Source organism: Triturus cristatus, chromosome 6, assembly GCF_964204655.1.
Source record: "Triturus cristatus chromosome 6, aTriCri1.1, whole genome shotgun sequence".
Taxonomy (NCBI): Eukaryota; Metazoa; Chordata; class Amphibia; order Caudata; family Salamandridae; genus Triturus; species Triturus cristatus.
The window spans coordinates 1,211,760,426-1,212,913,858 of NC_140589.1; the positions used below are offsets into that span (position 1 = coordinate 1,211,760,426).

A 1,153,433-nucleotide genomic window follows, 5' to 3' on the forward strand; every position below is an offset into this window, starting at 1 on the left:
CCTCCTCTCAGGCTGCATTCACTTTGTCCAAGATGGCCTGCCATGTACAATGTTTTGTTGCCAATGGGGCTTGTGGGGTTGTCTGCTGGCTCGGGTTGCCTCCATTGTGCGTGGCTGTTGTTTTCTGTTTGGTTTGTCTTTCTTTCAGGGAGTGGTGAGTCACCTCCTTCGAAGAAATTTGGGATTTGGAGGCCTTGTTGGACGTTTCAAGTAGTCTTGCATGCCCCTGAAACACCCCAAGCACTCACAGACATAGAGCCTGACTGGGGGTACTGGAAGGCTGGTTAGAGGACTAGATGTTTATGGAGACCCACAAGGGGTATCTCTCCAGATAAGTCTCTTCATCATCTAAAAGGCCAAACTGATTGATGTCTAGGATGTCCACAACATTAAATATGTGTATACAGATGACCCCCAGATCTACATCAAGAGGGATCTTGAGATGAAATGGCAGCCTGACGGAGAGAGGCCATGTCTGAGTAGTGAAAGACCCAGCTGTGTTTCAATTACAGAACACAGATATGCTCATGCGCTCAAGGCATGTTCAACCCTCCTATACTCCTAGCCTGACTTGATAGGAGAACTCCGATTTCATAGAGGATTCTAGACTTCCACACTGACCACGGAAAAGACCAGCCACTATCTGTCACTAGATGTGGTTTAGATTGGGAGAGTAGAAATGCTCTGAGGCCTTGCAATGTCTCCCTCATGAAACCTACATGCAGATTCCAAAGAGGCATTATCTTGCTGGTCTCATCCAAGGATCCAGTCGGCTGAAAACACTTGCTACAGAGTTGAGGGGGTGGGCAGGACTAGGTATATTTATGGGTGATATGCATACGAGCCTACATGGTGATCCCACGGCTCTGCAAAGAGAACCACAACACTAGTATACTTATAATGCTTAGTTCTTGGGGCAGTGTGGCAGGTTTGAGGCATTGTAACATTTTGTCATCAGTGGTGGTACTGGATATGAGACCCAATAGTTTCTTGAGCTGGAGTAGTATGAAGTGGGCCGTCTGGGATCTCATTTACCACAAGGACAAAAGACTGAGTTTTCTGTAAGTAAGTGGCTATTTAATTTAATTAGTACATCATTCCTGCTATTTATCCAACAGGTGGCAAAATAGTACAGAACCTCTACTGTTTAGCCAGCCACAGGCTAAATAGTATAGATGATGTGCAATTTAACCAATGGCCTGCTAAATAGCATGAAGGAGGTCTTTATTTAGCTGACCATGAATAAAAAAAAGAACAACATGTAATAGCAGGGTAGTGGCCATCTCGTAATGGGGAAGTAACGTGTGAGGCATTTAAAAGCAAGTGCATATGCAAATGTACAATAGTTTGTACAAAGGTAAGGGCATAAATTATGCTAAGCTGTTTACAAGTGAAAAAAACAGTAAAATCAATTTTGAATAAAAACATGTATATTACTTTAATATTAAAATAAGAAATGCAGGAATCCAACTTCAATTTCAGGTGCCGTAGGATATGGCACAGATATATATTCTGCACTTCAGTCTAGAAGTATTTCGCTGTCTGTGAAGAAGAATAATTATTGTTTTAAAGAAAGTTACATACATATTTTGGTCACTCATGAGTATACAATGTCTTGTTTTAATGTTCATGATCCTCCTTTTGATGATTTTTGGGGGCTGGGCTGTTTTTGTGCTTCTTATGAAAGGCCTTGTGCTTGATTTAGGCTTTGTTTTAAAGGGTGCAATATTTGTTTAATTTTTAAACCTAGCAACGCAGCAGCAATTGTCAAGCAGCAGCAAACAAGAAATGCAGACGGATAGATGGTATTGGGGCCTCAGAGGGAAGGACATGTACAGTAGGCAATTGGTATTTGGGGTCATAGTGCTTTGGGACACTTGCAGGACGTAAATTGAGCGAGACACGTAAGTGGGGTTTCAGTGGAATGGGGAAGTGAGAGAAGGAGACAGGTAAGTAATTCATTTGGGTGATTCCCAGAAGATGTCACTCCTCTGCCTGTGAATAAACACATATTTTCATACTATTCACCCAGCAGTGTGGTCATCAGGCATAAATTCATTTTGGTCCCAAGTCATGAGTAGCCTCTTTAGCTACACTGATATTTTTGTTACCTGCACAATATATCTTGAGAATGGTAGTTTTGATTTTTAACATGCTAAGTTGTGTTTTAAGTATTCAAGGCCCTGTCTCTACTGATCCCTCACTTGTGTTGTTGACAGTGTTGTCTCAGCAACAAATAAAATCTGGAAGCCAAAAAAAAAACAAATATGAGTGATAGGCTTGGAAGCTGAACCTGTCTAAATCATCGTGGAGGAGGCCTGGGGAAGGAAGGAGTAAGACCAGTAGAGATTGGTGGGAGGCTGATGAAAAGTAGGAGAATAAGGGTCAGGCGACCAGGAGGGCTAGGAGGACCAGATCCATGAGGACCAGGACAAGAAGAACCAGGGCCAAGGAGACTTTATCTAGGAGGACCTGGTTAACAATGCCAGATGGGACCAGGAAAAAATAGATTATGAGGAGCAGGACAAGGAAAACAGGACTAGGGTTATTGGGACCAGGGTGATAAAGATCAGGAAGGCCAGGAGGATGTGAAACGGGGATCTGGAACAAATGGGCAAGGGCCAGAAGGAACAGAAGGACCATTGGAAGAAGGAGCAGAAGTCCCTGGACCTTGATGATGGGGAGGGCTAGGAGGCCCTGACGGTGAAGAGGGCTAGGAAGCACAACCATGGCCAGGAATGTAAGGTAGGTGAGACCAGTGATACAGGCAACAAGACCAGTGGAAGAGTTCTAAGAGGACTAGGGAAAAAGGACTAGGGGGACCAGGAATATCAGGGCAAAGAGGATCATTACCTTGAGTACCAAGACCGGGAGCACCAGGATGAGGGAGAAAAAGAGAATCCGGTTCAGCGAGATCAGAACTGGATGACCACACCCTGGAGTTCCAGATCACAGGGCTAGGAACAAGATTGCCATGAAAGATGAGGAACAGGATGGCCAGGCCCGGAATGATCAGAACAAGGAGGACCATGATCAGTTGGTGTAGTGTAGAAGCACAAGGGCAAAGAGTAGGAGGATCATGACCAGATCCTGGGAGACTAGGAAGATTAGGAGCATGAGGATTATGGCTAATCGGACCAGAGGACCAGACTGAGCAAGGAAGATGAGGGGCACAGTACCAAGGATACCTGTAGGACCAAAGGCAGGAGGATTAGCACCAGAGCAAGAAGGATTACAAGGAGTGGCAATAAGAGAAGCAGTAACAGACCTATGAGTGCTGGGGGAACAAGACCATAGGACCAGGGCCCATAGTACCACGTGGAACAGAAAGACCAGGACTTGGGGCTAGCAGGACCAGGGTGAGAAAGATCAGGAGGACAAGAACAGCCAGTGCCAAGAAAAATAATAGGACTAGACTTGGATGTCCAGGAGAACCAGAATCAAAATACTGAGGCTCAGAAGGATCCATCTAAAGAGAACCTGGACCAAGAGGGCCCATACCATTAGGTGCAGCACCAAAAGGATCATGAAGATAAGCCACAGGGCCAGGAGCACCAGGATGATTCAAACCAGGAAGACGAGGGTTAGGATGGCAAGGCCTAAGTTGGATCGAGGCAACCAGCAGGACCTGGAACCTATATTCTAGGAGTCTCATAAGAAGTTTGAAAAGGATCCGAATGACCAGGTCAAGGGGATCAGGAAGGAAGAGAAAGAGCTAGGTGAAAGTAGCCTGGAAGGACAAGGATGGCCAGGAAGGCCAGAACCAAGAGGGTTAGGCGTACAAAGAACCAAACAAGTATACCAAAAACAGAAGGATCAAATATATTGGGCACAAAACTAGGAAAAGAACACACATTGTGAGGACCGGGAATAGGAAGACCAGTGCTAGGCAAACCAGACTGAGAGTGAGGAAGACTATGGGAATGGGACCTGGAGAATCGGAAGGAGATGGCCAGGCAACCAGAGCCGGAAAGAAAAAAGCAGGGCAAGGTGGACCAGCGGGACCACAAACAAGGGGAAAAGATAGATAACATCACAAAGGCCCAGGAGTATCAGGACAAGGAGGGCCAGGGTGAGGAGGAAAAGGATGACAGGATGACCAAGCCAGGCAGCGAAGAACAGTATGACCTGAACAGGATGACCAGAACAAGACTTAGTGGATAAGTTAGTGCAGAATCTGGATGACAAGGAGCCGGAGAACCAGGTCAAGAGTATTATGACAAGTTGAAGGAGGAGCAAGAGAACTAGTCAGGACAGGGGCAGGTGGATTAGGGCCATTAAGATAAGGGAACTGGTAAGTACTTGCTGAAAAATCAGAGCAGGCAACAAAAATAAAAGCCAAGACTGTTAAACTCTGACCTCTGAGTGATAGCAAATGTTGTCTGGTGCAAGAGAACTAGTAAGGACAGGAACAGGTGGACTAGGGCCATTAAGATAAGGGAACTGGTATGTACCTGCTGAAAAATCAGAGCAGGCAACAAAAATAAAAAGCCAGGACTGTTAAACTCTGATCTATGAGTTATAGCAGAAGCTGTCTGAGGCTGGCACAGTAGGAGTGGTCGAAGTGCCTTAAAAAAACAATGGCAACTGTGATGCTGTGCAGGGTCAAAGCCATGGCTAAAAAACACAATATTCTGTAACTTTTTTCAGTCTTTCACCTTCAAGTAACTACATATAAAATAACACGCAGTCTAAATGAAAAATACATGCATATTAAATTAATCAGTGGGAAATGCACTATCATACATTATTAAACTGCTGTTAATGCACTACTGAGTAAAGTGGGCAAGCTACTGCAAGCTCAAGTCAGGCTCGAGCCTGCAGCCTGGCTCTGTCTCAGATCGCCATCTTCTTGGAACTTCGAGCCCATAATGAGTTAGTCTTTCATGTGGCTTCTAACTGCCTCTCTCCCTCTACCCAAGATGTGACGTTATGGCCATAGCTGTAAACTTTCGAACTGGGGACTATGTTCCAGTCTCTCCATTGGCTCAACTTCTTGTGATTCTGGGCAAATCACTTAACTTCCCCATGCCTATAAAAAATGAATGTGCCCTTGTGTAATGTAACAGGGGCTCGTGTAAAGCACTTCAATGCCTTCGGGTTGAGTTCATGCTATACAAGTACTGCAAACAATTGCACAAAGAGGTAAAAACAAAGCCTTACCATAAGGAAAGACAAATAGATACCCATTTCCCAGCTGTTTTGTAGAAGGTAAAGCCAGAGCTGGATAAATAGCGACTTCACTGCTCAAATAGTTAAGCAGCACACATAAAAGTTACCAATCGTCATTTAAAGATTGTTTATGTGCAGGAAGGAAGACCTTCCTGCACATAAACAATCTTAACCTCAACGCAGACATCCTTGCACTATGCTGCAAGGGTGCCTGCGATGGCACTAGGCTGCTAAGTTTAGCGCCAGCTCAGGGGAAACGCAGGGCTACACCCATATTGTTGGTAATATGATGCAGCCCTGCGTTTCTGAAGTGGCGGAGTGCGGCATTAATCCAGGATGGCTAATGCCACACTTCATCACTTCATTGTAAATATGCCCCTAAGTTTGTTGTTCCTTTGCCCCAAACTACTCTTAATTATGTGAGCGGGCATATTCAGGTATTATTGCTAATTTCACATTACAAGAGTAATGCAGAATTCTCAAAGTTACTCCGAATACTCCAGCCTAATTGAAATTTCGCCCAGGCCTACTGTCAGCACAGTCATTCCTCAGGAACGGTTTGAGGCTCAATGGGGTCCACCTCTCGACAACCTCAACTCTGAATTGCTATAGCTCAGAAGTTAGGGTGATCAAGTGAGGGAAGGAAAGGGATGAGGAATCAGCGAAGAGGAAGATCTGGAATAAAAAGACAACATATAAGATGATTATGTTCCTATTGCCCCAGTTATAAGTGATTTAACATACAGTAAGCAAGGAAAGTACCTGAAAGAAAAATAAAAGGATCCAAATTCCTACGCAGGGAAATGCTCTAATGTTTGTATTTTACCAGTGCATCAATCCTTCTTTTTACCATATTTTGAAATGGCAAAAATCACAATCCTAGTAAGAATAGTTGTTATCCCTTTTCACCACCTGTTCCTTGTGATACATGGATACACACCAATAGCAAATTAATTATCCACCTCACAGGGGAAGAGCAGAAGGCCGCCTCTTGACCCCTGCTAATACAAACAAAAGTACAACATGTAAGATTCCTTGGTTAATTGAGAACGCCAAGCAATTTTGCGATTCAATAGTCATGAGCACTCTGTTTTGGCACCGAGTTTAAAGATGCAAAAAATTAATCTAAATGGGTAACCAAAGGATCACAACTCTGCTAGGAATCACAGATCATCTGTAAAATATATATATATCGATGCAGATCCAGCACTGTATCTGGAGACAGGATGCCTTTCCCAAACAATTGTGCTGAAAGACCTGGCACTCAATAAGCAAACAGGAGAAGCTGCTTCCAAGAAGAGATAACTTAGAAACAATGGAAGACTATGATAAAAGGAAGTGCTTACCAGCATGTTAACCCTAGATGCAGTACTCTGCCCTAATAACCAATGCAAGTACTGAAGAAAAACAAAGTGTGGTTGTTTCAAGTGCACCCTTACCGTTCCTTCCGACAAGAAGGGGAAGGTAACGCCATGAACTGCTGCTCCTACCAGAATAATCAGCAGTGTTTCGATGGAGCCGGGGAGTTCTGTAGGCTCAACTCCCTTCCCTGTACACAGTCTGTTTCCCCTAGACTCATGGAAAACCTAGTCTTCATGTGAAGCTCCACGCCTGTCTTCTGTTCCTGTTTACGGAACAGGGCTTGTTTCGCTTTCTGCCCCTCCCACCACGCCCATAGCTTCATGAATGTCTTTCTGTACTGGGTGAGTACCCTCTGATAATCTATAAATGCCGTACAAATGGTGTTTAAGGTATCGGGCACCTTTGTACCAGTTTTTGCACATGACAGTACATCCCTTCTTTCAACAATCCTAAATGGGTTGAGGTTTCTCATGATTGTGTTTACTGATTTATCAAACAAGGGGCCTTAATGTTAGAAGCTTGCTCCCAAGAATTTTCTATTGAACCTAGGCTACAGGAGAAGGGGACTTGACCTGAGCCGGAAGAGTAGAGAGGTATTTCCAAATCTAAATCCTAAACCGAAAGAGGATCCCACCTTATATATGTGGACACTCGGGTACTATTCTTGGCTAGTGGGGCACCATCTGCTCAAACGCAGTGAAGGAAGGAATTCCTTATTGTTAAATGACCCTCACACACTCTAGTAGTGTCATGCTTCATCATCGGGTTCACCCTGGCTCCTAGAGGTCAGAGTGGGATTGACCATCTTCCAGGGAGCACTTAGGAGAAATAGGCCAGTGGGTTTTAAAGAGTAAAAATCCTCCTCTGACTCCTGGTATCCCTTTATTAGCAGAGTCATAGGGGATATTAAAAATTAGAATGAAAAGGGGTCGTAAGGAGGTAATGGTCCTATGACCCTAACTGCCAACATTTTTCAGCCCTTTTGATAGGCCCAAGCGGGTCCTGGGCTTTCTTCAGGGCAATTAGATTTCCCTCCCTGGTACTGTGAATAGGTACTACCTATATTTCAATGTGCAGAAAGCTGCACTTATTAGGACCGGTAAGTGGTATACTTATCTCTGTTCCGGTAACGTGGATATCCGGTCCGCCTGTGAAAACAACATTGATTGGTATTACCTCATGTGTCCAACTCGCGCCGCGCCTATATCACCCAAGAACTTCAATCGGAATGGGTGCTATAGCATGCGTTCATACACCATGCTTTACATGCTTGGGATTAAACGTGCATCCTGGGGGTATCACTGCTGTTTTTTGAGTGGAGGTGCAATTTATATTTCACCACCCATACTGTGGAATTCAGGTAAACATCGGTGTAGTGCTTCTACATCCATTCATAATAATCCTGCACCTTTACACTCATACTTCCAGGTGTTGATATTACCCATATCTTGTCACCTTACTGTCAGTGTTACTTCCTGCATCACATGTTATTACCCTATTGCGGAGATTCAATATTATCTTAAGAGACTGCGGGTCAAGGGCTAGCCCTGTGGTCAAACTCTGCAGTTTACTACAGAGGCTACCCGTTGACCCGCAGTCTCATGAGATGATATTGAACCTCTGCAATGGGGTAAGAGCATGTGATGCAGGAAATAACACCAACAGTAAGGTGACAAGATACGGGTAATATCAACACCCGGAAGTATGAGTGTAAAGGTGCAGGATGATTATGAATGGATGTAGAAACACTACGCCGATGTTTATCTGAATTCCATAATATGGGTGGTGAAATATAAATTGCATCTCCACTCAAAAAGAGAAGCTGTCTGGGGCAGCGATACCCCCAGGATGCACGTTTAATTCACAAGCATATAAAGCACGTTGGATGAATGCACGCTAAAGCACCCATTCCGGTTGAAGGTTTTGGGTGTTATAGGTGCAGCGTGAGTTGGACATGAGTGGTAATACCAATCAATTTTTTTTCACAGGCGGACAGGATATCCCACGTTACCGGATCAGAGATAAGTATACCACTTACCGGTCCTAATAAGTGCAGCTTTCTGCACATTGAAATATAGGTAGTACCTATTCACAGAACCAGGGAGGGAAATCCAATTGCCCTGAAGAAAGCCCAGGACCCTCTCGTGCCTATCAAAAGGGCTGAAACATGTTGGCATTAGGGTCATAGGACCATTACCTCCTTACGACCCCATTTCATTCTAATTTTTAATATCCCCTACGACTCCGCTGATAAAGGGATACCTGGAGTCAAAGGAGGATTTTTAATCTTTAAAACCCCATGGCCTATTTCTCCTAAGTGCTCCCTGGAAGATGGTTAAACCCACCCTGACCTTTAGGAGTCAGGCTGAACCGGATGAGGAAGCATGACATTACTAGAGTGTGTGAGGGTTATTTAACAAAAAGGAATGCTTCCTTACCTGCGTTTGAGCGGATGATGCCCCACTAGCCGAGAATAATGACTGACTGTCCTCGTATATATCAGGTGGGATACTCTTTCGGTTTAGGTCCTCTGAGTTTTCCTCTGGTCCATAGTTTTTCCAGGATAACAGGTACCATATAGAAGACCCTCTTCTCTTAGAGTCGAGGATGGATTTCAGTTCATATTCAGGTTCATTATCGATCCAGATAGGTGTTGGAGCCTTCTTTACTAGTTTATGAGATCCTTTAACAATGACGTGTGAAACACCGGATGTATCCTCATATTTGATGGTAATGTCAGCTTCATTGCCACAGGATTGATACACGTAATTATTTAGTATGGACCGGTTTGCTTCGGATTGAATACACAATATCTTTTGAAACGGATGTTCTTAGTAGACAGCCATAGTGTATCTCCTTACTTGTACACAGGACTGGATCGTCTGTGTTTGTCTGCTTGTCTCTTGTTTTGCACCTTGGCTTCTTGCAGGTGTTTTTTGTGCCATTTTTAAATTAGTCTATATCTTTTTTTCCTCTCTTGGATATCTGGAATTTTATCAATCAACACAGGATGTAACAGAGTAATAAATAGTGGATGAAAGCTGTCCGCACAAAAAACTGAGCCATTTTGGTTGAACTATGTTTGGCGCTATTATAAGCTACTTTTGCGAGCCAAAGCAGATTAACCCAGTTATTCTTGATGTGATCTACATCACAGATACTGCTTCAATGTTTGGTTCAGACGTTTTGTTTGACCATCAGTTTGAGGGTGGAAGCTTGTAGACTTGTTGGAAGATCTTTGTAGAATGGAACACCACACTATATTGGCTGGTGAATTGTGAGCCTCTGTCCGGACACTAGAACTGTGGGTAAGTTATGTAAACACACTATGTTCAAAAGCAGAAGACGAGCTAACTGACGCGATGTTGGAATCTGTTGACAGGCAATGAAATGTCCAATCTTTGTAAGACTATCTATTTCTACCATGATGGTAGAGCATCCTTCATTTTTAGGTAGTCCTACCATAAGGTCCATTAATGTATTTTCCTAAGGGATCTCTGGAGTAAGTAATGGCTGCAGTAACCCGTGAGGCTTTGTATGTTTTGTCTAAGCTTGAATGCACCTCTCACATCTCTGAAACATGCTTTGCACATCTGAGCATACGGTCGGCCACCAAATAGCTGTAAAACTCTTTCCAGGTATTTATCCATTCCATTATAGCAAGCACATGGAGCTTCATGGCACCACTTTAAGATCTGTTTCTGAAAATCGATATGAGGAATTAGCAGTTATTTCCCTCTTATTGGTAGGCCTTTTGGCATTACCCAGTCAGGGTTCTTTTTTAACCATTGTTTCCATATGGATCTCTTGATGGATTGTGATACTTGTTCCTGGAACTGATCAGTCTGTAACATACATATCACCTTGGTTGGGTTTATGATTGCGTGATTCTTCGGTTTCTCCTATTCAAGCATAGATTCCTATCAAGTTAAAGCACCAGCTTTTTGATTCTTCATCCCAGGTTGATATGTCACTATTACATTGTACTCAGCAAAGAAGAGCATCCAGCTTAGTTTTCATGGTGTGAATAATCTTGCCGCTTTCATAAACTGCAGGTTCCCAAAATCTGTATAAACAGTGATAATGTGATTTGCTCCCATTAGGTTATGTCTCCACTCTCTGAAGGCCTCTTGAATGGCTATGGTGTAATGGCTCTCTGCTTTAATTAGTTTCCTTGACATGTAAACCACCGCATGCAATTGTCCTGTTTCCTTATGTCTTTGTGACAAAATGGGTCCAACTGCCACTTCCGAAGCATCAGCCTCGATGATTTGTGGTCTTTCCGTATCAGGATGTGCCAGTATTGTTGCAGATGTTAACGCCTTTTTCAAATGTTGAAACACAATTTGTGATTCTGGAGACTACTGATATGCCGTGCTCTTTCTTAACAGTTTGGTGATGGGAGCCACTACCGATTTATAAATTGTCAATAGAAATTGGTGAATTCCATTTAACACTGTATATCTCTGGTATTTTTCAGTTCCGGGCAATCCATAACTGCCTGTATCTTTCGTTCTGCCTGTATCTTTCGTTCTGCCATCTTTTGACCTTTTACTGAAAGTATTACTCCCGCAAATGCAAATTTTCCCCCCTGAAACTCACACTTGCTGAGTTCACAAAACAAATGATTCTTCTGTAGAATCTGTAACACTGCCTGAACCTGTGAAGTCTGTTCTTCGATTTTTCGTGTATAAATCAAAATGTCATCAATGTAGACAATCGGAAAGATGTCTAGGTATTTTCTCAAGACATCCTTCAAAAAGAACTGGAATGCTGCAGGGGCGTTGCATAAGCCGAATAGCATGACTCTTTATTCAAACAGGCCATACCTCGTTCTCAAGGCAGATTCCCATTCATCGCCTTTTCTCATCCTTACCAAATTATATGCCTCTTTCAGATCCAGCTTAGTGTAGATCACCGCCTTTCGAACCTGGTCATACAATACAGGTATCAATGGTAAAGGATAACTATTTGTTACCATTACATTAATTTAGTGCCCGAAAGTCTACACAGACTCTCAACTCATTGTTCGCCTTCGGTATAAAAAACAAAGGAGGCACTATCGGAGACTTTGAAGGGTGTGTAAACCTGTTCTTTTGGTATTTTTCCAAGTAACTCCATTCTCAGGTTCTGTAGGCGCGTAAATTCTCCCACAAGGCACCACAGCTCCACGGATTAAATCAATCTGGTCATCGTAGACCCTGTGGGGTGGTAACACTTATGCTTGCTGCTCACTGAATACTTCCATGAAATGATACTGCTTCAGTAAATCCACCTCTTTCCCTTCTGCCGTTGCAATAACAAGTCTTGTGACAGAGCTTTCACTGGATTTTTCTGGGTTTCTTCACAATGCAATGTGGGGAGTTGAAAAGCAATGAGGTTTTACTCCAATCAATGGCAGGATTGTGTTTTCACAATCAAGGAAGGCCTAAAATTAATGCGTATCGAGGAGCTCTGAAGATGTTACACAGAAGAGTTTCAACATGATTTTTCCCACATAACATCTCTCTTTCATCAGTTCGTAATAGAGAGGGCCAGACGCCCAACTCCTTCCATCGACAGCCACCACTGCTTCTGGCACAGATTTCTTAAGAAGCGTACGTTGTAGGTCTTGTGCTAGGGCTTCATCAATAGAAATTCCTGTGGCACCGTAATCCAACATAGCCTTTACTGACTGCCAATTGTCGTCTATGTACAAAAGGATTGTTAAATGAAAAAATTCTTTAGGGTCTTGCTTACATCCATTCAATGAAGGGATCTTTTTTCTGCCCAAGAAACTCCCTTCTTGTTTTTTTTGAGCTAGTAAGTCTTCTTTTCTGCCTTGGTAACTGCTACTTGAATATCCCTTATTTGGTTCTTTGGGTTACTCATACAGTCCTGCACATACTGACCCTTATGTCCATGGTAAAAACACAAACCGTTCTTTCACCTTTGTTCTCTTTCTTCCAAGGTCAAGGAGGCCCTTACTGAACCTATCTCAATTGGCTCTGCCGATGTTTTGGTATTTCCAATGTTGCTCAGGCTCCTCTCAAAGTGAAGAGGGGGACGTTCCATTCGACTTTTACCATTTTTCCGTTTTGACAATCGGTGATCTAATCATAACGTAAGACTAATTAAGTCTGCACAAGTAGCGGATTGTGGATCAATTGGGGCCCACACATTTTTTTTTCTTTCTTCAAACCTTGATAGAACAAGGTAGCTTGTTTAACTTATGGCCTGTCTGTTTCTGCCACCAATCTCTCTGGAATTTGTTCTAATATGTTAACAAATCTCGGTTCCCTTTGTTTCAATTCGAACGGTTTTGTATAAGCAGAAAATACTGCAGCTCTTCGGTTGAAAAGTTTTTCAAATTCAGTGCAAAAGGTGATCCAATCATACAACAAAGGATCATCTTTGTGCACTAACAGTACAGGCCACTTAGCTGCATCTCCTGCCAATGAGAAATAATAAAGGCTACTCTTGATTAATTGGTGGGAAAGGCTTTTGGTTTAAAACTAAAATGAAGAAGTACTTGTGTGAGAAAAACCTAGACTTTACTGGTATCCCTGTGAACTCGTTCTGGTGCTGATAAAGGCACAGGAGTGGGTATATCTACAGTCAATGGTGCTGGCTGCGTAGGTAACGAACCCCCAGGGAACCCTCCTGTGACTACGTCAGAAGGGTTTCGCTGCGTTTGTTCAACCTTGACTCTAAGGCAGGGGTCTTCAAACTGTGGGGCGCAACCCCCAGGGGGGGCGTGGAGCGATGCAAAGGGGGTCGCGCATTCCCAAGCACACTTCTGCTGAGGCCCAAGGGATTCAGCCCCTATCTTCCTCCATCCTGTGTCTCAGCCCGGGCTGCTGCAGTGCAACTCGAGCTGCTGGAGGCTCAGCTGGGCAGTGTCTGGAGTCTTATCTCCGGCACGCCCGTCCGAGTTTTTCACAGGTCTTTAAAGACCATTTGCATATTTGCATGCCTTTGTGAACCGGTTACAAAGGCTTAGTGTCCCCCCCCCCCCCCCCTTCCAGTACCCCCTGGGTCCTCACTCTGCCCATTCCTTACATTTGTATTTTAGATTTACTGCTGTAGTGTGAGAATGCATTTAATAAAAAGGAATATAAAGTAGGGTTGCCAAAAGAAAAATGCGAGCCATGTGTTATTTAAAGAGCCTACAAAGACCTTCTCTTGACACCAAATAGACTTATAAATAAAAAAGTATGTATTCATTCCTTATGTGACTTTTCTGTCTTTGTTCTCTTTAATTATCATTCATGGATCATTGAGGCAGCTCTAGAACACAATTAAAAGTGCTTTCTATTTACATTTGCTGTTCAAAGTATGCACGTGCTTAAAATACTGTTTTCGGTGATTGCTTATTTTTGTACCAACTGGGCCATCAAAATAATCTGCTGGCTACCCTAACCCTAGGACTGGAAGTTTGTTGCAGGATCAGCACATTATTTATTTCCTCCACCCTCGATCCCAGATTGATGCCATAATAGCAATAGTTTAACTTAGATCTTGAACCCTACGATGCCTCCAATAACATGCTGAGTTACTTCAAGTGCCTGGGAATAAACCCTGCATTCAGACAACTCACTCATCATTCTCGCCCTTCTCTTTCACGCTCACCCTGCACTCACAGCATTCACAATGCACTCACACTGATTACCATGCACTCACACCATTGACCTGCTCACCCTGCACTCACAGTGATCACTCTGCACTCACAATGAACTTGCGCTGTTCACCCTATACCTCACCCTGCAGTCACACAAGCGCACTACTCACCCTGCACTCATGAGACACTTCACTCACCTGTCCCCCTCACTGCTCAATATGCAACTCACTCAAACAAGCCCATCAGTAATCATACATTAATTCGTCCCATTCTGAACTTGTATCCACACTCAAATTCATACGGCCACCTCACTCACCCTGCAGTCACTCCTCTCACACTGTTGCATCTCTCACGGTGCACTCACATGGGCACTCTTGTCACCCACACAGTGCAGAGGGTTAATGTGCCTGCTACAAAGAATATGTACCATGCCGATCACAGAAATGAGTGTGACTAAAGTATGAGTAGCGCTATAAAAACATGAAATGTTTGTCAGAAAGGTGCTATAGAGAGATGAAGTGCATTGTTGGTGAGTGGTAGTAAGGGAATTCATGGAGAAGAAGGAAACAGGGGTGGGGCACCAAAAAAGACTGTTGCACAGTGTGTAACCAGTGTTAGGGCCAGCCGTGGCTAGGAGTGTTAGCCCCCACCCCCCGAAGTTCTGGTCTAGTGGCTCCCCTGCTCCTGCCTGTTATTATTATTTACATTTGTAGTGCGCTACTGTTACCAAAAGATGTCCTGGGGCTAACAACCATCTACTGCCTGAAGGCAAATGAGAAACACACAGAAGGGGAAGGAGAACCAGCCAAATGGGGTAACCTACAGAGCATAGAGAAAGGTTTTTATATCTTCCTAAAGGATAATAGAATCTTGGTGGAGCGAAGCAAAGGAGGGTGCAAGTTCCATAACTGCGCGGCCTGCACCAAAACAGCGAGACAGACTGCCTTCCTGAATTAGGGAACAATAAGCAGAGTGGCACAGGCCGAGAGGAGCATTCGGGTCCGACCCGTGTGCTCGGTGAGGAGAGATGAGAGGATGAGAAAGGACAGCAAATGAGCAAGAGAATTTGACTGAAGAGGTCAAGGATGAGGAGAAATGTGAATTGCCGAAGGGAAGTGCGGACACGCAAGAAGTGATTATGAGCCAAAGGTGAGCGCTTCTGTTAGAACAAAGGAGAGATATGAAAGATGAATGGGGGGACTGGAGAGGTGTAAGATACAAATAGACAAAAGTTTGAATGGAGAGACGAGGTGAATGAGAAGTGCAGATGGGCACGGGAGGTGACGGGCCAGAGAGGCCATGAGATAAATGTGAGAGACTGTTAGAGATGAGGGCAGTGAAAAGACAGAATGGCAAGAGGTGATTAAAGGTGACGTGAGAGGTTGAATGGGGAGAGTTCAGAAGTTGTAAAAAGGGGTGAAAGAAAATGGCCTGCAAAGTGAGAGAGGGGTTTGGGAGAGGAGAGAGGGATGGGAGGGAGTGAGTGAGTGAGAGGAAAGATGCATGGGTAAACTGTTTAACTCTGCTCAAAACCGCAAGGGTTTTAAGGGACCCCTGCTTCTCCCGGCCCGGGCCAGGTGAGCTTCTGTGGCAGCACGTAATCCTGCAGAGTGGAAGCCCCTTCACAAAGGTTGACTAGAAGTCTTTCTGATGTTAATTGCTGTATTTTGGTTATAAACAGGTACTGATGGGGTGGAATATTTCCTCTGTGTTACTGTGTATAAAAAATTAATTTCATAATAATGAAGCAATGCTATCCCAAAATACGCTATCACATAACATCATTTACATTTTCTTCCCACACAATTTAGTCAAGCCTGTCGCTGTAATTTGGTCCTCACCTGCGTCATAATTCCAGTAGCCCTGCCTACAGGTTTAGACATTTTTGTCAGGAGGGGGTCCTTACACCTCAAAATGTTGACAGGGGGGTCTCGGCATCCAAAAGTTTGAAGACCTCTGCTCTAAGGGCTTCATGATTAGCTCAAGAGGCTACTAGGTCTTGTTGAATTGAATGCCAAGGCATTCAATACATCCTCCAAGGTGGTCATACTGACCTCAAACCGTTGAGGATTAATATAATATATGGACTGATTATTCTGTTAGCTTATTCACTCCTCGGGAGTGGTTCGAGGCTCAATGAGGTCCACCTCTTGACAACCCCACCTCTGAATTGTTATGATAGCTCAGAAGTTAGGGTGATCAAGCGAGGGAAGAAAAGAGATGGGAATCAGCAGAGAGGGAGATCTAAAATAAGATGATTGTGTTTCTATTTCCCTAAGCATAAGTGATTTAACATATACTAAGCAGAAAAATAAAAGGTTCCAAATTCCTATGAAGGGAAATGCTCTAACTTCTGTGTTTTACCAGTGCATTAATCCTTTGTCGTATTACCATATTCTGAAATAGCAAAAATCACAATCCAAGTAAGAATAGTTGTTTTCCCTTTTCACCACCTGTAAACTGTTTCTTGTGATACATGGATACACACCAATAGCAAATTAATCATCCACCTCACAGGGGAAGAGCAGAAGGCTGCCTCTTAAACCTCCTGCTAATACAAACAAAAGTACAAAACGTAAGAGGCTTTGGTTAATTGAGAACAGCAAGCAATTTCGCAATTCAATAGTCACGAACACTACCTTATGGCACAGAGTTTAAAGATGCAAAAAAAAACAATGAAACCAAGTGGGTAACCAAAGGAGCACAACTCTGTTAGGAATCACAGATCATCTGTAAAATAAATATATCGATGCAGATTCAGCACTGTATCTAGAGACAGGATGCCTTTACCAAACAATTGTGCTGAAAGACCTGGCACTCAATAAGCAAACGGGAGAAGCTGCTTCCAAGAAGAGATAACTTAGAAACAATGGAAGACTATGATACTAGGAAGTCCTTACCAGCATTTTAACCCTAGATGCAGTACTCTGCCCTAATAACCAATGCAAGTACTGAAGAAAAACAAAGTGCAGTGCAAGTGCACCCTTTCCGCTCCTTCTGACAAGAAGGGGAAGGTAACGCCATGAACTGCTGCTCCTACCAGAATAAAAAGCAGCATTTTGATGGTGCCGGGGAGTTCTGTAGGCTCAACTCCCTTCCCTGTACACAGTCTGTTTCCCCTAGACTCATGCGAAACGTATTCTTCATACGGAGCTCCACCCCATGCCTTCTCTTCCTGTTTACGGAACAGGGATTGTTCCGCTTTCTGCTCCTCCCACCGCACCCATAACTTCCTGAAGGTCTCTCTGTACTGGATGAGTATGTATTTTACATTTGTAGAGCGCACTGTAACCCTACGGGTATCCTGGCGCTAAGACACAGCAAAAAATAAAACACAACTGCGAACTAAGCTGGACAGCTGGTTACGCTCTGGGAAATAGACAGGTTTTAATGTAAATGTTGTAGACTTGTAAAGCACACAGCTGCCCCAGCAACGGGGCGTCCCGGCGCTGTAGACCGCTGGGGAACCCGTCCTGGCTATCCCTGTGAGATGGTCCCTTTCTGGGTATCTCCAAGGTGAAACCAGGCATCCCTGGCGTCTGTGGGGGGCCGTTGTAGAGATGAGGCAAGCTTAATGCCCAGAGTTGCCGAGTGTGTTCTTGGTTAGAGTAGGTACCGAGGCGAGAATTATCAAGTCCGTTTTGACCCTGGTCCACGACCCTGCCGCGTCGGGAATTGAACCCTGGTCCCTAGCCGATTCTCTGCTTACAGGTCTGCCGCCTCTAACCAGTGAGCCACACCTCTCCACTTTAACTTGCTTGCGAAACAGCAACACGTCCTGTATCTGTCTCAGCTCTGGTGGAAGCCTGTTCCACAGGCGCGCGGCCGCAACGCTAAATGCTCGTCCCCCCATGGTGGATCTTTTTATCTTTGGGATCCTTGCCAAATTAGCTGCCGAGGAGCGCAGGCTGCGCGTAGGTACATACCAGCTGAATCTACGTTGCAGCGGTCTAGGTCCGAGCCCATGAAGAGCCTTAAAAACAATGCACAAGGACTTAAACAAAATCCTTTGTCTCACCGGGAGCCAGTGCAGCTCCGCTAATGCCTGAGAGGTTGATGCTTTACGTGTTCTCATTAAGACAAGCTTTGCTGCTGCTGCCTGGATGCTCTGGAGCCGCGAAACCAAGTAGCCAGGGGACTCAAGTAGCAAAGCATTGCAGTAGTCCAGGCGGCTGAGAACAACACACCTGATAATCTATAAACACCGTACAACGGGTGTTTAATGTATCGGGCACCTTTGTACTAGTTTTGCGCATGACACCTAAGTATAAGTTAGTGCTTGGATCAACGCGAGTTTTAGCACTAAGGGTCTCATGTTGCAAAATCACAGGGTTTGTGAGCACAGAAATGCGTATTGTTAACCATAACACCCTATTTATGAGTTGAGAAATCCTTTCAATCTCGAAAGACCTTTTGTGATCATGTGTGAACTGCAAATAAAAGGGGTCACGAAAGGGGTTCCCCCATTCCATTTCCAATTCCGAAAGGAATATCTTGATAGTTTATGACTGCAATTTCTGTCAAAAAGCAGAAGCAGTTCACTTAGGAGTCTTTAACCTTTGAGAATCACGTTGGCAACCTCGGGGGGAAGACGTTTTCCAAAACAGAAAAACGTTTTTAACCCCTTCGACGCGCATGACGGAACGGTTCCGTCATGCACGTCGGTTGCGCTGTGCGCATGACGGAACCGTTCCGTCATGGCCCCGCCCACGCACAGAACCTTCAGCGTGGCGCGGAAATCCGCGCCGCGCTGAAGGGGTTAAAGCAGCACAGGTTCCTTTAGGGAACACAGGCTGCTTTAAAAAAAAAAGTTTACCATTTTGGAATCCAGTCATAGGGATATTGATGTGATCTGTCTTGGTAGCTACCATCGTGTGATTGCAGCCATCCACAGATAGTCACAAATTGGCACCTACCTAATGCATATAATTGGGCAGGTCATTCTGCAAACCCCTTCAATTAGGTATTTTGCGAGTTACCTAATAGTTAAGAGGTCGATATGTAAATGATAATTCCATTCGCAAAACATATCCGTGAAATTTGGAACCACATTTTATGAATGATATAATAATACACCTGAACCCTAACTTTCAAAAGGAGATGGATACCAATTAAAGTCACTCCATGATGGCGGTTCTACCTGGTGGTAAGAACCTGCTGAAATCTGCATCATAAGGCATGATAAAATAACATTTAAGCTGGTTCAACACAGGCAGGTAATAAAGTGAAGTTCCTCTGCTATCTGCATGGCTCCTGACCAACTTTTGCATGCTATCTGCTAATTAAAAGTGACCAGGTGAATGATGAAGTTTAAATTCTATTTGAAAAGCCCCCGGCCAAACAGTACATCATTTAGGATATTTACCCAGCAGCAGGGTAAATATTTACTCGTTTTCTATTTGTTAGTCTACCAATAAAATAGTATATGATATTTTTTATTCAACCAGCAGCGAGGAAAATAATAAAGTGTATGTGCTATTTGCATTGCTGCTGCCAAATTGTAAATAACGTCTGTTGTTTTGCCTGCAGCTGGTTATTGAGTGACGCTTATTTTCATTTTAATTGACTGCTGGCCAAATAGTGCATAACCTCTGATAATTAGCCAGGAGCATGGTAAATGGTGAAGATCCCTTGTTATTTTCACAGATGTTGGCCATACAGTGCAGAATATCTTCTATTTAGCCAGTGGTCAGGTACATAGTGAAGCTTTCCAGCTGTTTGCATGCCCGCCGGGGATTATTTAACCAGCAGTCGGGTAAATAGCCAATTAGTAAATAATGTCTACTATTTAGCCAGTGACCAAGTGAATAGCAGCAAAAATTCACTATTTACCCTGTGGCTGGCTACATAGCCGCTATCAAATATCGGTGTTGCTATCTAGCTCAATTTAAGAAGGAGAGGCTGAGTCATTTGTTTTGGCCATCAAGTGGCCTGCAGTGATAATCATATCCTGCGCCACCCACCCACCTTCTCCACAGAGACTGTCAGTCGAAGTATGAAGTAGGAAAGCACGAACAATCTGAAATCTAAACTGATGGGGATCAGAGGTAGACTGTGCTTGCGAAAAATTAGACATGATATGCCGAGACTGCCAGGGATAGCATGAGATGCAAAGAAGTCAGTAGGTGTCCAGAACTACAGTGGACAAACACTGATGGAATCATGCATGCAAACTGCAAGGTATGGGTTGAAACATTATAATTTCCCCCAGTCTCTAATTATCCTAATATGGTAAACAGGGTCTGTTGGATATGAATATATTCTTATCAGCAAAGCCAAGCCCAGCCAGTGTGCTTTGTTTAAATGCTGAGCTTGTGCTTCTTAAAATATAAGCCTAGCCCTGTGGATGGCACAGGACCCCTAGACCTTGTGATCCTCATTGTTGTATGTAACATGTCCTATACACTGATGTACACATGGATGATTCATTGTCCATATATGATGTGTGCGTGATGTAAAGTGCTCTGACACCCTACACTGGTATGAGTAGTGCTATAAAACAAATGAAGTGCACGTGCGAGAGGGGCTAGGGCGAGATGGGGGGCACTGTTGGAGGGTGAAATTGAGGGAATCTGTGAAGAAGCAGGTCATTGGGGTGGGCACCAGCAAAGGTCGTCGCACCAGGGGTTAATACCAACCCTGCCTTCACTGTGCTAAAGTGCTCTACATTAGTCAGCTATGTCATACCCACACGATTAGCAGCAGTATACAATCTCTTTCGCTTCAAACTATGTCCATATCCACCAGAGGGCGCCATTTCCTAATGTATAATGTAGACTAATTTCTGCCGATACCTTTTCCAAACAAATCCATTTGCACTCATGAGTAATCATAGTTCTGTTTTATTTGAAAAAAATGATTAATTTGTCCAAAAACGAATTACTATTATGGAATAAATTGTCACATAACCTTAGTTCCTATTAACTTCTTTTATTAGGATATATTATTATGATACAGGGATTATATTTAGTACTTTGTTGATATCCTTACGATTAATCAAATTTAGCTCGTTTACTATGTTGTCGTTCTTCCACTTCTGGGTGCCGCTTTGCCTCAACCTATATCTCTCCGTGCAGGAGCGTAACGGACACCCCCGCAGCCCCAGTGGAGCTGGGGAGACCCCAATCTTCCCTACAACAAGGCGGGCACTTGGGTCAGCGCTCTGTGTGTCTCGCTAAAGCAGTTGCAGTGCGCAGCCTTCACTGAGCTGCTCTCGCCGACCCAGGACTGAAGTTCTTGTTTGTTTCACTTCAGTCCAAGCCTCCCAGGCACCTTACAAGAGTAGGTGGGGCCTCCAGTGCTAAGAGAAAGGTCATTTACAGGCACTGCTCCTCTTAGAGGTGAAGAGACAGGGTTAAGCCGCCTTTAGCAGAGAAAAATACCGTCATCTGTTCGCTTTTTTAACATTCTGCAAATGCCCTCTCTTAAGTAAACACTGCGGGGCATATTTACAAGCCCCTTTCGCCACCACAGCGTCACTTTTAGTGACGTGATGGCGATAGGGGCCTCGCCTTATTTACAAGGCAGTGTTAAGCCGCTTTCATGCTGTATTGCGGGTGAAAGGGGAGGGCAATGGGTGTTGCCGTGGGCGTTCCACCGCAACATCCGTTGATTTTGATGCTACCTCCTATTTACAAGGGCAGCGTAAATAGGAGGCAGCGCCAAAATTAAGACCAGGGAAAACCTCTTCTTAAACAGGCAAAATGAGGAGAAATGCTTTATTTCGCCTTGTTTTTGCTGTTTCCATGTAGCACACGTAGAAACAGCAAATTGCCTATGATTGTTTATGTGCAGGAAGGTCTCCCTTCCTGCACATAAACAATCATTAAAAGAAAATGCTGTTTTGCAAATTTCTATGTGTGCTGCATTACGCAGCACACATAGAAGTTACAAGACGGCATTTAAAGATTGTTTATGTGCAGGAAGGGAGACCTTCCTGCACATAAACAAACTTACCCTCAACACAGGCACCCCTGCACTATGGTGCAAGGAGGCCTGCATTGGCGCTAGGCAGCTAAAGTTGGCACCAGCGCAGGGGGAAACACCGGGGTGCACCATAATCTAGTAAATATGGAGCAATCCTGCATTTATAAAGTGACAACGCGTGTCGTTAGCCTTCTTGGCTTAACGACACGCTTCTCCACTTTATTGCCAGCCAAGAGCATATTATTAAGCATTTTATTAAGTGGTTTCTTCTTACAGTAACTGTTCAAAGTATACACTGATAAGGAGAAAATAATACCACAGCTTTAGGTGACTTTTTTGTACCTATCGGTCATGGCGGTGTAAAACTGGCCAGGTGGCAATCCTAGGCAGAGAATGTGTGCAACTCAAGTAACAGGGTCAGGAAACTGTTCGGAGACAAGCTGGGTACAAAATATAGCTGGAATGTTGAAAGAGTGGTAAATATATTAATGGTTGATTGGACATGGATGATTGTGGTGGATGAATGAATGAATACAATTAATTAAAACAATACATTACAGCAGATTATAACCACAGTTCAAATACATTTAAAAAAAAAAAAAAATTACAAAGTTTATTTGTGCGAGTGAGAGTGATAAGCTGTCCAGATAAAGCACATAACTAGGAGAACTATTAAAAGATTTGCATTAGTTCTCTTGTGATGGTTCAAAGGATTTGATTAGCCCTAGAGGAGTTGCTGTCAGAGTTCATTCAAATAATGCCTAATACAAGGAAGGGTGTAAGCACCATCACACTTGCTTCTGGTTAGTGACCAGCCCCTGAGTGTTTTTTTGAGGAGCGATAACCTTAAGGAGCACGTTTGGCTGCTTTGTTCCAAAACCTATTTACTCCCGCTTGGTCAGGTGAGCAGTTACCTTCCGCCAACAGTTCATGGAGAAAAACGTGCTTAGGAGTTAGTCCAGTGGAAAAATCAAACCGAAAGTCGGGCCGATAATTGGCGCAAATATACTTTCTTAAAGCCACAAGCTTCAGTGGCGTAGCAAGGTCAGTTGGTATCCGGTGCGGAAAATTTCATCTCACCCCCGGCTAGACAAAATGGCAAAATAATGTGTTTAAAGCACATCATTTTGCTATTTTGTCACCCCCAGTGATGACACACGAGGGGCCTACCTACCGCACCCCCTTCCTACGCCACTGACAAGCTTGCTAGCTCTTTAGTAGTCAGTGCTTAATTTGAGCCGGAGCCTTCCGGTGCTGAGCACCGGCACTTAATTGGTTTCCGTTGCTCTGCACCGGCACCTAATTGTCAACACCACACTTAGGGTAGTCTGCCACAAGGTGGCGCTGCTCATGTCATTTAGAGATGAGCAGTATACCAGTTGTTTAGGAAAACAATATACATTTAAAAATGACTAATACCTGCCTCCCCAGCCCTTCCTTTAGCTTTGGGGACCTGCTATAATCTGAACTGTCGCATTTACATGCGAGAGAGATGGTTAGTAGTTGTTTTGACAGCGATGACAAGGGCGATGAGTGGTGCAAGCTGCAGTGGCCTCCTAATCAGAGCCCTGGCACTTAATATTTTACAAATGAAGCACTGAGTAAAATGAGTTAGCGTGCTAGAAGCTGGTGACGGTGGGAGATGCAATTCAGCCGCTTGCACCCGCTTGTATTGACTGGCAACCATCCCTGCAGCTTTTCGGCAGAGTCTGGTGGGTGAGATGTAAGTAAATGGACCCTCTTCCACAAAAGGATCTCCTCCAACACCTGCCTCTCTTGTTAATGACTAGCACAGTTGTGCCTTTCACGGGGATCTTGTGATTTGTGGTGGTCTTGGGGTGAAGGGACAGTGAGAGCATTTTATAACATAGTTAAATGTTGGCATGGTGTCGTCTGCCAATGCAATAAAGCAAGGCGAGGTTTTCTGTAAGGAAGTGTAATTAGTTTTACTTTTAATTCAGGCAGATTCACTGAAAATTTAACAGCATCTCTTACACTGAATGGGAACCCCTAACAAGTCTTTTCAATTACCATAACCACTGGAATTAGGCGGCAGGGAAAGACCAAATTGACTACATTATGCAACAAGAAAAGGCTGGTTATGCAACATTATGCGACATAATTGGTAATGGAATGACTTAAAAATGTTGTCATTTTTTTACACATGTTAACACTGCCTGGGCAATGGTTGCACCTCATTTGTACAAGTTTAACAAACAAATACAGTATAAAGCAGCAAAAAGATAACCAGTCAACTTTTGCACATGGCCTTCTACTGCACAGCAACACGTGTTATTCAGATTTTAGTAACTTTTGATACATTTTTGCTACAAACAAACACTGTTTTTGCTAAAATCTGTAGATTATACTGCAGATGATCGATTATGTGGCAAATCCATAATAATACTTAAAACACAGCAGAATCATATAATTCCAGTGGCCCTGTTTATTATACAAAACAGCTATTAACCATACCTGCCTCACATACAGCTGCTTTTTTTTAATTATATGCAATGCTTAAAAGGACACAAGGCAGACTATCAGTGGTGTCCCTAGAAGCTAATTCTATGGGGTACACAGTAGGCCACAGACAAACCAGTGGGGCCTGTAATAAACGCTATATCTCTACCTATAAATCTATTCACTGACAAAACCATAGGTTTCAGAGACATTATAGTTAGAAATTAGCATTTAAAAAAACTTTGAAATTCACTGAAAAAACCATAGGTTTCAGAGCAGAGACGTTATAGTTAGAAATTAGCATTTAAAAAACCTTAGAAATTCACAGAAAAAAAAACATAGGTTTCAGGGGTGTTATAGTTAGCTGGCCATTTCACTCGTACAAAACCATAGAAATTCCTCCGTTATAGTTAGTTCTGCTAACTATAACTCGCGCGCCCGCAATGCACTGCTGATGATGTCACATATTGCATCATTCATGACATGATGTGTGACATCACTGATGACATCACTGATGACATCATCCAGTGAATGTGGTTTGGTTTGAAATTTAAATATGTATTATATATATATATATATACTAATCTGTATTGAAGATTGAGTCGGTATATAACTGTCTGGATGGAGGATTTAGTAGCTGTCTGACTGTCTGTTTAAATGAGTAATTAAAAGTGTCTCACTTAATACATGGATTAGTAACTAAACTATGTGAATGTGTGCATCACTGTCTCTGTTGTTGTATAACATGCTGCATCAGTTGGTCACTAACTACATGAGTGTGTATATTAGTTATTGATTAGTTAGGTGAGTATTTGTATGGGACACTGAGTGTGTGTGTGGTTGGATGGGGTGTGGGTAACTCTATGCATAGATGTGTGAATGGTTGATTGACTAGGTGTATAGGTTTAAGAGTGCATGTGGAAACAGTTGTTTGTTTGACTGAGTGTATTTATTTGTGTGTTGGTGAGCGAATATATGTTTTAGTTGTACATCTTCAACAAAGTAAAAAAATAAAAGGCATTGTATGTGAGAGTTGGTGTATATAAATAAGTATGTGTAAGAGTCAGTGATCGTGAGAGTAACTATATGAATGAGTGTATAATTGTAATGGTGATTTTTTAACATATTAACTATGAGTTACTATGTGTTTGAATAAATGAGGTGCTGTTGGATAATTGTGTAAGTGAGTAAATGTAAGTGTGATTAATTTTTTTCATGAGTGAGTAGGATGACTGCATAACCGACTAAGATGACTGCTGATGTGTCAATGTCTATATATGTGTATAAGTGCATTTGATAGTGTTCTATTAATTAGTGACTGCATGTATAAATGATTCTGTTGTTGAATGGGTTGTTGTGTGTGTAGACTTAGGAATCAGTGAGTGGGTATGTAGTAACTGGTATTGGTGTGTCAGTGGTTTCAAATATGGTACTCTGTAATTTACAGTGAGTGATGAAAGGTTATACTAGTGTATGATGAGGGGTATCAGAGTGTCACTTGGATGATGTCATCAGTGATGTCATCAGTGATGTCATTTGAGATGTCATCAGTGACGTCATCAGTTATGTCACTGACTATGTCATGAATGATGCACTATGTGACATCATCAGCAGTGCATTGAGGGCGCGTGAGTTATAGTTAGCAGAACTAACTATAACTGACGAATTTCTATGGTTTTGTACGAGTGAAATGGCCAGCTAACTATAACACCCCTGAAACCTATGGTTTTTTTCTGTGAATTTCAAAGGTTTTTTAAATGCTAATTTCTAACTATAACATCTCTGAAACCTATGGTTGTTTCAGTGAATTTCAAAGGTTTTTTAAATGCTAATTTTTAAGTGTAATAGTAGTTATGCCTATTTTTTATACTGATTTTCTACCGTTTTTTAACTGTTTAATTATAAATATTTTATTCATTAAATAACATTATATATTTTTCTGAAAATTGCAAAAAATAAAATGAAAAAAATGAAAACTGAAATATTGTTTACTTTTTTGTGTTATTTTAATATGTTTATATTTTTTTTTTTTAAATTCCAATTTTTTTTTGGAGTCGCGCACTCAAAGTCTACACATCAAGGTGGGTGCGCGGATTCTAGCCGCCATTTTAGAAAAGTCGTGAAGGATCCGCGTACGGTGTGTGACGGCTGCGTGTTTTTCAGTTACATCATATGCATTTAATATTACGTGATGTGCGCGATTGGTATGCGACCAGTCCACGACTCCTGCTCCCGCGCATTCGTGATACATGCGCATTACGGTACGAGATGCTTGTGCAGTGGCGGGTCCAACATGACATCATATACGTGCTGGGTGCACGACACCTGCAAAAAAAAATTATGTTCCAAAATGATGTGTATGTGTCTTTAATATTCATATTAGGGCAAAAGATTATCTAAGATATTCATAAAAATAATATATTTGTACTTATAATAAACTTATATTATTTTTAAATATAAGTCGGGTGCGTGCATTTTGAGTGCAGAGAACCAGGTCAGCAGAGCTGCTGTAGAGCCAGAGAAACCAGGTCAGCAGAGTCGTTGTAGAGCCAGAGAACCAGGTCAACAGAGCTGCTCTAGAGCCTAAGAAGCAGTTCAGCAGAGCCACTCCAGAACCAGAGACCCAGGTCAGCAGAGCTGCTCTAGAGCCAGAGACCCAGGTCAGCAGAGCTGCTCTAGAGGCCGAGAACCAGGTCAGCAGAGCTGCTGTAGAGCCAGAGAAACCAGGTCAGCAGAGCTGCTTTAGAGGGAAAGAACCAGGTCAGCAGAACTGCTTTAGAGCCAGAGAACCAGGTCAGCAGAGCTGCTCTAGAGCCAGAGAACCAGGTCAGCAGAGCTGCTTTAGAGCCATAAAACCAGGTCAGCAGAGCTGCTTTGGTGCCAGAGAACCAGGTCAGCAGAGCTGCTCTAGAGGCAGAGAACAAGGTCAGCAGAACTGCTTTAGAGCCAGAGAACCAGGTCAGCAGAGCTCTTTGGAGGGAGAAAACCAGGTCAGCAGAGCTGCTTTAGAGGGAGAGAACTAGGTCAGCAGAGCTGCTCTAGAGCCAGAGAACCAGGTCAGCAGAGTTGCTTTAGAGCCATAGATCCAGGTCAGTAGAGCTGCTTTGGTGCCAGAGAACCAGGTCAGCAGAGCTGCTCTAGAGGCAGAGAACCAGGTCAGCAGAGCTGCTTTAGAGGGAGAGAACCAGGTCAGCAGAGCTGCTTTTGAGCCAGACAACCAGGTCAGCAGAACTGCTCTAGAGACAGAGAAACCAGGTCAGCAGAGCTGCTTTAGAGGGAGAGAACCAGGTCAGCAGAGCTGCTTTAGAGCCAGAGAACCAGGTCAGCAGAGCTGCTCTAGAGCCAGAGAACCAGGTCAGCAGAGCTGCTTTAGAGCCATAGAACCAGGTCAGCATTGCTGCTTTAGAGCCAGAGAACCAGGTCAGCAGAACTGCTCTAGAGCCTAAGAACCAGGTCAGCAGAGCTGCTCTAGAGCCAGAGAACCAGGTCAGCAGAACTGCTGTAGAGCCAGAGAAACCAGGTCAGTAGAGCTGCTTTAGAGCGAGAAAACTAGGTCAGCAGAGCTGCTTTAGAGGGAGAGAACCAGGTCAGCAGAGCTGCTTTTGAGCCAGACAACCAGGTCAGCAGATCTGCTCTAGAGCCAGAAAAACCAGGTTAGCAGAGCTGCTTTAGAGGGAGAGAACCAGGTCAGCAGAGCTGCTTTAGAGCCAGAGAACCAGGTCAGCAGAGCTGCTCTAGAGCCAGAGAACCAGGTCAGCAGAGCTGCTTTAGAGCCATAGAACCAGGTCAGCAGAGCTGCTTTAGAGCCAGAGAACCAGGTCAGCAGAGCTGCTCTTGAGCCTAAGAACCAGGTCAAGAGAGCTGCTCTAGAGCCAGAGAACCAGGTCAGCAGAGCTGCTGTAGATCCAGAGAAACCAGGTCAGTAGAGCTGCTTTAGAGCGATAAAACCAGGTCAGCAGAGCTGCTTTAGAGGGAGAGAACCAGGTCAGCAGAGCTGCTTTAGAGCCAAGGGACCAGACCAGCAGAGCTGCTCTAGAGCCAGAGAACCAGGTCAGCAGAACTGCTTTAGAGCCATATAACCGGGTCAGCAGAGCTGCTTTAGAGCCAGAGAACCAGGTCAGCAGAGCTGTTGTAGAGCCAGAGAACCAGGTCAGCAGAGCTGCTCTAGAGCCTAAGAACTAGGTCAGCAGAGCTGCTCTAGAGCCAGAGAACTAGGTCAGCAGAGCTGCTGTAGAGCCAGAGAAACCAGGTCAGCAGAGCTGCTTTAGAGGGAGAGAACCAGGTCAGCAGAGCTGCTTTAGAACCAGAGAACCAGGCCAGCAGAGCTGCTTTAGAGCCAGAGAACCAGGTCAGCAGAGCTGCTTTAGAGCCAGAGAACCAGGTCAGCAGAGCTGCTCTAGAGCCAGAGAACCAGGTCAGCAGAGCTGTTTTAGAGCCATAGAACCAGGTCAGCAGAGCTGCTTTAGAGCCAGAGAACCAGGTCAGCAGAGCTGCCCTAGAGCCTAAGAATCAGGTCAGCAGAGCTGCTCTAGAGCCAGAGAACCAGGTCAGCAGAGCTGCTGTAGAGCCAGAGAAGAAGGTCAGCAGAGCTGCTCTAGAGGGAGAGAACCAGGTCAGCAGAGCTGCTCTAGTGCCAGAGAACCATGTCAGCAGAACTGCTTTAGAGCCATAGAACCGGGGCAGCAGAGCTGCTTTAGAACCAGAGAACCAGGTCAGCAGAGCTGTTGTAGAGCCAGAGAACCAGATCAGCAGAGCTGCTCTGTGGCCTAAGAGCTAAGTCAGCAGAGCTGCTCTAGAGCCAGAGAACCAGGTCAGCAGACCTGCTGTAGAACCAGAGAAACCAGGTCAACAGAGCTGCTTTAGAGCCAGAGAACCAGGTCAGCAGAGCTGCTCTAGCTGACACTGACTGACTGAGACTGACTGACTGACACTGACTGACACTGATTGACTGACACCGATTGACTGACAATGACTGACTGACAATGACTGACACTGACTGACTGACACTGACCGACTGACATTGATTCACTGACTGACACTGACTAACACTGATTGACTGACACTGATTGACTTATACTGACTGACTGACTGACTGACTGACTGACTGACTGACACTGACTGACTACTCTCTACTACTCACTCTCTACTACTCTCTACTACTCACTCTTTACTACTCTCTCTCTCTACTACTCACTCTCTACTGCTCTCTACTATTCACTCTCTACTACTCACTCTCTACTACTCACTCTCTACTACTCACTCTCTACTACTCTCTCTCTACTACTCACTCTCTACTGCTCTCCACTATTCACTCTCTACTACTCACTCTCTACTACTCTCTCTCAACTACTCACTCTCTACTACTCTCTACTACTCACTCCACTACTTTTACCACTCACTCTCTACTACTCTACTACTCACTCTCTACTACTCTCTCTCTACTACTCACTCTACTACTCTCTACTACTCACTCTCTACTACTCTCTCTCTACTACTCACTCTCTACTACTCACTCTCTACTACTCGCTCTCTACTACTCTCTACTGCTCACTCTCCACTACTCACTCTCTACTACTTGCTCTCATCTACTCTTTACTACTCTCTCTACTTCTCACTCTCTACTACTCTCTCTACTACTCACTCTCTACTACTCTCTACTACTCACTCTCTACTATACACTCTCTACTACTTGTTCTATACTACTCGCTCTCTACTACTCACTCTACTACTCACTCTACTACTCACTCTCTACTACTCTCTACTCCTCACTCTCTACTACTCCACTACTCTCTACTATTCACTCTCTACTACTCCACTACTCTCTACTACTCACTCTCTACTACTCACTACTACTCACTCTCTACTACTCTCTACTACTCACTCTCTACTACTCGCTCTCAACTACTCTTTACTCCTCTCTACTACTCACTCTCTACTACTCTACTACTCTCTCTACTTCTCACTCTCTACTACTCTCTACTACTCACTCTCTACTACACACTTTCTACTACTCTCTACTGCTCACTCTACTACTCACTCTCTACTACTCTCTACTACTCACTCTCTACTACACTACTCTCTACTACTCTCTCTCTTCTACTCTCTACGACTCACTCTCTACTACTCACTCTCTACTACTCACTCTGCTGACCCAGGTCAGCAGAGCTGCTCTAGAGCCAGAGAACCAGGTCAGCAGAGCTGCTTTAGAGCCATAAAACCAGGTCAGCAGAGCTGCTTTAGTGCCAGAGAACCAGGTCAGCAGAGCTGCTCTAGAGCCTACGAATCAGGTCAGCAGAGCTGCTCTAGAGCCAGAGAACCAGGTCAGCATAGCTGCTGTAGAGCCAGAGAAGAAGGTCAGCAGAGCTGCTCTAGAGGGAGAGAACCAGGTCAGCAGAGCTGCTCTAGTGCCAGAGAACCATGTCAGCAGAACTGCTTTAGAGCCATAGAACCGGGGCAGCAGAGCTGCTTTCGAACCAGAGAACCAGGTCAGCAGAGCTGTTGTAGAGCCAGAGAACCAGATCAGCAGAGCTGCTCTGTAGCCTAAGAACTAGGTCAGCAGAGCTGCTCTAGAGCCAGAGAACCAGGTCAGCCTGCTGTAGAGCCAGAGAAACCAGGTCAGCAGAGCTGCTTTAGAGCCAGAGAACCAGGTCAGCAGAGCTGCTCTAGCTGACACTGACTGACTGAGACTGACTGACTGACACTGACTGACACTGATTGACTGACACTGACTGACACTGATTGACTGACACTGATTGACTGACACTGATTGACTGACACTGACTGACTGACAATGACTGACACTGACTGACTGACACTGACCGACTGACATTGATTGACTGACTGACACTGACTGACACTGATTGACTGACACTGATTGACTGACACTGATTGACTTATACTGACTGACACTGACTAACACTGACTGACTGACTGACACTGACACTGACACTGACACTGACTGACTGACACTGACTGACACTGACTGACTACTCTCTACTACCCTACTACTCACTCTCTACTACTCACTCTATACTACTCTCTACTACTCACTCTCTACTACTCTCTCTCTACTACTCACTCTCTACTGCTCTCTACTATTCACTCTCTACTACTCACTCTCTACTATTCTACTACTCGCTCTCTACTACTCTCCCTCTACTACTCACTCTCTATTGCTCTCCACTATTCACTCTCTACTATTCACTCTCTACTACTTTCTCTCTACTACTCACTCTCTACTACTCTCTACTACTACTCTCTACTACTCACTCTCTACTACTCTCTACTACTCACTCCATTACTTTTACCACTCACTCTCTACTACTCACTCTCTACTACTCTCTACTACTCTCTCTCTACTACTCTCTCTCTACTATTCACTCTACTACTCTCTACTACTCACTCTCTACTACTCTCTCTCTACTACTCACTCTCTACTACTCTCTACTACTCACTCTCTACTACTCACTCTCTACTACTCGCTCTCATCTACTCTTTACTACTCTCTCTACTTCTCACTCTCTACTACTCTCTCTACTACTCACTCTCTACTACTCTCTACTACTCACTCTCTACTACACACTCTCTACTACTTGTTCTATACTACTCGCTCTCTACTACTCTCTACTACTCACTGTACTACTCACTCTACTACTCACTCTCTACTACTAACTCTCTACTACTCCACTACTCTCTACTATTCACTCTCTACTACTCTACTACTCTCTACTACTCACTCTCTACTACTCACTCTCTACTACTCACTCTCTACTACTCTCTACTACTCACTCTCTACTACTCGCTCTCAACTACTCTTTACTCCTCACTCTACTACTCACTCTCTACTACTCTACTACTCTCTCTACTTCTCACTCTCTACTACTCTCTACTACTCACTCTCTACTACACACTCTCTACTACTTGCTCTCTACTACTCGCTCTCTACTACTCTCTACTGCTCACTCTACTACTCACTCTCTACTACTCTCTACTACTCACTCTCTACTACACTACTCTCTACTACTCTCTTTCTACTACTCACTCTCTAGTACTCTCTCTCTACTACTCTCTACTACTCACTCTCTACTACTCACTCTACTGCTCACTCTCTCCTGCTCACTCTCTACTACTCTCTACTACTCACTCTACCACTCACTCTCTACTCCTCTCTACTTCTCTCTCTCAGCTACTCACTCTCTACTACTCACTCTACAACTCTCTACTACTCTCTACTGCTCACTATCACTGTCTGCTACTCACTCTCTATTACTCATTCTCTACTACTCTCTACTACTCTCTACTACTCACTCTAGTATTCTCTACTACTCACTCTCTGCTACTCTCTCTACTACTCTACTACTCTGTACTACTCACTCTAGTATTCTCTACTACTCACTCTCTGCTACTCTCTCTACCACTCTACTACTCTGTACTACTCCCTCTCTACTCTCTATTACTCACTCTCAACTCTCCACCTCTCTACCTCTCGCTACCTCTCTCTCTACTACTCTCTACCTCTCTACCTCTACCTCTCTACCTCTACCACTCTACCACTCTACCTCTACATCTCTACCTCTACACCTCTACCTCTCTACCTCTCTCTACCTCTCTGTACATGCACACATATGCACATATATATATGCATATGAATTTATATATATGTATGTGTACATTTATATATATACATACATATGTATAATCTACATATCTATATAAATACAAATATAAATGCATGCATACATATAAATATACATATATGCATACATATGCATGTTATGTACATGAAAGTTTGAAAAACACTAATACAAACAAAGCTAAAAAGTCACCTAATTAGAAACAGAATTGCTTTAACTAAAACGAGGGCGAGGCCTATTGCATTTTCAATGCTTGTTTACTTTAGTTCCATCAAGAAGGCATTCTCTCTCTACTACTCTCTACCTCTCTACCTCTACCTCTCTACCTCTACCACTCTACCACTCTACCTCTACATCTCTACCTCTACACCTCTACCTCTCTACCTCTCTCTACCTCTCTGTACATGCACACATATGCACATATATATATGCATATGAATTTATATATATGTATGTGTACATTTATATATATACATACATATGTAAACATATATATAATCTACATATCTATATAAATACAAATATAAATGCATGCATACATATAAATATACATATATGCATACATATGCATGTTATGTACATGAAAGTTTGAAAAACACTAATACAAACAAAGCTAAAAAGTCACCTAATTACAAACAGAATTGCTTTAACTAAAACGAGGGCGAGGCCTATTGCATTTTCAATGCTTGTTTACTTTAGTTCCATCAAGAAGGCATTCAGATGTGTCACACATTTGCCATAAATTCTGAATGGTAGCACTCTAGTTGCTCATTAGATCACTGTAGTAAAGCTACTGCTCACCAGGGAAGTCTGCTGCTGGTATTCAAAGTGCATGTTTCAGTCTGCATGTCAGAATTTTTTTATGAAATAGAAGAGGATTTGAGAAGTCAAAATGTGCCCTAATTTTTCTTTCTGCTGCACTAATCATAATTTCTATGGCAAAATGAACCTTCTCATTTTGTTCCTTTGCAAATTAAATGTTTTAAGTGTTACCACTTTATTCCAATCAAGATGGCTTCAGGTGTGCCATACTTTTGTCATAAGTAAGACTGTTAGCGCTCTAGTTGTTCTTTAGAACACTCTGGGACTTTCTGTCATTGGGCTTTACTTGGGCTACATCTGGGTGATATTTGTGCTACGTTTGGGCTCTTTTGTTTCTGGTGGCCATCTTGGGAGACTTATTTGTTATGAAGTTTCCTAATTTCCTCATTTACTACAGTCTCCTCAGTAGGAAATACTTTCAGTTTTTTACTTTGATTCCATCAAGAAGGCATTCAGATGTGTCACACATTTGCCATAAATTCGGAATGTTAACACTCTAGTTGCTTATTAGATCACTGTAGTAAAGCTTACTGCTCACCAGGGAAGTCTGCTGTTGGTATTGAAAGTGCATGTTTCAGTCTACATGTCAGAATTTTTTAATAAAATAGAAGAGGAATTGAGAAGTCACTCAAAATGTGCCCTATTTTTTTTTCGTTACAACAAACAAATGATGGACGGAATGCTGACAATGCAGACATTCTCCCCCAGTCAAGAGATCTGGGTTAAATCCATCGTTCTTTTGCCCACTACGCCACCCCAGTTCAGACATGGCCATATGCAAATCAGTCTTGACCCTGTGCCTCATGGGAACAGTCCAGCCCGAACTGCCAAGCCATGTCTTCCCTGGACCGGAATCAAGCATCCTAGGACCGGTTTCTGGCTATCAGCCGTCATCAGCCAGGATACCTTGACTCCAGTGGCGTGGTGAGCACGGGTCCCACGTCTCGGAATACCCATCCCACTTAGGGCGAAAAGCATTACAACAAACAAATGATGGACGGAATGCTGACAATGCAGACATTCTCCCCCAGTCAAGAGATCTGGGTTAAATCCATCGTTCTTATGCCCACTACGCCACCCCAGTTCAGACATGGCCATATGCAAATCAGTCTTGACCCTGTGCCTCATGGGAACAGTCCAGCCCGAACTGCCAAGCCATGTCTTCCCTGGACCGGAATCAAGCATCCTAGGACCGGTTTCTGGCTATCAGCCGTCATCAGCCAGGATAGCTTGACTCCAGTGGCGTAGTGAGCACGGGTCCCACGTCTGGGAATACCCATCCCACTTAGGGCGAAAAGCGTTACAACAAACAAATGATGGACGGAATGCTGACAATGCAGACATTCTCCCCCAGTCAAGAGATCTGGGTTAAATCCATCGTTCTTTTGCCCACTACGCCACCCCAGTTCAGACATGGCCATATGCAAATCAGTCTTGACCCTGTGCCTCATGGGAACAGTCCAGCCCGAACTGCCAAGCCATGTCTTCCCTGGACCGGAATCAAGCATCCTAGGACCGGTTTCTGGCTATCAGCCGTCATCAGCCAGGATAGCTTGACTCCAGTGGCGTAGTGAGCACGGGTCCCACGTCTCGGAATACCCATCCCACTTAGGGCGAAAAGCGTTACAACAAACAAATGATGGACGGAATGCTGACAATGCAGACATTCTCCCCCAGTCAAGAGATGTGGGTTAAATCCATCGTTCTTTTGCCCACTACGCCACCCCAGTTCAGACATGGCCATATGCAAATCAGTCTTGACCCTGTGCCTCATGGGAACAGTCCAGCCCGAACTGCCAAGCCATGTCTTCCCTGGACCGGAATCAAGCATCCTAGGACCGGTTTCTGGCTGTCAGCCGTCATCAGCCAGGATAGCTTGACTCCAGTGGCGTAGTGAGCACGGGTCCCACGTCTGGGAATACCCATCCCACTTAGGGCGAAAAGCGTTACAACAAACAAATGATGGACGGAATGCTGACAATGCAGACATTCTCCCCCAGTCAAGAGATCTGGGTTAAATCCATCGTTCTTTTGCCCACTACGCCACCCCAGTTCAGACATGGCCATATGCAAATCAGTCTTGACCCTGTGCCTCATGGGAACAGTCCAGCCCGAACTGCGCAGCCATGTCTTCCCTGGACCGGAATCAAGCATCCTAGGACCGGTTTCTGGCTATCAGCCGTCATCAGCCAGGATAGCTTGACTCCAGTGGCGTAGTGAGCACGGGTCCCACGTCTGGGAATACCCATCCCACTTAGGGCGAAAAGCGTTACAACAAACAAATGATGGAAGGAATGCTGACATGCAGACATTCTCCCCCAGTCAAGAGATCTGGGTTAAATCCATCGTTCTTTTGCCCACTACGCCACCCCAGTTCAGACATGGCCATATGCAAATCAGTCTTGACCCTGTGCCTCATGGGAACAGTCCAGCCCGAACTGCCAAGCCATGTCTTCCCTGGACCGGAATCAAGCATCCTAGGACCGGTTTCTGGCTATCAGCCGTCATCAGCCAGGATAGCTTGACTCCAGTGGCGTAGTGAGCACGGGTCCCACGTCTGGGAATACCCATCCCACTTAGGGCGAAAAGCGTTACAACAAACAAATGATGGACGGAATGCTGACAATGCAGACATTCTCCCCCAGTCAAGAGATCTGGGTTAAATCCATCGTTCTTTTGCCCACTACGCCACCCCAGTTCAGACATGGCCATATGCAAATCAGTCTTGACCCTGTGCCTCATGGGAACAGTCCAGCCCGAACTGCCAAGCCATGTCTTCCCTGGACCGGAATCAAGCATCCTAGGACCGGTTTCTGGCTATCAGCCGTCATCAGCCAGGATAGCTGGACTCCAGTGGCGTAGTGAGCACGGGTCCCACGTCTGGGAATACCCATCCCACTTAGGGCGAAAAGCGTTACAACAAACAAATGATGGACGGAATGCTGACAATGCAGACATTCTCCCCCAGTCAAGAGATCTGGGTTAAATTCATCGTTCTTTTGCCCACTACGCCAGCCCAGTTCAGACATGGCCATATGCAAATCAGTCTTGACCCTGTGCCTCATGGGAACAGTCCAGCCCGAACTGCCAAGCCATGTCTTCCCTGGACCGGAATCAAGCATCCTAGGACCGGTTTCTGGCTATCAGCCGTCATCAGCCAGGATAGCTTGACTCCAGTGGCGTAGTTAGCACGGGTCCCACGTCTGGGAATACCCATCCCACTTAAGGCGAAAAGCGTTATAACAAACAAATGATGGACGGAATGCTTACAATGCAGACATTCTCCCCCAGTCAAGAGATCTGGGTTAAATCCATCGTTCTTTTGCCCACTACGCCACCCCAGTTCAGACATGGCCATATGCAAATCAGTCTTGACCCTGTGCCTCATGGGAACAGTCCAGCCCGAACTGCCAAGCCATGTCTTCCCTGGACCGGAATCAAGCATCCTAGGACCGGTTTCTGGCTATCAGCCGTCATCAGCCAGGATAGCTTGACTCCAGTGGCGTAGTGAGCACGGGTCCCACGTCTGGGAATACCCATCCCACTTAGGGCGAAAACCGTTACAACAAACAAATGATGGACGGAATGCTGACAATGCAGACATTCTCCCCCAGTCAAGAGATCTGGGTTAAATCCATCGTTCTTTTGCCCACTACGTTGTTGTAACGCTTTTCGCCCTAAGTGGGATGGGTATTCCCAGACGTGGGACCCGTGCTCACTACGCCACTGGAGTCAAGCTATCCTGGCTGATGACGGCTGATAGCCAGAAACCGGTCCTAGGATGCTTGATTCCGGTCCAGGGAAGACATGGCTTGGCAGTTCGGGCTGGACTGTTCCCATGAGGCACACGGTCAAGACTGATTTGCATATGGCCATGTCTAAACTGGGGTGGCGTAGTGGGCAAAAGAACGATGGATTTAACCCAGATCTCTTGACTGGGGGAGAATGTCTGCATTGTCAGCATTCCGTCCATCATTTGTTTGTTGTAACGCTTTTCGCCCTAAGTGGGATGGGTATTCCCAGACGTGGGACCCGTGCTCACTACGCCACTGGAGTCAAGCTATCCTGGCTGATGACGGCTGATAGCCAGAAACCGGTCCTAGGATGCTTGATTCCGGTCCAGGGAAGACATGGCTTGGCAGTTCGGGCTGGACTGTTCCCATGAGGCACAGGGTCAAGACTGATTTGCATATGGCCATGTCTAAACTGGGGTGGCGTAGTGGGCAAAAGAACGATGGATTTAACCCAGATCTCTTGACTGGGGGAGAATGTCTGCATTGTCAGCATTCCGTCCATCATTTGTTTGTTGTAACTCTTTTCGCCCTAAGTGGGATGGGTATTCCCAGACGTGGGACCCGTGATCACTACGCCACTGGAGTCAAGCTATCCTGGCTGATGACGGCTGATAGCCAGAAACCGGTCATAGGATGCTTGATTCTGGTCCAGGGAAGACATGGCTTGGCAGTTCGGGCTGGACTGTTCCTATGATGCTTAGGGTCAAGACTGATTTGCATATGGCCATGTCTAAACTGGGGTGGCGTAGTGGGCAAAAGAACGATGGATTTAACCCAGATCTCTTGACTGGGGGAGAATGTCTGCATTGTCAGCATTCCGTCCATCATTTGTTTGTTGTAACGCTTTTCGCCCTAAGTGGGATGGGTATTCCCAGACGTGGGACCCGTGCTCACTACGCCACTGGAGTCAAGCTATCCTGGCTGATGACGGCTGACAGCCAGAAACCGGTCCTAGGATGCTTGATTCCGGTCCAGGGAAGACATGGCTTGGCAGTTCGGGCTGGACTGTTCCCATGAGGCACAGGGTCAAGACTGATTTGCATATGGCCATGTCTGAACTGGGGTGGCGTAGTGGGCAAAAGAACGATGGATTTAACCCAGATCTCTTGACTGGGGGAGAATGTCTGCATTGTCAGCATTCCGTCCATCATTTGTTTGTTGTAACGCTTTTCGCCCTAAGTGGGATGGGTATTCCCAGACGTGGGACCCGTGCTCACTACGCCACTGGAGTCAAGCTATCCTGGCTGATGACGGCTGATAGCCAGAAACCGGTCCTAGGATGCTTGATTCCGGTCCAGGGAAGACATGGCTTGGCAGTTCGGGGTGGACTGTTCCCATGAGGCACAGGGTCAAGACTGATTTGCATATGGCCATGTCTGAACTGGGGTGGCGTAGTGGGCAAAAGAACGATGGATTTAACCCAGATCTCTTGACTGGGGGAGAATGTCTGCATTGTCAGCATTCCGTCCATCATTTGTTTGTTGTAACGCTTTTCGCCCTAAGTGGGATGGGTATTCCGAGACGTGGGACCCGTGCTCACTACGCCACTGGAGTCAAGCTATCCTGGCTGATGACGGCTGATAGCCAGAAACCGGTCCTAGGATGCTTGATTCCGGTCCAGGGAAGACATGGCTTGGCAGTTCGGGCTGGACTGTTCCCATGAGGCACAGGGTCAAGACTGATTTGCATATGGCCATGTCTGAACTGGGGTGGCGTAGTGGGCAAAAGAACGATGGATTTAACCCAGATCTCCTGACTGGGGGAGAATGTCTGCATTGTCAGCATTCCGTCCATCATTTGTTTGTTGTAACGCTTTTCGCCCTAAGTATGATGGGTATTCCCAGACGTGGGACCCGTGCTCACTACGCCACTGGAGTCAAGCTATCCTGGCTGATGACGGCTGATAGCCAGAAACCGGTCCTAGGATGCTTGATTCCGGTCCAGGGAAGACATGGCTTGGCAGTTCGGGCTGGACTGTTCCCATGAGGCACAGGGTCAAGACTGATTTGCATATGGCCATGTCTGAACTGGGGTGGCGCAGTGGGCAAAAGAACGATGAATTTAACCCAGATCTCTTGACTGGGGGAGAATGTCTGCATTGTCAGCATTCCGTCCATCATTTGTTTGTTGTAACGCTTTTCGCCCTAAGTGGGATGGGTATTCCCAGACGTGGGACCCGTGCTCACTACGCCACTGGAGTCCAGCTATCCTGGCTGATGACGGCTGATAGCCAGAAACCGGTCCTAGGATGCTTGATTCCGGTCCAGGGAAGACATGGCTTGGCAGTTCGGGCTGGACTGTTCCCATGAGGCACAGGGACAAGACTGATTTGCATATGGCCATGTCTGAACTGGGGTGGCGTAGTGGGCAAAAGAACGATGGATTTAACCCAGATCTCTTGACTGGGGGAGAATGTCTGCATGTCAGCATTCCTTCCATCATTTGTTTGTTGTAACGCTTTTCGCCCTAAGTGGGATGGGTATTCCCAGACGTGGGACCCGTGCTCACTACGCCACTGGAGTCAAGCTATCCTGGCTGATGACGGCTGATAGCCAGAAACCGGTCCTAGGATGCTTGATTCCGGTCCAGGGAAGACATGGCTGCGCAGTTCGGGCTGGACTGTTCCCATGAGGCACAGGGTCAAGACTGATTTGCATATGGCCATGTCTGAACTGGGGTGGCGTAGTGGGCAAAAGAACGATGGATTTAACCGAGATCTCTTGACTGGGGGAGAATGTCTGCATTGTCAGCATTCCGTCCATCATTTGTTTGTTGTAACGCTTTTCGCCCTAAGTGGGATGGGTATTCCCAGACGTGGGACCCGTGCTCACTACGCCACTGGAGTCAAGCTATTCTGGCTGATGACGGCTGATAGCCAGAAACCGGTCCTAGGATGCTTTATTCCGGTCCAGGGAAGACATGGCTTGGCAGTTCGGGCTGGACTGTTCCCATGAGGCACAGGGTCAAGACTGATTTGCGTATGGCTATGTCTAAACTGGGGTGGCGTAGTGGGCAAAAGAACGATGGATTTAACCCAGATCTCTTGACTGGGGGAGAATGTCTGCATTGTCAGCATTCCGTCCATCATTTGTTTGTTGTAACGCTAATTTTTTTTTCAGCACTAATCATAATTTCTATGGCAAAGTGAACCTCCTCATTGTGTTCCTTTTTAAATTAAATGTTTTAAGAGTTACCACTTTATTCCAATCAAGATGGCTTCAGGTGTGCCATACGTTTGTCATACGTAGGACTGTTAGCGCTCTATTTGTTCTTTAGAACACTCTGGGAAGCTGCAGTAGAACACAAAGGAATCAACTGACAGTCTCTGCCCTTGTGGGATGTACATGTTTTACTGAGAATGTCAGACTTCATTCTCACATGACTGAGAAAGATAATGTGAATTTACAGAAAATATGCTCTCAGTTTAGCTTATAGATCACCTTCCAAACCTCTGTGGGAAAAGCATGAGAAAATAGTTTTCTCTCAAACATGATTCATGATATCCCAGCAGAAGGCTTTTTCACATGGTAAAATCACCTTAGAACACACCACAATTCCTAAAATGAGTATGGTACCATCAACAAATGATTTATAATGTAACTAAAGTCTTAAAACCTTCTATTAACTGCAATGCTTTTTAATGAGGTGCTATCATGTATATTGGTCCCAAGATGGCTGCCAACACTTCTTGGATGAAGTCCTGACAGCCAATCAGATCTCACGATGAGATGTGGGGTTAGGCTCCGCCCAGATATATTTGTGATTTTACTTTTGATTTTCTCAGGAACAACTGAACGGATTTACACCATTTAACCAAAAGGCACGACTCTGAACCAAGGGCTACCTTTTTGCCAAATTTGGTGTAATTCCGTTCAGCAGTTCGGGCTGTAGCTGTGACTAAAGGTCCCTATGGAAAATTGCATGGGGAAAACACGTTTTGGGACCCCCCTTTTTTCTTAGCCCTGCTTGACGAATCACCCCGAGACTTTCAGGATAGGAGCGGACCAGAGCGGGCCACGAGTTTTGAACATTTCGCCAGTATTCGTCAACGGGCGCCAAAGTTATTCCAAATAGAATGTTGCGGATTTCCTATGGATAATAGGTCCTAACTATAACTACCTACTGGCGACCGCCAGTAGGTAATATAGATATACATATTACTGATCCCGATAGTATATATATATATATATATATATATATTATCTACTGGCAGTCGCCAGTAGATAGTTATAGTTAGGACCGTGTTTCCATAGGAAATCCGCAACATTCTATTTGGAATAACTTTGGCGCCGATTGATGAATCCTCGCGAAATTCTCAAAATAGGTGGGGCGCTCCGCTCCGCTCCTACCCTGAAAGTCTCGGGGGGATTCGTCAAGCGAGGGCTGAGAAACAGGGGGGTCCCAAAACGCGTTTTCCCCATGCATTTTTCTATAGGACCTTTAGTCCGAGCTACAGCCCGAACGGCTGAACAGAATTACTTGAAATTTGGCAGAGAGGTAGCCCTCAGGTCAGGGATGTGCCTTTTGAAGATCTTGTGTAAATCTGTTCAGTATTTCCTGAGAAAATAGCATTTAAATCAATATATATATCTATGGGCGCTCCGAGCGCGTACCGTAAGCTTACCGTACGCGCACGCCGCCGTGCACGAGCACGATTCTGATTGGTTGTTAGATCTCAGTAAACATTCGAATCGGTCGAAACCAGGAAGTGTCGGCCGCCATTTTGTCTCTCGCAGTCTGAGGGGGTGAAAAACAAAGGTGGAGAACGTGAAAAGGGGGCAGAGTGGACAGTTCCTGACCCCCTAGCCTTTGTCAGGGGATCCCAGAAGGACCCCCAAGGGCAAAAATTAATTTTATTTTTTTTTCAAAAAATCGCCGAATGCACGTAGCGTACGCGCACGGCGTAAACGGAGAAATTCCGCAAGGAAAAATTCCGCGAACTTCGCGTAACTATTCCGCGATTACGCGTACGGTACGCGCACGGCAAAAAAAAAAATTCAAAAAGGAAAGCTTAAAAAAAAAAAAAAAAATTGTGAGGTAAGGTTGGCTCTTAAAAGAGCCGTTGGGTTAATACAGGGATGGAGGAAAGAAAGAATGGGAATATTATGAGCGTCTACAAACGTGCTGGTCTATCTTATTGTTAATAAGGGAAACACTGGTCTCCCCAAAAACAATAAGACCACAACACGTTGTACACCTCATTGAAACCCTCCAAAATCGAGGGTTAATGTCCAGAGGAGCAGAAAAAGGTGATGCTCCCACCTCAGAGGAAGGGCTCAGCTGAGCTGCCGATGATGTACTCGGCTGAGCTTCTGAGGTTGGGCTCAGGTGACTTACTGAAGAGTTTTCTCCAGTATGTCGAGCAAAGGTCCTGGGATGTTTATCCCTAAGGTGTCTCATCATAGAGTGATTTCCAAAGGAATACTTCTTCCTTGGATCTCCTCTAGATAAAACACGGTCACAAAGTGTGCAAGTGACCAATGGAGCATTGACCTTTTTCTGCCCCTCTGGAAAAGTAAAATACTCCCACACAAAAGAATCCTTTTGTTTCCTCCTTCTCTGTCTGATGATGGTGCTGCTAGACTCACTCTCAGAAGAGGTCTGCTGCTCTGCCATTGTATCTCAATGTCAATTCAGCTCCTTCTCCTAGGGGATCTCAAGCAGTAATGAAGGGAATGGGTGTGGTGTGGGACGTTTCTGGAACTGAAAGTAGTTTCAACCAATGAAAAGTGTTCTTTGTGGATCACATGACCTACCGTGCGCGCTCCGTAAGCTTACGGTACGCGCTCGTAAACAAGTACGCATGCGCAAACGTGACGCTTACGGAGCGCGTACGTAAGACGCACTCGCGCATGCGCATTACACGCCCCTGCGTAACCGCGACGTTGCTTCCGCGCAACGCGCATGCGTGTACGCGTACGTCACGTACGTATCACGTAAGCGCACTGTACTTATGACGTACGGAGCGCGTAGCGTCAGCTTACCGTACGTGCACGGAAAAAAATGCACAAAAAAAAAAATAACCATTCCATAATGCAGGATATAGTACATATAATATTTTATACATAGGTTTACCAAAAATCTCAAAAAAAAATTTGCATTTAAAAAACCGTACAAATTCACTGAAAAAACCATAGGTATCACACACGTTATAGTTAGGAATTAGCATTTAAAAAACCTTGCAAATTCACTGAAAAAAACCATAGGTTTCACACATGTTATAGTTAGCTGGACATTTCACTCGTAAAAAACCAATGAAATTCCCCCGTTATAGTTAGTGCAGGCAACTATAACTCACGCGACCGCAATCCTCTGTTGATGCTAATACTGTATCTTTAGCTATACATATATTACAAATATTTATTTTTCATAAAGACACATATGTCATCAGTGATGTAATATTTGACATCATCAGCAGAGGATTGCGGTCGCGTGAGTTATAGTTGCCTGCACTAACTATAACGGGGGAATTTCATTGGTTTTTTACGAGTGAAATGTCCAGCTAACTATAACATGTGTGAAACCTATGGTTTTTTCAGTGAATATATATATATATATATATATATATATATATATATATATATATATATATATATATATTAATCACAAGGTGCCAAAAGCTAATTTCAAGGGCACACGACATCCGGCGTATTTTCTTCAGACTCGCCCCTCCTCCTGGCACTCACTTCATGCCGACGCGTTTCGAGGCTGACGCCTCTTCTTCCTGGGCAGTGATGACAAGCAGTGACACAAACTCGCTAAATCAGCATTTCCGGTGCTTTTATTCACAATTACTCATGCTAATTTATCACAAGTGTTTCTGGGACATGTAGTCCTGTGGCGAGTTGCGATCTCCCCTAAGTGGGTGTGTAACTCTTGTCCTGGTTACCACAATTATAATCCTTTAGTAGGATACAGGTCCTTGGGGCAAGTTTAATTCGAAACGGCTCACTGTGCTGAAGGTGGGTTTGAAGTAGTTTCTGCCCGCAGCCTCCCATATTCATCTTGGGATGGTGCTCCTCATCGTGGTTCGGCGGCCACGCACATAAATTAATCACAAGGTGCCAAAAGCTAATTTCAAGGGCACACGACAGCTCGCCCACCATCCGGCGTATTTTCTTCAGACTCGTCCCTCCTCCTGGCACTCACTTCATGCCGACGCGTTTCGAGGCTGACGCCTCTTCTTCCTGGGCAGTGATGTGCCCTTGAAATTAGCTTTTGGCACCTTGTGATTAATATATATATATATATGTCTTTTTTGATATACTTGCCTTTTTTTGATGACATCCTATTCCATTATATTGGCACTATATTTTTGTAGTTTACAGGTGCCAAAAGCTAATTTCAAGGGCACACGACATCCGGCGTATTTTCTTCAGACTCGCCCCTCCTCCTGGCACTCACTTCATGCCGACGCGTTTCGAGGCTGACGCCTCTTCTTCCTGGGCAGTGATGACAAGCAGTGACACAAACTCGCTAAATCAGCATTTCCGGTGCTTTTATTCACAATTACTCATGCTAATTTATCACAAGTGTTTCTGGGACATGTAGTCCTGTGGCGAGTTGCGATCTCCCCTAAGTGGGTGTGTAACTCTTGTCCTGGTTACCACAATTATAATCCTTTAGTAGGATACAGGTCCTTGGGGCAAGTTTAATTCGAAACGGCTCACTGTGCTGAAGGTGGGTTTGAAGTAGTTTCTGCCCGCAGCCTCCCATATTCATCTTGGGATGGTGCTCCTCATCGTGGTTCGGCGGCCACGCACATAAATTAATCACAAGGTGCCAAAAGCTAATTTCAAGGGCACACGACAGCTCGTCCACCATCCGGCGTATTTTCTTCAGACTCGCCCCTCCTCCTGGCACTCACTTCATGCCGACGCGTTTCGAGGCTGACGCCTCTTCTTCCTGGGCAGTGATGACAAGCAGTGACACAAACTCGCTAAATCAGCATTTCCGGTGCTTTTATTCACAATTACTCATGCTAATTTATCACAAGTGTTTCTGGGACATGTAGTCCTGTGGCGAGTTGCGATCTCCCCTAAGTGGGTGTGTAACTCTTGCCCTGGTTACCACAATTATAATCCTTTAGTAGGATCCAGGTCCTTGGGGCAAGTTTAATTCGAAACGGCTCGCTGTGCTGAAGGCGGGTTTGAAGTAGTTTCTGCCCGCAGCCTCCCATATTCATCTTGGGATGGTGCTCCTTATCGTGGTTCGGCGGCCACGCACATAAATTAATCACAAGGTGCCAAAAGCTAATTTCAAGGGCACACGACAGCTCGCCCACCATCCGGCGTATTTTCTTCAGACTCGCCCCTCCTCCTGGCACTCACTTCATGCCGACGCGTTTCGAGGCTGACGCCTCTTCTTCCTGGGCAGTGATGACAAGCAGTGACACAAACTCGCTAAATCAGCATTTCCGGTGCTTTTATTCACAATTACTCATGCTAATTTATCACAAGTGTTTCTGGAACATGTAGTCCTGTGGCGAGTTGCGATCTCCCCTAAGTGGGTGTGTAACTCTTGTCCTGGTTACCACAATTATAATCCTTTAGTAGGATCCAGGTCCTTGGGGCAAGTTTAATTCGAAACGGCTCGCTGTGCTGAAGGCGGGTTTGAAGTAGTTTCTGCCTGCAGCCTCCCATATTCATCTTGGGATGGTGCTCCTCATCGTGGTTCGGCGGCCACGCACATAAATTAATCACAAGGTGCCAAAAGCTAATTTCAATGGCACACGACAGCTCGCCCACCCTCCGGCGTATTTTCTTCAGACTCGCCCCTCCTCCTGGCACTCACTTCATGCCGACGCGTTTCGAGGCTGACGCCTCTTCTTCCTGGGCAGTGATGACAAGCAGTGACACAAACTCGCTAAATCAGCATTTTCGGTGCTTTTATTCACAATTACTCATGCTAATTTATCACAAGTGTTTCTGGGACATGTAGTCCTGTGGCGAGTTGCGATCTCCCCTAAGTGGGTGTGTAACTCTTGTCCTGGTTACCACAATTATAATCCTTTAGTAGGATACAGGTCCTTGGGGCAAGTTTAATTCGAAACGGCTCGCTGTGCTGGAGGCGGGTTTGAAGTAGTTTCTGCCCGCAGCCTCCCATATTCATCTTGGGATGGTGCTCCTCATCGTGGTTCGGCGGCCACGCACATAAATTAATCACAAGGTGCCAAAAGCTAATTTCAAGGGCACACGACAGCTCGCCCACCATCCGGCGTATTTTCTTCAGACTCGTCCCTCCTCCTGGCACTCACTTCATGCCGACGCGTTTCGAGGCTGACGCCTCTTCTTCCTGGGCAGTGATGTGCCCTTGAAATTAGCTTTTGGCACCTTGTGATTAATATATATATATATATGTCTTTTTTGATATACTTGCCTTTTTTTGATGACATCCTATTCCATTATATTGGCACTATATTTTTGTAGTTTACAGTATGTAAACTTGTTATTTTTAAAGATGATATTTTCAATACAATATTCTGGTAAGTGGATATAGTTATTGTCAGTATTTTGTCAAACAACCTATAAAAGTGCAGAAGGATTCCAGAAATATGTCAGTTCTTGCTAAGAGGCTTTGATGATGGGGGTAGTGTAGGAAAAAAAGTAAAAACGCTCTAGAGCGATGGACCCTTATGGTTTTTACCAAATGTCCTGTGATCAGTTGCATGGAATGATGCTTTATATTTTCTTGCTTTGGCTTCAGGCTAACAGTGGATGTCTTGGCCTTCGAGATTTTACATGTTACTCCTTGGTGTGTATGGGCAGCCAAACTGCTGTTCATGCCCTGGGTAAAGATGTTATTGACAATCATAGCTCTAGTCATACATAAAAATGCAGACTTGTAAACTGAAGTGGTCGATCCTCCTTCGAAAGGATATGCAACTTGGTCCAGGAACAAACTCCTGCGGTGCATGGCCAAAGGCCTTCGCAGCTCTTGTGGCTACACACATTGTGTCCCGGCGTTCCCCAAAGCCTACCAGCCAATCATTGCTGTGCACGGCTGAAGGCCTGCGCAGCCTGGGTTGGGAATAAAATGCATCATAAAAAATTCCCTAGAAATTCAGTAAAGAACCCACAGCTAACACTTTTATGGTCCTGGCTCAAAAGCCCCAAATCACTGAAATTTGAGTGTTATTGAATGCAACGTATAAAAGGCAGGTCACAACTGGCATTGCCCACCAGGTATAAAACATGCATTTGCAAATGGGCAAGAAAAGAGAAGCCAAGAGATGAAAATGACAGGCAATGTCATTTATGTCATGGGGCTTATTTACAAACCTGGGGTTTTAAGTGGAATGAAAAAACTAGGGTTCTCTCAAAGGCGCATGACCAATGTAATTAGGGGTGTGGCTTAAATATACGCAAGCTAAAAATCTGTGCCTAGCATAGTGTGCCGCCCGACTGGTATTTTGCTGCTTCTGTCATTGCATACAGATATATGATACTGATGCAACAAGTAACATTACACCTACACCAGGCAAAGGCTATTGGCTTTGCCAATAGTTGTTGTTTGTGTTAGCTAAATCAGCAACAACTATGGCTTTGTTGAATGGAATATTGAAAATGCTTCAGTTCTGAAGTGATGAGACTGTGAAAGTACTATAGCAATTCTCTTTGAAGTTACCTCACAAGCAGTGAAGGGTGGAACTGCTGCAGAAGAAAAGTAAAGTAAACTTTATTGTTTCATACAAACAAGCCATAACAATTAAAATTCAATATACAACTAAATTTATCTTCAGAAATTCATCAAATCAGGTGCTACAAAACAGTTAATTAATCTTTTAAAAACTACCATTCAGTAAAATCATCTTAATTTAATTGATATATTAAAAATGTGGCTCCTGTTTCTCGCAAGAATGAAAATATATATACAACTCTTTCCTTGGCTAAAATAAATTTAAAAGACAAACAACCTCTTTGCTAGCGAATCATTTTGTCAATGCACATTCTTTCATCAACAGTACCCTTTGCATAGCTAGCAGACCCTGGCAACCAAACTAATAAATACTTGATGTATAAATAGTATGTGTGGATACTTGCGTGCTGACTAGTCTATGTAACTCTATTAGAAGATTGTCCGACTTGCCTATCAATGTTCAAATTTAAATGTGCATCTGATCTTTGTTTTCATGCTGCGAAGATATAGGATGAAACAGCCATTATGATAACTCTATCATCCGTTCTCATACAGAGAGCCTCCACCTCTTTGCAAGTTCTAGTATGAGATATTAAGAAGATTGGTCGCAAATAATATCTACGAATGTGGTAAGTAAAGTGACACTACAAAAGAAAATGTGTTAACATTTCACGGCCTCCAAGAGAACAAGGGCACTGCTCCATTTCATTGCAAGTTAATTTCAACCATCTTTGAGTCACAGCAGCCACTTCTAGAGTACCTAATCTAAATTTAAGATAAAGGGCGCTTTTTCCTGCCTGATAAATTTCGTCCAGATAATCAATTAAACTCAATTCTTGATTAAAAGAAAAATAGCACTTTGATAAGGCTCCTAGGTGCTCATGTTTATTTGTTGTTTGTAGTGCCAATATTCCTTTATTACCACGTCAAGGCTATCCTTAGTGATCACTTCAGGATGGAGCCAATATTTGTTTAAGTCTATGGTAGACAGAACATCTGACAAATGAGTGAACCACGGTAGTTTGTAATAATCTTGCTGCTTCATAATGTCTTGCAATGTGAGTCTATATGATACCAATTCAGGTTTAGACCATATGCGAACCCAATATCTTAGGGGAGCCAGTGCAATATAGTCCTCAATTCTTTCAGGCCTATGTTGGATTAATTTTTCCCTAAATATGGACGGATAAAGATCAAATTCCAATGATGTTATGTTTATGCCTCAGGTCTTCATTAGCATTTTGTTACTAAGGATATCCTTTGTTATCGTAGGATTTGACCAAGCTGTCTGAGTTGGTTCTCTAAGGCTAAAACTGTTAATTTGATTTTACATGCTGTAATCCTGACAAGCAGTTTACTAGACGCAGAATATTTCTTCTATTAAAGAGATCTTGGCTCCCTCTTAAAATATATTCCAGGGTAAATATTATTGTTGTCTGATCTTTGAGGCTGTTTGGAATGTCAGAATTATCATTGTTTTCAGTGGGCCTGCGAACGGTATTTAACGTATTTTGTGTATAATACACATTTCCCTCTTGTGAGGTTCCAGTCCAAAGCTCTGCATCTGTATTTAATTGATTTTTGTGTAAATATGTAGGCAGATTTGGTCTACTAGTTGGGAAAATTGATTTGATGTATATTATTTTTGTAGTTTGTAAAGATTCCCCTGCTTTGCAGGGCATCTGAACCTGGTTGCTGAATTTGAGGGAATGGATTTGATGAGGACCATAGTTCCGAGGTACCATGAATGGCCTTTCTAAAGTTAAATTTGATTTGTTCTAACACTGAATTGTTTTGCCCACCTAAACTTGAGCTTACTGCAGTATTAATCTGTCCAGTTGGTTTGAATCTGAAGGTTGCTTCAGGTTGATTCGTAGTTTTGCCTCCTTTTATACCAGAATTGATGTATAAGTGCTCAGATTGCAGTTAGAGGATTAGTAAAATTTGCATTGGTTTGATATATTTTGGTATGAACGCTGTGATGAAGTTAGAGCCAGTGATTCCCCTTGCGGATTGGTCAATACTAGATCAATTACAGATTTGAATACCTGCTCCTTATTTCCAAGTTCTTAATTTTACTTAGGAAGAGTTAACCTGGGTCCTATTGGTATACGTTTTATATGAGAAGTGAGTGTACAGTATTTTCCACACAGCAATCCTGGATTCTGATTCACAAATTCACCAACAATGTTTTCTCTAGCAGAGTCAGGATTAGCCACATCTCCTCCTTTTTCTTTCATTTTGTGTTCTACTACCACTTCAGTCCCCACTTGAAGAGAATCTGCTTCTGATATATTTGGTTCCAAAATGGTGTCTTGCTTCAGTTGTTTCAATTTATTTATATTTAATCTTGGTCTCACTCTTGTACTTAAAGTTCTCTTATTATCTGTTAAAAATTTTTATTAACTTAAAATTAGAATTAAACCTCTTGATTTTAGTCTCCCTTTTATTTGCAGGAGGGACATGCGTTGCAGGCTCTTGTGTGTCACTTAATTCCTCTATTGAGTCACCGGTAGTCATAATAGGTTTAGATGGAATCGTGGCCATGTTCTTTCCTGCCCCAAGAACCATCTCTAAATTGGTATCTGAAACTGTGCATTTAGAGGTTATACAGAAATTGACTGGAAGTCGAGTGCCTTTACTAGATGTTCCCTACAATCCACAATCATATTTTTTATGACTGTTGAAACTTCCAATAGTTTCTCTAATAGTGGGACACAGCTTTGGCACACCAAAGGAGATTGAGTAGATTGTTTTAATATTTTTCTTTTACTGCTTCCTCAATTAGCATCATCATATAATCAATATTGATTATTGCTGAAGTAAATTGCCTAGTAAGATCTAGTTGAGTATCACATTTTAGAGATTGTGAAGTAATTGCATTTGCAAAAGAGTCCAGAGTAGTGCACATGACCTTCATAATGCTTAATATTGGTCAATCTAACAGGAACGCATTCTCATCTTGCACCTTAATGCAACAAGAGTTCCCCATTCCTTCGCTTGCGTGAATTTGTTGGTAGTCATCCAAGAGATTTAGATCGATTAAGTTATCCGGAGTATACCTATCTATTTGAAATTCACTCTTACTGCTATCAGAGGTTTTTTTTTAATTGTGCATTCTTTGTTTTTCCAATCCTCATAAGTCGAATTTGATTTTCCACTATATAGCAATCATCATCCCTCGTGACTTCTATTTCTCTTGGATGAATAGGAATGGAAGAGTAAGATAACTGAGAAATTCTTTCATAATTTCTTAGTTGGTACTGCAGATCAGAATCACTCAAGTCTTTTACAACCCTCTGTATAATGGGTGGTGTTATTTGTATTGTGAAAGAGGCGGAAGGAAGCGTCTTTGCATGCAACGTTTCCAAATGTTACCGCACGTTTTGGTCCTGGGGGCTCATCTCTGAACATAGATTTTGAGTAAAGTTTGAGATGTAGTTAGATTTTAGATTTGAACTAATTTCAAAATGCGATGAAGTCGGCTCTATCGATTTAAAATGTAATACTGCAGAAGTAAGATTATTATTTTCACCCTGAGGGCAAAAAGGGAGAGCCTTATAGAGACCCGGTCGGCACCTGCTTTATAGAACTGCTGGTTTTGAGCACCGTCAAGACCTGGCCCACTTAAAGCCCGACCCTTCCGCACGCCGGCATGCCTTTTGGGCATTGTACACCATAACTGGTGAGAGGGCGAAATTAGAAAACAAATGAAAGGAGTGAAAGAATCAATCAGATAAAACAGAGGAAAAGAAAGTAGGATTGTGAAGGACAAGGGGAGAAAGAATAGTAGAGGGATGGAAAGAGGGAGAGTGGGAGAAAGAAAAACAGAAAGAGAGGGGGTGAAACCCCTTGGAGCAGTGGGTAGGGCTGGCGGGATTGTAGAGAGGATGGAAAGATGGGCGGGGGAGCAGAAGAGAGGTAGAGAAGACAGCTAGAGAAGAAGAGGGTGGGATGGAAGAAGAAAGGAGCAGGGGAGGAAGACAAAGTATTTAGGAGAGAGGAGCAGAAGAGGAAGAGTAGGAGGGAGAATAGTCAGAAAGAAGTGAAAAGAGAAAAATTGCTTTTCATGATATCACCTGGGTCACCAGACGAGCTGTCCTTTCCTCCAATCCGTATCCCATAGCACGTAACGTCATTTCCCGTGTTGCTATCCTAGAATCAGTCCATGTGATGTAATTTCCAGTGATGCGATCAATATGCTAATGAACACTTTTACAGCTTGAAAAATCCTCCTTCTTTAAGGTCATGCAAATGTGAAAGGGGCATTATTGTAGCTCAGGTAAGGCACTCTTAACTGATACAATGTATGCTATAGGCTTTGAAAGAGTGTGACAAACCTTCTAAAAAATGCATGTGAAGTAACTCTAGCACTGCAGGGGAGACAGTCACATTTTAGAGGAGATGCACTTGCACAGAGATTAAACTCCAAAGCATTGCAGGTACTAAACAAAACTGATGGATTAAGTGTGGAGTCTAAGGTATTCCATGAGAAATAATGCCAAATATAAATTCGTTTTTTATAGTTCTTTATACCGCAGTTTCTAAGTACTGTAAATAACAGGTGCTCCTATTTCTTAAATGAATGGTACTCAATTCACCAAGTTCGGAAGGATACAATTCTGAGTCGACCATGGCAGGATTTGAACTGGTAACCAACAGAGCTCCATACATGATTGCGGCAAGTGTTTGACTGACTCGCTGATAGATCCTGCTCGCTTATAGAGTTATAACTATTATTGAGAATTAATTTGGGAATATTTCCAAGGTTTTATTCAACCACTCCATAGAAAATGTTGATTCGTAATTTTGCAGGCGCTATCGATGTTTTTGTGACGCATCAACTACATGCTAGTGGTTCGTTGATCAGCACAACCAAAAAAGCGGATTTAAAATGGCTACCTAATTAATCAATTAAAATAGATGCAATGGGCGAATGACTGGCAGGGCAAACGTATGGGGAGGTGGAGCCTAGAGAGTGTGGGATTGGTGAGGAGGCAGACGGAAAGTGGCATGGTCGAACTGGCTGATTGATTGAAACGGTAAGAGAACTATGCACTTAAATCCACTAATGGTTTCTACACCCCAAACAAAGGAGTAATGTCAGCCAAATTGATTGAGATATACACAGTCTAATCTATGGTACAGCGGCTAAGCAGGGTTACTTGTATGTTGTATTGGACTCTTCATTGATTTAACTCAAAAAGGGCTCTTCTTCCTCCAACCCTAAAACAATTAAGTGCGGTGTTCCGCAGGGAGCTTCCCTTAGCCCAACTCTTTGTAATGCCTACGTCTCCCCGATAGGAATTGGGGTTTTAATAACTGGCCCTACGTTGACAATATGCAGTTGTTGATAGCTTTTGAGGAAAACTATGAGACCACTAAGAGTAACTTGAGCAACTGCCTTTCAGAACCCTCAGGCTGGATGTCAGACCACTGCTTGAAGTTAAACACAGAGAAATCTTTGATACTTCTCTTTAGTGGTGCATACCTACTTTGGGACACAACCTGGTGGCCCCAATGGTTAGGCACTGCTCCCGAGCCTAAATGTGTTGTAAAAAACCTGGCATCCCTGGTATGTAATACGGTAAACTTGCAAGATAAGTCCGAGTATTTTGTGGTAAATGTTTTGCCATGCTAAAATTACTAAGGAGACTTTTTATGTGGATCCCTCTGAACTGGAGTAAAACCATCACTCAGACCTCACTGACCAGTAATCTGGATTACGGGAATGCGCTTTATGTTGGCATGGATGACTACTTATTCGCTCGCCTGCAAGTCATTCAGAATGCAGCAGCCATTTTGGTTCATAACAAGAACAAGTATAGTTCTTCCTGCACATAAACAATCATAAATTGGGGTTTGTAACTTCTATGTGTGCTGCTTCTGCAGAACACATAGAAGTTGCAACTCGTCAATTTTAAAATGGTTGTTTATGTGCAGGAAGGTACATCTTCCTGCATATAAACGATCATATGCATATAAACGATCATACATGGCGTTTTGCTGTTTCTATGTGTGCTGCACAATGCAGCACACATAGAAAAAGCAAAAACAAGAAGAAATAAAAAACTTTATCCTCATTTCCCCTGTTTAAGACCATGTTTTCCCTGGTCTTAATTTTGACGTTGGCCCATATTTACGCCACCTCTGTAAATATGGGACAGCATCAAAATCAAGGGGTTTGTGTCACAACGCCCACCCCAACACCCATTGTCCGCCCCTTTCAAGCTAAGTGTAGTGTGAACGGGTGCCTTATTCACTTTAAGTGGCTTATCGCAGCCTTGTGAATAATGGAAAGTCCCTATCGCCACAGGAATGTAGATAAAAGTGGCGTTCCTGTGGCGATAGAGGCTTGTAAATATGCCTCTTAAATTGCTAACTCTAATACTGTAATATTTTTGTAAACAATATTTAGGACATAATATTTACGTCAAGACGATTTTCTGACAATGATATTCAGGTACCATACTTGTCTGGCTATTCTGAAAGTCATATACTTAGTTTTCAACTTGCTGATTACAAAATATTTACTTATGAAATAAAAGGTGGTCTGTTAATCGTGGTTCAGTTACCTTGGGATGCAAACATCTTGGGGGAATTAACACGGGACACCAAACACAATAGGGAAAAAAAATTGTGAAGCACATGTAGGTATAAGGGTTGGATAATTTAATATACATTAAAAGTACAAAACACTAAAAGCAACAAAAAAACAAAAAACAGTTGCATGGGAAATTCCCATTAATTAAATAAGTTCAATTACATTACATATAACAAACATTGACAAAATCCAATTGGTCTGGCCTTGGCTGTCAGTCTTTTGGCTTTGTCAATTTTTTTGTGTGGCTAGGTGAGCTGCTATACCTTTGCCAATATAAAATAAAACCATTATCTGAAAGCTAAAATAGTTTTTTCTTTTCAAAATGCACACATTGCCAAAGTAGCTCTGGCACTAAAGGAAACTACAGAATGCATTTACTCCTGGTCCTTCTGCAAACATGCCACAGAAATCTGGGATACCATCACCACCCTCACCCCCGACATGATCTTCATCACCAAGACCTGGCTCAACCCCTCCTCTATCCCCAACACAGCCACCTCAATTCCATACGGCTACAGAATGATACACCAAGACCGCAGCAACAAACAGGGAGGAGGCATCGCCATCACCCACAAGGAAATTCTCTGATGCACCACCACTGAAAACGACACCACATCCTTCTTGGAACACCTCAACTTCCAACACCAAACCGACACCAGGACGACCATCAGAGGCATTCTTGCCTACAGACTCCCAGGACCACAACCCGGATTCTGTAACACTGTCTCCGAATTCATCACACCTCTAGTTATGGACTCCAAGCACTACATCCTACTCGGCGACCTCAACTTCCAATTCGATGACCCCAATGACTCCAACTCAACTAATCTCAAGGAAAGCATGAGCAACTTCGGCCTCACCCACTTGGTCACAACCACACACACAATGCAGGACACATGCTGGACTGGATCTTCACATCCAGAGACAGAGTCAAGTACAGCCATGTCATCAAACTCACCTGGAGTGCCCACTCCATCATCCACTTAACCACCACCAGGTCCCTGAGCTCCTCCCACCGCAACTTGAACAAAGTGACAGAGACCCAGTATAGAATGGCCCTCAACACCATGCAGCCCAATACCTTATCAAACTTGGAAAAAGTTGTCCAGAACTTCTCTGACTAAATCACCAAATGCGCCGACAGAGTCGCTCCAATGAAGCAAACCAAAACCAGCGGACCCTCAAGGCAAGCCAGCTGGTACACACCAGAGCCATCAAACGCAACTAGAAACAACTAGAAAAATGGTGGTGCACCACCAAAGACCCCACTGGCCAAATTTCCTTCAAATCAGCCCTCAACAAATACCAGCAATGCAGAAGGACACAAAAAGAGAAGCTCTCACAGACTGCATCAAAACAAGGGCCAACCACACCAAGGAACTCTTCAGCATCTTCATAGATTTCTGCCTATCAGCCACTCAGAATATGGAATGCCCTTCTCAAGAACTCTGTGACACCTCATTCAACTACTTCCACAACAAGATAGTCACAATCTACATCAACTTCAGCCCCTAACCCACTGACTTTAACTTCAACAACCTTCCCCCACCTGTGAACACCAGCCGCTCGATCACCACATGGAATCCACTCACCATGCAGATCACCACAGACAACATGCCTTCTTTCCACTCTGGAGCACCCATGGGCCCTTCCCCCACCATTTCTTCAACTTTGGAACCAAAATAATCAGCGCAGAACTCACCAACATCTACAATGCATCAATCACCAACGCTGCCTTCCTCAACAGATGGACACATGCAGGGGTCAGACCCCTCCTGAAGAAATCCTCTGTCAACTCCAGCCAACTCAAAAACTGCCGCCCCATCTTGTTGCTCCCAATCCCAGCCAAAGTCCTCTAGAGGCTATCAACCACCAGTTCATCGAACCTAGGAAAAAAAACACTTAACACCTCCCAATCTGGCTTCCTCAGCGACCACATCACTGACACCACCCTGATCATCACCACCACCAACGACATCCAATCCCTCATCGACCAGGGTGAAACAGCAGCCCTGATCCTCCTCGGCCTCTGAGCAGCATTCAACAATGTATCCCACCACACCCTCATCAGATGACTCAACCACATCGGCGTCCAGGGGGGCATCCTCAAATGGTTTGCATCCTTTCTCACAGGATGAACTCAGAGAATCTACCTACCATCCTACTCCTCAAAACCCAAAAGCATCATCTGCTGCGTACCCCAAAAATCATCCCTCAGCCCCACCTTGTTCAACACCTACATGACACCCCTCGCCGACATCGTCAGGGCCCACGTAGTCAACATCATATCCTAAGCAGACGACAACTAATTCACCCTTTCACTCATTGAAGACTCCTCCACCTTCAGAACGAACTTCCACTATGCCATGACCAGTGTCATCGACTGGATGAGGACCAACTGCCTGATGCTCAACACGGACAAGACAGAAGTGCTGATCTGTGAATTTTTAATTTTATTTTTGGATTTCACAGTTACTTAAAACCATTTGCAATATGACTTACATGCATAAAAATGTGTTTAAAAGAAAAAAAACAGGATTACAATTGTTTAAAAAGTTCATACAAAATGAGGTCACGTGCTGCATTATCTTGTCCAATGAAAGAAAGAATAATATATTATATACATTAAAAAAGGTGAAAGATTACCAGTTAAATCTTGTTGCAAATTTAATATGTCTACTAAAGTTAGCATTTAAAGCAGGCATCTTCACAAACTAATTGCTGGAGGCTGACTTTTTAGCGGACAAAATGGCCTTCTGTATTGCCAGGCCCCTCTTCTTCAAGAAGCCTAAAACGCAGCTCGGCCATGTATCTCCCAAATCTGGCCAAGTCTGACGGTAGGGTACAGGAAAATAAAATCAAAGCTGCTTCTTTCACTGTCCAGACCCCGTTGCGAAGCCATATCTGTTTTAAAAGCTTCTGACGGGGCTGTAGCATACCGAAACAAGAATATATCAAATGTAGCAGAGATTCTGATTTAAAGTTGCAGATTCTACAACTGATTTTAAGTTCAAGAGACTTCCACCCTAGATTTAATTCTTTAATTGGGAGGGGCACTAGTCTGGCCCATAAAATGTTTTTTAGTGCTTCCCTTCCTAGTGCTTGGCTAAGGCAGGGCTGGATTTTACGCCCTGCATATGCTGTGATCAGCCCAAATTGTCCTCTTCCTGTTACGTAGTCTGCTAAATCATTTTTGCGTGACAGTTGGTAGCATTGTTTATTAATTGAGTTTTTAATGGCCAGACAGTTTATCACTCCGTAATCCTAATTTTGAATTGCTAGGCCCAACTTTTCCACTGCTTCCTCCATATAACGTTGCCATGGGTTGGTTGATCCCCTGTAGATCAGTTTCAGCATGCTCTTTAGGCTTCCGGCAGGGGCTGTAAGTACTTGATAGTAGTATTTTGCATGCGTTCCCAAACATTCTTTATTTTGTTTCTTCAGACCAAATTCCAAGCGAATCAGGCTGTTGCGGGTGTATTTTGGCAACTTAAAAATGCGTTCATATGCTTTGCATTGTGCTTTTTCTAACATTGATTCCATTTTACCCGGGAATGCCTGCTGTGCATATCCTGCAATTGCCCTGATTTTAGCTTGTATTACTTTTCTGATGGGGACTGTCGTTAAGACTTTGCATTAGCTTGTGTAATTTGCACAGGGCATAGGTTGGTGACTGTGCTTTGGCCTTCATTTTGTGCAGATGTAGCATTGCTTTACCCGTTTCACTTAGCCAGCACCCAAAGTAGTTGTAGAATTTCGCAGCCAAAATGATCTCTTTGCCCACATGCCATTTCAATAATGCTTTTTTTGGACAATGGCCGGAAATTACTACTTTGGTCTTTTGAGCATTTATTATCAATTAATTTCTTTCGTTGTAATTGTTGAGGGCGTTTAGACCTCTTTGTAACCCAATTTTTGTGTTGTCAATCACCACTAAATCATTTGCGTATTGTAGTATTTGAAGTTTATTGGCTCCGATTTTGGAAGTTACAAGACTGGCATTGTGGTGCTTCTCTTCCAGATTGGCGGTATATAGGTTAAACAATGTAGGGGCAAGTACGCATCCCTGTTTTAATCCACAATTTGTGAAGGACTTCTTTGTTGTGGTGTTATCTACCAGTTTTACTTTGATCCAAGTGTTACTGTACAACGAAATAATGGCATTGTGGAGACATACTGGGATTTGCCAGTTGCGCAGTTTAGCCCAGAGCTTGTATCGAGGTACCCCATCAAAAGTAACCGAGTAATCTACAAAGCACGCAAAAACTATTTTTTTGTTTTTAGCGTTGCTTGCTGGCTTAGGTACGACATGGCCACGATGTTGTAAATTGTAGAGCAGCCTTTACGAAATCCAGTTTGATAGGGGGCGGGGGGAGGATTTAGTCCCCTTCGATCCATCTATTTAATTCTTTCAATAAGGTGCTTGCATAGGCTTTTTCTTCAATGTCCAAGAGGGCAATAAATCTATAATTTTTTGGATCTGTATTATCTCCTCTCTTGAATATTGCATGTAAAAATGACCCAAGCCATGAATCGGGCACCTTAGCTTGTAAACGACATTCGATAAACAGATTGGATAAGATTTTTCCCCAATATGCAGGATCTTCTCTAAAGATTGCTCCTGGAAGACCGTTAGGCCCGGGTGCCCCGTCTTTTCTTATCTTTTTTTATTACTTTTTCAACTGCGGTGCAGTCTTGTTCTTTGCCCATAAATTCCATTGAGACCTCCACGTCTATGTTTGTGCTCACCATGGGGCGTACTCCGGTGCTTCCAAGGACAGTGCAGCCTTCCTTTTCGATGTAAATTCTAGATACTTGTCTCTGTCATGGATCTGCGTGTATGGAGTTGCGCCTGTTTACTTTACCCTTATCCAGGCCGGCTATGTATTGCCAAAGCTGATGTTGTTTGTGAGGCTTTGACAGTTCGTGTATCATTGTCCAATCCTTCTCTATTTTATTTTGTTTGAGAGACCATAGCAGATGTTTGAGCTTTTTGGATACATCTTTACACTTTACCCTCATTTCTTGGGTTCCCGCAATCCTCTGTGCTCTTTTAGCCCTCTTTAGGTTACGTATTATTGTACTTAGATTTGTGTTATTATATCTAAGTTGTGAGGTGTTCTTCTTCATTGCATGAGGGCTAACTTTGTTGTTGTTAAGTGTAGATTTTAGAGCAGAAATCTACGTTGTCCAGTTATCCACACTAGGTTGGTTCACAGGATGCTTATCTTTCTACGCTTGTTTATCTTTCCATGCCTTGAATAGAGTGGCCTGGTGCTTATTCCATTTTAACATTCTACCTAATGTGTCTTCCTCATTCCCTACTGAATGACATACTATGGCCACTTGTTGTAATATTTAATTCAACCTGTAGCAATGTGTGGCCACAAAGTTAACTATTTTCTGAGTAAGCTGGTTGCATAGAAAGATGTAGTCAATTGTGGAACAGTTCTTAAATGTGGCTATTCCTGAACATTTGGGATCCGAACTTTTCCAAATTTCATTGGTGGACTTCAAATTATAATTTTGCAAGAAGGTATTAAAAACAATTTCAGAGCTGGTTTGATACATCCTGTTACTCATATTTGTTCCCAGATGGTGCATATTGAAATCTCCCACAATCACTTTAGCTGGTAGCAGATGAGTGTGTAAGATTTCCTGTATTGAAATTATAATGTTTTTTGTGGCTTCCAATTTTAACGGACCATGTGCATTTAAGTATACGTTTATAACCAGGATTGAAGAACTGTCTTTTCTGTCCCCTTTTCCCTCGATTACGAGTGCCTGTAACATGTCTGACTCGGTTTTTATCTTCTATACTGTCAACTCTATTAGATATTTTACGTAAATAGAGATTCCGCCTGATGGTCTGCCATACCGATTATGTCTGATTGATAGTTTATGAAAGCCAGCGTAGCCTTCAAGGTGTACATGGTCTGTGGCCCAGGTCTCTAGTAGGCATATGATATCTCCTTCCTGCAATATATTTATTGCTGTTGCTTGTTTAAGAGCTTTATGTATGCCTGCCACGTTCCAGGAAATTATTTTAAGATTGGAATATATATTTTGATTAAGGAGGGATGTACTAGACTTTTCCGATACTAGTTTACGGTAGGCAGCACTTGTTAGTTCGGCGAAATGTCGGAAATGCCAACTTGAACATCAGGAATCCAGAGTACTATGTTGTGAATCTCTGCTTATCCTACTGGATTGATCATTCCATTGGATTTTCTGCAGTGCATCATCTTTTACTGTCCTATTTATGGTCGTGTCCTCCTGTGTCCTTACTGATATGGTGACATTCTTGTAGTTTTGATCTAGATGTATTTTCGATGTGCTTCTCAATATCCCCTCTGAGTGCTCTTTAACTTTCATGATATGGTTTGATATGATTGCTGACTCAAGTAAAATTAATAGATACTTTTCTTGTTCTGGTTCTGTTGAAGCGATTTCCCAGTTTAAAAAAAAAATATTTTTCTCTAAGCACTGCTTCAGACATGTGATGGTTTGTCCATGTCATAATAGTATCTTATTCTGGTTCAAATTGAACACTAACTATATCTTCGCTTTTTATATGAGACAATGAAGGTATATGTTGAAGGAGCCTTAGTAGAGTCCCCCTGTTTAGTGTATCGTACCTCCCCTTTGATTTATATTGTGGTTGAAAAATGGTTTTACACGTGTTCCTAGTGTGGGCAGAGATCGGTGTCATGCCCGACACGGGTTGATGGTATGTTGTTCCTTTATGCTGTATCTTTCTGGGTGCGTTGGAAATATAAATGTTCATAGCTTGTTGGTTTTTTGATCCATCACCCGTTATCTCTTTAAGAAATTTGCATTCAATTTTGTCCATAGCAGTTTCAATTGTGGTTTGTAAGACTTTCTTTACTGCCCCTCCGTTTTCAATGGGCATTGATTTTCGAATCGCTGGTGGATTTGATGTAGTGTTTTCTGTTTGAGGACCTTCACCCAAAGGTTTGTTTTGTTTTTGAGTCTTAATAAATATCGGATATAGTTTATTAGACAATTGCCTTTCCTGGTTTTGGGGAGATTTAGTTGCTGACTCTGTCGAGATGTACATAGGCTGCCCCCAGCTCCTTCTGATTTGTGTAGTCTTTTGACGCTTTAATTATTATTATTTTTTTTTCTTCATATGTTGTGACAGGTTTGACTCGGTAGTGCTGATTAGATTTTCGTGATTACCTTCCTTGTCTGGCTTTCTGCTATATACTATCAATTGATTAGTAGTTAGTGGGTCCATATTTATGTTCGTTATTGTATTTGTACGGCCCTTTTTTGGAACTTTTTCTTTGGTGATTTGCTTGGTTGTTGCAGGTATTCTATCACCCCCTATTTGGGCTGCTTGCATTTTTAATTCCTTGATAAGAGTAGAAAGCACTTCCGGGATTGATGCCAGTTTGTCAATTGTTGGACCACAGGTGCAGTCTGTGTTTAATGTAGTTGCGTATGCTTGGGCTCGTGTTATTTTCGTGTTCAGATTGGCCAATTTTTGATCAATCCCTGATATTGTTTTTACCATGATGTTGAGCAAGTCTACTTGGACATCCATCTTATTTGATTGATAGTTCTGTGCTTCTAATGTGAGTTGGGATGTTTTAAAGAAGATATCCAATATTGTTCCTGAGTCGGTTATTACTACTGGGTGATTGCTATCAAGGGTTTGGCTAAGTTTGTCCTTTACCAAGATATTATTGAAGGATTCCCTTTCTGCTATTGGGTGATTTTGTATATTGTCTTTACTGTTAGGGGACCTGCATTCCGGTGTCTGTGCCACCATAATGTGAGATTCGGCTCCCTCACGACCTTGATTTTTTCCTCCCAGTAACTCATTTATTGTGATATTTTGTATTCTAGGCAAGGGTGCTGTACAAGTCAGTGTTTGCATTGTACTTTCAATTTGACTTATTTCCTCATGTTGAATAGGGTTTGAGGGTTGCGTATTGATTTTTACTTGTACCTCAATTGGTTGGTGAGCCCCAGTGTTCTGAAACTGCTCTCGGGATTTTTGTGGCATTTGCTTAAAAGGTGATTCAATAGAATATTTATGCTGTTGTGAGGAGTGATCTCCGTTTGTCAGAAGTTCCAGGTCCATAATAGACCCCCATGATTGATCCATATGTTCTTTAAGTACTTGTTCCGTCTGGGACCCGGTTAGATTTATGGGCCCAGTGTTGGCCCTTTAATTGGTATTGGTTTGACCGTTCTTTGGGTTTGTTTTCCCTATGGGTATAGATGGTGAGATAGGTGATGGCAAATGATCCTGTCCCTCATGGCATAACATTGCACCCGCTGGTTCTTTTAAAAAATCTAATTTGCTTGGTATATTGATGGATTTAGTGAACATTCAATACACTGGTGAGATTAAAGACTGAGCCACTCCCTCTGCTTCTGCTTTATTGTTCTTTGCGGTCAAACCTTGAGTTTTTTACTTCCTTTTTATGGATGGAAAGATCGCTCTCTCTCGCCCTGACCTCATAGTACACTTTATTCAGAATATGTGTTTACTTTGTGTTTTTTCTTAAAATAACCTTTTGATAAAAGTCGATTGTAGTTTAGATGTAGTTATTAACAGCACCACGGTCCCGGTATTAGCCTCCAGTCCTATGCGGCGGTGATTGCAATGATCGTTGCCTCCCTGGTGGTACCAGTTGTTTGTCAAATTATTTATCAAGTTCACCCAATTTTGAAGTTACCTGCTTACTTTGTTTGCCTATTTGCCACCGCTTCAGACTACAACTGAGGTCACTGGACCGGACACCTGTCCGCACTTTGCTCTTTGTACTTTTAGTCTTTGGTCTTTCGACTGTCTCCAATGGTCTGTCCCCAAAAGGCCTGCGTAACCTGTGTAGACTGTGAGTAGCTGCAGTAGCGGGGGCCCTGGCTTCCACCTTGTAGGGCCTCCGCGTGCTACCAGACAGTACACTGATTAGTCCACGGGACCCTCAATGTGCTACCAGCCCAACACACCCCTCGCACCCTGTGCAGTGGACTCTCTGCATACCTGCACACCTCAGGGACCACAGCCAACGTGCACTGTAGGCTGTAGGCTGTGGGCGGTAAACTGTCGCTGCCACCCATAAACTGTCGCTGCCACCCAATGCTGCCTCAATGCCTCCAAGGATAAAAACAGGGGTGGCCGTGAACGCCAAAACTTGCTGCCACACACCGGTCACCGGTCTTCTGTTTTTGCAGGGCCCTCCAAGCGCCCGATAGAAGCGTGTTCTCCGCTGCGCCGGCCCCCTCCTGGGAATCACGACCGCTCTCAATCTCTGCTCTCCGCTCCTCCTCTCCCTCTCCCTGCAGCCCAGTTGGAGATGGAGAAGGAGATGTAGTCAGCTGCAGTCGGCTCCAATCACAGCGAGCCAAGGAGAGTCATGGCCGCAGCCCACCGAGTCTACCCCCGCGGCACGCTCACCAAAGCAGGGGCCACAATATCGATGGGGGCCAAGAGTAGGGAGCAGGGAGCCACGAAGCAGCGATTCAGCGTCTCCGGCGTCTTCCTCACTCAGCGGCGGTGGCGGTCAGCATGACGGTCAGCTGATCCGTGGAAAGAACCCATGCCTGTGGGACAACACCTGGTGGCCCCCGAGCTCCCACACAAACAGACCACACCTGCAATCTTGGCCTCATCCTTGACAGCAAACACACCATGAAGTGCCAAATCAACACAGTTGCTTGCTTCTGCTTCCACACACTCCGCATGCTCCTACAAAATTTCAGATGGATCCCCTTCAACACCAGAAAGACCGCCAAGCAGGCTGATTAGACTACAGCAACACGCTCTACACCGGTATTACTGCCCAACTCCACAAGAGACTTCAGACTATATAGAACGCAGCAGACCGACTCATCCTCAACCTCCCCTAACGGACCTGCATCACCCCCCACCTCAGGAACCTCCATTGGTTTCCTGTCCAGAAGAGATGCCACATCAAGATACTGACACATGCCTACAAGACCCTACATGACCAGGGACCAGCATACATCAACCACCACCTGAACTTCCATCAACCCGCTAGACACCTGCGCTCTGCATACCTAGCCCCCGCATGCACAGCTCAGATTCGCCGAACCCAGATCAAAGGTTTTTCCTTCTACTACCTCCCCGCCAAAGCCTGGAACGACCTACCCCTTCACCAAAAACTTCACCCTCACTGGCGGAATTCAGAAGGGGACTCTAGACCTAACTTTTCGACTAAGACAATTGAGACCTTCAGCGCCTGGCTACCCTCAGGGATGAAGAGCAGCGCTTTATAAATAATGATTGATTGATTGATTCGCTCACAGTGAAGTTAGCCAATGGTTGAAGTGGGCTCACTCAGTGACCCATTCTGTATGCTGTAGTGGGCAGAAGAAAAGTGACTACAACAACAGACCACTGGATAAAGGTGGCTGACTAAAAGCCCCAATGAGTAAGTATTATATATATCTATAAATTTAGCAAACTCAAAAGACCTTGTCTAATGAGAGATCTAAAACAACTATACATTAAACAAGGTGGAGATAGACACACGTGAATGCACATATGCAAGCATATAGATGTGGCAATGCACGAAATACACAAGTTTATCACAGACACAATTGAAGACACACCCACACAATCACTGGCGCATATGCAAATACAATGGATGTAGACTTCGATGCTCAAACATATTCATGTACATTCCCATACGTGCAGGTAGGATGGTGCAAGGAAATTAACTCTTTATTAATCTTGTGCATGCACTTAAACTGATCTGTACTTACATGTGCATACTCATGCGAACATGCATACATAAAATATGCAGTGAATATAAAATAAACATATTTGTGTGCACACAAACAGGATCAGCAGAGAATGTACTCCCTGGACCCTGAGGGACTCGCACTTCTCTGACTACCCACAGACAGTGGCACCATACAATCCGGCACTACAACCTGTACATGGGCTCTCAAACAAACAGGTTCTCACTGACACCTACACACACAAACTCATGCATGCAGGCATTCGCACATTCGGGCTTGTGCGCGCGCACAAGCACACGTACGCACACACACACATGCACACACATACATACATAGTACATATTCGTGTTGGCTCCCTCAGAGAGGTGCCCTGGACATACACTAGGACAAGGGCACTTTCACAGGTTGCAATGCATGCCTGTCAAAAGATAGGGGGTCTTCCATTTAATTGGCAGCTATGGAGCCTACTGCTTAGTTTCTGAACCAAAGCTATTGACAGCATTTGCAATTCTCCTAAATTGTTTGCTGTTTTTGGAAGGCGAAAGGGTTTAGTGTTGCATGATGTGACCCAACTAGAAGCTTCCAAAAGTCAAGCTTGATTAGATGTGTGTCCGCCTTTGAGTAATGCTTGCTAGTATCGGTGTAGTGTGGGCTATTTTATTTTAATCTGTAATGTGTTATACAGCCTTTCAGCGACTAAAGAAAGATATGAAGAAGAGAATGAATCTGTTTTAAAGTGTTTGGCCATCATATCAGCTGCAGACACCCCCAAATGATTCACCAAAAGGTGCTACGAGGCAATGCAAACGAATGATGTGTGCTATCCCCTCCATGCTTCAATGTATCACACAAATCGGAAATATTTAACATGCAGATAGCCTTTTAGGCACTGTGCCACACCAGGAAATCAATCCATTAAATGGTCACTGTAGGAGGGAAATCGATGATCTGTGAAGCAGGCGCTGTCCGAGGTTGCGGCTGTTAGGGGTGAACAAACATTAGTGCAGCCAACGATACCTGGCACTGTCAGGATAGCAAACAACACTGCTGACCATTTTCTCTCGCCAACTCCGGCGCACAGACGAAAAGATAGGAGGCGGCCGGCACCACACATTTTATCAGCGCACAGACGACGCCCTTCAAATGAAGAAACAACAGTGGCGGCTGGTGGCATTTAAAAGTGGCGGCCAGCACCACACATTTTATCAGCGCACAGACGACGCCCTTCAAATGAAGAAACAACAGTGGCGGCTGGTGGCATTTAAAAGTGGCGGCCAGCACCACACATTTTATCAGCGCACAGACGACGCCCTTCAAATGAAGAAACAACAGTGGCGGCTGGTGGCATTTAAAAGTGGCGGCCAGCACCACACATTTTATCAGCGCACAGACGACGCCCTTCAAATGAAGAAACAACAGTGGCGGCTGGTGGCATTTAAAAGTGGTGGGCGTAAAAGGTTGGGGTGAGTGCCCCGTGGCGAGCAAGCTTAGTGAGTGGGCCTGACTGGTAGGAGAGGAGTTCAGGAAGAGGGAACTCCCTCCTCCCGCTCGAGAAAACTTTCAAAAAAGCGTGGGCAAATGGTGCATTTTCAAGCAAATTTCTTCGAACCCCAGCAGTTTTTAATGTATTACTTATACTTCCTTACACTACATTCTATTATCATTCATCTTAGCCTGTGCCTACAATGCCAAATAGCTGTAGTGTCAAAGACCAGGAGCACAGGAAACTTCAAACCCAGGACAACTTAATTATGCCTGAAAACAATGATATATAGTGTAAGATTGTTCTTACACTACACTTTCATGTCAGTCTCTCTCCTATTTACACTGAAAAGGCACAGCAAAATTAATTCTAGTACATTACATGGGGAATCTGGTGTTAGGGGCCTCCCTCCTCGGAGCTGCAGTAAAATAGCTTAAGCAGCTGCCCCGCCCCTGACACAACTGGGCCTCTGAGGCAAGGTGGGCTGAGGAAGACTCAGTAAGTGGCCAGGTTAGGAAGGTTGTTGCCTCTGATAGGAGCACTGTGGTTGAGCATTTTGGTAGTAAGGTTCACACAAAGATGAATCGGAAAGGGCGGTTGCCTAGAGGGCTGGGGCATCATCAGTCATACTGCAAGTTTACGTCTATATGGGGCTTCTCTAGTGCTTAAGATAGGACAATGTGTATGAAAAGATCACTGAGAACAACGAAGGAAAGAGGTTTGCAGGCCAGGTTGTGGCTAATTGAGCCCCAGCCTTCATAACCTTTCAGATGCATAAGCCATTAGATGCATTTACAGTATAGGCACCTAGAAGCGGCCACAGATGTCCAGGAAATAACTGAATCCAATCAGACACACATGTCTCTGCCTTTACAATCTTACATTTGATTCCACCCACTCATGCTTTTCTGCCCTCCTTGCTCATGGTCACGGGTCTCATCAGCCACTTTAGATTCACCAATCCTCACCACACTACCTCCCACTTCCATATCAGCCCCTCTCCTCTTTACACTTAAAATGCAACCCTAGGTCCCCTTGCAACATTATTTGCAGAACTTCATCAGTCTACCCAGCCTTGTCATTCCACTGACTACTTTTGGCCATAGCTGATAGAAAGTTCTAGAAGCTTTTATTACTACCAAAATAAGTGCACGCAGTCGCACTCAATCACGTTATGAGGATATATAACAGGGGGGAGATTCTGTGAGGTGATCAGAGGCCGGAATCTATAAAGTAACTTTTTTTATAATGCAAAGTGCTTCTGACACCATAAATCACAATTTTTACTTTTCTCAGCAAGACTATTTATTGACTGCGAGTTATGATTCAATTATAACAATTAGTGATTATTTGAAACAGAAGGAACACTTCTTCATTGCGACAAGTACATGTCCTTTACATAAAACATTGGAAACATTACATTTTTCACAGTAACTTTGATGACAAATCAACAAACGTAAACAGAATACTTTGAACAAACAAAAAGATTTGTTAAACTACAATACTCAGATATCCTATTTTGTAGAATGTGGGGACTCAAACTTATTCTTGCCTCAACGTTAACTACTTGTTGTGGTCCTGTGCAGGGTCAGAGAGGAGTGTTTCATAGTAGTTATAGAGAGCATTGATTAAATATGTTGTTTTCGCTCTTCTGGGGACGTTATTGTCTGATTTTTATCCCAAACGTGTCTCGTTCTCTGTTAGCCGACGCGTTTCGACCTGTGTTGTGATGGACCTATATTTTGTTCATAAGGTCTTCGTCAGGGCTCACATGTGATTCCAAATGGACATCTTTATCCTGTGGGAGTAATGATATGCCTACTTATAATATTAAAAAACTGGATACTTTTGTTTTAAAAAAAACCTTTTTTTTAATTGGACAAAATTACGTACTAACGGTTGTAGGTTGCTGTCATCTTCTTTACCTATGGCACAAAAGAGAGCGGATCTATAAGATACGGGGTTCCCTGGTGGTCTTGTCATTTGTTGGTGTATTGAAGCCAAGCTGTGTATAATTAGTATTTACATACCCATTGGGTTAATTCATAGCGAAAGGGGACTGACGTGTGATTCTGGTCCAATCCCACTTTGGGTGGCTGGAGTCTCTGTAAATGCAAATGGAAAACACCGCTGTAGTGGAAGGCGAATGGAAACTGCTAATTATCTACTTGTTCAGATAATGCTTCCTTGTAGGTTTTATTTAATGGACTTGTGCCGGTTCTTCAGTCTCGTGAACTAACGGTGTACAAAACATGCGGAGAAAGAGCTTCGTACGTTTTTTTGAAGTGCTTGTTATCATTACGAGTGGCTGTAGTTGTGAAACACCCTTTGGGAGCATCTCAGTATCGTGCGGTGGACACTCTCGTTAAGTGTTAATCTTTCCTATCACAATGCTCGTAGTGTCTAGAAGAATAGACTTGAGCTGCCTCATGTTTTACGTGAATTAGTATTCAGGGGAAAATTGTGGGCAGGCTTTGTGCAATTCAAATCGAGGAATCATAGCGTTACTAGAGTGCTCGTTGTCCGTGGCGGCGTTTGTTAGTATGGAGTGCCCGTGCATGCCACCTCTTTGTCATGCGGAGATAACAGACATAGTCTCAAGGGTTTTTCATACCTTGTTGTTCATAGGGTTTTAGGTGCCGTCTTGTGTCTTATGCGGTGTTTCCTTCGTCTACGTCCTCAGCTCTTGGAAAACGCTCCGTTTCAATTGAGTATGTTGATTGGTTTATTTATGTTTCCGGCGTGGTTACGTCCGGCGTTTTTCCTGTTGCGTTGCTGTGGCGACGTTAGATGTGTTTACAGCTGGTGTATCCTTCGTCCCTTAGAGCTCGACTATCGTATCGCAGGTGATACCTTTCATTTTGGAGATCGGTATGCTCGTTTAAGTCAGTATGTTTCTTTCACTGTGTTACTGCCATGATGTTGTGGTATAGCGATATCATGTGGCATTCATATGTTCTTGTATACTATAGTTGCCGAAAAATAGACAAGTGTTATGGCAGGGATCCCTTCACTCGTTACAATTTATCTAGTGTGTGCTATTGAGCAGGCGTTGGCGGAACTTGTCCTTGTCAATAAAGTTTCTTGAGGTTCATCTTTTTTTTAAGCTTTGACAGACAATAAAGATCCTTATATGCTCAAGTAGACCTCAAACTCTGTGCCTCGAGAGGAAAAGACAAATGGGACCCTTTTTTTTAAACAATGTGTGTTAATTCTGTCATTTCGTTCAGTCCGTTTTCCACATAAATCATGAAGACTTCACAAACTGCAATACCCACAACGTCATATATTGCGTTGTCTGTCCATGTCCACTGGCCTACATTGGGAAAACTACCCAACCCATAAAAAAACGCATTTCCCAACACCGTTCCAGGATTAAATGCAAAACACTCAATGCCCCCATGGTCTCTCACTGCATAGAAAAAAACCATGGTCCAAACGATATCAAATGGACAGTTCTGCGCCACATCCAAGGTAAAAACATCGATGCCTTATTATCAAAATGTGAAGCAAAAACCATAATGTTCTTAGGAACCATAGAAAACGGACTGAACGAAATGACAGAATTAACACACATTGTTTAAAAAAAAAGGTTCCCATTTGTCTTTTCCTCTCAGAGGCACTTTGCATTATAAAAAAACTCAATCACGTTATGCAAATATTTTCCCATTTGTGTTAGAAAAGGTTATATGAACTGAGTTGTGTTAGAAAAGTTTTATATGAACTGAGTTCATAGTAAGTGGTGGTCGTAGAGTGGTGAGGAGTTTTGTGGAGTGGAGCTCTGCAGAGTTTCGTGAAGTGTTGTAGATTAGAGTGGAGTAGAGTGGAGTGGAGAACCAAAGAGTGGTGTGTTGTAGAGTGGAGTAAAGTGTTGAAGAGTGGCGTGGCATAGAATTAAATAGAGTGAAGGAAAGTAGAGCGGAGTAGAGTGGCATAGAACGGAGTGACATAGAGTGGCATACAGTATAGTGACGTTGAGTTGAGTAGTGGAGTAGAGTGTCATAGAGGGGAGGGGCATAGAGGGGTGTAGAGTGATGGGGAGTGGAGTGGCATAGCGTAAAGTGGAGTACAGTCTCATACAGTGGAGTAGCATAGAATGGATTAAAGTGGTGTAGAGTGGATTGGCATAGAGTGGAATAGCGTAGAGTAGAGCAGCATGGAGTTTTGTAGAGTGGAGTAAAGTGTTGTAGAGTGGCATACAGTGGAGTGTTGTAGAGTGGAGTAGAGTGAGGTGCCATAGAGTGATTTAGAGTGCTGTAGAGTAGAGTAGAGTAGAGTAGAGTGGAGTGGAGTGTCACATAGTGGAGTGTCGCAGACTGGAGTGTCGCAGAGTAGAGGGGCATAGAGTGGAGTACATTGTCATAGAGTGGAGTGGCATTGAGTAGAATACAGTGGAAGAGCATGGAGTGGCATACAGGGGAGTAGTGTAGAGTGGAGAAGAATGGAGTAGCATAGAGTGGAGTGGAGTGTCGTAGAGTGGGGAGATCCCCCGGGGGATGATTTGCCTGCGCAATATAAGTGAGTAAATAAATAAATAAACAAAGGTGGCATAGAGGAAGTTGCGTGGATTGGCATAGAGTGGAATAGAGTGTCAGAGTGGCATAACATGGAGTAGAATGCTGTGGAGTAGAGTGGAGTGGAACGTTATAGAGTGGAGTGTTGTGTTGTAAGGTGGAGTGTCGTAGGGCGGAGTATCGTAGAGTGGAGTGGCATAGAGTGGAGTGGCATAGAGTAGAGTGTCGTAGAGTAGAGTGCCATAGGGTGGAGTGGCATTGGGTGGAGTAGAGTAGGGTAGAATGGCGTAGAATGGAGTGGAGTAGCTTAGAGTCGAGTGGGTTAGGGAGGAGTATGCATTGTGTGTTAACACACTGCCATTATAGACAACACATTTTCAATTAAAATGAGCATTACATTTGCACATACATTTTTACTGATAAAACTGTACAGCACACAAACTATAATGTCTGGAAATGGCATTGCCTAGTGTAATGATTTGTATTGATCATATTAAAATATTTGTTTTCACCACACTTCAGAATAACCAAAAAATGTGCTTCAGTTGTGCTTGGCTAATTCTGATATATTCTGAAATATTTGCACAGTTTATCTACAGACATTTATATTTTGTTGTGTGCTAGAAAAAAACTTTCATTTCCCAGTACCCAGCAAGATTGCAAGTAAACACCAAGTTACCTTGGAAGACAGAGCCTGACATTTGACCACTGTTGTTCCAAGTGCAAATGATTTTATTGATTTTACTAAAGTATATGAACATTGAAATGGACAAAACATATCAGTAAGATTTTGAATAACAATAATCTGGTACATGTGATAAGTAACAGTATGATAACAAAGAGGTGAAAACAGCCTAAATTAAACAAAAACTATAAGAACATACCTGGGGATACTAATGTAGTATTAAGTAGCAAAATTAAATAGGAAAACACATTTCATTTAGCAGGTAGAAATATATTCATCCATGGTATTCCATATAAGTGATTTGGCTGGAGATGGTTTTTTGGACTGGCTAAAAGAAAATTCAACTTAATTCCGTAAATATAAGATTCAATCCCACCATACCTGTACCGATAAAAGGTGGGAAGATTTCCAATGCATAGTAATCGATTTAATAGCACATGAGAATAATAAATCAAGTAATTTCATATTCGTATATTATGGAGGAAGAGGTAGGAGGAGGATTTACTTACAACAATTTCAAAGGTTACAAGAATGGTAATATGGAAGATTATAGAAATGCCATCCCAAACATGAGGACAACATTGAAAAATAATTGGACTTTCAAAGAGCATATGCTTCAAAGTACCAAGTTCCAGGGCCAACAATCTGAAGTGTCACATAAATGTGCATCCTATAAGTTGACAGGAGACCAATAGCCGTTATTTAACATAAATGAGTTAGATTGACAAATAGAGGAAGGTAGCCAACCAGAAGTATTACAAAGCGAAATTTACTTCATTTGTAGTGCGGTATCCTTAGTGACAAAAATAGGATTCAAAAATTCACCCACAAATTCATTAGATGAGAAGAGCTATTAAATATCAATTTGTTTACATGTTTATGAAGCAATATGACCAAAAAAGCCATGAATACTAAATAAAAGTTCCATCCCTGAGCAGTGAGGGTGAGGAATAAAGGAGTTATAAGCATTTAGAATTACATTGCATAATATAACATATTTACAGTAATCAGAGGTAGGAATGTGGAATTTAACTTGTATACCTGAGAAGGACAAAAATATATTGTTATGACACGTATCAGAAATGTAAAATATTCCTACATCTATCCATTTATTCCAATTGGATGCTGGTGTATATTTGATTTTAGAATTAAACCATAATTATACTTTTTTAGAGGACACCATCTTATTGTTAACTAGGGTATCCACAGAAGCTAAGGCATGTTTCATTGCATTGCGAATTGGAGAGTGAGACTTTCCTTTTTGAAGGTCCATGGTAAGAATTGCTGGTAAAGGAAATGGTGCAGCAATATTGCTCTCTATAAGAGCCCATTTGAGAATGAGAGATGGTTCTGGGTTTGAAAACCAATGAGCCCCTTGTGCAGTTATAAAGGAGAGGTAATATTTCTGAAAGTTAGGAATACCTAAACCTCCTTCCAATTTAGAGAATTGTAATATTTTATATTGTATCCATTAAGGGCTATTATTCCCAAGGAATTTAGCTAGAATTGTATTAATATTTTTTATAAAAGGTTACTGGAAATGACATGTAACATTGACAGTACATATAATATTTGTGGAGTTATAACCATTTTCATAGCTTCAAGCTTGCCCCACCCATACGATTGTAAAGATGACCATTTGTCTAATTTCTGTGAAATTATGGAAATTAGTTGTTTAAAATTGATATCAACAGTACCCTTTATTTAATTTTGAGAGTACATTTCTAAATACTTGAGCCCATATGAGTTCCATATGATGTTAGTATCACTTAACATGTCAGCTGTACAATAAACATGTATAGGGAAAAATTCAGTCTTATTAATGTTCAAGGTATAACTGGAAACCAAGGCGAACTCTGTAATAAATTTAAGTACAATGGGTATGGAGGTGATGAGGTCACTAATATATACTAGGATATTGTCTGCATAAGCAGAAATTGTAATAGTTATGTTATGAATAGTAAAACCTTTATTCTCTGCCGAGTTACGTAAGTGACATAGTAAAGAGTCAATAGCTAATAAAAATAATAGCAGGGACAAAGGACAACCTTATCTTGTGCCTTTAAATAAAGGACAAGATGTAGAGTTAATATAAATAACATATATAGTTGCTCTGGGAGAGGAATATAATGCTCTAACCATTGAAATAAATGAGAAATGAAGTACCAAAACAGAATGTTTCCATAGTTTTGAACAAAAATTCCCCAATTAAATTTATCAAATACATTCTCGACATCTAATGCCAGTAAACCACTAGGATTTTGAATGTTATGTAGGGAAGCAATAGCGTGACAGACAAGTCTAGTATTGTGAGCTGATAGTCTTCCTTTCGTAAAAAATGTTTGGTCCGATAGAATATTAGTATTTAGTATAGGAGACAATCTAGTTGCAAGAATCTTATCATATATTTACAGTCTTGGTTAATGAGTTGAAATGGGATGGTAGTTTGGAAGTAGATTGTGGTCTTTATCTGGTTTAGGGAGAACAATAATTGTTGCATCTTTAAAAGATCCTTCAACAGAGTCATTGGTAGCAAAATCCCGGAATAAGGATAAAGGCAACAGGGATAACTGACCAGAGAAAGTTTTGTAGAATTGTGCTTTAATGCCATCTGGCCCTGGTGATTTTTGGGGGAATTTAGGGATTTGATTGCAGAGCATACCTCCTTTAAAGTCAAAGAGGTATCAAGGGTAGTTCTGTCGATGTGTGATAGTGGTGGTAAATTGTAATGGTGATTAATTGTTGCATCTTGAGCATCCTGGGGATTGCAATAGAGATTTGAATAAAACTGTTGTAATTCTTTAGCTATCTCTGTGGCCTATATTAACAGTTGCCCCGTAAAGTTACGAATAGCATGGATCTGATTCATGGCTTTTTGAATTTGTAAATAATTACCAAATATATAATCAGCTTTAATAGCATTTAATTTGAAATTGACTTTTCAATCATAGAGATAAAGGCCCACTTGCTTACTAAGAGGAGTATTGTATTCGTAATGCTTTTTTTGTTTTGAATTGCATATTTGAGGAATGTTAGATATTGCAGGAATCACTGGACTATTTAGACGGTATACGTGGTTTTATTGTCTGGATTCTTCTTCGGGAATTTTTCTTCTCCTTAATGTTCTGACTTTTCTCCCCCAGATTCCCGTCGACTCAGGCAGGACAGAAAGACACATGGAAACAAAACAAAAAAACAGAAATCAGCGCGGTGCGACAAGGCTCATATGTGGGAGAAGGAGTGGGGGAGACAATACACCCATTTTCGACATTCGACGAGGTACATGGGAGTGAGAGATCGCCACCGTAGGCAAGAAAAACACACACAAGCCATTACTCTAATGAGCTCATGAGGGGTTTCCCTTCTCGGCACCCCGGGGTGTTACTACAACCCATCTCCCGCTCCCCAGGAACCGTGAATGCACCTGTGCGAGCCACGCTCCTCTGGGAACATGGCTGGGCGACGCGCTGGGTCTATGGCCTCCTGGCACTCCTTCGCGGGGTCACAGCCTGAATCCTGGTTCAACAGGTCGCCCTCACATTTCGTCCCTCCTCTGGGTTGCCGCACAGTTACCCTCACCTCTGACTCAGCGGATCCTCCTCCCCAGGTCAACGCAGACTCTTCCTCCTCCGGCATGGCAAGATCCCTCCTCCAAAGGGCGTGATCTGGTCGTGCCTCAGTTTCAGGGCTTCCTGACTTAAAGGGGCCAAAGCACATGTATTCAGGTTCCTCCTGGGTGTAGTGTACATTATATGGAGAGTCCGGGGATTGGAAAGGAAACACAGGTGTGGGCCAGTGAGGCAGAGTCTCTTTTTCCTCCTTAATTTAAGGATCAACAGGAGTCAGAGCCTGACAAGGAAGTTATAAAATGTTTCATAGCAATGATAATTTGTTTTTCCAATGCTAGTAATTTGGCATTAATATCGGTATTCTCTTGTGACTTTATAGAAATAGTGACACCTCTTATAAATGAATTAAATGCATCCCAACTAAGAAATGTAGTTATTGTTTCAGTGTTATTGTTACATAAATTGTCATTGAGAGCAGATAATATTTGGTGTTGATTTGAATCAAAGAGTGGAACATCGATGTGCATTCTCCATCTGTGTGTTGATTGAGAAATGTCAGCTAAAATTAGAGAAAAGGAAACTAAAGCATGGTCTGATATAGTGATAGGTTCTACTCTAGGGTTAGAGATCATATGAGTTGGATTTTGGGACGATAACAAATAATCTATACTTGTGTTTGTAGAGTGTGCATTGGAAAAGAGGGTAAAATCTTTTTCAGTAGGGTGTGTAAGTCTCCAGTGGTCCACTAAGTTAGTATTTGATGTAAATGCTTTAAATCGAGCCTAAGATTGTGTGGAGCATAAGTCAACAGTGGAAATTCGATCCAAAGTGAATCCAGAATCATATTAAAACCTCCTCCTATTATAATAGGGGCAGTGCCTTTAGCTAGAATATTGGATGACGTTGATTTCCAAAATTGGGGATCAACTTCTGTACAGGCAAAGATATTAACTAAATGAAGAGAATATTTATCAATTTGGATATGAACATGAATATAACGGCCATCTGAATCTTGAATTATGGTTTAAAATGGTAAAATGCAGCTTCTGAGAAAAGAGGATAGCCACCCCATTTTTGCAACCTTTTGTTAGTGAAAAAATGATATTATCCACCAAAGGATTTGGTCATGGAGGCCAAAATGATGTCATCAATATAGGTTTCTTGAATAAAGCATATTTCCAAATTACATTTATATGTTATCTAGGATTTTCAACCTTTTTACTGAATGACGTAAACCTTTAATATTTAGCGAAGCAATGTTTAACTTACGGCTATTAGCCATAATAAAGTATAGTTTTCAGATAAATTACTATAGAATAAGAGAAAAGCAGAGGACAGAAAAACTGAATGAAGATAAAATCGAAAAGTAGGCCATAAATAAAGACAAACAAACATACAGGATGGACAGAACATATATAACTTCTAGAAGAGGAACACATTAAAGAAAATAGTGAAACTGCAAAGGTACAATCCATGAATTAGATGAAAAACCACGTTGCCTGCTGAAGGGAGAAAGAAACAGTAATAATTATTCAGCAAGAAAAATGAAGCATTAGGTACAAAACAATGTGTGTACATTGCCACTGGAGTATGGAGATCAAGATATGCTAGTAGATCTGCATATGACATCAAAAGATTTAGAAACAAAATTTTTCCATATGTGCATGACTTCTGGGTGTGAATAAACCTTATTTGTATCCAGCTTCTTTCAAACTGTGGTATAGTTCTGAGAATTGTTTGTGCATGCCAACTGTTTGATTTGCGAAGTCTTGCTGAATGTAGTTTTATGTTTTCCACCATTAGTGTTGGAATCTCTAGAACAGCCTTCTGGATACATATTTGATGATGGTGGAGTAATACTTTGAAGATCACTAGTCGTGTCTTGGAATGACGTGGATTACGATAAGAAGGTACATGATGAACCTTGTCAATGTCGCATTTTTCAGCTAATTTTATTTTTTGTAGTAAAGTATAAGAGTTTCCAAAAAGGATCTGCAATTCTGACCTTCAATATTTTCTTTCAAGTTTAAAATGCGCAAAGTACATTAATGATTTCTATTTTCGTTTTTTCATAGGTGCTCTGAGTTTAACTTGGGGTGTTAACTGGTCAATTGCAGTCTTATTATCTCTAAAAAAAAAAAAAAAAGAATTCACAAGAAAATGTTTTTGTCAACAGGCAAAATACGCCTGTAAAGGCCTTATACCATAACAGCGAGGTATACATAGTACAAATATTGATGTCGACATTTCGTAACCAGATAGGTAAAAGAGGATGATGTGCAGAACAACTTATTGCAATAACAATTAACTGAAGTGTCATTAATCCAATGAAAATAATCGAGCACGTAGAATCCACCCATGAATGCAGAATCAACATTCTCATAATCTAACTATCCCACCATATAGCAACTGTATTAACATCAATCCGTCGCAGGATCTGGAATAGGTTCCAAATTGATCCCCCTGGAAGTCCACCCATCTCTTCCATACCTTGGGGTGATTAAGAGGACAACCCTGCGCAGCGAATACAGGAATCTCCAGCTCCATACAGAAATCCAAACCCTTCTTCCCAGCCCCAAGACAGGGCGGGGAGGTATCTTTCCAGGTTTTCGCAATGTCTCGCTTTGCAAGTGTGAGGCTCAGTAACAGTAGGAGGCGTTTATAGATGTTTCCCCCAATGTCATCGGTGATATGTAGAAGGGTTAGTCTGAGTGAATGAGGGACTGCCCAACCCAAAACCCGCGACATGCATGTAATAACTCCAGGGCAGAACCACGAAAGTGATGTACATGACCATACTGTGTGGAGAAAGGTTCCCTCGGCCGCTCGGCACCTCAAACAAAGTGGGGATGTGATGAGCCCTGCCCGCCAGAGCCAATATCTCATTATCTCAAATTTTTTGGTATTATCAGATATCTTCATAGTGAGGTCTACCATGCCCCTACAGAATATGCTTAATGTCACAACATATAGCATCAGTATTATTGTGTATGGCATGAATTTCTTCCTATATTTTAGCCATTTTCTCAATATGCGAATCCACCATTTTAGTTTTTGCAGGAGGAGGAGAAGACGCTTGTTTACACTTGTTAGGGAGACTTTGAGGTAATTTAATATCCTTTCTGGGTATAATAGGGGGATTCCTCTTAGTTGGAGACTAGTACATTTAAATGAGCAAGCGTAACATCATATACTTTGAATAATGGAGAGTAAAAGGAGTAAACAACCAGTAAATACCAAATATGATCTGAATAGGGGTTCGTTATGTAATTGCCAGACACCAGAATCAGCAGACCTCACCTTTAAGAAGGTGTGAGAGGATGGCTCAGTATATGTTGTACGCTTATGTAAGTGGACCCCTTGCACTGATCCAGGCAACCCTTATGGTGATTTTAGTGGTCTAAGACAACCTTAGAAACCGCTCTAAGGGGTAGCTGGGGAAAGCAGCCTTCAGGCTTAATGCAGAAGGAGTGTAAAGCAGCTTGTTTTACCAGATCACAATCTTATAGGTATAGCTTATGTGGAAAAGAACCACACAGTGTATTTATAAAATATCTATTTATTATAAGACACTCACTAACACATTAAAATATCTCCTAGCCGGAGATATACACTATACACACAATACTTTTCAAATGAAACAGGTAAGTAGCACAGAATACACAGTGGTCACCGTGGGGGACCAAACCATACACTAAAAAAGTGGTATGCGAACCACGACTCGAATCAAGACAATAGTCAGAGGACGTAGAAGTGCTGGGGACCCAAGGAACCACCCAAGGTGAGTATCTAGGAGCCCAACGGAGGTTGTGTGCAGTGTAGGAATACGACCGCGCTCTCAGTACAAATCAATGTGTAAGTCACGGTTGCAGTTTTAAAAAAGAAGGGCCCTTTCCAGTGGTCCTTGAAGATACCCCGTGTAGGGCAGGAGGTTGGAGAGCCACCCCACCCGTGGATACCTTAGGAATCAGGATACCTGCCCCAGGGGAGCCGGGTGCATAGGTGTGAAGTGGTACCGGAAACCGCTGTCGAATCCAATGGAGGGCTTCAGGAAAGTGTCACTGCTGAAGAAGGTGAAAGTGTTCGGTGGAACCTAAAGGTGGATTAAAGTCAACAAGTACCTGAAAGCAGAGGGGGCACAGTCTATGTCACTTGGAAGTGATCAGGAGGCACGGAAGACGAATGCCCACCGATATTGGGTGCTGTAAAAGAGTTGACTGTGACCTTGGAACTGCAGCTGTGTGGACCAGGTGATGCTGTGGAAGACCAGGAGCCACACATGAGCTGTACCACGTCGGATGTCAGGAGTTGAGGGGTCGTTGTGTGGCGAAAGCACCAACAAGCCTTGGCAACTGCAAACAATGTGGAAGTAGAAGAAGGTGAAATGTCGGTACCAGGAAGATCCAGGAGACTCACCACAAGTAAGGGAGACAGAGCAGGCCCTGAGTAATCAGGGAAGTCCAAAAGAATTCAAAAGTGACCCTTAAGAGGACTCACAGGCCGAAGGCACTGGAGTCGCGGAGGACCTTGAGCAGCTCAACAAACAGGCAGTCCCACGGTGCAAGTGATGCAGTGAAGATGTATATGTTGGTCTCTGGAGATGCTTGAGGTTGGGACTACTTGGAGCCTGAAGATCTTGGTGGAAGGAAGCCAACAAGTCTTTGCAACTGCAAGTCGGCGTGGTGTACAGGGATTCGGTTGCTGCGGCTCTGATGAGGGATTCTTGCCTCAAACTTGGTGAGAGGAGAGTGTGGTAAATATTCTTTTACCTGGACTGAATTTCATACGGAATCTTAAATAAAATAGCTCAGAATAATAAGAGGCAGAATCCGTGGTATAAGAGGTTTCTGAATGGGCTTTATTCCAAAATGGCCGACTCGAGTCGCGGCCTTCAGGTTCCGTCACCACGGGGGTTCAGGAAGTGAAGTACGATATTTTATTGACAGGAAATTGCTTTTATAGAACATACATTACAATGAAACAAATGTAGAAGGCGTAACAATTGATAAGAGAAACGATACTGTAAGTGCGTAACCGAAAATGGGCGTAATAAGGAGTAAAAAGAAACATGATTGGTTATGATGTCATACATAGGTGGATCTATAAGATAATACTTGGCATAGATGCGCGCGCAGCAGCATGACGTGTGATTGACGTGCAACTAGGGGGTGAAGGGGACTTGACATTTAGCTCTACATGTGGAGACGAAAAGTCTGGGGGGTCAAGTCAACCTAATCCCAAATCATATCTAACATCCTATGTTTAAAGAACTATGTTATCCACAAGGAAGGACTCTCGGACAGAATCTATTCTATACTGACTGTGTGTGCGTGTACAAGCGTCTAAGTGTCTATATGAGATGCAAGAGGCAGAAAACTTTCCATGGTAACAGGGCTATGAATTACTTGCATGAAGACAGAGAGGCCGGGCCCCCTGCTCGGTAGCTTGAAGGAAATGTTTACCTAAACTACTAGACAGGAATGCATCGGCTGAGGAGCAAAGTAGATAATTCGAAGGTGAAATACAGCTTCTTGGCAGGCAGGCAAAACTGGCCGAGGCAGGCACCGTTAGTTGCACAGGAAGTAGGACAAAGTTCATGGATACAGATGCGAGCTCAAACTGAAACTGTCAGAGGCAGAGAGCAGGGAAAGGCTTTGAGGACAGAATCGGGCCTACTCGCCTGAACTGTAAAAATGGAGTAACTTAGCTATATAAAGTCGGTGGCCTTTCATACTTAGAAATCGAATATCCAGCCCGTTCATGGCGGATCTGACAGAGGACATGTTGATGGTGGACGCACATTGGTTTGCGTCTTCGAAACTGGAACTGGAGGGAACATACATGTGTTTGTAACATGCACATAGAACCGTTGGGGTCCAAGATAGGGGACATAACTGATCAGGGAAATCCACATTTCCACATTCCCTCCTTGTCCCCTACTTGCCCGTCAAGAAACATCAATCTTCATTAATCCATCGATTTGCTCATGGAGCATCATTTCTTCTTCTTTCTTCTTCCGGGATTTTGAACGAAAACCTTGATGCGGAATACACGATGTGGCACACAGACCACAAATCGCTGGTCCACATTGCAGGCATAAGCAGCAACTGAATAGTATAAGAAGGCCAATACCTAGGAAGGATAGAACTCTCCATCCCCAGGCTGATATCACACTCCAAAACCACCCGGACCACGTCCAAGTGCCTGGATTCTCGTGTATCTGGCTCACAATCTTATGAAGGCGTGTTATAGCTTTATATACAGATGGCGAATTTTCTGGTATGAATACGCAGCAGCTTGATCCGATGACCCTACAAGCTCCGCCCCTATCGGCCAGGATGACGTCAAGGACAAGACGATTTTGAAGAACAACAATTCTCATCACAGATTGCTCCTCTGTCAGATTGCCTAGGGCGGCTATAGTCTCATTCACTACAGCTTCAAGAGTCTTGGTTAGTCTACGTATCAGTTTACTATTTGAAATTGTACCTATATAGGGAAAGATACCTTTATTGAAATCTACATACTTGTCCCATGCCGTCTCAGTATAATCGACAACTGGGAGATCTCTCCGCTCTCTATTGTGTACTAAATGAACATTTCGATAATAATCAGGAGGAGCTAGGAAAACAGGTGGCAAAAGGAATGCTATGTAACAGGTACCATCCCAGTCTGGAGGTAGACGCATATATGCGGTCTGACCACATATGAAATAGGAGTGGCGAGAAGCTCTAAATGAAGATTTGCCTTCATCACTAAATTCTACTGTAGTAGTGCACTTGCTATGGCCCATATGTATGGAACCAACTTTTCTTATACATAATTCACCCTTAACTGGAAATACTGACATGGTGGGCAGAATTAGCTCAACTTCGGATTCGACATTCAGAATCATGAGATTAGGTGTAAAATTACCTAATCTATATACTTCATTTTCTAGAGCAGTTCCTGTTCTACTGGGGTGACCCTCCTTATCAGGGTAACAGACTTTGAATAAAACTAGGTTCAGATTTCCCCATATCCAATGGTGTTGATAAACTGCTGTGTCTGAGTCTATAGAATTGATTAAACTAAACCATGCTCCACAGGAGCCATTATGTGTAAACGGATGTGGAAAGAAAGGCAGAACTCCTTTGTTATTCTGATAGGGAGGGAGTCGGCCACACACCCAACAATTAGTAGCATTACTAGTCTGATGGGAATGATGTAACATACTAATGAAAGTGTTATTACGCAGCGCAAGTCTATAGGACATCTCATGTGGGGGTAGGTCACTAAAAGAATGTTCATCAGTTATATTGAAAACATGTTTAGAAATAGGGTAATATATATGCAACAATATACTTGCAGTAATTATTATAAAACTCAAGAAAAACAAAATTAATAAAGTCACAATACAGTGGCTACGCAGTAATTTACAGTATGCATGTCGTTTCAACATTGTTCTCGATTGTTCATGATTCAGACCTAAGGGATACATGTCGGGGACAGATTCAACCGCTTCACCTTGGAGAGGACTTAAACAATCGAATCGGCCGACGGCCTGGGTCTGAGTTTGAGTTTATAAAGGTCTTTGCTACTGGCCTCAGCCAAAGGTAGCTTTGAGTCAATGGGTGAAGACACACGAGGTGGGCTATTTATATCCGAAGGAAGTCCATGAAATTTCTTGATATGACTTGAATGGACCCAACCCTTTCTTCCCTCGATCTTCACGGCTGTCCTTGTGGTAAGCAGGACTAATTTGGGCGTCTTCCACCTGGGCTCCAGCTGAGTCTTTCGGTCAAAGTTCCTCACAAGCACATAATCGCCCGGGATTACGTCATGGGGTTTCACCTCAGTGTTGTCAGGAAAGGCTGCAGCTACCTGTGAACGACAAGATTGTAGTGCAGACATCAAGGAAGCCAGGTAATCTGTCAGCATATTACAATCAACATCAGTTATTTTACGGGGTATAGGCGTCCCCCACATATTCGGCGGTCTGCCAAAGATCACCTCATAAGGGGATAGCCCTGTTCGAGAGTGTGCTACCATTCTCATGTAAAATAGTGCAACTGGTAAGGCTACTATCCAGTCAACACCTTTCTCCTCACATATTTTAGACAATCTGATTTTCAAAATTTGATTATGTCGTTCCACGAGACCTGCTGCCTCGGGGTGTCGGACACAATGAAACTTCCACTGATATCCCAGCAAAAGTGAAACATGTTTCATCAATTCGGATGAGAAAGGCTGGCCGTTATCTGAATATACAACACGTGGTAAACCGTACCGTGGGAAGAATTCTCGAACTAACTGTTTGGCAGTAGTCGGGGCAGTGTAATCTGATACTGGGTATGCTTCAGTCCATCGGGAAAGAGCGCAGACAACTACGAGAACATATTTGAATCCTCGACATCGTTCCATCTGGATGTAATCCATCTGGAGGACTTCGAAAGGATGATCAGGAGGCTGAAATCCACCCTGCTCTACAGGAACACTTTTTCCTGGGTTAAACTGACAACATATCATACAGGTACGGACTTTTTGTTTAGCTGCTGCTCGTAAATGTTTGTTGAACCAAATGTGTTGAATGCTGTCTAGCATAGCTTTCTCTCCTAGATGCGCCGGACTGTGAATTGTAGCTATAATGGCTTGGACCATAGAATCAGGAAGAAACCATACAGATTTCTCCTTCGTCATCCATCCCTGGTCTGTTTGGATCCCTCCTAGTTCAGTCCATTTCTTTATTTCCTCTGCAGTAGCATGTGTCTGTATGTCAATTATGTCAAGTGCGGGATCCTTAACCATCATACTCTGTGTTGGTGTCGGAACTATTGGCTTTGTCATGTCGGATGTGCGAGTCTGAGCAGTCTGTTTAGCTGTTCTGTCAGCTAAATCATTGCCTTGAGAAATGATATCAGCAACTTTCGTGTGTGCTTTGCATTTCATAATCGATATAGCAGTGGGCAGATGAATTGCGTCTAACAAAGCATGAATGAGGGACCCATGCTGAATATGGGTCCCATGAGAAGTTAAATAACCCCTCTCTCGCCAAAGCACCCCGAAGTCATGTACAACTCCGAATGCATAACGTGAATCAGTATATATGTTAACTTTCTTACTTGTGGCTTGAATACAGGCTTGTGTCAGAGCAATAAGCTCTGCTGCTTGGGCTGACAAAGTATCTATACAGTTTGTTTCAATAACTTCAGTGTCTGTTGTGACTGCATACGCGGCCACTAAATCTCCTGTATTTGTTCTCATGCACGATCCATCTACATACAACGTCAGGTCTGGATCTAACAATGGAACGTCTGTTAAGTCTTGTCTGGGTTTCGTCTTTATTTCAATAACTTCAACACAATCATGAGCTAGTGGGTCTATTCCCATTACAGGTAAGAGTGTAGCAGGATTCAATGTATTACAACGTCTGATTTCTATGTGTGGCTGAAACAATGTCAGTTCATATCCTGTAAGTCTAGCTACGGTCAAGTGTTGTGTTTGCGTTCGGTTCACAAGAACCTCTACTGCATGTGGTACTTGTACTGTCAATGGATGTCCTAACACTATGGCATCGCTTTGTCTGATTGCTAAAGCTGTTGCTGCTACTGATTTCAGGCACGCAGGCAAAGCCTGAGCTACGGGATCTAATGTACTAGAGAAATAAGCACATGGCTTGCGTGATCCTGCTTGTTCCTGAGTGAGTACTGACAAGGCAGTACCTTCGCGTTCTGTAACAAAGAGTGTAAAATGTTTGCTGTAACATGGTGTCGCTAAAACAGGTGCTTGACATAGAGCTTTCTTTAAGCTTTCAAAAGCTTGTGTGTGTTCCTGAGTCCAAGGGAGGACAGTCGATGTGGCTGCCTCCTGTGTTGTCAACTGAATGAGTGGTTTTGCTAGGAATGCATATTGAGGGATCCACTGCCTACAGTATGAAGTGAGGCCTATAAAAGCCCGCACCTCCTTTTGTGTCTTGGGTATTGGCATGTTAGCAATTAACTGGATGCGGTCGGGTGTAAGCTGTCTTCCCTCCTTGGACAGCGAGTGACCAAGATACACAACTCGCTGGACACAGAATTGCAGCTTAGAAGGAGACACCTTGTGCCCCTTTTCGGCTAGAAATTGTAAAACCGTCAGTGATGCTTTTTCACATTCAGGTTCGCTTCGGGCGGTGATCAGCAGATCATCGACGTATTGAAGCAGTGCAGTGTTGACTGGCATGTGTATACTGTCAAGTTCTCGTTTCAGTGCTTGGCTATAGATGCTGGGACTCTCTGTAAATCCTTGAGGAGCGCGTGTGAATTTAAAGCTTCGTCCATTCAAACTAAATCCGAACAGATATTGGCTTTCCGGATCTATGGGGACGCTGAAAAAGGCATTCTTGAGATCAATTACTGTAAAGAACGTTGCTCGTGAATCAATGGCTGTCAATAATGACGAGATATCGGGGACCACAGGAAATTGTGGCACAATGCATTTGTTTAATTCGCGCAAATCAATAACCAATCGATATACTGGCGGGGCCGTTGGATCAGTTCGTTTAAGAATCGGAATTATCGGTGAATTACATACATTGGAGTCGGTTTCCACAACCACTCCTTGGGCAACAAGCTCGTCAATGATTTTCAGTAAAGCCGCTACAGCATCTTGCGGTAACTTGTATTGTCGCATTCGTGGTAGTACCACTCCTGCCTTTAATGTGACTCGATATGGTGTAATATTCATGCAACCAACATCAGTAGGGCCTTGTGCCCATAGATGCGCGGGTAAAGTCTGTAGTCGGGGATCCATGTCTCTGGATACATAATGACCTTTAAAATCACGTAAAAACAATCTTACTCCTTCCGGAGAACAACAGATAATAGCCCCTAGGGCTTTCAATGTCTTTATACCTAACAAGTTTTCTGGGCATGATTTGGTAAGCAATAAATCAGTAGTTCGTGTCAAGGGACCAATCGTAAGTGGAAGTGGCTGTGATACTTCATTAACAATAGGCTTTCCTGAAAAACCAAGGGAAACATTTTGAGAGCCTGAGAGGGGTGCCCCTGGAACTTCACTACGTTTTATTGTTGTTCGACTTGCCCCTGTATCAAGTAAAAATTTTCTGTCTTGACCTAATAATTCACTATGCACATAAGGTCCTCCTTGATCTACTGGGATCTCAATAAGGGGTAAGTCAACTTCCCTCTCTAGGCTGGCTCATGTGTAACGTTGATACTCAGGATATTCATACTGTGCGGTCTGGTACATTTGTCGTGTAGTTGTTTGTGTGGCAGCAACAGGCAACGGTGGTGCAGCTGGCACAAACTGTATAGGCTGTTGTGAGGCTGGCATAGACTGTTGCTGAGCTGGCATGGACTGTGCATGCTGTGAAGCTCCTTGTTCATTCTGATCCTGTCTGAATGGTCGTGGTCTTTCTTTTGCAATACCTATGGCTATATTACGCTTCAGGACTTGACAATCGTGTACATAATGGCCTAGTTGTTTACAGTAATTGCATGTTCCTTTTACAGGAACTGCTGAATCTCCGGGATGTGTCACACCCTTTTTGTGACCATCCGCTGGTACTGTCTGGGAAACTAGCATTTTCATTTTAGTATCCTTCATACGTCTTTGTTCGTGTTCTTGTTCATCTCTAATTCTATTGTGATGATACTGTAACATTTGTAGCATTTGTGACGGTGTGTTACTTTGCCAGGTACTCTCGAATTTCAATATTCTATTCTTCACTGGAGGCAATGCATTTTCCACTAATTTTGTCACAAATAAATGTGGATATGATTCACTGTTTGCTTTTATACCACTATTTATACCAAAACATTTTTCAAATCGGGCATAATAATCACTTGTGTCTTCATCATGCTTTTGTTTACAGGCTGAGATTGCACCCCAATCTTCCTTTTTCGTAGTTAATAAACGTGGCAGTACCTGTACTAGTAAACCTGGTAATGCTTTAACTTTATCCCCGAGCCCTGAACCTGCAGTTCGGGCCTTTTCTTCTGCTTCTAATGCTGTCCAGTCTATCTTTTGGTCTCCCACTTCCCACTCTTTTTCTTTCAGCTTTTCATAAATGCCAGCAGGCATTAACACCTTTAATATCGTCATAATATCAGGATAGGTATACTCTCCCATCAGTAACATGTCTTTAATTTCTCGGTGAAAACCCGCTGGGTCTTTGTCATGACTGGGTACTACTTTCTTCATTTCTAACAATTCGATTTTTGATATGGGTGTGTATACAAATACACGGTGAAAATTATTGTCTTCGCCTTTTACTGGGTGCACTTCTCGTAAGGGATTCTGTCTATCCATGTAGTACGGCATTCTTTCCTTGTTGGGGATCGAAAAAGGATCTGGGCTTACAAAAAGAACGTACTGTTTACGTGACACTAATATTTCTTTAATTAACTTGTTACCAGAACCTCTCCATCTATTCGTGAGTAGTTCAGTTAATATATCAGGTAAGGGACCAGGACCAGCATGTTGGTTCTTATATAATATAAGAAGTTGCTGAATCATATAAATTCCAGCTAAACGTTGTTCATCTGGACTGAGGTTTAAAAACGTGTGTGCTACTGTCTCATCACCGTATTTTCCAGGACTGTCAATCCAATGAACAGCTGACCTGGCTAATTCTTGCTCATCCATAGAATCGAGGAGGTGATAACCCCTTCGTTCTCGTAGTATTTTGTCAGCGGCCTGAAACAAATGTTCAGGAGACTTCAGATTTATTATAGGCGTCGGATACGTTCTGCTATTGTTTGGACATACAGAGTGTATTGGATCAGAAAAACATCTAGTATTATTACAGGATCTTCCTCTACCTACATAGGCTATGGTGTCTGACTGTCTTACGGAATCCCCTGATTCGGACGCTTCGTCTTGCTCGAACTCGTCTGTTTCCAATCTTTCTTCATGTATACGTTCTACTTCTTTCCTAATTTTTCGGCACATGGCTACTATACTTCCTTGTTTATCATGTCTTCCGTCTGATATATTCTGACTCCATTTAGTAAGAGTTTGCATTATTCCCGGGTCTACCCCCGGTCGGTCTTGATTTCTGATCACACAATTTATAAGAAAACGTAACAATTCTCCCTGTATCTCTACTTTCTGATATTCCATAGCTCTGTTAATGCATTCAGGATCTTTCCCTGTTTGGACAAAATGATATATGCTATCTAAATGCATGGCCATTCCTGGTAGCTTCCCTAAAAACGATGCAGCTCGTCTAACACGTAATGATGCTAGAACCATTTCGTCCTCTTTACCGGGCACCGGGTCATATCTACAATCTATCATAAGATCCTTAAGCATACGGGTATTTATAAGTTTGGGCGTACGTGCATGTACTGGTTCTTGAAAAGAAAATTTACTCACTCGGGGTGGCGTGGAATGAATGCTAGTAGCACCTCCAGTAGCCCCCTCTAGGGTACCGGACGTGAAAGGATTCGTTGAACGTGCTACAGCAACTACAGGTGTGGATACAACTGTAGAATCAGTTGCGGAGACAGATGTGGAAACAGATGTGCTTGCCGAAGCTTGTGTCGGGACTTGCTGTTGCACAGGGACAGATACCTGATCTTGGCGTTGAACCCCCCCAGCAGACGGTCTATGTGGTGCGGGGTTAGCATACTCGGGAGCTGCGTCATCTAGATATGAGGAAAGAAAAATATCTTCTGCTGTTCTGGGATGTCCTTTAGGATGTACTTTTATCGGAAACAATGGGGGTGGCAAGTCTTTTGGTATCTCCGTAGTAGCCTTAGGTAATCCTTCGGCCAGAAGGGGATACATACCTGTCCTAAGAGCATTTCTTTGTCTATCAGTTTGTTCTGCTTGTACTCGTGTACCTTCTTCGATCAACAGATTTTCTCGAACCTTATTTGCACTTTCTTTACTTCTCTCTTCCTGTCTTAGCGCTTTTTCGGTGCGCCTATGCGATTCTTTACGCCATAACTCAACAGCGTCTTTCTGTGACTGTCTAGCTTTCCTCTTCCACAACTCTTCTTCTACTTTCATAATACATTCTGCATCCCAGGTCCCAGCGACGGGCCATCTCTGACTTTCTGGTAATTCTTTGGTGTAGTCCACCCATAGATCAAGGAATAATATGGCGTCTAAGCCATGCTTGTGATACATAAAGTGCCCTGGAGTGTCCCTAGGAGGAATAGGAACTGCTTCTTCAAGCACCCCTTTTCTAGTAGTGATCTGTCTTAACTTTGAAAAGAGCGGCATATTGACAACTGATCTGATACTTAATCTTGAACACACTTAATACGGAAAAGCACAACAATGAACAATGAACAATGGACAATCATTCATACCACAATATGCAGGACGTTTTGACACATTAAACATTAAACATTAAACATTTTAACCTTTAAAAATGACCAAAAATGATGATAGTCTGCATAACTAATCACCAAGCAGAATTCTTGACAATAACTAGATACTTCGGAATACTTGATATACTGCTAAACAGCACATATACACTGCTAAAACAGTGCAGACCGGATTTGTGTACCCAAATCCGTCTTGACCGGCACAACCTATGTGCGCGTCAGAACGCCTCCCCAGCGATGGTACTCACCGGGTAGCTCAAAACGAAAGGCCTCGGAGAATGGACTGGACTCGACGACTGCGGACATCGGACCCTCTGGACATCGGGACTTCGAAAACCTGGTGGGCCTCTGTATACCTCGGATCTTGCTCTCTCAGCTAGGCTCTGGTCGGGATACTTCGCACTTCTCACCGCCTCGTCTGGGTTGATCGCAGCCTCAGTCGCCCCCGCTTGACCGGAGGGAGCTACAGGAAATCCTGCTGGTACGCGTTATGGTCCGTCCAGCTGTGGCAGGAGACCGGGCCTGCAACGCACCGCCGGCGCGTGAGATGAGAAAGTGTCCCTGTTCGGGCGCCAATTATGTGGTAAATATTCTTTTACCTGGACTGAATTTCATACGGAATCTTAAATAAAATAGCTCAGAATAATAAGAGGCAGAATCCGTGGTATAAGAGGTTTCTGAATGGGCTTTATTCCAAAATGGCCGACTCGAGTCGCGGCCTTCAGGTTCCGTCACCACGGGGGTTCAGGAAGTGAAGTACGATATTTTATTGACAGGAAATTGCTTTTATAGAACATACATTACAATGAAACAAATGTAGAAGGCGTAACAATTGATAAGAGAAACGATACTGTAAGTGCGTAACCGAAAATGGGCGTAATAAGGAGTAAAAAGAAACATGATTGGTTATGATGTCATACATAGGTGGATCTATAAGATAATACTTGGCATAGATGCGTGCGCAGCAGCATGACGTGTGATTGACGTGCAACTAGGGGGTGAAGGGGACTTGACATTTAGCTCTACATGTGGAGACGAAAAGTCTGGGGGGTCAAGTCAACCTAATCCCAAATCATATCTAACATCCTATGTTTAAAGAACTATGTTATCCACAAGGAAGGACTCTCGGACAGAATCTATTCTATACTGACTGTGTGTGCGTGTACAAGCGTCTAAGTGTCTATATGAGATGCAAGAGGCAGAAAACTTTCCATGGTAACAGGGCTATGAATTACTTGCATGAAGACAGAGAGGCCGGGCCCCCTGCTCGGTAGCTTGAAGGAAATGTTTACCTAAACTACTAGACAGGAATGCATCGGCTGAGGAGCAAAGTAGATAATTCGAAGGTGAAATACAGCTTCTTGGCAGGCAGGCAAAACTGGCCGAGGCAGGCACCGTTAGCTGCACAGGAAGTAGGACAAAGTTCATGGATACAGATGCGAGCTCAAACTGAAACTGTCAGAGGCAGAGAGCAGGGAAAGGCTTTGAGGACAGAATCGGGCCTACTCGCCTGAACTGTAAAAATGGAGTAACTTAGCTATATAAAGTCGGTGGCCTTTCATACTTAGAAATCGAATATCCAGCCCGTTCATGGCGGATCTGACAGAGGACATGTTGATGGTGGACGCACATTGGTTTGCGTCTTCGAAACTGGAACTGGAGGGAACATACATGTGTTTGTAACATGCACATAGAACCGTTGGGGTCCAAGATAGGGGACATAACTGATCAGGGAAATCCACATTTCCACAAGAGGACAGGCCAGGCCTTGTGAGATGTGAAGAACTACCACCTGTGTTGCTGCGCCTTACGGAGTTCGTAGGAGACGAGGATAAGCAGACCGGTCAGCTTGGTTGCGGTGCCTGCAAATGCAGGGAAGTGACTCCTTCACTTCAAGGGAGATTCCTTCAGGTGTCTTGGATGTCCTCAGGCCCTGGACAGGTTCCTGTATGGAGCACACGCACGGACGTTGCAGCAGACAAGCAGGGCGAAGAGATCAGGAGCAGCAGGAGTCTTCCCAGTTGCAGCCTTGATACCCAGAGCGAAGTCCACCGAAGTCCAGAGTGCCCAGACGGTCAACGTTGAAGTGGTGTCTGAATTGTATCATGTCCCACGATGAATCTGGGGACCCACTCTCAGGTAAGCCCTTAAGTACCCTAAGGAAAGGGTTGGGACGATACAGGGGTCCTGCCCTAAGGTGGGGCTGGACAAGGGGGAGGATAATCCCCTGTCCTTTATCTTCAGTTTCGCGCCAGAGCAGAAGCCAACAGGTCCCTGAACTGGTTTGAGGTGGACTATGCATGGAGGGCACCAAATGTGCCCTGCATGCAGACTATGTGGCCCTGGTAAGCGCTCCCACCCTGCCCCAATAGACAAAACCCTGTCTGGTAGGAGGTCACACCTCCCTGTGACAGGATGCCTGTTGTCCTGCCTTCCTCTGCTCGAGCTTGGCTCAGCAGCAGGATGGCAGATTCGTGTCCCTGGTCGGCAGCAGCCATATTTTGCTGTCCGGGTCTAGAAGACTGGTACCAGGAGCACTGAGGACCTAATGGAGGGCCTTTACAGTGCTTGGAATCATACCTCCCACACCGATTATGCTGTGTGGGTTTGATTCCAACATGTTTTTGATACCAAACATGTCAGGGTTTGTTACAGCCTGTTTCTAGATGGTCATCGCATAATGACGCAGTACCCCTCTATATGTTATATGGCTGTCTCACTTACAACCCGGGAGAATGGACTCTGAAGGCTGTAGGGGTGTCCTGCTCATGCAGGGGCACCCTCACACTTAGAACCGAGCATCCTGCCTTCAGGATTGAAAAGGCTTGCTGTAGGGGTGACTTATAGGTTTTAAGTGCAGTGGCCTTAGATATAGGGAAACCTATATCTTTCGTAAGTGGTGCTAGCAACAGCTTACACAGGCTGCAAGAGGTTGTTTGAATGGTCTCCTACAGGTGGCATAATACATGCTTCAGCCTATGGGGGACCTCTGCGGTACCTATGCCCTGGGTGCCTTAGTACCATATACTAGGAACTGATAAGGGTACCCCAGTATCCAATCTGAGATGTACCTAAGTACTTACCATACCAGTTTAGGGGAGAAATATGACAGACTGGGATCCTTATTAGCAGGATCCCAGTCAGACTAGTCAGAAACAGCTAGCATCAGAGAAAAAGTGGGAGTAATCATGCAGAAGGATCTGACCTTCCTACATATCCTCCCCCCCCCCCACCAAATGAAAGGATATATGGCTAACCATGATCAGCTGAGTCTTTATTTCCTAAGTGGCAATATAAGGAAGGTCCTGCACTAGCATGGATACTCGCTACTTATGGTCCACTGAGGGTCTTGGATCCTCTCAAAAGTTTGGGGTGTCTACCTGTCAGCTGTTTGAGCCAAAACAGGGAATGGTGGGGTGTCTGATTAGTCAAATGAGGCCCTAATATGATTGGTCTCAACTTCCTCAGAGCACTGGCCACCATTGAGGTTTTTCTCTCCAAGGCTGACTTGTACCTATTCCTAGGAGTTAACCTCTGGCTGCGTATAGTTTTTGGTTAATCCTGTCTGGTTGGAACAATGGGGGGCCAGTGAAGGTTTGGGACAGCCTTGTCCCAGGTTTTACTTTGCCCAACAGAGTCCATCTGGGGGATGGTACTGGCAAAGTGTTAGAGGGATCCCTCAGATTGCTGAGGATTATCCACCTGGCTAGTACTACTAGGCTGGGGGTCCCTAATCTGTGGATACGGGGATTCTTCCTGGTCGGTTTCCCTGGGGAGTTCTCTGACATCCCTGGCCTCTACAGTTCTAGGCTGACCAAGGCCCGGTAGAGAGGGGCAGGATACCTGCTCCAGACTGGGTACCTCCTTGGAAGGTCCCCTGCCCTCAGTGGTTCTGCCAGGACAGGCATGACCTCCTCTGAGGCAGTTTCTTCAAAAGTAGTAGGATCAGTTCCCTAAGGAGGCTGACCCTCACCTAAAGTATGGGGGAAGAAGACTTCTCTTCCTCCCCTTTTCTCTCTGTTAGAGCAGGGTGGGCCATTCTTTCAGGCCCCACTACTCCTGAATTTCCCTGGGGTTGGACTGGGGCTCTAAGGGTCACACCAACCTTCTCAGGGAGGCATAACATTTCTAGATGGGCCTTTAATTCTACTTCAGCCCAGGCTGAAGTTTCCAAATCATTGCCCACGAGGCAATCCACAGGCAAGTTTTGGGACACTGCAACCCATATAGGGCCAGTGACCCGGCCACAGCTGAGATTGACCATTGCCAAGGGATGATCTGTCCTAACACCATCAGTGTTGGTCACCTGGTACATGTATCCAGGTAAAAGCTGAAGTTGGGACAGTAGTTTTTCTACACTAGCTCCTGTGTCCCTACAGGCTACAGCTTTCTGACCATTGATCAGAGGCTCTGTCTGTATTTGCCCAAGATACTGGGACTGACAGTAAAAGTGGCAAACCCCATGCCACCATCACAGACTAAGGTGGCCTGTGTAAGAGATCTGGCTAGGCTAGTAGCCACCTCAGTACCCCATGAGAACCCAACTAAATGTTTGGATGTGTTACTACCATCTGGGGGACTACTACTGGGGGCACTATGGGGTATGGTAAGTAGTGTAACAAAACTTGAGGGGGCCCTCCTGCAAGATACATGGAGGGGCCGCGCTCTGGATTTAATCTGGTGCTATCAGGCCACAGTAAAGTGCTGGGGGTGCCCCCCCTGCAGCTCGCCCCCCTGCACTGCAGGGGCTGCAGGGGCCTGTGTTATGCTACTGGGTATGGTAGTAGTATTAGTAGTAGCAGTATCCTTATTGCTGGCCTCGGGGCAATTAGAATCATATTTCTTGTGGTCTTCCTGTTTGCAAACAAAGCAATGAGGTTTCTTTTCAGGGGCAGGAGGAGTTTGGAACTCAATTGTCCATGTCCTGATCTTTTTCAATTGTGGTGATAATTCCATCCCACAAGGTTCTTAGGCAAAGATATCCGTATGGAAAGCTATTTGCTTCCAATGTTCGTGAAAAATCACAACCGATCTTCCTGGTCTATTGTCGTGCACACTGTCGCAACCTCAGTATCCACGTTCAAATTTCGGTGCCTCGAGTACGGGACTACTTTCCCAATGTGGCGACGAAACATTTGTTGGCTGACTAAGAACTTGTACGAATAAAAAGGAAAAAAGAAGAAAAGAATAAAAGAAAGGAAGAACCTCATTACTGTGTTTCTTGGAATTGGGTGTACTTTCGCATGTTACTGCTGTTATGTCTTTCAAATAGAAAACGTGTGCTGGGGATTGCAATTTTGTTCATTGTTGTCTAGGCCACAAGCTTTGGGGAGGCCAGTGGTTCTCTTCATCCTACAGCACCGTTGAATCAATACAGCCCTGTACGTAGATATTTTGAGACATCACCCTTGGGGCGCCAGTTTACCTATCACTATACCACCGCCAATTTTATTTTAGGATGAGCAAGGCTTGTTGATAACCCTATAAGTAAATATATTATACATATTTTAGTAAAATCAAAAGGTCTTGGCTAAGGCCAGACCTAAAAAACAGAAAACTATAATTAATAGGAAAAAGGATAAAGGGGCAAGCTAAAGGAAGGCAGGACAAATAAAGTATTATTATACTCCAGGCAGTAATCGTTGAGTAGTAAAAGGCAGGCATAATTGAGGTGAAGTGGGCTTCTTAACCCCTGTAGCCCTGGTACCATTGCACCTATTGCCCCATTGAGGGATCCATACACCAAGGAGAAAACCCTTTGTTAGATCTTCTGAAGGCCCATCAGGCCACACACTGAGCCTATGTCACATTGTATTGTATTGCATTGTATTGTATTGTAATTGATTCAATTTCTTTGTTTGATTAATTAAAATCTTACAATGACATAAAATACATATAATAATCCAATATAAACGGTTAAAGCAGTTAAAGCAACAAGTATAAATAATGCAGTGTTTTTAAACTGAGTCGCATTTGGTAAAATTTGTTCCGTAATGTATTTTAAAATACGATGGTTATAGGTTTTAAATTGTGCTCCTCTAATTTTGTTCCTATTCTCAATAAAAAATTTACAAATGCAGAGTTCATGAGTATATCATCAGAGCACAAACATTATATCAATGCTTGCCTACATGTTCTTACTCTTCGATCATTGAATAATCTCTTGAGTATGGTTTTTCTTTCATTTTCCAATTCTGGACAGAGACACAGTAGGTGCATAATGTTCTCCTCCCCTGATTTACATAGCCTACAAAGTGTATCCTCTTCTGACTTTATCCAAGGTGGTAAATGGCATAATCCCTGCAATGAAGCAAATCATGCTTTTATGAAGATTTGTTTATTTATCAACGACCATGGTGTTTCTAAATATTGTTGCACCTTTTTTTTTGAGAAACCATTTATTATTGCCCATGCATGTTTTCTTTTTGCGACTATGTCTTTATCTCTTATCAGTGATAGGTGTTTGTTATTTTGTTGATAGCTTTTTAAAATGATTCCTGGGTTATTGTAGTTTCCCAGATCGGCATTACATCAAATTCTTCTAACGCTGTATTTAAGTATTTCCAGGCCTGCGATTTCCTGTTTTCACTTATTTCCTGCCATAATAGCTGGGACATTTGGTTATCATGATCATTTCTAATTCTATTCCATACTTTAATAGTTTGTCTTTTTCTCACATACAACTGGTTGTTTAGGCCAAACTCCAGCCTTACTTGAGCTTGGGATGCATTATTAGGCAGGCGAAAAAGGGTTTTAAACGTTTTTGAGACCACATTATTGATGATCACAGCATCTTTCCCATTTTAAGCCTCACTACCGTATGTTAAAGTAGGCAGCAGTTTTGCTGATATCACTTTTAGGAAGGGACGATAAGTCAGATCGCATCTTGATTTCTGTAAGATCCTAAATGCTGCCGTCAAGGCGTTTCCTTTTCTGTAAATATCAAGTTTTTTGGGGAGAAAGTTTCCATTATCATTGAATAAAACACCCAGATATTTGTAAGATTCTACTTGTTCTAATTGGACTTTTTCCAGATACCATTTAGATTTATATTTAAGTCTTGAATTTTTTGTAATCACCATAACTTTAGTCTTTGTTTCGTTTATTACCATCCCATTTTCTTTTGAATACAATGATATTCGATCTATTAGCCATTGTAACCCCACTTTTGTATGGCTTAAGAGTATGAAATCATCTGGGTACAGCAAATTTGATAATTGCTTGTTAGCTAATTTAGGCGGATGTGCATTTATATCATTCAGTGCATCTGTGAGATTGGTGCAGTTCGGGTTCTTCAATTTCCCCCTATTACCACGGACAGAGTGATTTCGCAGTCACACACACACATACACATCATACGCTGGTGGGGCCCATAACACCAACATTCATTCTATCAATCTATCCGCACCTAACTCAGAAGGGAAACATTGGTTCCGAACCACACTGCTTCCTTGATGGGAACTTTATCACTTTCCCTCTGTATCAAATCCTCGCTTCTCTTCCAATCAAGAAATAGGTCAATGAATCATTTAGTTGGGATTAGCTTAATGACTCCTTAATTCTCTAAAATTATTCAATGACACATTTCAATAAAAGAACAACCCGACACATGAATTCAATTAATATTTCTTTATCTAAATCAAATGCAGGTTAAATCCTAGTTAATAAATTTCATCTTTTGTCATATTTACCTATTCTGGCTATTTGTCGTTTTCTAAGTCAGAATCTGGTCCTCAGTCAAATCGTCAAAGTTCTGTTCTACAATGCAGAGTCACCGTCCTCTCCGTCAGCATAACATCAGGATACTGGAAATGACGTTCAAGAAGTGGCGCTCATACCTCTCTAGTCTACCATTATTTATACTAAATTTTAAGAAAGTGGTAGCTGTGGAGAGCAGCCTTCAGGCTAAGTCTTGAAGGAGTGTTAAGCTTACTGTTTTACCATAATAACCTCTTGAATAACCAAATGAAAGAGTAGCCCACACAGGTATATATATAAAATATATGTATTTATTCTAGACAGAATCCCACAGTCGCTTTATGTGACTAGTGGCAAAGTTACACTTCAAACAAGCATTTATAAACACAATAAATAGCACAGAAATCAATGGGCTCCAGGGGGGGACCAAACCATATACTAAAATAGTGGTATAAGAACCACGACAATTCTACAGACAATGCCTAGGGCATTCAGGATCGCTTGCCCCTTCAGAATCCACCCACTGTTAAGAGGAAGGGGACCCACGGGAGACACGTGCAGCACAAGAAGTTGCTATCGGGATCCCAATGTTAGTCTATGGAGAATGTCGCGGTTGAATATTTAAAGATAAAAGACACTTCTAGCAGGAGTACAAAGTTAAGGCTTGAGACTTAAGGCTTTGGAGAGCCCACCACCACGGGAGTACCGAAGTACCACTGTTACCTGCCCCAGGGAAGCCGGGTGCATAGGTCGATTCTGGTGTCGGGTCGCGGGCTGATTTTCAATGGAAAAGTAGTCCAAACTGCTGCTAGCCAAAAGCGTCGATGATGTCGTGAAGATCTAAGATGTAGAAAATGTAGAGAAGAACATGAAAGCAGAGGGGACAGAGTCTGGGTCACGGCACAGTGACCAGGGAGCTCACAGGAAGGAGCTCGTGGATGTCGGGTGCTTCAGGTAGAGATGGGTGCAGCTTGGCTCTGCAGTCACGGGCTCCGGGAGGCTTCAAGGAAGGCCAGCTTCTGGAGGGCAACTGTCCCACGTTGGATGAGGGTCGCTGCGGTGTTAGTGTCCCAATTGGATCCACTAAGCCTTGGCGACCCCAACCCACGCGAGATGAACAAAGCAGCCACGAGGTCTGAGGGTACTCTCCTTTGGAGAGAATGTAGAGCAAACCTGGAGCAACCAGGGGAACTCTTGTTTTCAAAGATAGACCTCCGCTAGGTCCCGCAAGTCGAGAGACAAGGGACCGTGGGAGGCGGCAATTTGGAGTGCGTAAAAGGGCACCCACGGGCCACCGTAGGGGGCTAGGGCACTGGTCTTTGGCACAATTGCTGTAGAGTGGTTGGCTCGTAAACGGGCCAAAGCACAACTTCCCCACTGGTCAGGGTCGTGTGCTATGCAAGTAGAGGCTGGGGTCTCGGGGTATTGGGGATCTCGGCACCCACGCGGTCCACGGTGCCCAAACTCGTTGAGCACACTCACTGGCCTCTAGGATGCGCTGGAAACCCACCTCAAGGGTTCTGGAAGTTGTCGAAGTTCGTGAGAGCAGCGAAGTTCCAACCGGGTCCCTTGCAGTGTTTCAGGTGCCTGCCAAGCGGGGGGATAACTCCTTTATCCCAAGGGAGATTTCTTCAGTCAGCTGGGCAGCAGCTCGTGGAAGGTCGGTTCTGTAAAGTTCCAAAGTAATCTGAGGCTCTGGGGCCACGTTATTCACATATATCCCCAAGATTAGGGGAGTGTCCAGAGTAGTGTCCACCAATGGCTGGTGAGGCGGGAAAGGGTGGCTACACCCTCTCCCCTTTGTGTGTTTCCCGCCTGGGCGAGGGGCAGGATGCCCCTGAACCGGTTCCAAGCGGTGTATGCAGAATTAGGTCTCTGCAGCTGCCTACGTGCAACTCTGAAAGGACATTTGGTGCACCCACCCTGTTCCAATCCACATTATCCTGGCTGGGGAGATGCTAGCACCTCCCTGCCACAGGAGCCCTATTGTCCAGCTGGCGAGGCTGGGGTTTTCCCCAGCAACAGCCAGCCAGGGTCGTGTAGGTGGCGGGCAGTAGCCATTTTGTGTAACTTGTGCACTTTTAAATTGGTGTCTAAATTCTACCGCTTTTCCCATATCGCCCTTATAGCAAGGGGGAATCGTACCCTCATGCCCATGGCTGGACTGGGTGTATGATTCCTACATGTTTGACACCAAACACGATATGGTTCTGTGTAGCCATTCTCAAGTTATCGCGATGACGCAATTTACTTATAATGCGGTTAAGAGTATATGGTATGGCTACACTACAAACAACCCAGTAACGATTTTACGAAGGTTGCAGAGAGGCCCTAATCCTGTAGGGGACCCCCCTCATACATACCTCAGCACCCAGCCCTGTAGGATTACCAGGGCCTGCCATAGGGGTGACCTATGAGAGTATATGTGTTGTAATGGTGTGGGATATAGGGTACCTACATCCCTGTAAGGGGTGCTAGCACCACCTTACCCAGACTAAGTAGTGGCCTGGTGGTGTCAGTTTTTATGGCTGTCCCAGGGTGGCACAATAAGTGCTGCAGCCCTGGTAGGCCTACTGGGGGACCCATGCCCTGGGTACCTAGGGTACCATCTACAAGGGACTGGTAGGGCATGCCCAGCATCCAATTAGGTTTGTACCTAGAGTACTTACAACAGTTTTAGGGAGAAAGCAGATAGTCTGGGGTCCTGGATAGCAGGATCCCAGCCAGACTAGTCAAAAACCACTCAAATATCAGGCAAAAAGTTGGGGGCAGCCATTAGTCAGATTCCACTCTCCTACATGCACCAAGGGAGAAAGATCATGTGTGGGTCTATCGGGATGGAAGACCAGTAATGCCTGATAGCATGATGTCAACCATGGCACGGATGTATCATGGCCAAGGACATCTAGGGAGAGATGCCATGAAAAGGGCCTTTAAGCAGACCTGGTACAATGCAAAATTCAGGTTGATAGCAGAGAGTCTCCGTCAAAAATGCCTGATATGTCAGCAGTACAATCCTGGAAGGAAAACAGTGGTGAGCCTAGGCACAATAGGCCGAGAGGGAGGACCTTTCACCAGAATGCAAATATATTTCATTGAAATGCCCCCTTGTAACAGGTTGAGGTATGTTCTGGTGATAGTCTGTCTGTTCTCCAGGTGGGTGGAGGCATTCCCAACAAGAAGAAATGATGGAATAACAGTGGCTAAGCTATTGTTAAGAGAATTCATCCCAAGGTTCGGGTTCCCAGTGACCATTGAATCAGACAGAGGAGGACACTTTTACAATGAAATCATGAGATTGATTTGTGAAGCATTGAGTGTACAACAAAAACTACATTGTGCCTATCGACCAGAGGCTTCTGGTGTGGTTGAACAAATGAATGGTACGATCAAAAACAGAATAGGGAAAATGTGTTTAGCCACAGGAATGAAATGGCCTGATGTCTTGCCTCTAGTCTTGATGACAATCAGATCTACTCCAGACAGAACTACAGGTTTGAGTCCCCACGAAATTATCATGGGACGGGCCATGAGACACGTGTTTGTTCCAGTCAACAAATTGATGACAATAACTGATGACATGGTTTTGGATTACTGTAAAGGCCTGGCTGACGCAGTCCATTCTGTGTTTCACCAGGTTGGAGCGGATGCCACTACCCTTGAAAGTAAACCTGCCCATGACCTGAGCCCAGGGGACTGGGTGATAATAAAAGTCCACAGAAGAAGGAATTGCTTGGTTCCAAGGTGGGGAAGGTCAAGGCAAGTTGTCCTGACCACAACAACTGCTGTGAAGTGTGCTGGACTGAAAAATTGGATACAAGAGGAGAAATCCTGAGGAAAAGATTGCAGATTTCAGATACAAGTTCAGATTCTGGAGACGAGCAAAACGCCAGTGGCGAACACAACAAGAATTTGCAATGCAATAGGTCTCGCATTCACACGAGTTTAAGCTATTAGAATTGTAATTGAGAATGCCTTTTATTTATGTTTTAAAACCCAAAACATAAATAAAAGTCATTGGGGCATATGCATCAACATTAGCATTTGCGATTCCTTATTAGCGAAAAATAAGGAATCGCTAATAAGGAATAGCAAAAGGCTATGCATGTAGGAATCGCTATTCAAATAGCGATTCCTTAACATTCCTTATTACCGAATCGGTAATACCGAATCGGTAATAAGGAATACCTACCCATTCATTCCTATGGGCTTGGAGGCCCATAGGAATGAATGTAAAGCCATTCTGTATTAGCGATTCGGTATTACCGAATCGCTAATAGCGGGAGCACTTTCAAGGGTGCCAGGGTGTCAAAAGGACACCCTGTTGCACCCCTGAAAATGATATGTGCACATATGTTGCACACACACATGCTCTAAGGGCATGTGTGTGCGCAACATGAAACTTTGAAAAATGCACAAAAGTGCATTTTTCAAAGTTGTTGCAAATTACCATGCAGTTCATCTTCATGGTAATTTGCTCCCCTTATTAGCGAAATCGCTAATTTTTTAACTTTGATGCATTGCATTTAAGGAATCTCACTTTGGGATTCCTTAAATGCAATCGCTATTTAAGGAATCGGTATTTAAGGAATCCCTATTTAAAGAATCGCTATTTAAGGATTCCTTAAATACCGATTTCTGCTTTTGGGTTGATGCATTGGGATTGGGTATTTTTTACTTAATACCGGGAGCTAATAAGGATTCGGTATTTTACCGACTGGATTTTGGCTTGATGCATAAGGGTGATTGTCCTTTACAATGCTAATAGCTTATTTTATTTTTATAGCACGCATTTGCAATGTGATACGTCTTGCATTTGCAAGATTTTAAGCTATTGTCATTGTAAATGACAATGCCTTTCATTTACCCGTTTTAAAAACAACATATAAATAAAAGGCATTGTCATTTACAATGCCAATAGCTCAAACTCTCATAAATGCGAGACCTAATGCATTGTAAATGCTTGTTCTGTTTTTTTTCACCTTCTTGACCCCTTATACTCGCTGAACTGCCGTTGTGCTGTATGTGTTCAGTGGGTGAGGGACGCTTGCACTGTTAGTGACGCATAAAAAAAACACTCTCACTTAAAAAAAAAAGGAAATACTGTTACCTTTGTCAATGCTTGTTTGTTAACCAGCTGACTGCAACTGCGAGGTGCGATGCAATGAAACGTACACATCTTAGTCTGCGCCCGGGGGGCACTCTGTAATTCCCTGACACTGGGTTTGCACCACTCGTCACACACAAGGGGACAGCCTGGCGAGGGTGGGGGGGGGGGGTGGGGGGGTTTGCAGATCAGAAAATACTGTGCAGATTTCCAGACTGATTACCGCCCTCTTCGTTCGAACAAAAATACTTCAGATGTGCAAGGGTGGAAGACAGATATATGCGGACATATATAAATATATCCTCCGACGGTTCCCTGGTAGGAAACCAATTAGCACGCACTCACGGTTTATTTAATTTCAATCCCAGTTCTTTATTCGTCTTAATAGATATCCAGTCTTAAGACAAACCAACGCGTTTCACCATCCACTGATAGCTTGATCACGGTTGTCGTTACACTTTTGAAATTAACCAATAAAAACAATCGGTATCAATCATGTGACTGTTGATGTCATCAATTACAAAGCATAGCATTCTGGACCTCGTAGTTTTTGAAACTTACATCAATACATAATAAACAGTACCATTTCATGCAAGAATTTAATTCCTCAGTTTTATGATCACTTGATTGACTCTTGCATTACAACCCATATTGAATTTATAAAGTGGGAAATTATTTATTTATTTATAGTGACATGTTTTATTTACAAATTTGGTCTGCCAAGTAGCACTTAGTTGTGTGTTATTTGCATAATGATGTTTGTATATATTTTCTTATTATTATTGGGTTTATTTTATTTTATTTGGTTCTGTCCTCCTTTAATTGTTTACGCAAACAATTTACGTAACTCTATTTGTCTATTGCTACGTCTTAATTATGCAGACGTTGGTAATAATTGTCATCCAAGATATAACCCTCAAGTGGGTCGATATCTTGACTAGTTAATTGCCCTCCAGTGGGCTATAATTCCACTTTATTGAATTCGATTCTTCTCAAACAATGGGTTATATCTATATTGTTGAAAATTGATTATTTCGAGGTCTTTTTATGCTTTTTTTTATATATATATAATAGTTTTTTTAAAATATCTATATATGGGAATATAGAGATTTTTGTGATGTTTTGGGTATTTTTTAGTACTTATTTTATATAAAAAAAATTCTAAATTGGACTGCCTATAACAACTCCCTTTTGTCAGTGTACCAACTACAGATGAATGTACAGTTCCTCACTCTGATTAAGGCCCCATGGTGTGAAAGTCCTGAAATTAAGAATTTGCCGTGATTCTCTTTGCCTCAGAGTTTTTTCACGGTCTCCCCCTCTTTCCTGTAGGGGTATTGTTTCCAGAGCGTAAAAAACCAAGGATTTCCAATCTCCTCCATGATTGGTCTCCATATGTTTGGCAACTGCGTTGCTCCTGTCCCTGTTGATTGTTGCTCTGACATGTTCTAATATTCTTTTTTTAAGTTCACATTTTGTACTTCCTATGTATTTCAGTTGGCACGGGCATTGGATCACATATACTACAAATTGACTTTTACATGTAATGAGTTCTTTTATCTGCCATTTTTTGTTGTTGGGTAATTCGACTTCCGTAGTGTTTTTGGCAATTTGGCAGACTTTACAGCTGTGACACTTTTTAAACCCCTTTGTGTTTAGCCACTGTGTACCCTTCTTTTTGGTGGTGTTATCTTGATGGTGGCTGTGTATCAATTTGTCTCTCAAGTTTTTTGCTCGGCGATATGTGATGTTTGGGTGTTTGCCCATAATTTCGCTCACAACCGGATCCAATTGTAGGACCTTCCAGTTTTTTCGAAGGATGTCTGCTATTTGTTTAGATTCCTTTGAATGATCCAAGATCAGTCTGACTGTTGATTCTTCTGATTTAAGTTTTTTCCTGCTTGGAAGGTTCTCATCAAGAATGTCTTGTCTTCTTTTCTCGTTAGCCCGTTTCCAACATTTCTGAATGGTGCCTTTTGGATATCCTCGGTGACTAAACCTTTTTGCCGTTTTTCTACTGTGTTCTTCCCATTCCTTCTGTTCTGAGCAGATTCGACGTAATCTCAGGAATTCACCGTATGGGATGTTGTCTTTAACCGATGATTTATGGAAACTTGTTGCGTGTAAGGTCGCATTTGTTGATGTCTCTTTTCTGTGCAATGTTGTTTCCAATTGGTTGTTAGCAATGTAGATTTCTGTATCCAGGAATATGATTCTTTCTTTACTGATGTTGTATGTGAATCTTATGTTGGCATCAGATGAATTTAAAATTTTGAAATATTCCTCAAATTCCTGTGTTGTACCATCCCATATTATTAAAAGGTCATCGATGTATCTTAACCACTTCATCACCTTGTTCACATATTTGTCATTCTCAGGGTGCCATGCTACTTGTTGTTCCCACCATCCCATGGTGAGGCAGGCATATCCCGGGCTAAAGGAAAACCCCATTGCACAACCCTTTGTTTGTATATAGAGTTCTTCACCAAAGAGAAATACATTCTGTGTCAAGCACATTTGAATCATGTCCATTAACATTTGGTTGTGAAATTTAAATTTGATGTCTCTGTCCTTAAGAAAATAACCGCATGCTGCTAATCCAATGTTGTTTTCGATATTCGTATACAATGATGTGACGTCCATTGTGATTAACATATAGGAAGTTTGCCATGGGAGTGCCTGTAAATGTCGTAACAGATCCGTAGTGTCCTTTAAATATGAGTTTAGATTTAGTACTAGTGGCATCAGGAAAAAGTCGATGTAGTTTGCTACTGGTTCCATAAGTGACCCTTTTGCAGACACGATTGGTCGGCCCGGTGGTTTCGTTGGATTTTTGTGCACTTTTGGCAGGAAATATATTGTTGCCGTTTTAGGATGATCCGTACTCAGGAATTTTCTTTCATCATCGTCAATTAGATCTAAACTTTGCCACCTTTGGATTTCCTTGTCTAGATGTTCCTTAAATATTGACGTCGGATTTTTCTCCAATTTCCTGTAGTATTCTTTATTCCTTAATTGGAGATGTGCTTCTGTTACATAATCCACGGTGTTCATTATGACGATATTTCCGCCTTTATCCGCCATTTTTATCGTTATTGATTTGTCTGTCATTAATTCTTTAAGAGCCATTCTTTCCTCTTGTTTTAAATTATCATGAAACTTTGTTCCTCTTATTTTGTATATTCCCTGTACCACTGCTTCCTGGAAGATGTCAATTTTGTTGCCCGGGGGCAATTGAGGGTAGAATTTTGAGGGGGGTTTTTTTCCACTTAGGCCTGCTCCCATCTGTGGACAAGCTGTCGATTCTTCTATGATTTCTGTTTCTTCCATTATGTCCAAATTGACCAGTGTCAGGAGAGCTGGCATGTCCGTTACTTTCAGAGTTGGTTCTTCTGTGTCACATAACAATTTTTTCCCTTGTGTTTCATTGGTTTTGATAGGGGACAATGACATATCGTTGTTAAAACATGGAATCAATTTCTGCCCAATCCAATCAATGGACTTAGCACAAACACGGATTGATATATACAAATATACACGAAAAATCAAACTTGCAAAAATCTTCAAGGAAAAACAAACATTGGTCAAAGAAGAATCGATAAAGGCGGAAATATCGTCATAATGAACACCGTGGATTATGTAACAGAAGCACATCTCCAATTAAGGAATAAAGAATACTACAGGAAATTGGAGAAAAATCAGACGTCAATATTTAAGGAACATCTAGACAAGGAAATCCAAAGGTGGCAAAGTTTAGATCTAATTGACGATGATGAAAGAAAATTCCTGAGTACGGATCATCCTAAAACGGCAACAATATATTTCCTGCCAAAAGTGCACAAAAATCCAACGAAACCACCGGGCCGACCAATCGTGTCTGCAAAAGGGTCACTTATGGAACCAGTAGCAAACTACATCGACTTTTTCCTGATGCCACTAGTACTAAATCTAAACTCATATTTAAAGGACACTACGGATCTGTTACGACATTTACAGGCACTCCCATGGCAAACTTCCTATATGTTAATCACAATGGACGTCACATCATTGTATACGAATATCGAAAACAACATTGGATTAGCAGCATGCGGTTATTTTCTTAAGGACAGAGACATCAAATTTAAATTTCACAACCAAATGTTAATGGACATGATTCAAATGTGCTTGACACAGAATGTATTTCTCTTTGGTGAAGAACTCTATATACAAACAAAGGGTTGTGCAATGGGGTTTTCCTTTAGCCCGGGATATGCCTGCCTCACCATGGGATGGTGGGAACAACAAGTAGCATGGCACCCTGAGAATGACAAATATGTGAACAAGGTGATGAAGTGGTTAAGATACATCGATGACCTTTTAATAATATGGGATGGTACAACACAGGAATTTGAGGAATATTTCAAAATTTTAAATTCATCTGATGCCAACATAAGATTCACATACAACATCAGTAAAGAAAGAATCATATTCCTGGATACAGAAATCTACATTGCTAACAACCAATTGGAAACAACATTGCACAGAAAAGAGACATCAACAAATGCGACCTTACACGCAACAAGTTTCCATAAATCATCGGTTAAAGACAACATCCCATACGGTGAATTCCTGAGATTACGTCAAATCTGCTCAGAACAGAAGGAATGGGAAGAACACAGTAGAAAAACGGCAAAAAGGTTTAGTCACCGAGGATATCCAAAAGGCACCATTCAGAAATGTTGGAAACGGGCTAACGAGAAAAGAAGACAAGACATTCTTGATGAGAACCTTCCAAGCAGGAAAAAACTTAAATCAGAAGAATCAACAGTCAGACTGATCTTGGATCATTCAAAGGAATCTAAACAAATAGCAGACATCCTTCGAAAAAACTGGAAGATCCTACAATTGGATCCGGTTGTGAGCGAAATTATGGGCAAACACCCAAACATCACATATCGCCGAGCAAAAAACTTGAGAGACAAATTGATACACAGCCACCATCAAGATAACACCACCAAAAAGAAGGGTACACAGTGGCTAAACACAAAGGGGTTTAAAAAGTGTCACAGCTGTAAAGTCTGCCAAATTGCCAAAAACACTACGGAAGTCGAATTACCCAACAACAAAAAATGGCAGATAAAAGAACTCATTACATGTAAAAGTCAATTTGTAGTATATGTGATCCAATGCCCGTGCCAACTGAAATACATAGGAAGTACAAAATGTGAACTTAAAAAAAGAATATTAGAACATGTCAGAGCAACAATCAACAGGGACAGGAGCAACGCAGTTGCCAAACATATGGAGACCAATCATGGAGGAGATTGGAAATCCTTGGTTTTTTACGCTCTGGAAACAATACCCCTACAGAAAAGAGGGGGAGACCGTGAAAAAACTCTGAGGCAAAGAGAATCACGGCAAATTCTTAATTTCAGGACTTTCACACCATGGGGCCTTAATCAGAGTGAGGAACTGTACATTCATCTGTAGTTGGTACACTGACAAAAGGGAGTTGTTATAGGCAGTCCAATTTAGATTTTTTTTTATATAAAATAAGTACTAAAAAATACCCAAAACATCACAAAAATCTCTATATTCCCATATATAGATATTTAAAAAAAACTATTATATATATATAAAAAAAAGCATAAAAAGACCTCGAAATAATCAATTTTCAACAATATAGATATAACCCATTGTTTGAGAAGAATCGAATTCAATAAAGTGGAATTATAGCCCACTGGAGGGCAATTAACTAGTCAAGATATCGACCCACTTGAGGGTTATATCTTGGATGACAATTATTACCAACGTCTGCATAATTAAGACGTAGCAATAGACAAATAGAGTTACGTAAATTGTTTGCGTAAACAATTAAAGGAGGACAGAACCAAATAAAATAAAATAAACCCAATAATAATAAGAAAATATATACAAACATCATTATGCAAATAACACACAACTAAGTGCTACTTGGCAGACCAAATTTGTAAATAAAACATGTCACTATAAATAAATAAATAATTTCCCACTTTATAAATTCAATATGGGTTGTAATGCAAGAGTCAATCAAGTGATCATAAAACTGAGGAATTAAATTCTTGCATGAAATGGTACTGTTTATTATGTATTGATGTAAGTTTCAAAAACTACGAGGTCCAGAATGCTATGCTTTGTAATTGATGACATCAACAGTCACATGATTGATACCGATTGTTTTTATTGGTTAATTTCAAAAGTGTAACGACAACCGTGATCAAGCTATCAGTGGATGGTGAAACGCGTTGGTTTGTCTTAAGACTGGATATCTATTAAGACGAATAAAGAACTGGGATTGAAATTAAATAAACCGTGAGTGCGTGCTAATTGGTTTCCTACCAGGGAACCGTCGGAGGATGTTATGACGGCACAGCTCGGCCGCAGCATTGCACCGGATAGAGAAGCGCCAGGGGCCCCTTGAAACGGAGCGGAAGTGTGGAGATATATAAATATATATGTATAGTTATATGTACACATTCACTTTCTTTCAGCGACTGCTAGTTTCAATTTGCTCTTATATGAAATAGTGGAAATCCCCGTCTTTTTTTCAAAAACATATACAAAATGAATTATTCCACTGCAAAACATTTAATAGTCAGCAGGAGTTTCCCCCTGGGTTCCTGTTAAGCGCCACAGACGGTGTCAACATCGTTTCTATCCTTAATTAAAAGGACTAATCTATCCTGGCCAGTAGCTTCTGTTTGCACAATTTCTCAGTATCTCCCGATCTCCAAGCTGCACAACAATCTTAAAAGCCTTCATGCGAATTAAAAAAGAAATATGTGCCAACGCAAATCAAACAACATAGCTTTCCCGGAAACAACCCGAAGTGTAGTTTTGTTTCTCTCTTGACAAACGCTGTACTGCAATTGCGTCATCTCAATGAAGTCATAAAAAGAGGCTTGAGAAAACTATTCATACCAAACACTGGAGAACTAGAAATCTTTGCAGCACTGCGGCGCTCTGAAATAAAAACCTAGGCGCGCAAGAGGTGATGGGTTAGATGGAATGGACCTAACTACTAATCCGAGTTTGAGAGTGGAGATGAGAGGGACCAGTGATTAACGTTGGGCGAGCTGACCTTTGACCCCAGAAGAGGCTCCGTCCGTGGTGGCGGGCACACGCCCAGTCGCCCACAGTCGTCATTAGCTTACACACAGCAGTTCCCTAATTTCACTCCTCAGTAGTTTAGTTAGGTGTCAATCAAGGCCTCTGTGTGGTTTGGGGTGCCCCTCCATCCTTAAAAGGGGTCACATCTGTTTGCACAGTGGGCATGGAGCATATACGTTGGCCTGAACCCCCTCCATTCTCCGACCAACTTACAGGGCCCGCGTGGGCTTGTGTTTGAAAACCGTTTTGATATTATCGAAGGGACCATCAGGGGGCAGCTGTGACCAGAAAGCGAGGAAGAAAATCCTAGAAAAGGTGCCGAGAAATACTGACGCCAAGGGAACAAACAGCAGCGCATTATGGAGCCGGTATAGCGAAACAGAAGTACACACCCGACTTCACAGGAGAGGAGAAGACGGGAGCCACACGAAGAGCACACATTTCAAAGAAGACCGCAGAGCAACGGCACACAAGGGGAACGGCGATGACAATTAGTATTCATTAATTAAATATGAAAATAAATGAAAGGTCAATGATTAAATAAAAATTTGAAAAAGTAGGACGTAAAGGAAGATTGTTTTTCGTGTGAGGTAAAGTTACAAGCGGTTTGGTAAGCCTACACACGCAATCTTAAAAACAAAAACGCCACAAGCCCCACGCGCCAATAATAGATTAAGGTAAACGTGAACAATAGAAGGGAATGCATCCTACACGCAAGACGCATGCAATAGTAAAAAAAAAAAAAAAAACTGCAGAGGGAAGAGCATATGACAAAGAGAACAAGTACAGGCTATGCCAAGCGCAAGTGATCGCGTTTGCGATCAAACATCAGAGCGGCAAAAGTGAAAGTAATCGAGCAGAGCATCAAAGGGCTGGGTGAGAAGGGAGGGGGGAATGCAATGAGCAGAGGAGCAGCTGTGCACGTGCATGTGATCGTGCACTCAAGGTTTAGGCCAGCCAAAAGACTGTGGGTAGCACTTTGAAAATCCCACATATAAAATGTCTCTTCGAGCCTTTGACTCGCGAGACCTAAAAAGAAGAAGAGAAAAGAAAAGAACATTTCAACAGAAGTGACATTTACACCAGATGAAAGAGTAGGAGAAGTTCCACCTGAGAAAATTCTTGAATGGGAAGAAGGTTGTCTTAAACCTATCATCAATAAGAGTCGAATTGGACTGGTGCAAGGTGTCCCTATAACTAGGAACAGCATATGCCAGGCCAACTTCTCACATTGGTGTGCAGCGGTTGGATTCAAGCTTGCCATTGTTTTACCAGATAACAAATTGAATTTCTAAAGTGAAAGCCACTTGGTACCAAAGGTACATATAAATTCAAGCTAGAATACAATAAGTTCTACTGAACTTAGAGTTGTGTGTAGAGGGTTTAGCACACCTTGGCTACAACTCAAGAGAGGGTTCAGTAGGCCACACTTAGTGTAGGTAGATACACCACTATCACTACACTAGAAAATGTCTGAAGGTTCAGGTGCCCATAAGGCTCTGGAAGGACCCCAAAGGGTCCCAGTAGACAAGTATGATCATGTCTCCTTTGCTGAGCTCAGGGAGATGTGCACCCTTAGGAAACTCAAGACAAACAAAGGTGCCAATACCCAACGTCTCAGGGAAATCCTGCTCATAGCAGACTTTATGCAGACTTTAGGGTCTGGTGGGGTAGACAGGTTGGGTGGGCATCCATCAGAAGAGGACCCTCCAGTAGAGGACTCTGATGAGGACCAGGAAGAGGATGAAAGTCCTGACCTGGAAGAAACAAACCACTCACAACATGGAGGTGATGGCCCAAGAGGCACTCTCTCCATCCCTAAAGGGAGAGTGGTGGATCCAAGAAGGAACAGATCCCCCTCAGTGGGATCCAACCATTCTGGGAGATCCAAAGGGTCCTCTGCCTCTTCTCAGAGAAGAGAATCCTCTCATGAGAGGAAATGCAGACTGATCAAATTTGAGCAGGCTAAGCTACAGCTTAAAAGAGAACAGTTAGCATTGGACAGGGAAGCCCTGGAGCTTCAGAAAGCTTCAAGAAAGTGGGGTCTAGAGACCCCTGGTGGCAGTTATGAAACCCCTAGAGTTAGAGAGAAAGTCCCTGACAATAGGAACCTCCAGAAGATTGTGCCCCCCTATAAGACAGGGGATGATATCCACAAATGGATCTCTGCTCTTGAGAGGGCCTGTAAAGAACAGAGGGTCCCAGTAGAGCAGTGGGCAGCAATCCTGTGGCTCTCCTTTGCAGACAAAGGAAGAGACAAGCTCCTCTCTGTAAGAGAAGAGGATGCTGATGATTACTATATCCTGAGAGATGCTTTAATAGATAGGTTTGGCTTAACCACTGACCAATACAGACTTAAGTTCAGAGACACCCAAAAAGCACAGGATCAGGATTGGGTAGACTTTGTTGATTGTGCAACCAAGGCATTGGAAGGTTGGTTAAATGGCAGTAAAGTTAATGATTATAAAGGATTGTATAATCTCATAATGAGGGAGCAGATTCTTAATAATTGTCATAACCAACTCTTACACCAGCACCTGGTGGACTCTGATCTGACCTCTCCCCAAGAATTGGGAAAGAAGGCAGACAAATGGGTCAGAACCAGGATCAGGCCCAAGAACCAAGGTGGTGACCAGAAGAAAGATTCTACCAAACCCAAAGAGAAAGGTGGGGATAATAAAAGAGAAAAGTCCCCTGAAGAGCCACAAAAACCCAGTGCTGGGGGTGGGTCCCAAAATCCTTCCTCTTCAAAAAAGAAACCATATTGCCATGTGTGTCAGAACTGAAGCCTGGCCACTGGAAAACTGACTCCAGTTGTCCAAAGAATGGCAATAAAGAAAATGTTCCTCCAGTTACAGCTCCAACACCTCCTGTTGCTACTAGTAGTAATCCCCCAGGCGGTGGGAGTGCACCCAAAAACTTAGTTGGGTTTTCTTGGGGAACGCAGGTGGACCCTGGCCTACCCGGATCCCCTGCACAAGCAACTCTAGTCTGTGATGGTGGCATGGGGTTTGCCAACTTTACCATGAGCCCCAGTATCCTGGGCAGGTACAGACAAGAACCCATGATCAATGGTCAGAAGGCTGTGGCCTATAAGGACACAGGGGCCAGTGTCACCATGGTGACCAAGAGACTAGTGCCCCTAGAACAGCTTTTACCTGGGTTTAGCTACCAGGTGACCAATATAGATGGAATCAGGACAGACCATCCCATGGCAGTGGTAAATCTCAGCTGGGGAGGGGTCACTGGCCCAAAGAGAGTGGCAGTGTCCCCAAACTTGCCTGTAGATTGTCTACTGGGGAATGATCTGGAAATCTCAGCCTGGGCTGAGGTTGACCACAAGGCCCATTTGAAAATGGTACGAATCCCTGAGAGAGTGGATGAGACCCTGAGGGCCTCACCTCCACCCCAGGAGAAAGTAGAAAGAGTGAAGCCTGAAACTACGGATCCTTCTACCCAAACAGAGAGCATAGGGGAAGAGGAGCAGTCCTCCCCCCACCAGACTAAAGGTAAGGGTCAAGTTTCTCAGGGAACTGATCCTGCCCCTTGGGAAGTAACTGCCCCAGAAGTGGACAGGCCTGGCCTGCCCACCTCTCTGATGGCAGGGGATCCTTCCAAGGTGGTACCCAGTCTGGAGCAGGTATCCTGCCCCTCTCTACCCTGCCTCAGTCAGCCCAGGGCTGCAGAGGTCAGGGAGGTCAGTGGACCCTTAATGGGCCCCTGTCCAGAGGAACCCCCTCATCAGCAGATTAGGGACACCCAGCAGAGTAGTTTCAGCCAGGTGAATATTCCTCTACAAACTGAGGGATCCCCCTTACCCCTAGGTATAGGCACCCCTCAAATGGATGATGTTGAGCACAGGGAAACCTGGGGCATAGTGGCCCCAAACCTTCCAGTTCCCTCCACTATTCCAGCCAAAGGGATCCGACCCCCAGCTGTAGGCAGCCAGAGGTTGACCCTTAGGGCCAGATATGACACAGTCATGGGCAGAAAGGCTTCCATAGTGGCCAGTGATCTGAGGAGGTTGAGACCAACCCAAGTAGTGCCTCACTTCCAGACTCAGACACCCCACCAGCCCACCTCTGACCCAAAAACCAATACAGGTAATTTCCCTAGACTTTGGAGAAACTCTAGAACCCCTTGGGGTAAGATTTCCCAAGTGGACCATGAGACAGGGAGCAACCATGCTAGTGCAGGTTCTTCCTTATATGGCCACTCAGGAAATAAAGGCTTATCTGGACAAGGTTAGCCTTATCTCCTTTCGTTTGGGGGGGTGGGGGGTTATGTAGGAGAGTGGAATCTGACTAATGGCTGACCCCCACCTTTTTGCCTGATATTTGAGTGGTTTTTGACTAGTCTGGCTGGGATACTGCTATCCAGGACCCCAGCCTATCTGCTTTCTCCCTAAAACTGTTGTAAGTACTCTAGGTACAAACCTAATTGGATGCTGGGCATGCCCCACCAGTCCCTTGTAGATGGTACCCTAGGTACCCAGGGCATGGGTCCCCCAGTAGGCCTGCCAGGGCTGCAGCACTTATTGTGCCACCCTGGGACAGCCATACAAACTGACACCACCAGGCCACTACTGTAGTCTGGGTAAGGTGGTGCTAGCACCCCTTACAGGGATGTAGGTACCCTATATCCCACACCATTACAACACATATACTCTCATAGGTCACCCCTATGGCAGGCCCTGGTAATCCTACAGGGCTGGGTGCTGAGGTATGTGTGAGGGGGGTCCCCTACAGGAGTAGGGCCTCTCTGCAACCTTCGTAAAATCGTTACTGGGTTGTTTGTAGTGTAGCCATACCATATACTCTTAACCGCATTATAAGTAAATCGCGTCATCGCGATAACTTGAGAATGGCTACACAGAACCATATCGTGTTTGGTGTCAAACATGTAGGAATCATACCCCCAGTCCAGCCATGGGCATGAGGGTACGATTCCCCCTTGCTAGAAGGGCGATATGGGAAAAGCGGTAGAATTTAGACACCAAGTTAAAAGTGCACAAGTTACACAAAATGGCTACTGCCCGCCACCTACACGACCCTGGCTGGCTGTTGCTGGGGAAAACCCCAGCCTCGCCAGCTGGACAATAGAGCTCCTGTGGCAGGGAGGTGCTAGTATCTCCCCAGACAGGATAATGTGGATTGGAACAGGGTGGGTGCACCAAATGTCCTTTCAGAGTTGCACGTAGGCAGCTGCAGAGACCTAATTCTGCATACACCGCTTGGAACCGGTTCAGGGGCATCCTGCCCCTCGCCCAGGTGGGAAACACACAAAGGGGAGAGGGTGTAGCCACCCTTTCCCGCCTCACCAGCCATTGGTGGACACTACTCTGGACACTCCCCTAATCTTGGGGATATATGTGAATAATGTGGCCCCAGAGCCTCAGATTACTTTGGAACTTTACAGAACCGACCTTCCACGAGCTGCTGCCCAGCTGACTGAAGAAATCTCCCTTGGGATAAAGGAGTTATCCCCCTGCTTGGCAGGCACCTGAAACACTGCAAGTGACCGGGTTGGAACTTCACTGCTCTCACGAACTTCAACGACTTCCAGAACCCTTGAGGTGGGTTTCCAGCGCATCCCAGAGGCCAGTGAGTGTGCTCAACGAGTTTGGGCACCGTGGACCGTGTGGGTGCCGAGATCCCCAATACCCCGAGACCCCAGCCTCTACTTGCATAGCACACGACCCTGACCAGTGGGGAAGTTGTGCTTTGGCCTGTTTACGAGCCAACCACTCTACAGCAATTGTGCCAAAGACCAGCACCCTAGCCCCCTCCGGTGGCCCGTGGGTGCCCTTTTACGCACTCCAAAATGCCGCCTCCCGCGGTCCCTTGTCTCTTGACTTGTGGGCCCTAGCGGAGGTCTATCTTTGAAAACAAGAGTTCCCCTGGTTGCTCCAGGCCCATTCTACAATCTCTCCAAAGGAGAGCACCCTCAGACCTCGTGGGTCTGCACCAGCAGCTGCTTTGTTCATCTTGCGTGGGTTGCGGTTGCCAAGGCTTAGTGGATCCAATCGGGACACTAACACCGCAGCAACCCTTATCCAATGTGGGACAGTTGCCCTCCAGAAGCTGGCCTTCCTTGAAGCCTCCCGGAGCCCGTGCCTGCAGAGCCAAGCTGCACCCATCTCTACCTGAAGCACCCGACGTCCACGAGCTCCTTCCTGTGAGCTCCCTGGTCACTGTGCCGTGACCCAGACTCTGTCCCCTCTGCTTTCAGGTTCTTCTCTACATTTTCTACATCTTAGATCTTCACGACATCATCGACGCTTTTGGCTAGCAGCAGTTTGGACTACTTTTCCATTGAAAATCAGCCCGCGACCCGACACCAGAATCGACCTATGCACCCGGCTTCCCTGGGGCAGGTAACAGTGGTACTTCGGTACTCCCGTGGTGGTGGGCTCTCCAAAGCCTTAAGTCTCAAGCCTTAACTTTGTACTCCTGCTAGAAGTGTCTTTTATCTTTAAATATTCAACCGCGACATTCTCCATAGACTAACATTGGGATCCCGATAGCAACTTCTTGTGCTGCACGCGTCTCCCGTGGGTCCCCTTCCTCTTAACAGTGGGTGGATTCTGAAGGGGCAAGCGATCCTGAATGCCCTAGGCATTGTCTGTAGAATTGTCGTGGTTCTTTTTTTTTTTTTTTTTTTGAAACCGTTTATTGCATTTTAAAAAAGTTACAGGTATGGGCCTACAACCATCCGGCCGGCCGCTAGAGTGGCAGAAGCATATGATATACATACAGTAAGAGTCTCTTGGCGGTGCAGATTGGTAAATCAGGAGATATCAATAGCGCAGGCCACATAACTCCAAGCCCACAATACGGTTTCCTTTTATCAAAACAGAACAACACAAAAAACCACACCCGCAAGGCAACCCGCCATCCGAAGTAACGGCACGTGCTCCTTAAGTGGGGGATCCCAACCAGTAGCCAAACTCTGAAGAGGGGAATGGGGATAGATCAGGGACTGGGGAACCACATGCCCACGGCTGAGGGAGGGGGTCGGCTAGGGGGACGGAGCTGGTGAGGCAGCCGGTAGCAGTGGCGGCTCACAAATACCCCCGCGATAGGCGTTCCAGGGGCCCCAGATTTTCACCCACGCCCCAGGCTTACCCCTCGCCACATACACTACCTTTTCACGAAACATACACCAATCCATATGTTCTTTCCAGGCCAACACCGCCGGGGGCCTCTGGGATCCCCACAATTGAGCAATGTCACGCTTAGCTATCATGTATCCCAGAGTCACCCACCGCGTCTGCGGGACCGAATAGTCATTTGGTTCCCACACATTCAGCAAGCATCTCCTCGCTTCAGGCAACAGCGCGACACGCGTAACCACACGCAGGACCTCATGCACACCACGCCAGAATCGCTCCACCTTTGGGCACTCCCACAGAATATGCATGAAAGTTGCCAAAGCACCACAGCCACGCTTACACAATCCGTCACCAGCAAAGCCCATACGTAGAAGCCTTGGCCCCGTCACGTAAACCCGGTGGAGGATCTTAAGCTGGACGAAGCGAAGGCGAGCCGGGATGGCCACCTCCTTCGGAGAGGCCACCGCGGAAATCCAGTCCTCGTCGTCCAGTTCCAGCCCGTCGGCAACCCAGGCCTCGCGGAGACTAGTCAGCAGGCACGATCTGTCGTTGATCAGTTTTTTATATATAAGGGAGATCGTGCTGTCTGGGACATGGCCATCCAGCACTCTGTCCTCCAGGGGGGAAGACTCCGGAATGGACGCGACATCCGGGAAGACGGAGCCCAGCGCGTGGCGGACTTGTAAGTACCGGAAGTACTCACTGCCTTGCAGCTGAAACTCCGTCTGCAGCGTCTCAAAAGTTTTAAATCCCCCCCTCGTCCAGAGATCTCCCACTGTGCTGATTCCGATCGTGTCCCACTTCTCGAAGCCCTTCGATGTCCACAGGGAGCCCAACCTCTCAGACGCATATAGCGGTGACGCCCGGGTCAAACGGTCCTTCCACCCCATAGCTGCGTTAGCCGCGTGCCAGACTCGCACCATGACACGCGTCGGTCCCGTCAGACGGGAGTCGGGCGCGCCAGAGTAGAGCGCTCGATTGTAATCGCCACCGGGCAGGAGCATCCTGTCCATTTCAAATGCCGGGTTCAAGGCGGGCCCGTAAAGGCCATGATTAATTGCAGCTAGCTGGGAGGCCCAGTAATACCGTTTAATGTCCGGGAGGGCGACCCCCCCATCGTACCACGGGAGCGTCAATTTAGCCAGAGCAATACGCGGCCTCCCGTCCCAGAACAGGCGCCGCTGCAGGCTCTCCACCTCACGGAAGTAGCGCGCCGGAACCAAGTCCATAGTGTTCTGGAGCGCGTACAGAAAGCGCGGCAAGGACATCATCTTAAACAAGGCCGCTCGGCCAAGCGGCGAAAGCGGAAGACGCCGCCAACGCGCAACGTCCTCCTTCAAGCGCTGGAGGGGGGGTAGCAAGTTCCGCTCGTAGCGGGCCTCCGGGTCTAGAGTAATATATATACCCAGGTACCGGAACCCCCGGGAGGCAATCTGGATCGGGCAGTCCCGTGGTAGGGCCGGAGCCTCCCCGGAAAGCACATATACGCAGGATTTCGCCCAGTTGATGACAAGGCCTGAGTTACGACCGAAGGAGCGCAAAACATCAACCAGGACAATCAGTGATTTACGCGGGGAGGCGAGATACAAAAGGATATCATCGGCGTAGAGGGACATGCGGTCCTCATGCTCGGGGGTCCAGCGGAGACCACGGATAGAAGGGTGCCACCGCAGCCACTCCGCCAAGGGCTCCAAGGCCAGTGCAAACAGGAGCGGCGACAAGGGGCAACCCTGACGCGTGCCTCGCCCCAGCGCGAATGGGGCCGAGACTCGCCCATTCACCACCACCTGCGCCAATGGGCCCGAATACAACAATTTGACCCAGCTAATGAATCCCGGTCCAAATCCAAATTTCGCCAGCATCGCCCAGATGTATGGCCATTCAAGCGTGTCGAACGCCATGGTGGCGTCTAAGGACGCCAAGATGGCCGGCTCCCGCACAAACGGGACACGCGCGAGCACCCCGTGCAAGCGTCGCAGATTAAGAGCCGTGTTGCGATGGGGTATAAAGCCAGATTGGTCTTGGTGGACCAAATCGCCCACCACGCCGACCAGCCGGTTGGCCAACACCTTGGCGAGGATTTTGGGCTCCGCGTTCAAGAGCGAGATAGGCCTATAGGATGTGACCCGCTCACGGGGTCTCCCCTCCTTGTGGATCACCACGATTGTGGCCAGACGCTGGTCCGGCGGGAGGGAACCCTGCGAGTGGGCCGCCAGGAACATCGCGCGCAGGTGGGGCGCCAGTACATCCGGTCGCAGCTTGTAAAGCTCGATGGGGATACCATTGGGGCCCATGGCCTTGCCGGATGCGACCGAGCGAATAGCCAGGGCAATTTCGTCCAAGGTGGGAGGAGCGTCCAGCAAATCCCTGTCCTCCACCGTAAGGGAGGGCAGCGCGATGTCCCGAAGCAGGGCATGGGAATCTTCCTCCAAGCAGGGAGAAACCGGGGAGTACACCTCGCGGACGTAATCCGCGAAGCAGGAGACAATGGCTTCCGGCTCGGTGACACGCACACCATCCATCCTCTCGATCAAAGGAACCACACGACTCGCTCTCTCCCTCTTGTCCAACCACGCAATCAATTTACCCGCCTTATCACCCACATCATACAATCGCCCCTGTTGCTCTCTACTGAGGCCCCTGGCCGCCCCCGTGACGAGGGCCCTATAGGCCGCCTGCTTGAGGTGTAGAACATGCAACTTGGCATCCGTTACCCCGCTCCCCAGGTCACCCTCTAGTTCCGCAATTTCGGCCTCCACCCGGGTTACTTCCTCCCGCTCGCGCCTCCGGGCATGGGAGATAAAGGAGAGAGCCTCCCCTCTGAGAACTACCTTAAAAGCCTCCCACAGGGAGATGGCCGAAGGGACAGACCCCACATTCTCATCAAAATATCGCTGTAAGGATTTGATCAAGTCGGCACGAATGGTGGGGTCGCGCAAGTACCAAGCATTGATTGGAGCCACCCTGCCCTCCCCCCTCGGGAAGACATCGAAACGTAACAGTAATGGGGAGTGATCTGAAATACCCCGCGCCAGATGGCACACCTCTCCCACCCTCCCAGCATGGGCCGCCGGGACAAGGATGTAATCAAGCCGCAAGAGGCTACCATGGGCACCCGAGTGGAAGGTGTATTGCAGCTGCGCGGGATGCTTTAGTCGCCAGCAATCCACAAGGCCCAATGTATCTAAAAGGCCGGACAGCCACGCCTGTGCCCGGGGGAGGTCCCTAGGGGGATGACGATCCATAGACCCAGAAGCTACCGCATTGAAGTCCCCCCCAACCACCAGCAGGCCACCCGGAAGGTCCAGGAGGAGGCGCCCCAGGTCCGCAAATGTAGTAGATTGTAACCCAGGCGGGACGTACACTGATATAAAAACAAACACTCTACCCTCCATTCTACCCACCAGGACAGTGTAGCGTCCCCTCTCATCATGGCGCACCTCATCAATCTCCAACAGGAGCGAGTTCTTGACCATGATACCCACCCCCCGCGAGCCCGAAGTGAAGCCCGAGTGGGCCACCAAACGATAGCCCCGCCGATTCATGGCATGAAAGGAGTTACCTATAAGGTGTGTCTCCTGCAGGAAGACAACATCTGGTGAAATACGTTTCAGGTACTGCAGGACCACACCACGCTTAATCCTGTCCCCCAGGCCGTTAACATTCCATGACAACACAGTCAAATCCCTACCCCCCATCATACGTAGAAGCAATCAGTCGTCCCCCCACAGAGCATCTCGAGAGCAACAATACAGTAAAGGGTTTGCCTTGCGGTGCAAACAAACAACACACCCCCCCCACCCCCCCATCCCAACAGAACTCCCCCCTCCCTGCACCCCTGCATGAGCCCAGACAGCCCCCCCAAAGTGCAGTGTGCCTGTCGCCCCATAGATGAAAAACTAACTAGTCCCCCAGAGGAGGAGGGAAGCCCCCAACAGACCCCGTATGACCTCCATAGGAGGGGAACATACACGATCAGTAAATGGTAAAGGAATGTTGTCCAGAGCAAGGCCTATTATTCACCCCTCAGTTCTGATCCGGCGGGCCCTCCCCGCCAACCGCACCCCCCCCCACCCCCTCGGCCCCGATCTCCAGGCAGAGTGTCCAACCAGTCCCCAGCCGCCTCGGGTCGGTCAAAAAAGTGCGTGCGACCATCCACCTCCACCCTTAACTTAGCTGGAAAAAGCATTGAGTACTTAAGGTTCAGGTCCCGTAGGCGACGTTTAACACCGAGAAAACTCAGTCTCTGCTTTTGGACCGCCGGAGTAAAGTCTGGGTAGAAATGCACATCCATGTTATCAAGCTTGACCGGTCCCTGTTGCCTGGAGGTCTGCAGGATAGCGTCTCTGTCCCGAAAGTTAAAAATCCGGGCAATGAGAGGCCGCGGCGGGGCACCGGCCTTAGGTCTGCCCCCAGGGACCCGGTGAGCACGTTCCACCGCAAAAAGCTTACTCAGCCCCCGGGGCTGGAGATGGGTAAGGATCAATTCTTCCACAAAAAGATCTACCGCCTCCGCCTCTCGTCCCTCCGGCACCCCCACAATACGAACGTTATTCCTCCGGGCCCGACCCTCGGAATCCTCCAGTCGCCGGTCCATCAGGGCGCTCGCCTGGCCAAGCCGGCGCACCTCCTTTTGGAGGGCCACCACATCCGTCGTGAGGCTCGTTGTGGTGTGGGCCAGGGAATCGACCCGGTCGTTTGTTTTGGACAAGTCAGCCCTCACAAGGCTCACATCCACAAGGACCGAGTCTATCTTTTGCGCTAGGGTGTCGAAGCGCTGGTCCACCGAGGCCTTCATCTCTGCGATGGCGCCCATGACGTCCCGGAGGGTCAGATCCACCGGTTGAGCAGACGCCTCCGTCGGGCCCGCCGGGGATGTGCGCGATGCCTCCGGAGATCCCTTCTGGAGAGTGTAGCGGTCCATACTGTTGGATTGATGCGCCGGGCCACGGCGGGTCGTCTTCACCTTCGCCCGGTCGCCATCTTGTTTGGTGGACATGCCTGCTCTCCCACCGTCGTGCCAATCTCCTCGAAAGGGCCGATAAACCAGTTCACGGGTTCCGGGGGGGGAGGGCGACCACTGGACCGCAGGACGACTCACAGCCGGCGGGTCAGCCGGGCACCTGGACAAGGCCACACCAAAGCACCCCGCTCCGCAACCCTACCTCGCTTGAGGGCAAGGAGGGCGCAAAAGCGAAAGTGAAAGCGCGGGGTACGCGAGTCGCCCAGCCCTGCCCGCCGCTGTTGTTCGTTTTGTCCCCGGATCGCCCCACTACTCCAATCCGGGGGGCCGGCGCGGAGAAGGCCGCAACCTTCGATCGGTGCTCCCACCGGTGTCCGGGGTCCGATTCGAAAACGAAAAACGGGTGGCGCCTCAGCTCGGGTTCACCGACACAGTCCCCTCAACAAGGACAGGATATAGCCAGGATTAATTCAGGAGGTCGCGGAGGTCCCCGGGAGCCTCGCACCTACGCGGCCATCTTGGTTGCGCGCTAGGCTCCTCCCCATTGTCGTGGTTCTTATACCACTATTTTAGTATATGGTTTGGTCCCCCCCCTGGGGCCCATTGATTTCTGTGCTATTTATTGTGTTTATAAATGCTTGTTTGAAGTGTAACTTTGCCATTAGTCACATAAAGCGACTGTGGGATTCTGTCTAGAATAAATACATATATTTTATATATATCCCTGTGTGGGCTACTTTTTCATTTGGTTATTCAAGAGGTTATTATGGTAAAACAATAAGCTTAACACTCCTTCAAGACTTAGCCTGAAGGCTGCTCTCCACAGCTACCACTAGGATAGCTTTCTTTAAAGGTTGTCTTAAACCTATCATCAATAAGAGTCGAATTGGACTGGTGCAAGGTGTCCCTATAACTAGGAACAACATATGCCAGGCCAACTTCTCACAGTGCACAACCTGCTTTTACCCACTGTTTCATTTCTTCATCTCCTGCTTCATCCTGTAACTGCCTCACTTCTTCCCATGTTCCCACAACGTTAGTAAACATTAAGGAGCAAGAAGACATTTCCTTTTCCTTGGCCCGATTGATTGAATACTGGTTTCGGGAACAATACTGAGCCATGTAATTTGCATATCGGTTCCCGGTAGTGATGTAATCACTACCTTGACTATGAGCAGCACATTTTACAACCGCCAGTTCTTTGGGCAACTGTATTGCTTCAAGCAATTTTCCAACCACTTCTGCATTCTTTATAGGAGTTCCACTTGAGGTCAGGAAACCTCTCTGCAGCCAAAGTTGGCCAAAGTCATGGACAACTCCAAAGCCATACTGGCTGTCAGTTATCACAGTCACTCTCACATTCTTCCCAATTTTGCATGCCTTTGTCAATGCCACTAGTTCTGCTACTTGAGCGGATTTAACTCCTTTTAAGTGTGATGCTTCTACAACTGCTGCAACTGTGCATATTGCATATGCTGCACTCAACAATCCTTCATCCGTTCTCAAACAAGATCCATCTACAAACATCACGTAATCACTTTCTGGCAATGGTAAATCTCTTATGTCTGGTCTGGGTTTCGTGCAAAAATCAAGCACATCCAAGCAATCGTGATCAACATCATCTCTTACCTCCACTCTCTCTGCATCTGGCAATAGTGTGGCTGGATTCACATTCACACATCTTTCCAGACTCACATTGGTTGCACCTAGAATGACCTTCTCATACTTAGTCAGCCGACTATGTGACATGAACTGTGTTCGGCTCCTTGTTAAAAGTATCGCCACATCATGAGGTACAAACAGTCTTACTGGATATCCCATCACAATTCCTTCACTTTGCTCTAGGCTTCGGCATGTAGCAGCTACTGCTTTCAGACATCCTGGCAAACCTACAGCCACTGGATCTAGCATTGACGAGAAATATGCAACTGGTCTCCTCAATCTTCCATGTTTCTGTATTAACACTGAGAGTGCACATCCGTTTCTCTCACTGCAGTACAACTCAAACTCTTTCTCATAGTATGGCATACCCAGAGCTGGGGCTTCACAAAGGCTGTCCTTTAATTGTCTAAATGCTGCCAATTCTTCTTTGTTCAATTCAAGGGGGTCTTTAACCTCACTTTTTGTCAACTTTACCAATGGGTTGGCAATCAGGGAAAAGTTACTTATCCACTGACGACAGTAGCCAACCATCCCTAGGAACATTCTCACTTCTCTTTGTGTCATTGGGGCGCTCTTTCCTCTGATAATTCTGATTCTGTCTATTGTTACTTTTCTCAGCCCTTTTTCAATGTTATGTCCTAGGTATTGTACTTCCTTTTTGCAGAATTGCAATTTTGTCAGAGATACTTTTAGTCCTCCATCTGCCAAATGATTCAGCAAAGCTATCGTGTCTGTGTCACAAGCTTCACGCGTTTTCGATGCCACCAGTAGGTCATCGATGTACTGGACCAAAACTGAATTTTCAGGCATTGTTAGACTTTCCAGAGATTTCTTCAACAACTGATTGAATATTGAGGGGCTCTTTGTGCACCCCTGTGAGATTCGGCACCAGGCCAAAATACGCTCTCCAAACCGAAATGCAAAAATCGGCTGGCTGTCATGATGCAACGGAATGGAAAAGAAAGCATGACACAAATCAATTACTGTGTACCATTCTGCATCATGGGGAATCTGATACAAAATCACTGATGGATTTGGAACAATGGGACAACATGACACAACACTTTTGTTAATCTTTCTCAAATCCTGCACAATTCTGAACTTTCCATTAGGCTTCTTCAGTCCCATTATAGGTGAGTTACATGGACTGCTCATTATTTCCCTCAAAACTCCTTGTTGAATCATTTTCTCAATTAAATGTGTCACTCCTTCAATTATTTCAGGTGTCAGTCTGTATTGTGGAATGTTTGGATAAACTACTCCTTCTTTTAATGTAATTTTTACTGGATCTATATTTCTCATAAGGCCTACATCTACTCCAGTAAAATCCCAGACTCCTGCTTTCACAGACTGTTTCAATTCTTTGGGTAATTCATCAGGGTTGAATACTGCATAAGTTCCTGTAATTCCATTCTCTTGATTAGTTCTTGTCATTTTATACAGTACATCCTCGTCTGGTGTCTCAAATGCTATTCCATCTGGGGTACAGAATATAGTGCAATTCATCTTGCACAAAAGATCCCTTCCTAGCAAATTCACAGGACTGGTGTCGCACACCACAAATCGGTGCATGTCTGTGAATTTCCCTATTTTAACCTTTACTGGTTCTGTAAGGTATGTCCTAATCTGGGTGTTTGACACACCAACTACTTGGATTGTTTCATCCGAAAGAGGAAGATTCTTTACATCTGCTGATCTGACAGTTGATCGCGTAGCTCCAGTGTCTACTAGAAAAGTAATGTTTTCATCATTAACTTTCCCAACCACAAATGGTCCTGTCTGATCTATTTCTAGAGTTGCACCAAGCACGCACTCTTCTTCCTCCCTTCGGCACCATCAATAATTCTCCTCTGAATCACTCTCGTCATTTCGCAGCCAATATTGTGAAACAGCGCTTGTGCGTTGCGGTTTGTTTACCTGTTCTTCATTGTAGAATCCCACTTCTTTGCTATATTTCTGGGTATTTCTGCTTTGCGGTAATGGCGGTTTTGGCACCTGATTCTGTGGATTAACAGCCTTCTGCTGTTGCTGCAGTTGGCCACTCACCTCACACTGCACCTGTGGATTCAATGATGGATTTTCATTATTAGTACTTGGTGGATATTTACACTCGGATTTCCAATGCCCTAACCTACCGCAATTGTGGCATGGAAACTTCTTTTTAGCTTCTTCTATATTACCTTTCCCCTTTCCTGGGCCAAATCTCGGTTTGATTCCTGGGTTATTGGCTTGTTCGACTAACTGAGCTTCCTGTCTTTCTGCAACTTTCACTTGTGCCCACATTGCCTTTTCCTTTAGTTTTCGCTGCTTTGCCTCAATCTCATCACTAAAGTATTTGGCATGTCTCAGGATTTCGTCAATTTTCTTGCTTTGCCAATCAACTGTGTGCTGCTTTATCATTTCACTAATTTCGGGACGTAAACCATACACAAATCTGTACACAAAATGACTCAGATCCTTTTCACCAAGATTCTCATCTCCACTAAACTGCTTGAAGGCTAGTATTAGTCTTTCATAGTAAGCATGAACTGATTCTTTCACTTCCTGATGTGTTCGATCTATTTTTACCCAATCTGTTTCTTTGGGAGGCACTTTGTTTTTCAAAAATACCATAACTTGTTCATATTTCCTCATTACCTCGGGGTCTGGTGCTCCTGTTTTGGGATCCCTCGGGTATTCTTTAGCTGGCCAATCTATGACTATTTTGCATTCTGCCCATAAATCTGCTGGCACTATTATATCAAATAGGCTATTTAGATCACTCCACAGTACCTTTGACAGCTTAACAAATCTGTCCACCTGTCTGTACCACTCGACGGGCTTTTATCGCAATCGAGGGAAGTCATTTGTAAATGACAAAATGTCCTGTCTTGTCCATGGGACATGCACATATCCCCCTCCTGGAATCTCTCTCATGGGAAACTCTGTCACTACCTTCTCTTTTTCTCTCACAGGAAATGCTGGGAAAGTTCTGTCTGAGGTATCATCTCGCTTTCTATACCACCTACTTTTCCATTTGTCCACATCTCCCCATTTTCTTAACAATGTGATTATGTCCTTAATCTGACCTATTCGTCCTGTAGTGTTCAGGTTTTCAATATCTTTTTCCGTGAAATCCACTCGGTAAGGCTTTTGTAAAGCTTTCACCTTGTCCATGTCAATTCCCATTTCACTTGCTATTTCTTCTAACCTGTCATGTAAATTCTTTGCTCTCCAAGTGACACTCTTGCATAAGAACAACAGCTCCTCATCCTGGTAATTTTTCAGCTTTTCTGTGGGGATTGTCCCTACTATTAATTCTCCTAACACCATGCGTAATTTCGCCACATCAATTGTTTGGGATTCTTTTTCTTTTCCTTGCAAGCCCTTCAGCCATTCGCTCAATTTGTCTGTAGTTATACCTACTGATTTTTCTACATTCCCTTGTTCTGTCACTCTTTGTGGTTCTAATATTGGTCCTCCTATTACTCTGTTTCTTTCTACAGAATCAGGACTATAGAACGGGTTATTTGACACATTTAGTTCACCTTCACTCATTGTGTGTTTCCAAGGATTCTCCCTTGGTCTCATTATGGGTTGTTCCACTTGTCTATTGCTTACATACGGAACTGTTAGACCATGCTCACTTTCTCTCTTCTTTTCAAAAATAGGCATAACTGGACCTATGGTTACAGGGACTGTAACTGCTTCTAGATTTTTGGTCAATTCTCTTATTTTCTCTGTTAGTTCTAACGTGGTTTTTGCTAATTCCCTGGAATTTTCACTTCCAGCCTTATTTTCCATCTCTCTTTCCCTAAGAGAATTTCTTCTCTTCACCTCTGGAGTCATAACCTCTGTTTTGATGATTCGCAGAGTTTCCTTCACTGGAGTACCTGAGGTTAATATCTCTGATTCCTGTCTGTACGGCGGTGGGTTTTTGTAAAACATATCATCTAGGACATCATCCTCTGATTCATTTGCTCCATACCTTCTAGGTTCTACATTATGTCTTTTCTCTATGCATTTCCTTCCTTCATTTTCTCCTGCAGCTCTTACGGGAAACAGTCCTTCAGTCATACTTGCGTCTCGCCACCTTCTCATTCGATCACAATGAGTTTCACGATCATTTGGCCGTCCAAACATATATCTATATCTACTGCCATTTCTCTCTTTTTCTCGCTCATGCATCTCATCTTCCCACTCTGTCAAGGCCTCAAACTGTGTCGGTCTAGGCCGTGGATCTAAGCTCATCATTCTTTCCCTCAAGTTCCTTAAAATTGCCAAATTAAACAAACCATGTTCTGGGAACGCTAAAACTCCGTCTTCCCTTATGTACTTTGCCCAATTGTCTAACCAAATGCAAGTATGGTATCCATATTTCGCAACCATGAAGGATGCGGGTGTTTTCGTCGGAGGAAGTAACTGTCCTTCCTTAGTCACAATCTCTTTGTCTTTCACAAACCATCCTTTTATTTTACTAAACAAGGATTTTTTCTTCTTCTCGGCTGAATGATAATACATTTTCCTTTCTCCCGTGAACCCCTAGTCTTTTCTTCAACTGTACGATCTTTAGTCCAATAGCAGCGCGACTCACACTAATGCACCAATCCTGGAGCGTCTACGTCTCCCTGTACTTCTCCAATCCTAGTGCGGCTTTACACTAACGTACCAATCCAGGGCATTTTACACTTCTGACTAGCTGTCCAATCCCAGCGCGGTCTTTCTGACGTCAGCAGTCATTGCGGCAGCTCCTGCTCCTGACTCCTGTCTCCAGTCTACCCCTCCTTTACAAGACTACTCGGTAGACTTTGTTTCAATTTTACAATACCGTTAGTTACAACATATAAACATCTCCATTGTCTGCTTCGCTAACCACAGAATAGCAATAGACCTTTCTCACGAGAATCCTGTTTTTCCCGAGAGCAGCGCTTACCTCTGCCCTACTACAGAATCTTTACTTCCGTTGATAAAGTAGCACATCCCTCTACTTCACCCTTCTATCAAGCATCAATTAACTGTTTCTCCAGAATTAAGACACATAGTTGGAAACGCAATGCTCCTGAGAAATAAATCCAGAGTTTCACAATTAACCCGAATGCTATTTCATTCACGCACTTTCACACAAGAAAATGTAGTACATTCACACAGAATCCTGTCTTTTCCGAGAACAGCGAACAGTCTGTCCTACTACAGAATTATGACATATGTTAACAAAGCAGCGCTTACCTCTACTTTGTCCTTCTAACAAGCTCAGAGAACACCTGCTACCTTTTCAGTGATAAGCGTTATCGGTATGCCAATTGGTTTCCTGGTACTTAAAGACCAAAATTTCACAGGTACCCTTCGCTATCATACACACTCTTTTCACACAGAAATGTCTCTAACAGCACCATACGACGATGTCACCAAATCGAACCCAAACAATGTGACGCGCAACTTCAATTGCTACACGCTTTTCCCTGTGTATCTACAGGGCCAACAATTCCGTCATTCCCGAGAGCAGCGTTTTCTTTTCTCTGCCCTACTACGGAACTGTTACCGACTTCCTACATCCCAGAAGCCGTACAAACTATATAAAACTCAATACGACTTCAACATATAATGTTAGTACATATATCAATACCAATCAATAATCGATAAGCTATATACAGGCCCAAAAATCATTAAACCAAAACAATAAAAACCATCTCTAGCTACCAGAAAAACTGGTGCAGTTCGGGTTCTTCAATTTCCCCCTATTACCACGGACAGAGTGATTTTGCAGTCACACACACACATACACATCATACGCTGGTGGGGCCCATAACACCAACATTCATTCTATCAATCTATCCGCACCTACTCAGAAGGGAAACATTGGTTCCGAACCACACTGCTTCCTTGATGGAAACTTTATCACTTTCCCTCTGTATCAAACCCTCGCTTCTCTTCCCATCAAGAAATAGGTCAATGAATCATTTAGTTGGGATTAGCTTAATGACTCCTTAATTCTCTAAAATTATTCAATGATACATTTCAATAAAAGAACAACCCGACACATGAATTCAATTAATATTTTTTTATCTAAATCAAATGCAGGTTAAATCCTAGTTAATAAATTTCATCTTTTGTCATATTTACCTATTCTGGCTATTTGTCGTTTTCTAAGTCAGAATCTGGTCCTCAGTCAAATCGTCAAAGTTCTGCTCTATCATGCAGAGTCACCGTCCTCTCCATCAGCATAACATCAGGATACTGGAAATGACGTTCAAGAAGTGGCGCTAATACCTCTCTAGTCTACCATTATTTATACTAAATTTTACATTCCAAATGTTGCAATTGACATTTTCAGAGATTCTCATTGGTTAATTGAAATACATTCTAATGCATCAGGAAACATTTGATGTCGTTCCCACATATTAAAAGTTCCAAAACGAATGTATGGGAATATTAGCAATCCATAGTTCAGGTTGCAACAATTTCTGTTGAAGGGTTGGCCTTTCGCCCAGAGCAGCCTTGATGGGCACAGTGATGACAGTTCACCGGCAGGTCGCAGCTGCTGAAGTTTGCGCAGGCGCATTTCTCCTTTCCCTTCATTGATATTACTTCGTAAATGTCTGATTCAGTCGCCGGCCATTTTTTAGCAGGCCCAAATGGTCAACTTAAGCAAAGAAACACAAAAACGTAATTAATACATTGAAATGGTTAAACAGTGTTATTTCCCTTGCTAATACCCATATGTGTGTGCATTTATCTAGCCATATGCAACGTTCAAAGCCATTAATACTCGTTTATTTAAGCATAATTCACGATAACATCACATAAGCAACGTTTATCCTATTAATATGCATACAAACTTAGTTTACATATTATTTTAGCCATGCAAAGCAGACCCACGTGTATTCTCTCGGTTAATAAGGTTGATTAGTTTCCATACAACAAACTGTTAATTATTATGATTAATTATTAATCGTTTTGATACAAACATACATAAATGGATTGGGTACATAAAAGCAAAACATTTTACCCGCTCCATCAATATCTGCTAAAAACAGGTTAAAAAGTAATAGGGCCAATACGCACCCTTGCTTTAGTCCTTCTGTTGTTGATATTTCGTTCGTTAATGTCAGGCCGTCTCCCCTCCGCACTCTGACCCAGGTATCGGTATGCAGGAGTTGAATCAATTTTAATAATGGTTCGGGAATCACATGCTCTTGTAATTTTTTCCACAGGCGTTGTCTGTTCACACGATCAAAAGCCGATCTAAAATCGACAAAGCACAAATACAAGGGTTCTTTTGTTAAAATTGTTTTATCCATTAGTACCGATAATAATAATGATAATCCACATTTGTAAAGCGCGCACAATCACCCGTAAGGGTCTCTAGGCGCTGAGGGCCGTCGGGAAGATTAAGAAAGCTATTGCCCAGAGTCACATGGTGCTGGGCTAATCTGCCGCTGGCGCCGGGGATCGAACCGTGATCCCCAGATTCCGGCGTCAGTCGCCCTGGCCGCGGCGCCACACCTCTTCCACTGATAGAACTAATATATTTGTAGTAGTTCCTAGACCTTTAATAAATCCTGTTTTGTTAGGCGGGAGTATCTGTTTGTCCTTTACCCAATCAGATAAATTTGACAGTAAAATCCCCGCAAACAATTTGGCATCTGTGTCTTGCAGAGTTATTAGACGATAGTTCTCTGGCTGGGCCCAATTTCCTTTCTTATAGATAGGGTATATTAGCGACCCTCTGCAGGATATTGGTATTGTCCCTGTCCGTACTACTTCTTTAAAAACCTCTGTTAGATATTCTGACCATAAGTCCCATTCTTCTTTATACAGAGCAAATGGGATACTGTTGGGACCTGGTGCCCCATCTTTTTGTTTCATTATTAATTTAGACACTTGAGGCTTAGATATGTTAATTTCCATGAAAGCAACAAAAAGAGATGACTGGGCTGTTCCTTAGGACAGGAAAGAGGAAAAGATCACTAGGGAAAAAGGGTTAGTGCTCAATGGAGGACAACCCCTGGGTATCCAATTAGTTGGATATAATGGCCTCACACACCCTTGCGAGTGTCATGCTTCATCATCGGCAATGCTCCTCGTCGGGCAGGCGGTGCAATGCCCAACGGGCTCACCTCTAAGAGGGGCTCTTTATCGGAGATCTTTTATCCAACTGCCTATGAGTGAAGTGGGGGTGAGGGGCCAGGACAGAGTAGATAGTGTGGTTGAGGATAAAATGTGGCCTAAGGTACCGGAAAGCAATTTTTATTCTGGTGGTCCTCTGCCACAAATAAAATCAAGGATAGCCGGTACTCAGGGGGACTATGGTTTCCCGGAATGGACCAGGGCTAGAGTGCAAATGGTGTGGTCAACATGTTTCTCGCTTCTAGTACAATGACTGCGATTCTTCAGGACCTAGTAAAAAACTACAATCTACCAAACATGACCTAATGATTAGTATCAGTTTAAATACAGCACATAAGTTGTACTACCTGTATGACACTGCTCCTACCTAAAAAGTGAAGATAAAGGAGAACATTACCACAGGTAAGCAACAACATGTGACCCTGTAGTGACCGTGAACACAATGTGAAGAAGTGACATACTCGTGCATATAGTGACTAGTATGTGATTAAGCGGGATGGTCCCCAATGAAATTCTAACGTATGAGCAGGCTGTGCTCAAAGACATTGGGTCTATGAGACCAGGCAAGAAACATCACAACCTCTCTAATTCTGAGAGACAGATGCTAGATTCCTTAGCCAACGATCAGACCATCACCATTAAGCAGGCAGATAAAGGCGGGGCGACAGTTCTAATGAATACCACTGACTATGACACTGAATGTCTTAGACAACTAGGGGATAGGCGATACTACACCCCCATCCCTTCCAACCCCACTGAACGTCTGAAAACAGCTATCACTGGGCTGGTCGAGACTGCTGAATGTCATGAGTGGATCTCCAAGAAGGAGGCTGACTTTCTATCAAAAAAAGAACCCAAGGTCCCCTATTTTTACATCCTTCCGAAAATACATAAGGGGACCACCCCTGTACCAGGACGCCCTATTGTATCAGGCATCGACTCTGTCTTAGAGCCTTTATCAAAGTTCTGTGACCACTTTCTACAGCCGCTGGTCAAACGAATACCTTCATATGTTCAGGACACCACTGATGTCCTACGCCTCTTGGATAATCTACAGGAGGATATCCAGATCGATTTTCTCATCACCCTAGACGTGGAGGCCCTCTATACTAACATCCCCCAGAGGGCCACACTAGGAGTGATCGAGAGAATCCTCAGTGCAGAAGAATGGAGCTCCCCCACGCCGCCTTCCTTTATTATGGAATGTGCTACCCTTGCCCTTACGGAGAACTACTTTGATTTTAAAGGGCAATACTACCACCAGACCCAGGGCACTTCTATGGGCAGTACTTTTGCCCCTTCGGTAGCTTGCCTCTACATGTCAGACTTCGAAGAAAGACACATCAATGGACCAGAGAACCCCTACCATCTGAACATCAAACTATGGAGGAGGTTCATTGATGATATCCTGGTACTCTGGACAGGCACTGAAACCCTATACAAGGAGTTCTTCAGCTGGCTAAACACGCTGAACGAATACCTCCACTTCACCATAACGGCGTCTGCATCCAAAATTGCCTTCTTGGATCTCACCGTTAGACTGGAGGGGGGCAAAATTGATACAGCTATGTATCGCAAACCAACAGACCGCAACAGTTTGCTCTACTTTACCAGCCACCACCCTAAGGCCTTGAGACTGAACCTGCCTTTCGGACAATTTCTGCGGGTCAGGCGCAATTGCTCCCACCTGTCAGATTACAAAACCGAGTCTTCCTTACTATCCAGAAACCTGAGGGATAGAGGGTACCCCACTAGAGAGATTTCTAGGGCACGCAAACGTGCAAAAAATAACCATAGGGGGGCCCTACTTGAATACAAGACCCGGACGACACAGGAGTCAGATCTTCTTACTTGTGTCACCACCTTTTCGCCAGTTTCCAACGAAATCAAAAAGATAATCAAACGACACTGGCAAATTCTGAACACGGGCAATCTCAGTTTTACACCGCCCAGATTTGCCTTCAAAAGGTCAAGGAATAGTAAGGATATTCTGGTGCATACCAGACCGAGGAAGGCAGAGCCACCTAAACAAACCACCCTGTGGCAATTACCGCCTGTACGTGGGCATTATCAGTGCGGCTCCTGCAGTGTGTGCCCCTTCACCAGCACATACAAAACTATCCCCCTGACGGACACTTTCCGCTGGGAACTGCGTGGCCATACCAATTGCAACACTTCTAACTGTATCTACTTGTTGAGATGCCCATGCGGTCTGCAGTACGTAGGCATGACCTCCCGCCCTGTGAAAATCCGCATCTCTGAACATAGAAGCAACTTCCGTTGTAAGAAAACAAACACCAAGATGTGCAGGCACTACCTAGAACAGAACCACATGGCTGACTCATTGTCCTGGTTAGTTCTTGAATCCTCCCAAGACAAATCCAAGCACAGTCTTTTTCTTAAGGAACAGAGGTGGATACATCGCTTATCCACCGACAGCCAGGGATTGAATGAGGATATACCGTGGAGTGCTCTGTGAACACATCTCTTCCAGAACATCCCTGATCCACCCAGCGAACTATGCTAAGTTCAGTATATACCCGCTGTCTTGGTCGTACAACAGTTATCATGGCCATTACACATACCTTGGCGTACCACACTTTATAAGGCTAATCACTACCCACGTATCACTGAGCGACACCGCCATTTTAGTGACATTACCCTGAATGTGTTCACTAATTTTTTATACACTACCCTCCACTCCATCATGGCCGCCCGATTCGCGAGGGAAACCACATGATCTACGGGCGGATCCTACTTCCTGTTTGGGATCAGTGTATACCTGCTGTCTTGGTCGTACAACAGTTATCATGGCCATTACACATACCTTGGCGTACCACACTTTATAAGGCTAATCACTACCCACCTATCACTGAGCGACACCGCCATTTTAGTGACATTACCCTGAATGTGTTCACTAATTTTTTTATACACTACCCTCCACTCCATCATGGCCGCCCGATTCGCGAGGGAAACCACATGCTCTACGGGCGGGTCCTACTTCCTGTTTGGGATCCTGTGGAACACACCCTAGGTGCTATTTAATGAGGAGGAACACGACCGGCTTTCCACTATCCGGACCCGGTGAGGTGGGTAGGCTTGACTGGTCCTGACACGAGCAGTAGAAAGTAAGTGTACCGCCTTCTAAACCAACAGAGATTTCCAACCCTTATGACTAAAACCTCTTTACCGCACTGCAGGGTCCTATTGCCTGACTATTTTCTAACTATTTTCCTGTTATTCTAATAGCGGCCCTGGGAGGAATAAACAGCAGTTTTGCATTGTGCGCTTTTACAGCTACCAGGAATTAATATCCGTTTTTGACCAGTACTCACTGTGACGCTATCTTTGCAATATCTTTATAATACAACTACAATGGGAGCGTCTCCCCATTGTTAGATACCAACCCAGCCCAGTCCACTATCTACCAACTGGTTACCACTGGCTGGATAGAGGATATTTAGATTACTCTCACGTAGTGCCGTGTAGTGCCTCAAACACATACTACTTAGCCAATTTTCCACCATTTGGCTTTATACCCCTAGACAGAACGCCTGCACCGAGGCAGCAGGATACATATGCGCCCTACATTTGAGTTTACCTCTCAATACCATCCCACTTTTGTCCTTTTCTTCCCAGCCTGAAAGGTTATGGCTTCTCCCTTGATGTCAGTTCCACCGGGTACTGTTGACACCCTATAACTCTAACCCTTAGGTGAGTAACAGTATCACCGTTTCCATAGGTGCGTGTAGTAGTTCTAATGGATACTGATGCTACCAGCTTTTTAACTTGGTTTTAATCACATACTAGTCACTATTTGCACTAGTATGTCACTTCTTCACAGTGTGTTCACGGTCACTACAGGGTCACATGTTGTTACTTACCTGTGGTAATGTTCTCCTTTATCTTCACTTTTTAGGTAGGAGCAGTGTCATACAGGTAGTACAACTTATGTGCTGTATTTAAACTGATACTAATCATTAGGTCATGTTTGGTAGATTGTAGTTTTTTACTAGGTCCTGAAGAATCGCAGTCATTGTACTAGAAGCGAGAAACATGTTGACCACACCATTTGCACTCTAGCCCTGGTCCATTCCGGGAAACCATAGTCCCCCTGAGTACCGGCTATCCTTGATTTTATTTGTGGCAGAGGACCACCAGAATAAAAATTGCTTTCCGGTACCTTAGGCCACATTTTATCCTCACCCACACTATCTACTCTGTCCTGGCCCCTCACCCCCACTTCACTCATAGGCAGTTGGATAAAAGATCTCCGATAAAGAGCCCCTCTTAGAGGTGAGCCCGTTGGGCATTGCACCGCCTGCCCGACGAGGAGCATTGCCGATGATGAAGCATGACACTCGCAAGGGTGTGTGAGGCCATTATATCCAACTAATTGGATACCCAGGGGTTGTCCTCCATTGAGCACTAACCCTTTTTCCCTAGTGATCTTTTCCTCTTTCCTGTCCTAAGGAACAGCCCAGTCATCTCTTTTTGTTGCTTTCATATCTAGGGCTACGACTGTGGCCGGACCTTCCATTCTCTTGTGAATGGTAATTAATGCCCTACTGGATCACAATTGATCCTTGTCTTCCCCTACCTTTTGTCATATATTTTAATTTCCATGTCATATTCTAAATTGAATGTATTCATCCTTTTCTGATTGCCATCCTGATAATTTACTTTCCCATTGGTATTTAAGTGTTTTACCAGAAAATTAACCTATTCATTTTCATTTAATACAGATGCTACAACGGATTTATTAGGTCTTACTAGACCATTTATCATTTTCCAAAACTCCCTTGAGTTTGTTTGGTTACTTGCAAAAAAAAATATTTTTGTCCAAAGGTCATGCTTACCTTTGTTTTTTTCATTCCAGATTAATTTCCTAAAATCTTTATTTATGTTTTTTAGTTTAGTTGTTATTTCTTTGTTATTTGGAAGCTTGGTTAACTGTTTCCTGAGTAGGTTACGAGTCCGTCTCATTTTCCTTACAGTATACGGTAAATTAATATTGATTTCCCTTTTTTCCTTTTGTATCACTTGTTTTTTCTCAGCTTTTGCAGAAACATCGTACGGTTTGACTATTTTGCGTGTGAAGTTTACCCATTGCTCAGTTGGGGACTTCGTGATTTTATCTTCAAAACAATCTTTAACCAGTTTTTGTGCCAATTCATTGGTGTCATCTTTATTGTGTGGTTTCCAGATACGTTTTCTATAGTTGGTGGTTCCCGTCTGGCCTTGCGCTGACAGATACAATTGGCGTTTCGTGCTCTGCAAATTTGTAGTGATTATTTGCTGACTATGATCACTATCAGGCACTTTCCTTAGATGATACAAGGTAAAGTTGTTAAAGATGTTCAGTGATACCACCGTATAGTCAATTCGTGACTTCGAATTATGTGAATGAAGAAACGTCCATGCAGGTGGTGAATCCAACGGGAATCTCCTATTTAATATTCGTAGTCCCATTGCTTCTATGTCCTTCACAAAATGTGTTCCTGCTTTACTTTACCTCGACTTTATTGTTGAGTCCAGTATCTGCTCAGGGATTGCCCATTGATGAGCTTGCGACTGTATAATATCGTCTCTTATAAAAGGTACTAATAGATTTAAGTTGAAGTCGCCCGTAAGTATAAAGTCTACGAAAGGATCATCCATCAGTTGCTCCAATAGGAAACTGCTAAGAGTAGCACACATATTCATCCTTGTACTCTGGGTTGGGGAACACATATTTTAATCAGCATTGAGATTTTTGATTTTTCTTGATCGTTTGCTTTATATCGTAACTTTACCGTTATGAAGTTACAATTATTCGTAACCAGCTGCTCATGTTCCACTCTCAGGTCAATAGATATGAATATTGCTAGACCCCCAATAGGGCGACCATATTTATGTTGCTTAAACGCGGGCTCAAAATATCCTTTATATCCCTGTAACATAAAGGGGTCAGTTGCCCATGTTTCCTGTAATAATATGAACTGTTAGGAGTTAGATATTGCATTTAGGTGGGCGTTATTTACCTTTTTACAAATCCCATTTATGTTCCATGAGCACATCCTTATTGTTTCCCTGTCCTTATTTAGTTCTTTTATTGTACCTTTTGGTGTATTCTGTCATTGATCTTTTGTACCATGTAAAGCCATCGATATCTATTTTTCATTTATTCCTGTAGCTTTTTCTACTTTACTTTCAATCAATGAGGTTTCAGTATCTCCAACTGATTTTCCAAGAGGATTTTTTAAAATAGAAAAGACTGGGCCATCATTTTTTCATTTGCCTTTTAGTATTGGACTTTCTTCTTTAATAAGCGGGGTTGGATATACTTTTGGAGCTGGCTTGCTAATTATTATCCCCCAGCTATGAAAGATTTCTTGTTCGTTCATAATTCATTCCGCTATAGAAACAGTGTTTACAGTTATCGAAGTTAATAGCAGGCTACCTTCCGTATTTTGTAGGAACCCGACACATTCAATGTCTTTAGTTGACACGTTTGCTAGTGATGGAATTGATTTTAGGAGGCGGAGAATGTTTCCTCTATTCAACGTGTCTTGATTACCTCAAGAATCATATACTGGTTTGAAAATTATTTGTGCAGTTCCTTTAGCTGGTAATTCTTCTTTCATTTTTTCTTCAAAAACTTGCTGGTCCTTATATATGACTTGTTTGTCCTCACCACGTCTTCCAATCACTAAGTGATCCCATTTCGATATGTACCTGGTATCTTCTGTTTCTTCTATCATATCGTTTTGTTTCACAATTTTGTAATTAGGTTTCTTTATCTGTTGTTCTGAGTTTTGGGTAATTTGGTGGGGCTGACATTGCGTTACAGTCAAACTTGGATTTGGGACTGTATTTTGATCTCCTCAAAGTGACCTCTGAACTTCCGGGCCAATATATATTTGTTCATCCTCTTTAATGGTTTCCGGATTTTTAGTTCTACAAGTAATTAATAGACTCTTTACTTGATCCCTCTTTTCGAGCGGTACACTTTGGATATCTTCAATAGTCTTTTTTATTACACTACCATTTCCTTGCATACCACATTTCTCTTCCCTTGATAGAATTTTTTTCCCCTCCTTTACTGAATCGTTAGGCAATCGTTCAATGTTGTCCGATGTAATAGCTCTATTTGTTTGAGGAACTTTTTGATCGGTCGAATGTTTTCCAATTTTTGTGAATATATAGAAGTATTTCTTATTCTTTATCTTTGTTATTGTGGACTGCTCTCCACATAGTTTGTTTTCTTGTTTACCTGTTATTACCTTCCATCGTTCTTTTCCTTCACTAGCCATATCAGTTGGTGCTTCCTCCTGGGGGTGTATTGGTTCTATAGTTTCCCTCTAGACATTATTTCTTGCTTTGCGCAATTTTTTCATATGTCTTTTTGTCATGTTAAACAATGGCAAGCCTACTTCTTTGTCCTCCCAGCCTTCAATTGACTTTACTGTGAGATGAACCGATGATTTTACTCCTGATTACTTATTTTCCTCCTGTTGCGCGTTCTGAGCTATTGTCGGACTTAATTTATGCTGGGCATCTAAGTCTATTGTGGTACTAGGTTGATCCATATCTCTTTCCACCGCCGTGATAGTTTTGTTTTTCAGTGTTTTACACATATCCTCTTTATGCTTATCCTGTTTCTTTTGGAGGCTCACTTTGACATCTTCTAGTATGGTATTCATGACGTCCGGTATTGTTGCCAATTTATTTATTATTGGTGCACATGCGCAATCAAGATAAGTTGAAGCTGCTTAAGTTTGGGCTCTAATTATCAAACTATTTAACTCAGCTAGTTTATGATCTATTCCAGTGACTGCATTTGCCATCACTCCAAGTAATTCAATTTGAATGTCCATTTTATTCGACTGGTATGTCAATGCTTCAAGAGTTAGTGATGAAGTTTGGTAGAAAATATCCCAAATAGACCCCAAGTCCTGATTGTCTATGGTTTTGGGTTTTTGGTCACATTGTAGTTCGTATTTACTGTTAGTGGAACTTTTAATATCAACCCGAGGGATTTCTTGCCTTTCTGGTAATTTTTTTAAGTTGGCCATGTCAAAAGGTTTGCTACTATTGTTTCCGCTGTATAATATTTTGCAGTTTTTATTACTAATTGCGCTATTATAGTGTGCAATTTCCAGTTTTGTGCCTAAATTTACACTTGTTCCTTGTAACGCCTCTTCATTGATTCCTAATTTTTGATCATTGTTGGTCAGTATTTTTAATTGATTGAGTGGTTCACCTTCCTTTTCTTTATATCTTATTTCCGTATTTGTGACTTCATTAATTCTTATTGGCGTAATTATCCCCAAGGAGGAAATAGTGTTACCATTAGTTCTAAATTGATTTCCCTGGGTGACGTCAACTATGTTATCACTGGTATCTTGATCTACCATCTGGTTATGAAGTATAGAGTCATTAATTGGTTCAATTTTCTTTCTCACTTCAACCTTAACCTCTATAGGTAGCATAGTCGATGTTATAGATTTTTTCTGTGTTATCTCGTCCTGTGGCATCTCATCCCTTGATATTTCTGACACATCTATTTCAGTTAATTCTGCTTGAGTAGGCAATGTTATATTTAGTAATTCAAGGTTGGTTATTTGGTCAGTTATATGACCCTCTGTATCCACAATATGGGGATTCTTATTTAGTTCCTGTTCTTGTCCGGCAGTTTGAGTACTTCCTTCCAAGTTGTTAATTGGCTTAATCAGAGTTTGTAGCTTACTTATTTCTGTTTCTATTTGAATTGTCATCAGTGCTCCAGATGTGTCTTTCATGAAATCGAATTTGTGTGGGACCTTAATGGATTTTTCAAACATCCGTGCTATTGGTGAAATTATCGTTTGATTCACTCCCTTTGTCTGTGCTTTAGCTTTTTTTATTACTTTTGGTGCTTGAACTTTCCGCGCTCGTCTTTTGGGTGGGGGGGGGGGGCCTGAGGCCCTTTTTTTATTTTCCTGAGCGCATGCCTGGTATTTATTCATATTTGAGATCAAATATTTTTTGTTTTTTGTTTTAATCCAAATGCGTCACAAATATATCCCCAGTGTGTCACTGCTGCACCGGTGACAGTGATATGTATCCGTACGGTGCAAGGTTCAATTGGTACTTAGCTTGGCAACCTCTGCACTGGTGCACTGGTTTAATTCTCCATTTGACCCTCCTTTGAGCCCTCCTGCCGTTCCTGCCCCTCCTGCTAGGATAGGACTATTTCCGTACTTTTCTGGTCCTTAAAACAATCTATCTTGGATCTTGGACCTTGGTTTTTCCAACCTGCGGGCAAAAGGAAGTCCATAGAGTACAAAGGTGCAAAATTACAAAAAGTATAAGGGTTTGAGGCAAGTGGGGCACATGAGGAAGAATCGCAAGCTGCACCTGTGCTACCCAGGCCGCTACCGTGAGCCCACCAAGGACCACTCTTGCTGCAGTCACCTACTATACTATAGAGTGGCTGTACTTGCCTGTGGGATCCTTGATCCTTAATTGCCTGCAAGGGCGGTCAAATGAGCCTTGAATATCTCACTGGAGGGGACACAAAGAATCTTTTTTTCTTTTCAGTTAGACGTTGGAATGCCTTGAAATATCTTTAGGAGTTGGTTTTTTTAAGTCTAAAATGATCTTTAAGAGTTCTTGAGAAGCTTACCCAGGCTTATACTGATGAAAAAGGGCATCCGCGCTTGAATTCCTGGCTCCACGACTCAGGTGGTCTGCAGTCTGCGGTCAGCGGTCAACACGGAGAGACACGGAAAGCATGGATTGAACTCACAGTCTCGCTGTGAACCGGCATGAGTCAGAATTCTGTCCGCAGGCACGAGGCGCGAGGCACAACAAGGCTCCTGCAGCTCCTGTGGGTCCTGTAGCAAAGCAAAACAAAGCTTCTCACCCTCGCTGGCGGTGGCACTAGGGGGTGCGTGGCTGCACATCGGCCACAACGGCTCGTAAACGAACGGCAGCCTGTACCATGCCACGCCGCTCCCCACCGCTGGAGCAGTCCGTACCCCACTGCCTCGCGTTTTGCCCACGGGTCGCGGCTCGCGGCCCGTTAGCCACCCGGCTTGATCGTTACCAAACCCCCAGTGTGGGGAGATCAGCGGAGGAACCGGGGCCAGGGGCGAGGAAGTAAGCGGCTTCGGCAGCTTTGGCGTCCCGCTTGTCCCGCTCATCCTGCTCACACCCTGCTCCTCTCCCTATCGCTGCGGCCAAAGCGAAGATGCGGCAACTGGATCCAGTTGCAAAATGACTGTCCAATCACTCTCACAGTCTCCAGCGTGATGCGTATTGTAATTGTGTTTATATAGCGCTTACTACCCCTGACGAGGCGTTGAAGGGCTTTTTCGGCGAGTAACAAGCTACTCCAGGACCCATATAGGGTTAGTCTTGAATTAGTATCGTGAAATATGAAAGTAATTTGAGTGGTGGATATTAGTCAGTTATTTGGAGTGACAAGCATAGCGGAGGGATAGAAGGGGAAAAGAAGTTTGCATTCATATAGCACCTGTTACCCCATCAAAATGCCTACCCTCACTGAACCATTCAGCTCAAGATAGGACAGACCGCAGGACTCTCCTGTCTAGACCCACTGTCACACAGATAGTGCCAAGAACCCGCTATAAATAGATGGTCAGACTAAGTGGTGGGAAAGCCAGCTAGTCCACAGGATCCAGACCGAGTGCCTAGAAGCCAAGGTGCAGAAGACCTTTCTCCTGAGAGGGTTCGTTCATGGGCTGGGCATAATTATAGGCGAACAACACTTCAAGAAACATTTTCCATAGCTTCTTTGTGCAGTTATCAGATAAGGGGAAATCACCAAAAACTGCAACTTAATTGAGCCTCATCACTCTGGCTCCAGAGCCCTTATGTTACCGCACGCAGCAAGTAGCCTAGGAGGGGAAGTAAGAAGAGCAAGTGGAAAATTGAGTCAGAGCACACGAACCCTCAGGCAGTCATGTAAACACTCAGCAAGTGCACAGGAGACCTCCGATTATGCACAGAAAAAAAACTCAATGCACAGGGTCCCCAGGCTGTGAACACTGAAACTGTGCACGGGTTTCTCCAGCAAGTTAACAGGAAACCTCAGTGCACAGGAACCATCAGACCATCCTGTATATATTCACCCAGTGCACATGAACACCCGAACCATGCATAGGGAGCCCTGGGGCTGTGCATGGAGGCACCTAGTGCACAAGAACCTGGTTTGTCAAGGAAGTAGACAGAGAGTGCACAGCAGTACTCAGAACGTGCACGGGAACCCACAGACGCTGCATGGCAACAGTCAAACCATGCGTAGAAATCCTCAGATAGTGCACAGTAAGACTCACACAGTGCACGTGAGTATTCAGTGCACAGAAAACCCATTACACAAGAAACCCTAGGCAGTCATGGAATACTCAGACAGTTCCCAGTAACACGCAGAGAGCACGGGAAAACTCAGTGGACACGAACCCTCAAACAATCACAGAAACACGTATCCGATGCACAGGGGCACTCTGAGAAGGTGCATGGGAAAAATCTGACAGGTCAAAGAAGCACTCACTCTGTGCACAAGAACATCCGGCGCACACGAACCCTCAGGCAGTGCAGGAGAACACTGCCATAATGTGAGGAGATACTCAAACAGAAAATTTCAGTGCACAGGAACCCCCAGGCAGTAAACTGGAAATGTAAGTTCAGAGGCACCCCTAGACAGTCATGGTAATGCTCCTCAGAGCTCAGGAACAATGGGATAATGCATGGGAATAGTGAGAGGGTGCACTGGAACACATGGGGCCTCAGGCAGTGCTCAGAGACACTCACTGCACATGAACCATTAGACATTTCACCGAAAAACTCAGTCAGTGCAGAGGAGGGCTCAGACAGTGCACAAGGACACTTAAGCTATAGAATACTCTGGAAGTGCACAGAAACACCCAGAGAATGCACATGAAAACGAACTGCGCAGGAAGCCTGAGACAGTCACAGGAACCTTTCCCCTGTGCAACTTAGTGCACAGGAACACTCGCCGAGTGCACGGGAAGACTCCAACAGCACACAGTAATCCTTAGATGGTGCATAGGAACCCTAAGAGAGTGCATAGAACAATCCATTGCACAGAAGCTATCAGCCAATGCACATACATAGTCAGTGGACTGGAAAGCTCAAGGCACTGGAACCCTCAGACAGCCACTGAACACTCAGTGAATGCACGATAACATTCAGAGAGTGTGCAGAAAAAAACTCAGTACACAGAATCCATCAACCAGTTCACAGGAGCACTTAGGGGCTTGTTTACAATAATTTCCCATATTAAAAGTGACGCACCTGGTGTGCAAGGGGCTTGTAAATAAGCCACTTAGTGCAGAGCAACCCTCAAACAGTCACGGACTCACGGAACGCTTATCCATTGTAGAGGAACACTCCGGCAGGGAACACTGAGCGAGTCCATTGGAGCAAACAGACAGTACAAAGGAACACTCAATCAGTGCACGTGAACCGTCAAATAGTTATGGTTGCTGGCTGCTGTATTACTCAGTGCACAGGAATCTCCAGACAGTGGTGTGAAAACTCGCAGAGAGCGAGAGGTCACTCAGACAGCGTGAGCATACATGACACTTCAGTGCACAGTAACCCTCTGACAGCCACCGCAACACTGGGCCAGACTCAGAGCACGGGTACCAATGTATGGGAACACCCGGTGTACAAAAACCCTGACAATTCTCTGTAAAACTCCGTGCACAGGAACTCTCTGACCTTGCGCCGGGCTTGCACAGGAGGACTCCGACAGCGCACGTGAGCAATCAGGTGTGGTGCCTGTGAATATTCAATACTCGGTATTAAACTGTTATTGGATTATGGGAACCCCGACGGTGCACGGACACCCTCATATGCTGCAGGTTCATGCTTCGAGTATAGAAACACTGAAGCACTGAGGTTGCATAGAAACACAGTGCACACGCAGGAACATTCAGGTGGTGGTGCGGGGAACATCCGAAAGTGCTCGGAACACTTTCACAGTAGAGTCGGACTCATACAGACGTCACACCACTCAGACACTGCACATAGGCACTAGGAGGACAGTGCATCGAAAGAAAGGGGCACGCCCATGTGGGCATTCCGACGGTGCACAGGTTCACTCAGAAAGTACTGGGAACGCTCAGAAAATGTACAGGAAAACCCAGTACTGAAGAGTACCCATGGGAAACAACCTGTCCCCGACATGAAAGTGAACCTTCTCAGACACTACAGCGAATGCAGGCAGGGTGTTTAGAATGGTACATTCCCAGTCCATAATGGGGAAAGGGGGCAATCTATTCTCTTCATAAGGCGGGGGGGAGTCTTTGGCATGGCCGTGCCTTTCCCAAGAAGGGTGTTGAAGTCTCAATGAGTCGCAGTGAGTGTCACACGCCCAGAGCTGGGACGGGCTTCTCTCAGCTGCGTCCAGCTGAGGGTCTGGGTGGGAGGGGGGGGGGGGGGGCAGCCACTTGAAGCGGCTCACTGCTGAGGTGCTAGAGAGCGGCCGCCGGCGGGAGCTCAGAGCAGCAGCAGAGCCCTCCTCAGACGGAGCAGTGGCATCGAAGGCGCGCGCACACAGCGGCGGCGCGCGCACTGAGTCTTGTGAGCAGCGGGAGACGAACCCCCTGGCACTACTTTCGCGAACAGACTTTGTTTTACACAAACAGGACTTCGCCGGGGCAGGCGAAATGGGGACGACTGAATAAGGAAAGCTCACCAGTGGAAGGAAAGACTTTGCCTGGAAGAAGTTTAGCTGGGAGGAGACCAAGGGAAAGTGCAGCCATGGTGTCCGGCTGGCAGTGCAGCCTGCTCCTGCTCATCTGTGCCGCAGCCGGCCAGGAGTCCCGGACTGCTCAGGTAAGCAGCGCCCCTCGCTGCCTCGGCCGGGTGTGCTGTCAGGGGAGGGGATGCAGTCTAGGGTTTACATTGTGGACCCCGGCTCTCACACTACTACCTTCCCTCTACTAGACCAAACTGTGTGATCGTGGTCAATACTGGTTCTCTCCCTGTGCCGCGTTAACTTTCCTCCCAAATGCGGTGTGTTTAGAAATAGGCAGGTGTTACGCGCCCAGTAAACGAGTAGCCGCTGCCTTATATTTGTTCTGCGCCTGAACTGCAGATGCTCTTGAACACTTACTAATAAAATGCCCCCAAACCCAGATACCAGCAACGTGATGGAGCAGAAACTATTTATAGCCGGTCAACCGGGATTCCAGTATTAGGGGGGAGGGGCTCTATCAGACCTTTTATACGATACAGCTTTGTTTTATAGACTCACATGGAAACGATGCTGTCCTTGTGACACTTCTCCAACGCGGTGGGAACAGTTAGTTTCTGGTTCGATGCTCTGACAATGACTGGGACGCCCAATGATCAATTTCACGTTACTTAGCTTTTCGACCTCAGAAGGTTGAAACCGCGAGTTAGCCCCGCCAGCAGGTTACTGAAACCATAATCTGCATGTCTCAACAGATGTCACCATCGACTGCATATTTTCTTGCACCATAATGTTAATATATATCACTTTAATTGAACTAAATAGAACTTACGGCATTGGCTTCAGAAGGATGAAAGGCTGAATTGGTGATTAGAATGTCATGTGAAGAACACACGCGCGCGCGCACACATGCACAGATTATTATTATTATTTTTTTTAAAAGACAACCTCATTTTCCGCAGTTACGTAGTGCTGCCTTTAGCAGTGTTTTTCTTGTTAATGTATCCGATCTTTTTTGTTGTTGCGGAAATTGTTCTTTTGAGTATTTTTGATGGTACTGGTAGGTGGTGCTGTTATCCTTTAGTATTAACCCTATAGAGACAACATGTTAAACCCGCCTCGGTCAGGTGAGATGAAAGCTACAAACGGATCGCTTCATTTGTAGAGTGTGTCCGTGTGTTGTTTGCAGAGGTTGTGCAAAAGCATGTCGAGAGTGCATGTTGATAAATCACTTGTGCTCGGAAAGCGTGTGTTTGGAGAGTTTGTGTTGTGAGAGTGCATACGCTGAAAGTGTGTCACAGAGTTCGGATGCCACGTGGCACCATGTCCTGTGTGACACTAGTAGCCAGTCCTGGCTTTTGTGCTTTTAATCAAAAATCAATTTGTATGCTGGATTAGGTAAACCCATCTTTGTGATGAGAAAAAACAGGTCCTAGAATGCAGAAGGATTTCGTCTGAAAGGCTAGAAGTGTTGAGGGGCCATACATGGTGTATGCAGGACCAGTGATTTACGCAGAAGGGGAGCACCACATTATGCGGCTGGTTCCTTAAACTATGCGGCAATAAAAGGCAGTTTATGTGGCAAAATCAGGCACATTTTTTAGTAGTAATAATTCATTATTTTATAATTTGTACACATAGTAATGCTGTCTGGAGAAAGATTGTACCTAATTAGTACCAGTTTAAAAAACAAATACACAAAGGAGCATTTGAAGAACCTTCCACTACGTGAGAAAAAGAAGCAACGTTTTTAGCAACTTTTGATCTATTTAAACTAGGGACTTTTTTTGTTATAATCTGCAGGTTATGCAGCGGATGATGAATTATGTGGCAAATGCAACAAATCCATAATTATGCGAAAAAAGCAGTAGGGTCTCCCCTGCTAAGTCGGAGTAGCATTGACTACTGCTTTGCAGCAGTGAAATAAAGGAAAAATAAAATGATAATAGCTCGAGGTTATTATCATTTTATTTTCTCCTGCTGTGGCAGGTCTGTGGGCGGGGTCGAGGCTGCTGTGGTGACAGAGGAGCAGTGGTAGGAGTGATGACACACTGTAAGTGCGCATGACTGTTTGGCCGGCCGTGTGGGGCCGTCCAAACAGTCATGCACACTTTGCATGTTCTCCACCCAGGCTTCATTACAGCCAGGGTGGAGAACATGCGCAAGCTCCTATTCCCTGGCTGAGCACCGAACCCCAGCTCTCAGGCCAATCACAGCGCTGCATTGTAGCTTTGTGAGTGGCTCAGGGGAGCCTGGGGGCTTCCTGTTCCACTCCGGTCTGGAGAGACGATGGAGGGATGACGGAGGATAGATGCAGCGAGGAGGAAAGATTTCAATTTTATTTTTTACATCCCCTTAGCCCCCCACCCCCGATCCATGCCAGCAGCCACTGGAAAAAGGCTGTGGCTGCAGAATCTCATAACTTCTTTGGCCCTGGATATCGGGGCACTTGGCAGGCATGATGTCTGTGTTACAGAGTATGTATTCAAGTCTTGTGTGGGCGCCTGTTATGTGTGTAGTTTGTTGTCCATATGTGTTTTGCATATCACTGTAATACGTCTATGTTTGTAGTATAAGGACGTTTGAGCACCTCACCTCCATGTACTGTAAAAACAGTCAACTATTTTTATTTATCGGCCTACACAGCTCCATGCAATATACACGTTGTAGCAGACAGGAGTGTGTTTTATGAGGAATTGTTGCTTTTGTGAACGTCATAAATGACATACCTGCCAACTTACAAAATAACTTCACTGTGTGAGGAGAGCGCTGGGCCTTGGAGGGGGCGGGCCTGGTACTGAGAGCTATCTAAGAGGCACTCTGCTCCTCCCCAAGCACCCCAACCCCTCCCCAATAAACCCAAAACAAAGTGTAATCGAGGCTGTCACCGTTGTCCTGGGGTATTTTCCCATCGTGTAAGGGATATTGGCTGCTTACTGCCCTTGAAAACTAGATGGAAATCCACTCTTTACAGTGGCTTTCAGCTCCTGTTCACTGCCACCATGTGATTTCAGCTCCTTACCGGGTGACTGTGTGAAGAGAGCTGAATCATGTGACACACGGGGGCACCGTGTGAGTTGGCATGTCTGTAAATGATGAAGCCACTAGTGTGTGCATCAGATGCCATGATCCGCATGCTTTCAACACACAAGAAAGGGCTTGTGGTTTTCCGTTCCAGTACCAGCCATTGCTATGTTCATTCGTGCTTAACCTCGTTTGACGACAGACGTCAACGCAAAGGCTCTACACCCCTGTTGCTGGTCAGCAGCGGGGGGGAACACCGAACAGAGAGTTGGGGCAAGTCCTTGTGGGCTGGGGGTATGGGCCCCAAAAACACGTAGATGGATAGTCTCCAACTGCATTTCCCACTCACAAGGTACTCACCGACATAGAAATGAGGCACTCTCAAATAGAAAGTGAGGCACTAGCAATAAAGTGGGGCTGACAGACTGTTATATCTTAGCCCACCTTTTCCATGTGGTAATGAACCACAACTCTTGATACCACTTTCTCACTTCACTGCGCCCCACTTTCACTGAACTGTGCCCAGCCCCAGGCCTGACTTTAGCGCTGGTGGCGCCCGGTGCGACAATGTTTATTGGTGCCCCCCCCAATGACCTCCTTTTCGATGGATTCTGTCACTACCACCCTTCCATGCTCATGACGAGCTGAGCTCGTCATGGGTCACAGTGGAGCTGTGCTCATGACGAGCTGAGCTCGTCATAACGGCCGCGTCCCGCCCATGCGCGATAAATTTCCCGCCTGTGCTGGAGAATTAATCAGTGGGCGGTGTCGTGACGAGCTCAGCTCGTCATGAGCACAGCTCAACTGTGAGTCATGACGAGCTGAGCTCGTCATGAGCACAGCGGTGCCGCGCCCCCCCCCCCAAACCGTGGGGGAATTACCCCCGCAGGGAAGGGGTTAACAGTGCCCCTCAAGTCTCCATAACCACTCTCTCTCTCATGCATTTCTTTTGTTTTATACCACCACTCATGCCAGTGTAAGGTGTCAGAGCACTTTACATTACATGCACATTACACAGAGACAATGAATCAAAAGTGTGTAAGTCAGTGTTTAGGAAATGTTACATCAGACAGAGGACTACACGGTGTAGGAGTCATAGGTCTTTCCTACTGGTAGACAGTACAGTGAAAGAGTACTTGGTCTGGAGAAGCACAAATTCAAAATTAAAAAGTAATACCATGGTTGGGGGTTGGCTATACTACTAAGGATTAATTTCTACCCAAGTGAACCCTTTTTGCAACATTAGGATAATGTAAGTCTTGGGGGAAAAATCGTAACGCTCTTATCTATATGTTGCAGTTTGCATGCAACTCTTTGATGGTAGTTTATATCTTTCTGTTCTATATTAGGATTTAAACTTATAAACTGCAAATAACAAAAGGGGCTCTCGACAGAAGTAGTAACGCACTGACCTATGTACATTTTATGCACTTTGTGATCTGTATAGTACAGGTGCTTTGCAGCAGGCATTTTAACCTCCTGTACTACTTTATGATGAGTCAAATCTTCCACTACACAAAACTCAGATCTCTCTGCAGCAGGTCCATCAATCACCAGAGTTATCTTGACATTTTTATGGTTGTCTGAAAATTGCTGGAGGCAAGGAACGCTGGAGCAGGTGCTTTTAAAACCATATTCTACTTGAAAACACAGCGCTCCCCCTAAAGTCAGCAGCCAGTTGTTGGCACCAATCGCCCCGCCCTAGAGCCGGCCCAGCCCAGCCCCCCCCTGGGACTGGAAAGTCGGTGCTGCAGATACATGTTTTCCATTTAATGTTGGCAGGCAGTCAACAACCCTGTAGACTGTGGCATCATCCTGACCTTTCACCCGTCAGGACAGCGTCAAGGGGAGTGCAGCGAGGAACGCGTCTCTTAGGTGATGTGCAAAGCAGGGCCGGACTGGGAACCACAACCGGCCCTGGCAAAGTGCTCGGCTGGTCCCCCGGGGGAGGGCCGCCGAGCTCTTTGCCAGGGCCGGTTTTCGTCCGATTTTGTTATAGGGCCGTGTAACAAAAACGGCCCCCAGGGGCTCAAAACCGGCCGCCACCCGTGCGGCGCACCGGGGGATTACCCGGTGCCCGCTACGGCCAGTCCGGCCCTGGTCCAAAGGTGACAGCACACTCCGAGGTGGGAGATGACAGTTTGTAGGGTGAAAGTCACAGGGCACCGGCACACGAAAATGCATGGAGATCACTTATGGAGGTGCAGGGAGGGCCAGGCACAAGCCACTCTGAAGTCATTGTGGAAAGGGAGGAACGCATTGAGCATGTTAGCAGAAGGCGCAATGGGGAGCTTAAAGCGACTAAGTATTCCGAAGGTGTTAATACCCCGAATGGTACAGCCTCCTACCCAGGGGCACCAAGAGGCAGGGCCGGCCTTAGGCATGATCGAGCTGGGCCCAGGCCCGGGGCGCTAATATTCCAAGGGGCGCAGCAGAGAGCTGCCTGACTCAATGCTATACAAACAGCAGCTCGTCCATCCCGCTTGGCCTCAACAGGGTCCCGTTAAAAACTTTGTAATCAGTCCTGAATGCACCTCAGCATAATTGTTAGCACCCCATCAACCCCATGCCCTCCTCCCAAATTGCTCACACCTCCTTCCATCACACAACTACACCCCTCTCTGCACCACCACAACAAACACCACATTTTCTTTCTGCCGAGGGCGCTGTCCTGGTCAATCCGATTCAGTGCCAGCCCTGCCAACGAGAGGTGAACATTAAAAGCAGACTCAGGCACAAGATAAGGTTCCCTGATCTTGATGACTTAATCACAAAATAAAAAAAAGGTAGATGGCGTGCTAGACTCAATAGGCACATAAAGGACTACATCAAGAAGGCCCTAGCTTCTTTCAAGAAACCTTAAAATGCTACTCCTCCGCCCGTGCCTTGCGATCCAGCTCAGCAAAAAAACGTACTGGTCCCCAGAATTAAATAATCCAATTAGGCAGGAAGACATTTTCTTTTTACCTCCAAGTGGTGGAATTCCTTACTGTTTCATCTGAGAAATCAACATAATCTGTTAAAGTTTAGGAAGGATCTTAAAACATGTTTTTTCTCAAATATATAGTATTCCTTTTGGACACCTGTTGAGTTCTGCTCTCTAGGAATACACTTCAGTAACTGCCATGCCATGTTTCATTACACGAGCACCCAGACGCCTTTCGGTATTAGCGGACTCTACAAGCCATACAACATAACATAACTTAACATGGAAGCAGTGGTCAGCAGCTGTCACCGGTGTCCAGCCCCCAGGTAGCCGATGCCCCAGCGTGCATTATAACAAAATAACAGTGTTGCACACATTTGGTAATTGCTTTAAATGAGCAGGTACTCTCCTGTACTGAGAACCTGTACTTTTTTAGTTTGAGAGGGAGAGTACCTACACTTCTCAGCACTGCTCCAATAGATTTTAGCAGATCACAGAACGTCTTAAGAGCAAACAGCACCCGACACTTCTGGATTTCCATTTATAGCACTGCTTTTGGAGCAAAGTTAGCACTGACTTAGTGTGACACTTGCTGACCTGAACCTATTCGTAATGATTGACAGTCGCACATGGTATTTGGTGGTTGGGACATCATCATCGACATTTGACCTGGAAGATCCAAAACTGAGAAACCTGGGCATGCATATACTGCCAAAGGAAGCGGAAGGAGTTAAGGGCTGACTATTCAAGGTGCCAACGTTGCTGAATATCCAGCTTAAACATCAGACATTGCAAGATCACGCCACAATGCCATCAGGCCAATGGTGAGGTGGAGAGATTCACGAGAACCCTCAAGTGGACAGTGCACATTGGCTTAATGCCGCACACATAGAAGTTGCAACATGGAATTTTTTCAAAATGATTGTTTGTGTGCAGGAAGTGGGACCTTCCTGCACATAAACAATCATAGCAATTTGCTGCTTCTATGTGTGCTGCCAAAGGCAGTACACATGGAAACAGCAAGAATGATGAGAAATAAAGCATTTCTCCTCGTTTTGCCTGTTAAAGACTTAATTTTGGAGCTGCAATGGGTGTTGCGGTGGAACGCCCACCGCAACACCCATTGCTCTCCCCTTTCACACTAAATACAGCAAGAAAGGGTGCTTAATTTATAAGGCAGCGTTAATCCTTGTAAATAAGGCAAGTCCCCTACTGCCATCACAATGTCAATTAAAGTGAAAGTTACGTTGTGGTGGCAACGGGGCCTTGTAAATATACCCCTTATTTCCAATTAATCTGCTGACACAACAAACAGTATAACATTTAGGATTTCTTCACATTAAAGCTCAACAAAGGTCATAACATTATCATATGCCTATAGGAACATTTAAAATATAAGTAATTACCCAAGGCATGCAGGTCATTTAGGCGGGTAAAACATTATAAAGTGCAATGTGGAGGGCCATACACTATCAAATCCCAAAGTCTTGTTCCGCCAAGTTCCTTACATGATCAACACCAGCCTATCCAGGGGGTACGAAACTTAATAACTTCACAACACATTATCAAACCTATTAATAACTGTCAGAACGATATTGAGATCCTGGGGCAAGCAAATCGTTTTGTCGAGTAGGGCGCTAAATTCAAAGTGCATGGCCAAACTACATTTGAACCCGGGGTCCCATTCAGTCTACTTTCTGACATGATCGATACCCACCTATTAAAAAGAACAAAACTCAGTAAAAGGTTGCAGTCTAATACCACATACCTATGAAGAGCAGTTGGAAAGGGGAAATATATATTACCCAGGGCAAGCAGCTCATTTAACGAACTAGCGGAATATATAGTGCAGCATACAAACCAACCCCATTTTCACATACCTGTTAGTAGCATTTAGGAAAAAAAATGGCAATTGCCCAGGCATGCATCTCATTTGCCCACTAACATTATGAAGTGCAGAGTGCAGGACACGTAACATAACCCCTGGTCTCCCATTCGATCGGCCTCCTGACGTATTTGAGTTCGGACTAGCTAGTTAAAATAAATCCCTACCAAACCCAGGAGTACCAATCCTACCCTTGGACTGAGTCAACTAACAAGAAAGTGTCTGGCATAGGTTACAATTTTCCGCAAGAATTGACCAGTTGGAATAGCTATATCCTTAAAACTAAGACCACTTATTAGGCTAAGGCCCTCGTCTTGCGTTCAAACTCCCGATTTTATAAAAACAGGATGGAGAATCTTCATCCTCTCCCCAAGTAAGAGTACACAGTCCATCAAAAGATGACTCATTGAGTAGTTATGACCCCGCTGGCAGGGACACTGAACAAGGTTCTCCATGATTTTCAGCTTTAGACCTGGAATTCGAGCTCAATGCCAATCCTTAAACATTACATTTCATGTCTCAAAAACCTATCTGGAGTTTTATACAGGTATGGGAAATGGTCCATACTCTCCTGAGAAATAAGGAAGGGAGTAACAGAGCTCTTATTATTAAGACAATTCAAATCCTCCATTTGGCTAGTTTCCACAGCACATTGCTTAAGGGTGCATTTTATGTGACTGATTTGTAACATTTTACCTTCCTCCCAGCATAAATCAGGGACCCCCAGACACCCTAGCATTACTGATATAGGGTTGCCCTTGCAAAAGAAAAGTTGACAACACCTCAGGAAGGATTTAAGCTGATAGCTTTTCACCTTGAGCCTCGTTTGTGATCAAAATGTAAAAACACAGGGCTCTTGCATCTGCCAGGGCACCCGAGGCAACGATACCTAGCTCCCTCCTTATAGCTTGGATCATAGCACTTTTGGAAAGGTCAAGGAGCAGTTTTCAAAATACACCCTTCTAGGCTCTCCCATTGGACACGCCTATCCATTGCTAACACCTCAGCCCCATAAAGAGCCTGAGGAATAAGTATCCCTGGATCATCTTACTTAATGGCTCAAAAGTATAACGGCCACATCTATGGTCAAACCTTTTCAGGGCCTTCACTTTGGCTGAAATTACAAGTTTCCGAGAGGCCATATGTTTATCCCAGTGCAGATCATCTGCAAAAGTCTTACCCAGATACATATATTCTCTGACCTGCTCCAACCGTACATTCCCTAGAAACCAGGTAAAGGTCCTTTTTGTATGGAACAATGTATTTGTTTTATCAACATTATTAGTTAATTTATTTTCAAGACAGTAGGAGTTCAGAGCATTATGTTTTTTTGGAGCCCATATAGAGGTAAGCTCCATCTTTACGAGATCATCCTTGTACAAGAGGAAGATAATATACTTACCCCTAATCTTTGCTGAAAAACTATGAGTATTACTTAACGTCTGGGGACGGTCCGCAATGAACAGACTGAATAGCAAGGGGGCTAATATGCAACCCTGGCGCAGACCATTCTGTACCAGGACTTTCCTCGACAAACTACGTAACCCATCTAGGCCAACCTGAACCCTGTTATCACTGTGGAGCCTTGTCAGCAGACCTAACAGAGCTCCAGAGATTTTCCACTGAGTTTGCACCAGAGGTCACTTCTGTCCACTCTGTCAAAAACCGCTCGGAAGTTAACGAATCAGCAGCACACCCACCTGCCAGCACCATTGACCTCCTTGCGCCTCCCTACAGGGTGAAACAGTGGTCAATTGTAGAAAACTTTGGTCTAAAAACCGCTTGCTCAATGGGGATTGGCCTAGAGTCAAAAGCCCAAACAGCTAAATGCTCCCACAGAATTTGAGCAAACAATTTAGACGTAATATCTAACAGGCTAATCAAGCGATAATTAGCAGGCTGGTCCAATTAGCATTTTTTGTGAACGGGCTTCACTATGGCTTCTTTCTAAGAATACGGGAGACAGCCTGAGTATGTTAGCCACTTGAAGAACACACTCAAAATTAGACCCCACTTCTTACGATCTTTTAAAAAATATATAAATGACAAACCATCAGGGCCACCTGCCCTAGAGGCCTTCATACTTCTGATTATTGCAGACAGAATAACTGGCATTAGAGTATTAACGATCACCACCACAATGGCTTGGGGACAGGATACGATCGCTACTCAGTTCTGAAGATCACTGCCACTATAAAGTGAGTGAATAAACTTTTACCAGTCTTTCCTCACTGATCTGTGGCTCAAGCGAAGGTGGTGATGAGAGGGTTACCGAATTCACTATCCTCCAAAACTTCGTACTATTTTTGCCCACAATGGGCACCAACATTAATTCCCAAATCGACCTATAACACTCTCTCTTTTTGAGGGCACATAGATTTTGATAGGCAGTTTTTAAGGCCACCATGTCTTCTCGTAGGCTGATGTTGCTTGTATCTCAATTCAAATGCACCACTCTTCTTCCTCCTGACAATCATGATCAAACCAGTTAATCCCCTTCATTCTGGTCCCACAGGATTTGTGAGGGCCCCCAATTGCCAGCTTGAAATGGGTTAGTAGTTTCATTGTTAATCTGCAAAACCAGGCCATCACATCCATACCTGTTTTCAGATCTAAAAGCTTGAAATTGATTGATAACAGGGTTTACAAGGCATCTTCTGTGATCACAACACAAATTCTCCTGTGGTAGACTACCTCCGGGGATAAGGTAAAGTATGTACATAATGGGACTGTGTCTTTGAACTCCACGCTAAGAGCAAGATGGTCGCTTGGCCCTAAATCAAGCACTATTTAAAAAATTTTCACCTGAGAAAACTGAAAAACTGGAACAAAAACATAATCGATTGGCATATTGCTGTTACCATGATTAAAGGTTCTGGCCGCAGAAATGCCGTCATCGCATCGACCATTGACATTGATCAAATTCAGGTGAGCTAGAGAGGTCAAGACATCAACATCCCCTTTCCTTGCACTTGCTTAAAAAGTGCAATTGGAAATATTAAATGTAGCCCTCGTTCTTATATTGACTCATCAAATTCCTCAAATGCTGATTTTCCATTGAAATCACCTCCCACTGCAAACAAAGCATCTGGATAATCATTAACCAAGTTACATAATTCAAATTCTGATGGGGGCGGATTGGGGGAACATATAAATTGAGTCATATCATCTGATTAAACCCGGCATTAATAGAAAACAAGTCAATTAGGCTAGCAAGAGCCCATACACAGGACGTTTGGAGCTTAGTTACCTTCCTCCCAAGATAGATGGAGACCAAAATTAACAAACCACCCACTGCTCTACCTCTTGCCATGGCCTTAGCACTTTGACCTACAGCAGCAAACCCCTCAACTGCTGGGCACTCCAGAAGCCAGGTCTCCTGGAGGAACAACAATGAGTAATTGGACAAAAATGATTTGAACCCATGTAAGTTCCATATCAAGACATGACACGGCTGTGGATGCCCTGTCTCCTACCAATCAATATCCTCCACCACTCCCCTATTCCTGGTTGTGAAATAGCTACCGTACACATAATCAAAGGGGTGGAAGTCAGCTCACATGAGAAAATATCCCAGCCTCACATGACGGACACAACTCCTAAGCTCATCAAAATCAAATGGGTAGATGGCTTTCGGTTTCTCACTTTTTGGGGCTCTATCATTTTGCAACGTGACAGTGACTATTCCTTCATGGGACCCATACCATTCCTACCAACGTATGCCAGACCCTTTTCCCTGAGCTATACCCAGGAACCTGGAAAAAGTATTTGATTGAGTGTTAACCCTCCATGTTCAGGCAAAAAAGCGGTTATCTGATCTCCACGAGGCCTCCCAATTATCCTCTATTACCTCACAAAAGAAAATTCAGGTTGTGATTGAGGGCACTTCACAGGCAAGATGGCGGTCGCATAGGAGGCCGACAGCAGCATTAGCAAGCTATGGAGGGTTGTCTCCGTGATTTGAAACCCCTGTAAAGCATTTGTGTACGAAAAAACCACTCAATTCGTTTTGAGAACCACACCCCCCCCCGTCACCTATGCGATATCCCTACAACAAAGTTTGGACAATTTGGTCCAATGCCGAGCAGCGAGCAATCAGGCGTATTGTGAAGGAATACCTGGAGCGGCTGGTGCATTGGAAGCTGAGAAGCGGTCTGGCGATGGCTCAGAAGATAGCGGTGAATATGGCGGCGGCCGTATTCACCGTTGAGGGGTTTGCTGCTGTATTGCTAAGGCCATGGCAAGAGGTAGAGCAGTGGGTGGTTTGTTAATTTTGGTCTCCATCTATCTTGGGAGGAAGGTAACTAAGCTCCAAACGTCCTGTGTATGGGCTCTTGCTAGCCTAATTGACTTGTTTTCTATTAATGCAGGGTTTAATCAGATGATATGACTCAATTTATATGTTCCCCCAATCCGCCTCCATCAGAATTTGAATTATGTAACTTGGTTAATGATTATCCAGATGCTTTGTTTGCGGTGGGAGGTGATTTCAATGGAAAATCAGCATTTGAGGAATTTGATGAGTCAATATATTGAATAAGGCGGCGGCCGCTCAAAAGCTGCGCGGAAAGACCATGATGGATCCAGGTGCACCGGAGCAGTCCCCGGGCCGCCCGCAGTGGATTCTTTCGCCCGACCCGCCGTTGAGGAGAGGAAGAGGCGGAGCAATTGGCAAGAACCGCCCGGCCGGCCCATCGATAGCGGAGCTTCTCCTGCAAATGAAGGCACTGCAGGTGGGGGCAGCGGTAGCAAGAGGTGAGGTGAGTCTGATTGAGACCCGGGAGGAGACTCAGGGCAGCCCAGATGCAGGGAGCGCAGAGGGCACTACTCCGACTCCGACTCAAGGAAAGGAGGTGGAGGGGGAGGTTCCCCCCGCCTGCTGGTGGATATTGGAGGAAAGGGGAATAGTTCAACAGTAATAACGGAGGAGAACAATGTCTTAGAAGCAGGCAATGTGCCAGTGCCCCCCCCCCCCCCGAACTGTTGGTTGCTGTAGAGGCAGTAGGCATAAACAAAACTGCCAATAATGGCAAGGAGGGCAATGATGGTAAATCAGACAAAGGAGAAACGCCACAAGAAGAGGAGGTTCGAAACAGAGGGCAGCCTTTGAGTTCTATGCCAGAAAGGAATAGAGTGACTATGTCAATAGACCTATTAATGGATAAGAACAGAGTTGAATTAGATAAAGAACCTAGTGACTGTTTCTTTTCAGTCTCAGAGGGAGCAGAGTGGTCGGATGATGCCCTAAGTACATCACTAGGGGCCAGTAGTTTAGAATCGGATCTTGAAAATAGCGATGTAGACCACCCCACGACAGCTAAAAAATCTACCGTTAGAATTGCTACTCAAGGTCGGGGGAGGAAGAACTTTAAATGGGATTATTCATCGGCTACCCCGCTATCAGGCCCACTCTTGAGTAAATCACCGGTGAAAACTAATGTGACCCCCCTACATTGGATATAATACACCAAGCTATCCTCGCGCACAGGGAGGAAACACGAGAAGATAGCCGTAAAGCGCAGGCAGCGATGAGAAAAATGCAGGGGGTTGTCAGGAAGCTTTCTAAAGCCTGTACAAACATAGGGGAGAGGGTGACGAATCTTGAGGAGAGAATTGTGTCAACCGAAACAGAAGTGGCAAGCGCCTCAGCCCTGGTGAAGGCTCAAGCCTCACAAATCAAAGACATCCAGTGGAAGCTGGAAGAATTTGAGAATAGACAAAGGAGGAACAACCTCTGGGTGCTGGGGGTTCAGGAGGGCCTGGAAGGGTCTGACATCAGGGCATATATAGTTGATCTCTTCAAGGCCGCTTTTACTGAACTCTCAGAGTGGGACAGGGCAGCAGAAATACAAAGAGCGCATCGTACCCCTTTTAAATTACGAGCGTCAGCAAAGGAGGGTGAAAAACCGCGGGCTATATTAGTATTTCTCGGCAATTTCCTCCTGCGGCAAACAATTTCAGACAAAGCTAGGCCGGACGCAAAAAGATCAAGCGGAAAGGTCTCGTTCTTTGTACGGTCCGATTTTTGCCATTCAACAGTAGAAAGGCGCTGGAGGCTGAGACAGCTTATTAAACCTTTCCAGGAGAAAAATATCCAGGCCTATCTTATCAACCCGGCACAACTCAAGGGGATCCATCAGGGGCACACGTGGTATTTCTCATCGGAGATAAAGGCAAAAGAATATCTGGTCTCTCTGGACAAATGAAGTTGATATGGTATATTTAAAAGTGGGAAAAGGGAGAGAATTTACTTACTGCAGGACGTAAAGGGATCTAGGAGTAGGAGGAAAGGGGGGTTGTTGGGGAAAAGGGGGATACTGCATATATGAGTGGTTTGAGATTTATGATTTTGGGTAGGAGTAAGGGGGCAATGTAAATTATTCCTGGCTGGGTTTTTGAAGGACCCTGGCTGCTAACGCTGCGTACATCACATGCACAGACTACGGTCTGAGCGCCTTATTGTGGTGGTGGGAGAGCACAAGGCAGAGGAGGGAGGGAGGAGGGGCTTGTGGGGGGAGGGGAGTGGTGGTTGGTTGCACTGCGTGGGGACGGGAGGAAAAGATAAAAAAGGAAAATACCTGGTGCTATTTTTTATTTTTTTTTGGTTTAAGGCTTTCTGTACAAAACAGTTGAATGGGCTGACTCAAAGGAGATGTGATATCCTAGTAGATAAAAATGGGGAAGCTTAAGATTTGTACATCTAATATTGGGGGCCTGAATGACTGGAGCAAGAGACAAAGGCTGGGGCAATTTGTTAGGTCAAATCACATAGATTTGATGTGCTTACAGGAGACCCATCTATCGTGGGCAAAAAAACATTTATTAAGTATAAAAGGCTTTGACTTGCTGGCCTGTTCCTTACAGACTTCCACTGTCAGAGGGTGGCAATACTGGCTAAATCCGCTCTGGGAGGGGCAAAACGCCAACTGGCAGATGCCTTCGGGAGGTGGGCACTGGTGGAACTTGATGTAGGATGTACACTTTGCACAATATATGGCTCCAACCAGGACGATCCCGAGCTATTTGATCAGCTGGAAGTAGAATTAACAAACTGGCCGAGACCTATCATAGTGTGCGGAGATAATGCTGCTTACATAGGCCGCAAGCCTAGGGTGTTTCGAGCACTGAGATCATTAATTAAACCACATGGGCTGATAGATATTTGGGGGAATAAAGAACCTAATAAACCGGGGTTCACGTATTTTACATGCCCTTTTAAGAAATACACTAAGCTGGATTATTTTTTTATCTCTTCGACGGAATTGAAGAAAGTTAGCATTAAAAAATTACCGAAAGTGATTTCGATCATAGCCCATTGATTCTGCAGTATGATATAGACACTCTAAATAAGAGCCATTCAAGATGGACTTTTGAGAGGAAACTATTAGCTGATCCTAAATTTGTAGAGCATTTAAGGAGCTGGGCCCAAAACTATTATGCTATGAATCGTTATAGTGCATCCAGGAATATTGTCTGGGATACATTTAAAGCAGCTTTCAGAGGGGAGACGTTTAGCTTCTCCGCCAGGTTAAAGAAAGAGGCTTGGGAAGAAAATGAGAGATTAGTGGGCCAGCTGGCAGCGGTAGAAGAACAACATATGAGGGATATTGGTCAGGGTAATGAAGCCTCTGGGAGTCAGCAGAAGATTCTTATCATTAAAGCAGAGTTACATAAGTGGATAGCCCAGAAAGCTGCCGATGAATATCAGATTCATAGGGACAAGGTTTATGAGACTGGAGAGCAGGCGGGCAAACTCTTAGCACTTAGGATTAGGCAGGGAAGTAGTAAGAATATAATATCAAATATACGAGAGGGGAGTCAGGATTACACAGAACCAGATGATATCCTTAAAGTTTTTAAGAACTTTTATCAAAAATTATATAAAGATGAGATTAGGTCAGATGTTGCTAATTTGGAGTTGGAAGATATAGGCCCTTAGCTGGATAATCATGATAGAGCAGTGCTTGACAATGATCTGGTAATAGGGGAGGTGGTGGAAGCACTGCAGGATCTATCAGCAGGGAAGGCTGCGGGGCCGGATAGTATCCCGCTTGAAGTGTATAAATGCATACAGAATGTGATAGCCCCTTTATTGCTGGATTTATTTAATGGCATAATCTGTTCCGGGGAAATCCCAGAATCCTGGAAGGAAACTAATATTATTGTGTTTCACAAAAAAGGGAAGCCTAAAGAAAACCCTAGTTCGTAGCGTCCGATATCCCTCATAAATACGGACAGTAAGATCTACGCCAAGGTCCCGGCTAAAAGGCTGGGAGGGGTCATCGGCGGTCTGGTCTCCCCGTGGCAGCATGGGTTTATTCCAGGTCGAGGGACAACAGACCATATGAGGCGGGCCATCACGCTCTTTGATGTGCAGGCCGCCACGGGGGGGACACATGGCCATGATCCTTCTGGACGCAGAAAAGGCCTTTGACCATGTCACGTGGAAGTATTTGTGGGGGATATTGGAATGAAGGGGCTTTGGCCCTAAAATAATGAGAGCTATCAAGGCCATGTATTCCTATCCTAAGGCCAGATTTCAGCTAATGGGAGGCAGCTCAGAAAAAAATCTCTATCTCTAGGGAGACACGACAGGGATGTCCCTGCTCTCTAATTCTTTTTGCCCTGTACATAGATCCACTTGTACGGAGAATACTAGGATGTGAGGATATAAAGCCAGTAGTTTGTAATGGGTTTGAGACCAAGCTGTTGGCCTATGCAGATGACCTGGCCATAACAACCTTGGAACCAGATAGAGCTTTGACAGTTATCACAGGGATAATTTGGACGATGCTCGGGGTACCTCCTGAATGAAAGTAAGACCCAGATAATATGTTCCAACAATATTAGAAGGCATGATGTAAGATATTTGGATTCAGCAATTTATTTAGGGGTTAGAATAAGTTCCGTAACTGATACAATTATAAAAGACAACTTTACCCCGCTGTTAACATCAATTGCGGCAGATTTAAAAAGGATAGACGCTTTACATCTGTCTATAATAGGGAGAGCCAATGTACTCAAAATGACCATGCTCCCTAAAATATTGTATCTCTTTAGCTCTATTCCATATATGATCGATGAGGGCTTGATAAAATCTATAGAGGCAGTATTTATGAACTTTGTCTGGCAGTATGGTAAAATCAGGCGGTCTATAAAAATACTTGTCTCTTCCACAGGAAAAGGCAGGGTTGGCAATTCCCAATATTAGATTTTATCAATGGGCCTGTCTAATAAGCCAGATGGCAATATTATTTGACTCTGCCACAAATCCGTCTGACACCCCCTTTGGCAATCTGAATCCTCCATCCATTTTTGAACTGCTGCTGGGCAGAGAAGCCCTTGGGCTGTTGCTGCATGAAAAAATGATAGACGCTATTATAAGAAAATGCGATATAAGGTTTTAGATAGTGTCTGGGAGGTATGGAAACTAGTACAAAGAACAATGGCAATCCCGAAAATCAACTACTACACACCTCTTTGGAATTCCAGCATTTTTCCGCAATTTAGAAAATGACAGAATGGGAAGATTGTGGGAGCAGCTCGGAGTAAGAAGAATAGGGGATATATTTGAAGGGGACAACTTGATGAGCTTTGATAATATTCAGCAGAAATTTGAAATCCCGGCTAATCAAGGCTTCAAATTTTTACAAATCTACAAAACTCTGATGGGTATTTGACCACGGATACCCCCAGGGGGCAGAATTAATATGATTGAGCATTTCTTAGGTGGCGGAATTAAAATGATGTATAGGTCTTTATTATCAAGGATACAAGATGACCTGGAAAAATTTGAAGCCTCCTGGATGATGAAATTAGAAGATCCGGATGTTGATCTAGATAAAGCATTGCAATTAGCTGGGAAATTGTTCCGCTCTACTAATCTGAGAGCCCAGCATTAGAAAACCCTTTTCAACCAGCCAAATTATATGAATGGGGTAAAAGGGAGGACGACAAATGTCCAAGGTGTCTAGAAGGGCCTGCTAACCTGCTGCATATGTTCCATCAATGTGATAAACTAAGTGCAATTCGTGGGGAGATTGAGAAGTTCTGGGAGGGGCTGCTAGGTGTTAAGGTCAACCTATCCCCTACCCTAATGATAATAGGAACTGATAGCAATCTGGGTCTCAACAAGGAGGAGGGAGCCTTTGTTTTTATATGTGTGGCGGTCCTCCGGATATTGTTAGCGGCAGGCTGGAAAGACACTGTAGTACCTTCCTTCTAGATGTGGTTGGCTAGACTCTTGGGGATTCATAATTTTGAATCGTCCTTATATACTCGGGGAGGCAGGAAGATGAGGGAGGTGGGGCTGAATATCTGGGCCCCTATCAAGGGATGGAGGGACTCCCGCTTATAAATTGGATTATGCTTGAATATCATGGATTGGAATGAACTCAAGAGGCTTTTATTTTTTAGGGGCCCTTAAAGGTTATAGGGTATTTATTTTGTGTTCCCTCAATGTGATATTAATGTAGTAATACTGTGTATAAATGAATTATCTTTTAACTATTATCAGAAAGCCATATTCTAGCCTGTATTTTGTATGATATTACATTTTCTAAAACGGTGTATATTGGTTTTTAACAGATTGTAGTATAAAATGTATTTTTTGCTGATTGTGTCAGGTATTTAAATAAAAAGATTTTTTTTAAAAAGAAGAAGATTCAGGTTGCTGCCAAGGATGATACAGAAATTTCCAATAGGCTTTTAGTTTCCTTGGAAACAAAAAGTACCCAGGTTAGTTCTTTGTCTGCTATAGTGTGAAAACCAACCAGTGCTAAATCTTTTGATGTTAGCAAATGTGCTTAACAACCTTGATCTACAGGGGTCGACTAACTGACTGCTGTGTTTTCCTTTTAGATTGTAACTTTAGGAATAGCTTGGACAGCACTCTTGACTTAGGATCGCCTCTTTCTCGGACTGTTGCGGGCTTTTTCAGACAACTCTCGGTGTCCCTTCTATAAGGGCAACAACTACGCGCTGTTGAGAGAAGGTTTCTCTTTAGTAATTATACGCCCAGAGGCCTCTTTCGTTGTCCTCAAGCAGTATTTAGATTTCCCTGTGGCTAGTGATTCCCTCAGCCTCCCCCTTTTTAGGTCTCGGCTCGAAGGCTGCGCTTGCGCAGTCTTGCTCCGAGATTTAATGTTAGGCGTGGGGCTTTAACCCGCCCCTTTTTTTTACCTCTTCTCTATTGGCTGGCCTCTGAAATACTGGTCAGCCATTGGAGAAGAGCATTGTCTCTCCAAACAAGCCCCGTCTTTTTCGGATTCGGGGGCGTGTTTTTTACTTTCTTTCTCTCCTCTGGAATGTAAACATTCCAGCCAATGGCAAGAGGCGAGAAAGAAAAACACGCCCCCAATCCGAAAAAGACGCGCTGTTTCTCCGAGGCATTTCTGCTTGACCTCGGAGAAACATGGTTACAAAGTCGGCGAGCTACCTTTGCACCACGGGTCACCCACTCTTGCCCTCGCGTGGTTCCAGTGGCCCTGGTTTAAGGGCGTGACAGAGGTGATGTGTGGTCACGGGTGCCCCGGGCCTTCTCTCATTTCCGCAAACTGACGGGCGTGCTCCTCACACGCAGGATGATGGAGTCTTTGAAAATGGCGCTGTGCCTTTACGGGACAAAAATGTGAAATCGGGAAAACCTGTCTGACCACCGACCTCACCTGAGAGAGACACTTGAGGGGGAGGGAGAGATAGACGAGAACTCCGTCAGAGGCAGAAAGTGATACCGGCGGTACTCGGAGAAGAAACTCCGCCTGGGGCGTTGAACAGAGCAGAGAGTGGAGAGCCACTCGGAAGCTAGCGGGGAGAGGTGGTTTCTGGTGCGCTTAGCGCTGCGGCGAGTGGAGGGAGGGCAGTATGAACTACTGAGGCCAGCAGGGCGGGAAAGGCCCTCCGGCAGTTTCAGGTTAGAGGAGGAACCCTTAAGTTTCTTCACACAGCGGGGAGAGGGGTGAGTAACCCCCGCAGGGCTTAGATCAGCACCCGAGGAGGGCGGGCTCAGTTTAGAAAGAGGGAGGCAGGCCGCAGGGTAGTTGGCACACGGCGACTCCCCATCAGGGTGCTGACGGCAGGAGCGCCCCTTTCTTACCGGCCCGAGGAAGGAAGACTCGGAGGTCGCCACTCTCATGGCAGGAACGGTGACATTCAAGTCCGAGGTAAGTCACCCCCGATACACATGTTTGCAATGTCCCATTTCACTTGGGCACCAGCAGTGCAGATACGGTATTCTATTCATTGCTCTGAAGAACATTTTTTGTAAAATGGATGCAATTAAGAGAACCAAGACTACATCTCCCAGCAGGCACTACTTCGGTAAACCAACGCATTGGACAGGACAAGTGATGTCGCGGAAACATGCTTCCTCTAGTCATCTGCTCGCCCCATGTAGAAGTCCGCAGAGAGGGACTTCTTTGAATGAGTGTGTTGATGTCTTCTTTATAGGGATTGGACTAGTTTGAGAGGTCGACGGCGAGTCTACAGAATAGGAAACCTTCAATTAAGGACAGAGCCGTTTTTGGCACTGGTGGCTCCCAGTGCGACAAGCTTTGTTGCCCTCTCTCTCTTCCCCTCCCCCCCACACACAACCAAACCCAAACGCCACTATTGGCCCTCTTCTCTCTATTGCCTCTTTCTCACATGCATGTCATTTGGTTTTATAGCGCTACTCATACCAGTGTAGGGTGTCAGAGCACTTACCATCATACACAGCCAATCAATCGTACGTATGTGAATCGGGCTATGGGAAATGTTACATCAAATGATGAGGTGGTATAGGAGTCACAGGTCACCAAGACTTGAACACTATGGAATACTCCTGTCATTTCAGTTTTTGGACCGCCCTTTGAGCTTAGTTTCTGTTTCTATATACATGCGTTCCTTTTGGATCTGTAAACAGGGACGATCGTTAGGTTTAAGTAAGAACTGGTAAATAAAGCTTTGTTCGCATAGTTGAACAAGTGTGAGTATAACTCTGTTTTTATGACATCAATACATATCAATGTGATGACCAACTATATTTATTAGTAGTTAGCAACTGAAACGGTAATAGTAGTTACGTGGGACAAACTCAATATTTTACCGATTTGCTGCCTCGAGTTGGCAGATCATACTGAGAAAAAACATTTGCACAATGGCCGCCTTCTTTCACTGAAACGACCCCCCGGCCCCTCGCTCAGCCTGCCTGCCTGCCTCTGTAGTCCTTCTTTCCTGTTTCTGGCTCCCGGCCCTGAGGGCGGAGGGACGGGTGACAGCAGAAGAGGGCGGGGCGCGGTGACAGGCCCTCGGCTGCCGCTCCTCAGTCCTCACCCAGCTGAAGTCACTTACCCAAGTCACTGGAGGATACTGCCGAGCACGGTGTCCGTCGCCAAGGACTCTCAGAAGGTGAGGCTTCAGCACAGTCCCACACCGGGGCTGCCACAATGTGCGCCTGAAGGGTGTGTATAGTGTTCCTGTCTTAAGTGGTCCCCAGGATTTGAGAGATGCTGATGTTCTATTGCCCCTCTCCTGCTTCCCCCCTGAGGGGCGAATGCGCCGCCCTGGGCTACCAGAGTTAGGAGTCACCCCTACCTAGCCCGTTACTGCTTTTGCCCCCGTCGACCAGTGTTAAAGAATGCACAATCTAACGGTTTCACTAACAGAAATGCATACAACCCATTTGTATTTTGTGCACTATTTAAAAATAAAATGCACATGATTCACACGAGTCAGAAAGAGTGAGCAGTACGGTATGCACATTTTGTTTTCAACATCCCCAGGCAAGTATAATGATTTGCTTTTGAACACGTGCATGTACCACCGCTTTTACACACCAGCGCCTCGGACTGAACTCAGTCCCCAGTCCTTCCTCTCCTCCAGACAGAGCAGGAACTGCAGGGTGTCCCACCCCACACACATCAGGTGCAGAGCTCATCATGCAAATTCTCCAGCTTCCCTCCCAGGCAGGTACTTCTTTTTAAGGTATAGCCTGGATCTTTCCATTAAAGTCTGGTTCTGTATGTGTGTGTGGCTGTGTGTGTATGTGGCTCTGTGTATGTATGCGTGGCTCTGTGTGTGTGGCTTTGTGTGTGTGGCTCTGTGTGTGTGTGGGTGGCTCTGTGTGTGTGGGGGAGGCTCTATGTGTGTGTGTGTGTGTATGTGTGAGGCTCTGTGTGGGTGGCTTTTTTGTAGGTGGCTCTATGCGTGGGTGGCTCTGTCTGTGTGTGGGTAACTGTGTGTGTAGGTGGCTCTATTTGTGTGTGGGTTGCTCTATGTGAATAGCTCTGTGTAGGTGGCTATGTGTGGGTGGCTCTCTGTGTGTGGGTGGCTTTGTGTGTGTGGCTCTGTGTGTGGGTGCAAATGCAATAGGTCTCGCATTTGAGAGAGATTAAGCTATTGACATTGTAAAAAACAAAAACATAAACAAAAATAATGTCGTGAGCAATGCCAATAGCTCTAACTTTAACATTGCCGAGACCATTGCATTGTAAATGCTTGTTTCCTTACCAAGCCTCCCTCTGGCAGCGGACTTTTTCTTTTCCACTGGGATCGCTGCTGGAATTGGAGGAACAGAAGAATGGCCTAACAGCCCTACTCCATGCTGTTTTGATTGGCCTACACCTATTATGCTTTTCCTTCCATGAGCCCTTTTTCCCTCTCGAGTTTTTGATAAAAGAGTATAACTAAATCTAGATTTTTTCCCCAAAAACATCCCCCCTTTTTATTACTAGGTAAGGATTTCATGAGATATACGTCCCATCATTTACCAAGGAAACAGTAGGGGGTATCACCTCTTTGGAGGTAAAGATTCAATAGAATCCTCTTATGAACCACCCTCCCAAAGTGACATCCTTCAGTTGCGGCCGGCATGACTTGCGGGTGGGAGGGCGGGGGGTCACGCAGGGAGGGGGGGTAATTTAAAAAAGGCAGCCTCCCTCTCCTCTATTAAGCCAATCACAACGCTGCAATGGCAACGTTATGATTGTCTGGGACTCCGACCACACAGGTGTCGATAGGGAGGCTGTTTTCTCCATGCATGCTGCATGCAGCCTACATGGAGAAAACATGAGAGTGCGTATGAGTGGTTTAGTTGGCCCTGGGGCCAACCAAACAGTCAGCGCCCGCAACAGTGGGTAAGCCACTCCTCCCCTGCCTGGAGCAGGACCGCCCCCAACCAAACCCTTCTGTTTTCTCGCAGTGCGAGAAACAGAAACATAAAATGGTATAATACCATTTTATGTTTCTGCTTCTCGCACTGCAAGAATGCTGTAGGGCGATGCTCCTCTGCCCACGTGGAGGAGCCGCCCCTGACATCCTTGACCCCACCCTTGAGGGATTTACTGATATCTTTGAGCAAATGGATTGATTTAACATTTTGGGTATTGTTCAACACAAGGTCCTTTAGCATTCCCTGAAAGGTTGCTTGGTTTAAGGGAGAACAAATTCAACATTGACAGGTCCTGAGCAAAGTCAGAAATGTTCCCCATGGAGATAGTCTCATTAGATGGTTCACGGTTGAGTGGTTCATGCAAATCACCTAAAAGCCCCTTTACTGAGCCAGCAGCCTGACCTTCTGACTCCAAGACCGACTCCCCTCCTAGCTGTTGGCGAAGATGAAGATCCCCTCCCCTTCATTGGACTTGAAACCTCTCAGCCAGGTTCATCAAGCTTGATAGTTCCACCTCCACTTTTCCTGGGCCATTTCTTATACATTCGTCTGCTAGGTGGAAACACTCAACATCAAACTCCTTTTCAACATGGGGGAGAAGCTGGATGGCCCCAGGGCAGAAGCGAGCCAAGCTGGACAATCGATTTTGAGAAACACGCTGGGGGGACTATTGTGAGACATCCACGGGTTGCGACATATTTACTACCGCCTCCTCCCTTCCTTTAATCTCCGGTACAACAATCCCTCCACTTGCCCTGCAATAATCCATTGAGTGGACTCCAGTTCAGCTGATAATCGCTCAGCAGGCGTGGTCAGCCCTAACATCCATAATTTTTTACCCTTACGTCCATCCTTGGATCCATCCTCTATACCTATTGAGGAGTGCAGTATTTGCATGTCCACCAGATTAGTTAAACTCTGGGGCACCAGAGGATGGACTTACTTTAAAATGATTTGTGACAAAGTCTCAGAGAAGAGGCAACCTGACGATAGATCTCATAGATTTGCCAGCCTTATGGCTGTGACTTGCTGCTTGGGACCCTTTTATGTCAGGAGAATGAGCAAAGTGGTCTCAGTAATGCAAGAGAACTAAATGACGGCTTCTATTGAGCTGTCTCTAATAGAGGATCCAGGGAAGCATTCCAAGAGTGAGGGAAACAGTAGCCGAGGGAGGGAAACAGTAGCCGGGAGGGTTACAAGTGGAATTGCAGAGGGAGCTCCGGCGGGTGAACAATAATTTGGGGAGACCACTTTGGCACTCAGATGGTCTTCAGTTACTTCTTCTGACATGGAGTTGAAAGTTGAACTTGAAATAGTATAATCTGCCAGACCCTTCCTTCTACCTTCGATAGCAGGTAAAAAGTGGGGGTGCAGGGCATTGGTTCCCCTGATGTCCCTTGCAACACTCTCATTGTGCCCTCTTTAGAAATCCATTGTGCCAGGGCTCTCCAAGACTAATTCCATAGCTTGACATTGAGCAGAATTCAAATGGGCACCCAACTGGCCAACTGCAGTGTGGGAGGGATGAGGAGCAGGGACCGAGAGAGGACTCTGTGGAGCACCATGCCCAGCTCCGGTTTGCTCTTTGCCTACACCTTTTGATCTCTTGCGATGGACGGGACAATCTAGCCTTGCCTCTCGATCTTAAAGAGTGTTCGGACATTGCAAAGTAGCACAGTAGCAAAGTCGCATAAGGTAGCGAAGCAGTATAAATATAATTCAGACAACAGAGCCACACTCAGCCCTAATTAACCAGAGCTTGACACCTCTGAACTCCTCTTGTCTCCATGCTAAAGGGAGATAATCACTAAAGCCAATTGTGTCAGAGAGCTCAAATGGCACTCAAACGTTACAGACAACAGGCACTACGGGCACTACTGAGCCTTTGAATGATACCAGACTGATACTTAAGGAACATAGGAGAACACAGCAGGAGGACCAGTGCACAAGCCACACCAGCTCACTAGAGTGATTGCCTCCGCTCACTGGGCCAACTGTACTGTCCATGCCTTGCACAACTCCTTGTGCACCAGATTTCTCCCCAACTTTCATAGGCCTCGGCCACACAGCTCACAGTTTCACCACCACCTTCGAAGGCCTTCAAACCTTGAGGCGAGTACAGCCATAATCAATCGAAGATAATGGCGTATTTTCCTCCCACGCACCTCAACATTTCCAATTGCCAGAAAGCCACAACCTCCTAACCCCCAGCTTCCAAGTTTACAAGCACCTCCTCCATGCACTACGATGTGATGAGAAGGTGGCTGCCCAGGGGTATAGGGTTGTATAAGAGGTTGTGGACTGGTGTGTAAGAGGGCAGTGAGAGACAGCAAACGGTGGTAAGAAGGGGGTAAGGCCAGGCAAGACACTGGAGTACTGTACTCCCGCTGGTGGCCCCTGACCTGGGAGCAAACCACACCAGCCACTAAGCTGTCTACTTCAGCCCCCAAGGGCTGGGTCCACCAGGCCTAATGCACCGCAGGTCTAGCTGACACATGATCACCTTGGTGCTACTTTTGGTATGCCCCTGTACTGCTTGCACCACTCCTGATATGCCGCTATGCCACCCATCCCGCGCTGACTGGAACTGAACTGGCGACAGGAGGGGACAAGCACCAGGTTGCTCTCCATAAAACTATAAGGCAAATGGGGGAGAGAGATGATGAAAATCGACTAGGTGTGTGGCAGGCAGGGAAGCAGGTGAAATAGGTGGGTTTGGATCCACAGCCCTCAGCCTCGTTACTTGAGACAACTATAACTGGTAATTTCAAGTGTTTTTTTAGTTAAAATATATTTTTATTCCTTTTGGTGTCCCATTGCTCAACCGGGGCACCTTTATTAGGGAGATAGCGCTCAGCCAAGCTCCCTGGAGTCTTGTGCTCTTTATTAAGGGGAGGGGGCACGTGCCCCCCTTCACTGTGCCACTAATGACCTCAGGGACCCCAACCCAGGGTTTCTTTAATTAACGGAGAGGCGGGCACACAGCCCCCCTCCCTGAGCCACAAGGGGCTCCTGGGACCCTATCACCCGGGGTCTTTAAGCCCCAAGCACATAGTGGCCTCTGGACTCCATGTCCCATGGTCTTGTGTGGGTGTCCGATGCCCAATCGAGGCACCCAGAGCTACTTTGCTGGGGGCGGCGGTGAAAACCCAGGACCCCCGCGGCCTCGCTGGTTCACCGCATGTACCCACTCTAGTGCTGAGGGAGCCAGCTTTGCTCCCGCCCGGCGCGAGCCACTGCTTTTGCATGCTCCTTCTGGATGGGAGCAATCTTGAGTTTCCCTCTCACAAGAGCACAGGCAGGTTAACAAAAGTCTGCTCCTACCCAGCAGGATCATTTTCAAAGCTCCCGCAAGGTGGGAGCAGGCATGTTTCCCTGCCTGCTCTCTTGCAGGCAGGGAAATGGTGTTCCCCGGGTGGGAACTCCAGGACACCACAGTAGCTTTGGTCTCATGAAATGGGGTCTCTGGGGCCTCAAGAGTCTCTGGGAAGGGGGGGTCCTGTGCCTCTCCTCTATAATTAATACGTGGGCCCTGCACATGGGATTCCCGGTGTGTTTACAGACCCAGGGTGGGAGCCCGCGTAACTCCTTCCTTTATTTTTCAATCAGCCCTAGGGGATGGGGTTCCAGAGGTCTCAGTGAGGCTCGGGGAAGGGTTTCATGCCCGTCTCCCTTACATTTTGGCACTGGGAGATGGTGTCCCCAGGCCTCGAAGGGCAGGCAACCAGTAAGAGTGCTCGCTCCCCTGGGAGGTTGACTCTCTAGAGAGCCCTTTGGCCCAAGAGAAAAAAGCCACCAAGGCCAATCAGAATGCTCTATTTTTAAAATTGGGTTCGAGGAACTCTTGCAATAGTCTCTTGAACCAAACCGCCCAGATTTTCAAATATTTTTGATCCTTAATTTCTTAAAAACTTCTTACCGCGCCTGCACCAAATCACAAAAAGCATGCCTTCTGGATCAAGCACCAGCATTCTGCCAAATTTGATGTAATTCAGTTCAGCAGTTTTTGTGGCTGCACTGTTCAAAGAAGTCTATGGCAAATGCATTCAAATATTGCGTTTTGGGGCCCCGCTTTTACTCTGCCCCTGCTTGACAGATTACCCCAAAATATTCCAGGAAGGAACTGTGGTGAATAAACTTCTTTTGGGAAAGTTTTGTGAAGATTCGTCAAACAGCGCTAAAGTTATTAGCACATCAAAAAACTCTCTTCTTATAGAAACATAGACCTAACTATGACAGCCCAGTGGCGTGGTACCTTAAGCACAAGATAAGGCAGGAGGCTATTTATATGTTAACATATCTGCCTTTCCCTGACTTAAAAAAAATAGTGAGAGGGTCAGCACATTAATGAGAGCAATGACATTGATTAACAAAACAAAGTGAACCCTGACTGTCAGCAGGTCTTTAGAGAAACACGTGCGATTCTCCACTCAGTTTGGCTGCGGTCAGAGACACTGTGAAAAGCACCTTTTTAGAAGCCCCGCGTTCATCAGTTATGCATTTGGCGGTGTTTGACTTTCAACACTGTAGGGAGGGGAAAGGGGTTGGGTGCCTGACTCCATTGTGGCTCAATCGTGGAACAGAGCCAGTCATTCAGCTCGAGCCAGGCTCAAGCCTTGCTTGGCTTGCCCACCTCTGCCCATCAAACATCAGCACACCTGCGGCTCGGCTGTCTAGCGCCAGGAAGTAAATGCAGGATTTGTGGCACTCGGGCACCAGTCCATACGAGTATTCCAGGTGCATAACCCTCCGTGTGTGCAAATCCTAAGTGGGCCGAAAGGGATACCTGATGAGGCAGAGTGACCTCACCAACGTCCACTAAAGATGTAAAAGTAATAAAAAGTGGAAAATACCACAATTTTAAAGGGGTATAGTTTCAACAAAAAAACGCAAAATATGACCGACCATCTGCTAAAATCTTTTTTTTTTTTAAAAAATATGAAAACATAAGGGGCCTTATGTAGGTGGGCTTGCATTTACCACTTCATAAATACCGAATCATACCGAATCGGTATTTATGAAGTGGTAAATGCTATGTAGGTAATGAGTCGGTAATTTTTACCGATTCGTTAAAATTCGGTAATTACCGAATCGGTATTTACCGATTCGGTAATGAGGCATACCTTCCCATTGATGGGAAGGTATGCCTCATTACCGAATCGGTAAATACCGATTCGGTAATGGGGGGAACACATGCAAGGGTGGCAGGGTGTCACAATGACACCCTGTTGCACCCCTGAAACGGCCATGTGTGCACATGTGGCACACATACATGCCCTAAGGGCATGTATGTCTGCCACATTGCACACTTCTAAGCGCTATCACATGCGTTTACACGTCCATACATTATTTACCACCAACTATTAGTTGGTGGTAAATACCGACTCAAAACATCACCCACACACTCCCCCTACATCTCATTTCTGTATTCGGAATTTACCGAATCGGTAAAATTACCGATTCGGTAATTTTACCGATTCGGTAAATTCCGAATACAGAAATTGTCCCCCTACATACCAAAAGCCTAAATACCGGTCGGTAACGGTATAATTACCGAAAATCGGCCGTTACCGACCGGTATTTGGCTACCTACATGAGGCCCAAGGTGTCCTACCATCCCTAACATTGGAGTGGACAGCGTTTTAGGCGGATGAGCAAATGTGAAATAACAAAATGTCTCACTCTTATGAAGAGAACCTGTAGGTGAAGTGGGTTGATCCACTGGATAACGTGATTGGCACTTGAACAGACCGATCGATGAAAAGGGCTGACCAAAGCCACTCTATGTATATATACGTATATATTTCACTATCATCTTTGGGGAGATATGAGGCTTGCAAAACAACTAAAGATTTATTTAAGCCAAACTTAAAGAACTGACAGTTGACAACTTTGACTTAGACACTGCTCTGAAAAGATCCCAACAAGGGGACTCTGCAATGCCACCTAGCGGCCGCATGATCCACAGGTGACTTTCCGGCGGGACTCGACCAGCCTTTCCTTTAGTACTGGGAGAAGTTAACGTCGTCGCTACGAGGTATTAAACGTCACCGGTGGAAACCAGCGCTTGTTTTATTGCAAAGACTTCTACTTGTGCACCAATTGTAAACAAACTCTAACTGTACATAAACATGCTTCTTGCACGGAATCATATTTTTTTCAGTACATGGTCCCCACAAATAAATTACCGCTTGTGTTTATGCAGCACTTCAAACCACACTTGAGGCTTTTCTAACTGCTATAAATTAACCTGTTTTACTCTTTAGCCATCCAAGGGTGCTCAATTTACCGAATCTATAAGGCTGGACTCCTCGGTTTGCCATACCAAAACACCAACTCTTGGGGCCCGATTAACAGAACTAACTTAAGACAAAATCCTAAATGTACTACCATTTTGGTATTCACAGAAGGCACTTACTCATTTTGGTATTCCCAGAAGGCACTTACTCATTTCGGTATTCACAGAAGTAAAGAGTCCCAACTTTAGGACTCCTAAATGCCTTCTGTGAATACCGAAAGTCTTAAAGTTAGAATTTTTCTCAGTTTAGGAGTAGTAAAGTTAGGACTCCTAACTTTAGGACTCCTAAACTGAGAAAAATCCTAACTTTAAGACTTTCGGTATTCACAGAAGGCATTTAGGAGTCCTAAAGTTAGGAGTCCTAACTTTACTACTCCTAAACTGAGAAAAATCCTAACTCTAAGACTTTCTGTGAATACCGAAATGAGTAAGTGCCTTCTGTGAATACCAAAATGGTAGTACGTTTAGGATTTTGTCTTAAGTTAGTTTTGTGAATCGGGCACGTTGCCTTCAAATCACTGAAGAGGCAAACACACGTTAACTCGCTGAGCCATCTCTCCCTCGTGGAAGAGTGTGCTGTTCTAACAATTTGAAACTACTAAATGACATTTCTTGGTACAGAAATGTAAGCTTTGTGGGTCGAATATATGTGTTTTAAAGTGTTAGCAAGGATAGTGTTTCGCTTTCATTTAAATATCTGCTGCAAAACACAGTCCTGATATTGTGTGTTCAGTGACAGTGGAGTGACATGGGTTGGCAGTGCAATGAGAGAACCCCTAGCATACAGTTTTTAGCTTTTTAATTCCACTGCCCTGGCATTTATGGCTAACCCATTTGAAATGGAACAGCAATAGAGTTCGGTCTGAAATGCCAAATTGTGGGCATGTCACTGAAGCTGGAGTAAAGGTATATCAGCGGCATGGATGGCGCTCGGAGTACTACTACTACACCCTGCTATTACAGGAAGCACTGTTTCAGTGATGTGGGTGTTTTAGGGTCTCTGGTCCTTGCAGGGCCTACGATGGAGCATGTATTTACTTTAATTACGTGCGTGTTACAGCTTCAGCTGACTGAAAGACGCTATTAATTTCACAGCCTTCCAAACGCTCTAACTTTGCTGCCTGTCGAAAGAAAATGATTTATTGAATAGCAACATTCAAGTGGTGGGGAAAGTCAACTCGGATAATGAACAGGTTTGAGAGGGCAACAGACTGCAAGAATTCATACTTGCCAAGTTTGCTAGTCCGTCAACACTGTGGCAAAACGTCAACATAGAAAATACATCAACTACCCTTGAAAGACCAGCGAAAAGAAACAAGGTTACATTGTCAACATCACAAACTACATCAGTGTTCTCTTGCAGTAAAGGACGATGAATGAATATTGCACCCTAAGAAGGACACATAGCCTGATGGAGCACAGTGAATGCTCAGTTAAATATTGTCATTACGACCAATTTATTATATGCCTTGCAGAATAAGTGGCAGGGCCTGTAACAGTGTTAGCAGACCGATGAGGGACGGTAGCGTCCATGGAGTTACGTGTACCCAGTGTTGTTCTTGCGGATATCTCACATGCTTTCGTATGGATAGGGAATTATTGGGGAAATAGTGTGTCGCGTCCCTAATTCCCCACTGTGTCCAAATTTCTTAGTGGGCCATCAGTTTCTAATTTGTAATCCTCGTTACATCCTCTCCCCCAGCAGTTGCCGATACTTTTGGTACTGGTAACTGTCGGAGAGCAGACTTAGCAGGGCCAAATACGGGCACAAGGAGCCATAACAATCAACTCCCAAAGACTCTGTCGGCCTCATTTCTGAAAAGTGTTGCATCGCTGCGGTAAAACAGCGATGCAACACTTTTCAGTGCACCCTCCGTGCGACACCATGGGTGCGCCGTATTTACTGCATGGCGCTCTATGTCGCAAGGATTTACTGATACGTCAGGAATCCTGACTTATTTGTCTGCGCAAAAATGGCGCATTGCTGGAGTGTGTCTGGAAACAGACACAACTCCAGCAATGTGTCATTTCACATGGGGTAAGCCCCATGTCTAAAGGCCAGCATCACTCCTTACGCCTGCTGTGATTTGACACAGTGAGTCCCCAGAAGTGACGCAGTGAAATCTCATAGATATCACTTCAACACTACTATCAGGCCTTTCTATGTCGGAATGCCAAACCCTGCATACATTATTCCTGTGGCAGGTATAATGTAGTGCAGGGGTTTACAAAGTGACGCATCTCCCTAGATGCCTCACTTTGTAAATATGGCGCAGTGTGATGCATTTTTTACGCTGCCGCAGCATCACATTATGTGACGCAACGGCGGCGCAAGGGCCTCATAAATAAGGCCCTATAATTTTTGTAGTCTGGATTAAAGTCGATGGATGTTGACTAAATGGAACTATTCTAAAATAACTCGGGAATATTTCCTGATTGCCTCCTATGAGTTTAACCAATACCATATGGAGACATTTGAGGACACTACAGTTTACATAAAATCTTATCCACTAGATGCTTCCAGTAGCTCGAATCTTGGAGGAAAGGATGATGTAGATAACCAACCTGGGAAGGATGCGATTAGAAACAAGGCAATTTTGTTGTCATTGAAGAATGATGAACTGCTGCAGTGAAGCCCACTCTCCCTGCATCTACAGAAGCAGAAGTGGAGGAGGCTCCTTCTACCACATCGCAAAAAAGACCTGGAATAGCCTCCCCAATCACCTCCAGACCATCACCTCACTTCTGGAAATCTGAATGGCCCTCAAGACCTGGCTGTTCAAATGAACCTCGGGACCTGCAAGCGCCTGGATGCTCAATCGGATGGTTAGCCGCGCTTTATAAATCCTGATCGATTGATTGATGTAGAGCCGTGGCTTCAGAGCTGCTGTGGTAGTTGACAGGCACCTAAGAACCAGGGGCCTTATGTACCAAAGGGTTTTACCCATTATGTTTCTATAGGGAAATGAGTTAATACATAATGGCCCAGGAGTCTTGTGATATTCAATGTGGTTTTGACTCTCACCGTTTCTGATGTATGAATTTACTGGTGGCCGGAAATCAAGCGAGAGTGGACACCAGGCACCACCGCAGTAAAACTCTTAAAAATATTTTTGCAAACTTTCTTTATAAAAGTGGGTACATGCAGTTGCCACCGCTGCATAAACCTGCATTTGCCTTAATGGACAATAAGATTCCCTTTATTCTTGTGCACATTAGTGGAGCAGACGTGCTGCTATCAGTAAATGCATGTGAGTGGTTGGAGCAAATGATGTTTGTTCGCAGTGTGCAACGGTTTAGATTTTATTGTTCAATATATATCACATTTAATATGGTTTGTTATTCATTTACATTCACCATGGCAGTATATGTGTGTTTGATGGGTACCCTAGTTTTCACCAGGCGCGGCTGATACAGGCGAGAGCGGTGGGGTGGGCTGGGAGTTGGGAAGTCGACAGACAACGGGATAGGGAAAATAAAATAAATAAAACCACTTACTTTGCGCTCGCTGCATCACCGACTCTGCGATGTGGCGAGCCCAAGTGGTATTATTTATTTATTTTATTTTCCCTATCCTGTCATATGTCGACTACCCCCGCTCCACCGCTCTTACCTGTACAGGCCGCACCTGGGTTGCACTGTTACTTTCTGTCCCTAATCGAGGAGGTATGTTTGGAATTTGCACTTTTGTTTTCAAATCATTCTAGTATGACAAGTTTAAGGTCTGGCGTATTGTTTGCAGTATGCATAGAGGGGACTTTTGTTGAACTCCCTTCATGTGTCAGCCACCTTCAACAATTGCTTTGAGACAACATCAATCTTATCTTGGACCAGCACAGTGGAGTATTTTGGTTTCACTATCAAACTAATGCAGTATTGTGCACCATTCCTTCTCCTAGGAGTGCTTCCATCTACATGAGTGACTAGATTACAAAAGAAAAGTACACTTAGTCATCACACTTTGGTTGTTTTCAATTCTTCATCTCATACAAGCACTAGGTCCTGAGAGCGGACCGTTTTTAGGTCAAGCCCGAGCAGCGCTTGTACTGCTCTGCAAGTCATGCTGTATTTGAGTATGGACTTGAAGCCAAGCCCACTCTCCGCCCATATTGTCATTGGCTTGTGTCATCGTCCTTCCTAAATTCTGGCTCTGATTTGTTATGAGGCTTGTTAGTCCCTCCTTAGTACCGCCTTGTCTTCGTTTGTAACCTCCCGTGAGGACTGGGCCTTTTACTTCGGTTCTTCAATGGTACGTCTTATTTAGTCTGTAAGCACCATTTTCTTTAATGGTTTCTCCTACTGCAGGCACAACATGCTTTCCTGCAACAATCAGTGCATTCAGCAGCCGCGGCCCGTGGAGGGAGTTCCGTGGGGCGGTAAGGCGGGGCAGGGGAAGGGCAGGGTGGGGGGTTCTAAAAACCGGAATATGGATAATTGCAGGTAAGTAAACAATTAAATAAATAAAACGAAATCCGTAGCGCGCGCTGCATCGCATTTTGCGATGCAGCGCGCGCTACGAAATTCGTTTTATGCAAGCTATACCTCACTGACGAGATCAAACAAGGCAAAAATCAGTCTGGGATTGTTTGTTTTCCCTTTACCTGGTAGTTTGAAATGGACTGTTGCCATGTAAATGTCCAGTATTTGTAAAGCGCACAGCTACCTCCGAAGTGGTGTCCCGGAGCTGGGGGCCGTCGGGAAGATTAAGTGAGCTATTGCCCAGAGTCACATGGTGCTGGGCTCATCTGCTGCCAGCACCGGGGATCGAACCGTGAGTCCCAGGTTCCGGAGTCAGTTGCCCTGGCCGCTGCGCCACACCTCTTCCCTGAGGAGCAGGGTCAGTTCTGATTTGTATAAGAGGAGCAGGGTCAGTATTAACTCGCACAAGGCAGGCATCTCCCTAGATTGACACAGTGGACAGAAAAGAATGCTCTTGAATGCTACTTAGAGCCTGTGGTTTAGACAACACCTCAGTTTCTTAAAAATAACAGAACAAAAAATAGCAATTCTATTGCATATAAAGTACTAAGGCAATGATTTCCAATCACCAAATCTTTGACATGTCTACTTTAAGCATTCATCTGACAACAACCTGTTAAACTCTCTAATACCCACGCAGACACACAAAGAAAAACAAAACGCTGTCACAGAAACACTACTATGAATCATGACGTGAAGCTTCCCCACCACGTCAAGCAAAGAAACAAGACAAGAACTAGGTTGTGACTACTAATGGACAACGGTCCAAGAAGTTCAATGGACGTCAGGCTCTACCACCTTTGTCTACACACAAACACACACACACTCACACATGCACACACGCACGCACACACACATGCACAAACACGTGCACACACACATGCACACACTGCTTTGTTTCATTTGCTTCAGTTCAACCACTTGAGCTAACAAACCTATTAATTATTTGCTAAAGGAAGCTCCAGGACTGATTCATTAAATGATGGTCTGTGTGTATGGAGCAGTCTGGTAACCCTTTGTAAGACATACATCAATGTTCATGAGATGCAGATAATGAACTTGACCACTGAGGTGCAGCTCTCGTGTCATGGTTCACAGAGCTTAGCAGTGTGATGGATGAAGAAGTGTGAGAGACCGGCACACAGTTTTCAGTAAACTAGCAGTTTTGAGAAGCTCTTTAGGTCCCTTTTTGATATTTCTTATGTTCATAGTCCACTTTGCTGCTTAGTGCACTCCGCTATCCATTCTGAGATATTTTGTTCAAAGTTTATGGTCCTGAGCAGGTATAGGTTGGAGGGAGGAATGATGGGGAGATCTGCTGTGATCAACTTTGTTAATATCATCCCACAGCTGATTGTCATTATCAGATGTCAAGTGGTGGTCGTAATAGCTACCTAGTTGGGGCATGCAATGGTGGACTCAGTTAATCCTCCAGTGGCATGTGGCAGATCTCTTCCGTTAGTCCATGCCTGTTCAGTTGGTGATGGGTGGTATGTTTGCTATGGCCTGGTACATTACTGCGCGATGGACATGACCCTTAGCAGTTTTGTCTTATGTGAGTGTAAGAGTATCAAGTAGTAAAAGGCCATATTTATGCAGCCTTTATGAGCTACAATTGGCTTCACATTCCCTGAGTGTTGTGGTATTAATTTAGTCTTGGTTATACTATTGTTTTGTATTATAATTGCATTTATATAGCATTTACTATTTTTATTATAGGGCTTTGGATTGGTCTTGCGCTCTTAACCCCTTCGCTGCGGCGGGAATTCCGCCGCAACGCTGGGGGGGGCTGGGGGGCAGCGCGGTGGCGCTGTGCTCATGACGGAGCCACTCCGTCATGAGCCACGGTTGAGCTGTGCTCATGACGGAGTGGTTCCGTCATGACTCCGCCCACGGCGCTAATCGCCCGCACAAGCGAGGAATTAGCGCCGCGTGGGCGGAGCGGCCGCCAACGGCCGCGGCATGACGGAACCACTCCGTCATGAGCACACGGCAACCGTGGCTCATGACGGAATGGCTCCGTCATGAGCAGGGGAGGGGTTAAAGAAACCATGCCATGCAATTACTTCATATTGAATAACATGTGGCACGATCAGTTGAATTGCATGGCATAAGGTTATATATGCTGCGGCAGCATTATTTCGCTCTTTTTTCACCTTAACTCAGGTTAGTACTATCTGGGCACAAGTGTGACTTCATTATTACCAGTGTAATATCTCATTGCAGCAATCAGCAGCTGAAAGCTGACAAATAAACCTTTGCAGAGGGCATGCCCTGCTTTGCACCACAAGTGGCACTTTCTCTTTTAGTATCTTCTGTTCTCAAACCTTTTATTATCTTCTTATCCTAAATCGGATACAATGTTTTGTTGGAATCATCTAATTATGCAGCAGGCGATGGATTTTAGGAGAAGTATGGTAAATCCATAAATCTGCTGAATACACTGCATCCACCGAATTGCATAGTACTTTACCTACATGTGATCATTTTCAAAAGAGAAAGGTTCGGGGGGCAAAAAAGACTGTGTTCCATCACACACAGAAATGGACTTTTCCAAGTAAATGCCAAGCAATCATACATGAAGCCTGCGTCAAACTAATACCAGTTACGCACATATATCATCACCTTCTGACCATCTCTTTTGTTTAGATTGTCCATTCTACTGACCATAGGCGGCACCACAGACCATGTTACGGGTCACAAACGACGTTTTCAGATTTTCTGAATTGGTTTTCTATGCCTCTGGCATATAGTTGTACTACAAAAGGAGCTGTGGACGCTTTTGCGGCCTCTTCTGTAATACTGATAGTGCCAGTGCATATATAATGCCAATGCTATCTTAACAAGGTGGTCCATCCTTGGCATATGGCATGGCCCATGATAACAGGAAAACACTTTGTGCCTGCACCCGCATCTTATTATGGACATTGCTATAGAGGCAAAGAGGCCATCAGGAGTGCAATGACTATGATACCAAAAAAGTGGGGCACAGTCAATGATCCTCCCAGAAGGCAGCCCTCTAGAAGGGCTAAAGGAAGTCCCATTGACCCCATAGCCATCCCCTTGAGGGTGGGTGCCATTACTCACTGCAACCACCTGCAGGAGCATCTAAGTTCCCATATGAAGTAAACACTGGTGCTGGCTGCATAGTGAATCTGTTTTAAAACAGCTGCTCTATGAGATAGCAGCTGCCCTGGTGGCAGTGCACTGATGGTAATGAAGCTCACTGCCTCAAATGTAACAGGCACCCCTTTCTAAAGGGGTGCCTGGAACAGACCAGAGTAGTGCAACCTTACCATAAAGTGGACCACTGTCTGCATATTCTGTGAGTGTATATGTTTATATAGATGCCTTTGTGTATATTAGTGTCTATATGTGTATAATTAGGTGTGTGCCTATACATGCATGGTGCAAAATCTGGTCCTAGGCATTGGGAACAATTCATGAAGAGACAATTTGGCACTCGTCACTGGTTTTCCAAAGTTCATGGTTTTAAATGCACCCAATTGGTGTTAGAAGAATATTCCACGTCTCTTGATCTCAAAGGAACAAAATGGTTCTCACAAAGCCAGTGATATTGTGCTGAAGGACCATTAACTATGCAATCCAGGTGAGTGGCCCGTGGCGTGACACTAACAAGGTGATGTGGCCCATTCTGCCTCTTGGTTCAGACTTCTATCCCTAACCCAGGGAAACTCTGCCAATAAGGACAGCAATCAACAGAGGCCACTGACAGCTGTCAGTGTCAAGTGCCAGACCCCTTGCCATCTATTGGCTGGTGGAGACTCCAACCTTGGTCCTTGGGCAGGCCTCACTTCCACCCTTGAAGTCTTCAACATACTCCTGAGGTTTCTTAGGTTTCTCAAAGTGTGGGGCAGCAGCCCTGGGTGATAGGCACTGCACTTCCACCCTCCCTCCTGCCAGCTCAGAGGTTGTGTCCTAAGACGACCCTTTCAGCCTAGGCTGAACCGGTGCCTGGCAAGCCAGGACTTCCAGGGGCAAACCGTGGCCCCCCTCTAGGGTGACACACTCTGTCTGTGTATTGCAGGGGTTTGCCTTGTGCTGGTCTCCTGTCTCTGGACAGCACAGGTAGATCCTCCTCATCAGAAGTGGCCTCGCCAAGGTTAGTCTTGCAGTGCTCTTCTCAGAGCAGGTAACTCCTGATCCACGAGTCCTCCCACTGTGGATTTCCTCCACCTGCTACCCCATAGTCTCTCTCTTGGCCTCCATACTCTCTGTTTGGGAGTAGTACTTCTTGAAGCGTTAGCTTTCAGGGTGCCCTAGGCGGTTGCCTCACCTAGCTCTTCTATCACTAGTGTTTTTTATTTCCCAGGATGCAATTCATTGGCATCTGGTGACTGACAATGATCCTCCTCACGGCCACTTCTCCCTCCATTCCAGGGAGACCATCGTTATAGGGCGAACAACGTCTTGCCTGTGTGTCTGGGTTACCCTGCATTCCTGTCCTAGTAGATACTGATCTGGGGAAACCAGTCTTAGAACAATGATAGGTACCCCATTGACTGTGATCTGGTGGAAGTGATGAGTTCCACCATAAGGTATCACAAGCTTACTCTATAGGTCCACCTACCAGCTAGCAACCAGTAGGACCTGTTCTATCCTCTGCTTCTGGTATTACCTCCTAAAAGGCCGCATTAGCCACCTCTAAAGATTGTCCACCAGTGGGTGGCTACTAGGTATAGACAGGGTCCCTTCTCTGGTGCCTTAACTGGAGACAGTCAAAACACTTTTTGGGAAAAAGGGTGCACTGACCCTCAGCCCACAAGAACCTCCCTCTTTTTCTCAGAAGGGGCATGGGAATCTTTCCACCCCACACTATTTTGGGGCCTTCTTTGGGACTTTGCAGAGTTGCCTTGGATGTCCCCCTCACTCTGCTGAGGAAGACTTGATCCACCCTTCTTGGGGTCACTTCCACATACCTTCTTCTGGGCCCTGGTGCTGAGGCAAAGGTCCACTTCCTTGGAAAATGTACTGGGTACAGTGAGCTTTGGAATCAATTTGGTGTTTTATGTAGTTCTGCAAAACAATTACTGCGCTTTCAGAAAAAGATTGCACAGCTCATCATAATTACTCCTGTTACTGTCCCTCACCGAACCACCTAGTGCCTTCTTGGAGGAGTCCACAAATCTATCCAGGACTGGGTTGACAGCTTCTGGCTGTCTCTGAACTTTAATCTGTATTCTCAAAAGCCAGACCACATTTTATAACACCTGCTTTATGCATGAAGGGAATACTGTATCCTTCTCCCTTTTTCTATTAGCCAACAGAGAATCCATTCCCTCAGTGGGTATATGTCTCCGAGTCTTGCTCTCCAATTCTCCTCACGGACCCTATGCATCTTCAGAGCTGCCTCATAGGCTTAAAACCACTTTTCGATGTTGTCCACACCAACAAGCTAGGGACCAGGTCCATGGTCATTGGAACCCTCTTGTCTCCCTTTGACAATGAACTATCGCTGACACCATTGTTGCTGGACTCTGAGATTGGCTTGGCCTTTAAGTTAAGCTCTTTCTCCTTCATTTCATGAGCCATCAATATGTTCTTCTCCTCTAAGGCTAGCTTTCTTTCTGCCTCAGCCTTTTTCTCTTTATCAGCCAACTTCAGTTTGACCAGCTGCAGCTTCTAATCTCTCTCAGCCTACCTGTCCTCCAAATTTGCTTGGGTCAGGTTGGTCTCATCCCAGCCAAAGATACAGCCGCGGACCGGGCTACCGAGGGCAAGTTTTCCTCCTCTTCTTGCTGTAGCTCTGGGCATGTGGCAAGTCATCTCCCTGATTTTCCTCACCCACCTCTTAATTTTTAGTGTCATCACCATCCTGCTCTTTTGCTGCAGTTTGCATTCCATGGCCCTCCTCAAAGGCATGAAAGGCTATTTGAAAGTCCACCTTTGTGCCCCCCTTCCTAAAGGTTAGCCCTCTCTTTTTACAGAGCTTCCTCAATTATGCTACTTTGAGGCCCACAATGTTACTAAGCCCCATCTCCATATTGGCAAAATCACAGGTGTAAAAAAATGTTAGAAGAATAGAATTTAGGAAAATAAGCTGGAAAATTGCCAATTAAAATGGAGGACAATTTTAAAAAATAGATTGCTATGCCATATTATAAAGTACTGAATCCCACTGCTAAACACCAATGTAAGAAATTGGGCTATATGTTGAAGGGGGTGAAAAGCCATTGCAAGAAACAACTACATTTCTTGTCAGGGTGAACCACAAATGTTATTACATACATACGTATCACGCACTGGTTGCTTGGCACAAAGCAGTCAGGCTTAACTTGGAGGTAAGTATAAAGTATTTATGCAGTACCCAAATGGTAATAAAATGAAAACACAGCACAAGACAACACTCAAATCAATTTAGAAAAATAGGGAACATTTTAGTAAATAAAGGAAAATCTAATCGATAGAACCGGAGTTATGAGCATTTAAATTTTAGGTAAAAATAGCGCCAAAAGGCAAAAAAAGCCAACTGTGGGTATCTGGTCGCACCAGACCAGGACAAAGTCACAAGTTCAGGCTGGCTGCGATAGAGTGCAGGTCAAATACATGACCAGATGTTACCTCCTGGAGGCTTTACTTTCTGGCTTCCATATGAGGTCTGTGCGGCGCTGCTTTGTGGAGATCAGCATCACTCGTCATTGAGTACGGCAAAGCTTTCAACTGCATGACCTGGTGACCTGGCTCTGCAGGGCTCTGCTTTGTTCGGTGTCGGATCCGGTGAAGCTTTCAGTTGAGATCTGTGTGGCATGGCTCTGCGGGGCTCGGCGTCAGATTCGGTGAAGCCCTTGATGAAAAACAGCACAGCTCTGCGTCGGATCTGGTGAAATCTTTAGTTAGGCAGGGAGAAACTCCTTCTGACAGTAGCCAAGAGTCCAGGATCTCAAGGACAGCATGTGATGGTCAGGACTTAATATTACAAAAGCCAGCAGAAGGGACAAGGTCAGGTCCAGTTGGGTCTGGTCAGCTGGAAAGCAGAAAAGGCCTCTAGAAGCTTGTTGCATCCCTGTACCTCAAACAGGAGGTCAGCCAACTGAACCTTGGAGTCACTTCTGGGATTCTGGGTTTAAGGCAATCAGAACAAATCTTCCTTCTTCAAACAGCAGACCAGCCTTTCTTTCTTCTGAATCTTCTCAGCTCCAGGAGTGCTCATAGGAGAGGTTCAGGGTTGCCACTTTATGCCCAGTGCCAGCCTGTGGGTTGGCAAGACACCCCCTTTGTCTACCTCTAAACTGGTTCTGGTCAGTTCTTTTTTTTCTCATTTGTTAGGCTGCCAATTAAAGGGTAGACTTCTTCTGAAATCAGGAAGCGCTAGGTATTGTTGTTAGGGTCCAGCTCCTCCCAGCCACCCTGCCAGGAAGACCCTCATCTCTCCACACCCAGGCCCTTTGGCCCACTGTTTAAAGACCCCCAGGAGGGCCTTTAACAGCCAGGTGACCCTGGACACTGGCAGAAGTGCACATTGGCTTGGGCAGGAAAATGCCAACTTCCTAAAAGTAGCATTTACCCCCCCCCAAAAATTAAAATCGACTTCACCTCAAAGATGATTTTTAATTGCAATTTAAATGGGTGAAATTATTTCTCTAGTTGTTCCCAAACTGAATTTAACACTTATTGAATATAATAAGGTAAACCAGGATTAGTCTATGGGATTCAGTCTTCCCACAGTAAAAAACGGCTTTGGAGTTTTTCACTGCCAGGGCATTACAAAAATTAAGGGCCTTATTACGAGTTTGGTGGTCCAACATCCATAGCACTGCTTCGGCCCCTGCTGGCAGCCCACGGCGCTGGCGGTCCAAAGACCGCCATATTACGAGTTGACCATGAGGCCTGCAGTGTGGAGGTGGAAATCTTGCAGTAATGGGGAGTATTTTTCTCAAATATATTGATGCCTGTGTGTGCATTTCGACTGCATATGTGTTGCATGCACACATATGCATGATATATGTGGAAAAATACCATAAGCCCATTACCGGGATTCAGCCCATGTGTGGGCAGTCCTGGGAATGGATATATGGTACGAAAAAGACTCACCTGTATATCACCGCACACAGGGTCTTAATCCATGGGGTGAAGTTCCTACTGTGAAGGGGAGACCTGGAGAAAGGGAGCCACGTTGGAATCTGCATGGAAGAAGAAGAAAGGGGTGAGTACACACCTCAAATTCGTTGTCAGTGCCACCTTGAAGCAGGCGGTCGGAACGCCGCGGTCTGCTCTAGAACAGGCAATTCGTAATATGGACGGCAGTGCAGCTCTCCTGTACCGCCCTATGGCGGCTGCCTTTCCCCGACTGCGCACCTGGTGGTCTGCTGGCGGTCTCGGCGGTCCAGCGGCAGTCTTTGCATAGCCGATTCGCCCAACTTGTAATAAGGCAGCCAGACCGCTGAGCTCACTGTGATCAGACCGCCGATATGGCTGTCCACGGGACTGCCAAACTCGTAATAAGGTCCTAAATATACATGTCTTACTTTTTAAATACCATGCACCCTGTCATCTGGGCATTTGGGGTCTACCTTAGGGGTGACTGATAAGTATTAAATATGAAAGTTTAGGCCTGGCAAAGGGTTTATTTTGCTAGGACGAAATGGCAGTTTAAAACTGTACATGCAAGTCTGGAAATATGTTGTGCAATGCTACTTCAAAGGTTGCACAATGAGTTCTAAAGCCCACCAGCTGTGTTTAATTTACAGGCCCGTGGTACATGTAGTACCATATACTAGGGACTTACAAGTAGGCCTCCCGGTTTTATGGTACTTTTTTTTTTTTTTACATTCCTGTCTGTATTCATCCATATTTATTTTTTGGCCATCTTATTAGTATTTATCCATATTTATTTTTGTGTTTCGAGGATACATTTAGCTGTAAAATGCTATATTTCCACGTTTATTTACCTCTTGGACGGGCACTCATACATGGATGCCTGTCACGTTTTCTCAAATTAAGCAGCCCTGTATAACAAAACACTATATTCACAGCCACATAATAGCGCTATACTACAAATATGTGTTAACATATGCCTGTATTTAAGGGAATCTCATCCTGTTTTTTAACTCTCCATGCTTTCTATCTGCTCAGCTGTTGCCTAGAATTCATGAAAGATAGCACAGAGTCTCTCATAAGAAGCAGCATTTTCAGTGTTTATGTGCTTTTAAAAATAAATACAGACAGGAAACACATTGTTTTCTGTCTGTATTTACTTGCAAAAAACAGAAAAACTGAAGCCTTACTTATAAATAAATAAAATGTGCTAATGTGGTATACACCAATTGTACCATGTTTAAACGTTACTACTGATTGGCAGGAGTACAGTCCTCAGAGTCCTATGGCCAACAAAAACATGTTCAGCTAATTAAGGCAAAAATCTGGAGTGACCCTGCAGAAATGGCAAATTTTCAAGACTGGACTTGGCACATCCTTCAGGAAGAACAGAGATATTCAGAGATGTACAGAGACCTGTTGTTGGCCAATGCCTTCCATGCAATTCTGGGGTTAAGAAAAAGCATAATGGTATTGATCTAGGGTGGATGTGTTTTCCTCCTGTTGGAGGCATGGGTGCAAAGCCATTGTCAACCACTGCCCAAGCCTCCTTCACCCTTTGAATATCATCCCAATTTGGAAACAGTGCTTCTTACCAGCATTAACTTCCAGTGAAAGGAGGTGAGGGGCTGGCACCAAAGGGTCAATAAATGAGGATTTGCCCAAAGAAAAAGCTGCCCGTCTGTCAGTGACTTCCTGGCATTAGACAGAAAGTTTACTGGGTAGGTGTATTGATTCCAGCTCAAAAAGAGCTCTGTATCTCCTTGGCCAATCAAGCACCTTTGGGTCTTGGAGTCCGAGCCCCAGGCCAGCAGGAGGTGGGGTGATTTGTTCATGAGGAAGAAAAAGACAATCTGATCAGGAGACTCTTTTGTCCTTATACATATATACCCATACATCAGTTTGTGTGCACGAGTGCTTGCTTGTCTTTTGGATGCCTTTATGCGCGCTGATGCATGTGCACAGATATCTGTACACCTGTCTGCGTGAATGTCCATGTGACTGTCTGTACACATGGGTAGTTACTACTTATATGTCATTTCGTCTTTGTGCATTAATGCCTGTGGAACCGATTCACAGAACTAACTTAAGACAAAATCCTAAACTTACTACCATTTTGGTATTCACAGAAGGCACTTGCTCATTTTGGTAGTCACAGAAGCACTTACTCATTTCGGTATTCACAGAAGTTAGGAGTCCTAACTTTAGGACTCCTAAATGCCTTCTGTGAATACCGAAAGTCTTAAAGTTAGGATTTTTCTCAGTTTAGGAGTCCTAAAGTTAGTAGTCCTAACTTTACTACTCCTAAACTGAGAAAAATCCTAACTTTAAGACTTTCGGTATTCACAGAAGGCATTTAGGAGTCCTAAAGTTAGGACTCCTGACTTCTGTGAATACCGAAATGAGTAAGTGCCTTCTGTGAATACCGAAATGAGTAAGTGCCTTCTGTGAATACCAAAATGGTAGTGAGTTTAGAATTTGGTCTTAAGTTAGTTCTGTGAATCGGGCCCTGTATGTGTATGATCTATGTACACTGTGCATAGGTTGGTTGGCATTTATCATCTTATTTGGTACTGGTTTAGAGCAGGCTTCTCCAACGAATAGCTAGTGAGCGACAGGTAACTCTCCTGCTACCTGTAAGTAGCTCTCTTCTGTCCAGCCAAGCCTACTAAATTAGAAGCTTTTGATTGCTTGAATTAATATAGGAATACCAAAATTGAGAGTGTATATTTGAGACAAAACGAACTCATAGGCTGATATTTGGAGACACATGGATGAATTTCCAAAATATATTTGGGATCTGATATTTGAGTAATAAATCATATTGAACTTGGGAGAGTTTTTGCAACATGTTGGTTATGGAGGCATTGCTGCTATGGCTTTTACATATTACCCATGTAAGGGCATTCCATATTAGCAAAGCCCTTTTCATGGCTAGCAACCACATCTGATGCACTGAGGTGATCACTGGTAGTAATCTACATATTAGCCACCAATGTAAACTGTCTTAGGAGTTGGCCTAACGGCTAGGGCGGTCGACCTCGAATCTGGGGAACTGGGTTTAAGTCTCGGCAATGACGCTGAACATCCTGTGATTCTGGGCAAATCACTTAATCTCCCTTTGCCTAACAAAAATGAACGTGTCCTAATGTAACGCAACTGGTGCTATGTAGAGCGCTCAGATACCCGATTCGGATCAAGTTTGCGCTATATAAAACTCTCTAATCAAAATTTTAAAAAACTATTGCAACACTGATAATATTAGTAGCTCTCACTGAGTTTCATTGAACTTAAGTAGCTCTTATTATAGAAAAGGTTGGAGACCCCTGGTTTAGAGCATGTTCACCAAAATGGGAGTCATGGTGTTGAGGAAAGTGTGAAGCCAAACGTTCATTTCAACTCTAGGAATGCTAGGGGTACACAGTCATCAAAGTTTCCTAAATTTCCAGAGCATGGCAGCCGAACTAATATACAATGGAATGGATTTTCAAAGGGTGTGCGTCAACGCGGAAAAACAAGACCTCGACAAATTGAAATTGAGCAACTGAGGCTGCCTCTTACCCCATACAAAGGAGGAGCTGGTATCATCAGGCAACATGTAAAAGCCAGTGGCTCTGGAATAAAAGATGTTGGCCACTGATGCCATGTAAATGTTCAAGAGGTTGGAAAGAGAGCGAGCCCCTCTGAAACTTTGCAAGTCAGAGGCCAACACTGAGAACCGAAGGGTGGCAAGGAAACCATTTTCTCAAGGTCCAACACAAAATAGAGAAACCAGCTCAGGTTGTTTCTTCAATGCCAAACTCTAGTAATTTATTGATAACAATCCTGTGGTCGACAGTGACGACTGCTGCAGAATCGTTGTGAAGGATCAGGATCGACTGTGTTAATGTTATTGATATTTCTAAAGTGCAAACTGTTACCCAAGAGTGTCCTGGCACTGAAACAAAATGTCCTACGGAGGCCTAAGCACGGGGAAGGGAAGGTACTAGTTAGACATAGAAGAGCCACATCTTCAAGCCCTTTCGGAATTGCAGATGATTGGTTATGCACCTAAGATGCAGCGGGAGGTCGTTCCATGCCTTGGCAGCACCCACTACAAATCGTCTGCCTCCCCAGTTGGACTTTTTTACAAAAGGCACTAATACCTGTTTTGCTACTGAAGAGCGCAAAGATCTTCCAGGAACATACCACTGGAAGTGCAGTTTAAGATGAAGGGGTCCATTTCCTTGCAGGGATTTGTGGATCACACACAGGGCTTTAAAACGAACGCGTTTTTTGAAGGGCAGCCAGTGTAACTTTTTTTATCTCAGCTGAAATTGAGGAATGTTTAGGTATGCCAGTCAGTAGTCTGGCCGCTGCGTTCTGCAACAGTTGAAGGCTTCCCATGAGCCCTTCCTGGATATTGAGATAGAGACTGTTGCAATAGTCCAGTTTGGACATCGCTAAGTCAGTAATGACTGTTTTGTTGGCTGTCTTTGGGTAGGAACGGCATAATCTTATTGCAAGATCTCAAAGTGTAAGATGTCGCAGAGACCACCGCGTTCACTTGATCCTTGAAACTAAGCTTATTGTCTATATAGACTCTTAGGTTCTTTACCTTCCTTATAGGGGCCGGCAGAGGGCCCATTGTATCCGGCCACCATGTTGGGGACCATAAATCTGGGTTATTGCCGAAGAGAACCACCTTCGTCTTGCTGGAATTAAGCTTCAGGCAGTTTTGGGCCATCCATATGGCTCTTTCCAAACCCATATGCAAGTCATCTAAGAAGACTGCCTTGGTGCTAATGTGGTGGAAACCCACCTATGCATCGTCCAAGCACCTATAAGATTCTGGTTGATACTCCAGGTACTAAGATGAAGTGTAGCCGAGAAATTGGAAAATATGTAAAAAGAAGATGATTGAAGTCTCTTTTTTGAGAATAGATGAGATTATTAGCATTTCCACTGATATAAATTGATATGATTACTACTTCAGGAAGTAGAAATTTTGCACTGGAGTAAATTGGGTCTTTGTTGCTATATGTGCAAGTATTCCTTTTGGTCTTGGTTAATGGATGCCTTTGTGACTGTTGGGCAGTGTACTTGGTACCACATGCCTGTTAGTCTGTGTGAATGGGCGCCTGTGTGCCTGTTGGTTTGTGTAAATGGTGCATGCATTCTTATAACATACCTGCCAACTTACAAAACAACTTCACTGTGTGAGGAGTGGGCGGGGCTTGGAGGGGGCAGTGTTTGGTATCGAGAGTTATCTAAGGGACACTCTGCCACTCACCCAGCCCCCAACCGCTCCCAAAAAACAACAAAAAAAGGGTCAGCCAGGCTGTTGCCGATGTCCTGGGGTGTTTTCACACATTTTAAGGGGCATTGGCTGCATACTGCCTCTGAAAATAAGCTGGAAATCCACTATTTACAATGGTTTTCAGCTCGTTTTCACTGCCATGTGATTTTGGCTCCTTGACGTGTAACAGTGTGAAGAGAGACAAAATCGTGTGACACACAGTGGCATCATGTGAGTTGGCAGGTCTGCTATAAGCAGGGCTTTAAGTGGGATGAAAAAAAACGTTGGTCTCTCAAAGGGGCATGGACATGTAATCAAGGTTGTGGCTTAAAAACATGCAGGCTAACAATCTGTGCTTAGCATAGTGTGTCGCCCGACTTGTATTTTGCTGTTTTTGTCATAGCATCCAGATATATGATACAACAAGTAACATCATACCAACAACAAGTCTGGACTATTGGCTTTGTCAATGGTTTTTGGTTGCATAAGATAAATAAGCAGCAACTATGGCTTGATGTATATAACATGGGAAAAGTTTCCACTTAAAGCACTGGTGACACCACGGCAATGTTGCTACTCCTGTGTTTCAAAAAGAAAAGGGAAATCCAGCAAGAAAATGACTCTCTTTAAAGGATTTCCCTCCCCCTACAACGCTCACCTGTCATGACGTCATGTCGTAACTTCTCCACTAGTGAGCTGCGTGAGCACGCACACATCGATGTGCCTGCTGTCACTGCAGTCCGGAAAAGAACGGACCGCCTGTGCCAGCTAGGGCACAAAACAGAGCCCGATAACCCGTTTCGAGGACACTTTAAAAAACTGCTGGTGCTCGTCACAGGTGAGACCCGGCCCACTTAAAGCCCTGGCAATAAGAATATTTGAATGGATGTTTGCATGTCTGCTGGTCTATGTACATTGCAACTACAAGCCTGCTAGTCTGTGTGAGTTAATATCTCTATGCTTGTTGGTCTATCCACGTAGTATCTATATGTCTTAGTCTGTGTGAAACAATGCATAAATGTCTGTTTCTACATATTCTCTACATGTCTGTCACTCATGTAAGTGAGTGTCTGTTGGCTGACATACATGGTACCTACTTGTTTCTTATTACGCATGACTGGTCTGCCTTGCTTGGTTCTCAACGTGCGACCTTCATAGAGGTCACTCTTCACATCAGCAGCAGTTGTTGGGTCACTGAGATATCATAATTCATGATTTGCAGTAGGCCTGTTGGGTGGGGTGGGTAGAGTGGCCAGATTTGATGGGTTGGGGGCCCAGTAGACACTGCGGCAACCCCGAAATGTGCCATGATACAAGTGATAATCTTGCAAATGATGAAAGATTCCATATAGGTTACATTGTGGCAAGAAGAAAGACAGGGAGCTAGCAAGTGGGTTTCTTTTTCTGAAATGGGGGTACGGACTTCTTTAGGGTGAGATGTGGTTAGGGTGTGGGTGGTGGCATCAGAACAGCTAAGTACAATTCCTGGCTTCCCCTCTTCATGCATTGTTATCTGGGCCAAATCACTGCAGGACTGATTTGCAAAAGAAATAGCATTTCTCTGTGCGTATACTGCGCACACTAACATACACACATACTGGTGAAATGGTGGGTTTATTTCAATTAAAGTGTTTTCTCTTCTAAATCCTGGCACGCACTGCACCAAATTCTATCACTGAATGATTGCGGTCATTTGAGAACTTTCTCTTCATTGTTTCCTTCCTTTTGACCTGATCGAAACCTAACTCCACACTACTTTTCTCTATGACTAAGAGGATTTGTGGATGATAGGAAGGATATCCAAATGATGACACTGACCACTCTGGTAATTGATGGAAATCCGATTTTTCGGGAGGGTCTCTTCACTTGGCTTATGATTGCTGTGTAGTACTCTTCATGTTATATGTTTGTCTAGTCCTCAGCTCAACTAACAGACCATCGGATTTGTTGTTTCATATAGTATTTTCAGGGGAAGTAATCCGATACAGGTTTATATAAACATCCCTAGGACGCTTCACCACATTATTTGGTTTTTCTGGTTTATTTCATTCACAAAACCCCGAGGAGTAGGTGATTAGTTGTGTGTTTTTCTTGGGGAACAACCTTTACAACGCAACTTTTACACCGCACTACCATTACAACGAAACTTTTACAACGCATGCGATGTTACAACGCATGCTTTTACAACGCAAGTCTTTACATCGACTTGCACTAGATGGCGTGCTAACATTAGAAATAGTGTAGTTTACTATCCAAACACCTTCCCTACTGCAACGTGGACTGGAGTTAGAATAGTAAATTACACATTTCTAATGTCAGCACGCCATCTAGTGTATGTCGATGTAAAGACTTGCGTTGTAAAAGCATGCGTTGTAACATCGCATGCGTTGTAAAACTTTCGTTGTAACAGCATGCGTTGTAAAAGCATGCGTTGTAACGTCATACATCCGTTTTTCTTAATCTAAGCATAGGCCTGTTTTGCCAAATCCTATGATGTCCGTTTGCGTAGTATAAGGGAATTTTTGAAATTTCACTGTACATTGTTTTCTTTCCTTTTTCAAATGGAAAACAGATCTACATGTGAGATCTGTCCATTCTCCAAAAACCAATATAGAATGGGTGCATTCCATTCACTTTTCCACAGTTGCCGCAAAGCTCGAATCACTTAAGTGTAGCTTTAGAAGTGGTGCAGATAGATAAGTGTGGGATATGCATTTCAAAAAATATTTTTGAATCCCCACAAACATTAGCACGGAGCACTCACTCCCTTTGCATGCCCAGGCGTCGTGTGACACACCGTGACGCAAAATATATTGTCAGTTTTACTGCTCGATTTGAAATAGTGTGTGTGGCGGCAATTTCGCTCCTTTTTTATGGGCACATTTTCCCTTTTAAAAGTAGGTGTTATATAGTTTACAAAGCCCTCTGAAAACGTGAAAATCGATGTGCGAACACCAATTTCCAGGTGGATTCGCCATTCCGACAGCAAAAGGGCATCATAGATAGTTCCAGAGAGTGAAGTAGCAAGAATCACTACGGGAAATGCCCCATTACGTGACGCGCCGGGAATTACAGTGCTGTGTTTAGGACTTTTGAGGACTTCCACACTGTGTTAATCAAGACTGGATTTTTTGAGCGGAATGTTACACTTTACGTCGCACACACGTCTGCTTTATGCACAGAGACAGAGGCTGACCCCAGTGACGTAGATTCACCTCTCCAATACTGAACCGCTCGAGGTTGTTTTCTCGTGTGTACATGGAAAATGAAGCCTGCAATTTAAAGCATGTGAGTTTCGTAGCCTAAACGGCCGGTAGGCAGGACCAGAGACGCGCTCGCGCTGCGGTAAAGCTGCTTTCTCCAGAAGCAGCCCCTTCTGTGACAAAACACGCTTTCACTCAGTGACCGCCAAGGGCTGCGCCTCACAGTCAAGTGACCGTTTGTGATTGTACGCGTGGGGGAGGGGGGAACGATAGCCAGCCCAGGTGGATTTCCAGACCCCTTCCTTAAGGCGTGTAACGAATGCAAAATATTTATAGGCATGTGTGGAAGTCCTCTGTATGACACAGAAACCACGAGCCCTGGCGCGCTCACGCAATAAATGAGCCTATGTTTGGAGAGTGAACCAGGTTAGTTTTATTATATAGAGCAATTTATGAACTGAATCGCATTTAGGAAGAATTTAGGGCCATTTTATCAAGGAACAGCGATAAAATTATTGCCGCTTCAGCGGCAGGAAACTGCCGCTAAAGCGGCGATAATGGGCTTGATTATATGCCGCAGAGAATTCCAATAGAAGCCCAGGTTCTGGTGTCAACATGGGTTTCTATGGGAATTCACAAGGGCATAATATCAAGCCCATTATCCCCGCTTTAGCGGCAGTTTCCTGCCGCCAAAGCGGCAATAATGTTATCGCTGTTCCTTGATAATATGCCCCTTAGTGTGTGAACACGAGCACATACCTTCTAGATTGCTTGCGCTGGGGCATGAAGTCCACCACAGCATGGAGAATGCCCCAGTTACTTACCAGTAATCTTCATTACTCCGAGTCCTGGTCTTCCTGGATGCAGTCCTGAGTCCCGCCCTCCCACCTGGGCATGGCGGTTGACTATTTCCTGTTTTCCTTGGATCATTTGGCGTGGTATATTACAGGAAGTGATTAATTTGTTCCTCCCTTTTGTGATGGCTCATGGTTAACGCGGGCCATCTCGGGGGAACTTTTTGCGTTTCAGCTAGGGAATCGGTTCTGCCAGAAGGGAGAAGTATCATGCGTGAGGACTGCACCCAGGAAGACAGATGAGGAGGTAATGTCATTATGCACCCTGCCGGCAGGTCCAGCCTTTAGCATGGGCGAGCTTGGCCGCGCCCGCCAATTTTCTGAGAGGCGCATGGAGCTGTGTGCAGTAACGCTATGCCAACAGCAGCACCCTTCTTAATCTGCTCTAACCTTGTCTTTGTCCCTACCTGTTCGTTTCAGTATGATTTGCCAGTTTAAAGTGGTTTTAGTGCCTCATTTTTCCAACACTCCTTTATCCTCGGCACCCTCTGACCCCTGCTGGCACTGATCAACAAAACCATCATCTGAGTGAGGCAGCTAAACTATGGGTGTTTTAGGTGAGCTGGGGGTGGTCCTGGAATGCTGTTGTTCAGGGCCAAGTCCCTGCTCATCCAGGTAATGACCAGTGAACTGAAAAGGGACCCCCTGCTGCGACTCATGAACACAAAAGGGACCCCCTGCTGCCTCATTTAATGTACTACCATCGGCAAGGGCTCCACATTTCTCTCTATCCAGGGCGCTATCATAGCAAAGGCTGGCTCTTCCTGCCAGTGTGCATCAAGGTCCCTAGGAAAGTGAGAGGGAAGTTCTAACTTAATGATCATCCACTCCATTGCTTCCTTGCTGAGATTGCTTGGAAGATGTCAATATTTTATACAGCGGTCAAAGTGCATTAAAAAAATCATGGAAACCGTGTTCCTGAGCGCGATGGAGGTGAGATTAGTGAGTGTAGGGGGCGGGGTCAAATGTGTGGCTAAAGAGAACAAAATATTCAACAATTATTTTGTTTGTCTTTTACCTTCAGATAACTGCATATAAAATAACACACATATTAAATGAAAAATGAAAGTTAGTTAAACTAATAAGGAGAAGATGCACTATTTTATATCATGAAACCTTGATTGGTTTAATGTGATCACTGCACATTTGTAAATGTAACAGAGAACCACAGAACTGAATTCTGGTTGATGCAGTGGGAAAAGTGACGTGTGTATTTTTTAGTGCTATGAGGTTCCCACCCTTCCTGTGATAAAAAGCACAGTGAATATGCAAGTCATTATTATAATCTTTAATTACACACAGTATAAGGTAGGCAGACACAAAATGTGCAAAAAATTATTTAGCTGTAAGATTGAAAAAAGTGCTTCCAAAAATAGAGCCAACATGTTTTGTAACGATTAAAAGCATACACCTCACAGGTCAGTTGGCAACACACTTGCAATACTGCTCAAAAACAATACATCTCTGTCCTCAGGAAGCTTCAAGTGAACTCCATCAATTCAAGCCAAGATCGACCTTTGTAAGTACACAAAATGGAAAGGAGGGATCGATATCTATAATCTTTTATAATAGGGGACTATCAATTCTCCTAGAATAGGTACATTGTCCTGTAATTCAATATCATGCTTAAAAGAGGCAACGATCACATACCATTGAAAACATGATTACATATTTTAATTATAGTAATCCTGGGAGATTCTTCATCCTGTTTTATCACACTATTTTCAAACATACAATATACACATATATAAACACATATATACAACAGTTATATACAAGAGATAAGGAAAAACAGACAATATTCATACAAATAATACGTAATAAGTAATTCCTTTTCACCGAATAAGTCAAAACAAGAAAGGGGTGTCCACCTATTCCGTACAGGAAGTACACTCTGAGGTAGTCATATAAAACACAATCTGTTCTACTTAGTCCTGAACCTGAATTTCAAGATTGTGTCAGGCAAAATACATTTTGAAATTCATTCTACTAATTTCATCGGACTCCTCTTTTTATAGTGTGCTGACGCGGTCGCGTTTCGGCCTCCAGAACAATCTTGGCCTCCTCAGGACAGGGTGAGTTAAGGACTTAAGCAACACGAATCTGGGTGCCTAACCTCGCTCCAGGACGTTATTGTGTAGAACACTTAAGCGTAACTAATATGCGTAGTAGAACGCACTACTATACAGGTCAAAGGCCACTTCATCCGAAGTCAGGAATATTTCTTAGTCGAGTCGTGAGTAAATAACTCGGCTAAATCTCCAAAACGGGCCAGCCAGCAGCTTTTACATTTACAAATTAACCAATTGCACATTTACATTACTTTCAGACAGCAGGCACTCCGGCAAGAAGGCTGGTCTTGTTCAGCCGTCTGTCACTTCCTCTGCTTCACTACACTTGAAACTCCCTCCCTTCCACTTCAGCTGAAGCGTCTCATTTGGAATGAACTGTTCCGGGACGGCTGCCTTTTAAGAACAAGCATTTGCAAGGCAATAGGTCTCGCATTTGCGAGAGTTTAAGCTAGTGGCATTGTAAATGACAATGCTTTTTATTTATCTGTTTTGATAATTAACACATAAATAAGTGGCATTGTCATTTACAATGCCAATAGCTCAAACTCTTGTAAATACGAGACCTATTTCACTTCAAAGAAGCGGCCACCATTGTCCCCTGCTGCTTGAAAAGTAAAAGTGCATATGGCGTGCTGAATGTTGCAGGAAAGCATGTCGTGCCTGCAGTAGGAGAAACTCTTTAAAGAAAATAGTGCTTGCAGACTAAATAAAACCTACCCTGTAACAACAGAAGTAAAAGGACCAGTCCTCATGGGAGGCTACAAATGAAGACAAGGCGGTACTAAGGAGGGACTAACAAGCCTTGGGTAGCGGATGTAGCCCAACGGCTATGGTGGTCGATTTCAAATCTGGGGAACAGGGTTCGAGTCTCTGCATCCTGTGATTCTGGGCAAATCACTTAATCTCCCCTTGCCTAACAAAATTTAATGTGTTCATCTGTAACGAAACTGGTGCTCATGTAAAGCGCTCCGATACCCAATTCCTTCAGGTCAAGTTCGCGCTATATAAAACTACAAAAAATAAGCCTATAATGAATCAGAAGCCAGCATTTACAAAGGACAATGATACAAACAAATGAAAAATATGGGCGGAGAGTGGGCAGAGCTTCAAATCCAAACTTGAATACAGCATGCCTTGCATAACAGCGCATTCGCTGCCCAAGCTCGAGCTAAAAAGTAGGGAAATTGTTATTGTCAACTTAAAAATGTATGGACATGTCGTGCCCGTTGGATCCTGACCACTTCGACCTCTGGTTTTATACAATGGTATAAAGTCACATATTTATTGCTCATTCCTTCCATAAATTATAATTGGAGATCCACATGTCACTTTGGAAATAATACTGTGAAAAAGGTTTGGAAATGTCAATATAAGGGCATGTAAATATATTCTTTTCAAAAAGGCTTTCAAAGTTGCTGCCATGGAACAAATACAGGTACAACAGAATGCATAGTGAATTCACTTTATCCTTGTTCAGTGATGTGGTCAAATTCTTGTGGTGTACATCCAAGACCAGCCGCAGTCGGTAGTAGGAGTAACTGCAGGGCGGTGACGTGGGGAGGGGGAGGGGCAGGTTGGGGGGTAGTAAACTATGGATTACGGAGGTTTACAGGTAAGTTTACATATAAATTAATAAAACGAGTTTCATTGCATGCACTGCTTCGCATTTGGGGATGCACTGCACGCAACGAAATTCGTTTTATTAATTTATATGTTAATTTACCTGTAAACCTCCGTAATCCATAGTTTAGTACCCCCCACCCTGCCCCTCCCCCTCCCCCTGTCACCGCCCTGCAGTTACTCCTACTACCGACCGCGGCTGTCCAAGACGTATTATGCCACCTAGTGGCTTGCAGGCCTGGGCCTTTTTTATGGTAAGAGTTGGACTATTGTTCAGTTTAGTAAGAAGTTGTTGATCTTGTATATCATGTATGAATATTTTAATAAAGTTAAATCGGGGGTCACATATTTATGGAGTTTAGTCACCTAAAAAGTATGAGTAACACTAGGAACTGCCTGGAGAATCTCTGCGGCCCAGATAGTGAGAATGACAATGCGGTAAGAGCTGAGTTTGGATTACACCAGTGCTTTAAATGGGGAAAAAAAAGTGCAGGTACTCATCAGATCGAGCTGGGGGCGTGGCAAGGAGGCGGGGCTAGAGGCGGGACTAAGGGTGGGTCTAATGAAAAACATTTGAAGGGCTCAAGAATTTTTGAATGATGACAAATTGCTTCCCTCAGCAATTTATTGTTGATGCCCTTGCATGTAATAAGTTGTACTAGTTGACAGACTATTGAAAGGTAACTATCACGTTTTCCTTTTTGTCAGAGGCACCTGTATATTAAACAAAACATTAAAAGGTGCAGAGACTTGTTTTACTGAAAATTAATTAAAGGAAAAAGACTACATCCTAAAATGCAACTCTGACTCGCATCGGGTGAAAGGAAGCCATCAGTTGTCATGCTAGTGATCCTGGGAGAAGAAAGTTATCTGGTTACAGAGCAATAATATTTCACCCTTTCATTCACTTTCAGATACTGTGCCACCCAGCAAAATCTAGTCCAAAATTCTGAGGGGCTAGTAAAGGGATGGAGGCACATATAACCATGTACATATGACCACAGTGTCAGTGCCTGCTGTAGCCACGATTTCTGATATGGGAGGCACCCTGTACCCACATGTGTTTGATGCTCAAAGCTTCCCTTAGGCCTGCTCCTTCACCTCAAGTCCAAGGCTTGGCTTCCTCACTTGGGCGCTTTGGGTTCCCTGGTGCTCCTACTCCTACTACGTTGCTCACTTTTTACATGAATACCAGATACAGCCAGCTGTTGTGTTCAGAAACCCATGAAAACACCTAAACCACTGTAACACTTCCCATCAAGGGCTTGTAGAAGTTGGCCAAATCCACCCACACTGAAGGTATTGTATTTTATTGTAATTGCATTTATATAGCGCTTACTACCCCTGACGAGGCGTCGGAGCGTTTTTTCGGCGAGTAGCGCACTACTCCGGAACCCAAGAGGGATTAGTGTTGAATTAGTATAGTGAAAATCTGAAAGTAATTTGAGTGGTGGGTAGGTTAGTCAGTTATTTGGATTCAGAAGGATAGCAGAGAGATAGAAGAGGGAAAAAGGTTTGCATTTATATAGCGCTTGTTACCCCTGATGGGGTGTTGAAGCGCTTTTGTTTGGAGAGTAGCACTTATCGGGTTTAAACAACAAAGAAATACCAAAAAGTGTGACTGAGCATGTGTATGGCAGCAAAAAAGCGTACTTGACAATCTGGAATAGGCCTCGTTTCTAAGAAATGCTTGATATCAGTCACAAGCATTCTGGAAGCAATTCAAAGTGTGATCTTACATCATAGAAATGAATGAGAAACTTTCACCAAGCCATGGGATGTCATGTCTTAGTCGTGTTTGAATGCTTATATTGTTAGGTACATTCAGTGTTTTCGGGTAAATGCGCATTTTTAACTCCGTGCACATTATTCTTCCCCTTCCAGTGTGCCCTAGTAAGGTCTATACTGTGTTTAAGTATTTTGATAAATCCATTCTTCCTCCAAGTATGCAATCTGAATTCTTATGATTGTTTGTTGAGCCTTTCATTGTTTAACTTTGTTACAAAAAAATGAGTCACATTATGGTAAACTTTATATTAGCTGCTAAAAAAAAAAAACACGACTTAAAAATACCACGGTCCCCTCAAAATTATTTTTCTATTCAGCTGCCGCCCCCGCTGTAGATAACACTCTTTTGGATGACGAGATACTCTCCTACCTCTACCCTCTGATGTCCCTAGCCCGTACTTACTTAGCCCCATGTCCCCTCCGATGCCCCATTTGTCTCTTTAAATTTTCTCTTTTTTCAGGTGGTCACGCCACCTTTCATCTTAAATGTCCCCTTGTTCATCTCATCAAATTCCTTCTCTTGCTTTTCTGGGATACCCCTCCCCCATTTAAAATACCAGTCTCTGCCACTGTAGCAGTCGCTCTGTCCTCACACAACAGGCCCCTTCAATCGACCTGTGTCATTCTCGAAAGCCTTGGCTTTCTTGGGACACCTACCCACCCCCGACTCTCATCAGATGATCCCCATCTCATCCATCAGGTGCTTTATTTTAAACCCACTGCCCAGGGCCGGTGACGCCCTGTGCGACAATGTTTGGTGGCGCCCCCCCCCAATGACCACCTCCACCACGGATTCTCTCACTAGCACCCTTTAACAGTGAAGTCACCATAACCACACTCTCTCAGATGCATTGAATTAGTTATATAGCGCCACTCATACCAGTGTAGGATGTCCGAGCACTTTGCATCACACACACATTACACAGAGACAATCAATCATACGAGTGTAAATCAGTGTATAGGAAATGTTACTTAAGCCAAAGGACTGAAAGTGTAGGAGTCACATGTCACCCATACTGGTAGGCAGTATAGTTTAAGAGTGCTTGGTGTCGAGGTCACACCTGAGGCACAACAAGAGTCAAATTTCATGTGGGGTGGGGGGGCTGATTCTTCAAGCAAAAGGTAGAGTAGAGGTGCAGGGGCTCTAAGGGGTGAAAAACATCAAAGCCTCGTTAACGAGCAAAAGGTCTTTTTAAGACCTGTGAAGTACTCGGGTGCGGCTGTGTTTGTACCCGGGGAAACTGTCTGATCCCAGGCTGCAACTCACGAGGGGGGGGGGTGGGGGAGGGGAGGCGAAGGCCTTTGAGTCCAATGGACGTTGCGCGCCTGGGTCACACGTTGCTCTGCTTTGGCGCCATGGCGTCACTGCTCTCCTTGTGAAATCACCAATATGTGAGCATGCGCCGCAGTGTAGAAATGCGATGCATGCTCACATGACTTTGTGTGACAGTGAGTACCGGTACTCAATTAAATAACAGAGAAGTGCCGGTACTCTTGGAGGGGGAAAAAATAAGTGCCGGTACTCAGTACCGGTGAGTACCGGCCCATTTAAAGCACTGGATTACACCAGAGCTTAATAGATAAAAAGGGGTTTAACTTTAAGCCAAAACTCATGTGTGGGTGAATGGGAGCGCCTATGTACCACTCATGGAACACCCCATAGCCACTGCTTTGTATTACACTTTCTGTTGACTTTCTTGCGCAAAAACAGGCTTTGCGTTGGAAAGTTAATTTTAAATAAAATGTTGCGCTGATTTTCCGAAACTTTTGTAATACAAACCCAACACAAAATGTTAGTAAATACACCCTTCAAAATGTGTTGGCTGCCGCTAGCAACGTTCACAGTGTGGTTTTGTAAACAATTGTTTGAGTGTTTGTCTCATTTGTTTTGAAGCTCCCATACGATGTTCACGTTGTCGATATATGACTGCGCAAAACCGTTACATGCAGAAAAAAAATGTACACTTTCAAACACCCCTTCTATAAAGAGGTTTGTAATCGTTGTATATGCGATGCTTCTGTGCGTCGTGTCCACAAGAGGGCGATCTTGTCCTTGTACGGTGTGGGTCAGCTTGTTTCACAGTGCGGCCCAGAGGACAATGTAAATATTCAGGCCTTTCCCTGCACTGGGAAACATGCGGCCAGACACTGGCAGCACTCAATTGCTTCTCTCAACCGTAAAGGAGGAATGTTGATGACGCGGTCATTTCTGGCATCTTGCAGCCGATGTTATCAGTAAACTAATAATTTTGGTTGTCCTTTCCTTTATTTTTTTTTAAAGGTGAATTTGAAAAACGTTTCTGTAATTGAATCTAAAATCCTGAATACACAAACAGAGCCCTGCCCCCGTTCCGAAGTGACAACCTGGGGTGGGAAAGATCCTAGACTGACTGCTAACACCTGGAGGCCTCGAGATCCGTCAGTGCTTGAGTTCTAAAACGATAAGTCCTGGGCCCAAATGTTTTAGGAGCCTGTTACTAGGACTGCCAAATGCATGGGTTGCTCACTACAAAATCTGCTTATTCTTGAGTCCATCTCATGCATCTTTCTTCCATCACCCTACACTTCATGTTCACTCTGGGCGGTTCCTTTTCATCCCACCTTTCTCCCTTTGTTGCTGTTTTTCTCTCTTTCTTCCTTTTTCTCTACTTTCTGCCTTTCTTTCTGTCTCATGTTTAGACTAATGATAAAAGTTCAGTTCCCACCCTCACAAAACGTGTTCTGGTGCTCACCACCCGCAAACACCAGCGCAAAATAAGCACCAGTGAAACACACCGTGGTAGCACAAGAGAGTGTAATCGGACTCCTGTCCCCAAAAGCAATGTCTACCTTCACCAGCAGCAAGAGTGCCCTGTGCAGAGCACCATGCCACAGCACGGATAGGTGAAATGAGTTACATTTATTAAATAATCAATTTTATTTATTAAATTGGGATGCAGATTTGGGGGTACCTAACATGCATTCACCGGTCTAGCTCAAAGCTCTAAGAATAATCAAGGATCAATGAACACCAGCAGTGGGGCCCTGAGGCAGTGTGCTTCCTATGCTGGTGATGTTTACATGATGTACAAATTATTCACATGAACACTTACAAGTGTAGATAATATTCTCACAGTCATAGCAGGACCAGCATTTAAATTAAATATGAGTAAATCTAGCGCCCTCTTTTCAAATGCCCTTTTTAGGTTTCGCATGCACAGCGCTTATGCTGTGTTAGTGAAATCTTTTGTATTTAATACAGTGGCATAACAAAACATGATTCCCACCTGCAATATATACTGAAGGGACCCTTCCAGTATAAGTGAGCATGGGGGCCCCCCTTCACCAAGCACTTTTTACTCTTTTCTTTTCTGTTCATTTCAGCTCTTTTGAGTTCTAGGTCCTGAGGAGAACCCTACAAAATCTTTTCTTAGGGTTCAAAACGCGTTAACCACAATATGACCACACAAGTGTGTAAAAGTACACTATCAGGCTAACCCTCCTTTGCATTTTGAAAATAATTTTTGGTTAAAGATTGATGAAATTGCTTGGGTACCCTGAATAGTACACTGTTTGGTCACTGCCCAGACCAAGGTTGTTATAAACTGTTTTTCAAATATTTTGCAACAATTTTGGGCTTCTTCTTTTTTCTGTTTCACTTTTGAATTCGTCCTTTATCATGTTCACGTTTTTGAATTTTGGAACTTGAGCTTGTTCATTTTTTAAATGTATAATTTGTTTTCTACGTCATTTTTTGTGTTGTCCAATAAGCGTGATGAATAATATATGCAATATATGTATGTGTTCAAATATGTATGGCTTATGTCAAATTTGTTCAATGTATTTTTGTGTTAACCATTGAGATTCTCAAAAATTGATTTTGCATTTTGAAATTCAATTTTACTGAAATTAAAGAATAAAAAAAGAAATGTTTTCCTGTCACAATGAGTGTCACGTGTGATCTCATGGAATGATGTTTGATTAACTATCAGTATTGGCATGCATGTTGTTGTGAGCTCTGACTTTTAGGTAGAGCATGGGCAGCCAGTGGCGTAGCTAGGGGGGGGCGGTCCGCCCCAGGCGGCACTATATTGGGGGCGGACAAAGGCATTCAGATAAGGCACGGCTTGCTTTCGTGGACGTTCGGGGACGGGCAGAGAAGGAATAGGACTCGGGCAATGTCCTCTTCTTTTTTGTGCTGGCAGCTGTCCCCCCCTCTCTTCCTATTATTCCCTCTCTTCCTGTTTTGCTCCTCACTTACTGAAAACCGTAACTTGAAGGAACGGTTCACAACCTCTTTCCTTCTTTCATTTAGTTGCTTCCCTGTGAAATGGATCCAAAAAAGAAAAACACTCTTGCAGGAAATGCCCTTTTTCTGACATTTTTCTATTCCAAAGTGCAGCGGGATGGAGAGAAATAGAAGGTTTTAAATATGAAAAATAAATACATATCTAAATAAAGCAAGACAGAGTGGTTGTAAAGTGGCCAGATTGGTTTTATTCACATCCAAATACATCAGCCTCACTTTACAGAGTTTGCCAGTGAAGCGCTAGTTTTGTTTTCTCGTCTTTCTTTGAACTGCATTGTTGTTCCCAGGTGGGAAAGCGTACCATTCCTGGAGGGACTGCAATACCTGGTTGATGGGTGGATTGGAAAACAAAACGTGTACCATGGCTCTGTGTTTATGGATGTGGTCTTTTTAAACCATACTGCTTACGTTTTGTAAGGATATAAGCAATGGACATTGAAACGGTTCCCTTCAGGACCCTGTAGTTATGTCCTTAACTTTTCAGGTAAAACCACTCGCTGATTTCTGAATAGTGAGTGACAGATCGTTAAGGTAACCATGTTGTTTCTGCTTACATTTCACAATCTTTACTTAATCTTGCATTCCCTACGAGTGTTTGCTTTTACTTTTTTTTTTTAGGCAGCATATTACTCTTATCAAGTGCATAATTTTAATTGAGCCACATCCAAGTGTTTATAGCGGGCACAATTAGGTTGTAGCTGAAGGCAGTGTGAGTTTCTCTCAGTGGGGCAGTATGGTGTTCAGTGGGGGAGAGGATGTGGCACTACGGCCAGTGCTGTCGAATTTGGAACTGGGGAACTGGGTTCAGCCTTCATGACCAGTCCACCAGACCACTCTACTGAGGGAGCATATTCCCATGCTAGACCTTAGAAGGCCCCACTAGACCTTAGAAGGCTTGATGTTTTAGCACAAGCAGGTGGACCCTAGTGGTGTCAATTGTGGGTTAACCTTGAAGGCCTGTCCACCACAATCCATACTGAAGTTCATCTCCAGTCTTGGGGGCAGGCCTACGAAGCAGCAAACCCTAGAGCAACAGTGATCCAGTCACGGTGACTCTGTCACTGAGGTCACATGAACCTTGAGCAGGTTAGGGCGATGCGAACGGTGGGACCGCACTGGGTACCTATTACGGGTGGGTGCGTAGTGTTTGCAAGTATATTATGGTGTAAAAAAAACTAGCTGCCTCCTTCCTGGCCTCCAGCAATTTTCAGAAACAATAAAAATGTCATGATAACTTCGTTGATTAATGTTCTTCCTAGAGAGAGATCGGAGTTTTGTCTAGTGGAAGGGTGGACTCCTGGAAAGGTAGCACAGAGGCTTAATGTGCCTGCTGCAAAGAACATGTACCATGCAGATCACAAAGTGCACTGCTTTAATGTGGGGGATCATCATGAATGATCATTTAATGTCAGCTGTAGATGATGGATCCCTGAAAAGTGTCATGTATGTGCATGTTTGCATTGTGCTGAGGGGATTAGCAGGTAATTGTTCACGCAGCTCTCTGATGGATGTCATATGCAGTTTTTCTGAGTCCCCAGATAGATCATGCAGTCTGTGTGTTCTCTTTTGTACTGCCAGTCACTGCCAGTCACCGGTGTATTCAACTGTGCAGCCTTGGACCGTGTCATGTATGTGCATGTAACTTGCATGATCGAGGTAACTATTAGCGCCAATACTACGTGTCTCTCGGTCCTCTTTCAAGTGCTTGCCGTCCTTAAACCACCCCCCCCTCCCCCCCTTAGGGGCGGCAATCTGAGGGATAGCCCCGGGCGCCACAAGCTCTAGCTACGCCATGCTCTGCTCTGCATGCTGTATTGAGGTAGAGACTTGAAGTTCCGTCTACTCTCCGCCCACATTTTTCATTGGCTTGTGTCATTGTCCATTGCAAACTGTGGCTGCTCATTGGTCAAAAGGCTTAGTAGTCCCTCCTTAGTTCTGCCATGTCTCATTTTTTAACCTCCCATGGCGTCACCCCCTTTTACGTGTGTTGTTGCTCGGTAGGCTTTAATTACAGCCAACGAGCACTATTTTCTCAAATAGCGTTGTCCTGCCTGCTGTTGCAGGGTGGATACGCTCTCTCCTAACTAACGCTTTGTAAAAATTTTATAGGAAGCATTTGCAAAGCAATAGGTCTCACATTTGCGAGAGTTTAAGCTATTGGCATTGTGAATGACAATGATTTTATTTATCTGTTTTAAAAACAACACATAAATAAAAGGCATTGTCATTTACAATGCTAAAAGCTCAAACTCTCACAAATGCGAGACCTATTGCATTGCAAATGCTTGTTATTACTTAGTTTTGTAAAGCAGATGCTTTAGCCGTAGAGCGTTTGTGGCATTTCCTATTGACACCTCAGTACCTTTCTTTGCACTTTGCAGGCATTATCGATTGTATTCTATTTAACTTAATCTATTTGGTCATTATAATTAAATTCTAAATATTGGAATAATCATCGCACATTAAAAACAAAGTTAATATACTAGAGATATACTATATCTTACTGCTAAACATGTAGTCACAATTGCAATTACCTTGCCCGTTGAAATGGGCTTGATTTAAATGGTGCAGCAGGTGCAGTGCCACCGGGCCCACAGCTTGTCAGAACTCCTCTAAAGATCTAATATTGCTTTATTTTACAACTAAACAGAGAGTCATACGTGCAAGCACTAGGGTCATGATTTTAATAGTACAGCAGGTGCAGTGGCACCAGGATCAAAAGCGGCAGGCACCCCACTAAACACCTAATATTGCTATATTTTATTCTTAAACAGGCAGTCACAATGGCAGCTACCTTGCAGTTAAAAGGGACTTGATTTGAATGGGGCGGTAGGTGCAGTGGCACTGGGCCCATAAGCTCTAGGAACCCCACTAAACCCAGATTATTGCTAAATTGAGCTAATAAACAAGACAGTCACAAGTGAATTTATATAGTAGGCAATAGGGGCATGGTTTGAATGGTGCAGCAGGTAAAGAAGCACCAGGACCAAAAGCTCTAGGCACCCCACAAAACACCTAATATTGCTATATTTTGCTACTTAACAGGCAGTCACACGTGCAATTACCTTGCAGACAGCAGGGTAATTATTTGAACTGTGCAGCAGGTGCAGTGGCACCGGGCCCAACATTTGTTAGAACTCCTCCCTCTAAACATATGATATTGCTAATACATCAATTAATTCTTTATTTCCCTCTTTCATTTCATGTTTCTAAATTGTACTATTACTAACCTGCACTATACCTCTAGAAACAGCACAATATATTGCCTTTTTGTACATAAACAAGTCATAACACTTTAACAGACTTTCTGTAACTTATATTGTACAACTACTCAGCAAGCTACAACTTACAACAAAAAATAGCTGATTAATAATCACATATTCGAAATCTAATGCATTTACCAATGCTTGTTCTGGCTTATCAACCATGCAGGGAAGATATAGAGGTAGCTCATGATTGTCTTAAGAGGTGTTTTGAGGTCCAGTCTTGGTAGACTAAAAGCTCTCATAGGCATTTAAACTTTGATCGCACATATCTACCCCATTACGTTGATTTGTTCGAAGAGCACACCACCATTTTAGAAAACTTCAAGCTCACACAATGAAAGTCACAGACCTACAAACTAGGAGTAGCAAATTTAAGCTAGTCATTTGACTAATACCCGTTAGATCAGGGTTCACACACAGTATGTGTAGTAGGAGACAGACAACTTCCATAGTGTACAATTGTCACATTTATTCTGCAGCAGGCACATGCTTTATATCAGCAGAGAAGCGGAGAAGATTCTCACTGCAGTGTTAACAGCAATATTTAAAGACAGAACTAGTGTCAAAAGCAAGATGTTTCTTGTTCATAGATTTCCACTTTGGAGCTTTTACTAAAGCTTGCACCCTCAACTAAAAAGCCGTGCTTCTTCAATGAATTTCTGTTTTTTAAAATGTCTTAGGAGCCATAGTGCCCATACATTACCTTTAACTACGTTTTTTAATTGATTTTCTGTATGATATACTGCATCCATGATTTAAGGTTCTTTTTGTGTGCAGTGCACACATTCTACTGCATGTGCACCCATGTGCAGATCAGGCTCCGGCGCATAGGCTTGCCTATGGCCAACCCCTGCACCAGCCTTGTATCACAAACCCCAATATGCATGGCCTTTGGCACAGCAGGCTCTGGGCCCATGCTATAAATTGCTGACAGACCCTGTGCCAGTCCCCATTCCACCAAGCCTATTGCTTATGGACTTAGCAACTCTAAGCCTAAGGCAACAAGCATTTACAATGCAACGGTCTCGGCATTGTTAAAGTTAGAGCTATTGGCATTGCTCATGACAATGCAGTTTCTTTAAATGTTTTACAAACAAAAACATAAACAAAAATAATGTCATGAGCAATGCCAATAGCTCTAACTTTACCAATGCCGAGACCATTGCATTGTAAATGCTTACAACTGCCACACGCCACCAGACTCGTGGATTACAAGAGAGGAGCTCCGTCATAGAACCGCGGCCAGTGTTGCCAGATGACCCAGTGAAGCCTTTGCCCTGCTAATGTGCCAGACTTAGCACTTTATACGTAATGTTAGTAGCTCCGTATCTGCCCCGTTGCATGAGCACAAGGCCCCTTTCAAACCAGATAAAAGTATGGGGATGGGGCTTAGAAATGGCGTGCCAGTCTCCCCGTGGCACAATACAGCGAACCCACCACTCTCTGTGATTACAGCAGATTATGGCCGGCGCACAGCAGTCCGTTAGGGCAGTTCACGCCTGTCGCAGCTCAGGGGCGAGAGGAGGGGCTATTTCCTTCCCTTTACGTGATTGGAGTGTGCATTCTGGCATTGCGTAATGTCAGCGGTATGTTTGGCGCTACAAAAACAGTCAATACATTCATACATGAACAGATGTTATCAACAAAAATAAACGAGGATTTGGTTTCTGTAGACTGTAGGGGGGGGGCATGAGGAGACCAGGGGTTGAAAGTGAACACCTTTAACTGCCCCCTCCCCCCACCACTCACAAGCAGGAACAGAGAACCCCTGTCCGAGCGTTCCCTGCGCGCAGCGCTGTAGCCGGGCCCTTACCTCCATGAACAGGGGCCATCGGTGCAGAGCGGGTTGTGCTTCATGGCAGGCGCAAGGAGAGGGGGTGCGTCGGTCTCCGTTGAGGCTGCAGCCCCGGTCTCCGGCCTCATCCACCACCGCTGCCGTCTGCAATGCAGCCACCTCCGCTAGGACTTGGTGCAGCTTGCAGTCTGTCCCCTTCTGGACTGTCCTCTGTTACTCTCTACCATTCACCCCCCATTGCTTTCCGTGGCTGGCAATTTTTCATCTTAAAAGACATCTGTGCTTATGCCCCCTCTCCCACATATCAAGCTCAAACTCCTCGAGGGGGATGGGGTGAGTCAGCGCCCGTCCAACTAAAACGTCCTGTGCGGGATCCCTCCCTGCAGATCCCGGAGAGACCAGCCAGTCCGAGAGGAAATCTGCCTGCAGAGCCGGGAGGAGGAGGCGATTCTCCAAAAGCAGTTAATTGGTGTTTATTCGCTGCTGAAAGCATCGACTCTCCAAGAAGCTGCCTGCATGTTCACCGACGCCATTGTAAATAGGCTGTCACCAATGTGTTTCCTTAGCAGTCCCCTCCCACCCCTCATCCATCATTACCACCAATCATCTCATGCCACCCTGTCCCACTCAGAGACTTACGGGGGGGGGGAGGGGCGCAAAACAGGACAGAGAACGGCAAAAACCAGCATGGCTTATAAACATTCAACGCCACACCCCATCTGGGTAAAACAGGTTTCACATTGAAAATGTGGCATGGGTCGTTTCCTTGTTGTTTTATAGGGCGGTGTTCACGGTATTTTTGTGGTAACCATGGAAACACCACGGGAGCCCAAGCTGCATGAGACACACGGGTGAAACCTGTAATGAGAACATTATAGTCTCTTTCAGGCACTCCGACGTAAAGCAATAATGCATTCAAGAAATAAGCAAAGTGATAAAGGTACAACTTCCCACCTTAAACTCGCCTCCCCTCCCCCTTTACGATACACACGCATTAAATGTGAAACAAGTTCCCCATGTCTAGGTTTGTGCACAAACAGGGGTAAGCTTCTGTCAGTAAACGTCTGCTCGGTCTGACAGCTATCAATGACCCAACGCAACAACAAGTAAAGATCTGTTGAATCGACCACGTTAACAAGACGGAAACTTCTGTTGAAGGATGCTACGTACCTTGTGTCTGCCAGACCTTGACATGTGTATTTTAGAATGTACCACAGACTGAATTGGAGAAAGGCGGCACAGCCACTGAAACTGCAACTACTTTGTGGGAGCTGTACATCAGCCAGCACTGAAACGAAATCCTGACTCCACCCTCAGGGGAGGGCTCAGAAAAAAAAGTGGTCCTCGCCCGGCGTCTCCCCACCACTTCATGTCACTTCCTTCCAAAGCTGTGATTAAGCACTGAAGGGAGGGTGGGTGTAACCGCTGCTGATGTAATGCGTTGCCACTCGTTCACCCCTCCCCAGTAAAGTAAGACGTGGAGGAACTGTAAACCGTTTTTATTTAATTTCTGAAAACTAGAAAGACTGCCTGGAGCCTACGACGCTTTTGTGATTAGTATGTTTTATTGTTGTTGTTTTTTTACTATTTGCCGCCGTCGCCTGGTTCGAGTTCTTCCTGTTCTTGGCAGTAAGAACACACGCTCTCTTATAACCGTGGCGAGATTAAGAGCAGGTCAGAGATGCGGGAGAGGCAAGCACACCACCGCCTTTCTCCGAGGCAGAGCAGAAATGCCTCGGAGAAACGCAGCGTCCTTTTCGGATTCGGGGGCGTGTTTTGCTGTTGTCTCCTCCTTGAGACTTCTCGCAAAAAACACGCCCCCCGATCCGAAAAGGACGGGGCCTAATCGGAGTGACTGACCTCTTCTCCAGTGGCTGGCCAGCATTTACGAGGCCAGCCAATGGAGAACAGGGGAGAAGAGGGGCGGGTTCAAGCCCCTCTTCTCCAAGTCATTAAATCTCCGACTTCCGGTTCTGCCTTTCGGCAGACCGGTAGTCCTCGACCTAAAAAGTGACATTTGGAACAGCACAGCCAGCTACCAAATAACTCTAAGTTCCCAAAAAACAATGTGCTGTTCCTACAAATAGTTTAGGTTAACACCAATCGTGTTACCTAACAAATCTCAGGCCAGAAGGGAAATTGAGAATGTCAGAGCAAGAGCTCCCACTCACCCTAGGGGTGACATGCTTCATCATTGATCTAGCTCTTTATTGGGCAGACACTGCAATGTCCAATGCGATCTTGAAAGGGGCTCTTTGCCAGGGATCATTTCTTGGTTATGCCATCTGAGAATTCTCTCAGAAGCCCAGTACTGACTAGATGAGAAGATTGGTCAACTCAAAAGTCTCAAAATTAACTAGGGTATCCCTTAAAAATACTTTAGTTAAGAGATCCCTATTAAAGGTAAAAAATGTCCTCCTATTTTCCCCTAAAATGTCAACATGTTTCTTGACTTATATGTCTTAGCAGATCAATGACAATTCTTCAGGACCAACTCACACAATCTACAGTTAGAAAGGCCCTGTTCTTAATCTACATATTGTACCCACTTATTACGTCCCCTTCATTAGTGAACTAAAAAGGTATAAAATTATACCTCTTATATATTGTAGGTCCTTCTAAACCTGACTCTGTTCCTTCTTGAATCGGGTCCCTTGGGATTCGTTGGATCTTCAGTCACCCATAGCTATTTGTCTACTGCACATTGCCGATATCTGTGACCTACCCGGTATCCATGATCTCATGATCGTGGGGACTGGGTAGGTCACGCAGGCTGGAATCTGGATAATGGAGGCCGGCCACTTTGTTGCTACTCTTCGAAATGCTGAGGAGTGTCAAGAAGTTCAGTACCAGGTCATTCATCTGGTATCATCAAATCATCTGGGAGAGGATGTTCCCTGGTTTATAACTTGGAGAGTGGTGCAGGTTGTTGGTTGGTGGAGGCTCTGGTGCCAAAGGGAAATGTCCTGTGTTGATAATCCTGGCTCAAAGGGAGGTAAAACTCAGTGGTACATTGAAGTATGCCCCACTGCATTTGTTAAGGCTTTCAAGAGACATGTAAGTATTTAATCTTTTTATGGGTGTTGTTCCCTTAGCACAAAAAATATTAGCATGAAAATTATATGGAATATCTATCTGGCTGCAGAGAGTGCAAATCCCATCCTGGGGCCGTATTACGTATAAGGCGCACTTTCCCTGATTGCACCATGGTGCACCATACAAGAGGTGTGGCAGGGGCAAACAGTGCAGTGCACCCTTTTACAATAAATGCACTGCCTGCCAGTCAGCTGCGAACTCGTGCTGCCCTGGGGCAACGCATTCAGTGAAATACAGAGCCACTCTGGTATTTCTCTATGTTGGCGGCAACCCACCTGCACTTTACAGAAGGGTTAGAGATCCCCTGAAGATGGGTGCAGTGAGTGACTGCTTACACCTGCAGGGGGTGTCCTGGAGGGGAGTCCATGAGAAACCCCTCTCACCCCACAGAAAGGGCTGGCTTGTGGAGATGCACCTTTTTGTGGCGCTCTGAGAAGGCGCTTCCTAAAGGCTGTATGCATGTTTGCCCATGTCTATAATACAGGGCTGTTACAGATGCAAAGAAATTTCCTCACTGGCATGGGGTCACGCCCCCATGCAAATGAGGGCATGGCCTTTCATGATAGCGCTGGCTCATCATGTGCATCAGCGCTTTTAGTTTAATAGACGCTGCTGCACAAGCGTCTGCAGCCTCTTCTGTAATACCCACGCCCGATGCACCCCAGGGGCGCAATGTATAATGCAGCCCCTGGTGACTGTGGCTAATTGTCTTTGTGTCAATTTAATCCACACAGGAGGTTTGGGAGAAACATGTGATTATGGTGAAGTAAGAATGTGGTGGAGAGCCAACCAAGCATCATCTGTGCCCCATCCCATATAAAGATGCAGGCTGACCTCGTGGCAAATGCCTCAAAGTATAGAGAACCCCTGCTCTGTTTCCCACAAAACTACTAGGTGCTTCTATGCCCTTATTTCATAGAAATGAGGTCTGGATTTTGGGAAGCCAGATTCAAACCTTTGTAAACCAGGGAGTCTCTCAGTATCTCACCTCACCAAAGACCACTCTATGGAGGAGCAACAAAAGGCTTTGAGGATGTGGGTGGGCGAGAGGAATAGGGAAGTGGGTGGGAGAGGGGAATAGGGATGTTGGTGGGCGAGGGGAATAGGGATGTGGGTGGGCGAGGGTAATAGGGATGTGGGTGGGCGAGGGGAATAGGGATGTGGGTGGGAGAGGGTAATAGGGATGTGGGTGGGCGAGGGGAATTGTCCGATGCCATCAGGGCTGAGCTGAGAGCATGGACAGATTTTCTTATCCCTACAAAAAGCAGAAATAAAATCACAGGCTGACTGGCCACCTGTCTAAGAAGGCTCAGGAGATCACCAAAGCCACACTTTGCCTAAACCTGCCAAAGGACACTGTCTTAGTGAAGGAGATAGTTAAGCTATTTAGAAACCTAGAGAAAACAAGCAAGATGTGCATCCTATGTGATCTCTATTAACGTATTTCTTTGCCTGCAACTGGTATTTTCGGAATTGTTGTTTCCCAATACCCCCACCAACATTTCATGAGCAGCTGCATTTTTTGTATACCATATTAACATACACAAAGAAGAGTTTTGTAAAGAGGTAGGTCTTCCAAATTTTGAAATGGTTCTCATGGAGACTTGGAGCAATGACAAGGGTGGATCAATCCCTGCAGATAAAATCCCACATGGGTGTGCTAAATACAGCTCATGCTGCTAATATAGAGACTTTGTTTCCTACTTTAATGCTGAGTTCAGATTCGTAACACTGAAGATAGATCATCATATCTCTCTGAAAAAAAAAAGAACATGAATGTCCCTGCTGAGGAGTCGTCGGCGACATCCAGCCAGAGTACATTCAAAATTGATTAACAAAATCAACAGGTAATCTGAGGAAACAAAGGAATCTTTCCCTGAAACACCCTCCACATGTCCAAGAGAGCAGGGTATGTGTGAGAGAGAGTGTCTGTGTGTGCATGCATGTGTGTGTGTGTGTGTTTATAAAATATAATACAATTTTTAATGATCTCTGCTGGGATTTACCATATGCGAGGAAGACACATGACCCATTGAACTATTTCCCAGGATCACAACTTTTGACCTGCTGGTTACACAAGCATCAGTATCAACTACAGGAACCAAAATGAACCATCTTTCTAGGATCGGAACCAGTGATATGCAGGCTGCAGGGAGCCCTGCACAGAAGGCACATTAACATTGGGGAGAAGTTCCCCAAGGACATCTGGGCGCCCTTTACGAATAGGCTTCGCCTTAGGGACAGCTCCCTTATTATTATTAATTCTCTCATCCTCTAACAAATCAAAGAAGATATTTGGAATCACTTTCCAACCCTTACAGAGTGATTTTACATATTACCCCTTCCCAAGCTCTCTGTGATGCACTCAATATCGACTTCATAGATAGAATTAAGACCAACAAAGCCAATAATCCCCACCAGTTCTCTCCCTAATCAGAAAAATCCAGATGACATGAACCCTGGCACTCTATTCTCATTTACCGAGATCAGGAAGGATTGTCTTTAGGACCTACAGACAAAAGTAAAATTGGGTTCCCAAATGATTCTTGCCCCCCTAAAATCTCAAAAGCAGCTTTCTCTGCTATCCCAGATCCGGTCCTGTCCCATCTCAATCAATCCCACACCACAGGAAAAGTAGCTAGTGCATTCAAGGAAGTAGTAGCAGTGCCACTTCAGAAAAAACAAGATAAGGACCCCCTCGCCTTGACAAACTACCACCCTATTTTGCTCTTGCCTTACTTAGCAAAAGCATTAGAGGCGCATGTGGCACGCAACACTTGCACTTCCATAGAGGAGTCTGAATGGATGTATGATGTTACAACGCATGCTTTTACAACGCATGCTGTTACAATGAATTTTTTACAACGCAAATGCTGTGACAACGCAAGTCTTTACAACGCAAGTCTTTACATCGACTTGCAGTAGATGGCGTGCTAACATTAAAAAAGGGTAATTTACTATTCTAACTCCAGTCCACGTTGCAGTAGGGAAGGTGTTTGGATAGTAAACTACACTATTTTTAATGTTAGCACGCCATCTAGTGCAAGTCGATGTAAAGACTTGCGTTGTAATGGCATGCGTTGTCACAGCATTTGCGTTGTAACAGTTTCGTTGTAATGGCAGTGCGTTGTAAAAGTTGCGTTGTAATGGTTGTTCACCAGTCTGAATTCCTGGACCCTTGCAAAGCTAGCTTTCATCCAGCCCATTCCACCGAAGCAGTCATCCTCTCTGTGATGGACGACATGCGAGTAGAAGGCGGCGAAGGCCACACTCAAGCTCTGGAGCTCCTCGAGCTATCTGCGGCCTTTGTCACGGTAGACCACAACCTCCTGGTGGACCGTATCAAGGCCGCAGGGCTGCGTGGACCAGCACTCAAATATATGACTTCTTTTCTAGGAGACCAATCCCAGTTTGTCTGTCTAACTCTGTTCACCTCTTCTCAGGTTCACTTTGACTACGGAGTCCCCCAAGGATCCCCTCTATCTCCCTATCTCTTCAACATATACAGCCGCTTCCTAGTACACACGCTACAAAAAATGATTTGTAAGATTTATAATTACGCTGATGACATGCAGCTACTCTTAATGTTAGACAATTCCCTCAAATATAAAGAGTATTTTCAGTCTACAGTGCTTTTCATCCATGACTAGATGAACAGCAAGCTATTAAATTTAAACGTGGAAAAAACCGAAGTCGTCATCATAAAAAATAAACTCGAATACTGGACTGACTCGTTTTAGCCACCCGAGCTGGGAGACTCCCCTCTTCCAAAAAATGTTGCAAAAAGTCTCAGAATAACTATTGATACTGAATTATCCATGAAGCCACACATCAGCTCAGTAATCTCTCCGTCATTCCTAATGCTCCGCAGAATTAAAACAAATCTTAATTTCTTCTCCCTTCTGAGGCACTTGTCCAGGCTGTCATTGCCCTTGTCCTCTCACAGATTGATTATGGCAACTCTCTTTATGTTGGATTACCTAAAAGCCTCACTAAAAGACTCCAGATTGTCCAGAACCAGGCAGTCTGACTAATCTATAAACAGCCCAAACGTTGCCACATCACTCCCCTGATAATGGACCTCCAATGGCTGCCTGTTGAACAGAGAATGATCTTCAAGGTCGGCTCTATCATTTTTAAATAACTTCACACTAAAAGCCCCCTCTTTATTAACTTTAGAATCCACTGGCGTAACGAAACTTGAGGGGGCCTCCCTGCAAGACACGTGGTGGGGCACCCTCCGGGCTCCATCAGGAGCTCTGCAGCCAGAGTGCTGTGCTGAGTGGGCCCCCTGGAGATTGGGGGCCCCCCGCACCGCAGGGGCTGCGGGGGCCTGTGTTACGCCCCTGTTCGAATCTTGAATTACCTCCCTACACGCCCGCTACGTTCTGCCCACTTGAACTTCTTGCTAGTTCCTAACCTTAAGAAGAATAGACTTGGTGGTATCAGTTTTTCAGTTATCACCCCCAAACTTTGGAACTCCTTTCCTGAGGAGATAGGTTCCACAGCTTAGTAACCAGCATTTAGGAAATTATTAAAAACTTGGTTATTCAGACAAGCATACAACTAAAATACTGCTTATCCATACCTAACCTCTTTGTTCTCATCATAGCGCCATAAAACCAACTGGTGAATGAGCGCTTTATAAACTCAGTGACTTGACATAAAATAACATAACAAAATCACTTAATCTCCTCGTGCCTAAAAAACATGAATGTGTCCTTGAGTAATGTAAGTGGTACTCATGTAAAGGGCTCCAATACCTTTGGTTGAGTTTACGCTATATAAAAACTGGTGAAAAACCATTGCAAATAAACAGCAAGACTATGGAAACAGTTGTACTTAGAGAAATAAGTAGAAATGTGTGTGTAAGCACCATATAGAATTGGTGATATAGACTCTGTAGGTAGGTTTGGTCAGGTCAGGGTTTCAACTCCAAAAACATTTTCTGTTTTAGTAATAGCCTTGGCACGAATTGACGACTCTGCAAGGAACTTTCTAAAACAAAGTGTATTCAGTATGGGTTGGGCATGCCAAGTTTCTTGTTCTATCAAAGAGGTATCAATTAAGGATGGAGAAGGGTAAAAAAGGGAGGCATTTCACATTTTACATCAAACAAAAATCTATGCTGTCCCCTAAAAATGCCTATGCTAGGTTTGGTGTAAATCGGTCCAGTAGTTTTTGAGCAATTAGCAACACAAAAATGTGGAGAGAGGGTATGAAAGGGATAAACATTTGAGATATCTTCACAGATGAAAAGGTGTTTAAAAAAAAAAAGTGTCTATAACCATAGGACTGGACAATGAATTTGCACAAAATCAGGCAGATGCATAGCGTGTTTAGTTCTTTTGATATTTATTAAATGTTTGCAGATTTGTCAAGGAGGTACAATTAAAGGGGGGGGTCGGAAAAGCATTATTTTTGCCAATAACAGTATCATTAATCCAACCTCGCACTGCCTGAAACCCTGCGCATCCACAGAGCCAAAGCAGGCGGAATATCCTTCTCCCACATCGCGGCCAAAACCTGGAACGAGTTTCCGGCAGACATCAGACACACCCCTACCTGAACACCTTCAGGAAGACTCTCAAGACCCGGCTCTTTGGCTAATCGGACCTGCTGACCCCCCCTCCCCTCAGCGCCTTGAGACCCTCACGGGTGTGTAGCGTGCTTACAATACCCTGATTGATTGATTGATTGATTAATCAAACCCAAATAAAATTTGGTAGACAATGAGCCCATTTTCTTATTTTTGGTTGAAAAAAGTGTCCTACAGATCTATCATGAGGGTTTCAAAGTAGGCATAAACGTTTTCATGGGCTGCTGTTTAATTAAGCTGCCTGTAATTTGTAAGGCAGTTAGCAAGTTACACCTAGTGCAGGCAACTCAGGCTTCAGATTAAGCTGACAGGTGGAGTGAAATTTAAGGGGGGGGTTTAAAAACAAAATATTGATTAGATCATTTTAGCGTAGTTTTACGGGTCCGCGCGATATTTGGAAGACATCATGTTGAGCTTACTATCCACTCCGAGTGCAGTCAGAGTGGGTCCAAGGGAATGCCTGAGGGCTGCCCTCGGAAGGACTAGCATACGGTTGTCTGAGGTGTAGCTTTCACTGTTTTAGGTAGTGCTTTTAATCACTTTATGAGGGTCTTTTAAGTCTTTGTCTCAGGCTGGTTGAGGGTCTGTACATTCTGCCTAAGATAATATGAGTAAATGTGTTAATGGGAGTGCCAGCCAAGAGCTTTAGTAAACCAGAAGCTAGCCCGGACTGGGAACAAAAAGCAGCCCTTGCAATTTTGTCGGACCAGCGCCCCGGGTGAGAAAGGGTGCAGGTATGAAGCACTGCTGCTGTTGTTACTGGTGGCTGATATTGCAGCACCGCTGCAAAACCGCCCCCCAGTAACAAAACCGCCCCCAGTAACAAAACCGTCCCCCACCACTGCAAAAACAGCCCCCGCTCTTGCAGCATCCCAGGTAAATGACTGAAGCCCTCTACAACTAGTCCAGCCTAGGCCAGAAGAAGACTTGTGATGGAAAGCTCTTAACACAAGGCTGAGCTGAGGGTGACTAAGTGCAGGCTGGGGGTTCCTAATGGACAGTTTAAAATGTCTAGACGTCTGGGTGGCCTGCAGTGGGGGGAAACTCTTGTGAATGGCAGGAGTTCTGGGTGATGACATAGGCCACTGAAGCTGGCCTGGTCGTAGAACAATACTCCAAGCTGGCCCTGTCCCACATCCCAACCCACCCCGCTGCTTGCACTATTTGGGGCAAGAAGACATCAGAAGAGGCTCTCCTCCCACCCTCTCTCCGATGCCCATTGTCATGGACAGAAGGGCTCAGTAGCAGGTCTGTGTCCCACCATTCAACTGCCCACCTTAAATGTTTGCATACATATTTAACGTAACCAGGCTCTCACAGGAAGCCACTCCTCCAATAAGTGCCTTTAATCAATCAATCAAGTGGCATGTAAAGCGCGACTACTTACCTGTATGGGTCTCAAGGTGCTGGGATGGGGGTTGGAGGGACTGCAGATCTGTCACAAGGCACTGTGGTTCAGCCGAAGAGCCACGTCTTGAGGTCCTTAGTGTTGGTACCATGTGTCCTTTTGTATGCAGAGGGAAAGGAACCCCAAACCTTCGCTTGAGTAGTGAAAGATAAGACATTTTGGCAATTGCTTGCTGGTACCTGTGCTGTGCCATACCAGTGTGTAACTGAGTTATGCTGTAGACACTGTTGGACACACTTTAGATGGAATGTTTGCAGAGGAACATGTTCCAGTGGATGTGTTTGTTGTGAAATCTTGGATTTTAGCCCTATATACCTCTTGACTTCTTTCCAGATATAAAGGCATTATTAAAATCTCACCATTACAGATTTCACCAGTTTAAATTATTTGAGTAGAAGAGAGCCTTTGCTTTCTAATTCTAATCACGGGGAGACTGAATAAATCGTTTGAAGACCGCTTCTCTCGGCATTGGATGACCTGTTTGTAAAACAGCATCTTGCACAATATATACTTTGTAGTGTTGAAATAACCAAACACATACATAAACAAGCAAATGTATTCCTCCCAAAAAAAGAAGAAATGCAGATGAAGCATAAAATTTAGGCAATGTTAGCTCTTCTCTGGCTGCCAGTTTTTTTTTTAAGAGATAGCAGATATTCCCAAGGGAAATGAACAATCAGCATTCAATGAGGGATACCCATGGGAAATTAACGATCAACATTCAATGAGAGGTTCCTAAGGGAAATGAACGATCAATATTCAATGAGAGGTTCCTTTTTTTTAATTTTTATTTTTATTTTTCCCTTTCTGTTTTTTTTTTATTATTTATTTATTTTTAATTTTTTTTGTCATAACAAAGAATATTACAGAGGTATGACGTTCAAGACGCCCGTCCCTCCCCCCCACTCTGTAAAACAGCGAGAACAATGGCACAGAAAAAAGGGTAAACATAAGAGAATAGCGCTGTAAAAATCATAAGAGAAGAGAAAGGATAATGAAAAAAGGGCGGATACAAAAAAAAAAAAAGAAAACAAAGAAAAAAGAATATAACAAGTGAGGAGAAGAAAACAGGCAAGGGAGAGAACACAGGACGGGTTAACCCGGCTGCTCTAACCAAGATGTAAACTTTCCCCACACATCCAAGCCCTTCTTCCGATTTTTGCGCCCTTGCCTGGCGTAGATTGCTTTTTCTAGATGGTAAGTGGCCGCTAGTCTGGCCAGCCACTGAGAGAAAGGTGGGGGATCAGCATCCAACCATGCTGAAGCTACACAGATCCTCCAGACTGCCATTGCGATGAATATTAAGCCCCCAGTTTTGATCCTGGTGGTTTCAGACTGAGTCCTCAGCATAATGACAGTGGGGGTTAGCACAATAGTCTGAGTGGTGACTTCCCTTAAGAATTCTTGTACTTTGAGAAGGATTGGGGCGAGTTTAGGACAAATTGCGAAGATGTGAATTGAGTCGACCCCAAACTCAGAGCACCGGGGGCATAATGTCCCTTTGCCAACTCCCCATTTGGCGATTTTGCTAGGAGTAATGTAGAGAAAAAAAAACAGTTTTAAAATGTTGTGCCTGTAAGACATGGCTTGGCAGTTCGGGCAGGACTGTTCCCATGAGGCACAGGGTCAAGACTGATTTGCATATGGCCATGTCTGAACTGGGGTGGCGTAGTGGGCAAAAGAACGATGGATTTAACCCAGATCTCTTGACTGGGGGAGAATGTCTGCATTGTCAGCATTCCGTCCATCATTTGTTTGTTGTAACGCTTTTCGCCCTAAGTGGGATGGGTATTCCCAGACGTGGGACCCGTGCTCACTACGCCACTGGAGTCAAGCTATCCTGGCTGATGATGGCTGATAGCCAGAAACCGGTCCTAGGATGCTTGATTCCGGTCCAGGGAAGACATGGCTTGGCAGTTCGGGCTGGACTGTTCCCATGAGGCACAGGGTCAAGACTGATTTGCATATGGCCATGTCTGAACTGGGGTGGCGTAGTGGGCAAAAGAACGATGGATTTAACCCAGATCTCTTGACTGGGGGAGAATGTCTGCATTGTCAGCATTCCGTCCATCATTTGTTTGTTGTAACGCTTTTCGCCCTAAGTGGGATGGGTATTCCCAGACGTGGGACCCGTGCTCACTACGCCACTGGAGTCAAGCTATCCTGGCTGATGACGGCTGATAGCCAGAAACCAGTCCTAGGATGCTTGATTCCGGTCCAGGGAAGACATGGCTTGGCAGTTCGGGCTGGACTGTTCCCATGAGGCACAGGGTCAAGACTGATTTGCATATGGCCATGTCTGAACTGGGGTGGCGTAGTGGGCAAAAGAACGATGGATTTAACCCAGATCTCTTGACTGGGGGAGAATGTCTGCATTGTCAGCATTCCGTCCATCATTTGTTTGTTGTAACGCTTTTCGCCCTAAGTGGGATGGGTATTCCCAGACGTGGGACCCGTGCTCACTACGCCACTGGAGTCAAGCTATCCTGGCTGATGACGGCTGATAGCCAGAAACCGGTCCTAGGATGCTTGATTCCGGTCCAGGGAAGACATGGCTTGGCAGTTCGGGCTGGACTGTTCCCATGAGGCACAGGGTCAAGACTGATTTGCATATGGCCATGTCTGAACTGGGGTGGCGTAGTGGGCAAAAGAACGATGGATTTAACCCAGATCTCTTGACTGGGGGAGAATGTCTGCATTGTCAGCATTCCGTCCATCATTTGTTTGTTGTAACGCTTTTCGCCCTAAGTGGGATGGGTATTCCCAGACGTGGGACCTGTGCTCACTACGCCACTGGAGTCAAGCTATCCTGGCTGATGACGGCTGATAGCCAGAAACCGGTCCTAGGATGCTTGATTCCGGTCCAGGGAAGACATGGCTTGGCAGTTCGGGCTGGACTGTTCCCATGAGGCACAGGGTCAAGACTGATTTGCATATGGCCATGTCTGAACTGGGGTGGCGTAGTGGGCAAAAGAACGATGGATTTAACCCAGATCTCTTGACTGGGGGAGAATGTCTGCATTGTCAGCATTCCGTCCATCATTTGTTTGTTGTAACGCTTTTCGCCCTAAGTGGGATGGGTATTCCCAGACGTGGGACCCGTGCTCACTACGCCACTGGAGTCAAGCTATCCTGGCTGATGACGGCTGATAGCCAGAAACCGGTCCTAGGATGCTTGATTCCGGTCCAGGGAAGACATGGCTTGGCAGTTCGGGCTGGACTGTTCCCATGAGGCACAGGGTCAAGACTGATTTGCATATGGCCATGTCTGAACTGGGGTGGCGTAGTGGGCAAAAGAACGATGGATTTAACCCAGATCTCTTGACTGGGGGAGAATGTCTGCATTGTCAGCATTCCGTCCATCATTTGTTTGTTGTAACGCTTTTCGCCCTAAGTGGGATGGGTATTCCCAGACGTGGGACCCGTGCTCACTACGCCACTGGAGTCAAGCTATCCTGGCTGATGACGGCTGATAGCCAGAAACCGGTCCTAGGATGCTTGATTCCGGTCCAGGGAAGACATGGCTTGGCAGTTCGGGCTGGACTGTTCCCATGAGGCACAGGGTCAAGACTGATTTGCATATGGCCATGTCTGAACTGGGGTGGCGTAGTGGGCAAAAGAACGATGGATTTAACCCAGATCTCTTGACTGGGGGAGAATGTCTGCATTGTCAGCATTCCGTCCATCATTTGTTTGTTGTAACGCTTTTCGCCCTAAGTGGGATGGGTATTCCCAGACGTGGGACCCGTGCTCACTACGCCACTGGAGTCAAGCTATCCTGGCTGATGACGGCTGATAGCCAGAAACCGGTCCTAGGATGCTTGATTCCGGTCCAGGGAAGACATGGCTTGGCAGTTCGGGCTGGACTGTTCCCATGAGGCACAGGGTCAAGACTGATTTGCATATGGCCATGTCTGAACTGGGGTGGCGTAGTGGGCAAAAGAACGATGGATTTAACCCAGATCTCTTGACTGGGGGAGAATGTCTGCATTGTCAGCATTCCGTCCATCATTTGTTTGTTGTAACGTAATTTAGCCGACAGCAGAATATTTTGAGACAGTGCTAAGGAGTTGAAGAATGAACTGTGTGAGGATTCAAGTTTAGTGTGCCATTTATCGGCAATCTTTGGTAGATCATTGCTTGCTGGTACCTGTGCTGTGCCATACCAGTGTGTAACTGAGTTATGCTGTAGACACTGTTGGACACACTTTAGATGGAATGTTTGCAGAGGAACATGTTCCAGTGGATGTGTTTGTTGTGAAATCTTGGATTTTAGCCCTATATGCCTCTTGACTTATGTCCAGATATAAAGGCATTATTAAAATCTCACCATTACAGATTTCACCAGTTTAAATTATTTGAGTAGAAGAGAGTCTTTGCTTTCTAATTCTAATCACGGGGAGACTGAATAAATCGTTTGAAGACCACTTCTCTCGGCATTGGATGACCTGTTTGTAAAACAGCATCTTGCACAATATATACTTTGTAGTGTTGAAATAACCAAACACATACATAAACAAGCAAAAGTATTCCTCCCAAAAAAAGAAGAAATGCAGATGAAGCATAAAATTTAGGCAATGTTAGCTCTTCTCTGGCTGCCAGTTTTTTTTTTAAGAGATAGCAGATATTCCCAAGGGAAATGAACAATCAGCATTCAATGAGGGATACTCATGGGAAATGAACGATCAACATTCAATGAGAGGTTCCTAAGGGAAATGAACGATCAATATTCAATGAGAGGATCCTAAGGGAAATGAACGATCAATATTCAATGAGAGGTTCCTAAGGGAAATGAACGATCAATATTCAATGAGAGGTTCCCAAGGGAAATGAACAATCAACATTCAATGAGAGGTTCCTAAGGGAAATGAACGATCAATATTCAATGAGAGGTTCCTAAGGGATATGAAAAATCAACATTCAATGAGAGGTTCCTAAGCGAAATGAACAATCAACATTCAATGAGAGGTTCCCAAGGGAAATAAACAATCAACATTCAATGAGAGGTTCCTAAGGGAAATGAACGATCAATATTCAATGAGAGGTTCCTAAGGGAAATGAACAATCAATATTCAATGAGAGGTTCCCAAGGGAAATGATCAATCAATATTCAATGAGAGATTCCCAAGGGAAATGAACGATCAATATTCAATGAGAGGTTCCTAAGGGAACTGAATGATCAATATTCAATGAGAGGTTCCTAAGGGAAATGAACGATCAACATTCAATGAGAGATTCCCAAGGGAAATGAACGATCAATATTCAATGAGCGGAACAATCAATATTCAATGAGAGGTTCCTAAGGGAAATGAACGATCAATACTCAATGAGAGGTTCCTAAGGGAAATGAACGATCAATACTCAATGAGAGGTTCCTAAGGGAAATGAATGATCAATACTCAATGAGAGGTTCCTAATGGAAATGAACAATCAATATTCAATGAGGAACTATACATCATCACACCTTTGCTCCCTCCTCAGGGTGCCAAAACTCTCATCTTCTATCTTCCAGAATATTCCTTTATTCCTAAAAGTCCCATGTCTTGAGACCAAGCTGTGCATAGCGCCTCCATGAAGCTGTGGACCCAATTATTACTGTAATGTGCCCATGGAGGGGTTCTGTGGTGGAGGTCATTGATACAGACTGCACTGCAGTAGATGGCTCATGCTGCAGCATTAGTGGATAGACCCCACAATCCTCACTACCCTGCCCAGGTTGGGAAACTTAGAGGTCTTTATCCTTGGGATGCAGGAGCCTCAGCACCTCTAATGACCACAAAGATGAGGGCTTACAGTTGAAATTAGCAAATGGTGGTGAAACAATCCATATAGGCCTGTCCCAGTTTAGGCCCCAACCTTTCTGTGAAATATAGACGTTTGCAACTTAGAAAAACACAGTTAAGGTCCACATGGGAGTACCTTATCTTCTAAGCGAGAGCCCTTCAAAAATCATGAGAGTTAATAAGCTGCTCATGGTTATAGCCTTGAAAAAGCCCTAGGCCTGCGAGCCACTTAGAGGGCAAAACACCATGTTGGTTGTTCCAGTGAAATTTTGTACATTGAGGACCATCTGTGTGATACATATTAAAAGAGAGACATTAATTGCTTATGGTTTTGGTATTACATATTTCATCAAAGTAATCAACGTACGAATAGAAGTAACTTATTAGCTTTCACTGTGGCACATGTAGTTCTCATTTCACTAAAGTTGTACTAATAAACACATTCACACATTCGCTACTATGGTGCGAAGGTCATATTGCAGTTTGTTAGCACAGAAGAGCCAACTTTACACAAGAAAAGTTTTACAGCTTTACACATTACACTTTACAATTACTTTACATGAGGAAGCAATTCTAAATGATATGAGGTCTTTTCTGTCTGTCTGTCTGCCTGTCTGTCTGTCTGTCTGTCTATCTATCTATCTATCTATCTATCTATCTATCTATCTATCTATCTATCTATCTATCTATCTATCTATCTATCTATCTATCTATCTATCTATCTATCTATCTATCTATCTATCTATCTATCTATCTATCTATCTATCTATCTATCTATCTATCTATCTATCTATCTATCTATCTATCTATCTATCGAATCAAGGTACACACATGTTTGTAACGACGTAATAACCACACAAGCTTCCAGTTATACGATGAGTAAAAGTCAGAGGTGTATATTAAGGCACCTCACCCCATTCTACATTCCATATTAAATACGCCTTAAACAGGATATCACAATGTGGACTTAAGTAGAGTAAATATTAACCTATGTGTGCTCACCTATCCTTCATTATAGTTTATTATTTGATATCCGGATTAGGTTATTTTTATAGCACAGTGTTTTAAACTCGATATTCCAGTAGTATGCCAATGTTGACTACTACCACATGCCACACTTTATAGCGCTTCTCGGCTTGCAATTGCACTTATTTGTACAAATATTTTGAAATACCTTGATGCAGATCACTAAGTGTTAGAAATGGGGATCTCTAGTTGGCAGTGGCTGGCGCCAATGTCCAAATAGGGACCCTTCTTCCTAAGTCAGAGTAAGGGGGCTACACCCTTTGATAACCCCTGCTCAACCCTGTGGTAACGTAGCACGAGCAGACAGGCCTATCTCGTCGGCAGTGTTTGCAGCATTTATGACCATACACAATAACGCAGTTAAGACACTACAAAGGTACACCACACAAGTAGTTATAGAAAAATGAGTATCTTTATATAGGCTTATAACACAAGGCTCAAAAGCGATCAAGAAGCCACAATGCACGCAAATATAGATTCAGTTGAAAAGCAATAAAAGCAATCAAAAAGCGTGTGAAACGAACTTGGTTCGAGGCCGGGGTCTACGCGGCCCGGTGATGCACAAGGTGCCTGAAGTTTAAAGGGGCACGGCATGCAGCTTCATGAGGAAGCCGCGATGATGACAGGTGGACTCGCAGCGGCCACAGCCCGAGCTGCAGCGGTCCATGGCGTGCACTCATGATGATCCTGAGGCGGTGATTAAAGGCGGGCACTCAGCGGCACAGCTCCTCAGCTGCAGCGGCCCACTGTAGCGATAGCGATGATTCTCGTAGCACAGACAGATGCGGACTCTCAGCGGCAACAGCTCCTCAGCTGCAGCGGCCCACAATAGCGATAACGATGATTCTCGTAGCACAGGCAAATGCGGGCTCTCAGCGGCAACAGCTCCTCAGCGGCGGCGGCCCACAATAGCGATAGCGATGATTCTCATAGTACAGGCAAATGTGGGCTCTCAGCAGCAACAGCTCCTCAGCGGCAGCGGGCCACAATAGCAATAGCGATGATTCTCGTAGCACAGGCAAATGCGGGCTCTCAGCGGCAACAGCTCCTCAGCTGCGGCGGCCCACAATAGCGATGGCGATAATTCTCGTAGCACAGGCAAATGCAGGCTCTCAGCGGCAACAGCTCCTCAGCTGCGGCGGCCCACAATAGCGATGGCGATAATTCTCATAGCATGGACAAATGCGATCTCTCAGCGGCAACAGCTCCTCAGCTGCAGCGGCCCACAATAGCGATAGCGATGGTTCCTAGCCCGCGTTCCCCGCAGTAGACCCAGAGGCTCTGGAATTCTCAACAGAAGCCTCACCTGCGAGTAGAATCCCCATCAATAGGAATTCGGAAGGCTGATGTGTGAAGTCTAATGTGCCTGAGACTTCAGCAGGAGGCAAGCTCAAATCAAGCCCTTGGGTAATTGCTTCAACAAGATGGATAGAAGTTTCAAAGTCCTTTCCCTCTAGTTACAGGGACAGAGGTTCATCTTGAAATCCAGAAGTAACACACTGTGTAGGGGTTTTAGCACAGATATGTATAGCCCAAAAGTCTTTGTTCTCAAAAGTCACAAGTCACTGACCCCAGCCAGAACCAGTTTGGTGTGGTCCTGGAGCACTTTGTTTACAAGGTAGTATCCTGCCTTTCAGGAAGAGGGGGTCTGCTATCAGACGCACAGTGGGAGGTGGAGCCCTGCTCAGATCAAAGGGTCACCCCTCCCCATACTCCAACTGCAGATCTCTCTGTTCAATCCCGGTCAGGCTCAGCCTGCCCTGTCCCTCCAAAACCAGACAGCCAATACACATAACAACACACTGGGAGACTCATGCAAGGAAATACCCACTTTCCAAAAGTGGTATTCTCAAACACAGAATATACAAATAATCCTCACCAACAGATGCACTCTAATATTCTGAGGTCAGGCATACTAAATTCTACTTTCGAAACATGTTCCTTGGGTCAGCTAGAATTATAGGGAACACCAATTCATACAGTCATTTTACAATAGGGAGCATTCGCGCTGTGGCACTGGATGGCAGTGGCACAGCGCCCAGAGCCTTTAACGCCAGCAAACGCAGAGGAGACCCACGCCAATGATGCCAGGTCTAACACTAAGTTAAATAAACCTTTTTTCTGCTATGTCTTCATTTTCCTTCCCATGCCTCTCAAAAAAATTGATTTCTGTAGAAACAGACCATTACAGTAATGTGAAAATGAGATTTTTTTTTTTATCCCTGTTAGTTTAATAATTACAGTTACCACATTCCAGGCCTGTGACTACTCTTTCCTCTTCCTTACTTTTACGACCTGCGAAGAGCCTGGAGTAATTCATTCTGGCAGCATAATAAAGGCAAGGGAAGAAGCAGGGAGATTTATAGCCAAGTAATCCTGTACAACAGCAGCTCAACATCTGCTGACTTGCGATTTGTGCCTAGTAGGATGATCAAATGATTTCTGAAGTGTGGCTGGCCAGGGGAAAAAACTGTGGGTTTTCTCATTTGATGAAAATGTCTCGAGTTTAAGTCCTAATAAACCCGAATCCCTCACATGAAGGGTCCAAAGACGCCCGTGTCTTTGTGCTGACTGTAGCAATCTGCAGTCTTCTGACTTGTAACAAATAACAAGAGTGATATACATCTGGCTGAGATTTGTACAATCAACTTCGGTTAGGCAGAGAAGCAACAAACTAGAAGGTCCTCCTTTTAGGACTAACTCAGTGTTGAAATGAAATTTTTTTGTTGACCGCACTAATTAATTTAATTTTGTACTTTTTAACGATCTATGCATTTATTCATATATTTATTTTAGTAATGTAGTGCTAATATGACATAGGCAATATAGCTTTCTAGCTCTGAACGCTAGACATGGAGGAAGGCAAGAGGGGTGGAAGGACAGTAAAGGTGGTAATGTAAGGAGGAAGCTTTCAAAACACAAAAGGATTCTCGCTCTTCCTATTCATTTCCTTAAACTGTGCAATCATTTTTTGATTTCCTTTCTGAGTGCTTTTTCATGGCATATTCATTCATTTATTTATCTGCTTATCTTTGTATTTTCTGTATATCTATTTATATTACTTTTATAGTGCTGACATGTCATAGACAACAGCTTCGTAGTGAGGAGGGCTAGAGAATGAGCAGAGGAAGGACATTAAAGGAGGCAGAAAAAGAGGAAGGGGAGATGTATGAAGATAGAGGTAAACTCATTTTTATCATTCAAATGCTTACCTCAATAATCATGGGGCAGATTTACAATCCCCTTGCGCCACCAGTGCATCACTTTTCATGATGCACCGGCGCACATTTTACTTCCCCTATATTAAGGACAGGAAAAGCCACCCTGTGTGACTTTTCCTGTACTTGTAAATACAACCCCTTTACACGCAACACTTTGCGTGAAAGGGGCGTCCATGAGTGTTGCTGTGGGTGTTCCCACGCAACACCCATGGAACCTGACACATTTCCAGATTTACGAGGAATCGCAAACCTGGAAATGCGTTAGAATGCTATACCACCCTAGGGGTGGCGTAGCGAGGCGCAACGAGGACTAATGTTTTCATTTCTCCTCGTTATTTCCTCTTTCAATGCATGCTGCATTCTAGAGCACACATTGAAAGAGAAAAATGCCTGTAGTGATTGTTCATGTGCAGGAAGATGCCCCTTCCTGCACAAAAACAATCTCCCCATTACGCAGGCATCCTTGCACCTTGGTACAAGGGTGCCTGCACCGGCACATGGCAACTGTTTTTGCGCCAGCGCAGGGGAGAGCACAGGAATGCAACATATTATAGTAAATATGCTGCATTCCTGTGCTTTGAAAGCGAAAGGGTTTGCGGTGCCACGCTGCGACCCTTTCTTGTAGATCTGCCCCCATATTTTGATTTTCTTTCTGAATGTTTTTTATTCGCCATATTCATGTATTAAAATAACTGCTTGTTATTTTTGTTTTCACTTAAATTAGCGATGTAGTGCTAAGCTGTCGTAGGCAATAGCTTTGTAGTTCTGAGCGAGAGAAAGGACACAAAAGGATGCCAAGAAAAAGAAAGTAGAAAGAGGAAAAGAGATCGAGGGAGACTCAGTATTCTCAATCAAATCCGTGATGGAACAATCTATTTGTGATTTTCTTTCTGAAGCCCCAATGGTTGATGACAGAAGAAATGCATCTAACAGGCTGTTCCAAAGGGTCTCTCATGTGGCACCAAAGAAAGCGTTTTGTACTTCATGTTTTCTACCCGGTTGTACTTTGTGTGGAAACAGTTAAACGCTTGGAGTTGGAGGCCTTCAGTGGTCGGTTTGGAGCTAGATGTCCCCCGATCCAGACATGTGGACCATGCAAAGTGTTGTGAATTTGGCTCTTTCTTTCGAGGGACCAGTATAAACATATTATGGGGGGCATGGGTGGTTGTGTGTGCCAGTAAATGAAAGGGATTCTGGCTCTATGGTTTAGTACCAGTTAGAGTTTTCTCAGTACTTAGGGGCCCATTAGCATGGCGGGCGGATCGCCACCGCCCGACCGGCGGTGGCATTCCGCCCGCCATCACACACCGCCGGATGGCCTTTTACCCCCGCCACATTAGCATCGTGGGGGGTACCGCAGAAGACGGAAAGACCGTCCGCCGCTTTTCCGCTGGTAGGCAATCGTCACGATTGCCTGCCGGGCGGAAAAGGCCTATAATATGATGGCGGTACCTTGCAGGCACCGCAATCCATATTATGATGTGGGCGGTGTTATGCCTTTCCATGGCAGAGACTCCGCCATGGAAAGGCATGCGGGAATTGCTTTGGGGACCCGTTGTGGGCCCCCGGGGCAGTGGGGGGGGTATTGGGCTGCACTTGGGGGGTACCCATGGTACCCCCCTACATTGGCATACACAAGGTGGCAGACCCCGCGCGGTGCCTGTCACGTTGTGCGTGCCAATGCACGACATGCATTTCCTACATTGTGGCGGGTGCTGCTCAGAGCACCGCCTGCCACAATGTTGAATATGCGGGATGCGACCGCCAGGGTGGCGTTCGCATCCTAATTGGCGGTGCGGGACCGCCGCACCACTGGCGGCCTGTCCCAGCACTGCTAGGGTGGCGGGCGGACTGGAGTCTGCCCGCCATCCTAATGGACCCCTTAGATCTGGAGCCCTGTATAGAAGAAGTTGCAGGGGTTCACGGCAGATATCGGTGCAGATTATCAGCTTTTGGGGAAGACATGGACAGATTGTAGTTCATTGAGAAGCTTGAAATATGTAATAGCTGTGGTGAGGATCTAAGTAACTTGTGGGTGGAACAATAAGCCTTCATGCTACCTAAACCTATTATTGCCAGCATTAGAGATGAGGAAGGGGAGGGGCAGGGTACCAAAAGAGTCACCCATCACATTGGAAGAAGTGATTTAATCAATGTCAGCTGGATCTCTGATTTTGGTCTATTGAGAAACAAATACTTGTTGCTCATCCCTGTCTCAAGCCTTCCTGAAAAGAGAATGTTCTGATGTATGAATGGAGGACATAAAGAAAAGCCAGAAAGGGCCGGCCAAACATTCATGCACACTTGAAGTGGGCAAACCACTCCTGCCCCTGCTCCTGTATCATTGGAGCAGTCCTGCCCGCAAACCTGCTGCAGCAGGAAGAAATAGAATGATAATAACCTTGTGTTATTATTTTAAATTTCCCTTCTTTCACTGCTTAAAGCAGTGGGGCGACTCTCCTCCACCTTAGCGGAGGAGCTGCCCCTGGTCAGGACTATGTGACATCTGGAGATACGTTAGAGCCTCTCTGCACTGCTTAAAAGTCAATAACTTTACAGAGAAAAGTTGCAAAAAAACATGAACTGCAGTAACGATTGCTCTGCCATCCCATCACAGGGGCAAGGAGGTAAGGAACTACCCCACATCTTCATCTTCTCAAAAAAGCACATTAGGCGCCACACAGTCTTTGGCGAAATCTGAAGAGAAGAGCGCACTCCCAAAGTGAGATGTGGTGCTAGGTTTCCAGTTGCAAAAGTATTACAATAATTATGAACACTTTGCTTAATAAACTCTACCTGAGTTCTTTGGGAGAAGGTGAACTCTGTGTGTCGGAACTTAACCAGCGTCTTATCAAGTTTATTAATGGTGCCAGGGCCGGTAACATTCCGGGGAGACCAATGTCAGCAAAGGACTTGCAGACATATTTCAACCGAGAATAGAGAGACCCTTGTCCTGGCTGAGGGAGTCAGATATGACAGCTCTCTTAAACCTTGCTGTGTAATCACTCCACACACACTCACCTAAAGCAGGAGGGGATCCAGTTTAATAGTATCTGAGTCATATTCTAAATTAAGTTCAGAATGCAAGATTAAGTCTGGGCTAAAAAGTGGGAGCTTCAAAAACCGCCTATACATTCTGTTTACTTCCTGAATGAGTGTGACATTATGGTAACCCCACAGCCCCATGCCATAAATTGCTGTTGGGGCGCACTAAATCTTTTAAATCTTAAGGTGGAGAGGGATGATTCCCCTTCCATCCTTCTGGGCCAGATTAAATAAAGTTCTGGCTGCTCTTCCTAAGGTCAAGCGCGCTGCATGCACTTTTGGTTGCCAAGAGTTCCAAGAATCAAGCGTAAGACCCAAATACCAGACGTTCCGCACTGTACTCAGATGTTGTTTCTGCAGCTTTAAAATTGGTAATGTTTTCCTATCAGGCCCACAGGCCATAATATTGTAGAGGTGGGCCTTACCAAGGCCTACCGGTGCAGGGGTTCGCCCTTCTTTGCGCACTATTCCTTGGACCAACACATGGAGATTGGCACGGAAGCTGTAATATCAAAACAATAGTTTATTAAAACCTCATGAGTGGAACTACATCTATACAGAACCCTCAGGCAATGTATGAGGTAGTACAAGGAGTACAGAAACCATGGGCCTTTTATACCCACTTTGTAGCTGAGTAAGCATGAGAGCTCAAAAGGAGGCGGTACAAGTATACACAAGAATAGCTATTCACATATATGGAGTAACAGAAAATACTTAGTCAACAAAGTGGGAGGGGTGATGAAGTTGCTGACATCAGTTGAAACAGCCCGACAGTTACACACTAGGACAGGTGCATTCTAGCAGCTACAGGCCTTTCTGAGCATGTGCAGTGCTCGGGCTCAGTGCTGCAGGAGCTAACTATAGATGGTGACTCAGGCAAAGTACAAGGGCAGGCAACAGTGAAGACGGAAGAAGCACATGGTTAACTAAAATGCCTGCCACAAACAAAATGGCTTCAGCTCATGCTAACAGTGATCTCTGCCAACTTCCACAATATGGGATATGACGGGGCGGAGAGGATGGAGGTAGACACTACCTATCTTCATGGACAAACTCTGGCACTCTGGAAAGTTCAATTTCGGAAACAGCCTTCTCTCTTTTAATTGTATTGTATTGAGACAATTGCATTAGGATTTCATTCTAGTCAGGGATGAGGAATGGTAGTCACCCTCATGTTAGCACTAGAGCCCCCAAAAGCAATCACAGTGTCACAGATACTATCCCTCCAAGGGTCATGAGGATTTTGCTGTGACATCTGCTGGGATAGGTAGCCAAGCTGGCCCAACAGGACACTAGACACATTAGGACTTGGCCCTACTATCAAGAATAAATATATCTCAAGTGGCCCTTTAGACTCGGTGTAATAGTTCTTCTGTTAGAGTACAACATGCACCCATTATATGTACTCCCAGCAAAGAAGCATGACACTCATTTTGCTAGAGTCTGGAGTAACAGAGATTAAACTATTCCTGGACTCTACAAATCCATGTGAAAGAACTATGATTTTTGGAATTATGTTTTTACTCCAATAGTGATTTTAGGAGGTCAATGTACGCTCACAATACTCATCCCATTGTTATCTACCTCTTAAGTATAGGGGAGTCACTCCTTTTGTGTAACATAAGTCACATGACTGCTCATCCCAACTGAAAGATTCCTAGACATTTTTAGGAAAGTAAGGAGTATTTATTGCAGTTCTCCACATATAGTTCTGAGCTGTAGTAGAAGTTAACTGAAGCACTTTAAATACAAACATTCTACAGAAGAAATCAGCATACAATTCAATTAAGAACTTTAGGAAGAATACACTACATAACAAAACTTCCTCAATAGCCAATTAGAAGAACAATTACCCCAATAACTTACCTCCTCCCATAATTGACCCGTAGTACCCATCAAACAATAACCAAAAATTATAAATATAACCCACAAGTAGATCTAGACATTTATTTTTGCCTAAATCATCTCCTATCATACCATCCCTTCCAATAGTACCACTATCTGCGTGGCTACTATCTCTACTTGTTTGGATGTTGCTCCTTCTTGACAACCACTCTTATCCATCAGCCGAGTAAGCTTGTTTATATTAACACATTTCTCCTTTATTTTTTATCACATTGCTAGTATCTCCCGTGAATAAAGCTAATCTGCTTGTGTCACACTCTTCCATCACTGATGTTGGCCGTATTAGTAAAAATCCCCTCTATATACTATCTCTTCCTATACTTTCCCAGGTCTTCTAACAAATCTCACAAAGGAAATGTACTCGAAACTTCAATTCAATTCTTCACTCATCATAAGCATCTTCAAACAGATGACATTTCCAAATGCCCATGATACTGAGGGAGTATCATCAATCATGTATCATCCAGTAAGGAGACTTAGATGCCATTGATTTAAAAGATTGTTTTCAGTCTTTATTCTTCATTTCTTCTTATTTCAAAACAGGTAACAGACTAGCAACGCATTTTGGGAAAACCTCATTTCATACGATCATCCTTCAAATTACATTAATTGAAGTAATCAGTTATTATTTGGAGCTCAGTACTATAATCCCATAGCTTTTGCTCATATTTTCCATGTATACATAAATGGGTTCAAGGGTCCTTCAATTACCTACTGGCTCATAGGTTTATGTACCCATAATACCCATATTGACCACATCAACAACTTATAGTCTCTCAGCCCTAGAACCTAAATACCATACCATTACTTCTCACACAACATTATACGTGTTCTTTTATAGCAAATATATTTGACCCATTCCTTCTTAATCTTCCGGGGTGGCAGGCACGGCTTGCAGGTGGGAGGGGTGGGTGCGGAGGGGGGGTTGGTGGCTCGCAGTATGCTTTCAAACATAACAATTTTAAAATAAAACTTACCTTGCCGCCGCCGGGTCACGCTTTTACTCTCCTGATGCTTGTGTTTGACTCCAGGTCGGACCAGGAAGCAGGCAGCCAAGCTCCCACCCCTAAGCCAATCACAACGCGCCAATGGAGCATTGAGATTGGTCTGAGCGCCATGACACGGCACTCAGCCAGGCGCTGTAGGGGTGGGCATGTTCTCCATGCAGGCTGTAATGCAGACTGAATGGAGGACAGGGGAGTGCGATGACTGTTTTGGGCAGTCCGAGAGGACTGACCAAACAGTCATTGCGCACAGGAGTGTCTACCACTCCTCCCCTGCAGCTTCACCCCACCCCCTCACGCACTGCTGCAGCAGGAGGAAAAAATAAATTGATAATAACATTCTGTTACTATCATTTAATTTTTTCCTTTCTTTGTTGCTCCTGGCAGTGGGGCGATGATCCTCCGCCTTAGCAGAGGAGCCGCCACTGCAATCTTCAATATTATAAACAAAAATCCCCAGAACACAAGAAACAGTTATGCAAATTTGCAGTTTCCCCAGGCAAATATGCTCAACCAAAAAAAAAAAATATCTATAACACAAGCTAAAGAAGTTTACTCGTACACCATAAATGTATACCATTAAAACTTTAGCAATGCCCCTGTGGCAGAACAAGTCTCTCCCTGTGGCAGTACATGTTTCTTAACGCGTACTAAATCTTCCTTTCTCAAGATAGTTTCCTTCACCCCTTTCTTCGTATCATAAGAGTTCTTATACTTACTTTGCACTTTCAAAATATTGTCTTTCACCATCTCTGGTGATCATTCAATGGCTTTTGTGTTAGCCCTTAAAACAATTTAAACCTCTTGCCATTTTTAAAAGTAGTCCATGACCACTGTAGCCTTAGCAAAGATCTGGTGTAAGCAAGGAAAATCGACAATTTGACTGCTGTAGGAGTAGTAAAATACAGCAGTCCCCAGGGTTCAGTGGACCCCCAAGGCCTCTAGGCGGTAGTGCCACTGTACCAGCTGCACCAATGGAAGCTTCGCCCTTGCATGGCCAGCCCTACAAAACTTTTCTCTCCACTACTTTCCATAATAAGTCCCCTTACATCCACACCAATGTTTTCCTGAGCTATATTTGGGCAATCTGAGGCCCACTGGGGAGGTTATAATGTAATTTGTGTCTTATCTGGAACTTCACACTATGCAAGTTTGCACTAAATACTCCTTTTCCTTTTCTATAGATGGAGACCACTACATTTCCTTCAATATTCTCCTACTTTTCACAATTTCCAAATGTCCTTCGTGAAAATTGAAGGATGTTTACCTCAACTAGAAGGGAGGGGCAACCCCAGATCCCTTGAATATTTTCTTCTTTCACTGAAGCTCTTGACATACTTCCCAAATACTCTTCACTTTTTTCTCTAAATCACGCTTGAGGACAACCATACCCACATACTTGAACACACCTCCAAACTCGTTATCCAAATTGCTGGCCGCCTCTCTGTGAGAAATTAGGTTTCTGGTTGAGTGGAGTTAAACCCTACTCAAGCAGCAGCCACAATCCTTGTCAGGGTGAGGCACAAGCAAACCCCAAATTAACCCTTGCTCAACCCTCTTTTAGCTTGGCACGGATCAGTCAAGTTTAACTTAGAGGCACTGTGTAAAGTATTTGTGCAACACTTCAAACAGTAATAAAATGAAAACACAGTGCAAAAGGGATCTCGCACCAGATTAGAAAACTGGAGTATTTTTAATAAATAAAACGACCAAAGCAACAAAAATCCAATCAGTGGAACTGGAGCTATGCAATTCTAAAGAATTAGGTGGAAATAGCATCGAAAAGCACAAATTTCTAATTGTGGATATCTGGTTCTGCTGGACTTTGAAAAAGTCACAAGTTCAGGCCAACCGCAATGGAGCACAGGCCGGCTACAGGGACTCAGTCCAGCTGAACAAGAGTACCTTAAGTGCAGGTTGTGGAGTGTTGCAAGGTCCCGTGTTGAGGATGTGCCACGCAGCTGAAGCATTGAATCAGTTCTGAGCGGCATCTAGACTGCAATGTGAGGTTCTGCATCATCGTCAAGAATCCAGTCGATGGGGGCTTGCAATGTGAAGTCTTCCTGATCTGCAGAATCGGCCCGTTTGCGACTGGAAAAATGCATTTTGTTATGTATCAATTCCAAATTGCAAATCAGTGTTACCGAATCACAGTTTGGAATTGCGAATACATAAGGATTCGGTATTAGGAAGGCATGTCTTTAGGGAGTCCCTTCCTAATACCGAATCCAGTGGACTGAAATGCGGTCGTAAAATGTTCACATTTTACCACCTACTTCAAGTAGGTGGTAACCCATTCGTAAATGGGAAGGGGTCGCAATGGGACCCCTTCCCCTTTGAGAATGTAAATAAAAATATTTTTTAAGAGCAAGCAGTGGTCCCATTGCGAAAAGCAAAGTTTCATTTTTTTCTCGTCGGGGGTAGTAAGCGCTATATAAATACAATTACAATACAATACAATACAATTACAATTTTAAATGGGTTGCATTAAAAAATGCTTTATTAAAAAGCAATCACAGACAGGGTGGTCTGTTGGCCTCAGCAGGCCACCATCCCTGCGATGGCTGCGATTCCAAATGGGTCGCAAATTGTGTCCTATCTCATAAATATTCATGAGGTAGGTCTATTTGCGACACACTAGTAATTGCTAATGAAACTCAAAATCTGTATTCCTAATGTTAGTACATCTAGCACTAAATAGCTTTGGCAGGAAATGCCAGCTTTCTAAATGTGAAACAGAACAGATGAAGTCTAGTGTTGCACTCATCTAATAAACTAGTAATCAAGTGTAATCAAAAGTAAACCACTTAAGTGAATTTTGTGTGCACTCTGTGGAGGGGCTTCACCCACGTCCCCGTTTAAAAAATAGAGTACCTAGAACAATTGCTCCAGGCACAGTGTGCACTACAGGTTCCCAAATTTGAGATAAACAATAATACAATGATGAATCAATATATCTAAATCATCTATTAGTATCTTGACCAAACATTCAAAATGATTGTTCATGTGCATGAAATCATATATAATGTAACACATGTAGATGACGTCTTGCATCCGATCATTTTGATGCCAAGGATGTATGCTTTGTCACATAATTTCAGAATAATCAGCTAGTAATGTCATTCTTCATAGACTGGCTGAAAGAAGACTCTCAATGCATTTCGGGCTGTCAAAATGCCGTTCGTCAGGGGTATCTCTGAACAGAAACATATGTAAAGTACTTAATGTTATGCTCAATATAACTCAAAGTGTAAGCAAAGTGGCTAACCCACCTCATATCAAGAGGGACATTTGTCAATATAAAATAATGCCAGCACCCATCAAAGAAAAGAGATGAAGGGATACATGAAAGAAAGTCATGTCATCCTTAGTGTCAGTGTGAGAAAAGTAAAGAAACATGAAAAAAAGTCAGTGAAACTCCATGTGAAGAAGATCGAATCGTGCAAACGCCAGTAAAATAGTAATCCATGTGATGTGAAAAAGTTGAGAATCTGAAAAAAGACTATAGGCCCGTGAGACAGGTGTGATAACAAAGGGGGCTTCAAAACTACCTGAATGTTAGTCGATAACTACTGCTGAGCATAGTCGAGAACCAACGATGACACAAGTTATAATCCAAGTCTGTACCTATGAATAAAGAAAACAATAGATCTTAGTTAAGAAAATCCATGCCCACCAGTGCTGTGCCACCTCATGAACCAATGCATTAAACTTTACAGGAGATCTTCCCAAGCGCAATGCGCACTGTTGAGAATTAAGTCAAGGACCCAAACCTCAACTAGGCGACCATAACAAAAAAAGAAGCAGAATACCACATCATTCTAAGCCCAGAATGTAAAAATCTAGCCATTCAACAATAAATAATTTTAAGCAAGCGCGTCTTACTTGTAAGTCGTCCCGGTCTGCCAGACAGAAAGCCACGAAACAGTGTGCGGCGTGAATCTCAATGTCCCGGAAGCGAGATTATAATACAGCAAAAGTGAAAAGAGACTCGACGGAGAGAGGCGAAAGTGTAAAAGGTCTACGCAGACTTTACCATAAGAGAGGACCTTTCATTACACTTCCAAAAACATCAAGCATTAATGGGTTATCTGGTTTCATTTTGAATTTACAGCATATTACATGTAATTAGGTAACCCCAATGCTATCCTTTGGGAGAGGTAGGCATTGCAGTAGTGAAAAACAAATGTAAGAGTTTTTCACTACCAGGACATGTAAAATTTAAAAGTACTTGGCTGACTTTTTAAATACACTGCACCCTACCCTCTGGGCTGTCCAGGGACTTCCCTGGAGTGACCTATACATTTTAAAAAGGAAGGCTTGGGCCTTGCAAAAGGGTTTTTGCCAGGTCGAAACAGCAGTTTAAAACTGCACACACAGGCTGCAATGGAAGGATGAGACATGTTTGAAAGGGATACTTAAGTGTGTGACGAAACCAATGCTGCAGGCCCATTAGTAGCATTTAATTTACAGGCACAGGCCCTGGGTACACATAGCACCACTTTACTTGGGACTTACCAGTAACTTAAATATGTCAAATGGGTACAAGCCAATTTTACCATGTTTGGAGGAGAGGAAGCACAAGCACTTTAGCACTGGTTAGCAGAGATAAAGTGTGCAAAGTCATAAGCGCAACAAAACCGAAATCAGCAAAACTAGGAGGAGTGAAGGCAAAAGGTTTGGGTTTGACCCTGCAGAAAGGACCAAGTAGATCACTCCCACTCTTCCTTTTTTATCATTTTGCACACTTCACCTCCCAGCCATGCCATGCTATGATGTTGGAATTCTGAGTGTAGCATTAACTAAACCATTAATAGTTTAGACATTGATTAGAGGTTTAGGATGGCATCTAACAGTCACTTGTGAATCCCATATGAATTGTCTAAAATTCTTCAAACCCATGGCGATGGGTTCTTTTTCTATGACAGGAAAACATGCGCCAGAAGGTGTCGGAGCTCTGGAAGCATACACTATTGCAACTTCCTTACAATCTATCACTCTTGTGACAATACAGTGCCAATACTCTTATAACTTGCTTCAGTAGTTACATTTGTGCTTAATGAAGAATAGCCTTAGCATTACTTATATCAGATTTGATGTCCAAGAACTATTGTTGACAAGAACCCACCCAAGCAAATTTGGCCTTATTTTTCAATAATTTTCTCATGGCATATTTCGTTTGGCAAAATCCTTGACAAATTTAGAATAAAACTCAAACTGACCTAAAAAAAGATCTTAATTCTTCCTTATTAGTGGGGAAAGGAGCTTACTTAATAGCCCTTAACAATTCTGTTTTGGGTCTTATGATATCACCGCTCACTTCATGTTTCTGGTATTTAGATTTTTGTACAGCAAACCTGCATTTAGTATATTCAGCCATTAGCTCACACTCTTCCAAAGTACTGAGAACTTCCTTAAGCTGTTTATCGTTTTGTATTTTATTTCCCCCAGAATACTATTCCTGGAAGTACCCTTCTTGAGAACTGAATTTAGTGTGTATTAACTTCTGGAAAACTGCAGTCACTGACGCCAAACCAAATGGCATGCATTCATATTGGCAGCATCCTATGGGTGTCCTGAAAGCTATTAATTCCTTGCTGTCAGGGTGTATGCCGAGGAGAGGTTGATTGACAAAAAAATCACTGCATATCCTTAATCATGATAAGACTCTCATTAATGCTTGCCAATGTAAATATCTCAATGATTAAGGGGGCTATCCACTCCTCAGCATGTATTGGCTCAATGATGCCACCCTTGAAGAGTTGGTATATTACTGAGCTCACTTCTTTTCTTACAATTAAGGGTAAGTTCCTCATCTTGAGTGATTATGTTTTGCTCACTTCTGGAGTATGATCATGTGACTTAACTCCTCCAAAGCTTCAATCTCCCCTGAAATCACACTTTGGAATTCCTTCAACATTCTCTCGCCCAGATAACTTCCTTTTCCAAGAACCAATACCTGCTCTGGACTATTTGGATCTAGCATATCCATTGATCTTTGATCAATCCATCTTAAGAAGGATGGTCCCTCTTCAGCCACATATAATTTACCCATGGCTCTTCTGTGCTTAAAAACAAAGGAGATGATATGATAACCCAACATGGGTATAGGATATCCGTTGACAATCTCTGGTTTAACATCTGAAGGTAGTAGTTGTTATCCTAATAATTTTAGAAATTTCTTATTTAAAATGTCTTTATCGATAATGCTGTAAGGAGAACCAGGATTCCCTACAATACGCATTTTGACCCTCCCTCGATCACTTCACACACTGGTCACACAATTGTTCAGTACTGGATTATTCCTTTTTTATACTACAAACTTAACTCACTAAGATTTTGCATTGGGTTTACAACATTGTGAGGCACAGCCTGCCACAAAAATCTTTTTGGGATATACAAAGCCATGCAGTAACTTAGTAGAAATGGTGCAATTCTGCTCTTTCCCTTTTACACAACACGCAATGTCTCTTACAACCCTGCGTTGCATGAAATTTTTGGAAATATCCCCCTTCTAATACACTCATTGATTTGAGTCACACGAGGTATCTTCATCATGTACAATCTTTATTTCACTCTACATTAGTGAATTATGGCAAAATGTTACCTGATAACAGAAGAGGCACATTTTTGATTTACTGTGGGGCATATGTCTCTAAAAGCTAACTGCTACCGACTTTCACACGGGTAACATTTTCTTTCAAAATGTTCCCTACAAAATGTTGTACCTCTCACTTTTTGCTTTAGGTTATATTTTTACTTATTTGTACTCTTTGTACATATGCAAAGAACCATCCTTATATTTGTATTTATTACTCCCTCCCTTCCGTACAACATCTTTGTGAACATTGTCTCTATCTTCTATATCCTTTAGTGCATTTACTAGGCATTCAGCTTTTATGACTATAGCAACTACTTTAGCTAGGTCTGTATCTCCATGTGCCCATAACGTTTCATGGACAGATTCAATATTTCCATGCATGATGATTTCATCTCTAGTAAGTTCATCATTTAATGATCCAAACTTGGAGGCAAGAGGCTGTTTTTTAAGGAGGATACATAGTTTTCAATTCCCTCATGATGATCTTATTTCCTGTGGAAACAATTATACTTATCTATAAAAATATAAACACACAGTGCAAAATAATCATCTAGTTTTGTAGGACATGTAAAACACATTCCCTTCATTTCAGTTAATGGTCTTGCTTTTTCCATTCAGTTGCACAAATGTTCTTCTTCTTTTCTGGCATAGTTTTGTCATCATCTATTGTTTCTATATAACTATTATAGTTTTCTTTCCATTCTGGCCATTTTGATGGAGGTTCTTCACGTACAGCAATGACAAGCAGAGAAGGAATGAGCAGCACACACTATAGAATGAGCAGCACAAACTATAGATACCTTAAGGGGTATCTAGGATATAGTGTAGATGGAAATAGGTAAGTATGCACACACTATAGATACCTTAAGGGGTATCTAGGATATAGTGTAGTTGGAAATAGGTAGGTATACAGAGATATTCCAGTATACAGCTAGTAGATGCGATGTAGTATGTGGAGAGTAGTTAATGGTTGCATGGAAAATGAGATTGAGATGGTTGTGTTTCTACTGTATGTTAAGGCAGTGGCTTGTGAATTTCCCAAAATAAATCAGTTTCTCTTTAAAGTATAAAAATAATACCTTAAATGAAGCAAATTCACAAAACAAATATTTCCCCATCTCTTCCTAGTGGCAAATAGATGAGGAAACAGTCATGCTAAGCTTCCCAGCCACGTCACATCACCACTTGTTACATTCCAAGATGGCCAAATACTAAGGTCAAGCCATGTGACCTGATGGCGTTGAGTCAAATGCATAGAGGATAAAGTTAGAGCGGTCCGCGTTGTGTTGAAGAGGGTGTAGGGAGAAGGGTTTCCTCTCCATGAACACAATAAAGTTGCGGGGAGGAACCGAAGCAGACAAGATCTTCACTTGCACAGCGTGAAATGTGTTACGCTGACTGTACAGCTTGAGCTCACAGCAATGACATTTCCCCCTAGCCAAAATCACCCGATACTAGTCATTGGCCAGAAAGATCGCCGCAGCCTCAGAATATCAAATGTGTATGCCTGCCTTCACCACAAGGAGCTGACCACCAAATCAAACAAAGAACACTCCTTTGATGATTCAATCCAGATGAGAAAAATAATACCAGCACTCTTTTCCACCTTCACAGAGCAGTTTATTTCGGCAATCCAGGACTGCTAGAACTTGTCGCCAAATTTTGTAAAAGTTCCAAACAACTTCAGATAAGAATGTGGCATTTATTGAAGACTCCTTGCTCCACATTTACTCCTGAGCTGTAGTAGAAGTCAACTGAAGCACTGCAAATACAAACATCCTATACAAGAACGTTAGCATATAATTCCATTAAGAACTTTAAGAGAGAATAAGACTACACAACATAACACCATCCTATTCAATTTGGAAATGTCTCATGTGCCTCAAAGAACTGGGAATGTTGGATGTCAGCATAAGTTCAGTTCTTCTACAGAGTGATTCACAGTCCTAGGTTTTGGGGAGATGAAGTGGATTATTGTGTTGAGAGTGCCAGGTTTGTCATCATTAATGGACTGAACTAACGGCAATTAGCTGTACTTAATATTGTGGAGGATACAATTGATTTTTGTTTTATATTAGTTTTTAGAAGGTTGCAGAATTCTTGAGAACTGAAATGTGGTTCTTGGGCCTAGATCTTTTTTTAGATATTTTGAGGATATAATGTTGTTGAAACCTATGATATTTTATGAATAGTAAGATTTTATATTTAAGTGGATTTTTTTTGCATCCTCTGAAGTTAGCCCAACAGAGAATTTTGTCCTAGGGGATCATGGAGCTTTATCACGCAGTTGCAGTGCAAATCTTGCAGGTCACCTTTCAACAAGGGTTACATTCAGTCGTGGCTGCCATGGCTCACTGGTGGGGGGTGTGCGCGGAGGGCTGGGCACAGGCAAGTGGTGGCACGGGAGGGGCTTAAATAATTATAAAAAATGTACCTTTCCCACATTCCGCATTTTCCAGGCTCTAGCTCCGGCGCCTGCTTTCCTGCCTCCGCAGTAACAGGAAGCAGGCAGCCTCCCTCCCCTCCCATAAGCCAATTGCAACACTGCAATGGCAGCGCTGTGATTGGCTGGGACGTCGACCACACAGGGGTCTATGGGGAGGCCATTTTCTCCATGCAGGCTGCATGCAGCCTACATGGAGAAAATGGAGAGTGCGCATGAGTGGTTTTGTTGGCCCCAGAGGGCCGACCAAACAGTCAGGGCCCGCAACATTGGGCTAACCACTCCTCCCCTGCCGTGTTGCAGGACGGCCCACCCGCCCGTCCCTAACCAAACCCGTCTTCTGCTTTCTCTCAGTTCAAGAAGCAGAAACATAAAATGGTATTTATAATACCATTTTATGTTTCTGCTTCTCGCACTGCATTTGTATTGCCGTCTGTCAATTTCTTTGGTGCTAAATGGGCAATACTGCCCAATGTGTCGTGGAAGTGCAAATCACATTCATCAAATTTACTTATTAGTAATTGTTGAGCAACCCATGTAGGGTTTGGTGTTGAAAACTACCTGTAAATGATCAACTTGTGATCTATTGCATCATACTTTCTTTTTTGGCATGTTATGTTTCTGAAATCCTGAAATTTGTGGAGGGGTAGTAGGGCAAGGTTAAAAGACTGAGGGCATCGTTATGTCCATGTCATGGTTGAAAATTGGTCAGTAGATTAAGTCAGCAAAGTGAGTTGGCTCATTAAACTGATTTTGGAATCTTAAATGCCATCCTGGCAACACCAACACACAAATTAAAATCACCCGGAATTAATACTTTGCTTATGTATGTTTTAAGATATGAGGCATCCAGTTCAGTGTGATGACAGGTAGCGCCCATTAGAGAGTGAAATGTGGCACACTGGTGACAGCACATTATCATGAAAGTCTGAGTCACTCATTAGAGTCTGTCTTCCCTGTTTGTGTGGCCACTGTCTGGTATTAAATTCATGATATATCAATGCACCATCAGGTTACACTATTGTAATTGATAAAATATGTTCTAGAATATAACATTATGTCTCTACTTTGAACCCGATGCTCCAACTCAAAACGCTGTTTTATATGAAAACACTAGTCCCAGCGGGAAAGCACGTGGCCTAGATTAGCAAACACTCGTTTCAGCCTCTCATTTTTTGATACTATCTTCAGTATTCTCAGTTATTACTTTAAGCGAGACTGTTCTAGCGTTCTCTTTTTTTCATTTTATGTCATCGCTGATCTATTTTCAGATTCCCTTGGTCTGTCTCCTTCAGATATTGTCCTATATTGATTTCCCTGTGGTCTAAAAACTCTGGTGCCCAGCAACATTGTTTGCTGATACATTGATTAGCCTCACATACAATTAGAAAGGACCCTTAACATCGCCACGCTTGATGATGACACACGAAAGAGAGACCCCAGCTAACCTGATGTCAATGTATTTTATCATCTGCATGGTCCCTTCAGGGAGTGATACATTAAGTGGCAGGACATCAGTGGCGGTCCGACAACCGACAGTCCTTTGGTCTGACTGCCAAATTACAATTCCAGCAGTCGGCGGGAAGACCGACGCCTCCGCCAGGATCAGCGATCCCGACTGGTCAGCGGTTGGAGTGGTGTACCTGAATGGCAGCGTTGCAGGTTCAGGTTCAGGATTATGATATCCCTTTCTGACAATCTTTTCATAAAGGGAAGACCGCCATGAAAAGGCTGTCGGAAAGGTGGCACCCAAACAGAGCCCCTGTCCATTGTAGCCCATTGTAAAGTGGTCCTGGGGACACATGTAGTGCCCTCACTCACCTCCATGCCCCGTGTGCCATGCATGACATGATGCATGGCACATGGCCCATGGACATGCAGGAGGTGCTCCGTAGCACAGCGGCTTGTGCTTCGGCCCTTTTCCTTGGCCACAGCACAAACCACCATGATACAGAGCAATTTCTGACTGCCAACATGGCAGTCATATCGAAATCCGGCGGTTGGACTGCTGCCTACATGTCGGGTTGTCTCCTGACCGCCACAATAGTGAGCGGCTGTCCAAAAGACCACTATCGAAATCAGGCCCCATGTCATCCAGGGCCCTATGCCTACTTTTTACCGTCCCTCATATACTCACCCTACACAGTCATGCCCAACACTGTCACCATTTTGGTACATAATGATTCAAGGCCCACTTACAAAGCCAAGGTGCACACACTGCACATTAAAGAAGGTAGACTGAGAGAAAGAAGGAGTGCAGGTTGCATAAGAGAGATGGAAAAAATAGTGAAGTTACTCAATTGGTTAATCCCCACATGGAGCAAAGAAATATTCTTCAAATGAGGCACCCATGAATAACAGTGTGACATAGAATTTCGGAAGTGTGTAGGTGGGTCAGGGTATGTAATTCTCTGCCTGTAATAAATAGATGGGAAACATAATTAGTCGTAGGTTACAAAGGGGCACAATGAGTCTGGAAGGATACTCCGTTGAAAAAAACAAAAATGGGGCACAGTCGAAAAAGTGGGTGCGTAACTGATATTAGCAGCAAAGAAATTGAACAGTAGGTGTTTTCATATCGACATTACTGAGATTTACATAATAGGAAAAGAGGGACAGTTTTTAGGCAGGGATTGGCTTGTGTTAGTCATATAGATATTTTGATGGTCTTTGTGCCATACTGCCTTCTAAATTAAGCCCCTAGTCTCTAGAAGAGTCATAGATTTGACAGTACTGTATTATTATGCTGTGTCTGAATCACTATCTTCCTGACGCACATTGGGGTAAGCCTTCTCTACTTGCTTTCACTACTTTGGGAAAGTAAAAAATAAGTGATTTCATTATTGAATTTGAGATAAAATGAAATAATGTTGAACACGAAAACCTGTGATCAATTCCGGCTTCCCCACTTGACCAACTTGTTTGACCTGGGCAATTGTTTTATTTCACTTTGCCTCCTTTTTTTCTTCATTATCACATGTAAGAGCTCCATGAAATCCATGCGTTCGAGATATCCGATGTACAAAATACTCGTCTTGTGTTTGATTTAATAAACTAAAATGTTGTCCATGTATTATAACAAACCAGGCCAAACAGAGAGTGCAACGTGAAAACGACACTATTGGCCTTGTTGTCATGGTGTAGAGGCATGAATGTTTCTACATTCATTTCGAAAACTATCATGTTTCACAAAAAATACTCAATGCACTGATGTAATCTGGTGTACAAAGATGAAATGCTTCTGCATGTTAATGAAATACAATTTTGAAGAGAATTTGGCATTATTTTTACAGTTTTGTTGCAAGATTTCTTAAACAATGAATGTGTTTCTAAAGTAAAGTGGTACAGGATACCTTATTTGTTTCTTTTCTTTACTTCAGTTAGCTTTTAAATAATCACTTGCCCGTTTATTTAACATATTTTTGAATGTTTGAGCTCTCTCATGGAAACAGCAGTCCAATGCAGTTGTTTAACAGGGGAACCCGCGTGTGAAGGTCAGGCAAGCAAGCTGTACTCTAATTATCACTGTTCTAGAGCGTCAGTATATCTACGTTTGACCACTTTACATCACGTGCAGATCTTACTTTGTTTACAACTGTTATGATGGAATGTGAACACTGAGGCGCAAGTTTCTTCCAGCGAATAGTGACATTTATTCGTGTAGTCCTCTCTATGGTTTAATTATATTTTCTTTGAGAATGTGGATAATCTGGACCAATAGAGGGAGCTGTGTTGTCCTTCTCATCACTTATTGACTGCAAAACATGAGAAGAATCAGTGAACTTGTTGGCAGAGACAACCTAACCAGCATTTCACACATCTCTGACCTTGCGTAGAACATATGCATTTATGGTACAAAATGGCAGCTAATTTAAGGAATTTAAAGGGCAACAAACTGTTCCCTCTCATGTAACACGTGGATTCTTTGAGCATGATAGGAAGAGCATTTTGGCAGTTTACAATGAGGACCAAAGAATAATAACAGTATTCTTACACACTGGAGAGCATGAGTGTCTCTGCAAAACATGAATTGGAAATGGCAACATAGAAGGGGGTAACAAACTGCTGAGAGAAACAGAAAGAGCTAAGGCTCTAGGCACATTTTTTAAATGGAAGTTTTTTATTACCTAACTTTGGAGGCCAAGAGTGAAATGGTTTTTAGAGAGTAAAAAGGTGAGTATCAATATATACCAAATTGTAGTAGCAAAAGCAAAATAAACTAATGTTTAAAACATGGTATGTTTCTTTGTAACTGCAGTGATCAATGTCAGCAATCAAAAAATTTAATTTCTTCCTAATGGACAGCACCAAGAGTTCCACTCTGATACCTTGTTGCTTGCTGCAAAATTGTTTTTGATTGGAGGATTGTCACTGCCTGTTTTCCTAGTACTGTCCTCATTCTTCCCCAAAAGAAAACTAATAGAAAATACTTTGACTATCCATACGCTTCAAGACATACATATGAGTGATTTAGATCTATGTGTTGCTAAAACTGACTTGAGCATTTCTAGGTCGGATGTCACAAAATGTAAAAAAAGTAATGTTAAGAACAGGGCCCCTTCCCCTGATAGAGAATTCTGACTAGGCAACAGCTGTAGAATCAGAGACAACCTCCCCTAAGTCAAAGAAGAGATTACTTATCACTAAAAGATCAACTCTCAGGCCACCCCGTCCTGCAGAAGCCCCTTTGCATAAGCAAGCAGACAGAGAGCAGAAACGTGAAAACATTACAAATAGGAGGTAGATAAAATACATAACAAACAACTAAGGGGAGATTACTTTGTCGTGCAGAAACTTTCCGCCCGATTCCTTCTCAGAATCGGTTCTGATCGACTCACAATCGGCAGTTCCGCACAACCAATTATGATGCTTCTGAACGCCGTTCTGTCGTACTCCCATTGACTTCTATGGGAGCCCGTGTTCTGACCTACAACACTAGCTCCTATGGGGAAAAGGTGTGTTTGCGGAAAACCTTGCACCCTGTCGTGGGCACCCCATGGTGCCTGCTACACAGTGCATGGTTTTGAAGGAGAGTCCCTTGCGTACCCCCATGGCCCCCAACCGGAGGCCTCAGGATGAAGGGGGGCCTGCTAGGGGCCCCCAAAGTCAGTTGCCAATACCCTTTTTGTGTCGGACAGTCCGACTCAGAAAGGCTGTTGGAATCCGACATTGTAATCGGTCAGTCAGAGCCGCTGTTCGTAGAGCTGTAGGATTTGGCTCCAACCACCACAGATTCTCATGAGCCGGTCACAACCGATTCGGAATGACCGACCAGTTTCACTTCTGATCGCGAACATCGTAATCGGTCAGGCGGAGGCTTTCTGTACAGCATTCTAATTGGCCCCCTAAGTTGCAAGTAGAGAGAAATTACCTCTACAGAATTTATGAACTCAGTTGTCCTCCATAATGAAACTCTAGGAAAAAAAGCAGCCTCCAAGATTAGCATGTACCCAAACATACTAATTGCATAGTGGTGCCCTTCATAAATTTGGGTCTGAAATATAAACAAATCTTTACTTCAATCATTGTTGCTATATAACTTTTGCTTTAAGAAGCAACATTGGATTTAATGAATTTCTAAAATCACAATTAGTCTTTTTTCATACACACAGGGGAATGTGTGCTTTACATACATTGACTCATTTTGTATAGCAGTGTACAGAATTGTTTTAAAGCATTATGCAAATAACAGAAAATGCAACAAGGGTATGTACTCTGTTAGACCTGGCACCATTGGCCGTCGGTCTCCCCTGTATTGTTGCCTTTGCCTCCTGTGTCTTTGCTGTGGGTTGGACTCTGTTTTGCTGGTCTAGATGCTTTGGGCACTTTGCCACTGCTGTTCAGTGCCAAATTGTTGTTAAGGATTAGTGATTCCATGATTGGCATATCTGATTTACAAGTCAAACCCTAGTACAGTGCACTGTGTGTTCCCGGGGTCTGTAAATCAAATGCTGCTAGTGGGCTACAGCACTGATTGTGCCACCCACAGAAGCAGCCTGTAAATGTAACTCTGGCCTGCCATTGCAGAGCCTGTGTGCAGTCTGGTACTGCCATGTCGACTTGGCAAGTGCACACACTTGCCAGTCCGTAACCTTCCCTTTTCCTACATGTTAGTCACCCCTAAGGAAGGCCCAAGGTACCCCTGTGGGCAGGGTGCATTGTATATGAAAGGTAGGACATGCCTTGATGCGTGTGTCATGTCTTGATAGTGAAATACTGCCAATTTAGTTTTTCACTATTGCAAGGCTACCTGCTCCAATAGGATAGAATGGGAAGTTTGTTTATAACATCTTACAAACATAACTGCCCCTGGGAACAAGGTAGGAAAATAAAGTTTGATATGCCTGAACTCAGAATGTTAAGAGGCATCTTTTAGAGAGGGTGTTCTTTACATTCCGTGTTTGAAAATAAAACTTTTAGAAAGCAGGTATTTTCTTGCCTAGCCATCCAGACTGCCTCTGCTAGGTTTGTGTATTGCTTGTCTGGCTTTGAATGACAGGGGTTGAGGAGGAGCAGTGGCTCCAGAGAGCCTGATGAGACAGGGCTAGGCTGAATAGACCTGGGCTGCATTTTGAGTAGGGGAGGAGATTTCCTTTCACCTGAATGGGCCTTGTCTGCCTTCAACTATGCTGTCTCCACCTCCTGCCAGGAAGCTGCACCAGTGAGGACAGAACTGGGGTTGGCTAGGTACAGACACTCTCTACCTTCAAAGAACAAAGGAATTTTGTGCATAAAAAGAGGGGCCCAGGCCCCAGGCTTTTAGATCATTTCTGGGAATCAAGAGGAACCTTTGCCAGGTAGAAGAGCCAGAGAAGCTGAGGAGGAATACTGCCCCTGTGCTGTTTGCTGTCTGGGGTTGGCCTGCAGTGGCTACTTGATGCCAAGTAAAGGAGAAAAGGACTATGGTGTTTGCTGTGTCCCCTGCTTGAAGAAGATCGCCAAGGGCTTGAAACTGAGCTTGCCTCCTGTTCTGAAGTCTCAGGGACACAACGACTTCACCACCAGCTCCCTTGAACTGCCTTGCTGGGGGTTCTGACCTGCAAAGAGGTGCCTGTTGTTGTTTTGGACCTCTAGAAACTGTTTTCCGCTGGGAGCTGGAAAAATAACACAACTTTGAAGAAGCAAGACGCATCCGTACCTGTTTCCGACGCATCTCCGAAAAAATCGTCGCAGCACCTGCCGCGGCTCGAGAAATCAACGCACGCTGCGTAGAGTGCACTGATGTCTGAAGTCCGAGATCCCCGCATCGATTTCGATACAAAGCCTGCTGTGCGGCTGCAAGAGTTCACGCATCGTTCCGGATTGTCGCATCACATCGAGGCACCAAGTTTGTTGCATCATTGGGGGACGCAGTAAGACACTGATGCATCACCTCCCCACGCAGTAAAAAACCGATGAATCGCCTCCTCTCCGGAAAGGAACCAACGCATCAGGAACCGACTCATCACCTCCCCTGGAGTGTAAGGAACCGACGCATCCCTGCGGCCCATTTTGTTTGTTTGCATGACGCATCCCAGGTACTTTGTGAGAAAAGTGTTGCATCTGCAAATTGCTTTGAACTGAACTATTTCTACCATCTGAATGTCATATTTTTATTACTGTAGCCTAGGTCAGCCCGTGTGCTGGTGGTACCCCAGCGCTTTAGAGCCTTCCTACTGTGTCTGGCTCATGATGTGCCTTTGGTAGGACATTTGAGGCAAGACAAGACCTTTGAAAGGTTTGTCATCCATTTTTACTGTCCCCAAATGCGTAAAAGTTCTGACACTCATTGTAGGTCTTGCCAGACTTGCCAGGTGAGTGGTAAGAGTGGGAGGAAGTGTACGGCTCCTCTCCAACCATTCCCTGTGGTCAGCACCCCCTTTGAGAGGGTGGGTATTGACAATGTGGGGCCTCTGGATCCCAAGACAGCCATGGGCAACAGGTTTATCCTGGACTTGGTGGACAATGCCACCAGTACCCGGAAGCCATCCCTATCAGGACTGTTATGGCCCCCGTGGTGGGTTGTGCGTTGATGTGGATTTTCTCCCATGTGGGTTTCCCAAGAGAGGTGGTGTCCAACCGTGGTGCCAACTTCATATCTACATATATGAAGTCCCTGTGGCAGGAGTGCAGTGTTACCTTCATGTTCACCACTCCTTACAACCCCGAAGGCAATGGGGGTTGAGAGATTCAACTGGACCCTGAAGGGCATTAATATGGGTCTTGGTGAACCCATGAGGTGTAAGTGGGGCGTCCTCTTACCATGCCTTTTTTTTGCTTACAGAGAGGTACCGCAGAAGTCCTTAGTATTCAGTCCCTTTGTGCTCCTCTATGGGCATCCTGTAAGAGGACCTATCAGTCTAGTGAAAGAATGCTGGGAGAAAGCTCCCAGTAAACCTCCCCAGGATGTATATAGCTACATACTGGCCTTCAGAAACCAGACTAAGCGCTTCAGACAACTCGCTCAGGCGAATCTGGAAGCCAGCCAGGAGGAGATGAAACGTTGGACTGATCAGAATGCCACTCTGATCGAGTTTCAGCAAAGTGTGGGTCATGGCACCAGTGTGCTATAGGATAAGTGGACCGGACCATTTGAGGTGGTGGAGCGCAAGAGTAATGTCACCTACTTGGTGGACTTTCAGTCTCCAAGGAACCCTTTGCGGATCCTACCTGTGAACTACCTTAAGCCCCACTTGGAGAGGTCCGAAGTGGGCATGCTCCTAGCAACAGCTGATGGAATGGAGGAGGAGACTGAGCCTCTTCCTGACCTCCTGCCTGCGAAGGAACACAATGGGTCAGTGAACGGCGTAACACTCTCCACCGCCCTGACTCATGAACAGCAGAGTGACTGTCACCAACTATTGGGACAGTTTGCTGCTCTGTTCTCCCTGACCCCTGCTGTCACTCAGTGGTGTGTCCACGATGTTGACACTGGCGACAGTCCTCCTGTGAAACATAACATTTACAGAGTGACTGACAAGGTCTAGGCTTGCATCAAGGAGGAGGTCTCCAAGATGTTCGCGCTAGGGGTGATTGAGCCCTCAAGCAGCCATTGAGCCAGCCCAGTGGTCTTGGTCCCAAAGGCTGCCACACCCATTGCCACACCAGAACTCTGGTTCTGTGTGGACTACCGAGGGCTCAATTAGGTCACCAGGACTGATGCGCACCCCATCCCCAGAGCCAATCAGCTAAAGATCGGTTGTTAGCTGCCCGGTACCTCAGTACGTTTGACTTAACGTCTGAGTACTAGCAGATTGCTTTAATTGATGGGGCAAAGGATAGGCCAATATTCTCAACACCAGAGGGGCACTACCAATGCCGGGTGATGCCTTCTGGGTTGAAGCCCCTGCCAACTTTCAGAGGTTGGTCAATTAGGTGTTGGCTGGGCTGGAGGATTTCAGTGCCGCCTACCTGGATGTCATTGCAGTGTTCAGTGCCACTTGGGAGGAACATCTGCACCATCTCTGGGAAGTGTTGAAGGCTCTGTAGAGGGCAGGTCTCACGATCAAGGTGAGTAAGATCAGGCAGGGTTCTGTGGTGTACTTGGGACACCAGGTGGGGAGCGGCCAGGTGGCACCCCTACAGCCCAAGATTGATACCATTCTGACTTGGGAACCCCAAGCAAGGGTCCCTATTTGAACACAGGTACCCACCTCTGCCAACTAGAGACCCCCATTTCTAACATACTCTATTAAAAATACAAATAATTACCTGGATTTAAGTTGGAGAAAAAATTCTATTTGAATGTGGAATGTTTAATTGAAGAAGGACTGAACACAGGGTGATACGTTTAGAATCAATGATATTAGTTCTCCTAACAATAGCAGGATGACCTTCAATATGCATAACAAAATCACAATAGTTTACAATTCTTAACCTATCCGGGTCTTATATTTTATGAATATCTGATCTGCTTAGCCTATGACAGAAGTGGCAGGAATAAAAAACATTGACATTTTACCTGCTGTGGGTATGTGACTTGATTGATATGTATATATGTATATATATTAATCAACAAGATGCCCAAGCATGCAGGGGCGCACTCACAGCAAGTCGACTCCATCTGGCTCATTTCCCGCCAGCTCCACCGTTCGGCTCACTCCAAGAAAAATACACCATCCGGCATCATTGAGTAGGAAATGAACACGCAAAGCTGCTCCTTAGTTACTTTATTATGACCTGATGCGTCTCGAAGCACTAGCTTCTTTCTCAAAGGTCTCTGTTAAAATGGCAGTCTCAAGGAACTCCGTACAAAAGGTCATTAGTCGACCTCGCTAGCCCCGCCCTCAGTGGGCCGCGCTGCTGAGCGCGTCTTGCACTCTGGAAAATGTAGTCCTTGAACGGAGTGAAATCAAACCTTTAGTAGGTCTTGAGTAACTGTCAATAATAAACATCTTTAGTATGCCCTAAGTGGGCCCAGGAGCAACTTCCATGTTCGCATTTATTCCATCTTGCTGTGCCGCATTTACGGGCTGGAACTTTTCCGACCCACGCCTTCCATCTGGTTGCCAGGATGTTGCTGCCCCCCACGGCAAGACGCCTGCATATCAATTAATCAACAAGATGCCCAAGCATGCAGGGGCGCACTCACAGCAAGTCGACTCCATCTGGCTCATTTCCCGCAAGCTCCACCATTCGGCTCACTCCCAGAAAAATACACCATCCGGCATCATTGAGCAGGAAATGAACACGCAAAGCTGCTCCTTAGTTACTTTATTATGACCTGACGCGTTTCGAAGCACTAGCTTCTTTCTCAAAGGTCTCTGTTAAAATGGCAGTCTCAAGGAACTCCGTACAACAGGTCATTAGTTGACCTCGCAAGCCCCGCCCTTAGTGGGCCGTGCTGCTGAGCGCGTCTTGCACTCTGGAAAATGTAGTCCTTGAACGGAGTGAAATCAAACCTTTAGTAGGTCTTGAGTAACTGTCAATAATAAACATCTTTAGTATGCCCTAAGTGGGCCCAGGAGCAACTTCCATGTTCGCGTTTATTCCATCTTGCTGTGCCGCATTTATGGGCTGGAACTGATCCGACCCACGGCTTCCATCTGGTTGCCAGGATTTTGCTGCCCCCCACGGCAGGACGGCCGTATATCAATTAATCAACAAGATGCCCAAGCATGCAGGGGCGCACTCACAGCAAGTCGACTCCATCTGGCTCATTTCCCGCAAGCTCCACCATCTGGCTCACTCCCAGAAAAATACACCATCCAGCATCATTGAGCAGGAAATGACCAAGCAAAGCTGCTCCTTAGTTACTTTATTATGACCTGACGCGTTTCAAAGCACTAGCTTCTTTCTCAAAGGTCTCTGTTGAAATGGTGGTCTCAAGGAACTCTGTACAACAGGTCATTATTTGACCTCGCAAGCCCCGCCCTCAGTGGGCCGCGCTGCTGAGCGCGTCTTGCACTCTGGAAAATGTAGTCCTTGAACGGAGTGAAATCAAACCTTTAGTAGGTCTTGAGTAACTGTCAATAATAAACATCTTTAGTATGCCCTAAGTGGGCCCAGGAGCAACTTCCATGTTTGCGTTTATTCCATCTTGCTGTGCCGCATTTATGGGCTAGAACTGATCCGACCCACGGCTTCTATTTGGTTGCCAGGATTTTGCTGCCCCCACGGCAGGACGGCCGCATATCAATTAATCAACAAGATGCCCAAGCATGCAGGGGAGCACTCACAGCAAGTCGACTCCATCTGGCTCATTTCCCTCAAGCTCCACCATTCGGCTCACTCCCAGAAAAATACATCTTCCGGCATCATTGAGCAGGAAATGAACACGCAAAGCTGCTCCTTAGTTACTTTAATATGACGTGACGCGTTTCGAAGCGCTAGCTTCTTTCTCAAAGGTCTCTGTTAAAATGGCAGTCTCAAGGAACTCAGTACAACAGGTCATTAGTTGACCTCGCAAGCCCCGCCCTCAGTGGGCCTCGCTGCTGAGCCCGTCTTTCACTCTGCAAAATGTAGTCCTTGAATGGAGTGAAATCAAACCTTTAGTAGGTCTTATGTATATATATATTACCTACTGGCGGTCGCCAGTAGGTAGTTATAGTTAGGACCCCTTTTCCATAGGAAAACCTCAACATTCTATTTTGAATAACTTTGGCGCCGGTCGATGAATCCTCGCGAATTTCTCAAAATAGGTGGGGCGCTACGCTCCGCTCCTACCCTGAAAGTCTCGGGGGGATCCGTCAAGCGGGGGCTGAGATAAAAGGGGGGTCCCAAAACGCGTTTTCCCCATGCATTTTTCCATAGGACCTTTAGAACGAGCTACAGCCCGAACGGCTGAACAGAAATACTCGAAATTTGGCAGAGAGGTAGTCCCTAGGTCAAGGAAGTGCCTTTTGTAGGTTTGGTGTAAATCTGTTCAGTAGATTCTGAGAAAATAGCCTTTAAATCAATATATATATCTGAGCCCGCTTACGGTACGCTTACCGTACGCTTACCGTAAGCGTACGGTGGCGTGCGCGAGCGCGATTCTGATTGGCTCTTAGATCTTAGTAAACATTCGAATCAGCCAAAACCAGGAAGCGGCGGCCGCCATTTTGTGTATTTCACTCAGAAAAAAAAGAGTGAAAACAAGAAAAGGGGGCAATGAGGAGAGTTACAGACCCCCTTACATTTGTGAGGGGGTCAAAGAAGGACTGTAAAGTACAAAGAAAACATTTATTGATTTTAAAAAAAATCACGGGGTACGCGTACGGTAAGCTTACGGTAAGCGTACGGTAGAAAAAAAAAAAAAAAAAAAAATGAAAATCAGATTTAAGTGTTTAGATATTAGGGGGCTCTAAAAAGAGCCGTTGTGTTTATGAAATGATTTTTTAGTGGTACCTACAAGTAAGTACCGATGCAGAGTCTAAGGTTCAAGAGGAAGACTCTGTTCCCTTCATCATTGAAGTGCACACCATCTCCTCTATAAATGTCTTGCATGTCATAACGCAAGTTGTTGTGGTAAATGGCACCCATACCATAGTCACGGAGGAAAGCAGAAACAGATTTGTTGACGTGCTTTCTTGCTTTGTCATCGCACCGCGTGCCCACCGTGCGTGCACGGCACTAACTGCGTAAAGTGGGCGCGCGGTGCGCGAAGCGCACCGCGTGCTCACGGTGCGCGAAGCACACCGTGCGCGCACGGAACGAACTGCGTTAAGTGGGCGCGCACGCCACGAATGGCGTAAAGTAACTTAGCATTTAAAAAACCGTACAAATTCACTGAAAAAACCATAGGTTTCACACACGTTATAGTTAGGAATTAGCATTTAAAAAACCTTGCAAATTCACTGAAAAAACCATAGGTTTCACACATGTTATAGTTAGCGGAAATTTTACTGATAAAAAACCAATGAAATTCCCCCGTTATAGTTAGTGCAGGCAACTATAACTCACGCGACCGCAATCCTCTGCTGATGACATATGTGTCTTTATGAAAAAAAAATATTTGTAATGTATGTATAGCTAAAAATGTATGGAAGAAAACATGGGCAAATAAGTGTCTAAATACAGTATTAGCATCAGCAGAGGATTGCGGTCGCGTGAGTTATAGTTGCCTGCACTAACTATAACGGGGGAATTTCATTGGTTTTTTATCAGTAAAATTTCCGCTAACTATAACATGTGTGAAACCTATGGTTTTTTCAGTGAATTTGCAAGGTTTTTTAAATGCTAATTCCTAACTATAACGTGTGTGAAACCTATGGTTTTTTCAGTGAATATATATATATATATATATATATATATATATATATATATATATATATATATATATATATATATATATATATATATATATATATATATATATATAACTACGCGGCGTTCCACGGCGGGGTGGCGAGTTCCAATTAATCCAAACAACGCTGCTCACACATCACAATAACAGCATGCCACGCACTCCCAATATTGCAAAGCGGTGAATTTTAATGGTATGGAAAAAACTTCTATATATATATATTAAAACTAATACATATACATATTAAAACATATACATATTAACATATGTATACTATATTTACATATGTTAATACAACATATTAATTTGTTGACATATACATATTAAAACATATACACATTAAAAGGAATCGAAAATAAAAGGCACAGCAATGAGGAATATCAGATATGGAAACAACTGACAAAATACATGTTGGAAGTGGAAAAAATACACGTTTGAGCTGCTTGCATACATTGGCTTGAATAGAAAACAAAAATGTCCAAGGGTAACAATAAAACGAGTTTGTTGGGTAACCAAATACTTACTTACTTAGTTATTAAATGCTGTAACAGAGTTACACTGAATTCACTCCACCACCATACAGTATCAGTGGGGTTCCCATAAGCTACAACATTAGAACTAAATCACTTGGATTTTTTAGGAAAGTACAGCAAAGTAATTCTTACAGCTCATCGCCCGTTCAGCTTCCACGCACTTCCAGGCTCAGGCAATAGGCCCAAAGGCAGGAGGCAAAATTCAGCAGACCAGAGACTACAATTCCCATAGGTGTCTCTTTGAACTACTGTCTTCTAATATGACACGTTACAACGGGTACTAATACCAAGCGTGTCTTTACAACGCGGGTATTACTACGTGTTGTCAAGAATATGCCTTTACCCCGCATGCCATTACAACGCAAAGGCATGCGTGGTAAAGGTATGCTCTTGGTAAAAGACTCTAAGGTAAGTTACACTACCCTACCCTAAACCCTAATTTAGTATCCCTGCACAACCCTCCCCCGACCCCCAGTCCTCTCCCTACACTAAAACACTACCCTGCACAAATCCACCAGCACTACCCTAAACCCTAAAACACTATCCACTGCACGACCCTGCCCCGACCCCCAGTCCTCTCCCTACACTAAAACACTACCCTGCACGACCCTACCGACACTATCGTAAACCCTAAAACACTACCCCCTGCATGACCCTGCCCTGACCCCCAGTCCTCTCCCTACACTAAAACACTACCTTGCATGACCCCCAACACTACGCTAAACCCCAAATCACTACCCCCTGCACGACACTCCCCCAACCCCCAGTTCTCTCCGTACATTAAAACACTACCCTGCACGACCCCACCGACACTACCCTAAACCATAAAGCACTACCCCCTGCATGACACTCCCCCATACACCAGCCCTCTCCCTACACTAAAACACTACCCTGCATGACACCACCAACATTACCCTAAACCCTAAAACACTACCCCCTGCCTGCCCCTCCCCTGCCCCCGTTCTCTCCCTACCCTAAAACACGATCCTGCATGATCCCCCTACACTACCTTAAAGCCTAAAGCACTAGCCCCTGCATGACCCTCCCCTGACCCCCAGTACTCTCCCTACACTGAAACACTACCCTGCATGACCCCACCGACACCACCATAAACCCTAAAACACTACGCCCTGCACGAACCTCCCCCGACCCCCAGTCCCCTCCCTACACTAAAACACTACCCTGCATGACCCCACCGACACTACCCTAAACCCTAAAACACTACCCCCTGCATGACCCTCTCCCGACCCCCAGTCTTCTCCCTATCCTAAAACACTGCCCTGCACGACTCCCCGAACCTAGGTGTGTGTGTAGTACAGTACCCTGTACTACACACACACCCCACCTTGACCCCTCTTTTACTCTAAAAAAGGAACCCCCACCCCAGGCCCAATCCCCCTTAGCTCTCTCTCCTCGTGGTTCCTCTCTCTCCTCCTGGTTCCTGCTGCACATGGGGTCTGAGGGGCTGTGCACGTCATTGTGAGGAAACGGAAGAACCTCTGTTTCTCCACAACGAGGTGGATTGGCAATATTTTTTTTACATCGCATGTGCTTTTACTATACATGCCTTACAACGAAAGCCGTTGTAAAAGGCATTCATGGTAAAAGCATATGCGATGTAAAAAAATGCGTAGTAATGACTACACGTTGTTACATCGCTTGCGTGATAACGCTTGCGATGTAACGGTATGCGCGTAAAGAGATACGGTGTAATGGCTGTTTCCCACTGTTTTCACTATACTGTGAAAAATCCTTTCAGGCATAGTATGGCAACGGTCTAGCCTGGAAGCTCTTGTAGATGTCAATGGGATTCAATGAGCTGGCTGAAGGTTCATGAAGGTCAGACAATGGCCCCTTAGAACTGGCTGAGGTAATGTGGGAGCCAGAAGATGCTCTCTTACTGACAAGATGAAGGTCCTTTACAGCACCTGACTGAGGGTGGCTGGGATCAGGCTAAGTGATCCAAGGGTCAGTAAAAGAAGTGAAAGAGCTGTTGGGCTACAGAAAGGCTCTGAGGGGTGCAAGAGGAATTGTGGGGATTGCTGAGTCCCCAAATGTGGGCATGTGCCCCACAATCTCTGAGACACCACGTGTCCCACCCTTTCTTCAGCATGCAATTTTGGTCCTGGAGAATATTTTAACAGATTCTTGCTCATTATTTCCCCGCCTGTGTGCGAGGTAAGCTTGCACTGTTGCTACCCATAATGTGCACGTTCTGTCTGTGGGGTAACCTTGCACGGTTGCTGCCCATGCTGTACATGTTCTGTCTGCAAGCTAAGCTTGCACTGTTGCTGCCCATGCTGTACAAGTTCTGTCTGCGGGATAAGCTTGCACTTTTGCTGCCCATGCTGTACACGTTCTGCTGTGTGGTAAGTTTGCAGTGCTGCTGCCCATGCAGTACAAGTTCTGTCTCTGGGGTTAGCTTGTACTGTTGGTGCCCATGCTGTACAAGCTCTGTCTGCTCGTTAGCTTGCACTGAAGGGAGAGGATGTAGCGCAGTGGCCGGAGCGGCTGATTCAGATTCTGGGGATCGAGGTTTGAGTCTCGGTGTCGGGGCAACATCCTGTGATTCTGGGCAAATCACTTAATTTTCTTGTGCTCATGGACAACACTTGGATACACTCACAGGTGATAAGCTGCACTATATAAATCTACAAACTGACTGTTGCTGCTCATGCTGTACATGTTATGTCTGCGAGCTAAGCTTGCGCGGTTGCTGCCCATGCTGTACATGTTCTGTCTGCGAGCTAAGCTTGCGCGGTTGCTGCCTATTCTGTACATGTTCTGTCTGCGGCGTAAGCTTCCACTGCTGCTGCCCATGCTGTACTCGTTCTGTCTGCGGGGCAAGATTGCACTGCTGCCCAAGCTATACACGTTCTGTCTGCGGGGCAAGCTTGTACTGCTGCCCAAGCTGTACACATTCTGTCTGCGGGGTAACTTTGCACTGTTTCTGCCCATGCTGTACATGTTCTGTCTGCGGCGTAAGCTTCCATTGCTGCTGCCCATGGTGTACACTTTCTGTCTGTGGGGTACGTTTGCACTGCTGCTGCCCATGCGGTACATGTTCTGTCTACGGTGTAAGCTTCCACTGCTGCTGCCCATGCTGTACACGTTCTGTCTTTGGGGTAAGTTTGCACTGTTGCTGGCCATTCTGTACACATTCTGTCTGCGGGGTAAGCTTGCACTGTTGCTCTCCATGCTGTACACATTCCGTCTGCAGGGTAAACTTGCACTGTTGCTGTCCATTCGGTACACGTTCTGTCTGCGGGTGAGCTTGAACTGTTGCTGCCCATGCTGTACATGTTCTGTCTGTGGTGTAAACGTGCATTATGGTTGCCAATGATGTACCTGTTTGCATTTTCAAAGTGACCTGCTTGTGACCTGATATTTCCCCCTTAACATGGCACTAAGGTATGTTTCTGGCATTGCCTGTATTTGAGATAGTGCTTGGACAAAATATCCAGTTTTAAATATAATCGGACATAAATATAAAAAAAAAATAAAGGTAATTGTTATACCAAAATATCGTGAGACAGAGTATCATAGGAAAGAACAACGTGTTTTTAGTATATAATATTGTTTTCAAGAATATTGTTATTTTTAATACAGTTTTCTTCAATATATTTGAAATATAATATAGTGTAGTTCATATATTAATTTTAGGTGTTAGGATTTTTAGCATAACTGTAATTAATTTTTAAAATTTTTGTGTAATTTTAAGTGTTTTCATTATTATTATTTTTTTAAATGTAATTAAGAATTAACAAAGTAGTATTGGGTTGACGGGTTTGAGAATGCAGTGGGAAGTTAATAAAATTATAAATAATTTACATTTAATGGTTATTCGTTTTTATTATAAATGCATTTTTTTAATTCCTTATTAAGTAAGATGATTAACTGTGATCACATTTTCCAGTTTAATTTGTTTAATTTGTTTAATTTTAGTGTATATATCAATTTAATCATTAGTAATAGTAAGTTATTTTCCTCAAAGGGGTGGCCAGTCAGGTCAGTGTGTGGGCATTTTCTGGCTGCCTGCTGGCCTGTTTTATTGTCTGGTGGACTGTTTCTACTTTTGATTTCTGTCACTCACAAAACTTTGATTTGCTAATCAACGTTCAATAATATTTCCCCACCGTAAAAATGATTTGCTGTGGGAACTGGGGGAGTTTATGGTTGTCGATTATGAGGAGTACCATGTTTTAGAAATTATTGTCAGGAGGGGGTCCTTACACCAGACCATTTTGACAGGGGGGTCTCACCATTCAAAAGTTTGAAAACCTCTGTTCTAGATGAAAGATGCAGAGGTGATCAGTGACATAACTCATGTTATCATTGATGAAGTCATATGTAAGGAGGTTATTTATGATGCTACAGGTGACATCATCATCAATGAATTGTGGAAGTGGTAAGAGCTGGAGTCTTCTTAACTGCTGCATTTAATTACTTTTGTGATTTCAGGTGAAATGTTAAATGTCACTGTACTAAAGTTGTCTCAATAAATGTAGTTAGTTTTGTTTATTTAAATAATTTAAGGATTAAAATTGCATAAAAATAACAACATAACATGCATTTATAATACTGCACACTGTGTTCAATGTTGTATTAACAAAATTATTTTGAATAATTCCTATATTTTGTTTCAAAGTCATAACGACAGAGGGCCTCTTCCTTCTCTAGTTTTTAGTGGGCATATATGATCTACCTGTGACTTCAAGAAATGGTGCGACGGAGTATGCTGCAAGTAGCACACAGCATTAGTATGATGATTTGCATGAACCTCTGTCCTCATGAGAACAGCATCCCGCCACTTGTCACAGCTTTATAGAAAAAGTGCATCAAATAAAGCAATTTACATGGGTATTGCGCTTGCTGATTCATGATCGAGCGCCAAACAGAAGTGACATGCTTGCTTCCAGGCATGAGTAGCACCATTCACACAAACAGGGCCATTGTCAGTGCAATGCTATAACATTTGTACACTCATTGTCTGGCCTATGGTCACCACAGTTTATGCCTATTATTGTTGTAGTTGAAAATGGCTGTTTTGTTACCATGGACAGGTACAGTATTAAGTGATAGACATGCCCTGTAGCAGTTGTGTCGTATGTGATTGTAAGGGGGTCAAGCAGTATAATGAATTCCAATGCAGCCTATTTGAACTACAATCTGCTGCACAGCCATTGATAGTTACAGTATTAGTACTGGTGAGGGCCTAGAGGGTTACGTATGAATTTACATTGATATATAGTAATCAAGGTAGACATGGAAACCTGTTAGAGTGTTTGTCAACATAAGGAGGATGTGCTGGTTGGGCTGCTGCATATCTGTGGACTATACATTGTTCTTGAAGATGTGATTATTGTTCCATGTTGTTGGTGTATTTATCTTGGAAACAACAGTGTTTTCACCTTTCTTGTGAACTGTATACACTTCTGGATAGTTTGAATCTTGGCTGGTAGTGAGCCCAGAGCTTGGCAGCTTGTACTGAGAAAGCAGTGCCTCTTATGGATTTCTTACAGTAAGACGGTATGATGAGGGGTAAGCCTGTTGCACAACATCAGCTTGTTTGTATCGCTTGCATATAATTTGTAGGTATAATGCTCCTTTTCCTTGGGGGGGCTCTCTGGGCGATGCAAGGGACCTTGAACATTGGTTGTATAGCTATAGGTAGCCAGTGCAGTGCTTGCAGGATTCTCTGGGATGGAGGTGGAGAAGTCTTGCTGCAGCATTTTGGATTTCTTGCATTTCGTGTATGATGAATGTCTGGGTGCCGAGGTAAAGGCTGTTGGCATAGTCGAGTTTGGAGATTATTAGTGTGAGGATAGATTGTAGCTTTTGTTAGTATTCAAAGTAAGGGAAGATGCATCACAGAGTTTTAATTGAGGAGAAAGTGCTCTTTGCGATGGTGTTAACATCTAGTATCAAGGACAATTCTGAATCCCTAGTTGCCCATAGCCTTCTTACCTCTCTTGATATAGTTGGAGAAACTCCAAGTTCCTTGTCCCATATGGTGGGATACTGGTGTTTCTGCCATTGTCAACAGGTTCTTATCTGTGTTTTGCAGTGTGAGCTTTAGGGGGGTACTCATCAGCCACATATTTAAGGGCTGCAGGCTGTCGTCAATTCTTGACTTATAGACAACTTCTAGGATGTCCATTTTTTTTGTAAACAAATTTTTATTTGTCAAATACACATGTCGCGAAGCTCTGTAGCCCAGAGACTTCCATCGTATCAAGAAACAACATATCAGAGGCTGTCCATTTTTTAATATGATTTGCGTATCACATGCAGAGTTGTAACAGGTAAGACTGAGCGATCTAATCAGGTCTGGTAAGGTGGTTAGGTAAATGTTGAATAAGGGAGGAGGTGTGTTGGTGCCATGAGGGAAGCCCTAATATTGTGTTTGAGGGGTTGATGTGAAAAGTGATAGGTACACCAAGCTTTGTCTGTCTTTGAGGTATGAGGCAGTCCATTTCAAAGCATTTTCATATATTCTGAAATGATGAAGTCTTTGTAAAAGTGTGTGCTGGTGGACAGTGCCACATGCTACTGGTAGATCCAAAAGTAGTAGTGTGGCCCCTCTGTTCTTGCTCCCTTTGATATTGAGGCTCTCATATATAGACGGGGGCTGACTCTGAGCCTCTACTTGGACTCAATCCAGATTGTTCATCTGACATTAAGTCCTTTTCCTCAGTAAACTTGGAAAGCAGAAAAAACAAAAACTGCTGGTTCAAATATTTGACCTAGGAATAGAATATCGATCTGTAGTTTGCTGAGTTGAGTGAATCAATATTCTTCTTGTTGAAGAGTGCAATGCAGAAGGTTTTGAACTCGTGGGAAAGAACCTACGGGCATATTTACATGGGATTGCACCACAGGAATGTCACTTTTACTGGTGTTTCGGTGGCGCAATGCCCTGCTCCATATTTACAAAGTGGCTTTAAGCCACTTTTTGTGGCTTAACTCCACTTTGTAAATATGGTACCCTTTCACGAAGTTGTCTAAGTTAAAGGAGTATTTTCTTGGGGTGTTGCTGTGGGTGTTCCAATACAACACCCATTGCTTTTTTATGCTGCCCCAGATTTACTAGGATATGTAAATCTGAGGCAGCACCAAAAGCTAACGCCATGCAGTAGTAGGCATTAGAATAGCACACCGAGGAGAAGTACTTTTATTTCTCCTCATTCTTGCTTTTTCTATGCGTGCTGCAGAATGCAGCACATGCAGAAAGAACAAAATGCCATTAATTACTGTTTATGTGCAGGAAGGTGTCCAGTCATGCACATAAACAATCATTAAATAATGACAATTTGCTAATGTGCCGCAGAATGTAGGAACGGACACTTTCTTGCACATAAACAATTATTACCTGCAATGCAGGCACCCTTTCACTGTGGTAAGGGTCTCTATGTTGGCTCTAGGCAGCTATATTTAGCACCAGCGCTAGGGAAAACACAGAGGTGCGGCGTATTTTTTTTTTAAATGGCGGAGTGCAGCACTGCAAAATTTGCCACAGCCACGTGCTCCACCATTTCCTTGTAAATATGCCCCTCAGTTCTAGGGAATTTCTGAGTAAGCTTCTATCGACCTCACCAGTGCAGATTGTGTGAAGGATATGTTTAAAGACATTTGGAGGTCCTAAAGGTGATTCCGATGAACTCCCAGCAGTGGTAATCTCGTGGAATTCCTTTTCTGAGAGGCAATTGAAAGCATTAAATTGGTGGAAGATTGGTGTTGTCCCTCTTTGGGGTGCCTGAGTCATGTGTAGGGAGAGCATTAGCTGTGTTCTCCTTAAAGTCAGTTTCTGAGATCAATTCCATCGAGATGTTGTCACAGAGTGCCTGCAATTGTGGTCTTTTTGTGTTTTGGTACTCAAATTGCAGAATTCTGCTTCAATTTAGTGCAGTTCTTCAGATGGACAATCCACTCAAATAAGTTGTGTGGATTAGTGTTGTCTTTTGTGGTTCTTATTTCTGTTTTGTAAAACACTTACCATTAATGGTGATCGACTACAAAATATCCGTGCAAATGCATGCCCCATTTGATGAACATTGCTGTGTTGTCTCTGATCTTGTTGAGATTTTGCACATGCTGTTTGAACAATAATGGTTCATTTTATGTCTGCTTAATATACATATCCTGTCCCCTGGGCTTGTACCAATGTGTGGTTAGTGTGTCTGGACATCCGGGCTTACTTGTTTTCAAGATGACAGTAAATGTTTCTGACAGGGGGGAATCGTGTAATGTGAGGCTGTTACAGGGATGAGGAGAGAGAAAGAGAAGAGTTCTTTAACTGGAAGAAAATGAATGCACTATGAGTGTATTTTATGGAGTTCAGCATCTAAAAGATCTTGGGGCCGATTCACAGAACTAACTTAAGACAAAATCCTAAACTTACTACTTTTGGTACTCACAGAAGTTAGGATTTTGTCTTAAGTTTGTCTTAAGACAAACTTAAGACAGACTTAAGACAGTCTTAAGACAGACTTAAGACAGACTTAAGACAGACTTAAGACAAACTTAAGACAAACTTAAGACAAAATCCTAACTTAAGTCTGTCTTAAGTCTGTCTTAAGTCTGTCTTAAGTCTGTCTTAAGTCTGTCTTAAGTTTGTCTTAAGTCTGTCTTAAGACTGTCTTAAGTCTGTCTTAAGACTGTCTTAAGTTTGTCTTAAGGTTGTCTTAAGACAAACTTAAGACAAAATCCTAACTTCTGTGAATCCCAAAAGTAGTACGTTTAGGATTTTGTCTTAAGTTAGTTCTGTGAATCGGGCCCTTAGAGTCGATTCATAACACTTATTACTATTATCTCATATTTCAAAATGTTTTCATAGTTTTAGTCAGACATATGCATCATTAAATAAGCAGTGCGGGGCACGACATCTTAAGCAGTTTGGGGGCCCTGGGCAAAACATACTGTGGGGGCCCCTGTTAGGAACAGCTTTGAATTTATGATTCAATTTCAACTCTTTCATGCTCTCTTTGGCCAGGTCACCGACAATGCAAGGGCAGACTGGTCCAGTATTTAAACTTGTTTACATCTAATATTCAGGGATAAGGATGTGTGTTTTCAAAATTGTAATATGCAGCAGTGCACTAATAATTTTGCAAATAACATCTTCGAACCACGGCCATTTCTCATATGTGAGGTCATGTTTGATCAAAAAGGAACTATTTTATAACATAAGTATTTGTAAAGTGCACGTTCACACAGAAGGATATTGTGGCGCTGAATCACAGATGTTTATTGTTACAATAGTCAATGGTGCTCATTTTATCGACCTCAGAAGGATGAAGGGGTAAAAGGACCAGCCAGGATTTCAACAGGCAGCCATGAGGTCAAACACAGGCACCTACAGTGGAACTTTAGACCACTAAGCCACCAGACCCAGCGTATGGATGCTGCGTAGTGTTGAAAAACATAAACACAACATTTCTCTGCAAAATGTTTGCAATAGACTCTCACACATCACCCATATTAAAAATAAATTAATGGAACATGGTATTTAAAACAATCTATGTTTCAAAAATCATTCAAGGTCATCAGGGAGGAACTATGTGGGCAGTAGAGCTGGATCATTTCGGGGGCCCCTGAAAGGCTGTGGCCCTGGTTGAGAACCCACTTTGCCCTTGCCTTAAAATGTCTCTAGTGCGGGGTGGAATCATAGAGACCAACCTCTCAAGAGAAAAAGAGCACAGTTCATGGAGTAAATTGTGCTATTCACATCTCAAATTCATAAAATCCTAAACATGGGTTCCTGATCTTTTTGCCGGCCTGCAACGCCAGTCCTTCGCACCCACCTCTCCCGAAGTCTCATTGGAAGAAAACCTCAATGGAAGCTACTGTAGTCGAGCATCTCTTTTTGCGATGGATGTATTGTCTACTTGTGCTCACCTCTATTATAACCTATTGTCCAAAAATGTACACCAACACCTCAAACAGGCACTCAGGGTTTCAATCTCAGAGAGTAATTATTCCCACGGCATGCTTACAGCGACGACTTCAATGAAGTGACTCATTTCTTGAGGTCTGCAAAACTCCGATAAGCTGTGCTGGGAAATCCAGTAAAAGGATAATATCTGTATGTGTTTACCATTAACACCTTAGAAATGGGTGGGAATGGTCAGAGGCTGCAAAAAGCTAGCTTAGATCGTTGGATGGAAACAGGGGACCTCTTGGCCTACAGTGGCAGCTGGCAGGGAACGGGGGTGGTGAACGGGGGTGGTGGGTGGGGGTGGCAGACTGGGAGGGAAACAAAATACACACAAAAAACACTTACCTCCTCATGGCCGCTATTTCTCCACCGTCATCTCTCCACTTCTCTTCCCGGTGAGTCCCGGAAGCAGGAAGCAAACAGGCTCCACTAAGTCAATCACAACGCTGAAATGGAGCATTGTGATCAGACGAGGACTGGAAGCCTGTTCATGTTCTCCACCCAGGTACAAAAGACAGTGGTCCTAAACCTTATTTTTAAAAAAGGGGATCAATCAGTAACCCTTGGTATATCAGTAAATCATTTCTCGAGCATGCGGAAGGATACTAAGTCTGCTCATAATACTTAATAAATTATTATTCAAACAAAGAACAGAGAAAATGCAACAAACCAAATTCTAACTCACCATGTATTTTATTTGTATGGCGAGGCAAGCAAATTGCAATAGACTCTAAGTTACTATTTACGTGTAAGGATTGCTCCAAACGGAACGTGCGGAAAGGAAGAGTGCTCAAGTGTAGAGTGATGAGAAGGTAATGAATTCAAAGTAGTGACATCAGAGAAAACAGTGGTACAAATGAGAAAGGGCAGACTGGTTGTTAATCACCGTCCTTTTTAGGCCTGGCCACGTTTTAGTTAAGCAATTTCTAATTTACAAATTTTTTACAAAGAGATATATTCCCATGTGGCACGTTGGATATGGAGATTAGGGTCCAGGCCTTCTATTATAAAGGCGTCGACGTTTCGACCCGTCCTAGGGCCATGAGGGTAAATTAGACCTTGGCTATGCAGGTCTTCTTCAGGACAGGGTTGGGCAACCCAGGGCAGGGTAATGGGCCTTCGTAGGACCCTAAAAAGTGAATGAGGAGAATGAGGATGTTGCACTATTGTATGGATAGATATGCTAAAAAGCATCGGAGGATATATCAAATAATTGGCTTACCCCCTCTGTAGTTCGTGTTCTCCACCCAGGCTGTGCATTTCAGCCCAGAGGAGAACATGCTAAGTGCGCATGACTGTTTGGCCAGCCCAAGACGGCCGGCCAAACAGTCATGCACTTAAGTGCATGAATCACTCCTCCTCTCTGTGCCACAAGTCACGCCCAGCCCTAACCCAGCCCCGTACCTATGAAAAATAAAATGATACTAAATCATATCATTTTATTTTTCCTTTTTCCAGCTGTGGGGCGAATCTCCTGCGCCTTGGCTTTCTTGATGGCATCTCAGGGGTTAAAGCTGAGTTAGATATTTAACAGCCTTTGTTGAAAAAAGGCATTACACTCTAAGGGGCAGATTTACAAGGAACGGCACATCACTGCATGTTAGCAGGGATGCGCCAGTAAAGCTGTGACACGTAAACCTACCCTTGTGGCATCTTTTGTCGTAACGGCAGCGCATTGCTGGAGTCGTGTCGCAACCGCTTGTAAATCTGCCCCTAAACATCTGCATATATACTATGAATTCTTCCCTACTCTTCTCAGCATATTCATATTCCGCACCCTGCTTCTCTTGTGTGACAGACTGTGAAGCTGTCAAGAAGGCTTGACTTTTGACCCCATTGGAAGAGAGGCGCGTGACCGCGAATGGCACTCGGGGATGAGCTGGAGACGGTTTGATGCATTTGCATCTGCTGACATGCCACAGGAAGCCTCTGGGGGACAGATTATTATCAGCAGTAGATAGAATCCCTGGAACAGAGGTCAGAGTCCTTCCAGAGAGCAATTGAATCCAACATGGATATTTCATTCCAGTTTCATTTACTTAAAATGCTTTTTCAGCAAAAAAAATGGTAATCCATCCTCATCCAAACCCGCTAGACTATTGGCAGCGAGAAAACAGAACTAACAGACTAATATATATTGTATCGCACAAGAGAGGACTGTGCTGCAAAACAATGCCTCTGTAGGGCAAGTAAAGTGCTATGGGGCCAAAAATATTTTCTAGTTATTACATTTTCCCACTTTTCTTGTCTTTGGTTATGAAAGGATAGGTTGCCCTAAGTGTATTTTTTGCTTTGTTTGTGAATGCTTATTTTTAGGTACTAGATCAATGAGCAATTATCTAATTTGACAGCAAATTTTCTGATCCCACATATCTAAGCAATTTACCCAACATTATCAGTGGAGACAAAACATTCTATTTCTGGAAATTGTTTTTTGGCAAGGGAGTTATGATTGCGTTTTCAGGTTGAATATGCGGCTGCAAGGGCCAAGCATCTGTGAGGGATTCAATAGTACAACAAAGTGGATCACACTTTTCCACACATGATTTTTTCCATCGATGTCTTATATGCCAGGCCGGACTGGGAACACAAACTAGCCCCAGAAATTCAGTTTGACCGACCCCGTCGAGAGTGGTGGGTTTGGGGGTGGGGGTGCTTGTGAGAAGCACTGCACCTATTTTTTTCACAGGGGGCCGATATTGCAGCACTGCTGCAAAAGCAGCCCCCAGCAACAAAAACGACCTCCACCACTCCAAAATCGGCCCCCATGCATCCGGCCCACCGGGAAACACCCAGTGCCTGCTTCAGCCAGTCTGGCCCTGCTTATATGGCGAGCCTGCATGCGTATTATTCTTTTGCACTGGTGGCAAAAAAGACTATCAGGGTCATCATATGCAAACTGATGCACTATGCAGAAAGGGACGGTGCCTCTTATTACATTAAACATTGCTGCTCACATTGAAGGCTCACTCTTGTGCCTACACTGGGGATAGTGCAGCATTGGAAGGCAGAGTGACAGTTTGAAATCAATGGCCTGTTTTCTATTTTAGAAGCGCCTCCAGCGCTTGCGGAATGGTCAGTGATGGGTGACCTGTGTGACTGCGCAACCAAATAGGGTGATGCTTGGGAGGTTCCTGGGCACTCGGGACCACCTCTGAAGTGGCAACCTCTTGAGCCTTCCTTTGTGATTCCTCATTTGTTGCAGTCAGTCAGTGCGCCTCTCCAGGGCCTGCCTGCCTATGCACCCAGGTCTGTAATATGGCCGAGGTACAGGGGCAAAGTTGTTTCTTCATTTGCATGCGACTGAGCCTCATGAAAATCAAGTAACATTCTCTTTGGATTGCAGGAGTGCAAATTTTACAGCAGCCCAATGCATATCATATAAGGCACCACAAAGGTTTTCACGCTCTTTCCTAAATACCCTCTGTAATAAGACCTATGAATGAATTTCCTCTTGCTCTAATATTACGTCATTGGGCCTATGTTATATATTTTTTAATTAATTCTGTGAGCAATTGTGTCCAAATAAATTATTTTCCCCAATATTGGCTATTTGGGCACATTAACTATTGGCACATGTTGCAGCAGAAATGGCATTTGCACCATGTAGATCGTTGGTCTAAACTCAAGTACAAGCTGCACTTGAGCGGATGAACCTTTAGTCAAAGGCTACGGTGTAACAACAACAAAATCAACAATATATCATGACAGTGAAGCACCTTAGGACGCGCAAGGATGACAGAGAGTGTTAGAGTTGCAAATCATAAAGGTTTAGTAGCAGTTTAGCAAAGTTACTTCTCAAATCATTCAAAATTAGTCATAAGTCAATGATTATCATTTTCATATAGCGGTCAGTATAAGTTAAAGTAATTGAAAATAGCAAATACAAAGACAACCTATTTGAAGTTGACTTAGACAAACTGTACAAGTTTCAGTTTTTCCTGAGGGAAACTTCCCTTATAATGTAAACTAAAGAAAATCAGGAAATGAACTTTGTAAGAGAAGTCAAGCAGGGGTCACCAAAGCAAGACTCTAAAATGCAGTATCAAAGAATTAATCAATCAAGTATGTGTGAATGGATTTGTTCAGGATTCTAACTCTTTGAGCAGGAGCAAATAAGCCTTGTAGTCTCAAGAGAGTGAAAAGGGGCATCTGAATCTAATTAGTTCAGCAATGCTCAATTAAAACATACAATGCTTGACAAGATGCAACACTCCCCATGGTTGCCAGGGAGAACCAATCAGGATTGAATTGTTTCTGATATCAAGCCTCTTCCCAGCCATCACAAAATGGAAGGGTTCAGCCATGTGGCCTTTAGAAAATATCTGGTTGAAAGATGATACATTGCTGTCAGGCTGTCCTCAGCACAGGTGCAGGACTCATGGTTCAGCTGTCATTGAAACACACATAGATAAACAGTTCTCACAGAAACCAAAAACATTTGTAACAATCTAATTAATTCAAACTACTGCAGCTTGGCTCCTGAAACAAGAGAAAAGAGAGAGAGAAAACACAGCAGTCAAAAGTACATTTTCAATGTTAGCGTGAGTCATTTAAACTGAGGTCTACATTAACTATGGCTAACGTAACGTGAAAATCATACTTACATACGTGTATTTAGTGGTGTACAGATAAGTATATATGTTATGCAAAACAGAAAATTGTGACAGCGCGTCACCACACCTAATGCCCAGCTCCACTGTTGTCACTAGTAGGCATTTTGAGGGTGAAAGTATCACCCTTAGAAAGGTCAGAAAGTCTACATACTGTGTGGTTGCATTAATCACCTTAGAAGCTAGTGGCACTAAATCAGCTGAGATGCTGTTGTGAACCCTAGATGGAATTGAGTCATCACCCGCATCACCACCACAATCTTCAGTAACACCAAAAACTTTGAAGACAAAGGTGGAATGAGAAATACTCCATATTAAGAGAGCACATGACAAACAGAAGACCAAATCATTTGATAAAAGATGTAGAACCTTATGGACGCTACAGTTTTTTGTGAACTTGGGGTGTAAACAGTAAAAGATAGTGGCCTCTTATAAATAATTTGTGGAAGTTGCACTAATATGCTCTTCCATGTTCCTTCTCCACTGGTATAACGCTGGTCAGCAGAAATGCTAATTGGTCTAATATGTTGGTACTTCTTGAAAGCTCAACAAATGCTCATTAAAGAGGGAAAGTACAAGAGTGAGTAACAGCAAAAAATAGAAAATAATAAGAATATAGATTAAAAGAAACTACAGGAAAATAACTTACCTAGCCCTCCTGTACCCTGCACCCGCCCAGTTCTGTTACCTCCTGTCAATTGTTCTTTCTAGCTCTTTACCAAAAATAAATTTCAACAGGAATCAGCATGGTCACTCTGCTTCCAATGGGGCACCTCTACAGACATACAAATGTTCCTTCCGCACCATAAGTGATGGGCAGGCTACACTTAACTGTGCTGTGCAAGAGAAGCTGGAGAAATCCCACAGGGGATCAAATCAGGGCTCACGGATCAGAAGGCAGTGCTGGTGTTTGTGGATACAAGCCTTTAATAATTGTTTTACATGCTGGTGCATCCCAGAAACTAGCATGAAGAAATGGCTAGATTTAGTACTTTGCTAAATGTGACATATTGGATACTGTATATTGAGTTTATCATACTGTAACATGTTGGATGATTGTAGGTACTGGTCTGATGATGCTGCATTAAATACTGGGGCTTTGTAGGTACTGGCCTTGTTTTGTTAATTTACATGATTGGGCATTATGGATACTTGTTTTGGGCTAGTTTATTGTGTATAGCAATACTATAGGAACTGACCGGGGGTGCTTTACATACTGGGCCATTATGGACATTGGCCTGGGGTGGTCATTTAGGAATTATAGAATTTAGGAATAACCAGTGAAATTCAGCAGTTATAGTTACCTGAACTAACTATAACTTAAATCCCGCAATGCACTGTTTATGACTTCACATATGATGTCACTCATGATATGGTCAGTGATATTGTTTGAGATGTCACCAGTGATTTCATCAGCGATGTCACTGACCATGTCATGAGTGATGTAATATGTGAGATCATAAGCAGTGCATTGTGTTGTGTGGGTGTAAGTTAAAGTTAGCTCAGGTAACTATAACTGCTGAATTTCACTGGTTTTGTATGAGTGAAATCTGAGCCTGACTATAACGTCCCTGTAGCCTTTGTTTTTTTCAGTGAATTTCTAAGGTTTTTTAAATTCTATTTCCAAACTATAATGTCTCTGTAACCTTTGGTTTTTAAGTGAATTTCTATGTTTTTAACTAATAATCACATTTGCAGAGTGGTGGAGAAAGGGGGCGGGCTGTGTGGGACCTACCTGACCTACCTAACAGGAGAGTTTCTTGGCCCCCAAGGTCCCTCAGCATCCAACAGAAATGTATCCCCCAACTTGTAGTGCACCAGGAGGTGCATTTGCAGAGTGGTAGAGAAAGGGGGCGTGGCCTTCAAAGACCTCTCAGCACTTCCACTGTGTGGGACTTACTGGACATAACAGGAGGGGTTTAGTTGGCCACCAAAGACCCTCAGCAGCCATGGGGAGTTCATCCCCAACCAGTTGTGCACCAGGAGGTACATTTGCAGAGTGGTGGAGAAAGGGGGCTTGGCCTCTAACAACTTCTCAGCAATCCCTCTGTGTGGGACTTAGTGGCGATAACAGAAGGGGTGCTTGGCCCCCAAGGAACGTCAGCATTCGAGGACTTCAGCCCCAATCAGTAGTGCGCCAGGAGGCATGTTTGTAGAGTGGTGCAGAAAGAGGGTGGGCCTCCGATCACCTCTCAGCAATCCCACTATGTGGAACTTACTGGAGGTAACAGGTGGGGTGATTGGCCTCCAAGAACCCTCTGTAGCCAAGGGGACTTCAGCCCCCAACCAGATGTGTGGCAGGAGGCGCATTTGCAGATTGGTTTTAAAAGGTGGCGGGTCTCCAGCGACTTGCCGTTCCGACTTCAAAAAAACTATACATATATTCGGGGATTTCGGTGTAGGGAACCCCATCCCCCTGGGCCGGGCCTTTTTTATGCCTGTTTTTTTTTTTATTCAAGAGAGGGGGGTCAAGCGGCCCCTCTCCCAGGCCCATTCCGGCCATTGGGACCACATACCCTGGGACCAAGGCCTTTATTTTTTATTTTATATTTTAACATTAAAGGGAGGAGGCTGAGCAGCCACCCTTCTGGGCTGATTTTGACCCCGGGCACTCCATCTCCAGGGCCCAGGCCTTAATGTTTTATTTTATATATTAACATTAAAGGTAGGGGCTGAGCTGCCACCCTCCTGGGCCAATTATGGCCCCAGGGAACACACCCCACAGAGCCCGGCCTTTGCATGTTATTTAAACAACTAAAATAAGAGAAGGGGGGCTGTGCAGCTTTCCACCCTGTCTGGTTTGGGCCCCAGGAACCCCATTAATCGGGCCCAGCCTCACTTCTGGGTGCATTGGTCCCCACCAGGGCACCCAGTTACTTTTGTTGGAGACTGTGGGGGTAGCCTCAAGGCCCCTGCGGTCCCTGTCGGCACTTCGCCTCCTGGGGGATCTGGGATTGCTATTACACACAGGGAGCTGATAAACATGCACTCCGCTTCTAGCATTTTTTATGCTCTTGCATGCTAGAAGCGGAGCACAGTTTGCTATGGCTTGGCAGGAGTGGTAAAGCCAAGACATAGCAAACACCTATGTCCCAGCGGTTCCCAGGCCATCTATGGCACCAGGAGGGGAAGTGCATGGCCTCCCTCCTTGCTTGAATTTTGCCCCAGAGAGGTGGTGGTCCCCGGGGCTTGGGAGGTCCAAGAGGCCGCCATTTAAAAATTAAGGCTCCCACGCATTGTTTAAAGATAAAGCCCGGGGGAGCTGGCGGTTCCCAGTGCTGGGGGGTTTAAGAGACCCCCACATTTAAAAAATAAATAAGCCCCAGGGGAAGTGGTGGTCCCCAGGGCAGCTGGGCAGGCTATACGGGCCTCCCCTGCATAATAATGGAGCCCCTGGGAGGTGTTGGCTCCCGGGACATTAGTAAGCTCCGGGAAGGGGGAGCCCATGCAACCCCCTCCTATAATATGCAAATGCCCCTGGGACCAGGCCCTCCCAGGGGCCAGTTAATAATGAAGTGCAGAACCCATGCTTTGTGTTTTTTTAACGTTTCAGTGGGATCCAAGAAATGCTTTTTTGGCACTGCGGCCCTATGGGACCCCACCATGAGGCCTTGGGGGTCAGGGTGTTTCTGCCCTGCCCCCTTTTCTTTTTTCACGTTTGTTCTGTGACTTGGTTCCCATGGAGTCACAAGGTAGCTGCCAACACTTCCTGGTTTGAAGTGTTGGCAGCCAATCAGATCTCTGCACGAGATTGGGAAGGGTTGTGGATCCTCTGCTTCCCTATTTGAACAACTGGACATTTCTCTAAATAACCCTGCAACTACTGAGCGGAGTTACACAAAATCACAAAAAGGCACTTCCCTGAGCCAAGATCTACATATCTGCCAAAGTTGGTGTAATTCTGTTCAGCAGTTCGGGCTATAGCCTTGTCTAAGTTTCCTATGGAAATTAACATGGGGAAAATGCGTTTTGGGACTCCCCCTTTTTTTTTAATTAAGTGGCACACTAGTTTGGAAAATTTGAAATATATATATATATATATATATATATATATATATATATATATATATATATATATATATATATATATATATATATATATATATATTCACTGAAAAAACCATAGGTTTCACACACGTTATAGTTAGGAATTAGCATTTAAAAAACCTTGCAAATTCACTTAAAAAACCATAGGTTTCACACACGTTATAGTTAGTAGGACATTTCACCTGTGAAAAACCAATGAAATTCCCCCGTTATAATTAGTGCAGGCAACTATAACTCACGCGACCGCAATCCTCTGCTGATGACGTCAGATATTACATCACTGTATTTAGACACTTATTTACCCATGTCTTCTTCCATTAATTTTTAGCTATACATATATTACAAATATTTTTTTTTCAGAAAAACACATATGTCATCAGTGATGTAATATCTGACGTCATCAGCAGAGGATTGCGGTCGCGTGAGTTATAGTTGCCTGCACTAACTATAACGGGAATTTCATTGGTTTTTCACGAGTGAAATGTCCTACTAACTATAACATGTGTGAAACCTATGGTTTTTTAAGTGAATTTGCAAGGTTTTTTAAATGCTAATTCCTAACTATAACGTGTGTGAAACCTATGGTTTTTTCAGTGAATTTGTACGGTTTTTTAAATGCCAAGGTATGTATGTATTTATTTATTTATTTTTTGACGTGCGCGCACGGTACGCGTAGTCGCGGAATCGTTACGCGAAGTTCGCGGAATTTTTCCGTTTACGCCGTGCGCGTACGCTACGCGCATTTGCCGATTTTTCGAAAAAAAACATACAATTAATTTTTGCCCTTGGGGGTCCTTCTGGGACCCCCTGACAAAGGCTAGGGGGTCAGGCACTGTCCACCCTGCCCCCTTTTCACGTTCTCCACCTTTGTTTTTCACCCCCTTAGACTGCGAGAGACAAAATGGCGGCCAACACTTCCTGGTTTCGGCCGATTCGAATGTTTACTAAGATCTAACAACCAATCAGAATCGCGCTCGCGCACGGCGGCGTGCACGTACGGTAAGCTTACGGTACGCGCTCGGAGCGCGCCTATAGATATATATATTGATTTAAATGCTATTTTCTCAGGAAATGCTGAACAGATTTACACGACACCTTCAAAAGGCACATCCCTGACCTGAGGGCTTCCTCTCTGCCAAATTTCAAGTAATTCTGTTCAGCCGTTCGGGCTGTAGCTCGGACTAAAGGTCCTATGGAAAAATGCATGGGGAAAACGCGTTTTGGGACCCCCCCTTTTTCTCAGCCCCCGCTTGACGAATCCCCCCGAGACTTTCAGGGAAGGAGCGGAGCGGAGCGGAGCGCCTCACCTATTTTGAGAATTTCGCAAGGATTCGTCAATCGGCGCCAAAGTTATTCCAAATAGAATGTTGCGGATTTCCTATGGAAACACGGTCCTGACTATAACTATCTACTGGCGAACGCCAGTAGATAATATATATATATATATATATATATATATATATATATATATATATATATATATATATATATATATATATTGGAGGTGAACTCAGCGAAAATACTGGCAATAAAACAACCTTGGGTCCCCAGCTTTCAGCCAATTCAATCCACAGAAACCAAGGTTGATGGTGTAAGGACAGTGCCAGCACCTATCCAAGCAGTCTTGGACCACCATTTGACAGCAGCATCTCGATCCCCTGAAATGTGGGCGGCAGGTCGCAATCATCCGATCCCTCGGTACAAAAGTTGCAGTTGGAGTTGCTCATGTTCATGCGACCTCAAAGCGGAAGGGTCCTCTGTTGCGTACCACGAGCTGTGGGCTGCATATATCACCAGACTTTCTCCTCCCAAAAGAGCAGAGCAGAGGACACAACGGGTGTCGTGTCCACGACCAAGAACGACAGACTCGTAAGGTACTGTTATAAGGAGCTTTATTCTCATGCTTCCAACTCGGTCCCTGTCCCTACTCTATCTCCCTTTCCTGCCGTCTGCTCCTCCTCTTCCTCTCTCCCCCTGACTCCGCCCACTCCAACCACTGCACTACTCATTATCGACACCTTCCCCTTTTTTAACAAAATGAAATAACTGACTTGTTCATAGTTCTTCAATTAGTCGCTTCGGCCTGCGGATGTCCCTTCGCGGTCGGAGTGACATTGTTTCTGATTCCACCTCCAGTTCTCCGTGTGCCTCAGGGCACTGGTCCTCGACAGCCACCGCAGGTTGTTCTCTTCCTCCATTCCTTTGTTGCCCCAACATCTTCTGCAGCGACTCTTTCATCACTGGAGTGCATTTCTGAAAATGTGACACATTTCGGGTAACTCTTCGACTGTCCGACTCTGCAGTCACCATGGTACCCTTTTTCCGAGTGATCGTCAGAGGCTCGGCTCTGAACTTACAGTCCGTTTTCCTTTGCTGTTCCTGTTTGACGAGGATGCCGTCCCCTTCCTGTATGGATGGTGATCTCGCTCTCCTTCGAGCATCTGCATATGATTTCATTTTATCCTTTCCACGACGGTCAGCTGACATGACCTCTTGATGAACACGAGCAGGTGAGACCGCTCTCAGAGCGCCTTCCCAGGTAGGTATCCGGGTCCTGATAGGTCTCCCTAGCATTAAAGTGGCAGGGCATTTTCCGGTAGTGGCATGCGGAGTTGTTCTATAAGCCCTTAGGACTTCATTGAGAGCCACCTGAAGATCCTTTTTCTCAACGGTTACTTGTTGAAACGTCTTCTTTAAAGTGGGCATGAATCTTTCAATGGTCCCATTGGCCTGCGGCCATAGGGGCGTGATTTTCGATCCGTGAAGTTCAGATGTCTCGCAAACTCGCCAAACTCATGTCCATTAAACGGAGGGCCATTGTCCGTCTTAAGTTCTTTAGGAATACCCCATGCCGCAAACACTTCATCCAACACTGCAATGGTGCTTGATGCACTGGTGGACGATACGAACTGGGCTATTGGAAACCTTGAATATTCGTCCATAATTGACAGGACATATTTTCCTGATTGAAGAGGCCCATAAAAGTCCATGGCAAGTTCTTGCCATACGCCACTGGGCAGTTGGGTCATTTGCAGAGGAGCTGGGGAAACTCCTTGACTGACGAGTTGGCATTGTGGGCAGTCTCTGAGGGTGAGTTCCACCATCTGGTCCAACAGTGGGAACCACACCCGCTCTCTAAGTGCTCTCTTAGTTGGGACCACTCCTCGATGACCTTCATGGGCGAGATTAACAATGCCCTGCCGCAGTTGCATCGGAATGCCAATCCTTTGATCCCTCAGTAGAAGACCTTCCGAGGTGGCAGAAAGTTCCTCACTCACATGTCGGAAGGCTTGCAGCTCTTGTCTGATTGTGGGATCCTTCCCTTCCTCCTCACTGTCGTGTCTCCACCTATTTGTCTTCAAACAACGGAGTACTTTCTGCAGAATGACATCCTGCGCAGTGGCCTCACGAATGGCATCCAAGGGAACCACTGGTGGTTGAGCGTGGCCCACGACAAAGTGGATATATTCCTCAGCCATTGACACTCGTGACGCCGTCACTACTTGAGGGTGGCGGGACATATAATCAGCCGGATTTGCTGATTTTCCCGGCTTATGCAGTATCGTGTAAGTATATTCCTGTAGCCGCAATCCCCATCGCTCAATCCTGGGTGGCATCTTCGACCTGGGATTTCCGAATATGGTGACAAGCGCCTGATGATCAGTCACCATTGTAAAATGCTTGCCATAGATGAAAACATGGAAATGTTCGCAGGCCCAAACAACAGCCAGACTCTCTTTCTCGGGTTGAGAATATGCCTTCTCAGTGTCTGACAAACTGCGACTCGCATAGACTACGATATGGCGCTGCTCATCATCATTGTCGTACTGGGCCAAGATTGCACCCAGGCCCACCGGGCTAGCATCTACAGTTATTTCCGTTTTCCTTTTGGGGTTGAAATATGCCAGATTGTCGGCCGACTCAACAGCGCGTTTGATGTCTTGGAAGGCCCGTTCACACTGGGGGGTCCAGTCAAAAGTTTGTCCCTGCTTCGTGAGAGTTCTGAGAGGATGACTAATCGTGGCGGAGTCCTTGATGTATCTGGCGCAATAACTGGCCATACCCAGAAATGAACGAATGTCACTGACGTCTTGGGGACTCTTGGTGTCATTTAGAGCCATCACTTTTTCAGGGTCAGGCTTCATACCCGCCCCGGAGAACACATGCCCAAAGAACTTGAGAGTGGATTGATGGAATTCACACTTTTCTTTGTTTAGTGTTAGATTGGCTTCAAGCAGGGCATGACATTCCCGATCGAGGGCTTTGTCATGTTCTTGTACATTTGACCCGTAGACAAGAATATCGTCACTGTAATTCAGGGTGTTGGGTATGTGTCGTATCGTTTGGCGGATCGCCTCTTGAAAGATCTCCGCAGCCAAAGAAACGCCAAAACTTAATCGCTTGTATCGAAACAGACCCAGGTGAGTGGCAAATGTTGTTATATACCTCGATTTTTCATGCAACTCCAGCTGATGGTATCCCTTGTTTAGATCCAGTTTCGAGAATACCCTGGCACCATTTAGCGCAGAGATCATATCACTCAAGTGAGGCCTGGGATGGCGTTCCCTTTCAATCGCAGTGTTAGGAAGCCGCATGTCAACACATAGCCTCACCTTCCCAGAGGTGCCTTTCTTTGGCACGATGACTACAGGTGACACCCAGGGGGTGGGGCCATCAGTCCGTTCAATAATGTCAGAGGCGAGGAGTTCTTGAAGTTCCTCCTCCACCGCTGGCTGAAGGTGAAAAGGTACTTGCCTGGGGTGTTGTGCAACAGGTCTTATCTGGTCATTAATGTGAAGTCGGATCTGACATTTATTCATCTTTCCCAGCCCGGTGAACAGCTTGGGGAATTTGTGTAGTATGTCCTGGTCACCACTGACCCGGTATAGAATCTCGACCAACCGAAGTCGCTCCACCGTTGGTAAGCTGAGAAGGCAATCAGCTTCCGGGCCGTCAATCACATGTATGAAAGCTGACACAGACTTGTTCTGGTGTCTGAGAGTCGTTAGGAACTTTCCTAAACAGGGAAGTGGTTTCTTTGACATCCAAGTGAATACCCTGACGTACGCCGGGCTCAAAGGTGGTGGTGACTTCATCTTTTTGTATTCCGTTACCGGGATGTAATTTAACGACGCTCCACTGTCCAGAACAAACTGCGTGGCATGATTCCCTACACTTATGTTCAGTCTCGGGTATTTTTTTAGTTGGTCCGGGTCCGCGACCATGCTGGCATATTCAATAGTGTACTCTGATTCACAGGACCCCGAGCGAGAGTCTCGGGACGGCGATCTTCTCACCCATTGCGACCTCCTTGACTCCCTGCTAGAATGTGAAGAGCTAGAAGACGAGTTTGGCCTATCTTGTACCGCTTTCACATGGTGTCGTCTGGTGTCAGAGCGAGTTGTCCTCGTCCCTTCGTTCTTTTTTTCCCTGCGATATTCTCCACACATCGCTTCAAAATGATGTGTCCGTCCGCATTTTCGACATTGCTGACCCATGGCTGGACAGGCTTCTCTGTGCGGGAAGTCATACCCACACTGATAGCATTTCCGTCCACTGTCTTGTCTCTTGTCTTTTCTGCCTGATTCATACCTCCGGTGCTCCGTGCGTCGTTGGCGAGAGGATGGTCGGGATGGGTGCCGTCGCTCCTTCGAAAAACTGCGATTGCGACTGTCCTGCACTCGACATACTTGCTCTCGTCTCTTCGGGCGCCCGGTCTCCATGCTCTTAGCTTGCTCCTCGGCTTGATCATACACTCGGGTCATTTCCTCCATCTCCTCCAGATTGTGACTCTTCCTCAACAGTCTCCTCCTCAGTGTCTCCGACTGACAACCATCAATTATTTGCGATCTGATGGCATCATCCGTTGAGAACGCATCAAATTCACAATATCTGGATAATCGACGCAGTCTCGTTATGAAGGTGCTCATCACTTCCTCTTTCCCTGGACGAGCTTGGTGAAACGCATATCGTTCGTAATCCACATTTCTTTTATGCAAGAACTTCTTATTTAGAGCATCCCGCACGTTATCATATGTTCCTGTGTCCGCTCTGGGCAATTCTTTGATTAGCTTACTAATTTCTTTACCCACCAGGTTGCGCAGCGCGATTACTTTATCTTTATCCTCTGTCACTTTTGATCCTTTGATGTAATCCTCGAAGTCTTCGAGCCATTCCTGCCATCTGGGACCCATGCTCTCTACAGTCGTAAGCGGCAACGGCTCCGGTGGGCGCAGATGCGACACCCCCGTCACAATTGGTCTGACTTCGTTTCTTGTTTGTTTCTTGCTTGCCTTGGCTGGTGCTTGTTTAATTTCTTTGTTTCTTGCTTGCCTTGGCTGGTGCTTGTTTAATTTCTTTGTTTCTCGCTTGCCTTGGCTGGTGCTTGTTTGCTTTCTCTCTTCTTTTTTTTTTGATTTGTCAAATGCTTGTTTGTTTCTTGCCTGACTTTAAAATGGCCGCCCCTTTGATTTCATAGGGATGTCTTACAGGAGACCGCCTGACTCCAAGATGGCCGCTGCACAAGGCCTCTCACTCCCACGAGGTCTTGGCTGTCACTCTCATCAGGCTTGCCACACTGTTCTCAGCACTCCCGCAGTCACAGCACATTCGTAGTGCTTCGCGCACAATTTGGGGTCATTCACCTGACAAGGCGAGCTCGGGGTGGGCTCCCGACGTTACTCTTCGCGTGCGTGCCGTTTCCCACGCATCGGGGGTGAGGTTTCGTTTCAGCACGTAGCAGCGCTCCTTCGGCCACACTTTTTCCCGGTGCAACCGTCAGTCAAACACAGGAGCTGCCAGCAGTTGTCGGGGTGGGCTCCCGCTCTCTCCTTTGCATTCGCACCTCGGTCTACACACCTCAGGGGTGACGCTGGATTCGGCGCGAACCGGCGCTCTAAGTTGAACGCGCTTTCTTTCAGTTGCACCAGGGGACAGGGACTCTTCTTTCAATGGTTCGGGGACACTGAGCTGCAGTATCCCACCCTCGTCGCCAGCTGTCGTGTCCACGACCAAGAACGACAGACACGTAAGGTACTGTTATAAGGAGCTTTATTCTCATGCTTCCAACTCGGTCCCTGTCCCTACTCTATCTCCCTTTCCTGCCGTCCGCTCCTCCTCTTCCTCTCTCCCCCTGACTCCGCCCACTCCAACCACTGCACTACTCATTCTCGACACCGGGGTACGTATGGTTGCTTTATTTAGTAACTGGACGGCATGACCGGTTTCGGCTGTGCGCCTTTTTCACATGCCACAGTTCTGTGCTGAGTCCCCTGACAAAGTCTCCTTAATAAGCTCCAATGGTGGAAGGCTCACCTGCGCCGTTTTAGCCTGCAAGATGTTGCAACAGCCAAATGTTGAGACTGCATGCCCAATAATGCAGCGTGTTGCTTCATACCGCGTTGCAGGAGGTGACCTCAGCGAAAATATAGTTTTCTCACACTCCCTGTCTTTTAGGGCCCATTCAACAGGATTTAAAACTTTGAAAAGTCCTTTGGTTCTTGTAGTCAGAACAGGGACATAGTTTCATAAGGGTGTTTGGGATGTGATACCCCCCATATGAATGCATTCTTGGCTTGGTAGTTTGGTCTGGAGGCCTGGTTTTGTGTCTGATAACCCTGTGTGGGATTTCTCCATGTTTCAAAGTTAAAACAGTGACCTTTGATGTAAACGAGAGAGAGAGAGAGAGAAAGAGAGAGGCAGAGATACCATTGGGTGGCTGAATTTCATAATGTAAAACCAGATGAACTGGAATCAATACCAGCTTCCCTACTTTTCCAAATTGTGTGATCCTAGGCCCATCTATTATTTCACAAAGCCTCCTTTTTCTTTATTATCATATATGAGCTATTTTTATACACTTGAGTTAGTGATGTGAGCTGCTCAGGCACCTCTTATATTACCAATGTCTGTGTCAGTTTTTCTTGCTGTTCTCATTTCACTAAAAGGGCTTAATGTGTTCATGTTTTGGATTGGGATCTTAAATATATATAGTGACGGGTTTACCAAAAACATACTAAATCTACACCCATAGAAGTATGTACTCTTTGAATGGGTGCAAATTTTTTTTTGGGGGGGGAATTTACAAACACTAACAGGAGTAAGCTTAGAAAGCTGCACCAGTCTCAAGACCCCAGGCATACTACTGACAATCAAACACACCAAAGGTGATCGGATAAATGCTTTCAGATAGTCTAAGCAATGGCAATTGCTCGGGAAACATTCCAGTCCATCAGTTTTTTGCCCACTATGGCCCTTTATACAGAGGCCTCCTGATGCAACTCAGTACTGACCCTATTCCTCATGGATACAGTCCATACTGAACCTTGGCCATCCCACCCCTCCACCATGGAACCCACTGCACTTTTAGTTGGGAAATTTGAGACTCACACCCCCCGAATCTCGCTGACTACCTACAACCCAGAGAGAGTGGTTCTTTTGGGTAGCAAATTGACAGTTTATGTATGGTGGTTGAAGGGGCTAGCCTGCCGCTAATATTATTTCCTCTGACTGTCTGGAATGCTTTGCTTTGAAGCTTATTTTTTATTTTTATGGTGAAATCAAAGTACATTTTCTTGATTTTCCTATTCATAAGTATACTTTATAAAAACGAGAGGCAACTGGTACATGTTGAAAATCGCATTTTGCCAGATGTTTTAGTCTCTCTAAGCAGCCCTGGAAAATGATGAGAACCCACATTGCACTGATCGAGCAAGAGAATTGATTGAGCCAACTCTCTGCAGGATGTTTGTATGTGTTCTCTGCCAAGGAATTTGTTTTACAAATGGGACAAATTATTATTTTAATTTTTTCCAATGGTATCTTTGTAAATGTCCTACTAAAGAAATTTGAAAAAGAAAGTCAAATTGTGAATTATAGACTACCAAATATATTAGCTAACAGATCCTAAGTTTTAGAGGGAGCTGTGAAGGGTCACTCATTCAATAATATAATATTCAAGGTCTGCCAACTTTATTTATTATCAACAGCAACGGGGCTGGTCTGGGATCTAAAACCAGCCCTGGTAATTCTGTCCAACCGCCCCCGGGGCGGCGGCTTATGTTGGAGGGGGGGTGTTGGTGTTTACCGGGAACACTGCTTCTGTGCTTTTTTGACAAGGGGCCGATGTTGCAGCACTGCTGTAAAACCGGCCAGCAGTAACAAAAATGGCCCTCACCTGTCCAAAACCGGCCCCCCACCCTTCCAGACCAATGGGAAAATGCCTGGTGCCTGCTGCGGCCAGTCCGTCCCTGAACAGCAAATACACCTATGTGCCAATCAGAAACAAATTCTTGTGCTATGGAATAAATAATTAAATTTTAAGACAGTGTGCAAAAAATACCAATCATAAGTCCTGTATGCGGGGAACCGTCACCAATTTTAGATTCTGCTGTAGTGGGTATAATGCCCATCTCAGGGACTCTGCAGATGAGCAGTTCATCAGCCTATATAGGCTGTCACTAAAATGCAGAGCATTTTTCTAAGAGCTTTAAAGAAGGCTTAACATTAGTGACAAATGCAGAAAGAACAGAAAGATCCTTCTACTCAAGAAAACTGGCCACAAAAACCACTGCGCTTATTGGCCACTTTGGAGACGTGTATTGAATATCAGTTCTCAGCGGGTGCTAGTCCCACATCTTCCCAGCTATTGGAGTGGCCAGTCCAAAGCATGTCTCATTTCCTGAGGGATTAGACGCAAAGATCTTTTCCAACATATGTGAAAAACTTTAAATTGGTTATAAAAGTATGGGTTGGCATGCTATGGCATGGTTAGATTTTTTATATAATGCTACAAACCCTGATGAAGAGCTAAAGCACTTTGCGGAAAGATGCAAGACAATCTGTAGGAACTCCATGTTAGTGACTTAGACGCACATAAGGGTTACTGTTTTTTGTACAGTTTCAAGCAGTGTCATGCATTTTGTAGTATTTTCTCATGCTGATTTTGTGCTAACTCTATGTGTGGAAGTTTTGTTGTCACTTATTTGAGCTTTATGGTCGCTTCACATTATCTTCAACTTAGTCGTGCATGTGACTACTACAGTTAACATGTCCTTTGCAGTCTGTCATGACAAATGTATGACATTACAAAGCAAACATTTACAATGTATGCTTTTACAACACGGTTTTTACATCGCAGCATCCATTAACAATGCATGATTTTACAACGCATGCCATCACAACACATTTTTAGAAAATACACTTACAACACATTCCATTACAATGCATACCATTACAACACATACCATTACAACGCATAATACTTTTAGGGCAATAGTAGGGTAAGTGTTGGATAGTGTTGGGGTAAAAATTACTATTCCCACTCCAGTGAGTGCAACAGTAGGTAAGTGTTGGATAGTGTAGGGGTAAAAAATACTATTCCCACTCCAGTGAGTGCAACAGTAGGGTAAGTGTTGGATAGTGTAGGGGTAACAATTACTAGTCCCATGTACCCCAAAACCCATACCCACCCTAAAACAAAAGAAATCCCCATTACTTACCTTATAATGCATTGAAATGGCATGCGTTGTAGTGACATGCGCTGTAATGGCATGCGTTGTAGTGACATTAGTTGTAATGACTGTGTTGTAGTGCCATGCGATGTAAAGGCTGTTGTGTTGTAAGAGCCGCGTTGTAAAGGTAGTGCGTTGTAGTGACTGCGTTGTAATGGATGTTTCCCGTCACAACATTTGCTAGCAGTACTTCACGTTAATTAGTTGAAGCCAGTTTGAAAATGGAACTTCAGCAAGTTAGGAAAACGACTTATTCATGCTGTTTAGTTGTGGTTCATGCTTTGCCAGGCTCACTCTAGAATGGCATCATCCGTACAGGGTCATGCAGGGTGTAAATTGGTGTAATAGAGATTCAGAATTACAGTTTGCTGCATGCTACTATTCGGAGTAAAACCGGATAATGAACCGCTCTCGAAGGGAACCTATTTTTATTGTCATTTACAAGTTCCTGTAATTTTCCAGTTAGAGCTGATTAAATTCTTTCTGCTAGGGTTGGCCTTGCTTCTGCAATACGTCTCTAGTTGTCTCTTCCATCCTGTGCAGTTGAGTTTGAGTCATATGTTTTAATTTTTTAGTAGTGCTGAGTAGAATTCTGTGGTTTAATTGATTCATTATCTTACCACTGAGATACTAGGATGAGATTGATTAATCCAGATCCATTGGATTCAATTTGGAAACATACAGATATTTTGGTGGTTGCTTGTTGTTCAAGTACTTGCTGGAAGGGAGTGCCACAGTATAGCAGCCTGGATGGGGACAGAGGTGTCACGACAATGTTTGCTTCTTGCAAGGTGGTTATTTGGAGCACAGAGTCCTTTTCTGAGAATATCTCTTAAGCTTCTACTGTGAGAAAACTGGTGCCTTTTCATTAAAATGCCTGTGACTGATGCAGATAATCTTAAAAGTAGATCTGGCTATACAGAGCTCGTGAAGGGTCTTCAGGGCAGCGGGATTTGTAGTCTGGTAGGTTTACTTGTACAATTTGTCTCACCAGAGCATTCTGAATCTTTGAAAGTTCCTCATAACTGAAACTGACACTCTGCTGTACAAGACATTACAATATCCGGCTGTGATATGACAGGGGTGGGTTACCTGGATCCCATGTGGGAAAATACACCATGATTTCCATGGTTGCAAACTGGAATATTGAGGAGGGAATATTGTGATATCTGAATATCATGTGCAAAATATCAGGGGACCAAAATATCGAAAGGTAAGTGAGAGAGGGTGGCCTTATATATGCTATCCACTAGTTCTAGTGGGCACCTTGTATCAGTCCAAACAACCCCTTATGGTGATTGGTTAAAGACAACTTTTATTGAAAGCTATCCTAGTGGTAGCTATGGAGAGCAGCCTTCAGGCTAAGTCTTGAAGGTATGTAAAGCAGCTTGTTTTACCAGTCTATAATCTCTTGAATGATCAAATGAAAGACAACCACACCAGGTATATATTAAAATATGTGTATTTAAGATAGAACACACCCCTCTAGTCTCTTTATGAGACTGGAGTTTGAAGTACTTTTTTTACAAGTTAGCAATTATCAGTAATAGCACAAATACACGTTTTGGCCCTAGGGGCGTACCAAACCATATACCAAAAAAGTGGTATAAGAACCACGACCGGAATAGACACTAGGCCTATAGCCTGTAGAATCGCTGGGACCCCAAGGAACCACCCAAGGTAGTGACACAGGGGATCCACGGGGACTGTATGCAGAGTGTAAACACAACCGCGGGTTCCCGTTATCTTCTATGGGCAATGTCACGGATGGAAATTTAAAGATTAGGGACCCTTTTAATCGAGTCAGGACCAAACCCTTTTGGACTTAAGAAGTTCTAGGGCTAGCACCCACGGGAGCACCGGAATACTCGAGTTACCTCACCCAGGGAAGCCGGGTGCATAGGTGTCTTTTGGTGTCGGGTCGCATCGTCGATTTCAACGGAAGCCTGCAAAGAAATGCTGCTGCCGTGAAGAGGAGAAGTGTCCGTAGAGATCCAAGCCCAGATCTAGGATGGCAGGAACCTGATAGCAGAGGGGACAGAGTCTGGGTCACTTGCCAGTGACAAAGGGCAGGATGGACCAATGCCCACAGATGTTGGGTGCTTCAGGTGAGTTGATGGGTGTCTTGATTCTTCAGCCACGAGGTCCAGGAGGTGTTGACAAAGTCCACGAACCGGATTGGAGCTATCCATCAAAGTCAGTCGAGTGCTGCAGTGTTGGTGACCAGATTGGACCCAACAAGCCTTGGCAACAGCAAGTCACTGGAATTCAGAGAAAGGACTGAGGTGCAGACCAGCAAGGTCTGAGGGACTCACCCAGCAAGGGTAAGTCAGGGCACGTCTAGAGCAACCAAGAAAGCCCAAGCAGAAAAGGAGTTGCCTTCGTGGGGACCTGCTAGCCAATGGGCTAGTGATCGCAAAGGAGGCTCGAGCGGTCGCACTTGAAGCTGGCCCACGGGTCACTCGTGGAGTGGAGGCCAACAATCTTCAGGGCAGGAAGTGCTCAAGGCTGGGGCTACTCAGAGCCCAAAGCACAACTTCGAGGAAGACCAGGAAGATAGTGTTGCTGCAAAAGTTCACGGTGTCCAGGGGTCACGGTTCCACGTCACCCACGATAGCCACGGGCCTCAGCTTTGCTGTGGACTCAGGGTAGCCTTGGGAAAGTCTGGAAATCCACCTCTGGTGATGCAAAGACTTGGGCTTCTGGCGGGAGCTTCAGTCAGTTGCTTTTTTGGTGCCTGCCAAGCAGGGGAGTCACTCCTTGACCCCAAGGGAGATCTCTTCAGTCTTCTAGTCAGGACAGAATGTCGAAGGTCCAGGACGTACATTGCAGAGTTTCGTCCAGGGTAATCTAAAGTCCTAGGGACTGGATTCCTATACTTATAGTAAGTTTAGGGGATGGACTAACTCTAAGGCCCACCTATGGGTGGGCCTGGGAAGAGGGGTGGTTACACCCATTTCCTTTGTCCAGTTTCGCACCAGAGCAGGGACAGGTAGCCCCTGTAACTGGTTTGAACTGGGCTATGTACAGGGACAGAAAACGTGCCCCCAGTGCAGGACTTCAAAGCACCAGAGAGTGCTCCCGCCCAGCCCCAATACACATCTGCCTGTCTGGGGAGGTGGTCACACCTCCCTTCGACAGGAAACCTTTTGTCCAGGCCTCCCCTGCCGGAGTTTCGGTCAGCAGCAGGAGGCCAGACCCGTGTCTGTGGCAGAGGCATCCATTTTGTGATGCCAGGGCTCAGGAAAGTCATTTACCACGAGATTATAATGCACTTAAGAGTATATGGTATGGCTGTATCACAGAACAGCAATAAGGAAGTATTTCCGAAAGCTGCAGCGGGGCTCAGCCATGCTTGGGCACCCTCTCACATAAAACCAAGCACTCTGCCTTCAGGATTGTCAAGGCCTGCCATAGGAGTGGCTTATAGGTTTATATGTGTCTGTATATAGGTGTGGATATAGGTAGCCTATGCCACTGTAAGGGGTGCAAAGCATTACAACAAACAAATGATGGACGGAATGCTGACAATGCAGACATTCTCCCCCAGTCGAGAGATCTGGGTTAAATCCATCGTTCTTTTGCCCACTACGCCACCCCAGTTCAGACATGGCCATATGCAAATCAGTCTTGACCCTGTGCCTCATGGGAACAGTCCAGCCCGAACTGCCAAGCCATGTCTTCCCTGGACCGGAATCAAGCATCCTAGGACCAGTTTCTGGCTATCAGCCGTCATCAGCCAGGATAGCTTGACTCCAGTGGCGTAGTGAGCACGGGTCCCACGTCTGGGAATACCCATCCCACTTAGGGCGAAAAGCGTTACAACAAACAAATGATGGACGGAATGCTGACAATGCAGACATTCTCCCCCAGTCGAGAGATCTGGGTTAAATCCATCGTTCTTTTGCCCACTACGCCACCCCAGTTCAGACATGGCCATATGCAAATCAGTCTTGACCCTGTGCCTCATGGGAACAGTCCAGCCCGAACTGCCAAGCCATGTCTTCCCTGGACTGGAATCAAGCATCCTAGGACCGGTTTCTGGCTATCAGCCGTCATCAGCCAGGATAGCTTGACTCCAGTGGCGTAGTGAGCACGGGTCCCACGTCTGGGAATACCCATCCCACTTAGGGCGAAAAGCGTTACAACAAACAAATGATGGACGGAATGCTGACAATGCAGACATTCTCCCCCAGTCGAGAACGATGGATTTAACCCAGATCTCTTGACTGGGGGAGAATTTCTGCATTGTCAGCATTCCGTCCATCATTTGTTTGTTGTAACGCTTTTCGCCCTAATTGGGATGGGTATGCCCAGACGTGGGTCCCGTGCTCACTACGCCACTGGAGTCAAGCTATCCTGGCTGATGACGGCTGATAGCCAGAAACCGGTCCTAGGATGCTTGATTCCGGTCCAGGGAAGACATGGCTTGGCAGTTCGGGCTGGACTGTTCCCATGAGGCACAGGGTCAAGACTGATTTGCATATGGCCATGTCTGAACTGGGGTGGCGTAGTGGGCAAAGAACGATGGATTTAACCCAGATCTCTTGACTGGGGGAGAATGTCTGCATTGTCAGCATTCCGTCCATCATTTGTTTGTTGTAACGCTTTTCGCCCTAATTGGGATGGGTATGCCCAGACGTGGGTCCCGTGCTCACTACGCCACTGGAGTCAAGCTATCCTGGCTGATGACGGCTGATAGCCAGAAACCGGTCCTAGGATGCTTGATTCCAGTCCAGGGAAGACATGGCTTGGCAGTTCGGGCTGGGCTGTTCCCATGAGGCACAGGGTCAAGACTGATTTGCATATGGCCATGTCTGAACAGGGGTGGCGTAGTGGGCAAAAGAACAATGGATTTAACCCAGATCTATTGACTGGGGGAGAATGTCTGCATTGTCAGCATTCCGTCCATCATTTGTTTGTTGTAACGCTTTTCGCCCTAATTGGGATGGGTATGCCCAGACGTGGGTCCCGTGATCACTACGCCACTGGAGTCAAGCTATCCTGGCTGATGACAGCTGATAGCCAGAAACCGGTCCTAGGATGCTTGATTCCGGTCCAGGGAAGACATGGCTTGGCAGTTCGGGCTGGACTGTTCCCATGAGGCACAGGGTCAAGACTGATTTGCATATGGCCATGTCTGAACTGGGGTGGCGTAGTGGGCAAAAGAACAATGGATTTAACCCAGATCTCTTGACTGGGGGAGAATGTCTGCATTGTCAGCATTCCGTCCATCATTTGTTTGTTGTAACACTGTAAGGGGTGCAAGCACACCCTTACCCAGGCTGCGGTAGCAGACCTGTGGTGCCATTTTGGAGTGCTTCCCAGGGGTGGCATAAGATATGCTGCAGCCCCTGGTAGGCCTCTGAGGTACCTATGCCTTAGGTACATAATATACCATATACTAGGGGCTTATAAGGCACTCCAGAATCCAATTAGATATGTACATAATGTACATGCAAACCATTTTAGAGAGGAAGCAGCTAGGCTGTGGTCCTGAATAGCAGGGTCACAGCCAGACTAAGGTCGAAAAACTGTGAAACACCAGCAAAAAGTGGGGGTACCCATGTGAAGCAGATCCTACTCTCCTACAATAAGTGCAGTAGAGCCCCAAGCAGCCTGCTGAAGCTAGGTCCCATGCTATGGAGGTCTGTGGGAGCCTTACAACTTCTGTAGGTCTTCCTGGGGGTCCACTGCCAAGGAGGAGGCAAGTGCCGGGACATAAGTGTGTGGTTGAAAGCACAGTGTATGCGCATTCTGTCAGGACTGGGAGTTTAGGGTGCAAGGTGGGTTGTTGTCATCACGCTCCTTGCAGAGGCAGTGGACATATCGGGGTGAGTGGGGCATAGAGGAGAATTGGTTTCCACTAAAACATTTGACTTGCCCCAGTTCGAATATTAATCCCAGGTGAAGTAACCCCTTGGAGTCATCTGAAAAGATAATTGTTAGAAACAATACAGTTGATGAAAGTGGAAATACTGACTCACCTTAGTGAGCTTGTTGTGTCTCAGCTTAAAGCCATCCGCAAGAAATTTAAAATCTCTGTGAAAGGCCTCACCAGAAAGGATGAATACCAAAAGGTGCTGAGGGGCTGGTTGGAATCCAGAAATGCCAATGGGCAGGATAATGAGCCTCTGGTGGAGGCAAGGGCAGCAGAAGGGACTGTTGAATCTGCCAGGGGGGAGGGTATCTTCCAGGGATGGCAGCAGTGTTTCTTCAAGAGGTCTGTCTCCAGAGAAGTTGCAAGACAGAGAAAGAAATAGGGTGCATGAGAGGGAGCTTGTAATGCTCAGGCTGGGGAAGGAGAGTGACATGGAGAGTAAGAAATTGGAGTTAGAAAAGCAGAGATTGGCCATGGAGTAAAAGAAGATGCTTTTATAGCATGAGAGAGGTTTGAGGGAGCTGGATCTGAAAGAAAAAAGTTATAGAGTTCAATCCACATGGTGGCAGCACACGCAGTGCCTGGAGAAGGGAAGGTATACATCCCCAAGGAAGTGATTAAGGATTTTTTAAAGAGTGAGGACATTGGTCAGTAGTTTAAGGCATATGAGGTAGCAATGAGGTCACATTGAATCCCTGAGAGGGACTGGGGAGCGAGGTTGTGGAGCTGCTTCACGACAGAGGGGAGGGAAACTTTATTAGCCTTACCAAGCAAGGATCAACAGGCACATGCATCAGCCTTTTTTGCGAGCGCAAACGGTGCGATTCGCAAAAATCGGCCGTTTGCGCCTCCAAAAAGGGCTTTTGCGATGCATCAAGGTTTAAGGAACTCGCAACTTAAGACATCGCAATTTATTGCGATTTCTTAAATTGCGATTGCATTTAAGGAATCGCAATTTGCGATTCCTTAAATGCAGTGCAAGACCCACTTTAAAATTGCGATTTCGCTATTTGGGGCCGCAAATTACCGAGCAATTAAACTGGTCGGTAATTTGCAAAAACTTTGAAAAATGCACTAAAGTGCATTTTTCAAAGTTTCATGTTGCGCACACACATGCGCTTGGGGCATGTTTGTGTGCAACATGGGTGCACATCACAATTTCAGGGGTGCAACAGGGTGTCATTTTGACACCCTTGCACCCTTGAAATTGCTTGCGCAATTTGAGAGTACCTATTGGTACTCGCAAATTGCGCTTGCAATCTCTAATTCATTCATATCGACCTGTAGGCCCAAAGGAATGAATGGGGAGCCACACCTTAATTGCGAATCGCAATTTGCGAGTCGCAATTAAGGATTGTTTAGGAATCGCTATTTTTATAGCGATTCCTACATGCATAGGCTTTTGCGAGTCCTAAATTGTGACTCCTTAATAATCGCAATTAAGGACTCGTAAAATCCTACCTTGATGCATGTGCCCCTAAATGTCTTATACCCACTTGAAGGAAGCCTTGATCAGGAGGTATGGGTTGACCCCAGAACTGTACAGGCAGAAGTTTAGGAACTGTAAGGAGCTGGACTCAAGCACTTGGGTGGAGTATGTGTCCTATTTTCGCAGAGCACTGGATGGTTGCGTGAAGGGTAGCCAGTTAAATGACTTGCAGGGGCTCTATGATTTGGTTGCATGGGAGCACTTGTCTGGTAGTTGTTTTCCAGAGCTATGCCAGCATTTAATTGACAGTAAGCTGACTGATCCCAGGAGGCTTGATGTGGAAGCGGACCGCTGGGTCAGTACCAGGGTCCACAAAGGTGATGTTGGAGACTCTGCCAAAGGTCGGCAGGGTCCCCAGCAGAAGAATGGGGGGGACAAGGGTAAACAAAAAGGAGTTCCAAAAAGGGCCCCAAAGTAATTCCCAAGGGAACCAAGGTAACGGTCCCAGCCCCCAGTGAGAAGAAACCATGGGTGCCGGGAGGTAAGCCTGCCCAGAAGGCTCCCAGGGCATGTTTTGCTTGTGTTCAGGTGGGCCACTTCATAGGGAATCCTAAGTGTGCCAAGAAAGTCACTACTGCACCCACAGGTGCTCCGCCCAATGTGTTGGCTAGTGTAGCCTTGGGGGAGGAGTTGGGTTCCCAGGAGGGGTGGGGGTCTGGGTCTGTAGAGATGACCCTGATCTCTTTAGGAGACAGTGAAATGGTCTCAAGAGCTCATCTGCCTGATAACACTAAAAAATACAGAAAGTGGGTGACCATCAATGGCCATAGTGTTGGAGCTCCGGGCGACACTGGAGCCAGTGTAGCAGCTGTCAGTTGTTGACTAGTGTCTCAGGAGCAGGTGGTCCACAACACTATCTACCCAGACGTTGCAGCTGAAAATTCTGAGTGCCTCTGCAAAGTGGCTCAGGTTCCCTTTGAATCGGGGGGGGGGGTCTCAGGTACCTTGAGAGTAGCTGTGAGGCCAGCCATGCCTGTTGACTGTCTGCCAGGCAATAATTTGGAGAGCTCCCCTTGGGGAAATGTGGAGCGTAAGTCTCATTTGGAGATGTTGGGTCTGTCTGAGTGGGCATGTGTGACCACTCGGTCTATGGCAGCCAGTAAGGGCAATCAAGATAATCTGGAGCCTGAAACAGTGGTCCAGGTGCCTGCCAGAAAGCAAAGAGGCAGGGGGCATGGGAAACCCGTCCCTGAAATTTCCACGGTCCAGGAGTAGGCAAACCTTGAGGAGGATGCCCTGGAGACTACAAGGGAGCAAGTGGCCAAACTGGGAGACCTGCCTGAGATGACCCATTTGCAGTAGGAAGGGGGCCCATCCATGAAGGAATTCTGCCAGAAGCAGCATAAATGATCTTCTCTTGTTGGTTTGCGGCGGCAGGCTGCAAATCAGGCAGCAGGTGATCAGTCTGGATCACATTTGATTTACTGGGGGAACGGTCTCCTGTATAGTGAGTCTAAGGTTGCTGAGCCTAGGTCAGCCCATGTGCTGGTGGTCCCTCAGCGCTTCAGAGCCTTCCTACTGGGTCTGGCTCATGATGTTCCTTTGGCAGGGCATTTGGGGCAAAACACGACCATTGAAAGGCTTGTCACCCACTTTTCCTGGCCCCAAATGACAAGCACTCTGACACGCATTGTAGGTCTATCCAGACTTGCCAGGCAAGTGGCAAGAGTGGGAGTAAGTGTAAGGCTCCTCTCCAACCTTTCCCTGTAGTCAGCACCCCTTTTGAGAGGGTGGAGATTGACATTGTGGGGCCTCTGGATCCCAAGTCAGCAATTGGCAACAGGTTCATCCTGGTCTTGGTGGACCATGCCACCCGGTACCTAGAAGCCATCCCTCTCCAGACTGTAACGGCCCCCATGGTGAGTTGTGCATTGATGGGGATTTTCTCCAGTGTGGGGTTCCTCAGAGAGGTGGTGTCTGACCGGGGTACCAGCTTCATATATAAAGTCCCTATGGCAGCAGTGCGGTGCTACCTACAAGTTCACCACTCCTTACCACCCCCAAGGTAATGGGTTGGTTGAGAGATTCAACCGGAACCTGAAGGGCATGATTGTGGGTCTTGGTGAACCCATGAGGTGTAAGTGGGGCATCCTCTTGCCCATGCCTTTTGTTTGCTTACTTAGAGGTACAGAAGAAGTCCTTAGGGTTTAGTCCCTTTTTTTTTTTAACAAAATTTATTGCCTTTTACATGTCATTCAGTTATTCTGCTAATTGCGGTAGGGTTTAGTCCCTTTGAACTCCTGTATGGGAATCCTGTAAGAGGACCTCTGCGTCTGGTCAAAGAAGCCTGGGAGAAAGCTCCCGGTAAACCTCCCCAGGATGTATATAGCTACATGCTGACCTTTAGGAACCAGACTAAGCGCTTCAGACAACTTGCTCAGGTGAATCTGGAAGCCAGCCATTTAGAGATGAAACAGTGGTATGATCAGAACGCCTCTCTGATCGAGTTTCAGCCTGGTCAGAAAGAGTGGGTCATGACCCCAGAGGAGCCTTGTGCGCTCCAGGATAAGTGGACTGGGCCATTTTAGGTGCTGGAGCGCAAGAGTAAAGTCACCTATCTGGTGGACTTGCAGTCTTCAAAGAACCCTTTGCAAGTCTTGCATGTGAACCGCCTTAAGCTCCACCTCGAGAGGTCCGAAGTGGACATGTTCCTGGCGACAGATGCTGGAATAGAAGAGGAGATTGAGCTTCTTCCAGACCTCCTGTCTGTTAAAAAACATGATGGGTCAGTGGATGGTGTTACCCTCTCCCCCGCCCTGACTCCTGAACAGCAGAGTGACTGGCGCAAACTGTTGGTGCGGTTTGCTGCTCTGTTCTCCCTGACCCCTGGTGTCACTCAGTGTACATGATGTTGACACAGAGTGACTGACAGGGTCAAAGCTTGCATCAAGGAGGAGGTCTCCAAAATGTTAGCCCTAGGAGTGATTGAGCCCTTAAACTGCCTTTGGGCCAGCCCAGTGGTCTTGGTTCTAAAGGCTGCTGCACCCAGTGCTGCGCCAGAGCTTAGGTGCTGTGCGGACTACTGGGGGTTCAAATCAGTCATCTGGACTGATGCTCATCCCATCTCCAGAGCTGATGAGCTCATAGATCAGGTGGGAGCTGCCAAGTACCTCAATACATTTGACTTAACATCTGGGTACTGGCAGATTGCCTTGATTGATGGGGCCAAGGAGAGGTCAGCATTTTCAACCCCAGAGGGGCACTACCAATTCCAGGTGATGCCCTTTGGATTCAAGAATGCCCCTGCCACCTTTCAGAGGTTGGTCAACCAGGTGTTGGCTGGACTGGAGGATTTCAGTGCCGCCTACCTGGATGACATTGCAGTATTCTGTGCCATTTAGGAGGAACATTGGCACCACCTCTGGGAAGTGTTGAAGGCTCTACAGAGGGCAGGCCTCATGAGCAAGGCAAGCAAGTGCCAGATCGGGCAGGGTTACGTGGTGTGCTTGGAACACCAGGTAGGGAGCGGCCACTTGGCGCCCCTACAGCCCAAGATTGAAACCATTCGTCAAGGGCTTTAGCTCCATTGTTGCCCCCTTGACTCCGTCACTGAGTCTGTCACAGACTCCGTGTCCTGAAGGCACTGCAGAGAACACTGCCTCGCCTCGCTTTGCAACGCAACCCTGGTCTCACCGACTTCGTCAACGACCCGCGTCCTGTGGGCACCGCACTCCACACTCCTTTGGTACATGCTGCACAGACATCACCGACTCCGTCGCTGCCTGGCACAACCCTCAAACAGCTCCGTCACTGCACCGTGACCTGCCAGCACCGCCTCACCCTGCAACGCAAGCCTTGGTCTCACCGACTCCGTCAACAAGCCACTGCCTACACCGAGCCGTGAGGACACCACACGCTGCAACGCTTCCATCTCACATCACAACCACGACGATTGCCCCTGATCGGCTCGTACCATGGTGTCGGCCGCAACAAGAAAGATACTGTCTACGAGTCTGTTGACGCTTTAGCTAACCCATACCAACGCGGTTGGCTGGAATTGTTAGACTCTGTTGTGTTCAGTATCGTGGTAGCCCCCAAAGGACCTACCGAGTCGGAGGAACTGTGTTTTCATGTTATTCCTGCAATGTAAATGTTATTTTGCACAGTAACTATCTTTATAGTATTGTATGTTGGATTTTTGGTCTTGTTTTGGTTTAGATAAAGATTACTTATTTTTCTCAACTGGTGTGGTGTTCATTTGTAGTGTTTTCTCTGTGTTCCTGTATGCATGCACAAATGATTTACACACTACTTCTGAGATAAGCCGGTCTGCTCATGCCAAGCTACCAAGGGGGTGAGCAGGTTTTTTTTTTTTAAAGAAGTGTATTATCCGCCTTACCCTGACTAGGAAGAAGGGTCTCTACTTGGACAAAGGTGCAAACCCTTGCCAACTAGAGACCCCCCATTTCTAACAGATCTTATTAGTTGTCTAAGGCTATTTCTGTGATTTTTTTTTACTCTCCCAATTTTATCAAGTGTTGTGCTTGCTGCTGCCCAGTAATGGGTAAAGGGAAAGCCCAGGACAGGGCCCATGGTAATTCCCTTACTAAAAACGTGTCTTCTGGCGTAATTTGTAAAGATGGCATGGACAGGATTGATGTTTGGTTATCCAAATGTCAAATTATTGCTCACAGCCCTCCTCCCCCCCCCCCCATCTATCACTTTTGATGTCCCACTCCCAGAGCCATTAAAGACCTTCCTTACTCCTCCACCTGCCAAGAAAACCACTTAACACGTCCCACAGATGTTAAGCAAATCATGCAGGAGTAAGTACACTCACAATAGTACAAGTACTAGCAGTAGAGGCAGTACAATAGAGTCATTTTCCCGTACCTTAGAGCAGACCTCAAATGCACATGAGGTAGACCTGGTGGATCAGGTCGAATGCTGTAATAGTATGCTGCTCTTTTAGTTGCAGAGAACAGAGTAGAGGGGAGGGACACATCTGATTTGGATGTCACAAGCAATGTAGGCTTGTCTTTGTTCTATAGCTTAAAGGGCATATTCAAGGACTTAAGGAGGAGGTAGCAGCCCTGAGAAAGGTTGGTAACTTGAAGGGGAGGGCGATTAAAGATCAGGCTCTGAATGCAGCAACCCAGGTAAAGGCACTAGTTGCAGACTGTGAGGGGTCCCCATAAACTGATGCCCAGCAAGATGCTCCTTCCCACTGCCCGGTGCTGTGCGATTGTGTAAAAAGTTTGTTGCTAAAAGGCAGTGGACCCACCTTGTTTTCACTTTACCACCTAGCCAACCTTTACCTAACCATACAGAGGCCATAATAGGCCTAGTGATAGATCAGTTGCACATCGAGGTGCTCTACAGGATAAGAGGCGTGGGAAGAGAACTCAATAGGGGTGAGGTGGTGCTAGACAAGGGATTCTCCCATGATACGAGATCCGTCAAACCATATGCAAAGGGGTGGTCAAAAAGGATTTCTATACCAGAAATTGTGCCCAGAGGAAAGAAGTTGCAATTTTTCTTGTACAGGTCCTCAAACTCCCCAGTGTAAGACGAGAAGATCACGACTCACTTAAAAGTAAGGTTATCTATTTGCTAAGGGAAACACACCGTTGCTATTCTATTATAATTGTAATGATATTGAGCACCGAGCAGGCTCTCTGAAGTGATCTGCCTTGAATGCTTGATATGTACAAGAAGCCTCAAGTGTCCCTAGGCCATGTGGAGTGAGTTCAAGGAGGCCTGCTGCCATTCTTAATGTGCGCCTGTAAAGGTGCCAGGCGTTCTTCCCAGTGGTGTGCTATGGGGGGTTTGTGCAACTCTCTTAATTTTTCTGTTTGGAATGAGTGATGCTCAGTGGTTGCCCAATGTACTAATGCACCTTGCCACTAGGCAAGGGAAGGAGGTGCAGCACTCTTCCATGTCATGGTGATATTTCGCCAAACAAGTAGGAGACCCAAATCAACAAAGTGAGCCAGTACCCTGTCTGATTTAGGTCTTCTAAAAGTCCCATCAGTCAAATCTCAGGGAAGTACAGGTTAGCTATTCCCACGCTGTTGGAGAGAGTGTCCGTGGCACTTCCCCAGTAGTGAGGAAGCACAGGGCTAGACCATAGCATAGGACAAAAACAGCTTCTAGGGAAGAACATCTAGAGTAATGAGAGGGGGCTCTCGGAAGATTTTTTACCATCCTTGGCTGGTGTAAACTATGCTCTATGCAGCGTGTAAAATTGATTCAGCTGAAACCTAGAGTTGTTCAATACTGTGTGTCAGTATTGCGGCGCCCTCCCTCCCTCGTTATCATTAAATGTCCTGAAAATATCAGTTTCCCATTTATCCTTGAGGAAGGAGAATTCCGTGGCAGATGGCTGCATTTGAGCCTTCTACAGCCATCGGGGTGAGTTTATGGCCCATTCTGAAAGTGTGCAAAGTATAGAGGAGTTGTGCAAGGGAGGTTCTTGTGATGCAGTTTGGCAAAGAGTGTGCAGCGCAGCTATGATATGGCCATATGTTTTGTATTGCCCCTTATGTGTGTCTTATTGGTCATGGAGTTTTATGGAAGGTCATCAGAGTGCCCTCACTAAAGAGCTTCCTGATCTGGGTAATATTTTTATCAGATCATTGGGATAGAGCCTTAGGGGCAAGTCCCACCGGAGGCAATACTGGTGCATTTGGAAGATGAGGACCACAGCTTAGCGCAACAACTGCGACTGATCATAGCTTCGAACCCTCAAAAGCAGGATGAGAAGAGGGGAATAAGAACGCGTACAGGGTCTGATTCACAAAGTTAAACATACACTTTTAATTTTATTATTTTTTTACAGTTCACAAATGAATTTTACGAGTAGTATCTTTACAGCAGACTATCTTTTTAGGTAGAGCCTAGACAGCACACATGCGCTGTCTGGAAGATCTGATGCAATCAGTATACGGAGCTCAATCCCCCCTGCTGCTTGCCATTGGTTCACTCCTGTGTTGCTCTTCATTCCTGGCTTCTTATTAGTTGGTGCTCCGGATACATCACTTCGGATTTCTGGCTGGTAGTGCTGGCCAACTACAGTTTGCTTACGCTGTAGGCCTCTATGTGATTGGTTTAGGGACTATCTTTAATTTCGTGCTTCCAGGTTGTTTTAAAATCACTTTTATGTGGACGGGCGCCACACTTGTTTTGAGCAGGGTGCCTGCTGTCATGTTTTTTTATCACTTTTATGTGGACGGGAGCTGCGCTTTGAGCACAACGCCCACTTTCATGTTTTTGTTGTCACTTTTATGTGGTCGAGTGCCACGCTTTTAGCACTGCACCCGCGTTCAGTTTTTGTTTTTAAATCAGTTCCCCACAAAGTTATTGCCTAGACAGACGGCTGGCATGTGGAGCGCACCCCAGTTGGGGCAACTGACATTATCTGCGTGCACAAAGGGACTCAGTCTCCACCGCCCCTGTGACCACCTGTCCCCACGCTCACAGGTAACGACGGCAGAAGTCACCTTGCTGTGCCCCGGATATCCCACCCTCTTACAGAGCCACTTAGTTATTTTCGCTTCCGGAAACAGCTTGACCTGTGCTAGCATGGGACAGCAGACTGCACTGTGGCGAAGGCCAAGAACAAAAGCAGCGCTCATCAGCGAGGCATGTCGACCAGAGCCCTGCCCAGTGATCCAATGGACCAGATGCAGTGGCCTGCAGAAGGTCGAGCGTCCTGGTCTCCGAGCTGCAGCGGAGTATCTCCTGCAGTCAATGGGCCATCCTGGTGCGTGTGTGGCTGAAAACCGCCAGCAGTGCAGCCAGCCGACTATCTCGTGCTTGGGGCACACTCAGTGCATGCTAGTGAAGCTGGATCCCCTCAGTACAGCCAGCAGGCCAACTCATGCTTGGAGCACATGTGAGCGTAGTAAGCGCTATATAAATGCAATTACAATAATAGGGAGACGGCTTGCCAAAAGGGGGAGCGAAGAGCTATGATAAACGCTATGATAAACACTATGATAAACGCCAGCAGCAGTCAGCCTGTGTAAAACCAGGCACTACTGGAATTATGGCTGGGACACCGACTAATAATCAGTGTTTTCTAATGACCACCTTTCTCCATCTGACCCTATAAATTCGGCAGTGCCTAATGCCCCTCGCTGCTGCATGGTAACAATTACCATTGTTTAGGAGCAGTTCTCTATAATGTGCAAGCGCGGTGTATGTCAAAGGTAGCTAGTAACGTGCACCCGTCAAACGTCTTGCACATCTGGAAATGGCTCCTGATACATGCATGCTTCTATCGGTTCACTTTTTAATACTTGTGTTTTCAATGACATGTGGTTATGCTTTGTGCTTATTTTATGCCGGTGGTTTCAGTTAGTGGGTTTGGATTCTATTACACTATGAATTCAAGTGATAAAATCATTTTGCAAACAAAATCATTCGTTTGGTATCTTCTACTGGCCTCCTGATTGACTGATAGACTTATTTTTCAACAACCTAGACATCAACATGTCCGTCCACTGATGAAGAGCCTTCATTGGCTTCCAGTTATAAAACGCTGCACCTTCAAACTGGGCTGTACCATCTTTAAAGCCCTAGCTGGCCTTGGCCCAGCTTTTATCTCATCCTTGTTACTCCGCTATACTCCCTCACGCGCTCTTCGTTCCGCTCATTCAAACCTTCTCGTCGTCCCCCCCTTCAAACGGAAAAACACACGGTGGCCTCAGTTTCCTTTTCCTTGCTCCTCAACTTTGGAATTCCCTTCCCAGTGAGCTCAGACTTGAAACCTCTCTTTCTCGATTTAGAACTCTTCTCAAAACCCTCCTATTCCCACAGGTTTATGCGTAAGTCACAGTTTTTACTCTTCTGCTGTTTCTCTCTCACCAGCGCCATGAAACCGTTTGGTGTACGAGCGCTCTATTAATATTTTTAACATAACATAACATAGACTTACAGATGTGACATAGTTTGATGTTCGTGCTGGAATCTTTGATCTCTCATTGCTTTTTGGGAAGAATGTAGTGCCCATTTGGACACATCACTGCACAGCCCCCTGTCCAAGAGGCCTGCCCCATAAACATCTCATTTGCTGCACAAGCCACACCAGCCAGTTGACCCTGCCAATAAATTAATTGGGCGCACATGCCCTCACTGTGTCTTCTAGCTTAACCAGTGCCTATGTGGTCTCCAGATTTAGTGCTGCTCCACAACCCACTGCGCTACAATGGGCATCAGGTCTCATTTTGGGGGTCCCAGGAATACTTTTCATCATCAGACTTTGACCCAGAGCACGAAAGAGCAAGAAAGAAAAGGTAAAAAGGAGAAAGAAGACAAATATAAAAAAATCAAAGACAGGTTTAAAGAAGTGGTAAAAAAGACGACGCAAGAGTGAGAAGAAGATGCAGGAAGTGTAGCGTGGTGGTTATACAAATTAAGTACTGGCTATACTATTCTTAAAAAATGTTTTTGATTACATTTTCTTTTTATTCTTCTCTTTTTTCACAAGTAACTTTGACATTCATAACAATATGTCATAGCACTGCAGATTTCATGTCAGTTCTTTCTTGTATATAGATTTACAGTATCACTGTTAACTTTTCTCTGCCTTAAAAGTCGCTACTTTTGCTCATGTTTCATGCCTACATACAGCCTCTGAACCAAGTGGGACTTTTGGGGTGTGAATGGGGTGGCACTGGGGGCCAGTGCTGTCCAAATCTTCAAATCTGTAGTATGTCATCCTTGCTCCTCACATTTTTTTGAATTTGCGGGTACAGCCCCTATCTTTGTATAGCATTCATTCAGTTGTCATGCCTTGATCCAGACTTCTACACCATCTTGATCTTGGTGGGCATACTTTCTCACTCCCTTGCAATGTCCATGCGTGGTAGACACTGTGTGGTAAAGGCACAGCGTGGTAAAAACGTTGGAAAGGCTGTTTCCGGTCTGGTATGTCATTAACAAGATTTTTTTTTTGTTGTATGCAGCAAAGGTTATACCTCACAACTCTGAATTCTAGAGGACTACCTTTGCTAGATTCAGCCAAAAACTATAGACATGCTTGAGCGTTAAGTATTTATAAGTGGTGGACATACTGTATTCTTTCTGTATTTGTTCAATTGTCTTTAATTCACCCTTCCTTATTGGATCCACCACCTTGAATTAGCAAAATGATATCTCACCATTGAAAGCCTTCCAGCTTCAGCACATCTTTGACAGCTGTGCTGCAAGAGCCTTTCCTTCATGATCATTCCCAGTGAGCCGCTAGGTTTGGGAGTCTCTCCCACACTTGAAACACTTCCCAAATAGATTCAGGTGGATTACCTCCTCCTTGCTCCTATATAAATACTTTACTTACGAGGCCTTTGCCATGGTCTGATGGTCCAGTTACACATGCGGGTCCTCCATTGAGTCGGCCATGCAGTTGTTGATGACCGTGAGCTAGGATGCCCAGTAATTGACCCCACCTTTAGGTATTGTATTACTTTCAGTATATACAGTTCCATCTCTGCAAAAAAAGACATTGGGCATCAGATATGGAGTGTTTTGAAGCAATTTTGGCAACATTATAATTTAAGCATGTCCGTCCTTTCAATTCAATTGAATTCAATATATTTGTTAAGAATTTGTCCCTCATCTCCAATAACGAGATCAGAGGTGTGCACACATCTTACCCAAACCTAGGCGTAAAACAGTTCCTGGTATCCGACCACTTCTATCCCTATATACCTGACCCCTTCCTCCAATACCTCGATGCCTCAAGAGCGAATCTCGCTGTTCTCCCACTACGATTTCTGACAGAAACAGTATAACAATCCTGCATTCCAACTTGGGGTCCTGAATCGGTTCCGTAATTAAAACAGGTGTTTGTTGAGGAATGATTTGGTCCATGGAAGAAACCAAGGGGATGTGCCCGTATTTCCACTTGTTTTTTTGCCAGATAATTAAGATGCTGTAATAGATGTTTAACAAGCATCAGATTCGTAAAATTCATCATAAAAAATCTCTTTTTGATTTCTTACTAGTTTTTCTGATCCATTCGACTCTACGGGTTAAGAGAATGTCATTATACAATTCATCATGATAACCCGCTTTAGTCCTTAACCATTGAGCACTCTTACGTTTTAAAGCCAAGCCATCTTCATTTGAATATTTGTTTCTGGAGGCACATCTTCTAGCACAATCACATAGGGAGTACAATCTGGTGCTAGTTGCAAACTATCTTTACAGGAGGAATTTTTAGGATTTTCCATCCCTAAATTTCAGAGGATTATGCGGGGTCCCTTTTTGTGCAATGCGCCCCTTTGATGGCACACACCAGTTGGTTGCTAAATAAGCCTAGGGGTTTCTGTAAATATTCTATTGTATTTATGCTAGCATTGTGTGTGTCTAGGCCCTTGACTAAAGTTATGGGGTCTATATTTCCCAGTTGTTGGGTTCAACCAGTGTCACTTCTATGTTTATAGTCCGTAGTAGGACCATAATATTGGCGGTTTGTAATGCAAAAGCCTACTATTAGAGATTCTGCTTTCATCAGAAATTAGTTGCAAAGTTTCAAAACACAATTCTGGGTATCAACTTATTTCTATCGTTATTCTCCGTTCCTCCATCTGGTAATTGTTTGCCATGAAAGCTTGGATTTCTTGCGGCCATAACAAGCCGGCATTGTATGGAACTGCCTTTCTGGGTGCTCTGGCTTTAACCTCGCTTCTCTACTTTTTTAAAGGGGGTGGGCTTGCTAGGATTTAGATATTATCCCCAGGTCATCCTCATTTTCCAGTCTGATATCTGAGGTAAAGGGTCTGGGCTCGCTGAGCAATTAAGTCCATAACATTTCCTCCACTATATCACTTTCAGCACTTTTCTGAGAATTCTGATGGTACACCTCACTAGTAAGTACAATAATCTGTGGTTCCAAAGACGGATTGTGGGATTGCCGCTGTGCAGTGTCAATCCTTCCATCCACATTTTCAAGTTCAGAGGATATCATTCCCATTACAGTTGTGAGGTAATTAGAGGTAGAGGTTTTTTTGGGAAGATCTCCTTTTCTCGCTTACACCAAGACCAACATTAAAAGACGAAAGAGAAGCATTCCTCTAAAATGACACCAGGATACAGGTGAGTTGATTGAAGTAGGTTTAATCCATAGAGATCCCATCCATACAGAAGCTGGCACAAACAGCAACTCCACCAGTATACATCCAAATCTCTCCACATAGAATTCTGTGACATCACAGATGACACTACTAACATTCCTGAGCTAACATCCAATTGTAGGATGAAGCATTGTGAGTGTATGCCATACTCATGACATACTACACACCTCCCTTCGTTACACAAAATTAAATACAATTGTATCATATACATATAAATCAGAAGATAAAGGAAATTCTCTAAACATAGTCTAAAAGATAAGATGGTCTTTTACAAACTCTAGATGAAGCACAATTCTTATCACCTTCAGATGTCTTTGGATGAACATTATCATTACATTCATCATGACAACCATCCACTCTTCCTTTTATTACTACTACTCTGTTCAAATTCTAAATTCTATGATCTTGAGTCTTTATAGCATTCTTGAATACCTTAATGACTTTCATGGGTTTCATGAACTTTGCAACAGAATTACCCATCAAGCCAGGACGTTTAACCATCACCAAGTCACCAACCACAACCTTGGTTGTTTTTACAGCTTTTCTTTCATCAAAATAGCACTTTCTTAATTTACCTTTTTCTTCTTCTTTTTTTTTAATCATTTCGTTGTTACACTTCTTTTCTTTACCTTTACCCAACTCTTATCTATTAACCCATGTAGGTTCTACATTGGTATTAGGAACTCTCCCTCGGAATAAAAGAAAAGGTGTTTTACCAGTGGTGGAATGAGGAGACAATCTATACTCTTCAATTTTCCTAAGCACTTCATCTTTCCAATTTAAAGACATAGATTTAGATAATGCAATTGTCTCTTTAATTACTCTGTTAGATCTCTCCACCATTCCATTTGCCTCGGGATGGTAAAGAGAACACTTCTTATGTATAATACCTTTAGATGCTAGAAAACTCTTCATCTCATCTGACACCAATTGCACTCCATTATCCGTTAATATGGATTCGGGGATTCCCTCTTTGGAGAACAAGTTTCTCAAACATTTAATTATGTGAGTTGAGTCAATGATCGATAAAAAGAAAACTTCAGGCCAACGTGAAAACATGTCAATTACCACTAAAACAAAAGTTTGAGACCCATTTGAGTGAATTGGACCCAGAATATCTAAGGCAATATCTTGCCAAGGATTTGACGGACGTCTCCTTAAAACCATAGGCTGGACACGTGTGCTCTTGGACTTATCGCTCAATGTACATGGGATACAATCACAAATTGCACGTTCCACTTCTATATCCATGCCTGGCCACCAATATGACATCCTCAAGCGTTCTTTACACTTTGTAATGCCTGCATGAGAGGAATGAACTAGATCTATGAGTTCCTTCCTAAGACTATAAGGAGGAACTAGTCTCGTTCCCCGAAATAAGAGATCATTCTCTACTGACAATTCGTTACGCACCGCCCAAAACTTTTTAGTATCCACCGATCCTTGCTTGTTACGGTTCCAACCCTTCTTAACCAGATCTATGATTTCATTTAGAACAATATCCATAACCATTTCATCACAACATCTTTTTTCACAAATAATTTTCTGATCAATGACACAAACTAATTCGTCAGAATCTTCCCAATCATCTTCCTCAGATAACTTTATGGGTGTGAGACGTGAAAGGACATCCGCTACATTATTCTCGACACCTGGTATGTATTTTATCACAAAATTATATTCTTGTAACCCTATCACCCATCTGGTAATCCTGCTAGATATTGAATCTAGACCCTTCTTGCTAAATATCTCTACCAAAGGCTTGTGATCTGTTCTCACCTCAAAATTAATGCCCCAAAGAAACTTTTTCAATTTGTTTACAGCCCAATATACCGCAAGTGACTCACGTTCTACAACAGAATATCTAGTTTCAGGATCTTTGAGGCTACGTGACAAGCACATAATAGTCTGGATTCCATCCTCACCTTGCTGTTGCAAGACAGCTCCCAAACCCTTTTCACTTGCATCAGTGATGAGTATTGGTTTGATCATAGGGTTAAAGCTAGCAAGAGAAGGCGCCACCTTGAGTTTACATTTGAGATCCTTGAATTCCTGCTCACAGCATTCAGTCCATTTAAAGTCTACACTCTTCTTTAAAAGTTTTGGGCGGTGCGTATAAATCTAAATGTACCGAATGGCGTTATGAAAGAAGTGTAGTCCCTACACGACTTTTTTGGTGATATGCCGAAGTTAAGTCCATTGTACTAAAGACTTTGGCTCCACCCAGCAGAGACAGCAACTCATTTATGTTTGGCAAAGGATATTTATCAATCACTACACATTTGTCAGGTCCCCATTGGGGTTGCGTGCTGCCACCACTGGGGCCAACCAGTTGATTGAAGTAGGTTTAATCCATAGAGATCCCATCCATACAGAAGCTGGCACAAACAGCAACTCCACCAGTTTACATCCAAATCTCTCCACATAGAATTCCGTGACATCACAGATGACACTACTAACATTACTGAGTTAACATCCAATTGTAGGATGAGGCATTGTAAGTGTATGCCATACTCATGACATACTACAGAAAGGCCTACCTTGAAGTCATGCAGGGGACCAGGGTGGATGTAATTATCAAAGCCAAGAGGGGTGGCCCAGCCCAGCCTCTTCCGGGATCTGATGAGCACAGAGGTGCCAGCTAGTGGCCCGGTCTTCATACGGGCATGTGCCCGGGTGCATAACAAGCAAAGGACTTGTAGGCCTTAAGATATGCTCCCGCTCGGTGCTAGGCTCCACCTCTTGGACCAACAGCAGAAGTCTGGGATGCATAGACCCTGCCCCAGATGTCTCTGTGAGTCTCATGCTGTGGGCTTGTGGGACTCGCTATATGCGCTGCTCGGCGCAAGGCCCTGCCTCCTGGGCCAATAGCAGATGTCTGGGATGCATAGTCACTCCCCCAGATGTCTCTGTGTGTCCCGCGCTGTGTGCTTGTAGGCCTCAAGATATGTGTCTGTCAGCGCTAGGCAGCGCCTCCTTGGCCAACAGCAGAAGTCTGGGATGCATAGTCCCTGCCTTACATGTCTCTATGTTTTCCCACTCTGTGGTCTTGTAGGCCTCAAGATATATGTCTGCTCGGTGCTAGGTCCTGCCTCCTGAACCAACAGCAGAAGGGTGGGATGCATAGTCCCTGCCCCAGATATCTCCGTGTGTCCCGCGCTGCGGGCTTGCAGACCTCCAGCTATGCACCCAGTCGCTGCTAGGCGCCACCTCCTGGGCCAACAGGAGAAGTCTGGGATGTGTAGTCCTAGATGTCTCCGTGTGTCCTGCTCCAGTTCACGGAGTCAAATGCTGTACCTCAACATTGAGGGTAAGGATTGCCAAAGACTCCTTGATGCCTCTCGTTTTGACTTCCCAATTACGTATCAACACGAGATTCAGTCTTGTAGACCTATGAGGCACAAAGCCTGTCTGATATATCTGTGCCAACTGGGTAATGACCATTTGTAGTTCAATATCAAGCAATAATATCGATTGGTAGGACAAGCAGTTATCTTTTGGTTTGCCCCTCTTATAAATGATTGTTATGATTGAAAGTCTGAAATCTGATGGCAATTCCTACTTATTATAAGCCTCTTTATACGTATTTATCAAATGTGGGCTCACCTCGGACGTAATGAACTTCAACAACTTAGCTGATAGGCAGTTCGACCCAGGGACTTTCCAACTTTGCAGGCGCACTATGGCATCAGTCATTTTCTCAAGGGATATGTCCTGTTCAGTGTCACCCTATCCTCTTCTATCAGTTTAGGATGAGTCAAGCTCTCTAAAATGATCACTATTCACCTTCTACCGCACTACTTTGCTCCATATATATCTGTATAGTACTCAATGAAGGTCTGTGAAATACCCTAGTCTGATGGGATACCCAGACTTTTCCTTTAGACTATCTGTCCAATCCATTTTGCCTTCTACACCCTTGTGCTTGACCATACCAGAATTTGACTTGTTTTATCCCCCACCATGTATAGCTTTCTTTGTGTACTTAAGCAGTGCAGATTCACACTGTTGGTCAGCTCATCTCTGTAGGCTCCGTGGGCTAGCTCCATTCTTCTAATTTCTATATCTCTGGGGGATATGCAGCTGCAGTTGAACGGATGCCATGCCTGCTTCCAGTTTTCAAACCCTTCTAAGCATGTTCTCCTCTTATTTCAATTTTAGGCATGTCCCTGAAATCACTTTAACAGCCCCCTCTAGTGTGACGAAACAGATCCCATGCTATCTATGAAGTAGTTTTTGATAGTTGACGGTCTCCCTGTCTTTAAGCTCCCAGGCATTTCACTGTTGTGCTTAAATGTAAATGTAAATGTAAAGGTACTTATAGAGCGCACTGTCACCAGACAGACACCTTGTGGTGTCGCCTTTTGCGGTTTCCTGGCGCTGATACTCATACCGCTGTGGAACCCCTCCTGGCTTTACCTGTGAAGTGTCCACTCCTGGGCACCCCCAGGGTGAAGCCAGGCATCCTTAGTGCTGTTGGGGCCGGTGTGGAGGCTAAGCAAGCAATTGCCCAGAGTTGCAGCGTGGGGCCCGTGATTAGAATAGGCACGAGGCGAGAATAGACAGGTCCGAGGAAATTGAGCCCGAGCCCCGCCGAGGCGGGAATCGAACCCTGGTCCCTGGCCAGAACTCTGCTTCAGGGTCTGCCGCTCTAACCATTGAGCCACACTCCTCCACGGTGGTGTGTGCCAACTGTCAGCCTTAGGGGGAGTGATCAGAAATACCTCTCATGTGATGCTTGACACATTCAGGATGCGAGATTTTGTTTGTCATGACAAATAGGTAATCAATTCTCAAGAACGATCTGAGAGGTGCAGAGAAGCATGTATGGCTTTGCTCTGTGGTGTGGTTTAATCTCCAAATGTCTCTCAACCCCACTGCCCTCATATAAGAATCTATCTGCAAGTGCATACTGGAGTCATCATTATGTTGATATGTCCATCTCTGACATAACATCAATAAAGTCTTCCCATCACATGTAGGGAAGATGGAGCTTCAAGGAGTACAGCACTGCCATTATTGAATGTTTGCTACAACAGTCTTGGGTATGTGCAAATATACAAACATGTGACGTCCTTCCTTCAGGTCTGTCCATGGGAACTTAATTTTAAAGGGAGGTGACTTTTTGGTGACTACTGACACTCCCTGTGAACCTCAGGTGTAACTGGCATGTGCTAGTGTGGTGTATTTCTCTCTCCCATGGAATTTACATTGATTGCCTGGCAGGTGGATTTCCTGTAAAGGGATTAGGTCTGGTTCTTGTCTTTTCAGGTATTGTGCCACCGTTCCCTTTTTCACCTTATCCTACAACGTCTTGACATTCCAGGATAGCAAATGGGCATTTCATCCCTTGACTGTGATAGGTGGTAGCTCTTGCTTGTGTACTTCTTGAAAGTCTGGTTCTGGCCTCCCAGTTGTACTAACAAGAGAATCATAAATTTACCAGAAGCCTAAATAACCATAATGTAAATATGGTAACTCTTTCTCCTGCTTTTCTTCATTGTGGAACACGAGGCAACTCCAACATCAGAAATATCTGTTGCTCCCCTTTTGACCCCCATTTCCTTAACTACTGAAGGGTTCTGATCAACTTCTACCTTTTGCCAAACATTTCCCCCACTAGGTTTTGATACATGCACTTATCATCTTTGGTTGCTTAACTGATAAACCTGCCTATTGGGCGTGTGGGTTATCCTCCCCTTCAGTAGTGGGCCACTACAGCACCTCACTCACTGTGGCTTGTCTTTCTGATGCCCCTTGCGTTGTCAAGCCTGCCTACTCCAACGGGTGGTCTGCAAATCTCCATCTTGGTCAGTATATGAATCGCTTTCATTTTTCCTTTCTTGTCCCTTATCCACATAGGGGCAGATTTACAATAACTGGTGCATCCCTGCATATCAGCAGGGATGCATCAGTTATTTTGCGTCACGGCAGACACCTCTTGCGCCACCATGGATGCGCCGCATTTGCAATGCGGGATACCATGGCGCAAGAATAGACAGATGTGTCACGCATCTGATGTCGTAAAGGTGACGCAGTGCTGAAGTTGTGTCACAAGCGTGACGCAACTCCAGCACTGCTCAGGGCGCCCTATACTAGCTGTGTTGCGTCCCTCCTTACGCCTGCTACAAGCAGGCGCAAGGTTTTGACGCAGCGTGATCGGAAAAGTGACTGAGTGAAATCTTGTAGATTTCACTCAGCCACTTTTCCGAGGCGTTCCTGTGCCGGAACGCCCCCCCTGCGCCTGAACGCCCACATGAAACCTGACGCAGGTTTCATGTGGTGCAGGGCTTTACAACGGGACGCATCTCCCTAGATGCGTCACGGTGTAAATACCCTGCAGCATGGTGCTGGCTTTGCGCTGCCGCTGCGTCACTAAAGTGGCGCAACGGCGGCGCAAAAGTGGCATACGGGGCTTGTAAGCCTACCCCATAGTCCCTACCCTCTGAGCGGGGCAGATGTCTGCTTTGTTTAAGCCTCTTATGTGTCTCTTAGTACCTGACGACAGGGAGCTTTCACTCCCTGGTTTCCTCTAAATTCATACCATTTGTACACCCTCGCCTTGCAGTCGAAGGCCACCTGTGGTATGTTAAAAGGATTTGGAGATGTCAGATGAGCAGAAAAGAAGAGGGTATATTACAAGTTCATTATTATCATCTTTCTGTTGATGTCCTAAAATTATTTCCTCTGATTTTTGCACCAGGTTCTTTTAGTCTGGGAAAAACATGAAGTGTCAAGTCATAGGCAATGTGTATCTTCTCCCTGTCCGTATAGTTGTGGAACTGTGGAAATGTGGATTTTCCTGATCAGTTATGTCCCCTATCTTGGACCCCAACGGTTCTATATGCATGTTACAAGCACATGTATGTTTCCTCCAGTTCCAGTTTCGAAGACGCAAACACATGTGCGTCCATCGTCAACATGTCCTCTGTCAGATCCGCCATTAATGGGCTGGATATTCGATTCCTAAGTATGAAAGGCCACCGACTTTATATGGCTAAGTTACTCCATTTCTACAGTTCAGGCGAAGTAGGCCCGATTCTGCCATTGAATTCTTTCCCTGCTCTCTGCCTCTGACAAGCGTCAGCTTGAGCTCGCATCTGTATCCATGAACTTTGTCCTATTTCCTGTGCAGCTAACGGTGCCTGCCTCGGCCAGTTTTGCCTGCCTGCCAAGAAGCTGTATTTCACCTTCGAATTATCTACTTTGCTCTTCAGCCGATGCATTCCTGTCTAGTAGTTTAGGTAAACATTTCCTTTAGCTTCCGAGCAAGGGGCTCGGCCTCTCTGTCCTCATGCAAGTAATTCATAGCCCAGTTGCCATGGAAAGTTTTCTGTCTCTTGCACCTCATATAGACACTTAGACGCTTGTGCACGCACACACAGTCAGTATAGAATAGATTTTGCCCGAGAGTCCTTCCTTGTGGATAACATAGTTCTTTAAACATAGGATGTTAGATATGATTTGGGATTAGGTTGACTTGACCCCCCAGACTTTTCGTCTCCACATGCAGAGCTAAATGTCAAGTCCCCTTCACCCCCTAGTTGCACGTCAATTACACGTCATGCTGCTGCGTGCGCATCTCTGCCAAGTATTATCTTATAGATCCACCTATGCATGAAATCATAACCAATCATGTTTCCTTTTTTCTCCTAATTACGCCTAGTTTCGGTTACGTATTCACAGTGTCGTTTCTCTTATCAATTGTTACGCCTTCTACATTTGTTTCATTGTAATGTATGTTCTATAAAAGCAATTTCCTGTCAATAAAATATCGTACTTCACTTCCTGAACCTTCATGGTGACGGAACCTGAAGGCCGCCACTCGAGTCGGCCATTTTGGAATAAAGCCCATTCAGAAACCTCTTATACCACGGATTCTGCCTCTTATTATTCTGAGCTATTTTATTTAATATGTCGTATGAAATTCAGTCCCGGTAATATTTTATTTACCACATAATGGCGCCCGAACAGGGACACTTTCTCATCTCACGCGCCGGCGGTGCGTTGCAGGCCCGGTCTCCTGCCACAGCGGGACGGACCATAACGCGTACCAGCAGGATTTCCTGTAGCTCCCTCCGGTCAAGCGGGGGCGACTGAGGCTGCGATCAACCCAGACGAGGCGGTGAGAAGCGCGAAGTATCCCGACCAGAGCCTAGCTGAGAGAGCAAGATCCGAGGTATACAGAGGCCCACCAGGTTTTCGAAGTCCCGATGTCCAGAGGGTCCGATGTCCACAGTCCAATCCATTCTCCGAGGCCTTTCGTTTTGAGCTACTCGGTGAGTACCATCGCCGGGGAGGCGTGTTGACGCGCACATAGGTTGTGCCGGTCAAGACGGATTTGGGTACACAAATCCGGTCTGCACTGTTTAGCAGTGTATATGTACTGTTTAGCAGTATATCAAGTATTCCGAAGTATCTAGTTATTGTCAAGAATTCAGCTTGGTGATTAGTTATGCAGACTGTCATCATAGTTGGTCATTTTTAAAATGTTTAATGTTTAATGTTTAATGTGTTAAAATGTCCTGCATATTGTGGTATGAATGATTGTTCATTGTTCACTGTTTATTATTGTATTTTTCCGTATTAAGTGTGTTCAAGATTAAGTATCAGAATCAGTTGTCAATATGCCGCTCTTTTCGAAATTAAGACAGATCACTACTAGAAAAGGGGTGCTTGAAGAGGCAGTTCCTATTCCTCCTAGGGACACTCCAGGGCACTTTATGTATCACAAGCATGGCTTAGACGCCATATTATTCCTAGATCTATGGGTGGACTACACCAAAGAGTTACCAGAAAGTCAGAGATGGCCCGTCGCTGGGACCTGGGATGCGGAATGTATCATGAAAGTAGAAGAAGAGTTGTGGAAGAGGAAAGCTAGACAGTCACAGAAAGACGCTGTTGAGTTATGGCGTAAAGAATCGCATAGGCGCACCGAAAAAGCGCTAAGACAGGAAGAGAGAAGTAAAGAAAGTGCAAATAAGGTTCGAGAGAATCTGTTGATTGAAGAAGGTACACGAGTACAAGCAGAACAAACAGAGAGACAAAGAAATGCCCTTATAAAAGGAATGTATCCCCTTCTGGCCGAAGGGTTGCCTAAAGCTACTGCGGCCATACCAAAAGACTTGCCACCCCCATTGTTTCCGATAAAAGTACATCCTAAAGGACATCCCAGAACCGCGGAAGATATTTTTCTTTCCTCATATTAAACCTCAGTCCAGATGAACAACGTTTAGCTGGGATCTATATGATCCAGCAACTTCTTATATTATATAAGAGCCAACATGCTGATCCTGGTCCCTTACCTGATATATTAACTGAACTACTTGCGGATAGGTGGAGAGGTTCTAGTAACAAGTTAATCAAAGAAATACTAATGTCACGTAAACAGTATGTTCTTTTTGTAAGCCCAGATCCTTTCTCGATCCCCAACAAAGAAGGAACACCGTACTACATGGATAGACAGAATCCCTTACGAGAAGTGCACCCAATAAAAGGCGAAGACAGTCAGTTTCACCGTGTATTTGTATACACACCCATAACAAAAATCGAATTGTTAGAAATGAAGAAAGTAGTACCCAGTCATGACAAAGACCCAGCGGGTTTTCACCGAGAAATTAAAGACATGTTACTGATGGGAGAGTACACCTATCCTGATATTATGACGATATTAAAGGTGCTAATGCCTGCTGGCATTTATGAAAAACTGAAAGAAAAAGAGTGGGAAGTGGGAGACCAAAAGATAGATTGGACAGCATTAGAAGCAGAAGAGAAAGCCCGAACTGCAGGTTCAGGACTCGGGGACAAAGTTAAAGCATTACCAGGTTTACTAGTACAGGTACTGCCACGTTTATTAACTACGAAAAAGGAAGATTGGGGTGCAATCACAGCCTGTAAACAAAAGCATGATGAAGACACAAGTGATTATTATGCCCGATTTGAAAAATGTTTTGGTATAAACAGTGGTATAAAAGCAAGTAGTGACTCATATCCACATTTATTTGTGACAAAATTAGTAGAAAATGCATTGCCTCCAGTGAAGAATAGAATATTGAAATTCGAGAGTACCTGGCAAAGTAACACTCCGTCACAAATGCTACAAATGTTACAGTATCATCACAATAGAATTAGAGATGAACAAGAACACGAGCAAAGACGTATGAAGGATACTAAAATGAAAATGCTAGTTTCCCAGACAGTACCAACGGATGGTCACAAAAAGGGTGTGACACATTCCGGAGATTCAGCAGTTCCTGTAAAAGGAACCTGCAATTACTGTAAGCAACTAGGCCATTATGTACACGATTGTCAAGTTCTGAAGCGTAATATAGCCATAGGTATTGCAAAAGAAAGACCACGACTAGTCAGACAGGATCAGAATGAACAAGGAGCTACGCAGCATGGACAGGCCATGCCAGCTCAGCAACAGGCTATGCCAGCCTCACAACAGCCCATACAGTTTGTGCCAGCTGCACCGCCGTTGCCTGCTGCTGCCACACAAACAACTTCACGACAATTGTACCAGACCGCACAGTACGAATATCCTGAGTATCAACGTTATACATGAAACAGCCTAGAGAGGGAAGTTGACTTACCCCTTATTGAGATCCCAGTAGATCAAGAAGGACCTTATGTGCATAGTGAATTATTAGGTCAAGACAGAAAATTTTTACTCGATACAGGGGCAAGTCGAACAACCATAAAACGTAGTGAAGTTCCAGGGGCACCCCTCTCAGGCTCTCAAAATGTTTCCCTTGGTTTTTCAGGAAAGCCTATTGTTAATGAAGTATCACAGCCACTTCCACTTACGATTGGTCCCTTGACACGAACTACTGATTTATTGCTTACCAAATCTTGTCCGGAAAACTTGTTAGGTATAAAGACATTGAAAGCCCTAGGGGCTATTATCTGTTGTTCTCCGGAAGGAGTAAGATTGTTTTTACGTGATTTTAAAGGTCATTATGTATCCAGAGACATGGATCCCCGACTACAGAGCTTACCCGCACATCTATGGGCACAAGGCCCTACTGACGTTGGTTGCATGAACATTACACCATATCGAGTAACATTAAAAGCAGGAGTGGTGTTACCACGAATGCGACAATACAAGTTACCGCAAGATGCTGTAGCGGCTTTACTGAAAATCATTGACGAGCTTGTTGCCCAAGGAGTGGTTGTGGAAACCGACTCCAATGTATGTAATTCACCGATCATTCCGATTCTTAAACGAACTGATCCAATGGCCCCGCCAGTATATCGATTAGTTATTGATCTGCGCGAATTAAACAAATGCATTGTGCCACAATTTCCTGTGGTCCCCGATATCTCATCGTTACTGACAGCTATTGATTCTCAAGCTACATTCTTTACTGTAATTGATCTCAAGAATGCCTTTTTCAGCGTCCCAATAGATCCGGAAAGCCAATATCTGTTCGGATTTAGTTTGAATGGACGAAGCTTTAAATTCACCCGCGCTCCTCAAGGATTTACAGAAAGTCCCAGCATCTATAGCCAAGCACTGAAACGAGAACTTGACAGCATACACATGCCAGTTGACACTGCACTGCTTCAATACGTCGATGATCTGCTGATCACCGCCCGAAGCGAACCAGAATGTGAAAAAGCTTCACTGACAGTTTTACATTTTCTAGCCGACAAGGGGCACAAGGTGTCCCCTTCTAAGCTGCAATTCTGTGTCCAGCGAGTTATTTATCTTGGTCACTCGCTGTCCAAAGAGGGGAGGCAGCTTACACCTGATCGCATTCAGTTAATTGCAAACATGCCAATACCCAAGACACAAAAGGAAGTGCGGGCTTTCATAGGCCTCACTTCGTACTGTAGGCAGTGGATCCCTCAATATGCATTCCTAGCAAAACCACTCATTCAGTTGACAACACAGGAGGCAGCCACATCGACTGTCCTCCCTTGGACTCAGGAACACACACTAGCTTTTGAAAGCTTAAAGAAAGCTCTATGTCAAGCACCTGTTTTAGCGACACCATGTTACAGCAAACATTTTACACTCTTTGTTACAGAACGTGAAGGTACTGCCTTGTCAGTGCTCATTCAGGAACAAGCAGGATCACGCAAGCCATGTGCTTATTTTTCCAGTACATTAGATCCCGTAGCTCAGGCTCTGCCTGCGTGTCTAAAATCAGTAGCAGCAACAGCTTTAGCAATCAGACAAAGCGATGCCATAGTGTTAGGGCATCCATTGACAGTACAAGTACCACACGCAGTAGAGGTTCTTGTGAACCGGACGCAAACACAACACTTGACCGTAGCTAGACTTACAGGGTATGAGTTGACATTGTTTCAGCCACACATAGAAATCAGACGTTGTAATACATTGAATCCTGCTACACTCTTGCCCGTAATGGGTACAGACCCACTAGCTCATGATTGTGTTGAAGTTATTGAGATAAAGACAAAACCCAGACAAGACTTAACAGACGTTCCATTGTTAGATCCAGACCTGACGTTGTATGTAGATGGTTCGTGCATGAGAACAAGTACAGGAGATTTAGTGGCCGCGTACGCAGTCACAACAGACACTGAAGTTATTGAAACAAACTGTATAGATACTTTGTCAGCCCAAGCAGCAGAGCTTATTGCTCTAACACAAGCCTGTATTCAAGCCACAAACAAGAAAGTTAATATATACACTGATTCACGTTATGCATTTGGAGTCGTACATGACTTCGGGGTGCTTTGGCGAGAGAGGGGTTATTTGACTTCTCATGGAACCCATATTCAGCACGGGTCCCTCATTCATGCTTTGTTAGACGCAATTCATTTACCGACTGCTATATCAATTATGAAATGTAAAGCACACACGAAGGTTACTGATATCATTTCTCAAGGCAATGATTTAGCTGACAGAACAGCTAAACAGACTGCTCAGGCTCGCACATCCGACATGACAAAGCCAATAGTTCCGACACCAACACAGTGTATGACGATTAAGGATCCCGCACTTGACGTAATTGACATACAGACACATGCCACAGCAGAAGAAATAAAGAAATGGACTGAACTAGGAGGGATCCAAACAGATCAGGGATGGATGACGAAGGAGAAATCTGTATGGTTCCTTCCTGATTCTATGGTCCAAGCGGTTATAGCTACAATTCACAGTCCAGCACATTTAGGAGAGAAAGCTATGCTAGACAGCATTCAGCACATTTGGTTCAACAAACATCTACGAGCAGCAGCCAAACAAAAAGTCCGTACCTGTATGATATGTTGCCAGTTTAACCCAGGAAAGAGTGTTCCCGTAGAGCAGGGTGGATTTCAGCCTCCTGATCATCCTTTTGAAGTCCTCCAGATGGATTATATCCAGATGGAACGATGTCGAGGATTCAAATATGTTCTTGTAGTTGTCTGTGCTCTTTCCCGGTGGACTGAAGCATACCCAGTATCAGATTACACTGCCCCGACTACTGCCAAGCAGCTAGTTCGAGAATTCTTCCCACGGTATGGTTTACCACGTGTTGTATATTCAGATAACGGCCAGCCTTTCTCATCCGAATTGATGAAACATGTTTCACTCTTGCTAGGATATCAGTGGAAATTTCATTGTGTCCGACACCCCGAGGCAGCAGGTCTCGTGGAACGACATAATCAACTTTTGAAAATCAGATTGTCTAAAATATGTCAGGAAAAAGGTGTTGACTGGATAGTAGCCTTACCAGTTGCACTATTTTACATGAGAATGGTAGCACACTCTCGAACAGGGCTATCCCCTTATGAGGTGATCTTTGGCAGACCACCGAATATGTGGGGGACGCCTATACCCCGTAAAATAACTGATGTTGACTGTAATATGCTGACAGATTACCTGGCTTCCTTGATGTCTGCACTACAATCTTATCGTTCACAGGTAGCTGCAGCTTTTCCTGACAACAGTGAGGTGAAACCCCATGACGTAATCCCAGGCGATTTCGTCCTCGTAAGGAATTTCGACCGAAAGACTCAGCTGGAGCCCAGGTGGAAGACTCCTAAGTTAGTCCTGCTGACGACAAGGACAGCTGTGAAGATCGAGGGCAGGAAGGGCTGGGTCCATTCCAGCCACATCAAGAAATTTCATGGACTTCCTTCAGATATAAACAGTCCTCCTCGTGTGTCTCCACCCATTGACTCAAAGCTACCTTTGGCTGAGGCCAGTAGCACCGAACTCTATAAACTGAAACTCAGATCCAGACCCAAGCTGTCGGACGATTTGATTGTTTAAGTCCTCTCCAAGGTGAAGCGGTTGAATCTGTCCCCGACATGTATCCCTTAGGTCTAAATCATGAACAATCCAGAACAATATTGAAACGACACGCTTATTGTAAATTACTGCGTAGCCATTGTATTGTGACTTTATTAATTTTGTTTTTCTTGAGTTTTATAATAATTACTGCAAGTATATTGTTGCATATATATTATCCTGTTTCTAAACATGTTTTCAATATAACTGATGAACATTCTTTTAGTGACCTACCCCCACATGAGTTGTCCTATAGACTTGCGCTGCGTAATAACACTTTCATTAGTATGTTACATCATTCCCATCAGACTAGTAATGCCACTAATTGTTGGGTGTGTGGCCGACTCCCTCCCTATCAGAATAACAAAGGAGTTCTGCCTTTCTTTCCACATCCGTTCACACATAATGGCTCTTGTGGAGCATGGTTCAGTTTAATCAATTCTATAGATTCAGATACAGCAGTTTATCAACACCATTGGATATGGGGAAATCTGAATATAGTGTTATACAAAGTCTGTTACCCTGACAAGGAGGGTCACCCCAGTAGAACAGGAACGGATCTAGAAAACGAAGTATATAGATTAGGTAATTTTACACCTAATCTCATGATTCTGAATGTCGAATCCGAAGTTGAGCTAATTTTGCCCACCATGTCAGTATTTCCAGTTAAGGGTGAATTATGTATAAGAAAAATTGGTTCCATACATATGGGCCATAGCAAATGCACCATTACAGTAGAATTTAGTGATGAAGGCAAATCTTCATTTAGAGCTTTACGCCACTCCTACTTCATATGTGGTCAGACTGCATACATGGGTCTACCACCAGACTGGGATGGTACCTGTTACATAGCATTCCTTTTGCCACCTGTTTTCTTAGCTCCTCCTGATTATTATCGAAATGTTCATTTAGTACACAATAGAGAGCGAAGAGATCTCCCAGTTGTCGATTATACTGAGACAGCATGGGACAAGTATGTAGATTTCAATAAAGGTATCTTTCCCTATATAGGTACAATTTCAAATAGTAAGCTGATACGTAGACTAACCAAGACTCTTGAAGCCGTAGTGAATGAGACTATAGCCGCCCTAGGCAATCTGACAGAGGAACAATCAGTGATGAGAATTGTTGTTCTTCAAAATCGGCTTGTCCTTGACGTCATCTTGGCCGATAGGGGCGGAGCTTGTAGGGTCATCGGATCCAGCTGCTGCGTATTCATACCAGAAAATTCGCCATCTGTATATAAAGCTATAACACGCCTTCATAAGATTGTGAGCCAGATACACGAGAATCCAGGCACTTGGACTTGGTCCGGGTGGTTTTGGAGTGTGATATCAGCCTGGGGATGGAGAGTTCTATCCTTCCTAGGTATTGGCCTTCTTATACTCTTCAGTTGCTGCTTATGCCTGCAATGTGGACCAGCGATTTGTGGTCTGTGTGCCACATCGTGTATTCCACATCAAGGTTTTCGCTCAAGATCACGGAAGAAGAAAGAAGAAGAAATGATGCTCCATGAGCAAATCGATGGATTAATGAAGATTGATGTTTCTTGACGGGCAAGTAGGGGACAAGGAGGGAATGTGGAAATGTGGATTTTCCTGATCAGTTATGTCCCCTATCTTGGACCCCAACGGTTCTATATGCATGTTACAAGCACATGTATGTTTCCTCCAGTTCCAGTTTCGAAGACGCAAACACATGTGCGTCCATCGTCAACATGTCCTCTGTCAGATCCGCCATTAATGGGCTGGATATTCGATTCCTAAGTATGAAAGGCCACCGACTTTATATGGCTAAGTTACTCCATTTCTACAGTTCAGGCGAAGTAGGCCCGATTCTGCCATTGAATTCTTTCCCTGCTCTCTGCCTCTGACAAGCGTCAGCTTGAGCTCGCATCTGTATCCATGAACTTTGTCCTATTTCCTGTGCAGCTAACGGTGCCTGCCTCGGCCAGTTTTGCCTGCCTGCCAAGAAGCTGTATTTCACCTTCGAATTATCTACTTTGCTCTTCAGCCGATGCATTCCTGTCTAGTAGTTTAGGTAAACATTTCCTTTAGCTTCCGAGCAAGGGGCTCGGCCTCTCTGTCCTCATGCAAGTAATTCATAGCCCAGTTGCCATGGAAAGTTTTCTGTCTCTTGCACCTCATATAGACACTTAGACGCTTGTGCACGCACACACAGTCAGTATAGAATAGATTTTGCCCGAGAGTCCTTCCTTGTGGATAACATAGTTCTTTAAACATAGGATGTTAGATATGATTTGGGATTAGGTTGACTTGACCCCCCAGACTTTTCGTCTCCACATGCAGAGCTAAATGTCAAGTCCCCTTCACCCCCTAGTTGCACGTCAATTACACGTCATGCTGCTGCGTGCGCATCTCTGCCAAGTATTATCTTATAGATCCACCTATGCATGAAATCATAACCAATCATGTTTCCTTTTTTCTCCTAATTACGCCTAGTTTCGGTTACGTATTCACAGTGTCGTTTCTCTTATCAATTGTTACGCCTTCTACATTTGTTTCATTGTAATGTATGTTCTATAAAAGCAATTTCCTGTCAATAAAATATCGTACTTCACTTCCTGAACCTTCATGGTGACGGAACCTGAAGGCCGCCACTCGAGTCGGCCATTTTGGAATAAAGCCCATTCAGAAACCTCTTATACCACGGATTCTGCCTCTTATTATTCTGAGCTATTTTATTTAATATGTCGTATGAAATTCAGTCCCGGTAATATTTTATTTACCACAGAACCTCAACATGAAGCTTGCGAGGAGGCACTCTGAAGAGGTATTTGTGCCAGTGAACTGTGGCTTGCTCTATAGCAAAGCATGGCAGCAAATATTCCATTCACATTAACATATCTTATCACTGCTGGGCTCTCTTATACTCTGTTATTGAGCCACCGTTCATTTTTCTTCAGCTGATACTCTGCCCTCCATCTTTATGACATGGTCCACAACATTTCTCAGATCTTGCTGTAGCAGAGCCACATAGCTGGCATCTTCCACATTTTCTTGGGTCAAGCATTGCCCTTTTGTGCCTGATATCTTGCAGTATAGCTTCAATGGGGGGAGGGTGGTGGTCACTGGGGGCCCCTTTATGCCCTCACTGAACAGTGACCCCCTCATACAACAGTCCACGGACAGGCCGCTTGTGCTCCTGGGACTTCTTCTCTTGCATGCCTCACTGGCCGTAGGCCACTTCCCACCACTTTCCTTCAACAAGGCCATGGCTATCGTGCAGGCCTCTCTGGTCTTACTTGCAATGTCATTCTGGACCCAGGCGTTCTGGCGGCAGTTCTGCACACATTAATCCGCTACACCATCAGGATTAAAGTTGTGCTGCAGGATAAATGTTGGATTGTTGAGGAGGGAGGTGGTAGCACTCCTGAGTCACAGCTACTATTTTGACTTTCAGGCTATTGCCTGGCTACTCTTTAATAAACTTTTTGTTTTGCTTGCATTGAATTTGTACTGGGAGACCTGCTCCATGGTCTTGGAATTGAATTTTCTTTCAGGGCTCCTGGTATGAATAAAATGCTAATGTAGTGTAACACTATATTGATCTCCCAGCCGTGACACATGTAGTGACCCATCCTGCCTTCCAAGGAAGACCAGATCTAATCCTTAATGGTTTCTTTATTAATTTAACACAAAACATTCCAGTTTATTTATTGTGGAATAAGTGTGGCTCCCTGCAAGCCCCTAGTGTACTTTACACAACTGCAGAGGAAGACCAGAAGCAATGATCCTTCAGTGCAATTAGTGCTTCCACTAAGTGACACTCACTGACCCCTTCACGACCGCACAATTGTATGTTGTTGCCGTCCCAGATAAGCACTTGCCCTTGGCTAAAGAGGAAAGCTCAAAGCCAGTGTATCCCCAAAAGAGTCACTCACTTATTCCCTGTCTAGTGGTTGCATACTTGATTTTGCAAACTCAGCATAATTCACCCCAGCACTTTGAAACGTCTGCCTCTGTGCGCCTTATGCCTTAGGTTTAACAGACTCTACAACGATTACCAATACATTTATTACTACTTTTAAGAGTTCAAACAATACACCCTACAAATACAATATATAACTGTGAGATTAGAAAGAATTTAAATTGTTGGAATCTTAAATTTAAATTGCATGATACTTCAAGGAAACAACAGTTCTTTGACTGGATTTAATTGCCCCAATAAAGCAGCTCAATAAATCCAGATAAACATTCCTTACAGCTTTCTATCAGAGAAATACAGGCTGGTGGCCTATTTTGCAATCATAATGTCTGTTTTAAGTCAGCTATGGGGCTTATCATTTTTCATATAGAGAATCTTGATGGAAGCAACTGTAATGATATGGTTTAGTGCATTCTGGCTTAGTGTGAGTTTGTGTAGGATGTGTTAATCTAGAGGGAAACAAAAAGCCATTTATTTATGTGTATGAAAAAGACGTGAAAAAGATCTAATGGGTGGCAAAGTGATTTACAAAAAGTGAGACCGTTTCAACTCCACCACCTATCGGCTCATCACCTTACTAGATCTGGAAGAGAAGTTTTACGCGTGAATTCTGGTAGAGGAACTTGAGACATGGGTGAAAGAGAACAACATCTTACAATTTTTGCAATCAGGGTTCCGGACTGCTGCTTCCATCGCTGAAAACATCACAGCACTTGCCTACCTGACACATTAGGGAGAAAACTGTCTCAGTTTTTGCTGCTTCATCGACTATTGTGCTGCTTTTGATAGGGTGGACAGAGAAACGCTGTGGAAGACTCTACTGGCATGGGGGGCTGCAGCTACTCCTAAAAGCATTTAAGTACCTATATCAGGGGACCTGGGTTCGTCTAAAAACTGGAACCTTCACAGCCACCGCTAAAGTTCTAACCAATAGTGGCCTTAAACATGGCAGTATGTTGGCTCCCCTTCTCTTTAATCTTTACAGCAATGACTTGGGCAAAGCTCTTGAAGGCGCCAAACTAATCACACCTAGACTTGGATCATCAAGACTCCCTATCCTGCAGTATTTAGAAGGCTTCGCGATCATGGATCACACAAAGTCCGACCTGCAGAGAGCTCTCAATGCGCTGTATAGGTGGAATAAGGACAATAAACTCCAGGTGAATCAAGGCTAAAAGAAAGTCCTCATCTTCAGCAAGTTCCCACAAAAAGAAAACATACTTACTGGTGGCTTGGGAGCTACAAATAACCACAATAACCAAATATAATTACCTGGGTGTATGATTTTCTGAAGGGGCCAAACCAACGGCAAACTTGAAGCATCTAAGATCAAAGAGTGCCGGTGTTGTCCACGGCCTAAACTGCCTTAATATCCGCCTGCTGTGTCCATTCGCATAACCATGTTAAGAGTACTAAAGGTCATATTGATCCCATCTTTAAAAAACGGTCACCTAGCTTTCCCCGGTGCACTATCAACATTACTGGACAACATCTTAAGCACAGCATATAAAATCCTATACGTGCCTCGAAGCAGCTCAGACTAGATTTAGGATTTCTGAGACAAAATCTGGAATGCCAATATTATATCAGGATCTTGCAGGCACAAGAGGACTCTCTCAAGGCACGACTCAAAGCAGTATTTGAAACAGCTAGCAACTTGTGACATGATTACTTAGCTCAAGCAATTAAAAACCTAAAAATTGAAGCTTGCACTATTCATTGCCCTGACATCCCATATTCAGCCTTGAAAAAGATAGTGAACACTCGGGCAATTAACATCTCGTTAGAACATGATTTGAACAGCCTTTGTCGTTCCTTAAACATGGAGGCACTTGACGCTTCTTACATGGTTGGGAAAGCGCAGCCTTATTTGTACCAAGTATTAGCTGCCTATACCCACAGTTAATTCCTATACATGTGCCTCTTTGTCCTACCAATCATGGACTTCAACCTTTCTTGGGCAAGAGAAGGCGAGGAAAGAGCTGCAGGCAGTGCAACTACCGCAACAAATCTTTGCCTCATCTGCTGTGTTGTTGCCCCAAACGTATCCATGATCGTCATCGCCTAGCTAGTTCTCTTATTACTGGCTCATGGGACGCGCACCTGCAAAGAGGCCATGAACCTGTGCTTCTCTCAGTCTACCCACGCGACCCTAGCAGGTTTGGGAAATTTACAGATGTCATTCACACAGCACTTCATCTTTCATGGGCCGGTTCCAATGGTCAAGTCTCCACCTGACGTCTGTTCTGCACTCCCTGTATGCCAATTGTAAAATAAACCTGTAAAGTCACTTTAACATAACTACCTGCACTTTCTCACCGGTGGATCTTTAAAACTTGAGCACTTTGTACATGTGTAAAGCCATTTTGGATACCTGCAGTCTGCTCAGGAGTTCTAACCACACTCAGCACTTATTTATGTATTTTATCAATTATTTTAAATTGTACGCATCAGAGAGGCTCCCTTTTTATCCCAATCTGCATAAATGGTTTAGCGGTCTGCTTACTGCAACAGAAGTTGGATTTTCCCAGAATGGGCACTAGGCTTATTCCCCTTCTTCTTTAGACAGACAATGCTGTCATCTTAGCTAGAACAGCAAACAGTCTGCAGAAAGCTCTGGAAGCCTTTGTTAAATTTATGTCCTCTTTGGATTTGAAAAGAAATCACCATAAATCCTCCGTAAGGTGTGCGGGCCAAAAAGAACCAAAGTCCAATGCTTTCTACATCCAGGAGAATCTGGCAATTAAGGTCTCTACATTTTGTTATTTGGGTCTTCTTTTTAACTCTTAGCTAAGTTTGGACCCACTGCTAATCTTAAAGGCTCAACAAACCAATAGAGCCATTGAATCAATTTTCCAATTTGCAGTAACATTTGGTCATAGATCTGTAAAAGAAATGATAGAGCTTTTTAAGGTCCAGTGTCTTTCCATTTCGTGATATGTGGGTAGGAGCGTGGGGGTATTTTGGCCGCTCCAGACTTCAAATCTTAGAAAATGGTTTTCTTCGGAGACTATTGATGGTAACTTGGGGAACTTTGACCTTTGTTTGTCATTTGGAGGCGGGCTTACAATTTCTAGAGCATTGTGTGGGTTTGGCTCCGTTACTTCTATGGATAAAGGTGTGGAATACACCAGAATAAATATTGTCTAGGCTCATCCTTCAGAATTGTTTGGCCCTGGAGAACACTAAAATCCCTGGCTTGCATATTTACCCCGCAGTTTTAGGCAGCTGGTGTAGTGGAGGCAGCGTTTTAGATACATACATTGATATGTTAGCATAAGCGCGTTAGATGTTAGAAACGCCATCTTGCCACTTATTGCTGCTTTTGCACACGACACTGCAGAGACATGTTATTATTTGAAAACTGCGTGCTTGCCTTTTCTTCACATTGGAACTGTCTGTTGTTCACATCCCTAGACGTGCACTGCAACCTTGGTCTGAACATTGTGTGCAGAGATGGTCTGAGCCACCAAACAATGTATGTTTTTGAGTTCAGGTTGAGCGGCCCACTCTCTAGCCATAACACGCACACAGCTGCAAATAATTGAGAATCAAGAGCCTTTAATATTGCAGTTTGCATAAATTACACACACATTCTGGGGAAGAACCTTTCCAGGCGCAGAGCAAAGCTGATCCTGTGATGTGATTCACCTAAGCTGATCTTTACGGTATGGGGTTCCCCATTCCAACCTAGAGACCTTCTATTAGTATAATAATACTAGCTCACTAGTGACGGAGGGCGGTTGTATTCCACTGTCATTTGTAATATGATTTCTCCCTTCATTTTCTATGGTCTTGTAACAATGCTGATGGTTTTAATTTTAATCATTTGTCTGCCTATGTTAGCCAAAATACTGCATCTTAGGACACGTAGTTTATAAAATAAACATTTTAAACTTTACCATGTCTCTAATTACTCTTGTTGTGGACTGGTATGAGAATAATAACGAACAGGTATTTCTAATTCCCACCATTCCTGAGAGTAATCTAAGTCGCTTGTTCTCGGTTGTCTATACATTGGGAGCTCCGAGAGAATACGGATAACGAATGGGACACTGATGCTAGTCGGATTGGGGTTCTGGGTACTGAGGTGAGTTTTTGGTACACCGCAATTCACTGAGGTCCTGGTTTCCTGCGCATAGTTCTGTGCATGAGCAGAATCCCTGCAACACTGGGGCTCAGAAGGGTTTTTGAAGAACTAGATCAAATACCACCTGCAGCAAAAACCTTAGTAAAGACTGCCTACTGTAAACAGGCTCAGGACAAGAGCGTATGCAAACTTTCTGCAAATTTGGAACACGTGATTTTTAATGTGAGGTGAAATTCTATATTAGTTTTATAGAAAATACTCAATAGAGATTAAATTTTGTAAAAAGGATACGTTTGGGTACTGTACACTTTTTGTTGCAGTTCCAGTCCAAGGCGGGTGGCAAGATAACCTTCTACCATGCCAGTGTGATGGTGCCTTGAGTTAAATCACCTTGCTCTTTTAGGTTATAGATTTTTATCCAACTTGCCAACCCCAGAAGTTTGCCTAGCTGCTATAAATTTTACTTGAGAAGCACTTTACTTTAGGAAGCGATATGGTCAATAACTCTCTTTGTGATGCTTTTAAGTGTGTGCCCAATCATTGTGTGATTTCAGTTGATGCTGCTGTAATTGACCCTCTGAATGTGTTTTAATGGTGCTTGTTTTATTACTGTACGCCCACATATTGTATGCTGTAATTGGATACTGCCATAATTGAGCCATTGAATGTGTTTATTGATATCTGTATTATTACGGTATTTTTTATGGCTGTTTTTATTGATATCTGTATTATTATATTATCTTTTTATGGGGGTTTAAGCCGAAGAAATATTTATCAAATTAACGAATGAGCATCGGAGAGTTACAAATTCCCACTGATTTCGCAAGAAACTTTGATTTTACACTCCTTCCTTTAGTATGTAATGATTTTACGTAATTGAACATGAATAAAATCACTTCACTTCACAGCTTCACAAAGTGCCTGTAACAAACTATAATAAACAGGAAATAAAATGGATCACATGGGAAAAAAGTAACGATAAAGTTCAGCATTAAGTTTCATTGGTGGTAAGCAAGTGTAATTCTCATTTGAAGGTGTTGTTGAAATAGTAGGGCTTTCACTTTGTTATTTGAAGGTGTCATAGGATGAAATTGTCATAATAGTGCGCAGACTGGAATTTCAAACTCTAGGAGCACATCCAGAGAAAGACCACTTTAAGGCTTTTGTTTCTTAAATCTTGATGTTTCAAGAAGCATGTTGTTTCTGATTCTCATATATAAGATAGTTAAAATTCAAGAATACACACAAGAGTTAATGCTGCACTGTTCAACAATTTGTAGATCAGATGTTTCACACATCTCATTCATGCTGTCACACACCACTTACATCTCCATAACTGTTACCTATAGCTCTGCTTCACGTAATCCTAAATCCGCTCGGCTCGCACACTCAGCGCAGGACCATGCTGATCTATCAGATGGAAAAGGAGTGGATTTCTTGATCCTATTTAAAAAGACCTGGTCACCCTGGAGGTTAGGAGGGAATGCACTTAATAAAACACCCAGGGCCTCATTTATGAAAAGTGTTGCATTGCTGCGGTAAAACAGCAATGCAACACTTTTCACTGCACCCACCTTGCGACACCATGGAGGCGCCATATTTACTGTACGGTGCTGCATGCCGCAAGGACTAACAGATGCGTCTGGAATCATGACATCTCTGTCAGCACTAAACTCACGCATTGCTGGAGTTGTGTCGTAAGCATGACGCAACTCCAGCAATGCATGGGGGAGGGGTATACCTTTTGCACCGCAACACCCTTACTCCAGCTATGATGCAGGCGTAAGGTCTACGAGGCTTTCTTGCGGGGGAACTCCCACCCTGCATACATTATACCTGATGCAGGTATATTATGGGGCAGGGGTTTACAAAGTGGCGCATCTGCCTAGACGTGTCATTATATACATATGGCGCAAAGTGGTGCATTATTTACACTACCGCTGCATCACGAAAAGTGATGCAGCGGCGGCACAAAAGTGTTACAAGGGGCTAATAAATAAGCCCCTCACTGGTGTAGACATCTCAAAAGTCACTTACCCTGAGCAGTTTAAAAAGAGAGTAGATGCATGTTTTTAAGCCTAACATTAGCAAATTACTTGTTTTGAGTTGTGTAAAAACATTGTATGTGTTACCATTGGTTAGTGGTATGAAAGGAAATGGTGCATAGGAACAAATGTAACTTAGTACACCTGACATGCTTTATTTGAGAGAAGATATTCAATTTTTCATTACTTAACTAAACGGAATGAAATACATAGATTTTGAAATTACTGTGGGATGGTGAGTGAATATCTCTAGTAGGTGGTAGAATTATAGTGGCTTTAAAGTAATGCAGTTCTGTCAAGTGACTACGCTGTTTCCCTGACTCTCTTTGTGTGGGGGTTACAACAGCACCTGACTGACAATGATATACAAATACTACACTGCACACTGGGTCATATTTACTGATAGTTAACGAAACGCAGCACAGCATGCCAAGTTGCTGTGCTGCGTTGCATGGACAGGAGGGAGCTGAACAGCACCATTTTACCAAGATAAGGCTCAAGTGAGCTCCCTCTATGCACTGGTACACTTGTGTCTGCATAGATCTAATGCAGGCAGCCTAATGGCTTGGTGCAACAGTGCCTGCATTATGGGCAGGATTGTTTTTGTGTAGGAAGGATTAGCTTTCTTCAGAAGAATAATTCTTTGGTGCAGGAAGGGATACAGTCCAGCACAATAACAATCTTGGGCGGCATATTCCTCTTTCTATGTGTGCTGCAGAATGTAGATATTGAAGATATTTCTCCTGGCAGGTTGACACACAATTTTGGCTCAAACCCAGGTTTACAAGTCTTTGTAAATCTGGGTTTGCAACAAAGTACATGGACTGATGCTGAGAAATGCCCATGCTCCACCAATGTAGCGCCTAGTAAAACAAAGCACCGCTGTGTGCTGCGTTGCTTTATATTACCTAAGCCACTCAACACTAATGCAAAAACTTAGCAAAAATCTGCCCCGTGTTCCTACCCCTGCATATGAATCTAACTAGCTGCAGGGAAGCCTGAGAAACCCTATTATAGATTATGGTTTAGCCACAAGGGACCTTAAAGGAGAAGTAGGCATTACATTCAGGACTTCTGGATCACAAAAGTCACACACTTACACCTAATAGCATAGACCTCATTTTGATGTAAATTTCTGATTCTTTTTACATTTACAGTGAAATCTGAGCGAACTTCTAGAAGGCTACAATTGTTACATATGTCCATGCGTGGCTAGTTTCACATGTCTACATTTTACAGGTGCTTCCACTTTAAAATATTTTGGTTATGAAAGGTCAATATATTTTTCTCCATGGAGAAACCCCTTGCACTACAGTTGCACCACTTTTAGGGTGTTCTCTACCCACACCCATACTGGAACTAGATTTAGGGTCTGATGTATCAAAGGGTTTTACCTATTCTGTCTCTAAAAAATGCTTTGATAGATATGGGCCCTGCTCCTGTCCTTGACAATACTAGATTTTTACTTCAACTAGGGTGGGCATTTGCTTGCCAATTGTTGTAAATACCAAACCCAACAGTAGCGGCAACTCTGCTAAGGCGGAGCGTCGTCCCACTGCTTTTTAAAAGGGAAATAAAGGGAAAATAAAATGATAATAACTTGTGTTGTTATCATTTTATTTTCTCCTACTTCCACAGCTTGACGTGAGGAGGCAGTGGCAGGAGAGGACTGGTAGCACCCTCCTAAGTGTGCAATGACTGCTTGGCCGAACAGTCTTGCGTACTTCGCATGTTCTCCATACAGGCTGCATTACAGCCTGCGTGGAGAACATGCCCAGACTCCCATTCAGCATCTGAGCGCCGAAACACGGTGCTCAGACCAATCACAACGCTGCTACAGCAGTGTTGTGATTAGCTGACTGTGAGCCTGGGTGTGTTTCCTGTTCAGGCCAGCGAGGTAGGACTACGGAGGTGAGAAGCGGTGAGAAGGTAGGTTGTATTTTATTTGTTAACACCTGCCTCCCCAGCGTCCTCCTCCCCCTGCACCCCTATCTCTGCCCCCCTACCTCCGATCGGTGCTGCTCGCCACTAAAACCCAAACAAGTAAGTTACTGGGTGTATGCCTACTTAGGTATAAGCATCCTGCCCTGGATGAACAACAGCACTTGCTGGTGAGTACATAGGCTCACATGGAAAAGTTCACCACACTATTGTAATACTTTATGTCAGATAACACCTTCACAAGTGTTCATTCATATTTTTTCTGTATTACCCGAGCTCACACTCACAAATGAAGGTATTTGTACATCTCACTTCAGCTTAGCTGCACAAATGGCTTTGTGAACCAGACTTAGGGGGTCATGACGATGGCCGGCGGACTCCAGTCAGCCCGCCATCGTGGTGGGGATCAGGACCGCCCGCCATGCATGCGGCTGTCCCGCACTACAAATTACGATGCGCTTGCCATTTAACATTGCGGCGGGTGCTGCTGACTGCAGCACCCGCCGCGATGCCAAAAAGGTAGGTTGTGCATTTCACTGCACTACATGCCAGGCACCACACGTGAAATGTAGGGGGGTACCATGGATAGCCCCCAAGTCCACCCACTCCTCCCCCCAACACAAGGGGGGCCCGCAATGGGCCCCCGAAACAAATCCCCGCCAGCCTTTCCATGGCGGTTTCGCTGCCATGGAAAGGCTGGCTGCAGCCAGCATCCTAATTTGGCGGACGGTGCCTGCTAGGCACCGACACCATTCTAGCGTATCTGGACCGTCCGCCAGGCAATCCTAATGATTGCCTGTGGTGGTGCCCTGGCGGACGGTCTTTGCGTCTGCCACGGTCGCAGTCTTGATCCCCCCGCCATCGTAATGCGGCGGGGGAAATTGTGGTCCGGTGGCAGAAGGACTGCCACCGCACGGCTGGCAGAAGGGCCTTCTGCCATAATAATGACCCCCTTAGATTGCAGCATATTTTGAGCTGTCAGGTGAACCATACAGTTTATCCAACTAGATTTAGAGAGTGCCACTTCCCTTTAGCTCAGTTTGAGTGAGGAGGCATAATGATGCCATCGTAAGTAAACTAAGCAGTGGATACTTCTTGTACCTCACTACTGTGGCTTTCATCATGTGCATTATTATGCTATTGAATGAACTGTCAATGCGGTATTAAAGGGTACTATTTAAACCCCTAGCAGAACCTTTTTTATCACTATAATTGGCCGCCATATACCTTTCGATTGCTGGAACATGGCCTATGAGGAGTGCGACCTTCTCCTCAGTCATTCTCACCACAATCCCCCCATTCTGACTTCCAACATAACAACTGAAATATAAATATAAATGCACATTTTCACTGCTGGTTCCTACTATATTCGGGGATTGCCCACCTTTTCCCCCTGCATAGTTTTGAAAACCAAAGGCACAGATTTCCACACCCCACTCCCAAACATATTTTAACTTGTATATAAAGTAAAAAACGTATGATACCCTTCATAAACATCACAACAGCTCCTGCTACAGCATAAGTGCGATTATGCTTTGACAGGATCCACATTTTTACATGACTGGGGGATTAAGAACAGGACCCCAGCCCTGCTAATTGCGGATTATTCATAGGGAAGTGGGAAGCCGTTCCAGGACATTGCAAGGCTCTGCTCATTAGCTCTCAGTGTCCTCTGAAAGCCCCTGTCCGATATCACGCCATGTCTGGATCATTTCAACCTCGCTTGGCTACTGAACAATACCCCTGTTCACAGCTGAGTCACGCCGCCTGCTGAAATGCGAACACTTGTGAGTCCAACAAAGTTAACGCTATGAGCTTATAGATGAAAGCCCTTGAACTTTTTCTGGCAGGTCAGCAAAAAAAAAATCAGGAAGAATATGATCAAATATATATTTTATGACCTTCAAAATCCATAGCTTATCCGGGCGACGGGACAGATCGTATTTTGTTCTGAAAATAATTTCGAGTTTTGGCGTTTAGATCGAGAAATGTTGTTTTTTTGGTCTGGTGATAGGCAAGACCTTTTGATTTTACTAAAATTATATGTATAATATACTTACATAAAGAGGCTTTCGGCCACCTCGCTTCATCCAGTGGTCTGTTATGTCATTCACCTCCAACTACAGTATACAGCATGGGACAATGGGCCAGCCTACTTCAGCCACTGGCTCACTGCACCCTGAGTGATTCATTTTGCCCTTTCACAAGCAGCACATCTACACAGAAGGTAGCTTCAGTGACAGGGATTATTAGGTTTACAGGATTACAGGGCCGGGGAGTCCACGAGGTCATGGAGCAAGATCAGAGGCTGGGCCAGGGACACTGAGACTGGCAGAGTTGTGCCTAATGCAACACTGACCACCCACCAGAAGGGTTGGACAGTAGGGCAATCACAGAGGATGTGGACTAGATCATAGTGTTCCCTGTCACAGCACCAGCAGTTAGAATGGGGCAGGAATCCCGAATACTGGATTTTTTAAGGGATCCAGCGCCATTCGTGTAGGATTTGGAGAAATAATTTCAGCCGTTCTTCCCTGGTCCAGCAGTGCAGCACCTCCAACAATTCCACCCAATCCTCTGGCTCGTACTTCACCTAAAGGCGGGTCTGCCGTCTTAGGCTGGCCAAACAGACATGCGTACTCAGAATTTCTCCTCCAAGCTGCATTGTACAGCTGCGTGGAGAAATGGCACAGGCTCCCAGTCCCTTTGTGAGCACCTAACCAGGCTGTTTCGACCAATCCAGGAGTTGCCTCACAGCATGAAAGCAGCATCTGGATTGGGAGGGGATCTGGGAGCCAATGCTGGGCCAGGGTCTTCCCAGCATCTCCTCATCCTCCTGGACCTGTCAGTCGCATTCGACACGGTCTGCCACCGCACCCTAAAGACACGCCTCCAAGAAGCCGGAATCCAAGAGAAGGCCCTTGACTGGACCTCGTCCTTCCTCTCCGGCAGAACCCAGAGCGTCCGCCTCCCACCTTTCCGGTCAGAAGCCACCGACATCATCTGCGGCGTCCCCCAGGGCTCATCCCTCAGCCCGACGCTGTTCAACATCTACATGGCCTCCCTCGCACAAGTGGCCCACCACCACAACCTCAACATCATCTCCTACGCCGATGACACCCAGCTCATCCTCTCCCTCACCAAGGACCCTCACACCACCAAAACCAACATTCACGAGGGCATGAAGGCCATCGCCGACTGGATGAGGAGCAACCGTCTGAAACTGAACTCGGACAAGACGGAGGTCCTCATCCTCGGACCCACCCCCTCAGCCTGGGACGACTCCCGGTGGCCGACCGCTCTGGGACAGCACTGACACCAACCGACCACGCAAGCAACCTAGGATTCATCCTCGACTCCTCCCTCTCCATGTCCAAGCAAGTAAACGCCGTCTCCTCCTCCTGCTACAACACCCTACGCATGCTCCGCCGGATCTACAAATGGATCCCGACGAAACAAGAAGAACAGTGACACAGGCCCTCGTCAGCAGCAGACTGGACTACGGCAACGCACTCTATGCAAGAATCCCAGCCAAACACCAACGGCGACTACAACGCATCCAAAACGCCTCTGCCCGACTGATCGTCAACGCCCCCCGCCGCAGCCACATCACCCCCATCAACAAGAGGATCACCTTCAAGCTCCTCACCCACGCACACAAAGCACTCCACAACGCCGGACCACCCTACCTGAACAGCAGGCTCAGCTTCTACACCCCCACCCGCCAGCTCTGCTCCGCCAACCTCGCCCTCGCAGATGTCCCCCGCATCCAACGTACGAACGCCGGCGGCAGATCCTTCTCTTACCTCGCCACCAAAACCTGGAACACCCTCCCAACCCACCTACGACAGACCCAAGACCTACTCGCCTTCAGAAGACTCCTCAAGACCTGGTTCTTCGAGCAGTAGTGGCATCCCCCCCACCCCTCAGCGCCTTGAGACCCTCACGGGTAAGTAGCGTGCTTTACAAATATCCTGATTGATTGATTGATTGATTGAGCACCGAGGCAGTCGGCAGCAGCAACAGGAGAAGCAGGTAACTGTGTTTTTTAAATGATTTCCCACACGCTGCCCCATCACTTTATTTTGGCAGCAGCGGATGCTGGATACAAACTAGGAAAATAGCAAGCTATGTCTGCACAAAACAAGGCCCACATTCTACCAACACTCGGATTAAACACTACCCACTCTGTTTTGTTTGTGTTTTTTGTATTTTAGAATTAGTGACTACGTTCGTTTTTTCATACAAAGCGTGGCAACCCCCGGCCACAGTTTAGATGCATTTTCACCATATGTGACTTTTGGATGTGCACTCTGTGAATTTAATTGTAGTTGTATATCTTCTTTTCAAAATATGCTGTGAATACTTTAACTTTTTAATAATTAGAGAGCTGGGGTAGCCTATTAATTCACTCACTCTTAAGAGGCGAAAAGTAATTTTAATCTCAGTTGCATCTCGAATTGGTTTTATTTTCGATGTCATGGATTATTTTTCATGGGAGTCTGTGATATTAAATTGATATTTGTTTATTAAACTAGTACTTTATTAAACTGTTCTGCCTTTCATATGGGTCTATTCATTTGACATGTTTTTTAAATAAATCAGTACATTTTGCCAAGTTTGTTCTGCCTCTCATATATATATGTCTGCACAAAGTACCCCAGTAGTTGGTTGGCTGGGATTTTAAGTGCCACAGTGGAGCTTTGTAAAGGGTCCACTCATTCAAGTGAAACATAGTTTGCTTATATGTATGTAGGGCACCCAATATTGAGTGATTGTGGTTTTGCCTTCGATGGCGCTTGTGAAATATATTGTATACAACAAAGGGCTTGCAGTTCACCCATTGCTTACCAACCTTTGGCTTTATTGACATTCTTATTTGCTGCCTTATAATTGAGAAGCATGTGCTAGCTTCACTTCCTCTTTTTTCGACTGGAGCATGGACCAAGTACTGATTGATTCAGCTTGATTGCTGACCTTCTGCAGATCATTTTGTGGTTGAGATACTACTTTTATTTATTTTTCTTCCCTGTCGTCCTTGTTGAATCTCTTGCCATTTGTGACTATGTTTTACTATGCCACACGTACCTCAAAGAAGCCCTTTTCTCATTTGAAAGGAATGTTTATTGAGACAACAGATGTTACTCGCTTTTTTGTGACAACATATGTTATCTGCTTCCAAATTTTTCTGCAGTAAGACATGGGCGCAATTGCTTTCTTTATTTGAAAGGATTTGTTGCCAAATGGCATACTTTTTTTCTATTTCATGCATGGGGCGATTAACTAATTTGCTCAGAATCACAGGGGTGTTGTGCGAAGACGTAACAAGCATTGACAAAGCCTACAGGTGTTGCCTTTGAGCCTACTGACACTGCCATTGCTTTTTGTTCCTGCTATAAAGCATTGGCATTGCCGAATTTGCAATGATTTGTAGCCTTGCTGCATAGCAGCGTGGATGCTGTGCAGCATGGCTATAATCAGTAATAAAAAAGAAATATGATGCATCCAGCAGTAATACACTCTTTAAAAAAGCCACAGTGCAAAGTAGCCCTGCTGCTGTACAGCATGGCTACAAAACATTGCCAAAGCCAATAGATCTCGTAGGAAAGACCTATTGACTTTGCCATGCTTGTGAACTTTGTTTTCCATTGTAGATCCAGGGATATTCTAGGCCGTTCACACTCCTCCCTAACCTTTCTTTGCTCCTCTCCTCTTGTGCCCTTCTAAAGGAGTCAGCCACTTGTATTTATGTTTGGCTGGCTGTTCAGAAAAAGCTGCCTCCCATGACTCCCAGTTCTCACAAGTGCTTGGTATATTGAAGAGGGGGGTGGGGGGGGGTAAGGTAACAGGGAACAGTCCTGAATCTTCCTAGCAGACAGCATAACTCTTTTCTGTTATCACTTTATCATCACATGTTTAGTGCCCCAGTGCCATCAGCTTTTTGTAGGAGAGACATAACGAAAAACATCTGTTTATGGGTGTGAGCAGCGAGTCCCACTGCTAAACAACCTGTGCACTAGTAAAATCTAAGTTTATATTGGTCTTCATTTATTTTTTCAAATTTAAAGGAAGGCGCTAAACATATGTTGGAGTTACATGCACCATTGTTGTAACACAGTCAGTGCTCGTTGTATTTACATTTTTGGTACGCATGTATGCCAGTACTAATTGTCTGTGGAATTCGCTGGGTCAGGGTTATTACGCAGCACTGACACTTTCAGTAGTAGTACTTGAAAGGAGAGAAAGACTGCCTCCAAATTTGTTATCCATGTGCCCCTCCTTGGGCTCTGTCTGTAAATAGCCAGGCTTAGCCACATGGACGTCATTTAAGGGTCACCAAGGGTTGCATCTGCGACGCTTAGATTGCCCTTTGCTACCCCTAGCACTACCTTTGAGTACTCTGGCCTCGGAGGTGGCAAATTCAGTGCCAGAAACGCAGCTGGGGCTCCACTCTCTTAATTATCTGCCATTTTTTTAATACACCAATAGTGAATAAATAAAATATATTATTTACAAATAGTGTAATAGAAATGGAGCGTAATAAGCTGGAATATGCCCTTCCATGGCAACTGAGGTATGTAAAAAATGCGTTTAAATGTATGTTGTGCTGGCCTTCGGCTCAATCCTGAGAAGTCGGTCTTGGTTACCCTCCACATATCTAGGGAATGCTTTGATTGGCAATCCACCATACCGTTCCATCGCCAATCCTTTAAGTACCTAGGGATATGGGTGACTTTACTCCCTGAACTCAGCTGGGCCCTTAACGTCACTCCCCTGGTGAAACGGGCTAAGGCGGACCTCTCGAAATGGCAATCACTGCCTCTGAATCCCATGGGAAGAGTCGCTCTATTCAAAATGATGATTCTTCCCAGATTCCTTTACATGCTCCAAAACACCCCCTTAACTTTCCGAGAGCGTGGTTCTGGGAGCTCGACAGCCTGGCCTCCAAATTCCTCTGGGGGAAGGACAGCTCCCGACTGGCCCTAGGCGTTTGTTGGATCCCTTCCTTTGATGGGGGCTTAGGGATGTCACACCTATTTTTGCATTATCTGGCCACACGCCTGCTCTCCCTGCACGACTGGCTCAACGGAGGATGGTCAGACTGGAACTCAGTGAATTGGGCTTGTCCAACCTCCAGTTGATGATGTATGGGGCACCTGTCCCTTCTCGCCTGCCGAAAGTGACGCGTTTGGTGTTCCTGGCCTGGCGTGCCGCGCTGCGCCATACCGGGTGGACCCGCATGCTGAACCAATGCACACCCCTGTGGCAGGGTACCTGGCTCAGAGAAGTCAAGGGCTACAAGGCTTTCGGTCATGGGACCTCATAGGCATTTCACAGCTAGGCGACATTTGGGTGGGTGACCACATGTGCTCCTTCCAGGACCTCCAAGCAAGACATTCCCTGCATCAATCACAGTTTTATAGATACTTGCAGCTCCGCCACGCCCTTCAGGTACACCTCGCGACTGGTACGCAACTCTCGGACCACGGCCCCCCCGAGGCTCAAATCATGCTGGGGGACCTGGGGAGAGGGGGCATCTCCCGCATTTACCGGTCGCTCATTAACAATACCCCAACATCACTTGATTGACTGCGGGCTCAATGGGAGGAATGGGTGGGTTCCTTGGAGGAGGAGGACTGGCGCGACACCCTTATGGCCCCCAGGACAGTCACTGCTTCTGCCAGACTGCGTTTGACACAGCTTTATTTCCTACATGCTGCCTATTTGACGCCGGCGCGCCTATGTCACGCGGGGCTCTGACCGTCCCCCGCCTGTGATAGGTGCGGTCACGAACCAGCTGACTTTTTTCACATGGTATGGACATGCCCACGCTTGATGCGATTCTGGGGAGCCATTGAAGAGCAACTCACTGAGGTGTTGGGGTGGGCGATCCCGCACGACCCACGACATGCACTGCTGGGCATCACAGACGGGTTGGATGGGACAAGGAATGAAAAACTTTTTTACACTACGGCAATGGTAGTGACAAAAGGGACATAGCCTCCGCCTAGAAATGTCCGGATCCTCCCACCGTGAGGAAGTGGCAGGCCGGGGTGGAATGGTGTGCCACGCAAGAGATGACAATGTACATAACACGTGGCTGCCCCAAGAAATATCATAGGGTCTGGGGGAAGTGGTTGGGTCTGATTTGGATGGGGATGCTCCAAAATCCGCCCTTTTGAATTTGTATGTCTTTGGTCCTTGGGTTGTCCAGATTAGTGTAAACAATCCTTTGTTATCATGGTATCTTGGTGATTGGCTGGTACTTTTGTTTTGTGTGTGAAATCAATAAAAATGTGTTTATCAAAAAAAATGTATGTTGTGTGGATGCTTGTGGGTGAGAGTGTGTTTCTGAGAGAGCGTGTGTATGAATTTGTGTGTATTTGTAAGTATGTGTGTGTGCGAGTGAAAGTGGAGCGGAAAGGGTATGTGATGTCATTTCTGCTACGCATTTCCATGAATTGACATGCATGCATAAATGATCTGATAGCTAAAATAATAAAAATTAGCATCTTTAATGATGGAGCTATAAAGGAGCAATAGGGCCTTGCAAATGAATGTTTTGGTATGTTAAAAATATATGGATAACAGATGTCTACTGATGCACACATGTAGAGCCATGTCGACAAGCATCTTACCATATAAAAATTAATTTTGCACTTGCAAAGTCGACTGTAAGAGTCCCTCCGTGTGCTATTGAATTTCCATAGTGCTTGAATGTTTTGTGTCTGTTAGTTAGCCAGGCCTATGATTAAAGGCTGCTGATTCCTATAACTTCAGCAGATCTGGTGTCTTTTGATGTCTTCTTCAGGGCAGCCCATTAGGAGAGGCTGCGTTAGTGATGTTATAAAGAAGACATCATTAAGCAATTTTTTTTTAATTATACTTGGAAAATCTCTAACCGAATTAGAACATTGGAATGTTGAGAGCTCCATTGAAGACAATGGAGTAGTTCGGGGCTTAAAATAGCTGGTATAAGCCTGGAATTCCAGCACCGCAATGTTTTTCTTCATGTTTTTCCCTTATTAATTCAGAACATTCTGCCATTATTGGGTGGAATGTGCTAATAGCTGTAGAGCCCTTCTACCTCTCCCTCGTTATAGGCCTTCGCCTTCGCCTGCAACTTGTGACTATAACTCTGGTTCTGGGCCTTCAACAACAGGTGTAGCCCTCAACAGGGGGCTATAAGGTTATAGTAGACAAATGTTAATTCCCTCTTCATTCAAAAGCTTTGGCACACAGATGTTGTGATTTGCCAGCCACATACCTGGTTTATTATGCTGCTGAATTTGGAATACGTATACTCATTAAAGCCTGAATTTGAATTCCCCAGTTCAGTCGCATGAAGACTTTGTAAATTGTTTTAATTCATGGTTATATCTCCTCTTCTCTTGTTTAAAGAAAAAATGTGTATATTTACTGGACGCGGTGCTGAAGAGGACATCTGGTATCCAAAACCTTGCTTCCCTTTCCAGATGTTTGCTGCAATACTGTAAGGATTATTGCATAGAATGTATAGTTAAATCTGCAAATTACATGTTTTAGTGTTTGGATTCAGTGTTATTGTGGATGGCTGAACAGTTTCCTTTTTGATATAATTTTCTGTTCATTTTCTTAAAATAGATTGACTCATAGAGGAGAATATAGAAAAATGTGCTTTTGTAAATAATATCTTGAAAATAGACAGCTAACCTCCCACCTCAATGCTGATTTTTTTATCTTGGTACAATTTCCATCCAGTCTGTCCATACATTTACAGTGCACGCTGAAAAATCTATATTTGTTTCTTTTTGGGGGCTTTCAAGCAGCCCTCTTCTTCCATTCATCTTTTATTGTGTCATTCAAATTTTTTTCTTTTACCCACTACAGCATAAAGCATAGGGCAGTACGACTGCCCACTGCAGCCATCGTCTAACTATACTGTGCATGACAGAATTCTTTCCTTTTACAAGAAGCGCGTCCACGTGGTCAAAAAATTATGTTCAGTTTCAGCCATTTTTTTTTTAATTAGTCAGGGCCAAGCAGCGTCCTCAACAATAGAAGTTTGCAAACTCAAGGTAAAATCATGTAAAGAAAATGAAGAATTAGCAAAGCCAAAAGGCTAGCAGCCACGTCAGACCCATTGGCTTTGCCAATGCTTGTTTGTTGTTGCTGCAATGATATACGGCAGGGAGAGATCTTGCCTAGGGTGACCAACCGTAAATTTCACAGACCGCCCGTTATTTGGCCTCATGTCCGTTGTCCTTAAGGACTTCTTTCACAGACGCCTTTTGTCCGTAATCCTGCACAGTGCAGCAGGCTGTCCCCCTGCAAGCAGCCTGAGAGTCCTGTACTCTCACTGCAGGGGCCAGCTCGCGCTCCTGCTGTGATCAGTGGACAGCAGCAGCCCCTACCTCACCTGGCACTGGCTGTTATGCTTGATTTTCTACACACAACAATCAGAGTATTAAAAAGGAGTCAATCTCTGACTGTGAGTCAGAGAGTGACCTCTCAAAGTAATGTTCAATAATTACAGACAGTATTTGCCCTGCTTGGCTCTCATTCCTTGAGATGGGACAACCCAGTGCAGTAACCATATAAATAAATTATGATGATATGAAATACCATAAAAATACCTGTACAGTTGCTCAAAGCTGCAAAAAACCCCACGGTCAGCGATTGTCGCAACCTAATATAAACTTATTTTGACTTGTACTTTTAGTCCTGAATTTTGACCTGCTGGCCTTAGTTTTGACCCTATGTCCTGAATTTTCACACACGCCATCCTGAATTTGCACCCATGGCAGTTGGTCAACCTAGTATGGCCGGGTGGAGAAAATAAAACTATTCAATGTTTACTTGTGGAAAGCGGGGAAGAACGTGGAATGTGGAGCGTTTGACATCAAATTCTGTGTGTTTTGCGTTCACCCTGCGTTTTCACTTGGTTGTATTTTGGCTGGTTTCGTCTGGTGGAATTTACCTGGGAAAAATTGCAGGTCGTGTGCTAATGATTGCAAATCCCAGTATTCCATTATGTGTGGAAAGTGAAGTTACCATATGTACGTCAAAACATAACAGCCTACGCGTGATCAGGGACTAAGAGGCATCCAGAGTCTAAGGTGCTCAGTACGAATTATCTAACAAAAGAAAGTGGTAAAAATCACATGCTAATTAAGGATCCTGCGTCCTCAATGTAGACCCTAGAATCATAATTACGTGTTGTTTCCGGTCCTGTGGAATCGAAATTACTAAATGCGAATCCGCAGCCGGTAAATGTGCACTACCTGATATCGCCCACGTGCCAGGTGCAATGACCCACTACAGCCACATGATGCATTCCTGAATGCCAAAAAAGGAGGGTGAGATCTGACACATTATCGACTGGACCCCAGGCAGCCTCTCAGACACAATGAAGAAATCGGTCAACCTCCTGACTTCTGCGGCCTGTAAAATGTGAACAGGACAGTCTATTGCAATCCCTTGGCCAGGACAGCAATATAAAAATTTAAAAAACCTGCCCAATCGCACGCCATGGTCACTGAGTGACTCAGCAAATAAGAGTTTGAGCTGCATGTTCTGGCTGAAGCATTGATGAAGGAGTAAGTGCTCCTCTTGGGGCACAGAATGGTGTGTACACCACCAAAGATGAAGGTGTGTACACCACCAAAGATGAAGGTGTGTACACCACCAAAGATGAAGGTGTGTACAGCACTAAAGGTGATGGTGTGTACACCACCAAAGATGAAGGTGTGTACACCACCAAAGATGAAGGTGTGTACACCACCAAAGATGAAGGTGTGAATAGCACTAAAGATGATGGGGTGTACACCACCAAAGATGATGGTGTGTACACCACCACAGATGAAGAACACGGTAGCAGGTCAGCACCAAAAAGGCATCTGAAGATTGTAAAGAGTTTTAATGACCTGAAAAGGAGGGTTCCAGACCACGAGGCCAAACATCACGAGAGAGCCTGGCTACAGGACTATGGCCAACACCAGTTCTGACAGTTAAGCTATAAGAGGTGACTGTGCAGGGGATCATTGACTTCACCGGCAGAGAGGGCATTGCCAGAGGAACTGAGGTCATGGTATTTCAAATGGGAGGTAAGGAAATGACCTATTAATACCTCTGTCTCCATAACCTGTTGGCTAGATGGAAGATGTAGCACCTCTGACTAGCATCTATCTATACCCCTGCATCTAGTATTGCATTTCTCAATGCCCTGGAAGAGGAAGTAAAATGCAAGCCGTGAAATATTGTGACGTGGCTCACCATTCCATGACTTTGCCTGTATGTACACTGTTTGGCAGGTATAACATGTGAGTGCAACCGTGGGATCAAACAAAGTTGCAGATGCTGTGTTGAGAGGCACCACCATCTACAACCCCTGTATGCAGTGGGAACAGTAAGAGTTTGCAGGTGCTGTGACATGGGGATGGTTACACGGCCAGGTTTGCGCACCTGGGTGCCTTGTGTGCATCAGGCTTAAGGACCATTGAGTCCAATGTTTCTCCAATGCAGTGAGAGGAGGTTTTGTGGTGTGTGCCATGTGAGCCTCTGCACTCTCAGTGCTTTTTCCTCCAGGCCAAATTTTGTCTGGGGATCCACCTCCTGCCAACTAGTACTAAGTGCCACAAACCAGGACCAGGACCACACTATGTAGCATTTTGTGACCCGGTGTGTAAAGCACAACTATAACCAATCAGTATGAATAACAAAAAGGAAACATATGAAATTTGCTTTGCAGGTGATGTGACTTAGGATGAGGAAAACGAGGAAAAACCCTCCACAGGTTGTACTCTGTCACTCACACATGTGGATACAAAACAGAATCCAGCACAGCAACCAACCACCATTGCAGTGACACATGCATCTGCAGTTGATTCCACCACCACCTCCTCCAATTTGCCATCAATTGTAGCCACTAAAACTACTGTGGCCTCCAACTCCAACATATTGTCTCTAACTGAGACAACCACCTCTACTACCACCACCACCATTAGTGCAACTGCTTCTAAAAAAAATCACCACCTTCTGCCTCAGTTACAGCATCTAGTCTGGCCACTATGGGCACTTGATTATTATCATTAGCCTATCTGCATGGTTAGCAGCCAAGTGGCAACTGAGGTATACAACAGGTGTCCCCTTCCTTGGAGGGATCATCATAGCATGAGGATTGAGCCACAGTAGGTAAGGACCTGGACACACAGGAAAGACCAAAATCACCTCCCAGACCTGAGGCAGCGTGGAGGCCGTCTGAACCTGCAGAACAGTCAGGCAACATAAGCCAGACCCCGGAACAGTTTTCATAGAGGGTAGCTGACATAGACACCTCAGGCGTGGCAGTTCCTCTCCAAAACAGTGTGATACCCACCATCCTCATGAAGAAACCTTGGGGCAGATTTATGTTAGACTAGCGCCACTTTTACGCCGCCGTTGCTTCACTTTTGTGATGCAGCGGCGGCGTAAACCATGCGCCATGTTGCGTCTTATTTACAACGTGACGCATCTAGTGAGATGCGTGATGTTGTAAAGCCCTGCGCTACATTAAACCTGCGTCAGGTTTAATGTATGCAGGGTGGGCGTTCCATCGGAAACAGCCTCGGAAAAGTGACGCAGTGAAATCTACAAGATTTCACTCAGTCACTTTTCCGACGCTACTGCGTCAAAACCTTGCGCCTGGTTGAAGCAGGCGTAAGGCATGATGCAGCATGTTAGGTATGGGCAGCCCCTAAACATTGCTGGAGTTGCGTCGTGCTTGCGACACGACTCCAGCAATGTGCCACCCTTACGCCATCAGATGCGTCGCGTATCTGTTTATCCTTGCGCCACGATGCGCTGCATTGTAAATGCGGCGCATCTGTGGTGGCGCAAGGGTAAACTTGCGTGCCGCATCTTTCCTGGCGCATCCCTGCTGATTTGCAGGGATGCGCCAGGAAACATAAATCTGCCCCCTTATCTCTGTAGATCAGGTGTACTACAGCGCCAGTTTAGTGATCCTTAATCCCATACACCAACGTCGGGATTCAAGTGCTCACAAATGTGCCAAGAGCAGGGAATCCAGCCAGACCAACCGCAGTGTGTTGCACAGCGATGTTACCTTCTTGTTCAACTTTGCAGCACAACTTGCAGAGATATAAATGGCCCTGCTCCCGTGCATGTTTCATGTCCTTGATTGTTCTGAAGGACCGACAATGCCCGCTATCCACCTACATGCTATCTCGAGGAACAGCAGTTTCTCCACCCATTCACCATTACCCTACCTCCTCCCCTTCCCAGCAGTTGATGCAGATCCTTGGAGTGAGAGCAAAAAACACAAGACACCAACTGCCCATAAATGGCTGACAGACCTGTGCAGTGAGAGGGTGGGCAGTCAGTGCTCTGAATGAGAGGGGAGGGTCTGTAATAGGCCTCACAGCTCTCTAAAGGAGTGCTGCCAACCAGCGCTCTTACTAACAGCAAGGAAGCATCACCATACAGTATGACAAACATCGTAGGGCTCAATTAAGCCCTGAAATGTCAGTCACGCAGTCAGTGTGTGTGATATCAGCTCTCCAAAGTGGCAGGAATGTGGACCAAGAGCTGTGTCACACGCCTGAGGACGGAGCGGCGACCTCATCCTAGCGCATGAGCTGCAGAGGAACCGAAGGTGACGGCAAGTAAACAAAAAACTCCCCCACGTTCTGTGTGCTTCCCACTGCACCCATGAGGCATTCACACCTCATTATAGTAGGACATGTCGGTCGCTAAGTTTTAATTAAGGGTGTGCTAAATTCGTTTCGTTTGCTTTTGTAAAATTCTGAGATGTATTATTATTATTTTTTTTTTTAAATGATGCGTATCAAGAAACATGCTAATCTGGCATTTGATCTATATTTTAGTGCAAAAATCTATTGCGAAGGCGCATTCTGACCTAAAAAATAGCACAAATACACAAGCGATAAAAACAACAGCTGCTCGCATTCTGGGTGCTGTTCTCGTCACTTTTTGATGCGAATAGCACATTAAGCTATGTGGTCAGTGGCGTTGCAAGAGAGGGTGGGGTGGCAAACTGCCCCAAGTGGCACAAATTTTGGAGGCGATGATTCCCCCCCGCCCCCCCAGCTCTTACCTGCGGCTGTCGTGGGGCACTCCCCTCCCCCCCCCTTTTGCCTGAGGCCCGCGGGGCGGCAAAAGCAGGGACTGCCAGGGCAACCACAGGTCTTGCTATGCCACTGTAGGTGGTGTAATAGCATCATTTTGGAAATTTCGTCTAACATGCACACCTCAAACAGGGGCTTAGCTTGGTCAGTAAAACTGGAGGAGTGTGAGCTTCAGAGTTCCCAACAATCACCCTGGTAAAATACATTTTTTGAATAATCGGACATGAGAGGGTCTTCGGAGTCAGTGGTTAACGATACTTAAAACAAAGGGCCATCTGTATGTGGCCAGTTGCGTCACACTTGCACCACGCAACGTGGTGCATGCGCAACACAAATCAAAAGTGAGATTTATGAAGCAATGAAAGGCCACTTTGGGTGCCTCTGAGTGTCTTTATAAATCTGGAGTAACACAACGCAGCGCAAATCGCTTTGTTGCCTTACTCTGCCCTGGGAAGGTGTTCCTGGGGCATTGCGTGGGTGTTCGCCCATGGATTTTAACATCTCCAAATTTACCAGAACGTGTAAACCTGGGAATGCGCCAAAATGCTATGCCTTGCCTGGGGAGGTATAAAGAGGAGAAATATCGTTATTTCTCCTTGTTACTTCCCCTTTCTGTGTGTGCTGCAGAATATTCCTCAGGAGATTGTTATTTTAAAGGAAGAAGTCCCTTCCTACACAAAAAACAATCATGCATGCAACACAGGCACCCTTGCGTTGGCACTAGGCAGCCATAACGGCATCAGCATAGGAACAAAGGAAGGGATGCGCAGTATTTTTTTAAATATGGCACATTCCTGCCCTTTCCCTGTCGAGCAGCGCAACTCAACAAGGTGACTTGCTGCGCTGCATGTCATTCTCATAAATATGCCCCAAAACGTTTTGTAAAATAACCAACAATTTTTAAGAACTTTAAAACAGAGAGGAGAGATTGAGAGTGTATGTGTGTGTTAGTGTTTTAGTCTGTGTGTACATGTAAAAATTCTAGGTGATATCCAACAGACACCTCACCATACCCAGAATTTGTGTGCATATAGAATGGGCTACATGATTCACAGTCCATGTGTGTGTTCATGGTATGTGCATATGCATTGCCTACACAAGATCAGCTGGTAGACAAAGGCATGCACACAAGATGTGGAAACCCTGACGGGTGATTAGCCGCGCTTTACAAATCCTATCTGATTGATTGAAATCCTGTCTGATTGATGTGTCTGCACATCTTCTAAGGAAGATTTGGTCAGCAGGTACATGTGGGCAAGCATCTGCACAGAATGTATTGACTAACCAATCCTGAGCTTTTCATGGCAGAACCAGAGAATTCATGCGTAAAGGCACACTCATACAACCAGGAAGTGCCACTGGCATTTAGAAGTGTTACAGCATTGACAGAATGTGGTTTCAAATTGTGAGTGCATCTATTATACTAATAACTGGTGTTGCAACAATTACAATGTCAGAAGTGTGGTCTGAAGTGATAAAAATGCTTATTATTGTTTTAATGTGTGTATTTATCAAATTATTATAACTGCTATTCCAACAGAACCCATCTGTAACATATGACCTCTAGGCATTTTTTAGGTAAGTTGTGCTGAATAAAATACACCAAAAGGAAAACGTCACCATATTCTCAAAATTATATTCAGGAACGTGTGCCTGCCATAGCATCGTTCCTGCCAGGATACCAGCCAATAACTACGCCACACATGGAGCTTATTAATACAAGTCTTTATCTGTCTGCATGTAAAAGTAAACTCCACATTCTAAAACAATGTTCACTGTAATATGTTCTATTCATTATGTTATAGCTATACAGAGTTCATCAGGAGCCAAAAGGGTTCCATCATTGTTATCTTGCAACACACTACATCTCCCCCTCTGTTAAACGAAAACTTACTAATTTTCCAAAAGATATACACAAATATACATTCAAGTCTCTTCAAATGATCTCTTTGGCGCAGGCATGGTTTGACTTGACCATGTCGTATGATATTGCGACCTGCCAACACCATGAGCCAAGATCCGCTGGGGTGGTGAAAAGGCAGCAGATGTCACTGATTTTCCAGAATCAGTCTCTTCTTTACAATGGAGGTCTCATGAACTATGAATCAAACGCCAAAAGTGAGAAGGGTCTCTGGAAATAGACTTCCAAGGGCACTGGGCAGTCACCATGTGTCATTTGGTCAACACTACTTCGAAAAGGTTCTGCATCAAAAGGAGCATCAGATTTTCTTTTCCTCAACTGCTGTGCGAGCACTCTGTCTCCTCTCTGGAAGACGATGTTTTTCGCATGTCATCTTCGGTCAGCATATGGTTTCATCTTTCGTTTTTGAACCAATCCCTCGTAAAAGTGGCATTCTCTTTGATTGGTCCACCGGGGTATCTTGGTTGTTATTGTTTTCCTAAACATTAATGTTGCCTGACTTTCACTGGTAGTCAAGTGAAGTGTTGAAAGGTAAGCTTGCAAAATAGAGATTAGCACAGTTTGCAAATTGAGCTTTTCAAGTGTAGCACTCTGCGCTGCTTTCTTTAGTGTACTCATAAATCTCTCAACCAGTCTGTTGGCCTGCAGCCACAGAGGAGTGGTATTATGATTCTTTATCTTCAGATGCTCTGAAAAGTCTTTGAACTTCTGACTATTAAAAGGCAGGCGATTGTCAGATTTTAGTATGGCTAGAACACCCTAGGTCGCAAAGATGCCATCCAGTCTCTCAATGACTCGTTCTTGTGTGGTGGATGAGAGAGCCTCAATAAATGGAAATCGTAAGTATTCATCAACAATCACCGGCAGGGGACGTCCATTGTCGAGTGGACCAAAAAAGTCAATGGCTATTATCTCCCAGGCATGTTTCAGGAGTTCTGACATGTTTAGGGTGTGTTGAGTGACTTTTGTAGATAGGCAGTTGCATAGATGACAGGCCTTTAATTCCTTCTCCAATCCCTCGTCAAAATATGGAAACCAGACTCGATCTCAGAGAGCATGTTTTGTGGCAATGTTTCCCCTATGCCCTTCGTGGGACACTTCAATCATTTTCTGCCACAGGGTCTCCGAAATCAAGATTCTCCACTCTCCCAATAAAACTCCCTCTTGAGTTATGGACAGTTCATCTTTGACATTTCTGTTTTTTTTATATTCGCCATTACTGGTGAGAGGTTGAGTGTGCTGGTCCCACAACTGAGGTGTAATTATATCTTTAAATTTTAGCATGTCACTGTCGTGGCTTGTAACAGTGTTAATCTGGGCTAACAAAATGTCAGCTGGTGTGTTTGAAAGGGAAAAGGCAGAAGGGGAAAGTTAAATGTAGAGAGAGGAAGAGGTGCATCTGCATTACAGAGAGAATGAAAGAGGTGAGGTAGAGAGAGGTAGAAGAATTAAAAGGTAGAGAGAGAGTGAGAGAGAGAGAGAGAGAGTGTTGTGAGGCTAGAGATAAGGTAGAGGGAGTGAGGGGCGTGGCCAGGAAGACCATGATGGCGGACCAAACTAGAGTGGCTCCGACCGTGCCCCTGGCATCCGACATAATCCTGCTGTGAAATAACACAGTGACAGCCCTGTTTCTCTATCCTGGGGAGAGACAACTGTGTGGCGGTCCTCCGAATGCGTGGGGGAGTGGATACGAACAAAGATCGGTTGCGAGTGCTGGCCGTGTCGGACTGGGCCTACCTGTGTCCTCAAGCCTGGATGGCTGCCTTCTTTGATGTGGCACCCCTCTCCAGTGAAGGTGACCCGTGGGCATTCTGTGGAGCTGTGTCAGATCCCTGGCCAGCCTGATGCCTGGTCCGAGGAGCAGAGTGCGTTATCCTGGTATTAACAAATGAGCTGGTGGCCAGAGCTCCCGGGGCCTCGCGGCTCCTCCGAGGAGCATCCTGAACGGGGGCCCCTGATCATGTGAACCCTTTAACAGAGGGAAAAGAAAGTGGGAAGAAAAGGGAAATTAAATATTGGACTGGGGCATCGAACTGAGGAGAGCGAGCTTGGCTTGCCACTGGTGCTTGGTGGAGCTTGCCGCCCTGATGGATCCAAGGTAAGCGGTGAGATTGTTGGCGCCATCGCCGTCATCGTACTGAGCATATCTGGACTGTGTGCCACTAGGTCTGCGAAAAGGGGGACCTCTTAAGCGGCTTATGGTGGGCCTCTAAGGATACCGGAGCTTGAGCCCTTCCCCCCCACGTGCACTGCATCACCAACTGTATGGACTGTAACTGGGAGATGGGAAGGGCCTGATGAGCCCCCATATGGACTGTTGCTGCAATAACGCACAACAGCATAGCTAAGTGGATAGTATAATTTTGCCTCTGTGGTATTCTAGTACGCAGCAGTGTCATCATAGTAAAAGACAAGACCGTCAAGCCACCTCAGTCCAATAAAATCGATAATTATACCCAAGTGATCGTACCCACGGGACAAGCCTTGGAAGTGCATACGAACACAGCTGTGCAGTCACAACATGACAGCCCACCCAAAGAGCCCATACAGGCAGATTTACTAGTGGCAATGCACTCCACACGCTCTGACCTCATCCAAAAAATAGACTCATCAGTCGCCATAGATATAACGCTCCTGCAGGCAGACCTACGTGACTACCACTGAGACGGTAGTGGCAGACTTAAGATCTGAAGTAAAGTTCCTCTGTAAAACTGTAACATCACTACAGAAGTTGACCACTCGTTTGGAAGATAGGGTGGAGGATGTGGAGGGACATTCCAGAAGTAACAACCTCCACTTCATTGGATTTCCTGAAAAATCAGAGGGGCAGTCGTCAGAATTATTTCTTGATGATTGGCTGGGCAAGATCATAAATCCAAAGCCGCTGTCAAAGTTCTTTACAGTAGAAAGGGCGCACAGAGCCATAGCGCCCCCCCACGCCCTGGGGCACCCCTGAGACCCATCATCTCCAGGATGTTCACCCCACAGAGACAGAGAAGCAATTCTACAACATGTAGGTACAAGAGATACACCTAACTTCGAGGGGCACCCCATCTCAATTTTTCTGAACTATACTTGAGGGTTCAGGAGCTGCAGCGAACTTTCCTGGAGGTAAAGGCATGGCTACATGAACGCAATCTGCGCTACAGCCTGATGTACCCAGCCAAACTCAAGGTGCAATATCAGGGAAAAAAACACAGCTCTTTGCTTCGGTGGTGGGGGCTTCGGACTGGATTGACGCCCTACCGAGCCCTCCCACTCTACCAACAGGAACATCGAAAACTGCAGCTGAGTCGATGCATAGACAAAGTTCTTCAAGGCAAAAACGCCAAGCTCTGAAGCACGCAAGTCTAAAGTCCCAATTCGTGCAAGGGCACATAGAGGTTTGTTCAGATGGAACACTCCCTGATGAGACGGCTGCATAGTCACCGACTTTGGCCTCCCACCTTGATAGACGTGGTGGTCCTGAATACTCCTCAGACAGCACGGACGACAGCAAAACCCTTAACTCTACATCATGATGGGCTTATGCAATATCTGTGACCAGATTGAAGATTGCTACATGTTAATGACTTTACTGAATACAAACTCCAAGATGTGAAAAATCTCATACCCAATGACCCGGGCACTTGGGAGAGGGATACTTCAGAATAATATGATGATCGACACTGGAGTCTTTTTCATGATATTGCCGTAGGTTCAACAGAAAGTCGTAAAATTGCCATTGTAGGGGATTGCATGTCGATAACTCCACTGCTTCCTGTTACATATGAACGTTGCAAAACTCACAGCATTTAAACACCTCTATAGAGGTAGCATGACCATGTCTGGATAGCGGGTGGCAGCAGTGCACATTATTGTCTGCTCCCAATTGCCTCCCGTACGGCTATTGGTGAGTTAACCCCTCGCATGGCAGTATAACTAGGGGAACAGCCATTACAACGCGGGTTTGACCACGCGTTGCTATTACATCGCATGCGTTACAACGCATGCAATATTACAACGCGTGGTAAAACTACGCATACCATTACATCGCATGCACTTTTACAACGCATGCGATGTAATGTGGCGGCTATCCAAGTAGTTGTGAGGAAACTGAGGCTGTTTCCTCACAACGGCGTGGACCTCTGACGATGCAGGAAGCAGGAACCGGGAGCAGAGACGGCGACGCTGGACCCACGAGGAAAGAGGTAAGGCTGATTGTGCTTAGGGTGGGGGTAGTGGTTTAGGGTAGGGTAGTGTAGTGTAGTGTAGGGGTGGGAGTAGTGTGGGTAGTGTAGTAGTGTTTTAGGGTTTAGGGTAGTGTAGGGGTGGGAGTAGTGGGGGTAGTGTTGTAGTGTTTTAGGATAGTGTAAGGGTGGGAGTAGTGTGGGTAGTGTTGTAGTGTAGTAGTGTTTTAGGGTTTAGGGTAGTGTAGGGGTGGTAGTAGGTTGGCTAGTGTAGTGTAGGGGTGGGAGTAGTGTGGGTAGTGTAGTAGTGTTTTAGGGTTTAGGGTAGTGTAGGGGTGGGGTGGGGGTAGTGTTATAGTCTAGTAGTGTTTTAGGGTTTAGGGTAGTGTAGGGGTGGGAGTAGTGTTGTAGTGTAGGGGTGGGAGTAGTGTGGTTAGTGTTGTAGTGTAGTATTGGTTTAAGGTAGAGTAGGGGTGGGAGTAGTGTGGGTAGTGTAGTAGTGTTTTAGGGTTAGGGGTAGTGTAGGGGTGGGAGTAGTGTGTTGTGTAGGGGTAGGGTTGTCACTTACCTTGCATACTTTTACCACGAGTATAGCTTTACCACGCATGTCTTTGCGTTGTAATGGCATGCGTGGTAAAGGCATGCTCGTGGTAAAAGTATGCGATGTAATGACATGCGATGTCATTGACATCGCGTAGTAATACCCGCGTTGTAATGGCACGCGTGGTATTAGTATGCGTTGTATCATCATACATCCTCACTTGCTTTATGTAATAGGGTTGTTGTAAGGATTACAAGCGTAGGGTATTGGGTGGGACCGATGACTCCTTCTATCTCATGAAGGGAAATGGGAGGGGTTGGTGGTACTGCCCAGAGGGTGGGGGGAGGTTGGTGTTGCAATGGTTACTAGATTGTCGCACAGTTTAGGTTAGGGACACACAGGTGAATGGGCATGGACTTAGACGGAGAGGTGGAGGCATAGCATATTTAATTCAGAAATGTTACGGGCCCACTACAGTCTAGAACACTCATGGATAATACACTAAAGATAATAACATGGAAAATTAGTGGCCTAGCACGACTGGAAAAGTGCCAGAGAATATACACATACCTTAAAAGATATCATATAGCAATAGCCTTCCTACAAGATTCACATATTTGGGGAGACTGTCTACCTACACTACGGAAACGTTGGAGAGAACAATTATACGCAACTTCATACTCAGGATTTGCCAGGGTTACCCTGATCTGGATAGCCCCGGGAGTCATGTTTTGACATACCAGTCATATGGTAGATCCTGACGGCCAATATGTGGTAACTTCAGGTTCCCTAGATGGCCACAACCTCCCTTTGATCTCAGTTTATGCCCCTAACGTAGACCACTCACAGTTTTTTACTGACCTACTAACGGCTACAACCCCAGTATTGAATACGGACATTATACTGGCAGGTGACTGCAAATGCGTGTTGGATCTGGTCTCAGACCGTTAACACCCTAAGACAAATACAATGTCACATATGGCTGCTTGTTTGCAAGCGCTGCTGTATGAATATGCTCTCAAAGATGTCTGGAGTGAAAGGCACCCAAAGACTAGGACCTTCTCTTGCTACACATCAGCAACGGGCACGCATAGTAGGCTTGATTACATTTTCACAACCCCCAACATTACCACCCTAGTCACTGAAACCTCGTATCAAGCAAGATAACTCTCTGAACACTCTCCTCTCCTAATGGCCAATGCGTGGGGCAGACCACCCCCTGCGATACCACAGTGGCATCTACATGCAGAGGCATTGACAGACCCGCCATTTCTAACCACAATACATGCGACACTCAACAATTACTTTAGTGAGAACTGTGGTTCCTCCACATCTAGGGCTTCTGACAAAGAGGCCATGAAGGTTGTCGTCCGGGGGGAGTGCATCAATATTACATATGGAGTCAAGAAACAGTTAGAACATGACCTTGACTGTGATGAAACTAAATTACTAAAAATAGAGCAGCGGAATGGCACCAACTGAAAACGTCGACATTGGAAGACTGGCGTTGGTTAGAAAAATACACTCATAAGGTACACACACAACACCTGCATGCGGAGCGGGACAAAAGCTAGACTCGCAAAACAGACACAGGTAAGGGACCCGATTATGGCACTGAGAGACACAGGTGGTACTCTGCGTACATCTCAAATACCCATAAATGCATTAATAAAGGAACATCTAAAACAGGTATATGCCCTACATCTACCGACTCTAGACCCCAAGCCACATGACTATTTAGCTGACTTAGAATTACCAATGCTGACAGAGGAGCACAGGAACACACTAGAGTCGGACCTGACTGGGGAGGAGATCCTTGCTTTGCTGAAAAACCGGAAGCCTGCAAAAAAACCCCGAGGGTGGACTGCCCCCGGAGTTTTATCATAAGTCTGCTGCTACACTCACAGCTAGACTACTAGAAATGTATAATGAGGCCCTTGCGATGGGCATCTCCCCGACACAATGTGCGGCACCGGTAGTTATGGTACCCAAGCCAGACAAACCAGTAGATGAGGTGCAGTCTTACAGATCCCTTTCAATGCTTAATGTTGATACAAAAATACTTAGTGGACTGTTGGCAGCCTGACTACTCCCCACTTTCCTATATTGATCCATGAGGACCAATGTGGATTTAAGCCCAAAAGAAGTACAGCATTGAATCTCCAAAGACTTTTTCATGTCCTCCAGGCCCCGGGCACCCGGACGGGTCCATGTGCACTCGACATAAAGCAGGCTTTCAGTGAGGTGGGACTACCTCTGGCAGGTCTAAAACAAGATGGGGTTTAGACCCAAATATATTAGGTGGGTGCAGATACTCTATGCTGCCCAGACTGCCTGTGTGCGAACAGGTGACTTCATCTCAAAGCCCTTTCCTTTGTGGAGGGGCACAAGGCAAGGATGCCCCCTGTCCTCATTGTTATTTGCAATGGCGATGGAACTGCTGGCAGTGCGGCTTCGTAACAGGCTGGGAAACTGGGGCATTCCAACTGGAGGGTCCACCCATGTGGTGTATTTCTATGCAGACAACTGCTTTACCTGCAGAACCCGGATGAGGCAGTTCCGGTGCTACAAACGGTTTTATCTGAATTTGCAGCGGTCTCGGGCCTCTCTGTAAATATACAGAAATCACGGATTATGCCACTGGGGACACTTGCGACTCTCGAGACGAATTGCTCCCGCACGTCTCCTTTACCTGGTGTCGAGAGGGGGTACACTATCTGGGCATTAAGCTGGCCATAGATAAACAGAGATTCCTAGATTTAAACATAGGCAGAGTCCTGGAGGGGCTGCATGCCACAGTCCAGTTCTGTGGGATCCTCCTCTGATACTAATGGGTCGTGTTGCCCTGGTAAAAATGGTGATTCTCCCCCGTTGCCTGTATGTCATGCAGAACTCGTTGTATGAAATTCCCCCAGCACTATTTCCGTGAACTTGACAAACGAATAATAGATTTTCTATGGTCCACAATGCAAAAACGTATCAGCATACAAATGATGCAACAAACATGAGATAGAGGAGGAGTAGAACTGCCCAACCTATAATTTTATTATAGCGCCGCAGTTCTTTAAAATGTGGTCTATTGGTTTGACTAGGGGGATAATTGGGAGAAAAGGCTGGTAGGGGAGTTGGATGGTTGGGACACCTTCCTGCTCAAAAACAATCATTACAGGCATTTTCCTCTTTCAATGCGAGCTGGAAATGCGTCTGGTTCCATGGGTGTTGTGTGGGAACACCCACAGCAACACCCATGGATCGCCCCTTTCACCCAAAATGCTGCGTGTAATGGGGCCGTATTTACAAGGACAGGAAAAGCCACGCAGGGTGGCAGTTCCTGTCCTTGTAAATATGGAGCAGTGTAATGCGCTGCCAGTGAGTCACAAAAAGTGGCGTACTAGCAGCACAAGGGGCTTGTAAATCTGCCCCTGTATGCGCACCTGACTTCTGTTCTTCCCAATTTCTAGAATGAAAGAATAAAACAGTTCTGCATTACGGAATCAGACTTAATATGCAACAGCTTGAAAATTTAGATCAAACCCAATCAAAAACCTAACATTAGCAATGGTGCAGGGGTGAGGCACTGTGTCAGACTGAAATAGGTACTTTTCTCAGTTTGGGTCACAAATCTTATCCTAGTGCAAGGTTCTGACATGAGCTGGAATAACTTCCATATGGCAATTCTCTGATCTACATAAAACAGGTACAGAACATACACTTTGACTATGTACCAGTACATTTACCGATTGAAGATTTTAATTAATCTTTGATTGACCATAATAGCGGTCTTCAACTCCTTCTATGTGAGTTTTCCCTTCTTCATTCTTTGAGTGACGGAAGCTAAATGCATCTGCAGGAGGACAGTGATTGAACATATTAGGACTAGGAGTCCTTTAAAATATTCTTTGTTGTAGCTGGAAAGACATATTTTTCTGTCAGGTTCCTAAGGACAAACTAGATTTTCTTCTGAACTGAACATTGTCTTTTTTCTTCATCCTATTCTAAGTGATAGCTGGTTTTTCTCATTAAGACTCCACCAATTACTATACATTGATTTTCAGCACATCTTGATTTCTAAGGAAACATTCTCAAGCATTCTTACTGTCATTTATGCAGTTTCACCAGCTTCCTCGTTTGTCAGTGTCTGAGAAACCTTTCTATTACTACCACTTAAATCAGAATCCTGATTGTTCATCTGGGATCCTGTGATTAAATATTCAACTTCTCACACATAGCACCTTCTTAATATAAGGGTTGACACTACTAAATCACGTCAATAATTCAAGATCTAGAGTCACTTCCCATGACTAACATGAGAGGGGTCCTGGTAGCTCTCTGTATCAAGCACTATCTTCGGTTTACATGAAAGATGAATTTTGGAAAGGAGCTGTATTGCATTAAAGGCACAGTTCATATCTAGACTTCACCCAGATCTCCAACTCTAACTCTAATAAACTACAATTAGTATTCTAATTAACTCTCCCTTTCTCTCTCACACACACACACTAGCACTCACACACACTGCTGTCAGTTAAAATTAGCCCAAGATTACATGATGACATCACAGATACTCCACATCTCTGGCTGGCTATTGAATGTTCCCTGAGTGATAGCACTCAAAGCATTCCTAAAAATATACAGTAAAATCTTCACCAAAGCACAGTATTCAGGAATCTGATTCGAAACACCTGCTCAGACAAAAGTACAATTAAGGTACAGGCCAGCTATAAATCAGTTCCACTTCTGCCAATCAGTTATCCATTACCAAGATCCTCCCTTGTCCTATTTCCCCTCATCTCAGATACTTTTCTTATCTAAGAGCTCACAGCATCCAACAGGACTGATATTTAAAATATTATACCAAACATTCCTGAACATGCAACAGGTGAAACACCTGCTTAAAACGATCAACTTGCTGTCCATCCTGGATGTTAATTGGACATTTTCTTTGATTTTTTTAATCCAGCCAGGCCTGGAAGCAAAGAGATATTCACTAGTGATGAGACCCTTTTCCTGCTATTGAGAGCCACTCATTCTGCGTCGGCTTAATGGAGAGGATTTCAAAGAAGTGAGGATTAGCAGTCTTCCCTTCCCTTTCTTGTATCTTTTGTTTTTGCTGGCCCCCGCCCCCCCATAAAGTTTGCTCTGTTGTCTTCCACACTGCAATGAGTTAATGTCCTACAGCCTCTCTATGTATGAATGGAAAGCTTAACTTGTCTTTGTGTGCTGCAACATGTTCTTTTATGTGGCAGTCAGACTCACTTTTTCAGCAAAGTGATATGCTTGGATTCAACTGAGTTACTGAGTAGGATACCTGACCTACGGTCAGTGGGCCCCGCCTACAACCACGGCGCACATGTTTTTGGATCAGTACTTATTTTTCTGGTTGTATAACACTATATTGAGAAAAGCAATATTGACATACACAAATATTGGCAAAAAAAATCTAAAACAACAATACTGTGATCCTATACTTAAACAGTAATGACGCACAAATATCGATCACAAAAATATTATGGAAAAAACTAAGTGAAAACTAAAGTCCACTGTAAACTGCCTTAACACGTACAGCACTAAAAATACACTAAAACAACAGCCAATTACAAAGACTAGCCGAACTCTAAACACCTCCTCCCTACCACTAAAGCCATAGAGAATAAGTTTAAAATAGTCTTACCTGACCCAGAAACTAGCAAAGGGAAGCCATAAATGCAAACTCCGTGAACAGATCAAAATGTCGAAGAAAGACTATAACATCAAAGAAACAAGGAAAATAAATTGCAGAAAAATGAAAACCGTGGTGGAGAGGAAACTCGTAATATGCTCGGCTGGGCCGTCGTGGTCCCACCAAGCATTTTGCAGCCTCAAGACCGCCGCGTCACTGCCAGGGATATCTGATCCCTGGCGGTTGTGGCAGTGCAATGGTTGCCTGACCACTCAACTCGTAATAGGGCAGTCGGACTGTCGGTGTGGCGGCGGCTGGACCGCCACTGCCACGACACCATGAGTCTGGGGGTCCTCGGCTGCCAGACTCGTAATCCAGCCCTTGATCTATATCTCACGTGTAATGATTATTCCTAGATAAAATATCATTTTTTGTTGGAAATAAAAACATGTTCTATAAAACCTGTAATTATTGAAAAATGATGAACAGTAAAAATGTTGTAAATGTTATATATTAAAAGAGATATTTAAAAAATGCATATACCAATAAAAATGTTTTTAAAAAACTTTACAAAAACTACATTAATAAACAAACAAAGAATACTATACATTTGTATAACTTTTGAATGTCCACATAAATACAAAAAATTCTAACAGTTTATGGATATCACATTTACAATTCCCAATAGAAACCTACCCTCAGTGAAGTGTAATACTTTGGGAAAAGTCTATGGGGCCTATTACAATGGCGGACGGACATCGTAACCGTGAACTGGGCCGTCCGCCAGAGGTGCGGCGGTCCCGCTGTGGCCATTAGGATGCCACCGCCACGGTGACGGTGGCATCCCCCATTCACAACATTGTGGCGGGCGGTGCTTACAGCACCGCGGCCACAATGCTGTGAATGCACGTTGTGCATTGGCATACACAAGGTGACAGGCACCACGCGGTGCCTGCCACCTTGTCCATGCCAATGTAGGGGTGTACCTATGGTACCATGTGCACCCCCACCCTCCCAACACCCTGGGGGACCGCTAAGGGCCCCCAACAGCAAAGACCGCGAGCCTGGAAAGGCGAGTCACCGCCTGTATGTTAATATGGATGGCGGTGTCTTGCAGACACTGCCACCACATTATGGCTCTTTTCCGACCCGTCAACGAGTCGACCGCCGGAAAAGCGGCGGACGGTCTTCCCATCCGCCGCGGACCCCCAGCCATACTAATATGGCAGGGGGTCAATCATGCAAGGATGGTGGGCGGAGCGCCCCCGCCGGGCCGGGGGCGATCTGCCCACCAGCCTAATAGACCCCTAAGTTACCAATGAAACTTCAAACTTCACTATTAGGGAAAGTGGTCTTAGGGGACAGATTTACTGTTTCAGCTCAAAACTTAAAAAAAAAAAAAATTTGTATTTGTTTTCTGAAACACATAACAAAAGCGGCACAAACAGTTGCCAGCAGAAAACAAAGAAACAGTGCAGAAGGGCATCAGTACATCAGTTATCTCCACTTATCTCAGCAATAACTACTTGAGAGTACTTAAAAAATCAGTTACAATTTGGCAGGCACAAGAGGTCAAATCATATGGGCCATTAGGTCTGAGCCGATACAACCTAATTCCTATTATCCTTGACATCCACCAACCCCCGGTCTTACAGAATTTACATGGGCATCCTCTACTCTTATATGTAACTCTTTCTGCAGTCATATACAGATCCATCCCCTTGTTCCATTCCAGCATTATCTGTGTTTCACAGGCCCCTCAATGCTTATCCACATCCCTCTTCACTACCACCAGGCCCAAATTACAGAATGGTAGTTTTGCTTGTGGGAAATCCACATCAGTGTGTATACCTAGAAGGATATATTTGGGGTTTTCAGGCAGTGTTGTCCCTACTATTTTACCCAGTTCAAAGAGTATCTTTTGCCAATACGATTGTATAGCTAGGAAGATGCAGAGAGTATGAAAGAAGTCTCCCCGTTACCCCTACACCTCAGACAATCCAAGGATATTGCTCTTTCCATTCTTCAACTCTATGCTTAAGCATTCTGGGGAAAGTGTTGGACTTTGATTGGGGTTGGGGCAGATTTATTCTTCTAGCTCTAAACTTAACCGTACTGGGGAAAATGTTTGCCTATCGGAGTTTTCAGTTTCACATTGCGGAAAGTGTTGTACTTTTGGGATTTCGCATTTACAATTCCCACTCCAAACTTGACCACATTCGGGAATGTGTTGGACTTTTGGGGTTGAGCATCAGAAATACTATTCCACTGCCAAATGTAGACAGATTGAGGAAGTGTTAACTTTGGGGAGGTGGGGAAGATCTACTATTCTGTTGTGGTGATTTTTAATTTTTATGCAGAGTAAAATGTTTACAACATACCATCGTCACTCATTGAAGCAGAAAACAAGCATTTACAAAACCACGCAGGATGTAACTGTCTGAAAGAACAGAAGAAAAACATAAATGAAAAAAGGAAAAAGGAGAAAGTCAGCTATAACAATGAGACCGGCTGCCCGACAAGAGTCCCCTCAGTGGATCCCATATCTGCCTAAGCCTAGTTCTCCGCTCGTCATTATCAATAATCAAGATTTTGAGAAGACCAGTATTAATATATTCGTGCCTCCAAAGCATAGGAATAGGATTAGGAGTCTGAGCCAATAGCCAATGACGAGCCATGATTAATCGAGCCAGTAAAATAGCAAAATAATGGATCCCGCCGAGATGACCGGGAATATAAGGTGAGTGACCTAAAACAGTTGGTATGGAGTCACACATCAGATTAAGCTTCCCAAAAACCGTCTGCCAATAGTGAGAAATAATAGGATAAGTGGCAAAAATAAGAACCGCATCCGCCTGATCAGCCGAGCATCTTAAACATTTAGAATCCTGCCTAAAATTCATGATATGTAGGCGGTAAAGGGTATAATAAAAGACTTTAATGAATTTAAACTGGTAGGTTTTCCCCCGCAAAACATTTAAGATGGTATGCGTGAAAACATTTGTGTGCCTTATGTCGTCAGAGGTAACTTCAACACCAAGCTGCTGGTTACACCTATCGGCAGAATGCTGTAAGGGATTGGGCCACCTTCAAAACTCAGCTGACAAGATCATTTTATAACCCAGACTAATCTCATCTTTAGGTGGGCCACGCCACTAATCTTCCAAGAGGTAATAGAAGAGCAATCATCTTCATCCGTTTTCAAACCTGGGTTTGAAGATTTAATCCTTTGACTTTGGCAGGCATATTTACTATTTTGACTTTGAACTTAACTGCTTTGGAAGGTGGGAGACTTGGGGGGGGGGCAGATTTACTATTCCAACTCCAAACTTTACCACATTGAAGAAAGTGTTGAACTTTGTGGAGTTCTGATTTACTATTCCAACCCCAAAGTTAATCACAATGGGGAATGTGTTCGGACCTTTGGGGGTGGGGAGGAGTCAGATATACTATTCCAGCTGCAAGCCTAACCACATAGGGGAAAGAGTTGGACTTGGGGCATTGGGGAAGATTTGCTGTTCCGACTCCAAACTTAACCACATTGGTGTACGTGGTGGACTTTGGGGTGAGGGTCAGATTTACTATTCCAACTCCAAACTTAACCACATTGAGGAAGTGTTGTGCATTTTGAGGAGGTGGGGAAGAATTATTATTCCACTCAGAAAGTAACAAGATTGGGGGAATTGTTGGACTTTGGCACGCATCTTTATCGGTCTGAATCTGAACTTCACTACATCAGAGCAGGTGTTGGACTTTTGGGTAGGGTCAAATTTACTTTTCCAACTCAAAACTTTACAACATTGAATACAGTGTTGGGCTTTGTTGCCTTCTGATTTACTATTCCAATTCCAAACTTAATTACATTGGCGAAAGTATTGGCCTTTGTGGGACGGGGAGGGAAGAATTGCTATTCCCACTCCAAACCTAACCATCTTGGGAAAAGTATTGCGTTTGGGCTGAAGGTGTGGTCAGATTTACTATTCCAACTGCAAATTTACAAAAACTGGGAAAAGTGTTTGATCTGAGGGTATGTAGATTTACTAATCCAACTACAAACTCAACTACATTGAGGAAAGCGTTTGACTTGGGGTTATGGGCATTCAGATTTACTATACCCGCTCCAAATTTAACCACATTGGTGAAAGTGCTGTACTTTTAGGTTACACCCACAAAATTATAATAGACATTACACTAAAATTAATGCATTACAGAAAGCATTTTAAATTATCCCCAGAAATAAGCCACATGACACAAATAAGGTTAATTAGGAATTTACTAAAATTTTTATAAATATATATTTGCTAACATTTACAATGTTTTAACTAAATTAAATACATTTTTAACTCAAAAGAGATACACAAATTACAAAAACACCTGTATTTCAAACCCCCCAAAAAATCTTAAAAGTAATAAAATGTATTTAATTACATTTAAAAATAATTTTAAAAATGTACTATAAATTTCAAGTCACAAATGCATTTTTAGAAAATTGTATACAAAAACTTATTGTTAAAATTCTTCAAAATATAACAATTTTTAAATGAAATGTAATCAATAATAACACATTTTCATATAAAAATTTGATTTTTACATAATTATAAATAACAAATATGAAATATGTAAAGGTATAATTTCATAAAAATATCAATTATTAAAAAATATCTTAAAACCTAAAAGATGACCACAACAACAATTTTAAACATAACAAACTTTGAAAATTAAAACTTTCAATTTACTCCCCATCCAAACCCAACATCCCACTCCTAAAATGATTATAAAACACAAACATTTTCCAAAAACAAATATAATATAGTAATGCACAAAAGATACTTAAAAAACTATCAAAATTCAAATTATATAACACACAATTATATTTTTAACAGAATTACAAAATATTTAACAAACAATAATCTTACCTGCGACATTCAAACCCCCTTTTTTTTGACATTACAATATTTCAGGCAAGATATTTGTGTTGTGTGATATTCTGTCAGAACACCTGTTTATTTATCGTCAGCTTATGACCCAGAACAACAGAGATAAAGGCAGAAAACGGGTAAAGAACGAGGAAGAGAAAGACATGAAAACCATAACCAAGTGAGAAAGCAGGAATGAAAAAGAACCTCTCAGTGGGAGACAAATGGGAGGGAGTGTCTCTTGGTTGATGAAAGCTACAGGAGGTGAAATCAAGGTTAGACAGCCTTGGCATATGGCAACCCTGACATTCATTAGTGACCACTGGTGGCTTCTGAAGAAAACCTTTGGTCCCAACACTTACTCTTATACAAATTAACCACTGGCTACTGGACCATCATCTCATCCACCTTGTCTCCTCCAGTCAGTTTGGTCCTTCTGGCATTGTTTTTCCCAGTACGGCTTACTGACAGCCTGCTCCTTCTTCCTACTCCCCTCACTGCCACCTCCCTTCGTGGCAAAGTCAGATCGAAAAAGGATGTAGGAGAGATGTCTCTCCATTAGGGTTCGAGCACCATTTGTCCTCTATAGGATTTATTTGCTTTACTGTTAGGATTTCCTTTTGATGCAACCATGCAGCCAGTACTTTTACACCCTATGGGTGCTTCTGCCCTTTTGTGGTTCATCTGGGCATTTAACTCTTGGCCTATACGATTGTCCTCAAGCTGCACAGTCTTTTGGTTTCTACCGCCATTCGGTAATCTGCTGTCAGTACTGGTTGAGGAATATCACTCCCTCATGCTTTTGTGCCTCTTGGGGGTGGGGAGCGAAACAAGAGAGCAGATAGTGTGGTTGACCTAGGAAGGAAGCCTTCCTCTGCGAGTCGCAGTGACAGTGACAGAAGTTCCCCTATGGTGGATGCAGGCTCTTGTTGTGGAAATCCATCTCTAAAGTCAGCAGTTTTTAAAACCAACCCAGGCTCATACCAAGGTGCACTGGAGAGCTCAACTCTGCAGTGCTCCCTGAGAAGATCCCATTGCTCCAGGGCACCCACGGCAGATTTCCTAAAGTGTTGCGCAAGAGTGGCTTGTTTGATTTGCAGAATCTCAAAGTCTGCTGAACTGATTCCAGTACAGTTCTCATTGTTGTGTTCTAGTTTGTGGGTCTAAGCCACTACTAGAGACACCCAATAAGGGACTCTGGATCCTAGAATTTGAGGAGGATTCTCCTCAGACTTAATAAACTCCAGCACTGGTGCTGTCTCATCCTGATCAGCCCTAGTGATGATGTAGAAAGTGTGGGAAAAGATCTCCTTCTATCAGGGTTTTCACATGGGGGTTGTATGAAAAAGTGTTAGAGAAAAGTATTGTTATTGGGAGAAAGAAGTGGAATTGAAAATATATCAAGTTTGCTTAACATTAACAAGCATACTTTGGTCAATGCAGAGGACTAGGAAAACAGTACATTAGAATAATTTACACCTGTCACATTATAACTGCTATCATAAATCATGGTCACAAGTCCTTAAGCCATTTCCTCCTAATAGAGACAGCATTCTTCTTTAAAGTTGGCTCTACTTTATTCATGCCATGGTGTCTATAAAGTCCATGCTAACACACACAAAATGATAATGATTGGTGGTTTACGAGCTGTTCAGCCTATTTTGTGGGGAATCCACAGTTTTGTGTCCATTTTCAGGCCAAAAGCAGGGTTGAAGAGGGACAGAAAATATTTTTTACATTTGTAACCCTCCAACTTTGCATCTTTGAGTGTTTTTGTATGAATTGGGTTATTGACTGAGGGAGCCAGAAGCCCCATTCAGGCAACAACCACAATCCTTATCAGAGTGAACCTCAAAAGTCACTAAATTAACCTGAGCTTGACCCTCTGGTAACTGGTAGAAAGCAGTCAGGCATACCTTAGAAGCAATATGTAAAGTATTTATGCAACACACCAACAGTAATAAATGAAAACACAACACAGGAAAACTTCCAAACCAAAAGAGAAAAAAGAGAGTACATTTTAATAAATACAATTATGCAAGAATGTCAAAAATAAAATCAGTATAACCGGAGATATCCAATTATAAAGCTGTGAGTGAGAATAGCACCTAAAAGCACAAAACTCCACTTGCGGTTATCTGGTCGCGCTAGACCAGGGAAAGTCACAAGATCAGGCTGACTGCGATTGAGTGCGTGTCGGCCTACAGGGACCAGGTTAGTTCTGCTGAAATGCTACCTTCTAAGTCCGACACAAAGAGTTCCATTCACGATGGAGGAGGTTGAGAGGAGGAGGTTGAATGTCGTGGACGGTCCTCACTGTAACACGAAGAGCAAATTGGGCTTCGAGGATGATCGTTGCTGTAGCACGAAGAGCTGGTCACACATTGTGGACTGTCGCTGCTGGCTGTCGCTGTTGATGCAAAGAGGAGGTTTTACCGGAGCTTAGTGTTGGCAGTCGTTGTGAGAGGCTGACTTTTGGCACAAACAGGCCCGGTCGCGGGTAGCCCAAAATTCAGGATTTTCACCTTTTCTTCAGGACGAGTAAACTTTGATGCCAACCAATCGTCCAAGACCTGAGGATCAGGAACTCACTCTAGCAGAGGCCAGCAGCATGGCACAGGCAGGCCCTGTTGCAGGTCCTGGTAGGTCCACTTGCAGTAGGTCAGCTGGCCAGTTGCAGGGAGGCCTCTGCAGTTTGTTGTGTCCCTTTAGCTCACACAGGAGGTCAGCCAACTGACTCTTGGAGTCACTCTGGGTAGCCTGGGATGAAGGCAAGCAGTTCCAATATTCCTTCACAGACAGCAAGGCAGTCCGTCAAGCAACAGGGCGGTCCTCTGGCAGCAGGGCAGTACTTCTGTAAATTCCACAGGTCCAGGAGTGTTCTGATGAGTGGCTCTGGAGGTCCAATATTTATATCTACTGCTAGCCTTTTTGTGGGGGAACTCCCTGTCCTACCCCCACATCTGGGGCCAGATGTAGGTAAATCTGAAATACTGATTTCTTAATAGCGAATTTTACTGATTCACTATTAAGAAATCGGTATTTCCTATGTAGGTAAAGATTCGGTAAAAAATACTGAATCCTTAATATTCCTTATTACCGAATCGGTAATTGAGATTCGGTAATAAGGAATACCTACCCATTCATTTCTATGGCCTTGGAGGCCCATAGGAATGAATGTGAAGACATTCACTATTTGCGATTCGGTATTACCGAATCGCTAATAGCGGGAGCACTTTCAAGGGTGCCAGGGTGTCAAAAGGACACCCTGTTGCACCCCTGAAATGTGCATGTGTGCACATGTGGCACATATACATGCCCTAAGGGCATGAATGTGTGCCACATGGCACTTAACAAAAAACAAAAAAGTGATTTTTTAAAGGAAATCGGTAATTACCACCAATTTGAAGTTGGTGGTAATTACTGATTTCTTAAGGCTCAAAAGCACTCTTTAATGGTCTTCCTACATTGCATTTAAGGAATCGGTATTACCGATTCCTTAAAGGAATCAGTATTTACCTATTCCTTATTTACCGATTCCTTACCTACATTAGGAATGGCTAAATACCGGTCAGTAATGCTGAAATGTACCTAATTTCGGTGTTACCGACCGGTATTTAGCTACCTACATCTGGCCCCTGGTTCCTGAAAGTTCTTCCCCATCCCTCGTCAAGGCTCCAAACTGTCTGGGGGTGATAAAAGGCAAGGCAGGCATTTTGCCAGGTTCCTCTGTATGTGTTTGAAGGTGAAGTGTAAGTGAGGTTGGGTCCAGCCCCTCCCCAGTCATCCTGCCAAGATGGCCCATCCTGTCTGGCATCAATACACAACCCCCATAGCAGAGTGATTTACATTCATGTGACCCAGAGAAGAAAATGCCAACCTTTTTAAAGAGCCATTTTCAAAACTGTGACATGTAACCCTACTTTAATATTACAGAGAATTTTAAATTACAATTTATTTGAGTCTCACCTGCATAGCTCTACCGGTTCCTAATATAAAGTAAGCACTTTTTAAATGTTATAAGGTAACCCAGTGTTTGTCAATGGGTGAGAAAGCCCTTACAACATTGACAAATGACTTTAGAAGTTTTTTAAAAGCCAGGAAATGTAATTCTTAAGTACCCATGCCTTACTTATGGAATACAATGCTCCCTGCCCTATGAATCTTCAGGAATGATATATAGGTATTAATAAGGGAGGTTAAGATCAGGCAAACGTTTGCCCGATCTAAATGTTTAAAACTTCACTACAAGCTGTAGTGGCAGGCCTGAGACATATTTTGAAAGTGCTACTTTAGTGGGTGGCATAATGAGTGCTGCAAGCCAACTAGTAGAGTTTAATTTACATCCCCTGGGTTCTAGCAGTATCATTTCCTAGGGACTTAAAAATAAAGTAAAGGTGCCAATTAGGTTTAGTCCAGTTTTACCATGTTTGATGGAGATGGCACAAACACTTTAACACTGGTTATCAGTGGCACTTTAACACTGGCTAGCAGTGGTAAAGGGTACAGAGTGCTAAATCCAACAAAAACAAATTCAGCAAATCAGGAGGGGTGAAGGTAAAAGCTTTTGGGGAATACCACACCAAGGATGTCAGGTCTAATAGTATTTCCAAAATGATCTCTAAATTTCTAAATTACCCTTCTGAAACCTCATCCATCAATTCCATTTCTTATGCACATACTGTCTAAGGGCCCAGAAATCGGTGAGTTCCTTGGAGCAGTAGGGACACATAGGGCTTCCAAGATCTATGGAAATGTTATGTACATGTACACTTTACAGTGAAGCCACTGATTATGGTGGTATGTAACCATAATGAGGTCAGGCATATTAACCTGTACATACATATCAACTGTAAAACATTGACTACCCACATATCGCCAAGGTTAGCATTCACAAAGAAGTGTAGATTTAATATTCTCAACTCGATTTCTACTTGACTTGACGATATTGTTTAGTCAATATTGTGTAGTCATTATAAGAGCAGGTTGATAATTAAACTATTATATTACGGTAGAACACTCTGATGGCTGTATGTCAGAATATCCAGATCATAAATAATGAAATACAGGAATTTTGACTGTTGAATATCGACTACCAATATATTGTAAAGTTAAGTACATATATATATATATATTTTTTGCATAGCTCTTCATTGATTTATAACTTCAGTGCCTGTACTCTGTGTCATCAGTTACCATCATTATATAAATTTAACATGGACTCAGTTTGAATAAACCTTTTTCATCATGCAGCATGAATTGCATGCTGTATTTTCGCATATTGGTTACATGAAAATATTTAACCGTAACTTGATCACCCGGTTCTTGTTTACCCTGTCCAGGATCATGCACTCACACACCATCCATGGTTGGTCCTCCTTACTCTGTCGTTCCAATAATCATGAGGGCTCCCTCATTTTGTTAAGCGCCCTTCTGTATGTCACCATCCATCGTCCTGACGTTTACTTCCACATAGTATGTTGTGTGTGTTTATTCTTCTCGTCGGTCCTACCAGGGGCATAAGCAACCAACCCATTCTGAGGTCATGGGGAACCCACCCCCCTTGAGTGGTAGTTATATAATGGGGTTGGGGAGCGCGCGGTCCCCCTCCCTGAGCTTTGTAGTGGCCCCAGGAACACCATCCCACGGGCCTATAGATTAATTTTGGGAAGGGGCATGGAGCTCCCTCCCCAAGCCTTAACGAGGCCCTGGGGACCCCACTTCTGGAGCCAGTATTATTATAATGGGGAGCGGGGTGTGCCATTCCCCTTCTTAAGCCTCAAAGCAGTCCTGTGGACTCCATCCCTCGACTCAGTGTATTTTTTGGGGGTAGGGACGTGTGTAGGGCCACCATTCCTGAAGATCGACTCCGGGGACCCCATCCCTAAAAGCTTCATTGCAGTGTCTCGGGGACCCCATTCCCTGGGACACTGCCGTCTCCTGCCCAGGAGAGTGCAGGCTGGAATAGGAATATATACCCTGCTTGCATTCTCCAAGGCAGGGAACAAAACTTTGCTCCTGCCCGGCAGGAGTATTGAAGATAACTGCTCCTGGGCGGGGGGCGAGCAAACTATGTTGCTGGCCGGGAGCCAGCTGGGGCTGCAGGGGCTTTGGGGCTCCCCCCTACAGTCCCCAATGAGGGAGATATTGTGGGGGCCCCAGGTGGCCACCAGGACACCCACCAACAGTATAAGTAGCCTGTTCCTGCCAGGCGAGCCGGCAGATGCCGAAGAAGCCCTGGCCCTCCCCCACAAAGCCCAGTGAATACCATATTAAGGGTTCACTGGATGGGTACCTGGGCACCCAGTGCAGAAAAAAAAATGCCGGCTCCCATGTTCAGGCCTGGCTAGGGAGCTGGCACTGCTCACAGGGGTTCTGGGGCTCCTCTCACAGCCCGCAAGGAATACTATGTACTTTGTGTCCTGGGTGGGCACTGAGGAACCAAGTGCTAAAAATAAAGCCAGAAGGGGCTGTGGGGCACTGGGCTTACCCCCTCAGTCCTCCACATAAACATTGTATGGTGCCCCGGTGGGCACCGGGATACCAAAAAACTGAAAAAAATATTAAAAAATGAATAATGAATGAGTGCGGGAGCCATTCACTTATTATTCACTGCTCCGGCAAGGAGCACCCCATAATTTTCTAGGGCTTTTATAAGTTATTTATGTTCTTGCTTGTGGTGCCATTAGAAGGGGCAGGAGCACTACCAAACATCTTTTTAATATTGCGGAGGGCTTCAGGGAGAAAAACAGCCCACTAAAAACATTAAAAAGACACAGTATGTCTCCTTAGTCATTGAATCACACACCCCAGGAGAGCTTACGATATTTTTTAAAGCACTCCGATCTGGAGCTGTATGCTCTTCAGTTGGAGTGCAGGGAACACTAGTGGTTGTATTTATGGGTGCACTTTGTGGGCTGAAAATGTATTAAAAAAACCTCAGACATGTTAACGTTTATATATTTTATAAAAATCCCTATTATTAAACATTGCAATGTGCGAATTTATTAAATATACAGTTGAATATGGTTATTAGTGACTTTTTGACAAAGCCAATAGGTCTGCTATGCATATGTTGAAGTGCAGACCTCATTGTACAGCCAATAGCCCCTGCCACTAATATTTTGGTATTCTGTGTCTTTGACAAAGTCAGTAGGTCTGCCTTACTTAAAATTACACCTTTTACATTGTTACATGGCATGGGGCCCGCTGAGGTACACCCATAGTGTCATATGTAACCTTAGACACTGAAACCCAAAGAAAGGGTGCTCAGACTTGGAAGAGTGATACGCGGAGTCAGCCCCATCAACTGTGGGAAAGATTCAGGATGTTTTCACTTTATGCTAAAAAAAAGTCAACATATATTTACATTATTTTTACTATAGATTTTGCTCATGCTAATATTACAGAAACATGCTTCATCTAAGGTATAAAAGGAGAAAACTGGTTTGGGAAAACTATGTAGCACATGTATTGCTTGTGAACCATGTTAAATGAGAGGGATTTTAACAAATTGAACCAAGTTCGTATGTTTTTGCACTATTTTTCCTATATTTGCATTTCCTAACATCCTTTTCCTGTTAATGGGCTGTTTCATGATTGTGAATGCTGCCACATTCCACGTAGCGCACCTTCTGTTAACTCTTCGGATTGCAATCTTGAGTCCTCAGCTGGGAAACAGCTGCGTTGACCACTTAGCAGTAATGAGCAAAAGGGTCCAGTGGTCAGTGCCATTATTGTATCATAACAGGACCCCTTTCTTTGGGAACGTTTAGTGCAATTACCAGGAACGTCAGAAGTATTTTTCTAGTCAGGCAATGTCACATGACCCTAACCGAGAGACCCCGGTAGTAGTTAGACCAGTGATACTCAAAGTACAGCCCGGGGAAGCATGCGGCCCGTCTGACCTTCAAATGCGGCCCTCTAATCAAGAGCAACAGGGTGCTAATGTTTACACTCTAACATAAAAAGTATGTTAAATAAAGTGGCAAGCGTTTATTTAAAGGTTAATTTAAATTTTAAAAAGGAAGTGACTTTGGTGTCCTAAACCACTTAACTCTTAGGAACACCATCATTTTAAAGACATCTTGCAGTAAAAGTATGAAAGTCGGTTAATAATTCATTAACATGCAGAATCGTTTCACCTTAGTACATCAGATTATCAGTACATTGAGAAGTAAGTGCTAATTTTCAAGCATGAATTGAGAAACATTTATTCTCCCCTACCCCCTGATAACAATGCCAATAGTGTATGAAGAGGCAAGTAAGGTGTGGTGCACTTTTTGAGGACCGGGTTTCTATTATGCATGAACAACAAATAGTTTATTAAATCAAACACTAGAGAAGGCTTTGTACTGCACACATCCTGAAGTCATGTATTTCGAGGTCCTCATATGTGATAATGAAGAAAAAGGAGGGAAAGTGAAATGAAATAATTGCATAGGATCACACAATTTGGTTAAGCGGAGAAGCCGGGATTAATCCCAAGTTTTTCGTTTCACATTGTGCAATTCAGACACTAGATGCATATGCCTAGCGTCCCTTACACCGACCTTACCACAAACCCCTCCCCAAAGTCCAACCGCCACCTTGCAGGTATTAATGCGGCCCTCGGTCACATCACAGACCAAATTTGTGGCCCCTGGTAAAATGTTTGTGAGTACCCTTGAGTTAGAGCGAGGCAGGAAGACAAACGTATCCTTTGCAAAACTTGTAATACCAAAATTGTGGGTGAGTCAATACCTCAATTGGGGTGTTTTGAGGCTGGGAGTTTTCTCCCACACACAAATGTTGAAAAAATGGGTGAAACACAGCACTTTCCTAGAGCTTAATGTGATAAGAAATGCAAAGCATTTTCCCTGTGCGTAATGTGTTCAAAATAAGTTTGGGGAAACAATATTTTCCTCAGGAGACTGCTGCTAAACGCTGGGGGCTCCTGAATATCAAGGCTGCGTCGTCTTTTTTCCACCTCGTGCCTCTTTTTTCCATCATCCAACAGTTCTGTCTCTTTCTGCACTGTTACAGAACAGGCTACTTTGCAACCTGTCTTTCTCCCAGTACAACTGTTTTCTTGCTTTTTCTTCCTCCTTTCACTCTTTCTGCCTTTGTCTGCCTGGATCTGAAATGAAACAGACACCCTGATCCCCAAAATAAGTCCCAGTGCCCACCACCTGCAACCACTGGAAAACATTCAGAACGGATTTTTCCTTCAGATTCTGACACCACACCCAGGAGCATTATTCCTCTGGAAATATCCAGCCCACATTGCAGCAGACTTTGAAGAAGGGCATTTCTCACTGTCCCTGTGCCCTAGCCCTGCTGCAAGTGATGATGCGTTGCATATACTGGACTCCTGGGAATCCTGTCTTCTGATTCTTCTTGACCTCTCTGCAGCCTTTGACACTGTTAATCACAACACCCTCCTCAACACTCTTCAACAGAGAATGGGATTGGATGGCACAGTGCTTAAATGGTTTGCCTCTTTCCTCTCAGACAGATCCCAAATAATTAAGATAGCGAACAGTCTTTCATCTCCATTGGCTGTAGGTCAAGGTGTCCCTCAAGGCTCTATCCTGGCACCCACTCTGTTTAATCTCTACCTGGAACCATTAGGGAACCTCCTAAGCAAATCTGGGATCCATTACCATCTTTATGCGGATGACACTCAAATCTACCTCAAGGTGTCTTCCGCACACGATCTCTCTTTACTCGACTCTACTCTCAACTCCATCCACAACTGGATGTTAGCTCACCAACTCATTCTTAATCCCGCCAAAACTGAATTCCTCCTCCTTTCGACCTCTCTCTCACCTCCTCCTGTTCAATCGTGGATGGATCAGCTGAACCTGCTCAACAACAAACCCATCATTGTCGACAGCGCTAAATCTCTAGGTGTCATTCTTGACAAAAGACTCAACTTAATCTCCCACATCAACTCTATTGCCAAGAACGCACGGTACCAGTTGCACCTTCTATGGGGGATCCGTCGGTTCTTCCCGGAGAATGACTTAAAAACCTTGGTACAATCGCTGGTTCTCTCAAGACTGGATTATTGCAATTCTCTTCTGACGGGCCTACCCAAATCCCACCTCTCCCCTCTCAAATCCATCCTCCATTCAGCAGCTCGCTTCATTTCAGGGTCTAAACGAAGCGACCACATCACTCCTATCTTGTCCTCTCTTCAATGGCTTCTGATTGAGGCAAGATCTATTTACAAAACTGCCTGCATCACACACAAAGCCTTGCACACGTCCTCCCCTCGTTACCTGGCAAATAAATTGAAACTGTCCGGAGGCTCTCGACCCTCTCGGAATGCGGAAAAGCTTCTGCTTGAGCCCCCATCTTCAAAAGGGAAAGATCAATGGCGCAATCCTTCTCAGGCAATGCAGTGAGAATATGGAACTCACTTCCCCCATTGCTCCGTGCCACCTCCTCGTCCCGGATTTTCAAAGCTGAACTCAAAACTCTTCTCTTCCAAAGACACTTTCAGAACTAATACTTTCATACTCTGGCCCCTCTTGGAAGTTCGCTCTTCATTGTAAATTTGTATTTTTTCCTGTGCATTCCTCACCCCTGCGTGCTGTGTTGGATTTTGTGTTTGTGCACCCTTTATTCTCAGGCCCCTCTTGGAAGTTCGCTCTTCGTTGTAAATTTGTATTTTTTCCTGTACATTCCTCACCCCTGTGTGCTGTGTTGGACTTTGTGTTTGTGTACCCTTCATTTTTAGTCTGTGTAATGTTATATTCTGTACCACTTTTCTCTTGTAACGTAACTAGGTCTATTGTACAGCGCTCTGACACCTTTGGGTAATGTCCGCGCTCTATAAAAATGCACTAAATAAAATAAAATAAAATAAAAAATAGTCTAGTCTTGAGAGCAGGAGAAGGTTCATCCAGGCCTGTGTAGTTAGTGCACGGCTTCCTGCTCAATGGCAGCTCATGGAACAGTTTGCTACTAAATATCTTGTGAGATACTTCAATCAGGTTACATCGAGTTTCAGAAGTCAATTATGCACCAAGTGCCTTTAAATATTGTACCAACATGAGAATTCACCACTTGTGCCATGAAGCGTAGTGGTAGTTGAATCACAAAGAAAATATGGATCAGTCATGGTCGCTTTTGTTTCAGACTCTCATCAATTATTTCTGGAGTATAGTTTAAGATAGCGCACTATCACAAATACAACGGTCACTTATTTTAAACGTATATGGTATTATTTAAGAGGCACCTTTTGTTAACAGTGTATAACCTCATTGTCCTTTTCCCTTATGTCTACGCTGTGCATATCGACCCTCTGGGGACTTGTGTGGGGTATTCGACAGGACTGGGATTCCTACATTTGCAGACATTTGAGGTGATCTGACCTATGAAGCATTGGGCTCTGCATAAGTTATTGATGCTGCTGGAATTTTATCAGCAGAGTATCTGAAGAATTACTAGTTCATTCTGTGCATCTTCAGGCTTTCTAATTATGGGCATGCTGGGGCTGCTCTACATAGATGCTAACCTGTAACAAAGATCCAATAAAGAAACTACCAAGATACAACTCGGCTACGTCTGGTAGATCACAACACATTCCTCTTCATTTAATGCTTCCACAATAACCATTTACTGGAGAGCACACTCCATAACTCAACGCAATGATTTACTGCAGTGTTGTTTTCTTATAGACTTGTTCTATGGCTTGGTGCCAAAGTCTTGGAAGTCACAGAACTCACAATTATAAACACAACACCGCAAGAGAACATTGTGCAATCAATGTGCTTACATTTGGAACAAGACAGACCTGGGTTTTTCTCATGATTTCTGCTTAGATCTTCCAGTGAGACTCAAATTCTTGACCTGTGTGCCATGTACGTTGCTCATCATCTAGAAATCATGGGAACCAGCCCATCGCAGACAGGTTACCAGGAACTGAAACCATTCTTGGGTTGCCATTCTCATATTCCTGTGGGGAATAGCCTGGACTCTTTGAAGAAGTCTTGCTGATGTGATGTGGAGAGAAGAGGAGTTGTCACTTTGTGCAAGGAGGGAGCTGGATTGTCATGTGTAGCCCAGAAGCTGTTCTGATCCTACAAATATTTGAACAAGAATAATATGTCTGGAGAAAGCATCAAGAAATGGAGACTGAGCAAGAGTCACAAGACACTTGCAGCTATACTGGCCAGGAGAACCAAAACAAATCCATGTCACCATTGAAGTGGACACCAAGACTCTAAGGGAATCAGGAACTGCACTTTGGAGTTCACTGGCTGCCAACCTTGTTGCCTTGATATCAATTTGTTGAATTCAGGGATGTTTTATTTTCTTGTGACAGAAAACTCAGCAGTCGAGGCTTTGACCAACCGATTTGCCTCTACCAGAGCCACTGAATCAGTGGGACAGATATATTATTGAACCAAGGTTACTACTTTGTATAATTTAGTCTGGCACCATTGTACTACTGAATGAAGCATCAAGGAATGGTTGTTGGTTTTAGTTTCATCTAAATATAAGCCCTTTTCTTGTTTAAAAATGTATCCTGGCTGGCCATTGGGTTCTTTTAATGTTATTTACTGAGTCATGATGTGTTATGTTATGCTATGTTATGTTGATTTGTGTGGCACACTAACCACCCGAGAGGTATCTTGGTGCTTGGGCAGGTATGTGGGTGTGTGGTCCCCAAAGTGTTTATATGAAGAGCCAGGTCTTCAGCTTCTTGCGGAACTCAAAAAGTGAGGAGGAGGCTCTGATGTGTTGAGGTAGCTTGTTTCATATATTGGGGTCATGTAGGAGAATGACTGACCTCCAGTTTAGCCTTTGTGGATGTGGGGAGTGCGTCCGAGTGAGAGTGAGGCGGATCATAGGTGTTGGGTGGGTTAGTGAAAGTGTATGTGGCTGTTCAGGTATTATGGTCCTGTGTTGTGTAGGTGTGATGTGGGTGCAGTGTGGGAGATCAAATATGATTCTTACGGCAGTGTTCTGGATTATTTGGAATCTGTTTAGGAGTTGTTTGGAGAGTCTGGCGTGGAGGGTGTTGCCGTAGTTCACCCTGCTGGCAATGAGTGTTTGCGTGGTGCTCCGTCTGGTGTTCTGGGACAACCATGTGAAGATCTTTTGCAGCATGCGTAGGATGTAGAAGCAGGAGATGCACAAGTCGTTGACATGAGCCATCAAGTTGAGTTTGGCATCAAGAATGATCCCTAAATTTCTTCGTGGTCTGTTGGTGTTGGCCCTAGCTCCGACAGCCACCAGGTAGAGTCCCATTGGGAGGTCCTGTTATCAAATACTAGTGCTTTTGTCTTGCCAGAGTTGAGCTTCAGGCAGTTGGTTTGCATCCAGTGCGCTACCATGGTCATGCAGTTGATGAAGTTGGTTCTGGTGGTGCTTGTCTTGTCTGTCAGGGAGATGATGAGTTGGGTGTCATTGGCATAGGAGATGACGGTGATGTCTTGTAAAAGGATGATGTTGGCGAATGGTGTCATGTATATGTTGAAATGGGTGGAACTAAAGGATGATCCCTGTAGGACTTTGCATATTGGTTTCTTGGTCTCTGATGTAAAGGATGGCTGCCTGACCCTTTAGGTTCTTCCCCTGAGGAAGAAACAGATCCATTTTTAGCAAGGATTCTTGTATGGCAATCTCGTGGAGTCTTATGGTAAAGGTGTTGTGGGAGACAGTGTTGAAGGCCACGGAGGGATTGAGCAGGATGAGGGCCTCTGTTTCTCCTTGGTCCAAAATGATTTGAATGTTGTTGGTGGCCGCAATGAATGCTGCTTCGGTGTTGTGGTTCTTTTTGAATCCTGATTGATTGATGTTTAGAAGATCGTGCAGTTCAAGGTGAGTTGTGAGCTGCTTGTTGATAGCCTTTTGAATCACTTTAGCTGGATGGGGGAGCAGGGGGATGGGTCGGAAGTTGCCCAGTTGATTCAGGTCAACTGTGGACATCTTGAGGAAAGCTTTGATTTCTGCAAGTTACCAGTCTTCAGGGAACATGGCAGACTTAATGGAGGTGTTGATGATGTGGGTCAGGGTGGTCGAGATTGGTTATGTTCCTAGGTTGTAGATGTGGAGAGGACATCGGTCCATTGGGGCCTCTGAGTGGATGGTCCGCATGATTGTAGCTGTTTTGTTTCTGGTGAGGTTTGTGGGTTGGTCAGGTGGCCCTCTTGGCTGGTGGTGCATAGATCAGCAATGAGTTCTGTGGAGTTGGTTTGGTGTGCAAAGTTGCTGTACTGTTCCTATTGGAGCAGGGTCTAGACTGATTTGCATATAGCTGGATCCAAACTGAGGTGGCATGATGTGCAGAAAAACAAAGGATTGCGTTGCTGCCCGAGTGATTACCAGTGGCTGAGATTAATTTAAGCATTCCATTCATTACTGGATTGTATACTTATTGTGTCACCCTAAGTGGGGCGGGTATGCCCAGACCTGGGTCCACTGCACACTGTCTCACTGAAACCAATCTGTATCTAGCTGGTGAGCCATTAAAATGGGCAAAACTGGTCCTGGGCTGCTTGTGTTCTGGTTCATGGAGGACATGGGTTGGCAGTTTGGGCTGGACTGTTTCTATTGAAGCAGTGTCAAGACTGGTTTGCATGTAGCTGGATCCAAACCCATGTGGCATGGTATTCAGAATAACAATGAATTGTGATGCGCCCTCCGGTAAACCCGTGACTGAAATTAATTCAAGTATTCCATCCATCACAGTTTTATAAGCTTAACATAATCATATGGCTGATCGAAGATGCCGTTGAAAATGTCTCAAGCTAACAGATGAAGGGTCTTGGCTCAAAGAAGTCATAGGCTAAAGTTGGAAAATCTGCCACAACTATCTGTTCTACACAAGTAATTCATTTAGTAGCAGGAGGTTGAAAGCCCGAACATTTTCAGGAAATATCTTTGGACCAGATCGCAAAATCTTTCAACCTAGGTAGCGAAAAAGTAGAAATGGTGGTCCACTATTGCAAATCTTTGCTTATAGTGTCAGAATTTGTAGAGTTTTTCAGAGAACAACTTTCATGTTAGCCAGGAAAATATGCTAACATGGCAGAATTCTTTCAGAAACAAGTTTAGAGGTGAAGAGAGAAAGGGGGGCATTCAATGCTCTTCGGACACTCACAACGTCAGCGGTTTTTGGGAATGCGCATACATTTTTCAGGTTATTTTTTCCACCCTGGAAAAACATTTACATCTGGTAGGAGTAAATGTGCTTTCAGTGTGGTAACGAGATGCAGGGCAATGGGTTTATTTACCTGGAAATATATTTTCCAGTCAAGATTAAAAAAAGAAAGAAGAAACTATATTTCCTAATGCATATTTATTCAAAACAATCTCTTGTGCTTTGCAGCCAATTGCCAGTATTAAATATGGATAGGCAAGAAAGTTAATGGAAAATGTAGTCTATCTCTGTGCAGCGCTCTTCCTCCCATTCAGGTATGATGTGTGGTAGAGAATGTAAACTAATAAATAAATGCATTTTGTTTTTGCTTTAAATATGCCGTGGAAATTAAAGTATTGAGAAATAGCAGCAACACTTTATTTGTCAGTAATAATAGCATGTAAAAAATGACATAACAATGCATAAAACAATGATAAGCATGGGGCTTTCTTATAATAGACCAAAACCCCAGTGCCACCCCTGATTTGAAAACAGCACGTGCAGCCGCACATGTTCAGGCTCAATTTGTGTTTCTTAATTTGCCAGAGAATCTGTAATTTCCTTTGATTTTCAATGTAAATTATTGACAGCTGCTCTTAAATGCAGGCATTAGCCTTAAGAATGCAAAGTGTCAACCACAGGAAACTAGTGTTAGTGGCATTTTAATTATCTTCAGAGGGTTGAAGCAATAGCGTGTCATGGTTGGTTGAAAATATTGACTGTTTTTGCACTTACTTGTCAATTTTTTTAATTTAATGGCAGTGCCATTAAACCAATTCTGAAACAAAATTTCCTTAAAAGGTAATGCTTTTTTGCTGTTGTGGAAGGCATGCACCATTATCTCTGCACAAAGCCATGTGTATGTTAATGTCAAAAGTCAGATATATTGTGCTTCTGCTGCATTCACAGAATGAAGCCAAAAGTGTTTTATGAATGAGTAAAATTTCTAATGAACAGGACGGGGCAACTGGTAGTATGCTGCAATGTAGGGCCAAATTACGTGGCAGAGTTGACAAAATTATGTGGAAAGAAAAGGAAAATTATATGACATCAAGTAACACAAACTGTGACAGTATTATTTCGTTATTTTGTCATTTCAACATATACTAATGCTGTGTGGGCACCGTTTAACCTCATTAGCACCAGTTTAGCACCTGAATATAACAATCATCAACTGAAAGCTCAACAGGTAACCTTTGCAGAGGGTCTGCTATTCTGCAGAACCACATTTGGCACTTTGTGAACTAGAAATATTTTTTTTTCTGAAACTCACAAATTATACAGCATATGGTGGATATATATATATATATACACACGCTCCACCTTCAAATTACTATTAGTTGCACATTTTCATTCCTAGTGTTGCCACCTCACTTGCCACACTATATTGGCTACACCACCACATTCTACCATGCACTGTGTTTTCACAAATGATGTTATTTGAGAGTGTTGTTATGAATGCAATGATTTCACATGGTATGAATAATGTAATATAGAAAGGTATAATCAGTGCATGGAAAAAGTGCTGTACAGTGGAGTATCATTGAGAGGAATGTCGTATAGTACACTGGAGAAGAGTGTTGTGCAGTCGAGGAGCTAGCCATATAGTGGAGTGGCATGGGGTGTCATAGATGGGAGTGGAGCGGCGTCTCGTCGAGTGTCATACAGTGTACTAAAGTGCGGTACAGTGGATGGGCATAGAGTGGAGTACTGTGTTATAGAGTGTCATAGAGTGTAGTACAGTCTTTAAGAGTGGAGATACATACACTGGAGTACAGTACAAGACAGTGGAGTGGCGTAGAGTGGAGTATGATACAGTGCTGTAGAGTGGGATAAAGTGTAGTAGAGTGGAGTACAGTAAAGGGGAGAACATTGAAGTGTGGTAACATACAGTAAAGTGTCCTAGAGTGGAGTGGCTTGTCGTATAGTGACATGTAGTGCATTGGAGTGGATTAGCCTAGTATACACTTGAGTGAAGTGTTATAAATTGGAATATTGTCTTATACAGTAAGGTGCAGTGGAGTTTCATACAGTATTGGAAAGTGTTGTAGACTCAGGAGAATAGACTTGCATACAGTGTAGTACAGTTTCCTAGAGTGGAGTGGCATAAAGTACAGTGCAGTGTTGTAGAGTTTGCTTGAGTGGATTGGCGTCCAGCGTTATAGAGCAAAAATGGCATAGAGTTGCATAGAGTGGAGTGGCATACAACGGCATAGTAGAGTAGAGTGGAGCACGGTGTCATAGAGTACAGTGTAGTAATGTAGGGTTCAGTGGCATACAAAAAATGTATGTACAGTGTTGTATAGTGGACTAGAGTATCACAGAGTGCCATAGAGTGGAGTAGAGTATTTTACAGTGACATACAGGGTAGTGCAGCACTGTATAGTAGAGTGTAGGGGTATAGAGTAGAGTGACGTGTTGGAGAGTGCAACACAGTGTAGTAGTGTGTTGTAGAGTGGAGTTGCATAGAGTACAATAGCGTTTCGTAAAGTGGAACTGTGTAAAGCGGATTGTTGTACAGTAACGTCGAGTGAGGTAAAGTTTCATACAGAGGAGAGTGGAGTGGCATAACATTGTGTGGAGTACAGTATAATAGAATGCTTAGGCGTGATGTAGAGTAGAGTGGTGTGGAGTGGACTACAGTGTAGTCGTGTAGCGTTGAGTCAAGCAAACTGTTATAAATGTAAGTGGCGCCTCGAGCAGTAGAGTGGAGTGATGTGTCATAAAGTATTCAAAAGTGTCATATAGTGGAATACTGTGTTGTACAATGGAATGTATACAGATAGAGTGGAGTCTAGAGTTGGACAGTGGAGTGAAGTTGAGTGATGTAGAGTGCCATAAAGTGTATTAGAGTTTTATAGAGTGGAGGATAGTGTCTTATAGTGGCATGGGGTAGAGTGGAATGGCATACACTGTACTAGCATGCAGTAGAGTACTGTACAGTGGAGTAGCGTACAATGGAATAGCGCACAGTGTAACAACTCACAGTGTAATAGCGTGCAGTGAAATATACAAGAGTAGAGTGGCACAGAGAGGAATAGCGTAAACTAAGGTGGCGTACAGTGGAGTGGCATACAGTTGAATAACTTAGAGTGGAGTGGCATACAGTGGAGTGGCAAAGAGTGGTATAGCAGATAGTGGTGAAGAATACAGTGGAGTGGAATATAGTGGACTGGTGCCCAATGGGATACGTAGAATAGAGGGGTTTAGAGATGGGTGGCATACACTAGAGTGGAGTAGAACAGTGTACAGTGTAGTGGCATACAGTGGAATTCAATACAGTGGAGTGGACTACAGTGGAATACCATAGAGTAGAGTGTCGTACAGTGGAGTGGTGTAGAGTGGCATAGCATATAGTCGAGCAGCGTGGAGTGCAGAGGAACAGTGTAGTGGAGTAGAGTGGAACAGTATACAAGGAAGCTTCAAACACTAGAGTGGCATCCAATTGAATACCATGGAATTGGATGGCGTAGAGTGTAGTGGCATACAGTGGATTGGAGTAGCTTACAGTGGAGTGGCATACAGTGGAGTGGTGTAGACTGCAATGGTGTACCGTGGAGTAGGGTAGAGTGAATAGAATACAGTGGAGGAACGTAGTGGAGTGGCATTCAATGGAATACCATAGAGTGTAGTAGGTTAGAGTAGAGTGGCGTACATTGGACTGGCATAGAGTGGAGTAGTATACAGTAGAATAGCATACTGTGGAAAAGTGTACAGTGTACTGTTGTAGAGTGTAGTAGCGGAGAGTGGAGTGTCGTACAGTTGAGTTGCATAGAGTGGAATAGCCTATAGCTCAGTAGCGTACACTGGCATGGCAAACACTGGAGTTGAGTTAGAATATAACACAGTGCAGTGGCACAGAGTGGAGTGTTGTCCAATAGAATAGCATAGAATAGAGCGGCGTACAGAGTAGAGGCATATTCTTGAGTGGACTGGAGTACAATTCAGAGAAGTGGCATACAGTGGAATAGCGAACAGTTTTAAGTGTTGTAGAGTGTAGTGGCAAACACTGGAATAGCGTAGAGTGCAGTGGTGTTCCGTGCAGTGACAGAGTGGAATAGCGTTTAGTGGAGTAGTGTACAGTGGAGTGACGTTCAGTAATTTCATAGAACTCAGTGGCATACAGCGGAGTGGGGTAGAGTGGAATAGCATACAGTGGAGTGGCATGGAGTGGAGTTGTGTACAGTGTGATATTGTAGAGTGGAGTGGTATAGAGTGAAGTGGTTTACAGTGTAATAGCATAGAGTGTAGTACAGAGGAGTGGAGTGGTATACAGTGTAATAGTGTAGAGTGAAGTGGCATACAGTGCACTGATGCAGGCTAGAGTGGGGTACAGTAAAGTAGGGTAGAGTGGAATAGCATACAGTGGAGTGGCTTACAGTAGAATGGCATCCAATGCAATAGCATATAGAGTACAATGGAGTGGCGTAGAGTGGAGTATCATCCACCGCAGTGGCATACACTACAGGGGTGTACAGTGAAACAGCATTCGGTGGATTGTGCTACAGTGGAGTGGCATACAGTAGAATAGCGTGAAGTGAAGTGGCTGTACAGTGGAGTCGCATAGAGAGGAAGAGCGTATGCAGGAGTAGTGTACAGTGATGTGGCACAGACTGGAGAAGTGTACAGTGGAGTGGGGTAGAGTGGGATACTATACTGTGGAGTGGCATAGAGAGCAGCTGCATACTGTGTAATGGCTCAGAAAGGAATGGGATAGAGTTGAGTGGCATACAGTGAAGGGGCGTGGAGTGGAATGGCCTAGAGTGCAGTGCTCTGCAACGGAGTAGTGTACAGTGAATAAGCATAGAGTGGAGTGGCATAGAGTGGAGTGGCATGAAATGGAGTGACATACAGATGTGAACAAAATTAGGTAGAAATGTAGAATATGTCATATAAAGTAACTCAAGACAGTGATTTATGGTGCCTTGTGTTTATCCAGATTTACCAACCAACGCAGGACCATGGTGGCCTTGCATTTCTTTATAAATCTCTTTTAGGTATTGTGTTGGCAATGAGATACCATGCATGATGCAAGGGTAAGGCATTATAATAATAAATCTGTGTGTTAGTGATCCATTGTGCCATGATATACCACACTACTTTTGCGGTGTGCTGTGGTAGATGTTGGTGGGGAGGCAGTATATCATTTTTCACACACTTTGGCTGTATTTTGTGTAAGGGCGTTATATATAGGTAACTAGTAGGTTTTCTTCTTTTTCCCTTCCTATTAGCACTTTATGAATGTATTAATGGGTATATAAAATCATTTTCATTTTTCTATATATTTTTTTAAATGTTGTGGTGCAGTGTGCTTGTTTTTTAACAAATGTACTCTTTTTCTTTAATTTATTTAACTCGCACTGTTTAGCACAATTGGCGTGCCACACTGCAAATGTTTTTATTTTTCTAAATATGTAAAAGGAGAACATACACTACAGTACACTATATTAGTAAAATATAGTGTATTACAGAGTTTTGTTTTAAAACTATGTATTGTGTCCTTTTATTTTGTCCACGGAACTCCAAAGGCAGTACTGCAGTACTCCATAATATATTTGTTTTAAGTATAAAACATTAGAAATATTTTTCCCTATCTATTACACTTTAAGTAAGTGATAATAGGTACGAAAAAATATAAAACCTACTACTTACCTGTCTTTTATTTCCTAACCCAGAACACAGCCAAATTGCACCAAAGACCACATGGCTGCCATTATAAAAAGTTTTTGGAAAATGTATTGGGGACAAAATGCGTTTGGGACCCCCCTTTTTTCTTTGTGCCCCTTCGTGCAATGACCGCAACACTTTCCATTATCCCCCAGTGAAGAAGGAAGAATAGGTCTGGAAAGTTTTGTGGAGATTCATCAAATGTGCTCAAAGTTATTAAGGGCAAAAATCTGAGGAATTCTTATCTCTGGTAAACCTAACTATAACTACAGAGTGGCGCCCACCACTCTGTAATACATACATTTAAACCCTTGTTTATTTATTGAATAGATAGATAGATAGATAGATAGATAGATAGATAGATAGATAGATAGATAGATAGATAGATAGATAGATAGATAGATAGATAGATAGATAGATAAGCTTTATTCGATTTCTATTTGAGAGAATCATAAAAGCACATCAAAACACACAATGCTAATTATATAATCATCATCTCATTATTTCACAAAATTTTGTTAAAAAACTTAAATCACTTGCTTACATCTCGCTATAATAGCTGGACTATTGGCAATTTAGCCATCATAGTATTATCGATTTCCTGCATTTTACAATACTTTTCAAAAACATTAATAAAATCCATACCATTTAATCATTTTCTAAAAACTGCAATACTAAAAATGCAGGGCGACATTGTCTATAACCAAGCTTCTGTAAAAGAGTTAATATCCATTTTTTTCTTTGTGCATTATAACATTCACAGAAGAAAACCGCATGGAGTGTTGTTTGCTCCGAGCTATCATTCCAGGGGCATAATTGCTGCATCACCCTGTTCAATCATTCATGTTTGGGAAACTAATTATTCTGTGTAGTATCCCCAGTCTAAATCTTGTCAGCAGTAGACTATCGTAAGTGCCACGGACTAGAATTAGGTAAGGTTGGATACTGTAGGTGGTTAAGGTCAGTTGGTTAGGCACTACTGTGGGCTTAGATATTTCCTCTGCTAATCTATGTGATTCGAGTAGGGCCATACCTTTAGCTTTCAGTTCTTTTCTTGACATTCTGCTCATTGTGCTTGGTTCACTATAAAACTCTGGATAACCTAGGTCATACAGAAAGTCCTGCACATACTTCAACCATTTCATTCTTAAAACACCATCCATAATTAAAACATCATTTAAAATATCCCGATTGAAATTAGTTTCTGCAGACAACCATATCCTATACCAAAGCATGATTGGTCCCATTTTGATTAAATCTGTAATATATGGAACCCTCAATTTTGAATGGCAAACATGCGATGGGGCGCTACTCGGGAGTGCCAAAATGTATCTTAAAAACTGATTTTAAATAATTTGTAAGAATTGAACGTTGCAATGTCCCCAAACCCCAGCGCCTCAAATGGCCGTCGAGACGCACTTAGCCCTGTAGATTTGCAATAGCACTTGAGGGGGCCTCCTACCCAGTTGTTTTGAGAAATTAACTAGAGCTGCGGTCGTTTTCATAAAGGCAAGTTTTCTTGCTTGCACCGCTTGGGTCCATGTGGCTTTGTGGTCAAATAAAATACCCAAATAGCTAAAACTATTTATAAAATCAATTTTTTGTTCATCAATATACATGTCTCTACATTTATTACTACCCGAGCCACACTTCATGACAAAGGTTTTTTTTGTTTTCACTCTCAGTCCTAGGTCATGCAAAAAGGATGCAAAACAATCTAATAATCTTTGTAGGCCCACTTGGGTGCGACACATCAGGACGGCATCATCCGCATACAATAATGCTGGTATGGCCCGTCCTTTTATCATGGGAAAGTCTTGGCCGGTATTCGTTAATGCTTGGCCTAACTCATTTATATAAAGATTAGAAAGGAATGGGGCCAACACACATCCTTGCTTTACCCCTTTGTTGATTTGGAACGGGGCTGTACATTCTCCGTTTAGACAGTATCGCACTCTGGCCTTAGCGTTCTTATAGATTTGTTTTAGGAAATGTATAATGGTGCGGTCTACCCCTAAATCCTGAAGCACTCTCCAAAGCCTATCATGCCTGACACAGTCAAAGGCTGAGGTGAGGTCAACAAATGCTAGGAACAGCCTACCCTTTTTTAAAAGGATATATTTGCCTACGAAAATACTCATATTTAAGATTTGTTCAATGGTTCCAAATCCCTCGGGAAATCCAAATTGCAAATCTGAGAATATCTTATTCTCCTCGGCCCAATCCTCTAGTCTTTCTAGTGCAACACGTCTGACTATTTTTACCAAGGAGTCTAAGAGGGATATCGGTCGATAACAGGCGGGATCCTGTCTATTGCCTTTTTCATAAATGGGAACTAAAATAGAATCCGACCATGTCTCTATAAGCTTGGAAGAACAACTAGCTGTAATTACCTGTGTAAGGAGTGGGCCCCATAATGCAAAATTATTTTTGAATAGATCAACAGGGATCCCGTCTGGTCCGGGAACCTTCCCACTCCTGCTGGCCATGACCGCCGTGTTTACTTCATCCAAGGTAACCTGGAGGTCAAATGACTTTGCTGGGCATATTAGCGATGTCCTTTCATCGTCAACCTCCAAGTCGGTTTCTGATATATTAGCACAGTCAACATTACTAAATGTTTTCGAGAAATGCTCCACCCATTGCTCTTCCGTTATCGCAATTTCATTGGACAGAGCATCCCCCGACTCCAGAAAGGGGACCTTCACCGCCCTCCAAAAGGCCGCACCATCCTTAGATGCAGAGGTCTCATAAAGGGTTTGCCAGAGCTCATCTCTTAGCTCTTCCTTACGTAGTTTAATCGCATTTTTGTAATCCCTCCTCGCCTCTCATAGTGCAGGCAGGTTTCTAGGTGTTTTATGGGTCAGATCCTTTAAAGTTACATATGCCCGCGTACACTTTGTATCAAACCATCCTTTTTATCTACCTTGATGATTTTGTCTTTTGTATAAATAAAGCCTCTTTTATGATCCTGGTAATATGTCCGAAGGCGTTTAGAACTGTTTAATGTGTTGCGTTTTCATCTAAGATGGCCACCATCGCAGAATTACTATTTGCCACAATCTTCTTTGTGGTTTCTAGTGGGTCCACCATCAACCACTTCAAGGAATAGCCATTAACTTTGTTTATTACCAGTTTTTGTGGGGCGTGGGTAGATTTGGGCCCAAAATTTGTTTGTTGTGTTAATTGTGTGAGGGCAATACTCTGTGGAAAATGGTCACTCAAGGTAATATCATGAGTGTCAAATGACTTTACCCTGGTCACATAGCTATTTGAAATAAAGATATAATCTATTATAGTAGAGCATCCTCTGCCATTGAAAGTACTTTTAAAAGGAGTAGGTTTGATGCTTATCTCATTTGCAAATCCCAGATCATGGCCACACAGTATTTAATTGAGACTCATTTAGCCACATCTATATGTATATTCACGGAAAAAACCATAGGTTTCAGGGATGTTATAGTTAGCTGGACATTTCACTCGTACAAAACCATTGAAATTCCTCAGTTATAGTTAGTTGTACTCACTATAACTCGCGCGCCCGCAATCCACTGCTGTTGATGTCACATATTACATCATTCATGACATGGTCAGTGACATCACTGATGACATCACTGATGACATCTCAAATGACATCACTGATGGCATCACTGATGATATCATCCAGTGAATGTGGTTTGGTTCGTTAGTTAAATATGTATTATATATCTATATACATCTGCATTGAAGAATGAGTGGATATATAAATATAAATATTTGGATAGAGGATTTAGTAGCAGTGTGATTGACTGTTTACTTGACTATTTTATAGTGTTTCACTAAATATATTGGATAGTGACTAAACTGTGTGAATATCTGTATCACTTTGTCAGTTGTTGTATAAACTGCTGTACCACTTGGTTACTAGCTATGTGAAAGTCTATATTAGTTGTTGATTAGTTAACTGAGTATTTGTATGGGAGAGTGAATGTGTGTGTGGTTCGGTGGGGGGTGTGTGACTGCCGAAAGATGTGGGAATAGTTGATTCAGTAGGTATATGAGGTTAAGACTACATATTATAACAGTTGTTTGGGTGATTGAATATATTTATGGGTGTGCTGATGTGCAAATATATCTCTTAATGGTACATGTCCAACAAACTAGAAAAATAAAAGGCAGTGTATGTGACAGTTGTTGTATATAAATAGGTAAACATAAGACTCAGTGATTGTATGAGTGACTGTATGGATAACTGTATACTTGTAATAGTGATTTTATAACACACTAAGTATGAGTTACTATCTATATGAATAAATGAAGTGGTGTTTGTATAAGTGTGTAGCTGAGTAAATGTAAGTAGGATTCGTTGCTTGCATAAATGAGTAGGATGACTGCATAAGTGAATAGGATGTGTGCTGGTGTGTAATGTCGATATAGGTGTATAAGTATATTTGATAGTGTTCTATTGATCATTGACAGCATGTATGAGTGAATCTATAGGTAAGTGATTAGATGTATGTGTAGATCTAGGAATCACTGAGTGGGTTTTTAGAAACTTGTATTGGTGTGTCAATGGATTCAAATATGGTACTCTGTATTTTACAGTGAGTGATGAAAGGTTATACTAGTCTATGATGAGGTGTATCTGATTGTCACGTGGATGATGTCATCAGTGATGTCATCAGTGATGTAATTTGAGATGTCATCAGTGATGTCATTTGAGATGTAATCAGTGATGTCACTGACCATGTCATGAATGATGTAATATGTGACATCATCAGCAGTGGATTGCGGGTGAAACAAGTTATAGTGAGTACAACTAACTATAACGGAGGAATTTCAATGGTTTTTTACAAGTGAAATGTCCAGCTAACTATAAAAGCCCTGAAACCTATGTTTTTTTTCAGTGAATTTCTAAGGCTTTTTAAATGCTAATTCCTAACTGTAACATGTCTGAAACCTATGGTTTTTTCAGTGAATTTCGAAGGTTTTTTAAATGATAGTTTTTAAATGTAATATTAGTTATATGTATTTTTTATACTGATTTTTACAGTTTTTTTAACTGTTTATTTTTACATATTTTATTTTTTAAATTACATTATATATTTTTAATATAAATGGAAATAAAAATGTTTTTTTAAATATTGAAACTGAAATATTGTTTTTTGATGAATGTATAAGTGCAGAACTATAAGTGTGTTGGTTAGTTAGGATACTGCATGCATAGTGGATAGGGGTTTGAGGCAGTCCATGTGCTAATGCCTGGCTCCCTGCATGAGTACTTGGATACTGACTGAATGATTAGAGTACTGCAAGGAGAGTGCCTGGGTGAATTTATAAGTGTTAGAATTACATTTCAGGATTAGTACTGGGCTGAAAGATGCAGCACTGAGGTCTCTCCTGATAACAGGCGAGTAAATCGGAATTTGTAGTGCGGCTGATTTTAGATGAATATTTTAAAGTTCCAAAACTGCACACTTAGAAGAATTTCCAAGTGAAACCAGTCAATGTTAGCCTATGGAAGGAAATTCAAGTCACTGGTAAGTACGGTTAGAATTACTTTTCAGGATCAATACTGGGCTCAAAGATGCAGCACTGAGGTCTCTCCATGTTCACGGGAGTACTATTAAACAGGAACAGGGGTGGGAGCACACCGCTTCAAATCCCAGCAAGGTTCGCCCCTGGTATTGTAGTAAATGCAGTTTCAGTTACTTGCTTGCTTCAAGACTGTTCGAGTGTTTCGCCACAGTTGGCGCAAATAGTGCTGATCTCTAGACACGTGTTTCTGGTTCTTTAACCGTCATCAGTAGAGATTACAGTCTTTCAAATGTGGGGTTTGCTGAGTAGTCTGCCAACATCTTTCTCAGGCCAGGTACCTCTCACAGGCATGCGGGTGCTTCATCCACGATCTTGTCAGATCAATGACTCATGGGAGTACTATTAAGCAGGAACAGAGGTGGAAGCACACCGCTTCACCTCCCAGCAAGGTTCGCCTCTGGCACTGTGGTAAATGCAGTTTCAGTTACTTGCTTGCTTCAAGAGTGTTCGAGTGTTTCGCCACAGTTGGCGCAGATAATGCTGATCTCTAGACATATGTTTCTGGTTCTTTAACCGTCATCAGTAGAGATTACAGTCTTTCAAATATGGGGTTTGCTGAGTAGGCTGCCAGCATCTTTCTCAGGTCAGGTACCTCTCACATGCATGCGGGTGCTTCATCCACGAGCTTTCAGCTCAATGACTCACAGGAGTACTATTAAACAGGAACAGGGGTGGGAGCACACCGCTTCACCTCCCAGCAAGGTTCGCCCCTGGCATTGTGGTAAATGCAGTTTCAGTTAAGTGCTTGCTTGAAGAGAGTTCGAGTGTTTCGCCACAGTTGGTGCAGATAGTGCTGATCTCTAGACACGTGTTTCTGGCTCTTTAACTGTCATCAGTAGAGATTACAGTCTTTCAAATGTGGGGTTCACTGAGTAGGCTGCCAAATATCTTTCTCAGGTCAGATACCTCTCACAGGCATGCGGGTGCTTCCTCCACGATCTTGTCAGCTCAATAACTCACGTAAGTACTATTTAACAGGAACAGCGGTGGGAGGCAATGATATCCTATGGAAGGAAATTCAAGTTACTGGTAAGTGTGGTTAGAATTACTTTTCAAGATCAGTACTGGGCTTAAAGATGCAGCACAGAGGTCTGTCCTGATGACATGTGAGTAAATCGGAATTTCGTAGTTCGGCTGATTTTAGAGGAATATTTGTAAATTCCAAAACTCCACACTTAGAAGAATTTCCAAGTGAAACCAGTCAATGTTAGCCTATGGAAGGAAATTCAAGTTACTGATAAGTACGGTTAGAATTACTTTTCAGGATCAGTACTGGGCTTAAACATGCAGCACTGAGGTCTCTCCTGATAACAGGTGAGTAAATCGGAATTCGTAGTTCGGCTGATTTTAGAGGAATATTTGTAAGTTTCAAAAATCGACACTTTGAAACATTTTCAGCAAAAAGCAGGCAATGATATCCTGTGGAAGGAAATTGAAGTTACTGGTAAGTACGGTTAGAATTACTTTTCAGGATCAGTACTGGGCTCAAACATGCAGCACTGAGGTTTCTCCTGATAACAGGTGAGTAAATCGGAATTCATAGTACGGCTGATTTTACTTCGGTCCAGTATATATAGAGCCACTTTCCTACACCATCCCCTCCCTTCACCACTGTGCAAACACGCCCTGTGGCGCATTTTAAGTTGGGTAAATAATTCCCCTTCAATCCTGAGGGTCCGTAGAGTCCAACTAGCCCACTAGGTACATCCAGTAAGCGCCACAGAGCTGCGTAGCAGAGAGATGTAAAAAGGCACTCGGCCTGCACTACCTCTCTGCAGCGCAGTGGCACTTCCTGGAAGCACCTGGTGGGCTACTTGGCCCCCAGGGTCCCTCAGGATTGAAGAGGAATTTTTTCCCCAACTTAAAACGCGCCACAGGGCGTGTTTGCACAGGTCACCTCAAGCCCCGTCCCCTCCCTTCACCAGTGTGTGAACGCACCCCATGGCACATTTTAAGTTGGGAGATTAAGTCCCATTGAATTCTGAAGGTCCCTGGGGTCCAACTAGCCCACCAGGTACCTCCATTAAGCGCCACAGAGCTGTGTTGCAGTGTAAAAAGGGGCGTGGCCTCAGAACACCTCTCTGCAACACAGCCCCCTGGAGCATACTGGAGGTTCCTGGTGGGCTAGTTGGCCCCCAGGGACCCCCAGTATTGAAGGGGAATTCGTTCCCCCTCTGCAAACATGCCAAGGGGCACATTTGCAGAGTGATGAAAGGAGGGGGCGTGGCCTCCGGCGCGATGCCGTTCTTTTTTTTTTTTTTTAAGAAGGGGCTGTGTAGCCCCCCTTCTTTTTCTATTTTTTTGGCACTGGGGACCCCATCCCCCAGGGCCTGCCCCCAATTTTAATTTATTAAAAAAGAAAATCGGAAAGGGGGCCCCCTGGCATGGCCCTTTTTAAAACATGTTTTATTTTTATGGAGGGGGCTGCGTAGCCCCCCTCCTGTGGCCACTTAAGGCACTGGGGACCCCATCCCCCAGGGCCAGCCATTGTTTTATTTTTTTAATTTATTTTTTAATGGGGAGGGGGGCCGCGTGGCCCCCCTCCCGGGCCACTAATAGCCCTGGGGATCCCATCCCTCAGGGCTGGCATTCTCGTTGGGGACCATGGGGGGTCCCCAATCTCCCCACGGTCCCAGCCAGCTCCCCGCCTCCTGTGGGAGCCGGCATTAATTTTCCACATGGGGAGCAGCTAACATGCTGCTACCCATGTGGAAAAGCAATCTGCTTCGCTTCAATGAAGCAAAGCAGTTTGCAATGGCAGGGTGGGCATCGAGGGCTCCGGGGACCACCTCCCACCTTTGTCAAAGCCCCAGGGGGTGGTGGTCCCCGGGGCTTGGGGGTCCGTAACAGACCCCCTATTTTAAATATTTAGTGCCCCTGGGAGGTGGCGGTCCCCGGGGCATGTGGGGGGCTCGAGCCCCCCACACAGGTAGTTTATGTATTAAACAAGCCCCGGGGGTGGCGGTCCCCGGGGCTGCGGGGGGGGGGCGTGAGCCCCCTGCAAATATGTAAATAAAGCCCAGGGGGTGGCGGTCCCCGGGGCTTGGGGGGGCCTTTGAGCCCCCCACTCATTTTTTTGCATAGCCCCGGGGGGTGGCGGTCCCCAGGGCTGGGGGGGCTGAGAACCCCCCCACATATTTCACAAAAGCCCTGGGGGGTGGTGGTCCCCAGGGCTGGGGGGGCCCCTCTGGGCCCCCCATTACTAAAAAATATTGCCCCCGGGTCTTGGCCCCCCAGGGGCTAATTGTAAACGAAGCGCGGAAGTCCGCGCTTTGTTTTTTTTCCGGCAGCGGGATGCGCAGATCCTAAGCGCATCCCACGATTTTGAATAAAAAAAAGATTTTTTTGGGGCCTTGGGGGTCCTTGTGGGACCCCCTGAGCAGGCCTTGGGGGTCAGGGTGTTTCTACCATGCCCCCTTTTTGCGTTTGTTTTGTGCTTTCTTGTGCCTCGGTTCCACTGAGGCACAAGATGGCGGCCAACACTTCCTGATTCAGAGTGTTGACAGCCAATTAGCATAAAGCTCGTGATCGGGAGGGTGCGCTAATCCTCCGAGGCCATAGATATATATGTACTTTTAACTCTAATTTTCTCAGGAACTACTAAACGGATTTACACCATTTAAGCAAAAGGCACGAGTCTGAACTGAGGACTACCTCTTTGCCAAATTTGGTGTAATTCCGTTAAGCAGTCCGGGCTGTAGCTGCGGCTAAAGGTCCTATGGGAAAATGCATGGGGAAAACGCGTTTTGTGACCCCCCTTTTTTCTCGGCCCCCGCTTGACGAATCACCATGAAACTTTCAGGATAGGAACAAACCGGAGCTGGCCAAAGATTACGCACTCTCAGAGGTCAACTCTTTTATTTTCTCAAAAACCGCGACGCGTTTCGACACGCAATGTGTCTTGCTCACACGATATTTTTTACTTGACAGAAACGTGCATATGTACATTATAGACATAGAAGAAGCACTTTGATTAAACCATTCCTCTACAATCAGTGTTTACATGGCAGCCATCTTAGAACAGACAAAACGATATATGTTTAAATGGTTAAGATACATGAGTAATATCAAAAAGCCACATCAATGTTCATTTCGCGCTTCTTAAATCTTATTGCACATGATGCTACAAATTAATCCGTTTACAAAGTGCCCGGTAATTTAGTTGGCTAAACAGACTAAATCTGATTACTTATAGGCATGTGCCTTTCTTATAGCCGAGACCTGATATTCTTCTACGTACAAACACACATATATGAAGGCACCTAAAATTGATTATTCAAATGCAGATATGGGCGCAAAATTTGCAGATATTGCTGGACTCGTGGCGAACATGAATTTACAAGTGGACTAGTGCCTGTTTGTCATTCTTACCATGTGGGTGTAAAGGAATATCTGTATATGCCCAGTGGCAGAAAAGTAATATTAATTCAAAGGTTTTATCTCCCATGAAAAGTAACACAAAAAGATTTTACTACATCAAATTTCAAATCAAGTGATTACATATTTTTTCTTTTTTCTCTGAATATTTTTAAAATACTACAAAAAGTGAAGAGAAAAAGTGCAGTTCTTATCTTATTGTAAGTGTAGCTGGCAATCCTGATGAAGAAAAGGGTAGGGAACCCGTGCAGTGTCTTGTGAAGTGATGGGTCCCTTCCTATCCTCCTAAACAATAAGAGAAGAAAACAACTTTAAAATCAGAGACGACTCAATAACCAACACAATAATATTGTTGTCAAACACCGAGAGGTCTACATTAATATAACATATTTTCAAAGAGAAACAGCAATTAATCATCATGTAAATGAGTTGCTAGTTCTTCATTAAGGTTGTGTCCCCCCGGAAATCTAGTTTCCAACTCAATTATCCATTTGGATTCTCTTTTCCTTAGGGTTAATTCCCTATTACCCCCTCTCTTGCCTAGATTAATCTGCTCAATGGCAAAGAATCTTAAGAGGGAGTTGTTGGAATGATGTTTATCCTGGAAGTGTCGTGCGATGGGATAATGCAAATCTATATTCGTAATGACTCTCAAGTGTTCCTGAATACGTTTCTTGACCATGCAAGTGGTGCTCCCGACATACCTGAGTTTGCATGGACATTCAAGTACATAGATTACAAAGTTAGTATTGCATGTAAGGAACTGTGTTATGATCTTATTCTGTTTTGACCCCACAACCGCAAATTACTTAACCATCTGGCTAGATTTGCATGCTCTGCAATGTCCGCAGGGATAGAAACCTTTCAGATTATGTAGATTTCTGTTAGGGATTTCAGTGATGTCACCCCTGACCAAAATACCTTTCCTGTATGTAATCAAGGGTCTATCACCTATGCTGCCACCAATGATAGAATCTGATTTTAAGATCTTCCAATTGTCAGCCAGTATCTTATGGACCTGCTTAGATCTATGATTAAATGTCATTACCCTGGTCTGTGTTTCCTCACTGTTGTCATTTTCCGTGTACTCTAGAGCCTTGGATCTACTAATGTCCTTGATTTTAGCTATGGCTTTTTTGAGTACCCATTCCGGGTAACCACGCTCCTTGAATCTGACTAACATTGTTTCTTGCTCTTGCATAAAGGCCTCATCAGTACTGCAATTTCTTCGTGCCCTCAGTAACTCCCCAAATGGAATGCTCCATTTAAGTGTCTCTGAATGAGCACTGAGGGCATGCAGTAAACTGTTACCTGCAGTTTCCTTCCAATGTAAGCTTGATACCATAATGCCATTCTGTACTGTAATAAGGGTATCAAGGAATTCAATTCTGTTTTTGCTCATGTTAGATGTAAGCTGTATGTTGTACCTATTGTTATTAAGTTTGTTGATGAACTCTGTTGCTTCCTTTTGAATAGGTCATCGATGTACCTCATCAATACTTTGACTTTGTTGAAGTCAGAGTCAAGATCTTTATTTTTTCGAAGTTCTTCCTCCCACTTCCCTAAGAAGAGGTTCGCAAAGCTAGGTGCGAAAAAATGTCCCCATTGCGGTGCCGCGCACCTGCTTATGAAGTTCACCATTAAGCATAAAAATATTGTTGGTGAGGCAAATCCTCATCATCTCAGCCAACATACTTGTATGTTCTAGGTAACATATATTTCTTTCCTTAAGAAAGTGTATACAGGCTTCAATGCCCTGGTTCTGATCGATGATGGTGTACAACGAATTCACATCCAGGGTAATCAGAATAAACTCGTCCTCCCATGCGATATCTGCTATTTTGTTAAGAAAATCTTTGGTGTCTCTGATATGTGATGGCAGTCTAACAACATATTCTCTAAGGAAAAATCGACATATTTTGATATGTTTTCATTAACATTCCCTAACGATGAGACTATGGGTCTCCCTGGAGGTTTCTACGAATTAGCAGTCCGGGCTGTAGCTGCGGCTAAAGGTCCTATGGGAAAATGCATTGGGAAAACGTGTTTTGTGACCCCCCTTTTTTCTCGGCCCCCGCTTGACGAATCACCGTGAAACTTTCAGGATAGGAACGAAACGGAGCTGGCCAAAAGTTTTGAAAATTTCGCGAAGATTCGTCAACCGGTGCCAAAGTTATTCCCAATAGAATGTTGCAGATTTCCTATGGAAAATAGGTCCTAACTATAACTATCTACTGGCGACCGCCAGTAGATAATATATATATATAGATATATATATTCACTGAAAAAACCATAGGTTTCACACACGTTATAGTTAGGAATTAGCATTTAAAAAACCTTGCAAATTCACTGAAAAAACCAGAGGTTTCACACACGTTATAGTTAGCTGGACATTTTACTCGCAAAAAACCAATGAAATTCCCCCGTTATAGTTAGTTCAGCTAACTATAACTCGCGCGCCCGCAATCCACTGCTGATGACGTCACATATTACATCACTCATGACATGGTCAGTGACATCACTGATGACATCACTGATGACATCTCAAATGACATCACTGATGACATCACTAATGACATCATCTAGTGAGTATGTGTTTTAGAAAAATTTGAATATGTTTAATATAGGGAAAGGCCTGTTTAAGAATGAGTGGGTGTACAAGTGTGTAAATGGATGATTTTCTGTGGTGCATAACATGATTCTTTAAGTTAGTCATTAAATGTATCTTACTGCAGACTAGTGACTAAACTGTGTAAATGTGTGTATGTGTCTGTATGTTGGTGTATAAGTGGCTGCATGGTTTTGAGAACAGCTATATGAGTGTCTATATGAGTTATTGATTGCTTGTGTGAGTATCTGTATGGGTTCATAAGTGTTTGTGTGGGTAGGGTGTGTGTGACTCTGGATATAGATGTGTGAGTGGGTGATTCTATGGGTGCATGGTTTTAAGAGTGCATCTGTGTTGAACTGTATGGTTGGGTGAGTGTATGTATGGGTGTGTTAGGGATTGCATGTATATCTCAATGGTACATGTGTGACTAACTACATATGTGAAAGGCAGTATATATGCGTGTAAGAGTATATAAGTGGGTATATGTGAGAGTGTGTGATTGTGAGAGTGGCTGTATGGATGAGTGTGTGCTTGCATAAATGATTGTATAAGAGCGTAAGAATGTGATACTATTTTTAAGAGTAAGTGAACTTGAGTGTGTTTCACTGCCTAGGTGAGTAAATGGGAGTGTGATTATTTGCATGATTGAGTAAGTGTGAGAGCACCTCTATGGATGATTTGTACTGTGTGAGTGTCTATTTATGTGTGTGTATAAATTCATATGACACTTTTGTATGAAGTGACTGTAAGTATGAGTGACTGTACAGGTGAGTGTGTGGAGGTGTATGTTGACCTAAGAGTTAATAATTGGGTATGTAGTTATTGGTATTGCAGTATGTATGGTTTTGAGAATGGAACTCTTAAATTTTTTGTCGGTGTTTCAAAGGTTATATTATTGTGTGAGAAGATGTGCTACTCTATCACACGGATGATGTCATCAGTGATGTCATCAGTGATGTCATTTGAGATGTCATCAGTGATGTCATCAGTGATGTCACTGACCATGTCATGAGTGATGTAATATGTGACGTCATCAGCAGTGGATTGCGGGTGCGCGAGTTATAGTTAGCTGAACTAACTATAACGGGGGAATTTCATTGTTTTTTTGCGAGTAAAATGTCCAGCTAACTATAACGTGTGTGAAACCTCTGGTTTTTTCAGTGAATTTGCAAGGTTTTTTAAATGCTAATTCCTAACTATAACGTGTGTGAAACCTATGGTTTTTTCAGTGAATTTCAATGGTTTTTTAAATGCTAATTTTTTTTATTTTTTTTATTTTTTTGAAATATTTCTTTTTAAAAATCTTCCCTATGTATACATTTATATATTATCTGTATCCTTTAATTTGGTGTGACTTTTTTTTAAAAAGTTTTTTTAATTTAAAGTTGAACAGCATAGTTAATATCTTCTATTAAATTATGTCCACTTTTTTTTTTTTTTATATAAATTCTTGGGGTGCGCGCTCAGAGCGCGCACCTAGTACGTTTGCGTACATTTTTCATGAATTCCGGCGTACGTTATTTACGTACGCATACATACATACGCTCGGAGCGCGCACCTAGTACGCATGCGTACGTACGCACGCTTACGTACGTCGTATGTACTCCACGCGGTATACTTCCGTATACACGTAGAGTACGCACGCTGACGTTTACGCATACGCGCGTGCTGCGTATGCGCGTTACGTACGCGCATAGTACATAGGGGCATGCGCGCATACGCGTTCGCGCATGCGTAATTGTACCGTGCGCGCAGGGAGCTTGCTCGGTGCGCGCACATCGGGATATGTGATGAATAAAACAACACTTCTAATTGGTTTTCATTACTTTCAGTTTCAGATTGTTTCAACCCCACACCCAATCCCCTCATGGCAAGTCATGTGATCCAGAAACATCACTTTTTATTGGTTCAAAGTACTTTCAGTTACAGATTCTTCCAAAATCACACCCACCCCCCTCATTGTTAGTTCTGATTCCCTAGGAGAAGGAGCTAATCTGTGTGTTGAGATACAATGGCAGAGCAGCAGCCTCCTTCTGAGAGTGAGCAGGACACTCTTGAGAGACAGAGGCAGAGGAAGCAGAAAAGCTCCTTTATATGGCAGTTTTTCACTTTTCCTGAGGGACAAAAGAAGGTGAATGCACCAAAGGTCACCTGCAAACTGTGTCAGTGCGTCTTGTCACGTGGGAATCCTAACAAGAAGTATTCTTTCAGTATTCATACTATGACAAGACACGTTGAGAAAATGCATCCAGTGACTTTTCGTCGAGCTTCTGGAGCAAACCCTCCACCTGCTCAACCGACGACATCTGCAGCAGCTCAGCCGAGCACATCTTCGGCAGCTCAGGCAAGCACTTCTTCTGCAGTGGTGCCTTCACCTTCTACCACACCTCTGGATATTCGGCCTTGTTTTTTGAGGATGAGTACTCACTGCATGGATTGTGGTCGTCTTATTACTTTGGGTGAGAGCAGTATTGATCTCATTCAAAGAAAATTTGAGGAGCATCCTTGCGAGAGGCCATAATTTTCTTTTTTTTTTTTTTTTTCGTTTTTCTCTTCCTCTGTCCCTACATTAACTCAAGGGCTCTTTTTAGAGCCACCTAAAATCAAAACACCATAACTTGTTTTTTACAATCTATTTCTTTTTTTTTTTAGAGTGCGCGCACCCAGCGCGCACCCAATGGGTTTTTTTTTTTAAAAAAAACATTTTTTTTTCACCTTTACTAAACCATCAGGAACTCCTTGAGAAAGAGAGGGGAGTGGCAAAGTAATTAAAAAAGAGATGGTGTACATTTCACAGATGAACGTAAGACAGTTTTCCTATTAAACTTTAAACTCTGCATCAGTATTTATGTATAGGTACCCACAAAACATAATAGCTCATTTTAGTTTTGCATTTGAATTGGCTGTATTTACAAGGAGAGGAAAAGACACACAGAGAGGCTTATCCTCTCCTTGTAAATATGGAGGAGCACCCTGCGCCACTAGTACGTCAAGAACATTGACGTAGTGGTGGCGCAGGTGGCTTGTAAATGTGCCCCAGAGATGTTAAGGAAATTAAGGGTGAAACAGACAAATCAAGAGTGACAGATACAGACACAGAGAGCAAACAACTGAGAAGGAGTAAGGCAGTTAAAAAGACTAAGACATGTGGATACAGAAAAAGAAACATGGATGACAAATTAGTGATGGAGGTAGTAAAGGTAGGGGAGTAGTATAGAAGGTGTGAGGAAGTTACAAAAGAGTAGTAAAGCAGGATGAGAGAGTGAGAAGAGAAATGAGAAAAAGTAGAGTAAGGACAGGTGAAGAAAAGGAAGCATGAAACGAAACCAGTGACACATACAGATATGTTAAACTTACCTGACCATCAAAATAAATAATTTAGAATTAAATGTTTTTATCTAATTGCAAAGATAACTGAATAACATCTTCTAAATTTTCTTTCTAGTTCTGTAAAAAAGAAAAAAAGTATTAATATTCAACAATACACTTTATTAAACAGTACATGTTTTTTCATATTTAGCAAAGCAAATTTTTGCCCTTTTTTTGCTGTTTTCAGAATGTTTTGATTTTCACTGAAAATAGTGAAATCAATTGTATTCATCATTTAACAGCGGGCAAAAAAAAAAACAATCTGAAAGATTGTTTAACAAAGCCCCAAATGTATCCTCACTAAAACATACCTTAATAGAAATGTTAAAAATACCTTTTAAGAAGAATAACAATTTCTAAAAAATAATGTCTGTAAACCTTGTTGCAAAAGAACATTTTCCAAAATAATATCTGTCAAAGAAGTCAACAATTGTTTGTTTTACCTTTCCTTACGGCCAAATGATAAGTTTAAAATCCCTTTTGAGAGAAATATCCAATTTTAATCCTTTGAAATTTTAATAATGCTTTCTTCCAATGATGATGTTAGTATTTAAAATTTGGGTTTCAGAAAAATTAGGTAACAATTGGGTAAATCATAAGGCAAACGTTGCTTGAAAATTAATTGAGAATCATTACACAGTGTCCATCCTTTTTCACATTTAAGATAAACTGTGTAATGACCAGAAGTTATAGAAGGTCCATCATGAAAAATTATTGCAACTGCAACAAAAGTTTTTCCAGATATTGATAATTGTTGTCCTGTAAACTTCTTTATTAAAGTGTCCAGTTTTGTTCCATCAGCTCTACAACGTTTCATCATTAAAATTACATACTGTCCATATTTCTTTAAAAATAACGTTGATAACATGTCTGATTTACATTGAGAACATTCCATGTTGTGATTAGCATCTTTAACTAATTAACTAAAAGTCACTGTTTTACTCTCTGGTAATGGTAAATATATGAACCTTTCAGAATCAACATTACTACTGCTTGTGTTCATACAGTTATCACAACAATGTTCCCATTTATAAGAGACACCAAATACATTTTCTACTTCTACCCCTTCATCTTCCAGTACCATCAGGATATACATCAAGAATTCCTGTGCATCTTGCTGGACATTTTGTGTAAACTGTGTACGTCCAGAACATACATCTAAAAGATTTCTAACATCAGAAGCACTTTCTATTTTAGTTTTATCATTACTCAGCTTCTCATAGAGGAGACTCAGCAAAGAACAGAATCTTTTTTCTTGATTTAGTATTATCTGCTCTTGCAAACTTTCAAGATAAAATACAACATTCAGCACTACATTTGCGTAGCAGTTGACACCAGAGCTATTTTCAAAATGACAACCAACAACCTCTTCAGCATTCTCCTTTTTCTTTTTGCTTGCAGTCACATCACTATCTTTTTGTTTTCTCTTCTGTACACCCTCATTACAGATATCCTCAAATCTCCTTTTCCGACAAACAACACGTTTTTCAAACACAGGATACTGACCTAAATGAGGAGCATAGCTTCTTCTTAATCTATTATACTCCTTTACACAGTTTGCATCAGCACTTACTTTTGAGTCATCAAAGTCTATCATGAATAAACCAGATAATTTTTTCACGCGTGATAAAGCAACATATGCCATACCTTCTTTAAACACACTAGATCCAATGTTTACAAAAGCACTATCAACAGTTAATCCTTGAGACTTGTGAATAGTTACAGTATATGCTAGAGAAAACGGAAACTGCTTCCTACGCACATATAAGTCTTTCACAAGCAAGAAACGAACTGAACAACGACAAATGTCTTTAACCTCTTGTATCTGATCAAATTTTATTTTTAAACATTCAATTCCAACTTTTTTCTGGTAATTAATAAAACCCACAACTCTTCCCATAGCTCCATTCACTAAACCTTACTCTTCATCCAAATTCCGTCTTAAAATTACTCTACAGTTCATACACACATAAAGATTCTTTTCCAAACCTGCTGTTTTAGAAATGTTTTTCTCCAGAGAATCCAATTTAGTACCCAATTTGCCTGTCAATATAACAGTTATTCGTTCATGTTCTATTTTATCCACAGCTTCCAGTTTTATAATCTCTTCATTTTCCAATTTCAAAAGTTCTTGATTGAATACAGAACATTCATGTAGTGTTGGCATTAAGCAGATTACAGTATTTTTTTCTGCAATTTTCTTGTATATTTTCTCTGGAACTATTTGTTCTGTTGGAAACAAATTACTCAGCAATCGACTCTGTAATGCTTTTCTGCCATGTTCTGTGAGTAGTCCAATTCTTATATCTTTCAGAATACTTGCATAGTCCTCATCATTGGCTTGCCTCATATTGGTAATGAGTTCCTTATACTCAAAATATGTCCAAATATTTACATTGCCTATACTTCCTAATGACTTTTTTGTGTCTTCATGTGTAAGTGTATGGAATACCGGTTGTCCTTTAACTGGAGTAAGTTGCAAAAGATCTCCAAAAACTATGACATGTTTTCCTCCAAATAGGACGTCAAAGTCTGTCTTCAGAATTTGCTGCATTCTTAAATGCACAAAGGCAAGCATTAAGTTTGATACCATGCTTACCTCATCAATAATGAGTACTTTTATTTTCTTCAATACTCTTGAAACTTCCAAGCATACTTCTCCTGCTAGTTTGTGGTACTGTATTTTGTTCTCATGCTCTACTGGTAACATTAGCAAACGATGTAAGGTAACTCCTTTGATGTTATACGCTGCTAACCCAGTTGGAGCAGTAACAACACAAGACAAAATGGAATCCATTTTCTTCTGTAGGTAGCTTCTAATTACATTAATTAAGAAACTTTTTCCAGTTCCTGCTTGTCCACTTACATACATTCTCATTGGTTCAAAAGAAGTGCATGAGCACTCTTTATTTTCATGTAGTAATCCGTGATCAATTTTTTGTCTGACTTCTTCATAAATTTGTTTTTGTTCTTCATTCAGTTGCTCCTCCAAATATGTTAAGTCCACAAAATCTTCCTGAGCTTGATTCATAGCTGTTTCCACTTCGTTCATGGCTATTGCTGCTTCATTTTCGATGATCGGTTGTCCTAGAGGATCTTGACTGAAAGTCCCAGAACTTTGACTGTCTTGAGAACTGTCTCTATCTACTTCAGCTGCAATTGTTGCTTCTTGTTCAATTTCTTCATTTAACATTTGAACATAAGTTGTGAAAGTACTGCATTCAACGTTGTCTTTGTTAGCATTGAAGGAATCTTCATAGCTCTGAAATTCTCCAAGTAGTTCCTCCTCTGTACGCCATGGTTCAAACAGCTGCAAAAGTGCCAAGTAGTAAAATTCCTTTTTGTCAGGAGTGTCGCAACTCAGCTTCCGGTGATTTATCAAACTTCCTTTTGTTTGCTTCACCAAACATCCTTCCTCACCAATGACTTTATATTTTCCATTGTTGATATCTTCTGTGACATTCCGTTTAAAAATAAAGTTCTGCAGCACTTCATAGAGACACATGTTCTCAAGGTGATGACTTCTTTGTGGGTAATATGTGTCCAACATGTTTGTTCTTAAAATGTCTGTACTTTCTGGTTCGAACTCTGCTAAATATTCAATTTCTCGAATAGATTTCAGAACACGATTTCGCATTCCTGCAAGGCCTAAACTTGCCCAAATTATTCTTCTGGATTTTGAGTACAGACTTGCAGATGATAACCTATCTGAGCATTCGTAGGATCCAATTTCTCGATGCGATAACATCTTTAAACTGAAACTGTATAGCTTCTTACTGACAGTCTTCTCGTGAGAAATCTCTTCCCTCATTTCCTTCAATTCCGTTTTCTTAGATTTAGTGATGTAAGATGTGACATAGCGAGCAACAGCAATAGAATTGTCAGCCACATCCTGTATATCCATGTTAGCATTCCACATGGATAAAATGACTGGGTTGTAGTCATTTATATATTTTGACTCTTCTTTTCTTCTTAGGTTGTAGGTATTCTTAGGCGATTTTCTTGTAATGGTATGTCGCACAGCTGACATAAAACTGTTTACTCTTCCTTTTGAAAGAACAGGTCGTGGAAATCCAAATCGACATTTTGTGTAGAATCTATCTTTACTCTTGTACTTCCGTCGACAGTATTTTCCACACCGATGACTTTGGAATCGTAAAACTTGCTCTTTTAAATTTTTCTCTTCTGTGCTTTTAGGTATAGCACATGTTGCATATCCTTCGATGAAACTTAAAACTGCATCATCAGAATCTGTTCCAAATTTTGGAGCATCCTTGATCCACAACAGCATATGAATATGAGGAGCACCTCTGGCTTGGTACTCTTTTCTCCAAAAGAAATCCACAACTTCTCCAAGAGGTGTTTTTTTTTTATTGCAGATGAAGGACATCATAGCCTCAAATCTATGATTGAAATATCTGCAAACATTAACCGGATCCAATGAGCACAATTCTCCTGCTGTCTTGTATTGGATGTTTTCAATATTTGAATTTGCCTCTCGAAGAAAATCCAGAAGATCATCCCAAGCGTACTCAGCACAGCTTAGGGTAAGGAACCATGTAGGAGTTCCTAAATTCCGTAACATACATTTCAATTCTCCATGGCGTCGGTACCAATATTCATTCGTCCCACGCTGACAAGCCATCAAATTGATCAATTGAGATTCCAAATGATCATCTCGCTGTTACACTTTGTTCATAAAATCCTTTGCAGTCACATTACATAGATGTACTCCAGTTTTCAAAATGTGATTTACTGCATAAGATAGTGCTGACAAGTCACTTTCAAATAAAAGATGGAACAAATAAGGAATACTTTGACGAAATCTCGGATCTTCAGCATATAGTCTTGTAGTCCGATACTCAGAAGCAGGAATCTGTACTGGACGTTCATCATATCGTCCTCCTTCTCCTGTAGGAAACAGCTGGGGAAAACAACGAGCTTCCAAGCTCTCTTCCCATACACTCACGGGAGTTCCTTGTGCTTTCTTCATCTGAAACAGATCAATAGCGTTTCCCATAACTTCTTTAGAATGTAGAGGATGTATGCTAAAATGTTCATACATTTCTTCTTCTTTTGACTTATCCACTTTTTCAAGTTGCCCAGTTGGTATTCCTGTGTCTTCTAGTATTTCTTCTTCATCCATATAAATGGCTTCATACCATTTATTATTTTTTTTCAAATACAAATTTGCTCTTTGTACTTTTCGTACATCCACCAGCTCCTGCCAAATTTTCTTATTCTTTGTAGGTACACCATTAACCAGAATAACTAATGGTTCAGTTTCCAAAGTATCTGCATCAATTGTTTCCATATTGTTTTTCAAATCTAATGGCAAATAGACAACTCTTCCTTTTAAACCTCTCTGTAAATCCGAAGGAGGTAATTTACCAGTTTTTGGCTCCATACGCACTATGGTCTGAAACGGATGGACACATTGAATGAGTATAGACTCATATGTATTTAAATCAGAAAGTTCTGGAGGAATATCAACCAATTCTAAATTATTATGTACAGCTCTAGCTGGCATTCTATTTTCTTCTAACTTCTTATAACAGTATTTACAAATACGCTGATCTTCACCCAAATCAAAACAATATTCCAGAAATATATATGTTGCAAAATCTTTCCACTTATAATTATCTTCATTTTCACTTTTTTTATACAGATCAACATTCCTTGTTTGATTTTTGTAATGGCTTCTCCGGCTACATATACAAGTAATATTTGGTCTTTCATTAGAGATGATAGCAAATTTTGTCATTTCATCATCAAAATTTTTACTAACAGTGAGTTCTACATTCTCTTCCACATTTTCATCAATAACTGTATCATGTTCTGCACTTTCTTGTTCTGGACCAAAGTAACAAAACTGAATTTCATCAGTAACCTTCACTACATCTGATACAGATCCACGGAACAGAGCATTATTCAACTCATTTAACTTTAGTGCTGGACTTTTAGCAAAATACAATGTTCTCACAAACTTTCTCATTTCAGTATGATGAACTGCCAGCATCCTAAAATGGTGAAAAACACTTTGACACACTTTCCGAGATAGACAAGCCAGAGAATGTCCTTGCAAACCAGTATTCTCTCTCACTCTGCATGGATCTAGTCTTTGAAGCACCTTAATCTTCTGTTTAACACTCTTTTTACTATATTCTCTTAGAAAGTCACGTAATTTATCAATAGATTCCTGACGCACAGTACAAATACTACTACAATTCCAAGTGTACACTGGGGCTTTAGGACGTCTTCCCATAACCTCATCAGCCATCACTTGTTCCTCATTTCTTGGAACCATTTTCTCCTTTTCCATTACACACCCATCCTTAACTTCATATGCTCTACCATTGGTGTCAACTGCATGCAACAAACTATTACTTTGAAGATAACTCTCTTCATTAAAAAATGGTTCAGTACTTGAACTATGCTTCCATTCTCCTAAGAACATTTTACAAAAGTTTTTTTTTTGACTTATCTTTTCCTTTTGCTTTGTGACTACATTGCATTGACTAATTTATCTAATCTACGCATCCTGTTCAAAATTAAAATGAATAGTTTTTTTTTATTTCTAATGCCTTGGTAACAATATTTTCAATTAATTTCTTTTTCTTAAAAAAGTTTGTTTTTTTCTTATATTTTTTCATATCCTTCAGCAAATTTAACATCACTCTTCTCTGAAACATTTTTCGACGAATGTTTTTAAAATCTATTTTCCGTGTTAAGTCACTCTTCCTAACTTCTGAGTCTATATTAGCATTTTGTTTTTGCTGTCGACTCTGTTGTTGTTTTGTACTTGAAACACTGTTTGTATGTATCTTTCGTTTTTTTTTTTGTTTTTTTGAAGATATTTTTTAAAAAATCTTTAGTTTGCTTACCAGAAGACTTTTTCTGTTTTCCAACACGTGCTTCGCCTCCTATTTTTTTTTATCAGTCGTCTTCAAATATAGTTGTTGTTTCTTTTCTTTTGTTTTTCTTGACTTTATAGGCATCTTTATATTTTTTCACTGTTGCTCACCAATACCTGCAAAAAACTAAAAAAAAATGCCTTTATGTAATTTAAATTCATTAAATTTTTTTTAAAAAAACTTTTCAAATCCTATCACATGAGCTGATCCTTTGCTACGAGTCAAACTCTTACAAAATAGAAGAAACATGAATTAAATCTCTGACAACAATTCCTGTGTCCACACAGACTCATGCTCTCATTCTAGACAGAAAGCGATATTTCCTTTGGCAATTTGAAAGCACATTTACTACTGGGGTAGAGTAAGTGACAATTACTGTAATAGACTGACACATGTTCCTTCTAGTTTAGACAGGCAGAAAGGTGCTCATGTCCTAACAGCTCCTTGAGACCATGACCATGTGTTACAGGGTGACTGATTAGACTAGAGCAAAGGAAATGAGCCTTGGTGATTTTGAATCTGTTTGCGTTACACACTGCTATCTGAAACAGCACACAGAGCTGACTAATACACATGGGAGTGTAGCAGAAGCTGCTGCGTGTGTGCAAAGAGTGTGTTTCTGGAGACTGTGTATTTTCAGCTGCAACAGACATCTGCATGGAGACTCCCACAACTGCATGAAGAGTACAGACATGTGTGTAAGAGTACATGTGTGGTAAGGGTTAATTGGAGTTTTCAACATGTAGGAACCACCTCAGCCATTGCAAGAATTGATGAATAATCTACCATGCTATTTTCAAACGTGTTTGCATTTGCATCACATTTTTGAGATACTGCTTTCTGCTGATTGCTTACCAACACATTGGAATAAAACAAGCTGAGCCTTTCCTGAATGTGCAAGTTTTACAGAACAACAGCAACACAAATTAAAACGCTAACAACAATTCCTGTATGCACACAGACTCATGCTCTCATTCTAGACAGAAAGCGATATTTCCTTTGGCAATTTGAAAGCACATTTACTACTGGGGTAGAGTAAGTGATAATTACTGTAATAGACTGACACATGTTCCTTCTAGTTTAGACAGGCAGAAAGGTGCACATGTCCTAACAGCTCCTTGAGACCATGACCATGTGTTACAGGGTGACTGATTAGACTAGAGCAAAGGAAATGAGCCTTGGTGATTTTGAATCTGTTTGCGTTACACACTGCTATCTGAAACAGCACACAGAGCTGACTAATACACATGTGAGTGTAGCAGATGCTGCTGCGTGTGTGCAAAAAATGTGTTTCTGGAGACTGTGTTTTGTCAGCTGCAACAGACATCTGCATGGAGACTCCCACAACTGCATGACGAGTACAGACATGTGTGTAAGAGTACATGTGTGGTAAGGGTTAATTGGAGTTTTCAACATGTAGGAACCACCTCAGCCATTGCAAGAATTGATGAATAATCTACCATGCTATTTTCAAACGTGTTTGCATTTGCATCACATTTTTGAGATACTGCTTTCTGCTGATTGCTAACCAACACATTGGAATAAAACAAGCTGAGCCTTTCCTGAGTGTGCAAGTTTTACAGAACAACAGCAACACAAATTAAAACGCTAACAACAATTCCTGTATGCACACAGACTCATGCTCTCATTCTAGACAGAAAGCGATATTTCCTTTGGCAATTTGAAAGCACATTTACTACTGGGGTAGAGCAAGTGATAATTACTGTAATAGACTAACACATGTTCCTTCTAGTTTAGACAGGCAGAAAGGAGCACAAGTCCTAACAGCTCCTTGAGACCATGACCATATGTTACAGGGTGACTGATTAGACTAGAGCAAAGGAAATGAGCCTTGGTGATTTTGAATCTGTTTGCGGTACACACTGCTATCTGAAACAGCACACAGAGCTTACTAATACACATGGGAGTGTAGCAGAAGCTGCTGCGTGTGTGCAAAGAGTGTGTTTCTGGAGACTGTGTATTGTCAGCTGCAAGAGACATCTGCATGGAGACTCCCACAACTGCATGAAGAGTACAGACATGTGTGTAAGAGTACATGTGTGGTAAGGGTTAATTGGAATTTTCAACATGTAGGAACCACCTCAGCCATTGCAAGAATTGATGAATAATCTACCATGCTATTTTCAAACGTGTTTGCATTTGCAGCACATTTTTGAGATACTGCTTTCTGCTGATTGCTAACCAACACATTGGAAGAAAACAAGCTGAGCCTTTCCTGAATGTGCAAGTATTTCTGATCAACAGCAACACAAATTAAAACGCTAACAACAATTCCTGTATGCACAAAGACTCATGCTCTCATTCTAGGCAGAAAGCAATATTTCCTTTGGCAATTTGAAAGCACATTTACTACAGGGGTAGAGCAAGTGATAATTACTGTAACAGACTGACACATGTTCCTTCTAGTTTAGACAGGCAGAAAGGAGCACATGTCCTAACAGCTCCTTGAGACCATGACCATGTGTTACAGGGTGACTGATTAGACTAGACCAAAGGAAATGAGCCTTGGTGATTTAGAATCTGTTTGCGTTACACACTGCTATCTGAAACAGCACACAGAGCTGACTAATACACATGGGAGTGTAGCAGAAGCTGCTGTGTGTGTGCAAAGAGTGTGTTTCTGGAGACTGTGTATTGTCAGCTGCAACAGACATCTACATAGAGACTCCCACAACTGCATGAAGAGTACAGACATGTGTGTAAGAGTACATGTGTGGTAAGGGTTAATTGGAGTTTTCAACATGTAGGAACCACCTCAGCCATTGCAAGAACTGATGAATAATCTACCATGCTATTTTCAAACGTGTTTGCATTTGCATCACATTTTTGAGATACTGCTTTCTGCTGATTGCTAACCAACACATTTGAAGAAAACAAGCTGAGCCTTTCCTGAATGTGCAAGTTTTACAGAACAACAGCAACACATTTTAAAACGCTAACAACAATTCCTGTATGCACACAGACTCATGCTCTCATTCTAGACAGAAAGCAATATTTCCTTTGGCAATTTGAAAGCACATTTACTACTGGGGTAGAGCAAGTGATAATTACTGTAACAGACTGACACATGTTCCTTCTAGTTTAGACAGGCAGAAAGGAGCACATGTCCTAACAGCTCCTTGAGACCATGACCATGTGTTACAGGGTGATTGATTAGACTAGAGTGTTACAAAAAAACAAGCTGCCCCTTTCCTGCGAGTGCAAGGGTAATAGAGCAAGACCAACCGGAATGAAAACTCTCTTTACATTTCCTATGTGCTCACTGTCTCATGGTATGATTCTAGGTAGAAAACAGTATTCCTGAGTGATACCAGTACACATTTACTTATAATGAAGTCATACTCCATAATATATAACATGTTCAAGCCACTTAAATATCTTCCTTTACATAAAATGTTAAACACAACTTTTAAAGTGGTAGGAAAATGTACCATACTATTTTCAAATGTGTTTGCATTCGCCTCTCACTGATCAGTAAATTATTTCTGCTGAATGCTAACCATCACACTTTAACATAACAAACTACCCCTTTTCTGCGAGTGCAAGGCTAACAGAACAAAAGCAACACAAATTAAATCTCTGTAAAAAAATCCTGTGTGCAGACAGACTCATGATGTAATTCTAGTCACAAAACAATATTCCTCACTAATACCACTACACCTTAACTTACAGTGAAGACATACTCCATAATATCTTACTAGTTCTAGACAGTTAAATTTCTTAAACTTAAAAACAAGAATGAGAATTCTATTATTTATATCAAAATACACCACATACTTCCCCTCTCAAACTCATAACTCACCTTTAAAATTAATTAGCTGAGAAAGAAATGTGGGACTCAAACAGCAGATTATCAGAGCCAGAATCTCAGAGCTCTACACCTCTCTCCTCTCTGCAGAACCAGTAAATGGCAATTTGTCCCTCTCTTTTTTCCCACATATACATGTTAATGTAAAATCACAGTCCTTCCCACATTTTTTCAAATGGAATCACACATTTCTATTGGTTGCAACTTTCAACCCCTTTGCAAATCATCCCTTCCCCCAACATGACTTCTGCCTGCTACCATAGCAACAGCTCATGGAACACTGGTGTGAGCACAGAGGTCAGAAGTTCAGCAGACATTGTTTCAAATCAAAACAGCAAGAGTGCTTGACTTTTCAAACCTAACAGCAAATCCAAAGTAATGTTCAGTGGGAACACATTTTTCTGTACCAATCCAAAACATGCTTTTAAAAATTTAAACATACAGCCTAGTTTTAACTGTAAAATGGTTTAAATCAGCCAATGAGTTCTTTTTATCAAAATAAAGTATGTATGCCTCCATTTTCCAACTGTGTTTCTTTTCATATTGCCATTCTACTGAAAGACACCTTCTGAGTGCATCCAGATCTCCTTGAAACATGTTCACAGTGTGGATTGTAGGTCATAGCTATGTCTTCTGGAGTGAAAAATTTGCAGAAAAAAGAGGTATGGTGAGAGACCTTGCTTTGCCAAATGTAGACATTAAATGGATTGGTCAGAGAGGGTTAAAGTGGCACAAATTAATGCCTTTGGTGAAAACCTTTCTACATCTCCCACAGCCTAACCTTATTATTGTGCACTGTGGTGGAAATGACCTAGGCACTTTAACTGGGGTAGGTCTGGAAATGCTTATTAAGGACACCTTTGTGCAATTGATGTCGCTTTTTCCTCAATCTGCCTTTGTATATTCTAACATATGCCAAAGGCAAAAGTGGAACTGGTCCAACCAATTTTGTCCACAGATTGACAAAGCAAGAAAGCACGTCAATAAGTCTGTTTCTGCTTTCCTCAGAGACTATGGTATGGGTTCTATATACCACAACAACTTGCGTTACAACATGCAAGACATTTATAGAGGAGATGGTGTACATTTCAATGATGAAGGGAACAGAGTCTTCCTCTTGAACTTTAGACTCTGCATCGGTACTTACTTGTAGGTACCGAAAAACACTCAATGAACACAAGGGCTCTTTTTAGAGCCACCTAATATCGAAACATTTAAAAGTGATTTTTATTACTTTTTTTTTATAATGTTTTTTTTCGGGTGCGCGCTGGGTGCGCGCACCTCGTGATGTTTTTTAGGTTTTTTCGGGTACGCGTAGAGTGCGCGCACCTCGCGATGTTTTTTAAAAAATGTAAATCTTTTTTTTGCCCTTCGTGGTCCTACTGTGCCCCCCTGACAATGACTAGGGGGTCTACAACTCCCTACCCTGCCCCCTCTTCACGGTCTCCACCTTTCCTTTTTAGTGCGGCAGACAAAATGGCGGCCGACACTTCCTGATTTCGACTGATTCGAATGTTTACTGACATCTAACAACCAATCAGAATGACGCTCGCGCACGGCAAGGTGCGCGCACAGGGCTTGCTCAGTGCGCGCACGGTACGCGTGTATAGATATTGATATGCTTTTAAATGCTATTTTCTCAGGAAATACTGAACAGATTTACACCAGACCTGCAAAAGGCACTTCCTTGACCTTATGGCTACCTCTCTGCCAAATTTCAAGTAATTCTGTTCAGCCGTTCGGGCTGTAGCTGTGTCTAAAGGTCCTATGGGAAAATGCATGGGGAAAACGCGTTTTGGGACCCCCCCTTTTTTCTCATCCCCCGCTTGACGATTCACCCCGAGACTTTCAGGGTAGGAGCTGAACGGAGCGCCACATTAGTTTTGAAAATTTCGCGAGGATTCGTCAACCGGCGCCAAAGTTATTCAAAATAGAATTTTGAGATTTCCTATGGAAACATGGTCCTAACTATAACTATCTACTGGCGACCGCCAGTAGATAATATATATATATATATCTATATATCTATATATCTATCTCTATATCTATATCTATATATATATATATATCCAAAGTAGAAGAAAAGCAATCCCAGTGCGCTCTCAGGAGACAAAGCCACAGACACGAAATGCAAAGAAGGGTTGTTTATTCCACAACGCGTTTCAGCTCGGAAGCCTTGATCACGTGGAAGAATGTGTACAGCAGGGTAACTGATAAAGTTGTAATTCATGAACATGGACATGGGACTGAAAGACCAGCCCGAAGGCACATTGAAGGACTATGGCAGACATGTTGGAGTGTGCAACAAAGAATATTTAGTATCTGGATATGCATTCACCGTTCTCATGTAGTGAATAAACAATGTAAATAAATGTTGATACATGAATAAAACACAATAATTCAAATGCATACGCTACAAGGAAATGAAATAGTAGGAAAATGCCTAGAATCAAACGGGTTGTAGCGTTGTTGTGAGTGAATGCATAGTGCATATGAGCTCAAGGACGGTGCTGGTGCCTGACATTAGCTCATCAAAAGACAAATAAATGAATAACCCAACTGGGTTTAAATGAAGGGAGCAAGTATGAGTAAAAATAAATAATAAAATAAAATGAAATAAAATGTAGTGAAATGAAAGTGTGAACCCAAGTGGGTTCGCGTTGCAATATGTAACAACGTCTATGTCAGGCAGATAGGTCAATGTGCATGAAACACAACGTCAGGGTCAAATACCCCAAGGATATAAGTATAGTACATGAGTCCCACAAATGTCCAAAAGTAATGGAATGCCGATAAAATCAGTTACCGTGCTCGAAAAAGTGAAGAAACGGAAGGAAGGGTAGGTGGCCCGTGCGGAGTGAGTGCCAGTGAGAGGGCACCTTCCTTTCTTCCTGTAATGAAAAAAAACACAAAAAAGACATTGTTAAAATTGCCATGGCAAATACTTGTAAAAGTACATACATAGTCAAATGGAAAGAAGAATCTCAGACCTGTAATCAAACAAAAGGAATCTCAGACCTGTGATCAAAAAATGGATATCATGAGGTAAAAGAGAGAACTAAAATTGCCACATCGTTAATGATACAGACATAGAACATGATTATTTCTGATAAATGGTTATTCCTTTAAATGAACGGACAATTCTTCATCAAAATTAAGGCCCCCTGGGTGTTTAGTTTGAAATTGAACTATGTATTTGGATTCACGTTGCCTTAATTTGAGTACCCTGTTGCCTCCTCTAAAATTGATTGTGGTTTGTTCTAATATGAAAAAAGTGAGGAGTTCAGGGTTGGAGAAATGTATTTCTTCAAAATGGCGGGCCACAGGGTATTTCACATCCTTGTGGATTATGGCTCGGTAATGCTCAAGGATAAGTTTTTTGGCAGGAAGGGTGGTGCTGCCAATGTACCAAAGAAGACAGGGACATTCAATAACATAGACAACAAAAGTGGTGCTGCATGTCAGAAATTCTCTGATTTCTTTCGTGATGCCATTATAATTGAGTTTGTTGCGGAACTTGCTGTTCTTACAGGCTTTACAATGGCCACAAGGGTAGAAACCCACGAGGCCATGTTGCTGTCTGGTAGGGTAAATGGTAACATCACTTCTCACTACCATGTCCCTGATGCTCCTGCCTTTGCGATAAGTGATACTTGGTCTGTTAGGTATGGTCTCACAAATTATATTATCGCATTTGAGGATATCCCAATTTTTGGCTATGGTTTTGTGTATACTGTTAGAGTCAGAGTTAAAAGTCATGATCATCCTGGTGGTGTCAGTAGTGTCATCATTAGTCTCAGTGGGTTTGTCTGCAATGGTATTCTCCCTGGGTATGGCATCTGCTCTTGTTTTAGCTCTCTGGAGAACCCAGTTAGGGTATCCCCTGAGCTTGAAACGTGAAATCATCTCCCTGCTGGTAGTTTCATATGTCTCTAGGGTGCTGCAATTCCTCTTTGCCCTCAACAGTTCGCCGTAAGGGATACTCCATTTGAGTGTCTCGGGGTGGCTGCTGAGGGCATGCAGCACACTGTTGCCTGCAGTTGATTTTCTAAAGAGGGTAGTCTGCATGGCATTGTCAACAATTTCTATCTTGACATCTAGGAATTCTGCACTGTTTTTGCTGATATGGCTGGTCAAGACAATGTTGTTATCATTGATGTTAAGTTTGTCAATTAATCTGATGGCTTGTTCTTCATCGCCATTCCAAATGACAAACAAATCATCAATGTAACGCATCCATGTGGTGACTTGGTCGAGATCTCGTTTGTAATCAGGGTTGGTGAATACTTGTTCCTCCCACAATCCCATAAAGAGATTGGCCAGACTTGGGGCAAAACAAGAACCCATAGCGATCCCGACCACCTGTCTGTATAATTCACCATTAAACAAAAAAATATTGTTAGTCAGACAGTAATGGATCATTTCGATAATCATGGCACTGTGGTCTCTGAGACGTAGGGGTCTGGATTTGAGATAATGTTCACATGCCTCTATCCCCTGACGGTGGTCAATAATGGTGTAAAGTGACTGTACGTCCAGAGTGATGAGACAAGAATTGGTTTCCCATGTGATGTTGTTGAGTTTTTTGAGGAAATCTTTCGTGTCCCTGATGTAACTGGGAAGATTACTGACATAGTCTCTCAAAAAGTGATCAATATATTTGGAGACATGTTCAGAAACACTGCCTCTGGAGGATACGATAGGGCGCCCGGGGGGATTTTTTGGATCTTTGTGCAATTTAGGTAGAAGGTACAGTGCAGGAAGGATAGGATGGTCATTCTTTAAATAGGTATATTCCTCCCACTCAAGTAGACCTTTCTCTCTCCACATGATAAGCTTGTCCCACAGAGTGGTGATGCTGGTATTGTATCTGTCAACCCTGATATGTTCGTAATACCGGGTGTCAGAAAGTTGTCTAATGGCTTCAGTGATATATCCGTCCCTGTCTAAGATGACAACATTGCCGCCCTTGTCAGCAGGGCGGATGATGATATTGTTGCCTTCAATCAATGATTTGAGGGATTGTCGTTGTGTGTATGTTAAATTATTGTATTGTTTTCTCTTCTTACTGTGTCTCAGAGTGCACAAAGACTTGGTGACGCAATCATGAAATGTGTCGATTGGATCATAAGGAGATGTGGGAAAGAAAGTGGATTTGGGTTTTAAGCCTGAAGAAGCATGACTGTCAGTGGAGAGGCCGACTATATCAGCAACTTGTGTTATGCTAAGTTGTTCTCCACTGCTGATACCATCCGTTCCTGAGCTACAATTCTGATCAAGAACTATCATATCGCTCAGTATCTCAATATCGCTTAATGTGATGTTGTTCAGTTGGTGCGATGTGTCAGACAGGTTCTTTCTGGGATTGTTCAATCTTTTGAGTTTGTGCCATTTTTTTAATTTGAGTTTTCTTACAAACTTAAAGAGATCAATTCTGGTATCAGTGAAGTTAAAAGGAGCAGAGGGGCAGAAAGAAAGACCTAGGCATAAAGTCATTTTTTCAGTCTCAGTGATGTTTCTTTGAGATAGGTTGACAACTGTTTTGTTTACCGTAATGGAATCCATTAATAGTTCTTTCTTGGGCGAGTTCTTGTTCCCACGGTGCCCCTGGCTCTGCCTCTTCTGCCATCGCTGCTGAAGTCTCTTGGTCCTGTTTCGTCGTTTCCTCGGCCTCTGCCGCGACCTCTTCCCCTCTGTCCCCGTGTTCTGGTTGCCGGAGTGTCCTGCTTCGTCCTCCTGCTCCGGCGCAGATGGCGGTACTCCTCTAAAAAATTCACGGGTCTATTGTTGGTTTCAGTGATTGGGGACGCTTCTGTTGATATATCTGATTCTGTGCCACTGGCGGTAGATGTAGATGCTGTCGAGATAAGGAGGTTCTCACTTGTAGGTACGGTATTGACCACTTTGGTGTTGTATAGATAGTCGAATTTTTTGCTGAACGTGAGGATCCTCCCACTATCATAGTCATTATAATCCCTATTCAGCTTGCGTTCTTTACGCGCTTTAATCTCCTCTTCGTGTTTGGCCAAGCGCTCTTTCATGATGGTAATGGAACTTTCTACAGTTGCAGCGTCAGAATATTTTTTCAAATCTTCTGTTAATTCTTGTATCTGTTTGAGGATGTTGTCTCTATCAATCCACGCATATTTAATTAAGATTTCTAGCATTCTCTTGGAGCTGATGGCTGAATTTTCAGACCATTCAGTCAGCATGTTGGGATTGGGTGTCTCATATGTCGGGGTTATGAATATGCGTAACCCCCTTGGAACCATGTTTTGGTCCACATAGTTCTGGAGTGAAGTCGCCTCCCACCACTTCGAGATCTCCGATCTTTTCAATTTTTCAAGAGTTTTTATTTGTTCATCTATTGAGGAAATGTGGCTCACTGTGGGTTCAGTGGCAATCTTGTCTCTCGATTTCCTCGAAAACATAACTAGGGCAGCTGCCCTTCTTTCTTCTTCCTCATTCATTGTAAACAACCCCTTAGTCTGAAAGTGGTGTCTGTAGTGAGCCTCCCCCTATGTAACTCACAGGTTCCTCCTGCCAAGCATGGTCGTCTCTGATAGACCGTAACGAGTAATAGGTGTGCACTAGGGTGGAAGTGCCAGTATCCTGGTGCAGATGGTGCAGTGTTACAGCCGAGAATACGGCTCACTCTAGAGGCTCCGTAGTGGTAACGGGCACAATGGACGTACATACAGAGGGAATCCAATTCTAAAACTGCTTCTTCCGGACTGCACGCGAACCACTCACCAGGGTAAGTGTATCGCGCACTGGTACGTAAAGGCAGAAAAAGGAAACGGACTCACCTCATTAATGTCGTCGAGTGCTGCAGCGCATTGCACGATACACCATGGATGGCCGGTCAGTTACAGTCCTCCGTATTCAGATAAACACAAAATGCCCCTTCTGACTGTATCGACCCAGATGGGAGGTGGCGCACGCTCCGGCGGAGCGTGCCGGTAATTAAAGTTCCAAAGTAGAAGAAAAGCAATCCCAGTGCGCTCTCAGGAGACAAAGCCACAGACACGAAATGCAAAGAAGGGTTGTTTATTCCACAACGCGTTTCAGCTCGGAAGCCTTGATCACGTGGAAGAATGTGTACAGCAGGGTAACTGATAAAGTTGTAATTCATGAACATGGACATGGGACTGAAAGACCAGCCCAAAGGCACATTGAAGGACCATGGCAGACATGTTGGAGTGTGCAACAAAGAATATTTAGTATCTGGATATGCATTCACCGTTCTCATGTAGTGAATAAACAATGTAAATAAATGTTGATACATGAATAAAACACAATAATTCAAATGCATACGCTACAAGGAAATGAAATAGTAGGAAAATGCCTAGAATCAAATGGGTTGTAGCGTTGTTGTGAGTGAATGCATAGTGCATATGAGCTCAAGGACGGTGCTGGTGCCTGACATTAGCTCATCAAAAGACAAATAAATGAATAACCCAACTGGGTTTAAATGAAGGGAGCAAGTATGAGTAAAAATAAATAATAAAATAAAATGAAATAAAATGTAGTGAAATGAAAGTGTGAACCCAAGTGGGTTCGCGTTGCAATATGTAACAACGTCTATGTCAGGCAGATAGGTCAATGTGCATGAAACACAACGTCAGGGTCAAATACCCCAAGGATATAAGTATAGTACATGAGTCCCACAAATGTCCAAAAGTAATGGAATGCCGATAAAATCAGTTACCGTGCTCGAAAAAGTGAAGAAACGGAAGGAAGGGTAGGTGGCCCGTGCGGAGTGAGTGCCAGTGAGAGGGCACCTTCCTTTCTTCCTGTAATGAAAAAAAACACAAAAAAGACATTGTTAAAATTGCCATGGCAAATACTTGTAAAAGTACATACATAGTCAAATGGAAAGAAGAATCTCAGACCTGTAATCAAACAAAAGGAATCTCAGACCTGTGATCAAAAAATGGATATCATGAGGTAAAAGAGAGAACAAAAATTGCCACATCGTTAATGATACAGACATAGAACATGATTATTTCTGATAAATGGTTATTCCTTTAAATGAACGGACAATTCTTCATCAAAATTAAGGCCCCCTGGGTGTTTAGTTTGAAATTGAACTATGTATTTGGATTCACGTTGCCTTAATTTGAGTACCCTGTTGCCTCCTCTAAAATTGATTGTGGTTTGTTCTAATATGAAAAAAGTGAGGAGTTCAGGGTTGGAGAAATGTATTTCTTCAAAATGGCGGGCCACAGGGTATTTATATATATATATATATATATATATGCCACACAGATCGCTCCTGCTGGATTGCTCGACCCTAGAGAGGTGGCGCAAATGCCGGCGGAGCACGCCGGCTCGTAAATGTCCCCACAAAGTTCAATGCTGCGCTCTCAGTCACCAGTAAATACCAGGATCCAAAATAATATCCAAAGAGGTGTTTATTCCTCACACAACGCGTTTCAACTCTATGCAGAGTCTTGATCACGTAAGGAAAGAAAGTGAGTGAGCAAATGATAAAGTTTTTGGAGGGGTAAACAGTAACAAAGGACAACAGATTTGTGTTACCTAGTTCGTATCATCAACATGGCAGACATCTTGTAATGGCAATTCAAACATAAATCATGTGTGCTGGGAAAATTACCCAACTGCTGTGAACTGTATACAGTATGTACATATATGTCTGATTCAATACAATATGTAAAAAATGTAAAAAAATGTAAAAAACGTGAAAACCGTATAGGCAAGTGCCAGGGAGCCTCAAACCGTAAATATAGGCAAGAGTACACAACCTCGACCAGCAGAGAGACTGGAATACTGATACAGTCAATGCACTTAATGTGCGAACAATTGTCAGGGTACGAGGGGATATTGTAACACACGCCTTGGTCAGGCGAACATATTGTGTGAGAAATTCACAAAATACAAAACAACAGCATGCTGATGTCATTATATGTGTGAGTGTGTCATTTTCGCTCAAATAGCAACTACATAAAGACCGATAAGCCTCCAATGGGAACAGTGCAAGGCAAGTGCTCCTGTGGTCCAGGTTCATATAAAGGTCCATGAGGAACATGATATCTTTGTGTAAATAACAGATCACTATACCCCAACACCAGCAGACTTCATCCATATGCAGTGAGAGAGTGGGGGAAAGGGTAGGAAGCCCGTGATCGTGCTTGTGATAGGTTGAGCTCCTTCCTTCCCTCCTGAAAGTGAAACAGAACAAAACCAGTATTAATATCTTAAAACACAGAAACAGCAAATCATCAAACAATATTGCTATTCATGATCTAATGTGCTAATAACATGTTAATAACATGGAGGAAGTGGTTGGAGATCAGAGCTAAACACAGCTAAACAAGTCTATCCTGCTGTGTATCTTGAGATCGTAGATCAACGGACACACGAGACAGGTACATAGACCAAGTGAAATTAAAATATAATGAATGCATAACAGGAGTCAGAGTATACTCAAATCCAAGGAGATAGACGTAACAGCTAAAGTCAAGTAAACATTCCAGGCATTATTTCAGGTGTACCGCCATCTCCTCATCCTGGTTCAATCCCCCGGGGTGTTTGGTCTGAAAATCTACGATATATTTAGATTCCCTCTGTCTCAGTTTCAGAACTCTGTCTCCACCCCTGGGATTGCTCGGGATCTGTTCTAAAATGAAAAATCTTAGGAGGCCAGGATTGGAGAAATGTCTTTCATTGCAATGGCGTGCCACAGCATATTTTTCATCGGAGTGTGTAATGGCCCGATAGTGCTCAAGCACCCGTTTTTTTGCCATCAAGGTAGTACTCCCTATGTACCATAATTTGCAGGGGCATACAATCACATAAATAACAAAGGTGGAGCTGCAGGTTAGGAATTGTGTAATTTCCTTGTAAATCCCATTACAGTTGACCTTCTTACAGAAATGACTGTTTTTGCAGGCCTTGCAATGGCCGCATGGAAAAAATCCCTGCAGACCGTGTTCTTGTCTCTGTGGATACCTTTTGACATCATTGTGTAGTAGCTGATCCCTGAAGTTCCTCCCCTTTCTGTATGTGACACTGGGTCTGCTGGTAATAAGATCACCAATAATAGTGTCTGTTCTAAGAATATCCCAGTTCTTGTTGAGAATGCCTTGTATCTTCCGAGAATCGGCACTATATGTCAGGATAATCCTGGTCTCAGTGTCGTCTGCATCAGTAATAGGGGCTGTGTTGGAAAGAGTAGTGTCCCTGTCTACCATATCAGCTCTGCCTTTAGCTCTGTTCAGTACCCAATTAGGATAGCCCCTGTTTCTGAAGCGTTCCAACATCCTAGCACTTTCTTGCTGGTAGGAGATCTCAGTGTTACAGTTCCTCTTTGCTCTGAGCAGCTCACCATAGGGAATACTCCACTTGAGAGTATCCGGGTGGCTGCTCAGAGCATGCAGGATACTGTTGCCTGCTGTCGCTTTCCTGTAAAGAGATGTCAGTACGGATGTTCCCTCAATGTTCAGTTTGACATCAAGGTACTCAGCTGAGCTTTTACTGATGGTACTGGTAAGGACAATGTTGTAGTTATTCGTGTTGAGATGGTCAATGAATTCCAGGGCTTCGATTTCTGTGCCCTTCCAGATAAGAAACAAGTCGTCGATATATCTTAACCACATAACTGTCTGTCCTAGATATTTGGCAAAATTGGGGTTCATGAATAGCTCTTCTTCCCACTTGCCCATGAATAGGTTCGCTAGACTAGGCGCAAAGCACGAACCCATCGCGGTACCCGTAGTCTGTTTGTACAGGGTACCGTCAAAAAGAAAAATGTTGTTAGACAGACAGAACCTAATCATGCCTAAAATCATCTTGTTGTGTTCCCTGTAGTGTAAGGGCCTGGTGTTAAGAAAGTGTTCACACGCTGCAAACCATTGTTCATGGTCGATGATCGTGTAAAGGGATTGTACGTCTAAGGTGATCAATAGACATTCGTCATCTAACTGCAAATTATTGATCTTACCCAGAAAATCCTTTGTGTCCCTGACATAACTTGGCAAGTTATTGACAAAACCCCTCAGGAAATGGTCAACATACTTTGACACGTGTTCTGTTACACATCCCCTGGATGAAACGATCGGGCGCCCTGGTGGTTTAGTGGAATTTTTGTGTATCTTGGGTAGTAGGTATAGGACCGGTAGAATAGGGTGATCATTTTTAAGAAAACAATACTCCTCCCATACCAAAATCCCTTTGTCCCACCAGGTGGTAAGCATGTCCCATATGGTGATAATGCTATTGTTGTAAGTAGCAGTGTCTATGGGTATGTAATATCTGCTGTCAGATAGTTGTCTTTGTGCCTCGGCAATATAATCCTCTCTATCCATGATCACCACATTACCCCCTTTGTCAGCTGGACGTATAATGATGTTGGTATCCTCACCTAGTGACTTGAGTAATGCTCTTTGCTGCGATGACAGGTTAGATTTGTAATGCCGATTCTTTTTGTGTCTGAATGTACATAAGGTCTTGCTAACCACGTCGTGGAAAGTGTCAATGTTATCGTGGGGTAACAGAGGTAAAAATGTAGATTTGGGTTTGAAGCCCGAATGTGCTGAGGAGTCAATGACCAGGTCCAAACCCTCTAAGGTTTGAGTAGTGGTGAGGCTGACTTCGGTAGATGTGATGTTACTAAAGTTTTGGTGAGAGGTGTTAGTGTTTGAATTTGTGTCATTTTCATTACCAAGTTCCAACATACAGATAAGAGTATCAATATCACCAACATTCATATTGTTGTTATGCAATGGAATCTCTCTAGTATTCTTATTAGAATTAGAATGGTCCAATCTTTTAAGTCTATGCCACTTCTTCAGTTTAACCTTCCTAGAAAATTTGAAAAGGTCAATCCTGGTACCTGTATAATCAAATTGTTTCGAGGGGCAAAAAGATAGTCCTAAGCAAAGGGTGCGCTTTTCAATTGTGGATAGAGATCTTCTGGAAAGGTTAATAATAGTTTTATTCACCATCTCAAGATTCATTAGTGCATCTTCCTCGGGCGTCTCCTGTTTCCCATTGCGCCCCTTGCCTTGCCTCTTCCTCCATCGTTGGAATACTCTGATTCTTCTGTTCCTGCGTTTGCGTTTCCTCTGCCGCGGCCTCGGCCCTGCCCCCGTCCTCTCTGACGTTGCGTTGTCATTGATGGGGTGGTTTGCATAGTCCTCTGGCTTCGCCGGATGTGCTGATATTCCTCTAAAAAATTGACTTGGCGAGGGATTTGGTTGGTCAGAGTGTTAGTGTCTGCTGAGACATCCGATTCCATGTCGCTGGTCAAGGAAGTGGTTGGTGCTTGTAATCCACAGGAATTATCAGTATTGATAGGAGGCGCTTGGTCCGAGTTGTATAGGTAATCATATTTTCTACTGAACGTTAGGATCCTCCCGCTCTCGTAATCTCCATAATCCCTGTCAAGTTTTCTCTCCTTCCGAGCCTTGATATCATCCTCGTACTTCTTTAGTCGTTCCTTTATATTGTTCATGGTAGAGTCCAATTTGTCTGCATCCATTGTTTTGGTGAGTTCAGACAGGATGTCCTGTATTTCTTTCATGATTGCGTTTCTATCAATCCATGCGTACTTAACCAGGATTTCCAACATCCTTTTGGAACTCAATGCAGAATTGTTGGACCATTCGGCTAGCATCTCAGGGTTCGGGGTTTCATATGTGGGGGTCGTAAATATTCGTAAACCTCTAGGTACCATATTTTGATCTATGTAGTTTTGCAGGGAAATTGCTTCCCACCATTTGGAAATTTCAAGTTTTTTAAGCTTCTCCAGCTTGCGCAATTTGTCATCTGTTGGTAATTTTGTGCCAGTTGACCCTCCAGTGGCATCCTTGGGTTGTCTTTTGGCGAACATGGCCTGCGCGGCCGCTCTCCTTCCATCTTCCTCTTCCATCTCAGTGTCACACCCCTATAGTGATAATTAGTGTCAAAAGGAACTGGATATTACTGGGAACCCCTGCTGGAATAGCAGGTTCCTCTTGCCCCGTGAGTGCTGTCAGAAATCCGTCCAATAAGGCGCTTGGGTGGACTGGCGGATAGGAATAATTGTGACAAGTGTATCGTCCGCTACCGTTCAGCCCGAAAACCCCAACGGACACCCAACCTGGCGTGCGGCAACCCTCAGGCCCCTGCTGCTTCCCAGGGAAGGATTGGAGCCCCCACACAGGGAAACCTACCCTCGCCCCTAAGGGGCAGACAGAACGGGCGGCGGGGCTTACCTTAACCAAAGTTGTCGGTCTCCGTGTATGGCTCCGTATATAGCACTGCAACTCGGGCCGGTCAGCTTGCAATCCTCAATGATTATGCCACACAGATCGCTCCTGCTGGATTGCTCGACACTAGAGAGGTGGCGCAAATGCCGGCGGAGCACGCCGGCTCGTAAATGTCCCCACAAAGTTCAATGCTGCGCTCTCAGTCACCAGTAAATACCAGGATCCAAAATAATATCCAAAGAGGTGTTTATTCCTCACACAACGCGTTTCAACTCTATGCAGAGTCTTGATCACGTAAGGAAAGAAAGTGAGTGAGCAAATGATAAAGTTTTTGGAGGGGTAAACAGTAACAAAGGACAACAGATTTGTGTTACCTAGTTCGTATCATCAACATGGCAGACATCTTGTAATGGCAATTCAAACATAAATCATGTGTGCTGGTAAAATTACCCAACTGCTGTGAACTGTATACAGTATGTACATATATGTCTGATTCAATACAATATGTAAAAAATGTAAAAAACGTGAAAACCGTATATGCCATTACAAGATGTCTGCCATGTTGATGATACAGGGATGGAGGAAAGAAAGAATGGGAATATTATGAGCGTCTACAAACGTGCTGATCTATCTTATTGTTAATAAGGGGAACACTGGTCTCCCCAAAAACAATAAGACCAGAACACGTTATACACCTCATTACAACCCTCCCAAATCGAGGGTTAACGTCCAGAGGAGCAGAAGAAGGTGATGCTCCCACCTCAGAGGAAGGGCTCAGCTGAGCTGCCGATGATGTACTCGGCTGAGCTTCTGAGGTTGGGCTCTGGTGACTTACTGAAGAGTTTTCTCCAGTATGTCGAGCAAAGTTCCTGGGATGTCTATCCCTAAGGTGTCTCATCATAGAGTGATTTCCAAAGGAATACTTCTTCCTTGGATTTCCTCTAGATAAAACACGGTCACAAAGTGTGCAAGTGACCAATGGAGCATTGACCTTTTTCTCCCCCTCTGGAAAAGTAAAATACTCCCATACAAAAGAATTCTTTTGTTTCCTCCTTCTCTGGATGATGGTGGTGCTGCTAGCCTCACTCTCAGAAGAGGTCTGCTGTTCTGCCATTGTATCTCAATGTCAATTCAGCTCCTTCTCCTAGGGGATCTCAAGCAGTAATGAGGGGAATGGGTGTGGTGTGGGAAGTTTCTGGAACTGAAAGCAGTTTCAACCAATGAAAAGTGTTCTTTGTGGATCACATGACCTACCGTGCGCGCTCCGTAAGCTTACGGTACGCGCTCGCAAACAAGTACGCATGCGCAAACGTGACGCTTACGGAGCGCTTACGGAGCGCGTACGTAAGACGCACTCGCGCATGCGCATTACACGCCCCTGCGTAACCGCGACGTTGCTTCCGCATGTACGCATACGTCACGTACGTATCACGTAAGGGCGCTGTACTTATGACGTGCGGTGCGCGTAGCGTCAGCTTACCGTACGCGCACCGTACGTATGACGTACGGAGCGCGTAGTGTCAGCTTACCGTACGCGCACGGAAAAAAAATGCATAAAAAAAAAATTAACCATTCCATAATGCAGGATATAGTACATAAAATATTTTATACATAGGTTTACAAAAAATATCAAAAAAAAATTTGCATTTAAAAAACCGTACAAATTCACTGAAAAAACCATAGGTTTCACACACGTTATAGTTAGGAATTAGCATTTAAAAAACCTTGCAAATTCACTGAAAAAACCATAGGTTTCACACATGTTATAGTTAGCTGGACATTTCACTCGTAAAAAACCAATGAAATTCCCCCGTTATAGTTAGTGCAGGCAACTATAACTCACGCGACCGCAATCCTCTGTTGATGCTAATACTGTATCTTTAGCTATACATATATTACAAATATTTATTTTTCATAAAGACACATATGTCATCAGTGATGTAATATCTGACATCATCAGCAGAGGATTGCGGTCGCGTGAGTTATAGTTGCCTGCACTAACTATAACGGGGGAATTTCATTGTTTTTTTACGAGTGAAATGTCCAGCTAACTATAACGTGTGTGAAACCTATGGTTTTTTCAGTGAATTTGCAAGGTTTTTTAAATGCTAATTCCTAACTATAACGTGTGTGAAACCTATGGTTTTTTCAGTGAATATATATATATATATATATATATATATATATATAGGAAATCCGCAACATTCTATTTGGCGCCGGTTGACGAATCCTCGCAAAATGTTCCCAACTTTTGGCCAGCTCCACTCCGTTCCTACCCTGAAAGTTTTGCGGTGATCCGTCAAGCGGGGGCCGAGAAAAAAGGGGGGTCCCAAAACACGTTTTCCCCATGCAATTTCCCATAGGATCTGTTGTCGCAGCTACAGCCCGAACCACTGAACGGAATGACACCAAATTTGGCAAAGAGGTAGTCCTCAGTTCGGACTCGTGCCTTTTGCATATATGCATATATGGTGTGAATCTGTTCAGTAGTTCCTGAGAAAATTAGGGTAAAAAAGTTAGTGATATCTATGGCCGCGGAGGATCCGCGGACCGTACCCGCACCGTAAGCGCACCCTCCCCGAACCGAGCGCGCACCTTCCCGATCGCGCACTGAATGCTAATTGGCTGTCGAGTGTCTCTCTACATTTGAAACCAGGAACTGTTGGCGGCAATTTTCTGCCTCGGTAGAAGCGAGGCTGAAGATGCAAGGGGAATAAGTGTGTAAAAAATATAAAGGGGGCAGAGTGGAAATACTCTGACCCTCTAGAGGTGCTTAGGGGGTCCCAGAAGGACCCCCTGGGGCCCCCTTTTTAAAAACGAAAAACACGGGGAAATGCACGCACGGTGCGCGCATCCTATTGCGTTGGATGCACGGATTCTCTCGCGGTGGGTGCGCGGATCCACGGCAACGTTTTTTCAAAAACAACAAGAAATCATTGGTTGTATGACAACTTTCTACACTGAAAGGTAGGGTGTATATTTCTGTTTTTTAAAGGTATGATTGTTATTGGTTAACAAAAACAGATTGTAAGGAACATTATATATGATAAGCTGATATGTTGAAAAGTCAAGCACACTTCCTGTCTTGTGTAGGAACATTGTGTGCTGAACTTGTGACCTGTGAGCTCAGTGCAGTGTTCCATGACCTGTTTCTATGGTAACAGGCAGAAGGCAGATTGGGGGAAGGGTTGAAATGTATTTCAGTTGGAAAGGGTTGAAACGTTTAACCAATAGAAATGTGTGTTTGCTTTTGAGTTTATGTGTGAAGGATTGTGATTTGATGTTTACATGTATATGTGTGGAAAATGAAAGGGAAACTTTTTCATTCTTTGCTTTTGCTGAGAGGTGCACAGTGCAGAGATTCTGTAAAAGAAAATATGGTGATTGATTGACATACTTCTTAATCTACAAAAGAACTTGAAAGATGAGTTATTTAATTGTGAGGGGATGTATGTAGACTATTTTGATTTTAATCAGACTAATGTATTTTTCCTGCTAAAGTGTATGGAGCACTTTTTTTCTCTACAATGTGTGTGCATGTAGAAACCATTCTGTGATAAGCATTTGTGTTTTTCATGTGTTTGTAAACAGATAACTGTGCAGTTTTTATATTTTGGTAGAATTAGAAACCAGACATTGTTTATGAATTTGTGAAATGAGTTATGTTATGTTTCTATACTAAAATGTAGTACTACTTCTAGATGAAGAAATGTGTTTTGGTATAGTGCAAGGGATAGTGTTGTTTGTCTAGAATCACACAGTGAGTCTGTGTGCATTTGGGAACCACTGTGAGAGAAGCATTTGGTAACATCGTGTATTTGCTGACAGATAACTGTTTTAAAACATGTCATGTTGTCAAGTTTTAGTAGCATTAGAAGACCGTTATGGCTTATGCTTTCATTATATGAGTCAGGCATTGACAGTAAATTGCAGTTGTGAAATATGTAGATTGTGTGCAGTTTCCCTATATAATAATCCAAGTAAAAACATCAGTACAAAATAGTATCATTAGGCAATGAGACAAAACAATAAAAGCAATTGTATTCTAACAAGATGTAAGAAATGCCTAACGGAAACAGGGGATATACTAAGGGAAAAAGCTTTTTTTTTTTTTGAAAGGTGTAATGTTTAATATGCAAGGGGAGGAAAAAAGGAAAGCAAGGGAGGAGAGGGAAAGGAAGGGAGGGGAAAAATTATTCAATTATGGGGTAAAATATCTTGTAAATAACCTAAGGAATAGTTCTATATAAATGAGGAAATATAAAAAGCTAAATAGCAACTATATTAAGAAAAAAGGATACAAAAGCAAGATAATCAAGGGGCAAATCGAGAAAGAAAGTTAGCTAAAGGCAACCATAACAAATCTTTTTTGATCAAAAGAGGTACAGTGGTAGCAAAAGCACGATCAAGTCTATGGTGATGACACAATAAATTCCACCAGGCATTGTATGAAATCTTTGAAGTGTCTTTCCAGTTCGTGGTAATTATCTGTAGAGAAATAGCTATATACAAATCTATAAATTTGCGTGCATTAGAATGAACATTCCAAATAGGTGAAGCACCACCCAGAAAGATATGGACAATCTCAAAGGAGTGGTCAGTAGCTAATATTTCATTCAATTTTAACCAAATACGCGACCAAAGAGATTTAACTAACGGGCAGTGAAAGAACATGTGAAAAAAATCACTATTGGTATGAGGGCAGGACCAACATTTTTTGGAATCGGACAGTTTGAAATTATGTAAGTCTGATGGAGTGAAAAAAAGTCTATTGTAAAAAAAAGTACAAAGTCTGTGTAGTTCTAGCAGAATGGGAGACAGTGTGAATCTTAGACCATAAGGAGTTCCAAACCTGAAGGGGAAACTCTTGAGCTAGATCTTTTTCCCAGGAAAGTTCAAGTTTGGATTTGATTCTTTCAACAAGGGGGCTGGAGAGTAGTTTGCAACTAGCTGCAGCTCTAAGAGGAATAGAAAAATCTGGTAGTGACAGGGAAGGGCTTGTGTCAGTAAGAGGAAAAGAGGCAACTTGAGAGATAATGAGGTTTAAGGAGTTTTTAAGCAAAATATATTGAGAAGAGTGTGCGTTGGAAAGATGAAAGGAGACACAAATATCCGCGTAATCTTGTAAGGAGTTATTGACAAGAAGATGATTAAAGGTAATAATACCCTTGTCAATCCATTCCTTCCAAAAAAGTGCTCTGTTATTGATCTTTAAGGATTTGTTATACCAGATTGGAGTTGAGGAAAGAAACTCTGACTGCGAAAGAAAGGAGCGAAACACTGAGAGAGCAAGTGCTCTAGAATGCCTAAAGATAGGGGTAAGAAAACGCTGCGGAGGCTGAGATAAGCGAGTAGCCGTATTGAAGGAGAAAGGCGAGAGTTGCGCAAGTTCTATAGAGCTCCAGTCTGTCAAAGGAGTATCAGATGAGTCGGATAAGAAGGGCCAAATTTGTTTTAAAGTAAAGACTGAGTGAAAGCGAGTGAGATTGGGGAAATTGACTCCACCTGAGTCTTTGGGTTGTTGAAGACGGGAAATAGAGATCCTGGCCTTGCGATTATTCCATAAGAATGAGGTAAAGATACGATTTATTGTTTTAAAAAAATAGAGTGGTAGGGAAATCGGAAGAATAGAAAGATAAAAATTTACAATGGGAAGGTGCATCATCTTGATAGTGGCTAGCCTTCCCCACCATCACAAGAAAAGCGGAGACCAATTATCTATAAGGGAGGAAAGCTTTTTAACAATATCTTTCTGATTAAGCTTAATGGTTTCTCTAATAGTGTTAGCGTAGAGAATACCAAGGCATTTAATACTACCAGAGTTCCACTCAAAACCAGAGCCTTGAAACATGTAGGGAAGGCAAAATTTGTTAAGGGGTAGAACCTCAGACTTGTCTATGTTAAGTTTATAACCAGAAACTAGAGAGTACTCATGCAACAGTGAAAAGAGTGAAGGTAAAGAAGGGGTCGGATTAGAGATATAAAGTAAAATATTGTCAGCGTAAGCAGTAAACTTAATATCAATGTTCTGAAATGTGAAACCAGTATATGAAAAGGGTTCTAACGCAAGAATGAAAAGAAGAGGGGAAAGAGGACAACCCTGTCTGGTGCCTCTATGCAGAGAGAAATAATGAGATTGAGAACCATTAACCCAGATAGAAGTAGAGGGGGCAGAGTATAATAATTGAATGTATCGAATAATAGTAGGGCTAAAGCCGTGCCACCTCAATGCACCAAACATGAAATCCCAGCAAACTCTATCAAATGCTTTCTCAGCGTCCAGTGTAATAGCAGCGACTGGGGAGTCCATCTTTGAGGCAAGATGAATGATATTGAGGAAAGTTCTCGAATTATCAGTAATGAATCTGCCCTTGACAAAGCCAGATTGATAAATGTTGGTAAGGTTAGGAATGATCATGTTAATACGAGAGGCTAGAACTTTAGCATAAATTTTACAGTCAGTATTAATTAAAGAAATAGGTCGGTAATTTTTACAAAGGGAGGGATCTTTATCTTTTTTAGGGATCAGACATAACATAGCCTGTAAAAAGGAACCTTTGGATTCCCCTTGGGCAAGAAAATTGGTAAACAAAGAAAGCAGATGTGGCAAAAGGATATCCTTAAAATACATATAAAAACGGACCGTAAACCCATCAGGGCCAGGTGATTTATCTTTCGGGAGAAGAGTAATGGCGTTGAGTACTTCTTTTTCAGAGAGGGGGACATCCAGGGGCTGAAAGATCAGGTAAACTATCTGAGGGCCTGGGAAGAGACTGAAAAAAAGCATCAATTTGATCCTGAGAGGGGACGGATTCTGGAGTATAAAATGAAGAGTAATATTGGACAAAACAGTCAAGGATTTTATCATCGGTGTATTGATGATTCCCGTGTGAATCAACAATGGTTATTATTTTGGATTTTTGTTTTTTGATTTTCAGATAATTAGCAAGAGATTTGCCAGCTTTATTGCGACCCCCGTATATCTTGGCATGGAAATTAAGAAGGTTATTACATGCAGAGTCCCAGGAGTGCTTGTTAAATTGCATTTTAGCTTTAATAAGAGAAGAAAGTACTTCCAAGGAATTTGTGGTGAAGTAAAGATGCTCCAGGTCTTTAATTTGTTTAAGAATTTGAGCAGATGTAGATAGAGCTTTTTTCTTTTTTCGGGATACAAAATCAATAATGAATCTTCTGGAAGTAGCCTTAAAAGCATCCCAGATAAAATGAAACTGAGAAGTAGAGTGAAGATTATTTGTGAAGAAATCCGCTGAAAAGAGCTTAAATTGTTCAGTAAACTGTGAGTCAAGGAGGAGGGAATTGTTGAAGCGCCAGCGCCTAGAGGTATGAGTAGGCAAAGGAAAATCCATGTCAACTATGACAGGGGCGTGGTCGGATATTAGAATGGAACCTATTTCTGAATTAGTCATGAATTGAAGGGTGTGTTGAGTAAGAAAAATATAATCAATACGGGAATGTGAAGCATGAACTGGAGAGAAAAAGGAAAATTCTAAAGTGTCAGGGTGGGAAAGTCTCCATGAATCTATAAGACCTCTGGATGAAATGGCCCTGAAAAAGGACTTTTGCATCTTCTTAGGTACATATCTGGTGAGCGATTTGCGATCTAGAAAAGGGTCCATAAGTTGGTTACAAACACCCCCCACAACTAAATCATCAGTCGCATGAGAAGAAAGAAGCATGGAAAAATCATTCCAAAAGGTTAAATCTACACCATTAGGGCCATAAACATTACAGAAAGAGAGTTTTGTATTATTAACAGTAACATCTATAAACAACCATCTACCACAGTTATCATGAAACTCATTCAATAGCTGAACAGACAACGATTTATGAAATAGAATAATTACACCATTTTTGTTATTTACTGCCGGAGAGCAAAAGGCCTCCCCAACCCATTGCTTACGTAAGGAAGACAAATCCTGTGAGTTAAGATGAGTTTCTTGTAACAACGCAACATGACATTTCAGTCTTGCTAAGTGAGATAAAACACGCTGCTTTTTAACAGGATTACGAATACCTTTAACATTCCAAGAAATAACACGAAGACCGTTCATTTCTGGATGTAAAATAAATATAAGCAGAAGAGGGTAGAGAATTTAAAACAGAGTGAAAAAAGAGAAAAAGAGGGAGAGAAAATGTTGGGAAGATATGACTGTCAGAGAAGAATCAAAAGCGAGGAAGCTAAGATAAGTGCCCACCAGGAAAATGGTGACAGAAATAAAGGAAGAGAACAATGAAGTGCCATAAACAGCAATAAACAAAAAGAAAATATGGAATAGAATAAGTATTGTACATGTTGCCAAAAAAGTAGAGAAGAAAGGGATAAAAAGGAAAGGAAGGGGGGACAAAAGGTAAGGAAGAGGAAAAGAAAGGGAGAGGGAAGGGAAGAAAATAGAAAGGAGAATAAGAGGGAATCGAATCCCCCAAAAAGTATCAGAGAAAAGATGGCAAAAAGCCAAGGGGCTTTAGCCACAAAACACAACCAAACAAAAAACATTAATGTGGGAGAGGAGCAACGAAGAGCAAGACAGCCGAACTAGGAGGGGACAGCAATAAAGAGCAGGCTATCATACGCAAAACAGAAGACAGACTATGAAGTGAAATACATGACAAAAGGAAACCGAATAGAACAAATGAAGGAACTTACCAAAGAACTAGGGAGAAGGGAACAGCAGCAGGGTAAAACGCACATTATCAACAACAGGGCAACACGAATGGTATCTTGATAACAACACCCGAGAGGGGAAGACCTGCAAGACAAAAAAGGAATGAACAAAAGAAATACAAGAACTAAACTATACATATTAAGGTAGGATAAAACAAGACACAGTATTTCAAACATTAACAAAACAAAACAGTTAGGGTTTGCTCAATTCCATGAGTTCTCCTTTGTGTGTATGAATGAACTTCTTCAGGTCTGCAGGGTCTTCAAAGCTGTAGGTTCTATCTTTATAGGTCACCTTGAAAAAACAGGGATGAATCAGACCATAACGTGCATTCATGGATCTCAGCGCAGGTCGAAGGTCCAAAAATTCCTTCTGACGAGAAGCAGTAGGTTTGGAAACATCCTGAGTGAAAAAAACTTTATGGCCAGACCAAATCATTTGCTTACGTTGCTTGGCCGCTTGAAGAATCGACATGAGGTCTGAGTAAAGAAGGAAATAGGCGATGATTCCCCGAGGTTTAGATGTAGAAGAGGTATTCCTTGGCCCCAGACGATGGGCACGTTGTATGTTGAAGTCTGAAGATTTTGGGAGGCCAACAATTTGAAGAACTAGAGTTTTCAAAAAATGGATCATGTCCGCCCCTTCAGAACCCTCCGAAATACCATAAATGTGGAGATTATTGCGCCTGTTGCGATTTTCGAAATCTTCTGTGACTCTCTTGAGCTGGCTGATTTCCTTCCACATCCTGAGCATCACTAATCCTCTGCTCTACATCAGAAATTCTCGTATCTAGACTAGACCATTTGTCATCCAGCCTCTGAAGAGTAGTGACCGTGTCCGTCATAAAAGGACGGATAAGGCACAATTCCTCCATGATGTCCTCAAGAGTAAGAGGTAGCGGAGACTTATTTGGGGAAGGTGGATCTTTCTTGGTCCGCTTGACAGACGAGGAATTAGAATCTTTACGACCCCCTGAGGAACCTACATGAGATTTACTTGAATGCGCGGTATCCATGTTGAGGGTGTCGCAGCAGATGATAACGAAAAATGGCAGACGACAACAGCAGGCAGCACAGCAATAATGATGAAGCCACAATAATAAGGGTAAGTATGGCGCAAAAAAGCCCCAGCACAGCACAAAGATGTACAGCGTAAAACTCCTCAAACGAACAGGCTCAACCGAGTGGGGCTCCTCACAAGACAGCTATTCTACAGTTCTGCCGCGTCGCGCACATACCATACAAAGGGGCTTTGTCGAATCTTCTACTGAGCAGCGCCTCACACGTTCAAAGCCATTTAATTATCACGACCATTCAAGAAGATATCATATTGAATGCACTTCTCGTCAGCAAAAACAAAAAGCCATATAAAGAAGAACGTCGTTCCATATGTTGTTCGGCAAAGAGGTTGCAGGAAAACACAGCCTGTAGTCGCTTGAAATCTCCTCAGGAAGAGCAGCATTTTGCACAGTCAATCAATAAAGAATTAATCCTCTTCAAACCCACTGCTCAATCAAAATCAAATGTTCATTCAGAAAGAAAACCATCAGCTGAATATATTACCTTTCTTATATGAGGCGCCATGACCAGGATGAAAGTGCTTCAGACACTATTAGGCAAAATGCCCTAACCGCCTTCACAGCCTGTACTTGCTAGAAGAGAAGTGTCCAGCTCAACGCACCCGTGTTCCTCGCGCCGCCGCCATCTTAAGCGACGCGCCTGAGGAAACACGAATACGGCTCAAAAATGATGAAAAAGGCACTCTGTGAGCGCCCCAATGCCTCCTCCGTGTCCTTAATGCATTCCGCCACCGATATCCGAAAAAGGAGCCGGCTCACGAAAACTCCGAGCTTCGAAGTCCGAACATCGTCACAGAGGCGCACCGGAGCTCAAAGATATGCGGCCTTCTTGACTGCGTGCAAGCCACGCCCCCCACAGATAACTGTTTTAACTTGTCATGTTGTGAAGTTTTAGTAGCATTAGAAGACAGTTATGGCTTATGATTTGATTAAATGAGTCAGGCTTTGACAGAAAAGTGCAGTCCTGAAATATGTAGATTGTGTGCAGTTCCCTTACCAGTTGCACTGTAGTGAATGAGTTTGGTAAACTCCTAGGGATAGTGGTGCATGTCTAGAATCACAGTGTGAGTTAGTGTGTATTTGGGATCAGTGTGAGAGAACCATTTGGTGATGTCATGTATTTGCTTACAGATAACTTTTTTAAAACCTGTCATGTTGTGAAGTTTTAGTAGCATTAGATTCCAGTCTTTGCTTATGCGTTGATTAAATGAGTCATGCTTTGACACTAGTGTGCTGTACTTAAATATGTAGATTGTGTTTAGTATCATTAACTCCTCCAGACTAGTGAATGAGTTTTGGTAAACTCCTAGGATAGTGTTGATTGTCTAAAATCACACTGTGAGTCTGTGTGCATTTGGGTAAAGATTGTTAGAGAAGCTTTTGGTAACATTGTGTATTTGCTGACAGATAACTGTTTTAAAACCAGTCAGGTTGTCAAGTTTTAGTAGCATTAGAAGAAAGTTATCGCTTATGCTTTCATTAAATGAGTCAGGCATTGACAGTAAATTGCAGTCATGAAATATGTAGATTGTGTGCAGTTCCCTTACCACGTGCACTGTAGTGAATGAGTTTTGGGAAACTCATAGGGATAGTGGTGCTTGTCTAGAATCACACTGTGAGTTAGTGTGTATTTGGGATCAGTGTGAGAGAATCATTTGGGAACATCATGTGTTTGCTGACAGATAACTGTTTTAAAATGTGTCATGTTGTGAAGTTTTAGTAGCATTAGAATCCAGTCTTTGCTTTTATGTTGATTAAATGAGTCATGCTTTGACACTGATGTGCTGTACTTAAATATGTAGATTGTGTGCAGTCCCCTTACCCCTTCCACAGTAGTGAATGAGTTTTTGTAAAGTCCTAGGATAGTGTTGATTGTCTAAAATCACACTGTGAGTCTGCGTGCATTTGGGTAAGGATTGTGAGAGAAGCATTTGGTAACATCGTGTATTTACTGACAGATAACTGTTTTAAAACCTGTCATGTTGTCAAGTTTTAGTAGCATTAGAAGCCAGTCTTTGCTTATGCGTTGATTAAATTAGTCAGGCATTGACATTAAAGTGTGGTCGTGAAATATGTAGATTGTGTGCAGTTCCTTTACCACTTCCACTGTAGTGAATGAGTTTTGGTAAACTCCTAGGGATAGTGTTGTTTGTCTAGAATCACACTGTGAGTCTGTGTGCATTTGGGAACCACTGTGAAAGAAGTGTTTGGTAGCATTGTGTATTTGCTGACAGATAAGTGTTGTAAAACATGTCATGTTGTCAAGTTTTAGTAGCATTAGAAGACCGTTATGGCTTATGCTTTCATTATATGAGTCAGGCATTGACAGTAAATTGCAGTTGTGAAATATGTAGATTGTGTGCAGTTCCCTTACCACTTGCACTGTAGTGAATGAGTTTTGGTAAACTCATAGGGATAGTGGTGCTTGTCTAGAATCACACTGTGAGTTAGTGTGTATTTGGGATCACTGTGAGAGAAGCATTTGGTAACATCATGTATTTACTGACAGATAACTGTTTTAAAACCTGTCATGTTGTGAAGTTTTAGTAGGATTAGAATCCAGTCTTTGCTTATGCGTTGATTAAATGAGTCATGCTTTGACACTGATGTGGTGTACTTAAATATGTAGATTGTGTGCAGTACCATTAACTCTTACAGAGTAGTGAATGAGTTTTGGTAAACTCCTAGGATAGTGTTGCTTGTCTAAAATCACACTGTGAGTCTGTGTGCATTTGGGGAAGGATTGTGAGAGAAGCATTTGGTAACATCGTGTATTTGCTGACATATACCTGTTTTAACCCCTTCGATGCTGCGCAGATTCCGCCGCTGTGCTGGCGGAATCTTGCGCGGGCGGGGTCATGACGGAATGGTTCCGTCATGAGCACAGCTCAACCGTGGGTCATGACGGAACCATTCCGTCATGAGCACCGAAGGGGTTAAAACCAGTCATGTTGTGAAGTTTTAGTAGCATTAGAAGCCAGTCTTTGCTTATGCTTTTATTTATATGAGTCAGGCTTTGACATAAAAGTGCAGTCCTGAAATATGAAGATTGTGTGCAGTTCGCTTACCACTTCCACAGTAGTGAATGATTTTTGGTAAACTCCTAGGTATAGTGGTTGTTGTCTAGAATCACACTGTGAGTCTGTGTGCATTTGAGAACCACTGTGAGAGAAGCATTTGGTAACATCGTGTATTTGCTGACAGATAACTAATTTAAAACCTCTCATGTTGTCAAGTTTTAGTAGCATTAGAAGCTAGTCTTTACTTATGCATTGATAAAATGAGTCAGGGTTTGACACTAAGGTGCAGTACCATGTACTATTCTGTTCACTGCGGCAGAACTGAAAATTTAAAAGTTTTACCTAAGCACTGTCCTAGAAGTAGTCTGATTATTTAGTCAGTTTCTAAGTACCAATAGACTGCTTCAAATGTCTATGCAGTATGCATGTAGTGTTCTAACATACTATACACTTGTCTTTTACACCTTCAATTCCCTAGTCAGTATCCATACACTTCCAGGAAACATCCTGTCACTTCCTTTGCAGTCCTCTAGAGACCCATTCAACAGCATGTACTAATCCATTCACTGTGCCAAAACCCAAACACTTATGAATTCACCAAGACACTCTCTTTCCAGTACTCTAATGATTCAGTCACTGCCTAAGTATTCATGCACTGAGCCAGGTCTTAGCACATGGACTTCTTCAAACCCCTATCCACTATGCATGCAGTCCTCTAAGCACCTACACACTTGTCTTTCACACCTTCAATTCCCCAGTCAGTATCCGTTCACTTCCACCAAACACCCTGTCACTCCATTTGCACTCCTCTAGTGACCCATTCAGCACCATGTACTAATCCATTCACTGCGCCAAACCCTAATAAATTCACCCAGGCACTCTCCTTGCAGTACTCTAATCATTCAGTCAGTACCCAAGTACTCATCCAGTGACTCAGGCCTTAGTATTTGGACTGCTTCAAACCCTTATCCACTATGCATGCAGTCCTCTAACCACCTACACAATTGTCTTTCTCACCTTCAATTCCCTAGTCAGTATCCATACACTTCCAGGAAATACCCTGTCACTCCCTTTGCAGACCTCTAGTGACCCATTCAGCACCATGTACTAATCCATTCAGTGTGCTAAAACCCAAACACTTATAAATTCACCAAGATACTATCTTTGCAGTACTCTAATCATTCAGTCAGTGCCTAAGTATTCATACACTGAGCCAGGCCCTTAGCACATGGACTGCTTCAAACCCCTATGCACTATGCATGCAGTCTTATAACCACCTAGACATTTGTCTTTCACACTTTCAATTTCCTAGTCAGTATCCATACAGTCCAGCACTTGTGACTGCCTTTGCACTCCTCTAGTGACCCATTCAGTACCAAGTACTAATCCATTCCCTGTGCGAAAAGCCTAGCATTTATAAATTCACCTAGGCACTCTCCTTGCTGTACTCTAATCATTCAGTCAGTACCCAAGTAGTCATGCAGTGAGCCAGGCCTTAGCACATGGACTGCTTTAAATGCCTATGCAGTATGAATGCAGTCCTCTAATCACCTACACAGTTGTGTTTCACACCTTCAATTCCCTAGTTAGTATTCATACTCTTCTAGCAAACACCCTGTCACTTACCCAGTGTGTCTCCTTATAGTACTGTAATCATTTAGTCAGTTAGCATGTAGTCTTTTAGTGAGGTAGGCTTTAGGGCATGAACTGCTTCAAAGTAGTATGCACTATGCATGTAGTGTTTTAACGATCGTCACACTTGTGGTTCAGGGCTATAGTTTCTTAGTCAGTTTTTATATAAAATGTGCTTGTACAGTAATGGAATAGTATAAATTTGAAAGTTGTTAATATACATTTATTTGTAATTCTTTTTTACAGATACAGAACAGGAGTGTTTCTCATCTGTTTGCACTCTTCTTGTGCAAGATTGTTTGGATGAAGGGTCCTTAGGTGTTTCATCATACTTGCTGTGCCGCACGAGTATTTTTTGTTAGGATCCCCTCGTAACAGAACTCTTTGGCAAATCTTGCGAATGAAGAAGGTGGCATTGGTCTTTGTTTGCCCCTTGGAAAAAGTTAAAAATTTCTTCACCACTGAAGAAAAACGTTGTGGGCTTGGTGCCTTCTGCAAAAAAAAAGTCCTCAGATTCGGTAAATATTTTAAAGCGGCAACATTTACAGTTTTTGTAAGTTAAACTTATAAAATTTTGTTAGCAGTATACACTTTATATATCTGTGATTTGTTTCTTGTGGTATTTTGTTGAGAATACCATGTTGTTTTTTTTTAACAATCTTTCTGATTTTCCAGGTCTGCCGTCGACATCCGTGGTTCCCACAGGAGTGTTCCGCCTTGTTGTTTTGTATTATTGTTGTTACATTTTGTTTATTAGTTTATTGTTTATATTTATGTTGATAAAAAATAAAGTTTGGAAATAGTTTATCGTTTATATTTTTATTATTATAAAAAATAAAATTTGAAAAAAAATTGAAGTTAAGCATGTTTTTGGTTGTTTTCTTAACTGCTGTGTGACTCTTTCTTGTTCTTATTACTGTTATTTGATGGAGTCCACCATGGTGTTAAATTTTGGGGCACTTATCGCTGGAATACTGGTGATATCTGCAGTTTGCACCAACTTCTGAATAGTGTGTTAGATTTATCTCAACTTTACTTCCGTTAAAGTGCTGATAATGAAATGGAGAGTAGCCGTTCCTGTGCAAAAAGACACGAGGTGCACCTTTGCGATTTATTCTAAATACTAAAATCCTGTATTGTATTGCACTGAGGTATTGGCTGCACTTACAGTGTACACACAAAATCTATTAAGAAATCTCATTGTATTTATATTGATTGGGAATAGTGCGGCAGGTGCTGGATCTTGACGAGATACACTGCTCAGTTCGTAAATTGTTGTGCACACGAAAAAAATCACATCACAACTTTCACACCAATTGCAATGCGAAACAAATTCCGGCGATAAGACACGTTAGCACCAGGGATTTTACACCTGCTTTCTGCTGGTGTTAAGCAGGACAACTACCTGCACCATGAAAGGGAACACAGCCAAGAGCCACACCAGAACACCCACGGGTGCCATAGAGTCAATGAGCATGATACAGGGATACCCATGAGGGCCAGAAGACTCATCTCAACAACTCCAGGACCGCCAATGCCCCCCAAACCCACATCTTAGTAAGTGTGTCCCTGTGGTCATGGTCTTAGCATGATAGGCACGAGCCCTGCAACATCACAGTGTGCTGTCACCTCAGCGTTGGCAATGAGCCTGGATGTGTAGCTACGTACGCATCCTCCTGCATGCACAAATGGCGTGTGCTGGTCTGTTGTGCACAGGTCAGTGCAGGGGTGTGCCTATCCGGCAAGGGGAACGGGGTGTCTCGGACATGTCCATGTACAGGAAGTGTGGTAAGTGTGTCTCTGTGTTCTGGTGTGGCCTGTTACAAGAGCCACAGCAGTCGATGTTGTAAAGTGGCATGCACCACCTCCAAACGGCACTGTGATGTTGTAGTTGGAATGTAGCAGGACATGCGCAAATAGGCATTACAATGGCGTGCCGTACGAGTGCACGAGATACAACAGCTCACCGTACAAAAGTGTGGGGGCTCGTGGGAGGGAGGAGCAGCCGTTTGGCAACATAACACACAGTGAACTCGACCATGTGCCGGTACACAGACATAATATCGAATTCAAAATATCGATAGGACAGAATATCGAATTGTTAATATAGAATGGACAGAATATCGAATTGCCAAAATATAGTGGTGACGAATATCGAAAATCAGGTAAGAAATAAAATATCGATTTAAATAATATAGAAGTAAGTAATATTGACAGTCATAATATAGTTGTTAAAAATATCGATTTTTTTTATAGTGTTTTAAGTGTTAGTATATGTGTTAAAAGTATGTATACATTTTGGAATGTATGTTTGAATATTTTTAAAGTAATGAATTGTATGTTATTTAATTTTTGTGTAATTTAATTCTGTTGTGGGTTTATAAGGGATTATGGTGGGAAGTAATTTAATTATAGTACATTAAAAAATAATTTTTAGGAATTATTGATTATTTTTAATTTAATTTTGCGTTTTACTTCTGTAGCGGGTTGTGGGTTTATAGGGGAATAGGGTGGGAAGTAATTTAATTGTTATTAGGTAATTATTAATTGGTATTGAAAATTAATTGGTTGTTGATTAATTATTAATTGGTAAATAATAAGTATTAATTGGTAATTAATTAGTATTAATTGTTTAATTGATAATTATGTTAATTGTATTAATTTATTATTTGTAGCGGGCTGTGGGTTTATAGGGGAATATGGTGGGAATTAATTTAATTGTAAATAATTAATTATTGAAATAATTTTTGTATATTACTAATTAATTTATTCTTAATTAATTATTAATTGGTAATAATTTTATTTATAAATTTGGTATTGAAAATTAGTTGGTTGTTAATTAATTATTAATAGGTTATTAATTAAAAAAACATTGGTATTTATAATAAATTAATTATTAAATATTGTGTGATTGGTAATTAATTTTAATATTTTTATTTGGTATTAATAATTTATTTATTTTTAATAAAATATTAAAGTATCATTTTCCCTACTATTGCACTCACTGGAGTGGGAATAGTAATTTTTACCCCTACGCTATCCAACGTTTTCTTTCCCTACTATTGCACTCACTGGAGTGGGAATAATAATTTTTACCCCTACGGTATCCAATGCTTACCCTAGAGTTGCACTCAGTGGAGTGGGAATAGTAAATTTTACCCTCCTGCTATCCAACGCTTTCCCTACTGTTGCACTCCCTGGAGTGGGAATAGTGATTTTTACCCCTACGCTATCCAACGCTTTCCCTACTGTTACACTCTTTGGAGTGGGAATAGTAATTTTTACCCCTACGCTATCCAACGCTTTCCCTACTGTTGCACTCTTTGGAGTGGGTATAGTAATTTTTACCCTCCCGCTATCCAACACTTTCCCTACTGTTGCACTCTCTGGAGTGGGAATAGTAATTTTTACCCCTACGCTATCCAACGCTTACCGTACATTTGCACTCACTGGAGTGGGAATAGTAATTTTTACCCCTACGCTATCCAACGCTTTCCCTACTGTTGCACTCTTTGGAGTGGGAATAGTAATTTTTACCCCTACGCTATCCAACGCTTTCCCTACTGTTACACTCTCTGGAGTGGGAATAGTAATTTTTACCCCTATGCCATCTGACGTTTTCCCTACTGTTGCACTCACTGGAGTGGGAATAGTAAATTTTGCTCTCCCGCTATCCAACGTTTTCCCTACTGTTGCACTCTCTGAAGTGGGAATAGTAATTGTTATCCCTACGCTATCCAACGCTTTCCCTACTGTTGCACTCTCTGGAGTGGGAATAGTAATTTTTAGCCCTACTCTATCCAACGCTTTCCCTACTGTTGCACTCTTTGGAGTGGGAATAGTAATTTTTACCCCTACGCTATCCAACGCTTTCCCTACTGTTGAACTCACTGGAGTGGGAATAGTAAATTTTACCCTCCCGCTATCCAACGCTTTCTCTACTGTTGCACTCTCTGGAGTGTGAATATTAATTTTTACCACTACGCTATCCAATGCTTTCCCTATTATTACACTGTCTGGAGTGGGAATACTCATTTTTACCCTCCCGCTATCCAACGCTTTCCCTACTGTTGCACTCTCTGGAGTGGGAATAGTAATTTTTACCCTCCCGCTATCCAACGTTTTCCCTACTATTGCACTTACTGGAGTGGTAATAGTACATTTTACCCGCCCGCTATCCTACGCAAAAAAATTGCATTTTTTTAATAAATATTACGTTAATATATATGATTTTTTTTTTTTTTACTTACATTAATTATTTATTAATTTTAAAGTAATTTAAGAATTTTTAAGTATGTTTCAGTTACTTATATGTTTTATTTAATTAATTTCACATTAATTTTAAGACATTTAAAAAAATTTGATATTGTGACTAACTATAGTTTTTACAACGATATTTAGGATTCTATATTTTTGTACTTACCTGTTTGGAGATAGGGCTACGATATTTTGGCATTCTATATTTTTCCTTCGATATTTTGGCAATTCGATACTCTTCTTCTCGATATTTCGTCAGTGATCCCATGTGCCACATGCTCGGCATCTCATCCATGATGACCACGGTCGCAGACATCCCACAACACCAACGACTGGCCTTTGTACACATCCTGTATGAATGCAGCGTGGTTTTCACTTCTATGCTCATTCAGTGGTGTGATGTTGGCAGGTTGTGTGACTTGTGCTTCTTGTTGGTGTGTTTCATTGTGGTCATTGTTAGTCTATATGTGTGTTGTACTTAATTGTGCATGTGTGCCATTCTGCCCATCTCCCCCCCTCCCCCCCTCCCCCCACTCCCTGCTTCTTCCTCTTCCTAGTGCTGTTGTGTCTATAATTTTGTTGCTGCACACATAAATACATGTAAAGAATAAATTAGAATAGTTCCTTGATTCTTTTAGGTTTCAAAACTTCTCTATTGGTTTCTTTTTAATTTTCCATATGAACCGTTTTTTTAAATATTCAACAACACATAGAAGTCAGAAGTGCAACGTATTCTATCAACACACTTTCTAGAACATTCTACAATACGTGCAGGCTAAAAGTTCATCAATTGTTTAAAACTTTACGATATTTTTTTGTAACATTTTCTTGATCATTTGAGATGTCATCAGTGATGTCATCAGTGATGTCACTGACCATGTCATGAGTGATGTAATATGTGACGTCATCAGCAGTGCATTGCGGGGGCCCGAGTTATAGTTAGCTGAACTAACTATAACAGGGGAATTTCTAGGGTTTTGTACGAGGGAAATGTCCAGCTAACTATAACACCCCTGAAACCTATGTTTTTTTTCAGTGAATATATATATATATATATATATATATATATATATATATATATATATCAATCCAAGTTCCTCCTAAAGTGTCTTCAATCAATAAGGGGTGGCGCAAGACCGGCGGAGAAAAACCGGTAATAAATATAATCCCAGAAACGAAGTTCCACTCGCGCTCTCAGAGTCTCCTGACACAGATAAACCAGGCTTCGTTCAACCAACTTGGGGGTTTATTTCAATCATAAACCCGCCGTGACGCGTTTCGCCGCCGTAGTGGCTTGTTCACACCATGCATATGATAGTCTTGTACGGAGTGACTGTAAGTATGAGTGACTGTACAGGTGAATGAGTGGGGGTGTATGTAGACCTAAGAGTTAATAAGTGGGTATGTAGTTATTGGTATTGGAGTATCTATGGTTTTGAGAATAGACGTCTGAAATTTTGAGTTGGTGTATCAACGGTTAAATTAGGGTGTGAGAAGATGCAGTAATTTATCACATGGATGACGTCATCAGTGATGTCATCAGTGGTGTCACTTGAGATGTCATCAGTGATGTCATCAGTGATGTCACTGACCATGTCATGAGTGATGTAATATGTTACGTCATCAGCAGTGCATTGCAGGGGCGCGAGTTATAGTTAGCTGAACTAACTATAACAGGGGAATTTCTAGGGTTTCGTATGAGGGAAATGTCCAGCTAACTATAACACCCCTGAAACCTATGGTTTTTTCAGTGAATTTCTATTGTTTTTTAAATGCCAATTCCTAACTATAACGCCCCTGAAACGTTTGGTTTTTTCAGTGAATTTCAAAGGTTTTTTAAATGCCAATTCCTAACTATAACGTGCATGAAACCTATGTTTTTTTCAGTGAATATATATATATATATATTACCTACTGGCGGTCGCCAGTAGGTAGTTATAGTCAGGACCTATTATCCATAGGAAATCCACAACATTCTATTTAGAATAACTTTGGTGCTGGTTGACGAATCTTTGCAAAATTTTCAAAACTCGTGGTCCGCTCCTATCCTGAAAGTCTCGGGGTGATTCGTCAAGCGGGGGCCGAGAAAAAAGGGGGGTCACAAAACATGTTTTCCCCATGCAATTTTCCAAAGGGACCTTTAGTCGCAGCTACAGCCTGAACTGCTGAACGAAATTACACCAAATTTGGCAGAAAGGTAGACCTTGGTTTAGTGTCGTGCCTTTTGCTTAAATGGTGTAAATCCGTTCAGTAGTTCCTGAGAAAATCAAAAGTAAAATCACATATATATCTGGGCGGAGCCTAACCACACATCTCATGGTGAGATCTGATTGGCTGTCAGCACTTCATCCAATAAGTGTTGGCAGCCATCTTGGGACCAATATACATGATAGCACCTCATTAAAAAGCATTGCAGTTAATAGAAGGTTTTAAGACTTTACTTACATTATAAATCATTTGTTGATGGTACCATACTCATTTTAGGAATTGTGGTATGTTCTAAGGTGATTTTACCATGTGAAAAAGCCTTCTGCTGGGATATCATGAATCATGTTTGAGAGAAAAATATTTTCTCATGCTTTTCCCACAGAGGTTTGGAAGGTGATCTATAAGCTAAACTGAGAGCCTATTTTCTGTAAATTCACATTATCTTTCTCAGTCATGTGATAATGAAGTCTGACATTCTCAGTAAAACACATACATCCAACAAGGGCAGAGACTGTCAGTTGATTCCTTTGTGTTCTACTGCAGCTTGCCAGAGTGTTCCAAAGAACAACTAGAGTGCTAACAGTCCTACTTATGATAAACGTATGGCACACCTGAAGTCATCTTGATTGGAATAAAGTGGTAACTCTTAAAACATTTAATTTAAAAAGGAACAAAGTGAGGGGGTTCATTTTGCCATAGAAAGTATGATTAGTGCTACAGAAAGAAAAATTAGGGCACATTTTGAGTGACTTCTCAAATCCTCTTCTATTTCATTAAAAAATGCTGACATGCAGACTGAAACATGCACTTTCAATACCAGCAGCAGACTTCTCTGGTGAGCAGTAGCTTTACTACAGTGATCTAATGAGCAACTAGAGTGCTAACATTCTGAATTTATGGCAAATGTGTGACACAACTGAATGCCTTCTTGATGGAATCAAAGTATAAAACTGAAAGTATTCCTACTGAGGAGACTGTAGTAAATGAGGAAATTAGGAAACTTCATAACAAATAGGTCTCCCAAGATGGCCACCAGAGACAAAAGAGCCCAAATGTAGCACAAACATCACCCAGATGTAGCCCAAGTATAGCCCAATGACAGTATGTCCCAGAGTGTTCTAAAGAACAACTAGAGCGCTAACAGTCTTACTTAAGACAAATTTATGGCACACTTGAAGACATCTTGATTGGAAGAAAGTGGTAACACTTAAAACATTTAATTTGCAAAGGAACAAAATGAGGGGGTTCATGTTGCCATAGAAATTATGATTAGTGCTGCAGAAAGAAAAATTAGGGTACATTTTGACTTCTCAACTCCTCTTCTATTTCATTAAAACATTCTGACATGCAGACTGAAACATGCACTTTGAATACCAGCAGCAGAATTCCCTGGTTAGCAGTAGCTTTACTACAGTGATCTAATGAGCAACTAGAGTGCTAACATTCAGAATTTATGGCAAATGTGTGACACATCTGAATGCCTTCTTGATCGAACCAAAGTAAACAAGCATTAGAATGCAATAGGTCTCGCCCTCGTTTAAGTTAAAGCAATTCTGTTTGTAATTAGGTGGCTTTTTACCTTTGCTTTTATTAGTGTTTTTCAAACTTTCATGTACATAACATGCATATGTATGCATATATGAATATGTATATGTATGCATGCATTTATATTTGTATTTATATAGATATGCAGATTATAAATATGTTTATATATATATGTATATATATACACATACATATATATAAATGCATATGCATATATATGCATATATATGTGCATATGTGTGTGTGTAGAGAGAGGTAGAGGTGTAGAGGTAGAGAGGTAGAGGTAGAGATGTAGAGAGGTAGAGAGTAGTAGAGAGAGAGGTAGAGAGAGGTAGAGAGGTAGAGAGTAGAGAGTGAGTAATAGAGAGTGAGTAGTAGAGAGTAGCAGAGAGTGAGTAGTAGAGAGTAGTAGAGTGAGTAGTAGAGAGTGAGTAGTAGCGAGAGAATAGTAGTGAGTGAGTAGTAGAGAGTGAGTAGTAGAGCGTGAGTAGTAGAGAGTAGTACAGAGTGAGTAGTAGAGAGTAGTAGAGAGTGAGTAGCAGAGAGAGAGAGTATTAGAGAGTAGTAGAGAGTGAGTAGTAGAGTGAGTAGTAGAGAGTAGTAGAGAGTAGTAGAGAGTGAGTAGTATAGAGTAGTAGAGAGTGAGTAGTAGAGAGTGAGTAGTAGAGTGAGTAGTAAAGAGTGAGTAGTAGAGAGTGAGTAGTAGAGAGTAGTAGAGAGAGAGCAGTAGAGAGTGAGTAATAGAGAGTAGTAGAGAGTGAGTACTATAGAGTAGTAGAGTGAGTAGTAGAAAGTGAGTAGTAGAGAGTGAGTAGTAGAGAGTAGTAGAGAGTGAGTGAGTAGTAGAGAGTAGTAGAGAGTGAGTAGTAGAGAGTGAGTAGTAGAGAGTAGTAGGGAGTGAGTGAGTAGTAGTAGAGCAGCTCTGCTGACCTGGTTCTCTGTCTCTAAAGCACCTCTGCTGACCTGGTTCTCTGTCTCTAAAGCAGCTCTGCTGACCCGGTTCTATGGCTCTAAAGCAGTTCTACTGACCTGGTTCTCTCCCTCTAAGGCAGCTCTGCTGACCTGGTTCTCTCCCTCTAAAGTAGTTCTGCTGACCTGGTTCTCTCTCTCTAAAGCAGCTCTACTGACCTGGTGTCTCTGGCTCTACAACAGCTATGCTGACCTGATTCTCTGGCTCTAAAGCAGCTCTGCTGACCTGGTTCTCTGGCTCTAGAGCAGCTCTGCTGACCTGGTTCTCTGGCTCTAGAGCAGCTCTGCTGACCTGGTTCTCTGGCTCTAAAGCAGCTCTGCTGACCTGGTTCTCTCCCTCTAAATCAGCTCTACTGACCGGGTTTTCTGCCTCTAGAGTAGCTCTGCTGACCTGGTTCTCTGGCTCTAGAGCTGATCTGCTGACCTGGTTCTCTGGCTCTAGAGCAGCTCTGCTGACCTGGTTCTCTGGCTCTAGAGCAGCTCTGCTGACCTGGTTCTCTCACTCTTAAGCAGCTCTGCTGAACTGGTTCTCTGGCTCTGAAGCAGCTCTGCTGACCTGGTTCTCTCCCGCTAAAGCAGCTCTGCTGACCTGGTTCTCTGCCTCTAGAGCAGCTCTGCTGACCTGGTTCTCTGCCTCTAAAGCAGCTCTGCTGACCTGGTTCTATGGCTCTAAAGCAGCTCTGCTGACCTGGTTCTCTGGCTCTAAAGCAGCTCTGCTGACCTGGTTCTCTGGCTCTAAAGCAGCTATGCTGACCTGGTTCTCTCCCTCTAAAGAGCTCTACTGACCTGGTTCTCTGGTTCTAAAGCAGTTCTGCTGACCTGGTTCTCTGCCTCTAGAGCAGCTCTGCTGACCTGGTTCTATGGCTCTAAAGCAGCTCTGCTGGCCTGGTTCTCTGGCTCTAGAGCAGCTCTGGTGACCTGGTTCTCTGGCTCTACAGCAGCTCTGCTGACCTAGTACCTGGCCTCTAGAGCAGCTCTGCTGACCTGGGTCTCTGGCTCTAGAGCTGCTCAGCTGACCTGGGTCTCTGGTTCTAGAGCAGCTCTGCTGACCTGCTTCTTAGGCTCTAGAGCAGGGGTCTCCAACCTTTTCTGTAGTGAGAGCTACTTCTGGTCAATCAAATTCATCGTGAGCTACTAAAGGCTCAGCAACTCGCGCATTTTTCCAAGAGACCCCCCACACCCAGTTGTAAGGAGACTACACTAGTGTTTGAACTACAGTTGGCTGCGCAACCGCTAAGTGTAGTTTGTGTATTGATGAGGGCAGGAGGTTTATATTTGTACTGACATGAATATAATAATATCCTGCCTAGCCAAGTGACTTAATATCGGTTGTAACACTTTCAGACAGTTCAGGCTTTTAGATAAAGTTTTGCATGGCGACATTTAGCGCCCAAAATTCCAATCCAAAAAGCACATACACAAGGCCCACAATGCAATGTTCTATTGCGCAGAAAGCCAAGATTGGTTGAGAGCTGCATGTGACGTGTCCACTGGCATCTCTGGAAATGGAAGATGGACATTTATTTTTATTAAGACACATTTACACGTTGCTCTTCCAGCCTTTGTATTAGTGTGCTACTTAAATTACATTTGTGATTCAAAACTTTCCTAATTTAAAATAAAGTATCCCTCTTCAAAACTGTTTTGTGCATTATCACACTTGGCCAGCTACCCTCACTGCAGAGAATGGGCACGTTTTTGCATGATGTGCATTGTACACCCCGTCAGCACACACACTTGGTACATAATGGATGCAGAGAGAACACCCACCAGCATCAAGAACACTTGGTACATAATGGATCATGATGCAACTTCCCTCCACGTGATGGACACTTTTTGACGTTCTTACAAGCATTGCATCACCAAATTATCTGCCTTGAGACGGAATGTCAACACGGCAGCAAGCATGCCTAATGTTTTATTTAAGTGAGCCTTAGAAAGTGACACTCATAAGAAACACTGTTTTATAACATTTCAGGTAAACCTGGTAATTTGAGCACGTATCCTCTTTTATGCAATTGAAGTATTTCTCTGCAAATTAAGAATAGTATGTATATGATTTTAATGATTTGCATTTAACATTGTTAAGCTCTTGAAGCGGAAAACAAAACAGTTTTCAGTTTCATTGCAGTGTGCAAACATGAAGCTCAATTCAAACACGAGAAAGATCATAAATAGGATCTATATTACAAGGCAGCGTTTTAATCTGTTTTTTTATGGTTTCATGTGCCCTGGACTGCAAGGAGTATCCAAGGGGGCACGCATCTGCGCCCTTCTGTAGCACTGCTAGATCAGAACATTTCCTTAATCTTTTAACACATTCTTCTTTTCTTTATGCAATCATCCTTAAACAATCCTAAAATGCAAAAACTAATCCCATCTCTCCAGCTTTATCTCACATGTGCTTAAATGAAAAGGAAACCCCAAAACTGTTTTCTCAGCTATTACTGCGTCCCGCTTTCAACCAGCTACTAAATCACTCTTTTGCAGATAAGTCACTTTTCTTGCCTCCTAATCTCTGAACAAATGGATAAACACATAAATCACTTACAAAGCCGCAACCGGCAACCTCATCATCATGTGCACTTCCATTCCCTGCTGCCAGCATTACGTCTTGTTCAAACCACTACCGTGCGTTATTTTAAAGCACGTACACGCCAAAAAACCAGGTGTAATTCTAACCCCGTGACCTGAAGTTTAAACATTTAAGAGACAGCTTTGAAAATTATTTACGTGCACCGCAAACACTTCAAGAAACAACTTCATAATCATTGCATGAAAACGAAAAAGTAATCATCCCCAGTTTTCACCCGTAATTCACATGAGCAATAAGCGCACACTCCTTTCCTCCCAAATCATACCATCCTACAAACGCGACAAACTATGACATTAAATAACAAAATAATGCTGCCTAAATTAAGTAAAATAAAAACTAAAAACTCTAAATTTTAGCGAGCGAGCGCAGTCCAGCCAGGAGGACGCTCGGTGTTCGTTATCTGTGATGCCGGACTCTGGTGCCCACGGGGTGTGGCCAGCCTCACAAAACTGGAAACAAATGCGAAAAAGAGTCATCCGCACCCCAGCCGTCTCAAGTTGATGTGTGGTTGATAGGACTGAGGGAGCAGCAGGAGGGGACTGAGCGGGTGGGTTGGGGGTTCTGCTGAGACTGACAGATGGGCAGGAGTTCCCCTCCAATGCAGTTGGTAATTAGCCCGGTCTGCTTCGGCAGCATCCCAGTTTCCCCCTCCAGGCACCTGCTAGGGAATAGAGCCCCCTCCCCTGTCTGCGATCACAACAGTGAAACACATTTCAGATGCACCAGAGGGCGGGTGGGGGGCAGCATCAGAGACACGACTGATCAGATGGATTGGCAGATTACTATTTACGAGGTTTTGTCTGTGTCTCCCTTTCTGCAGCTGGCCAGGGCACCGCCGTGCTTTACTATCTCAAGTATTTGTATAATATTTATAACACTTCTTTCAATGTAGCGCCACCAGAGCATTGACTTTCTTCTCTGCGCTCCTATGTGCTCTCAGATAACTACAGAGTAAGTTTGACAGGTGCTGGTGGAACTCGCAGGAATCTGTTGCCAAAGGTCACAACGCCAGCACCAGGACAAACAGCGCCAGGACTTGTGTGTAGATTAGAATGTTTCGAACCAACCATGTTGGTTGGTGTTCGAGTTAGATGACCACATCTCGATTCCATGCCACCAAGAACACAATAGCCCAGACCTGCCCTTTGCTCTCACAACCGCTGTAACCCTGTTGTTTTAATAATCTCTATTAATAAGAAAAGAGGATACGGGCAAATCACTTAATCTCCCCGTGCCTGGATGTGTAATGTAAATACGGTGCTATGTAAAGCGTTCCAATACCTTCGGGTCGAGTTCGCGCTCGGCTATATAAATATGCAACAAAAAATAACAGGCCAGGGTAGGGGCTCGCTACGGATGTGGAGCTGATCAGGCCTGCGCAGGGCTCATTAAGCTTACCTGTTGCTCCGGTCGACCTGGTGGCAGGCTGAACAAGGCAGGCGCCACAGGGCCCAGTAGCAGTTTAATACTGCCTGCGCCACCTGCACGCTTTCCAGCACCGGCCGCTCCGCTCTGCCATACCTGCTGCTGTGCACCGGCACTCGACGCGCAGGAAGAAAAACGCGCCTCCAGGGTTTGAAAGGCAGGTGGCGGCTGCGCAGAGACTAATGGAGGAACAACCAATCCTTTTTGGCCCGCCCCTCCCAGCTAAATTCAATTTGAGCAGCTGGTTTGGGTGAGGGCGGGTAATGTCGCCATAAAAAAAGGCCGAAATGTTACAACGATGTAAATAGGCTACTAAATTGTGACGCTACCAGCGCGAGCTACTTACGGGGCCTTGGCGAGCTACCAGTAGCTCGCGATCGACCGGTTGGAGACCCCTGCTCTAGAGCATCTCTGCTGACCTGGTTCTCTGGCTCTAAAGCAGCTCTGCTGACCTGGTCCTCTGCCCTCACAATGCACGCACCCGACTTCGCGAAAATATATTTTAAAATAATATACGTTTATTATAAGTACAAATACATTATTTTTATGAATATCTTAGATAATCTCTTGCCCTAATATGTATATAAAAGACACATACATATCATTTTGGAACATAATTTTTTTTTGCGAGAGTCGCGCACCCAGCGCGCCCCAGCATGTATATGACATCACGCGGGACCCGCAACCGCGCAAGCATTTTGTACCATAATGCGCATGTGTCGCGAATGCGCGGGAGCAGGAGTTGTGGACTGGTTGCATACCAATCGCGCACATCACGTAATATTTAATGTAGATGATGTTACTGAAAAACACGCAGCCGTCACACACCGTACGCGGATCCTTCACGACTTTTCCTAAATGGTGGCTAGAATGCGCGCACCCATCGTGATGTGTAAAGTTTGAGTGCGCGACTCCGAAAACAAATTGGAAAATAATATAAATATATTAAAATAAAAATTGAAAACAAGAAAATTAATCAATATTTCAGTTTGAATTTAAAAAAAAAAAATGTTGTTGCAATTTTCTAAAAAATATATAATGTTATTTAATGAATAAAATATGTTCGAGGCATATGAGCTGCAGATTACACACTTTTGCATAGATCGCCATCTGGTGTTGGGCCCGGATGTTTGCAGTTTGTTTTTCCTCTTGGAAAGTCTTTGGAAGTCACGAGGTCGGTGACTCCTCCCTTGGTTCGTATTGCGCATGGGCTTCGGCTCCATCCTCAGATTGTTTTTTTCCGCCATCGGGCTCGGATGTAATACTTCGCGCTCCGGTTCCGAACATTCCAGTTCGACGATCGAAGCGAAATCCTCGCTCTCTGTGGTATTGTTTAGATACTAATCTCCTCAATCACCTTCTTCTTCGCCTTCGGTTCCAGTCATCGACGGCGGCCTTCGGGCCTCTCCAGGCTCCGGTCCCGGCTGATGGAAAGAACTCCATTCAAGAAGTGCCCTCGATGTGGGTCCAAATTCCCCCACACCGATCTTCATGAGGTGTGCAACCTCTGCCTCTCCCCTGAACACGAGGCTCGAGACTGTCCCGCCTGCAAGTCTTTTAGATCTAAAAAGACTATTCGAAATCGAAGTGCCAGAAATAAAATGGCGCACTTCCTGACCTCCGTTCCAGTCGACATCTTCGGGGACGACGTCGAAGCTCTGGGACACCAGCACACCGAAGAGGACCTCGTCAGTGCTTCCGAAGCCGACGACTCGGATGTGGAGGACATCACCCCGGCGCAGAGGGTCGTGAGTAAAATACCCCCTCCCACACCCGCACCGCCACCCAAAAAGGCTTCGGTCACGCCTTCGCCTTCGTGCCTAGGCAAGACCAAAGACACTGCTTCGAACACCACACCTTCGGGCCCGGTAACGAAGCCAAGTAAGCCTTCCGGTGGCTCGGGCTCGAGCCAGCCTGCCAGCGGTGCCGAAAAACACCCTTCGGCACCGAAGAAAAGATCGGCCTCTACCTCGACACCGAGCTCCACACCAAAGCCCTCGGTGTCGAAACCCCACCTCTCGGTGCCGACCATTTCATAAACATCATAAGGCCCTCGGCACCGACACACCCGCGCCGAAGCCTGTATCGGCACCGAACAAAAAATCGGAGGTTTCTAAAAATCACGGCACAGACAAGCCTAAGAAGCCGTCGGCAACCAGTGTCGCAAGAACTTTTTACACCGGATCCTTTGCAAAAGACACTTACCAAGGATCCAAAAACTGGACATTTGGCACTCTCTTCTAAAAAGAGACATTTGGACAAACCAGCTCCACCTCCACCTCCAAAGAGGAAGGACTGTGCTACCTCCCCTTTCAGAGTGCCTTCCCCGCCTCCTCCACCTCCTCCACCCTCTCCACCTCCACCCCCTCCACCTTCTCCACCCCTGCCTCATTCCTCTCCGACCCCGTCTCCAGACCATGATGATCAGGGGGACCCATACTACGACCCAGCAGATGTGCCACAAGACCCCAACCCTACAGGATCCCCAGACCTCTGGGATGATTATAATAATCCAGACTTTCCAGATGTCCCACAAGATGACCTATATCCATCCAGGCCATCGCCACCAGAAGACTCACTAGGTTTTCACCACCTACTTCAGAGGGCGGCACATTATCACGGGGTAGAGCTACACACTGACCCAGTAGAGGAAGATTTCCTCCTAGACACCTTTGATACAGCACATAGGTCTACTGCTATACTACCTATGCTCAAAGGGGTAATAAAACATGCGCCAGAGGTTTTTAAAGACCCAGTCAGGGCTAGGGTCCTAAACCCACGCATAGAAAAAAAGTATAAAGCTGCCCCTACAGATCCTGCCTACATCAAAGGGCCAGCGCCACTAGATTCTCTAGTGGTATCCACCGCAAGAAAGAGATCAAATTCCCAGATGTCAGGCGAAGCACCACCACCTGACAAGGAATCAAAGCTTCTGGACGCATCAGGAAAACCCACTGCGTCACAGGCAGCTAATATATGGCGTATCGCCAACACTCAAGCGCTATTGGCCAGATACGACAGGGCGCATTATGATGAACTAGAAACCATCATGCACCATCTCCCAGAAAAATATAAAAATAAGGCCAATGAACTAATCCAAGAGGGTAAGACCATAACCAATACCTCTATACGCTGTGCCTTAGATGCAGCAGACACAGCTTCCAGGGCCATTAACACCAGTGTCCTACTCCGTCGACACGCTTGGCTGAGAGTGTCCGGCTTTAAACCCGAGGTACAAGCCTCCATATTAAACCATCCGTTCGATCAGGAACATTTATTCGGCCCAAAGATAGATGAGGCCCTCGAGAAGATGAAAAAAGATACAGATACGGCGAAATCTATGGGAGCCCTACAGTCACACCCTCCTAGACGCTCCTTTCGCCGCTCTTCCTTTCGTGGCACGGGCAGAGGCTACTCCTCAGATAGCGCGTCCACGTCCTACAAATCCCCTCCTCAGTCCACCTTCACAAAAGGTTATCAAAGAGGCGGATATAGAGGAAATAACAATAAAGGCAGAGGCAAAACAAATACTGCCCGCTCTGCCACACCGCCTACCCAATGACTTTCCCCTGCTCCCCCCAGACCATCCCACTCCGGTCGGGGGCAGACTTCAAAATTTCCTTCACGTCTGGGAGTCCATCACATCAGACAAGTGGGTGACCCAAATTATTCGTTCAGGGTACTGCCTAGAACTCACATCTACCCCCCAACATTCCACCCAGGCAACGCCCAATGTCACAAGAACATTCCACGTTACTAAAGCAGGAGGTGATTTCCCTCCTACAAAAACACGCAATAGAACAGGTCCCCCACAATCAGAAAAATGTAGGGGTCTACTCCCTATACTTTCTGATACCAAAAAGATACAAGACTCTACGACCTATCTTAGATTTCTGACCTCAAAACACATACATACATTCGGACCATTTTCACATGGTAACACTTCAGCAGGTACTTCCGCTCCTCTCCCAAGACGACTTTCTCACCACACTGGACTTGAAAGACGCGTACTTTCACATTTCGGTACACCATGCCCACAGAAAGTACCTCAGATTCGTAGTGGACGGGCAACACTACCAGTTCAAGGTGCTCCCATTCGGGGTCACAACAGCACCACGGGTATTTACCAAGTGCCTAGTGGTAGTGGCGGCACACCTCAGAAGACAGCACATCCACGTCTTCCCGTATCTGGACGACTGGCTGATAAAAGCCGCGTCCTACAACCAATGTGTACACCACACCGCCACTACAATCCAGCTACTTCACCAACTAGGCTTCACGGTGAACCACCAAAAGTCCCAGCTAACACCATCCAACATAAAGTAATACCTTGGTGCCACCATAGACACCTCAAAAGCCATTGCCTACCCCAATCCAGCAAGGATCGCAAGCATTCAAGCTTTGCGTCAAAAATTCATACTTCAACACGCCCTCCCAGCAAGAGTGTTTATGCAACTAATAGGGATGATGGCCTCTTGCATTTTTATAGTGCCCTATGCAAGACTCCAGATGCGTCCACTCCAAGAGTGCTTAGCGCGCCAATGGAACCAGGCACAGGGGCAACTGACAGATCTGGTGTTGGTAGACGGTCGCACCCATCGCTCTCTGCAGTGGTGGAACACCACAAATCTTTCCAGAGGTCGACCGTTCCTGGACCCGGTTCCACAAATAATCCTGACAACAGACGCATCGCTCTCCGAGCTCATCTACTACACCTCACAGTGCAGGGCACATGGACGCCGCAAAAAAAGTTACTCCACATCAATCATCTGGAGCTACTGGCAATCTTTCTAGCCCTAAAATCCTTTCACACACAGATTTTAGGCAAGGCAGTCCTTATCCGCACGGACAACATGACCGCCATGTACTACATCCAAAAACAAGGCGGCACACACTCTCCACAGCTCTCTCAACTAGCACAGAACATATGGAGATGGGCAATTCCACACAAAATCTTTCTCCTTGCCCAACATGTCCCAGGAGTCCAGAACACCATGGCAGATCTGCTCAGCAGACAGACGCAGCAGATCCACGAGTGGGAACTTCACCCGCAAGTTCTTCACCCATTCTTTCAAATGTGGGGGCATCCACAAATAGACCTATTCGCCACCCACGAACACAAAAAATGCCCAAGCTTCGCCGCCAGATACCCACACCCATTGTCCAAAGGCAATGCGATATGGATGAACTTGTCAGGCAAATTTGCATACGCCTTTCCACCTCTCCCACTAATTCCATTAGTGGTGTGAAAGCTACAACAGTACTCCCTCACACTCATTCTAGTAGCTCCAACATGGGCCAGACAACCATGGTACACCACATTGCTGGAACTCTCAGTAGTGCTACACCAAAAATTACACCTCTCACCATGCCTCCTAATCCAGAACCATGGAGAGATGAGACACCCGGACCCAGCTCAGCTCAACCTTGCGATCTGGCTCCTGAAATCCTAGCGTTCGGATACCTTAACCTTTCCCCCGACTGTATGAATGTTATCAGAGAAGCTAGACGTCCTACCACTAGAGCCTGCTACGCTGCAAAGTGGAAAAGATTTGCTGTTTACTGCCATAACAACACAATCAACTCTCTAGACGCATCCATACAGCACATCATATGATACTTACTACACCTACAAAGATGTAACCTAGCATATACATCCATTCGGCTACACCTCGCAGCAATTGCTGCTTACTTACAAAACAGACAGCACCTATCGCTTTTCAGAGTGCCTGCCATTAAAGCCTTTATGGAAGGCCTAAAACGAATAATTCCCCCCAGAGTGCCACCCTCACCTGTGTGGAACTTAAATATAGTGCTCACAAGGCTAATGGGACCATCATTTGAACCCTTGCATAAATGCGAACTGCAATTTCTCACATGGAAAACAGCTTTCCTTGTAGCCATCACCTCCCTTAGAAGGGTCAGTGAAATACAAGCACTTACTATACAAGAACCTTTTCTCCAAATGCACCCGAACAAGTTTCTCCTACATACCAACCCAAAATTCCTACCCAAAGTCATCTCACCCTTTCATCTAACCAATCGGTAGAATTACCGGTTTTTTTCCCGCAACCTCAAACTGTTGCAGAAAGGGCTCTACACACACTGGATGTTAAAAGAGCCTTGCTTTACTATATCCAGAGAACACAACCTTTCAGGAAGACAAAGCAATTGTTTGTCTCTTTCTCTCCACCTCATAAAGGCAACCCCATCTCTAAATCAGGGATAGCTAGATGGATTGTGAAACGCATACAGGTTTGCTACCACAAAGCAAAACGCACGTTATCTGTTCCCCCTAAAGCCCAATCTACAAGAAAGATAGGGGCTTCTATGGCTTTTCTAGGGAAAATCCCATTAGATGATATCTGCATGGCAGCTACATGGTCAACACCGCACACTTTCACTAAACATTACTGTGTAGATGTGCAAACCAAGCAACAAGCTAGTGTGGGCCAGGCTGTACTAAAAACCCTATTTCAAACCACTGCAACAGATACCGGTGGACGCCGCTAAGGTTGGGAACTGCTATATAGTCTATGCAAAAGTGTGTAATCTGCAGCTCATATGCCTCGAACGGAATATGCTACTTACCAGTATGCATCTGTTCTTGGCATGTAGAGCTGCAGATCTACACACGCCCACCCGCCTCCCCGGCTACCTGTATCTGTTCCAGTCTATCTTATTTAGATACAACACACATGGGTTTCTTCACTGTTATTACTACGCTCCATCTTTCCCTGTTGGCGAAAAACAATGTGAGGATGGAGCCGAAGCCCATGCGCAATACGGACCAAGGGAGAAGTCACCGACCTCGTGACTTCCAAAGACTTTCCAAGAGGAAAAACAAACTGCAAACATCCGGGCCCAACACCAGATGGCGATCTATGCAAAAGTGTGTAGATCTGCAGCTCTACTTGCCAAGAACAGATGCATATTGGTAAGTAGCATGTTCCTTATACATAAACAGTTAAAAAACTGTAGAAAATCAGTACAAATAAATAGGTATAACTACTATCATGCTTAAAATTAGCATTTAAAAAAGCTTTGAAATTCACTGAAAAAAACATAGGTTTCAGAGACGTTATAGTTAGAAATTAGCATTTAAAAAAGCTTTGAAATTCACTGAAAAAGCCATAGGTTTCAGAGACGTTATAGTTAGAAATTACCTTTTAAAAAACCTTAGAAATTCACAGAAAAAAACCATAGGCTTCAGGGGTGTTATAGTTAGCTGGCCATTTCACTCGTACAAAACCATAGAAATTCCTCCGTTATAGTTAGTTCTCCTAACTATAACTCGTGTGCCCGCAATGCACTGCTGAATATGTCACATATTGCATCATTCATGACATGGTCAGTGACATCACTGATGACATCACTGATGAGATCTCAAATGACATCACTGATGACATCATCCATGTGACAATCTGCTACACCTCATCATACACTAGTATAACCTTTCATCACTCACTGTAAAATACAGAATACCATATTTGAAACCATTAACACAACAATACCAGTTACTACATACCCACTCACTGATTCCTAAGTCTACACACACAACTACCCATTCAACAATAGAATCATTTATACATGCAGTCACTAATTAATAGAACTCTATCAAATGCACTTATACACATATATAGACATTGACACATCAGCAGTCATCTTAGTCGGTTATGCAGTCATCCTACTCACTCATGAAAAAATTAATCACACTTACATTTACTCACTTACACCATTATCCAACAACACCTCATTTATTCAAACACATAGTAACTCATAGTTAATATGTTAAAAAAATCACCATTACAATTATACACTCATTCATATAGTTACTCTCAGAATCACTGACTCTTACACATACTTATTTATATACACCAACTCTCGCATACAATGCCTTTTATTTTTTTACTTTGTTGAAGATGTACAACTAAAACATATATTCGCTCACCAACACACAAATAAATACACTCAGTCACCCAAACAACTGTTTCCACATGCACTTGTAAACCTATACACCTAGTCAATCAACCATTCACACATCTATGGATAGAGTTACACACACCCCATCCAACCACACACAAACTCAGTGTCCCATACAAATACTCACCTAACTAATCAATAACTAATATACACACTCATGTAGTTAGTGACCAACTGATGCAGCATGTTATACAACAACAGAGACAGTGGTGCACACATTCACATAGTTTAGTTACTAATCCATGTATTAAGTGAGACACTTTTAATTACTCACTTACACAGACAGTCAGACAGCTACTAAATCCTCCATCCAGACAGTTATATATCCACTCAATCTTCAATACAGATTGGTGTATATATATAATACATATTTAAATTTCAAACTAAACCACATTCACTGGATGATGTCATCAGTGATGTCATCATTGATGTCACTGACCATGTCATGAATGATGCAATATGTGACATCATCAGCAGTGCATTGCGGGCGCGCGAGTTATAGTTAGCAGAACTAACTATAACGAAAGGAATTTCTATGGTTTGGTACGAGTGAAATGGGCAGCTAACTATAACACTCCTGAAACCTATGGTTTTTTCTGTTAATTTCTAAGGTTTTTTAAATGCTAATTTCTAACTATAACACCTCTGAAACCTATGGTTTTTTCAGTGAATATATATATATATATATATTCACTGAAAGAACCATAGGTTTCATGGGCGTTATAGTTGGCTGGATATTTCCCTCGTACAAAACCCTAGAAATTCCCCCGTTATAGTTAGTTCAGCTAACTATAACTCACGCCCCTGCAATGCACTGCTGATGACGTCACATATTACATCACTCATGACATGGTCAGTGACATCACTGATAACATCACTGATGACATCTGAAATGACATCACTGATGACGTCATCCAGTGAGTGTGTGTTTCTGTAGATTTTAAATATGTTTAATATACATATAGGGAAAAACCTATGGAAGAATGAGTGGGTGTATAAGTGTGTGAATGGATGATTTAGTAGGTGCATGACTGACTCTATAAGTGAGTCATTAAACATATCTTACTGCCGACTAGTGACTAAACTGTGTGAATGTCTGTATCTGTCTGTCGGTTGGTGTATAAGCGGCTGCAGGGTTTTGTGAATAGCTATATGAGTGTCTCTATAGGTTATTGATTGGTTGTCTGAGTATCTGTATGGGTGCCTGAGTGTTTGTGTGTATGGGGTGTGGGCGACTCTGTTCATACATGTGTGAGTGGGTGATTCTATGGGTGCATGGTTTTAAGAGTGCATCTGTGATGGACTGTATGGTTGGGTGAGTGTATGTATGGGTGTGTTAGGGATTGAATGTATATCTCAGTGGTACATGTGTGACTAACTACATATGTGAAAGGCAGTATATATGTGTGTAAGAGTATATAAGTGGGTATATGTGAGAGTGTGTGATTGTGAGAGTGGCTGTATAGATGAGTGTGTGCTTGTATCAGTGATTGAATAAGAGTGTAAGAATGTGGTACTATTTTTATGAGTAAGTGAACTTGTGTGTTTATAACTGCATAGGTGAGTAAATGGGAGTATGATTAATTATTTGCATGACTGACTAGGTGTGAGAGTACCTCTATGGATGATTGGTGGTGTGTGAGTGTCCATGTAGGTGTATAAATGCATATGATAGTCCTGTACTGAGTGACTGTAAGTATGAGTGACTGTACAGGTGAGTGAGTGGATGTGTGTGTAGATCTAAGAGTCAATGAGTGGGTATGTAGTTATTGGTATTGGAGTATCTATGGTTTTGAGAATGGACGTCTGAAATTTTGATTGAGTATATCAAAGGGTGTGAGAAGATGCACTAATTTATCACATGGATGATGTCATCAGTGATGTCATTTCAGATGTTATGAGTGATGTCATCAGTGATGTCACTGACCATGTCATGAGTGATGTAATATGTGACATCATCAGCAGTGCATTGCGGGGGCGTGAGTTATAGTTAGCTGAACTAACTATAACGGGGGATTTTCTAGGGTTTTGTACGAGGGAAATGTCCCGCTAACTATAACGCCCCTGAAACCTATGGTTTTTTCAGTGAATTGCTAAGGTTTTTTAAATGCCAATTCCTAACTATAACGCCCCTGAAACCTTTGGTTTTTTCAGTGAATTTCAAAGGTTTTTTAAATGCCAATTCCTAACTAGAATGTGCATGAAACCTATGTTTTTTTTCAGTGAATTTCAAAGGTTTTTTAAATGCTAATTCCTATCTATAACTTATCTCTAAAGATATCACGTTTAATGATTTTCATTGGATTTCTATATTTTTCAATTTCAGTGTGTCAATTTCATTAATTATGTTTTTTTGAAATTCTTTTTTAACACAATTTTTTTAACCTATTTATTAATTTAAATCTTTTCAAAATTAAAAAATATTATTTGTTTTTATTGGGTTTTTCAAACATATTATTTTATATTTTTTTAAATATTTTTTTAACTATATGTTCAAAACTTTATTTTATATATTTTTTTCCCATGTTTTTTGGATCCGCGCACCCTATGCGCACCGTTCTTGAGCCCTACGCGATAGCATCCGCGCATGGTATGTGTTGGGTACGTGTTTAGTGCGCGATCGCAATGCGACCGGTACGCGACTCCCAGCCTATACGCGACACGTTCGATGTACGTAACGTGACGTTTACGCGCTTCCGCGATGAGTCATGTGCGTCTATGACGCTCAAGGTGCGTGGATCCCGCGAAATATTTAACATATAAAAAAAAACATATATATGTATTTCATGTGAATATTAATTGAAGACAAACTCTAAACTAGTCTTAAAAGTAATATATTTTTACATCTAATCCTATATTTCTTTTTAATTCAATTTTGCGGATGCGCGCTGGGTGCGTGCTGCGTAAGAGCAGGGTGCGCGGATCCTATGTGACCTGCAAAAAAAGAGATTTGATTGGTTCATTACACTTCCTGTTCTAACTATTGAAAGACCCCGCCCAATTCAATAATTTTTCTTTCACCTTCTTTGGAGGAGCATCTCTTTGCAGAGAAGAAGATTTTTTAGACTAAGTTTACACTTAGCTCTAACTTTTTTCTCCTAAAAATGGCTTCAGGGCAGCAGGCATCACCTGCATCTCCTCATACATCTGAGGATGAATTTTTGGAGGAGCCAGCACGCACACCACGTTTTTCTTCAGTGGTGTGGAAATTTTTTACTTTTCCCGAGGGGCAAACAAAGACCAATGCCACCTTGGTCACGTGCAAGATTTGCAAAAGAGTGCTGTCTCGAGGGGATCCTAACAAGAAATACTCGTGCAGGACGGCTAGTATGTATGATGAAGCACCTAAGGACCCTTCATCCTAACAATCTTGCATGAGAAGAATGCTGACGGATGAGAGACACTCCTGCTCCGGTACCTTCCACCTCATCGCAGCCGAGCACTTCAAGAATGCATCCGTCAGCCCAAAACTTGGACATCCGTCCTCAATTTCAATTTTTAAAAGTGCTCCGCACTAAGTGCAATGCGACTTTGTGCTACGGGGAACAGTCGATCGATCTGATCTGCCGCCGGCAAGAAAGTCACCATTGCTAGTTTTTTTTTTTGTTCCCCGAAGTTCATTGTTTTGTTCCTCCTGTTTTGTTTTTTCTTTTTTTTTCCAGAAAAAACTAAAAAATCACAAAATTGTTGTAAAACAAAAAAAAAAATATGAAAGAAGAAAAAAAAAGTTCTTCTAAGAACTAACTTTCCTGGTTTAAAAAAAGAGCTAAATTTCTTTGTTAGTGTGTGAAAGTTTAGATGAATGTATGTGTAGTACGTAATTGACTGAATGAATGCATTAGTAGTGTATGGTGAATGTATAAGTGCAGAACTATGAGGAAGTGCTGCAGCATCACACAGTAACCTCTTTAACTGCAGTGTGCTGTAGTACTTCCGAAGCACAGGGATGCAACATATGTACATAAATATGTTGCAAATCTATGCTTCTCTCTGCACGGCTGCTTAAACTGCAGCCGTGTGGTGACTCCCAAAAATGTCAAATTTTTTTCCTTGGATCCGCGCACCCAACGGGATAGGAACCGCTCTCCCAACCGCTCTCCCAACGCGAAAGAATCCGTGCACCCAATGCGATAGGATGCGGGCACCCTGCGCGCATTTTGCCATTTTTTGTTTTAAAAAGGGGGCCCCAGGGGGTCCTGCTGGGACCCCCTAAGCAGATCAGGAGGGTCAGAGTATTTCCACTCTGCCCCCTTTATATGTTTTACACACTTATTCCCCTTGCTTCTTCAGAAAATGGCCACCAACAGTTCCTGGTTTCGAATGTAGACAGCCAATTAGCATTCAGCGCGTGATCGTCAGGGTGCGCGCTCGGTTCGGTGAGGGTGCGCTTACGGTGCGGGTAGGGTGCGCGGATCCTCCCCGGCCATAGATATCACTAATTTTTTTACCCTAATTTTCTCAGGAACTGCTGAACAAATTCACACCATTTATGCAAAAGGCACGAGTCTGAACTGAGGACTAACTCTTTGCCAAATTTGGTGTAATTCAGTTCAGCAGTTCAGGCTGTAGCTGCGACAACAGATCCTATGGGAAATTGCATGGGGAAAACGCGTTTTTGGACCACTCTTTTTTCTCGGCCCCCGCTTGACGAATCACCACGAAACTTTCAGGGTAGGAGCGGAGCGGAGCTGGCCAAAAGTTTAGAACATTTCGTGAAGATTCGTCGATCGGCGCCAGACTTATTGGGAATAGAATGTTGCGGATTTCCTATGGAAAATAGGTTCTAACTATAACTACTGGCGACCGCCAGTAGACAAAATATATATATATATAAATATATATATTTAAATCTAAGTAGATAGTTATAGCTAGGACCTATTTTCCATAGGAAATACGCAACATTCTATTCCCAATAAGTTTGCCACCGGTTGACGAATCTTCGCAAAATTTTCCAGACTTTTGGCCATCTCCGCTCTGCCCCTACCCTGAAAGTTTCTGAGAAAAAAGGGGGGGTCCCAAAACACGTTTTCCCCATGCAATTTCCCATAGGATCTGTTGTCGCAGCTACAGCCCGAACCGCTGAACGGAATGACACCAAATTTGGCAACGAGGTAGTCCTCAGTTCAGACTCGTGCCTTTTGCATAAATGGTGTGAATCTGTTCAGTAGTTCCTGAGAAAATGAGGGTAAAAAAGTTAGGGATATCTATGGCCGGGGAGGATCCGCGGACCCTACCCGCACCGTAAGCGCACCCTCCTCGAACCGGGCGCGCACCCACCCGATCGCACGCTGAATGGTAATTGGCTGTCGAGTGTCTCTCTACATTCGAAAACAGGAACTGTTGGCGGCCATTTTCTGCCTCGGTAGAAGCGAGGCTGAGGAAGCAGGGGGAATAAGTGTGTAAAACATATAAAGGGGGCAGAGTGGAAATACTCTGACCCTCTAGAGGTGCTTAGGGGGTCCCGGAAGGACCCCCTGAGGCCCCTTTTTTTTTTTTAAACGGCGAAATACCTAACGCATTGGGTGCACGGAGTCTCACGTGTTGGGTGCGCGGATCCACGGCAATGTTTTTTGAAAAAAACAAGAAATCATTGTTGTATGACTACTTTCTACACTGAAAGGTAGGGTGTATATTTCTGTTTTTTAAAGGTATGATTCTTATTGGTTAACAAAAATAGATTGTAAGGAACATTATATATGATAAGCTGATATGTTGAAAAGTCAAGCACACTTCCTGTCTTGTTTAGTAACATTGTGTGCTGAACTTGTGACCAGTGAGATCAGTGCAGTGTACCATGACCTGTTTCTATGGTAGAAGGCAGATTGGGCGAAGGGTTAAAATGTATTTCAGTTGGAAAGGGTTGAAATGTTTAACCAATAGAAATGTGTGTTTGCTTTTTGAGTTTATGTGTGAAGGATTGTGATTTGATGTTTGCATGTATATGTGTGGAAAATGAAAGGAAAACTTTTCCATTCTTTGTTTTTGCTGAGAGGTGCACAGTGCAGAGATTCTGTAAAAGAAAATTAGGTGAGTGATTGATATACTTCTTAATCTACAAAAGAACTTGAAAGATGAGTTATTTAATTGTGAGGGGATGTATGTAGACTATTTTGATTTTAATCAGACTAATGTATTTCTCCTGCTAAAGTGTAGGGAGTACTTTTTTTCTCTACAATGTGTGTGCATGTAGAAACCATTCTGTGATATCCTACCCCTGAAACGTACAAAAAATTTGAGGATTTAAATCAAGAACTAATTGCTGTTTTGGCTAACGTTTTTAATCCTATAGCGCCTAGAGAGAGAAGGAGAGGCAATATACCTTCTTGGTACAACTCCGCTTGTAGGAAGTCAAAAACAGAACTCCTTAAAGCTGTAAAGTCCAACAATAATAAGGTGCTAATTAGATCTAAACAATTGGAACATAAGCATCTAATTCATCACGCTAAGATGGAGTGGGATAGAGCGCTAGGTGGCGCCTGACCGTCATGGACGCCTTTCCGTAAGGCTCCCGACGCCGGTCCCCGCAAATCCTTCTGATTCCCCCCTGGACTGCCCTGGTCGGCCCGCTCTGGGCGCTGGGGTGTGTGAAGCTGCCCTGCTGCCCCACGCCTGCTCCTGGGGCGCTGTGATCATCGGGGGCCTGCCTAGACGACGCGAAGCCCGGCCGGCGGCGGACGGTGGCGGCTGCGGAGCCGCGGCCCGGGCAGGCAGCAAATTTAGCCCGCGGCGCCCACGAGGGGCGCAGGCCTGACCCGGCCGGAGACGAGGACGCGGCGGCCGCGAGGCTGCCGCGGGTGCTGTGGGTACCGGCTGGGTGCTGTCCTGCTTCGCTGATGTAGTCCGGAGCCCCTGGAGTGCTGTGACGGACCCCCCCCGTGCGGAATCTGGTGGCGGATTAGGCGGTGAGTGCGGCGGCGTGGGACCGTTTCACCGGGGTGGCTGCGGGGGTCGGGTGCGGAGGGGAGACCCCCCATCGGGCCGTGCGTCGGCGGCCGGGGGACCCGGACCCCCGCCCCCCCCCCCCTTCTCTCTCCCTTCTCCTCCTGGCTGCGGCGCTGCCCGGCCCCATCGTTCCGAGACTGGCTGCGGATTCCGGGTGTGGGGGGGCCCTCCTTGACTCGGGCCGCACATCGGCGGTCGGGGGGTGTTGGTGCTGTTCCCCCCCCTGCCCCCCCTCATCAATCGGGGCCTCAGCTGAAGATATCCGACAGGCGGCACCGTGCCCCCCCCTGGGGGTTGCGGGGAGACCGCACTGGCGAGGCGTCCCCTTGGAGAGGTGGGCTGTGCTCAGGAGTGGTGGCCTTGGCGACTACCGGCTGCGGTGCTCTTGAGTGACGATCCGCTGGCCTGGGACTGTGAGCTGCGTTGCTGGACCTCGCTTTGCTGGGGGAGGCCTACGGACGCGACTGCGGCCGGGGGCTGGACTAGCTGTCCCGCTGAGGAGCTCATCAGGGATTGACCGCTGGGGCTGGTGGTGCCAGGCCCTTTCCGACCGCGGGTTCCCCCCGCCGTACCCCCTGCTGGTCCCACGTCAGCCCGAGCACCCACTGACACCCTGCTGGGGTATCTCCAGTCCGCTGCCCCGCTCCGCTGACGGCCGCCCCAGAAATGGGTAAGGACAAAGCCACTAAGCCGGCGCCCGGGGCCACCCAAACCAGGATGGACAAATTCCCGACCTCCGACAAGGGGTCCGGCTCCACGGCCGAGCTGGCCCCGGCCCCCGCTACAGACCTTGCTGCCATCCTGCAGGCCATCAACTCATCCCGCGCCTCCCTCGAGGGCATGGTGGGAGAGGTCAAGGTGGACGTTGCTCTTCTCCGGCAGGATCTGCGGAATGCCACCACCCGCATTTCAGAAGCCGAGTCCCGGATATCCACCGCTGAAGATGACATCCGCCACCTACAAGACCAGGTTCAGGAGCTGACCACCCACTCTAAGGAGCTACACCGCCGGGTCGAGGATGCAGAAAACCGCGCTCGGCGCAGCAACCTGCGCCTAGTGGGATTTCCGGAGGGAGTCGAATCGGGCCGGGCGGACGATTTCATGGAGCGCTGGTTCCGGTCCTGGATGCCGCCGGATAGCCTATCTACTTCGTTCGTGGTGGAGAGAGCCCATCGTTCCCTGGCCCCCAGGCCCCCAGGTGCGCCCCCCCCGGCCGTTCATCCTCAAGCTCTTGAACTTCCGCGACCGGGACGCCATTCTCCGCGAGGCCCGCTGCAAGGATACCCTCCACTACCAGAACCACAAAATCATGATGTTCCCGGACTACACTCGCGAAGTCCAAGAGCTGCGCCGCTCCTACACGGAAGTGAAACAAAAGCTGCGCTCCCTGGGACTCCAATACCAGCTCCAGTTCCCGGCCCGCCTCTGGGTCGTCTTCCAGCATAAGACACTGTTCTTCGATACCCCGCGGGCGGCCTGGACCTGGTTGACAGAGGAGCACCCCCTACAGCGCTCTGGACGCGGATCACCTACGGGTATGCGGGGGGGACGGGGGAGGCCCCGGACATCGAAGACCCGTCGGCGGCACCGCACATTACCCCGGGAGCGCACAGCGGGGGAGGCGATCACCACGCGCTCTGGGGGACGGCCACGCCAGGGATCGAGAACCTCCTCTGCCTCCTCGGCCGCACATGCCAGTCCCGTGGCAGATGGGCGGCGGGCCATGTCACCCCGGCTCACAGGCCCTGCAACCCAACCGGCTGAGTTGGTGGACACTTCGGACCTCTCTCGCAGCCCTACCATTTGACTTTCTTTGCTTCTTTTGGGGGGGGTGGGGGGTGCCTGGGCGGGGGGTGGAATGCTCCGCTGTCAGTGTTGCTCTGGGCCAGGGCAGGTAAATCAGGCTTGACTTTAGTTGTATCAGGGGTCCACTAGCGCTCAAGCCCAAGTGTTTTAGCTTGGTGGTTCTTCCATTTGGTTCGGGCGACAGATGCTTCTGTTTTCGAAGTATAGGGTGGGGGGTGGGGGGTTGGGGTTGGTTTGGGGTTGTTTCTTCCTCGTTGGGGAGATTTTGTTGGTGGGGGATGACTCCCTCTTATCTGTTGTGCTAAGGTATCATGTACTCTTTGACCTGCTCTCTCGCCCGATGTCCCGCTGTCCTTCCTCTCTAGGGGCATGCTCAGACGCGCCTCCACTGGCCCCCTCTTCTGTCCTAGACTATGGCTGACCCACCTGTCCCTAGGGCCGCCATGCGCATACTATCCTGGAACGTCAATGGTCTTCTGGACCGTTTTAAACGCATGGCGGTCCTCAAATATGCGCAACGTGCAGAGATTGATGTGCTCCTCCTCCAGGAGACTCACCTGTTGGGTAACAACTGCCCCTTCCTTGGCCGTTACGGTTATGACAGGGTGTGGCATTCAGGTTTTGCACGGGGATCCCGAGGGGTGGCCATTTTGCTTCGCAAGTCCTTCCCCTTTGTCCTGACCCGGGTGCATTTGGACCCCCAGGGTATGGTAGTGGTGGTATGTGGCACTCTGGAGGGGCGACCCCTTACCCTGATGTCCCTCTACGTGGCGCCATCCCTCCTGCCGTCGGCCCTCTCCCACGCAGCGGGTCTCCTCCCGACACTCCCGGCGGGTTCCCTCATTCTCGGCGGGGACTTCAACGCTGTCTACTCGCCCCACCTGGATTCGACGGGTCCGGTCTCCCTGACCCGTGTCGCCCGTGCAAAACAGCTCTCGTCCTGGGCTGAAGCACAGGGCCTCTGCGATGTCTGGAGGATCTGGCACCCGCAGGCGCGCCAATACACCCACACGTCGGCGGCCCATCACTCCCATGCCCGGATCGACCTCCTCTTCGTACCATCCACCGATTGCGCGGGGGTGCGGGATGTACGCATTCTCCCGAGGGGCCTTTCGGACCACTCGCCAGTGCTCCTCGCTCTCGGCCCCCCCCCCCTCTCTGCCCGTCCGATGTGGCATTTGAACGCCTGGTTCCTCCACGACAAGGCTTTTCGGAAGGCGGTCGGGGGCGAGATAGCCGATAATTACTCTCACAATGAAGGCTCTGTCCTCTCCCCTGCCGTCCTGTGGGAGGCCGGCAAGGCGACTGTTCGGGGTGCTGCTAAGGGGCATCTGCAACGCCAACGGCGGGCTCAATCCCAGAAGCTCACGGACTGCGAGGCTCAAGCCTTGGTGCTGGAGCGCAGTCTGGGGGACTTGGATGATGCCGCATGGTCTCGTCGATTGGCCTTCCTGCGGGAAGAGATTGGCCTACACTCCCTGGAGGCAGCGAAGATTCTGTGGCGCTCCTCGGTGGCCCGGGTGTACGGCTGGGGAGACAAAAACGGCACTCTTCTCCACCGACTGGCTACTTACCCCCGGGCGGGCAGGATCATTCCAGCCATCGCGGACCCTGCGGGTGGCATCCACACAGCCTCGGTGGCGATAGCCCAGGCGTTCGCTGACTATTATTCCCAGCTGTACCGTCTCCGGCCGTTCACGCTCTCCCTAGAGGAGTTGCTGGAGACGAACGGGGCGACGCTTGCGCGGCTGCAGCCTGAGGTTTCTGAGACCCTTGATTCGCCGATCGAGCTGCAGGAGATTGAAGAGGCGATCGGTCGCCTGGCGCCTGGGAAGACCCCGGGACCCGACGGGTTCCCCCAGGAGTACTACGCTCACTATCGTGAGACTCTGGCCCCGAGGCTTCGGGACCTCTTTGCGGACGTGGTGGAGACGGGCTCGTTCCGGCCCGAAACGGACACAGCAACCATAGTTGCCCTCCCCAAGACACAGCCTCCCTCGCGGTCCTGCTCCGACTACCGGCCGATATCCCTTATCAACCCGAACTCAAAATCTATGCTACGGTCCTGGCGCAGCGGTTGCGCCCGTCGCTTGCCTCCCTGGTCCACCCGGATCAATGTGGCTTTATGCCGGAGCGGGGGACCAGACACTGCCTGCGGCGCCTGCACCTCGCGATGGCGCACCGCGGCCGCCTTTCCCCCTATCTGGCCCTCCTCTTGGTCGACTTTGAAAAGGCCTTCGACTCCGTGGGATGGGCGTACTTAGGTGACGTCCTGGAGCGTATGGGCTTCGGTCTCCGGTTCCGTGCCATGGTAGCGGTCCTATATGCGAACCCGCGGGCCCGTGTGTTGGTCAATGGGGCTCTATCTCGCCCGTTTCCCATAGGTCGGGGGACGCGCCAGGGATGTCCGCTCTCGCCCCTCCTTTTCGCTCTGGCCATGGAACCCCTGGCGGTGCTGATTCGTTCGGATCCCGTTCTTCGCGGTTGGGAATGGCCAGATGTGGCCCCCGATAAGATTGCCCTTTACGCGGACGACGTCCTCCTCTATCTTTCTGATCCAGCGACCTCAGGGCCCCAGGTCCGCCGGATCCTCCATCGGTTTGGCCAAGCGTCGGGTCTTCATCTGAACCCTAAAAAATCCGTTCTAGTCCCGCTACACCCGTCGCGGGAATGTTTCGACTGGCAATCGGATATTCCCCTCCGGAGACTCTCCTTTAAGTACCTGGGGATCTGGGTCACCCTCCTTCCGGAACTCTGCTGGGCCCTCAATGTGGCTCCAGTAGTCAACAAGACCAGATCAGATATGCTCCGGTGGCAGTCCCTCCCATTGAATCCGCTAGGGAGAGTCGCCTTATACAAGATGATGATCCTCCCCAAGTTTCTCTACATGCTACAAAACACTCCATGCCCCTTTCCGCGCCCGTGGTTTCGGGACCTGGATAAGATGGTGACCAAATTCCTCTGGGGCGGCGGTAGGCCTCGGCTGGCCTTGGATCGCTGCAGGGTCCCCTCCTATGACGGCGGCCTGAGCATGACTAACCTATACCTTTATTATCTGGCCACCCAGCTACTGGTGATCCATGACTGGTTCTCGGGTGGTTGGGGCGACCCGGCTTATCGACTCGAGGTGCAATGCCTCGGGTTCTCCTCCATCCAAAACATGCTCTATGGCCCAACGGTCCCCCTGTCGCTCCCCGACGTCATGCGGGCTCCCTTTCTCGCGTGGCGCGTGGCCTTGTGGCACACCAGATGGTCGGGGACGTCCACGCAACTCACTCCGCTTTGGCACGGGACATGGCTGCGGGAGGTGGTGGGACTAGCGGGCTTTCGGCAGTGGGATCTTCTCGGTATCTCCTGTCTGGGCGATATATGGCGTGGGAGCCACATGTGTTCCTTCCAGGAGCTTCAGACCCGCTTCTCGCTGCAGCCTTCTCAATTCTACCGCTACCTTCAATTGCGCCACGCGGTCCGGGCTCACGTCCCTCTAGACTCCAGACTGCCTTCCCATAGCCCACCTGAGGCTCAGGTGATGTTGGGGTATCTGGGGAAGGGGGGTATATCCCGCATTTATAAATCCCTGATTAACAATACCCCGGTGGACTGGAGCGGGCTAAAACAGCGATGGGAGGCCTGGGTGGGACCCCTGGACGATGCGGACTGGAGGGACGCCCTTATGGCCCCTCGGTTGCTTACCACCTCCGCTAGGCTGCGGCTCATCCAAGTCTATTACCTCCACACTGCTTATCTGACTCCGGACCGCCTGTATCGTGCGGGCCTCCGCGTGGACGCCTCCTGCACTCGCTGTGGGGTAGCTCCGGCGGACTTTTTCCATATGGTGTGGTCTTGTTCCCGTCTGGAGGACTACTGGGCGACGATCGAAGCCGAGCTAGCGGAGGTCCTGGGATGGGAGGTTCCCCACGAGCCTAGAATGGCCCTGCTGGGCATCATGGACGGGATGGACGGGTCCCGTAACGAGAAGTACTTCCTCGCTACTGCCCTTATGGTGGCTAAGAGGGATATAGCGGCAGTGTGGTCACAGCCAGACCCGCCCAGAGGGGCTACCTGGAGTAGAGGGGTGGATTGGTGTGCGGCCCAGGAGCGGTCGCTATACTCTGCACGGGGCTGCCCCAAAAAATTCCGCAAGATATGGGGGAAATGGCTGGGGGGCCTGTTTTGAAGGGTGGGGGCGCAGAGGGTGGGGACAGAGGATGGGGGAGGAAGGGAGGGTCTTTACAATTGTTTGTTGATGCTTCCCTGATTGAAGTTACTGATGCCTTGTTCAATGCACTGATGTATATCATTCTTGATATTGTCCTTTATGCCGCAAAACACAATAAAAATTTGTTTATCAAAAAAAAGATGGAGTGGGATAGCGATAATTGGGACAATTTAACTGCTGCATTGAAAATAAAAGATTCCCGGAAGTTTTGGCAAATTGTTAATATGGGGTCGTCCGAACCATTACCGGCGATTGCACCTAATATCGCTGCTAATGTCTGGGAGGATCATTTTTCCTCCCTATATGGCAGCGATTTTTCTATTAACGATAAGGTCCAGGGGGCAGAACTGACTAAATTTATCGATGAGCAATATGCTGATGACTTTAGGGAACAAGAAGTTTTTGATATACTATCTAATCTTCCAGCCGTTAAAGCACCTGGGCTGGACAAACTTCCTGGTGACCTTTTCAAAAATGAACCAACAGTTTGGGCTCCTTACCTAACGGCTCTATTTAATGCAGTCCAGAAGGGCATGGCGATACCGAGTACTTGGCTGGGAGCAGAGATAGTTCCAATTTTTAAGAAGGGCTCACCTCTGCTACCGGCCAACTACAGGCCTATCAGCCTCATAGATGTACCCCAGAAAATCTTGGCAAGGCTGATTCTAGATCACCTTAGGGACTGGATAGAGGAGTCCTCTATTCTGAGCCCTTACCAGGCAGGCTTTAGGAAGAATGTTTCTACTTTGGACCAAATCTTCCGTCTCACTATGCTATTCTGGAAAACTGTTAGAGTGGAGGGTGGCTCGTTGTATACTGTATTTGTGGACCTTCGTGCGGCGTTTGATCTAGTTCCCAGATCAAAATTGTGGTCCGTTCTTTTAAAACTGGGTATCCCTGCCACCCTATTGAACATGATAATCCGATTGCATAAGGGAAATTTCGCACAAGTCAGGTGTGGAAAAAATGGGACATTAACATCTAGATTTTCCGTTGACAAGGGAGTCAGACAGGGGTGTGTTTTGGCTCCCACCCTGTTCTGCCTCTATGTCAACGGTGCATTTTCACATCTGAATAAGGTTACCAACAGCGATGCCCCCAAGCTTGCTGGTTATCGGGTTCCTGCGATTATGTTCGCAGATGACACTCTACTACTTTCGAAGTCCCCGATGGGTTTACAGCGAGTGTTGGACGGCTTCGAGACATTCTGTCTTGAGCGGGGATTAGAAATAAACACTCTCAAAACCAAATATATGATTTTTAACCCACCTACAATGACACGCCCAAATCCGCGCATAGGGGGAACCAGCCTGGAAAGGGTCCAGACCTTTGAGTATCTGGGGCTTACTCTAAATGAAACAATGACATGGGCTCCACATCAAATCAAGGCACAATTGAAATTAGTCCAAGTAGCCCGGAGGATTATAAAACTTTTAAATAAATCATGTGTAAAACCGATTGGTCCACCCCTTGAAATATATAAACTACAGGCATGGGGAGGCGTAGTCTATGGAGGAGAAATCTGGGGCATTAATTGCCGCCCAGAGATCATAGTTACAGAAAGTAAATTTCTAAGGCAATTGTCGGCCCTTCCTCCCAGTACTCCCCTACTTCCCCTGAGACTCGATATGGGCCTTCGTCCCATAGATCAAGAACTCGGTCTCAAACCTTTAACATTTTGACGGAGGATTTGGGTTACCCCAGAGCTCCAGGACTATAGGAAAGAACTTATGCGGGGAAACATCCTTGGCTCAGGTACGTGAAGGAGGAATTGCGGACAATGGGCCTCTCACAGCTGTGGTCAGATCCGGCGACAGCATGTTTTAGTGTCTCTCGAAAGCACTTGGCTAACTTTTATTATGAATCTAAACTTAATGTTTCTATTAAGAAATCTCAATCTTCCATTTTAACCCAAACCTTTTTAATGTGTAAAGATTTTTATTATTTTGAGGATGCTTTAAGCGAGATCAGACCTTATTTTGCAAGAAAACTTTGTCTGCAGTGGAGATACGGCACCCTACCTATAAGAGCCTTTACGAGTAAATGGTTGCCGCTCTCCCCAAAAAATTGCCCTGGCTGTGATGCAGATCAGGAAACTGATCTCCATATAATATTTTTTTGTCCCGCCTACAAAAAGAGTAGGAAGTGTTGGATTGTCCCCGTTTGTAAGAACCTGGGGTTTACGCACTGTATGCATGCTTATCGAGTCCTCAAAAGAGACCTAACTACTGTAATAGTCTATGCTGTCTCATCATTTCTTGCGGCTATGTGGAGGAAAAGAAGATGTTGCTTAAATCTTGCTTGAAACCCTACGTATCCAGTTTGCATCATAAACACTCTGAGAAGGGTTTCTATAACTACAAAATTCACGGAGATACTCTGCATTGACTATTAACATTGGCATGTATCATTGGCATTGGTTACTTCTGGTCGATGTAATATTTGGTGTACGCATTTTTCTATTAATTTCTATTTATTTTCTATTTTATCCTTGCTCTTGTATACATTTCTATCAATTTTATTGTATTTTCTGCTTGTATGTACTTTTATGACTAACAGTCGAAATAAAGATTGAGAAGAAGAAGAAGATATGCATTTGTGTTTTTCATGTGTTTGTAGACAGATAACTGTGCTGTTTTTATATTTTGGTAGAATTAGAAACCAGTCATTGTTTATGAATTTGTGAAATGAGTTATGTTATGTTTCTATACTAAAATGTAGTACTACTTCTAGATGAAGAAATGTGTTTTGGTATAGTGCAAGGGATAGTGTTGTTTGTCTAGAATCACACAGTGAGTCTGTGTGCATTTGGGAACCACTGTGAGAGAAGCATTTGGTAACATCGTGTATTTGCTGACAGATAACTCTTTTAACTTGTCATGTTGTCAAGTTTTAGTAGCATTAGAAGACAGTTATGGCTTATGCTTTCATTAAATGAGTCTGGCATTGACAGTAAATTGCAGTCGTGAAATATGTAGATTGTGTGCAGTTCCCTTACCACTTGCACTGTAGTGAATGAGTTTTTGTAAACTCCTAGGGATAGTGGTGCTTGTCTAGAATCACACAGTGAGTTAGTGTGTATTTGGGATCAGTGTGAGAGAAGCTTTTGGTAACATCATGTATTTGCTGACAGATAACTGTTTTAAAACCTGTCATGTTGTGAAGTTTTAGTAGCATTAGAATCCAGTCTTTGCTTATGCGTTGATTCAATGAGTCATGCTTTGACACTGATGTGCTGTACTTAAATATGTAGATTGTGTGCAGTACCATTAACTCTTCCAGACTAGTGAATGAGTTTAGGTAAACTTCTAGGATAGTGTTGCTTGTCTAAAATCACACTGTGAGTCTGTGTGCATTTGAGTAAGGATTGTGAGAGAAGCATTTGGTAGCATCATGTATTTGCTGACAGATAACTGTTTTAAAACCTGTCATGTTGTGAAGTTTTAGTAGCATTAGAATCCAGTCTTTGCTTATGCGTTGATTAAATGAGTCATGCTTTGACACAAAAGTGCAGTCCTGAAATATGAAGATTGTGTGCAGTACCATTAACTCTTCCACAGTAGTGAATGATTTTTGGTAAACTCCTAGGTATAGTGGTTGTTGTCTAGAATCACACTGTGAGTCTGTGTGCATTTGGGAACCACTGTGAGAGAAGCATTTGGTAACATTGTGTATTTGCTGACAGATAACTAATTTAAAACCTCTCATGTTGTCAAGTTTTAGTAGCATTAGAAGCTAGTCTTTGCTTATGCATTGATAAAATGAGTCAGGGTTTGACACTAAGGTGCAGTACCATGTACTATTCTGTTCACTGTGGCAGAACTGAAAATTTAAAAGTTTTACCTAAGCACTGTCCTAGAAGTAGTCTGATTATTTAGTCAGTTTCTAAGTACCAAATAGATTGCTTCAAATGTCTATGCTGTATGCATGTAGTGTTCTAACATACTATACACTTTTCTTTTACACCTTCAATTCCCTAGTCAGTATCCATACACTTCCAGGAAACATCCTGTCACTTCCTTTGCAGTCCTCTAGAGACCCATTCAGCATGTACTAATCCATTCACTGTGCCAAAACCCAAACACTTATAAATTCACCAAGACACTCTCTTTCCAGTACTCTAATGATTCAGTCACTGCCTAAGTATTCATGCACTGAGCCAGGTCTTAGCACATGGACTTCTCCAAACCCCTATCCAGTATGCATGCAGTCCTCTAACCATCTACACACTTGTCTTTAAAACCTTCAATTCCCCAGTCAGGGGGGAACATGGCGGCTGGCTGACAGGCAATTGCGCGAGCTCCCGATCTCAGAAGGTGGAGAGAGCGTTTGACTAGAGGAAACAGCCTCGGGGCATGGATTATGGGCGTCCTCATAAGAAATGTAAAAAGTTTTTACTAAGAATTCAGCTTACCTGCACCTTCCTGGGAGTCGTTTTCTTCTTTGTTTATGGCTCGAGACTTGGAGTTACAGGGTCTCTGGTGCTACGCTGCGCGTTCGATCTGCAGGGCTCGAGCAGTCTTCGTGCTCGTTGGTTTCCGGGGCTTGAATGGCAGAGTGAGCACAAGGCATACTCCCTCTACTACGGACCCTGCTGTGTCGGCAGAGAGAGGACTGGAGAACAGAGTGTGTAGTGGCGGTTCTGGAAAAGGACCTATGCTCCATGAATCACAAGCAAATCTGGTCTGGTGCGCTGCGACACGAATTGGGGGAGTTAAAGGGATAAAACCTGCAGTTCAAAGCACCAGGCGAGGAGCTCAACGATCGATGGAAAGTGATCCTCGAGCATCTATATTGCTGCAGGAATCGCGCAAAGAAGTAAGAGGTTCAGATGCAGACTCCCATGATAAGGCGGGTACTGAGAACATAGTGAAATATAGCTTAGGGGGTTCAGTAAAAAATCGCTATCAGCTTCGGTCGCTCCCAGGGGTAAAAGGGAAAGGTAAGGGAGGTAAGGTTGGAAGCAGTGGGGAGTTGTCGACTGGTATTGAGCCCTCCGCAGTTTCTCCAAAAAAGAAGTTACCAAAGAACGGTGGAAAACTTAAACGCTGTGGTCCGAGGGGGAGTGTGTCTGTAAAACCCGCACCCTCCTTGAGGTCCTACTTTAAAATAATGGAGCAGGTTGAATCCACTCATTTTGGAGAATCGATTTACCCCACTGGAAGCATTAACGCAAGACGCAGAGTCACCAGGAGATAGTTTAAGCCCTGAGAGGATTTGCGAGCTTAGTCGCGGCACTAACCTCGACACTATTGTTGAGTCATCTGAGATATCTGAGGGAATAACTATTAGAGGACAGACAGAGAGTCCCAGTCACAGTCCAAGTATTGACAGTGATCCATCTCTTATGGAGAAGATGTTTTTTGCTTTGCGTCAAGACATTTTCTCAAAATTTGAGATATCGGAATCTAATCAGAAAGTGATTCGCGAGAAATGCGAAGTTCTTGAGGAGAAATTAGATGATCTTGCACTACGTACTGGGCTATTGGAAGAAGAAGTCAAAGTCCTCTCTGCAACGGTTACGGATAACTCTAAAGACATCGAGTCCTTAAAAAAGCAGAATAAAATATTGGAAGATGATTTGGAGCGGCTTGAAACCCAATCTCGTCGTAATAACTTAAGATTTTTTAAAATTCCTGAGGGGGCAGAGAAAGGAGATGTTAAGGCCCTCATTTGTGGCCTTATGAGAGAAGTTTTGAGTGATAGGCCCGAGATTGATTGGGAAAAGGAGATCCAGAGGGCTCACAGAGACCCCTTTAGGCTAAGCGCAGACCGGAAGACCCCCAGGAAGGTCTTAGTAAACTTTTTAACTTTTGCGGGTAAAGAGTTGGTGTTGCAACGAGCTTTAAAAGGAGGCCCTTTAAGTCATGATGAGTTCTCTTATCAAATAAGATCGGATCTGGGTAAAAGGACCGCTCAGAGGCAGTGGGAGTTGGGCACCAGAATTACTGAGCTACGGAGTAAGGGAGCACAGGTTCAGCTGAAATTTCCTGCAATGTTAAAGATTATGTGGCAGAACAAAATGTTTAATATTAGTAACCCAGAGGAGGTTCATACTTTCATATCACAGATGGTATGATATGATATTGGATCAAGTATATGTATATGTTAATATCTCAATGCTCGATATTGTGGGTATGGTTGAGATTAGGAAAATAGTATTTTGATTACGAAGTAACTTAGGGATAGAATTTTTTACTTTCTTTCAGTTTGGGTGTTTCATATGCTATATTTTTCTTTTCTTCTTTATCTCTCTCTTCCTAGAGGGATCGGGAGGGCGCAAAGGGTGGATAGCATCGCCTTAGGATGAAGGGGGGGTTTCCCAAGGGTGGGGAGAAGGGGGGGAGCAGTGGGAGCAAAAAAAAAAAATATATCCTCATTCGCGTTTCTTGTCTAGGGGGTGTGTTGAGTGTATATATGTCTGTCGATTTGAATCAGGAAAATTCGGTAAGAATTGAAACTCGGGGTTTAGAGAATGGGTAGTTTCAAAACAGCTAATTTTCTAACTTGGAACGTGAATGGATTAAGATCTAGGAGGAAACTATTTAGAGTTATGGAAGTTCTTAAGGGAAGCACTGCCCAAGTCATACTACTACAGGAAACTCATATGGAAAATTTAGAGTGTAGACAATGTTTCCAAAAGTGTAGATGGGTCCAGGAGGTAATATGTTCGGCTCAGAGGGGGAGTACTCGAGGAGTTGCCATTATTATTAAAAATAACGGCATCAGATTACTTAAATATGAAACGGATTCCTCAGGTAGATGGTTGGTGGCGACCCTGGTAATACAAAATAGGCCCCTGGTATGTGCAGTTTATTATGGTCCGAATATTGACGATCCGGAGGCTTTAATTAAGATGGAGTCTTGTCTACTAGAGACAACAGTACCTATTATATTTGGAGGAGACTTCAATTTAGTTATGGATAAGAGATTGGATAGGACTTCCAAGGTAAACTATATGAACCCACCTAGATCCTTCTCCAGGCTAAAGAACACGATGAAAGATTTCAATTTAGTCGATATTTGGCGTATTAAGAGGGGAGACACACGAGAGTTCACTTTTTATAGCAAAAAGTATAGACACCATTCTCGAATTGACTTTTTTCTGGTAGGTCAAGAGCTGTTAGGAGAGGTATTAGAAATTGTACATATCCCCGCGATAGTGTCGGACCACTCAGCTGTAGCTCTCGCTTTGAAAATCCAGCAAAAGGAAGGGCAGAGAAGATGGATTGTAGATAGAACTCTTTTCTTAAATGAAGGGATAGTTAGAGATTTAAGAGAAAAGTCTGAGTTTTTCTTTTGTGTGAACATAGGATCAGTAGGTTATCAAACAGTCTGGGATACTTATAAGGCTTACCTAAGGGGGGTTGTAAGATCTATAATGATACCTTAGATGCTAACGATCCCTCTCTGAGAGCCAAAGACAGAATTTCCTCTTTCACAGTATATGTCAAAAAATTGACCAGAATCTTCCTGGGCTTCTGCTTAGTCAACTTCCTCTTAAATGGGTCACGATGCACTCGCTGTATCTCCTTCGCAAGATCAACATTGGGGGAATTCTTCAAAACTGTCTCTTTTAATAGAGAAATCACGAACCCCTTTATGTCAGTTCCTTCCAACGCTTCTGGAACATTAATAAGCCTCAGGTTGTTCTCCCTTTCTCCTTCTTAATAAGATCAGACATATCTAACATCACGGCAACTAGGCAGTGGGAATTGGGGAAGAGATTGGAGGAGCTGAATAGCCTGGGGGCCAAGGCTCAACTGAGATTCCCTGCTGTACTGCGAGTAATGTGGAATAATCAGATGTACCAATACCGTACAGTGGAAGAGGTGGATGCCTTTATTGTTAAGATCAAGAGCGGGGGAGACACATAGAAGGGGGGGGGGGGGGTTTCGGGAGGGATCCGGGTCAGCGGAAGTACAGTTTTTTTTTTTTTGTTTTTTTTTTTAAGTTAGTTTTAGCACTTTGTTTTTGTTTTTTTGCTAAGTGCCTGAGCGGGCTGAGGCCAAAAAGGCTTGCCTATTAGTAGGGAGGGTTTCCCATGGGGTGAGGGGTTCACTGGGACTACTGGGTGGGTGGCAGGAAAGTGGGGGGTGGCACAGGGTGGGGAGCAGTGGGTTAAAATAAAAATAAAAAAATATATATATCCTCATTCGCCTGTCAATGTTAGTATTAGATCGTCATCCCTGGGGGTTGGATTTGATGGCAGGTATAAATGGGATGATTAAGGAGGTAAAATTTATCTCATGGAATGTTAATGGTTTAAGGTGCTCTCGCAGACAAAGATTGGTATTAAAATATCTGGAGCTTTCTCCTGCACAGATTTGCCTTATACAGGAAACTCATTTAAGCTATGAAGAATCATGTTGTATATTTGTAAAGTGCCCCTGGGTGAAATATTTCTGCTCCTCCGAACATACAATTCATAGTAAGGGAGTGGCAATATTGATAAAACGGGGGGCAGGTTGTACTATAAAATCAGTCCAGTCTGACAATTCTGGGAGGTGGATAGTGGCTTCGTTAGATTTTGGAGGGCAAGAGGTGACCTGCGCCTCTTTTTACGGTCCTAATATGGACGATCCAACATATATTTGTAGACTCCAATCTAAATTAATGGAAATTTCTAACACATTAATAATCGGAGGAGACTTTAATGTATTATTTGACCCTCAGAAAGATAGGTCTGATCAGAGATACTATATAGGGGCCACGCGTGTGCGTAGAGCCATGAAAAACATGTTGTGCGATTTAGGATTAGTTGATGTATGGAGGGCAAAAAAAGGACATACACAAGGATTTACCTTTTTTAGCAAGAAACATGGTCACTCGTCAAGAATAGATTATGTTTTAATCGATAGGCCCAGTATAGATAACTTGACGGATATATCAGTCATCCCTAGCCATCTATCGGATCACGCCCCTATTTTGTTCTCTTATTCCCAAAAAACACATAATCTACAATATAGGTGGACATTGAAAAGATCAATGTTGGCTGATCCCGAAATAGTGAAGGATATTAAAGCAGCCACATTGGATTATTTTTCCATGAATATCGGGTCGACCTCTTTAAGTTTTGTGTGGGACGCTTTTAAGGCCTATTTGAGGGGGACCTTACATAGTCGTATTTGTTTTAGGAATAAGGTGGATGCACGGGAGATGCAGGATATTGAGGGGAGAATCCGCCAGTTAGAGCAGGAAAGAGATCTGATTAATCAAGGGAATCCTGATAGGTTGATGCAAGTTTTGCGGGACCTCGAGAGTGCCCGGCAGGAGTATAGAGGAAGGCTGGATCAAAAGTGTAGAGCTCAATGGTTGAGTAAAAGCATGCAGAATTTTGAATACGGCGAAAAGGCAGGGGCACTATTGGCCTGGAAAGCAAGAGTAGAACGCTCACAAAATTGTATTAATGAATTAATTATAAATCAGGATGGGAAAAAATCAAGCAATATAGAGGATATACAGGCTTGTCTTCTTTCCTTATTCTCTGAGCTTTATAAAAAGGAAATATCCCCTAGCTCTGAACATCTGCAAGCTTGGCTGAAAAGTAAATCTTTGTCTGGGATGACTGTAGATAGTAGGAGGGTGTTGGATGCCCCAATTACTGAGGAAGAAATTAAAGTACAAATTAACAAATGTAAGAACAATAAGGCGGCGGGCACAGATGCACTTCCAAGCGAGGTTTATAAGATGCTGTTAGACGAGTTGGTCCCGGTATTGTGTGAGTTATTTAACTCAGTATATAGTATAACAGGAAAGGTTCCAGAGACCTGGAAGGAAGCTACTATTGTACTTATTTTAAAACCAGGGAAGGACCCCTTAAAGGCGGACTCGTATCGACCAATATCTCTGCTGAATACCGATTATAAAATCTTTATGGGTATTCTGGCAGGGAGATTGGCTAAATTTGTTCCTAGCCTAATTAATTCTGATCAAAAGGGATTTGTACCTGGAAGGTATATTGAGGAGCTGACGCAGCAACTAATAGGTAATATAGACCTGGCAGTGGCTAGGTCGGATCCATTGGCTATAGTCGCTCTGGACGCAGCCAAGGCTTTCGATAGAGTGTGTTGGACGTATTTGTGGGAAGTTCTTAGGCAGATGGGCTTTGGACCAATCTTTGTCCAGACTATGATAAACTGCTATCAGGGAGCCTCGGCCAAGATCTTGCTGAATGGCTTGTTGACAAAGAGTTTTAAAATCCAAAGAGGAACAAGACAGGGTTGTCCCATTTCACCCCTGCTGTTTGATATCTACATCGAGCCACTGGCACAGGCTATAAGATTGGATAACTTAATTACCCCCTTTAAATCATTACAATATAGTAGCAAACTGGCCCTTTATGCCGATGATCTGTTGTTATACACAGATAACCCCAAAGAGACTATACCAAGAGCTGAAGCATTATTGGCTGAATTCGGCACGTTATCAGGTTATCTTGTTAATACCTCTAAATCGGAGGTAATGTGTTGGAACATTGATGGTTGGGAAGGACAGACAAGTGAAGAACTAAAATATCTAGGTGTCATTATTGTGAAAGACCTGGACAAGATCCCACAGATTAATCTTACTAGGATCTGTAACGAGATAGACCGTATTTTTGCCAGGTGGAGAAATCTACCATTGACAATATATGGCAGGGTCAACCTTGTGAAGATGGTTATCTTGCCCAAGTTGACATACTTCTTTAATACTATTCCTCTGTCCTTCCCTAGCAAAGGTATGGATAGAATTCAAGGCAAAATTGGTAGTTTTATTTGGGCCAATAAGGGTGCTAGACTGTCCTGGAAAAAGTTAAGACGAAGGCTTCTTAGAGGGGGGCTGGCCCTCCCCGATATTAGGTGGTATTCTGTAGCCTTTCAGTTCAAAAATATTAGGATGCTAATTGTTAAGCCGGGGGAATCATCTTGGGGGAGATTATTGGGTGAAATGGTTAGGACAGAGGGTGGGTGTGGTGAGGAGAGTTTCTTGTATAAATTTGGGGCGCCAAGGTTTTTTAAGAAAGTACGTCTGAAGGTACTAAGGGCTGCCTTGGAGGTATGGGTTAAGGTGAGACGTAGATGGGGGATTGGGTATTATTCTGATTTTTCCCCTATTTGGGATTCTCCAGGAACCCCGATCTGCTTGAAGGATAGCCTTGCAGTCCCTATCAGAAGTGCAGGTATTACAATCTGGTCGGACCTGATTTCAGAAGAAGGGATCTACCCTTGGGAGGTATTAAGGTCTCGGATTGGAAGTGATTTCTCCCGGTTTAAATATATGCAATTGAGTTCTTGGTTCAATGCGGAAAAAGGGGATATAAGTGGTGACTGGGAAACAGAACATCTTTTGCAGAACCCTAACCGTAAAAAAAAAGAAATCTCTTTATGGTATGGAAAACTTATGGATTCTGATGATAAAGAACTGCCTCCGCAACATGCAGTTTGGAACCAGTCCCCCCTCGAGGAGATAGCAGTAGACCTTTTTGAACCTTCAATGAAACTTTTGTACAAATATGTTAAACCGGCTAGTTTAAAGAAAAATCACTTTTTTGTGGTAAATAGACTTTATTATACTCCTGCTAAAATCGCCAGGTTTGCTCCCTTATCATCCCCTAAGTGCCCAAGATGCAATGCCCCGAGTGCCAATGACATACATATCTTCTTTGAGTGTCCTGCTCTGAGTAGATATTGGAAAGAAGTGGGGGACGCCCTCTGTGACATTTTTAATACTAGTTTTAGGATAAATATCTCTTTGATAATTTTTGGAGACGTTGGAATATCCGAGAATAATTTATCACAGTCACAGCGGGGTCTCCTGCTAAACCTAGTGTTATTAGCTAGACGTGAGATATGTATGAGGTGGAAAGATCAGGGTCCTCCTAGGGGGGAGGATTGGTATAAGGCGGCATTTGCTATGGCTCGATTAGATCAGGGAAAGGGCAGGGAAAGTGAGTTGAACATATGGCAACCCCTATGGTCCTGGGGCCTGAAATTGAGATTGATTTAAACGCTGCTGGTTGCCCCTGTTGCCCCCGCTCCCCCCTCCATACCCCCCTCCATACAACCTCCTTTTTGTCCTATGATTACACCAAGCCTACATCAACGGGGCCGGTCTGGCTAGACCTAAGCGCAAACAGTGGCCGCAGGGCGTATAGATCAAGATGACGGCCTTTTCTGTTAATGCTTATTGGTGAGATGAGGATAAAAAAAAAATAAATAAAAAAAAAAAAAAAAAAAAAAAAAAAAGATCTATAATGATAGGGAAGAGAAGGACGGAGAAACGAGTTGAGGAATATAAACTGGAGGAGATCAAGATTAAAGAAAGAAAATTACAGAAGGCGTCAATGGATGACTCAGAGAATCTTCCCGCTCTAAGTAAAGAGTTAGAAGGGCTACAGGCAACGTTCCAAGCATATATTGATAAAAGAATATCTGATAGATGGAAGGCGAGTAAACTTAGTCATTTTGCTTATGGTGAAAAATGTAGCTCCCTACTAGCCTGGAAAACTAAGGCGGATAGAGCAAGAAATAATATCCAAGTATTAATTAGCAGGGATTCCGGCGTAATACTTCATACTAATGAGGATATTTGTAAGGAGGCTTGTAGTTCTATGAAGGACTTATATAGGGAGGACATTCATCCTGACCAAGAGGATATCATAAAGTGGTTAGAACAGACGGCTCTCCCTCGGCTTACTAATGAGCAGCAGGAAGCACTGGAAGGAGAGATTACGGAAGGTGAGATCCGAGTTCAGTGTAAGAGAATGGTCAAAGGGAAAGCTGCAGGGCCAGATGGCCTTCCTGTAGAGGTATATCTATCTATCATAGACATAATAATTCCAGTCTTAAAAGTCCTGTTTAATTTAATTTATATTAGTGGGGAAAACGCTCCTGCTTCATGGTCAGAGGCAATAGTGACCTTGATTTTAAAGCCCAATAAAGACCCGAGAACTGCTGACTCATATCGACCGATTTCTTTGCTGAATTCGGATTATAAGATCTTCTCTGGAGTTATAGCGGCTCGGGTAGCTAGGGTTATAAAACAGGTCGTCCACTCTAATCAAAGAAGTTTTATTCCCGGAAGACAACTAAATGAATTAACGTTTCAGCTGGTAGGGGTTATTGATATAGCTGAGACTAGGAGGGAGCCACTTACGATAGTAGCGGTTGATGCAGCTAAGGCCTTCGATCAAGTACACTGGCCTTATATGTGGGAGTCTCTACATAGTTTTGGATTTCCGCGCAACCTGGTCATGGCTGTGAAAAAATTGCATGAGGGTCCAAAGGCCAGGGTTTTGGTAAATGGGGTACTTTCTGATTGGTTTACTATCTCTAGGGGGACAAGGCAAGGTTGTCCCTTGTCCACGCTCCTCTTCAATTTATATATTGAGCCCTTTGCAAACCTGATTAGAGCAGATACCTCTATCCTTCCGTTTAAATCTAAAAGTTATGAGGTTAAATTAGCTTTATATGCCGACGACCTATTGCTCTACACAAGAAATCCGCAGGATGCTATTCCGAATTTAATGAGGAAGGCTGAGTCATTCGGGCAGGTCTCAGGCTATAGAGTAAATACTGATAAAACGGAGATCATGGAGTGGAATCAGGTTTCCCAAAGCTATGGGGTGAAAACCCAAATACGATATCTTGGGATTTTAATTCCACAAAAAATTGAGGATATAACAAAAATTAATTGGAGGAAAACCAGTCAGGAAGCGGCTGGACTCTTGTTAAAATGGGAAAATTTACCCTTAAATATATATGGCCGTGTGAATTTAATAAAAATGATCATTTTACCAAAGATTACTTTTCTTTTCAACTCTATCCCTCTGATCTTTAAGAAAGAAGTCATTGCAAAACTTCAGGGTAAAATAGGCAGTTTTATTTGGCGATCCAAAGGCCCCAGGATTTCCTGGAAGAAGTTGAGGAGGAGGCTGGGGGTCGGTGGGCTAGCACTCCCTGATCTGTTTGCTTATTGTTATGCTTTTCAGTTCAAAAATGTTCGGATGATGGCCAATAAGATAGATAAGTCATCTATCGGCTTACTCTTCTCCGCTATGTTAGAAGATATTCCACAGGGCCAAAGGCATTTTCTTTTCAAATTTGGAGATTCCAAGTTTTTTAAGAAGATAAGGTTAAAGGTACTGAAGGCTGCCCTGAATATATGGATGTATGTTAGGAAGGTTTTTAAAGTCCCCTATTTTTCTAGTAATGCTCCAATATGGGACTCCCCCGGCACACCCGAATGTTTAAGAGATCAACTAAGTCAGCCTTTGAAAATAGGCAGCTTATATTATTGGGCTGATTTTAAGAAGGGCTCTGATTTAATGAGCTGGGGTGACCTGAATTGTCTTTGTAAAGGACAGCTAACAAGATTTAAGTATTATCAACTGAGCTCTTGGTGGGCTGCACAGGTTTGGGAGGAAGAGGATGACGATACAAAATCCAGTCAGGTGACGAGATCTGGCCAGTGGGAAAAAGAGGTGTCTTTTTGGTATTCGGCTTTTCTGGAGATGGATAAGGAATTAGAGATCGAAATCGTGAAGCTTTGGGGCCGGGAATTTGGCGAACAAGATGTAACCCAACTGTGGCGTACATCTTATGACTATCTGCGAACAGTAGTTAAACCAGCATCGCTCAAGAGAAACCATCTGTTTACTACTTATAGAGTGTACTGGTCACCTGCAAAACAAACTAAGATTACTAGTAATGTGTATAACTGTGCTAGATGTATGCTACCATCAGCAGATGACATTCACATGTTTTTGACCTGTCCCAATATATCTCTATACTGGAATTCAGTGTGTGACTTTATTAGGGAAACGATTGAGATCCAGATTACAATTTCTCCTTTGCTATTTTTTTTTGGTCTATATCTGGAAGGGAATGTGCAGATCCCTATGTGTAATGCAAAATGTTTGTTTTATGTGATCCTGTTGGCCAGACGGGAGATATGTAAGCTATGGAAATCAGGAAATGCACCTTTGTTCAGTGATTGTTTGAGGAATATAATTTATACAAGCGAGTTCGATCTGGCATGTGACCCTATGAGCGAGTCAAGAATATGGGCACCTTTAATAAGATGGAGAAATAAAGAAGTGTGAATCCTATGATTATGCCAGTACCTGCTGAAGGTAACACCTCTCCTCGCAGTGGTGGGAATATCGAGCAGAGGAGGAGTGTGCCCGACATAGCGGTATGCTAGAGGGATATAACTCTGTATCTTTTTCCCTTGGTTAACTAGTCGGCACCCTTATGCGTGACCTTGAGAGATCAGAGGGAACCCTAGCAAGAAAGTAGGCGATATGAGGATAAAAAAAAGGGAAAAAAAAAAAAAAATTCCCCAGTCAGTATCTGTTCACTTCCAGCAAACATCCTGTCACTGCCGTTGCACTCTAGTGACCCATTCAGCATCATGTACTAATCTATTCACTGCGCCAAACCCTAATAAATTCACCCAGGCACTCTCCTTGCAGTACTCTAATCATTCAGTCAGTGCCTAAGTATTCATAAACTGAGCCAGGCCTTAGCACATGGACTGCTTCAAACCCCTATGCACTAGACATGCAGTCTTCTAACCACCTAGACACTTGTCGTTCACACTTTCAATTTCCTAGACAGTATCCGTACAGTCCAGCACTTGTCACTGCCTTTGCACTCCTCTAGTGACCCATTCAGTACCAAGTACTAATCCATTCCCTGTGCGAAAAGCCTAGCACTTATAAATTCACCTAGGCACTCTCCTTGCTGTACTCTAATCATTCAGTCAGTACCCAAGTAGTCAAGCAATGAGCCAGGCCTTAGCACATGGACTGCTTTAAATGCCTATGCAGTATGGATGCAGTCCTCTAATCACCTACACAGTTGTGTTTCACACCTTCTATTCCCTAGTTAGTATTCATACTCTTCTAGCAAACACCCTGTCACTCACCCAGTGTGTCTCCTTATAGTACTGTAATCATTTAGTCAGTTATCATGTAGTCTTTTAGTGAGTTAGGCTTTAGGGCATGAACTGCTTCAAAGTAGTGTGCACTATGCATGTAGTGTTTTAACGATTGTCACACTTGTGGTTCAGGGCTATAGTTTCTTAGTCAGTTTTTATATAAAATGTGTTTGTACAGTAATGGAATAGTATACATTTGAAAGTTGTTAATATACATTTATTTGTGATTCTTTTTTACAGATACAGAACAGGAGTGTTTCTCATCTGTTTGCACTCTTCTCGTGCAAGATTGTTTGGATAAAGGGTCCTTAGGTGTTTCATCATACTTGCTGTGCCGCAGAAGTATTTTTTGTTAGGATCCCCTCGTAACAGAACTCTTTGGCAAATCTTGCGAGTGACAAAGGTGGCATTGGTCTTTGTTTGCCCCTTGGGAAAAGTAAAAAATGTCCTCACCACTGAAGAAAAATGTTGTAGGCGTGGTGCTTTCTGCAAAAAAAATTCCTCAGATTCGGTAAATATTTTAAAGCGGCAACATTTACAGTTTTTTTAAGTTAAACTTATACAATTTTGTTAGCTGTATGCATTTTATATATCTGTGATTTGTTTCTTGTGATATTTTGTTGAGAATACCATGTTGTTTTTTTTTAACAATCTTTCTGATTTTCCAGGTCTGTCGTCGACATCCATGGTCCCCACAGGAGTGTTCCGCCTTGTTGTTTTGTATTATTGTTGTTACATTTTGTTTATTAGTTTATTGTTCATATATATGTTAATAAAAAACATAAAGTTTGAAAATAGTTTATCGTTTATATATTTATTATTATAAAAAATAAAGTTTGAAAAAAAAATTGATAACGTTTTTGGTTGTTCTCTTAACTGCTGTGTGACTCTTTCTTGTTCTTATTACTGTTATTTGATGGAGTCCACCATGGTGTTAAATTTTGGGGCACTTATCACTGGAATACTGGTGATATCTGCAGTTTGTACCAACTTCTGTATAGTGTGTTAGATTTATCTCAACTTTACTTCCGTTAAAGTGCTGATAATGAAATGGAGAGTAGCCGTTCCATGCAAAAAGACACGAGGTGCACCTTTCCGATTTATTCTAAATACTAAAATCCTGTATTGAATTGCACTGAGGTATTGGCTGCACTTACAGTGTACACACGAAATCTATTAAGAAATCTCATTGTATTTATATTGATTGGGAATAGTGCGTCAGGTGCTGGATCTTGACGAGATACACTGCTCAGTTCGTATATTGTTCTGCACACGAAAAAAAACACATCACAACTTTCACACCAATTGCAATGCGAAACAAATTCCGGCGATAAGACACGTTAGCACCAGGGATTTTACACCTGCTTTCTGCTGGTGTTAAGCAGGGCAACTACCTGCACCATGAAAGGGAACACAGCCAAGAGCCACACCAGAACACCCACAGGTGCCATAGAGTCATTGAGCATGATACAGGGATACCCATGAGGGCCAGAAGCCTCATCTCAACAACTCCAGGACCGCCAATGCCCCCCAAACCCACATCTTAGTAAGTGTGTCCCAGTGGTCATTGTCTTAGCATGATAGGCACGAGCCCTGCAACATCACAGTGTGCTGTCACCTCAGCGTTGGCAGTGAGCCTGGATGTGTAGCTACGCACGCATCCTCCTGCATGCACAACTGGCATGTGCTGGTCTGGGGTTCACAGGTCAGTGCAGGGGTGTGCCTATCTGGCAAGGGGAACGGGGTGTCTCAGACATGTCCGTGTACAGGAAGTGCGGTAAGTGTATCTCTGTGTTCTGGTGTGGCCTGCTACAAGAGCCGCAGCAGTCGATGTTGTAAAGTGGCATGCACCACCTCCAAACGGCACTGTGAAGTTGTAGTTGGAATGTAGCAGGACATGCGCAAATAGGCATTACAATGGTGTGCCGTACGAGTGCACGAGATACAACAGCGCACTGTACAAAAGTGTGGGGGCTCGTGGGAGGGAGGAGCAGCCATTTGGCAACATAACACACAGTGAACTCTACCATGTGCCACATGCTGGGCATCTCATCCATGATGACCACGGTCGCAGACATCCCACAACACCAACGACTGGCCTTTGTACACATCCTGTATGAATGCAGCGTGGTTTTCACTTCTATGCTCGTTCAGTGATGTGATGTTGGCGGGTTGTGTGACTTGTGCTCCTTGTTGGTGTGTTTCATTTTGTCCATTGTTAGTTTATATGTGTGTTGTACTTAACTGTGCATGTGTGCCATTCTGCCCATCTCCCTCCCTCCCCCCACTCCCTGCTTCTTCCTCTTCCTAGTGCTGTTGTGCCTATAATTTTGTTGCTGAACACATAAATACATGTAAACAATAAATTAGAATAGTTCCTTGATTCTTTTAGGTTTCAAAACTTCTCTATTGGTTTCTTTTTAATTTTCCATATGAACCGTTTTTTTAATATTCAACAACACATAGAAGTCAGAAGTGCAACGTATTGTATGAACAAACTTTCTAGAACATTCTACAACACATGCAGGTTAAAAGTTCATCAATTTTTTAAAACTTAACGATATTTTTTTGTAACATTTTCTTGAACATTTAAAGACACGTGCAGGTTAAAAGTTGACGATTGTTTTAAGTTCGAACAGTGCCTTCCAAATGCAAGTAGCAGGTGTGGTTGAGCTGAGCAAATTTTATCCTATGATATGTACTCCACGTTGAAACTGCTTTTCTTAACCAATCACAAAGATGCTTTTTCACAAAACTAATGTGCACCCTACTTTTAAAAAAGAATGCTTTTCATGATATCTTTAGAGATAAGTTATAGATAGGAATTAGCATTTAAAAAACCTTTGAAATTCACTGAAAAAACCATAGGTTTCATGCACGTTATAGTTAGGAATTGGCATTTAAAAAACCTTTGAAATTCACTGAAAAAACCATAGGTTTCAGGCTCGTTATAGTTAGGAATTAGCATTTAAAAAACCTTAGAAATTCACTGAAAAAAACATAGGTTTCAGGGGCGTTATAGTTAGCTGGACATTTCCCTCGTACAAAAACCTAGAAATTCCCCTGTTATAGTTAGTTCAGCTAACTATAAGTCGCGCCCCGCAATGCACTGCTGATGACGTCACATATTACATCACTCATGACATGGTCAGTGACATCACTGATGATATAACAGGGCAATTTCTAGGGTTTTGTACGAGGGAAATGTCCAGCTAACTATAACGTCCTCAAACCTATGGTTTTTTCAGTGAATTTATATAAATATATATATATACATTTGCCTGCGCTCGAAGTATGTAAAATATGGCCTTCATTAAGCACATTCAAGGAAGCTTTCTTCCATGTCTCTGATCATGTGACACAGGAAGCAATTCACCCAGCATATTTAAAAATGTAATGGCGGAATGGCTCTTGGTGTGTGAACAAGGGCACGGCTGTGCTCGAAACACGTCACAGAGTAGAAGAATAAAATCTACCTGCCATTTCTATCGGGGTCTGTTTCCCTCTGTTCGCCGCTGCTGCTGCTTGTGCGCTGCTGTGGAGGTTCGGGGAGTTCGGTTTGCTGCATATATATATATATATATGTATATATATGTATATATAAAAATGGAAATGTATTTAAATAAATCCAAAACTACTGAATGTATTTACACCTTTCTGGACCAACAGCTATCTGTCTGCCAAATTTGGTGTAATTCCGTTCAGCAGTTCGGGATGTAGCCTTGTTTAAAATTTTCTGTGGAAATTATCATCTGGAAAACGTGTTTTGGGACCCCCCCCCCCTTTTTTCTAGGCCCCCATTTGACAGATCACCCCAAAGTTTTCAAGACAGCATCTGAAGTGGCATCAAACTAGTTTTGAAAATTTTGCGAGAATTTGTCAAACAACGTCAAAATTATTGGCAAATCAAAAAATGCTCTTCCTATGGTAACTACACACTATTTAGAACTATCTATTGGAGACTGTCAGTAGGTAAAATATATATATATCGCAAATATCTCTGCCTAACGAGCAACTCTCCTTATATCTAGGCAGCTTCAAAATGTCATCCTCATAATTAAGTGAATATGGCCCAAAATAAAAATATAATATACTATGTTGTATATTTGTGACAGCAACAAACAAATTCAGTTTTGTATAAGTAAAAGCTGCATGTTTTCCATCTTTCCGACCACTTTTCCCTTGTAATGTTATGTGCAAAATTACTGCATAATGCTGGATGCTGATGAGCAGCTGGTAAATGTACTCGTGCACCAGTGGGTGGGGTTTGATGATAGGGGAAGATAGAGGAAGGGTGTTTTTTCCTGGCAGAGGCAAACATTTAATGCTCCCCCATGTAGTAGTCCACCACATAAAAAGGGACTGTGGCTTGGCTACTACTGCAGCCAAGGTCTTATGCAATTTTTTTGGATGGAATTATCATCTGCAAAATCTAATATAGTTTTCCCACACTCCCAAAAATGCATATGGAAAAACCTACACACTCTGAATCTGGGAGACTGAAATTCCATGAGGTAACTTCGCTCCTTCCGACTCAGAATTAGGCCATAGTGGTGAAAAGCCATCTGGCCATCGTGCCATTTTTGATCCTTGATACTAGTTTCTTTCAACTATTAAATAGGTAGAGAAGGCTTTTAAAAGACATACCACTAGGCTTCCCCCTTGACCATGTTGCAGTGAATTTAAGTTAACCTGTGTCTGCCTACCCTTTACTACTAAGTCGGTAACAACAGCTTTTGTGGGAGTTGCTTGATAGCCAAAATGGCTAAATGTCTTACTTCTGAGATAACAACGTGGCTGGGTTTTGGGTGCAAATTTACCAGAGAACAGACCCTTTCTGACAGACATTTGAAGACAGACAATATGCATCTTTACATTGAAGACTTGATAAATATACAACATTATTCACTTTAATCAATACTCACTTTTGAAATAAGCTTTGGAGAAACCCAATATAAAATCAAGTTATTGGTCGTTCATGTTACTCATTCTCCAATTTAACAGCACATAGACATCCGCTGCCATCGTGGAGCCAAGGTGAAATTTGAATTCTAAAGCATATTTGTAAACCTCCATATTGCTCAACATACTGTAATGAGGACATGGGATTCACTGCAGACATTGCTAAAGTTAGCTTAAGTTAGTAGATGCTTGGCCGCCATTTTGCCACTTTTGCACGCGTCACTACATGGCTCTGGTCTCATAAACACTCTGCTTCCGCTTTTTCACATGAGAACTGCCTGCCTTTCACACATCTAGCTGTACACTGTGCTCCTTGTCTGCACAGCGTGTTCAAGTTCGAAAAACAATGTATGCTGTTGATTCAATTTGGTCAGTCCCGCGCCCATAGACATCACATAGAACACAGCTGCACTACTGAAACTCGGGTGCTTTTAATATGGCATTGTATGCGTGTAGAAGCACTTGGAAAAAATAATTTCAAAGATGTAAATCCTTGCATCTAAACTTGGAGGTACGGGGTCCCCCTGACAAAGCCTAGAGGTCTTCTATAATTATAATAAACTAGCTCTTAGCACGGAGAGGGTGGTAAGGTGCTATAGACCTGTTTCCACTGTCATTATAATATGGTTTCCCCGTTCGTGCTTTATGGAATTGTAACAATGCTGATTATATTGTTCTCATGCATTTTGCTGCTAGTATTGGCTCATGTATTGCATTATAGAGCACGTTAGTTAAAATAAACATTTTAAACTATACAGTGTCTCTGTTTACTCACGTTTTGGACAAGTATGAGTGTTTGAACGAAAAAGTGTTCTTGTTCCCACTAATCCTGAGAGGGTCGGAGTGACATGTGCTAGGATGTCTAATCATTGGTAGCTTCGCTGTAGTATGGAGAATAAATGAGACACTATAGCTAGTCGGATTCGGGTTCTGGGCACTGAGGTGGGTTTTTTGGTACACCACTACACACGAGGTCCTGGTTTCCTGCGCATAATTCTGTTTATGTGCAGAATCCCTGCAACACAGCGCAGTATGGATTTTTAGATCACAGCTAAATACCCCAGTAATTCTACTGTGTCAAGGAAAGGGTAGGATTACTCAAAGCACTCTTTATCGAACGAGGGAATCAAACTCGGAGACAGGCTGTGATTGCATGCTTCGACTCCAAGGATCCACAGCTATATGGGAAGCTAGTAAAATTCCTGTCCCTAGTAGACTCCAAGCAAATCACTTAATCTCCCCTGGGCCGATTAACAGAACTAAACTGAGATAAAATCCTAAACTCACTACTTTTGGTATTCACAGAAGGCATTTAGTAGTAGTAAAGTTAGGACTCCTAACTTTACTACTACTAAATGCCTTCTGTGAATACCAAAAGTAGTACGTTTAGGATTTTATCTCAGTTTAGTAGTATTAAAATTAGGAGTCCTAACTTTTCTACTACTAAATGCCTTCTATGAATACCAAAAGTAGTAAATTTAGGATTTTATCTCAGATTAGTTCTGTGAATCGGCCACTCTGTGCCTACAAAAAAAAAATTAATGTGTCCTTGTGTAAAGTAACTGGTGCTCATTAAAGCGCTCCAATACCTTAGAGTCAAGTTCAAGCTATATAAATCTGCAACAAAAAAAGCACCTTCAGTTAGGAAGGCGTACATAAATCTGGAAGGCATGACTTCTTTGTGCGTAGCTCATCTGGCAAGCACTGACAATGGTAACATTGTTTCCATGTAGTCTCAAGTCATGTGTGACTCCTGCAGCCAATGGTGGCTTTTTAACCAGCATAAATGGCAACATTGAGGTTCAGTAGTGCATATTTATTTATTAATTTAAAAAAATCATAGCACACAGTGCACACAGGAATTGCTGCTAGAAGGAAGAAGTGGGGGAGTGTTGGGAGCCCGAGAGGTTTAGCATAGGTAGGTTTGAGAATGCACTGAGATCATTAGAGGTCTGGACGTGTGTTTTTTTAGAAATGCTGTTCGAGAAGTCTGGTGCTCCCACTGGAAATCGCATATTTTCTCTGGATTTTCATGAAGGCAAGTCTTTAGGGCATAGGGGCCTCAACTGGTTGTATCTTTTTTATTTTGTTCTGTAGGTACATGGGTGATTAGACATCAAGACATTTTAAAGTGAGAAGAAGGATTTTTTTTAAGTGATCCTGTTTTTCACAAGCAGCCAGCAGAGATTTTTTGAGTGATGGGTAATGTGGCTTTTCACAAACCACAAAAGAGGCATGCAGCCATGTTTTGGGTTTCTGTTGACTGGCGCGAGCAAAACTGTAATAGAATGAGTTGCAGTAGAAAACAGAAATTACAGGTCCCCGAATGAAGCGTGCTACTGACAAAATAAAAACGAAATAGCTGAAGGTGTCAATTATGACATAGGGTAAAGTTAGCAGCTATGAAGATCTCCTTGTCAGGATTTAGGACCAGCTGCAAAATTCACTCCTCCATGTAGTATCTAGATCTCTTGACTTTGGTGCCAAGTTTACGCGGGCTCAAATCTATTTTTACTCCTCGCCTTCCATTGCTTGTGTGCCAAGTCTGCAGCTTGACAGATTTTTAAAACAAGAATGTGTCTTTTTGCAGATTTGCAAATTTGTGATTCTTGATTGAGAAATTGTAGACTAGGGCCCTCATTATGAGTGGTCTGGTAATTTCCCAAATAAGCGGCAGCTCCTGTTACCGCACATATCGGAATTATGACTTTTGCATTTTCTGTTGCATCCGATATACTCTGTGGGGGAGGGGGGCATATGTACAAGCCCCTATCGCTCTGGGAACGTCACTTTTTTTGACTTTCCTGTGGCGATAGGAGCTTCACCTTATTTACAAGGCAGCGTTAAGCCACTTAACGTGGCTTAATGCTGCCTTGTAAATAAGACCCCCTTCACGCTATGCTTAGCATGAAAGTGGAGGGCAATGGGTGTTGTGGTGGACGATCCACAGCAACACTTATTGATTCTGACGCTGCCTCCTATTTACAAGGGAGTCGTAAATAGGAGGCAGCGCCACAATTAGGACCAGGGGACAACCTAGTCTTAACCTGGTGAAGCGAGGAGAAATGTTTAATTTCTCCTCGCTTTTGCTGTTTTCATGTGTGCATCATTGTGTCAGCACACATGAAAACAGCAAAAGGCCAATGATTGTTTATGTACAAGACCGTCCCCCTTCCTGCACATAAACAATCATTTAAAAAAAATTGTATTTGCAACTTCTGTGTGTGCTGCATTAAGAAGAACACATAGAAGTTACAAAACGGCATTTAAAAAACATTATTGTTTAACCCCTTCCATGCTCATGACGGAACGGTTCCGTCATGAGCCACGGTTGAGCTGTGCTCATGACGGAACCGTTCCGTCATGGGCCCGCCCGCGCACGAACCCTTCAGCACCGTGGCGGAATTCGCCCAGCGCTGAAGGGGTTAAGAGCAAAAAGGCGGACCTTCCTGTACATAAACAATCTTCCGCTGCTCGCAGACACCCCTGCACTATGGTTCAAGGGTGCCTGTGTTGGCGCTAAGCTGCTAAACTTAGCACCAGCGCAGGGGGAAACGCAGGGCTGCACCATATTCTTGAAAATATGGTGCAGCCCTGCGTTTCAGAAGTGGCAGAGCGTGTTGTTAAGTAAAGGAGGCTAACAACACGCTCCACCACTTCCATTGTACAGATACCCCTAGGTGTGATCAAAAACGCATCCTCTGTTCGTTTTCAGCAAGTCATACCTGCCAGAATATAAAGGGTGCAAAAGGCCTGAAATAAACCCAGACATGCACATTTTGGTGCAGCAATAATGATCACACTCAACAAATTCTAAACACCTCAATTTTATCGATTAGCTAATTTGAATGTACAATTGAGCCACTGGTAAGAGGGCCGCAGTTTCTGCAGCATACAAAGTCTTGCTCAATTTAATGAAAATTATTCAGAATGTTTTCATGACTTTGTCATTTTCTGCTGTTGCTTCTTCTGATGCAATTATACTAGCTTCAGTTTGCTGACTGGGTGGATGCCCGCCCCTTCTCAACATACAAAGCTTATCACATGGTTCTACGCTTTGGATTAAGATGATTTGTGAAACTGGAGAGAGACCAAATACTAGGTCAAATTTATGAGGCATTTTCATGTGAAACTAATTTTCTGCAAATGCATAGTGGATTACAATGGTAGATGCACTGTGCAATCTACCGACACACCCTTGTTACATTGCCAGGTTGAATGGGATTTTGCAGGTGGTACAGCAAGGCAATTTTTTGTGTTTATTTCAAGACACGGCATGTTGGGACAGGGATGTGCCCTGCATGGAGTACAGTTGTGTCTCCCACCCTGAGTGTCCAACTGTGAGTATCTGTTATCATGGTTCTTGGATTTTTTGGCCCTAGCCTCACTCCAGTCTAGGATATGTGCTATTGCCTAGGGCTGTTCTTTGATGTAGCTGCAGTCTTGGACTTGTCCTGCACCTGGAGGGACTCACTCTCCTTGTTGAGAGAGGACGATCATCCCCGTCATGGGTACTAGCATGTAGAATGGTGGTGGCAGCATATTGTTTTTCAGTGATCTTGTAGTCATGACCAGTCTATATCATGGGAGAGGTGGCCAATTGGCTCCCTCATGTAAAGTTGTGATGCTACAAGCTGGACCCAGATCCATGTGCTAACATCCCAGTGCATGTGCGCTTGCATGTATGTTTTTAGCCTGTGTGATACATGTATCATGTGTGTCTGAGTGAATCAGAGTAAACATGGCCTGTGGGTCCCTGTTTGGAGCCCATCACCCTAACTGTAGGAGAAGAACCAGGGCACTGCTCAAGTGTACCCAAAAGAATCATCCTTATGAAACCTGCAAACTGCTATTCTATGGCACATACCCAAAAGGACCCCTGCCGTCGTAGACTATGGGATTGCTCAAAAATGCCTGAGCAGCTGTGCTGCTGAAGAATTGCCAAGCCAATGGCTTTTGCTCAAACGTGCACAAATGGACTTTCAGTACTTAGGGCCATATTATCAAGGAACGGCGATAACATTATCGCCGCTTAAGTGGCAGGAAAATGCCGCTAAAGCAGCGATAATGGGCTTGATATATGCCCTTGAGAATTCCAATAGAAGCCCATGTTGACACCAGAACATGGGCTTCTATGGGAATTCACAAGGGCATATTATCAAGCCCATTATCACCGCTTTAGTGGCAGTTTCCTGCCGCTAAAGCGGCGATAATGTTATCGCCGTTCCTTGATAATATGGCCCTTAGCCCCTGGTACTCACCCAATGGCTGCCCAAGCGGAATATGCTGTGTAATTGAAGCTGCTGCTTCAAACTACTTGTCCACTGTGTGCCCGATTGACTGTGACCCTGCCCAAAGTGCTGACCGGAGTGTACTTGATTGGATGACACCACTGGAGCTGAATTCTGAAGACCTAGAATCAATCCAGCTGTTGCCACTTGGACCCAATACCAGAAGTGAACAGGATCACTACCCTAACCCCCAGTAGGTCAGTCCTCGTCAGCTGCTGATTTACCTATCAGCCCAAATAGAGGACAACCCTATCAAAACCGTGGGTCCCAACTTCCAGCTGACTTACCATTTGCCATAAACAGGGCTGTCATTTCGAAGAGAGCTGCACTCCAGTCTTGGCTGTCTTCGGACTCACCTCACAGTCCTGTGTCTGCCCCAGGGATCGGACCTGAGGGTCAGTGCGCCTGCGGGCAGTGCATCTTTCCTGCACAGGGAGTAGAACACGAACTGGCGTTCACAGAAGACTGTCCGAGGCCTGCCACAGAGACTCACATTTAGTGAGAAACATGACACTGTGAGACTGGGCACACAATTCTACTTGATGGAGTAGTGTACTGGAGCCATGCCTGAGTCCTCCACCAGTCACCCTAATGTTGAGAGAAAGTGAGTGGAGGAAGAGCAGAGGGGATATCTTTTCTTAAAGGGCACTTTCCACATGATGGAGACTCTGAGCAGCTGAGTATTTGTAGTGTGTAATATTAGCTTTTCAAGTGTATTAAAGTACTTCTTTTTTTATAACGATAAGCACTGGACTGAACGTTCAAGTTATTGTGCTGTTGGGTTTTAGTTAACTGTTGAGCCTGTTGTACCCCCATGCTAACCTCCCTGAGAAGTCTGTGTTTGTCAGCCATCGCTACATCTGAGACGCAGATGCAGAAGTGGCTGTACTTGACCCAATCTGCAGAACCATTGTAAGATGGGCCAATGGACATCAAAGGCAAACGGCCCAAGCCCCACATATGAGGCCCAGTAGCCCCTGCTTGCCCTATGGTCCCCCGTGCAGGGTCAGACAGAGCATATTCCCCATAACATAGGCAGAAATAAGTGCAAAACATTTTCAAATTTATTTCACATTTAGATTGGAGATTGGAGTGGGGTTTTCATCATCATTTACTGAATCACTTGGCTTAGGCAGGTAGTCAAAGACAAGCAAGGCTGACATTGTGTTTTTGTCTACTTTTCATTGGAATATCCAAGTTGGTGTAACTTACTTAGTGATCGTCTACATTTTGTATCAACGTGCCTACTTTGTTTGTCCTCAACATGCATGAGGTGCCTTCTGCAAAGAGCAAGTGTCCCTCAGCGGACTGTCAGCCCAGGTATTTTTGTGTTGCAGATATAGAAAGTGCATTTGCACAATCCAGCTCTTTTGGGGGGTTGTATATCTAACAAAGTGACTGAATAAATTAGACCTGGATTTGCAGTGATTTGGCCCCTGATTCAGGAAAAGTGAGATATCCCATACAGTTTGTATCAGCAAGCTCACAACAGCATGATGTCTGAATCAGACTCCTCATGCGTAATCTCAACGGTACACTTTACGCATGACATTACACATACACACACCGCACACAAGCACCACACAAACACACACACATGCACACATGCACACACACACACACACATCAAACAAAGCAGGGTAAGTCATCTAGGCCTCTATTAAGTGGGCTGGAGTTATGGGTGGTACTGTCATACCCAGTATTACTGATACTGGGGGTATTGGTAACACTAAATCCCGATATTACTGTGGAATCACAAGTTGAATCTGTATAGTGCCCTATGGAATGGGGAATAACATACTGGAATCAGTGTTTCTGCAAGGTTTCAAGCAAGCAAACCTCTAAATTCAGTCTTTTTACAGAGGCAATGACCTGGAGGATTTTCAACTGTGGAAAATGTGAGATTACTGCACTTTAGGAATGCCGGGTGCAGAAATCCCTCATTGCTTGTGTTTCCTGATCCAGTTGAAAACTCTCTTTACCAGTCAGACCTGGGATAGCAATGTATGTGTGTGATGCTGATATAGCGCAAACCAAGAAATAAGGCAGCAGAGCGATGTACATGGTCCACGGCAAAGACCCAGTCTTTGCGATTGCAGGGTTAGCTTATTTATTTATTTAGCTGGTTTCTAAGAAAGAAAGTGGACTGTTGTTGCCAATAGAAATGAGGACTTTAATTGGGTATCACAATATTCACAAAAAAAATGCCCTCTAAGAGTTCAATACACCTCTCTACAACAGTGCACCATAACGCAGGAGTTTAAGCACACACGCAACACATCTGGAATATGAATTTGCTGGCCAGGGTTCACCCATACCACCTGAAGAATTATATAAGCAGTTTGGTAATACACCCCAATCTCACCCACCACAATTCACTACTTATTAAAAGTGCACCAGTTTCACAAATCACCACCACTACCACAACACTACATCAAATTTTGGCCTCCAATGGAAAGTAATGGACAGTAATTAATTAAATGTGGATGGATTGCAAGAAGCCACACCGCTAGAGGCAACCCATTCTACTGTATTCAGTTTGGAAGCCGGAACTGACCTTGCCAAGATACAAATTCATGGTGCCTCATTTACAATATTTTTACGCACTGCAGTGCAGCAAGTCTTCCTACTGCGCTGCCATGCGGAAAAAAAAAAGGGCAGGTATCTGCAAGATACAGCGCATTCCTGTCCTTTTTTTCCAGAATGCAGCACACATAGAAAATTGAAAAACGAGGAGAAATAAAGGTATTTCTCCTCGTTGCACCTCCCTTAAGTTTTCCCTAGGAGGCATAGGAATCGAACGCATTCCCAGGTTTACGAAACCTTGTAAATATGGGATTGCATCAGGTTCCATTGATGTTGCGTGGGAACACCCGCAGCAAAACCCACAGAACGCCCTTTGCTAGCAGAGTAATGTGTGAAAGAGAGCCATATTTACAAGTCCATGAAAAGCCACTTAGGCTACAATGGGCAAGCACACTGCGCCACTGGTGCGTCCCAAAACATGACGCACCGGCGGCATAATGGGCTTGCAAATAAGCCCCGTGGTCTGCAGATCACAGTAGATGTCAGCAGTGAGTATTTAACACTCTGACCTTCTGTGCTAGCAACCTGAGACATTTAAACCAAGGTGGTTAAGGCTAGTAAAATATGCTGCCAGATCCAGCAGCTAGTTTGAGATTGCTTTCTGACAATCTCCAATTATACTTCTAGGAATGTAAAAGTTATTAGTCTATGAAATACATTTTCTCTTAAAATGATGTGTGTATGTTGGAGTGAAATATGCATGTAAGCTACACACATTGAAATATTGTTAAAGGGATTCGTTAAGTTTTTGAATAAAGTGCATCTTGGGTGTTCTAATTAGCAAATTGCTTAGGTCTATATTGTTCATCATTCATGATGCATAAAGGCAACCGACTTGTCAAGGATGCTGGCATTGGGATGCAGGATTTGGTCTTGGTCACGGTCCTGCGCAATTTGGCTAAAAATATTCGAAATACATAAGCATGACATATATATAGATGTATGGACAAGTATACCCTTGGTGATCCTAATTTATACTGGTTTGCTTTGTCATATTTTCAGCCATTCGCAGTGGTTTTGGATTCAATGGTCACAACAAAAAAAGGAGTTTTGGACCGAGGGGGAACACTCACCAAGCATTTAGTTGAGACCTTGCGGGACAAACTAAACTTGTAGATTCAATGCAAAATTGCTGTTTAAAAGCAAACGTGAATACATCCATAACGTTGTGAGAATTTTTTTTGTATTTGATTGTGCCTTTGACTAAACAGGTGTGATGTGATTCCTACTGATCTCAGTCCTTTTTAACTCTACTCCAAATGTTAACTTTTTCCGGTGGGATAAGCTAAGAAGAAAGGAGCCTCCCTTTCCCTAGAGAGGATCTACTTTTGCTGAACATTTAAATAATTCTCGAAGTCTTTTTTTGTCTCAAGGCCAACTCCAAGAAAGAAAATTGAGATGAAATCAGGATCAGGCGTCTTGAATTTCAGAAATGTTTGGCAGCACAGGCAGCAGACTCCTAGGGAAAATTTAGGCTCCTGCGCTTACACTTAAAAAAAAAACAAAGAAAAAGTATTGATTTAAGTAACATTGTATGGGGATTACAGGAGAATGAGCACTGGATGAGGAATGTGGCTTGAGGTCTCATGGCTGGAGGTCTCATGAGAAATGAGGGTAGGTGTTGTGGCGAAAAGGTCAGGCATACACGTTACCGTGCTGGATATTGCAAACGACCCTCTCCTCCAGTACCGGCATTCTTTATTTTTTTACTTCCTGTGATGTCACAGGCCAAACCACCCGGTGCACGTCTAACCGGTCAAACAAAAGAGAACACCCTTCTCCGGCGGTTCACAATGGAGGGGTCGACCCCCGAAATAACATTCCTTTACCCAGACATCAAAACACCAAAATGTAAACAGTGGAGGATTACTTGCACAAAATGCACAATGAGAACGAAAGTGCATGGCATTCCAACAAACACGAACACTAGGGTGTGAAAAGTGAAACACAGGAGAGAGAGCGACCGAAAAAAGATTTGTTGTATTCTCATGTTGGCACATCACATCAGTTTATCACAAAGTCCTTCAGACGAGAGGACTTCACTGGATGCAGCCTGAGGTGGTATCTCTCAGTCCCATGCCACCTGGGAGTTTCACTTCCAGCTCCAGACCGTTCACGAGGTTGACAAAACTCAGGATCATAGGGTGGACTTGAGCTGTCTTCTCTTGCCCCATCACTGGACATGGACGGGGTTGCGGCACTGGACAAGGACTGGATTGCGGGCTAAGGATGTGCATCGTTCCCAGGAGAAGATGTCAGCACAGGCGAGGAAACTTGGCTCATTGGACACCTGACTTCTGGGTAATGTTCATCAGGCATTAGGGCACCGTGATTGGGTGATGATGTGGGACCACCGACCCTGGCCACTGGTCGCCAGAAAAGCTTGAAGAAAGACACATTTCATGTGACAGTCTCACATTGCTTCTGAGCAGTTACATGGTTCCTTTCATGGAGGTCACTCTCCATGGGTCAACTTCAAAAGGCAACAAGAACTTGCTCCGGGGATACAGGTTCTTAACGAGCACCACGCCACCAACACGAATGACTCGCCTCTTGGCATGTCGTTTTCAAGAGACTTGGTCGTTCTGTGCCTGGCACTGAGGCATCACTACATCTACCTGGTTGTGTAAAGCTGATTTTTTTTTTTACCTACCAGCGACTCCTCATTAAACACTTTTCCAGTGAAACAGCTAGCTCCAGACGAACCTTGTTGAGAGACGTCAGAGTCATCCTCACTTCCTCAGTACAATGGGAAGTTTTGTGAGTTAGGGTGTGAGTTCCAGAAGTTACCATAGAGATTGCCAATTGAAGGCGGTCATCAGAATCAGTGGCTTTAATGATGTCTGCAAGGGAGATGGGCAGCGGCCTGGACCATTCCAATACCCGTCAAAAGTATTCCTCGACCTCCTCAGCATCTGATTCCTCTTCCACAGTGGTGGGCCTCGCATGCCTTGACCGATAATCAGCAGTAATTTGTGATCCGGGGTGATATATGACAGAGAAGCGATATGATTGAAGTTGAAGAATCCATTTCTCATTTCTGGGAGGTGGTTTAGATGAGGACCCAGTGAAAAGAGGGACCAGTGGCTTCTGGTCTGTTTGAACTATGAATGGCGGGCCATACAATTAGATATGAAAATGGCAGCAGCCTCAGTGCACTGCAATGGCATCTTTTTCCATATGAGAATAGTGCTGCTCTGGGCACGATAGGCGTTCACCACTAGGGCCCATTCACCATTGGATTGTCTCTGTGATAATACAGCCCTCACACCAGTAGGGCTGGCATCGACTGACAACTCTGATTCCCATTTGGGTCAAAATAAACCAACATGGTGTCTGCTGACAGGGTAGATTTGGTGGCCTGAAAAGCTTCCTCCCAGGGGGCTTCCCAAGTCCATGTGGCATTGGCCTTGGTCAACTCTCAAAGCGGGGCAGTGAGGGCTGTCAGATTTTGGATAAAAACACCCACAGTATTTGACCATCCCTAGAAAACTGCACACTCCAGTGACAGTAGTGGGCACCAGTGCTGATTGGATGTCATAAACTTTTGCGGGATTAGGCATGACCCCTTCCTCCGAGAAACGGTACCCAAAGAAAGCTATCTCCTTCTGAAGAAAAACAAAATTTTCTTTGTGTAGTGTGAGACCGTTTTTCTTAATTCTTTAAAAAGTGGCTCTCAGACGGTCGAGATGTACCTCTAGGCGTGGACCAGAATGTCGTCACTGACATTAACAACTCTTGTGAGGCCAGCAAAAACTCCCTTAATCATGCCCTGAAACACCTCTGCCGCACTTGACACGCCAAAATTGAGGCGTTTGTACCTCCGCAGAACTACATGGGTGGAAAATGTGGTGATCGCTCTAGATTCCGGTGCAAGTCTGAGCTTGTGGGATTCCATCTTGGAAAACCACCTGGAGTTGCTGCCTTCAGCTACGATGTCATCGACTGTGGGTGTGAGATGTCTTTCACGGCGAATGGCCAGATTGGGCAGGCGCATGTCAACACAAATAGGGGCTTCCTCCAGCTGCTTAGGTTTCTGTACCGCCACTATTGGGGATACCCAGGGCGTGAGGCTGTCAACCTCCTCAATGACATCTGCTTGCTCCAGTTTCCTCAGTTCAGCTTCCACTTTGGGTGGTAGGTGAAAAGCTGCCCTCCTCATGCCCTCCTCATGCCTCAGACGTGAGTCCCTTGCTCACTTTGCCACTGGATTCAAGCAAGCCTGGCTGAAGACGGCTGAAATGCCAGAAACCGGTCCTAGGAAGCTTGTTTCTGGTCCAGGGAAGGCATGGCTTGGCAGTTCGGGCTGGACTGTTCCCATGAGGCACAGGGTCAGACTGATTTGCATATGGCCATATCTGAACTGGGGTGGCAGAGTGGGCTAAAGAACGGTGATGGATTAAACCCAGATCTGTTGACTGGGTGTGAGTGTTTGATTGGTTCTGATGCTCCGTCCATCACCACCCCCTTTTGTACCGCTTTGTTCGCCATAAGTTGGCAGGGTATGCTCAGACGTGAGTCCCTTGCTCACTTTGCCACTGGATTCAAGCAAGCCTGGCTGAAGACGGCTGAAATGCCAGAAACCGGTCCTAGGAAGCTTGTTTCTGGTCCAGGGAAGGCATGGCTTGGCAGTTCGGGCTGGACTGTTCCCATGAGGCACAGGGTCAGACTGATTTGCATATGGCCATGTCTGAACTGGGGTGGCAGAGTGGGCTAAAGAACGGTGATGGATTAAACCCAGATCTGTTGACTGGGTGTGAGTGTTTGATTGGTTCTGATGCTCCGTCCATCACCACCCCCTTTTGTACCGCTTTGTTCGCCATAAGTTGGCAGGGTATGCTCAGACGTGAGTCCCTTGCTCACTTTGCCACTGGATTCAAGCAAGCCTGGCTGAAGACGGCTGAAATGCCAGAAACCGGTCCTAGGAAGCTTGTTTCTGGTCCAGGGAAGGCATGGCTTGGCAGTTCGGGCTGGACTGTTCCCATGAGGCACAGGGTCAGACTGATTTGCATATGGCCATGTCTGAACTGGGGTGGCAGAGTGGGCTAAAGAACGGTGATGGATTAAACCCAGATCTGTTGACTGGGTGTGAGTGTTTGATTGGTTCTGATGCTCCGTCCATCACCACCCCCTTTTGTACCGCTTTGTTCGCCATAAGTTGGCAGGGTATGCTCAGACGTGAGTCCCTTGCTCACTTTGCCACTGGATTCAAGCAAGCCTGGCTGAAGACGGCTGAAATGCCAGAAACCGGTCCTAGGAAGCTTGTTTCTGGTCCAGGGAAGGCATGGCTTGGCAGTTCGGGCTGGACTGTTCCCATGAGGCACAGGGTCAGACTGATTTGCATATGGCCATGTCTGAACTGGGGTGGCAGAGTGGGCTAAAGAACGGCGATGGATTAAACCCAGCTCTGTTGACTGGGTGTGAGTGTTTGATTGGTTCTGATGCTCCGTCCATCACCACCCCCTTTTGTACCGCTTTGTTCGCCATAAGTTGGCAGGGTATGCTCAGACGTGAGTCCCTTGCTCACTTTGCCACTGGATTCAAGCAAGCCTGGCTGAAGACGGCTGAAATGCCAGAAACCGGTCCTAGGAAGCTTGTTTCTGGTCCAGGGAAGGCATGGCTTGGCAGTTCGGGCTGGACTGTTCCCATGAGGCACAGGGTCAGACTGATTTGCATATGGCCATGTCTGAACTGGGGTGGCAGAGTGGGCTAAAGAACGGTGATGGATTAAACCCAGATCTGTTGACTGGGTGTGAGTGTTTGATTGGTTCTGATGCTCCGTCCATCACCACCCCCTTTTGTACCGCTTTGTTCGCCATAAGTTGGCAGGGTATGCTCAGACGTGAGTCCCTTGCTCACTTTGCCACTGGATTCAAGCAAGCCTGGCTGAAGACGGCTGAAATGCCAGAAACCGGTCCTAGGAAGCTTGTTTCTGGTCCAGGGAAGGCATGGCTTGGCAGTTCGGGCTGGACTGTTCCCATGAGGCACAGGGTCAGACTGATTTGCATATGGCCATGTCTGAACTGGGGTGGCAGAGTGGGCTAAAGAACGGTGATGGATTAAAACCAGATCTGTTGACTGGGTGTGAGTGTTTGATTGGTTCTGATGCTCCGTCCATCACCACCCCCTTTTGTACCGCTTTGTTCGCCACAAGTTGGCAGGGTATGCTCAGACGTGAGTCCCTTGCACACTTTGCCACTGGATTCAAGCAAGCCTGGCTGAAGACGGCTGAAATGCCAGAAACCGGTCCTAGGAAGCTTGTTTCTGGTCCAGGGAAGGCATGGCTTGGCAGTTCGGGCTGGACTGTTCCCATGAGGCACAGGGTCAGACTGATTTGCATATGGCCATGTCTGAACTGGGGTGGCAGAGTGGGCTAAAGAACGGTGATGGATTAAACCCAGATCTGTTGACTGGGTGTGAGTGTTTGATTGGTTCTGATGCTCCGTCCATCACCACCCCCTTTTGTACCGCTTTGTTCGCCATAAGTTGGCAGGGTATGCTCAGACGTGAGTCCCTTGCTCACTTTGCCACTGGATTCAAGCAAGCCTGGCTGAAGACGGCTGAAATGCCAGAAACCGGTCCTAGGAAGCTTGTTTCTGGTCCAGGGAAGGCATGGCTTGGCAGTTCGGGCTGGACTGTTCCCATGAGGCACAGGGTCAGACTGATTTGCAGATGGCCATGTCTGAACTGGGGTGGCAGAGTGGGCTAAAGAACGGTGATGGATCAAACCCAGATCTGTTGACTGGGTGTGAGTGTTTGATTGGTTCTGATGCTCCGTCCATCACCACCCCCTTTTGTACCGCTTTGTTCGCCATAAGTTGGCAGGGTATGCTCAGACGTGAGTCCCTTGCTCACTTTGCCACTGGATTCAAGCAAGCCTGGCTGAAGACGGCTGAAATGCCAGAAACCGGTCCTAGGAAGCTTGTTTCTGGTCCAGGGAAGGCATGGCTTGGCAGTTCGGGCTGGACTGTTCCCATGAGGCACAGGGTCAGACTGATTTGCATATGGCCATGTCTGAACTGGGGTGGCAGAGTGGGCTAAAGAACGGTGATGGATTAAACCCAGATCTGTTGACTGGGTGTGAGTGTTTGATTGGTTCTGATGCTCCGTCCATCACCACCCCCTTTTGTACCGCTCTCCTCATGCCTCAGCACAACTGGTTGAATGGATTCATCATTGTGGAGGTGTATTAGAGGGTCATTGAGGCAACCTATGCCTTCAAAAAGGGATGCAAACTCAGCAACCAGGCCATCCATGTTTCCCAAGTGGATGCTAAAGGCAAATGCAACAAGTTGAAGGCACTCTGCCATCTGGCAGCTTAACAGCATCCCTGAACCATCTTTGGTTACATATACCTTGGCCTTCGTCAAATGAGACTCATGGGCGATTTCCCTCGTGAAGATGCCAGCTAGAGGGAGCGGCATGGATGATCCATATGCAAAAACCTGGGTGAAGGTGGGTTGTAAGACCGGTTGAAAAGTGAGCGTCTTAAGGACATCTTGTGCCAGAATATTGATTGACGATCCTGTGTCGATTAACGCTGGTATCTGATGGCCTGCCAGGAGAATGTTGCATTTGGGAATACGCCTCAGCGGATATCCACCAGGTTGGAGTGTATGGATGACATGAATGGTTCCTTCTGGGTCATCATCATCATCCATGTATTCGTCATATTCTGGCATAGTGGGGGACTGCAATGAGTTGATTATTTTGGGTCTCTGACCATTTTTGGTTGCCGAAGACTGACAGACCTTGGCAAAGTGGTTAGACTTATTGCATGCCCAACATCGTTTTCTATGAGCAGGGCATGGTCCTTGGTGTGGATATGATCCTCCACAGCCATAACACCTCTAAGAGGTTGAGTAAGATTTGGGGTGTAGTTTCCTTTTGTCCGTATCTACTGTGTTAACGTGTTCTGTTTTTACTTGGCGTTGTAGAGCCATTTCCATGTGTGAAGCACGCACTTTAGAGAATTCTTTGGAGTGACCCATAGTAAGTATGTCGGCCATGGACATCCTGGGAACTTGGAGAATGTTCTCTCTGAGCTTGACGAAGGAGCACCCCTCAATGAATTGTGCATCAGCATTGGGCAAAGTGCAGGTGCTGTCCAAATCCCTTAAGCATACGTAAAACATTTCCACAGATTCTTTAGGTAGCTGACGGGCTTGTTGCAACAAACATCTCTCACAGTCTGGACTTGCAGGGGGTTCAAAGTGAGCAGCCAAAGCCTATTTTAACATAGCATAGGTGAATGGAGGGCCAGCCTTGATAATAGATTTTCCCAGTTTGTGAATTGCGTCCCCTCCCAAATGGAGCAGCATAGGGCATTGATAATTCTCCAAACCATCCGTGGCAAAATAGGTCTCCAGCTGCTCAACCAAATCCTTCCATCTCGCCGCTTGAGTGGGTGGGGGGCCATCCATCACAAACGGTTTCAGAGCAGGTATGGAGGCCATAATGATGGTCGGCCCAAGCTGGTATAAATGGTGCAGGGGTCAACAGACTGATCTTGGGTGAATAAAGACCACCGCAAGCAATGGTAGTTGGGGAGAATGAGTCGTGAAGTGGTGTAGAAGCGAAAAGAATGGGCACCAAGCGTAGCCATGGAATGGTCTTATGGTTTTAGGCACATGTCCCAGGGGTGGATTTCAGGCGTGCCTGAAGTGACAATGGGAGGTGCGCTACAAGTGCAGGCAGGACGTGGCTAGCGCACATCGAATGACTCACCAGGCAGTCCGATGAGAGGTAGACAGGCAGGTCAGAAATGTTCCATGCCTGGGTAATCACGACAGAGCCAGGGAGTGGACCAGTGGCATGGTGTGTCTACTGGCCTCCAAAATCCAAGGTAGAATAGAGCTGTAGGGGAGAAGCAGATACCGCTTTCAGGCATCTCTCCCAGGAAAAACAGGACTGTAAAGGAGCCAGACATAGCCTGTGGTGCAAGAAGAGATCCAGATTGAAAACAGGCTCCGTGGGCACCACAGCAGCAGGAGGCCAGGCGAGTGATGTAGGACACGCTGCTCCCCTCTAGGACACTGAAGCATCCACAGGCACAATGAGGGGCAGTGCGTGTGGAGAGCAAATGCAGCAGCACAGGGGGAGTAGGCCACAGCGCGTGCAGCAGAGGATCCGAGGGTGTTTCGCAGTCCCTGGTAGACGGCTTCACAGGAGCAGGCAGTGACACAGGAGCAGGCTCTGACATGGTCTGCAGGGATTGTTCCACCCTACTAGGCGGCCGGATGCAGGTTGCGCGGCCACTGCAGATGCTCCAGGAGACTAGCAGAGACGCAGCAAGAACGATGCCAGGGCAGGAATGTGTGTGGGTGAGTGAAAACCCACTCATCACCAATTTATTGTGGGCAAAAGATCAGGCATACAGGTTACTGTGTTGGGTATTGCTGAGGATCTTCTCCTCCAGTCCCAGCATTCTTTATTATTAGGTCTCGCCTGACCCAGCGCATGCGCTGGTCTGGCGAGACTTTTTGTGAGGGCTAAAAAAATGCTACCATGGCCAGCCTAGAGCTACAGTGCATGTGCGTGGGTGCGCGCTTAGGAACAGTGGCTGGCAAACCTCGTCATGCCCCTTAAGCACCCGCGATCACTTTCACTTTCGCCCACGAACACTTTCGGGGCGCCCCTTTGATGTTCTCGTTCAAAGAACATCAAACATCAAAGAACATGTTGTGTTAATGCTTTGCTGCGCTCATTTGACTTCCCAATGTGCTTTCTCTTTCCACAAACTCGATGTTTGTGTTCCTTTATTTTGAGATGCTTTTAGTATTACTGTTTTGTGACTTACAGAACATTAAGGAAATGTTACTGTGAAACTGGACAACGTTCACAGTGTTTATTTCTGATCGCAGCGGCTGCTTCATGTTCATTGCACCATTCAGGGAGTCCTTTCGTTGGCGCTTTCATGAGAACATGATGAGGAACCTGGAAACTTTTGGCACATTCTCTTTAAAAGCACAGCATGTTGGCGACTGGTTAATCGATTAGACCTATGGTGCGCTTTAGATCTCAAAGCGCTATGGTGGGTGCAGCAATTACAACTCATGAAATATGGGGTGCAACTCACAAGGAGGGGGCAGGTTTGAGTGCACATTGGCTGCAATCGAACTCTTAAGATGATGGGCTGTGTGTATCCATTATCAGCACTCAGTCTTTGCTAAGTGATCTTGTTTGTTTTGTTGTGTTAATGCTTTGGTGCGCCCGTTTGACTTACAACATGCTTTCTCTTTCCACAAACTCGATGTTTGTGTTCCTTTATTTCGAGATGCTTTTAGTATTACTGTCACACACACAACCACAACCACACACACAACCACACACACAACCACAACCACACACACAACCACACACACAACCACACACACACACAATCACACACAACTACACACACACCACACCCACAACCACACACACACAACAACCACACAACCACATACACAACCACAACCACACACACATGTACAACCACACAACCACACCCACAACCACACACACACACCCAACCACACACAACCACAATCACACACACAACCACACAACCACACACACACAACCACACCCACACACAACCACACCCAGCCACAACCACAACCACACACACAACACACACAACCACAACCACACACACAACACAAACAACCACAACCACACACACAACCACACACACACAACAACACACACAGAACCACACCCAACCACAACCATACAACAACAACCACACAACCACACACACACAACCACACCCACACAACCACACACACAACACACACACACAACCACACACATACACAACCACACACACAACCACACACATACACAACCACACACACACACAACCACACACACACACACAAAACCACACACACATACAAAACCACACACACACAAAACCACACACCCACAACCACACACACAACCACACATACACACAACCACACACACAACCACCCACACACAACCACCCACACACAACCACCCACACAACCACCCACACACACAACCACACCCAACTACACATCCACAACCACACACACAACCACACACACAACCACACACACAACACACACACAACCACATACACACACACACACAACCACACCAAGCATTGGCATAGACAATAGGTCTCGCCTTTGCGACCTTATAAGTGTTTAGCCACGCAACAGTTGATGTGGTTGCCCCAAGGATATTGTGCTGCATAACTAAATACTTAGAAGGTCCCAAAAGCGAGCCCTATTGGCTATGCCAATGCTTGTTTTACTTCCTGTGCCGCCACGGGCCAAACCAACCACTGCACGTCTAACGGGTCAAACAAAACACCCTTCTCCCAGGGTTCATAATGGAGGGGTCGATCCTCGACATAACATTAGGCAACATCTACTCTGGTATAGGATCCTTAGCTTTGCGTGCCTTAAGACCCATCGCAACTTGTTTTCTCTGAATATCATAACATAAATATAACTGTCTATTATTGTATCTGGTTATGCTTCTATCTGTCTGGAAGTCCCAATCCACCTCCTCCATCAGTCTTTCTTTGCAGGGTGACTCCCTTGCTATCCCCCTCTTTCATAATTTTCATAATATAACACCCTTGGGCTGTGTTTAGGAGACGAGCGAAATTCCCGATTCCAGAACAGTCAGAACATTGTGCAGTGATTGAAAATCCAAAATTTATAAAAATTATCACCCCCTCCCGATTTTCATTACAGATTTTGCAGATGCACTGTAACAAAATGCATCTGAGGAAAAGGACTATTAAAAAAGGCATAAAATGCAGATAAATAACAAATGTGATTGTTATGCCTCATTTCGAAGGAAAAACGTTGATTAGTATTCATTTCCAACACCCAGAAAATACCTCACCCAGATATTGGTATTTGATGGCTGTAGTAAAGAGAATCTAGGGCATAATTATGGGAAGATGTCAGAGCGCCGAGCTGTACCAAAGTTGGCAGAGCAGTGCTCAGACATTTTCAAATCGCAGGGATACACCATATTCACAAGAATACGGTGCACCCCTGTGTTTTCCCTAGCGCTGAAACTCAATTTAGCTGACTAGCGCCAACGCAGGTATCCTTGAATCCTGGCACCATAGTGAATGGGTGCCTGCGTTGCAGGGAATACTTATTCATATGCAGGAAGGTGACGCTTCCTGCACATAAACAATCCAATCACTGATGATAATTTGTTACTTCTATGTGTGCTGCAGAATAGCACACCTGGAAGTAGCAAATCATCATTATTTAATGATTGTATATGTGCAAAAAGAACACCTTCCTGCACATAAACAACCATTAATGGCATTTTGCTCCTTCCATGTGTGCTGGAGAATGCAGCGCACATAGGAAAAGTAAAAATGCAGAGAAATAAAAGTATTTGTCCTCGTTTCCCCATTCTAACGCCTGCTGTTGCGTGGCGTTAGTTTTTGGCGCTGCCTCAGACTTACACTTCCTTGTAATTCTGGGGCAGCGTCAAAAGTAATGGGTGTTGCGGTGAAACGACCACAGCAACACCCATGACATGCCACTTTCACACTAAGTGATGCGTGTAACTGGGGCTTATTTACAAGGCCGCGTTAAGCCACAAAAATTGGCTTAACGACGCTTTGTAAATATAGAGAAGGGCATATTGCCACCAGAACGTTGCTAGAAGTGTTGTTGTGGTGGCAATATCCCCTTTGTAAATATGCCCCTCTGAATTCTAAAAAGTTCACAATCAGGGCCACAAAAGGAGAACTCGAGGGGTCAGCATGCTCTCTGTTCTGCCCGACGCTTTTCAGAAAAGCAACATTTGAAACAATGTTTGCGTATTGCTAAAGTTTACTGAATTTAGGGAAACAGCAGAAGTCAGCTGAGTGTTAAAACAGCTGTTTTTTCTTTTTGTACACAGAACTGTCTCAACAAACAACAGCTCCTGGCTGCTATCCGCCAAATGCAGCAGTTCTTGAAGGGGCAAGAAACACGGTTTGCAGAAGGAATCCGCATTATGAAGAACAGGCTGGCTACCATACAGAATTCTGTGACCAAGGCAGTCCCTGAACCACCAACAGGTATGCACACTCTTTTTTATTTATTTTTTATTTTTTTATTAGTAGAACAGGAAATATAAAACAATCCCAGTATCATCTAAAAAAGCGTAGGTAAAAAAATAATATTATGGGGAAGTCGGGGCTTTTCAAAATTTGCCTTTCAAAGCTTGAAGCTGTAGAAATCTGTTGACCTGTAGCATAATAGATTGTCTTTTTTGTTCCTAATGCATGCTCTCTTTTTGTTGGTGTGCCAATGGAGGCCACCCATTATCATTTTGCTTTCTGTCCTTGCTCTGCTCCAGCGAATTAACCTAATTTTTAGCCTCCAATTTCAAATTCGTTCACCCTCACAGATTGTTTTGACATGTTTAAGTTTGCTTCTTTATTGATATATACTTTATTAATTTTAGCGTCATTTAATGTTCTAAACAGTCACGGATCCCCCGAGTTGACATTTGGGACTCTGGGGGGCCCGCAGATAACAGGTTAGGAACCCCTGCTCTACAGGGAGTATTTCCTTGCATTAGGCCTACTATGACCTTGCTATTCTGCTGCTCCAAGACCGGAAGAGATGCTGTGAATCTTGTTTTGAACCAGAAGACGTTTTACATATAGATGTGAAAGCTCGACCTCTGATTTGTAATCACTTTGGGGCATATTAACAAGGGCTTTAAAAGCCAAAAAAGCGGAGATAAAACTATTGCCCTATTTACAAGAGGGTGCTAACATGCAAATTCGCATGTTAGCACCCTTTTTCCCGACGCCTCCCTTTGCATCTCTAATGGAATGCAAAGTGGGCGTCAATGGGCAGTACAGCCTTGCAAATATCGCTGATGTGCACATCGCGATATTTACAAGGCTGCCCCAGAATTTTAGCAGATGTTAGTTTGTGGAGAAAACCGCTGTTTTCTCCAAAAACTAAAGTCTGCTAAAATCTTGATTTATCCATCCCTAACATAGGGGGTGGATTATGCTGCTACGACCACAGGGTCGTATTAGCAAGGTTATCGCCCTTTTGCAGGGAACATCGCTGGAAAACCAGCGATGTTCCCTGCAAGACGGCGATTACCCCCGCTATCTCTGGAATTTTTATCACCCTGGAGCAACGCGTTGTTGATATCGCGCTACCAGGGAGATAAATTCCAGAGATAGACGGCGATGAATAACAAAGCGCTAAGCGCGCTTTGCGTTATTCATCGCCGTTCCTTGCTGATATGCCCCTTTATTACATACAGAAGACGCTCCTGACGTGCGTATGTTAGCACCGGTACAACACGCTGTCATCCTCTATGAATAACAAATTCATCACAAGTGCTCATCTGCAACTGACATGGCCACTCAGGCCATTCATTACATTTCTTACATCTGTTAACGGAACATAATGTTCATTCACAAAGTCTATAACGGTCTGACAGATAAATGATTCAAAACATGTAAGCATGTATCAGTTAACAACTACCAAGCCCACAATGCCTCATTATAGGCGTCTGTGGTACTTGGTATAAATGCGGTGAAACAAAAAACGGACTTGTATTATTACCGTGACCAAGAGCTGTGTTCAGCCCGAAACGCGTAGGAGGAGAGAAGCCAAAGTCAATAAAAACGAGTTGACTATTTCCAGAACGAGTGCGGCGTATTCTTCATTAATTGTTTTGAAATACTCAGTGAGGACAAGTCTTTTCCTTGCCGCCTGCACCAGCTGTAAGCTGTTCCCCCCACAAGGACATTTTGCTATTTTTTTTATATATATATATATATATATATTCACAGAAAAAACCATAGGTTTCAGGGGCGATATAGTTAGCTGGACTTTTCACTCGTACAAAACCATAGAAATTCCCCCGTTATAGTTAGTTCAGCTAACTATAACTCGCGCGCCCGCAATGCACTGCTGATGACGTCACATATTACATCACTCATGACATGGTCAGTGACATCACTCATGACATCACTGATGACATCTCAAATGACATCACTGATGACATCATCCAGTGAATGTGTGTTTTTCTGAAAATTATATATGTTTTATATATGTATATCTCAAGGTCGATGGAAGAATAAATGGGTATATAAATGTCTAAATGGATGATTTGTTTTTTGAAAAATTGATTGTATTACTGACTGATTAAGTGTATCTTAGTGAGTAATGTTTAAATATGTAAATATCTGTATCAGTCTCTCACTTTGTGTATAAGTGGCTGCATGGGTTGGTGAGTAGCTACATGAGTGTCTATATAGGTTATTAGTTGATTTTTTGAGTATCAGTATGAGTGTCTGATGTCTGTATGGTTCGGTGGGGGTATTACGTAGTGCATAGGTGCATGAATGAGTGACTCACTGTTTGTATGTGTTGAAGACAGCATGTGTGCAAGACTGTATGGGTGGATGAGTGTGTGCATGGGTGTGTTAGTGAGTGAATGACTGTCTCAATAGTGTCTTTATGAGTAACTACATATGTTTTAAACTAGTATATGTGACTATTGGTGTATATAAGTGAGTATATGTGAGAGTGAGAGATTGAAAGAGTTCCTGTATGTATAAGTATGTGTTTCTATAAGTGATTGTTTAAAATACTAAGTATGTGTAAGTTTCTGTAGAAGTAAGTGTGGTGGTGTGTGTATAACTGAATATGCAGGTAAACGGATGTTTGATTCATTATTAGCATGAGTGACTACGTGTGTGAGTAACTTTATGGATGAGTGGCGTTGTGTAACAGAATGTATAGGTGTATGAATACATATGATGAGTGAGTGCATGTATGAGTGACTGTATAGGACTGTTGGTGAATGAGTGGATGTGTATGTGGATCTTACAATTACTGAATAGGTTGTTGTAACTGGTATTGGTATGTCCATTGTTTTGAAAATTTTAATTTCTATTTTTGAATGTGTGTATGAAAGGTTATATTAGGGGGAGAGGAGGTCTGCCACTCTATCACAAGGATGATGTCATCAGTGATGTCATGAGTGATGTCACTGACCATGTCATGAGTGATGTAATATGTGACGTCATCAGCAGTGCATTGCGGGCGCGCAAGTTATAGTTAGCTGAACTAACTATAACGGGGGAATTTCTATGGTTTTGTACGAGTGAAAAGTCCAGCTAACTATATCGCCCCTGAAACCTATGGTTTTTTCTGTGAATTTCTAAGGTTTTTTAAATGCTAATTCCTAGCTATAACGTGCCTGAAACCTATGGTTTTTTCAGTGAATTTCAAAGGTTTTTGAAATGCTAATTTCTAACTATGCCTACAGAGATAGGACATGTGAAGAAAGAAGGAAAAACGCACAGAAAGAAAAAAAAGAAATGCAGAAAGAAGCAACAGAAGTCCTCAAAGACGAAGAAAAGTGCAGGAAGAAATATAACGTGCAGAAAGAACAAACAGAAGAGCAGAAAGAAGCCTTGTTGCAAAATCATCCTGTACCCTCAACTTTTTCAGACGGATACTGGTGGTAACTGAGTCTGCCTAAGCAGTCCTAGAGCCAGTGCTATGTTAAAAGGCACTCAGAATACAGTGAAAACACCTACATACACTAGGGCACACTATGCGTTGGGGTCCCCCTGTAATTAGCATGACCTCCTCTGTAAGCCCCTAGTATATAATAGGGCAGGGGATTAAAACTACCTCTTAAAACGCACCACAGGGCGTGTTTGAACACGTCACCTCATGCCCCGTCCCCTCCCTTCCCCACTGTGTAAACACACCCTGTAGCCATTTTAAGTTGGGAGATTAAGTCCCCTTGAATCCTGAGGGTCCCTAGGGTCCAACTAGACCACTAGGTACCTCCAGTAAGCGCCACAGAGCTGCGTTGCAGAGAGGTGTAAAAAGTGGCACGGCCTGCACCACCTCTCTGCAACACAGAGCAGTGGTGCTTACTGGAAGCACCTGGTGGGCTAGTTGGACCCCATGGTCGCTCAGGATTGAAAGGGAATTATTTCCCCAACTTAAAAACGTGCCACAGGGCGTGTTTGCACACGTCACCTCAGGCCCCGTCCCCTCCCTTCACCACTGTGTAAACGCGCCCTGTGGCCGTTCTGAGTTGAGAGATTAAGTCCCCTTGAATCCTAAGGGTCCCTAGGGTCAAACTAGCCCACTAGGTACCTCCAGTAAGCGCCACAGAGCTGCGTTGCATGGAGGTGTAAAAAGTGGCGTGGCCTCAGAACACCTGTCTGCAACGCAGCTCCCTGGCGCATACTGGAGATACCTGTTGGGCTAGTTGGCCCTCAGGGACCCTCAGTATTGAAGGGGAATTAATTCCTCAACTTACAACTGGCCAGGGGGCGCGTTTGCAGAGTGCTGCAAGAAGGGGGCATGGCCTCCGGCGCGATGCCGGTCTTTTATTTATTTATTTTTAAGAAGGAGGGCTGTGTGGCTCCCTTTCTTTTTCTAATTTATTAGCCCCGGGGACCCCATCCCCCAGGGCCTGCACCCTAATTTTTTTTGTTGAAAAAAATTAATTTGGCCCTCCCAAGGCCTTAATCGGCCCCAGGGACCCCAACCCCCGGGTCATGGCCTTTTTTTTTTTTTGTTTTTTTATTCTTTAGGAGGGGGGCTGTGTTACTGGACAAACCGTATGTACCTATCACCATGACGATTTGCGTGATATTCATTAAAAGGCGACGATGCATACAATGAATCCACGTAGAATGTATTCACACCGCTAGTGAAGCTCTGACATGTCTGACACCCTACCATGCCTAATCCCGGCGCCCCCGCTGGTGGGTACTCTCCAAGTAGACACCCTTGTCGTTTATTTATATAAACATGGGTAGCTATTGACGGGCACATTTAATACACATGCACACCAAGCCATTCAAAGGGGATTCGACAAAAATTCAACCAAACTATGCAAGAAACCCCCTCACGGTTAATAAAACACACATCCACCGCCGGATGTGTAATACTTTTTATTTTACTCTCTGGAAAGGAGACAAACCTCACTTGAGAGTCACAGCGCGCTCCTGGCTGAGCCCAATGCTGTGTTACACCCACCATTGCCTGCCGAGTGCCACACACCTCTGTGTTGTATTCCACCATCTAGTGCTTATGCTATGACACTCTCTAGCCCATGTGCACTGTAACACCACCCCGTGAATATGTCATGCCACACTTGCCTTCGCACGGGTTATATTGCCCCATCTAACGTGCCTTCCTCGATGCCTATGTTATAAAGCACAGCACTATGCCATACTTATTACAATCTGGGATCCATATCTTTGTCACAGTGCATATGCAATGTTACACTACCCAGCACATATTTTATATTACAACTGTAGAGACTACTTAGGTTACACAACACTGCCCTGTGCATATTACACTCCAAGGCGCATATCACATAGCAAGCGCTAGTGCCTGTGCTATCTCGCGCTCTCCAATGAATCTGTCATTGCGCACAATGTATTGCATATTATATTTCACGCCCCGGTTCATCTTATATCACACTTTTTGGTGCATAGTTTATACCATATACTATATCTAGTTTTCATTTTCAATCGTGCTCTCAGGACTATGTTCTATATAACACTGCGTCCACCTACCCTTTTCACGGGCATTACATTTTGCGATGGGGGGTGGAAGGTCAGGGGATGTTTCTGCCAAGTGAGCCCGGAGTCACAGTCTCAAACGTCCTCTTCTTCCTGAATAAAAGTGAGATTATGCTGCATACTTGTTCATATTTTAAGTAGTTGGCACAGACACACATTTTAAAAACAATAAAGTTCCTAATACCCACCTTCTATGAACAGTTAGCTTGCTGCCCCATCCACCTCCTCCCTATCCTCTGTTGTCCATGGACTAGCCTCCTCCCTCCTGCCATGCATGGTCTGATGCGCTGCCACTGCCCTCCATTTAGCATGATGTACCAGTCCACTCCTCCTGCCCTCCATTGCCCAATTCTATGGGCAATCATTGACCTCCTGCTTAGCCTCTGTGCTAAGCTTGCTGCCCCTATTCTCCTTCCCCCTGCCCTCCGATGTCTTTGTGCATGCCCCTGCTCCATCCTTTTTGACCACCATGTTCCATGGACCTGCCACTCCTATCTACTCTGAGTGTTCTGTTGAGCTGCCACTCCCCTCTCACCTGCCTAGCATTGTCAGATGACTGTAACCTGTCCCTGCCACGTCCACCCTGCCTGTCCACATGCCATGCCCCTATCCCCTTCCTCCTGTCCTTCATGGTCCATTTTACTGCCACACCCTTCTGCCCTCCCTGGTCTGTTGTGCTGCAACTGCTCCTCCTGCCTGCCCCGCGCGGTCTGTTGTGAGGCCCCTTCCCCTGAACTCTCTTGTCTGTGGCCAGGTCCTGACCCTCCCTTCTATCCTCCATGGTCCTTTGTGCATGCCCCTGCACCCTCCTTCTTGCCCATCATAGCCATTGTGCTGCCACTAACCCTCCCGCTTGCCATGCATGGTTTTCTTTGCTGCCATGGCCCCTCCCACCTTCCCTGTGTGGTCAGCTAGCTGCTCCTGACCCCCTCCCACCTTCCCTCCATGGTCTGTGTGTATGCCATCAGTCTCACTGTTGCTCTCCATGGTGTGTTTTGTTTCTAGTGCCCACCTGCCTGACCTCCATGGTCATCTTGCTGCTCCTGCCCTGCCCCCTTGCCCCCAGCCCTCTGTTTCCATGTGCAGACCTCTATTCCCTCTTTCCTGGCTTGTCGGTTCCATTGTAATGCCCCTGATCCGTCCCTCCTGCCCTTTATGGTCTGTTATGCTGCAGCTATCTCTCCTGTCTGTCCATTATGGTCAGCTAGCTACCATTGCCTCTTTCCCCTCTGTTGTCTGTTGTCCATGTGCATGGTCCTGTCCCCTCCCTATTGCTTTCTATGGATTGTTGTGCTGCACTCCCGTCCCGCATGCCCTGTGTGGTGTATTGTGCTGCTGCAAACCCTGATGCCTGCCCTGTAGGGTCAGTTTGGTGCACCTCTCAATGTACCTCCTGTCCTCTGTTATCCGAGTCCATGTCCCTACCCCAATTCCTCCTGCCTACCATGATCCAATGTACCATACTTGCGAACATTTTGAACTTGGTAAGAGGGAGATTTTGAAATCAATCTGGGGTATTGATTTTCCCCTTTGAGTTACATTGAAAAAGAGAAGATTGTAGACAGGAACCAGATCAAGTAAAGCCCATTTGAGCTTAAAAACATTGGACGTTTCCTGGCTGAAACGGGTCTGTTGGCATGTATGGTTGTATGACCACTGCCTCTTCCTTCTGCCCACAATGGTCTATTACATCACCACAGCCTCTCTTGCCAGTCCTGTATTGTTGGTTTGTAGCCCCTGCCCCCCTTTCCACTGCCCTCCATAGTCTGTTGTGCTGCCACTGCCCTTCCTGCCTGCCTAGTGTGGTCAAATTGTTGCCTCTGCACACTCCTACCTGCCTTTAATTTTCAGAGTCCGTGCCCCTGGCCTCTGCCTCTCAACAGTATCCCAATGAACAACTAGATTGCTAACATTCTATATTTATTACAAAAGTGTGGAACGCCTGACGTCATCTTGATGTAATCAAAACTGTAATGCCTAGAGCATTTCCTTTAGAAATTACATATATGAGATGGTCTTATTTGCATCAAAATTATTGTTAGTGCTCTAAAAAACTAAAATGAGGACATATTTTCTGAGTTTTCAAATAGCGACAAAGAACTTTTAAATGATTTGTAATCTTAGTTGACCACTTGATTAAATGTTGCATCCAAGGGGAGAGGGTGTGGTGTTACTTCCAGAGCTGCAGACTTTGCAACTGGGGAACCAGGTTGGAGTTTCTGCTTCAGCACAACATTCTGTGATTCTGGTCAAATCACTTAATCTCCCCATGTCTACAACCAAAATGAATTTGATCTTGTGTGATGTAACCAATGCTCATGTAAAGCACTCCAATACCTGACAAGTCTGCACTATATAAAACTGCAAATACACAAAAAATAAGTGTTTTGCACACTTCTGTCATTGAGCTACATTTGGGCTACATTTGGGTGATATTTGGGCTACATTTGGGCTACATTTGGGCTGTTTTGTCTCTGGTGGCCATGTTAGGAGATTTATTTGTTATGAAGTTTCCTAATTTCCTCATTTACTGCAGTCTCCTCAGTAGGAAATGCTTTCAGTTTTTTACTTTGATTCCATCAAGAAGGTATTCAGATATGTCACACATTTGCCATAAATTCTGAATGTTAGCACTCTAGTTGCTCATTAGATCACTGTAGTAAAGCTACTGCTCACCACGGAAGTCTGCTGCTAGTATTAGAAGTGCATGTTTCAGTCTGCATATCAGAATTTTTTAATGAAATAGAAGAGGATTTGAGAAGTCACTCAAAATATGCCCTAATTTTTCTTTCTTCAGCCCTAATCATATTTTCTATGGCAAAATGAACCCCCTCATTGTGTTCCTTTTTAAATTAAATGTTTTAAGTGTTACCAGTTTATTCCAATCAAGATGGCTTCAGGTATGCCATACTTTTGTCATAAGTAAGACAGTAAGCGCTCTAGTTGATCTTAAGAACACTTTGGGACGTTCTGTCATTGGGCTACATTTGGGCTACATCTGGGTGATATTTGGGCTACATTTGGGCTCTTTTGTCTCTGGTGGCCATCTTGGGAGATTTATTTGTTATGAAGTTTCCTAATTTCCTCATTTACTGCAGTCTCCTCAGTAGGAAATACTTTCAGTTTTTTACTTTGATTCCATCAAGAAGGCATTCAGATGTGTCACACATTTTCCACAAATTCTGAATGTTAGCACTCTAGTTGCTCATTAGATCACTGTAGTAAAGCTACTGCTCACCAGGCAAATCTGCTGCTGGTATTGAAAGTGCATGTTTCAGTCTGCATATCAGAATTTTTTTATGAAATAAAAGAGGATTTCAGAAGTCAAAATGTGTTTTTCTTTCTGCAGCACTAATCATAATTTATATGGCAAAATGAACCCCCTCATTTTGTTCCTTTGTAAATTAAATGTTTTAAGTGTTACCACTTTATTCCAATCAAGATGGCTTCAGGTGTGCCATACTTTTGTCATAAGTAAGACTGTTAGCGCTCTAGTTGTTCTTTAGAACACTCTGGGAAGCTGCAGTAGAACACAAAGGAATCAACTGACAGTCTCTGCCCTTGTTGGATGTACATGTTTTACTGAGAATGTCAGACTTCATTCTCACATGACTGAGAAAGATAATGTGAATTTACAGAAAATATGCTCTCAGTTTAGCTTATAGATAACCTTCCAAACCTCTGTGGGAAAAGCATGAGAAAATAGTTTTCTCTAAAACATGGTTCATGATATCACAGCAGAAGGCTTTTTCACATGGTAAAATCACCTTAGAACACACCACAATTCCTTAAATGAGTATGGTACCATCAACAAATGATTTATAATGTAACTAAAGTCTTAAAACCTTCTATTAACTGCAATGCTTTTTAATGAGGTGCTATCATGTATATTGGTCCCAAGATGGCTGCCAACACTTCTTGGATGAAGTGCTGACAGCCAATCAGATCTCAGGATGACATGTGTGGTTAGGCTCCGCCCAGATATATATATGATTTTACTTTTGATTTTCTCAGGAACTACTGAACAGATTGACTCCATATATGCAAAAGGCACATCCCTGAGCTGAGGACTACCTCTTTGCCAAATTTCAAGTAATTCTGTTCAGCCGTTCGGGCTGTACCTTGGACTAAAGGTCCCTATGGAAAATTGCATGGGGAAAACACGTTTTGGGACCCCCCTTTTTTCTCAGCCCCCGCTTGGCGAATCCCCCCGAGACTTTCAGGGTAGGAGCGGAGCAGAGCGCCCCACCTATTTTGAAAATTTCGCGAGGATTCGTCAACCGGCGCCAAAGTTATTCCAAATAGAATGTTGCGGATTTCCTATGGAAACACGGTCCTAACTATAACTATCTACTGGCGACCGCCAGTAGATAATATATATATATATATTCACAGAAAAAACCATAGGTTTCAGGCACGTTATAGTTAGGAATTAGCATTTAAAAAACCTCAGAAATTCACTGAAAAAACCATAGGTTTCAGGGGTGTTATAGTTAGCTGGACTTTTCACTTGTACAAAACCATTGAAATTCCCCCGTTATAGTTAGTTCAGCTAACTATAACTCGCGCGCCCGCAATGCACTGCTGATGACGTCACATATTACATCACTCATGACATGGTCAGTGACATCACTCATGACATCACTGATGACATCTCAAATGACATCACTGATGACATCACTGATGACATCATCCAGTGAATGTGTGTTTTTCTGAAAATTAAATATGTTTTATATATGTATATCTCAAGGTCGATGGAAGAATAAATGGGTATATAAGTGTCTAAATGGATGATTTGTTTTTGAAAAATTGATTGTGTAACTGACTGATTAAGTGTATCATAGTGAATACATGGCTTAGTGTTTAAATATGTAAATATCTGTATCAGTCTCTCACTTTGTGTATAAGTGGCTGCATGGGTTGGTGAGTAGCTACATGGGTGTCTATATAGGTTATTAGTTGGTTTTTTGAGTATCAGTCTGAGTGTCTGCATGGTTCGGTGGGGGGTATTACGTAGTGCATAGGTGCATGAATGAGTGACTCACTGTTTGTATGTGTTGAACACAGCATGTGTGCAGGACTGTATGGGTGGATGAGTGTGTGTATGGGTGTGTTAGTGAGTGAATGACTGTCTCAATAGTGTCTTTATGAGTAACTACCTATGTTTTAAACTAGTATATGTGACTATTGGTGTATATATGTGAGTATATGTGAGAGTGAGAGATTGAAAGAGTTCCTGTATGAATAAGTATGTGTTTCTATAAGTGATTGTTTAAAAGACTAAGTATGTGTAAGTTTCCGTAGAAGTAAGTATGGTGGTGTGTGTATAACTGTATATGCAAGTAAATGTATGTTTGATTCTTTATTAGCATAAGTGACTATGTGTGTGAGTAACTCTATGGATGAGTGGCATTGTGTAACAGGATGTATAGGTGTATGAGTACATATGATGAGTGAGTACATGTATGAGTGACTGTATATGACTGTTGGTGAATGAGTGGATGTGTATGTGGATCTTAGAATTACTGAAGAGGTTGTTGTAACTGGTATTGGTATGTCCATTGTTTTGAAAATTTTATTCTCTATTTTTGAATGTGTGTATCAAAGGTTATATTAGGGTGAGAGGAGGTCTGCCACTCTATCACAAGGATGATGTCATCAGTGATGTCATCAGTGATGTCATCAGTGATGTCATTTGAGATGTCATCAGTGATGTCATGAGTGATGTCACTGACCATGTCATGAGTGATGTAATATGTGACGTCATCAGCAGTGCATTGCGGGCGCGCGAGTTATAGTTAGCTGAACTAACTATAACGGGGGAATTTCAATGGTTTTGTACAAGTGAAAAGTCCAGCTAACTATAACACCCCTGAAACCTATGGTTTTTTCAGTGAATTTCTGAGGTTTTTTAAATGCTAATTCCTAACTATAACGTGCCTGAAACCTATGGTTTATTCTGTGAATTTCAAAGGTTTTTTAAATGCTAATTTCTAACTATGCCTACAGAGATAGGACATGTGAAGAAAGAAGAAAAAATGCACAGAAAGAAACAAAAGAAGTGCAGAAAGAAGCAACAGAAGTCCTCAAATACGAAGATAAGTGCAGGAAGAAGGATAACGGGCAGAAAGAACAAAAAGAAGAGCAGAAAGAAGCCTTGTTGCAAAATCATCCTGTACCCTCAACTTTTTCAGACGGATACTGGTGGTAACTGAGTCTGACTAACCAGTCCTAGAGCAAGTGCTATGTTAAAAGACACTTAGAATACAGTGAAAACACCTACATACACTAGGGAACATTATGCGTTGGGGTCCCCCTGTGATTAGCATGACCTCCTCTGTAAGCCCCTAGTGTATAATAGGGCATGGGGATTAAAACTACCTCTTAAAACAGGCCACAGGGCGTTTTTGCACACGTTAACTCAGGCCCCGTCCCCTCCCTTCACCACTGTGTAAACACGCCCTGTGTCCATTTTTAGTTGGGAGATTAAGTTCATTTGAATCCTGAGGGTCCCTAGGGTCCAACTAGCCCACTAGGTACCTCCAGTAAGTGCCACAGAGCTGCGTTGCAGAGAGGTGTAAAAAGTGGCACGGCCTGGACCACCTCTCTGCAATGCAGCTCAGTGGCGCTTACTGGAAGCACTTGGTGGGCTAGTTAGCCCCCAGGGGCCCTCAGTATTGAAGGGAAATTATATCCCCAATTTAAAACGTGCCATAGTGCGTGTTTGCACACGTCACCTCAGGCCCCGTCCCCTCCCTTCACCACTGTGTAAACGCGCCCTGTGGCTGTTCTAAGTTGAGAGATTAAGTCCCCCCGAATCCTAAGGGTCCCTAGGGTCAAACTAGACCACTAGGTACCTCCAGTAAGCGCCACAGAGCTGCGTTGCAGAGAGGTGTAAAAAGGGGCTTGGCCTCAGAACACCTGGCTGCAGCGCAGCTCCCTGGCGCATACTGGAGATGCCTGTTGGGGGCGCGTTTGCAGAGTGCTGCATGGAGGGGGCATGGCCTCCGGCACGATGCCAGTCTTTTATTTATTTTAGTTTTTTAAGAAGGGGGGCTGTTTGGTTCCCCTTCTTATTCTAATTTATTGGCCCTGATGACCCCATCCCCCAGGGCCAGTCTCCTAATTATATTTTTTTGACCCCAATCCCCAGGGCCGGCCACTGTTTTTTATTATTTTAAAAAAATATATATTTATAGACACACCTAGGACATGCTGGACAAACCGTACGTACCTATCACCATGACGATTTGCGTGATATTCATTAAAAGGCGACTATGCATGCAATGAATCCACGTGGAATGTATTTACACCACTAGTGAAGCTCTGACATGTCTGATGCCCTACCGTGCCTAATCCTGGTAGACACCCTTGTCGTTTATTTATACAAACATGGGTAGCTATTGACGGGCACATTTAATACACATGCACACCAAGCCATTCAAAGGGGATTCGACAAAAATTCGACCAAAACTATGCAAGAAACCCCCCTCACGGTTAATAAAACACACATCCACTGCCGGATGTGTAATACTTTTTATTTTACTCTCTGGAAAGGGGACGAACATCACTTGAGAGTCACAGCGTGCTCCTGACAGAGCCCAATGCTGTGTTACACCCACCATTGCCTGCCGAGTGCCACACACCTCTGTGTTGTATTCCACTAGCTAGTGCATATGCTATGACACTCTCTAGCCCATGTGCACTGTAACACCACCCCGTGAATATGTCATGCCACACTTGTCTTCGCACGGGTTATATTGCCCCATCTAACGTGCCTTTCTCGATGCCTATGTTATAACGCACAGTGCTATGCCATACATATTACAATCTGGGATCCATATCTTTGTCACAGTGCATATGCAACGTTACACTCCCCAGCACATATTTTATATTACAACTTTAGAGACTAGTTAGGTTACACAACACTGCCCTGTGCATATTACACTCCAAGGCGCATATCGCATAGCACGCGCTAGTGCCTGTGCTATCTCGCGCTCTCCAATGAATCTGTCATTGCGCACAATGTATTGCATATTATATTTCACGCCCGGTTCATCTTATATCACACTTTTTGGTGCATAGTTTATACCATACACTATATCTAGTTTTCATTTTCAATCGTGCTCTCAGGACTATGTTCTATATAACACTGTGTTCACCTACCCTTTTCACGGGCATTACATTTTGCGATAGGGGGTGGAGGGTCAGGGGGTGTTTCTGCCAAGTGAGCCCGGAGTCACAGTCACAAACGTCCTCTTCTTCCTGAATAAAAGTGAGATTATGCTGCATACTTGTTCATATTTTAAGTAGTTCGCACAGACACAATGTTTTAAAAACAATAAAGTTCCTAATACCCGCCTTCTCTGAACAGTTAGCTTGCTGCCCCATCCCCTTCCTCCCTATCCTCTGTTGTGTGAATCCATGGACTAGCCTCCTCCCTCCTGCCATGCATGGTCTGATGTGCTGCCACTGCCCTCAATTTAGTATGATGTACCAGTCCACTCCTCCTGCCCTCCATTGCCCAATTCTATGCCCCATCAATGACCTCCTGCTTAAACTCTGTGCTTAGCTTGCTGCCCCTATTCTCCTTCCCCCTGCCCTCCGATGTCTTTGTGCATGCCCCTGCTCCATCCTTTTTGCCCACCATGTCCCATGGACCTGCCACTCCTATCTACTCTGAGTGTTCTGTTGAGCTGCCACTCCCCTCCCACCTGCCTAGCATTGTCAGATGACTGTAACCTGTCCCTGCCACCTCCACCCTGCCTGTCCACATGCCATGCCCCTATCCTCTTCCTCCTGTCCTACATGGTCCATTGTACTGCCACACCCTTCTGCCCTCCCTGGTCTGTTGTGCTGCAACTGCTCCTCCTGCCTGCCCCGTGTGGTCTGTTGTGAGGTCCCTTCCCCTGAACTTTCTTGTCTGTGCACAGGTCCTGACCCTCCCTTCTATCCTCCATCGTCCTTTGTGCATGCCCCTCCACCCTCCTTCTTGCCCATCATAGCCATTGTGCTGCCACTAACCCTCCCACTTGCCATGCATGGTCTTCTGTGCTGCCATGGCCCCTCCCACCTTCCCTGTGTGGTCAGTTAGCTGCCCCTGACCCCCTCCCACCTTCCCTCCATGGTCTGTGTGTATGCCATCACAGTCTCACTGTTGCTCTTCATGGTGTGTCTTGCTTCTAGTGCCCATCCTGCCTGACCTCCATGGCTATCTTGCTGCTCCTGCCCTGCCCCCTTGCCCCCAGCCCTACTCCCTCCCTCCTGGCTTGTCTGTTCCATTGTAATGCCCCTGATCCGTCCCTCCTGCCCTTTATGGTCTGTTATGCTGCAGCTTTCTCTCCTGTCTGTCCATTATGGTCAGCTAGCTACCATTGCCTCTTGCCCCTCTGTTCTCTGTTGTCCATGTGCATGGTCCTGTCCCCTCCCTCTTGCTTTCTATGGATTGTTGTGCTGCACTCCCGTCCTGCATGCCCTGTGTGGTGTATTGTGCTGCTGCAAACCCTGATGCCTGCCCTGCAGGGTCAGTTTGGTGCACCTCTCCATGTCCCTCCTGTCCTCTGTTATCCAAGTCCATGTCCCTATCCCATTTCCTTCCATGATCCAATGTACCATACTTTCGAACATTTTGAACTTGGTAAGAGGGAGATTTTGAAAAAAAACTGGGGTATTGATTTTCCCCTTTGAGTTACATTGAAAAAGAGGATATTGTAGACAGGAGACAGATCAAATAAAGCCCATTTGAGCTTAAAAACATTGGACGTTTCCTGGCTGAATCGGGTCTGTTGGCATGTATGGTTGTACTACCATTGCCTCTTCCTTCTGCCCACAATGGTCTATTACATTGCCACAGCCTTGAAGGAGGGTAGATTTTGTATCACAGGGGGCCCCTGACCCGTTCTGTCCACACCTGAAGTATGAGACCCTTGTCCTTGCCCTGCCAGCTGCATTTGTAGGCCGTATTAAATTGACCAGCGGGTCCTGTGTTGCTATATAATTATCCTGAGACATCCTTACCACTCAGCCAGCATAAAACCCCTGTGTAGGCCCTTCTGTTCAATATGTAGGCCTCTTTGTTAAATTGACCATAGCTCTGCAATTTTAGTGTATAGCAGTCTGAAGGCAGGTCTGCGAGGCCTTCTGATCCAAACTAGTAGCCCCCACCCTACCCGAGTGCTCCGTGCTCGGTATCAAAGTTCAACATCCCCCTGAAGCTGTCGACATACAGTAGGCTGCATCCTGGACTGGTACTTGCTTCCTGGGCAGGTTTCCCGCTTTTAAGGAAGTGGCAACCGCAGAGCGTCAAGTTAGGAGAACTGAGGAGATTTTAAACATGAATATATTGAATTCCCGTACAATACCCATTATTTTCTGCTTGCTCTATGGAACTTACGATAAGCGATTGGCCTGAGAGACTGACCTTTTCACCCAGTCCATTGTCAGCATTAAGTGGGTAAATGACGAAATGTCTGGTAAAATCTGCAGACGAAGCTTTTGGGTAGCATACGTAGGTAGATGTAGCGTGCAAAGGAGCCCACAAAATGATATAAAAAGGGAGCACCCACAGATATCGACGGACTACCTCGCCGTCTGTATGTAGGTTAACAGGCAGTGCAGGTTTTCCCCAAGAGCTGGGAGCTCTTGTCTTCCTTTGCTTAAAATGTCTTGCTCTGCTTTGCTTGAAGTATCTTATTCTATTTTACCTATATGAAATGTCATGTTATGTTTAACCATTGTTCTCTTTACTTTTGCATTTAAAAGATTTTGTATTGTAATTGCAGGAATGCTTGCTCTAAGAGTAAACGTGAGTGTTCCTAGGTAACATTTTCCTTGGTGTAACTTGTTTCTCATGATGCATTTATAGATGTGTTTTCTCTCTCTCTCTGTCAGTACATTAATTGAGATACAGAGAATATTATGACAGCTGTATGATTATCTGGATTCTGTATTTTGTACTTTATGTCTCTATTCTGCGGTTTCTTTGAAGTTGCATCTTCTCATTAAACTGCCATTGTATTCTGCCTCCAATTCCATGTCTCATATGTCTGTTTTCTTCATTTTTGGAGCAAGCGTTCCTAGGCACCCCGGCTCAAATTAAGGTGCCCCTTTTGTCCCTGACTCACTCTCCTGCTCAGTTCTGTGGTGGCTCCCGGGGATCTGGGGACCGCCCCTAGCTTCCTTGACCCGTAATAGATCTTCCCTCCAACAGCCTCTCTTGCAAGTCCTGTATTGTTGGTTTGTTGCCCCTGCCCCCCTTTCCACTGCCCTCCATAGTCTGTTGTGCTTCCACGGCCCTTCCTGCCTGCTCAGTGTGGTTAAATTGTTGCCTTTGCACCCTCCTACCTGCCTTCAATTTTCAGAGTCCGTGCCCCTGGCCTCTGCCTCTCAACAGTATCCTAATGAACAACTAGATTGCTAACATTCTATATTTATTACAAAAGTGTGGAACGCCTGACATCATCTTGATGTAATCAAAACTGTAATACCTAGAGCATTTCCTTTAGAAATTACATATATGAGAGGGTCTTATTGGCATCAAAATTATGGTTAGTGCTCTAAAAGACTAAAATAAGGACATATTTTCTGAGTTTTCAAATAGCGACAAAGCACTTTTAAATTATTTGTTATCTTTATGTTTTTTTATCCAGTTGACCACTTGATTAAATGTTGCACTTAGGGGAGAGGATGTGGTGTTACTTCCAGAACTGCAGACTTTGCAACTGGGGAACCAGGTTGAAGTTTCTGCTTCAGCTCGACATTCTGTGATTCTGGTCAAATCACTTAGTCTCCCCATGTCTACAACCAAAATGAATTTGTTCTTGTGTGATGTAACCAATGCTCATGTAAAGCACTCCAATACCTGACAAGTCTGCACTATATAACACTGCAAAAACACAAAATAATAAGTGTTTTGCACACTTCTGTCATTGGGCTATATTTGGGCTACATCTGGGTGATTTTGGGCTACATTTGGGCTCTTTTGTCTCCGGTGGCCATCTTGGGAGATTTATTTGTTATGAAGTTTCCTAATTTCCTCATGTACTACAGTCTCCTCAGTAGGAAACGCTTTCAGTTTTTTACTTTGATTCCATCATGAAGGTATTCAGATATGTCACACATTTGCCATAAATTCTGAATGTTAGCACTCTAGTTGCTCATTAGATCACTGTAGTAAAACTACTGCACCATGGAAGTCTGCTCCTGGTATTAAAAGTGCATGTTTCAGTCTGCATGTCAGAATTTTTTAATGAAATAGAAGAGGATTTGAGAAGTCACTCAAAATGTGCCCTCATTTTCTTTCTTCAGCATTAATCATAATTTCTATGGCAAAATGAACCTCCTCATTGTGTTCCTTTTTAAATTAAATGTTTTAAGTGTTACCAGTTTATTCCAATCAAGATGGCTTCAGGTGTGCCATACTTTTGTCATAATGAAGACAGTAAGCGCTCTAGTTGTTTTTAAGAACATTCTGGGACATTCTGTCATTGGGCTATACTTGGGCTACATCTGGGTGATATTTGGGCTACATTTGGGCTCTTTTGTCTCTGGTGGCCATCTTGGGAGACTTATTTGTTATGAAGTTTCTAATTTCCTCATTTACTGCAGTCTCCTCAGTAGGAAATACTTTCAGTTTTTTACTTTGATTCCATCAAGAAGGCATTCAGATGTGTCACACATTTGCCATAAATTCAGAATGTTAGCACTCTTTTTGCTCATTAGATCACTGTAGTAAAGCTACTGCTCACCAGGGAAAACTGCTGCTGGTATTGAAAGTGCATGTTTCAGTCTGCATGTCAGAATTTTTTAATGAAATAGAAGAGGATTTGAGAAGTCACTCAAAATGTGCCCTAATTTTTCTTTCTGCAGCACTAATCATACTTTTTATGGAAAAATGAACCCCCTCATTTTGTTCCTTTTTAAATTAAATGTTTTAAGAGTTACCACTTTAATCCAAGCAAGATGGCTTCAGGTGTGCCATATGTTTATCATAAGTAGGACTGTTAGCGCTCTAGTAGTTCTTTGGAACACTCTGGGAAGCTGCAGTAGAACACAAAGGAATCAACTGACAGTCTCTGCCCTTGTTGGATGTACATGTTTTACTGAGAATGTCAGACTTCATTCTCACATGACTGAGAAAGATAATGTGAATTTACAGAAAATAAGCTCTCAGTTTAGCCTATAGATCACCTTCCAAACCTCTGTGGTAAAAGCATGAGAAAATATTTTTCTCTCAATCATGATATCCCAGCAGAAGGCTTTTTCACATGGTGAAATCACCTTAGAACATACCACAATTCCTAAAATGAGTATGGTACCATCAACAAATGATTTATAATGTAACTAAAGTCTTAAAACCTTCTATTAACTGCAATGCTTTTTAATGAGGTGCTATCATGTATATTGGTCCCAAGATGGCTGCCAACACTTCTTGGATGAAGTGCTGACAGCCAATCAGATCTCAGGATGAGATGTGTGGTTAGGCTCCGCCCACATATATATATGCTTTTAAATGGTATTTTCTCAGGAAATACTGAACAGATTTACACCAGACCTGCAAAAGGCACTTCCTTGACCTTATGGCTACCTCTCTGCCAAATTTCAAGTAATTCTGTTCAGCCATTCGGGCTGTAGCTGTGTCTAAAGGTCCTATGGAAAAATGCATGGGGAAAACGCGTTTTGGGACCCCCCTTTTTTCTCGGCCCCTGCTTGACGAATCCCCCCGAGACTTTCAGGGTAGGAGCGGAGCGTAGCGCCCCACCTATTTTGAAATTTTCGCGAGGATTCGTCGACCGGCGCCAAAGTTATTCCAAATAGAATGTTGCGGATTTCCTATGGAAACAGGGTCCTAACTATAACTACCTACTGGCGACCGCCAGTAGGTAATATATATATATATATATATATATATATATATATATATATATATATATATATATATATATATATATATATATATATATATATATATATATATATATATATATATATATGTATATATATATATATATATATATATATATATATATATATATATATATATATTACCTACTGGCGGTCGCCAGTAGGTAGTTATAGTTAGGACCACGTTTCCATAGGAAATCCGCAACATTCTATTTTGAATAACTTTGGCGCCGGTTGACGAATCCTCGCGAATTTTTCAAAATAGGTGGGGCGCTACGCTCCGCTCCTACCCTGAAAGTCTCGGGGGGATTCGTCAAGCGGGGGCTGAGATAAAAGGGGGGTCCCAAAACACGTTTTTCCCATGCATTTTTCCATAGGACCTTTAGACACAGCTACAGCCCGAACGGCTGAACAGAATTACTTGAAATTTGGCAGAGAGGTAGTCCTCAGGTCAAGGAAGTGCCTTTTGTAGGTTTGGTGTAAATCTGTTCAGTAGATCCTGAGAAAATAGCATTTAAAAGCATATATATATGTGGGCGGAGCCTAACCACACATCTCATCCTGAGATCTGATTGGCTGTCAGCACTTCATCCAAGAAGTGTTGGCAGCCATCTTGGGACCAATATACATGATAGCACCTCATTAAAAAGCATTGCAGTTAATAGAAGGTTTTAAGACTTTAGTTACATTATAAATCATTTGTTGATGGTACCATACTCATTTTAGGAATTGTGGTATGTTCTAAGGTGATTTCACCATGTGAAAAAGCCTTCTGCTGGGATATCATGATTGAGAGAAAAATATTTTCTCATGCTTTTACCACAGAGGTTTGGAAGGTGATCTATAGGCTAAACTGAGAGCTTATTTTCTGTAAATTCACATTATCTTTCTCAGTCATGTGAGAATGAAGTCTGACATTCTCAGTAAAACATGTACATCCAACAAGGGCAGAGACTGTCAGTTGATTCCTTTGTGTTCTACTGCAGCTTCCCAGAGTGTTCCAAAGAACTACTAGAGCGCTAACAGTCCTACTTATGATAAACGTATGGCACACCTGAAGCCATCTTGCTTGGATTAAAGTGGTAACTCTTAAAACATTTAATTTAAAAAGGAACAAAATGAGGGGGTTCATTTTTCAATAAAAAGTATGATTAGTGCTGCAGAAAGAAAAATTAGGGCACATTTTGAGTGACTTCTCAAATCCTCTTCTATTTCATTAAAAAATTCTGACATGCAGACTGAAACATGCACTTTCAATACCAGCAGCAGTTTTCCCTGGTGAGCAGTAGCTTTACTACAGTGATCTAATGAGCAAAAAGAGTGCTAACATTCTGAATTTATGGCAAATGTGTGACACATCTGAATGCCTTCTTGATGGAATCAAAGTAAAAAACTGAAAGTATTTCCTACTGAGGAGACTGCAGTAAATGAGGAAATTAGGAAACTTCATAACAAATAAGTCTCCCAAGATGGCCACCAGAGACAAAAGAGCCCAAATGTAGCCCAAATATCACCCAGATGTAGCCCAAGTATAGCCCAATGACAGAATGTCCCAGAATGTTCTTAAAAACAACTAGAGCGCTTACTGTCTTCATTATGACAAAAGTATGGCACACCTGAAGCCATCTTGATTGGAATAAACTGGTAACACTTAAAACATTTAATTTAAAAAGGAACACAATGAGGAGGTTCATTTTGCCATAGAAATTATGATTAATGCTGAAGAAAGAAAATGAGGGCACATTTTGAGTGACTTCTCAAATCCTCTTCTATTTCATTAAAAAAATTCTGACATGCAGACTGAAACATGCACTTTTAATACCAGGAGCAGACTTCCATGGTGCAGTAGTTTTACTACAATGATCTAATGAGCAACTAGAGTGCTAACATTCAGAATTTATGGCAAATGTGTGACATATCTGAATACCTTCATGATGGAATCAAAGTAAAAAACTGAAAGCATTTCCTACTGAGGAGACTGCAGTACATGAGGAAATTAGGAAACTTCATAACAAATAAATCTCCCAAGATGGCCACCGGAGACAAAAGAGCCCAAATGTAGCCCAAAATCACCCAGATGTAGCCCAAATATAGCCCAATGACAGAAGTGTGCAAAACACTTATTATTTTGTGTTTTTGCAGTGTTATATAGTGCAGACTTGTCAGGTATTGGAGTGCTTTACATGAGCATTGGTTACATCACACAAGAACACATTCATTTTGGTTGTAGACATGGGGAGACTAAGTGATTTGACCAGAATCACAGAATGTCGAGCTGAAGCAGAAACTTCAACCTGGTTCCCCAGTTGCAAAGTCTGCAGTTCTGGAAGTAACACCACATCATCTCCCCTAAGTGCAACATTTAATCAAGTGGTCAACTGGATAAAAAAACATAAAGATAACAAATAATTTAAAAGTGCTTTGTCGCTATTTGAAAACTCAGAAAATATGTCCTTATTTTAGCCTTTTAGAGCACTAACCATAATTTTGATGCCAATAAGACCCTCTCATATATGTAATTTCTAAAGGAAATGCTCTAGGTATTACAGTTTTGATTACATCAAGATGATGTCAGGTGTTCCACACTTTTGTAATAAATATAGAATGTTAGCAATCTAGTTGTTCATTAGGATACTGTTGAGAGGCAGAGGCCAGGGGCACGGACTCTGAAAATTGAAGGCAGGTAGGAGGGTGCAAAGGCAACAATTTAACCACACTGAGCAGGCAGGAAGGGCCGTGGAAGCACAACAGACTATGGAGGGCAGTGGAAAGGGGGGCAGGGGCAACAAACCAACAATACAGGACTTGCAAGAGAGGCTGTTGGAGGCAAGATCTATTACGGGTCAAGGAAGCTAGGGGCGGTCCCCAGATCCCCGGGAGCCACCACAGAACTGAGCAGGAGAGTGAGTCAGGGACAAAAGGGGCACCTTAATTTGAGCCGGGGTGCCTAGGAACGCTTGCTCCAAAAATGAAGAAAACAGACATATGAGACATGGAATTGGAGGCAGAATGCAATGGCAGTTTAATGAGAAGATGCAACTTCAAAGAAACCGCAGAATAGAGACATAAAGTACAAAATACAGAATCCAGATAATCATACAGCTGTCATGATATTCTCTGTATCTCAATTAATGTACTGACAGAGAGAGAGAGAAAACACATCTATAAATGCATCATGAGAAACAAGTTACACCAAGGAAAATGTTACCTAGGAACACTCACGTTTACTCTTAGAGCAAGCATTCCTGCAATTACAATACAAAATCTTTTAAATGCAAAAGTAAAGAGAACAATGGTTAAACATAACATGACATTTCATATAGGTAAAATAGAATAAGATACTTCAAGCAAAGCAGAGCAAGACATTTTAAGCAAAGGAAGACAAGAGCTCCCAGCTCTTGGGGAAAACCTGCACTGCCTGTTAACCTACATACAGACGGCGAGGTAGTCCGTCGATATCTGTGGGTGCTCCCTTTTTATATCATTTTGTGGGCTCCTTTGCACGCTACATCTACCTACGTATGCTACCCAAAAGCTTCGTCTGCAGATTTTACCAGACATTTCGTCATTTACCCACTTAATGCTGACAATGGACTGGGTGAAAAGGTCAGTCTCTCAGGCCAATCGTTTATCGTAAGTTCCATAGAGCAAGCAGAAAATAATGGGTATTGTACGGGAATTCAATATATTCATGTATAAAATCTCCTCAGTTCTCCTAACTTGACGCTCTGCGGTTGCCACTTCCTTAAAAGCGGGAAACCTGCCCAGGAAGCAAGTACCAGTCCAGGATGCAGCCTACTGTATGTCGACAGCTTCAGGGGGATGTTGAACTTTGATACCGAGCACGGAGCACTCGGGTAGGGTGGGGGCTACTGGTTTGGAGCAGAAGGCCTCGCAGACCTGCCTTCAGACTGCTATACACTAAAATTGCAGAGCTATGGTCAATTTAACAAAGAGGCCTACATATTGAACAGAAGGGCCTACACAGGGGTTTTATACTGGCTGAGTGGTAAGGATGTCTCAGGATAATTATATAGCAACACAGGACCCGCTGGTCAATTTAATACGGCCTACAAATGCAGCTGGCAGGGCAAGGACAAGGGTCTCATACTTCAGGTGTGGACAGAACGGGCCAGGGGCCCCCTGTGATACAAAATCTACCCTCCTTCAAGCCTGTGGCAATGTAATAGACCATTGTGGGCAGAAGGAAGAGGCAATGGTAGTACAACCATACATGCCAACAGACCCGATTCAGCCAGGAAACGTCCAATGTTTTTAAGCTCAAATGGGCTTTATTTGATCTGTCCCCTGTCTACAATATCCTCTTTTTCAATGTAACTCAAAGGGGAAAATCAATACCCCAGTTTTTTTTTTAAATCTCCCTCTTACCAAGTTCAAAATGTTCGCAAGTATGGTACATTGGATCATGGAAGGAAATGGGATAGGGACATGGACTTGGATAACAGAGGACAGGAGGGACATGGAGAGGTGCACCAAACTGACCCTGCAGGGCAGGCATCAGGGTTTGCAGCAGCACAATACACCACACGGGAGTGCAGCACAACAATCCATAGAAAGCAAGAGGGAGGGGACAGGACCATGCACATGGACAACAGAGAACAGAGGGGCAAGAGGCAATGGTAGCTAGCTGACCATAATGGACAGACAGGAGAGAAAGCTGCAGCATAACAGACCATAAAGGGCAGGAGGGACGGATCAGGGGCATTACAATGGAACAGACAAGCCAGGAGGGAGGGAGTAGGGCTGGGGGCAAGGGGGCAGGGCAGGAGCAGCAAGATAGCCATGGAGGTCAGGCAGGATGGGCACTAGAAGCAAGACACACCATGAAGAGCAACAGTGAGACTGTGATGGCATACACACAGACCATGGAGGGAAGGTGGGAGGGGGTCAGGGGCAGCTAACTGACCACACAGGGAAGGTGGGAGGGGCCATGGCAGCACAGAAGACCATGCATGGCAAGTGGGAGGGTTAGTGGCAGCACAATGGCTATGATGGGCAAGAAGGAGGGTGGAGGGGCATGCACAAAGGACGATGGAGGATAGAAGGGAGGGTCAGGACCTGTGCACAGACAAGAAAGTTCAGGGGAAGGGACCTCACAACAGACCACACGGGGCAGGCAGGAGGAGCAGCTGCAGCACAACAGACCAGGGAGGGCAGAAGGGTGTGGCACTACAATGGACCATGTAGGACAGGAGGAAGAGGATAGGGGCATGGCATGTGGACAGGCAGGGTGGAGGTGACAGGGACAGGTTACAGTCATCTGACAATGCTAGGCAGGTGGGAGGGGAGTGGCAGCTCAACAGAACACTCAGAGTAGATAGGAGTGGCAGGTCCATGGGACATGGTGGGCAAAAAGGATGGAGCAGGGGCATGCACAAAGACATCGGAGGGCAGGGGGAAGGAGAATAGGGGCAGCAAGCTAAGCACAGAGTTTAAGCAGGAGGTCAATGATGGGGCATAGAATTGGGCAATGGAGGGCAGGAGGAGTGGACTGGTACATCATACTGAGGGCAGTGGCAGCACATCAGACCATGCATGGCAGGAGGGAGGAGGCTAGTCCATGGATTCACACAACAGAGGATAGGGAGGAAGGGGATGGGGCAGCAAGCTAACTGTTCAGAGAAGGCGGGTATTAGGAACTTTATTGTTTTTAAAACATTGTGTCTGTGCGAACTACTTAAAATATGAACAAGTATGCAGCATAATCTCACTTTTATTCAGGAAGAAGAGGACGTTTGTGACTGTGACTCCGGGCTCACTTGGCAGAAACACCCCCTGACCCTCCACCCCCTATCGCAAAATGTAATGCCCGTGAAAAGGGTAGGTGAACACAGTGTTATATAGAACATAGTCCTGAGAGCACGATTGAAAATGAAAACTAGATATAGTGTATGGTATAAACTATGCACCAAAAAGTGTGATATAAGATGAACCGGGCGTGAAATATAATATGCAATACATTGTGCGCAATGACAGATTCATTGGAGAGCGCGAGATAGCACAGGCACTAGCGCGTGCTATGCGATATGCGCCTTGGAGTGTAATATGCACAGGGCAGTGTTGTGTAACCTAACTAGTCTCTAAAGTTGTAATATAAAATATGTGCTGGGGAGTGTAAGGTTGCATATGCACTGTGACAAAGATATGGATCCCAGATTGTAATATGTATGGCATAGCACTGTGCGTTATAACATGGGCATCGAGGAAGGCACGTTAGATGGGGCAATATAACCCGTGCAAAGACAAGTGTGGCATGACATATTCACGGGGTGGTGTTACAGTGCACATGGGCTAGAGAGTGTCATAGCATAAGCACTAGCTAGTGGAATACAACACAGAGGTGTGTGGCACTCAGCAGGCAATGGTGGGTGTAACACAGCATTGGGCTCTGTCAGGAGCGCGCTGTGACTCTCAAGTGATGTTCGTCCCCTTTCCAGAGAGTAAAATAAAAAGTATTACACATCCGGCAGTGGATGTGTGTTTTATTTACCGTGAGGGGGGTTTCTTGCATAGTTTTGGTCGAATTTTTGTCGAATCCCCTTTGAATGGCTTGGTGTGCATGTGTATTAAATGTGCCCGTCAATAGCTACCCAAGTTTGTATAAATAAACGACAAGGGTGTCTACCGGGATTAGGCACGGTAGGGCATCAGACATGTCAGAGCTTCACTAGTGGTGTAAATACATTCCACGTGGATTCATTGCATGCATAGTCGCCTTTTAATGAATATCACGCAAATCGTCATGGTGATAGGTACGTACGGTTTGTCCAGCATGTCCTAGGTGTGTCTATAAATATATATTTTTTAAAAATAATAAAAAACAGTGGCCGGCCCTGGGGATTGGGGTCAAAAAAATATAATTAGGAGACTGGCCCTGGGGGATGTGGTCATCAGGGCCAATAAATTAGAATAAGAAGGGGAACCAAACAGCCCCCCTTCTTAAAAAACTAAAATAAATAAAAGACTGGCATCGTGCCGGAGGCCATGCCCCCTCCGTGCAGCACTCTGCAAACGCGCCCCCAACAGGTATCTCCAGTATGCGCCAGGGAGCTGCGCTGCAGCCAGGTGTTCTGAGGCCAAGCCCCTTTTTACACCTCTCTGCAACGCAGCTCTGTGGTGCTTACTGGAGGTACCTAGTGGTCTAGTTTGACCCTAGGGACCCTTAGGATTCAAGGGGACTTAATCTCTCAACTTAGAACAGCCACAGGGCGCGTTTACACAGTGGTGAAGGGAGGGGACGGGGCCTGAGGTGACGTGTGCAAACACGCACTATGGCACGTTTTAAATTGGGGATATAATTTCCCTTCAATACTGAGGGCCCCTGGGGGCTAACTAGCCCACCAAGTGCTTCCAGTAAGCGCCACTGAGCTGCATTGCAGAGAGGTGGTCCAGGCCGTGCCACTTTTTACACCTCTCTGCAACGCAGCTCTGTGGCACTTACTGGAGGTACCTAGTGGGCTAGTTGGACCCCAGGGACCCTCAGGATTCAAATGAACTTAATCTCCCAACTAAAAATGGACACAGGGCGTGTTTACACAGTGGTGAAGGGAGGGGACGGGGCCTGAGTTAACGTGTGCAAAAACGCCCTGTGGCCTGTTTTAAGAGGTAGTTTTAATCCCCATGCCCTCTTATATACTAGGGGCTTACAGAGGAGGTCATGCTAATCACAGGGGGACCCCAACGCATAATGTTCCCTAGTGTATGTAGGTGTTTTCACTGTATTCTAAGTGTCTTTTAACATAGCACTGGCTCTAGGACTGGTTAGTCAGGCTCAGTTACCACCAGTATCCGTCTGAAAAAGTTGAGGGTACAGGATGATTTTGCAACAAGGCTTCTTTCTGCTCTTCTTTTTGTTCTTTCTGCACGTTATTCTTCTTCCTGCACTTATCTTCGTATTTGAGGACTTCTGTTGCTTCTTTCTGCACTTCTTTTGTTTCTTTCTGTGCATTTTTTCTTCTTTCTTCACATGTCCTATCTCTGTAGGCATAGTTAGAAATTAGCATTTAAAAAACCTTTGAAATTCACAGAAAAAACCATAGGTTTCAGGCACGTTATAGTTAGGAATTAGCATTTAAAAAACCTCAGAAATTCACTGAAAAAACCATAGGTTTCAGGGGTGTTATAGTTAGCTGGACTTTTCACTTGTACAAAACCATTGAAATTCCCCCGTTATAGTTAGTTCAGCTAACTATAACTCGGGCGCCCGCAATGCACTGCTGATGACGTCACATATTACATCACTCATGACATGGTCAGTGACATCACTCATGACATCACTGATGACATCTCAAATGACATCACTGATGACATCACTGATGACATCATCCTTGTGATAGAGTGGCAGACCTCCTCTCACCCTAATATAACCTTTGATACACACATTCAAAAATAGAGACTAAAATTTTCAAAACAATGGACATACCAATACCAGTTACAACAACCTCTTCAGTAATTCTAAGATCCACATACACATCCACTCATTCACCAACAGTCCTATACAGTCACTCATACATGTACTCACTCATCATATGTACTCATACACCTATACATCCTGTTACACAATGCCACTCATCCATAGAGTTACTCACACACATAGTCACTCATGCTAATAAAGAATCAAACATACATTTACTTGCATATACAGTTATACTCACACCACCATACTTACTTCTACGGAAACTTACACATACTTAGTCTTTTAAACAATCACTTATAGAAACACATACTTATTCATACAGGAACTCTTTCAATCTCTCACTCTCACATATACTCACATATATACACCAATAGTCACATATACTAGTTTAAAACATATGTAGTTACTCATAAAGACACTATTGAGACAGTCATTCACTCACTAACACACCCATACACACACTCATCCACCCATACAGTCCTGCACACATGCTGTGTTCAACACATACAAACAGTGAGTCACTCATTCATGCACCTATGCATTACGTAATACCCCCCACCGAACCATGCAGACACTCAGACTGATACTCAAAAAACCAACTAATAACCTATATAGACACCCATGTAGCTACTCACCAACCCATGCAGCCACTTATACACAAAGTGAGAGACTGATACAGATATTTACATATTTAAACATTACTCACTAAGCCATGTATTCACTATGATACACTTAATCAGTCAGTTACACAATCAATTTTTCAAAAACAAATCATCCATTTAGACACTTATATACCCATTTATTCTTCCATCGACCTTGAGATATACATATATAAAACATATTTAATTTTCAGAAAAACACACATTCACTGGATGATGTCATCAGTGATGTCATCAGTGATGTCATTTGAGATGTCATCAGTGATGTCATGAGTGATGTCACTGACCATGTCATGAGTGATGTAATATGTGACGTCATCAGCAGTGCATTGCGGGCGCCCGAGTTATAGTTAGCTGAACTAACTATAACGGGGGAATTTCAATGGTTTTGTACAAGTGAAAAGTCCAGCTAACTATAACACCCCTGAAACCTATGGTTTTTTCAGTGAATATGTATATATATATATTGTCTACAGAGTTACCCCAAGGGTGGAGGCACAGCCCAGGGTTGCTTGCATTTTCACTCACGTCCTCTGAACAATCTGTAGCCACCTTCCTCCTGGGCGGACTTAATTCAAATGGAGGCAACCAACCACCAGCGTTTTCCTCTTTTATCACATTTCCTGCCAAATGGTCAAATAAATGAATTATGGAGCTGGTAGTTGCATACAATCAAGCTCCAAAAGGAGTGCTGCCAAACAGTCCATTTCAAAATTAAAAACAGTTCAGTAGATGATTTATCGTGAGTAAATGCATATCTAATCATCCCCGTTCCGTACGCCGCTCGTGATCTTTGGTGGCAGCGGACCCAAAACAATCAAAATGGTGGTGCCATCCGTGGCCGGGGTCGACCACAAGAATTGTCTACAGAGTTACCCCAAGGGTGGAGGCACACCCCAGGGTTGCTTGCACTTTCACTCACGTCCTCTGAACAATCTGTAGCCGCCAATGCGTTTCGGGCCATTTGCCCTTCCTCCTGGGCAGACTTAATTCAAATGGAGGCAACCAACCACCAGCGTTTTCCTCTTTTATCACATTTCCTGCCAAATGGTCAAATAAATGAATTATGTGGCTGGTAGTTGTATACAATCAAGCTCCAAAAGGAGTGCTGCCAAACAGTCCATTTCAAAATTAAAAACAGTTCAGTAGATGATTTATCGTGAGTAAATGCATATCTAAGCATCCCCGTTCCGCACGCCGCTCGTGATCTTTGGTGGCAGCGGACCCAAAACAATCAAAATGGTGGTGCCATCCGTGGCCGGGGTCGACCACAAGAATTGTCTACAGAGTTACCCCAAGGGTGGAGGCACAGCCCAGGTTGCTTGCATTTTCACTCACGTCCTCTGAACAATCTGTAGCCGCTGACGCGTTTCGGGCCATTTGCCCTTCCTCCTGGGCAGATTTAATTCAAATGGAGGCAACCAACCACCAGCGTTTTCCTCTTTTATCACATTTCCTGCCAAATGGTCAAATAAATGAATTATGGGGCTGGTAGTTGCATACAATCAAGCTCCAAAAGGAGTGCTGCCAAACAGTCGATTTCAAAATTAAAAACAGTTCAGTAGATGATTTATCGTGAGTAAATGCATATCTAAGCATCCCCGTTCCGCACGCCTCTCGTGATCTTTGGCGGCATCGGACCCAAAACAATCAAAATGGTGGTGCCATCCGTGGCCGGGGTCGACCACAAGAATTGTCTACAGAGTTACCCCAAGGGTGGAGGCACAGCCCAGGGTTGCTTGCATTTTCACTCACGTCCTCTGAACAATCTGTAGCCGTCAACGCGTTTCGGGCCATTTGCCCTTCCTCCTGGGCGGACTTAATTCAAATGGAGGCAGCCAACCACCAGCGTTTTCCTCTTTTATCACATTTCCTGCCAAATGGTCAAATAAATGAATTATGGAGCTGGTAGTTGCATACAATCAAGCTCCAAAAGGAGTGCTGCCAAACAGTCCATTTCAAAATTAAAAACAGTTCAGTAGATGATTTATCGTGAGTAAATGCATATCTAAGCATCCCCGTTCCGCACGCCGCTCGTGATCTTTGGCGGCAGCGGACCCAAAACAATCAAAATGGTGGTGCCATCCGTGGCCGGGGTCGACCACAAGAATTGTCTACAGAGTTACCCCAAGGGTGGAGGCACAGCCCAGGTTGCTTGCATTTTCACTCACGTCCTCTGAACAATCTGTAGCCGCTGACACGTTTCGGGCCATTTGCCCTTCCTCCTGGGCAGACTTAATTCAAATGGAGGCAACCAACCACCAGCGTTTTCCTCTTTTATCACATTTCCTGCCAAATGGTCAAATAAATGAATTATGGGGCTGGTAGTTGCATACAATCAAGCTCCAAAAGGAGTGCTGCCAAACAGTCGATTTCAAAATTAAAAACAGTTCAGTAGATGATTTATCGTGAGTAAATGCATATCTAAGCATCCCCGTTCCGCACGCTGCTCGTGATCTTTGGCGGCAGCGGACCCAAAAAAATCAATATGGTGGTGCCATCCGTGGCCGGGGTCGACCACAAGAATTGTCTACAGAGTTACCCCAAGGGTGGAGGCACAGCCCAGGGTTGCTTGAATTTTCACTCACGTCCTCTGAACAATCTGTAGCCGCCGACGCGTTTCGGGCCATTTGCCCTTCCTCCAGGGCGGACTTAATTCAAATGGAGTACAAAAGGGGGTGGTGATGGACGGAGCATCAGAACCAATCAAACACTCACACCCAGTCAACAGATCTGGGTTTGATCCATCACCGTTCTTTAGCCCACTCTGCCACCCCAGTTCAGACATGGCCATATGCAAATCAGTCTGACCCTGTGCCTCATGGGAACAGTCCAGCCCGAAATGCCAAGCCATGCCTTCCCTGGACCGGAAACAAGCTTCCTAGGACCGGTTTCTGGCATTTCAGCCGTCTTCAGCCAGGCTTGCTTGAATCCAGTGACAAAGTGAGCAAGGGACTCACGTCTGAGCATACCCTGCCAACTTATGGCGAACAAAGCAGTACAAAAGGGGGTGGTGATGGACGGAGCATCAGAACCAATCAAACACTCACACCCAGTCAACAGATCTGGGTTTGATCCATCACCGTTCTATAGCCCACTCTGCCACCCCAGTTCAGACATGGCCATATGCAAATCAGTCTGACCCTGTGCCTCGTGGGAACAGTCCAGCCCGAAATGCCAAGCCATGCCTTCCCTGGACCGGAAACAAGCTTCCTAGGACCGGTTTCTGGCATTTCAGCCGTCTTCAGCCAGGCTTGCTTGAATCCAGTGACAAAGTGAGCAAGGGACTCACGTCTGAGCATACCCTGCCAACTTATGACGAACAAAGCAGTACAAAAGGGGGTGGTGATGGACGGAGCATCAGAACCAATCAAACACTCACACCCAGTCAACAGATCTGGGTTTGATCCATCACCGTTCTTTAGCCCACTCTGCCACCCCAGTTCAGACATGGCCATATGCAAATCAGTCTGACCCTGTGCCTCATGGGAACAGTCCAGCCCGAAATGCCAAGCCATGCCTTCCCTGGACCGGAAACAAGCTTCCTAGGAACGGTTTCTGGCATTTCAGCCGTCTTCAGCCAGGCTTGCTTGAATCCAGTGACAAAGTGAGCAAGGGACTCACGTCTGAGCATACCCTGCCAACTTATGGCGAACAAAGCAGTACAAAAGGGGGTGGTGATGGACGGAGCATCAGAACCAATCAAACACTCACACCCAGTCAACAGATCTGAGTTTGATCCATCACCGTTCTTTAGCCCACTCTGCCACCCCAGTTCAGACATGGCCATATGCAAATCAGTCTGACCCTGTGCCTCATGGGAACAGTCCAGCCCGAAATGCCAAGCCATGCCTTCCCTGGACCGGAAACAAGCTTGCTAGGACCGGTTTCCGGCATTTGAGCCGTCTTCAGCCAGGCTTGCTTGAATCCAGTGACAAAGTGAGCAAGGGACTCACGTCTGAGCATACCCTGCCAACTTATGGCGAACAAAGCAGTACAAAAGGGGGTGGTGATGGACGGAGCATCAGAACCAATCAAACACTCACACCCAGTCAACAGATCTGGGTTTGATCCATCACCGTTCTTTAGCCCACTCTGCCACCCCAGTTCAGACATGGCCATATGCAAATCAGTCTGACCCTGTGCCTCATGGGAACAGTCCAGCCTGAAATGCCAAGCCATGCCTTCCCTGGACCGGAAACAAGCTTCCTAGGACCGGTTTCTGGCATTTCAGCCGTCTTCAGCCAGGCTTGCTTGAATCCAGTGACAAAGTGAGCAAGGGACTCACGTCTGAGCATACCCTGCCAACTTATGGCGAACAAAGCAGTACAAAAGGAGTGGTGATGGACGGAGCATCAGAACCAATCAAACACTCACACCCAGTCAACAGATCTGGGTTTGATCCATCACCGTTCTTTAGCCCACTCTGCCACCCCAGTTCAGACATGGCCATATGCAAATCAGTCTGACCCTGTGCCTCATGGGAACAGTCCAGCCCGAAATGCCAAGCCATGCCTTCCCTGGACCGGAAACAAGCTTCCTAGGACCGGTTTCTGCCATTTCAGCCGTCTTCAGCCAGGCTTGCTTGAATCCAGTGACAAAGTGAGCAAGGGACTCACGTCTGAGCATACCCTGCCAACTTATGGCGAACAAAGCAGTACAAAAGGGGGTGGTGATGGACGGAGCATCAGAACCAATCAAACACTCACACCCAGTCAACAGATCTGGGTTTGATCCATCACCGTTCTTTAGCCCACTCTGCCACCCCAGTTCAGACATGGCCATATGCAAATCAGTCTGACCCTGTGCCTCATGGGAACAGTCCAGCCTGAAATGCCAAGCCATGCCTTCCCTGGACCGGAAACAAGCTTCCTAGGACCGGTTTCTGGCATTTCAGCCGTCTTCAGCCAGGCTTGCTTGAATCCAGTGACAAAGTGAGAAAGGGACTCACGTCTGAGCATACCCTGCCAACTTATGGCGAACAAAGCAGTACAAAAGGGGGTGGTGATGGACGGAGCATCAGAACCAATCAAACACTCACACCCAGTCAACAGATCTGGGTTTGATCCATCACCGTTCTTTAGCCCACTCTGCCACCCCAGTTCAGACATGGCCATATGCAAATCAGTCTGACCCTGTGCCTCATGGGAACAGTCCAGCCCGAAATGCCAAGCCATGCCTTCCCTGGACCGGAAACAAGCTTCCTAGGACCAGTTTCTGGCATTTCAGCCGTCTTCAGCCAGACTTGCTTGAATCCAGTGACAAAGTGAGCAAGGGACTCACGTCTGAGCATACCCTGCCAACTTATGGCGAATAAAGCAGTACAAAAGGGGGTGGTGATGGACGGAGCATCAGAACCAATCAAACACTCACACCCAGTCAACAGATCTGGGTTTGATCCATCACCGTTCTTTAGCCCACTCTGCCACCCCAGTTCAGACATGGCCATATGCAAATCAGTCTGACCCTGTGCCTCATGGGAACAGTCCAGCCCGAAATGCCAAGCCATGCCTTCCCTGGACCGGAAACAAGCTTCCTAGGACCGGTTTCTGGCATTTCAGCCGTCTTCAGCCAGGCTTGCTTGAATCCAGTGACAAAGTGAGCAAGGGACTCACGTCTGAGCATACCCTGCCAACTTATGGCGAACAAAGCAGTACAAAAGAGGGTGGTGATGGACGGAGCATCAGAACCAATCAAACACTCACACCCAGTCAACAGATCTGGGTTTGATCCATCACCGTTCTTTAGCCCACTCTGCCACCCCAGTTCAGACATGGCCATATGCAAATCAGTCTGACCCTGTGCCTCATGGGAACAGTCCAGCCCGAAATGCCAAGCCATGCCTTCCCTAGACCGGAAACAAGCTTCCTAGGACCGGTTTCTGGCATTTCAGCCGTCTTCAGCCAGGCTTGCTTGAATCCAGTGACAAAGTGAGCAAGGGACTCACGTCTGAGCATACCCTGCCATCTTATGGCGAACAAAGCAGTACAAAAGGGGGTGGTGATGGACGGAGCATCAGAACCAATCAAACACTCACACCCAGTCAACAGATCTGGGTTTGATCCATCACCGTTCTTTAGCCCACTCTGCCACCCCAGTTCAGACATGGCCATATGCAAATCAGTCTGACCCTGTGCCTCATGGGAACAGTCCAGCCCGAAATGCCAAGCCATGCCTTCCCTGGACCGGAAACAAGCTTCCTAGGACCGGTTTCTGGCATTTCAGCCGTCTTCAGCCAGGCTTGCTTGAATCCAGTGACAAAGTGAGCAAGGGACTCACGTCTGAGCATACCCTGCCAACTTATGGCGAACAAAGCAGTACAAAAGAGGGTGGTGATGGACGGAGCATCAGAACCAATCAAACACTCACACCCAGTCAACAGATCTGGGTTTGATCCATCACCGTTCTTTAGCCCACTCTGCCACCCCAGTTCAGACATGGCCATATGCAAATCAGTCTGACCCTGTGCCTCATGGGAACAGTCCAACCCGAAATGCCAAGCCATGCCTTCCCTGGACCGGAAACTAGCTTCCTAGGACCGGTTTCTGGCATTTCAGCCGTCTTCAGCCAGGCTTGCTTGAATCCAGTGACAAAGTGAGCAAGGGACTCACGTCTGAGCATACGCTGCCATCTTATGGCGAACAAAGCAGTACAAAAGGGGGTGGTGATGGACGGAGCATCAGAACCAATCAAACACTCACACCCAGTCAACAGATCTGGGTTTGATCCATCACCGTTCTTTAGCCCACTCTGCCACCCCAGTTCAGACATGGCCATATGCAAATCAGTCTGACCCTGTGCCTCATGGGAACAGTCCAGCCCGAAATGCCAAGCCATGCCTTCCCTGGACCGGAAACAAGCTTCCTAGGACCGGTTTCTGGCATTTCAGCCGTCTTCAGCCAGGCTTGCTTGAATCCAGTGACAAAGTGAGCAAGGGACTCACGTCTGAGCATACCCTGCCAACTTATGGCGAACAAAGCAGTACAAAAGGGGGTGGTGATGGACGGAGCATCAGAACCAATCAAACACTCACACCCAGTCAACAGATCTGGGTTTGGTCCATCACCGTTCTTTAGCCCACTCTGCCACCCCAGTTCAGACATGGCCATATGCAAATCAGTCTGACCCTGTGCCTCATGGGAACAGTCCAGCCCGAAATGCCAAGCCATGCCTTCCCTGGACCGGAAACAAGCTTCCTAGGACCGGTTTCTGGCATTTCAGCCGTCTTCAGCCAGGCTTGCTTGAATCCAGTGACAAAGTGAGCAAGGGACTCACGTCTGAGCATACCCTGCCAACTTATGGCGAACAATGCAGTACAAAAGGCGGTGGTGATGGACGGAGCATCAGAACCAATCAAACACTCACACCCAGTCAACAGATCTGGGTTTGATCCATCACCGTTCTTTAGCCCACTCTGCCACCCCAGTTCAGACATGGCCATATGCAAATTAGTCTGACCCTGTGCCTCATGGGAACAGTCCAGCCCGAAATGCCAAGCCATGCCTTCCCTGGACCGGAAACAAGCTTCCTAGGACCGGTTTCTGGCATTTCAGCCGTCTTCAGCCAGGCTTGCTTGAATCCAGTGACAAAGTGAGCAAGGGACTCACGTCTGAGCATACCCTGCCAACTTATGGCGAACAAAGCAGTACAAAAGGGGGTGGTGATGGACGGAGCATCAGAACCAATCAAACACTCACACCCAGTCAACAGATCTGGGTTTGATCCATCACCGTTCTTTAGCCCACTCTGCCACCCCAGTTCAGACATGGCCATATGCAAATCAGTCTGACCCTGTGCCTCATGGGAACAGTCCAGCCCGAAATGCCAAGCCATGCCTTCCCTGGACCGGAAACAAGCTTCCTAGGACCGGTTTCTGGCATTTCAGCCGTCTTCAGCTAGGCTTGCTTGAATCCAGTGACAAAGTCAGCAAGGGACTCACATCTGAGCATACCCTGCCAACTTATGGCGAACAAAGCAGTACAAAAGGGGGCGGTGATGGACGGAGCATCAGAACCAATCAAACACTCACACCCAGTCAACAGATCTGGGTTTGATCCATCACCGTTCTTTAGCCCACTCTGCCACCCCAGTTCATCACCATCCCCTTTTGTACCGCTTAATTCAAATGGAGGCAACCAACCACCAGCGTTTTCCTCTTTTATCACATTTCCTTCCAAATGGTCAAATAAATGAATTATGGGGCTGGTAGTTGCATACAATCAAGCTCCAAAAGGAGTGCTGCCAAACAGTCCATTTCAAAATTAAAAACAGCTCAGTAGATGATTTATCGTGAGTAAATGCATATCGAAGCATCCCCGTTCCGCACCCCGCTCGTGATTTGAAGCTATTGAGTAGCTGCCCTTACGGCTCCCTATACACTGCCATTCATGAAGGATTAGTGGAGGGATAAAAGATTTAGGGCTTTATTATGAGTCTAGCAGTCCATGGACAGCCAGACTCACAGGGACGCCGTGGTGGCGGTCTTCCAACCACTCCATTACGACCAGGGCAGTCAGGCTGCCCTGGGACCACCGCAGCTGCCAGAGACCCCTAGCGGTGGCACGCAGGTATTGAGGCCTCAATATGCTTGGCGGGGCAAGCATATCACGAGTTTCCTCACCGCCACACTTTTCATGGGCCACCTGCTGCCTCCCGCCATGTGGATGCACACTGAGGAGCACAACATGTGCTCTCCTGTGTGCATGCACACTAGTACCTGCATGGCATGGACGGCAGCAGTCCATGTTGTGCAGGTACTGCCTTTTATAGGCACCACCCTGGGAATGCCAAAGAACCACCCACCAGACAGGAGAAAACTCCTGATCTGGTGGGTGGTTTGTACATGGGTTTGGCTGTACGGGAGCGAGGCGGTCCTGCACTGCCAAACTCCTAATAAGGCCCTTAGACTGTATTTGGCTCTATGCGAGATCCAACATCGGGACTCCTTTAAGCTCACCTTTTCCATTCAACAACACTGCATATAAATATAAATAGAAAAGTGTAAATGTTAGAAGGCCGCCTCAGAGGGGCCCGGAGGGGGCCCTGACTGCCCTGAGACCCACCCTCGAGGTATCGTAGCCGGGCACTGGCGGGAGACTCCTCAGGGGAGGAACCTCGTATCTAGGATCGCACACTCGGCACCACACGACAGAGAGACACCACACGAGGAGTTCTTAAGAGCAAATCTTTATCAGATCGAAGTGGTAGGATCTTTATGATCAGCCAGGCAAATATATACAAGCAGAGCGTGGGCTCACAGAGTCTTGGAGGGGGCTAGGAGGTAGCGGGACAGTCTTTGGGGATATGGATCAAATGCAGGAGCGAACCCGGCACACAGCTCACAATCCTCGAGCTGGGGGATACGCTTGTCGTCGTGGGGTCCGGCGGGACCAAGAGAGTCGGTGGGAGCCGCGAGTCACTCAGCAGGGCTCGGTTACAAGTTCGGTGGTCTTACGATCTTCGAGGAGCCGCGAGTCACTCAGCAGGGCTCAAGCACAAGTTCGGAGGTCTTACGATCTTCAGGGAGCCGCGAGTCACTCAGCAGGGCTCAAGCACAAGTTCGGAGGTCTTACGATCTTCAGGGAGCCGCGAGTCACTCAGCAGGGCTCAGGTACAAGTTCTGAGGTCTTACGATTTTCAGGGAGCCGCGAGTCACTCAGCAGGGCTCAGGTGTTCCAAGGCGAATCTGCCGGACAGTCCCAGAGCACCCCTTGTTATAGGGCGACTCCTCTTTGATGTCCGGAGTCTGTGCAGGCAGGGGTCTTGTCACCTGGGGGTCGCTTGTTGGGGTTTCCTGCCATTGTCTTTTGATCCTTTCAGGGCTGGGTCGGGAGGAGTCCCAGACACCCAGCAGGCATGGAGCCAGCCCTCGGGGAGGCCGGCAGGTCAATCGAAACCCACCGTCCCAGGGAAGCGCAGAGGTGTGATAGAAACTGCTCCTCCCTCTCTCATCCCAAGGGGAGCGTGATGTCCTCCAGCCGGAGTGGCGCCTCTAGGCCAGGGTCGCGCTGGGGCCGGGCGGCCATCTTGGTGCCTGAAGTGGGCACGCGGGCCCGGTGTGGCCGAAGGGAGGAAGGCCACGGACGGGGAAGTCCGGGTTGGGTGCGTGTGAATTCTGGTGGGAAGGATCGGCTAGGCCGTGGGTTTGGGGGCTGGTGTGAGGTGCAGGGGCCAGGTCTAGCTATGTTACGAGGGCCGGGTCTAACAGTAAACATCTGAGAAATGCTGTGTGGCTGATTGACAGGTCCATCCAAGCAATGCTTAACCTGGAAATGAGCAGAAAAGCCAGTCACCAAAGGGGGCTGATATAAAGCCATCTGTCTCTTTTTATGCATTCCTATATTTTGTTTTTTGTATTATTTTTATGTATTTATGTGAATACCTCTACACCAAGATGTATTCTTTAGGGCTGAGCAAAATTATAATTAGGCGTAATTCACCACGCCTACCTGGGTGGTGCAAAATGTACCATGCCAACATCACTGGTGAAGTTTTGTATTTAAAATAAAGAAAACATGCCATTTCCTTTGTATGAATAAGTGTTCAGAATTCGAAGCTGATCTACAAGCCCTTATTAGGGCTCAATTGAAACTTAAAGGCCAGTCAGGGCTCAAATAACCTGGAAACATTTTCTCAATTATTCCCCTCTGTCACACAATTTGCATGGATTACAAGAATGGGTAGTGCCCTGGTGGGTCAAGGGTGAAAAATCCAGGACCGTGGATCCATGTGCTAGCCCATTGGGTTACAATGTGCCTGGGACAGAGTACCATAGGTCAGATGAGAGTTCTCTTACTTGGCCTGGTGAATAAGCTCTGACCAGGTCCCGGGACAGAGCTCTGGGTGACCCTTGGAAGCCCCCTCCTGAGCTGCATTCTCCAGGCCCCTGTGTCACAAAGATCATGAGAAGGTTCCTCGCAGGCCCTGGAGGGCTCCCCTGCTTGGTTGGGGGAAGAAACTCTGACCAGGCCCCGCGTCAGAGCTCTGGATGGCCCAGGGGTGGAAGCCCAATCATGGGCACCATTTTCAGGCCACCATGTTGCAAAGTGCCCGGGAGGAGGTCCCACTGGGCCAGGAAGGCCTCCGCTGCCCGCCCTGGCTAAGAAGCAGTGACCAGGTCACTGGTCACAGCTTTGGCAATTCCAAGGGTGGAAGACCCCGGCCATGGGCTACGTTCTTCTGCCCACCATTTTTCAAAGTGCCCAGGATGGGGTCCCACAGCCCGGGGGCAGTCTGCCCTGAATGCCTGTGTTACGAATCTCTTATTTGTACCCAGATCAGAGCTCCAGCAAGCCTAGGAGTAAAAGATCCTAGCGCTGGGCTCCATTCTCTAACCCGCTGTGTCCCAAAGTGCCCAGGACAGGGTTCCTTAGGCCTGGAAGGTCTCTCCTACTTTTCTGGGTTCAGAAGCTCTGACTAGACGTGAGTCAGGGCTCCAGATTCTCCAGTTGGCTGTGTCACCTGGCACCAGGGTTAAGGTCTCGCAGACCCAGAGAAGGCCCTCCTGCTTGGCTGGATGAAAATATTCAGACTGGGCCCTGGTTTTGAGCTCTGGCCCTGGGGTGAAAGACTTTTGCCCTGGGCTTCCTTGTGTGGTGTGCCGTATCCCTTGGAGCCAGGGACAGGGTTCTGCAGTCCCTGGAGTCTTCTGCTGCCTGCCCGGGTTCAGCTGCTCTTACGGGTCCCGGGCCAGAGCTCCAGCTGGCCAAGGAGGGTAAGCCCCCAGCCCTGTTCTTCATTTTCTAGACCACTGTGCCACAAACTGCCCACGATGGGGTCCCATAGGCCTGGAAGGTCTCCCCTACTTGACCAGGTTCAGAAGCTTTGCCTGGGACAGAGCTCCAACTGACCCTGTTGGGGAAGCCCCCACCCTGGGCACCATTCTCAGGCTTGAGACAGGGTCTTCCAGGCCGAGGCAGGGCTACGCTTCTTGTTCAGGTGAAAAAGCTCTGATTGGGCTCAATGTCAGAGCTCCAGTAGCCACTGGAGTGAAAGATCCCAGCGCTGGAATCCCTTAACTGACCCACCATGTGACTTAGAGCCAGGATCGTATCACAGGCTCAGCAGGGCTCCAATACTTGGCTGGGAGAAAACTCTCTGCCTGGACCCACGATCTGACCTCTGTGAGGCCTCCCCACAGTCCCATGCCTGAGCCCTATCTCAGGCTCCAAAAAAATCCAAGGGCCCATGGTATCTGAGTCATAAGACATGACAAGACCAGATGACGACCGTCCAAGCCAGGCCATCCGGTCTTTTTGCCCAGTCTTCTAGTTGAGCATGCCACAGGAATGGATGGTTCACCCAGATGGCCGATGTGGGCTCATTTGACTCTTTGAGCCCAGCCAGAGCTCTCGGAGGTTGGAAACAATGTCTCACCCCATCACTGGAAGTGCATGGATTGCAAAATTTGTCAGGTAGGTAGCCTTCCTCCAGATTAGTAGGGAAAGGTACTAGAGACCTCTTTGTCATGTATTCAGTATCCACGCAAGACGCAAGTGGCTGGGCCGGTATGGCCGAAGCCCTGCAGCTGCCTTCCGGCCCTGTCCAATGGACCCTGGATCTGAGGTTGCCTTAGAACCCAGGATGGGGTGTTGCAGGCCCAGCAGGGCTCCCATACTAGACTTGGAGGAAAAGCTCTGACTGCATTGAGGGTCCGATCTCCATGAGGCCTCCCCACAGACCCATGCCAGATGCCCAGCTCAGCCTCCAAGAACTCATCCTGGGAAGCCCCTAACCCCTTCAATGGCCAGAGATCTCTGATTCATAAGACATGGCAAGACCAGATGACTGTCCTTCAAGCCAGGCCATCTTGTCACTCTTAGCCCATCTCTCTAATCGCGCATTTCAAAGGAATGAATGGTGCAACCAGATGGCCAATGAGGGCTCATTTGACTCTTCGAGCCCACCCCGGGCTTCAAGATGTCTGGTACACTCTCTCAAATATCCTGCTTTGTCACACGGTGTACACAGATTGCACAAATGTCTGGTAGGCAGCCTTCCTTCTGATTAGTAGGGACAAAGTACTAGAGACCTCTTTGTCAGTCAGTCATTCTCCCCAGGTGCCACAATGGCCTGGGACAGCCAGGCCCAAGACTTGTGGCTGCTCTATGGTCCTGTCTGATGGAGCTTTCCTCTGAGTCTGCCTTCCCGGAGAGTAGGCAGGGATGTGAAACTGTTCAGAGTGGCCTACTCAAGAACAGTCCAGGCAGCACCGTACTCTGATTAATTGGGCACGTTTGGTCTGTTTAGGAATGGATTACTTAGTCATCCTCATTTAATATCACTATTCCTGGATGCCGCTTGGTAGTCCAGCCCCTGTGCACCACATCTCACCCTGCTCCAGCCAGCGTATTCCTGCAGCAGCTTGAAACAACCGTTCCAAGGGGTGTCTCTGCCACCCAAGCTGGCACCTTTACATTTCGCTCAAACTGCGCCTCGGCCCACCTCCCTCGACTGTAATTCTGCAGCAGTCTAGGCTGACTGGTGCCCCATCCACCCAGTCCCCTGCAGGAAAGCAGGGGCTTCCCACAGCAGGCTCATGATGGATGTAATGGTTAGTCTGGGACGGGCAGGCAGCTCTCCTCCCATCCATCCAACCTGTCTCTCCTCCCATCCAACCTGTGTTGCTACCTGTATGATCCTACCATTACCATATGCTTGTCTCAAAGACTAAGTCATGCACATGTGAGTAAACATGTCTAGTACAGTGAAACGAATGGCTCATTAAATAAGCAAATGGCTCATTAAATCAGTTAATGTTCCTTTGATCACTCCTTCTGTTACTGTGGTAATTCTAGAGCACTCAAATAAGCTGATAAGTGCTGACCTCCCAGGATACATGCATTTATGATATCAAGGCCATCCTGGGCTTGCTTGGTCCCGTTGTTGACTAAAGATAACCTAAGACCGATCAACATCCCGTAGCGGCAGTGATACATTCGAATACCTGCCCTTTCAGCTTTCAATGGTACTTTCTGTGGCTGCCATGGCCTCTGCAGGTATCAGGAAATCATGATTCGATTATAGAGACTGTTTCTGAGAAACAGCTACCACATCCAAGGTAGGCAGTAGGTGTGCAAATTACTTACTCTGGCCTATTGCAGGTAGTGACAAAAAATAACAATACAAGACTCTTTTGAGGTCCTGTAATTGGAATGAGGACACTTTAAATTCTTTAATGAGGGTCCTTTAGAGGGTTAGTCTTATGCCAACAGAAGCAGGCATTACAGTTCTAATAGTGTTTACTAAATTTGCTGTGGTTAAAATTCTTGTAGTTTGATCTTGGGTCGATCTAATGGTCCACTGTGAGGTGAGCTGCCACCTGTCACAGCCCTTATTTCTTGGCACCCCCTTGATATTTTTGACTGAAGGCCTGATTCACCAAGGGCCTCCGCACTCGTTCATGGCAGAGGCCCCGCAGTCATGGAGAAGTATTTGCACTCGGGTGGAATCTCTGCAATGAGAATTCTCATTGCGGAGATTCCACCCTAGTGTGGAAACTCTCTGCGACATCGTGGCCACTGCCATGAGTGCGACGGCCCTGTGTGAATCAGGTCCTTAGTGTCCTGGGGGGGCCAAAGCATTCAAAATGAGAGTGTCCAACGCTGGCCGGATGCTTGAATACTTCAGATAGAAATAATGGAATATGATTTCTTGGTTTTCGGAACTGGAGCCATGATTAAGAGGGATGGGCCAGGGCATTCAAATAGTGCAGCTAAAGATGAGATTCTTAGAACGGCGCACGATAAAACAAAGTGAAAGCATTTACCAAGACTGTTTTCATTAATCAGAACAAAAGTTGGAGGTTCGAAGACGATCATATACAGTCATAGTTCCGACTATAAACAATTCAGACTAGTGATCTGGTGGCGTTATTGTCATTTCCTGCTGAGAAGCTTCCAGGAAACCAAAGTCTTTGGGTTCCAGGGAGAGTATGGTTGCAAAACTGAATCTTAAAGGAATTGACGGAAGGGCATCACTAACAGTGAAGACTGCGGTTTAACTGGACTCACTGCAGTAAACTTCACCTGACCAGGGCACAGAAAGTATTGGCAGAGTAATAGCTCTTTTTTTATTCTATTGGTAGTGGCGCATTGTCGTTCTTAGTTGGTTGAGCAATTCGTCTGGTTAATTCAAATAACAAACAAGACTCTTTAGTGGTATCTAGTTAGATAACCCCAACTGGTTGCCGTACAAATTCTTGGAGGAACAAGTAGCATTCAGACACACAAGATCAAGCAATACCAGGTCTGTAGTGCCCATAGATGTCCGGGGCCGCATGCACGGTACACTAAGCAGATCAACGTTTGTCTGCCCTACGACTACATGTGCGGGTAATTATCTAAACCCTGTTTGTGATTGGGATTGGGGATTGCAATTATGTTCCATTAATGAAGAAGTCCTAATAAGTGTGGGTCATAAGCTCTCATTGTTTAAGTCCCTACCTTTCTACACACTACCCATCGCTACCACCGATTGCATAGTGTAGTGAGGTCCTTGAAGTGGCCCTGCTAGGGTCAGCAATGGCCCTGGCAGAGCACCAAGAAGATGATCAAACTTGACTATATAGAGGAAGGATCAATAATGACTGAGCATCCACAGTAACTGACGGTGCCAGCCCGAACCCAGGGCCGACTCCCAGACAGAACTCAAGACACATGGCCCAGTCCAGCCCCTCGAGCTCCTTTGCAAGCTGAACAATCTGCAACCTAGGAGTGCTTGGGTGAGGACTGTGCACAGATTGGGCCCCTTAAACATGGAGGCCCCGACTGACGGGACACTGAGGTGGGTGCTGGGGGTAGACTCCCAAGCCCCTTCTTGAGGGACACAATGCAACAGAAAGCCATCCTGAGACAGAACCCATGCTCAACTAGCACAACTCCAGGCAAACCGAATAGCAGTGCATCCCTGAACTGGGGCCCCATCACTAAGATTCTCCTGCCTGGGCCCTCCCATGCCTGATACCAGGCTGCCCCGTTTTCAAGCAGCCGAGGAGTGGCCTGCGTGGCAGAGCAGCCTGGATAAGAAGGAGGGGGGTCCACAATGGAACCCCAGCTCCTCTTGGCAGAGACACCATACCCCTAGAAGCCAGTGCAAACTGCTTCAAGGGACTAGAGGGGAAGCTACTTCTGGACGCTTGGGTTTCCACAAGTGCACTCCCAGTGGGTCTTGCATGAGTCACTTTGACAATGCAGGGGTAAAACCTGACTTTTCGCTTGTGGCACCTCTAACCAGGGCAAGGGGCCCCAGTCCCCCATCATGGCTTAGGGCTGGCACTTAAGCCAGGGACTTTCGATGCACAGGAGTACAACAGTGAATCTGGCTGTTTGGCGGATGGCTGATGATCAGGACCGGACTGGGAACCAAAACCTGCCCTGGCAAACTGATCAGCCGGTCCCCAATGGGGGTGAGGGGGGAGTGCGGCCGAGCGGTTTTCAGGGTGGGTTTCGCACGATTTTGTTATTGCAGGCCGCCAGTAACATAAATGGTCCCCAAGGGGCCCAACAATGGCCCCCACCCTGCCGGCCCACTGGGGAAACACCCAGTGCCCGCTACAGCCAGTCCGGCCCTGCTGATGACCTGGTGAGGGAACCATCCCTCGTTGCCAAGTACCTTGTTGCCTAATGCTGCGTGACCGGGCTGGGACTTGAAGACTCATGTGGTCCCTTCCGAGGGACTAGCAGGGCCAGCAGCAGATCTGTCAGCCCCCACAGCTGTGGGAGCTGCAGAACTGCTCACTGTGCCGAGGGCAGGGTGGGAGTCCTGGGCCGAGCACCTGGAGACACTCATTAAATCATCATGGCTGACTTCCAGAGGGGAAGTGTGACAGGATGTTGGGTGGAAGGATGCTGCTACCTTTCTCCTGTCTTTCCAGCTGACACAGGTGGGGGAACATTGCAAAGGTTGCCTCTGAGTCTCATGGTGGATCAGTCGGCTCCCTGGACAATGAACAACTCAGCTAGTAGCAAGAATTAGCGTGAATTGCAGGAGGCATTGATCTCTAAAACTTTGGGCGCACCTTGCAGCGCTGGGTTCCTCAAGGGACTATGCCTGACTGAGGGTCACTAGAGCATAAATTGCCCAGGTGCTCTCATTGTGCACAGCTGAGGTTGTTGCAAGTGGCTCCACTCCCTTCATTGCCCCAAGGTCAGACAATGATTGCTCACTACAGGCACTCACGGTTCTGTTTCAGAAGTAATTATGTTGGAGTGCTTGGTTGCATACCTCACATGGCTGTCTGTGGTGCTATGGCAGTGCCCGTGTACTGCATCAAGCGCCCCCTTCAAGGGAGTGGGCTGGCCAGGCCCCATGCTGCCCACGAGTGCCAGTTTCGGCATGGGTCCTGACAGGCTTTGGTTTCTGATCCAGGAAAAGGTTTTGCTTCTGTGATTGCCCCTGTATCCAAGAGATCAGGTTAGCTCCCACACACTCCAGCTTCCGATTGCAATGTGCAGAACTCTCATGTTGGAAAGTGCTCCTTTTTTACATGGCCACCCCCACTTTTTGCCTGGTATCTGATGCAATTTTGACATACGTTTACCAGGTCCCTGCTTTCCAAGTACCTAGTGCCAGATCTCTTTCCTTAATACTGTACAATTGTTTTGCCAATTGGCAATACCTTTAGCACCCCTTGTAAGTCCCTACTAGATGGTACCCTGTGTACCTAGGGCAAGGAGGCTAAAGAGGATCCCTAAGGGCTTCAGCATGTATTGTGCCACCCCTAAGGGCTCCCTTAGCACCAAATGCAAACTGCAATTGCAGACTGTGTGCCATGGTGCAGAGAAAAATGAAACCACAACATGGCACACCTTCTGTGTGCCATGCCTGAGGACACTGTATGCAGTATAGGTAAGCCACCCCTATGGCAGGCCTTAGAGCCCTTAGGCAGGGTGCACTATACTACATGTGTGGACCTATCTACATGAGCAGATATGCTCCTATGCTATCTAAGTCCATTCTTGGAAGTTGCAAGTGAACAGGGAAGCCATTTTAAAAACATGTGCTGGATGGTGGTGTTCACAACTTCCAAAGCTACAGGATGGCTTCAATGAAACTAGAGATGTTTGTTATCAAACATTTTGTATTACTAAACCCACACTGATTCCAGGGATTGATTTATTAATACATACACCCGGAGGGCCCCTTAGAGGTGCCACCTGAAAACTAACCGACTACTAGTGTGCGGACTTACTGGTGTAGACCCGCCAGCCACCACAGAGAGGTTTCTGAATCCACACTTTCTCTGGCTAGAAACAATGTCTGCTCTGGCTGGAGGTGTTGTCACTTCCTCCAAGCAGGATGGGTAAGTGATCAGTGTACCAAGGGCAGAGGCTTTAAAGGCCTCTCCGCCTTTGATTTAGGATCCAAGGCTTACCAAGACAGCAGAAATGTCACCCCTTGCCCTGGCCCATTTGGCACCAGGACAGGCAGCAAAATTAGACAGTCGGGAGGTGTGCTCCCCTCTCAGGCTAGTATCACCCCTAAAGTGGACAACCTGAAGTGGACACAGCCTTTAGAATACCACCATCTTAGTTTTGGCGGAATAAGGCTCCCTGGGTTAGGGTTATGCCCACTTTCCACAGGAAGTGGCCATATGGAGGGTGTAGCCACCCTAAAGGTGAGTAGCCCATTGGCTACTACCTGTCACTCCCCTTAATGCCATCAAATTGAGTATTTAGGTGGCATCCCTGACACCAGAAACACATATTTGATGGATCACGAAGAAGAGGACATCGAGACCCGCAAGAAACAGCAAGAACTGAAGACTGCTGTGGACTTTTGGTGCCAAACCCTGCCTGCCACACTAAGTTCTGACAATCGTAACCCAGCAACTCATCCTGCACCTGAAATCCTGCCAAGAACCCCAGTAAGCTGCCAGCACTTTGCAAATAACCAGCAAATCACCCTTGGAGTAGAAGAGCTACCCCCTGCAAATAGGCAGGCACCAAAATGCAAAGTCTGGTCTACCAAGGTGCCCCTCCCTGGCCAGCCCGATGCAGCATCCCTCCAGGAGGTACTGAAGGTCATGTCTGTCCCCCACCAAGTGAGAAGACCCCAGGACCAACTGGAACCGCACAGGATCGATACCTGAGGCACTGGCCCCCTGCAGCTAGCCAAGACTGTGAGAGTTCAATTGGGACTCCAACGACTCCAAGACAAAGCAGCTGACAAGATACATCAGTACTGCAGAGACCCACTTCCAATGTGGCCCAGCTGTCCTGATTTTGCACCCTCAACCGGCGAGACTGACAACCGTAAGGCTCTAGGATGCACAGTACCCAACTGACCTTTCTACTCTGCACCGGAGTGCCCCAGCACAGGTACCAACAAACCGGCTGTGGCCCCTTGTACCCTTGTGACCTGAGCCCCTTGTTGGGAGCCCCCGGACATGTCCCCAAGTCCCCCTCTGCAGTCTGTTTCTCTCTTTACCGGCGTAGTGCACAGCTACCAACCTGACCAGCACCTCTTCACCTGGATGCCCCAGGGCAGGGCAGGGTGGTACTTTGGACCCTGACCCCCACAACCTTAAGACCTGAAGAAGATTCCAGAAAACCAACCGTAAATACATGATTGCTATCTATGCCTTTTTACCCATAGGAAAGCATTGTGCGTAAAGGCACATTTAAGTAAGTATTTTACTTACCTGCAAAATTTTATATTTGAAAAATTACGTACTTGATAACGAAGTTCTTGGTGTCTAAATTTATATAAAAATGCATCTTATTTCTATAAATTGGTCTTGGATTTATTCTTGAGTGTATGTCTCATTTATTGCCTCTGTGAGTATAACAAATGCTTAGCATTACCCTCTGAAAAGGCTGTGTGCTCTCCCACACTAAAACAAAAGAGAGTATTTGGGTTATCATATGTACCTCTGTAAACCAGTTGGGGTTTTCCTGAACTCTTTACACAGTGTACCTCGTTTTGGTCCACTAGATAAAGAGCCAGCTTCCTAAATGTGGTGATCCACTTTCCAACACTATGAGGCATTAGTAGAAAATACCAAGAGTAAAAATAGAATGTTTTGGCGCCATGATAAAAATCTTTCAAGTACAGACATGTTTGACAGTAGTCACACCCATCTGAAAATTGCAAGCACAATAGAGCAATCACCAGGAGCGGGAGACCAGCATGCTGGAGTGCCAGTATGGGGCATGTCAAGGGGAGGGGCAGGATGTCAAACGGCCACTGCACTCAAAGCACAAATGCTAACACAGCAGATAAGGACAGCACAAGATGGGCAAGCTCATGTCATCAACAGCTGCAGCGTTAATTCAAGTTCTTTAGCATCTGCTAACTACAGCCATGCTGGAGCGAGTGGCAATGGAAAACAGAGGGAAAACATACCAGTCAAACTGATACTGTTGGCACGTAAGATGTAAAACCTACAAAGGTGTAGCTGAGGGCAGATTTTAGGAGATGGAGGTTGAGTCTGAGACAGAAGAAAAGGAGCAGATAGACTTTGGGTCTCCACAATAGCAGGTGCAAAGTGTGTTATATGTAAATACAGCCACCAACATGGCCCGCACTATCTTAGAACACAAGCTGTATCATTTACAAAGCCATGATGACCAGCACAGCAGCTCATCTTTCCGCCAAGCTCTGGTAGCTATCTGCTAGTTCTTGGCACACCTGCAACCTGGACACCATCAAACTGCAGAATAAGTGTAACAACCATTGGCATAGCCAATAGGTCTCGCCTTTGGGACCTTATAAGTGTTTAGCAATGCAACAGTTGCATAACTAAATACTTATAAGGTCCCAAAAGCGAGACCTATTGACTATGCCAAGCGGCCATGCGGCCGCGAAAGTGAAAGTGATCGCGATTGCGATCACGATCAAAAATCAAAGCGGCCGCAAAAGTGAAAGTAATCGCGGTAAAGCGCGGCGCGCGCACCCGCACACATGCACTGTAGCTCTAGGCTGGCCTGGTAGCACTTTTTGGAGCCCTCTCAATAAGTCTTGCCAGACCAGCGCATGCGCTGAGTCAGGCGAGACCTAAAAACCAAAAAACAAGGGTGCAGTCTTTTTTCTTCCATGCATCCAGGATCTGGACCAACATCCCCATATCCATAACAAACATCCCAACGATGCTCCAATTTAGGAATGATTGAAGAAGCACCTCTTTAGAGAACACTATCTTACGATGTAGTAACAGTTTACAATTCACTCATTGACTTTATGATGGTCTTTGACCTGCTTCCTCCCTGTTGGCTTGTACTTAAGAAATACCACATACATACACACATACCTGCAATTGCAACAGTGACAAACAGACTTCAGGTGCTAGTGAAAGACGGAGTAGTAGGACTCTTTGTCAAAGCTAGGTGCAAATACCCGGGCCTTTGCTGCATGAGAAGAGTCCTGGACAGGTATTGTTAGGTTAGTCATGCCACCTTGAAGGATGATCGGTCCACCCGGCAGATGCTGACAGCCTTGGTTCCAGCAACAGCGTCGGAATGGGACAGAAAATAGGACCGGGCACCAAATTAAAAGTTGCCCCCATTAGCACAGCAGATAGGAAATAAATTCTCACACATTTGGAAATAGGCCAGTTTTGAACTTGTGCAAAACCAAAGGGGATGATGGACGGAGTGTTGAACATTGCAAGCACTCACCCCCAGTCAACTGATCTGGGTTTAATCCATCATCATTCTTTAGCTCACTCCGCCACCCCAGTTCAGACATGGCCATATGCAAATCAGTCTGACCCTGTGCCTCATGGGAACAGTCCAGCCCGAACTGCCAAGCCATGTTTTTCCTGGACCGGAAAAAAGCATCCTGGGACCGGTTTCTGGCTATGCCCAGACGTGGGTCTCGGGCTCACTGTGCCACTGGAATCAAGCTATCCTGCTATCCTGGCAGAAGAGGGGTGAAATCCCGAAACCGGTCCTAGGATGTTTGTTTCCTGTCCAGGGAGGACCTGGCTTGGCAGTTCGGGCTGGACTGTTACCATGAGGCACAGGGCCAAGACTGATTTGCATATGGCCAGGTCTAAACTGGGGTGTCATGGTGAGCAAAAAAAATGATGGATTTAACCCAGATCTCTTGACTGAGGGTGAATGTTTTGATTGGTTCGGCATTCCATCAATCAATTGTGTGTCTTTTGAGTTCTGAACATGTGAGCACACATTGTATAGGTGTTTCACAACATATGCATGGTTTTTGAGTTTGCTGCAAGTAATGTTTGTGGTAATATCAGGAAATCAACATACACGTTATCATATACCTCACATATATATTAGATGTGTGAAGTTTGTGTCATTTCCTTTGGCATAATTGCACAACATTTTGTAAAAAAAAAATTACATGAAATTTTGTGAAATGCAAATTTGAAGCTTGTCGCACTTCGCACTTAAAACACAAGTGTCCTGAACAAGAGTCACTCGCATTCTCTCTGTTAGGGTTGTTCTATTGTTCCCGAGGTAGGATTTTCAACCGAGTGACACCCAACTATGCCATGTGGTGTAATGTTGTAATTTTGCATAATCCTGTGAAAAAAAAAATTACTGTGAAATACTGTCAATTACGCACATTATGCTGGCATGATTGACATTTGGCCTAATAGATATAGGTCTAATTTCACTGGACTCTAAGTATCTATTACAATGTATCCTGAAGTGGCTGTAGATTGATACCTCTAGCATTATACAGAGCAATTCAAATACATACATATGTGAAAAAGTAGTAGTTGTACATACCTAAAGCTGCTCTTAGATATATAGTTTAAACCTGCCTTGCATTTGAGGTGAGGCCTTTGTAACAGAGAACACACGTTTAAACTACAAGGATCTGGAAAGGCCATCACAGTCAAGATCCCCCAGGCCCTTCCCGTTCTCCACTTCTTCAAAGAGCTGAAAACACTTCTCTTCCAGCGATACCTCATCACCGGATAACCACCCAAACCCCGACCACAACTGAAAACGTTCCCATCACCACCAGTGGTGTAGCAAGAGTACCATGGGCCCCAGTGCAAGCAGGAACACGCATTGGACGTTATGCAGCACAATATCCTTGGTGCAACAACATCAACTGTTGCATGGCTAAACACTTATAAGATTCCAAAGGCAAGACCTATTGGCTATGCCAATGCTTGTTTTTTCAATAGGACAGCGCAGAAATCGTCTGGTGGCGGTGTATCAAGGAGGGAAATGTAGACAAGATTAAAATTAAATTAACATTTTCCAAAATTGACAATTGTTGTACAATTCAACACGCACAGGAATGGATGGGCACACGCACAGGAATGGATGGGCACATGCACAGGAATGGATGGGCACCCTCTGAAATAGATATAACGAGACACAAGTTGTTACACTACAGTCTTATGTGCAACTGTGGTACCAGAACCTTGGTCAACACCATTGGGCGACATTCAGACAAAAGAAGGTGGCCTTTACTGGTAATGCTGCACTGCTCTTCTAAGAACAAATCTGAGATGCTTCTGATGGTCTGAAAAACTGCTGCCTGCCCAAACTGGAGCTAGCTGACGCCGAGTGTGTCTAGAGATGGGCGAGCAGAGCCAAGGGTCTGGCTCGGAACTAAGAGCCCGTGCCGAGTCCTGAAAATGTTTGCTATGTAAACATATATCAAATATCACATACAATATGATGAAGTCTCTTCAAAATTCATAAATGTGTATTTCTTTAAGGTGGAAGTTTTGACATTAAATTGTCACTTTATAGCACCGCAGTGATAAGTACTTATTAAGAATGTTTAAACATGAACCTCTAGTGAACAGAGGCAAGACAGTTGTCTTGTAAACCCTATACTTTGTCTAGATTATTATAGAGCAATATTATAGTATATTAAATTAAACACACTATAAGTTTCTGTAAACTGGTATTCTGAACTCACATATTCGAAATTGTTTTCATATGCAACGATGAAGAGACAGGAGTTTTGGTAAAATGAAATATTTGCCAAAGATCACACAATTAAAGTGAGGAAGCTGGGATTTACCCAGGCTTTCTGGTTTCACTTTGTACAACTCAGCCACTGAATGGGTAGTCTCCATTTGTCTTTTCTTTTTTATGCTAACTCTTTGTTTTCACCTATTTGTGCATCTTTCTGCAGTTTTTGAATAGTGCGACCGAAGGTACTGGGAAACTTTAGATGATCACCATTTTCCTTACACAAGGCCACATTCATGTTTTTTAGGTAAGAGTGATGTGCCCAGAATCACAGGATAAGGAGCCCACGCTGAAACTCGAACTTGGTTTCTCAGGCTGCTAACTGCAAACACAAGCATACAGGGTCACATTCGGCAGCTCTGCTGTAACGCTATACCATGAGTAGAGGGAGGGCAGCAGGCAGAATCAACGTCCAGCTCTAAGATGCCGGAAGTTCATTTTACGACAGTGGGCCTGCACGAATCCGAATAGTTAAGATGAAATGCTGCAGCCTGCTAGACAGGATCTCAAGCATAGCGGAACATCTGTTCACTAGAAAGAAACACAAACTCAGGGAACAAATGACCAGACATGGGCCGGTAAACACGGGGTAATGATTGCAAATGGTGTTTGCAGGCTGCTAATTGCAAACACAAGCAGCTACAGACTCAAAGTCAGCAGCTCTGGTCGTAACGCCATTACCGGATTAGAGGGAGGGTGAAAGGCAAAATGCACATGAAAGCTCGACTCATCATTGGTTCAGGGTTCCAACTGGATCTCGAGCTGAGACAGTCTGGCTTCAAGATTAGGCTTTCAGTGGCCCGCCCACCTCTACTTGTGTCTAAAATGAACATCAGACATCCGGCTTCATTTCCAGCTAGAAACTCCTGAAAGCAGAACAACTCTGGAATTCCCTCAAAAGTGCCGGAAACGGATACTTTTGCATTTCTTCCTGCGGACTCAAGGGATCTCTTCTGCTGATGGCAGATGACCTGCAGACAGAGGCGCAACTAGAGCCAAATGTCGGGGGGGGCTGAGCAAAACTTTCGGGGGGGGCTGAACTTTAAGCAATAGGCAGAGTGGAGCCGCAGGGGCTCTTAGAAGGGGCGAAACAACAGCAAGGCCTCATTAACATGCAAATGGTCTTTTAAAGACCTGTGAAGTGCTCGGGTGCGGCTGCTTTTTTGCCCGGGAAGGTGTCTCATCCCGGGCTGCCACACACGACGGGGGGGGGGGGGGGGGGCTGAAGCCCTGTGAGTCCAATGGGTGTTGCGCGCCTGCCTGCAGACACATTCTGATGAAACGTACCCAGGAGCTCTGCACCATAAGTCCCTCGCGATGATGCCGATGAGGCACTCTACTGGCCTACAAAGGAGGCCTGCTCCCGAATAACTAGTCAGGCTGCAGCCGACCCGAAGAGATCAAACTCTTCAATATTCGCCAGACTTCAGCTTGGCATGAGTAGTATGAGAAGAAAGAAGTCTCATTGTGCACCGAAGCCGAATACCACGCTGCTAAATAGTCATTAAAAATCTGAGCAGACTTGGTTAAATCCTTGCAGTGACATAAGATTTCACTGCTCAAACATGCTCATAACGAGCAGCTTACAACCACAAATACAGACTAACTTACTACATCTGAGCATCACAAAAGACAAGGCGAGAGCAGAGCATCGGACAAGCACGCGAGTGGTGCGTGCGTGTGCGAAAACAAGCCCGGGAGATGTGCGCACGCGCTAAAAGAAAATTTTAATAGGCACGCGAGTGGTGTGCGCACAAGAGCAAAAGTGAAAGCAGCTGGTGAGTGATGTGCGATGTACGCGCACCATAATGAGAGAGGAAAGCCAGATGGCGCCTCTGCTCGTCATTGTGCGCGTAACCGCACGCTCTATGCCACCCGGTGGGACTTTTGAAAGTCCACTCATTAAATGTCTCGCCAGAGCAGCGCATGCGCTGGCTCAGCTGAGACCTAAAAAGGGCCCCAATTAATGCTAAGTGGGTAGCAAAATGCAGCAGTAATGAAGACCTCTGGATCCCTGTGCCACTGCACCTGCTGCACCATTAATAGATACTTACCTGAATACTGCTCCTTTTCATACCCTTCTTGCAGCCTCGACCATTCCTGCCAGCTTCATTCCAAGACGATTTCCCTCTCCAATGTAGTCCTCTGCCATTCATGCTGTGCCAAGTTGCTCCACCCCTCACCCTATCTTAGTACTTTGCATTGTAAAGAACCTATCAAGTACAAAGCTGCTCTGCTTTGTACCTAGATTTGCCCTATTTAAATCACACACATTAATATGACGCCAGTGGTGAGCCCAAGGTAGAAAACACTAAGGGCCTTTTTTTTCCCAAAGTCATTTATTGAATATGAAAACATACAATCAGATGACAATGCAACACAGGTGCGATACAAGTAGAAGGTATGCTTTCAATACAATCATTTGAAATAGACGATATACAATTCCAATGCAGGAGATTTCCTACGTTTACAACTGTAGCAGTACAATAAAATATTAGAAATAGATGTGAGACCACTAAGAGTCCAGGGCCGCATGTAAGATGGATCCATGGATGAAATCTAACTAGATAAAGGAGAAGGCGAAAGCAGATATAAAGAGGGTTATATGTACCATAGGGTTCCAACACTGTAGGTTGTATTTAATGGGATATGTGTATCATCTTGAAGAATCGCTTGAATAACGATGAGAGCAACTAGAAGAGAACTGTGACCGTGAAGTAGGGGGGTGGAAAGTGTGGGAGGGGGAGAGATGAGTAAGCTATTCGTGAGACTAGACATGAGATTAGCCAGACACTAGGGTGCAAGTGAGGCTAAGTCACCCTACATTTGTGTTCTTTCAAATGAGTCTATCAAAAGAGCGCCAAACTGCACTGGAAATTGGGTGTGAGGATTGCAATTGAGACTGAATAGAGTGTACCCTCTGAGATATGAAACCCACGCCCACCATGCATGATGAGAGAGATGTGAAATGATTTCCGTCCAGAAACAATTTTCACTGCAATAGATAGAAGCAGATCCAAGAGAGCCCTATAGTTGGCGTGAAGATTCAAATTGTTCACTAAGGCCCAGGGGCATTAAGGGTAATGGGAGTGTCAAAGATATCTGATAGCTTACTCTACATCAAGCACCAGTATTATTCCAGGAGTGGATATTCAAAGAACACTCAGTGCCTTCTTGTGCAATCCTGATTCAGGCGCAACCACAACTTTATCCTCGAATCAAGATTCAGAGTTTTCAAATAATAATCACACATCTGCTACCTTCTAGGAACACATTTCACTAAGGATTATCCGATAAAGTTTGACAGAAGCGCAATTGTCAGAAAGAGGTGAAACACGCTCTAATTGGATGCACAAAGGCAAATACTGCGTGTTATGCCCCACTCCGAACCCACCAAGAGAATCACGGTGGCCTGCTAAGGAGGTGAACCGAAATGTCCCAAATGGCTCAGGGGAAAAACTTCAGCATACAAGACCGTAAAAGGTGGGTCCTGGAAACGTGCCCCATTTTGCAGCACACTTCCAGGACATGTTTTCAATGGTTGGCTAGGGTTGAGTTGGTGTCAGTCTGAGGAGACAGGTTTAGGGAACTGATTCAGGAGAGGTAAGGCATTCCAGTACAGTTAGGTGGTTACAAACATGAGTGAGGAGACTTTGGGACAGGACAGAGGTGGGTCACATAAGCTGTAGAAAAGCTGTCTTTTCACCTGTGGCATGAACCGCTAGGGAGGAGGCCACCACAGGAAAAATATTCTTACCACAGTGGCGGATATCTCTATATTCTGCTGTCCGCATGCGTCAATATGGCGGACACATTAACACTATGCCACTTATGGTTTGGTGCTTGGAATGCCATACTTTAAATGTCCCTAAAATCTGGAGAAGGGAGTAAATTCCCTTCCCTGTATTTTGCCCAGATGTATCTCTATCCTTAGACCAAAGTGACATAATTGCAAGTGTTGGTGTGAATTACATATCAACGTGATTCTATCACAATTCAGTGTGGTGTGTACACATGTTAGTGGGGGGAGAAAATGATAGCGGCTGATGGGACTATCAAGCATCTCTTCGACTTCCCACCCAACCGTTAGCGGTGGAAGCGAGCCAAGCTTATTCTGCCCCCGCTGAGGCCAGGGAATGTGTAATTGCTTGATGCTATACTTTCCTTTGTTGAAAACCTTAATAAAAGATTTAAACCTAAAAAAAAAAGTAAACCTCAACCTTGGTTTATTAAATCTGGTTATTTATCGTGGGGTGAAATTTATATTTTTAACTTCAGTACCTAGAATAGTGATTATAAACACATTACTATTCACGTAATTAACACAGAATCTCTAAAAAATGTTAATGTTTTTATTTACTAGCTATTCATAACATTAACAATATTTACGGGGTTAGCGTTTTGACTTTTTCCTGCATAAAATGCGGAATTCTTCCTCCTGGCAGCTTTGCTTAACGATTACGTGTCTGAAAATGTCGCGGGCTTCTTTTGTTTACATATATAACACAATGTGATTGAATAACTTTATGGGAAGACAGCCATGGCTTGGAAATAGGCCCCTTAAATTCACTGTTTATATGTTCGGCAAAGCCTTAAATCCCCACCCTGAGCGCGGCAATAATTCGAAGCACCCGAAGCTGGAATGCAGTAAATATTTGCAATCCCTTCAAGGTCATCTCAGGACAGCAGTCGGCTCTGGCGGTGCCCCTCTGCTCGGCTCCATCTCTCCTCGCATTCCGAATGTGTATTAACGCGAGGTTTGCTCGTAAGAGCCCCGGGCAGGTTTTGGAGGCTCGCGAGTCGCGACACAGGTAATTCCGCAGACGCCCAGAGTCTGTCTCCGTTGGAAATTGTAATGACCACATGCTGCCTAGGAATGCAGGCCGGTCCTGATCCCAAGATTGGCAGGTCCCGGGGTTAGCTTCCTTGGCTCATCTTTGCACACCATGTTGTTACCCTCCCCCTCAAAAGCGTTCATTGAAGTCAAAGCACGGCGTTGGAAATAACGCGAGAGTGCAGGAAAATAAGCGCAATACTATGGAAAATAAGCAAAACGCAAAAAATGAATAATGATAAAAAAGTTAAAATATTCTTCATAACCTGAATCGCCATCCTTTCCAGAACCCAGTGCAGACGCACCTGAGACACCTATGTGTTCTTGATTATGTGAACGGTGTTGTTTCTGTGCTCCCACCCTGCTGTTTGGCTGTGGTACAAACTAGCCTGGCTGATGTGGACTTAAATCCCACATCAAGCAATCATTTGACCGCTGTGGAGTAAAGGAAATGGACAATGATGTCAATACATACACACACAACGAACTCTCCTATTAAGTTCTTTCAATCAAATAGCCAAACCCAGTGGTGTGCACACCTGGGTGCACCCCGATTCATGGGCTGGGAAGTGTGAGCTTGTTTTTCCCCATTGTTGTAGTAAGCATTTGCCCAAACAATAGGTCTTGTTAGTGAAACATTTTTAACTTAGCTGTCATGAATGCACACACACCTGCAATGGCCATCTTCAAATGTGTAGTAAATGATTACAACTGCATTAAAAGCTGGCCGCCGTGACTATATGGGCATCTATAGTGGTCATCTTTAAATGGATTTGCAACTTTTTTAGAATGCTGTTCTCAGATGGCCATGGGGGGATGTGCAGCCTTCTGTGGCTATAAGTATCTTGTAACATCTGCTTCCCACTACTTTAATTGGATTCACTACTGTGGGATTCTCTCCATTTGTGGGGCAGAAATTCATAGGAATAAATCAATGTATGCATGCTATGACGAGTTTTATGAAATCCTGGCAGGCATATAGAAGGATTTTTTCGAGCTGTAAATGTAGGTGTGTGGCCTAAAATACTTTTGTGAACAGGGTCCAATGTGTTTTTGTGTAAGTTCTTAGGATGGCCTGGTGAGCAAATTGGACATTTTGAATAGCACTAAACGTTCAGTAAATGATTTGTCTGCACAATCCCCCTAAAGGAAACATATTTTATATGAGGAAAACATGCGATTATATAGCCTTATAGCAACTGCAGAGGGCTATGAGGCTATCAGACATCTATGAAAAACAGGAGGGAAGGAGGGAAGAAAGAACAATTGGTCACTGAATATGACAGGAAGGTGTGTTTCAGATGTGGCAGCATCAAACATTTAGCAACTTCACCGGTGTGTCCGGCTTTGAAAGCTAAATGTTTTAAATGCAAAAGGTTTGACCATTTTCCTAGGGTATGTAAGAGTGAAGTATGTGAGAACAAGTCAAACGTGAATGTGTTACAGTCCAGTAAGGAGGACAAGGGGCAGAATGATACTGAGAATGATGATGGAGACATTGAAGTTTGGGTGGTGTATAAAACTGACATGTCAGTGGAGCTGGTCTATGAACTAAATGAACCATATAAGCCTTCTAAGTGTTAGGGGGAAGTTTGTGGTCAGGAAGTGGGTGGGTTCTTCTTCAATCTTGTTCATTCTATACGCTCGTTGTTGAGGATGTTTTGAAAACCATAGGTGGCATGAATCTTATGAAAACTGAAGCAGAACCTGAAGGTTACTGCCATGGGAAGTTGCCTATGTTGGGTTATTTTAATACCACATTATCGTTCAAAGGTAGACATGCCAAAACCATTGTGTATGTTGTAAAGAAGGGAAAGACATTATTGGGATCGAGGGAACAATGTGCATTAGAGATAACATTAGATCCTAACCATACTGATAAGGCACTAGTAATGGTTCAGGGTAAAGCAAAAAGGTGGAAGCAGTCTTTTCCTGCCTTATTTAGTGACAAGTTGAGTTTGTTGTAAGAAATGTACCCATCATGCTGTTTTGAAAGAAGGAGCTGTGCCTAAAGTTCACAAGGTGAGGAATGCACCTTTAGTTTTCAGGGAACCTTCGAGGGAAGAATTGAAAAGACAGTGAACAGGATATCATAGAGACAATAGAAGCCTCAGAATGGCTACATCCTATTGTGACATCCTGCAAACGTGATGTAAAATACTTATTTGCATGAGTTGAATCAAAATATCTGGGTGGACAAGCATCCTAGTGTGAGAGATGCAGAGTATTTTTCGGTATTGGACAAGTGAATTACATATCATCAAGTCTTGTTAGATCCCAGTTGCAGACATCTGATGTCATTTAAATGTCCAAATGAAACAACGGCGGACCTTCATTGCCGCACCTCAAACCAGTTCCAGTTATTTAATTTGCCGTGCAGTCAACCCCAACGCCAGCCGTTAGTTGGCGTCACTGTGTTCCAGATCACGCAAAAAAAATTGTTAGATGGGGGTGCGCAGCTCAAAGAGTTCAATAAGCAAATATAAGTAGAAAAGTAGAAAAGCACATTCTTTATTCCAATTTTGAAAAGATCATCAGTTATAAAACCGTCCAGCCAACGTTTTTCATTACCTTATCAGGAACTTCATCAGTTCCTATCCGTCCTGGACGGATAGGAACAGAAACAAATCATTGGAAATACGACCGAGGATACGGGGGTTTAAGTGTAATACACTTAACTCTTTGAATTATTGGAAACCTTGCAGGAGACGTATAGAGAACATAAAAGTGTTGTGTCCTTTCGGATGAATTCTGCTAATTTAATAACATGGATTCTTGAAATTGTGTAGTATAATAGATACTGCCACAACGTACATAATTCTTGCCCTGATGAAGTTCCCGATAAGGGAATGAAACGCGTTGGCTGGACGGTTTTATAACTGATTATCTTTTCAAAATTGGAATAAAGAATTTACTTTTCTACTTATATTTGCTTATTGGACTCTTTGAGCTACGCACCCCCATCTAATAAAAAATCTGATGCCGTTTATCACTCCGGAATTGTGCATTTAGATTTTTTCAAATGCCATTTGAACTCATCTCAGGATCTGTTGTCTTCCAAAGATTAATGAATATGTTACCTCGGAACGTGGAAATTGTGAAGTTTTTCCAAGATGATGTGCTAGTTTGGGGATTAACAAAGAGTGATCATAATGTTAAGAATATTAGAAAATGCAGGGCTTGATTGTTGAAATTGAGAAAGGTAAATCTGCGGTGAAAGAGGTGGAGTATTTAGGGCATACTCTGTTATGTGATGGTGTTAGACCAAAAATTAAATTGTTGGAAGCTATTGAGAAAGCACCGTTTCCTGGGGATAAAGGTCAATTGTTCTCTTTCCTTAGACTGACACAGTAGGATGTATGACATTACAACGCGGGTTTTTACAACGTGTGCAGTTACATCGCATGCATTACAACGCATGCGATGTTACAACGCTATGCCATTACAACGCAAGTCTTTACAACGACTTGCGCTAGATGGCGTGCTATAAGGAAAAGGAAGGCCAGAGTGGGCTTTTGGTGGCCAGGAATGGACCGAGATGTGGATAAAGATGTGAGGAATTGCGTGGCATGTGCATCAAGTGATTAGTATCATGTGAGGAGAGGAACACCGATGGCACCAGTGAAATTGCCTGACCGGGCTTGGAAGAAAGTTGCCATGGATGTGTGTGGATCCTTCTCAATGATGGACATTAAGGAAAGATTTGCCATTATTCTTGTTTAGGATTTCTCAGACGTGCAAGAAGTGTGTTTTGTGGGAGAAGTAAAAATTAGCCCTATTGTAACTTTTTGTGAAGAAGTTTTCTGGAGGTGAAGGGTATCCTGAAAAAATCATCACTGATAATGGTCTGCAGTTTGTTACCATGGACTTTAAGATTTATATGAAGTGTCAGGGAATGAGACATTACAGAACAGCACTATATCATCCACAGGAGAATGGTCTGTGGAGGGGTTAATGAACTTTTTAGCAAATGTGTACAACTGGCTATTCATACAGGGTTAAATTGAAGAGATGAAGTAAAAAAATATGTTGTGGAGTCTTTTTGTTTTGTAGATTGATTCTTTTGACTTATTATTCAGGTTCCCCTATTTGAGAGGTTTTCAAGAAAAATGGAAGGTGCACTCGTTGCGGAGTCAAGTAAGCAAACAGAAATTCTTTCAGTTCCAAAATTACTTCTTTTATTCAGTCAATCTTTAAAACCGGCACACAGCCAACGCGTTTCATTTTCAATTGTGCCATAGGGAACTTCATCAGGGCTCTTATATAACCAGCTGATCAGTGGTAATAGGAAGTGTGTATGGTGAGTTGAGACCTCAGAGAGCACATTCAGCCTGAAACGTGTATGTGTAACAGTCTCACACCCAAAGGTTGCAAAGTTTTCAAAAATCCTAAATAATATATTAGAAAAAGGGCAAAGTCCAAGTCACCACTTGTTTACCAGAAAGTCCTGGCGTGTGTCCTCTAGAGCATATTCTCATGTGACGGCATCATAACCGGCAAGGCTAGGTTATCATGCCGTCACACGAGAATATGCTGTTACATATACCACGTTTCAGGCTGAATGTGCCCTCTGAGGTCTCAACTCACCATACACACTTCCTATTACCACTGATTAGCTGGAGATATAAGAGCCCTGATGAAGTTCCCTTTGGCACAATCGGGACCGAAAAGTGTTGGCTGTGAGCCGGTTTTAAAGATTGACTGAATAAAAGAAGTAATTTTGGAACCAAAAGCATTTCTGTTTACTTACTTGACTCTGCAACGAGTGCACCTTCCATTTTTCTTGAAAACCTGGCTGTGATTTGCACCTCTGGAAGGCGGGTGCAGGAAGTGTTTGCACCATTTTCTAATACATTGTACATGTGGATTGGATGTGCTGAACCTTGGCTTGCCGTTTGTTCCGTTTGTTCTTTTTCTGCTCCCCTATTTGAGAGACTTTCTATGTTAGAAGGCTTCTTGCCTCTCTTCATCCTTTGAGCTCTCCATTGAGATTGAGCAATTTCCCGATACTCTCTCTTAATTCTATGATTAACTTATGAGGTGAGTATTTTTCTTTCATTCATCTCCCTAGGGACTCCATCATTACCTTCTTTTTCCTTTTTCCTAAATTGGTTTTGAACATTCTGGACTCGGTCTCGACATGGGATACTACGGCTTAACTACAAATTACTTTGGTCATAATATCTGTTCCCTATTTTAAGCTATGAGATGTGACTAGGTAATCTTACCTTATGTGTACAATTGTAGATTCTCTATTATTGGCTATGGTTGCTTAGGTTTCACAATTTTTCTCAGTTCTGTTTGATCGTCACATTTCACTTTATTCTGATTCCTAGTATTTCGTTTATTATGTTCACTATTGTCTGTGGTTAGCTTTCATTGCTCTATTGGGAGACTCTCAATTAACCGTTTTCTTTAAACACTTTTCTAATGTCTTATACTCTTTTCAGTCTAGTCCTCTCTTCTTTTTCCATATCTGCTTATCATTTTTCTTTTTTAATTATTGTCTCTCCATATTTCAGATCAGTTCTTCAATTAACTTGTGAGCTTCGTTGAGATTCTATTTGATACATATCTACTCACATCAGATGGCTGATGCCACTGTATTCTGAATTAAGATAGCGCCCTGATGAAGGTTTTGTTCTCCTTTTCTCCCGGATTGACTTTACCAAAACGCGTGTCAGCGCATTTCTGTTTTTGTAATTTGTATTGAACAAATAACTTTATATATCAAATCTAAGGATTATATAATCAGTTAAAAATGTGGATAGGTTTTCTATAAAAAAGTGAAAGAATATGCTGTTCACACTATTGTGCTTTCTAAATATCTGTTTTGGTGTCTTGTATGTTTGGGTGTGAGTGCGTTGTATATTTATTTTTGTAAAAATATCTTTGTACAGTGTTTTTCATGTAGGTTTGTTCTTTTTGTTTCACTTGTTTTCATTGTTGCACTCGCATACAAATGAAAACTGTTGTATATAATGTAAATACAAATATTATCATCTTATTATATACACTGTTTGAATAACTTTTGTTTCTGATGATGAATAAAATACTAAATGAACTGATCTGACTTCTGGTTTATTAAGGTTGCAGACATTCTGTCCCCTTTTTAAGCTACTGGAAAAGTTGTGTTTCAGTTTTTGTTATAGCCCCATCCCACATTCTTTGACTGAAGAAATGCAATTTGTGTTGTTCAAGCGAGAATGCCAGGTACCAATATAACACGTAGTTGGATGGATACAAAAATGTCAGTGGTGTGGATGTCGAAAGCTTGTGTCGAAGAGTGGAAGAGAAACAGAGCATTTATGGAGGTGTGAATTCTAAATCCGTAAAGAAGACAATTCATTATAAGGTTGGGTATTTAGTTTGTGTGAACACAGGCATGTGTAGTAAGAAAGGGGAAACGAAATGGTCTAATCTGAAACAGATAAGACAGATATGATATCAATTACTGATATTGGATGATGGAAAAAATTGAATATGAACAATGTGACAAAGTGTGATGAGTATGAGTTACAAGAATATAAAATGTATAATAATAAAAAAAATGGTGGTCAGGCAGATTACTCCACCAAGGAGTTTAAAGACTGTTAGGCTCATTGGTGGACTATAATTTAACAGGATGCGATCCCCTATTGTTTCCGTTATTGACAAACACTATGTATTAGATTGGTATCTGGTTAAATCTGTATTACTTATTGTATGTTGTTCAGTCAGTAAAATGTTTTGGCTATATTTAACTTAGGTGAATTGTTTTTGTTATAATTTTATACAATGGAATCTTGAGTTTTTACAAAGGAAGGGGAATGTGCTATGTTTACGCTGAATGGTGCCTGCGATTTTTCTAGTTAGAAAGAACTGTCAGTGCCTTTTCCTTCAGAAAATGTCTAAGTATCGTAGGTTTTCCTGGGTGGCAGCAGAGTTAGGGTCCAAAATATGAAGCTAGCCACCTTGTAAAAAAGGCATGGAAACTGCTGGAAGAAAATATGACGTTTCCAAGTCACATTTGGGGGTTTCATTACACACAAGCGCTAGGACCAGCCACACAAATGGGGTAAATTTTTATCTGGAGAAATGTGGAAACACTAAATAGTAGAGCATTTGTTGTTAACATTTGGATCTCACTATATTTGTGCCTTCCAAATGTGAGCCAGTGTGTATGAAAGAAGACATTTTGAAAACTCCCTTCTGAATCATATGCTAGTATAATTAAAAACAACTTTTCCTAAGCTCACTCTCTATGTACATTTCAGAAATACATAGATTTCCTTCATACCCATTTTTCATTCTTTACATTTCACCATATGAATTGCTTTATAGTTGGTACACAAGGAAAAACCAGGGAAAGATGTAGCTCAGTTGTTGGCTCTGGATACCTTGGGTTCTTGGAGAACCAGCAAACCCTATATATCCCCATGACTAGAAGGCTGTAGCGGAAATAATGGTATATTCTATTTGTAAATTGACCAGCGTGACAAGAGGCTGGAGATGAAATTGTTGTCACGAATGGCTGTTTTTTTCCTACTCATCTTCAGTATTTTGTTTTTTCAATAGTTAGTTTCTTTGAGAAAACCTTGAGGATCAACACAAATCACCACTTGCCAAATTTAGAATTATGTCTACTTCTCAGAAACCTATGACTTTCATGGGTTTCATACCCATTTCCACCACTAACTGAAAGTAGGTTGCTTTAGCAGAGCAAACCTTTTGTTGATGCCATTTTTAGGGGGAAAAAAACACATTTTGTGGAACACTTTTTTCCTTTTTTCCCCCAATACCCAAAATTCATCTATATTTTGGCTAGTTTCTTGGTATCCTGTAGGGGAATCCACAAACCTAAGGTACCTTTAAAATACCCATAATGTCGAGGAAAAAAGGGTGCAAATTTGGCACGGAAATCTTATGTGAAAAAATATACGGCGGCTTAGGCGAGAAGTAGCCAAAATTGCCAAAAAAGGGCTCAGCATAGGGATGAAAAGCCTCAGCTGTTGAGGTGTTAACTTCATCTTGAATTCCCTAGCATTTGCTTTTCCCAAAGTTTCTGTAGTTTTTATATCCATGCAGTATTTCAATCTTAAGTAGTGCATACGGCGACAGGAGGAGCCTCTAGGTGCCTCTGTAAGTTCAGGTTGTCATTCAGCATCAGCACCCAGAGAGCGACCCTAAAAAGTGCCCTAAGACCCCGGCCGGAGTCCACTGCCGTCCAGCCCACTTCAGTAGTAGCCACTGAATTATGTATCATGATTATTTTTTCGAGTTCCATTTTAAAAAATTGATATTGTTCACTGGGTATTTTTTTCAGAAGTTCGAACACCTTATGTGTTTTTTTAAGTTCTCTTACAAGATGGATCTCAGCAGTTCTTATATGCTGAATACTGTTCATTGCCAAGACACCCGGGTGAACGTTTGCTTTACAAATACCCGTCAATCTGCAATGATGAACGCATTGAAGGGCTACTCTGTAATATATGTCGTTTGCTGCTAGTGTCCTGAAGTACAGTCTGTCATCAGATGTTAAAATTGTATTTTTATGATAAAAAAACAAAACAGTTATATGCGATCTATACCGGGACTTACCTGCGTTATACTGACACTTTCCCTCCTTTCCTGTCCCTTCACGATGGCAGAGGCTCCGAGCAGGTACCCCCATTCGCAGCTAAGCCTACTGGCCGTACACGTACACCCCATCATGTTAACCCCTTCAGTGCCCATGACGAGATAGTCTCGTCATGGAGCGCGGTTGCGCTGTGCCCATGACGAGACTATCTCGTCATGAACCCCGCCCGCTAATGCAACGCCCGGCACAGGGCGTTGAAAGGGCGGGGCACTGAAGAGGTTAAACTGCTCATTACACACAAAAGCTAACTCATTTCAGGCACTGTGGGCCTTCTACTTGGCGGAGGAGGGGGTGTGGTGACGCCACCAAAGGTTCCGAGGAGGCCTCCTGTGCTTGACTGCTGCCACCTTGAATGCACAAACGTATTTACTCAAAAGAGCTGCCCGCGGAGGAAAAGGGCAGCATGTCACGTGTAACACAGTAGACAATCCTTTTTAGCCAACTTTGCTGAGATTGGGCCCATTGTTGTGGTGCTATATGAAACTAAAAGATCCATAATGCAATAAGGCAAATTTGGCCTTTCAATGACTAGAAATTACATTATTCAACCTATCGACAGAGGTGCCGCACACACAATTTAAAGATGTAAACATTTTAAACTGTAGGAAAGGTAGAATGGGGAGGTTTCCCTGATAAGGACAATGGCCCTGTTCTGCTGACTCTGCCGCCCAGAGGTTACTGCCCAAGATCATCTCAGCTCAGTATTAGCAGGAATCAGTGCTTTAAATGGACCGGTACTGTTAAGGGGGAGAGTACCTGCACTTCTCAAGAAATGCTATACTTTTAATTGGAGAGTTGTAGTATGCTCTCTTCACATTCAGAGCCGAAATAACTTTCAGGAACACAGGATTTATGGAGATATAAACGTAGATTCATTTCTGAAGAAAGTGACCCACGACTTGTCACATCAGAAATCCAGTCTTCATCTGAATGTCTCCCAACATTCTAGAATCAGACTGAATTCCATGGTTTGCTTACATCACTATGTTCTATAAAGTTACAACTTCCAAATAAACACAAATATATTACAATCAACTTACTACACACCCTCCCCTTTTACACAAACAGAAATTTACCCGTGCAATAAAGAAATATCATTGAGAACAGAAAATAAACACAATGGCATAAAAAAATATGATTAATTAAGTCATGACATAATCACGGAAACGGATAGGTGCTGTCCTTAATCTCGACCCTGCAAGATTTCTACAATTACCATCACCTTCTCCTTTATTAGATGTTAAACAAGGAGAAACCTGATGAGATGAAGTTACCATAGAATCACCTCTATCAAATTGATGCAAATTACTATGCGATGAATGACCAGAGGACCCAGATTGAGTACCAATATTATCACAGACACCAAACCAATTTGAATCTGAATTATCTTTTACATTAGTGTTAATTTTGTTCTCCGAAATAATGGCAGCTTGTTTGTTGGTAATTTAATAAGTGCATTTTTGTTCCACCCTATCTTGTAGGAGAGCAGACATGCGAGAAACTCGTATAACTTGAACAGGAGATGAACATTTTGAGTGACCTTTAGAAACTTTAATGGGTTTCCGAATCAAAACCCAATCACAAGGAAATAAAGGTTTATCAACAACATGGAATGGTTTATCATAGTCATGTTTATAACAGTTTTGTTTTTTAATTACGCGATCCAAATTTTGTTTAAATCAAGGGGAACATGAGAAGATTTCTCCAGTAACCATGAAGGATTAAGTTTAGAAGTTGGTATGCGGCCTCTTAACAATGTGAAAGGTGAAAAACCTGTAGTAGAGTGTGGTGTGGTATTGTAGTTCCATACTTTCTGGAATAAAAAAGAGGGAATGTTTAATCCATTATTTACAGCTGTTTGTACAGCGTCTTTTAACAAACGGTTGGCACACTCAACCAGTCCGTTTGTAGAAGGACTATACAGCGGAGCAAGAGTATGTTTGATGTCTAACTTACTTAAAAACAAATCAAAATCATGAGCAGTAAAGTGAGAGCCATTGTCAGTTACAATGTCATCAGGTGTTCCTTCTGTGTAAAATAAGCATTTCAGAAATAAGATTACAGTATCAGAATCTGCATTTTTGACAAAAGAAAAATATATCCACTTTGAAAAATAATCTACAGCAGCGTGTCGCCAAATTATGTAGTATGCTCTCTTCACATTCAGAGCCGAAATAACTTTCAGGAACACAGGATTTGTGGAGATATAAACGTAGATTTATTTCTGAAGAAAGTGACCCACGACTTGTCACATCAGAAATCTAGTCTTCATCTGAATGTCTCCCAACATTCTAGAATCAGACTGAATTCCATGGTTTGCTTACATCACTATGTTCTATAAAGTTACAACATCCAAATAAACACGAATATATTACAATCAACTTACTACAAGAGTACCGGCACTTTTCAGAAACAGGCAGGTACTCTGCTACAGAGTACCATACCTGCACTTCTATTTTTCCATTTCAAGCACTGGCAGGAATGCGACACATAGGAGCATAGATGATGTGTCGTTCTGCTCTATGAGGGTGGCACTGTTGTCCAGGCATATCCGACAGAGGTTAGGTCTCCTGACAACATTTCTACCGCTTGCATAAATGTTAGCTGTTTTAGAATCATTGCACCAGGGAAAACTATATATCTGCCATTTTAGAAATCAGATTGATGCACGAGTTCACATACTGCCATATTCTTCTTACACTTCGGAATTTTAACGCTAGACCTATTTGTTCCAATGGAAAGAGGCTTTGTTTGTGGGAAAACCACTTTATTGTGACCTCGCTATATTATGCTTTCGAGGTGTACATAGAGCAAACTAACAATAGGCTGATAGTCTCTGCCCCATAATGCCTTCAAACCTCATGTGGCACAAAGTCGAAACTCGATAACAAGACGAATAAGTAATAACGCACTTACATCATTCTTTTTGTTCACAGTGGTCAGCTGTCCCGCTTTGGAGGCTCCTTCCGATGGCAAGAAGTTTGGTGCTAAATACACCGTGGATCATGACGTATATTTCACGTGCAACCCGGGCTTCCAGCTCATTGGTCCAAGCAGCAGAGCGTGCCAGCCCAACGGCAGCTGGACTGGGGATACGCCACATTGTAAAGGTATGTGACAGATTTATTATAGACACAATATACAGAGAAACGTGTTTGTGGTTTTGAACCTGCAGTGTCTTGTCTCGGACAATGGCAAATACCGGACTCCAAAGAGAAAAAAAAACATATTTCTGTCCCTTCCACAGATTCAGCAATCCAAAATGTTTCAGAAATTTTGAAGCACCTGTAAGGGACTTGAAAAAACAACTTAGTTCCATTTCTATGCCCGCGGAATAGCCTGGGTGGGTTCATTGTGCTTGTTGGCAAATGTGAGAAGGAAGAGGGATAATGGATAAAATAAAATGAGCACTGTTTAGAAGAATTATGGTAATCTTACATTACATTCCTCATCACAGAAGTTGATGGAACAGAAAATCCTCCAATTTTTGGAAGAGACTGTAACTTTGGAGTAGATTCCACCGGCTGATTTCCCCCATTATTCTATTCTATGGCGAAAAAAATTAATCGGGAGGATTCTTCTTTATAATTAGACTTTCCTCCAGAAATTGGGGAATTTGCAGCGCCCACCTAACTTTACATGAGGCTCAGATTTTCAGTGTTGTGGCTCACCCACCATTGGAGGCCTAGTTACACATGCATGTTGACATACGTTCGTATGAATAGTCTTGCAAAGGTTTGCTGCAAGAAGGCTAAGAGTGGACTAAAAATAGGCACCACAAAAAAAGTGGCACTGAATCAAATAGTTAAAAAGGTGTCCCATGTTTGCAATTTGGGGTGGCTTCAAACTTGCAAAGATACGCTGTAATGTGCTTTGCAAGCTATAGAAGACTGTATAGATCTAAGCTTCTGTGATACAGTGTTTGTTTTAGTATCAGGGAACTAAGTTGTATAAAACGGCCCAGTAGACCATAACACAGGCCCACAAAAGCCCAAACAAGCATTGCCATAGCCAATAGGTCTCGCTTTTGGGACCTTATAAGTATATTTACTTTTGCTATAATCGCGGCTCGTAAAGCGCGGGTGCCGCGATTATAGCAAAAGTAAAGAAATAGATGATTTTTTTTATTTTTTTACTTTTGCTATAATCGCGGCACCCGCGCTTTACGTGCCGCGATTATAGCAAAAGTAAACATACCTATAAGGTCCCAAAAGCGAGACCTATTGGCTATGCCAATGCTTGTTTACTTTTGCTATAACTGCGCAGGGGAGGGGGCCTGCGAGATTCCCTTGCGGGAGCGTGCGACCATATGGCGCCACCATATGGCGCCGCGCGCTCCCGCAAGGAAATCGCCAGACGTGCATGTGTTGCCATTGCAAGCAATGCAACGCGTGCATGTTTTTGCCCCCAAAGTTGTGCCGATGGCATTAGGTCTCTCCTAAGCAGCGCATATGCGCTGTGTAGGCGAGACCTAAAAACGGCCCACACAGTGACCTTTCAGACCAGCCCATCCGGCACTGGCGGATTGCCCTATGGACCAGTCCGACACTGGCTACAGAAACTGAACATGTTTGATGTGTTTGGATCAGATGTTAGACACACTAAAAATCGGTGGTGTTTAAAATTTGCTTACATACCATTTGTATAATGCATTATATTGTTTATCTCTGTTGCTTTGACATGTGATCTTAATGTTCTATCTAGTGTGACATACTTTTAATAAACTTACTTTTTGCATAATAATGCAAGGTTTCAGGGGAAAAACACAAATTTGGCATTTTGCACTATATTTTAGTGCAAAATGCATCCTAGCATCAATTTTGAATGTTAGAAGCTCATTTCACACAAAAAAAATAGCACAAAGTACACAAGTGCCACTCACGTTGAGCAAGTCCTCGTCATTAGGAACCAGGCCGCCGCCTAAAGAACGCCCATGCCCATTGATTGTAAGGCTCCTTTAATATCAATACCATAATATAGCAGTTAGTGGAAGCAAAACGTATCCTCAGAACCAAAATCTGTAAACATGCCATTCTATATCCAGCTTAGTTAATGTTCATTCTGGAAGGGAAAACATAATTTTTCTGAGATACCAATGTGTCCCCAAGGTTCTGCAAGAAAATGACAGAGGTGCAGAGACATTCCCCTCAGTTGGAAACAGCCTCGGAAAACAATGCGTAGACTGGTCGAGGAGATATGACTGAGGAATATTATATATTGGCACCTGATAATATTTTATACTTGCATGTTCAATAGGACACTATATGGCTGACCGCTGCAACTTGTGATTCCTGGCGGTGAAGAAGGCCCACACACCTCGTCATGTATTTGCACTAGGTCATAGCTATCAAATAAGCATGGTCAACACCAAAAACACATTATTTCTTCTACGTGTTTAAGCTACATTCTTGGAAGGCCTCGGTCACTAGCAGGCATACCACGCCCCTTTTGGCATGTATCACCATCATATTTATTGGATAGTAGAGATATTATTGTTGAGTCTGGGGATATGGCACTGATGGTTGCGAAGACCAGTGTGGGTGGGGGTTGGAAGGATTCTGTATAACGAATAGAACTACTGCGGTTGAAATATTGTGGTTCATGTTATCTTTGGGAAATGGCATTTTGTCCCTGGATTCGGCGAGGCCATCCTGAAGTTTGGACTTCATGACAAATCCCGGTAAAACATTGAACCTTCTTTCCTGGTACATCAGAGGCCTAAATAACCCGAAGAAAGGTGATAACATATGCAGATAGACATAAAAAAGACATAGTTATGCTGCAGGAGGCAAACATGGATCCCCATAAACCAGTGGGCTATGTGAGGATATGGACACAGCATAGATACTTCTTATCTTATCGCACATACTCCATGGATGTTGGTGGATCTACTGATCCGTAGCACCACAGACTTTAGACTATACAAAAATATTGGAGACCCAAGTTGCAGACATCTCATTTTGGTGGGGTTATTATATAGCAAAAATGTGTCACTGTTTAAGACATATCCACAGAACATGTGTAGGAGAGTGGCATCGACTGCATAGTAGCCACCCTTTCCCGCCGGAACTCTCATTGGTGGGCTCTGATTCAGACACTCCCCTAATCTCTGGATAAAGGTGGGTGCAGGGTCCCCAGACCCTCAGATTAATCTTGGGCTTCAAAGACTTGAACCTTCGACTTGCTGCCGCACAGCTGAATGAAGAAATCTCCCTTGGGATAAAGGAGTTACCCCCCTGCTTGGCAGGCACCTGAAACACTGCAAGTGACCCGGTTGGAACTCCGCTGCTCCTACGGACATCGAAGACTTCTGCCTACCCTGAGGTGGGTTTCCAAGCATCCCAGAATCCACTGAGTGTGCACAGCAAAGCTCAGCACCGTGGACCCCGTGGTTGGGAAGACCAGTGTGGGTGGGGGTTGGAAGGATTCTGTATAATGCATAGAACTACTGCGGTTGAAATATTGTGGTTCATGTTATCTTTGGGAAATGGCATGTTGTCCCTGGATTCGGCGAGGCCATCCTGAAGTTTGAACTTCATGACAAATCCCGGTAAAACATTGAACCTTCTTTCCTGGTACATCAGAGGCCTAAATAACCTTAAGAAAGGTGATAACATATGCAGATAGACATAAAAAAGACATAGTTATGCTGCAGGAGGCAAACATGGATCCCCATAAACCAGTGGGCTATGTGAGGATATGGACACAGCATAGACACTTCTTATCTTATCGCACATACTCCATGGATGTTGGTGGATCTACTGATCCGTAGCACCACAGACTTTAGACTATACAAAAATATTGGAGACCCAAGTTGCAGAGATCTCATTTTGGTGGGGTTATTATATAGCAAAAATGTGTCACTGTTTAAGACATATCCACAGAACATGTGTAGGAGAGTGGCATCGACTGCATAGTTGCCCCCAACTTTTTGCTGATGTTTTGACTGTTTTCTGGCTCTAGCCAGGCTGTGGCCCTGCTATCCAGGACCCCAGCCTATCTGCTTCCTCTCTAAACTTATGTGAGTACCCTAGGTACATACCAATTGGATACTGAGGACACCCTATCAGCCCCTTGTAGATGGTACCCTAGGTACCCAGGGCATGGGTCCCTCAGAGGCCTACCAGGGGCTGCAGCACTTATTGTGCCACCCCTGGGACAGCCATACACACTGACACCACCAGACCACTACTGTAGTCTGGGTAAGGTGGTGCTTGCACCCCTTACAGGGATATAGGTATCCTGTATCCCACTTAATACAACACATATATCCTCATAGGTCACCCCTAAGGCAGGCCTTGCTAATCCTACAAGGCAGGGTGCTGAGATATGTGTGAGGGGGAACCCCTACCTGAGTAGGGCCCCTCTGCAACCTTCGTAAAACTATTGCTGGGTTGTTTGTAGTGCAGCCGTACCATATACTCTTAACCGCATTATAAGTAATCGCGATAGCGTGATAACCTGAGAGTGGCTGCACAGAACCATGTCATGTTTGGTGTCAAACATCGTGGAATCATACCCCCAATCCAGCCATGGGAGTGAGGGCATGATTCCCCCCTGCTAGAGGGGTGATATGGTAAAAGCAGCAGATTTTAGACACCAATTTAAAAGTTCACACATAGTACAAAATGGATGCTATCCGCCACCCACACGACTCAGGCTGCCTGTTGCTGGGCAGAACTCCAGCCACGACAACTGGACAATAGGGATCTTGTTGCAGGGAGGTGTTCCCACCTCCCCAGACAGACTATGTGGATTGGAACTGGGTGGGTGCACCATAGGATGTCTTTCAGACTTGCACGTAGGCTTATCCAGTGCCTACTTCTGCATACACCGCCTCAAACCGGTTCAGGGGCATCCTGTCCCCTGCCCAGGTGGGAAAACACACAAAGGGGAGAGGGTGTAGCCACCCTTTCCCGCCGGAACTCTCATTGGTGGGCTCTGATTCAGACTCTCCCCTAATCTCTGGATAAAGGTGGGTGCAGGGTCCCCAGAGCCTCAGATTAATCTTGGACTTCAAAGACTTGAACCTTCGACTTGCTGTCGCACAGCTGAATGAAGAAATCTCCCTTGGGATAAAGGAGTTACCCCCCTGCTTGGCAGGCACCTGAAACACTGCAAGTGACCCGGTTGGAACTCCGCTGCTCCTACGGACATCGAAGACTTCTGCCTACCCTGAGGTGGGTTTACAAGCATCCCAGAATCCACTGAGTGTGCACAGCAAAGCTCAGCACTGTGGACCCCGTGGGTGCTGAAATCCCCAATACCCCAGGACACCGGCCACCTCTTGCACAGCACACGACCCCGACCAGCGGGGAAGTTGTGCTTTGGCCCATTATTGAGCCAACCTCTCAGCATTACTTGTGCCAAAGGACGACGCTCCAGCCCGCTCTGGTGACCCGTGGGCTCATCTTTACACACTCCAAATTGCCGCCTCCCGCAGTCCCTTGTCTCTCGACTGGTGGGCCCTAGCAGAGGTCAATCTTTACTTTAAATGGCTCCCCTGGTTGCTACAGGCCTGCTCTTCAGTCTCCTCACTGGAGACCTTGCTTAGACCTCGTGGGTCTGTACCGTAGCTGTTTTGTGATCCTTGCATGGGTTGCGGTTGCCAAGGCTTAGTGGAACCAATCCGGACACTAACACCGCAGCGGCCTTCATCCTTTGTGGGACAGTTGCCCTCCAGAAGCTGACCTTCCTTGAAGCCTCCTGGACCTCGTGGCTGCTGATCCAAGCTACCCATCGTCAACCTGAAAACACCCAACATTTAAGGGCTCTTTCTCCTGAGCTCCCTGGTCACTGGCTAGTGACCCAGACTCTGTCCCCTCTGCTTTCAGGTCCTTACCTTCAAGATCTACATCTTCAATCTGCACGACATCGAGGACGCTTCACGCCAGCAGCAGTTCTTCAACTTTTTCCATTGAAAACGACATCGCGACCCGACATCGAAAACGACCTATGCACCCGGCTTCCCTGGGGCAGGTAACAGTGGTACCTCGGTACTGTCGTGGGTGTGGGCCCTCCAAAACCTTAACTCTAAGCTGCTGAACTTGAACTCCTGCTAGAAGTGTCCAGATTCTTGTAATTTCCAACCGCGACATTTCCCATAGGGTTTAATAGGGATCCCGACTGTAGTTTAAACACTGCACCCGTCTCCCGTGGGTCCCCTTCCTCACTACCTTGGGTGGTTTCGTAAGGGGCCAGCGACCCTAAGTGCCCTAGGCACTGTCTGCAGAACTGTCGTGGTTTTTATACCACTTTTTTAAAATATGGTTTGGTCCCTCACTGGGGCCCTGTGATTCCAGTGCTATTTATTGTTGTTTAAATGCTTTATTGAATTGTATCTTTACCTCCAGCCTCACAAGAGACTAGTGGGATTTGTTCTTAGAATAAATACATACATTTTGAATATATACCTGTGTGGAGTACTCTTTCATTTGGTCATTCAAGAGGTTATCCATGAAAAAACAATAAGCTTAACACTCCTTCAAGACTTAGCCTGAAGGCTGCTCTCCACAGCTACCACTAGAATAGCTTTCTTTAAAGGTTGTCTTTTAACCTATCACCTTAAGAGTCGAATTGACTGGTGCAAGGTGTTCCTATAACTAGTGGACAGCATATGCCAGGCCAACTTCTCAGAACATGGAAGACCCAACATTCTTTGAGGATATATTCAACACGATACAAAATCACAAGGCTATGCCCACTGCACTTTAAACTTGTTTTTCCTACACCTGGGGTTTGGAAGCAGGACTTACCACCTCAGATGTGACAACATCTCGACACAATCCACTAGCCACCGTACCTTTGTTTTGCACTCTGTTCTCAGGGCCGAGACACTCTTTCTTAACCCTGTTATTGCGCAAGTCAAAACTGATAGACTACAAGGATGGGTTCATATTCCCGCAGTCCTTAGGGTCCCAAGAAATATGTTATGTGATGTTACATTTTATCTGATCAGCTTTTTATATTAGGAAAAGGTATGAGACTTCTGGATGATTTAAAATATTTTATGTGCATAATATGTTACTTGATTTTAAAATATTTTTTAAATTCCATTGCATGAAACCATATGATAGCAATTTTACCTGGATGCTTGTATTTACCACATAAGTAATTCTGACATTTGCTTTGGCGTCCTGTGGTTATCAAATGGAATTTTATTTTTTAGCTGGTTTTGTGCTATATTGTTCTTTGTCTATGTAGCTAGCTGAGTTTCTAAAAATGTACTTGGTCATACTTGCGCTGACTTTTTTTTTACTGTATGATGTGTTTCTTGATCTTTATGTTTGTATGGTTTGGGCCGAATAAAGACTAGTTTGACTGACTGACTAACAATACTGATCTACGCATCTAGGGTTCAGATCTTAACCTGGCACTGAACCCGGAGCTAGATAGATCCCAGAATAATGGCATACACAATGCCAGATTGACTGAAGTGGTGCAGGACATCCATGACACTGTAGACATGGTTGATGAGTGTAGAGCTCGGCACAGGTATAAGAGGGAATACTCTTCCTATTCCTCTCCACATGGTACATTTTCATGGATAAATTATTGTCTGGTGACGCAGGAGGTGTTGCTATGTATTCTTGCGATAGCTTAAATGCCACACACACTTTCAAATCACTTCCCTGTCAAAATGCTACTGGCAGACCCCAGGGCCAGATCCCCACTGGAGATTCCAAGCAGACTTCCTACTAGATCTGTTTTTTAAAGAAGTCTGCAATGCAGTAACAGCGTTTTTCCATCACAATATAGATTTGGTGACCCACTATTCTACACTATTGGAGGACAGTAAAGCCTTTATTATGGGACTAATTATTTCAAAACACGTCTGTATTCTTAAAAGCATCAGGACACTATTAGAACACAGAGAGCACGATATTCAAAAATTCGAGACTGTGGCCTGTACTATAATACAAAGAGAGGCTAATAGAGAGTTCGCTTTCCTGGGAGCATTTACCTAAGGTTGACGATATGGTGTGGGAGAACGTTCTGGCTGAACGCTAACTTGGCTACTTAAGAGGCATAGAGGCCACAAGTTATACTCCAGATCTTATGGCAAGGCTCCCGACATGGGCGGGGTGACCTCAGAATTTTGTAATGCATACAAAGACTTAGTGGCAGCTCAACACCTTTTACAGGTATACAATGAAGCCTTAAAGACTGGAAAGCTGCCCTCCACAATGCATTAGGCTATTGCCACAATACTCATATAAAACCTGGAAAAGACCCCACTCAATGTTCTTCAGATAGACCGCCATTACTTCTGAACCTTGATATTAAAAATACTGGAAAAAGTCCTGTCAAATTTCTTGTCTCTTCCTATGGAGGGCACGGTTACCCTCTCCATTCGGGCTTTGACACAAACATATCTACCTCAGTTAATGTACACACTACTTTTGCAGTACTACACCATCTTAATCCTGATCATGAAGCCATAGCAGGCAACTTAGACACAGAGAAGGCTTGAGGCTCCCTACAATGGCATTATATATTGATAACATTGCGCAGATACAGCAATAGGGAACAATTTCTGAAAACAATCTCTTTGTTATGTGCAAAGCCTGTGGCAAGGGTATGTGCAAACGGGCTAGTATCAGAACCCTTCCCAATAAGCAGAAGAACAAAGTAGGGTTGCCCCGGTTTACCTCTATTTTTTATTCTGGCTATCAATCCCTAGGCCAGATATCTTCAACAGTTTCATGTGCAGGGGGGGCTGTACTTGGGGACAGGGAGACTGCTCATGTCCATGTATTCGAACAATATCCTACTCTTCACAAAAGATCCGGTGCGTAAACTCACACTTCTGATAAAGGAGATAATAACATCCACCACAGACACCTTTATTGATCTCAGACAAGCCACTCGCTTGTGTTTATCTTGACCACTGCGGCCCTTACAATCTGACAGGGCTTGCAAATACATCTTGGTAGCAGTGAATTCCTGCTCTCGATTCCAATTGGTTTGGCCACAGCGATTGGCTGACATTCAAACTGTTATAAAGGATCTGCAAGTCTTTATCAGGACATACACAGTAGCCACATTCCATTTGGACCAGGATCTGGCATTCACCTTATAAAGGCTTACAGAGACACCATTAAGAAATTGGGTGTGGCCGTGCGGTACTCCTCCCACTGGTATCCCAAGGGAAATGCGTTAGTGGAGAGGAAGAACCGGGTCTTAAAGCAATATTTAACAACAAGGGTATTGGGTTCAGGTTGCAGTTGGGTTCATCACCAATACGGGGTTCATTAAGCCCTAAACAATCTGCCTAGAAAATCCATGCGTGGTCGAACTCCCTATTAGGTCCTGTTTGGGGTTTAGATGTGGATACCAGACCTCGACTGTCCAGTACAGTGGCGTTGATACACCATTTGACATCATTGAATGTTTAGATGGTTTACAGGATCTGAACAACTTCCAAAATACTCAGTAATGTTAGGCCACTGGTGAAGTGAAGGAAGCACCAGCAACTCATCAAACAACACTATGTGGCCTGTTCCACACAGTAGGCCACGAGGGCTCCTCGGCAGTTACCTGCCTCCTCTCACTACCTTACAAGAAGTCTCGATGGAAGATTTAATCGATTATGAAGCCTCTTCTCCCATCCAGGTGACAGCTAACACTGAAGTATCACTTCTTTTGTTACATCAACAAAGTCTTTGCAAACATCATGCACAGAAACACAGATTTCAATTAGACAAACAGACGAAGAAGGTGTTTACCACAATGTACCACCACATGAGTCTGAGTCTACTCCCAGTTCTCCAAAGAACACAGAGGTGCCAAAAATAGATCAAACAGCCTCCGGCTACTTCATCAACTCTGATGACTTCTCTTCGGATTCATCTGGCCCACCACCACTACTGCCCGAGGTAGACTGCGTGTATACTACTTTTGGCTAAAAAAGACATCATTTATCCCTCCTTGGATATACATTTGGATTATAGTTTCATTACTTTTCCCTTTCCTTCAGATTGGTTTTGTGACAGTCCTTTTCTTGAATCTCAACGGATGTTATTTCCCAGAACGCTCTGCAGTTGAACTGGTAAACTTGGTTTTGAAACCTCATTCTTCCTCACACAAAGTGTGAAGAGAACTTTCCCTGGTGAACATTTCTGCTGTTCCGGTTCCTGATGCAATAGTTTAGGATAGGGGCTTTGAGAGGGCGTCCCCGCAATGCTGTCGTTATGGGACAGCAGGGAAAGGGGCGATTCCTTTTTCTAGTGACTGGGAGGGGTGGGGGGGGGGGGGTGAAGAGCCGGGTATGGATAGTTGCTCTGGGGGTGGGGGGGAGCCACAGCTTAGACAGTTTAAACATTTTCATTTGCGCAGAGCTGCAGTCAGAGGAGTATGTTCTTGTGGGTACTGATAACTCGATTCAGTTTCTAAATATTTTTCAATGCCAGAACTCAAGTGTATGTGCTGGAATGTAGCAGGATTGAATCAGGCGGGGAAACGACAGTTAGTGATGGAAGAGCTATGCACTTTTAAGCCTCATCTACTAGGGTTGGCAGAGAAGCATATTGCTTATAAAGACAGAGCACTTTTTAAGCACTTGGGATACGATCTTATGGTGTGCACGTCACAAACTGTTTTTATTCGTGGGGTGGCTCTGTTAAAATCCAGACTATGCCAGGCTACTGTTATCTGCTCACTCGCAGATACTAAGGGGAGGTGGGAAATTTAGCAAATTTTGATTTACGGGCGAAAGGTTACATTATGTATGGTTTACGGCCCTAATATCGATTGCCCAGATGTTATCTATCATCTGAGCTCCGAGTTGCTGGAGTGGTCTGGTGAAAAGATAGTGATGGGCGATTTTAATTGCATACTGGACAGGAGGATTGACACCACCAATACTTCCGCCCGTCCTAGAATGTGTAAAACTAGAACTGTTATACGCAAGCTCCTCTATTTGCATCAGTTAGAAGATTCCTGGAGGAGGTTATTCCCCAATGTCCCAGGTTACACTTTTTTCTTCTCCTCATAAACACTATTCTAGAATCGATATGATTTTCGCTAAATATTCTATCCTGGGAAATGCACTGGTGATAGTATGTCCCAAAATCACTTCTGATCATAACCCAGTTATGCTAATAGCGCAGTTACAGTCAAACATACAAGTACCAATTAGGGATTTCACTTTTCCTAGACATCTCCTTAGTAATTCAGAATACGTGGAGGTGATGCGTAAGGCACTCGGGGATCATATCGACTCCAATTTGGGCTCAGCATCAATCGCAGCTGTTTGGGACTGTTTAAAGGCTTATGTCAGAGGAGTCACCTTACAATATATTATAAAGCAAAACAGGCTGGGCTTTTGTCAGTGGGACCAGGAGCAAAAAATGTGCCTGGATCTGGAGCATCAGCACGCTATGGCTATTGCCACAAAGAACGTGGCTGAACATTCAATATACCAACAGGTCGTAGACTCATGGGCTAAGCTTAAAAGACGGCTAAAAGATAAAGTCGCTAATAATTATCATAAACTTCGGACTAAACAATATGAGTACGGCGAAAGAGTTGGCCGGTTATTAGCGGATCAAACGGCTAAAACCCACGTAAAAACGATTAAAGGGGTGGACGGCTTGATATATACTAGGTCTGCTGATATAGTCGAACAATTTGGGCTGTTTTACGCTAATCTATACAGTAGCCCAGGTAGTCCGGACGAGTAGGTCGTCTTGGATTATTTGCAGGAGTGTCAGATGTCAATCTTGAGTCCGATGTTATCCGAGTCATTGGATGAAGACATCGATGCAAGCGACGTGGAGGAAGCTATAAATGCCTTGCCAGCTGGCAAAGCAGTCGGCGAGGAAAAGATCCCATTGGAATTTTTTTAAATCTTCAAAGATATACTGATTCTAATTTTTCTGAAGGTATGTAACTCTATTATACAGGGAGAAGAGGTTACTCCTTATTGGAACGCATCAAACATCGTCGTTTTTCCCAAAAAGGGGAAGCTCATTGACGATATGAGTTCATATCGACCAAGCTTTTTTCCAAAATTCTTGCGGTTCGTCTGGCTCCGGTAATTCATACAGTAGTCTCAGAGCAGCAGCACAGCTTTGTCCCTGGAAGAGACACTGCCGCCCACATTAACACGGAAATAGCCGCATTTGATGTTTCTGGTCAGATAGGCCGACGGATGGGGATGCTGATGCTAGACGCCGAGAAGGCCTTTGATCGGGTAACATGGGAAGCACTATGGATATCTATGTCCCAAATGGGCTTTGGTCAAAGGCTTATCTCGGCAGTACAGAAATGATATAATCATCCAACAACTGTAATCAAACTCAATGGGCTTTCCTCTTTTTCTTTTTCAGTGCAAAGGGGGACCCGACAGGGCTGTCCTTTATCTCTTTTATTGTTTGCCATTTATATTGAGCCCTTTATTTAGCATCTAATGATCAATGGGAATATCGATCCAGTCATTTTTAACAGGACAAATTTTAAATTAACCGCATATGCTGATGACATTGCTATTTTCTCAGCTAATCCTTTCAAAGCCATGGACACTATCACATATGAAGCACAGCAATTCGGTGCCTTTTCTGGCTATAAGCTAAATATGCATAAAACACAGACGATATTAAATTTTGAATTAGATGCTCCCCCAGTAATTCTTGGAGTAACGAGTATGGCTACTTATCTGGGGGTATGTCTCAGCAGCCAAGTCAATTAAATTATCCCACTAAACTACAATCTACTGCTGAAGAAAGTGGCGGTGAAGCTGTGATGTTGGCACCGGCTGCCTCTCAGTATTTACGGGAGATTCAACGTGGTTAAAATGAATATTTTACCAAAGTTTCTATATTTTTTTTCATACAATTCCATTAAAAGTACCATCTTCTTTTTTTAAACGTCTAGGTAGTGTCCTGGGCAGCTTTATCTGGGGATACTGACGTGCTAGAAGAGCTATTCGTTATCTAAAACTGTCATATATGCAGGGCGGATTTAACCTCCCTGATTTTAAGTTATATTTCTGGGCAGCATTTACTGGGTGGTTACAGAGCCTACTTAGAGGAACTGATACAATCCTAGTTGGTTTTTATATCAGCTGGCTTGTGGACCAAATACTGGGTTTCTACTATATCGAACATCTGACCCCAATTATTTTAAGCGGGTTCGCTTTAAGGTAATCTGAGATATCACCAAAGTATGGCGCAAAATGTGCACGACTTATGCAATACCAGATTTACACTATTACACAGTACTATGGGGGAATCCTTTGTTTCCTAACATATTTCATGACCAGATCGGCAAAGAATGGCAACTCAAAGGTATAATGTGGATCGGTCAGCTATATGAAAATCAGGGTTTTCGAACTTTTTCATCCTAAAAAGAAGAATTTGATCTCTCACAAACCTACTTTTTTAAATACTTACAAGTTAGGGACTTTTTTATTCATGGTAGGGGACTATCAGAGTTGTCTAATCCATCCAAGATCCTGACTACACTTGTCGGTATTAGAGGGCGAGGAGCCATTGGCAAAATATACCAAAAATTCATTGGGGCGGTGAGCGACGATGGTGTACAAATCGCAGCAAAGCTAAGTCGGATTTTCTTCTCCGATAACTCAAAGGAGGAAATACAAAAGTCTCTTCAAACTATTGATTTAGCCATAACATAACATCTGTTAATTTAAAACTACAACAGCATAGAATTATTTTTATGCTCTATGAGCGAATTTCTATATGGGCTAACAATTTAACTACTGTTAAAACAAACTGCCCCAAATGTCAGGAATATGCTGCCGACTTACACCATATGTTCTTCATGCCATATTTTCGTCACATGTCCCAGGCTGAAGGACTTCTGGTCTAATATCGCTCTGACTTTAGCAACCTGGGTTGGTTACGATAGTCCGGTTTTGGGGAAAGAGCTGCTGTTGGGGCTTTTTTCAGAGTCTGGGTGTCTCCCGAAACCTTTATCCTCTAATATTGCTTCTTGTGCTCGTCTGTGTATTGCCCGCTCATGGATTCACACCATCCCTCCTAGCATTAATGAATTCTGGTCTCTGTTGAGGAGATCTTCGAAATGGAAACTGCATTAGCTAAAGCTAGAGGCCCTCGATCCTTGCTAAAACTTCGCAGGGTTTGGTCCTGTCTTCAATGGGATTAAGGATTGAATGTGTCCCCTTTCTTTCTTTCTTTTTTCATTCTTCCTCCCCTTTCTTCTTTTTTTCTCTTCTTCCCATTTTTCTTTTCTTTTTCTCTCTTTCTTTTTTTTCCCTTCTACAATGCTCCTCTGTGCTCTGCAAATGTCTACCGATTTATTATTATTCGAAAATGTTGACGTAATTATATATTTTTATCTTTTTGTGGCAATTTAAAAAAAAAAAAAAAAGGAATAGTTTAGGATAAGGTATCCTATGATATATTTTGGCCCACTGAATGGATTCAAGTGCCATATGTATTTAAAATATCTCTTCATGATTTCATCACCCCTAGGTCTATCTCTGATGATTGGCACATTGATACAGTACATGAAATGCTAGGTGATTTACAGCATTCTACTGCTTTTAATAATAACGAGATGAGTGAGGGCATAGCTAATTTTGATGAAATGTTTTGTTTTCACCATTATAGTCACCATTTCTTGCATATATAAAGTACTTAATGAGCTGTATTTAATTATGCACAATGGGAACACTCCCCTACACCACCGATGGATAGCTCAAAATCATTTGCACGGAAGTTTGCATATTAATCTGGTCATAATACAGCTGACCTTGAGTCTTATTTTTACAATTTGACACCATCAAACGCTCAGAATACTATGCTCACTAGCACCAAGCTGATATATTCTGAATCCTTTGTTTCGGGGGAAGTAAAGATTAGCATGTTCAGAGGAACAAATCCTTATTTAAAGCATGCTGTATACCACAGCAAACAATTTTCTCGAACAAAACTGAGCAGCAAACATCCTGTCTTGGCTAAAATAAAAAATGTAAATACACCGAACATTTCCACATTTGCACGGTTTGCGAACTGGCAACGATTCACAAATTACATTAGACTTTCTTCTTCGTAATGGTTCATACAATTCTTCAGACACCAATCAGATGGGTTGGTTAGTGTGGCCGTTAGCTGAGTGAGACTGATGGATTTAAGATAAGTAGGCCTGCCCAAGATATGTACAGCCACAACACTCGTGGGTGGTAACAACTTACAGTGTTGGGGAGTTGTGCCTTGATTGGCTAAAACCTCAACATTGTCTCAGGTGAAACAACGCTTGTCCCTTCCTTTTGATGACATGAGATTACAGGACTTTGTACTAGGTCCTCAGAGACCATGTCAAAGGCACTTTCTGCATGCAATATACACCGAAAGGTGGAACATTTCACAGCAGGAAGCTGCTGAGAGATTGTGTGAAATTGACAGGGCACATTTTGAAAGGGCTCTGGCAGTAGTAGATAATGGCATAACTACTTTATCCACCAGAAAATACTCCCTGGGTATGCTAGAGTCATCTTCAATTTACATCCTTCAGAGTGACATGTCTTCTTTACAACATGGGCAGACGCAGCTTAGAACTATAATGTTACTAAGTTGGAGTCTGCAGACACTTTGAGCTGGTCGCATTCCATGGCGGCACCTTAATGTCACTGGTCGTTGCCATATAATCTTACCAAAGAGCAAACAGCGGTGGCAAAGAAAGACATAACCTATACCATGTTACACATAGAGAAGCTGGAGAAACTACCATTTACTGTTGCTGAAACACATTCGGCGGATTGGATAATCCATGGATTTATTACTCTGCCCATTTCGACATTTCACTTTCAATACTGCTTACAACACCATCAAGTGGGCAGATAAGAAGCGCTAGGAGAGGGGTATGTACATAAGTCATGGATCTTACCTTTCAAGTTCCGATGTCGGAAAAGGGAGACTTAGCTGCACTAACTGCTAGAGTACCTTGGGACATTCCTTAATTTGCTGAAAAGTTTCACTTCATGCCGCATATGATGTGTCTAAGGCAACTTGTCATGCTACTTGAAAGGTTCCCCGGCTGATGTGATCCATCCAGCTTTCAGATTGTGAATGATCAAGGCTGCTGTGGTATGAGACCGGGTGTTGCCTATCTGGTAACGGTCTCTGCAGTTGGGATTTGCTATACTCAAGTACTGTTTCCTCCTGCCCGCACAGTTAGGGATGCAATGCTTTGGCCTTCGATAAAGATTACACAAGTGCGCTTTGGCACTTTAACCAGACTGAAAGCCTTATTGTTCAAGAAAGATGCGGCATTAACATCTGCAAGGGAGCCATTTGATCTTTAAGTTGCAAGGTCCTCTTCTGAGACACAGTCGCTACTCCATACTAACTTCCCACACCATTTTGGGGAGCTTGTGCTCTGCATTATTAACATATTTAATACGGCAGGACTAGCACACTTTTAAGTCAATTGGCTCTGGGTTGGTTAGTACCTTCCAGAATTACTGCTTGTCCTCTTCCTAGGCGTCAACTGTGCTTTTCATTTTTCTGCGTGCACTGGATGTGCCGCTGCAAGGCTAAATGGAGATGGCACTATCACACGTGTTCCTGTGTTGTGAAAGCATGATACAGTGCTTTGGCACACCCTTACTTTGGGATCTGAATGACCATTGGTTCTTGTCCTTTCGGCCTGTCTGGCTACACTGCATGCAGCTCGTTTTCCACTGTCTGCTCTGCCCTGGACATATGCTTGCGATCGCAGTTGGTTCAACTCCTCAGACATTGCCATACTGGTGGGCCCATTAATGGATCATTTGTACTTTCGTCCCTTGTGTTTGCCATTGCTCCTGGAGGCATATTATGAGCCCTCCTGGGATGCTTTGTCTCCTGGTGATCTGGATCCTGGCTCATCATCTCCAGAACCAGCACAGGCTGTTCCTCCCATGGGGGACGCAGAGATGGATGGATGGGAACATCTTTGATCTATAGACCTGATGCATTGGTTGTATCTGCAGTTGCTGAGAACAGCAATGTTTTGTCTACTACTTGGAACACATAAACAAGTTGGCTATTTCGAGTTATGGGAACATATATTAATTGGACTTGTTTTAACATCCTAAAGTGTTTTACATTTGTTTATAAGCCACCTCTTAACACATTTTTACATTAAATTTTTGTTTTCAAAAATATGGCTTTATGTATGCTTTTATCCTCAAACTTGCATAGTGCCTTTTTATTGTTTTAAGTCTTTTTATGCTTTTACATAGGTTTAGCATGATGTTTTAGTCATCTTATGTCCAAGGAGAGATGGCATGTGGAGGTATTTGGCCCGGTTAAGAAACCATCATTTTCTATGCACACGTTCTTAAGTTGCCTTCTCTCCCCTTTAACACAATGACATTTGACACATTCATTTGTGTACATCCACTGGATAATATTCCTTGAACTCAGTTTGATTTTCATAGGCACTATATCAACACCTTGAACACTGTACAAGGGCTAAATTTAGCATGCAAGATGTTATTTGTTTTTGGCCGCTTGGCACCTAAGCTATCACAATAGAATAAACAATAACAGCCTTACTGGGGCTTTGGCATGAAAACATGGAGAATGTTATTATATATATGACATCAAGATCAGATTCAGTCTTGCACCAGTCCAATGTTTATGTTGTCCAAAAAACACACAGTTTTACTAGAAAGTATAAGCCGTACAACACTAGTTTGATGTTTCCCAAAATTGACATATGGCATGGGGGGCTTCACGTTCTGGGACAGGCAGTGAATGCGTGTATTATGGTCTTGGGTACTGCTAATAACCAGCAGCTGATAGAATTACTAGACTGCCTATGTTCTTTCAACGGCAGAACCTCTGGAAACATTATATAACAATAAGTGTGCATAATTGGAGCATTGTATCATATTCCTCTACAAGTTTATGTTTGGGTTATTGCTACTTCTGCATGTATCTTTTCTGTGAAATAAAGAAATCCCAATTATAAATACAGAATTCAACATACTTATTTGGAAATATGTCTATGTATAATTAGAGGCTATGTTTTTATGCTTTATCCTACCACTGCCTGAAATTCACAAATCACAAGGTCAGCGCCTTTATCTAGTTTGCTGGAATAACTCACCTTCTTACAGGTGAAGAAGAAGAAGATCCCTACTTCCCTTCTAGAGGAAAGGAGCAGCTTGTCTTCACTTTTTGCTTGATTTCTTGCTGGACTACGATTTGGTACCACACACGCAGAAGCTAACCTTCTTACTTGACTGCTAGGATAAGTGGCATAAATGTTGACCATATAGGCCTGCATCCTGCGACTTGGACCCCACATACCTCAGTCCTGAAAATGACTGCTTGGTAGTGATGAGCTCCTGAAGACAATGGAACCTTAAGCCTTCACGATGGTACCTGTAGCCTTTCCTCCTCTGAAGGGAAGAAAAGATTCAGGTCTGTTGCACAATCCATGCAAATACCATAGAATCTGTCCTCTGGCTGAATGAGTTTGTTAGGCCAATCCTGAAGACTTTCAGAACATGATGAAGATAGCACTGTTACTACTACCTAAGTACTGCAAAATGGTAACTTTAGCTCTGGAAATTATGTTAACTTTTATGAGAGAATGATTGAAGGCTCAAGGAAGCATGATTGAATGCCCAAGGAAATTCAGTGACACTGAGAAACTTCTGCAAGACTGGATTTAAAGTTATGGGTCACATTGGGGCAGATGGTTGCTAAGCGTAATATAGCGCAGTCATGGCGAGCAGCCGTGCCACCGAAACTAAAAAAGTGGAAAGAGGACATGGACTGGTGTATGGTGAGGGAGAAAACAGTCTATGTGGCTCGGGGCTGCCCCAAAAAATGGATTGCAATTTGGTCTAAATGGAATGTGTATCGGGGGGGACTGTGTGAGCTCCCATCTATCCCATCACCCGAAGAACATTGTATGGTGTGAAATTACACTGCTGGACTGGAACTTTGCGTGAAATGCCGGAAGTAATGTACTGATGCCTCTCAAGAATGACAGCCTGTGCAATGTACGATACATGATTCTGTAATGCATGACACTGTTTGTTTTCACTTCAATAAACAGATTTAAAAAAAAAAAGACTGGATTTAAAAAGTGCTTCATCATTGAAGGAACTCAAAGGCCCAAAGCCTGTCCACAGCAAGCTCTTGCGATAACTACATGAGAGCATGAAGCTCTGCTTAGATAGCCCTCAAAGCCTGTCTATGGCAAGCTCATTTGATAACTACATGAGAGTGTGAACCTCTGCTTAGATAGCCCTCAAAGCCTGTCCACGGCAAGCTCTTGCGATATCTACAAGAGAGCCTGAAGCCCTGCTTAGATAGCCCTGAAAGCCTGTCCACGACAAGCTCTTTCGATAACTACATGAGAGCGTGAAGTTCTGCTTAGATAGCCCTCAAAGTCTGTCCACGGCATGTTCTTGCGATAACTACAAGAGAGCATGAAACTCTGCTTAGATAGCCCTCAAAGTCTGTCCACGGCAAGTTCTTGCGATAACTACATCAGAGCGTGAAACTCTGCTTAGATAGCCCTCAAAGTCTGTCCACGGCAAGCTCTTGCGATAATTACATGAGGCGTGAAACTCTGCTTAAATAACCCTCAAAGTCTGTCCACGGCAGGCTCATGCGATAATTACATGACGGTGTGAAACTCTGCTTAGATAACCCCCAAATCCTGTCCACGGCAAGCTCTTGTGATAACTGCTTGAGGGCGTGAAGCTCTGCTTAGATAACCCTCAAAGCCTGTCCACAACAAGCACTTGCGATAACTACATGAGAGCGTGAAGCTCTGCTTAGATAACCCTTAAAGCCTGTCCACGGCAAGCTCTTGCGATAACTACATGAGAGCGTGAAGCTCTGCTTAGATAACCCTCAAAGCCTGTCCACGGCAAGCTCTTGTGATAACTACATGAGAGCGTGAAGCTCTACTTAGATAACCCTCAAAGCCTGTCCACAGCAAGCTCTTGCGATAACTGCAGGAGAGGGTGAAGCTCTGCTTAGATAACCCTCAAAGCCTGTCCACAGCAAGCTCTTGCGATAACTGCAGGAGAGGGTGAAGCTCTGCTTGGATAACCCTCAAAGCCTGTCCACAGTCAGCTCTTGGGATGACTACAGGAGAGCGTGAAGCTCAGCTTAGATGACCCTCAAAGCCTGTCCACAGCAAGCTCTTGAGATAACTACATGCAAGCATGACGCTCTGCTTAGATAAACCTCAAAGCCTGTCCACAGGAAGCTCTTGCGATAACTACATGCAAGCGTGAAGCTCTGCTTAGATAAACCTCAAAGCCTGTCCACAGGAAGCTCTTGCGATAACTACATGAGAGCGTGAAGCTCTGCTTAGATAAACCTCAAAGCCTGTCCACAGGAAGCTCTTGCGATAACTACATGAGAGCGTGAAGCTCTGCTTAGATAACCCTCAAAGCCTGTCCACAGCAAGCTCTTGCGATAACTGCATGCTAGCATGAAGCTCTTAGATAAACCTCAAAGCCTGTCCACAGGAAGCTCTTGCGATAACTGCATGCGAGCGTGAAGCTCTGCTTAGATAAGCCTCAAAGCCTGTCCACAGCAAGCTCTTGCGATAACTGCAGGAGAGCGTGAAGCTCTGCTTAGATAAGCCTCAAAGCCTGTCCACAGCCAGCTCTTGCGATAACTACATGCAAGCGTGACGCTCTGCTTAGATAACCCTCAAAGCCTGTCCACAGCAAGCTCTTGCGATAACTGCATGCTAGCATGAAGCTCTTAGATAAACCTCAAAGCCTGTCCACAGGAAGCTCTTGCGATAACTACATGAGAGCGTGAAGCACTGCATAGATAACCCACTTCGGGAAAGCCTTCTGAACTTGGTTAAGCTCCACATTATCTGAAGAGAGATAACTGATCATGAGAAAGGACCATCAGCAACAGCTGACATGCATTATGTATAAACACATTAAAGGTACCATTGAGAATTCTGCAAAGCGGGAATGGAATCACAAGTGGGAACTCTTTAGTTACCTGAAATCCTGATGGAAGTCTGCACCGGGAGCAACTTTCGGTGCAGATTCCTGGGAGTTTTCATTGATTCCAGAAAGTATTAATTTCAACCTGTGACATGGATGTCATTCTAAGTGTGTGCATTTTCTAATTGCTTTGTGAATCAGCCCACGCGAATGGTTCTTCAAGCACATTTAGTACCCTCAGATTTTGAAGTACACAAAAGAGTATGTGCAAATTGACCTAATGAGGCCCGGAGTTGCTTCCCTTCCCGTCTTGCGGGGGTCTCCCGCGGCAGTGAGGGGTAGACTGCTCTCCTGAGGAACAGTGTCATTACTGATTTGCATAATGCGGGCGTCTGTCTAGTGACAAAGTAGGTAAAAAACGATGGATTGGAATACTACCCAGAGCGAATGCTAGTGCTGTAGTCTATTTGCAGGCATTCTTTTAATCACTTTTTGTGCTTTTGCCTTAAAAGCCAGGCCAGTGTTTACATGAATGATGAGGCATGCGTGATAGCAGCATGGCACCAAAAGGTACAGTTGTTGAGCGCGCCTGGCAGACTCGGCCAAAGTGTACTAAAATGTACCAGGTCACTTGCTGCAGGAGTTAAAAATGTTTGGGGAATGATGTAAAGCCAGGTGTGCACTGTTGGTTCTACAGGTGTGGTTATCAATGGAAGTCATTATAGAGCATGATGCTGCCAGCTGTGCTCACGAGCTGCCTGTCAGCACGTATAGCAGCAAAGATTGGAGCCTAAAGAGGGGGGGAGGGGCCTTGTGATTGAAGGCACGTGAAGCATGAGAGAGATTATGGGACAAAAAACTTTAAAAGAACTGTGTAGAAAATTACGTGCCTGAGGTACCAATATAGCGAGGGTCGGACTGGTAACGCGGGCACTCGGGAAATGCCCAAGTGGCCGGTGCCCAGTTCCAAGCTGTGAGCTGCTTTTTTTTTTTTAGCAGTCTGGGGGCCGATTTGGGGCTTTTCTGCGTTGTTCAGATACCGCCAGCCACCCAGTGGGTGCATGAGGGGTCTTTCTGGAGGAATATGGGTGTCCGTTACCTCCCTTTAATCAACGGGCAGAGATGTCACTCCCTTTCTCTCTCTGGGCCGGTTCATTAATATATGCAGATTGAGCGGGGACAGGGGGCCTGAGCAGAAGTGGCCTCCCTTGTTTTCAGGTGTGTTTCACCAGTGTAAAGGAATCCGTGATTTTTTTTTACCCCTCCCTCCCGCCCCTTTTTTGAATAAAATTTCACCAAAGCAGTGTTTTGCGGAAAGGCAATATGCAAATGGGGCCACTCTTTTTTAGCGTGCCCGGGCTGATTTTTAATCCCAATCCAGCCCTGTATATAGCTTCTGTAGTATATAAGGCCCTCTTTTGAAGAGGATTTACACGCGTGTGCTAAGAATTGAGTAAGTAAATTAAGGACTAGAGAACGGTTGAGCTCTGAGTTTGTGGGTACCGCGCTGAAGCACTTTATGGACTGAATGGTTCAATACTTAGGGAAAAACAGACATTATAAAAGGGCTGGAGAGTATTCGACAGCCAGAAAAAAAACCTCCTGAATCTTGGCGAAAATTTAGTATGATTATAGCAAGCACGTGGCATTCAAAGACTGTTGCCCAGCGTGCTCCAGTGCTAGGATGTAGCTGTGTGTCAAAGGTATATGTAGGGCCCAGATTTATAATCATTCAGGAAATGCGTCCCCGCGATGAAAAGTGCTGCACTGAATTGCATAAATGAGGACAAAGTAAGCAGCTCCAGGATTAGCAAGAGTCGTGTGCTGGTGATGTTATTGTCCACGCTCGTGCCACAAATGCTGTTTTAGCACAACGCTAGGCGTTGAGCTGAAATTCAAAGGCAACCCAGAGGTGCCTTGCTGAGAAGTGTGTAGCAACGAGGTCCACGCAGGTAGGATGTATTTCATGAAGTTTTATTGAAGTCTGTTACATGTAGATATGTTCCTGTGAAGCAGGTAGTTGAGTTCTGTAGAGCAGCCCCACCAGGAGCAGTATGCCTGCTGCTCAGCCCATTCTCCAACTGTCACACTTCACCTCTCAGGCACCCAACATTCCAATGCACATCATCACCCCAACATTCCATGCAGCACACAGCACATTCACACTGGCAGAGCAGGGGGAGAGATAATGGCTGAACATTAACATTAACAGGATACTACATATCCCCTCTCCTTATACAACAGAAGAATTAATGTGGTTACCTGAAAGAAGATAAAACACTATGAACCAAGAAAAGGAATAAAAGAGAGGAACACAAATGCAGCTGAAAGGATGCCAAGAAGTGAACGAAGAGGAGAGAGCTGAAAGATAGGTGGAAGTAAAAGAAAAGGAAGCAATAGGTAAATATAAACAGATTGCTATGACCCATCCTCCCCTTCTGAAAATATAAACAGAATAGAATACTAATGTAAAGCATAAGGAACAACATGAAAAAGATTGACAAAAAAGCACCAATGACTAACCCCAAACACACCTACTGGCCAGACAGGCATGCAAGAAGGAAATACATAGCACGACACAATTAGAACACTAGACTTACACCCAGACACATGAAAAGGAGAAGGAAGGATTTCATCCTGAACATAGTAGAAAGAGAAACACACTAAAAAGAGGGAAAGACTATGGACAAAGGAAGAACAGCAACTATAAATATTCCAGATTCCAAGGATGAAAAGAAGATGTAACATCACGAGGATAACTGAACAAGTCCGAAAACAAAGGAGAAGAATAAACATTCAAAAAAGTATAATTCATCCTCCCCCATTTACAAAATGAGAAGTAATACAATGGTAGCATAACCTTGCAAGTAAATGAACAGCAAAGTCTAGGCATAAACCTAAACAAAAATTTACCCAAACGGGGATAGATAATGTAAAGGTTAGTGACGTAAATACTGTGAATGTGAGTAAAACCCAATAATACACACCCAGGGAAAGGGTAATGATGTAACACTAGAGTGGTAAGATGGGAATAAAACCCATAACCTACCCCTGACAAAAGGGTGGGTAACATATGTAAATGGAACTATCCCTGGTATGAGGGTGTGAGCTAATGTGAATGGGAAAGATCCCAAAAAGACAGGCCCAGTGTAAGGGTAATTGTGTACGAGAAGATGGGACTGAGACCCATGACCTACCCCGAGACGTAAGGGAGGTTTGATACTGTAAATGGGACTGAACCCATAACCTATCCCCAGGCATAGGGATGGTAAGCTACTGTAAGTGGGACTAATACCCATACAACGATGCCCAGTGTGAATGTAGAAATCGTAAGTAGCCCATGTAGGGAAATGTACTCTTAGCAAAATAGAACTGGAACCCATTGCCATCCCTACGTAGGGAAGAAAGAAGTCTAAGGTGTACACATGTGAAATAAGCAATGAACCCCTGAAGTTGTGTACCCAAAGTCCATGAACGTAAAATGATGAGCCCACGAAACCCACCAAACAATCCTCTGTAGGATAAGTGTGGATAAAAGCAATTCCATTGTAAAATGTACAAAAAGTGAATGTTGCGTAATCATAGCCAAGCATACAATAAGCTTAAATAACAAATCATATTAACATTTCATTTGCCGTGCGTTAAAGTTTAGGATGTGCGTGTCACCGTAGTCCTGTGTAACACACCAAAATTCGTGATAAGACAAGCTTTGAAGTGATAGACAAGAGCTGACAGTGATTTGTTCCCCACACGTTCGTTTAAGTTCCTTATAGCTCACGACATTCACCTGTGAAACGCATGAACGTCATTGCAATGACTGACACAGATAGTCTGTTTCATTGAAACTTATGATATGGTGCCATGTCCTGTCGCAATATTGTCCCAAGAAGCTGTGTACACATGTGCACTGCTGGCTAAGGAAACTGACCCACACAATAGTACGTAATATATATATGTATATATATGTTGAATCAGCTGGTTGATGCTTGCGTGTCACTTCAATCTAAGATAACTGACAAAACAGGGACAAGAATATCTTTGTCATACCTGTACACAGCAATGCATGCTGCAAAGACGAGATTGTGTTTTTTGACGGCACCGATCATTAACAGAAGACTACAGCAATAGATCCAAAAATGGCGGCATATAAGATACTCAGCACCAGGTGGCCCCCGGCACGCTCCTGCGCCAAACTTTGTCACTCAGCGAGATTTTTCTCCGTTGGAGGTCACATCGTCATGGAGGATTCTTGTCGTCGAGATGTCCCGCGCGGCTCTACCTGTGATGTAAGCAGCGTGTGCAAAGACTAACGACTGAATAACGGTTTAAATGGCCGAGAAGCCGGCCGGACCATGTATTTTATGAGGAGAAAAGTGATGTAGAGCAACTCACCACAGATAGTGTGGAGTGGATACAAAGCAGTCTCCTCCATCCACCGCTACCACAGACATCGCGATGCGTGTGGAGAGGGAGTTGAAACATCGGTCAGTAAAGATTTGCACAACAGCAGCAACCTGACTCCACTATGCGTCGCATTTACAGATTTCATTTCTTCAGGTTGTATCTTCAATGAAATTTCCTTGCGCTTACTGGTAAACAAAATACCAAATCTTAGGCAGTGTAGGATACAGCCTGATCCTCCCAGAAACATAATCCTTGCGCCATCAAACCAACATGTTGTATAGACAGCTTTGATCAGTGCTGTGTTATGTTGAATGGATTGTATTGCCAGGCTCCATGATGTTTCTGCATGTCTTCAGTGTCAACAGAATTTACAAGCTGTAGGTTGTAGACTTAATGTCAGAATCGCTGCTTGTAAAATTCAATGTTCCAAGTAAGAAATCCAGATGAGCACAGCATGCCTGGACGAGGGCTGTCGGTTGGTGGTGACACTTGTGGGGCTGAGAGGTGTAGTGCTTCATCTTTACATGTTTCTTGTTGTCCTATTTGCTTTTCTGTGAAGGACTTGATTCTTCCTTGTTGACGTCTTTGTTGTTCTGTGTAGAACACCCTTTTTTCTTGTTGGCAGTTTTTCCTTTCCTGTGGATACCTCCTCTTGTACTTTGTGTTGCCTGTGACTGTCCATTCTGTAGATTGTTTCATCTCCAGGTCCTCTTTTGTTCGCGAGGTCCCTGAGATCCGCTTGTAGCACATAGGTAGTCACCAACTCGTCGCCAAAATAATGTAGTAATGAGGTCCACGCAGGTAAGATGTTTTATTGAAGTCTGTTACATGTAGATATGTCGCAAAAATACCGGTAAAACACGGGGGTCAAAGGGAAAATTTAAAGACCTGCACGGAAAGAATCCCCTAGTATCTATATCTGAAAACAACAAGAAATCCGTGGGTCTACGAACGCCGTACTAATTGTCCAGAGCCACAAATCCAGATGCTATAAAAAACACAAAAGTCCTCATAAAGAGGACGGAGTCCCATAACCCACCGAAGTGGCATGCTTCATCATCTGGGGCCTCCTCTTAACCACAACCTGGTGTGGTTAAGGAGCTACAACTCCTGGATGGATAAGGAAGGAGGAGCTCGCGGATGTTTTCTGGGTCTTAACAACCTGATGAGGCCTAGTAAAACAGAGACTAAAGCTGCCCTAAGTGTGGTGAAATAACGTGAAAAGTGCAGTGTATGTGAAAGATCGGTTAAAATTGGCTATCTAACGAAAAATATGTTTATTAAATATCATTAGATGTCAAAGATTAAAAAAGGTGGTCGACATGTTTCAGCCATTAGCGATCAAGAATTATGATCATGGCTTTCATCAGGACCAAATGTTACTACTGCAACATTAACTAACAACAGGTAAAAACAAAATAAACCGGAATAGAAGCAAAACGATACCTCCGGCAGGTATAACCACTCAACTGATGGTAAGTGGAACTGCAGGGGTTCTTTATGAAGTGCCTGTGCAAAACACAAAGGAAAAACACAAGAACAGCATATTAATATAGCAAGGGGGTAGGGGGTAGAACAATTAGTGACTTTCAGCAGTTGGTGCCAACAGGTCTACCACTGATCAGCTTACCCGTCATGGATCGGGAATATACGTCTACGCTCCTGGTGACAACTCAGGGCGTGAGGCAGCGCTCTGTTAAAACAAGAATAAAAAACAACCTAGTATGGAAACAGATATGATAGATGGTAAAGTGATCTGTAGACCAATGTAACTCAAAATAGAGCTACTGCGCGTGTGCATCAAACAACCTTCAACATTAGTGATGCGCCTAGAGTGAAAAGGCCTGCAAAGGAGCTCGCAAACAACTCCAAATGTAACTCGCTCTAGAGAAATAATAGAACCAAGCGAGGAAAAACTCTGTGCATGGGCTGTACACACTAGACCATCAAAGAGGGGAGGGAGCTAAGCTTGGAGCGTGTTATGCTTAACAGGAACACGCAACAGTTTATGATTAGCTCTGCTCCAAATTTGCCAGCCAACATGCAATGTTCAAGGTGAATCAAACGCAAACGGTGCAAACGCCGGCAAGGTACAAGCTGGAAAATGAGCATTGCAAATTCTCACGAGAAAGACGCGCTGCATCTACTGTGTAGTTGGTACAAATGCACCCACATCTTAACTACACCCAGGCAAAACCATAACTATACAATGGCTCGCTGAACGCACACTCGTCTCAAACAGACTAATTCAGTGAGAGCCTACCTGGCCGTCGCTACCCCAGGCGGTCTTCCTGATTGTACTGAGCGGTACTGAAGTCGCGGCCACCGCCGCTAAAAAAAGGCCGGTAATCACCCGGAAGTTATCCGGGAGGGCGGGACCAGAGACATAAAACTATCACATGATAAACTTGCAAGACTCTACTCCAAAGACTGGCCTTATGGGAGATGTAGTCAGGAAGTGCTTGCATGAATAAAACACTCAAAATAATCCGTACCGCAGCTCGTGATGCGTGGCATACAGGAACACCCAAATCAAAAAAATGTATTATTGGCGACCAGAAAACCATATTCTGGACACAAGTATTGAGCAACTACCATAGAGCAGCTACAGCATGTCACTGAACCCGGGAGTCATAGTAAACAAACCAGAACGCGCCCAATAAGCGAGCGCGAGTGGACATGATGCACTGGCATAGGCGGGGGAAACACTCACCGCGCAAAACATAAGTCCGACCAACCCAGGAATTGCCCAGAAATATACAAAACATGACACGTCTCAATCGGGGCATGTCACTGGGTGCACAGGTGGTAAAATAACGTCCAAAACACATGGACAGTGGAATCAAGCAGAGCACCAGAGACACTAGATGTAGACTAGAGCATCGGAAAGGCAAACTTGGCCCATATAGTTAGAGATTCCATGAAAAACAGAGGACGAGAAAAAGACTGGGATAAATGCACGAATCAGACATTAAGTGATGACAACACCCACATAAGGAATGTCAAAGTACAATGTACACTCTGATTCAGATAACAACACCACCTGAGAGCTAATTATGAACAACATTAGCGGAGCGAAGTCCAAGGGATGGCTTCATTCAAACCCAACGTGTCACTATGTATTCTGAAAACCCACCGCTGTTCTCGTTTAAAAGGAACAATGACACGTCCTTGATATGCGGAGGAATAAAGGGTTGTTCGAGAATTGTCCAGTTGATATCATCAGGTTGATGCCTAAATTCCAAAAAGTGGTTGGTCAGGAGGGTCGATTGCTTTTTGCACCTAATAGTGCTAGATGGCCCTGAGAGGCAAACAGATTACCAAAAGAAGGTATTAATGTCATTCCTGTCTGTGAATGGCTGAAACATGTCTAGAGGGCCATGATAAACCAGGTGCAACAATCTAGGAGTTAAGGTACCTCTGGGGGCTGTGCTAAAAAGGTAGGACTCTCCCTCAAAATTCCAAACACCCACAAGTATTTTGGGTGGTGGACCATGGTGATTGACAATGGAACAACTTGAGAAGTCACACTACAGGGAATGTGGTGCCCTTGGACCTCCTGAGGTCAGTGGTCAATGATGTGCTCACTGAACATAATTCAAGTGGGGCAAGTTTGACTTATCTGGTCCCAGTCCAAGTTCAGGATTCAAAGATGCCAAGATACGTGGTTGCAACTCTCAGTTGACACTCAAATTCAAATAGAGCTTTATTCGGTTTTCATTTCACACTTTAAATACCATAAAAGCACAGCTTATAGCAACATTAAAAACTCATGGGAGTTATTCGATAATGTTAAAAACAATTCATTTAGAAACCGGTATAAAAGGTTATTCTATTTCATCACAATTATATTCTCAAATTAATAAAATTACTTACACGATTAAAACAGTCCTTCATTTCCGGAAAGCTTACCAAGTGGTGAAATATGTCCAGTCTCAGACGAGTTAGTACAAATCTATCGAAACCACTTAATGTGAAGGTTAAATATTGTTGGATACTAAGGGCCTCATGTAGGTAAATAAATTTTACCGGTTCTTAAATACCGAGCCGTACCGAATCGGTAAATTAGAATCGGTAAGTTATATGTAGGTAAAAATTCGGTAACAGTTACCGATTCGGTAACATTCGGTAATCACGAATCGGAATTCACCGAATCGGTAAATACCGAGGTGGAATTTACCGAATCGGTAAATACCGAGGTGGTATTTACCGAATCGGAAAATACCGAGGTGGTATTTAGCGATTCGGAAAATACCGAGGATACTACCACCTTCCCTTAACTAAGTAGCTAATATCATAATTATGTTATAATAGAAGGTCTCTTAGGCTTGAATAGGGGACCCCATACCTCAAAAATCAGCTCAGTGAAATCACATCACAGGAGCATCAGGAGCCGTCTCGCAGGAAGGCTCGTCTTCGGTCTGAATTATAAACATGATGTCTGTGATATGAAAAGCACCAACTGTCAGGTATTTGCAGCTGCGCGTGTGTCATGGCTAAATAGTGGGTCGAACAACCTAGAGTGGAAAACATGCATTGTGTAAAATTCCAGACTGTGTGTCACAGCATGTACAGACCAAGGTCGCTGCGCAGAGCTTGGGAAGGGAACAACAGAATGCACTCGTCTGAAGGAAGTCTCGAGTCAGCAGTTTATTCAAGAAAGAACATGTAAACGCAGTGTCGTGTGCAAAGACAAAAAGATGGCTACATAACATTCAACGTGGTTATGCTAACTGAACAATGTATGTACGTATTCAGGGAGAACTCACTACACGCCCCCTTGAGCGAAGCAATATTTAATAGGCAAGAAAAGAGAGAACGCAGAGTTCAGTTTCGTCAGAGCAGAACAAGGCGTAACCAATGCAGCGCCAAAGTCCTAAAGTCCAATTAATTGCAGCATAAAATTCCAAAAAACACAATGCAAGTATAGTAAAAAACTCAAGCCGACCATCAGGAAGAGAAAAAAGAGAAATAAAAGAAATAAATGTTGCGCCAGGGTGCTGTCCAGTAGCACAGGCGCAATGGACGACAATCCAGTTAATCCATGAATGTATAGGCAGCATATGTGGCCACGGTTTCCAACAAAAAATCGTTTGCAGGGCCACTAAAAGTCTCAGCCATCCAATTAAGTAAAGAAAAGGAACATACGTGTTCTCCAACCAACGGAGCCTCTAGCACAATCAGAGGGCACCCGGAATGTTCCTCCAAATAGCTCATGGACAAGAAGTCGTAGGCTGCCGCTGAGATGTCCCAATTACCCAGGATACCATGCGCCGCACCACACGCCATGATCCGGACACCAGAACAGGACAACTCGTGAGACACTAAGGGCCTCATCAGTCGATCGAAATCCGGCACCGGAGACACCATGTTGGTCAAGCACAAATCCAGAGGCCATTCAAAGGGACAATCCAGGCAGTGTAATACAGGTTGTACGCAGGTGAAGTAGGAATACCTGAAGGATAATCCATAAGCCAGGCTCAAAGTCGCCAATGGCAGAGTACCATAAAAGTCAAGCATCCGATCACGAAGAAGATGCAGACGGGACAGGTGCTCGTGTGGCACAGAAGGAGCAGCCATTCCGGAGTATGAAAAGGAAAAGCAGCACACCTGCCACTAGCGCCAGGAGCAGCGGGACACCTCCAAAGATGCTCGAGAACAGTGAATGAACAAATGCAGGAATTACACCAAAAATAGGTTGGAAAGAGGTCACGAGACCCGAGCCCACATGTGTAAAAAAATGAGCCAGGCCGGTCGTGGACGAGGCATTGAAAATAGTTTGGATCAAAGAGCCGAAATGCAGGGGGAGGTCAGTATTCAGAGGCGCCTGTACCTCAGTGCGCGTATTAGCAACGTGAAGGACAAATGTTTCACGAGAGGAAGTCAAAGGCACCTCTTTGTGGGACAATAGCGCTCTATTCTGCTCAACTTGTTGAACTCTGCTTTCAAGGTTGGAATCGAAGGCCAGATGGAAACATCCAGCCGCACATGCGGGGGTGGAAGAAGAACAGTATTGCAGCAGACAACTTTATGCGAGACAGTTATGTACGGGATTCCCACTCACATCCCGCAGCAAGCTTCATTATTCAACATTATATAAATACCGTTTGCAAGCAGAGTGAAAGGAGGTGTAATCACAGGCACTGGGATACCTCGTAGGACGCACGCCAAATTCGGGGCTTGTACATTGCATGCGCCGTGTACTTGCATGTGCCTATTGTCTCATGTATGAATCCTAGAAGAGAGAGTGCTAAAGCTATTATCTATAACGGCTAAAGCCTTCTCCATGTTTGCTTGGTCAATAGCTCTCAATCTGGAAGCCGCCTCACTGTGCGACAACTTGCAGACTTCGTTGTAAATAGCATACGCCCACCTTTTGGTTGTGCCACCCACAGGACCATTCACAAAATCATTCAATTCGGTATGCACATTGATGGAGTGGGTGGACTTCCTGATCCTGTAGATGTGCTCTGTGTCAGCTGGTGGACAGATTGGGATGTGTGTACCATCAATGCAGCCAATGGAATGTGGGAACTGTGCCATGTGAGAAATGTCTGTTTTTGTTTACTGCAGTGCAGCCTGTGTGTTGTGGAAGCTGATGTAGTGGTGCATTCTCTGCATCATGGCATCCAGGAAATTCCTGAAGGAACGGGACAGGCAACTCTGGGATACACCACCCACCGCAGCTGTCACCACCTGATAACTGCCGGATGCCAACAGATGTGGGCTGCAGAGCACCTGCACATGTGGGGGTATGGCGTGCGCCCTTCTTATTGGCTGGTCCAGGAGTGGGTGCAGGTCCCTGATTAAGGCCATGATGGTTTCGGGGTGTAGCCTGTACCTCTCATGTATCTCTGCATCAGTCAGCTGGAATAGTGTGATGCGCTGTCTGTAGATGCGTTCCTCCCGTCGCCAAACCCTCAGTCCTGCTGCCTGTAGATGTAGGCGCCTTGCAATGACGTACATAGCGGGCATGTTGTCCACGCTGTTGCATTTTGGGATTGCTTATCTGCACTGTTGATGGTTACCACCTGCTTTCAATCCGTGTTAATTACCGACTCTTATTTACCGATTTTCTTGGATTTCTTAATTACCGAGTGCTCCTACATGTCATTTTCATTTTTACCACTTCATATTTACCACTTCATATTTACCGATTCGTTAATTATGTATTCGGTAACTCTGATTCGGTATTTTGGAATTCGGTAAATATGAATCGGTATTTACCGCCTCATATTTACCGAAAAGTGGTTTTTGGACTCCTACATCTCACTTGTCTGAATACCGGTCGGTAACGGCATATTTACCGAAAATCGGCCGTTACCGACCGGTATTTGGCTACCTACATGAGGCCCTAGGTGTGGACCTCATCATTTGGTTTCTTTGCACCGTGGGATTTTGTTGCTCGGAGGCTAATCTAATCTCCTCCATGTGTGTCACACATTGCTTTTTAAAAGTTTTTCTTGGGATTGACCCAATCAATGTAGGATTTTTGTAAAACTCAGGTAGGCCTACATCCGTCAAAAAATCTTTTATATATTTAAGCCACCCAATCTTCAATACTTTTTCTAGCTTGAGGCTATCATTTAATACATTTCGATTAAAAGTTGTTTTAGGAGACGTCCAAATCCGGTGCCATAATAATACCGGTTGGATTTTTATTATATCTGCAATGTGAGGTATCCCTAGCTCATTATGGCATATGAACGTTGAGGTACCTTGTGGGACTCCCAATAAGTATCTAAGAAAGGCATTCTCCACTTTCTGAATTTCATCAACATTACCGTGTCTCCAAACCCCTGCCCCATAGATTGCCGTGCTACCACACTTAGCCTGATAGATTTTGAGCATCTCCACTGGGGGTCTCTTACCTAATTTATGTGAGAAATACACTATGGCCACTGTAGTTCTCATAAAGAGCAATTTCCTCGCTTTGATCTCTTGGTGCCAAGAGTTCTTATTGTCAATTAATATACCTAGATAGGAATAGGTTACTGTGGACTCCACTATTTTATTCTCTATAAAGAGGTCCTTCTGCTTCATTTTACCCATCCCACAGCTCATTATAAATGTTTTAGAGGTATTTACTCTTAATCCTAGATCTTTCATACACTCGTTGTAACTATCTATTGCGCGCTGTAAGCCCAGTGTTGTCTGTGCCATAATTACTGCGTCGTTCGCGTAGAGTAGGGCGGGTATGGGGCGTTTCTGTAGATAGGGTAAGTCCCGGCACCTTTTCAACATGGCTTGTTCCAACCCATTCGTGTATAATGTGAATAGAAAGGGTGCCAGGACACAGCCCTGTCTGACATCCCTGTCCACTTGGAACGACTCGATACACTCTCCATTCTGACCGTAGCGGACCCGGGCTTTTGCGTTTTTATAGGGTTCTCTTAAGAAATTAATTATAGGCGTCTCGACCCCTATTGCCTCCAAGATGCTCCACAGTTTAACATGACATACGCAATCAAACGTGGCTGTGAGATCAACGAAGGCCAGGTACAATTTTCCCCTTCTTGCCTTTACATATTACCCCATCAGAAAAGTTAGATTAAGGCACTGTTTAATTGTGCCAAACCCTTCCCTAAACCCAAATTGGAGATCTAATAGGACGTTGTTATCCTCCGCCCATTGCTGAAGACGGTTAAGGACTATACGAACTGCCACTTTACCCACTGAATCCAGCAATGAGATGGGACGATAACAAGCCGGATTCTGTCGGTCGCCCTTTTTCAAAATCGGTACCATAATGGACTCTGACCATGATTCTATCAATCCTTGTGCCCACAAGCTTCTAACACTCTTGTTAGTAGAGGGCTCTATAGTTCCATATTGTGCTTAAAGATGTCCACTGGCACACCGTCCGGACCCAACGCTTTTCCCCCTTTACTCGCCTTTAGAGCGCCTTCTACCTCCGCTAGGGTAATATCTAGATCTAATGGGAAAACTGTTGAAGGGGATCTATAGCCAAGGCTTGTAGTCTTCAGTACTTTATCGTTCTCCTCATTTACTTGGCCAAAGATCTTAGAAAAATGTTCCACCCAGTGTCTTTCGTCTATTGCTATTTCTATGGTGGGGATGTCTTCCGTTACAAAAAATTTAGATTTTACTACCCGCCAGAAAGCAGTACTGTCTTTATTAACACATGCCAAATGTAAATCGTCCCAAGTCTTTTTCCTTAGTTCTCCTTTCCTTAATTTCACTGCCTGATATCCCTTTTTCTTTTTGTTACCGCACATTTCAGTTCTCCATAGGCTTTTGTACAATTTTTATCAAACCACCCTGTATTCTTCTCATTCCTTTGTTTATCTTTGACTGTCAGTGTTTCACTAGTTATTTTCGTAATTTCTGAATACATGTTTATAACTTCCTTGTGCGAAGTGCAGGGATCTAAGCACTTCATACTGGAGCTAAGGGATTTTTTAACTACTTTTTTAGTGAACTCCCGTGGGTCAACTTTCGGCCATTTTAATGAGTAACCATTATTTTAATGAGTAACCATTGGCACTCAAAGATGTTCACAAATATTAGGGCTGTTTAGCGCTGAAAAAATGGGCAGTCCTGTCAAGATTTTTGTGTCAAGTATTTTGAGTGAAGCACCCGCCTGAAAACCCATAACCAATAGGAATGGATGGCATCATAGTTAGTGGCTAGGTCACACTTAAGACATGTAACTGAAATACTCTGGATCATAATCTAGTGATGTTATCAGACAGCAGGATTCTTTACTGATAAAAAGTATTAAGTAGCAAAGCAGCATGTCGCCAGTACGAATGGACAGGCTTCATGTAAGTCCGCTTCTTCCTCTAGAACATCCCAGTTTTTCCCTAAGCATAACATTATAAGGCATCAGCGTACTATAATATTAAACAGTGAAAGAAACTACTAAAAGGCATCTATTCTTTCAACAACATACAAATATAGTAAACAAACTAAACAAATAACTATAAAACATAGAAATTCGATTGATAGAAACATAATCACCAATAGTCTAAAACAAAAATCTTTCTACAAATTTTAGGAAGCTTAAAGCAATCTGAATGGAAGATGTATACTACAGCAAGTTCTGAGAACATAAGTACACCCAGATCCTTCATTTTCCTTCTCACTTTTTGTTGTCTCATAAAACACTGACCCAGACACATGCTTTGTTTCTGTAACTGTAGCACAGGATCTGCCGTGACCACCCTTTAAGAATTCCACCAAGAATAGATACTCACTCTCACAGCTTTATCATGCACCTAATCAAGAGCACAATATCTCTGAACTTGCTTTCTCCTTTCCTGACCAGGTTTCTTTTTTTTAATACATTTCTTTATTGAATTTTCAATACAAACATGAGACCTTGTTCCATTTACATGGCAATTGGTATGACATATGCTTTTCAGACAACAGAGTGCACAGTTTCAAAGCGTAGCAGGCTAGGCACATCCAATAACATCTTGTCAATGGTCTAACACTTTCTACCTCCCTAATACTAACACCGGAGAGTGTACCTATTTGCAGTGAGATCCAGAAGTAACCAAACAAATTCTCCCCCCACCTGGTCAGTATACAGTCCTCAAAACAGCTTGAAGAGATCAGACTCAACCTCCCTTAACTACTCAGGAGATCCGCTTGCACTCATTGCCTGGTCGTCCGCCCCTTGTAACGTAGAGACCCCTTCTCTAGTTGCCAAATATGTGTTGTACATTGCCCAGAAATTCTTGGGTCTACTACGCGGTTGAAGAAGATCACTGAAATTTTCGGTTTGTGTGCTGCAGTACACCATGTCTCTAGACCATTGGGCAATAGTAGGAGTCGGGTCATGCATCCAGCACATCGCCACTCTGTGTCTAGCTAGTAGCAGGCCCATGTCACCCAACCCTTTGGTATCAGTTTAGAGTAGCCCAAAAGAGCCAGTGCCGGCTCTGGGGAAAGCGGCAAGCCAATCACCTGTCCCAGCTCCTTAAAGACTAAGTCCCAAAAGGTAGCGATCCCCAGGCAGAGCCAAGCTAAGTGTAGAAAGTCCGCCAGCTGCTGCACTGCAATGCCCACAATCCATCCCGTCCTGCAGACCGTACCTACATAGTCTCTCTGGGGTGTAATAAGTCCAATTTAGATATTTAAAGTGGACCAGTCTGTGCCGTCCATTCAAAGAAATGCGCTTTGTGCTGTTGCAGCAGTATTTCCACATAACATCGTCAATGTCTCTACCTAAGTCTCTCTGCCAGGCGAGGCGGGCTTTAGTGTAATGATTTTCCCTATAGTTCATGGTCAGCTTATAGGTGTTAAACACAATCCGGGCCGGCGAGTCAGCTTTGAATGAAAAAGGTATTTGATAGAGCGCACTGCGGCCAAGCGGCTTCCTGGCGCTGAAACCTGATCAAGACTCACATAAATCAGACCGAAGAGTTAGGGAGAAAAAGCCTGAGGGAAGAGGAAAGTTTTTAAAGCTTTGCGAAAATGGGAATAAATAGGGATAGAACGAATAGAAAGAGGGAGACTGTTCCAGAGCTGAGGGGCCAAAACCGAAAAGCGAGTGCCCCCGGTTCTGGATTTGCGATAGCGGGGGATGTGCAAGAGAGACAGAGAAGAAGAGCGAAGGGTGCGACAAGGGACGTAAGAAGAGATGAGAGAGGTGATGAAAAGAGGAGCAGAACGGGCATGAGCCTGAAAGGCTAAACAGGCCAATTTAAAGACAGATCGAAAGTGAACGGGAAGCCAGTGAAGGGATTTGAGTGCAGGAGTGATGTGTGAAAATTTAGGAAGGGAAAGAATAAGGTGAGCAGCTTGGTTTTGAATGGCCTGAAGTCGGCGAGATTGAAAGGCAGGAATGCCTACATACAGGCCATTTCCATAGTCGATGCGGGAGATGACAAGAGCCAAGACTATGGTTTTGAGGGCGTCAAAGGAAAAAAACCGTGAGATCTTCCGGATGAGACGAAGGGACAAAAAACAAGAAGATACGACGGAGCTAATCTGGCTATGCATCGAAAGATCATGGCTGACTTTGATGCCAAGAGTACGGACAGAAGGGACAGGTGAGGGAGGGGGACCAAAAGAAAGGGGCCAATGTGCAGGGGACCAAGGGTTAGAGGGGCCACCCGTGAGGACAAGTTCCGTCTTGTCAGGATTGAGTTTCAGATGGTTGGCACTCATCCACTCAGAGATAAAAACTAAGGTGGAACAAAATTTGGGAAGGGAGTCAGGAGAAAAGGATAAGTCAAAGATGAGCTGAAGGTCATCGGCATAGTTATATACAGAGACCCCCAGCTCAAGAAGAGAAGTAATGAGGGGTTGGATATAAAGATTGAAAAGTAAGGGGGAAAGAGAGGAGCCCTGGGGGACGCCACAGGTAACCGGGCAGGAGGGGGCCGAAAAGCCAGAGAGATGGACCACCTGGGACCTATCCCGAAGAAAAGACGCTATCCAGGAAAAGGCCAAACCCCGGATACCAGCTGATCTGACACGGTCGTGAAGGATGGAGTGGTCGACCGTGTCAAATGCAGCGGACAAATCGAGGAGGACCAGGGCTTGGGGAAGATTGAGATCGGCTTTCCCTTTGAGCTCATCCAGAACCGCAAGGACTACCACCTCCGTGGAATGACCCGGGCGGAATCCGGCCTGGTGAGATGCCAATAAGCCATTCTGCTCGACATAAGAGGAGAGACAAGAGGTGACATGTGCTTCAAGAATTTTGCCAAGATATGGGAGAAGGGAAATGGGACGAAAGTTAGAAAGAAGAGAGGGATCCAGACCAGTTTTTTTTAAGATGGGAAAGACGATAGCGGATTTGAAAGAAGAAGGGACAGAACCCAAAGCCAAAGAAGAATTAAGAAGAGCAAGAGGGGGAGCAGAGCAGCTGGTGAATAGAATTTTAAGAATACGGGCTGGCGCACAGTCGGCAGGAGAGCCTGACCTGACTTTGGCCAGGAGTTTAGAAAATATTTCAAAAGAAATGGGAGGAAAGGAAACAAAAGAAGCGAGAAGAGGGGGAGGGGAAAAAACAAGGCAAGGTTGGGACACTGGGGGAATGTTGGCTTTGATCTTCAAGATTTTGTCAATGAAGAAATCATTGAGTGAGGAGCAGAGGGATTGAGAAGGAACGGGACCGGGGGTGGAGCGATCAGAAGTGGCTAGGGCATGAACCAGGGAAAATATTTCCCGAGGCTTATTGACAGCTAAAGCCACTTTCCCAGTAAAGTAGGAGGTTTTAGCTGCAATGATCGCTTTTTTGTATTCCGTGAGAAGTGATTTGTATTTGACGCGCCGAGATGGACTGCAGTTGCGTCTCCAAATGCGTTCCGACCGCCTGAGATCGAGTTTGAGCACTTTAAGCTCTCGAGAGAACCATTTGTGAGCGTCGTGGGGCCGAACCGTTTTGACCTTTCTGAACGGGGCAACTAGGTCGCAAGAAGAAGCGAGCCAAGTGCGGACGGTTTCAACTTGGGAATCAAGAGAGAGATCGTTGAGAACCGGGGCAGAGGAAGCCAAAGTGAGCGTGAGAGCGTCAAGATCAATCGAATTCCAATTACGGGCTAGGAGGTTTTTAGGAAGGGAAGGCTTAGCGGCCATGCCCAGAAAAATGGAAAACGAGATATTAAAATGATCCGACCAGACACAGGGGAAAATGGAGAGAGAGAAAATATTAGAACAGGTAGACCAGATTTGGTCTAAAGTGTGACCCTGAACATGAGTGGGAGCTGTGACATAGGGTATGAAATTCAGACAGTGAAGGGTAGCAGAAAAATCTTTAGAAGAAGAGTCTTCCCTAATATCGCCTGGCCAGAAGTTGAAATCTCCGAGCAAGAGGACCGAGGAGTTATTGACCACCAGGGTGGCCAAAAGGTCCTGGAGGGAAGGTACAAAGGAAGGCATAGGTTGGGGAGGGCGATACACAAGAACAACTGTGAGAGGCACCGAAAGATTGAGTGAGCGGGCCACCAGGTAATCCACATTGGGTATCGGAGGATACGTGAGGAGTTGAAATTTAAGAGAAGAACGGATGAGCATCGCCACTCCTCCACCGGCTTTGCCTGCCGGGCGATCAGCTCGAAGGGCGTAGTAGGAGTCGGGGAGGATGGCCAAAAGGTCAGGGAGAGAATCAGAAGAAAACCATGTTTCGGTCAGGCAAAGAATGTCAAGGGAGTCTGTGGTCAAAAGGTTAAAGAGGGCCGTCTGATGCTTGACCGCAGAACGGGTATTGAGAAGATGGACAGAGGCAGTGGTGGGAGCAGGAAGAGGGGTGAACGGGCGAGGAATGGGGCAAGGAGTGATAGGTACCGGGTAGGAAGGGGGAAGAGAGAGGATACCATGTGAGTCAAGAAGCTGCAGGAGAGGGAGAGGCGGGGGAAGAGAGGATGACAGTGCTGTGAGCTGGGCAGACGAATAAGCCACAGCAGGGGCAGAATGTATGGCCCCTAGTCCCGGCCCATCGCGGACGGGCGCAGACGGGCTTAACTTAGGCGCAACTTCGGCGCGCCTTCGTCGCGCCCGCTGCGCTCGTCCGCTGCGCTGCCGAGGATAGGTAGCCATGTTATAGGGACACATGAAGGGGAAGGGTCAGTGGGCGTGGCAGGGGGTGGAGGAGCCAAACAGCAGCGACGCGGCGCCCGGACCCGGCCAAGATGGAAGACCAGCCCGTCCCGCACCGAGAACCAGGTGAGGAGGGGGCGGTCAGCAGCGGCGGTCTGGGACGCGTGCAGGGGCAGGGCTGCAAGGGAGGATCCAAGAGCGCTGGGCGCTGTAGCGAAAGCGCGGAAAGTGCAGGTGCAGTCAAAGTGAATTAAAAGCAGGAAAGTCTCGTAAAAGGTTGTTGCTCCCGGAGACGCTTCGGGAGATTAGCGGTAAGAAACAGGAGTGACATAGGTAATAAAGACCAGCTCTGGAGGCTCTGCCAAGTCATTTCCAAGGATATTCAGCAGTGCATGTCATGTTCTATAAAATTGAAATTTAGTCAGGAGTGTTACTCCAGATTCGTCGATCCCCATCTTCTCCCAGCTCTTCGCTGTGCTCCCCTCAAACAGGTTCCCTATTGTTTGGACCCCTATAGTTTGAATAGCTCATGTAACTCCCTGGTCTCTGCACGGGGGTAGCCAGTGGCACCAATCCAGCGGCGTGAGTGGGAGATATAAAATGACTCCCGCCTGCAGTTTTAAAAGGTGGTGCCAAGCATGCTTTGTCGCATTAACTGAATCAAGTATCCCTGTTCTCTGGTCCACGGGCGTAAACATAAGTGCCAGCAGTGGGAGAGGGAATGCCACAACTCGCTCTATGCGGAGGTGGGGCGTGTCCGGAGAGACGTGCATCCAATGGAGAACATGTGCACTCTGCGCTGCTCTGTAATATTGGTCAAAGTCGGGTGCCCCCAACCCTTTCACATGGTATGACAATGTAAGCACATTCCAACTGACCTGTGCCTGCTTGCTAGCCCAAGCCAACTTGACCATCAACGCTGTGAACTGACAAAAAAAGGTACTAGGGAGAACCAAAGGAATATTAGTGAAGTAAAACAAAAAACGGGGCAATATTACCATTTTCATTAGGGAACCTCTGCCCAGCAAGGACAATGGGAGCCGACTTCACAGTTCCACACCGTCTTCCAACTTGCTGAATGCCACTCCATAGTTTTCCCTGAACACCACTTTAGAGTCCGTATGTATCTTAATACCTAAGTACCTCACTGGATCTGTGGACCACTGCAACGGATAGTCAGGTTCAAACAGGGTCTCAGCCGGTGTAAGGGGGAATATTATAGATTTTGGACAGTTAACGCGGAGCACAGATACCACTCTGAATCGCACCACTTCGCGCAACACTCGGGAAAGGTGGCGTTCCGGGTCCCGAACATATAATAGTGTATTATCCGCGTATGTTGAAACGATCAACTCATAGCCCGGAAACTGTACACCTCGATATCTGTGGTACTCGCATAACACACATGCCAAAGGTTCAGCCACTAAGGCATACAATATCGGCGACAGAGGGCAACCTTGCCGCGTGCCTCTAGTAACACGTATAGTATCCGTCTCTAGGTTGCCTATTTTGACTCTAGCTGTGGGTTCGTTATACAACACCCCTATAAACTGTAGGAAAACACTCCCCAACCATTCTAGTTAGGACCACCCTCATGAAGGGCCATTTGACAGAATCAAAAGCTTTCTCAATGTCGAGAAAAACCTCTACCGCCGGTACCTCCGGGCGGGTATGCTGTATCAATCAATCAATCAATCAATCAATCAATCAATCAATCAGGGGTTTGTAAAGCGCACTACTCACCCATGAGGGTCTGAAGGCACTGGGGGGGGGGTGGGGGGGGAGCTCCGGATCAGTCGAAGAGCCAGGTCTTGAAGTCCTTCCTGAAAGTGTGCAGGGTTGGGGAGCTCGTTCCAGGTCTTGGCTGCGATGTGGAAGAAAGCTCTCCCGCCTGTTCTCTTCTTGTGGATCCGGGGGACCTCTGCCAGGGCGAGGTCAGTGGAGTAGAGGTTCCTCTTGGGTACGTGGACGTATAGTCTCTCGTTGAGGTATTTGGGTCCGGTGTTGTAGAGGGATTTGTAGGCGTGGGTTAGGAGCTTGAAGGTGACCCTCTTCTCGACAGGGAGCCAGTGAAGATCTCATAGGTGTGAGTCATGTGTTCATGGCGTGGAGTCCCGAGGGCGAGTCTGGCGGCGGCATTCTGGATGGTCTGGAGTCTGTGAAGGAGAGATCTGTTGATTCCAGCGTATAGGGCGTTGCCGTAGTTCAGTCTGCTGGTTATGAGCGCGTGGGTGACAGTCTTTCTGCGGTCGGGGGGGATCCATTTGAAGGTCTTGCGGAGGATGCGCAGGCAGTTGAAGCTAGTGGAAGCGACGGCGTTGACCTGGTGGTTCATGGATAGGGAAGAGTCGAGGATGATGCCGAGGTTGCGTGTGTGGTTTGTAGGAGTGGGTGGGTTCCCGAGGGCGGAGGGCCACCAGGAGTTGTCCCAGGCTGAGTTGCAGGGTGCGAGGATGAGGACCTTGGTCTTCTCCGATTTAATCTTGAGGCAGCTATCCTTCATCCAGGTCGCCACGTTGTTCATTCCCTCCCGGAAGCAGAGTCTGGTGTCATCAGGACTCTTCATGAGTGAGAGGCTGAGCTGAGTGTCGTCTGCGTAGGAAATGATGCTGAGCCCATTCTGTCTGACAATGGTGGCGTTGAAGAGCGTGGGGCTGAGTGATGAGCCCTGGGGCACTCCGCAGTTGATGTCAGTGGGTTTGGAGAGGAAGGAAGGGAGTCTGATCCTCTGGGTTCTGCCGGAGAGAGAGGATCGGATCCAGTCGAGGTTGGCTCCTTGTAACCCAGCGTCGTGAAGTCTGGCTGCAAGGGTGCGATGAGAGACGGTGTCCAAGGCTGCGGAGAGGTCAAGAAGGGTGAGGGCCGCGGTGTGTCCATGGTCGAGTAGCATGTGGATGTCATCTATGGTGGCGAGGAGAGCGGTCTCGATGCTGTAGTTACTGCGGAATACGGACTGGGAGACGTCTAGGATGGAGTTTTCTTTGATGAAGGTGGTCAGTTGAGCGTTCACGAGTCTTTCGGGGACTTTTCGCACCAAACACCATCCTGAGATTGTAAGTTAAGTTTCTACTGGGAACGAAACCTGCCTGCTCCGGTGCGACCAGCAGGGGGATTAGAGGGACAAGACGGTTCACCAAAATTTTTGCAAAAACTTTAGTGTCAACGTTAATCAGCGAGATTGGACGATAGGAGGCACACTCGTCCGACGGTTTATCCAGCTTCAGGATAGTAACTATTATCGCCTCTCTCATTGAGGGCGGCATAGTACCTGCCACGCACATGTCATCAAAGAGTAGCAAAATGCGGCACTAGTAAGTCTTTGAAAGCTTCATAAAAAGTTACTGTGAGGCCATCCACTCCGGGCGCGCCGACGGACTTCATGTCCGAAAGCGCCACGGTGATCTCGTAGACTTCCAAGGGCCGCATAAGATATTTGCGATGTTTGTCCGTCAGCCAAGGTAACTTTATATGTGTTAAGTTGTCCAAGATTTCCACCTCGTGCCACTACTGCGAGTGGAGTATAGATCAGAATAATATTGCTGAAAACTACTTGCAATTGCGGTTTCTTCTGTCAGTATGTCTCCCTCAGCTGATTTGATCTCAGCTACTATTGTGTGGTCCCGACATTTTTTAAGGAGGCGTGCTAAGATCACCCCCAGCCGTCTGCCCTCCCCGTATGTACGAGCAGTGGCATAGTTATCGAGGTGTTTTATTTCAGTGTCGGCTGCATCATGGTATTCTCCTAATTGCGTTTTGAATTGCTGCATAACATTGTCGTCGGCCCTCTCCAGGAGTCGTTCCTCCAAAGTCGCAAGTGAACGTTCCAGGTCTGCCAGACGTTTGCATATCGCCTTAAGCACCCCAGAGTGCTTGGTCATAGTGATACTCCGGATATAGACTTTGAACGTCTCCCAGACCACTTGGAAGCTGTCCACGGACCCAATGTTACTGGTGAAGAACGTTTCAATTGCGACCACCAGTTCTTCCTTGAAAACGGCATCTAACAGAGAGTAAGGTGGAAACTTCCACGTAAAGGGAGGGATGATCTTCTGAGGGGCATCAAGCACTAGCAGTATCGGGGAATGATCTGAAAGCATGCGTGGGAGCACCAAACTAGCCCGGGGTTCGCTCTAGTAGTTGTCTGGTTGCCTGCCAATAATCTATTTGGGTATGTAAATCATGAGGCACTGAATAATGCGTATACCCCCTTGTTCTGGGTTCCACTGACGCCACACATCGCGTAAGTCAATCTGTGCCATTACATCGTCCACTACACGCAATGCTGCTGTGATATGTCTCTCCGGTCCACCCAACCTGTCCCTCCAAGGGTTAAGTACTAAACTGAGATCCACTCCCCAAAGCTGTTGCCCGTCTCCATACACAAGAACCTTTTCAGACAAAGCGGTGTAGAAGTGGGGGTTATCAAAATTTGGGCCGTATATATTAATTATAAGAAAGTCCGCTCCCCTCCCTCTACATCTAGAGATCACATAGCACCCCTCACGGTCTGTGTCAACTGGTTCAAGTTTAAGAGTAGTCCCAGGGTTCACCCATGTAAGCACCCCACGCGCGTGGGTGGTGAAACCTGCCGCATGTATATTTCCCTGCAGTCCCCCATAGCGCAGCATAGGACTATTGAGAGGGAGATGCGTCTTCTATAATAATGCAACATCAATTTCATGTCTTGCCAAGTAGGCCAGGGACTTTCCAAGTTTCCTGTGGTCATTAAGGCCACGCACGTTCTAATTGAGAGCTCGAACCGTGCCACTTACTGCTTTAGTACTGGACCTACTGTTGTCTGTCATGGGGGTAAGTAGTACCTGCTTTGTATAACCTGCTGCTTATACTGAAATACTGCGCAATTACCATATAACGAAATAGATACAGTGTGAAAGCTGTCATACATTTGTAGTGTCAGACCCGCTCCACCCCCCACCCACGCCCGGCGTAACCCAACTGTGCCAGGGCGAAATGCAACAAAAAATATCCCCACATTTTCCCACAGAGTGTTCAGCAACCCAACACAGAAAAAAGCATAACCAAAAACTCCCCCCCCCCCAATGTTACTACCAAGATGTTTGGTACACTCGTGGGCGGATGTTGCCCGTCAAGCTGGATATAGTTACCCAACTAAACTGGGTTCCCCGCACGCCATCGTACAAGTTTAGCACATCTGCTACAGCACGCTCCTGCCTCTCCACTCCACCAACGCACTGTTTACAATAAATGTCATGGCAGATCTCTCACTAAGTGTCCACTGTACTGCACACATCACTCCAGTGCAACTGTCTCAGAGGTACTCTCCCTGTGTCCATAGCAGATAAAGTGACACCCACACTGCGAGTACCCCTGACCTCCCATCTTTGCCTCCCCAGATCCCTTGTAATATCCCTCTTATCTGTAACAGGTGCAGTCCAATGATCAGTCTTGGTCGTCCAATCCACCACCAGGCATCTCCTCCATGGAGCTCCGCTCCGGGCTGCTATGTTTCTCTTTAGACCACTCCTTCAGGGCTTTCTGCAGAACTTTGGGATCCGTGAAGATTCGCGACTGGCCCTGTCGATTCACACGGAGTCTCGCCGGATACAGCATGGCGTAGTCCAAGTTGAGATCCCTCAATTGGCGCATAAGAGGCGCAAACTGCCTACGCGCTTCCTGCACCCGAAGTGACATCCGGATATAGAGAGATACTGGAGCCCTCGTAATATAATACTTGTTTCTCCATGGCCACTTTCAGCGCTGAGTCCCTGTCTCGGTAGTTCAGCAGTTTTGCTTTTATCGGCCTCAGAGGAGCGCCAGGAACTGACAGAGGGCCCAGGGAGCGGTGAGCCCTCTCAACCACAAAGATGGGAGAAAACATCTCATTACCCAGCAGCCTTATCAACAGTTTCTCAATGAATTTCTCCATATTGCCGGTCTGTGTCGAATCCGAAAGACCCGTGATCCGCAAGTTGTTCGGTCAAGATCGCGCTTCAATGTCTTCGGTCTTCTCCTGCAATACTTGTAGCACCTTCCGTGTCCATTGTCGTCTGCGCTTCCTCTACCTCCGTGACACGGCGTTCCACCATATCCAGCCTTTCAGCCTGTTTTACCATTCGCTCGGACATTCTGTCCATTCGACACGGCGTTCCACCATTTCCAGCCTTTTAGCCTGTTTTTCCATTCGCTCGGACAATCTGTCCATTCGATATGAGAGGGAGTCTATTTTAGTCCCTAGTATAGATAGGCTGCTCTGCAAACCTTTCTCCATTGCAGCTAGCATGCTACGAATGTCTCCATTAGCCTTCTCCTGGGCCTGTTCTTTGCGGTTATCTCCTTCTTCTGTGGGATTCTCCCTCGTTTTAGATTTCCTTTGGTCAAAGGTAATTTTAGGCTGAGTCTTGTCCACTCGTCCCATCGCGACAGATCCGTGACAGCCACTAATGATCTGGGACTGTCGGCCAGCCAGCTGGGTGTCAACAGATGATTAGTGCACTCCAAGGTATTAACGTCGTGCCTGTTTGTAGTTTCAGGCCAGCGACGCGGCCCCAGGGAGCGGGGAACGAGGCGGCCACCCTGTTAGGCTGCACTACTGCACGATCGCCGTCTGCTTTCACAACTATGACAGCGACTCAGCTGCTCAGTGTCATCGCCTCTGCAAGCCACTAGAGGAGGCAAAAAGAAAAAGGGGGGGGCAACCAGGATATGTGCCGGAGCAATGAGGGGCTTCCCCGGCGGGCAACTACAGTCAGTTGCGCCAACTCCCACTGCGACTGTGAGTTTATACTGCTTTAGATAGTGATCTGATTGAACTCATTTGGTAGGGCGTGCAGTAGTATGGGCACGCCACTGGCCTCTCCGAATATGCCCCTCAGGTTGCCCCCATCACACCAGTGTCGCCACGTGTCCGCTTCTTCCTGCCCCGGACCCTCAGCAATCGTCACAATCAGCGCCGCTATATCCAGGAATCCTCCTTCTTCTCCACCTGAAGGTGAATTATTTCAAGCTGCTCAGGGTCAGTATCTCGTCGTCAGTGGCAACAGGAGTGTAGATATTGGCAGTGCACAGCTAACCTTTCGGGACCGATCATTCGCCACACAAGAACACCCCAGAGCACCAGGGTGCCTATAGCGTGCAATGGGCAAATCGTTGAGGCCACAGGTTGCTAATATGGCCAGCCTTGCGGGACGCACCCCGCTGAATTCTTAGCACCCGGGGAAATTGCGATTCTCCTATTAACATGACTAGAGAATCTGGATTTCATTAAAGACACGGAGGCTATCATTATGCATTAATCCTTTAATGCAGTCACAGACAGCCGCACTACATCACAAAGAAAGAAACAGTTCTAGAATGTAGTGATCAGGATACAAATGGCATGAGACACAAACAGACTGCCTCTTTTAAATGCAAAGAAGTAAATAAAGTTCAGAAGTAAGGTCCAACTTGGTCTTGAAATTGAAGGTAGTGACGAGTCCGAAGAGAGGTAGGATGAAGGTTAGATGATCATGTAGAATTATCTGAAAGGAAAAGGAGAGCGAAGGTATAAAAAGGTAATATAATAGTAAGGTCATAACTTGATGTACAATGCAAGTAAACATCATCAAAGTACATAACTTCAAGTACATAGTTCAAGAAATATATCAACCAAGGGAGTGGAGCAAAAGGGTGGGATAATGATAACCTCCGTGTCTTTAATGAAATCCAGATTCTCTAGTCATGTTAATAGAAGAATCGCAATTTCATTACAAGACCGCAGGCTACATTATGCATGTTGGTAGCCATGAAGTACTACATCCGACATGTGTTCAATAGGTTTACAGTAATGGTGAGCGAAGGTTGAGGCATTAGACCAATCGACCGCTTTAAGAATATCATCTAACTTTCCTCCAGACCAGAAGGATTTGCTTGCCATAGCACCTCTGAGAGAATGAGCTTGGAACTTAGAAAGATCAATTCCAGCTAGATTCATTACACACTTGACCCATCTAGAGATGGAGGAGGAAGCAACTGGTTTAAAGGGTTTAACAAATGAGATAAGGAGTTGTTTGGCATCTGGAGGACGAAGGTCCTTCATTCTCAAGTCATATTCTCTCATACAGTCTAAGACGCACAATTTCTTGCAAAGGTCAAAACGAGGATAAAAAATAGAGTCTGACATGGTTTTAGTTCTTCTAAATATATCAAATTTAACTCCAAACATATTGTAAGATCTATGAGAAATATCCAGGCATTTCACATCTGTAACTCTACGACAAGAGATTAGGCATAAGAGAGTAGCAAATTTAAAAGAAAGGTATTTTCTGTTGAGGTAGGCGTTATCTGGCCAAGAACAGAAAAGGTCTAGGATAGCTTTAACATCCCACATGGATTGGTATTTGGGTCTGGGAGGTCTTTTTAGTCTCATACTTTTCATCACTCTACAAATAATATTGTTCTTACCTACCGTTTTACCATTGACTAGGGAGTGTCCGGCGGAGATTGCAGATCTATAGCAATTAATAGATCTATAAGATAAACCCCTGTCAAATTGTTCGACGAGGAAGTTAACTATATTGACGATAGGAGCCTCCAAGGGATCCAAGTTCCTCTCCATGCACCAACAAACCCATTTTTTCCAAATGTTGTTGTATCTATAATGAGTTCCGGGTGCCCATGATTCTCCGAGAAGGGAAAGAGCTGATGACGAAAGGCCAGACAGTTCGTTGGATTGCCTGACACTTTCCAAGCAAGAAGGTTCAAATTCCCTGAAGAGATTAGGTGGTGATCTTGTCCATCTGCGTTGGTGACCAGACCTTTGTTCGCTGGAATGAGGAAGGGGATGTCGCAAGAAAGTTCGAGTGTGGTGGGGAACCAAGCCTGAGAGGGCCAAAATGGGGTTATCAGGACCAAGCAACATTGGTCTATTCTGACTCTCTGTAGGACCCTTTGTATCATGGCAAAGGGGGGGAATGCGTAACCTCGGAGGTTTGACCAGGATTGAAGAAAGGCATTCACCGCTAGAGCTCCCGGGTCTGGCATCCAGCTGAAATATTTTGGGAGTTGGAAAGTTAATCTGCTTGCAAATAAATCCACATCTAGTGGACCCCAAAAGAGAGAGAGGGTATTGAAAACGTTCACATTGAGTTTCCAATCCGTACGGTCTGAGAGGAATCTTGAGTTCCAATCTGCAGAGAGATTTGACTTCCCTGGAAGATATTTCGCCTTCAGGGAAATCTTGTGTTCTAGACAGAACATCCAGAGTTTTTTCGCTAAAGCGGATAAATCTGCTGATTTGGTACCGCCAAGGCGGTTGATATACGAAACTGCAGAGATGTTGTCCATCTTGAGAAGAACGGATCTGCCTTGAAGAGAGTGTCTGAAGCTCATTAGGGCATATAATCCGGCTGTAAATTCTAAGAAGTTTATGTGGTGGGAAGATTCCGCAAAGGACCATGCGCCACCAGTGTTTTGATCGAGGAAGCGAGCGCCCCAACCGTGGAGGCTCGTATCTGATTCCAAGACAAATTCCGGGACAGAGCCGAAAATTGCTTTGCCATTCCAGGCATCCAGGTTCTCTAGCCACCATGAGAGTTCCAATTTCCCTTCTTGGTCGAGAGTCACAGAGTCCTCATACCAGAGACCAGATTTGAGAGCTTTCCCCTTTATTCTCTAAAGGGCGCGGTAGTTCAGTGGCCCTGGAAAGATAGCTTGGATGCTGGATGAGAGGAGACCAAGAAGACGGGCTAACTCTCGTAGGGTTATAGAGTCTTTTTTTAGGACATACCTGATTTCTTTGCGAATTTTGGCAATCTTCTTGGTAGGGAGAAGGAGGAGACAGTTCGAGGTATCTACGGTGAAACCGAGAAATTCTAAGGATTTGGAAGGTGTAAGGATGGATTTCTCTCTGTTTATAATGAAACCGAGACTTTCGATAAGGTGGATGGTGGTAGTGAGGTTTTTCTGAATTTGGGAGTAGATTTGAGACATGATCAGAATGTCGTCTAGGTAAATAATGAGGCGGATACCCCTCTCGCTCAGAATAGAGACGATAGTTCTCATCATTTTGGTAAAGCACCAGAGCGCGGATGAGAGACCGAAGGGAAGAGCTTTGAATTGGTACAGACGTTCTTTCCAGGTAAACTGGAGAAAGGGCTGGTGTTCTAGTGCCATAGGAATGGTAAAGTAGGCGTCCTTGAGGTCTAATTTCACCAACCAGTCTCCTTTCAAGAGAAGGTCCCTGAGAAGTTGAATACCTTCCATTTTGAAATGTCTGTAAACTAAGTATTTGTTCACCTCTCGAAGATTTATCACTGGTCTCCATCCTTTGTCCTTTTTTTGAACTAAGAAAAGGGTGCTGATAAATGTTTTTAAGGACCAGGGAACCTGTATGATAGCTCCTTTTTTGAGCATTGAAGAGATTTCCTCTTCGACGATCTTCTGATGGTCGACTGAAAGAGTTAAAGGATTTGGGGGATGAGATTGAAAGGGGATTTCTAAAAAGTCTATTTTGAAACCCTGGACAGTCTCTAGAACCCAAGGATCTTGAGTTAGGTACTCCCACATGTGGTAGAATAGTTTTAGTCTGCCCCCTACTTGGGAAGAAGAGGAAAGAGGAGGAAGACTTACTTGCAGGACTGGAGATGTTTGGATTTCCACTGGATCTGTAGCCTCTATTGCGAGGTCCTCCTCTGGCTCGACGGGTGTAGAATTGTTGATTTGAGGGGTAGAAGCCTCTACCAGAACCTCTGAAGGACGAGAAGGGCCGCTGGGAATTGCGGCCGGAAGAACGGCCCCTTCTTCCGGCCTGTCCAAAAAGGCTTGTGTTGAAGACACGCTTCATATTTAATTGAGCCCTGTCAAGGGCGGTAAAGGTGGCGACATATTTGCCGATTGACTTGATCATGTCTTCTCCGAAGAGAAGACCCTTAGGTTTGTCAGAAGGTTCTTTTTCTGCCAGGTCGTTGAGTTTGGGATTGATCTTTGTCAGGACAGTTCTCCTCCTTTTGATGTTCAGACTCGAGTTCGCATTACCAAGGAGGACAATAGCTCTTTGGCTCCATCCGCGAATGAGGTTGGTATCGAGAGGCGTATTTGAAATGTGTGACTCCTCTGCTAGGTCTCGGATCCTGGTGAGGGGGCCGAGCACGTCAAGAAGGTGGTCTTGGCAGCCCTTGAGAGCTCTCTCCAGACCTCTTCTAGGGTCTTTTCCTAATTTAAATAAGAATTTAATTAGGTCAGGGTCGAGGTTAGGGGTTTGAGAGACCTTATCATGAATGGTGGGTCTCGGGCACTCAGATTTGAGGGTATTCCTGGTCTCTCTTTCCAGAGAGTTTCTTAGCTATCTCCTAATGAACTTAGAAACGTGTTCTTGGGGAAACCACTTTGAGCTGTTAGGGTGGGAAATGCTTAGGGGGGAGAACATTTCTTCTCCTAGAGGATTGAGAATGATATTATCGGAAGAGGAAGGTGATTCTCCTTCGCCAGGGTTGAGGTCTAGGTCTTGGTTTGGGACGTCAAGGTCCAAGACGAATTCGTCATAGGGGTTGTGGAAATTTTCTTCCTCTGAATCAGAGTCTGCGACATCCTTCCCGTCATAACGGGATGTACCGCGAGGGGCACCAGTCAAGTTTGTGCCGCTAGGGGCACCCATCAAATTTATGCCGCGAGCGGCAATGTTCTCGTTTGAGGCGCGAGGGCCTCCCAACATAGAAGAGGTGCTAGGACCTCCTAGGTCAACTGAGGTACTACGACCTCTTGTAATGCAATCATAAGGATGTTCACAATATTTCACTTTTTATTTTTTTTGCCGTGAGTTGTGAGGTTGAAGGTAGGGTCATCCTGACCAGAGGGGAGAGATCTTTTAGAAGACATCACTTCTTTGAAGGTAGATAACATGCAGGATCGCATTTCTTTCTGTAAGAATTGTTTAAAGGAGGGGGGAGCTAGTAGTAGCATCATCCGAGTCAAGATCTGACATTGCTAATAAATGAAGGTAGAAAAGGTTCCGTAGTTAATAATATATATATATATATTTAAGTTTATTATTAGAGAAATAATTTGGTGAGTATTAAGTTTTCCCCCTTTTTTTTTTTTATTGAGATGGCAAAGGTAACAGGTAATTTAGGTAACCTGAAGGGATAAGGTAAGAGTGGGGTGGTATATAAGACGATTGGTATAAGTAGAAGTTTGATTTGTAAGTTATTGGTACAAACAAAGTTTGATTTATAAGCTTGTTAAGTTTTTTTCTCTGGAAATCCGTTGAGACGCGATCCCTGGCAGCAGCTGATCGAGCGGAGTAACTGGAGCTCTCGCTCGAGATCAGCTGCTGCCAGGGAGCCGTCAGTATCAGAGGAAAGAGCCTCGGGGGAAGGCTTGCGAGCGTGCACCGTGTCTAAGGTGCATTCCTCTAAGTTTATGACGCGCTCGCTCGGATCAACGCGAGCGAGTCAAGATTTCCCAAATAATTACGAACGCGTCGAGGGCTGTGAGTTGGGATTAAAAATCTAGGAGGTAACCGAAAATAAATTAATCTTGGTATTGTGATAAAATAGTTTAGAAATATTGAGTACACGCGAAAAGTAAGGGATCGACAACCTTAATAGGAAGTCGATAGGAAGGGGGGGTAGGGGAAGGGGGGTGTGAGCCCATAGTCGTTCAGTGGTACGAAGGCAAAGCTGTTGGGGTAAAGGTGTTGGTTAGAAGAAAAATGGCGCAACGTTAAAACACCATCCAAATCAACTTAAACACCATCAAAATCAATGAGGTAATCGAAATGTTAATAGTAAATACAATTTTTTTTTTTAAATTAAACAAATATCTTAAGACAATGTAAGATTAGAAAGAAGAATTGTTACTTATCTGCCTGTGAGCCGCATTTAAAAGAGGCAGTCTGTTTGTGTCTCATGCCATTTGTATCCTGATCACTACATTCTAGAACTGTTTCTTTCTTTGTGATGTAGTGCGGCTGTCTGTGACTGCATTAAAGGATTAATGCATAATGTAGCCTCCGGTCTTGTAATGAAATCTGCACTTATTGCGTGGCCCTGCAGTGGGTCACAGTAGGGCGTCCTCGCAGGCCGGAATGGCCCCCTACGTCTCCCACAGGGCGAAAGCCTCCTCCGGGTGCGACTCGGAGCACTGCACCGGCACCGCTCTCATCCGCAAAACCGCCTGGCCGTGCAAGCTTGTTTCGGGGTGCTGAGTCTCTCTGCGGTGCACCGTCGGAGGAGCGAGACAGGTCCCTGCCGCTGTCGCTCCGACGGGTCGCTCCACCCTCTTCTCCTCGGCAGTGTTCGGGAGCAGCGCGGCCGCCGGATTCCAAGCAGCCACTCGACTTCTACATCAGCCCGGAGATCACGGGCCTGGAAGAGGGATCAGCGAGCAGAGCCGATAGGCACGGACGTCAGGCAAGTAAGTGGGTCCAAATTAGCTAACACGGCACCGGGTCCACTCAGGAGCGGGCGGGAGCCCAATTCAGGTCGGAAGGACTTTGCAGAGGCCGGATAATGAAAAGATTGTTTTATGGCTATAAGGAGCTCGCAATTCAGACGCCCATTTTCGTCGTGAGCAAGCTCCGCCCCCTCCTGACCAGGTTTCTTAATGCATAGGCCACCAAACTGGTAGGCAACAGCACTTATATTTCTGCTTCGATCAAATAATTTTTCTGTTTCTATTATGCATCTTGTGTATTGGTCTTAACAAAACAAAGTTTAGTGTCAAGTGGTTGCCCTGTCAGTAATTTAAAAGGTGAAACCATACTTGTAGAATGGGATTTGATACAATAAAACTACAGCATTGACATGATAGCATTGGAAACTACATATCTGTTGGCAACTGCCCACGCGATACATTCACCGAGCACCCCGTTAATTCGCTCAAGAAGCCTATTGGATACGACAAAAGTTTGCCTTGCTAGGATTGGTCCTGGCAAAACAATGGATCGTGATCCACTGGATCCATCTGGCACCCCCCAAGTTGGATAAATGAAAGTATGATGTACGAGAGAGGGAAGTGGTGGAGGAATGTCGCCTTAGAGCGGTACGAACGGATGACAATGCATAGAGTGACTTGATAGAACGGGGACAAATGGTAACAGAGGTGTCCAGAATGATAGCACAAAGTGATAACGAAATTATAACTACAATGTCATCCACTCATAATTTACCGGTGTTCACCGTGGGACCTCTCCAACAGCCCTCCCACATGAGCTCCATAATAGGTTTCCCAGTTGCCTGACTGCCACATAATGAACAGTGATGTTGCCCCTTCTGCCAGGGGAGGTGGGGCTTATCTCTCTATCCTTTTAATCGGTTGTTCTGCTCTTTATTTAGGTTTCACGGTTATTATTAACTTTAAAGCACACTGCTGGGCATGGTAATCCACCACGCTAGAAGTGATGGTAACGTAAAGTTATGTGATTAATTAGTCGCAACAAAAGTACTGGTCTAATGTGTTACACATGTGACACATTATTGTGTTGTGCTCTGATGCAGTGCTTTCAATAAAAACAAGTTATAAAAAAGTCTATTGGTCTGAGAATGATATAATGAACTTTGGAGATGAATTATCCACCATATTGCAAACAACTCTTCACATCTTTGCTGGTGAACTGAATATGATCATCTGACACCACAAATTTGGGAAAACCTTTCTGCAGAAATACTCCAGCTGGGTTTAGTTTTGAAATATACTTCAGGCTATTTCATATAATAATCTACCAAGACCAATGCAAAACTTGATTAAAAAGAAACTTGAAAAGACCCACAAGGTCAATTCCAACCTTTTCCACGGTCCATAAGGTAGTTCAGTCGGTTGTAAAAGGGATAGGGAACAACCTTCAACCCTTTTCAGAGCTGTTACAAATTACATAGTCTTTTACCACTAGATCAAATTCCCAGTCTATACAGGGCCACTAAAACCTTCCTAGATTCTCCATTTTGTTAATGTGTGCCCTAAATGCCTTTCATGTGCACAAACAATAAATCTAATTCTTAAACTCACCAGAGGTACAATCCCTTCTCCATGCATAAGAATACCATCTCAACTGATAATTCTTCTGACACTATGATGTAGGTTTGACATTCGCCCATCACAATTCTTTGTTTTGGGCAACCATTTTTGCCAAAATTAACAACCTGTTTGGAAGATCATCCACTTGCATAGCCAAATGGCATTCCTGTGTAGACAGTGCACACATAGTCTCTAGGTCGACAGGTGCCGCAAGACAACTTTCCAAGTCTTCATCATTTTCTACATCTTAAAACATCTGAATCAATAGACGACAACCAATGAAGCAGCAAGAAAAAGCATCCTCAAGGCGGCTCACCGAGGGTGAAGTCAATTAGGGTAAGGCTCAAATAGGAACACAGGACGCAAGTCACCGAGTACTCCATGGACTCCCAGCGCTCACATAAGAGAGCCCGATGTGTACCAAATTGCCCTGGCACCTTTTTCCCAGAGCTCGACTTACTGAGAACTCCCAACTCGAGAAACAGATGCTGGCGTGCAGCGGAAAAGTGCTGATGACCCTAGGACACCCCTGGTGGTCGTGGAGGGTGGAGAGGACGGGAGAGCGCTACGCACAAGACAAGGTGTACAGCCCTGTTGCCTTGGACTGATGAGGGCGATTACTCTGGGTCGATCCGACATTGGGGGACCAGAGGAGAATGCCGAAGGGCACAGGAGACATCCATGTGCAGTGGAGAAGAGCGACAAAGGGCACAGGAGATGCCCATGTGCAGCGGGAGCGGAAGAGAGCACCGAAGGGCACAGGAGACACCCATGTGCAGTGGAAGCAGAACAAAGCAGGAGAATGACACTAAATAGCAGCAAGGGCCTCCTGTCTGTGTCTGTCTGATGAAGGAAATTTGACTCTCTTCCAGCACAGGATATTAAAGGTGAGAGATTCAGGTCATTTTTTTCCTTCTGCCCAACACACCTGCATTACACCCTGGCTTCCAAAATGGCCGAAGCCTAAATAAATGGTGCTAGGAAGAGGACTTTCGACTGAAAGAACACACACTAATGGAGGATGGCCATCTTTGAGTGGTGATCATAGGCTTCCCCCTTGCAACAAATACTGAGAGGGGACTGTGCTCCATCATCATACCAAGACAGTGTTTCTTACTGAGGCGGTCATATTACAATAGGCAAATTAACTACCTTGATTGTGTCAAAGACTCTTAAAATAAATGACTGACAGGAAGTCGAAGCTCTACCCACACACGAATCAACACCCTAATTAGTCACTACCCAACATGGTCCTACCCCATTGCAGCAATCCATAGAAAAAAGATGCATAAAACATTTTGGGAGTAGAGGGAGACTCTATAGACAGCTTTCTACAGACAAGAGGAACAATAAATTCTAGGACAGTGGCACCACTTACCGCTTAGAAAAGGCAAAGTTCTGGTACTTTCAGGACAAACATTAGACTCACTGTTCAAAGAACAATGTCTTGTCCTCTTGAGGGATTAACTCACTCAGAATCAACTACCCACCTGACTTATTCAAAAACAGAGCAAAAAAATTCAAACACTATATTCTAAGAAGCAAGCCTGAAGCTCTCAAATCTGACTCCTATTTTTGCTTATCAAAAGGAGATATTAAGACCAATATGATCTTCCATACTAGATGCACAGCTAAATGGCGGAATGTGTTTTACTCCCTCAAGGCAGTCAAAGCCACACAGAACATCCCCCATGGTCTCAAACTCATAATATCACCTTTCCCCTCACTGAAACAAAAGCTACCATCTCAATTTATAAAAATGACAGCATCCTTATCCAAGGAGTGGACAATGGCCTGCAAGCACGCAACTCACTTTTTAGTGATCTGATAAGGCAAGTAGCAGCCCCAGCAAAACCTCCTAGCTACCCATGTCATACTCCGACCCCTAACCATAATCCTAAACCCACTAACACTGCCCAAAGAACTACAAACATCAGCAATCGTAGCCCATCAGTCAACATAGCTTCACAGAGACTCCAACTTGACCCTCCGACAAACAGCCTCTGCAACCCGAGGAGAAACTACTCAACAACAGGAAGTGGGTCAATTACAAAGAAATATCCCACAGATAAAGAGCAGGTTATTGAAACAAAAACACATAGAGGTCACAAAAATTCAAACACAGAACGATAATGCAATCTGTCAGTGCACAACACACAACCTTCATGTAAACCAAATCGATGAAAACCTGCAACTGCTCAGAGAAGACATAGAATGAGTCAAGAACAAAGTCTTCACACTCTGACTCACCCTAGAGAAGATGTACACGCCCACTACCATGTGCACTGACGCCCCTTCCTGCAGAAAACATATCTACAACAGCACACACACAACTCCGAGAGGCAACAAGCTTCCTCAACCGAGAAGTTTGAATAAGCACCTCTCAGAAGAAGAGATAAACACTCTGCTAATTTACTATCAGAGCACACAGAAAACCTTCCCCAACACAAAATCGAACATTCCAATTGTCAAGCTATCCAACTACAAAAACCGGAGTGACAATCCTCTACAAGTCAATCACAATAACCTGATCCCAATTGCAACAACCACAATTTCCTCCACTGTAATTCACAAAACAGTCACACATTGCAGATCAACTTCAAAACACGCAACATATATAGCAGATGTGATCTTAAAACATGATCTAGATATTCTGGGGATTCTTTACAAGCCCTTGTTTCCCACAGGAATGTCACTTTTAGTGATGGTCTGGCAGTGCACACTGCACGGGCAAATCTACAAGACCACATAAAGCCACCCTGTGTAGCTTTTCATGGCCTTGTAGATAAGGACTGAGGCAATGTAGCGCAAGTCGCTGCGTTGCCTCACCCTGCGATAGGGAGGAGTGCCATGGGTGTTATGGTGGATGTTCCCACGTAACACCCATGGCATTTGACACATTCCCAGATTTACAAGATTTTGTAAACTTGGGAATGTGTCAAAAGCCTAAGTCTCCCCAGGGAAGGCATAAGGGAGGCACAATGGGGAGAAATACCTTTATTTCTCCTCATTTTTCCTTTTTTATGTGTGCCTCATTCTGCAGCACAGATAAAAAGAGGAAAACACCTCTTGTGATTGTTTTTGTGCAAGAAGGTGCCCCTTCCTGCACAAAAACAATCCCCCCTGCAATACAATCACCCTTGCACCATGGTGCAAGGGTGCCTGCGTTCACACTAGGCAGCCAAAACAGCACCAGCACAGGAACAAAGGCATGAATGTGGAGTATTCTTTAAAATATGGCACAATCCTGCCCTGTTGTTGGCGCATGGCAGCCTATTGTGCGCCAGCGCAGTGGAATAGGACAGGAATGAGCCGTATCTCAGAGATACAGCGCATTCCTGTCCTCTTCTTTTGGTGCAGGACAGCGCAACAAGATTCATTGCGCTACTGCCCTGTGCCAAAACCTTATAAAGGAGGCCCTCAATTTCTAACGGAAACCCAGCACAATACAACTGCAGTCCCAATTCTAATCCTTCTCAAGCCCCCAGATTTTGCAATCTTACATCTAGACCGCACAGTGAAATGGGGGTGCTTGCTATAATCTACAGAAGCTCCCTAACCCTAAACTCACTCCCCTTAGGAGATAAATTCTTGTTTGAACTTTTGAGAGCTAAAATCAAGCATGAAAGGAAACCGTTGACAATAACACTCCTGTTATACCATCCACCATGGAACAACACAGTCTTGATAAAGCAACTCATGTAAACAATCACAATAAATGCTACCTTACTCTTTAATACAATATTATTAGGAGATTTCAACTTGCATTAGAACAACAACAAAGACCCCACAGTGGCTGCACTCAGTAACCTGCTCAAGTATCTCAAAATGATTCAAGTATGCAATGGACCAACCCACAACAAAGGTGCCACACTTTACCTCATCATAGCCAAACCAGGATTAGTAAATTTGATAGACATCACCCCAACTGACTGGTCTGACCACCATCAAATTCTTTTCCAAATATACACACTAGAAACTAAAATAAAGGGTCAAACGAGAAGGCAGAAAACATGGATAATGGATTGTTGCTGTGTAAACAGAACAGAACTGGTGGGACTATGCCAAACCTCTTTGGAACCTAGGACTGACTAAACATCGGTTCATGAACTGGCACACAGTAAAAATTCTGTCCAACATTCACCAACTGTCCTAGGTAAAAACTGAGCCTTCTGGAACAGCATCAGATCTCTGTCTGAGGAGGAAATCCAGAGAACAATTCTGTCAATAAACCTACTACTCATTTCAATGATATCATTCCCTCCCACCTACTGAAAGAGATACACCAATCTGTAACTCCCTTAAGGACAGAAATCGTAAATGCATCTCTCCAACAAGAATCCCTTTAAGAATGCCTGAAGATGGGCCAAGTATCCACTCTACTAAAAAAAGATTGGCACTGACCAGAATGACTTAAACAACTTCCGCCCAGTATCCAGTCTTCCTTTTCTTGCTGAATTGGTAGAAAATGTGCCCACAATCAGCTACGCGAACACATAACATTTTGTGACCTCTTGGACAAACACCAATCAGGTTTCAGGCCTGGGCACAATACCGAGGTCGCCATTCTCAACATCCTAAATGATATACAAACATCTCTAGACCAAAATGAATCCTGTCGCTTAATATTTCTAGATTAACAGTGACGTTCAACACAGGCAGGCAAATATGCCTCAGAGAAAATCTTGAATTCAGAATGGGACTGTAAGGAGCCTTACTTAACTGGTTCACCTTCTTCTTGCAGAACCGACAACGGAGAGTCACAATTGCCACCACTCTATCTGATGTAGCAGACATTTACAGGGGCATTCCACAAGGATCTACAATTTCACCAACACTCTTCAATCTATACATGGAAACATTCACTGAAATTCTTAAACAATCAGATATCTCATACCACATGTATGCAGATGATACTCAGCTATACATCAAACTCTCCTCTCATGAAGATATTCGGAGACTGGATGACACCATGAATAAAACACAGCAATGGCTGTCACAAAACAATCTAAAACTCAACCTGACAAAAACTGAATTAATTCTCTTCTCCCCGCCCCTTAAACCCCCTCAACTGCAACTTTGGTTTCTTAACCTCAGATCGCTAAACTGCACCCCAACCATTTGCGACTGTAAAATCACTAGGCATCACATTGGACTCTAATTTATACATGCAAGCTCACATACAGGCTGTAGGAAAAAGTGCTAACCTACATCTGCACTTGCTAAGAAAACTTAAACCCTTCAAACGGCTAAGTGACCTCAAAACAGCGGTTCAATCTCTAGTGCTCTCAAGACAGGATTATGGGAATACCACACTCATAGACTTTTAACTTGCAAGAGACATAAATCGATAGCCCGCCCTTTGGTCTATCGAACTTATGAATTCTTGTGGTGGGCTTGCCTCGGCCCATGTTTCCTGAAGAAGTATGACCTCATGGTTCTTTAAGAACATTATCACATCTGGGGCCTGGATTTTTGGGGTAAGGCCATTGATGTTCCAAGAGCACACTGATAGTCTGGATGTTTTAGCGTCGGCTACTGTTTGAACGCTATTTAAGTCATGATTTCCTCTGGATAGGACTGCTGGCAGCCAGGCCCAGTCATCTTTCAGATGGGTTGGCTCCTCTACCGTTTAAATTTTACTTTCTGTTAAAGCTTGGTGTAGGACTTGGCCCTTTCTCCCTCAGTTGTTTTCATTTTTCATATTGATGCAGATTCAGGGAGCCATTTTAATTACCCCTGAAAACTTCTGCCTGAGGGCCTGAAGCACAAAATGGTGGCCTCCTGTGACATCACCAGCATCCACTGGAACCTACCAGCACCTTCCAGAACCTTCCAGGAGATTCCAGAACTGTGTGACAGTTGGAAACCGTTTAGAATGTTGGGAGGATAAGAGAGGCAGTTGGCAGTTGGAGCTGGCAGTTGGCACCTGACTGGTGAAGAGAGAGGAGCACAACAGTGAAGGAGGAAGGAGTGAAGCAGTAGGGGTGGAAACTTGTGCCTGGAGTGGGGTCCATAAACCCACCCTTGATACTTGTCCCTACTGATGGATCCCAGCCTGTAGCCCTGTGTGGGAAGAAGACAGAAAACCATCCTAAGGACCTGGACAGCAGGAACAGGCCTTAGAAACAAGAAGACAGCAAGATTCTGACCTGAGAACTGGTTTCCCTGGAGCCTGGCGTCGAGTAGCCGAAGACCTGGAGCCCGAGGTGGAGAAGCGGCGCTGACTGAGGTAGCAGACGTCGTACCCGGAGCCGCCTGAGGTCGTAAGAGGGCGCCGGCGGAGGTCGAGAGGAATACCAAGGGTCGAGAAGGAGGTGAAACCGAGGTCGAGTGAGCGGCGTCATCGGAAGGGTGAAGTCCGCCCTCCGGAGTCGTCGGAGACCGAGGTAGAGGAGCACCGGAGGTCGGGAGTGAGGATCGCACTCCGGAGTCGCCCGGAACCTGTAAGGAGGAACACCGGAGGTCGGGGGTGAGGATCGCACCCCGGAGTCGCCGGAAGTCGACAGCGAGGCCAGGCCGGCCGACGTCATCGGAGCCGAGAGCGTCATCGGACCGGAGCCGCCCGAAGTCGACATCGTGAAGAGACCGCCCGACGCCGTCGAATCGGAGGTCGAGTTCGAACCGAGGCCACCGACATCGGACCGGAACCGCCTACCGGCGTCGACAAAGAACTGACACTGTGCCGAGGCCGCCGAGACCGAACCGGAACCGCCTCACGGCGTCGACACGACTCCAGCGGCGTCGGAACATCAGAAAAGGGCAGTAAGTGGAGTAGAGGGCGCCTAAGGCCCTGTGGAGACCTGAGAGACTACTCTGAGGGGCTAGGGAGGTGCTGAAACCCACCTGACTGTGACTGGGGTGAGCTGGGACTAACCTAGAGAGGTTGTGTGGAGAGGGAAGCCAGGGCATTGGAATTTCCCCCCTTTTGATCTACCTCAGTTTAGGCCTCAGCCTTTGCCTCAGCCAGGGAGTAGCCCCCCTCAAGCCTTCCACACCCTACAAGCTGTACCTGGGCCAAATCAGCCCTTAAGAATTGAAGTGTCATCTGATTCACAAAGTGTACTGTATACTTCTAATTATTTATTGGGGATACTGTATTTATTAAGTTCTTATCTATTTATTGCTGCACTGAATTTATAGGTCCACAGGACTTGTTGGTGTACAGTATTTATTGGTACAGTATTTATTGGTACAGTATTTATTACCTCAAAGTATTTAATTGTCTGTATATATTGCACTTGTATCTATGCCCTGTTATTTATAATCACCCCTATTTATTTCAGCAAACAGCAAATATTTATTTGACCTGCTCTATTTAAGAATTTGTATATTGTGATTGTTATTTATTTTCCCAATCAGCAACTAAGAGAAGAAAGATAAAGAAAGCATATTTTCATAATTTTTACGGTGTAGAGTCGTTTTTGGAACGGATGCACGCATGGTTATTGTATGGGTATATTGTATGCTTAGCACTGCGCCTGTTTCCTGACCACTCGAGCCAAGCTACCCCATTGTGTCGGGAAGGTCCACCACCACCCTGCGGAGTGGGAGTGGGCTGTTTCCAACATAAATTGGTGTTCAGCGGTGGGATAGAGCTGTGCCTACATATACTCAACAATAACTGTGGGTAGTCCATAGGCCTACACCGGGAGTTTTCTCACAGCGGCCTTCCTAATTGTGGGTTTTTGTTTTTTCCAAATTTACTCTGGTGGTGGGAGGAGGTATTACTAAAGGTACCACCCTACATTGTTACTGCACAAAACCTGTCCTCTGACCTGAGTGGGCAAGATGGAGTTTGTACTAGAAAATCTAAAAACGTACACTGTGGCCCAAGTCAGGAAGTTAACAGACCGGAGGGAGAAAAGACAGCTCGCATGGGACTTAGCAAGGCTGGAGAAAGAGATGGAGGAGAAAAGGATGGCGCACGAGCTTTGGATGAAGGAGATGAAGCTGCGTGCCCTCCAGATGAGTGTGTCCAGCGAGGACACTGGTGGCAGCATACCAGAAGCTTCACAGGAGCTAGAAGTTTATTTACCCCAGGATGACATCACCAGGGTGTCTGAGGAGGCATTGGGGTGTGAACCTGAAGGGGGCAGTGCAGGGATCTTCCAACCCAGCGAGGTGAGAGAAGTGGCAGATAGCCCAGCTAGGTCCCAGGGAGAGAGGGTTGTAGGGCCTCACGACCTATCTGTAGGAAGGCGTGAGACGGGGAGGTGTCCCGAGGTGCCCCAACCGAAGTCTCAGGGCCTGGAGAGTTCCGCAAGGGAGCCCCAGGTTGGGAGCCTAGGCTGTCCCGATGTGCCCTCCAGTGCAGGGGAGCCCCTAGTGTCAGGAGGACCCAGGGCGACTGTAACCAGCGCGCCTGAGGTTCTGGGGTTGGCCCAGTTTCAGGGTTTAGGTCCTGGGCTGGGATGCCAGGCTCAGGGGTTGCCTGACCTGGCGGGTGGGGCCTCTGTTAACAGGGTCCCCCCAGAATTGACTTCCAGGGGAACTTTTCCCGTTAGGAGGGTGCTGAAATCTGGAAGGGGGTGCAGAGGGAGGATGGTCTCGCCTCGGGCACCGACTCAGCCTAAGGGTTTAGACCCTAGGTTGAAGGATCAGTTGAGGGGTCAAGGCCGTAGACTGAGGAGGAAGTGTTGGTCTGAGGGTGCCTCGCAGGGTAGGGTGAGGAACCCCAGAAGGAGAGTTAGGGGGAGGAGAGTCTCGCCCCTGAAGGCTGGTCAGCCTAAGGGTGTGAACCCCAGGAGGAAGGACCAGAGGCAGTTTAGGACTGCAAGGAGGAGGACCGGAGTGGTCAACGGGCACTACAGGCCTGGGGCTACTGCCCCCCACTCCGCGAGATCACCCGGGCCAGAGACATCTGGATGGCCCAGGGGCCGGTCCTGGCCACAACTAGCTAGGGAGCCCCCGTGGGGTGGTTTTGTTGGTCCAGGGAGGTTTGTTAGGGAACCATTGGGTTCCAGAGCGGAGGAGAACTTGCGGGTGCTCCTGCCGTTGCGGGCCTGCGTCCACCTTTTCTCGCCCCAAGCAGGGAAGACCATCAAGGCATTGATCGGTCTACCCTGGCTTTTGGCTGGAAGGGGGTTATGTAGGACTTGGCCCTTTCTCCCTCAGTTGTTTTCATTTTTCATATTGATGCAGATTCAGGGAGCCATTTTAATTACCCCTGAAAACTTCTGCCTGAGGGCCTGAAGCACAAAATGGTGGCCTCCTGTGACATCACCAGCATCCACTGGAACCTACCAGCACCTTCCAGAACCTTCCAGGAGATTCCAGAACTGTGTGACAGTTGGAAACCGTTTAGAATGTTGGGAGGATAAGAGAGGCAGTTGGCAGTTGGAGCTGGCAGTTGGCACCTGACTGGTGAAGAGAGAGGAGCACAACAGTGAAGGAGGAAGGAGTGAAGCAGTAGGGGTGGAAACTTGTGCCTGGAGTGGGGTCCATAAACCCACCCTTGATACTTGTCCCTACTGATGGATCCCAGCCTGTAGCCCTGTGTGGGAAGAAGACAGAAAACCATCCTAAGGACCTGGACAGCAGGAACAGGCCTTAGAAACAAGAAGACAGCAAGATTCTGACCTGAGAACTGGTTTCCCTGGAGCCTGGCGTCGAGTAGCCGAAGACCTGGAGCCCGAGGTGGAGAAGCGGCGCTGACTGAGGTAGCAGACGTCGTACCCGGAGCCGCCTGAGGTCGTAAGAGGGCGCCGGCGGAGGTCGAGAGGAATACCAAGGGTCGAGAAGGAGGTGAAACCGAGGTCGAGTGAGCGGCGTCATCGGAAGGGTGAAGTCCGCCCTCCGGAGTCGTCGGAGACCGAGGTAGAGGAGCACCGGAGGTCGGGAGTGAGGATCGCACTCCGGAGTCGCCCGGAACCTGTAAGGAGGAACACCGGAGGTCGGGGGTGAGGATCGCACCCCGGAGTCGCCGGAAGTCGACAGCGAGGCCAGGCCGGCCGACGTCATCGGAGCCGAGAGCGTCATCGGACCGGAGCCGCCCGAAGTCGACATCGTGAAGAGACCGCCCGACGCCGTCGAATCGGAGGTCGAGTTCGAACCGAGGCCACCGACATCGGACCGGAACCGCCTACCGGCGTCGACAAAGAACTGACACTGTGCCGAGGCCGCCGAGACCGAACCGGAACCGCCTCACGGCGTCGACACGACTCCAGCGGCGTCGGAACATCAGAAAAGGGCAGTAAGTGGAGTAGAGGGCGCCTAAGGCCCTGTGGAGACCTGAGAGACTACTCTGAGGGGCTAGGGAGGTGCTGAAACCCACCTGACTGTGACTGGGGTGAACTGGGACTAACCTAGAGAGGTTGTGTGGAGAGGGAAGCCAGGGCATTGGAATTTCCCCCCTTTTGATCTACCTCAGTTTAGGCCTCAGCCTTTGCCTCAGCCAGGGAGTAGCCCCCCTCAAGCCTTCCACACCCTACAAGCTGTACCTGGGCCAAATCAGCCCTTAAGAATTGAAGTGTCATCTGATTCACAAAGTGTACTGTATACTTCTAATTATTTATTGGGGATACTGTATTTATTAAGTTCTTATCTATTTATTGCTGCACTGAATTTATAGGTCCACAGGACTTGTTGGTGTACAGTATTTATTGGTACAGTATTTATTGGTACAGTATTTATTACCTCAAAGTATTTAATTGTCTGTATATATTGCACTTGTATCTATGCCCTGTTATTTATAATCACCCCTATTTATTTCAGCAAACAGCAAATATTTATTTGACCTGCTCTATTTAAGAATTTGTATATTGTGATTGTTATTTATTTTCCCAATCAGCAACTAAGAGAAGAAAGATAAAGAAAGCATATTTTCATAATTTTTACGGTGTAGAGTCGTTTTTGGAACGGATGCACGCATGGTTATTGTATGGGTATATTGTATGCTTAGCACTGCGCCTGTTTCCTGACCACTCGAGCCAAGCTACCCCATTGTGTCGGGAAGGTCCACCACCACCCTGCGGAGTGGGAGTGGGCTGTTTCCAACACTTGGCCTGCACATTTTTTTAATATTGAGAATGGAGGGTTCCTGATAATATTAGAGATAACCAAAGGCTTTGCTAATACCGTCGGATACCCTAGGCCTTTCTGGGCAATTATTTTGATACCCCACCTATTAAATTGCTCAGATCTTGATAAAACTTGCTCTTTGATTGCTGTTGATGCCAATGCAATTAGTGTGGGTTCTGTGGTTTGATGGCCTTTAGGGGGTATACATTCTATTCCTGCTATATTGCTGGATTCCAGTTAACACAGTTAGGGAATAAATGTAAACAGTTTAAGGATGTTCCCCCTGTTTAATATGTCATGCGAGCCTTGAGAGGGGTACTCTGGAATGAACAGCAATTTGGATGTTTGATTTGTGGCAGCCAGACCCTGTCCTGGGTCCATGTTTTTATCACTGTCCCCTACGTGGACAGGTTAATTCCTGCTTAAGTCTGTTGTTACCCCTTGCTTGCACTCATCAAGGTGATTGTAGTGCTGATGAGTCACCTTGTTAGGGGCATCTTTATGTACTTTCCCAGTGCCTGGGTCTTTTGTGATTGATATCCAAATACTCTTGTTGCCTCCTGACTTTGAATTGGTGATGTTTTCTCTGTAGCTACATTTCTTTAGTTTGCTGTTGGCATGTGTCCTTTGTCTATGTGAGCAAAAACCAAAGGAAATGATGGACGGAGTGTTGAACATTGCAAGCACTCACCCCCAGTCAACTGATCTGGGTTTAATCCATCACCGTTCTTTAGCCCACTCTGCCACCCCAGTTCAGACATGGCCATATGCAAATCAGTCTGACCCTGTGCCTCATGGGAACAGTCCAGCCCGAACTGCCAAGCCATGTCTTCTCTGGACCGGAAACAAGCTTCCTAGGACCGGTTTCTGACATTTCAGCGGTCTTCAGCCAGGCTTGCTTGAATCCAGTGGCAAAGTGAGCAAGGGACTCACGTCTGAGCATTCCCTGCCAACTTATGGCGAACAAAGCAAAAACCAAAGGAAATGCCTGAAACCGGTCCTAGGAAGCTTGTTTCCGGTCCAGGGAAGACATGGCTTGGCAGTTCGGGCTGGACTGTTCCCATGAGGCACAGGGTCAGACTGATTTGCATATGGCCATCTCTGAACTGGGGTGGCAGAGTGGGCTAAAGAACGGTGATGGATTAAACCCAGATCAGTTGACTGGGGGTGAGTGCTTGCAATGTTCTACACTCCGTCCATCATTTCCTTTGGTTTTTGCTTTGTTCGCCATAAGTTGGCAGGGTATGCTCAGACGTGAGTCCCTTGCTTACTTTGCCACTGGATTCAAGCAAGCCTGGCTGAAGACGGCTGAAATGCCAGAAACCGGTCCTAGGAAGCTTGTTTCCGGTCCAGGGAAGACATGGCTTGGCAGTTCGGGCTGGACTGTTCCCATGAGGCACAGGGTCAGACTGATTTGCATATGGCCATGTCTGAACTGGGGTGGCAGAGTGGGCTAAAGAACGGTGATGGATTAAACCCAGATCGGTTGACTGGGGGTGAGTGCCTGCAATGTTCAACACTCCGTCCATCATTTCCTTTGGTTTTTGCTTTGTTCGCCATAAGTTGGCAGGGTATGCTCAGACGTGAGTCCCTTGCTCACTTTGCCACTGGATTCAAGCAAGCCTGGCTGAAGACGGCTGAAATGCCAGAAACCGGTCCTAGGAAGCTTGTTTCCGGTCCAGGGAAGACATGGCTTGGCAGTTCGGGCTGGACTGTTCCCATGAGGCACAGGGTCAGACTGATTTGCATATGGCCATGTCTGAACTGGGGTGGCAGAGTGGGCTAAAGAACGGTGATGGATTAAACCCAGATCAGTTGACTGGGGGTGAGTGCTTGCAATGTTCAACACTCCGTCCATCATTTCCTTTGGTTTTTGCTTTGTTCGCCATAAGTTGGCAGGGTATGCTCAGACGTGAGTCCCTTGCTCACTTTGCCACTGGATTCAAGCAAGCCTGGCTGAAGACGGCTGAAATGCCAGAAACTGGTCCTAGGAAGCTTGTTTCCGGTCCAGGGAAGACATGGCTTGGCAGTTCGGGCTGGACTGTTCCCATGAGGCACAGGGTCAGACTGACTTGCATATGGCCATGTCTGAACTGGGGTGGCAGAGTGGGCTAAAGAACGGTGATGGATTAAACCCAGATCAGTTGACTGGGGGTGAGTGCTTGCAATGTTCAACACTCCATCCATCATTTCCTTTGGTTTTTGCTTTGTTCGCCATAAGTTGGCAGGGTATGCTCAGACGTGAGTCCCTTGCTCACTTTGCCACTGGATTCAAGCAAGCCTGGCTGAAGACGGCTGAAATGCCAGAAACCGGTCCTAGGAAGCTTGTTTCCGGTCCATGGAAGACATGGCTTGGCAGTTCGGGCTGGACTGTTCCCATGAGGCACAGGGTCAGACTGATTTGCATATGGCCATGTCTGAACTGGGGTGGCAGAGTGGGCTAAAGAACGGTGATGGATTAAACTCAGATCAGTTGACTGGGGGTGAGTGCTTGCAATGTTCAACACTCCGTCCATCATTTCCTTTGGTTTTTGCTTTGTTCGCCATAAGTTGGCAGGGTATGCTCAGACGTGAGTCCCTTGCTCACTTTGCCACTGGATTCAAGCAAGCCTGGCTGAAGACGGCTGAAATGCCAGAAACCGGTCCTAGGAAGCTTGTTTCCGGTCCAGGGAAGACATGGCTTGGCAGTTCGGGCTGGACTGTTCCCATGAGGCACAGGGTCAGACTGATTTGCATATGGCCATGTCTGAACTGGGGTGGCAGAGTGGGCTAAAGAACGGTGATGGATTAAACCCAGATCGGTTGACTGGGGGTGAGTGCTTGCAATGTTCAACACTCCGTCCATCATTTCCTTTGGTTTTTGCTTTGTTCGCCATAAGTTGGCAGGGTATGCTCAGACGTGAGTCCCTTGCTCACTTTGCCACTGGATTCAAGCAAGCCTGGCTGAAGACGGCTGAAATGCCAGAAACCGGTCCTAGGAAGCTTGTTTCCGGTCCAGGGAAGACATGGCTTGGCAGTTCGGGCTGGACTGTTCCCATGAGGCACAGGGTCAGACTGATTTGCATATGGCCATGTCTGAACTGGGGTGGCAGAGTGGGCTAAAGAACGGTGATGGATTAAACCCTGATCAGTTGACTGGGGGTGAGTGCTTGCAATGTTCAACACTCCGTCCATCATTTCCTTTGGTTTTTGCTTTGTTCGCCATAAGTTGGCAGGGTATGCTCAGACGTGAGTCCCTTGCTCACTTTGCCACTGGATTCAAGCAAGCCTGGCTGAAGACGGCTGAAATGCCAGAAACCGGTCCTAGGAAGCTTGTTTCCGGTCCAGGGAAGACATGGCTTGGCAGTTCGGGCTGGACTGTTACCATGAGGCACAGGGTCAGACTGATTTGAATATGGCCATGTCTGAACTGGGGTGGCAGAGTGGGCTAAAGAACGGTGATGGATTAAACCCAGATCAGTTGACTGGGGGTGAGTGCTTGCAATGTTCAACACTCCATCCATCATTTCCTTTGGTTTTTGCTTTGTTCGCCATAAGTTGGCAGGGTATGCTCAGACGTGAGTCCCTTGCTCACTTTGCCACTGGATTCAAGCAAGCCTGGCTGAAGACGGCTGAAATGCCAGAAACCGGTCCTAGGAAGCTTGTTTCCGGTCCAGGGAAGACATGGCTTGGCAGTTCGGGCTGGACTGTTCCCATGAGGCACAGGGTCAGACTGATTTGCATATGGCCATGTCTGAACTGGGGTGGCAGAGTGGGCTAAAGAACGGTGATGGATTAAACCCAGATCAGTTGACTGAGGGTGAGTGCTTGCAATGTTCAACACTCCGTCCATCATTTCCTTTGGTTTTTGCTTTGTTCGCCATAAGTTGGCAGGGTATGCTCAGACGTGAGTCCCTTGCTTACTTTGCCACTGGATTCAAGCAAGCCTGGCTGAAGACGGCTGAAATGCCAGAAACCGGTCCTAGGAAGCTTGTTTCCGGTCCAGGGAAGACATGGCTTGGCAGTTCGGGCTGGACTGTTCCCATGAGGCACAGGGTCAGACTGATTTGCATATGGCCATGTCTGAACTGGGGTGGCAGAGTGGGCTAAAGAACGGTGATGGATTAAACCCAGATCAGTTGACTGAGGGTGAGTGCTTGCAATGTTCAACACTCCGTCCATCATTTCCTTTGGTTTTTGCTTTGTTCGCCATAAGTTGGCAGGGTATGCTCAGACGTGAGTCCCTTGCTTACTTTGCCACTGGATTCAAGCAAGCCTGGCTGAAGACGGCTGAAATGCCAGAAACCGGTCCTAGGAAGCTTGTTTCCGGTCCAGGGAAGACATGGCTTGGCAGTTCGGGCTGGACTGTTCCCATGAGGCACAGGGTCAGACTGATTTGCATATGGCCATGTCTGAACTGGGGTGGCAGAGTGGGCTAAAGAACGGTGATGGATTAAACCCAGATCAGTTGACTGGGGGTGAGTGCTTGCAATGTTCAACACTCCGTCCATCATTTCCTTTGGTTTTTGCTTTGTTCGCCATAAGTTGGCAGGGTATGCTCAGACGTGAGTCCCTTGCTCACTTTGCCACTGGATTCAAGCAAGCCTGCCTGAAGACGGCTGAAATGCCAGAAACCGGTCCTAGGAAGCTTGTTTCCGGTCCAGGGAAGACATGGCTTGGCAGTTCGGGCTGGACTGTTCCCATGAGGCACAGGGTCAGACTGATTTGCATATGGCCATGTCTGAACTGGGGTGGCAGAGTGGGCTAAAGAACGGTGATGGATTAAACCCAGATCAGTTGACTGGGGGTGAGTGCTTGCAATGTTCAACACTCCGTCCATCATTTCCTTTGGTGTTTGCTTTGTTCGCCATAAGTTGGCAGGGTATGCTCAGACGTGAGTCCCTTGCTCACTTTGCCACTGGATTCAAGCAAGCCTGGCTGAAGACGGCTGAAATGCCAGAAACCGGTCCTAGGAAGCTTGTTTCCGGTCCAGGGAAGACATGGCTTGGCAGTTCGGGCTGGACTGTTCCCATGAGGCACAGGGTCAGACTGACTTGCATATGGCCATGTCTGAACTGGGGTGGCAGAGTGGGCTAAAGAACGGTGATGGATTAAACCCAGATCAGTTGACTGGAGGTGAGTGCTTGCAATGTTCAACACACCGTCCATCATTTCCTTTGATTTTTGCTTTGTTCGCCATAAGTTGGCAGGGTTTGCTCAGACGTGAGTCCCTTGCTCACTTTGCCACTGGATTCAAGCAAGCCTGGCTGAAGACAGCTGAAATGCCAGAAACCGGTCCTAGGAAGCTTGTTTCCGGTCCAGGGAAGACATGGCTTGGAAGTTCGGGCTGGACTGTTCCCATGAGGCACAGGGTCAGACTGATTTGCATATGGCCATGTCTGAACTGGGGTGGCAGAGTGGGCTAAAGAACGGTGATGGATTAAACCCAGATCAGTTGACTGGGGGTGAGTGCTTGCAATGTTCAACACTCCGTCCATTATTTCCTTTGGTTTTTGCTTTGTTCGCCTTACGTTGGCAGGGTATGCTCAGACGTGAGTCCCTTGCTCACTTTGCCACTGGATTCAAGCAAACCTGGCTGAAGACGGCTGAAATGCCAGAAACCGGTCCTAGGAAGCTTGTTTCCGGTCCAGGGAAGACATGGCTTGGCAGTTCGGGCTGGAATGTTCCCATGAGGCACAGGGTCAGACTGATTTGCATATTGCCATGTCTGAACTGGGGTGGCAGAGTGGGCTAAAGAACGGTGATGGATTAAACCCAGATCAGTTGACTGGGGGTGAGTGCTTGCAATGTTCAACACTCCGTCCATCATTTCCTTTGGTTTTTGCTTTGTTCGCCATAAGTTGGCAGGGTATGCTCAGACGTGAGTCCCTTGCTCACTTTGCCACTGGATTCAAGCAAGCCTGGCTGAAGACGGCTGAAATGCCAGAAACCGGTCCTAGGAAGCTTGTTTCCGGTCCAGGGAAGACAAGGCTTGGCAGTTCGGGCTGGACTGTTCCCATGAGGCACAGGGTCAGACTGATTTGCATATGGCCATGTCTGAACTGGGGTGGCAGAGTGGTCTAAAGAACGGTGATGGATTAAACCCAGATCAGTTGACTGGGGGTGAGTGCTTGCAATGTTCAACACTCCGTCCATCATTTCCTTTGGTTTTTGCTTTGTTCGCCATAAGTTGGCAGGGTATGCTCAGACGTGAGTCCCTTGCTCACTTTGCCACTGGATTCAAGCAAACCTGGCTGAAGACGGCTGAAATGCCAGAAACCGGTCCTAGGAAGCTTGTTTCCGGTCCAGGGAAGACATGGCTTGGCAATTCGGGCTGGACTGTTCCCATGAGGCACAGGGTCAGACTGACTTGTATATGGCCATGTCTGAACTGGGGTGGCAGAGTGGGCTAAAGAACGGTGATGGATTAAACCCAGATCAGTTGACTGGGGGTGAGTGCTTCCAATGTTCAACACTCCGTCCATCATTTCCTTTGGTTTTTGCTTTGTTCGCCATAAGTTGGCAGGGTATGCTCAGACGTGAGTCCCTTGCTCACTTTGCCACTGGATTCAAGCAAGCCTGGCTGAAGACGGCTGAAATGCCAGAAACCGGTCGTAGGAAGCTTGTTTCCGGTCCAGGGAAGACATGGCTTGGCAGTTCGGGCTGGACTGTTCCCATGAGGCACAGGGTCAGACTGATTTGCATATGGCCATGTCTGAACTGGGGTGGCAGAGTGGGCTAAAGAACGGTGATGGATTAAACCCAGATCAGTTGACTGGGGGTGAGTGCTTGCAATGTTCACCACTCCGTCCATCATTTCCTTTGGGTTTTGCTTTGTTCGCCATAAGTTGGCAGGGTATGCTCAGACGTGAGTCCCTTGCTCACTTTGCCACTGGATTCAAGCAAGCCTGGCTGAAGACGGCTGAAATGCCAGAAACCGGTCCTAGGAAGCTTGATTCCGGTCCAGGGAAGACATGGCTTGGCAGTTCGGGCTGGACTGTTCCCATGAGGCACAGGGTCAGACTAATTTGCATATGGCCATGTCTGAACTGGGGTGGCAGAGTGGGCTAAAGAACGGTGATGGATTAAACCCAGATCAGTTGACTGGGGGTGAGTGCTTGCAATGTTCAATACTCCGTCCATCATTTCCTTTGGTTTTTGCTTTGTTCGCCATAAGTTGGCAGGGTATGCTCAGACGTGAGTCCCTTGCTCACTTTGCCACTGGATTCAAGCAAGCCTGGCTGAAGACGGCTGAAATGCCAGAAACCGGTCCTAGGAAGCTTGTTTCCGGTCCAGGGAAGACATGGCTTGGCAGTTCGGGCTGGACTGTTCCCATGAGACACAGGGTCAGACTGATTTGCATATGGCCATGTCTGAACTGGGGTGGCAGAGTGGGCTAAAGAACGGTGATGGATTAAACCCAGATCAGTTGACTGTGGGTGAGTGCTTGCAATGTTCAACACTCCGTCCATTATTTCCTTTGGTTTTTGCTTTGTTCGCCATAAGTTGGCAGGGTATGCTCAGACGTGAGTCCCTTGCTCACTTTGCCACTGGATTCAAGCAAGCCTGGCTGAAGACTGCTGAAATGCCAGAAACCGTTCCTAGGAAGCTTGTTTCCGGTCCAGGGAAGACATGGCTTGGCAGTTCGGGCTGGACTGTTCCCATGAGGCACAGGGTCAGACTGATTTGCATATGGCCATGTCTGAACTGGGGTGGCAGAGTGCCGGAAACCGGTCCTAGGAAGCTTGTTCCCGGTCCAGGGAAGACATGGCTTCGCAGTTCGGGCTGGACTGTTCCCATGAGGCACAGGGTCAGACTGATTTGCATATGGCCATGTCTGAACTGGGGTGGCAGAGTGGGCTAAAGAACGGTGATGGATTAAACCCAGATCAGTTGACTGGGGGTGAGTGCTTGCAATGTTCAACACTCCGTCCATCATTTTCTTTGGTTTTTGCTTTGTTCGCCATAAGTTGGCAGGGTATGCTCAGACGTGAGTCCCTTGCTCACTTTGCCACTGGATTCAAGCAAGCCTGGCTGAAGACGGCTGAAATGCCAGAAACCGGTCCTAGGAAGCTTGTTTCCGGTCCAGGGAAGACATGGCTTGGCAGTTCGGGCTGGACTGTTCCCATGAGGCACAGGGTCAGACTGATTTGCATATGGCCATGTCTGAACTGGGGTGGCAGAGTGGGCTAAAGAACGGTGATGTATTAAACCCAGATCTGTTGACTGGGGGTGAGTGCTTGCAATGTTCAACACTCCGTCCATCATTTCCTTTGGTTTTTGCTTTGCTCGCCATAAGTTGGCAGGGTATGCTCAGACGTGAGTCCCTTGCTCACTTTGCCACTGGATTCAAGCAAGCCTGGCTGAAGACGGCTGAAATGCCAGAAACCGGTCCTAGGAAGCTTGTTTCCGGTCCAGGGAAGACATGGCTTGGCAGTTTGGGCTGGACTGTTCGCATGAGGCACAGGGTCAGACTGATTTGCATATGGCCATGTCTGAACTGGGGTGGCAGAGTGGGCTAAAGAACGGTGATGGATTAAACCCAGATCAGTTGACTGGGGGTGAGTGCTTGCAATGTTCAACACTCCGTCCATCATTTCCTTTGGTTTTTGCTTTGTTCGCCATAAGTTGGCAGGGTATGCTCAGACGTGAGTCCCTTGCTCACTTTGCCACTGGATTCAAGCAAGCCTGGCTGAAGACGGCTGAAATGCCAGAAACCGGTCCTAGGAAGCTTGTTTCCGGTCCAGGGAAGACATGGCTTGGCAGTTCGGGCTGGACTGTTCCCATGAGGCACAGGGTCAGACTGATTTACATATGGCCATGTCTGAACTGGGGTGGCAGAGTGGGCTAAAGAACGGTGATGGATTAAACCCAGATCAGTTGACTGGGGGTGAGTGCTTGCAATGTTCAACACTCCGTCCATCATTTTCTTTGGTTTTTGCTTTGTTCGCCATAAGTTGGCAGGGTATGCTCAGACGTGAGTCCCTTGCTCACTTTGCCACTGGATTCAAGCAAGCCTGGCTGAAGACGGCTGAAATGCCAGAAACCGGTCCTAGGAAGCTTGTTTCCGGTCCAGGGAAGACATGGCTTGGCAGTTCGGGCTGGACTGTTCCCATGAGGCACAGGGTCAGACTGATTTGCATATGGCCATGTCTGAACTGGGGTGGCAGAGTGGGCTAAAGAACGGTGATGTATTAAACCCAGATCTGTTGACTGGGGGTGAGTGCTTGCAATGTTCAACACTCCGTCCATCATTTCCTTTGGTTTTTGCTTTGCTCGCCATAAGTTGGCAGGGTATGCTCAGACGTGAGTCCCTTGCTCACTTTGCCACTGGATTCAAGCAAGCCTGGCTGAAGACGGCTGAAATGCCAGAAACCGGTCCTAGGAAGCTTGTTTCCGGTCCAGGGAAGACATGGCTTGGCAGTTTGGGCTGGACTGTTCGCATGAGGCACAGGGTCAGACTGATTTGCATATGGCCATGTCTGAACTGGGGTGGCAGAGTGGGCTAAAGAACGGTGATGGATTAAACCCAGATCAGTTGACTGGGGGTGAGTGCTTGCAATGTTCAACACTCCGTCCATCATTTCCTTTGGTTTTTGCTTTGTTCGCCATAAGTTGGCAGGGTATGCTCAGACGTGAGTCCCTTGCTCACTTTGCCACTGGATTCAAGCAAGCCTGGCTGAAGACGGCTGAAATGCCAGAAACCGGTCCTAGGAAGCTTGTTTCCGGTCCAGGGAAGACATGGCTTGGCAGTTCGGGCTGGACTGTTCCCATGAGGCACAGGGTCAGACTGATTTGCATATGGCCATGTCTGAACTGGGGTGGCAGAGTGGGCTAAAGAACGGTGATGTATTAAACCCAGATCTGTTGACTGGGGGTGAGTGCTTGCAATGTTCAACACTCCGTCCATCATTTCCTTTGGTTTTTGCTTTGTTCGCCATAAGTTGGCAGGGTATGCTCAGACGTGAGTCCCTTGCTCACTTTGCCACTGGATTCAAGCAAGCCTGGCTGAAGACGGCTGAAATGCCAGAAACCGTTCCTAGGAAGCTTGTTTCCGGTCCAGGGAAGACATGGCTTGGCAGTTCGGGCTGGACTGTTCCCATGAGGCACAGGGTCAGACTGATTTGCATATGGCCATGTCTGAACTGGGGTGTCAGAGTGGGCTAAAGAACGGTGATGGATTAAACCCAGATCAGTTGACTGGGGGTGAGTGCTTGCAATGTTCAACACTCCGTCCATCATTTCCTTTGGTTTTTGCTTTGTTTGCCATAAGTTGGCAGGGTATGCTCAGACGTGAGTCCCTTGCTTACTTAGCCACTGGATTCAAGCAAGCCTGGCTGAAGACTGCTGAAATGCCAGAAACCGGTCCTAGGAAGCTTGTTTCCGGTCCAGGGAAGACATGGCTTGGCAGTTCGGGCTGGACTGTTCCCATGAGGCACAGGGTCAGACTGATTTGCATATGGCCATGTCTGAACTGGGGTGGCAGAGTGGGCTAAAGAACGGTGATGGATTAAACCCAGATCAGTTGACTGGGGGTGAGTGCTTGCAATGTTCAACACTCCGTCCATCATTTCCTTTGGTTTTTGCTTTGTCTATGTGAAGCATTGAAACCCCTGAACCACTGGCGGAGGGCATTGAGGAAAATGTTGACACAGGTTCGTTATTTGGCTCTACTGGGGTCGGGGTTTGTTGTTTCTCCAGTGGGCCTTCACCCATGTGCGCCTTGGTTTGTTGCTGCGGCTTAATACCTGTGACTTATTGCCTATATGTCCAACTGTTACCTTTGGGGGTGACATTTTGGTCAGTTGCAGTAAAGAAGAGCTACTTTCGCTACCTGTTGAGCCAGTGCATATTTTGCTCTTATTGGATTAAGAAGGTGTCGTTTTTGCAGTGGTTCACTCATAGTTCCAATGCTTGATCCGACATCCTCATTGCCCAATAGTGTCATTGTCTTTGTTGAGATTGATGGTTCAACCATCAGCTCTGCTTGATTCAAGTTGTTTATCTTGGTTTGCAGGAAATTTCTGCACTTAGGACTTGCTGATTGATAGTCAGGTGACGTTGCAACCACTATGACTTCTTTAGGGCCTTTATTTCCTATGCTAAATTCTTTATTTATGTTATGTGCTTTTGAGATGTTATGGGCAACTGGGTTGGTTTGATGTAAGTGATGTGTCAGTCCCTGCGATCCCATGGGTAATTTCCTGATTTCTTTGAGGACCATGGTGAGTAAAGAGGGAAGAGAGAACCGACTGTTGATTATTGGTGAACAGCAACATACTGATTATGCCAGGTTAACTTTCAATTGCGCTTTTGTTATCAATTTGTTGAGGCTTTCCAGTTTGCTGTCTATCCCTGCCATGTATACTGCAAGTACGTTTAGAAGATCGACTTGAAGATCCAATTTATCTGAGTGATAGTTTAATGCAGTGACTGTTGATTGTAGGGTTTGCAGGAGTTTTTCCTGCCTTGCCCCATGCGCAAAGCTGAGGGGCTTGGGGGCTGGTGCCGTAACAAGTGCAGGAGCTCAGCTGACCTCTCCTGAGCGCCGGCCCACCACTAGTTCATGGCAAGTACCACAGAGCGTGAGCGCAGGGAAAGAAACAAGCCAGAGAACAGGCACGTCTCCAGGGCTTCGACAGTCCGCCAAAAGCTTCTGGCGCGACAAGCCAGCAGCTGCTTACTCCCTAGCACTTGCCGTACTTTGTTGGTTAGGTTGGGTCGGTCGGGCTGCCAGGCCGGCTCCTTCAGGTCCTTCAGCTCCATGGCTCCGAGCAAGTCGACTCTGCATAGGCTCTGTGTCAGCTCTGCGTCTGCCTCACAGCTGAATAAATAAACAAAATAATCTCTGCTGTTTGGAGGGCAAGCACTCTTTTGTGGAATCACATAACGTCTTCCCAATCAAAACATATACCCCTGGCTACCAACTTGTGGTTGGATCTAAAGCCCCATATCTAGTGATTCTCACATAATTGTCTGGCAACAGTTGCGCTGTCAAGCCAGACCGTAAAAAAGCACATGGCACATTTTCTGTGTCTGGGTAAAAAATATGTTTGAATGTATTACTTGATTACATTTAATTATTGAAGGTGAAGGAAGCCCTACTGCTTATCTGATAAAGGCTAAAGGTGACAGAAGTATGTATTATCTCCTGTGTTCTTTTGATTGAGCAATTATGTAGTTTGCAGTCCTGATTTGACGTATTCCCTCCCGATTTTCTTCATATTATGTATCCATAGGTTTCTACGAAAAAGTACCCCTCCAGAATTTTGAGAGTTACCAAGGTGCTGATCCTTCTTGTATATCAAGGAAACATTTTCATCTAGCTAATACCTCATGCACATTGCGACGGTTCTGCTGCAATCGCATCTGCAGCTAGTACAAGGAGGGCACTATCCCAAAAGGGAGCTGGTCTATGTATGTCTCTACACTCTTCACATTTAGCATGTTACAATTCTTGCTGATTCCTTTGCTTATAGTGAAGAAGGTCAAGGAGGTTTCCAATAGATTTTTACCAGATTTCAGCTAGTGTCCCCATAGGCCTGCTGCCTCCTAGATAGGTCTTTCCCAGACACCAAGCTTCAGAAAATTGCCCTGATGTCTAACCCATCATGAGACACCATCACCACATGGGAAAACCAGAGCAGGAGTTTAAAGGCTGTTTTTAAAGGGAGGAACAAGGCAGAGCCTAGGAGGAGCTTCAGTATTACATGCTAAAAGATTCGGAATATTTGTTGGCCCTTAAGAGCATTATTCCAAGGCTGACAATCTACCCACATTGCTTTGCAGAAGTGAAATCTGAGTAGGTAATTTAACAAACCATACATTTTCTCTTCACTTGTGCTTCTTACAGCTCTAGTCACTGGCTGTCTAGATATTCTTTATGAAAACAGAGTAACTGTCAAGCATTAAAGTTTGGATTTGTGTTATTGATCTCAAGCCAGCACCACTGTGTGGCCTGCATCATTATATCATGCTCTTGTAACCCCAGTTGATAAATATTTGATAGTTATCTCATACATAATAACTTCTCTGTTGACATTTATTTGGACGTGTGTCTTATGAACCAAGTGTCTGGGTGAACAAACGTGGGTCAGTAAAAATTGCTATTTTGCTGCTTTTTAACAAAATTTTCTCTAAAAGAAATTACTTAGCATCTTGGCATTAAAAACCTTGCCATTCTTCGCACACATAGGGCCCCGTCCATGCGCATCCCCATTACTGACAATCTTTAGCGCATGGTGGCTCAAAGTTACTTGCTAGCATCTATCAAGGATTTGTTAAGAAATTACTTAACAATTCGCATGTCTATTCAAATGTGTGAGGGAGAGACAGAAATGTATAACATTTGGGATGATGGTGACCTCATCAAACATCAACTATTATAAGAGTATGTCAGATATCATATTCTATTGATAATGCAAATGACAGTAGTCCAACAAAGTAATGGATCCCACATTCCAGATCAGAATTGTAATGAGTGATCTTACTTGGACCAACACAATGGCAAGCATTAAATTCACATTACATGTAGGGAATACATCATTGCTGTTAGGGAAAAACAGGACGTAGAGTCCTGCTAAATCATTCACTGGATGTTGGGTGGCCTCAGACACACCTCCTGCCACAGACAGAGGTGAAGACATAAGGCAGTTATTTTCTGAATCTTGGGGGCAATGAAAGAGTGGCTGGACAATCCAGGTTTACTGACAAAATATCGACTAGTAAAACAGAGACCTGCAAAAATATCGAGACAAAAATATTGACTACAAAAATATCAACTACCTATACTTAAAAAGGTAAATTCAAAAAAAGATCGAAAAAAATAATTGTTTACAATAATATAGTTGTATGAAATATCGATTTTTAAATAATACAAATTAAAATAGTAAAAATAAAATGTATAAAATACTAACATTAATTTAATAAAAATAAAGTATATTGAATATATATTTTAGCAAATATAACAAATAAACTTACTTTCAAAAAGGTAAACACACAATCATATATATAAAAATATATCTATGTAAAAAATATGATTAAATATATATTTTTAAATTATATTATAATTTTTTTAAATCAATAATATAAATATGTGTGTGTGTGTATATATATATATATATATTATGCATATATATATATTTACTGAAAAAACATAGGTTTCAGGGACGTTATAGTTATAAATTTGCATTTAAAAAACCTTACAAATTCACTGAAAAAACCATAGATTTCAGGGAGAGAGAGAGACGCGCCAAAGCTCACTATGCGGTGCCTCTAGGCACGTTAGGAGTGTGTGCTTGGATTTACTGTCTTTTGAATCACCAACATTTTAAATCGTTTTAAAACTGCTTTTTATTCATTTCTTAACTGGCAATCATTTTACATGAATCTGAAACTGGCTTTTTAAAATTGCTGCTCAAACTGTTCTAATTACGCAACGCTTGCTGCTAAAATGTGCATTTGATTTCTTACCTGCACTCTGACGCGCACTTCCCTTGCCGATTGCACCCTCCTTAGGTAACCAGCACTTCCGCTCTGCTAACGCGGTCTAGTACTTTGGGGGAGATCAGCTGTGGCAGCACAGAGCTGATTGGTGGGCGAGCGAGAAGGAACACCATAATTGCCACGCTGGAGCGGACGCGCAGTGAAAGAGAGACGCGCCAAAGCTCACTAGGCGGCCCCTCTAGGCACATTAGGTGTGTATATATTTACTGAAAAAACATAGGTTTCAGGGACGTTATAGTTAGAAATTTGAATTTAAAAAACCTTAGAAATTCGCTGAAAAAACCATAGATATCAGGGAGAGAGAGAGACGCGCCAAAGCTCACTAGGCGGTGCCTCTAGGCACGTTAGGAGTGTGTGCTTGGATTTACTGCCTTTTGAATCACCAACATTTTTAATTATTTTAAAACTGCTTTTTATTCATTTCTTAACTGGCAATCATTGTACTTGAAACTTGCTTTTTAAAATTGCTGCTCAAATTGGTCTAATTACGCAACGCTTGCTGCTAAAATGTGCATTTGATTTCTTACCAGCACCCTGATGCGCACTTCCCTTGCCGATTGCACCCTCCTTAGGTCATCAGCACTTGCGCTCTGCTAACGCGGTCTAGTGCTTAGGGGGAGATCAGCTGTAGCAGCACAGAGCTGATTGGTGGGTGAGCAGGAAGGAACACCATAATTGCCATGCTGGAGCAGACGCGAACAGCGGGTGCGCCATTGGCGTGCCGAAGGCGCGCCTAAGGCAATCCTGTCTGCGTTCATCCACGCCCGAACGGGACCAGGGTCCAGAACCCCTGTTTAATCTCTGATTTTCTCTGCAGAAGTTCTCCGGGTCTTAGCTTCCGCGAACTGCGCTCTTGGAAAGAGCGTAACAGACACTCTGTGGTCTGAAAAAATACTGTTTAATAATCGGGAGGGCAGTTCCATGACATTGCGTCCAGCCCTCCACAAAAACACTGTGCTCAGTAAACCACATGGACTTAAGGTGGCAGTTCTTAACACATGCTCATTACAAAAGCACTGCTTTGAAATCTTCTTGCTCCTCCAGAATGGAGATATAGATATCCTAGCGATCACAGAAACTTGGCTCAGAGACACCTCAGTGCCAGACATTATTGCAGCTCTCCCTGGGGACTTTGACGCCTTATGGCACAACAGACAAGACAAGACTAGAGGTGGGGGAGTGGCCACCCTCTATAACAAACAGCTACTGGTAGACAGGATAGTGGCAGAGAGCATCGATAACATGGACATTTTGGGGGTAAAAATATCGCTTAAAACCTCCTGCCTCCATCTATTGGTGTTGTACTGCCCCCCCCCGCTATCGACCCCCAGGTTCAATGATTAATTCTCAGAGATTGTCAGTGATCTCTGCTCACGTTATCATCGACTCCTTGTAATTGGGGATTTCAATTATCCCTGGGATAAAGCCTCTAGAGAGCCGTTTGTCAGCCAATTTGAGATAGCTATGAGCACGATGGGGCTCCATCAATTGGTAGATTCCCCAACTCACATCAAGGGCCACATCCTTGACCTCATTTGGACTTCCCAACCATGAGCCAGCCTAATAGACATCAGCCCTTGTGTCTGGTCTGACCACTCGCTGATCAGTTGTTGGGTCCCGCTGGATAGCCAACCGTCGCAACCACCCCCTGAGTGGAGAATGGTGCGAAGCTGGAACAAAATTGAGGCAGACCAGCTGGTGGGCACCTGACTCAGGCTCCCCCCAAAAGAATTCACGATGGGTAAACTTGAGCAGAAGTATGAGGCCCTTACTGACACTCTTAGAAGAGCTATAGATCAGGTGGCACCAGCATGGAAGGATGGAGTTAGAGACAAGGGCAAGGGGACCCCCTGGCTCAATGAGGATCTGAGGGGAAGGAAGCAAACTCTCCGCCAATCTGAGAGGCGGTGGCGGGAATCTTGTAACCAAGCTGAGCTCGCAACCTACAACCTCCTGTTAACGTCATATAAAAAAGCCATTATGACTAGAAAGGCCGAATACTATGAGGCAAGAATTGCAGACACTGTAAACAAACAAAAGGAGACTTTTAGAATACTAGAAGAACTAGCCAGAAGTCTCTGTGAAACTGTGCTGGTGGACTGCAACATATTCCAGACCTTCTTTCTGCATAAGGTCAGGGACATCCTGGCTGAGATTGACAGCACCCCGACCAGCCAGGGTCCATTAGACCAGAACCCTGCCTCCCCTACTCCCGGCAAACAGCTCTCCTTCCTCCCTAACTTAGACCTGGCCTCCTTGTCACTTCTGATGAGGCGGGTTAAATCAGGCTCTACAGCAGACCCCTGCCCCCCAAGGGTCTTTTGCATGGCCCTCCCCGGACTAGATAGGCAGATCCTCGCCTTGCTAAACCACTCTCTGGAGACAGGTTACATACCCCCCGGCCTAAAGGAAGCTAGGGTTATCCCCTGCTGAAGAAACCTGGGGCAGATGTCGCCATCCTCAAGAACTATAGGCCAATCTCCCAGCTTCCCTTCTTGGCGAAAGTGGTGGAGCAACATATCCTAAAAACATTCTTGTCCTTCTTGGAGGAACAACAGTTACTCCAGGTACGGCAGGCTCACCACAGCACTGAGCTGGTGATGTTGTCTGTACACGACAAGCTCAGAGTCCTGGCAGAAAATAAAAACAGAGCGCCCTGTTTTTGTTAGATCTATCAGCGGCATTCGATACGGTCAATCATGCACAGCTCTTGGCCCGTATCACAGACCTGGGCATCTGCGGGTTGGCACATCAGTGGCTCGAGTCCTTCCTGTCAGGACGATCCCAGAGGGTCCAGTCATGCGAGCAGGTGTCGGACAGAGGCACCCTCATTTGCGGCGTCTCCCAGAGCTCAGCACTGTCCCGCTCCTCTTTTACATGTATCTCCAGCCATTGATAGCTGCTCTAGTGCGTATGGACTGCCAAGTCTTCAACTACGTGGATGATACACTGCTTATCCTCCAGATTGACAACAGCCCTCAGGCCTACTCACAGGTGCAAAACATTCTCAGATTTACGGTACAGTGCCAAAGTGAGCAAGGGACCCACATCTGGGCATACCCTGCCAACTTAGGGCGACCAAAGCAAAACCAAAGGGGGTGATGAACGGAGTGTTGAACGTTGCACACACTCACCCCCAGTCAACTGATCTGGGTTTACTCCATCATCATTCTTTAGCTCACTCCGCCACCCCAGTTCAGCCATGGCCATATGCAAATCAGTCTGACCCTGTGCCTCATGGGAACAGTCCAGCCCGAACTGCCAAGCCATGTCTTCCCTGGACCGGAAACAAGCATCCTGGGACCGGTTTCTGGCTAATCAGCCGTCATCAGCCAGGCTAGCTTGAATCCAGTGGCAAAGTGAGCAAGGGACCCAGTTCTGGGCATACCCTGCCAACTTAGGGCGAACATAGCAAAACCAAAGGGGATGATGGACGGAGTGTTGAACATTGCAAACAGTCACCCCCAGTCAACTGATCTGGGTTTAATCCATCATCATTCTTTAGCTCACTCCGTCACCCCAGTTCAGACATGGCCATATGCAAATCAGTCTGACCCTGTGCCTCATGGGAACAGTCCTGCCCGAACTGCCAAGCCATGTCTTCCCTGGACCGGAAACAAGCATTCTGGGACCGGTTTCTGGCTAATCTGCCGTCATCAGCCAGGCTAACTTGAACCCAGTGGCAAAGTGAGCAAAGGACCCACGTCTGGGCATACCCTGCCAAGGTACAGGGTCAAGACTGATTTGCATATGGCTGGGTTCAAACTGGAATGGCATGGTGAGCAAAAAAATGATGGATTTATGCCCAGATCTCTATACTGGAGTGATTGTATGACATTGTTCTGCATTCTGTCAATCAACTGTTCTTTTTGCATTTTTCACCCTGAGTGGGACGGGTATGCCCAGACGTGGGTCCCATGCTCTCCATGCCACTGGAATCAAGCTATCGTGGCTGAAGAGGGGTGGATCCCCAAAACAGGTCCTATGATGCTTGTTTTCAGTCTAGGGAGGACCTGGCTTGGCAGTTCGGGCTGGACTGTTCCCATGAGGCACAGGGTCAAGACTGATTTGCATATGGCTGGGTTCAAACTGGAATGGCATGGTGAGCAAAACAAGATGGATTTAGGCCCAGATCTCTGTACTGGGGTGAATGTATGACATTGTTCTGCATTCTGTCCATCAACTGTTGTTTTCACAATGTTGCCATAGCATACAGGTCCCACTTGTATTCATTAGCAGAAGCACGTTTGAAAGAATCCTGTTAGTTGTGCAGACAACTATTTTGACAGAGCCTCATTTGTTGCAGGGAAAGCACATGATTGTTGTTTCTCCCATCCTGGCATTAAAGACAGCCACCAAAGTTAGCATTCTAAATGCTTGTGCCCAACACCTGCGGTGGGTTCAGGGGGCCTATTCCTTACGTGCTGTGGGTGTAAAGTTCCAGTGTGATCCCAATCTTCATTTACAAGTTTTTCTCCAGCATGAACAACATGCTGTTCTTAGTCTATCTATTTTACACATTGAGACTTACCAGGGTGTATTCTACACGGATGGCTCTGCTAAACCTGCGGTAGGAACAAAATGCAAGTACTCCACATCCTGCACATTGATGCAAGGTGTAGTGAAAGATGATGAGTTCCATCCACAGAACACCCACACTAAACTATTGAGTGACAAAACTGTAAAACATGCATAACTTTATGCCCTGTTACTGGCATTACAGAAGACTGACTCATCAGTTCCCACACTAATAGCGTCCGACTCATCCTTCGATGTGCAAGGTTACAATGTTGACTTGCAACATTGGCTCTTGAATGGATTCAAGGATTCAAAGGGAAAGCGTATTAAGAATTAACAGCATTGGAGAAAGACAGCTGCTTATAAAATAAGCTGCCCTTGGTCCAGGTTTGGGCCATTAGTGTGATGGTGGTTGTGCCAGAGGGAAAAGTGCTGCTGAACTAGCTATGAAGGCTGCAATTCAGACTGTTCGAGTAGCAGTTTTAAGTATATCTCTGACAAAAACCCGAACTCGATATCTTAACAGCAATAACAATAACTAAGCAAACTGGAAAGTATCCCTCACGCTTTCCTCCTACATACTCCTACACCCTTGGTTCAGATAATGTTACCGTAGTTACTCTTCCTAAAGTAGGAGACAGGATAATAATAACAAACAATATATATCACATAGATTCATTCAGGGAAGCCCATGAGGGCCTGCATCATACAGAGGTCAATGCAACCTTAACAATGCTACAAAAACACTACTGGTAACTTGGTTTCTGAAAACAGGCTACGGATTATGTAAGGCAGTGTGGCATTTGCTAACAGATTAAGCCTTCACCTGTCAAACGACCCTTGCCAATCCTGCGTTCCATCTCTAACATTCCATTCCAGATGATGTATTTGGAACATATTGGCCCAATCCATTCTGTCAACTGATATCGATACATATTTGTTGCAATCGATTCATGTTCTGAATTACTGTGGGTATGGCCACAGAGAAATGCATGTGCTTCCGCAGTAGTAAAAGATGTGCAGTATCTGGTGGTGATTGGGGCACTTCATTCCGTTCATTCAGATAAGGGTCCTGTGTTTGTCTCCAGGACTTACAGGGATTCAACGTCTGCTCTGGTAGTTTGTCTACAATTCAGCCACCCATTTGGAGCTGAGTCTAACAGCGTTGTTGAATGGGCCAACAACATGATTAAACAGGCCTTGATTGCCAGGGAGCTAAGTTCAGGTCTTTGTTGCTACCTTAACCTATATGACGTCCAGAGAGAATTGAATAACCTGCCTAGAAGACTATTGGGAGAATGCACTGTATGTGAGGCTCTTTTTGGAGTTGCCATGTATGTGCCTGGCTTAGATAATCCTGGGAAGGTAGTGGGTGAAGAAGAATTTGACTTGGAGAAATGTTTAAATGTATTACAGTATATCCAAGAAGCCAGAGACAAGCAGTCTAGAGTGAACCACTCTGATGCCACCACTTGTGAAGAGGTTATAACAGCTTCTGACATGTGGGTTCCCAAAGCTGAGGACCAAGTTGGGGAGAAAATCCACAACAAACAAGCATTTGAAATATCCTAAAGACCATCTGTGACTCTTCTTGGTATAAAGGGCAATACAACTGTCATTCTGCCTCCTTTGCGTGGCTCAAGGAGAGGCAGACAGGTGTCCATCATACCCCTCTACCATGTGAAAAAGCACTATATGGCCAGTCCACTACAGCCGACTAGCCCAGCGGAAAAGAAGGATTCTCCCTCTCCCTCCTCTAAATACCACACCCCTCGAACAAAGCAGAACACCTAGCCCGAGTTCACAGCAGGGGATTACTGAGCATAGCTATGTGCACAGAACAAGGAGCTTTTCAACTAAATCTGATACTGCCAGCACCACTGTTACTATTCAACATGACTCCATGGTCTCCCACCTGACATGACATTACTTGAAATGGTGCCCTTTCAAAAAAACTTGAGAGCCCACTGACTTTGAGAATGATTCTGGATATGTTCCAGAGGATTTTGCAACTCAGTCTACACTTGCTCACCGCAGTAGGACTGCTATGTGCTTTCCAGTAGCTTTGTGACAGGTACCTGGTTCCACTCTGGTTCTATGTTTGGATCACCCTAGGAACTTTTCTTTTCATCTTATGGCTAACAACAATGAACTTTGTTCTACTGCTACTGAATGGACATTTTGTCTCTGGAAGAAAAATTGCCTCACTTGTGGTTTGTGGATACAGCTGCACTCTTCCTCCCACAGAACTCACAGAGATCTCTATATTGCCAACATCACAGCCTATCCTGTGCCAAAGGCAAAGTGCCATATCAGATTATGGGTCTCACTGAAGAATCGCAATTGCCATATGTCATCAAGGTTTCAATTAATGATACTGTGATTCCTGGTTCAGTTTCAGATGACTAGGATACATAGACTGTTAAACAAATGATGTCTGATTTGTAGGCACAATCTGCTTTGAATGAGGAGGATCCTTACATGAATTCATTTCAGTACCTATAAATGTATTGCTATCACCATTGTTCACAGTATTAGATACATTAGACTAGTTGTCCTAGAGAGATTACAACCACACACAATGGGAAGATTGTGAGTCACTGCCTCCTGATAGTCACCTTCACTTCTTCAAGAAATTCCCCTACTTTCAAAGTAAGGACAGATCACACCCCTTGGCTTTCTATTTTTCACAGAAGTTACCACAGTTTCAATAAAATCGAATTACTACTAACAAACTGATTTACGCCGCTAAGTTTAGCCAGAATCTGGACATCCAGGGATTTGATTATTGGAAAAGCACTAGTGATGAGAAAGGTATTTGGGAAACCATCCAATAAGCTTTATTCAACAGATTAATGTCATAAAAGCAGGTTACATCTAATAAAAACTCATTTTGATCACAGAACTTCAATACAATGGTTTTTAAAAATGTTACAACATAGTTAATATATATACAACAGACATACACTAAGTTAAAATCTGATTAAACAGCAGGAATAATGCATTGAATAAAGTGTTGGATTGTCCTAAATAGTACAAAAAACTGATCTCTAATTAAAAATACTATAAGTAGATAAACATACACTTTGGATCAATAGAGGAAGACTTCAGATGAATATGCCAGCCATCAATAAATCAAATATTGGGGAGAGAACATGATCTTATGGCCCACATCCAGCTCAGGTACTTAGCTACAGCTATTGCAATGCAGGGAAGAGTGTCATTATGCAATAATCTCAGTGCGATACTACATGTTCTAGTGCCCAGCAATCTGCAAATTGGAGCCAACCACGCTTTGCGCGGAGCAGTATATGCTGGACATACAAAAAGAACATGAGCATAGGACCCTTCACACGTCTCACAATAAGAGCATTTACTATCATCCTCTCTTGCTCATTTAGCCGTAAAAGATCGCAATGGCAGTCCCCTCACTCTAAATTGGAAGTACAACTTCCTGTCGAAATGTTTAGATATGATGTCCCAGTACTTCTCCAAATTAGGCTGGGTTTTCTCTGTCAATTAAATCCCTGTTAGGGATGAGCTATCACATTTCTTGTAGCTATTGTGATAAACCATATCCCAGTATCTTTCTTTTACACACTCCTTTGATGGGAATGAGATGTTCGTAGGATTTTCCCATAAATTTAGCATACCCATGTTTGTCAACAATGCTCTTATTTCACATAGTCAACTGATCTTATGGAAAGAGTCTGCTTTAATTATATCCCTAAGGCCTTCAGTGTACGGTAACAGTTCTGGTGTACTCCAGATTCTGCGCCAATACAGAATAGGACGCAACCTGGCGAAATCAACCAGAGCTTTCCTGCCAAGGACAAGCAGCAATGGCAATATCGAGGTGCTGTGTGGGAGAGTGGTGCCATTAACAAAAACGATTTTCAGCAATAGTGAGCTGGGGCATATTCTCAAGACCCCAGAGTTCAGCCCCATATTACACCGAGCTCACAACCTTCATGTCGTATATTTGTAAAACAGGGATAATTGGCTTAGTCAAGGAAGTATTACACTCTTTTTGTAAGATACCTAATAGCTGTCGATGCTTCAAAGTGGCAGCGTCTATCTGGCAACTCCATCGCATATCTTTCTGCATCATCACACCCAAATATGTGAAAGCACTGACTTGTTCCAATTGTATATACCTCCTTTGAAAGCTCTATGTGGATTGAATGCCATGAACTTGGTTTTAGTTACGTTAATTTCCAAGCCCAAAATGCTGCCGAACTTTTCAAAAAGGTGTAATGGGTTTTGGAAATTATTAACGTATCATCGGCAAACATCAAAATGGGTATTTTAATACCTGCAAGGACCGGGGCATCAGTAGGGATAGATGTTAGATGCTTGGCAACTCCATTAATAAAAAGCAAAAATAATGTAGGGGCCAGGACACAACCTTGGTGCACACCCTTCGCAACAGGGAAGGGCGTGGTAACATTTCCCTGCATTGCCCAGCGTATTTGGGCAAAGTTGTCCTCATGAAGTCGAGCTATGAGTGATAACAGTTCAGACGGCATCCCTAGCTCCTGGAGCACAGCCCAAAGTTTGCTCCGAGAGACCAGATCAAATGCTAACTTGAGGTCGACAAATGCAGCATACATGCTGCCCTTGCCTAGGACCATAGTCCGCCAGTATATTAGTCTAAACCTAAATACCTGGTCTATCATGTTCTCGAAAGCCTACTTGTAGGGAAGTAAGAACGTCCTGGTCCTTGATTCATTCCTGAACCTTGCCTAACACCAATCGTGAAATCACTTTTTGTATGGAGTCGATTAAGCTTATAGGTCTATAATTTCCTTGAAGGGTTTGTTGCGTTTTGTACACAGGAATGATCTCCGCCCCCTTCCAGGAATTGGGTATAGGCACTCCACATGTAATGGCATTTGCAAGTAACAAAATATATCTATTCCACTTCATCTTATAATGGAGAAAGATATCTGCCGGAAGACCGTCTATCCCCGGCGCATTGCTCTTCACAATTGCTTAAAAAACTACATTAACATCCGCAGCAGTAAATGGATTGCTTGTACAATAAGTATGGGGCAGCGTTGGAAAACTTGCCTCTGCAGGATCAACAGCATATTGTGATTCAAAATGGCTAACCCATTGGTCTTGTGCTACATGGTTTTGTGGCTGTGGTTGAAGACTGTCCCTGCCCCATTTCACCAGTGACCAAAACCTACGGGCATTTTTGTTAGCACATGCCATTCTTAGATCCTGCCACCTATACTCATCCCATTTCTTTTTTGCTTTAACTTGGGCCTTCCTATACTTTGCCCCTGCTATCCACACACTGCAAAGCTCTTTAGATGAGATCGCATCCACAAGATTACTCCTGGCCTCTTTACACTCATTATTAAACCAGTGACATGAGTTTTTTTGGGATGTATTTTTAGCCCTACCCTCTTTAATAAAAAGTGGTCGGAATTTGGAAAGTAAATTGTTATGATAACTTATGAAATATGGTTATGACCACAAGGGGAGCAGGGAAGGATAGGAGTGCCTCCAAGTCAGAAATTGCATCTTCAGTTTCCATGGCTATAGCATCCAGGATATGCGGCTTCTCCAAAACCATTTCCCACTTGAGTCGCCTCATATCATTGGTGGGCATCAGGTCACGGGTAGTAAGCTGAATATCATGGGAGATATCTGGCTGTGGAGTCAGTGATTTAAAAGTCAAGCACAGTGGGTTGTGATCACTCTCCAAGCGATCACACACCTCCATGTCCAAGAGTGTTTGCCAAATCTTTTGGCTAATTGACATATAGTCAATGCGATTTGTTTGTCGACCATTGTCAACGGTGTTGGCCCCATGCCTGTTGGAGAAAGTTCTTCCATTTGCCACCCTTAGACCTCTTCCTAGGCAAGCAGCTTTGATTTGAATTGCCACATCTGTCCACCTCTTTACAGGTGTCAGTTCAAGCCTTGGAATTCCCCATTGTGCATCCTCCTCTTTTGTCAGCTCGTGGTTCTCAATACCAAGTGGCTCAAAGTATGAATTAAGGTCCCCTGCCACTATCACTTGGGAGTCTTTAGAGAGATGGTCTAAGTGCTCATCAAGGATTGTTATGGTCTCTGATCTCTTCCCCCCACTGAGCCCTCTGGCATAGATGTTGTAGAGGTCGATATTCCCATGGGAGCCCGCTGCCAATCTAATAGCTAGGATATCATTACAAATAGTTGGCAGCTCAATTGTCTTCAGATTTAGTGTCTGCCTAACCCAAATAGTGAGCCACCCTGCGGGTCTTCCTTTATCTCCACATCTCGCCTTTGTATGATAATTTAGGTACCCTAGCTGGAAAAGGGGCTCCACTAGCCATGTCTCTTGAAAGAGACATATGTCATATTGGTCTATAAATGTATGACACTCCGGAGATACGCCCTTTGACTTTAATCCAGCTATATTCCATGATAGAAATCTTATACTAGTAGAGGTATGGAATATCTCAGTTTTCTCATTATGCTCTGGGACTATTACTACATCCTCCTTTCTTCCCTCGAGAACAATATCTTTAGGGGAGAAATTATACAAGACTGGATTTGATTGGGCTAATGTGGAAGAGATAACAGTAGTCTCGCTGATGAATAATAAACTAACATGTGTTATTGGAGCGTCAGCGAGAGAAAGATACCGTCAATCTGTCTCCCTTAGTGGAGATGAGCCCATGTATGTGGCTGGTTCTGGGGGATTAAGCTTAATACGAATATCAGAGGAAGTAAGATTTTGAGTACGAATATCAAAATCAACAAGGTTCTCTACCAAATAGCGATGGGGAAGTGTCAATGCAATATAGTCTAATGATAATTCGGGTAGCGAGTGTCGTTTAGCTATAAGGATGTCTTCTCTAATCACTGAACGACAACCCCTGACATGCCGTATCCACTGTATACATTTGTTGCAATGAGAATCCACATCTTCCCTATGAGTGTTGCCAATGCATTTAGGGACATTAGTCATGTATGCTGTATTTTTCTTTCCAGTTTTAAGAGGGATCTCTTTAGGTAACCATAATCTAGTAGATCCTAGGTGGTCATAATTTGACGGAAGGAAAGATGATGGAGTTTGAAGTCTAAGGTTTTGGTTTGTGGGTTTTGCTTTGGATCCCCTATCCAATTGAATACGTCCCGTGTTAGTGTAGCTTGCTGAGGGATTTTTTCCATGGTTGTTAATACCAATATGGAGCTTTAGCATGACAATGAGTGTCTGGCTGGTTATTGCTACTCATGTCCCCCACTATGCTTGGACTATTACGGGGTTGTTCTCTCAGCATTGTTTTAACCTGCTGGATAACTGAATGGACCTTGCTTAGGAAATCCACTAAATTACAAACGGAGGCCTTGAGACACTGAATCTCATTCATAATAGCAGTTAACTGTATGGCAACGGAACTTTGTGATGGGCCTTGTAACGGTTCCATGGGGAGTCTTTCAGATTGTTGAATATTAGTGCCATGCCCTCTTATAGTGCTATTTGTGTCACCTAATTCTTCTATATCATCGGTGGTATGGATGAAAATACTCATTGTGGCCTCCCTACAATCTTGAGACAGAACAATTTGGGGAGTGGTCACTGTCTCTGGCTGCTCCTTCAGAATGTCAAATCTATTTGAGCATGGGAAGGCAGCTATGACATCCGATACAGGGTGAGTAGGTGATCTATCAACAACTGTACTCACAAGACGTGTACTAGGGGAGTCCTGGATATCAAGACTTTTGGCTGTCTTTTTAAACATATCTGGAATTCGCCTGTTAATAGACCCACTTCCTCCACACTGCTTAATGTTACTATCTGTTGTGGGATCATTTTGAGTAGGGTCTAATAAGACCTCACATTCAGTCAAAAGAATATTTATTCTATCCATCACCCCCTCCCCCGCCCCTTGTATTCCAACCAAACTTTTCCTTTTGCCCCTTTCCAGCGTTTTCTTTCTTCCCTCACCCATATCGCCTTTGCAGGATTTCCTTTTGCCCATGATAAAAAAATAGATAACAATAAATCAAAGGAATAAAACAAAAACTAAATAGTTAAAACTAGGATCTAAAACAGATAGTCTCATAGATGTAAATGACAGTTGCAATAGGCAAAAGAAAAAGCCTTTGTTTCGATAGGCTCGCTATTATGCACAATAAGCAAACAGGTCAGCATACAAAAGAGGACTAGTCCAATTTAAACACAGTTCTTTCAAAACAGTCCAAACCAAGCCAAAAAAACAAAATGGAGAGAGGAATCTCGTCCTGTCTCTTCCTTTGTAGACACTGAGGACTATAAGTGGCTTATAAATGGCGTGAGATAAGACAGCGGTTTTGTGAACAGAGTTGAATCTAGCGCCACCCACTCAATAACTGGGCCGCATTGGACAAGCACTCTGGATCTACTATTTGCCCCTCACAACTTTAGTCACAATGCTAGTTCCAGTTTCTTTTCAAGGACAAGAAAGTGGAAAGAAAGCAGTGGATGAAAACCAGTGTTTAGTTGCTGGGATCACTGAATCACCAAAGTCCACAGCCAAGGGGGATGGCCCAGCCCTGCCTCTTCCGAATGATGACGGGCAAGGACGGGTCCGGGCTTTGCTCACGCGTGTCCCGCGCTGCGGGTGCCCGTGTTGAGTTTTGTAGCGCCTCCTGGCTCTTTAGGGTGACGTGTGCGGTGCACTGTTGCTGCGGCTGCTGGCTCCGTTAATCCCAGCAAAATGGCTATTTGGGAAACAGGTTTTGGCAGATTGAAGTTAAGGAAGCCCTGTTTCGTGCATGCATCATTCTGAAAGTAGCCATATTTTTTAACAAAACTGTCCAACAGACTACCTGTCTGGGATTTGGAACAATGAAGGACTTGAAGAAACTCTCTATACCCAAAATTAACCTAACCTTGTTTACAGCATGGGCAAATTTAAATAAAAGAGTGCAAGATGCTCATAAATGAAATGGTTCAAAATGGAACGTATAATTATATTAAATATTCGAGTGAGGGTTTGGCCATATGATTCCAATGTCTGAATGTGTCATTTCCATTCTGACACTCCTGGACCAAAAGCTAATTGCCTTGATCCCTGTTATTATACACAGGCATGTGTGGTAGTTACAACATTTAGAGGTCGATTACGATGTTGGGCGGACGACACCGCTGCGGAAACGGGACAGACCCGACCTCAGGTCGGCGGTCCCGACCACCTAATCACGATGTGACCGAACATTGTTCAGTCGCACACTCCCGTTCCCCTATGGGAGCTCGTGTTACGGCCATAAACCAGCCGTAACACAAGCTGCCATAGAAGAATGGAAGACTGTGTTCATCCCTGCACTGTGTGGCAGGCACCTTAGGGTGCAGGCATGAAAAAGGGGCACAATAAGTGCCCCCTCGGCCCCAACCAGAGGCTGCAGAGGCAAGGTGTCCCTGCTAGGGGCTCCCATACTCGCTCTACCACAGGCTATCCATGTCAGAAAGCCCAACATTGAAAGCCTGCAGGTGACCGAGTATCGTAATCCCAAGGGCGAAAAGAGTGGCCGAGGGGCTCCTTGAGCCCATCGGAAGACAGACGGAATGACCATCCGGTTCCATTGCCGACCGCCAGCATTGGAATGTGGCAGTTGGAAATTAAACCGAGATGCGGCCAGGAAAGGCTCCGACCAACAGTCGAGGCCTTTCTGGCCCACATCATAATCAGCCCCATAGTGGAGACAAACTATGCAAAAGATCGCTGGAAAATTCCAACCTACCTGCTGTGAAAGAACACTTTTCCCTGATTAAATACAACATGGATTTTTCTGACTACCTTTTGAGACCCTCTGAGATACTAGAAACAGGAATATCTGTGATATATAATGAGTTAAAAAATACTCAGAGAAAGAAGCTGCAGAACATATTAGACAGATAGACCAAAGAAATCTACAAGCAGTTTTTAAAGTTGTGGACAATGGAATGCATATGCTTTCCAAAAATAATGTACTTATGAAATTATCTATTGTCCTCAGCCTTGGAACTCATCAGAAGAGAGATTGGTTTGTTACTGCACGGACAAGCTCGATTGCGAGCTATTATACATTTGAATAGGGCATTACACACACTTAGATCAGGTTTTGTGCCATGGCAATTTCTAAATGAGACAGCCATCTTCGAACCTTCCAATTTGACTGCAATCCAAAGAACACTGGCAAAGGAGGAGTCTACTTAGAAATTGTTAAAAATAGAGCAAATAGACAACGCCCCTTTCACATTCCACCTATCACCTGGTTGATGCGTGGTATTATTTCTCTACCTAGTACCACATTGCATTTTCACAACTGCCAGTAGTATAAATCTTTGGGCTGGTACAAAGCGATGCATAATACACAACTGTTTCATTCATGGAAATTTCCCTTTCCCCACATTTGTTTAAATGAACACTAGGATGATCCTGTGTTTTTCAGTAGTGCTAATTACAAAATCCTTCGGGACACTCCCTTCTGCAAGATTATATAACCTAGCAAGGTATGTGTAGCACTTCAATGCCAGGGTTGGATTGTTTCTTATCTGTAAACCTCACTATGTCAATCCTTACACATCATGACCTATTGAGCAACAGTTCTAATTTGCTTTTAAATAATGTTTCTTGCTGTGGCTTGGAACCAGGCCAACTCTACTTGATAACAGTGTAGCTGGATAACCAGAGAACTTGTAATCGGGAATGTTCATTGGGCTTGTATTACTATGAAGGACATGCGTTTTGATAATCTAAATTAACTATTGACAGTTTTAGTGCAGAAAGAAGTCCCTTTGACTTCAGCGACTGAGGCATAAAATCTGCAGACAGCTAGAACTGCTTAAGAAATACAGAGGGGCAGATTTACAAGCCCCTTGCGAGACAATTACGCCGCCATTGCGTCGGTTCTGTGATGCAGTGGCGGCGTAAACCATGCGCCATGTTGCGCCTTATTTACAACGTGACGCATCTAGGGAGATACGTCACGTTGTAAAGCCCTGCGCTACATTAAACCTGCGTCAGGTTTAATGTATGCAGGGTGGGCGTTCCGTCGGAAAAAGCCTCCGAAAAGTGACGCAGTGAAATCTACAAGATTTCACTGAGCCACTTTTCCGACGCTGCTGCGTCAAAACCCTGCACCTGCTTGAAGCAGGCGTAAGGCATGACGCAGCATGTTCGGTATGGGCAGCCCTTGAGCATTGCTGGAGTTGCGTCGTGCTTGCGACACGACTCCAGCAATGCGCCGCCCTTATACCATCAGATGCGTCACGCATCTGTTTTCCTTGCGCCACGATGCGCTGCATTGTAAATGCGGTGCATCTGTGGTGGCGCAAGGGTAAACTTGCGTGACGCATCTTTCCTGGCGCATCCCTGCTGATTTGCAGGGATGCGCCAGGAAACATAAATCTGCCCCAGAGGCTGTTGTACACGCAGTGCCCCACGCACTTTGCTGATATTGTGCAAACAATATTTAATTCATCTGTGATCATTGGTGCTGTGCATCTTTTTAAAAATATCGGAGTCCAGACCCTTCTACTGCTAATCGGGTTTGGTATTGTTCTCTTCATTCTATTCGGTCAAGGAACTAACATCATGACACATTTATCCAACTGAGCAAAGATGCAGGGAAATTCTTGCTCAGTAAATTAGATGTGCTCGGCTCTCTGAGCTAAGCGAGAACTGAATGCTAACCTTCTAAAAAATGGACACTTTACTGGTGAGACCTGTGTTCTGAAGCATACGTTGTCTGACTGAGATCATCCTGGATTTATCACGGGAACAACTACTTGAACTGCCTGTGGCTTGTTTTGCTACAGAGGTCATGATTCATCTATAACATGAGCACCAGAGACAATGTCAAGCATTGTTTCTGTCTCCCCAACAGGAGGTGATGAACAACAGAGCAGGTTAACAAAGGGCACACTTCGATGCCTCTCTTGACCAATGGCTTGGTGCGGTGTTCACATTTGAGCCCCCTGAAGTCGAATTTCCATCATCAACAAGTGCCTCCGATGAGCGAATGAGTGCTGAACCATCACCTGACCTCTACAATGACCATATCTATCCCTGTATGAACGAGGACATATTGACACATCAGAAAGAATAAATGTGTTGGATTTACATAATTCTGAAATCTGGTCAGATTAGTGGTGTTAACAGTTCCTGTCAAGTCCCCAATCCACTTAGCGCTTGGTGAAATGTACAATGGGTATTGGAGTAGGCAATGTGTTTCTTCCACAACCAAGGCAGTGCAGTAGGGGCAACCCTGTCTTTAATGAGGGAGGAGGTCCACTCAGAGGTCAAATTATTTAATGGTAGAGTGCCAAGCCTGAATTTATTATGCTAAATCGTGGCTAGAGTAGACTTGATCTGATCTATCTCAAACTTTCACCTTATTAATTTATAGGTCAAGAAACTCTTAGGGCTTGTGTGTTCAAGAGGCACTTGAGGGAAAGCCCCCGATGTCCATCTTAATTCTGGTCAGGTCCCCAACTTCATCTCGGGCAACACTCCTCCAAAATCCTCCCAAATCCTGTCAACTCACTTTCATATCTATTATAAACATTAATAACATGAATGTATTCCGCCCTTATCATTCATAGAACTGAGAGAGTGTCAAGTCATTCCGGTAATTACCCGGATATAACACCTGATGAGACACCCAGTCTGGAACAAGTGTTCCCTTATCTGTCAGGGGGATAGAAAAGTATTCTTAGATAATTCATCAGAGAGGTGTAATTCAAATTGATGTCCCCTCGTCTCCCATCTTTGTAAAGATAGGTCTAAGACCCTTTCTCTGGCACCCTTAATCTATGTACCACATTCCTGAAATGATGTCAGAGGTTTCAGCCTCTGATAATGTTGAGTATTTAAGGACCACCATCCAACCCCTTCAGTAGGGAGGTACTGCGCCCCAGATTATCCTGCAAGCTACTGTTTAAAGACGATTTTGGGGGGCGTGGCTGAAATAAAGCATCCTTCGGTGGCATCTGGACCCTAGAGGGGGTTACGCAATGTCCTCAGTGTGCGCTGGGCAGCGAGAGTCAGGGCGGACACCTGAGCGACTCCTGACCACTGCTGTAATTGGCCGTGGAGCCCCGAAGTGGCAAGCAGCAGCGGCGACGGGAACAATGAGAGGGCCGTCACGAGGAGCCCACTGGTGGTGGAAGGGCTCTGAGACTGCGGCGTCTGCCGTGACGAGGGCTGACGAGCCCTTGCGGGCCGAATGAGGTGAGGAGCAGAGTGGCGAGGGGCCGACGGGTTCGCGGCCTCGCCCGGAGATTGGGGACGGCCTCTTCAGGGCTTGGTCCTGTGCGGCAGCATTTGCCTGAAGGGCCTGGAGCCGGGAAAGGGAAGCGGCGGCGCGGCCCTCACCTGTCAATCCGGCCAAGAGGGAGTGAGCAGCGGTGCCTCCCCAGGACTATGGACTGGAGGCAGCCCCTGAACTGGCTGGAGACTCTGTGAGCTGGAGAGCCGGAAAGATTACAGGCCGTGACTGGTGGGGGGCCCTGGTTCATTACCGACAACTGTCTTTATATACGGAGTGAGCCTGCCCACGAACACACCCGCTGGGAACCTTGGCCTTGAGAGTCGGCCTCTCGGTTGCCATTTCTGGACGCCCTAGTCAGGCTTTGACCCTCCCGAATAGACAGGCCGGCCAGGTTGAGAATAGGGAGCTAGGAGTGGAGTGGAGTGCCAGCACAACGTATCTGCGGCTGTGACTCGCCCGCTGATGGATCTGGTGGTGCATCACCCCGAGGCAGGGGAAGTCGGTGGAGTTGGGGACCTTGTGGCGGTGCCTCGCGGGAACCTGCACCTGCCTGGTGGTGTGACCATCTGCCTACGGTGGCTGGACCCGGTCCCGGCGCCCTTGATGGTGTGAGGGCAGACAAGAGATGGAGGGCCCCGTGGGCGGTGGAATAGGCACGGTTCCTCTACGCATCTCTTGAATTGCTGGCCTGCTGGAGGAGCTCCTATCTTCTCACTCGAAGTCTTGCGTGGGGTGGGCATTGTAGTCCTGTGTCCTGCGGGCCGCGGCCATGGCTACACAACGATCCAAGAAAGACACCATGAGTAAAGACCCTTCCATCAAAGACCTGCTCTAGAAAATGGGCGGGAAGAAGGCTGGCGAAGTGGGGACGGATCCAGATGTAGGGCACGCTGCTGAACCGATCACAAAAGAATTCATGGAGCAGCTCTTCAGCTCGCTTCGAGAGGACTTTGCAGGCCTGTGACAGGAGATGGCCTCTGATATCAAGCAGCTCCGGACGGATCTCAGCGAGGTGGGGGACAGAGTGGTCACTGGAACGCAACGGGGACCGCCGAGAGGAGGAACTCACTACCCAGGCCCGGGAACTCATTGACCTTCGCGAACGGAAAGAGGAGCTATACCTCATGCTGGAAGACCTGGAAAACCGCTTGAGGCGCTCTAACATCCGTATCAAGGGCGTGCCACTTCAGGCAGACGGCGGCAAGCTGGAAGATTGGGTCCTTTGTCTCTTTAAGCACATTGCCCCTGAACTGCGGGACAAGGAGGTCACGTTGGCCAACCACGAGATATCCTGACCTGCTTGCATTCCTACAGACAGAAGGAGATTATCATGGCCGCTACCCATGACCGAACGACGGTGGAATTCGAGGGTCTCCAGGTGGGAGTCTTCCAAGATCTCTCATCCGTTACCCTACAGCGGCGTAAAGAATTAAGGCCTGTTACATCCTTCTACTGCGAGCAGGGTGTTCGGTACCGATGGGGACTCCCGTTCCGCCTATCCTTTGTCTGGAAGAATGAAACACATGGGGTGCAGAATTTACAGGAAGCGAAGGCTGCACTAGGGAGCGCCCTGACAGTGGCTGAGGACTCTGATGCGACGGAGGGAGGTCCATCAACAGGGAAGCTGTCAAGAGAGGGTATAAGATGTGGCCCTAGGAGGGGCATCCAGATGAAACCGTATGAGGAGGAGCGTCAACAAGAATGGGAAGCCTTGCTGCGACAGCTCTGAGTACGGAAACCCTTGAAGGATCCTGGGGGTTGGAGTCCCGCGACCTGATGACAGAATGAATGGTCCGAACCCAGTAGGTTGAGACGTCGGTCTTGGTGGGGGAAGCCCATCCTCCGAGTGGTGATGACCGATTGTTGGATACATGGACCCATGCTCGTCGGGGCGGACTTTTCCTGTTGGAAAATGATATTGAAGTCTTCCTGTGCTCTTCTCTATCTCTTTCGGCTCATTTTTTTTCTCTCTCTTCCTTTGCCTTTTTTCTCAACCCAAGAGAGATCTGCTGCCATCCCACAGACAGGTAGGGTGAATCATCGACTCTGGTAGCCGGGGGCGGCGGTAGAAGATGGAGAGGAGCAACCTTGGGAAGGAGGATGGGTCTGCTGTGCACACTGGGGGGTGTGCTGCCTGTGTGTTATATTTGCTCTTCCACTTCGGGGGTGCGCTGGATGCTTGGCCCGATGCCCTGGGCCTGCCTCCCCATACACACATTGGGTCTGCTCTATCATGCTAGAGGGATACTACGAGGTGCTGCTGCAGGAGGGGGGAGTGTCGGTGTGGGGGCCAGATGGCAGGGCACGGGAAGGGGGGAGCAGGTGCCCCACTGCTGCTGGTTTCCTCCGTGACAGACTGGGTCAGTGCACAACTGAGTCCCCTCACATTACCACATGACACAACTTAAAGTAGTCATTATGGGCTTCAACGTTCGGGGTCTTAACACGCCAGCAAAGCAGCACGTGCTTCTTGCCTTGTTGAGAGATGCTAAGTGCGATATCTGCCTCTTACAGGAGGCCCAACTCATGCGGGCAGACTGGAAGCGGCTTAGATCTAAATGGTTCGATAGACAATATTTTTCATCGGGCCGGGGAAGAAGGCTGGGGTGGCGATCCTTTTGGCTACGCACTTTCAGGGGAAGGTTGTGGGAACCCACACGGAGGTCGCTGGGCGCCTTCTGGCCTTGCGGGTGTTGCTGGGAGAGCGAGTGCATACGATAGCCTCGGTCTAAAGCCCCAATGAGCAACTGGAGGGCTTTTTACGAGATACGATAAGTTTAATTTTGGAGTCTCCTGACGAGGATCTCGGAATCGGGAGCGGTTTTAACTTTGGCCCTGCTGCGGATCTGGACAGTTCGACGCTTAGGGTGGGACACTCAGGCTCGATCTCCGACATGATGCTTCAGAGACTGGGGGAGGCTGGTCTCACAGACGCCTGGCACCACCGCATTCCGACAGCACGGGAGTACACCTTTTTTTCCGCTGCCCATCAATCGTATGCCCACATTGATCTTTTTTGGACTTCCCCTAGGTTCACGGCATCCACCGACGATGTGTCTATTGGGGTGGTGTTGCTGTCGGACCACTCCCCGGTCGTCTTGACGTTGCTTCTCCCTGGTGGCTCCTCACGGCAGAGTTCATGGCATTTAAACTGCAAACGGCTCACATATGACGCTAATATCATTGAGCTACGGTTTGCTATCAAAACCTACTTGGAAGTGAACGATGTAGGCACAGTGGGGGTCGACATGCTTTGGGACGCCCTAAAGGCTGTCCTCCACGGACGCTGTATTGACATTGCGGCGGGCCTGAATAAGGACCGTAAGGCTAAGAGGGGGGAATTGGAGGACCAAATTAGGGAGCTGGAGGGGGTGCATCGCCATACGGGGCGGTCCAAACCCTGTGCCTACTTACGCAGGCGAGGAAGCAACTGCGGGCGTTAGACCACGATCGCTCAGAATACGCCTTGCTCCGCACTAAGCAGCGCTACTACGAAGGAGGAAACAAGGCGGGGAGACTCCTGGCACACGCTCTGTGATCGGCGACATGTCGGGTCGCAGAACTCATGAATGAGCGGGGTAAAATCCTGCGTGCGGATGGGGACATAGAGACCAAATTTGAGGACTTTTATAAGGCTCTTTATTCTGCTGAGAGCCTGGACCCTACTGAGACCGAGGAGTATGCACAAGGGGCGCCAGTGAACCCGCTTATGGACTCTGTTGTGGCCTGTCTGGACGTGGACATCGGCCCTGATGCAGTTCTGTGGGCCATCCAGGGACTTTCAGTTGGTAAGGCCGCAGGCGAATATGGCTTCCAGTCAACTTTTATAAAACTTTCGCGTCGGACCTCTTCCCCCTCTTGGCGCACCTGTTTAACACCTTTAGCACATCTGGGAAACTTACCCCATCGATGTCCATGGCGGAGGTAGTGGTCATTCCCAGACCGGGAAAGGATCTTCACCAGTATTTTGGCATCCCGACTCGCCCCCCACATGCCAGGCCTGGTGGATCCAGACCAATCGGGCTTTATCCAAGACTGCAACTGCGGGGATGGGACTTGACAACTATGCCACTTACTGGACAAGACGCACCGGACCCAGACCCCGGCGATACTCCTCTCGTTAGATGCCAAAAAGGCATTTGACCGGGTCCACTAGCTTTACCTGCGACAGGTCCTCTGCCAATTTGGGTTCAGGGAGAGATTCCGGAAATGGGTGAACTGCATGTTTCACGGTCCACAGGCCCGCATTCTGGTCAATGGGGTGGTCTCTCGTCCCTTCCAGGTCGGACGCGGCATGAGGCAGGGGAGTCCTCTTTCCCCCTCCTCTGCGCGCTCTATATGGAGCTATTTGCCGAAAGGGTCCACCAACTCCCTACGATCACTGGGATCCGGATGGGAGATAGGGAGCACAAGATCTCGCTGTACGCAGACGACATGCTCCTTTTCTTCACCCGCCCATTGCTATCTCTTCCCCCTCTGCTGGCGGAGGTCGATGCCTTTAGTGTGGCGTCGGGATTCAAAATCAACTTGAAAAAGACTCACGCTTTGAGCCTCACGCTGCCAGCGGCGGATCAACACCAACTATCGCTGCACTTTCCATTCTCTTGGGCTGCTAGCGATATCACCTACTTGGGGCTCCGGGTTTTTCCAACCACTGCGAAGACTGCACAGGTGAACTATTCGGAGGCACTGGCCAAGGTCCGCCACGAACTGAACAGTTGGCTGGGCAAGATAACTGCTGTAAAAATGACAATTCTAACCCATCTGCTCTACATTATACAGACGCTCCCCCTATGTCCACCACCTACGACGCTGGCTCAAATGCAGCAACTCATCAACAGCTTCATTTGGGGTGGAAAAAACCGCGCATGGCTCATCACCTCACGTACTTGAGACAGGATGAAGGGGGCCTTGGTGTCCCACATCTCAGGCGCTACTATGAGGGGGCTCAATTGCGCTGGATGATAGAATGGTACCAACTAGAGTCGGAAAAACATTGGTGCTTCATGGATAGGGGTGTGGCAGTAATCCACATCTGGAAGGTCCCCTGGCTCCTTCGGGCATGTACATGTCCCCGGTCCTGCGCGCCACTATGGAGGTGTGGGACAGGGTCCAGGAGAGGTGTCAGCTTCCTCAGCTATGTCACCCTTGACCCCTTTCATTGGGAACCCGGACTGCCCCCCGGCTCTCGTAGGGAACGCCTATTTGAAATGGCAAGAAGCAAACTGTAAACGTATAGGCAACCTTTTTGACGAGCAGGGTATCCTGGATTTTCCCCAGGTGGTAACTCACTATGGGACCCCCAAGGAAGCATATTGGCTGTATTTGGCGCTGTGCCACTGGGCCACACAGCTCCAGGTCCGTCAACATGCAGGTCAGCTCCTCACAACATTTGAGCTCTGGTACATTACCTGCACCTCACACAAATGCCTCCTGTCAGATATCTATGGTTTTCTCAACAAGGCAAAGATTCAGACTAAATCCCCATTGCAACGTAGGTGGGAATCAGAGCTGGGTCAGGAGTTCTCACCCAAAGAGTGGGCGGACGTTATTCACAGGGCCTGAGCATCATCGTGCAGTACATCGGGGAAGGAAATGCTCCTAAAAATGGAACATTATTGGTATTACACCCTGGCGTGGGTCGCCAAGTGGAAGCATCGCAGCAGCGATCTCTGTTGGCAAACATGCGGGCAAGCGGGTACACTGTCCATATTCTATGGCATTGCCCTAAGATACAGGTATTCTGGGAAACTATTTTGCCCTTAGTGGATCACATATATAAGACAGAACTCCCCAGATTCCCTAGTTACATTCTGCTGGGGCTACCCAACCCTCTCACATATCCTCTCCGGTCCTGTAGGGGCAGGGCGATCACTCTAGCGCTGGGGGCAGCCAAGCAGGTTCTCCTGGCAAAATGGGGCACGGACGACGGTGGTCAGTCAAAATATCGAATTTGAAATATCGACCTACATAAATATCGAGTCTTTAATATCGTAGGGACAGAATATCGAAGTCAAGAATATCGTTGACCAGAATATCGACCCCAAGGTAAGTAATATATTTTTTTTAATATCGAAGTAAGTACAATATAGAAGTAAGTAATATCGTAAGCAAAAATATCGTTGTCAATAATAGTGAATTTCTTTTTAGTATTATGTATTTAGTATGTATTTTATATGTATGTTAAACATTTTTTTCATGTATTTTCATAAATTTTAAAATAAATGTTTAGAAATTAGTAATTTTGTTAAAGTAAATTTTGCATTTTAGTATCAGAGCGGGCTGTGGGTTTATAGGGGAATAGGGTGGGAAGTAATGTAATTATAATTAATTAATTAATATGTTTTTATTAATTTGCTATTGATTATTAATTAATTGTTAATTAATTATCAATTGGTAATTAATTTTTGTTAATTATATTAATTAAAATTAATTTATTATTAATTTTTATTTATTTTTAATTATTTATTGTTAATTAATCATTGATTGGTGATTCATTTTTATTAAGTGATTAATTGATAATTAAATTAATTATGTGATTGTTAATGTGTAGTGGGTTGTGGGTTTATAGGGGAATGGGATGAGAAGTAATTAATTTAAATTAATTAATGAGATTGCTTTGATTTATTGGTATTTTTTATTAATCAATTGTTAATTAATTATTAATTGGTAATTAATTGTTATTTATTAGTTAATTATATTAATTATAATTAATTTATTAATAATGCTTATTTATTGTTATTGTTAAATCATTTATTGTTAATTAATAATTAATTGGTGAATAATTATTATTTGGTAATTAATATGTATTAATTAGTTAATTTATAATTATATTAATTATAAATAAGGTATTATTAATTGCTATTAATTGATAGTTAAATTAATTGTGTTTTTTTGTATGTGTAGTGTGTTGTGTGTTAAAGGGGGAATAGTGTGGGATGTAATTTAATGTTATTTAATTAAATATTAATTTTAATTGATTGGTATTTATTAATAATTCTTTTGTAAATTAATTATTTATATGTTATTTTTTTATAAAAATGTATTTCATTGATAAGTATGTTAATTTTACCCCTACTCCAGCGCTTTCGCTACTGTTGCACTCTCTGGAGTTGGAATAGCAATTTTTACCCGTACACTATCCAACACTTTCCCTACTGTTGCACTCACTGGAGTGGAAATAGTAATTTTTACCCCTATGCTATCCAGCGCTTTCCCTACTGTTGCAGTCTCTGGAGTGGGAATAGTTATTTTTACCCCTACGCTATCCAGCGTTCTCCCTACTGTTGCACTCACTGGAGTGAGAATAGTAATTTTTACCCCTACGCTATCCAGCGCTCTCCCTACTGTTGCACTCACTGGAGTGGAAATAGTCATTTTTACCCCTACGCTATCCAGCGCTTTCCCTACTGTTGCACTCTCTGGAGTGGGAATAGTAATTTTTACCCCTACCCTATCCAGCGCTTTCCCTACTGTTGCACTCACTGGAGTGGGAATAGTAATTTTTACTCCTACGCTAACCAGCGATTTCCCTACTGTTGCACTCTCTGGAGTTGGAATTGTAATTTTTACCCCTATGCTATCCCACATTTTCCCTACTGTTGCACTCTCTGGATTTGGAACAGTAATTCTTACCCCTACACTATCCTGCGCTTTCCCTACTGTTGCACTCTCTGGAGTTGGAATAGTAATTTTTACCCCTACACTATCCAACGCTTTTCCTAATGATGCAATATGTGGAGTAAGTATATATATTAATTTATATGTAGATGTTTAATTAATGTTAATATTATGGGGTCTATTCCGATCCTGGAAAAAGGCTGTACGAATCGTTGTATGGAGCGTTTTCTCCATACGACTCGTACCCGGTAAACTTTTCTTACAACCTAGGAAGAACGATTCGTACAGAAGGCCTTTTTCCGTACGAATCGTACAAAAGACTGTACGGGTAAAAAAAAAACTACGATTCTGATCCAGAACAGCTTGTACGCGACGTCCGGACGTATTTAAGCAGCGGTTTCCGGCCCAGCAAGTACGATTCGTCCCTACGGCACTCCGTACGGCTCTTTTATTACGGGAGCCAAACACAGCCGGAAAAGCAGAGTCCTACGCGAACCACTACGCAACGGAGCCCCGGTACACGACGTACACGCCATGAACCCCATCGTACGTGTCATCCCGGTCCTCTTAGCCTACGACCTGGTGCACCGGACCTGATGCACATGCCGCAGAAGGTGAGAACAACACCCAGGGGCCAGGGTGGGGGTGAGGGTCAGGAAACATACCCCATACCCAAATCCAAACCTATAATATGGAGCCCATACATTACCACCAGGGTCTGGTCACTAGGGGGGGCGTGTCCAGGAACCCCTGCGTACCGCAACAACGGAAGTGGACGTGTACGGTGCATTTCACACTTACCCCTACGGCACCAGTAGAATAGTGATACGGACCGTACACACGCAATGAATGCGCGGGTACGATGCATTTCACACGTACCCCTACGGCACCAGTAGAATAGTGATACGGACCGTACACACGCAATGAATCCGTGGGTATAGTGCGTTTCACACGTACCCCTACGGCACCAGTAGAATAGTGATACGATGCGTACACATGCAATTAATGTGTGGGTACGGTGCATTTCACTCGTACCCCTACGGCACCAGTAGAACAGTGATACGGATCGTACACACACAATGAATGCGTGGGTACGGTGCGTTTCACACGTACACCTACGGCACCAGTAGAAAAGAGATACGGACCGTACACACGCAATGAATGCGTGGGTACGGTGCGTTTCACACCTACCCCTACGGCACCAGTAGAACAGTGATACGGACCGTACACACGCAATGAATGCGTGGGTACGGTGCGTTTCACATGTATCCCTACGGCACCAGTAGAATAGTGATACGATGCATACACACGCAATGAATATGGGGGTACGGTGCGTTTCACACGTACCCCTACGACACCAGTAGAATAGTGATACGAGGCGTACACACGCACAAGGATGTCCATCAAGTACTTGTCATTGCATACTTTCATGTGCATGCCCTAGGTGTGTCAGCCAGTGATATTGCACAGGTCATCTCATCTAGTTGCACAATTGATGTGTGATGACCTGTGCACACATGTCATATGTGATGGGGCACTATGTGGCACACATCCCCTTGACACTTGCCACATGTGTGTCTGTAGTCCAACTGTGTCAAGCACAGCAGCAGTGGGTTGGCACAGTCATCACCACCCGCACCTGTCTCCTGATGCCAGGGACAGGGACACTCTATCAAATGACATGTCACGATCAGCGTGCCCCTATGTGACTATGTCAGGTGTGTGTCATGTGTTCCCATGAGCTTGCTGTTAGTGTTCCGTACACTACAACTGCTGTTGGTGCATCCAACATGGGTCTGTGTGGAGATGGGCATGGCACACATCTACGCACACCATGCCACATGTGGATTTCCACGGCTGCCGGGTCTGTGCATCGGACATCATATTTTCCCAGGCAAACATGTCTGCGTCGTCTCAATGGCTGTGTTTTTTTGTTGTCACGTGTACCCCTTCAACGCAATGTGTTTGATATGTACATTTGACATTCCATGTGACCTGTGCATGTGCCTTGCAGTCAGCTGTCTGGATGAGATGACATCCTTCCAATGCAGCTATGTGGATGTGTGTCACTCCGGTGATATCTCTGGCTGTTCACTCAGACTGGCCCCCAGCTCGTTTCAGGGCATGTCATGTAGACTTGACAATCAACAGGTGTGTCTGGCTTTTCGTAGGAGTGCCAGCAAGCTGGCCTATGTGTCCTGGATGTATTGCACAGACCAGACTCCATAGTTACCTGATGTTTAGTAGCAGTTTAGCATGTGCTATGTTCATTGACATTGATGTTGGCAGACTCTCAACCTTCATTATTCCAAACAATGTCCTGCAGGGCACCGCCTGTCCCAAGACCAATGCCAGACTTGGCTGCCATGAGGGGACGTGCCTGCATCCGACGTTACAGATTCACTCGACAGTTGATTGAGGACTTGACGAACAAGCTGGCACCACACCTCCAACCGCGACACAGGTATCCTACTGCGCTGACCCCCAAGATGAAGGTGATGGCAGCCCTACATTTTTTTGCCACAGGTACGTTTCAATTGACCATAGCTGATGTTGGTAGGATGTCACAGACAATGTTCAGCCGTGTCCTGCGTGATGTTTTGGCAGCCATGTTGGAGCACCTTGATGAATTCATCACATTTCCTACTCCTGGGGAGTTGACAGATGTCAAGGGTGATTTCTATGCCCTGGGAGGGATGCCCCATGTCATTGGGTCTATTGATGGGACACATGTGGCTTTGGTACCACCACAGGCACAGGAGCAAACCTATCGCAACCGAAAACATTACCACTCAATAACTGCCCTTGTGGTGTGTCTTGCTAACATGCTGATTTCCCATGTCTGTGCACGTTTTCCAGGATCTGCACATGATGCCTACATCATGAGGCGTAGCAGGGTGCCACAAATGATGCTGCGGCTGCAAAACGAACGAGCATGTCTTGTTGGTGGGTATACTCTGTTTTTCCTGTGTGTTGCGGTATCTTTGGCTCCTACGGCAACTCCTGACCCACTTATTCACATGATGTTTCCATGTAGGGGACTCTGGATATCCCAACATGCCATGGCTACTGACACCTCTCCGCAACCCAAGAACAGCTGCAGATCACCGGTACAACAATGCACACGGGCAGACCAGGCGAGTGATTGAGAAGACGTTTGGCCTCCTGAAGAGCCGATTCCAGTTCCCTTGACAAGACAGGCGGGTCCCTCCCATATGCACCGGAGAAGGTCTGCAAAATCTTCATTGTGTGCTGCATGCTGCACAACATGGCAGTTGAGAAGGCAGTGCCACTCATCCTGGATCCGGATGAGCAGGAACATCCACCCGTGGAGGATCAAGGGCTTGGTCACGAGGCAAGTGATGAGGAGGAGGAGGAGGATGATATCTGGAGTCAGCTCATACGCAACTTCTTCTCATAATGGTGAGTCACTGTGTATGAGTGTGCAAGCTTGTAGCATTGAGTGGCATGTGTTGCAATGTGTGTGTCCAGCTGACTGAATGCAAAGTGACTTTGATGTGTGTTCTGATGTGTCACTCGAGTGATGATGTCATGCCACACAGTTTTGCGGAGAGGCTCTCTTTGAAATTTGCATATATCCAACATTGTTCATGTTTCGTAAATGACCATGTGTGTGGCGAGAATTGTTTTAGGATGACTTCTTGTGTGTCTGTCATTCCCAGGTTTTTGCGCCTGTTGTCTTTTCGTGTCATCTTTGTCCTCCTGCTATTCCTCATGAGGATTGCAACGTGTGCTGATTCAGCATTCCATGCACGGACATGTGGAAATGTCAGTTTGGGTAAGGATTGAAGCAAGGCTTTTTGGTGGTGGTACGGGTTGGGAACGTGTGGGGACTGCTTCTGTGCATGTTGTGGTACCATGCATACATGTCTTCTCACCATGGAGCATATAACATGTAGCATCACTCCCATGACATGATAGTCACCCTTCTTGACATTCATCTGTAGTGGACTGTGGAGTCTGATGAAGGCATCAATGTGTGTAACCTTGCCTCTGAAACATTGCGGATGCTACGGGTGGACATAGTGTGGGACATCACGACAACAGGCTCTATGGGGAATTGCAGCCTCTCCGTGTGCAGCAGGATGTGTTTGTCTCATCCCCTTAACTTGTGTGCCAGTTCATTGGGATGTACAACATCTGTGTTGTGAAGGGGGGGTCCAGCGTATGTCCCACATGTTATGTCAACTGACCTGTGAGTCTGTTCATATGGATGCATTTCCCTTTATGTGAGTTTGTGTAATAAAGGTGTTCAACACAATCCAAAGTGCCTCATCCCTGTCACTGCAGATCTCTTGCCACTTTGCATGCGTCATCTATGGCATAATTGTCAAAGATTGAGCATACGACTGTATGTGTACTTCGGCAACATGCATGCAGTTCTTCATGGCTAATAATCTCTTTTGTGCATGAAGTACCTGGTTGTGTATGTATTTGTGCAGGTTGCTCCCCACAATGGGACGTCAACGCCTGCTGACGGTGTGTCTCCTGTGCGCAGCTCGGCATTTTGTTGCCTGATCCTGTGGCCGTCATTTTCGGTTATTGTTCATCCATTTTCTCGGAGTGACCCAGGAGTAACCTGACACTCCTTCCTTTACATACACCTGTTGCACTGTGCCTTTCTGAGCTCCTTGTCTTTGTGTGCTACTTTTTGCCTAGTTTCTCACCCCTTCCGCCTGCTGCTGCCTCCCTTGTGGCACCACCCCACCGAGTGCCCTGATTCTGCAACCCACACGCCTCCAAGATGCTCCTCCCTTCCTCCCTCTACCCATTCTTAATGCAGGCAGCAGCTTGTCTGTGCCACTGTTGCGCCAACTCTTGCCAAAGGCAGGACCATCAGCACCTGCAACGTGCACAGTGCACGACCCTCTGGTCCTTGCATGACCCATGTCACACAACAGGCTCATGCTGCAGCCACCCTCCAAGCAATGTCCACCAGACAATCAACCGCCTGCTATAAGGCAACCCCTAAAAGCACACACGACACCTTCGCATGCTGAGTGTGCAACTCCAACTGCCTTGCCTACACAGCGCTGCCCCGCCTACCAGACCTTGTCAGAACAACCAGGTAATGTGCCTCCTACTCCACACCCGCTCCGTACACCAGCACGCCATTGGACTCTGTTACCTCCTCAACACAAAAGCCCCACACATCACCTTCATGACAGTAACCTGGATAAAAGCATCCTCAGCACACAACTTCTTCCTTGCAATCTCAGACGGATACAAGATCACCCGCAGGGACAGCACCAACAATCCCGGAGGATGAATTGCAATTTATTCACAAGTACACCCTCTGAGTCACAAATCCGGTTTCCTACCAACCCCCTGGCAACCCTCAGAGTAACACTCATCTACAGATCTCCAGGCCTACATCCACAATTCCACTAAGCCATCAACACGTACATCTGCATGCACGCCCTCACCTCCACAGGCTACATGTGGCTGGGGGCCAGTAACTTCTGGCTGGAGGAAAACCACACCACCATCCATCATTGGTCCATCAACATTTGCATCCATGTCTCCGACAAGCAACACACTGCCCCACACCCTGCTACCGATCCCCCAAAGATACTTGCTGTAAGTCACCACAGACAAGCTGTGTGGGACACTCGAACCAACACCACCGCCACACCCTGCAACCTCACACACTGGATCAGCAACTGATCCAACAATCTTGCCACATTGACGGACTTTCCTGTGAAGCACAACAACAGTTAAGCCACCTGGGACAAGGCAGACCTACTGGACTCATACAGATCTAGCCGGACTCTTGTGCAAACCTTGCAACAGAAAGAACCATCAGTTACCTTACAGCCCTGGAAAACGCCACACACAGCCATCACCATATCATCTGCAAGGACAAGTGGAGATCCTTCAGATAGGGCCGAGGCACCAAAACAGACGACATCAAGGAGCTCATCAGCATTGTGAGTGAACTGACAGCAGCTCTCCATCCAAAAGACACCCCACCCTTGCAAGGCAGAGCAAATCCCTTGCAACTTTCTACCACTGCAAGCTCATGGACATACACGACAGCCTTGGCACACAGAGGCATACAGCTCTATTATCCGTGGGACAAACCCCCCTCAGGTTCTGGACTTCCGTCAGCAGCAGAGACAATACCTGGCTCATGTACACCATCCACTCTGGCTCTCCATCAGGCCCCTTCCCACACAACACCTCAACCACATCATTCCCTATCCTTGAAGCCCACGTCCAGCACGTCATGAATGTCTCCTTTGAGTTTGCCACATTCCATGGGAGCTGGAGGCATGCAGAGACCCAGGCCCTTCTTAAACAACGGACGGCAATACCGCAGGATTTCCTGGAACATCACCCTGCTTCCCTACCCAGCAAATGTCATCAAGAAGACACTCAAAAAGCAACTGACAAACTTCCTCCTGAAGTACTGGGTTTTTAGAACCCAGCGGTGCAGGGGAACACACCCTAAGACTTCGAGTTCTTCCTGTTTCAGACCCACAGAAACACAGAGTATTCTAGGTGAAGTCAAAGATCGATTTATTGGCTGCAGACCAATTACAGGTATCCGAGAAGTACAACACAATGTATGTTCTCAGGAGACTGCTTAAAATTACAGAAACGGGCTTCTCCTTAAATACAAAATATCATGCTTCAGGCACACATTCCACGTTTTACGATATGGTCATTCACATGTATTCATTACAAACGAAAAGGCAGAGTCATGATGACCATCCCACATTCCAGTTAAGCCAGCCCACAATTATTTACCCAGCGAGGCTCAGATCCCACATCAGATATCAACAGGCCCCAATAAACACGGGCATCTCCTGTTTGTAAAACAAGCCATAAAGCAGGAAGAGTCCGGTGTGAAAGAGATTAGCCGGAGGCTTGTGTGGGATGAAAAGGCTTTATGGTGTGTCAAACCCTGATGCTAATCACAGGTGGCTGTAGGACGGGGAGCTCGTGGGACCGGACTGACCCGGGGCGGTGGAGCCAAGTCGCACAGGTCACAGAGAAGTCAAAGGAAGGCACATGTGTTCTAAAGGCCCGTACTTGTTCGGAATGTGTAGCCTATGTGAGGGCAACCATAAGATGGCCACCGCTCCAAGATGGAACCCACGAAGTCAATGTGTAACATCGTATACATAGTGCATTTATCGATGAAATGTTATGCAAAGCACTTGTACGTACCGCATTGACCATTCGCGGTTCGCTAATACCGGAATAGACAGGAGTAGGGCCCTGCCTCCTACGCGGTCCCAAATTTCAAAGTACCACACTCCACTCAAACAGCTCTGGGCAACCGGCACCAGACCATCTTCCACAGTAATCACACCACTGCAACTGTCATCAGTGCCACCACCAACAACAATTTTGCCCTGCTCAACAATGGTGAGACCACCCCCCTTGACCTCTCAATGGCATTCTACACCATGTGCTACCACACTGTCAGCTCACACATCTCCAACACTGGTGTCCAGAGGAGGGCCCAGGATTAAATCACCAAGTAGCTCACCAGCAAGGCACAGGGAGTCAGCCTCCACACTTCAGCATGTAGTACACTGGGATAATCTGGCCCATGCCCCAGGGCTCATCTCCATGACCCCCCTCTCCACCGTCACATGCGCACACGACCTCATCATCATCTCGTATGCCATTGACACCCAGCTGCTCCTCACCCTCACCAAAGACCTAGCCATTGCCAGATCCAACCTTCAAGAAGGCATGAGGTCCGTTGACGAATGGCTAAACATCAGCCACCTGAGGATGGATTTGGACAGGACTGAGGCCATCATCTGAGGATTGTCCCCTTATGGCTGGGTCAACTCCTTGTGTCCCACCGGCCTGGGCACCGCACCAGCACCCAGTGGCCACGCACGCAAGCTGGTGTTCATCATGGACTCATCGCTCACAATTACCATGCAACTCAACGTCATCTGTACCTCATGCTGCAACACCCTCCGCATGCTGCAAATGATCCACAGATAGATCCACTCCAAGGCAAGACAGACCGTCCCCCAGGTCCACGACACCAGCCGGGTCAACTACAGCACCGCCCTCTATGGAGGAACAACAGCAAAGCTGCAGGAGAACTTGTCCACATCCAGGGTGTATCCGCACACCTCATCTTCAACATCCCCCGCCCCAGCCACATCACCATCCACCTGAGATTGCTACAATGGCTCACTGTCTGCTGCAGGATCACCTACAGACTCCTCACCCACACTCAGGAGGCAGTCCACAACCCCAGACCCAAAACCGACCTTGGACGTCTGTCATCCAACACCCCGTTGGCCCAACTCCGTGCAGCCAACCTTGCCCTGGCCACCATTCATCACATCCACAGCACAACTGCATGTAGGTGATAGTTCTCCCACCTCGCCAAACAGACCTGGGACTCCCTCCCCGGGCACCTCCACATGACCCATGACCGCTACGCCTTCATGATACTCTTCCAAATTGGTCTGTCCGAGCAGTATTGCAAGCCCCCCCTCAGCAGCTTGAGGCCATCACGGGTGAGTATTGGGCTCCATGTCTGTATTTGATGATACATTGTGACCCATGTGTGTCCTCGACCAGACTCAGATCCCAGTGTATGGATGGCTGGAGTTAGTTCCACACTCAGGCATACTTTGACATATCCCCACACGTATGTTGTAGACTCATGCTAAATGACTGCAACATCAAATTTAAATTTTTGTTTTTTTATTATAGGTCTGGGGCGTGATTTGTGCAAAAAAAAGGTGCAATACAGGGACCATAGAATCCAAAGTTCCCAGGGGGAGATGGGATCCTTGGCATTTAAAAGCAGCAGAGTCCAGACCACAGTGTTTGGCATCATTGGTCAGACTGTGACCAGCATGTCCATGTGGCAGAGAATGTCAGTCAATGAGGTGATGCTGTTGCACATGAAGGCCAGGTGCCAGGCCAGGTGACCTGGTAGATGTGGATGGCACGCTGCCTCTCACGGTCTTTTCTGTGGATGACCCACCTTCCTCGGGGGACCCTCAGATGCAGGCCTTGACGATGCTTGGGACGCTCCGTCGGACAAATACTCCTCCTCCTCCCTCCCTGTGGCTGGTGGTGGCCTTCGCCTGGTGGCACAGGGAGGGTTGCCCATGTTGTCGGTGGTCCTACGGAGTGAATGGCTTATGTCCCTTTGCACCGCCAGGAGCTCAGCCAGTCTTGCCTCCATCCGTCCTTGGTGTTCTTGTTGACTGGCGTGTTGCTCGGCCTGCTGGTTCTTCACCTCTGTGATGGTCCCCTTTATCTCTGTGAGTGTCCCCACTACCTGGCTGATCCCCCTGGTGTCACGCCGGTATGCCTCCATGATGTGTATGTGTGCCATACCAGTCCCTTCAGCTGGCTGGTCAGGTTCTCGCCTCCGCCTGCCTCCACTCCCACAACCCCTGCCCACACGAGCCTGGCCTGCCGTTGTGGGCACATCGGGTCTACGGGCCCCCTGAGGGATGGCAGTGGTGGTGTTGTCTGCCTCCTCCTGGTTGCCCGGCGAACCTTGTCCCTCCTGGTCAGACTGGCTCAGTTGTTCACTGCGGGCAGGGCTCCTCGGTGTCTCCTGGGATGTGGCAGGAATGGGGGTGGTGGTTGGCACAGATGTTCCAGAACCAGGTGCTGCAGGGGCTTGGACAGCAGAGGGTCCAGATCGGTCGGGGTCATCCACGGAGTGTTGAGAGGCGTCGCTGCCGGTAGGATCAGGTTCCTCCAGAGCCTGGGACTGTGATTCTTCACCCCCATTGTTGGGGGGAGATTCATCACGTTGCCCTGTGTGTGAGAGACAGACAAAGTTAATGCTGTTTCATGCAACATCCATGTTTCATACACAATCTAGTTGGCACTGTTCCTCCAGGTACTTGTATGTGCCTAGCATTCTCCTCAATGTTCACTTGTGGATGGGTATGTTGCGGGGAACAGATTGATATGTGTTCCTGAGTCTTTGACTTGTTGATTTTTGGCGTGGATACTTCTTCAGCTATGTATGGGTCTTGTTGTGCTAAATGTCCATTGTGACAGTGGGTAAATCCATTGCCTGTCCCGGGGATGTCTTCTTGTGTAAGGGGTGTGTGTGACAGGGCCTGCTGGTGGGTGTAGTGTGATTTGGCACTGGGGCTCCCAGGTGATGTAGCTGTCCACAGGTGCAGATGATCAAGCTACATCAGCAGCTCCCCAACCATCAACATCTCAGACACATTCTGCTTCTTTTTTAGAGAGCGGCCAAATTGCCGGTCGCCCACCAGATTAAAAAAAATCAGGAGGGGCAAAAGAAGGAGACATCAGGAGCACGAGGAGCAGAAAAGTCTTGTAATTAATATCTCTTCTATTCAACTTACATCCAGTCAATTGACAGTTCTTAACAAAGGCATATCTTTTGTACCAGTATACCAGACTAATTCTTTTGAACTCGAGGTCGCAGTGTTCAAATTCATGAGGAACATACGCTTGAGAAATTTTTTCACTAATGTTGTTTCCAGTACACCAACCCAAGGCGTTACTGATGAAGATTATGACTCTGAATTGAGCAAGTTCAGACCTAAAAGTGTGTTCATGTCACCTGTTACGCACAAGACACTGGATACCTTTGAGACACTAATCCTCAAGGACATGTCTCAACTGAAATTTCATGCACCCACCACCACTAATTTCAAAAAACATGAGACTGCCATCATACGTCACCTTGCTAAAGATAACAGATTAGTATTTCAAATGGCTGACAAAGGTGGAGCATTAGTGATCATGGACAAAACCTTTTATGACCACAAAGTAGAGCTACACTTACAAGATTCAAACACGTATTCGAAACTAGAACAGGATCCTACCACCAAGATCATGAATACCTTGACACACATATTAGATCACGCGGAGGAAATGTTGTGGATCTCTCCCAAAATTCGCAGTTTCCTATTAGTAACACATCCCAGAAGACCATCATTGTACATGTTGCCCAAAGTACACAAAAATTTACAGGATCCTCCATTCCGTCCCATAGTCTCGGGGTGTGAGTCCCTGTTCACACCAGCAGGACAATTCATTGATTACTTTCTCCAAAAATTCGTACAATCTTGGAGAAGTTATGTCAAGGATACTACACACTTTTTAAATCTCCTGAACAAAGTAATGGAGCACTTTTCTCCATCTTGGCTTTTGTGCACTATAGATGTCACATCTCTATACACGTCCATACCTCTTTCTGAGGGCATTGACGCATGTGAATGGGCTCTCCTACAGTTGCCAGAGTTGGCAACCGACAAGGTATTCATTCTCGAATTGTTAACATTCTGTCTCCAACACAGCTATTTCCAATGGCATGATGAGTATTATCTTCAAATCATCGGCACTAGCATGGGTTTTTCTGGGGCACCAGCGTATGCAAATACATTCATGTCCAAATTCGAGCAGGATCACATTTTTAACAACAATGAATGGCATACGAACCTAGCATTCTACGTGCGGTTCATTGATGATATATTCTTGATCTGGACTGATTCACGAGCCAAACTTGAATCAAAGATTCAAGAACTAAATGATAAAAACAGCCGGATCAAATTCACACATAACATCAGTACAGAATCATTGTCATTTCTCGATGTTCTTATTACCAAGACAAGCAATTCTTTCACAACTTCAGTATTCTCCAAACCTACAGATAGGAACAATTTGCTTCTGTATTCGAGTTTCCATCCTCCCTCCTTGTTACAGAATTTGCCTTTTTCACAATTGCTACGTACCAAGAGAATTACATCAGATCCAAATCAGCTAGAGAAAGCTCTTTCTCAGCAAAACCTGAAGTTTCGCGAACGGGGTTATCCCGAACAAGTCCTTAGAAAAGCAGTGGGCAAAACCAATCTCAAAGATCGCAGTGAGTTACTTAGATCTCAGCCCACGAGCAGCCAGAACAGACAAGTTTTTGTTTCCAAATATTCCATCATGTCTCCCGCAATCAGTAAAATCATTAAAAAGAGGTGGGAATTACTTCAACAAGAACCAGACTTCAATGGTCTATTTCAACAGCAACCTTTGTTTGCATATAAGCGTAGTAGGAACATCAAAGAATTGCTGAAACAACCAGCAGCAACAGTTTCCACATCATTTTCAGGGATGCAAAAATGTCACAATTGCGTGAATTGCAACAATGTGATGCAAGGGAATATCATCAATCACCCACACACTGGGAAACCCATTAAACTTAAATACAGTGGAGACTGTAACAGTTTGAATGTCATTTACACCATTAAGTGTCCTTGTGGATTGTTATATGTGGGTAAAACATCACGCAAAACAAAAATCCGAATTTCAGAACACAAAAGTTCGATTCGCACAAAGAATCAGAAATCACACTTAGCATCACATTGGATAGAACATCAACACACCATTGCCCAACTCAAGTTCACAATTCTTGAAATGGTACCTCTCAATACTCATTTAGATACAGCCAAATTACTGGCACAAAGAGAGGTGTGGTGGGTCAAATTTTTACAAACACTAGTACCAGCAGGATTGAATGACAAATTAGAACTTGTGTGCTTTCTGTGAATTTGTATAGATTGTGAGTACTGTCCTCACGATGCTTGCTGTGAATTTGTATAGATTGTAAGTACTGTCCTCACGTTTTTTTGGTAATGGTATCTGTATTCATCTCACATTTTTATATTTGTCTTAGGCACATAACTGTCTTCACTACCTTTTTTTAGCAAAGGATCATTGCTTTTTTGCCATTTCGCATTTTTTCCAGTATTTTCCTTTTGTTAGGATCACCACTTTGGGCCTTGTACTATAGATAGTGTACCAGTTTGTCACTTAGGTCGCTTGTGTTAATTTCCGTCCATTCAGTTCAGTATAATTCACCAACAGCGATTTGGATCATCTAGGATCCAATTTTCACTTGGATGTTTCTTTTGGGCATCCAGCACGCCATCTTGGATTGGGCATACCACCCTTCCAACGACAACAGCATTTGTTTCCCTCCCTACTTGATCGGATAGTTGGTTTTCACTTGTTCGCTTCTTGGCTTAGCCAGTGTTTATTTTTACATTTTTTATGGACATGGAGTGGCATTATTCTGGTGTGAGCTTGTATTCACCGCGAGGCCAGCTACTTTTGCTATCATGGAGCTTTAGCGCGCCATTTTCGTATGGGCACATCAGTATTAGAATGATATCTACTTAGTCCTTCCTCGATCATTACTTGTCCGCGCGTGACTTGCACTTCCGATATAAAGTTTTGGTCGTGTTTGAAAGCGGGACAGGCGAGAGCGTTTTTTGACGGAGTTCGTCTTTACTCTTTTGAGCTTCCAATGGTTTTGAAGGGCCACTTAAGGTAAGGCAGACAGACATATGAGTGAGCGCGCACGATTGTGAGTTAAAGAACAGACTTGCAGTACAATGCGGAGTCTCTAAGATTCACTAGTGATATTTTTGTTTCACTCCAAACAGGCTGTTTGACTCGTTCCACTGAGGTTGTGCTTCTTGTGGTTACTATTCCAACAACGATCAGTTTTTTGTCCTCGGCAAAACACTTAGGTAAAGATTGTGATTTCCGATTATAGTGGGGTGTTATTTGGCAGAGTAAATCAGGATACAGTTAGTCAACCATACCATATTGTCATTTCTAAATACAGGCATTTGAACAGTTCAGAAATGGTCATCAGCATTGCTACGCATTTTCTTTCCTTTTCCTCGGTTTGGGAGGACAATTGAGGTTATTTATGCTGAATGGAAACGTGACAGCTCTTAGGTAAGGATTTTTTCCTCACATGTTGTCTTTAATTTTTCTTTATCTTCGGGAGATTTTCACAATTCACGTGATCACAATTAATTGAAGGTGGTGCACCGTGGTTTGTCATTGGGATTAAGGATGTTTCTTCTATCTGGCTCTTTATGCTAACACAACTACACACAGGACCATTTTTCGGTGTTCATTCTCATTTCTATATTCGTGCAGGACAAGTACAGGCATGGTCAGGCCTTTCTGGGCAGTTAGACGATGTATCAGTTTTACCACAATTGAAACTTAGGCTGATTTTGTAATACTCAGCTATATGTTGCAATATTTCTTCCTGTTTTTCTTTCACATACAGGCCCTTGAAGAAGGGATTGCTGAAAATCCCGAAATGCATTGGGCTACCAACAATACCTACTGTCATGCTGTACAACAATATTTTGTAATTTTGTATTCACATTGTGAAATGTGCATTTAAAAGGAATTCAAAATAATTGTTTACTCACATAATTGTATATTTATTAGACTGTTGATGTAAACAGTTTGTTTTCTTTGAGGGTTTGAAAGCTCATGAATTAAATGAGTTGAGTTCAGTACAACAATTGTTTATACCATCGTTAACTTTATTTATTAACAACAATTACAGGTTCAGTGGATTACATACAGAGGCACATTTAGCTGTGCAATCGGTATACAGTTGCTTTAGCACCTGATCTTTCATGTTGCATGAGGGTGGCCACCTTTTTCCGATTAGCACGCAGTTCATGTTTCAGTACGATTCATTCGCAGTGATTAATTACAGTCTTTGAAAATTCAGTAGTGCGCTGACTTCCACAGATTGCATGATGTAGCTGTCCCCCCATGGAGCATGCTGCCATGACAGTGAGTGTGAGTTCCTGTCCTAGATATCTGACCTTGTTGTCTTGGTGTTTGTGTTTGCACTGGTCACAGGAGGGCCTTGTGCTGCCTACACCAGGGCCCAGTGTCAGCTATCTTGTCAGTACTTTCACAGTCCCTGTGCATTGAGCATGGTGCATGGATATGTACCTGGGCCATATGGGATGAGGGCAATTGTGTCTGATTTGGAGTTCAACAATTTTGTGACACCCACCCTCCCAGCATACCGGACATCCATTCTTGGGTTAGTGCTTCGTGTAGCATGGGACATAGCATGGCCTTCCTTTCTCAATGGGGCATACACATGTTAGTGGCATTAGCATTGTTTTTGACTGTGGTTCTGGCCAGTGAGTGTTTGGGGGTAGTTGCGTGCATTTTGTATAGTTGGGGTGTGGATGCCATTACCCCCATGTTACATAAGTTGTTTGTGTACTCACCAGGCTCTGGAAGTCCTTGAAGTCCATGTACTCCCACCGGCGGAAGCAGGGCCATCACCTTCTCCTCCCAGGGATGGAAATGTACTGGTCTGCGGAGCCCACCACCTCCAGTGATGTTGCTCTGGGCGTAGTCGTCATTCATTTTTCGCTTGACTGACCACCGCGGATCGTACCACCTGGCTTGGCATTCAGTCCTGGTCCTTCTGATGGGTGCAACAGCATTCACCCTATCGACGATCCTTTGCCACAGCCGTGATTTTTCGGCTATGCTGGTCTGTCTGACCAATGTTCCAAACAGCTGTGGCTCGACTCTGATGACTTCATTGACAAGGATCTCCAGCTCCTCCCTTGTGAACTTTGGATTCTTGTCTGTGGGCATGGTGTGGGGTGAGGGTGTGGATGGCTGTGGGTGTGTGGGTCTGAATGGAAAGTTGTGGGTATGACTGTGAAGAGGGGGTATGTGTGAAGAAAGTTGTGTGAAGGTGTATATGTTAAGGTGGATGGGTGCAGTTGTTGGTGTGTGCTCTCTAGCTGCAGTGAGTCTGTTGCAAAGGCTCATGGTTTGAGTGTGTGGGCCCTTTTTAGTGGTCCATTTGTGGGTGGGCTTCAGTTTGAATTTTTGGTGGGTCTGTTATAAGGGGTGGTTGTGAGTTTGCCCCGCTGTTTGCCTGTTTGGATGTGGCCAGGTCAGTCATTTCCATGTTTTGTGCACTGTAGACGTGTTTTGTGGTGTTGTGCGAGTCGAATAGACCCTCCTTGTGCTGTTTTACATTGCCTATGTACGGTGCGTACATACGCGATGTTGTTGTAAGGTGCGTACATACGCGATGTTGGCGTACACACCGTACATGCGCGATGTTGTTGTAAGGTGCATACATGCGCAATGTTGTTGTAAGGTGCGTACATACGCGATGTTGGTGTACGCACCGTACATATGCAATGTTGTTGTAAGGTGCGTACATACGCGATGTTGGTGTACGCACTGTACATGCGCGATGTTGTTGTAAGGTGCGTACATACGCGATGTTGGGGTGCGCACCGTACATACGCGATGTTGTTGTAAGTTGCGTACATATGCATGGGGGGGCCTGTACGACTCATACCCCTGAACGACTCGCACCCCGGGAACAATTTGTCGTGGGATACGAGTCGTACAAAGTTCGCTTCATAGCGGGTAAAGTCATTCCCCGTGTACGGGACGTTTTCCGTACGATTCGTAAATCGGAAAGCCGGTCCGGATCGTACTTGTACAGTCGGACTGTATTTTTAGGATTCGTACGGAAAAGTGTCCGGGCCCGTCTCGTACAACTTTTCCCGATCCGATTCGTAGGGATCGGGCTGATCCGTATGTATTTTTCCCGTACGAATCGTACTTCACGGGTCAGATGGGACTTGTACGATTCGTACGGAAAAATTACAGATACGAGTCGTACGGAAAACAAAAATACAGGATCGGAATCGACCCCTATATGCATTAGTTATTAATTTTTAAATATGTTTAATATTTATATCTATAATTTTTTAATTATTTGTATTATTTACTTATTTTTACATTATTATTAATACATTTCAAAAAACTATATTTTTAACATCGATATTTTTGACAACAATATTTTTTTCCCGATATTTTTGTACTTACCTTTATGTAGATAGGACTTCGATATTTTTTACTTCGATATTTCTGTGGCAATATTTTTGTAGGTCGATTTTCTCTCTGTCGATATTTAGTCAGACATTCAAGGACGACATCCTGACCAAACTAGATTGGCTGCACAGAATGTGGGAGGTGGTGGGGATGGAAAGGATCACTGCGGGGATCAATCGCACATTTCCTAAATTCGACAAGACCTGGGGGTCCACGGTGGCATATTTATCCTCCGAGTTCATTGAGCTCACTTGCCCTCGATACCTAAGGGTCTTGCGATTCCCTACAACTCCCCTAACGGACCAGTCACTCCCTCCGAAAGGAAACGTAGCCCTAGATCCCTACCAAGTCATACCTCAAGCTGTGGGTGGATACCTCTCCTCTCTTTCTCCTTCTTATCTCAGTCTCCTCTTCACTTTTCTTTACTCCCGCTTTGCCTCTTTCTCTCTCTCTTTTTATAAAGTTTGACTTTAAATACGATGTTCCCTGCAGGCCAGTGGTTGTAGGTGGGTGTAATGTTATCGCTTGCAGCACATTTAATAAAAACGATTGAAACCATAAAGACGATTTTGGTTATTGTCAACACAAAGAGAAAATGATGCATCTTGCCTGACACTGATGAGCCAAGTACCCAAGGGAGAGTGCTACCTCAACGCATATTTGACTTTTGCAAGGAACGCTTCCTCCATGGTTCTTCAGATAATGGCAACCGGAGCTTTCAACAAGCTATGTAGTGCATCACTTCTCCCCAAGAAACTCTATACTGCAAGTTGCTGTACTACATGCTTTCCTAGTGTAGCACATAGAAGTAGGTTTTAAGGTGTTAGGCTTTTATATGATATTTTAACTGTGTTGGACATGTTCATGTTATTCTCGTTGCTTACAACGTGACTTCTTGCTGTTTTTATTATATCCTAATGATTATTTTAGATGTGCTAACAAACAGGTTTGCCCGATTGTGCTAAATACTTCTAGTTAAAAGTATCTGTTCTTCTTAATGCTTGCTGTGTGTGCAATACTGTGAGGAGCAAAATAAGTTTACTGTTATGAAGGTGCCCCTGATCCCTTTCCAGGGATTGTTAGTACCTCAAAAGCAATGACTTCACTACACTAACCTGTCTTTCACATTCAGCCCTGGTGCATTGAAATAAGTACATCCATGTACCCGTGGGCTGAAAAGCAAAAATTGTAGAACTACCACAGTTTATGCAGCACAGTGATACCAGGCCAGTTACTGTGCTTTACTTTTGCTACCACCATGATGGAAATAGATTCGGGACACTCCTATCACTATGACATACCTATCTGGCTCGTCAGTGTGTCGACACATCTAAATCATTCCAATGAACTGCCCAGTGTGGTGCCCAAAATAATAATCACACACGCTCCATTATGACTTAACTCTGCAGCTCTCAACACCCTGACCTAGTAAAAGTGGTCGCAATTTTGCTAGATGACATATGTTCACAGTTTACATAATTTCATTTTCAGAATGTTTATATGGTTTAGGTAAGCCAGTTATTGAAATAAAAGCATGAAATGCTACAAGGCTAGGCAACATATGTTTTTGCAGTGTATTGCATGTTAAAAGTCCATCTGAATTTGGCATACTTAGTAAACAGTCAAGGGATTAAAATGTAAATTCTCTGACAAATTCTACAGGTTTGTATTGTAGCAAAGGGCGAACTAATTCTCTTACAATATCTTCTTTTTCTTAATAGAAGATTGTACTCAGTTTCAAATACAATCATAGTTTTATCTCTAGTCTTTAGGTACACATATTGCTGCCTGGCCTACTTGGATGTTCTTATTGTATTTAATGTTACAGATAAAGATCATGCTTCAAAGCATAGCTATTGAGTTACACCTGCTTCTTCTTTTATACTTCTAGGAAAATGCGTCTTTTTGTGTGATCATCGCATTTTTTTTGTAGTTTTATTGCAGTTTTTCCGACTCTGGCCACTGGGACACTGCTGTCCAATGCCCAGTGTATGTGCTCTGACCCATAAAACGATGTTGAATTGGTATACTCCTAATTGGCATAGTTATCTTACCTATAACTCTTTAGTATATGGTAGAAAATATACCCAAGGCCTGTGAGCTAAATGTCACTAGTCGAGTGCAGCACTCATTGCACCACCACTAGATGGACAATGTAAAACATGACTGCAGGTCTGACACCAGTAATCTGGCTGTGCAGATGTAAACTGCGAATCAGACCAGTCAAAATAATCCTTTTTAACACATGCCTAAACCCTCCTTTTAAATATTAAAAGTCAACCCTATGAAGGCCTTAATGCCCAATAAGGTGGGGTGCATGATATTTAAAAGTAGGACATGTACAAATTTAGCGCCCGATTCCTATGCGGTTTGGAATGGCTCCGACCCTCGGTTGGAGCCGTCCTAACTGCATCGGACATGCCCGTTAGAATTCCTTTCTGACTGAGCCATTCCGATGTGCTCGGATAACCCGTTTGCCATCCGGAAACGTTTCAGTACTCCCTCGTCCAGCTCTTTCTGGCTGAGGGAATACAATGGCTGTTTCCCATTGTCTTTCTCTGCCGACCTTTCTGACACAGAAAGGCATTTGGGAACTATCTTTGGAGGCCCCCAGCAGGGCCCTCATGGGTGCGAGAGGTTGTTGTTCCCTGCACCTTTGAGTGCCTGCCACTGGGTGCAGGGATGAACTGCACCTCTGCACTTAACGATGCGAGCATGCATTCTGTTCGGAATGCATGCTCCCATTGTTAAGTATAGGATTGTTCGGTCGTAGCCTACTTGCAGGTTTGGAACTGACGACAAGAGGTTGTTCAGTTCCAGTTCCTGACCGATGTAGGACGGACTCCGGTACGTTCGACAGCGGAATCTGCCCCTTAATGTTGAACATGTCCTGACAGTGACAAGGCCCTAAAAGCTGTTTTCACTGGAGCAGGGTTAGCTGTTCCATAAGAAAGCATTGGAAGTTAATAGGAAATTTAAATTATGTTATCTCTGGTAAGGAATATGCTACAAAGTTAATTCTTGAACTTTTTAAAATATTGAATATAAGCCCAATCTACTGATGAAGTCAGATTTGTAATACATATTTTACAAAAGGTACTTTTAACAAGTCATCTTTAACCTGCCATTTGCATGAGCTTTTAAGTGTCCCCAGGAGTTGAACAGCTCCATAGTGAGGTGTTTATTGGCTCCCAGAGTTCAGGCAAAGGCGTTGGGTGTAGGGAGAGGTTGACCATCATTGGGTGAAGGCGTCAAACGTTTACAGCTGACAATGGTCCTTCTTTGGGCATGAATTTGGAATTTCTCCCACTTAGGTTTCCCACCAAATGTCAACTTCTTCACCGGAACCTCATCGGACTGCTATCCAGCCCTGTCAGGCCCATCTTAGCCACTGCCTGCCGCCTTGCCCACTGAGCCTTTTTTCCTTCCATTTCAAAGACTAAGTTGATAGGTAAAACCTCTGAGCTGAACAAACCAGGTCTTGGTATCTGACCCACCCTCAATCTTGGTCAGACTTAACTCGCACCTAGGTACATTTCAGGCACTACCAGATGACTGTGCTTAACACTTTTGGTGCTATTTTTATTTAAAACTTTGAATATTTATATCTATGGTTCCCATTATTGGATTTTTGTTGTTTCGAGGTCCTTTTCTTCATTACAATACTCTCTAATTTTATAAATTAGTGTGGGATTTTTATTGTGTTGTGTTTTCAACTTTTTCAACAGATTTGGTACTTCTAAATACCTCACATGTTTTCTTAAATTAATCCTGTCTGCTCTGTGCCATAGATGCCAGATGTTGAGCTCAGGTTTAAATTACTGAAATCTTTACGGGACCTAAAAAGAACAGTGCCATTTGTTTATTGAGGTTGCCTACCATCCACCCCAGCTAATAATCCAGTTTACAATACTATATTTATCTTCACTTGAGCTCTCTTTTTCCCAGCATATTAAGCATATTATATAGTGCATATAGGGAGTAAGTTGCCATTAGTTGCCAGTTTCTTGCGGATCTCTGGGAAAAAGTAAAAATTAGAAACTTGTTTTAATAATACGATCCTAGGCCGTATAACATCTTTTTCTGTTTTTTGTGGACCGAGTTTTGTCACAAAGTTGGAGTAAATTTCATACACATGTTCCTTGGTTTCAAGTAGTTTTTTTGCTGCTGTCAGATTTTGGCAGCTAGTGGGTGATTTGCAAAGGCTCATTTTTACTAGGTTAGAAATTCAAACGAGGCCCATGTAGGAACAGCCTGAGAAGTAACACATGGCTGTTTTCACTTTGTTAAGTTTCCTGCATATAAAAGCTCTGTTTACCTTTGATTGTTTTGTCAAGAGATATTTCTTGACTTACTACTCCCCTTACAATCTACATAGTCCTCTATAGCTGATTATCATAGATGGATTCAATCACCAAACATCATTGCTCAAGACTGTGATGAAAGGCACAGTGTGCAGGCCTGGTGGAATTGGATTGAAAAATGATTTTTCCAGGAGTAAGTCTAATGTATGCCTGGAAGGAGTAGCAAGTTCCATAATGTCGGGAAGTTTGTTTTTCTGCCTTTCCCCAGTTTATTGTTTTTAGGGAACTAGTTTCACTGGTCTAATTTGACTCTGGGGTCTAAAAGACAACTAACCAGCCCCCAGTGAATGTGTTAGGACCACCAAATCATGGTGACAAACTACCTCCAGTGGCAGGTTATAATTTTAAGGAAGGCCATGGTAATATGAAATAGGAAGTAACATAGAAGTTACATGTCACCTGTGATCTGCAGTGTAGATTACAGCACATACAGAAGAGCGTGGTTTCAGGACTGCTTTTACAGGCCTCAGTGGCTGCAGCCAAATCTACAGCGAGAGCATATCTAAAGAAACCGTTTTTGACAAGTGGAAAATCCTACTTTTTTTATTAACGAATACACCTTTAAGTCAGCAGTCAAAATGCATTAAAAAGTATGGGAACTGTGGGGCATATTAACAAGCCAGGCGATAAAATTATCGCCGCTTTAGCGGCAGAAAACTGCCGCTAAAACGGCGATAATGGGCTTGATAATATGCTCTATGGAATTCCAATTGAAGCCCATGTTAGACTCCTTCACATCTAACATGGGCTTCAATTGGAATTCCATAGAGCATATTATCAAGCCCATTATCGCCGTTTTAGCGGCAGTTTTCTGCCGCTAAAGCGGCGATAATTTTATCGCCTGGCTTGTTAATATGCCCCTAAGTGCAATGGGGCGGGGTCATTTAGTGGGGGGCTGGGTCAAAGGGATGGTTAAAAAGAACAAAATATTTTGTAACTATTTTGTTGGTATTTCACCTTCAGGCAACTGCATATAAAATAACACACTGTAAATTACAAAGAATTGCCCCCAGACAGCGGGAGTCACTCAAGGCTGAATTCAGAGCTTTCATAGCACCAATATACACTCAGGGGGCAAGGACGGGTGAGTTGGAAGTCGTGGGTGATGTGGGCCAATACACAATGGGGCATATTAACAAGGACAAGCGATAATTATCGCTAAACACGCATAGCACGTTTTTAAATATCGCCGTCTATCGCTGTTTTACTTCGCTGTGTTACCGGCATATCAGCAACGCTTAGCACTTAGGCGAAGTAAAACATAGGAACAGACAGCGATAATCAAGATTACAGAGGGAAATCTAGCGATAATGTCAGAGAAGCTTGCTAATTGGGGAGTGTGGATTTAAGCTGTCAATCCACCTCCCATTGTGAAGATAGCTAAGTAAAGTTGAAAGCCGGCATTACAATCAGGTGATAAACGCGGTTAGCGCGGCTTTTCTTATCGCTGGGGCCGCATTGTAAATAGTGCGATGTTGTGTTTGCATCGTCTATCATGCAGACATTGCGAGGATAATAATCGCTGACATGCACAGTAGAGTGAAAACGGCTGCCAACTCAAGGAAACACGCGTTAGCGTGTCCTTGATAATAGGGAGATATTTTAATCGCCGCTTTTCGGCCGAAAAGGGCTGCTAAAGCGGCGAAATTGGGCTTGATAATATGGCCCAATGTGTACCAAATGTGCCGTGGCGTAAACAGTGGGTGTTTTGTAATTGTTCTTCGTTGGGCCATCCATACTGGCGGATAAGAACATTGTTATTGTTGGTCACAGGGCAAGAACTGTCGACTTCCACACTCCGGACGTCCATCAATCTGTTTGTCATTACTACCGTTGGTGGCTGGATTTTTTTGCATGTTTTACTTGTTCAAAAACCGAATAAAAGGTCCTGAACAAAAAGAAAATTAAGTTAAACTAATCAGAGAATCCTGGTTGGTGTAGGAGGAACTAAGGACTTGTGTGTTCATAGTGCAATACGGTTCCAGCCTGTGACAATAATGCCCAATGAATATGTAAGGCATTATTTTGAACTTGAATTACACACACTATAAGATAGGCTGGCACAAAAAGATTTAGGTTTAGGATTTTTTTTAAATGTTCTTCCGAAATAGCGATTTAAGTAATACGCAGGCTGTACCTAGCAGGGGTGGCTCCTTCGCAAGGGCAGAGGGGTACAGCCCCAGTGGCTTTGAGCCAGCATATGGAAAATAAAATGATATACTATAATCGTGTTATTTTTGATTTGAGGGCAGTGAGCCAGCGTGTGCAGGAAGGGGCATGGCCGGGGCCATGGTAGGGGGAAGGAGAACTGGTTTGTGCACTTATAAGTGTGTTTGGCTGGCTATCTCAGGCTGGCCAAACACACATGCGCACTTAGGTTTCTCCAACCGGGCTGTTATGAACAGCTGGGTTGGCGAAACAGCACAGACTCCCTGTCCTGAGTGGAGCATCAATGCAGCTGCTGTCATAGCAGGAGAGCAGTTTGGGGATTGCACAGGGAGTCACTGCTGCTGTGCCAGTGTCTGCTGGGACCAAGAAGCAGCAGAATATCGAGGAACTATGCGTCCTGCAGCTTCAGATAAGTGTTTTTTTTAAATTTATAATAAGGCTCCCTGTTTTCCATTTTTACAGATAAATACAGACAGAAATCAATGTATTTTCTGTCTGCATTTATTTTAAACAATAGCTAAATAGAGAAAATTTTGCTTCTTTCAAGTGACTCACCATTCTGTTTTTAGGTCTCACCTGAGCTAGCGCGCATGCGCGTTGAGACATTTAGTAAGGGCTTTAAAGTTTGGAACACATGCTTGTGCGTGTGCTTTTGTTTTCTTCACCCGCTATTGCCCTTTGCATGCGTCTTTCTAAGAAAGACAGCACGCAATTGGCCAAAGGCGGGTGCATGTCCCGCCTTTTCTCTGCCCTGGCCTAAGGTCCGCTGGAGCGAGCGCGGCTTTCCTCCCTCATCATGGCTCATTAAGCACAGCGTCCACTTTCAGCTCCAAACGCGGTCGCTTTCACTTTTGCGTACGGCGCTTGTTTTATTTATTTATTTACTAGAGCGCCGTAATGCCTTTCTGTGCAGAACACCCCTCCCACCTTCCAAACATCAGCCAGAGCCATGCTGTGGCTTGTTTCTTTTCTTTGTGAGCCACTCTCACTGCAGGCACGACATATTTTTTTTTATCAACGGAGCATTGCGCTTTAATGCGCTTTAAGTTATAAATTCAGTACTGGGCTGTACAGAGTCCTCATTGCTGTGTGTGCGCTACATGAACGGATATAATAGGCTCTTGCTCTACAAGGTCTGCTGGCTGTTTGTTTTGCAATTTCATACAGCTCAAACTGAACTCAAGAGTGGTAGAGACCTTTACAAGACACCCAGTTACATTACACAAGAACACATTCACACAGGAACACATTGCCTTTTAGAAGATTAACTAATTTGCCCAGAATCACACATTGGTAAGCCAACGCCGTGACTCGAATAACACCAGCTTCCGCACGCGATCATCATCGTGATTAATCAATTATTCGCACGCGATCATCATGCGTGAAAAATCAATTAATCTCCCCATGGTCCCCCTGTTTACTAAAAACAGGGTGCTAAGGAACATTCACATGCGCTATAAGAAGGGACCACCCCGTTAAATCTGTTTCGTGTTCTATCTACTCGCCATTTTTTGTATCTAATATTCAGCCTCTTTCTGCTCTCCCATGTGCCCCCTTCGAGATCCTCCTCTCCATTCGCATTCTGCCAGCACCCTCCTACCCAATAGTCGTCCACCACCACCACCACGTCCAAAACCACCACCATGTCCACCACCACCACGTCCACCACGTCCACCACCCCCACCATGTCCACCACCATGTCCACCACCATGTCCACCACCACATCCACCACCACATCTACCATCATCAACATGTCCACCACCACCACCATGTCCACCACGTCCGCCACATCCACCACCACCACCACGTCCACCACGTCCACCACCATCACCACTTCCACTACCAGCACGTGCACCACCACCACCATGTCCACCACCACATCCACCACCACCACCACGTCCACCACATCCACCATCATGTCCACCACCACCACATCCACCACCACCATGTCCACCACCACCACGTCCACCACCACCACGTCCACCACCACCACATCCACCACCACGTCCACCACCACATCCACCATCACGTCCACCACCACCACCACGTCCACCACCACATCCACTGCCACCACCACCACCATGTCCACCACCACCACGTCCACCACCATGTCCACCACCACCACCTCCACCACCACCATGTGCACCACCACCACGTCCACCCCCACCACGTCCACCACCACCACATCCACCACCATCACATCCACCACCACCACATCCACCACCACCACCATGTCCACCACCACCACATCCACCACCACCATGTAAACCACCACATCCACCACCACCACGTCCACCACCAACACCACCACCATGTCCATCACCACCACCACTTCCCCCACCACCACCATGTCCACCACCACCACCACGTCCACCACCACCATCACCACCACATCCACCACCACATCAACCACCACATCCACCACAACGTCCACCACCACCACCACATCCACCACTACCATGTCCACACCACCATGTCCACCACCACCACCATGTCCACCACCCCCACCATGTTCACCACCACCACCACGTCCACCACCACCACCATATCCACCACCAACACGTCCACCACCACCACCACATCCACCACCACCACATCCACCACCACCACCACATCCACCACCATCACCACCACCACATCCACCACCACCACCACATCCACCACCACGTCCACGTCCACCACCATGTCCACCACCACCTCCACGTCCTCCACCAACACCTCATCCACCACCACCACCACATCCACCGCCACCACGTTTACCACCACCACCACCACCATGTCCACCACCACCACCACATCCAGCACCACATCCACCACCATGTCCACCACCACCACCATGTCCACCACCACCATGTCCACCACAACCACATTCACCAACACTTCCACCACCACCACGTCCACCACCACCACATCCACCACCTCCACATCCACCACCACCACCCGTAACAGGTAAAGTGTCTCTGGAGGGCAGGGGTAATAGGAGTGTCAACCCCGGCTCTACATGGGACATTTAAGGATGCATTGGGTGCGAGAAGACGGGCATAGGGGCTTGAAGTATTACACCAGACCTAAGATAAATTTTGAAGAGGTGCAATGTCACAGGGCCTCCTGTAAAAGCATACACAGCATCTCTACCTCAAAGTGGCATACCTGCAGGAGCCACTCACTCAAAACAAGCATTGGCATAGCCAATAGGTCTCGCCTTTGGTACCTTATAAGTGTTTAGCCATGCAACACCCTCCTACCCGATAGTCGTCCACCACCACCACCACGTCCAACACCACCCCCATGTCCACCACCACCACGTCCACCACGTCCACCACCCCCACCTTGTCCACCACCATGCCCACCACCACATCCACCACCACATCCACCACCACATCTACCATCATCAACACGTCCACCACCACCACCATGTCCACCACGTCCACCACATCCACCACCACCACCACGTCCACCACATCCACCACCATCACCACGTCCACTAGGCAATGACTTTCCAGGGCCCGCTATGAAAGGACCCTGTTGGAAAGATCTGATAGGTCAACCAGACTTCCTGATAAGAGCTGACAAATCTAGACCGACTCTGTCAGGAGATCCTGCTAAAGACAGTCAGGCCTTCAGGGATTGGATCAACACACTCATAAAGGGCCGGGAGTCCATCCCTTCCGGCTTGAGGACCAGGAGAAAACAAAGCACTACCGCCCGTGGTTCTCTCTCACTTTAAAAGGGGAACAAAGGAAAGTCAGGGCACTTGAACGAAAGTGGCAACTTAATTATACAGATCTTGACCAAGACATGTATAAAATCGCCCGTCGCCAATACCATGGGTCGATTAAAACAGCCAAAAGGGAATACTACACAAAAGCTATCAATAATAGCAACAACAAACAAAAAGAAATTTTTAACATAGTCAATACTTTTACCAACCCTAAAACCATGCAGAAAGATATTCCCCCCTCACAGAGTCTCTGCAACGCCATTGCAGACTTCTTTGAGGGAAAAATTTTAACATTGACCAAAGACTTCCCGCAACCTCACAACAATGAGGAGAATAAGGTAACTAACTCCGGACCAAAAACTAATATCCTTACTTCCTTCCATCTGGTAAGCAAAAAAGAAACTCGGACAGAAATTCTCAAAATTAAATCAGGATCCCCCTTTGACCCTTGCCCCCCGTTGGTGCTCCACTCATTAGTAGAGATTGTTAATCCATTCATTAATAACATCATAAATTCCTCACTCACCCATGGTCTGGTCCCCGAAGAATGGAAACATGCAGCATTTAAACCCTTGCAAAAAAAAACATTACCGGACCCCGCCACCCTTACAAACCTTCGTCCCATCTCCCTACTCCCAGCTTTCTGCAAACTTACGGAGAAAGCTGTTAATAAACAACTTACTGCCTTCTTGGAAAGCAATAACATCTGGCATCCTAACCAAGCAGGGTTCAGATCCCAACACTCTACAGAATCAGCTCTAATCTTTTCCTCTGAAACCCTCCGTGGAGCTTTAGATCAGGGAAAGAAAGCAGTCTTGGTTCTGTTGGACCTGTCCGCGGCGTTTGATACAGTGTCCCATACCATTCTGTTGGACCGTCTAGCCGCGGCAGGAATTGTTGGAACCGCACTGAGTTGGATAAAAAGCTTTCTTGCAAATAGGAGACAAGTGGTGGTCTTAGGACAGTATAGATCAGAAGAAAAGTTAGTAGGATCTGGAGTCCCCCAAGGCTCCTGTTTGAGTCCTACACTTTTCAACGTATATATGGCTCCATTAATCACCCTTATCTCATCTTTTGGTATAGATACTATTGCATACGCAGATGACACGCAGCTCATTCTGGTATTGGAGAATGACACTTGTGAAGCCGAAAAAAGGCTCCAAAACTGCCTTACCGCTACGTTCAGATGGATGAACCTAAATCATCTCAAGTGCAATACTGGGAAAACTGAAATTCTTCCCTTCTGTAAAAGTAATTCCTTTAATCCTGTATCGTGGTGGCCTAAGGATGCCATGGCCCCCCCTAGCACCGCCTCCTCGGTCCGTAATCTAGGGATCAAATTTGATCCCTCCCTGAGCTTCAAACAGCAAGCCACAGCCGTAGCAGGGACCTGTTTCGGAATTATCAAAGGGCTCAGGAAATTTTACGACCTAATTCCCTTTTCTGCAAGGAAAACTGTCGCAGTAGCCCTTATCACCTCCCGTATTGACTACTGTAATAGTCTATATGCAGGGGCTAACAGAGAAGTCTGCCATAAACTACAAATGGTACAGCATGCTGCTGCGAGACTAGTGCTGGGATGGAAAAAGAAAACCTCAGCTACAGCAGCAATGAACCTTTTACATTGGCTGCCCATCAACAAAAGGGTGCTCTTTAAAATCCTATTGATCGCCTTTAGGGCATTCAATGGAAAGGGACCCAACTACATACTGAAAATGTTTAAGCATTATAACCCCACGAGATGCCTCAGGTCTCAAGCGGACAATCTTCTTACCATTCCCAAATTCAGACTCAAGACAAAAGGAGGAAAATCTCTGGCGGTACTGGGCTCTAAGGCCTGGAACTTCCTTCCCTCCTATCTCCGTCAAATTCCCACAGAAGCAACTTTCAGAAAGGCCCTCAAAATTTGGATTTTTACTCTCTCCGAACAGGAATGCAAAAATCTAGTCTAATATCTCCTCACTCTGTCTAGGTCATCAGGATTCTTGAATCTTCTCTACAGCGCAAAGATGCTCCTTGGAGTGCAACCTGCGCTATATAAAAACCCCATCACATCACATCACATCACATCACTACCAGCACGTGCACCACCACCACCATGTCCACCACCACATCCACCACCACCACCACCACGTCCACCACGTCCACCATCATGTCCACCACGTCCACCACCACCATGTCCACCACCACCATGTCCACCACCACCACGTCCACCACCACCACATCCACCACCATGTCCATCACCACATCCACCATCACGTCCACCACCACCACGTCCACCACCACATCCACTGCCACCACCACCACCATGTCCACCACCACCACGTCCGCCACCACAACGTCCACCACCACGTCCACCACCACGTCCACCACCACCACCTCCACCACCACCATGTCCACCACCACCACGTCCACCCCCACCACGTCCACCACCACATCCACCACCACCACATCCACCACATCCACAACCACCACCATGTCCACCACCACCACATCCACCACCACCATGTAAACCACCACGTCCACCACCACCACGTCCACCACCAACACCACCACCATGTCCACCACCACCACCACTTCCCCCACCACCACCATGTCCACCACCACCACCACGTCCACCACCACCACCACCACCACATCCACTACCACATCAACCACCACTTCCACCACAACGTCCACCACAACGTCCACCACCACCACCACCAAATCCACCACTACCATGTCCACACCACCATGTCCACCACCACCACCATGTCCACCACCCCCACCATGTTCACCACCACCACCACGTCCACCACCACCACCACATCCACCACCAACACGTCCACCACCACCACCACATCCACCACCACCACATCCACCACCACCACATCCACCACCATCACCACCACCACATCCACCACCATCACCACATCCACCACCACGTCCATGTCCACCACCACGTCCACCACCACCACCACGTCCTCCACCACCATCACATCCACCACCACCACCACATCCACCGCCACCACGTTTACCACCACCACCACGCCCACCATCACCATGTCCACCACCACCACCACATCCACCACATCCACCACCACGTCCACCACCATGTCCACCACCACCACCATGTCCACCACCACCATGTCCACCAAAACCACATTCACCAACACTTCCACCACCACCACGTCCACCACCACCACATCCACCACCTCCACATCCACCACCACCACCCGTAACAGGTAAAGTGTCTCTGGAGGGCAGGGGTAATAGGAGTGTCAACCCCGGCTCTACATGGGACATTTAAGGATGCATTGGGTACGGGAAGACGGGCATAGGGGCTTGAAGTATTACACCAGACCTAAGATACATTTTGAAGAGGTGCAATGTCACAGGGCCTCCTGTAAAAGCATACACAGCATCTCAATAAATCAATCAATCAATCAAGGCATTTATATAGCGCACTACTCACCCAGAGGGTCTCAAGGCGCTAGGGGAGGGGGGTCTGCTACTGCTCGAACAGCCAGGTCTCGAGTTGTTTCCTGAAGGCGAGGTGGTCCTGGGTCAGGCGGAGGTGGGTCGGGAGGGAGTTCCATGTCTTGGCGGCGAGGTAGGAGAAGGACCGTCCCCCTGTGGTGGCTCTTCGGATGCGGGGGACGGTGGCGAGGGCGTGGCCGGTCGATCGAAGCTGGCGTTTGGGAGCGTAGAAGTTGAGGCGGCTGTTGAGGTATCCTGGGCCTTGGTTGTGTAGGGCTTTGTGTGCGTGGGTGAGGAGACGGAAGGTGATTTTCTTGTTGACCGGGAGCCAGTGCAGGTCTCTCAGGTCTCCGGAGATGTGGCTGTGACGGGGGATGTCCAGGATGAGTCGTGCTGAGGCGTTCTGGATCCTCTGGAGTCTCTTCTGGAGTTTGGCGGTGGTTCCGGCGTAAAGGGAGTTGCCGTAGTCCAGACGGCTGGTGACGAGGGCCTGGGTGACCGTCTTCCTGGTCTCGGTGGGGATCCACCGGAAGATCTTACGTAGCATGCGCAGGATGTTGAAGCACGATGAGGAGACGGCGTTGACTTGTCTGGTCATGGAGAGGGAGGAGTCCAGGATGAAGCCCAGGTTGCGTGCGTGGTCTGTTGGTTGGGGTGCGCTGCCTAGGGCGGGGGGCCACCAGGAGTCGTCCCAGGCGGAGGGTGAGGATCCCAGGATGAGGACTTCCGTCTTGTCCGAGTTCAGTTTCAGGCGACTGTTCTTCATCTCTACCTCAAAGTGGCATACCTGCAGGAGCCACTCACTCAAAACAAGCATTGGCATAGCCAATAGGTCTCGCCTTTGGTACCTTATAAGTGTTTAGCCATGCAACACTTAATGTTGTTGCACCAAGGATATTGTGCTGGATAACTAAACACTTATAAGGTCCCAAAGGCGAGCCCTATTGGCTATGCCAATGCTTTTTCATGAATTGTAGCCCAACAACCGAGTAGATGGACAGCATGGGAAATTCAAAAACAGGATGAAATTTCTTTAAATAATGGCGTATGTCAACATACATTTGTGGTATAATGCTAATATCTAGTTGATGTATTGTTACATAATATTTGGAAGCTTAAGTAGCTAAATCACTACAGACATCAAAGTATAAGTGTGTGTCTATCAGTTAAATAAATATGGAAATGTACAGTTTTACAACTTCATTTATACACAAAACACAAAATAAATATGGATAAATACAGAAACAATGTCCAAAAAATAAATATGGATAAATACAGATGGAAATGTTAAAAAAATAAATACCATAACACCGGGAGCCCTAACTATTAAGTCCCCTGCTCTCCCTTGTGTCCCCTCCACCCGCCTCACCACCTCTTCATTCTGTCGGCCGCCACTGGTACCTAGTGCAACTGCTCATTGAAAGCACACACTTCTCCCTTACAATATCTCTTAAAAAGAATACATCTTTTTCATTTCAAGCTTCAAGAGACTTCATCAACTAAAGCCAAAAGCAGCCTTCAAGGAGACTTTACATTTGCAGCTTGACCAATTACACACATGAGCATTTTTTTCATGCAGTGAGCACCCTGGCAAGAGGGCTTGTTTCTTGATTGGCTCTCTGTCTTTTCCTTTGCTCCATGACACAGGAGGCCTCCTCCTTTTCTCTTTCAGCCACATCTCAACTGTTCCAATTAACTGTCCAGGGACAGGTGTCTTTTAACAAAAAGCAGGGAAAAGGTTTTTGATAAATTAAAAAAGTATGGGCGCCCCCCCAGATCCCACCCACTTCTACCTCTGCTTTAAGTAGTGCCCTGTAGCCCAAATGACCTGGGGGCATAATGTAAAAGACATGCTCAATTTTAGGATTGGCGTGTCCCTGCGGTGACAGGCTTAAAAGTGCTACTTTACTGCACGGATTGTGGAAGCCTACCTGTGGATAAAAGTCATCATTTTCATAAACTTCTACAGAGGTCATGGGTGCAATATTGCAATAATTATCATAGAAAATAGATTTTGTGAAATAGACTGCAAAGGTGATTTTATTAAAGCTTTTTTGCCTTTTGATGAGCTTGGAAAGTATTTAATTCAATTTTGCTAGGTTCTGCCTTCTCCAGTGCAGTAGGTAACTCTTTGATGAGGTGTGAAATACCACTCTGGTAGAGAGCAGTAGGCCCATCACACCAGCTGTATCCGTAGGAATGCAGGGAGGCGATATTTATAGGCTGTTGACCCCCAGTTATCTTTGAATGTGCAAGAGTGGATCGGACAGCAAAAGCAGATTACATCACAAAGAGGAGGCTGGTACTCTAATAGTGGCATACTGATGGTAAAAAGAACACTAGTGCGTGCTCTGGTGTGAGGAAGGTAAATGATGGTAGTCTGCTCCCAGCTAAGCTGTCTCTGTTGACAACAGAAATATGCTTTAAAAATGGGGATGGGGGTTACTGTTCTTAATAAGACAAAAAACGCATGAAAGAGGAAGGCTCTAGGAACTGGACAGATTATGAGGGACAGTCAGCAAGAGTGTTTCTTGTTGCCCTCACACATCCCTGGGGATGTCATGTTTCATCATTGGGCGAGTGTTCCTCATCGGTTCCGCGCTGCAATGAGTGTCAAATTGAGTTAAAACTGGCTAGGGGTTATAAAACTGGTTTTAATAAGATTCCCCTGTCAGACTTAAAAACCAGTAGGTTGGCGCTACTATGGAGGTAACACTGTCCCTTAGTAGCTGAAAAGATGGGTCAGCATGTTTCGGGCCCTTATTGATCAAAATGATCCTTGGCGCTTCATCAGGACCAAAAACAGTGGGATTGTGGTGAGCCAACCCTACGTATAATCTCTGGGTGAGTCGTCCCCCTCTTATAGGGTGGTACCTACTTGTGACTAATAACACTGGTGGTCTGACCTAGAGGAAAAGGAGAGAGGACGAAGGCAAACATAGTACAGCAGTGTTAGATAGTTTCTGACATTAGGATTCTTTATTGGCCAGAAGATCCTTTAATGTAGAACGCTGTATGCATCTGGAGACTGGGTAGTCACTAGACATAGAAACAAATACATATAAAACACAATCACACAAACACAGTTATTACCGTAATCAGTTTGGCACCATCATTTACAAAACATCATCGCACCGGTCAGGTATCTGTTTCTGCCCAGTCACAGTAACATTGTTATATTCACCACATACCCTGTGGTTGATCGTTAGTATCATTTGTGCACTGTGGCACGTTAGTAATGATGTGAAAATCATGGTATCATTTCGTATAAAAGAGAGTGTGCTCTTACCTAGTGTCGCTTTAATCAAATTTCATGGATTAACGCAAGGCGGAACACACAGTTGCGGGCTAGAAATGTAAAAAAATTTAAAAAAGGGCATGCTAGATTGCATATGTTATTGCTAGAGCGGGCGGCAGTAGCTGACGATACCTCGACCATGCGTGATGTTAAAATAGACCAGTTGTTACTCACGGTTTTGCAGATTGCGCTTCTTGCAGCACATACCCTCGACCCTGCACACCCGAATGGTGTCCGTGTGGTCGAGCAGCGCTTGTTATGTAGGCTTCTGTCAGTTACAGGATTTCCAGGATGGTCCTTTGAGCATGTATCACTGCCATCTTGGAGCGGTCAAAATGAATATGAATTTGTGAGGGTGGCTAACTACTGCTAAAGAGTGCTTTGTAATGTATAAATTCATCTTATTACTTTGTTTCGCATAGTAATAGGGTGGAACGGCAAATGTTGCATGGTTTTAAACCGGGGCGGTTTCAATTCACAGTGACAAAGGGATAGTAGCTCCCTTTTGTTAGGATGTCTCTCTGAGGTCATGGATATGGAATAAAAATGAATGCAGAAAAATAGATACACAAGGGAACCTTTTAAATGTACCATATTAGTGTCTATATAGGTCATAGAGATGTACCATATTAGTGTCTATATAGGTCACAGGGATGTATAGTTCCTTGATTAGGCACTTTATATGGTAGACTATATTTTTTATATTTTTAAGTCAATGTGGTCTTATGCTCTTAGGTTCAAATTAGTGAGCAAAGATACTTTGCATTTATGTCAACATTAAAGTACTTGCGCATTTGCACTTACTGTGCGTCATTCACGTTTAGATTTACTATAGCTAATTTAGGTCTACACTAACTTTTAGGTGCCATCTTGGTTCATGTCACGTCTTTCTTTATTCTAACAGAATAGGACTCCGTAACTACAAATTTGATGTATCTTTGTTTTTTGTTCCATGTACCATGTTTTCTTTTACATGATACTTGGAGAATGTACTAATGATCTTTTCAGTGTACCTGCAGAGCACAGCTTTGTTCAATGTATAGGTTGCAGATAACTGTAAACTTGAAGGGCGTTTAGAGTAGCCTCATTGTGTAGGGGCTTGAGAAAATAGTGATTTCATACTATCTGTGCGTGCATGAACCTGACTTGTCTATGATATGGGAACCATGTGCAGATGTATGAACTGTTAGAACTGTGAGACTTAACTAATCCAATGTAGACAAGATTCAGATTTTGTGCCTGACATCTACCCACACCCTTTTTCGAACCCTTCCCAATGTAGCAAAGTATGGTGTTCCCTTTATGGTAGAACTGATTTACTTAACTTTACAATAGAGATGCCTATAGAATAGTATGTCTTTGCTTATGATTTTGAATTGCTTTGACTTGAAGAAAGTGTATAAAGAGCCAGTAGACACTGAATCCAACAACTTTCAACAATTCAGCAGACCAATTATTTACATAAGTGAGTCGGCACTTATGTTTTACACAATCATTACGCATGAGTTATTTACTGTCATTTAGGGACGTTGACACTCATATTCTAAAAGCTTTTTCAATGCTTTCACATGACGCAAAATCTGAAAATACGTTGTCATTTTTTAACTTTTTTTTATTACTTATATGCATTTGTAAATTCTTATTCACATGTAATGTGTGTGTGTTTTTTATCTTACTTCAACTGAATTAGTGTGTAATAAAAATAAATATTGACACTCGCACCGCAATCAGAACAGCGGACTGCAGCCATGCACCTGTAGTACAAGAGTCATCTGCCTATGTCCCTGTGCAGGCTGATGCTACCATTGCTCTCAAGTGCCTGACTGAATTATTTGACAAGACTGAGCAGTTACTGTGCAGTCATCAGTGTATGTTCCCTTAAATATGTAACCTTAGGGTTAGCCGGAGCCACTGGAATTATGATATTCTGCGGCATCGTCCTCATAATTACGCATTTGCCACTCAATCCATCATCTGCTGAATAACCTGCAGATATTAACAACAATAAAATTCCTAACTCAAATGCATCATAAGTTACTGAAACTGCAGTGACCCTTGCTGCTGTGCAGTGTCAGGTCCTGTGCAAAGGTTGACTGCCATCTTTCAGTAGCTTATGATTGTATTTGGATGTTGAACTGGCACTGATGAAAGGAGTTGTAACTTCTCTTGCTTCTGAATCGGAGGACTCTGTCTTTGAGAGCTTAGTTCTCAGAAAAGCTACTTCACTGTGATCATAAGGTGACCTACTGAAACCTGAAGAGTGGTAGTAAGACCTTTTTCATGGTGGCATCTATTGACAGATATTCTGGGTGAGCATATCTCTCACTTTTGTCCTGCCTTATGTTTTCATGGAAACTCTCCCACATGGTGCCTATTCTTGCCACAAGACATACCCTACTGTTTTGCATCCATTGTATAGCATGAGAATTAGAACACATTCACTAATTTAACCTAACTATTGTATCAAGAGGTAAGTATTAGTATAATAGATGAATACCATCGTAACTAGAGCTTGATAGGCAACATGGAGGTAAAAATTGTTCTAATACAATTGCCACGATGATGTGGTGAGAGGTGATATACTGATGGTATTTATATTTTTGTCATTTCCGTCTGTATTTATCCATATTTATTTTTTGCTAATTTTATCTGTATTTATCCATATTTCTTTTAGGTTTTGTGAAACAATGAGGCTAAAATGTGTATATTTCTGCATTCATTTAACCAGTTAATGTACACTCGTGGCTGAACGCTTGACAGGTTTCAATGAAATATATACACTCAGATGATAAACTACGCACTTATAAACAAAACTTGCACATTTTAGTATCAAGATTGTGCAAATCTACTGCTGTTTACTAAAGTTCCTTTATTTGTTTAATCCCTTGCCTGTCAATCCGCACAGCTTTTGGCCTGGCAGTCATGATTGACATCATTCAGAATCATTAAATTAGAACCCCATTTCCGTTTTTATCCACATTCAAAAATAAATACAGACAGAAAATAAATGTTTTTCTGTCTGTATTTATCTGTTGTAATCTGTAAAAAACGGAAAACAGGGAGCCTTAGATATAATTGACCTCAATATAGCATCATGCAGTCTGCCAAATTATAGGTCCAAATTGTTATTCTGCCTTGTTTTCCTTTCTTTGACAATGTCCCTTTCATAGACTCATATGGTTTTGGGGTCCAGCTTCTCGTGTTTGGTGCCTTAGTTCCACCTGTGTCCCACCTATGGCATTCAGACATTTCCCTAGATGTCTAAGCTCCCGCATTTTCTCTTCCTTGCAGTCTGACGGTCTGTTGTCTATATGTAAAACGTGGTCAGTGAGTTCTCTGCAGTGATTGGGTCCTTGGGAATTTAGGCTAAGCAGTCCTCGGGCTTATCCAACTAACCATAGTTGAATATAGCTGGTCTCTGGCACTTGGGCATTCTATATCAATGCCTAGCTCGCTGAAGTAGGTTAAGAAATTGTGTCTACTGTGCCAACGAGATTGCTTGTGATGAAAAACATGTGGAATTCAATATTATGGCCTCAAGCTCAAAAAGGAGTAGGTCATCACTTTCCACCTACAGTATCAACCTGGTCAATGCATCCCCAATCGGCTATGGCAGGGAAAAAGTTACTTATCCTGCTGCGTTGGCGAGTCTGCCCAGCCAAGAAAGAACATGTAGATTGCAGTGGGTTTGAATTGTCTTTCTGTTATGGATGACGTGCAGTATTATCTGTTGCACAGCCAGAGTAAGCAAAGTAGGGCTTTGTGGAACAGACTGGGGATTGAACTGTGTCAATTGAAGTTCTGAATGCCCTAAAATAAACGTGTAGTTGGTGGAGTCAACTGGGTCGTTAGTGTTTCCTATATAGTAGCTATATGACCGACCCCCTGTCAGAAAAGGCAATTTGTAGATTATAATGTTTCACTGCCTGGCGGGCAAAGCTGTACTATCTAACGAACATGAAGAATAGCTTTGGCACCCAATATACACATTTTTAAAATCCAGATAATCATAGAGATACCTTTCTGTCTATGATGCAGGCCCATAACATCTGTGCTATATGAACAATAGTACTAGTGTTTGAGGTGGAAGTCATGATGCAAAAACCACCTCCGCTTATTCTGACAGTAAAGAGTGCTCCAAAGCTAACCAAACAAAAGCTGTCCTTATATGCCCAGGCCTTGCAATGTATGGGAGGGATTTAGGAAATTTTAAGAAGGGGTTTATGGTGGGGTAATAAGGGGTTTACTAATACAAACATCACCCTTTGGTGAGTGATACCATTACTAATCAAAAAGCCACACTTCTAAATTTACCACAGTCCTAAAGGTCGCAAACAGTAGAACATATTCTCATGCCAAGCCTTGGAGTAAGTTTAGCATCACACATGACAGGTCCTGCAGCAAAGTTACATAGAAAATGATGGAGGCTGAGACTTATTATAATTGCACAATTTAGGAAATAATGTTAACACAATTTAGTTATTTCACCATCTTAATTATATACATTTATATATTATTAGCCTTATAAAAGTGTACACAATTAAAATTCAGATATTTGAATATTTTAACAATGAATAGTAAACCAATTTTTAGAATATGAAATCAAGTGTTTCTGAAAAATTAAAACTGCTCTCTGCCTCTTCTCCTTGGCAAAGGTTCCTCTTGAGTCAAGAAGGGATCTAAAGTTCTGGGGGTTTAAGGTCCACTACGTATACCCCATTTGCCCCCTGTTTCTCTCTCTGCGAGGGCTTCTAAGCCCAGTCCAAACCAGTTCTACCCTCACTGATGCAGGATGACCACGGGGAGAGACAACATTGTGCATGGGAGAGAAAGGCCCTATTTAGGTGCAAGGAAAACTCATCCCACTCCTCTCAATGCAGCCAAGGTCTATTTAGCTCAGCTCTGAGTCGTCCAGGAAGGGCCAGACACAACTCAACCCCCCTCTCCCTCAGTGGCTGTCTACAGTGAATGCACATCCCCAGTCCCTCTCACTCCAAAACCAGACAGTCACTCCACAAACAGGCAGAGGCACACAGAATGGTTAAACAAGGAAATGGCTACTTTCTAAAAGTGGCATTTTCAAACACACAATATAAAAACCATCTTTACTAAAATATGTGTTATTACATTCTGAGTTCAGAAAGCCTAAACTGTATTCCTTTATGTTGTCCCAATGGGAGGTTATACTTGTAGGATGTTACATAGTATCTTCCATGCTATCCTATGGGACGTATAGCCTTACAATAATGAAAAACAAAATTGGCAGTATTTTCCTATCAGGAAATGTCACACACACCAGTACATGTCCTACCTTTCACATAGACTGTACTCTGCCCATGGGGATACCTTGGGTCTACCAGAAGGGTGCCTTACACGTAAGAAAAGGGAAGGTTAGGGCTTGGCAAGTGGGTCCACTTCAATATGCAAAAAGAGTGATAGAATGCACACCTTTGTCATCGTAATGTATCCAATCTTTGTCCTGATAGTAATCCATATCTGCGTGCTTACTGGACATATGCCTTTCTCTGGTGGCGCGCTGATTAAATTCATGAAGGTGGAGCGTAGTTGCGCCCCAATCCCAGTCGCACAGCAACGTCGTGAATATTCAATGATACTCCAATTCAATATATAATTTTCCATTTTTCTCCATTCAATTACGCTTTATTCCATTTTTCAAATACTTTTTCTGTTTGAGTCCACATATAAGGTTACATGCTATTTCAAAGCTTTAAATGCTCTTGATGTGCCCATCCAGGCTTCTTTCAAAAGCACGACGAAAATGCATCATACATCATAAATAGTATTTCGCATTCCTACCCAATGCATTTCGGGCTTGAACCAGCCCTGCTTCGGGGGTGACTGGAAAATTAAATATAAAAATCACCATTACTACTTTGTCCTTCATCAAAACGTGAAACAAAAGTCTATATTTCCCTCATTTCATTAACTCAACTTAAATAACATGCTGAAAGCAAACCCCTTCCCGGCCTCTATCCTGTGATTCTAAACCCCCACCCTCTTTCCAAAAACTCAAAATCAATCCCCTCAGTGCCAAACTAACCCTCGCAGCCTTCAACCCTGTGTACACCCTCTCATTATCCCATAATATAATGATCCCTCCCGTAACAACACCTCCTCACTCACCCCCGTCCCGCATCCCAAGATTCACAGATCAAACCTCTCCTTCCTCACTACTCTGCAATCTCCCCCTATACTCGCGCTCTGTCCATTTCCAATCAACCGCGCGCATGACCTACACATCACACTCCCATCTACAGCTCCCAAATTCAATCCTCTTCCTGCTAGAACCTCACCACTCGCCCCCACTTAAAGTCAAACCAGCTACTAACTGAAAGCCATCAAAGACCTCAATAGCTGGATCACCGATTGTGCTGACAGCAAGGGTGCTTGACCACAAGCCACCTGGGACACAGAGGAACTCAGGCTAAAGAAACACAACTGCAAGCAACCAGTGCACAAATGGAGAACAAGTGAGGACCCCACAGATAAAGATATCCTCAAATCAGCTTTGAGATGTACCACCAACTGATGTGGAACACCAAGTGCACAGCTGTTGCATATCACATTGATGCCAGCACTAACAGCAGCAAGGAAGTCTTTGCCATCATCAAAGATTTCATCATGCCCCCTGCCTCCTCTAGCAACATCACCCCCTTGCAAGACATGCGCAACAAGCTCTTGCAACTCAACTTCCCATCATGGCTGATGTGCGAGTCCCGACTCTTTGGCCACCTGTCACCACCATCAAAATCACTGCTACCATGAAGACCATCCACTCAGGGGCTCCACCTGACTTTTGCTCCCATCACGCTTTCACCAAAGGACTCCTTTAGTTCAATGAAGCACTAACACATAACCTCAGCCCTCCATAGACTCAGCCACACCCCCAGACACTTGTAAACATGCTGTGATGCCCCTGCCCAAAAAACCATACGCTGACCAAGCCACACTTCGTAACTACACACCCATCTCCCTCCTATCATACCCGGAAGAGGTCTTAGAGAAACAAATCAACCATTGCCTCACTGATCACATCAGAAACCACCAGCTCCTCTACACCACACAGTCTAGATTGAGGCCTATCTAAAAAAAGTATAGAAACTGCACTCATTTCCACCACAGATGACATCTGCATGATCCTTGACAGAGGAGACATGGCAGCTCTCATTCTCTTGGACCTCTCTACAGCATTTGACATGGTCTCAAACCCCATCCTCGTCAGGATGAGATTGGCATCCAAAGACCAACCCTTCGCTGGATCTGTTCCATCTTAACGGATAGAACACAACCTTTTAGCCTGGCATCTTACTCCCCAGAAGCCTATAAACTCATCTACAAAGTGTATCAAAGTTCATCGCTTAGCCGCTTCAATGCAAACATGATCCCTCTGGCCAACTTCATCTGTGCACATGACATCATCATTCTCTCCTACTCAACTCATACTCTCCCTCTTGGGAAACACCCAGAACACAAGAAACAAGTTCACCACATGCATGACCAAAGTCGCTAAGTGAATGGAAGCCAACTGTTTCAAGCTCAATACAGAGAAGATAGAAATAGTGATCTGTGTAAAGAATATGTTATGTTATTTAAATTTAACTCCTGGGAGTGTCCCGGCGCGAGCAAGGGGAAACAAAACAATACCTGATGGTTAATTAAAGAGATACGTTTTTAACAATTTTTTAAAAACAGCAATATCTTCCACACATCGAAGAGCGAAGGGAAGAGCATTCCAGGCACGGGCCACAAGGACGGTCAAGGAGGCACTCCCCAAGCAATGTCGCTGGAACCCAGGGATTTTTGCCAGTTTAAGGGACGAGGAGCGCAGAGGCCTCCCCGAACATAAAAAGAGAATCGTTTCTGCAGATAGCCTGGCCCTAGGCCGTGGAGTGCACGATGGGCTATGGTGAGGGATTTAAACACCACCCGCGCCCTGACCGGAAGCCAGTGCAGGGAGCGCAGGTAATCCCGCACACTCTCCCTGGGCGGGATCCCCCCCAGGAGGCGGACAGCCGCGTTCTGGATCACCTGAAGTCTATTAAGGGAATAGGCTGGAATCCCCGCGTAGAGCGCGTTAGCATAGTCCAGGCGGGACAAAATAAGCGCACGCACCACCGACTCGCGAGCCGTCTGAGGAAGAAACGGAAAAAATCTTCTCAGGACTCTAAGGAGCCCAAAACAGCAACCTGCCAGCCGCTTCACCTGACTGGAGAAGGAAAGATTCCCATCAAACCAAACACCCAGGTTCTTAGCGATCTGGCTACTGGACAGGGGGGGCGGAAACTCAGCTGGCCAGATCGAGTCTCTGAACCCAGGTGGAAACTCACCAAACATCAGAACCTTTGACTTGTCTTCATTGCATTTCAACTGGGCGTTAGCCAACCATTTGAAAACTGCAGAGAGACACGATTGCACCGGGGCCAAATCAGCCCCGTTCTTATTCCAAGTAAACAATAGCTGCGTGTCATCAGCGTAAGCAATCACCTTAGCCCCCAAATCCTCCGCCAAAGAAACGAGAGGGGTAAGGTAGATGTTAAACAAAAGGGGGCTGAGGGAGGAGCCCTGAGGAACCCCTGTGCAAAACCGCTGAGGAGAAGAAGCCGCTGGGGGTAACCAAACTTGCTGAGACCGACCCTCCAGAAAGGACCTTACTATGGGACTCGAACTGGTGGCCGACCGAACTCGGACCCAGACCCACATCTAGAATCCACACCAGGAACCTCGGAACAATCTTTGACAACAAACTGGACATGAGCGCACAAGTCATTGTCATCACTGTATCCTGCTACCACACACACCAGATGCTGAGGAACATCTTCAGATAGCTCCTAAACAGCACAAGAAAAATAGCCATTCACGCTCTAGTCACCAGCAAGATAGATGTTGGTAATACCCTCTATGCCAGGATCACCAAGCAACTCACTAGAAGGGTACGAACCATCTAGAACTTGGCAGCCAGACTCATCCTCAACGTCCCACCCACAAAGCACACCACATCACACCTCTGGGAACTACACTGGCTTCTGATATACAAATATGCCCAATTCAAACTCCTCACACACAAATTCAAGGCACTGCACAACTCAGGCCCCATCTACCATTGAAAAATCTCACCCACTTCTACCAACAATGAGACACCTCCCCTTCACAGGATTCCTACTTGCATACATCCCAGGCATGCAGAGATGCAGATTAGGAGGACAAGCGTTCTCTTAAATCGCTCCTAAAACATGGAATAACCTCCCGCTCCGCATCATAGCCTCCTCTTCTATTCTTGAATTCATCAAGAAGCAGAAGACCTGGCTTTTCAATTAACCAACCTACCATAGACAGGGCTAGGCACATTCACCTGCTCAGCACCAGGATATCATGGCGGGTGATAGAGCGCTTTACAAATACACATAACTTAACATATATTAGTAACAATTGGACTGACAGTTGGGTTTAAGTGTCTGCTTGCGGCCTGTGTTAGTGGAAGTGTTCCCACCAGGGTCCCCATACATCATTATGTTTTTTCGGACAATCCCCAGCCCTGTAAATTGCCTCCTCAAGGTGTGACAAAGATCCATTTCCCGTAAAAACTCTGCAATAGAAGGGGCCTTTGCATCTCACCATCCCCTGTCACCTCTTGAACTGAACAACCGCAGCACAGACTGTCTATATCCCTACCACACAGCCTACACCAATTGAACTCTACTACCCAGGAAGAGCCACAGGTCAGGTATTGACACGCCTCCTGCAGCTTTCAGGCTCTCTCAGGCCGTGGCTCTCCCTTCCTGAAAGCCTTTAACCCCTCCATGGATGGCAGACAGGCCTTGTCTGTGTGCTTCACATATCTGGCAACTCACCCGTGCTGCCAGACACTGCAATTCATACCTCCAGCAATATCAACAATGTGTTATTTATCACAACTCCCTCAAAAAAGAGGTACAACAGGTGCACAAAAACCAACAACTTCTACAAGGATGTATCACTTTGAAAATATGAATCATTTCATTAGTAAAAAATATTAAAAGCAACATTATTGAATACAACTTTTTGGGATAGAATGTAAATTAAAAATACAGCGCCAGGTAGCTAACAATTTTAAAGGGATCTGTACTGGAAACGAGATCAGTATGCAATGTGCTCCACAGGAAACACACTACTGAGGAGTAATAGTATACTTTCGTGTCAAAACTGGGACAAGCCTCTGAATCAGTGGAAAAGTTTCCAGTGTAGGATTTGCAGAATCTCATTTGTACTGAGGACAGTATCTTGCTCTAAGTGAAATGAGTGACCCCGAGTGGACACAATACACGTGAACATGAACCAACAAGTTATGTGCATGTCTCAGCAGCATCTTTTGAGTCCTTTGACATCACGAATCGCCATCTTGTGTGCTATGTATGTTTTCTTGTGTGCTAAGTGCTCATATTGTAAATGTGTACAAGTCAGTTTTCGCATGTGTAACTTAATGCTCCACGTGTGCGAATCTATTTGGAAATGTGCTAATACTTTTTGCACACATGTGCAGAATAACACACGCTGCCTTTCATTGATATGGCACATAGTGATAATAATAATAATGATAAAATGCTATTTTTTCTACAGGTAGGAAATACAGAAATATATAAATAAATATAATATTAATAATAATCGTCATCATAATAAATAGACACAAGCAGGGACATTCGGTGTGTCTACTCTTTTACAACATCGATTGCCTAAAACGAAATATTTGCAGCCAATAAAACGATATGAAATGAATTTGTTACCAATTAGGCAAAAGTGCTGTCGTGTGTGCACCACTCATCAACCACAGTCCCGGATTTGTATCCAATGGAACTCAGCGGGACACATTTTTGTCGGTTTTTCTTTTTTTGGTGCCAATTACCAAATAACGAAATACAGGATAACAGGGAGCTATTTATTCTTTTTTTTTTCTAACGCACATCTGAAACTACTTTCGTATTTTCAAGAAAGAACGTTCAAAGAGGAAGCTGTGATGGCTTTGACTGCATTTTTTTTGCCAATTTGTGTGAATATTGGCTCATTTTAGTCAGAGCAAGTCATTTCAGCACAGAGATTCAGCATTAACGTCATATATTATTCCTAACATGCAGATCCAGAGAAGAAAGTATAGAGTGACTCCTATGCCGAGATCGGCCTTAAATTCCGAACTCTGCAAACAACTTCTTGAGCAGGGTCTGCAATTATGAGTTGTAAGATTAACAAAGCTCAACCCTGTCTATATTTACCCAGTGAAAAGGAGCAGTGAATTAAAAAAAATGTCTGCAGAATTTATTTGCTACAGAAAACACCAAGATCCTCATGTATTTCCTCATTTTCACAAGGAAAAATAAGAATTTGTAGTTTTTAGTACACATTGTAAATACTGCACACTACGATTTGTTCCAGGAGCAGTGACTACCTTCTCCCATCTGGTTGTGCGTGAGCAAGTGTGTGTCTGTGCGTGGTTTGTACATGAAAATCAAACAAGTTAGCTTGAATTGCAGTAATTAGATGCATGAACAGAATTTAAGATGGCTAATCTTTTTTGCAGTTTATTGCATGCTAATTAACTTTGTAAATACTCCTTCTTTGCAGACATCAGTGAATGCAGTAGCCACCCGTGCCAAAATGGAGGCACATGTCTTGAAGGAACGAATCAGTACAAATGCATCTGTCCACAGGAATGGACTGGTAGCAATTGCCAGTATCAAACACAAACAGGTAGGTTATTTGTTTTTCCATCAAGTGTAAGCTCTAACAGTGTTCATCGTAGACTGGTGACAGCACCAGTTGGTAGATGACTGCATGGTAGAGCACATTAGGAAGAATGTTTATCTTGGCCTTTTTTCTGAGGTACACGGTTGCATGGGGCGTAAAACGCTCAAAAGGTGATTTATAGGGAGGCCCTATTAACCAGGGCACCACGTGTTTGCTCTGAAACAGAAAGATGGCATTGGTAAGCATCCTTGTCCATCCAGTTATACGTGGACGAAAATTCAAGGCCTAACGCTAAAGAAATAATGTTGTGCGACTGTAGATACAGCGCCAAGACGCCTCTGGACATGAGCTTGCGCTTTATAAGTCACATTTACATTACATTTACTTTACAACGCTATTATCAAAATTACCATAAAAATGTGAATGCCTCACCATAGTTATGCATACACTACAATTTAATTAGTCATCAGCATGTAAACATATTTTACAATTTAAATGTGAAGTCATACTGTAGAAAGTACACAAAATGTGTCATTTGAGAACAGCAATTTAGTACATTATGATTATAAAACAGGTCCATTGGCAGGGAGTACTTTTGATCATTAACTTCGGTACAGGCCTTCAAAAGAAAAGCACATCGCCATTAAAATAGAGTGATGGAACTAGTGGTAAGGTGAAGTATAGTGTTGCTGGTCGGCATGTGATGGACTGTACAACTCATATTGTAATGGAAGATGGGGCCTTTCATTCTGATGATAACATGTTATGGTTAGAATGAAAGGAAAGTTGGAAAATACCAGAAAGGCTTTAGCGGTATCCCCTTTTCAGTTAATAAATAAACAGCAAGCAGTAAAATGTTTCCCCTCGATTTTATCTAATTCATTTTTTTCTTGTTAAAAATGAAAGACGACTGCTGCCTGACTTTAATATGGTGGCCGTATCATGAAAGTGCTAGGGGGATGCTTAAAACGCTTCCAGGACAACAGTCTAAGTGGGAAACCAGTATCTATGGCGTTTGTGTGTACCATTGCGCTTGTTTGGCACAAAACTTTGCACAAGAGAACCTGCTAGAGAGTGCTCCGGGAGGAGGAACTATGGAGAGGATGAGGTGCATTCCTCCAACTTTGGGGGACATTCAGCTTTAAATCAAATAAGCTGAGCAGAATCTTTCAGAGACAGAGACAAACCATGATCCCTAATGTTCCTCTATTCGACAAACCAGGTGATGCCCAGGACCATGAGGAGGAGAAGACCTGTGGTCGTTTTGCTCGGAGTCCAGAGGTGCTGCAACACCTTAGAGAAAATATGGCCTTTTCTGTGCCTCCCACTTAGTTAGGTGAAGAGGATTTTTAGTTTCCTGCAATACCAGAGCAAAATGAGCCTCTATATTCGACAGTGTAGACAAAAGGTGGGCTTAACAATCAAATGGTTTACACAGTCTCTAATTTCTCCATCCCTGTATCAGCCACATTTTAGTACTATTTTCTAGCTGAACAGACTGAGAAAGGGAGCACATGTGGCCATATTGGAGCAGTAGGCCTGTTTTTTTTCGGACTCCCTTGGTGCAGTGGCAGCTGAAGCAGGTTCCTCAATGAGAGCAAGAGGGCCACAAATGGATGGGATCCTAGCAGGTGGACACAACACAGAAAAACCTCCTAATGCACTTTCCCTTCATGTTGTCAAAATGATTTGAATCCCAATTAGAGGACTTGGTGAAAAAGTTTGTGAAAGACAGAAAGCTGATAGCATTGGTCAGCCTTCAATTCAGAGGCCTTCCATTTAGTAACAGAGGCTCTTTTAGCTCAGCCCTGTTCAACAGAAATGTGGGATAGGCTTTTCTTGGAAGGGTGCATCAATGGGGAGTGCTGCCTTTGATAAATCCGAGTCTCAGTTAACCGGATTTTCCAGTTCAACTTCCCCACCTTCCTAAAGTATGACAGTGCTCCAAAACATCCACACATTCCCGTGGAGGAGAAGGATTTCTTTTTTGCTGAAAGAATGGAAAAAGAAGTGTAGGATCTGGGCATTGTTTAATATGGTTATCACCTTGATTTAATCCTCCGCTAATCTGTTTTGAAAGTCTCCTCTGCCACCGTGTCCAACGAAAGAGCAGGCATTGGCAAAAGACATACCAGATCTTCTGCAGAAGAAAGTGATAGGACCGGATTCTTGCCTACCTGGTTCTCTCCAAGAATCCTCTCAGGTCGCCAGGATCTTTTTATCGGCTAAATAGTGTAGAGGGGAGGAAACTCAATTCTTAGTACATAATCACCAGAATCAAATCTCATCTTAAAAGGACCGCTGACTCTGAATCTAAAATTTGTAAGATTTTATTCAGCCAAAAATAACTGCACATACAGACACCTCAGCACAAGGTGAAGAAGATAAATGGGCACTAGAACAAATGCAAGTCTACGTAAGAGTCTCATACGACTCAAAACAAAAAGAATAACCAGCTCCAGAAGCATAAGAAAAGCAATGATCAGTCCAATATCTACATTTGTAATCATTAGCTTAAAAAAAAAACAGTTACTCTATCCCTACTCTAGCTCTAAGGTGACGTCCCTACTTAACAATTCCCTCCCAGGCAAGAGAGTAAAAAGGTGTCAGAAGTGAAGACTTCCTTAGAAGTACATTCACTTAGTCAGAGCTCGTTCTAAGATGCTCCTTCTAGCTTCCCATCTAAACCTCAACTGCTCCACCCTCGGGGCACTGTCCCTAATACAAAATCCCAAAAACATAGAACACGCCCTTCGGCACACCTCTTCAGCCAGGTCTTCTCCCAGTACTTTTCCAGTGAAACTTGTACTCCATCCAACGATGGTTAGCTTGACCTTGGGTCCCAGGCACCTTCTCCGCCGAAAGTATCATCCGTAAATTCCAATGTACTCCCCTGTTGGCTTCTCATACCATCCTAACTCCTAAAAACAAGACCAGAGGTCTCTCTAACGAGCTAAATGTCCTTGCACCTGCAACAGAAACATGGGAACAAAGAACTTTTCACTTCTCTAAGATTTTCCATTCTCCTGAAACCCAAAGCCTTTACCAAGGGAAATCATTTTCGGCCTACAACGTTAGCTAACATAAGAAATGAACATGCCTTTCTCTTTAAGCGTATATGCGATCACGCCTTTACACTGTTAAACATATTACTAAATCACACGTTAAGCATTAGTTCATTATTCTTTTAAACGCAAATAAGCAGACTGCACGTATAACTTTAACATGGCACACATTTAACTAACACGTTGCATTACATAAGATCAAACATTATGCATATACTAAAATACATTTGCAATGATCTACGATATTACTCTTCATGAGAATCATGGTTACATTTCTAATCACACCTATGTTAAACGGTCCTAGTGATACATTTCTATGTTACACCTAAACTACTTCGAGTAATATGTGGGTGCGGACTAACAATGAATATGGTGCACCCCTACAAATTTCAGAATAAAGTGGCGCTCTATCAGTTCCCCCCATTGATGACAAACGTCATCACACTATCACACAATTAATTCCCTTGGAGAAAGAACTGACCTTATCAGTACTTGTCGCCATCCTCCCCCGTCGGAATCTTTCCATATTCTTAATATTCTGCTACTGACTGTCCTGCAGTCTGGCCATTCGCATTTCACTCGCTCTGAGAGCTCTTTCAATTCGGTTTCCTCTGTACCACTTATAAGGTCTGATGAATCCCCACAAACAGATCATACAAACCACAACAATGATAAGGGGTTTTAACACGAACCCAAGGAACCCTTTTCCCAAATTCGCAAACTAATTTCCCACACGACCAAATCCTTTACCAATCTTTTCCCACACACCCTCTTCGGTCAGATCCTCACTCTCGTGATGAATTGTGATAATGTTGTCTATATATGTCTCTAGATCCTTGCTATTGTCTGGAATATACGTACAATATTCCTGAACCTTCAATAATTTACAGACTCCGCCCTCTTTTGCTAATAATACATCTAAAGCAAGGCGGTTCTGCAAAACCATCATCTTTATCGATAACATCTCTCCGTCCACCAATATCAAAGACCTTGCTGTATTCATTGACAACTCATCAACCACAGTCGCTAGCCTTCTAATCTTCACATCATTCAAAACCACACCCAAACTCGGTATTATCGCTCCAAAGACATCACCAATCACTGCTCCTGCACTCACAGCTCTCTTAGCTCTAGAATGATGTCCGGTCTCCAAAAGCTCCAAATCTTCTGCATGACAGATTTTTGGAAAAATAGTGGCCAAATAACATGTACCATACCAATTCGCAGGCAACCTCACATAGGCATTTCTTCCACACATATAATACACATTTGGAATCACTTGCACCAAGCCTTGCAAAAAGTTCTTCGATGAGTCTTCCGTAGTGAAGACATGATCACACGTACTTTGTCCTACCGAAACCTTTTCATAGGAGGTCTGAGGACGTCTCACACACAACTTCCCCTTTTGCACCTGGTCCAATGCTATGGGTACATAACTCCCCTTAGACCTGTGTAATCTCTCCTCGTCAGTCCAATCTACTGGACTATCTCCTGTATTTCGTGTTTGTGTTAGTTTTCTATATCTATCTTCTACTTGACCTATGAACTTCTTCTCTGTATCTGACAATGAACATGTCAAATTATGTCAGTGAGCATAAGCCGTATCCAGTTCCAAAGACGGTATGAAATACTTCCGGAGTCTATCTTTTGATTTATAATAATCGTATTTATTCAAATGCTTATAAGCTGGAACCTCAGGAAGTACTGCATCGTAATTGGAAAAGTAATACTCAAATTGACCGCTTTCGTAAAAAATACTAAGCAACAAACTACAAGAAATTCCATATGTTGGTGGAAGGTGATGGTTTCTAATACCCTCATCTACTGAAGAAGGTAACTCATGCACACATAACAGTGTTTCGCATCCATCGCATCAACATACTCGTACAACAACTTCGCATATGCATTAAGCTTAAAATCACTTCTAGACATGTCTATGTGAAATCTATGACTCTCTTCGATTAGTAAAGCTCTTTTAGCTCCTATAGTGATCTCCTTTTGGCTAGAAGTGGTAGGCGTCGGTGTTCCCTGTACCTCCGCTTCCTGCTCATGTGAAACAATATACAAGGCTATAACTATTATGGCTATAGAAACTATTACCAACCCTATGAGTGTACCTATCACTAATTTAGACCTACGGTGAGTATTTCCAGCATCTACCATCGTTGAAAAGTTCTCAAAGTTCTTGGTTTCAACAACAATTAAGAGTCTCTTTTTCCTCCAGATATCGCTTGTCAACCAGTTCGAACAACACTTCAAGAGCTGAAAATCCCCTTGCAACTTTCAGTTCCCTATTTACACAGTCCACACAAAGACTTCCCTAGCCCTCTTTCGTTTTCTTGACGGAAAGTCCTTAAGTTTATTCGTCTTCCACTCGGGTCTAGGTTACCTTTTTTAGACTTTTATGTACAAGAAAGTTCACCTTCAGTCCAAAATAAGATCAGCTCCCAAGATCACTAAAACACGCTGAAAAAGTTCAAGACGAAGCGCCACTAATTCTTGATGCGGTGGTACATAACCAAAGGTTGGAAAGACCAACCTCTCCAGGATCAGCTCACGAATCTTGCTCAGAAGTGGTGGGTTCGGAATAGTGAGAGTCAGTATTCCTTCGATCTCCACCCCTGGAACCAACAGCAACACATCCACTTTCAGGTTTGGAGAATCGCCGACCAGCGTCAAGGACCTCAGTCTCCCTGAGCTCAACACTCCTGGCATCAGTCACAGCGTATGCTCACTCTGGTGAGGCGTACCTTTGACACGGCACTCTTCTCCTCCTGGACCTTCTCAAACCACCTCAAGCTTGCTCTTCGTCGCTCTGTTCAGATTCAGATGTTTCAGAAACTGGGGCAAGATCTCTTTCAGGTGCCAATCTCAAGTTCAGCCGTCTATGACTCACAGGCCAAACCTCTTCTGCTCCTGCGGCACCTCTGCTCTCCCTTGGGGTACCCTGTGCACTACTTCCTTTTTCAACAGAATTTGACTCTGCTCCACCCACAGCAATACCTTCTCCGTCTGAGTCAAATTCGGGGCATTGATTTGCACAACCCCTTTCAGCTCGGTCTAGTGCACAACCAACTGCATCAGTAACCCTCACAGCTTGGCTTGCCCTCTCAGATGCCCTGCCACCTCAGCTGGATTTCCATTCACGAGAGGGGCTGTATCTTCCAAGGGTGCTGGAACTCTGCGGGTATGGGAGGCATGCACCCAGTTCGGCAGTCCCCCACACTTCACTGCTGTGTTCGTGACCAGTATTACCTGGTACGGGCCACGCCAACGAACATCCAGGCAACTCTTCCTCACGTGCTTGCGGACAAGCACCCAGTCTCCCGGGCACAGGTCGTGGCACAGGTCACTTGCGGCTGGAACAGTTGCTGCTTGCACCTGCTGGGACACAGAACAGACTACGTCAGGCCATTTCAGGGATGTCGAAGAACACACTTTGGCCATCCACGCTTTCAAAGTCCCATTAACTTGTTCCACAATCCCAGAAGCCTCTGGTCGATAACTGCAATGCAATCTGTGATCCACATTCAAGGCAGCACAGAGCAATTTCATGATCTCACTGTGGAAGTGTGTCCCTCTGTCCGACTCCAAAGAGGTCGGAAATCCGAACCTAGGGATAAGTTCCCTCAACAACAGCTTAGCTACAGTGAGTGTGTCGCACCTACGTGTTGGGTAAGCCTCCACCCATCTTGAAAAAACACACACCACAACTAAGATGCACCTCAACCCATTACACTTCGGCATCTCGATAAAGTCCAACTGCATCCTATTGAAAGGCCCTCCTGACCTCCCAATGTGACTCAAAGTTACGGCAGTTTTCTTTCCTGCATTCATCTGCTGACATGTAACACACCTCTGACATCCAGCTTCAGCAACCGCACAAAATTTCGGATTGTACCATGTTTGTCTGAACACTCGCACCATTGCGTCTCTACCAAGATGTACTGCACCATGTATCAATCTTGCCATTGGGTTCAACAGATTTTCCGGTAGCACAGCTCGTCCATCACTCGAAACCCACACATCCACATCTCCCTTCTCACATCCTGTTCGTATCCAGCTATCTCGTTCTTGGTCAGGAACCTCATCCTGCAATCGTTTTAGTTCCTCCCATGTATCGGCCATGGCTAAAATCATGCTGAGCTTGGTTCTTTCTTGGCTTTCTCCAGTGTACCCTCCTGTAAATATGCATCCTTGTTCTGCACAAAACCAGGCAACTTCATCCGCATAATTATTTCCCAGGGAAACAAAATCACTCCCTTTGCTGTGTGCGGAACATTGGACAACTGCAATTTCCTTCGGACATTGTAACGCTTCCAACAACTGTCGCACATATTCCCCATTTCTAATGGGCGAACCTGAAGATGTCATTAACCCTCTCTGTGACCATAACTGTCTGAAATCGTGAACCACACCAAACCCGTACTGACTGTCAGTGTAAATCGTTATCCGAATCTGATCATCAGCCAAACAGGCACGGGTCAAAGCAATGATTTCAGATACCTGTGTGGAGTGTACTCCTTCTAAACAAGCAGCTTCAACCACTCCTGTGATGGTACATACAGCAAATGCTGCTCTTAATCGACCAACATCGTCTCTAAGACATGAACCATCCACAAAGAAAATTTCATTAGGTTCAGGGAGCGGTTCATCAACAATGTCTGGTCTCGGTTTGGTGCATAGTTCAGTCACATCGAGACAATCATGATCCTCACAATCTTCACCATCTGCATTTGGAATAGGCATAAATGTTGCGGGGTTCAAAACAGAACACCTCTTCAAAGTCATATTTTCTGCAGCAAGTATAACTTGCTCATAACGTGTTAATCTGTTGTTCGTGAGGTGCTGTGTTTTGGTCCTCGTCATCAGCAGTTCAACAGAATGTGGCACATAAACTGTAAGTGGATGTCCCATTACAATACTCTCGCATCTTTCGATACTGACACCTGTTGCAGCAACGGATTTGAGACATCCGGGCAACGCAGAAGCTACTGGATCTAAAGTAGCTGAAAAATAGGCAACTGGTCTACGGACACCTCCATGATTCTGCGTCAGAACTGACAATGCACAACCTTCTCTCTCGCAACAGAACAATGTGAATGCCTTGTTGTAATCAGGCATTCCCAAAGCTGGAGCGAGACACAGGGCTTCTCTCAGCCTCAAAAATGACATCAAACAGTCATTGTCCCATGGTACCGGATCACTCACATCCTTGTGTGTCAGCCATTGCAAAGTCTTCGCTTCAAAGGAGAAGTTGGGAATCCATTGGCGACAGTAACCAACCATCCCCAAAAACATTCTGACTTCTCTCTGAGTGATGGGCACAGGCATGTTCATAATAGCCTCAATGCGATCTGGTGACACCTTTCTCCTGCCCTTCTCAATTCTGTGACCCAAATACTGCACTTCACTCAGACAGTACTGCAATTTATTCGGGGACACCTGTGTCCATTCTCAGCCAAATGATTCAGTTAATCAATGGTATCAATTCTGCAAGCATCTTCTGTTTCTGAGGCAACGAGCAAATCGTCAATGTATTACACCAGAATAGAATTCTGCGGCAACACAAGACTTTCAAGATTCTTCTTCAGGATCTGATTAAAGATCGATGGACTCTCTTTATACCCCTGAGGGATACAACACCATGTTAACACACGGTTCTCCAGCCGGAAAGCAAAAAGAATTTGTCTTTCCTCATGGAGTGGGATCGAGAAGAATGCTTGGCACAGATCAATCACGGTAAACCACTCAGCTTCACATGGAATTTGAAACAGTATCACAGATGGATTCGGTACCACCGGACAACATGGAAAAACTATTGCATTGACCTTTCGCAGGTCCTGTACGATCCTGAATTTCCCACTTGGTTTCTGTAGTCCCATGATAGGTGAATTACATGGGCTACCCATGATCTCTTTCAGAATTCCCTGCTTGATCATAGACTCAATTACAGGCTTGATCCCTGCAATAGTCTCAGGTGACAAATTATACTGGGGTGTCCTAGGAAATTCCACGTTCGGCTTTACCTGTATCTTCACTGGCTCTACACCTTTGATCAATCCGATCTCTTCTCCACTGAATTCCCACACATCAAGTGACACAGAATCCCTCAAGTCAAGTGGAAGTTCCTCCACTGTCAGCGCTGGGTACATTTCTATGCACACATGCTGATTTGCATCCTTAAAGGTCGCGTCATCATCTCTTGTCTGTACTTCAACTCCCTTTGGTGTGCAATAGATGGTGCAATTCAACTTGCACAACAGATCTCTCCCTAACAGGCAAACTGGACTTGAGTCGCACACCACGAACTGGTGTCGATCTCGGAATGTTACTATTCTCACAGGAATTGGCTCTGTCAATGGACTAGTCAATTTCTTATTTGCTACGCCAACAACTTGGATCGATTGTCCTGAGAGGTGTAGGTTGGGCACTACTGCTGATCTTACAGTAGACCGGGTAGTACCAGTGTCAACCAAAAAGGTGGTAGGGTGACCATCAACATCTGCTTCTACAAATGGTCCCCTCTGGTCTACCTCCAAGACTGCTCCAAGTGTGCAGTCTTCCTCTCTCCTCAGGCACCGTCATGCCAACGGGTCTGGACCGAACTCCTGACTCCCTTCGAACAAAGGCATCTGTTGATAAGTTCGGACTCCCTGCTGAACATTTTGAACCCTAAGTGGCTAAGGAACTTGCACCTGCGGACTACTAGTCCCCCCTTTCACCATCCTAGGTCTAGTCACTGTGGGAACTACTTCAGGTACAGGTACCTGAGTTATCTCTACTTCTTGCTGCATCTGATTTATTGGGTTCAAGGGACACTCGCGTTTCCAATGTCCAACCTGGTGACAAAGATGACACGCCTCATCCATCCCTGTCTTGGGATCAACTGACTTTGGTCTTTCCTGATTCTGGGCATTCTGATTTCCTCCTTGGCTATTTCCCTGCTTCCTTCCTAATGTCCCTCCACTAGACTGAGCTTGAACCGTTTGCATCTGGACAAGCATCAACTTATCCTTCGATTTCCTGTGCTTCGATTCTATCTCATCACTACAGTACCTGGCATACCATAAGATCTCATCTACAGGCTTATTCTGCCAGCAAATCAGATGTTGCTGAATCATAAGACTAACCTCTGGTCTCAAACCCAACACAAACTTTGAAACAAACTGTCCCATATCTTTGGTCTCTATGACATCTAATCCACTGTACTGCTTAAAGGCCTGCAAGAGTCTTTCATAATACTCATGCACTGGCTCTTTTGGTTCTTGGACTGTCCGATCTATCTTAACCCAATCAATATCCTTAGGTGAAATGTTTGACTTTAGCCATGTGATCACTTGCTCAAACTTCTTCATGACTATGGCTGACGTACCATTTGAAACAGGATCTCTTTCGGGCTCTGAAGTTGGCCATTCAACAGCAATTTTACATGCGGACCATAAATCACCTGGAACCACAATGTCAAACAATGTATTCAAGTCAATCCACAACACTTTTGAGATCTTGACAAACCGATCAACCTGCTTATAGCACTAGACGGGCTTCTCCCGCAAGTGGGGGAAATCGTTTGTAAATGCAGCCAAATCACCCCTACTCCAAGGCACATGCACGTACCCTCCATTCTGTATCTCTCGTAAAGGAAAAATTTCCTACATCCACCATCCCCCCACCTGGAGGTGGCGTCTCTCCTATCATCCTTTTAGAACTCTTCTTCTTAGACCACCTTTCTTCCCATTTGTCAAGCATGATCCATGCACGCATTGCTATAATCAAATCCTTGATATGGGACTTCAATCCCATGACCCTCTTCTCTTCCAATTCTTGGTCGCTATACTGCAACCTATGGCTTCCCTGCAATGACTTTGTTTTGGACAGATCCACATCATACCTTTTGGCCAATTCTGACAATTTCTCATGCGCAGTTCTTGCCTTGCGAGTCACATCCTTCGCTACAAAAAGTAACTCATCTTGTTCATACATGTATACCCTTTCAAGAGGCAAATTTCCACTTATTATCTCATCTACTTCTGCTTTCAACCTTACAACATCTAACATTCTCCCTTTCAAAGCTCCCTTCAGTATTTCTCGACAAGCTGCCCCATCCCGTTCATCGTACTCGCATTCCTGTTCTCAAGGTCCAATCCCTTCTGTCATGCTCATAGAAACGGAACGATTTCCTAAATTGCCTTGCTCACTTTCTACAGTTCTCTCACTCTGATTCTGATTCCTCACCGGCGGTGCCCACTTCCGCAAATCTGATCTTGACTCAACCAAAGACCTTGGTCTCACTGACCTCGCATCCACCTGTCCCCTAGAGGAGTCTGCGGTGGCTGGCAGTGGCGTACTCCATTCTATAGGTTTCGGAATCTGCTCCATTCCACACACTAATCGATTTCCCTCCACCACACACCTCGCTCCTACAACTGACTGTACTAGACTCCCAACTCTCTCTTGATCTGGGTCGTTAACTGAGACAATGGGTCCAATGGTAACCGGTACCTTGAGAGCATCCGGTAACCTCACACCTCTCCCAACCTCTGTGTTTACTACGGACTGATTCTTCGTGCCCTCAGTTCCTGACGAGATCTTCCCTTCTACTCTCACCTCTGACTGAGTCTGTAATCCACTAGTCCCTTCCACTGGAGCCGATTTACCTTCATAAGAATTTGGATTGTATGGAGGTGGTCTCTCAGACAAAAACCTCTCTACTAAACTGTCATCTGTATCACTGTCATCGTCATCCACACTCTTTGCCTTAGCGCTATCTGTCTTTTCCAATAACGGGTCCAACCTGTCTCCCTCTATTGTTTCTACTCTCCACCTCTTCTCTTGTGCATCCCACCTCGCATCCTGGAATGCCTTAATTGACTTCTTCACCCTTTCTTGACTTCGATCTCTTTTCCTGTCATGCACTGCTCTAATCCATGCATGCATCGCCTCAAACTGAGTTGGTCTCAGCAAAGGTTGTAACGAAGACATTACAGATTTCAGCTGATACAACGCTTCCAACCTGAAGGAGCCATATCGCGGGAAAGCCAGTTCTCCCTCACCATGAGTCATTTTATGCCAATTTTCAAGCCAAATTCTAGTATGCAATCCCACATTCCTTGTCATATAATGCGCCGCAGTATCCTCAGAAGGGAATTCTTCTCCCCCTCGAGTAACCACATGTTTATCACCTCTACATAATTCTCGGAAAACCTTAAAACATTTCATGGTTAACAAATTTTTTGATCGCTCACAATGTTTTCGTTCACTTCCTGATGTCAATCCACCAATAACAGCGCAACTCACACCAACTGACCTATCGCAGCGTGACACCTTCTGACGTCACACTTCCTCCACTCGCAGCAGTTCCCCTCCTTCACAATTCGCGTCTCACCCTTGCATCCGTCCCATTCACACACTGAAGTAATTATCTGTCCACGAAACGACCGGACAATCACTTCTCTGACTGCCTCCGACAGTCTCTCGAAATTGTCGACTTCAACTGGCAACTCTCTGTCCGCGAAACGACCGGACAATCACCTCAACTGATAGGTTTCAATCACTCAATGTTCCATATACAACAACCCACGACCAGCGTTGCTTACTCACGCACTCACACATTTGCACCCCCTATCTCGGTCCGGGTAATTGATGACGTCTCACGATCCCCTTTTGGTGGTCAACAAAATCTACCTTGGGTGTCTTCTACACCACAATCACTTAAGCTATTTGTCGACCTAAGATTTTCCCGGGCTGCGCGCGCTCACAGCCTGATCTCACAATCACTCAACACTCACTCCAACTCCGCAAGACATCACACATTCAAATCAACACCACAATCTACAAAACATCTCACTCTATTCATACTCCTCCACGAACTGCTGCTATCCGCCGCACTGCTACTCTCCATCAATCTCCATCATCCGCCGTCGTCCGCCGCTCACCATCCGATGGGTCACCATCACTTGACTTCTATGGGCCTCTAAAACCTCTTATCTTTATCTAGATCTCCCCTCACTATCAGAGATAACCATCCTCTACTACCAACTGATAGGACGGATTCTTGCCTACCTGGTTCTCTCCAAGAATCCTCTCAGGTCGCCAGGATCTTTTTATCTGCTAAATAGTGTAGAGGGGAGGAAACTCAATTCTTAGTACATAATCACCAGAATCAAATCTCATCTTAAAAGGACCACTGACTCCGAATCTACAATTTGTAAGATTTTATTACAACCAAAAGTAACTGCACATACAGACACCTCAGCACAAGATGAAGAAGCTAAATGGGCACTAGAAAAAACGCAAGTCTACGTAAGAGTCTCATACGACTCAAAACAAAAAGAATAACCAGCTCCAGAAGCATAAGAAATGCAATGATCAGTCCAATATCTACATTAGGAATCATTAGCTTAAAAAAACAAACATTTAATCTATCCCTACTCTAGCTCTAAGGTGACGTCCCTACTTAACAATTCCCTCCCAGGCAAGAGAGTAAAAAGGTGTCAGAAGTGAAGACTTCCTTAGAAGTACATTCACTTAGTCAGAGCTCGTTCTAAGATGCTCCTTCTAGCTTCCCATCTAAACCTCAACTGCTCCACCCTCGGGGCACTGTCCCTAATACAAAATCCCCAAAACGTAGAACACACCCTTTGGCACACCTCTTCAGCCAGCTCTTCTCCCATTACTTTTCCAGCGAAATTTGTACTCCATCCAACGACGGTTAGCTTGACCTTGGGTCCCAGGCACCTTCTCCGCCGAAAGTATCATCCGTAAATTCCAATGTACTCCCCTGTTGGCTTCTCGTACCATCCTAACTCCTAAAACAAAGACCTAGTCTCTCTAACGAGCTAAATGTCCTTGCACCTGCAACAGAAACATGGAAATAAAGAACTTTTCACTTCTCTAAGATTTTCCATTCTCCTGAAACCCAAAGCCTTTACCAAGGGAAATAATTTTTGGCCTACAACGTTAGCTAAGAAATGAACAGGCCTTTCTCTTTAAGCGTATATGCGATCACGCCTTTACACTGTTAAACATATTACTAAATCACACGTTAAGCATTAGTTCATTATTCTTTTAAACGTAAATAAGCAGACTGCACGTATAACTTTAACATGGCACATGTTTAACTAACACGTTGCATTACATAAAATCAAACATTATGCATTTACTAAAATACATTTGCAATGATCTACGACATTACTCTTCATGAGAATCATGGTTACATTTCTAATCGCACCTATGTTAAACGGTCCTAGTGATACATTTCTATGTCACACCTAAACTACTTCGAGTAATATGTGGGTGCGGACTAACAATGAATATGGTGCACCCCTACAAATGTCAGAATAAAGTGGCGCTCTATCAAAAGCAATCATTTCTGCTCCAGACAGAGAGGCTTGTGATGTTATTCAGTTCTGTCCCTTGTTCTGCAAGCTTCTGGGGATGTGAGACCAGTCCTAGAATTGAAACCCTAAACTAGTTTATTACTAACACAATCAAAATGATGTCTTTTCAAACCATTTTACCATTTATAAAGACATGAGATACCTAACATTTTGCTACCACTGATGAAATTACCAATTGTAAGTCCTCCCATTTGGCCTCACTTCAGCCCCAAGGGTTCTTACCAATATATTAGCACCTTTGGTAGATATAATTTATTCAACGATCCTATGAGTGCCCTAAAATCAGTGATAGCTATGGTGAAGAATTAGGATTATTGAAGGTGGATAAATATGCATGTCATTTAAACTGTCTGCTGTGGTAGCAGCAACAGCAGAGCACTGTTGTCTTAAAAATCCCCTGAATTAAAGGAATGTATTGAAGCAGTGGGAGCTAACTCTAGAAAGAATATTGGCTTGTAGTATCCTGCACAGATAAAGAGCACTAAAGCATGAAGCTGTAAAAATAATGTGGCATGATATTGTATTGGGGAGAAGAGGTGAACTCCCATTGGGAACACACTCAACAATATCCTTGGATCTTGTGGACCATTGAAAAGATAAGTTGGATGGATAAACCTGCAAAATTGAGGGTTTCAATTGAAATCACATAATCACCACACAGATTATTCATATGGAGAGTTTCAGCAATCAGAATTCTGACCCATATGGATTTAGTATGGGCTCCTTCAGAACTCTGCATAGAGAAAAAGGGTTCAGACTCTCTCAATACTTTCTGCTTGGGAAGCAGATTCCTCCAAAACAGTGGTATTTTGTCGAGTGTGATCACTCCAAAATGATGTTGCTAGAAGGGAAGGAGGTGTGGACTGAGGCGTGTCCTGGTTCTTAACCATCATCAGGGCCTAATTAAGAAATGGAGATAACCGATGTGGAATTTATCATTGGACTTCTTCCCCACACACTAGAGAGATCTTGGTAATTCCACCAGATAGAATAACACCTGCAAGACATAGTTTAGATTCAAGCATAGATCAGTTGGGCATTCAAAGGCTGGTATACATCTGTGCAGGTTCAACAGATTACAATGGACTCAGAAAACACAGAAGTATAGAATGAGGTGCATTATGAACGGGAAGCCAAGAGACATTAAGGTAGACTCTACAAGAAACAGAGTTCATCCTGCCTTAGAGAACATGGGCAGCAAAAAGTCCGTAAACAGCAATAGCCTACCGGTTTAATTTTATTCTACCTACATTGATCATATGGTACCTAAATTGCTAGCAGAGACATTGAATTACTGGTGACTGACAAACTGGTAGTCTCCATGATTTAAGCCATTATTGTTCTATTGTCCATTATGGGTAAGGCACCAGAGGAGTGAGGGTTGTAGCACATGTTATCAGTCCTTATTGTTTGCAATACAACATCAGATAAACTACTCAACAGTAGATTAGCAAAAAGCTATAGGTAAGGTGTTTCATAAAGATCACTTTAGCTTCAGTTCCATCCAAATTTATATGAACATGGGAGGGAGGCAAGATGGCGGCCGTAAGAACGGCCGTGTGAGTTCGCAGCTTCCAGGCTCCCAGAAGCGGAATGACGGCGGCGTTGTACTTGCTCACTTTAAGCACCAGGATATGCAGTGACTCACCAGCGGGGGTGCCGATATGCTCTGGCTTCTTGTGCGGTGGATTTCACTGCTGTTGGCGGCAAGGAGGCTCCTGACACAGGCTTAGTGTACAGGGCATCCGCGACACGTTAGCGGTGAGCCCGTAGCAGCGGCTTTGAGGATTCTGCAGAAGGCTGGGCGTGGTAGAGCCCGAGGAACAGCGGAGAGCGAGACAGCTGGTGGTGTAGGTGTCGGCAACATACTGCCGGGAGGAAACGCCAAGGGGAAGGCCATGACTCCAGGGGAGAGGAAGACTGAAGGGGGTAAGCGCTCCATCCCCTCTGTCCCTACAATTTTCACCAGCAAACCCAAGAAAAACGCTGTGCCACTACAACCTAATAGAGAAAAAAGTAAAATAGCAGGCTCAAAGCTTCTCTCTCAGGGGTTACAGAATGGAGATTCAATTTTTGAAAAAATGCCAGAACATGTGGTCCTGGGTAAGCTACAGACTGAACTGATAAATGCAGACAAAACCAGCGCTAGAACTATTTTTGAAAGTGCAGCATTAGGAGCACCATTGACTGGCGAGAATGGGGTGATTAAAGTTGGTAGTGAAAAGAACAAAGGGGACGGAGCACTCGCTGATATAGTCAATGTAATGGGTACTCAGGCTCCTATTTCCAATCAAACACCAGACTACCTATTTAAAGTACCAGAGCCCAGGGGTCCTTTAAATTGTGATGGTGCGAAAGACATGGACTCTGGCAATTTTTTTTCTTTATCAGACTCGTCAGACGTTGCTGATGGGGAGTTTGAACTATCAGACAGCGAAAGCTTAGTGACGAAGACAAGCGATTACCTGGCTAGCGAGAGCCAAGGGGAAAAGTTGAGTGATGTGGTAGACAAGAGTCCTCAGACTGTACGTAAAAAGGATGGTTACAGGGGGTCAATCGCTCACGTTACTTCTGATGATGATGCAGAGAAATTACACTGGGACTATTCATTTACTTCGCAATTTGGCGCGGCAGGTGCCATGGCTGCGAGCCCTCTAGATGGTGCAGAAAGCGTTTCACTGGTGGATATATTCCAAAGTATAAGGGCTCATAGGGAAGAAACCAGGGCGGAAGGCCAAAGGGTGCAGGGGGCATGTCGCAAGCTACAGAACACTGTGAGGCGCATAGAAAAATCCTGCATGGAATTTACGGCTCGCTTTACGGAGGCTGAAGCAAGAATTTCTAGACTGGAAGACGAGCTAGCTGCCCAGAAAATCACTACAGAGACCTTAAGCTCGGCGAAAGATGATACCCTGTGGAAACTAACCGACCTGGAAAATCAGCTGCGCAGGAACAATCTACGCGTGATTGACATTCCGGAGGGGTCGGAAGGGACTGATGTGCGACAGTTTATTATAGATTTGTTTACAGAAGCCTTTCCCACCCTAACCCAATGGGACTGGAAAACAGAGATACAGCGAGCTCATAGATTCCCCTTTATCCAACGAGCTAGACCTGGTCTGAATACCTCTCGCCCCAGAGCTATTCTAATCTCTGTCAACAACTTTCTAGCGAGAGAGGCTTTGTATGATCTAGCCCGCCCTGATCGAAAGAAGTCTGGTAAAGGTATTGAGTTTTTTGTTCGTCCCGATTACTGCCCGCTCACAGTTGAAACTAGATGGCAGTTACGACAGCTTATTATACCTTTTCATAATAAAGGGGCCCAAGCATATCTATTAAATCCCACCAAACTGAAAGCAGTTAGTAAGGATCAAACACGGTTCTTCACTTCAGAAGCGGCGGCTAAAACATTTTTGCACTCTTTGTAAAGGTTATAAAGATAGGAATTCGCCGGCTCGATACTGGCGCTTTATGTAGGTTTTGAGCTTTTTTTTCTTTCTACCCTGCGTATCTGGTTTTGTGCTATATGGTGCTTATATACTGTTTAGATTATTCTGTCTCTGGGGCCCGGCTGGGGTAGCTGGGGCTCGACGCATCCTTGGGACCATTGGTCCTAAAGACTTAATGAGGGGGAAGGAGGGTTGGGTGGGAATGGGGTCTCGGCTGAGGCCTCATTGGGGATGAGGATGGGTGGGTGTCAAGGGATGGGGGTTGGGTGAGTGTGGGTTTGGGGGAATGGGAATAGGGTCTCGGCTGAGGCCTCATTGGGGCTGGGTGGGTGTCAAGGGAGGGGGGTTGGGAGGGTGTGGCTGTGGGGGTTTATGGGTGAAAAATAAAAAAACAATTCATGGTAAACTTAAATTAGGACACAACTTAATGATGCTTAATAGGTTTAAGACAAGGACTAGCTATGGCAGGTAGTTTTAGGAATCCAGGATTGTGGCTTTGCACGTTAAATGTATGTGGCCTTAATAATTATGGGAAGCGTCAGAGAGTAGCCGCTGAGATTAGAATGTTGCAACCTGATATATTATGTATTCAGGAAACCCACATTACCTGGGGCAAGAAACATGTGCTATCAGAGCTAGGACTGTCCCTTCTGGTTTGTACACAGCAATCTATTACAAACAGGGGGGTGGCAATCTTGGTTAAGGACACAATACAAGGCACTGGTAGAGCAATGTCCGATAAACAAGGGCGTTGGGTCATAGCCGGGGTCATAATAGACTCGAAGATTTTTACAATCTGTTCAATATATGGGTCCAACTTGGACGAGGTTGGAGTTTTGGAGGAGCTCAATGTTGAACTTGCCTCATGGCCAACTCCCTTGATACTCTGTGGGGATCTCAATATCCATCTGAATCCACAAGGGTTACAAGCAGGCATAAGCAACTACAAGGGAAGGAAGCCAAAAGTTTTTAAAGCACTATCCAATTTAACTTTAGACCATGGCCTTGTGGACGCGTGGGCTGTATTACACCATTCGGAACCAGGCTATACGTTCTTTTCACATCTCCATCAGAAATTGGTTAGATTAGATTATTTTTTCTCCCCCCTTTACTGTTAAATCAGGCCTCAATGAATGTAGCACCAAGAATCTCAGCGGACCACGGTCCGTTAGTTTCAAATATCCCAGCAGTGAGAACTTTGATCAAAGTTAGAAATTTCACATTTGACAGAAAGCTTCTGCTAGATGACACATTTGTATTACATATGAAGGAATGGATCATACAATTTTTGTCCATTAATCGCAACTCCCCTCCCTTTAGGATGGTCTGGGATTCGTTGAAAGCGAGCATACGGGGAGAATGCGTGAGTGTAGGGTTATATAAACAAAAACAGATTAAACAAATAGTGCAGGAGTTATATCCCAAGTTAGTTTTGGCAGAGGAGAAATTAGCACATGGGATTAGGGCTGGATCTGATATTACTGCTTTAAAAACAGAAGTTGCTCGATGCAAAGCTAAAATGAATCTTCACTGGAGGAAGGATATTGCTGTAAAACATAGGCTAAATCGCGAGAACAGCTATGAATATGGGGAGGCTGTGGGGCGCCGTTTGGCGCAGAGATTGCGTGCCAAGGAAGCAGCACAACGGATAGACCACATTATCGATGAACAAGGCATCTTAAGGGAAATTCCCACAGAAATCCTCATGGTATTTCATAATTTTTTTATCAAAGTTTACTCAGCTGAGACTACTGATAGGCCCAGAGGGGAAGCATTATTACAAGAATACTGCACCGTTAAACTTGATATGCAAATGGCCTCGGCTTTGGATAGACATATAACTATGGAAGAGTTAGAAATTGCAGTCAATAGTCTCCCCAGTGGTAAAGCTGCTGGGCCGGATAGACTGTCCCTGGAGTTTTATAAAACCTTCTTTAATGAAATGAAAAGGGATCTACTGGACACAATGCTTTGTGCTCAACAGGGGGCACCCCCCTATCCTGGAAAGAAGCAAACATAATTGTTTTTAGAAAGAAAGATAAGCCCTCCAATCTTCCGGGATCTTACAGGCCGATCTCACTGTTAAATGCCGATGGCAAAGTATATGCCAAGATTTTGGCCAACCGGCTGTCGAAAGTTATTTCATCGCTGGTATCGACCAGGCAACACGGGTTTATACCCGGCTGAGGTACTACTAATCATATAAACAGGGTAGTCACAATGATTGATTGGGCCAATGCAAAACACTCTAAATTTGGCCTTATCCTGTTAGATGCCGAGAAGGCTTTCGAACGGGTGGGATGGGACTTTCTTTGGGCTGTTCTTTTCAATCTAGGCTTCAATCCGGGCTTTATTAAAGCAATTCAGGTTTTGTATCAATCTCCCACAGCTAAAGTATGTATAGCAGGCTCTGAATCAAAGCCGATCTATATAGCCAGAGGCACCAGGCAGGGGAGTCCCTGCTCACCACTGCTGTTTGCACTATATATAAATCTGTTTTTAAATATGTTAGAAGAAACCCTCGGGATTGACCCTATGGTATGTGGGCAAGAACCCTGTCAGGTATTAGCCTACGCAGATGACATTGCGGTTGTAACATCTAAGCCAGTGGTAGCTATGCGTAAGATAGAACGCCTGGCAACAAGTTATGGAATAGTTTCAGGGTATAAATTAAATCTGGCCAAAACGCAGATCTTGAGCCTTAATCTACCAGATAACATGGATTCAAGAATCATGACGGAAGTTAATTATCTAGGGATAAAGCTTCGCACTTGTTTAAAATCATTAGTGGATACTAATTGGGCTGGCATCACCAGCGTTATTAAAGAACAGTTAGATCGCTATGAGTGTCTGCATTTGTCTTTGGTGGGCCGTTGCAATTTCATAAAAATGGTAATCTTGCTAAAAGTGTTATGTTTTTTTAGATCCGTACCACTGGAAGTAACCCGGGTGCAACTATAAAAGCTACAGTCAGTATGTGCACGATTTATATGGGCACAAGGGAAACCTCGTAGAGCCATGCGATACATGGCGCTCCCACGAGAGAAAGGTGGATGGGCTGTTCCACATTTTACCCTGTATTATTATGCTTGTATGCTGCAAAATATGAGAATACTTTTATCTGGAGAGGAGGTTATGAACAAAGCGGAATTTCCATCCATTTATCAAATTTTGCTTGGTTTTGAGGTTAAAAATCGCCTTTTTTTGTCATTTGATCTTAATTATTACAAAAGAACCAAATTTAAGGTATTAAATGCCGCTTATAAGATCTGGAGAGTAGTAAGGAAATCTCATAGGCTTGGGAGAATTACATGTTATACACCAACGGCAGCAACTGCACTTCTCCCAGTGATATTTTGGGACAGGGTGGTAGATAGCTGGCACAGGAAAGGAATAGTATTTATTGGGGATTTATATGTGCGTGGCGTTATGTCATCATTCTCGGTAATAGCGGAAAAACATGGATTGGCTAGTAAGGAATTCTTTAAATATTTACAATTATGTGACTTTCTCTTGAAACAGAGGGGGAAATTCGAAACCAACCCCTTGGTAGAAGCAATTAGGAAGAATGGACGTATCGGACTATTTATAGTTTATTACAACTCCCACAGCCGAATGATCTAGAAAAACATAATCAGAAATGGAATAATAGGTTGGGGACTATAGATATCAATCTGGAAGATTGTATTGAGGTGGCCGCTAAAGTGTTTCTGTCTGCTAACCTGAAAGCACAATATTATAAGACAATTTTTAATTTATTTTATATCACACACCATCTAAAATGGCTAAATGGGGAGCTGGAAACTATGGATTTTTTTTCGATGTTGTAGCGAAGATGGTGATATTGTCCATATTTTTTATTCATGTAAAGAATGAACTAACCTCTTCTTATATATTGAAAGGTTTCTTTATGAAATTTCGAAGATTCATGTTAAACTCTCAATGAGTGACATTTTATTAGGGATGCAATGGCAAGATATAAAATACGGTATCTAATGTTTTCAACAACAGCGATTGCTAGACTATGTATCGCATCCATGTGGTTGCAAAAAGAGGCCCCGACATTTGAACTATGGAGAGCTAGATTTTTTAGTATATTTCAATTGGAACATAGTTTATATGCTCTGAAAGGTGTGCAGAAGAAAAAATATGACTCGCACACAGGGGGAGACACATGGGTCTCCCCCACACAGGCATGTACGGCGTCGATGGCACTGACGCGTACCCACTGTAGGGGGTGCACTTGTTCGAGACGACCCATTCAGTCAATGGGAGCGCATGTACGCGTCGTACAACTGGCTCCCATTGACTTCTATGGGAGTCTGACCGAACCGAGTCCGACAGCAGACGTGCGCATCGTACTCGCTCGGTCGGACTGTAGGGGTCCGTCTTGGTCGGAAAACACTCGGATCCGACTCGGTTGGAGTGCTTTCCGACCCGGATCAGATTCGGCCCTGTAGTAGGAGGAAAGAAGGAGGGAGTAAACCCTATAAAACCGTTGCTGTCATTCATGAAAATGAATGCAAAAAGAACAATTGATGGACAGAATGCTAAACAATGTCAAACATTCACCCCAGTACAGAGATCTGGGCCTAAATCCATTGTTTCTTTGCTCACCACAGCATTCCAGTTTAAACCCAGCCATAAGTAAATCATGGGAACAGTCCAGCCCAAACTGCCAGGCCAGGTCTTCCCTGGACTGGAACAAGCATCCTGAAACCTGTTTCGGGACTTCAAAGCTCTGCGGCCAGGCTAGCTTGACTCCAGTGGCATGGAGAGCACAGGACCCACGTCTGGGCATACCCGTCCCACTCAGGGTGAGAAAGGCAAAAAAGAATAATTGATGGACAAAATACTAAATAACGATGATGAATTTAACCCAGATCTAATAGAGACTCGGGGTGAGTGTCTGAAAAGTTTCAGCGCTCCAACCATCACCTTATTGTGTTTGCATTATTGGCCCTAAGTTGGCAGGGTATGCCCAGACGTGGGTCTCTTGCTCACTTTGCGACTGGATTCATGCTAGCTTGGCTGATGAGGGGTATTACCCTACAACAGTTCCCAGAATGCTTTTTCCAGTCCAGGGAAGACCTGGCTAGGCAGTTCAACTGGACTTTTTTTCCATGAGGAACAGGGTCAAGACTGATTTGCATATGGCTGGATCTGAACTTGAGTGGCGAAGTGAACTAAATAACGATGATGTATTTAACCCAGATCTAATAGTGACTGGGGGTGAGTGTCTGAAAAGTTTCAGCGCCCCGTCCATCATCTTATTGTGTGTTCATGAAAATGAAGGTAATTCATATGATGAAAGAGAGAAGTGGGAGGGTGAACTTGTCACCTTGTCAAATGGTGAGAGAAGAAGTGCTTGTTTGTATACCCAGATGGTGCTGAGGGGAGCTGATCCACTTTTAGCATATAGAGATGTCTTGTTGTACGCCAATCGTGCTGCACAAAATAAATATGACTGCTACCGGAAATTGGGCTACATTGGCTGCATGAGAGTTAAGTCTTTGAAAGTGTGGTTGGAGTGTCCTCAAATCATTTACAGAGTTATGTTGTAGAGCTCATAGCTGGGTTACTTGGCTGGCCCCTTGTTCCAGCCATCAGATTACACCCACAGGTATTGTTTCTCAACTGAAAAAGATCACAATCAAATTTCTATCCCTTCCATTGCTCCAGATCCAAAAGCAGATAACCCTTCACTAGCATTTCTGGTATGCAGCCAGAAATTATATATGGATTAAGGGCAGAAGTAAATGGGAAGCTGCTGATATACTCTCCCCTGGGAGTTGACAAGGGGCAGTAAAATGTTTAATTTTATTTGGGATATTTCCGTGGTACATGAGGGTGCCCTTTCCCACATTGACCCTCTACCTCAGGGCACAACTCCCGCACTTATTGATACATAGGAAATTAAGGTGGTCCTTTCTAACAATACATTATGTAGTGTTTTTAAAACATAGTATTAACAGGTGTGGCCAAGATTGCAGCCTGAAAATACGAGAGGACTGAGAGGGTGCACCTTGCTGGAGCTCCTCCGCCCGTCCTAACACAAATAGCCTCAAGCAGGGACCCATAGACCAAAAAATAAACTAATAGCATCAGGGGACCCCTCCCTGCTCCACCTCCCTCAGGTGTGGGACAGAGATTGCTCAGGGACATTCCTAGGCAGAGTTTCACCCACCGCCTTGCAGAGTATTGCAGCAATCCTTGCACCCGCCCGTTGCGGCCCTCACTGCTCCAGGCCCAGCGGATTGTCATTGAGTGATGTGAGGGCCATGCCTCTTGGCCGCATAAAACACGCAGAGTAGAAATACTCAGGGAGGCTTTAGGCTTTCTCTCAAAGTGAGGTGCCAGGAAGCCCAGAACAAAGGCCACATAATTGTGGATAAGGCACAGGGCCTTATCTGGGCATGGGAGCGCACAGCTTGTACGCACCCCAAGGAGCTCAACAGAGCCCATCACATGGTGCCACCTGGGTTTATAGATGCAGCATACTCTAACCCCAGTTCCCGCATGGGGACCTGGGGCCTGGTCTGTGAATACAGACTAACATGAGAGAGGCCTGTAAATAGCGCAGAGGCCTATCATCACGGCAGATGCTAATTCATCAGCACTCAAAGCTGTCAGCTCTACTTTAGCCAAGTAGTGGCACCCAGTTATACCCCTATTAAGCCCCTAGCCTCCTATGAGGACGCTCACCCTGGTTAGGGAGATAGGTGATCCACAGGTGACCAAGCATCCGGTGGGAGTGGAGCGAGGAGTAGCAGAGGAGGCTGTTGCAACTCTTGATAGGCTGTGCCCCTCAGATCTCTGCTTACTCCCACTACAGGAACTGCATCAACTAATGTCACATCTATCAAACTTGGACTTTCGCCGTGGCTACTTCCAAGCTTAAAAATGAACTGAATGTGAGAGTAATGCTAACTCTATCCACTCAAACTAAACTAGATTGTAGCCCTAAAGACCTTGCTGGGTTGGCACCCCTTGAAGGCCACCATGCGGACCACTTGAGGACACCGCCCCTCTCACCAGAGCATTTATGGACTCTTTATTTGATTCCCTTCAAATGGATCTGCTCATGTTGGAGGGTGATCTCTCCAAAGAGGTTAGGGATGTATTGCATGACCTTACAGAGATCGGGAACAGAGTGGCAACCCCGGAAGACACAGTAATCCAGAGAAGGAGAGGTGCAAATGCTCTACCAAGAGATCCTGACCCTCAAGGACCAACACACAGACCAATAGCTACATACGTAAAATCTGGAAGACAGATTGTTGAGACAAAATGTGAGAAGTCGAGGGATCCCATTGAATTATGAGGTTGACAACATCAAGGCCTACTCACAGAAACTTTTCAACCACCTTAATACAGAGGTCGCCCCTGAAGATTTTAAAATTGACGAAGTCCATAGAACTGGTCACCCAGGTGGGCTAGGTACAATGGCACCTGATACATTGGCCTGCCACCAAGATTTCAAACAAAAAGAAAGAATCTTCCTGGCATCCAGTAACGCAGGCCCTATGTCCTTCCTGGGAGCAAAAATATTTCTGCATCAAGATCTTTCTGCAATCATTCTACAGAGGTGCAGATACTGTTATCTTGTTACAGACCTTTAATGAAAGAAAAACATCAAATATGGATAGAGCCACCATTTTAGGCTCCTCTTCATATGGCATGATCCACTTGTGTAGAAAAGGGTCCTCTCTAAGGTCAAACAGTGGCTTAAAATAGCAGATCCTGAAACCGCAGATACCTTGAGGAAGAACGAGTCCCTGTAGCCATCAAGAGAGGATTGATGGCAGAGAATTAGTAGGACAAGACCTCATAAAACCAGACCCCTTTGTCAGGGCTCAAGAGCGACAGGTGATGTTGGACATCCTGTGTGAGGCTTGTAGGCCAACCAACTCCTCTCCACCCCTGCCTGCTGCAAATGACACAGCATAACCTGTAGGAAGACTGTTCCTAAGCGGGGCCCACACCCATGTGAGTAATAAAAGTTGGATGGGGGAAGACAGCAAGGACACTGACAACTTGAGATACAATTGTATCCACGCACCTACCTAGGTCTGATGATTCAAACACTCAGATGATACCAAGAACATTGGACTTCGGTTTAAATATCTTACAGTTGGTCCGTTTAATTTGTTTTAGGGGAGTTATAAACTGGGAGCTTCTTTACATATCTCATACATAAATAAACTAAATAGGCTGGTCTCTACTCACATATTGAGGACACTTTACTGAAAGAGCACCTCCCACACCACTCCACATACCACATGATCTCTCCACTTAAAATATTCAGTTGTAGCAGGAGAGGTCTAAATAACCCATTGATGCTCATAGGGTTCCTGACTATGCCTAAAAGTCTCACGTGTGACATTTGCCTCTAACAGGAGACCCATCTTGTCACACCTAGCACAGGTTCAAGTCCAATTGGTTTCCTAGACAATACTTGTCATCAGGTCCCTACAAAAAAGAAGGCATGGAAATTCTCCTGTCCTATCACTTACATGGGGTGGTGGGGGACAAAGTCTCAGAGATTAGGGATGGAAATCTTACGTATCATGCAAGAGTGGGGACTGAAATGTTTGCCCTAGCAACAATCTGCACGCCTAATGTCAGGAAAGAGAGCTTCCTAAAAACTGCAGTTTCTGAAGATCTCCACTAGCCTTATGATGGTGTTATACAAGGCAGGAACTTCAACCTAGTTTTTTACTATAAACTGGGCAGATTTTAGACAGAGATATGGTCAGACAGTGGGCCATTTCAAGCACTGCAAAGGTTGACTTCGAAACAATAGCCTTGAAAACTTATGGAAGTCAACACTCCCTATGCAAAAAGACTATTCATACTACTCTGCCTTACACAAAGCCTATGCCAGCAATGATTTATTTCTGGTAACACCTAGACTCAGAGGGAAAATCCACACTGCAGATTACTGTATGATCTCTCTTTCCAATCACACTCTAGTTAGTATTTCTCTTAAGCTCGGGGACACTCCCACACAGATGGACCCTGGTGACTCCGAGTCAGGCTACTCCTCTCTCCAGCACAGTATAACCAACAAACTATCCTAAAGCCGCATATGTTAGAGAACGACTTAGGTTTTGTCACCCTTTTGGATGCCCTTAAGGCCTTGGTGAGGGACAAATTGATTGCCATAGCAGCCAACGATAATAGGTCCAGATCGGAGAAGAGAAAAGTCAAGAGCTACAAAAAGCTGTACATGAACTATGACTGCGCCTGCCAGTGTCAACATTTCTACGGCAACTAAACAGGCTTCCTGTTATTAAATGGATTTAGTTTAAGCCCCTTACCTTTACTTACAGAGACTTTGAGTGCAGCAGAGACTTCTCCACTAAGACGGAAGAGTGTCGCACCGCAGGAAAAATAAAATGATAATAACACAGTTATTATCATTTGATTTTTCCCGTACTTACCCAGTTTTTTTTAAGTAAAGGCGGGGTGAGACTGGGCCATCAGCCAGCGGGGGGAGGAATGGAGGGCACTTTCTAAGTGCGCATGACGGTTTGGCCGGTCATCTTGGGCTGACCAAATAGTCATGCACACTTAGCATGTTCTCCACCCGGCTGTATGGCAAAGGTGGGTGAAGAACATGCACAGCCTCCCACTCTCTGTCTGAGCCCCGAACGACAGTGCTCAGACCAATCACAACGCTGCTGTCATGCTGGTGACAGCAGCATCATGATTGGCTAGGGGAGTTTGGGAGCCTGTGTGCTTCCGTGGGACCGTGGGTCATCAACAGAAGAACAGAAGAAGGACGGAGGCGGCGGCTGGCAGGTAAGTGCAATTTTCCTTTGTTTTTTTACCCCCTGCCCCACCACTACTGCCCCGAAGCAGATGCCTCTGTTTAAGTACAAAGGTCCCCTCTACCCAAGGAAGAGACTCAAGGCCTACTCTCAATTTAGAACTCAAAGCTACTTCGCACTCATCGGTTTTGCAAAGTGAGGAGAGGTAGGAGATTCTTTGTCTATCTCACGTCCAAGCTCTGGAATTCTCTCATGTTAGTTCTTCGTGTAGGCCCCTCAGAAACAATTTTTAGAAAAAACTTCTTTTTGATTCCAACCTATAATCATGCCAGGTTGCCCTTTACCATTTGCATTCCTCTAGCACTGGGATGCTTCTTCTGAAGTAGCTGTGCGCTTTATAAATAATTTTGTACTTGTATTTTTGTTTAAGTCATTCATAAATAGACGGAGGCCCCTAGAGTCTGGCAACATCTTACCAACACCAGGTCTCAACTACAAAAGCTGGGTACAGATAAAGCAGCCTACCCCCTGCTCCGCCTTCACAGCAGATTTTATCAGGAGGGATATACAAATGAGAAATTACTGGCCCCAGACTTGGATTCTAAACCTTTAACGATAAGATTGGAGGCATTCTCGTCTCCCAGGGGACGGAACTCTTAGAAGATGTACAAATCACAGAGGAGTTTGGTAAGTTCTAACAGACACTTTAGAAGCCCAGGACATGCCTCAAGACCTGACGAAAAATACCTTGCAGAAACACAATGGCCCTCGCTTGTCTGACACAATGCAGAAACACATGGATAGTCCGATAACACTTGAGGAAGTGGCTTTGGCTATTACCTGACTGAAGCCCAATGAATCAACGGGTCCAGACCGATTTACCCGTTACTTTTATAAAACATTTAGCTCAACATTAGCCCCCTTAAGGGCCTGTTAATTTTCTCCATTGCAAGCACGGATACCCTGGCACCCTCAATGCTTGAGGCCTCCATAACCCTATTTTCAAAACCTGTCACTAATAAATTCTGGTGTGAATCCTGATGGGCATTTCCCTTATCATCATAGATGACAAACTCTTTACTGGCATCTTGCCCTATAGACTCAACTCCTTCATGCAAGGATTAATAGACCCTGATCAGGTGGGCTTTGTACTTGAGAGGAAGTGCAGGGATAACACCATGCAACTTCTTCATATCAGTGACAAAGCGCAGAGAGCCTGCACCCCAACCCTCTTTCTCATTGTCAACTCTGGGCAAGGATTTGACAGAGTCCACTGACCTTACCTTTTCGAGACACTGAAATACTTTGGCCTCGGTGACAGATTTCAGCAATAGTTAACCTGTAAATATTGCTTGCCCACCATCAGTATACACGAAATTGGCCTGATGCCCCCACACCCTTATACCCTTTACGTGGGAGTGTCTTCTTTTCCTGCTAATATTCCGTTATGTATGTAATCATTTGTGCAGCAAGTGTGGCTCAACTCTGGCATTAAGCGAATCAAGATGGGTCATGCCACACATGCACTCTGTCTCTACGCTAATGTCATCATAGCAGCTCCCTCCAACCCGGTTGTTTTCCTGCACTGCTGATAACTGAACCAAGGCTCGTCAGTCAAGTGTCAGGCTTTAAATGGAACCTTCTAAAATCATAACTCTATAACCTCACAATGGTCCTAAATGTATTTATTTATTGATGAGTTTATAGAGCGCCTGGTTACACCCACTGATGTGTCCCCGCGCTATTTAGGTCTAACTGACAACTCCAGGAATCAGTGATCTGCATATCATGGATAGTCCCTGTCTATTGTGTGAAGAGTAAAGTTTTTAGTTTTTTGCGGAAACCACTCTCTGATGGTTCCTCCCTGAGGGACACGGGTAAAGACTTCCAGCTTTATGCTGCAGGTAGCGGAAAGATCGCGCTCCCATGCGTGCTTTTTTAATTCTTGTGACTTTAACCAGATGTGTCCCCAGGGATCTCAGATGGCGTTCAGTCTTATAACGGGACAGTATGTTCTGCAGGTATGTGGGGCCTTTACCCTGCAGGATACGGTGACCGAAACATAGTGCCTTAAACGTGATGCGTTTCTGAATGGGCAACCAATGCAATGTCTCCAGTGCGTTCTTAGAGGACGCCCGTCTCAGCCAGCTCAGCATCAAGCGAGCTGCTGCATTCTGGATAGATTGTAACTTTTGAAGTCCCTCTTTGGTTGCTCCCAGGAGCATCACATTCCCGCAGTCTAGTCTTGCTGTGACAAGAGCATGGATCAGGGTTTTCCTAGCAGACAAAGGTAGAATGTCTAGGGATTTCCTGAGGGTTTTTAGGATTCCGAAAAACCTTCCTGTCATTCTCTTGATCTGGGTCTCAAAAGACAATTTGCAGTTTATCCATACTCCCAGATTTTTTACCTCAGTCTTTGGGGTGGGGACTGGTCCTAGAATTGTTGGCCACCAGGCCGAAGACCAGATAGATGGAGTGTTCCCTATTATTAGTATTTCTGTCTTCTTGCCATTTAAACTCAGGGCAATTATCTGACATCCACCCTGCCAGATCTTTCATGCAGTCTGCAAAGCTGTTGGCTGCTTGTGCCGAATTTGGGGCCAGGATGACCACTAGATGTGTGTCATCTGCGTACGACACAATTGTAACGCCATGTTTTTCTACAATCCTAGCTAAGGGGGCGACGTATAGATTAAAAAGGGTCGGGCTCAGAATTTAGCCCTGCGGCACCCCCTGTGCTAGAGTAATGGGTTTGGAAATGTACGCAGATTGTGACACTTGAAAGCTGCGGCCCTGCAAATAAGACACCATCCAGTCCAAGGCAACCCCAGCCTACTTCATCAGCTGTTGCTTCAGGGTCAGTTCCCTATCCTCTAGGCCCTCGTTCTTTCTGGTATCTGGGTCTACAAATAGCGGCTTCTTCGCACATAACCTCCTTCCCCAATTACAAAACACTTTTCCTGCAGACTACGTGCGACTTTAATAATTGGTCCAAATATAACTTATTATGGTTGGACAGGATATCAGTGATAACAGGGAATACATTGCCAAGGTTGTTTTTTGTTTTCCAGTCTCTTCCACCATAGCTGCCTCGAAACACCCTAAAACACTTACAACAGGCGATCAATAAATATATCTGAAAAGGAACGAAGCCATGGATGCTCCATGCCAAAGCATATCGGCTTCCCAGCGAAGGTGGACTAGATATCGATAACATGCAGCAATTCTTTCAAAAAGACCATTTGTGTTATCTGGGGAAATGAAGCAGAGAAAAAAACAAAAAGCTTCCTTGACCAACAAATAGCGGGTTTGCACTTCTGGCACGTTCCTTGGCTAACCACAGGGCAACACACAGACCTTTGGGGTCGTATTTCTCTATGGTTACTAGAACCATTCAAGCTGTTTGGGCTGCAGTTGCGACCAAGATACCCCTAAATATATCTAACCCCGACTTCAGTCCCATAAAACATGCTGAGAGGCTGGATGTAAGATAACAATACAGGTGATTGGTACTACTGGTATTATCTTAGGTGAACAACTGAAATTAGACTACAGCCTTTTAGCAAGCAAAGGGGCTCCTTAAGAAGCCCCTTGCACCACCGGTGCGTCACTTTTAATATGGGAAAAAGTAATGTAGCAGTGGCGCAATGGGCTTGTAAATAAGCCCCAAAGTGTGCATTGCACTCAAGGCAGACACTTCTGTCAGGTAAGACAATGAAACCTCTGGTGAGCAGACAGTTGACTAAGTACGAGAAATGTCTGCTCTTTAAAACAGATGATAAACACCTGCTGTCAGGCCTATACAACATGCTGTCATATTCCATGCTCAAAGACAAATCAACAAGTTGGTGGAGATGGGAAAGATAACTAAAGGGTATTCTTTCCTGCAAAGAATAGCAGGATATTTCTCATAGAGCTCGGACCACAGCCAAATCAGGGGCAGGGAGCGAACCATGGTGAAGATCATCTCTTACTGGTATTAGACTCCAGCCTGAATCCATGCTTAGGCCCCCAGTGAGTGCTAGTGTGATTGTAGCAATCCAGGGTCACTGATGCATGTTCTTTGGCTGTGCCCTAAGCTACCCAGATACTGGACCCAGGTCCTAAATGATATAGATACGATCTGTACTACTCATCTTCCCTGTTTCCCCGCATATACGTTGCTGAACCTTTCTAACAAACAACTCTTCCCTCCACACTCAATAAAGGGCCAACAGTATTTGTCCTCTGCACAGCCCATCCGAATATATAGATGAGGTGAGGCACAGATGAATATGTGATTTTTTTTGCATGCGTTTACAACGCATGCAATAACAACGCGCTTGTTACAACGACCGCGTTGTTATTTCGCATACAGTTACAACGCAAGTCGTAACAATGACTTGCGTTAGGGGGCGCTGGATGTTGGAATAGTATAATTTACTATTCCAACTCCAGTCTGTGCGGACACTAGGGAAGGTGTTGGATTTGAAATCCAACACCTTCTGCCCCCCCAACACAAGTCGTTGTTCAGACTTGCGTTGTAACGGTATGCGAAATAACAACGCGATCGTTGTATCGACCGCGTTGTTATGGCATGTGTTGTTACGCATGCGTGGTAAATGCTGTTTACCATGAACCCTGATCACAGAGACTGGCTATGCAGAATCTGGGACCTTCTATATAGCTGTAAAACTTAACAATGTGTGGTGTTGTTATGCATTATGTGTTCCAATAAAAACAATTTCCGTACAGGACAATATCAGTGTCCCCCAATTGCACCTGAATACTTTGTGAATACCTTCTACCAACCACGCCATGGAACGGGTGGGTCTCGAGGGGGTTGTAAAAAAGGAGGAGGGGCATTGATACTCTGCATACTCATAGTTAAGTTTTAAAACAACCTAGGAAACAAGTAGAACAACTGTTTGATATATGATCCTTGACAGAAAAAAGAGTAACAATTTTAGACCAACTTCAAATACAAGTGTTTACACAGAGGGTTTTAGAATAGCAAAAATGCAGAGTCTTGAATGGGCAACTTCAGTATAACAAACTGCACATGCGTTGTCTAATGTAACTCAAAATTGTATCGATGCACACCCAACGAGTGATACACAGTTTAAATGTGAGCGTGTCACAGTGTGACTGCTTGGCTTTCCTTAAATCTGAGTTTGACTCGCTTTTCAAATGTGTGCATGTCACATTGTTGCTTGGAAAGGCTTGTCTGGATGGCACAGTGTAACTCAGCGAATGTGCGTGTACCACCAAAATGCACGTGTTATTTTCTGTAAACTATAATTTGGCTTGTAATTTGTTACACACAGTTTGAATGTATGCCTATAACAGCATGAAAGTTAGTGCCGTTATTGGCAGCACACCCCACCCACACAACAGCAGAGCATGCATGAATAAATAAATACCCAACACAACTTTTGTTTGGGAAAAATATTGCTGCAGGTTTATTCCATACAAAAGTATGCAAAATAGTGGGTTATTTTACGGTCGATCCAAGGGCAGGCAGCTATAACCAACCTATGCTGCCCTGCCCGCCTGATGAGCCAAGCACTGTGGAGAACCCAATCAGTGCTACACCTTATGGGGTGATCCTCTTTCTGGATCACGTAGCACATTGGTCCCTTATTACTCGCCCCTTTCAGGGCGGAGCGTAGCAAGGCAAGCCCCCGGTTGTTCAGTCCGACTACCGCCCGAAGGACTAACAGGGCGCCAACGTAATTCTTCCAGGACCTTCCCATGAGTCTCCTGGGATTTGGCTCTGGCACCCCTACTGTGCTCTTGTAGAGGTACCCTTCTGTACCCATATGCTTCCAGATCGCCCTGTAACTCCGCCACAGCTCTGGAGGCGGCCCCCGTCGCCTAAAGAGCCCCCTACCAATACAGTTAATTTCTCACCTGCAACCTGCTATTTCCAGGGCCTCCTGCATGTCCAAGATGAACAGATCCATTCCAACCTGTGACCTGTGAACCCCAATTTAACAAAATAGCCCTTTACCTTCATCTGGATCAGCTCGTGTCTGATGAAACCAAAGCCCCTTTGGTCTGTGAACTTGCGCATTGCACTATTCACCCTCATGCGTGAATGTTCCACCGCTTCACCTGACTTAGCCCCGTGCCAAACGCTGCGCGGCACTATTTCAGACCAAAAAAGCTCACATTGCCCCATGTATTTGCTGATCTCCCCAAAGTCAGTCATTGCTCGCAAAAGTGCACTCCTACCTATTGTAGTGAGGTTGTTGCCTCCTAAATGGATTATCAAGATGTTGGGGGGACCTCCCCTCACAGCCAATCCTTGTTCCAACCTGTTCAGGAGGCTGCTCCATCGCATCCTGGGGAAATCCATCCAGACAAACTGAGTCTGTGAAAACCCCTGTATCCAATTCCTGCGTGCAGCCTACTGTGCCAACCTGGCGACGAACGAGTGGCCGATGACCCACACTTTAAATCCTGGAAATATAAACGGATTCCATTTTCACACACTTATTTTAATGGTCTTCATGTTCAAACATTGCAATAACACATGATACTACTAAAATTCACTGCACACATAATATACCATTATCATATTGTCACCTTCAAGGGCGGATGTAGCACTCAATTTACATATTGTCACACTCAAGGGTGAATGTAGCGCTCAAAGCAACAGGACTCCCAGCTTCCCACCTTCTTTATGCTTTCCTGCCCCATGCCCGCCTTGAACGCTGCTGTGGCCGCCCCAATCCTAAATGAGTGACTGGAGCACTTCCAGTCAGGGCGGGCAAGACCAGACCGTGCGAGGCAAGCGCACATGACCCTATCTATTTGGAATTTCGTAAGGAGCACCCGGTCTGCGTGTATCAGAAAATAGCCCGGGACAGTGGGACGAACCGCTATGTACTCTTTGACTCAGGAAACTAGGCAGTACCTATGATCCCCCAGAGGCATAAGGATTATCTTAGCCCCCCCGCCACGCTTGGTCTGTTTTAGACCTCCTGATATGTATCACCAACCTATCTGTCACTTTCGCATCTTGGCTGCATAAGGCATCCCCTGAAAGATCTGTTTTGGCCCTGGCCACCAGCTCACTAATTTGGAATGCCCCAAAAAACGCAAGGCAGAATATCGCCGCAAAGAATTGAGCCTCAAAATGCGAATGGGTGACCTGCTCCACTGCTTCTAGCATGCCCTGTAGTGTGTGGAAGTCAATGTGCGCCCTGTTGTCTGGAACCCTGACTTCCTCTCTGGCCCACCCTTTCAGAGCCACCCTGATCAGGAAAGACTTGGTCGGATCCTGACCTCCTCTCAGCTTAGTGTCATGGATCACTGCCGCCAAATGGCCACAGACCCAGGAATGACTCTTTCCCTGCCCTTTTGCCCAGAGTACAAATGCTTGCACCCTCTGTTCCAGGGAATGCGAGGCTTGGCCCTGTACCCTGGAAATACTCAGGAAAGTGGTGAGATGTGCCTTGTATCTCTTCCTGGTCCCAGGTGCCAGAGAACGTTCACCCATCGCTCTCAGTTCCTGTTCCATTGCAGAATTTGCCAGAGATGTGCTGGGAAGGGGGTCATTGCTGCTCTCGCTCGTGGCCAGGCCTCCCGGAAACGGAGCCACTGAAAGTGAGAGAGAGCTTCAGCAGCTACATTCTTGACCCCTCAATGTGTCTTGCCCTAAACTCAACATTGCAGCGCAGACAAGCCGTGATTAGCTCCCTCAACAAACACAGTACCAGGGGGCATTTGGCTGTCTGGCCATTGATGGCTTGCACCACCGCCATAATATTGGACCAGAATATGACCCTTCTGGCTGATAGCGCCTCAGGCCATAAATTCAGGACAACCACTATAGGGAACAACTCAAGTACGGTTATATTAGCTGCTATGTTCCTTTTACGCCAAGCATTCGGCCACTTTTGCGCGCACCATTCTCAGTCCATTATTGCACCAAAGCCCTCCCTGCCTGACCCTTCCGTGAATAGACAGAGTTCTGGGCTACCAACCCAGGGGATCTCCAAATCACCGTTCCATTAAAGCTCAGCAAAAACTCATGCCACATCAGGAGGTCCTCCCTTAAACCAGTCCCTATTCTGACCATGTGATATTTCTTGTGCACCTTCGCTGTCGCCCTTGCTAGGCTCCTTGCGAAAACTCTGCCCACTTAGTTCACCTAGGCTGCGAAATTCAGCTTCCCTAAGAGGCTCTGGATGACACCCAGGGAGGCCTTGTCCTTGCCGAGGACCACCTGAATATCCTGACTCAAGGCCTGCACCTTCCCAGCCAGGAGCCTGGACACGCCCTCGACAGTGTCCAGTTCAATGCCCAGAAAAGTGAGAACGTGCACCAGACCCTCAGTCTTCCCAGGCGCCAAAGGAACCCCCAAGTGCCCCGCAAGTACTTGGAAGTGCTGCAGTGATATGCTACAATCCTGTGTTCCCCCTTTCCCAATGAAAAGAAAATGTCCAGGTAGTGTGTTACTCCCTCTAGGCTGTAAGACCAGGGGATTGCCCATTGTAAGAAGCTGCTGAACGCCTCAAAGTAAGCGCAGGACACCGTGCAACCCATCGGCATACATTTGTCAAAGAAACTTTTTCCCTGCCACTTAAACCCTAACAGGTGGTGACTCTCTGGGTGGACCGGCAGAGGGTGAAAGGCCGACTCAATGTCCGCCTTGGCCACACAGGCCCCTTTCCCTGCTCCCCTCACCATATCCACAGCCATGTCAAATGAACAGTACGAGACGGAACAAGTTCTCTCCTCCAGCCAGTGGTTCACAGAATTGCCCTCCGGGTAAGACAGGTGGTGTATCAGGCAGAAGGCCCCAGGGTCTTTTTTGAGGACCACCCCCAGGGGAGAGACCCAAATATGTTTTTGTGGGAGGTCGTCGAATGGCCCTGCCACCCTCCCCAATGTGGTCTCCTTCATAACCTTGTCCTGCACTACTTTGGGGAGTTCTGTAGCCCACCTTGGGTTGTCTGCGTCCCTGCAAACTAGTGGGCCTTGGTATGGGATCTTGAAGCCCTCTATGAAACCCTCTGCCAGAATCTTGCTGTCTTTTGTGTTGGGATGCGCCCTGAGCAGGGGGAGGAGGTTGCCAATAATGTTGGTGAGGGGCCCTTAGCAGTAGAAACCTTGACCAGGGTAGTGGCAGATATGAGGGGAGGATCTGGGCCTTTGATGTGGGGTGGAGATGAGTGCGGGCGGGCGGGGAGGGGAGGCCCTGTTGCCTGGATCAGGTTAGCTGTCATGCCTGCTGGCAGGCGTGGGAGGGCCCTTTTGCTTGGCACTGCATGACACTGCTGGGTGACTGGCACCACACTTACTGCAGTTATGTGTAAATTTGCACGCCTTTCCCCAGGAGCACGACCCTGCATTGTACAAACTGCATGTGCCAGAATTAAACCGTTTGCCCTCTTTTCCTTGACCGCCGCCTCCTTGACCTCCCTGAAAGGGCTGCTTGAAAGGACGTTTCCCTGATTGCTTCTGCCTCTTGGAATTGCCCTACCCTTTCTGACTTTTCGTGGTCTCCTTGTGGTCCGCAGTAAACTTCCGCATGTGCTCTACCCAGAGCTGGATTTCCTTTTGGTCCCATCCCAGGTCTGGACACATTGACATTTTCTTACGGAAATCTCGGTCGTAATTGTACCACACGATACCCCCCGTCTTTTCTGCCTCATTATGGATTAAATGGGAGTACTGCCACATCATGGAACCCTGTTCCGGGTCTTTCTCCATCACCACCGCTGCTAGGATAGCGAAAGCATCCCCCCAGTTCTGACTAGCTTTTTCCAGCCATGGCTGGTATTTTACTTTCTTCTCATCGTCCTTATCCCCCATCTTTCTAGTGTCTTCTCCATCAGCCCCATGCATTAGCAAGGTAAAAATTTCCACAAACTCCCCTCTCCAAATCCCTTCCTTAGCAGCCAACAGCACCTGCCAAGGCAGCGAGCAGCATCCTGTTGCTAGCGGTGCCACTGTGATGAGAGGCGGCGGTGCAGCTGCTGATGCTACTGCTTTGGCTGCCTCTGCTGGTAATGCGGGTGTGTGGACATCTTGGGAGCTGCCCAATGGGGTCGCCACCCCGCCTGACACACTAGAACTGGGGGAGCCTGCTGATAATACCTGTGGGATGGGTGCAGCCGGCGGTTGCCTGCCCGCTGCTGGGTGGCCGCTGCCGGCCGAGGTGCTCCTGGTGCCGAGTCCTAGTGTAGGCTGTAACAGGTGCTCCCGTTGTGCCCCTGGTGTTACCCCGGTGGCGGCTGACCCCGTAGGTTTTAGTGTGCTTGCACTGCTGGCGTGTTCCCCCCAAACTTGCCCCAGCCTCCTGAAGCGCAGAGGCCACAGGCATGGGTGTCGGTACAGTGTTACAAAAACGTAAACTAAAGTCAGCCAAGATGCTCAACATGGAGTCCATCATCTTACCCATTTTATCAGTGTTCTTGCCGCTAACTGTGGTGGTAGTTGAGGGGCAGGCTGGGGGGACCGCGGGTCCTGCTTCCTGAGGAGGGGAAGTTACCCTGACCTTCGGTGCCGAGGGCTCTGCCGGAATTCTTTGTTCGTCGGCCGTTTGGATCTTCCGAGTCCTGACTCAACTGGCCCTGCTATGACCGCAACAGGTATGTCCGCTACTACCTCAGAGTCTTCCTGTTCCCGGGATTCAAGAATTCCTTTTGCACAGGACACTCCTCTAGCCTTCGCCATCTCCATAAAGTTTGCCCAGATTGCCTCCTGCGACGTGCCGGGTTGGGACTTCTCCACTCTGGTGATTTGGGAGAACAGGAGGGGGGGGGAATCCTTGGCTATCCATGTCTCTATTCGGGTCCTGCAGGGATAGAAAATTGTAAATAAATATCCTGCTGAGGGCAGTGCCGCTGTGCCGCGGGCTCCCCTCTCACCGTTATCCTTTGCCCGAGTCCGTCCTCCCTGCGTTTGCCAGTACTTACTTCTCCCCTTGATTCCCGGCTCCACCTAGCCTGCTGAAGCGCTTTTGGCGAATCTGAAGAAAGATAAACACCGGTTACGGGTGTGGCAGGTTAGTGCGCGCTGTTCTGGCCCTTGGACCTGGAACCCTTGTTCCCCCGAATCACCCCCCTTCTTTGCCCGCAGCATTGCTTACCCTACGTGTCCTCTTCAATGGGTGAGATTGTGGGGACGGGTATCCGTGCTTGCATTCAAGGGGACCACTATTTGCTGCAAATAAAAGCGAGGGTTAAGACCCTTTGTTGCCTTTGAGGGATCATTGCCAGAGGTACTGGACCGGGGAGAGGGGGGATGGAGTGGTTATTGTTTACCTATCTTCCAAAAATGCAGTGACTTGCTCCTGCCTGAAGCGACCATCTAACTAGTGTCTGTTACACTTCCTGGAAAGAACAACGGTTATCACGGACATTCAATAACGATTTGGTACCACCAACCCAAACCCTTCCCCCCAGCTCCGGCTGGGCCCGTCGCTACCATCTCACTGATTCTGAATCGTTTTGGAGGCCCAGTGGCCCTCGTCCGTCCTTCCGATCGGGGCGTGGGAGTCAAATCTTTGAAAATCTTGGGGATGAAAGACAAAACGGTTATTTCCCCTAATGGGCGTCACCTCAGTGGTGCCCCCCCCTATTGGCGCACACCAGCATGATATCTCTTCCAGGTGCCTCCAGCCAACACATGTTTTCCTGTGCCATGAGCACCCACACTTGGTTTGCCACCCCCAAATACCCATTCCTTGCCCACGGGGCATGGATTGCACTGTCTTACTTTCTGCCTTGCTGTTGGCTATGTTGCCCAGCGGCTGCGAGTTGCTCCTGGCGCCTCCGAAGCGACTGCACCTAGCGGAAATCTCTGAGGAGGCAAATGACAACATGCAAATGTTAGGGGCGTTGTCTGAATAAATGGTCTACAGTCCTTGCCGGTGAGCAGGGTGGGAGCGCTAGACCTACTGGCCCCCTTGTGCAGGGACCCCCTGGGCATGGGAACATGCAAACCAGCCCGGGTGATCAGTAATCTGTGATTCCAGGGGAGCTCACAAGGTAAATAGCCTACACTTTTAACTAAGCATACAGTGCCATTGAAAGACCAGGAATTGAACACTCAATCTTCAGAGAAAGAGTCTAAGACCTTAACCATTAGGCCAGAGTGACTCTTTTAACATTTTTACTTTAGAAACCACAACCATTGAAACACCAGGATATATGAACCCATATCGTTTAGATTTAGAGTCAGAGACCTTAACCACGAGGCCACAATGATTCATCAATCTCACCCCCCCTGGGCATCGTTCCTTGCTGCATCTCCCCCCCCCGTGAGCAACGCGCCCGTTCTCATTTTAATTCGCATCTCTGCGAGACCCAGACCTCCTTTGGGTACTTCCGGTGCCACTGCACTACTGGTTAGAAGGCAGTAATCACCCCCCCCTGCACCCCCACTAGTCACGCATCGGCACCCAGCCTGGGGGGGGCGAGAGCAAGCAGTCCGTCGTATGAATAACCCCCAGCAATGACTTCGCACAAGACCCTGCCTCGAACTAGACCCTGGGAACAAAACCAACGGAGCAACCTGCCTGGTATGATGTGGGAACGCATAGATACCTTAGATACCTCTCCTCTCTGGCCGATCGGGCGGCGGGCCCCCTACCTCGCCGCCCCAGAAAACACCCCACTAGCGGGGATCTGAGCATAAACACCCCCCACCCTCCTCTCTCACAGCGGAGTGAGCACTCGGTGAAGTTCTGGTGCGGGCAGGGAATGCCCGGGTTCTGAAAGAGAAAGACTCCGCGTGGCGCCCCGCTCGACCTGCAGCTTCTTTAGCAAACAGACTTATTTTGCTGCCGTCCCCATGTCAAGGGCTCCCCAATGATGCGTTGCATTTAACTTAGTGCTGGTACCGCCGACCGGACAATGGGGGAACGAGGCGAGATGTGCGAACGTGCAGTCGGCCCACTGACCCCCTAGCTGCCCCTTGATGCAACGCCTCTATGACACTACAGGTGCTGATGCCGAGAGGGATTGGGCATTGCTGAAAGCGGGAGATGTTCGGGGACCCGGCTGCGTGCATGCGGCCGCGTAGCAGTGGCACCCCTCCGCCCCCGTCCCAATCCCTTACCACAGCCACGACCACGGGCACGACCCAGCTGGCCTCCGTGGGATCGGGCCTGAGGAATTGCCACTTGGACAAGGTCCCGCGCAGGCTCCGGCCAGCATGGTGGGACCCAAAAAGAACAGGGGGGAGGGGGACATGGGTTGGCCACAGCCAACACTCACCTCGCTTCTGAACTGACCAAGCACGACCTCAGGGCACCAAGACCGCTGCGACCCGCAGCACGACCGAGAGGCGGTGTAAATTTCCACGCGAGGAAAACGTCGGGAAATGACCAATCGAGATGAGTCGACCAGTTGAGACGGTGTGTCCAGCACAAAGAGGACACCAGGATGGCCGCGAGAGGCATAAATACCCTCCCCACCTACTCGGCACGCCAGAAGTGACATGCCTAGCGTGCCTAGGCAAGGGGGACTCCTCCCTGAGTCCCGGCATTAGAGTGGGGTGGGTTAGTGCCCAAATGGCACTAAAGGGATGCCCTTTTCGGGTGGCCCCTGCGTGTGCCGCGGGCAGCTGCAATTGCACAGTGTTGTTCTTTTTTTCCCATCTTTGAACAAACGTCACCACACAGAAAGTGATTCTGCCGAAACAGGTTATGTGATGCCTTTGAGAGGTGTTACACAAACTCATGCAATAACCTCAGAATTGAAATAGGCACTTGTCGGCAGCGCTGCTTGACTTTTAACCTGGAGTGTCCATAGTAAAATGGTTTCAAAAGGGCCGACCTACATGAGAGCACGTAAGCACGCAGCAGCGTCTGTCCTGGGTTAAACACCGCTGAACAGAAATCTGTGAGCAGGCAACATGGCAGGTTTCCTCACAGACTGTACGCTGCTTGCAAGCGTTATCGCACCCTACCGTACATGTACACTTCGATGGAACCTTCCATCTGACCCAACGGTCCATATAGATGTCCAGAGTACACTTTTGTGAGGGTCCTAGGCTGTAGCTAAATCATCACCAATTTTGTGGTAGTAACCCAAAGAACAAACCGGAGACAGTCAGTAAAAGTGAAGACGTAGGTTGAATGGCTACAGCCCTCTCCAGCTACCCAGCAGCAACTGCCGCACGGGGAACACTACATGAACCAGCTTTCCACATTCCATGTTCCAAGGTTACAGAACTTGGAACACAGAATGCATAACATCACCACACAATGGCCATGGATAACAGCGAAGCAGCCTTTCGTGAAATGTGGGGAAGGTTTATACAATTTCTCTTATCTGACGTCTGGGGATTTTCATCCTCGACATACTTGCAAACCTGCACCTTGCCTCCTGCAGCACTTTTCCTCCTGAGTGGTAATTTCAAACAGGGTGCTACCACTCATATCACTGTGACACGATTTGATCTTGCCATTAGTAGGTTTCCCTGTGAGTGTTATGCTACTGAGTTATGCTAGTGGATAGGGGGCAGAGAACGTGGAGGTAGGAGAGGAGACCATGGAGGTCTACCACTTGCTGACCTACAAGATGTAAATGTGGTATTGTTCGTATATACTTTATTAAAATAAATATAAATATATATATATACATATATGCATATATATATATCTATTCGCGAGGATTCGTCAACCGGCGCCAAAGTTATTCCAAATAGAATGTTGCGGATTTCCTATGGAAACACGGTCCTAACTATAACTATCTACTGGCGACCGGCAGTAGATAATATATATATATATATATATATATATATATATATATATATATATATATATATATATATATAATATTATCTACTGGCGGTCGCCAGTAGCTAGTTATAGTTAGGACCGTGTTTCCATAGGAAATCTGAAAATTCTATTTTGAATAACTTTGGCGCCGGTTGACGAATTCTCGCGAATTTTTCAAAATAGGTGGGGCGCTCCGCTCCGCTCCTACCCTGAAAGTCTCGGGGTGATTAGTCAAGCGGGGGCCGAGAAAAAAGGGGGGTCCCAAAACGCGTTTTCCCCATGCATTTTTCCATAGGGACCTTTAGTCCAAGGTACAGCCCGAACGGCTGAACAGAATTACTTGAAATTTGGCAGAGAGGTAGTCCTCAGGTCAGGGATGTGCCTTTTGAATATCTGGAGTCAATCTGTTCAGTAGTTCCTGAGAAAATTTCAGTTAAAAGTACATATATATCTATAAGCTCGCACCGTGCGCGCACGGTGACGTGCGCGAGCGCAATTCTGATTGGTTGTTAGATGTCAGTAAACATTCGAATCGGTCGAAATCAGGAAGTGTCGTCCGCCATTTTGTCTCTTGCAGTCTGAGGCAGTGAAAAACAAAGGTGGAGAACGTGAAAAGGGGGCAGGGTGGACAGTTCCTGACCCCCTAGCCTTTGTCAGGGGGTCACTGAAGGACCCCCAAGGGTGAAAGGGTGAAAAAAACATTTTTGTTTTACGAAAAAGCGCGGGGTGCGCGCACGGCACGCACAACGCATCGTGGGTGCTCGGTGAAAAACCTGAAAAAAAAAATATTAATAAATACATAACTTAGCATTTAAAAAACCGTACAAATTCACTTCAGATATTACATCACTGTATTTAGACACCTATTTACCCATGTCTTCTTCCATTAATCTTTAGCTATACATATATTACAAATATTTATTTTTCAGAAAGACACATATGTAATCAGTGATGTAATATCTGACGTCACCAGCAGAGGATTGCGGTCGCGTGAGTTATAGTTGCCTGCACTAACTATAACGGGGGAATTTCATTGGTTTTTTACGAGGGAAATGTCCAGCTAACTATAACATGTGTGAAACCTATGGTTTTTTAAGTGAATATATATATATATATATATATATATATATATATATATATATATATATATATATATATATATATATATATATATATATATATATATATATATATATATATATATATATATATATATATGAAAAACACACAAGAGGCCCACTTCAGGAGACAGAGCTTTTAATTCAAGATTTTCAGCACAGCGCTTCCTGCAGTCCAGCTAGTTTCGGCACTACTGCCTTGATCACGGGCAGGAAGTTTCACTAAGTGCCTCTGTGCTTGCGCTTTTGTAACGTCTTTGATCACATGACTGATAATAGCCTGCATCTCCCAGAGTGCATCATTCCGTGCAGGTAAGTGTTGTTTTTGAGGAAATACTCGTTATGCTGTCAGAAAGATGGAACTCTGCTCAGCTACCTGATGCACACGTTGTTAAATGAATCCCAATGGAAATCAGTCTGAATGTTTTAAAATTAGCATAATGCTGGATGTTGAGACATCTCGATTTTCAGGCTCCTGTCTCCAGAACGATTGAAAGGGGAATCATCCCCAGCCAAATCCCTTCCAAGCCCTCATATGGAACTGTGCATTATGGGAAGTATAATTCATAATCGATCATCCCCTTGGAGGGAGTGCAGTATTTAAATGGGAACGTCATATGCACGCATCCTTCCCGTGAAAGCCTCTGAAGAGAAAGCTGAGGAGCTTTCGAAACGCGTCAGGCAAACCTACACGAAGGCTGTTGATGGCTGTAAGCGGTATCCGTCCATACCATGGAAAGAGAGTTATATATATATATATATATTCACTGAAAAAACCATGGGTTTCACACACGTTATAGTTAGGAATTAGCATTTAAAAAACCTTGCAAATTCAGTGAAAAAACCATAGGTTTCACACATGTTATAGTTAGCTGTACATTTCACTCGTAAAAAACCAATGAAATTCCCGCGTTATAGTTAGTGCAGGCAACTATAACTCACGCGACCGCAATCCTCTGCTGATGATGTCAGATATTACATCACTGATGACATATGTGTGTTTATAAAAAATAAATATTTGTAATATATGTATACCTAAAGATACAGTATTTGCATCAACAGAGGATTGCGGTCGCGTGAGTTATAGTTGCCTGCACTAACTATAACGCGGGAATTTCATTGGTTTTTTACGAGTGAAATGTACAGCTAACTATAACATGTGTGAAACCTATGGTTTTTTCACTGAATTTGCAAGGTTTTTTAAATGCTAATTCCTAACTATAACGTGTGTGAAACCCATGGTTTTTTCAGTGAATTTGTACGGTTTTTTAAATGCAAATTTTTTTTTGAGATTTTTTGTAAACCTATGTATAAAATAATATATGTACTATATCCTGCATTATGGAAAGGTTTTTTTTTTTTTATGCATTTTTTTCCGTGCGCGTACGGTAAGCTGACGGTACGCGCTCCGTACGTCATAAGTACGGTGCGCGTACGTAATAGGATACGCGCACGGTAAGCTGACGCTACGCGCTCCGCACGTCATAAGTACAGCGCGCTTACGCGATACGTGCGTGACGTACGCGTACACCCGGAAGCAACGTCGCGGTTACGCAGGGGCGTGTAATGCGCATGCGCGAGTGCATCTTACGTACGCGCTCCGTAAGCGCTCCGTAAGCGTCACGTTCGCGCATGCGTACTTGTTTACGAGCGCGTACCGTAAGCTTACGGAGCGCACACGGTAGGTCATGTGATCCACAAAGAACACTTTTCATTGGTTGAAATTACTTTCAGTTCCAGAAACTTCCCACACCACACCCATTCCCCTCATTACTGCTTGAAAGAACACTTTTCATTGGTTGAAACTACTTTCAGTTCCAGAAACTTCCCACACCACACCCATTCCCCTCATTACTGCTTGTGATTCTCTAGGAGCAGGAGCTGAATTGTCTTTGGGATACAATGGCAGAACAGCAGACCTCTTCTGAGAGTGAGGCTAGCAGCACCACCATCATCCAGAGAAGGAGGAAACAGAAGACTTCTTTTGTATGGGAGTATTTTACTTTTCCAGAGGGGGAGAAAAAGGTCAATGCTCCACTGGTCACTTGCACACTTTGTGACCGTGTTTTATCAAGAGGAAATCCTAGGAAAAAGGATTCCTTTGGAAATCACTCTATGATGAGACACCTTAGGGATAAACATCCCAGGACCTTTGATCTACATACTGGAGAAAACTCTTCAGTAATTCACCAGAGCCCAGCCTCAGAAGCTCAGCCGAGTACATCATCGGCAGCTCAGCTGAGCCCTTGCTCTGAGGTGGGAGCATCACCTTCTTCTGCTCCTCTGGATGTTAACCCTCGATTTGGGAGGGTTGTAATGAGGTGTATAACGTGTTGTGGTCTTATTGTTTTTGGGGAGACCAGTGTTCCCCTTATTAACAATAAGATAGACCAGCACGTTTGTAGACGCTCATAATATTCCCATTCTTTCTTTCCTCCATCCCTCTATGAACCCAACGGCTCTTTTAAGAGCCAACCTTACCTCACAATTTTTTTTTTTTTTTTTAAGCTTTCCTTTTTGAAATTTTTTTTTTACCGTGCGCGCACGGTACGCGTAATTACGCAAATTTCGCGGAATTTCTCCGTTTACGCCGTGCGTGTACGCTGCGCGCATTCGGCGATTTAAAAAAAAAAAATTAAATTAATTTTTTACCCTTGGGGGTCCTTCTAAGACCCCCTGACAAAGGCTAGGGGGTCAGGAACTGTCCAGCCTGCCCCCTTTTCACGTTATCCACCTTTGTTTTACACCCCCTCAGACTGCGAGAGACAAAATGGCGGCCGACACTTCCTGATTTCGACCGATTCGAATGTTTACTAAGATCTAACAACCAATCAGAATCGCGCTCGCGCACAGCACCGTGCGCGTACGGTAAGCTTACGGTAAGCGCACGGAGCGCGCCCACAGATATATATATTGATTTAAATGCTATTTTCTCAGGAAATACTGAACAGATTTACACCAGACCTACAAAAGGCACTTCCTTGACCTGAGGACTACCTCTCTGCCAAATTTCAAGTAATTCCGTTCAGCCGTTCGGGCTGTAGCTGTGTCTAAAGGTCCTATGGAAAAATGCATGGGGAAAACGCGTTTTGGGACCCCCCTTTTTTCTCAGCCCCCGCTTGACGAATCCCCCCGAGACTTTCAGGGTAGGAGCGGAGCGTAGCGCCCCATTAGTTTTGAAAGTTATTCCAAATAGAATGTTGCGGATTAACTATGTAAACAGGGTCCTAACTATAACTATCTACTGGCAACCGCCAGTAGATAATATATATATATATATATATATATATATATACAGAAATGATACAAAAAGTAGTGTTAAATATTTCAGCATCAAGCTTCAGAACAAGCAGATCAGCAACACAAGAACCATATAGCTGTTCAAGGTATGCAATCTAGTTTCCTTATTTAAGGATGGAGAAAAATGCAACAATTAACAATCAGTTTAAAAACTATGGGTTTGTGCCTTCACTCCATAGACATTAATAACATCAGTTATCAGTGTTTAACAGACTTACAGAGTAATTTGGCAACCTTTTAATGCCCTATGCAATTGGTCATAAGGGCCTAATTTAGATATCGGCAGATGCAGTGCTTAATTTGAGCCGGTGGTTGCCGGTGGGGGGCACCGGCACCTATTTTTGGTGGCCGGCACTTATATTTTTGCATCAGGCATTTACTGTGAGCAAAAGACACATATGGGAAAGGCGGACGAAGAGAAAGACGGTAAAGCATCATAAAGGGAGAAAGCAGAAAGCTGCAAGAGTGAATAAAAAGGTCCGAGATGGTTTTAGGATTATGCTGCCTTTTATTATTGCTGGCCCACTTAATAGCAACAGCTCTATGTTTCAGAGGAGAGCTTTTGGCACTGGCACATTTTGTTTACACTGAAATATAAATCCCATTATATCCTATGGGATTTTTATTTCAGTGGATAGGATATCCGTCACTGTTGTGATGGAGTAATCCATCTGCTGAGATCTAAATCCAGCCCTTAATGTCTTATGGTGATGTGTAAGGGTAGAGTGTTGACATTGTGGAATGCGACAATGTCATCCAGCCGCATTCCAGGAGTGTCAGTTACTCCTGTGCCCCTGTTGGCATGTATGTGTTATGCTTCTGCTAAATAAACTACGATGTGTGATGATGTGTAAGGGTAGAGTGTTGACATAGTGGAATGCGATGATGTCAGTATTTTGTGGAGACGCTTATTACATGTCTGTATTAGCTTACTGAAAAGAACACAGAAGCAGATATATTTCATTTGTAATTTGTGAATTCATTTCACCCTCCTGTTTTATTGCTTCAGGTGTTACCATTTCTGAGTATTGTCTCATTAACAATTTTTGGGGGTTTCTCTGAAAGTTGAACCAGATTTAACTTGGAGGCGGCAGATTTAAAACCTCCTTGCGAAGCTTTTGTGCTGCCGCAACGGCGGTGTAAAAAATGCTGCAAATTTACAACCTGAAGCATCTAGGGAGATGTGTCACGTTGTAAAGCCCTGCGTGACATTATACCTGCGTCAAGTATAATGTATGCAGGGTAGACGTTCCCATGCAGGAAACCCTTGTAAAAGCGATGCAATGAAATCTACAAGATTTTACGGTGTGACTTTTAGAACGCCACTACGTCAATACCTTACACCTGCTTGAACACCAAGTTTTCCCTAAGGGGCCCATATACAGACCGAATTGGTATGTGATAGTTCCTACTAAAAGGATTAAACTTGCATATTATTGGGAGACTTTTTGTTCCTTTACATATTCCACGATTTGCTGTGCTCACCCGTGTCCCATGCTATCGTTGTGAGACACAAGTAAAACATTTCATTTCAAATACGCTACCATATTTCAATAAGTGTTTATAACTATTGTTTTGTGTCTCCTCTTTCTCTTACACGTAATGGGTGTATGAATAACATTTTCTTATTCTCTAATCCTGATTACTTTATCTGCTGTAAATAGAGCACATTTGTCTGATATTATATGCATTATCTTTATTTTAAAGACGCTGTCTAGTAGATTAGGCTTTTTTTCTGTTCCTGAAGAAATGCCCTTGACCCTTGGGGCGACTATGCCATGAAACATGTCAACCACACTGTGAAGTCAAGAACTCATTGCCATGCCTGGCAGGTTCACTTTTATTTTTAAGCTTTCCATGGACACTCACCAGAAATAAAACAGAGTCAAAGTGATGGTCCTGCAACCAATTTTAACTTCACCTTTACCCAATATACTTTTCCATCTCTCAACCCTCATTAAGGGCAGTTACCTGAGCTTTGGCAAACACCAGCTAGGGGAAGCAAAGGTCTCCTTTAAAGAGGCCCACTCTTGGGAGTCCGCTGGGTATTGCAGCAACCACTCAGCAAGAAGCTAGACCGATGAAGAAGCATGCCACCTGGGTGGGTTAGAACTAGTGCATCCTATATGAAGGATTATGACTCCCTATGACCAAACGGGGACACTGAGTCCACCATTTGATTATGAATTTGGTGGCAAGGCATAACAGCACACTCATTTCAAATTGTTTCTCAGGGAGGGTGTGCTGGACCATGTTAAAGATTTCCTCTCCTTCCCCTCTTTTGCCATATGAAGCCATTTTCATGGTGAACTGCTCTGCTTTCTGCTCATCCTGGAAATTGAAGTCCTTTGCTCTTTCCTCAATAGGGCGAAGAACAATCAGTTTATATCATTCATAATGTTTATTTTGGGAAAAATGAACGTTGTGATTCACGATGTCAGGTGGGAAGCAAAGCAGGAGACATTTCCATGTTAAAGCTTTCTCTCAGTATCAAAATGCACCCAAATTTATGAATATATGAACTAGATGTAGGCTATCATAACGTACCACACCCTGTTGTATGATAATATACATAATTGTATATTAGCTAGAAAGTGATCGCGAATGAATAAAAAGTTATAGAGCAAGTGGCCAATCTGAGTGTGCGCTAGACTGCCATTGAAACTTACTATGTTTATGAGGGGTTCCATGGCTAATGCAAAAATTAATGGAGGCATGCCTGATGCATACAGCTGCTAATGGAACATCAGTCTGAAAGTAAAGGCCCTGCGCAAAATCTGGCGATTGGCTCATTTTAGAACATTTCCTCCAAGTCCAACTCTTCTGTATCTCAACAATGTATCTTCAACTAATTGTGTTAATGTCTATCTCCAAGCCTATGGCTGTCACTTCTAGTTGAGAATCTAAAGCTGGTGGTGATCTCACGCTTGCCGAAAAGACATTTTATACTGAAAGATGTATTGTGCCCTAGTACAAATCCACTCTGGTCAGTTTGGGCAGCTCAAGGCAATAGTTTGAACAGTTAGTTGCAATAGCTTTGCTAAGAATCTTGTCACTGTTATTAAGCATCAACAGTAAACTATAAGATGTTACATCCTGCAAATTGGTGTCTATCAAACTCACAGATGAGAACACTGATGCAAGGTTCAGTGCACACATATCTTTATTTGTCAGGTAAAGGTAATCAGATACCTGTCAGTGGGGCTTCTAGATGTTCTATCTTTTCCAGTAGAAGAGAAACCATTTGTGCCACATCTGGGAAGTCGTAATGTTCCTCATCTGTTGCTCTGTCGTCTTTTGCATACAATGCAGTGTCGTATGCTTTGATTAGATGATTATAGTCTGCTGTTTCTATATCACTTCCCAATCAATATCACAAATCCATCTACTCCAGGACACCATAGATTCAGGCCTAATTAGCCAGGCTGTTTCCCAGATTCATTATTTTGTTTCTAAGCCATGTAAGTATAATACTGTATGCATCTCCTGCTGTCCTACATGTTGGCATACCTCTCTCTCCCCCCACTGTCAAATCAAATCAAAACAAAACTTTCTTTATTCGACCTCCCGAAGAAAGGTCATAAAAGATACATACACAAATACAACATTTTTTTTTTTTTTTAAAAAGAGAGTAGTTAAGAAACAATAACACTTAATTTAAAATACAATAAACAAAATGTATCACAGCAATTTCATCACAAATTTAAAATGGCAATAAAATAAAAACACCTGGGAACAAGTTTATAAGATCAGCCTAAATTTGGTCTATGCCGCATAATAAATTTAAAAAAATTTGAGACAATGTAAACCAAACTCTCGCCCTCCAGTGATTGTAAAAAGAGTAGTGCTGGGCGGCAAGTTCTAAAGCCCACACGCTTTAGTAATGGTATAAGAAGTTTTCTCCGGTGGTCCATATAAAATTTACAAAAAAGAATGGTATGCATAGTAGACTGGGAGGAACTCCCGTCACAAGGGCAGGGCAATAAAGTTTTCTCCCAGTTACTTCCCAGCGGAAAAACAACTAGACGGTGAAAAAGGTTCAGCCTAAACCTGACCAATAAAAACAATTCATATGACGTTAAACTAAAAGTTAGGTATGGCTGAATACCAAATGTAGACTGAACTGTGAGGCTATGTCTGGCCGATGGCTTCATAATCTCTGAGTTTAATCGTAATCCTCTAGATGATCAAAACAAAGATTATAAAAAGACTTCCTGGATATCTCGGAAATCGAAATAGGCTCAACATAGTATTCTAGTAACCCAAGGTCAGTTAAAAAAAATTTGATATAGACCAACCACTTTGATTTATGTACATTTTCGAGGGCTAAACAGTCTTGGATAATTTTTTGGGTGAAGACTGTTTTTTCCGATGACCAAATTCGGTGCCACAATAACAACGGCTGGATTCTCACCAGGTCAGTAATATAAGGGAGGCCCAATTCTAAGTGGGAAGAATAATTCGCCGCAGAGGGTGGTAAGGCAAGGAGGTGTCTCTGAAAGCTATTTTCTACTGCCTGGATGGGGCCCACAGCTACGTGGCCCCAGACGCCCGCTCCATATAGTGCCACCGATGTACATTTGGCTTTCTAAATTTTGATCATTTCAACTGGTGGTTTTCTTCCTAGCTTCCTAGAGAAGTTTACGAGTGCATTTGTGGTTCTCATGAATTGGAGTTTCCAAACCGCCACTGCCGGCTTCCAGCTTAGTTTGTGGTCAATCATGACACCTAAATAAGGGTATTTATCAGTGGTCAATATTTTTTCGTTATTCAGGTATATGGCCTTGACTTTGGTATTTCTTATTTTGCCCGCCTTCATAACAAAAGTTTTTCCTATGTTAATTTTTAGGTCTAGGTTAGCCATAAAAGATGCATAATTGTTTAAGGCCCTTTGGAGTTCATTTGGAGTACGAGCCAGTATCACCGCGTCATCGGCGTACAGGAGAGCTGGTATAGGGCGATTGGCTGCCATGGGAAGGTCCCGAGCTCCATTCAACATCTCCTCCTCCAGACCATTGGTGTAGTTGGTGAAGGGGAATGGAGCTAGGACGCAGCCTTGTCTAACACCCCTCTCCACGCCAAATGGCGCCGTGAGTTCTCCACTGGTCCCAAACCTAACCCTGGCTGTCACGTTGCTATAGAGTTCCCTCACAAAAGTGACTATGGTTTGGTCCAACCCCATTTCAAGTAGGATGGTCCATAGTTTTGAGTGACTCACACAGTCAAATGCTGCCGATAAGTCAACATAGACCATATAGAGCGCTCCAGCCTTAATATTTACATATTTGTCAATCAATAATGAGAGATTTAAGGCTTGGTCTATGGTCCCCATACCTTCGCGAAACCCAAATTGTAAATCGGACAGGATGTTATTTTCCTCTGCCCATTCCTGCATACGGCCAAGGATTATCCTACCCATCATTTTCCCTGTAGAATCTAAGAGGGAAATAGGTCGATAGCAGGAAGCTGAGCTCCTGTCCCCTTTCTTGAAGATTGGGACCAATATAGATTTCTTCCATGACTCAGGTATTCCAACAATGCACAGCGAATTTAATACCCTGGTCAGGAAAGGAATCCAAAGATCAACATGGATTTTAAAGAAGTCTATTGGTACTCCATCAGGTCCTGGGGCCTTCCCTTTCTTACATGCACTTAATGCCCGCGTGACCTGATCTAAAGAAATAATCACATTTTTGGGAGATGGCGAGACCTGTTAGCCATGGGAGTTACTTTCGCCAATAAGAGTTGCTTGCTGGCCAGTCATGAAAATCTTAGAAAAATGCTCTATCCAATCCTTTTCGTCTATAGCCACCTCTATTCTTGGGGAACAATCATTTTCCGTCAAAAATGGTGACTTCACGACTTTCCAGAAAGCCGCACTATTTTTACAAGAACAACTATCATGTAACTGGTCCCAGAGCTGCCTTTTTAACTCTGATTTCCTTATTTTAATGGCGGATTTGTAGGCCCTTCTCAATTCTAATATCTCAATAGGATCCCTAACTGTTTTGTGCAACGCAAATTTTAATTTAGAATATGCTGCTGTGCAAGAATGATTGAACCAGCCCTGCTTAGTCCCTACGGATTTCTTCTTTTTTACTGTTAGGGCATTGTGAATCGCCTGAATCACAGTAATGAAATTAATGGTGACATCAACATCTGTGGTATTCACGTGCAGGCATTTCATGATGGACGAATAAGCATCAATTATCACAGTGTTAGTAATTTCATTAGAGTCAACCATGTTCCATTTGAGAGAATAACCGTTAACTGTGGCTAGGACTAGGGCGTTTTCGTCCAAAAGACTTGCAATTTTAACATTGGGCCTATCAGGAAGGGAGAGGGTAATACTGAGGGGATAATGATCACCCAATACAATCTGATGAGTATAAAAAACAATGTCCCTAGTTAGTGCGCCATTGGACATTAGAATGTAGTCAATGGTAGAGTTACAGCCTCTCCCATGAAAGGTTGGGGCCATTTTCAGAGTAGGGTTGGCAAAATTATTGGCAATTACCAAGTCTAATTTAAACATAATTTCATTAAAAATATTGCCAAAGGTAGAATGTATAAAATGAGAGATGGGATTATCGAACTCATCGGTTAGACCACATATGAGTTGGTTAAAAGAACGACAAGGATACAAATTGAAATCACCTCCCCATATAATGGTAATCTCCTTAGTTGACTTTCTTATTATGGATAATATCAAGGAGCAGGTATTGTTAATTACTTCCACTGCGTCCAAGTCAGAAAGATTGTTGTAAAAGTTGACCAATAGAAAGGAATCCTTTGAATTGACATTAAAGCTAAGGAGTTGAAAATTTGAATCAAGCTTAACAACCCCAATCTCGTGGATCTTAATCAGATTTGATATATAGATGGTAAGTCCACCCTTTGCCCTACCGGATTGAGAGGATTGGGCGGGTGAGAAATAGGTTTTAAACCCATCTAGGTGAATTGCTGTTGTTAACCATGTTTCCTGCAAACACAGGATATTGAAATTTGGGATGAAATTAGTCCAGACATCATTCCCCGAGTTAAGACGTTGCCCTGCTATGTTCAAGAATGCAATCGCTAATTTGGATTTGGTGGGCTCCTGCACAAACGTTGTTAAAGGAGTTGATGGTATTAAAAGCAATCCTTGCTCCTTGTCCAACGACTGATACTCCAAACTTATTACTTGATGTGGCGATATTTTATTCAAAGGGGAAATAAGGTTTAAATCCGGGGGAACGGAATCACTGCTCTCTTGGACCCTGAAACCAGAATCATAAGGGGCCCTAGCATGTTCTCGGGTAAAGAGTCAGTCCACTTCCTCTAAGCCCCTAAGAGGTTAGAAAACGATTGAAAGTGGAAATATTGAAACTTGGGCCCCCTAATTCTAATCGTTGATGAAATCTGGGCAGTGTTAGTTTTCTTGCTAAAGCCTGAGGATAAAAATAAGTAAGATCGAAAGTTTTGATAGCACTCTGGGTTAAGTAATCAAACCAGTTGATTATGTGCCTAGTAGCTCTTTGGTCTCTAAAGTTGATTACAATCACATCTCCCTCAATGTCCTTTGGACATGAGCCAACCCAGCCAATTCTTCTGACGTTCAAGATTTCGCCGTCAATGTGAGGGGGTAAAGGTCTGTTTTGCCCTAGCCAATAAATGACCTTATTCTTTAAATCGTGATAGCCCTCTTTTTTTCCTATTTGTAATATAGGGACTCCTGCCAAAATAACAGCATACGGGGCCGCTTCTGGAGGCAAATCTATATGTCGGTGGTTAATACCGTCAGAGTTTGCCAACGGATTGGAAACACAAGTAATACGGGAATGAGGATCAGGCCCGTTTAATTTGGAGCTAGCAACTGTCTGACCGGATTGTAAGTGTGTTTTATTTCTCCCACTAGTTGACTCAGCGTCTGTACCTGATGGATGGGGTAAGTTTTTATCGGCCTCTATCCCCGTCCGTACGTCTCCCTTAAGTGAAGATGGTTTAGGATGAATAGGAGTTTTGGGGGGAACTAATCTGTCGGATTAAAAGATCACTTAGTCCAATAAGTTATCGCACACTGCAGTGGTCCATTCACACCAAAGTGGTTCAGTTTCCAAACATATATATTATAGGTAAAAGGTTATTTAGAAACAAGATGGAGAAGGGTTCATTCATGTCTGTGGTGTGCCACCCGGGTGGATCATGTTAAAAGGTGATCGTAGAATAACTCAGAGGGTTAGCACATTTCTTGTTTCTCAGGAATCATCCCTTATATTCCTATCCTTAAGAGAGTTGCTAAATTATGTTCCATTCGATGGCTCCTTCTTATCAGGCCAGTATGCAGCTTTAGTGCCATGAAGTGGTTTTAAGGCAAAGGGCAAGCACAATGACAGATCTGGGAGGTCTCTATTTTGAAACATGCATTTGTTTGTTATACTGTGTAAATTGTAGGTACTAATAAAGCATGAAAAACAATAATTCCTGTAACCTATGGAGCTGTGTGACTATCTAATTGACACTCTTACCAATTTCCTGAGATTAAATGTATAAGGTTCTAATCTTGGTGGGCAGGTTTTCCCTATACTATGTCCAGGCATTGGAAGACAAGTGAAATGGCCATGTCCTTCAGGAGGGTCTACAATGACAAGTATCTCTTGGAGACTAGACACGACCCTAGATTGGATAACTTAGCACTAGAATGCAGTTGAGTTACCAGTGGACAGACCATCTCCATGAGGCCCCAGTGCAGAGAAAAAATAGAAATTGGCAGTAACCTGGACCACAAGAACCCAAAAGCTGCAGGAAGATGGTTATATGCTGCAGTGTCTACTCGCTATTGCTACCAATATGGTGAGTGAGTATGGGGTGAGACTTCTCTCCTTAGTGCAGTGGGTGGTCCCAGCTCCAGATTCCACCCTCAATTAGCTTCCAGTTATTTGTTTCCCAGCCAGGAACACTGAGATTCCCTTGGTGTACCCCAACTGTTTAGTGTGGAGAACACCACTCTAGTAGTATCAGCTGTTATAACTTGCTTGTCCTGTACATTAATTTGTTGCAAAGTAATTCAGTATTCAAGTGCCTTCCCTAAATGGTAATTCACCTCTCCAACAGAAGTTCTCCAAACATCAACACCCTGAAGAATAATCTACTCTCTTGGCCGATTCTATTGGGACTCTCAACTCATACTATTGATAACCAAAATCTTAGTATTCATACTTGGGCAACTACAGTATCAGAACATCAATCATCACTACCTCATGCAGAGATGAAACCAATCTCTGGAGTCAATCATAATCCCATCATAAAAACTGGCCTCATCAATTTACATTCAATCCAGAAGTACACCCTGAATATCATTGACTTCCTGTCCAAAACCCAGTGATATTGTCGGCCTCAAAGTGGCTAGTTTTGACAACCTTTTTGCTGGCACCTTAAATGATCCTACCATAGACCACCAGAACCTCACCAAAAAAATAAGGAAAGGGACTGAGGCTAGTCATTGATTATACAGCTGGACAATCCTACTCAGTGGTACTTTACGGTGCGTAACTTTCTCACAAATGCATTGTTACTGACTGAAGTATGAGCCATAGATGACCATTCATCACAGTGGTAGTCTACCAAACTTCTGGTCACAGTCCAAAGAATAGCAATCTTAGGTGATTGAAGTCTCTGGGCCAGCAGGTTAGACTCTAACGTAGCAACAGACTTCCTCAACACATTGAGGCAATTGGCTTAATCTAGGTAGTGCATGGGGCAAAGCATATTTCTTGTCATATAATTTACCTTGGGCCTCATTACGAAGTCGGTCGGGACACCTTTGCGGATTGGGAACTGACCGATATTAGATCGGCGGTTCCGACTGCCTTATTTGGATGCAACCACACATGGTGTGGTCAGAAACATCATTTTTCAATGGGAGCTTGTGCAGCAGGTGGAAACCGCCTGCTGTACAAGTTCTCATTGAAAAATTGAAGTTTGTAAACATGTAAATATCCCTGCACTGTGTGGCAGGCCACTTATGGCGCCTGCCACACAATGCAGGGATGTTGAGGGGCATGGGCCACATGCGGAGGCCACAGAAGGACGCAGGCCCTGCTTGGGGACCCCAATGTTACTTTCTGACAGCCTTTCCATGTTACAAAGGCCGACATGGAATGGCTGTCGGAAACCGCCATCATAATCCCGACACCAGAAACGCTGTCTGTAAGAGATTATGAGGTCTTCCGACTGACCGTCGGCCGGTATAAACTCCGACCATCTTCATCATAATACGGCGGCTGGACTTTAAACCTGTCATGTCGGGCAGAGGCTTTTTGCCCTATGTCGTAATAAGGCCCTATGTGTTTACCTCTTACATTGACACATCTAACACCTTGGCCCTATGACTGATCTTATCAGACCACTTCTTCATCTCTGTCATACTCTCAAAGCTGAAATACAGCCTTGTGGCTGGAGCAGTAACAACTCACCCAAATCCCAATCACACACAACAAAAGTAACAATTAGAGAAAACCTTTGTGGCTATCAAAATAGACCCCCTCACACCAGATTACCCAATTGCTGTACAATTACATCTAAATTAACCTACTTCCCTCAATAGGCTGACCACAGGTGACAAAAAATGGGCATTAAAATGACCAACAAATGGTTCAGAGAGGAAATAGCAGAAATTAAATGAACGAGTCATAATTTGGACTGCAAGTGCACTAAGGATTTGTCTTTAAAAGAGAAGCTCCTCAGCAAAGAAAATTGGAGAGGCAATCTCAAAGTGGTTAGGAATGTCAAAAAGACCCATTTTGCAAACTGTGTTAATTAGTCCGTATTCAAATACGAGAGATTTTAAAAAATTTGAAACAATTGTTTGATCCAAACACCCTGATTAACACTTTCTGCTCATGAGAACAGTACTGCAAAGACCTCCTGGCATTTTTCACACACATACGTAAGTGTCTCTTCATCAGCCCAACAACATATGTCTTTCCTCGCCCCTTCACAGTCACTTTAATTCACTTTCACACTCTTCCAAGCATTGTACACCAAGGTTGCACTTCAACTGGCCATTAAAGCTAAAGTGTCTAACATTCTTATAGAGCCATGCCCCTGCTATCACCACCACCACATACTTGTAAGGATCAGGAGTAGACCAAAAATATTGGCAAACAATCATATCTACCCTACCTAATAAGAATATAGGAATGTGAGTCATCGGAGCTCCAGGAGCATATGGAACAGAACCTTCTCATCCATGATTCAGACCCAATAAACCATAATGTGGTGAATGATGATAACCTTCTGCAAACCCTGAAACACTGGGCAGGCATGTCAGGAACTGCCTTGGCCTTGATTCAACCATTTATTTTGAATTTAAAAAAAGAATCAGCTCTCGGCCAGTCTCATGAGATTGGATCCATGGGTTCACCCCGCACCACTTTGTTCTTTAACCTTCTGGCACTGATCCTGAAGCAGTAACAGGTGAAATCCAAATGTACACTGATGACACCAAAATCCATTTCAGGATTGAAAATGACCCCGAAAATCATACTAACATGCTTAGATCCGGTCTTCTGTTGGAAGAAAGAGAAATTCCTCTGCATGGACAGAGCTGTACCAAAATTACACGGAGTTCAGAAAACTATTGAAACCAATCTTTTCACCCTCGCCTTCATCTGAGTAAAAAACGCTTCACAGCTAAAGAGCACTTGACAGTTCAACCCTATTGACCACACTATATGATCCTCTCTCTTCAACTGTGCCGTTTTCACTTCCTCAAAACATTCAGGTCCTCATTTACAAACAATTGGCGTAGGGCAGTGCCACAAGTCACTTTACCGTGCTGGCCTATGCCAATTCGACAGGGCAGAAATGCACCATATTTTACAAGATACAATGCATTCCTGTCCTTTTAGCCAGCACTGGCACTGAATTTCCAGCTGAGGGCCAACCATAAGCCACCATGGTGCAAGGGTGCTTACGCTGCAGGCATGATTGTTTTGTGCAGGAAGGAGCACCTTCTTGCACAAAAACAATCACAAGAGGTGTTTTCCTTGATCTATGTGTGCTGCAGGAAAGAGGAAACACCGAGGAGAAATTTAAACAGTTCTCCTCGTTAAGCCTACTCTTGGGAGGCGTATGTTTTTGGCGCTGCCCCAGGTTTACGTGATGTTGTAAATCTGGAGCAGTGTCTAATTCCATGGATGTTGAGTGGGAACACCCACAGCAACACCCGTGGAACGCCTCCTTGATGTAGAGTAAGGCAAGGCAGCGCTTTGCACTGCCTTGCCTTACTCCATATCTACGAGGCCAGGCAAAGCCACGCATCATAGATATGATTGGGAGTCCTGCACCACCATATTGTCATCAAAAGTGACGTTCCGGCAGTGCATATTGTAAATGAGGGTCTCAGTGCTCTGAAGTAAGAGAAAACAGATATGCAGCACTCTATAAAAGTAGAGAGCGCCACTAACTTTTAACGTTATGGCTCAAAGCATTAGATAAAATCCTTAACTTTCAGTAAGAATAAATATGTAATTCCAGCTTCACTTACCTTGTACTTGCATTATGTTTGTAGATTCAAAGTTGTAACCTCCTATTCTAGGAACCTAGTTGCAGTTAGCTTCAGTTGACCCATTGAGATATAGCTCGGATTAGGCTTTTAAGATTCCACATCTACATTTGTTGTTCCTATATTTCCTTCTATAGATAAAAGTTTATCAACGGGTTCTGTCACAGACATTCTGTGCATTCTACAGTACTTATGTAACATGGTGGTGTGCAAATATTGGGACATAGCGACTTTGTGAGAATTTATGCTGAAATTTTATATTATGTTGGAATCTGGGACTTACCTTTTCAATTAGGTTACCGGTTTTATTACCAGCCCAATAAAATAAGCTTTGTAGGCCACATTTCTGAGCCAAACAATAACTCATGTGTACTCAGTGCCCCAAATCATCACAAACTCAGGGCCTCATTTACTCATTTTTGGCGTAGGGCAGTGCCGCAAGGCTTCCTGCAGCGCTGCCCTACGTCAAAAGAAATGGGGTGGAATGCACTGTATCTATGAAATACGGTGCATTCCTGTCCTATTTTACTGTGATGGTGCAAAAATGGCTGCTTAGCACCAACGCAGGCACCATTGCACCAGGGTGCAAGAGTGCCTGTATGAAATCAGGTTGTTTTTGTGCAGGAAGAGATACCTTCCTGCACAAAAACATCCATTCAGCCACCCATGGGGAGGCATAGGCTCTTGACGCATTCCCAGGTTTACAGCATGTTGTAAATCTGGGAATGTGTCAAATGCCATGGGTGCCACGTGGGAACATCCACCGTAATGCCCATGGAACTCCCCCCGAGGCAATGTGAGGCAATGCAGCTTGTGCTACATAGCCATGAAAAGCCTCTCAGGGTGGCTTTCCGTGGCCTCGTAGATATGGCTAAACCCTATGCGCCACTGGAACATAAAAAAAAGTGATGTTCCGGCAGCACATGAGGCTTGTAAATAAGCCCCTCAGTTTCTGAAAATCAGATTTCTGTATATTTTCTTTGAGCCGTCATTCACATATGATAAAGCTGCTATTGAATCATGCATCCAGAACCTTTATCTGGAACATCCACCAAAATTCCTACTCTCCGTGTCCTCCTGCAGGTTGCCTGCATATCTGATTAATGCAGAGGGCTGTCTTTGGAGTACTGGGTATAAGAGTCCCTTCCGAGGTTCTGACTGACTTTATTGCCCAGAGTTACTCACTCTTTGCATGGTGCCTGTCATTTACTAACCACAACAGAAAAGGTGTTTTGCGCTAAAGTAGAGCACTTTTCGCGGCACAAAAACTCCTTTCCACTTTGGTTCAAGGGGATGTTACTGAGGTGGACCAGCACAAACACCTGCTCAAAATACAATGCGTTGAGTTTTTTTTGCTGAAGGGGACAGCAGTCTATGCAAAGCAATGTGTCCTGAAAGCACATGGCTCTGGTAAAAATCCTATGGTAGACAGTGCACACTCACCTCTGCACCATGGTGCGAGCTGTACATCACACAAGGGAGCCCTGTTTGAGATCCAGCACTGGGGACATTTCCAGCACCATGCCAATCTTTGCACATGGAGTGCTATGATCTGTTTCTTCCTTTCCCAAAGCACCGTTACATAGTAAACTTGAATGAAGTGCTGCGTAGCATGGACAATTTGTAAATCTATGCCTAAGATCTGACTACTGCTCAGATACCTCATCGTTCTAAGGTATTTGGACAAAATATCGAGTTGTAAATGTAGGGAGAATGTTGTGATGCAGAAATATCGTTGTCAAGAATATTGTATTTTTCCAGTTAGGTAATATTGTTGATGTAAATACACTTGTAAATAACATCATTTTAAAATTATTTTAATGTGTTTTAGTTCATATATTATTTTATGTGTTACTATTGTCTGTATAACTGCTATACTTTTTTTTAAAAATATAGTTAGTCATTTTAAGTTATGTAGAGAAAGGATAGGAAGTTAAATAAGCATTAAGTATTAATTCATTAATCATATTTAAGTGAGTATGTGATTGATATTTATTATCTACATTATGTAATCCTGATTTATTTTACTTCTCTTTTAGGTGTGGTTGGCTAAGTTTGTAGAGGAATAGGGTGGGAAGTTAATTTGGTAACAATTAATTAGCAATTAACATTTAATTGATCATTCATTATTTAATTGTTTATTGATTATGTAAATTGTGCAATAATCATATATTTTAGTTATATTTTAAGTGGGGCCTGCTGGGTTTGTAAGGGTATAGGGTGAAAAGTTAATTAAGCAATAATTGATTAACAATGATTCATTTATTATTAACAAGTGAACTGATAATTAAATATGTTCATTATGTAATACTGATTATTTTTCGTATATTTTAGTTGCTGGTTGCTAGGTTTGTTGGGGTAGAGGTCAGGAAGTTAATTAAGTAATAATTAATTAATTATAATTATGAAAGTATAACTAAATATTTATTTAATTAAAAATTATGTAACAATTATATATTTTAGTTTCATTTTAAGTGTGGGCTTCTGGGTTTTCAGGGTTATTAGGTGGAAAGTTAAGTTATAATTGGTTAATAATTAATTATTAACTTTCTAATTAATTACGTAATTGATTATCAATTAGATAAATTGTGTTACACTTATTTCTTTCATTATATTTTAGATGTGGGTTGCTAGGTTTGTAGGGTATAGGGTGGCAAGTTAAGTTTTAATTAAATAACAATTATTTTGTAATTAAAAATTAATTATGACATTGTTTATGGGTTTTGTTAATTGTTTAATTTTTTTAATTCTTTTAAAAATATACATATCATATTTTAAGTGATAATGTTCATTTTAAGACTTTTATTTTTTTCTAAATTATTAGGATTATTCAAATATGCAGTGTGTTTGTAGTGAAGTAGTTTACGTACTGTTGCTTAGACCGGAGTGGGAATAGTACATTTAACCCTCTGAAGTCCAACTATTTCCCTACTGTTGCACAGACTACAGGTGGAATAGTAAATCTTATCCCTCTGAAGTCCAACACTTTAACCACAGTTGCCCAAAGTGAAGTGTGATTAGTAAATCTTACCCCTCTGAAGTCCAACGCTTCCCCTACTGTTGTATGGACAGGAGTGGGAATAGTACATTTAACCCCTCCATAATCTAATGCTTTCCCTATTGTTGCACACACTAGAGCGGGAATAGTAAATCTTACCCCTCCGAAGTACAATACTTTCCCTACTGTTGCACAGACTGGAGTGGAAACAGTAAAGTATAATCCTCTGAAGTCCAACTCTTACCCTACTGTTCCACAGACTTCAGTGGAAATAGTACATTTTACCTCTCCGAAGTCAAACACTTTCCCTACTTTTGCTCTTTTTGGAGTGGGAATAATAAATGTAATCTCTTCATAGTCCTACACATTCTATACTGCTATAATAAACTGAAGTGAGAATAGTATATCTATTCTTCCAAGACTCCAATACTTTTCCTACTATTGATTACATATATTTAGTGCTAATATTTGTTTCTAATTTAAATTTTATTTCATATGTTAATATTTTTCTTTGTTTTTTATTTTTATGTAATTGTTTGTGAATGTCTTTTTTTTAAAATATATTTTATTTGTCTGGTAGTTTATTTAATGCTTTGGAATTGAATGGTTCATATTTTGTATGTTTTGAGTATAATGTATTTTACATATCTATATATATATATTATATATATTATATTGTATATTGTTGCACCAATAGGGATCCTCAAGTGAGTTTTGCCAAGAGTGCGCTTTGTAAGAGGTCATCGGTAACACGGGAGGTGGTGCCAAATGAAAAGCGGAAAATTGCAGCGCATTTGAAACGGAACTGTCGCTTTCACCCGCTGGAGATTTTATGAACTTACAAAGCGAATTCTGGGCAAAACTCACTTGAGGTTCTCTGTTGGTGCAACTACATGAACCACAAGGCTGCATAAGTGACCACACCCACTAGGGGAAGTTCTAAGGTACACTTAGCAGCACCTTTTTTTTGCCTGGAATCATTGCTGAACCGAACTTCAATGAATAAGGCGAAATTTGAAACGCTTCTGGCGAAGGTGACGATCAAGGCTGCAAAGCCTGTTCCTTGTTTGAATGTACCCGCAGCATTTCATTAAAAGTGTGCAATACGAAACCCACCTGGCACCTCTTCCATTGGGGCAATTCATTTTTCTGGATAGAAGCGGCTCGCCAAGCCGCGGCAGAGACACACTGCGAGAGCGGGCCGGCGATGACTTCATAAGAGGTCATCGGTAACACGGGAGGTGATGCCAAATGAAAAGCGGAAAATTGCCGCGCATTTGAAACGGAACTGTCGCTTTCACCCACTGGGGTTTTTATGAACTTACAAAGCGAACTCTGGGCAAAACTCACTTGAGGATCACTGTTGGTGAAACTACGTGAACCACAAAGCCGCAGGAGCGGCCACACCCACTGGGAGAGGTTCAAAGGTACAATTAGCAGCACCTTTTTTTGCCTGGAATCATTGCTGAACCGAACGCCAATGAATAAGGGGAAACTTGAAACGCGTCTTGCGAAGGTGACGATCAAGACTGCAAAGCCTGTTCCTTGTTTGAATGTACCCGCAGCATTTCATTAAAAGTGTGCAATACGAAACCCACCTGGCAGCTCTTCCATTGGGGCAGCTCATTTTTCTGGATAGTAGCTGCTGGCCCAGCCGTGGAAGAGACACACTGCAAGAGTGGGCCTGCGATGACTTCAGAAGAGGTCATCGGTAACATGGGAGGTGATGCCAAATGAAAAGCGGAAAATTGCAGCGCATATATCCCATGAAAGTTGCTCCTTCCAAACTGCTAACCCATGGAAGGTGGCGCACACACCAGCAGAACGAGCTGGTAAAGTCAATATCACCATATAAACCAAGTAAGTGCGCTATCAGGGTCATAAGATACACAATCCAAAGTTGTTGCAAACCAAGTTTATTCCACCACTGCGCGTTTCAACTGCATCCGCAGCCTTGCTCACGTATATATATATATATATCGGAAGCACTCCGCCCTTCCCTCTGTCTCTCAGGCACAGGAGCACGGACCACAAGTAGGTGCAGATTTAACATTTATTTAGCTTAAACAAACATCAGCAGCATGACACGTTTCAACCCCGGAGGGTCTTGATCACATGACGTGCTTCACGGTACATGGTTGGTTTATATACCATTTTTTTACAACTTTTTTTCGTTTTCCCTTTAAAGTGACAAGTGCCTATTGTTGTGCAAGGTAGTGCATAGAAATAGAAAACATATTGCTGGTCTATACAAGATTAGGTTCATAGTTAATAATCATACATTCAGGTCTAAATACCAAGACAATACATTTAAGACATGTTGAAACTATAAATACTCTAACCATTGTGACCATAAAATTGTGAGTACTGTTGATGTAAAAAAGCTGATTAAAAGCCTTTTAACAAAAACCCCGTCTGTACATTTTTGGCAATCATTCTTGATGTTGCCTGGCTTTGTCATACCGGTTTAAATATCATAATACTTCATCAGAGAGTTTCCACTGGCAAACTCAATTCCAAAGTGCTAGTGCAGAATACAGTACTATTGATGTAAACAATACATTTGTAAAGCTTACAACTATAAAAGACATATGTTTGTGCAAATATCAAACCGTGCAATGGGCAAACTTTATCTAACATGTATATTAACTAAAACCATTCTAAAACTGTGTACAAAAATGTGTATAAAAACTTTAAAAAGTAGGGTTATGGCGGTCTAGTGAAACCATATGGTTTAATTAAAGGTGTGAGATGATGTATATTTCTTTTAGCAGTGCAGATACGGTCCCTAAAATAACGTTAGAGGCAAGTGTAGAGTTCCTCTGTAATATTGAGGCCCCCCGGGGACATGGTGTCGAGGTCTAGAATGTATCATGTTTCCAGTCGTCTAAGGGCTTTTTCCCTGTCTCCCCCTCTTTTGTTGGGTGGGATGGCATCAAGTAAATAATATTTTAGGTCTTTTGGATCTGCAATATGCACTTCACCAAAGTGCCGGGCCACTGGATATGTGGTGTCCTGGTTCTTAATGGCCCTGATGTGCTGGAGTATCCTCTTGTGCCCTTGTAGCATAGTACTACCTATGTATTGCAGGGCACAGGGGCACTCCAGCACATGAACCACATGGTCAGATTTGCAGGATAGGGCTTTGCCAATAGGCCGTTCTTGGTCACTGAAATGAGTTTTGTAAGATGTTTTGTTAATTCCAAATTGGCATGCCTTGCAAACTTTGCAGCGGTGGAATCCCTACCTTTGGGAGAGCCAAGTACCTTTGGTCTGGTTGACTGGATGATTACGGACTAGTGTGTCCTTCATGGAAGGTGCCCTACGGTAGGTTATGGCTGCTCTTTTGGGGAGTAGATGACCAATAACAGGATCATCTAGGATTAGGGGCCAGCTCTTTCTGATGATGTTTCTAAAGGCCTTTTCTTGCCTGTTGTATCCTAGAATGAACCTGAAAATTTGAGTGTCCTCCGTCTGCGTGTTTTCTATCTCAGTGGATTTATTGACAAGGCTCTCTCTCGTTAATGCGTTGCTTTTCTTAATAGCAGTGTTGATACATTTTAATGAATAACCCCTTGCTAGAAATTTATTTGTGCTAGCCAATTGGGCTGTTTTCAGGTCATCCTCACAACTGCAGATCCGCTTAAGCCGAAGCATCTCCCCATATGGGATGCTTTGTATTAAGTGCTGTGGATACGAGCTCCCAGCATGAAGTACCGAGTTGCCCGCAGTTGGCTTTCTATGCAACTTAGTCCCAAGTCGGCCCTTCTTAATGTAGACCTGGACATCTAGGAAAGTTACAGTTGTTGAACTGATTGAGGCTGTAAAGTGCAAGTTAAGGCTGTTAACATTTAGTTCTTTAAATTGTTCAGCTTCACATTTGGTACCTTGCCCAATTAAAAAGAGATTGTCTACAAATCTTAGCCAGATCTTAATATTATTGGTGACCGTGGCGGTGTGTTCCTTCAAAAGGATCACCTCCTCCCACCATCCCATGTGTAGACAGGCATAGATGGGGAAGAAGCTGGCCCCCATCGCTACGCCTCGTTGTTGTTGGTATAGAACATTCTGGAATAAAAAAATCTTGTTACTTAAACAGAACTCAACCATATTTCAAAGCATTTTGCTATGCTGTGCAAAGTCAGGGGGTCTTCTTGTTAAATAATGTTGGAGCGCCCTCAACCCATCTTGATGGTTAATGGACGTATAAAGTGATGTAACATCCAAAGCAATGAGTAAAACGTCATCCTGCCAATCAAAATTATGTATTTTAGATAGAAAGTCCCCTGTGTCCCTGCTATAAGAAGGGAGATGTTGTAAATATTCTTGTAAATAAAAATCTACATATTGCGATGTTCTTTCAAGGAGACTGTTGCACGCAAAAATGATTGACCATCCTGGGGGGCTGGGAGCATTTTTGTGTATCTTGGGTATAAAGTATAATATCAGAGTTACCGGGTTGTCGTTCCGTAGATATTTATACTCTTGGAGAGTCAAAAGCCCCTCATTCTTCCATGCCACCAATTTCATGTTGTATTCATTGTACATGGATTTCAAAGCCAATTGGTCACTGCGGCGATCGCATTTCCTTTCTGATAATTGGCTCATTGCTTCCTCCATGTACTCGGTTTTATTCCATAAAACCAAATTCCCACCTGTGTCAGCATTGCGAATGACTATATCCTTGTTGGATTTAAGCTTGTCCATCAACACATGGTATTGGAGTTCCTGTTTGTTGATTTTTTTGTCTTGTGGTCCTCTGTATTCTGTGGTTAAGTCGCTTGATGCCCGTCACTACCTGCTCCTGAAAAATGTCAATGGAGTCCCTGGGTGTGATGGGATTGAAGGTAGATCAGGGTTTGAACGGAGTAACGGTTGAAGTGGGTCTAGTCAAAGTGTTGATAGCCACACTTTCCCTGCTGTTAGTATTTGTTGAATTGCTATTTTCATTGGCAAATTTTTGCAGGTCTAATAGAAATGGCATGTCTGATGCAGTTAGGTTGAAACAAGGAGGACTAACTATCGGTTGTTCTGGCTGTTTTACAGTCCCGTCAGATATTGATTTGTTGTGTTGGAGAAAGTACTTTTTCATTTTAAGTTTTCTTATGCTTTTAAAAATATCCAATCTGGTGGTTGCACAGTCAAATGAGCTTACAGGGCAGTAGGACAGACCTAGGGCTAGTAGTTGGTTCTCTGCTTTGTTGAGATCCACGTCTGTAAGGTTAATTATCATCTGACTATTGCTTTGTTCATTCGATGTTACCGTCTCCAATTGCCTATTATAAAGGAGAAAGGCACCCCCTGTAGTACTTTAAGGTCCAAGAGGAGGTGGAAGAGCAAAAGGTACTAACACTGAAGACCTCTTACCTGACCTATATTACTTTTATCATGACCTGTACAGGTTCACTGTGTCAGTAACCCATCAATATTATACAGCACCTCAAAGTTTAAGACAAACAGTATATATTTTTTTTTAATTTTATAATATTTATAACATATTTTCTTTGTGCAAATAGACAGCTCGTTCTTCTCCATATTTTGAGACTGTGAGTGCATCATATTTTTTAGCAAACGTGAATATGCGCCCAGTTTCATAATCTGTACGGTCTCAATGAAATTTGAAGGCCTTTCTTTCACAAATCTTGTCCTCCTCTTTTTTAAGTCTTTTTGTCATTTCATTGTTTGGCCCAATTGCCCTCAGCTCGGCATTTAGTACCTCAATTTGCTCCTGCAGCTTTGCACGGTCTTTTACTGCATATTTGACAAGTATGACAAGTAATCGCCTGGATGAGTCGAGATTCGGTTCAGCCCACTCCCTCATTATTTTATGATCCGGGACTGTTAGAATTCGTAACCCACGTGGTATATAGATATAGATATATAGATATATATATATGCATACATATATTTATATATATATATGCATACATTTATATATAATATGTTTTTATATTAGTACATTTAAAGAAATAAACATAAACATAATATAATGCTAAATATTTATTTTTAATATTTGCATTGCATTTTAAAAATGATATATATGTATATGTATGTATGTATATATATGTATATATATATATATATATATATATATATATATATATATATATATATATATATATATATATATATATATATACACATATATAAAGATACTCACATATATGTGTGTGTTTATATCGGTATATATGTATATATAGTACTACATATTAGTGAGATGTATTTACTTAACATTATATTAATGGCATAGATTAAAATACTTAAGATTTACTACTCTAAACTATATATATATATATATATATATATATAAATATATATATATATATATATCAAGTAAATGAGCATGGAGGGAGAATACATAAGCAGAAGTAACATTGAAACAACAAACATTAAAATGCAGTGCTATCAACACAAGCATTAGATTACTCCAGCATGTTTTAACTGAATTAAATTGAGAAACTAAAAAATGGAATTGCAATAATGAACTTTAAAGAGAAAGTTAATGATGTTGTGTAGTCTTTTGTATATGTCTTTTTGTATCACGTGGTGGTAGGAAAACACTTATATTCATGTTAAGAGTTTGGGTCTACATGTGATCAAGGCAGGGGATCCTGCCGAAATGCTGACATGCAGCTGCCCTTGCTCAAAAGCAATCCTGCTTTGCTTCGTTTAAGCGAGAGTAGGATTTCCTGTCCTCCTGACCTGCTATAGCAAACAGCAATGTCCCGGGGGTGGGCACCCCGGGACATTGCAGGAGCCGGCCCTGGGGGGTGGCGTTCCCCAGGGCCATAGAGGGCTCAAGGAGGGGGCAGCGCAGCCCCCAAAAAAATAATTTAAAAAAACAAGGCTGCCAGGCCCCGGGAATGGGGTCCCCAGGGCCAAAAGTGGGCCAGGGAAGGGGGGCCACGCAGCCCCCTTGCCATAAAATAAAAAGAAAAAAGTAACCGGAAACTCGCCGGAGATCCCGCCCCCTCCCTGCAAGACAATGCAGCGCGCGCAATGTGATTCGTTTTATTTATTTATTTATTGGCTTAACTCCACTCTGCCGTATACCGGTGTTTACTACCCACCGCCCTCCCCCTCCCCCGCCCCACCCCACCGCTCCGCAGCACTCCCTCGAGCAGCCGTGACTGATGGAAGGGTTACAGCCTTTGTAGCTGGATAGTGCCACTGAAGTGATGCCTTCCTTGGCCTCCTTGATGTGTGGACCTTGCCCTTATAGGATACATGCTATGGATACTTCTGGTTATACACCATCTGCTTTAGTGGTTGTGGCAGAGCCTGATGCAAAGCAAGCCAAATTCCTATGTCATCAAATGGAGCACTCGCAAGGAAGGAATTCTTGGCCTCAAGCATCCTTGCATTAGTTGGATCTGAAGGTTTAACAATTTGTTTTTTCCACATTAGAGAATCATAGGTGTGTGGACACATATCTCCCCTGAACTGCAACCACCTTCCAGTGGCTGCTCCTCCGCAATGGCGGAGGAGCATCACCCCACTGCCTGGCACAGAGGCAGCAAATGAAAAGCAATGCTCTAGCACCATTTTATTTTGCGTTTGCCAGCTCTGAGCCAGCTTGTGCATGCAGGGGCTGGGCATGGGAGGTGGGAGGAGGAGTGCTTGTGCACTTCCTAAGTATGTATATGTGTTTGGCCTGCTGTCTCAGGCCGACCAAAACACACATGCGCACTTAGGTTTCTCCCGCCCGGATCCATTCAGCAGCTGGACTGGAGAAACCCCACAGACTCCATCACCTGAGCAGAATGTCTTTCCTGCCCGCTTAGGCCTCTTATTATTAGCATGTCCCGCCCCACCTGCACCCACTCTCTCCCACCCTGCCCTTCCCTGCCTTGCCCACCACCCTCTGTTAGTGGCGGCGCCACTGCCACCTTCTGCACTAACTGTGAACATGTTCATCTAGAATGCCAAATTATCCATACCAAGTAGTTGAAGAATTATTCTGGAGTTTGGGTGCCTTCCATAGCTTACCGATTCCAATTTGAAGTAATGAGAACGCATAAACATCCTTTTTGTTCCGCTTGGCAGTAAGCAACGTTAGGAGATGCCGAAGTAGCCTGTTCACCATGGTGAACAGATTTGAAAATGAACAGTTTTTTTCATGCATCCAGTGATATACTGTTGTATTTTATATCTTTCCAGCACCACCTGAGTGGAGCGTTGTCAATGATCCAGCTTTCAGCCGCAAGCCACGCTGTGCCAAAATCGACAGGACTCAACATTGCAGCTGTGATGCTGGCTTTCATATGAGTGGCACCGCAGACAATAGCATATGTCAAGGTAGGTGCTAGACTGCCTAAACTCCTGGTGGTAAGTTGTCACCAAGTGCTAAATTTACATCTTTCAGATCATGCCCTTGGACAGAATAAGGCAATATGTCACCAAAATCCTAAAATATTCCAATTTCAAGTAGCCATCTACCTGGAGATAAAGTACATACTGGAGAATTTTTAGATCCAGTAAAATGTTTTTTTAAAAATCCATCACTATGTTTCTCTCTCATATCCAATAGAAAAGCTAGGTAGCTTCAGTGCTCAGACTACTCAATGTAATGAGAAAGTTTTCAGTCTTCATAATTTTTAGCCAGTAACCATCCAAATAATTAGTAATTTGGTTTAAACGCTTATTCTTCAGAATTTACATTCTTTCTCATTACGTAAATCTTTTGCTGACACCTGAATTGCAAATTCTTTCACTTCATGAAGACTAAAAACATAAAGGAAGCAGTTTTAATTTACTGATGGATTATATACACGTATACCAAGTAAATACTTTCAAGTTACAAGCATTAAAATTCCTAATATGAGCCAGTCGATATTAAATTCATGATTAACCATACATTATACGTGTCAATTTGTTCCCAGTTACGTCTTTTAAAATCGTCCTTTATAACGAATGATATATGAAATGTAAAAAAATTGTTTTCTAGTGACAGCTCTTTTTTTTTTTTTTAATTAAAACTTCCCATTCTCTCTGTGTCCCATATTCGGCAATTTTGTTAACACAACACAATATAATTCAGTGATATAACTCAAAATATTGAAACCATAATTTGCATGAAAATGAACTGCAACAAAGAGTTAGTTACCTACCCAGCAGAGTACCAGAATATCGTTCTCAGAAAAACTCATGAAATAAATGCCCTGGTATGAAAGTGACGCCCCTCTGGATTTAATTAATAGAATATGTACATCCAATGGGGTGCTACATTTTAAACCATAATTAGGATGCTATATTTGTGTCAGACCTTATTTTTGCATCAATATTCTGACATACAACCAACAAAAGTAACAAAATAAAGTTGGTCTTGAGACAGCTATATTTTTCGTTGATTACGGTAATATGCATTTATCTTTCTATTATTATTAAGGCTCCCTGTTTTCCGTTTTTACTGATTCTACAGATAAATACAGACAGAAAACATTCATTTTCTTGTCTGTATTTATTTTTAAATGTGGATAAAAACGGAAATTGGTTTGCTTTTTGAGTAATTTTAAATACTGTTTGCCATGACTGCCAGGCCAATAGATGTGTGGATTGATAAATAAGTGGGTTAAAGAAGAATGGAATTTTAGTTAAGAGGCTTTAACATCAGTAGATATTCACAAATGTAATACTGAAATTTGCATATTTTCTTATAAGTGCACTGATTTATCTTCTGCGGGTGTTCATAGCACTGAACCCTGGCAGACATTCAAGCATGAGTGTATATTTATGGGTTAAATAAATGTGGAAATATACTATTTTCAGCTTACTTTTTCCACAAAACCCAAAATAAATATGGATAAATACAGATAAAATTAGCAAAAAATAAATATGGATAAGTACAGACAGAAATGGCAAAAAAATAAATACCATACAACGGGGCCCTAATTATTATGTAAATAAAATTAAAATGTCCTGATCGTTTATATCAAATGTGGTCAACTATGAAAACCACATACCCAGCTTCTGATGTGTGAGTTTATCTGATTAGATGTTCAACGAAACGCCAAAAAAAGTCCATGCCACTGAAATAAATTTTAATGAATAATTAAAACAGTGTGCTTCTGACTGCTCGCCTAGACAAACTAAATGGGATTTCGGGGACTTTGGGGGTTTTGCTTTGTAACCTCAATTTCACTCAAGTACCTATTTTTCAATTAATTATTTTTGATACGCTTAACATGGTCATTTTTCATTTACTAGGTAAGTAATCTTAATGTCCATTGCTGTATGTTGTTGAAAACGTTTCCTTAGCTTTTTTATTTATATATATTTGCAGTGCACATCTCTATTGCTTCCTCCATCAGTTCACTCTCAAACAGCAATCCAGGCAGTCATTCTATTCTGTCTACACTACTGTAACTCGCTACATCTAGGGCTGCCGCTCTACTCGCTTTTAGAATTCCGGGGATACCACATGTAGCAGTTTGCTTCATTGTTAGCCTCTACCTCATGGTCAAATGCCCCCATACATCTTATCCCTGAAAGTCATCTTTAAATCTTTCTGTTATGTGCACCATGCTTGTCACACTTCTGGCCATTACTGCCTTCAAAACAAATTAACCGGTACCTTTAAGGAGATCATCTAGGGTTCTGGAGAACTTTTCATTCATCCTAATTAATAAACTGTTTTTCCTGCCACGTTTTTTTACTGGGCTTGCCCGACACTTTCCCACTAGTGACAGCAGGCGCCACAAATGCATCATTGATTCATGCAGTCATTTCATTATGTGACCATCTTTGTTGCACTATTCCACCTTACACCAAGGTCCTGATTATGATGTAAGTCGGAAAGCCTCGTTGGTTTCAAATCCAATAGCCTTATTATGATAATAAGGCTGTCGAATTTGAAACTGGCCGGTCAGACAGGATGGTTTCTGACGGGCTCAAGGAGCCCGTCGGCCAGTCGGAGGCTGCTCATAATCGCCTAAGTACGGCGTTTACACCATGGGGATTATGATGTTGGTTCCATGACAGGCTTTTTAAGCCGATCTTTCCGACATGAAAAGCAACTTTGGGGGCTCCTAACTTTTAGAGCTCCTTAACAAATACACACTAATCTCTAGGTCCTCCTTACTTTATTATTGCCACATTTTGTAAGAAACAAAAAATAGTTAAGCGGGACAAAGTAGTAAAAGAGTTGCCCAAATAATGTTTCTCACTCAATGCTTCTTAGATGTCTTTGTAAGGTGATAACCTGAGCACCATTTCAGGGAATACCACTAAATTTTGGAGGCAGACAAAGCTTTAAAAAGAAGTTTTATGACAAGCAGACTTGGTATATGGAAGAAGGTCTTTATTATGAGTCAGTGAGAGCAACCCCCATTACGTCTTCAGCCCACAACCGCCAGCACTCCTCTGCCGGTTTCCGTCCTTCCCATCCCCATGGATACCTCATAACAATGCAGACTCTGTTGCTAAGGCAACCCATAGGTTACCAGATGTTAAGATACAACACATCTCCCTTCTTTATAATAAAATAATACAAAAGAAATAACAAGTGTACATTAATCCCTAACAACATTAGAGATTATAATCATTCTAACATATGTAGGAAATACTTAATAAGTCACATAATCATTAAGCCATCTTGGAGTCATCCGGGCACGCTTGTCCTTGCATGTTTCATCATGACCCTTGATAATGCTGTTGTCACAGTTCTTGGATGAACAGGTTTTCACTTCCAATTTGTTACATAAAGTTATACTTCGAGTACTCCACACCTTGCCATCACTCAACCAAAGGAGCTTTTGCAGCTCCTTTGGTAGTAAACAACTCTATTAGTGGTTTGTGGTCTGATCTGATCTCAAAACGAGTGCCCCATATGTAGTTTCTAAAATATGTTACACCCCACCAACATGCGAGTGCTTCTTTCTCAGTTACTGAGTAGGTGGCTTCTGCTCCTTTCAAGGTGCGTGACGCGAATGCCACTACTCGTTCTCGATCCAAGTGTTTTTGCATGAGAACAGCACCTAGGCCATAAGCACTTGCGTCTACCACTATAATGCTTTGATGTGAAGGATTGAATGGTTTCAAATGAACTGACTTTACTATTTGTTCTTTGATAAAAATAAAATCGTTCTGACATTCCTCTGTCCAATTGAATTTTTCTCCTTTTTTCATTAAAATTCTGAGTCTGTGCACCTTGTCCGCAAAATGATGGACAAATTTGGAATAGAATTCCGCAAGACCCAGGAAAGAGCGTAATTGCTCTATGACTTGAGGTGGTGGAGCGTTTGTAATAGCATCTAATAATTTCTTTTTAGGTTTGACCCCATCTTTAGATAAGGTGTGTCCTAAATATTCAATTTCTTGAACACCAAATTTGCACTTTTTGGTTCCTACAGTTAGGCCTGCTTGTTGCAATCTCTCTAAAGTTTTGGTCAATGTCTCATCATGTTCTGATCGATTTGCACCCCAAACTAACACATCATCTTGAAACACCAATACTCTAAGTAGTCCTGTTAAAATTCTTGACATTACTCTCTGAAAAACCGCTGATGCCGATGCTAAGCCAAACGGCATTCTTATGAATTGGAAAGCTCCCTCTGGTGTGATAAAAGATGTGAGGTGTTTGGAAGATGGATTCAATTAGATCTGGTGATAAGCATTAGATAGGTCAATCAGAGAAAAGTATGTTGCATTGTTCACAGAAGATACCATTTCATTTATGTGGGGCAATGGATAATGATCAATGAGAATGTTGCGATTTAAATCTCTCAAATCAACATACATGCGTAAATTTCCATCCGGTTTTTGTGCCAAAACTATTGGACTAAGCCATTCTGATGATTCTATAGGTTCTATCACCTGGGCCTCACACAATCTTTGTAGCTCTAATCTAAGTTTTTCTCTCAAAGTGAAGGGTACATTCCTTACTTTGTGTACACACGGTACACTTTGCGCTTTAAGTATTATACGGTGTTCAAATTTTTGTAAACAACCTAGCTTCTCATTAAACAGCTTTGGAAATTTGGTACACCATTTACTGATTTCCGCATCCTCAGTGGTTAAAACTTGTTGTGGATGATTTGGATTTAACGTGATTCCCAATTTTTTTTGTTCACACCATCCTAATAATGCTCTTCCCCTTTCCACCACATATACTTTACTATTAGCTGTCCTGCCTTTGTGAGATAGTGTACATTCAAAATAGCCTAACAAAGGAAGTTTAACTCCACAGTATCCTACCGGTTCAACATCAGGAATTTTTAAGTCGTGACTTCCTACTTTCTCCCATGCATTTTTGTCTATGATGGTGTATGGAGAACATGAATCTGCACACACAGTTATCTTGGTGCCATTAATTCCTAAATCACATTTGGGTGGATTGTAGTTCTCTGATACTTCGTTTATAACATTATCACATATGACCATTATTTCTACCTCTCCTTCATTTTCTGAACTCTCATTCTCTACGTTTTCATCTATTGCGTTTACAGGATGTTTCCATTTTGGGTTGAATACAGATCCTGCCTTACACATGCGAGCTAAATGGCCTATTTTTTTGCATTTGTAACATTTCTCCTTGCTTGCATAGCATTTTTCAGAATCAGCTGTGTGTCTTGTGCTACCGCATCTGTAGCACGCTTTGTTATATTTTTGAACAATGTGTGTTTTAGTGCTATTGTTTTCTTTCTTATTGCTTAGTTGTTGATTTTTCTTTTCTACTACACACACTTTGGCTGTGCCTGATTTATCTGAACTTAATTCTTTTACATATTTAGAAGTATTTTCAATTCTTCTTGCTGTTTCTATGGTTTTCTTTAACGTCGGGTTATTCAAATCTAACAGTCTTTCTTGGATTTTAGTGTTACTAGTTCTATTTATGAATTGATCTCTTATGATTTCTTCGTGAAGGTCTCTAAATTTACATGTGGCCGCAAGTGTTCTTAGGACCGAAATATATTGTTCTACAGTTTCTCCCTGTTTTTGAGATCTAGAAAAGAATTTATGTCTTTCTACTACTATGCTCGTTTTTCTACCAAAGTTTTCCTCTAATGCATTCTTTACACTTATGTATTCATCCATTAAACTTGTTTCCTCATATTGTCTTTCTGTTACATCGCTTTCCTCCTTATTTTCATCATCATTGGTTTTATCATCAATAACTATTTGTTTCGGAACATTTCCAATAGGTAATGTTTTTAATACTTTCCTCCCTTCTATACCTAGATTATGTTTTAATATCGCTACTTTTCTAGAAGCTAGGAAATCCTCCCCACCAATGGCTTCTAAATAAGTTTCAAAAGATTCTATCCAGTCCTCCCAAGCTAACGTGGGTTCTCCCGGGTTTTGTAAAAATTTGGGTGGAGCAATGATGGATGATATATCCATTTTGTTTGTTTAAATGTTATTACGTAGTCAAATTTATAATCAATACTATGTATGCACAGTGTTTTTGGCTAATTGTGTGCTGTTTTGACTTATGAAAATTAAGAAACGATTTTTGTAAAAAAATCAGATAGTGTAACAATGTGAACATAGTTAACAAAATAACAAACTAACACAATTGACGTAGTCACCGTCGTCTGTAGTTCACATGTGGTGTATTCTGTGGCTCTCAAATATTTCCTTCTCCAAATGGAAATGTAGATTATTGAAAGTAAGTCCTGTGTTTATTCTGTATGTTCCGCTTTTTGCACTATTTGAATTAGTCTTGCTTTGTTTGTTTTGGTTGATCCTCCTTTGTGCTGTCCGTGTATGCAGCTCCCTTTCTCTGTGAATATCGGTGGACGGTTGCTATGGCAACGTCGTGTTGTAGTCCCGTAGCGCTGACGAATCATGCGTCATGACGCACTGCCCTTCCCATAATGCACCGCACGCTTCTGACGTATGAGGCAATGAAGAGCGAGCACCCAAACCGATTCACGCGATGTGTATCTATGGCAGCCGACAGTTATTTCTTAAGGGTAAGCACGCGTGATGTTTTGGCTTATGTTTTAAATGATGCGCCCACGGGATTTGATTGACATTACAACTTTGATTCCTTGTGCCTCGAACTCTATCCTTGTTCGTTACAACACAATCATACAGTCCTCGAGGGAAAAACGTGCACTCCACCGGAATCCCAATGCGAACGTCTTATGCCAAAATCAACACCAGTGCTTCGTCCAAATTACTCAGTTCCCCCTCAAGTTGCATTGCTGCCACCCCATGTCTTTCTGCACACGCGTAAATCCTTTAAATCTGTCGCGTTCTCTTGGGGCCCTTTTTTTTTTATAATTATATTATCGCACAGTGTTTAATGCTTGCGGATCTGTCTCTTGTTCCACAATGCACGGCAATCCACTCTCACTCGACGACAATCTTACTCACAAGACGTCCTCGTTAATCCTGTAGCAGGGATCGCGATGCTGATCACTGTGTGCTTCTCCGGGGGTTGTTGGTTCTCACTTCTTCTTGGCTTGGTCTGCTCATAACGATCCCATCCTGCGTCGCCACTTTTATGACAAGCAGACTTGGTATATGGAAGAAGGTCTTTATTATGAGTCAGTGAGAGCAACCCCCATTACGTCTTCAGCCCACAACCGCCAGCACTCCTCTGCCGGTTTCCGTCCTTCCCATCCCCATGGATACCTCATAACAATGCAGACTCTGTTGCTAAGGCAACCCATAGGTTACCAGATGTTAAGATACAACAAGAAGTGCATGTATTGTCTTGTGAATTAGAGATGACAAAACCCTTGTGGTTCCTGGCGGACTCTAAGGAACAGTGACGTAAGTGCTTGGGTGCGTATGATAGAATTCATGTTGTAGAATGTTCAGTTAATGGTTACACGCTGAGGAATAAAGTAGTGTAATACCAAGCTCCATGTGTGGCATAATCATTTACGTGCTCTGAGGCTGGGTAGGACACTACAACTGGTGACGAGATAGGGGATACATAACCCGAAGAACTGACTGTGCTCTCACAGAGCATTTGCCGGGGTCCAGCAAACTACTTATATATGCCACAAGCGCCTCAGTCGAAGCAGCCAGATACAGAGAACAGCTAAAGGCAGTGGAAACCAGTGGTAAACACATGCAAGAGACAAAACAAGTACTTACCATAAAAGAGGAAGAAGGTGCTCTGCGTCCGGTGAGTGGACCAGAGGCATTCAAGTACTGGGCCAATACTTCTAGAAAGTACAAAACTTGGTGCCCATCCAGTGCTGTCTGAACAGCACATACTCTTAACGTCGACAGTTGCACAACTAGTTATAGCGCTGCCATTTTCCTGAAACCACTGTTTCCCTTCAATACCTCCGAAAATGGGGAACATTGGCATCAGATGGACGGCCTGGATCGAAACTTTTGATGACTTCCCTGCTGTACTGGAATAATCAGATAACGGGATCATCAAATATCTCCAAAATCTTGCAGGTGAAGAAGTAAAGGAAGTAAAATCAAGTTCAATCCAATGCAGAGGGTTGATTACAAAAGATGCATTTTCAGCCAAAAAAGGCAGAAAGTTGGTGAAACGATTGATGAGTTTGTCGATAGAATTGATACGCTCATCAAACATTGTAAGTTCAATGACTTCAATTGTGAAGTCATACGTCTCAGAGTCATAGATGGTTGCCTTTCTGATTCACTCAGATGACGAATTTTGAGAGAAACACTAAGTCTGGAGCAAGTACTCATGGCAGCAAGAGCCAAGGAATGTGCAGAATGACAAGCTGCAGACATGAAGGCTTGAAGAGCCCAGAGTGATTCAGCCTTGAATATGAAAAGTAAGCATAGACACACGATTGAGGGGCACAAAGTGATGTCTCCAAAGAAAAAGAAACTGCTTCAGATGGGGATTTTCTTTTCCACAGGAAGGCATCCTTGTATAATGGATTGCAATGTGAAGGTAAAACAAAGTGCGTCACATCGAGTGAACAAAATGGACGGCCGAACGTTCCAGAAGTGATGTTCTACTCTTGCTCACAAGGCCAAGCTGCCACATTAGGTGAGGTAAATGGAAACAATACGAAGTCAATCATTGTCTAAATCTCCAGTGGCATCAAGGAAGGGGGAGACCCAAGGGGGGGATTGGCAACTTTTATCTCAGTTCCCTGCCCTGGCAAAGTTGTGAACTCCCAATGCACTTCAAGCTGCTTTTAGTTCATTTATAAACAGTTTGACAGGCGATAAAATATTTTGCTCATAAGTTTCAATAATACTGTTAGAAATGGGAGTCTTTGGTTGGCAATGGTTTGCACCTTTGTCCAAGTAGGGGCCCTTCTTCCTAGTCAGGATAAGGGGGATACACTCCTAAAATAACCACTGCTCACCCTCTTGGACGCTTGGCATGAGCAGACAGGCTTATCTCAGAGGCAGTGTGTAAAGCATTTGTGCACGCATACAGTAATACAGTGAAAACACTAAAAATGGACACCACACCAGTTTAGAAAAATAAGAAATCTTTATGTAAACCAAACAAGACCAAAACGACAAAAATCCACAATACTGTAATAAAAATATGACTTTTAAAAGGTAGAAACAGTTCTGTACAAACCAAATTGCAGATGCGACACTCTTCACACAAAGTACCTTGGATCCGTCAAGCGCACAAACAAAAACTGTTGCAGGGAAGGTGATGCGTCGGTTCCTTACGCCCAGGGAAGGTGATGCGTCGGTTCCTTACTTCAGGGGAGGTGACGTGTCGGTGCCTTACTGCCACGCAGGGGTGGTGATGCATTGGTTACTTACTGAAGGGGAGGTGATGTGTCAGTTTCTTGTTGTGCGGGGAGGTGAAGCGTTGGTTTCTTACTGCGAGCCCGGTGTTTTTGCAGGGGTGGCGCCCAAATGCGATGCATCTGGATAGGGATGATTCAGTTTCTCAGCCGCACAGCTGGGCCTGCGTCAGAATTGGTGAAGTGATCTCGGACTTCGTAGATCAGTGCACTTGATGCGGCGTGCGGTGATTTCTCGAGCAGGGGGCAGACGCTGCGTCGGTTTGTTCAGCGACACCTCAGAAACAGGTGCGGATGCGTCACACTTCTCGTTGTTGCATTACTTTCCCAGCTCCCAACAGCAGGAACAACCTCCAAAGGCCCAGAAATGCAGCAGGCACCTCCTGGCAGGTCGGAACTCCCAGCAAGGAACTTCAGGGTTGCTGGGGGTGAAGTCTTTGTCTGAGACTTCAAAAACAGGAGGCAAGCTCTACTTCAAGCCCTTGGAGATCTTCCTCAAGCAGGGGACACAGCACACATCAAAGTCCTTGTCCTTTACTTGGCGGAAACAGCCACTACAGGCCGACCCTAGACAGCACACAGCAAAGGGGAAGTACTTCTCATCAGTTCTCCAGCTCTTCTCCTTGGCAAAGGTTCCTCTTGAATCCCAGAAGTAATCTATGAAGTCTTGTCCATCCCTGAGACTTCCAACAGGAGGCAAGTTCTACTTCAAGCCCTTGAAGAAAACTCTAACAGCAGGATGATAAAAGTACAGTCCAGTCCTTTCCCTGTCCAAGACAGGAGCAACCACTGCAGGCCAAGCCCAGCAGCACACAGCACAGGGGCAGTACTCCTCCTCCAGTTTTTCCCAGTTCTTCTCTTTAGCAAAGATTCCTTAGTTCAGCAGTAATCTAAAGTTCAGGGGTCTAGGCCCCACTTTTTAAGGCACAAATCCCTTTTTTCTCTAGTAGCAGAGAAGCTCTTTGCCCAGCCAAACCCCAGCCAAAACGAGTCCTGTCATCTCTGGTGCAGCTGCCCGGCAGGAGGTGGAGACAGCATTGTCCAACGCAGACTAGGCATATTCAGGATTGAAAGAAATCTCCTTCCCTTACTCTAAATGCAGCCCAGGTCTATTCAGCCCAGCCCTGACTCATCCAGGTAAGGCAGGACACACGTCAATCCCCGCACCCCCCACGGGGGGCCCCTGTCATTCAAAATCCAGACAGTCAATCCACAAACTAGCAGAAGCACGCAGGATGGATAAGCAAGAAAATACCCACTTTCTAAAATGGTATTTTCAAATACACAATAATAAAAAAAAAAATCTTTACTGAAAGATGTTTTTTTATATTCTGAGTTCAAGCATACCAAACACCACCTTTCCATCTTGTCCACATGGGAAGTTATATTTATAGGATATTATAAATAAACTCCTATTCTATCCAATAGGACAGCTAGCCTTTCAATAGTGAAAAACTAAATACACTGTATTTCACTATCAGGACATGTCACACACCTCAGTACATGGCCTACCTTTCACATACACTGCACCCTGCCCATGGGGCTACCTTGGGCCTATCTTAGGGGTGTCTTACATGTAAGAAAAGGAAAGGTTAAGTGGGTGCACTTGCCAGGTGGACATGGCTGTACCAAACAGCACACAGTCACTGCAGTGGCAGGTCTGAGTTACATTTACAGGCTGCTCATGTGGGTGGCACAATCAGTGCTCTAGGCCCACTAGCAGCATTTGTTTTTTAGGCCCTGGGCACACACAGTGCACTGTACTAGGGACTTACCAGTAAATCAAAACAGCCAATCCATAAACACAATTTACAGGGAGAACATATGCACTTTAGCACTGATCAGCAGTGGTAAAATGCCCAGAGTCATAAAACCAACAAAAATAGGTCAGAAACAGAAGGCCGAAAAGCAAAAAGTCTGAGGATAAACCTGGACAAGCCAGGTCTAACAGCTACCATCTGTGACCATCAATATACCCAGGTAATAGACAATTTGGAATATGAACTAAAGACGTTTACCACTAACTGTAAGACGAATTTCAAAGTCATTTGGGCGGGAGACTTTAATCCAAGATTATGTAATCATTCCTTTAATTTGGTATGTGAGTATATTGATAGATATGGAGAAAGATTAGCACATTTCATTCATGATCTTATTGGAAAGGTTTAAAATAACCTTCTGATGTAGTGTATTTTAGTACTTGCTTCAGCAATTTGTCCCCTTCCAAATGGTTGGCTCCCATCTTTAACAGAGGTAACGCTTGCAGCACAACTGCAGCACTATAGGTCACAGTATTATCTCTCTATGCAATTATATCTGCAGTTTCTAACTTTAAGATAACGCCAAACTGCAGTAGTGATCACAATCCACTGCCATTATGTTTGGTGCTTGTGTCAGCTCACAAGGCAGACCCTGATACACTCAGTGGGACTGATTATTCAAAGAGTAACTGTCTATCGTAGATCCAGGTCACTTACTCTTTCATCTATTCATTGCTGGGTGTGTCTGGACAATCAAGCTGAACCTGAGATGATTCTGAGAACTTTTGGCTCGGTGTGTGGCACCTTGAAATCCTTATTAACGGTCACTTTTGATGGAAAAAGGGAACAGCGTTGTAGATGGCTTGATTCAGGCTGCTCAGCAGTGCATAGAAATCTAATGCTAGATCTGAAAATAAATCCCTGGAAGAGGTACAGTTGAGAAAGAGACAGTACAAGGCAGCCCTAAATTAAAGTAAAAGGCAGTAAAAGGGAGATAACGTGGGACTCTCTATGGCAGCGTGAAGGACCAAAGACCGTACAGATTTTATGGACGACTGTCAATTTACCATTCTTTAGTGAACCCCACATGCCCAAAATAGAAAGTCCAATAGCGGTTGAAAATGAGTTGCCCATTTTACTAGAGTATATTCCGTTTATCAAATAGGCATGGTTACTGCATTAAGGGGAGGTCTGATATCGTCCCTATGGCTTTGAAACTCAGCACCTCTTTAGAGGTGGAGAAGGCAATTAGTGCAGTAACGAAAAGTTCAAATGGGAAAGCCATGGGGCCTGATGGTGTCCCTATGGACAGATTTAAAAATAATATTAACCTGTGGGCATGGTATTACCAAATATAATCAGAGCACTTTGACCCTGCCCTGGTCTCAATAATTGTCTCAATATTCAAAAAGGGTGGCAGAAATGACCCTAGTTGCTACAGCCCAATATCCACACTGGACTTGGCAGAGCAGAAAAACATCTTGGCAAACATACAATATGGCTTCAGGCAAGGACTAGGCACAGTAGATCAATGTTTGAACTCATATCGGCTTATTAGCAAATACACACATTTCAAGGAAAGAGTGATACATCTGGGATTCATGGGCTGTAGCTGTGCCTCTGGCGCTGCAAATTTGTTTACACTATGTTCCATCATGAAAGAACTAGGGGTAGATGAATCAATAATAACATTTTTGAGACAATTATAGACCGATGGCACAGCTAGAGTGAGCTTTGGATGAATTGGGGAATGCACTGACCAATTTTGGATAGAAAGGTGCATCAAGGTTGCATCTTTGCTCCCTTTCTTTTTAATTTATAAATATATATTTTTAATTTATATATCAACTTGGAAAAATTATTGATAGCAAATGTGAAGTTCATGCTGGTGCTGGGCAATTGCCCTATTCCTGTATTGTTGTATGCAGATGATGCCGTTTTTATTAGGGTGAATCACACTTGGGCTTAGAGGTTACTAGATAACTCTTTTTATGAAACAGCTTGACTTCACTACAATTCTTTTTTTCTAAGTCCTTTACGATGTTATGGTAGCTACATTCTTCCAAAAGGCAATACAGGAGGAGGCCCTGTACAGGGGTGTGTCAAGACTTTCACATATTTAGGGACTTCTTTTGATGAATCTCTTAACTGGGGACCATCACTCACCATTAGACAGCATCAATGTTTCCATGACAACAGATGCTGTGCTTAGGACTGCGGAGAAACAAGGACAGAAACCATTCAAAGAGGTGTTTCAAATACTCAATTCTCAATGTATATCAGTGTCATAATATGGTGCCAGATATGTGTGGTATACAGAAGTAAAAGGGCTACAGAAAACAGGAAACTGGTTCTTGTGGGAATTTTGATCATTACCGCAGAGAGAGACACTCATGTTTGTCACAATTTATCGGGAGCTCCATGTAAAAGGACCTAATATAAATACGTCTATTTTTGCTGTGAGTCTCACTGTGGGCAAACCCAGAGTCCAGTCTTACAAGGTCTATTATGCCGTAGTGACCTCCATGACATTAGAGCCCTATCGTGTCTATGCAACGAATTTGCAACATAGGTTTTATTTAATTCGATTTAGATTCAATACTGTGCACCTTTTAGTCTCTTTTCCTATTGGTGATACCTGGACCAAGGAGCTTCTTTGTTGCCCCTGTGACAATTTATCAGCACCGAGCACCTTATGATTTTTGCAAGCTTCTACAAAACGTCATTTAACATAAATTTCACTCAGTTTTTAAATGAACCAGTGCTGTTTGGCAAAGAGTCTATTACTAAGGCTTACTTCAGGCCCAGTGTGTGTAGCAGTGCTTAATGTCATCCAATGTACTATAAAAATAAGGAAAGGATATATAGCTAAAATATAATGTAAGTCTAACCCGGACATTATTTGATATGATGTTAGTTTTAATTGCTTAGTAAATTGATTTCAGATATTTTGCATTTTGGATAACGGAGTGCATCTTTCATATTTGACGTCGTGTAGAATTGAACCTTTTTTGGATATACCATCAAAATAAAGATTGTATTGATATGTGGAGCTTTAAGCTCAAACGTCTACCCAAAATGCTTTATTTCGGAAAACTGCTAAAACCATGCCACCACGATTAAGTCCTTTTCAGGTAGGTTTGGCACCTTGTGCCAATTTTCCACAGATCATACAAAGCTGAACACATCTGTCTCACTAGTCCTTTGTCAGGCAGGTAGGAATCCGCCAGGGCACTAGTGGGCGGGGGGCTAGCTTGGAGTTCACTCGAGGGATTGGTCAAGCAGGGTAAAACTAGTCAGCTATTGTTGATGACTGAAACTTAAATCCACAGACTTCCCCCTCCCGAATTCACTTAATTGTGATCTGGCCCCATTCTCAAGAATGTGCTTTCCGATGAAAACCTGTCCCACAGTTTTCTGTATCACAAATGGTGACTTCTTTGTTCTAGCATTCTGAATTCCCCTGCCTACTAGCCCCTCCCTTGGCTTTCCAGCTACGCTGACCAGCTCCAAATGAAGTCTTCAAACCTAAGCCAGGAGAGGTGTGGCTCACTGGTTAGAGGCGGCAGACCCGTAAGCAGAGGACGGCCCGGGACCAGGGTTTGATTCCCGACGCGGCAGGGTCGTGGACCAGGGTCAGCGGGCTCGATAATTCTCGCTTCGGTGCCTACTCCAGTCAGGGACCACACTCGGCAACTCTGGGCATTAGCTTGCCTCATCTTCACAACGGCCCCCCAGACCGCCGGGGATGCTTGGTCGCACCTTAGAGATACCCATTAGGGACCATCTCTCAGGGTGAGCCAGGACGGGTTCCCCAGCGGTCGAAGCGCGGAGATACTCCTCCGGGAGTCGATTCTAGCGCTATATAAACCCACAATTAAATTAAATTAAGCCATGCTTGACTCCATTGTACTGTCCTTGCCTACATCCTAAAAGATAAAGGAGACTGCAAGAGCTGTTCAGGAAAGCCTTCTGTCTAATCTTTCTTCATCATCTAGGCCTCTGTGTGATTTATCTTTGTTCTGCCACGTTCTCACTGTGGCTGGGCAAAGGTGTGAAGCAGATATATGTATGACCAGAATCACAGCCAAGAATGTAGGTGTTAAGCAATCACTTGAGCTGACGCACACTGCATTCATATTCTTAAAATAGTACAAGCACCATAGGTAATAAAAGATGTACCCATAAAATAGGAAATGATTGTTTCCATGTGTGCCTCTCGATTCTTTTTATTTATTCCTGACCTAGATTGCTAGTGAGTGGAAACCGTTTGAGTCCATTAATTTGCCTGTTTGACTTTTATGTAAGGCTGCAATATATTTGCACAATCCACACAGGCAGTATAACCACAGCAAGACTTTCAAAACTCACATGTGGGTTAAAGACATACATAGACAAAGTCAGCCATCTCACGCAGCACAGCAAGCCTCAGTGCTGGAATTGCAAAACAAACCAGGCATCCCAGTGCTACATTTGACATTGGGTGAATCAGCTTTCATTTTGTCATTTAAATGTAAGAGCCAGATACATCATGTTAAAAACTAAAAGATGTAAACTGGGCCCAACTATTTGCTAAAAGGGGCAAAATGGACTAAAAGTGTTATGTTACTCATGAGGGTGTAGCAACGTTCAACTTTTGTAAACTTTGTATGGTATCAAAAGCCTTAAGCTTCTAACTCTGGTTTGGAAGAAGATAGGAGCGCCATTCTTGTGGCATATCAATAATGTCTTGTATTGTATCATATTGCAACATTTATACTGTGCTTCATATATCTATGTGGAGCACCAAAGCTTCTTCCTAGGCTTGTAGGAGGCGCACCGTTCAGGACTTTGTGGTTGAATAAGAGAATGCCTGGATGGGAAGCAAGTGACAATAGAACTCATTTGTCAATTTGCATTTTTGTTTAATATGTCACAAGACAGAAATGTAAAAGGTTGTTTTTTATACCTGTCATACATGGTGGCTGTCATCTGATGTCTTGCTGAGCTCCCTACCGGTCCCCAGCAATTAGTACGTCTTAAACAGGGCCGGCCTTAGCGCTGGTGGCGCCCGGTGCGACAATGTTTGCTGGTGCCCCCCCTTCCATGGTGGAGTTGGTGAACACTTCCACCACAGATTCCCTCACCTCTGCCTTTTAAAAGTGTCCAAGTCTCCATAACCACCTTCTTTCAGATGCATTTAATTCGTTATATAGCCCCACTTATACCAGTGTAGGGTGTCAGAGCATTTTGCTTCACACACACATTACACAGAGACAAACAATCATATGTATGTAAATCAGCGTAAAGGAAATGTTACATACGCCAGAGGTCTACAAGGTGTAGGAGTGACATGTCATCCAAACTGGTAGGCAGTATGGTTTAAGAGGGCTTGGTCTGGAAAAGCACAAATTCAGAATTGAAAACAGAAAACCATAGTTGGGGGTTGTCTTTAATATTAAGAATCGATTTCTACCCACATGAACCCTTTTTGCAATATTAATCTATGCTCTTATCTATTGTGTGCATGCAGTTAATTGGTGACAGTCAATAATTCACTGTTCTATATTAAGATTTTAACTTATAAACTGCATGTCAAAAAAAAATCTCTTAGAAAAGCAGTAACCCACTGACCTATTTACAATATGTGCACTTTGTGATCTACATGGTAGACGTTCAGGCATATTAATTGTCTATGCAATTTTATGATCAGTCAAAACATCGACTGGACAAAACTCAGATCTCTCTCCAGGAAGAACATTAGTCACTGGAGTTATCTTGAAATTTTTATTGTTGCCTGAAAACTGCTGGAGGCAGGGAACACTGCAGCAGGTTCTTTTAAAACCAACATAAACTTGCAAACACAGCGGCCCCTGATATCAGCACCCGGTGCGGGGGCACCTGTCTCATAGCCCTAGAACCAGCCCTGCTCTTACATCTCTCTGATTCCTGGGGAAGGAGTGCAGAATTTCACAGATCAAAAGCCTGGCCCAACAAAGGATTAACAGCTTGCCACTGGCTCCTGTTCTGAACAGCCTGACATGCAAATAAAAGGACTGCATCTGAGCGGGACTATAAATTGTGAAATGTATCTATGCCAAATGGAAAAGTAATTCCAAACCCTGGTGACTGAGCCACAACCAGCCAAGGAGCCAGATGAGAAAAGCTGTGCAAAGCACACATTAAAAAAATCCATTATGAATGGCCGATGCTTCTGGAGATGGCAGAGCTCATTCTTAGAGTAACTTCTGGAATGTGGGCTTTGACGCAAGACGTCATAAACTAGATATTTCCTGAAAAAGGAAGGTTTTAGCTTACTGTTGCTTACTATGGAAAGGCACAAGTTTTGCCTGAAGTCCCAGAAGAGACCTGCAGCGTCAGAGTAGCTTCATGGAAGAGTGTAAAAAAATGTCTGGCACAGTCAATAGCTGTAAAAGTTTTTTGTCTGCAGCTGGGCTGACTAGAAGTAGTTTAGGTGCATAAGCTTCGAGAGCAGGGCGAGGCCGTCTCCATTATTATGGCATCTATTTGATGGGTTGAGGTTCTAGACTGCTATGAACCGCATGGACGACAGCTTTGAGCGTAAGATTGCAAGATAAGATACATATGGTGCATTTATTAATTATAAACATTTAGGAATACAAATGTGTCTTTCAACAGTCTTGGTCTCTTGTCACTTTCTGAAGTGTGGGAGTAATGTATTGAACCTATTATGTGGTGGGAAGTTTAAGAAACAGGGGTATCTTCTTCACCTTTCTTGATTTCTTGCCTGGCAATGTCTCAGTTCCTTGTGCATTAGCTTTCAGACTTTGCTACCTTTTCTGCTAGGTAGACTGGTGTGCCACTGCTTACTGCACCACAGGTTGGAAAGGTCTTGAAAATTGTACCTGCTGGAATAGATAGTCAGTCAACAATAGCTTTATTCGGTTAATAATTAAAACCATCAAAGCATACAGAAAATTTCATTTGCAAATAGTTACAAATAAAGATAATTAACAAAGAAAATACAAACAGTGCAAAATACGCAAATATACATAAAAATAAGTTTAAACAGAAAATTGGCGAAAGTGAACATTAAGAGATTAAAACAGGCCAAAATTTAAAAGACTATTTCATGATTTCCAAAGAAAGAAAATAAAAAGGCCTGGTCTCGGTCTCTCGAACATTATAAAAAGAATAGAGCTAAAATATATTAGGTTACATTCGATTTCTACTTCGAATAGCCCCTGAAAGATAACTGGCAACTCCAAAACAGACAAAAGGAGAGCCCAGCATTTGCAGAAATACCAAGGCGGGCCTTACTTGGTCAAAGTAGCAGTTCCTAAGAATAGGGCAAATAAATTTCTTACGTAACAGAGTGTAAAATTTACAGCAAAAAATCATATGCAGCGTATTTTGTTCAGAGGCGTTATCACATGGACAAGGGCCCAAAGTGCCCTCTTTAAAAAAGCCCTTCGGGTGTGCTAGAAGCCAGGGTAACATATTAGATAGTCAATGCATGTCCAACTGACTGCAAGTGATGTTGTCATATTTCTTACGCTCTGTGATATGCCATATAGGGTAGGCTTTACGGTGCTGCTGAAACCCCTTTTAGAGGGCAACAGGGCTAGCAGCAGTTACTGGCCCAATAGTGGGGGCATAGGCCCTTTACTCTTGATGTCCCAGGGCCCATCCTTCTGCAGATCCTGAGAAACTGAGCCACGTACCCCTTAAGCACCTAAATCTCAGGGATAGCAAGTTCTGGACAGTCCAAGGCTCCCTCGGGGGACGGCAGAGAAGGATGTGAATATAGGAGAATGAATACAGGCTCATAACTGTGCAGCAGGAGCAATACATCATTGTCCAGCCAAATACTCAGTTTTATGAAAAAAGAGAAGTATTTTATTTCTACCACTAACAATACAAAGGAAAATACGACATTCAGAAACAACTACTGAGTCCCCCTGAGATAAGGAGTCAAGTGTTTCTTTAAGTGGTCCCCAGGTCCCACTCCCTCCTGGCTCCTCGTGATAGTGTTTAATCCCCATTCTCTATAAGCAACATCCAGGGAAAGTCCTACTAGTAGCACAAGCCTCAAGAGCCCACTCTGACTCTAATTTAAAGTCAACAGTGCTCCAGAGCCGCCGAGCGAACTAGCAAGTAAGTTTTCCTGTGCTGATTAGCCCGAAATCAGTCTTTCCTCCACCTGCAGGCTTGAAGCATCCGGATTTCATGAGTGTGCCAGATCTGTGGGTGCTTGGAGCGGCAGCAGCTGACTAAAGTGAGTTCACCATCACCATACTCAACCCTGGCGGGCTGCACTCCGTGGGTGCACAGTTCCTAACATGCGGAGATACCACCAAAGCTGGCTCTTTACTTCTCCTCCTTGCAAGATAAGTGTCTGCTCTCTTCTATGATGGGGAAGTGATGCGCAAATCCTGACGTGGGTTCCTTATTTCCTTATCTTTATGACGGTGTGCAGGTACTCCCACAGTAGCTTCACTTTTCCGGGGGGGGGGTATGTGAATAATGTTGCAAGTCTTGTTGCTCTCAGTGAACCATTCTGGCATACGGGGTCAGTATACTCTCCCTGTACATGGGCTGCGGTGGCACAGCAAAGTCCTCAACAGCTGCCCTTCGTGGCATAACAGTTGTGGCTCACCACAGCACAAGGGCTACAGCACCCACTGCACAGCAATCTTCTTGCTGTGGTTCCTCCTGGCTTACGGGGCTGCAGAGTCCTCACTACGCATGGTTCAACCGATTGGCGCAGTTCACGGCATCCCACTTTTGGCATACAAATGTAATTGACTTCATCCTGTGCATTTGCAACGACCCAATCGGTGCAGCAGCCTTCTCCTCACACCTCGCAAAGGGAGTCCACCCACTGGACCTCGCTCTCTCCAAAGCTCTTCTCTTTCTCACAGGTCACATTGGTCTTGGCAAGCATGCCGGAGCTGGTGTGCCAGGCTCCAGGGCAGGCGGCCTTGGGTTCTATTGGTGATGTTTCCTCACCCAGCAGGGAGACTAGCTGATTTTGGCTCCCAGTTCTGGTCAGAGGTAAAAGCTTGCAGAGCTTCCCCTCCTCAAACAGTCTGTCTGGATGCTTGGCAGATTACAGTGTTTGCGGTTTCAAGCTCCACTTCTTATAGTCCATTTCCAGACACCAAGTGTGATTAAGAGCCTGAGTCTTTGAAGTTTAAGTTCTTCTTTTGAAGTGCCCACACCTCTGCCCCCTCTTCCTCTTTAAAACAGTCTGTCACAGCAGGAGAAAATCCAAAGCTGACCGCCCCATAACACAGGCCATGGGAGTGACTATATTCCACACTTGGATGCCAGCTACAGCGATATTTGTATCAAAAGGATAGCCAAGGGGGCCAGCCCTTATCTTTATTAACATCTTTTCATCATCATCTCCTTCTTGATCTGTGCCCAGGCCTCTTCTTTTTGACCTCTCACTGAATCAAAGAGCACCCTCTGAAGTGTACGGGGAAGCTTGGCTCATCCCTCTCTAGTGTGTGTCCCACACAGCTTACAGTAATGCAGCAAGCACAAATCTGTCATAGAGGAATCCTCTAAATTCTCTCCTTCTACTTCACCATGCCGGCCTGGGTCTCCCAAAGTGGAACCCAGGTTCCTCCATATATTGTACCATTCACAGGCACACATACACCCAGCGTATGTACACAGCATACAGACACTGCTCAGCATTGTATCCTTCCTGTACTGGACCACTCATAGCCACCTATGCACCCAGCACATACATTTAACATGCATGCAATGCACAGCACTACATTCTTCATGTATTGCACCACTCATAGGCACACAAGCATCCAGAACATACATTAAACATGTACACACTGTACAGCATTTTATTCTTCATTAATCAAACCATTATAGGGACACATACATCCAGCACATGCATTCAGCATGCACACGCTGCACAGTGCTGCATTATCCCTGTATTGTACCTTTCCAAGGCACACATATACCCAGCGCATCATACACCACTCACGCGCTGTACAGCACTACACACCAAACCATTGTATGCCAAGATTTAGTTAAGCACACAGCAGTGGAACTTTAACTGAATGACCCTGTAGGCCTCACTCTAGTGACACAGGTCAAAAAGGACCTGCTCACTCCTACTGATAACTACATGGTATGCTGTCACCACAGTGCTCTTTTTGCTTAACTCCTGGTACAGGCAGTAGCCTCTCACCACTAAGAGGGTAGCGCTTTGGGCGCCCCTCACGGTCCAGCAAGACAGCAATCCATGAAACATGCATAATCTGTGTTTCTGTGATTGCCAATAACAACAAAAATCAGCATTAGTGGTCCAGACATCAGTACATTTGGGGCACTTAGGGCAGGGGTGCACATCCAATACCATCCAGAGGACTTTTCCGGCCTAACAAGAACCAGTATGGTATAGGGGACACTGGCAAATGGGGAATATATTTAATAATGTAAAAAAAATTTTGAGCTGTACTCCCAGGATTTTTTTAATGTATAGAAAAAAGACACTACGTTTTCCATTGCATTGTGCTGCATCATGCAACCACCCACTGAATTCTTTAGTAAATATACCCTAAAGTGTTAACACTTTCCAGGTCAGAAAGGACTTGGAATGGTGGTCCGAAAGTCTGATTCTGTGACATGGGATTCTATCCTGTTTTATTCTGAAAGTTGTTACCATGGTGTATGGTTTTCCTTTCAGACATTACTTTGTATACATTTTAACATGCTTATATTGCAATAAGTATTCTCTGAGTGCAAAGTGTACACCCTGGAGCAGAGAAGACTTTGCACAAGGAAAATTCCTTGGTCCATCATGCTGTTAGTTAGTTCCACTGATTTAATTATTATCAGCAAAGCAGTAGAGTAATCTAAATTTGGAGTGCCCATCATCCATTAAGTTATTATCTACATATCTTAAGAAAATTAACTTTAGGTGCCTGGTATGCTCATCCTACCTAATGTATTTCCCAATGCTCTTTTGCTATGTAAGAGCTTGAGCAAAGGTTAATAAATTCTGAACCAGACAAAATGGCCAAAAATGTGTGTGTTCCATTTAATCTGCTTATTACTGAAAATGACAAAAGAAGACAAAATTTACATAGGATGATCCACAGTTCTACAATACTTAGGCTCTAATTACAAGTTTGCTTGAAAATTCTGCCACCGGTGAAAATCTGACTTCTTTAAGAGTTTTGCTGAAGAGAGTACATTCAGCTGGCAGAACCCACAAAGTAGGTGTGTAAGGGAAACACACTCCACTTTCTTTAGACGAACCTCATGATTATTTGTTATTTAATATTATATTTATTATAGCCATTTCACATAGGGGAACTTTACAATGTGATACAAATTAACGTTACAGTATATAATGAGAAGATGGTAACTACATAGATACAATGATATTCTCATTGTTTTGAAGTCAGAAGATGTTCCTTCGGTACTTTACCAAAGACAGAACGAATTGGAATCAGGAGATTATTCCATAAGTAAGGAGGACTAATGGGAAGAAACAAAAATGGAAAAACAGCAAATATTTCTAGAAATAGAAGAAACTGAGAACCTGAAGGAGAGGAATGAGTTGGGGTATGGAGAAATCCAGGAACATAAATATGGTTAATCGAGTAAATGCAAGTACTCCTAGACAATACAATGATAGAGGAATCTGAACTGAAATGCAAGCAATAACCATCAAGCTTGGTAGAAAGAAACTTGACTATGATAATCGAGAGAGAAAAGAAAATGAAGACAAGAGTTTTGGATACTCTGCGTAGAGTGAGCAGATACTTTAGGAGGCCAACATATAATGAAGAATCGTATCGTAGTTGGTATGAAAAAAGATCAGACACTGAAGCAGCAGTTTAAAAAAAAAAATGAAAGGATTTGATTTTACAAATATTATGAAGCTGCAAACACAATTTTGGATGATTTATGATAGTTATTCAGATACATTCTGTGATTAATCAAAGATAATACCTCCAAGATACCTGGCTGAGGAGGAAAATGAAATGGGAATGGCAGAGAAACAAATCAGGTAAGTAGTGCCAGGAACTTTTGGAATGTCAATTCTTTCAAGATTTGGTTACAAGAAACTCAATAGCATCCAATTTTCAATGACAAAAAAGACTTGTAGCGATCTGATTAGGAAGAGAATCAGTGAAAGAGGAAAATAAGAAATATGTCTGAGAATTGTCAGCATAAAATTGTGATATGAAGCCAAATGAGGAAAAGGTTGTAGTTAAAGGAAGAGTATACATAAAAAGAGTATTGAATCAAGAACTCAATCTTGAGGAATACTATGGAAAGTTGAATAGGAAGACGATGCAACCCCTTTCCATGAAATTAATTTAAGAGAACAGTACCTGAAATCCTCAGATTATGTGATGATTAAGCAAGAAAAGAGTATTTCACCCTTTTGAAAACAGCTGAAAGGTCAAGAAGAATGCGTATAGAAAACTCTGTATTGAAGCAAGCATGAAGTAGAGTTTTAGAGACTTAAAATCATGCTGGCTCAGTGGCATTACCAGGACAAAATCTTGATTGGGGAGGAAAAAGAAGATTGTTAACCTAAAAAAGAGTTGAGACAAGGCAGTATGTTGCAGTAGCTTAGAAAGGAAACAAGAAATAGCAGATATTTGGAGTAAAAGTAGAACAATACCATGTTCTAAAGACAAAAAGAAAGTGATCAGGAATCAGAGAGGAATTGTAAAGAGAAACCTGAGAAGGCAGAAACACAGAATAGACAGACTTCACAGAGGGGAAAGATTCTAGGTAAATAAGAGACGCAGTATGCCTTGCCTTGGATAGATAAGCATGAATATTCAATTCCGGACTCATATAGATTCCTTACCAACTAGAAGACCAAAAGGGCAGGGAATACTCAAGAAGAGTAGAGGATTTAAGAAGGGGAGAAGGATTAAGTGTAGAAACAATAAAGAAAGTAGCATGGGTGTTAGAAATGTTTGGTGTTAAGTACTAAGCCTTTCAATTTGGTCATTACTGAAAATAAGAGACAAAATTGGGAGGAGGGACACATGGGTGTGGCTGGAAGTGGGGGTGACACCTACTAAATATCTGTATAGTGAGGGGCCCTTGCGTTCATTCTAAGAACTTAGAGGCACCTATGATAAACCATCAGGCTGCTTCCTAGAGCATAACTCTATACAACACGCTATTGTCTCCAGCTGGGGACAAGGACATGCTGAACCAATCACGCTTTTTATTTGCCTTCTGGACAATCCGACAGAAGCTTTTATCGCAGATTGCACCGTAATATAAACTGTTTTCTTGTCAAATATGCACTTTATGTATTGCAGATTGAAGGATTGTTTTCCTATTATCCTTTTGGGTCTTGCATGCTGTACGGTTTATAGTAGGAAGCATGCCTCACAGATCTTATTCAATGAATTTTCGGCGCATACTTGGCTGGTCCTTTTTATGTTCCTCTTTTTAATAGCAATTGGATATGGATTTGTTTTTACACTCTTAAATTGTAAATAGACATGTTTTATCTTTTGTATACTTTGATGGTTTTGTGCAAATAACCGAATAAAGTTATTTGATGATGATGAAGAGAGTTTTTGTATGTGTTCAAGTGTCTTTATTTCTGTAATTCAATTCGTTTTTAAGCATTTTATTAAAAATAATTAGTCTTTAAGCATCAGCATTAGAAATTAACATAGTCCAAAAATTGATATTTCAATATAAGGTAAAATAATACATTAGTCAAGACAATAGTCATTGTTATATAAAGCAGCAAGCATATTCCATAAAGGAATTTTCCTAATCTAAATATATTAGAATAAGATGAAAATACAGTGTCAATTCAGATAATCAATAAAGAGTTCTGAGAAATCAAAGCATAGGCATTTGGCCTCTGCCTGTCAGGCTGGAAAGTATTCTCAGCTCCTATGTCAAAGAAAAAAGTAAAGCAGCTAAATATTAAGAGAAGTATCAGAAACTCATGGATGAGTCTCAAACCAGAGAGTCAGGGAAGGAAACCTGGCTGCTACTCTAGGAAAACTTACTTATAAGAACACACAATATTTTATGATGCAACATTAATTTCTTTCATCTCCTGAGTCCTCCAATAGAATTTCAGTAAACCTCTGGGAATAGGCAAACTCCCAATGTTCCCAGACTAGCACCACAGTCTTTAGACATTAGACCTTGTTGGTATTCTGTGGTACAGACTGACCTTCTCACATTTAATTTTTCCTGTTGCCTCCTCTTCTCCCTGTAAGAACCTCACTATCAGTTGTCTAATACAAAACAAGTGCCTATTCACTAGCTACCATGAATGAATGAATGAGGAGATTCTTGTATCGCGCGTACTTAGCCCAGTGGGCGTCAAGGCGCCTAGATTAAATACAGCAACTAAAGACCCTACCTAGTCCTATTTAATCATGAGTAGGCCTTCTTAAAGAAATACGTTTTTAGAGCCTTTTTGAAAGAGTCGATGGAAGGGAGAGTTTTTATCTCCATGGGGAGGGAGTTCCACAATTGCGGAGCGACGACGGAAAAGGCTCTGGCTCCCCATCTGACAAATTTGATGCGGGGGACAGCTAGTTGACAGAGTCCCGCAGAGCGCAGGTTTCTTGTGGGGACATAGCGCGAGAGAAGAGAGCCAATGGCACTAGCAGGACCGTCCATCAATGCTCTGTGGGTGAGACAGAGGATTTTGAAGGCGATTCTGTGCTGTACCGGAAGCCAATGAAGCTCTTTCCTGGCTAAGGTGGCAGAGGAGGCTTTGGGGAGATTCAAAACAAAGCGTGCTGCAGAGTTCTGAAGAGTCTGCAAACGGTGGATCAGCCCTTTGTTGACTTCCATATAGAGGGAGTTGCAGTAATCCAGTCTCGAACCCACCAGGGCGACTGCAACCTGTTTACGCGCCTGGGGGGAAAGGTACCCACGGATTTTGTTGAGTACCCGGATCACACCACAGCAGGTAGCAACGGTCCTGTTGACTTGCAGGGACATAGAGAGTGAGATGTCAAATATCACTCCCAGATTTCTGGCAGATAGGGAGGGGGTGGGGCAGATACCAAGAGAAGAGGGCCACCACTCGCTCGACCAAAGATTCTGGTTCTTCCCAAATATCAACACCTCGGTTTTTTCACCATTCAGCTTCAGGGAATTTATAGTCATCCAGTCTGCCACATACTGCATGCAAACCCTGAAGCTGGCGGCAGATGTACTAACCGAGGTGTGAGCAAGAGAGACCATAATCTGCGTGTCGTCTGCATAGGATACCACCTCCATCCCCTGAGATTTAATAAGTCTTGCAAGGGGGGCCACATAGATGTTAAAATACCAGAAGGCTTCCAGAAAATTACAGCATCTGCAGAAAGGAGAGGAAAACATCTAATGCAAACAATGATTCATCATGAAAACAGACCTTTGAATCTTAAGGCTTTATTTTCAGTTAACATGGCATTTTCAGTTAGGCTACTTTAATTCAGTATTTTTATTTCACATTTAGGCCTATTATATTTAAGTATGATTACCCACTACAAATTCTCGAGTTTTAGTATATGTGCTTATTTAAACGTAGGTTTTACACATTAACAATAAAAGCATTTTTGTTAGCAAATACAATTTCCGTCTGCAGCTGTAATCCTGACACTCATGGCCACCATAAAAGTCACGGATGAGACCACACCACTTACTTCCATGACATAATGAGCTCAGGGTGGGATCCCTCTGCACACAAGGGGGTGTCCCCCCCAGGAGGCACCTGAAATGTGGCAAGCATACTTTGGGGCCCGGACTCCATGGAACACATTGTGCAGGGTGGTGGTGATCCCATGCCTCCCGCAGTATGCTTTAACATTTGAATTTACTTTGTGCCTTTCTTTATATCCCGGTATCGAACGCTCTCTGGTTAAATACACAAGGATGGGTCTACTGATATACCTCCAGAAAGAGGTTTGACTTGTAAGTGCGACTCCGGCATTGATATGTCAGAACGGTCTTGTGCCCACTCAATTTTACTGATTTATTGCTGAAGGTTTAAAACTCAATAAAGAAGTAAAACAAAAGTACAAAGTAGTTTGAACAGGGGTGTCTAGCAAAGAGAAGCAGGGAAATGTAAAGAGTTAATTGTGCCAAACAGAAGATGAATATATTGAGATTGTTTAGCAAAAATTGACTGGATAAAAACGTTTCCTTGGCAGTTTTAAGTTGTGAGGCAGTGTTGTTGTGAGCAGAAAGACCACAATATAGGAATAAGCATTGGCAAGGCCAAAATGTCTGGTCTTTTACATAGTTGCAGCACCTCAAGTCTTTACTAGATGGCCCTCTCGAATTAGAGCCAACAGTTTGAAGTCCTCACCAAGGCTGCAGTCCCTTAAGATGTTCCTAAATGTCCTTCTTGAGTCAGAAGAAACTTCTTCAAAAGTCTTTCACAATGCTGCCTTACCTCAAGTTGTCTTGAGATGCCACTCTGAAATCAAAAACACAGCAGCTGTGGTAATACGCGGGAGGGATCTTAGCAGTTATCCTAAACGCATTCCTCTGGACTGAGAGAGGCTGTGAGGGCACTTGAGAATTTAGAGAGGCAGGCGGGTGATTATCCTGGTATACTACCTGGCTGGTTAGCGCCTTGTGCAAGCGTGGGAGACTGTACGTTTACCACTTGATTAGTACAGAGCAGGTTTCGGCAGCTCTAGTGTGTAGCTGTGCACGTGGGTCTTATGAGCATTCATTCCACTGTGGTCAATTTTAATTTAGCTTTGCCAAGGCTACTACCAGGTCCGGGCAATAATGAGCCCTTTGATCTAAGTTTTGGTCCACAGTGGTTAAGTTGGGGGAAACAGAACTGAGGTCTAGTGAATTGAGGTTACAGCTAAAAGATACCATATTTCACACACTGCACTTTGGGCACTTTGGTCACATACTTCTTCTGTATAATGACAGTAAGTCAATAAAACTCTTCTGATAAAATAACATGGAGACCTCTTGGTTATTGTTCCTTCTGAAATTTGTGAAATTTAAATGTTTATACCTCATTTATGTTTTATCCTCCTTGATAGATGTATAATGTTGCTTGTTTTCCTTTGAAGTGCATCAGCATTTCCCCTGATGAAGAGCTCTCGGCTCAAAATGCATTGGGAATTGTATACAGAATTTGGAAGAAGTTAAGATTATCAATGAATTGACTGATAAATAACCATGCAATCTAATAAAATGCAGATAAAAGAAGAAGCTACATTCAAAACGTTTTTTCAAGCTTATTAAAAGGCGCTACAAATAAGCTGAAGATGGTGCAAGGAGCGGTGCATGGCGTTGATACCCAGTAAAAGGGGGGATTTTTTTTTGCCACAGTCGGTACTACTAGTGTGTGACCATAGGCGCTCCACAAGCTACACAAACCTCAACCCACATGTTAAGCAGCTGCTCAATAATGTGCCCTTGCAAGAATAAAGGGGCTGTCTAACTAATTTAAATTCATCATTCCCGTGAATGACCTTTCAGCAATTCAGGCTGTATGTAATAGCTGTATGTACCCAATTCTGACAGTATCTGGTTTTACCATGGGTGAACGTTTAAAGCTATCAATCTGTGATTGGTTTAAGTTGTCTTTGCTTGGTACAATTTTTCAAATAGGAGACTACCTCCTGTAACTTATAATTTTAAAGTAAAATAATCCTGTGTATTTCCATCAGAGGTGCCACATGCATCCTCCGCTCATTTTGGGTGGGGCAGCAACTAGGGTCATGTAAAACTTACAACAGTCGCAAAAGCACTGCCAAAGCCAAGAGCTCCGGCTTTAATGAGCTAATGCTTGCAAATACAGGCATGCACAAATGCAGGCATTCACAAATGCAGGCATTCACAAATGCTTGTTTGACTGTGTTAGTTCATTAAGCCAGACTTATTTTAATTTGCTAATGCTTGTCACATCTGGTAAATAATATTTTGTTTCTTATAGTACATCTGAATCACGATTACCTCTCACCTCCTCACTAGTATGTTCCACATTTCCTCAGATGCAAGAGTCATCTGGGTGCTGCGTGTGTATGTGTAATTTGCATAATGCGAACCTAGTCAAAACAGTGGCAGAGCATTGAGTGTGTGTTGAAACATTTGTATAAAACCGTTCTGGAACAGTGTATTGTGTAGAAAACAATTGGAAATGATAGCATGAAAATAAACAAGTAGATATGCAATTTGTTGCAAAGAAATACATTTGAACACTTTTTGTATGGAAAATATTGTGCTAGATATCTAGCCTCTTAACCTCCAGCAGGTCAAATATTTGCTTTTATCATCTACCGACATAATGACCCTGGAAAAAGAATTCACATGAGTGAACTTTCAAAAGAAAGTAATTTGTAAAATTATATGCTTAAGGGTCTGATTTATTGTCTGATGGACAGGGTACTCCTATCCACCAGGGTATCCCTGGCAGTCCTGAACAGAAAAAAATTACAAAGTACCTCCTCACAATGGGAGAAAAATCTCAGGGTGTCAGTGTTATTTTTTCAAAAACAAACTCCCACTTTTTTATTAAAACTTTATTCGCTATATTCACCTCCCACTCACATGCCCTATTAAATTAATTCCAAGTATCCTCATACATCTCTTCATAGGTAAGGCCATTCGACTTTGAACATTTTTCGCAAGGGGTATACATTGGACCTCATACAAGAAATCTTAAAGCTAGATAGACATAGAATTCTTGCTGATGCTTTAAAAATGTCTTCAGTCTTAAGTAATTTAGTCAGCGGTTTCTAATCCCTCCTGATTATAAATTTGCATCCCAAAATGTACTTACAGGAATGTTTAACGGTCCATACACAGGCCAGTGTTTCTCCCTTTATTACCGGATACTTCTCTTCAGTTTGGAACAGCGAGCAGGAAGCAAAGGCAATAACAACCTCATTTCCTGACTCGTCCACTTCAGAGAGAAAGCCCCCTAAATCCTTTGTACTGGCATCCCATCTGTTGTTAGCAAGTCCTGATGTTTGGGATCAAAACCTTGTAAACTAGGAACTTTATTGATGGCTCTTTTGATCTCTTCGAAAGATGTTTGACTTTCATTGCCCTACTCAAACTTAACCTTATTTCTTAACACTTTCCTTATATTCTGAGTTTTTCTGAGAAGTTCTATACAAATTTAGAATAGAACAAAAATGATGTAAGATTATCTTTGAAATGTGACGGAAGAGCTTTCCTATTGACTATGTCCAATCTTTTGTTAGGTCTGATGCCAACATAATCAATTTCATGGCCAAGATAAGTAACATGTTCTGTGAATTTATAATTATTTAAATCTGCAGTAAAACCCTTTTCCTACTAGAACTTCAAATACCTTCTTAAGCCAGACCATGCTTTTTCTTGTTGATGTCCATTATCAAAAAGTCATCCTGAAAACACCCTACCCCATCATATCTCCAAATAACACCATCTCGAGCCTTTGGAGCACCGCAGCAACTAATGCCAGGCGGAAAGACATGGGACAGAGTTGAAAACACTCAAAATAATGACTACAACTGTTAAACTGTTGACTTTATGGGTGCAAGATAATTTTGTGAACTGTCAAAGGAAAGCCCCAAGTGGAAAACCATCTGTCATTTCCAGTGAGTGAATACATTTCACCAGTCCTTGGCAAAGGAACTTGATCTACAATAAGATTATCATTTAAGCATCTTAAATCCACAAATTGGGGAATTTTTCCATTGAGTATAAAACAAAGGAGGGAGAGAGATGCAGTCGAAAAAGATTCAATCGAAAAGAAGGGGGAGAGATAGAGAAAGGAATATTTCAGGCAAAAGAATTTCCTATTTGGAAAAAGATCCATCACTCACCAACCTGGTTGGTGACATGCTTCATCATCTGGGTCCCACCCTGACCGCCGAATGCCGTCAGGGTGTGCTTCGACGCCTGGAATTCCAGCGGAGCGGGTTTTCGTGTGTGTAGGTGAGTGAAAACGTGAATGATGAAAAATAAAAGTGATATATTAAAAGTGTCAGCGGTGTGCTTCCTAATAATTTAATATGAAGCCAAGGCGTCGAAGCACTCCCTGACGGCATTCGGCGGTCAGGGTGGGACCCAGATGATGAAGCATGTCACCAACCAGGTTGGTGAGTGATGGGTCTTTTTCCAAATAGGAAATTATTTTGCCCTGAATTATTCCTTTCTCTAGCTCTCCCCCTTCTTTTCGATTGAATCCTTTTCGACTGCATCTCTCTCCCTTCTTTGTTTCATACTCATATCCAGACCGGGGGTTCGGGATCCTCATTACCCTCACTCTCTCTATTTTTATTTTTTATTTTTCCATTGGCCTGTCAGGCCATGAACAAAGGAGAAATCCACATTGATTCCTACACTTGTTCAATTGTGTTAGACCCATACAATCTCTTGAGTTCATTTTCAACTTCATCCCTTACTGTGATGGGAATATTCTTAGCCTTATTTACTTTTGTATCTGCATTCATTTTCAACCTAATACATTGTGAAACCCCCTTCAAATAGCCAGACTTCACTTCAGACACATCAGGAAACTCTCTCAAATCCCGTTTTTGTACATTCAGTGTCACACGCAATAAGAATATGGTCAGGGCTATTAGCTTCTAGAATTAAGTGATGATTACAGATTAACCATATCTAGTGATATACAAATTGCAGTGTTTTGTGTGCGGCCACTGCTATGACAAGCCCATTGGACTAATTTATTATGGCCTAGAGGTTCAGGTATTTTGCTCCAGTCGTGTCCCGTTGTTTACCCTTTCTAGACTTTGTCAATTGAGTCATATATTCTTCTTTTATTCGAATTTAAAGTTGGCTTTGCAAAGTGCTTAATTTTTATAAAAAATAAGTGCCAGGGCCTTGTAAAAAGGCCACCGCAGTTTGCACAACACATTGGCCCTGCCAGCACGGCTATCGCAGTATTTATACAACTACTAACCTTCACACTGCTAGGAGTGTGACAATTGAGACTGTTTGAGGCCTCCAAAGCTTTAAGAATGGCTTGGGTGGCAGGTATTAGTTGTTTTTAATGTATATGAATTTACACAAACAGCTCAACCATGTGGCAGCTATCAAACGTGCAGGTACTAGCAGTTAGGTGACTGTGCCGACCCCGGAAACCACTGGCTCATGTTAGGCACTGGCTTTGCACAATGTTCAGACAATCAGACTGCCCTTTTACCCAATGTACTTATATCTTTAAGTGAAAAATCCCCTTCTATCCAGGGTTTTTTCTGCATCTCCTTATTCCTAGTATACGTAATTACTTGATCACAAATACGTTTGCAATGCTGGAGCTACAAACCTGCAGTTCAATGAGAGATTGTTAGAGCAAAACCATAGTCTTTAATAGGCTCTCCTTTCACTGCTTTCTTAGGTAGTATGTGTTGTAACAACAGTCCATACTCTTGTGAGAAATGTTCATCTAAGGCAATGCATTAATATTCTTTTCTTTTCCTTTCAGGAGATTATGTATTGCCCTCATCTTTCAATGTAGTTAAAGAATATTCCTTCTATTTCACCAAATTACTACTGGGTTCCACAGGAGGCAGCTTCATACTATTTAAAGAAGTTATCATTACACTTGCCGTGTGTGCACCGTGAAGAGTTTGGATACTGAACAAATTCAGTTTTTTTGTATTACAAAAGAAATCCAAATGTTAATAATAAGTTTTCTTACTTCCTGGAACTTCTATCGTTTCTGTAGTGCTAAATATGTTGAGGACACATCATTCCCTGAGCAATGTGTAGTATCCTGATGTTATGGATTGCCTCTCCCATGTTTCCCTGTCCCTGGCTGCTCAGCCTGAGTGAGTGTTCTGAATGGAATGTTTGGTGTGTGGGCTGTGAGTGCAATGCTTGGGTGACTGAATGAGGGATGACAGTGGATGGATGAGGCTGAGCAGCTAGCAGGCTGCTCCCGGTGGGGTCTGCTATGACTTATACTTGGACTTATTCTACCTATTTTACCTGCTTACCTGCTACACGAATAAACCTACGTTGACATCATCACTCCAGTGTGGTCGCCTGATTACTACACTTTTCTCAGCCTGCAGTCATGCTCTGCCTAGCAACAAACTGAGAGAAGCACGAGACTCGGCGTTCGAGGCCTTTGCGTGACCCTCTTCCCTCCACATAACACTCTTCTCAAGATGCAGAGCAGAAATTAAGCACAGTGTCGTAGGGCGCCGTGTTTATGCACGTCACATTTAATGCATCAGACTTTACACCCTAAGGTCAAAATGGCTGTTGGTGGTGTCATAGAAACTCTTAAAGTGGTTACTTAATAAAAGTAAATCAATGAATACTTATCCCTGTTCATAGCAAACATGCACACAGCACAGTTTATTTTTCTTTCTCACGACAAATATCTACTAAAACAGTAGATTTGCCCTAAACGTGACACGTATCCTCACAGTGAAAGGTGGAACAAATTGGGCAATAAGGACAACTGGTTGAACATATAGGGGCAGATTTATGAGGTTAGGCCCTTCTGCTGCGCTTCCCTACGGCAAAAGAAAAGGGCAGGGATGCGCCGTATCTATAAAATGCGGCGCATTCCGGTCCTTTTCCCCTGCGCCTGCGCACAATGGGCTGCCTGCGCCAACGCAGGCACCTCTGCACCATGGTGCAAGGGTGCCAGCGTTGCGGAGATGAATATTTTTGTACAGGAAGGGAAACCTTTCTGTACAAAAATAATCACAAGAGGTTTTTCTTCTTCGTATGGGTGCTGCAGAATGCAGCACACATAGAAAAAGGAAAAACGATGAGAAATAAAGACATTTCTCCCCGTTGCGGCTCCCTTACGCCTCCCCTGGGGAGGCGTACGCTTTTGGCGCTGCCTCAGATTTACGATTTCTCGTAAATCTGGGGCAGTGTCAAAAGGCCATGGATGTTGCTGGGAACGCCCCCAGCAACACCCATTGCACGCCCCTTTAACGCAGAACACTGCGTTAAAGGGACTGATATTTATGAGGCAGCATTAAGCCACAAAAAGTGGCTCAGTGCTGCCTGATAAATATCACGCAGGCTTCTGCGCCACGGAACGTCACAAAAAGTGACGTTCCGATGGCGCAACGGGCCTCATAAATCTGCCCCATAGTAACTGTAGGAATCTTTTAATGCCAAAAAGCTCTATTTGGAGAGCCATATATCAAACAACCCCTGCTCAGCCTCCAACCACCACCTACTGACCCTGAAAGCATTCTAATGTCAAACTTAAAGAAAGGGCATGAATGTACATTTCAAAACAGACACAAAATGGAGTAAAAAAAAGCAAGATCACAACACACCTTGTGAAATATGCAGTTGCCAGTGTAAAGTTTCAAGCCATCTACATTTGGGATTTCATCAGACCTCAGCACGGGGGGACAGAGCACTCGTAAACGAATTACGAGTAAAAGACTTTGCTGGCACCGGTTGGTGTTGTGTTAATGTTCAGCACCAGCCAAGCTCTGACCACAGTGTTTTAAGCAATGGTGTTTAGACCGATGGAGATGCTCTGCTGGGCTCTCCAATAGGCATCGTATGTTGTCATGTGCCGCTGTCCTATCACAACATGCCTTGAGGGGCTGGAAACCACAGCTACCTAACTGACTCTTGTTACAACTAGGCACTTGTGCGCCAATATATATGGTACACAGGGATGTCATAACCAAGAGAGAGCTAGGCTCAGTGGCCCTGGGTACTCCTATGGAAAATGTCTCACGCGGATTGGGTAGATAATATCACCTCCTGTTATGCCGCAAACACGTTGGGCACTCTGTACCTGCTGTGCTCCACGAAAGAGCTCATGAAGAGCAAAAACTCAATGAAGAATGGAAGAAATTAGCAGTTATCAAGCTAAGATAATGTAATGGTGATAGAAAGTACTACTTATCAAGCTCTCCTTGACTGGAAGAACTGCAACCTTGCAAAGTTGGGCCACATTGGCCAAAACACACCGGGAGGGTTACTAAGTTCTGTTTTATTTGAAACCCACAGCCGATAGTTATTGGAGAGTGTCAGTGCTGCCAAATAGAGGTTTTGTTTTTTATAGAAAAAATATGCCATTTGCAGGAACGTGGCAAGTGCAAACAGGTTTTGTCTACCTTGGCAAGGGGACTTGTTGCCTCCCAATATCGTACAATAATGTTGGTACCGCTACTCACACCACATAGGGAATAGCTAGCATGTAATTATTGTAAGTTTCCAACATTGTTGCTACACAGTAGCATATGCCGGGCCCCTTTATTCAATCACTTTTTTTTACAACTATGTCATATCTATCGCCCATTCTTACAAGGATAAGCTAGTGGCACCTGTCCATGTCCAGGCACATCCAAGATAGATTCCAAGAGTTATCCTGAGAAGAATCTTTTTCACACTGTCCTGCATTCTAGTCGTTAGCTCATAGGAACCTAAAACAATATAGCACATCATGATCCATGGTGCAAACTTCGGAAATCCCAAAGATTCTCTGAATATTTGCAACACTACCATTCCTCATTTCCCTTCCTTCCTTCTCCTCCTTTAAAGTGATATTTAGAAAGAAGATTCTCTGAATATTTGCAACACTACCATTCCTCATTTCCCTTCCTTCTCCTCCTTTAAAGTGATATTTAGAAAGAAGATTCTCTGAATATTTGCAACACTACCATTCCTCATTTCCCTTCCTTCCTTCTCCTCCTTTAAAGAGATAGTTAGAAAGTCTTGTAACTCTATGACCTGCAAGTAGCTGAAAGCCACTATGGAAGAAAATACAACAGTCCACGGTTAATAGTTCTATACATCCTAAACTGATTGGAACTTTAACAATTTACACTATGTAATACCAACAGCTATAATGTCAGCTGTACCACTACATTATTATTAGCATATTGTTAATTAAATTGTGTAACACGTGCCTTTATATATTTATGCTCAGCAGTGAGGAATATAGGTGGATATTAGCAAGCACGCTTAGCGCTGTTTTTTTTATCGCCTGCTATCGCTGGATTTTATCGCAGAGATAACGCGTTATCATCAATGTTTATCTCAAAGGCGATATTAAATCCAGCGATAGCGGCGAATCCCAACAATAACGTGAGATATCCAGCGATAAAAATCCCATCGCTAATGGAAATCTTGCTAATAGGCAGGTGAGGACTTAACCGTAGAATCCACCTCCCATTGACTATAATGGGTAAGTCAGGTTTCTACCAGGTGTAAAATCTAAGTGATAAACGTGGTTAGCGTGCGTTTTTTTATCGCTTCGCGGGCCTTGTTAATAGGCGGAAGGTGTGTTTGCGACTGCTTTCAGTCGTTTTCAAGTTGGGACCGCCTCCTTTGCATGTCATTAGCGATAAATATCGCTGACATGCAAAGCGGTCCAAAAACGGGCGCTATCGCCTGTAAGCTGTCGCTAAAAGCTGTTAGCGACAGCTTGCTAACAGGGCGAGAAAAATATCGCCGCTTTAGCAGCAAAAAGTGCAGCTAAAGCGGCGATAACGCCCTTGCTAATATGCCCCATAGTTTCCTACCTTCGAACGACAATGGAGTGGGTTACTGTCACAGTTAAAGAGGGACCAAGCAATTCATTAAAAACATGAACATGAATGAACATAAACGAAAACTGTGTTTCAGAACTAACTCTGTTTTCTTTCCATACAGATGTGAACGAGTGCGAAGTTTACAAAGTGGAAGGCGTTCCAAGGCTATGCATGCACACCTGCATAAACACTCCTGGCTCCTTTCGCTGTTCCTGTCCAAATGGATACAGGCTCCTTGGAGATGGGAAAAGCTGCGAAGGTGACAAATAAAGTTAATTGTCATTGTTTGTTTGCCAGGACTTTCTGTGTCTACTAGACGTGAGATAACTGGGAGGCAAGCTAGACTGAATGTGGAATTGCCTCAGCTGCAATTGACTCAAAGATGTAAAGTAAAATGAATTAGGTCCCTATTTAAAGTTTGCGGACAGGGTACTCCGTGCAAAACCCTCGGTCCGCCCGTCTCATTTAGAGATGGGCAGACCGTATGTTTTCCGTTGACTGAGCCCCTTTTGGCTCAGTTGACGGGACACCTCTTCTGATGGCCTGACAGAGCACAGGCTGCCAATGGAAGGGCATTACACCATCCACCCAATTTTTGTGGTCAGAGTGATGTCTTTTTTTCCTGTGCATCACCACCAGGAAAAACCTTGTGGTGAGGGGCATTACAAAAAGCATAATGACTCCCGCACCATAGGGGTTTTCTCCTCGGGTGTGGGGATCCTTAGTCTTTTGTCTTCTTTTTCAAAAACAATCTTCCAATTTAAGAACTTGTTTCTGAAAACCAAAACAAATGTTAAACGTTTACTGAACTGCTATCAAAACTGATGGCCACCAGAATATTTGTATGCGAAAGGAACCGCTGTGATGGCAATTCCTTTAAAGGTACATGCCATGTGGTCACCTCTACATTTTGCAGACAGGATGGTGGGATCAATATCCTCTGCCATCCATCTGGGCGGTCCATCAAAAGAGAAATCAGGCCCTTAGATGTAAGTGATTTATCGTTGCCTCTGGACCGAAGGCGATAGCCTCTGGGCCTTCAGACCTGTAAAAGTAGTCAGATGTCTCAGCAGCCAACCTGTGGGCTATTTCACGGGAATGGGTCCGTCTAGAACCTGCACCAGACCTGCTGAAGACATTAGCAGAGCTGATTTAGGGGAGCCCCTTCCCACTTGATTCAGAGAAGTCACTGACCAGTGGTAGATCAGCAAATCTTTACTGTCTCTCAAGCTGTTCTTGAGAAAGAGTTGTGAGACTCACAATTAGACACAATTAAGAAAAAGCACTAGCAATGCTAACTCCATTTCCCAGAGTGACATATGCTGTTCTATGCCCTTATCCACAGACACGGGGCATGGGTCATAGATTATCAGATCCAACAATACATACATTTAAAATTACTATTGTCAACAACAGCACCATTTCAGCAACTAAGGACAAGCTTGATGAGAACTATTCACAGCCTGTACACCATCCAAGCATGCTGCAAGAGTCAGGCACATCTAAATATAGCAGACAGCAGAGAGGAGGCCACCAGGGGTTTGGAGGACATATTCTCTGCTGACCCTGTGGGCTAACAAGTGGTCTGTCATTGTTCACATGACCACCTACATGTGTTGTCATATCTATCACCAAGGTCTGTGGTTATTAAACTCCTTTGCTTTTTATTTCGATTTCTCTTTTACTTATTGTTTCCTCTTTATTATCTATACAATGGATTATGTCAACACTTATGAAATAACAGGACGACAAATGTCGACTTTAAATGTAAATGGCTCTTATTGCAACTTTTAGATTGCTTCTGTCTACTAATCTATATATCACTCCTTGCAGTATTGTCGCACTGCTTTTGACCTTAAATGTATTATTATTATTATGTTATTATGCGCGTTACTCTTTACTGTTGGCACCAGCTTGGAGACATGACTCAGTCACCTCGTGTTGTGCCTTTTCTTCTTTACGTGATCTCCCGCTGATTTGGCTCCAGGGGATTTAGAGCAAGCTATATGCATCGTATTCTATCAATCTTGCTCATCAACTTTTACAAGTTACGCTTTGGCTATTCATTATATTGAACGGATTCCATTTATACACAATTAGATTGGCTCATACGGAGGAGCTATTTATCAATTGGATACGCTTTCGTGGATTTTGAACTGAGCTACGTTACTGATTGAAAAACTTTTTCTCAAAGCATCCTGCATGCTTATTGCCTTGAAAAAGTCATTGTACTCAACATGTACTGACGAAACACGTGTTGGCTGTAATCCTTATTCAACATGCACTGAAGAACATTAAAACCAACAACATATTCAGGAGTTTGGTGGATTCTCATTTCATCATTTGAAAACTGTTTGGATATCCTGACAACTATTCAAGAACTTTATCGACAATAGTTATTATACTATTATTGGTCTATGATATTTGCTTAATACTTATGACCTAATTCTATACTTATGGGAAGTGCTGTTCAAGCCAATCTTTTCTCATAACTTTCCGGCATTTTGTGGTTTCAATTTGCTTATGGCACTTTTGGGTAGTAAGTGCCTCGGCTAACTAAGCACCCCTTTAGACATACAAATATCTATCAAAACATACGCCTTTTACTTGGTCCCTTTGACATTTGTTTGAAGTGCGGTCCATCCCCATTTTGGGATCACTACTACCTTTCTGTATATTTGTTAATCTATATATCACTCCTTGCAGTATTGTCGCACTGCTTTTGACCTTAAATGTATAAGTTTTGTTTGCCTTTTTAATCCACACGCCTTGTGTATTTATACCCCCTGCAAGTGGCCTGCAAAACAGAAACCAACAAAATAGTTATTGTTTATACTTTTAGCATAATGATTTACCTGGAGCTATAAGAGACATATGCAAATAAAAAAAACTGCTTTTTGATCTGCAGTGCTATAAGGCAAAGTTGCTAAAAACCCTACCAGACACTTTCAATGCTGCAACTACATCTTGTTACGACATTATGCCTGCACCAAATTTGCTGACTTAACTGCCAGTGGGAAAGCTGTCTTTTTTCAGGTGACCAGTATCACTGTAGCCACAATGAGAAAACATAACTATGGAGATATACAAGAAATAAATATACTTCTACTGATCTGTCACAAATGTATGTGTGCTAAACATAAATATATTTTACAGAGTGACTTTGGTCTTACAAACAATCCACTGTTCTTGACTTACAGACATTGATGAATGCAACATCTCCCAACACAACTGCTCTGGGGGATCCATGTGCATTAACACAGGGGGTGGATTCCAGTGTGTGACCCCTGCCTGCCCCAGGTCATTTGGAAATGTCAGCTATGTCAAAACGTCACCAAAGTAAGTATGAACTTAATTCACCTACGAATTTCAAATTTTGATAAAAATGAGGATTTAATAAATCCCGTTCAGGTTGATCATGACGGATCATTTCAAGATATTTTTTTCAGTTTTTCACTAACTGTGTTTTAGGTTTACCATTATTAAGCAGTTAGACTGTAGTATTTAGAACACCTGTGTTGAGCTGCATACCCCACAGACTGGGCATAAAGAGCTCACTGTGAAGCGGGCTGTGTTAAGCATTGCACAGATATCCCCTGCTGGGGATCCCCAAGTTTCAATCAGTGGGTAAGCATCTTCGAAGACTGCAATGGCTACCAGTCAAGTGTCGTATTAAGTTTAAGGCCTTATGTCTCACATATAAGGCACTACACGATACCGGGCCTCAGTTTCTGAGACGGTCATTGAATTGTTACTTACCAAACAGATGCCTTAGGTCTGAAGGGGCAAAACAATGCTCTCTCAGAGATTCTGCAAGGCTAATTGCGGCGGAAGAAGAAGCTTCACTGTGGGTGCTTCGAAGCTCTGGATCACCCTCCCTTTTTCCATCAGAAATCTTCTGTGTTTAACATCTTCCAGAAAAGCCTAATAGCCAAATAGTGTGCTAGCTTGCTTCTTGATTGTTAGCGCCAAGACATCGTTTGGTATTCATGTGCTGTATAAATTTTAATAACATAACATAACATATGAAGGCATCAAGAGAAGCAAGGAAGAGGTACGGGGCTGGACTGGGAACAATTCTGCTGGACCGGCCCTGGGAGTATGGAGGGGTGCTTGTGAAGGGCAGCATTGCTGCCGCTTTACCACTGCTGCCGCTTTGTGTTTTGTTACAGGGGGTCGATATTTCAGCACTGCTGCAAAACCGGCCCCCAGTAACAAAACCAGCCTCCACTGCTCGAGAATCGGCCCCTACCCTTCCGGCCCACCTGGAAAACACCCAGTGCCCGCTACGGCCAGTCCAGCCCTGAAGAGGTAGCAGTATTCCTTGGCCTACATGGCAGAAGTTGTGCACTGCTGATTAGGATTATCACAAGTCTTTGCAAGGCCTATGGAACAAAATTAATGTTGGGCTTTCTAGTGCTTCTTCAATATTTGCCAGGTGCTGCAAGCACCCATTTCTAAATATTAAAATGAAAATGTACTCTGAAGAAAGAAAAATGATGACTTCTGGTATCATCCATTGGTATACCCATGTAGGCTCCCTCTTTCTTATTGAAGACTGCAATCCTGCTGTCAATAAACAATCTATAAATACATTTTTCTAAAGGACTGCTAGCCCCGAATAGAGTGGGGCCTGGAAAACAAGGCCGCACCATAACCTCCCACCCTCTTGTGAGGGCCCTGCTGCCGACCTATATGCTGAAGATTCCATGCGCTTCAGACCCCACATTGTGAAGAAGGCTTATGAAGCCAAACTGTTCATAATAGAAGTTGTGGGAAGCCCTTGGATATAATGAGGAACTTTTATGATGAAGTGGTTCTACAGTGAATATTGTAGTTGATACCAATAGATGACGAAATATGGTAATGTCTGTAATAATTAAAACTTATTTGAATAGAGGGTCACCAGGCTGACTTGCAGCTTAGGTATCTTCTTCATGGTCATCAACATGGTAGCCATGATGTCACATAAACCAGTTCTTTCATTAAGATTAATGTGTCCCCTCCATGCTAGCAGGGTTTATATATCTAATCTTTTAATTATCTGTCAAGGTTGATGCTGGCCTTTCTCAATAAATTACTGAGCTTTAATATATATATCACCAATTCTGGGTTCACATATGCAATGCTACTTAACTAATTTCCAAAACGGAAACCGAAAAATTTACTCCGCAACAGGGCATTGACATTTTGATGCTTTAAAGCTATGGAAACAAAGACTAATTCTTCTTGATCAGATTTTGTCCCCGATGAAGAGTAAGAAAGGCAGAAAAGGGAGGAAGAAAAAGGAAGAGAACTGGAGGAAGAAGTGACAAGGGCAGAAAGCAGGAATGTGCAAGAGTGAGTGAGGGCAGGAAGTGTATGATGGTGAAAAAAAGAAAGAAGCTTGAGGTAGAATCACTTGCAGTCAGCCTTGGTATTTAGTTACCACAACATTTGGCAGCTGGTTGCAGGCTGTGAAGAAAAGCTGTGGGTCTCTGCATGTATGTGTATTTATTATTGTTATTATTATTATTATTATTATTATTATTATTATTATTATTATTATTATTATTATTATTATTAATAATATTATTATTATTATTACAAATGAAGCACTGGATGGTCTAATATTAAATAAACACTTTATTTTCAGTTTTTATAATCTCTATGAGGCAAGAAAATCGATTATGCAGTATTGTTATGTTATGTTATTTATCTTATGTTACACAGTATTTAAATACTGCTATCTTCGTCAATTACTTGTGCTCTTAGCGCTTTTGTGGACATTATGGGAGAACCTCCATGTGAGCATAATTCACTGAATCCTGAATAGTGGGATTTTGCTGTCCTACATGACATACATTCAGACAGAGCTTGCATGGTGGAATGTCTGTGTGAGCAAACCCATCCCTCCTCAAAGTGATGAGTTTTCAACTGTTCCCGAATGGGCCCATTTGCAAACATTTGTGAGTACCAACAAGCTACACGTAGTTTCTCATAGTGCAAATAGTAGTACAAAAACAAGAGTGAATCTCTTCTCAGGATGGTAATGAAAAGGGGGTCAGGAACTCCTGGAAATCTCTTGCAATCTCAGTTTCCTAGGAGCATTCCTAAAGGTATTTGAAAATTGCTAAAAATGTTTTTGAAATAAAGAGGTAAGCATACATGAGTGCATTTCCAACTTTCAAAAGCACTTTTGTGAGTTCATGGTTCCCAGGAAGCATGTTCATAGAATTGCATACAGAATTAATTGTGCACTTACAAGTTCATGTACAAAAATTGTGAACCCGTGTATATACTGGCTTTTATTTTTTTAATTTCAATGTATTTTATTACATTTTTTAAACAGGTACTTTCGCTTTACCGTTACAGGGTACTAGCCATGTTTGGCTGGTGTTGTCATGATTACAGGTAGATGGTATACATGTTAGGCTATACCCCTTTCTAATGTCTTGCTAGAAGATTAAGGGCAGCTGAAAGAGAACGAAAGATAGTATAGAAGAAAGGGAGGAGATAGTTACAAGAAGAGTACTTCAGCAATGGGCCTAGTCTGGGCTTGTGGCGCTTTGTTTTGCGGACAGCCGCCCCCCTCAAGTGATCTCACGGGGGTTCATAGGGGTCCAGATACGCGTCCAGCAATTTCCACATCCCCCTAGTAGCTGGCCTCCAGGGTGAGTTTTGCAGTGCGGTGCTATCTGCGCCCCTGAGGTACGTCACCCAATTGAACCAGCCTTTGTATCACGTCTTAGCTGTAATTTTCCAGTTGGACAGGACCATTTTCACTGCCGAGGTCAGTAGGAGGTCTAGCAGATCTCTGTCATGCTGTGAATCAAGTGTTGTGGTCATAAATGCGGTGGTAAGGGTAGAGAACTCTGGTTTTAGTGTGCATCCCTTTTTTATGAAAATGAAGATTTTTTCCCAGAACGTTTTAATTTTTGGGCAGTAGAAGATGAGGTGTGCTAGGTCCCCTTTTCGTTGTCGCAGTTCCAGCAAAGGTCGTTTTCCCTGAGGCCCAGCGCGGCTAGACGGGCCGGGGTCCAGTAGGTCTTGTGGAGCAGCCAAAATGTTGTTTGGGATAGTACTGGGGAGATTTTGTTACGTGAGGGGGAGGCCCAGAGTAGAGCCAGGTCTTGTTCACTTAGTGGGGTGTTGAGTTGTTTTACCCAGTAATTTGATGGTTTATCGTTAATTTTGGTGGCGCCCTTGGGCGTAGAAGTTTGTAAAGGTGCGATACCTGATGGCCTATTCTGTTGAGTTTCATTATATATTGCATAATTGATGGCTTGTGTTGTGCTAGTTTGGCTTTTGTTAGCGCTGTTCTGATTTTTAGGAAATTGTAGAACTCGATGTCTGGTAGCCCATGTCTATCTTTTAGCTTGGCAAATGTGATGGGGTTGCCTTCCTCCTCCAGTTCGGCTGGGTAGGAGATGCCTTTCATTTTCCATGCATCCATGGACAGGAATTTACCCCTGTATTTAATCTTGCTGTTGGCCCATAGGGACTCCCATTTTGAGTTCCTTACACTGGTCTTCATTTTCTTGTCTATTTTGAGTAGGGCAATTTTTGTGTTTTCGAGTATTGGACTGGAGGCATGTGTGTGCTTATTAGCTGTTAGTAGTACCAGTGGGTTTAGGTTGTTTATAATGGCTCGTTCGATTGTTAGCCACACTGGCGTGTACCCTTGGGCGGGTTACACCCAGTAGGCTTCCTGCTTGGCTAGGAAAGCGTTTTGAAAGGTACTGTAGTCCGCTAGGTTTAGTCCTCCCAGTTTTTTGTCTAGCCATAGTTTTTTAATACTTATAGGCGCTTTTTTCCCTCGCCATAGAAATGTATTAATCTGGTTATCCATTTTGCGGTGGAAATCGTCAGTGAGGAAAAGTGGTAGCATGCTCAGCAGGTAATTAATCATTGGGGTAATCATCATCTTGATTGTTTCTATTCTGCCCCACCAGGTTATGAATTTGGGAGACCAGGACTCCAAGAGAGACTTTGTTTTCCCTAACAGTAGCTTCTCATTTTGGTCTAGTGTGGACCTAAGGTCATTGCCGAATTGGATCCCTAGGTATTTGATGAAACCTGTTTGCCAGGACAGGCCCGACCCCCCCAGGATGTCTTTAGCGGTGTGGCTGTTGAGGGGTTTACATTCTGATTTGTCCCTGTTGAGTTTATATCCTGAATGATTTGAGTATGTTTCTATCAGGGCCACAATGGAGGTCCTAGGTTGCTCTGTCACAGTGAGGATGTCGTCCACATAGGCGGCTAGCTTAATTTCCATGCCGTTGATACTAATCCCCTTCACTTCTTCGTTAGCCTTGATATCTCTGATAAGGGGTTCCAAGGCCAGCAGGATTAGCGAGGGGGATAAGGGACAGCCCTGTCTCCTTCCGCGTTGTAATGTGAAGGGATCGGAAAGTGACCCATTAACGACAATGCATGCTCTGGGGTCTCCGTACAGAGCCAGTACCTTCCGTATGTATGCTGTCCAAGGTTGAATGTGTGCATGCATTGTTCCAGGAAGGCCCATGAAACTCTATTGAAAGCCTTCTCGGCATCTAAGGTGATAGCCACTGCAGGTTCTGTTAGGGACGGGGTTTAGCCTTGCAGCCAGGATTTTTGCGTATATTTTGCAGTCCACATTAATTAAAGATATGGGCCCTTAGTTTTTGGGTAGTAGTGCGTCCTTGCCTTCTTTTGGGATTACGATTATGTTGGCCTCTGACATAGATTGGGATACTAGTCCATTGTCCGCACAGTGGTTAAACACCCTTTTCATGGTGGGTTTCAGATGAGCAAGAAAGGATTTATAAAAAGTGGCTGTGTATCCGTCTGGGCCTTGTGCTTTGCTGTCCTTCATGGACTTGACCGCCATTTCAATCTTGGGCGTACTGATTTCTTGCCCTAGATTCAGTGCTTCTTCTTTCGTTAGTTTGAGGAGGCTGAGTCTGTCAAGGTATTTTGTACACGCCTCCAGGTTTAGGGTCTGATCATTTTTATAGAGTTCTTGATAAAACTCTTTGAAGGTACGTAGGATTTCTTTGTGTCTTGTGTGGGTATTGTTGTGTGAGTCTGTGATGGATGAGATGGTGAACTGGCATTGTTTGTGCTTTAGGTAGGAAGCTAGGAGTTTACCCGCTCGATTAGCCTCGCAAAGGTTGATGGCCTTGTATTTGTTGACCCACACTCTTGTCCTCTCGCTCAGTATTTTGTTGTACTCATACTTTTTCCTAGTGAGGTCTTTAGGATGCTAGTGCCCTGTATGGCACTGGCGTGGGCAGATTCTAGTCTTTTGATGTCCTTCTCGAGTTGGGTCTGTTGCTGATTTACGTTTTTGTTGATTTTGGACTTGATTTCGATTATTGTGCCCCTGACTGTCGCCTTGAGTGTATCCCATAATACAGTGGGGTCAGTCTCTTGTGTGTCGTTGTGCCTAAGGTATTCCTTTATGGCCTCCTCTATCTTAGCTTTGTTTACTGGGTCAGTCAAGACGTCGCTGTTAAAGCGCCATCTTCGAGGATGTCTTCATTGTGGCACCCGCTCAACTTTAGGCTGATGCATGAGTGGTCTGAGACTAGGCTAGGCGCTATGTTCGTATGCTCTATTAGTTGTGTGTGTGGGCCTGTGATTAGTATGTAATCTATCCTGCTTTACGAGTTGTGCGGGTTGAAATAGAAGGTTTAATCTCTAGTGTCCAGGTGTTGAAGCCGCCATGGGTCTATGAGGTTGAATCTGGCACAGATGTTCTTTAGTGTGGAGTGTGCGCTTCAGGGTTGGGAGTGGCAGTGTGATAGTCTGTCAAGTATGTGGTCCAGAGCAATGTTGAAATCCCCCGCCACCACGGTAAGGTCGTTCTGTGGTATGTCCTCTAGCCTGTGTGATACCCCCTCCCAGAACGCGGGGTAGTCTGTGTTAGGGCCGTATATGTTGGCAACATGAATGATCTCCTCCCCCCTTTGTAGTGAAGCCAGCGATTTCGATGCATACATTGCTATGTTAGTATAAGCGGGTTAGATGTTAGAAAGCCATCTTGCCACTTTTGCTGCTTTTGCACATGACACTGCAGAGACATGTTATTATTTGAAAACTGCTTGCTTGCCTTTTCTTCACATGAGAACTGTCTGTTGTTCACATCCCTAGACGTGCACTGCAACCTTGGTCTGAACATTGTGTGCAAAACACTCTGAGCCGCCAGACAATGTATGTTTTTGAGTTCAGGTTGATCGGCCCACTCTCTAGCCATAATATGCACACAGCTGCAAATACCTGAATGCCGAGAGTCTTTAATATTACAGTTTGCATGCGTTAGAAACACATTCTGGAGAAGAACATTTCCAGGCGCAGAGCAAAGCTGATCCTGTGATATGATTCACCTATGCTTATCTTTACGGTATGGGGTTCCCCATTCAAGCCTAGAGACCTTCTATTAATATAATAATACTAGCCTACTAGCTAAGGGATGGTGGCTGTAATCCACTGTCATTTGTAATATGAATTCTCCCTTCATTTTCTATGGTATTGTAACAATGCTGATGGTTTTAATTATAATCATTTGTCTGCTTATGTTAGCCAAAGTACTGCATCTTAGGACACGTTGTTTATAAAATAAACCTTTTAAACTTTACCGTGTCTCTGATTACTCTTGTTGTGGACTGATATGAGAATAATAGCGAACAGGTATTTCTGATGCCCACCATTCCTGAGAGTACTTTAAGTCGCTTGTTCTGGGTTGTCTATACATTGGGACCTCCGAGAGAATACGGATTACGGAATACGGATTACGAATGGGACACTGATGCTAGGGGTTCTGGGTACTGAGGTGAGTTTTTGGTACACCACAATTCACTGAGGTCCTTGTTTCCTGCGCATAGGTCTGTGCATGAGCAGAATCCCTGCAACACCTTCTCAAGTGTGTTATCAGGATTCTTCCTGCCTCGTTGTACTGATGTGATTCTATTGATAGATTGGAGTTCTTAGTTATCAGTGTGATTACCCCTCGCTTCTTCCCTTCTGCCGGTGAGCACGCCACCTGGGATATCCAGTTGGCTTTCACTAGTTTGATATCATTCAGGGATAGTTTGGTAACAAGACCACATCCCCCTTACTTTTAGCCAGGTAGTCGAGTATCTTTTTTCTCTTGACTGGGTGGTTGAGGCCCTTGACATTGAGGGAGACTATCTTTAGGTCAAATGGCAGGTTAAGCTTGTTGGTGTGTGTCATTGGCTATGATAGGGAAGCGCTGGTAACCCTGTTCTGTGTCCCCAACTCTTGTTTGTTGCGTTCCTCCCCCTCCCACTAGGCTTTATTTCCTGGTGTATTGCCTGTGCCTGACCCGTGCATGTCCCAAAGTTAGGTCTACCGCTACTCCTTCTTGTTCTGGTCACAGTGTATCTTCTTGTGCAGAAATGTATAGGTAAGAAAGTGCAGATAGCATGGAAAATAGAGAAAAGATAGAATGAAAAAAGACAAGACAGGCAAGTCCACCCCCTCGCCCCCCAATCCCACCCACCCCCCCCTACATAAAAAAGTTCTATGCTGAACGTGCGACGACAGGATCGCCGTTCCGTCTCCCCTGGAGATGTTTGTTACTGTTCTATGATTTGTCCTTCCCTCGAGTACACCTCTACAGTCTTTACGTAGTATATATATAGTCTCTTTAAAAACACTTTGCATACATAATAAAAGTCTGTGTTAGCCCCCTCCATTCCCCGTCCTCCTGCGTCTTCCCAACTGGATAAGCAAAAGGATATGACGTTCGTCTTGTTGCTGCTGCTTGGTACTTCGGTTGTCTGTTGTGCTGGACACCTTCCTGCTTTGGTTTTGTGAAGTGTTCTTCCAAGGGGTGAATGTTGGTTGGGTCCGGTGCAGCCGCCCAGGGCTAAGTCCAAACACACCTACGCCCTGCCTTCTCGTTGGTCAGAGTTATTCGTGGAGTTGGGTTGTGGGACTCCTTCCTCTTGCTGGCGTCGGAAAACTCCTTCTGGTGCTTTCAAGCGTAGAAGCCCCTTGTGCCTGTACCGCGGGTTCCGGAGCTGTGGGGTGACTTGCTGTAGCTTGTGTATTCTGTGGCACTTTCAGTGCCTTGAGGTAGTATATGGTATGTTAATCCAAACTTACTTGGAGGCTGAGGTCTCCAAGGTTGCTCTTCCAGTTCTTACTATGTTTTTATTTACAGTAGCTATACAAGTTCAGTTTTACCTAGTTATGAGGTAGATAAGGCTGCTATTATACTACGTTACAGCATTGCTCTGCAAGGGTCTAAAAACTCGCTCACTCCACCCTCAGCTCCGGTGAGGCTCTTCTCTTGCTGGTGCCTCCTTGGGAGGTCTCCATTTCTTGTTGTGCTGGACCATCCAGGTATCTACTTAGTTCTCTCGGTTCCTCGAAGATTTGTGTTCGCCCATTGTCATTTATCCGAAATCTTGTCGGGCCGGTAAATGAGAAGAGGATGTTTTTCTTCCTCATCTTGTCTCGTAGGGCCAGGAGGCCCTTCCTGATGTCCACTGGTTTTTAGTTATTCCGAACAGATGTAGATCAGTTTTCGGGTTGAGGTCTGGGGACATTGAACTCTCATCAGAGCATAGGGCATTGTTGCAATAAACTAGAGTCAAGAAATGTGTGTTATTTTAAAATTATGTTTGTTGAATCTCAAAAATGAGATGAGATGGCCCCAGGGCAACTGGAAATGGTTTAAATGTAGATATTAAATGCATTTCACTGAATGGTAGGGACATATATATTTCACTTCAGTGGCAAATAGTTGTTCAACAATTGAAACAAAGCAAGTCACAGATACTATTCCTTGGAGGAATATGTGTCGGTGACGGACCCTATTAAACTTGGGAGCACTTACAAAGGGGCTAATGTGCTTAAATTTCCTGTTGTTGTCAACTAGAGGGACTTAAATTCTTATCTTCAAATATTTACCTTTAAAAGTAATAAACCATGCGAGTGATGAACAGCGAAGGTGTATCTCAGTAGTGGGTGATTTGTATCACTTGAGAATACATTTCATGGCCGTGTTATGGTAAACTTATAATTCACCGACTTCAATTAGAGGCTTAGACAAGAACTTCGCTAGCATGTCAGATATTCTTGGTGTAGTACATTGACTCTGCCCATAGACTGAGCTTTACTCACAGAGAGTGAACTCTCTTTGTTTCCTCAAAAGGCCCCTCTATTGGAGAAGTGAGATGTTCGTGACAGGGCAATCAAAGAGCTTCGATTATTATTTAAAAGTCCTGTCAGAAGTAGAGTGTTAAGTTGCATAAATCAGCCACGACAACCTCTGGGAGTGGTGTAAACTCTTTTATTCAAGTTTCAAGGAACAGTGACCCCCGTCCAGAGCCAGGGAGTGAAGCAGCTCCAATCTAGACTCACCAACTGATCTCTCAGAACTCCCTCCCTTACATTCCATTGAAGATGTGCTAGGTCACATAACAGCACAGAAGCACATGGTAAAAGGACAGCACTAGGTTACAGAACCCCATGACCTGCAGGTACTATAACCCAAGATACCACATAGAGCTAATGATGACACGTGTCGGATGGTGACATTGAAGCATCAGCAATTGAAGACTGAGGCAAGATAATACAGAATTCTCGTAATTTGGAAGTGATGTCAGGTTTCAGACATAGAAACAATGTGATTGGGCCCTCAAATAACAGTGAAACTTCAAGATGCTATTTTGAGTAACCCTAACCCCTGTGATGCCATCAAAAACTTTTCACTTTCGCTTCACAAAAGTCATGTGCTTCGTTCTAGTAACCATGACTACAATGAAGGCCTAGCTGCAGGCAAATATCATGATGTTTTGTACATTAGACTGAATGTGAAGGCCTGCTTTTCCGGCCTGTACTAATGTTTACTTGCCAGAAATGTAGACTTTCAAAATTAAGGGCCAAATGTACAAAGCATTTTTGCAGTCGGAAACAGCCTGAGTCATGGGCCTTTTCTGACTGCAAAAATGCTTTTACATATGCATAAAGCACAAATTCTGATTCAGTAACATGTTACCGAATTGAAATTTGTGTTTAGCGATTTGGTATGTGAAAGGGGCATGTATAGGGCGTCCCTTCCAAATAAATGGTAACCATTCGTAAATGGGAAGGCATCCCCAGGGGTCCTTTTCCCATTTGTGAATTTTGAAACAAATATTTTTTAAGAGCATTCTCTTGAACAGTGAAACTGAGAAGCTTCACTTTCATTTCTTAAATACATCCCGTTTTCCTTTAAGGAAAATGGGCTCCATTTTGTTTATTTGCTTTATTTTAAAGCAATCACAGATGTGTTGGTCTTCTGAATCCAGAAGGCTACCATTCTTGTTATGGTTATCATTCCTAATGAGTTGCAAACTGCAACCTAACTCATTATTATTCATAAGGTAGGTCGATTTGTGACCAAGCAGGAATTGCTGTTTGAAAGATGTAAGTTTTCTTAAATCAGGAATTGCACTTCTCAATTGTGATTTGATAAGAATTGCAATTAGGAAATCATAAGTCTAATTTTTTGTACACGTGGCCTTAAATGTGCTTGAGTCGATTCCCACATATGTTGCTGCTAACTTTCTGCAGCATTCAGCCTTACACAGTAGCTAGAAATGCTCTAAATAAAAACGTCCTTAGGGGGTTCCTCTGATACAGACTAAAGAAGATGCAACAAGCTGCACCTTCCACGTGCTTCTTGAAACTAAAAAGAGGCAATTGCTTAACAATTCAGTATACCGAGTACAGGAGCTGAGCATGCAGCCCCTACTAGCTTCATAGACCACAATGTTTAGTGGGGGACAAGGCAGATGGGTGGTTGCTAGAGGTTTGCTAACTGGCAATATTGTGACTAATGGCATAGAGAATGCGGGGAGCTTAACCGACTCAGCATATAACTATAGAAATAAACCAATTCTGTAGGGGTGTATAATGAACAATGATGGGAGTATTTCTCATGTTCAGGTAAATATTCATTTTATTTACTGAGTTACTGATTATGGTAGGCCATACATGATATATAGTGGAATTGTATGTAATAATAAATTCATTGTAAAATAACAATCACTGTGTGTGTGGGTGTATGTGTGTGTGTTTGTGCGGATGTGTATTCATTTCTGCCATTGCGTAGGGCTCTTCAAAACTTCCTGCAAAGGAGAGATTTTTGGTACGGTTCCATTTGACGCTTAAAACGCCTATTCAAACAGACATAACTCATTTGAAAGGGGAAAAGACACCCGCCACTTCTCTTTTTTTCCAAAAATGTCGCTGCTTTATTTTGGGGTGTTTGAAATCTACCCATTGTGACCTCAAAATTTCAGAGAATACAACACAGTGACATTCTGGAGAGTGCTCCTATATTTTTGGCGATCATCTCTGGAAATATGTTTTCTCAGCCATACTGGCCTTGACATGATTCTATAATTCTTGGCATACTTTGGGTATCCTAGGTGTGATGGTTTGAACCACTTGCATAATGCTGGCCATGCTTGGCAAATTGTGGGCATTCAGGGTATGAAGAGATTGCGTGCATTGGTTTAGGCAAACACCACTTGCATTAACGCTTTACCATATTATTACACTTCTTTTAAATTATTAAATATGGTGAAACAGTTGAAATTCTTATGGCACAACCTTAAACTTCTAACAAACAAACATTTTCCCTCTCCGGACAAGTGTAGTGCTTTGGGTAAGCCCTTTCGAATGCGTTTAAGTCAAGGAATATCATAAACAAAAGCTCCTAATATTGAAATCCATAAAGTCTGATAATTTTATAGATTGAATTACAAATCAAATACATCTTCCAGCATTGGTACCCTAAAGTATCTCAAATAGTTGGCATCCAGTATTATTTCCCTGTAACGCCTACTCAATGCCTTCCTTTTGTTCCCTACACTTAGACAGAGACTCTAATATGAATAACTTGCTTGTGTACAGTCCTTCACGCCAGACGTCTGCTGTTTCTTAAATATGTATGTTACAGGTATTACTATTACCCAGTTGGGCGGCCTTTAACTTACCCACCATGGATTAGAGGAAGTCTGAGTCAGATTTGCCAGAATTCCGACTCACAAACCCATCCTATCAGCTGGCCCCTTTTACGTCTTCAGAATTGGAAAACACAAGGCAGGAGGATTCTCACTGACATCCCACAAACGCCTTGAGGATTAATTTTGTCATTAAATAATTTACTCCCAAAATGTTATTCATCAATGTATGTATGCTCCGAAAAAGTGCGAAATGACTTACAAAATCTTGATATAGGATTTTATGACTCCTTCTCCAAAAATGTTACCTGCAGAACTGGGCAACAAGGTCCGCAGGTCAGTGCAAGGGGGCAGGTTCTGAAATCTCCATTGACAAGTACTTAAATTCTCCTGAATACCATCTTCTGGGTCATTTGCTATCTTGGGGAAGTATCTCTCCCCACAATAGAATCCCTTTGATGGGTTCTCTCAATGATGTCTCTCCCTTGTCTTCCTCTGTCTCCAATCCGAATCTTAATGTAAAGGCTTATTTTACTCTTTTTGGTACTTTAGGGTATCTTTTGACTTGGGTCCAGTTGCAGACACTGCTAAATTTATTATTAGTTCCATCATACCCCCTTAATTAAAATTCCCAACTTGTTCTGGGGATCCCGCACTTTAAACTGATGGGCCTGGAGGGAAGAGCATTTTACATGCAGTTTTGTTGCTATGGAAGTAACTCTACATTTATGCTGTTCAGATTGCTACTCCGGTGTCTTCAGGAGGACTCTCGCAGTGCATCTAAAGTAGCGATTTAGTTGTTTTTTTCTCCCAACTTGAGCCTCTTAGTATACATTTCATGGAAATGGCACTGTTTCCATGTCTGTCTGCTGTCATAAAGCAAGTTACTTCTAATACCTGTCTGAGATAATTCTAAAGATATCTGCCCATCTGCTCTGGACATTAAACCAGACATAATTTACAAATGTTGGGCTCGATTCACAAATTCTTTGTCTTTGAGTGGGCGTGGCTTATTCTTGTAGTATTCCTGCTTATTTCTGAATTTCAGGACCACACCAGAAGTACTCTTTGCCAACTCCTGGAATTTAGGAGTGAACTAGGAGAACTGCAAGAGTAAGTCGGAGTAAAATCTTTGTAAACTTGGCCTATTGTCTTTAAAGGGGTCCAGAATGTGAAGAGAGAACTTTCCTTGGCTTCTCAATGTTCGACTCGATTTGTTTTCCATTTGTGACCATAAAAAATGAATTGTTTGCTAACTGCGAAAGAAGTCTACAAGTGCACCATCCTTTTGCATAGCTCAGCGGCCGGCATTCACAGTAGCTGCGTGGTAATATGGAAAATATGAAACGTTGAGCCTGATCAAGAGTTTGGCAGCAGGTTTTACTCCATCATAAACATGGTGGAAATACCGTCAGCCTTAATACATGTGTCTTAGAATATAATGCACTTGTAATAAATGGGCAGGATACCTGTCACATTTGTGATGGAGTAACACATCCGCCAAGCTTTTTTTATTTTCAGTTTGGCCTCCCACATTTTCTCCTTTTCTTATGATTCCCGGGGAAAAAGGATTGAGGCTGAGAGCTGTCCCAAGTTGCTCTGGGGAATTAATACCCGGGCTCCCAGTCTGGACAGTGCCCGGACCTTGTGAAGGAGATGCTGAATATTGTGGCTCAGGTCCAATATCCGTCTGCAGTCCCTTGGCAGATCTTCTTGTGAATCAACATTTCTTCTTAGATGGTCTTTTTCTTTTAGGCTGCATTTGATGCTTTGTCGCTCCATTAGGGTCATCAGGTCCCTGGCCGCCATCACACTGCAAAGTTGTCTTATTCTTGGGATGCATTAGGTCATTTACGTCACTTGTATTGTTTAAGCATCCAATGGAATAGTTGGGAGTTGGATCTTGGGCGGCCATGATCTCAGATGTACTGGAACTTTCCAAACTACCACTTGGGACCATTCTATTCTTACACCCCTTAGAAATAGAGAACCACCACTTTATCGAAAATACTGGGATGGTTGGATTCGTCAGTGACTTTTATTTAGGTTTACCCTTCGTCTCATTGCTCACAGTTCCTGTTGTAATATTTGCACTCTTTCCAGGATTAATTGGCAATGCGGTACTCCCCAGGTTTCAGACTGCATCGCCAATGAGCCCCAGTACAGCTGCCCCTGGCTTTGTCTTACTATCTTTCTCAGTACTGATAGGTTTTGCCCCTTGGCACATATTGTCAGTATTTAGAGGGTCATTAGCTATACTGGCCTTACTGTCCACATTATTTGCTCCTTCCATAAGTTGGGCGAGTGGCCTATGCATGCCTTTTGCCATCTGAGTAAATATCATACATTATATCAGATTGGGTGGTGGAGGTTGTCTTCTGGGCCACCGTATCTTCATTAAGGCTACATCGATGTTTCGTCTTTCTGGCCCTGAGGCACAGAGTATCAAAATTAGCAATGATCCTATATGTTCGGTCTCACCTAATAACTTCTCCAGAAGCAAAAGATTCGAAGGCAGGACTCTTTTTAAAGCGTTCAGAGCTTCCAAAATAATGAATCCTTGCAAAACCTTCAGATTGGGAGATATACTCCCTGTAAAATGGCTAGCTTGAATGCTCTGGAAAATTGAATCATCTAGGTGGGGACTCCCAATGGAAGTTCTGCTACTTTCCACAGGCGTTTTATCAGGCTCCCCTAGGGCCTCCCCTTAGTCGTCGAGTATAATAGGGCTGTCTAATTTTCAGCCCCTTCTTTGTTCACCATCACAGAGGTTGCAGCACTAACTGGTATGTTGAGAAGAGTATAATCAAGAAACTGGTAAACAAACAGTTGTTACCTAGACATTTCTTTCCCAGTTGGCCGCACATCACTCAGGACCTTGGTTCTCACAATCCCGAGTTAGGTGCTGAGAGTGTTCTGGAGGAGAAAAATAACCGACTTCTCTGGTCTTCTTTGGGATGCAAGTACCAGGCTTGACTTTCTCCACTTGCTCAGTCAATGGCACTTCCAGTACTCTTTTTAAACAAGTAATTTTACCGGATAGCCTAACCTGAGCTTGTGCTTATGCCTGGGCTATTTGATCACCTATATCGGCTTAAAACTAGCAGACATCCTATTTAGAATCCTCTCCTCCAGGTTTATCTGCACTAATATGCACAGACACGCTTTTGGGTAACACCGATCCCAAATTCTCAATCAAACTTCTAGACATGGAACTCTGCTTTACCTTAGTGATTGACATGGGTGCAGACTCCTTGTCAATCTTCTGGAAGAAACTTGTTAATAACTTGGGAGCAATACTCCTAGCGATGTTGGCGGAGAGGGAGCCTCTGCAAGTTCAGCCATGGGTTCTGGTATACCCCCTGGCATGATTATTGCTTCCTTCGGCGTGATTCTTTTTCCCATTAGATGGGTCGCGAGTAATTTGTTGTACACTCTTAGCGAGTGTCTCAGGACTACCTTCTTCTTATTAGTGCACCTGCTCGTTATTATCATGGCGCTGCGGGAAGGATTTCTTGATGTTTCTGAATGCCTCAAGGGCAAGTGTTGCGTCTCCACTGGTACGTATCTGATGTGCCCAGTTGTGGCTGTTGGTAGTAATGGTAGATATGCAGCTACCGGGTTGTCTGATTGTTGTATGGGGAATAGCATGGGAAATAACAGTAGTGCTGCTTGACTTCCCAGACACTATGACCTGGGACCAGTGTACTCACAAGGGAAGCAGCACGAAGATGCTACAAGGGGTGCAGCTTACCACGGTACGGACAACAGACAGTTCTACAAGCAAGCCACGCCAGCCAAACACTGGTCGCCTCTGCAAGTAAAATGAGTCTGTCCTAGTGCCTAAGGCTTGTTCCTGCCACTTTAACTCCTCTCTGTCTCCAGATCCTTACTTTCGTATAACTAGCTCTATCCACTGACCATTCTACTGCTGCAGTCCGTTGCTGTTACTTCATATAGGCCACTCCTCAAGCAGACTCATCCTGACTAGCCCCCTCCTCCTTCCACATACAGCAACGAGGTACAGCAGAGGTCCCCCTGAGTCCTCACACAATGGTTTTACCCTTGTCATACAAGCAACATGATCACCTTTGTGTGTGTGGGGGGCATGTCGCTGTTGAACACTGAGTCACGGAGAACAACTTTGGTCAAACCCCTTTTTCTTCCAGCCTCTGGCCTGGGCAGGCTAGGCAACAGACGGGCCGGCTGGCTAGGTGGCAGATCAAAAGATCACTCACAGGAGTATTTCAGGGATATCAGCACTTAAAAGAACCTTTACCTCCTTCACCTGGCCGTCCTGCACCTACCCTCACGGTGATTCCTTCTTCCTTCTCAATGACTCCAAACGAGGTACTGGAGTGCCGGAAATGCCGGCCCTGTCAGAGGTCAGCTTATGGGGTTCAACCCTCCCCCTCAAGACACTTCCTCAGCACGGTGTCTCTCTTCAACGCCTCTATGCAGTGTACTGTTGCACCTCCCTGCAGCACAGCCTCAGCGTAGGCAGCGTCTCTCAGCGTAGGCAAAATCTCTCAGCAGCGTCTCCCATAGGCAGGGTCTCTCAGCATCCGCCAAACTGTAAATAAGGCTGGAAAGCACATACTAGCGTCCAAGGGATTGAGTTATTAAAAGAGAGCCACAATAGAGGATAACACATGACAGATATGTGTGACGGAAGGAGTATTATGTTAACCCGGTATTGACATAGTGAAGAGAATGTGTCAGATGCTGGCCTGTAAGAGGCTAAGGGCCTCATTTAGAGAGTGGCAGAGTGGGAGCCAGGCTGTAAATGATTGATGCCCCAGGTTTCCTTCACAGAGTCTCACCCCGCTCCAGCAGCGGAAACCCTGGGTCACAATGATGATTTTCAATGTACAAATTTCCCTGACGTGCAGAATAAAATCTCAGGGGCATATTTTCAAGTAGCTATCACCGAGTTATCAGCACTTTATCACAGCCAAAGTCGCAATAAATTTACCGCCCCATTCACAAGGTGGTGCAAACAGCCGATATCACCAGTTTTCCGGCTATAATATCCGCAAAAAACATCGCCACAGATGACCCTGGCAACTATTGCTAATGAGATGCAGAGTAGGCTTACCCGAGCAAAAAGCTGCGACAACACCACACCTCAACATTCTCAACAACCAGCCAGATCAGCGATAAGATCACAAAACAGGCAATACAGCGCGTTAGCAGCAGGAAACAAACACCTGCTCTGACCTGGTGCAAAGTAGGACTACAACTGGCACCAGAAAAGGAAGCCCAGACCACAGCCACACCTGAAGAACAACAGATGCCATGGAGCCACTGATCATGCAGCTCGGAGCTCCAACAGGTCCACAACACCCTCCGCCACCACCCCCATGACCCCCCCTGACCCCTCCTGGACCAACACTGAGGCAACGCAGACAAAGACAGCAACCTCCTGAAAACGCACCAACCTCACAGACCCAATACCAGGGAATGTCATTGCCCACCACAGTCTCAAAAGGAAAACCATCCTACGCACCCTGACCACCAATGCCCACAGGCTGACGGTACCAACTCAGCGGACAACCAACATCCCTCCGCAGACAAAGCTGCTGGCTGTGCTGCACATGTTGGCCCTGGGACCTTCCAAACAACAAATGCCAGAGTCGGAGGAGTCTTACAGCCAGGACAATCTAAGTCCATGACAACCGTCTCGGATGCTATCATCAGCCTGGTACCCCAGTACCCATATTTCCCCCACACTGCGCATGAACAGCTGGAGACCAAGCAAGGTGTCTACACCATAGCTGCCTTCCCGCACGTGTCAGGGGGCAATTGACTGCACACAAGTCCTACTTGTGCCCCCTGGAAACAATGCACAAAATATCCGCTACCGAAAGCACACGCATACCATCACAGCGCAGGCAATAGTGGACCACCGGGGAACTCCACCAATGTCGACGCCAACCACCCATGCAGAGTGCATGAGTCCTACATCTTCCGACAGTCCATTATCAAGCGGCGCTTCCAGGCTGGCACCTACGGAAATGCGCTGCTCGTTGTCAAGTACCAAATGAACACACCACACACCTCAACTCCACAATCATGCAACTCACAACACTTGGAATGTATACATCACAAACTCACATACAACATGCCAAACAACATGCCCACCCACCAGACACAACAGCACGCTTACCGTGGCAACCTGGGCCAGCCATGCACACTAGCCATCAACAGCATGGCACCTCAGCCACTCGATAGCAGATTGGGGGAAGAGGTGGGGACCAGGCATGTGCAAAGGAGGCAAGTGACCGATGAATGTGAATGTACACAATGCCAAGTGTGGCGTAGATGCGATGGCCAGACTGCAGTATGCAGACCACACACATATCCATGTCGACATACACCGCTGGTGAATGGAGTGTAGTGGACAGTGGACACAACCATGTCACCCCAGCCCGGAAATGTAGCTTGTTACGCCCCCCCATAAGCGTGAGCGGAGTGGGATGGCCTGGCCAGCATAGGGGTGTGAATAAAAATTACGTAGCTCTGGGCGTGGGTCTCTTCCGGAATGCCCAACGTCTCTGCCAGGGCGGCGCCCCTCACCCAGCCACGAGGCCGACGCCATCACCGTGAGCGGTGTTGCCTGCGATCCTGTGCACCTGCTGCACCCCTGCCTGCTGGTCCCCATACCAGTCCTGCTAGGCCCTGCGCACCCAGGCCTCAATGCACACCTGCCGAGACCAGCGTCTGTTGAAGAGGGCCCACCACGTGCTGGTGCAAGCTCCAAGCCCGAGTGCCGTGACCCTGGCAGCCTCCTCAGACCATCACGGCCTCCGTGACACAGGCCCGCAGTACTCCCTTGTCGTTGACGTACTCCACTGGCATACACAGTGGACTAGTAGGTCACATATTTGGAACTCAGTCTTGATTGCACTATGACAGAGAACCTTAATCATGGCTGCTTTTATCTCACTATATTCCCTTCGATGTGGTGACACCAAGTCTGTGTATAGAATTCCAACCACAAGTGCCTGTGTGCCCACGCAGCCTACTACCCTCGGGCCACACTGCGCTGGAGTAGGTCACACATTTGGAACTGAGTCTTGATTTTTCCATGGCAGAGTACATATCATTGCACGCAAGGAGAGGTGTAAGAGGATGACGTGTTTCAGTCTGGAGGAAAAAAGGACCATGGGCCCCTGCTGGACCGCTGCCTCTGGCCTACACTGCGGTCCAGCAGGCCCCACACCAATCCAATCCTGTCTGGGCAGGACACGTCATTGTCGCTGACTGAACACCCGCTCAGTCTGGTGCTTTTACCTCCGTCAACCACGAGTCACACCCAAATGCCATGTCAACGTTGTGTGTTAGAGTACCAGATGGAGCACGCTGGACCGTGTCTGGCCTGTGCTGACCGCTGCCTCGGGCCTACACTGCGGTCGAGGAGGTCACACATTTCGAACTCAGTCTTGATTCATTTATGGCTGACTTGATGTCATTGTATAGGCCTCATCGCAGACTGCACCCACTTTCAGCTCCGGTGCCACTAAGTCTGTTCCCTGAGATCCATCGACACTTTCTTGTTGAACCTTGGTGGCGACTGCGTCCATGGACTGGGGGTTGTCGTCACCATCGTGTCGGTGATATTGACTTTGTGGCAAAAACCAGGCAGTAGCATTCCACTCCTCCATTTGCTGCTTCCGGATGGCTTCCACCCTCTGCATCATGCCCTGGAGGACACCTTCCACTGGCCCCCGCAACCCTCCACCACATTCACCTCGGACATCGATGAGGACCCGCTCAGCTCGCGTGGCCCATCTCACTGCACCGCAAGTCACCGTCCCGTGGCGGTGTGCCTGTGAGGGCCGCAGTGCATCCGGGGCCACTAACTGTGCAGCTCAAGTCAGGGACCCTGGCTCTTAAGGTATTGGATGGTCTCTGAGACGATGGCATTGGGGTCATCGACGCCATGTGTCTGTGGCCCTACACTGTCCGCTGCCTCCGGACTCAATTGTGTTACACCAGGGCGCACACATCAAATCAAGTCCTGACTGGCCCGGATGACGCATCACTGCAGGAGGCACACACCACCACCACCAGGTCCACCTCCAAACGCCAACTGTAAAAGTCGAAACAGTCGTACTGGCAGACTAACGGAGTTGTCCACACCTGTGGTGGATGCCATCATCTGCCTAATACCCTGCTCTGCACTCCAGGTGCCCCAACCCCAGTGCACTGCAACTCACGGACACTTCTGTTTGCATATTGGGTGACCTCTGTACTACCTCCGGCTACCTCCATGATGCTCCGCAGTTGTCTCTGTTATGCTGGTGTTTTCTGTTTCCATTTTACTGCTGTTCACTGTTCAAGTTTTCTCCAGCACCAACCACTCCTTGCGGGCTGACTTACACTCACCCTACACACATCCAGCATAGAAGTCACTGTACATGTGGCCCTGCCAATAAAGGGGCCGGCGCACGTGCCCGTGGCCAGTTCAAAGAACTATCTGCATGTGTCCTTGTGGTCATGATGTGTGCATGAGGGCCCCGGGCCTGACAACATTACATTGTGTTGTGTACAGCGGACGCCAACATGTTACCGCAGGCAGCGTGTTAGACCTTGGACATGTAGCTTTATCGTCACCCACTCAATCGTAAGAGGAGTGTACTGGGCCGTCGTACGCAGGTCCAATGTGGGTGTGTGTATGATAATTGCGTGCCTCTAAGCGTGGTTCACTACTGGAACTGTGCAAATGCATGTGTCTCTGTCGCAGTGTGGGTCTCCTTTGTGTGGTGTAGGTGGTCCCTGAGGGGAATTAGACACCCACCCATGTGATCTGGTTCGTATTCCATGGGTTTGGACCCTATCCGAACCAGTTCGGCCACCTCCGTTTGGCATCTTGACACCTGGCATTGGAATGCCATGTGTAGCTCGGATATGTGTTGGGAGACGCGCTATCCTGAGCCTATCGTATGGTACCGTCAGCTTCAGAATACCACGTTACTACGGTGTTATTTTACCGCGATAGTCTGCGATGTGAGGAGTTGCGTTAAGCACTTTTGCGGTAGTTATCACACGTTCTTGAGCATATCCCCCTCACTGTACATTAGGGGACATCCAGGGCTTTAAGTGGGCCGGGTCGTGCCAGTGCTCAGCACCAGCATTTCTAAAAAGCAGGTGCAGAAACGGGTCCCTATCGGGCTCTCCATTTTTGCCCTCATCATCAGGGTGAAAAGAAAATCTTAACTCTGCAGCAGTACCACCCTTCTCTGCCTTTGAGTTAACGTCAAAGAGGCTTGTTATAGTTATTTCACAGTCTCATCATGTCAGAACTGAATAGTATATACAGCGAGGCAATAGTTGTTGCTTAGTTATCTTATGCGAATAATAAGCATTGGCAAAGCCGATAGTCATGGCTTGTTGTTGGTGCAATGTTACTTGTATTTTGTATCTGGATACCTTGCCATAAGCAGCAAAATACCAGTTGGGCGGCTTACTATGCTAAGCACAGATATTTAGTTTATGTGTTTTGAGCCCCTTCCTTAATTACATTAGCCACGTCACTTTGAGAGTCCCCCAGTTTTTTCATTCCGCGTAAAACCCTGGGATCATCTGTCTTTTGCTTTATAAAAACAGACTTTGCCTTTGGGCCGTGTTGTTGCAAAGCAAAAGAGAATGCGAATGGATTGCTTCCCCCACCTGGTGTTGCCTTCTTTGTCGCCAAGTTGGTTCAATCAGTTCATTTCTCGAAGCATTTGTGCTTCATCCTGCAACTGAGATTAATGCATTATTGTGTCTGGGTGTGTTTTTTTCCAAGGTTCTTCTGTGACCTTAGAGCAGGACTACGGTTTTTGGTGTTCTGAAGTAAAGGGGAAGCAGCAATTGTATCCATTTTTGCTAGACCTAGCTCACAATGAGATATTGCTTTATTATGTTTGTGTTGTCACAGTAACAGGTGAAGGAGACACCGCAGATTTACTAGACAGACATACTGTAGAGTAATAATTTACTCTTTGTGTTGCACCTTCTACCACAGTAGTAGCCAATCAGCGCAACTGTACGCATTGCCATCTCAATAATTCTCTAGTCATTTGCCTCGAAATTGAGTAAGGCTTTGCTAGGTTTTAACCCTCTAAACTGCATGTCTCTCACAGTCCTTTCAGCTATTGAAGCCCTGAATTAGAGCCTGTTTCTTTGTTGACACATTCCTTCTGTTGCATTCCCTCAGCAGAATTCCACTAAGAACATACATGCTTGACATATTTTCCCCATGTGCAATTGGAAAATGTGTTGTTAATGATACAGCAGGCCCACATAAAAGGACGTTTTTCCATTTTTGAGTGTGCTGAAAACAAACCAGGGGTATAAACATACAGGCATGTTTCTTTACTGCAGTCATAACAGAAATCATAGGCCTCCAATGGGGGGCCCTGGTAAATGGCAGGTGGGATAATTCTTAAGATCTCTGTCACCTGCTCTGGACTTTAAACCAGACATAATTTACAAATGTTGGTCTGGATTCACAATTTTTGTTGTCTTTGAGTGGGCGTGGCTTACCCTGTGTAGTATTCCTGCTTATTTCTGAATTTCAGGACCAAACCAGAAGTACTCTTGGCAGACTCCTGGAGTTTAGGAGTAAACCAGGAGAACTCCAAGATTAAGTCAGAGTAAAATCTTTGTCTACTGGGCCTATTGTCCTTGAAGAGCTCCACAGTCAAGTATGTGAAGAGAGTATTTTCCTTTGCTTCTCAATGTCCGACCCAATTTGTTTTCTATGTGTGACCGTAAAGAACAAATTGTTTGCTAACTGAAAAAGGAGTCTACGAGTGCACAATCCTTTTGCATAGCTCAGCAGCCGGCATTTACAGTCGCTGGGTGGCAATATGGGAAATAAGAAACGTAGAACCTGAGTTAGTTTGGCAGCAGGTTTTACTCCATCATAAGCATGATGGATATACCGTCAGCCTTATTACACATGTCTTAAATATAATGCACTTGGAAAACATCTACAGCTTACCTTGAGGAAACGAGCACCATTGGGCTGAAAAGTTGTTGAAGTTTGTACCTAGTAATGAAATGTTCAGTGGCACTCTCTGGTCAGGTGTATCACAACACAACTCTATCAACAGTGGGAGAACTTAAAAGAAGGTCTTTTTTTTATTAACTCTTTTTTATTGAAAGTAGGCATGACACATAGGTAAAACATTGATCTGCAATTTGGCAACAATTTTTACATTGTGAGCGGTTCATTAAATCATATTTGTCGCAAGGTGAAAGTGACAGTTACAATTGTACACGGTTAGGTTCCACTGATAAAATCCTCCCTAGACCTCGGAGGTTCACAAATCTCCCCCCTGTGGACATGCCACTGCCCCCATATTTGCTTCCATTTGTTTGGGCACCCCCTGGCTTCGTAAATAGACTTCTCCGTGACCCTACCCAAGTCCATATCTATGCCCCAGTCTGCTGAAATCGGTGGGCTCTGGGCCCTTCACAACCAGGCAATGTTTCTTTTTGCAACCATCAGCCCCAAGGTTACCCACGTTCGTTCCCTTGAATTCAAGTCAGTAGGGTCCCATACGTTCAACAAGGCCAATTTAATATTACAATGAATCGGTTGCCCCAACGGTTCCTCCATCAGGCGCACAACCGCCTCCCAGTAGCTCTGGATCACTGTACACTCCCAGAGAGTATGGATAAAAGTGCCCTCCAGCCCACATTGTGGCACACCGCCACTATCCGGAGTGTAACCCATACTGACCATCAGAGGCCCTGACAAGTAGGATCCATGGAGAAGCTTTAGCTGCACCAGACGGAGCTTGGAAGAGATGGCCACCTCCCGAGGGGAGGCCACCGCTGCCTGCCATTCCTCATCATCCAAACCCGCCACATCATGGTCCCATTTGGCTCTCAAGCGGGTCAGGGGATCCGTCGTGTTGTTGATGAGCTTTTTATAAATGAGTGATATGGCTTTCTCCGGTAGGTCACTGTCCAAAATTCTGTCTTCGAGTGGGGAGGATTCAGGGAGTTCACTACCCCTTGGAAGCACAGCGAGCAAGGCATGCCTAATTTTGAGATACCTGAAATATTCAGACTTGGCTAAATCTTATTGTTGCTGCAACCGGGAAAAAGGGACCACCTCCCCCGACTTCCACAAATCACCCACCTTGGAGATACCTTTGAGGTCCCATCTATCGAAGCCCTTCGAGCGGATCAGCTTACCTAATTGCTCGCTGTGCCAGAGTGGCGTGGCCTGTGTGAGTTTCCCCTCCCACCCCAAACTCTTGGCAGCCACCCTCCACACGTGCACCGCATGACCGGTCGGACCAGTCATGGCAGGCCTCAAAGACCGTACACATAGAGTGCCCTCGAAGCCGCACCCCGGGATGAGCCACCTATCGATCGAAAGGCCGGGTCACCCTGCGGCCTATACATACATTGGTTGATTGCCGCAAGCTGCGATGCCCAATAGTACTTCCTAATATCTGGAAGTCCGATGCCCCCATCAAACCACCCCAACATGAGTTTGTGTGTTGCGATACGAGGAGGTTTGCCCTCCCACAGCAAATCTCGAACAATACAGTCGATTTCCTTGAAATACGAAGTGTCAACAGCAAGTGGAGTATTCTGTAGGGCATATAGGAATATGGGAAGGGACATCATTTTGAATAGGGCCGCGCGCCCCAAAAGGGTCAACGGAAGCGATTTCCAGTGTTGGACATCTCCGCCGAGGCCTGTATCTGGACTGCGTTCTCTAAGTCTAAGATTTCCTCCTCTAAGCGAGTCATGTCTGCTCCCTTCTCTCTACGCTGTCCCGCGATCTGGGTCAAAACCACTGCCCTTATAATGACCTTGTAGGCCTCCCAAAGAGTATTCATCGAGTAAACCTACCCGTCGTTTGTCTGAAAATAAAGCTCTGACTCACTCAAGACCTTGTCCCTGATTTGGGGAGTCGTGAGGTACTAGGAGTTATTAGGGGCAACACGGCTGACTGTGGGCTCACCTACCTCTAGGCGACCTTGTATGGGTGAATGGTCGGAGATCCCCCTAGCCAGGTGCTGTATGTCTCTGACGGTGTGGAGTTGATGCGCTAGTGTCCGCACCTAATCTATATGGAACATACAGCGATGAGGCCCAGAAAAGTAGGTGTATTGTAGTTCCAGACATCCACGAGGCCCATTGCTCCCAGAGAGCTGTGGATCCATCTGCGGGAGGGTGGCAGGGCCCTCTGGGGCAATCGGTCGAGGGAATCAGAGACAATAGAATTGAAATCGCCCCGATCAACAATCTGCCATCCGGCAAGTCTAAAAGGAGCTCTCCAAGATCTATGAAGGCCTGAGTGTGCAGTCCTGGCGATATGTAGACGGAAAGGAGATTAAGTGTACGGCCCTTACGCCCCTCCCAGGTCACGGAGACAGCCACGTATCTAACCAGGACGTCAGTGTGGACCGAATCAACAGTCATGGGGAATGATTTTCGGACCAGTATACCCACTCCCCGGGACCCAGAACCAAAAGCCGAGTGTGCCACCAGTTGGAAGCCCTATCGCGACAGGGCCTTGCAGGCATTCCCAAGCAGGTGGAGTGACGTTTTAGAAATTGGAGAACTATGCCCGCTTGATCTTATCTCCCAGTCCATTGACATTCCAGGACAGCAACTTGAGCTCCTGTCTAGCCGCCGTGCCCATCACTTCTTACTATGAGTACCCACAATTGTGGTAGTAACCACCCAGAAGGCCCCCAGGGGGAAACACCCCCGTAGACCACCTCCTCTTTCACAAATAGATATACCATGAGCATGGAAACTGCAACTGTCACTACATGAAGCCAGTCAAATGTGTCACACCTGAAAAACAAAGAAACAACACAAATTAAAACGATTCCCCCCAACCCTCACAAGAGCCCGAACAACATGAACCTGAACCCCCCTCCCTGCCTCCCTGCATGGGGGTGTCGAAACCTCCCACCCGCTAAAACTTGCTGAGTGCCTATCGCCCACCCCTCAAACATATGGGTGCGTGTAACCAACCCGGAACCCATCCCTAAGACTTAGCAACTGATAATCACACAATTTAGGCAAAGATAATCATTAGGCACTATTCAATAACCACAACACATTTTTTCCATCTCAATGAAGTCCGGGAATCATCAGTCAATAGCAGAACGGTCACTGAGAGGGCCCTGACCCCAACTCAGTCCAGCGGTGAGTGGAAAGTACACCTGCCCACAAAGAGTATTGTATACAGACCAGTCATTAAGACCCTCCGGTCGCCTCTTCCCGTTCGCCGGGTGGCGTGCCGTCGTTGGATTCATTAGCGCTCCTGTCGCCTCTCGCTCCCAGGCATGATTACTCTTCCAGCCCACAGTGCGCCAACCATCCAACCAGTCCCAGGCCTCTTCCGGGGTGACGAAGAACCAAGCTCTCCCGTTCGATTCCACCCTCAACTTGGCTGGGAAGAGCATGGCGTATTTCAGATCTCTCTCGCACAGTACCTTTTTGATGTCAAGGAAGCTGCGGCACTGTCTCTGCACCTTAAGCGTGAAGTCTGGAAATAAGGTTACTTTACTGTTCTGGAAAGTTAGTGGGGGCGCCGATCTGGCTGCTTAAAGGATGATGTCCCTATCCCTGAAGTAAAATATCCTAGCCAGCAAAGGCCACGGAGGGGCAGCTGGTTTAGGTCTGCCGCCCGGCACACGATGCGCCCTTTCCACAGAGAAGAAGTTGGTTCGAGGTAAGTGGTTATCAATTCCTCCACGAAAAGGTCTGCCGCCGGCCCCTCAGTCTTCTCCGGGAACCCCAGTATGTGGACATTGTTGCGTCGAGAGCTACCTTCATACTTGTTCAGCTGTGCTTCTAGTTTAGTGGTGTGGGCCTGAAGGTCATCCATCCTGCGCTGCAGTTCAGAGGTGTGTTCGACCAAGGAGCTCACCTTAACTTCCACGTCCTTCAGTCTTGTGTTCATGGAGGGCATATCCGCCCGAATAAGGGAGGCCTCAGAGGCCACTGAGTCAATTTGTGACTACAATGAAGTACGGACGGTCGTGATGCCAGTGAGAATATTCTGGAGTGTAGGTTCTCTTGCTTCTCCTTCGGACTGTAGCTTCTCCATTGTGGCCACTCCCGCCTTCGGGTCTTTACCAGGGGTCTTATCCCATGCGAATTTGCTCAACTTGGCCTGGACTGGCGTTTTCGTGCTACGACCTCCAGTCATGTCCCAGCCGTCTTAGTCCAAGTGCGGGCCAGGGGAACATGGAGGGGCCCAGCTCAGCGCCTCCAGCCAGCACCGCCAGACGTCGATGGAGCCCCCACAGTGAGGCCAAGGATAGTGATGTGGGCCGGGGGCCGCCTAGGAACAGGCAATGTTTTTCAGGCCGTTAGCCCAGACCCCCGAGGATAAGGTAGTAAGGCCTCCTCCAGGCAGCAGGAGAACACTCCAACAGAGCGCAAGGGGCCGGGCGCGACAGGTGTGCAGAAATTCTAGTGGCAGCTGGGCTGTTGCTCGCAGTTTCACCGTTGCGGGTCCTCTCCAGCTATACAAAGCCCAAACCGGCCGTGAGGCCTCTTGGCCGCTTATCTCACCACTTCGGGGGGGGGGGGGGGGGGACCCATTGTTAGCACCGCTTCCAGCGACGACCACCCCTGCGCCCCACGGAAGCCGCAATCACTCACGGAGCCCATGCACCGAGGAACAACAGGGGTCGCGTGTCTTCTCCCCTCCTCCACCCCAAACAGTAGGCAGCAAGTAGGGCCGGTTCCAGCCATTTCCGAGCAGGCGATGCACAACTCCGCCTTGGGGCCCAACTGTAAATCTCTGGGGCGCCCCTCCCAGAACTGCTACGAGGCTGGCACCAACTCTCCCTCCTCAGAGGCCCAGCGATCGCACCGTCTGGCGTCTTCATCGTCTCCAACTTTAAATGCGCAGGTGAGCGCCGTTCAGGTCCGTGCCGTCCGTGCAACGCTACGCGAGCTCCAAGGCCCGCTCAGCATCTGGGGAGGCAGCTGCGAATCACAGGACTCAGCCAGGCGCCGTGCGGCTCAATCATTCACCTCAGGGCCGCCGCTTGGTATTCTAGCAGTCCCGGGCCCCCCTACGCACGGCCACAGGAACTCAGCCGGCTCTGATCGGGACCCCCGCCCAGGATGGAGTTACCAGCGGCGTTGTGGGAGATTCCCGAGCTTGATTTGAGCAGCAGCTCAACCGGGCCACAGCTCCTGTCGTCGGACCGAGATCCGGATCTGCTAGCCGGAATCAGCAGTTACACGGCTCAATCGGTCTCGGCGTGTTCCGGTGCCACCAAAGATTTCGAGAACCAGTTGAAGGGCGGGTAAATGGGTGGATTTACACAGGCACGGGCACACTCGTTCGGAGCCGCCCTAGGAAGCGGCCATTGCTCTCGGGGGTTGGCCACGCCCCCAAAAAGAAGGTCTCTGTTAGTAGGGACGAAGTATTAAATACTTAGAGCCACATGTACGAGCAAATATTTTGCGAATTCCTAATTGTGACTTTTTGCGGCATGCAATTAGGAAGTCGGAAAATGCATGTACTAATGTGTCTCAGACACATTTTGGGATTCCTAATAGGGTCGCAATTGACCTACCTCATTATTATTCATGAGGTAGGTTGCATATTTTGCGACCCATTGGAAATCGCTAAAAACACAGGGATGGTGGCCTGCTGGGGACAGCAGACCACTATGTCTGTGTTTGCTTTTAAAGAAAGCAACTTTTTTTAAATGCAGGCTATTTTCCTTAAGAAAAATGGGATTTGTTTAAAAAAGAAAGATGAAATGTTTGTGTTTATTTATATGAGTTGTCAGTGGTCCATGGGACCACAGCCTGCTCTTAAAAAAAGTTTTTGCTATAATTCACAAAGGGGGAGGGGTCCTCTGGGGACACATTTTCTTTAGCCACTGGCTTACCATCAATTTGAAGTAGGCGGTAAACAGTGATTGTTTTGTGACCAAATTCCGGTCGCAAAACAATCATATGTCCCCCTGCGAATCGCTATTAGGAAGGGACGCTCTTGGCACGCCACTTCCTAATACCGACTTACAAACCCTATTTTGCGAATCGGTAATAGGTTGCTGACTCGCAAAATAGGGTTAGTACATGCCAAAAGGTGTTTTAGCGGTCGCAAACAGCCCGATTCTCGGTTAGCGACAGCTAAAAAGGGTCGTGCATGTGTCCCTAGGAGCTTCACTAATCCATGGCGAAACCTCCAAATGCAAAAATTACATCTAAGAAGACATGACAGCCCTCATTACGAGTGGCCTGGTGAGTGCCGTCATATATACAGCACCTCATAAAATCCGACCCAACTTAGTCAGAATTTATTGGGTCAAAAAATACAAACAAATTATACGTTTTTGTTGAATAACGTGCTGATTATGGTAGTTACGGTAGCAAAATCCGCATATTCCAGTAAGTATCGAGCATTGTTCCCAAAGTAATTATTGGCAGGTCTGACCTGCTGATATTTATCACGACACTCATCATTGCAAAATGTTTGCCAATAGTAGTTACAGCACGTTTCCCAAAGAGATTCAGCAGGAATATAAAAAAGTTATTTTAAATTTGTGGGGATGCGAATTGCCAAAAAGAGTTTAAAGCCAAATGATTACAACCTTTGCCATCATGCTTTATCATAGGGTTAGATTTGCCAAGGTGTTATAGAGAGCAACGCTGATCATGAAACAGCAGCTTTCGCAATAAATGTGGTCTATTTCCTGCAGAAATAATTTCTTCAGTAGAAAGCTGAGTTGAGTACATTTGCGGTCAGCATGTTGACTCTGTTGTGCCACTTGTCATTGTTGTATTCGAGCTACAATGTAACGAGCTCTACCTTAAGAGTAACGTTTGTAAGACCTCCTCCCCTCAATTCTGCAGTGTTCAATTGAGGGATGTAGTAACAAGTTCTACCCCACTTTAATGATGTAATGGACCAGATGCCACGTCGTACATCTGGCCCCAAATATATGACGCATATTATCAAGTTGGGATGTAGAGTCATAAAGCATTTACAGAAAAATAGGGTCTAGGGGGCAGGCCATCTGACTACTGCAGCGTTCCAAGAAAGTGAGAAATATTTGGACATGAATGAGTTAAATTTAAAAAGCTGTACATGTTAATGAGGGTCACAATAAGGCCAGATGTGTAAGGTGATTAAAAGACCTTGAGAAACTAAAAAACAAATGTAACAAAAAAACAAATAAAATAATGGACAGTTAAAGACAGTTAAAGAAAAAAGAGACAAAAAAGGGAGATTTAGGTGTTGCACAAATTGCAAGTAGCAAGATTTCAGTGTTGCATAAGTAGTACATTGTAATTGTATGTCTGCTAGGCCATGTGTACTTTTATATTCAATTGCAAAAATAAAATGTTTTTAAATATAAAATTATTCACATCAATATATCCTTAGCAGAAAAGTCATGAAAGTTTCAAACAAAGGAGAATTGTTCACACCCAGAAGGGTCCACATTTAAGACTCTTTATCTTTCTTTTCCTTGTCAGCCAATGTGAACGCAATCCGTGCCCAATGGACAGCAGATCGTGTCACCACGCACCGAAGACCATCTCCTTCCACTACCTGTCCTTGCCTTCCAACCTGATGACACCGGTCACTCTTTTCCGTATGGCCACAGCTTCAGCCCCCGGAAGGCCAGGGCCGGACAGCCTGCGCTTTGGCATCGTGGGCGGGAACAGCAGAGGGCACTTTGTGATGCAGCGGTCTGACAGGCAGACGGGAGAGCTTATCCTCGTCCAAAGTCTACATGGTCCGCAGACAATCGAGGTGGACGTTGATATGTCAGAGTACCTTGACCGCACCTTCCAAGCCAAGCATGTATCGAAGATCACTGTCTTTGTGACTCCTTATGAATTTTGATAGACATATCTGAAGGTGCTACAAAGATATGCTAGCCTGGGGTTGGTCCAGTGTCAACAACGTGCTGTCTTTCAGCCGAGGAGGGTATTCCGCAGGTTACCTTCAACGATTCATGTCTTGTTAAAACTTGTATGAAAAATTGGGGCAGCAAGGCTCTGCCGGTATACCAAACAACTATATCAGGAAACACATCTATCAAATATGGGAATATAAACTAAGGAAAGCAAGGACATTTGACTTCTGTCTTTTCATAATTACTTTGCTGGGACACTGAACAATAAAAGGCACTGAGAGGTGCTAACGTTTACCAGACTTGGCTCAGGGTGACGTGTCACACCACCAGCAGAACTATACAGCTAACCTTCAGTGTACTCTGCGAGGTGGTGGGAAGAGGGCGCTCCCATTTTACTGGTAGCCCGGCGTCTTCTAGCATCCATTGTTCGGAGCCTGTGTGAATGTTTTATCTGTTATGTAATATGAGTATTTAATGTGTAGAAAACGGTAACAGCTACTCTCCGTGCCTATTCATTTGGCTTGATGGACGCAGGACCCACAGGTGAGAAGGAGGGGCCACCCCTTCCTTTGCTATTGAACACTCTGTTTATTGTCTCAGTATCCATGGCAACGATACAAGAGGGTCTCTGTTACTGGAGTAGGGTGATGCATGACAGCAGAAATTGTTTTGCATCACCGAATCTTAGAGTCGTCTGCCAACAATGCTTTCAGGGGGTGGGTGGGGGGGGGGGGGGCATAATCTGTACATCTCTATTCAAGACATGCTGTTTTTTTATCCTAACAGAAAGGAAGGATATGTGTTTTAAAGGTGCGTGTGCGTATTAAAGGTGTGAGCATGATGGTTTATGGGGCTACAATATGAAAGCCTGGGTTCGAACACGTAGTAGATGTATAAAAAGGATTTCAATTGCAGCATATGGGTAGCTTACTCCTGCCACTAGGCTGGCCCATTTCTCTGCTCGCCTTAAAACCTATCGCTGTTACGCCGATTGCAGGCGAGTGTGCACATTCTATCCCTGTGCATACTCCTATTTTCGAGGGAATTGGAATTCCTTGATTTGTGGGTAAACACCTTTGCAAGTTTCCACTGATACATTTTGGCAGGCTATACCCGCTGGAATTAGCCCCGGGAAAAAATGCAGTAAATACCGACACATTCGAATTCCGGTACTTAAGACATCAATTCCATATGTAATTCCTCTCTTTCAGAGGAAAACTCAGAAGAGGAGTAAATATCACATCCAAGGGTATCTGAATTTCGCAGGAGAAGTTTACAATAAATCCTTTCCCGACCCATTTTCATCAGGGTGTGCATTGTGGTGCATCCACATGAAACACCCACATGTAGTTCAAGCTATTGTATCGAGCAGTTCCTCTCCATTCAGGCTGTGCCACCGAAGCTTTTTCAATGCATGGAAATTGCCAAATAGTGTTGTCTGCTCAATTATGGTTGCCCTTTCCATTTTTATGATGGTTAATATGGATGCTCTTCAGAAAAAGAGATTCAAGCAATATAATTTGCACAATCACAATAAAAAGAGGGTAGAGTGACAGGGTGTATATTTATATACAAGGTTTCCATAAATCTTAAAAGGCGACCATTCTTGTATAATTTCTTTGTAACAAGCTGAAAGAGCGAACCATTGCCCAGCGCATATTATTATATACAGTTGCTGTTTACAAAGAAATTTTATAAAGAAATTATACAAGAATGGTCGCCTTTTAAGATTTATGGAAACCTTGTATATAAATATACACCCTGTCACTTACGATTAGGTTCCATTTTTCACTTTGGGACACAGTGCACAAATATCTGTTCTGTTGTAAATTTAAACAATGTATATAATAAGTCTGTTGTGTTTATAAAACAAGTCATAATTGTACAAATGTGTTGGTGGTTCCTTGCCCTCTGACATTATTCTACCCTCTTTTTATTGCGATTGTGCAAATTATATTGCTTGAATCATTTTTTATGAGTCCACTGGAACCGTTGTTTCCCCTTATATAACCATTACCCTGGTTCCGTTAGTGCAGTGGTTCCCAAACTTTTGACTCCTGAGGACCCCCATTGAGTCACCACTGGAAGCTGGGGACCCCCAAGCAATTTGTAGGATTTAAATTTCAAACATTAAAACAGTAATTTGAAAAAAATAAACACGTGTGCACACAAAACAAATACTGAAATTACTAAGGATTTTAGGGGCATATTTACAAGTTTCTATTGCCATGGGAACGTCACTTTTTGCGATGTTCCTGTGGCAATAGGGGCTTATCCTTATTTACAAGGCAGCGTTTAGCCACTTATTGTGGCTTAACGCTGCCTTGTAAATAAGGCCCCCTTTCGTGCAATGCTTAGCGTGAAAAAGGTGGGAAGTGGGCATTTCACTCCAACAACCATTGATTTTGACGCTGCCCTCTATTTACAAGGTCAGCTTAAATAGGAGACAGCACCAAAATTAAGACCATTAAAAACCTGGTCTTAAATTTGCAAAATGAGGAGAAATGCCTTATTTCTCCTCGTTTTTGCTTTTTCCAACGGAAAAAGCAAAACACCTTTGATTGTTTATGTTTAGGAAGGTGGCCCTTCCTGCACATAAATAATCTTTAATAAAAAATGACGTTTAGTAACTTCCATGTGTGCTGCATTTGGCAGCACACATAGAAGTGACAAAACAGCATTACAAAATTGTTCATGTGCAGGAAGTGGGAACATAGCAGCATCAGGATAATGATAGACTGGGAATAAACATATGTTGCTAACTTTTACCATGCAGTTTGCAAGCGGCTCTTTGATGACAGTTTATAGGACACTGCTAGATTACGATAGTCCCTTATGAATTGCACAGTGACAAAAGAATCTCTGTGACAAAATCAGTAACCCACTGACCTATGCACATAAAATACTGTTTTTTAAAATGCATTGTACACGTTATTTGCAGTAGGCATATTAACCCTCTGTGTCGCATAAGATAAGTCAAGGCTGCCACTGGACAAAACAGTCATCTCTCTCCAGCAGATAAATTAATCACTGGTATTTTCTTGACACTTTTATAGTTGCTCGAAAAACTGCTAATTTTACAAGGAACTTTGCAGTGCTTTTAAAACTGCTGCCTGGGGACCCCCTGGGAATGAGCCACGGACCCCTGGGGGTCCTCGGACCCCAGTTTGGGAAACACTGCGTTAGTGAGTAGGGTTCCCCTGTCCTTTCTCTTTTGACTTCAGAAAAAGAGGTCATATAATAAGGAATTTATCTTAGCCAACATGATTTCCAGATAGCAATCATGCCTGACAGTGGGTCGCCTAAGGAGGGTATTTACGCACAATATTGTATTTTAACTATTGTCCTTCAAAAATGTTGGCTACCAAAATATCGCAAAAGTAAGTATAGATTTACTATTCTTAACGCTACATTTATGTACCTCGAAGTATATAGCAGTGTACTTATGAATAGTTTATTTATACTATGCTATATAAATTTATCTTCACTACATTGTGGTAGTCACTTTCAGGGCTATCATAATTTTCACGCCAATATTTGATACACAAAGTATTCTGATATACCTTCTCCAAAAAGCAACATCCGTCATTCAAAATGGTCTCCAAGGTGTCAGCATCGACTGCACTGCACCCTAAAATGTCCAACCTCCCATGCATTGATACTGGGGTCACGACCTGCGACCCAGACTATTTACCTGTTTCAGTTGTCCCCTTTGCCCGCTGTGAAATGAGGTAGGGCTTGTCTTGGTTGCATAGGAGGCCTACTTACTGGTCAACTAGGATTTTCCTGGAAGGGCTCGCCCGTGCCAGATTTTCAGGTTATCCACAGGAAACACATTTGGGCTAAACTAATCCTATTGCAAATTGTGTACATAGAGGTTATATTGGAAATCTGGATGGCCCAAGCCAACCATTGTTAGACAACAGTGATTTATCATGGCCTCCATCACCTACTGTTGAGGGGACGTTCTTTTTGCATTCCTCTTACTTTTGCCATACGTTAAAACCGTTGATTGACAATTGCCTGTTATTGATTCTTGTGTGTTTGTAAGACTGCACCGAGTACTCCATGGACATTTAGCCCGTGCTGATCACCTGGACACTCTTTGCATTGGGTGCTGGTACATTTTAAATATATTACAACAAATAAACAACGAAATATTGACTTAGTCTTGTGATGTTGTTGACAGCTTTTAGTTGCTGCATGAATCAATTAAATGAAGGCATTGCAGAGTCAGTGCCGCCACTGGTTCAAACAACAGTCGACAAATTTATAGCTATAAACAATCATTGAAAAAGCTAATTGATTTGATTTTTGCTTAGTGCATGCAAACACATGGACACACCAGACTGACACACTCAATGCCACAGATGACGTCTTAGGACCGCTTCCTGTCCTCCTTGGGAAGTCACTGTGGCAACTGGAATCGCACGTCACTTTATTCCTGGGGCCGAATCACTGTTTAACCAAAACTGAATAGCTAAGAAATCACTTTCATCACTTGATTGTCTCAAGGAAGTGGGGGTGAGCAGTCCCTCGCTTACTCACAAAAATAATGTAGCGGCAGACGCTCATGATGCAATCCTCACAGTATTACTACTCAACAGGGTTACCAGTTTAGAGAGTGCTTTACTCTATAAAGGAAAAGTTCTTTAATAAACATAAAAGCAATAAACCGCACATGAAATAATAATAGCCAAAGCCAACATAAACCTAGCACCTTCCTAACTATAGATACCATATATATGATCCCAAACACTATCCTAGTGTTTAAGCGCTAAGCACTAAACAACATTTATCATGGGAGTCCTTTTGTCAAAGTTACTCTTTGGAAGGTGCTCATGAAACCAAGATTGGTGTCTGACTTGCAGAGATTTAGTTAGAGTTATCAGTGTGGGGATTTTAAAGGGGTTTCAATGCACCTACTATGAACATTCCTTCCCGGCCGTCGAAATTGCCTGCAGACCTCACCCTCAAGAACAAAGAGCCTACTCAAGCCTCACAAGCAAAACCTGTCTCATCTAGGAGTACAGGAAGAATGACCAGGGTCTGTTTTTTGTGCCACAGCAAAGACACAATATTTTCGAGTCCTGCTAGGCACAGAACTAGGTTGCTGGGTGTAGTAGCTGACCAAGCTCCTAGTACATCTTGATAACCACTTAGATGGCACAAAATGTCGGGGCGCTGTATCCCTGAACCTATTGGTTGCAGTCGAATTCTGGTGGCAGGTCACCCACAGGGATTGTGGCACCCACCAATGGGCACAGAGCGTGTAGAAACAAAGGTGTAGACAATGCATGGCCTGAGGGTGTGAAGGGTTAAGACAATGGGCCTTATTACAAAAAGTGAGCACTGGCTGCGCTAAGTATAGACTAAGCTGCCCCTTCCTGCACAAAAACACTCCTGCCTGTAACGGAGGCACCATCTCACCATGGTGCAAGGGTGCCTACATTGGGGCTAGGCAGCAAATTCCGCACCAGCGCAGAGGGAAAGGGCAGGAACAAATACGGTGCATTCCTGTCCTTTCACATTGGTGTAGTCCAACGCAGAAAAAAGATTTGTTGCAGTCCCCTATGCCAATTTCTCCTAAATGTGTCCCAAAGTCTCTGCAACAGTTTTGGGTTGATGAGCTTCTCAAATAGTTGAAGAGCTAGAGCAGTGTTATTTTACCACCTTAGGTGTGGTAAATAGTTGCTTGTCACAAGAACTTTAAAGGCATGTGTTGATTTTGGCTGGAAATGTAGCAGTTTTTGTTGACATATCTGAACCAAACAACAGAACATAACAGAATAGCATAACAACACAATTAAACCATTTAAAAAAAATAAAGTAAACATACTTTATTGCATTTTGATAGTAATGAACAAAATGTTATTGCAATTATTCTCTTACCTTGCATTGTGGGTCATCAGAGTGGCAACAGCTGTACATACATATGAATAACCATAATAAATGCATCTACAATAGTGAGCCATTTGAATTACACAGGAACGTAGTGACATATATGACACAAGGATTTAAGTAAGAGAAGAACAAAATATGAAATACAAAGAAAGCCAACACAATTAAACCATAACAGGGAACATCGCAGTCAAAACAGAATGCAGCACAACAATCGCAGTACAACACAACAAATTGCACCAATGCAGCACAAAAACACATCACAAAAACAACAGAACGTATTACCACAACAACAAAATGCCACACAACAAATAAGCACAAAAGTTCTTGTCACACACTATCATCTCCAGAATCCTGTTTTCGTAATACAGTGGTAAAAGTCCTTTAATCAAGCACCATCTTTTTTTTTTAGTTATTTTTTTTTTATTGAACATAGCAAGGACAGAACAACATTGTAATAAATTTGGACGTCAGGAAAAGCGGTGATACACATTCTTAAACATTCTTAAATTTTTTTCGACATTTGTAAACAGGAACCCTTCAAAAAATACCACATAAGTCCAGTAGAACCATCAATTCATTTAAAAAGCTACCCAAAACTACCCAAAAATCTAGCCACAAAAATCTAAAATACATTTCCCCTAAATTATTACAGCGGCTACCTCTTAACAAACATGTTAACAAACATATTTACTAACAAAAAGAGCATTAAATTAAATAATTCTGCCCTCATATTGTTCGTTTCTAAAAAGGAAGGAGCCGGGGACAAATAGACACTCCCCTTGCTATGACGCCCTAAAGTGACATATGCTTTATTGCCTACAACTGAACTCATATACATAAATAAATGATAAAACCAAAGTGATGTGTGCGTAATTGCTTTCCGATACAATGCTATACATACAAAGCAATACATCCTCCACATTCCAGCGAAGGTAAAAAATCCAAAATCCATCAATGCGTGTTTTTAAACCTTGTGACTATGTAAACAATGGCAATCATACAGAGTAATCCTACTTTCCCTTAAATATAGGGGCCTAAAGTGCAATGTGCTAAAGTGCAAAGTTCCTGTCAATAACAAGGCCTAAAGTGCAATGTGCTAAAGTGCTAAGTTCCTGTCAATAACAAGGCCTAAAGTGCCATGTGCTAAAGTGCTAGATTTTTATCAACAATGTCCCAATTATCCATAAACTTCCAGACCGCTGTAAACTTTTTTATTGCACCAACCCGTTTAGCATATGCTTCTTCCAATCTCCTTATCTTTTGGATTTTATTTATCCATTTAGGATAAGATGGTACCTTTTCGGGTCTCCAGTTTTGAAGAATTAAGGAATGGGCTACTGAGGAACAGATTGAAATGCACACCTCTTCGGCTTTGGTCAAATCTGACTTTACTTTTGAAAAACCGAAGAGAGACACTTCTGTCTCAGGATCAAGCTTTTTTTAATAGCCTGGCTCATCACTGAAAAGATCTTACTCCAGAACACTTCAAGCTTAGGACATGTAAAAAATATATGAAGCCAGCCTCCCTCACCGGGAGACTGGCATCGAAAACACTTATTTTCGACGTCCATATAGCGCTTATTTAACGTTTTCGGAGTGTAATAGGCTAGCCACCATGACAGAAAGGCCATTCTTTTGAAATTGGCTGGTCTCAGTGCCTTACTCCCAACCTGGGCAATCAACTGCCATTCCTGAAGAGAGAAGGTGCAGTTAGTTTCCCGTGTTATTTTCCCCAGAAATACCTCGACCTGGGTAAGTGCCTTGCGTTTTATCAGTAAGAGTGCCAATTTCCTACCCCCTTTAATTTCATTTTATATAGGTCATTGACTTGATTAATTGGCCCATCGCTTGACAGTAGATTGTATTTTTTAATAAGATTTAAGATCTGTAAGTACTCCAGGAATCCTAGTTTATTTCGATTACTACATCTACTTAAAACCTCGTGCCAAGAAATTACTGTCTTAGCGATTAAAAAATGGCCCAAGTTCTCAAAACCACACTCCTTCCATCTCTTGAGCCGACTGGAATGAATTTGCAGCCCAAGGACTAGACATTCCACTAACTTTTAGAAAGTTAACCCTGAGGAGTCCACCTGTTTAAAAAAAGATTGCAGTCTATCAGAATAATCGCGAATTGTCTTATAGCGAGACTTTTTAGGTAGTTTAGAAGTCTTCAAAAATATTGGAATTTGGGAGCCGGACTCATGAATCATTTAAATAAATATATATATATATCCATCTGCCCATTAGATTCCAGAAGACGAGCTGTAAGATCTAATAAAGCAGCCTCATACTAGGTTCGAATGTTTGATAGGCCTAGACCCTCGTGATTTATTTCCAACTGTAATATGGGCAGTTTAACCCTGGAGGCTTTCTTATTCCACACAAATTCCCTGAACATTGAATCAATTTCTTTAAAATATTTAAGATAGATTTTCATAGGTATATATATAAAAATAAATATTAGCAGGGGAAGAAAGGACATTTTTAAAAGTGTTACCGAGCCAATCAAAGTCAAAGGTAAAAGGGTCCACTTATCCAAAAGTGATTTAATTTTATTCCTCATGGCTAGATAATTCAAACTGAATAGTTCTTCTACGTGATTGGAGATGAAGATGCCGAGATATCTAATCGGTTCTTCTTTTAATGCCTGGAGTTTTAAATTAAAGGGTAAAAAATAGCAATCTGAATTAAGTACTAAAATCTCTGTTTTACATTTCTTTATTTTGTAGCCTCCTATTTGTTCAAATTTGCTAAATTCTAGAAGAACTTCTTCCAAGTTTTGTTTATCCGGATATAAGTACATAATTATGTCATCCGCGAAAAGTTTCAACTTAGCCATCCCTTCAATTGGAGCTCTAATCAGGGGATTTCCGCAGATTCTAATGGCCAAAGGTTCAATAAAAAAGGTAAAGAGTATTGGTGACATCGGGCAACCTTGTCTGGATCCTCGATTTATTTCCACTACCCCTATTGACTCACTGTTTACTATAACCCGGGCCTCAGCACCTTGATATATATTTCTCAGCATATTTGAAAGTTTACCAGGTCGAACGCTTTTTCAGCGTCGACCATAGTAATACAGGTGGGAGTTTTATTCTTAGTCACATAATCAAGGGCCTGAATTAAAAACCCAGTATTGGTAGACATCGATCTTCCTGCAATAAACACAGTCTGATCACTATGGATTAATGCCTGATCGATAGGAACAAAGCGTTGTGCCCAGAGTTTCATTAATATTTTAAAATCAGCATTAAGAAGACTAATTGGCCTATATGAATTAACATCTTTTCCACTTTTCCCCTTTTTAGCAAAACTGACCAATATAGACTCCTAAAAAATTGTGGGTACAGCACCTCCCTGTTTGATATTATTTATCAGTTTCGCCAAAAAGGAGTCAGCTCCTTCAAAAAAGTTTTATAAAATTCAATTGGGAGCCCGTCGGCCCCACAAGCTTTCGCCCCTGCAATAGATTTGATCACACTTATCATTTCTTCTACAGAAATATCAAGCTGGAGCTGTACCGCCATTGGCCCTGTAAGAGTAGGGAGATCAACCTCCTCAAAATAATTGTTAATCTGGTCTGCTCCTGCTTTATATTTTGTAGTATATAGCTGCGAGTAATGCTCTAGAAATACTTGGCCTATACCTTCTTTATCTGTTAAAGAATTTCTTGTCTTGGGGTCAGTAATTTCAATAATCATGGCTGCTTCTTGCTTAGTTTTAGTAGTTCCGGCCAGCATTTTGCCAACGATTTGGCTCTCCTCATATACTCGCTGCTGATATGTTCTGAAGCTGGCAATCTCCTCTGTTATAAAAAACTCCTTCAATTCATATTTCGCCCTGTCTAACTGAATCCTGACATCCTCTATCCTCACTGGCTGTGTATTCCTTGCTTTCGAAGCTTTCTCAACAGCCTGCCAAAGTTTCTGAATTTTCTCCCTCCTCTGTTGAGCTTGAGCGGCTGAATAGGCAATCATTCTCCCGCGAAGGGCAGCCTTCAACCCACTCCAAACAGAGAAGATTTCTGCTGTATCCTCATTTACCTAAAGAAATTCAGCGATCCACTCAGTTTTTGCCAGTCACCCATTAAGGATCCTGCAGGAGGAGACAATCCATCTGCCACCTGGATCTTGGCCTCCTGCATTCCTCTATTCCAAATTCAAGTTTGATAAGGGAGTGGTCAGAAAATGGATTTATCCCCATTGCTGTACTTATATAACCCAAGGATTGAGATATTAGGAAAAAATCAATTCTGGATGCCGTATGAAATTGATTAGAAAAGCAGGACAATTCCATCTTTGTTGGATTGTCTTCACGCCAAGGATCTATCAAAACATGTTCCTGCCTTAATACTGCTATCACCTTTTTGGTTTTGGGTTTTAGCTCTTTTATAGGTCTCGCCTAGGCAACGCGCACTCGCTGTCTCTCCGAGACATCTAGTAATCCGTATAGGGAGGGTAATCTCGCCTGCTGCTAGCCTGCTGCTTTCAATTGGCTTATTTACAGCCTCCCTATTGGTTGCTGGTCCGATGCATCACTTCCGTTTTTATCGGAAGCAGCACCGACCAACTACAGTTTCATTGTGCTGCAGCTGTTGGTATGTCATGTTTAGGGACTCCTTGTTTTTCTTTCAGTTTCTAAGGTCGGCAGCTCTGGCCTACACGCCACGCCCTCTCCCACTTGAAAGCTGCTCCTCTTCACAGTTTATAGCAACAACATCTAATTATTAAATTATTGTTGTTGTTATTTTTGTTATCGCAATCATGTGTTTGGCTTTTGTTGTCGCCTAAACAACAGTGGTTTCAAAACTCATATTCGATGCCTTGTCTGTGAATTTTAATAGTGCTCACAGCAGAGGGCTTCAGACAACACACCAGGAAGCAAATAAAATGCGGAATCCAAGAAAATGAAGCACAGATGGAAAATCACAGCACCCGTGGCTTGTAGGAATCCTGGCACCGGGGGAGCGCGAGTAATAATTACTTAAAGTCCGCCATGGATGTCTCGAAAATAAAGGGGGCTTCGTTTTAGCAGACCTTATATGTGACTCCAGGGCAGGTTGTGATGAATAGCATTGCTATCCCTATCACATTTATTATTATCCCGTTATATTTTCGTATTGGTATATTAAGTGAGTCAATGTGTGTATTGTTCACAAGAAGACCGAGACCGGAGGCGATGAAAGAATAATTAAACGAAATGCCTGTAAAGGTCTCGTCGAAAAGAAGGAGGTTTTTCTTTTACAACGACTTTCGTACTAATAGTCGTTGTTATTATTTTGCGGTTATCAATTATAACAGTGTATTGCTGCTCCTACTTGTTAGTGTCACTGTAAATATTACTAACAGTAGTATCATTTTTATCTGCATTGCATTCACTGCCATTTTATGTTTTCTAGCATCGGTATTACTTCTAGTACTATCTTTGAAAATATTTGAGGTGCTGTTATAATATTCTTGTTGCATGTACCCCAGGACACGACGTTACCGTTAGCTGGCTGCAGCTCTGTGTTGGCACAGAATAAAATGTTTCATACAACTGCCGTTGAAGCAGGAAGTCGGCCACTGGTTTGCTTTTCATGCCAGGGCCCCGCCTCTGCCTTGGTTCACCTAGTCCTTTGGTTACAAGATGCCACCATCTTGGCAAAGATATGTAATAGCACTCCCCGCATAAAGTGACGCCACTGTACATTTGCTTGCACTGATAATCAAACTTGCGCTCAGAAATTACCGAAATGTGATGCAGTGCTTTAAAAAATTCCCAAAATGACCAGCAACATTGAAACTTCTTTTTGAGGAATAATAGTATATGTTGCATACGTTTAGTGCATTTAACCGTAGCTCATCGATATTATGGTCTACGAGGGGTCCGTTTGCAGCCCAGGGCAGCCTGAGCCCCCACCCCCTGACAGAAGGTTTCTGTTTTCAGCTTGTACTAAGCGTCCCCGTTTCTGGGCACACCTCAGCGGCCCTCTCTACAGAGGAGCTGCCACCTGTATTGATTTGCCATAAAAAGAACATTTGAAATGTGACAATCCACCTGCGATACGCATAAAGCGGATATGTGTCAGACAAGTATTTAAGATTTTAGCAGCCTATTCCAATTAGCAAAGCGTTGCGACGCTGTTTTAGCCTTCATCTCCACCATGCTGTCTGTCTATAATGTATTTCAGCAAGTCACCTTAAACGTTTTGGCCCCGATTCACAGAAAAAATGCGTAAAAGTAAATTAGCAATTTCTTTCTCCTGCTTGAACGTGCCTTTAAGCTTTATTTGGAATCCATAACACTTTCCAAAAATAGGTCTGGGGAGCTGAGTCAGTCACAGGTTTTCAGCCACACTCCCTGGAAAGTCATGTGAGTGGTATTGAACAATGTAATACATTTTAGTAATCACAATACAGTTAATTAGATTTTTTACATGATAAAAACAATGGGTTAAAAAACAAGAAGGTAAAACCAGTAGACAAAAACTATGTACATAGACAAAGGGGACCTTTTGAAAACCTTTTAGATCAACTCCTTACTAATTATGCTAAATGATTGAGAGCAGACGGTACCGAAGGGTCAGTTGGTGTTGAGTATCACCTTGCACACCTCGCCAAGGTGACTTATTTTGGACCCTCTCTTGCCAGCAATCCAAATCTACATCTTGACCAGTTCTTAGTTGTCTAATTTGTGATTTCTTGCTCTAGTGGCCCCTGACAACATAACATAAAGGGAGGGTGCCAGGCGCGCAACGCCCACTGGGCTCAAAGGGATTAACCCCCCCTCGTGTATGGCAGCCCGGGCTGAGACAGCTTCCCGGGCACCCACACAGCCGCACCCGAGTACTTCACAGGTCTTTAAAAGAACATTTGCTTGTTAATGAGGCTTTGTTGTTTTTTCACCCCTTCTTAGAGCCCCTGCATCTCCACTCTGCATATAGCTGGAAGAGTCAGCCCCCCCACCCTGAAATATTTTCTTAGCCCCCCCCCCCCCTCTGAAATTTGTCTCTAGTTGCGCCTCTGGAGGGTGCACATCTCTAGGTCAGGAGAAAACTCAAACATTTAGAAAACAAGCATTTGCAATGCAATAGGTCTTGCATTACTGAAGGTTTGAGCTACCGGCATTGCACTATTATTTGCAACGGCAATAGCTCAAACTTTGAGAAATGTGAGAACTATTGCATTGCAAATGCTTGTTATTTTTATTCGAGGTATCTTTCTTTAGATTTTGGATAAAATTAAAATCCCCACCCAGGATTATCTTCCCCTGAACCCCCCTAATTATCTCATGAATTTTAAGTAGGACTGTGTCGTCATCTGGGATAGGGCCATAATAATTACTAAAATGTAATATCGTGCCTTCAATTTGATCTCAACCCAGATCCATCTTCCCTGGGGATCTCTCCGAATTTGGCCAAATTCCCAGGGAAGATCCCTGCAGAAATATATAGCTACCCCCCTTTTGGCCAACCCCGCTGAAGAAAAAAAAGCATTTGAAAAGCACCTAGGAAGAAATAAGTTTGGGGAATACGTTTTTAAATGTGTTTCCTGCAAAAATAGGACCTGAGGTGAAGAGGAAGCTAGCCATCTAATTAAAGCCCCATATTTCTTCTTATTTAGTATCCCATTGACATTCACGGAAAAGATACAGCACTTACTTAACATTCCTATCAAAGTGTCTATAAGTTCTACCAATTGCCTCCAAAACTCTCACAACCTGACAGTCTTTCCAGTAATGACCTTGCTAATGCTAATTTTACTACTGCTTTTACCCTCCCCTCCTTGACCCCACCCCAAAAATGTGGTCCCCTCTACCCCCGCAACCCACATCTTACCCATTTTACTTTAGGGGTGCCTTGACCCTGCACCCTCAGTGACCGACCCCCCCACCCAAAAGAAGAGATGTTCCACAGTGGATACAAATCTTAAAGTAACCTCATCTTGATACATTAATTTCCTTCAGGAGCTCCTGGGCTTCCTCAATCCGCGTAACTAAATGGAACTTCCCTTTAAAAAGCGCCCTTAACTTTGACTGCTGCGCAATGGAGGCCTGCGCACCCTGTGCTTTAAAAAGTAATAGAAGCTTCACAAATTCTTTACGTCTTCTTGCAGCCCCAGCTGACTTGTCTGAGAAGATCCTACATTTTGTGCCCTCATCGATCGCAAACTGTCTCTGCTGGATAGCTTTTGTCAGCACATTCTCTTTAATCCTATAATTGGAGAAGTTGACTGAGATTGTACGAGGATACTTTGAATTAGGAAGGGGGTGGGCGGGAACCCGATGGGCCCTAGTTAGTGTTAAATCCCCCACATGATCCGGGAGTACTTTCTGCTTAATAAATTCTTCCACCCAGCGGAGGGTATTAGAACCCTCCTTCCCCTCAGGCACTCCTACTATTCGGAGATTTGTCTGACGTGAATGATTCTTCAAATCTTCCAGTTTTGACTCAAGTGCAATCTTGTCTGTTGTTACCTCGTTGAATTTCCGAATCGTAGAGCCCATCTGGTCCTCTAAATAGGCAATCCTTGATTCTGCCTCTTCAAGCCTTGATGGAAAACCCGCAATGGATGCCTCAATCCTTTCCAGTCTTAAATGGAGAGTAGCAGTCTCCTGAGCCTGGGATTTTTTCATCTCCCTGATTTCCTCCAATATAAGGTTCAGCAGCACTTTCACCTCCATCTGCTGAGGGCTAGCCCCAGAGAAAAAGATCTCTAGCTCCTCAGGAGGATTCTCCATCCTCTGGCTAAAAGGATCTCTTCCCCTCTCTGTTAAAGCACCAGGAACAATTTGGGGGTTCTGCCCTTTCTCTAGCTGCTGCTGTTTAGGAATGCTTTTGGAAATTAAGACTGATTTAGAGGGAGGCTGCTGCACCGCTGTGGGACTAGAAGGGTCAAGCAAAGATTTTCCTACGACTGAATCAGTTAAAACAGAGGATATCGCAGAGGAGAATGCGGAAGATGTCGGAGCCGTAGAAGCGTTCTCGGGGAGTGAGTCACAAGAACCTGCATACTCTTTTTGATGAACAGTGGAAAATCCTTACAGCTCTTGGTTTAAGCCATCTTAAGCCCTGGCGCGGCACTCCCAATCGGTCCCTTGGAGGCCTCAGAGAGAGTTTTAGTTGCGAGGGTGGGAGCGGTAATGTTCGCACAGGCTGTAGCTCGGACTGTAACTCGGATGTTTGCTAAGGGTAGCGCCCCTTTGGCTTGTACAAGGCGCTTTTTAACTTTCATCCCATTCGCAATTTCCACCCTGGCCACTGTATTGCCTGCTTTTGGTGCTTTCCCATTGCACTGTATAGTTGTAAATTATTTCCCCCTTTGAATTATTCACAACTAGTAGCCTCTCTGGCGTGCCCCTCCACCTCCACTTCTACGATGATGCTGCCGGGAACAGTAGCAAGGAAAGAGAAAAAATCTCTCTTATTTCAAAGGGTAACAGTATCTTCCTTCCTTTCCTTCCTCTCCCCTTGTGTACATTCCAGCTGAGTCTATCAGCTACATTCTCTATTTAGACACCATTTAGCTCCATTCAGTTCCACATTGCTCCACTTATCTCTTAGCTGTTAGCTACTCCAAATTCAATTGGACTCCGTTATTAAAGTCCTTACCTGTCAAGGTTATAAACTGCTGGTTAGCTCCTTAATTCTCCGCCGTCCTCATCCGTCCGCTTTAGCCTTGCCTATATTGCTTCCCCACAGCTTCACCGCAGTATCCCACAGTTTTTCTCCGTCTTTCACCACAGCCTTCCACTCCATCGGTTCCTCTTTCAGGCTCACAGCTTTCCACTCCATCAGGCGCTGTGCTCATTTACTAAATTACTGAGTCGGCTCCTCTTTCAGGCTCACAGCCTCCCCTTCCGCTCCAGAAGGTGCTGTGCTCGTTTACTGAATTGGCTCCACTTTCGATCTCCCAAACTTCCTGGTGCTCCAAAGAAGTTTCTCAGCACAGCGTCCTACGTCCAGCCGCGTTCACCATTCCTCTCTCCACTACGGGCTTCCCTCAGGTGGGCGGGGGCTCAGTCACCACGGCTACGGAGAGGCGGGAATCTCCATAGCACCTAGTCACCAGACCACTCGTAGTTCAATCAAGCACCATCTTAACTTACCAACAAGGACATCAAATAGTACCAGTCAAAATTAGTTTGTGATCAGGCCCAATAACTGTGCCAACGCTTGGGCTAGAACCACAATTTCAGTGATTTCCGAATCAGACCATTATCCTCTGCTACCTCACTAAATCCATTGTCCAGGTGGTAAAGTTGAAGTAATCCTGAAGATGTGGGGGATAGCTAGAATGTGCACATGGACTCTCCACTGCTTGGTGGATGATGAGGGATGACACAGTAACTGGTGAGGACGCTTCCCCCGAGTCCTGCTGGAGATACACAGTAATTGATGACTCCAGAGCATCTAGTTGTGGTCGACCTTGTGTTCGTGGAGCAGGTATAGTCAAACAGCTGTCTTCCACACATCCCCTCAGACGCTGAGCTCTTTGTTTGGCTGGCTCTCTGTCAATCCTCCTGAGCATTTAATAGTCTTCCTCTAGGTCTTATTCTTGTACAGGCCGGTCAAAATAGCTCATTCTTCCGGCTTAGCCCTTTCTTGGTCCTAGTCTGGAAGGAAGGTAGCAACCAGCAAGGCTCTTTCCCTGGATCATACGTTTTTTCTTCTTTACTATTGTGTCGAGAAAGGTGTGTAACCCTCTACTAGTGAAAGACTGAAAATTTATGGAGAGACCTGGTCAATCAAATGCTCTCCACCTTTCAAACTATGGGGACCCTATCAATACTACAAATGAATGGATAGTATGTGTTCAGTGCATGCATGGATCATACTACATGCTAGCATCTCCTGGGCCAGTTCCAGCTATTCCAGATCAAATTGAATGAGCTCAGATAGAAAGCCCGATTCTTCAGGCAGGCAGATAATGGAACCAGGAAGAGGAGGAACTGCAGCCATTTCAAAAGGTACAGATGTCTACTTCCCCTACCAACTAGGACACTAATCGGGGCATGAATAAAAGTAATGCAAATTTAGCAGACTCCTGGCTCTAGTGTGAACCCTAGACTGCATGAAACCTGGATAAACATCATCTTGTTAATATATATATATAATACTGTGTACTCCTTCATTCACACAGCTAAGCACACTTACATGCTTGCATTCAATAATACTGGCCACGGAGGAGGAGCCTAGCGCGCATCCAAGATGGTCGCGTGAGCACAGGGCTCCCCGGACCCTTTCTGCTCCTCGGAATAAATCCTGAGACTATCCTGATTTGGTGTATGGAATCTGGGAGATGAAGACCAGCTGATCATAGATCTCTTTTCCAAACTCTAATCGGACCTGGGAATCCTGAGTTATCGTCGCCGGAACTTTTGGGACCCACCCGACGGAGGTGGCCGGGGTGAAGGTGACCCGTGGGGCCGGGCTGCAATTGAACAACAGCGGCCTCAGCACGGTGCCAGTTACCGATTCAGCACTTTCGGTTTCGGTTTTGGCCTTCAGGAGATCAGCTGGCGTGCGTGCTTAAGGTGGCGAGGTGCCTCCTGGGCCTCTGCCCGGGGTTTGCTTCCACCTGCTACGGGCGGGTCTGACGCCTCCGACCCCTACACCGACAGTTTGTGATCCTTTCGCTGGCACCCGCGCACCCCTTGATCGGAGGTCCCATTGAGTGACTGCGCTCACATGGCGGGCAAAGGGGGTCCGGAGGGGCGCAAGACCAAGGCTTCACTACGCGGGGGAGCGGTCCAGAGCAACAACATGGACCGCTATACCCAGGGCAGGGGGTCCCCTGGCGCTGCTGGCCTCTCCCCGGATGCTGCGGGGGGAGGCACAACCGTCGCTGCGGAACCTTCCCTACAGGACATTATGGGCGCCATCGAGGGCATCAGGGAAACTATCGCGACGCAATATGAGGCCCTGGCCCGTAAGATCGACACTGTCGCGATCGACGTCACCCTGATTCGGGCCGACCTCTCTAAAACCAACGAGAAGGTCCAGGCCCTTGACACACGGACCTCCACCCTGGGTGCGGAGGTGTCGGATCTGCGGGCCGCGCTTGGAGACATTAGAGTGGTCAACGACCATATGGCCCGGCGGCTTGAGGACTTCGAGGGACGGGCCCGACGCAACAATATCCGCATCATTGGGGTACCGGAGTCCTCCGACAGCCGCCCGGTGGACCTCGTGGTCGAGGAACTTATCCTGCAGCAGCTGTCCCCGGTTGGCCTGAGCAAATTCTTCGCTGTGGAGCGGGCCCATCGAGTTCCTGGCGGCCGGCCGCGGCCGGGGGCCCCCCCGAGGCCTATCGTGGCTAAACTGTTCCACTATAGGGACCGCGATGCTATTCTGCAGGCTTCACGGACCCGTGGCCCGGTCCGCTACGAGAACTCGACCATCAACTTTTACCCGGACTTCACGCAACTGGTCCAGAAACAGCGGATGGGATTCCAAGGGGTGAAGCGCCGTCTCCGCGAGCTAGGCCTGAAGTATTCGATGCTCTACCCGGCGAAACTTCGAGTGGAGCATGGAGAGCGGACAGTCTTTTTTGACACTCCTGTGGCCGCAAGTGACTGGCTGGACTCGCTGCCGGACGGGGGTGGCCGGCCCGGGCCCTCTGGGGGCACCGCAGGTGACGGGTCCCCTTAGACTGACTTTTGGTCCTTGCTTTTGCGGTTTTGCACTGTACAGTTGGGTCTTACTTCTTTTGCATACTGTGTTTTACCAGGACCCGTGAGGGGTGCGGGCGGGTTCGGGTCCCTTTCCTCCTCCGGGGTCTTTTTGTAGAATGGGGTTAGTGGGGCGACAGGCACACTGCAAGTTGGGGGGGGTCTTTGGCCCGCAGGGGTGCAGGGTGGGGGGCGTTGGACTTGGGGTGGGGTTGGGGGGGAAGAGGGGTTGTTTAGTTGTGTGTTTTTTGTTTCCAGGGCGAGGTATTGATTTTTATCCATATTTGGGAGCGGTGCTGCGGGCTGGGGGCCTCTTGCTCTATTGGAGGGGATGGGGGGAGACGGGTTGAGGCTTATGTCGTGGAACGTCAATGGGTTGGGGGACCGTATTAAGCGGGGTGTTGTACTGCAATATTTGCGTCGTTTGACTCCTGATGTGGTGTTTCTCCAGGAGACGCATTTGGTCGGCAATGTCTGCCATGCGATGAACAGGGGGGGATACCGCCTCGTAGCCCATTCTGGTTTCACAACTGGCTCCAGGGGGGTGGGCATTCTCCTGCGAACCTCCCTTCCGGTGGAGATCACGAGGATAGTCTCGGATGACAGAGGGCGCTATGTGTGTCTGATTGGGAGGTGGGAGGGGCAGCCCCTTATCCTGGTTTCAGTCTACGTCCCCCCGGGCCTCCAGAACTCCACCTTTACTGATTTGGGTCGAATGCTGCTTGACCTCCCGGACGGCCTCCTGCTCATGGGCGGGGACTTTAATTCTGTGGTTTCGGGTGAACTGGATCGTCACCCACCGAGGACCCTCCCCGCTGCCCAGTCATGGCTGGGTGGGATGTTGGAGACCTTCGGCTTGGTGGATAGTTGGAGACTAATGCATCCGACCCAGTGCCAGTTCACCTTTCATTCGGGGGCGCATGGGAGTCTCTCCAGGTTAGACTACTTCCTTATGCCCGCGGCGCAGACTGGTCGGATTCGAGAGGTCAGACACCTGGCGCGTGGTATCTCCGACCATTCTCCGCTGTGGCTTCTCTTTGACACCGGGTCGCGGTCCGCGGGGCGGATAGCTCCCATTAACCCCTGGTACCTGCGGGACCCTGTGACTCGTGACAGCCTGGTTAAGGCCATGGACCAATACTTCAGTGAAAACGAGGGGTCGGTGTCGTCTGCATTGTCCCTTTGGGAAGCCTTTAAAACTGTTATACGCGGACACGCCCTCGCCCAGATAGTGGTGGCCAAGAAGGTTAGGAGCGAGGCGGTGGTGAAGCTGGAGACTGACGTCTCGGGGCTGGAGTCGGCCTTGGAGGCGAATGTTACTCCGGACGGGCTACATGCCCTTAGCCTGAAACAGTTCGAATATAGGTCCCTGGTCACTGACGCGGCCAAAACTATGTATAGGGAACAGCAGGGCCGATTGTATGACGCGGGGGACAAGGCGGGAAAGTTGATTGCGTGGCTGGACAAAAAGGAGAGAGTGAATCGTGTGGTCCCCGAGTTGCGTGCTGCGGATGGTGTGTGTGTGACTGAGCCGGATGAGATTGTGGAATGCTTCGCTGATCACCTCCGGGCGGTGTACTCCCCGGTGACTGACAGGGACGAGGATGACTCTCGCCTCCTACTGAGAGATATTGCTCTGCCCGGCCTGTCCGTTGAGGACCGGGAGCGGCTGGACGCCCCCTTATCGTCGGATGAAATAGCGACCGCGATTCGTTCCCTTCGCTCGGGCAAGGCTATGGGTCCTAACGGTCTGCCCATTGAACTATACAAATTGCGTCCTGATAAGCTTGCGCCCTTCCTCAGCCGCATGTTCCGCGACTCTCTTGCGGCGGGTTCCCTTCCGGCCGACCAGCGCTTGGCCACTATAGTCGTTCTCCCCAAGGAGGGCAAGCCGCGTGACCGCTGTACCTCTTACCGGCCTATTTCACTGCTCAATGCGGAGCCTAAAATCCTGGCGAAAGTCCTGGCCAATCGATTGCTGAGTGTCGTGTGCGACCTTATTCATCCGGACCAATGCGGCTTTATCCCGCACCGCAACACCGCTCTTAACTTGCGGCGTCTGCATGGGGTCCTCGCCAGGGCGGAGCTCCTCACCGAACCGGCCGTGCTGGTTTCTTTGGATGCCACGATGGCATTTGACACTATTGAGTGGCCATTCCTCTGGGCCGTCTTGGATAAATTCGGCTTTGGAGAGGGATTTATTGGCTGGGTGAGGCTCCTTTACACGGGACCCATGGCTCAAGTGGTGGTGAATGGGCGGGTCTCTCGGCCCTTTGCCCTCGGCAGGGGCACGAGGCAGGGGTGCCCGTTGTCCCCGTTGCTTTTTGCTCTCGCCCTGGAGCCACTCGCTGCCTGGCTCCGTTGGGAGCCCTCGCTTAGAGGGATCCGGTGGGGCCCGGGCTTTGAAGATCGGGTCTCGCTGTATGCGGACGACATTCTCCTGTATCTCACCTCACCGCGGCAGTCACTCAACGTCCTCTTTGACGTTCTGACCTCCTTTGGGAACAATTCGGGTCTCACGATCAATTGGTCTAAATCCTGCGTTTATCCCATCGCTGGTGGTCCTCCTCTCTTGCCGCCTCGGCTCCCGATTCAAATATCTCTGAGCGGCTTTAAGTACCTGGGGATATACGTTTCGCTGGACCCGGTGGCTCGCTACGAGCAGAATCTTCTGCGTCCACTTCGGCGACTGCGTGAGGACACGGCCCGGTGGTGCAGGCTGCCCCTGTCCCCGCTGGGTCGGTCCGCGCTGTTTAAAATGATGTCCCTTCCCAGGTTCCTCTATGCACTCCAGAACTCCTTCGACGTTATCCCAGTGGCCTACTTTCGGGAGGTGGAGAGCCTGCAGAGGAGACTGGTGTGGAACGGCCGGGCGCGTATTGCTCTTGCCAAGCTCACTCTCCCCTGGTATGACGGGGGCATCGCGCTTCCTGACATTCGCAGGTACTATTGGGCCTCGCAGCTATCTGCCATTAACCACGCCACGTATGCGCCCGGCTTGAATCCGGCGTATGAGATGGACAAGTTCCTGCTTCCCGGCGGGAACTACAACAGGGCACTTTATTCCCGCCTGGCTGACCGGACCCTTACGGGTCCTACTAAGATTGCTGTGCGGACCTGGAGGGCTGCCACTGCGGCCATGGGCTGGAGTGAGCGAATGACATGTGCTACTCCCTTGTTTGCCTCCGACCGCCTGGGCAGCTTGTGGACCACCAAGGGGTTTGACCAGTGGGACACGATTGGTATCAGCAAAGTGGGAGACCTGTGGCACAAGGGCACGGTCAAGACTTTCGCGGTGCTCCAGGCCGAATACGAGCTGACCGACAGGGAGTTCTTCCGCTACGCCCAGGTTCGACACGCCCTGCTCTCGGTCTTCGGGGAGGGGACCAAGATCCCTGTTTCCTCGCCCCTCGAGGACCGCGTACTTGACGGACATGTCCCTGATAGTACTATTTCTTTAATTTATAAAAAATTGATTAATCACCGGGCGGATCTCCTGGTGCGCCTTCGGGAGGCTTGGACTGGGGATGGGGTCGAATTGGATGACGAAGACTGGCAGTCTGCACTGTCGTCCCCCAAGGAGGTTGCCATTCCGGCTCGTCTCCGGTTGGTACAGCTCAAGATTCTCCACCGGGTGTATGTTACGGGTCCGCGCTTGGTCGCGATGGGATTTTCCGACGACGGGCTCTGTAAGCGAGGCTGCGGACTCAGCGCCACCTTTCTTCATATCCTTTGGGAATGTCGCGAGGTGGCGGACTACTGGCGCCGGGTCCACACGGTTATGGGACAGGTCACCGGGGTTGTGCTGCTGCCGGAGGTGCGTCGCTGTGTCCTGAATGTGTGGGAGCCCAATGACTACAACGCGGCTCAGACTCGGTGGGCGGCCCTAGGGAACATGATTGCCAAGAGGGATATAGCGCAACTTTGGGGCGCTCAACGGCCGCCCACCGTGTCAGTATGGAAGGAGAACATGGACTGGTGTATGTTTCGGGAGAAGACAGTGTATGTGGCCCGTGGCAAGCCGGGGGCATGGGGTAGAATTTGGGGTCAGTGGAATGCGTATCGCGGAGGCATCTGTACGCCCCCCCTGGTAGACACTGATATCGCCATGTCCCCCTGACCCTTGACGGCTCCTGGCGCTTTTTGTAACAACTCCATATGGACGTTCATCTCCCTTGATCCCCTTCCCCCCCCCCCCCTCCGTCCCCGGCCTCCCGGTACTCCTCTCTTTAGCGGATTGCTCAAATGTTCTGACTGGAGTTTCCCGGGGGGAGCCTGAACCGCACTGTTATCCCTCGTAACTCGCCTTTTGTTTTTATTGTTTTTCCTTTTGTTTCTGTTACTGTTGGACTGACGCTTGCTGCTCTTCGAGAACTATCTTGAGCCACTGCGGGGCAGTGCCCTGGGAACGGACTGCAGCCTTGATATGTATACATTTCCTTATGTACCTAGCGGCCGGCCCGGGTGGTTGTAGGCCCATACTTGTAACCGAATTATTGTTCAATAAAAATTTTTTCAAAAAAAAAAAAAAAAAAAATAATACTGCCCACATGCAGGTGCAGTCTCTTTCCTTTTTTTTTTTTTTTTTTTTTTTTTTATTTAGTCATGCAGCAATAATACATTACTTAATTCCAAGACATACTAGTGACCACACAGACACATTGCAACACCTTATTTCCTTTGAATGACGCAAATACAAAATAACATAAAATATGATAATCACATCACAAACCCACCAGGGACAATGATTATTCCATCATTGGCCCCCAGATTTTTTGAGCCCTTGCCATCCCACTCCTACCCTTACATTTATACAGTATCAACTCTAAATTAAAGATATGATAAACTCTGGCATACCAAGCCTGGTATGTAGGGGGATCAGCATCCTTCCACCTAGTAGCTATAAGTAAACGATATATAGCAGTTATCATAAAGCAGAAATAAACGGAACGATGATTCAAATGTAAGCTTTCATCAAATCCAAGAATCAACAGCGTTGGCGTAAGAGATACTGATTGCCCCAAATTTTTACGTACAAAGTATTGAATACCTTCCTTCAGGCTAATCAATTTGTGGCAATCTGCAAACATATGACTTAAATCTGCTGGGCCCTGATCACATCTCGGGCATTTATTACTATTGCTTCTCCCCCATGCCCAGAGTTTCGCCGGAGTGAAATAAAGACTAAACACTGTTTTAAAGGTTTGGGCTTTGAGGTTTGCAGTTAAAAAAATTTTTTGGGACAACTCAAGTGATCTGCTAATATCTACATCTGGATTATTTAATTTATCTGCCCAGGTATTTTCCACTTTAATGATATCGTCACTATTAACCTCCATAAACATTGTATATATATCTTTAACTTTATATTGTTTAGTTGTTACATAATCTAAAAGGGTAATTCGTGATAGATTATTTAATTGTAGGGAGAAATGACTTAATATCGCCTTAATTTGTATATACTTAAGTATCGTACCTGTATCTACTCCGTATCGTTCCTGGAGATCTCCAAACGAAATTATCCCATTTAAATCCATGATATCGCCTAACTTTATTATGCCTGCTTTATCCCAAATTCTGGCTATTTTATCATACTGTATCGCCGGAAAAGCCGATGAACGCCACAATGATACATATCTATTAATTCTGGGTATTTTCATGTATTTACCAATCTTACGCCATACGTTCCAGGCAGATCGAATAACCTTAAAACGAGTTTTCTTGTAATAGCTACCTTCCAGCTGCCTTAGCACCAAGCCTGGTGCAAGTTTACCCATAGCTAATTCGTAAATAGATGGTGGGGTATCTTTATCCCCTTCTATTAAGTTAATTACCCCGACTGAATCAGAGATCTGTGGCCGAAAAAGAATATTCAAATGTTGCAGCATTACTGCCCAGAAGTAGTATAACATATTTGGAGCTGCGAGGCCCCCCCGATGTTGTGGTAGGGACATATATTTTAATGATCTTCTAATTTTCCCATAGCCCCAGATAAATTGGCTAAATATCTGCTCCAGCTGCTGAAATATTAAATTATCCGGCTCTAAGGGTATACATCGCAAAAGATAAAATATCTTGGGAAACATTGTCATTTTAATAATATTTACTCTACCTATGATTGATAGATGTAAATTATCCAATCTCTTCAGATCTGCCTTGATTTTTTTAATTAAGGGTAACATGTTAATTTCCCATATCGTGCCAATCTCGGCTGCTATAGTTATCCCTAGATAAGTGGCTGCCTCTATCCTACGTGTGTCTTGAAACCTTATGTTTTTGGTGCAGATGATTTGTGTTTTGTCTGTATTTAGACTATACCCTGAATGTACCCCAAATTCGCCAGCGAGTCTCTCGATCTGATTTATAGCGCTAGATGGATTTGTAGTAACTACTGCAACATCGTCTGCATAGGCTAATAGTTTAGTACTATATCCCAGTGTTACTACTGGTTTAATCGCTTGATCCTCCAATATTGACCTAATCAAAGGATCAATATAAAGTGCAAATAATATTGGAGAGCATGGACAGCCCTGCCGTGTCCCCCTAGTAATCCTAATCCTGGCTGATTCCCGCCCCATTAATTGTATTTTCGCATGTACCTTGTAGTACATGGCCTGTATGGCTGTTAAAATCCGTGGGCCAAATCCCTTCTGTCTTAAGTTTTCCCATAGGAACCCCCACTCGACTTGATCAAACGCTTTTTGAGCGTCCAGCAGAATCATTGACATTTGTGCCCCTGTAACCTCAGCAATGTCAAATAATGTAATAACTCTACGGACATGATCCGTAGTGCTTTTACCTGGAATAAAACCATGTTGCCATGGGCTAACGAGGGTCCCTATTACCTTAGATAGTCTTAAGGCCAGTATCTTTGAATACAATTTCTCATCTACATTAATTAATGAGATTGGTCTATATGCGGCAGGATCTTCCGGGTTCTTGCCTTTTTTTAAAAATAAAACGATATTGGTATCTTGCCAGGATTGTGGAGGAATCCCTTTGTGTTGAATGGATAAAAATAGATCCAAAAATAACGGGGCCAATTCTTTTTGTAGCACTCTATATATTTCCATTGGTATTCCATCTGGGCCCGATGCTTTACCCATAGCCATTGTTTTTATAGCCTCGTCGACCTCATTCAGCGAGATATCCACCTCAAGCCCTACCAGCTGGGGGTCTTCGTTGATCAATGTTATCTCCGATCCCTCCCTTATTGATCCTCTGGATCTATACAGATTTTGATAAAAATTCATAAGCACATTAAGTACGCCTGTTAAATCTGTCGCCATCGTCCCATCTTCCGCTTTTAATCGTATAATATTATTTGCCGTAGCCCTTTGCTTTATCCGTAACGCCAGATGTTTCCCCGTCATTTCCCCGTACTCATACTTCCCCTGTGTAGCCGTTTGATACCTTTCGGCTGCCTTTTTATTATAGATTCCATTAAGTTCAGCCTTTATCCTAGCTACTTTTAATTCTAGCGTCTTTTGTCGCTCTATCTGATTATGGGCTATAGCTTCCATATGTTGTCTCTCATCCCTATTCAACTCTTCACTAAGGGCAATTATTTCCCCTCTTAGTTGTTTCTGATAGAAAATCCCAAAGCTAGTGATTTCGCCCCTGAGCCCTGCCTTATATGCATCCCAAACAACTTCCCTAGATGTACTGTATCTATTAATATCAAAAAACCGCTTTGTCCAGGCCCTAATATGTGTGATAAATCCTTCCCTAACTAGGAGTTTTTTATCAAAAGACCACCTTTGCATACCCTTAATATATGCCGGTACATCAATGCTCATGATTAAAGGGTTATGGTCTGACAAAACTTTTGGGAGTCGTTTAATGATTGTGCCCTCCATAAGAGAGGCTGAAGCTAAAAAATAATCAAGTCTGGCATATTTCCTATGTGGGTGTGAAAAATAAGTAAATCCTGGGTCTTCTACATTCTTACAAGCCCAGTCTCTTTCCATAGATGTCAAAGGCATAACTAGCTTAAAAAAAAGTTATTGGACACTTGTATTTTATGAGGAGAAAGTCACTAGGCATTTCCCCAATAACAGACAGGAAGAAAGGCCATTCTTCTCACTACAATTGTGCTGCCACCATTGTCAGTCTCTCCAACACTTAACAGAGAAGATAATAGGTTCTATATGTAACAAGGGATGCATTTTAGAATTCTGAATGAGTCCCTTAGTGTTTATGATGCCTTGTTTTCCTTTTTCAGATTTTGCCTGTTGTTTACATTTGCAACCGTTACACCTATTCCTTTTGATTCTTTTGTTGTGTCCAGCTTACAGCATCTGTTTATTTTATCTATTTTCAATCACTGTGATGGCAATATGAGAACAATCCTTAAAAAATGAAGACAACTTAAAACCAGCCAATTATGTATTGATAAGGGTCAAGTAGCAAGCACAAGAACTGATGCCTCAGGGTGTTCTCTGTACAAAAGCTGAAAATGTGTTTATAATACTAACCACAGGTAATAAATAAATATGTAAAAGATGTAAACTCCATTTTCGAGTCATGACACTTGCAGACCACTTTCTCTTAATGAATCACAAAGCAATTCTACCAGCCAGACCCCTAGTCCATTCATGTGGTATATTGCATGCAATGTTTTGCTTTAAATGCCACAGTGCCATTATAGCAAGTCTTAAAAGGATAGCTGATACTTGGATCATTTTAAGTTCAGAAGTAAGTTTATTGAAGACATTTAAGATAAAGGCACACAATATAGTCAGACAATGAGTAATCACATGAATTAAGTTAAAACATAGAAAACAAAATAGTTAGGTGTAAATATTATATTAATGTGGCTTGAAGGATGGAGTAATAAAAAACAAAAGGAGAGTTAAATTGGTGTATACCAAGAGATAATACATTTCATACAGAGGATACATTCATGATATTATTATTGAACAGATTAATATATAACTAACGTGTGGAAAGTCATGGAGGTTGCAAGACCTCTTGTTGAATAGGGGTTAGAGAAAAGGAGCGCCTGGCACTAGCATCTATGAATGATGTGACAGGTGGCCATAAATTCAAGCGTTTCAAAGCTATGTGAATAGGTTGTACAAGGGCTGTATCTAGTCTGTGGTTATGACAGATGGCGTACCACCAAGCTTGCTAAGATAATTTGGTGAACTCTTTCCAATTTTTGGTTATTTTCTGGAAAGCAACTTCTAACTGAAGGTCTATAACCTTTGTATGGCAGTTACAATTGATCCAGGTTGGAGATAAACTCCCTAAAAATAAATGTGTGGTGGAGAAGGGGATTCTGGAACCAAAGATTAAGTTAATCTGACACCAAACATTCTTCCAGAATTTATGAACATGCGGGCATGTAAAAAGTATGTGATTTAAATTAGCAAGTGGAGAGGAACACATCCAGCAAGCATCCGGAAGGCCAGTGTGTCTTTTGCATAAAGTTACCGGGCATAGCAGGAGTCTATTATAAATATAAAACAGTGTTTGCATGGTGTTTGCTGCTCTAGAGGATTTCCTGACTTTTGTCCATATCTTATTTCATAGAGATGTTGACCAGCACACCCCTAAATCCTGTTCCCAGGAAAGCTCTACTTTAGTTTTTTCTCTAACGTTGTGTGAGGTGCGTGACTAATTATAAATATTAGAAGCCTTGGGACAGGTGCGGAGAAAAGTGTGAAACCTGTTCACAGAAGAAGAGGTATTGGCGTTAGGGGTTAGAAATTGAGCATAAGCAGTCTGAAGAGTTTGCTTCAGAAGTTTATATTTAGATTGAAGGGAAGTAGGAAGATTGAAGAGTCGGCTAGCATGTAAAAAAGGCATGACCTCATCTTGTACAAAAAGCTGATGCACCCAAATTAAACTCTTCTGTCTTCAGGATTTCCAGTCCAAAGCCTTGACACCTATCAGTAACATCTTGTTGTGCCATAGTGCGGATCCAAAGAAAGAGTCTGAATTTGTAAGGAGTGTTGATGGATTAGGATCTAGACTTTTGCATGTGTATTTAAGTATAGGAGTAGATATAGATTGAGGTCTGCGGGTGAAGGATAAATATTCTTGAAATTAGTAAGGAGTAAAAAAAGAGCGTTCAAGTTTCACCCACAAAGGACAATCCAAAAGAGATTTAGAGAGCCATCTAGAAAATTGGCGGAGTAAAAACAATTTTTGGTAGGATGGGAAATTGGGAAAGTTGACACCACCCTCTAATTTTGGTCGTGTCAACTTTAATAATGACATGCAAGATTTCCTGTTATTCCATAGAATTGAAGATAACATTGAGTTTATCTTCTTAACATTTTTTGACAGAATGGGCACTGGAATATTGGAAATTGCGTAGAGTATTATGGGGGTTATCATCATCTTTTTACATTCTAAATGACTCCACCAAGATAAATATAAGGGATGCCATTTATCAGACAATGTGGAGATTCTTTGTATACATTTATCCATACATAAAGAGAGTGTTGCTTGGGTGGAAGGGGTAACATGTAAACCTAAATATTTTATAAGGTTAGGGTTCCATGTAAAGTTGGAGGCAACAAAATCATCTTTAAACGTATATTTAGTTAAAGGCAGTATTTCGCATATGTTTCTGTTCAGTTTATATACTGATACAGAGACAAAAGATTCAACTTCCTGTAAGAAAGGTGGGATAGAGGATTGGGGTTATGAGATAAATAATAGTACATTGTCAGCGCATGCTGCCAATTTAATTTGCTGTTCTTTGCAATCAAATCCATGCATATCTTGGTTTTGACGGATTTTCGGCAAAAAGGGTTTTAAGGCTAAATTAAAAGGAAAGGGGATAATGGGCAACTCTGGCAAACACCTTTGCCTAAATTAAAGTATGAGGATATATTGCCATTTGTTCACACAGCAGGCACTTGGTTGCGAATAGAGAATGGAAATTAAAGAAATAATTTTTGGGCCAAAACCAAACCAATTAAGGGGCCGATTCCAATCCTGGAAAAAGGCCGTACGAATCGTCGTACGGAGTGTTTTCTCCGTACGACTCGTACCCGGTAAACTGTCCCTACAACCTAGGAAGTACGATTCGTACAGAAAGCCTATTTCCGTACGAATAATACAAAAGACCGTCCGTGTAAAAAAAAACTACGATTCTGATCCGGAACAGCCTGTACGCGACGTCCGGACGTATTCAGGTAGCGGTTTCCGGCCCAGCAAGTACGATTCGTCCCTACGTCACTCCGTACGGCTCTTTTTTTACGGGAGTCAAACACAGCCAGAAAAGCAGAATCTGACACGAACCGCTACGCAACGGAGCCCCGGTATGCGACGTACACGCCATGAACCCCGTCGTACGTGTCATCCCGGTCCTCATGGCCTATGACCTGGTGCACCGCACCCGACGCACACGCCGCAGAAGGTGAGAACAACACCCAGGGGCCAGGGTGGGGGTGAGGGGCAGGAAACAAACCCCATACTCAAAGCCAAACCTATAATATGGAGGCCATACATTACCACCAGGGTCTGCACACGTACCCCTACGGCACCAGTAGAACAGTGATACGGACCGTACACACACGCAATGAATGCGTGGGTGCGGTGCGTACCACACGTACCCCTACGGCACAGTAGAACAGTGATACGGACCGTACACACGCAATGAATGCGTGGGTATGGTGCATACGACATGTACCCCTACGGCACAGTAGAACAGTGATACGCACCGTACACACGCAATGAATGCGTGGGTACGGTGCGTATCTCACGTACCCCTACGGCACAGTAGAACAGTGATATGGACAATACACACGCAATGAACTCGTGGGTACGGTGCGTACCACGCGTACCCCTATGGCACAGTAGAACTGTGATACGGACCGTACACATGCAATGAATGTGTGGGTACGGTGCGTATCACACGTACCCCGTTACGGCACCAATACATTTGGGATACGAGGCGTATACATGCCAGGAATGTGGGCTTAGAGGACTGGCCCAGCATGTTACCTTCATATTGGTGTGTGTGTAGGTCCAGGCCAGCAGTGTACTGCTCCAAGGGGGTGCGTGGGTGGGTGCAGAGGACTCCCAGCAGTGTCCAGACATATGAGGGGTGGGTGCAGAGGACTCCCAGCAGTGGCCTGCAATATGACGGGTGGGTGCATATGACTCCCAGCAGTGTCCAGACATATGAGGGGTGGCTGCATATGAAGTGGCCTGCAATATGAGGGGTGGGTGCAGAGGACTCCCAGCAGTGTCCAGACATATGAGGGGTGGGTGCAGAGGACTCCCAGCAGTGGCCTGCAATATGAGGGGTGGGTGCAGAGGACTCCCAGCAGTGTCCAGACATATGATGGATGGCTGCATATGACTCCCAGCAGTGGCCTGCAATATGAGGGGTGGGTGCATATGACTTCCAGCAGTGGCCTGCAATATGAGGGGTGGGTGCAGAGGACTCCCAGCAGTGTCCAGACATATGAGGGGTGGGTGCAGAGGACTTCCAGCAGTGGCCTGCAATATGAGGGGTGTGTGCATATGACTACCAGCAGTGTCCAGACATATGAGGGGTGTGTGCCGAGGACTCCCAGCAGTGGCCTGCAATATGAGGGGTGGGTGCAGAGGACTCCCAGCAGTGGCCAGACATATGAGGGGTGGATGCAGAGGACTCCCAGCAGTGGCCTGCAATATGAGGGTTGGGTGCAGAGGACTCCCAGCAGTGTCCAGACATATGAGGGGTGGCTGCATATGACTCCCAGCAGTGGCCTGCAATATGAGAGGTGGGTGCATATGACTCTCAGCAGTGGCCTGCAATATGAGGGGTGGGTGCAGAGGACTCCCAGAGGTGTCCAGACATATGAGGGGTGGGTGCAGAGGACTCCCAGCAGTGGCCTGCAATATGAGGGGTGTGTGCATATGACTACCAGCAGTGTCCAGACATATGAGGGGTGGGTGACGAGGACTCCCAGCAGTGGCCTGCAATATGAGGGGTGGGTGCAGAGGACTCCCAGCAGTGTCCAGACATATGAGGGGTGGGTGCATATGTCTCCCAGGGGTGGCCTGCAATATGAGGGGTGGGTGCAGAGGACTCCCAGCAGTGTCCAGACTTATGAGGGGTGGGTGCAGAGGACTCCCAGCAGTGTCCAGACATATGAGGGGTGGGTGCATATGACTCCCAGCAGTGGCCTGCAATATGAGGGGTGGGTGCAGAGGACTCCCAGCAGTGTCCAGACATATGAGGGGTGGCTGCAGAGGACTGGCTGCAGAGGACTCCCAGCAGTGCCCTGCAATATGAGGAGTGGGTGCAGAGGACTCCCAGCAGTGTCCAGACATATGAGGGGTGGGTGCAGAGGACTCCCAGCAGTGGACATAGATATGGGGGGTGTACATCATCATCAGATGACCACACCTACATGGTGGTATGGACGCATCCCTAACTTTGGACTATGATTTTAGTGCTATTACAACACATCACTGACAGCAGTGTCCCACTCCCAGGAGGATGGATGTCTTCCACACACTGCATGACACACCACATGTGGGTGTGAGGACGTATAACACATGCATACCCACCCATGGCGGATGCAGCACAATACACACCCTGATTTCATGCCAACAGACTGTATAGTCATGTAACTGCATACAAAACTGAGATAGCCAAAGGGAACACACACTGTCACCCACATCCCAGGACTGATAGGAATGTTCAGGTGCTGGTCCAGCCACCAAGATGTTGTCTCTCATGGAAGCAATAGGGTTCTATTCCACTAGATATAAGGCCCACAATTGTCAGTCAGGTGCCCAAATACCCTGCATAACAAGTACCATTTGTGTGGTAGGCCGTAATTACACACATGCATAGTGCTGAAAAGGGCCAATTAGTCCCAGAAGGCATTCCTACATACCCAAAACACAAGTACAGTGACTAGCAAGGATGGCACAGACGATTCAGCAGGAGACATCGGTGAGCAGGCATGGCCATTGTTGAAGGTATCCCTCACCAACAAAGGAAATGTTCACGAAGGTCAGCACAACAAATGTGCAACTGTTTGCAGGGAAGATGTCAGGTGCCACAGAGGAAGGAACACTCCTTGGGACAATGTCTCCAAACAAAAAGAACACACACTACCAATGATTCTTTGCAGAGACATTGTGATGGCAAACAGATACCATGGTCCACCTCATGACCATCATACAAAAACATTTCTCAGACCCCTATCACATTACCATCACACCAACTCCAGGAGCCTCATCACCAACGTTAAGTACCTGAAATGCAATAGTGTTGAAAGTAAAAGAAAAGGCTTTATTCAGCACCAAATAACAATTAATTAAAAAGAGACTATGTACAAAGGCCAATGACCAGTCCATTTCTCAAGTCCAAGGGTGGACGTAGGGGACCGCGTCCACCCCTACGTTGCCTGCACAAAGGAACCTCATGGTTTGTCGACCGGGGGGGCATCATCAGTGGCAGTACCAGGCACGGCAGGGACAGGAGGGGGAAGGGTAGGTGTTGCGGGTGCAGGGGGGATGTCTCCACCACAGGGGGTGGGGCAGCGCCGAAGGTGGATGCGAGCTCGGCGCTGCACACCGCTGCCAGTGCCTCCTTCCGAACCCCTGCACCTGAGGATTCCCCAGGGTCAAAAGAGGGTGTGGTGGGTGAGGGATGGGGTGCAGCGCTCTTGGGGGAGGGGGTGGACATGGTGGGGGACTCAACTACCATGCCCGGGGACTTCCTCGCCCACTTGTGGGGTGGTGGCTCAGTGGAGGCGAGGTCCAGCCCACCCATATAGATCGCCTTGGGTGAGAGTTTGGCAGGGGAGCTAAGGGGAGTGGTCTTGGAGGAACAGGGTTGTGAGGACTGCGGACTGCGACTGTGGCTGCGTGTATGTCATCTGCCCCATACCCTGTGTGTGTACCTACATCCCCCTGAGTGTGCGTGCCAGGAGGTGTGCGCTGTACCTTACTTGGGGGTGTGCTGGATGTGTCTGGTGGGGTGCGTGCCCGTGACTGTCTGGGTGTGCGTTGGGCAGGCATGGGAGAGGGCAGTGTGGATGGGTCCGGGGTAGAGGGGGGGACGGAGCGCTGCAGGAGCGAAACTGCTGCCGTCAGGGAAGAGTCCATGGACCGCAGAAACCTGCGTTGGGCAGACATCGTTGCTGACATGCCCTCCATGAACGACACTATCTGTTTGAGCAGTTGAGTGTGTCCATGGAGGACATTCAGCACCGATGCCTGCCCAACCTGCAACTGCCGCAGTATGTCCTCAGACTCTTCACTGAGGGCAGCAGGGGTGACAGGGGCAGGGGGTGCGGTGCCTGGGCCGAAGGAGACATGGTGGGCCTCTGCACGGACAGAAGGGATGGGAGCAACTGGGAGGGCGGAGATGGTAATGGAGGAGGCGGGGACAGATGTGGGGATGCTGCCAGTTGGTGTTGCAGCCTCCACCTCCTCAAGGATGTCAGCCTCGGACCCGTCGGCATCGTACCTGCTCTCGCCTCCAGACAGGTCCTCCGACTGACTCCCCTCGCCCTCCGTGCCACTGGGTCCTTCTGAATCCACAGCACTGGTGGCACTGTCGCTGGGTCCCTCCTCCAGGTCCATGCAGGTGTCTCCCTCGGTTGCGTATGATGATGCTGTGGGCAAGGAGAAGAAACCGAAATGCATCAGTCACCTGTATACATCTGACACATGAGCACAAGAACAATTGGTCACAGTGCATATCAGGCAATGCATCATGAGTAACATCTAGATAACTCCGCAAATATGCAAGCCCTGTACTGCCCAGTTGGTAGACCCACTATGCCACTTGGACACCATGAAAAAAATAACACAAAAGGCCACAACTTGAATGAGAAATACACTGAGAAGCTAGTGTCTGTGAACCGGTGAGCACAGCAATACAATGAAGTCATGCCACCTCTTGTTTACCCTGAAAGAAACAGTAGTGGTGCACCCAACGTAAACTGACACACCTCAATACTCAAGGTGTCACCACACTCAGAGACCTGTAAGTACTTTGGAACACAAAACGAAAAAATGTTGCTACCTTGGTACTCACAATACTTTACACAATCTACATGTTTTGAATGTGCCAATTCCCCATTTCGTGAAAAGAACACTCATGGGCCTGCATGAAATATGTCGCACAAGGCAGTGCACACAAAAGTACATTTACACTGTCATTGAAGAAACTGGCACCTTTTCTAAGAAGCCACTGTTAGAAATAAATGGTGTTGCAGAAAGTACAAATACATGGGCCCACGGAGGTCTTGATGTCTTGAGACTCGTCAGTTTGTATCACCAAAACAAAGGAGTCTCACAAAATCAAGAGCACTGTGGGAACATGTATATGGAGAATCTGCAACACCATTTAATTCTAACAGTGGCTTCTTAGAAATTGTACTAGTGTGTTCCATGAAAGTGGAAATGTCGTTTGGTGTGCACTTCCTTGGGAGACTTTTTTCATGCAGGCACATCAGTGTTCTTAACACAAATCACCAAATTTCTACATTTAAAACATGAAGAACTGTTGACAAATGCTGTGAGTGCCAAGGTACAATATTTGTTTACTAACAACTTGAATGATGTCAGTTGTCACATGGCCATCCATCACCTGATTACACAGTTGGCTACACATATGACCTACTGCCTGTCATCTTGAGTGGCACACATGTCCACACCCAGGAAAATGCATAAGCTAATGGGCCTGCAATTGGGTTGAAAAAAAGCCTAGCTGTACTGTGGGGACACCCTCATGGCAAGCCAGAATGTACACACAGATGTCAGCACACATAGTCCAAACTGCGTTGCATCTGAACCACACACAGGTGCAAAAAATGTATGAGCAGGAATCATGTTTTTAAAAAACTGACACAGGCTGCAAAGCATGAACATTAAGCACTGGCCACCATCACAGGGGCACTGCACGGTGATTCTTTGTACAGCCAAGTCTCACACACAAGTCAGACCTGGCAATGAAAAATCAGGGTTGCACATGTATGCCTCTCCCGCACACCCCACCCCATACCTGAGTCAATGTGATTGATACAGATCAAGAAGTGACACCTCTTATTTAGGGACACAAAAACTGTGCTGGAAAAATAGCTTCATTTACACAACATCACCTCGTGGGGCTGGCAACCCATATTTGCGACAAACAACCATCAACAGATTGTTGTGAATAGCCACACAGGCACTGCCCAGTGTGAGTATGCACAAGCAAAATGGTGTGTCCCTGTCCAGTGGACACATGTAGCACACATTTGCAAAATACTAACTAGGCCAGGGAACAATGCCACAGAGGCAGACCTATGCTGAACCCACAGAGAATGTGCACAGTGTTGGATGACACACATGATTAGGAGGCCAGGGTGTCTCAGGGGACTGTAGTGGGCACACTGCTCCGTGGTCCTGGAATGAGCTGACTGTACCATGTTCAACCGTCATGGCAATATGCATATCTCCCACTCATGCACATCATGTCTGAGGCCACAACATTGGTCATGCATGCTGCAAGGGTGTTCAGTTGAAAGCTCACACTCCTATGTTGAGAATCATCATCAGTGACAACAAATATGGACCCCCAACATAGTGAACAGGTCATGGCACAGGCAAGGTACCAACACAAGTCACAGACCACCCTCCCACATGATGCAGAAAGCAATGTGCACTTAGATTTACTGGCACCCTAGATGACCATGTGCAAATGTGATTACACACAGACCAGGGGACACATGTCAAGGAGGGGAAGGGATGAAAAAGAGCACCAGGTGACATTGGGGAACTGAAAATGCACTGCACATATAAACTCTGGGAGTGTATCCAGGCTACAGAGCACTTCCAAAGGCTTGCAACACATAACACGACAAACAGCCATGTACCTACCCCCTCCTTGCTGCAGTCTCTCCTGTAACTGCCTATCGAGCTCAGGGAATACCACCGCCAGGACACGCTTCATGTGGGGGGTCAGACGTTGGCGGCCGCTGTGGGGGCGAGGACTGTCGAGCCCCAGCTGGGCCCGGTTGATCCGCCGCGTCCAGCACCGGATGTCCTGCCACCTCATGCGGACCTGTGGCAGCTGCCGACTACACTCCCCCTCAGATCTCACGGCCCTGACGATGTTTTTCCAGATCACCCCCTTCTAGTAGGCAGTTACCTGTCAGGATGACAAAGTGACACAACATCAATACACCTGCTCCATGTCCCAGAGACACACATTTGAACATCATTGAAATGTTGAACAGGGAATAGGATGCAGACAGGAATTACATCATACACAATAAGAAATTGGCCTCTGTGCAAGCCCCAATGCACTACATGGCATTGAAAGTCAACAGGTTGGCATGAGGGATGCGACACACTCACTGATCATGCCACACACTGTGCAGCACATGCAACAGCAGGCTGAAGGGCAGCACGTGCCAAGCAGTCACATGTCCCACTCCACTGACGCACCATCAGCATACTAGACAGACACACCCAAGCACAGATCACTCGCCTGTCATTGCCAACAGCGGATACAACCCTCACTCTGCACATGTGCCACTTGCCAGTGGGGTGTCACAGGTGTCATGCTAGCTCTGCAAGTCAGACACACAGCACAGCTTACTTATCACATCAGATGGGTTGATCTGTTGCCTCCTCCATGTAGCTGTGGTGCAACACTTCACATAGACACTCACCCACATGACAAGGAATATTCACACACATCAATGTCCATGAGGTCGTACACATCATTTGGACACCTTCACCACAGGTCCACTCAACTCATACACATCTGTGGGTACAGTCACCTGTCCCACCGGGGGGACCACTGAATCACCTCAGGACAATAGGAAAAAAGCCACCAGGGATTTGCCAGGCTGAAAGTGTCATGCACTATGCAGTGAAAGTCACAGTAAGCACAATGAGGAAGTGAGGAGTGCACACAGGAACTACATCATGCTCTGCATGAGAGACATCAGCATGTCCCCCCCTGGGACCCACTCTAAACAACATTGCATTTCTGTCCCACCTGGACACAATATTGACAGTCACACAACAGGTGCATAGGCAAAGGTTGTGGACTCAGCACTCACCTGCTCCCCTGGTCTCCCATACAGCTTGGTGTACTGTGGGAGGAGGCAGTCCAGCAAGGCCTCATTCTCCTCCTGGGTAAATGGCTGGGCCCTCTCCACAGTACGTGACATGGTCCAGAGGAAGCAGAGACAGCAGCAGTGTGGTCGACTGGAAAGTTGTGCAGGCAAGTGCCCTCTCATGGGTTCTGGCTGCCTTATATCTGTCTTGCTGAGGGGCATTCATTTAGAGGAGTACATAGTGATTGGTCAGACTCATTCGCATCCTACGTTTACTCCAATCCCTTTAAACATACACCAATGACTTTAAACATACACCAATGACAGCATTCGCATCGTTCAAATTTTGAGCATCATGTCAAGTCAACAACCACTTTGCAACATTGTATTTTGTGGCCAACTGACTGTTCCAGGACACATGATCGACACTTTTCAACTGAAAACTCTTTCTCCATGACAACCAGCATGCATTTAGGGCCTAATACTTGTCCCTTATGTGTCTCCTATGTAATTTTTAAATCCACACACAGGTACGGTGCGTTTCACACGTACCCCTACGGCACAAGTACAATGGTGAAACGAAGTGTACACATGCGATGATAGCGGGTGTTCGGTGCATTTCACACGTACCCCTACGGCACAAGTACAATGGTGAAACGAAGCGTACACACGCGATGATAGCGGGTGTACGGTGCGTTTCACACGTACCCCTACGGCACAAGTACAATGGTGAAACAAAGTGTACACACGCGATGATAGAGGGTGAATGGTGCGTTTTACACTTACCCCTATGGCACAAGTACAATGGTGAAACGAAACGTACACACGCGATGATAGCGGGTGATCGGTGCGTTTCACACGTACCCCTACGGCACAAGTACAATGGTGAAACAAAGCGTACACACGCGATGATAGCGGGTGTACGGTGCGTTACACACGTACCCCTACGGCACAAGTACAATGGTGAAACGAAGCGTACACACACAATGATAGCGGGTGTACGGTGCGTTTTACACGTACCCTTACGGCACAAGTACAATGGTGAAACGAAGCGTACACACACGATGATAGCGGGTGTACGGTGCGTTTCACACGTACCCCTACGGCACAAGTACAATGGTGAAACGAAGCGTACACACGCGATGATAGCGGGTGTACGGTGCGTTTCCCACATACGGGTATGCACTAGTACACACGTACGGGTACGCACTAGTAGTAAAGTGTGTTTGACACATACGGGTACGCACTAGTTCACACGTACGGGTACGCACTAGTAGTAAAGTGCGTTTGACACGTATGGGTACGCACTAGTTCACACATACGGGTACGCACTAGTAGTAAAGTGCGTTTGACATGTACGGGTACGCACTAGTTCACACGTACTGGTACGCACTAGTAGTAAAGTGCGTTTGACACATATCGGTACGCACTAGTTCACACGTACTGGTACGCACTAGTAGTACAGTGCATTTGACACGTACGGGTATGCACTAGTTCACACGTACGGGTACGCATTTCACACGCTTGCAATGATAATACAGGCGCACACATGCCAGGAATGGAGGGCTACAAGTCGCACAAGGATGTTCATCAAGTACTTGTCATTGCATACTGTCATGTGCAGGCCCTAGGTGTGGCAGCCAGTGATATTGCACAGGTCATCTCATCTAGTTGCACAATTGATGTGTGATGACCTGTGGACACATGTCATGTGTGATGGGGCACTATGTGGCACACATCACCTTGACACTTGCCACATGTGTGTCTGTAGTCCAACTGTGTCATGCACAGCAGCAGTGGGATGGCAAAGTCATCAACACCCGCACCTGTCTCCTGATGCCAGGGACAGGGACAATCTATCAACTGACATGTCACGATCAGCGTGCCCCTTTGTGACTATGTCAGGTGTGTGTCATGTGTTCCCATGAGCTGGATGTCAGTGTTCCATCAACTGCATCTGCTGTTGGTGCATCCAACATGGGTCTGTGTGGAGATGGGCATGGAACACATCTACGCACACCATGCCACATGTGGATTCCCACCGCTGTAGAGTCTGTGTGCATCGGACATCATATTTTCCCAGTCATACATGTCTGCGTTGTCTCAATGGCTGTGTCTTTCTCTTGTCACATGTACCCCTTCATCGCAATGTGTTTGATATGTACATTTGACATTCCATGTGACCTGTGCGTGTGCCTTGCAGTCAGCTGTGTGGATGAGATGACATCCTTCCAATGCAGCTATGTGGTTGTGTGTCACACCGGTGATATCTGTGGCTCTTCACTCAGACTGGCCACCGACTCATTTCAGGGCATGTCATGTAGACTTGACAATCAACAGGTATACATGGCTTTTTGTAGGAGTGCCAGCATGCTGGTATATGTGTCCTGTATGTATTGCTCACACCCAACTTCATAGTTACCTGATGTGTATTAGCAGTGTAGCATGTGCTATGTTCATTGACATTGATATTGGCAGACTCTCAATCTTCATTCTTACAAACAATGTCTTGCAGGGCACAGCCTGTCCCAAGAACAATGCCAGACTTGGGTGCCATGAGGGAACGTGCCTGCATCCGACGTTACAGATTCACTCAACAGTTGATTGAGGACTTGACCGACAGGCTGGCACCACACCTCCAACCGCGACACAGGTATCCTACTGCGCTGACCCCAAAGATGAAGGTGATGGCAGCCCTAAATTTTTTTGCCACAGGTACGTTTCAATTCACCATAGCTGATGTTGGTGGCATGTCACAGACAATGTTCAGCCGTGTCCTGCGTGATGTTTTAGCAGCCATGTTAGAGCACCTTGATGAATTCATCACATTTCCTACTCCTGTGGAGTTGACAGATGTCAAGGATGATTTCTATGCCCTGGGAGGGATGCCCCATGTAATTGGGTCCATTGATGGTACACATGTGGCTTTGGTACCACCACAGGCACAGGAACAAGCCTATCGCAATAGAAAACATTACCACTCGATAAATGCCCTTGTGGTGTGTCTTGCTAACATGCTGATTTGCCATGTCTGTGCACGTTTTCCAGGATCAGCACACCATGCCTACATTATTAGGCGTAGCAGGGTGCCACAAATGATGCTGCGGCTGCATAACGAACGAGCATGTCTTGTTGGTGGGTATACTCTGTTTGTCCTGTGTGTTGCAGTATCTTTGGCTCTTACGACATCTCCTGACCCACTTTTTTCCATGATGTTTCCATGTAGGAGACTCTGGCTATCCCAACATGCCATGGCTGCTGACACCGCTCCGCAACCCAAGAACAGCTGCAGATCACCGGAACAATAATGCACACGGCAGACCAGGCGAGTGATTGAGAGGACGTTTGGACTCCTGAAGAGCCGATTCCAGTGCCTGGACAAGACAGGCGGGTCCCTCCCTTACGCCCCGGAGAAGGTCTGCCGAATCTTCGTCGTGTGCTGCATGCTGCACAACATGGCAGTTGAGAAGGCAGTGCCACTCATCCTGGATCCGGATGAGCAGGAACATCCACCCGTGGAGGATCAAGGGCTTGCTCACGAGGCTAGTGATGAGGAGGAGGAGGAGGAGGATGATATCCGGAGTCAGTTCATACGCAACTTCTTCTCATAATGGTGAGTCACTGGATATGAGTGTGCAAGCTTGTAGCATTGAGTGGCATGTGTTGCAATGTGTGCACAGCTGACTGAATGCAAAGTGACTTTGATGTGTGTTCTGATGTGTCACTCGAGTGATGATGTCATGCCACACAGTTTTGCGGAGAGACTTTCTTTGAAATTTACACGTGTCCAAATTGTTCATGTTTTGTAAATGTCCATGTGTGCGGCGAGAATTGTTTTAGGTGACTTCTTGTGTGTCTGTCATTCCCAGGCTTTTGCGCATGTTGTCTGCTCGTGTCATCGTTGTCCTCCTGCCATTCCTCATGAGCATTGCAACGTGTACTGAATCAGCCTTCCATGCACGGACATGTGGAAATGTCAGTTTGGGTGAGGATTGCAGCAAGGCTTTTTGGTGGTGGTACGGGTTGGGAATGTGTGGGCCTGCTTCTGTGCATGTTGTGGTACCATGCATACATGTCTTCTCACCATGGAGCATATAACATGTAGCATCACTCCCATGACATGATAGTCACCCTTCTTGACTGTCATCTGTAGTGGAGTGTGGCGTCTGATGAAGGCATCAATGTGTGTAAACCTTGCCTCTGAAACATTGCGGATGCTACGGGTGGACATAGTGTGAGACATCACAATAACAGGCTCTATGGGGAATTGCAGCCTCTCCGTGTGCAGCAGGATGTGTTTGGCTCATCCCCTTGACTTGTGTGCCAGTACATTGGGATTGACATAATCCGTGTCGTGAAGGGGGGGTCGAGCGTATGTTCCACATGTTCTGTCAACTGACCTGTGAGTCTGTTCACATGGATGCATTTCCAAAGTGCCTCATCTCTGTCACTGCAGCTCTCTTGCCAGTTTGCATGCGTCATCTATGGCATACTTCTCAAATATTCAGCATATGTGTATGTGTACTTCAGCAACATGCATGCAGTTCTTCATGGCTAATAATATCTATTGTGCATGAAGTCCCTGCTTGTGTATGTTTTTGTGCAGGTTGCTCCCCACAACGGGACGTGAACACATGCTGATGGTGTATCTCCTGTGCCCAGCTCCGCATTTTGTTGCCTGACCCTGTGACCGTCATTTTTGGTGATTGTTCATACATTTTCTCGTAGTGACCCATGAGTTACCTGACACTCCTTCCTTTACATACACCTGTTGCACTGTGCCTTTCTGACCTCCTTGTCTTTGTGTGCTACTTTTTGCCTAGTTTCTCACCCCTTCCGCCTGCTGCTGCGTCACCTGCGGCACCGCCCCACCGAGTACCCTGATTCTGCAACCCACACGCCTCCAAAATGCTCCTCCCTTCCCCCCTCCACCCATTCTTAATGCAGCCAGCAGCTTGTCTGTGCCACTGTTGCGCCAACGCCGTGCCAAAGGCAGGACTGTCTGCGCCTGCAACGTGCACAGTGCACGAGCCTCTGGTTTTTGCATGACCCACGTCACACAACAGGCTCATGCTGCAGCCAACCTCCAAGCAATGTCCTCCAGACAATCATCCGCCTGCCCCTAAGCGCACACACGACACCTTTGCATGCTGAGTGTGCAACTTCAACTGCCTACACAGCGCTGCCCAGCCTACCAGACCCTGTCAGAACAACCAGGTCATGTGCCTCCTACTCCACACCCGCTCCGTCCACCAGCACGCCATTGGACTCTGTTACCTCCTCAACACAACAGCCCCACACATCACCTTCATGACAGTAACCTGGACATAAGCATCCTCAGCACACGACTTCTTCATTGCCATCTCAGACGGATACAAGATCACCCGCAGGGACGGCACCAACAATCCCGGAGGATGAATTGCAATTTATTCACAAGTACACCCTCAGAGTCACAAATCCGGGTTTGCAGCAACTCCCTGGCAACCCTCAGAGTAACACTCATCTACAGATCTCCAGGCCTACATCCACAATTGCGCTAAGCCATCAACACGTACATCTGCACGCACGCCCTCACCTCCACAGGCTACATGTGGCTGGGGCCCAGTAACTTCTGGCTGGAGGAAAACCACACCACCATCCATCATTGGTCCATCAACATTTTAATCGACATCTCCGACAAGCAACACACTGCCCCACACCCTGCTAACAATCCCCCAAAGATGCTTGATGTAAGTCACCACAGACAAGCTGTGTGGGACACTCAAAACAACACCAACGCAACACCCTGAAACCTCACGAACTGGATCAGCAACTGTTCCAACAATCTTGCCACATTGACAGACTTTCCTGTGAAGCACAACAACAGTTAAGGCACCTGGGACAAGGCAGACCTACTGGACTCCTACAGACCTAGCCGGACTCTTGTGCACACCTTGCAACACAAAGAGCCACCATTTACCTTACAGGCCTGGAAAAGACCACACACAGACATCACCATATCATCAGCAAGGACAAGTGGAGATCCTTCAGATAGTGCTGAGACACCAAAACACACGACATCAAGGAGCTCATCAGCATTGTGTCAGGATTGCAGCACCGCGCCTACCTAGCTCGTCCAGCACTACAACTCCCATGATGCCCAGCGGGAGGAAGTACTTGAGGAGAGGGAGCGCGTCGGCCGATGCGCGTAATTCCGGTTTCCCGTCAGCCGACTCTTCCGAGCTGCCGGAGGGAGAGCTGATGTGCGCCATAGAGAACATACTGTTCCATTCGTTTCATTCGAGCTGCTGAAGGCGTCGAACGTTGGTGAGCGCCCCGGTCTCCCACGGAGGTAGAAGACATTCCAGTAGGGTTGCTCACTTTCCTCAGCCCCAAAGCGGAATGCGGTAGTTGGCTGCTACACAGTGCCGTGTTTGGTGCAGGCTTTTTGAGGAGCTTATTTGTTTGTCGTGTTTGGGGGCTGCATGAGTTAACTTGCCAAACAGTGTTTGTAGCGGAGCCTGTTGGTGGTCTAACGACACGTTGCCGTCACCACCAGAGGAAAGTAACTGTGCTGGTGCTACAGCGGAACGCGGTGGTGATTGGAACCACGCGTTGCCGTATTTTCTTTGTTGGTACATTCTTTGATCCACATACTGACTCTAAGAGCGGAATGTGGGGGTAGACAACCACGCATTACCGTTTCTACGGAAAGTTCCTTTCTGTTTCCCCTTTGGATTATGATTTAGAACTTTGGGTAAGGAAGGGTCTCTAGACTGCTCGAGGTTGTTATCATTAGGCCATTCGTGACATTTCTCCTGTAGTACTGCCTATATATAATCTAGACCTAACATTTCAATTAGGTTTCAATGGCGTTTGATGGTTGACACAACCCGATTGGAGAAGGGTTCTGAGGGTTCTACTGAACGGAGAGAGAGTTCAGTTCCTGGAGAAGGTACAAGAGGGGTTAGTGAGAATATATGAGAGTAGCCTGTATTGAGCTCTGTTTATATCTGTTGTTGTTTGTAGTTTCAGGCTCCCTTCCCCGCTGTCCCTTCCCTTTCCTTCCCTCGCCTGATCCCTCGAACACCCTGTGTACTGTGTCAGGGTGTTGGTGATATCAGGAGGTGGATCCTCATTTACTGCACCTGGATCCTGCGGAGCACATCTTGACACATTGTGAGTGAACTGACAGCAGATCTCCATCCAAGACACCCGACCCTTGCAAGGCAGATCACATCCCTTGCAACTTTGTACCACTGCTAGCTCATGGCCAGTCACAACAGCCTTGGCACACAGAGGCAGACAGCACTATTATCCGCAGGACAAACCCCCTTCAGGTTCTGGACTCCCGTCAGCAGCAAGTACACCACCTGGCTCATGTGCACCATCCACTCTGGCTCTCCATCAGGCCCCTTCCCACACAACATCTCAACCACATCATTCCCCATCCTTGAAGCCCACGCCCAGCGCGTCCTGAATGTCTCCTTTGAGTTAGCCACATTCCATGGGTGCTGGAGGCATGCAGAGACCCGGACCCTTCTTAAACAACGGACGGCAGTACCGCAGGATCTCCTGGTACATCACCCTGCTTCCCTACCCAGCAAATGTCATCCGGAAGACACTCAACAAGCAACTGACAAATTTCCTCCATGCAACCAGCTCCAGGCAACCGGCACCAGACCATATTCCACAGTAATCACACCACTGCAACCGTCATAATTGCCACCACCAACGACAACTTTGCCCTGCTCAACAATGGTGAGCCCACCCCCCTTGACCTCTCAGCGGCATTGTACACCATGTGCTACCACACTGTCAGCTCACACATCTCCAACACTGGTATCCAGAGGGGGGCCCAGGATTAAATCAGAAAGTAGCTCACCAGCAAGGCCCAGGGAGTCGGCCTCCACCCTGCAGCATGTAGTACACTGGGGTCATGTGGCACATGCCCCAGGGCTCTTCTCTCAGCGTGACGATCTTCAATGTCTCCATGACCTCCCTCTCCACCATCACATGCGCACACGACATCATCATCATCTCGTATGCCATTGACACCCAGCTGCTCCTCAAACTCACCAAAGAGCCAGCCATTGCCAGATCCAAACTTCAAGAAGGCATGAGATCCATTGACGAATGGCTGAACATCAGCCACCTGAGGCTGGACTTGGACAGGACTGAGGTCATCATCTGAGGATTGTCCCCTTATGGCTGGGTCAACTCCTTGTGTCCCACTGGTCTGGGCACCGCACCAGCACCCAGTGGCCACGCACGCAAGCTGGTGTTCATCATGGACCCATCGCTCACAGTTACCATGCAACTCACCACCCTCTGTACCTCATGCTGCAACGCCCTCTGCATGCTGCAAATGATCCACAGATAGCTCCACTACAAGGCAAGACAGACCGTTCCCCAGGTCCACAACACCAGCCGGCTCAACTACAGCACCGGCCTCAACAGCAAAACTGCAGGAGAACTTGTCCACATCCAGGGTGCATCCGCACACCTCATCTTCAACATCCCCATCCCCAGACACATCACCGTCCACCTGAGATAGCTAGAATGGCTCACTGTCTGCTGCAGGATCACCTTCAGACTCCTCAACCACACTCAGGAGACAGTCCACAACCCCAGACCCAAAACAAACCTTGGACGTCTGTCATCCAACACCCCGTTGGCCCAACTCCATGCAGCCCACCTTGTCCTGGCCACCATTCATCACATCCACATAAAAACTGCATGCAGGAGATAGTTCTCCCACCTCACCAAACAGACCTGGGACTCCCTCCCTGGGAACATCAACATGACCCATGACCTGTACACCTTCATGATACTCTTCCAAATTGGTCTGTCTGAGCAGTATTGCAAGCCCCCCTCAGCAGCTTGAAGCCATCACGGGTGAGTATTGTGTTCCATGGCTGTATTTGGTGATACATTGAGACACATGTGTGTCCTCGACCGGACTCAGATCCAAGTGTATGGATGGCTGGAGTTAGTTCCACACTCAGGCATACTTTGACATATCCCCACACGTATGTTGTGGACTCATGCTAAATGACTGCAACATAAAATTTCACGTATTAATTATTTAATTATAGCTCTGTGGCGTGATTTGTGCACTGAAAAAGGTGCAATGCAGGGACCATAGAATCCAATGTTCACAGGGGGAGATGGGATCCTTGCCATTTGAAGTCATCAGAGTCCAGACCACAGTGTTTGGCATTATTAGTCAGACTGTGACCAGCAGGTTCATGTGGCAGATGATGTCAGTCAATGAGGTGATGCTGTCGCACATGAAGGCCAGGTGCCAGGCCAGGTGACCTGGGAGATGTGGATGTGCCGCTGCCTCTCACGGTCTTTTCCGTGGATGACCCACCTTCCTCGGGGGACCCTCAGATTCAGGCCTTGACGATGCTTGGGACGCTCCGTCAGACGAATCCTCCTCCTCCTCCCTCCCTGTGGCTGGTGGTGGTCTTCGCCTGGTGGCACAGGGAGGGTTGCCCATGTTGTTGGCGATCCGACGGAGTGAATGGCTTATGTCCCTTTGCACTGCCAGGAGCTCAGCCAGTCTTGCCTCCATCCGTCCTTGGTGTTCTTGCTGACTGGCGTGTTGCTCGGCCTGCTGGTTCTTGATCTCTGTGAGGGTCACCACTACCTGGCTGAACTCCGCCGGTATGCCTCCATGATGTTGTGTATGTGTGACATACCTGTCCCTTCAGCTGGCTGGTCAGGTTCTCGCCTCCACCTGCCTCCACTCCCACCACCCCTGCCCACACGAGCCTGGCCTGCCGTTGTGGGCACATCAGGTCTACGGGACCCCTGAGGTGTGGTAAATATTTCGTTACCGGTACTATTTTTTATGCGGTAAAGTCTATTAAGAATAACTCAGTAAAAATGAGAGGCAGAATCCGTGGTATTAGAGGTTTAAAAAGGCTTTATTCCTATACAAAGGAATACAATTCGAATTGTTGGCGTTCTATTCCATCACCACGAAAGTTCAGGAAGGAAGGGCATATATTATTGACAGGTAATCATTTTTATAGAAAAGGCATTACAGTAAAACAGATGCAGTAGGCGTATCAACTGATAAGAAAAATAAACTATGCATGCGTAACTAGAATAGGCGTAACTAGACAACGTCATTATATATGATGTCACAAGTGGGTGGATCCATAAGAGAATCCTGCAATGTCAGCAGAAATATTTGGCAGAGATGCGTGCGCAGCCGCATGACGTGTGATTGACGTGCAACTAGAGGGAGAAAGGGACTTGACATTTAGCTCTACATGTGGAGACAGAAGTCTGGGGTTATGTCAACCTAATCCCAAATCATATCTAATATCCTATGTTTAAAGAACTGTGTTATCCAAAAAGAGAGGTCTCTTAGGATAGAATCTTATTCTATACTGACTATACTGACTGTTAGTGCATGTACAAGCGTCTAAGTGTCTACACTAGATGCGAGGGGGTAGGAATATTCCATGGTAACAGGGCTATGAATTACTTGCATGAGGACAGCGAGGCCTGGCCCTTTGCACGGTAGCTGGAGGAATGTTTACCTAAACTGCTAGACAGGAATGCATCGGATGAGGGGCGGAGGAGATAATCTTGAAGGTGAAATACAGTTTTTGGCAGGCAACGGGCTGGATCAGGCACCGTTAGCCGCGCAGGGAGTAAGACAAAGTTCATGGTCACAGATGCAGGCTCAGACTGGAGCTTTCAGAGGCAGAAGGCAGGAAAAAGGCTTGATGACAGAATTCGGGCCTACTCGCCTGAATCTGTAAAATGTGGAAAGTGAACCATATAAAGTCGGTGGCCTTTCATACTTAGAAAAGGAATATCTGACCCATTCATAGTGGATCTGAAAGAGGACATGTTGACGGTGGACGCACATATATTTGCGTCTTCAAAACTGGAACAGGAGGGAACATACATGTACGTATAGCATGTACATGGAGCCGTTGGGGTCTACGATAGGGGACATAACTGATCACAAAATTCATATTTCCTCAGAGGGATGGCAGTGGCAGTGTTGTCTGCCTCCTCCTGGGTGCCCGGCGCTCCTTGTCCCTCCTGGTCAGACTGGCTCAGTTGTTCACTGCGGGCAGGGCTCCTCGGTGTCTCCTGGGATGTGGCAGGAATGGGGGTGGTGGTTGGCACAGATGGTCCTGAACCAGGTTCTGCAGGGGCTTGGACACCAGAGGGTCCAGGTCGGTCTGGGTCATCGGCAGAATGTTGAGAGGCGTCGCTGCCGGTGGGATAAGGTTCCTCCCGGGCCAGGGACTGTGAATCTTCACCCCCATTGTTGGGGGTAGATTCATCACATTGCCCTGTGTATGAGAGACAGACAATGTTAATGCTGTTTCATGCAACATGCATGTATCATACACATTCAAGTTGGCACTGTTCCTCCAGGTAGTTGTATGTGCCTAGCATTCTCCTCAATGTTCACTTGTGGATGGGTATGTTTTGGGGGAGACAGATTGATATGTTCTCCTGAGTCTTTGACATGTAGAGATTTGGCTTGGATGCTTCTTTGGCTATGTATTGGTGTTGTTGTGTTACATGTCCAGTGGGTAAATCCATTGCCTGTCCCGGGGGTGTCTGCTTGTGTAAGGGGTGTGTGTGACAGGGCCTGCTGGTGTGTGTAGTGTGATTTGGCAGTGGGGCTCCCAGGTGATGTAGCTGTCCCCCCATGGGGCATGCTACCATGACAGTGAGTGTGAGTTTCTGTCCTAGATATCTGACCTTGTTGTCTTGGTGTTTGTGTTTGCACTGGTCACAGGAGGGCCTTGTGCTGCCTACACCCAGGCCGAGTGTGAGCTATCTTGTCAGTACTTTCCCAATCCCTGTGCATTGCGCATGGTGCATGGGTATGTACCTGGGCCATATGGGATGAGGGCATTTATGTCTGATTTGGAGTTTAACAATGTGTTTTGTGCCACCCACCCTCCCACCATACCGGTCATCCATTCTTGGGTTGCTGCTTCATGTAGCATGGGACATAGCATGGCTTTGCTTTCTCAATGGAGCATACACATGTTAGTGGCTTTAGCGTTATTTTTGACTGTGGTTCTGGCCGGTGAGGGCTTGGGGGTAGTTGCGTGCATTTGGTGTAGTTGGGTTGTGGATGTCATTTCCCCCATGTTACCTGAGTTGTTTGTGTACTCACCAGGCTCTGGAACTCCTTGCAGTCCATGTACTCCCACCGGCGGAAGCAGGGCCATCACCTTCTCCTCCCAGGGATGTAAATGTACTGGTCTGCGGGGCGCACCACCTCCAGTGATGCTGCTCTGGGCGTAGGCATCATTAATTTTGCGCTTGACCGCCCTCCGCAGATCGTACCACCTGGCTTGGCATTGATTCCTGGTCCTTCTGAAGGGTGCAACAGCATTCACCCTATCAACGATCCTCTGCCACAGCCGTGATTTTTCAGCTATGCTGGTCTGTCTGACCAATGTTCCAAACAGCTGTGGCTCGACTCTGATGACTTCATTGACAAGGATCTCCAGCTCCTCCCTTGTGAACTTTGGATTCTTGTCTGTGGGCATGGTGTGGGGGGAGGGTGTGGATGGTTGTGGGTGTGCGGGTCTGAATGTGACGGTGTGGGTGTGAATGTGAAGAGGGTGTATGTGTGAAGGAGGTTGTGTGAAGGTTTATATGTTAAGGTGGATGGGTGCAGTTGGTGTGTGCTCTCTAGCTGCAGTGAGTCTGTTGCAAAGGCTCATGGTTTGTGTATGTGGGCCCTTTTTATTGGTCCATTTGTGGGTGGGCCTCAGTTTGAATTTTTGGTGGGTGTGTTATAAGGGGTGGTTGTGAGTTTGCCCCTCTGTTTGCCTGTTCGGATGTGTCCAGGTCAGTCATTTCCATTTTTAGTGCACTGTAGACGGGTTTTGTGGTGTTGTGCGAGTCGAATATACCCTCCTTGTGCTGTTTTACAGTGTCCGTGGATCAGTACGGTACAGGGGTACGAGTCGTACAGGCACACACCCCTATGCGTTGTGTATATACGGTGCATACACGGACATTGCTATGTACGGTGCGTGCACCGCCATTGCATATGTACGGTGCGTGCACCGCCATTGCTATGTACGGTGCGTACACCGCCATTGCGTATGTACTGTGCGTACACCGCCATTGCATATGTACGGTGCGTACACCGCCAATGCTATGTACGGTGCGTACACCGCCATTGCTATGTACGGTGCGCACACCGCCATTGCGTATGTACGGTGCATACACAGACATTGCTATGTACGGTGCGTACTACAACATTGGAGCGTACAACAACATTGCGTATGTACGGTGCGTACACCGCCATTGCATATGTACGGTGCGTAATACAACATTGGTGCGTACAACAACATTGTGTATGTACGGTGCATACACCGACATTGCATATGTACAAGTCATTCCCCGTGTACAGGTCGTTTTCCGTACGATTCGTAAATCGGAAAGCCGGTCCGGATCGTACTTGTACGCTCGGACTGTATTTTTACGATTCGTACGGAAAAGTATCCGGGTCAGTCTCGTACAACTTTTCCCGCTACGATTCGTACGGATCGGGCTGATCCGTATGTACTTTTTCCTGTACGAATCGTACTTCACGTGTCGGACGTGACTTGTAAGATTCGTACGGAAAAAAATACGGATACGAGTCGTACGGGAAAAAAAATACAGGATCGGAATCGACCCCTAAGTGCTTGAAAAAGATAAGGCCATTCAACTTGATCAAACGCTAGGTGGGAGGACTTGGATAATATATCAAAAAATAATCGGGTGTTATATGTGATGAGACGGCTTTTAACAAATCCAGATTGTTCTGTGCCTAGTAATTGAGGTAAGTGGGATTCCAAACGCCAAAGCCTTAGAGAAAATGTTATAATCAGTATTTAGTAGCGTAATGGGTCTATAATTCTTGCAATGTCATCAGTCCTTCCCTTCCTTAGAACTAAGGCAAATTAGGACATCTGAAAAAGAACCAGAGGATCTGACAGAGTGTAAATAGAAGTCTCAGAGATCATGCATTTTGGGCAGGAGTAACTGTGCGAAATGCAAAAAAGATCGACAGTGAAACCGTCTAGTCCTGGGGCTTTATCTTTTTCGAGTGTCTGTAAGGCAGCTAGGAGTTCTTTTTGTGATAAATCAGATTCTAAGGAGGTCAGATCTAACTGAGTATCAGAGGAATGCTGAATGACAGAAAAAGACTGAGAAATTTGAAGTTCTGAGGGAGAATTCTCTGACATGTATAGTGTTTTGTAAAAAGTAAGAAATTAATTCAAAATGTCATCATCTTTCAATTTCAACATTTGTTGCTCATCCATAATTGACTCTAAATTAAACTTATTGTGTTTAACTTTCAAATAATTAGCTTTTATTTTCCCAGTTATGTTCTGGCCACCATAAAACTTTGCACTAGATTTTAATAAGTAAGTTGAGGCATTGTCTGTCGATTCCTTGTTAAAATGACAAGTTCAGACAAACAGTCTTCTGATTTGGAGGAGTAGTAGGAATGGTAAAGCTTCTTTATCTTAGTTAAAAGGCCTTTGGTTAGTTTGCGTGAAATTTTGCTTTTTTTAGCAACAAAGCCAATAATAAAGTCTTGAGCAGCTGCCTTAAAGGCAACCCAAATAACAGAAAATGGTACGGTATCAGTTTGATTATACAAAAAATATTAATTGAGAAAGGAAACAAAAGAGGAGGTAAACTTTGGATCTAAGAGAAGGGCATTATTAAAGCACCATTCCCTGGGTACATTAGATTTTTGCAAGATATCTTTATTTTTTTCTTTATGATGATTTTCAAAATACCATACATATAAACAAATATGCACTTAGAGATGCAACACCACAAGAGATTGTCTTTTTGCCGCCTCCCCACCACCCCATCATTCACCCTCCCACCCCACCCCTGCTGGTCCATCTCTCTTAATAGAAGATCAATTCTCCACAGGTATGTAATAAACAGAAAAGAAAATTCAATACACCAAATTCATTTCAAACAATTAAACATCATTGCATGATTTAAAACATTGAAGGTCAAGATATTTGTAAGGATAACACGCCCCCTTTATAGAGATCCCTCCTAGTATATTTAAAAAAAAAAAAGAACAATCTATGGGCCTGATTCACAGAACTAACTTAAGACAAAATCCTAAACTTACTACCATTTTGGTATTCACAGAAGGCACTTACTCATTTTGGTATACACAGAAGGCACTTACTCATTTCGGTATTCACAGAAGATAGGAGTCCTAACTTTAGAACTCCTAAATGCCTTCTGTGAATACTGAAAGTCTTAAAGTTTGAATTTTTCTCAGTTTAGGAGTAGTAAAGTTAGGAGTCCTATGTTTGATGAAATCATCCAGTGTCATCTCATTCCGTTTTTTATAAATCCCACCAAGCGCATATGACCATTTGAGTAATATCTCAATATATATTTTGCAAGATATCCAATTGAATAGAAATTAGGGCATGATCAGATATTAGAATAGAGCCAATATCTGCATCTCTTAGAGTTTGGGAGATGTTGTGGGATATAAGGATATAATCTATTTGTGATTGAGTTTGATGGGCCAGAAAATAGTAAGTGTATTCTCTTGTGGTGGGGTTACAAAGTCTCCAAGCATCAATAAGCTTGTACTACTGAATAGTTTGAACAAAAAGTTGATGTACCTTATGAGAAACAAAGGAGACCATCAAGTTACGATCAATGAAGGGATCAACAACTTGGTTGCAATCACAAGCGAGGATAAAATAATCCTCAATGCAATGTGAGATATGTTGAGCAAGGGATGTCCAAAAAGAGGAATCCCCAGTGGTGGGAGCATAAATGTTGAGTAAAGAAACTGGAGCATTCCCGACCAGCAATTTTGTTTACAACTATCTTCCCTCTTCATCAGAACTCTGGGAGAGCAGTTCAACAGAAAGCGATTTGCGACAGAGAGTTAAAACCCCATTTCACTTACCATCTCCTGGTAGGAAAAAGACCTCCCCCACCCATCGAGATTCCTGTACAAGGGCTATATCAGCCTCTAAATCAGCCAGTGTGTTAAAATCCGTTGTCTTTTAATGGGAGAGATCAAACCTCTGACGTTCCCAGAGACATGGAGGTAACACAAGAAAAAATAGAAGACACCAATCTATGCAAGCCATTAAGCAACTAGAGACAAATCATATAACAATCCAACTATACAATGAATTAACCATACAGTACATAAGAAATTAAAGACATGAATGAGAAAACAAATGTGAAACATTGGATAGATGAAGGAAAAAGAGATGGAATATGAAAAGGGGACAGAAGTAGGACCAAGATGAAAGGAGAAGGAGAAAAAGACAAGAAAAAGAGAGGGAGGAAAAGATACAGGGGTAAGAAAGGTGAAACCACATGGAACAGATGTCACGCCCAGATTTAACCGAACGAAGGGCAAGAAAGGACCGCATCACTTATGACAAGGAGACAAGGTGGGCACAGACATCAACAAACCTGCAAAAAAGAAAAAAAGGCAAATATTATATCAAGGAGTTGTAATAAAATGTTGGAAAACATCATAACAAACAATTTTAAACTAGTCAATCATATAATAGAATGTTAGCATGGTAATAAAGAAGAAGAAGAAAAACTAAAGTAAGAGTTTGGTAGCATTAAATGGTCTGGGAAGTCGAGGCTACAGAGAGCTCCAAAGATTCTGTTTTACAGAAGTTAATGAAGCTCGGAACTTGACTGGATCCTCATATGTTGTGGTTTTGTTCTTGTAGATAACCTTGAAGAGGCAAGGAATAAAAAGTCCATATCAAGAACGTAAATCACTTCTCATATTGAGAAATATCTTGTGTCTATTTGCAGTGGCTTTGGCGTAGTTTTAAGAGAAAAATAAAGTAGAACCTGATCACACAAAGCATTTAATCGTTTTGACAGCTGTGAGAACTTTTAACAAGTCAGTGTATTCGAAAAAGTATAGGATGGCTCCTCTCAGTCTCTGTAAACTTGACACACGAGTCGACTGACGACCTAACCTGTGGGCACGCTGGATAATAAGTAGAGTTCCCTCTGGTAAATGCAATAAGTTAGGGAGAAAAGATTGGAAGAAAGCGAGGGGTTCAGAGCCCTCCATACCTTCCTGCAAACCATAAATACAAAGATTATTTCTTCTGTTTCGATTTTCAAGGTCTTTGACCTGTCTTTGAAGTGAGGAAACCTGTGATTGCAGTACGTTAACTTTCAGATCGGTGAATCCAAGAGAAGAGACATTCTGCTCTACTGCTGTGAGTCGTTCATCCATGCTAGACCAGTTGTCTGTGAGAAATTGCAGCTTGGTATTTGTGTCCTCCATAAAGGGACGGGCTGCGTGTATCTCCTCCAACAGCAAGTTCAAAGAGACCAGAGAGGAGGATTTTGGCAAGGAAGGAGGGTCCTTCTTCAAGCGTTTAATAGCTGCTTTCCCTGTTGCCAGAGGGATAGGGCTAGTAGAAGAAGATCCTTTGGATAGGGACACCAGAGAGTCCTCGATTTTAGAGAATTCTGTAAAGATCTTAGAGTTTTTAATAAAGGACTGTGTATAGCGTGATGCAGGCAGACCCAATTTTTTCAATCTTCCCATAGGATGAAGGAATGTAAATATGAAGTAACAGAGAGGAACCCACAATAGAGGTGAAGATAAAATCTGTCTTATGTTGGGGAGCTCTGCACCTTTCCTCTCAAACAGATAGAAGTAGAAAAAAGAAAATGAAGAAGAAAAAAAACTAATTGGCATGTACATAAAATCACCATGCTAGCAGGATGTGATGGTTAGGGTCCTTTGCTCCATACAATATCAGCCCATAGAAGGGGCTACCCTTATTTTCCATTACCATTTGTAAACTTTATTTCGATCAAAAGATCATAAAAGTCGCATAGAAATACATTTAAACAGCTGATAAAAACATTAAAAATCAATTAATTTAAAATAGAGCAGGGGAGAATATATATAGCAGCAAAACATTATTTGAAACTTAGACGCTTAATCCACATTGCATGTAAAAAACGTGAGACAGCGAAGACTACAGCAGTTCTTGTGTCACTAACTAAAATACGATAGGCTTCAGTACATCTTTTAAATCCAAAACTTTTACATAAAGGAATAAGCCAGTATTTCCTAGGGACTCCATATGCGACACAAAGAAATAATACATGAATTAGTGACTCAGTCGACCTTCCGCACGCTGGGCAAAATATTTCAGTATGTTTTGTCCAGTTCTTAGTAAAATCCCTGAGTGGTAAAGTGTCCAACCTAAACTGAATATATAATTTCCTCGCCAAAGGTGGGCACAGTTCATTCAGGAATGGCTCAAAGGTATACTGGTCTTTAATTGACAAAAATTGTTTTGAAAGACTGCCGAGGGTTTTAGTTCCTTGGAGTACGTTTAGCCTGTACTGTCTATATGCCTGTACCAGTTTTACACGAGGGAGCATCAAGGAAAATGCCTCGGGATTAGTCCAGAGTTCAGGCAAACCAATCTTAAAGCACATTTCCTCGATATAGACAAGCCAAGGAAACTTCTTAAAAGTGCATAGTGCTAAAATTGAGCTAAGGTCATGACAGTAAGGTCTTAGCTCCTCTGTGACCCACACTCTTCGCCAGTACGTTAAGGGACGTAAACCTGCTTCTTCGTCTATTGGTCGAATTGCCAAATCAAGACGCAATGGAATTAGAGGGGTACTTTGCGGCAATCCCAATAAGAGCCTAATAAACTTATTCTCAATTAAAGAAAGACGTTTCATCTGGGAGTGGCCCCACAGTTCTGCCCCATATAGAGCTGCGTTCCTCACTTGTACTTTATAAATTTCTGCAGCAGGGCCAGGAGCCTTATATGTATTATATTTAGAGGTTCTTAAAATTGCACCAGATAATTGTGCAAGCCGCATAGCTGCTTTATCTAGTTGGGGAGCCCAGGAAAAAGACTCAGAAAGTGTAATTCCCAGGTATTCAAACAATGAAACCTTTTCTAGGGTTGTTCCGTTGAGTGTGGGATTAGGTCGAGTTGTGTTAACTGGATTAAAAACCATGTACTTGGTTTTCGAAATGTTTATTTCAAGCCCATGATCTATACAAAATGCAGAAAAGCTATCTAAAACACGTTGAACACCCATCGGGGATTTAGATAACAATAATGTGTCATCTGCAAAGAGCATAACTGGGACCTTTCTACCATTGAGTCTAGGGGAGTCACCGTTATCCGTCTTGTTAATATGAGATACCAGTGAATTAACCTATAGGCAGAACAGTGTGGGGGCCAATACACATCCCTGCCTGACACCTCTGTCGACTGGAAAGCGCGCTGTTAATTGGCCTGCCTTCCCATATCTAACTTGTGCATAATTGCCAGAGTGCAATCTAATGATCGTAACCAGTAGCTCCGAGGGGACTCCCATCTCACGTAGTACAGCCCAAAGTTTAGCTCTCGGAACCATATCGAAGGCTGATTTCAGGTCAACAAATATCAGATAGAGACTGCCACCCTCCACTGATACTGTCTTCCAAAATAGTAATTGCAGCCTTAAAAGTTGGTCCACGGTTGACACCCTTTTCCTGAATCCTGCCTGAAGGTCACTCAAAATATTCATCTTTTCCATCCATAAGTGCAGATGATTGAGTAATATTCTTGCAAACAGCTTTTGGGCAACATCTATAAGGCTGATTGGCCTATAATTTACAGGGAGCAATGGTGATCCTTTTTTAAATATGGGAAATATTTCAGCTCCTAGCCACGTGTCTGGGATACTCATGCCTTTCATAATAGCATTAAATATGGTCCAAAGATATGGTACCCATATAGAAGGTTCTTCTTTATATAGATCCCCCAGGATCTTATCGAGCCCAGGTGCTTTAGACATGGAAAGAGTTTTAATGGCACCCTCTACTTCTGAAGCTGTTATTTCCTCCGGGGATTCAAATTGAACTGATGGGAGGGGGCCCTCCACAGGTATCAGGTCATCTCCAATGGAGTGCAGTGACTTAAAATGAGCTTCCCAAACAGATGCTGCAATGTTTGGGAGAATCGGAGATCGTTCATCCTTGTTATCAGTATTAGAGACAATTTTCCAAAAGCCCCTCATATCCTTGTTGGAAAGAGCTATTTTCAGGGCCTCCCATTTTTCAAGTTCCCATTTTTTTTTTGCCTTTTTAATAGTCTCGTTATAAGTCCTCCTAGAGGAGTTTAAAGTAGCCTTATTTTTTGTTTTAATCGCATGAATGAGAGCAGTTTTAGTCTGTCTGCATGTTTTTGTATACCAAGAGTTGGAAGAATATTTTGGCCTAGATTTACTTGAGGGAGGATTAAAAAAAGTTTTGAGAGCCGAGGTTAGATGGAAGAAAATAGATTCTACCGCTTGTAGATCCCAAACATTTGGAAGTGGGGTGAATAACCTTTCCGTTTCCAGAAGCGCCGGAAGAATCAACCCATAAAGTTCTAACATTTTTTCAGGGGTACGTTTTACTGAGTCCCATCTAATTCTTCTTTTGTTATTATCCAGGAGGAGGTTCTGATCAACCATTGGGCCTGTGGTGGAGGATACTTGGGAAACGGGAATTAATACCTCAAGCAACAATGCATCATGATCACTGTCAAATCGAGAGATGACAGAAAAATCAATGATGCAGTTCCAATAGGATACTTCCACCAGAATATAGTCAATTAGGAAAGAGTGGTTAACTCTATTAAAGGTATGTTTCCCTGGCTGATCTGATTTTAGGCGGCCATTGCAGGTCCTCAACGAGTGCATAAGAACAAATGCGTTAATTTGCATAATCATTGGAGTCCAGGCCCTAACCTTCTGAATTTGGGGATCTGGTATTAAACTACAGATATCCTCCTCGTTAGATAATGTATATGGGAGATCAACAAGCGGTTCAAATTGGCAGTTAAAATCACCCGCGATTATTAGTCTATCGTGTTTGGGTAAGTCTGCGATACAGGTAGATAATAAATCAAAAACAGGGGATTCCTGAGAAAGACTCATTGGGCGTGAATAGACATTAATAAGAATTAGTTTAAAATTGGATTTAAAATTGGATTTAAAAGAGAGAACCAGACCTTGAAGATCCAATGAGAAGAAGTCTAGTTCAGAGATGGTACAGTCTAGATAAGTCGCAACCCATAGAGAGAGCCCTCCATAAGGTCTGCCCCTCTTTCCCTTGGATGCTGCTACATTGTGAATCGAGAACCCTGGGAACAATATAGGATCAACTGACCAGGTCTCCTGGAGCAATACAACATCGCAATCTGATATGAACTTGGACCACTCTGGATTGTCCAACTTCGTTTTTATACCAGCAATGTTCCAAGATAAAATCCTGATTTTAAGGTCTGAGCAAGGGGTGGTAATGATTTGAGATTTGTTACGAGAAGACTCCACATTGGGAGCGTTTGTGATTTCTTCCCTTAAGGCTGGTTCTTTGACACTAGACAATACGCGATGAGTTGACAAATGGTTTGAGGTGACTATGTTAGAACAAAACCCACTAGCATTAGCATTAGCATTTTCTTTCTTGCATTTGGTAAGAATTTGCTTTATGGGTAAAGGGTTTCTCCCTCGTCAGTCGCACTCTTCTAAGTTGGAGAATACTTCAAATCTATTAGAGAGCGGAATCGTATTACCACAGGATGGGTAAGCCGTGGTTAAGGTGCTAGACTGCGCAATGGCGCTGTTTACCCTGGCTAAGCTTGTGTTTTTAAAATAACGTTTATTATAAAAATAATCAAAGGATAGAGGCACTATTTCATATGATCTCCTTTGTGGGGGAAATAAATTTCTGAGGAGAACAGGCAAAACATTACTATTCGAAAAATGTACAATCACACAGTCCCCTTTTAGCTTCTTTTCCTGGGTGCCCACCCAATGGACTCTTCTCGCCATAATGATCTCATTTACAAGCGAGTGGCATACCCAGTCAGGAGCATAAACATTTGACGCGATCCAATGTGCACATTTATCCATTAAATGGATGGTAGACTCTCTTTGGTTAACTTCTAGCGGAGGTACCTGTGCCAAGACCAGCACCAGGGGAGCTGCTGAAGGAGAGAGATGGAACGTTGGTTGTGTATGAGCTGAATTCTTCCTTGCGGGTATCCTTTTAGATGTTTCCAGCTGGTCTAGAGCACAGGGGCCGACTGCTCTGTGTTTAGGAGCATTAGAATACTCTAAGCTCCTCGTGGTTTCCGTGTGCTCTAGAGATGAAGCTGTTACAGCCAGGGGTTGGGCTGGTTGTGCCCTTAGCGTAGGAGAGTTTCCTTTTAAAATTGCCTGAGAGCAATTTGAGGGACCATCGGATATATGGTTGCCCCGAGCCTGTACAGAGAAATAATCAAATTGGGTCTCCAGCTTGGTGATCCTTGCTTCAATGCTAGTCAGTTTGTCAAAAATCGGGTCAATGATGGAATCCAAATTTTTTTAGTAAATCGTCCCATATGGAGGCCTGATTTATGGCGTGAGGGACAGCAAGATTAGATGTTACAAGGGTTGCTTTAGACTGAGGAAGCTTTTTAGTGGGTTTTTTTAGGGGTACTTTCTTTTTCGTGGCACAAGCTACAAGGATTATGAACGGCCAACGTGTTCCTAGTTCTAGTCTCTCTCGGCTTAGGTGATGGTGTTGTGGCCTCGATAGAAGATAATGGGCTTGGTTGAATACCAGTAACTAAATTAGTTTCTCCAATACTTGGGGTCAGTTGGATTATAGAACCTTCGATTCCGAGTAGATCTCGTGGGATACCTGGGGAAGCTTGATTAGTTATTTGAGGAGTTAAGGGGGCAGGCGAACCCTGGCATCTCAATGGTGCACATCCAGGTTCCAACGACAGTCTCCTTTCAGTTAATTCGATTTCATGTGCTAATAAGTTCGTAGCCCTGATCAGAAAAGAATCCAATGTGGCACCAGCTCCAACTGGTGTTTTTGCCTTAGTGCTTTTACCTTTCGCAATGTCACACACCAATTATACACTTTCACACTAGTTACCTTCTGTTAGCATGTATCTCAAAGGGGGGGGCCGACCCGGCCTCCTCCGGCCCCTAATGGCCTAAGACGGCCCCGCCCTTGTCCCGGGCTTCTCCCGGCGCCGCCCGCGCGCATCCCGCGACGCGGAGGAAGCCTCTCGGTTTTCTGCGCCTCCGGGCGCAACGGCGGGCGGAAGTGTCCCAGTGCCGCTCTGCACCCTGGGAACTGAAGTCTTCTACCTGCAGCCGTGGATGTCAGAGCGGCGGCAGGGAGACAAACAGCGTTGATGGTCTCGGTGCGTCCGGCGGAACCCCAGGTACGTTCTGGCTCTCTGCCTGCCAAGAAAAACGCATGTTCAAAGTGCCCCCCATTATTTTCCCTTCAAAGCTGTAAAGCCCCAATGAATGATCTTAAATCAAAATGGCAGCCGCTGATAGCATCATCCTGAGGGAAGAAGTATTATCCTTTAAAGGCAAGCTGTAATACCAAAAGGTAACTGCATTTGAAACTCCTAAAGCGCAGGAATTATGATGACTGCTTCATATTAAATGATGTTCAGGAACATGCATAGCCCATTTGAGATCTCCAGCGATATTTAATATGAATGAATTTCCCCATTACATCAGAGAAAGAAGTAGGCCTCAAAGACACAGAAGAAATGAAACTCACCAAGATTTTTATTACCTGACTTTATTAAAAATATTGTAAGAAACAAGGCACTGAATAAACAGATACATTTTGTTATCTCCATTCTTGTGACCTACTGATCGATTATTTCACTTTAATACTTATTTTCTAGACAGGGATGTGGATCCACTATTGATGTTTCAGAACTGATTCGGGGTGTTTCTCTTTCAGATATAATTTCCTGGCTGTCGTTCAGACACAGCCTTTGAGCTAGGTGTTGGCTTTAGGAGCAGCAGCAATTGTACTGGCTCCAAGTGGAAGTATCCAAAACAAGGATACAACGGAGCATGAGATCTCAGCACTTGGCTGTCATCAGCCTTTCTAAGTAGTCCTCAGGCACAGGCCTAAGGGCAGCCCTGTTTAGAATCTTTGACACCTTCAGCAGGAGAAACCTATGACCTACCTCTTACTTCTAGTGTCTACCCTATGTCGTCACTCAGGAAGAACTAATCAGAAGCCCTTTGCTAAAAAAGAACCTCACAGAATTGTTTTGGGAAGCCTTTTCTCTATTCCCGCTCATTTCAGTTCTGAGTCATGCAGTCAATGCACTACCACTGTGTAGGGAAGCGGTATCTACTCTCCATCACGTCATGCAAAATGAATCTAACTGATCCATGCACTAAGACTTTCATCACACAAAGAGTCTTACTACTATGCACTCAGCGACAGATTTACTAAGGGCTTGTGTTGCCCTTGCAACACGCAAGGTGATGCAAGGAAATACAAGCCCTTGAATGGCATTTACTAAGCCATGCAAAGCCACTTTGCATTGTTCTGCATGGCCTAGTAAATCCAGAGGAAGTCAAGGCAGTGCAAATTGTTTGCGTTACCCTCCGGAGAGAAGGCATTCTATGGGTGGAGCTTGGATGTTCTCATGCATCCACCCATGGTCTTTGATGCAATGCCAGATTTACTAAGGTGAGTAAATCTGGGATTGCATCAAAATGGTATGCCTTCCCAAGTGAGGCGTGACTAGGAGCAATATCTATATTGCTCCTCTTTATTTCCTCTTTCTTTGCTTGATGCATTCTGCAGCACACATTGAAAGAGGAAAATGCCTCAAAGGATTATATTTGTGCAGGAAGGTACTCATTGTTGCAAAAAAACAATCCTACTTGTAATGCAGACATCCTTGCACAATTGTGGAAGGGTGCCTGTGTTGGCGCTAGGCAGGATATAGTGCACCAATACAGAGAGGAAGCAGAAATATGTCATATCGTAGTAGATATTGCACATTTCTGCTTTCTCTCTGTTATGCAGTGCAGCACAGGAGGTTGGCTTGCTGCCTTGCGTTGAATGACTTCTAAGTAAATCTGTCCCTTGCTACATACCCACCTCACATAAACACATATGGAATGTGAACGCAAACATCTGAGGGTCACACAGGATCCCTCTTTGGGTCATATGAGATGATCTATCTGAAGCCTTCATCACCCCCCACTTCTGCTTATCAGAGCCTTCTTACAAACTTGATCTTCCCTTTGCTGATTGCAATATCCCTTTCACCTCTTTGTAAGCCATTAATATTTTTTCCTTACTTCTGGCATCTGAGTTTCTCAAAACCCTTTCTGCCATCCATCACAGACCACACTCATTTTGACCCACCCACTCTTCTACCAAGTTTCAATCCCTATACCCTTAGATCCACCCTCAGACTGACCACCCTCAGACTGACTACTGTACTAGCATCAAACTTGTGCCTTGTCCTAATATTCCTTCTGGCACTGTACCCAATGGTCTGGGTCTTCTTGGTCCTGATTCTCTTTGTTTTGGTCTTTCTGAGTTTTGTCTGGTCTTCCTGGACATTCAGGTCCGGTCCCCTTAGTGTTCCCGACTCTGGCTGTTTTGGTCCTCCTGATCTTCCTCACTCTGGTCCTGCTACCCCCAGGTCTGGGTCTCGCTGCTCCACTTGACACTCTAAGCCCTGATTCTATGGTTATGATCCCTCTGTAAGTCTAAGGCTTGTTCCTGGTTGTATTGGTGCTGATCCTTCTAATACGTCTTGCTCGGGTCCTGATCTTCCTGGCTCTGGACCTCTTGCTAATCTTGGCACTGACACCCTCATCTTACTTTCCTATTCCGGCCTGTGGTCCTATTGGCCCGGATCTTGTCTTCCCGGATCTGGCTCTGATCCTCTTGGCCCTGGTCTTCCTGCTGCTTGTACTTGTGTAGTGACACAAACTTATCATGATCCTCCTTTAGCTGTTCCTCCTGGACCTTGCCAACCTGTTGTTCTTTTTTCTGGCCATCTTGTTCCTAAACCTGTGGCCTGGACTTCAAGGCCATGATCTTCCTGGTCCATATGTCCTTGGTCCGGATCCTCCTGATCCTTCTTTTCCTCCACACCCTCCTCACCCTGGTCCTCGTGGTCCTGGTACTCAATGCCCTGAAGCTCATTGGCCTGATCTTCCTCATTGCCTTAACCCTTTGTTTCCTTGTCCTCTTAGAACTTTTCCTTCTGACTCTGGCTGCCAGTGTCCCTGGCCCCAGCTACCTGGCACTCCTAGCCGAAGGTCATGCTATTCTTGTTTTTCGTAGACCTTGTCCTTCTTGAAAGAGAATCTGTACACATTGTGCCTGATGCTCTTGGTCCTAATCCTTACAGTTTGGATTCTCCTGAACCTAGTTCCACTGAACCTGACCCACCTACTATCTTAGTCTTGGTCTCCTTGGTCCCGGTCACCCTGGTCCTTCTTGTCCAATTGCGCTTATCATAAACTTTGCCTTTTGGACATCATGGTCTTTCCTGGTTTTCCCATTCTTGGCCCATTTGGCGCTGTTCCTTTGTGGTCCTCTTGGTACTAGTGACCTTGCCCAGGTTCTCCTCACTGTCAACCTCCTAGCCCTGCAGCCACATGTGCTGGTCCATCTTGCTTCTCGTGTCCTGGCAATCTTAGTCTTTGGCTGCAGTAACCATGATCCTCATAGATTAGGTTTCTCTTGGCCTGGTTCCTCTTGTCCAGGTCCTTGAGGGGCTTGTTAGTCTTCCTAGCTCTCCTACTGGACCACCTCTTGCCGGTTACTTTCCTACTTTTCATCCTCATCCTCCTACTGCTTCTTTTCATAGCGCCCCCTCCACAATGACTTTAGTCAGGTACAGTCTCCAAGCCTGTCATACAGATTTGTATTTGTTTTATTTGTTTGCTTTTAAATGTCTTTTTCTGAGACAGGATTGTTAAGTACTAAAATGAGGGTCACGTAGAGACAGGATCTTGCCCACTAACCCACTGCTTAACAGTTCCCAAGATGCATTGTGTAGGTGACTAAAATGTCAGTGTGGCTGAAGGGGCCACTCATCATATGGGACTCATAAGCATCAATGCTCCTGCGCTGGCTACTGCTGTGTTGCCTGATTTGAAATGCTAAGCAAGCACAATCTCCTTACACAGAAGCTTAAAGCTAGCACAAGGCCTTACATAAGAAGCCCAAAAAGACTCCTGCCTCCATAAAACAATCAACAGAAGCACCGTGAATATTAAAAAGCAATGTATTCTCATGAGTAAACAGCATGCCTTAAAACCCTACTCAGTATTCTTTGCTGACAGCCAAATACTACCTGACTGGGGCACAAAATATCTGTGTGCCTTATCCCGAACCTTCTGTTTGATTTCTCTTAAATAATCGGGCTGATTCACAGAACTAATCTGAGACAAAATCCTAAACTTACTACTTCTAGTATTCACAGAAGGCACTATGATTTTTGGTATTCACAGAAATCACTTACGACTCCTAACTTTACGTCCGCCTTCGGGCCGGAATCTCCGCACCCAGACCGTACTCTCTGCACCTGGACCGTACTCTCCGGCTGGGGCTGCAATCTCCGGCTAGGGCCCTAATCTCCGGCACAAGCCGCAATCTCCGGCTCTGGCCAGATAAAGTGTAATCAATGGGCTGGAATGCAATTTTTACAAAAATGAACATTAGGAATATATGCTAAATGTTTGAGGAGGTCATGAAAAATAGCTTGGGCAGGGAAAAGGAGCAAACCTTTCTGAGTTATGATGTAGTGTCTGGCCATACCCTTTTTTCTGCCCAGGCTATTTTTCATGATCTCCTCTACCATTTATCACACATTCCTAATAGTCCTTTGTGTAAAAATTGCATTCCAGCCCATTGATTATACTTTATCCGGCCCGAGCCCCAGATTACGGCCCTAGCCGGAGAGTACGGTTCGGGTGTGGAAAGTACGGTCCGGTGCGGAGATTACGGCCCGACTGCGGAGGGAGTCGTAAGTGATTTCTGTGCATACCAAAAATCGTAAGTGCCTTCTGTTAATACCAGAAGTAGTAAGTTTCGGATTTTATCTCAGATTAGTTCTGTGAATCGGCGTATTGTTTTTATTCAAAATGTTATGTATTTTTCCTCTGTAAACAGCTTAGCTTAATTCATGCACTTACCTTTTTACAAACAATTGTAAATTGGTCTATGCATTTACTTGCAAATGCTTTACACGTGTTGCATCCCCATTATAAGATGGTCCCCGCACTACCATTGCCTGAAGTTCCTTTTTTTCTTTATGGGCAGCTAAATGAAGACCTCCTTCACGCTATTTATCTGGCCGCTGGTCAAACGTTACATCATCTCTACTATTTAGTCTCTGGACAGCTAAATAACAGAGATCATGTACTATTCTTCAAGCCACTGAGTAAATGGCAGAGATTTTGAACTATTTGGTACTGCCAGGTAAATTAACACTTGCAAAATTAATAGTATTAATACCATTCTGCTTAAGAAATCTAAGGAATTAAAAGATTGTTTTGAGCATACCAAACAAACACATTTACATAACTTCCAATAATAAAGCCATGTGATAGGCTTTGAATGACATCCACATAAAAAAATGTGTACCATTTATATTCTTAACCTATCAAATCTACAAGCGACACCACAGAGATCACCAAATAAGTCATCTAAGTAGCAACTAAGCCAGGTGGAAAGAAAGGAGAGAGTCACCATGCCAAACCTTTTGTTTGTAGCCATGAAAGAACAAAAATCCATTTAAAGATAAGAAAGGGTGGTAACAGAAGAAAACCCATACCAATAATTAAGTAGTAATAATAGGCTGTTGTCAAATGTATGGTTCAAAATCAAGAACAATCTTCTACGTCTAGCTGGTGTTCGTGTAGCACAAAAGCGTCATAGTCTTTTTTGTCCTGAGACCTAGCAAGACAATAAAGGCATGATAACAGAAATGAGGGCCTAGAGAGTGTAGCTGAAGTGACATCGTGACCAGAGACCTTTAGGAGAAGACCACGGGAGATAAGAACAAAGTACGTGACTCACCCTAAATTAAATAGAAAAATAGACCTTGCCTTGAACAGGAGGCCATTGAAGTGATCTAAATTCATCTAAATAGGTGTGTCTTTATGGCCAGTTTATAGTAACAAACCTAAGTGCCTGCGAAAATAACAGTGAAAAAATGCCTTCCCAATATGATACCCATAAGACATTTGAGGTGGTACAAAACACAATGGACAATAAGTGAATGTGATATGATAACAGAAAGTGGGGCAGTTATGACTATAGGTTTATCAAAATAGGCATAATTGACTCACCATCAAGCTGTAAGGCAAGGGTGTGCTTGCATGCCTTCTGAACATTAAAAGAAACATGCCAAAGTAGTGAGGGTATAATAGTATATAGGTAAATACTCACTGCAAATCAGTCCAGAAAGCATGTGACAAGTATGCCAGGTGTATGTCAGTAGGTGAGGCAGGATTGAGGAAACAGAATCATGAGGAACGTAACCAGACTCAACAAAAAGTTGTCCGGAAAGCATGAGATGTGTACACTTTCTGAATGTCAAGATGTGAGATAAGTCAACATTCTCCCTTAATGTACTTCGAAATATCCATTTAACAATTCCCCCTTTGTCACAGATAATAGTAAACTGCAGATTGTAGGGTTGGAGTGTCACGGACTCTATGCTGAGAAGGCCTGTTTAAACTCCTTCTAGATTGCCAAGGGAAAGGGCCCCAAATCACAGCAGCCACAGCACCGCCCTGCACTTGAAGGTTACTGTGAGAGGTGACAAATGTCTCCTTAAGAAGGTCCCTAATAGTAAGGAAACAAGCATTGGCATAGCCAATAGGTCTCGCTTTTGGGACCTTATAAGTATTTAGTTATGCAGCAGAATATCCTTGGTGCAACAACATGAACTGTTGCATGGCTAAACACTTATAAGGTCCCAAAGGCGAGACCTATTGGCTATGCCAATGCTTGTTCAGTTTGGGGACAGACTGTGTACTCTTGATGTTTTGCTGAATAAGCGGTTTTACTTTTCCATTTTATGTGTAGTTTTGCCCTTTTGGGAGGTTGTTTTGGCATCTGAAGTTTTATTGGATATAATGAATTCGGCATACATGTTTTTTTTATTTATTTCCTCCTCGTCTTGGTGAGGATAGAGAGATATATGAAAAAATGCAACCCAATGACAAAGTTGAATTAAAAGGTTCTCTTTATTTTAATGACTGGTCTCTGTTATTAGACTGATTATATCAGAATTTGCCGTTTGTGACTTAAAGATCGAAGTCAACATATTCTTGGAGTGTTCTTGTACTAGTAGTTTTCTTGCAAAATATTTTACCATTGATGAAAGTATTGTATGAATAGAAATCATCATGGTCGAGATTGTTGAGTTTGCTGTATTCATCCTGGGAAGATTTTCTTCAGAGTAGTTGCAGGCTCTTATTTGTTCTAGAATTGAGGCATATCTCATTAGCAAAATGTCTGATGCTTCTGATTGGATAACTGAGATAAACTTGTTGTCCGGAATGAGAGAGGGCCGTATTTTGGGGATTGATCTGTACTTAAATACTGGACTTCTTAATTTACTATAGCTGTGCACCAGAACTTATTTTAACGGCAAAGGATACTTTAAAGTTAAATGGACGAAATTAGTGTTCGATAGTGATTGTGAATGGGTGGAGAGAAGAGGGATGGGCGTCCTGTGGACAATATCGACTTGGGACGGTAAGGAATTGTATACTACAGCACAATGCCTGACTTCACAGACATGGTTAAAACACAAAACAGTTAATGTATTTAAAAAAATCCACAAAAAGATTATTCTTTTTTTTTGGTTATTAAAAGTAGATTATATTTCTCCCAATTAAGCACATTGTAATACTTCTATTAAACAATTTGTAAAAAATCATAATGATTACGCTCATGTTATGAGGTCTATAGGAAGAGGTGATAAGAGTTCCTTCTTTCAGTCCTTATGAAACTTCTTTGAGATGGTGATTTTTGATGAAACAAAAATAAATGGTTCAACCACCCCCACAACTTAACACTACACGACACTGAAGGATCACTTCAATTGTCATTTCACAGATAAGCAGAGAGGTCAGCAATGCATGTAATAGATGTAAAGGCAACCAACAGCGGAACAATTAGAAATGAGTGTGATGAGAACACGATTCTAGAGATCTGAAACTCAGGAGGGATGCCTTCTTACCTCCTTTATTAGTGCTTTAAAATGAGCATCCTCCTCCTTAATTCACCTTTTGAGTTCACTGCAGGTAAAGTTGTTTTTATCTCATTATCTTCTCCTGCTCCTTTCCTGCTCCATCCTGTGCACGTCTAGATCACGCCACCAGAGGAAGCATGTCACCCAGCTCTCCCAGGGAGCACATCGCTCTGAGCATCCCCCCCTGTGTTCTAGAGCCAGTGTTAGGGCATCAAAATCGAAGTTCCTGTCAGTGTCTCCATAAATGAGGGCTGCAATTGAAATGGAGGCGGGTCACAGGAGATAGTGTTTTAAGTGTTTCCAGGGGCACGAGGACAGCAAAACAGTGAACAGTACTGCAAGGCAGTTTATTCACAAGCCATGCAAGTTGAACAAGCGTGCGCTCTCTAATAAAAAAAATAAAACTGTCGGCAAAAGTAAAAGCGTTTCCCTTGAGGGAGCGAGCAGCGCCAGGAGCAATAATTGAGAACACATGGTGAAAAGCTCGCTCCCGCAAGGGAATCGCCAGACGTGCACGCGTTGCCATTGGAAGTAATGCAACGCGTGCAAGTTTGTGCCCACAAATCTGTGCCGATTCCTAAAGGTCTCTTTCCTAAGCGGCGCATGCGCGCTGCGTAGGCGAGACCTAAAAAGCACAAATGGGGAAAAAGTACTTGGGAGTAATTTACAGATGAATAGCAAGACAAAGGAAGAGCCAAACAAGGACAATTCAGAAGAATGGCAGCGGAATCTCCACCTACAGTGGATCAGAAAATCATGAACAGAAAGTTGCAATGAATATAATGATAGACCTAGGGAACAAATGCATTTCAGAGCATCCATCACTTGAAGATGTCTCCTTATATGTGAACTAAACAGTAACTGACATCACAGGAAAAAGGCTTCTTCCATCGTGGAGTGCAAATTTTGGATAGGTTTTCAAAGAGACACTATCATATTGGAATGGGCAAATAATATGGCCTGTCCACACCTTCTTCCTGAAAATCGAGTCTTCAGTTAGGAATTCGAAGAAGAAGCCAAAGTTTGAAATCCTTCATCACTTACTACAATGCTCATCTCTGCTGCTGCACTTCCCACCCAACATTTCATAGAATTTATGGAACACACTTCCATGTTACTGCAAACACAGACATGCTAGTATGGTCTCTGCTGTGAGAGCGGCCAAGTGAGTGCTGACCGTGGCACTCAGCCTCACATTGTTGGGCTGCACAAGGAGAAGGCCACCTACATGACTGTAAATTCAGTAAGCTATTAGCACTCTAGGAATTCTCAGTACCACTTCATTATGAAGTTCAGGTAATCTATACATTCTGTGAGGTTTGCTCTGGAGTCATTTAAAAATATCATCAAGGTCCTGACCCCCATACAGCACATAATCTCTCAGTGTAGAACTAGTGAATTACCAAACATATGTACCCTCAACACACTACATAAATATATGTTCATATGAATCTGGATTCCATAGCAACACCCTTTTTTTGCTTTATTCTAGGTATTCTCTAAAAGAAAGGAGTTACTTTTGAGTGTGAATTCTATCATCGCTAACAGTAGATGTGCTTCTAAAGTGTTGCTGCTCTTGGTTTTAAAAAATATTGTATTGCTGTTAGATCAAATTCAGTAAGACTACTGGTGTATAAAGAGCAAAATGCATGCCTTGTTCCCAAGTAAAGTCAATACATTTGTTTAGTAGGGGCTGGGTATTTTGCACAAAAGAAGGTAAGTTAGTCACATACATTATCAAATATGTACTTATAAACTGTTAAATGTTCTCCAGGGACTACCTTATTCCTCACAGGTGGCCCAAATGGAAATAATTGCCCCCTTATATATCTTAGGCTAGAGTTAAATACAGGAGGATATAGGGGTGGCAACATTTAAAAATGTGTTTCAATGTATTCCAAAAGGCCTTTATCTCTTCACATTTCCACTGTTGACTGGAGAGTCAAACTGACCTTCACGTTGGGTTGCTAGGAACCCTTTCATAGCAGTTGTCATCTCGAAGGTGGTGGTGCATATCTTTGTTGTAATCTACATGGTTCATAATGACAATGTCGCCCCCTTTGTCTACTCCTTGTATTATCAGTGATAGGTCCTTTAGGAATTCATCACAGCCCATCTTTCTGCTTGTGTTCTACAAGATATGAACAATGTTTGTACGGTCAAACTGTTGTCTAATCTCGACAGTTCTTTGACATTTTTTGTCAAAGTGTAAAGCATGTCTATGTTAATTCCATTATGCAGAGTTGGATAATAAGTCCACTGTCATAATATATATTGTGTATAATACACAAGTGTATCTGATCTGAATCAATGGAAGAAAGGATCTGAGTATCTTCAATATTGTTTAAATGCATAGTAAAGGTGCACTTGCAAAAACGTAGCTCTTTATTATCCTTGGAGAAAATAATTTTCCAGCTGAGAAACCTCTTGCTCTAGACAAATATTCAAGATGTTTCCCCGTCATTCTAATACTGGATAGCAACTTATTCTTGTGCTTGACAGGATAACATCTCTGATTGTTTCCAGGATGGGAAAGGTTGTGTGACTTCTCACTAATTCCGAGATTTGTACTTTCCGAGGCACTTTACCAGGCAATGCCCAATTCACACTTCTGTAAGTACATTTTCTCACCCTCAAAAGGGGGGCCATAATGATGTCAATTTGTGTGTGAATATATCATGTATACTTCTAAAACAAGCTGTTAGTGCACCTAAGTTCAAGAAAGGTGCACAAGTGTATTTGCAAATTAGGTACTGTGTCTGCAGAGCTCATTGACTTGCCATTTGCTTTTGTTAGGACCTAGAGTTAAACTGAACATGCATCCACTGATGGACTTATGCCTTCACGATAAAGCTGTCTTGTACCTCCAAAAAATAGTACCCCTACCACTGTAGGAGAGTAGGATTTGCTTCATATGTTTACCTCCACGTTTTGCTGGTGTTTCACTGCTTTTCGACATTAGTCTGGCTGGGACCTTGCTATTCAGGACCCCAGCCTAGCTGCTTCCTCCCTAAAATGATTGCATGTACTTTAGGTACACCACAGATTAAATCCTGATGTACCCTTGTGAGTCCCTAGTATATGGTATACTATGTACCCAGGGCATAGGTACCCCAGAGGCCTACCAGGGGCTGAAGCATGTATTATGCCACCCCTGGAAAGCCACACAAAATGACACCACAGGTCTGCTACAGCAGCCTGGGTAAGATGGTGCATGCACCCCTTACTGTGATATAGGTTACCTGTAGCACTACATATAAACACACATATAAACCTATAAGTCACTCCTATGGCAGGCCTTGACAATCCTGAAGGCAGAGTGCTTGGTTCTTATGTGAGAGGGTGCCCCTGCATGAGCAGAGCCCTCGTTCGGAGTCCAATCTCTGATGCTGTTTGTAGTGCAGCCTGACCATATACTCTTAAGTGCATTATAACCCAACGGTAAATGCTAACTTTGGACTGGCAGCATGGAAACATGTCCTGTTTGGTGTCAAACTCCTTGGAGTCATACCCCCACACCAGTAACTGGTGTAGGAGTATGATCCCACCCTTCTAGAGGGAGAGACATGGCAGCACGGGTATACCCAGTAGAAACTTAATAGAGCCCTGGCATCACAAAATGGATGCTGCAGCCACAGACACGGGTCTGGCCTCCTGCTGCTGACCGAAACTCCAGAAGGGGAGGCCTGGACAATAGGTTTCCTGTCACATGGAGGTGTAACCACCTCCCAGACAGGCTTATGTGTATTGGGGCTAGGTGGGAGCACTCTCTGAGTGCTTTGAAGTCCTGCACTGGGGGCACATTTGGTGTCCCTGTGCATAGTCTAGCTCAAACCGGTTCAGGGGCTTCCAGCCCCTGCTCTGGCGTGAAACTGGACAAAGGAAATGGGTGTAGCCACCCCTCTTTCCAAACCGTCCCATAGGTGGGTCCCCAGAGCTAGTCCAACCCCTTCCTTAGGTATAAGTAAGGAACCTCTGTAACCAGAACTTTAGATATCCCTGGACGTAACTCTGAAGCTGAATCCTGGAACTTTGATGCTCTACTCAAGACTAGAGGACTAAAGAAATCTCCCTTGGGGTCAAGGAGTGACTCCCCTGCTTGGCAGGCACCAACAAAGCAATTTGCCAGTCTGCATTTCTGAAGCTCCCGCCCAGGAAGATGATTTCCAGACATCTCAGAGGCCGACCCTAGTCCCCAGCAAAGCTGAGAACCGCAGCCCTCATGAGTAGCGTGGAACCGGAACTCTTGGTCACTGTGCACTTTTGCAAGTGCATTGACTTCTCAATGTCTCCTGAAGTCGTGCTTGGGCTGACTTGTAGATGCCACCTCGAGCACAGAATCCACCGAAGATTGTTGGCCTAGTCACCCGAGTGACCCATGGGCCGCCATTTTGTGTTTCGTCTTGAGGTCCCTTCTCGATCCCTGGTCCATCGACTGGTGGGTCCCTGAGGGGGTAACTTTGAATTTCCTTGGGCTTCTCTGGTTGCTCCAGAAGTGCCCCGACTTCCTACCAAGTGGTGAGTCTCACAGATCTTGCTGGTCTGCACTGAAGCATCTTTCTCTTTTCTGCGTGGGTTGCTGTTGCCAAGGCTTGGTGAGTCCAATATGGACCCCGACACTGCAGCACTCGACAGCCTTTGTGGGACAGCTCGAATCCAACTCCTGGTTGTCCTCGACATCTCCCGGTCCTCGTGGCTGAAGTGTCAAGCTTAACCTTCTTCACCTGAAATCACCTGACAACAATGGGCATCTGCCTATCGCCTTCCTGGTCACTGGCTAGTGACCCAGACTCTGTCCCCTCTGCTTTCAGGTACTTCTCATCTTCGATCCAGGCTTGGATCTCTTCGGACACTTCGCATCTTCCTGGCAGCAGCATTTCTTCGCCAGCTTCCATTGAAATCGACAACGTGACCCGACACCCTTTGACACCTATGCACCGGCTTCCCTGGGTGAGGTAACAAGAGTACTCCGGTGCTCCTGTGGGTGTTGGCCCTAGAACTTCCTAAGTCCCAAAGGGTTTGGTCCTGACTCAATTCTAAGTGTCCCTAATATTTAAAAATCTAACCGCGACTTTCCCCATAGAAGCTAACAGGAGCTCGCAGCTGTGTTCACACACTGCACATGGCCCCCGTGGGTCCCTTGTGTAACTACCTTGGGTGGTTCCTTGGGGTCCCAGCGATTCTACAGGCTCTAGGCCTTGTGTCTAGTTAAGTCGTGGTTCTTATACCACTATTTTAGTATATGGTTTGGCTCGCCCCTAGGGCCTGACGTGTATTTGTGCTTATTACTGTCCTATTTGAAGTGTAACTTATGTGTTTTGACCTCTAGCCTCATAAAGAGTCTAGGAGGGTGTGTTTAGAAATAAATACATATATTTTATATATATATACCTGGTGTGGTTATCTTTCATTTAGGCACTCAGGAGATTATAGACTGGTAAAACAAGCTGCTTTACATTCCTTCAAGACTTAGCCTGAAGGCTGCTCTCCATAGCCACCACTAGGATAGCTTTCAATAAAGGTTGTCTTTAACCTATAAACAATAAGGGGTTGTTTGGACTGGTACAGGGTGCCCACTATAACTAGTGGACAGCATATACCAAGCCAACTTCTCACATTGGTGTGCAGCGTGTGGGATTCCAGCTTGCTATTGTTTTACCAGATAATCTCAATTGAGTGACTAACTGAAAACAACTAAAGGTACCCTAGGTACATATAATACAAGCTTTAGAATAACAGTAAGTTCTACTGAACATAGAGTTGTGTGTTAAGGGCTTAGCACATCCTTTCTACAACTCAAGAGAGTTTAGTAGGCCACACTAGAGTAGGTAGTGCAATACACCACACCTCACTAATAATGTCTTCAAGGCCAGGAACCAGAGGGTCCTTGCCAGAAGCCAATGGGCTTCTAGTTTCCAAGTATGATAACCTCCCATTCATGGAACTGAGAGCATTATGTACAGCTAGGAAACTGAAGACAGGCAAAGGTCCAACCACCCAGCATCTCATAGAGGTGCTCAAGCTGGATGATTTCAGCAGATCTATAGGCTCTGAAGTTGTAGGCAGAGTGGGTGGGACAGCACATGAGGAAGGGCCTAGGGATGAAACTCCCCATGACCTGACCTCTGATGCTGGCCAAGCAGATGACAATGATCTGGACCTGGAAATGGAAAATCCAATTCCCCTAGAAGGTGATGGAGAGGACCACAATGGACCCCTCTTTGTCCCTCCTGGGAGAGTTGGTAGTGGGCCTAGAAGGTCAAGATCTCCCTCAGTGGAGTCTAACCGTTCTGGCTCATCCATAGGAACCTCTATTTCCTCTCATAGGAGGGAAACCTCTTGGGAGAGGAGGGAGAGACTGCTTAAGTATGAGGAAGCTCAGCTTGAAATCAGAAAGAAGCAGGTAGCCCTTGATAAGGAGGCCATAGAGCTCCAGAGAGCTAGAAAAAAGTTGGGACTAGAGTCCCATGGTGGAGCAACATCCCTAGAGATAGGGAGAGGTCTTATGACCATAGAAACCTTAATAAGATTGTCCCTCCCTACCAGAGTGGGGATGACATCCACAAATGGATCACTGCTCTGGAAAGGGCCTGTAAAGTTGAAAGGGCCCCCCAGGAGCAGTGGGCAGCAATCTTATGGCTCTCCTTTGCAGACAAAGGTAGATATAAGCTCCTCACTGTTAGAGAGGGGGAGGCAGATGATTACAACAGTCTGAAGAGTGCCTTGATTGATGGGTTTGGCCTAACCACTGAGCAATACAGGTTAAAGTTCAGGGATACCCAAAAGGCACATAATCAAGACTAGGTAGACTTTGTAGATTGTGCCACTAAGGCTCTGGAAGGTTGGTTACTTGGCAGCAAAGTGCATGACTTTCAAGGATTGTACAATTTGATTATGAGGGAGCAGATCCTTAATAATTATCAGAATCAGCTGTTGCACCAGTACCTGGTGGACTCAGATCTGACCTCTCCCCAAGAATTGGGAAAGAAGGCAGACAAGTGGGTCAGAACCAGGGTGAGGCAGAAGGGACAGAACTAAGGTGGTGAACCCAAGAAGCAAGATCCTAAAAACTCTGACAAGGGTGGGGAGAAGGGTAAAGACCAGAAGTCTTCACAAGGCCCCCCAAAATCTCCTTCAGGTGGGGATTCACAGTCTAACAAGGGAAAGGCCAAAAGAAACCATGGTGCAAAATCTGTAAGCAGAACACTCACTGGGCCAGTGACTGCACCAAGTCCAAATAATCTACTCCAGCCACCATTGCCCCTAAGGCAACCATTCCCCCTAGTAACAGCTACAATCGGTGGTGGTAATGTTCAGAATAAGGATGTAGTAAGGTTGATCCTGGGTTCTGAGATGGACTCTGGCCTAGTCAGAGTTCCAACTCAGGCTGTTCTAGTCTGTGATGGAGGCATGCGTATGTCCTCCTTTGTGAGTCCCAGTAAAATGGGCAAACACAGACAACAGCCTTTAATAAATGGAAGAGAGGCTTTGGCATTCAGGGACACAGGAGCAAGTGTCACAATGGTGACAAAAGATCTTGTGGATCCTGGGAAGATTAAACTTGGTGAAATGTACCAAGCGACCAATGCTAGCAATGTCAGTATAGACCATTCTCTGGCAGTTGTTAACTTTTCGTGGGGAGGGGTAACTGGCCTTAAGAAGGTTGTGGTAAGTGCAGACCTACCAGCACAGTGCTTGCTTGGCAATTATCATAGGAAACTTCAGCTTGGGCTGAGGTGGAGCTCAGGACACATGCAGAAATGTTAGGGATCCCTGCTCATGTCTTTCCTGTGACTAGGTCACAGGCCAAAATGTCTAACACTGGACAGGCCCTGGATTCTGGAATAATGGACCAGGTGCCTCCTAAGACGAGGAGCAGTAGGGTTAAGGCAATGCCTTCCCACCTGACTCAGAATGCAGACCAGTCTCCTCAGGGAGATGATCTTGAGCCTGAAGAAGGAACTGTCCCAGAGGAGCTTGAACCTGACCAGGTTGAGTTCTTGGGGACAGGGGTCCCTTCCAGGTCTGATCTGAGCCAGGACCAGAAAACCTGCCCCTCTCTTGAACCCCTCAGAAAGCAAGCTGCTGATGAGGCTGCTGGGAATGATAGTGGCACCCATAACATGTATTGGGATGATGGACTCCTTTACTCAGAGAGTAGAGACCCCAAGCCTGGTGCATCCAGGAGGTTGGTTATACCTCTGAAGTTTAGGGGCTTCCTATTGACACTAGCCCATGATATTCCCCTAGCAGGACACCTGGTCCAGAACAAGACTTGGGACAGAATGTCCCTCACTTTCACTGGCCCTACATGTCTGAAGACACTATGGAGTTTTGTCACTCCTGTGTGACCTGCCAAGCCAGTGGCAAGGCAGGTGGAACCACAAAGGACCCCTGAAACCACTACCTGTGGTAGGGGTTCCCTTTGAGAGGGTGGGGATTGACATTGTTGGTCCCATGGATCCTCAGACAGCATCTGGGCACAGGTTTATACTGGTGGTGGTGGACCATGCCACCAGGTACCCAGAAGCAATTCCCCTAAGGACCACTACAGCACCTGTGGTGGCAAGAGCTCTCTTGGGTGTATTCTCAAGAGTAGGCTTTCCTAAGGAGGTAGTATGTGACAGGGGTGCAAACTTCATGTCTAGTTACTTGACTGCTATGTGGAAGGAGTGTGGAGTGAACTACAAGTTCACCACACCATATCACCCACAATGCAATGGTTTAGTTGAAAGATTCAACAAAACCTTAAAGGGCATGATTAAAGGTCTCCCAGAGAAGCTTAGGCGGAGATGGGACATCCTTTTGCCCTGCCTTTTGTTTGCCTACAGGGAGGTGCCACAAAAGGGGATTGGCTACAGCCCTTTTGAACTTTTGTTTGGCTATCCTGTTAGGGGTCCTTTGTGTCTGGTGAAGGAGGGATGGGAGTTACCTCTCAAACCCCCTAAACAGGATATCGTGGACTATGTACTTGGTCTCCGCTCCAGGATGGCTGAGTATATGAAAAAAGGCAACCAAAAACATTGAGGCTAGCCAGGAATTACAAAAAGCCTGGCATGACCAAAAGGCTGTACTGACTGTTTATCAGCCAGGACAGAAAGTGTGGGTGTTGGAACCTGTGGCCCCAGCAGCCCTCCAGGACAAATGGAGTGGCCCCCATACAATTGTTGAGCAGAAAGGGGAAGTCACCTACTTTGTTGTGTTCAAATAATTATTCCAAGGGCCACACTTACCATTGACCCGCAATATCCATTAAATAAGGAGCAGTTGGCAACGTGGAAGGTTCAAACGTTTATTGTCATCATAGATCTCTATATAGAGGAGCCTCGTCGATCCTCACCTATCAGGTGCGCCGAGGAAGACTGTTGGCTCCTTGACAGTAACACACTTTTATACATTTCTCAGCACAGCATACAAAACCTTATATGTGGAAAAGTACCAGTTAGTCCTGGCGCCCCTAATGAGCTCATGCCTATTTCTAGTTTCGGTTACACATACAAAGGGTTACTATCTTTACAGAGAAGGTCGGAAGGGTGACTCCCTTCTCGTCCCAGGTCTGGAGGAATTCGCTTGATACTCCCTTTTAGCAGATGTGACCTTGCTTCTCAGCAACTCTGTCTGTCTCCTAATTATTACCGTGAAAAGGGAAGGCAGATGGTGTGTAAGAGGACCACGTGACTCCTAAGAGCAAGAGCCGAAATCCAAGATGGAGGCAGTTCGGTTCTCGGCCCTTTTGTCATGCTAAACGTAACGGGGATTTCGATCCTTCCAATGCACCGTGGCTAAGCATACCATCATTAGATATACTGCGCTAATCATACCATAATGACCTGAATACCTCAGAACGGCCCTTTTAGTGCAGTATAACTAATGACAAAGTCAGTCTTCAAAAATACCCTCATCAATCTGCATTAAATCATGCGTCTCCTTCTGAGTCCGCTGAGCATCGATCCGGGTTTGGTTGGACGGGGGCTCAGGGATGGATCGGCGAACCTGAGTAGCACAATATGCACAACAGGAACTGCCGATGACCCTACAGGCTCCACCACGGTCTGCTAAGATAACGTCTAAAACAAGGCGGTTTTGAAGGGTCACGAGCCGGGTCGCCTGGAGCTCTACTGTGATATTAGTTAATATCCCTGCAGTAGTGTTAACCACCCCTTCCACCACTCTGGATAACCTCCTAACTTCCTTACTATTGAGGATGGGTCCCCATATGGGCAACGCCCCTTTTATAATATCAACAAAATGTTGTGCTGGAGTGTCAGTTTGATCAGTGGCATCATTACGGGCGACTTCAGCTGTTAGGCTCCGCCGATTTAAGGAATGAGATTTATGATAATCAGAAGGAGCTATGTACGCCGGTGGGTAAAGGAAAGACAAGTAACACCTACCCATCCACCCCCTGGGTAACCAGGTGTAGGCGTTTTCACCGCACACAAAGTAGACATTGGGAGGGGTGAGTGTAGGGGGGCTACTGTATGTCTGCAACCTATAAGTGTAATTACATCTGCTATATCCTACGAACAAATGTCCCATCCCCTGCACACAGAAAGAGGAGGATGTATTCAATACCGGGACCGGAATGATTTTCTCATTTGAGACATTTCGCTCTTGGAAGTATTTGAAATATTCAGTAAAGTTGAAGGTCATGAAATCCAGTACTTCATCCCTCAGCCAGGTATCATTTTCATGATCGGTATATACATTCATGCAGGCGGTGGGGTCAAGGGTAACATCCGTTCCTTCAGCATTAGGGGTAAAACCTTGGTGTGTCTCTATATATGCTAAAATCAAGGCGTAATCCTTCTCTGAGAATCGACGTTCATCTATAGTATAGTGTTCGTACAACATAGATAACATTTTAAACCAAGCTTCGCAACTACCTAAGTAAGACAGAGGCACTGATATAAACAAATCTTGCTTATGCATCACTGACGGGAGAAGCCCACAGACCCAACAATCAGTAACGTTTGTGGAGCTATGAGTCTGGTGCAGCATTTCGATAAAAGCATTATGTACATATGTCTGTCGGTGTCTTTCTTTATGAGGAGCAAAAGTCTGGAAATGATGTTCCTTAGGGGCAGGAGTAGACATTATCAGGGTGTGCACAGGATGACGAAGCTCTAAATATATGAACAAACCTAAGCATAGTACAAATGATATCATCAGTATAAAAATGAAAACAATTTTAACACGCAAGCTCCATGAAGAGAACATTGGCAAATGCGGGGGAACAGCACGGGGTACTATGGGACGCCCGTCTTCAGGGACAAAACGAGCAAAAGGGTACATTTTCCTCACTAAAAGTCCAATATAATCTCGGGCAAAAAGGGGTCTACAAGCAGTCCGTCCTGCCGGAGGGTGCTTCTTTCCTGTGTCCGTTTAGAGCCTCACAGGCAGACTCCTATCGTTCAGAAAAAGCAAAAAGGAAAAAGGCAAAAACTTCTCGCGTTGGAGTCACACTTGACGCAACTCGTGTTGAAAAGAGATCTCCACCTGGGCCCCTGTCCGTCTCATCAATGTCTCTATCTTCGTTCTGAACAGAGCTTTACTTAAAGTTCCATGCTCTCAACGAGTTCAGTCCAGTGTTCCGACAATCCTCAGGTCTCTGCGGCGGCCTCCAGCTGCACTCGCCGGGGCTAGACCTGGGATTCGTCTATTTTCGGGGCCGCAGGTGATATCGATCCCGACCAGGGGTTTCAGGATTCGTGAACAAGGTGGGCACAGTGGGGTCAGATGAGGAGCTGGGCTCCCAACCAGATGCTTCATTTGGACGATTGGGTGGCGACAAAAAGGGTTTTCAATACCCTCAGCACTCTCCCCTCGCCCGTCAACCTCTCTGCGGGTGTCCGGGGAAAGTGACTCTTCTGCGCTGGGCTCACCTTGAGTCGGCTGACCTTCCTCCTGGTCCAGTTGCTCCCTTGGCAATGGGAGAGGAACTCGCTTAAGATGGGAGATATGGATCCAGTGCTGCTTCCCTTCGACTTTCACCGCTGTTCGCGTGGCCAGGAGCACCTGGTAAGGCCGGGACCAGCGCGGATCCAAACTCGATTTCCGTTGGTAGTTTCGGACCAGGACCCACTGTCCTGGTTCTACACCGTGTCCAGGACCCTCCGGCAGGGGCTGCAGTGTGGCAGATATCTGTTGATGAATGGAACGAAGATCTTTAGTCAGAGCATACAAGTAATCAGTCAACATAGGATAATCAATGTCCCTGAAAGACTTGGGCCGGGGTACTCCCCATACGTTGGCAGGTCTGCCAAAAATGACTTCGTAAGGGGAGATACCGCTCCGTGAATGGGGAGTAGTTCTTACGGACAACAGGGCCAGGGGGAGGAGATCGGGCCATTTTAATCCCGTCGTGTCCTGGAGCTTAGCCAATCGCAGTTTTAAGATTCCGTTATATTTTTCAACTAGACCCGCTGACTGGGGATGTCGAGCGGCATGAAACTTCTGCCGGATGGACAGGCCCTTGCATACATACTTAACTAAGTTAGCATTAAAATGGGTCCCATTGTCACTCCAAATTACCCGTGGGAACCCATATCGAGGAAAGAACTCTTTTACCAGAGCTTTCGCAGTTGCCAAGGCAGTGTTCTCCTTCGTGGGGTACGCCTCTACCCATTTGCTAAAGGTACAAATCACCACCAGCACGTATTTCAGATTTTTAACTCGCTCTAGCTGTATGTAATCCATTTGGAGTACTTCGAAAGGCAAGGTGGGCGGTGCAAAACTACCTGCTAGGACGGGGATACTAACCCCAGGATTATGTTGGAGACAAATTATACAATGCTGGACCAAGTTCCTAGCTGTCTTGGGGATATTGACATTATACCAAACAGAATCCAATATGGCACAGATGGCCTGAACTCCTACATGCGAAGGTCCGTGTGCCATAGTTACCACCGCATTTACAAAAGCGTTCGGCAGCAACCATCTACACCTTTCTGACAGATCGGTCCAACACCCATTCTCATCAAGCCTCCCCACTTGCTCCTGCCAGTATGTCAGTTCTTCCGGGGTCACCTCTTTCTGCAGTTCTTTCACGCTATCTATGGTGTTATTAAAAACCTCTGCTTCTATCATTCTTGTCACTACAAGCATGGAAGTGGTGTCAGACCGGGCCGTTTCCTTCGCGATCTGGTCTGCAAAGAAATTTCCCCTCCCCACGTCATCAGTGATAACTTTGTGTGCACTGCATTTGACTATAGCCAGGGTCTTGGGCAATGTTAATGCAGCTAGTAACCGTTCAACTAGTGGTCCATTCTTTATTCTCTCCCCATGGGATGTCAGGAATCCCCTTTCCGCCCACAACCTCCCAAAGCTGTGCGCTACACCGAACGCGTACTGACTGTCGGTGTAGACGTTCAGCCTGATGCCTTTTCCTAGTTCGCAAGCCCTGAATAATGCAACCAATTCGGCTGCCTGGGCCGACCGGTATGGTATCTTCGCCGCCTCAACTACCGTTTGTAGAGTAGTGATCGCATAAGCCGCAGCTGTCTTACCATCCGGTAATCTGAAGCATGACCCATCTACATACAACTCCCCTTGGGCATCAGATAGTGGGGTGTCAGTCAGGTCTATCCGACCCTTGGTTTCTTCTTCAGTTCGAAAGATACAATCATGTGTGTCTTGTCCACCGCCATCCGAAGGGAGGGGTAACAACGTGGCAGGATTCAAATTAACACATTGTTTGATCGTTATGTGAGGTGCAAACAGGGTCAATTCGTACCCTGTAAGACGTGCACTAGTTAAGTGCTGCGTCTGCGTCCTGTTTAATAATACGTCCACAGCATGAGGCACCATCACTGCCAGGTCCGTATTCAGGACTAGCCCTTCCGATTGTCTGATTGCTATGGCAACTGCCGCTACAGCCCTCAGACAACTGGGAAGTGCTCTGGCGACATTGTCCAAAACCCGCCGAGAAGTATGCACAAGGCCTTTGCTTACCACCAAAGTCTTGTGTCAACACTGAAAGAGAACAACCGTCCACCTCATGCATGTAGAGCACAAAGGCTTCCGGTAGTCAGGGGTGCCAAGCACAGGAGCAGAGCAAAGAGCAGTTTTCAGAGCGGAAAAAGCATTCTGGCATTCGTCAGTCCACGGTAAAGGTTCATGCACATCCTTCGTAGTTAGATACAGGAAAAGTTTAGTCAAGAGAGAATAGTTAGCAATCCATTGGCGACAGTAGGAGGTTATGCCAAGCAAAGCGCGGACATCACGTTGCGTGCGGGGGAAAGGCATGTTAGTTATGGTTGCGATACGCTCAGAAGTCAACCGTCTTCCCTCCTTCAACAGGAGATGACCGAGATAGGTCACCTCCGGTCGACAATATTGAAATTTAGAAAGTGACACCTTGTTACCGTGGGTGGCCAGATGTCGCAGCAGGGTTACCGTGGCGTCGCGACAACCCTGTTCTGTATCAGAAGCCACAAGGAGGTCGTCAACATACTGCAATAAGACATTACCTGGCGGCAATTGCAAAGAGTCCAAAACCTTTTTCAGGGCTTGGCTATATATGCTAGGACTTTCGGTGTACCCCTGGGGGGCGCGACAGAATCTAAAACTGCGGCCTCCTAATGAGAAACCGAACAAATGTCTACTATCTGGATGAATGGGAACACTAAAGAACGCATTCTTTAAATCAATCACCGAGAAAAATGTGGCAGTGGGAGGAATCATCGTTAAGATGGAATTAATGTCCGGCACCACAGGATACTGGGGTACCACAATTTTATTGATTTCTCGTAGGTCAATCACAAATCGATAGGTATTAGCATAATCAGGGGACTGGGGTACAGGGGCTCGTTTAAGAATCGGGAGAATTGGACTGTTGCAGGTATTGGACGCCGTTTCTTCCACCACCCCTGTTTTAATCAGGTCGGAAATAATGGCCAGTAAGGCACGTTCACCTTCGGGGGCTATTTTGTATTGCGGAATCCTTGGCAATTGAGCATTCTGTTTTAAAGTGATGGACACCGGTGGAATTGGTAAGTACCCCACATCAGTGTCCCCCAGGGCCCAAAGGTCCCTCGGGAGTGTCGCAAGCTCAGGGGGTAAGGAGTCAGTTTTTGCAAAACATTGAATGGAGGGGACAGAGGGATTCCTAATGGTTAGGTAAACTCCATCGGGGGAGCAAAAGATGCGTGCATGTAATCTTTTTAGTATATCCATACCCAGGAGATTTTCCCCACACTGGGAGGTGAGGAGGAAAGGTGATTCAATCGTTACTGGTCCCACAGTAAGGGAAAGAGGTTTTGAAATGGGGCTTACCACTGGAGTTCCAGAGAACCCCACGGACACATTAGTCTGGCCAGACAGAGCAGCCCCCGGGACCAAGGCACGTGAAACAGAACTGTTCATAGCCCCTGTGTCAACCAAAAACTTACCTGATTGGCTATCCTATGCTTGAGTGTACCCAATGTCTCCCTCCGTCACACGTCCGTCATGGTAATATTGTTTACCCTGACTCTGATCGAAATAATTCTGACTGCTCTCACCTCGTGCCGCCTGTTCCTGTCTCGTGTATCCACCTCGATGTCCACTTACTCTACCCCTTCCACGTCCCCTCGAAGCAGCGTTCTGTTCATGCAGTAACGGGCATTGAGCTCTCCAATGCCCCTCCTCCTTGCAGAAAGCACATTGATTTATGCCGAGATCCGTTCGCCCAGTCGGGTGCACGGGCCCGCCCCTCTCGGAACGAAATTCTGTACCCCTCTCCCCCTTCCTCTACCTCTCTCCACCTGCTGTAACAATACTCGTGTTTTCAGATCCTTTGACTTTCTTTCTGTCTTATCCTTGCTCTCATTTTCCCTATGTTCATAGTACTGAGCCATGCTTAATATCGTGGAAGGCGTGGTGGTCGTCCAGGTACTCTCGGCTGCCTGTAGCCTAGCTGATACCTCGGGTAGCAAATTTGTTACATATCTATTAACAAATAAACGTACACCCCCCTCCGTAGCCAGGTCCTGCCCGCTGAAATCAATGAATACTCCTCAAACCTTGTGAAGAAATCAGATACGCTCTCATCCTTCTTTTGTTTACAGGCCGTCAGCTTGTCCCAATCTACCTTTCTGGGCGGGATCAAGGAATGCATATATGTTATTATTTTGTCAGGTAGAGTCAATATCTCAGGTCGGGGCTTATTCCCCGGCTTGCGATCTCTATCCCAATTTCTCAGTTGGTCCCATGTCCCACCAAACTCCGTGACATGGTCCTGGTCATGTACCTGGCGCCAAATATCCACCGGTAGTAGTAGAGCAAAGAATAATTCAATATCCGCCAACGTCATTACTGCTGACGAGGCGGCTTCGGTCAGTTCTTTATAATAGGCAGTGGGGTTTTTTCTAGGATCAGGCAACTGACTTTTCAAGGATAATACCTCACTCCGCTTCCAAGGGGTATAGACCCATTGTTCCTGGAACCGGGCATCTATTCCCGGACGGGTAATGACACCGTGGTCATCCACCACTGCGGCCACTTCTGGGTGGAAGATAGGGTGTACCTCCCGCATGGGGAATTGGGAGGATCCGGCGGGAAGGGCGGACTGCAGACGAGTTCTATAAGAAACCAAAGTCTGCACCTTCCCATACATGTCTTCAGGTGTCAGTCGAGATTTGTGAGTCTGATCAAGGATATCATACAATATGGCCGGAGCTTTCCCTTCCCGGTGTATCTGTTCCCATACAGAGATGAGACGGTTAGCCATATGTTCCAGGGCATGCTGTTGCATTACCGGTTCGTAGTCTCTCATGGTACTCCAGATATCAGCAAGGGTATAAATAGAATGTCGCATCCACTGGGATGCTTGTGTGGCAATAGCTGCCCTTTCCTCTGTTCCCAAAGCAGAACGAGTGAACAACCTCCTCCCCTCCGTCAGACTGGTTGGATGTACCGGAGTAGTCACAGCTGCTACTGGTGTTGTGCTAGCGGAGGAGGAGGGTAGAACAGAAGGGGAAGACATTGACCCCATCGGCAGCTGAGGGGTCCCGGCTGCAGCTGTCGAAAGTAAATTAGGTAACAGGGCTATAACGTCGGACACAGATGCCGACAACTGGGAGAGGTTTGGCAGGGAGGGAGAGGTAGTATTGGCCGGGGGAGCCGAAGCCGAGGCCCCCAGGGACGTATCTGGGGTCGGGGCCGAGGCTCTTGACACCTCGGGGTATAGTCTCTGGGGCACATAAGGGGGCAGTGGCCTCGTGTCCAACAGATCCTCTATTTCATCTTCCGCATTCGGGCGGGTCACATAACTTTTATCAACTTTTAGTCTGAATTCGCGATTCATGCAATCCAATCCTTTCTCTACTCTTTCTCGGTCATAGGCCATAGCCTTCTGAGTAACATTCTGTCCTGCCTTGGCTCTAGCTACTTTCTCTTCCCTTATTCGCCGCTGTTTAGCCTCCTTCTGCCACGCAATTAGAGCATCGAACATGGCTTGCCTGCTCCGCCTAGAAAACAATTGTTCCTGTAGGAACGAAATTTTCTTTTCATCAAACGAACCAGTCTTGGGCCACCGCAATTCTTCATTACCCTTAGTATACTTATGCCACAAAGTGCAAAACAATAAAGGAGAGATTCCATGCTTAACATACATAAAATGGCTCGTACTGCCTTCCGGTGGGGCGGGTTGGCTCTCAGCTAACCTGGAGTCACTTGTGCGGCAGCAGCAGCCAAAACAATTCAATTTACTGAAACAGGACATTTTGGTTAGTTTTTAGACATGTACACATAAAACAACAATCAGACACAACATACAATCAATATCCGAGAACCAAGCCCGTCGACTCTGGTTCACGATCCACTTTTCAATCTGCACGCGGGGATTCTGGTCACCCTTCTGGCTCACCACTAAGACCGACCCCTCTCCAACAAGGACTTGCCCCGTCGGGAGTATGGCCTGTGGCTACCCAGTCCAGGTCACAGGTCCTTCCACGTGCAATCCGTCTATATTCCTTTGGCGCGCTATTTCTAATCAATCCAATATCATCTGTACGTACTTCGAATCAGATCACTGTAATGCGAACCTAATCAAACAAGACACCACTCTCCGGTGCGTGTCCTCGAATCAACGAACCGCTGTCCAGCGCGAGCTTCAAACAAACGCAACCAGTGCTCAAGTCAAGACAAATGCATCGTTCTCAACGAATGCTCTTAAAATCGATCAAACAGCACACCGTCCTCGACGCGTGCTTCAACAAAACATAATGCACCGTTACAACGCGTGCGTCAAATCAAATCAAATCAATCTATACTCACCGGGTGCACCCAGATACGAATGTTCATTCTCCGCTGCCAACTCCTCCTGACCAACTTAGTCCATTTTCTGGGTTAAGCCCGTAGGACCCCGGTGAAGGGTGACTAGCAGCAGGGGACGTACCGAAAAGTCGCGCAGGGTGGGAGAAATCCTCAGGCTCCTTCTCCCATCGACCGGTCAGGACGCCCCCAATCCCACCACCCGAATACGGGGGGGGTTTGACCCTGTCACGGGGTCCCTTCGTGGTCGCCAACTGTTGTGTTCAAATAATTATTCCAAGGGCCACACTTACCATTGACCCGCAATATCCATTAAATAAGGAGCAGTTGGCAACGTGGAAGGTTCAAACGTTTATTGTCATCATAGATCTCTATATAGAGGAGCCTCGTCGATCCTCACCCATCAGGTGCGCCGAGGAAGACTGTTGGCTCCTTGACAGTAACACACTTTTATACATTTCTCAGCACAGCATACAAAACCTTATATGTGGAAAAGTACCAGTTAGTCCTGGCGCCCCTAATGAGCTCATGCCTATTTCTAGTTTCGGTTACACATACAAAGGGTTACTATCTTTACAGAGAAGGTCGGAAGGGTGACTCCCTTCTCGTCCCAGGTCTGGAGGAATTCGCTTGATACTCCCTTTTAGCAGATGTGACCTTGCTTCTCAGCAACTCTGTCTGTCTCCTAATTATTACCGTGAAAAGGGAAGGCAGATGGTGTGTAAGAGGACCACATGACTCCTAAGAGCAAGAGCCGCAATCCAAGATGGAGGCAGTTCGGTTCTCGGCCCTTTTGTCATGCTAAACGTAACGGGGATTTCGATCCTTCCAATGCACCGTGGCTAAGCATACCATCATTAGATATACTGCGCTAATCATACCATAATGACCTGAATACCTCAACTTGATAGACCTTGGAACCCCTAGGAGTCCCCACAGGGTACTTCATGTCAACAGACTTAAACCATATGTTGACAGGGCAGACATGGGTTTGATCATGGCTACTGATGAAGGACAGGAGGAAGAGAGTGACCCACTCCCTGGCCTGCTTTCTCAGAACCCTGATGATGGGTCAGTTGATGGTGTAGCCTTGACAGGCAGCCTCACTGCCCAGCAGAAAACTGACTGCAGAAAACTTATCAGCCAGTTCAGACATATGTTTTCTCTGACTCCAAGTCAGACTACCTGGTGCACTCATGAAGTGGACACTGGGGACAGTCTGCCTGTGAAGAATACGATCTACAGGCAACCTGACCATGTCAGGGACTGTATAAGGACAGAAGTCCAAAATATGTTTGATTTTGGAGTTATTGAACCCTCAGATAGCCCTTGGGCTAGTCCAGTAGTCCTGGTACCTAAACCTCACACCAAAGATGGCAAGAGAGAGATGAGGCTTTGTGTGGAGTACAGGGGTCTCAATGCAGTCACTAGCACTGATGCCCATCCCATATCCAGGGCCGATGAGCTAATAGATACCTTGGCCTCGGCCAAGTTTCTAGGCACATTTGACCTGACAGATGGCTACTGGCAGATCAGACTAGCTGATGATGCAAAGCCAAAACAACATTTTCTACCCCTGGTGGGCACTATCAATTTGTGGTAATGCCCTTTGGTTTGAAGAATGCACCTGCCACTTTCCAAAGGTTGGTGAATCAAGTCCCTACAGGCCTGGAAGACTATAGTGCAGCATATCTAGATGATATTGCTGTCTTTAGCTCCACCTGGGAGGATCACCTGGTCCACCTGAGGAATGTTTGGAAGGCCCTGCAAAAAGCAGGCCTAACTATCAAGGCTACTAAGTGCCAGATAGGGCAGAGTCAGGTTGTGTACCTGGGCCACCTTGTAGGCGGAGGCCAAGTTCAACCATTGCAGAGCAAAATCCAGACCATAATGGACTGCGTTGCTCCCACTACCCAGACTCAGGTGAGAGTCTTCTTAGGCCTGACTGGGTACTATAGAAGATTTGTCAAGGGGTATGGATTAATAGTGACACCCCTGAATGACTTAACCTCTACGAAAATGGCCAAAAAGGTTCAGTGGACAGTTAGCTGTCAAAAGGCATTTGATAACCTGAAGCAGGCCATGTGCACTGCTCCCATTCTGCAAAGTTCTGACTACTCCAAAAAGTTCATTGTCCAAACAGATGCATCTGAGTTGGGGGTAGGGGCTGTACTGTCACAGATGAATGATGAAGGTCAGGATCAACCAGTAGCTTTCATAAGCAGAAGGTTGACCCCCCAGAGAGAAACGTTGGTCAGCCATTGAGAGGGAGGCCTTTGCTGTGGTTTGGGCTATGAAGAAGTTGAGGCCATACTAGTTTGGTACTCACTTCATTGTTCAGACAGACCATAAGCCCCTCTTATGGCTAAACAGATGAAGGGTAAAAACCCCAAACTTCTCAGGTGGTCCATTTCCCTACAGAGGATGGACTATACAGTGGAACATAGACCTGGGAGTAACCATGCCAATGCAGATGGACTCTCCAGATATTTCCACTTAGAACATGAAGACTCAACTGGTCAAGATTAGTTTAATGTCCCTGTGTTTGGGGGGGGGGGTTGTGTAGGAGAGTAGGATCTGCTTCACATGGTTACCCCCACTTTTTGCTGGCGCTTCAATGTTTTTCGACTTTAGTCTGGCTGGGACCCTCCTATTCAGGGCCCCAGCCTAGCTGCTTCCTCTCTAAAATGATTGCATGTACTTTAGGTACACCACAGATTGGCTCCTGAGGTACCCTTGTCAGTCGCTTGTATATGGTATACTATGTACCCAGGGCATAGGTACCCCAGAGGCCTACCAGGGGCTGAAGCTTGTATTATGCCACCCCTGGAAAGCCACCCAAAATGGCACCACAGGTCTGCTACTGCAGCCTGTGTAAGGTGGTGCATGCACCCCTTACTGTGATATAGGTTATCTGTATCACTACATGTATACACACATATAAACCTATAAGTCCCTCCTATGGCAGGCCTTGACAATCCTGAAAGCAGAGTGCTTGGTTCTTATGTGAGAGGGTGCCCCTGCATGAGCAGAGCCCCTCTGCAGTGTTCGGAGTCCATTCTCTGATGCTGTTTGTAGTGCAGCCTGACCATATACTCTTAAGTGCATTATAACCCAACGGTAAATGCTAACTTTGGACTGGATGCACGGAAACATGTCGTGTTTGGTGCCAAACACCTTGGAATCATACCCCCACACCAGTAACTGGTGTGGGAGTATGATCCCACCCTTTTAGAGGGAGAGACATGGCAGCACTGGTATACCTGGTAGAAACTTAATAGAGCCCTGGCATCACAAAATGGATGCTGCAGCCACAGACATGGGTCTGGCCTCCTGCTGCTGATGAAACCCCAGCTGGGGAGGCCTGGACAATAGGTTTCCTGTCACAGGGAGGTGTAACCACCTCCCAGACAGGCTAATGTGTATTGGGGCTGGGTGGGAGCACTCTCAGAGTGCTTTGAAGTCCTGCACTGGGGGCACATTTGGTGTCCCTGTGCATAGTCCAGCTCAAACCAGTTCAGGGGCTTCCAGCCCCTGCTCTGGCGTGAAACTGGATAAAGGAAATGGGTGTAGCCACCCCTCTTTCCAAACCCTCCCATAGGTGGGTCCCCAGAGCTAGTCCAACCCCTTCGTTAGGTATAAGTAAGGAACCTCTGTAACCAGAACTTTAGATATCCCTGGACGAAACTCTGAAGCTGAATCCTGGAACTTCGATGCTCTACTCAAGACTAGAGGACTGAAGAAATATCCCTTGGGGTCAAGGAGTGACTCCCCTGCTTGGCAGGCACCAACAAATTTGCCAGTTTGCATTTCCAAAGCTCCCGCCGGACTCCAAAGTATTTGCAGCCCAGGACGAAGATTTCCAGACATCTCAGAGGCCGACCCGAGTCCCCAGCAAAGCTGAGACCCGCAGCCCTCGTAAGTAGCGTGGAACCGGAACTCCTGGTCACCGTGCACTTTTGCAAGTGCATTGACTTCTCGACGTCTCCTGAAGTCATGCTTGGGCTGACTTGTAGCCCCCACCTTGAGCACAGAATCCACTGATGAATGTCGGCCTAGTCACCCCGAGTGACCCGTGGGCCGCCATTTTTTGTTTTGTCTCAAGGTCCCTTCGTGATCCCTGGTCCGTTGACTGGTGGGTCCCTGAGGGGGTAACTTTGAATTTCCTTGGGCTTCCCTGGTTGCTCCAGACGTGCCCCAACTCCCTACCAAGTGGTGAGTCCCACAGACCTTTCTGGTCTGCACTGAAGCATCTTTCTCCTTTCTGTGTGGGTTGCTGTTGCCAAGGCTTGGTGAGTCCAATCCAGACCCCGATACCGCAGCACTCAACATCCTTTGTGGGACAGCTGGAATCCAGCTCCTGGTTTTCCTTGACGCCTCCTGGTTCTCGTAGCTGACGAGTCAAGCTTCACCTTCTTCACCTGAAATCACCCGACATCGATGGGCATCTGCCTATCGCCTTCCTGGTCCCTGGACCCAGACTCTGTTCCCTCTGCTTTCAGGTTCTTCTCATCTTCGATCCAGGCTTGGATCTCTTCGGACACTTCGCATCTTCCCGGCAGCAGCACTTCTTTGCCAGCTTCCATTGAAATCGACGATGCGACCCGACACCATTTGACACCTATGCACCCGGCTTCCCTGGGTGAGGTAACACAAGTACTACGGTGCTCTCGTGGGTGTTGGCCCTAGAGCTTCCTAAATCCCAAAGGGTTTGGTCCTGGCTCAATTCTAAGTGTCCCTAATCTTTAAAAATCTAACCTCGACTTTCCCCATTGAAGCTAACGGGAGCTCGCGGCTGTGTTCACACACTGCACACGGCCCCCGTGGGACCCCTGTGTCACTACCTTGGGTGGTTCCTTGGGGTCCCAGTGATTCTACAGGCTCTAGGCCTTGTGTCTAGTTAAGTCGTGGTTCTTATACCACTATTTTAGTATATGGTTTGGCTCGCCCCTAGGGCCTGACGTGTATTTGTGCTTATTACTGTCCTATTTGAAGTGTAACTTATGTGTTTTGACCTCTAGCCTCATAAAGAGTCTAGGAGGGTGTCTTTAGAAATAAATACATGTATTTGATATATATACCTGGTGTGGTTATCTTTAATTTTGGCCTTCAGGAGATTATAGACTGGTAAAACAAGCTGCTTTACATTCCTTCAAGACTTAGCCTGAAGGCTGCTCTCCGTAGCTACCACTAGGATAGCTTTCAATAAAGGTTGTCTTTAACCTGTAACCAATAAGGGGTTGTTTGGACTGGTACAGGGTGCCCACTATAACTAGTGGACAGCATATACCAGGCCAACTTCTCACAACAACAACCTGTTGCTCTTCAGGAAACCCCAGTCAGTGATTTCTAAACTTCATGGAAATTATATCTTTTAGAATATGCGGTCTTCTCCGTGGAAATCAAACTACCAGGTGATGCCAATGTTTGTAGCAAACAACATAAAACACTTGATTTAGAAACTCATGCCTGATTTACTAACACTTCACGCAACACAGCGCAGCAGAGCAATGTGTTGCGCTGCATTGCATGAAAGGGAGCCCTCAGAAATGATCCATATTTGCAAAGATATGGCGTATTTCTGCTGCCTCCATGGGCTGGCACACTGTGTGCTGCCAAGCTCCAAAGCAGGTGCAAGGGCGCCTGTGTTACTGGCAGAATTGTTTTTGTGTAGGAAGGGAAACCTATTCCTGGGTCACAGAGTCATACCATTTTGACACATTCCTAGATTTACAACTCTTTGTAAATTTGAGAATGTGCCAAAATCTATGGGTGAACTCATGGGAACATCCATACTCTACTCACTGAGCCCCTCAGTGCTGCTGCCTTGTGTTGCATTAGATTTACTAAACCACGCAGAGCACCGCAAGGTGGCTTTGCGTGGCTTAGTAAATCCCACTTAAGAACTTGTGTTTCTGTGAATTACCTTGCGTGACGCAAAGGAACACAATCCCTTAGTAAATCTAGCCCTCGGTCAATCTATGTCTGATAATCATCAATGTAAAACAGTAAAAGAGGTGCTTCACACTGATGTACAGCTGCTACAAAAGGTCTCACTGTCCACTCACTCACTCTCACTAGTTCATTCTACCACTCACATGTACAATTTTGTGGAACATCAAATGAATGAAAAACTGCAATTGTAGTTTTTTCATCAGATATCTTCATATTGATTCTCAGACATTTATTTGGTATTATTTACTGGTCCCCCAATTTTTAGGAGTGGGTTAGGATATTTCCTGCATGAGTCACACTAGCTGATGTGGCTCTACTATCGTAACAGGACAACTGAGTAAAAGTCTGTGTGTTATTACGAAGGAATATCTGTGACAGAGTGTATGTAACTCCAGCCCCAGGTGAGATCAACACGATGCACAGATTATTTTCTGTCCAGACACCTTTCCCCTAAAATGTCTCCAAAGAAAAATCAATGAAGTTGGCAAACCCAAGTCTAGAAAATTGACTTTCATTACACTTAGGTTACTCCTTATTCATAACACTTGACCCACCAGAATTTAGTGGTTAAAAACAAAACCTCCTCCGAGAGGTTAGCAAAGGAAACACCACCCTCCTTCTCTGAAAGCAGGGGCAAGAAAGTTCAACTCCAAGTGACCACGTTATTTCCGCTTCCAAGAATAAAATGTTGGGCCAAGATGGCGGAGTGAGAGGACACGCTTTGGAGTCCCTCCGCTCCGGTACCAGCAAATTAGCCTACTGACTCGGTACCCAAGCCCATACGAGTGGTGAGCTGGGTCCTGGTGGTGCCGAGAGGTCCTTTGGATCTAGGAGGGCTGGCGGGGGTTCATGGACCCCGGGAAGAGATGCCCCCCTAGAGCGACCTGACGTGAATCAGAGCCGCAGGCCAGGGCCGCATGGAGGGACCTTGCCGGGAGGGACCCGCTGGGCCTGAGGCCTTGGGAGCCGCAGAAGTAGCAGCAGCAGAGAGAGCGGTTGCACACCGCAGCTTTGTCAGCGCTGGTGGGCCGCATTGGAGAGGGGCCCGAGGGCAGCAACTGAACTGGTGTCTGCCCTTTCTTCCCTACACCTGCAGCTGTGGCAGACCTACTCACCCGCAGAGCCAGGAGAAGTTGGGGTGCAGGCCCAGCAGAAGCAGGACAGGAGTGCCTGAGAGTGGCCCCACCCTGACACAGCCCGAAGATCACAGTGAGCTGCAGAGTAGGGGGTCACAGAATCTGCAAGGCACCCTGGGGATCTTCTCCTCAGCCCCGGGGGCCAGCCCGGACTCAAAGCAGGAACAGACCCCCCTACTAAAGAGACAGTCCTAAAAGTCCTAAAGGAGTCTTACCTATTGGGAAGCGGTCTTGGCCACCCAAGACACCAATTTCTGATGATGATCCTAAGCCCCGCTGTGGATGTCTGGTCCAGATACGCCAGCACTAAATTTCTGCCCTCGCTGCCTGTCGAGGGGACTCTGAGGCGCTCCCGCTGGCCTGGAAGACGTGCTAGTGAAAGGCTTGGGATGAGAGGGGGTGCTCAGAGGGGCCTGGAGGATGCACCCTAAATGGGGGGCATGAGTGGCTCCTCCTGCACTCTGCTGAGGGCTTCGTGAGCTGTGCCCCCTCTTCCTGTTCATTGCTGTAGCCCCCGGGGGAAGGTGGAGCCCCACCCTGACCTAAGGCACCGAGTGATTAAAGACTGCAGTCGCCCTCTGCTTCAGTGTTGTACAATGGCCCACGGCCTCTGGGGTGCAGGGGCACAATGGCAACACCACACACAAAAAAGGACCGCTCCGTTAAGAACATGCATGCGTCATGGCTACTTGACCGAGCCTTTGTACCCTGGGGATGTTGGAGGTGAGGCCCCAGTCACCTGTTCCTACCTGGAGATGCTATTCTCCTCCCTCAGGGAAGATTTGCCTGCGATCAAGAGGGATTTGGCACAGGAGCTACAAGGAGTCCGAAAAGAGGAGTCAGAGATCGGAGATAGAGTGCACACCCTGGAAAATCACAAAATAACCAGAGATGAAAACATCGAACATCTCCGGCAAGAACTCATTTGACTCACAGACCAGCAGATTGATCTCCAGGCCCATGTCGAAGACCTTGAAAACAGGTTGCGATTCAACAATATCAGAATAAGAGGGGCCTCCAGGACAATGGAGGCAGAGGACATAGAGGAATACATAATGGCCCTCTTTGCCAATATCCTAAGGGATACAAAGGTGGGGGACATCCGGCTGGACAGAGTCCATAGAGTGGGTCCCTCTAGATCTGCAAACATGCCACCTCTGGACATCTTGGTGTGCGTTCATAGCTTCCCCCAAAGGAATGGATCCTACGTAGGGGCAAGTACATCAACCCAGTGCTATTCCGCGGCCACCCATTTCAGTTGTTTCAGACCTCTCGACAATCATGCTGCAGAAAAGACGAGAGTTCCTCCTGGTGGCAACCTTTCTTCATGATAAGAACATCGCATATTCCTGGGGCCATCCCTTTTGCTTGATCTTCACGTGGGAGGGGAAACTCCATCAAATCCATTTCATCAGGGTGGCCTGCAACTTGCTGTGGATCAATACTCCTGGTGGCCCCTCTCTCAATGCTGCAGCGGCAGGCCCTGGGAACAGACAGCACCCCCCATGGAAGAAGAAAATTTGCGGTACGGAGCTCATGAGGCTCGACCCAAACACGATTGCCTCTGAATGACCCGTGTGTCTGGAGAGTCTTCCGTGGGACTCGGCGACACAAGACACCACCTGAGGCGCGGGCTAAAATCCAGGGCGTTCCCCCACCAATTATTTTCGGCGATGGGTCAGAAGATGGCAGGGGTGGCCATTTTGGTCTCGCATAACTTTCCGTGGACGGTTAGACACAAACTAATGCAATTTAGAAGGCGCCTATTGGTTTATAATGTACAGCTAAACACTCAGACACTTACCTTGGGCTCCCTTTATGCCCCTAACGACAGCCAGGAATGCTTCCTGCGGGTGGCTATAGCAGATATCCTCACCTCGCAGGACCAACTAGTCTTTATAGGGGGCAACTTTAATCTGGTATTCAATAATAACATGGATTGCTCGGTATACAGGGAGGGAGGTCCATGGGCACTCACAGAAGAGAGCATGGCCTGGCTCCTGGAGATGGGTCTTTTAGACTTATGGAGGGAATACCATCCCCATATCAACGATTACACTTTCTACTCACATGAGCACAAGTCCTACGTCCTCTTAGATTATTTTCTGGGCTCCAAGGAACTCCAGCGGTTTGTTATGTCAGTGGACATTGAGCCACGATTACTCTCTGACCACTCAGTACTCCTTCTTGAGTTGCGTACCCCAATGCTGGGAGATGCTCCTCGACAATGGAGACTAAGGGAGACCCTGCATCAGAGATCGGAGGTGGTGGGACAGATCAGGGGGGCCATCACTGACTACCTTAACGATAACCCCAACATGCCCGTGCCCATACTCTGGGATGTACTGAAGGCAGTTATTAGGAGCAAGTTTATAGCGCTCTTGGTGGTCTGGCATGAGGTCGGCTGTCGGGCGGTGGGGCATTTCTTTGATCAAGACGGTCCCATTGCCTTTGACAGTCTAAAAATGGACTATTCTATCCCTGAGGATGAACAGTTCCGTTACTTTCAGATCAGACAGTGGATTTTACACCTATCAGTTAGGAGGGGAGCCCAGAGGCCACTAACACAATACGAAAAATGGCCAAGAGGTCAGTTAAACACCTTATCACAGAATTATACACTGTGCTTCTAACAGCGAGGGCTAAGGACAAATCCCCCACCCAACTTCACTGGGAGGCGAAATTGGGACGGCAGCTCACAAATAAAGAGCGGCAGGACATCTTTTAGAGAATGCAGCACACTGTATACAACACATGTAGCACTGAAAAAGCCATAAAGATCGCCACCTACTGGTATTTGACCCCTGTCTGACTCCACAGAGTCAACCCGACCCTTAACAAGTGTTGCTGGCGACAGAGCAGGACTAAGGGTACCCTTACCCACATCCTCTGGGATGTCCGAAGGTGACTTCATTCTGGGACACTGTGCTGGATGGCATTGACACTCACTTCCAGACCCAAGTCCCCAGGTTCCAGTCATTTACCTTGCTAGGACTCCCCAGAGCCCTCACATATGCACTCACAACACACAGGGGGTTGTCACATTAGTATAGCCCTGGGAGCGGCCCATCAGGCTATCCTGGCACTCTGGGGCACCGCCACAATACCAACTCTCCTAGGTTGGCTTCAGTGCCTCTGGTTCTTTCTGGGAATGGAGAAGCTGACCCTCGCTCTCTCCTCCTAGGGCGACACGTAGAGAACCCTCTGGCAACCATTCGTAGCCCTTCTGTCCCAGGAATTTAGGGAATTGACCTGCCCCCACTATTTGCTGTTACTGCGTCTCATAGATCCTGCTCCTACAAAGGATCAAGAGGCCTCTTCTGAGTGACACTTGTCTGATGGCTTCTTTTCTTTATTTCCATATTGCTACTGGTACCCCGGGAGGGAGGACGGAGGGATGCAGGGTTGGGGTACGGGTTATTTTTGAAAAGGTACACTTTATGATTATGATTTAATGAGAAACCTACCTTACAATATGGCAGGTTCACTGTTTGGTTGGGCAGAAAGCTGTAACAATAAAAACAAATTTAAACCTAAGTAGAAAACGTTCAGGGTTGCCACAAGTGAAATGTAAGGGTAATATTGTAACTATGCAGAGCACGGGTAATCATATAGAATGGAATAAAGATCCTGTCAGGTAAACAATTGTAACTTCTTTTTAATCACATGGCAAACATGAAACTACTTGGGTGACAAATAAATCTCAAGTAAAATTCTTTGGATTCTATGGGTAAACAAGTATATTGATAAGTAATTCTTTTGTTCTGGCGTACATACTAATATTTCCGAAATAACCCGTTTTGTACAGCAGTTTTCTATTCGATATGCATTTTATATTTTCATTTTCGATGTCTTATGCTTTTTTCTTTTTTCAAAAGAAGAACGCCAACAAAACTGTAAAATAAAAATGTTCAAAATCCCGAGATAAGTTTAAGAAAAATTGAAGAAGATTATGTAAACAATCGTGTAAAAATAAAAAGAGGAGACTTAGACCTCACCAACACATTCACTCGCGATTGAGTCCACTATGTTTTTTCACACAAAAGACATTTGTGAAGTTTTCAATTGTCATAATCAATTCTCTGTTGTGTTCCACCTATGACTGCCAGGGGAGCGAGCATGCATTTATTTTTGTATCGAGTCCTTATTTGATGTTTTCTCAATTATGTAACTTGCCGAGTCGTTCTCAAGTAATTCATTCAAAATTAGCACCCAATATGAGGTAAAACGTCTAAACACGTCATTGCTCTAAAGCATTCATTAAAGCAGCCAAGTAGGCCAATAATGGAGCCTGAAATCTGTTGCATTGCATTGCACAAAATGATGCTGCCTGAAGAAGTGAAGAAAAGCAAATGAAAATGATGATGATCCTTTGTTGGTTGTTGTTGGAGTTGCAGAATAAAAATAACAATAAAGAGAGAGCAAGGAAAATAAAGGGGACGTCCTTCTCCCTGGATTAAGTTACTAAACAACAATGTGGACGGGCCCAGTGGGGGATCCAAATAAAGGGATGACACTCTGTTATTCACATGAATGCTGAAAAAAAGTAATTTTTTAAGAAGAACCCTCACCCACCAATCTAGTTGGTGGCTTGCTTCATCACTAGGTTCCCAGCTGGGCTGCCGAGTGCAACCCAGCGGGGCTGCGACGCCTGAACTACAGCGGAGCTGGTTTGTTTTTTAATTGAGTGCATGGCAAAAGAAATGGTGCTAGAAGTGTGATTTAAAAGCACCTCTAGAATACCCAGTAATTAATTTTATTCATGAGTTTCTAAGGCACGATTAAAAACAGAGTGGGGATATTCATGAAGATGAACTTGGTCTTCCTTATCCCACTTCAAGTGGTTTACATGTTTCAGCCTCGTCAAGAGTGCAGAGGCTTTCTTCAGGACCGAATAAGTAGAGGTACACTGGACTATAAGTTGCAGGAAAAAGTCGCAAAAATGAGACAAGGGCTCTAATAGAGAGCCAATGCCCGACACAATGGGCTGGCCTGGTGGTCAATGATATTATGTGCCCTGGGTTCGGTTTTGGAATGTAGTGAGAACCGTTGTGACTGTTGGTGTGGATCTTGTTGTAGGAGGACACACTTTCCTGCTCTCCCCTTTATACTGAATAAACCTGATCTTACCTTTCTTCATTTTATGACTCTTTTCTACAATTTGGCGACGATAGGAGAACCTGCTGTGCCGTTCCTGACCACTGGTGTTCCTTCGTCTAACGGAGCCAGAAAAGTCAGCGCTTCACTTTCCCGCTTTATCAGTGTAAGAGCAGTTTGTGTTAGCACTTCATACACCCTGCATACGGAGGAGAGAGAAGGCTGTCACGGACGAAATAGTAATGATATCTGGAGTGTCACCTCAATCTCCGATAACTACGCATACTTGATGGTTGAAGTACGGTTGGGTATAACTAGAGTGCTAACGGCCTCTGCCATGTTCAGGTACACTGCGTAAGTGGCATCGGCGGCAATCTTATTTGTGGAGAAGCGCAGTAAGACCAAGGGGTATATTCACAAGAACGTGTGCTAAACATCACCAAAAAATGCTAACGCAACTTTACACATCGCTTCCTATTGCGGGAAAATAACACCATGTCAACGTGGAATTCACAATATGGCAATACCATGCGATAGTCCGCCGAAAACGCAGCCAATGTCCCCGATACAAACACCTCGACGGAGATAAAAACACAAACCTCAACACGGAAAACATGCGATGGGCCAAAGCGCGATAAGCAGCGCCAGGCCTGCAATACACACGGCAGGCGGGAATAAGCACAACAAAAGCCTGAACAAGAAAGACAAACCAAACAGAAAACAACAGCGAAGCACAATGGAGGCAACCCGAGCCCGGATACTACCCCACAAGCCCCATTGGCAACAAAACATTCTACATGGCAGGCCTTCTTAGACAAGGTGAATGCAGCCTGAGAGCGGAGGAGGATAATGGAAGAAAACCAGAACATCCGGAATGATGCGAAACTGACAAACAAGCAGAAACACGCCAACAACAAGAAGGCAGCAATGCACACCGGAGATGGGAGTCCAGCGCCACACCAGGAGCTGGATGACATGGAGGAAATGGTGTCCACTACATCAGTCTGGAGATGGTGGCAGGACTCAGGGACCGGAAACTGCCCAAAACAACAGACACAACAGCAACAGGGAGAGGAACCAGCAGGGACTGGGGGGACGGGGGGAGATGGGCACATTGGCACACATGCACAATTAAGCATAGCACAATTGCAGACAAATCATGCCCAAGAGTGACAATACCAACCAAGAGCACAAGCCACACAACCTGGCAATATCACACCACTGAACAAGCACAGAAGTGAAAACCACACTGCCTGAAAGGGAGAAGGGTGAGCCAAATCAGAGCTGAAGGGACATCGCACACACAATGCAGCACACACATATAGGCATAGAGCACCCCAACATCGAACACAATGGTACAAACACCAACATTTGCACAACCAAACACAGAACACAAGTGCACCCTACTGTGGGCGGTAAACGGTCATACGCATCTGGCAAAGCACGAAACAGAGACATGATAATGCACAAGTACAAATCCACAGTCCTGATGGGGTAGCAATGCACGTATGGCAGGGAGCCAGAGAGTCCGTGACACACACATTGGCATACAAATCAAGACACAACACAGTGGGAGACAAGTGAAAGTGCAGATACTTTATCAACAAGTGCGTGTCAGTACGGCTAAGAGAAGTGCCACGATATGCAGACCAATGCATCAGCATGTCTGAATGAGGAACGTAGGAAAGCGCCCATGTCCACCTCGGGGGAGTCCATCACCAACATAAGTCAGTGCCAACCCGCGTTGGTTGTCCACGCATGGATCATGAGTCCAGGCCAATGCAGCCATGTCCACTGTCGTCTTGGGACATGTGACCAGATTCCCAACATGCAACCAGGCGTCGGGACATTTGCAATGGGTCACATCCAGTTGTGGCTGCAGGTACCTTGTCACTCGTCCATGAACGCGAGTGCAGCTGCGTAGGCCAACATCTCCAATGAGCGATCGTTGTCCACCACATCTGACATGTCGTCGACGTAATCCATCAGCTGACCCACACAGATGTGCTGACTCCAACCACTGGACCCAATGTGCACCAAAGCCCAATCGGGTAGTGGCTCAATGTGCTCACTGCACACGATGACTCGTGCAATCTCACAGGTCCAGTTTCCAGCCTGCATGCCAAACATCCATGCATGCCATAAACGGGCATCACGGTGACACTCCTGGTCGTGTGCCAACAGGGCGGGCACACACACGTTATAATCCAGGTCAGCTACTATCACGTTGGAGAGGCAGACATCCATGGACCACTCGAATGTGCACGAGCGACAATGCAACACAGGCTGAACGCAGGTGACGTCCACAAGGCGTAAGCTCAGCCGGTAACTGATCTGCAGCACTGCCAACAGCAGTGCCCCCAGTACATGCAGCAGCTCCACGTGACTGGAGCAGACCATGTGTTCGGGATGGTCTGCCATTGCGTCAGTGGCTCTGCTTGAAGTGGCACTGGCTTGCCCTGCGCCAGTCCTGTAGATGAAATGGCACAGCTCAGTGCAATGAGCAGTGTCTGTGTGCAACGAGTGCAGGCCTGGGGTGGGGTGGTAGTACGTGTGAAGGCCATTTCACGCATGCTAACTACGACCAAGGACGTCTGTGTGTGTGATGTGTACACGTTGGTCTCACGTCTGACAGTGTGTAGTGTGGGAGTCGCAAGCAAATGCTATTGTATCTGTCAGGGGGTGCTGCCCACATGCAAGTTCCTGCTCGGAGCTGCTGATGTGCTACCGCCTGATAGTTCAGACAAAGGACCTTTTATCCCTACAGTAACTTCACCATCTGCATGCATACAGAAGATGTACAGAGGCCTGTCGTGGGTGTGGTGGTATGTCTGCGACCCTGGGAATCATAGATGATATGCCCAGCACTTGGCACATGAGCGGCCTCACTGTGTGTTACGTTGCCACACAGCTGCTCCTCCCTCCCATGAGCCCCACACTTGTGTGCGCTGCATGGTGGCATCACTGGCACTCCTACTGCACACCATTGTAATGCCTGTCCGCGCATTTCCAGCGGCATGCCAACAACACCGTGACACTGACCTTTGAAGGTGGGCGGCCACGTGAGTGTGGGCCAATGGACAGGACAGGGAGGACACAGGTGTACAGCCCATGGCTGGCTGTGAACGCGCTGCGAATGAGGCCAGGCAACTGACTCATGCATCCGCAGTACTGATACACATAAAACTTGGCATGCATGTGGCAAGACCCCAAGCGGTCTTGCGCTCCTACGTGTCCCCGTACGTGTGGGCCTGCCATCCTGGTGCATGCCACATTGCAACATCGACTACTGTGGCCCTGGTGGCGACAACACCCTAACACAGAGACACACTTACCGCACTTCCTGTCCTAGGCCAGATCCGAGCCCGCCCTGCTCCCCCTGCCAAATCAGCACACCTCTGCGCTGACCTGACGGACGCCGGATCAGCACTTGCCGCTTGTGCATGCAGGGGGGTAAGTGCGCAGCTACATGTCCAGGGTTACTGCCAACGCTGAGGTGACATGGTAACGTCCGATGAAGACAGCACACTGTGATGTTGCAGGGCCCGTGCCCATCATGCTGACACAATGAGCACACGGACACACTTGCTCAGATGGTGTGAATGGCTACGGGCACGTGCGTCCGGGCACATTTATTAGCAGGCACACATACCGAGTGACACCTGTGTTGGATGTGTGCACAAGCAGCCAGCAAGGGCTGCCTGTTGCAGTCAGAAATTGACAACAGTGTACATCGTGAAGGACACAACCATTCAACCATAAAGGCCCCATGACTTGTGCTGCACAGAATTAGTGGCCCCGGGCCACTGACTTGCGGGGCACTGGGGCAGGGTCACGAGTGCAGAGCAGGTTTCCGTAGATGACAAAGGGGCTTGTCGCGGACAGTGGAAGGTGTACCCCCAGGGCATAATGCAGAGGGCAGGACCACGCTGAAACAGTCACTGTGGTGGAGATGAATGGAACTGACACATGTGGGACACCAGGCCCGGTCTTGCCAGATGAAGATGCAGAAGACCAGAAGGCCCTGGACTCAGACGCCACCAAGGTCCAACCAGATGGTGCCCATGACTCATTGCGCACAGTTTTAGTGGCACCAGTGCTGTTCGGGGATGACACCTGCGATGAGGCGTGTCCAATGGTGTGGACTCTTCCACATCTTACCCAAGACACAGTTCCACATGTGTGTCCTACTGGACAGCTGTCAGCACGGGCCATTCACCGAGTGTCGCCGGCTTAGGATGGATGGCCCCATCGGCCTGCGTAGTTCAGGTTCAGTGGCACCACGGGATGCGGACTTGCGGCGAACAGGGTTGATGGACCAGGTCAGTTGTTGATAGTGTTTGATCACCTCCGTGACTCTGATACGGCTTTCGTCTGGACTGAGCCGCATCTTCCTCTCACTCCTCTCCGTGCGCTCACTGCTGTGGACTCTGTCATTCATGATTTGTGACTATGTGCTGGATGTGGGGCCTACTGGTCCGCAGGGTAGGCCTGAGCCCTCATCCACGTGTCGCCGGCTTGAGTTGAACAGGGTTAGTGGCACCACGTGTCGCCAGCTTGCGTTGTGCAGGGTTAGTGGCACCACGTGTCGCCGGCTTGCGTTGAACAGGGTTAGTGGCACCACGTGTCACCGGCTTGCGTTGAACAGGGTTAGTGGCACCACGTGTCGCAGGCCTGCGATATGGAGTTATGCCTCACTGATCGAAGGGAGTCTGGTGCTGGGGCCGCTGCCACTGACTTGGGGTCCCTGCCATTCAGGACTCAGGACACAGTTCCACATGTGGGACCTACTGGGCCCAAGGGGATGCTGGTGGAGTATATCAGTGACAAAGGAGGAATGTGGGCCAGCGTCGGGGTGGCCAGCGATGGTCTGCGGAGGCTGCAGAGGTCGCGGGACTGGTGCTTGGAGCTTGCACCGGCACGTGGTGGGTCCTCTCTGACACACGGCGGTATAGGTAGGTGACGGGTCTGGGGACCAGCTGCTAGATGTGCTGCAGGCGCACAGGGACGCAGGCCCCGCCACGCTCAGCGCAGGACTCCTGGCGGGCTGAGAGGCGCCGCCCTGTCAGACGCATTGGCCATTACGAATGAGAACCACGACCAGTGCGACTGGCTTTTTGTTCACACCCCTACGCAGGCCTGGAGTATGCAGGTCCAACCCACTACGCACGTGCATACAGGGGCAGATGTGACGTGAGACGTTTCCACGTTCTGCCCATCAGCCTGTGGGGACATGGTAGCGCCCACTGGCCACTACACTCCATGCGCCAGCAGTTGATCTCCCCATGGCCATTTACTTGATTTGCACTCTGTGGTCTGTCCGGCACCTCCACGCCACACAAGGATGCACAAATTCATAGCAATGTATGTAAATTTACTTGGTTGGGTAGACAACTGATCCTACCCAAGAAGTATGATGAATTTATTAGGGGTAGTGTTCACCCATGATATTATGAAGAATGCTGTATAGTACTACTTAATCTTAATATTTATGTAGAAGATTCCACTGATCTTATAATGTTAAATTATTGTTGTAGTGTTTGTTAAGAAGGAAGATGTGTGGTGTTATCAGGATCTAATGTGGGTTGCCAGGTCCAATGTCATTGCTATGATGTCCCCTGGGTTCGGTGATTACATTTAGGACTGTTGCTGCAGATCTTCCTGTAGGAGGACTCACCTTCCTGCTCTCCCCTTTTTACTGAATAAACCTGATCTTACCTTTCTTCGTTGAATGACCCTTCACTACAAATAGGAGCATTTTCATTGGCTAAATCACTTTAGAACACACCACAATTTCTAAAATTACTATGGTAACCAGCAAGATATGATTGATATTGTGATTAAAATCGTCTATCACCCTTTATATGTGCCCCTTGTTGTGACCCTCAAAAACAGGCATTGACTGCATGCACTTCAATGGGAACCATGCCCCTAAGTCCTGTAATGATTACTCCAACATGTTCTCCATGCTGTGGCCATCCAATCAAGAATGGGCTCTTTCACGCAGTGAGGACTTTGTTGTGGGATGGGAGGTAGCCGCGCATTGCACTGCAATAATTGACATGGGGATGGTATGACAGTGGGATTGCTCTGCTAGACCTCAAGCTGTACTATTGGGCGTCCCAATTGACTGTAATAAATTGCTGGGTCGACTACGCACACACCGATCCAAGACACCAGACAGATATTTGGCTGATGGGGCAAGGTGGGTACCTCAAAGCTCTATACACAAACCCTAAGCACCATCACCTCACTGGTCCTACTGGCCATACTGTAGAAATCTGGCACACAGTAAATAAAAAATTGGGGTGGCATAGGAGAATTATACAGACTATGTCTCTCTGGGAGCCGGAGTGGCTCGGCGGATTGGGCTCCTGCCCCGGGTTTGATCAATGGGAACTGACAGGTATCTCTTCAGTGGGTGACCTGTGGAAGAAAAACAGACTCATCTCTTTTGCTGACCTGTAGAAGGAGCATCAACTATCACAGACTGAAACTTTTAGATACTTACAAATAAGGCATGCCCTCAGTCCCACAATCACCGCAGGGGAGCCTCTCCCAGAGGCATCCCCACTAGAAGACAGACTGTTACTTGACCCCATGCCCAAGAAAGCCATATCCCTCATATACAAGAAATTGCTCAATAACTGTCCTGACTCACTAATGCGTCTTAAGCAACAATGGGAGGTAGAAGTGGGGGAGATAGAAGAAGATTGGTGAGACGCGCTGGCCTCCCCTAGTGAAATAGCCATTCACATGAGACTAAAACTGGTCCAACTAAAATTACTGCACAGAGCCTATCTGCCAGCAGGAACCCTGGTCAAGATGGGGAGGAGAACAGACTCACACTGCCTACTACTGCTCACACGAGGAAACTTTTTTTCACACAGTTTGGGATTGCCCAGTCAACCAGACTTACTGGGTATGAGTTATATTCAAGTTGGAAAGGGTGGGGGGAAAAAGCTCATTGCCACCCGAAGCTCTGCCTGTTAAATATATGGGAGGCCACCGATCTCACTACCACCAAACAATCCTGGGTTACCCTGACCTGGCTCTAGCCAAACGTAACATAGCCCAAAACTGGGGCATTGAGGAATTGCTGACAATGGGAAGATGGGAGGCTGACAAAGACAGATCAATGATAGCAGAAAAAGATGTTTTTTAAAACAGGGGTTGCCCTAAAAAGTGGGATCAAAAGTGGGCAACATGGAACACATATCGGGATGACATCTGTTTGTCTCCATCTATCGAACTGTGTAGAAGCGAAGGGGGATTGCGAGATCCACCGTGCGGGGAGGGAGAGGCACACTGAAGCTGGAAATACCCTGGTAGGAAGTTCCCAAAGCAAGGATCATTTGAGATGTACCCTAACTGTAATTCTATCACCTGCTGTAATGTTGAGACTTTGTTTTGTTTTACTCAATAAAAAGAATGTTAAAAAAAAGGATGGGCACTCTCACACCTCCCCCACCATGCCCCTTGGGGGTCAGTCTGTGGTCACCCTGCACCAGATATTTTTGTGTTCATTTTAAGGGCAAGAGAATTTTAATGGGAGAGAATGTAGCCTAACGGTTAAGGCCGTCAACCTCGGAGCTGGGTTGCTGGGTTCGAGTCTTGGCAGTGATGGTCAACATTCGGTGATTCTGGGCAAATCACTTAATCTCCCCGTGCCCAACAAAAATGAACGTGTCCTCAAGTAACGCAACTGGTGCTTATGTAAAGTGCTCTGATACCCTTGGGTCTAGTTTGCTTTATATAAAACTCCCCCCACCCAAAAAAAAAGGGCGCAGAGACCATACCCTGAGCCCTGTAATGGCTGCCAAAACATATTGTTCAGGTTGTGGACGAGCCAGTCAGGACTGACTTGTTCCCTTCAAAATGGCCAATCAGAGCATATCTGGACACCAACAAGTCCAGATACCAATATCTTTTTAACCCCTTCATGACCACTTTAAGCACCTCTTCCAAATTTCTCAAAACGTGCTGAACAAATTTAGACCATGCTTTCCAAGTAAAGTTCTAACTATCTGACAAATTTGTTGTAATTTCTTTCAGCAGTTTTTTCTCTATGTAACTTGTCAAAATTTCCAATAGGAATTAGCATAGGAAATCAGCCTTTTGAATGCCATCAAAAGATTTTCTTAGCCCCCGCTTCACACATCACCATGAAACTTTCCAGGAAGGAACTGAGGTGAATTAACTTTTTTCAGGAATGTTTTGTACAGATGTATCAAACTGTGCCAAAGGTATTAGCGAAACAAACCACACTCTTCCTATTGAAACTCTGGACTAACTATAACTACCCACATATATTTACTGGAACAAACAAAGGTTACAGGGGTGTTATAGTTACAATAAGATTTCCCTCGTACAAAACCAGTGAAATTCAGTGGTTATAGCTACCTGAGCTAACTATAACTTATGCCCCTGCAATGAGCTGCTTATGACCTCGCATATTACATCACTCGTGACATGGTCAGTGACTTCACTGATGACATCTCAAATGCCATCAATGATGACATCTCAAATGACATCATATATAGAACCACTCACATACCCACTCACACCCCCAAACAGCCTCTCATACACCAACTCACACATGCAAAAAGCCACTCACATGCCCATTCACAGACCCATACAATTACTCACACGCCCACTTACTCATCCATAGGGCCACTCACACACCCACTCACTAATTCAAGAAGCCACTCACACAGCCCCTCACTCACCCATACAACCACTCACACACCCACACAATCATTTACATACCCATTCACATATCAATACAACCACTCACATACCTGCTCACTCACCCACACTGTCGCTCACAGACACTCACTCTCTAATACAGCTACTAACACACCAAGTCACTTAACCAAACAGCCACTCACACAACTACTCAGATACCCATACAACTACTCACACACCCATCCACATACCACTACAACCACTCACACACACATACAACCACTCAGACACCCATACAACTACTCACACATCTATAAAACCACTCACAGACCCATATAGGCACTCACATACCCACTGAGAGATCCAAACAGCCACTCACACACACACTGAGAGATCCATACAGCCAGTCACACACTGATACAGTCACACAGCTTCTCAGATGGCGTATGTTAGAAACAGTATCACTCATTAGTACTACAGAAAGAAAAGTAATTTAACTTATGCAGTAGCTTAGTATATATCTTTCAGTCTCTGAAATGTTTTATGAAACACACTCACTGGTTGATTTCCGATTTGGCCCTGCAGACCCCATCCTACAAGGGCCAGACACAACTTAATATGGGAGGAAGCCCTCCTCCCCGAGCATATTTCAGCCTCTTGCTTCTTGGTGCCCTGGAGCCAACCAAGGACACTAGGTGTACTATATTGTGGACTGCGGGGGACCCTAAATGCCCCCACAGTCCCTGCCAGCTCCCCTCCTCCTCCGTGTAAATCATCGCTGCAGATCCTGCATTATACTACAATTACCGGACAATGTAACACCTTTATTGAAAGGCCCAACATAATTAAGCCTCAGTATAGTCACACATGACTGTAGTAAATATGGAGCATTCTGAAGGGCACCCTGATATGCCCTTTCCAAAGCTGCCTCTACATTACACATGTCTGTTGCCATTATTGCAAAGTGCAAAAAGGATAACAGACAAATGTAATGTAGAGGCACCTTTGGAAATGGCATATTCGGGTGTCATTTGGAATTTTTCATATATACTACAGTCAGAAGTGACTATACTTTGCCCACTGGGGCCAAATTATGTGAAAACTTATCAGTAGAGGTGTTACATTGCCCGGTAATTGTGGTATGATGCAGGACTGCAGCGATGATTTGCACAGACTTGTGATTGTTAAACATTGTGAGACGTCAGTCAGAAATTATCATACTTCATCCACTGGAGCTTGATTAAGTGGGGACTTATAAGTAGTGATGCTACTTTGTCTGGTAACTGCAGTGCATGCAGGATCTGCAGTGATGACTTACAGTGACTTGTTGTGATCTCTTTACAGCATATGCGAACCAGCATGATGTACCAGGCAATGTCCAGTCCTGAATCGGGGATTGAATTAACATACTGCTCATGGGACACATCCTGACAGGTTGACAATTATATGTAATATATGCATACAATTTTATATTTAATATGACTCACTAGTGCTACAAGAAGTACTCATGTATATGTATTTTAAAACATAACTATAATTACTATGATGCATGTATGTATTAAGATGGCGCACTCTATTATGGTCCTCAGAGGTGAATGTGATACCCATTTTCTATGTCACTGCAATTATCACTTTAAAATACAGCCGGTAACAAAACTCACCATCTCATGAGCAAGGCGGGGAGATCCCAAAAAACTTGTTGGGTTACTTTCGTCATGTGGATGAATAATTCTATGTCAGGACCAGAGGCGTGGATTATGCATTACTTTCTTCACTTTCATTTAAACAGCAAGCTCAAAGTTCAAAAGTAAAAAACACCACTATATAGTACTATAACTACCATGAACCACAGGGATTAACCATGGCAACGACAAGCCAATCCTGTAACAGTCCGATATTACATATAACACAATCCATGCCGCAGTCCTCCCTCTTTCTTCACTGCTTTGCATCAATTAAGTCACGCCTCTTTCCTTTTCTGACAAAAACTGTTTAGGGGAATATTTGGGCTTATTGACAATGTGTTTCTACATATTTGTTTGCTTGATTACAAGTGTTTGGTAGTTCATACTGCAACACTCTCTCCTGACAGCTTTTCGACACACTAGGCAGGCTACAGCCCCAGTACGTCTCCCTGATACAGCACAGGGGCACTTGGTGGCGCTCTCTCTCGCTCACGAGCTGCACTTTTAAACGGGCCGCTGAGCAGCTCTTTCAGCACTCTTGCGACTGTGTTGCACTGGGGGAATTTGACAGGGTCCTGCCCTATGTGCCTTTTTCTCTCCCCCTCAACCGTCGCTTGACACTGCTTTGCGGTAAGGTTTAGGGCCCAGGCCATCTGTTATTCAAGTTATATCAATACTATTCTGACTGTCACTGTTGTGTTATTGAGTCCTAAGCACCAGCGAGGGGGATGCCCTTTTAAAATAGTCACAGGGTGTAATTAAGTGTGTGCTCTCACCTTCATTTTCATGTAGTCCCAGCGGGACCACAATTATTCACCCTCTTATTCCGCAGTGGTGGAATGCCCCCCCCCACAGCACCTTCCTGCAGAGGTGGACAAGCTCCTCACCAAGGCTATATCCCAGGCGCTTGCCCCTCTGCAGGAGAGGCTCGCTAAGCTGACGGCACAAGTTTCCAAGGCCACAGGAGCCCTGGGGACAGGGGGGCTGGTTCTAGTGTGGCAACCTTGGTCCCCATGCGCAAGGCCTGCAAGTGTGATGTGGGGCATCTGGAGGGCTTCAAACGGTTAGCCGATGTCTTCAAGAAGATTGCACGCACGCTGAAGAATCCACCGTACCGGGAGGAGGAAACACCCACATTAAGTTGCGACACTGTCACAATGGACTTTGACCCCGAGTACGGGATCACCGGTCAGAGGGAGGGTGATCTAGAGGACGATGAGGCTTCATCAGATGAGGCCCAGGACTCAGGTGGATTCTGGCACCCGAATTCGGCCGCCTCAGAACCATTTGAGGGGGACGCTACCCCTAATGAAATGTTTGACCCCAGGGGGTGCTAGGCGGCACGCTTGCAAGATGGACACAAGCGAGTGAAGCTCCCGCCGCCCAGTGCCATTATCCTGTCGTTTTCCTCTTGGGTGGGCTTCTTCAAGGTACTGGACGCCGCCGGAAGCGGGGCCTGGGTTTCCTGCCGCCACACAGCGAGAGTTGGCCGGTGCGGCCGCTTACTATTCCGGCCTCACAGCGAGGAAGTTGGTGCCGGTGAGAGCGGTGACGCGGGCGGTGAGTCGTGGCCGGCTGAAGTGAGTAATTTAGCTCGCAGCTCACCACGAGGAGTCCAGGCCGTGCTGGTTGGAGCGCCGGCGGCAGCGGTAGTGCCGCACCGCCGGGCCTTTCTGCTGTGGTGCACTGGGCCAGCGGTGACTGCGGGAGACGGACCTGCCATGTTATGAACTGCAGGGGATGCCCTGACCCTGCGGGACGCCCTGGATAAAGCAGAGAGGGTGACGAAGGCGCGGAGGCGGTTGCGACCTGCTGGTGGTGCCGCGGAGCACGAACATTGAAGGCGCTGCGGTGCGGCGGGCCCCCTGCGGACTTCCTGGGGTGCCACTGCAACCTTGGCATGAAGCTTGAGGTACCCTGGTGAGAGGCCTGCCTGAGTACTTGGTGGGGATCCCCCGGAGGGGTTCCGCAGGCCTGACAGATGCGGTGAGGTGGCCGGGGAGGTGAGGCGGACCTCCCTACATACCACGGTGGAGCGGTGGGCCCGATGCTGGACAACGAGGTGGCCCTCAACGTAGTAGATTGCCCTGCTGCGACGGCGCGGGGGCCTGGAGCCTTGGGGGCCCACCGCCTGCAGTCTGGTAGACGATCAGTGGATGGCCTGGTACCGGACTATGAGGTGAGCGGCTGTGGTGGAGGGGGAGGCCGCCCGGCTCTGGTGTGAGGAGAGCACCTGGGCTCCTTACATATACCGGAGGTGCTGACATGTGGTGGTGGCACCTGGAACCCTTCACATCCAGCGCGGCGCCGAGGGAGCAGGAGAGGCACGGACTGACCTGCAGGTGCTGGCGGTGGCGCACATCGCATGAAGTGCCCTGGCATGACTGGAGTTGGAGTGCCGTTTGGGGCATGTTGCCGCCTGTGCCATGCCTGTAGCACCGAGGCGGTGCCCAGCAGTTGGTGATTGCGCAGGAGCAGCTGCCGCAGGTAGAGGCGGCGGATATCCATCGGACCTACTTAACGAGGGACTTCGGCGTCCAGATGGAAGAGGGGTGCCCGACGGGGGACCCTGGTACATTGGGGGATTGACGTGAGACGGCCCTGGAGGTCCATGGAACCCGTGAGTAGCAGGAAGCTGGTACCTCCTGGTCGGTGGCTGCAGTCCCTGCGGGGGGGCCTTGGCTCTTCCTCTCCTTCCTCCATCCTTTCCGCGTTTGCGGAGGGACTGTGGTGTCAACTCTCTCCTGTTGTGGTAGACTGGGGGTCTGGGCCCGGGCCGCCTGCCTGGTGCCAGGGTTACCAGCGGATGCCTACGGCACAGCAATTGGTCATGGGCCGGATACGAAACGCGTCAAAGGAGGGCCGGGCGCCGGCGGCAGGTCCGGGGCCCATGCCGGGAACCTGCAGCGATAGCGTGGAGCCTCAGGCGGCAGCGCTTGCGGCAAAACTGGGCACCGTGCTGGCTGCGGTGGAGCGAATTGGCTCTACCCTGGAGCAGACAAAGGCTTCCCTAGAATCCCGGATTGATAAAGTCACGGTGGACTTCACCCTTCTTCATGCGGACCACTGCAAGTTGGCGGAAACAGTGGCCCAACAACGCCAAACGCTCCAGGATTTCCAACCAGTGGTGAGCAATCACACTGTAGCCTTGCAGGACCTGCTAGACCGCGTCCACACCCTGAAAGATCGAGTCGAGGATGCCGAGGGGCGCTCCTGGAGCAGCAATATCAGAGTGGTGGGATTACCGGAGGGCGAGGAGGGTCGACATCCAGAGCAGTATGTCAAGAGGTGGCTTCGAGACCTGCTCACTCCGGGGGTACTCTCTCCGCAGTTCGTGGTGGAGCGGGCCCACAGGGTCCCGGCTCAGAGGCCCAAGCCGGGGGCTCGGCCCCGTCCCTTTCTGTTCAAACTTCTCAATTACCGAGACAGAGATGTGGTGCTTCGCGTGACCAACAAGTTAGGCGCAATCACAGTGGGAAGTGGGCAGGCAATGTTCTTCCCGGATTACACGGCGGCGGTGCAGAAGCGGAGGAGCAGCTACCTGGCGGTAAAGCGCCAGCTGCGCGACCTCGAGATCTCATACTCCCTACTGTCGTGCCTCAGGGTGGTCACGAAGGGGGGAACTCGCTTCCTCGATGCCCCGTCAGATGTGTGGGACTGGCTGGAGGAGACGGGGCAGTGTAGGGGACAGAGGCCTCTGGATCCGGGACTTGGCAGCCAGCAGGGGAGGAGACCAAGGCAACGGCAGAGGGGGTCCCGTAGAGATGAGGGGCTGGGCCTGGGGGTGGCGCCTAGCCTGGAGAGGATGCGCCTTGAGCGCCAAGGAGCGCTGGAAGCGGTGGCAACCCTTGGGTCTGCGAGCAGTCAGGGAGATGCGGACATTCACGGACATAGTGAGCCCGAGACCAGCAGATCATATCCTCTTTCCACCATGCTCTCCGAGGATCAACTAATGCCACTAGTGACACCCCAGACTTCTGATCAGATTGTGTGAGCCAGGAGCGGCGTGACGGCAGCGCCCACTGGCACGCACGTCAATAAGGGATGGACAATGAGTCAAGGTGGCTGATTGCTTACAGACTCCGGTGTATGCTCTGGTGTAGTACTGTGTGCTGGCACAGCTAAGTCTATTTGGTCGCTTCGTGTGCGCGGGGAGATGGGAGGCCCTACCCGGGGGTCAAGCGGAATTGGCGACAGGTGGCGTAGATTGCTGCAGTTAGGTTATCCGCCCATGCGTAGCCAAGCCCATGCTACAGAAGGCACCTACAGCGAATACAGGGGCATCGCGGTAGGGGAGCAGCTCACGGTAGCTTCAGCCACACTACGCACCCGTTAGCCACTACCTGGCTTAGTTTCACTCCATAAGCGTTTAGCTTGCAATTTGGACGAATGCCCGTACAGGGGTTTGCCCTGGTAGTTATACAGTCTTTGATTCCCAGTTCGCGTGCTTGGCAGCACGTATTTGTTTATTTGTTCTGTTTATCGTGCAGCGCACCAGCGTTACATATAGAGCCCATGTTCCTTCCATTGGTCGACCAGACCCCGGCCCCGTCACCTATGCAGTCTTCAATTGCTTTAGATGGCCAACACCAACGTAATCACATGGAATATTCGGGGCATGCACACGCCAGCGCGTAGATACTCCATTTTTGCTTATTTGCAGAGACACAAGGCGGCCATAGCCCTCCTTCAGGAGACTGACATGACACAGTCAGAAATAGCCGGTTGCGCGCCCACTGGAGGGGTCAACTATTTGGAACTACATATTCTGCACACGACAGGGGAACGTTGATCTGGGTGAGGGCAGGCACTCCGCTTACATGCACGGAGGTAGTAGTTGACCCGGCTGGGCGATACACATTAGTGCACGGGAGACTTAATGGACAACACATATTACTAGGCTCATTGTATGCCCCGAACGTTGAGCAATCGTAATTTCTTGCCCATCTGTCCACGGTGTTAGCTCCGTATGCGAGCCTCACCTGGCTATTGGGCGGGGATTTTAATTCAGTCCTCGACGTACGTCTTGACCGGTCCTTTCCACCCCTCCGTAACACACAGGTGGTTTCGAACGCACAGACTCTGACTGACTGGATATCGCACTGGGCATTGGTCGATATGTGGTGCAGTTTGCACCCCGACGAACGCATCTACTCGTACTATTTGGCGGTGCATGACCTCCATGTGCGTCTTGACAGGGTGGTGGGCTCCCATTCTTTGCTTCCCCTGTTAGACCAGTCAGAATATCTAGGTCGGACACACTCTGACCATAATCCCCTCACACTGTGCCTCCAATGGAACCCCGGCCGTCCCCCAATCCCCACATGGCGCCTCCAACCAGCGGCTCTGGAAGATGCAGAATTCCGTGCATCCCTAGGCACAGCGATCAAGTAGTTTTTTGATCTGAATGAGGGCACAACGAGCAGTGCACTGACAGAGTGGGATACCCATAAGTCCACCATCAGGGGGCATTGTTTAGGCGCGACGTGGAATATTCGCAAGCAGCTTGCATTGTTGCTTGCCGACTTGGAATCCCGCCTACTTTCATGCGAGCGACACGGGGATGGCGAGGGTCGTGACTCGGCCCGGCTGATGAGGCTGCGGGCGCGCCATGTGGAGCTGCTGGAGCGCTTGCGTTGCCACAATTATGCGGCTCACTTGGCTCGTGTTCATGCCACGTCGGACAGGGCGGGGAGTTTGCTGGCCTGGCTGCTAAGACAAGAGATTGTTCACGCTCCGATAGGCACTATACGTGGGCCCGACGGGTCACTTGTATACACGCAGTGGGCGATTCATCAGGTATTGACGACACACTGCGCGTCTCTGTATCGTTCGACGGGACGCCGACAGGCGCAGGACCTGGACCAGTTTTTGGAGGCTGCCTGTTTGTCCACGGTCCCAGATGAATATCAGGAGTCGCTTGAGAGCCCTCTTACTGTGGATTAGATCGGGGACGCGGTCGCCTTGCTGGCTTCTGGGAAGGCGCCGGGCCCTGATGGGCTCCCGGCGGAATATTATAAGACCTATCGGGAATCGCTGATACCCAAATTGCACACCCTCTATCTGGCCGCCCTTGAGGAGCGTACCTTACCCGGCTCAATGCGAGAGGCCTATCTGGTATCTCTGCTCAAACCCGGGTGGGATCCCACGGGGTCCTCCCGCCCCCTTGCTCTGCTTAATGCGGATTATAAAATCTTGGCTAAGGTGCTGGCGGAGCGCCTGGTGCCAGCGGTGCCGGCGCTGGTACATGTCGACCAAAATGGCTTCGTGCCTCAACGTAGCACCTCCCTTAACCTGCGGCGGTTCTTTCGAGTGGCATCCGATAGTGTCCAACAATGGCCTAGGGCGGGCTGCCTGGTCCTAGACCTTGAAAAGGCATTCGACTGCCTGGAATGGGGATATCTGGTGGTGGCATTGTCGCACTACGGGCTGGGCCTCGGCTTCCTCCAACTGGCAGCCCTTCTGTACAGGGACCCTACGGTGAGAGTGAGAACCGGGCCGTACATCTCTGATGCTATCCCTATTGGCCGCGGCACTAGGCAGGGATGCCCGCTCTCGGCACTCCTGTTCGCGCTCGCAATAGAGCCTCTTGTGGCCACACTCCGCAGGGAGCTGACTGACGGCATCCCCCTGGGCGATGCAACACATCAGGTATCGCTTTATGCGGATGACCTGTTGGTCTTTGTTAGGGATGTGTCTCACATTCCAGTTGACCTGGAGCGTATCCTACTTAAATTCGAGGCCCTCTCAGGTCTCTGGGTGAACGTCGCTAAGTCCTGCCTATACGCGTTCCGAGCCAACACTCAAGACCCGAGTTATCATCTTTGGGGTGTGCAGGTACAATGGCAACCGGATACCTTTCGTTATCTGGGTATCCAGATATATCGTCAGCCAGCAGATCTTGTGGAGGGCAACTTGGGCAGAGCGGTGTCCGCAGTCAAGACCCAGATGCGGTTCTGGGGTACGCTTCCCCTCTCGGTCACGGGCCGAGTAGCCTTAGTCAAAATGGTGATTTTACCCCGTCTCCTGTACTATTTCGCCAACCTGCCCATTTATATCCCGGCGTCTTTCTTTGCGGTGTTTGCGCGGAACCTTCAGGACTTTCTATGGGGTACTACGCGTCACAGAGTCGCATTACCCAAGTTGTACCTCCCCACTGACCAGGGGGGACTTGCAATGCCGTGTTTTGAGCATTACTACCTGGCTGCGCAGCTACAGTGGATAGCCCGATGGCTGGCAGACAGAGGCCGTGATGATACTGCGACTGCAGCACCCCCCCTCTCACTGGCTGACATCATTAAGCTTTTCCACCCGGCCGCAAAGGTATCGAGGACTGTACCTCTTCTTTTAGTGGTAGCCTACAAATGCTACTGCCGGTGCCTCCACCTTACCTGGACCCGGACTCCTTATGCCCCGGCCATACCGCTCGAAGGCTCTCCTAGTGGGCAGGGGGTGCTCAGTGCTTCAGAACTCGAGGACTGGAGCGCGGCAGACATACAAACACTGGGGGATCTTTATTGGGACGGGACCCTTCTCTCGTTTGCCACCCTGGCGGAGAAGACAGGGTTAGCTCCCGGTCACTTTCTTCGTCATCGGTCTTTGGTGGCGATGCTCACGGGCTGTTGGGGGGATCTCAGGGAGGAGCCAGAACAACATCTCACGGTGCAATATCTCTATGTCATGGGGCGGGGTTTAGACATCTGGTTAGGTGGTTCGCAGCGTCCTTGCGCACACATGTGGCGATCAGTTTGGCGCTGTTAAGTTGTAAGTGGGAGGCGGACCTGGCCCGGCCCGTGCCCGACAGGGAGTGGGACAGGGTGCTGCAGGGTCCGCCGAGAATCCCTAGGAACATGCTCTTCCGCAAAATACAATTCTTCCTCTTACGCAGATACGCAGAGCATATCCCATGCCCGCCTCTATTAATAGATACTTCCACCGCATGGATGCGTGCTGCCCCCGCTGTGCGGAGCTGGACGTTGGCCTAATTCATATGCTGTGGAGCTGTCCCGTACTGAGTTCATACTGGCAGGCAGTGCAGGAGGCACTCTGCGAGTGTACATGTCGCAATATCCCATTCGAGTGGCCAGCCTACCTATTACACCTCTTCCACAGAACTCCTTCCACAAAAGTTACTTCTCAGTTCATTGACTTGGGGTTCGTGGTGCACCACACACGCGGGCATGGCGCGGTTCATTCTTGGTGTGGGCTAAGGCAGAGGGCACGGCCCTCTGGAGGGAGGAAACACTAGGCCTCAGGAAGACACCCATGGCAGCCCAGTGGGAGGCGCTTTTGCAGACCATGATGCGCTCAGATGGGGATCCCGCAGAGGCCTGTCAGGTACGTGATCAGGACGCCACCCCGGGGGGCCTGGAGTTAGTTCGTTCAGACAAGTGTCATGGCGTACAGTAGCAAGGGCATAACCAGTTTGGCTGTGTACAAGAGCAAGCTATACACTGTCTGTGCAGTGGCCTGTGTGGGAGGCATGGGGACAGGGGGATGACCTAAGGGACATGGACAAGAAATATTTGAACAATAGCCGGACTTTGCTGCTGTTGCTGTATTGGTTGGGTTTTAGCAAATCATAAAATAACAGGGGCCAAACAGCTATCTGTTTATGGAGAAACCTTAGGAGAGAATGGGTGAAGTATTAGTACTCTTTCTTTGGGGTCGCCCCCTCCTGTGGTAGGATCTCAAAAGCGGCTTTATAGTTGTCGCCATAGTTGAGATGACTTTCGCGGTGCCAGGAGACCGGGAGGTGTATCCATTCTCCACAGACCAATGTATGCTCGTCCGGGTGCATAACCATGGTATAAATGTTGCTGTACATTATTCTGTTTGCATAATGTGATGTACACCTTTGCAAAAAACAAAAAACCTCAATAAACAGATTTATAAATGAAATGTTTGACCCCCAAGGGTATATATAGACCTCGCTCCGTGGAGTAGGTCTCGGACAAAAAAAGTAGCAGATGACATGGCGAGTAAGATTAGCCAACAGACTACGTGGTGAGTGAGATCCGCCAACCCCTCAACAAGCAGGCGCAAGCTCTTCCCCGAGCGGAGTGTCCCAGACCTTCCTAGGGGGATAGGGTCGCAGCTACCCCTAATATCGACTCTAAGCTGTGTACCTTTTTTGCTTCTGGAGGGTGTGGCAGAATAAGCCCCTTGACGTGGTAGGACCCTTATCAAAAATTATTGAGCTAGCAGAGCAGGCTAAGCAGACATGGAGACCTGTACCCACAGAGTATGTTGCGGGCTAGGCTCAGAGGGTGGTCTGCCTCCTCGGCAATGCCAACTGTGCCCTCTCCGCGGAACGTCGCCACTCCCTACTCTTAAAATTGACCCCAAATTGGGTGAACTCTCTTCTTTCGTCAAGGAGGTGGAGAAGTTTATCTGGACCTTTTCAGCCCTTGACAAAGCCCAGTCAACCATAAAGAAGATCTTCCTCGGGGAAGGTTTTTGGAGGGGCCTGAAGAGGCAGGGGTTGCTCCTCCAGCAGTCAGTCCTGCTAAGGCCCGGCCTACCAGATCACAGGACTAGAGGAACAACGGATGGTGCGACGGCTGTAAGGGGATGTTCTACCCCACTTGTAGGGGTGGAAGAGGAAGGAACAATCGGGCCCGGGGAGGGGCCAACAACAACGGCTGATACAATGGTAAGCTCCATACTTTCATTACCTCTCCATTTGGCGGGGGGAGACTGTGTTTGTTCACACACAAATTCACAGAGATCCCAACAGACCAGTGAGGGCTGGAGACTGTGCAAGGGCACTATATAGAGTTTTAAGGTACTTCCATTCAGTCAATAAAACCCTGCCCATTGCATTTCTCCACACAGGACATGGTTCTTATCGACCAAGAGGTACAAGACCTTCTGGCCAACAGTGCTCTATGCGCTTCCGCTCTTCATCCCAGAGGCTTCCTCAGCAATATGCTTCTGGTGGAAAAAAGGGACAAAGGCTTCTGTCCCGTGATCAACCTCATATCCTTCAACGAATGGCTGGTTTACCGCTATTTCAAAATGGAGGGGATCCACCTCCTCAGGGATCTTAGGATCCAGGATGATTGGTTAGCGCATCTAGACGTCAAGGACGCCTACCTGGCGGTCCTCATTTTTCCTCCACACTGCAGGTTTTTCCAATTCGAATGGAGAGGGCATCTTTGAGTCTGGAACTCTCCTGTTCGTTCTGTCATCAGCACCATGGTGCTTTACAAAGCTTCCCAAACCGGTGGTGGAACACCTCCGAACTCTGGGCATCAGGTTAATAATCTACCTTGGCGATATCCTACTGATGGATCACTCACACGAGCTTCTGGTGTCTCATCTGAGAACCACCATAACCTTGCTTCAAGACTTGAGGTTTTGTGATCAACCAAGAAAAGTCAGATTTGGTTCCACAAAAGACCATGAATTTTCTGGGTTTTTGCATAGACTCCAAAGCAGCAACCCTGAGCTTATTGGTCCAGAAGATAGTCAAGTTCAAAAAAGAACTGAAGAAGGTCCTCAGGAGGGACAGGATCTTCCTGCGGCAGCTGGCCAGGATTGTTGGTTTGTTATCTTCCTCGATACAAGCCATTTTATTGGGACCACTCCAGTACAGAGCCTTGCAAAGGCTGAAGGTGGCTCATCTTCGGAGGGGCCTTACGTATTCAGAACTAGTGTCACTGACATCGGAGACCAAGATGGAAATGCAGTGGTGGATAGACCACATGGAGGCATCGAACGGACGGGTGATTTTTAGTTCCCCTCCGGACCTAGTGATAGAATTGTACGCCAGTCGCCTCGGCTGGGGAGCCAAATGCGGCTTAATCCCCATGGGAGGCAGATAGACAGAGGAGGATTTGAGCCTTCACATCAATTGTCGCGAGTTACTAACGAGATTTGGTCCCTCATGATGGACAGTGTAACGTGCTGTGTACTCCTGAGAATGGACAACACAACAGATGCCCAATATATCAATCGACTGGGTGGAACCCACTCCCAAGCTCTGGCAGAACTAGCCAAAGACTTCTGGCACTACTGCAAATTTCAGTAACAGCAGAATACCTTCCAGTAGAGCTGAACTCAGTGACATACTGGAACTCCAGGTCCATCAAGGATGCCAGCAGTGGGAGGCCCAACCCGAGGGTATTTCTAACTCTGATGACGTGATGGGGCCCTAGTCAGGTAGATCTGTTTGCTTCCAGATGGAACACACAGCTTTCCCGCTGTGTCAGCTGGAGATCTGATCCGGGAGTGGTGGATGCCTTCCTCCAGGACTGGTCGATAGATCAAGCTTGTGCCTATTCTCCCTTTCTCCTGATTCAGCGAGTAACGGCTCAAGTCAGGCATCAGAGGGTGTCCCTAGTACTGATCACTCCGATATGGCGATCACAACCATGGTTCCCTTCTCTCTTGAAGCTGGCATAGGCTGCTCTGGTACCCCTGCCATTGTTTCCCAAGATCACGATGGAAACCCTTGGCCATCCACATCCTCTGGTTCCTGTTATGTTATGTTAATTCCACTTGTAACGCGCTCGGCTACACGAAAGTGTCCCGGCGCGAGACCCAAGGGGAGAGGAGAAACAATCAAGCGAAAAGATGTGTTTTGAGCTTCCTTTTGAATGCTGCGAGCTCGTGAGTGAGGCGAAGATCAAGTGGAAGAGCATTCCAGGCCCTACTGGCTTTAACCACCAGAGAACAGCCCCCGGCCCTCTGGAGTTTAAAGCGCAGGACCGAGGCTAGACATAGGGACAACGAGCGCAAGGTTCGCGCGGGGACATAAAAGGAAAAGCGCCTCTGAAGATAGAGGGGGCCCTGACCGTGGAGAGCACGATGGGCCATGACCAAGTATTTAAACTTGATCCTGGCCGCCACGGGTAGCCAATGAAGAGAGTGCAGGTGAGAGGTGACGCTCTTCCTTGATGAAATACCCAGAAGCAATCTGGCCGCCGTGTTCTGGACCACCTGCAATTTTTTAATCATGTACCCAGGGGTCCCAACATATAAAGAATTGGCGTAATCCAGCCGAGAGAGAATCAAAGCACAGCTGATTGTTTCTCTGGCTGCCTGCGGAAGAAGAGGAAAAAAATTCCTAAGAGTTTTAATAAGGCCAAAGCAGCAGCCAGCAGTTTTCCTGATATGGGTGGAAAAAGAAAGATTCTCCTCGAACCAGACACCCAAGTTCTTAGCGGGCTGTACCTCAGATAGGGGAAGAGGAAGCTCCTGTGGCCACAGCTGTTCACAAAAATCGGTAGGAAAGGTGCCAAAAAGCATGATCTCTGATTTTTGCTCATTACACTTGAGCTGAGCATCCGCCAGCCAATTGAAGATGGAACGAAGGCACTGTTGGGCCGCAAGGACCGAATTAGAAGCTTTATCCCAAGTGTAGAGCAGCTGGGTATCATCCGTGTAGGCCAAAACCTTAGCACCAAGAGCTTCAGCCAGATGGATCAAAGGCGTAACATAAATGTTAAAAAGCAAAGGGCTAAGGGAGGAGCCCTGCGGGGCACCCGTGGTGACCGAGTGGAGGGAGGAATAGAAGGGAGGGAGCCAAATCTGCTCAGCCCGCTCCTCCAAAAAGGACCTAAGCCAGCCCCATACGGCCCCTGACACACCAATCTCAGCGAGGCGGGTCAAGAGAAGATCGTGAGGGACCGTATCGAAGGCCGCCGAGAGGTCCAGCAGAATCAGAGCTGCCCTACCCCCGGCATCAAGGCACGCCCGAATGGCCTCCACAACCTCAACCAAGACCGTCTCAGTGCAGTGACCCGCCCGAAACCCTGATTGAGCCTCGGTCTCCACAAGATCTGTCAATTGTTTGTGCACCACCTTCTCACAGACCTTGGCAATAGCTGGCAAAAGAGAGATGGGACAATAATTGCCTGGGTTAAGTGGATCCAAAGATGGCTTTTTAAGCAGGGGAAGATTCTTTGCCTGCTTCCAGCCCTGAGGTACTGCCATTGACTGTAAAGACAGATTGATAATCGAATTAACTTCAAGGTGGATACTCTCCGCTACATTGGCAAGAAGCCTGGCCGGGCAGGCATCTGCCGGAGAACCAGATTTCAGACCTCTGAGAATTTTAAGAGATTCCAGCGGATAAACTGGACTAAAGGCAGACAGCATAGCAAGGGGGGGCACGGCTTGGCAAGTCTGCAGCCCTACCTGTACGCCCTTGCCTGAAGAAAAGGAGGCCTGAATGGCCTTGATTTTATCTCTAAAGAACCCAGACAAGGTATTACACCAGTCAAACGAGGAAAGTTGAAACTCTGCACTATAGCAAAAATTTCTTTGGAGTTGTTCCTGGCCGCGTCAATGCAAGCCGCAAAGAAATGACCTTTCGCCAAAGAAATGGCTGCATAATAGGTTCTTTGCATTGCTCTAAGTTTTGTTTTAGTCACTCCTACGCCACGCCCACTCCAAGATTTTACACTCATGTTTAACCGCTTTAAGAGCGGGTGTAAACCAAGGTTTGGAGGCTGTATCTCTGGCCGGTCTAATAGGTCGAAGGGAGGCGATCGAATTCACTGCTCTGGAGACCCAGCCCATAAACCCTGACAGGCACTCCTCCAGACCCCCAGACAGAACAGGCCTGGCGGTATCCAAGGCTTGAGCAAGTTCCAAAGGATCCAATTTCCCAAGAGCAGGCTTCTGAAAACAATGCACCTGAGTCTCAACCTTGGAGACAGTCCAAGAAAAATAGGATATATAGTGGTCTAACCAAGTCACTGGGAGAGGATCCTTTACAAGAATAGGAAAGTTAGAACAGATAGGGTCCAATATGTGTCCGGCCCGATGAGTGGGAAGGCCGACGTGCTGGCTAAGTTGAGCCATTTGAAGAGTATCCAACAGGTCAATCACCTCCCTATCCTCGGGTAAATCCATATGAAAGTTCAGATCGCCCAACACAAAATAGTGGGATAACCTGACCGCCCTAGAAGTAATCGCATCTCCCCAAGCCTGAAGGAAAGGTCCAGCTGGTCCAGGTGGCCGATAAATCAGGGAAACACCAAGAGTGAAATGGGCTGACAGGCGGGCGCTAAAATCAAGCACCTCGCAGCCGGCCCAGGCCGTGGAGTCTCCCAAACGAAGATCCCAGAGATCTTTATATATAACCGTGATTCCACCTCCCCTTGTCCCCTGCCGATCGACTCTCAGGATCATATAACCCACAGGAGTAGCCAATGCAACTATGGGGGCAGAGGTAGAATCGAGCCAGGTCTTTGTAAGGAACAGCATATCTAGCGAGCCGTCCTCCAGCAGCCCAAAGACGTCCACAAGGTGTTTTTTAAGTGAGCGGACATTAATTAGCGCTGCCGAGAGCTGCACAGGTTTAGCCCGCTCATTAGGACTAGGGATCACGTTAGACAAAAAAGCACAGCCCCCCGCAACTGAAAGCCGCAGATACTACATGCCCCTAAAGGCCTCACTGCCACATCCAAAGAATGAGATCGCCGACAAGCCGCCACATCCAAGCCTCTAAGAAGAGCACTAGAGTAGGTAACATGTACTGTGGGTTCTTGAGGTACTTGAGGCAGCAGAGTAGCGTGTCTGGCGCTGGTCGCTTTCGGGACGCTGACGGGCACAGACGGGCTTGACTTAGGCACGCCTTTGGCGCGCCAGCGGTGCTCCCGCTGCGCGCGTTCACTGCGCGTCCATTCAGCGGGCATTAAATGCGCCCTATTGCCGAAAAGCTAGAGCGCTAACCAGAGCTGACCGGCAAGATGGCGTCGCGAGGAGTGGATCAACCCTCCAACCCCCGCCAAAGTCGCCACAGCAATGAGGTAGGGAAATTAAGAGAATGTGCATCTTCACCTCATGGCATGGAGGATTTCAAGCAATGTTGGAAAGACGTCAGACTTTTGCAGGGAGCTGAATTCCTCATCCAACAGGAATGGGCTCCAGGGACTACCAAGAGGTACAGGCCTGCTTGGAGAAGATGGGTTCAGTGGTGTGTGGAGAAACACCTGGATCCCGTGAGCACCAGTGTTACTGACATCGTGAATTTCTTGGCTGAGCTTTTCCTGGAGGGTCTGGCATATTGTACTATAAACTCTTTCAGGTCCGCTATGTCAGCGGGCCATGCACTGGTGAACAAAGCATTCTTGGGTAAGCAAACTTCTCAAAGGCATCAGGATACCTCGTCCCCCCAAGCCCTAGTACTTGGGCCTCTGGGATGTCAATTTGGTCTTGCACCTGTGACCCTTTGGCAAGATAACTAGTACCTTTCTAAAAAGGAGATTTCAGCAAAGCTGGCGATGCTACTCTGTCTCATATCTTGTAAGAGAGCTTCGGATGTGCAAGCCTTAGACCTGTCAGCTAGGATCTTTACCCCAAAGGGGGGTTACCTTAACTATTTCCTGGAGAACGAAGATGAGTACGAGGTTGTTATCTTATCCAGCTTTTCCAGAGGTTCCCAAGTTATGTTTGGTCAGCTGTCTGAAGGGATATGAGGACATGACAAGGGAGGTTCAACCTCCAGGAGAATAGCAACTGTTGATTGCCATTAACATACCATGTAAGGCAGTGCCCTTTCTGACCATTGCCAGGTGGGTAAGATGAGCCATGGCAGAGGCCGGCATTGATACCACTGCTTTCGGGGCTCACTTGACCAGGGGGGTTGTGGCTTCCAAGGCTATCCAGGTAGGTGGGAGGCTGGAGGATATCATGAATGCGGCATATTGATCCTCGGATTCCATTTTCAAAAGGTTCTATTTAAAGAAAAATGATGACGCAGCAGCATTGGTGGTAAGAAAGTTTCAAACATGCATAATCTTCACCTTCAATCCTGACATGGAATGAAAAATCTAGCATGTTAGCTCTATGCTACCCTGCCCTGGGGACTTACAGGAATATATTGGCATTAACAACTGGAAGCAGGGAGATGGATTCTGTGACGAACAGGGAGGTACTGTGGTCTTTATGCAAAGGAAAACTGGTATTCTGTATTGTTGTTTAGAGGTTCTTCTTGTATCTCTACCGTGCAGATATGCATATGTTGTTAAATGATATTTTATGGTGGTAACTATTGCGTCAAAAGTTAGAGACTCAAGTTTATAATTGAACTGTCATTTACACATCTTAAGATAGATAAGTTATGACTTTACATGGCTCTAACAGAGGATTGTATGTTCAGTTGGAAGTGGCTTAACGATTTCCATATCCTCTTAGGTTCAGATTTAAAGGCGGAATAAGGTCCTGCGTGCTCAACTTCCTTCAGTCAAGAAGAGGAAGGACTACGGCATGGATTGTCTTATATGGAATATCAGACTGTTACAGGATTGGCTTATGGTCACCATGGTTACTCCCTGTGGTTCATGTGAGATGTATTACTGTATAGTGGTGTTTTTTACTTTTGAACTTTAAACTTGCTGTTTAAATAAAAGTGAAGAAAGTAATACATAATACTCGCCTCCGCGTCCATAATAGAATTGAAACTTTCCTTCATTTTAATTAGGAAATGTTTCAATGTAACATGAATTGAATTGTTTCCGCGTCTATTACTGTCTGGATGGAATTGCGTGATTGAATGCTGTTCCAGCATTCGGAGGTGAATTGGCAGATTACGGGTTCCACAACCCTTACACGCACCAGTGCAGAATCGGGTACGGGTCTTCTGGGGATCGGTGTATATATTCACTGAAAAAACTAAAGGTTACAAGGCTGTTATAGTCAGTAATTAGAATTTAAAAAACCTTAGATATTCACTGAAAAAACCAAAGGTTACAGGGACTTTATAGTTAGGCTCAGATTTCACACACACGAAACTAGAGAAATATAGCAGTTATAGTTAGCTGAGCTAACTATAACTTGCACCCTCGCAATGCACTGCTTATGATCTCACACAGTACAGCACTCATGACATGGTCAGTGACAACTGATGACATATCTTACATAAAATTTCACTTTAGCTAAGATACTGATTTAACTTTCCCCTTTGTATACTTTTGTTGAAATAACTACTTAAAAAATGCATTTTTCTTCTTCACAGCAACACAGAAGGTCTCACTCTCTGTGAAAGGTCCACTCTAGAGAGACGAATAACAAATAGTCATGTGGGATGACGTCCATGGTGTATCATCTTAAAACCTAACATAGAAAACATCTCTAACTGGTGTACAAGTAGAGGGAAGCTGGAGGACCATCGACATCAGTGGCACCAGCAACAGCAATTCCTTGAAAGAAAGTCCCTTCAGAGGTGCAGACTATTGCAACAGATATGGCTCCAGAGTTTTCAAGAATGGCCATGTATTGCATGGACTGTACCATTGTTATAACTGTTGGTGAGCAGTGTGTTACAGCTATTCACAATGCGGCCAAAAATCATGCACAGTATTTGTTTCTCCCTTTTATATTTTATTCACATTTCATAAAAGGAGTTCATAGTGAGCAGCAAGAAGGCAACGCAAAGCTGAAGGACCCTCAATTTCAATAGCAGCACAACAACACTGATGAACAGAGTCCATTCAAAAGTCCAATCTCAACTTGTGGAGTTGTAGTGAGTGCTGGAGAGCAGTCCATAATGGCCCTTTGCGAAGCTGGATAGAATAATAAATATTGTCTTTTTTTGGCTCTTCATAGTTTTTCTACATTAGCAGGCATTTTATTATCTTACAAAATGGGTATCTAGTATTGATGCATTGTTTATTTTATAATCTTCTAATTTATTGTAACACTATTTACATATACCTTTGCTGTAGAAACAAGAAGAAAGGTGCAGAAAGGAGCAAGAGAAATGCAGAAAGAGGCAAGAGAGGTGCAGAAAAAGGCAAGAGCGGTGCAGAAAGATGAGAGTGAGCTGCAGAAAGAGGGAAGAGAGGTACAGAAAGAGGCAAGCGAGGGGCAGAATTAGGCAAGATCGGTGCAGAAAGAAGAGAGTGAGCTGCTGAAAGAATCAAGAGAAGTGCAGCAAGAGGCAAGAGAGGTGCAGAAAGAGGGAATATATGTGCATAAATAGGAAAGAGAAGTGCAGAATGAGGCAAGAGAAGTGCAGAAAGAGTTAAGAGGTGTAGAAAGAGGCAAGAGAGGTACAGAAAGAGGCAAGAGAGGTACAAAAAGAGGCAGGTGAGGTACAGAAAGAAGAGAGTGAGCTGTAGATAGAGGCAAGAGAGGTGCAGAAAGAGGGAAGATAGGTTCAGAAAGAAGAGAGTGAGCTGCAGAAAGAGTCAAGAGGTGTGCAGAAAGAGGCAAGAGAGGTGCAGGAAGAGGCAAGAGAGGTGTTGATAGAAGGGAGTGAGCTGCAGAAAGAGTTAAGAGAGGTGCATAAAGAGGCAAGATAGGTGCCGATAGAAGGGAGTGAGCAGAAGAAAGAGTTAAGTGAGCTGCAGAAAGAGGCAAGAGGTTTTCAGAAAGAGGCAAGAGACGTGCAGAAAGAGGCAAGAGAGATACAGAAAGAGGTAAGAGGTGTAGAAAGAGACAAGAGAGGAGCAGAAAGAGGAAGAAAGGTGCAGAAATAGGCAAGTGAGGTGCAGAAAGAGGCAAGAGAGGTGCAGAAACAGGAAGAAAGGTGCAGAAAGAAGCAACAGAAGTACAGAAAGAGTCAACAGAGGTACAGCAAGAGGCAAGAGAGGTACAGAGAGAGGCAAGAGAGGTACAGAAAGATGAGAGTGAGCTGCTGAAAGAGTGAAGAGAGGTGCAGAAAGAGGCAAGCAAGGTGCAGAAAGAGGCAAGAGAGGTACAGAAAGAAGAGAGTGAACTGGAGAAAGAAGCAAGAGAAGTGCAGAAAGAGGCAATAGAGTTACAGAAATAGGCAAGAGAAGTGCAGAAAGAGGCAAGAGAAGTGCAGAAAGAGGCAAGAGAGGTACAGAAAGAAGCAAGAGAGATGTATATATATGTTTATATTCAATCTCCTCTCACTCTTACAAGGAAGGAATCAGCACTCAGGTTGTAGTTTGGAAGCATTTATTCTACAAAGAATGTGATCCACGCATTTCGGCTAGTCTGAACCTTGATCACGATACAAGACGTCATTGTAGCTTTCCTTATTTAAATGTGGAAATGGCTCAAGTTGCCAACATTAACAAAGGACTACATATTACATCAAACTAAAAAGCTGTCAGCTATATTGACCTGGTCACGATGCGAAATTTCAGGAATTCATACAATAAAGAAAAGAAAACAAGTGTTAATAGGCACACAATGTAATTTCAGCATATCATGCCCCGTGACCGCCGTACCTGTATGTTCGTCAATGTGACTTGTTCATAATAAACATAATTACGATTGCAAACATCAACATAAACAATGGACTACACATTACTTTAAAGTAAAAGGCTATCGGCCATATTGATCTGGGCACGTTGCATATTATAGAGGTTCTTACACGAAAGAAAATAAATAAAAAGGGGTGTTAATATGCACACACTATCCCTAAATAAATATCTAGTGATTATAGTTCCATTCCATTCACAGCTAATTTGAGATGTCATGAGTGATGTCTTGAGTGATGTCACTGACCATGTCATGAATGATGTAATGTCTGAGGTCATAAGCGGAGCATTGCAGGGGTGTAAGTTATAGTTAGCTCAGGTAACTATAACTGCTGCATTTCAGTGGTTTTGTACGATTGAAATCTGAGTTTAACTATAACGTCCCTGTAATCTTGTTTTTTTCAGCGAATTTCTAGTTTTTTTTAATGTTAAGTAAGATGCCTATCACAATGGATGGTGGGGGTTGGAAGCAGGGCCTAGTCTGGCATTGTGCTACCCCCACCCTAGCTTGCTGCTCCTGCCTCCCCACCTCCTTGCCATCCATTGTCCAAGTCCATGACCCTGCTCCCTCAGTACAGCCCTGTGTGGCCGTTGTTCTGCTACTGGCCTTCCCGCCTTCTCTGAACAGTTAGCTTGCTGGCCCATCCACTTTCTACTATCCTCTGTAGTCTGAATCCATGCACTAGCCTCCTCCCTACTGCCATGCATGGTCTGATGTGCTGCCACTGCCCGCCATTTAGCATGATGTCCCAGTCCACTCCTGCTGCCCATCATTGCTCTCCTGCTTAGCCTCAGTGCTTAGCTTGCTGCCCCTACTCTCCTTCCCCCTGCCTATGTGCATGCCCCATATCCATCCTTTTTACCCACCATGGGCCGTGGACCTGCCCACTCCTATCTACTCTGAGTTTTCTGTTGAGCTGCCACGCCCCTCTCACCTGCCTAGCATTGTCAGATGACTATAACCTCTCCCTGCCACCTCTAACCTGCTGTCCACGTCCCATGCCCCTATCCCCTATCCCCTTCCTCCTGTCCTCCGTGATCCATTTACTGCCACATCCTTCTGCCCTCCCTGGTCTGTTGTGCTGCAACTGCGTCTCCTGCCTGCCCCACGTGGTCTGTTGTGAGGCTCCTTCCCCTGAAATCTCTTGTCTGTGCCCAGCTCCTACCCCTCCCTGCACCCTCCTTCTTGCCTATAACAGCCAAATTGTGCTGCCACTAACCCTTTTGGTTGCCATGCATGGTCTTCTGTGCTGCCACGGCCCCTCCCACATTCCCTGTTTGGTCAAGTAGCTGCCTCTGACCCCCTCCAACCATCCCTCCATGGTCTGTGTGTATGCCAATGTAGTCTTACTGTTGTCCTCCATGGTGTGTTGTGCCTCTAGTGCACATCCTGCCTGACATCCATGGTCAGCTTGCTGCTCCTGCCCTGCCCCCTTCCCTCCATTTTCATGTGCAGACCCCTATTTCCTCCCTCCTGGCTTGTCTGTTCCATTGTCATGCCCCTGATCCCTCCCTCCTGCCCTTTATGGGCCATTATGCTACAGCTTTATCTCCTGTCTGTCCAGTATGGTCAGCTTACTGCCAGTGCCGCCATTCTCTGTTGTCCGTGTGCATGGTCCTGTCCCCTCCCTATTGATTTCCATGGTTTGTTGTGCTGCACTGCTGTCCCGCATGCCCTGTATGGTGTATTGTGCTGCTGCAAACCTGATGCCTGCCCTGTAAGTTCAGTTAGGTGCACCTGTTCATGTCCCTCCTGTCCTCAGTTATCCTAGTCCATGTCCCTACCCTAATTCCTCCTGCCTTCCATGATCCAATGTACCATACTTGCTAACATTTTGAACTTGGTGAGAGGGAGATTTTGAAAACAAAACTGGGGAACTGATTTTTCCCATTGACTTGCATAGAAAAAGAGGAGAGTGTAGACAAGAGACAGATAAAATAAAGCCCTTTTGGGCTTATAAACATTGGGCGTTTCCTGCCTGAATTGTCTCTGTTGGCATGTATGGTTGTACTACCACTGCTTCTTCCTTCTGCCCTCAATGGTCTATTATATTGCCACAGCCTCTCTTGCCTATCCTGCATTGTTGGTTTGTTGGCCATGCCCCCCTTTCCACTGCCCTCCATGTTGTGCTGCCACTGCCCTTCCTGCCTGCCCAGTGTGGTCAAATTGTTGCCTCTGCTCCCTCCTACCTACCTTCAGTCTTCCGAGTCCGTGACTCTGACCTCTGCCTTCCGACAGTATCCTAATGAACAACTAGATTGCTAACATCCTATACTTATTACAAAAGTGTGGCACGCCTGATATCATTTTGATGTAATCAAAATTGTAATACCTAAAGCATTTCCTTTAGAAATTATAGAAATGAGATGGTCTTATTTGCATAGAAATTATGGTTAATGCTCTAAAAAACTAAAATGAGGACATATTTTCTGAGTTTTCAAATAGCGACAAAGCACTTTTAAATTATTTATCTTTATGCTTTTTTATCCAGTTGACCACTTGAATAAATGTTACGCTTAGGGGAGAGAATGTGGTGTGACTTCCAGAGCTGCAGACTTTGCAACTGGGGAACCAAATTGGAGTTTATGCTTCAGCTCGATATTCTGTGATTCTGGTCAAAACACTTAATCTCCCCATGCCTACAACCAAAATGAGTTTGTCCTTGTATGATGTAACCAATGCTCATGTAAAGCACTCCAATATCTGACCAGCCTGCACTATGTAAAACTGCAAAAAAACAAAGGATAAAACGTGTTTTCCACACTTCTGTCATTGGGCTATACATGGGCTACATCTGGGTGATATTTGTGCTACATTTGGGCTCCTTTTTCTCTGGTGGCCAACTTGGGAGACTTCAATTAAATTCATGAAACTTTATTCTATCTGATTTAGAAACATAGATCATACAAGTGTACATAAAAACAGTAAATCCTCTTTCTTAATACAATACATTGAAAATTAATTAAAACCAGTATGTAAAAACTGGCGTTCCAAAGCCCGGTTCAGAGCAGCTTCAGGTTAACAGAATAGTAAAGTTCAATGTTTCGCAAGATAAATCTCATCTACTTTGTGCAAAATACGCCATAAGGGGTCTAAGTAAAATGCAACGCTCCAATACCTGACCAGTCTGCACTATATAAAACTGCAAAAAAACAAAAAATAAAAAGTGTTTTGCACACTTCTGTCATTGGGCTATATGTGGGCTACATCTGGGTCATTTTTGTGCTACATTTGGGCTCTTTTTTTCGCTGGTGGTCATCTTGGGAGACTTATTTGTTATGAAGTTTCCTAATTTCCTCATTGACTGCAGTCTCCTCGGTAGGAAATGTTTTCTGTTTTTTACTTTGATTCCATCAAGAAGGCATTCAGATGTGTCACACATTTGCCATAAATTCAGAATGTTAGCACTCTAGTTGCTCATTAGATCACTGTAGTAAAGCTACTGCTCACCAGGAAGTAAACTGTAAGTCTACTGCTGGCATTGAAAGTGATTGTTTCAGTCCGCATGTCAGAATTTTCTTATGAAATAGAAGAGGATTTGAGATCTCACTTAGTTAAAACATGCCCTAATTTTTCTTTCGGCAGCACTAACCATAATTTCTATGGCAAAATGAACCCCCTCATTTTGTCCCTTTTTAAATTAAATGTTTTAAGTGTTACCAATTTATTCCAATCAAGATGGCTTCAGGTGTGCCATAACTTTGTCATAAGTAAGTCTGTTAGCACTCTAGTTGTTCTTTAGAACACTCTGGGAAACTGTAGTAGAACACAAAGGAATCAACTGACAGGCTGCTCCTGTTGAAATATAACAGGAAGATATTTGAGATCTCACTTAAAACACGTCCTAATTTTTCTTTCTCCAGCACTAGCCATAATTTCTATGACAAAATGAACCCCCTCATTTTGTTCCTTTTTAAATTAAATGTTTTAAGTGTTACCAGTTTATTCCAATCAAGATGACTTCACGTGTGCCATAATTTTGTCATATGTAAAACTGTTAGCACTCTAGTTGTTCTTTAGAACACTCTGGGAAGCTGCAGTAGAACACAAAGGAACCAGCTGACAGGTTGCTCCTGTTGAAATATAACAGGAAGATATTAGAGATCTTACTTAAAACATGTCCTAATTTTTCTTTCTACAGCACTAACCATAATTTCTATGACAAAATGAACCCCATCATTGTGTTCCTTTTTAAATTAAATGTTTTAAATGTTACTAGTTTATTCCAATCAAGATGGCTTCAAGTGTGCCATACTTTTGCCATAAGTAAGGCTGTTAGCGCTCTAGTTGTTCTTTAGAACACTCTGGGAAGCTGCAGTAGAACACAAAGGAATCAACTGACAGTCTCTGCCCTTGTTGGATGTACATGTTTTACTGAGAATGTCAGACTTCATTCTCACATGACTGAGAAAGATAATGTGAATTTACAGAAATTATGCGCTCATTTTATCTTCTGGAGTACCTTTCAAACCTCAATGGGACAAGCATGAGAAAATAGTTTTCTCTCAAACATGATTCATGATATCCCAGCAGAAGGTTTTTCACAGGGTAAAATCACCTTAGAACACACCACAATTCCTAAAATGAGTATGGTACCATCAACAAATGAATTCTAATGTAACTAAAGTCTGTTATCACCCTTTATAGTTCTCCTTTCTGTGACCCTCAAAATCTTCTATTCACTGCAATGCATTTCAATGGGGTGCTATCATGTATATTGGTCCCAAAATGGCTGCCAGCAATTCCAGGATGAAGTGCTGACAGCCAATCAGATCTCACGATGAGATGTGTGGTTAGGCTCCGCCCAGATATTGATATTTCTTTATTTTCGAATTTCTTAGAAACTTCTGAACGGATTTACACCATTTAAATAAAGGACGCTTTCTGAACTAAGAGCTACCTTTTTGCCAAATTTGGTGTAATTCCGTTCGGCAGTTCGGGTTGTAGCCATGTCTAAAGTTTCCTATGGAATTACCATGGGGAAAATGCATTTTTGGAACCCCCTTTTTTCTCAGCCCCCGCTTGACAAATCATCCTGAAACTTTCAAGACAGGAGCTGACTGGAGCGGCCCATTAGTTTTGAAAATTTCGCAAAGATTCGTCAAACGGCGTCAAAGATATTGGCAAATCAAAAAACGCTTTTCCTATGGAATCTAGGTCCTAACTATAACTACCTACTGGCGCCTGCACCACAGTGCACAATCATGAGGTGAGCTAAATAAAGTAGTTTTCTAAAGGAAAAGCAGTTAAAATGGAGGTGTTTATATATAAACACCTCCATTTTAACTGCTTTTCCTTTAGAAAATTACTTTATTTAGCTCCATTACTCTCCCGACTACTAGAGCTCCTTCACTTCAAAAAGCTTAGAGTATGGATTGTGGACCACTGCTATTTCTATTAGGCTAATGAGGCTGCAAAAGAGAAAGGTATTGACAGGGACTAGGGTTTTCCAAGTGTGCAGATTACTTGGTTTAGACAGAAAGGGTTATAGTTTCATCAGTTGCTGGATTTGGTTAAATCCATTGTGCATTTCCAAGCTCCTCACCTCATGATTGTGCACTGTGGTGGCAACAACCTAGGCACATTGGCTGGGGTAGGGCTGGAGATCCTAATGAAAGAAACCTTGTCCCTCACACTGTCTTGGTGTACTCTAATATATGCCAAAGAAAGAAATGGAAGTGGTCAAATTAATTCTGAGAACATCCACAATTGAGGGGATGTGGCTTAACTGCTAGAGCAGTCGACCTTGAAGCTGGGGAAGCGGGCTCGAGTCTCGGCAACGATGCTTAGCATTCTGGGCAAATCACTTAATTTAATGGTGCCTTACAAAAATGAATATGTCCGTCTGTAACGAAACCGGTGCTCATGTAAAGCGTTCTGATACCTGATATCTTTGGAGCGAGGTGGCGCTATATAAAACTACCAAAAAATAAATAAAAAATTCTGTTCACAGATTTGCAAAGCCAGGAAACATGTTAATAAACTGTTTCTGCATTCCTCAAAGATCATCGCATGGGCTGTATCTATAACAGCAATGTGTGTTTTGACATGCATGGAATTTAAAGAAAGGATGGGGTGTACTTTACAGATGAAGGCAACACAGTGTTTCTAAATAACCTGAAAATCTGCACTCGGTCTTATGAATAACAGCCATATACACACAAAATTAACGCAAATGCTCTTGTCAGAGCCAACCTAGTACCCGAAATATTGTGAAGTCTTTTTCTAAAGTGTTTTTTTTCTTTTATTTTTTGGGGATCTTCGCGTCGCAATCCCGATTTCAAAGTATTTTATTGGTTTTATATTCCAAGACATTAGCATTTCGGTTACAGGGTTAGCCATACGTGGCTTGTATGACAATGGTTCCAACACATGTGCTTGGCTAACCCCACCGGACGTGGCTTAGTGAGAGAAAGAGAGAAGGAAAAGAAAGAAAGTGAAAGAAAAAGTTTGCGTCGCAATCCCTACGTCGCAAAAGCAGAAAACAAAAGCAGACTTTCAATGGCCACTAACACATCCAAAAATATTATTTACAAAAATTCATTCTGAAAACATTGCCCTACACATATTACTATATACATACTTCTTTCTAAACATGTTTAGAAAAATATTTTTGTGCTAAGTTTCTTTAAAAAACATCTTTTAGACATATTTTCTCTTTTCACGGTTATTCGGGACATCGCGATGACGTTGTTAACCTCGACAATTACGCCTTTTCCTTAAAGTCTAAAACACATATATACACACATACTACAGTATTTTACATACTAGGGGTTTCTTACAGTATTCTCTAACCCATGTTTTTTTAGAGAGTTTCTATAAAAACCATCTCTAAAACCTATTTTATACTTTTGCGGTCACTCCAGAGATTGCAAGGAGGTCGGTAATCATTATCATCGTTATCGGCCTTGGGAAAGCGCCTGGGGCAATTTCATGGCCAGCCTTCTGTGGGCCCTTTCGAGGATGAAGCATGGAAAAAGATCCCCTGCCTCCATCCAGGATCAGATCCATTGTTCTTGAAAAGTTTCTGGGCCCATCCCCTCATCCCCTTCTGGAAACCCTATGAAGCGGAGGTTGTTCCATCAGGTTCTGTTCTCTGCATCTTCCATCCGGTCTTGTGGTATCTTGGAATTGGGCGACAAATGAGACACCTTTGCAGAGAGATTGTGTACTGTGTCTTCCAACTTTGAGATCCTGCCTACCCCTTTGGTTACACGGTCCATGGTCTGACAGAGGATCAAGCATAGATGGGAGAAAAATCTATTCCCATTTCTCAATGTTAGTTTCCAGAACTGCCTTAGAGCCCTGGATGCCCTGTAGGATCACAGCCATGGTATCTCCCCCTGGCTGCAGCACTGTGCCTTGGTTTCCTCCTGTGGGCCACTGTGTATTTACAACCAGGGCAGTGTATTTGTCCATTTCGGCCTGGGCCTTGGGGGACTTGTTCCAGTCCATCTCACTGAAAGTTGTTTTTCTCATTGGACGTAGTATTCGCCAGTCCCTAGGTGAGGTTGTTCCGGGGCCCCTTCACGCTGCTGAGATCGCTCTCCTCTACACCTCTTCTCACTGGTAGTTGTGGAAGGGGGAGCCAACCAACTTGTCCAGTCCAGAATCAGCTGAACAGCACGACCAGTCGGAATGCACCCTCTGTCCGCCTTATGTCCTTATTCTCCCATCAAGCGATCTCTGCATGGCAACTGGCTGATGCCCGCATTCTCTCTCACATCCCGGGCAGGTTCCAATGTCACAGGAGGGCCCGCAGTTAAGCTCCATGTGAAGGGATGTGAAAGCGAAGGGGGGCACCCATGAAGGCATTCGGGAAGGCTAAAGTCCTCCTCCCAGTATGTACAGTCTATTACTTGCCAGCCGCAGGGGGCGCTGGCTCCAGATGGACCCCCGCCCGCTTCCTTCTGTTCTCCTCTGCTCCTTGTGGTGCTGTGACGTCTTACCTGAGGTTGCCGGATACACCGTGTTGCAAGGGCCCTGGGGGGCAAACCGCTGCGCCAACAGCACACAAGCTGTGTACTTCACAGGCCAGCCCCGACGTGTTAATGTGCATGGGTCCCAGGGCATATATCTGCAACGGCTCGCAGGGGTCTTTCAAAGAAGAGTGGTACTCCGGGTCATCCAACCTCTCAGCAATTCATTGTGAGTCACCATCCTCTCCTTCATGCGGCCAGCAGACACCGCCGGTTGATGTTCACTGCTACCCCCACAGTGGTGGTCCCCTGGCCTCAGCCAATTACCGGAGCCTCCGGATGCCATCACAAGCACCGTGCCAATATGTCAGGGACATGCCAGCACTCAGAAATCATGGTCAGCAGCGATGTTAGACGGAAGATCACAGGAGCGTGTCTGCCATGCTTGGTGTCCAGGTCAGGCCCACCGTCCAGCAGTTTTTAAGCTAATTATGCTACTACTGTGTTGATAACTTTTATGGCATTGATGGTGAATAAAGTTTGAAATAGAAACCCAATTAAGCAAAAACAAACCTACATTGATTTTCAACAAACTAATAAGCTGGTTAGTATTACTTTTTCCCCAATTTTACCTTAAAGATTTATTGTGGCCATTAGGTAATAAAGATTTACTCTTTTATGCGTACCTTTTGTTTGAGGCGGAAATTATTTATCTTTTAACTTTATAGCCACTAAGTCTGTAGATTCCCCAGCACCTCTGCCTGAGTAAAGTAGAGAGCTTGTTCCATGTAACCCAGCATGAGCAGAGTGTACTTTACAGAGGTCACCTTTGGGGCTAAGCTCATCCCACACATGCCAAGCATGAGAAGAGGAGACTTTTAATGAGATCTTTGGAAGGGTCCATTCTGAAAGCTGCTGGATTATGGCATTGTGGAAGCTCAGCTATAGAGTATTAAGTCCACAGAAGCACTCCCACTTCTGCCATACTTGTTGGTTTTTTATACCCTTCTCAAACAAGGGACTAATTCCTGTTGGGATTTACCATCTCAAACTGGTTGACCATCTTGATCAAGTTATTACCAGCTCGGTAAAGACATAAAATAAAACAAATCCAGTCTTTGTAAAGAGCAAACAGCTCACTCCTAAGGGTCTCAAGGTGCGGGGGCCGTTGGGGATATTAAGTGAGCTACTGTCCAAAGTCACATGATGCTGAGCTGAGCTGAGCTGCCGCCAGAGCCAGGGATCAAACCATGAGCTTCCCGCTCCGCTGCGCCACATGTCCCACCTACATAATGCAGGCCCCTGCAGCCCCTCCGGTCCTCCTGAGTGCCTCCAACTCTTCAAGGGGGCCTCATTCAGCCCTAGGTCAATGAAGATCTGTGAGAACTGGGAAAGCAAGGGACCCCTTGTCACATTCCGCAGGGGACTCCATCATTTTGCATTATGGCACTGCAGTCCACATAGTTAATCCAAAGAAATTCAACTTGCTATTGATTATTATTTAATAGGGATATCTAAATAAACAGAATGAATAAAGATGTTTAAAATACTTTTCATATTCACATTTTGCTCATCAGCAATACTTTGTTCCAATATTTGGTTACTTATCGAGAGCAGGCCTTCTGTACTTTGTAGTGCTTGTTCTTTAGCAGCTGATGTCCATCCAAGAGGGATATTATGTAAGATAATCGTCTTTAAGTAGGCCACATGTGCTACTGCCCACAGCCTCTTAAGTAGTCCTTGCAGCATAAAACTGAGCATATGCTGCTTACAGTCTGAATGAATTCTATTCAGCTTCTTTGCATTCCTCCTAAAAATACATTTACCTCCTCTTAGACTAAACAAGGACTTATGTTACTGAGAGCAACGAATCATGAACGTTGCCAAAAATGAGCAGGAAACATAGGAAGTCGTGAAAAATGAGCTCTTCGCTGTGCATACCAGACAGCTTTGAATTCCATTCAGCTGTTTGGACCACAGCTCGCTCACAAGGCGTTCATTTCTTATGCAGGTTTTGTTCTAATATGGATAACTTAACCTACACAAAATAAGCCATGTCTCTGCCACTGTGAAATGAAGGGCGATTTTCAGTAGACAATCTCTGTTGAAGGAATGCCAACTTCAGCATGGTGTATTTCAGCATCTAGGCCCTCAGTGGGAGTAAAGCTTAGCAGAATTTCCTCATGAAATTCATCTTCACCTGAATCGAAGTGGGTTGTTTTTCCCACGCACATTTAGACGTGGTGTGGGAGCACCAGACTCATTTCTACCATTCAGTAATTCATGGAGTAAAATCGCATGAGGTTTTGTCTGCAGAAACAGCCAATCCTAATTCCCTGTTTTCTTCTGACAGGAGGGAGCATACAAGGTTTCCCCTGCTAGAAAACATGTCTCCTTTCCTCCTCTACTCCCCTTAACCCATCCCTCGCCTTACACGCCAATCAGAGGCTCCAAAATAAATTTACCACCTGCTCCAAAAGGGTGGTAAATGTATGTGTTAAACCTAATTTAATTGAGCATTCTATGTGGATTTAAAATCAGAAGAATCGGTCTTCCCCACTTCATGGTGTTTAACTTGTAATTCCACAATGATGGGGTGGATTTCCCTCATGCTTGTGGCAACATTTCGTGGGATTTGACTGTGCCCACTGTACAATGCAACTCGGAATGAGGATGCAAGTGTAAATCACAAACATGGCATTGTCTGTGTAAAAAAATAGCATTTTTTTACAATGAACCACACTCTTAATATATCAATTTCCGAATCGAAGATATTCCTCTATGTTATTCTGCAGAAGTGTTATTTAGAGGGTGGCATTAATTGAACATGCATTCCCTTCCTGGCACAAGAGAAACTGAGCTATGTACAACCTCTGCATTCTGAAAGATGTGATGTATGTAAACATGAATTTCATTTTGCCCGGGGTAGCAGAATTTGACCTAGGATGACATGACAGCCCTGACCCCTTGTCCCTTTGTATGCTCCTCAACAACCTTCTATGTGCTGCTGAGACGCTAGTGAAGCAGTAAAAGTTTAAACCAAACAAAATAAAATGTTTTTACATCCAAGTTTACTTTTTGTGTATTGTGCTGACTTCATGACCCTTGACACCAAAAGGCAGTACCATGAGTGCTAAAGAGCACTGACGAGAAATAAAAGACAAATAAACATTAAATGAATGACTGGAGGGGTGAGGGGTCTAAGAGAAGTGAACTGTTGTCATATCATGAATCAGTGTTCTTTAAAGAGGTGCATCTTCAGCCCCTTCCTAAATTGGAGCATTTTTGTGATTTTTGTAAAAAAAAGTCCTATTTGTCTTTCTACTTCGTTAAATAGTTTTTGAGGTTGATAGTGGGCTAGTGTCCCAGATGGAACTTACACTTAACCCTAAAAGCACTAAATTATTCTTAATATCACTTAAAAGCTCTACAGTCCTCGTTCCTGATTGAATCACTCAGATCCAGGGCCTAGCCAACCAAGACTGTGAACTCAGTCAAATCCCTACATGTCACACTGGGTAGGACCCTCAATCTTGACCTCCATATCAACGAAATCACAAATACCCCCATGACGACTAGGCTGTAAACGTTCCCTGTTATGTCTCTCCCCAGATTTACTGTTACCAGGGGCCCAGTAATGTAAGGCGGGGGAATAAAAGGGGAATATGAGACTTGGGTCATAACATGCATAAGACTAAATTACTGTGCTGGCTTTCCATGTTTTCCTCTAGTGCTACCGAGAGGCTTTGCCTGCCTGCAACGGGTGATATCTCTGGGTGGAATACCACTCACCAGCGCTGCTCCCATGAAATGTATAATCCCTGCTAACTCTGGTACCGGGTCCATTAAAATTAATGGGCCACTTGCAAAGAGGGCTGAGGGCGCTAGATTCCAATCACATCTATTCTATAAACATCACACCCTTCACCCCTAAAAATGCCTTTTAAGTCGCTATACACCCCTGGAGCCCTATTATGTATAGTGAGCACTTTCCCTTAGAACTGGTGCTCCTGGCGCAAACAGGGAAAGTGCGCCCTATTACATAGAATGCGCTGTCCCCCAGGGTTAGCCGCAAACTCGTGCCGCCCTGGGGGCAGCACACTCAAGTGAAATATGGAGCAGCTTTGAAGCAGCCGCTCCATGTTCCACTGTGCAGGCGGCAACCCACCTGCACTTTTAAAGGGATTAGAGTTCCCCTTGCAGGTGGGTGCAATGAGTAACTGCACCTGCCTGCAAGGGGATGTCTGGGGGGGTCCATGGGACGCCCTTTCCGCCATCCATAGGGCTGCTATCAGGGAGAGCACTGACAGTGCTAAGGTGGTGCACTGTAAGTGCGCCTCCTGAGAGCTTCTTTGCCTCTGCGCCTGCATCTATAACAGGGGCCAGGCATAGATGCAAAGGGATTCCCTCATTTGCATGGGGCAACCCCCCATGCAAATGAGTGAACCCCCTTTTGAGAAAGTGCTGGCGCTGTATGTGCGCCAGCGCTTTCAGTATTACAGAAGGGACCACACAAGCATCTGCGGCCCCTTCTGTAATACGATATTGCCCTGGGGGAACGTAAAGCGGGGGCAAACCCCATTGCGCTTCCGGGACACTTTGTATAATATGGCCGCTGGTGGCATCTCAAATAGAATAGGAAAACTATTTAATAACAGGAGTACTTAAATCCAGCGTGCACCCCCTAAACATCATCCACTCTGGAACTAGGCTGATTACCCATACGAGAAAATGCAGCATAATTACTCTCCTCCTAAACTCCTTGAAGTCATGAACACTTGAATCTCAGTCTGCATATAAAATGGCTTGCATCACATACAAAGCGATATACATAAATCCAACATTGTAGCGTGGGTTGCCAGCCCCCAGGGCAAGGCAAGTATAGTTCTGCTGATCAAGCTTGCGGTCCCCCAGACAGGCCCCTGAGCGTTGTCAGAAACAGCAGGTGTCCTCCAATTCCCTATATTCAGTAATCTGTCTTTAACTCTGAGACACCCTCAGAAGAAAAATTTAGGGGGCTCATAAAGGGGAACAAGGGGTATTTTGCTTTGTATTCAAAACTGCCTGTTTCACTACTTCAACCATGGTGGGTCGGGTCAGCTCCAATGAGATGCAGCTAAAAGTTGGCAAATTGATTTGGTCCCGTGTCTACATCAGTGAGCGGGCCCCAGCAACTCTGCTTCAACGTTATATGCAGCACTGAGGAAGCCACTGAACTCCAGTGGCTTCCTCAGTACAGCATATAATGTTGATGCGTTATGTTTGACAGGTCATGCTTTTTCGCAAGAATGACTTTAAAATGCAGTCCCTTGAAGCCATTAGCTTCTTCGTGGCTACCTCTGTGCTGAAAACAACAGAATCCAATAGCTCGGCCAACCGCGTCGGTGCGGACCAGCATTAGTGTCAGCAGATGCGTAAACAACACCTTTGGTTCTATCTGACCACGTCAGTGTGGGCCAGTCATGGCGACTATCGCGGTTGCGAAGTGAAGCGCATCAGTGCAGTGTGTGGTGCCCTCAAGTCGCGGTGCAGGCAACGGCTCAGTGACGGTTGCCCAGTGGCATCGGTGAGACTAGGGCTGCGGTGCAGAGTGAGGCGGTGCTGACAGGGCACGGTGCAAGCAGCAGTGCCGGTTGATGGAGGCTGGCATTGGTCGGCCAAGACTGCGGTGTGGGACAGGGTGGTGCATCGTGTGACTTATGAGCGGTGCCCCCAAACCCAGTCACAGGTGTCGAGGTGAGTGTGCAGTGATGATGTCGGTGAGACCGGGGCGGCAGAGTGAAGCGAGGCAGTCCGGAGTGTGGTGCCCACTGATCACGGTGCAAGCAGCGGCCCCGTGGTGGCGGCAGTCCTCGTCGTCGGTGAGACCAGGGTTGTGGTGCGAAGTGCGGTTGTGCCTTCTGCAGGGCCTTCAGGACACGGAGCCCACAGCGCTGTCCGTGACAGTGTCAGCTGCTTTACCCCTCTGTGGCAACTGAACCCACAGTTCCAGAGGTGGTACCCAGAGATAAGTGATGTCTTTGCTGTTCCTGAGACTTCGTGAACAGGAGGCAAGCTCTATTTCAAACACCTGGAGATACTCAGCAACAAGTGACAAAAGATCAGTCCAGTCCAGTCCTTTCTCTTCCCAAGGCAGAAGCAGCAACTGCAGGCCAATCCAGCTAAGCAACAACACAGCAAAGGGGCAGTACTCCTCCTGGCAGTTCTTCCAGCTCATCTTCTTGGCAGGTTCCTTGATCCAAGCAAGTTCTCTGAAGTCTTTGATCTCCCTGAGACTTCCAACAGGAGGCAAGCTCTACTTCATGCCCTTGGAGAAAACTCCAACAGCAGGTTGATGAAAGTACAATTTAGTCCTTTCCCTGCCCAAGACAGAAGCAGCAAGCAGCTGGCCAACACAGCAGAGCACGCAGCATAGTGGCAGTTCTTTCTGACAGCTTTCCCAGCTCTTCTTCCTGGCAGGTTCCTTAATTCAGCAGTAATCTAAAGTTCTGGGGTCTGGGCCCCATTATTTATACTCAGGGGCTGATTCCGATGTCGTTCAGAAAGCATTCCGACCAAATCGGTTCCAGAATGCTTCCTGAACGACTCGGATCAGGGGAGTCCAACTGAGAGATTTGGATGAATCCAGATGCTTCCGGATACAAGTTGGTGAGACTCCCATTGATCTCTATGGGAGCCTGTGTTCTGAACGAGAACACAGGCTCCCATTGAATAAAGGGTTGGCTGGGGAAAATTGTGTACCCTGTGCTGGCCACAATGGTGCCTGCCACAAAGGGCATGGTTTTACAGGCGGGTCCTTTGGGTACCCCCACGGGCCCAATTGGGAGGGCCCCAGGTGAAAGGGCCTGCTATATTCCCCCAAAGACCAATTCTGGCCGGCAGTTCGTTCCGGAGAAATCGGAACGGCTGTCCGAATTGGTCATCGTACTTGCTCGCTCAGAAAACTAAGCCCATAGAGCTGTACGAATCAGCCCTGAAAGACGCAACCTGCCCGAATGCCTTTTGGAACCGATTAAGACAGCCCTAACGGTTTCCAGGCATCGGAATCGGTCGTTGGGAAGTGTTTCCCATTCGGCCAGAAACAAGGGTTCCGGATCGGATTCGCCAAACACGAATACGGTTCAGAGCCCTTCCGAACGACATCGGAATCAGGCCCTCAGTTTCTCTTGGTTCTTTTGGGCAGAGAGTGTTTGGGCTCAGCCCAAACAAGTTCTGTCCTTTTTGGTCCAGCTTCCCGGCAGGAGGTGGAGGCAACATTGTCCAAGTCAGACCAGGCCCATTCAGGTGCAAGTGAAATCTCCTCACATCACTCTAAATACAGACCAGGCCTATGCAGGTGCTACTGAAACTCCTCCCACTACTCTGAATGCAGCCCAGATCTATTCGGCCCAGCCCTGACTCATCCAGGAATAGCCAGATACACCTCGACCCCCCAGGGGCTGTCTGAAAGAGAATGCACATCCCAAGCCCATGTCACTCCAAAGCCAGACAGTCAATCCACAACCCAGCAGAGGCACACAGAATGGCTGAGTAAGAAAATACCTACTTTCTAAAAGTGGTATTTTCAAACCCAGAACATAAAAATCATCTTAACTAAAAGATGCATTTCTACATTCTGAGTTCAAGCATACTAAACTCCATTTCTCTATCTTGTCCCACTGGGAAGATATTCTTGTAAGATGTTACAAAGTACCTTCCATTTTATCCTATGGGGCAGATAGCCTTTCAATAGTGAAAAAACAAAATACATTGTATTTCACTATCAGGATATGTCACACACACCAGTACATGTTCGCAGAGCTAGATGGGGGGGGGGAAATCTTGTCACTTCGTGCAGCTATTTTGTGGAACCAATTGCCCATGACACTCAGACTTCAACCAAGCATGACAGTTTTTAGGAAGCAAATAAAAACATGGCTATTTCCGGGGTCCTAACTATTCCGTTTTTAATACAGATCTCTTCTCTCACTTTAGCGCCAAGGCGCCTCGGCATTCAAGCGCTCTATAAACTGCAATCCTATCCTATCCTATCCTACATGTCCTACCTTTCACATACACTGTACCCTGCCGACAGGGGTAGATTGGGCCTACCTTAGGGGTGACTCACATGCAATAAAAGGGAAGGTTAAGGCTTAGCAAATGGGTGCACTTGCCAGCTCAACATGGCAGTCACAACTGCGTGCAGACACTGCTGTGGTAGGTCTGAGAGCCCTTTGAAAGGCTGCTCATATGGGTGGCACAATCAGTGGTGCAGGCCCACTAGCAGCATTTGATTTACAGGCCCTGAGCACTCACACACAGTGCACCATACTAGGAAATTAGGGCCAGATTACGATCTCGTTAGGAAGGCCTCCTGACGGGTACCAGAACGTGCAAATCCGATTTGGTGACTATGTTTCCGACCGAGTCGTCACCCGCTCCGAACGGCCAAGTACGATGTGAAGATATCGTCCGCGTCGACTGAATAATTTCCGGGACCCAATCCTGTCCAATTGACACATTCGTAGACGAATCGTGCCGCGCAATGGAGCCGGATTCCGACCGAGCGAGTATGATGCACTATTCGGTCAGCTGCATCTCCTCGGTCGTAGCGAGACAAAACAGCTGTTGGAATCGCACTTCGGGGGCCATAGTAGGCCCCCCTTCACCCGGAGGCCTTCGAATCGATCACGGGGGGTGCCCATGGGTCCCCCGATCCATGCATGCACAATGTGATGGGCAACATGGGGTGCCCGCCACAGGGTGTACGCTTTTCCACACCAACCCCTTTTGGCTATGGGAGCCTGTGTACGTGTTGGTACACAGGCTCCCATAGAGTTCAATGGGAGTCCGAGCAAACTGAGTCTGTCACCATACAGCTGCATCATACTCGTTCGGCCGGACTTGCACAGTGCACAGTGCAATTCGCTTGGAAAGCTCTCCAGATCAGAGTCGTATGGAGAGCTTTCCTAGCGAGATCGTAATCTGGCCCTTAGTAGTAAATCAAATAAGTCAAACATGGAAACACTAATCCATTTACATAATTTATCAGGAAAGTATATGCACTTTACTAATGAATAGCAGTGGTAAAGTGCCCAGAGTCCTAAAACCAACGAAAACAGGAGGCCAAAAAACAAAAAGTCTGGGGGTAAGCCGGCTGAAAAAGCCAAGTCTAACACCCAGCCTCATGCACATTTAGAAGTAAACTCCTCTATTGTGTGCCACTATAACAACACTAAAGGAAACAGAGTTTGTCATGGATCAAAAAACATGGCCTAAACAATATATTAAGACATTGTCAAAGTCAACGGAGTTAGCAAATGTTACAGAAGAGTAAAAATCTACTATAATAAAAAGGCGGGTTGCACTACATTGAAAAAATAAAGCAGAAAATTAATATGAGGCAATTTAACCGCATGTAGAGCCTACCAAAAATTGCGATTTTAAATAAGGTTGCTGCCACTTGGGACATGCCAGCAGTGGTTTACTGACAGAATATCCACCACAAAAATATAGATGTTGAAAAAATTGAGCTAAAAATATAGAATGCAAAAATATAGACTCCCTATAATTAAACAGGTAAGTACAAAAATATCTAAACAAAATATAATTTACAATAATATAGTTGTATTAAATATTGAATTTAAAATATATATAATTTAAAATATTTAAAAAACATAAATTATATACAAACTTTAATTAAGTGTATATTTGAACAAATACAACAAATATACTTCTTTTAAAAAATTTCAAAACACACATATATATATAATTATACATATATAAAAAATATAAAATAATATTTGAATTAACAACATAATTAACAAAATCCTAAATAGCATAATATTATCAAAAATGTATTTAAACATAATTAAATATTCCAACAAAATTCAATATTAAAAAAAGTAATCAATGTAACTTTAAAAAAAAAAAACACATATTTTACAATTTAATTAAAAATAGTTTGCAAACAAAAACTATTGACAATCATAATATTATTATAATAAATCAAACACATAATTATATAAATTGCAACATAAATACAATTATTACAAATTAAAATCAATATGTATATATACACTTCCCACCACATTTAAAAGAAAAACATTTTCAACTAAATAAACATAATTACTCCCACCTAAAACAACACAACAGTAACAAAATATTTTACACCAGATAAAAATAAGATTTACTATTCTAACTACAATTCATATAAAATTAAATAAAATATACAAAATACTACAATTTACTATCCCCACCACACGTAGCACAGTAATAAAATGTATAATTAACACACAAAATAGCAATTCCAACTCCAGTCAGTGCAACAGTAGGGAAAGTGTTGAATTGCGGAGTGATAGCATTTACTATTCACACTCCAATCAGTCCAACAGTAGGGAAAGTGTTGGATTGTGGAGGAGTAAATTTTACTATTCAAACGTCACTAAGTGAAACAGTAGGGAAAGTGCTGGATTGCAGAGTGGTAAAATTCACTTATCCCACTCCAGTCACTGCAACATTAGGGAAAGCACTGGATTGTGGAGGGGTAAAATTTGCAATTCCCACTCAAGTCTGTACAACAGTAGGGAAAGTGTTGGATTGCAAAGGGGTCAAATTTACTATTCCCACTCCAGTCACTACAACAGAAGAGAAAAAGTTGGATTGCGCAGGGGATAAATGTACTATTCCCACTCCAGTAAGTGCAACAGTAGGGAAAGCATTGGCCAACGGAGGGGTAAAATGTACTATTCCCACTCCAGTGAGTGCAACAGTAGGGAAAGTGTTGTATAGCGGAAGTGTAAAAATTACCATTCCCGCTCCAGGGAGTGCAACAGCAGGTAAAGTGTTGGATTGCGGAGGGGAAAAATTTTCTATTCCCACTCCAGTCAGTGCTTCAGTAGGTAAAGCACAGGATTGCGGAGGGGTAAAATTTGCTATTCCGACTCCAGTCAGTACAACAGTACGGAAAGTGTTGGATTGCAGAGGGGTAAAATTTACTATTCCCCACTACAGTAAATGCAACAGTAGGGAAAATGTTAGATAGCGGAGGGGTAAAATTTACTATTCCCACTCCAGGCAGTTCAACATTAAAAAAAAACAAAATATCTTCAACAAAATAAAAATATTGTTAAAAACGAAGTAAATGAAAAATATATAAATCTGTTGAAAAAAATATTTATTAAAATGTTAAAATGTTAAAACATACTATATTGTTAAATACGTATCACAAATACCTACAAATATTATTATAAATAAAATACAAAAATGATTTTCATACAAATAAGTATTTTTATTTTAAAATCATTTAATTACAAAAACCTTCATCATTACATAAATTTAGTTTAGTTAACCGCCCACCGTATAACACCACAAAACTCACAACCTGCACCTAAAAAAATATTTACAGCATAAATATAAATATTCAACAAATTAATTTTCATTAATTAAATATTAATTACTTATATTCAATGTAGTTCCCATAATATACCCACACAAATAACACAACACAATTAACGATTCAATTATTAATTATTATTAATTTTAATAGCATCATTAATTGCTTAAAATTGATTTACTTCACACCCCATGCCCCTACAAAAACCCAGAACCCACATCTAAAATGTAAAAAAAATGAACAATTAACATAATTAATTATCAATTAAACAAATATTAATAATTAAAAAATAAATTATAATTCATTAAAATTAATCAACTTCCCACCCTTCACCCCTATAATCCCCACAACCCGCACCTAAAATTGAACTTTAAAAACATTAATTACACAATTAAAATTAATTTTCAATTAAATAACTAATAGTATTCAACAACTATTTATAAAGTAGGTAAAATTAATTTACTCCCTACCCTTTACTCTTATAAACCCAAAACCCACACACCAAAAAAACCTATTAAACGATTAACATAATGATCAATCAATTAATATTGAATATCAAATAATTATTAATTAATTAACAATAAATTACTTCCCACCCTTTTTCCCTATTACCCACAACCCACACCTAAAAAAAGTTACACAATTACCGTAGTGAATTATCAAGTAATTAAATAATATCAATTAACAACTAATTATTAATTAATTAAAATAAATTACATCCCGCCCTTTGCCCGTATTAGCCCCACAACCTGCACCTAAAAAATTTCACAATAACCATAATTAATTATCAATTAATTAATTAATATTGAGTACCAACTAATTATTAATTAATTAAAAATGGATTATGCCCCACCTTATACCCCTATAAACCCCACAACTCACACATAACATGTACTAAAACAAAATTACAAGCCCAATTAATCGTTCTTTTAGACCTTGCTCTGTCTGTCTATAAGCGGATTCCTGCTGGTCTAAACACCCTGGTGGGACTCGGAGTCCCAGGGTGCAACGCTTCCAACTACCCACAGCTACCGAGGGGGGCGGAGTGACCATCGCGATATAAAGCGACAGGAGGAGGCGGGCCGGGCCACTCCCCTTGAATGCAAAAACTGGGACAGTTCGAGGTTGTGAGCCTGGAACAGAAACGAAACTGCGGGACATTGCATGGGTCATGCTGCAACAACAGGAGACCCCAGCTGCATTTTCAACAGACCAAGGAAGTTTAGAACTCACTCCTATAAAATTCTGTACTGTTTCTAGACTTAAAGTTAGGCTTGTTTCCCTTTTCCTGCCTTTTGTATTTGAGGTTTAGTGTGTTCATGCTAACCTGGACACCCTAAAACGAGGCTAGTTTTGTTGGAATCATCAACTTTATCATCTTTTGCGGAATACGGGACTGTGGACATTGAAGCATCCGCTAATTGCCAAATTGTGTCAGTGTTACTGACTGATCCCTTTTGTACTACTTTCTTTGTTAATTTCTTAACTGACCCGGAAGGGAGTGTGGTAATTTGACATTTATTCCAAGGGTTGGATCCCACACTTGGTAACATCTAATAATAATTAGCATACAATAGTAGCTGAGTTGAGAAGTGCTAATTTGAGATCTACTTTGGGCCCCACACCTTTACACCTTTGCAACTTCACAAATTATTTACCAGATATGGGAAAGAGAAAGCACACTGCCTCTGCCGGCAAGATCCGAACCCCAGATAAGTCTCTAATCACGATTTTAAAGATTATTACAGAGGCGTTGGGGGTTATTGAAAAGCAAATATCAACGGTTGAGGGGTCACTACATATAAATAACGATTGTGTTTCGACAACAGTACCTCATGTGTCCTAAGCCCCTAAATACATACGAGAGAATCATACTAGCACTCCTGTAGACACTAGTAAAAATCTTGGGCCTAGAGGGGAGCATAATAAAAGTGGTAACAGCACGGTAAACGGCTGTATTCAACATCCTCCCGAAACCATCTCCTCATCTAAGTCTTACTCCCCACCCTCAAAACGGGTTTGAAAGTCATGGACCAACCCCTCTGGGACCCGCACAACCAGACAAACAGCGCTACCTAAGCAAGCAATTGGTCAATTCCAGGTCAAAAAACAACCAGTCACTGTTCCGGTTCATACAAACAAAGAATCTGACATGATAATACTTAGTAAGCTAGATATTCTAGCAGAGTCCCTTAAAGTACTCGATCAACACGTTAATAATATTTTGGGCTCCATACAAACCTACCCAGCGAAGTTAGAGACAAGAACCAATTTGTGGTTGGAACTTCTGAATATTGTTTCTACCACCCATACTTCAAATGCCCGTGACAGTACGACATGTTTAGCTACATCTGAAGCTCCAAATCAAACGGCAATTGTAGCAAGTAATACACTGCCAGTAGGAGCAGGTTCACATTCCTTTAATCATGTAGGTACACAAAACGATAGAGTATTGGGCAAGGTGACCCCAAACGGATATACATCCCAACTTGACGAAAGAGGAGGAGGAAACAGTGGCACTGGTGCAATGACCCCAGCCTTAATAGACCATCATAGTGATCACATAGTACACATATCTGACCGCTTGGATTTGCCACCAGCGGCTACACTGTATATGGTAGTCCTAACGAATGTCCCTCCACTACCTGTAGACAGCAGGGAAAACTGCATCTCACTAAGAAATCAGTCGCTGAACTGGCTGGGTGTTAAAACAGGGCTAACTGAACATCTATTTAATGAATTTAAAATGGCAAGGAGGGTTAAATGGGTGGGGAATGGGGAAAAAACACTGAGAGGTGACTGTGTTGTATGAACTTTTAAGACACCCCAGTTAGTTGAAACAGTGTTGAACACAACCAGAATTAGCAACATTTTAGTAGATATGATTGTTACTGTCTCTTTGGGATATTTCTACCAACCCAAACTTTACACAACCCGCTATGGAACTAAAAGATGCAAAATTTAATTTAATTAAATGTAAAAACTACTAGAAATTTAACACACATATTAAAAAACATAAACAATACTTAAATACAACTGAATTTTTGCAAACGAAATTAATGACTTCTATATTTTTAAATCTATATTGCTTACCTTCAAACCGATATTTTTGACATCGATATTCTTGCACTCGATATTTTCACACCACGATATTTCCAACTCGATATTCAGGTAGTTCGAATTTTTTCGCCTCAATATTCTGTCTCATTACTGCCAGCAGTGTAGAGCAACTAATGATGATGTGCTTCACCCAAACTCTGACCCCTGTTCCCACACTCCGCAACACGCCTCCCAATTTGCAAATTTATCTGAGCACATATCTGCTATTGAGAAGACATCTTTGTTACTAAGAAATGCCTTTTCCCATACATGCCTTTCTCTATGCCACCCATCCATTTTCTCACCTGGGACACTTTGCTGATATTGTTTGGCTGGCGTGGGGGGTGGTCGCTGGTGCTTCATGTTCCCTGAGTCTCCCATACCAGCAGGTCAGTAGCTAGCAGGACTCACAGGCCGGTCTGTCACTGAGAGAAGCTACATTGTCTTCTGCCAGCATCACAACACATGCCACTTCCAGGAAGGTCTGGTTGAGCTAGTAATGTAGGGGGCATGGCCATTATCAGCACAAGCAATGTGTAGTCGCAATTCAGGAGTTACATGCTGGGTGAGCCTATCCTTCCGTCATTGGGCTGTCGTCCTATCTCTACGCAGAGTGAGTTTTGCCCGCCTCTCTCAGTGAGTCCCCACCATGTAAACTGTCCTTAGGCTGACTGAATTTAAACTCTGCCTTTATCAGTTTTTAAGGTGCAGTCCCCCGCACAGAGCCACTCGGTCAGCCCTCGTGTCACGCTCGCGTCTTTCTACTGTTTACCCCCCCCCTTGTTGCCCACTCTACCTCTTTGACAAGTTAGGCCAACACTAAGTTTGTGGTGAGCGTAACTGGCACACCTACCCCCTGCTTCATTTGGACAGTTATGGCTGTACTAGAGTAAGTTGTAGATTACACGAGCGATCCACATTTATGGAACTTACATTTTGCATCCGTAAGAATTTTGCGCCCGGGTCAACCACACCCTGTGACCCCGCCCACGCTACGCCACTGCATAAATCCTAGATACACCTGCCCTCCTATCTCGTAAAAAAAATGTACCTGTCTGGTGAAAAATGGAACTGAAGAAGCAATAAAACTACTTTGAAAAACACCTTGGGCCTGTTTACAATGTGGGCAGGAAGGGTTCCGACCGTCGGTAGGAGCCCTCCTTCCCACATCATAATTACCGATTCGGATTCCCTTCTGACCGAGCCATTTCGATGGGCTCGGTCGGAAGAGAACCAAATCAGTCCTCCAAATGGCTTACGACGGGCTCGGAGAGCCTGTTCACCATTCAGAAGGCCCACAATAATCGAGGGATTACAATGGCAGTTTCCCACTGCCTTTTTGTGCCAGCCTGTCTGGCACAAAATTCATTTGGAAACAGCTTTAGGGCCCCCAGCAGGGCACCCATGGGTGCAAGGACCCCGAATGGTGGCCTAGGGGCCACCTATGGTGCCCCCCTGTTGATCCCTGCACCCAGTAGCAGGCACTGAGATGCCTGCTACGGGGTGCAGTGATTAACTGCACCCCTGCTCTTTGCTATGAGAGCATGAATTCTGTTCGGAGTGCTTGCTCTCATAGCAAAGAACAGGATTGCGACCGAACAGGGCTCGGTCGCATCTAATTCCTGGGCTGGAACCGACGACTGGAGGTTGTTCAGTTCCAGTTCCAGAATGATGCTGGATGGACTCAGGCCCATCCGACATCGTAATCGGCCCCCTTGTGTCAAACAAATGCCTATCATGAATACCATTGTTTCAGGGAATATCCCTAGAATATGGAATGCCTTTCTAAACCTTGTAAGATTTCTGTCTCACTGGAAATCTTCAAAGTGAAGAATAACTTGTTAACCCTGTCCTAACATTGCTCACTTTGGTTATGGCAATAAACTTACCCTTGTGATGATATTGAGTTCCCACCATTGCACTACATATGTTTTGCTGCTGACCTCAGATGTATAAAAACCTGACAGTTGCACCACCACCGGACATAATAGGGACAATTTATAAAGAAATGCTGGAATATGTGTAGTAGTACTCATGTAGTACTTCTTTGTATACTCATAAATGCAATTCACATAGGTATGGGTGTAAATCCTAAGTGTAGAGTGCTAACATCATCGGCCGGCACAGGTAAACGCGGTGGGGTGGTAAGGCGTTGTAGGATCGGGGTGGAAGGGGGGATGTAGACAGACTAAAAAATCGGCGCAATTAAATAATAACTATTCCGTCGTTTGTCGCTTCCCCCCACCGTGCCCTGTCCCGCCTCACCGTGCTTACCTGTGCCCACCGCCGCTGAGTGCTAAGCCAAGAGTGTGTTGAACTCGGCACACTTAGCCGTAAATGTGGAAGGAGCAAGGGAGAGAGATTTGAAAACGTGAAATATCTACCGCAAAGTGGAAGTAGGACAATACAAGAAAATAAAACAAACACACATAAAAAAGGGTCAATCCTTTGCAGTCACAAACATTACACCCACATCTGCTCCTGTAGTGGTTTCAGTAGAAACAGGCTACACCCAAAAAAAAAAAAAAAAGCAAAACGTTCTCAAATAATGCATAGCAGGCATCAATAGAAAGCAAATCATAACATTTTATTTTAATGTTTTTAAAAATAATAAAAATTAAGAACAATTTTCAAACATGGTCAAATAACTTTAGACACTGCAGACACCTATAAAATTATAAAAATATAAACATTACAGATGCATTTCCTTAGAAAATTATAAATATGTAATAAATAGCAGGAACTTTAAAGTCATATTCTGAACTGTATGGGTAACTACCCCATAACATAAGGTGGTGCGCAAATGTACTCATATAACTCATAATAGCAGGTGTAAATTTCTGTCTAGTGTTTCTGAAGCGCATCTTGGTAGATATTTAAGCCGATGCATATTATTTACCTTTTGTGAATTGGGCCGGATATGTCAAATTCTTATCACTACACAAATGTTCAAGTGAGCTTCATTTCTACTAAGCCACAAGCTCGCCACATCCTCTCTCCCTCATCTGTTGCTTCTTAGATATGTATATATCTTATGTGCCTTATTATTGTACTGCTGCTCCCTACATCTGTTCAACCACAGTTAACTACACATATGTTCTAGTGCCTTAGAGTTATACTGATTCCAACCACAAATGTATATAGCTCTCACCTCCCTCGCTTTTATGTGTATATATATATATACATATATATATAATGCCATTTCTCTTCCACCTACAGATGTTGTGCTAATTACCCTTTTTTGTAAAGCGTCCTGTCACCCTTTAGAGTCTAACACTATATCAAAAACTCTAAAGAATAAAACCTTGTAACGTCTACTTAATTTTAATACCAGATTTAAAAAGAAATGGTGTCTTCAGTAAAATTATCAAAAAGATATATGTGCCACTTGTGCCAAAATTCCAGCTTGTGTGTGGTGGCTAGAAACCTTGCACCGTCCCTGCTGGTCCATCAAGGCTGCCCGATGTATTTAGCAGACTGTCATTACAATCCCTTTACCAGGTATTTTAATAAAGAGAAAAGCTGTCGGAATGGCGCGCGTCCAGCGCGAATGCTTGGTCCCTTGCGTCATTTAGTGGCTTTGAATGTGAGCTCTTTGTCTGTTTTCAAACATGTTAAAAATGCGTATTAGGTTTCTGGGTCACTCAAAAGAAGTGTGCCTTGTTGAAAGATATAGCACTGAGTCGTGTTTGCACAGCTGTTTTGTTCACCATTGCACGTTGTACGTAGCACTCGACGCAGTGCCTATGTACGTCAGTCACGCTGACCTGCTTGCTTTCCTTTCTCCTGTAGCGTATTGGAATGTGACGGGCACGTGAAGTGCTACTGAATAGGGTCTTTCATCTGTGCCACTTGGCACTACAGTTTTCTCATGGGAGTATCTGAAAAATACACCCATTCCCCAGCCTGCCGTTTCTTAAACTGATGCATATATGCCTCAGAGAAAGAAATCAGATTAAAAAAAATGGTGTATACGTTTTATTCAGCATTCTTTTATTTCTATATGTAGTTTGTAAGTAGTGCAGATGGCTGCTGGGTTTGCTGTCCATTATTTAACGGTGACTAACGCATTGGCTTTTGGATGGACGAAACACTGTCAGGCTTTACAACCAGCAGGAACCATCAGATGTTTGCAGTGAGCCCTTAACTTGCTGAATGAACCCTCTTGCTGGCAACGAAGTACAGTGGCGACCAAGGCACATTAAAATCGGAGGGGAATAAAAAGAACGTTGTTTGATGATTAGTTGCAGTCGGTTTCATCAGCTGCAGCGAGGTAGGTGCTGTCTAATAACCCCAAAAGAATCTACTTACACACCTGTCTTCCTTTGGCTGTGGCTCCCAGTATTTCTTCTCTCCTGTCTTCCAAACTCCTCTTCATCTCCACTATTGTTGTTCAGCATTTAGTGCTTTCTAAATCACTTTTAAATAAGCAACCCCAAGCCCCTTTCATAGTTAAAAAAAACCAAGTTGACTGAAATCCATGAGTCCACCTGATTGACAATAAACACCCCACAAAGCAATGTCCATGGCCTTGAATTGTGTCTATGTTTATTCCTCATATGTCATGATTAATCTAAATAACGCTTGCTTTTACATTCCCAAGCACTGTTCCTGTGGATGTTTGACCTTGGTAAGCTTGATGGATCAAGGATTCGCAAAAGAGACTTGCTCGGATGCAATTCCCTCAAATAACATGTAACTACCTAATCAACCCGTCTCATGAGTGCTAACCTTGCAATACACACCTTATAAAGTATCCAGGGGAAGCTTTTCTATATGTATTACTAACAAGTAATCCGAGTGACTTAAAATGGCCGCCAAAACGCGGGATTTCTATTGCGCATGCGTCTACTACATCTACGTAGTATGACACTATCGCTTTTGGTGGGAAACTTTTGCAGCTGTGCAATGGCATTAAAAATGGCCGCTTTAGACTCACACATTAACGCATATGCTACTGCTACTAATTTCTAATTTCTAATTTAAAATACTTGTAAAGCGCAGCATACACCTTACGGTTTCTTGGCGCTGGGGAGATCGGCAACTGAGGTGAAAACAAGAAGACCAGGGAGAGAAGAAAGGGATATTTGAAGGGGTTTAAATGGGGAAGGCTTGGCTAAAAAGGAACGTTTTCAGATCTCTGCGAAAGGGGAGATACTGGGTGGCAGACCGGAGGTGGTCAGGAAGTGAGTTCCAGAAGGTTGGAGCTAGGGTGGAAAAATTAGCCCCGCCCCACTTTTTGCGAGTGAAGCGAGGGATCTGGAGGAGGGACCTGGAGGAAGATCGAAGTTCTCTTGTGGGTAAATAGGACGTGATTAGTGAGGAGATGAAGGCAGGGGCGGAGCCCTGGCGGGCCTGGAAGACCATGCACCCGATCTTGAATAGGGCCCGTTCCTTTATGGGGAGCCAGTGAAGCTCTCTAAGAAGGGGGGTGGAGTGGTGATAACGAGGGAGGCCGTACACAAGCCGAGCTGCTTGATTCTGGACGGTTTGGAGTCTACGCAAGCTGAAAGCGGGGATACCGTGATAAAGAGCGTTTGCGTAGTCCAATTTTGATATCACGAGTGCGGCCATAATAATCTTAAGTGCCTGGGGGGAAAAGAAGCGGGAGACAGTGCGGATAGTGCGAAGAGAAAAGAAACAGGAGGACACCACAGAACTGATTTGTGAGTGGAGAGTGAGTTGGCTGTTGATTTTGACACCAAGTGTTTTGACCGTGGTGGAGGGGGTCGGTGCAGAGCCAAGAGAAGGGGGCCAGAAGAGAGAGTTCCAGGGACTGGATGAACCACCGGTGAGAACCAGCTCGGTTTTATCCGGGTTCAGCTTAAGGTGGTTGTGGTTCATCCAGTCACTGATGAATGTCATGGTTGACTGGAAATTGGAGACCGAGAGAGGAGAAGGGGACAGATCAAAGATGAGCTGGAGGTCATCCGCGTAGTTATAGACGGTGACCTCCAGCTGCTGTAGTGCAAAGATGAGAGGAAAGATGTAAAGGTTGAAAAGTAAGGGGGAGAGCGAGGATCCCTGGGGAACACCGCAAGTGACAGGAAGGGGAGTGGCCGTGAAGTCGCCTAACCGGACCGCCTGAGTGCGTTCCCTCAGAAAGGAGGAGAGCCAGATCAGAGCTGATCCCCCGATACCGGCCGCCTTGACACGGGTGAGTAGGATGGTGTGGTCCACCGTGTCAAAGGCGGCGGAAAGATCAAGGAGGACCAGTGCCTGGTGTTTATTTTCGTCCATACCCTTTCTGAGTTTGTCCAAGACTGAGACCACGACTGACTCGGTCGAATGCCTGGGACGGAACCCGGCTTGGCGGGAAGCCAGTCCCCCGTTTGCCTCCACATGGGCGCTGAGCACCGTGGTAACATGGCGTTCCATCACCTTGCCCAGGAAGGGTAGCAGGGAGATGGGGCGATAGTTAGCCGAGATAGAAGAGTCAGCGCCAGCTTTCTTCAGGATGGGCACTATGGTAGCTGCTTTAAGCGAATAGGGCACTACGCCCTGTGCCAGGGAGCTGTTGAGGAAGGCAATGGGGGGGTCAGGGCAGCTGGAGTATATTTGCTGCAGGACTCGTGCTGGGCAGACGTCCGCGGGAGATCCCGACTTCACTTTAGGGAGTATCTCCAGAAAAGAGTCCTGCGTGAGGGGGGGATAGAGGTAAGAAGGTGGGGGAGGGGAGGGGGGGCGGGATCGACGAAGGCAAAGGAGGGTGGAGGGATATTAAGCTTGATGGTTGCTATTTTATCTAAGAAATAGGTATTAAGCTGGTCGCAGAGAAGTTGGGAGGGAGGAATAATGGGCGAGGTTCGGTCTGAGAATGCCAGGTCATTCACTATCCCGAAGATTACCCTGGGTTTGTTTTCGGCAGAAGTAATTTTGGACGAAAAGTAGGCGGACTTAGCAGCCAGGATTGCTGTTTTATATTTGTCCAGAGCTGATGAGAAGTGGGTTTTTAATAGGGGATCGTAATTTTTCCTCCATTGCCTTTCAGCCTGTCGGGCGCTCAGTTTGAGAGCTTTTAGGTGGTCGTTGAACCATCTATTAGAGTCCTTTGGTCGGCGGACGGAGATGCGGCGTAGGGGCGCCGCAGAGTCGCAGCCATCCGCCAGCCAGGTGTTAATGGCCTTGGCTTGAGAGGTAGATGTTAAGCCAGTAAGAGTAGGAGTAGAGTCGCGGAGCATGGAGGTCAAGGAGGGGTAATCCAATCTATTCCAATTCCGTGCCCAGGTGTTTTTGGCATACGGAATTTTAGGCATCACGTTGCGGGGAATAGAGAAGGAAATGAGGGCATGGTCGGACCAAGGGCACGGCGAGACAGTGGCCGAGGCCACGGGGAGGTTGAGGGACCAGACCTGGTCCAATGTGTGTCCATGGGAGTGAGTGGGGACGGATATGTGCGACACGAAATTAAGGGTTGATAGGCAATCTGTAAACTCTTTTGAGGCTGAGCACTCGTGTGGGTCAGAGGGCCAGTAATTAAAGTCCCCTAGCACCAAGACCGAGGCGTAGTTGACCGCCAAGTTGGCCAATAGGTCTTGAAAGGCCGGCAAAAATGCAGGCGAGGGTTGGGGAGGCCGGTACATTAATAGACAGGTAATAGGGGGGGAAAATGAAAGAGAGCGGGCTACCAGGAAGTCAGCAGGGGGAATGGGAGGTGAGGGAAGTGGTTGGTAGTTCAGCTCCGACCGAGCGATCAGGGCAACCCCACCGCCTGCCTTGCCCGCCGGCCGGTCGGCTCGAAGGGCCACATAGGAGGAGGGTAGGGTGGCCAGGAGAACGGGGAGGGAGGTGTCACAGTACCAAGTTTCGGTCAGGAGCAGTAGGTCCGGTTGCTCAGAATCGAGTAAGACGAACAACTCATGGTGGTGCTTGACCGCTGATCTGGTATTGAGTAAAAAGACAGACAGTGCCGGCGAACAGGGGGGGAGGTCAGGGGGAAGGGGGCAGGGTAACGGGGGAGCGTGTAACGGGGGATGAGGGGCTATGGGGGAAGTGGGGGCAAGGCCTAAAGAGGAAATCCATCTGCGGGTGGAATCTGGAAGTAGCCATTTACCTTGAAGGGCAATAAGATCCTTAGAAGAGTAGGATGTAGATTTGGCATGGAGTCGTGCCCCTAGCCCCGTCCGGCCGTGGACGGGCGCAGACGGGCTTGCCTTAGGCGCGCCTTCGGCGCGCAAACGGCGCGCCCGCTGCGCTCGTCCGCTGCGCTTCCTACCAAGACACATACTTTATGCCGGTGGGTGAGGAGGTTGGAGGGGGCGTGGCCAGCCGAGGGGGCGTGTCTCGCCTCGCCCTCGGGAATGGCGACTGAAGGGAAGAGGTCGTTGCAGCGAGAAGCGCTGTTCTAAGATGCCAAGATGCAGGTGAGAGTGGATGGCAGTTTAAAAGCACAGTGAATATTACACAAAATACAATTTTTTAAAATCGTCCCTGCTCCCGGCTTTCCGCCTCAGGAGCCAATCAGCAATGCAGCGCCTGGCGTTGGCGCGCGCTATTTGTAGTCGTGGCAGGGGGGCGTGGCCAGCCGAGGGGGCGTGTCTCGCCTCGCCCTCGGGAATGGCGACTGAAGGGAAGAGGTCGTTGCAGCGAGAAGTGCTGTTCTAAGATGCCAAGATGCAGGTGAGAGTGGATGGCAGTTTAAAAGCACAGTGAATATTACACAAAATACAATTTTTTAAAATCGTCCCTGCTCCCGGCTTTCCGCCTCAGGAGCCAATCAGCAATGCAGCGCCTGGCGTTGGCGCGCGCTATTTGTAGTCGTGGCAGGGGGGCGTGGCCAGCCGAGGGGGCGTGTCTCGCCTCGCCCTCGGGAATGGCGACTGAAGGGAAGAGGTCGTTGCAGCGAGAAGCGCTGTTCTAAGATGCCAAGATGCAGGTGAGAGTGGATGGCAGTTTAAAAGCACAGTGAATATTACACAAAATAAAAAATTTTAAAATCGTCCCTGCTCCCGGCTTTCCGCCTCAGGAGCCAATCAGCAATGCAGCGCCTGGCGTTGGCGCGCGCTATTTGTAGTCGTGGCAGGGGGGCGTGGCCAGCCGAGGGGGCGTGTCTCGCCTCGCCCTCGGGAATGGCGACTGAAGGGAAGAGGTCGTTGCAGCGAGAAGCGCTGTTCTAAGATGCCAAGATGCAGGTGAGAGTGGATGGCAGTTTAAAAGCACAGTGAATATTACACAAAATACAATTTTTTTTTAAAATCGTCCCTGCTCCCGGCTTTCCGCCTCAGGAGCCAATCAGCAATGCAGCGCCTGGCGTTGGCGCGCGCTATTTGTAGTCGTGGCAGGGGGGCGTGGCCAGCCGAGGGGGCGTGTCTCGCCTCGCCCTCGGGAATGGCGACTGAAGGGAAGAGGTCGTTGCAGCGAGAAGCGCTGTTCTAAGATGCCAAGATGCAGGTGAGAGTGGATGGCAGTTTAAAAGCACAGTGAATATTACACAAAATACAATTTTTTAAAATCGTCCCTGCTCCCGGCTTTCCGCCTCAGGAGCCAATCAGCAATGCAGCGCCTGGCGTTGGCGCGCGCTATTTGTAGTCGTGGCAGGGGGGCGTGGCCAGCCGAGGGGGCGTGTCTCGCCTCGCCCTCGGGAATGGCGACTGAAGGGAAGAGGTCGTTGCAGCGAGAAGCGCTGTTCTAAGATGCCAAGATGCAGGTGAGAGTGGATGGCAGTTTAAAAGCACAGTGAATATTACACAAAATACAATTTTTTAAAATCGTCCCTGCTCCCGGCTTTCCGCCTCAGGAGCCAATCAGCAACTACTGCTAAACTAAACCTCGTAAATTCTATTAAACACTAATGCAAAAGATTTAAATAAGTAAATGGGGATAGAGTAGAAATAAGTGGTATACAGTGAAATCAGTTGTTTCTGTGTTCTAATGTACCTTTTTCTGACTTTATTATTAGTTCTTAATTTGGCCTCGGAGGGTGACTGAAGTCCTTACTCAAATGATCTTCACGCAGGCGCACAATAACCTGTTGAAACCTTGTGACAGCATCGCTTGTAACCTTGCCAAGGCCACCTCAAGCTGAAGATGCCTGGGAAGCTGAACTTTTGGACCTAAGAGCAATGCAACAAATAATGGAATTGATACACATTTGTATTGAGCATAATGTGAAAGGCGGGTGGGAATAAAGCTATGGGAAAGGAAATTAAGGGGCATGTACATAAAACAATTGCCCAAAGAGAAAACATTACTTTAGTATGGTGTGATGAACTCACCTCCTCACCCCGGCCAATTAGAATAAGGGAAAACACAAACTTTGTTACATTAGGGGTGATACATGAATAAAGAATAATATAAAGAGGTAAGTTAGATAGAGTATATGTCCGACTTGTCAGATCTGTCATTCCGACACGTCACTGACCCAACACATATGCTGCTCCAGATTCTGTCCGAGACGCTGTCTCAGACCTTGCTGCTGCCCAAGAGTTTGAGATACTGATCGATAATCTAATCGTCTAGAGAGATGGCGGAAGAGGGACATCCGAGGAGAGTAGTACCAGAGAGGGGTGCGACGCTGCGTTGCACATTAGAAGAGGTCTCCTTCCCAGATCTGAATCTACCTAATCTCCTACCTGCATCCTGTCCTGGAGAATCTATCTGGCCCCAATTTACGGAGTTGGGTTCATCTTTGACCATAGGTAAATATAAACAGAAAATCTGTCTTTTATGCCTGTTCTTTCCCCTTTTCCTCATTTTCCAGGTACCGTCTTCATTGATCATTTAGTAACTCTGCTATGATTGACTTTCATTTTGCCTCTTGAAATTAAGGTGGTTACTGTAATTGATTCTTGACTCACAAAATTTTATTCAGAATAAAAGTTGATGTCATTCTACCTTAAACTAACTCAGCAACCTGATTCATTGAGGAGAAGAAAATTATTATTATTGAGTTGGTAAGACTTGGTAAAGGTGAATAACAAAACTACGGGAATTATACAAAATTGATGCGAGCGGGGTTTGACTAGCTTGTTGTATGAATGCGTTTTGGGCCCAGGTGAGTATTAGGTGAAAGTGCATTTATATGAATTAATTGTGAAAGACGCATGGAAAAGCAATATTACCTTTCTGACTTGATTGTGTTGTTTCATTATCTATTTTCTACGACGGGCGGATCAGCAGAATGTCTTCAGAGTGACCTTCTAAAACTCTTCAGCTTACCAATGTACAACATTCCTTCCTGTAGCCAAAGAGTAGTCCATCTTCATTTTGATTCCAACAAGGTTTGGAAAAAGGGACCCAGTGATATCCACGGGAGCACCGCATATCCGGAGCATTTCACTTGGCTATTTCGATTGAAGCTCTAGGTGACACTGTGAGAGAGAAATGAGGAATTACCAGGAAAATATTATTCCCTATTACACCAGTATTTCATCTTTTCTGAAGTTAATTCACACACTCCTTTAATTTCAGTGCTTTAAATCGACAGAAACTTCTAATGGGAGATTACTGGCACTCTTGCATTAAAAAGGCTTGTCGATTTAAAGCACTACTTTCAACTGCCCCAAACTCTCTGCATTGCTGATATCTGTAGTAATAGCCACTCTGGGATAGGGCTGAGGGGGTAGGGAGGGGGAGGATGCTACAGGAAATACCACGGCAAACTCTAGGACTCGTAAGGAGTCCTGTAATGAAACGTTTTTTTTTAATCCAATGAAAATGATAGGAGTAGTTCTGACCTCCCTGGTCTAGCCCACCGCTCCCTGCCGCTGCCGTTAAGCTGACTTGCACAGCAGGCCGCGATCTCTGAGCCCGCAGGTTCGGTATCGCTGTGGGGGCCCTGCCGGTCATCTCCTCCCTGCTTTAGCTGGTTCGTTTTTGTCATTTGTCTAATATGTTGTAAGCTCCTATTGTAATCACTGTTTGTAAACACTGTTTTTCTTGAATTAAACTTATTTGTTGCCTGTTTTCTTGATTTGTTTCGTGCCGCATACCTCTTCACTGATTCTCCCACCACATGCTCCCCGCCCTCCTTCCTCCCGACAGGCCTTACCACCTCCCAGGACTTTTTATGCGGGCCGCTGCGGGGTCCTGGTGAGCAATTATGACCTCCCTGGTCTAGCCCACTACTCCCTGCTGCCGCCATTCAGCCAATTTGCACTGAAGGCCGTGCAGTCACGCCTCGATCCCTTAGCCTGTAGATTCTGTACCGCTGTGATGACTCTGCTAGTCATCTCCTCCCTGCTTTATCCGGTTTGTTTTTGTCATTTGTCTAATATGTTGTAAGCCCCTGTTGTAATCACTGCTGGCCTATCACTGTTTTTCTTGAATTCTTAAACTTATTTGCTCACTGTTTTTTTGATTTGTTTATGCACCCCACACCTCTTCGCCGATTCTCCTGCCACTTGCTCGCCACCCTCCCACCTCCCGGACAGCCCCGCCCACCTCCCAGAACTATTTATGCAGGCCCCTGTACGACCACATAGCCACCCTGATTGTCATCTTCCTCACTGAGACCAGGCCGAACCCTGCCTCCTCACCAGACATCACAACAGCCATCACATACGGAACAGTTACCACAAGCGTAGTGTCCAGATGGCATAGATGTATTTTTAGATTTTTGCATAGGCCGCGTATGCACCAATTTATCTTTTAAATTGCATGCATGCTTAAATGCAAACCTAGACTGGGGCATTTTAAACTCAGCAGTAGACAGCAACGACCAATGTTTCCTCATCACTTGCCGGATTTTGGATGCTAAGGGATCAAAGGTCAAAATGACAGGCAAACAGTCATCAGATCGTTTCACATTCCTTTCCAGCAGGACATCCCGGGGTGTGTTACAGGCTCTTTTGCGTGCTCTATTAACTACCCTTTTGGGGTACGCCCTCTGTACTAGTTTGTCAGCAAGATCTTCAGACTGTTCCATGAAAGCATTTGTAGTGGAACAGTTTCTTCTATATCTTAAAAATTGACCGACAGGTAAATTATCCTGTAATGCTCTTGGGTAGAATGACTGGTAGTGCAATAACGAATTCCTGTCCGTGGATTTCTGATGTACCACCGTACATAGTTTGTTATCCATTACTGAAATATCCAGGTCCAGATAAACTGCTCGTCAATTACTTTTTGTCCAGGTAAACTTAAGGCAGACATCCAGTCCATTTAACCATTCCAGGAACTCAAGGAGAAGGTCCTCAGCACCAGTCCAAATGCACAGTACACATCGTCAATATACCTCTTCCAGAGGCAAATGTGCCTCTGGAAGGGGTTTGACGGGTGGTGTATATAATGCTCTTCAAACTGGCCCACATAAATGCAGGCCAGACTGGGCGCAAAAGTTGCACCCATTGATGTGGGAAACATCGTTTACATCGCATTCAGTACACCGCGATGCTGTTACATCGCGGTCGTTACAACGAATGCGATGTAACCACGCGATGCCATTACAACACAAGTCTTTACATCGACTTGCGCTAGATGGCGTGCTAACATTACAAATAGTGTAGTTTACTATCCCAACACCTTCCCTACTGTTAAGTGGACTGGAGTTGGAATAGTAAATTACACTTTTCTAATGTTAGCACGACATCTAGCGCAAGTCGATGTAAAGACTTGCGTTGTAATGGCATAGCGTAGTAACATCGCAGTCGTTGTAACGAATGCGATGTAACTGCACGCGTTGTAATGACTCACGTTGTTACGTCATACATCCATTGATGTTCTGGACACCTGTAGATAGAGCCTGCTCTTATAGCTAAAATAATTGTGTGTCTGGGCCAATTCAATACATTGTAACACGAATGTCTGCGGGGTGTCGTAGAACCATTCCTGCCTCCCAAGGGCACATGCTGCTGCCACCAGCGTGGCCTCTTGGGGTATGCTAGTATAGCATACTCAATGTCTATTGTAACTAGAAACTGTCGTGTAGCTTCAAAATCTAGATCATTTAGAATGTTTAAGACGTCCGTAGTATCTTGTATGCAGGAGGGTTGCCTAAGGACTGACTCCCTCAGAAAAAAGTCCGCAAACTGGGACAATGGTTCCAGGACAGATGAGATACCCGAAACTATTGGGCGTCCAGGGGTAGGACGTTGTGCCTGGTGTATTTTTGGCAGTATATAGAACGCCGGCGTCCTGGGTTTGATGTTAATTAAGAAATCTGCCTCTTTTCTCGTGATCTATTTTTTATCAAGTGCTTGAGTAACCATGGTCTTTAATATATCTTGCAGATCATTTACAGGATCTCTCGGGAGTGGCTGATAGTTCTCCCGTACTCATAACCTCTGCCTCATTCGTGAGATTACCTTTCAAGATTCCTTTTCAGACCTTTGATTTTTTGATTTATCATGTAATTTTTATAATCCGCTAAGTCTTCTTGGATTCGCAGCAATTGCTCCTTCGCATCAGTGATGGTTGTATCTTATTTTAAAATTTCCTCTAGATCTAGAATCTCTGCCAACAATCGTCACTCAGTCTCTTGGCCGTATTACTAATCAAAATCAGCCAATCTCGAGTACATTTATTGGCAATATAGCTCCAGTCTAACTTAAATTTCTTATCTTCTAAAAATATTCTAGGTTCTAGGTTCTAGGCTCTATTCTCACTAGGAGACTAGCTTGGGCCGCATCTACACAGTCACTAAAGCCCCATGAAGGGCGACCCTTACTTGTCGCTTTTTGGTGTTACTCACTTTCTCCCATTCCTCTCTCGCTGAAGTCGTATTCGTCAGAGAGGAATCAGGGAACAATGATGGGCCTGATAGAATGGCAGCGATTTGATCATCAGAAAACGTTAAACAGTTCCTATCCATCCCAGCACCGAGACCGCCCTGATCGCAGCCACCGATGACATCCGAGCCCTGCTTGACAACGGAGAAACAGCAGCCCTCATCCTCCTAGACCTCTCCGCGGCCTTCGACACTGTCTGCCACCGTACACTAGTGCAGCGCCTCAGCAACGTCGGAATCCAGGAGAAGGCACTGGAGTGGATCATCTCCTTCCTCGCCGGAAGGACACAGAGAGTCCGTCTCCCCCCGTTCAGATCAGAAGCCACCGAAGTCATCTGCGGCGTCCCTCAAGGCTCCTCGCTTAGTCCAACCCTCTTCAACGTCTACATGAGCCCCCTCGCAGACATCGCACGCCAGCACAACCTCAACATCATCTCCTACGCCGACGACACCCAGCTGATCCTCTCCCTCACCAGCGACCCCGCCACCGCCAGAGCCAACCTTCACGAAGGGATGAAAGAGGTAGCCGAATGGATGAAGAACAGCCGCCTGAAACTGAACTCAGACAAGACGGAAGTCCTCATCCTGGGATCTTCACCCTCCGCCTGGGACGACTCCTGGTGGCCCCCCGCCCTAGGCAGCGCACCTAAACCAACAGACCACGCACGCAACCTGGGCTTCATCCTGGACTCCTCCCTCTCCATGACCAGACAAGTCAACGCCGTCTCCTCGTCGTGCTTCAACATCCTGCGCATGCTACGTAAGATCTTCCGGTGGTTTCCCACCGAGACCAGGAAGACGGTCACCCAGGCCCTCGTCACCAGCCGTCTGGACTACGGCAACTCCCTCTACGCCGGAACCACCGCCAAACTCCAGAAGAGACTCCAGCGGATCCAGAATGCCTCAGCACGACTCATCCTGGACATCCCCCGTCGCAGCCACATCTCTGGACACCTGAGAGACCTGCACTGGCTCCCGGTCAACAAGAGAATCACCTTCTGTCTCCTCACCCACGCACACAAAGCCCTACACAACCAAGGCCCAGGGTACCTCAACAGCCGCCTCAACTTCTACGCTCCCAAACGCCAGCTTCGATCGACCGGCCATGCCCTCGCCGCCGTCCCCCGCATCCGAAGAGCCACCACAGGGGGACGGTCCTTCTCCTACTTCGCCGCCAAGACTTGGAACTCCCTCCCGACCCACCTCCGCCTGACCGAGGACCACCTCGCCTTCAGGAAGCAACTCAAGACCTGGCTGTTCGAGCAGTAGCGGATGCCCCCCCCTAGCGCCTTGAGACCCTCTGGGTGAGTAGTGCGCTATATAAATGCTTTGATTGATTGATTGATTAGAGACTCTATTGAGTCAAATTGACCCTTGTAACGTCCTCAAGATTCTGTATGATCCGTACTCCCAGATATCTTATACACATGTTTGCCAGCTGCACCGTTTTGGAAGATTACGGGCTGAGAGTGGGTAAGACGATATCAGACCTCTCCTGAGTATCAGTGGGCGATGCGGAAAAAGGGACATCAACTTAATCTAAACTGATCTTCTTATATCTCCTGGCCAGGAGAGAAATTTGTAAGAAATCGTGTCAATCAGAGCCGCCAGCCTGGCGTGAGTGGTGGAATCCGTTAAATTCTTTCATAAAAATGGATTAAAAAATGGGGGTGCATGCTTCATTTGAGAACCAGCCGAGACCGGGTTAAAAGTAAAGGATGAATCCAATGATTAGACCTCCTAAGCCAGTAACAGCGCAAGGAATCTTTTGGAGCTGTAACCTGCATTACTGACTGCCTTGAAGTCCAGGACAGAGCACTTGTGACAGTCACAATTACAAGATGGTGCTCTTTGAGACAAAATGAGAACAAATAAATAAAAAGAACAAAATTTAGCCTAATCACTAGAAAGAAAGGCCTCTGAATCATCCAAAATGGGACACAGCAGGGAGAAAAAAGCTATGCAGAATACAAAGCAAAACAAACCAACTGCAAAAGGATGCAGATGACAGAAGGCCAAACTAGACTGGAACAACAAACAAGAGAATGGCAGTAAGCACTAAGGCAACACAGTGAATCCAGGAAGGGACAAGAGCCCAGGTCATTCACAAAGAACTAAAGCAGCCTCCAGACTGAGGCGGCATGAAGGACATCTATACAAAGCCCCTGCAAAAGATAAAGAAATTAATCTTGAAGAAACAATGAGATCCTTGAAAGCAGGGATCCTGTGCCAACCACCAAGGCAGAGTCTGGTGGAGAAGATAGGAAATAAGGCATCCAGAGGCAGAGGCAAGGGAAGCCCGAAGCACATGAGATTTACGAACCATCTAGAGAGGCAGATTCTCTCAAGATGTCCCAAAGCCTGTGCCATGTAGAAGAGGAGGAACCTGCCGGGTGTAGAGTAGCAGACTGAACACAGAAGAGGCTCATACTAATCACCGGCACTTTCAACTATTAGAAACTGTCTTCTGCAAATGGAAGGAGTGGAAGACGTACCCCCTGACAATAATGGAGCCCCCAAGACCAGCAAAACCAATGCGTGAATAATTTTAGACCAGATAAAGGAAGGAGGAGGAAATGTAACCAGAGTAACTTCAACACCCCACAGGCCCCAGCCCAGGTCATCCGTGTGGGAGGACTGGAAGACAACCAAGAAAAAAAAGAGCAATAAGACAAAGGTTGACCTTTTAAGGAAAAAACAGGTGTCATTCGCTGACTCCACTTATCATCTATCCCACTTGAACACTGGGGTTACATACCTAGACCCCTCATGGGAAAGAGGAAGGGAAAAAGAGTCAACAGTGCCATATGCTCACCGAACTGCCCTAGAGATCAGAAAAAATAGAAAAAGAACAGGGCCCCTAAGGCTTCCAAAGACTTCCCACGGCACACCTTGGAGAGCTAGCTACCTGATACCAAAACTAGCCAATTGGGAAGGACCCACAGTGCCCTGGGGAGAGCAATCCTGGGGCAGAGAACTAGAAAGTCAATGCAGTCAGGAATAAGGCACCGAACGTACAGCCAGCCAAAGAAACCCAAATGTTGCAGTAAGACTCACTGTACCATCTAACCAGAAGAAGAAAAGCATCATGAAGGGAAAGCCAACAAAAATCAGACAGGTCCCTTGCAAAAAGGTACATGAGAGCAAAGTCATCTTGGTGTTATGAGCAGAATGCCACTGAGAAAATTATCAAGAACGGAAGAGCCCAGAAAGTGAACTTTGGAAACACAGCCTTCAGGTCACGCTTCAAAGACCAATGCCAATTTTCAAGGCTTAAACCAAGGCCCATGTCAAAATAGCCAAATAAGCAAGGCAGACAGGAAGTGGTGCAAGACCACCATCATGTTCAGGACTACAGTGCAGGCCATGCATACCAGAATCATAAAGGAGCTGTCATTGCCCTAGGCAAGTGTCAAGGATCTATATGAGCAGCGGAGCACCGCCAATGAAACCAAACAAGACACAAATGATAAAAAGCAGTCATAAGCCCGTGCACCCTGCCAGGAGACATGTCAGAGTGTCAAACTTGAGTCCTCAGCCAATGGCCACAAAGTGTATCTCTCAAGCAATTACAGTCATGGTGAAGGTACACTATCACCAAGGAGCAAAAGCATAGACGATCCCTGCTGCAAAGAAAAAATGTGAACCCCCCCCCCACCCACCCATGATGCCCCAATAATAGTATACCTGCCAGGAAATTAGGTCACTCAGGACACTCCAATGACCAATAAACACCCGGCAGGAGCCAAAGTTTGTAAGCAGCCACTGTGTTTGCAAATTTGGCAACTCTGGGGTAAGGGTAAACACACATGTAATGTCACCATGAGACAGAGAGCCCAAAGGTAAGAACCAGAGTTGGGCAGAAGCCTACAGATGTCTCACTGAAAGACAAACAGGCAACCAAAAGGTGTGGTAGTCACACACTGAACAGACTGAGCCAATATGCCTGACCAAGAAGACTTAGAAGATGAAGAGGAGACCTTGATTGCAGAATACAAAAGCAAGCTGAGCCAACATGCCAGATTGGGAAGACTTAAACGATCTAGAGGAGCCCATGAAGAAGGAAGCTAAGAAGCCAACCCGTGTGTGTGGACCAGGAGGATCAGGAGGTCAGGAGGACCAGGAGGCTACTGAATCAGAAACTCATGAGACAAAAACCCCAACCAGCAGGACACAAGTAACGTGTATGCTAGAGGCCAATGCCAACAGAGAGCAGAGAAAGATACATTAATACAGCAATTCCTTGCAGAAATGCAGAAAGGACAGCCCACCACGTGCCCTGAACCAGTCAAACTAGAAAAATGATGAAAGTCCCAGTATCAAATGGACCACAGTATGAGGGAGGCTCGACGGCACCTGAACCCATGCCATACAGATAAATGATGTCTATTAATGTCGTGCAACTAACCTTGGAGCTACAATGCCAGTCAATCAGGAACCACAGTGAGAACACCAGCAAAGGGCCCAGAACACAGGAAGGACCAGGAGAAACCAAAGAGGCAAGTCCATAAGCACCAAGGGAACATGATAGCAGAAAGCCAGAAGAGAAGAGGCGTCAGAAAACCCCACACCAACGAATCACAAATGGAGGTCAAGACATGCGTGGGGTCAAGGCATTCCATGCACACACAGATCAGCTCAATCAAAGATGATGCCCCCCACAGTGTGGTACCAGAATATCAAAGTCAGAATTTCTTGTGACATTAATATTGCTTCTTAAATATTATTTACAAAAATATTGCCCCATTGGAGCTCAAAGTAGAAAATCTGCATGGGGCTGGGTGCTGGATGCGATCATCCCTACACCACCAGACACACCTAGGTGAGGAGGGGAGAGCAAACCAAGAGGAGCGAACAAATGGCCCCTGTCAGCAGAGGTCCATGACCATGGACACTTGCACACCAAAATCCAACCTAGATGTTTATGCAGAACACTATACCTGAAGAAACCAACAAAAAATAATAATAATAATATGCCCTCTAATGAGGGTGCTACGGGGCATCTCTTGCAGGCACTTGTGGTCAAACCAGTTTTGTCAGTACAATGCCTGGAGGAGGAAAGACAGAGAATCTTCTAGTGAGGACCGATACGCAATGGAGTGTCTCTTTCTCTGGAAGTTGCTCACATCCTATCATTAATGAATGAGACAAAAAAAGGGATTAAGAAGTAAGGTCCTTGTGATCTGTGTTTGACAAAAGCTCTGCTCTTCATCAAACAACACATCTTAAATTTCATTGTGCCAGAGTTCATGTTGAAGCAGCCGAGAGGCCACCTTGCATTCAGTTCTATAGGGTCTGGTTACCAGATCTGGTGTTTGTGTCGGATACTCTGACCGCCTTCCTGGGTGAAATACTGGGAAGAACTGGGAATCAAATTTCCAGTTCCCCTGGAGAATCCTTATTTTTTAGGTTATCCTATTTGTGATCCCTGTTATTTGTATCGCCACTTGCCTCCCCTCTGTTATAAATGCCCCTGGTATTGGGAAATCTGGAGAGGAATAACCAGGTAAAATCAGGAACGTGGTTATGAGGATTGTAGAGGCATCAGGCAACACAGAAAAGCTTACCCCTTTAAAGAATTAGAAAAATGTTCCTAGGGCATCAATTGAAATACTTTCGAGACTACATTCTGCAGTTTAAGAACTAAGGCTCTGTACTGCATTGGCACTTGTGATAAAAGAGCACCACTCCACTAATGGAGCCATTCACACAATGCAAGATGTGTTGCTGTTATAACTCAAATCGATAATACCATTACCATAACCAATAATCATGACATTAATGCAAATTTAGAAACAAATGTGCCAGCATTGTTTTGGTCTAACAGATCTAATAGCTACTAAACTTCAATTCAATAAGGAATCTACTGAGAATGCTTTGTTATATTTGCTCACATCCAGTGCAAAATTCTATGGCGGCCAAAATAAATCAGGCAAATTATTGGCAAATTATCTTACAGTTAAAAAACACAGATTTAACATTGAATCGATCCTGACTTAGTAGTGTAGTAGGAATGTTCCAATCTCTTTATCTTGGCAAAAAGGTCTGTGACGATTTTTCGGGCAGCATGACGTTTCTTAGAAACGTAATTAATGATAAAGTCACGGGCAGCTGATTTAAAAGCGTCCCAAATGACGTGGAAAGGGAGAGTGTCTGATTCATTAAAACAAAAATATTCTTGGTGAAAGAGGAGGTAAAAACAGGGTCAAGCAGCAATGAATTGTTAAAACGCCAACGTCTAGGGACAGAAGGTTTGTGGAGTATATCTAGAGAAATGGATACTGAGGCATGATCAGAAATCAGGATAGAGCCAATATCTGCAAATCTTATGAACTGGGAAATGTCATGAGAGATAAAACTGTGATCCATGCGTGATTGCGTATGATGGACTGGGGAAAAGTAAGTATACTCTCTCAGGGTGGGATTACACAATATCCATGCATCAACTAAATGTCTATTGTGAAAGGAGTGTAGGAATGATCTATGAGCTTTATAAGAATGTAAAAGAAGAAGGGGAATTACGGTCTATGAAGGGATTTATAATTTGATTACAATCTCCAGCCAGAATCAGGTTGTCATGAGAGAGCTGCATCAATTTTTCTGAAAGATGGGACCAAAAAAGGGAGTCACCTGCAGTTGGTGCATAAATATTAAACAAAGAGAGTTGAACCTTCCCAATCAATAAATCTGTAAGTATCCAACGACCCACATCATCTTTTTCTTGAGATACAAGCTTAACATGGAGAGATTTGCGGCATAATGTAATAAGACCCTTACGCTTACCATCGCCTGGAGAAAAGAAAATATCACCAACCCAATCTCTTTTTAACATTAAAGATTCGGAGTCTGTGAGATGAGACTCCTGAATTATTGCTATATCAGCTTTCAGTTTATATAAATGTGATAGCATGCGTTGCCGTTTGATCAGTGAGTGCAAACCTCGGACATTCCAAGTAACAATATTTAAAGACATATAATAACAATGAAGAGAACGAGTTGAACTAGACCAGATATTATAAAAACTTGATATATGATAAACCACAACATTTGGTAAATAAAGAAAAAAGTAGCAATATATGAAGGGGGAAAAAGAAGAAAAATATCAAAGATGAAAAATTAGAAAGCAAGAATTGAAATTGAAAGATAATATAGAAACAGATAGTGAGAAAGAATAAAAGGAAAAAAGAAGTTCTACGTGAAGGAAGAGTGACAGAAGATGAGAGAAGAAAACAAACACCAAAGAAAAAATACCGAAGGAAAAAACACATACCTACAAAAAGTCCAAAAATGAGGGTGAGTAGGGGTGAAACCACATTGAAGAACGGTGCAACCAGATCTCACGGAGGGGGGGCACAAGGACGACTGGATTTTACATGGTGCGAAACAACAGGCTAAACATACAATGGGGAAGCCTACAGGAGAAAAGAGACACGATTAAACTATGGATAAATAACAGATGAATCACAATATAATCAGGACAACATGAACAACCTCAACTGGAGAAAAAAGAACACATTATTTGAAGGCATGAAAAATAGAAATAACAGCATCAATAAAGCAAAACAGTATGATCAAGCAAAATGAGAGGATGAGGCACCAGAGGTATCCATAGTTTCAACACTACACGTATTAAGAAAACTTTTCGCTTAACAGGATCATCATAGGATGTTGTTTTGTTCCTGTACTTGACCTTGAAGAGAGAGGGGTGGAAAAGGCCATAACTAGCACCAAGAGCACGAAGATCCGGCCTCATATTAAGAAACTCCCTGTGTCGATCTGCAGTGCTTTTAGCATAGTCCTGTGAAAAAACAACGTATGACCCCACCATGAAAGACGTGGAGACTATTTAGAAGCTGAAAGGACCTTAAGAAGGTCTGTATATTCCAAAAAGTACAGGATAACGCCTCTTGGACGGTTTGAGCCAGAAGTGTCTACATGCTGACGCCCCAATCTATATGCACGTTGAATGTTTAGAATAGTGTCTGCAGGTAGACCCAACACTTTAGGTAGAAAGGATTTAAAGAAGGCGATAGGATCCGCGCCCTCCGTGTTCTCTGGCAATCCATAAATGCGCAAGTTATTTCTTCAATTTCTATGTTCTAAATCTTCGACGTGCCTCTGTAAGGAGGTTACTTGTGATTGAAGAATATGAACTTTACTTTCAATTGCGCTGTAAGAAGAAACACTCTATTCCACTACAACAAGTCTCTCAACTAGTTGGGACCAAGAGTCAGTCAGAAATTGAAGTTTGGAATTTGTTTCTTCCATAAAGGGCTTTAAGGCACGTATTTCCTCCAACAACAAGTCTAACGAGAAAGGAGGAGGTGACTTTGCAGGGGAGTGAGGGTCCTTTTTGAGGCGTTTAGGATTAGCTTTGGCAGAGTTTGCTGAGGTAAGTACCAATAACGTGGGTGAGGGTGCACCAACCTTTGATTGAGGAGCTGAGGCAGACTCCATTGCAGCAATTTTTGTGAAAACCATAGAGTTTTTGATACATTTGCGTGTAGGAGGTGAGGTAGGTGAATTAAACCTCCGTTGTCTCCCCATAAACTACGTGAGGATAACGTTGAAAGAAATGCAAATTCTTGTATCCAAATAGGAATAGCAGGAGGGTCAAAAAATAGTAAGCAGAAAAAGATGAGAAACACAAAAATGTAAACTAAAATTAAATAGTAGTCAAAGTGTTGGAGAACAGCTCCTTGTAGTAACAGGAAGAACTTCTGTTATTAATGAAAAAAGTTCCTACTTGCTGTTGGAAATAGGCGTTGATCTGCAAAGATGTTCATAAGTAAAGAGTAATGAGGCCACAAAGGCGCTGAACCTCAGCAGAGCAAAAATGCAAATGTAGCAACTGCACTCGTGAAGGAAGGAGTGACGGTCGTTTTAAATATGGAAGCGCATCACACTTGCAATGTTTATGTAGCTGGTAGCAACAGGAGCCTGCTATAAAGACATTAAAAATAGGTTATGTCATGTTGAAGGGATCTCACAATATCTGTAGATGCCAAATGATGAGGGAGATTATATGCGCCACTTCAGCATTGTGAAGCATATGACTGCAGCGGCAGCATCGTAAAATGGTGGGTGTGTCTGAGGCGGCCGCAGCGAAGAGAAAATACCTGTATGAGGTTGTTGTGGGCGTGCTGTTGCGCCAGAGCTCACAGGGCAGTCGCCTTCTTTCGTGGGCGCCAAACCACACCCCCAGCTTCCTACATATTCTAAATGACCCCCAAAGTTCTATGCCCTTTAAGGAAAAAATACACCAAGTATTTGTGCCTGATTATTCTATACTTTTCGTAATAATGACCTTTCTAGGTAAGGTAAACTTTCCTATTTAGATCTGGCTTATCTGAAAAAAAGGCTCAGCTATGTTGTTTCTCACATTCGTTTATTCCCATATGCATTCTAAACAGAAAGCAATATTTTCTGCCCCCTTTCTCAGCATTGTAGGCTTTAATGTGATAATCTCTGTTGACTGTCTCTCCAATGGAATATTTCATACAACCTGATTTTAAACAGTGCGGCAAAATCTCTAAACATATTTTGAGAAAAAATAGTTTCCCTTGAAAGATTGCATGAACCTTTTAGCAGGATGTGACATTCATCTGAAATGTTCTTTATGTCTTAAGTCCCCTCCAAATTAATAGATTTCTGGTACAGAAAGATACAGTACAAAAATAAGTGCAGGGACTCTCGTCTGGAGGCCACTGCAGCTCGCTCCACCCATTTCCCCTGCCAGCAGCTGCCAATGACAGTACCAACACAACTACTAACCATCACACTCTTGCAAGTGTGACAATTCAGACTTTTCCAGACCTCCAAAACTATAAGAATTGCTTGGGCGGCAGGTATTAGGAATTTATTGTGTATATTGAATAAATAAACAACTGTTGCTGTGCTCATCTTTAATTTGAACAAACGGCGCCACCATGTGACGCTGTCATAAAGGTGTCATAAAGGTGTTGCCAATAAAGTGCCAGAGTCGAGCACTGGACACCACGGTTCAAATTAAGCACTGGAAAAATGGCAAGGCCAGCTTAAGCTTGGACCCTGAAGGGGGACGTTTCTTCCTGATGTAGAAACAACAGGAAGTGGAAACTGGAGGGAGGTGACTGGGGTTCAGCAGATGGTCTGGCTGGTGGATGCTGGGAGAAGAGCTCCCTGGCAGTTCAAGAAGTAACATCATGACTCTAATAGATATCACTCATACTCTAAGTACCACCGTCTGTATTACAATAACCGGGTGCACTGATAGGGTTGTACCTTTCCTTTTTGCAGCAGGTGAAGTGGTACTGGGTGCAGAGGTCTTACAGGCCCACTGAACACTGATTATTGCTGTATTTTATAAATCAAACAGCAGCTATGGGGCCCAAAACGTTCCTTTTACTAGGGTCCAGGATGCACTGGTTTAAGCCACTGTGCACCAAGCTGTCTCTGCAGGGCTATGTATTGTCAGGAGCGTCAGGAGTAAACCAGGATCATGCACCAAGTTCAGTGCTAAATTTGTAAACCTTGAAGTGCCAGGGGCCTCTTCAGGAGGCCACTTCCGCTTGCGCCGCCCATTGTTGCTGTCAGCACTGCCAATAAGAAGAACAACACAACTACTAACCATCACACACCTACAAGTATGACAATCCTGACTATTCCAGACCCCTAAAGCTATAAGAATGGCTTGGGCGGCAGGTATTAGTCATTTTTAAAGTGCATTGAATTAATAAACAGCTGTCGTTATCCTCGTCTCAAAATAAGAGAAAGAGCACCACCATGCAGCTGACTGTCATAAGTGCCAGTGTTGTCAATTGAGTGCCGATGCCGAGCACCGGGAGCCACCGGCTCAAATTAAGCACTGACTCAATTACAACCAAAACTTGCTTTCCTCTGCACAGTGAGAGATGGAAGTGAAAGTCAGAGTGGTGACCTCAAACCACTGCTCCCACTTCCACCACAGGGAGGAGACTAGCCTAATATTGGGGTGCAGCAGCATGTCACCATGACACCCCCATTCAACTTCCAAAGGCGCCCTTGAATAAAGCAATGACTATGCACCGTTTCCTATCAGGCGCACACATAGTGCTTCTGCGCCCCAGTGCCCACATTGGTAATGCAGAATTGGGGCAAAAGCATTACCATGTCACAGGCAAAGAAGAGAATGTTCCCCTGACATTGTGTAGGTGCAAAGGAAGGAGACGCACTAGAATATGGAGTCCCTTCTGTAAAACCAAAGTGCCGTAAATGCCTGCTGTGTCCCCGGGGCACTTCTGTCACCTAGTACCTAGTCGTCCAATGTTCACTTGCAAATCTATGTGTTGGGGAAAGAGAAGAAAATATTGGACGAACAGGTTTTAAAACCGAGCCATGTTTCCTATTACGCCCTGCAGATATCCTACCTGCCGCTACTTCTCAGGCTCTGCCATCCTGTGAGCCGCAGGGTAGAGTTACCGACCCAATCTAAAATGGATGGTTAGGGCATGCAACATGGACTTGTGTGCAAGGCTGACTGTCATTGAGAGGGTGGCAGACCTTCACGTGAAGAGAAGAAGCGTGTTCTCAACTTGGTGGTAAACATCTGCAGCATGGCATGGAGGCCTCTTCAGTCATCCCTATCTTGGGGCACATCTCCCATGCAAATATTTGCTAGCCTAGACTTTTTACTGCAGGTTCCTCCAACTACCAGCACATCTGCTGGTAGCTTCAGCTGTTTTAGCAGGTAAACCTCAGAGATTGTGGTGGAGCACTCTAAATATGGCAGATTTCCATCAGCACCTTAACAGAGGAGGGAAATCAGTGCAAAATGAGGGCAGAATTCTGCCAGCCTGATTCCTCTAGACCAGGGATCTCCAAAGACGCTCCTGGAAGACCAGATCCCTGCCAGATTTTTAAGATAACTGCATTTATCTAAATGGGAATACGCAAAAAAATTGGCATGGATCCAGCCCTCCAGGACCCAGTTTGGAGAACCCTGGTCTAGACTGTCATTTCCTTCCGTCGGTATAGAGGGCAGTGCTACTGAACATCATGATATGAATAAGGAGACACAAGAGTATTGTGGAGAAAATATAGAAGATGTAAATATTGAGCTTCATGTAGATGAAATATATATTTATTACTCCTAGCCCCCCATCTGTGAGAAAAGTCGCGCATCGGCCAAGGCGGCTGACTCCGGAGCACGGGGCTCACGGTTCAATGCCAGCAGCAGATCAGCCCAACACCATGTGATTCTGGGCAATAGCTTGCTTAACCTCTTCAGTGCTCCATGACGAGATAGTCTCGTCATGGAGCACGGTAGCGCTGTGCCCATGACGAGACTATCTCGTCATGAACCCCACCCACTAGTGCAACGCCCGGCACAGGAGGGGGAAAGGGCGTGGCACTGAAGGGGTTAATATTCCCGACGGCCACGAGAGGATTAGTTTGCGCTTTACAAATACTGGGTTATTATTTGTGTATTTTGAAGATAGATATAATCAAGATGCATATATGTGGAGTTATGATTGTACAAAACAATCCCTAGGCAACTACAATTCTAGTCAACAAAATCAATGATAATTACAAAATGATACTCAAAAAAGGCTAAGCTTACAATTAAACATGACACATAAAATGCTTTTATTCTTACAAAATATTTAAATATCAATGATATACAGTGACTGTGTGATTTATAAGAGAGGTTAAAAACAACATATTTCATATTCAAATTGTCTCTCATAGGGATGATGGCAACACAATCAGAAATAAATAATGTTATGTCAACAATTCCCTTGATATTATTTGATGCTTTGAATACAACAGTGGCAATTATTATCAAAATGAATAACCTCGAGATGCACAAAGTTAGTTATTTCATTCATTCAGTCAGCAAAGAAAGAAAAAATTATTTCTCCAAGAAATGTATCCAAACTGAGAGACAAAAAGAAGGATTGCTGTGATCATGGATAGATCTTCATGGAATCGAGTCAATATATGTGGCGTTATGTACATAGATCTATAGTTAGTACACTTTTAATATTTTGGTTCTATATTTTGTCATCCATATTTCTATACCACGACATTCTATCTTCGATATTCAGGGGGTGCACAGTACAGAGGTTCAGCCACAGGTAAATGGAGGCCACAGAGAACGTTGCACACTAATATGGCTTCAAGAAATGTGAATGTGAAAAACACGAGGGCTGAGTAAATACGGCTTTATTACATCACATTCCAGGATAAGCTATCTTTTGTCATCTAAGAAGGAGCCTGCTAGCGCGCTCTGCAGTCCGGCTCGAGTTCACCGTTCTGTAACCCCGGCTCCCAATAATGTCCAATTTTACTCTGAGCTGGTAGCGGGTTTCTCCGCGCGAGCGAGTGCTGTTGGCAGAGGGCAGGATAGATAATGCCCCTTTGTGTGTGCTCAGCCAGCTCAATCAATTCTGACAATTTTACAGTGTGTGTACAGATGGGCTTAAGCAGGGAATTTGTGAGGGTCTGAGGAATATTATTACACGTGACATTCCTGTGGGGATTAGTCTCGACGGCCCATGCCACTCCGTCAAGAAGGTGCAAACGGCGCGCTCTCTTGCTGTCCGCTGCTTTCCGGTCAGACGCACACCCAGATGAGGCGCTCGGACGTACATTCTGACGAGTTGAGCACTCGTGTGTACAGGATACCAGTACACCTATGTTTAATAGGAGTGAAATGTAAACTGGTAAAACTGCTGAGTAAAACCTGAATCCCTGCAGGGTCAGCTCATCCTTTCAAAATATTGTGAAAGGGTGGTAACAGCAAATCTTAGGAGCCAAGAAGAGACAGTTCAGTTAGTAGGGTTCATAGGGGCATATTAACAAGCCAGGCGATACAATTATCGCCGCTTTAGCGGCAGAAAACTGCCGCTAAAACGGCGAAAATGGGCTTGATAATATGCTCTATGGAATTCCAATTGAAACCCATGTTAGATGTGAAGGACATCTAACATGGGCTTCAATTGGAATTCCTTAGAGCATATTATCAAGCCCATTATCGCCGTTTTAGCGGCAGTTTTCTGCTGCTAAAGCGGCGATAATTTTATCGCCTGGCTTGTTAATATGCCCCCAAGTTCTCACACTAGTGTCGCTTAGTTGCCCAGATTTCGGTCCGCGAGTTTTAGCACCCTTTTGGAGTTGCTGCCATAAGCGTGAAATGTAGGTGCACATGTGAATTTTGTATGAACGCATTAGTCACGCAACAGACGTAGTGGCCTAGAATTGTTCGCAGTGTGGGAAGCCACAATCGTCATAGCGATAAGAGCAGTTTGCTGAAGAAACTGCCGGGCGCCGTACTGCACTTAAGTAAGGCTGGCCTGCATTGCGCGACAGGGAAGGATCAGGGGAGCGCCATATTTTCAAAGATATTACTCTCTCCTCCCCTTTGCGCCCGCGCTGGTTACAGCTGCTGTGTGCCACACACCACCTCAGCGCCATAGCGCTAGCGTGTCTGTGTATGAGTCTAGCATAGGTTTTGTATGGGAAGGATACCCTTCCTGTACAAAATACTATGCCTAGACCCGAGGGAAAACTTTTCCCACTTTGCATGCGTGCTGCACCAGTTGGAAAAGAACGGAGAAATGGAAGCATTTCTCCTTCCTTGAGCCTAGTTTAAAAGGGCTACGTTTTATCACACTAAACCCAATCTACTATGTTTAGTAAATTGGGTTTAGCGTGAGACACCTTGGGTGTTTGCATGGGAAAGTCCATGCACCACCCTTGGCACGCCCCCATCGCGCAAAGTAATGCGCAGCAGTGCTAGGCACTGCTCCGCATTACTTTTACATTATTTCCAGCGCTAAACAAGTGTAGCGCTGGGAAGTAAATTAGGAAAAAAAGATTTTGCACCATTTTCGTCGCTTTTGTGACACAAACGTGGTGCAAAATCTAAGTAAATCTCCCCCGCAGTGCGTTGCAACAGCCGCAAATGCTGCGCTGCCTGAGAAGGAGAGAGCAAGAGAACGCCAAATGTAGTGAAATATGGAAATCTCCTCCCCTCTCCCCAGCACCGGCGCAGAAATATGTTGCAGTGTGCCACGGACACACCTTTGCATCATAGTGCAAGGATGTCTCCATGAGTCTAGCATTAGCTTTGTACTGGAAGGGAACCATTCCACTACAAAATACTGTGCTTAGACTAATCTTAAAAATGTTCCCACTTTGTATGTGTGCTATAAAGTGCAGCAGACACGCGAAGTCGGAAAATAAAGAAGAAAAAAAAAGCATTTCTCCTTCATCGCGCCTGGTTGATGGGTGCGCTATTTTTTATGCTAAACTCTACCTACTTTATTTAGTAAATTAGGTTTAGCATCAGAAACCTTTGGTGGTTGCAAGGGAGCACCCATGCACCTCTCAAGGTATGCTGCCAAGTAATGCAAAGCAGAGCACTGCTTTGCGTTACTGTCACGTTATTTCCAGCGCTAAACAAGTTTAGCTCTGGAAAGAAAATCGCACAAAAATATTTTGCAACGATTTTCATCATTTTTGTGACACAAACACAGAGTAAAATCCTAGTAAATTTGCTCCTTCGTGTCATTTAGTTGCTGAACACCGATTACAATGTGACACTAGGAGGGTGGCAAAAGTAATGTTTCATGAGGCTGCTTTTGCTTTTAACTTGGGCACTTTAGGCTGAGAGCAAGTGCAACATCATTGTGTTTTTCATTTACATAACTTCTCAGCCCCTCAATGCGTGGGCTGGAAAGATGACATCAACATATCCTGTTGTGAAAAACACATGGTGCAGATTTAGGACCACATTTGTTATTTTTTCACGCAGAAACCAAATGTGTTGGGCTGCATGGCGACGGAGATAAAAACAGCATTCAGTCACCTTTACTAATGGCGGGCAGTTGCTGTTGTCATGAGATGCGTTGGTCCCCTACTAAAGCTGATGCGCATGAAGCACAGCCTCTCATCATGGTTCGGAAGTGAGTGTGTGCTGTCTAGCATAGGATTTACACTGAGTATACACTTCCAGCATAACCCCTATGTCTAGAAAAACTACCAAAAATCCCACACTTTGGATGTGTGGTGTGCACTTCAGCACAACCAAAAAAAAAGGGAGGGAGAGGTTAAGGCTAGGTTTACCCTCCTTACTGTATATAGTTTTACAAAATTCGACTATATCGAAAAAAAACTAAGCTCTGGGGGAACTAGGATTCAACAAAAGTTTGTTGTAATCAGCTTACTAGAAAAAAAGACTCTTTTTCTAGAGACCCCTCACCCACCAGGGTTTCCCCTAGGTGGCATGCATCATCATTGTGGTTCCTCTCAATCCTCTACGGATTGAGGCGTGCTGCAACTTGCGAACTACGAAGGCGCATTTAATTATGGACTATATGAGGTGCAGTGATGTGGAGTAGAAGGAAGATAAGTCTTAAAAATACCTAACTAGTGAGCGATTATTTTATTCCCGCCCCTAGCTGGTATTGTTAAAATCAGGGGTTAATACCAGGGAGAAACTTGACCTTAATGAGTTGGAATCCTTTAGTATTGAGTCTGATTCAACATGTTTCAGGCTGTCCCCTACAAGCTCTTCATCAGGACTACACGGGGTCCAGCCCCGTGCGTACCACTCCTAATAAATCCTATAATGAGGATACAGTGAAGTGCACACCTAATGTGTATACACAAAATACATACGGTTACTTAATGATACTCCGTGTCTGTAAAAGAAGTAGCAAAGAGATACATTAAAAACAACTGCTGTCCACCGGACAAGCCGGCAGTCCATATAGGCTTGTAAATACATGCAGCTCCTTACCTAGATCAATGCACCAGTATATAGTGGGTGCACTTAGTGTCTATGATGTGCGCTCATCTAGTGTGAAGTGAATGTGTTCCACTTGATTCCAGTGAAAATACTCTTAAGGAAAACTAGTGTGAAAAGACACCACATGACAAACAACACGTAAAATACAAAAGCTTGTCAGCTCAAGGGCTCAAGGGAGCCTTTTCAACCAGAAGGGGGATGGGAGCACAATGCTTCATCTCCCAGCACAGTTCACCCCTTAGCATTATGGTAAATGCAGTTCATTTTATATGCTTACTTGAGTTTTGCTGAAGTGTTTCACCAAAGTTGGTGCAGGTTAGTGCTATCAATCTCTACACACATGTGTTTCTGGATATTATCCTTCATCAGTAGAGATACAAAGAAAATTCATCTTGGGTTGCTGTGAAAGCTGCCACAATCCACTCAGGTATCTGTACCTCTCCCTGGCGCACAGGTGCATCTCCAAGAACTTGTCAGTTAAAATGAGATTGACAGCACTAACCTGCACCAACTTTGGTGAAACACTTCAGCAAAAACTCAAGCATGCATTTAAAATGAACTGCATTTACCATAATGCTAAGGGGTGAACTGTGTTGGGAGGTGAAGCAATGTGATACCATCCCCCTTCTGTTTGAAAAGGCTCCCTTGAGCTGACGAGCTTTTGGAAATGCACCTGTGCGCATGTGAGAGGTACCGAGGCCTGAAAGGATTGTGGCAGCTATCTCAGCAACCCCAGATAAATTTAGTTTTTTATCTCTACTGATGACGGATAATATCCAGAAACACATGTGTCTAGAGATTAACAGCACTGACCTGCGCCAACTTTGGTGAAAAACTTCAACAAAAATTCAAGTACGCATTTTAACTGAACTGCATTTACCAGGATGCCAAGGGGCGAACTGTGCTGGGAGGTGAAGCAGTGTGCTCCCATCCCCCTTCTGTTTAAAAAGGCTCCTTTGAGCCACTGAGCTGACGAGCTCTTAGAGATGCACCTGTGTGCCAGGGAGAGGTACAGAGACCTGAGAGGATTGTGGCAGCTTTCTCAGCAACCCCAGATTAATTTCGTTTTAATCTCTACTGATGAAGGATAATATCCAGAAACACATGTGTCTAGCGATTGACAGCATTAACCTGCACCAACTTTTGTGAAAAACTTCAGCAAAAACTCAAGTTAGCATTTAAAATTAACTGCATTTCCCATAATGCTAAAGGGTGAACTGTGCTGGGAGGTGAAGCAGTGTCCTCCCATTCCCGTTTTGTTTGAAAAGGCTCCCTTGAGCCACTGAGCTGACGAGCTCTTGGACCCATTGAGCTGACGAGCTTTTGGAGATGCACCTGTGCGCCTGTGAGAAGTATTGAAACCTGAAACGATTGTGGCAGCTATCTCAGCAACCCCATATAAATTTCATTTTTTATCTCTACTGGTGAAGGATAATATCCAGAAACACGTGTCTAGAGATTAACAGTACTAACCTGCACCAACCTTGGTGAAACACTTCAATACAAATTCAAGTAAGCATTTGAACTGAACTGCATTTACCAGGATGCTAAGGGGCAAACTGTGCTGGGAGGTGAAGCAGTATGCTCCCATCCACCTTCTACGTTGTTAAAGTACTATCCAAATGTTTTAGCAATTACGTCAATGCTACTACTTTACCCCTGGTGACATATTTAAATTGAAGCAAATTCATTTTTACATTTAACTGTATTTTGTGACTACCCTTATTCTACCTTGTCTAACTCTAACTCTAACTCTAAATTAAATTAAGTTAAATTAGGGCCATATGTAGGTAAATTCAATTTTGCGAGTCCTTAATAGCAATTTTTACCGAATCGCTATTAAGGACTTGCAAAATTGAATGTAGGTAGAAATCGCAAAAATATTTGCGATTCCTTATTATTCCTTAATTGTGAATCGCAAATTGAGATTCACAATCAAGGAATCCCATCGCATTCTTTCCTATGGGCCACGAGGCCCATAGGAATGTATAGGATTTGCGCCCGCAATTTGCGAGTCACCAAGAGGCACACGCAAATTGCAGGCGCAATTTCAAGGGTGCAAGGGTTCCAAAAGGACACCCTGTTGCACCCCTGAAATGTGCATGAGTGAACATGTGGGGCACATCCATGCCCTAAGGTCATGTATGTGTGCCACATGGCACTTTGTAAAAAGCCAAAAAGTGCTTTTTGAAATGAAATTGCAAAATACCACCAACTTGAAGTTGGTGGTATTTTGCGATTCCTTAAGGCAAAATTGCAATTTGCGATGCCTACCAGCATAGCATTTAGGGAATCGTAAATTGCGATTCTCTAAATGCTTACGCAGAATAAGGAATCGCAATTTTGCGATTCATTATTTTGCGAATAGATTTAAACTTACCTACATTGCAAGCAGCCAAATAGCGAATTTCAGCGTTTGCGCTCGCTATTTGGCTTCCTACATATGGCCCTTAATGTCTAATCTTAACCCATATGCCAATGGGTGCACTGGGATTCTTGGTAGGCTGGAGGCTGGTAGTAGTCCTGAAAGCAACTCTCCTTTAGACTAAGTCCCACCTAGAAGAGGCTGAACTGTCCCAGAATATTGGAGGCATAAGAGGGCCTTGCCAGAACTGGAGCTCTAATGCTTTACATGGAAAGGCTGATTGGAGTAGGGTCTGTTAGTGAGCCTGTTTTGTGGTCAGCTGGATGCGTGTTTACTATTAATATATCTGATATCACCACAAACATTGGCTGCAGCAAGCACAAATGTAGTCAGTTAGGAAAAACTTTATTTCGGTCTGTGCGGCCATAAAAGTATACTAACAATAAACAGTGCATTACAAGTCATAACAGTTTAAAATTATAAAAATGATAACTAGTCCTCTTTGCAAAAATATAGTTACATCACCTCGGTGATTCAAATAAAAAAGAGGGATCTGCACTGACACATAACTAGGTCCAGTAGGCGTGTTCAAATACATGTGCAGGGTGAGTGCAAAACAAGAGGCGATAACTTAGAAAGGCAAGCACCTGGTAAGACCCACAAATAGTGGCAATAAGGATGCAGTTAGTGTAGGTAACATTAACAATTTCATAAGGTAATCATACAATGGCGGTTCATTATAGTTACGTTGCAGCCAAATGTATTCAGTCTTCCATTATCTTGCAAAACACCTGTACTGCATGTCTTTATAAGTTCAAACTGCCCTGATTTGCATATGTGGGCCAGTTTTTTAGCTATTCGATTCTTTAATGGGGGTCACTTTTATTTTGATGTCCAACCTAATTTCTGACCTAGTCCTAATCCTAGAGAGGATCATTGGACAAGGCTGCCAGGGCCAGAATGGCAATTTGCATTCACTGGGTATGGGGCAATTGGAGGCCGGTTTTGAAAGCCCAGGGCCACTGCTTGCCATTCTGTCACATTCTACAGCTTTCCAAGCTCAATACTAAGAAGGATGGGAGAGAGAGGAGAGCTCACAGAGGGGCGAGAGAAAGAGAGAGAGACAAAATGGATAGAGAGGGGGGAGAAAAGGTTTGAGACTAGCAGTGGCGGCAACCACTAACAAAGGGTGGTGAGCAGGTGGGGTTAGCGTGCAGGGACATGTTGATAATAATTTGTTTTAAATGTACCTGAAGCTGCCGTCCGCCTTCCATGTCGCATTGCTCCTGCTGGCCTCTTCCTGGTTCCAGCAGCCACTGGGACAGACTTCCATCCAATCCCTGTGCTGCAGAGCAGTGCAGGGATTGGCCTGATCAGGCAACAATGACGCTCCACTCAGGTCATGGAGTCTGTGGGGTTTCTCCAACATGGCTGCTGAATCCACCCGGGCTGGAGAAACCTAAGTGCACATGTGTCTTTTGGTCATCCTGAGACAGCAAGGCAAACACATATGCATGCTTATGGAGTGCACAATCACTCCTTCACCCACACCCCATTCCCCGCCCCTCTCTGCACAAGCTGACTCTGAGTCAGCAAACAAAAAATAAAACAATGCTAGAACATCATTTTATTTTCTGTTTGCAGGCCCTGGGCCAGGCAGTGGGGCGACGCTCCTCCACCATTGCAGAGGAGATGTCGCTGGAGGCTAGTTTGCACACTTTTACCAGAGCTGCTTTTGATTCCTCCAGCCACGAAGACTGTCCTCTTCTTTTCCCGCGCCCCGCCTCTTTTGCACTGCTGCATCACTGTACTCTGCACAGAGATCTTTACTAGCTTTAAACCTGCTGCAACAAGATCATTCTTCTGCACTGCTCAATGTACAAGCACTTGAGTGTATAAGAAGGATGGAGAAAGAACAGAGAGGAAAAATGAAAGCAGGGGAAATGATGTATAAAGGAAGCAGAGCAGAAAATAGCCAGTGAGGGGTAAAAGCAAGCAATGTTAGATGAATGGAAAACAAACACAAGCACTACTCTAGGAAATTAAAAGTCACTATGACGTGTCTATAGCTCTATAGATGCTGAGGCAAATGTCGCCTTGATGCTGTACATACTGGAGGCTGCGGAAACTAGCCTGTGTATGGTGCTTTGCACGCTGGGGACTGTCGAAACTGGCCTGTGTGTGTTACTTTACATGATGGGGACTGTGGAAACTGGCCTGATGTTGGTGCTCTACATGGTGAGACAATGTGGAACTGGCCTATGTATGGTGTTTGGCATACAGACGTATTGGAGTATCTCAATGGTTCTCCTTCAGAACTCCCTCTGAAATCTATTGCTTATGCCTTATGGAGGGGGAGCGCGCAGAGGGTCAAGTTTAATAAATAATAATAAAAAAATAATAAAATACTTACCTGGTGCTGCCAGCTGCCTCGCGCTGCTCTTCTTCCAGTTCCTGGCATCACAGACTCCCCATTAAACCCCTGCGCTGCTCTCAAGCATGAGAGCAGTGTGGGTATTGGCCTCAGCGGGCTGGATTAATGCTCGCTTAGGCACAGGGTGCATGTGCTGTTTCTCCAACCCGACTGTGTAATGCCTCTGGGTTGGAGAAACCTAAGTGTGCATGTCAGTTTGGCTGACCTAAGATGGCCTGCCAAACTGACATGCGCACTTACAAGTGCACACATTACTCCTCCTCCCCCCTCCCGTGGCCCAGCCCTACCCCTACCTGCACACACTGGCAAAGCCAGCAGCTGAAAAATAAAACAATATTTTACTGAGCCAGTGGGGCGAAGCTTCACCGTCATTGTGGAAGAGCCGCCAATGGAAGTAAAAGGCATTTTGACTGACTGTGAGAGGCCTCTGACTCAGGGGCATATCACAAGATCCTGCTGCGGGCCCTAGCTTTTCAGGGGAGGGTCACCATTCAGCCCAAGGACAATGAATATCTGCGAGATACGGAAGACTCAAGTTCCATCATCACATTCTGTGGCGGGGGTGGAGGGGGGCATCATTTTGCTTTACACCACTGCTCTGAATCTGGTCCAAGAGTTGTGTGCATGTCCAGTTATTGGCCAATATGCTGCACCAGTCCATTGTGTGAGCTGGGGAGTAAGACGAAGTGGCAGCTGAACAGACTGCAGTATGGATCTCTCATATAAATGGGAGCTCAGACGTTAGACTAGGCCGTTTCAGCAGAGTTTACGTTTCCTCTGTCCTGGATGAACTGGCCCAAGCATCATGTCTTCAGCCACTGCAGAGGCAACAATTTGGTATGTCTTTTGAATTAGGTGAACACCTGCCAACTATCTATGTCAGAAAATGAACATAAATACTATAGTTGTATGGTATACGTGTAGGCCTCCTAGTATGCCTGAGGATGAACGTTCATCTCCTTCGTAGGTCAACCTCATCCCCAGCCATGAGAAGTAAGCACAATGTGTTTATTTACTTTGTATTTTCCTGTAGTGCACTGTACTAAGTAGTGTCAGTGCTTTAAATTGAAACAGAAACTGTGGGGTTGGAACGTGTCAAGTTATATTTACATAAGATTTACAGGAATGGAATTACACTGACCAGAGATCGAGAGATTGATGTCTAGATCAAAATGGTGGTGAAAGGACCAAGGAGGTAAACTGTTTATAAGTGTTAGGGGCATATTAAGTAGTGGAGCTAAAAGGGAACATGAGGAATAGCAGTAAGAGGTGAGCAAAGCAAGATGAGGGTAGAAAGCCTTAAAAACTAACAGGAGGAGGCCTGAACAGGAACTTTTAGCAATATGTGCCTTATCAAACCGGCTTCTTCATTCTTGGTGGGCTTTGCAGTTATCTATAAAGATCTCTAAGCCTGGCTGCCTGCTTCCTGTTCTTGTCAGAGGCAGGAGACCAGGAGCAGGAGCAGAGAAGACGCGGGACCGGCACAGTGGAAAGGAGGGACTCCATCTCCCAATGACGTTCACGCCAGGAGGCGCCCGCCAATCACGTCACCAACGCCACGCCAGAGGTGCTTAAAACCACCAGCGCGGGACGCCTGGTTGGGTCTTGCCGCACTATTGCCAGCAGGGGGGTCTCCTTCTCCCAGTGTCGCTCATGCCAGGAGGTGCCCGCCAATTGCATCACCAACGCCGCGCTGGAAGCGCTTAAAACCTCCCTTGGGTCCCCGCAGCGCAGGATGCCTTGTTGGATCTTGCCGCACTATTGCCAGCAGGGGGGACTCATCTCCAAGTGACACTCGCACCAGGAGGCGCCCGCCAATCGCATCACCAACCCCGCACCAGAGGCGCATAAAACCACCCTCAGACCCCCGCAGCGCGGGACGGGTGGGCCCGTCCTTGCCCGTCATTGCCAGGAAAAGGCAGGGCAAGGCCACCCCCCTTTCATGTAACTGTTGGATTGAGTGTTTGCTGTCACGGTCATACTCCACCCAGATAAGGTACTGTGCTAAACTTTTCCTTGAGCTTGGGGTCTCCTAATACAATATAAACTACTTACCAAGTCCTATCGCGCTGGAACTTTACCTCTTGGATCTATTTGTATCAGCGTCATTGATATCTAACACTGGTGACATTTTTTATTTATTTGTGACAGGGCCATTATTTGAGAATTGCATAACTCGTTTCATCTTTGTGGAACTATGGGGAAACGGAAAACCATGGAGGGCTCAGAGGCGGTTTGTAACACTAGTAGAGGAGTAGGTAAGGGAAAAAAGGCTAGGAAAAATCAGAAGCAAGCAGCGGGTAACTGTGTCATTGATAGAATTGATACCCTTATCAGCGAGTGAGAAGATATCCTAGCCTCAGAACCCTCATTACACGTACGAATGGCCATTCTTCTCCTACCCACGCTAGCCCGTTACACCCATCAATTATCCCCACAATGTTCCAGAAACATTCTAGAAAGGGAAATTCTGATAATGGCACTGTCACATCAGTTGTTCAAGCAAAAGGACATGTATATGGACAGGTTGAGGTTACTAAAACTCCAGATTCTTCCACCAGTACTGATGAGTGTGTACCCCATCCTATATTTCCCTGTTCAAATAGGTTTGCCCTGTTGGCCACGCTTGACACTAATACAAACATAGATACACAGTTGTCAAGCACAGCACAAGCACAATCACATGCACAAGACAGCAAAGATCAACAATCTTCTGCTCCGCAGGATATCTCCCAGACTATCAACTCACTTAAGTGTGAAGTAATAACTATGAGGCATATGATTGAAGACTCACTGTGTTGGTCAAAACATTATTACCATTGGTTCCACTTCGCCAACAGCAAGCAGACCATCCGCTTCATCCTAATCAAAAAAAGAAATCGCTAAATAAGATGCCTCCAATTGAAAGGGCTAAATCAAGTGGAGCCGCTATTTCTTGTGCTTCATTTCCCACAAATTCTGTCTCCCAAACTCTGAGATCATATAATAATGTAAATGCTACTGCATTAAAAGGCTCCAATATCTCAAAGGCTTATTCATCCAGAGAACGCCCTAATCAAATGGCCCCAGAACGCAACTAGATCAAGAAAGCTCTAATAGCATATCATTGGGAAGTAACACTCTGGCTAAATCACACCAGCAGACTCAAGATCCACTCGCTGCTTCCCAGTCACAGAGCCAAACCATCCTTATGACCAACGTTCCCAAGCTTAATCCTAATGCTGTTCGTGAAAGTCCAGACTCTTTAACAAATAAAGTGAGACATTGGATTCCCCACACTAGGGGCTGCCGCTCGGTGATACGTGAGGATATCATTTGCACTCGCAGATGTTCACCCCCCACGCAAATACACGACTACATTGAACTTACACTTTGTTCCACCGATCTAGCAGAGAATCTTTTTGCCCTAGAATATGGAACTTGTCCCCCGTCCACTTCATCTATACAATTTAGGAGCACACGTTCTCATATTGGGGGTGGGACAACTGACATTCCGGAGCAATGGACATCCTTAGAAGCAGTCGACTGACTAGAGACAGCCCACTACTCTGACATGGACCCAAGCACTATCATCTTTAGCTCCATGTGTAACCCTCAAACCCCTTTATTCAACCCCAACGCACAAGACACAACATAGGCTATTCTTGGGAACAGGGGCCCAAATGACCCCCTTGAAATTGAACGGAGGATATACAGGACAGGATCAAGTAGATCATTAGTTCACGCCGAGATGCCCGATCCCCAAGTGCAGCCAAGCCTCCTACAATTGACAAATGATAATTTGGCCGTGATTCCCTCTTCCACTAAGCTTAGGCTTATATCGTCGAATGTAGCAGGTTTACATATTAAAATCCTACTCCCGCAATGGAATGAACTTATTGAGGGATTTGATATCTGTATCTTCCAGGAGACATGGAGTTTGGTGCCATTATACAAAACAGGCTATGCCTGTTTTTGCATTCCTGCTACCACTGTGGGGAGAGGGCGTCCCTCAGGGGGTTTGATTGTCTGGGTGAATATTGCCTGAGGCTGTCGAATTCTCAGGCACCCAACCCAGTCATGATATCCTGAGACTTACTATTAAGGGCCCAAATGGTGGGAATATTTTGGACCTGTTTAATGTCTATATTAGAGGAACCAAGGGGGGCAACCCATTGCCCACCATTACGCTTTTAGAGCAGGCTATATCCAGCTGTTAGCCTGGTAATCGTATTATGATTGCAGGTGACTTTAATTGTACTTTTGAGCCTTTGATCTCTGAAGATATGCTGGAGCATGATAGGGTTGATAACAAATGGGCAGTCCCTCCACTTAATTTACACCACATTAAAAAATGGATCAATTTAGCTATTCAACTTAATGCATTAGCTACAGAGTTCGATCTTAGGGCAACCAACGGTAGAACTCCCTCCGATAAACAGGGGTCTAACACCTTCAACAGAGTCAGTTGTCCCTCACAAATCGACTATATTCTAGTCGATGCAAATCTGTGGGATGAGATGACAGATAGGTTTGTTGGCACTACGACTGATAGTGATCACAACCCTCTATGCATGACTATGAGGAATACGTGGGTTCTTCTAACACACCCTCAGATTAGCCGGGTAGAGAACTGCATAACTAACATCGCCCCCTCTAATTGCAAAAGGCATCTAAAGTGGGACAAGGTCACTTTGCATGACTCAAATCTACTGTGCCATCCGCAAGACCTTGTTTGACAAAACAGTAGAACTCAGGGCCGCGGTTGCAGATACACCTGAGTGGGACATGGTCCCTGTCATCCACTCATGCACTGTAGAGGCACTTAGTTCCTATTTACAGGCTCCTCGCAAGAATAACATTTTGCGTGTTCTCCAAAAAAAACTGCACCCGTGGGACACTAAAGACTACAAGCTCAAAAGACAATCTCTGACCTTAGCAATCAGAACCAATAACTGCTCCAGGGTTAAAATGTCCAGGAAGGATTATAAGGTTGCTTTGCATAAAGCAAAGATTGAGTGGGACGAACGGTATTAGCAAGAGCTGAAGGGCGCAAGCCTTGGCAAGTACAGGAATTACTTTTGGTCCCTAGTGAGTCAGGGAAACAACAGGGATTTAGGCACTATGTCCAATCATATCACCTGCCATGAATGGCAGGATCATTGTGCGAAACTATATTCAACTTCAGAGGACAGATGTCTGGAGGAGCGATGCGACACCACAGAAATCCCTCCTTATAGGGAATGTTAGCGATCCCTTTTGGCGGGCTGAAATAGAGTCTGCGATTATGAAATCAGTCCCATCTAAAGCCCCAGGACCAGACGGTCTTCCAGGAGATTTATTTCTGTTTGATCCTAGCGGGTGGTTGTGTTATTTTCAGCTATTGTTTAACGCCATAGCTGCAGGATGGCCAGTCCCAGAATCCTGGTAAGGCGCAGAAGTAGTTCCAATTTATAAAAAAGGTGATAAGGAAGACCCCTAAATTACAGGCCCATAAGTCTGACTGATGTTATGCAAAAGATGCTAGGCAGGGTCCTCCTACGGAGAATACAATCATGATCTGAAGAGGAGGACGTCCTCTCACAATACCAGGCGGGCTTTAGGGCCAGTACCGGGACGATCGACCAGGCATTCAGGCTACCGCTTATATACTGGAAAGTTGTATTAATTGGAAAAGGCAGCCTTTTCCTGGCATATATTGATTTAAAAACAGCATTTGATCTGGTACCTAGGGTAAGATTATGGCAGGTTTTAAAAGATATGGGCATTCCACCACTAATTCTTAACCTATTAATCCGTCTTCATGAGGGAAATTACGACCAGGTGAGATGGGGAGCCCAAGGTCAGTTGACGGAGCAGATTCCAGTTGGCCATGGAGTCCGCCAGGGCTGTGTCATGGCCCCCACCCTGTTCTCTTTGTATGTGAAGTGGGTGGTGAAGTTTTTGCAAGAAGATCCAGCTAATGCCCCAATCCTGGCAGGCGACAAAGTGCCAACGCTTCTCTTTGATGACGACACCTTGTTGGTGTCAAAGACCCCAGTTGGGCTACAAAAATTAATGAACAGATATCAATCTTTCTGTGATGCAGGTGGCCTAGTCAGTAACACGACAAAGCTCATGGTTTTTAACCCACACAAATCTTTTAGGAATAATTTTACATTAAATGGTACCCCCCTGGAGAGAGTCGAGAACTTTGAATATCTCGGTATGCGACTCTGATAAAATGCACTGGAGTCCCCACTTAGCTAAAAGCTTTTGAATCATAAATGCAGGACCAGGGCACTAAGCAAAGAACACCGCTCCTTGTATAGTGGGCCAGTTGCCCCGGCTCTCGTAGTCTATGACGCAAAGGCAGTTAGCTCGGCTCTCTATGGAGCCGAGCTATGGGGGTTTGAAAACGTTGACGAGATCAGCAGGTCTGAGCACAAGTTTTTAAGGGATTTGGTGATGCTTCCCCGTAACACTCCACTAACACCTTTAATGCACGACATAGGTAGGCGACCGTTTAGAGCTATTGCTAGGCTCCGCCCACTGCTTTTTTGGGCTCGCCTAAGGCGTACTGTAGAGCTTACAAACTATGCCTCAGCTCAAATGGAGGTAATGAACTTGGATGTGAACCACAGGGCCAAGTGGATATCATATGTGAAGAAAACTATGATGCTACTTGACCTTGAGAATCATGGGATACCCAAATTCCCCCAAGCAAGGTGGAACTTAAGTGTCATTACTGGTATTGGATTGATAGCCAGGAGCTCAGCAAGCCAACTATGGGGAGATTAACAGAGGAGTTCCATATGTAAGTGCTGCAGCGCGGAGAGCAAAATCCCTCCCTACCCTCACGGACCAAAAGATCTCACACACGCACACTATCCATACATTCGCTGGTGGGGCCCATAACACCAACACACACTCACCATCAGTCCATGCGAGAGGCGATTATCCTTCCAAGCGCTGGATAATGAGGGAGGAAGATACCACTTTACCCTAATGAGCAACAAACCTACAAACCCTTCTTATACTCATTAGGCCCTAGATTCCACATTTGGTATTCCCCTCATGACCGGGAAGGATCTGTTAGTTGTAGATTTAAGTGAATTTCTAATACTCTAATTAACCTTTTCATTACCGCATTTCAATAACTAAACAACCCAACTCATTTCTGTAGATGTTCAAATCCAAATTTATATTAATATTGCAGATTAAATCATTCATTTGATCAAGTTGCCATTCATATTTACCTATTCTGGCTAAAGTCGTCCTCTACCCAATCTACTATGTTTAGTAAATTGGGTTTAGCGTGAGAAACCTTGGGTGTTTGCATGGGAAAGTCCATGCACCACCCTTGGCACGCCCCCATCGCGCAAAGTAATGCGCAGCAGTGCTAGGCACTGCTTCACATTACTTTTACATTATTTCCAGCGCTAAACAAGTGTAGCGCTGGGAAGTAAATTAGGAAAAAAAGATTTTGCACCATTTTCGTCACTTTTGTGACACAAACGTGGTGCAAAATCTTAGTAAATCTCCCCCGCAGTGTGCGTTGCAACAGCCGCAAATGCTGCGCTGCCTGAGAAGGAGAGAGCAAGAGAACGCCAAATGTAGTGAAATATGGAAATCTCCTCCCCTCTCCCCAGCACCGGCGCAGAAATATGCTGCAGTGTGCCACGGACACACCTTTGCATCATAGTGCAAGGATGTCTCCATGAGTCTAGCATTAGCTTTGTACTGGAAGGGAACCATTCCACTACAAAATACTGTGCTTAGACTAATCTTAAAAATGTTCCCACTTTGTATGTGTGCTATAAAGTGCAGCAGACATGCGAAGTCGGAACATAAAGAAGAAAAATAAGCATTTTTCCTTCATCGCGCCTGGTTGATGGGTGCGCTATTTTTTATGCTAAACTCTACCTACTTCATTTAGTAAATTAGGTTTAGCATCAGAAACCTTTGGTGGTTGCAAGGGAGCACCCATGCACCACTCAAGGTATGCTGCCAAGTAATGCAAAGCAGAGCACTGCTATGCGTTACTGTCACGTTATTTCCAGCGCTAAGCAAGTTTAGCGCTGGAAAGAAAATCGGACAAAAATATTTTGCAACGATTTTCATCATTTTTGTGACACAAACACAGAGTAAAATCCTAGTAAATTTGCTCCTTCGTGTCATTTAGTTGCTGAACACCGATTACAATGTGACACTAGGAGGGTGGCAAAAGTAATGTCTCATGAGGCTGCTTTTGCTTTTAACTTGGGCACTTTAGGCTGAGAGCAAGTGCAACATCATTGTGTTTTTCATTTACATAACTTCTCAGCCCCTCAATGCGTGGGCTGGAAAGATGACATCAACATATCCTGTTGTGAAAAACACATGGTGCAGATTTAGGACCACATTTGTTATTTTTTCACGCAGAAACCAAATGTGTTGGGCTGCATGGCGACGGAGATAAAAACAGCATTCAGTCACCTTTACTAATGGCGGGCAGTTGCTGTTGTCATGAGATGCATTGGTCCCCTACTAAAGCTGATGCGCATGAAGCACAGCCTCTCATCATGGTTCGGAAGTGAGTGTGTGCTGTCTAGCATAGGATTTACACTGAGTATACACTTCCAGCATAACCCCTATGTCTAGAAAAACTACCAAAAATCCCACACTTTGGATAAGTGGTGTGCACTTCAGCACAACCAAAAAAATGAGGGAGGGAGAGGTTAAGGCTAGGTTTACCCTCCTTACTGTATATAGTTTCACAAAATTCGACTATATCGAAAAAAAACTAACCTCTGAGGGAACTAGGATTCAACAAAAGTTCGTTGTAATCAGCTTACTAGAAAAAAAGACTCTTTTTCTAGAGACCCCTCACCCACCAGGGTTTCCCCTAGGTGGCATGAATCATCATTGCGGTTCCTCTCAATCCTCTACGGATTGAGGCGTGCTGCAACTTGCGAACTACGAAGGCGCATTCAATTATGGACTATATGAGGTGCAGTGATGTGGAGTAGAAGGAAGATAAGTCTTAAAAATACCTAACTAGTGAGCGATTATTTTATTCCCGCCCCTAGCTGGTATGGTTAAAATCAGGGGTTAAATACCAGGGAGAAACTTGACCTTATTGAGTTGGAATCCTCTAGTATTGAGTCTGAGTCAACATGTTTCAAGCTGTCCCCTACAAGCTCTTCATCAGGACTACACGGGGTCCAGCCCCGTGCGTACCACTCCTAATAAATCCTATAATGAGGATACAGTGAAGTGCACACCTAATGTGTATACACAAAATACATACGGTTACTTAATTATACTCCGTGTCTGTAAAAGAAGTAGCAAAGAGATACATTAAAAACAACTGCTGTCCACCGGACAAGCCGGCAGTCCATATAGGCTTGTAAATACATGCAGCTCCTTACCTAGATCAATGCACCAGTATATAGTGGTTGCACTTAGTGTCTATGATGTGCGCTCATCTAGTGTGAAGTGAATGTGTTCCACTTGATTCCAGTGAAAATACTCTTAATGAAAACTAGTGTGAAAAGACACCACATGACAAACAACACGTAAAATACAAAAGCTTGTCAGCTCAAGGGCTCAAGGGAGCCTTTTCAACCAGAAGGGGGATGGGAGCACAATGCTTCATCTCCCAGCACAGTTCACCCCTTAGCATTTTGGTAAATGCAGTTCATTTTATATGCTTACTTGAGTTTTGCTGAAGTGTTTCATCAAAGTTGGTGCAGGTTAGTGCTATCAATCTCTACACACATGTGTTTCTGGATATTATCCTTCATCAGTAGAGATACAAAGAAAATTCATCTTGGGTTGCTGTGAAAGCTGCCACAATCCACTCAGGTATCTGTACCTCTCCCTGGCGCACAGGTGCATCTCCAAGAACTTGTCAGTTAAAATGAGATTGACAGCACTAACCTGCACCAACTTTGGTGAAACACTTCAGCAAAAACTCAAGCATGCATTTAAAATGAACTGCATTTACCATAATGCTAAGGGGTGAACTGTGTGGGGAGGTGAAGCAATGTGATACCATCCCCCTTCTGTTTGAAAAGGCTCCCTTGAGCTGACGAGCTTTTGGAGATGCACCTGTGCGCATGTGAGAGGTACTGAGGCCTCAAAGGATTGTGGCAGCTATCTCAGCAACCCCAGATACATTTAGTTTTTTATCTCTACTGATGACGGATAATATCCAGAAACACATGTGTCTAGAGATTAACAGCACTAACCTGCGCCAACTTTGGTGAAACACTTCAACAAAAATTCAAGTACGCATTTTAACTGAACTGCATTTACCAGGATGCTAAGGGGCAAACTGTGCTGGGAGGTGAAGCAGTGTGCTCCCATCCCCCTTCTGTTTAACCCCTTCGACGCTTATGACGGAACGGTTCCGTCATGCATGTCGGTTGGGCTGTGCTTATGACGGAACCGTTCCGTCATGGCCCCGCCCGCGCTCAGAACCTTCAGCACTGCGCGGAAATCCGCGCAGCGCTGAAGGGGTTAAAAAGGCTCCTTTGAGCCACTGGGCTGACGAGCTCTTGGAGATGCACCTGTGTGCCAGGGAGAGGTACAGAGACCTGAGAGGATTGCGGCAGCTTTCTCAGCAACCCCAGATGAATTTCGTTTTTATCTCTACTGATGAAGGATAATATCCAGAAACACGTGTCTAGCGATTGACAGCATTAACCTGCACCAACTTTTGTGAAACACTTCACCAAAAACTCAAGTTAGCATTTAAAATGAACTGCATTTACCATAATGTTAAAGGGTGAACTGTGCTGGGAGGTGAAGCAGTGTCCTCCCATCCCCGTTTTGTTTGAAAAGGCTCCCTTGAGCCACTGAGCTGACGAGCTCTTGGACCCATTGAGCTGACGAGCTTTTGGAGATGCACCTGTGCGCCTGTGAGAAGTATTGAGACCTGAAACGATTGTGGCAGCTATCTCAGCAACCCCATATAAATTTCCTTTTTTATCTCCACTGGTGAAGGATATTATCCAGAAACACGTGTCTAGAGATTAACAGTACTAACCTGCACCAACCTTGGTGAAACACTTCAATAAAAATTCAAGTAAGCATTTTAACTGAACTGCATTTACCAGGATGCTAAGGGGCAAACTGTGCTGGGAGGAGAAGCAGTATGCTCCCATCCACCTTCTACCATTGTTAAATTACTATCCAAAAGTTTAAGCAATTATGTCAATGCTACTACTTTACCCTTGGTGACATATTTAAATTGAAGCAAATTCATTTTTACATTTAACTGTATTTTGTGACTACCCTTATTCTACCTTGTCTAACTCTAACTCTAAATTAAATTAAGTTAAATTAGGGCCATATGTAGGTAAATTAAATTTTGCGAGTCCTTAATAGCAATTTTTACCGAATCGCTATTAAGGACTTGCAAAATTGAATGTAGGTAGAAATCGCAAAAATATTTGCGATTCCTTATTATTCCTTAATTGTGAATCGCAAATTGAGATTCGCAATCAAGGAATCCCATCGCATTCATTCCTATGGGCCAAGAGGCCCATAGGAATGTATAGGATTTGCGCCCGCAATTTGCGAGTCACTAAGAGGCACACGCAAATTGCAGGCGCAATTTCAAGGGTGCAAGGGTTCCAAAAGGACACCCTGTTGCACCCCTGAAATGTGCATGTGTGAACATGTGGGGCACATACATGCCCTAAGGTCATGTATGTGTGCCACATGGCACTTTGTAAAAAGCCAAAAAGTGCTTTTTGAAATGAAATTGCAAAATACCACCAACTTGAAGTTGGTGGTATTTTGCGATTCCTTAAGGCAAAATTGCAATTTGCGATGCCTACCAGCATAGCATTTAGGGAATCGTAAATTGCGATTCTCTAAATGCTTACGCAGAATAAGGAATCGCAATTTTGCGATTCATTATTTTGCGAATAGATTTAAACTTACCTACATTGCAAGCAGCCAAATAGCGAATTTCAGCGTTTGCGCTCGCTATTTGGCTTCCTACATATGGCCCTTAATGTCTAATCTTAACCCATATGCCAATGGGTGCACTGGGATTCTTGGTAGGCTGGAGGCTGGTAGTAGTCCTGAAAGCAACTCTCCTTTAGACTAAGTCCCACCTAGAAGAGGCTGAACTGTCCCAGAATATTGGAGGCATAAGAGGGCCTTTCCGGAACTGGAGCTCTAATGCTTTACATGGAAAGGCTGATTGGAGTAGGGTCTGTTAGTGAGCCTGTTTTGTGGTCAGCTGGATGCGTGTTTACTATTAATATATCTGATATCACCACAAACATTGGCTGCAGCAAGCACAAATGTAGTCAGTTCAGAAAAAATTTATTTCGGTCTGTGCGGCCATAAAAGTATACTAACAATAAACAGTGCATTACAATTCATAACAGTTTAAAATTATAAAAATGATAACTAGTCCTCTTTGCAAAAATATAGTTACATCACCTCGGTAATTCAAATAAAAAAGAGGGATCTGCACTGACATAACTAGGTCCAGTAGGCGTGTTCAAATACATGTGCAGGGTGAGTGCAAAACAAGAGGCGATAACTTAGAAAGGCAAGCACCTGGTAAGACCCATCAATAGTGGCAATAAGGATGCAGTTAGTGTAGGTAACATTAACAATTTCATAAGGTAATCATACAATGGCGGTTCATTATAGTTACGTTGCAGCCAAATGTATTCAGTCTTCCATTATCTTGCAAAACACCTGTACTGCATGTCTTTATAAGTTCAAACTGCCCTGATTTGCATATGTGGGCCAGTTTTTTAGCTATTTGATTTGTTAATGGGGGCCACTTTTATTTTGATGTCCAACCTAATTTCTGACCTAGTCCTAATCCTAGAGAGGATCATTGGACAAGGCTGCCAGGGCCAGAATGGCAATTTGCATTCACTGGGTATGGGGCAATTGGAGGCCGGTTTTGAAAGCCCAGGGCCACTGCTTGCCATTCTGTCACATTCTACAGCTTTCCAAGCTCAATACTAAGAAGGATGGGAGAGAGAGGAGAGCTCACAGAGGGGCGAGAGAAAGAGAGAGAGACAAAACGGATAGAGAGGGGGGAGAAAAGGTTTGAGACTAGCAGTGGCGGCCACCACTAACAAAGGGTGGTGAGCAGGTGGGGTTAGCGTGCAGGGACATGTTGATAATAATTTGTTTTAAATGTACCTGAAGCTGCCGTCCGCCTTCCATGTCGCATTGCTCCTGCTGGCCTCTTCCTGGTTCCAGCAGCCACTGGGACAGACTTCCATCCAATCCCTGTGCTGCAGAGCAGTGCAGGGATTGGCCTGATCAGGCAACAATGACGCTCCACTCAGGTCATGGAGTCTGTGGGGTTTCTCCAACATGGCTGCTGAATCCACCCGGGCTGGAGAAACCTAAGTGCACATGTGTCTTTTGGTCATCCTGAGACAGCAAGGCAAACACATATGCATGCTTATGGAGTGCACAATCACTCCTTCACCCACACCCCATTCCCCGCCCCTCTCTGCACAAGCTGACTCTGAGTCAGCAAACAAAAAATAAAACAATGCTAGAACATCATTTTATTTTCTGTTTGCAGGCCCTGGGCCAGGCAGTGGGGCGACGCTCCTCCACCATTGCAGAGGAGATGTCGCTGGAGGCTAGTTTGCACACTTTTACCAGAGCTGCTTTTGATTCCTCCAGCCACGAAGACTGTCCTCTTCTTTTCCCGCGCCCCGCCTCTTTTGCACTGCTGCATCACTGTACTCTGCACAGAGATCTTTACTAGCTTTAAACCTGCTGCAACAAGATCATTCTTCTGCACTGCTCAATTTACAAGCACTTGAGTGTATAAGAAGGATGGAGAAAGAACAGAGAGGAAAAATGAAAGCAGGGGAAATGATGTATAAAGAAAGCAGAGCAGAAAATAGCAAGTGAGGGGTAAAAGCAAGCAATGTTAGATGAATGGAAAACAAACACAAGCACTACTCTAGGAAATTAAAAGTCACTATGACGTGGCTATAGCTCTATAGATGCTGAGGCAAATGTCGCCTTGATGCTGTACATACTGGAGGCTGCGGAAACTAGCCTGTGTATGGTACTTTGCACGCTGGGGACTGTGGAAACTGGCCTGTGTGTGTTACTTTACATGATGGGGACTGTGGAAACTGGCCTGATGTTGGTGCTCTACATGCTGAGACAATGTGGAACTGGCCTATGTATGGTGTTTGGCATACAAACGTATTGGAGTATCTCAATGGTTCTCCTTCAGAACTCCCTCTGAAAGCAATTGCTTATGCCTTATGGAGGGGGAGCGTGCGGAGGGTCAAGTTTAATAAATAATAATAAAAAAATAATAAAATACTTACCTGGTACTGCCAGCTGCCTCGCGCTGCTCTTCTTCCAGTTCCTGGCATCACAGACTCCCCATCCAACCCCTGCGCTGCTCTCAAGCATGAGAGCAGTGTGGGTATTGGCCTCAGCTGTTGGATTAATGCTCGCTTAGGCACAGGGTGCATGTGCTGTTTCTCCAACCCGACTGTGTAATGCCTCTGGGTTGGAGAAACCTAAGTGTGCATGTCAGTTTGGCTAACCTAAGATGGCCTGCCAAACTGACATGCGCACTTACAAGTGCACACATTACTCCTCCTCCCCCCTCCCGTGGCCCAGCCCCACCCCTACCTGCACACACTGGCAAAGCCAGCAGCTGAAAAATAAAACAATATTTTACTGAGCCAGTGGGGCGAAGCTTCACCGTCATTGTGGAAGAGCCGCCAATGGAAGTAAAAGTCATTTTGACTGACTGTGAGAGGCCTCTGAGTCAGGGGCGTATCACAAGATCCTGCTGCGGGCCCTAACTTTTCAGGGGAGGGTCACCATTCAGCCCAAGGACAATGAATATCTGCGAGATACGGAAGACTCAAGTTCCATCATCACATTCTGTGGTGGGGGTGGAGGGAGGCATCATTTTGCTTTACACCACTGCTCTGAATCTGGTCCAAGAGTTGTGTGCATGACCAGTTATTGGCCAATATGCTGCACCAGTCCATTGTGTGAGCTGGGGAGTAAGACGAAGTGGCAGCTGAACAGTCTGCAGTATGGATCTCTCATATAAATGGGAGCTCAGACGTTAGACTAGGCCGTTTCAGCAGAGTTTAAGTTTCCTCTGTCCTGGATGAACTGGCCCAAGCATCATGTCTTCAGCCACTGCAGAGGCAACAATTTGGTATGTCTTTTGAATTAGGTGAACACCTGGCAACTATCTATGTCAGAAAATGAACATAAATACTATAGTTGTATGGTATACGTGTAGGCCTCCTAGTATGCCTGAGGATGAACGTTCATCTCCTTTGTAAGTCAACCTCATCCCCAGCCATGAGAAGTAAGCACAATGTGTTTATTTACTTTGTATTTTCCTGTAGTGCACTGTACTAAGTAGTGTCAGTGCTTTAAATTGAAACAGAAACTGTGGGGTTGGAACGTGTCAAGTTATATTTACATAAGATTTACAGGAATGGAATTACACTGACCAGAGAGATTGATGTCTAGATCAAAATGGTGGTGAAAGGACCAAGGGGGTAAACTGTTTATAAGTGTTAGGGGCATATTAAGTAGTGGAGCTAAAAGGGAACATGAGGAATAGCAATAAGAGGTGAGCAAAGCAAGATGAGGGTAGAAAGCCTTAAAAACTAACAGGAGGAGGCCTGAACAGGAACTTTTAGCAATATGTGCCTTATCAAACCGGCTTCTTCATTCTTGGTGGGCTTTGCAGTTATCTATAAAGATCTCTAAGCCTGGCTGCCTGCTTCCTGTTCTTGTCAGAGGCAGGAGACCAGGAGCAGGAGCAGAGAAGACGCGGGACCGGCACAGTGGAAAGGAGGGACTCCATCTCCCAATGACGTTCACGCCAGGAGGCGCCCGCCAATCACGTCACCAACGCCGCGCCAGAGGTGCTTAAAACCACCCTCGGGCCCCTGCAGCGCGGGACGCCTGGTTGGGTCTTGAGGCACTATTGCCAGCAGGGGGGTCTCCTTCTCCCGGTGTCGCTCATGCCAGGAGGTGCCCGCCAATTGCGTCACCAACGCCGCTCTGGAGGCGCTTAAAACCTCCCTTGGGTCCCCGCAGCGCAGGATGCCTTGTTGGATCTTGCCGCACTATTGCCAGCAGGGGGGACTCATCTCCCAGTGACGCTCGCACCTGGAGGCGCCCGCCAATCGCGTCACTAACCCCGCACCAGAGGCGCATAAAACCACCCTCGGACCCCCGCAGCGCGGGACGGGTGGGCCCGTCCTTGCCCGTCATTGCCAGGAAAAGGCAGGGCAGGGCCACCCCCCTTTTATGTAACTGTTGGATTGAGTGTTTGCTGTCACGGTCATACTCCACCCAGATAAGGTACTGTGCTAAACTTTTCCTTGAGCTTGGGGTCTCCTAATACAATATAAACTACTTACCAAGTCCTATCGCGCTGGAACTTTACCTCTTGGATCTATTTGTATCAGCCGTCATTGATATCTAACACTGGTGACATTTTTTATTTATTTGTGGCTGGGCCATTATTTGAGAATTGCCTAACTCGTTTCATCTTTGTGGAACTATGGGGAAACGGAAAACCATGGAGGGCTCAGAGGCGGTTTGTAACACTAGTAGAGGAGTAGGTAAGGGAAAAAAGGCTAGGAAAAATCAGAAGCAAGCAGCGGGTAACTGTGTCATTGATAGAATTGATACCCTTATCAGCGAGTGAGAAGATATCCTAGCCTCAGAACCCTCATTACCACGTACAAATGGCCATTCTTCTCCTACCCACACTAGCCCGTTACACCCATCAATTATCCCCACAATGTTCCAGAAGCATTCTAGAAAGGGAAATTCTGATAATGGCACTGTCACATCAGTTGTTCAAGCAAAAGGACATGTATATGGACAGGTTGAGGTTACTAAAACTCCAGATTCTTCCACCAGTACTGATGAGTGTGTACCCCATCCTATATTTCCCTGTTCAAATAGGTTTGCCCTGTTGGCCAAGCTTGACACTAATACAAACATAGATACACAGTTGTCAAGCACAGCACAAGCACAATCACATGCACAAGACAGCAAAGATCAACAATCTTCTGCTCCGCAGGATATCTCCCAGACTATCAACTCACTTAAATGTGAAGTAATAACTATGAGGCATATGATTGAAGACTCACTGTGTTGGTCAAAACATTATTACCATTGGTTCCACTTCGCCAACAGCAAGTAGACCATCCGCTTCATCCTAATCAAAAAAAGAAATCGCTAAATAAGATGCCTCCAATTGAAAGGGCTAAATCAAGTGGAGCCTGTTGGAAGGCGTTCCCCGGGGAGGCTACGGAATGCGTTCCTGACCACCCGGAGGCTCACCTTACCCAGAGTTAGGCCGAGCAAGAGCGGGGAGGCCCTTCCTGGAAGGGTCTCGTACCTAGGATCGCACACGCTGCGCTTACTCTCTCTTCGGATAGAGGGACACCACACAGTAATTCGTTGTAAGACAATATGCTTTTATCGGTAGTTGTCAGGGATCTTTATGATCCGGCAGGCAGGTGCAGAATTAATGCCACAAGCAGCAGCGATCTCGTGATGAGGGAAAAAGGGGTAGCGGGACAGTCTTTGAATCAGTGTCTCTGCGAGGTATCCGGCGCACAGCTCTCAATCCTCGAGCTGAGGGGATGTTGCTTCTCTCGGCAATCTCTGCCGATTCTCTTGGAGGAGCGGGCCGCGAGTCACTCAGCAGGCACCGGAGGTTCGTAGTTCGGGGAGCCGCGACGGCGTCAGCAGGGCTCAGATGGTTCAGAGTTCGGGGAGCCGCGACAGCGTCAGCAGGGCTCAGATGGTTCAGAGTTCGGGGAGCCGCGACAGCGTCAGCAGGGCTCAGATGGTTCAGAGTTCGGGGAGCCGCGACAGCGTCAGCAGGGCTCAGATGGTTCAGAGTTCGGGGAGCCGCGACAGCGTCAGCAGGGCTCAGATGGTTCAGAGTTCGGGGAGCCGCGACAGCGTCAGCAGGGCTCAGATGGTTCAGAGTTCGGGGAGCCGCGACAGCGTCAGCAGGACTCAGATGGTTCAGAGTTCGGGTAGCGTTCTTCGGTTCGGGGAGCGATCGAGCCGCGACCAGGTCAGCAGGCTCTCGTCAGTCCAGGTCTTCTCTGCTCTCGTCCCTTCAGCACCCCTTGTTATACTCCCCCTCCTCTTTGAAGTCCGGAGTCCTCGCGGAGAGGGGTCTGGTGCCTGGGGGGGGTGTGTCGGGGTTTCCTGTTGCTCGGCCCTTTGATCTGTTCAGGTGGGTCCGGGAGGGACTCCAGACACCCAGCGGTCGAGGCGCCTGCTCCCCGGGGGCCTGGTGGTCGATCTAAACCTCCCTCGGGGGAGAGACCAGAGGTGTGACAGGGTCGGCGCCTCTCGGTCTGGTTTGGGGGGGGTTTCGCTCTCCCTCGGCCGGGCATGCGTGTTGGGGATCTGGTCGGCCCTCGGGATGTTGGCCCACGGTGGCCGGAAGGCTGTATCAACGAGGTTCGGCGTGGCGGCAGAGTAACCTGCTGGTCGGGAGGGCCCACGCCACGAGGCCGGTCTCACAGAGCCGCTATTTCTTGTGCTTCATTTCCCACAAATTCTGTCTCCCAAACTCTGAGATCAAATAATAATGTAAATGCTACTGCATTAAAAGGCTCCAATATCTCAAAGGCTTATTCATCCAGAGAATGCCCTAATCAAACGGCCCCAGAACGCAACTAGATCAAGAAAGCTCTAATAGCATATCATTGGGAAGTAACACTCTGGCTAAATCACACCAGCAGACTCACTATCCACTCGCTGCTTCCCAGTCACAGAGCCAAACCATCCTTATGACCAACGTTCCCGAGCTTAATCCTAATGCTGTTCGTGAAAGTCCAGACTCTTTAACAAATAAAGTGAGACATTGGATTCCCCACACTAGGGGCTGCCTCTCGGTGATACGTGAGGATATCATTTGCACTCGCAGATGTTCACCCCCCACGCAAATACATGACTACATTGAACTTACACTTTGTTTCACCGATCTAGCAGAGAATCTTTTTGCCCTAGAATACGGAACTTGTCCCCCGTCCACTTCATCTATACAATTTAGGAGCACACGTTCTCATATTGGGGGTGGGACAACTGACATTCCGGAGCAATGGACATCCTTAGAAGCAATCGACTGACTAGAGACAGCCCACTACTCTGACATGGACCCAAGCACTATCATCTTTAGCTCCATGTGTAACCCTCGAACCCCTTTATTCAACCCCAACGCACAAGACACAACATAGGCTATTCATGGGAACAGGGGCCCAAGTGATCCCCCTGGAAATTGAACGGAGGATATACAGGACAGGATCAAGTAGATCATTAGTTAACCCCGAGATGCCCGATCCCCAAGTGCAGCCAAGCCTCCTACAATTGACAAATGATAATTTGGCCGTGATTCCCTCTTCCACTAAGCTTAGGCTTATATCGTCGAATGTAGCAGGTTTACATATTAAAATCCTACTCCCGCACTGGAATGAACTTATTGAGGGATTTGATATCTGTATCTTCCAGGAGACATGGAGTTTGGTGCCATTATACAAAACAGGCTATGCCTGTTTTTGCATTCTTGCTATCACTGTGGGGAGAGGGCGTCCCTCAGGGGGTTTGATTGTCTGGGTGAATATTGCCTTAGGCTGTCGAATTCTCAGGCACCCAACCCTAAGTCATGATATCCTGAGACTTACTATTAAGGGCCCAAATGGTGGGAATATTTTGGACCTGTTTAATGTCTATATTAGAGGAACCAAGGGGGGCAACCCATTGCCCACCATTACGCTTTTAGAGCAGGCTATATCCAGCTGTTCGCCTGGTAATCGTATTATGATTGCAGGCGACTTTAATTGTACTTTTGAGCCTTTGAGCTCTGAAGATATGCTGGAGCATGATAGGGTAGATAACAAATGGGCAGTCCCTCCACTTAATTTACCCAACATTAAAAAATGGACCAATTTAGCTATTCAACTTAATGCATTAGCTACAGAGTTCGATATTAGGGCAACCAACGGTAGAGCTCCCTCGGATAAACAGGGGTCTAACACCTTAAACAGAGTCAGTTGTCCCTCACAAATCGACTATATTCTAGTCGATGCAAATCTGTGGGATGAGATGACTGATATGTTTGTTGGCACTACGACTGATAGTGATCACAATCCTCTATGTATGACTATGAGGAATCCGTGGGTTCTTCTAACACACCCTCAGATTAGCCGGGTAGAGATCTGCATAACTAACATCGCCCCCTCTAATTGCAAAAGGCACCTAAAGTGGGACAAGGTCACTTTGCATGACTCAAATCTACTGGCCATCCGCAAGACCTTGTCCGAGAAAACAGTAGAACTCAGGGCCGCGGTTGCAGATACACCTGAGTGGGACATGGTCCCACTCATGCACTGTAGAGGCACTTAGTTCCTATTTACAGGCTCCTCGCAAGAATAACATTTTGCGTGTTCTCCAAAAAAACTGCACCCGTGGGACACTAAAGACTACAAGCTCAAAAGACAATCTCTGCCCTTAGCAATCAGAACCAATAACTGCTCCAGGGTTAAAATGTCCAGGAAGGATTATACTGTTGCTTTGCATAAAGCAAAGATTGAGTGGGATGACCGGTATTAGCAGGAGCTGAAGGGCGCAAGCGTTGGCAAGTACAGGGATTATTTTTGGTCCCTAGTGAGTCAGGGAAACAACAGGGATTTAGGCACTATGTCCAATCATATCACCTGCCATGAATGGCAGGATCATTTTGCGAAACTATATTCAACTTCAGAGGACAGATGTCTGGAGAAGCAATGCAGCACCACAGACATCCCTCCTCATAGGGAATGCTAGTGATCCCTTTTGGCGGGCTGAAATAGAGTCTGCGATTATGAAATCAGTCCCAGATAAAGCCCCAGGACCAGACGGTCTTCCAGGAGATTTATTTCTGTTTGCCCCTAGAGGGTGGTTGTGTTATTTTAAGCTATTGTTTAACGCCATAGCTGCAGGATGCCCAGTCCCAGAATCCCGAAAAGGCGCAGAAGTAGTTCCTATTTATAAAAAAGGTGATAAGGAAGACCCCTTAAATTACAGGCCCATAAGTCTGACTGATGTTATGCAAAAGATGCTAGGCAGGGTCCTCCTACGGAGAATACAATCATGGTCTGAAGAGGAGGACATCCTCTCACAATACCAGGCGGGCTTTAGGGCCAGTACCGGGACAATCGACCAGGCATTCAGTCTAACGCTTGTATACTGGAAAGTTGTATTAATTGGAAAAGGCAGCCTTTTCCTGGCATTTGTTGATTTAAAAACAGCATTTGATCTGGTACCTAGGGTAAGATTATGGCAGATTTTAAAAGATGAAGGCATTCCACCACTAATTCTTAACCTATTAATCCGTCTTCATGAGGGAAATTACGAACAGGTGAGATGGAGAGCCCAAGGTCAGTTGACGGAGCAGATTCCAGTTGGCAAGGGAGTCCGCAAGGGCTGTGTCATGGCCTCCACCCTGTTCTCTTTGTATGTGAACTGGGTGTTGAAGTTTTTGCAAGAAGATCCAGCTAATGCCCCAATCCTAGCGGGCGACAAAGTGCTAACGCTTCTCTTCGCTGACGACACCTTGTTGGTGTCAAAGACCCCAGTGGGGCTACAAAAATGAATGAACAGATATCAATCTTTCTGTGATGCAGGTGGCCTAGTCAGTAACACGACAAAGCTCATGGTTTTTAACCCACACAAATCTTTTAGGAATAATTTTACATTAAATGGTACTTCCCTGGAGAGAGTCGAGAACTTTGAATATCTCGGTATGCGACTCTCTGATAAAATGCACTGGAGTCCCCACTTAGCTAAAAGCTTTTGAATCATAAATGCAGGACCAGGGCACTAAGCAAAGAACACCGCTCCTTGTATAGTAGGCCAGTTGCCCCGGCTCTCGTAGTCTATGACGCAAAGGCAGTTAGCTCGGCTCTCTATGGAGCCGAGCTATGGGGGTTTGAAAACGTTGACGAGATCAGCAGGTCTGAGCACAAGTTTTTGAGAGATTTGGTGATGCTTCCCCTTAACACCCCACTAACACCTTTAATGCACGACATAGGTAGGCGACCGTTTAGAGCTATTGCTAGGCTCCGCCCACTGCTTTTTTGGGCTCGCCTAAGGCGTACTGTAGAGTTTACCAACTATGCCTCAGCTCAAATGGAGGTAATGAACTTGGATGTGAACCACAGGGTCAAGTGGATATCATATGTGAAGAAAACTATGATGCTACTTGACCTTGAGAATCATGGGATACCCAAATTCCCCCAAGCAATGTGGAACTTAAGCGTCATTACTGGTATTGGATTGATAGCCAGGAGCTCAGCAAGCCAACTATGGGGAGATTAGCAGAGGAGTTCCATATGTAAGTGCTGCAGCGCGGAGTGCAAAATCCCTCCCTAACCTCACGGACCAAAAGATCTCACACACGCACACTATCCATACATTCGCTGGTGGGGCCCATAACACCAACACACACTCACCATCAGTCCGTGCGAGAGGCGATTATCCTTCCAAGCGCTGGATAATGAGGGAGGAAGATACCACTTTACCCTAATGAGCAACAAAACTACAAACCCTTCTTATACTCATTAGGCCCTAGATTCCACATTTGGTATTCCCCTCATGACCGGGATGGATCTGTTAGTTGTAGATTTAAGTGAATATCTAATACTCTAATTAACCTTTTCATTAACACATTTCAATGAATAAACAACCCAACTCATTTCTGTAGATGTCCAAATCCAAATTTTTATTAATATTGCAGATTAAATCATTCATTTGATCAAGTTGCCATTCATATTTACCTATTCTGGCTAAAGTCGTCTCTATGTCAAATCTGGCAGTCTCGCAAATCTATGCTCATCAATTTAGCAGGTTAAGTTCATCAGGATTTTGGGCATTAATTCAGTCCATCAAAGATTCAGGCTAACAGCTGTCCTGCAGTGTCACCGTCCTCTTCGCCAGCATATCATCAGGAAATCGAAGGAGCAACATCCCAACCTCTCTATTCTATGGGTTTATATACTAATTTCAATAACAAAATGTAACAAAATTGAGTTTTAATCTGTTCTGATTGGCTGATCAGGGGTCAACCTCTCTGTTCCCATAAGGTTTTGTCCATGTGGTCAGCATACTTGCTGGTTCCGGTTCTTTAATAAAGTCTTTTGTCTGTAGCGTTGACACCATTCCCAATGGCCTTGAGAAGTACAGCTTGCCTGGGGCCAGGACGGGCCATTGTTGCTCATCTTAGCGCAGGCACACTTCACCCAAGCCAGGTTCAGCGTCGGCAGTCGGGGTAAGGCACCAAAAACAGCCATCATTCGATAGGCCAGAATAGTCAACTTAAGCAAAGAAACACAAAAACGTAATTAATACATAGAAATGACTAATTACATTTTATTCCCTCGCTAATACCCATATGTGTGTGTATTTATCTAGCCAAAAGCAACACTCAATGCGGTTTATACTTACTAAATAAAGCATGAATCACAATTCCCTTACTAAAGCAACATATATCATGCAATGTTCTAATTATCTATCATTAGTATGCGTACGAAATTTAGTTCACGTAATTAATTAGGCCATGCAGATGCAAATCCCACGTGTATTTCGGTCATTAATAAGGTTGATTAGTAATTTCCACATCACTCCAAACCATTAGTACGATTATAATTAATTAATTAATCTAATTAATAAAACGACATGCAAAATGGGGTGGGCATACAAAATTTTGCATAACCCGCTCCAGCATAAGCAAACTAGAAGCTTTGAGCCTTACCTACACGTGATCCAGGTCCCACGAGATAGGACTCTGTATGTTCAGTTTAGGTTCAGCACGCTCCCTGTCAATACCCTAACTGCAAAGTGGCACACAGCTGTGAACACAACAGAGAGTTGCCCCTGCTGTGGAGCCCCGGTCGAGTGTGTTGCGCATGTCATGTTTGCTTTCCCTGCTTATAACAAAGCAAGGATTAAACGGTTAAAACCAATATGCAGTGACATGGTCACCCGCGACCACCGGTTTGCTCTGCGTGTTTTAAAATCAGATCCAAGTGTTCTATTCTCATGTGGAGTGGCCATGTTTTTAGGCCACTCCACATGAGAATGGTACGATTATAATGAATTAATTATTCTAATTAATAAAATGACATGCAAAATGGGGTGGGTATACAAAATTTTGCATAACCCGCTCCAGCAATCCCCCCTTTGGTGATTTTATCACCACACCACCCACATTTTATTCTGTCTTTATGGAATCTTTAAAATGTTTTCTTGCTCTTTATCATAATTCAGTTTCACCTACATCTTCTCTTTTTACTGATTCATACATACTCTCCTTCCACTCCTCCAATTCTATTTCTTCAATTTCTCTTTCTTGTTTCTTATCTTTTCTTTTTGAATTTTCACTTTTTATTCTCTTCTTATTTTTCTTGTTTCTACAGCACATACAACATAATCTTATCATTAAAACTATGCAGATTACACATGGTAATGGAAACAATATTTTACCTATAAGAGTACTACCTGTTTTTACTAAGAAATTCTTAATAGCAGCTATTTTCTTTCCAATTGAATCCCAAACACCTTCAACCTCCAGTGGTGCAAGTTCATCATGCAATTCAGTAATATTCTTAATATAAGTTTTCAGATCTTTGCTTTCGTCAGGAATGTAAGTAAAACAATGTTGAACTTTCAACATTCCACAGACTCCACCCTCTTTTGCCAATAAAATATCAAGGGCAAGTCGATTTTGCATTACCATAGCACGCATGGCAACCATTTCAGTGTTAACCAATAAAAATCCTCCAGCGGTGCTTGTTGACAAGCGATCCACTACTGTTGACAATTTTCTAATTTTGTTTGCATTCAGAGTTATTACCACAGCTGGTATCAATGCCTGAAAAATGTCACCTACAATTTCTGCCCAAGATTCTCTTTTTGTTCTAGCGAAATGATTACTTAAGCTATGTACACCATCTTCTCCTCTATCCATATGAAAGATTTTTGGAAAGACCAGGCCTACGTAACATGTGCCATACCAGTGGTCTGGCAAACGATAATATGCCCTGTTCCCACAAATAAAATATAATCCAGGAAAGACTGGATCTCTTCCACCTTTGAAACCTTGATTCGATATGTATCATGGCACTCACTATTACCTAGAAAATAATTATCATACACAGTTTGATTCCTTCGAATGCAAAATGTCCCTTTCTGAGGCCAATCTAAAGCTATAGCTTATCCTTTCAAATGTTTTTCTTTCTCTATATCCCAGATTGTTTTCTCTACTTTCCCTTCTGCTGCTTTTCTTTGCATTTTCAATCTTCTTTCCTCAACCATGTCTAGGAATGTCTTTTCCTCCTTCTTCAAACTGCATGTTAGATTGTTTCTAAAAATATACTCTAATGTTAGTTCCTTAGTTTCTAAAAAGAATTCACCTAAAACCTTAGCAGGTTTTACTTTGTTCAATTTATTATAAGAAGGCACTTGTGCAAAAATGTTATCTACATCTGAAAAATAATATTCTAATTTCCCTGTCTCATAAAACAAACTAGCTATTACACTACATGTTATTCCATATGTTTCCAGAAGGTGATGATATGTCACTCCCTCAGAAACAGATGCAGGTAACTGCATGAATACGTAGCAGTCCCGTACGTCCATTGTCTTTACATATTCATACAATAATTTTGAAAACACATTATTAGAAAAATCTGTTATAATTTGTATCTGTTCTAGTTGGAACTCCTTTTGGAATTTTCCCTATATTAGTTTTATTCTCAATATGTCCTTCTAATGTGTCTATAGTAGCCTTAAAGGAAATGACAAGAGCAAGGATGCTCCATAAAAGCATTAATAATCCTGTGCAACAACAACACATTTTACACCATCTTTTCATGAATGTACATCTACCTTTACTACTTTCTATGTTAGCCATCTTGTTAAAATAGACCGTGTCTTTTGACTTAGCCTCTTTTACTGCACAACTAGTTTTTCTAACCTAAGGTTCTAACACCTATTTGGTTCTACCAGTCACTATTTTTGATTCAATATCTTGTTTTCAACATCAATAGTTTTCTTAACTTATTCAGTTTGGCATCTCATCGTTCTTCACTCTCCTCTCGTCTTCCAAATATGGATTTTCCTGAACTTCCGTTTCTTCTTCTCCAATGTCGGACAAGAGAACTCTCAGGATTTCCGATTCTATTTCATCCTCAACAACTTTCAGTACAGTCTCCTCTGGATTTCCTTGACTATCTGCCTCTTCTCCCTGTTCAGGCAGAGCCACGTACGTCCATTCTGGTGACTTATACTTCTGGTTAGGTTTCCTTGTTCTTCTACTCTCTTTGTCTTCAGTTAATTCGTCTTCTTTTGATTTCTCTTGACTTGTCACTTCATTCACCTGTTCAGCTCTTGGTGAATTCACTCTTGTCAGTCGATATCTCAGTTTCCTTATTTTATTGAGCCAAACATCATCTCTTGTAACTCTTTTTACTTTACTTCCTTTGTCATTCTTTTCATTCCTCCAAGCTCTCTTTCTTAAAACTAGACCTTCAGGTATTTCATTTTCACTATCTTCAGACTCTGTGTCAACTTGCTTTGTCTTTTCAGCAACTTCTTCTTCCACCACTTGTTTTGTTTTCCCTACTTCTGTCCCTCCTCGGGTGTCCGGCACGCAATCTTCCTGCTGGCTACCTGTCCCTTCACCTAACTGGATGTTGCAGTTCCCTACACCTCCTCGGGGGTCTTCCGCAGAAATCTGTCCCTCTCTCTCTGTACCTGTCCCTTGTTCACTTAGATTTGTTACTTCAGGTGGAATTTCTCTCAGTCTCTCATCTGGTACTTCCTTATCACGAATTTCTTTTGTTGCGTCTTCACTACTCTTTCCCCTTTTCTTCCTGTGTTCCTTCTTGGAACCCTGCGCTTCCTGCTCGTTTCCAGAATCGCTAGATTCAGAAATCTGCAATCTTCTTCTCAGAGAGCTACTTCTGGGGACTAAAGCTGATCTTTGTTTTGTTTCCCCCCTTTCAGAGTTTCCTTGTGTCTTGACCCTTCGTCATCTGATTCAGTGCTTGATTCTGATTCATCAAAGTATTCTTTTCCTGTGCTGTCCACCGTATTTGGAATTCTCAATGTATGACTGGCATGGATCCAGTTTTTCAGTCCAGCACACTTCACAGCTGTGGTCGTGGTCAAAATGACTTGTCGTGCTTTTCCCCACCTTGGAACCAGACAATTTCTTCTTCTGTGGACTTTTATCCTTACCCAATCACCTGGGCTCAGATCATGGGCTTGCTTCTTTTCAAGTGTGGTGGCATCTGGTCCAACCTGATGAAACACAGAATGAACTGCGTCAGCCAGGCCTTTACAGTATTCCAACACCATGTCATCAGTTATCGTCATCAGTTTGTTGACTGGTATAAACACATGTCTCATTGCACATCCCATGATTATTTCATGTGGACTCAATCCTGTAGTTCTGTCTGGAATGGCCCTTATTGTCATGAGTACTAGAGGCAAGACATCAGGCCATTTCATACCTGTGGCCAAACACATTTTCCCTATTCTATTTTTGATAGTACCATTCATCTGTTCAACCACACCAGAAGCCTCTTGTCGGTAGGCACAATGTAGTTTTTGTTGTACATTTAATGCTTCTCCAATTAATCCTACAATTTCATTATGGAAATGTCCTCCTCGGTCTGACTCAATTGTCACTGGGAACCCGGACCTGGGGATGAATTCTCTCAGCAGTAGCTTGGCTACGGTCAACCCATCATTTCGTCTTTTTGGGAATGCTTCCACCCACCTGGAGAATAGGCAGACCACTACCAAAACATACCTCAGTCTGTTACAGGGAGGCATCTCAATGAAATATACTTGCATTCTGGTGAAAGGCCCTCCTTCCCGACCTATTGTTCCCAGACTCACCACTGTCTTCCTTCCAGGATTGTATTGCTGACATATTAAGCATCTTTGACAAAGACTTTCTGCTACAAGTCTGAATTTTGCATTGTACCAGGTCTGCTTAAATGACCTGATCATGGCATCTCTACCAATATGTCCCTGGCCATGATACATCCGTGCCATGGTAGAGATCATGCTATCAGGCATAACTGGTCTTCCATCTCGATAGACCCACACATGATCCTTTTCCCTTGGGGCACATCCTGCTTTTACCCACTGTCTCATTTCTTCATCTCCTGCCTCATCCTGCAATTGTTATACCTCTTCCCGAGTTCCCACAATGTTAGTGAACATCAATGAGCAAGAAGACATTTCTCTTTCCTTAGCCCGATTGACCGAATTCTGATTTCGTGCACAATACTGTGCCATATCGTTGGCGTACCTGTTCCCGGTGGCAATATAATCACCACCTTGACTATGTGCAGCACATTTTACAACAGCCAATTGTTTAGGCAGCTGTATCGCCTCAAGCAACTTTCCAACCACTTCTGCATTCTTAATGGGAGTTCCACTCGAGATCAGGAAACCTCTTTGTAGCCATAGTTGGCCAAAGTCGTGGACAACTCCAAAGCCATACTGGCTGTCAGTTATCACAGTCACTCTCACACTCTTTCCAATCTTGCATGCTCTAGTCAAAGCCACAAGTTCAGCTACCTGGGCTGATTTCACTCCTTTCAAATATGATGCTTCAATTACTGCTGCGACTGTGCATACTGCATATGCTGCACTTAGCACTCCTTCATCTGTTCTTAAACATGACCCATCAACGAACATCACAAAATCACTTTCTGGCAAAGGTACATCTTTTATATCTGGTCGTGGTTTTGTACAAAAATCAAGTACATCCAGACAATCATGATCAACTTCATCTCTTACCTCCACAATCTCAGCATCGGGCAACAATGTTGCAGGATTCACATTCACACATCTCGCAAGACTCACATTAGTTGCACCTAATATGACCTTCTCATACTTAGTCAGCCGACTGTGTGTCATATACTGAGTATGACTCCTTGTCAACAGAATCGCTACATCATGGGGTACAAACACTTTCAATGGATATCCCATCACAATTCCTTCACTCTGCTCCAAGCTCCGACATGTTGCAGCCACCGCTTTCAAACATCCAGGTAAACCTACAGCTACTGGATCTAGCATTGATGAAAAATATGCAATTGGTCTTCTCATTTTTCCATGTTTCTGGGTCAACACAGAAAGTGCACATCCATTTCTCTCACTTCAATACATCTCAAATTCTTTTACATAGTCAGGCATGCCTAATGCAGGTGCTTCACACAAACCATCTCTCAATTGTCTAAATGATGCCAATTCTTCTCTGTTTAATTCAAGGGGATCTTTTACATCACTTCTCGTCAATCGCACTAAAGGCTTTGCAATCAGGGAAAAGTTAACAATCCACTGACGGCAGTACCCTACCATTCCCAGAAACATTCTCACTTCTCTTTGAGTCATGGGAGCTCTCATTCCTTTTATTATTCTGATTCTGTCTATGGTTATTTTCCTTAGTCCTTTCTCAATGTTGTGTCCCAGATACTGCACTTCCTTCTTACAAAACTGTAGTTTTGCGGGTGACACTTTAAGTCCTCCATCTGCCAAATTATTCAGCAAGGCTATTGTATCAACCTCACAGGCTTCACGTGTTTTTGACGCTACTAAAAGGTCATCAATATATTGAACCAATACAGAGCTTTCTGGCATTTCTAGACTCTCCAAAGATCTCTTTAACAACTGATTGAATATTGAGGGGCTCTCTGTATACCCCTGTGGGATTCGGCACCATGCCAAAATACGCTCACCAAAACGAAATGCAAAAATCTGCTGACTGTCATGGTGCAATGGGATGGAAAAGAAAGCATGACACAGATCAATTACTGTGTACCATTCTGCATCATGGGGAATCTGATATAAAATCACTGATGGATTTGGTACAATGGGACAACATGATACCACAATTTAATTCACCTTTCTCAAATCTTGCACTATCCTGAATTTCCCATTAGGCTTTTTCAGTCCCATTATCGGTGAATTACATGGACTACTCATTATTTCTCTCAAGATTCCTTGTCTGATCATTTTCTTTATTATAGGAGTTTCACCTTCAATTATTTCAGGTGTCAATCTGTACTGTGGAACATTTGGATACGTTACTCCTTCTTTAACAGTTATTTTGACTGGATCTACATTTCTCATTAGTCCTACATCCTCCCCAGTGAAATCCCAAACCTCTGCCTTTACAGAGTTTCTCAGTTCTTTTGGTAATTCATCAGGGTTGAATAGAGCATATGTTTCAGTAGCTTCACTTTCTCTGTTAGCTAGGGTCATCTTATACAATACATCATCATCTGGTGTTTCAAAAGCTATTCCATCCGGAGTACAAAATATAGTGCAATTCATTTTGCACAACAGGTCCCTACCTAATAAATTCACAGGACTGGTGTCACACACCACAAAGCGGTGCATTTCTGAAAATTTCCCTATGCTGACTTTCACTGGTTCTGTAAGATAGGTCTTAATTTGCCTGTTGGACACACCAACTACTTGGATTGTTTCATCCGAGAGAGGAAGATTCTCAACATCAGCTGATCTAACAGTTGATCGTGTAGCACCAGTATCTACTAGGAAAGTAATATTTTCATCATTAACCCTCCCATCTACAACAGGTCCTGTCTGGTCTACTTCTAGAGTTGCGCCAAGTACGCACTCTTCTTCCTCCCTTCGGCACCGTCAATAGCTCTCTTCTGCGTCACTCTCATCGCGTTGCAGCCAATACTGCGAGACAGCGCTAGCGCGTGGCAGCTTATTTACCTGTTCTTCATTGTAGAATCCCGATTCACTACTATACTTCTGTGTGTTTCTGCTCTGTGGAAAAGGCGGCTTTGGCACCTGATTCTGTGGGAGAACAACTTGCTGCTGTTGCTGCAGTTGACCACTCACCTCATGCTGCACCTGTGGGTTCAATGATGGATTTTCATTGTTAGTACTCGGGGAAACTTACACTCGGATTTCCAATGCCCTATCCTGCCGCAATTATGACACGGAAATTTCTTTTTAGCTTCTTCAATGTTCCCTTTGTACTTCCCATTATTAAATTTTGGCTTGGTCCCGACTTGTTCCACCAATTGTCCTTCCTGTCTCTCCGCTACCTTTACCTGTGCCCACATTGCCTTCTCCTTTAACTTCCGCTGTTTTGCTTCAATTTCATCACTGAAGTATTTTGCATGTCTCAATACTTCATCTATTTTCTTGTTTTGCCAATCTACCGTAAGTTGTTTAATCATATCACCAATTTCTGGTCGTAGACCATATACAAATCTGTATACAAAGTGTCTCAAATCCTTTTCACTCAGGTTCTCGTCTCGGCTAAACTGCTTAAAAGCTTGTATTAGCCTCTCATAGTATGCATTTACTGACTCTTTACTTTCCTGGTGTGTTCGATCAATTTTTACCCAGTCTGTTTCTTTAGGGGGCACTTTATTTTTCAAAAATACCATAACCTGCTCATATTTCTTCATTACCTCAGGGTCTGGTGCTCCTGTTTTAGGATCCCTTGGATATTCCTTGGTTGGCCAATTTATCATCAGCTTTCATTCTGACCATAGATCTGCTGGTACTATTATGTCAAACAGACTATTTAAATCAATCCATAATACTTTAGACAATTTCACAACTCTGTCTACTTTCTGTACCACTCGACGGGCTTTTCGCGTAGTCGAGGGAAATCATTCGTAAAAGACAAAATATCCTGTCTCGTCCATGGGACATGTACATATCCTCCTCCTGGAATCTCTCTCATATGGCACTCAGTCACTACCTTCTCTTTTTCTCTTACCGGAAAGGCTGAAAATGTCTTATCTGAGGCATCATCACGTTTTCTATACCAACTGCTTCTCCATTTATCCACGTCTCCCCATTTTCTCAGCAAAATGATTATGTCCTTAATTTGACCTGTTCGTCCTGTGGTGTTCATATTTTCAATATCCTTTTCAGTGAATTCTACTCGATAAGGTTTCTATAAGGCTTTTACCTTTTCAATATCAATACCCATTTCATTTGCTACTTCTTCTAACCTTTCATGCAAGTTTTTCGCTCTCCAGGTCACACTTTTGCACAGAAATAATAATTCTTCATCCTGATAGGTTTTCAATTTTTCTGTCGGGATAGTCCCTACGATTAATTCTTCCAGTACCATTCGTAACTTAGCTACATCGATTGATTGGGATTCCTTGTCTTTCCTCTGCAAGCTTCTCAACCATTCACTCAACTCGTCTGTTGATGGTCCTACTGGTTTTTCTACACTTCCGTGTCCAAAATCATTTTGTGTTTCTGACACTGTCTCTATCATTGTCATGCGTCTCTCTGCACAATTCTGATCTACATATGGATTATTTGTAAAATTTGGTTCCATTACACTCATAGTTTGCCTCCATGGATTCTCATTCTGACTCACTCTTGGTTGTTCTACAGGGTTACTATTCCTGTAAGGGACTGTCAAACAATGCTCACTGTCCTTCTGTTTTTCAAAAATAGGCATTACTGGACCTATCGTTACTGGAACAGTTACAGCTTCTAGATTCTTGGTCAATTCTCTTATTTTCTCAGTTAATTCCAGGGTTGTTTTTGCTAATTCTCCAGAATTTTCTCCATCTGTTCTTCCTTCTGATCTCTTTTCTACTTCCCTAGTAGCACTGTTTTTATGCAAACTTATGGATTCTGGTTCCGATTTTATAATTCGCATTGTTTCTCTCATTGGGGCACTTGGAGTTAACATTTCTGGTTCTGATTGATACGGTGGTGGATTTTTATAAAACATATCATCAAGAACATCATCCTCAGACTCATTCACTCCATATCCTCCCGATTCTAAATTATGCCTCTTTTCTACACACTTTCGTCCTTCATTCTCTCCTACAGTTCTTACAGGGAACACACCCTCAGTCATGCTCGCATCTCGCCATCTTTTCATTCGATCACTATGCGTTTCGTGTCCGTATGGCCTTCCAAACCAGTACCTATATCCTCTACCACTTCTTTGTCTTTCTCGTTCATGCATTTTGTCTTCCCATTCCTTCAAAGCCTCAAACTGTGTCGGTCTAGGTCTTGGATCCAAATTCATCATCTTTTCCCGTAAATTTCTTAAAACCGCCAAAGTAAATGAACCATGCTCTGGAAAAGCCAATACTCCGTCGTCCTTGGTGTATCTCACCCAGTTATCTAACCAAATACAAGTATGATACCCATATTTCGCAATCATAAAGGATGCAGGGGTTTTGGTGGAGGAAGTAACTGTCCTTCCCTAGTCTTAACTGGTTTGTCTTTCTTAAACCACTTCTTGATTCTCCCTAACCAGGTTTTCTTCTCCTTTTCTGGTGGGTCGTAGTACATTTTCTTGTCTTTCGCGCAACGATAGTCCCTCTTTACAACTGTACCGCTAATCTATCCAATCACAGCGCGACTTCACACTAACGCACCTATTCAGAGCGTCCACGTCACTGTCACAGTCCTCGAATCCTAGCGCGACTCACACTAACGCACCAATGAGGAGCGTTTACGTCACCCTGTTTTCCTCCAATCCTAGCGCGGCGTACACTAATACACCAATCCGGGGCGTTTCACAGTTCTGACCGACTGTCCAATCCCAGCGCGGTCGTTCTGACGTCAGCAGCCGCTGCGGCAGCTCCTGCTCCTGCTTCTGTCTACCCCTCCTTTACAAATCCGCTCAGTAATTTTTTGTTTCAATTTCTACACTTAGTAACAACATAGAAACATCTCCATTGTCCGCTTCGCTAACCAAAGAACAGCAAAAAGACCTTTCTCACGAGAATTCCGTCTTTCCCGAGAGCAGCGCTTACCTCTACCCTACTACAGAATCATTACTTCCGTTGATAAAGTAGCACATCCCTCTACTTCACCCTTCTAACAAGCATTAGCTAATTGTTTCTCTAGTATTTAAGACACATAGTTGGAGACCCAATGCTCCTGAGAAATAAACCTAGAGTTTCGCAATCAACCCAAATGCCTTTGCATTCACTCTCGTTCATACAAGAAAAAATGTAGTACATTCACACAGAATCCTGTCTTTCCCAAGAACAGCGAACAGTCTGTCCTGCTACAGAATTATGTCATACGTTAACAAAGCAGCGCTTACCTCTCCTTTGTCCTTCTAACAAGCTCAGAGAGTACCTATTACCTTTCCAGTGATAAGCGTTATCGGAATGCCAGTTGGATCCCTGGTACCTAAGACCAGAACTTCACAGGTAACCTTCGCTATCATACACACTTCTTTCACACAGAAAAATGTCTCTAATGGCAACACACAACGATGTTACCGAATTGAACCCAGACAATGCGCCGTGCAACTTCAATTGTCACACGTTTTCCCTGTGTACCTACAGGGCAACAACAATTCCGTCTTTCCCGAGAGCAGCGCTTACCTCTGCTCTACTACGGAACCGTTACAAACTTCCGACTTCCTACATTCCAGAAGCCGTGCAAACAACATTAAACTCAACGTAACTCAACATAGAGTGTTAGTACATAAATCAATACCAATCAATAACCAAAATCAATAAGCAATGTCCAAGCAATAATCACTAAACCAAACAATAACAAACCATCATTCTGCTACCAGAAAAACTGCTCCAGGGCGGAGTGCAAAATCCCTCCCTACCGTCACGGACCAAAAGTTCTTACACTCGCACACTATCCATACATTCGCTGGTGGGGCCCATAACACCAACACACACTCACCATCAGTCCGTGCAAGAGGCAATTATCCTTCCAAGCGCTGGATAATGAGGGAGGAAGATACCACTTTACCCTAATGAGCAACAAACCTACAAACCCTTCTTATACTCATTAGGCCCTAGATTCTACATTTGGTATTCCCTCATGACCGGGATGGATCTGTTAGTTGTAGATTTAAGTGAATTTCTAATACTCTAATTAACCTTTTCATTAACACATTTCAATGAATAAACAACCCAACTCATTTCTGTAGATGTTCAAATCCAAATTTATATTAATATTGCAGATTAAATCATTCATTTGATCAAGTTGCCATTCATGTTTACCTATTCTGGCTAAAGTCGTCCTCTATGTCAAATCTGGCAGTCTCGCAAATCTATGCCCATCAATTTAGCAGGTTAAGTTCATGAGTTTTTTGGGCATTAATTCAGTCCGTCAAAGATTCAGGCTAACAGCTGTCCTGCAGTGTCACCGTCCTCTTCGTCAGCATATCATCAGGAAATCGAAGGAGCGACATCCCGACCTCTCTATTCTATGGATTTGTATACTAATTTCAATAACAAAATGTAACAAAATTGAGTTTTAAACTGTTCTGATTGGCTGATCAGGAGTCAACCTCTCCGTTCCCATAAGGTTTTGTCCATGTGGTCAGCATACTTGCTGGTTCCGGTTCTTTAATAAAGTCTTTTGTCTGTAGCGTTGGCACCATTCCGCCTTGATAAGTACAGCTTGCCTGGGGTCAGGACGGGGCCATTGTTGCTCATCTTAGCGCAGGCGCACTTCACCCAAGCCTGGTTCAGCGTCGGCAGTCGGGTTAGGCACCAAAAGCAGCCATCATTCGAAAGGCCAGAATAGTCAACTTAAGCAAAGAAACACAAAAACGTAATTAATACATAGAAATGACTAATTAAATGTTATTCCCTCGCTAATACCCATATGTGTGTGTATTTAACTAGCCAAAAGCAACACTCAATGCGGTTTATACTTACTAAATAAAGCACGAATCACAATTACCTCCCTAAAGCAACATATATCATGCAATGTTCTAATTATCTATCATTAGTATGCGTACGAAATTTAGTTCACGTAATTAATTAGGCCATGCAGATGCAAATCCCACGTGTATTTCGGTCATTAATAAGGTTGATTAGTAATTTCCACATCACTCCAAACCATTAGTACGATTATAGTTAATTAATTAATCTAATTAATAAAACGACATGCAAAATGGGGTGGGCATACAAAATTTTGCATAACCCGCTCCAGCATAAGCAAACTAGAAGCTTTGAGCCTTACCTACACGTGATCCAGGTCCCACGAGATAGGACTCTGTATGTTCAGTTTAGGTTCAGCACGCTCCCTGTCAATACCCTAACTGCAAAGTGGCACACAGCTGTGAACACAACAGAGAGTTGCCCCTGCTGTGGAGCCCCGGTTGAGTGTGTTGCGCATGTCATGTTTGCTTTCCCTGCTTATAACAAAGCAAGGATTAAACGGTTAAAACCAATATGCAGTGACATGGGCACCCGCGACCACCGGTTTGCTCTGCGTGTTTTAAAATCAGATCCAAGTGTTCTATTCTCATGTGGAGTGGCCAAGTTTTTAGGCCAAGCTTGGCTAGTTAGAATCAAAGCCCTACGTGGTGTGACTTTAATATAGGCATTTGTGACCCTTGATGTAGTTAAAAAAGTTGTGTTACATAACAGTTGCTAAAATTACAGATCACATCAGGATGTTACCATAAACTTTGAATACTGTTTATGATGGATATAGCACTAGCACTTTATATAATTATTACTGTGATGGACTGTGCCCCTTTTATCTTTTTCTTTTATGTATAATTCTTATAACTATTGAGTACCTGTGGTGGAAGAGACTCGTAGAAAATGACATGCATACTTTTTAGAGTAATGTTTTTAGTGATATTTGTTTTATGCTTTGTACTTTAACATGATGTCAATAATGTCATGCTAAGATATTTTTAAATAAACTTTTGTATCCAAAGATCTTTTTACCATCGAACACATATTGTTTTATTGTATAAATGCCAAATAATGCTTTTATGATACATGCTGTCGAATAAAGCTATTTGAACTGAACTGAACTATAAGGATCTCTAACATGCACGGTATACAGGATGAGAGTGGCGCTGCATTTTAGGTTTGCCATTTTTGGTCATTCAGTTCCCACAATATGTAATGCTTGATTGCACTTTGCATTAGGGCCAAATATGGAGGGCTAATTAGATGCCGTATTCTGTTTACTCTTAGTGTTCTGCCCTATGAGAAGAAATTAGAGTTTTGCATACATAAAAAAGTAACAGTATCAACAGTGGCTAGAGAATTTGTGTCTCATCACCTTTCACTTCTTCTTTATAGGAATCACTGCAACATTCCTTTATTATTAAGGTTGAGTCAGGTCATGCCTTTACCACCTGACAAAGCAAGGAGCAGGTCCTATGAAGAAGCATTCCATCCATGGTAGGTGAGGCTCAACATCCTTTTAACCCCTTCAGTGCCACGCCCTTTCCCCCTCCTGTGCCGGGCGGTACATTAGTGGGTGGGGTTCATGACGAGATAGTCTCGTCATGGGCACAGCGCGACCGTGCTTCATGACGAGACTATCTCGTCATGGGCATAGAAGAGGTTAATAGCGACATATTAGAAATTATGAGTCACAACTGCATATATAATCAGATCCTTGGTAAGGATTCCTGGCCTTGAGAGAACAAGGAATCATGAGTGTGTGCCACGACCTAGGCCAGTTTCATGGATTGCAGTCTGTTTAGACTGGAAGGGGTGCACCAAGCTCTACCCTCAGTGTGGTGGCAGGCTACCAACCCCAACATGATCCAGTCGAGACATATTCAGTCCATCCATTCAAACCCGTACAGAGTACCTCCTCGCAATCTTAGAGGCAGCAATAATGACAACCTCACTCGTATGACAGTCACCCAGACTCCTTCCCCCCTAATCCGCTATGACTTAAATGTGTATTACTTGATTGCAGATCAGCCAATAAACATGCCTCCAACATCTTCGACCTCATCCAACACAATGACTTAGACATTATCATCCTCAATAAAACTTGGTTAAATCCCTCTACCGCTCTGAACTTAGACCTCCTAGTACCTCCCACTCACGACATAATTAGACTAGACAGAGCTCTGAAGTTGGGTGGTGGCCTAGCCTGTATTCATAGAAACACACTCTCGATCTCTCTCTTGGCGTCCTCTAAGCCTTCCTCCTGTGAATACTTCTGTCTCAACATCTCAAGTATGAACCTACCAGTTTGTAAAGTTCACACCTTCTACCACCCCCGGGAGACAATCTCCCCTTCATCGAGCAACTAATGGAAATCATCTCTGCCAAGGTTGATTCAACTGTGTCCCAAATCTTCCTTGGTGATTTCAACCTTCACTGGTCTAACCCCAACGACCTTGCTGTATCGTGCCTTAAATCATTCTTAAATGATCAAGAACTGACCCAACACTGTGACCAACCAACTCATATTAAAGGAGAAACTCTAGACCTCATCATCTCGAAAGAGCATACCATCTCCTTGGACTCCATTACCCCGTGTGACTGGTCCGACCACTACTGCATCCTCTTTTATATTAACAGGGAGGTGTCGATGAGGAAGGCTCAACTAATGAAATCTAATATATGGATAAGGGTTCTCAGATCAATAAACTCTGATGAACTTGCTGCCCAATGTTAAGCGGCCCTCACCTCCCAAGCTGACTTGGTTGAGGTGCAGTCACTCACCGACTCCGACAATTCAACCATCTCCAACATCATGGATGCCATTGCTCCAATCCAACAAAAAATGCCTCAACAAAAATATCCAAACCCTGGTATAATGACAACTTAAACACGGAACGCCGCAACCATAGGGCAGTTGAACGTTCTTGGCGATCCAATCCCTCTTCGGACCAACTAAAACTCCTCAGAGAGGCTTGGAGCCTCTACAACAAACAAATCATGATCGCTAAGGCTGACTACTTCAGACACCAACTGGATCAAGCGGCAAACCGCCCCAAGAAACTTTTTGAACTGATCAAACAGCAATCAGTTGCAGGTCCAAACCACTCAGGTGGCAGCCCATCGTCATGCGACGAGCTTGCTGCTTTCTTCACTGAGAAAGCAAGACTCATCTCCATTGACCTCGCCTCTAAGAAGGCCCTACTACCTTCCCCCAGGGCTGTATCACCCTTTGACCTCTTAATAAAAGCGCAGATCTACCAGCCTGATCACCAAGAACAATGCGTCATGGGGCACCTTTACCCCATTCGGTGAAAAAGACATCAACAAGATCCTCCAGAGTATCAATCCATCCAACCACTTCAGTGACCCGTTGACCCCGGCCATCTTCAAAAAAATCAAGATTGTACTCATCCCCTCCTAGACAAGGATTGTAAAGGCTTCCCTTTCACAAGGCACGATCCCTGATTGCCTAAAAGCAGCCCAGGTATCTCCTATTCTAAAAAACACAAACGCAGACAAAGCTGATCTCAATAACTTCCGCCCTATCTCCAACATCCCCACCCTAGCGAAACTCATAAAAAAAATGCGTACAATCTCAACTTTGTGCTCACATAGAGAATTACCAACTCCTTGACCAGCATCAATCCGGCTTTCGAAAGGGGCACAGCACCAAATCGGCACCCACTCACGTCATGGACGACATGTTAAAAATGCATGACCAAAATGAATCCTGCCTCCTTATCCTCCTTGACCTTTCCTCTGCATTCATCAAGGTTAATCATGACAACCTCCTTGCCATTTTGAAAAACAGGATGGGCTTCTCTGGTCAGCTGTTACAATGGTTCTCGCCCTTCCTTCACCACAGATCTCAAAGAGTCAAGGCAAATCACTCTCTCCCAGCCCTCTCCAGTTCTCATGGGGGTTCCCCAAGGGTCAGCCCTATCTCCTATCCTCTTCAACCTGTTCTTGGAACCTTTAGCTAACTCATTAAACTCCACTAACATTCTCTTCCATATGTATGAAGACGATACGCAACTCTATTTGAAAATCTCTTCCCCGGAAAACATCATCTCACTCAACACTACCCTAACGTCTACTCAAAACCGGTTAACTGAGAACCATATCCTGCTCAACACCTCCAAAACGGAATTCCTGCTCATCTCCCCTCCCAACCACATCCCCAAGCTAGACATGTGGCTGAGTCACGTTACTGCCTTCAACTGCACTCCTCTTATCATAGACTCAGCCAAATCGCTCGAGTCACCATGGACAAGCACCTAAATATGAAAAATCATATCAGCAAGGTGTGTAAGGGAGAAAACACCTTGATGAGGACACTCAGAAATAAAACCTTTCCTTCCACAAAATGATTTCAAGCAGGTTGTCCAAGCGCTTGTCTTGCCGAGGCTTGACTACGGCAGCGCTACCCTCTGTGGCCTTCCCAAATACACCCTGGCTCCACTTAGGGCATCACTGAATGCAGCAGCTAGACTGGTTACAGACACCAAACGAAATGAGCACATATCCCCTGTCCTAAAATCTCTTAAATGGTTGCCCTTCGAAGCATGAATTCAGTTAAAGATTGCCGTTCTGGCGCACAAAGCCCTTCACTTCAATACTCCCAGGTACTTTGCGCAAAAACTTAAGCTATCTTGTGGTGCAAGAACCTCAAGAAGCGCCAATACTTTCCTCATTACACCACTCATCCTTAGCAAAAAGAGAACTTGTCACAGAGCCTTCTCCGGCTCTGCCCCAAAGATATGGAACTCTCTCCCACCAGAAGTACAAAGAATCTCCTCAACGACAGCGTTCAAATTGGAAGCCAAAAGATTCCTTATGAATAAATTCCTACCCTAATTGGGCTAGGCTCATCTGTTCGAAGACACTGTTTCCTACGTCCATTGTGCCATCATTTATTACTGCTCCTTTTTACCGCAGACTGTGACCCCCTTCATTGCCTGCTTATATCTGTTTTATTGTATTACCCTTCATGGTGCAATTGTCCTTGAATCTGCGATTAATCCTGTTTTTTGTCTTTTTTACTCCTACTTGATGACAATGCTGTATTTATGTCATTCCTTCCATCCTATTGTAAAGCGCTCTGATATCCCTCGGTATCTTGCTCGCACTATATAAAACTTTATAAATAAATAAATTAAAATGAATACCATTCTCATCAGGAGCTAAGGAGCATGAGCGCAGTGGTGGCAGCAAAGCATTTTTATAGAGTGCTCTTGTATTATGGCCAGGCCTTTTGACCTGTGTCATAGGAGTTGGACCTACAGGTCCACTCATAAATATTCAGTTTAAGTGTGCTTAGCTCAACTTTGCCGACATCATGGAAGATGTATAGAAAGCATGTGCATATGGGAGTGCACCATGCGGGTATGTGCATGGGCCTGTGAGTCGTACTGTATGTAGGGACAGAGCATGTGTGGATGCACTGGACTGCAATGGATGTGAGCCTCAGAGTGGGACTGGCCATAGGAACAGAGTGTGCATGTGTGAGTGCACCACACTAGTATGTGAGTGAGTCTATGAGTTTGAACATACATAGGGGCAGATTGTGCATATGTGAGTCTGCGAGAGCTACATCACATGGAGTTGGTGCATGCAGCTTTGTATGCTTCTCGCTTGTATGTGCGTGTGCCCATGATTGGTACCGCACATGGAGGTCAGCACACATATGCGCGCAGCCTTAAGTATGCATAAGTGCCTGTGAGGGGTGCAGTGTCTGAGTGTTTTGCCTGTGGAAGCCTCATGGCCAGCTGGAGGAGCATGTTAAGGCAGAGGAGCCCCCTGACAGATTAGTATATGGCTGCATTCCTGACAGCTGAGAGTGATACACACTCTGGAGGAAGGAAGAGCCAGGCTCTTTAATACACTTCAGTTGGGCTCTTTGATTCTGAAAGAGGTCACTGGTGAAAGAAGCGTGGACACATCTCAGGAAGGAGATGGGACTGATAAGAGAGTAATTAAGAGTAGGGCTATAGTCTTTTGTACCCTTTGATACACATATCCCTGAGGCTGAAATTCAGGTATGATCCTACAGTCACTCCCATGCCCAGTGTTTGGGGCTATCAAGTATAGAGGCATTTCTGCTGCGATAGAAGACTAGCTAGATGAGTGGGCACTTCAAAGTGTGTAAAGTGTGGAGCATGAACTTCATAAACAGAGAGATTAAACTCACATGTGTGTGGAAATGCATTATAAAACGTGCAACTCGAGACTCCCAAGTTGTCAACTGAAGCTGTACATCCGTGTGGAGAAGTTCGGGGCACGTTCTGGATGAGCTCAGACTCGGATTTTCTTGCAGGGCATATCCTGGATGTTGCCTCAAGAAAATGGGGAATAACCCCACTCCATAGCTAGAAGAGCAGGATGCTGCTGCTTCCACAGACAGTGTTAAAATATAGATCTTATAAAGAGCGTGTTATTATTTAGTTTCTACTGCAATTCATTATTTGTGTATATAAATACTACTTGTTCTGAAAGTGAATATTTGGCTGGAAATTGATTTATTGGGGTTATTGAACGTATGTTGATTTGTGTGTCTGTGTTTGCCCTACACCTACCTCCTACCCGAGAAGCCATGTACTGCTTGACCTGTGCTACCACTGATACCCTACTGAGAAAGGGGTACTTGGGCTAGTAGATGTCAGCCCATACTAGACCGGGCCCAGGGACATCAGGATTAAAAGGCCTCAATCCCCACGCATGGGGCCAGTAACTCCTTCTTGGCCCGTGGCCTTCTGAAAGGGGTTCTGACACCAGGTTTCTGCCAACATTTTGAGTCAAAGAGATATGTTGTGACACTTAGATCAAACAAGCTTAAAGTGTATGAAGTCACACAGACTTTACAAAGCAAATTATTTGCATGCCACAATGACCTGCAAATATAAAATGGCCTGACATCTCTATCAGATGTCCTTCGTGTCAGCCACAAATAAAACTGTGCCCAAGGATAGAGATCATTCACAAAGAACCAGGAATAAATGTCAGAAGTCAAAGTCATCAGAAGCTGTTCCAGGGAATAGAGGGGGATTCGCCAAGCAAACATGCCAGAAAAGCAGTGTGATAGAGGATAAATAGAAACAGACAGATGTATTACTTTTCACTGTCCAGACAGAAGAGAAATCAGAGAAACACAATTTCTGAAACAACTTACTAAGAATACACTTCACAAGAAAACATGAAGTACAAACTGTGTAACTTCATTAGATAAAAACAAAGATGGCAGAATAAGCTGCCATTTGACTTTGTCAGCAAGCTATACACCAATCTCAAACATGTATATCCAAAGTAATATTTTCTAGGTGTGCATTTGCTTTGTCCACTGGTCATATGTCACACATTTAGTTTCCTAACACTGGTTTAACTTGTTTGACAATGAAGTTCCTGAGTTTAAATCATGCCATGGAAGCATGACAAAACAGATACGTACTGTGACAGTATGTACATGGATTCCATATGATAATAAGGCCTCAGCATCTCCGGTCATCTTAGGCCCATACTATTTGAAGAGGCCCACTCCGAAAGAGAGTGTAATAATGTATTCAGTTTGCCAATACTTGCTGAATTTGTGTTCAGTGCAGCTGGTGATTACTTCATGTCAAGATCATGATTTGTAAAATCGCACAATGAGCGTCATTCAGTGGCGTAACATTAGCCCCCTCAACCCCAGCAGTGCAGGGGGGCCCGAGCTCCAGGGAGCCCCCTCCAGCTCTGTGCACGAGCTGCGAGCCCCTGGTCTGAGGACTTCTGGCTGAGTAGGGGGGAGCCTCCATGTAGTTTGCAGGGGGGGCTCCTCAAGTTGTGTTACGCCACTGGCTTCATTAACATTTTACAGATGGGTAAGAAAGACTGAGTTAAGCAGATTTAGGTTGTATGCAGTGTACCAACGTTTTGAGATTGGAGAAAAGTGGTTCAATATGTTCTCAGATATGAGCCTTTTCCGAAATATTTAGCATGTACTTACCACCATATTTGGGGTGCAGGTAAAAGATTTACTCATTGTAATGTCTTATTAAGGCAGGCTTGCTATGGCTTTCAAAGCAATATTGCAATCCGTATTCTTTTAGCTGATGCTTATACAAATGTCTGAGGCGGTGATAATTCTGCAATTGTTTAGAGACCTTTATTGCATAGATTTTACCAATTGTGAAGTTTAAACATACATCTTTATAAAGATATGATGCAACACAGCAAGACAACTTCCTGAGATGCGTTACATGTAGAGGGCAAAGCAACTCAAGGTAGCAACTTGCGCTGCATTGCGTTACTCCAGATTTACAATGCCACCCAGAGCCACACAAGGTGATATCTGATTTACAAAAGAATTTTATAAAGACAGTAAAATAACCAAGCTCAACTGCGAACATCTGTGTCCAGAGGGCCAATCCCCTAATAATCTTTTAAAAATTGGGCAAAACACCGCAGATTTCTAAATGATCTGAAGAGCATTTGCCAGTAGCATTTAGGTTTTATTTTTCTCAAAAAGGTTGTAACATGAGTTTTTCCATGGATGCATATAAGAATGCTCTGGTCATTTATTCTAATTTAACTCTTGTCAATAGACCTTTGTAGTAGCCTGGGAGGAAAAGGAGCTACATTTAAATCTTGAGGTACAGTGTGATCATTTGAGACCACACATGAGCCGATACTCTGAAGTTAAAAGGTTTATTACAAACTCAAGGCCAGACTAATATAAATCAATCTCAAGAAAATACTATAAAAATACAAAGTTATCGAAGGAAGACTAAAGCATCGTACAATATTGGTCCTCAACAGAAAAGAGCATATAAGAATTTCTGTGTCAGCGATACAGAAAATAAGGAAAAGGATTTGATGATTAGGCAAATGGTTTCGATCCTTCTCCCCATACCTGGAAAAGATCCACAACATCCACTGAACCCTACACTAAACTAAGAATAGGAAAAACCGTATTGAATCAAGGAAGCAAAAAAGGTGTCAGCATCAATCAATCAATATTTGTAGTGCAAGCTAATCAACCCGGGGGTGGGGTATCCAGGTGCTGGAACCTCTGAAGAAGTTCTATGAGCAAGGAATCATGTATAGCATGAAGCCACACAATCACAAATGTCAAGAGAGGTCTGTACCTCCCTGAATCTAAAGAGAATCTGTCTAACCCCAAGGTGGGTTCACTAATTAAAATGCATAAAGAACATTCGAGAAACATGACCTCATACACATCACAATACTTTTCCAGGTCCCAGAGATGAACTTGGCGCCTTGAACACTACTCCTATATTCCAGTCTCTGCTTCTAAAGCATCCATGGGTTCCTCCCTTTGTCTGATAGTACCAACTGCCAATATTCTCTTTTTGATTCATTACAATTATTTGACCATGCCAGTTCTTCCTCTCTTCACTATCTCAGAACTACAATGTGCTTTTTACTAACTAATGAATGCCTTTGGTATGCACCTGCAGAGGAGACAACTTTCACGTTAATGATAAATGTCTCAACTGTAAGTATAAGGCCCACAACTATGCTAACATAACAGTTTTCTTTAAATGCATATTTATTCTACAACCTATATATAAACTAATAAATGAAATCTTTAATAATGAAAATTAAGCTATATTATGCTGTACTCTAATATGCACACAATACACTAATACATATATTATTAAACAGAAACGACAACTGGTCACAAATTATAAAGAAAGCATTGAACACATATATAATTCATTCTCACTAATCCCTGGTGAATGCACTGCATCAAATGAATTTTTGCGCACCACCTTAAGATCCCACAGAAAAATAATATCTGCAGTCTAGCGGTTTCTGAAAAGGAAAAACTTTAATATGCACACACATACATATATATCTAAAACACAAAATAAATAAACCTTCTATATCTTTAGTGCACTATATCTCATTGGTATTAGTGCATCACACGAGTACATAAGGCTAAATGTAAGTATATATTTGGCCTAACCAAAAGTAAAAGGATGAAGCCAAAATTATGCTACTCTACATATAACTCGGAATGTGGGGTAACAGACTACGTAGCCCAGCGTTAAAGCCTCCAAATACCAGTCCCCTCTGGTATGTTAGAAACAAGTTGAATAAAGTACAAGCATTGGCAAAGCCAATAGTTCTCACCTATTCAAGACTTATTGGCTCTGGCAATGTGGTTAGCCACATTGTACACCAGTGCAGCTGCTGTTCAGCATGACTAAAACTTAATGGAGTAGAGTGTCATAGAGAGGAGTAAAGTGTCATAGAGTGGAGTAGAGAGTTGTGGGGTGGATTGGGTGGATTGGAGTGGGTGTATTAGAGTAGATTGAATTGGGGTGGATTGGGATGGAGTGGATTGGAATGGGGTGAGTGGATTGGAGCGGGGTGGATTGGATTGCAGTGGTGTGGATTGGATTGGAGTGGGTTGGATTGGAGTGGCGTGGATTGGAATGGGTTGAGTGGATTGGAGTGGGGTGGATTGGATTGCAGTGGTGTGGATTGGATTGGGCTGGATTGGAGTGGGTTGGATTGGAGTGGCGTGGATTGGATTGGATTTGATTGGTATATGGTGGCTTGAATTGGTTGGGGTGGATTAGATTGTTTGGAGTGGATTGGTGTGGGGTAAGGTGAGGTGGGGTGGATTGGAGTGGGACGCAATGGATTCGAGTGGGGCAGATTTGATTGCGGTGGGTTGGAGTGGGGTGGTTTGGATTAGGGGTAGAGTGGAGTGGGTGGATTTGAGACTTCATTTTGGAAATTACACATAAGAGAAAAACAATGGGCCTTATGTATGAACACATTTTCCCATAGACACAGAATGGGCAAAACCCTTAGATAAATCTGGCCTGATGTCGCTTTGAAATATTTAGAATATTTCAATTGTCATCTTTTGAAAACAAAGCCCAAATGAAAAAGTTAAACAAAATACGAGTCTGCAAAGTAAGGAAAGGAGACTTGGCAAAATGAAAGAAAGTTAACTGTGGAAAAGAAAACTTTGACATTTTGTTTGTCCTGCTGGGCACTGTAGTGACATGGGTCAGAGGGCACTAGGACCCTGGACCCGAATGAGTGGGAGGGGATAGTGACCGGACACCACTTCCGGTCAGGGAGTGCAGAGGGCATTCTACACGCACAAGGGCATGGGGACAGATGTGCATGTGGGCACAGGAACGACAAACAGCATAAAGAAGTAAATTACCACATACCTGTCTATGCGTGGTTACTGAGGAAGAACACAACAACTGGCAACGAAGGTGGGATCAGAAGTTACCACCAGCAGAAGCGCGTGCCCCCTGTGACATCAAAATGAAGCCAGGAGCCCAAACTGGTCCGCCGACTACAAGAAGCAAGAAAACGAAACCAGGAGCCTAGCCTGGTCCATTGTGCCCCCAAAGAAACAAAAAGGCGAAATCGGGAGCCCACCTCGATCTTGAAGAGAGCAGAGCCCACCATGGTCCGTGCGGGGTCTACAGCGACATCGGGAGCCAACCCCGGCTGCATCGAAGAAAAAGGTGAGCAGAGGAGCAGCGGGGCACCCGGCCGTGACCACAGCTGATCGCCGACTGAGAAGACAGCCCCGAGCCTCCCGCGCTTAGATTTCAAGCTGAAATCTCACGAGAGCTCGGCAACCATCTTGAAGTCAGGCGGGAGAGGATATAGGAAGCTGAGAAAGACCCGGTGGCCATCTTAAGGCCAGGTCATTGAAATGAATAGCAAATCTCACGGAGCTGAACTCTCGGCGGCCATTTTGGGGTTAGCAAGAGAGCCAATAAGGAGCTAAAGAAGGCCAGTGGGTCATTTTGAAGTCAGGCAACAAGAGAAAAAGAAGAAAAAGGGTGAAATAAAAGGAAATCACAACAACGAAAGGTGAAAGAAAGGAAACAAAGGAGAAATAAAAAAAAAGAAATTACAAGAAAGAAAAGTCAAAGAAAGGAAAGCAAGTACAACAAAAAGAAGGTCTGCGCAACAACAATGTGGCAGAAGATGCAAGCGACAAGAATAGCGCGAACGCAATTTTCCGCAGAACACTACCGTTGAGTTTGTCAGAGCCACAAGTAGGAATTAGGTGGGAAAGGTGGATAAGGCAATTAGAACGATACATGCGTGCCAACTGCAAGGCGTACACGGATGACCAGAACACGGACTTATTCCTAAACTTTGCAGGTGATGAGATTGAGGACCTGCTAATTACTTTTGCCAAAGATCAAACAGCAACATACAAGGGAATCATAAAGTGTCTCACAGACAAATTCGACCCGTAACAAAATGTAGATTTAGAGAGGTACACGTTCAACACCACGTGTCAACTATTGGAGGAGTCACTGGATGATTTTGCAACCAGACTGCGGAAATTAGTAACGTATTGTGAGTTCGAGAAGTTTGACAATGAACAAGCGATACGTTTGCACATCATTGAAGGCTGCTAGTCAGTGAAATTCCCCGCAAGAATCCTAAAGGAACCGTCCTCGCTCGAGAAAATACTGACCATGGCCCGAGCGGAGGCCAGAGCAACAACACATGCACGACAAATGGAACTGGGAAAGGCAAGAAGAGTGGAACAAGCACACCGCATAACGGGAAATGTCCAGAAGAGGGACAAAACACCACCAACAATGAAGAAGCAATGAAGAACGTGCTATTGATGCGGACTCGATTTTCCACATACCGGCGCATGCCTGGCAATGGGCCACAGATGCAGAAAATGCAACAGAGAGAACCACTTCACAAGCGCCTGCATGAATGGACAATTCAAGAATGATAGAAGACGGCCGGCAAGATCACGGACAGTGGCGAGCAGATACGCAAGGCACATGGAGACAGAGGATCGCAGTCCATTGGCTGAATCGGATGGAGCAGCCACGCCACAGGCTGCAGAACGACTATATCTGATGTCAGATGAACCAGCTGAAGACCGCACGCCAGAACACATTCATTTGGTAGAAAAACTTTAGATAAAGATGACAGCAACAGTGAGCATCGATGTAGGAGGACATAACACAAGCTTCGTGTTAGACAGTGGAGCCACATGCAACATCATGTGCATGTCAGAATATGAGAAGATGAGAGTAAAACCGCCACTATCACCGTCCACTGTCGATGTATTCACCTGCGGTTCCAGAAAACCAGTAGTGAACATGGGAAAGTTCACAGAGGCATTAACTTACAAAGAAAGATCAAGCAAAGAAGAAATACATGTACTACAAGGGGACATTCCCGCACTCTTTCTGCTCAGCAACGTTACAGCGCAGGTGATGGGGCTCCTAGCAATGACCTACAACATGTCGGACAGACAGAACATTCTGAAAGAGCATCTGGCCATTCTAAAAGGGCAGGGCAAACTAAAAGAAAAACAGATAACGCTGCACATCAATGAAGCGATAAAACCTGTGGCTCAACACCACCAGAGAGTGCCCATACATTTGCAACCACAAGTAGAAACAGAAATACAAAGCCTGCTGGCACAGGATATCAAGAGCCAGTCAACGGGCCGACACCCTGGGTGTCTCCAATTATAGCGGTGCCAAAAAAGAACACCTCAAAGATTCACATATGTGTGGACATGAGAGTACCAAACAAGGCAATTGAGAGGGAGAGGCACCCCGGACCTCATCTCAATGACATGATCAGTTGTCTCACTGGTGCATGCCTATTTTCAAAACTAGACCTGTGCAAAGGATACCATCAGCTGGAGCTTGACCCTCAATCACAGTACATCACCACCTTCTCCACTCACCTGGGTCTTTTTCGCTACAAACGACTGAGTTTTGGAATATCGTCAACAGCAGAGATATTTCAGGAGATCATAAGGCAAGTAATAAGGCCGGTAAAAAACAGTTTGAACTACAGTGATGAAATCCTAGTGTTCGGCCGCTCAGATGAAGAACACGATAAGGACCTACTTGAAGTTTGCAACCGGTTAGAACAAGCAGGCCTAACTCCAAATGAAGACAAGTGTTAACTGGGGAGAAATGAACTGGTGTTCTTTGGTCACATTTTCTCCAAAAAAGGCATGAGACCAGACCTCAGCAAAGTGGAGACATTGGAAAAGGCAAAGCCTCCAACAGAAGTTGCAGAATTGAGGTCATTCCCTGGCCTAGCAAGCTAGTGTGCTCGCTACATAAAGGATTTTGCTACAGTGAGCACCCCTCTATGGGATCTGACAAAGCAGGGTCAGAAATACACCTGGACACAGGAATGCAATAGGGCATTTGAGGCCATCAGACACGCTGTAATGGCTGTGGATCACTTGGCCTACTTCGACCAATCACTGTGCACTGAGCTGACCGTAGATGCCAACCCGGTAGGTTTGGGAGCAATCCTAGCACAACATCTGCCTGGGAGAGATTCGCCCAGAAAAATTGTCGCATATGCGAGCAAAAGCTTGTCTGACGTCGCAAGGGCATACTCCCAGCCAGAGAAGGAAAGCCTTGCAGTGGTATGGGCGTGTGAACACTACCACATGTTCATCCACGGGAAACCACTCACCATCGTAACAGACCATCAGGCCCTAGTGACAATATACGGTAATCCAAATGCAAAGATACCACCATGCATTGAACGATGGGGAATACGGCTGATGGATTATGACTTTAAGATCGTGCACAAGCCGGGAAAAGAACACAACCCAGCTGACTACATGTCACGACATCCCTTACCACAGACCACAGAAAACGTATCAATGGCAGAAGAATACCTCAATTTTGTATTGAGGCAGAACATTCCTACACCGATAACAATCGTAGAGCTAGAACAAGAGACAGCGAAGTATGCCACAATGCAAGCAGTGAAAATTACGACAAAATCGCAAAGATGGAGACACATAAACAGCCACAGCGCCATAGGAGACGGAGTCAACATGGAAGAAATGCTGGCATTCAAAAATATACACAAGGAACTATCGGAGACAGAAAACGGAATCCTACTACGAGGTACGAGGATAGTCATGCCAAGTGCACTACGTCGGCAGATGGTTAACTCTGCACACGAGTCTCACAGAGGCATGGTAGCAACAAAGAAAATTCTGCGAGAGAAAGTATGGTTCCCAGGACTAGATCGACTGGTGGAGAAACACCATCATAAACTGTCACCTATGTCAAGTGACAGGGCGACCAGCAAAGCGGAACAGCTACAGATGTCGGAGCTTTCAAGGACAGTGTGGACAATGGTGGCTGCAGACTTCTATGGTCCACTAGACACGGGAAACTACTTGTTAGTGATCATTGATGAGTATTCCAGATTTCCCATAGTGCGACATGTCTCGTCAACATCAGCGGCCGCGACGTTACCAATACTAGATGACATTTTTGCAGCCTGGGTTCCCCAGAAACAGTAAAGACAGACAACGGTCTTCCATTCTCAGGAGAAGAGTTTCGCAAGTTCATGGACTACTTAGGCATCAACCCCAGGAAAATAATGTCTCTGTGGCCACAAGCCGATGGCATGGTGTAGCGGTTCTTGTGGAACATAAAGAAAGCCGTCCAAAGAGCAAAGTTAACGAAGATCTATATAGGACAAGCCCTCTGTCAAGTCCTAAGGGACTACTGAAACACCCCCCACAGCTCCCCGGGACGATGTCCAGCTGAACTAGTACTAGGACGAACAAGCAGGACAAGACTGCCCCAACTAGAATCAAAGGCGCCACCAGAGCATGACAGCATTGCAGCAAGAGACCAGAAGGCGAAAGGAAAGATGACAGCATATGTGGACGCCAGGAGACATGCCACTCCATCGCACCTGAAGCAAGGAGACTCAGTGGTAGTGCGCCAGCGGCAGTCGAGGAAATCAGACAGCCCGTTCTCAGATGAACCACTGACAATAATAAATGTTAAGGGGCCAATGATAACAGCAGCATCAGGCCCCTACCAGATCACCAGCAACAGTTCTCACTTCAAGAGAATAATGACATTGGATGAAGATGGAGGATACACAGCAGGACAAGTGGGAGGTCGCGACAGCAACAGAAGAGAGACACACAACGGTGAGAGACAAGAAGAGGGATCACAGAAGGAAACGGAAAGAGAATGTCCAAAAAGAGTGAACAGAAGGCCACCAAGACTGATTGAAGAAATGTAACCATGGGATCATCTCTATCTTTGTCTCTCTATCTGTCTCTCTCTCTCTCTTTTTTTTTCTCTCTCTCGCTCTCTCTCTGGTTTTCTCTCTTACTAGCTATCACTTGTCAGTCATTTTCTTTCCACAAAGGGGGAGATGTAGTAATCTGAGCCAGAGGGCACTAGACCCTGGACCCGAATGAGTGGGTGGGGACTGTGACCGGACACCACTTCTGGTCAGGGAGTGGGGAGGGCATTCTACACGCATGAGGGCATGGGGAAAGACCTGCATGTTGGCACAGGAACAACTAACAGAATAAAGAAGTAAATTACCACATACCTGTCTCTGTGTGGTTACTGAGGAAGAACACGACAGGCACGTTTTTGCCAGTCACACTGATCTTTAAAAATAATTTGGAGACAGACCTTGAAAATGCCGATTAAGCTCCAGGGCTTGGCAATAATGCTGGCATGCAGCTAAAAGCAAGTTCACTTTTCCTGATCACTTGGTTAGGTAAAGTTCTGCTACCATTATCTGCATAATGCATGGATTCACATTCGCAAGTCTGCTGCCTTCTGTTTGTAGTTTGAAAAAATTGAGGAGTTTGGCCCTAAGGGACGAGGACTAGGCAGGGCCATATACAAAAGTAAGAAAAGAGTTGCCTGAACCTCAATTTATTTACAAGCTCTTATAATTTATGCTTCATGGCCAAACACATTTCTTTTTGTTTGTACCGGTGTTTTATTTATACCTTTTACTTCATACGTTTATACTTTCATTTAATTTTTTCTTTATGATTAGGGAAATAGTCCACAAATTTAGACAATACATATATACATCATTTCAAAACAACTTACAAAAAACATTTGAAATCCACATATCTATTAGGACATACTCTACATACTACATCACAGTACACAATTATATACAAAAACTAAGTAGACAAAAAATCTTAACCTTGTTCACAGGTTACAGTAAATAAATCAGTATCATAGATTTTTTATAAACATATCTACATATCCATAAGAGCACAAAGGCATTAATCACATAGTCAATCAAATATAAATTAATTCTAAGTTTAGTGAAATGCAAGTTTTTTAATCCTTATTCTTCTATGCTCTTTTGTTGTGCTGACGCGTTTCGAATCATAGGAAATCAATGCCTGGATTCTCATCAGGGCTTCTTGATTTTCTGTACAAGAAGTATAAAAAATAAAAACATTTTAGGAAAGGGGGCTTCATTCTTTTGAACACATATCCACTTGCTCCTACACTCTACTCTCTATTGTACCTGAAAAGGTGCAAATGGTTCTTCCTCATCGGTTATCTGACTGTGAGGATTCTGGCACAGAGATGGGCTGCTGAACCAGGCCTTGGCGGCCTCTCGAGCTTCAATCGCATACCCGAGCATTTCATCGTCGAGACAAGACACCCAACAAACATCCATCTGTCTATTGGCTCAAAGATCTGCATAACCCGAGAGTCTCCGCACCGGAACCACGCTGGAGCTTTATGCGTGAAGCGGGACACCTGCACTGTGTACTGCAGAGCCATGGCTGGTACATTAACAACATTGCCCCCGGGACCTGGCCCACCCGGGGGCTTTAATTAAATGAAGCTTTTTTTGGCCCTGGTCCTTGTGGGACTACCTGAGCAGGCCTAGGGGGTCAGGGTGTTTCTACCCTGCCCCCTTTTCTTGTTTTTTGCGTTTGTTTTTCTCTTTTCTTGTGCCTTGGTTCTACCGAGGCACAAGATGGCTGCCAACACTTCCTGGTTTGGAGTGTTGACAGCCAATTAGCATACAGCTCGTGCGCTGCAGGGTGCGCGGATCCACCGCGCCCATAGATATATCTATGATTTTACTTTTGATTTTCTCAGGAACTACTGAATGGATTTACACCATTTAACCAAAAGGCACGACTCTGAACCAAGGGCTACCTTTTTGCCAAATATGGTGTAATTCCGTTCAGTAGTTTGGGCTGTAGCTGCGACTAACGATCCCTATGGAAAATTGCATGGGCAAAACACGTTTTGGGACCCCCCTTTTTTCTCGGCCCCCGCTTGACTAATCACCCCGAGACTTTCAGGATAGGAGCGAACCGGAGCGGGCCACGAGTTTTGAAAATTTCGCGAAGATTCGTCAACCGGCGCCAAAGTTATTCCAAATAGAATGTTGCAGATTTGCTATGGATAATAGGTTCTAACTATAACTACCTACTGGTGACCGCCAGTAGGTAATGTATATATAAATATAAATATATATTACCTACTGTAGGTAGTTATAGTTAGGACCTATTTTCCATAGGAAATCCGCAACATTCTATTCCCAATAAGTCTGGCGCCGGTTGACAAATCTTCGCGAAATTTTCCAAACTTTTGTCCAGCTCCGGTCCACTCCTATCCTGAAAGTTTTGTGGTGATTCGTCAAGCGGGGGCAGAGAAAAAAGGGGGGTCCCAAAATGCATTTTCCCCATGCAATTTCCTATAGGACCTGTTGACGCAGCTACAGCCCGAACTGCTGAACGGAATTACACCAAATTTGGCAAAGAGGTAGTACTCAGTTCAGACTCGTGCCTTTTGCATAAATGGTGTAAATCCGTTCAGTAGTTCCTGAGAAAATTTGACTAAAAAAGATAGATATATCTATGGCCTTGGAGGATCCGCGCACCCTCCCTGCACCCTAAGCACACCATCCGTGAACCGAGCGCGCACCCTCCCGATCACATGCTGAATGCTAATTGGCTGTCAAGTGTCTGTCTACATTCGACACCAAGAACTGTTTGCAGCTATTCCGTGCCTCGGTAGAAGCAAGGCTGATTAAGTAAGGGAAATAAGTGTGTGAAAGATGTAAAGGGGCCTGGGTAGAAATACTCTGACCCTCTAGTGTTGCTTAGGGGGTCCCAGAAGGACCCCCTGGGGCCCCCCTTTTTTTTTTTTTTAAACGGCGAAATGCGCGCAGAGTGCGCGGATCCGGCCGGAAAAAAAACCCGAAGCGCGGGCTTGCGCGCTTCGTTAATAATTAGCCCCCGGGTGGGCCAAATCCCGGGGGCCAAATCATTACAAATTAATGGGGGAGGTGGGCTGCGTGGCCCTCCTCCTGGAGCCCTCGAGGGCCCTGGGGACCGCCACTCCCCAGGGCCGGCTCCTACAGTGTCCTGGGGTGCCCACCCCCAGGACACTGTTGTTTGCTATGAGAGGGCGGGAGTCTCCCGCCCTCCCATAGCAAACTTCGTTAGGATTTTGAAAGAGAGAGCAGGGAAATCTGCTCTCTCTTTCAAAATCCAAACGATATTGCTTTTCCACACGGGGAGCTGCATGTCAGCAGCTCCCCATGTGGAAAAGCAATGCCGGCTCCCGAAGGACGCAGGGAGCCGGCTGGGACCGTGGGGGCGTTGGGTCCCCAACATTTTTTTATAAGCCCCGTGGGATGGGGTCCCCGGGGATAATAAAAATTAGTGATAGGGGCTATTTTTTTTTACGGTAAAATTAGGAGCCCTGCATCCTAACGCGTTGGGTGCATGATTTCTCTCGCATAGGGTGCGCGGATCCAAGGAAAAAAACATGAAATTTTTGGGAGATAAACATCAAGCTTAAGTGTTTTGTTCTTGAGTGGCTCTAAAAAGAGCCGTTGTGTTCATTGAGAGTTTTTGGTACTTATAAGTAAGTACCTCTACAGAGTCTACAGTTGTTGGGGAAGACTCTGTTTCCTTCATCAGTAAAGTGTACTCCAACATTCCTATACATCTCTTGCATATGAAAGCGCAGATTGTTATTGTAAATGGACCCCATTCTATAGTCTCGGAGAAAAGCAGAAACAGATTTATTCACATGTTTCCTAGCTTTCTCAATTTGTGGACAAAAATTATTGGACCAGTTCCATTTCTGCCAGTTTTGGGAAAAAGTTTCATCAATTCTGCAAAGGTGTCCTTCATAAGCATTTCCAGACCTACCCCAGTCAAAGTGCCTAGGTCATTGCCACCACAGTGCACTATTATGAGGTCAGGGTGTTGGATATGCATAAAGGATTTTACCAATGGCATCAATTGGTGCCACTTTAACCCTGTCTGTCCAATCCATTTAATGTCTACATTTGGCAAACCTAGGTCTTTGTGAATGCCTTTGTTTTCTGCATACCTTTGGCTCCAGAAACTATAGCTGTGTCCCACAATCCACACTCTAAGCATCTTGAAGGGAGGTCTGGATGCACTCAGATGGTTTCTGTAAATGAAATGGCAGTTTGAAAAGTAAGATTTTTCTCAGTTCAGTGTTCCATGACCTGTTTCTATGGTAACAGGCAGAAGGCAGATTGGGGGTAGGGTTCAAATTGTGATAATGTTGCTTGTCTAGAATCACACTGTGAGTCTGTGTGCATTTGGGTAACCATTGTGAGAGAAGCATTTGGTAACATCGTGTATTTGCTGACAGATAACTGTTTTAAAACCTGTCATGTGGTTTTGGTAGCATTAAAAGCCAGTCTTTGCTTGTGCATTGATAAAATGAGTCAGGCTTTGACACTAAAGTGTAGTACTTAAATATGTAGATTGTGTGCAGTACCCTTACCCGATCCAGAGTAGTGAATGAGTTTTTGCAAACTCCTAGGGATAGTGTTGCTTGTCTAGAATCATACTGTGAGTTTGTGTGCATTTGGATAACCATTGTGAGAGAAGCATTTGGTAACATCATGTATTTGCTGACAGATAACTGTTTTAAAACCTGTCACGTTGTCAAGTTTTAGTAGCAGTAAAAGCCAGTCTTTGCTTATGCATTGATAAAATGAGTCAGGCTTTGACACTAAAGTGCAGTACTTAATTAAATATGTAGATTGTGTGCAGTCCCCTTACCCCTTCCAGAGTAGTGAATTAGTTTTGGTAAACTCCTAAGGATAGTGTTGCTTGTCTAGAATCGCACTGTGAGTCTGTGTGCATTTGGGAACCACTGTGAGAGAAGCATTTGGAAACATCATGCTTTTGCTGACAGATAATTGTTTTAAAACCTGTCATATTGACAAGTTTTAGTAGCATTAAAAGCCAGTCTTTGCTTATGCATTGATAAAATGACTCAGGCGTTGACACTAAAGTGCAGTACTTAAATATGTAGATTGTGTGCAGTACCCTTACCCCTTCCAGACTAGTGAATGAGTTTTGGTAAACTCCTAGGATAGTGTTGCTTGTCTAAAATCACACTGTGAGTCTGTCTGCATTTGGGTAAGGATTGTGAGAGAAGTATTTGGTAACATCGTGTATTTGCTGACAGATAACTGTTTTAAAACCGGTCATGTTGTCAAGTTTTAGTAGCATTAGAAGCCAGTCTTTGCTTATGCATTGATAAAATGAGTCAGGCTTTGACACTAAAGTGCAGTACTGAAATATGTAGATTGTGTGCAGTATCATTACCCTTTTCAGAGTAGTGAATGAGTTTTGGTAAACTCCTAGGATAGTGTTGCTTGTCTAAAATCACACTGTGAGTCTGTGTGTATTTGGGTAAGGATTGTGAGAGAAGCATTTGGTAACATTGTGTATTTGCTGACAGGTAATTGTTTTAAAACCTGTCATGTTGTCAAGTTTTAGTAGCATTAAAAGCCAGTCTTTGCTAATGCATTGATAAAATGAGTTAGGCTTTGACACTAAAGTGCAGTATTTAAACATGTAGATTGTGTGCAGTCCCCTTACCCCTTCCACAGTAGTGAATCAGTTTTGGTAAACTCCTAGTGATAGTGCTGCTTGTCTAGAATCACACTGTGAGTCTGTGTGCATTTGGGAACCACTGTGAGAGAAGCATTTAGTAACATCATATATTTGCTGACAGATGACTGTTTTAAAACCTGTCATGTTGTGGTTTTAGTAGCATTAAAAACCAGTCTTTGCCTATGCATTGATAAAATGAGTTAGGCTTTGACACTAAAGTGCAGTACTTAAATATGTAGATTGTGTGCAGTCCCCTTACCCCTTCCACAGTAGTGAATCAGTTTTGGTAAACTCCTAGTGATAGTGTTGCTTGTCTAGAATCACGCTGTGAGTCTGTGTGCATTTGGGAACCACTGTGAGAGAAGCATTTGGTAACATCAAGTATTTGCTGACAGATAACTGTTTTAAAACCTGTCATGTTGTCACGTTTTAGTAGCATTAAAAGCCAGTCTTTGCTTATGCATTGATAAAATGAGTCAGGCTTTGACACTAAAGTGCAGTACTGAAATATGTAGATTGTGTGCAGTACGCTTACCCCTTCCAGACTAGTGAATGAGTTTTGGTAAACTCCTAGGATAGTGTTGCTTGTCTAAAATCACACTGTGAGTCTGTGTGCATTTGGGTAAGGATTATGAGAGAAGCATTTGGTAACATCGTGTATTTGCTGACAGATAACTGTTTTAAAACTGGTCATGTTGTCATGTTTTAGTAGCATTAGAAGCCAGCCTTTGCTTATGCTTTGATAAAATGAGTCAGGGTTTGACACTAAAGTGCAGTACTGAAATATATAGATTGTGTGCAGTACCCTTACCCCTTCCAGACTAGTGAATGAGTTTTGGTAAACTCCTAGGATAGTGTTGCTTGTCTAGAATCACACTGTGAGTCTGTGTGCATTTGGGAACCACTGTGAGAGAAGCATTTGAGTACTTGACATCTTTGCATACGCATAACTGCTTAAACACCTTTCCTGTTCTCAAGTTTTGGTAGAATTAGAAGGCAGTCATTGCTTATGTATTCACCCAGAAACTGTCCTTGCAATACTGTAAACATTCAGTTAATATCCAAGTAGTAACGGAGTGAGGCAGGACTTAGCACATGCATTGATTCAAATGCTTATCCACTATGCATGCAGTCCTCTAACCATCTACACAGTTCTCTTTCACACCTTTAATTCCACAGTCAGTATCCATACACTTCCAGCAAGCACCCTGTCACTCCCCTTGTACTCCTCTAGTGACCCATTCAGCACCATGTACTAATCCATTCACTGCGCCAAAACCCAAACACTTATAAATTCACCAAGGCTCTCTCCTTGTAGTACTCTAATGATTCAGTTAGTACCCAGGTACTTATGTAGTGAACCTGGACTTAGCACATGGAGTACTTGAAACGTCTATCCACTATGCATGCTTGCATCAAATCACCTATGCAATTGTCTTTCACACCTTCAATTGCCCAGTCAGTATCTATATACTCTAATAAACATCCTGTCACTCCCCTTGCACACCTTCAGTGTTTCATCCAGCACCATGTACTAATCTATTCACTGCGCCAAAATCCAGAAACTTAAAAGATTCATGCAGACACTCTCCTTGCAGTACTCTAATGATTCAGTTAGTACTCCGGTACTCATGCAATTACCCAGGCCTTAGATAGTGGACTGCTTCAAATGTCTGTCTAGTATGCATGCAGGTCTTTCACACCTTCAATATCCCAGTCAGTATGTATACAGTTTCCGCAAACACCCTCTTTCTCCCCTTACACTTCTCCAGTGACCCATTCAGTACCATGTACTAATCCATTTACTGCGCCAAAAGCCAAACACTTATAAATTCGCTGAGGCACTCTCCTTGTACTTCTCTAATGATTCAGTCAGTACCGAGGTACTTATGTAGTGAACCCGGTTTTAGCAAATGGACTACTTCAAATGACTATCCATTATGCATGCAGGCCTCTAACCACCTATAGAATTGTCTTTGACACCTTCATTTGCCCAGTCAGTATCTATATACTCCAATAAACACCCTGTCACTCCCCTTGCACACCTCCAGTGACTCATTCAGCAGCATGTACTAATCTATTCACTGCGCCAAAACCCAAAAACTTAAAAGATTTATCCAGGCACTCTCCTTGCAGTACTCTAATGATTCAGTCAGTACCCAGGACTCATGCAGTGACCCATGCCTTAGCCCATGGACTGCTTCAAATGTCTGTCCAGTATGCATGCAGGCCTCTAGTCACCTACACATTTGTCTTTCCCTTTTTCAATTAACTAGTCAGTATCTAGAAACTCCAGTAAACACTCTTTCAGTCCACTTTCACACCTCTACTGACTCATCTGGCACTATGTAATAATCTATTCACTGCACCAAAACACAAAAACTTAAAATGATTAACCCAGGCACTCTCCTGGCAGTAGTGTAATGATTCAGTCAGTACCCAGGTAATCATGCAGTGTCTGAGGTCTTAGCTCATGGACTGTTTAAACTTGTATCCACTTTGCATGCAGGCCTCGAGTCACCTATACATTTGTCTTTGACTTCTTTAATTAACTAGTCTGTATCTATATACTTCAATAAACACTCTGTCACTCATCTTGCACACCTCCAGTGACTGATCCAGTAACATGTACTAAACTATTCACTGCGCCAACACCGAAAAATGTAAAACTTTCATCCTAGCAGTCTCCTAGCAGTAGTTTAATGATTCAGTCAGTACGCAGGTACTCATGCAGTGAACTGTGCATTACCACATGGACTGCTTCAAAGGTCTATCCAGTATGCATGCAGGCTTCTGACCTACTATACACTTGTCTTTAACAGCTTGAATTCTCCAGTCAGTATGCATGTACTTCCAGCAAAAATCCTGTCACTTTTCTAGCACTCTTCCAGTAACTTATTCAGCACCATGTAGTAATGCATTCACTGTGCCAAAACTGAAACACTTATAAATTCTCCCAAGCACTCTTCTTGCAATAGTCTAATCATTCAGTCAGTACCTAAGTGCTAATGGAGTGAGGTAGGCCTTAGCACATGGATTGATTCAAACGTCTGTCCAGTATGCATGCAGGCCTGTAGTCATCTACACACTTGTCTTTCACTTGTTCAATTAACTTCTCAGTATCTATAAAGTCCAGTAAACACTCTTTCAGTCCACTTGCACACCTCTACTGACTCATCTGGCACTATGTAGTAATCTATTCACTGCACAAAAACTTAAAAAGATCAACCCAGGCACTCTCCTTGCAGTAGTGTAATGATTCAGTCAGTACCGAAGTAATCATGCAGTGTCTGAGGTTTTAGCTCATGGACTGTTTAAATGTCTATCCAGTATGCATACAGGCCTCTAGTCACCTACACACTTGTCTTTAACTTCTTTAATTAACTTGTCAGTATCTATATACTTCAATAAACACCCTGTCACTCATCTCGCACTCATCCAGTGACTGATCCAGTACCATGTACTAATCTCTTCACTGCGCCAAAACTGAAAAAGTTCAATGTTTTACCCAGGCACTCTCCTAGCAGTAGTCTAATGATTCAGTCAGTTTCCAGGTACTCATGTAGTGAACCATGCATTACCACATGGACTGCTTCAAATGTCTATGCAGTATGCATGCAGTCTTCTAACATACTATACACTTGTCTTTAACAGCTTCAATTCCCCAGTCAGTATCCATGCACTTCCAGCAAACATCCTGTCACTTCCCTTGCACTGTTCCAGTGACTTATTCAGCACCATGTAGTCATGCATTCACTGCGCCAAAGCTGAAACACTTATAAATTCACCCAGGTACGCTTCTTGCTATAGTCTAATCATTCAGTCAGTACCTAAGTACTAATGGAGTGAGGCAGGCCTTAGCACATGGATTGATTCAAACGTGTTTCCACTATGCATGGAGGCCTCTAACTACCAACACAATTGTCTTTCAGACCTTCAATTTCTCTGTCAGTATCTATAAACTCCCATAAACACTCTGTCACTTTAATTGCACACCTCCACTGACTCATTTGGCACTAAGTACTAATCTATTCACTGCACTAGAATCCAAAAACTTAAAAAGATTCACCCAGTCACTCTGTTTGTAGTACTCTAATGATTCAGTCAGTACTCAGGTAGTTTTGCAGTGATCCAAGTGTTTCTCTATGGACTGTTTCAAACGTCTATCCACTATGCATGTAGGTCTCTAGCCACCTACACACTTTTCTTTCACACCTTCAATATCCCAGACAGTATTCCTACAGTTCCCGCAAACACTCTGTCACTCCCCTTATACTTCTCCAGGGACCTATTCAGCACCATGTACTAATGTATTTACTGCACCAAAATACAAATACTTATAAATTCATCCTGGCACTCTCCTTGCAATACTCAAAACATTCAGTCAGTATCCAAGTACTATTGGACTGAGACAGGCCTTAACGTACGGATGGATTCAAACACGTATCCACTATGCTTGTAGGTCTCTAATCACCTACACACTTGTCTTTCACACCATCAATATCCATGTCAGTATTCATACACTTCTAGCAAACACCCTGTCACTCACCCAGTGTGTCTCCTTATAGTACTGTAATCATTCAGTCAGTTAGCATGTAGTCTTTTAGTGAGGTAGGTTTTAGGGCATGAACTGCTTCAAAGTAGTATGCACTATGCATGTAGTGTTTTAACCATCGTCACACTTGTGCTTCAGGGCTATAGTTTCTTAGTCAGCATTTATATAAAATGTGTTTCTACAGTAATAGAATAGTATAAATTTGAAAGTTATTAATATACATTTATTTGTGATTCTTTTTTACAGATACTGTTTTTCATCATTAAAATAGAGAAATCGTGCCAGAAAAAAAAAGAAAAAGAAATGAACAGAGACAGGAGAATTACTTGAAGAAACATCAACCACAAGTATTGAATGAACAAGATAATGTGGCTAAAAATTATTTTTCATACCGCGTGAATTGTTTTTTGAGCTCGTTGGATCTGAGGGCTTGCTAAGTGACATGATCCATTCACAGAACAGCTGGTTGTCTGTCGAGGTGTGGCCAGTTAGTGTGGGTTTGCTCTTTATTGCTTTCCCTAAGAGATCTGGCTGGGTAAGTGATATTTTCCAGTCAGGTTTGGAACTCCTGGTTATTTTCCTAGTGGTTTTCCTTGGAGCATTGTTTCCCAGTGACAGGTCAAAAGGGACAAATTTATGATCTGACCAGATTTGGATGCTAGGGGGTTTGATCGTCAAAGAGTCTGAGTTGGAGCAAATACAGTCTAGTATGTGGCCTGCGGTATGAGTAGGTTCCTGCGTCATCAGTTTAAGGCCAAGGACGCTGATTATGTCCATGAAACAGGCTCCCCCTGGTCCTTCCGGGGAGTCTAGATGGAGATTGAGATCTCCAAGCAGCGTAAAGTGAGCAAATCTGAGCGTAAGCTCGCTCAGAACATCACCAATGCTTTCCAGGAAATCTTTGGGTGGGCCCAGGGGACGGTACACCAGGGCACCGGAGAACGTAAAAGAATCATGGATATTTAAACAGAAGGCCATGGCCTCTGCACCCTTGATATCTGGTAGCTCATACGTGGTACATTTCATGGTGTCACGATAGATGATGGCCAGCCCTCCTCCCCGTTTCTTCTGCCTATCCAGATGTTGAATTAAGAAGCCCTGCGGGAGGGCCACTACTATATCCAGATTGACCAGGCCTTTAGCCAGGTTTCTGTGATAAGGAGCCAATCTAAATCCCCCTCCATGATTAGGTCATGGATGTGTAGAGCATTCTTGCCAAGAGACCTAGCGTTAATGAGCCCCCCTTGCAGGACAATGGGCCGCGGTTTATCATTGGGTGCTGGCTCTGGGGCAAATGTAGCTTTACAGTGCTGACAGCCGACTGGGCCTACCCATGTGTCAGGGTTCAGAACATTGTAACAATGTATAGAGTGAATATTGAGAGGAAGTATGAATTCCCTGGAAATACCTGGATCTATATTTTGGGGAGTGGTATGCCTGGCCCCTGGTGCCTCCCTGGCGCTGACGGGCGCAGATGGGCAGGACTCTGGCACGACTCCGGCGCGGACCCGGCGCGACCGCTGCTCGCGTCCGCTGCGTGGAGGCATGCCCTTCCTCTTTTATGCTGTCCACTGGGAAGCGTCTGACGCTTTCCCCAACCTAAGATGGCCGCCGCGGTTTAGATCTCGCCCGGGATGGAGAAATGTCCTCAGCGCCTGAGTCGGCTGGGACGGACCCGGTAAGTGTGAAAATACGAGGGTGGGGAGGTGCTGAGACCGCGCTGAGAGGTCCAAGCAGAGCGGGGGGATAACAAAGTGTGAAGTGCAAATTTAAAAGGCTTAATGAGTCAAGCCGATCGTTACACACAGCATTAAAATACAAGTATATTTGTATCAAACTGATCACTACAACAATTTTTAAAATAACGCTTAGTAGATCAAGCTGGTCGAGCTAAGTAGGCAAAGCAGTTTTAAAATACAAGGAACATAACATTTTTACAAAGTAGCACAGCAACCTCCCGGCTTCCGCCTCAGGAGGGATTCAAACACATAGTGAGGAAAGCCTGACTCGGGTGCCTCTTTTATGCTGTCCACCGGGAAGCGTCTGACGCTTTCCCCAACCTAAGATGGCCGCCGCGGTTTAGATCTCGCCCGGGGATGGAGAAATGTCCTCAGCGCCTTCCATACTACTGCCCCACAGCACCCCCCGAACCGGGAGGAGTCTCAATACGTGGGTGCGTAATTCTGTCACGGTTCTGTCCGTCCGATACTCCTCAGGATCTGAGCGATGCTATAGGGTGTCCACCTCTTGACATCCCCAACTCCTGCACTTATGGCACGGAAGATTAGGGCGATCAAGTGAGGGAAGGGAAGGAAGGGAACAGCTGGGAGTAGAACCTGTAAAAGAAGAACACACAAAAACAATTGACACACATAAGCAGGTAAGGCTACACTCATAAATTCTCGCTAGGACCAATGCTTCTTTCTGCCGGCTATCAGAAATAGAACACTAAATCTCGGTTTCTCGTGCAACCATATGACTTCTTTCCTTGCTGCCCATGCAGCTAGAGCCAACACATTCAGTATATACACACGCTCTACAGGTGAGTGAACAAAAGAAAACACTACATCCCCATGAATCAGGGCCAATGACCGGAGGTAGGTTCTGGCCGGTATGAACCCTTCAGATACCCCTGAATGTCTCCAATGTGTCCACTGATGGCAGAGTACTGAGGTATGAATAGTCACTCAAGAGGCACCCCAACCCTCCTGAAGTCGGACTGTAGTTTTCCGGATCACTCTTTGCGGTTACCTCACCGCACACTGATTAATGTTATCCCCAATCTTAGTTCTATTAAGTTCTAGCGAGACTCCAGCGGTTACGTCACCGCCCTATGGCCCAGGTACCCCCCAAACTGGCACAAGAGTTCTGGCGAGGCTCTAGCGGTTACTTCACCGCTCTCAGGATCCAAACAAAGCTCACTAAGAACACTGGCTTCCCTGCTTTCCTCTGAATGGCACTACAGTTACTCCGGAGGGAGACAGAAGCACCGTTGCTCCCCTCTTATAATATGCATTAACCAATTGCAAAGGACACAGCACACTTAACTGGCAGCAGAAGAAGACGGCTCCCGGGCACTTGTGATGCCGTTTACAGCTGGTGAACACCGGTAGTTTCAAGGTGTTGGGGGAATAAACGCCAGCATCCACCCGCAGATTACCAACTCGTGGGTCCCGCCGGCAGTGGGCTTTCGTCGATTGGAACGCTTCCTGCTTCCAATGGAAATCGATGACGGACTCGTACTCTGAATTACGCACGACGTGCGGTGCGTGTATCGTCTTTTTAAGCTTGCGGCTCCTCCTCTAGTCCCGCGGCATTCTGGAAACTGCAGTACTTGTAGGCGCCCGAACCCGATTTCTGACAATTTGAGATGTCATCAATGATGTTATCAGTGATGTAACTGACCATGTCATGAGTGATGTAATATGTGACGTCATCAGCAGTGCATTGCGGGGGCGTGAGTTATAGTTAGCTGAACTAACTATAACAGGGGAATTTCTAGGGTTTTGTATAAGGGAAATGTCCAGGTAACTATAACGCCCCTGAAACCTATGTTTTTTTGTGTGAATTTCTAAGGTTTTTTAAATGCCAATTCCTAACTATAACGCCCCTGAAACCTATGGGTTTTTAGTGAATATATATAAATATATATATACATATATAGTGGATGGCGCAATGGGTGATCCTTGTTAACAATAGGGTATGTTGCGCACTTACTGCTTATTTGAAAACAAGAATTTGCAATGCATTAGGTCTCACATTTGCGAGAGTTTAAGCTATTGGCATGTAAATGACAATGCCTCTTTTGTGTGTTTTTAAAAAAAAAATTAAAAAGGCATTGTCATATACAATGCCAATAGCTTAAACTCTCGCAAATGCAAGACCTATTGCATTGCAAATGCTAGTTTTAATGCAGATTTTCTGAGCAAATACACATATTTTTAATGTACCCTTAAAAGACAACCTTACTCTAGCAATAGGTTTAGCCTAGACACATTATCCATCAGAAGCTACACTCACTGTCAAAGAAGGCTAAAAAAAGAAAGGGTTTATCTGTCAGGATGAAGGAAAGGCCAGGAGACAAAGTTTCAATAATCCCTGGCGAAGCAGCCTTGAGTAAACGGAAGCTCTGCTTGAGGTTGCCTCCTTACAGCTTTCTCTGTCGGACGCATATTATAAAGTAAAGCGGCCTGAGGGAGAGAGAAGGTCAATCAATCAATCAATACATTTATAGAGTGCGCTACTCACCTGTGAGGGCTCAAGGCACTGAAGGAAGGGGGGTGCTGTTACTGCTCGAATAGCCAGGTCTTGAGGTGCTTCCTGAAGGTGAGAAAGAGAGATTACTGGCGCATGCCCGTGCCAAAAGCTAATCGTGTGATTACAGGTGCATGCATGTGCTCTGCAAATACTGCGTGCTCTATAGAGGCACAGTTCTGCAAAAAATAGAATAAACAGCTTCCTTTCTAGACCAGATAAACGCAACTATTTGAACATTGAATAAACCACAGTATATTTACAACATGAAGCATACCAAATAAACACAAGCATTTTGAATGCAATAGGTCTCACAATTGCTAGATCGTAAGCTATTGGCATTGTTAATGTATTTTATTTATGTGTTTTTCAAAGCAACACATATATAAAAGGCATTGTCATTTCTAATGCTAATAGCTCAAACTCTTGCAAATGAGAGACCACTTGAATTGTGGCCGAGCCCATGTATTAAGCACTGCTCCTGTATTCAGGTTACGGTGAGCAGAGTCTAAAGAAAGGGGCGCTTTTATACAAAGTATAAAAATAAATAAAGCTTTTGTAGCGCGGCCTCTAAAGTGAGAGCAGTCACGCTGTAAATTATATAAATAACTAAGCACGGCCCCTAAAGTGAAAGTGACCTGTGCTGTAAATTAAATAAATAAAAGTGAAAGCAGACCGCACCGTAAATTAAACAATTAAATAAGTGTGGCCGCTATAGTTAAAGCAGACCATTCTGGAAATTTAAAAATACATGACTATTAACAATATAAAAGGTGGCAGCATGCTGCGACGTCGTGGGTGAAATAGGGAAGATCATAAAAAAAAAGTAGACTGTGTAACAACACAAGTAAATAGTCCTGTTATTGGAGGTTACAAATGCAGACAACACTGTACCAAGGAGGGACTACTAAGCCTATTCAGAAATGAAAAGCAATGATTTCGAAAGGACAGCAACAGGAGCCAATTGAAAATGTGGGCGGGAAATGGGCAGAGCTTTTATGCCATACCTCAATACAGCATGCCTCGCAGAGCAGCTCATGTGCTGCTCAGGTTCGACCTAACAAAACACACATCCCTCAAATGCATGGCAACAGAGGACTAGGTAATCACCTCACTAGTCTCGCCTGAACTAGGGTGACCAACTGCCCGTAATTTTCAAGGACTGTCCATAAATTAGACCTAACATCCTCTGTCCATGATGGATGTCTTAATGAACGGCATTTGTCTGTAATTTTGGCCTCTCCACTAACAGGCAAAAATTAATTCCCACAATTGTGATTCCCAAGCTAAGGGAGGGATTCTCATGTGCTGCATTTCGGAGGGAGGGGTAGACAGCTGAAAAGAAAGAAGCCTTCTTGCCAGAGTGTCTGCTTCCCCAAGGAAATGCAAATGTGTGCCATTAGCAAATGTAAAGGCTGCTTTGGAGCTGGCATAGCCTTGAATTTATGGAGTCTCTTGAAACTTCTTGATATTAGGATATATTCTCTTTGACAGCTGCTGTAAGGGTGCGCCAAGATGAGCTGTGGAGTGCGTGCTTTTAATGCAGAGTTATAAAAAAAATTGCACTAGGTATAATCTGTATATTACTGAAACCTATAATTTAGAAGAACTTTTTATGTTTAACCTAAATTTATATGTGTATTTACTGGCAAATAATGACTTAAACATTCTCGGCGCTTTCAGGTATCTCCTAGCACTAAACATACACAAGACACTTTTTCCTGCTACACCAAACAGGATTATATTCTGTGGACTTTTGGTTTCACACATATACATCTGTAGTGAACGCATTAACCAATAGAGGTTTCTTATCATACAATAGAACATTTTCTACTGATTATTTTAACTTTTATTTATTTTTCTGTTAAGGTGTGCATTGTTTTATGTGTAGTTGCCTGATGGTGAGAGACCAACAAAATAGTTACACAATTTTTTGCTCTTTTTAGACGTGCCTTTGTTTCTACTTCTGCGCTCAATGACTCAGTCCCCATGGCAGTATCAGAGGGCCCGATTCACAGAACTAACTTAAGACAAGATCCTAAACTTACTACCATTTTGGTATTCACAGAAGACACTTACTCATTTCGGTAGTCACAGAAGTTAGGAGTCCTAACTTTTGGACTCCTAAATGCCTTCTATGAATACCGAAAGTCTTAAAATTAGGATTTTTCTCAATTTAGTAGTAGTATAGTTAGGACTCCTAACTTTAGGACTCCTAAATGCCTTCTGTGAATACCGAAAGTCTTAAAATTAGGATGTTTCTCAATTTAGTAGTAGTAAAGTTAGGACTCCTAACTTTAGGACTCCTAAACTGAGAAAAATCCTAATTTTAAGACTTTCGGTATTCACAGAAGGCATTTAGGAGTCCTAAAGTTAGGAATCCTAACTTCTGTGAATACCGAAGTGAGTAAGTGTCTTCTGTGAATACCAAAATGAGTAAGTGCCTTCTGTGAATACGAAAATGGTAGTAAGTTTAGGATTTTGTCTTAAGTTAGTTCTGTGAATCGGGCCCTATATGTTTTTTAATACACTTCAACAGCTGCATTGAATTGCTTCGAGGTGGGCGAGCCAACAAATCAACAAGGTGAGCCGAGTCAAGGGTCTGGCTCGGATCTTAGAGCCCGTGTACAAGCCAAGCCACGATATGTTTGCTATGTACATTGCATAACACACATCATGTAAAATATGACAACATTCAATAGAAGTGTATTTCTTCAACATGTGAAGCATTTGCATTAATACATCACATTAATTCATATTAAATAAAATAAATACGATTTTGTACAACTTGTATTCAGAACGCATGTATTTGAAACTGCTTTCATATTCATTAATGCTAGTATGGAAGACGCCGTGAACTCTTGAGTAGAAGTGGAGAAACCAGGGTATAAGGTCATGCAAGGGGGTGGGTCTGGCCAGCTTTGACCCTACAGACATCAGTCTGAACTGTGCCATGATTACTTTTCTGCAGAGATTTAAAAAGGTAACTGCGAGCAAGGAATCAAGAACTGTGGTGTAGCGGGAACCACTCGAGAAGCCGCCACAAGCACAGTAATCCACTGAATCTTTTTTCAACTGCCTGTCACAGGGCGCAACTAATAGCACAATCCTAGAAGGAGGAAATTGTTGCACTTTGAACTTTACCATCTATGTTCCCTTGACTATATTATTGGGTTACCCACGGCTTGTAAATCTGCAGTGACTAATAATTGTTTTAACCTCTAGTAATGACACCACATTTTAACTCCTCACAGCCTATTATTGCCTGTATTGGTACGGATCCTATGTTTTTAATTCTCTTAAGGAGAAAAGCAGTATAAAGAGTCTTAATGTAGGTCAACTGACTCTACTGCTATGAAATGGTTTGCGTTATGTATTTTACAGATGTTTTATCACACAATACATTGCAAAGGTTTTTATTAATCGTGTAATAAAGATTTACTACTTACATGAATGTTGGTGAAGTAAAATATTTGCCTAGGATCACACAATTTAAGTAGGGAAGCTGTCGTTTACCCTGGTTTTCGAATTTAACTTTGTAAAAATCAGCCAGGAAATGGGTATTTGTCTTTCCTTGTTTTAAAGCTTTGTTTTTACTTCTTGTGACCTTTTTCTGCAGTTTTTATATAGTGTGAACTCGATCCAAAGTTACTGGAGCACTTTACATGAGCACCACTTACATTACACAAGGTCACATTTATTGTTTATAGGTCTGGTGAGATTAACAGGGGCAGTTCCTCCGCTATGGCAGAGTAGCATTGCCTCACTGGCTCCAAGCCAGCAGGTGAAATACAAAACGATTACCTAAATCGTCTTATTTTTCATTTGCTGGCTTTAAGCCAGCGCGTTCAGAAAGGGGCAGACCAAGGCATGGGAGGTTGGAGGAGGAGTGCAAAGTGCACTCTCCGAGTGCACATGTTTGGCCGGCCGTCTCACACCAGCCAAACACACATGCGCACATAGATTCCTCCAGCTCAGCTGCATTGAACAGCCGGGCTGGAGCAACCCCACAAACTCCCTGACCTGAGCGGAGCGTCTTTTCAGCCCACTCAGACCAACCCCCCATCACTCTCATAGTATAAGAGCAGCAGGGCGATTGCACAGGGAGTCTGTCCCAGTGTATGCCAGGAGCCTGGGACCAGGATGAGAACACGGATGTGGTAGACGGGCGCAGCTTCAGGTAAGTGTTATTAATTTATTTTTCATTATTAAACTCCTGTGTGCTCCCTCTCCCATGCTCCCCCACTCCCCCTCCACCCACCCCACCATCTCTTCATTGTGTCGGCTTCCACTGAAGATTAAGTGGTTTGCCCAGAATTGCAGGATGTTGCGCCAATGTCGAGACTTAAACCTGGTTCCCTAGTTCCAGAACTGGCAGTCCTGGCCCTAATGCCACATCCTGGGAAGAGGGTATGAGGTAGGAAGAAGTCACATGGAAGCTTGGCTCGTTATGGGCGCGAGCTCCCCTTCTTATGGCGGGCGCTGCACAGTGAAGGGAGCGACCCTTGACCCTTATCCAGGTAGGTCGCTCCCCACGCCACGCAGCTCCACCAGCCTGTGCCCGTGTCCTGAGCCCAGCTGCTGCTAGGAGTTCGAGGCCCGCCTCCACCCGCAGGCTACCACCTGCCCCTCATCCCTGGTGGCCAGTGGTAGGCCCTAGGTTTGTTCTTTTGCTTTTACCTGTTTTTGCTGCTGTTGCCTGTTTTGTAATTGTTTATTTGTGTTCGTCTTTTTTTCTCCCCCTTTCATTCCCCATGCTTTGTTGTGCCCATTTTTGCCTTCTGTGTCCTTCGCCGGTCCTGCTTTTTGCCTGTTTTTGCTGCTGTTGCCAGCTTCTGTAATTGTTTATTTGTGCTCGTTTTTTCCTCCCCCTTTCATTCCCCCTGCTTAGTTGTGCCTGTTTTTGCCTTCTGTGTCCTTCACCATGCCCGCTTTCCCGCTGCTGCGTCCCCTGCGGCCCAGCCCCCCCACTCCCATTCCCCCCTCCCAGCTGCCTCCTCCCTACCACCTCCCATTCTTATGGCGGCTGCTGCACAGTGAAGGGACTGACCCTTGACCGTGATCCAGGCAGGTCGCTCCCCACGCCGCACAGCTCCACCAGCCTGTGCTCATGTCTTGAGCCCAGCTGCTGCTGGGAGTTCGAGGCCCGCCTCCACCCGCAGGCTACCACCTGCGCCTCATTCCTCTTGGCCAGTGGTAGACCCTAGGTTTGATCTCTTGCTTTTGCCTGTTTTTGCTGCTGTTGCCTGTTTTGTAATTGTTTATATGTGCTCGTCTTTTTTTCCCCCCTTTTATTCCCCCTGCTTTGTTGTGCCCAATTTTTGCCTTCTGTGTCCTTCGCCGGTCCCGCTTTTTGCCTGTTTTTGCTGCTGTTGCCTGCTTCTGCAATTGTTTATTTGTGCTCGTTTTTTCTCCCCCTTTCATTCCCCCTGCTTAGTTGTGCCCGTTTCTGCCTTCTGTGTCCTTTGCCGGGCCCGCTTTCCTGCCGCTGCGTCCCCTGTGGCCCTGTCCCCCGCTCCCATTCATCCGCCCCTCCTCCCAGCTGCCTCCTCCCTCCCACCTCCCCTTCTTATGGTGGCCGTGCCGCTGGTGTGCCTAAGGCAAGCCCGTCTGCGGCTCTCCGCGCCTGGACCGCGCCCAGCGCCAGAACCCCTGGCCCCCGCGAACGCCACGATGCCAGCACCCTCCGCGCACTCAACTCCGGATGAGCACACTCCTGCTTCCAGGCCACTCCGAAATGCACCCAAGGACCCTTTTCCTGCCGGAACTGCAGCTTCACCAGCAGCAGACCCGCAAATCCACCAACCAGGACAGCACGCAACCACCTCAGATGCATACTCCTGAGCACCCGCTCCATACGCAATCACGCCGTCGAACTCTGGGACCTGCTCGACACGTCCTGCCTGGACGTTGCCTTCCTGACAGAGACCTGGATGAACGACTCCTCAGCACCTGACATTGCCACAGCCATCCCGGACGGCTACAAGATCACCCGCAGAGACCGCACCAACAGAGTAGCAGGTGGAATCACCATCATCCACAAATCCACCCTCAAGGTCTCAACCAACTCCGACGACACCCTCAACACCGCCGAACACCTGCACCTCCAGATCCGCACTGATCCCAACACCACCCTTAGAGGAACTCTGATCTACAGGCCCCCCGGAACCAGACCACAGTTCAGCGACTCCATCGCCGACTTCGTCAGCACGCACGCCCTCGAGTCCACAGACTACATCCTCCTTGGGGACCTGAACTTCCACCTTGAGAACAACAACAACACCAACTCTACCACCCTGCTCGACAACCTCGCCAACCTCGGACTCAAACAACTTGTCACAACTTCCACCGCTCCGCTGGACACACGCTTGATCCCATCTTCTCCACAAGCTCCCACGTCTCATTCAGCCACACCACCGAACTCCACTGGACCGATCATCACTGCGTCCGCTTCACCACCGCACCCAAAAGATCCCCCTGCCGCTGCTGGAGCAAAATCACCGAAGACCAGCTACACACCACCCTCGCTCGAAGCCCATCCACAGACCCCACCAACCCCGATGCCAGCAACCTCAGATGCTGGATCAACGACTGCGCCAACATCCTCGCCCCGATCAAGAACCCCTCCAACAATCACGCCAACAAGACTGCCAGCTGGTTCACCGCGGACCTCCAGACCTCCAAGCAAATCTGCCGAAAGCTGGAGAAGAAATGGCGCCTCAAACAGATACCAGAAAACCAAGCAGCCCTCAAGAACGCCATGCGCCAACATCACCACCTCATAAGATCCGCCAAAAAGACCTCCTTCAAGGACCGCCTCGACAACAGCGCACACAACAGCAAAGAGCTCTTCAACATTGTGAAGGAAATCTCCAACCCCAGCTCCAGCACCAATGCAAGACCTGTGCAACTGCTGGAGCAAGGTTTTCTATTGAAAATTTATTGAGATTTAAACTCCAGTTCATGTTTATATGTCGTATTAAAATTACTGATAATTAATTATTAATTTTGTTAAAGTTTCTGACTAATCAACCTTACTAATGAAAGAATTACATGTGGGGATTGCATTTATGTTGCTTTATTAATACGTGAACTAAGTTGGTGAGCAAATTAATAAAATAAGTGTTGCAAAAGTGCTATTTGTTTCGTGATTGCGCTTCCAAATAACGTGCTTTAATGCTTCTTTATGTCGCAGATGGCTAGTTAATTACATGCACATAAGGGTATTAGTGGGTATTAACACTGTATAGTCATTACGATGTAGTAATGTTGTTTTGTGTTTCTTTTAATTTAGATTGTCCATTCTGGCCTAGTAAAAGATGGCCGATATTTACAGCCTGCATTTGAGTTGCTGAAATACGAGGAGAGGCCTCGCTGAATATGGTTGGAAACCACCTGACCTCGGCCTCTGTCTGTATTGAAAGTTTCAGTGAGGACAGCAGCTCCGGGCTAGATGCCAGATGTCACCAGTTATCCTTGGAAAAGAAAGAAAGCCACAATGAACTTTGATAAACTTGCGGTGGCTTCGCTATGGTTCCGAGGAAGAGCATTCATGGATGTTTCATTTTTTTAGTTGAGCTTCCTTCTTCCGTGTTTTTATTTTTGTGATTTTCGAGAGCGGAGGTTTTTCTAAATGTTGCGAGTCAACTCTGCTCAACGGCTCAACGGATGTCCATAGTTTGTTTGTAACTTTTAATTTGTTAGTTTCTCTATAAATATTGTTAGACTAGAGAGGGTCTAAGGCCACTTCTTCCAGAACCTATGCTCGTGAGGATCGGCGCTGATTGAGAGGACGGCGACTCGGGAGACTTTACTGAGAGACCTGTCCTGACCCAAATGACACTTAGCTAGAATAGGTAACTATGAGAATAATGATTTTGCTATTGATTGACTTTCATTTGAACTAATTTAAATAAAAATAACCTTTGTTTGAATTACTGTGTCGGGTAGTTATTTCTTTGTCATTTATTGAATTTTCAAGTATGTTCTTATTGTTTAAATCATGACTCAAGACTGATCAATTTGGTCACATTGACCTCAGTTTTAGATGCAGATTGGTTTAGGAGTTCTCTCGTATATCCAGTGTGGATAGAGTAATAGTACGAATATTAGTGTGATGGGACCTAGCGTATGATGAGTGTGTGTGCGTGTGACTGTGGAATTACTCTGTCCGTGGAAGTAGGGAGAATTTGTATGCTCCGATCTGCAGCAGTTTCCTGGTAGCAGAGGATGGTTTCGATCCATCGACCTCTGGGTTATGGGTTTGGGAGGAAATATGATCGTGAAACTCATCATGATCGAATGAGGAGATGGCGAGATGCTAGTATGTCAGAGGGATTATATCCTATGAGAACTGTTGAGGAAGCAGAAGGGAGGAAAGGTGCGGAGAAGGTACCTGATGCAGAATTGAGGAGGTATGGGGCTAATGATTATGAGGATGAAGTCATGGATGACATGATTTACAAAAGACCACCTCCATATAGACCAGAACCAGAAGTGAGAACACCAGTTGCTACTCCAATAAGAGATACTTTGCAGATCATTAAAACAGAAGTTGTGTCACCTAATTTGAAAAGTGGTAGCTCTTTCACGGAAATAGAGAGAGAGAGAGAGCGAGGGAGAGAGAGTGCAATTGGGGATGAGAAAACAAGAGAGTTAGCAAAAACAACATCTGAGTTGACAGAAAAGATCAGAGAATTAACGAAGAATTTAGAAGCTGTTACAGTACCTGTAACCATTGGTCCGGTTATGCCTATTTTTGATAAACAAAGAATGGGTGAAAATGGTTTGACAGTTCCATATGTAGGAAATGGTTTGGTTAATTCTTCGGGAGAGTCAGGAATGAGGATGGAAGAAAATAATTTGAGACAGCTGAGACATGACACATGTGAAGGAGGGTCAGATGTACAGCCTATTTCAGGATTGAATACTGGTTGTTTAGAAAGACCAATTTTAGAACCACAGAGGATGGCAGAACGAGTGACTACAGTGAAAATATCTACAGAAATAACAGCTGAGGATTTGAATGATTGGTTGAAAGTTCTCCAAAAGAAGGATAAAGATTCACAGGCAGTGGATGTAGCTAGGTTGCGCATAGAACTGGAGGAACTCATAGCAGGGACAATTCCTACAGAGATGTTGAAAAATCATCATGATGGACAGTTGTTATTCATGTGCAAGAGTATTACCTGGAGGGCTAAGAGTACACATGACAGGTTGAGAGGAATAGCGAGTGAAATGGGAGTTGATATGGATAAGGTGAAAGCTTTGCAGAAACCTTACAGGGTGGATTTCTCCGACAAGGACATTGAGAATCTAAATGATATTGGCAGAACAGGACAGATTAAGGAAATGATTTCCTTATTGCGAAAATGGGGTGATGTGGAAAAATGGAAGGATAGGTGGTACAAGAAAAGGGAAGATTCGGTGGACAGGACTTATTCAGCGTTTCCCATGAGAGAAAAGGAAAAAACAGTGGATGCTTATCCTATGAGAGAGATTCCTGGAGGAGGATATGTACATGTCCCATGGACCAGACAGGATATTTGATCATTTACGAATGATTTTCCTCGATTGAGAGAAAAGCCCGTCGAGTGGTATAGGCAGGTAGACAGGTTTGTGAAATTGTCAAAAGTGCTGTGGATTGACCTGAATAGTCTGTTTGATATAATTGTTCCAGCAGACTTGTGGGCAGAGTGCAAAATAGTTGTAGATTGGCCTGCTAAGGAGTATCCAAGAGATCAGAAAACAGGAGCACCAGACCCAGAGGTGATGAAGAAGTACGAGCAGGTTATTGTGTTCCTGAAGAATAAGGTACCCCCTAAAGAAACAGACTGGGTTAAGATAGATCGGACACATCAGGAAGTAAAAGAATCAGTTCATGCTTTTTATGAAAGGCTGATACTGGCTTTTAAACAGTTCAGTGGAGATGAACACCTGGGTGATAAGGATTTGAGTCATTTTGTATACAGATTTGTATATGGCTTGAGACCTGAAATCAGTGAAAGGATTCGAGAGCACACAGTTGATTGGCAGAGTAAAAAGATTGATGAAATCTTGAGACATGCGAAGTACTTCAGTGATGAGATTGAGGCAAAACAAAGAAAGCTGAAAGAGAAAGCAATGTGGGCACAGGTGAAGGTTGCTGAAAGACAAGAAGCACAGTTGGTGAAACAAGCAAATAATCCAGGAAATAGGCCCAGATATGGTAGCAGGAAAAGGAAAGGGGAATTTAGAGAAGGCCAAGAAGAAGTTCCCATGTCACAACTGTGGACAATTGGGGCATTGGAGATCCGAGTGTACCAATCCACCATTAGTGAGTAATGAGAATAAATCATTGAATCAACAGGTGCAGAACGAGGGGTGTAATCATCAGCAGCAACAGCAGAAGGTTGTCAGACAGCAGAGTCAAGAGCCAAAACCGCCCTTGCCGCAGAATAGAGGGTCCCAAAAGTATAACCAGGACTCAGGATTCTACAATGATGAGCAGGTAAATAAACCGAGGCGTTCAAACCCGGTACAGCAGTACTGGTTAAAGAATGAGGGGAGTGAGTCTGAAGGGGACTACTGACGGTGCCGAAGAGAGGAGGAAGAGTGCATACTTGGTGCAACTCTAGAAATAGACCAGGCAGGACCATTTGTAGATGGGAAAATAAATGGGGAAAGTGTTACTTTTTTGGTAGACACAGGAGCGACGAGATCAACTGTCCAAGTGGTTGGTGTAGCTAATACACAGATTAAGACTCGTCTTACCGAACCAGTAAGGGTAAGAATAGGGAAATTTTCAGACATGCACAGGTTTGTAGTCTGTGACACTAGTCCAGTGAATCTGTTAGGTAGGGACTTATTGTGTAAAATGAACTGCACAATTTTTTGTACTCCGGATGGAATAGCTTTTGAGACACCAGATGAAGATGTCTTGTACAGGATGACTCTAGATAATAGAGAAAGTGAGATTGTTGGGACATATGCTGTATTTAATCCAGATGATTTGCCTCAGGAGTTGAGGAATACAGTAAAAACAGTGGTTTGGGATTTTACTGGGGAAGATGTGGGATTGATGAATAATGTAGATCCAGTCAAGATTTCAGTGAAAGAGGGAATCACTTACCCTAATATCCCACAGTACAGATTGACACCAGAGATAATTGAGGAAATAACCCCTATAATTGATAAGATGATTCAACAGGGTGTTTTGAGAGAGTTACTGAGTAGCCCATGTAATTCACCGATAATGGGGCTGAAGAAACCTAATGGGAAGTTCAGGATTGTACAAGATTTGAGAAAGATTAATAAAATTGTGGTAGCATGTTGTCCTATTGTGCCAAATCCATCAGTGATTTTGTATCAGATTCCTCATGATGCCGAATGCTACACAGTGATTGATTTGTGTCATGCTTTCTTTTCAATCCCATTGCATCATGACAGCCAGCCGATTTTTGCATTTCGGTTTGGACAGCGTATTTTGGAATGGTGTCGTATCCCACAGGGGTATACAGAGAGTCCATCAATATTCAATCAGATGTTAAAGAAGTCTTTGGAAAGTTTGATCATGCCTGAGAGTTCAGTACTAGTACAGTACATCGATGACCTACTTGTGGCATCGAAGACACGTGAAGCTTGTGAAGTAGATACCATAGCTTTACTGAATCATCTGGCAGATGGAGGGTTAAAGGTATCTCCAGCCAAATTGCAGTTTTGCAAGAAAGAAGTACATTATCTTGGACACAATATTGAAAAAGGTCTGAGAAAAGTGACCAATGACAGGATCAAAATTATCAGAGGAATGAGAGCCCCAATGACCCAGAGAGAAGTGAGGATGTTTCTGGGAATGGTGGGTTATTGTCGTCAGTGGATAAGTAATTTATCCCTGATAGCAAAGCCACTGATTAAATTGACCAAAAGTGAAGTGAAAGACCCATTGGAACTAAATGCAGAACAAATGGCAGCATTTGAAGAGTTGAAGAGCAGAATGTGTGAAGCTCCTGCTTTGGGAATGCCAGACTATGAGAAGGAGTTTGAGTTGTACTGCAGTGAGAGAAATGGATGTGCACTTTCAGTGTTGATTCAGAAACATGGACAACTGAGAAGGCCAATTGCGTATTTCTCATCAACACTTGACCCAGTAGCTGTGGGTTTGCCAGGTTGCCTGAAAGCAGTAGCTGCTACATGCAGAAGCTTGGAACAGAGTGAGGGTATAATAATGGGATATCCTGTACGGGTATTCGTACCTCATGATGTGGTGATTCTTTTGACAAGAAGCAGGACTCAATATATGTCACATAGTCGATTGACTAAATATGAGAAAATCATTCTGGGAGCATCAAATGTGACTCTTGAGAGATGTGTGAATGTGAATCCAGCAACACTCTTGCCAGATGCTGAAAATGTGAGTGTGAGAGATGATGTTGATCATGATTGCTTGGATGTGCTTGATTACTGTACAAAACCGAGACCAGACATAAGAGATCTGCCACTACCTGAGAGTGATCATGTGTTGTTTGTGGATGGATCATGTCTGAGAACTGATGATGGTGTGCTGAGTGCAGCATATGCGGTGTGCAATGTTTCAGAGGTTATGGAAGCTTCGTCTTTGAAAGGAGTAAGGTCTGCTCAAGTGGCTGAATTGGTGGCATTGATGAAGGCTTGCAAGATTGGGAAGAATTTGAGAGTGACTGTGATGACTGATAGTCAGTATGGATTTGGAGTGGTTCATGATTTTGGCCAACTTTGGCTACAGAGAGGTTTCTTGACGTCGAGTGGGACTCCAATAAAGAATGCTGAAGTGATTGGAAAGTTGCTTGAGGCGATACAGCTGCCTAAAGAACTAGCAGTTGTGAAATGTGCTGCTCATGGACAAGGATATGATTTTGTTACTCTTGGTAATCGTTTTGCGAATGACATAGCACAGTATTGTGCCAAGAACGATCATTCGATTAACAAGGGACGAGAAAGGGAAATGTCTTTTTGTTCTGTGATGTTTACTAATGTCCTGGAAACATGGGATGAGGTGAAACAGTTGCAGGATGAAGCAGGAGATGAGGAAATGAGGGATTGGATCAAGGCAGGTTGTGCACCAAGAGAGAAAGATCATGTTTGGATCTATAGAGATGGAAGACCAGTCATGCCTAACTCGATGTTATCAACAATGGCAAGAATGTATCATGGCCAGGGATATCTGGGGAGGGACGCTATGATTAGGTCCTTTAAACAAACCTGGTACAATGCAAAGTTCAGGTTGATTGCAGAGAGCATCTGTCGGAGATGTTTGATTTGTCAGCAGTTCAATACTGGAAAAAAGACAGTAGTGAGCCTAGGAACAATAGGCAGAGAAGGAGGTCCTTTTACCAGAATGCAAATAGATTTCATTGAAATGCCTCAGGTCAATAGATTGAGGTATGTTCTAGTGGTAGTCTGTTTGTTTTCAAGATGGGTAGAAGCCTATCCGACTAGGAGAAATGATGGAATAACAGTGGCAAAGTTACTGTTAAGAGAGTTGATTCCTAGGTACGGGTTCCCAGTGACAATTGAGTCAGACAGAGGGGGACACTTCTACAATGAGCTCATGGGTTTGATTTGTGAAGCATTGAGCATACAGCAGAAGCTACATTGTGCATACAGGCCAGAGGCTTCTGGTGTTGTTGAACAGATGAATGGCACAATTAAAAATAGAATTGGTAAGATGTGTTTAGCCACTGGAATGAAATGGCCTGATGTCTTGCCTCTAGTGCTAATGACTATTAGCTCTACTCCAGATAGAACCACAGGGTTGAGTCCACATGAAATATTGATGGGACGAGCAATGAGACATGCATTCGTGCCTGGCAACAAATTGATGACAATAACTGATGACATGATTTTGGATTACTGTAAAGGCCTGGCTGACGCAGTTCATTCTGTGTTTCACCAGGTTGGAGGAGACGCCACCACACTTGAAAAGAAGCAAGCCCATGATCTGAGTCCAGGGGACTGGGTGAGGATAAAGGTGCACAGAAGAAGAAATTGCTTGGTTCCAAGGTGGGGAAGGCCAAGACAAGTCATTCTGACTACGACAACAGCTGTGAAGTGTGCTGGTGTGAAGAACTGGGTTCATGCAAGTCATACTCTGAGAGTTCCAAATCCAAAGGATGGGACTGGGAAAGAGTATTTTGAAGAGTCAGATTCCAGTGATGATCCAGACACTGAAACAGTGAGAAGAAAAAAGAATCCTGAAAGGGGGGAAGGGTTGGAGAGAGAGTCAGGTGATTCTTTTTTCTTACCAAGAGAAGCTTCAAGAGAAGCATTGAGGGCTTCAGAGGAGAGTTCAGATTCTGTAAGAGTGCCTGAAGTTGTTCCAACAAGCAGTGGAGAAAATAAAGGAGGGAAAAGGAAAGAAAAGAGCAATTCCACAGAGACTACACCTGAATCAGATGAAGAGGTTGAAGATCCACCTGAGATTATTTCTGAAGAAGTAGGGTCAGAAGAAGATAGAGAGGGACAGATTGCGGAAGACCCCCGAGGAGGTGTAGGGAACATTCCTGATAAGCTAGGTGAAGGGACAAGTAGACAGCAAGAAGATTGCGTGTCGGAGACCCGAGGAGGGACAGTAGTAGGGAAATCTCAATTGGTGGAGAAGAAGTCTGTGGGGCAAAGGAAAACTGTTGACGAACAAGAGGCAAATGAGACAGAATCGGATGAGAGTGAGAATGGAAAATCAGAGGGTCGAGTTCTGAGAAAGAGAACTTGGATCGGAGAGATAAATAATAAAGAAGTGAGACCAAAAAGGAGTGTAAGAGGAGATCTTTGGCCTAACTAGATAAAGAGGCTAAGGTACAGACTGACACGAGCAAGTGCAGGTTCTAGTTCATCGAAAGCTGAACAGATGAACGAGGTGTCGAGTCAGAATCAAGCAAAGGGTGAGAAACAAGAAGAATCTAAAGAACCAGAGGAGATCAAGAGAATCAGAAAACCTAACCAGAAGTATAGGTCACCGGAATGGACGTATGTGGCACTGTCTGAAGAAGAAGAGGCAGAAAGTCAAGGAAATCCAGAGGGGACCTTACGAGAAGTGGTTGAGGAGGAGAAAACTGTTGGAATCCTGAAAGTTATCTTGACTGACATTGGAGAAGAGTCAGATGCTCAGGATATTGAAGATCTGATACAATTTGATGTTGCTGAAGAAGAAGTAAAAAGTGATGAAAATCCAAATTGAGTGAACTTAAGGAGTCAAAAGAAGAAATCTGAAACTAGCGGATTGAAATAATCTAGAGTTCTAGTGTTTCCAGTAGTGGAGTAGAAGAGGCTAAGTCAAAAAGACACTGCCAAAGTAGTAAAATGGCTAACACAGAAAATAACCAAAGTAGATGTGCCTTCTTGAAAAGATGGTGTAGAATGTGCTGCTGCTGTACAGGATTATTAATGCTATTATGGGGTGTATTAGCTTTATTAGTTACTTTTAGGGTTACTATAGACACTTTTGGAGTACATACTGAGAATATGACTAACATAGGGAAGGGTTCACAGAAAGTAGTGCCAACTAGAAGTAGTAACATTTACATACATAAAGATAGATCGATTAATGATTTCTCTAGCAATGTTTTTTCAAAGTTGTTGTACGAATACGTAAAGACAATGGAAGTAAGGGATTGCTACGTCTGTATGCAATTGCCTGCATCCGTTTCAGAAGGTGTTACTTATCATCATCTTCCAGCTACGTATGGGATTTCATGTAGTGTGCTAAGTAGTGTTTTTTATTTGTTAGGGAAAATAGATTATGAGATGTCTAACAAAGATAACATTTTTGGGCAGTTACCTATGAATGCGAAACTAAATCCTGCTAAATAGGCTAACATTTTTGGTGAGATTTTTATTGAGACAGAAGAATTAACATTAGATTATATTTTTAGAAACAATTTAACTTGTAGTTTGAGAAAAGAAGAAAAAGCTTTCCTGGATATGGTGGAGAAAAGGAAAGTGAGCATGCATGAAAAGGCAGGGGAATATAAAATGAGTGAGACAGTGTGGGACATTGAGATGGGAAAGGAGTTAAAGAATGGGGCCAGTCCAACTTTGGCTTTAGATGCACCACAGAAGGGTAAACTTTGTATTACTAGAAGGAAATCCCAATATGATAATTACTTCGTTGGGACTAGTGAGTGTCATGATACATACTTTATTGCAACAGGATGGGTATTCAAGGGTGGAGAAGATCCAGTTTTCCCAGGAGTGTATTATATTTGTGGGAATAAGGCTTATTACAGGTTGCCTGACCATTGGTATGGCACGTGTTATGTTGGCCTGGTCTTTCCAAAGATTTTTCATATAGATAAGATAGAAGATGTAGAACACATTAATTTACTAACACGCTTTAAGAGAGAAACTTGGTCAGAAATTGTAGGAGATATTTTTGGAGCTTTGATTCCGGCAGTGGGAATTTCATTGAATGCATATGGAATTCGGAAGCTGTCAACAGTGGTGGGTCGCTTATCGACAAGCACCGCTGGAGGGTTTCTGTTGGTGAATACGGAGATGGTTGCCTTACGCGCCATGTCTATGCAAAATCGACTTGCCCTTGATATTCTATTGGCCAAAGAGGGTGGAGTCTGTGGAATGCTGAAGGTTCAACATTGTTGTACTTACATTCCTGACGAAAGCAGAGATCTAAAGATCTATATCAAAAATATTACTGATTTGCATGAAGAATTAGTACCACTAGAAGCTGAAAGTATCTGGACTAAAATGGCTAATAAGATGATTGCTGTTAAAACTTTATAGCTAAAATAGGTAGTACCATATTTGGTAGAATATTGTTTCCTTTAACATGTGTGATTGTTGCTTTATTGATACTTAGATTGGGGTGTTTGTGTTGTAAAAACAGGGGAGGGAAAAAGAAAATTATGAGAGAAAATTCTGTTAAGAAACAAAAGAGGTCAAGGAGAGACCCACAAGAAATAGAATTAGAAGAATTTAGGGAGAGTGTGTACCTGGATTCGAAGAGGGATGATGAAAGAGAGTCCGGTGTTTAATGTTGTTTATGAAAGACATTTCAATTTCTCCTAAAATTGGGGACTAAATTTTTTTTTTTGGTTGGTTTTGTGGTGATATATATCACCAAAGGGGGGATTGCTGGAGCAAGGTTTTCTATTGAAAATTTATTGAGATTTAAACTTCAGCTCATGTTTATATGTCGTATTAAAATTACTGATAATTAATTATTAATTTTGTTAAAGTTTCTGACTAATCAACCTTACTAATGAAAGAATTACATGTGGGGATTGCATTTATGTTGCTTTATTAATACGTGAAGTAAGTTCGTGAGCAAATTAATAAAATAAGTGTTGCAAAAGTGCTATTTGTTTCGTGATTGCGCTTCCAAATAACGTGCTTTAATGCTTCTTTATGTCGCAGATGGCTAGTTAATTACATACACATAAGGGTATTAGTGGGTATTAACACTGTATAGTCATTACGATGTAGTAATGTTGTTTTGTGTTTCTTTTAATTAAGATTGTCCATTCTGGCCTAGTAAAAGATGGCCGATATTTACAGCCTGCATTTGAGTTGCTGAAATACGAGGAGAGGCCTCGCTGAATATGGTTGGAAACCACTTGACCTCGGCCTCTGTCTGTATTGAAAGTTTCCGTGACTTTACTGAGAGACCTGTCCTGACCCAAATGACACTTAGCTAGAATAGGTAACTATGAGAATAATGATTTTGCTATTGATTGACTTTCATTTGAACTAATTTAGATAAAAATAACCTTTGTTTGAATTACAGTGTCGGGTGGTTATTTCTTTGTCATTTATTGAATTTTCAAGTATGTTCTTATTGTTTAAATCATGACTCAAGACTGATCAATTTGGTCACATTGACCTCAGTTTTAGATGCAGATTGGTTTAGGAGTTCTCTCGTATATCCAGTGTGGATAGAGTAATAGTACGAATATTAGTGTGATGGGCCCTAGCGTATGATGAGTGTGTGTGCGTGTGACTGTGGAATTACTCTGTCCGTGGAAGTAGAGAGAATTTGTATGCTCCGATCTGCAGCACAACTCCCTGGCCTCCTTCTTCCACCGCAAGATCGCAGACATCCACGACAGCTTCGACAACCAGTCTACCACAGCAGCCAACGACACCTCAGACCCCACGGCCACCACCCACAGTGACCCCCTACTCACCTGGACCAACATCAACGACGACAACACCATCAAAATCATGAGCACCATCCACTCCGGCTCCCCATCAGACCTGTGCTCTCACCACATCTTCAACAAAGCCAGCGCCACCATCGCACCCCACCGCTGCAAAGAGAGCTGGAAGCACGCCGAGATCAACGCCCTGCTCAAGAAACCCCAAGGACCTCAAGAACTTCCGGCCCATCTCCCTGCTTCAGTTCCCGGCGAAGGTCATCGAGAAAACTGTCAACAAACAGCTCACCCACTACCTCGAGGAGAACAACATCCTGGACCCGTCCCAATCCAGATTTCGCAGCAACTACAGCACCGAAACTGCCCTCATCGCCACCACCGATGACATCAGGT

At 44.7% G+C, this 1,153,433-nt stretch overlaps 1 protein-coding gene and 2 pseudogenes across 1 annotated transcript; all 3 read left to right on the forward strand.

The window, feature by feature from the left end:
- The first annotated feature begins 145,613 nt into the window (after positions 1-145,613).
- Positions 145,614-881,627, forward strand: FBLN7 (fibulin 7). The gene is made up of 8 exons (XM_085612121.1): positions 145,614-145,958; positions 519,052-519,211; positions 588,035-588,208; positions 739,130-739,255; positions 809,790-809,927; positions 846,634-846,771; positions 849,713-849,851; positions 880,946-881,627. Exons 1-8 carry the CDS (start codon positions 145,884-145,886, stop codon positions 881,316-881,318), a joined length of 1,323 nt encoding a protein of 440 aa, XP_085468247.1. The 5' UTR covers positions 145,614-145,883; the 3' UTR covers positions 881,319-881,627.
- On the forward strand, positions 561,359-563,328 carry LOC146821183 (18S ribosomal RNA; annotated as a pseudogene).
- LOC146821184 (5.8S ribosomal RNA) lies at positions 564,643-564,795 on the forward strand (annotated as a pseudogene).
- Positions 881,628-1,153,433: the final 271,806 nt, after the last annotated feature.

What these genes read in the sequence shown, in the direction of transcription:
- FBLN7 (XM_085612121.1), top strand. Translation starts at nt 145,884, where the DNA reads ATGGTGTCCGGCTGGCAGTGCAGCCTGCTCCTGCTCATCTGTGCCGCA. An exon ending in AGACAATAGCATATGTCAAG is followed by an intron (nt 809,928 to 846,633) that starts GTAGGTGCTAGA and finishes CTTTCCATACAG; the next exon opens with ATGTGAACGAGTGCGAAGTT. An exon ending in TATGTCAAAACGTCACCAAA is followed by an intron (nt 849,852 to 880,945) that starts GTAAGTATGAAC and finishes TTTCCTTGTCAG; the next exon opens with CCAATGTGAACGCAATCCGT.